Raw genomic sequence first — 997,251 nt, 5'->3', positions numbered from 1 at the left:
AGATACTATACACTAACACCCAACCACTTGTACTAGAATTAAGGCATATTCAATAAAATAAAAATGAAACTAAAACTATTCAGCTATAAATCAGTTCTTTTTCTTGCCCACCTCCTTGACAATCCAGTGCGAATTTGTTCATGTAGAAATTATTGGTCTCATTGTCAGAATCGATTTGTGTGATCCTTTCTTGACCAATTGGACCACCAGGAACTCGGAAAACGCAGCGAAAAGAGCGTGGGACCAACAGGAGAGAAATTACAAAGAAAAAAGCACCTGCTGAAAAATGTCGAAAATACAGGTTTTCGTTTTTTGGCTGTAACTTTTGATGCATTGATCGCAGCGTATTGGGACTGCGCCCAATCGATTTCTCTCGCAAAATTACGTCGGAACAGTGCCAGGAAGAATTGATTCCAGCACTTTTCAAAATCGCGAAAATTTTCGCCAAAAATACAAAGGGGTTAACCTTCCTTTTTTTTTGACCAAAAAATCTTTCGTCTCAGAAGTGATTTGTATGACCCTTTCCCGACCAATTGGACCCCCCGGAACTCGGAAAATGCAGCGAAAAGAGCGTGGGACCAACAGGAGAGAAATTACGAAGAAAAAAGCACCTGCTGAAAAATGTCGAAAATACAGGTTTTCGTTTTTTGGCTGTAACTTTTGATGCATTGATCGCAGCGTATTGGGACTGCGCCCAATCGATTTCTCTCGCAAAATTACGTCGGAACAGTGCCAGGAAGAATTGATTCCAGCACTTTTCAAAATCGCGAAAATTTTCGCCAAAAATACAAAGGGGTTAACCTTCCTTTTTTTTTGACCAAAAAATCTTTCGTCTCAGAAGTGATTTGTATGACCCTTTCCCGACCAATTGGACCCCCCGGAACTCGGAAAATGCAGCGAAAAGAGCGTGGGACCAACAGGAGAGAAATTACGAAGAAAAAAGCACCTGCTGAAAAATGTCGAAAATACAGGTTTTCGTTTTTTGGCTGTAACTTTTGATGCATTGATCGCAGCGTATTGGGACTGCGCCCAATCGATTTCTCTCGCAAAATTACGTCGGAACAGTGCCAGGAAGAATTGATTCCAGCACTTTTCAAAATCGCGAAAATTTTCGCCAAAAATACAAAGGGGTTAACCTTCCTTTTTTTTTGACCAAAAAATTTTTCGTCTCAGAAGTGATTTGTATGACCCTTTCCCGACCAATTGGACCCCCCGGAACTCGGAAAATGCAGCGAAAAGAGCGTGGGACCAACAGGAGAGAAATTACGAAGAAAAAAGCACCTGCTGAAAAATGTCGAAAATACAGGTTTTCGTTTTTTGGCTGTAACTTTTGATGCATTGATCGCAGCGTATTGGGACTGCGCCCAATCGATTTCTCTCGCAAAATTACGTCGGAACAGTGCCAGGAAGAATTGATTCCAGCACTTTTCAAAATCGCGAAAATTTTCGCCAAAAATACAAAGGGGTTAACCTTCCTTTTTTTTTGACCAAAAAATCTTTCGTCTCAGAAGTGATTTGTATGACCCTTTCCCGACCAATTGGACCCCCCGGAACTCGGAAAATGCAGCGAAAAGAGCGTGGGACCAACAGGAGAGAAATTACGAAGAAAAAAGCACCTGCTGAAAAATGTCGAAAATACAGGTTTTCGTTTTTTGGCTGTAACTTTTGATGCATTGATCGCAGCGTATTGGGACTGCACCCAATCGATTTCTCTCGCAAAATTACGTCGGAACAGTGCCAGGAAGAATTGATTCCAGCACTTTTCAAAATCGCGAAAATTTTCGCCAAAAATACAAAGGGGTTAACCTTCCTTTTTTTTTGACCAAAAAATCTTTCGTCTCAGAAGTGATTTGTATGACCCTTTCCCGACCAATTGGACCCCCCGGAACTCGGAAAATGCAGCGAAAAGAGCGTGGGACCAACAGGAGAGAAATTACGAAGAAAAAAGCACCTGCTGAAAAATGTCGAAAATACAGGTTTTCGTTTTTTGGCTGTAACTTTTGATGCATTGATCGCAGCGTATTGGGACTGCGCCCAATCGATTTCTCTCGCAAAATTACGTCGGAACAGTGCCAGGAAGAATTGATTCCAGCACTTTTCAAAATCGCGAAAATTTTCGCCAAAAATACAAAGGGGTTAACCTTCCTTTTTTTTTGACCAAAAAATCTTTCGTCTCAGAAGTGATTTGTATGACCCTTTCCCGACCAATTGGACCCCCCGGAACTCGGAAAATGCAGCAAAAAGAGCGTGGGACCAACAGGATAGAAATTACGAAGAAAAAAGCACCTGCTGAAAAATGTCGAAAATACAGGTTTTCGTTTTTTGGCTGTAACTTTTGATGCGTTGATCGCAGCGTATTGGGACTGCGCCCAATCGATTTCTCTCGCAAAATTACGTCGGAACAGTGCCAGGAAGAATTGATTCCAGCACTTTTCAAAATCGCGAAAATTTTCGCCAAAAATACAAAGGGGTTAACCTTCCTTTTTTTTTGACCAAAAAATCTTTCGTCTCAGAAGTGATTTGTATGACCCTTTCCCGACCAATTGGACCCCCCGGAACTCGGAAAATGCAGCGAAAAGAGCGTGGGACCAACAGGAGAGAAATTACCTCGAAAGAAGCACCTCCTGAAAAATGTCGAAAACACAGGTTTTCGTTTTTTGGCTGTAACTTTTGATGCGTTGATCGCAGCGTATTGGGACTGCGCCCAATCGATTTCTCTCGCAAAATTACGTCGGAACAGTGCCAGGAAGAATTGATTCCAGCACTTTTCAAAATCGCGAAAATTTTCGCCAAAAATACAAAGGGGTTAACCTTCCTTTTTTTTTGACCTAAAAATCTTTCGTCTCAGAAGTGATTTGTATGACCCTTTCCCGACCAATTGCACCCCCCGGAACTCGGAAAATGCAGCGAAAAGAGCGTGGGACCAACAGGAGAGAAATTACGAAGAAAAAAGCACCTGCTGAAAAATGTCGAAAATACAGGTTTTCGTTTTTTGGCTGTAACTTTTGATGCATTGATCGCAGCGTATTGGGACTGCGCCCAATCGATTTCTCTCGCAAAATTACGTCGGAACAGTGCCAGGAAGAATTGATTCCAGCACTTTTCAAAATCGCGAAAATTTTCGCCAAAAATACAAAGGGGTTAACCTTCCTTTTTTTTTGACCAAAAAATCTTTCGTCTCAGAAGTGATTTGTATGACCCTTTCCCGACCAATTGGACCCCCCGGAACTCGGAAAATGCAGCGAAAAGAGCGTGGGACCAACAGGAGAGAAATTACGAAGAAAAAAGCACCTGCTGAAAAATGTCGAAAATACAGGTTTTCGTTTTTTGGCTGTAACTTTTGATGCATTGATCGCAGCGTATTGGGACTGCGCCCAATCGATTTCTCTCGCAAAATTACGTCGGAACAGTGCCAGGAAGAATTGATTCCAGCACTTTTCAAAATCGCGAAAATTTTCGCCAAAAATACAAAGGGGTTAACCTTCCTTTTTTTTTGACCAAAAAATCTTTCGTCTCAGAAGTGATTTGTATGACCCTTTCCCGACCAATTGGACCCCCCGGAACTCGGAAAATGCAGCGAAAAGAGCGTGGGACCAACAGGAGAGAAATTACCTCGAAAGAAGCACCTCCTGAAAAATGTCGAAAACACAGGTTTTCGTTTTTTGGCTGTAACTTTTGATGCGTTGATCGCAGCGTATTGGGACTGCGCCCAATCGATTTCTCTCGCAAAATTACGTCGGAACAGTGCCAGGAAGAATTGATTCCAGCACTTTTCAAAATCGCGAAAATTTTCGCCAAAAATACAAAGGGGTTAACCTTCCTTTTTTTTTGACCAAAAAATCTTTCGTCTCAGAAGTGATTTGTATGACCCTTTCCCGACCAATTGGACCCCCCGGAACTCGGAAAATGCAGCGAAAAGAGCGTGGGACCAACAGGAGAGAAATTACCTCGAAAGAAGCACCTCCTGAAAAATGTCGAAAACACAGGTTTTCGTTTTTTGGCTGTAACTTTTGATGCGTTGATCGCAGCGTATTGGGACTGCGCCCAATCGATTTCTCTCGCAAAATTACGTCGGAACAGTGCCAGGAAGAATTGATTCTAGCACTTTTCAAAATCGCGAAAATTTTCGCCAAAAATACAAAGGGGTTAACCTTCCTTTTTTTTTGACCTAAAAATCTTTCGTCTCAGAAGTGATTTGTATGACCCTTTCCCGACCAATTGCACCCCCCGGAACTCGGAAAATGCAGCGAAAAGAGCGTGGGACCAACAGGAGAGAAATTACGAAGAAAAAAGCACCTGCTGAAAAATGTCGAAAATACAGGTTTTCGTTTTTTGGCTGTAACTTTTGATGCATTGATCGCAGCGTATTGGGACTGCGCCCAATCGATTTCTCTCGCAAAATTACGTCGGAACAGTGCCAGGAAGAATTGATTCTAGCACTTTTCAAAATCGCGAAAATTTTCGCCAAAAATACAAAGGGGTTAACCTTCCTTTTTTTTTGACCTAAAAATCTTTCGTCTCAGAAGTGATTTGTATGACCCTTTCCCGACCAATTGCACCCCCCGGAACTCGGAAAATGCAGCGAAAAGAGCGTGGGACCAACAGGAGAGAAATTACGAAGAAAAAAGCACCTGCTGAAAAATGTCGAAAATACAGGTTTTCGTTTTTTGGCTGTAACTTTTGATGCGTTGATCGCAGCGTATTGGGACTGCGCCCAATCGATTTCTCTCGCAAAATTACGTCGGAACAGTGCCAGGAAGAATTGATTCCAGCACTTTTCAAAATCGCGAAAATTTTCGCCAAAAATACAAAGGGGTTAACCTTCCTTTTTTTTTGACCAAAAAATCTTTCGTCTCAGAAGTGATTTGTATGACCCTTTCCCGACCAATTGGACCCCCCGGAACTCGGAAAATGCAGCGAAAAGAGCGTGGGACCAACAGGAGAGAAATTACCTCGAAAGAAGCACCTCCTGAAAAATGTCGAAAACACAGGTTTTCGTTTTTTGGCTGTAACTTTTGATGCGTTGATCGCAGCGTATTGGGACTGCGCCCAATCGATTTCTCTCGCAAAATTACGTCGGAACAGTGCCAGGAAGAATTGATTCTAGCACTTTTCAAAATCGCGAAAATTTTCGCCAAAAATACAAAGGGGTTAACCTTCCTTTTTTTTTGACCTAAAAATCTTTCGTCTCAGAAGTGATTTGTATGACCCTTTCCCGACCAATTGCACCCCCCGGAACTCGGAAAATGCAGCGAAAAGAGCGTGGGACCAACAGGAGAGAAATTACGAAGAAAAAAGCACCTGCTGAAAAATGTCGAAAATACAGGTTTTCGTTTTTTGGCTGTAACTTTTGATGCATTGATCGCAGCGTATTGGGACTGCGCCCAATCGATTTCTCTCGCAAAATTACGTCGGAACAGTGCCAGGAAGAATTGATTCTAGCACTTTTCAAAATCGCGAAAATTTTCGCCAAAAATACAAAGGGGTTAACCTTCCTTTTTTTTTGACCTAAAAATCTTTCGTCTCAGAAGTGATTTGTATGACCCTTTCCCGACCAATTGCACCCCCCGGAACTCGGAAAATGCAGCGAAAAGAGCGTGGGACCAACAGGAGAGAAATTACGAAGAAAAAAGCACCTGCTGAAAAATGTCGAAAATACAGGTTTTCGTTTTTTGGCTGTAACTTTTGATGCGTTGATCGCAGCGTATTGGGACTGCGTCCAATCGATTTCTCTCGCAAAATTACGTCGGAACAGTGCCAGGAAGAATTGATTCCAGCACTTTTCAAAATCGCGAAAATTTTCGCCAAAAATACAAAGGGGTTAACCTTCCTTTTTTTTTGACCAAAAAATCTTTCGTCTCAGAAGTGATTTGTATGACCCTTTCCCGACCAATTGGACCCCCCGGAACTCGGAAAATGCAGCGAAAAGAGCGTGGGACCAACAGGAGAGAAATTACGAAGAAAAAAGCACCTGCTGAAAAATGTCGAAAATACAGGTTTTCGTTTTTTGGCTGTAACTTTTGATGCATTGATCGCAGCGTATTGGGACTGCGCCCAATCGATTTCTCTCGCAAAATTACGTCGGAACAGTGCCAGGAAGAATTGATTCCAGCACTTTTCAAAATCGCGAAAATTTTCGCCAAAAATACAAAGGGGTTAACCTTCCTTTTTTTTTGACCAAAAAATCTTTCGTCTCAGAAGTGATTTGTATGACCCTTTCCCGACCAATTGGACCCCCCGGAACTCGGAAAATGCAGCGAAAAGAGCGTGGGACCAACAGGAGAGAAATTACCTCGAAAGAAGCACCTCCTGAAAAATGTCGAAAACACAGGTTTTCGTTTTTTGGCTGTAACTTTTGATGCGTTGATCGCAGCGTATTGGGACTGCGCCCAATCGATTTCTCTCGCAAAATTACGTCGGAACAGTGCCAGGAAGAATTGATTCCAGCACTTTTCAAAATCGCGAAAATTTTCGCCAAAAATACAAAGGGGTTAACCTTCCTTTTTTTTTGACCTAAAAATCTTTCGTCTCAGAAGTGATTTGTATGACCCTTTCCCGACCAATTGCACCCCCCGGAACTCGGAAAATGCAGCGAAAAGAGCGTGGGACCAACAGGAGAGAAATTACGAAGAAAAAAGCACCTGCTGAAAAATGTCGAAAATACAGGTTTTCGTTTTTTGGCTGTAACTTTTGATGCATTGATCGCAGCGTATTGGGACTGCGCCCAATCGATTTCTCTCGCAAAATTACGTCGGAACAGTGCCAGGAAGAATTGATTCCAGCACTTTTCAAAATCGCGAAAATTTTCGCCAAAAATACAAAGGGGTTAACCTTCCTTTTTTTTTGACCAAAAAATCTTTCGTCTCAGAAGTGATTTGTATGACCCTTTCCCGACCAATTGGACCCCCCGGAACTCGGAAAATGCAGCGAAAAGAGCGTGGGACCAACAGGAGAGAAATTACGAAGAAAAAAGCACCTGCTGAAAAATGTCGAAAATACAGGTTTTCGTTTTTTGGCTGTAACTTTTGATGCATTGATCGCAGCGTATTGGGACTGCGCCCAATCGATTTCTCTCGCAAAATTACGTCGGAACAGTGCCAGGAAGAATTGATTCCAGCACTTTTCAAAATCGCGAAAATTTTCGCCAAAAATACAAAGGGGTTAACCTTCCTTTTTTTTTGACCAAAAAATCTTTCGTCTCAGAAGTGATTTGTATGACCCTTTCCCGACCAATTGGACCCCCCGGAACTCGGAAAATGCAGCGAAAAGAGCGTGGGACCAACAGGAGAGAAATTACCTCGAAAGAAGCACCTCCTGAAAAATGTCGAAAACACAGGTTTTCGTTTTTTGGCTGTAACTTTTGATGCGTTGATCGCAGCGTATTGGGACTGCGCCCAATCGATTTCTCTCGCAAAATTACGTCGGAACAGTGCCAGGAAGAATTGATTCCAGCACTTTTCAAAATCGCGAAAATTTTCGCCAAAAATACAAAGGGGTTAACCTTCCTTTTTTTTTGACCAAAAAATCTTTCGTCTCAGAAGTGATTTGTATGACCCTTTCCCGACCAATTGGACCCCCCGGAACTCGGAAAATGCAGCGAAAAGAGCGTGGGACCAACAGGAGAGAAATTACCTCGAAAGAAGCACCTCCTGAAAAATGTCGAAAACACAGGTTTTCGTTTTTTGGCTGTAACTTTTGATGCGTTGATCGCAGCGTATTGGGACTGCGCCCAATCGATTTCTCTCGCAAAATTACGTCGGAACAGTGCCAGGAAGAATTGATTCTAGCACTTTTCAAAATCGCGAAAATTTTCGCCAAAAATACAAAGGGGTTAACCTTCCTTTTTTTTTGACCTAAAAATCTTTCGTCTCAGAAGTGATTTGTATGACCCTTTCCCGACCAATTGCACCCCCCGGAACTCGGAAAATGCAGCGAAAAGAGCGTGGGACCAACAGGAGAGAAATTACGAAGAAAAAAGCACCTGCTGAAAAATGTCGAAAATACAGGTTTTCGTTTTTTGGCTGTAACTTTTGATGCATTGATCGCAGCGTATTGGGACTGCGCCCAATCGATTTCTCTCGCAAAATTACGTCGGAACAGTGCCAGGAAGAATTGATTCTAGCACTTTTCAAAATCGCGAAAATTTTCGCCAAAAATACAAAGGGGTTAACCTTCCTTTTTTTTTGACCTAAAAATCTTTCGTCTCAGAAGTGATTTGTATGACCCTTTCCCGACCAATTGCACCCCCCGGAACTCGGAAAATGCAGCGAAAAGAGCGTGGGACCAACAGGAGAGAAATTACGAAGAAAAAAGCACCTGCTGAAAAATGTCGAAAATACAGGTTTTCGTTTTTTGGCTGTAACTTTTGATGCGTTGATCGCAGCGTATTGGGACTGCGCCCAATCGATTTCTCTCGCAAAATTACGTCGGAACAGTGCCAGGAAGAATTGATTCCAGCACTTTTCAAAATCGCGAAAATTTTCGCCAAAAATACAAAGGGGTTAACCTTCCTTTTTTTTTGACCAAAAAATCTTTCGTCTCAGAAGTGATTTGTATGACCCTTTCCCGACCAATTGGACCCCCCGGAACTCGGAAAATGCAGCGAAAAGAGCGTGGGACCAACAGGAGAGAAATTACCTCGAAAGAAGCACCTCCTGAAAAATGTCGAAAACACAGGTTTTCGTTTTTTGGCTGTAACTTTTGATGCGTTGATCGCAGCGTATTGGGACTGCGCCCAATCGATTTCTCTCGCAAAATTACGTCGGAACAGTGCCAGGAAGAATTGATTCTAGCACTTTTCAAAATCGCGAAAATTTTCGCCAAAAATACAAAGGGGTTAACCTTCCTTTTTTTTTGACCTAAAAATCTTTCGTCTCAGAAGTGATTTGTATGACCCTTTCCCGACCAATTGCACCCCCCGGAACTCGGAAAATGCAGCGAAAAGAGCGTGGGACCAACAGGAGAGAAATTACGAAGAAAAAAGCACCTGCTGAAAAATGTCGAAAATACAGGTTTTCGTTTTTTGGCTGTAACTTTTGATGCATTGATCGCAGCGTATTGGGACTGCGCCCAATCGATTTCTCTCGCAAAATTACGTCGGAACAGTGCCAGGAAGAATTGATTCTAGCACTTTTCAAAATCGCGAAAATTTTCGCCAAAAATACAAAGGGGTTAACCTTCCTTTTTTTTTGACCTAAAAATCTTTCGTCTCAGAAGTGATTTGTATGACCCTTTCCCGACCAATTGCACCCCCCGGAACTCGGAAAATGCAGCGAAAAGAGCGTGGGACCAACAGGAGAGAAATTACGAAGAAAAAAGCACCTGCTGAAAAATGTCGAAAATACAGGTTTTCGTTTTTTGGCTGTAACTTTTGATGCGTTGATCGCAGCGTATTGGGACTGCGTCCAATCGATTTCTCTCGCAAAATTACGTCGGAACAGTGCCAGGAAGAATTGATTCCAGCACTTTTCAAAATCGCGAAAATTTTCGCCAAAAATACAAAGGGGTTAACCTTCCTTTTTTTTTGACCAAAAAATCTTTCGTCTCAGAAGTGATTTGTATGACCCTTTCCCGACCAATTGGACCCCCCGGAACTCGGAAAATGCAGCGAAAAGAGCGTGGGACCAACAGGAGAGAAATTACGAAGAAAAAAGCACCTGCTGAAAAATGTCGAAAATACAGGTTTTCGTTTTTTGGCTGTAACTTTTGATGCATTGATCGCAGCGTATTGGGACTGCGCCCAATCGATTTCTCTCGCAAAATTACGTCGGAACAGTGCCAGGAAGAATTGATTCCAGCACTTTTCAAAATCCCGAAAATTTTCGCCAAAAATACAAAGGGGTTAACCTTCCTTTTTTTTTGACCAAAAAATCTTTCGTCTCAGAAGTGATTTGTATGACCCTTTCCCGACCAATTGGACCCCCCGGAACTCGGAAAATGCAGCGAAAAGAGCGTGGGACCAACAGGAGAGAAATTACGAAGAAAAAAGCACCTGCTGAAAAATGTCGAAAATACAGGTTTTCGTTTTTTGGCTGTAACTTTTGATGCATTGATCGCAGCGTATTGGGACTGCGCCCAATCGATTTCTCTCGCAAAATTACGTCGGAACAGTGCCAGGAAGAATTGATTCCAGCACTTTTCAAAATCGCGAAAATTTTCGCCAAAAATACAAAGGGGTTAACCTTCCTTTTTTTTTTGACCAAAAAATCTTTCGTCTCAGAAGTGATTTGTATGACCCTTTCCCGACCAATTGGACCCCCCGGAACTCGGAAAATGCAGCGAAAAGAGCGTGGGACCAACAGGAGAGAAATTACGAAGAAAAAAGCACCTGCTGAAAAATGTCGAAAATACAGGTTTTCGTTTTTTGGCTGTAACTTTTGATGCGTTGATCGCAGCGTATTGGGACTGCGCCCAATCGATTTCTCTCGCAAAATTACGTTGGAACAGTGCCAGGAAGAATTGATTCCAGCACTTTCCAAAATCGCGAAAATTTTCGCCAAAATTACAAAGGGGTTAACCTTACTAGATCACCATTATTCAAAGATACAACCAACGTGGTAATTTCATACGCAGTCACGTCACCAACTCGTGACGGTACGCATACTTACGCCAATAAGCTTGACCTGTTTACTACTTTCATCTCTACTCACACCACGGTATTTATGGATTTTTCGTGTATGGCATAAACGCCGCGGGAACGCGCGTAATTGTAACTTTTTAAAACCCATCTCCAAAACGAGGTTCGAGAGTTCCTGTCTGAAGAATGGCGGAAGGTTTGGACAGTTCGGAAATTGAGAAATCTATTCAGAAAAGGCCACAGTTTGGTAATCGAACTCTCACTGAAAATGCCCAAGTTTTCCAACACAACGCATGGTAGGGACATTACGTAATAATTCACGTGGCAATGTATTTGTTACAATCAATCACGATCTAACCTAACCTAACCTAGACTAATCCAACAAACATGGTACATATTTTTTAAAAACGAAGCGTTTGTACTTTCACTCCACCCATGAATTTGCGCCTAACCCGCTCGTTAATGAAAGCTTAAATGTACCGCATGACTCATGTTTTAAAGGGATAACGTGACATGGGATGAAGAACAGGAACAAAAGGCTCGTGAGAAGGTCGCCGAAAATTCTACAGTTCTCACAAGTCCTGAACAGATTGCGAAATTGGAAAAAGATGCAGATATTTACTGGGATAAGTTTTATAAGATTCATCAGAACAGGTATACACATCATTTATGTAGAGTAAAATTCCTACATCATCACCATTGCATAAATTTCACATATTCTGTGACTAATAATAAACTCATGATGCCAATTCTTCTAGGCCTGTTACATTCTCTTGATTTAATCACTTTTCTGCAGATTTTTCAAGGATAGACACTGGCTGTTCACCGAATTTCCCGAACTCGCGCCCAGCACTGTGACAAAGGACTCCCTTCGACCTGTGCGAGTGTTTCCGCAATCTGCAGGACCTGAAAAAAAAGATGAATGTTCTCAAACGTCACAATTGTCAGATTTGTCAAGTTCACGGATATTAGAAATTGGTTGCGGTGTTGGAAACACAGTGTTTCCTATTCTCCTTTACAACACAGATCCAAGTTTGTTTGTTTACTGTTGCGATTTTTCTTCAACAGCAATAAACATCTTAAAAGAAAATTCTGCATATGACCAGTCAAGGTAAATAAAATTTTGGGCATATTTAATTCAGCATCAATGATTTTAATGCTTATTACCCCCCTTTTACAGATGCCAGGCATTTGTTCTTGATGCAACACAGGAAAATTGGGCTCCCCCATTTGATGAACAAAGCCTAGACATCATTGTCTTGATATTCGTGTTATCTGCCATTCATCCGGATAAGTATGTATCTGTTTAAGATATTTGAAAATGGCAAATTTAGTCTCAAATTATATATTTTAAGTGAAACTGATTATCCTCAAACATTTTTAAATCAAGCTGAAATTTATATAATGTTAACACAACATTGAATTTATAGGAAACATCGTTATTTGCCAACATGAGTACTGTCCGAAATTCAGTAAACCATAATAAAGCGATTCGCACTTCTATTTTACAAACTGATCATTCTAAAGTTGTGAAATATTGATTCTTGAAAGATGTTTCCTCATGCCAACAACTTCAACTTCTTTTTTTTTTTCAGAATGGGTAATGTGCTTAAACAGATTCACCGATACTTGAAACCCGGTGGCTTAGTCCTATTCAGAGATTATGGAAGGTATGATTTGGCTCAGCTGAGGTTCAAAAAAGGGAGATGTTTGTCTGATAATTTTTATGCTCGAGGGGACGGTACAAGAGTTTATTTCTTCACCCAAGGTTATTGATTATATTCAAGGCATGTTGAGTTATTCTTTGTTTGCAATTATCTTTTGAACTTCTTTATTTTCAATTTCAGATGAAATTAGGAATATGTTTGTCAGCCATGGGTTTGTACAGGAGCAGAATATAATAGATAGGAGATTACAAGTGAATCGTGGTAAATTACTCACTATGTATAGGGTATGGATACAAGCTAAGTATCGAAAGCCATTTTGACGATAGGAACCGTTGTAAGAGAAAAGTCAAAAAAGAATTAGGACGCTTTCGATACTTTATAATTTTGGAACAGTTTTAATACCGAAGTACTTTGTGAGGTAAGAAGTGCGTAATATGATCACATTACGTTTAAAACTTTTGTAAAATGATTTTATTTAAATAATTGACAAGTACAAATCAATCACAAGACTAGACAGCTACCAATGTCTTACCAATGAAGATTCACCTTAATACATTACTGGACATTATTCTCAATACAGCTTAAGCACAGTTAATTAATTATAACTCCTGGTAATACTTGTTAACTGACAATGATTTATATAAATGTGTGTTTCACGATTTTTGTACTAAAATTTTCAATTTATATATATATATATGTATGTATGCATGTATGTACGTATGTATGTATATTATACATACATACATACGCATACACATATACACGTATATGTATTGTACTTATCAATACTGGTTCGTATTATTTATTATGCACACTCACGTTATTGTTCAATTAAGATTTTGACAATGAAATTAAAATGATTTGCCAATGATTTGCCTAGATTTTTTGCACTACTTAATATAATGAATATAGAATGTATATCACTTAGAAAGATGGACGATATGACCATTATATAGATACCAGACATCTGGTAATTAATATTTTGTTAATACAATTTCTAATTAAAACAAATTCAATTTTGTCTTCTTTCCATGTTATTTCTATTTACATATTAAAGTTACGGCATAAATTAATCGTACGTGTGTAATGCTTTGAAATTATTTATAATGATACAAAAACTTACAATCGCAAATTTAACATATTGCGGAAAGCTCGGATATAATATTTTAAGGAACTAAAAAAAAAGTTGCCCAATTTTTTTGTTTATGTGAATATAAATGTGTGATTCACGTTTCTTACTGTGTTAAATAGCCCATTGCAAGGCACTGTTCTTAAGCCTCTAAATTTAATTTTTGTTACTTTAATTTGTATTGAAAGAAAGAAAAAGAACATTCCACAAATCATTTTCCCACATCAGACTACTTCTTTGCTGACCCTGATAGTACATCAGACCCGTACACATTCTAAAAAAATATTGGTCCAAGAATTTTCGTATTCTGTTGTTTTACGATAGAATAATAGAACTAACCGAGTAATTTCTCGGATAACGTTTGTGATGGTAGTATTCTTGTCAAGATAATTTTTCTAAGATACCAATCATCCAGACATTTATGCACATGTGTAAGTACGAGCATGATATTAGCCTTGTATCAAGTACTAGTTGGAACACGTGTTATTGTACAGACCAAAATAATTGTTGATATACCCATTATTAATACGCCGCAAATAAATGCTTCGTGAGCCTGTACTAATTTGTAAAACATATCCATTTAGACAAATAAAAGATCAACAATCTTTATATAAAATAATCATATCGATTTTAATACAATGAAAAAAAAAGATTTACCGGGAGAATTAAATGTTTTCGCGTTATAAGATAAATATAAATAGAAATCCTAGACGTTGTTCCAGAGTACAATATAAAATAATATCGTGGTATAATTTATGATATCCACCTGGTGAGAACAGCTTAGTGACATACTGTTAAATACTTACTACAAAAGTAGGTAAGTATAAATCCCTGAATTCGGATTGAAGATTTGTTGAATTGATATTCATTTTACTAGACGATTAAAAATATTATTGTCGGGGTATAAAACTATACGAATTCAACCTATACTATCCGAATATCAAACAACGGAGAGTAAGGCGACTATGGCATTGTAATTTTTCTTTTACGTTTCTTAAACAACCGTTTACTTTCATCTGCTGAATTCTGGTAGTGGTTTGGCAATTCCTTCCGTGTATGCCTTATGAACAGCTTCGCAAACGAACCTGTATTGACTCTGAAATAAAACAATTTAGATTTAGATTTTCAACCTAAACGCGTAATGAGAATTCATAATAGAAAAAGAGAACCAATAAAGTTATTGGTATTTTACTTACAGCATTCTGTATCATCATGGCTCTTTGGTCCCTCATAGAGCGAACAATGTCAAGAGGATAAACAGGCTGATTAGCTTCCATTAAGCAGAGAGCAGTTTCCATCAAAACCAAAACACCTGTTCGACCGATTCCTGCCGAACAGTGAACAACAGCGGGCTCTACCATTCCTGTACGTGCAGCCCTTACACGTTCCGTAAAAGTTGTAAACTGTCTCCAGTCACTGGGTACCCCGTGATCCGGCCAAGCACAATATTGCATATGTGTTATATCTCGCTCCTCGCCAGTCTGAAAATTAAATAATTTACGTGGGAGATGGAATTTTAAGAGAACCCGAATTGAATTCACATCGCCGAAAATTAAATGCGTTTTTCAAGTATAAATGCTCACCTTGAAATGAGCTGATTTAAAACTATGTACAATTCTTGGTTTAAAACGTTACGACACAAATTAAAGAAAAATTTCCCTTACATTAATATCACGGAGAATAAATTCTCGGAAGACAAATGTATCTTCGATGTTTTCGGCAGTCGAAGTTAACGTCAAGTTTCTCAAAGTAAGCGTCTCGTTGAACGCAGGCCAATACTGGTGACATTTTGCTCGCCCACGTTCCACCAATGTTGTGAGCATCACTACTAGCGTACTACCTGCTTCCAAGACCATTTGCCAAAAATCAGCAACCGTCGAGGATAAAGGTCCCTGAGTTGCAATATATCGATTGATAATTCCTGACCCAGGAATCTCCATATTTACATAATTTGCATTTATGTAGTCGCCGTTAATACTCCCCATTAATATAACTCTTGTAACGTCATCTGTAAATAATGTTGTTAAATATTGTCATTATAATGCAATATTTAGAAAATAATAAATGTAATAAAAATGGAAAAGCAGATATGGTTTGAAACTTACATGGAGAGATATCCCGATATCGATTTTTGTTTTGATTTTCGGGCTTTTTCGACTCAAGCGCTACAAGCTCAGGATTTTTTCTGTATAACTGTTCGTACTGCGCAATTAGAGCTCCACTTGCTAGCCCATCGGCAAGCAACAGCATTGATTGAGCAAGAGCATCCAAGCCGACAGTGGCATGCGGTACATCTGGGACGTACCTACAGAAAAATTATTTGCAAGTGTTAAAAAACGATAGCGAATTTAGATCAATTATGAAAAGTCGAATAATTGAATCTCTAAAGTAGGTATTTTTGTTTGAGTCAATTATACCTGTATGGCGGTTCCTCTTCTGAAGCTTCATCATTTCCAGCAAGTGCGTTATACAAAGCATTGGGCCTCACTGTCAGTGTGAGCTCACCGGTTCCCGAGTCACGAGATTGTCGTATTAAATTAACGACGTGTTCATGCAGCATGCCATTTACGTCAATTCCGTTGATGCAAACTACCTAAATGTAGATAAGCATTAAATAAGTGGTTTAATTTTCAAGTAAGCTTAATACGAATTAACTTTGTTTAGCACCATTTATATAAGTGCGTTATTTGGTATAATTGCACTGACGGATATAACAGACTAGTTTTATTGTCATTTAGGATTGATTACTAACAAAATTTTGTCATCGCAAGTTTCACATATTTGTTTTATCAAGCTCAATAATCACAAATCCCCAGTAAGGACTCACACCAATTCTTTAAATTGTTGTTAAAATATGGTATGTTTACCTGGTCTCCTTCATTCAACTTGGGATAGCAGCGGTCAGCTGGTGTATTAGGTGCTACACGTGATACCAATATTGGCATCTCAAGATCGAGTCCCCCTTTTACATTAAAACCAAAGCGTCCTTGTTCATCCGGTGTAAGTCTTATATTGACTAAGCCATCTTCTAGTATCTGTGATAAGATGATGAAAGTTTTAATATTTATTTCTACCTACCAAAGCAGATTCAGCGGATATATTGAATTATCACACAGGTAGCTGACTACAACGATGTCAAGAGATTACAATAATGTACTTAAAACAGATCATTGATTAACCTGGGGTGCAGGAGAACTAGTGGGTTCACTGTAGTCTGGAAGATCGTAGATATTTCTTTCAATAGCTGTATCGTCGTCCGCATAACTCAAAACTCTTGAGCCAAGTAGGGGGGAAAATGCTCCGCTTTGCATATGAGTTCCAGTTATTTCCTCTCTGAGGGACAAAAAACCACCCTCACTGTGTAGTGTTGAATGAACCAATCCAAGATCACCAGATCATGCAACATGTACAAGCAACATTGACTTCAGTGGATGATATAAGACGCATTAGAGTAGATGACACATGCGTAACTTTACTATCAAATCAAATATACAATTAAAATACTTTTTACTTAAATAAAATCTCTAAACCATCATTATTATTATTCACAGTACATAGAGTTTAACAACAAACACAGAAATCTGTTAAAACTTTCATCATTTGGACAAGGCTGAAGGCGCAATATTACAAGCTAATGGGGTTAAACTGGGTAGAGAATTACATGATTTACTGACTCATCGCTAGGATTTCCTTCACCCCATGCTTGCCGCGGTTCTCTGGAACCCAGAGATTGAACTTTGTTGTCGTACGGTCGCACAGGTCTGCCAGGTTGTAGTGATAATTTCCCTTTATCTTCAACAATTGGTACCGACGTGACACCATGCACTAATCGTTTGCTAGGTGACCTAAAAGGTAATTTTCACTTGTTAGATGAGCTACCTGATACGAGACAGTTTGTGGAATACGTCAAAGTTTTGTAACACAGTTATTCAACACAATCATTTTTACACACCTTGGAACAACGATATTTATATAAGAATTTAATAGCTGGCTGATTTTTTTTGCCAAATACTTTTCCACGCGTTTCATTACAGCTTACCTCGGCACTGATTCAAATGCGTATGAATAAAATTTAGAAGCAAGCTATCAATAGCTTGTTATTGATATATAGATAACCTTATCTGGGGCGATAAAGAATTTATCCCAGAACTATAGCTACATGTAAAGACCATCAGCTTATCCATTTAAACATTTGTAAAGAATATTGTAGTTTTTATTTGGAATGAAACTGGGACCAATTAAATCAAACCATAAGGAAGATTAATTTTCGTCGCACATACATAGGATGATTCATCATCTTACCTAATGAAGGTTCTTTCTACTCGTGCACGATGTTTCCCATCTTCTACAGTTTGGAATTCAGTTCGGCCGGAATATGTGAACCGACTACTCAACGTGAGAGGGAAACGTCTGGAACGCATTTTCGGACTGTGAAGCCTGAAGAAGGTGTGATGTTCAACGCACGCTTTCCACAGGTTTTTTGAACTGCGATATGTTTGCATATTGAATCCAAGCAGAGTATCGTAGTTTTCAGACTGCATACATGTAAGAATTTTTTATAAATATGGAGAATATTATCCGCACAGTTCAAGTACTCAGAACTGGGTAATTAGAGGATATTAGTCTATTGATAACATTACCTGTTCTCTTCTGAGCTGGATGAAAAATTGTTTTCGTTTAAATGAAATCTTAACAATCTTCGACCATGAAAATACATTTATTCTTATATTATTTTGAAAGACTACTAAGCCTATGGAAGTAACTCCCAACTGAATTTCTTTATTCGTTGAATCCTGTGAACAGAAAAGAAAGAAACTAAAATTATTAAAGTCATTATTTGAAAAGCTCATTATTCAAATACCTTTGAAATTTGTATCTACAGTTTGGCTAATTATTGGGGATCTACGGTGAGTGAAAATATTTGTCTTATTCAATCTTTTAAAATTTTCGTTGATGAAAACTTTTTTGCCTCGAGATAGTTTGGGAATCTTTCACAATTCAATTTTTATGACGAACGCGATAGTAAAAATTTTACAAAGAGCCATTACATTTAGAGTGTTACATCTCTACTCAATATTTAAGGCTACAGCCGTGCATGAACCATGAAAATAATATTCACAACACGATAATTAGCATCATGTAAACAAGTATGTGGCATTGACAAAGTAATTGAAATTGTTACTATTTGAAAATGTAAAACTACACGTGAATGACGTCACGATTTTACCCTGACGCCAAAAAGGCTGAAGCTAAAATTTCTTTATTAAACTATTCTCATGCCATTGTTTTCAGAAATTCTCTTAAAACTTTGCTATACTCACAAAAACCAAGGACTAGGAATACAAATAGAACTTTTTTTATATCCAACAATTCAACTCATGCATAACTGAGGTGCATTCACAAAAAGTATATACGTATATATACAATACTGTAGGAAATCTGTAAAGGCCAGAACAAATACAACGGCAATCGTGCATACCCTTGCCTTATGTAACTCGACTCCATACATATCCAGTCGCTTAGCATGATCCAGGAAATTGTACTCTGCATCGGCGGGTAGCTGTCCTCTGTGTAAATAAACCAATTGAATTATAGCGTTCACACAACACTAGTTAATGAGGAAATGGCATTCATTTTTTACAACCAAAAATAGAAAGACAAACAACACCTGTGTATTTTGCACCCATCAACAACGATGGGAATATTTTTTGCTACATTAACTAAAGAGAAACCTCTCATTATGCAGAGCAACAACTCATTTTTGTTAAAAATATGACCCTAAACGTACTTGTGAAGTTTGTGCAGTTCAGCAATCTTTTTCTCCATGTCTTCTGTTTGCCCTGGAATTAATTGAAGCCGAGATAAATATCCAGGGCCATGTTCCTCCGGATGATAGTCTCCCAGCTCAGCTGCAAGGGGCAAACTTTCTTCAATACAAAACTTAGCAATATAGTAAAAATATTTAAATTTCATGATTTCAGATAAGCATGAAACGTGTTTTAGGTCATTACATTGAACGGTATAGCTTGCGATAAGACAAGCTGTACTTGGAGGTAGTTGAAGTCTTCCCTGTAAAATATCCCTTCGAATTTGTAGATAGAACTGATATCTCGTATACTCTTCCTGCAGCTTGCTCGGATCAGAGACATAAAATTTAACTCGAAAAAAGAATTGTCCACCTGTAAATATATAATACGATTAGTTGCAATCTAAAATATTGACATTATCGTTCTATTATTAATCAAACCACTGATTATGTCTCCATTAAGGATTTTGAAATGAATTTGTGTGCTAGCTATAAAAATGGAACATTATTCGCTATTTTGAAAACTGTTGGGTTTATCCTTACTTCTGATCTGTTTCTTCACTGGTTTCGCGGGATCTAGCCATCGCTGAAACAGAGTATACGTATGTGTATCACAATGTGGGATACGAGTGGTAAAATGAATTAGTAAAATAGAACAACACTGTTAATATACAGGCAACTCGGCAAATTCAAAAAAATACATAATGAGCAAATATAAGAAATCGTAACAGTAAGATTGACAAAACTTCTGACAAAGCTATATCTACTCAAATCGCTCTGTGAACTCACCATTATATCTGGATTGGGACAAGCTGAAGGTGTGGCACCGTTGTCTGTATACTGTAGACCGAAATAATCCTTTTCAATCAACTCTAAATGTTGATAGACCATATCCAAAAGCACCTGTCCCTTGGCTCTTTTCTGAAACAGATTTTTTTATAGCTACATGAGTATATAAAACGATAAGAGGCAAAAAAAAAAAAATTGATAACCAAACTTACGTCTAACTGAAAGGTGTGTTGAGTATCGTCGAGGAATACTACAGTTGCCGAGAGGGATTTTAGTCTACGATCGCGCGCCAGTTCTGCACCGCGAACGTGGTAGCTCCCACTGGAGCCACTCAACGCTCTCCGAGACACACTCTCAATCATTTCGCTAAAGCGAAAACGAGTCAACCACCGTCGCGGTACCACCTCTCTGCCGCTCCAGCGACCTGAATATTGAAAGATCATGGACTAAAGTAACATCTCAAAGAAAATACAATGCAAACTTGAATCGTTAAGTATTCAATGATTCCACACCAGGCTACAAAAAAAATAAATAAAATAAAAAAAATGGGGGAAGTAACGAAGCCAAGGGTTTGAATCTATTGCGAATATTGAACAGCTGTTAGTGTAATTCCTTGTTCCAGATGACTTGACAATTTTACGAATTTCGCAAAGTACGATTAAATTAAGTAGTTTTCAGCTGTGCCCACCGTCGTAAGTCATGTGATAATAAATTATTGTTTGACAAAAGTGATAAAAATTGGTTGTACGGAAAAAAAAAAAAACACAGTATTGCAGAGTATTTGAGTAGAAGTTTACTGATAAATTAGCAGGACCAGAAAAACTTCACAGTAAAAAGATGACTAAATCAGATCGTGTTCAGATGGTTGGATAAAGATCTTGACTCAATATAATTCTTTTGCTGATGCGTAGTATTTTTAGGAATGTGCACAGCGGTCGTTTAGGAAAAGTATTTAATTTGATAACCGTTGGAAAAACAAACTCTGAAATGTATACAACGTTTACAAAAGTAGAAATAAAAAAAACATAAAAGAGCAGACCTCGACGTATACTAATTCTCTGCGACATCGATAACAAGGAACTAGACACTACGAGGGAGGAAAACGAAGCATCGAAACAAAGAAACATTTTTTTTAGTCAACTCATCAACAAAAATAACACCATGTAACGATGAAAAAAATATTAGCTGTTAAAAAAAAAAACAAAAAAAATATCATAGCCGCAAGTTTGATAAATAGAAAATAAATGTGTAATTACATTCTTCGGATGTCATTGGGACTAAATTAACTAAGTTTTTAGGTCAGTGATCCAGTTGGTATTACGTAACGAGACCCCATCGCCTATCCCATCGCTATACATATATAAACCAGTTGGATTTAGAGCAGATCAGCATACACATACTCTCAAAATAGTTGAGAGATGTAACGGTAAGGAAAGGAGATTGAAATAAAGACGTTAGAGAGAAGAGAAAAAAAGAGAAAAAAAAAAAAAATGTATAAAACGTGAACACTCGAACTTACATTCATGATATATTATAACCGCGAAGTGGTTGTGATTTTTTTCTATCTTATTTATTTCGATTTTCGTTTAGCTCCCCAATATATTTCTTTCCCCTTGAAGTTTTCCAATTTTTTATTTTTCAGTCCACTTTTTCTCGCTCAACAGCATCGGAATGTTTCTCTTGATTGCGATACGAGACGGATACAGGATATCAGAAGTTACCAATCAAATTTTTCGCAATAATCGTCGACAATGTTAACTCCTGGCTAGTGTGTTTTCAGAGACGGGAAACGTTGGGTTATTAATAATTCAACGCCGGTCCAGTCCCGACCTCGTCGTCGTCCGGTGCTCCGTCACCTCGGTATTCAGATCCGACGATTTTTGAATGACACTTCGACTCTATCATCGTTCAAACTTTGAACGCATGCAACCTGTTAAGGTGCGCCTGCCGAACGAAGCGCTTTCGTGTTTACGAATATCGTTGATGACACCATGGCACCGAGAGGTAACGTGCATACGTATCCGTACGTCCCCCCCCTCTCTCTCTCTCTCTTTCTCTCTCTCTCGCCAACTTTTGGAGTCGGTCAATCAGTCTGACCACTTTATGTATTTCGGTCCTCCAGGATCAATTAATGCGTGCCGAGTCATGCATACGCTTAATTCAAAAGAACGTTAGTTTTTATTAACGATTTGGTTTCAATCCGAAAGACGCGGCGATGCCCGCGCGAACGGTTAACAACTGCACAGTATTGCACGGGCACGGCGGTTCTCTCTTCTTATCCGTGTAAATTCGATGCCTAACCGCACGTACGGGTCACCATTTGACACTGGTTAACCGCTAGTTGGTTCGTTTAAACTCACTCATTCATCAAACGCACGTATGTTCGTAAACGTGCGTAAAGCGGGTTGCTTTTTATGCACTTTCACTCAACCAATGGCTGGATGCATGGCTTCGAGTCCGCGGGCTAAAGATAGCCTGGTTTCATAAAACACTGACCACTCGGACGATCGTACATAGCCTACACAGCACCGCACCGTTGTGTATGCTAATTGACGACTGACAGTGTGGCACGTGTGCAAGGCTAGTATGCGTGTATTACAGGGGTACACGACGTTTCGTAATTTACACAGGGCGATCAATTCAGAAATGCCACTTTCATATTATTGTATACATATGACTAAAGACACTGCACGTGCGTGGGGAATTTATTATTATGAACAATGACTTAAGAAAGCGGAAGGAAACCAATCGCGACTTCGTTGTTGTCGAATTATTATTTACAAACAGATTATATTTTCAAACTTTCTTTTATTTATTCACTCATCTCCTCTTCGTACTTTTCGCGACAAATTTCCGTCAATGCAACGCAACCGACTGAAGTGAAGGTGGCTGTTAGTCGTTACACTGCCTGCAACCTGACTGCATTATCGATGTGCGCGCGCACGCAATCCTCCAAGTTCAACATAACCACTCACGTCGTCAACCTCGCGAAAACTGTGGCCGTAGTGTTGAGAGAGCGACATATAGGTATACCTATACCCGGATTACCCCGGATACTCCGTCTCTCTCACTCTGCATTTGATTGGCCGAAAAGAAACTTATCGGCGAACTAGGTTGTGGAGCGAGAGAGACAGGTTGCACATACATAGCATAAGTGCTTTATCTCACTCATCTCACTGCTTCGCCACACTTTCTGTACTCAAGATGCTACCTCCAGTACTACATGCTCCAAGTATATACTAACTAAACATACAGACTTGGAAATTCAACGATGATGTCAGCAGCGTAAACATTTTTCGTGAGCTCGAGTACCTACAAGCAATGTTGCGAATTTAACTAAGATGATTTTTCAATTCAAGATCCGATGAATTTGCAGCCCAGCATCTTTAACTCATTATCAGTTTTGTCTTGTTACAGCATCGCTATAAATGCAAATTTTTTTACTGAAATTTTCAGATTCTAGTCTTATTTCTTTCATCCTGCGTTACAATTTCGTCCTATATCATGTTTACAGAAATCCCTTCACGAGATATAAGTACACCACTGTTTCGGAACCAGTAGACTATGAACGTTTTACCGCAGGTTACACAGAAAATCGATTACAAGAATAAATGAAAAGTTTAACAAAAAATAGTAGAATCGATGTTACCGAGCATGGTTATAAGCTCGACTACTCGTTGTTTCTTACACTATTTGATAGCTTGGCTCTAGGAACCTCCTTTGTACAGCTGCTATAAGTACAGCCAAATGTAAATAAAAGAGAAATGGTATTTACAAAACAAATTTTGTACTCGTTCCATTAGTGTCTCAAACTTGAAAGTACTAGAGACAATACAAAAAACAATTTTACAGCCTACACGATTCGTCTGAAAGGAATGATTTGTTAGCTGCTAGAGTATCGGGCCAAGTACGTTTTTAGTAAATCCCAAGCTTTTTGGATCTGCTTCTGCGTCACGCTGTGCGACCACATTGTAGAAACTACAACATTGGCACTATTTATTTGCTCTGTATTACTAGGCTGGGCTTCAACTCGTGACTTTGCTTCACTTTCGGTCAATCCATTCCTCTCCATCACCCTCTTGATTGCCTGTATTTATAATTACAAATGTTAGGAGATCTGAAGTACGGAATGTTACAACTTATAGTATTTACTTGTTTACCTCTTCCTTGGGAATAATGCACGTCCATATTTCATGACAAACAGACAGCCATCCAGCTTGTATGAGAACAGCGGCTTCCATTACAATTATCTCATATCCCTCCTTGTAAAGTTCATCAATCTCAGTCTTCGCTTGGTCCAAAATAGCAGGCCAGACCAAGCTGTTCAGTTTTTCAAGTTGTGCCTTCAGTAAATATTGGATAATTAATCACATGTAGAATACAAATTGTCACAAACATCTAGTGGAAAAATTATAAACAGAAGGATTGACTTACTTTATCGTTGAAAACTATTTTCCCGAGAGCTTTTCTATCTATGAATCCATCTTGGTTCAATACATTGTTGCCAAAATTCTCTACAATTATGTTAAAACATAGCTTTCCAGGTGCATAAAGGTCATGGGCTATTTTATCACAATTCACTAATGCAGCTCCTAAATTTTTCAATTTTTCTCCAACTGACGATTTTCCGCTTGCTATACCTCCTGTTAGACCAATTATATACGGCTTTAATGGCTTGTCTTTTATCACCTGAAACATGTTCAAATATCTAATAATTTTTTTAAGCTCCAAGTACATTCAATTAATGAGCTTTACAACTGTATTGAAAATCCCTCACTGGATCTTTAAGCCTCGTTCCAAGCAGCCGCATTCTGTAATTGCTAGAACTTAATTTTTCTTCCTCGTGTTCCTGGTAGTGTGGATCAGCTTCCAAGCGTATAACATCCATGGCTAATTTGTTTAGTCCCTTTTTAACGCGAACCTCGTTTATCTTATCACCTCCTCTCACCGTTTCCTCACTAACAACGATCATCTCAAACGATGGATCGTCCTTTGTAGGACCGTACATATCATTGATCGATACAATATCGTATGCTAAAGACGGATCGATGTCTTCCAAGAACTCTTTCACACGTTCTATCCTCTTCTCAGTCGGCTCTATCAATTCCCAAAGTATTTTTGCTGCAAAAAAAGAATTGACCAATTAAATGAAATGGAAAAATAAGCTTATATTATTTCATGCTAAGGTGACAAATCATAAATTGCTTACAAAGCAGCATGTTGGTGTCTGTTACTCCTACAGTGAGCTTTTGGGTGCATTTGAGAACTGCTCTACTAAGTAAAATCTTATGCCCGTTATGGAGTCGATCAAATGTGCCACCGAGAACAACGTTTTTATAGAGAAGATCGTCTACCGGCGTGATATCATCTTCGTTTTTCCCCACAGCCTTTTCATCGCAAGTTATAAAACTGCACCCCATGCAGGTGTTGGCGAGATAATCTTGTATAAATGAAACTGCATCGTTGTTAGTATAGGTCTGATCAAATATAACCATTTCCACCGGCTTCTTTGTGTTTATGATAGGGGTACTTGGATTCTTTATCCCCGAAAGTAGAACTCGAACATCCAAGCTCGGTGAGTGGGATGAGGCGATTGAGTAAATGCGAGATATGGTCTGGGCATATTTTGGCCCTTGCCATCGAGGCTTGTAATTACCTGACAACAAGAGATTTCTCTCGGGAAAATATTGAATGTACAATGTCTTCAATACATGTTTTTTTATCACCGGTAATATCTTTGACACTTTCGTTGCATTAGTTAGGATCAGCAGACCAGTGTTTACCATGTTAACTTTTTATAACCTCAAAGTAACGAGGATGTTAATTTTTCTTTCCCTTTCGACCGAGATGTTGACGCGCTGATCACGTTGCCACTTTCGATGAAATACCAATACGATCTTCCATTTAACTACGGCAGTTATCGGCACAATACATAAACTTGAAGAACACGCTTTTCTTTTTTGAATCCGACAACTGCCGAGTCACGTCACGAACACGTAACACGTGTCGAACGACGTTCTCGCATTTATGGGTTTACGGCCAAAATGAGGGATGCGGTCCGTGAAAATACCGGCAGTAAACACATCGTCTGCTCGCGGACTGCAACTTCAATTTAAATGTGAGATTCATTGTCGTACACGCGTTAAAATGAACAATTTGCGGAGAAAAATTCGTAGCTACCATGTAACGTCGTACGAAGTTTTATTCAGTACGCTTGAAGAGTTGCTAACAAATAATGACGTTACTTACATATCGCTTTGGCTCGTGTTATTTATCGTTGTACTTATGTCAAGTCTAATCATACTCTTGAAAAGTATGTACAACGCTGTCAACCTCTATATTGCCGATCACTATAAGTTATTTTCTAATCTGAAAATCTTATATTCTTAATTATACGTACGTTGAAATCTAGGGAAACACGACACGGTGTTCTCGCAACCCGAGGTAGCTCCTCCGGAGCTGGTTAATCGATATGTCGATATTATTCACTCCGAAGACGATAGTTCCAAGTTTATAAACTATAAAAAGCTATTAGTACAGTTACATCATACAGCCAGTGTAAGAATTGCATCCTCATATTTTTCACTTCCAAATTTCTACCATCTTTTTATCATTCTTGCATGTACAACAAGAATAGGTGCAAAATATTCTCTATTCAATTTTTCAGAGATGTTACGATACTTGCTATGCCTCAAAATGCATTAGGCTAGTAAGGGATTGTCCGTATTTGATAAACGTGAGCCTTGAACCAAGCGGACTTACCCCTTTTCAATTAGTGTGTTATAACGGTCATACATGTTTAGTGGAGTACATGTTGGCTAAAGGTAAATGTTCAATCTTGATATCAGAAGATAAATTTGTATTTTTCAACCATTCGGTGTTCGTCCAATGTTATCAAACACCTTTACAGGCGCTAATCCATGGCTGGCAACGCAGTCTGGTGAAAATGCACTCTGCTTAGCAGTTTATCACTACCTAAAACACCCAGAAAGTAAAGATTTATTGTGCCTGGATGTATTGTTTAATTCAGGTATGCATGCAGCCTAAATAAAAATTTTTAGTCTATAACCAGGCAAACGTAAATGGGACGACGCATGTTGGTCGTCAATAGATTCCACAGTAGTTTCGCAGCATATAAATCGCAAGTTGTTTTGGACAATCGCACCCTGTATTAACGTTCATTTCGCTTGTCCATTTTTTACCAGGATGCACTTTGGACCCAAATAGTCGCTGTTTTAAGGTAATCTTAAAAATGGCAACACAAGGTTGTCACAAACGTCTGACCGAGTGGATATTGGTGCACACTAAGGCTGCCACATATGATTACAGATCTATGTCAGTTCCTGTAGTTCTTGAAAATATTCAGGTCTATTCTAAATATAAACCTTCGTTTAGACATTGATTCTATTGTAGTGTACAGCCATAATTAATATTAAGGAGGTTTAACACCTACTGGTTTTACTTAATAAAAAGTTTTGGATGGTCATGTCACCAGTTTTAGCCATTAATTATTCGCCATTTACACACTGCTTGAATAATTCTCGTTCATCATAAAATATTTCCACTTTGGCGGAAGCATCTTCTGTGATTCCATGAAAGCCTTAACTTTAAAACTAACCAAATGATACAGGCAAAAGTATGTTGTGGGGTTGAAGCTCCTTAACAATATGAAACTATTGTTGTATCCGTTTTATTGACCAAGTTTTATATCCATTATAGTACGCCAGCTTTGTATAAGGTTTCTTGGAAACAAGAATTCATGTATGTACACACAAAGTCTTAAGTGATAATTAATAAACGATTATTTTGCAGTATATGAGAATATCTGATGTCATTTCTTTTGAGCAAAAAATGCTTCATTTTGATAATGCTAATTTTAACATTATATGTTTAACGTTTACTTTTCGTGCCCTATGGCTGTAGATTGAAATATGAAATTTTCAGGATGATACTCAGTTACTTGATTCTAAGCAAGATGGAAATCCAATACATCCTGAAAAATTCAGATCTGTTTTGAAGATAATCAAGCCCAATCATACGGGCAGTCCAACCTACTAACAGACCTCAGAAAGTGAAATTTGAAATTTTCAGAGCATACTCTGTTATCCAAGATGTGAATTCCCTTATTTGGATTGATTCTACTTCTGTAACTCGTAGCAAGTGATTGATGAAAAGTCCCGAGGAAACGTGTTTACCGCGTAGTATTTAACATAAAAAAAAAAACTGCCGCTGTGAATTGTGTTTAATAATTTTTAATCAATTCTCGTTTTTATCTGTTTTTTTTTTTTTTTTTAATACGGGTGGCAAGAATTTTGCTTAAATAAAATTCCCTGACTTTTCTTGTCGAATAATTCAGAATTCTCTATCTTTTTTTCACAAAACTAACAATCAGGTACATCGAAAATATTAAAAACTATGTGTGCGTGCGTGTGTGTGTGCGTGTAGAAATTGCACAATACCATTTCCAAAAGCAAACTTGGCAAAATTTTAAAGTCCACTTGAAATTTGAAAGCTATTTATAAAAAATGTACGTTTTTTTCCTGTAGACTATTATAATTCCTTGACTTTTCCTGATAGACGAAATTCGCTGACTATTCTCGGTTTTTCCGGTCGGTCACCACCCTGTTAATAATATACAATAATACACAATAGATACATGATAAATTATACATAGGTACATGGACGTTAATGAAACAATAAGTTACACGTTGAACGTTAATGGTAATAAATGATTAAATGTCCAATGAAAAATCAGAAAAGATTGGTCGAAGTCCGCGTGTAATGTGATAGTAATAATGAGGCACAAAATTTATGATTTGCTGCAGAAGAATATTAGGTTGGATTACGCAAAAATCATTAGAATAGAAGAAAGTAATAAGAAGATGTGCTTTGCATTGCTTTAGTCGCGGATTGTACAGCATCTAATGAAGATTTTAAATAAAATACAATTGACGAGGTTGAAAGTGATTACTAAAATACTAAACATTGTTACACTTTTAGGGAGTAACTAATTATATATAAGCTAGAAAATTACATAATATACTGGGCACTAAACTTGAGACCGTTGTGACAAGAAGTTGTGGCTATTCAACTAGTAAACAATATTTTTACGCGCTTGGTTTAAATACTGGTATTGTTTGGTTTGACCAATGTTATATCGAAGTTGGTCCTAGCACTTTTAGGATTGTAGAGTGCGTAGTTTGTAATAAAGCCCCTTTTTAGCAACAAGCTCTGCATGCGTTCCACTTTCCGCTACAACGCCTCTATCCAAAACGCATATTTTGTCAGCATCTTGGATGGTAGAGAGTCTGTGTGCGATAGTTATGCATGTTCTGCCTTCTTTTGCCTCGTCCAGTGCTGCTTGTACAATCTGCATAAGAGTGTAAAGAACAAGTAAATACCACGAATAACCGTATTTTCAGTGAATGTGGCTGCAAAATTTTACCTTTTCACTTTCCATGTCAAGAGCAGATGTAGCTTCGTCAAGCAAAAGAACTTTGGGATTTCTAACTAAAGCTCTGGCGATAGCTATTCTTTGTTTTTGACCTCCGGAAATTTGGGTACCTTTATCACCAAGTTTAGTATCATATCCAAGTGGAAGTGACGTGATAAACGTGTGTATATTCGCTTTTTTAGCAGCAGCCTCTATGTCCGACATTAATACGTTTCTTGAGTTATCGCCATAGGCAATATTTTCGGCTATTGTGCGAGCAAACAATGATGGTTCTTGCGACACTATACCCAGATGGGATCTCAGAGAATCAAGAGTTACAGATGAGATATCTTTATTGTCCAGTTCCTAGGGAAGTAAATGTCCATTTTTAGTTATTGAAGGACTGCTTTGACAAATTGAGATTGAAGGTTACAACGTTATTGTCACAGTGCTTGTTTAGGAGAAATCGTTATAGCGCAACTTTAAGATCCTATAAAATTCAACAAATAGAAATATAGCAAAGCGTGCTCATGTTTTAAAAAATAGCCTACTTTAAAGTCTTCCTAAAATTACCAATTTGTGAGTTTCTTCCTAATGTTTTGTTATGTTAATGTTAATAATTTGAATTGGATTCAACAAAGGTGTGTACGAACTTCACAACTACCCACTGAACATGGTGTGACTTACAACACTGCCGATATTCGGATCATAAAATCTTTCAAGTAGCTGAATGGTTGTGCTCTTTCCACATCCGCTAGATCCGATCAATGCAATTGTTTTTCCCGATGGTATTTCAAGATTCAACGCTTTTAAGATTACGATTCCAGGCCTGGTAGGATACTCGAATGTGACGGAATTGTAATTGACCTCACCGGTGATGTTCTGAAAGGATTTTGAATGGTATCAATGATATTAACGTCCAGTAATAAGGCGTATTGGATTTAGCATGACGAGTACCACAATTACGTGACAAAGAATAAAATATATCTTAAACGAGTTAGAAATTTTAGCATGAATAGGTAGTACACGAAAAAAAAAAATGCTACAATAATTACCCATTTTTCTTCGTTTGGATTTGTCGGATCTACTATCGCTGGTTTTCTGTTGATGAGTGCAAATATTTTTCCAGCTGCAATTAAACCTTTCTGATAGTTTGGCGCAAACGCTAAGGCATTAGCGACCATCACTGTGCCCATGATCAGAGCCTGAGCAACCCTTTAGAGAACATAAATAACCAATTAAATATAACAGTATTGTTTTAGTAACAGATTCGGTCCAAACAATTCGCTTACTTGAATACCACAGCATAGTTTAATCCTTCGTTGGTGATCAAAGTTCCGCCATACCACATAACAACAGCATATGCAAAGTAAAGAATGGATCTGGCAAGAGCAAATACTATGGCACGTACATGGGTATTCTTTTTACCAAGTTCAAAAGAAGGTCTCATTGCCTCTGCGTATGCTATTTGGAAAGTTTCTTCTCTTCCAAGTCCAGCAACTGTACGAATGTTAGACACTGCTTCAACTGCTATCTAGAATGTTGAATTTTAAATTAATTTATTTGTTAAATGTAACCAACAACGAGCTTTTCATACTCGAATAATAATAATTAATAGCCAGAGAGAGTCAAACCCTGAATTGACCAAGTGATAAGATATGTAGTAAGAAATTCAAACTGAAGACTATTCCTGGTTTCGATACCTTGGTAGATTGTTCTAAGCTCTTGTGATAATCGAAAGATTCCTTATGCATTATTAAGCCTTGGAGATAAATAGTGACTAGAATGAACGGTATAAATGCTGTTCCGACAAGTCCTAATCTCCATTCATAGTACATAGCAAGTGCCAAGCCCAGTACAATTGTAGTGGCAGATTGTATAAGGGTACCAATTCGCTGTCCAGTTGCACCCTGTATAGCAGCAGCTTCTCCAGACAGTTTAGCACATAGAGAACCAGTCCCGTTACTGGGAACGTCAAACCAAGCCATCTCTTGTTTCAACATCGTGCCAAATGCTAATTCTCGCATCCTCATTGTAAGTCGTTCACCAGCAATACCAAAAACGAATATCTGCGATATTAAAAGTTATGTTTGATTAATCGACGCTAATACAATAATGCGCCAGCTAAATTTCATTGACCTTATGATTAAAAGTTTAGTTTTTACAAATAAAGTCTATAAATTATTTACCTGGATAAAAGTAGCTGACCCAACTAGGATCCCAATCAGCACAAAATAGAGGCAATACATGTTGGTTTCACTTCTAACTTGGTCAACGTCAGGATATGATAGAATCTGGAATGTTATTTCAATAGCATAAGTCAAGTTTTTCAAGAAAAATTCAAATAGTCATATCCTGAAGAATCGTCTGATTCTTACCCCGATCAGGTCCCCGAATAGAATGGCAAATAACGGTGTAGAACATCCAACGATGGCAGAGGTCAAACAGGCAAGAATAATATAATATTTTTCAGGTTCATTATACTTTAGAACATTGAGCATAGAGACCGCCGAAGTTTCTGTAACTTCTTCGTACAAAGTATTCTAAAAAATATTGTCACAGATAAAAGGTATTTATGATATTTGACAAGCAGTGTACCAGATAGTAATATCAAACATTATGATTCATGTATCGTCCATGCACGTGAATCACTTCAATCGTAACACAGCCTACAAAGCGTACCTGTCTATTCATGATTACTTTTTCATTATCTTCATCTTCTTCTATTTCATCACTACGTGTTTGATCTTTTCTGCCTGATTCTTCTAGTTCAGATATCTAAAATATTTTAACATTGATAAGTGTTCAAGTTATTGTGCAGCAAATCTATTGCAATAAATGAACTTCGATCACGTAACAATCAAATGTTAAAAAAAAAAAAAAAATTACCTGCGAAGTAACTAGACCATAATAGTGTTGTTTCAATTTCATTAAATCGTCGTGACTTCCTTGCTCTACCGCTATACCTTTCGCGAGTACAATGATTTTATTTGCATCTCTTATTGTCGATAGTCTGTGAGCTACAATAATGGTAGTTCTTCCTTCACTTGCCTGGAAGATATTAAAATATGATATCAGCTATTGTTGACTGAAATTGTACCAGGTATTTTGTTCAGTTTGTGATATCGGCAGTAGAGCCCCAACTGAAATGTATAAAAGAAATTGAATCACCCTATCTAGTGCCGCTTGTACTTTCGCTTCACTACGAGTATCCAGAGCTGAAGTTGCTTCATCGAGGAGCAAGATCCTTGGGTTTCGTACTAATGCTCGGGCTATAGCGATTCTTTGCTTTTGCCCACCTGAAATTTGAGCTCCCCTTTCACCAACCAATGTGTCATACCCCTGAAATTCATTCAAGTTTCAGTTTAGTGTGTTATATTAAAATTTGTCTCACTGACTTCAAAAGATATTATAATGCTTACCTTATGCAGCTTTGTAATAAAATCGTGTGCATTTGCCTTCTTAGCTGCAGCGACAATTTCTTCTTCGGTTGCATTAATTTTTCCATAACGAATGTTCTCAGCGATGGTTGTGTCAAACAACACGGGCTCCTGACCAACAATTCCGATGTTGCTTCTCAGCCATTCAACATTCAAGTCTTTCAAGTCCTGCCCGTCTAAAAGAATCTAATAGTACAGAGTAAGTTCAGAACCTTTCTTCCAAACGACGTGGTATGTAGTTAGTAATAATGCGACATTTAAACATAGACTTACTTGTCCCCCAGGTGGATCATAGAACCTTTGTAAAAGCTGAATACACGTTGATTTCCCACACCCAGATCCACCTACTAACGCCACTGTTTCTCCTGGATTGATTGTCAGGTTTAAACCTCCCAAAACCTAACGAAAAAATATTTCATTTCAATTTTAGCATGAAAAATGGTTGGGAATTTTCCATTTCCTTGACGATTGAAACACTTAAAAATAAGATCTGTCTGTAACATACCTCAATGTCTGGCCGTGAAGGGTAATTGAAAACAACATTTTTGAATTCAATAGCTCCATTGGTGTTTTTCGGCTTAACACCATCATTTGACAGACTGTCGATGGAAGACTTTCTTTCAATAACAGCGAAAACTTTAGCCCCTGCTGCTTTGGCAATTCCAAAAGCTTCTATGAACGGAGAAGCTGTTCCAAAGTTCATAGATCCCATCATCACAGCTAAGAATACCTGCGAACATTCTCGAAAATTGAAAATCCAGACTGAAATAACTGAGGGTTTAGAAGAAGAGTTAATTCGAATATGAAATCGAAATTAAATACATTTTTTGAACGACCATCTTACTGTGATCATTGTAGCAGCATCATATGTCTGTTCACTTGTATCGAGGTTCCGTTCTTCAATAATAAGGCCGACGCCGTACCAGAACGATAGCGCATAGCTGGAGTATATGAAAAACCATAGCATTCCAAACCCAAATCCTGAGAACATACCTCTCTTCGTATTATTCTTATAGGCATATATTAAATTCTCTGTATATCTTGTTAGTTCTAGTTTCTGGCCCCCAAATGCAACAACAGTACGCATTGCCGACAGTACTTCTTCTGCAATTGATCCTGCTTTAGCGTATGCTTCAATTTCCTTGCGTGCCAATCGAGAAGTAATCTGCAATAAATTTGTGAATATTCAATTTTCAAAAGATTAGCATAGTCAATGCATTTTCGCAATGAAAATTTGATTTAGCAGACGTGTCTCTATTCAAGTTTGCAGAGTCATTCCGATATGACCTAAATGATAAGCTGTCATAAATAATAAGATATTTTAGATCTCTAGATTATTCTTTAGTATTATCTGACGTGAAGTAGTAATGTTGGATCTAAATACAACAGCGAGTACCGGATCTAATCAGTATTGAAATGTCACGTTGAACTATGCGTGCTATTTTGCCTCCAGTTATTTACAGATAAAATTAAGAGTACACCGGATGTGATGATGACTCACAAGATTAATAGAACTCTGAAAAACACTCCGAAATTAAAATTTATCTATGATAAAATAATGTTTAAAGATCATGGAAGTATAATTACCGATACAACTGCTCCAATGACTAGCACTGTGACAGGGAGTGAAACCATGCAGACAAGTGCGAGTTTCCATCCCTTGGTGAATGCTACGATAACACACCCCACGAAGGCACTCATGTTATGGATGAACATAACAGTCTTTTCAGAAATTCCTTCTTCTAGCTTAGTTATATCCCTGTAGAAATTTTACAAATTAACCAATTTCATGTTCAGGGTGCTTAAAACATTCATGACCATTATCTGGTTAAACTTACTCTGCCAATCTACTCGCGACATCACCACTTGGAGTTAAATCGTACCATGAAATGTCCTGATGTAGCGCAGATTCTAAATACATATTTCGAATTCTGTATATCTGACGCTGTCCAGCAATGTTGTATAACATTATGCTTATGTAACTGAATGAGAGCATAATAATTCCAATGACTGAATTCAAAATTGCAAATAACACAACTGAATCCATAAGCTGCGTATAGTCCTCGAGAAGTGCTGCTTGTACCATTGATCCTATCAGATCACCATAAATATATATATTAGCTGGCTGACAAAAACCGGTAACAACCGCGGAAATAGCGCCAATGACGAGAAAAAACTTTTCACATCCATCAGAGTATTTAAACTGAAAAAATAAATTGGATATGGTTATAATAATCTAAGAAATAGATCCACGTGTTGATCGAATGAATAAATAATAATCAGACTGGACAGTGGGTCGGTGCTTGTCGAAGATTAAGCATTACATAATTAATTAGACATTTAATTGTCACACCTAAAATAATGTTTCCGAGAAATCAATAGTATAGATCAGTGTTTTTCAACCTATGCGTCGTGACCCCCAGGGGGATCGCCAAGTCTTGCTCGGGGGGTCGCAGTGGCAAGCCAGATAAAAGTAAAAAACACAAAGGATGTTTTGCGAGGAATCCTTTCATTTTAAAAATTCTCTGAAATCACTAGCATAGTTTTATTATAGACCTGGGCGGGTCAGTAAATTTTTTTTACTTGCAAAGGGGTCGCGAATTCAAGAACGTTGAAAAACACTGGTTGAAATGAATATAAAATAGTATGAGTAAAACATTTACCAATTTCCAAAAAGATATTGCTGGATATTCGGGGGGTTTTGGCTTCTCTGCAGACTTGCTGAAAGATTATTGAAGAAAAAAACTTCAGCATAAGTGTATGAAATAAATATGTAACTTGTAAAATAATAATTAGAAGTTACTTACTGATTTTCAGTTTCTTTAGACTCTTCATCAGTCGGTCGGAACCCTAATATTTCAATGGGATTAGCTTTAGATGAAATGGTGCTTGGGTCCTGGGCTACCATAGCTAGCTCTAATTTCTTGACGTTCTTCATGGTAACTGACAAGTTAGCATACTGCAGCACTGCTGTAGAATGAACTGAATTGAATGTGCCTACATAATTTAAACCGATCGACAGATATCTAATCAATGTTTTATCAAGATTATACAATGACAACCTTGATTAGGCTCAAACGCAATACTTACAGACTTTGCAATACCGGTTGTTAACTCTGTTATATTTTCTCTTCTGATTACCTGGGTTTTTCGCCCAAAGTTGCCAATGATGTAATAAGCTCAAGCCTTGCGAATATTTGAATACATACTTTTCAGCAACTTTGGAGAGTGCATAAACATTGGACACATTAATAAAATTTTTCGTCCGTTTGTCAGAATTCTGTGCAACAGACTTTAAATCCAATACAATGAAATTCTTTAATACAGAAGTCAAGCTTACTCAATTTTCCCATTCGATATCATAAGAATGAATTCAATATCTTTGAAATCAATATGCTTATCTTTGGCTGGGAACAAAATGAGAGTCATTGGTATGAGTCACTGTAAATTCTCTGTATAATAAAACACTGTGTATATAATTATATATGTATAATAAATTTACGGAAAATATGACAACTCTTTTTTTTTTTGTATAATCAAAATCGTCACTGTCAGTATAAATCTACCATACCAATTATGAAATTTGTACTCTTGCACGCACATCGATAAGTGAAATATTTTTTTTAATTTATTACACAATATGTTGGTGCAAAGTGTATAAGTAGTGGCTGAAAAAATTGACGAAAGTGAGGAATTTTTATTTCGAGAAACAATTATTCAATTTGATCGGGGTTTGTTTCATTCAAAAGTATGTAGATCCAGCTTTATCCATACATTTCGTTTATTACAATAAATTAAGATGGAGTATTGTTATTCACTATTAACATAAATCATTTTATTTGCTGACATGTTTGACAGTGCTAACCACATCTAAAAAACGGCTTAACCAATCTACATCAAATTGGGCGACAGTATTCTCGGATAGTTTCTCTTCTTTGCCACGATCTCACTTTTTATTTACACTTCATATATTTTTTGTCACTTAATGAATAATTAATAAGGGTCCTGAATTTTAGAGAAACAATAGATTCTCAACTTTGATAAGTTACAATTTCTTTAATAAAAACGAATGAAAAATAAATCGGGTTATGACAAAGAAGATAGAGTATTCAATAATATTGTCGTCCAATTTGAGGTAAATTGGTTGAGCCATTTTTGGCATCATGAGCACTAAAAAATGTGTCACTGACAGCGAAATGGTCGACATTATTGTCAATAACAATGCTTCCTATCGACTGATCATAATAATGAAAAAATGTAAATCAAATTTAATCTACAGACTTTCGAATAAAATAAACGCCAATTGATTTGAAGAATTGGTCGTCAAGATGTAAATTCCCAAAATTTACCCAATTTTTTAGCAGCCTACTCACATATATATATATATGTAAATTTTCTTAGTTATATTTACTCGTGATTAATCACGAATCGTGAAATTTCATATTTAATCATTTAATAGGTATGTTCTATCAGGTAATTTTGTTTATCACAACAGATCTTACCGTAGAGATTAAACAGAATTAGAATTATGTAAGTTGAAAAAATAAAGTGCACTTTATTATCTGGTCCACCTGAGGTCTACATCATCAGTATGAATAAAAATGTGAAAGAATAATTTTTAACGCCATGATTTTATTTTTATTGTTAGTTTCTTTGGTACATTCAATATCGGGTCTTTCTCTGATCAACTTAGACTTTGGAAATGTCCGATGCCAGAGTTTCGTTGGCATTCATTGGATTAAAACGAAAATTTTTTTTTAACCAAAGCCTTATTTGCACTTCTGTTATTAGCTGTGTTAAAATGACGTATTATTAAAATTGGTCGCGTTTGTGTGTAGTCTACTCTCTTGGCAGAATTATATACTATGAAGAAATTTATATGAGCACAGTGATTGTGCAGGGATGCTATAAAATCGCTGCTAATCAACCGAAAGTGATGTGAATGTTAGCATAAGCAATCCAGGTAAAAAAAAAGATCAGTTTGATCGCCACATGCTATGTCCTTCAAATTTTGCTATAGGGCCAAAGAGATAAATTCACTATAATTCTATCTTCTAAACGATCTAATCATACTAAATCATAAGATTACGGATATATGAAATCGACATTGAAGTTAAGATGGGACATTTTCACACTCTAGATATCCACAGCCTAGCATGGAAATGTTAGTGCTATCAGAGGTTCAAGTATTAATACTAATGATTATAAATGCAACCCTTTATTTCTCATCCCTGTAACATACGTAATTTGTAGTACAGTCCTTTTTTAGCAACGAGCTCTGTATGCGTTCCACTTTCCACTACAACACCTTGGTCCAATACACATATCTTGTCTGCATCTTGGATAGTAGAAAGTCTGTGTGCGATAGTTATACAAGTTCTACCTTCTTTCGCTTCATCCAGTGCTGCTTGAACAATCTGCACAAGGGTGTAAAGAATAAATAAATGCCATGAATAACCGTATTTTCAGTGAGTATGGCTACAAAATCTTACCTTCTCACTTTCCATATCGAGAGCAGAGGTTGCTTCATCAAGCAAAAGAACTTTGGGATTCCTTATTAAAGCTCTGGCGATAGCTATTCTTTGTTTTTGACCTCCGGAAATCTGTGTACCTTTAGTACCGAGCTTGGTGTCATATCCGAGCGGAAGAGACAGGATGAACTCGTGTATATTGGCTTTTTTAGCGGCGCTGATAATATCTACCATCGGAACTTGTCGTGAATTATCGCCGTAGGCAATGTTTTCGGCAATTGTGCGGGCAAACAACGATGGTTCTTGTGATACTATCCCTAAATTAGATCTCAAGGAAACAAGGGTCACAGATGAAATATCTGTGTTATCCAGTTCCTAAAGAAAAACGCATTACTCATTACCTAAACTTTAACATCAGTTCAACATATCTAATGTTCATATCATTGATTTCTGAAACGTAAGATAACTTACAACAGTGCCTGAATTTGGATCATAAAATCGTTCAAGCAATTGAATAATTGTGCTTTTGCCACATCCACTTGATCCAATTAAGGCAATTGTTTTTCCGGAAGGAACATCAAGATCTAAAGCTTTTAAAATTGTGACTCCTGGTCTAGTCGGATACTCGAATGTAACTGAGTTGTATTCGACTTTACCCATGTCAGTCTGAAAGAGTTTGGGCATGTGAAAAGTCTTGTGAAGTAAAATTTAAGTTGATAAATCAAGTTGCGGATGGTGTGCCCAAAAAAGAATCAAAAACTGATGTTGAACGCTTCTAAAATATGCTCACCTGCTTCGTTTCTTGGGGGTTAGCTGGATCCACGATCTTTGGTTTTCTGTTAAATAGCGCAAAAACTTTGGCAGCTGCAATTAAACCCTTTTGGTAATCTGGTGCGAAGGCTGATGCATTAGCGACCATCACAGTGCCCATGATGAGAGCTTGGGCAACCCTTTTTGAAAATAAATAATTGATCGGATACGTTACGAATATATCAAATCAAATAAATACGTGTACCATTCAAGTTTCTCAGTGACTTGTTGACTCACTTGAAAACTATGGGATAGTCTAGTCCTTCGTTATTAATTAGCGTCCCGCCATACCACATAACAACAGCAAACGCATATAAAACAATAGACCTGGCACAGGCAAATACCAAAGCACGATAGTGGGTATTTCTTTTAGCAAGTTGGAAAGATGGATTCATTGCCTCTGCATATGCCAGCTGGAAAGTTTCCTCCCTGCCAAGTCCAGCGACTGTACGAATGTTGGTCACTGCTTCAACCGCAATCTAGAAGAACGAATACAACTTCAAAGTGAAAAAAAGGATAAATCATTAGTTGAAATTATAAACCATAGAATATTTTACAGAGAATCAAACCCAGCAAAATTTTGCAGCTAGGCTAGGAAATGAGTATTATACTATTGTCTAATATACCTTTGTAGAATCTTCCAAGGATTTCTGATACTTCAGAGCTTCGTGTGCCATCATGATACCTTGCATATAAATAGTAGCGAGAATAAATGGCATAAATGCAAGACCAACCAGTCCCAATCGCCACTCATAATACATGGAAATGGTCAGACCGAGCGTGATTGTACTGACTGACTGTATTAGGACACCGATTCGCTGTCCAGTTGCACCTTGTATAGCAGCAGCTTCGCCAGATAGTTTTGCACACAGAGATCCAGTTCCATTATTAGTATCGTCAAACCAAGCCATTTCTTGCTTTAACATTGCACCGAAAGCTAACTCACGCATACGCATCGTTAGTCGTTCACCAGCGAAGTCAAAAAGAAATATCTACAATGTTTAGTTTCATCATCATAGATGTAAATTGAAGTTTTCTTATAAATTAAGTAGATCAAACTAAAATCAATGTTATTCAGTGACATTAGTCGGAATCAGATTATATTGAAATCGAGAATAATTTACCTGTATGAAAGTTACAATCCCAATTGCGAAACCAATACCTACGAAGTATAGACAATAAACGTTGGATTCGCTTCTAATTTGCTCAGTATCAGAATATGATAAAACCTGTAATAATCAATTCATGAATACCAATGAGTTTGCTTTTAAGGTAAGACATAATCGCATACATGATTCTTACTCCGATTATATCACCAAACAGGATAGCAAATACTGGTGGAGCACAGCCGACAATAATAGATGCCAAACATGCGATAATAATATAATGAATTTCAGGCATGTTATATTTTATAACGTTCCTGATAGAGATGTTCCCTGTGTCTATAGCTTCTGTTTCAAAATCCTATAAAATATGACCAACAACAACGAGAATTATCAATGCTTATGTACAGAAACTTATCATTTAAGGAGACTGAATTATACTAGGTAATAACCGATACTGAATAAGGTTCGTTATTGTACAACTTGAAGAAAGAAAACCCACCTTTACATTCGTAACAATTTTTTGATCATCTTCGTCATCACTGTCGTTATCCTTTGCATAACTGAGTAAGATATTTGCCCCGTCAGCTTCTTCGCTTTCATATATCTAAAGTAGTAAAGCACTGATAAATCTTGTAAAATAATTGACAGGAAGATGACAAAAGTATCATTAATCTCATAAAGTATATAATAGTGTAAGGTATTTATCAGCATTTCGCTAGTTTCAATTATCTGGGCTATAACACGAGACTCACCTGCGTAGTTACAAGTTCATAGTAATGTTTTTTGAATGCCATTAATTCATTGTGATTCCCTTGCTCTACCACTAAGCCTTTAGAAAGTACAATAATTTTATCTGCACTTCTTATTGTAGATAGTCTGTGCGCTACAATAATTGTAGTTCTTCCTTCACTTGCCTGAAATGGTATAACGTTGAAACATTACACTTATTTTTAAATGAATCATGCTTTCATCTTATAATATATAGATCAAGTAATGGTATTTTCTCTACTTTGAATCAGATTTTGTTGTACAGTGTAATGTCGCAACCATTTACACGTAGAAAATAAATTGAATTACCTTATCAAGTGCAGCTTGTACTTTTGCTTCACTGCGTGTATCTAGAGCCGATGTAGCTTCGTCAAGGAGCAAGATCTTTGGGTTTCGTACAATCGCTCTGGCTATTGCGATTCTTTGTTTTTGTCCACCTGAAATTTGAGCTCCCCTTTCACCAACCAATGTATCATATCCCTGAAACCAACAGAAGCTTAAATTTCAATTTCAAGTCAAAATTCAATTGAATTGAGACTTAGTATGTATGAGACATCTTACAACATTTACCTTGTGCAATTTTATGATGAAATCATGAGCGTTTGCCTTCTTAGCTGCAGCAGTAATCTCTTCGTCAGTCGCATCAATTTTTCCATAACGAATATTCTCAGCAATAGTTGTACCAAATAGCACAGGCTCCTGACCAACAACTCCTATGTTACTTCTCAACCATGACACATTCAGATCTTTCAAGTCATGCCCATCCAAGAGAATCTGAAAGACAAACGTCTTTAAATTTTTAAGAACTGCACAGACAAAGTTCCTGATATGAGGATATTGGAGTGCAAACTTACTTGCCCCTCGGACGGATCGTAGAATCTTTGTAAAAGCTGAATACAAGTTGATTTACCGCATCCTGATCCACCTACTAATGCCACAGTCTCTCCAGGATTGATCCTGAGGTTTAAACTCTTCAATACCTATTATTAAGACTTTCAGTATATACACTTGTACCATAGCGTAAATGTTGTCATTGAATGAAGAATTTTGTGCGAGCCAATGATAACAAACCTCAACATTTGGTCTTGAAGGATATTTGAAAAGAACATTTTTAAACACGATTTGTCCATTTATCTCCATTGGTTTATTACCATCATTCGACAAGCTGTTAATAGAAGAGTTTCTCTCAATAACAGCAAAAATTTTAGAACCTGCTGCCTTAGCGGTTCCAAAAGCGTCAATAAATGGCGAAGCTGTTCCGAAGTTTTGGCAACCCATCAGGATGGCAAAGAATATCTGTGAAGTTTTTCATGAACCTTCAGACTGTTAAACAAATGTGGCTTATTAAAACAACTTACTGTGATCATATTAGCAGCATTATAAGTTTGTTCACTCTCATCAAGATCTCTTTCTTCGATAACAAGTCCAACGCCAAACCAAAATGATAATGCATAGTTAGAATATATGAAGATCCACGATAATCCAAACCCCAGGCCAGAAAAAAAACCTTTCTTTACGTTGTTATAATACGCATACGACAAATTTTCGGCATATCTTTTGAGTTCTAGCTTTTGCCCTTCAAATGCAACCACAGTGCGCATTGCTGATAGTACTTCTTCAGCAATTGTTCCTGCTTTGGCGTACGCTTCAATTTCGTGGCGGGACAACCGAGAAGTTATCTAAACAATGTTCACATATATGTAATTTTATTTTGAAGGTAGAATAAAGTATTATAAAAGTTATCATTTATATATATATAACTACGGAATAAAGAGCAGTATTAAAATACTATAAGACAATTGTATTTTTCGCAGAATACCAAAGAAAACTTTGTAATATTATTCTGATATCTTATAACACATATCCTGCGATAAGTGAAATATAGTCCTGTTTTAGATTATGTGAATTTTGTGTATTATGCCAATGGAAAAATGTTAGATTTAATCTGTTATTCATATGATAACTCCAATCAATACTTAAATTCAGATAAGCTGCAAAACGTGCTTGAGTTATGCCATGTGACGTAATATGTGATACAGTGCAAGACGAAAAGACAAAATTGGGTCAGTGGAGAAAGTTTGTCAGTGTCAAATTGCCTGTGAAAACTAAATTGGAATATTTACCCTCATAATTGTCTCCATTATTAGGACTGCGATAGGGAATGTGACGAGACAGACTAGAGCGAGTGCCCATCCCCTTACAAATCCTAGTACAAAGCAGCTCACAACAGAACTCATATTGTGGATGAACATAACGGCCTTTTCCGAGATTCCATCTTCTAGTTTAGTTATATCCCTTTTAAAACATTATATATAAGTTGTGACATCAATAATAGCAAAGATTGACTCTATCAACTAATAGTTTGTAACGGTACTCACTCCGCCAATCTGCTTGCTATATCGCTACTTGGGTTCAAGTCATACCATGAAACCTCTTGATGCAAAGCAGATTGAAAGTACATGTTCCGGATTCGGTATATCTGACGTTGCCCAACGTAATTGTAGATAACAATGCTCACATAAGAAAATATTAGCAAGAAAGTAGCGACACTGACGTTCCCTATCGAAAATAATATAACTGCATCCATGAGCCCTGTGGAATCAGCAGTTAGCGTTGCATCTACCACTGCTCCGACGAGCTGGCCAAATAGCAGTGTATTAATTGGTGCACAACATCCAGTGGCGATGGCACAAATGCCACCAATAATGAGAAGAAACTTGTCCAAAGCATTAGTGTATCTGTACTGTAAAAGAAAATCTGACATGTATAGAGATACCTAGTCATTCGATAGTCTGACTGAATTATTAGTGGGAGGGTAATTCGTAATGAGAATCAATATAAAATTATGTCAATTAATAAAATCTGCCAATGAACTCCGATTATTCGCTATCTTCTTGATAAAATTTACCCGCAATAAGGCACCTCATCCTAATTACATTGGCACTTTAGCAGTTTATTTAGAGGGTAAATTTTACCAGGGAGGTGGAACAACCAAGTCATAGTAAATAAAATACTTACCAACTTGTAATATGCAATTGGTCGGTATTTTGTGGGTTTCGTTAACTCTATTGTTTGGCTGAAAATTAATGTGTAAAAACGTAAGTACAATGTATAAAGTAATACAAGCTTTTCATTATTATTCAAAATAACTGACCTTTTCTCAGTTCCATCAATTGTGTGTTCGTTAATTCGAAACCCTGTTATTTTAATGGGATCTGTGTTAGGAAATTCAGTTGCACGTTTTTCATCTGGCAGAGTTAGTTTCAATTTTTTAGAACTCTTCATGATTGTTTTGTCAATGTCGACTGACACTATACTAAGTTATATTATACGAGATATTCCAAGCAACACGTGTCATATCAGTACACTATCAAGATATAGAAAAATTACTTTGTCAATTTATAGTCAGAAACATAAGCTTATCAGAATGTAGTAAGTGACTTGCTGAATTAAGATTATCAGATATGATCAGTTTTGTAGCAAAATATCTGTCTGACAAAAATGTTGAATTCACTTCTTTCATTTTCCTTTAACTTCAATTTTTTATTTATAAAACATTTTAAAATAATTTTTCTCAAGTTTTCTTATTTAGTAATATGCCCATAAATTTAAAAAAAACGACCTTGATACGAAATATTGCCAGTTCCAGAACTTGCTTTCTCATAAATGTATTAGGGGTGTTAGAGTTATTATCATTGATCGTGAGCCTACGAAAATTTCCAGGCTAATCAGACCTCAGCATAACTGCCAACATTCTTCATAGCTGCCGATTTTCAGTTCACGTATCTCGAGTTAAAATACGACCAAATTTACAGCAAAATTCGAAGTTTATTTTAATAAGTATGCGAGTAAATATATGTACCGTATTGTTCAGAGTACAAGCCAACCCCCAATTCTAAGACAGTATTTGAGGGAGTTTTTCTTAGTTAACTACACATAAGACGAGGACGATTTTGGCGGATGCTAACAAAAAAAAAAAAAAAAAAAACCTTGGGGTATATTCGGAACAATACGGTATTTATAAATGGTACAATATATTCGAGCACATAGAGCAAAGATCGTGGAATATTGGTGATCAATTAAAAATATTCATTAGAGTAGCAATATTAATGGGACACTTATATAAATTAACTTAATATATTGATAACATTAAACCGAATCAGCATTGCATAAATTGTACAAACCGCTGTTACAAGCTCGGTATAGTGAAAATAACAATAATAATAATAATAATACCTTACAATAACGTTTCAACATTTAAGTAATCGAAACTTGGGCAAAAAATTTATGCCTTGCCCATGTTGGAAAGTTCTTTAATTTGCGCGATCAGATGATTGTTGTAGCTTTTAATATCCAGCGGCGTCACATTCACTACGGTGGACTTCAATCTGTTCTCATCCTGTAAAAACAAATGGCATCTAAGCTTAGGTGCTGAAAAACAGTTGTTCCAATTTAGAACTGGATAAAAATTATATTTGGTATCCTGAAAAAGTAACCTACAAATTTGAATGGAAGCTGAATGACTTACGCTATAGTTTTCCATTTTTACTCTCAATTTGAGAAGGAAAGTTTTGAAAGCAGATTCACCGAACTTTTCAAGAAACGCTTCATCATCATTATCCTTCAATTCACCAATTTCTTGTGCCGTCATTCCCAAAATCTTTCCAGCCTCGTCATTGAACGCGGTTACCCATTGGTTGTCTGTCCAGTCTGCGAGATTGATCTGAGACAAGAATATTCATGATTGAGTCACAAGACTGCACTCTTAGAAATTGACACACTAATATTGTATTTGATACTCACACTGGCCAGCAGTCGATATTTGAAGTTTGGATAGTTCCTGTTACACTTTTCACAACGATACATTTCATTGGACTGATCGATAAGCTGTTGTATGGAAAAAAAAAATTATTGTTGGGCTACATTTGGGTATATTATTCTTTCACTGAGGCATTTGTTTCAAAGTGTGACATTTTTAAGGGCAATTTTTCCAGATGTGCGCGCTTCATCAGTATCACGAGTTACTTACTTTTTTTTTACAGTCATCGGTCGGGCACGCTTTGTAAAGAGAGTTTTCGGTCCTTATCATATTGATAGTTGCCTTGACGATGAAGTAGTCGGGAGTTTCTCTGCAGCCCAGCTGCATGTCTTTAGCCTCCTTGAACGTCAACCACGGACCATTCATTCCCCCACTGCCACCGCCCAACCCCTTAGAAATGGTATGCACATTCTCTGTGCATCCAGTTGTGTTGTACCAACCACGGAGCCTAATAAGTAACAATGATATTCATTCAAAATGTCTCATTGTGTGCAAATCTCTTGCTATGAGAATCGGAAGATTGATAGTTTGTACCTATGAGCTTCGGGAATGTCTGGGTCAATCTGGAGCACTGACGAGTTAAGGGTAGACAGAGATTTTCCACCATTAAATTCGGCAAGACGTGCACCTTTCACGGCAACAACGGGATTAGAAGATCCATCAAACTCGTCCGCCTGGGTTCCCCATAATGTGAGAGTAACCTGAATTGAATAAGATGTGACAATTAGTCAGTTTTACTAGGTATGTTGAACTTGTGGTGATATGCTAGAAATTCTTCTGGTACCATTGTATTGCTTTCGTCAACAAGATTGACATCCCTCTTCTTAAGCTCTTTTCTTGTAGTCCTCGCAACTACAGTTGTGATATCACTACAAGATTTGCAAACGCCAAGCACATCTAGAAAAAAGAATATACCAGTACGAGTAAAAAAATATTTGATATCTCATTTCTTAACACAGGTCCGTAAATGGGAATAACAAAAACATACCAATTATTGCATTCGGCTCCTTCCCATCAATTTCACTGATTGGTGCAAAATCGTACTTCACTGTTGGGATCTCGTCAGAATCGTCGTGACAAGGAACAACCTCTGTTTCGGATGTCATTGTCATCTCGTATTCATTTTTCAAATTACTGAATTGCTTGTTCGCTGGCTTCAGTTGACAACGTGAAATGTAGTAAATTTTGCCAAACTAGTAAGAAAGAAAAGCTTGATAAAAAAAATTTGAATAATTTTAACACTATATTACATTACTATAACAACTGATATTAGTCACAAGTTAATGTGTAGTCACAAGTAGTCACAAATGATTGCATGAAAATGAGTTAATCTGAACATACCTCGATCATGTTGTAAAATTTGTCACATTGATCTCTGAATGCAGTGCAGCGAATCTCGCCAGTCTCATCGACTAAATCCATAGAAAAGAGAGAACCTTCGCCACGTGCATTGCTCCACGTTTTTATAGCTGACTTATTGGCTACTCTAGCTCTGATTACCCACCTGTTAAGTAAATACACAACTTTCAATTTGTAGTTGCATATTTTTTACACCACAAAAACTAAAACTGCTAAATGACATGATTACCTGTTTTGATAAGGACTCAGGGCTTCTATCGGTGTAGTTGCGATACCAGCACCAGAGGATACTGAATCATTAAGATAAGATTGCTGCTGTCTTCCAGGACGAACTATTAAAAGTGAGATTTATATATAATTTTGCCAAATGACCACAAATTCAGTTTAAAAAAAAAAAAAAAAAAATAGTGTTTCGCCATAGCATAACATAAGAATAAAAAGGTTAATTATAAGAAATAAGTAAATATGAATCTTTTAGTGTTTAACAGTATCAAAATAGTATTTAAGGGATTAGGTGGGTTTCAAAAGCTCAAAATAAGTACATTTTTATGAACTTTTTTTTTATTTAATCAACAGAATATTTCATTCCATCAATTTAACACATAAAAGATACATATTTTATAAGTAGTTTGTGAAATTTTCATTGAAAAATATTGAAAATTAAGGCGTGGACACGTCGTCTGCTATGACCCCTCAAAAAAAAGTTCTCTCGGTGTAGTCAGGATAACTCATGACAGATTCATCTGAAATGCAAAAACCAAAAATTTTCTGTCAGTAGATGTTTAAAACTCGTGCTTGGACGAAGGGAAAAAAAAAAACAAAAATTACATTTTTGGCGGCGTTGAAAACAAAAAACCCTTATTTTGAGTAAAATTTGCACCCTTCATGGCCTTGAAAAATTACTTGGAATAGAAAAAAAAAAAATTCCTTCGTTCAAGCACGAGATAATGTTATTTTGAAGAAGTGTGCAAAATTTGAAAGAGATCGGTTCATAAGTTTTCGAGAAATCGTGACTACCGATTTCAAAAATGTAGTTTCGAGAAAAACGCGATTGAAGATTTACATTCAAATAACATGTAAATAATCGTACTTACACCGTATAATGATGCAAACCCACGTTTTTCCACGTGCCATCACCTGACACGGTAACATCTGTCGTATCTTCAACATTATTTTCATCACACGTCAATTTTTTTTCTTGATTTGCAGCAGACAACAAAATTGATTCGGTAACAGTTATGACGCACTCATGTATTTTATCAACATAAAAATTGTACGTTGATGCATTCAAGAATGAGGAACTTATATCCATCAAACCACAGAATTTTTTACATCCGGCAAGTCCTAAGCCTAGTATTCGCATCACAAAAATAAACGAACAATAGCTAAGCAGCTGCCTCGATATACCAGCCTCCATATACCTGCGTCACGCTCGGTTATAGCCTGATGGGTGAAACATCCAAAGGCTATATCTCTTAGAATATGACTCGGATCGTTTTAAAATTTTAAAGGAATATTCTCAACATATTCAATTATAAGATAGGCAAAAAAAAAAGAATTCGACTTTTTGAAATTTTGAAACCCACCTAATCCCTTGATTAAGATTGGATAATACCGACGATTCTGATTCATGCAATAACACAAGTGTTTTTCACGGTTTACCAGAATTTGAGGAATTATTAGTTTTTGGTACAGGCGCTGCTAATCGGGCAGCAGGAGTAGAATCTCCGTTCTGTACATTGCCGTCTTGCTGGGTAGGATTTCCTATTTTGCAGCCCACTTCAGTGCCCGGAATCTTAACGTCAATGTTGAGTATGACCATCACTCTCCTGATTGATTAAATAGTAAACCGAAATTCAGAAAAAACATCAGCAATCCATGAAAAAATATGTCCGACGATTCTAATAAAAAAAACTAGTGATATAGAACATGTAACACTTGTTTTCCTGTGAACTTACTTCTGTGTTCCTGAATTGTTGATCATACTAATTGCGTATCGATTAACTTGGCATACGGAAAACTCAGTCAGTTGGTCGTTGGTAATCAGCGAGTTTAGCTGTGTAGCCAACATCGCGTATGAGTTAATTCTTTTGCCATCTGAAACTAGGAGGCGATAGCGCTCCTGAGTGCTCGCCGATTGCAGCTTTTTGTGTCCCTGAAAGAAAAGTATTATGACGAAACAAGAATTTCCAGAAATAGTAGATAGAACAGGGGAAGTTTGAAAACAAAATATTAAACATCTGAGCCAACGAAGGTGCTTTACTTCAAGGATGTATCATAATAGTTAAAAGAATAATTCAATCTCAATTGTATTAGAATGAAATGAAGTATGTGGATTAAGCGACTGTTCGATCGTTATTATTTTGGAGTATTGGTGGATTGATGCTTCAGCGTGACTGTTGGCAGATGGTTAACAATGAAATTCTGTTTTATGGGTATCCAGTGTATGAATCATGTATAATATTGAATGGATCTGCTCACCAATATCTGTAAAATCGGTTTTTCGACCTCTACACCGTTCATGATTTGCTGTGGGAAAAAATTCATTGACATGAACGATTATTACACGAATATGTTAATAAGATACGTCAGGAAACTTACGTCCAAGGCTCCTTCACTAAGTTCGTACATTATTCCGGGATAACGAGAAGCGGTCACCTGTTCAATTCTCAAAAAATATCTGAAAGTTTGAAGAACCGTGAGTAGGAGATTCACTTGCTCAGTGTCGTTAAAACGTAAAGGAAGTGAGGTTGGTGAAGCGTGCCTCGAAGACACCGGACAAGTTGTTTCGCGCCAAACAATGAAATAACAAGGATTCCTTGTTCCTCATTTCATATATCATAGACCTTCCTCGACAGAATAAGGAGTCTTATTGGCCTCCTTCTTTCAAGGCAGATCTCGAGCTTCCTTGAGGAAACCTTCGGCACTGCGATTGGCTGTTTCGTTTCATGTAGCCAACGCTTGCGCTTGCGCTTGGCGTCTGTGCACTTATGACCCGTATGACGCGGATCACAGCCAGTTTACAGGTTAACTTCTTTGAGGTTATACACTCTCATCTGCAGTTTTACCACTATAAGCAATCACATATCCCTAAATATGTCTTCCTTCTGGAAGGGAGAGCCAAGTTGTGACTATGAAACGAGGACGCCTCGAGATTCAAGGAAGCCTTCATCAAGGCGTTCTTTATCCTTGAGATAAGGAGGGACTATGAATACGGGTGTTAGCTACCAGTGCTGTCAGCAATCTCTTATTTCTTTTGCACTGCTGAATTCGGGAGTAGCTGTATCTCTATCATAGGAAGTTTTTAGCCTTGGCCAGCTAATTTCGGGAATGAATAGCCAACGGTTTCGCATTCGCTATTACATATAACTATGTGTTGCAGTAAAACGCCGCTTGACTGTTGATTTCCGGTTCCACATCGGTTTCCCCTTGATTAACGCAAATCATTGACATCAATTGTGGCCGGCTAGATATTTGTTGGTTATATTCATCATATTTACAAAAAGAATGAAACTACGGACTGTCTAGTGCGTAAAGAATCCTCCTGATATTAATTTCCCACGTATATTAAATTAGATCTACTGTTTGACACGATGGGCGAGCTAGTACAGTACTTAAATAAAATAAAAATACCCCAGCGGGGAGACAAAATATATAAAGATGAATGTGTTTTCTCGTTTGACACACCAGTGAGTTTCATATTTTATTCTGTCGCACTGTACCTCTCATTTTTCCGAATCAAGTCTAATCGTATAAATTCTATACAAGGAATCGCCGAATGGACTCTACCTCAATCTTACAACATATTTGGGACTAGGTCAGGATCATGTCGATGCTTACTATCAAAGGACCAATAACCCTGTATTTCTTCGCTTGAAGAGATCAAAAAAAGAAGTAAGTATGCTTCCTTTACTTGTTTTCAATTATAGCTTACCATATGCAGTTACATTCTGCAAAATTTATTCCAAAATGTTACGGCTAAGTTCTCAAGGCATAACGTATAAGTTTCTTTCTAAATATATTTACGAGAGTCGTTGAATGCAGTGGAAACAGATGGTGAAACAACAATTAAAAATACACTTCTGGATACTGACATTTATGGCACTTATTTTTCCAACTATTTATCTATAACGTATTACAGATACCTGCCGAGCAGCAAGGGGATGGTCCTGAGAAAAAAATAACCCGTTTAGCGATCGGGGTTGTGGGAGGATTCACACCGGATACTAAAAAATACGAGTATGATGAATCCTATGAGATTGTTATATTGCCCAATTATGTAACAATACCGTATCCTAAGGATGATTTGCCTGAACAAGTATGTGCTATATTAAGTAGTGCGGAAATAAGCAGTATCCAGTGAAGAATTTAAATCAATCGTTAAATTATTCGCCAGGTTAAAACTGCCATAAAATCTCTATTGGAAGCAGAGTCTGCCTCAAAGTTAGCAGAAACAGAAGCCTTAGCTGGAACTTGGGACGGAGAAGCGAGAATAGTTTCAAAGTAATAGACAAAACTGACGAAATTGATAATATTGGCTTTACATGTACTGAATTATTATTACCAAGGCTAAACCAGGTTATTTTTTCATTATCCAGGCATGCGGCAAATTTAAAACAGTTGGGCAATGGAAAGAAGATTCCACCAAGCGGCTGGAAATGTGAGAACTGTGATTTGACCACGAACCTATGGCTCAATTTAACCGATGGGTCAATACTCTGCGGGCGGAAGTTTTATGACGGAACTGGTGGGAATGATCATGCCATTGAACACTATCGCACCACGGGCCACCCTTTGGCTGTTAAGCTCGGAACAATCACCAAAGAAGGAAAAGGGGATGTTTTTTCTTACGATGAAGATGACATGGTTGAAGATCCGCATCTTATCACGCATCTAGCACACTGGGGCATCAATATTACCCATATGGAGAAGACTGATAAATCTATGGTCGAATTAGAGTTGGACCTTAATCAGAAATTTGACGAATGGGTAGCACTTCAGGAGGCTGCGAGCAAATTAACTGCTATTTACGGCCCTGGATACACGGGACTCGTTAATTTGGGTAATTCCTGTTATCTGAATAGCGTCATGCAGATGGTGTTCACTATACCTGACTTTATAAAAAGGTAAATTCTTCACCATAAACTCCTAGTCTGTCGAATTCGTTCTCTTTGACAAATTTGTTTACTGTGTGCTCTGTTGTACGATTGCAGATATGTTGAGGGAGCTCCGCAACTTTTTCAACAGTCTGGCAATGATCCTGCAAACGATTTTAATACACAAATGTAAGTTTTGCAAAGTATGCTTCGTTGATCATGCCCAATAGTTATCACTAAACAATACAAGATATCTTTGGAAGTATGCATACATAACGAAGCAATGTTATCAGGGCAAAATTAGGAGTGGGTCTAGTCTCTGGGAAGTACTCTGTTCAGCCGCCGTCTGGCTCAGAAGACGAACGACGCCAAGGCATACCTCCGAGAATGTTCAAGACTCTTGTCGGTCGTAGTCATCCGGACTTTTCAACCAACCATCAGCAAGATGCACAAGAATTTTTCCTCCGGCTGATAGATCTTTTAGATGTAATTATTAGATCATTACAGAATCTGTAACCAGAGCACACTTTTTTTAATAATCGAATCATTAAGTAACTTTCTGTTGAGTAGCGCAATAGCCGTCATCAAGCCAATCCTGCAGATTGCTTTAAATTTAAAGTGGAGGAAAGATATCAATGTGGAGGATCTGGCAAAGTTAAGTACACTCATCGTCCTGAATATTTGCTGCCACTTCCCATACCGCTCAAAGCAGCTGTAAATCAGGTACGATTTTATGACAATTTTTTGTCTATCACGCTATTGTTGCGATCCATGAACCGCTAGTTTCGTGTGCACAGGAAGAAGTCGCTGCTTTTGAGGCAAAGAAAAAGGAAGTAGAAGCAAAGGGTCAAAAGATGGATTCCAACAGCATCGTCAGACCTCGAATAAAACTTTCATCGTGTCTGGAGATGTTCACCCAGCCTGAAATTGTAGAACAATTTTATAGTACAGCTCTAAACCAGAAAACAAATGCATGCAAGTACGGTCTATTTTTTAGAAAACATTTATCTAGCTTATTTTATACTTTGTTCGCACAAACGTACATAACTTTTTTTAAACAATGGCACTGATAAGATGAACTACTTTCACAGGGTCACGAGTCTCGCAAGTTTTCCGGATTACTTGGTTATTCATCTAAAAAAATTCACCCTGAGAGAAGATTGGATCCCCATTAAATTGGACGTTGCTATCGAGATGCCAGATCAGTTGGATTTAAGTATGCTTCGTGGGCTGGGATTACAAAGTGGAGAAGAATTGCTACCGGAACTTGCCGGCTCTGAACCGCCACCTCCTGTTTTCGATGAAGCCATTCTCGAACAGTTGAAGGATATGGGTTTTCCACCAGAAGCTTGCAAGAGATCGTTATTCTTCACGGAAAATCGAGGCTTGGAAGCCGCAACTAACTGGCTCATGGAGCATATCCTAGATTCCGATTTTGCAGATCCATTTGTGCCTCCAGGTATCGACATGAAGGCAGGCAAGTAATTCTGTGAAATTTCAAAATGATTAATTACGTTATGAAACATTGGCATGGTGAATTATTCAGTAGTTGTAAAAAGAAATGAGCGTGTCGAAAAGCCAAGAGATTTGAATTAATGAAATCTCTAATTTTAGGAAAAACGGACTTCAAACCGAACGAAGAAGCCCTCCAAATGGTGATGAGCATGGGTTTCACCAAAGAACAAGCAACTAAGGCTTTGAAAGCAACCGATAACAATCTCGAACGCGCAGCAGACTGGATTTTCAGTCACCAAGCAGAACTGGATGCTCCTGACACAGAAGAAGGTCCGGTGCAGGATGCTGCGTTTAGAGATGGAAATGAACGTGAGTTATGCATTAATCATGACTTAAAGTATCGAGTCAAATATTAAATTTTCATTTTGATTCAGGATACAAATTAGTTGGTTTCATTTCTCATATGGGTACCTCAACTATGGTTGGCCACTACGTTTGTCATTTGCTGAAAGATAATCGCTGGGTAATATTCAACGATGAAAAGGTGAGCGTTATGTCTTCTGAGACATTTCTTTTGTATGCTACCAAAATCATAATGTGCAGCGCATTTCATTGAGTTGTATCTACATTCCAGGTTGCACTATCTGAAAATCCACCAAAGGAACTGGGCTACTTATACCTGTATCAACGTATCGAATAGAAATTTGAATGGGCATGTTTTGTAAAAACTTTTTATCGTACACCAAAATTTAACAATAAAATAAAAATCTAAATCATGTCAACGCATTCTTTCATTATTCATTATCTAATTCGTTTAATTTGTACGTTTTATTGAACTTGATGATCTATCCTGCACAGAAATTATATGCGAATCATCGTTTATACACTTACTAACAATTTTTCGTCCTCTTAATTTAAAGACTAAAGTATAGCAGAAAACTTTTTTACTTAATTATTTATTAAGGCACGTATAACAGTACATAGAAATCTGTATTAGAAAAAAATATCTTCAAATATTGACATCAGTTGTATTATCGATACTCGTGGTTGAAACTTCACATAAAATCGAGCGAATAAAATTCATGATTGTGTAATAGTAATTGGGGAAAACGTTTCGAAAATTGTAAATGCTTAAAATTTCAAATCTGAAGTTAGGTATATCCTTTCGTCAGATTGGCCGTAGTAAAAACAGTTTTAAGTTTCAACATCACTGACAGTGCATGTATAGTGGTGCAGTTTCTGTTAAAAAGTAGGAATTGAATTACTGCGTCTTCGTGGTAAGTCAGAATTTCTTTTCCCCACTTTGGAACACGTTAGAAAATATTTAAAGTCTGTATGTATCATGTCAATTCAACGATAAGAGGAAAAGAATTTATATGGCACTTGTGCACGTAATTCACGTGTTTCTCTGATATTGTATCACTTCGCATTATGCTGTTCGCATTTAAACGTTTCTGTTTTGAACATGGTCAAACGCTCGTATTAATTAACAAATCTCTTACATTCTATGTAAATATAATTTAAAATTGATTTATATAGTAATTACAAGCAAGTAAAAACATTCGCCATAAGTAGATGCAATCGACTCATTTTACAGAAACTCTCATCAAATATCAAGCTTATGAATGAGAATAATTTTTTTTTCTTTTTTTTCATGCAATGGCACAATGCTTAATAGTTTTATACCGGTGTACTGACGTTTTACTAAATTGTATATAATCTGTGTATATCTATATAGTTCAATGCTTATACATTCTGTTTCTGTGTCTGATTTTTTTTACATTTCATTAGTTGTGAGGATAAAAACTATGTTAGTAACGATTCTAATAAATAAGCAGTATTACGCTGAAATATAATGAATTGATTGGGAATATTACTTGTCATCAATCACAGTTTTAAGTACGTCGATTTTAAAGCGTCAATAATTTCTTTGGGATATGACGCAAGTTTTCTGCACCCTTTCTTTCAACTTCCTCAAAATATGTAAAACGTAATCATCTATCGAAACAAGCTTTGTTCACAGTTTGTTTCAACACATCAAATAAATGTTTGACAATTATGGAACTAGAAATATACATATTATTTGATTTGTGAACATCGTACTAAAAGAAATCTCTTCATACGAAGCTGTCGTTTTAAATGAACCGTATCATCAAAAATATTATATGTCTTTGCTATTATTCACTAATCAAGAAGTACTACTATTAGGCTAACCAACATTCCTCAAGCACCATTGTTTTCACTCTTATAATGCATATAAATTACAGACAAATGTCAAAAGTAATTTGTTTTCCTTTGGTACTTATAGTATCATACTTTATACATATGTAATTAACAACATCATTTCAAATCAATAAAAGTTAAAGGCACGTACTTCCGTTGGGGGGTAAAAGAGAATTAAAAAACAAAAAGTTTTTCTCAGATGTTAGGTAATGCTTGAAAAATGGAAACTTATAATTGTATTAAGTACAGCCAACTATCGCTGCATTAAATACTTATTAATATATACAAGAAAATATACTGGAAGTTATGAAATATTGATGTATATTTCGCGTTTTTTGTTTTTCTCACCTAACTTGGAATATTTTACGCAAGGATCTTGATTGTAAGTATAAATGTCCAGTTAGAAATTAGCTAGCATGCTTGATGTCTAATCTGGTATCATTTCCATTATTGATAGCGGGTGACGGAGGTATACCATAAATAATATTACTCCCATCTTTTTTAAATGTCGGTTCTAACAACTCGGGCTGTACATTAACTTTCACTACTTTACTCTTATTGCCAAGCTTGCAATTGAATGACGATGCAACTGTCACCGGGAGATCAGCTCGTTGTAGCCTGTAAGGAGAATTCAAATTGATTAATGTTGACAATTTTACATAGAAAATATGAATGCGATAGTAGATTCGACTTACTGATAAAATCTGTTGCAAAGAATGCCAACAAGTTCACCAACTCTGTCTTCTTTGCTCAGAATTGAAAATATGAAATCGTTTCCCAGGTTGGTATGGATTCCTATGAGCTGGTCTTTACCTGGAGAAACACTCAAGCCAGTGATATTGGCGAAGGGGGTTCCCTTTTTCATGGACTTAAACTTGGAATTATCAAGTTTATACACAGCATGATCGGTTACGACAAAAACTCGCTCAGCAACCTTTTGAAATCTGTAGACAAGTTAAAGAAAAGCATTAAATATGATCTCTAAGAATGACAGAAGTAAAAAAAAAGCGGAAAGCTTATTAGACAGTGAAGTCAGAAATTTGATGGTGCTATAAAAGTGTCTAAGCGAAAAAAATTGCATTACTTATTTGTTTTTAAGATGAATCCACTGAAGAGTATTGACGTAAAGTGATCTGTATTTTTAAGATTATTTATCGAAGTATTGAAAGTACTGCTGTGGGGATTTTCGTCCTGTTTTGACAAGTAATTACCCTCCCAGCGGCGTTCTTGACCCCAATTATGTCGTTTAGAACGCAACGCGGACGCAGCTGCCATCTAAAAAAATAAGAATTCTTATAAATAAGAAAATCTGGTCGCTCGAGTTTGAATCAATGAGAAAGTGCACAATTAAAAGAACCTTGATTCGCAATTGTGGCCAATCTTCTCTGGGAATAACTTTGAGTACCATCCAAGCCCGCCATCTGGCATACATTTTTTTCAAGGAAGGTATAACAGGTCTGATAGCAAAATTTTCCGCTGGCCATGGCAAGCTCCTGCCGTAATCTCGTAGGGAGCTTGCATTTCTGAAAGTTCGTTCCAGCTGCTGTATATAAGAACGCTGTTTGTACTTGCGGTAATATGCCATTATAACAAGAGCGGCCTTCATCTTCTTGTAACGTTGCCGACACAAATAGCCTCTCCACTGTTTTTGCAATAATATAACAATACCCGGTATCAAGTCGCTTCTTGCCTGAAATGAAATTGTTATATCATATTATGACTCTCTTTGCACTTGGTAGTTAAATCGACTGCTTGCAAAATTTCTCGGGTCAAGAAAAAATTACCTTTTCAAGAGCAAACAACGTACGAGGGGACCGTACAAATATCTTAGTATGACCGTACATCACGTCATCGGCGAAACCTTTTTCTTCCATCAGAGTTCTAACTCCCTCTTTATCGGTACCACCTCTGAAGTTTGGCCAGGTATACTGTGAAATCATTTTGTACCTGCGCAGCGAAGTACGCATTTGTTAATAATAATGGTCGCGTCTAAATATACTTGGTGAGAAGTATGATTCCCCGATTTGAATATTTCGATAAACGTAATTACCTTTTCAAGAATCTATCGTAACGTTGCCTGTATACAAACCCGGCTCTTCTGACAAGTATATTTTCAACTAATCCCAGGTACCTTACTTGATGACTAACTCTTTCATTGTCAAATACAACCGGTGATTTGACTTCGTTGGGTTTGATACAACGGACGTAGAACGGCTCTTTGCTCGTTAGATTTTTGACTAGAGCAACCATTGAGTTGCGGAACAAAGTGCCGGCGGTTAACGGCCGTTTCGTAGTCTATAGAATGCGATGAAATATTGTTAATACAAAAATGCGAAAGTAATGACTATGCTAAGAGGAAACTGAGCTCGTATCGAAATAAAGATAGTTTAACTCTCTCTCGATAACTAATATCTGATACTCACTTTTGTGATGTCTTGAGCACCTTCTGGCCACATGTTACTGATTATAGAATTGCTACTTCCAAATAATAGACGTTTGAAATCTTGGAAAAGAGTGTCTTTATTCTTCTCTATGAACCCATTGATATCGTACACAACGTCACCTGCGTAATGTTTGATTCTGAAATGAGTTTTATGCTCGAGCTCTTTATCCATTGGTCTCAATTGTCTTGAAGTATAGTGTTTGTGATCAGCAAGCTTTTTATCTAGAGCTTCAAGGAGCATCTGTAAGCGGAAGTAATTTAAATTAAATGAAGTCTGTTGATTTTCAATTCACTGGTTTGGTCGGAAGTTTTAAGAAAGTACAAAAATTACGCACCGCATCGTTTACTTTTCCAACGTTAAGACAAGCTTCATCCATAATTGCCAAAATACCCTTGTGCTGTTGTTCCACAAGATCACATATCACTTGATTGTTGAAGTATTCAATATTCTTCCATGCTATGCCTTCTCTGTTGTATTCTTCTTGCTCTTGCTTCAACACCAACTCTAAGAATTGAAATTTACAAGTTAAAATAATGCACCTCGTCGTCGCACCTTGATTTGTAAAAAAAAAAAGGGTAACATTATCTCTTTACTAACCGATAAAAAGCTGCTGCAATTTTTCGTTGCAATAATTTATGCAAAACTGCTCAAAACTGTTGACATCGAAAATTTCAAAACCGTAAATATCAAGCACACCGATCAGTGTACTTTTATAGGTCTTAGTGATGTTGGTTTGGTCGACATTTATAGTATCGTTAATTCGGTTTATAATCCATGTAAATAATCTATCATAGATCGCCTGTAAGGTAATTGTATATAAAATAAATGATAAAAACACGGCCTACACTGTGTTATACAATAAAAATCCGTCATTCGTTCACCTTGGCTAAAGCATCTCTGCCGTATTCAGCTTCTACAAGAGTATGCGTCTTTTGCATAACTTCTCCACCTGCAGCTATAACTCTTTGTGAAAGAGCAATGCTAAGGTCCTGATGACTTAGGGAAAGACGTTCAGCCGCATCATTCAGGGAACTACCATCAATCGATAATTTTTCCTCGATCAATGAAAACTTGATGTTTCCCTGAAGCAATCAACATTATTTAATTCAAAGATCTTTCTCTACTCTAAATTGTGCCACAAGACTTCAGATAGTATTTTGTTGAATAAAAAAAGAAACAAATTGCCATCAAGTGACTTTAATCATGGGTAAAACAACTGATTACTTGTGACGCGATCAATTTTGCGATAATAAAATAATAGAAAATTTATGTTTAGAAAAAACTATTAAAACTAACAATGTGTAAAATGGCTGCAATTATGTTCCAGGTTGTCTGGATTTCGTTTTGTGAAAATCCGAGAGTTGTCAAAGCAGATGAAACAGTTTTGAAGTCAGCTCTGTCTGAATTGCCGGTACGACTGGTGTCCCCCTGCCTAGCGTAATGATATTCGTTAGGATCTCTGAGTAATCCTAATTTGGTTAATTCAACCTCTGGACATCCATTGAGTAGCTGAAAATATTTAATTTCTTTGTAGTATCATTTTTGAGTGCACGTTGATATAAAAGCCAATGTTTAGTCGGCATAAATTAATCATTTCTAAATTCAGCCAGTTTTATCTATTCCGGCAGGTGATTATGTACTGATAACATACTTTCAATGTAATCATAACACAGACGTACTGAATTTTTTCTTTCTTACTTGACGTAATTCAATTCCATCAATCATACCTGATAAAAGCAGTGGAAATTACGTTCTCCCTTTTGCTGGTGTACGACGCGGGATTTTTCAAGCAGATAGTTGCTAATGTGACCTCCGATAGGGTCGCCTTTGAAGTCAAAGTTTATATCCATATATTTTCCAAATCGCGACGAATTGTCGTTACGATTTGTTTTTGCATTACCAAATGCTTCCAAAATCGCGTTTGATTGTATGAGTACATTCTTTACTCTGAAAGTAATTATAATCAGTCGACGTTGAGGAAAAAATGGTATCCGTAAGAAGATCGGGCTACTTGAATACGTACTCATACCTTTCTTTTGAAAAAATATGGAAATAATCAGGTTCTATTTTTCATTATCAAAACCAAGGATGATTTTTATCCGTTGCATATAATTCATGATCAATGGTAGAAAATCAAAGATTTGTCTCATCGCAATAAAACGAGTTTGACATCAACCAAAGTTTACTTCAAGCGAAATTCGTACCTTTCGATCTCTTGCTGGCCTCCCTGATTTGTCACAGCTGCTATATATTTCATAATAATTTTACTAGCTTCTGTTTTTCCTGATCCCGATTCCCCGCTGATAACTATACAGGTATCGCGGCCTTGCTGTTTCATTTCTCTATGCGCCGCATCCGCAATAGCAAAAATGTGCGGCACATTTTCGAACAATTCTCTTCCTGAAAATTTCAAAGCAAATTCCTTTCTTCTCATTGAACAAACAAACGTGCAGCATACGATAAGAGACTATCAACATGGAAGTTGATTGATAGTAAATCGATCAATTGTGTGTGACATTCGACTAAACTGCATATAATGGTAAGACATTCAAGCAGAACCTTTTTTCATCGCGATACAATGGTCACAGTGAATACCGTTGCACGGCTCAACGATTCAATTTACACACCTGTTTTTACCCTGTCATCTGCATTGTTTACAGTTCAATGGCTCGTTGATGCACGATAAACATTTAATAATGTATGACTAATTTAGCTAGAATTATAGGCACGTAAAATTCCATTTATCACGAAAGTTACACATGTATTTTTGCTACCTAATCTGATCCGGTTTATAAAAAAACGATAAAAATTTGAACAGATAAGTAAGTTAGCTCTACACCAATGCTTGGTGCACAAGTTGATTTTTCAGACGATTATTAATAGTTTTCTAATTACAGTCAAATCGTTCCTTTCAAGCAGAGTGACTTTACTTTTTACAGCTGACTTATAATGTGAACCTGGAGTCGACTTTCCCTTGTTGTTACTCATTACTGTAACTAGAACTGGAAAGTCAACATTCATTATCTAACTCGCTCTCTGTTTTCAATGATGTTGCTTAATAGTAACTTCGGAATTCAACCGTTGTTCTAGAATCGAAACGATATTATTAGAAAATGATCAACGTTCAAAATAAAAAACAAGACACATTAACAAAGTTTGAATTCACGGAAATGTTTTCTTATTCATTAACCTTCCAGAGTGTGTCAGTGGACACATGTCAGCGTTACATAAAATCAATTGCACTTTATCAAATTGTTTCCAAATTATATATCCTTATCAAAATTACCGAGTATCTGACTCATAGTTTCTATCTGTGTCATTTTCTGCCGTTGATATTTCATAGATAAGACAAATGTGTCACTGTCACCTTGAGGACATTCATTTTATATTCGGCAGACGTAATCCTCGATTTTGGGAAATATTGATGTTAAATGTTCGACGGACAGCAACGAACGGTAAATGAAGATTGAACTGGTATACGCGACAAGTGCATTTCTAGCTTGTGCGATAACTCGGCTCAGTGTAGACACTCTAGCTAAGCGCAATTTGAAAAAAACGTCTTTCTGATAGCATATTTGCACACAGATAGTGCAAGATAGCCAAAGCTAACATTGGCCGCAGTGGTTACCTTTGTATTTAGTAATCTGGTCGTGACCATAGATATTTGTAGTTCTGTACGGGTTGACGCTGACGCAAACCTCGCCGATGTAGGTGTAGATTTTTCCGCCATTGAATCTAGCGATAAGAACAAAAATAAATAAAAATCATATATCGAACTTGCTTTTCCCAGTGAACACCAGGGAATTTTTTATTTTTTTTTAATTTAAACATATACCCCTGTTCTTAAATAAGGCTGATATTTTCGTCTAAGTTTCCTTTGATTCTACAAGTTCCAGCAATGAATCGACCATCCTTGACCGTATTTAAATCAATAAATTGCAAGCTTCAAGACACTGCAGTTCTTGATCGATTCAGTAATCATTATTAGCCATTAATTGTTTAGAAATATAATTTTGTCCTTGACTAATGGTCGACGAGATTGGCTTTATCAGTGGAAGTTAATGGTTTTTTTTTTTCTCCCCATTTTCCCATTCTTTCACAAGATAACGTAATCTCACTTCAGATAATAACAGTTATGCGTGACTTATATACGGTAACAGTACAGCGAGATGATATAATAAGGAAATAATAATAATAATGGCAACATTGTACGTCTCTATTGTATCGGTACTGTAAAACGCACGCGTAATTGAAAATACAGACAAAAGACAGGAAAGTCTCTGGTAAAGTATATTTTACAGTGATAATTCAGAGCAAAGTTTGTTTAAAGAAATAAAATTGGGAAAGTACAAAAATCTCTTATCAAACTCTGACGCATTTCATTTGTGGAAAATACATGGATTTGTAGGTAAAGTTAGAATGACTCGTTCTGAATGACGGAAGCGATCTGACCCAATTACATTACAACTTGCTTCTGGAACACTCAAAGATTGGAAAACTCTTTTTCTTGAAAGGTTTTACTATTTGCTGGGTAAGTTAATTTTCAACAGTTTACATATTTTTGAATAAATTCAGAATTTTCATTTGGCCAGGTTTGGGTGAGAAGTGATTTGTTGGGTGAAAGTCTATTGAAACTTTAACTCCAGTTCGGAAGTAAAGTGGAAAACCCTTTTCCATCGTCCTCGTATTATACCGATTTACATATGCCGATACGAACAGTATTCGCATACGGATTACAAGGGCGGTTAATTTTCATTGTATACAAGTAAACGTGTAGGATTATGCATAAATTGTTACGTGCAACATTGAGAGAATATATCATCGGCGTAGGTTGAGTAAGGAGCTGGAGAATGACTCATGTTCCAGATGATACATACGTATAGTAGGACATTCATGCGGTGTGTTATGTAGTATACGTTCATTGTACATACATCGTACATAAACGTGTGCTCGTATCGTTAGGAACGAAAACGTCCTTGCAGTTTATTTTTACGTCACCAGACCAAAAACGCTATGAGGTCATAACGCGCGATAGTATCCTTAACACTTACGACAAAGGAATGTTTTCTCTTAGCGTGCCGCCGACAAACCGAGTCGAGTACGCGACGAGGGATTTTATTAAAATAGAGAAGGCTGAAATAGAGAGGGCTGACATAAAGTGACAGTTTTTTCTCCGAGTGTTCGTTCACGGGTGTATTACTAAACTTCTTTTTCTTCTTCCGAATAAAATCTAAAATTTTTATCGAGGCCGCACGTTGCCACATGTGTAAATCGCGTCGAGTAAATATCATTAATATGCGCGCCGTACGACGCGTTCAAGTTCGAAATGTAAGTTGCAACCACCTGCAATTGTTTAGCCACGCCCTCTTTACGGTCGACGTTAAAAATAAGAAGAGCCATATCTTTCGATCGGGGCGCAAGGGGGTTTCTAGTTTCTGCTAACGTTTGCGAGCCGATTTCTCGACACGAGGATATCATTTTCAACCGGTAGCGAACCTCGACGTCTTTTATACCAAATAAAGAAAAAATTGCTGATCGAGAACTACCTTATAGGCCGCTCGTCGTCTGCGCGTATTAATGTGAGATATTATATTTACCTGACACACAGGTTATCCACCACTTTTTCCAACGTGATTTCGTCCAGCAGGACGAAATCACCAATACCGACGTCCTCCTGGTCTGCCATCGATACCTATCGCACTGTTGTAATGTTTAACCAACGCTTCTATCGCACGAGGCGCGCGAACGCAAACTGATGTCAAATCTTTCAAACACCGCAACCTGACAGCGCGTACTGCTCGCCGGCAAACGAATCACGAATGCTAAATGCCAACTTCGCTCCCACCACCGCAGCGCCACCGGCAACCACCAACCGACAGTGCTGTATGATTCTGGAGCCTAATTCTGCCTTATTTTTCGCGATAATTGAATATCCCAATTTTATCTTCCTCTCATTGAAATGGCGGAGAATTTCATTTCCTACGAGTTCGTCCATCTTCGATGATGCGCTAGAGTTAAAAATAAACGAGATAATGCGGTAATTTAATTTCACCCTCTTTTTTCAGGTTTAAGTCAGAAAGTATCAATTGCAGGTAAAAAATTTTCACGGCCAAAGTTGTAGAGAGTTAAGTTTCCTAGAAGTTTGGTTATTACCATTTTTATTGAAAAGACGAAAATTGGCGAGTTATTTAGCAAAAACAAATTTCCTCTAAATTCAATATGTCGGCCAAAGCAACTGTAGAAGTTGGTCAAAATTCTGGATTTAGATTATCAACGATCCTCAGCCCCCCGACAACGATGAGATTGAGAAAATTGTGGTATTCAATTACTGCAATTTCTAATGTCCGTTTCGACTGGACTGTTGTAAAATGTCCTCATGACGTCAGAGCCTGGTTGTCGGCGTCGTTTTATCACCACATAACCTAAGTTTTTGATTTTAATGAAGGCAGATCGTAATTATTGGAGTTTGAAATTACTCAAGTCACGCAAATTAATTAAACATAATCAATAATATACCTGATCTACGCTCCAAACACGAAAAAACACGGTCAGCTGTCAGCCTGGCTGCATTGGTTTGATTTTTTTTCCACCGGATGACACACTGCAAATTGAAATTGATCCCAATATTACGGAAATCAAAATCAGAACAACTCCGGTTGATGTTTGATGGGTCCGTTCTAACTTGATACAGCACTGAAAGTTCAGAGCCCGAGTTCTTTTTTTTTCTCTGACGCATGCGCACTCGACGCGAGCGGGTGTCTGGCCTCGCATTTCGTTCATGATTATTTTTGGCTGTTACTACACTGTTGCGTGAGTAATCGTGAAGTCAGTCGAAACTCGAAGAATCGGGTAGTGGGTCCTAAGCCTCTCGTTGGGTCGGGAGTGTCTCGCCGACAAGGAGAATCCGCGCCAGGTATTACAGTGTGTGAGTCGCAGCCTGCAGGCTCTTTAAATAGCCGAAAAGATATTAAAAGATGAACATGTCGTTCTCCAAAACGAACGGCTGGAAGCCGAGTAACAACGGCCATGCAGAAACCGAGACTAACAAAAATTACCACGGATTTCGGGAAAAGTTACAGATAAACGAATGGACCTTCAGCTTGTTCCTATTCTGCTTCTCGCTGTCGATTGTTATCGGGAAATTACTCCTGAATTACGGTAAGTCACTCACGTAACGAGCGTCGGGTCGTTCTCTACAATAGATTATTTGAGTATGATAAATGTGAAACGCGTAGCGTACAATCAGGTGATTGTTTACTCCTGGACAGGTGTGTCGTATCTACATACGCATATATATGCATTATGTCGTACACCCTTACAGGTATCGCCGTAGGGATAGAATAGTCCGTGTCAAAAGTTTGTTTTATTTTTTTTTATTTTTTAAAGAGGTGTGCCTTTTTACGGTGACGCCACATGAATTCCGAACCGACGGTGAGCGTGCAGGAGACTTGAGATATTTCTCGGATAAATTAAAGTCGATGTCAATGATTCGTTCTCGTACACGATGAGTCGTTAGAAATTATAACGTAAATCGCAATGGAAAAGATGAATCGTCAAAATCTGATAGAAAAATTAAATTATCCGTCATCATTTCCAATGCGAATTCAAAATTCGAACGTAAACCCGAACCGCGAATATGTAATATATCGTAGTTGAACGAATTTCGTGTAATCAGACTTTCTATTTTTATCCGATGACCAGCACCTATCCAGCCCAGGGTCGTGTCCATGGTTAATAAAATATTCGTAACAATAGTGGTGCCGAATCCCTGGAATATGCCCTATGCTATCCAATATACATATACCTCTGTACCGATATGTGCATGCTTGAAGATTTGTTTGCGATGTGTTTTGTCAATTAACAAATGTGCCTCCTCTCCCCAGGCGTCGATTTGCAGTGGCAAATCCAAGGCGATTACAAACTGCCGTCAATGCCCGCTTTTCCTAGCATCTCCAACCTCTCCGTCATGAGCATATCAAGCCTAAAACCGCGATTCGAGTTTAGCAGCGATCGATTGGTGACTGCTGGTGAAAAGTTAGTTAACGTTAGCCAGCGATACGAAGAGGCGGTGTCCAGCGCCGTTATCAGATTTTCAAGAAACAATTGGCTCTGGATACGAGCAACTCTGAGCGGATTGGCAATGATGGGTTTCACTTGGTACATTGTTTACAAGGACAGTAGTGTACCCGGAGTTAATCCGCCATCCCCTTTGAGCCTCTTGAAAAAAAGGTAGGTTACCTAGTAAATGATGGTAGCTTCGTTTTTACCTTCAGCCAAACTTATTCTTAAAGTATATGCTAAAATATTCTTTGCAGTGGCCAGTCGTCAAGGTACAGCATGCAGGTAAACTACTTTGTTGGTGTGCTCAATGGGATTTTGATCTTCATATATTTGACTTTGTGATTTGCGCTATCGCGTTATCTCAGGTAAAGTGGAAGACGAGATGTTGTGTTCGGAGCAGCTAACACTTTAAAAGTGTATTGTTTTGTTTGTAACGCAAATCTTTGATGAAAGTAATTGATCAAATATCTGTGTAGTGCTATATTGTACAGTATAAACACACACAGGTAGACACACATTACACACACACACACATATATATTCAAAATATATAACATAGTTGTTTATTTTATTTATTATGATTTTTTATAACATGTAAATTCATGTCGTTATTTATGGAAAACTTATATAAATATTATGGATATGTCAAGTATTAATCTGATGAATAATTAGAGTAATATTTTAGCTTATTTTTATCTTTTTTCTGGTCTTTTGTCACTATGTACCTAGGAAAAGCTCATGTATTTATGTTGCATGGATTAGCGTGCATTACTATTGCACTTCTAACTTGCAGTTCACAAAATGTTTTTTTTTTTACTTTTCCTTCAATTTACAATTCCTATACTATGCTATGGTTTCCTACAAATACACGGGTATACTTAAGTACAGAGCTCTTTTCGTAAATCAAACTTGCTATACAGCGCAATATTTACACATTTTTTTAAGAACGAAAAAAAGATGAAAGAAGAACAAACTGTTTTGGTACAAAGAGTTTTATATACATATATACAAAATGTGTAATTTAGGATATGAAAAAATACTAACTAACTAATCTAACTAATATTACTGTAAGACTGACTTAATAGCTGTTATATTTAACACTCATTATGATTGTGCTTTAAATTGTGTCAATTGTCACAAGGATGTGGTCAGAGACATACTTGCTTTCTGCGGGGAAAATGTGATTTTGTATTACGTATTATACTGGTTGTATCTATGAATTAATTGTATCACAGAGTTTTTTACACATATACTTAAACATATGTATACACATTGCATCCTTAGTGGCTAATGAGGAGAGTCACGATAATATTTTTTCTTTCTACTTTTTTATTTTGCTTGTAAGCATTATACCAATCCATGTTTTCTTTCGTTGACTGTACAGCTTTATTTCATTTGCTCCTAAATGTTTTTTAGAGAGTCAAATTCTGTAACTTCATTGAATTCGTATGTCTAGCATTGTATTGATGATTATTATTATTACTTCCTTCATGCACAATTGATAAGTACGTTAATTTAATAGCTACACGTATGTACATGAAATAATGTACAGAGTGTGGTCTTGTTCTCGGTGATTGCTACAATAACAGTTCTCAATAAATTTTATACCCATACAAATAGCTTTATTAAAATTAGTAGTATAGGAATAATTGATAAGAACAAACTGGAATTTGTTCAAATCGCTTTGATGCTTAATTGCTTTCATCACTATACAGGCAAAAACTGTATTATATGTACTTCTCAAATTGTTTTTGGCTATTTCTTTAATCATTCTGTGAAACTCCATAAGATTTATGAATTGTAGTAGATTAAAGAACTACTCGTAATCATTATAATTCTCCAGTTTATTTCCCCTGTCACTTCCTTCCTTTCCCATCTTTTAACCAGACACGACGGGCAATCCTTTTTTTTTTTTCTGTTACCCACTAATCCGGTGATTCCGAAATTTTTATATTTTACAAGTTATTCACGGCCTTTGATTAATTGAAAGCAACGCGAGAGAAAAGATATATATAACAGTGACAATTTTATCGTACGAAAAGAAAAAAACCATCTCTGCAAGCTTACGTTTTTTAAATCGCGCGGGAGTCGCAGCTGTAGTGAAAATATGTAGTAAGTTCTGAATTGAAAATATCAGGCACATAGATGGCAGCTGATTGGTTGAAGCTCATCAATCGCGATTGGATGTTGTCGGAAAGGGGCCTAATTAGCACAAATTTTATTTTAAAAAAAATCAAGAAAACGAAAACCGAGAAACGGATGCAGCAGGTGATAAATTTTCTTTGTTTTTTTTTCCTTCACTGAAAGCCTCGCAAGGTGGAATTTTACTTTCTTCACGTAGGGACGGAGGGACGTCATAGCAGTTTCGAGACAGATGTTTTTGACACGGATCGAATATCTTGGCGATGATGTAATCGAGGTATCTTTTCGTACTTTCGCAGTATTGTGCAAATCTTCCGCGTTGCATTGTCCGTGAAATTTTTTCGCGGACGTATTGAATTTGCTTGTAAGCCTCGTATTCTAATCAAGTTAATTATCACTATTTCAGTGTAATTTTATCCCAGGATCCGTGAGAGCCGCTAATAAAAAGTAGTAAAGGTTTAGAGCTTAGAGAAAAAGAAACAAAGGAAAAATGGATCATCAGGTGTTCAGAATACACAATCGCGACGACTTCGTTAATATAACCAAAGGAATAAAGGTTGCGCAATGTATGCAGTTGAAATCAGCCTCTGGTGAGTTTCAAAATTCACGGTGCATAGTTTTGATAATTTTATCATCTAGATCATGTGACAACATCGCGTTATCTACAAACTGACAGGTGTCACATGTTTAAAAAAAAAATATTTACCCCCAGCCTTAGGCGTGGAAAAAGTACTCTGCCAGTTGGAGGAACTTGTTGTTTCGGACTCGCTGAGCTGCTCCTTTTGCAATACAGTTTTTGAGGACAAAGCCCAGCAGAGGCTTCATTACAAGCTAGACTGGCATCGTTACAATCTCAAACAGCGGCTGGGTGGTTTAAAGTCCATCAGTGAAGGAAACTTCAGCTTAATGGCTGACAAGGGTGAATAACGTTTAACATTAGCGGGAAATTCTCCCTTGATCACAATTAATACGAAAATTGAATACTTTCAGACGATGTGTCAAGCATTTCGGGGAGTGAATCTGAGTCTGAAAATGACGACGAGACTGGGACCTCTGAGACTGGAAGTTCACGCACCGACTCCAAAGCGGGAAATAGTAAAACAACAAGTAGCAGCATACTCATACCCGTGGACGACAAGAACCGGAAAGAGGAAGGAAAGAGAAAAATAGCTGAATCCGTTTCCGATAGTTCGGACACTGAGTTGGATGAGGATGCTTTGCAGAAGAAGCGAGCACAGGAGCTTCTCCTCGTCGCGAGTCGTCACTCTAAAGTATTTTTTGAAAATGACGACGGAAATATATTCAGCATATATCGATGCCTGCTTCATAGTAAGAAGGTAAGAAGGAATACAATTGCTCGTTTAATCTGCGAATCACTCTGAACCCAGTTATGAGACAAGAGGTACACACTGGAAGTAGTAAAATGCTTCTGCACTGCTACCTCCGCATGAAAATACACTTAATCCAAATGATTCAGCCTATTTTTTGTTGAAGAGATGGTCAGGCGAGATGGAATTACATTTTAGGAAATTCCGGAGCTAGACATAGAGATGGTTGCACAGGCGCTTGAGAGTGGGAAAAATACTACATGGACTGTCATTATGCTGGGAGGTGGCCACTTTGCGGCTGCAGTATTTCAGAGTAATTTAGCACTTGAATACATTTTATTCACTTATTCCAGGTGAATTTTTTACATATCCATCTGATCTGATCTTAAATACGCTAAGTATTCAATACACTGACCTTACTTCGAGCCAGACATTGTTTTATCCAATTTCAACGCATCAAATTTATGTCCAGATGGCATACCTGTAGTTCACAAAACATATCATTGCTACACCGTGCGTGCCAAGCAAGGCGGCTCTCAAAGCTCAAGAGACAACAGAAGTGCAGGAACGCATCCAAAGAGTGCAGGAGCTAGTTTGCGGCGATATAATGAGGCTGCACTTATTCAAGTACGGTATTCACATTCATTGTCTAAACTATGGTTGCACCGTAGCGTTGTAACTGAAGTTGAAATCATTACTACAATAGCTATCGTATCAATAACATGTCTCATGAATTTTTTTAGCACATTCAAGAGATATTGGAATCGTGGACAACACACCTTGTTAGTTCCTCGTTGATTTTGTACAGAGCAGTCGGACCTCAAAATCGCACCGTTTTATTCGGCGGTAAAAATCCTCCGCTTGATAAAAACGATCCAAGACTAAGGCCGCTGCCTTTTCCTACTAGGCGTGCGACATTCAACGAAGTTAAAAGAGTGTATGATATTCTGAGCAGTCTGGAGGTGTACGGTGGGTAATTTATTGAAAGAAAATGTCCACGTTTTGTGTGAAAAAGTTTTTTTATCTTCGTTTTGTTCTCGTACAGGCTCGGCTACGGAGTTTACAGATTCGTTTCCCATTTCACCAAAACAACCGATTCGGAAAAAGGTATCAAAGGTCGACATTCTTGACGGAATACCGGAAAGTACGCCCACCTCAGAAATCATCCCTCCTTCTACCAATGGTGCTGTCGATAACGAAAAATCGAAGAGAATGTCGCAAACGTCATTGGAACGACAATATCGCAGTCTTAAGTCTCACATAGATAGAGCAAAACCTCGGAAAAGCCCTCGGCGTCCGTTGCCTGGTAATAACTATGCCAAAATTTGAACCGATAGGGAGTTCTTAATTTTCAAATATTCAAAAATGTTTTCATTGTACATTCCAGACATCGTAGCGCGATTAGCTCAGTCCTCTTCCGAGTCAGAATCTGACGATGATAGTGGTCCGGCAAATGAAGTTCCGTTGATTGAACAAAGCCTTGAGATGGATTTCAACGAGCATCTCCAAGCCTTCCAAGACACAGTGCCGCGATACATTAAGGCTAAAAAAGGACGCCGGCAAAAGAGGAAGTCCAAAAAAGAGAAAAATGACGGTGATTTGGCGATTTGATTAGTTAATTATCAAATAACCAACAACGTGTGGTTGCTATTCTTTTTCGTTCTGCAGAACCGTCACCGAATGCAAGCCTGTATAATTTGAAACAGAAATTATGGACCGCTTGTAAATTGGGAGACATAGAGCTGCTCTCGTCTGCTCTGGAATCAGCATTGAGTGAGATTCAAAGGTGTCAGGGTTTAGAAGAACAGTTAGCAAATGGTCAGGAGATAAACGAGGATCCTACTAATTTCATGAAAATGGACAACGTTGTGAAGCTCGTTAACGAATCTAACGAAGAAGGCAATACCCCCTTACATCTCGCAGCTAATGGTGGATATCTTAAAGTCGTATGGTAAGATTTGAGAAATATTAGTCTTGAATTCCGTAAAAATTTGTATGGCAGTCTTTGAAAATGTGGCACAGTTTGAGAATTTTCAAAGCGACAGCTTGTGTCAAGTTTTTTTTCTTCTGCCTTTCAGGAGTTTACTGGAAATTGGTTCAGACCCGTGTAATAAGAATAAAAAGTTTCAAACTCCCTACACAGCAACAGTTGATAAAGAGACAAGAAATACGTTCAGAAGATTTATGGCCGCTAATCCCAATAAATTTGATTATACCAAGGTAATCGAACGCTGATTTTAGTCACTTTTCTGAGCTATCTGATTTAACAAGCGTGTTATTGTGTATACTTATCAATTTCTCAAGTCCCAAATACCTGGCCCGCTGACCGATGAAATGGAACTAGAATTAGCTGAAAAGAAGAAGTTACTGAAGAAAGCTAAACGAGAAAAGGAGAAAATAAAGAAAAAGGAATTGGACAATCAGAGGCAAGAAGAAGCGCTCAAAAAGCGTTTTCTCAATCTCAGTGACAGAGAAAAGGTAAGCTGATTGTTATTCTAAATGGTATTTTTCCACAATACAACATCTCATTGGTACAATTTTATCTTCCAGAGAGCGTTGGCTGCCGAACGTCGTATCATGCAACAGGGAGGGATGATATTTTCTCGATGCTTTGAGTGCGGTACTGACATGACCAATCAAATACCTTTTGAGTATAATGCCAACCGCTTCTGCTCCATGGTTTGCCTGAAAAGTCATCGTGGCGTGAAGCAGAACTAGCAAAATTTTAATGCATAATATCTACAGATTAATTAGTTTCTCAAAAAGGATTTAGGTACGTGTTTTATTTTTACTTACTTTTTATTTGGACTCATTGTTTTAAAACAAGTTCATATCTCGATAATTACGTGAACAGACACAGGTGACAGAACTTGATACATCCTAAATATTAAATGTACCCTAAAAATCTGTCAGGTTTATAATGTGCCTGTGCCTTGTATTCGCATTACGCATACAATTTTATCAAATAAAATTTTAGAAAGCATAGATTGATAGTTACGGCGACCGTGCTACGAGTGTGATATTGAGTACAGTGTTAATGCAAAATGTTCTGTGGCATGATTATATATTGTCATCTATTGAGTGGTAAATATAGTTATTACGGAAAACTTGGTAATTCAGTGTGCTGGGATGATTGCTGATTAAACCGTATGTGAAAACGTGTGTACGTCATTTTCTTAGAAATGATTCTATCAAATTTTACCAAAAAGTCAGTAAAGTCTTCCTTCAAGTTGGTCTTTCATCATCAATCAGTGAAGTAGCGCACTGCCTTGTGACACAAAGAACGCAATAAAGTCTTAGTCAACTTTTATCTCATTCGAATATTATTCGGTGGTAATAAAATAACTTGAGATACATTGAAAAACGTATATTTCTCCCTTATAATATAGCATGTTTACGCGTTTGTTTACTGAACTTACAGTTATTTCATATTTCCAAATTATATTTTCTTGTACGTACATCCTTCCTACATTATTGATCCCAACCAGTAAAATACTTTTCCAATATTTACGTCTGAATATTAAATCTTAATTCAATATATTCAGTAATGCACCATCTATAATTAAGACTAACCAATTTACTTAATCGATACGATACATTAATTGACACACATCTTCGTTCATTTTTGTACCACTATAATGATACGTTCTAATTGGACAACGATAACACTGAGAACGTATAGCGACAGGACAGATAATTCAATATCTACTGATATGTAAATTGCACATATTTATCATTTCAACGCGTTAGCTGCATCCGTTTTTTTCTTTTAAAAATTGATATCCAACAGATACACGCCTTCTATATTTCACTTTTATATAATCGATATTCAAAGCTACATTTCTGTAAAATTAAATAGTGGTCGATTTGTTTGACGTAACCAGAGATTCACTGAATCGAAATTTCAAATACACGTTCATCTGTATACTGTAAGCCTCTGAACTCTGCTCCGTTCTGTACAGCGACGGTTCATTCTCTTGGCTCTACAACATTGAGAATGGAGTATCGTCCATTTCGTTTATAATCTGCAAAAATTCTGGCTCTATGAACGAACACAGCGTAAAAATGCTTTCCACTTGGTCGACAGGCGGAGGTAGCTCCTCTTCTTTTCCCGTAAGCCAGTAGGTGTTCATCATTCCTTTACCCTAAAATAAATGTTGAAGTAATTAGTGTGTGGTAAAGATCGATTATCACGCAGCTGTTCCAACTTCCGCACACTTACTTTAACTTCCATACTTCCTCTCAACTCTGTAATGTAGCCTCCTAAATCGTCGAGTGCATCTTTTGTGTTTTGCGATACTTGGATCTTCATCGCTGTTGAGAGTCACACGAATCGAGTAAGTCGAATTGTTTATCGTAGAGTGAAAATGAAAATTTCAAGAACAAGTTGAACGTTGAAGAATTTGAGTTTGGTAGCGAACCTTCTCCTGTCGATTCCATCCTACTCGCAGTGTTAATCGTATCCCCGAAGAGACAGTATCGTGGCATCGTTGTGCCGACAACCCCAGCGACGCAGGGACCTGTGTTCACCCCTATTCGAATTTCGAGCCTCTCTCCTTGGCGATGCGGTATAGTGTAGCATCGTATTCCAGACAAAAGATCGAGCGACATTGTCGCTATCTCACCAACGTGCTTAGACCCTGCATTGAAAATTACATACATCATTAATTTGTAAGTGGCAACGATAATTATGTGCGAACTTTCCTGCCAATAAATCGTCAGGTCCCCCCTTTTTCATCATTCACAAAAATTTTGTCTCTTCCATGTTTTCACATATAGATAATTATCAAAAGTTTCGTGGTTGTATGGTATATATTTTCAGAACTCTGATAAATATCAAAAAAAGCGTGTTAATCGAGTTTTACAATTGAGACGCGAGTGCCGTGCTTATGTGCGTGCAATTTATTTATTAACTTCTTGAGAAATTCAAACTCAGCCCTTCGCGCCAAGCGCCAACCTCACGCCGGTGGCGCCTCTTACGGCTCTAAATACATACAATTAGTAGCTCTCAACTGTTCGTTCGGTCGTGTCGCAGGCGAGTCGTGCGGGGCTAACTTCTCAGTTATTCAGTTTTCGTCGCGTTATACGGAAGCTCCGAGTAAATCTGAGGCTTCGGATAGCTTCAGTCTTCCAAATCGCCTTCTTTAAAGTGATGAAAAGTGTATATGAAAAAAGTTTCGCGTTGTACGCCGTTTGTGCCGTGTCTCGATTTCGAAATGAGCGTCACTTGTCATCGCCGACTACGCGATTGGCTCGACCAGTGTCGTGAAGTTAGCCGTCGTTACGCAGTTATCTTTCGAACCGAAGTGAAATCCTGCCGGTCCGCGTTTTCATTCCGTGTCAACCCCGCGATCGGCGTATCGAGTTTTTCTACGCAGTGTAAGAATCGGTACCGTTTCTCTGCGGCAATCCGCTGACGACCATGTACGCGTCGCCGATCGTCTCGACCTTGTAGACGTCGTATTTTTGGATCCGGGAATCGAAGAGCCTGTAGAGAGTGTTGAGCATGTTGACGATCTCCATCGGCGTGCTGTTGGAGCTGAGGTCGGTGAAGCCGACGATGTCGCTGAAGTATATCGTCACGGATTCAAAGTCCTCCGCCGGCACCTGGGGAAAAAAAAAGAAAACGGGAGACGGAAGGTGAGTTTGACGATTGTTTTTTCTTCCACATTTTTCGGCTTACCTGCTTCTGTTGTTTGAGCTGTTTGACGACGGTCGGCGGCAGCATTTGAAAGAGCAAACGATCGCTCTTTCCCTTTTCCCTTCTGCGAGTAAATCATCCATTGTACGAGTATGTATGTACATGCATACGTACGAGGATGACCTTTAAAAAGGTCGTTATTCAATTTTGACCGACTCGCCCCCCAAACCGGCTCCAGATAATTAAAAAATTATTCCCTAATTTTTTCAGTTTTTTTTATCTCGACTCTAACCCGTACTCCAAAGAGGGTGGATTCCATTCGACCCTTTCAAGGGCACAGAAAATTTATCAAACAGATTTAGATGAAATTTGGTATAGGAAGGTTTTCCTTGGATCGCTGATTACGAATCTGAACTCAAAATTTGTAAATTCAAAATGGCGGATCCAATATGGTGAGGCAAAATTCAAAAAGTGATTATATTTCAATAAAACTCGTTAATCGGAGGCTTTCGATGTCGGTGATTACAAATCGACTGTGGGGTTTTGGTTCATCATATTGGATCCAACACTCTTAGTTTTCAAATTTTGAGTTCAGTTTCGTAATCAGCATTCCAAAAAACACCCGCACCAAGTTTTATCTCAATCCGTTAGGTGGATTTGATGTGCCCCTGAAAGGGTTGAATAGAAAGAATTACGAAATTATTTTTTAATTATGTGGAGCCGGTCGAAATTTTAAAATTACCTTTTTAAAGACCACCCTAGTACATACGTACTAGGTATGTACGTGCAGCGTATTTAATTGTCGTTTGAAAATCGAACGGTTTAACCGTTACCTCAGTTCCTGAGTCCTCGAGACGAGGGATCCCGCAAAGTATTGAATCGTTAGAGCCGCGTTTCCGATGAGCAGGATTATCACTGGTGAGATAATCAGGACCAGCGCTAGGATCGCGATGACTACACCCTGCTGGTTAGACGCAGACCTCATTTCTTTGAAAAGGTGCTGCCTACGAGCAAAAATAGACCCAGTGCTGAAAACAGTACAATAGATTTTTCCATTCTTATTTCAACTCTCCCCCTCTCTCTCTCTCTCTCTTTCTGTCTCAAAATTCTCACACCTTGGCTACAGCCCATCTTTTATACATCTATGCCTATCATTCTCATTACGGTGTAACGATAATTTCTTCTCGAAATTCGCCTCCGTCATCTTCTATTTGGTTTTCTTTACTCGTTCGTTTGTCTGTTCTACTCAGTTATTCATAATTGTATCGGGTTTTCTAGTGAGATTTCAGACGTTTACGTACCGAATCAGGTGTTGCAATTCGGTTCCGTAACTCCGGAGAACTTCCACGTATTCGTTCATTTCGATGTAGTAGGAGTTCAGTAACATCATGTTACTCGCGCTTTTCACATTTGACGAAATTTCCTCGCGTCTGAAAGTTTGAAGATGCGGATATTTGATTTTCAAAGGAAAAATTAAAAAATTAACTCTGATATCCTTTTTTCGATTATCCTTTGAAGGAATTCGACATCCGGTATGCGGTACGAGTTGAAAATTCGAACGCCTGGCGGCAGGCAACCCATCGTACGTTTGCGATTTTGACGACGAGTTGCCTGCGACAAGGCGCCAAGTGATCTATACAAATTTTACGAATCGTAAATGTTTAAAATACAATTATCGACGTTGTAATTTCTTCTTTTGAACAGACATTTTCAAAATAGAATATCAGGATTCTTCAAGTAAATTTCCCTGTGTATTTCCCATTTCCAGGAATACTGTGTAAATTATATTTTTATAAAAGTAAACAATGCACTGATTAATTCGTCAATAATATAAGGTGCGTTATTGAAATTATGGCAAATAAAAAAAAAAAAAAAAAAAACAATCACCACTCTTTTTACCGTTAATTGAAAAGCAATATTTCGTAAAAGTAGAGAAAAAAAAAAAAAAAAAAAGAGAATGAAACGATGCCGGATTTATTGAAACCAGAAAAATCGTGCGAAGTAAACAACTCACCGACGATCAACCTCCCGTTTAATACCGCCAGCTTCGTCGTCTGCGAGAGGCAAAAGCCCCGGGGCAAAATGGTGAATCGCCTCGAAATACTCGCGAGCCAGAGTATCGTGTTCGACGTACGAAGTTAATCCTTGATTGCTGAGCTGTCCCTCGGTGTACTTTTGCAATCCGAATATCACGGATATCGTCACGTGTTCCACGCTTCTCATTACGTACTTGTACGCTATCAGCAATCTGCGAAAATGCAAAAGAAAATTCTCATGGATATTGGCTGAATTTTCATCACGTTATAGTACATATCCTCCCGATCAATAGTTCTCACGGACACAAATACCAAAAATCAGCAGTTTTCGAGATACAGGCTTCGGAAGAAAGGTGAGAACACATTTTTTGATATCTATGGATTTCGTGATTTTCATGGATTGTAAAGCTTCGAGGGGACTTTAAATCAAACGATTCGATCGAACGAATTTCCGTAAGGATTCTGCTGGCTCCTTTGAAATTTTTTTCAAACACCGGAATTAGCAAAACGACAAATCTCTATCTTCCAATTCCTGTCTCTATTTCTCTGCCGGTTTGATAAATTGGAATTAAAGATAGTCTTCCTTCATCCGCGTCACCGTACCTCCACACATTTCCCGTCGCCGTGCTTCCTATGCGTTCTGAGATTCGCTCCAGCATTTGGTGATTCGCTCTTACGTACCATCTCGTCATGCCTTCAACGGCCGCCCCGTTGTCACATTCCTGCGTCAGGTTTCCGCACCTGGAGAAAAGCGATTAAAAAAAAAAAAAAAAAATGCGGACGTTACTCGTAAATCGCTTGATTTTCAATGTTTTTCATTTTCATTCTCAAGGAATAAAGGATGTATGATATAGTAAAGGATGGAACGGAAAAAGGAAATTATTTCGTAATTAATTTTGCACCGATTAGCGATTATGCGAATAAATATTGATCTGTGCGAAAGTCGCGCGCACGGATTATTTGCTGTGTTTCGTACGACGATATCGGAATTCAATGACGGTATCATGGCCGCGGCAAAAGAAAATATTACCATGCAAATTTGGTCCTGTTTACACGATTGCAAATTTCTCGATATCCAATTGCGTTAGGTATGTTACGCTATGCGGTGCATCCGTATCAAATTATTGACGTGAACTTTTTTTTATATCCTTAAAAGAACATGATATCACTCGCTGGCTGTTACACGCTGCGACGTTATATGGAAACTAGAAAGTCTGTTTCAGGATCAGACTTCCATCTTTCGTAGCAACTTGACGAACACTCGTGATTACTAAGCGATACGTTCGTAAAGAGGAAACGAAAAAACAAGCGGTTTTACGACTAGGTTCCACGTTCATAGAGAGAGAGAGAGAGAGAGAGTGTGTTTCATGAAAATATGACGATTTTTTGTTATTTTTAACCATTCTAACGGATCCAGCGTTACAAATTTTGGAAGTCTGATCTTGGATTCGTTATCGATGATTCAAAAAATCTCCGCCTGCCAATTTCTACCGAAATCGGAATATTTTTAGATTTTTTTCCGCCGCATTGAATCGTCATTTTGGATTTCGCAATCCGACTTCAGATTCGCGATCATCCGCCCAACAAACCGACGAGTATCAATTTTCATCAAAATCCAAATGTCTTTAGTTTTTTTTCTTCAGTTTATCGAATACGCTAAATTTAAATTTCGCAAGTCTGACCTCAGTTTCGCGATTAGCGATTCAAAAAGCCTCACAAAACCAATTTTCGTAAAAGTTTTCAATCGATTCTCAAAAATTGGTGAAATTTTTTACGCAGTCACACGTGGAACTTGCAAAGTATCTCAAGTTTCTTTCTACAATTATCCGCCTTCACAGTTATTGCAAAATGCGTTAGGTCTCGATTATTCGTTATTATTATTTCATCATTAATCCCCTGTTGTCCAGATTTACAATTACAACGAAAACAATTCTTATACCAATCGGACTTACACTGTTCTTGTAATTAAAACGTCACGTCGCACTTTGCTGAAACAGATAAATCTGTACTTCGTTAAATTGTTGTTGAAAATAGCAAACAGAGTGGGCAGAAAAAAAAGAACAATAAAAAAAATAAATAAATAATAATGACAAGTCTAAATAACCGTTTAAAACTTTCGTATAAAATTCAATAAAAACGAAACAAAACGTTGTACGTATATTTGAGGTTAAAGTTATAGAGCCACCTGAAATTCGTCAAGTGAAAACGGATGCCGGACGACGAATCTTCGTTCCAAGAAGTCCAATTTGCATCCCTCAGCAGCTCGTCCGTATTTGCGTAAGCGTTGTTCAGTGCCGTTCTGCGAATGTTAAAATTTGTGAATAATATGCAATATTTTCTTAAAACTTCATATATATATGAAGTTTTAAAAAAATATTATTGATATTTATTGTACGAGTTAAAAAAATATCCAACATTATACAACGTTTCGTATTATTTTGTTCTCAAAATTGATTGGTAAAATTTATGATTATTTTTGTTAAATAAATTAATACACGTACGCGTATATCCGGTTTATACGATATATGTAATAAAAAAGAAAAAAAAAAGAAAAGAAAACTCACCTGTTCTCACCGGTGAATATATAAATAGCACTTTGCGTTCGTTCCTGTTGAAACGCGGTTAACAAACGTCCGATTTCAACTGTAATACCGATCTGCAAGAGAAACGGGAAGAAAATGATCTGTTCAACGATCGTTACGTGATTGTTAAAAATGTTATTGGTTTTTTTTTTTCTTCACTTTGTCCAAGATTACGGATTATACATTTCCCCGCGAGGCAATCGCATTAATTGCATTATTCGAATGACGTAACAAACGGAAGCTGCAGCGTTTTTTTTTTTTTTTTTATCTTCTTTTCGTTTTTTTTTTTTTCATCACTACCCTGCATAATTAATCGTAATGACGGAAATTGATAAAAGCGAATATAACGAGTTAATGACAGCGTCGTCGATGTCGGAGGTGAGGAGGAGCAGGTGGAAGAGGAGGGGGGACAACAGAAAGATTTGGATTAATTAGCGGAATGATTATGGGATCGGAAATTCATTCTTTCTGTGAATTTTGACGTGGAGTAACGACTGATTGGTTGGGTGTTTTTTTTGTTTTTTTTTTTTCGTTTTTCTTTCTGCGCCCAGTTACGCAAAATCATTCGTTCGAGGCTCGTGCGGAAAATTTAATTTAAACAATCGTATTGTTATGCCTATATACGTATGTAAGAGTTATACTTAATCTTTTGTAAAATCGCTTCACCTGTTGTTCGACGTTTTCCGCTCTGTGAAGAACTTTTACTGCCGTCGCCATGCTGTGACAACTTTGGGCTATAAGCGCGGCTATCGGTATAAATGGCAGTAAAATCATCTGGATCAAGTATACTCGTTGACCGTCTTTTGATCCAGGGTTTATACGGAAACATCCGGTCTTTGGTTTTACCTTAAAATTAACAAGGTTCAAGTTGGTAAAACGTTTGTCGGTAACGGATTGTTGGTGAAAAAAAAAAAAAAAAAAAAAAATCATCGTTTGTAAAGAAATTTACAATCAGTTTTTAAGGAACTGAGATTTTGATGTATTAAACGAGTTTTGATTTTATTACGGTTTAATAAACGAAAGTTTCGGACAGTTGAAGAATCGCGAAATAACGGCGTTTTTTTTTTTTTTTTCGTAATTCCATCCAATATTCAAACAGTTTTTTTTAACGATACCTGTTTTACTCAATTTTTCTAGTTACTGTAACAAATGAAATTTTTTATTCAAATATCTGAAATCTGGATGACAATTTATGTGGCGGTGAGATAACTGCGTGGCAGCAGTATCAGGGCTAACAATATTGTAGAACAAAAGTATAACGACAACGAAAATAAAAGAATGGAAATAAAATAGATCGAGATGAAGAAATGAGAGAGAGAGAGAGAGAGAGAGAGAGAGAGAGAAGATCTGACTGCGAATATTGAATACATGAATTTTCAAACGCCATCTGTTGTTTTACTTGTAACGTAATTAACCGAGTGTATAATTAAAATTATTCACTTACCTGACTGCTTTTTAGCTCAGTGTTTTCGTTTCCTGTTCCGCTGGAAGGCCTCCGCGATTTCGGTGATTCTTCGACGGTCATTTTGTTTCTTCTCCCTTGTCACTGGATATTGATAACAATCATTTTTTTCATACTAGATTTATTAGACCTGTCTTTAATGACGGTGAAATCGAGTTTCGATGCTCGTACTCTTCAAATTGGTTCGAAATGATTTTAAAAACAAAACATTTTGCACATCTTTTTTTCAACCCCCTCCATTCTTGTCGCACTAAAAATTGGTTGGCGGCGTCAAAAATAGAGATAGACAAATTTTCCAAGTGGCGTTTTAAACGGTACAAATTCATATTCGTTCATTTTTTTTTCCTAATCTTACCATTTCGCACTTTTGATTAAAAACTTGGAAAAATCAATGAATTTTGCTATGAGAAAAAGTAAGACTTTCTAGGGGTGGATAATTATGCAACATTTTTTAAAAATTATCTTCAACCAATTTCAGGGTTGTGACGATCGAAATTTAATTTCACTCTTCTTAAGGACAGGTATAATATTTATATACATACATACATACATATATATATATATATGTATATATATCGATACGCGAAAATGAAAGACACGTAGTTCTCAGTTAAAATTAATAATCGTATAACGCAAATTGCACCAAGTTTACTTGATTACCTTTCCTCTTGTTATTATTTCTTTTACACCTGATATTTTTACACATACGGTCCGATAAACGAGATGTATTTTTTTTTATCATGTTTTTTACTACGATTTCTTTTAATTTTTGCTCTATTATACCTGTACCTGTGTTTTATCGAACGAAAAAACTTGTGCCAAGAAATTCCGAATTTCTATGTGGTTTTTACGTTTTGCATACCTACAGTTTATATATATATATATATATATATAAACGCCGTAAACGATAATATTGGGAAATATTGTACTTGCATAAAAACGTAAATAAATAAATAACAATACGCAAAATAAGCGCATGAAAATTATATCTTACAGATTCGTAAGTAAATAAAGACAGGTCTAAACAGCGGCGATTCGTAATTTTTTATTTTATCGGGAAATATGCAATTTTGACGGTCAATTTTCGCGCATCAATTGATCTCGAAGTAATTTCATTCGTACAGTTTATAATTTGTATACAACAACAACAACAACAATAACAAAAACACCACCAACAACAACAACAACAAAAAAAAAAAACGATCGATCCGCGCATATTCGATATTCACCTACAAACACGCGAGAATAATATCGCAATTTAATTACCGTACCGAAAAAAAAACTTTTCACGTTAACAAACACGTATCAGTAATTATTAACAGTATTATCGTTTTTCACGTCGATCGTTCTTCCTCTTGTTCATATTTATCTTCGTACACGCGCGAATACGCACATATGCACATGTGTATACGTATGCGTGCTTAAACATTTAATTATTATATTATATTTTAATGTGATTATAGGATGCCGCCGACGCTGCCATGCCGCTTCGAACATTCGATACGTAATATTATCCTACCTTCTCCGATTTTGAAATGATGTCGCGTAAGCTTGCTAATTGGGTCTAAGGCTATAATTGAATCTCGCTTTTATAACTTATCGCCAAATAAGCGAACGCCTGATTAATTCCAACCTATGCATACCTTTACAATCCCCGATACGCGTGTATCGTGTTACGTACAGTTAGTTGTAACGCCGGAGTCGGTCACAGCTTTAGAGACCCCTGTTAGCAAGTTTGCACGACACATTTTCAATATCCGAGAAGGTGTACGGATAACGTTAAAATACCGAACGCAAGCGGCGGCAGCTCATCCTTACTTCCGATAATCGTCGGATTCCCTTTCGATATTCACATAAACTATATCACCATATACGCATGCGTATATACATGTATATATATATATATATTTTTTTTTTTCACCGTATCGATATTATTGTTGTTGTTGCTGTTGTTGTTATCATTATCATACAACGCAAATCACGCAGCTCGGCGCTTGACGAGAGAAAACGGATTTCTTTTTTTTTTTTTTTTTTTTTTTTTTTTATTTTACGTTTTCCAATTTTACGAAGATTGAGGATGGAAAATTGTTTTTTTTTTTCTAAATCGTTTCATTTTATTACTATCAACTTATAAAACCACAAAAAAAAAATAACAAAAACGATCGCGTCAATCACTGAGAGAAATTTCATTTGTTACGGTGACTGGAAAAATTCGGTAAAACGGGATAATCGTTGAAGAAAACTGTTTGAATATCGGATGGAAGGACCGAAGCGGTGACCGGAAGTAAAAATTTCTCGCGGTGATTTGTCGTTGTTGTTTGTTTGTTCGTTTGTTTGTTTTTTTTTTTGTCAGTTTCGTTTTTCGTCGTATTTTTTTTTTTTTTTTTTCTCTCTCATTCGAACGAAGAGTCGTCGCTGTATTATTTCTCTTTCCTTCCTTCTAATTACCTTTCGAAAACACGCTCCGTATCGATATTTTTTTGTTTTTGTTTTTTTCTACTCTTATTCGTTTTACTTTTTTCGCAATCACGTTTTTTGCGAACAACGCGCGCGTTATCGTTTCGCACTCGTGAAGTTTATCGCGGTAAGGTTTGAAAGACGGCGTGAAAAAGAAGAGGTTGAAATTTTACAACACGTCGATGTCGGACGAGTGGGAGAAAAATTTTTTGCAAAAGCTTGGATAGTTTTTCAAATACCGTCGAATACGCGTCCGTCGTTTACGGAGTCAGAGATTGTGACAAAGTCCTTACGAACAATGGTATAATTGCCGGGGGAGGGGGGGGGGGGGGGGGGGGGGGGAGAGGAAATTGTTGCATCAGGGCGCTCGCGCAAAACCTTATCCTATCATCCCTCGGGAATCCCCGCCTCACGTAACCCTCTCCTCACAAGGTTACGGAGGTATGCCTCTCTCCCCCCCCCCCCCCTCTCTCTCTCTCTCTCTCTCTCTCTCTCTCTCTTCATCTACCTATCGCGATTAAATTATGTCACGTTCATACGTACACCTATAACGTAATCTTTTATGTGCATCGCCTTCTTTTCAATACATACTTGTCGGGGAAAAAAAAAAAAAAAAAAAAAAACAAAAAAAATAAAAAACCAAAAAAAGGAACAAAACTGCTCGATCAATTTATGTTCCCTAACGGGTTGATGTTGTTATTATATATATATATATATATATATTTTTTTTTTCTCCTTCATTCGAAGGTCAAATTTTTTCTCTACACGTTATTACAGTACAAATACAATTAGGAAATAAAAATTGAAAATTAATCGTTATCTTAATTTTCAATCTAACAAAAAAAAAAAAAAAAAAACCCCGAAGAGAAATATTGTTTGTAAATATAGTTCGTAAATATAGTTTAATATATATATATATATACATATAATTTACAGTTTAACGAAGGGAAATTACCTCTCTGTATCAATGTAAACTTTTATACGCGCAGCGGTAATTTGAATGTCCTGAAATTGGTATCGTGTCGAATTTAATAGGACAAGCGTCCTCGAGGTTTTCCTCCTTCGTATATTCTTACACACGACCGTGATGCGTTATTTTCTACTTTTTTTTTTTTTTTTTTTTTTTCCATTCGTACATTTACCGCGGTGATTTCATGTTTGACGTTTTTTTTTTTTTTTTTGTTTTGTTTCTGGTTTCTTTTTGCATAATTAACCGATACCTGATTTTCCGTATCGATCCGCGATCCTCTCGACAGACGGATAATTGTATGAGATTGTCGCTTTTAAATAAATTCCGACCTCGGATAATGAGAGAAATTTTTAGTTCCTTAACTGTTATCATTTTTTTTTTTTTTTTTAACAAAATCGAGAAATATAGTTCTAGGTATAAAATGAAAATTAATTTTCTAGCCGTTAGTATTCTTTCTCGTTACGTTTTTTTTTTTTTCAACGACACCCGTTTTAATCAATTTTTCTAGTCACTGTAAGAAATGAAATTATTCTCAGTGTAGTAAAGCTTGTTTTTCCAAAAGTTGGACCTTACTCGGGTAGTAAATTGAGGGGCGAAGTTGTGGCGTCGCGACGTCTGCAGTCGTCCCGTTCTAAATCCACCTTTTAAAATTGTTTACGTCCAAAGGACCAGTTCGCTGCTGTCTACAATACTTTTTATACATAGGTATAGTTACAAAAAAAACACACACCCACATATATATGTATATATATATACTAACAGGATTCGTAAGTACTTTTGTTTTTCAAACTAAACGAAGAATCGATTCTTATACGCGTAGTTTAGGAATACATACGTATAAAGATTTCTCCCGTCTTGGGTTGTTTCTTATTTTGGTCGTGTCGTCGTTTCTCCGCGTTTATCCACCCCTCAAAAGTGGTATGTAGACAAAGTAGACAAACAACAAAAACATATGTAGAGAGAAAAAAAAAAAAAAAAAAAAACATCTGGCTAAATCCCCAAAGACGCCCCCGCAAAGCAGTCGAATTTTCGTATGGAAAGATGTATGCGTTCGAAATTTTTTTTCTCAAGAAAGATTGTTTGTCACGTTGTAAACTTTGTATCGTAAAAAAAAAAAAAAACTGGAAACAATCTTTGCCCGGCAAAAAATATGCTTCGTATAACGTTACGTAAATCTAACCATTCAATTTCCATCTCTTTCCTCGTTTTTCGCTAATAACATGATGAGTGTTGGATTTTTTTTTTTTTTTTTGTCATACAAATTGTTGAAAAAGAAATTTTTTACTGCGGCACAAAAGAGGAAATATTTTTTATGGTACACGGTTTTGAAATAATTTCAGTATTAGATTTCTTTAAAAAAAAAAAAAAAAAAAAAATGTCAAACGCACGCATTTTTCCGTAACGTAAAATAAGTAAACATCGAGTTGGGACGTTAATATCGGGTTAAAAGGTTTTTTTTTGTTTTTTTTTTTTTGTTTCTTATCTTCAAATTCAGAAACAAATGAGGGGGGTTGCACGATTGAAATTCGAACATTGGGCAAATGATAACCACCCCGATATGGGTACATACATACATACACATATATATATATTCATATGTATATATACACATATATATGCATACGCATAGGCGTAGGGACAAATGTTTTTTTTTTTTTTTTTATCATCCGTTCAACGCTCACCTATAAAATAACCGACGTGCGTAAGAATACGTGTTGTATAACTTGGATTACAAAAAAAGGATGCGAGGGATGAAAGGCAACGTAACACGATAACCCTCCCCCCCCCCCCCCCCCCCCCAACCACCCCTCCGCGAAGAAGCTTTACTTAACGAGGAGGAGAAAAGGCAGCGGGGCAGCGGGGAAGGTATATACGAGTACATGTACACGTATGTATACATATGTTTATACATCGTGTGTATTTTATACACAAGGTGTACATCCTGTAAGGATATATAAATTGGGATACGCAAGAGCGCCTAGCCGGGGGATGAAAATGAGATCGAACTTGACCGACTTCGCTGTGATCGTCCTCGATTCTCCCGTTATTGTTGTTGTTATTGTTATTTTTATTTTTTTATTATTGTTGTTACAGGAACTTGACGACACGTATAACGAGTATTGCGAAACTATATCGTTACAACAACAACAACAATAATAATAATAATAACAATAATAATAATAATAATAATTATTATTGTTTAGTACGACGGCAGCAGCGTGAGGACGATTTAGTTTGATTATCGTAAAAATCCATGTAACCGCGGTTGTTTGTTCAACCAGTTATTTTTTATTTCTGTTTTTTTTGCACGCGTTGTTTTACTTTTTTCATCTTTTACGTTCCGATGTGTTTTCTCGTGCGGATGCATTCACCGGATTTAGATTAATTTTGAATATTCATCGGTGCGATGGATTGGACGGAGAAATATTTCATTTGTTAACAGTGACTGGAAAAATTGAGCGAAACGGGTATCGTTAAAAAAAACACGTGTTTGAATATTGTTGGAATTAGGAAAAACGAGATGAGCTTAACAATTTTGCGTTATCGTCGATCCTTTTTTTGGTCGTTGCAACGGAAAATCAGTTCGTGAGGTTTATTCCACTTTTTAAAGTTGAACAAGGCTTTAACGTCAATTTATTCTTGCACGAGCGTGTTAAATTTTCGCAACGGTTGCAAGAAAAATGGCAACGGCGATAGTAACGAGAAAGAATAGCAACGGATAATAGAGCTTCCGGTAACAGTTGGAAAACTGATTTTCATTCTCTGTCTGGAAGTATATTTTGTCGATTGTGGTAAAAAATGAAAACAGTTAAGGAACGAGAGATAACCCGAACTAAAAATTTCTCTCGCAAGTGTATTGTACGGACGTATTATATTACGCAGCTTTAAATACTGCGTTTCAATTCCAGTGACGGAGAGGGGGGAGGATTGCAATTGTGTAAAAACACGAGATTATCGGAGCATTATTACGTTTGAATTTTTTAATTGAAATTTTATCCGCGTATATTCGTTAGATTAATAATAACGATTGCGTAAACAATATGTTATACCTCAAGTTTACGTTTCTTGTATTTTTAACGGATACAAGTCTCGTGAATCGTAAAGATTTTCACGAGTTGTTTCAAGGCGATTATTTTACGGTAAACCTGATCCTCTCTCTTGTTGAAATAATTAGAAATCATCGTTACATTAATGTATCATAACGGTTCGACGATTTGTGTAGAATAATGTTCTTCATTATTTCCGTTTATATTCATTCTTGATTTTCGTACCTGTTGAAAATTCGTTAAAAAATTATGAAAGGGAAAAGCAAAAAATCGCGAGTGTATCTTGGAACCAGGGAAGCGATGAAAAAAGAAAGAAAAAATAAATAAATAATCAGCAATCAAATCGGAGATGCGGTATGACGTGTTGTGATAGATTTTTGACAAGTGTGAAAATAGAAAAACGATCGAAAAAAAAAAAAAAAATTAGAAAAAAGTCCCACCTTGAGTCTCGCGTGAAAACGTTTAATTTCGAGAAACAAATAATTTTGTTCATTTTTTTTTTTTTCTCGTTCTCTCGTTGCGTAAAAGTCAATTTGGACGGTTTCGAGAGGGGTTTAAAAAATCACGAGTGATTGATGATGAATTTGAAAAAAATGTCAAAAGCTTTTCAGGGGTCTTGTTAATGCAAAAAAAAAAAAAAAAAAAACAAAAAAATCGTCGGCGAACGGAAATGAAAAATTTCATTCGGGTAAACCGTTTACCGAGTCGGCGTGAAAAGCCACGTACTTGATGTACGCCTAACTTATTTGTCACGACTCGTTGTTGACCGAATAAATTTCATCCTATCGTTAGAAAAATAATACAAATTCCGTGCATGATATGACTAATCCAGCTGTACTCGCGAGTCAAAGAGTCGGAGAAATAAGCAGCCGCCGCTGATTCTTCCCGAGTATAAACAGTTATAGTGTTTAATGTACGGTAATTGCCAATTGAGAAATACGCTTACCATTTGTTTCAATTCCTCCGTCTTCGTTCAGTTGATCATTGCTTGGATACGCGTTCCTTTCTCATCTTATTTTTACACGTTGCCTTTGTTTTTTTTTTTTTTTGTTTTTTAATTGAGAAACCAAAAAAAAAAAGAGAAAAAGAATAATATACGTATATTATAATTATTTATTTACGCAAAGTTTGTATTTGTTACCGATGAGGGTTTTTTTTTTCTGTTCTTTTTACGAATTTACGGTTATTTCACTACGCGACACAAATTATTATTACATATTTCATTCGATTTTGCATTAAACTGTATGCGTGACTAATAATTCTATTAATACCGGGATTTTTTATTTCACACATGTAACTGCATGTATTGTTATCTATTCCGTATTTGACGTATAATACGTACGTGTATTTGATTGTAAATCAACGTCTGTATACTTCATGTATATATGGCACATGTATGTATGTAATAATATTAGAAAATTGTTACATTATGTTATAGTACGCGATGCGTGTTGACCGCGCGGTAAAGTAAAGATTGTAGATATAGTAATTATATGCTATATACCGTGTGGTGAGACGTTGTTGTTGAGTGACTTGAACGATACAAAATGGCTGAAAGTCGACGCGTCTAATAAGAAATTCAGTGCCGACAATATCAGTATAAATACCGCTGGTTTCGCTAATTGCGTGACGTTTGTTTTCTTTTTTTTAAAGCTTTTTTCAAGATTTATTTTTCTAAGCGTAAACTTAACAGATGCGGTATAATAATATCGGTAATAATATAAATAATGATATAAATAATAGTAATAATAATAATAACAACAACAATAGTTTCGCAATAGTAGTAACAACGTTAATAATAATAATAATAATAATAATAATAATAATTACTATCAAAGTGCGACGATGAGATAAAACAATTGAAATACGTATATCCGTGTATATATTTAATTTTTTTTATCACTCGGTGGTTAGGTAAGTTAAAAATAATCTTTCAATCAGCGAGATTGGTGAAATTTAAAAAAATTGTATATGTTGTATGTTACACGTATGTAATTGCGACGATGATAATAATAACAACAATCTAAAATACATCCTTATCGCATAATACGTATGTATATATATATATATATATATATATATATATATATATTCAATTTACGAATGACTAGTATTTTACGCGCACAAATTGATCTTGTACCAATAATATTGTACATTTAATATTAAATATTTATAATATATGTATAACAGTGATTTGAAGTTTTTTTTTTTTTTATTTTGTCGCAGTATACGCACTACTACCTTAGAAACTTATTTGTTTATTTTTAATTATACGATGGTGGGGATATTTTCGAAACGATTTCAACGACGCAAGAAAAAAAAAACAAGAACGGTAAAAAAACATTGCGATACATTATCGATAAAAATTTGCAATAATTCGTTTATACAGCTGTTGAGATATTTAGAATGTCTTAAAGTGATCTAACAAGTTTATATTTATAATATCATGTAAATGACTCAGAGACGACAGATATTACAGAATAGAAAGAGTTGCGGCATGGGAAAAATTCTTTACGATCCAATGTGACGGGTTTTAATGAAGAAAATTTAATTTATTATTCCACAATATTTTCTTCGTAGAGAATTGTATTAATTGTATACCATGAATGTCTCACCCTGCCATACGCTGATAATAATTATAAAATTTAAATGAAATTATAAATAATTTTTTGTTGTCGTCGGTGGTATTTCAAACTATGTAGATAACGTAATTAATCCACTCTTTGACTAATTATTCCTCATTATTGGACTCTTCGATTAATTTCCTTCGAGCTTTCGATCACGCCGGCAATTGGTTAGTGAAGTTGGCACCTTGGAGTCGATTAAAATTAAAAATTATTGTTGCAACCTTTTTTAACTTGTAAAAGATACGTTGGAAGGGGGGGGGGGGGTGGGGGTACAGTTTGGACGGTTTAAAATCATACCTATTTTTAGGAGTTTTTATTTTTCAGAAGATGACAACACTCGGAACAATTTCAGTTCGAGGGCTTTACTGTTTATAGTTCTAAGAATATTTTAGAATTTGTTTCATTGAAATTAACAACAAAATGGCGGAATGGCGCATATAATTATCGAAAGATCACGTTTTCAATCCGGTGGCGCAAATTCCTCGGTCAATTTTCGTCCGATCGACTTGAAATATTTACACAATCTTTAAAACTTGTTTATCGATTAAAACTTAAATTGCTTCAAGTGTTTTCATTTTCTTAAAAAGAAACAAAGAACTCCCACAAACAGGCATGATTTTAGACCGTTCAAGCTGTATCACCTCCCACCCTTAAGCGAATACCCAAAAAAAATTAAAGTCAAAATATTAAATTGCTTCGTTACTGCATGCAATTTTCAATTGGGATCTTCAACGACCCCGAGGTGCCACCTGAAGGTTAACGCGACGGAGGCGTTGATCTTATATCGAGGTCGATTCCTCCTCGGTATCTGTGCCGTCGCTGCAGTCGAGTCCGTACAATCTGCAAATTTCTGTTTCTATCCAGCCGGATTTGAATGCCGACGCGTCGATCCGCACCTTACGAGTATCGTTCCGTCCCTTGTCCGCTTTCCGTTTGACTACCGTATCCTCAAATGTTGGTTGAAAGTTGACGCACTCCGCCGTTAACTTCTCCGAGTCGACCGAGTCCACCGAGTCTTGATTCGAGGTTTGCCAGGCCTTAATTTTGCTCGTTCGACTCTGTCTTCTTGGCATCTCTGGTGTCGACTCATTGTCAGTTTCCGGTTCTCGGAGGTACTTTCTCATCCACTTTGGAGTCTCGCATCCGTAAATCGTTGGTTTGCTCATGCTCTTCGGGCTTGTCAGTATCATCGGTACCTCGCTCTCTATCACGGTTGTTATCACCTGTTCATTCCTGTCGAAGTTACTCTCGAGAAACTTCTTCCTCGGTACAATCGACATGATTGCCTTCTCTTTTACTTTCCCACTGCAAGCCGAGTCTTCGGTCGTTGTCTCGTAGGTGTAGGAATAGTGCCGCTGAACGTTGTTATTCGATGGTGGTGGTGGTGGTGGTTCGTGGTCCTTGGATATCTGGTCATTCGCCTCGACCGAATCCCTGTACGTTTCCGTCTTTAGCTTGTTACTGTCCACGGTGCATATCATTCGCTGTAGACCGTTTCTGACCCTTTTCGTTGACTTTTTTATCGACGGAATCAGACAATGTCGGGGGTTTTCAGTCAGGCTGTGCCTCTGCTTGGCAGGAGGATCCAACAAGCGGCGTAAACTCGACGTGCTTATGTCCGGGACCGACATTCGCTGGTTAGAATTGTTCGCCGTCGGTGCAGGTAACGACGAGATTATCGGCAGTTGGGGGTCGAAGACTCCCTCGACCCTGGGCAGCAACGGTGTCGTGCTGGTTATAAGAACGGACTCGAGACCATCGGCCGCGTTCTTTCCCTCGGCGATTTGGTGCTGATCCATCTTGGCCGTAAGGTTCTCGGATATCGGCGAACTCGCTATCGGCAAAAGCCTCGAACGCCGTCTCGGCTCGTTAAGAGAACTGTCCAGGCTGTATCTCTGCTTCGGGGTACCGGCCATCAGCTTCAAGTCGTTCGACGTTTCCAGTTCCGGTATCGAGAATCTGTCCCTGTTGAACTTGGACAGGTCGATAGAGGGCTGCGATTCCCTGAGTAGCCGCGATCTTGGCGTTCCGAAGTCCATTTGGTACAGCCTGTCTCTCTGACTGGCGACCTTCGGCGGTGGGAAGAACCGCTTGTGCTTTATCGGCGAGTTCAGTATCGTCTGAAGGTCTCGTCCCGAGCTCAGACACGGCTGCGACAGTCTCTGATGGCCTCGACCCGGGTAGTAATCCCCGGGGACCAGCGTTGGCTGTGAAAGTCGTTCCCTTTTGTGAGGAGGATCGCGGCGTAGGACGTGAGTCGCGTCGTGGGATCCTCGACGCAGTTCAAATTCCCGGTCCTGAAGACCGGCCGAGTTAACGTTCGGCGCTGACAGTCTCTCCTCGTCTATTCTAAGGTTCATGTAATTCTCACCCGACGCTCTAAGGCTCGGATACGAGAGACGACCCCGGCTTATCGTACCGACGAAATTTATCCCCGACAAACTCGAGTTCAGTGTAGGCTGTGACATCCTTGTTCTTCTGTCCGGTGACGCCGAGGATGCCCTTTGAACCTCGTTGTAGCAGACCGATAACGTCGGCAAATTTGGTTGCGAATATCGGCTACGTTGGCCTGGTGGTGTGAATACCGAACTCGGCGCTGTTGAACGCGTCGCGTCGCTCGGCATCGAGTCCTGCGATTCTATGCTCGATTGGGATTGAGGGTAACGGACGGGACCTATGTGCAGATTCGGCTGCGACAGTCGCGTCCTTTTCGTTCCCGGACATTTCAAGTGGTCTATCAGGTTTGGCTGGGAGAGACGTATGCATGGGTTGGGACGCAAAGGACCCGGCTTGTTCAGGTACCACAGGTCTCGGCGGGAGTATGGCTCGCATCAGAGTGTGTCTTCCTCTCGTAGACGTCGCATGAAAACTGGTCTCACATCCTCGAAGAATGACGGCAGGTCCAGCTCGGCCGCTCTCGCTATTCCGCCGTCCTTGCACTCTAGCCAGTAAGTGTCCATTAGACCCTTTCCCTGCAACATTGGGACCAAACAGTTTTTTATGGAACGTGTTACACGTACTACGGAAAGCAGAGTGTCGTTGTGTCCTATATCAAAGATTGTCATGTACATGACCTATACGCGTATGCTTCATGCTCAATTTTGGATACAGTTTTATGCTCTTCGCAGTATCTTCTTAATCTTCAAGCCTTAGACCCAAGGCACAATTGAGCAATCGTTAACTGTGTACAGTACAATTGCGAGGTCGGACATCATTTGCACGAATACCTAGCTAGTGTGCGGAATTTTGTATTTTTCTAACCTTAACGTCGACCAGACCTCGATGCTCGATTCTGAAACCGCCAACGGCGTCCAGTGCCTTTTTCATTTCGAGACTGATATGGATGCGTAGAGCTGAAAGTAAACGGCGAGGTATCGATTAACGCGGTGTTTAAGTTAATCTTGGCAAATCAATTGGTATTAATTTACTGGCTCTCTCGTCTTGTCAATCTTTGTGTTACCTTCACCGGTAGATTCCATGCGGCTTGCGGTGTTCACGGTGTCTCCGAAGAGGCAATAACGCGGCATCTTAGTTCCAACTATTCCGGCTACGACTGGTCCGGTGTGGACTCCGCTTCGTATTTGGAGACGTTCGCCGGGTCTTCGGGGCACTTGGAAGACCGTCGATGCGGCTAACAGGTCCAAAGCCATCGTCGCGATTTCGGAGACGTGCTTGTCACCTGCGAGACAGGAGTAGTAATACAAGGAGGGTTGTGCGTGCAGATCCCAACACCTTCATCTCACTGACATTTTTAGCCGCTTCACAGCTCAGACGCAAACCCTTTTTTCCGGTCGCGGGTAATCCTCGCTCTGGTCGACTTTATCGATCGTCGGTAAAAAAAGGGTTTGTGTCTGAGCTGTGAAGCGGCTAAAAATGTCGGTAAAATGTCGGTATTGGAATCTGCACGCATAACCCTTCTTGTATTACTACTGACAGGTGTGAAAAATACAAATTTGAGGGCGTGACCTGGAACAGCTGTACGACGAAAAAACGTGCAGGACGTTGAGCTTGGAGCAGTTTCATCGACAAGTTGATGCAAGATGATTAGAAAATTTGAAAAATTGTACCGCGGAGACGTTATTGCAGGTTTAAAAATTGATATTTCTTTTTTATTATCCATCTCCGTTCACGATATGTCTCAGATTTGATGCGACCAGATCTTTGGTGCTCGTTGATTCGATTTTTCAATGTTAATAATCCTGGTGTTTATGGCTGATGGGGTGGATAGTCGGAATGCAGGGGAGTTTTCGTACATTTACCATTTTTCACTGGAAGTCCGGAGGCCACCATGTACGAGTCACCGATCGTTTCGACCTTGTAGACGTCGTAGCATTCGATCCTCGCGTCGAAGAGCTTGTAGATTGAATTCAAAAATGTAACTACCTGCGAGAATTAACGTTCTTTTAAACTCCCGAACTCTTATTGAAGAATGAAACATCGTCTATCGCTTCACAGGCCAATCTTTTCTGTCCCTTTTTTTGTTCCCACAATCAAATTTTTGCCATTCTTTTTCACAGTGTATTATTTACGTATAAAATTTTTTCAACCCTTATACCTCGAGCGGCGTGGTTTCAGCTGCTATTTCTGTGAATCCAACGATGTCACTGAAGTAAACTGTCACAGCCTCGTAATATTCGGCGGGAACCTGTGAAGGGTGAAAAAAAATTGAGGCCGATTTACTGTAGAGATTATCGTCGGGGGAAAGAAATTGGTATTGAAAGGGATGAAAAATAAATAAATAAATGAATAAAAAACAATGCGAGGGCTTAGCACCCTCCGAATTGTAATGGCTTTGTAACCTGTTGCGTCTGCTTCAACTGCTGAGCAACACTCGGGGGTAGCATTTGAAATAGGAGTGTGTCGCTCTTTCTCTTTTCCCTCTTCAATTCTCGTGCCTTCTGGGCTAAATTGGCCGCGTACATCTGTAACACGGCAATAAAAATTAGATACGAGTTTCAACTCGTTTAAGGAGTAACGCCGCTTTAACTAACGGCCGAAAAAAAAGGCCCGACTTTGACGATTTATTTTGGGAGTACAGAAAAAGGATTAGGATTTATTTTCAGAGGGTTCGTTTAACACGTATTGAACTGTAGAAAAGAAAAAAAAAAAAAGAAAATTTTATCATTGTTTTGAATGCAAAATGGCGGTGAGAGATCCAACCTATGACATCGCCTTTTTTTAAAACTCCTTCACGGGAGGATGGATTTCTCGTTAAATATAAGACCTGGATCGAAAATCTAGAAAAATTTTGTAGAAATGGTGCACTTTGGAAAAAATGAAGCGATTTTTGGCCAAGAACAAAAAAAAATTTCACGTTAAAAAAAAAAAAAAAAACAGCTACGTAATACGACAGAGAATGTAATTGTGAAGCTACTGTCAAAATTTCAAATCGATTCATGCAACGGCGTTCAAGTAATCTGTTTAAATATTGTTTAAACAAAAAAAAAAAAAAACGAATTTCCCAAAATCCCAGAGAAGAGTTACCCCTTAAATTGAAGTGTTCGAGTTTTCATTATGTCTTCATTAATTTCACACTGGATTAAGGAGGTAATGTTTTTTTTTTTTTTTTGTTTTCTTCTTTTTGCCAGATTATTTCAATGTTATGAATTTTAAGGGATACGAAATCGAAGGTTGGATTTCAATTCGTGTCACATGCATACGCCGTTTACCCTGTATTGGATTCGTTTATAACATATAGAATGAAAATAATTGTTTACCCCTATATACCACATATGGAACAACAGAAGAATAATATCGATTATTATGTTTGTTGTATATATGTATGGTATATGGATATGTATGTACAATGTACATACGACCTCACAGCTGGTGGATGGTTCGAGATTAAAACACACCGGGTGTTCGTGTTGTAAATAATCATGGCGGTTATCGATAAATTTTCAAATTTCTAATTTTACATTATTATCGTTGCGGTGTTTTTTTTTTTTTTCGATTTCTGCCAAGTTCCAATAACGACGATCATCGATCACTCTAATGTAACAATTATACGATTTGCAAACAATAATTCATTCAACCGACCGGTATTATAAATCGATGGATGGATGTATGAGAGGATTGCGTTCTTTACAGTGTTACATATATACATCATACATGTATATATATATGAGTTGACTCGCTCCACCCGGTACTTTTAAAAGGCCTCCTCGATTTTATGAGGTTCAATTGCCTTCTTGAGTTCTATAATATACAGGTATATTAATGCCAGGGACGAAAATTGACTTATAGACGTTATGCGAGGTCGACACTTCTCAGTCTAGGGGATGAATGGGGGTTGAACCTGCGTTTCTACGCCGTAGTTAAAACTTGGTGGAAATTTCCGTTCACGTCGCGTTGTCTATTAATATTGATTATACATTTCAAACGATGGTAAATTGACGAGCTGAAGGAAATAAAAATTTGGTATTACGGTGATTCATTGATATCAGGGGATCCAATATAAGATAATTTCAGTCATCCTCTTAGGAATGAGTAACGTTGTTTTGAAAATTTGAATGTAAACGATGTAGATGGGATAGGTGTTCGGAATTACCGTTTCATCGATCTTTATTGAAACGCAGTATTGAATTCAACTCACCTGAATTGTAGCGACGGCGTTTCGAACGAGTATTATTATAATTGGTGAAATGACGAGAACCAGAACTACGATCGCGATACCGGCGACTTCCTTGTTACTCGCGTCCTGAAGATTTGAGTTCACGTAATCCCTGCAGGAAGAGAGAGAGGGAGAGAGAAAAACGTATTTATAATAATCTGCAAGCGAAGGCAGCGAGAGAAAAAAAGAGTAAGAGAAAGAGAGAGAGAAGGAGAGAGGAATAAGGAAATAAAAATAAGTTGCAAGATAATCACAATCACTGTGCTTAATAGTAGCACGAGAGTTGATTCGATAACCGTTCATGTATAAAACACGTTATAAGGCTATAAATATACGCTTTTAAATAAATACTCTCTGTCCTATACGTTACAACAGCGTTGAGTTTTCCAATCATTGCAAAACGCACGGGTATAATTATTTACATAAAATTTGCGTAATTTTTTTCACGCCCGTGTGTATAATATAGCTAGAATAAATTCACAAAAGTAATGAAAATTCTCTGGTTATTGCGCAATATCGCGAGCAATGACAATAATTCATTTTGCTTTTATAACGGAATTCATCGTCGATTACGTAAGACCGTTTAGAGCTAAGGGTGAAAATTGCATGCAAATATTCAGTATAATGCAGTATCCGTTCAACTCGACGCCGTATAAAAGTTGAATTGAATCTCACTCGGCGCATTTATCGTTGTTCAAATTTTGCCGCACCTTAGATAGATAGGTGGAGAGATGGACAGATGAATAGATAGACGGATGGATAGATAGATAGACGGACGGATGGATTGTTTGTGTAGCCTGTAGAAATATCGGACGAGTCGCAGGAATATGGTATAAAGTGGTGACAAGAAATAAAATACAGTAAAATGTAAATGTAAATGTGTACGAAGGTGAAAAGAAAATTTAGAATGAAACAGAAACGAGTAATGCCATGTGGACAAATGGTGAGATAATAATGATAGATGCAAGTAAAATTTCTTCGAACATTTGTGTGTAAATATACGGTATGGACGTCGGTGAGTAACGAAGTAAAAATGACAAGAGAATAACGCTCGTTGTCGTAAAGTCGAACGATCTGGATAGAGAGTTAATGCAATAAGTAAAAATAGAGAAAATGGTGAGTATTACTGACAAAAATACTCTTAGCATGGACGAGTATCAAAACAGACAGAGGCGGAGAGAGAAAGAGAGAAGAGAATAACGTAACAATATAATATATCACCCACCTAATCATGCGACGCAGTTCGCGTTGTAATTTTCTAAGTTCATCGACGTAAGTGGCCATGGAGTCGAAATAGGCTATGGCGTCATCGACGCTCGGCTGACGTTTTCGATTTTCCAAAATGTCATCCCTCCTGAGGAGAGGAGAGGAGAATTAAGGATACGAAAGAAAAAAAAAAAAAAGAAAATTAAAATTTCAAAAACGAGACGAGAGAAATTAATTTCGTCAAAAAAAAAAAAAAAAAGAGAAAAACAAACTGATGCACGGAATCAAAATTCATTCGTCGGATTATTATAACCCGATGAGAAGAAATTGCAATTATTTATTTTATCCTCGACCCGTGTAATCAAAGAAACAATTACCTGGACTTAATTTTTCCGTAATCAGGCATCGTGAGCGTCAGGTGATCGTAAAATTTCTTCAACGACGGTACGTAGGTTAGCGATCCGTTCAAAAGATCTCTTCCCAACGCCTCGTGGCGTACGTAACTTACGTAGCTGTCGCCGGTCAGTATTCCTCGTCCAAAGTAATTTATCCCGTATACCGAAGCGATTCCCAGACTCTCGATGCTTCGAAGAAGATTCTTGAAAGATATCAGATACCTAAGGATGGAGAAGAGAAAGAAAAACAAAAACAAAAGAAAAAACAACGAGTCATATTAAAATACAAGTTACGTTGCAAGCCTGGAAGAATCAGAGATTTGAATCGTTGCGTTAAAAGTCTGTATGAAATTGGATGACAAAAAAAAAAAAAAAAAAACAAAAAAAAAAAAAACTGACATTCTTTTCCCATTCATTTTTAAATCCTATTATTGTTATTATGTACGATTCATACCTCCACACTCCGCTGTTGTCGGTCTCTTTTATCTGGTTAGTCAGGTGATCTAGCATAGCCGCGTTTACACTCGTGTACCAGGCCATAACTTCGGATATGCTGCTCTCTTCGGAGCTGATTTTTTCCCTAAAAGTGAAATTTCAGTTTTTTTTTTTTAACCCCCTGAAGCGTACATTTTCCCTTGGAGTCAACTGGGTTGGTTCAAACCAAATTGAAACTGGGTATACATGGTTTATAAGTTCTCGAGGTCACTGATTTCAAAAATTGGGTCGGTTCGGAGAAGTTTTCAAAATTTAAAACGGTGGGTCTAATGCCATCGAATAGGTCCAATTTTTACATTTTTAGTCCACCATATTGGATCCGCCATCTTGAATTTTGAAATTCTGGCGCCCGGTTCGTTTTCAGTTACTCCGAAAACCCCTGATTAACAAATTTCAACCGAATCGGATCAATTTTTATATATTCAGCTAGCCGTGTTGAATCCGCCGTCTTGAATTTTGAAATTTTGACGTTGGATTCGTCTTCAGTGACTCCGAAAATCGCCGAGCAGCAAATTTCAAGCGATTCGCATTAATTTTTATATTTACAGTCCGTCGTATCGGATCCGCTATTTTCGAATTTTCAAATCTCAACATCGGATTCGTTTTCAGCTACCCGCAAAATCCAAGATTACCGAGTTCCACTTCCCAAAACCAGTAATTTTCAACACCTTATTTATTTACAGCGTTCACTATATCCGCGGAATAATCATAATCCCTCTGAAAACATCGACATTGACATCATAGAAGTCGAATTACGCGCAAAATTGTGTATAAATCTTGAATAACCGATTGCAAAATGGTCTCTTCTCATACACACGAGACGCTGTGCCGCAAAGGGTCGAAGGTGGCAGTCAGTCAGACTGGAAACCGTCTCAATCGAAACGTCCGGAACACCCTTCGCGGTGTTGCGTGTTTAATCGAAGTATCGAGCATCGGGGGGTGGTTGACGGTACCTACTTAGGTCTAAAAATACAAAATGCGGTTGCGTTCCAGATGGTCACCAGTGCGGTAACGTGTCACTCGCAACCTCGGTATAACCAGCCCCTCCATCTCTCTCCCAGCATCATGCCAAGCTCTCTTTGAGGGTATTTATTAGGTCAATGGTTGCGCGATCCTAACCAACTACCCAACCTACCCACCTACGTCGAACACTGTTTATAACCTTGCACGTGTTCCACACGGTGTAATGGAAACGTACGCGTCAACCAACCACCACTGTATCGGGATAGTCGATGGATTGTCGTCTTGTTGGATCCATCGATGAGAACGAGCATCGGCCTCTCTTATAATTCACCAGAAATTACCAACTCGTTCCACCTACAAGGTTGACGAGTTCAACAAGTAGAAGGACGGAGCCCCTCCCCTAATCCCTTTCGTACGCTCCATTTATCCCCCCTCACCACGGGGTTCTACGCGACTATGACCCCGTTATTTCAATTTTTTTTGTTTCTTTTTGTTTTTTCTCTCTGTTTTCCCCTTTTTTTTCCGTCACTTTTTCCACCCTCTTTTACGTTCATCCTCTTGTACCCATTACGCGATAAATTTTGGGGTAATACGGTTCGGTGTTTTCTTCATACTCGCTTTCACTTTCGTATTATAGGTGAATAATTGAGGGGCTGGTAAGTCGCAAGTGTCGTACGTTAGTTAGGTTTGACATAATTTTTTCAAGACTAATCGAATAGCGTTTGAGGTTTACTTGTGAGATGTCTTGACAATTATTGTTGAAAAATTAATAATTTTGGTTAAAAAAAAAAAAAAAAATTGAGCGAAACAAAAATCAAAAATTTCTTTTTTCTTATTACGTGTCGTTTTAATGGAATGTGGAAAAAATAAAGTAGCCACCTCTAAATATCAGTGTTAAGAGTTCATAACTGGTTTAGATACGACGTTCGAGATGATTAGACGAAATTTGATTGCGCGTTTGGAAAAAAAAATTATTGAGAATTTTTTTTTTTTTTTTCTTCCTTTTTCTCTGGCATACCCTGTACTGTACCATACTGTATATATGTATAATGTGTACGTATACGTGTACCTTTATGCATGTATGTACAACATGTGTATCGTATATGTATATGTTACATGCGCGTATAATATCGGCAAACAACAACGTCTTTGTAGGTTATGGATACGTTTGTTTCGGTGTTCAGCAAGAGCTCTGGTGGCTACATTTATGTTCAGTCCGGAATGTAAGTGTATTAGCTAATGCACCGCCAGGGCGTGACTACCTTATACTTCTATAAGTCATGGGGGTTATTTCTCGCCGGCAGTTGTTACGCATAACGTATCTATTATGAACACGCGACAGGGTGTATCGGATGTGAAATGAAGAGAGAGAAAGAGAAAGAGAGAGAGAAAAACAAATTCACAATACCCGATTTTCCAACGTGGCGTTCTCTAAAAAATTTGTTTGAGTTAAAACAAAGAAAAAAAAAAAAAAAAAAAAATTCTATGTTACGTGGAAGATTTTTCTCTTTTGATTGATCGGTTTTTTTTTTTTTTTCTTTTACTTGGATTTTTTTCAATTTGCGGTAGAATGACAGTGAACGATAAATTTTTTTTTTGGTTTTTCAAGCATTTAAGAACCGAAATGTCAATTTACGTCGTAAAGAAAAAGATCCAGACTTGTAATATCGAGTCGCCGGTTGATATTTGAGAAGTTCATTTACATCACGAATTTTTCATTATTAATTTTCATACACTAATAAAAAATAATGACAATTCAATACGAACCTTTAATTTATGAAATTAAAATTGAGGTTCCGATTGTACGGTTTTCTTTTCAACAGTCTGCACCATCAGAATGAATTCTTTAGAACGATGCATCAGAAATCGAAGAAAAAAAAAAATGTGAATAGTAAAATATGGAAAAACGAAATGAGAACGATATTTCTTTTAAGATGGAAATACATTTTTTAGCAGGGTCACCATGTTGGAAAAATCCCGATATTTTTATACATTTTTTATCTTCTCGATCTCAAACACCCTAATGTTTAATAATAATAGGTCACGGGCTCGACGATTCCTTTGTCAACAGTTCGGTTTGTTTTATTACGTATGAGTAAGGGGAAAAAATTGATCTTATCTAGAATTTAAAACTTGCGTAAGTACGGACGGTTTATTGACTCTTCAAGTGTCGTGTTATGTATACTCTTTAATTTATCGCAGACAATTTGTGACGGTGGACTGAACATATTTTTATTGATCTCATGTCGCGATCATTAATTGTGAAAGGAACGAAAAACGTGAAGAAAAAACTGAAAAGGGGAATAATATTATATCATTATTTATGTTATATATTATATATATATGTGTGTATTTATGTACCGATGCAGTGTATAAACTTATTCTTTTCAAACTTGAAATACTTTTCTCTTCTTTCGATTTACTTGTCGTTTGTTTGTTTGTTGGTTTATTCGTTTTTCTCAAATCACCAGTTTCTTCTTTTATATATTTGTACACAAATGTGTTTCTTCGAACACTCGGAATTTTCCTACCAAACATAACGTATCGTCGTTATCTCTTATACTTTTTATCTCTTTTTCCGTCTCCTTCGATATCGGGGATGATGCGAACGATATCCGTCGTAGGATAAAAATTATAAATAGTTTCAAACGAAGGATGATTATTATTATATCACAGAAAGAATATCAAACTATCGAACAACCTCACGCCTAAACATTAACTCTTACATGCATACCGAAATATTGTTTGTCTCAATAATTTGCCTTGCGCTCCTTATTCGTTCTCCTGCGTTTTCTTTGTTTTTTATTTATTTATTTTTTTTTCCGTTAGAACTGCAGAGAAAACGTGAGATAAGAAATGACGATATTTCACCTGAAATCGTTGAGCCGTTCCTGAAATGCTTCCTTGTTAACTACATCGTATTTTTGGGTCTTGGTCTCGTCTCGAGGCACCGAAACTAGAGGCCATGTTGTCATGTTGTGGAGGGCTCGATCCGTTACCGCAAATCTTTGGGTCAAATTCGACCTAACGAAGAAGATAATGTATAATATATTTCAAGAAAATACCGACGATAAATTTCTCTTAACCTGGAGGTATTTCGTCACGTTCCTTTTCGAACAAAAAACAAGAAACAAGAAAAAGAGAGCAAATGAAAAAGAAAAAAAAGCAACAAAGTCTTACCTCAGCGTATTTCCGTTAGTGTAAATGAAGAAAGCTACTTCTGATCTTTCAAGCTGCATCCTTGTCACAACTTTTCCCAGGTCGGTGGCTATCGTAACCTGAAATTACGCGAGGCGTGAGTAAAAAATATATTTTTTTCAACATTTCAGTTCTTATTAAAAATATCTCATTCTTGTTCAGTCGATATCTTACAAGGAAGGTATCCGATTTGATTTCTTTTGTAATATGTAATAGTAGACTAAAAAGTGAGCGAAACGTATTTTTTTTTTCTCTTCATCTGTCATTAAGCACTTTAAGGATGTGAAACCAACGTTCGAAGTAAGGCATTTCAAAGGGTGATTTGGCAGTTTTTTCATCTCTCGTTAAGAGAAAACTTTTCCATTTGGATTGGTTAAAAAAAATGTGACGTTCTTGCGGATGAAAATGCCGAGTCGACCTTTGACATGCTTTGCTTTCGAGGGTGGTTTCACACCCTTAAAGTGTTCAATGGCAGATGAAAACAAAACCAGTCGCTTAGTTTTTGGTCCACTTTAACATAGTACAAAAGAAATCGATTCGGAGATACGGACCTGGGATATCTTTCTTGTTAGTTTTTCCTTTCCATTATTCCTTCGTACTGTAAAGGGAGATTCTTATTTTCAATATTTACACGAAAAAATATCATTACGTCCTGAGCTGCAGTATCGAGAAGCGGCCATTATTCACTCGACCGCTCTCCTTCCCCCGCACGTTCAAACTGCGATACTCTTTACATACGTAGATGCATGTGTCGGTATTGTTAACTAATGGCTCGTTGCTTCTTGGCGGAGCATCCTAGCGATCGTATAAAATAAATAAGAGCGATCGTGTCACTCGGGCGTCAGCTGAAGAACCACCCCGAGTAACGCGTTATGACGTAAGGTACATTTTTCCACATTTCTTAGACGCAGTTTATTGAGCAATAGCTAGAGGAGTGACCGTAAGTAGTTGCTGCAGTAACCCAGTTTCATTTCTCACTCTCACTCTCACTCTCTTTTTTCGCTTGCTGGGTGTCGGGAGAAAGTTTATCAAATATTACATTGAATCCAATGAAACACCGTCAATTCAGACCTAAGTCACCGAGAACCTAGATTCGCATAGGTATGTTTAGAGAAGATCGAAAGAACAAGATTAATTCCGCAGTGAATCGTTGAATAAAAATCGTACACTGATGTTTCATCACGTGGTGGTATGAGACGATTATACATGTTGAATGGAAAAGTTCATGGGTTGGAATTAGAGGCTGAGACGATGTGCAAAGACCTTTCTGATTTGAAGACGAACGACCTACGCCATACGTTTCAATTAGAGTGTGACCGGCATTGCAGGGGAAAGAAAGAACACTTCATTGGATCTTCTCACCGTAAGGCAAATAAACACAACTCTTGGGAACGACTGGTGGTGTATGCACCAGTAGTGAGAAAAAAGGAGCGAAAACAAATGAAACGACGGAAAACCGTAAGAGTCTATCTCTTTCAAATGAGTTCGGTGTTGAAGGTTGCACAACAAATCAAGTGTATAGCCCCAACGATCTACGTTTTACTTTCCAGCGAAAGGTCAAAGCGAATGAGATTCTAAAACTAGGTACATGTAATCAAATAAGAGTATAATCCATTGGTTATCGGTAACTAACTGTTCCATAACGAACCTTCTTCAAGGTTTGCACTTCTCCTCGATATGTCTATAACATGGTGTCCAGTAAAAGGTCCGTAACAAACTCAAGGATAGTTTCTAGGACTTTTCAAAGACGAGCAAAATTCACGGACATTTTACAGGAGCCCTGAACACCATGAATGATTCACGTGTGTATGCGAAAATGGATCGAACGAAATCGGTCGGTGGATTTGAAAATTTTTATCAGTTGTGCAGGACGTTTTATGCGAATGCGATGTACAACAACCTGTTCACTACAACTTACATCCCCAACCACTCCAGAGAATGGAGATAAGTAGTGCGTAATTTGATGAAGTAGTAACCAGTGTATGTTGCAGAGCAAATAGTCTACCCTTTAATCTATATCTGTCCGTACGAGTGGTGCACCAGTAGCAGCATGGCATTAGTCAGGTTTTGTGGTAATCTGGGGGAGTGCCTTGTTTGCATTTGGTCTTACATCATTCGGGGAAAGCGAGGATTGGTTCGTCGCTTATTGTTAGCTGGTTACGTACGTTACGTATACATATAGAGTATAATATAGCCCGGTGATAAGGGTGGCACAACTCAAAAATTGGTGTTTTTTAGTTGAGACCATGTATGGGTTTATAAATTTCGAAGCTGGAAGCTTGGAAAGTGATATTCTTGTAGTTAAATGAACTTCCATAAACATTCAAGGCTTTCACTTATAGTTATTTGCTTGAAAATATTATTAGAAACTCCAAATTTTTTAGCTTCGCGACCCTTGTTGACGGGGTGCGATGTTTGAAACTCTGAACCAATTTCCTCACGACTCTCTACGAGTGTTTTTCACCGATACAGGTAGATCAGGTGGTGAAAGAATTTATCACTCGAATGTATAAAACTAAGCATGATCTACGTGATCCAAAATTGTCGAATTGTGATAAAACACTCTGTTTTATCGACTGGATCAGCTTCGGTTTTACTTTTCGACTATTTTGAAGTTAGTAACGTCGATGTAACGGAAAATCATGGAACAAATCGTTGCACAATTTTAGAACGACTCAAAAGGAGTTGGCTTTTTCAAAGTATCGACATGTTTTCTTTGTTACGATCGACTGGCGATGTCTCCTGAACACACATCGTTAAAGTGACTTTACCAACTTCAACCTCATACTTTTCGAACCATTTTCATAGATGATGAAAGACCAATTACCACGTTTGAAAACATTTCTCGATCGGCACATCACAAAAAAAAAAGTGAAAAAATGAACCACCCTAGTTAGCGTATCTATTGTCGAAAGTCGATGGTACTGACCTGCGTCTCGATATCCGAGACTTCTTGCCTGTATATCAGAATGTCGTGGAGGGTGATCGCCGTCTGCACGATCAGCGCTAGGATCGGGATGAAGGGCAGAACCAGCATCTGCAGCAGCTGGATTCGCCGACCTCGCCGATGGGTCGGATCCGTTGTTCGCGCCCAGCACGACTTACGACGACTTCCTTTCGCCCCGGAAACGTCCTCCGAGGAGAGACTTCTCACCGAGCTTATCTCCGCCATGCAGGATCCGTTTCGCGGCGACATGCTGTTGTAATTGAATAGAAAAAAAAAAAAATTAGCTTTTTTTAAACAAGAATATTCACGTCACGGTCGAAACGGATTCCATGAGACAAAATTTGGCTAGCTTAGAAATTTGGAATTTTTAGTAATTGATCTTCGTATCTGAGTATAGGAGCGCAGGATAATAAATATGAAAATTTTCAGGCAAATTTTATATATTTTGGGCAACCTGATCGTTTATCTTATACGTATAGATGAATGTTTTATTAGGTATATTTTTGAAAGTTTGCTGGCTTGAAGAGGTAGATTTTGGATAGTTATTAACTTTATTGCCAAATTAAGAATTAAGTCTTTCTTTCTTTCTTTCTTTCTTTTCTTCTTTCTTCTCAATCAAAAGAGAGTCTCGTTGACAATATAGAATGATACTTTATGATGAGATAAAAATCGAACAAAATCAACCAGAATAAAAACGATAAGATGATTAAATTTAAATAATAACAATTCCCGAACGTTATGAATAAATTGTTTAAACAAAACATTGTTTAACAAATTTTCTGGGAACATTGTTGTTTTTTTTTTTTATCATGCGAAACGAATTCGTTGATTCTTCTGAATGTACACGAATTTATTAAAGAATTTTTCCCTTATTCTGAAATTTCCGTTTTCGAAAATTCACGACTTATCCAACATTTTTCAAAATTAAAAATTATCAAAAACGGAAATTTCAAAATAGTGAGAAAATTCTTTAAAATTTCATGTGTACTCAGAAAAATCAACTTATTCATTTCACATGACAAAAATAAAATATACATTCCCTGAAAATTTGCTAAACAATGTTTTTAAACAATTGATTGATAAATTTTGAGAATTATCATTATTATTCAATTTTAATTATCTCATCGTCTTTATTGCGGTTGATCTTTTTCCGATTTATATCTCATCGCAACTGATCAGTTGAATATTTATATTTGGTGTAAAAAAAAAAAAAAAAAAAAAAAAAAACAGTTTGAAATACGAAAAAGCTTGAAACAGATTACAAACATGCCACATGTTTCCGTAAGCTTTGTTCAGAACGTCGACTTGTATAACGTGAAAATCGCATCGTGTTCGAGTGAATTCGCAGAAAGTTGGATATTGTAAAATTTATATTCACAATATGTGATAAAATTTAACATCGTTTCTAGTCGATCCCACATATTTTCGTCCCCTTTGCCTCAGAACGCGTCAGAGAAGTTTGATATTTCGCGCGATTTAGCATCGAGGCGTTTCGACACGATTCGTTAGACGCAATTCCGGAAACGTGTGTACGTATACATGCATACATTGACGCATACATAAATGTCTATGCACAGCTATGCAAGCAGACAGAGGACTTTACTCGACCGATTGTCAATGCGTCTGGGATGCAGGATCACTTATCTCGGGTAAGGCGAAGAAGTGTTATAGGAACTAGTTATGCGGGTGTGCGTATGTGTGCGAATGTATGCACTTGTAAAAGGCACGTGATCGAATGTCTCTTCCCCGTTGCCATGGTAGGATCAATTCCGATTCCTCGCCGGCTACATGCTACTTTCTTCCGCAAATATTGCCAACATTGTACAATATAAGCTGCTGTACTGTTTGTTCTGCGGTCGAGACGCGATGGTACGATCGGAAATGTAATCGTTGTCGTAAATGTGTGAGAATATATATATATATGTATGTGTGTATATATTAGGGTGATCCTTACTTAGGGTGTTGATGATTTTTTGCCAGACCACCCCCCAAATCAACTATAAATAATTGAAAAACAATTCTTTCAGATTTTTATATCGAAAATACACTTGTTTCAGATACATTCTCAGCATATATTTTATTGTAAGATTAACGATGTTCGAATCAATCTGTAATTGCGAAGATTTAGTGAGTAATTAGTACTACTGTCTGAGAAAAAATTCACATCATCATCGTATCAACCAATCTCGACGAATTGCAAACCCTAGAAATTTGACCGTTTCTTTTTATTTATAAGAAATGCAATTGTCTGTATAACCTGGTACGATGATGTGAATTTTCTTCTCAGATAGTAGCACTCATGCTTACTAGAACCTCACATTCGTGGATTTTTTGGATCATTATTACTCTTACAGTAAAATATATACTAAGAAAGTGTCCGAAACACGTGTATTTTAAATTGGAAAATCCTTCCTCTTATAGGCACGGGTTACAGTTGCTTTAAAAATCTGAAAAAAATTGTCAATTGTTTTTCAATTATTTATAGTTGATTTGGTGGGGTGATCCGGAATAAATTCGTCAACGTTCTAAATGAGAACCACCCTAATATATATATATGTGGGGATAAAATTTTCTCACATTTTCTAAATATGTATACATACACCGGGAGAATGTTTTGATACTTGAAAATGAACCGCGCGTGCGCCGAATGATCAAATCTGATTGGTCGGCGAAACGTTCCCGCGGCGATATTCTCGTCCGCGACGCAGGCGGGCCAACCTACGCAAAATGTCTGCGTTTGAATTTTCAAAGAGCGCGAGCGTCGAGTTCCGACCGTTCTTCGAAGAATCGACTTTCCGCCCCGACGACAAATGCTTCCGAAACCTTTCCGAGTCGCCGTCTCGATTCTTCGAGATCCTAACCTCGAAAATTCGTAGGAACCGCGTCGCCGGCGGAAAGAGTTTGACGGCTGAAAACTCGGGTTGGCCAGCCTGCGCGAACAGCCGATAAAACTCGCGCGTGCGCGGTTCGTTTTCAACTTTCAACAGATTCTCCCGGTACAAGGAATTTTTCGACAACTCTTAAATCTTCGTCGTTTCCGTTTCTATCTTTCGGTGATTCGTCTGTTTTATTTTTAATCTTGTAATTTAAAAGGGTGGTCACATACTTGGAAAACCTGAAATTGTTAGGGGATTTATAATTTGGTAATGGAAAAAAGTGAAAATATTAATTTTTTTTTATCTTGGTGATTAAAAGTGTTTTTTTTTTCTTTTCGAGGTAATAAGTTTACGTTTTATAATCGAGAAATCAAATTGGGTTTAAACTGACGTTTTTTCTTCTTCGTTATATTTTTCTTAAATTCGAATTGAATATCAGTCAGATACAGAGTTGATAAAGTGAACGATTTAGATTTTAGCAACTTACTGGAACTGGGAAAATGTCAGGATAAATTAGGTATTAATTAATGGAAAATCTTCTTTTTTTTTCAAAAAATTTCTGCGGCTACCCTGTGCAAAGTAGACGACACTACGATCTCGCAAGTAAGTGAACCCTGTAAAGGGAAGAAGAAAGGGGGGCTAAATACAAAAATTATATGCGTGGGTGTGGGAACATCAAAGAAGGTGCTACAGACCTTCCAAGAAATTCACTTAAAGACTACAAACTCGTTACTCGTTCTTCTTTGTTGTTATACGTTCATACGTAGAGGTAATATACATGTATATTTTTAGCTGTACGATGGAATATAACCGAAAACATCGATGCTATTTATACACACACTGCTCGACGTGGGTAATTTCTTTTACGATTATAATTCACACCGTTTGTTATTAAATTAATCAATCTGTATAGATGGTGTAATGTAATTGCAGGCTATGGTGTGGAGAATTTCGTTGGTCAAAGTGTGTAATTCTTGTTACTTTCATCTTTTTCACGTACATCGATTTCAAAAATTATACGGGATAGAAAATTACCGATCATATAAAATGATGCATTGAAGTAATTTTCGCATCTCTCTCCTTGTCTCTAATTTGTTTTTCAACTTAAACAATAACATAACTTTCCAATTCCAATTCTAATTCTAATTCTAATCATGTCTCCGTTTGTTGTAGATGATGACCTGATTCTATTAAACGCATTTCCACGCAACCGTTGGTGACAATTTCAGGTGAGTGAGGAAAAGTTTATAGCGATATTATAAAACAGCTGTGCGGTACGTCGTTCTATGTCGTTATTTCCACATCGGTTTTATTATTCAGGTTATTTTAATTCTCGAATACGTATATATATATATATATATATATACGTATGTACGTAGTTACCTACCTACGTATAGTTTGACATATTGCACTATAATACCGGGGAGGATGACGACGAGAGAAGTTGAGATATTTTTCAGAGTGCAATTTTCTAATCATCCTGAAAGGTTTCGTTTCGCCGTATCTCGGAGTGTATGAAAATTTTCATCGTTTATACAAGCTCAATTATAGCACAGCAATATTCAAGTCGACTCATAGGTGTTGGGTGTTTATGTATTTACGCATTTGTATATACACACATGACGTTTGCATATAGCAAACACGTTTTAGAGACGGTGTGATACATACGTGTATGTACAGTGTGTGTGTGTGTGTGTATATAATATGTACCATAGTTGGTATTATCTTGATCAGCCGTGCAGCAGCTTATGGAAAGTGCATCGTAATTAAATTCGGTCGTGGATCGCGAAACGCCGCGGTTAAATTATTGTCGATCCGAAATCATCTTGAACGTTGTTGTTATTGTTATCATTATTATCATTATTATTATTATTATTATTATTATTCAACTGCGATATTATTACAGTTGTGTTGGTTTTACGCGTTGAAATCATCGATGTAATGTAGAGAGGAGAGAAATGGAGGATAAATAAAAATTGACACACATTTTTGATGATGTATATATCCTTGTTTCGAAGAAACGCGACTCGTCTTTGCGAAATCAAATTCGACGCGTGTCGATTTTTCTTTTTTTTTTATCTTTGTACTTTCTTGGTCAAGATTTGTCGTTGACGTTCGAAATTTCGAATTCACCCGAACTTGCGTGACTTTACGTACGACGCGTTTGAAGAAAAATCACGATTTTTATCTATACATGTAATAATATCGAAGCAACGATAAGAGTGGCGGGAAAAAAAAAAAAAAAAAAAAAGAAAAAAAAAATGAAAATCCGTATGAGGTATGAATAAGGAAGGATGGAGATGACCAGAAGTGTTTGGTCACGGTCAGAGAAATTATTAGAATAGTAGAATTAGATGTACGTATAATTACGGATTACGATGAGACTTGCAAAGAATTTACGAGTTTAAAAAAAAAAAAAAAAAGAATAAAAAAATCCGTCAAAGTAAAAGCGACGACAAACAAAAAGACATGTAATGTCTTCTGCTTTTTATCGTCCCTTTTCACACCGTTCACACCGTACTCATCTACGTATGCGAATAATTTTTTATTTATTTTTTTTTCTCATCTTATTTTCACGTGTCTTAACCCTGATAAATGCTTGGATAACTTTGGAAGGAGTCAATTTGTCAAAAAAATGACGAGAGACAATTTCTGTACAGTGTTAAATTTCATGTGAAAATACATGTTTTTATCATTTGGATCTGTACATCGGTTTGTGAGCTACAAAATTATGGAAAAGAAAAGGAAGAAGGAAAAAAAAAAAAAAACAACATTTCCCACGCTATTCAAACGGAAAATGTAAATCCGCGATCAGCGACCTCTAAATATTGACGTTGAGAGCTCCGCTTTTGACAGGCATCTTTTTTTTTCCACCCTTCCGAAAGTATTTAAAAGAAAAAAAACAAAAAAAAAAGAAGTCGATTTTCTTTAAACCAGTCCAATATACAATACGGATCATCGCACACTTCACTACTATGTACTAACAAGTGTTTCTTCAAGCTGTGCTTTTTCCACCTCGTGCAACACTCGCGGTTCACAAGTTCAGATCTAGCTGTGTTGTTGGTAACCTCTAAGATACGTGTTTCAAACCTCGCACGAATATGTTGTGCGACATTTGCATTTGTCTTGTGGTTATATAGTTACGAGTAATACAACTAAACGTCTTACGTCCATAGAAAGGGATCCACTTTCAACACCCACTCGCTGCTCCTCCATTCAGACTTTTCATAACCGTGTGTCCACGCGATACATGCATATGTGCCTGTCATGTGTGAATCTATATATATATATATATATATATAGGTTTGAGTAATCGTATCTAGGTGTGTATATATGTATATATATACATACGTGCATGCGTGCTATTTGAAGGGAGGAGGAACCGCCAGTTGGACAAAGTCATATCAATGCCAACGATTACGAATACCACACACACACACACACACACGAACGCGCGCACGTAAATATTTGATGAAATATGTATACGTGTATTTGGTTCGGTGATCATTGGAAACTATATTTTTGTAATTTTGTATTTTTTTTGCGTTAAGAAGTGACAGAGAAAGAGAGAGAGAGAGAGAAAGTTAGAGAATAATGTTGCCTATCGTAATTTATACTTATGTATATATCCATATATTATATATATATATATATATATATATATATATACCCACCTTTTGTATTTTTGTGTAAATTAATCGTTAAACGGGAATGAGATATAAATTGTTTTCGAGAATAATCCGTTTGGCGAATTTAATTCGTTGACGGTTATTTGTTCACGCGATTCGAATAACGATGAGACGTAGGTACGTACGACGCCCGATGTCTGTATAAATTAGACGATCGGCAACTTTGCCTGAAATTTGTTCATTTCCTTTTCCTTTTCCCTTTTTCCCGTTTTTTTTTTTTTCTTTTTCCTTCCCTTCTTATCTTCAATCGACTTGTTGCTTTTTATATCGTTTTTGGAATCATATGTCTCAGGATGACTTATTATCATATTCTCCCATTACTTTTCTTTCTGCTTACAATTCTTTTTCTCGATTCTCGAAGCAGGAAAAAAAGAAAACTTTTTTTTAAATTAAAAAAGAAACCGTTGCGAAATCGACGCTGAAAAAACGAACGTCGATTTTTGAGGCGCCGGGAAACTTGCGGGTTTACACAATATGTTAACTTTGTTATTATACAACCGTGATATTAGAGATATTTCGGCGAATAAACGATTAAACAAAACAACAATTATTACACTTTTATTATAATTTCAGTTGGTAAATAAATTTTATGATATACGCGACTCGGGGGTTTGATTTTTACACGTTTTTGAAATTAATTTCAACGCGACGAGTCAAATTTTTGCCAACCCTTTGCGGTGTAGTAACGTATAATTATTAATTCTGAAGTTTCTTTCTTTTTCTGGTGTCTTTTTTTTTCTTTTTATCTTCTCTTTTATCCACCACCGCCGAAAACATCCACCGCAGATGTGTTGGTAAAGGAAACAACAACGTTGTACAAACCGATGGAAAATGTAGACTAAAAAACGAGACTATAAAAGCAGAGGAATGAAAAATTAGCCGTAAGAAATTCGGTAATTTGTCTTATTTCGTTCTACATCATCATCGAATTTTTTTTTTTTTTTCGTTTCTTCGTTTCTTCTTCTTCTTCTTCTTCTTCTTCTCTGTTGTAACGTATTCGTTAATTACAGAAATATTATGAAACCGTTTGCCGATCGGATTTGTTTATTTTCCGGTAAATTATCTCGCGAAGTTTGAAGTGGAAGGAAAACGAATGTTAAAAATTTCTTCGAACTTATGCGTAGGTATGCATAAACGTGTTTATCTGTTTATTTATTTATTCATTTATTTATTTATTTATTTATTTACGGGTAACAGGTGGTGCGCTTCGTGGCGTTTTGTGACGCGTATACTCTATCGAAAGCTCGGAGTGCCGACCAAGACTGGAGCGAAATACAGTATGATGGGTAAATCGACGCGGGCGTCGAGTCGAGTCGCCTCGCGTCGCGTCGCCTAGCTCTTAACAACGCTAAGCTTCGTGAAATCAGCTGAGGGCATGCGTCTCTCCGACTTATCGAAGACCCCCCTCAACCATAGATATATTAATTAGAAGTACGCTTATTCGTTCATCTATTCGTTCATCCATTCATCCGTCACTCGTTCCTCCGTCATTCATTCATCCGTCGTCCATCATCGATTCGTTCGATCCGTCATCACTTATTCACCGATCATTGATTTGTGAAGGATTGATTGATCGATTGATTGATTGATTGATTGATTGATTCATTCATTCATTCATTCATTCATTCATATACCTATCATTCATCCATCATACATGGTTCATTCATCATTTACTGATTGATTGATTGATTGATTGATTGATTGATTGATTCATTCATTCATTCATTCATTCATTCATTCATATACCTATCATTCATCCATCATACATGGTTCATTCATCATTTACTGATTGATTGATTGATTGATTGATTGATTGATTGATTGATTGATTGATTAATTCATTCATTCATTCATTCATTCATTCATTCATTCATTCATTCATTCATTCATTCATTCAATCATTCATTCATTCAATCATTTATTCATTCAATCATTCATCACTTATTCACTCATCATTCATTTATTCATCCACCATTTGCCCATAATTCATCCGCTTATTCATTCATTCATTCATTTATTCATTTATTTTTTGATTTTCTTATCTTAAATTTTCTCTCTCTCTCTTCTATCATTTTCCTAAACGACTTACGGCGATCGTTTCTTATTTCGAAACCAAAACCGGAAACAAAAGAGCAAAAAAAGCAAAATAATAAAATCTACAAATTATATCATGCAGAGAAAACAGTGAAATACTATCGACGTCGTTCTTTTTTCTCTACTTTCCAACACTCATCTTTTCTTATTTTTATCCAAGTATTTTTGTTGCAAACCTTTTTCTTTTCTTCATCCTGCGTCTTGGCAATTATTTTTTAATCCTCTCACACGCCTTGCGATAAATTACATATCGTCGTATTATTGTTACTGTAAAATAAATACGTCGGTTGTTTAATTTCATGGAAAATTTTTCTCTTCTGCTTCTTTCTTTTTGTTCGTTGAGTTGACGTGCTCTGTTTTGCTCCTCGTTCTTACCATTTTATTAACGGCATATTCCGTCATAAAAAGTTCCAGCACAGTTTAATGGAAGTGCGGGACACATACCTTTCAACTACCGGAAATTTGTGACCTTTTTCCAGTTTTTCTCCAAATTCTATTCGGGAAAAACTTTCTCATCGATTGTGCGTGAACCGTTATCGTTGTCTTTCGCCATGGTTGATTGCGTATTATCATCCGCGTGTGTTTCGTATGTGTGTCACTGTGTACTGACAGTTACATAATACATCCATCAGCTGACCGTGTATACGCAATTTTGAAATTGCTTTCGTTTAAATCACCGACTGTGAAAGTTCCATATACCTGGTAGAGGTTATCAATTTGCGACAAACCTGTGGTGATACTTTCCTACGGGAATATTAACGATCACTCCGATAGCGTGACGTTTGAATTGGTCAGAGCACCTTGAACTCCGTGTACTGTGTATGTGCGCGTCCAAAACAGCTGACCTGTGTCTACGATCCTAGCTCTATTTCTTGTCGAGATCCTCGTGGTGTGTGCTCTGATTTAAATATACGTGCTGATGCGAGTGCGAGGATTAGACTTTGACATTTGGATTCTCAGTGGTTCATGTTGTTACTTGTACGAGGACTGTGTGCGTTGCTTTAGTAAGCAAGTGTTACATTGTATACAGTCGGAGCTGTCATCCAAGGTAACATCAGCTGTTTACACGAAAAAATCGCGTCCAAGTTGACAGGTTGCAATGTCTGAGGAAGGCGCTTCGCAAAATCAGCCCCAGTTGGCCCAATTGCTTAAAATCTGCAAAGGATGCAAGAAGGAGGTGAAGAACGATGTCTGTTGCCGTTTCTGCCGTAACCACTGTCATCCGGCGTGTACCAAAATGACCAGGATCATGCATGAGAGCAAGTCTGTTGCCGGGTGTAGACCTTGTTCATCCGCAGCGAGCGCATCTCAACTTTCGGAGTTTAACATGCGGCGTGTACAGTCTACTCCCATCAAATCGCACCACTGTATCCTCTCCGGCACATCAACCCACCTTGGAGACTGTTCTTGCGGCGATTGAAGCGAATGCATAAATGCTGCTTAGAGTCCAAAATTGATGGACTCCTGGCCTCTTTGGTGCAACAAAGTCACCAAGTGGATGTCCGGCAGGTCGTAGAGTCTGATGCAGGACTTCGCGAGCTCCTGAAGAATCTAGAAATCAAAAATCTGATGTGTGATCTGTTAGTATCTGGAGTCCCGGAGCTGGAGTCCGAAGATCTCCAAGACGTTTTTAGGTCCATGCTTAGGCTACTTGAAATCGTACCTACTCGCAATGACCTCATTGAAGCCACTCGTGTTAGAAGCACTAAAGTCACGAATAAGCCCAGAACGATCCTCTTCCGTCTGCGGACCGTGCGATGCCGGAAGGAGATTCTTTCAGCCAAGCGGACGAAAGGTGCCATCCATGCTGATGTCTATTTCCGTTTTACTATGTCATACTTTTATTCTCATTGTTACTCTTAATTTTATTACTTTTTATAATTTATTACATATATTTTCTTGTACTACCTATTCTTATCCCGTATCTATCTAATTGTGCACTGTTATTTTATTCCTACCGTCGGTTCTTCAAACTATAAACCATTCGTCATTTTCAACGATTATGAACTCTGGTCTGTATACCTATTATTAGTTAGCTATCTATTTACTTTGTCTTTCTGGTCCGGTGGTCAGTAATACATCCTTTTTATTGTGTTATACTTTTGTTATGCTATACTACTATCACTGGATCTATTGTACAATCCGGTTCTTGTATTCTATGTCTCTACCTATGTATCAAAATTACCTGCATCGATCTTTGAAGTTCCTCCACTGATCGCCTTTTTGTTTGCCTTAAAGCCCAAGCGGGTTCTCCTTATCTCTGTGTAAAAACATCCTTCTCGGGGGATAATTAGCGAACTTCTATTAGTTTTTTTTTTCCTCCCCCATTGTTGGTATATTGTAGATATTACGCGGTATTGGTTTATTGATGTGTAGATATCGATTATTGTACAAGCATACAATTACCGCAACAGTGATCCCGAGGGATGGATTATAAGGTATTAAAGTTATTTATTTTATCCCGACTTGTGTATAAATTTCACGGTATGTACACGTGTATACATGTACGAGGGTTGAAGAAAATTTGTTAAATTTGAAACTTGAATTCGCTCGTTGGACAGTTTGTCGACATTTTTTCAATGCCCTTTCAATTTTCCAAACGGGTCATGTATCCGAAACGTTTCGAAAAATATACGAATAATAGACATAATAGAGAGACAAAGAGAGAAGAAAAAGGTACGCACACTTTTGTCTCTTTTCATTGTACAACTGTAGGTATTATCCACGCGTGTTATCTTGTACAATGAAATGATTAAAACGGTCCGGGTTTTACATCGGGTAATCGTTTGAATTAAACCACTTAGAATTAATAATAATAATAACACACTTGCGCGTGTGTGAGATGTTCAGGTACGTCTCTGCGTTATACGTACACACGCATGGATAGTCATTGATGCCGTTTAGGCATTTGTGTATACGCCGTCTATGTTGCAATGCAATTGTTGCGTTATATCTGTAACAGATGTAACGCGTGAAATTGCCTCACGGAAACGAAACTGAAATGGATTTGTTTTTATCGGCGTAATCGTACAAAATTTATTTAACTCATATCAAGTTTTGAGGTGATGAAAGTTCGAATTTGAAAATTTTCAAAGCCCCGAATTCAGAATTTTCCCTTGGGGAAAATTGTGGTGAAGAAATTAAGGTTATGACGAAACGTGAAAGTTTCGAGTGGTCCGAAACTCGATTTTCAAAGTTACGAAAGTGCAAAGTTCCGAAAGGGTGAAAATGAGTATATTTTAAATTATCGGAACTTTGATTCATCGTAACGTGAATTTTCGAAATCTCGAATTACGGAACTTTGACTCGACGGCTTTCCGACCATTCGAAGCTTCGTTGTTGCAGCAAAGTTTCGTTCCCTTACCTCAAGTTTCGCAAGCGAATAATTCGGCACTTGTCGCATTCGGAGCTTTAACCCCGCTACGAAACAATCTACTAGGTTGGAAAAATTTGCGATTAAAAATATTTTTAACTATCAATATATAGAATATAAAGAGTATATCGTATGTGAATAATTACACGGTATAAATCGGTGTGAAATAAAAACAAATTAAAAGGCGAAATATATAACGTGTAATGCAATTTCAGGAAAGTTAATTCCTGCGATACAGTTCGCTAAGTAATATTTTACGTACACATACATGTATATGATAGGCACATGCATCGCGTATAATTATTATATTCTTACGATATTAGATTAAGGTACAAATTTATATACAGCGTGTATTATATACATGTATACATATATTGTACTTATATGCATGTGTAATGTATGTGTATGCCTAAGTTATGTCAACGTAAATTGCACTCGATGCCTCGCTTATTATGCGTCGTACAGGCAATAAATTCTACACTGTGAAATATTTCATTTTATACAGTAACTAGAAAAATTCAGTAAAACGGATATCGTTAAAAAAAAAACTGTTTGTATATTGTCGGAATTAGGAAAAGCGAATATTTTGATACGTCCGTTATAAATGTATAATTATTATTGTAATTATTATTATTATTATTATTATTATTATTATTATTATTATTATTATTATTATTCACTTTTGCAACGCGCACCGTTTTTTTTTTTTTTTTTTTTTTTTCTTCACATTCTCGTTCAACGAATATCGGTTTTATCAAGAGCCATGCATGTAATGTTGAAACTTGTTCTCAACTGCATTATACGGCATGTGCAGTCAGTCGGGGTTGATTTTCGTCGTCTATCGGGCTTCGTGAACGCACACGCCAAGCTCGAACTTCCGGATCCTGCTTCGCCGTTGCTTTCTCATGTATTAATTATAACTAACAGATCGAATTTACTTTGCCCGTGTACCCGTGTGCGATGTTTACGCGGTAATTGCTTTCTCAATTAATTCACACCGCGCCGATGAGAATTATAAAAAAACGTTTAATTAATTACGAAATAGAAACTATCGTACGACAGTACGGGTGTAACAAGTTCGTTGATTTGAAGATATCGAAAAAAAAAAAAAAAACAACGGGAGAAACGAAAATCGATGATATTGTTTAATTAATTAAATTTATTAGCGATAATTCGTTGATATATTTGCGCTATTGTAATTTAATACTAACGTATACAAGAGTATCCGAAATTTATACGTACTTATGTACGCGTATTGTGACGTGTCCGATACGAGTAGAAAAGGCAAACGTGCGGTCAGGCATCGACGATCTGAATATAAGAGATGTTTATGTGTATATTATGCAACCATATCTTACGTAGTAAAAAGTTGGAGTCTGTGAAGCAATGTTTATAATTTGTTGTTCAAGCCTTATTTTTCGAAAATTTATTCATACATTATACGTACATTGTTATAGTGTACGTTTGCATCACCTGCCGTGATGTAACAAAATTGAGTCAAAATTGACGTCGATATTCAAGCTAGTGATGAGAGGAGACGAAAAACACGATGCGGAATTATGAATTTCAATTGAAACGTTCTACGTAGCTTAGTGAATGGTAAAATCCATTCCAGGCTTACCGACTGCCGATAATTACTTTATTCTACAGCATATCTGTAATGTGGGGGGAACTTCTTAACCGATATTTGAACCCGGTAAGGGAGGAACTACATTAGACTCAGATGTCGATAAAAGCCGTTTCGTGCTTGCCGACTGTCGATAACTAGTTATTTCCAGAGCATCCGTAAAATGGTAAAGAAGGCAAAGAAGGAATTATATCGGACTCGGATGTCGATAAAAGCGACATGATTTTTTAACAATTTGTTAATCTTAAATTTCATTGTATCATCTTTAAAATTCTTCAATCTGTCGATGAAAAATCGAAATCCCTTCTTTCCCTCTCTCTTGCTTTGCCTGTTTTTTTTTTCACACGCTATTCTACGTCTTTAATGCACGAACTATTTTTCTCATCGTTCCAAGGTACGATCTTTGACAAATCATTATTCAATTTTCCCTCTGCGGAATATTAAAATTTTTCGTAACTAACAAAATCGTGGATAAATTCATCTCTAATAATAATATCGACTACAGTATAACAGTAATAATGACGGTAATTTTTGTAAAAAATACCTACCTTACCGGTAAATTTGAGTTCTCGTTGCGGTGCAGGTTTCTTTCATCTATTTCGTATGGGAAAATTTTATGATGGTAAATAAATATCACATAATATGCGGTATAATATATTCGGTTATATGTACGGTGTATCATGTAAAATGTATAAATAATATTGTATATGATAACATTTCGTACATGTAATGTGATTATTTAACTGCATGTACGTAATATCCACTTGTAAAATAATACCGAGCAATAATTATGATTCTGTCTGTGTATTTGCATGCAGGATTTCAATATTCAACGCGATGATCCAGGAAACTTCTCGTTATTATTATTTACACAATTGATATAATCGAATCATTTACGAGAATAACAAACAAATAAATTTAATTCGGTATATTTTCACACGAAATAACAACAATTATAATGAAATTATCGTTAAATTTATAATTACACGTATACATGTTATGTATAAAAAATTCCAGTAATACAAATTCTTTTTTCCCCCATTATTATCATTATTGTTATTATTATTATTATCATTATTATTTTTATCATCATTAATTTCTTTGCTTTTTCAAAAAAAAGTTTATCATTCTCAGACAATCGCTTGGTTTCATAATTTTTCTTTAAATTTTTTCGTTCCTCTCTCTCTCTCTCTCTCTCTCGGCTTACCTTTTCATTCAACATTGTTATTTAATATTATTACTATTAATATTGATTAACGACAACTGGGTATTGTTGTATAATAACTGTTATTGCTTTGGTTTCTTGTAAATCATAACGACGATAATGGTGTGGAAACGTTTGATATTGCATTATATCGTGTATAACGGGGAGAAAAATGTTTGTAACAGGGTGAATAGTTTGAAAACGTGCGAAGAAAACGTCAGGCGGCAGAGCGGGGGAGAAAGAAAAATTGAAGCCGCGTGAAGGAAGCGGTAGCGTTGAGTGAGGTGTGAAACAAAAAAAAAAAAAAAAAAAAAAGAGCAAAAAGTAAACGAGTAAAATGAACGAAGTAAGAATGAAAAAAAAAAAAAAAAAAAAAAATAAATAAAACGGAAGAAGAAAAGTTTTCTATTTATTTTTTATACATGCAGTTAAACAATTATTACACACATCGACGTATCTATGTACATGTATAACATAACGAAGTAATTACACCTTACTTTTCTTCTCACCTGTTTCTTGCCAGTATTATAACAATATTAACAATTATTTGGATACGAAGTAGGATGTGGTATACATTTACGTATATATATATATATATACGTGTGTATGTATGTATGTGTATATGCGGATAAAAAGCGATTGGTTTTTTTTTTTTGTTTCTCTCTCTCTTTTTCTTAGTATCGTCGGGTTAATTTTTTACGAGGAGAAATTTGTGTAAAAGGTTTTATATATTTAAACTTTTCTTTTCTTTTTTATTTTTTTTTTTATCTTTTCATTCCGACATCCTCGCGTCGTTTATACACACGAATTGATTCGTCGTTATTCGCACGTCGTATAATAGAAATATCTTAACAATTATCCATTCGTTTGTCACAAAAATTACCACATCATTGCTTTATTCACTTTTATCAGCGTTTTCTTTCCTGGTTGGTTTTTTTTTTTCTCTTTCGCATCGACGTACGCTCGCATTCCGTAAATGAGTACACAACAGCTCTGACAACGATATGTTTAAACATACATGTAATTATTATCGTATAATCGAGTTATTTATTACATGCGAAAATTCGTTTTCTCGCGCGCGTGTGTTTTTTTTATTCCATCTTTTTTTCATTTTCTTTATTTTCGAATAACAATTTTACAGAACAACGAATCGATGATATGTATATTATGTAATGTTGTATAATACGACATATTTATTTATTCACACTGAAAAATTGCGAAATCAACGTATACACGGAGTATTCAATAAACTTATACACTATAAATAAACGCAAGTTTTATTCGTAGTATACCGTAATTATATGTATATATATATATATATAGTAATTATTTATTTTACGTCACATATAGTTTAAAATACTGTCCGGATTCTTAATATTGATATGTATGTATTTTTAACTTACAATTTATAATTCATACGTTATTTATAAATATTATGTTACGTTCAATTTTAACATACCGTGTAGCAGTGCGAAGAGACCAGAGTAACTGAATTCTGTATAAATAATATCTAGCTTGTTTTTAAAATCTTTCATTGAATAAATCAAATTCAATATTAATCGCAAAATGAAATGACGAACAAGAGTTTTCACAGTTTGTCGTATCATATTATAAATCAATAATCTTTTCTCTTCTTTTTCCTCTCTCATCTATCCATACATATATATATATATAGGTATATTTTACATTAATAAAAAATATTTTCGCTACCGGCCTCTTCGTGATATGTATAGTAATATACCTAATATCTATCTTAAAATTTATAATGGCTTTTAGAATTAATAACGATATGTGTATTCATTTTTAATTTTATATTATTATTATTATTATCATTATCATGTACGTACATTACAAATAGTTTGATATGGCCCTATGTGTATAATAACGTTAATAAACAACTCAACACACGCGCTATATCAACTATAATTCAACGACTATAGTATAAACGACGAAGATAACGATGAGAGGAAATTGATGATTGAAAATATCGTATCAACTGCAAATACGCGAATATGAGAAAGTTAGAATATTTCTTTTCCATTTATTTTCTCCCTTCTCTTCATCGTCTGCTGGATGATTCGTGTTTAAATTATAAAAAATTATACAGCTACAAGGTGTTACGAATGATATTTTAATATCAACGAAAATATTTTCAAGAGTTCGTTACACACCGGATATATTCAATGCCTTAGTTAATAATTTATTTATTATAATCTATCCTCATTTTATTATTTCATTCGTTAAATTTCACCTTGTTTCGTTTCGTTTCAACTTTCTTTTGCCATTTTTTACAATTTATATGTAATGTATAATATATATGTATATATACGGTGTGGAACGACGCGATACTTGACGATATTATTTTATAAACGTATTATTGACGACGTTTTCCAAGCTGAAAGCGAGCCGTTGTATAGCTGGCGATAAAGCGATTCGAAATGGTTGTAAAGTAAAAAAGAAATTAAAATAAAAAAAAAAAAAAACAACAGAAAGAAGAAACGAAGAAGCGGAAAACTTGAGTGCGCTCGGGAACTCGGAAAAAGAAAATTCATCCATCGTATCTTATCTTCGACGAATGGGGAAAAAAGTCCCGCAGCTAGGACGATCGATTTTATTTTTATTGCGCAAGCCGTTATTACGATCGGATATTCGAAACGACGGCCGCCCCATCAATGTGCGATAATAAATGAGAGCGAACGTGAAAGAAAAGAAACGAGATACGAAAAAAACAAAAAAACAATAGTGTTCTGGTGTAAAAAAAAATTGATGAGAAAGAAAAAAAAAAAAAAAAAAAACCGATGGACAAATGTTTGTGGAATGTTTTTTTTTTTTTTTTCTTGTCGTTACAATTGAAACGCAATTAAATTACGTGAAAAGAACTCTGTCGGTTTTTTACTATTGAAATATTATACGTCACACGTATTAAATAACAAATCTGCGCAAACGCGCAATTATTGAAATTTATTACTTTGCTAATTGAAGATTACTGATCCATTTTTTGTTTCCTTATTTTTTTTTTTTTTTTTTCACTTGTTTTCCTTTCAGGTTGGAAAACTAATAATACCTTTTATTACACTAAATTTCAATACACATATATATATATGTATACCTATAATATGATACACATTTGTTTCAAAATGGAAAGCAAAAATATATATATGTATGTATATGAATTTGTTTATTTCTCTCTCTTATCCGCATATTAAGTTTATTTATTCTTTCATTTATTGATTTTCTCTTTAGTTTTTCCATTTCTCTCCCTTTTTTTGTTTTTTTTTTTTTCTTTTTTTATTCGCTTACACACGTGGTCGTACCTGTATACCACTCGTGCACGCATATGTATAGAGGTTATTTGTTTTTTTAAAACATTCAGAGTTTGATTGCGAGAAGATTGTATAATATGTGTAATGTATATTTCATTACATAATGTATAATGCACCCTATGCATACTGTATATAGTAATTACCGTATAAATTATTGCATCAATATACGGATATCAATTTTATTCAACACGATACAATCAACGATTCGATTACTTTTCTCCTCTTTCCTCTTCTTCTTCAAATACAACCAAATTCTTGAAACTGTCATACAATTCAAAATATTATCATTCGCATAAAAGAAATAGAAAAATGCACAATATTTTTATACTATATGTATATATGCATATATATTATGTATTATTGTTGTTGTTGTTGTTGTTGTTGTTACTATTATTATTATTATTATTATTATTATTATACATTACATACCTATATTTATATCTGTACATTGTAATTTATGGTAATACTTATACCTATATAATTCACATTATCTTTTACTTGTTTGTAGTGATTTTTTTTTTTTTTTTCTTCTCTTTTCTTCTCTTTTCTTTCTCCATCTTTCGTTCTGCGTTTAGTTACTCGGTCGTAACGTGCAACTCTTCTGACGTTTTTTTTTCTATTATACGCAACATCGTTAACAAAATTTTTTCTACACAGTGGCGTCGGATGTAAATATATACGTAGTATCATCGCACACACTGCGCGTACACATCGTGTCAGACATAACGACGACAAGTTCATTACGGATCATTTTCACATTGTATATTTGTCTAGTCATTTATTTATTCTATTCACTTATTCACCGTATAATGAGACGTTTAAAGAGAGGCAATTCATTGATATGTGTCGATAATTTCAGCGTGGCCGTTATTATTATTATTATTATTATTATTATATGTGTGTGTGTATATATATATATATTGCTTTTTAGAGCTATGTTTTCTCCCCCCCCCCCTTTTTTCCCCCCCTCATTACCTATCAGCGATTCTTATTTGATTTATACTTATTTATCTACTGTTTTTTTTTTCTTTTTTTTTTCTATTTTTCTTCAATTTCTTCACCATTTTCTTTTTACGTTCTTCATCACGCGGTACGTACGTGTTGTTATTACTGTATTCGTATGTATACACGTAATGTACGATTTATACAATACCGAACACCTTGCTGTATCTTATATTCGAACTTCATGACACTTTGTTCGATGACAAACGTGAGGTACGAGAGGAAAATTAGAAGTGGTAATAATTTACCGTACAACGAATCAAATAACCGAACACATCTCTTTGCGTTTCGATTTGTTTGTTAATTTCTTTTTTTTTTTTTTTTTATTTATTTCTTGTCTTTTTATTTCCGTACCTTTCTTTTCAAATTTATTATTTTCAAGACAGAGAGAGAGAGAGAGAGAGAGAGAGTGAAAATTAAAAAAAATTAATAATCAAATAAAAAAATGATGAGATGAAAATATTCGACCTCGCGGTATTTTACATTACATTATACGTGTACAGCAACGTGTCGGGTATTTGTACAGAGATATATACACGTATATAATACACAAATATTATTTTAATATCTCTGATATTTATTTCATCACATACCCTCGCGGTATAATGCATTAAACCCAATCTCTCCGTTATTTCTATACAAATATTGCGTCACGACGCGTTTGTCAAAAGATTTTCTTGCCGATCGCGAGTAAAGTAAAAAAAATGTGACAAAATTTTCGCTACCTAAAACTAGAAGAGAATAACGTATTTAAAAAAAAAATAAAAAAATAAAACTAAAACGTGACGTGTAATTTTACACGGAGAGATTGTTTTACAGGTACTCTGCAGAGGTTCAGACTTGGGATGTTCTGTATAGGTATAATTATCATTACATATACATCTGTAAATTTATACATATATATGTATATTGTATATATATATATATATATATATATATTTGTGTATATTAAGACGTGATATGTTGAATTCATGAGTCAATTAATTTAATTTAATTATGTATATAATCTATAATACGTATATATGTCATATTATAATAGGACCCCCGCTGCGTACGCGAGAAAAACTGACAACTTTTTAACAGCTTTTTTGCAGCCAATCCTTTATACTGCGTTAAACACACCACGCATTATACTTTGATTTTGAAAAATTTTCATCCTCCTCCCCCCTCCATCCAAATGTTTTCTCAACACTCACACATATTCTTATATTCTTATATTCTTACATACCGAAACTATTCAGGAATCGTTTTATAAATTGTATAATTTGCCACCGACGGTCACTTTATTACACGTAACGTATTGTAACGTGTATTCTCTATATATTGTATAGAGCATATATGTTGTATTTAGATACGTATTATTACGTAACAGTGTCAGTGATGAAACGTCGGGATTCTATTGATTTATGCATTATTCTGTGTAACAATATTACTACCGCCTGTCCTATTAATCGAATACAAATAGACTTGAGATTTCGTTATGTATTACATATGTCTAACTACATTACGACGCTTGTGTCTAACTAATCAAAAATCGGATCTATCGTACGCGATACGTGTATATACATGTATAATATACTCTTATTACATTATACGTATGTGTGTGATTTTTTTTTTTGCTTTTTCTTTTTTATACGAATTCTTCTTCTTTCCTAACACGCAAAGTTCATTGCGTATTATTTGATATGTTTCGTTACGATTTCAATCTAAAATATCACCTGTACACTTAATCACGCGATACGTGTTATATGTATATAATTATTCCAACGTATGATAATTATCTTAGGGGTGTTTGTTTATTGATATGTTTTTTTTTCGCTCTTCTTTCTTTAACGATTCATCGAAATCATTGATATATATATATATATAGGTATGATATTTCTACCCTTTATCATAAAAAATCTCTTTCGAACCAACGACTAATCCACGTCCGGAAGAAGTTTCTTCTTTTATTTTATTTATTTTTTTTTTTTTTCTCTTTCCTTCTCTATTTTCCCGGCAAGGAAAAAAAAATTGATCACAATAATCTACAATATCACGTTCTACGTAAAACATGTATGCAATACTTGTACATGCATGGGTGTATCTACCGCAGAGATTTGAAGAAAAAGAAAGAGGATGAACGAGAGAGAAAGCAAAAAAAAAAAAAAAAAATACAACTTTCGCTCACGGAGTGCTTTTACTGCATGGGGCTGTTCCAGAGAACGCGGTATATATATATGTATATATATATAAATGTATAACATGAATACACAATTTTTGTTACCTGTACATATTTATTTATATATATATATATACACACATGTGTGTGTATTTCTCTTTTGCGCGAAATCTCGAGTAGAATTTATTACGGTAGGTATATATAATGCATTTACAAATACAAATATATATATATATATATATATATATGCGTTACTCTCACGATGTAAACGTTGCTTTGAATGTGTAAAGTATACATGTACGAGGTACGTGTGTGTGTATGTGAAGAGAGGAATAGCCGCAGAGATGCAGAGAATGTATTAAACACCCAGCGGGAATCCTCGAGAGGAAATGCGGGAAATGCGCGCCGGTCTTCGTCGTCGTCAACCGCGTTGCAAAGTAGTTTGAAAAGCGTGATTTTTCAAATAAATTTATATACATGTATATTATGTATACACACGAGGTATACATACCAAGTAATAGCACGTGGATTAATCTTTTGCTGAAGCAAAATCTTGTTTTTCTTTCTTTTTTTTTTCACTCTGTTCTATTTTTTAATCTTGACTTGCGGAAAAGAGAGAAACAGAATTTTTATCACTCGATGAATGAGAAGGATAATCGAGGGATATAGATAGAGAAAAGCTTCGGCAGGTTTTGTTATAAGGATACAATTTGCGCGAGAAGAATTACCTAAGATTACACGTCGCACGGTGGTCGAGTCTTTATCGCTATTACGGAGGATAGATTTTCTAAGAATCGTACGTTATAATTATATAAAGCCAAGAAACCGGAAAGTGGAGTCGGTGTATCCTTGCGGAAAATTTTTTTTACAACGCGAGCATGTCTCACGCGTGTTTTCCGTTCGCAAAGTTTTCCGCCCGTTTCTATGACGGTAGAGTGATTCCGCTAATGCGCACGCGCGGAGTAACGAAAATACAACTTTTAAGTCCTAGGAGTTGGAAAGTGGTATTTTCCGCACTCCGCGCATGCGCCGTCGCGATCAAATCTGACGTCACGTGACCCTAACCTCAATTTCGTGCTTGGTGAAAAAACGCGCCGTGAGGAGGCGACGGTCTGTTCGACTCGCGTAATTTCGATATTCGTCTCCGGCTCGCCTACGACTCGTATCGCAAACTCACGCTCGGCCCGAAAAGACCGAGTTTCCTTCCTTGTTGCACAATGTAATATTGCGATAACAACAATTCTCTTTATCTCTGCAGCAGCAGGTTGGACTTGCAGGCTTTGCGAATGAATCATCCTCAAAATTAGCTTTTGTTCGTGTCTGATGTGCTTTCAGGGATCTATATTCTTCATCTTTTTTTACCCCGTCTTTTCTTTCACGCCTTTTCATGCCTTGTAACTTGTAATTTACCGCGGAATCTGCCGCAACTAACGTAAATACACCTTACATATATATGCACGTACGTACGTTTGTACATACAAAACGAATTGCCAAGGCCCGAATGGCTTAACGCGCATGCGCGTAAATTCGAGAGCAAAAGCGGTTGTTTCGTCGGTGCAACCAACGTGCAACGACGTTTGTGTATAACCTCGAAAATTTTGACAACTTTCGGCGATATGAATTTACGAAAGTTGGCAGCCCTGAGAAAACAATCTCGCTTGCTCTCGAATTTTAGCGCATGCGCATCGGACCATTCATTTTTTGGCAATTCACGTTCTATATTAAATTGTACATGTATATTAAGGGTGTTTGAGTTAGAAAATTAATATGCGATTTTCGACCACGGCAGTTTCGAACAAGTTTGTTTATCAATGAGAGATTTACGTTATGGAAAAGATCCCGCTGGGTTGATTTTTCACTTTTTGAAAAATTGTTTTAAATTTATACGATTGATATTTGAGAAGCGTATTTGACGAATGTTTTTGTCATTTACTCAATCTGCTGAAATAGTCACTATTTAATACGAAATTTTAATTTGGGAGATAAGGATTCCCGGTTGCGATGTATCGTTGCGTTACGTATCGTGATCAGGAAAGAAACAACAATCGAAGCGCTACAAAATATTTCTTGACAAATTCGAAAAAGAAGTGAAAACAAACTGTTCAGGTGTTGTCGCGGTGTGAAATTGTGAATTATTTTTTGCAAAAACACCTTAATTAACACCACTGATGTCCATATAACGCAAGCCGGTTTGCCTATAGATTAATTTCTCGCTTCCTATTGTTATACCTACGTAGGTATACAGGGTTATACATACATATTGGTGTATTTATAGACTGCTACACGCTAATTATACACCTGAGGTTGATGATGGATGCGCGTCTGCGAGGCGTGCTGCACGTCGTTATTGCCATTCCGTATTATCATCATTATCATCGTACCTTCTGCCGTATAACCTATCATTATATCCGACGCGTTTGAAATCTATTTTTCTTTTCTTTCTTTTTTTTTCTGCCATACAATGTACCTTTTTTCAAATTCTCATTTTATCGAAACCAATTCCACGTAAACCATTTCAAACGTGTCTTTCTCTTTCATTTTCCCGTCAACACCGATCTATAGCGTAATTAAGCAGCAGAATTCAATTTTTCTTTCTTTTTTTTTTTCAAACTCTATCATCGGTGAAGGAATAACCTTTTAAACTGTCATAATAACAGCTGGTTTTTAAAATTTCCTAGCACGTATCGAATATAAAACAAATTTTTTATCGCACGATATTTGTTAGCGCGCGATACTTCGACTTAAATCGAACAGTATTTTTCAGCGTTCTTATTATTATTATTATTATTATTATTAATATTATTACTATCGTCGTCGTCGTAATTTTTTATTTGTTGCAAACTTTTCTACCTACCGTATCTACGATAAATTTCTAAACGTGTTTAACGATAAAATATCTCTTACGATTGGGTTGTTTTTTTTTTCGCCGCGAAAATAGAAGAAAAATCGTTTGTCACAATTTGTCGGAACGTTGCTTAACCGGGTGGGAAAAATTTCGACGCGGTGACAAATCGACGTTGAAAGTATACATTTACATATGTATATATATGTATATATAGTCGATGTATACGTATATAATATACTTATATTCACGGGGATTGCAACAGTTGGGCACATTGCCCAGATTCGGTAAACACTCTTGTAAAATACGTTACATTTACACGCGCGTATAAAACGCACGTACCTTATTTTCCTATATCGCGTCCTAGTCACGTGGAATAGTGTTATGTAGTCTACGGACGTTGTATAAACGGTATGATAGAAAAGTCAAACGTGAATTCGGGAAACCCGGTAAGTCGTACGTAATTCGAGACGCCCTTTGAGGAATCATGGTTAAAGAGAGACAGAGACAGAGAGAGAGAGAGAGAGAGAGAGAGAAAGAAAATTCACATCGGCAACTTCGAGAATAGTTGAAGAAATAAATTAACGCGAATTTTCCCGTCAAAATTAATTACTCGAACAATATGTTACGATATTATATAATACATATATAGATATAGATATATACTTTCGACGATATCACAAAATTTCGGATATAACATTGTACTTGGAAAATATTGGACAAATTGGTGGAAGTTGATCAAGCGTTGGATTAATTACTTCGTGTGTAAATAATGCGGGGATTTTCTAAATATTTCTGCCGTGGTATTGTTAATTTTAATACCGCACGGCCGATTATTTATCCATGTATATTCTGTATCTAGACCTTCGCACGGTGTTCCGTTAATTTTTCTATCTAGTGAAATATTGAGACAATAACACACCGCGTGCTTCGTAGTTTATACTCGTAATAGTAACGAGGATTATGGAAATAAAAAAAAATAATTGCTAAACAGAATCATCGATACGTCTCGTACTTTTGCGGATGTATAACCGCGTGGAATAAAACGCATTCCGGGACGTTTGAAACGCGCAAATATCGGTAATGTATGATATAATTTACTAGCTACGCGTAATATACGCGCGTACAAACTTACAGATCAAAGATTTACGCAACTCGCGTCTAGGTATTTGCAATACACGCACGCGTTGTATATCGGACGATATGCGTGGAATTTGAAATTGATACGTGAGGATTGCACTTGGTATTAAAAATAGGTATCGTGCGATGCAGCGTAACGATAGCTTGGCTATTTATTACAACGACGCCTGAATAGCTTCTCGCTCTCTTTTCGTTCGTTCCGCGATTTCCGCTTCAATTTTTTGCCACCGCATGAAACATCCGTTCCTGTTAAATACAACAACGATTACAGAAATATATTTTTCACCTCGTTGAAATGAAAAATGGAAACTGAAACAAACGTCGCGAAATCAATTTTCCCGTAGTCGATACCCACGGCAAACAATTTCCAACATCTTTCCTCTCTCTCGAAGAGGGCTAAATTTTTCAAACGGAAGAATTCGCGTGATAAAAAAAGCTTGAGAATATTTTTCGAGTCAACTTTTCACCGGTACAAATATCTCGATTCGATCTTTACTCCTCGAGTACATGTGTTCGATATTCTTTCGTCACAAAAACTTTTATCGGTTGATTTATACATATATATATGGGGCATTCCACGCCAAATCAGTAAACTGTTTGCCATAACATTCTGTTTTAAATTTAGCAAGGAATTTTCCCTACGTTAGTACGCACCCTGAAAAGATTCCAAAAAAATTGTCACATTTTTTTAATCACACGTCTTTGCCCTGTGATTTTTAAAAAATCTTTGTGTAAAGACGAGTGATTGGAAAAGATGTGAATAAATTCTTGGTGAACGTAAAAAATGTCACGATAAACCGTTTACTGATTTCACGTGGACTGCCCCATGTATAATAAATACGATGAAAGTTTTAGCTTTAAATTGAATCGAATAGCGGAAGAAAAGAAAATTATTTCACGTTGCGGCCGTCGACTTTCACCAATTTCACACACCTTGATTCGCATATATTCACCCACACACATGTATGTATATATACCTGTAATATATGTACAGTAAGTGTGACATATATTATACCTAGAACAATATATAATAATAATAATAATAATAATTATATAATTAAAAATACGCGACGCACTTAACAATTAATATAACAACTTCCAATGTGGATTTTTATAAAAATATTAAATCTTTTCATAATAATTAATAATAATTTAACCGTAGGTATGTGTATATATATTATACGTGTATAATGTAGTAACTATTATTTACGATATGTTTTAATATTCTGTTATCCCCCCCCCCCCCCCCCCCAATTTCCTTCTATATCTTCACTCCCCCCCCCCCCCCCCCCCCCCCATTCGTCTATTAATAAATTAATTTATTATTTATACTATTACTGTTATTACTATCATCATTATCATTATTAATAATATTATTATTACTATAATTATACTATCGATATTATTCGGACCAATTTGATCCACCCGACGCGAATCTGCAGGGATAATAATGTGTGTGCGTAACAAGTATTACAATATTATTAATCCTTGATCCGTCGTAGCCTCGTGTTTTTCTCGCCCGTGTGCGTTATTACAAAATACCATAATTACTTATCATATGACTAGGCACCTTGTATAATGTGTGTGACGTCCGGACGAAGGATCCTCTCGTTGTCGGAAAATGCTTTTCTTATTTTACTTTATTTTATTTATTTATTTATTTATTTATTTATTTATTCTTTTCTCCGGCTTCAACTCATTTTTGAGGGATCGCCTTACCTGCAGACTCGCGTCCGTTTTGGCCGGCGTTACTGTTTTTTTTTTTTTTTTTTTTTTTGTTTTTTTCTCGTTTGTTCATGTTTTTTTTTTTCACCCCTCGCCCATCTTTTACACATTTTTTCTCTTCTGTTTTATTTACGCGACAGGAGAATATATCAGGTATAACAGGCGTAACGGGAGTCTTACGATACTTACTATAGAACAAATCGTTAGAATAAATAACAGAAAGTGTTGACAAAAAAAAAAAAAAAAAAGTCACAGATATGTTTGTTTAATCGACGAAAAAAAGTTAAACTTTGCCGTGTGCGATAAATCTTTTGTTTATAGCTGCAGGATATATAATCAATATAAATTAACAAAATTTTTCTTCTCAAATGGGAGAATTAGACAAAGTGTTTGATTTTTTGAAACTAGGCGACGGTAAAAATTCTTTGTCACGTTGTCGAATAAATTTTGGAGAGAAAAAACGAAAAATAAGGAGAGAAAATGAAAGAACGATAATAATTAATATATTATACTACTAACTATCCGGCTGTAAGACTCCCGATTACACTGAAGTTTATAAACATACTTGACTCGAATTTTATACCGAGGTATTGCGGGTTTAATACGGAGGGAGAATCGACGTGCGTTCGTGCAAGGATTGATACAGACGAATATAATGCTGGGAGAACGGAGACGTTGAGGTTACGCATTACTCCCACCCTTACCGACCGAGCAAACTCACCCTTTTTCTTCGTATATTAAATAAACGAACGAATTGAAAGGGTTGAAATTTCCACGATGAATTTTGATACAAAAGAGCGATGCAACGTCTAAATTTGAACCCTTTCCGTTCGTTTGTTTATTTAATATAGGAAGAATGAGGGTGATTATGCTCGGTCGGTAAACGTAGGAGTGCTATGTGCCCTTAAGCCAAAGAGCTGCAAAAGACGGAAATACCGTATAACGAAGGTTTGAAATTGCGAGTGAAGTTCATCGAGTTGAATTTAGTTCAAGCAATATTAACTTTGAGGAAAAATAAAGTTTCAAAATCCATAAATTTCAGCTACGATACCGTAGTCGTCGATGATTTTGAAGAGATCCCAGAATTTGATCACTTCCGCAAGGAAAAGATCGTATCGTCCGAAGGATCTTAAAGAACTAGAGCTCATCTCGATTGCCAGATCTTTTTAAAGTTACAAATAATTATGCTATTTTTAGCTGAAATTCACGATTTTAAAGTACCATCGGACGGATACTCCCAACCAAAAGTGATTCTCGGTGAGAATGTTTGAACACTTCGCGATGAGTTGACAGTCTGAAAAAAATGAATATCGTAACCAAGTCGATAAGATGATTCTCACCGAGACTCAATTTTGGCTGGTAATATCGGTCAAATAACGTCTTAACAATGAGAAGAAAAGTTTCCGTATCACAGCCGATCAACTCGATCCGCATCGTCGTACTTCGATAGATCATCACGACCACGGTCTTACATACAGGTCTGGTAACTCCGGCACTTTTGAGTGGTAGGGGGTGTCACCGTTAGTGAGGCACACGGTCTTGTTTCCTATCTATCCGCTAGGGGCGCCATTGGCCCGGGGTATGATAGATATAGATATATACCGATAAGATAACCTGCTCATCGAAGTTTTTGACAGTTCGTAACTCAGTGTGAAGTGTGTAAACGGTGGATCATCTACACAAGATATCAAACTGTCTCAAAAGTTGTGAGCCCTCGCTTGACGTTTATGGATTTTGTTGACTTAAACATTTGAGGATTCCGTTAAAATAAAACAATTGTCACGCCCGCCATGGAATGCTGGTAAGCATCTCAATCATTTTTTATTCGCATCTTTCTTCATTTTTGAGTGTTGATTCCGAAAAATCAGCTGTTCGGATCTGATTTATGATTGGCTCACCCCGAGGGGGCAGCGCTGCGGACGGCGAAGACGAGAACCACGGTTCTGCCTCATTATCCGAGTCATTCCCCACCCTAATAGTTTCCGGACCTGTATGTAAGACCGTGATCACGACCAACATCCGTCGTCCGATCTACGATCGTCTCTACTCCTCGGGCCATCCTAGATCCTCGCCAACGAGTTCGTAGAATCGCTGATTGTGCTCGTTGAAGAACCGTCTTAGCTTCGTGACGACAACAGGACTGACTCTCGGATGTCTTCGACCTTTGCTCTCGCGTAGACATTTGTCGGCCGTCTCGTTTCTCAGACAGTAAAAGCCCTTCGTGTGATTGAAGTAGAAGTTCTGCCTGCCGATGCGCGGCTCTATCCCGAGGAATTCCTCGATCCTTCTCAGCTGGGGAACCGGGTCCTCGATCAGTTGGTCTCCGTTAACCACGAGGATCTGACTCCGCGAAAAGACCTCCAACCATCGGTGCATGTGCGTGTGGTAAAGCGATATCGCCACTGGTCTGTACGACTCGTTTATCGAACCGTCGGGCAGCAGGACGAGGTCCTCGAAACTACGACCGAACGAGGGTTGCTGAGGCGGCGTCTTCGACGAGGACGTCGCCGAAGACGTTGCCGAGGACGCCGTTGAACCGTGGCTTCGAAGCTGGGTGTAATCCGATATCGTTCTCGTCACCGGCTCGCGGACTATCAGCAATAGTTTCACGCTAGCGTTCATAGCCCTGATTCTCTCCGGTACCTTTTGGAAATCAAGCGGTATATAATCTTCTTTATATTCTTGCGTACGATAAGCCGAAAAAATTGGAGGAAATTTTTTGGTAAATGGACTCTGGAAGTCGGGGTGTTGTTTTGTACGGTAAATCCGATTTTTATCTTCGTCATGTACTTGACGGTACTTTTTACGGTAATTGACTAACCGGTTGACTGGTAATCGATCGGATGTGTACAGGAAAAAAGTGTCCGAATTGGACACTTGGAACATGGACGTTTTTTAATTAGTCTGACGATTCTTGATGGATTTGGACGAATATTGGTACACTACAGTTTTGGGAGTCGCTGAATCCAAATTTGAAAGCAGAATTGATAAATTCGGTATCGGATTCGGGTTCGAAATGGCGGCTTGAGAGAGGCCTCAGCACCCTTGCAGGTACCTACCAAAAAATCGAGAAGTGGAATAAGTCCTTCGAAACTTGTTACTCGGGGGTTTTTTAGGTCGCTGATGATGGGTCCGTTATCAGAATTGAAGAATTGCAATATGAAGGATCCAAAACGGTGACAGCAATAGTTGAAACCCATACAGGTACACCGCGTTTCGAATTTGAACACAACGGAACAATTTACGCCAACTTACCCCTGTATTAAAAAAACCCCGGGTACCAATTTTCGGTGTAATTTGGTCGGTTATATGTGGCCACCAGTTTCTGCACGAAAACTGTACCAGTCAACCGGTTAATTCCAACTTCCCAAACATCGAGGCGCCTGTAAGGTTTATAAAAAAGCAAGAAAGTCAATTCGAGCATCGTTACCTCGGGTGTGACAAAGTAGCTGGGACTTTTCTCGATGGTGATTTGCCCCTTGAACGAGTACGGCATCTTCCTCCTGTACCACTCGAGGCCCTTTCCGTAATTGTCGTCGCGGTCGAAGAAGTGAACCTCACCGGCCGCCTTCTGTATCTGGGGATGTAGGAACAGCATCTCGAGGAGGGCGCGGGTGCCGCATTTTCTAACGCCGATTATTATCGCCTGTGGTAGATGCCGGCTCGTCCTTGGGAAGTGTACCTTGTTCGAGAATAGTAGCGGCGGCGTGACTCGGACCTTCGAGACCATCTCCTGCACCGTCCTGCCCTCGACACCCGAAGCGGCGTGCAGACTGTAGACGGCGCTGTCGTAGAGGACGTGGAACGTCAGGAATAGGGATATCAGGGCCACGGAGAGGAACGCCGCCGCCATCTTCGGACGCGATATGCCGACGACCAGGATGCAGTCCGCCGCGTCCGCCTCTGCCGGCCTCATGGCGGATCGCGGCATCCATCTGTCGGTCAGACACGTCATTCTATTTCGATGCCAGCACGGCCTCGATTCGTACGCTCATTTTCCAACTCGGAACATATTTTATTTGAAAACTTGGAAAAATTAATTTGATTGTACGTTATCTAGATAAAAAAAAATTATCTCGAGATAATCATCTTTCATCTTGTACAGATAACGCGGGTGAAATTTATCTTTCATTCTCGCCTGGACGAATTTCCCGTTAACCTTCGTGCTTGTTTTTCAGTTACTATATAACGATATTTGAGATAATCATCTTGAATGAATTTAGTCATCTTTCATCTTATACAGACAACACGGATGAAACTTATCTTTCACTATTGCCCAGCAAATCTCTCGTTCATCTTCGTCTTTTTTTCACTTCTTTATAATGATATCTGAGATAATCATCTTAAATGAATTTAGTCATCTTTTATCTTGTACAGATAACGCGGGTCAAATTTATCTCTCGTTTTCGCCTAGATCAACCCGATGAATGAAATATTATTACTCGTACAATCGTTCGTGTGTATCTTGCGTATTATTATATGTATAACCCTCGATGTGTGAACTCTGACTTATACGAGTGTATGTATGAAGCGGCGGAAAGCAAGCGACTGGACGACTGTTCGATCAATTTGCTCATCTCGTATAGACGTACAAGGAATACATAACCGTCGTATATGTATATGCTGCACCCGGGAGATTCTAATCGTATTTCACCAAACAAATATTGAAATATCCTTCATCCGTTTCTCACCATCGAAACTCCATCGCTTTCATCGATCGCGTACAAAGATTGCATCGCTGTTTGCCGGAGTTTGTTTGTTTTTTTTTTTTTCTTTTTTTTCTTTTACCCCTTATGGAAATCGAATAAAACTTCACTTTCCTTCTTCCTTTTTTTTTTCTTTTTTTTTTTTTTCTCTACAACAACATTCGAAAGTTTTCACCATTCTATAGAGCGATTTGAAACGCTTAATTCGTGCTTGCTAAACTCGTCGTTCATAATTTTAGTACATTCTTTTTTTTTTTTTTTTTTTTTTTTGCTGTCGGCTCTCTCGCGTTTGTTGGGAAAATTATTCTAGCCTGCGACTGTATATAATTGATTATACGTATACAGGTGCAATAACGCGTTGCGATAATTATTCGTTGTAATTATTGTCAAAGGGGAAAATCTAATTATAAAATTGACACGAGTATTTTCAATTGTATAATATAAATATCTGAATATTAGCTGCTCGAAAACTTGACGATAGTTGGGTTATGAAATTGAGAAAAAAAGAAAAATGTGTATAAAATGGTGAAAATTAATTATTATTTTTTAAATAAATCATCGTAGTTCAACTTACAAAACATCTATGGGGGATTGGTAGGACCAGTCTTGACGAGGCGAATACTTTTTGCTGAGCATCTGCGCTGTGAATTTTCTTCACCGCATTATTTTCAGACCTGTTAACATATTGCGAGAAGAAGAAAAAAAAAACTGGTATTACAAGATTATTAATAACTCGTTTAAATTAATTGTGCGAGGAATTATTAATTGGTGGCAAATGATTTATTATTATTTTATTTATTTTTTTTTTTCTTCCTCCTTCAAACTTACGAACCATTAATCATCGAAAATGAGTTGTAGAATTTTTCGACGAAACGTTGATGTTTATTTATACCCGTACTAGTTAATAATAGTTGTGTAAAATTTCAATCGTCGTTGAGATCTTTGATTGATTGAAGAGAATCATTCAACAAGATTAAGATTGTATAAAAATTGAATTTGTATTTTACGTCATACACTTAATACTCAACTATTGTTATTCTGCATACAAAATGGAATAATATTAATCGTTCGTTTCCCTTCGCCAAACTCTTGATTATTTTATCGTTATCGCATCGGGTGAAACTTTGTTGCAATAAATTTACTTCCTTATCGCGATTTAAAATAGCTGCTTGACGAATAGAAGCAAACAATTATTTTTATTTCTTTTTCTTCTTTTATTTTTATCAAATAACGGACCACGGACGATTATCCTGCGATAATATCTCGCCGCTACTTCCTATTAAACATTATACATCGTACACGATCGGACCTAGAGAAAAATGGAAGGTACGATTTTTCATCCCCTCAATTATCGAGCCGCTAATTTTAACCATTGTTTAGATAATCTGATGCCGTATAAGAAACAAACGGACCGAAACAACGTACAGACAGCCCTTCCATTATATTCCATTCCATTCCATTACATTCCATTACATTCCATTCTATTCTGTTCTATTATACTCGATTCTATTCTATCCCAACCACGAATTGTTAAAAGGAAAGGATAATACAAAAGAGTTTAGTATATAGCGAATAATATAGACGTATACGTGTAGAAACTCGGAATCAGGTGACGTGACGAGTTTCCGTTTTCCTTACTTCGTCTTGAGTGGGAGGAGAAAGAAAAAGGTAGAGAGAAGTGAAAGTAAAAAAAATCTCAACCGTGATTGAATCTACTTAGGTATCGTATTTATTTAATACTTTGGAATAATTTGATACGGAAAAATTTTGTTTGCTAAGGTGTGCAAAAATTGTTGACCATGTTTTGCGTTACATCAGTTAAATCCTTGGTTCCAAAATGATAAAGTAACAAATATCTTTTCATTTTCTTTTTTTTTTTCTCTCTCTTTTTCCCACTCTTTTTCTCCGACGCGCAGGAATAAGTTCACCATCCTATTGTTACAACACTCTCGTCGGCCTAAAATTTCAAACGAGTCGAGAAAGGGAACGGAAGAAATAAGAGACGAGATGAGAAGAGTCGTTGAAGATTAATTAAAATAATTTCGACCGTGAATTTGTCATTCAATTGTCAATTACAAATGTTTGTAAGCGGTACAATTTACGATGACAGTACAATTATTTATAGTCAGATTACTTGAACACATTTATTTATAGATCGTGGATATTATCATGATTTTGAAAAAAAATAAGTCGCTTACCTGTAATAAATTTCTGTTTATTTATTTATTTATTTATTCATTTGTTTTTTCAATCTCTTTTTACAAATAATCGGTAAACTCCGTTGTAGGAGAAGTTGTTGGAAGTAGAAGGGAACGAGGAGAGAAGAAAGGCAAAAAAATGTGATAGTCGATACTCGTTTTAATATTCGTACATACATACATATACGTATATATGCATATACATATATATATATGTATGTATATCGAGTATCTACTTTATCCACTACGTGCAGCTGCAGGCTATTAAACGTAAATATTACTGAAGGAGACGTCGCAGTGCCGCAGGGTCTGGTCTCACAAGCTGATAGAGTCATAGATAGTATCGAGGAAAAATCCGAGGCTATTGCATCGGTGGTCTTATAATATTACTCGAGGAACCGCGCGAGTATAATTTTACATACTCGGTATCCACCACCCCCCTCTTATATGCGCTGTTACAAAATTTCGCATGCAAATATCCTACAGGTACACGTTTTATTCGGATACGGAACGGAATTCGAATTACGTTTTTTTCTTTTTTTTCTTTTTTTTTGTCAAATTTTTACAAACCGAGCGTGTCCTTCTTCTTTTCCTCTTACATTTTCTTTCAAACATTTTAGCCAACGAACGAAACTCGGAGAAATATTCTTTTCTTTTCACGATCCCCTTGGATTTTTTACCCTTGGAAGATGTCGCGGGAAGACAAAAAATAATAATATTAATAATTATATGTTGAATAAAAAAAAAAAAAAGAAAAAAAAAAAATTGTTCGCGATCCGAGTAATCGAGATAAAATGTTTCTATACGCTGTAATACCCACGTGCATATTTGTTATTATATATATGATACATGTATAAACTATACGTGTACGTGGGATAAGGAAGAAGAGTTCATCCATCTTCGAAATCCCTTGTGGATACGGTGGAAACGGGAACGGGCGGGAGAGATGAAAAAAAAAAAAAGAGATAAAAAAATAAAATTGAGACGAGAGAAAAAATAAAGAAAGGTTTTTAAAAAGAGAGAAGAGAAAAAAAAAAGTTAAGAATACGTAAAAAATTTGCACTATCGTCGATCCTTTTCTGGTTGTTGCAACGCAAAATCAGTTTTTGAGGTTTACTCTACTTTTTTAGACAAATAAAGCGTTAACGTCAATTTATTCTTGCACGAGCATTAAATTTTCGCAACAGCAGGAAGAATATATAGCAACAGCGATCGTGATGAGAAAGAATAGCAACGGATACTAGACTTTCCGGGTCATAGGTAGAAGATTAATTTTCATTCTCTACCTAGAACTACATTTCTCGATTTTGGTGAAAAATGAAAATAGCTCAGTACCGAGCTGGTAACTGTGACTAAAAATTTCTCTCGGTGTGTAATACAATTTTCGAGGTCGTGTAAAATTTCTCGCTCAAGGATACGGAAAATTTCGTTTAAAATCGCGCATACGTACACATTCGGCGAAAAGAGGTAAAAAAAAAAAAAAAAAAATGTCAAAGAAAAAGGAAAAAAAAAGAAAAAAAAAAAAATCAAACAAAGAACGAATCCTTTGAAGATGGAACGAGTGTTCGGTGCAGGAGTCAAGCTGGATTACAAAGAAGACTAAAAAAATGCGTGTACGTGTGTGTGCGCTTGTAAATTCGTCGAGTCAAAGGCATAACTCAATAAAAGGGGGGGGGGGGGAGGATGGCGGCTTAGGGAAGGAGGACGGAAAAGCAAGCAGCGAGTTTCTCGTTAATCAGTGCGTAGGCGAGATTCTCGCGTGGCACGTGAAAGGAATAGTATACTACACACAACCTCCACGCCTCTCTGCTACACACGGCTCTTTCACGCGTACAACATCCTCGGCGAGGTCGGGACGCATGCGCCCGCCGTCCCGGTACCAACCCCTAAAAAGACCACCCAGCTCCGACGTCCTCGGCCGATGATATGAGTCAAGGTCTGCCGATCGACCTGACCTGCCCGCTTCTGAGCCGCGCTGCCTCCTTCCAATTGCCGGTGGTAGTGGCGGTAGGGGATGAAAAAATAACAGGGGGGGGGGGTTGAAAGACGGAACGAACCCGATCGGTTGCTTAGTTTTAAATTTTTGACGAGCGATCGTTGTTACAATTTTATCGCTCGGTTAGTCGAATAAACATATATATATATATATATGTATATAAAATCCATTAACGAGAATATTTTACTCGTCGAAATGTTTCGATATATCGTACGTAACGCGGCAATTTCGAAATTAACCCTGGAACGGGGTAACGTGGGGGGGGGGGGGGGGGGGGGAGGACACGCAACGCGAATTCAAATTTCCCGCCGCAGGAGAGAACGAGTGTTTACCGTTTTCGACTCCGAGAGACGCGTCGATCTTTTTTCGCCACATTTCTTTTTTTTTTTTGAACTTGTGCGAAAAGAGTCGTTTTTTTTTTTTTTTTATCAAGAAAACTAAGAATATTAAACCCTGCAGAGGAAACTTGACGGTACGACGTGCCCGAGATAATGGAATTCATAAGATTTGGAGTGTTTTTTTTTCGGGTAGAAAAAAAAAAAATAAACAATGTCACCGTTCTAGGCTTGAATGGAAAAAGAGAAGAGAAGCGAACAAAAAAAAAAAAAAAAATAAATCTCGTTAGTTTTATCCTGCAAACAGAGAGCGTCTACCTTTCCTAAGCGAACATTTTTTTCGATTACATACGCACGCGATGGTTGATATACAGTGAAGGGTGAAAAAAAGGAAAAAAAAAAAAAAAGAAAAACACTCACAGAGAATTCGAAATTTGTAAATGTAGAGAGAGTAAGAGAGAGATGTCGGGGAATTTTTGTGTTATGGTATATAATGGGTGATGAAAGCTTATAATAATAATAATAATAATAATAATAATAATAATAATAATAATTTTTGTTACATCGTGCAGAGGATTTTTTAAAATTTGTCCTATTTCTGTGGTGAAATATTTTTTGGTCACCGTATAATTAGCACGATAAATAATTAGATTCAAAAATATGTACCTTGATATTTTCGAAAATCAAGAAAAAAAAAAAAAAAATTCACACGTAAGGTAAGTGTACCGGTTATTGATCCTGTTTCAATTATTGACCTGTTTTTTTTCTATTTTATTGTATCCGTTTAGTCCTCACTTTTCAAGTCATCAAAAAATAAATTTGTATCGTCTCTAACCATCTAGCAATTGATTTTGTTCATCGATAAATTGATGATTTCTGTCTAAAATTAATAACATTGAAAAATGAAGGTGTCCAAGCGTGTGTCGATAACCGTTACACTCGCCATAATCGAAGAAGAGCAGGAATTTTGAAAAATATGAATATACCACGATAAAGTAGAAAAGCAAATAAAATGAAATGAAAATGAAAGATAAAACCCGACTTTGCGACACTAATTTAAACTCATTAAACTCCTCGCCTATCGAACACTCGTCGTCTATTTTTGCAGCTTATCGTTGCCTATTCACACACATATACACACACCTATGTATACCATACAAGTGTGCGTACAACCGTAGTAGTCACGTGCCATTTTAATCGCTGCTCAGTTACTCGTCGCATTTATAGCACCCACGTAGGTACGTACGTACGTACATAGATACACGAGTACCTATAGATAGACTGTGGATAGAATAGCAGTGCATTGTGTGTACTTGCCGGGCGAACACACTGGGTGTGCATGTATTATGCAGGAGGGATGGGGTTGACCGACGAGGCTGCAACCCTGACGTATAACACACCTTATAACCATTCATCGACCCGAATCCCCGCACATAGAGTAAATTTCCTTCCGCCTCTTGTTCGTATAACCTACATTTTCCAAGATGTATAAGGTATATAGGTACATGTACGTATGTATGTATGTATGTGTCTATATATATACATATATGTATAACCTTTCTCAGCTGCATCGCACCGCGAGATTAAAACCTTGGAATCAATAATATGCAAACATTGAGACTCTGTCTCCCTTTCTCTCTCTCTCTCTCTCTCTTTATTCCCAGGCTTTTTTCGAATTTCTTTGACGGGTTCGATTTTGCGAAAAAAACAACAACATTTTAGGTTAATTGAAGAAATTTTTTAAAAGAAAAGGAGGTGGACAATATGGTGAATAAATGAATAAATCGTAATTTCTAAGTGGAAGAAAATTTTTATTGAATACATATCGGGAGAATCTGTTGAAAGTTGAAAACGAACCGCGCACGCGCGAGTTTTATCGGCTGTTCGCGCAGGCTGGCCAACCCGAGTTTTCAGCCGTCAAACTCTTTCCGCCGGCGACGCGGTTCCTACGAATTTTCGAGGTTAGGATCTCGAAGAATCGAGACGGCGACTCGGAAAGGTTTCGGAAGCATTTGTCGTCGGGGCGGAAAGTCGATTCTTCGAAGAACGGTCGGAACTCGACGCTTGCGCTCTTTGAAAATTCAAACGCAGACATTTTGCGTAGGTTGGCCCGCCTGCGTCGCGGACGAGAATATCGCCGCGGGAACGTTTCGCCGACCAATGAGATTTAATCATTCGGCGCACGCGCGGTTCGTTTTCAAGTTTCAAGAGATTCTCCCGGTATACGTATGTATACGTAGTGAAAGTTGGCGATATTCCAACCATGGTTAGATTATTCATAAATCGATCGAATCTGATCCTCTTGTTTTCTGCTCTTCTCATTGTTTTCATTTTCTTTTCCCACACAGCCCCGTTGGTCATTTTAACGTTCTACGGTGTATCTATAATTTTTCGTATGTATGGTGGATCGATACTCAGCCAAGCGGGATTAGTATTATACGTATAGTATACGAATGATACAACTATGTTCAGCCTTGCTAACGCGCATCTCTCTAAATACATTATTATACCTGTCGGAAATAATTATCGTAAATTATGCAATATTACACGTTGAATGTGAATTCAGAGTTATCGATTCCGCTCGATATAATCGATACGTCAATAATGTTTTGCGAAATGTTGTAAGCTAAGTAAATTTATAAATTATTTTTATTTTCGTTATTCACTTGTTTTAACGTTTCAGAAAATAACGTTCCAAGTTTTAATCACACTTCTTGTTGTGCGGTAATAGCGTAAAAATCGCGTCATTACAGTTGTGTCGGAGAGTAATTAAACATTCACTCTGAACAAATTATGTCATCTCTGTACAGGTTTGGAAAATAATTCATAATTTTATTTTATTTATTTTATTTTCAGTTCCCATCGCGGTGACGTATCGTAAAAATTCAGGGACTTTTTGTATAAGTGATAGAGAAAAACGGCGGATCGGTTCTTCTCGCAGTAGTAAAGGTCCGAATCGAGTCAGCCGAAAAAATTACCGATTTTTAAGAGTTTCTTTTTCTTTCGCAAGGATAACTAATTAATAAAGGGATCGGATTGTTGGTATTTTATTAAATGTATATTAAACTAGTTTCGTATAAATTGTTTATTAAAAAAATATTTAATATTAAAAAAAATATGGGCCTGACTTTGTACGAAACAAGTTTAATATACGCTTAATAAAAATACCAAAAATCCGATTCTTTCATCAGTTTGTTGTTACTGTGAAAAAAACTTCAACTCTTAAAAATCGGTCATTTTTTTTCGACCTTCAATGTGGCATTCCCCTCTTAAGAAGACCAAGAGAGAGAGAGAGAGAGAGAGAGGTGGGTGAAAAAAAATTAGCAATGATCAAGGGACGACACTCGCTGATTTAGGCTTGAATTTCGGTCGGGGTTGTTTGTCATTTTAGTATCTCCTTTCGCTCTCTCACATTCTCCGATAACTTTTTCCAACCGTTTTTTTCCCCCTTTCATCTTTTTCATTGTCACACAAACGGGCAATTCAACTTTTTCGAAATAAAATGCTAATTGGCACGTGCATGTATTGCTGGTTTCATTTGCACGCGTACTGAAATTTTTTTCAAACGATTTCACGTCTGCGGTGTGAAAATGTTGAAGTGTTACTATCGTCGAGTTTTTACCGAATGCAAAATATTTTCCACTTCGATACTGTGAAGTTTTAAAGCAGGCAGATACGTTATAAAAAAAAAAAAAAATATCGCAACGACAAAATATACATAAAGATTGTACACATTTAACTTTGAAAGTTCCATAATTTTAGAAAACGTTACGATTTCTCTCCTATTTTCGATTCTTGTTCACAATTCTGGGATTCGAATTACTTCCACATATTTAAAAAAAAAAAACAAAAATCGCTGTCGCGCTGAATTTGGAAAGGCGTGAAACTTCCCTTCTTCCCGTTTCCTCTCTTTATTTTTCCTTCCCTCGCATATCGCCGGCAGACGAGCTGCGACCATCGACTTTTCTCTGTTTTGTATTCAGCCTCTTCGTTCCCTCGACCCAATTGCCGGTGGGGGAAGGGGGGGGGGGGGCACGGCCGCAAATCGGGGGTGGGAAAAAAAAACTAGAAAAAAACTAGACGAAGGAAAGGAGAAATATAAAATCGGGAAAAAATGTAAGCCAATAGATCGGTCGGGATTTTTTTTTCGCATTTTCATTTTTTACCAACATTTTATCGTTTTGCAGAATTTTTCGGTTTTACGTTCGTTTTGCTCTTGTACAATTTTTATCGATTTCTTTATTCCGTTTTTCAATCTCTTGGCAGAAATTCCAACCAGCGATGACCGTTTGGTTACAAATAATCGATGCATCGATTAATCGATTGTATCGTATTTTTTTGAAACTGTGAATTTGAAACGAAAATTTTGTAAATTTCATCGTGCAGTCTCGAATGGCGGAAAAGTTTTTTCATAATTTATCGTTTCGTTGAAAATATTTTACGATAACGGGTGCAAAATATTCATTCATCTTTCACTTATTGTATGAAACAGGTAAATTAGTAAGCAAGACAATGATACTAATTGTTACTAAAAATCCTATAAATTGATATTGTATTGCGTTGTTCGCGGGAGTGAAAAACAAAAACCGATTGTGAGGAAAAATAATCGATTATACACGATTAATCGGTTTAATCTAAAATCAATTATTTTTCGTCATTCTTAATTTTCACCATCTTTTATATTCTACTTATGTTTTTCTCTTATAACTCTCTCTCTCTCTCTTTCTGTCTTTCAGCCAAACGAGTGGCGGGCTTTCATTTCTGGAACTGGAAGGACTAATCAAAAGATCAAAGGAAAACGGTACGGATGTAAAACAGAGTTAATCTTCAGGTTTTTATTGCCATTATTACTGTTATTATTGTTGTTGTTGTTACACAACACAAAAAGCGCGCCTTGCCCGAAATTTCACCACTTTCCGTATACATATATACATATATATATATTTGCATGTGCGTGTATGTGTGGATATTATTTTTAACTGCCACTGCCCTCGAGAATCGAGCGTGAAATCGACGTGTAAAACAAGGGGTGGAAAATCTCCACGTGTATACACATATGTAATGTATATTTACACACATCGTACAGACGTGTGTAATAAAGGGGTTTGTAGCAGAGCCGCAGAGATTGCTGATCACCGCACTGAATATTTTTTACCTTGGCTGTTTTTTATTTATTTTTTTTTTTGTTTTTTTTTCCTCCTCACTCTCTCCGTCCATTTATTTGTTATTCCCCCTTAGGCGCGATTCGATTTCGTATTTTTTGTCGACGATTTCTCTCCACCATTGTTCTTTTTCAGTTTTCCTTGTTCTTTATTCTTCCACACACGCGCAACGTAGCTACAGGTACGCGGAATCGAACAAGGGCTACGTTTACAATTTCTTTTTTTTTTTTATTGATTTCTATTTTACGTATATTTTTAATTTTTTTTGTTTCTTTTTTTTTTTTTTTTACCACATTAGCGTCCGCGGCATAGAATTATTTTCGCATCAGGTTTTCTTACGAGTAGTTTTTTTTTTCTCTACCCTTTGTTTTTCTTTAGTTTTTTTTTTTTTTTTTTTCTCCTCTTTTTCGGTTTCGTTTTCTTCTCCCTTTCTTCCTTTACCGAATAATAGTAATTTCAAGCGATCGTTACGCGCGGTATATTTGTTGTGAGAATTATTTTTCATCAGAAAAATTGTCGTTACGTCAACACGTATTGTACATTACACGTATCATAAATTAGGTTTAGGTACTTGTGTTATAGAAGGGCTAAGAAAAATACAAAAACAAGAGGAAAAAAAGAAATAAGACAAAGAAAAAACAACTCACGAAACGGATGATGATTCGTGCGGTTAAGCACATTTGTTTACGATATATATATATATATATGTATATATAACGCGAGAATGAAGATACAACTTTTTCGGTATAATGCAATAAAACCATAGGTTATTGTTAATGATAGCGAGTCAACGTTTCTGAGGGCCACTGATCGTAAGATTCTTTCTCTGTTTGGATCACGCGATTTGTGCACGATGTGTAACGTATGACGTACGTATGTATATGTGTGTATATATATATATGTATATAAATTTTTTTTTTATTTCTTTTCTTCCTTTATATTCCGCCCCCTAACTTTGCGCGAAACACGCGCAACTCTGTTCGCGAAATCTGCATCGTTGTCTCAGAATCGATTTGCATACATCGTTCACGGAACGAAAATCGCCACGTCATGTAATATCAATAAATATACGACGTAGGTGATACGTGTATGTATGTATGTAGGTATAGGTGTTGTACTAATTTATGTACTCTAAATATTTGTCTATATAAATACAATATTTATCGTAGGGAAGAAAAAGAGAACAAAGAGCGTAGACGTAAAATTCGATGTATGATTTACGCACACACGCGTATATATACCGGGAGAATCTCTTGAAAGTCGAAAACGAACCGCGCACGCGCGAGTTTTATCGGCTGTTCGCGCAGGCTGGCCAACCCGAGTTTTCAGCCGTCAAACTCTTTCCGCCGGCGACGCGGTTCCTACGAATTTTCGAGGTTAGGATCTCGAAGAATCGAGACGGCGACTCGGAAAGGTTTCGGAAGCATTTGTCGTCGGGGCGGAAAGTCGATTCTTCGAAGAACGGTCGGAACTCGACGCTTGCGCTCTTTGAAAATTCAAACGCAGACATTTTGCGTAGGTTGGCCCGCCTGCGTCGCGGACGAGAATATCGCCGCGGGAACGTTTCGCCGACCAATGAGATTTGATTATTCGGCGCACGCGCGATTCGTTTTCAAGTTTCAAGAGATTCTTCCGGTATATACTCATTACTTAAGTATAAACGTTGAAAGCGTTGTATACAACAGCTTGTTTACACTTGACTTTTATTCACAGCGAGGATACATGCGTATGTATGTATGTATGTATATATGTACATACATAAATATACGTACTACATAATACGTATGTAAAATCCGTATATGTATACGTACATAGACACGTGTAACGTTTATACGACGTCGGTTTGTTTTCCCACGTTAAGCAAACATTCAACCAACCGCATTAGCCACTAATCCGTTCGTCAATTACATAGTTAACGAGGCTCCCAAATTATTTCACGCCATTGAAACGCGTTCAAGTATCCGCATATTGCGTATAACAGCGTTCTTTTTTTTTTTTTTATATACTCGTGGGATAATTTTTGCCAAAAATTTGTTTCAGCTCGTGCTCGATTTTTTTTTTTTTTTTGTTGTTTACTTCCCGAAATACTAAAAAAAAAAAGACCGAAAAATAAAACACCCGACAGTATTGTTAATAATAATATTATTCACATACACAGTCAAAAGTGATTCGGATATCCATTTTTTTTTTTGTTTTGTTTTGTTTTTTTTATCACATCTGTTCATCAATTCTTTTTTTATCAATTTCATCCATCTTTACATTATATATAAAATTTTGTACCGCGTGTTGGCTTTGTTACAAAGACAGGGTATAATTTTGCAGGTTTAGTTGTATATTATATAAATTATTACGCGTATATACACATCGAAACTGTAATAACGTTGATGTCGGACACGCCTTACAGCGTTGTACAGACTATAAGTATACGTACATAATTACATATTATACCATATTTATAGGTATGTATAAAAAAAATGCCAACCGCTTGCAGGATAATCTCGTGAAACGATCTGACCGTTTTCGCTTTCCCTATGCCGAGTGTCGTCTCTTCCTCTTTTAAAATCCTTCCAACTTTCTTCTTCTTCTTCTTATTCTTCTTCTTCTTCTTCTTTTGCTTTTATTCTCATCCGTATTCACGTGGTATGTATGCGTGTAACGAAGGACCGATTGCACGATTTTCAAGCATATATTTATTCCACGTGGCACGAAGAATAACAATTTTCCTTCCGTAACTACACAATGTCTCTTCGTTTAGCGAAGAGAGCGGAGGGTAAAAAGTAAATATATTTAGAAAAAAAAGTAAACGAAGAAGAAGGGTGGAATAAAAAAAAAAAAAAACACGACTTCCGGTCTTTTCATTTATTAATTTATGCCAATTGTAATTGGGGAAAACAATAATATATATAATGACGGTAAAAAATTACGACGATTACGATTTACGAAAAAAAAAAAAAAAACAATCGATCGTACTCGATAAATCGGAAAAGAATAATCGATTCTTTTTCGACATTCTCAGACTAGGAATTGTAATTTCATAAGTTTCGCCGTAAAGCAATCGCAGCGCTAATTTCTCTCCTCGGTGTGATTGGTACAGACGTGTGTATATATGTATATATATATATATATATATATATGTATAGGCAATCACAATGCCTAGTCGTGGTTAAGTCTCCGGAACGAATCGGACCGATTCTCTCGGGACATTTTTAGGATTGCGGCCTGATTATTTCGCATTACGGTTGAATAGCGCTGACCTTTCGATGTTTGATGATGGTAAAAGAGAAGAAAAAAAAAAAAAAAAGAAAAGACGTTGTTTCAACGTACATGTATAAAAATAACCAATGTAAGATGTGGAAAATGTTGAAATTTTATCTCGTCGAGGTAGAGTTGAATATTTCGTTGTTGTCATTTTATTTATTTATTTATTTATTTTTTTTTTTTCAATATAAATATCACACGATAAGATTTAGTTTTTCTTTGATTATTTATTTTCTCTTTTATTCAATTTTTTTTTTACATATTGTAATATATATTATAGTATCGTACATGAAACGCAGAGGCGACGAGTTGATCCCGAACTTTTTTTTTCGTACACCCAGCGGGAACGAGAATTTATGACAGTTGAGACGGAATTTTTTTCATCCCACGCGTCGCAAATATTCATTTTTCAAATTATTCAATTTAAAACTTGTAGAAGTACACGATTTTTCTCACTATACGTAGTATACGAAACTCATTTCTAGTTTCAAAATTATACGTATACGTGTATACATGATTTGTTTACGAATACGTGAATTCTCGAGTACAAGTATTAATCGTAATTATTACGCCTGTAATAATACAACGATTGTTCCCAAGTAATCGTTTATCGATGCGCGGTGAATAACGGGAAGGAAAGTGAGGGAGGGAAAAGGGAAGGAAGAACAAAAAAAAAAAAAAGAAAAAGAAAACAAACAAAGTTTGAGGAACTTTTTTTTACGCGCACCAGCGTTTAATATTAATATATATATATATGCCTTTTCAATTAGCAGGGAGAATTATTCGAAAGGAATTAATATCGGAACTTCCTGGCCGTACGTTTAGCAATTAATAAACCGCAAATGAAAATATTTTCTCAACGACCCTCGATTTTTATTTTAATTCTCCTCAACCTGTTGTTATGATGAAATTAGAAAGAAAATTTTTTTTTTAATTGTCATGTAACCCAATGCGAGGTAGGAGAAGAATTCACTATATACTGTAATATATACGACTTGGTTTTCAAGACACAAACTTACGGAATTTGAGAAAGAGAAACAATATACTGAAAATTGGCTTGCAATTTACGGTTTGTTTTAAGAAAATTTTTCATCATCGTTGCATAACATCGACAATCGTTATATTCATTTTCTGTCCATGAAATTCCCGTTTTTCTTTATATTTCTCACAGCTTCAATTTTGTCTTGACGAAAATTCTCGATCATGTATAATTAAATTTATTTTGTTTTAAATACGAATTTACGAATATTATACAAAATTTTCGTCAAAGTCAATTTTTCATATTATTACCGTTTAGATGCATTTTACACAGTTCAATTATGCCAAAAAAAAAAAATAATTATTTTTTTCTAGTAAGGCGTTACACATTAACGAATGAAATTCACGTTTTGTTTGTAACTAAACTTAACGTCGATTTTAAATTTTCTTTAGCTAAAATTTCGACCAAATTTATTACATATGATTAATAAATATCCGTTCAAGGAACAATCAATCATTTCTCAATTATCGCACGAAGTTCTGCCGATCTTATTCTTTTTTTTTTTTTCTTCCGTCATCAGTCGTCGAGAATTTCCTCGTATAATTCTCGAGTTTCTAAAACTTCCGCCACGACACCCTAATTAATACATCGTTTTACCTCGCGGCTTCGGTGAGACGTTACAGCTCTGTTGTTATATGCTACATATGTGTTTGTTTATAATGTATACGTATAAATATATGTACACATATACTTTGGTATATTATAATAATACAGCTTTATATTACGCGGCAGAACGACACGCGAACTGATTAACGTTCTCCTAACGATACAAGTGAAACGTTTTTGACGTAACTTGGAAACGTGTTCAACTTTTGTAATATATTAATGGCGTAGAGAATTTATTTTTCAATTTATACTTCTACATGTACAGCATTAAGTTTTCGAATTTTCACAGACATCGGATATCGGGTAAATTACCACGAAATTTTGAGTCGATAGAATTCTAAATGTACATCGTTCGAATAATAAATCTGATGTTCAACCATTTAACTCTTGACTCGAGAGAAGATGAATTAAAAGAAGCTAAATTTTGATTAATAGAACAATTTGACATTTCTAAAAAGAAAACGATCGAGGTACGTTCAACGAAATTTTTAATCGTGTCGATCACGCGTTTATTTGATTAAAAATTCACATTATTGGAACGAACTCGCGACGTGTTATCCTGAATAAATTTACCTATATTATAAATAGAATAAATAAATTACTATAGAATAAAAACCTATTTAACAATGAGTATTAAAATAAAAAAAAAACAAATGTTGGAACAACTCGATGGAAACTTTTCATTTCTGATTTAGTTTCTTTTTTCTTTTGTTTTGCTACTTTTATCTTCTCCTTACTTCTCTTCCTTTTATACTTCTTCATCGACCATATCGTATTTTATTACCCTAGAAATTTTCGAAAAAGGACCCAAGGGCGAAATATCCCCCCGCGGATACCAATGAAATGATTTTCTTGCGGCAGGAGGAGGGAAAATAACCGGGTTCCTTTTATTCCATCCCTTTCTCTCTTCCCGTATCCTATTTCCTCTGGATATCTCCTTCCATTTCTTGTTTCTCCTCCTCCTCCTCCTCCTCCTCTTCTTTTTTACATCTTATATCGGAAAAAGTGCGGACTCTCGAAGAAGAAACTCTTTGTAATGGGGACGATTGTATATCTGTATGCGGTATAAGATGCAACTCCTTTGAACGATGAAAATAAATATCGAACTTTGAAATTCGACCTTTTCTCTCCACGACTTTCATATATATATACATACATTTGTATGCTTGAGGTACGAATCGAGGAAAATACACTGAGAAGAAACTTTGTTAACCTTGATATTATTCAAAGCTAAAGAAATCAACCATCCGTAAAGACATTTAAAATATAAATATGAAAAATAAAAGAAAGAAATTGAAAATAGACAGGTCTATATAATCATAAAAAATTATCCATTGTAAAGAAAACTCTGAAAAAATTCAGGACCGCTTTTTTGCGATCGGAGAATCGTATAAAAAATCCTTAAGCATATCAAACATGGTGATGGGGGGGGGGGGGAAATCATTGGTCAAGTTGACGTATGGGATCCTCCCCACGTACAGATGCTATACGTACATACCGGGAGAATCTGTTGAAAGTCGAAAACGAACCGCGCACGCGCGAGTTTTATCGGCTGTTCGCGCAGGCTGGCCAACCCGAGTTTTCAGCCGTCAAACTCTTTCCGCCGGCGACGCGGTTCCTACGAATTTTCGAGGTTAGGATCTCGAAGAATCGAGACGGCGACTCGGAAAGGTTTCGGAAGCATTTGTCGTCGGGGCGGAAAGTCGATTCTTCGAAGAACGGTCGGAACTCGACGCTTGCGCTCTTTGAAAATTCAAACGCAGACATTTTGCGTAGGTTGGCCCGCCTGCGTCGCGGACGAGAATGTCGCCGCGGGAACGTTTCGTCGACCAATGAGATTTGATTGTTCGGCGCACGCGCGGTTCATTTTCAAGTTTCGAGAGATTCTCCCGGTATATGTATACAAGAATACACACGCATATAAAGGACACTTTAGCTTTTGGTGGTCGAAAAGATAAGGGGAAGGGGAAGACAAGTAGAAACGCTGCCCGCAGGAAAGGTCAACGACACTTTCTCCCTTTATTTCTCTCTCTCTCTCTCTCTCTCTCTCTCTCTCTCTCGTCCCTTCAATTTTTCCTCCCTTTTTCTCTCAGTCACGCGTCACGTACGATCTCGCGGCGAGACCCGTACCCCGAAAGATTTATCACCATGGAACCCGGACGCATCGTTTATATTTAAACATCACACTTCTTCCGCGGCCATAGCGCGTTTTTCCTCCCTACACGTGTGTGCACGTATCTTTTCCCTGCCGCAACATCGTCATCACCATTATCATCATCGTACTCGACGTGTAGCGTATCAAGATTATTATTCACTTTCGGGGGTTTCTCGCCGAGGGAATGACGCGGTTTCAACCTCAATTTTCGGAAGGTTCACCCTTATTTTTTTTTTCTCGCCTCTCCTCTTCCATTTTCATATCCTCGGAAGATTTTGCAATAATAATAATAATAATAATGGTGAAGAAAAAAATTGGCGAAGAAAAGATCGTTTCACCCGCGGTTCGAGAAATATTTTGAGAATGGACGAATGGATTTCAACGAAAATTGGTACCGGATTTACGGATCTATAATCACTAGTCTCAAGCAAGGTCAGATTTGCGAAATTTAAATTTGGCGTATTCGATAAAGTGAAGAAACAAAACTAAAAACATTTGGATTTTGATGAATATTGGTACTCGTCGGTTTGTTGGGCGGATGATCGCGAATCTGAAGTCGGATTGCGAAATCCAAAATGACGATTCGATGCGGCGGAAAAAAATCTAAAAATATTCCGATTTCGGTAGAAATTGGTAGGCGAAGGTTTTTTGGGTCACCGATAACGAATCCAAGGTCAGACTTGCAAAATTTTGTAACGATGGATCTATTACAGTGGTCAAAAATAACGAAAAAACTTTATATCTTCATGTAACACGATATCCGAGGGCTTTGATATCGTTAATCCGGAATCTGAAGTTGTAGTCGGAAATTCGAATCGGATATTATTCTTTTTCTCTCTCTATAAACTTGGAACCTGCGGTGTGAGAACGGAGGGTTCGAAGGCTGGCTCATTGCCAGTGCAAAACTGATTCTTTTTGGTTTTTGCAGTGGGGAATTTTCAATTGCTTCTCGTTTTCTCTTATCATTCTCTCACGTACCATTTTTACAGTCGTATGTTCGTACGAAGTTTCGACGATTGATTGCTCGATGTCAGTTATAATTAATTAGCGTCGTTATACTCCGCACACGTCGCACATACCTGGGTCCGCATCGCGGACCGATGATAATTATCGACAGGAAATTAAGGGCACCGGATGTCAGACCATTCGCTTCGTTATCAAGCGCCGAGCCGACGCTGGCTAATTCATATTTCACCCAACTTTTATTCCTATAACTAATTGAAGTTTGCTTCACACTAGATTACGTACCAAGGGAGTAATCGACTTTTATTCCTCTGTCAAGCTTAGGACTTTATTCCCGACTCAACTCTGGCCCTATTATTGAATAAAAAGTCTTTTACTTTTACGTGTAAACGTGCGCTGTCGGTATGAAAATTGTGTTTTTATTGAAGGTTTGTAATAATACACGTATATGTTGGTCAAAATAGAAGCTGAAGAGAGAATACCTGGAAAGGTGAAAAATTAATTTGCGGGAAATATGACCTCATATTTGCCACGACGTGTTTATTTATCGTTAATTTATACGAATCGCGGCGAGGAATTTATTTGCCAACGTAAAATAATTATATATATATATATATATGTGTATATATATCTGATATAGTATATAATACTATGCATATTATATACATATGTATACACGTATTTTATACTTCCCGGCATCAATTAATTATTTTCATCAATTTGTTCAATTACCTCTTGCGGTTTTGATAATTGATTAAACTCCTTGGTATATATATATATATATATAATACATAATTAATATGCATGATATATTAATATCGTATAATTACTGTGCTGTGAGTGTAAATTTTGTGATTGACGCGTGTGTTTAGTTTGCATTTTGTTTTTTTCTTACCACGAATCGTTTAAAATTTTGACACAAAAGCACAACGATGTACGCGTGTTATATAATTTATTGAGAAGTCCTTAAATAACTTTTGAAAAAGTAGATTTATCGCAAAATGATAGAGAGATCTTTTTCGTAGAGAGAGAGAGAGAGAGAGAGAGAGTTCGATTCCCTTAAAAAAATACGTTCTGGTCTGAGATTTTTTTTTTTTTTTTTTTGTTTTTAGAAAACAAATCAACACTTTCCCGCGTCATTGATATGGGAAATATAAAATCGCTATGACGCATCTCTAAGTATTGGTATTAAGAGCTGAAACTTGGACAGTATCCTTTTTTCGTAATTTGGAACAATATTTTTGTCCTGAATTTCGAAAAAAAAAAAAAAAAAAAACAGCTTACCAAGAATGACGCGAAGACAGGATGGAAACTCGAACGTCAACGAAATTCGACTTTTTTTGACACTTGAATCCTTTCTTTTTTTCGTTTTTTTTTTTTCGAACACTTCCGTTCCTCCATCTAGTTTTACGAAACTCGGTGAATTATCACTCTTTTCTTCTTCCTCTTCCGACCGTTACGGTGGGTAAAAAAAACCGTGGATTTATTTCGTAAAAATTGTATCATCCAAGCAACTTTTTAACTGTGTGTAAATTTTTAAATTTTATTACGCAACTCGAGACAGACACGCTACTTGTTTCATACCGATACCCTGTACACATTATGTATATCCGCACACACACACACACACACACACCCATAAGTATCGAGGTTGCCCGCGTTTCAATTTAGTTACATCGTCGAAACCGTGTAACGCGATCTCGCGCCGAGTGATAACACGATACGTATGATATACATATATATGTATATAATATATACAATATACATACAACACATATATATATATACGTATGTATAATACGTACATACATTTACACATACTACAGCCATATTGATTTTCTTATTCCCTTATCTTCTTTGCGGTATTTATCTTTTCTCTCTCTCTCTCGCTCTCTCTCTATCTCTCTTTTATCGGCAAGGGGGATGGCATCGGTGTATAATACCTCTCTTATGTCCGATCATACCCGATCAAATTGGATTTTCTCGTACGATAGAATTTTCGACGCACCCTCTCGGGGTTATATTTTTCTACAATCTTATCGTATCGCGTATGCGTATACTGTTTATACATGTATATACCTATACATACTTGTATTTCTTGTCACATTAAATTTAAAAAAAAAAAAAAAAAACAAACAAACAAACAAAGCTAACGATAACCGTCATTCTTACAATTCGCAAATTGAAAGAGAAAAATAATCGACGAAACGAGAGAAAGAAGAGGGGGGGGGGGGGGGGGGTGGTGGAAGATCCTGGACGCGAGGAGAAATTGCGGCGAAAATTTGTATTTCGGTTACAAATAATTATATCCGTGAGAACGGTCAATTTCTTTCTTGTACATAATTATCGATTTTCCCAGGCTGTGTTGCGTACAGTCGTGAATGCCTATGGAATTAATGCAATCTAATCGCGAGGTTCACGTCGTTATTGCACGCGCGGTGGGACGAGTGAGCGGTGGAATTTTTTCTTTTTTTTTTTTTGTTTTTTTTTTTTTTTTTTCGCGGATGGTGTAACATCGATTATCCGATCAACCGAACAGAGGGATGCGATACGTGCTTGGGATGATGTTATTCTTTATACGCCTTGCGTGTGTGCTTTCTGGTTGTCTTTTTTTTTTTTTTTTATTTTTTTTTTTTTTTCACTCCCACCATCCTATCTTTTCTCGACGAGAAAGACGCGCAATTCGATTTTTATTAAACTCCGACGATACAAATAATACAAATGTGGAAATTGTTTGTACAAAAGTTGAAAAACAATTTTAAATACAATAGCTTAAATAGTTTGAGGATAGACGCGTGGGTATATCATGCATGTACCGCATACCGTACAGTTTTTATGTAACAAAGTCACCATAGGTCACGGTTAACGTGAGCTTTACCAATGTAAAGGAAATCCTCTCCTACAAATACATATACTATATATATATAGGTATAACACGTGCTTTGTTACTCAAACTTTTCCGTTATGTACAAACTTATCATACATAAATATATATATATATATATGTTGCGGGGTTTGGTACGTTGAAGAAGAATTTTTGAAAATAAAAAAAAACTAAAACGTACGCAAAATTGCGCCGCATTGTGCATTGTTTTTTTAATTTCATCTTTTTTTTTTTTTTATTATCATTCTTCAACGCAAACTTGAAACGCGCAAATTGCAAGTTGCAAGGAGTCACTCAACGGTCGGAAGTTTGGCTAGCGGGGAGGAAGGATGTACCCACGTACTTGACAAGCAAATTAGGTATGAGAGAAAACTTGGCAATCGTGGTGCCGCCTTCGGTGAAATTGAATGAAATTTACGCGATAATCTTCTACTGTTACAGCGGAGTAAAGTTTTCCCGATAAAACATGTCGTGTGTAACGTAAATAATAAATTAGTTTTTTTTTTTTTTTTTCTTGCGTTATTATTATTCGTTAGACTTTTGCGATGTAAAGTCATTCCTTTTTGAAACTACGTAGACTATATATATATGTATACATATACCCTCGGAAAAAGTAAGTGTATAAAAATTGAAAAAAAATTATAGCAAAAAGTTTAATTTCAACGTTATAACCTTACGCGTGCATGGAAATGAAAATTTTAACACCGTCTGGAAGAGATTTTTATGGGACGTTTTTTTTTTTTTTTTTTTTCATCATCTCTACGGTACACTTCGTGTACAGACAATGCATCGTATGTAGTAAAGATTAATTTTTGAAGTAACTTTTGCGCCAATGTGGAAAAAAAAATGTTGCAGATTTTACACGTCCTGTGGTTAATATAGCACAGCTTGGACCGTTTTTTTTTTTTTTTCTTATTATAGAAAACGAAAACGCTCGGAGAAATTTGAGTTTCAGGGCTTCGTTATTTATAGTTTCAGCAACGTTTTGGAAATTTTTCATTGAATTTAATAACAAAATGGCGGCGCGTGAACTTTCATCCGATCGACTCGAAAAACTTTTACGCAATATTCAAAGCTTGTTTATCGATCAGAGATCGTCTCTAGATTTTGCCAACTTCGTGCCCAAAAATTTTGTAATTATTTTCGCTTTCTTTTTTTTCTCTTTACCGTTATTTGAAAAAAACTTCTATCCTACCGAATCTACGTAACATTTTACCGGCTTGTTCAACGACTCACCTGAATTTAATTTCTCTATTTATTCACACGAAATCCTTGTGAATTCCTCGTCCTTTTCAATCATCCGCCTCGAATAGACGGCAGGTACCAACAGCTTCCCAGCTGCATCCGGTACCTCAAAGTCATCCCGGTTTGTTTGCGAACAATCGCATGATTAGCGATCTGCTTTTTTATTCATCTTCTAATTTTCTTTATTACTTTTCTTTTCCCCCCCTCTCTCTCTCTCTCTCTCTCCCTCTTTCTCTCTCTATCGACGATTGGATTATACCACGCGTGTGTATAATTTGTACTCTGCAACGAGGTTATTTTACTCCGCTCGGTTGTGGTTCTCAAGATATTTAGCCTGGAACAGAAAAATCAAAATACTAAAAAACAGTTAAAACGTATTGCGTGCAACGTTCTCATTTCGCTGTTATGTATATATATACATATGTGTAATATACATGTATACATGATTTTATAACTCCGGGCATTAAATGAGAAGACGAAAAAAGGTAATCAACCCTTGTGATTCGTCGTGCAGTTATTTTGCATTTAACCGTGAAAACGATTCTTTCAAAACGAGTTTCTGTCAATTATTAATCGCATTATTATTATTATTATTATTATTACACACTACAGATTTCCGTGTAAAAACAATTATTCACCGTATAAATGTAGAACGAAAGGTACAAAAAAAGGAACATTGAAATTGTCATCAACGAGAATTAACATATAATTGTAATAATATGTATAAAATTTCTATTTCAATAACGATATTTTAGTACCAGGTTAAACCTTTTTATTGTAAATTTTATTCCTCTCGTTCGTTTGTGTGAAATTTTTTTTTTCTTTTTTTTTTTTTTTTAACCAGAGCCTGTAATACGCGTAAATTATTATCGTGGGAATTGTATTCGTCGTTGTAAGATATTCACGGTTTCGTAACACGTAAATACGATACGTAAATTGGGCAGCGTGAGCTTCTCCTCGACTTTTGCGCGTGGTAAATTTTAAGGCAATTCAACAATATCCCGCGACTGATTCTCCTCGTCCCTCCTCTTCGTTCGTTACATACATCCTTACATATTATACACACACACACACATATATATATATATATATATATATATACATGAGTGTATAATAAATACGGTGTATAAGCTTCAACCCGGCTAACCCTCTGTAGTATATAATAATACTCGTAGATGGGTATATAGTTATGTATACCCCGTATGTACTCGTCGTTGTTGAAATCTCGCGAGGCGAGCTGTAGCTCTGCAAATTCCCTGGACAAATATTGTACCTGCTCCTTCAAGAAGGAGAGAGTATGACGGGAAAAAAGGGAAAAGAGAAAGAACAAAAAAAAAACTTTTAGGGATAGGAGGAGGAGGAGGAGGAGGAGGAGAGGAAAAAAAATTGTTCGATGTAAGAGAAACGTAGAATGATCTGAATTTTGTATCTTATACGGAGAGACAGAGAGAGAGAGAGAGAAAGAGAGAACGAATTAATGATGATTTATAAGCAAATATTGTTTAAGCAACGTTCGATGTAAATTTTAAATAATTTCAGAGTCGTAATTATGTGATCGTATATTTTACATAATTGATTGCAATGTTCGATAGAAGAGATTGTAAGAAAAGTTGTTGCTGTGCGGGTGAGAAAAATGATCACGGTAACGAAGTGACTGATTATTAGGTGGCAAAAAAACAGACGTACATGTATAAATGTAAAGAGAAAGAGAGAGAGAGAGAGTAAAAATACGTGGTGGATATTTTGTTATTTTTTTTTTTTTTTTTCCATCAAAATCCGAACACGAAGTGAAAATTTTGAATTCCTTATTTCGGCTCTTCTTTTTTCTTTGTATAATTAAGGAGAAATACACACCGTGTAAGAAAAGAAGGAGAGACAGAGACAAATTTGTACAATAATATGTAAAAAATCTACGCGGTGAAAAAAAATTTAACCAAGCACAATGTATTTTTGCAATTGGTCCGGAGATGGGAGAAGAAAAGAGGCACGATTCGAATCTCAGGTGAGCGCATTGATGTGTGTCGTATGATAACAGTGGCCGAAGAGACTTTCTTAGATAAGAAATATAAGGAAAGAGGCGATACGAGGGCCGAGGGGAGAATTGTAGTAAAATGAAACGGAGAACTTTGAACGTACGTAAAACGTAAACGTGAAGCGGAGAGCGTAAAAACCGTCGAAATCACGTTTCTACGATCTCTATGCGTTATAATAACCGCTCGGATTATTCCGCGGTGTGCAGGTCATCTTTCTTGGCTGCGTGGGCGAGGAGAAAATTAGATCTGTGTGTGTGTGTATATGGGGCGTTCCACGCCAACTCGGTGAACGGTTGACATTGACTTTTTTTTTTTTATTTTACCGAGGATTTTTCCTACCTTAGTACGAACCCTGAACTTTGTACGAAAACCGAGAAAAGTTTTTGTGACGAGAGAATATCGAACACATGTACTCGAGGAGTAAAGATCGAATCGAGATATTTGTACCGGTGAAAAGTTGACTCGAAAAATATTCTCAAGCTTTTTTTATCACGCGAATTCTTCCGTTTGAAAAATTTAGCCCTCTTCGAGAGAGAGGAAAGATGTTGGAAATTGTTTGCCGTGGGTATCGACTACGGGAAAATTGATTTCGCGACGTTTGTTTCAGTTTCCATTTTTCATTTCAACGAGGTGAAAAATATATTTCTGTAATCGTTGTTGTATTTAACAGGAACGGATGTTTCATGCGGTGGCAAAAAATTGAAGCGGAAATCGCGGAACGAACGAAAAGAGAGCGAGAAGCTATTCAGGCGTCGTTGTAATAAATAGCCAAGCTATCGTTACGCTGCATCGCACGATACCTATTTTTAATACCAAGTGCAATCCTCGCGTATCAATTTCAAATTCTACGCATATCGTCCGATATACAACGCGTGCGTGTATTGCAAATACCTAGACGCGAGTTGCGTAAATCTTTGATCTGTAAGTTTGTACGCGCGTATATTACGCGTAGCTAGTAAATTATATCATACATTACCGATATTTGCGCGTTTCAAACGCCCCGGAATGCGTTTTATTCCACGCGGTTATACATCCGCAAAAGTACGAGACGTATCGATGAGTCTGTTTAGCAATTATTTTTTTTTTATTTCCATAATCCTCGTTACTATTACGAGTATAAACTACGAAGCACGCGGTGTGTTATTGTCTCAATATTTCACTAGATAGAAAAATTACTGGAACACCGTGCGAAGGTCTAGATATAGAATATACATGGATAAATAATCAGCCGTGCGGTATTAAAATCAGTAATACCACTGCAGAAATATTTAGAAAATCCTATTATTAATTTCATATACATACGTGATGCTGCAATCCTTACATACCAATTTCAAATTCCATACACATCGCCCGATATACAACTAGGGTAAAGACGAGTGATTAAAAAAAAAAAAATTCTTGGTAAAATAAAAAAAAAAAAACTATCACGGTTAATCGTTTACCGAGTTGGCGTGGAATGCCCCTTACATGTTTGTATTAAACATCCTACATCTCGTAGATCAAGGAAAGTGGTGCTCTTGAAGAAATGATGCGAAGAAAAAAAAGTTGTGGGCGGGGGGCGGGGGGGGGGGGGGGGGGGGGGAGAGAAAAATGGACTTCGACTCTGACCTCAGCCAATTTCGGTATCACGCAAGTACGAAGGAAGAAACCGGAGCTTTTCCGAAAAGAGCCGCGATCGTTGGCCGCGAAAAAACACGGCGAAAAATTCCGCGCACCTTAGAAATTGTTCGGACGTCTAGCCGGCGACGTCGTGACTGCAATAACGAGAGTCTTCGGCGTCTGTGAGGCAATTCGCCTGTAAACCAGCTCAGCTGTGCACACTGCGAAAGTGGCGGTAATAACCGTATTCCTAATGGCCGAGTCATGAACGGGGGATGAAAAAGTTGCCGACTTTTCCAACCTTCTTCTTAACTCGAGTCGAGGCTATAAAAGAACAGAGGTCGAACCGCCCGGTGAAATAGCCACGCCGGTTTTTATACGATACAACATTAATTTATACGTAAAATCGACACGGTCTTACAATTTCACATATGTTTAAATACGCGTGTTGATTTTCCGAGGAAAAAATCTTTCTCTTCTCCGTGTCGCTTGTAATTTTCTTTTCTTTTCTTTTTTTTTTTTTTTTTTGACTTTGGTTGGTATATTTGAAACTCTTTGTATCCTTGTAAACGGCTTGTTGTCGTTATTGATCGAAAATTCATCCCCCCCCACCCCTATCTCAGAATTGATGAGAATATAATAGAGCGAAGTATAAAATTGCATTCAAATTTTCGCGATTCTTCGAGGAAGTCTATTACTGAGGTACCAAGAGACTGAAAAACCACAGCAAACCCTAAAATACAGTTTAAACGAGAGATTTTTTTTCCAAAGTTGGTTCACCTCGGTGAAAAAGTTTCGAGTGCTCTTTAAACGGTGAATTTATACCGGCGTGTATGCTGCGAGTGAGGAAAAAAAAAAAAAGTAAATAAATTTATCAAATCGATTAAAATAATATTACGGTTGGGGTAAGTATCAGGGCGGTTCATTTTGTAACTTTTTTTTTTTTGTTTTTTGTTTCCTTAAGGTTTCGACTGTCGAAAAATTTGCAACGAACGGTAAATATTTTTTTTTTTTTCCAGTATCCGTCAGAAATTTTTCCAGTGACACTTTGAAAAAAAAGAAAAAAAATAGGTCAAAAATGAAAATCCCTAGCAAGTTTATGCCCGAGACCGCGGAGTCTCGTACAGTCCATCATCGAACGATCGATTTGCAAAGTTTGGGAGAAAAGCTTCGCGCTGCTGGTCGTAACTCGAACTCTATCTTTGTTATACGTACGTTATACGTACATGTATAAACGTACCACACACCTATACATAAATATTACCGAAGCTCTCAATTCAAAGCGAAACAGAACACGCCGGGGAGAGAGAATCGAGGGTAGCTTTCGTTCCTCCGGACGAAGTTAAGGGCCGAATTAATGACCTGGCTTAGGTCGACGGTGGCGCGGTGAACGTGAAGAGGAGGTTGTCGCTCCTGACGGTGGTTTTCCCCTATGTGGCAATCCGCAAAGTGTCTCCATTGTTCCTACACGTATGTAACCACCCCCGGTGCAGGGTACAAACGGCACAAAGAGAACCTCGGTACCTCGGTTATATTATACCTATACGTGTCGGAGTTCTTGGGTATACGGGTACGTCCATGTGTTCGTTCGTTTCACCCTCTGCAGCTTTCTCAACTGTTAATTTCATCCTGCAATTGCGTCACAAGGATCTCTCGAGGACCGGAAACGAACTTCCGAGGTCCTCGGAACTCCCGAACCCTTGAATGTAGACAACCTCGGATGGATAGGATGCCCCGAAATGGTCATTCGTGACGGTGGATTCTGACCGTTGGTATGTCATGTTTTCGCTGAGCTACTTCACGTCGCTCGTACAACCTAGGAACGTCATACGTATGTGCTGTGTGTAACTTGGGACAGAGCCTTGAAAAGGTTATTCTTCAAATTGGAGCTGATTTCCTAGTTTATTCAGATTTTTGGTTGGATTCCAATCAACCTTTTCAGGGGCACGTCAAATCTGTCGAAAGGATTTAGATGAAATTTGGTATGCGGGGGTTTCTCAGGTCGCTGATTAAGAATCTGAACTCGAAATTACAAAATTGAAAATAGTGGATCCAATATGGCAATATCTGGTAACTTTTGGGGTTTTGGTCCATCATAATGGATTCACCGCTTTGAATTTTCAAATTTTAAGTTCAGATCCGTAATCGGCCGTCCAAAAACTCCCCCGTATACCAAATTTCATCCAAATCCGTCCGGTACGTTTGAAGTACCCCTGAAAGGGTTGAATGGGGCTATCCACCCTCTTCGGGGCACGAGTTATAGTTGAGATAAAAATCTGAAAAAATTAGGAAATTATTTTTGAATTATGCGGAGGTGATTTGAGGGGCGAGCCGGTCGATATTCAAAAATGACCTTTTTAAGGACCACCCTAACGGACCCATACGATTCTTTAATGCCGTAGGGATATTCGGCAGTCACGCGAAGAGGTTTCCTCCGTTGTAAAAATGGCGAACCTTTCCAAACCTCTTCTTTTCTTCGGGCTTATTTTTCCATCCGCATCCGAAGTTCCAGCCGTTGATGTTGAGAAAAAAACGTCATCCCTTAGCAGATCCTCCCTATTTCTTCCTCTTCCGGCAGCTGTTATACCACGTCGCACTTGTACCGATGGCTTTTCTCCCTCGTATCCTCGATTCTCCCGCAGAACCATACCGCGTACCCGAGGCTCTGGTAGTAAACGACTTAGAGGGCGGATGGTGAAAGGAAAAACTCGACGAATTTTCCATCCCCGTTCAACAAGATGTCAAGTATGCTTGTATCAGGTTTATCGCGGCGCTGATCGTCGAGTGCCAAACACCTTTCTTAAACAACTTGCCGTATTTATACGCGACTCCGGTGCGATCTCTTTTAACCAACGCTGTTCAACCCCCAAAAATTTAGCTCGCGTAGAATTCTCGCTAGACTAGCTAGCAGCCAGTCCGGGTAAATGGAAACCTTGGAGTTTCAATTTATACTTGTCCTACTTTCTCACGAGCCGAGTCTGCGTAACTATATTTCTCATCGTGCATGTCCTACTCGTTGTGGGTGCACAACGTAAGCAGATTTCTCAAGATTAAACGTTTTACGGATCGAACAAATAATTTACATCAATTATCCAAACCCAACAAGTTTCGACGCCGGATTTCAAGTGGTTACAATTCGTCTCCAGCCGAAACGGATCGAGTGTTTTTTTCATTTCACGCTTCGGCATTTATGCGATTTCAACCGACTGTATCTGAAATATTCCAGCGTAACGGTTTGAAAAATAGTTGATTTTCGCCATATTTTTTTTTTTTTTTTTTTTTTTCAACCGTCAAATCAAGAGCACTCGCGAAGAAAGGAAAATAATAATTTTTAACCGTTTGTTTTTGTTTTATTTCTTTTACATTTTTTCTCCTTCGCGGTTTTCTCGAAACGTGGTTTTTCATAACGTTGGACACTCTGAAAAGAAGAGTTTTCAAGCTATCGGTCTCAAATTCGAACACAACATTCTTCACACCACGATCTTTATTTTGCTACGGCAACTTTTTTTCGTTGTTGAAATCTTCATATTTTTTTTAAATAAGAACTGTCAAAAAAAAAACGGACCAAATGCAATAAATTTTTATCAAACCGCCACCATTCTGTCAATATTTGTGTGTATATAAAAAAAAAAATAAATAAATAAAAAAAAAAAACACCTTCGCAGCAAGATAGTGGCTTTCATACCGATTAACAATATTTTCACATACTTTGTTTTACACAATATTTATCGTTACACTTTGCCCGCCGTGGGTAACCACTTTTTTTTTTTCAAAGCCATTTTCAACCTTACGAAATAAATTTAAACAGAACAACAAATAAACGTGTAAAAACTTAATTATCTGTTCTTCGCGGGTGCTTTGATTTGACATTAAAAAAAAATCAGACTCATCAGCCTATTTTAACCGTTAACGAAAACAAAAAAAAAAAAAAATCGAGGAAATCAGCAATTTTTCGAACCGTTAGACTAGATCGATCCCTGAATAAAAAGACGAGATAACCGATTATTTGTAATTGAAAATCACACGACGAAAAAGTAATTGATTGAAATATCGGCTTTTCGACAGTTTTCGCACAGGTTTCTCTTCACGTTTTCACGTGATCGTCGTATGATCCCGTTCCAATTACGTATCAACTAAATTAGCAATTCCTCGTCTTCTCGTCGACACTTCCGGCCGGTCGACATCAGATTCTGCGACATCCGGTAGGTGACAAGTGTAGCTGTCAAAGTATCATCGGCCACGTGTCAGTGTATAATCGAACTCGGAGTCAGTCGGACGACGTGCTTTTCTCTCCTCCTTCCATCTGTTCCTCCACGAGCTTTATACGTTTCTACACGCACACACACACACACACACACGCGTGTATAATACGGAGTTACGGACGGTACGTGGTCCCGCAAGCTCTTCTCCGAGCAAAGGAGCCGAGGCTGCTTCCGGTTCTTCGTCTTGTATACGTCTTCCGCACACACACCAGTGGTAAAGAGAAAGAGAGGCCGAGAGGGTCGGCTTCTCCCCTTTTTGCGCAACTACTGCTGCTAATTACGCGCCTTACCTCCGCCATCCTCGACTTCTAATTGCCCCATGTCGCTACCCAAATTGAATTCTTGTTCAGACCTCGAGGGGTGCATCCCTACACCGGGTTGCGAAGGTCGCCCAATTGCCAAGACGGAAACAAACCGTGAATTTGCCGAAAACGAGGAAACGCGTTGTTACAGCCACTACTTCGTTTCTTGTTATATTATTATATTATTATATTAACCCCCGTGCGCTTGTAACCCGCGGTTCTTGACGAAGGGTATAATTGCAGTGCTTGCGGCTTTCTTTACTTTATTAATTTTCACTCTCCCTCTCCCTCTCCCTCGTTTCGCAAACGCAGTCAATATTTCTCGGTATACTTGTTGTTTGAATATCGGAATAAAGAGAGAGAGAAGTTAGAGAGAGACGGAGGTTAACGAAACAGGAAAGTTAGAGACGGATTAGGCAGTCGGTCTAGATCTTCTGGCCAGGAACGACGAGTATAACACCAGGTGAGACACTTGCAGTTAATATCGAATCCGGTGACTGAAATCATTTGAGTTAAACTTGAGCCACGAAAGCAGCATCTTTGCATTATCTTTTTGCGATTCGCTCTTCCAAAAATTTATGTGTTACATTTGTTACTAGGGGTCAAGAAGCCTGTCTCAAATAATAAAACAGTGAACAACATGCAAGGTGATAAAACAAATGTTAATTTATCGATAACCTCCAACGCTTTGGTTACATTTTCTTTTTTCTTTATCCTGACTCGTCATTTGAAATTCTTTTATTTTTTGTCGTATGACATATCGGTGGGGAAAAAAAAAAAAAACAAACTCAATATTTTGTGATAAGTATAGTATTATCGCTGTTAGTCACATAAAAAAGTAAATTTCTCATATTATTTCAACGTTAACTTTGAATAAATTTTAACAGAGTTTAATTATCAAAAAATTATATCGTACGGTTTTTTTTTTTTTTTGTAGCAGAGCATTGAATTTCCTAAAAAAAAAACTATCCAACGTTTATCTACATCGTCTCGTTGCTGAGCTAAAAAAGTACCGAAATTTATGAAATTACTATGGCGTGTTAATTAAATGGAAAATGTAAAATTGCGGTCAGGAACCATTAAACATTAAAATTAAGGATTGAAGTTATAACAGGCGTCTTGTTTCCTATTCCTACAACTATTAAACGTGAGTATTTGAGAAAAAAGTTATGTACACATACGTATAATCTCGAGCCTGTGCTCCAGGCCGAGCGGAAATGGCGCTTCGGGGCTCGCTTGGCCGGAAGCCAACTTTTGTTGTTGAATTTAGCATAAAAAGCAATTATACCGAGAGGTAATACGTATGTTGAGAACAGATAACCGCGGATCCAACCCCAGCGATCAGTTCCAATAATACCGCTCGATTCGTTCCGCGACTTTTCCATTTAACTCCCTGACTTTTTTCTCGTACAGCTTTCGACAGGCTGGCTGTAGCTACGTGTAATGTCTGCATGGAAGTGAGTTTCGAGGGAAAAGTTGAAAAAAAAAAAAAGAAATAGAATAAAATTGAAGATAAAAAGATCTAGGACCGAGTTAGAACATGGATTTTAAATAAATGAAATTTTACCGACTCTCTTTTTTCCGCCACTTCTTCGATCGGAACGATACATTCGATCTGCTTTTACTTCCGCGCGGATGTGATTGACTTGACGTTAATTCGAATTTGATTTATCCTGAGGTTCTCTCGTAAGTTCCGAGTTTCACGACACGCGTGTTTCTACAATTTCCTTCTTTCCGGAATCGTTCTGTAATCGATAAACCCCAATTCCGACTAGGATAGAAGGTATTGTTCGGTTATTCCAATCCTCTATAAATATCCATATAATAGAATCTGGCTTCCGCCGGTTTCGCGCATTTATATGTAGATGATACAGCGGAGTTTATCTGTTCACCGTCATCTTCTCTCATGTATCATCTATTCATTCGTAATCTCTACACAATATCGCGCGTGTCTCTTCGATCGTACCCACCCGCCTATCTGTGTAGAAACTGGTGTACAAAGATATCTGTATTCGTAAGATAGACGATGATGTAAACCCTTTACATTGCTGGGTATACAAAACAAGCTACCCGACAGATAAGGCGTCGAGTCTCGGGGGCTGGAAGGTACGAAGACAGTCACAGTCGACGCGTATATCGGCAAAGAATGATTTATTTTCACAGTGGTGCGAGGAGGCACGTCTGGAGGAGGTGAAGTCGGAGGGAATGCGAAGAACTTGGTGGGTAATCCAAACTCTGTTTCTTTCTCTATTTTTCAGGTGCGGGCGAGAAAGCAAAAACGAAGAAGAAGAAGAAGTAGAACGCAACCTACGAGCTTACGCGGATGGTTCGTAGGTATGTACCTCATTTCGCGAAGGGGGAACGAACGCGAACCAGTCTGTCACTGTCCGCCAAAGATATCGACGTCGTGGTTAGCTCGCCGGCTCTGCTACTCTATCCTCCAGACTGACGGTGAATTTTGCCCGGGGAAATCGTATCGCTGGATTAAATGAAATATTGACAAAACAACTCGGCTCTCGTACCACGATATCACCCTTCGATCTGCTACCCATTATTTTCGTCATTCGATTCCTCGATAACAAAAGAAATCAACGAAGATGAAGAGAACGACATTGTATTCCTTCAAATAATTACACATACTATATATATATATATATAAGTATAGGTATAATGTACCATCATTACGCTCTTTATTCTTCTGTGATACCTCCTCATACCACGATGCGATTTGTCATCTTCCGGCTTATAATTGTTGTAGATTGAAAGACGTAGCGTAGATGTTGGCATCAATGACGTCAGAAGTGCACTGGCCAATTGTACGATTTCGAAAATTTGGCGGGACATTTGAATCGGAGAATCAACCGAACCGCAGGAATGATGAAATTGCGCCGTTACGGATCGGAGGATTTTACTTCGGCCAAAGCATCGTCGAGTCGGTGGTTGGATAGACGGAAGGAATGTGAGTTGGGGCGCGAAACAAGGATACGTAACAATCAGACGATGGCTGCATATAATCACGTCGTCTTCCTCTTGAACGTCAATTCCCTTCGCTGCTCTTAAGAGCTGTTTATACCCACCTATACGCGTGCGATAGACACAGGTACGAATCCCTGAATATCTCTACACGTATATTCATGGTACTAACGGGTGGGAATGCGGTGCTGTAACAGTAGCTAGCATAACGCGTTAGGCGTATGCAGCGATACGCGATCCGAAGCCCCGTTCCTGTATAATTCCAACGTTTCCCGACAAGCAGAATTTCACCTCGCTCGGTATCCATAGTAACCGACGTCGACGACGACCACTACGACGCACGGGGTGTACCTACGTTACGTACAATACACGGTACACCTTTATTCGTGCACCTTTAGACATACGCGTGCGTGTTGTGTGTGTTTATGTACGATGTGGGAAAAGCTCCAGCCGTGGTTTTGTAATAGAAAATGGGGTAAGAAAAGCGGAAAAAAAAATGAATGAATAAATTTACACGCAACGGAAACGAGAAAAAGAATGAAAGAAATGCACTCGCACCTCTCCAGTTCAACCCCAACGACGGTTGAAACCGCCTGCCGTGACGTCATGCGACGACATCGAGCCTTCTGACGTCACCATTCGCACCACAGCCAAGTTGTACACCGAACGAATCGCGGCAACGTCATCGTTTATTTATCGAAACGATTTTCTCGATCAATGAGAATTATTTCAACGAGTGTAATTATGGGGATGCAATTTCAACTGCTGTATAATACGTGGCGCCGATTTTCAAATTTCAAATCAATACTTCATTTTATAGTTTCGCGCCAAATCTAAATCTTATTCGTAATTAATCTAGAGTCATAAGACCAGTTACATGTCGACGAAGGGTTATGGGTTTCAGCAAAAACTTGAAGTGATAAAGAAATGAGAAGAGATTTACCAAATTTCACGAGGCAACGTTTTCTGCCCGCCGTTTAAAAGTTGGAATTAGTTGGAGACTTGTAAGATATCGTGACATATTTTTACCGAACACGTCAATCGATGATGCAATTGTCGTACTGTATACGTGACGAATGCTTCCACGTCGGAGTTGGATAAAATTTTCTACTTGTTCGGAAGAAAAAAAAAAAAAAAATTAAACGAATCCAGAATAGACGGAATAAAGAGGAGATAAACAAGCTGTTTGATTCTCGTCGTGCAATAAATTGACGCAACGGAGGAGGAGGAGGAGTACGAGTACCAGCACCAGATCATCGGTCTCGTCGGTCTCGTAGGTGTCCACGGGGACCTTTAGCTAGCGTCAACTCGTTAATCATTAATGACGTCACACGGCGCGCGTAAACCTCGTGGAAGCCTTGCGTAAACGACTCGGACATTGAGCAGAGGAGAAGCGGCGGCGCGTCGCGTCGCGTCGCAGCAGCGAGTAGCACTGTGATGTGCGGGAAGCATCGGCGAGGGGCAAAGGGGCAGACTAACGGTACGAAGAGGAGAGGTAAACGGACGCCGGGAATGCCCAGGGCGAATGAATTCGGGTTATAAATTCACCCCTCGATTCATACCGTGCACGTCGTAACACGCAGAGCCCCTCGGACGTACGCGCCCGCGTTAATTTCTTTACACGCGCGCGTAGGCGGAACACGTCACTCGCTTTTGCCTCAGTCCGGGAAATTTGAAGGAGAATATAATGCAGGGGCGATCGGCAGGATAAAAAATATGCGGTTTAAAATGTGGAGTTATAGGATACACGGAGCATTCGAATTGCAGTCTAGTAGTAAAATAGGTACTCGCCTAGTCAGGCCGACCCAAGTTCAGGTTAGTAGACCGCAGGTAGCCACTGTAGTTTCCGTCGTTTTTTAAGACCGTCCCGTCATGGTGTAATATTCTTCCGGTGCGCGGGCGATGATCTCGAATCATTCCTCATCGGACGTAACGTGACGACGACGACGACGACGTTGTTGTGCTCGGATTATGCATCGCGGCATGCATGCACACCACATCGTACCGCACAATGTTGATACACGTACGCACACTGAGAGAATAACATAGAGAAAGAAAGAGAGAGAATGATAGAGAGAGAGAGAGAGAGAAAAAGAATGAGTGAACGGTCAGACAAGCACCCGCGAAATTTTCTTGTACACGCACGACACTGATAGCCGAGGACAATGCCGCTGCGCTCGTTTATCAATTTCGATTTACGCGGGGGTTCAATTATACCGTGGAGAAATTTAAATCTAGTGATATGGTTTTTTGAACGTTGATTTATTGTTTATTCGTGGGTAAACGACGCCGATGATCTTTCTTTCGTGGCGTCCACCCGGGGTCGGCCAAGTCAATTGGAACCTCGGCAGAGAACTGGCGATTACCAGACTCGGCGATGCTCACGGCGCCCGCGCCTCCGATCTCGGCGCCGACGCCGACGCCGCGCTTTCCCCACCATCGACGGCTCTCTGAGGGCTCGTACCTACCGCCGCCGCCACCGCCGCCGCCGCCGTCAAGACCGTATACCCAGAGGTGGTTGCTTCCCGCTATTTCCTTTTGACGGAGCTCCGGGGATCGAGATACCCTCTGGACGCCGGGGAACTCATGATAGCGATTGCAACGGTAGCTTGGAATTCGCTACGGAAATTACATTTAACGCGATGGTAATTGACTGCTGTTCGAGGAACGGGATTCCCCGAATGAATCGTAACCAAAGTAATGAAATAATGTATGGGTCTATGATAATTGTTATAGCGGTCGAAATAACGTGCATTCGGCTATAACGATATACCGATCTTCAAATCCCAAATGTATTCGAGTCCTAATACCATTCCCATAACAAAAATTAATATTTTTTTTCAAACTGCCCTGTCATGAATTTCACGAATACGTTATGTCGCCTCAATTAATAAGTTGCAAAGTCGACTTCGTCTGAGTGTGCGCGATCATGGAATAAATCGCTAGCTGTACTGAGAAAAAAAAAAAAAATATTAATCGTGTGGTTAAAAAATTTGATGCATGTATATTGTACTTGAACTTTATTAGTTATTTATTTCTTTCTTCACGTCAGATGATCGTCTATATTCGTACATATTACATAGATATAACGTTGATGAGACTTGGCGCTCGGTCCGGCCGTCCTATCGACGTAACCATCATCAGACACGAGAAGGATATCCGGGTGTCTTTGAATGAGCTTCGCGAGCCCCGAGTACACATCCATCTCCGTAAGTAATTATATATATCTATAGTTATACAAAAAAAGACATAAAAAGAAATAGAGAGAAGGGAACCTCCCCCCCCCCCTTCCTCCCTTGGAATCTGATTTCTCCCAGTGTAATACGTTGTGAACGACAAAGTTGCAGTTATACCCTGCGTACGCGCATCTAGTGCACGTGATTTACTTCGGTGCGTGTGCCTGCAGGCAAATAAGACACGGAATCTTTCCAATCCACCTTCATTCCTCCCTCCAGCCATCACGTACCGTTCTTCCTTCATCCCGCCCTTCGATAAATCTCTCAAACTCTCCCAGCCAACGCTGCTACATGTATATGTAGGTATACCTAGGTATAACGTACTCGTATAACCAGAGCCTGTCAGGATATCCGCAAATTATTACGCCACGCTTTTCGCTTCATCAATAAACCAATATTTCCCCTCTAACATTGCCAGCAACCACCCGACAGGTGAATCGCATCAGTATATCCCAGAGACGATTAGTGAGATGTAATGTGATGGTGACGAGCGCCCCCTGCAGGGAGGAAAAAAAAATAACACTCATATACGTATATCCGCTACGTCTCTACAAACTACGAGGCTTATAGCTCGACGCCCACCGACTCTTCTCATCCCCGTCCCCATCCCCAACGACGACGACGACGACGACGCCGCCTGCGGGGCGGCAAATCGATAAGCAGCCGCTACCGTCACGACACGCATTCCCCTTCCTTCTCGCCCCTGAGATTCCGCAACCCGCGGCTCGCCGCGGGCCACGGTATCGAAGCGTGGCGTACCTGCAGGCGCCGGCGTCATCCGCCACGCGCATACCTCGAGCCTCGAACCATGGATGCTGCCTCCCTCCCCTCCACACCTCGCCGCTCTACCTTGTTGCAATTCGTTCCTCCCCACCGCGGCGCGCTTTCGCACCTGAAAACGTCATCGTTGCACACGTTGAACCCCTGAGTCTATGCTTTCGGCCATTCGTCACGGCGCGCCGAAGCAACGGGGGCGCATGTGCGCGGCTGTTGCATCTGCGGATCCTTGTACCATAGGTACGACAAATCGACCGACCCTCTATGCCTGTAACTGTATGTTACACTATACATGTATATGTATATGTGTGTGTGTGTATATATATGTACGTGGAACGCTTTATCCTGGAAATTACGTTACCAGAACCAAGGACGCAGCCGGCGGCATGCTTGGTCTTGGTTCTGACCTGCCTAACGTGCCCTTAGAACCTAAACGAGGAGAAAAGCAACGAGACAAACTTCTTTAGTTTATTCTACATGTATCTAGAATAAGAATTGTTTATATGATTTGAAGAATTGAAAAAAACATGTTTTTTTTTATCCTAGTTTGTTGTGAGGTCGTTACTGGAAATTATTTGTTTAAATTAATTAGCTTTTCACGTCTTTCTCATACGAACGCGCTGGTGTTACAAATTTCACATCGAATCGATAATTGAATTAAAACCTGAATAAGCAGATTAAAGTCTTTTTACTTTGAAACGTGGAATTAAACTCATGCAAGGGCGTATCGTGTATATGAGTACATCCACATACAAGTAAGAATTACAAAAATATACACGTAACGTGTAGCACGCGATTTTACTGAAACAAATCATCATCCTAAACTAATTAAAACGGAATTTTCACCCTTTGATACAGAATAATACGTAGGAATCAATGGAATTAGATTGGATCTCGCTTCATTGGATTAACGCGTATCACATTGTTCCGCATTATTCGATGACTGACCCGTTCAGACAGCGAGCGAAAAAAAATTTTATTTGTTCATCTCCTACGGTATTGACATTTTACTCAGGCGATTTATTATCAATCGAATTTCCACACTTTTGCCAATCAATTATCCATTCAAATCTAAGATCATTTAGAAAAGAAAGAGTAGTTAATCGATGAAAACAAATTTTATCAGAATGACTATAATTATTGAACGGAACACGTCACGTAATAATTGGACGAAGAAATCAACATAATTCTTAATTTCATTATTCCGGGCTCGCGAGCGTTCCCAAAACGTGTACGCGTGGACAATTCACCACCGTAAAATAAGCCGCAGAACGAAATATTGGCGGGAAAGGTTGTCCCTCCGGACACGGAATACGTACGCATAGTGCGATTATACTGGCGCACTGCCAGATAGCGCCACAGTCGAGCGCTAGTTGTAGTGAAAACAGAAAACCGGTCATGGGGGCTAGTTAACGATTCTCTCTACCCGCGCGACGAATGATTACCTTACCTTTATTAAAAGTTAATAGTAATATTGAGTAACCCCCGGATAAACGTGTTCGTAGGCTTAGATATTCGCGAAATGGGGGCCTACTTGTCAGAGCCAATAACCGATAAAGTATCGAGCGACGAAGTGGGCGACTCTCTAGCATTCGGCGCCAGTTCCATGCAAGGCTGGCGAATCAGTCAAGAGGTGAGTGCACCGTTACGTTCGAACGAATGCCGGCTCGTTTCGTTACAACCTAACTACAATTATCGTTTGAATTATTATTCAGCCACCCGAGATTCTATCGGCTGGCTACGTCGAACGAGACGAGTCCCTTCCTGCCTCGAATATCCTCCTGAAATTAACTACCCGCGAGAAATCTCCCCTCGTTTTACGAACGGTTGCCCGCCTAATAATAACGCGGTTAAGAAAAATGTATATATATGCATAGATATTTTTTTTCTCATTTTCTTTTTCGTATTCCAACTAGCTCTTTGCCGCGTAACTAACGCTATCGTCGATTAATTCGTATGCAAATTAAAATGCTCTAACCCTTTTTGATTCTTTTTCTTCCCATTATCATTGTTACTATAGAACGACTTTCATTAACGAGAATATTTATTTATTTCCACAGTCACCTCGCAACGGTATGAAATCTTTGAGGTGAAAATATGTATTCACGTTTTTTTCAGGACGCGCATAATTGCTGTTTAAACTTTGACAAAGATGTGTCGCTGTTCGCTGTTTACGACGGTCATGGTGGACACGAAGTGGCGACATACTGCGCCCAGAAATTGCCTCAGTTCATTAAAGACACGGATGCTTATAAGAATGGGGACATTGAGCAGGCCTTGAAAGAAGCGTTCCTAGGGTTCGATGCGACGCTCGCCAAGCCAGAAATTGTAACGGTATTGAAGGAGATAGCTGGGGCGAGTTGCGGAGCTAAAGAAAAAACAGAGGCTGAAGATTCTGGTGCGTTACTCTTGTTACTAGAGATAGTTATAACGTTTGGATTTACTGTAATGCATGCAATTAAAATTGGCATGGCAAAATATCTAATGAGTATGTCTACGCTGTTAATTGAACTAATGTATTGGATGAGATATTTAAACATATTAAATTGGTTCGTTACGTCACGTTCAGATGAAGAGGAAAATGTATGCAACCTTAGAATGGAGGCTGCCATGCCGCTTGAGCAAGTGATGGCAAAGTATCAGTCGGAAGTTGCCAATCCAGCGTTAAAAGCACTGAAAAAGGAAAAAGATGGCAAACCGGCAAGCCCTTACTTGCGAGCACGAAGAGGCGCAAGGGATAAGGCTGGTTCTTCGTCTCTCTTGACTGCCGGCTGCTCTTCCTCCTCCTCTTGGCACGACAACGAGGCTGACGTCAGTAGCTCCAGCAGCCAGCTGTGCGGATCAACCTCAATCGCTGCCTCTGCTGCCAAGGTGACACCGGAATGCATCGGTAGTAGCGAGGCAGAGCAGGTTTTGGATTCAACGACTAGTAACGGAGAATCGGGAGTTGTTACATCACCCAAAGTTACAGAGACGGTCAAGTCCAGTGATATGCCCGACAGCTCTGAGGATATCAAGGAACATGTGTCTCCCAGCAAAGCTCAGGTACAGCCTACCACCAACGATACAGAAGTTAACGGGACTGGGGGCAAAGCCGAACATCAAGGTGCCGACAGCAGTAAAGGAGGAGGCGACAATGTAACAAGCAGCTCTTGTTCAACGGTGGAAAACGGCGAAGCCGAGCAGCAGGAAAGAATCAGCAGCAGCGGTCGAAGGAGGCCCGTCAATTATGAATTACTGTGCGTTAATGACGGCAGTGAGGAGGACGACGACGACGAGGAAGACGAGACCTTCGACGGTCTTCCTGAAAGGTAGCTGATTTTATTTCTTCGTTACCATATTCCAGATACAAGTGCTCGGCTCAGAGATTACGTTATACAGACATGTTTGAGCATTTTGCCATTTTTCACTTCTTAGCAGCTACTTCACGTGTATTGCATATTTTCTCTACCCTTAGTGATGACGAAGATGATGATACAGAGGATGTTGACAATGTTGATGACGACGATGACAATGATGATGATGATGACAGCGATGAAGATGACATGGACCCTGATGATGACGACGATGAATGTACCATGGATATGACAGAAGAAGTAATAACCTGAATGTTTTCTTACAAATAAGTCTTGATATTTTCACAACTCGTCTTAGAAGTATTCTTACGTTTGTTTTGTTACCTACGTTGCCTTTGAATTTGTTCAATATGCACAATTTGAGAATGTAAATTTGTTCTCGTGTATTCAGACCGACTCATTGACGCTGATTTCTTTCACCTTATAGCCTGGCTCAGATAGCGGATGTACCGCAGTAGTGGCTGTACTAGCAGGACGGGAGTTGTATGTTGCGAATGCGGGAGATTCCCGATGCGTTCTTTGTCGTAACGGACAAGCTGTTGAGCTGAGTCTTGATCACAAGCCTGAGGATCAGCCGGAAATGCAGAGAATCGTTAAAGCAGGTGGAAAGGTTACTGCAGATGGCCGTGTTAACGGTGGTTTGAACCTCTCTAGAGCGTTAGGAGACCACTCCTATAAGCAGAACGCAGCACTTCCTCCTCAAGAGCAAATGATCTCTGCTGAACCAGACATTAAAACAGCTACAATTGATCCTGAACAAGACGAATTCATGGTACTTGCCTGTGATGGAATTTGGAATTTCATGTCTAGCCAAGATGTCGTGCAGTTCGTTAGTACCAGATTTAAACAGGGGTATGAGACTATTTCTCAAATTTGCGAAGAGGTAAGTAGATTGCGTTAACTTTAAATTCGGTACCTGTATATTTTGTAACAATGACGTCAATTTTTTTTAACCCTTAGTGGCCATGTGGGGTAACTCATTACCCCACGCTGAAAATCCTAGTTGTACAAGACATATGGGTGTTTTAAGACTTCTAACTGATTGTTTCATATTTGTTGAAGAGTTCTTCAACATTTCTAATGATTTTTATCACACTTGTCTACTACCGGCAGATGTCATTACTTGTATCAATTCCAAAGGTTTTAGACCTCTAATTTCACATCTTCTAAGCCTGGGGTAACTAGTTACCCTATGTGGCCGCATTGGGTTAAACTGAGAACTCTCAGTCTTATATTTCATGCTCACCCTGTCACAAAGCAATAGCTAAATAACACATGATAATTTGTAATCAGATAAATGTCAGTATTGCTATTTCGTTCTTCTTGATATTTTACATGCTGGAATTTATTCACGGTGTATGGTATAATGTGATCCTTGGAACATTGTAGCTCTTTGACCATTGTCTTGCACCGAATACTCTTGGTGACGGAACCGGCTGTGACAATATGACTGCTGTAATAGTACGTTTTAAGAAGCCAAGTGCTCCGATACCAACTACGACCGAGGCATCTGATATGACATCAATCGCAACGGAGAATAAGAAAAGACCGGCATCACCAATTCCTTTGGCAAACGAAGGTAACATATCCACAGGTGAAGAAACGACGCCAGAATCTAAGCGTCAAAAGACCGAGACTGTCTAGGAAGTTATGCTAAGCTTCACTAACGTATCTCTGCAACCTCTTGAGAGTGACACAATGATAATAATACGGCCGTTGTAAAGTTTTGGAAATCCTGCTGTGCGAAACTTGAATTGCAAAAACGGTAAAAAAAATAAAGGTAAAAACCGACAAAAACTGTGGACTTAATAAATTGAGAAATTGGCGAACTTCTCAGTATAATAGTTATTTTATGATTGAACATACACAGAACGAACGGATGAATGATGAATAATAATAGTAATAGTGTAAAACCGTCACGTCTGGAGGATTGCAATAATCGTTAGTGTTGAACAATGGTGGCAGACTGATTGATTGGAGCAGATTGGGGGCTGACGCTTATAGAGTTTGTTTTAAATTTTTTTTTAATGAGACATCGTTAAATAAATCTGTTGCCTTTCGAGTTTAATGGGTATTTGAGGATCAGAAAACAACATAATATGTTATAGCTTCAGTGTCGCGGCATATTAATGTATATGATGCGTGCATGGAACATTTGATTATCGCAAACCGTTGTGTGAAAAAGATGTGGCAAACTTAACGAGAGGAAATGGAATTAGATTCTCCTATCTGCTCCAATCTACTCTTATGATGTGTACTCAACTGAGAGTTCTTCTAGGTTACAGGTGTAATAGGTATGTAACTGTACATATTTATAAATCTAGGATGTAGGATTAATAATAATATTTGTAATTCAATACGACACCATTTCTTATTTTTACTAAATAAAGTTTATTTTTGAATTCCTGGTTACTATATGGTTGTATGGATGGTTGCGTGACTATAATGTTATCTAGTTTAATCTATTTCTCATTATTATTATTCTTATTATAATTATCATTCTTATCATTAATATAATTGCCCTTGACTACGTGTCTACATGAATTAAGTTCAGTGCTGGTAGTAATGAATGAATACTGTTTGCAGTAAATCTTCATGATTATTTTTCTCTTTTAAAGTAACTTTATTGTTATAAGAGAATGAAAAAATATACGTTATGTACATTTTTTTTATCTACAAACGTTGATGATGATGATGATAATGATCCAATCTTAATAGGTCTAAGTTGTTGACGTAAAATACAATTTTTTTTCTGTTCTTCGCTTTGAAGCGAAATATGAACGATGTTTAACAATCCACTCGATCATCGAATAAATTGCGGTTCATGGCATCTACTGTAAACTACAAACAAATGAAAAAAAAAATAGATAAAAGAGAATCGCCTGTTGTTAATCTTAAATGTCAAAAATTAAATACGGATTGAAGTATTAAATTTGACCGTGTATGTAATAATGAAGAAATGCTCAATAACGAGTAATATTGAACAGTTAAGAGAGGGAAGGCGATCCTTGAACGTGTGCCTTTTCAAATTATATGTGGTGCAGTATACAGATAGGTTAAATAGAGCCAGTAACCCAAAGCCCGTTTATTTCCGTGTTTAATTATTATGTTATAATTTTATGTAGTCCGTACGTATGTATATATACAGCAATGTATATGTATACACACGCACGGCATACACATCTCGCTATGAGTTTTTCCTTTAAAAATAATTACATCACACATGATTTATGTAATTTTGGGAGAAAAAAAAAACTCGTCAATTATTCTATCTATTATTATTCATTGTTTTGGATCTTAATTCCGTTTCTCTTCGTTGTGTAATTACTGTAATTTATCTATATGCTCAGCCCAAATACCACCCTCTTGTATTTTTCATTAATTACACCATCATAATATTGTATACACCAGCTGATAACAGTGTTTATAATTGTATGCTACAATCCTCATTGAAAAAGTCACACGGAATAAAGAATATGCATAAAGGAAATAGAAGATAAATATGAATAATGCCGATAAAAAATTTTAACATCAATTCGCGGTCAATTGCTCTATAGTTTCTAATTGTTCCAGTTCGATTTTTTTCAATGAATCGTACTGCACCCGTAGCCGCTCCAGTTCCGTTGACTTTTCAATTATAAGAGCCTAGAAATAGAACAAAACACACGCACCGCGTGTTTAGTACATTGTTGTCGTTCGTTGCATACGATAAAATTAATGGTAATGATTGAAAACTTTAATTGTAATTCATGATGTACACCTGAATTTGCTGTCTCTGTGCATCTCTCTGTTTAGCGACTGAGCGCAACAAGTTACGCGCCCCTATAGTCCGCATCTTTTCTTTTTCGACTTCATTCGCCAAATTGTCGACGATCTGAATGAAGTCGTCGGAACTCTTTTGGAACTCTGTTATTTCTAAAAATTTTACCCAGGATTAGAACAATAATTGCACTCGTATTTTATGCTGTACTCCATTCGCTTTCTCGCTCGTTGCTATACGGGGCTATCGAAACGGTTCCTACGATAAATCAATCCATTTTCTTCGGAAAAAAGGAAAACCGTTAAATCCGTCGTTATTCATAATGTACAATTTCTATAATGCATTCTACTTGATTCAGTTTATTTTTACACCAGCTCTAATCGAACTTCGAAGTGTGTATAAGGCTATACATATACGCATACATCAACTTTTTAGTCTGCGTAAAATAATAAAGATGGCAGTCTGCGCGATTTACAAAGTTATAACAAGCAAGGATATTCGTTGATAACGAGCGCGTTGATGGGAATTGTATTTTAATAAACGTCTCGAGGGTTGTGAAATAAATTTTAATAGAGGTAAGTGAATCGAATAAGATTTTAATAACAAGTATATTTTTCTGTATTGATGTTTTTATTATGGACGATTTTAATTGTGTGCATGTGCCATTGGAACCGCTGTCAATCGCTGTCACGCTGATTGATCCCTTTTGTGCTTTTATATCTGCTTGTCACTTACTGGAAACAAAATTCTGACACTCCTCTTTCAATTTATTTGTTTGATTCGATATTTCTGGCTCCAGTACCCGTATCTTGCTCAAATCATCGATGAATAACCCATATTTTCCCAGCGAGTCGGCCATTTTCGTCAAACAGATGTGATTCATGACGTATGCATGTGTATATTGCAATTGCTTTACGCGCAGGTGCCGGGCGAGTTAAGGCGGTACTATGCATTTTCTTAGCCGACCGATAATCTTCCTTCATTACAATTATCTACGACAATTAAGCTATTGCGCGTGTAAAGGAATGGTGAAGTAGACAACATGTATAGCGAAAAGCAGTGAAAGTTTATAACACCTGCTCAAAACTTCGTTTTCCGGCATTCATAACGGGCTATAATTTTCGGGTGCTGGTCGGTTAAGAAAAACGTCAGCCGGCGTTTTATCGATAACGTTAAATTTTCCCTCCCTTTTGAATGCGCCAGCTAGAAAAAGACAACACGCTTTGTCGGTATGTCAGTTGACGATGCCGGCATTGTAAAATGCATATTAGCCGGTGTAGCTCACTGTTAAATTTTGTTGAAACACGTATCATCATAAGGCTGACTCTCTTCGTTAGGATATCGTTACCCAAGCCTGTTAACACAAGCGAGTTACACTCATGCATAATGCTCGCATACATTCTCATACGCGTATCATATTCACGTCTCCAACATGGGGCAAAACATATAAATAGTGTTTTTTTTTTTTTTGGTTTATTAAAAGGAATTTTTGTTTAGTGACCATGAGAATATCGAATGAATTGTGCCGCGGATAAGAATTTAATACAATTCGTATAATTAGATAAGACATAGGAAACCATCACGAGGTCGAAATGACTCGATTTGGTTTACAGTGATTATAACCTAAAATCACATCGTATTAAATTCGCTGTTATTGTTGATCAGCGAATCCAACTTGTATTTGTAAATAACCTTAGTTACGCAGGTTTTAATAAAATTTCCGGTCTATTAACAAGCAACGATTCTGTTGCTCATGTCTTAAATGTTGAGTCTGACGCTCGATACAATTAACATATCACCATCATCGTCATCATCCGCGGCCGCGTTAATACCTGGCGGCGAAATCGTTATGTCGGGGGATCACAAAACTGTCATGAAAGGAAACCCGTCGCAGTACGTCAAATTAAACATTGGCGGTTCCCTTCATTACACCACCATTGGCACGCTCACCAAACATGACACTATGTTGCGAGCTATGTTTAGCGGTCGGATGGAGGTTCTTACAGATTGCGAAGGTGAGGAGCCGCTCACGCCTCTTTCCAAAAGGCAATTCCAAATGAAATGGTGTACAAATTTTAAAATCAACCAAGTTCCCTACTTTCTTTTTATTTACTATTATTTGTTTTCACAGGCTGGATCCTAATCGATCGGTGTGGCAAGCACTTTGGCACGATCTTAAACTTTTTGCGGGACGGTTCAGTTCCGCTACCTGAGAGTGTGAAGGAGATGGCAGAGCTGCTGGCCGAGGCAAAGTATTATTGCATCGGCGAGCTGGCTGAGTCGTGCGAACAAGCGCTCCAGCGGAAGGAGCGGGAGGCTGAACCCATCTGCAGGGTTCCACTTATCACCTCCCAACGTGAGCAGCAACTCCTTATCAGCAACACAACAAAACCTGTTGTTAAATTACTGATTAATCGTCACAACAACAAGTACTCTTACACGAGGTAGGAGACAGATTTAAACAGCTTGGCTTTTTTCGCTTTTTAAAATTTTTTTTTGGAAAGCAATCATATGACCCATTCGTTTCTATTTACAGTACATCAGATGACAATCTGTTGAAAAATATAGAACTGTTTGACAAGATGTCGCTCAGATTTAGCGGCAGGGTTTTGTTCATTAAGGACGTAATTGGGTCGAGTGAAATTTGTTGCTGGACTTTTTATGGACATGGTCGTAAGGTTGCCGAAGTTTGTTGTCATTCTATCGTCTACGCGACAGATAAAAAACATACAAAGGTAAAGATAACTTTAGGCAGAATTTAAATTTCTAACTTGAACGAACATTTCTTTCTATTGCCGTTGCCAGAAGCTAAAGTACAAATAGAGATTAATTGTTTGTGGAATCACAACACCAGTAAATACAGTCGAACCTCCGAATAAGAAACCAGAAGCCCCCAAGGGGAACAGTTTTTCTTATATATCGCATACCCCCACCCGGCGCGCGCTCCGTGCTCGCTACCTCTGTCTGTCTCTCACTCTTTCCCTTCAAGGATGGTTTCTTAACCAGAGGTTTCGCGCACGAAAGTCTCGAGCTCGGAGTTCGAGTCAGAGTGGGGGAAGCGCTCGAGTGAGGAACTGGGGAAAGTTTCTTATTGCTGGGTTTCTTATTTGGAGGTCGGACTGTACCAATTTTTATGGAATTTCACGTCTTCTACAAACTTTGTCTTAGCCAATGTTGTCCCATTTTGACTTAGGTTGAGTTCCCGGAAGCGCGTATCTACGAAGAGACGTTAAATATCTTACTTTACGAGCATCGAAATGTACCTGATCAGGAATTAATGCAGGCAACATCTTCACGTGGTGCTGTGGGAGGAGGGCCTCCTTGCACTTCAGACGAGGAAGAAGGAGAACGATCGGGACTTGCCCGACTGCGATCAAATAAGCAAAACACTAACTGACCCCATCCGAATCACCTGATGTCACCCCAACCAGCTATTCTCAATGTAGTTCGTTCATTCAAAACACGAGCCAACAAATAACCTACGAAAACGAAAAAAAAAAAAAAAACAACTGTTCATGAAAGAACAGTATTGTTGTTTGTACAAGCGTTAATAGTAACTTGCGATTATCTACACCATACTTCCGAATCGCGTTAATTTTTATCGTAATTTTATACTCTGTAACATCTGTTGACCACATTAGGGTTCCAGTCTAAAGTGCATGGACCAGTTTGTATTAAACTAAATATCTGTTAACGAGGATTGAACAAGGCTGCCACATATGTGTCGCAATAGTTGTCTAGATTTCGTGAAGTTTTCTCCTTTTTTCAATTTGTACTTGCATATATTGTTAGACTGTTTGACGCATGATTCGGAGGATTTACTGCCAATGAAATATGTTTGTATATTGAAAAGGAGTGCGAGAGTGAGAGTGAAACAGAGATAGAGAGAGGGAGTAAGAATGTGTGTGTGTAGAAAATTAATGGCGCTAGCCAGCCCAGGCTTTGAAAATATAGAACGTAATTCGTTGACGTTTAACGTATTTTAATTACTATTTTGAATAGCGAAATCAGATTTAAAATTCATTATTTATTTTTTTAATGTACTTTATTACATTGATTTACAACATTCCAATGATTGTACAAATCTTTTAAGCACTGCGCCCTCCTTACACAATCATTAGTATCTGTTGAGCATGCCGTGAAACATGGAGCAATGGGTACTTATTTATTAACTGATCATTTCATTTCAAAACCATTTTTCTGAGCTTGTGCTGGCTGTTAAAAAGGGACCATAAGCGTTAAACTTCCTTTGGGCCAATGTCGCAAACAGCTGATATTTTTTCTTTTTTTTTTTTCCTTTCTACTGTATTCGAAAGGTTTAAATCCGTTACAAAGTATGGGGGATGATATATTGTTATTTAGTTAGCAGATACATCTCAAGTCTCGATTGACAGGAAACCTAGCTCTTTTCATAAGTACGTACCAAGTTTAATCTGAAACTAATTAAACGGTCCTGATTGTACCGAAGGGAATGGAGCATGAAATTGAAACAAAAGAGGAAACAGATGAACTCATTCTGAAGATTAAATTTTTTTCCCCGAACTATTTGGTAGTAATTTGAAAATATTCTTTACTATCGGTCGCAAGCCATAGATAGTTCAAATTGTATAATTAAAAAATGAGAGTCTAAACTCATGGGTAATAACATTATTTATCACTTAATTAATAATATTTTAAATTGGCCATCGACGTTATATCTACTACCATTTATTCCTAAGGACAATCATAATCGTTGCTCCTAAGTCATAGTAAGACAATTTATGTGATATTTGAATAATACCATAATTTACGCTGGTACTTTGCAATTTTTAAGGTTACATACAAAACCGTCAATAGTTGAGATTTTGTTCTTGTTAGTTATTTATATCAACTACACAGTAGCGCACAAAGTTTAACTAGATTTGCAGTTCAGACTGGTTCATTTGAATCTAACAGAGACAGTTTAATTGTTCCCAATTTCTTAATCACAAGTGTAAATGTACAATAACGTTCTTCAATTTGGTTTGACCTTTGTCCACGTTCTTTTGGTTCAATCACTACATGAAATGATCAAATTTTCGCAATTATATTTGATTGACATTGAACATCTCTTTCATTTTTGTATTTTCTTTCACACTTGACACGCTTTAATACATTTCACCTTTATTATTACTATTTTTGTTTTCTAGTGTTACAATGACGTTGATTTTCAGAACTTGAATTTGATGTTTAGGTATAAGCTAGTAATTTTTATTGCGGCTGAGACCTCGAAAAACATATCAACGATTTAATTTTTGAACACATTTAAATCAACAGCCGTCAGTATTCAGTAACAAAACAGTAGCGCAGTACTCTACATATTTTTATTTCATAAATCGGTTTATGCATAATATATTTACTACAATTTAAAAAACCATTAGTATGCAAATCTGTCTGAATAAATTTTGAGAAATTAATGATCTTTTTGAAGCAAATGAATAATGTACTAAATTCATTATGTTGACACTGTTTGCATACCATGTAAAGAAAAACGTGCGTGAAAATTAAGCCTAAATAATTCTTGATAATGCTATAGCGTATTTAAAGATAACTATGTATTTATTTATTACTGTAAAAGAGGAAAAAGGAAGCGAGAAGACGAAATGCGTTGTGTCTTGGGAAATTAGCGACGTCGTAGCCGTAAACGTGGCATAATATCCCAGTGTGACACACATTCATACAAAAATTCTTCCATACTTTAAATACATTCACACCATTCGAATATCATTTGATTTCTGTAAATGGTGTTTTTATTTCGATTGAAAAACCTTATGCTCAACACTGAGTGTGAATGGTAAAAATTAGAGAATGTATTAGACATTGACCATATGTACTGCAGTAGTTTTATCAAACATGCAGAATGCAGGGGAATGCATTATCTATAGTGCCAAATTCATTTCATAAGTGTATAATCGTCATTCAAAGCGTGAGCAGTTTTTTTGAATGTGTGAGAGCAATTGTATAAAACTGGCGTCAAATATATGATTCAAAGATAATCAATGTGTGTATTATTTTTCTTGCAAGAAAGTGATCACTGAGGAAGTTGCGTACATGATGAAGAATTGATAGAAATTTCATGAAGATTTTCAATGCCGTTTTTTGATTACTACTCTAAAAGCCTGGCTCCCCACGACTATGGGCCTTACTCAATCTTCATTTCAGTCTAGATGACCTCGATATGTGGTGTGAGTGGATTGTATGTCGTATTTTCCGAAATCTGACAAAAACAAGCTAACAGAAGCCGTCCTTCTCCGATTCTGGGGCCGAGAACGCATTATCGATTTGTATGTCCCTTTCCCGACCAATTGGACCCCCAGGAACTCAGAAAACGCAGCGAAAAGAGCGTGGGACCAACAGGAGAGAAATGACGACGAAAAGATGACCAGCTGAAAAATGTGAAAAACACGAGTTCTGGTTTTTTGCCTGTAACTCTTGATCCGTTGCTCGCAGCGTATTGGGACTGCGCCCAATCGATTTCTCTCGCAAAATTACGTCGAATTAGTGTCAGAAAGAATTTATTCCAGCACTTTTCAAAATCGCCAAAATTTTCGCCAAAAATACAAAGGGGTTAACCTTCCTTTTTTTTTGACCGAAAAATTTTCCATCTCAGAATTGATTTGTAGGACCCTTTCCCGACCAATTGAACCCCCAGGAACTCAGAAAACGCAGCGAAAAGAGCGTGGGACCAACAGGAGAGAAATGACGACGAAAAGATGACCAGCTGAAAAATGTGAAAAACACGAGTTCTGGTTTTTTGCCTGTAACTCTTGATCCGTTGCTCGCAGCGTATTGGGACTGCGCCCAATCGATTTCTCTCGCAAAATTACGTCGAATGAGTGTCAGAAAGAATTTATTCCAGCACTTTTCAAAATCGCCAAAATTTTCGCCAAAAATACAAAGGGATTAACCTTCCTTTTTTTTTGACCGAAAAATTTTCCATCTCAGAATTGATTTGTAGGACCCTTTCCCGACCAATTGAACCCCCAGGAACTCAGAAAACGCAGCGAAAAGAGCGTGGGACCAACAGGAGAGAAATGACGACGAAAAGATGACCAGCTGAAAAATGTGAAAAACACGAGTTCTGGTTTTTTGCCTGTAACTCTTGATCCGTTGCTCGCAGCGTATTGGGACTGCGCCCAATCGATTTCTCTCGCAAAATTACGTCGAATTAGTGTCAGAAAGAATTTATTCCAGCACTTTTCAAAATCGCCAAAATTTTCGCCAAAAATACAAAGGGGTTAACCTTCCTTTTTTTTTGACCGAAAAATTTTCCATCTCAGAATTGATTTGTAGGACCCTTTCCCGACCAATTGGACCCCCAGGAACTCAGAAAACGCAGCGAAAAGAGCGTGGGACCAACAGGAGAGAAATGACGACGAAAAGATGACCAGCTGAAAAATGTGAAAAACACGAGTTCTGGTTTTTTGCCTGTAACTCTTGATCCGTTGCTCGCAGCGTATTGGGACTGCGCCCAATCGATTTCTCTCGCAAAATTACGTCGAATTAGTGTCAGAAAGAATTTATTCCAGCACTTTTCAAAATCGCCAAAATTTTCGCCAAAAATACAAAGGGGTTAACCTTCCTTTTTTTTTGACCGAAAAATTTTCCATCTCAGAATTGAATTGTATGACCCTTTCCCGACCAATTGGACCCCCAGGAACTCAGAAAACGCAGCGAAAAGAGCGTGGGACCAACAGGAGAGAAATTACGACGAAAAGATGACCAGCTGAAAAATGTGAAAAACACGAGTTCTGGTTTTTTGCCTGTAACTCTTGATCCGTTGCTCGCAGCGTATTGGGACTGCGCCCAATCGATTTCTCTCGCAAAATTACGTCGAATTAGTGTCAGAAAGAATTTATTCCAGCACTTTTCAAAATCGCCAAAATTTTCGCCAAAAATACAAAGGGGTTAACCTTCCTTTTTTTTTGACCGAAAAATTTTCCATCTCAGAATTGATTTGTATGACCCTTTCCCGACCAATTGGACCCCCAGGAACTCAGAAAACGCAGCGAAAAGAGCGTGGGACCAACAGGAGAGAAATGACGACGAAAAGATGACCAGCTGAAAAATGTGAAAAACACGAGTTCTGGTTTTTTGCCTGTAACTCTTGATCCGTTGCTCGCAGCGTATTAGGACTGCGCCCAATCGATTTCTCTCGCAAAATTACGTCGGATTAGTGTCAGAAAGAATTTATTCCAGCACTTTTCAAAATCGCGAAAATTTTCGCCAAAAATACAAAGGGGTTAACCTTCCTTTTTTTTTGACCGAAAAATTTTCCATCTCAGAATTGATTTGTATGACCCTTTCCCGACCAATTGGACCCCCAGGAACTCAGAAAACGCAGCGAAAAGAGCGTGGGACCAACAGGAGAGAAATGACGACGAAAAGATGACCAGCTGAAAAATGTGAAAAACACGAGTTCTGGTTTTTTGCCTGTAACTCTTGATCCGTTGCTCGCAGCGTATTGGGACTGCGCCCAATCGATTTCTCTCGCAAAATTACGTCGAATTAGTGTCAGAAAGAATTTATTCCAGCACTTTTCAAAATCGCGAATATTTTCGCCAAAAATACAAAGGGGTTAACCTTCCTTTTTTTTTGACCGAAAAATTTTCCATCTTAGAATTGATTTGTAGGACCCTTTCCCGACCAATTGGACCCCCAGGAACTCAGAAAACGCAGCGAAAAGAGCGTGGGACCAACAGGAGAGAAATTACGACGAAAAGATGACCAGCTGAAAAATGTGAAAAACACGAGTTCTGGTTTTTTGCCTGTAACTCTTGATCCGTTGCTCGCAGCGTATTGGGACTGCGCCCAATCGATTTCTCTCGCAAAATTACGTCGAATTAGTGTCAGAAAGAATTTAGTCCAGCACTTTTGAAAATCGCCAAAATTTTCGCCAAAAATACAAAGGGGTTAACCTTCCTTTTTTTTTGACCGAAAAATTTTCCATCTCAGAATTGATTTGTATGACCCTTTCCCGACCAATTGGACCCCCAGGAACTCAGAAAACGCAGCGAAAAGAGCGTGGGACCAACAGGAGAGAAATGACGACGAAAAGATGACCAGCTGAAAAATGTGAAAAACACGAGTTCTGGTTTTTTGCCTGTAACTCTTGATCCGTTGCTCGCAGCGTATTGGGACTGCGCCCAATCGATTTCTCTCGCAAAATTACGTCGAATTAGTGTCAGAAAGAATTTATTCCAGCACTTTTCAAAATCGCGAATATTTTCGCCAAAAATACAAAGGGGTTAACCTTCCTTTTTTTTTGACCGAAAAATTTTCCATCTCAGAATTGATTTGTATGACCCTTTCCCGACCAATTGGACCCCCAGGAACTCAGAAAACGCAGCGAAAAGAGCGTGGGACCAACAGGAGAGAAATGACGACGAAAAGATGACCAGCTGAAAAATGTGAAAAACACGAGTTCTGGTTTTTTGCCTGTAACTCTTGATCCGTTGCTCGCAGCGTATTGGGACTGCGCCCAATCGATTTCTCTCGCAAAATTACGTCGAATTAGTGTCAGAAAGAATTTATTCCAGCACTTTTCAAAATCGCGAATATTTTCGCCAAAAATACAAAGGGGTTAACCTTCCTTCTTTTTTGACCGAAAAATTTTCCATCTCAGAATTGATTTGTATGACCCTTTCCCGACCAATTGGACCCCCAGGAACTCAGAAAACGCAGCGAAAAGAGCGTAGGACCAACAGGAGAGAAATTACGACGAAAAGATGACCAGCTGAAAAATGTGAAAAACACGAGTTCTGGTTTTTTGCCTGTAACTCTTGATCCGTTGCTCGCAGCGTATTGGGACTGCGCCCAATCGATTTCTCTCGCAAAATTACGTCGAATTAGTGTCAGAAAGAATTTATTCCAGCACTTTTCAAAATCGCCAAAATTTTTGCCAAAAATACAAAGGGGTTAACCTTCCTTTTTTTTTGACCGAAAAATTTTCCATCTCAGAATTGATTTGTAGGACCCTTTCCCGACCAATTGGACCCCCAGGAACTCAGAAAACGCAGCGAAAAGAGCGTGGGACCAACAGGAGAGAAATGACGACGAAAAGATGACCAGCTGAAAAATGTGAAAAACACGAGTTCTGGTTTTTTGCCTGTAACTCTTGATCCGTTGCTCGCAGCGTATTGGGACTGCGCCCAATCGATTTCTCTCGCAAAATTACGTCGAATTAGTGTCAGAAAGAATTTATTCCAGCACTTTTCAAAATCGCCAAAATTTTCGCCAAAAATACAAAGGGGTTAACCTTCCTTTTTTTTTGACCGAAAAATTTTCCATCTCAGAATTGATTTGTATGACCCTTTCCCGACCAATTGGACCCCCAGGAACTCAGAAAACGCAGCGAAAAGAGCGTGGAACCAACAGGAGAGAAATTACGACGAAAAGATGACCAGCTGAAAAATGTGAAAAACACGAGTTCTGGTTTTTTGCCTGTAACTCTTGATCCGTTGCTCGCAGCGTATTGGGACTGCGCCCAATCGATTTCTCTCGCAAAATTACGTCGAATTAGTGTCAGAAAGAATTTATTCCAGCACTTTTCAAAATCGCCAAAATTTTCGCCAAAAATACAAAGGGGTTAACCTTCCTTTTTTTTTGACCGAAAAATTTTCCATCTCAGAATTGATTTGTATGACCCTTTCCCGACCAATTGGACCCCCAGGAACTCAGAAAACGCAGCGAAAAGAGCGTGGGACCAACAGGAGAGAAATTACGACGAAAAGATGACCAGCTGAAAAATGTGAAAAACACGAGTTCTGGTTTTTTGCCTGTAACTCTTGATCCGTTGCTCGCAGCGTATTGGGACTGCACCCAATCGATTTCTCTCGCAAAATTACGTCGAATTAGTGTCAGAAAGAATTTATTCCAGCACTTTTCAAAATCGCCAAAATTTTCGCCAAAAATACAAAGGGGTTAACCTTCCTTTTTTTTTGACCGAAAAATTTTCCATCTCAGAATTGATTTGTATGACCCTTTCCCGACCAATTGGACCCCCAGGAACTTAGAAAACGCAGCGAAAAGAGCGTGGGACCAACAGGAGAGAAATTACGACGAAAAGATGACCTGCTGAAAAGTGTCAAAAATACAGGTTCTCGTTTTTTGGCTGTAACTTCTGATGCGTTGATCACAGCGTCCTGGGACTGCGCCAAATCGATTTCGTTCCTTGAGTGTAAAGACGTACCACAAATATATACTTCATCTATAGTATATCCCACTAAAAGATAGCATCACTTTGTTGGGTACAATTCCATCACTGTGATTACTGAGGAATGTCGTACAGTTGACTACGACTGAATTATAGCCTGGTTAATCATTTATTGTTAATCTCGTTACAACAAATCTTATAATATTCAAGCTCTAGTCACGACTAAATGCTATTATAAATTTTTTTCTCAATGTTTTGCAAATCAAAAATGAGCTGCTCAAGTACTATAAATACCTATATAAATAATACTCTTCCTTTTTTTTTTTTTTTAGGCCTTTGTACCAATAATTAAACTATACAATAATTAATATGGCTGTATACGCAAAAGTTTTTGACATTACAGAGTTAGATTACATATCAATATGTGTAATTAACGTAAATCAACCAAAAGCTTTTCACTCCCTAGGGAAACAATATTTACACCCTTAAGGAAAATTTCATTCTAAATTTATTGTAACGTAAATTCAAATAATCTAAGACTTCGGTTTCATATATTTATTATACATTTTATCACTAATAAACGCGATTAATGCCAGAAATGACTATTGGTGGAGCGACGAGTCGATGCAGCTGTCAGAGATCAAAAGTAAAACCTGCGCGATACCATTGAAAATTCAGGGATAACGAAAGCGGTTGGGTTAAAAAAATCTTATTTTGCCATGAGTTTCATAGGTCAAACATTTCGAAAAGTATTGGAAATGAACGAAAGGAAATATTTTACTGCATTCATAAATTTGTAGGTTTTCAGTTCATATCATTTCAGTTAGATATCGACTTACCCCTCACGTTCGATCCAATCTTTTCTAACTTTTTATCATCAATTGCATTGCTTGCATACTGAAATGGGATGTTACGAATTTATTTCTCGTTTTTCTTAGTTTCATTTTATTTCTCAGGAATTATTCGACCATAAAAACATTTCCAATCGCAAAAGCAAACGTAATCGTTTATTATGACTCTGAATAGAGAATAATGTAAAACGATATTCACATACCGAGAATTGTCTGAGAAATAAAACGAAACTAACTAGCGTCGAGGTGTTCCAAGCCATGTTGTACATACACTAGGTAATAAAGAACCCACTGTCAACTTGAAAAAAAATGACAAAAGATAAATTCTCATAATCACTTAAGTCACCAGTTCAACATTTATGGCATTGAATCAAACCATCGGAAATGATGAAAAATTGGAAAAAAAAAAAAAAACTTAAAAAATAAAAAGAAACAAAAGGATATCGGTAATCTGCTCTACGCGCCCTCTCCTCCGTTATACTTATACTAATATGGATTTAATGAAAAGACTTAACTAAATTTTCGCTTCGTACAATATATTATTATTATTATTGTTATTATTACTATTATTATTATTGTTATTATTACTACTACTATTACTATTGTTATTATTGATGTTGTTGTTGATGTTGTTATTACTATCATTACTTTTATCATTATTTCTATCATTAGGATTAATATTATTATCAATTTGATGCATTGCTTGTTGTGTATAAATATTTTACGATTCCGATAGCTATATGTAAGTATAACACAGAATTCAATCAAGTTGCAGCAAAATTCTATCAAAAGTTGAGTGAACGGGGGCGCAGAGCAAATGATCCATTGTTATTCAGAAAACGACGAGCTGCTTTGGTCATTTCTATTTGATCTTGCGTCTGACCGCATGCCACAGTTGTCCATTGAATTTCCAGCTGTAAATTGATAAGATTTAAATAACATGTACGCAAATACTGATTAAAGGAGAATTTGAAAGAATTTTAAAATATGAGGAAAAAAAAACAAAAAAAAAAAAAAAACGAAAAATTGAATAAATTCTAGAGGTGACTTACCTTGGCACGTTTAAACGGTCGCACTAGTAGGGGGCTGCTAAAACTGCACGAGCTGTCAATAGCTTCGAAGAGGATAGCGCGTTTCGCATTGGTTCTCCGATGTACGGATGTAAAGTCGTGGGATGTCTGGAAAGGATAGACACACTAGCTACAGCCGGTAGTTAAGAAATACACACAGTAATAGTAAAACAAAGAAAAAAAAGAAAAGAACAATGCGTAGGTAGCTACGAAGAGACTGCAGGGGTTTTATTTTATACTCGTTACTGTTTCTGAGTTTGACTTCAGTCAATCACTTGCTTCCTTATTTATTATTATTAGTATTATCATTATTATTATCATTATTATTATTATTATCATCAATTCGATTGATTCATCTCTTTTTAAGAATATCTTTTCTTTTGCTTCATCGAATACCTTTGACTCAAAGCTTGACTAGGTCTCTGTATTACTTCTTACATGAAATCGAGGGCGAGGACATGGCGGCGGGCAATTCCCAGGAAATTTGTGTTCGCTCTTTTATCCAAATAATCTTTGGGTTGCTTATCGAGGTCTTAGAGGACAGCAGGGGGGAAAGGATGAGGTACTTTGGTACGCTAGGCCAGGCCTGTGAGGGAGGAGGGAGGAATAATAATTGTACTGTGGTTAGTGCGGACATGCGGCAACCCAATCAATCAATATGCAACGCGATTGAAGTTTGCGAAAAATAATAAATAAAAAATGCATTAAAATTTTTAAGAACAATCGTATACGTATATATATGTATATCCAACCCTGTCTTAAAGTCTTGGTCTTCGAAGACGGGGTTTGGAAAACTAAGAACACGGTAATAACTCGAAGGTGAAAACAAATTAAATAAAAAGTTAACTAAAAAAAAAGATGCAAAAAAAAAAAATCTAACATGAGTGTCGGTCTGTATTAATTTGAACAGACCGTAAAAAAACAACTTCAAGTTTGTAATAATATCTAATCTTTGATTACTATGTATGGACTTTTAATCTATCCAAAACTATACATTATGTATATTGAATACTTAATTAAACAATAATAAAACAACAAGAATATACGTTAACTTCGTGGATAAATCGTAATGATCGAAATAGAAGAAAATTTTTTAAAAACTTAAAAAAAAAATGTCAGATGAGTTAGTTACTTTTTTTTAAATTATACGGTATAGTGTATATATTATTAGTAATTTTAATTGATAATTTAAGTACAAGTTCGCGTCTTGGACCCGAGTATACATAAGTTATTAATGAATACACATGAGGAAAGAAATTCGAGGAAAAATATAGAATACAAAAAGAAAAAAAAAAAAGCAAGGGAATGTTTTTTATGAAACTAATAAATTAATTTGTTATAAGGCATTGGATGAATAAATAATCATTCATAAAATTATGAGAATATATTCGTTTACTATCAGAATAAATTAGGGTATATACGTATATAAATATATATATATATATATAGAAAATGTATATATATATATATAGATATAGTTGACGCGGTCAAAGCATTGTTAAATAAACATAATCGAAAAAATAATTTAACTTTCGCGGTGTTAATAAATTAATATAATTTTTTTTTGTTTTTGTGCTATTTTTTTTTGGTAGAAGAACTTTTAGCACATTTTGTTCGTTGTTTAGTTTTCGTGTTAATTATCATTATTACAATAGACATAATTCTCATTATACTTTTTCAAACGCATTGACGCGTTTCAAGAGGGAGAATAATCATTGAAAGAAAAGGGAAAACAATGAAACCTGTACTGAGGAATTACATTATTTCAATTAGAACCGAGAGAAAAAACGAAGAGAAAAGTTAAATAGTAAGATATAGTAAGATATAGCAGGAAATATCATACAGGAAAGAAAGAAAAAATAAAATAATAATTAGAGGCCGGCTAGCGTGTCTAAAGGGGAAGGGAACGCGTATAAAACCAGGACAGAGCTGGCTGTTGGCTTTGGGTTGGATTCTGGTTTTGGTTTTGGTTTTGGTTTTGGTTTTGGTTTTGGAGTTGATGAACGGACGTGCAGTGCTGCTCTACCTTTGATGGGCTTGGTCCAGTAGCAAGAAAACTGTCATCCAGGGCCATCGACGCGGGTGAAAACAGAACGGAGGTGTCCAGGCTTTTGCTCTGCAAAATAGATAGACGTAAAAATGAAGTAATAAACAAAATTCTAGTAAATCAGGTATTTAAAACCAATCTAATTTGTTACGCACAGGAGTCTCAACGGCAAAACTCATGTCGCCGTTGTCGTGAGAGTTCGCCCAAGCTTGGCAGAGAGCTTTCCGCGCCCTTTTTCCACCCGGGGCGCTATTTTCCTTCCCTCGTCTTCGTCCGGTGCAGTAACCGGAATCCTGAAGAATACTCGTGCTGGCCAAACTCTCTCGGTCTGTCTCCTGCTTTATTATTTCCGTAAGTGCATCCAGGCGACTTGGCGTTGCTGGTAATTGCGTCGTTGGACCATCACGACGCACCAGCTCTGCCCATGCATCCTTAAACGGCGTTGGCGTCCTCGGCATGCTACCGCCTAAGCAAATGAACATTTAGACACAATTGTGTAACGTGATATTAACAGGCAACGGTATATTCGTAACGTATACATGAACGAGTTTGTATTCAGTAGAACTCTACAGAAAAAGAAAAAACAAACTTTGACAGTCTACCAACGACTACTCAGTACTTTTGTATCTGGAAGAAGCAACTAACCGAGACAGAAAGTTTTTCCATAACTCACCTGTCTGACTTCTCCTAAGCCCGCTTGGCTGAGGAGTGGTCAAGGGTCCGGGGCTTCCCTTGGGCGTGCTGGCTCTTGGCCAAGAAGCCTCAGGGCTGGGAATATTGAGAAATTGCGAGGGGCTGAAGGGGAGTTGCTTGATCGGCGTAGTCGGCACGGTTCCAACATGATGTTGATGCCCGAGAAGATAGTCGTGCTGATTGGCGTTATCGGGTGTATCGATTTTTTGAGCGACGTTCATCGTCGGTGCCGTGTTCGCCAAAGTGCTTGTCGCCGGTGCAGCCGTACTGCCGCTATTGCTACCGCTGCAATTTGCAGCTAGAGCTGCCGCCGTAGCAGCGACTCGTCTTCTTCTCAATATCGGTGGTGGACTAGACTTTTCTTTGTCAGGAGCTGCCATTTCCTCAAGGTCAGGCATCGGCATCAAACGGATATCAGACGTCCTCGAACTTGCCACATCCGAAAGGATCTCCAGGTCGAAATACCTGCGAGGTGAGAGAAACGAAAAAAAGGACGTAACAATAAGTAAAGTAAGAACATAATACACATATATACACATAGGTATGTATAGGATATACGATGTAAGTTCTCCCTCTTGCAGATCGCCAGAAAAAGTGAACAAAAATAACAACCGAATCATCCTCAGATCCACGGCGCTCATTCGCGGATTCGCATGAGTGGTGCGGGAGACTTGGGGGAAAAAAATAAAACAATATAACAGAAGGAAAAAGTTCCAGGAACAAATATTTGCAGTCGTCGGTTTGCCAGTTATTGCTACAGTGCGTAATTGTAATTAACTATGGATAGACTGCGAAAGTGTAGTCGTCGTGTCTGAATTGAACGGATTAAAAATCAACGCTTGACAAAACTGATCTCAGTTTCTATCTAATATCCAATACATGCCTTTTCCCGTTCAAATTTACGGATAATTTAATTTCCTTGGCGAAACTCACTTCGACAGTGGTGAAACGTCGGGTTTTCCTCCGGAAGCGGAGTTTCTAGGTGGAGAGTTTAGCTGGCTCTCGGAGCCGATGCGTTCGTTGTTTTGTTGCTGATGATGATGGAGCCGTTGGAATTGTTGCTGTTGTTGTTCCCAAGCTCGCGCCCAATCCAGCGGATCGATATCCAAGCTTTGGGAAGTGTTGACGGCGGTTAAAGTCGAACTGCTATCTCCGCTCGTAGAAGCCGAGTTCGCCAATAGACCCTGGGCCGAATTTTCATCCTGAACATTGACCGTTTCCTTCTTCGTGCTCCCCAGATTATCTGAGTTTTTTCTTCTTCCTCTACCTGTAGTGGGTATAAATGAAAAAAATCAAACAACGGTCGACCAAAAGTGTAGTCGTATAAAAATATTGAATTTAAAAAAAATCTTCTCTCAAGTAAAGAGTTGGGGAAAAAACAAATATAAATTTCCCCGCGGCAATAAACGCTTTGAACGTTTGTCGCATTGGCTTCTCTCTCTTCGCAAGCGTCTGGGTGGTTGATTAAGGGCGTCAATTGGTTTAAGCGCTCCAAAACAAGCCCATGAGGTCACTCGTTCGCCGACAGAGGATTGTCTCTTAGAATAAGCGGTGTCTTGTTGTACTTACACGATAGATAAGCGAACGGGTTGGTACTTATTATAACTACCGACCGCGATTCACGCAACATAACACCGCTGATCAACCGGAGACACGCTATCTCGGTGAGCCACAGAATAAGTCGAGGAATAGTATGAAAAGAATGAAACAAGTATAGCGAGCTTCAATGAAATTGTGTAGAAAAAAAAAAACAAAAAAAAAACCGAGTGCGCGTCATCCAACAAGACCGATAGATGTCGATAAAACTTGACTGATTCTGAAGAATTTGATGAATGTCTTCGAGGGTTTAAAAGAGGAATGAAACTTGCCTCTTGACGACGAGACCTTTCCGTCCTCGGCCTCGTATTTCCGTCTCATGGTACTGTTCCAGTGATTTTTAATCGCGTTATCCGTCCGTCCAGGGAGGAGCTTCGCGATTTTCGCCCACTGGTTACCGTACCTGCGGTGAGCGTCGACAATTACACGGTCCTCGGCCTCGGTCCATGCGGTTTTCTTTATACCAGGATTCAGGTGATTGTGCCATCTTTCGCGACACTGTTTGCCGATGCGACCTTTCAGGTGCCTCGCTATCAGCGTCCACTTTTTCGGTCCGTACCTCTCGACCAGCTCGACGACTTTTTCATCCTCCTGTAAATACCGAGTAGAGTAATTTAGACGAGGGAAATTGGTGAAAATGTTAAGTAGACGGAAACACCTTTCGTATAGTAGATTAAACAATCTAAAAACTGGCTAACGCTATTTTAACATTTACCCTAAATTATATTATAATTAGGTACTCGAATCAGTAGGTGATATCATAATCGACCTCGGCCGTGATCGCGGATCGCGAAAAAGGGAGAAAGAAAAAAAAAAAAGGAATGAAAAAATAAAAAACAAGCCTAGTTGGCCCCGTTTCTAAGAAGAACGGATTGTTGTTGAATAATTCGTTCTTTTCGAGGCCACCAACTGGTGGGACCCGAGGCTCGGCTTATACGCGGCTATACGCGTATAAAAAATGAAGAGTTTAATGCCTGGCGCGGCAGAGACCGATAGAGAGAGAGAGAGAGAGAGAGAGAGAGAGAGAGAAAGAGAGCTGAGGCATTAGCGGGAGATCCCCCCGCGTTTAAAAATCATTCCTTCGGACCGGAAATCGTTCCATGCGGTACGTGCCCCTTATGAACATACATCCGTACATGAGCGTACATACTCACAGAGAGATATGAATAAGTATTTCCATGTGTGTATGTACGTAAGTTTTCTGATTGCAAGCGTGTGCGCGATACCGTGATAAGCTGCGGTTAGCCGACCCTTTTTTCCTGGAACCTTTCCACCCACAAATAGCGCGCAGCATCAAACTCAGTATATATGTACATATATGCGGGATCATTACATAAGATGCAAAAGTCGCATGATCGTACCGGCGGTACTGTGTGCAAAGGACTTTTTTATTTTTAAATATGTACGAGAGTTCGATAAAATTTCGCGCTTGGTATACGCGTATGGGTCTCCTTATCGCGTGAGAAAGTCAGGGGGAACGTCTACAGTTCCCGCACAATATCGCCAATCGCGATGATATAAATCAGACAATCGAAAATTAAGAAATAAACATGAATAAATAGAATAATTTTTGCTCCCGATACCTACTGTGAGTGTTAAAATTTATTAATAACTACGGCGTTGAAGTTTGCGGGTCGACCGGAGATAAAGAATTGGGCCTTTCCTGTTCGGCGAGCCGGGAGCAAAGAAAGAGAGAGAAGGAGACATGCATACATTATATATATATTCGCGGTTGGACAAGTGGCGGTTTATTATTGCCACGTTGATGGTCTGCGGGACGGCCGTCGGGTCCCTTCTTCTATCTCGCGGTTGGCCCAGTGAATGCGGCATGCGACCCTGAGGCCCCAGCAACACCGCGCGATGTGCACCGAGAGTCTCTCATAGCTGCCCTTGGATGCAGCGCCGACGACGTGCAGAGTGCATTGGCACTTGAAAGTGCATAACATCTCGTCGGTCGGCGCGTCCTCCTGCAGCCGCACCCGCGGGACGCTCGCTGCTAGCTCCTCTTCGTCGTCGTCGTCGTCGTCTCAGAGATTCTACTCCTTCTGCTTGCCCGCGAACGAACATCCGCGGGGCGGTAACAAAGAACCTGAATCTCCTTACGGGGACCTGAGTTAAGGACTCCTTTTTTCTAAGCCTCTCTTTATCTCACTTCGTATCTCTCTCTGAGTACGAATTTTTACCCAGCTTTCGAAAAAACGCGGGAATACCTAGGGAATTTTTCGACTCCGCTGTTGGTAACCAAAGTCTAGCCGTAGCTAGGGCAATATGGCGGCGCGAATCGCTGACAGCTGATTAGTTTAGGTTAATTATCCTAGTACCAAGACACGAAGAACCTCGTGGCGAGTTTTCGAGCTTATAGTTTATTACTTTGACACGGTGCATCCGGTGAAATTCACCATGAAAAACCAGTTTCGTAATTAAATATGTACACGTAAAGAGGGTTATATTTTCTCCCGCTAGCTGGCGTCTTGTGATGCGAGATTTCAAATTTTTAACTACCTTTATCATTAATATGTGTTTTTTTTTTCCTTTTTCATTTTATACTCCGCTTAATTGAAAATCTTTACAGCACAAATCTCCGGTTTACATAATATGTTTCACGAATTTGAATATACATTAGTACTAAAACAGCGTATTGTATCCAGTGTGGGGATAATTGATGGATGCGCTGCAGGGTTTCCGACTTGCGTGAAGGTCGATTAACGAGGATCAAGCGCCTGCGCTGGGCTGCGCGGCATCGGCGCCACTGGCTATCGGAATGCCGCGTGGGAACCATAGCCACAACACACTGGGCATAATACCTATCGGCCAAGGTCGTAAGGCCCAAACAACACCGGGTTTCGTTTTCCGTTATAGATCGGCGAGTGCCTGCGCGATATTCTCGTCCTCTGATCCACTGTTCTAATTTTTTTTTCCGCCTAATATTCGACCAGGTTAAGGTGTTGAACGCATACCATCATTTTTCCAAAACACCAAAAGGGATCTGCAAACGAAGTAATTAAAATGAGTTTCACGAAAAGAACGGGAACCAGATAAGATCGTCCCGAGATCTGGAACCGTAGTCGTCATGTGCGTTTGTGTATACGTTTCAGATCATCGCCGGTTGATTAGGGCCGAAATATCCCGCGCGCGGGAAAAGATTTCAAAGGGACCGAGCGAAACCTGTTCTTCTTTGGGATTTAGCCCTGCTCAAAGAGCCTTACGGCAGTCGGGCCCCGGGGCCAGCCTTGAAGGAATGCATTACAGCGCGTTCTTGGGTTGGGCCCGAACCCTGCGTGGGCCCGCAGGCCAGGTTAAGGCCCTGGTAATGTTATACGACGACGCAGACGTTTCCTCGTACAGTTTTCGGGCCCTTTTAAACCCACGGCGGGGTTTAACTCGACCCAGACAGCGCGAAACTCAGGTCTGTTCCGGTTCTCGGAAACAGTACACGAAATTGTTATTCTACGGAGAAAAAAAATCTATACCTCTTTCGTCCAGGGCCCTTTCACCAGCTCCGGGTTCACAACCTTGACCCATCTCTGCTGGCACTGGACGTCACTTCGGTCCGGAAAATGAGCGGCAACCGCGTCCCAACGTAATCCTGATCCGAGTTTTTCCGTAGTGCCGACAAGTTGCTTCAGAAGCGCGTCCTGCGAAAACGAAAGCCAAATTTCAATATTTCAACCGAGATGAAAGATTGTACATTGCAAGAATTCCTCGCGAAAAATCGAGGCGAAAGTTCCTTTGCGCGAACTTTGAGCGATCGACGATTCTCGAGTTATGAGAAAATCACCGAAGCGGCCAATCGCCGCGCCGAGACGCATCTGACGTCACTAAGGGCCTTACCTCTACGCGAGCTCTGATTGGCCGACCTTATTAGTCCCGTAACTCGAGAACCGTAAGTTACTCAACAATTTCGCAGAGGAACTTTATCCTCAGTTTTCACCGAGGAATCTGTACATTTGATGGAAAAATGATTGAAATCAAATGAGGGTGTAATTTGACACCGAAAGGAAAATGCGGACATGAAAAATATGAACGATTCAGATGAAAATCAGTCTTCCATTGAATATGAATTTTACGTATAAAATTTTTCAAGGGTCAATGAGCCTGACACAGAAGAATTGATTACGCGCTTTTCTTTGCCGAATAAAGAAATGGAAAAAAAAAGATCGATTCACGACACCCATTTGACCGTAAATATACACAATATGAGGCATGCACGCATATGAGCACGTGTGATCAACCTTTGTAACCTTTCCCATGGGAAAATATCCCATAAACGAATATACAGGTATAGAGATAGCCGTAGGTACGGGCACTGCACCCCACGTGCACAAACTCTCACCTATACCCAGACGCATCTGTTATAGGTTACATCTGCCCGTACGTAACCATCACGCGCTATTATATAACTCAGGGTGAATCAGCCCTTTTTCCTCCTCTTTGTCGGGGCCCTAATTTGCCCCCTTGTTTCTTTCATCCGGCCCATTTTTTTTTCTTCTTCTTCTCATTTTGATTTTTCATTCCCTTCTCATTTTTCAGTTTTCCCAAAGAAAAGTAAATTCGTTTCTTACACGGTATATGAATAAACGGTAAAAACAAACGAGAAGAACATCTTCCATCAACCACCGATTCTTCTCACCTCTTCTTTGGTCCAACGTCCTTTGTTTATGTGTTTTCCTGGGCCCTGTTGTGCGGTGTTTGTCCCCGAATTCGAATTCAACGAGTTTGCCGGATTCAGGGACGAGGATCCGTACTCGCCTTCCGATTCGTCACCGCTGCTCGAACCGTAACCAGAACGGGATCTGAAAGGTAATTAAAAATTGAAAGAGCTTTAGCAACTGGTCGTAAATTCATGGTGGAAAAATTTGATTTCGAACAAGATCGCGATGTAAACCAAGAAATGATAGAAATAATCAACAGGCAAAGAGATCTGCGCTGCTAATATCATCGTATCACGGGTACAGATGTGATCGAAACCACGCATGGTTCCAGATAGATCCTGTTCTTCATGTCGCGATCATCGCCACCGTCTTCTCTCCTCCTCATCGCTCGTCCCATTAAATCTTGTTCTAGGTATACATACATGCACGTTTGGGAATGCACTAAGAGTGTGTCTCGTCGTGAATAATTCATGGTGTCCATACTGCCAGTGCGCGAGTATGCAGCCACCACAACACGATGGTTCATCCATCCGCGGAGAGGAACAGCCGTTGAATGAGTCGTTGCCTTTTAATTCTCGTCTCTCTCCGTTCCTTCCTTTTTTCTTCGTTCAATTTAAAGATCGAGATCCTCTCATCTTTGGTCTCTCGCGTTTGGCGACAAGCGAAACGCGGTACATTATTAAACGTACGTTCTTCACCCAACGAAAGGACGTAAGAGAGAAAAGAAAAGAATCAGCGATAGAGAAAATGACGTTGGTACAAAGACACTTGAATATATCGGATGGTTTTCTTTCTCATAATTAGGTAGTTTAACTCGCGCGTGTTTCTTCAACTTCTAGGGGGCGTCTGCGGCAGCATATCGAACGGCTTGAGTAATCGTCCCGTCGAGTATAAAAGCGAGATATTACACTTTACGGGACATTTGAGTAGCTGGCGGTGGTGGCGCCAATGGGTTGACATCCGGTATGGGGGAGTAGCGTTAGATATAATAAAGCCTGGTGGTAAAATGCCTTCTGAGCAAAGAGCACGCGTGGTATCAAGGAACGAGCTGCTTGGTGACAACGACGACGACACTCCTCCAGACTCCCTTCTTCTCTCGCAGGACAGACGAGGAGGAGGAGGAGGAGAAATAATCTTGAGCACACACAACACGCTCGCGTGTTATAAAAACACTCTGGTAATATACAAAAATTTCATTCCGCCGGTAAGAAGTCAAGGCAAGAATTGAAGATGAGATAAGAAAAAAAAAAATTTAAACAAGATGAGGATGGATGGATAAAAAGATCCAAGCCAATGGAATTCTTTCTTTCCATTCCGTTGGTCTCAAAGTACTTATGATTCTGATAAAAGCTCCTTCGAGGGGTTGTAAAATTGGAGAAATTTTCTTATTAGTTACCAGAAGATCGAGACGAAAAATACGTCTTGTCGGTTCATTAGTAAGGAACGAAGTAGAGAGAAAATCTCCGAGATATATCGCATCGAATCCCGTCGCGTCGCAAAGGCATAAAAATAGTGGCAAAGAAAGTGAGCTGCATATAATTATTATACACAATTCATGACCGGACGGCGTAAAGTGAATGGCTCGGGACAAACTGGCTGGCGATGAATGGAGACGCACACACACACACACGAAGTACGAACACACGTAGATATTCGTTGACACTTCACGTTTACTGCAACAGCAACGCTTCAAGGATCGAGATTATCGCCCTCTCGGTTTATCCCTGAGAGGAGAGAGGCGATCCTCACCTTTAGGTCGTAAAGATCGGTCCGAAGGTTCGGACGGCGAGAGACTTTGAGCGTTTAGACAAGTTCCTTGTTCGTCTCGGATCATAAACTGAGAAAAATTTCCATAGAACCATATTTTTCAATTGTGTTAAAAAATGAAAATAGTCAAGGACCGAGCGGTAACCGGAAATAAAAATTTCTCTTAGTGTATAATAATTAATTAGAACGAGGTAAGAAAACGAAATGTTGCAAAAAGGAGCTGAGAGAAGAATGTGAGAGATGAATAATTTTGTAACTTTACATGCAGTGCGGGGTGAAAAAAATTAGAAACAAACCTTCTACGATACAATATATATAACAACGAGACTGACTTCCGGTTTATATTTCGATTACATATATACATACATACATACATTTAGGAGCGCGTTGAAAACGTGATAAGATTGCACAAACAATTTTTTTTCCGTCTCGTTTGTTGCTTTTTTTTTTCTTTTCTTTAAATAATGTATTTATTTTTCCTCATTCCTTTTTCGAACAGTAAAACACGGACGGCACGCGTGAGTCAAGTTTGGGAACGGAAATCACGTACAAGTTTGAAGTAACGTAAAACTGCTTCTATACTTCCGGAAATCAACTTCACGAAAAAAGAAGAAGGAAAAAAAAAAAAATTATTAGATATTGAAAATTTTTACGATCAGGTTTCAATTATACGCAATGCCACCATACGTGTGGTATAAATTTTTATATCCAAGAGTTAAAAATGTTTTCATCCCCGGTTTTAGATCGAGAATATTAAGATTCGTTGTAAAATCATGCGGCGCAAATTAGAGAGGAGAGAATCGCTCCAATCTTACGGCATCGTCACGACGGATATTTGGTTACAGTTTTTACACTGATTAACAACGCCGCGGGGTCAAGTTCCGTCTATCTCCGGGTTGCATAGGCTACGCCGGAATTCCGCAGCAGGGAACTATCGGACTTCTTCATTCCCAGGACGTTGATGCGCGTAGCGATAATATGGATAGACGAGATTCGGGGAAATCCTACTTCGCTGTCGCGTATAATTATGTGAAAATAAAAGTAGGGAAAGGAATGCTCGAATCGACAAAATGGATTTTGTTTCAGTCCGTTTACCCATTTCAATCCAACTAAGATGACTTTGATTCGACAATTTCGATTCGGTTGGTTTGCCAAAATGATTTACTCAATTTTTAGTCACGTCGATCACGCATTTATTTGATGAAAAATTCACATTATTGGAACGAACTCGCGACGTGTTATCCTGAATAAATTGAAAGTCGGCGTGATCGTTAAAAAGGTTCGATTCAATCCTGTATTAATTTGTGAAAAGTATTTTGTTGAATTAAGTACTATTAAGGACTAATACAGCATTTAGTTGAATATCGGACGAATGTATCAACCGACTCAAACCTTCGACGATTCGAAAAGAGGAAGAGGAAGCGGCTGGGAAGGAAATTTTCAGTAGGTAAAAAACGTCGACCCGCATACGCGAGAAGTTTCGTCGAATCGATGAACTCGAGTTTCGGATTTCCATAGGCTCGGGGTAATTCGGTCATCCATTCATCGCCGTTGGATGATATCGAGTGTAAAGCCATCGGGTATACGGGCAAAATTCGGAAATCGAACGCCGAATTTCCGGTGCCAGAGACGAGACGAGACGAGACGCAACGAAACGTGAAATTTCGAGGGTGAGAAATATGACGATAACGTTAAAAATCAAGGCTGCCTGCGTGATCGTTGATTATTTTTTCTTTATTTTTCCGGTTTTAAACATCGGGATTTTAATAACTTCCGTTCCTTTCTCGTCGCGAGTAGGAAACGAGAAATTGTGTAACGCGGTTTCGAAACGAAACAAATTTCTCCTTCCTCTTCCTTTTCATTCAAGGTGGTCTCGCGGGTTGACCGGACGATGGCCGGAAGTAAGTTGACGAGATCAGATTGCTTTCGAGCGAGTTGGAAAGAAGGAAACGGTTTGTCGTAAGGTGAACGAAGAGTCGAAAGAGAAGAAAAAAAAGAAAGAAAAGAAAAGGTAGTGGTAGGTTTTTTTTTTTGTCGCGCTTCGAGTAACTACAAAGTGATCGAAATCTTGAAAAGGTATCCTTCGGTAGGATAATTCGTCGTCGAGGAAACGAAAATTGCGGTTAGTTGACAGGAAATTAATTAGTGCCTGCACTCCTACGTTCATCGTGTAACGGGGTAAAAATTGTAACTCCAGGATGTGGTCTCTCAGGTTCAGCACACGCCGGTGAATATCGAAGGAATTATACGACCGGAATACAAGACGGAAGAATAAGAAGAAGGAGGGGGAGGAGGAAGAAAAAGGGAGCAAGGAAAGTCACCGAGTCCAGGTCTCGGTGGTTGTAAGGATGAGCCTGGACGGAAAGCAGGAAGGATATCTAGCCAACCGTGACGCGTATCCTGTCCCTTAAAGTCACAGCGGGAGAAATTGAGATGATTTTCAAGATTACGACAAGCTGCCCGGAAACGAAAGTTGCGAGCGGAGTTTCCATTTTTTTTTTTTTTTTTTTTGTTTTTATTTATACGTATATGTATTAGGGTGGTCCTTGTTTAGGGTGTTGACGAATTTTTACCGCTCCATCACTGAAATCAATTTCAAATCATTTGAAAAGAGTCGCCAAATTTTTTCAGATTCTTACAGCAAGTCTGAGATAGCCCGCGTTGTGATCGAAGCTTCTTATGGAAGTGACGTGAGAAAAACTTTTTTTCGCACCATATATTTTATCGCGAAAGTAATAATGTTCAAAAAAATCTGTAACCGCGAGGTTTTAGTCGGCACAAGCGATGCTGTATGGAAAAAAAAATACACATCGTCGTACGAGGCAATCTGGACGAATTGCACTTCCTCTAAATAGAAGAAAAGTCAGGTTTCGAGGTTGGGCAATTCGTCTAGATTGCCTCGTACGACGATGTGTATTTTTTCCCAGACAGTGGCACTAATTCTCACCAGAACTTCGCGGTTACAGATTATTTGGAACATTATTACTCTTGCAATAAAATATATACTGAGAAAAAAAAGTTTTACCCGTGTCAATTTCCATAAGAAACTTCGATCACAATGCGGACTATCTTAGATTCGATGTAAAAATCTGAAAAAACTAGGCGATTGTTTTCGAATTATTTGAAGTTGATTTGGGGGATGGCCTGGCAAAAATTCGTCAACACCCTGAATAAGGACCACCCTAATATATATATATATATATGCCATCGTCTTCCAATATTTTTGAACACGATTTCGAGTTAATTTCAATGTATAATTTTCAAAACAATCTCTACGGAAACGTAACCGCGCTATTTTCTTACGTTGTGTAATAATTATTATGTTCGGTGTGAACGGTGAACGTTGAAAATGAAGATTGCATATCGGCTAGAAATTGCGGTTCAACACGTAGCCTAGAACGGATCTTTATAAAAAATAGAGCGGGTGACCTAGTGCTGCTTTATGCGGTTAGACAAAGTGATAGTAATTAACACGGCATTAATTAATTATAATATGCGGTTGGTACGTTATGAAAATAATATTTTCGTAATCAAAACCGTGACCGATCCGTGTTAACGTGATTTATTACTTGTGTAAACATTAATTCGTGTAAGAACTTGGGTCTTATTTTATCATTTATTTATTTATTTATTTATAACTTTTTTCATAAAACGGTACAAAGAATATTTTTGAACGTATGTAGAAAACACATACAATACAACATATACACGTGTATTATAAGTATAATGTAAGCTGCAAGTATTTCTTATATAAATGGGTGATAAAAAAGATAAAAATAAAAAGTAAAAATTCCGACCAATTTGAGTACGTGATTAATCATAGAAAGGAATTGCGACGGTGTGTTATATTATCTGGCAGCGAAGCTCGTGTCAACATATATAACGGCCATTCTCGCTCTGCAATACAGACGCATGTGTGTACATGCATATACATATAGTAGACATTGGTCGAGTTTTATGGTCCCGGAAAGAACACGTGGTTGTACACATATATAGGTATATAGGTATATAGTATACTTACGTATATATACATACATATTATATATATATATATATATATGTATGCGGCGTATAGTTGAGAGGCAAGAGTCAATTTGACCAGGATTTATTTAAACCACGTCGCTGTGTAATATATACCCATATAAAATGTATAATATAACGAAACGACCAGCTGTTGCCGAGTATATACATAATATTAAACATATAACGTGGTATCGTACATACATGTATATATACATATATATACTCAATATTGTACGTTATAAATTTTTAAACTGGTAACCGTCGAAACGTTCCATTGAAAAAAACGAAAGTAAGAATATATGTATATATATATATTCAGCATATGCTAATTTGCGTAGAGAGGAAATTCCAATCTCGGCAGGTTTATATTCTCTGCGGAGCGTAATAAAAGTATGTGGGAGAAATAAATGTTAAAAAATAAAAGCGCAATGTTAATGATAATAATGATAATAAACCGACAAAAAAGACGAAAAGACCGACGCAGTCATCAAACTTATGTACATATGTATGTATGTGTATATGTATGTATGTATATATGTATCCCCAGAATCTCGGACGCACGTGGCGTTTTGGCCGGATCGAAACGACGAACAGCCTCGGGCGTTTACCCCTTTCAATCAATTTTTGGTAGCCGGGAAATATGTCGATGCGATGACTGGATTATACATATATATTTTTTTGTTTTTGTTTTAGTAAAGAACGATCTTCATAAAATCGGTCGAATGCGGTTCCTTTCTTCTTTAAAGAGAATAATTAACAAACTATGGAACACCCTTTTCACCACGGTCAAGAATCAATTCTAATAATATGGTCCGATGACAATTAATTAATCAGGCACTGTATGAAGAACGAATACAAACGAAGACGAAAACTATCGTTCGATGAAATTGTTGTTTTTTTTTTCCTCGAAATTTTATTCTACCTATCGAGCAGGAACTTGTCCATTTTTTTTTTTTTATCTTTTCGTCACTAAAATCTACAACGAAATTTATTTCAGAGTCGCGTGAATTGGTAAAATCGTTGGAAGCAAAAAAAAAAAAAAAAATGCATTCACACCAAATCGTAGATTCGCAAATGTAATATGAAAAAAAAAATATATATATATATATATACGAAGTAAAACGGGTATGATCTTTGAAATCTTATCAACAAATGTTTAAAAAAAAAAAAAAATACGATCGCGTACGAAATTTGACTATTTTCGGAAAGGCGTAATATTAATCCCGCGACGATACGACCGCGTAACGAATGACAAAGGGCCAATTATTTGTCAGAGGTCCGATAAGAGAGAGAGAGAGAGAGAGAGACCCTGTCGACCATCTGTGCTTTGTATTGCCCCCCGGTACTCGGCATATGCGCCCCCCTCCCCCCCCCACTCCACCCCATCGCGGCATGTGAGACCACCTTCACCTACGACTCTCGTCGGAGGCCTCCCCGAAAACGGCACACGCACTCACGCCACGCAGGGGTGCGAGCAGAGAGCGAGACAACTTTGCCGGCGCGGCAGCTGCCTCTGGTCACCACCTATCGATCTAACAGACCGAAGTTTGCTCAAACCCGGTTCGACAACTCTGTTTGAAGAGGAACCGTAAGGGCTGTTGGTGCCGATTTGCCATTTTTTTTTTTTTTTTTTAATAAAAGATTACTTCTTTACTGTACAGCGATCGAAGAGGAGAACAATCGAGAAACGTGATTTCGATATCAACGATTACTGGAGCGATGAGTTCCGGCTTCTTCGCATATATTACATACCGGGAGAATCTGTTGAAAGTTGAAAACGAACCGCGCACGCGCGAGTTTTATCGGCTGTTCGCGCAGGCTGGCCAACCCGAGTTTTCAGCCGTCAAACTCTTTCCGCCGGCGACGCGGTTCCTACGAATTTTCGAGGTTAGGATCTCGAAGAATCGAGACGGCGACTCGGAAAGGTTTCGGAAGCATTTGTCGTCGGGGCGGAAAGTCGATTCTTCGAAGAACGGTCGGAACTCGACGCTTGCGCTCTTTGAAAATTCAAACGCAGACATTTTGCGTAGGTTGGCCCGCCTGCGTCGCGGACGAGAATATCGCCGCGGGAACGTTTCGCCGACCAATGAGATTCGATCATTCGGCGCACGCGCGGTTCGTTTTCAAGTTTCGAGAGATTCTCCCGGTATGTGTATATACATGCGTACAAGTCGCAGAATTATAAGTAAGATCACCGTCAGTGTATTATATTTACTGCTTTGGAACAAGAAAAAAAAAAAAATGGAGCGGAGGGGGAAGGAGGGGGAGGGGATCAAATTTCATTAAATTTCGCCGAGTAAATAATTACGTTCCGATGAAGAATCTTAGAAAAGACCGTGCCCGATATGCTTAGCCATTACGCAGCTGATAAAAATAAGATACATGCGAATATAATATCCGGACAAGATTCGGATTTGACAAGTGAAGAAAAAAATAAACGAATAAATGATTGAGGCAAAAAAATTTGAGAAAACCTGTCTGAAACAAGAGTAGATATGACGGAAGATAAAGAGAAAAGAAAATTATAAAAATCTTACCGTCCGGAATTTCGATTCGAAATAATGCAACGCAACAGCTAAATTTTTGAATATACACAGGCGTTCGTTATACAAGATAAATATACCAACACAGATACGTATGTAAAACTTGCAGGTTAGTTATGTAAGAATATACGGTGGTTTTTTAAATATCCAACGGTCACCCGCGCGTCGCTTCATCCTTGAGTTTCAAATCCCGAGTCGCTTGCGGCACGTGGCGTGAAAAATTTTTATATTTTATACCGCTCCCACGATGTTGGCGAAAAGAGCAGAATAAAAAAAAAAAAAAAAAAAAAATTTGCGAACCCCGACAAAAAAGGTAAAAAAAAAAAAAAAACAAACAAATATGAGGAAAACAAAAATAAAGAAAGAAAAATTACATAATGGAAGGCCGCAAAGTGGTCACTGGCGCGTGTATACATATATATATATATATATATACACACACACATTATCAATGATAAAATAATATAATAAAATGACCAACGGTTGATCCGAGAACGTGAAATTCGAGAAAAAAAATAGACGAATTTAGAAACAAAAACCAAAAAAAAAAAAAAAAAAAAGACAATTATGTCAACAGATATAAAATATGTTTTCGCGATCCTTGATCTTCGTACATACATATATATGTATGTATATATATATATTCATATATATATATATACACATAAACACGTGCGCCTTAATGTGGATATAATAAATCGGTGAGAGTGCCGTCGTGGTTGCCCATTCATGCGACGTCTCGAATTAAAAATTCGATCTCTGAAACCGGCGAGCGGCAACAGAGTCAGGTTATATTCACGAGGACCTGTTTCCTCGACGAGGATACTTTTTTTTTTTTTTTTTTTTTCCTTTTCCTCCTTACGTACAATTTATACAACATACCGACGTCTGGTTTTTTTTTTATTCTCTTTTCTTTTTTCTCAGCTTCGAAACGCGCGCGAACACAAAGGAAGAAAAGAAAGAATAAAAACAAGAAACAACGGAATATTGATATTGAAATTGAAATTGAATTTTTATTTATTTATTTTTTTTATTTCATTCATCCGTACAGCTATATATATATATACATGCGAGTAATCGCGAGACTTGTTTTCGCTTCCCGTAATGGAATTTGGCGACCGTTAGCGTTTCAAAGCTGATTCGCAAGTGTGTAATACACACGTGTACCTGTAATACACAAAGGAATTCCCTCGAGTCATTTTGGCATTCTTGTAAGAGGCTATAAAATACGTATGAAGTGCAACTCCGCGTGACTGACTTTTTTTTTCTTTTTCTTTATTTTCACACAGAGCCAGGCGATAAATTATACAACATTTTTACATTTCTACGGGTATTGTAATATATTTATACAACGCGAGCATCTTTTACTCGTTTTTCCACGCTTGTTTTCCGTTCACAAAACAACCGTTTCCACGACGGTATGACGAATCTGCGAATGCGCACGCGCGGAGTACCGAAAATACAACTTTCAAGTCTTAGGAGTCGAAAAGTGTTCTTTTCCGCACTCCGCGCATGCGCCGTCGCGAAAAAAATCTGACGTCACGCGACTCGTAACCTCGATTTCTTGCTTGGTGAAAAAAATGCGCAACATACTCTTGTTCACGCAAAAGAATCGTATAATAGAGTATATATATATATATCGTGAAAGGAAATATGCAGGACGCGTAAGGGAAACGGAGATGTGTAGGTATGTACGTAGTTTGATTCAGCAGGTGTCGGCGGGGTGAACGAATAGGCGGCAGCTGCGGTTCTCAAGGGATGGCAGAACCAGCAATAGGAACAGCCGCCTCCCAGGGTTACACGAATTACTTTTCTACTGACGTTGCGTTGCATAATTTCGGTAGAAAAAAAAAAAAAAAAAAAAAACTGTATGCGGGAAAAAATTATCGATACAAATAAATTCAAATTCGAATTAGGTACTTTCTTTCATATTTGTTATAATAGAAAAAAAAAACTGATTTATGCGCGGTGTATGATAAAGAAACTAAAGAAATTATATGTACAGTAATGTTCATTGATAGGTTTTTTTTTTTTTTTTTTTAATCAAAACTGAAACGAATTTTCTCTACACAAAAATTTTACGTGTCTATGATCAATTTAATCGTCGGTTCGTTTCTTCTCTCACTCGCGTAACTCTGGTCAATGGCACATAAAATTTTGTTTAACAGGAAGCTCGTTCCCGTGTTTTTCTTTTCTTTCCTTTCATTCCTTCTTTATTTTTTTTTGAAAGTTTCGGGGAACAATTACGCACAACTGACATTTAATTAATACATACTATCCGAGAGTTAAGCTCTTAATAAATTTCGCCCCTCAATTTTATATTCGTATCTTTGTTCTGAAGTTATAGAAAAAATCAATCCCGAGGCAATTTTCGGTCTTCAACGATTTGTATTTAATAATGCGTAAGAGGCGCGACATGTCGGAGCTGTTTCGCAGGTGAAGCTGGAGGGCAGGTACGATGAGTGAATGGCTCTTTAAATTTTCTGCACAAAAGTGTGTGTGCGTGTGTGTGTGTATATATATATATATATATATATGCATGTATACGGTTCAAGTTGCAGAACGGACCAAAGTCAGCTGATTTTCACTAGCAACGTTACTTCAAATTTGGGGCAACTATACATACGTGTCATTGTAACACGGATCGGTATTTATTAATTATTACCATAACGATTGAATTAAAAAATTGCCAACGAAAGAGTTACGCAACAATTATTATAAGAGAATAAAAATCGGTTCAGATTGCTGGCCCGTTTGTGGTATAATATTAGCAAAAATATCCCGATTGGGGATATTGACGATTAAATGTCGTTTTGTTAGTTTTATTTCATATTTTCGGTAAAAAAAAGAAAGAAAGAAAAAAAAAAAAAAGAAAAAAACACATTCCCGTTTTGCAATTATTTTACTTACGTGAGATCGAGATCGATATCCTCACACGGGTAGGTGGTATGTACCCGATGGTTATACATACATAAAATATGATAACGAGAAATCGAGAAGAGACTTGAATTCAAACGATACGATCGAATGTGTTTGAACATCGTTATAGGTACAAGTTTACCTACGATAATAACGTATGTAGGTTTTTTATCACCTTACACGCGAGAGAGAGAGAGAGAGAGAGAGAGGGGATGGAATAAGTCAACCGTTTCACGACTTTCGACGTATTTTTTATTTGCATCGAAGGCGGCTCCAAAGTAAATTGCAAAATAGATCTGGCTATGGAAATCGGGTTGAATACGAACGTAGGTATAAACTAGAGAAAGGGTGTGAAGGGGGGGTGATTGAACGGCGCGTATCGTCGTTAACGATCTTCTCGTCCGACATATTCTTTACATAAAATTCAAATTTCTCACATCAAGGTTACTACCGTACGTGTGCCGTATGTACGTACATATAATGTATAATAAGTTTACGCTCTACGTACAATAATTTCGGCACGTGCGGAGACGAGAAGAAAATAAGAAGCGGGCGTATCATCAGCTTCCGATTACATTATTTATCGCTTCTACGACCTCGAGGTAAACTTTATAATGCACGCTTCGTAGAGATACATTATACGCCTATTTCTGCGCGTTTTTTTAAACCTCCTGGTCAACGAACTATTCATCGATCCTGCTTACACACGCGCTATATATACACACACACATACACGGATCCGGATACAAATTTTATGGTCCTTCTTTAACATCAGAAAAATAGAGGAAGTGTGAGATCGGTGATTATTGTATGTCCTTTTTTCTTTTCTCCCATTCCCAAAATTGCGAAATTTATTGAATATTATTTTACAAATATTGCAGCGATGCGAGTATTTCTTTTGATTAAGCATCAAGATGACAACGACGATGACGACGATTATGACGATAATGCCGGACTGGGAAAAATTTCATTTGTTACAGTAACTAGAAAAATTGAGTAAAGCGGGTATCGTTACAAAAAAAAGTGTTTGAACATTGTTGGAATTACGAAATACGAGGTACGCCTAACAATTTTACCCTATCTTCGATCCTTTCTTGATTGTTGCAACGCAAAATCAGCTTTGACGTCAATTTATTCTTGCACGAGCGTTAAACTTTCGCAACGTTAGCAAGAAAATATACCAATCTCTAATTGTTAGTGCGCGAAAGTGCGACGTCCGTTAACATACCTTTTTTTCTCTCTATCCTACCCAACGCGATAAGGAATAGAGAGTAACCGCGGTACGAGTTACAGAGAAGGAGATATTTTTCCCGCCATCGGCGATGCGACGTCGCGCGTCTGGCTGCACGTTGTGCGTCGAAGAAAGAACGCAAGAGGGACGGGGGGATGAAGAGGATAAAGAGGGTGAAGAGGGTGAAGGAGAAGGAAACGACTCCAGGTGGTGGTGATACGACCGTAAGAAGGGACTTACGGAGGGTGTTGGTTGCGTTTCTCTGTGTGCGTGCGTATATATATATATATAAAAATATATACATATATATACATACGTAAACACGCGTACGTGTAAATACGTACGATATACCTTACAGCTTGGCTAGACGACGAGGGCACGCGCCTCTTTACAACTCGCGATCGGCAACAGCTGCCGGAATCGAGGATGCATATACGTAGTTTATAAGTATATGAAGAGGGTGAAGAGGACGACGAGGAAGACGAAAAGGAATTATAATGGGAGGGGAGAATTAAGAAAAAAAATAAATAAATAATAATAATTTACGAGACGCCGCGGAAGGAAGGTAACTCCTTGTAATTCCTTGTATAATTTCCAAAATTCACGAGAGCGACGATCGGACCTTGGAGATATCGTAGAGTTTAATTTTAAATATGTTATATACACGGACGTTTATGTAAATCCGCGAATAGCCGGGTAAGCGGGGACAGAAGGAAGAAAGGAAGAAACGGAAGAATGATAATGAGGGCAAGGAACTCGCGAGAATTTTTCTTTCTTTCTTTTTTTTTTCTTTTTTTTTCACGTTGTTCCTTCTCGTCCTCTCAAATCGCGTACATGAAAAATTGAAAAAAGAAAAGTGAGAGAGAATAAAAATGAATAAACAAAGAACGCGGATATTTGTACCGAATTCGTTATCAGTCTTTGATTTCTTTTACTATTATTGTTATTATCATTATTATTATTGTTTGAGTTTGTAACTTTTTCCCTCAACATAAAATTTCACCGATAGTTGCTCGATCGTGAACGTCGTTGATTAAAAAGCCGCATTCACGCGGTGAACAACTAACCGCGGTTATTCGAGTTTCCGAAAAAAAACTAACCAGGACAGCCCAAAACTCCTGTCGCAATCAGTCGGATGGATAAAGAAGAGGAATAAAAGAAGAAGAATAGAACTAGGCGGCATCTTTCTTCCGATCACTTTCCCTCTTAATATGTATCTTTTTTTTTTTTTTTTCATTCATTCTTTCTTTCTTTTCTTTTTTTTTTTTTTTTCTCATTTCCCGGCTACGCGAGAGGATAGGAGATAGGACAGAATAGGAGCACACAAACCTTTTCGTATCGTATTACACGGCATAACGCGACTCGTCACGTGCCGTTGTATACAACCTCCGATGCATTTGCTCTTTACAAGAAAAAAAAAAAAACAAAAAAACAAATTTATCCCCGTTAATCTTTCTTCATCAATGAGGAAAAAGATACCGCTGCTTGTATATATATACACACACACACACACTTGATGCTTTTAACTTAAAACGCGTCACTTCTTCTTCTTCTTCTTCTTCGACGGATCGTTTACCCGTATATTACATACGTGGACACAGGTGAATTAATGAACTGAGAATGAGAGAGTTGAGAGCAAAAATAAAAATAAAATAGATAAAATCAAAAATAAAATGACGAAAGAAAGAAAGAAGAAAAAAAAAAAAAGTCACACTCCGTTCATTCATTTATCCGTTAAGGTTGCAACACGCAGCGTGATTCATAGTTACTATTCTTGTACATATATATATATATATGCAATTCGCTTATACGATATGCTATTAAAATACCTTGTACGCCTACGTTGTACGCTCGCAGCGAAACGTAACGTAACGTAACGTAACGTAACCGAATCTCCTGCATCATCGCGCGTCGTTGCTTGCTGTTTATGTATTATTATACTATAAAAATACCCACGTTCATTCGCGTCGTTACTTCGCGTCACGCCGCACAGGTGGAATTTTTATATGCGTGCGATACTCGTTTATTACATACACATTCCTCGTGTAACATGCGAATTTAGAAAAAAAATTTCAATAATTTTTGCACAATTGTATTCACAAGAATAATCGCGATATTAAGGGGGGTGGGGGGTGGGAAGAAATTACGTTGTTTTGACATTTCGAAGGAAATAATTTCATAAACGTGTCGTGTATTATATAACAACAACAACAACAACAATAATAATAATAATAATAAAGTGCATCACTCGTATCTCGTTGTCAGTAGCTTTGTAATACACTATGTTAAATGATGAAAGATTAAAAAAAAAAAAATGAGAAAGAATAAAAAATGTATATCACATGTGACTCGAGAGAGAATCGCAGGGCCAGCTTTTCCGAGCTTTGATTAAAGAGAAACGCCCACCGCAGGGCTCATTACAGCCTTGTAATATTCCAGCGAGCAACGATGAAAGATTAGGAAAGTTTGAAAAATTAAAGTAAGTTAAAAAAAGTCAATAATTTCGATATTCTGAAGAAAAAAAAAAAAAAAAAAAAATTCCTTGGAATGTTTTCTGCAAAACTGTAAGTGTAAGTGATACACGAATATACGTATGTATCAGAGGATCGCAGACCGTGGGAAGGAATTCACCGCCAGTCATGATTTGAAGAAAAAATAAAAGAAAGAAAAAAACAAAAAAAAAAAAATGTCCAATCGCGTCACAACGCGCCGCAATTCTAACGAACTACGTAACAATTATTTAACCTCACGAGTTACGAACCCGCGCTATCGTTTAACAAGGACCGTGAACTTCGTCAACTGCGTACAAACATTTGCCCGTCTTAACCATACTAGGTATATGCTTACATTAGAGAACAACGTTCGCCTTTCAAGTTTCAAAGATTCGCAAAAAAAATTTAGCCGACTCGTGCCTCGACTTATCAAATAAACGACTGACTGAATTTTCGTGAAATTTCTAAATAATAATCTGTCTCTGCCTCGCGAAGCGAAATTTTACCAAATTTATAGATAAAATAAAAAATGCAAGGTATCGATTTGCTCAAAAGTTTTGGAATAAAAGTAAAAAATGAAAAAAAATTAGAAAAAAAAGAATGAAGCGAATGGGAGTCGAGTTGGCACGGAATGCCCCATATGTGGGCATATATATTACCTCGGTCGCGCATCACACGTACGTACGTAGATGAGAGACATCTGGTCACCACCTGCCCTTACAGTAAGCGGGTTTACACGATCGAAGGTAAAAGGTACGGAGAAGGAAGAAGGAGAAGGACGGGGCTATTTTTACCCTGGCAATCGTGATGCAAGGATGTGTCGATGCAGGTAAATACCCGTGAAAAAATGTACAACAAACTCGGGGAAATTCGAAACACTGTTCAAACTTTGTATTATACATTTATTTATGCGGCTAAAAATATTACAATCGATGAAATATATTAATTATATCGTCGTTCAAAGTTTTTCTCTCGCTATTGCAACCGGTGCTAAATTTTTCCGATTATAACCGTAGGTGAAAATTTGCCTCAAAGATTTATCGTCGGTACCGTGTAATGATAAAAAAAAATATATTAAATATACGTACAAAATCGCAATTAGAAACGCAAAAAAAGTTCACTAAAATTTTTCGATTGATTCAACCGTTTCTCAATGTATTGCCGAGTAAGAGTAAAAAGTTAAAAATTAAAAGTCGCGTATCGATGTGACAAATTGAACGTGAAAATTGAAAAAGAAAATTAGAAAAAAAAAAAAACGACTCGCTCGGATATTACGTTTGGTTGTTAAAATTTTTTCCCACAGTTTACGATTAAAAACAACGTGTTTTTAGTAGTTCGAAAATATCTCTCGATCCGCTGTTGCAATTTCACGCATCTTGTCCGGGAAATTGGCTAAAAACTTGATGACAATTTTACAATATTAAACGATATCAATGACGATTCGCGAGTCGCACCTGAACCTCGGTGTATAACGAAGGTTCGTCGGGGATGGTGGGAGAGGGATTACGGGGGCGAGGGGGTTCGGACCAATGTATTCTCATACTGGAGTATTAAACCGAGCAGAACAGAAACAAGCAAGGCGACCGACCCTTGATGGAAAAGGCGAGGAAAGGGAATCCCCTCGTCCCTTGAAGCCGGAGCACAGCGCGTGTTGTTGTTACGTAGCGTATGGTGTATTCCCAGGTATGTTACGTCTGTGTCTCTCTCTCTCTCTCTCTCTCTCTCTCTCTCTCTCTTTCTCTGTGCACGGAATAAGGGTGCTCGCGTTCCCATGACAAGTGTGTCGCAGCAGCCTGCGTGAATCTTTAATTTCTCCCCTCCCCCCCTCCCCCGTGGGAATTCGGATCGAGGATCGAGGATCGAGGCGATGTGGACGGGGTGGCGTATTATAGAGGGAAATTAAAAGGTACAGGGCGGAGAGGGGGGAGGGGGGCGAAATTAGGATCCAATTTGCAGCCCTCCCCCCCTCCCCCCCTCCGACCCTCCCCCTCCATCCATCCATCCATCCGTCCAATCCTCCCCTACCAAAAGTCTGTCGTCCACCCGCAAAACCCCCAGAAGTCCCACAAGGCCCCTTTTCACACGGTGTTGAATTTCCATTCGCTTCTTCCACTTCTTCTTTTTCGAGACGGAGAGGGAGAGAGAGAGAGAGAGAGAGGATCTAATCGCGCTTCTGTACGAATTCGCTCGCGAATAACATCGACGAAAAAATTCATCGTCTACTTCGATATTTGTCGTTTGTTGTTTTTTTTTTTTGAAGAAGAAGAAGAAGAAGAAGAAGTTCTGTAAAAACTTAACTTTTGTCTCTCTCGTTTCATTGATTGGCGCGAGAAAAAATTAACTCGAATCGTTGGAAATATTGACGAAAAAGCAATCTTTCATTTGTTTCTTCTACACTTTTGTAACGATACCACAGCGACTGTACAGAACTGTTAAAATAATAAATATTTGTGTAGACGAATTGATTCAAAGTTTTGCATTACACACGCGCGCGCGTCTGAGTAGAAAAAAATGAATCTTGTTTCTTTTGTTTTTTTTTTTTTGTTGTTCGTTTGTTTCCTGTTTCGTTCTCTTCTTTCAACTCCGTTTGTAACAGCGATAAAAATTTCCAAGATAATTTTATCTTCAATTCCTCATGCGTACAACAATGTTTAGTTGTAATAAATACGTAGGCTTTACACGTACATTCACGCCGAGGCAGAGATGTCGAGTCTTGACCCTGAGAGATGTAATATATAACAGAGCGTATGAATTTCTACATATTCGACATTTGCCGTGTTGCGGTGGTGGGTGGGAGTCGCGATATGATCGTCGGGTATGTAACAAGTACGTACGATGGATAAATAAATGAATAAATAAATAAACGAATCAATGAATATTACATATCGCAGATGTACAGAGTCGTGTACAATCTACGCGCGTTTGGAACCACGTGCGTGTATAAAATATACCATTAAACAAAGGTAAAATGACGATCATTGACCGATGATTTTCGTTATTCCGATCGGTTTAATCTCCGAATAAAATCGACCACGTCGCAAATCGAACGCGGTTTTATACGATATTATGTGTATAGTTTCGACATTACGGTTCAATGAAATTCAAGACTTCCGGACGAAGCATTGCATTGTCTGTGTATGTACAACATATTACTACTAAATCTCCGTCGCGAAATTCCCCGACTTTTTACAGGCTTTTCAGACAAGAGTCTCATAATTTTCCCTTACCAATTCGGACAAATTGGTTGTAGGAAATTGATAAAAATATACGTATATTTCGTATAATTTTTTTTGCTTTTTGTTTTACGAAAGTGCGAACCGTCGCTCGGGTCGGATTGTCCCGTCTAGTCGATGCGCAAAATCGTTTGTAAGGTAATATTTAGGAGTGTTCAAAGTTTGAAGAGAACCTTCCGCCGGTGGTAAAGAAAAATTGTGTCCCATCTGATTTATCTGAAGCTTAAAAAAAATTGCGGGACGTGTTCGTACGAAGAGAAAACGTATGGCAAACGGTTCTCTGACTTTTCGCAAAAACCGCCGACGTTTCCCCGACCATTACAGAATTTCATGATAATTCCACGACAGTTCCAGGTTTTTCAGAATTCCCTGATCAGTGGCCACCCTGAAGTAAGTGGAAGATTTTGAAAATCACAGAAAGTCGAATAATATCGAAGGCTCAAAACATAAAACGTCAAAATCTAAAATCTGTGTACGATTCTAAATTTTGTCGTTCCACATTCCAACCCCTCTATCTTCCTCGAATATCTGCGTTTCTTAAAAACCACCAGCCAAGTTTTCGTTTCTTAAAAAATTCGACATCGGATCTTCTCAACCCCCACCCTCTACGTAAACTCAAAGATAGCCGCGAAACGCGCGACTCGTATTAATAAAAGCTCGCTTTCCCCCGCGTGCTTTTCGGGAGTGTTTCCCTACCTCGGGTGTAAAAGAGAAATAAAGGAGCAGATGCGGGCAATGAGAGGCGAGTCGAGACTCGCAGAGCTCGGTGCCGACAAACCGGCGAACCAACCAACCAACCCCTGTTCAGACATGCGTGGAGAACACGAGGAGAGGAGAGGAGAGGAGAGGAGAGGAGAAGGGAAGAAAAAGACCCGGGGTCCCAGGACCGTCTTCGAGGTGCAACCCCTTGCTGAAATTACAATTCATAAAATTTTCAGGGGAGCGGCTTTGGCCATTGTGTCTTTCCCTCTTACTCCGAGTTTTTATTTTATTCTTTTTTTTTTTTTAACTTCTTTATCTTTCTTTTTTCTTTTTCCTTCTCCCAAGCAGCTGGACGCAATCAGAGGACGAACTGCACAGATTGCAGTTATCGTAACTGCGGTAATTGTTTCAACTCGGACGTTGTTTGGCGTTATCTGTTAATCATTTAATTGTTTTACTCGGAGTGACATTCTTGTTGCGATGTAATATTTGAAAGTGATAATATATATATATATATAAGGGGACCCTCGTTACTTCTGATGTTCAAAATTTTGATTTCCAATTTTCCCAAATCTGAAAACAATACCCTGAATTTTTTTCACATTTTTTATTCAACTGCTCGGGTTACTTGTAAATATTTAAAGTGATTTTGACAAGGACCTTTTTCCAAATTCTCAAAAAATTATCAGAAACTGTATTTTCTATTCAAAACATTTCAAGACCAGACTCACGATGCACCGATTTTATTTCAATTGTCTTTCCCAACACTTTTATTTTGTTTTTGGACAACTAAAACGTTGTTTGAGCGGTATCAAAAATTTTAAAAAATTCTCAAAACTTCTATTTTTCATTTAGAATATTTGTAAACCGATTTCATTATAGAGCGATTTTTGTATATTTTTTTGTCACCTTAAATTTAAAATTTTTTTTTTTCTAATCAATTTTATTATAATGAAACTGGTGTAGAAATCTTTCAAGTGAAAAATAGCAATTTTTAGAATATTAAAAAAATTGCAGACCGTTTAAATAATGCTTTAGTTGATCAAAAACATTAAAAGTGCTAACAATAAAGTAAAAAAAATCTGCCCATCTCGAAATGTTTGAAAAATAAAACACAGTTCTTGAGAATTTGAAAAAAGTTTCCTTTCAAAATAGCTCTAAATATTTATAGACAATCAACCAGTCGAATAAAAATTTTGAAAAAAATTCTGGGTACGGTTTAAGAGTTGGAAAAATTGCAGAAAAAATTTTGACCAAAATAAAAAATGGTAAGGGTCAGACGTTGGTTTGTTTCGCATCTCGTTGTAATTACATCTCATCTTTTGGACCTTTTCATTACCGCAGCCTGAAAATCGGTTCCATTCATAACCCTTTCAAAAAACATACCACTGATTAATGACAATTTTTTTTCACATTCCTTTATTCAAAACTTACTATCGGACTATCAATTTAAAAACAACGGCCGCGATTTTCCGTAAAAAAAAAAAAAAAAAATTTACAATAAGTTTCTATTAGAATTTTCTTTTCTTCTCGAAATCTGCAGTACCTATTTTTCTATAAAAACGAGTTTATTTCTCCTGAGAACCGAGTCAAAATCCCAATCTCACTTCACACGTGTAGTCTGTAATAATACCGAATCCGGTGAAATTCAACGCGCGCTATTCTCGATCCTCCCAGTTTTCCTCCTCGCGGTTACGTTCGCCTAACTTTTTCACAGATTTAACGACAATTCTAACGAAACCGATTAGCATACGGGTATGAGAGGACTTGCGTGGTGGTGGTCGAGTTGCGTCCAAAGAGAGCTGGTGTTTAGAGGCCGCGAGAGCGGGAGAAAGAGTCTCCTCTCGCATCCTGTAACGTACTTTTTCAAATCTCTGTTTGACCGCAGTCAAGAGCACACGCATGTAAAACGACCGGCCTCCTCCCTCCTCTCTCGCCAAACTCCAACTCGATCTCTGACTCTCGACTCTCCTCCTCTCCTCGCCAAGCTTTTAAAAGCTCTTCTAATAAAAGGGAAATTTTTTTTTATTCATTTTGTGTTTTCTATTTTTTACGCACATTTTTCACTCCCCCAGATTAATTTCTACATCCTAATAAACTTGTTCACTTGTCGGAAAGAACAAAAGAAACATTCGATTTTCAAAATTTGCCGCGCAAATTAGAATAGGTCGTTATCTGATTTGAAAATGAAACAAATGCAATCAGAAGCGCCAGAATCTTCTTTTTACCTCTTAGGATTCGTCACGTGATTGGAATTTTGAAAAAACTTTGCGCACGGTTTAATTATCTCTATTTCTTTCTAAACTTGAGCCGTTTTTTTTTTTTTTTTTTTTTTTCTTTACACCGTGATCGATCGATTAATCTCACGGCGTTTCTTCCCTCGCGCAAGGTCGGCTTTTTTATCGGTCTGCTACGGTAGGTATATAATAAACTTGTCTGCCGTTCTCCGGCAATTCTTCACGCTAATTCTTTCTCTATCATCATAATTACGTTATACCTGTTTTCGCGAAACGATTGCTTAATTTAAACGAAAAGTCAATCGACTGTTTGCCGTATAATTAGGATAGAAATAAATAAATAGATAAATAAATGAGAAATAAAAACGAAAATTTTTAAAATAATTTGTTAGTCAATTAATCTTGAATGCATATACCTGTACACTTAATTCAATTCTAATATACATAAACTCTCATCTGAATTATTACACGTATTGTAAATATACGAAAAAGTATCTCTATAACTATTCTCTTATCGCTTTTACTCTTATTTTATATCTTATAGTCAACTTTTTATTTATTTTTTTTTTTCGATATTGAATAACGATCAAACGTTACGTTATAAATAACCAATCAAATAAGAAACCGCGTGTACAAAACTATAATCTTTAAAAACCGTATGCATTCTGATTTGCTAATTTAATTATAAACATCTCGCGCAACAGTTGTGATACATCAAAAATAACATACGGTAAAAACAATTAGTGATAGATCAATCGATTCATCAATTTGTGTATTCATTACCGTCAGTTCACGCATGCGCATAAGGTATATTATGTATACGTAGATACAATTTATAGTCCAGTATCACGATACCATTAAACTGTGCCTGTAACTATTAATACCCGTTGGCCAGAAACGAAATGATATACAAACACGTATTACATTTTATTACGATAAGATGAAAATTCTCTCTCTCAAGTACTGTGGGAATATGTAAATCTCGGAATGTTATATTATACATACATTGTCTACATATGTATGTATATATAATACGTACAGATACTACGTAAGTACTCAGTTTTTCGGTTTGTCTATCGGACGATGATGTCAAGAAACGATGCTCTCGACGATTCCGATTTACAAAGTCATAAGAACTAACAGAAAAAAAAATATCCTTCAACACTCTAATTATACATGAAACGAATAACGAATTTTATAAAACAACAGTGATTCTTCCGTAATCTGGCCATAATTTTTTTCATTCTTTGTCATTACATATCGTATTGACAGATCGATAAGAAGAAAAAAAATTTATCAATTTATCACACACTCTCAATTCCTTACTGCCGGTGTCGACTACTCGTCATATTTCTGAAACTCTGAAAAAATTACCGAACTGCGTCGTCGTGAGTTTTATTATCATTATTATCATTACTGCTTGTATATATATATCTATACTTTTTTAAATAAGAAAAATATAAACAAATAAACCAATATTCGATCCAGTTTAGCCTGTGCGCACCTGCAGTAAATACACTATCAACACTTAGAAGCTATTGAAGTATACAGTACGCGGTATTTAATTGTTTTCGAGGCTTCCAGAGGAGGCGGAAGAAAAATATGCGAGTGTGAATGCATAGTTAGGTACAAGTAAAACTGAAGGATCCGTACTTCGCGGAAGGATCTTTCTCGTCCGTAATTCTCTTCGCACCGTCTTGAGTACACCATAATCCAACCTAAAATTCCTCGGCGTAATATTTAAAACTGTGTGGATTTTTCCTGGCAAAGGACAAGGCCGGTGAAGATCCTTCTTCCTTCCGCCTTTCATTTCCTTTGGGGTTTAAAACCCCCGGCGAAGTATAAATTGTATTACGGTATACAGGGAGAGAGACAGAGAGCGAGAGAGAGAGAGATAGAGGGAGAGATATATAGATAGATACAAAGCATCACGGGTCGCGGCGATGCCTGCAAGTCCGTAAGGCTGTAAATAAACGGCCTTTCGTGCAAAGAGCGCGGAGTTACTGCCGTCTGGTACCAAGCCGAGGGACCAACGCGAGGGTAAAACGCCTCTCGACCGCTGTCTCGTCGGGCTCGAAAAGGAAAGGAAGGGTCCCTCCCTACAATACACCTCGGATAACCTCCTCGCCCAGCGTCCCTACCTTTATATACGTATCAGTGGGTATAAGTTTGTGTACATCTAACGGTGCGTCTACCGGGTGGCGCTTTTCGAATCAACTACTTTTACCCTTATAATTCTGTACAAGATTTTCGTCTTTTTACTCATATTTATTATTTGATTATAGAATAGCGCTAATTATAATAAGTTAAGAGAATTGATGAATTAGAGGTGTCCTGATGATTGATACGTATATATATATATATATATATATATATATAGATCTTTTCTATCTTTCTTTCTTCCTCGGAGATACTTTGAAGAATTTCAAAGTGATGCTTAATTTTTCTATAACTACATATTCCTTCGATTTTCTTTTTCTTTTCTTTTTTTTTTTTAATCTTCTTAGTTATTTCATGCTCAACGCATATTCCAACGTAGCTGTCACTTATTTATTCACTTGAAAATTTCTACAACTACAACTTGTTCGTGCATATGTGTTACAAGGAATTCCCAAGTGAATGTTAAATTGGATAATCATAGAACTGGCGACAAAGAAGAAGAAGATTAGCATTAAAACAGAGAGAGAGAGAGAGAGAGAGAGAGAGAATATGTATAATGCGGTTGACTTACGCCTCGGTTGGGGGTGGCGAGTAAAACGTCGAGTGATAGGAAGCCAGATCCACGCTCTTAGCCGGCACCATCATTCCACTCGGTAGTAAATCCATTTTCCGTTCTTTAATCAGTTAATTTTAAACAATTTCATCAGTTTATTATCATTTAGCGAAAATCTTCGGCTCTATTCTACTTTCTCTCTTCCTTTAAACATGTATATTTATTTATATTTATATATATTAAATACGTTCTATCCCGAAATTTGTACAACCCGTTCGTATGGTCAAAATCGCTTAAGCACACGGTCGGTGTAATTAATCGATTAATATGAAAATATTCGCATAGATTATTGATTTATCAATTAACTCATGCTCTTCACTTTCGCGTCACGCTTTATACGCGCAATCATCGAATTCTTACAATAATCCATACTACGTATTTCGATTATAATATTCTTACCGTTATCGTCAAATATCACAACACGAACGGCGCAATATTATAGTGGATAAATTTGAAGGGGGAAAAAAAGCACGACACAACCGAAAACCTTATCGCCACACCGCAATTATAATTTTGCGTTGCGGATAATTTTTTCGTTCCCCTAATATAACTGGCCATTATTATTATTTATCTCGTTGCTTTTACAAATCGAACCGCAACGACAATCGTAGCTGCTACAGCCGATGCTGCTGCAGCTGATGGTTTTATTCATATTTCAATTATTATCGTGAATCTTTAAAATTTATACCGATAAATTTCCTCGTCCTTAATTTATTATATTTATTGTTATTATTATTATTTATTACACACGGTGTAAGAAACAGGTCTCAACGTCACACAAAGATCTAGTTTCCATTTGGTATTATTCGTAGGTTTACATGCAACACACGTGTATTATTAACTTTGTTAATAATTATCGTGCAAATATATATATATATATATACACATATATACATATACGATTCATTCGTACGATTCTCGCGATTTAATCAATCCATCCATGTCCTTGGTGTTTGTTTCTTTTTTTTTTATTTTTGTGTTTTTTTTTTTCGCTAGTCCATCGATTTCTTTAAAAGCATCGATAAGAGCGCAGAGTACATCGTAAAGTCGCGGTCGGCCTTAACAACAACAATAAAAACAACAATAACAACAAAAACAACAACAACGGAACAACGAAATACTCGTTGACTTCATCTCGAGTCCGATCCAGTCGACGGCCAACTTCTGACTAATCGTAAGGGATCCGACACGGTCGGTCAGGACCAACGCTTCTGACTCCCGTGGAACAAGCAGGGATGAGATGGACGTCGGTAGGGGGAGGGGGGAGCTTTCGAGGGGGAAAAACACGAGAGAGAGAGAGAGAGAGAGAGAGAGAGCGAAGAGGAGGGGGGAACGACAATTAGTGTGTGCGTTGTGCGTGTGTATGGGGGGGGGGGGGGCCCCTTGGCATGGGGCACCATGGGTCGGCGCTACGAACATCACCGAAGTAGAAAGACGGAAATACACGAAGTTATGGAGGGATGATGCCGATCATCGCTTCTCGTGTATTATATGAATCAAGATTGTTGATTTTAGGATATGTATGGATGTATGGATGTATGGATGTACCATTATTGCTGGGTACACTCGTGAGAGAAATTTTTAGTTCCGGTTACCGCTCGGTCATTAACTATTTTCATTTTTTACCAGAATCGAAAAATATAGTCCTAGGTAGAAAATGGAAATTAGTTTTCTAGCTGTTACCGGAAATCCTAGCATCCGTTGCTATTCTTTATCATCACGATCGCTGTTACTAGATTTTCTAGCAACTGTTGCGAAAATTTAACGCCTGCGCAACGATAAGTTGACGTTAAAGCCTTGTTTAACTAAAAAAGTAAAGTAATCCTCAGAAACTGATTTTGCGTTGCAACAACCAAAAAAGGATCAAAGATAGATACTAACTTCAGCCTATTTTAAAATTACAGAGAATTTTCAATCGGAATACAAACTGGAAAATCCTGATCAAAAAATACATACACTTTTCTAGAGAGAGAGAGAGAAAAAAGTGAAATCAAAATATCCAAGTTTACAGAATATAAATATAATACACGATACATATTACCGTGTATGTTGTGCTCCGTTCAAAAGTTGGCGAAAAACTTGAAATAATGATAAAATTTAGAACTCGGTAAAAAAAAAATAAATAAATAAATAAACAAATAAATCGTCACATTCAAATTACCCTCGAATTTGAATAAAACATCCTTCTTATTACCATCGCGTTTAATGGTACAGGATGAGTAGAGTCAATTTTACGAGAATATCTTGGAGCTCTATATGGTACATATTTTTGTACATAACACGATTTTTTAACGACAAACAACGGGGGGATATCCGGTGTCCAAGGAACAACCGGGTTAGCGAGAAGGATCGCGTTTCGCACTTTCGTGCACGCATGCGATGTTCCCTCACGTATTATTATACTCAAAGCACAAATGCATACACGTATAATACACACCGATGTAACCGTACGATTGTAATCGTAACCGAATCTGCGAGGGCAAAATCTCGCGTGGCCACAAATTTTTGGAAAAAAAATTCGATGTCAAGAATATCATCTGGGCGAAATTGTCAGGTTTATATTAACTTGTTTATACTAAAAGTTTGAAGCAATAAACCGATACTATTTTTTTTGGGAAAAAAAAATATCATGCCATTTCCACATTTTCCATTACCTAAAATCTAGTTTTCCCTGAAATTTTCTCCAAGTTCTAGTAAGTTGCTAAAAAGAAAAATGTAACTTGCAAAAATAGTCAGCGTTGAGCAAGTTTGTTTTCTCGAGGAAAAAAAGTAAACTCGTTACCCCAAAAAAATCATTTCTAGTTCCCATGATAGGAAAACTTATATTCACAGTTTTTTCCATTGCCGAATTAAAAATCCCATGAAAATTCCAGCTTTTCCCCATAACGTGGGTATAACAAATATTTGAGATGTGGCCGTTTAATTTCATCCGTTTTCTTCTTCCTTCTTTGCTTTGCGCTTCCTCCTCTTTCCACTTCTCTGTATAATAATCGATCATAAATCAGAATCTCTATCTTCTCACGGATTTCAGTAATCGATTAAATTAATGTATCTAACAGAGACGAGCCGGAAGACGTGGAATTTGAATAATATCCGAACACATTAGTTATACATCGGTGTTTGCTATTAACGTCCATAATCACCGGATACGATCAAAGATTACGTGATCAACGGCTAATTGACGCAGATATCGCGTCGTAACGATTTGTGCGAAGATAAATTCTGCGAAGAAAATAAAAAGAACAACAGCAATAACAATAACAATCCCAAACAATTTTCTATTTCATTTCTTAATTTTCATCGAAATTCAACGTCTCTTTCGACATATAAAAAAAGAAAATAAGGCAAATCACTGGTACGATTTATTATTTAACAATATGAACGTGAGAGAGTTGCGGGAATTTTTCGTCGTTCGTTCAAGACTTTATTACGTATTCTTTGTAAGATCGACGCGGATGATGAAACTGGTGTGTAAAGCAAGGAAGAAAGAAAGAAACGAGGGAGAGAAAAATGTACCTTTATTTTTAATGGTGCCTTTAATTATATATATAATTTTTTAATTTTTAATTTTTAATTTTTGTTATATATATCTGTCCCCTCTTCTACTCTCTCTCTCCAATATCCCTCAGCATTAACGTTGATACAACACGCAGTCCGAAGACTGCACCACCCGCTAAGAAATCTCTTTAAATATATACACACGACGTAAAGTGCAATAACAATAAGAGTATACGATAAAAAAAATAGAAAAAATAAAAAAAAAAAGAAAAAGAAAAGGAAGAGGAAAAAATGCACGTGTCGTAATTTGACTACGCCTTTAGACAGCAGCAGCAGCAACAGAAGCTGAGCCTCTGTCTAAGTTATTTCAGGCTTTGGGCCCTTTATAGAAATAAATATCACGTGTCGCATGGCATCGCTTTATCCCAACCCTTATAGCGGGAACAGGATTCGTAGAAATAATTTCTTAAATATTTTTTTTCCAAAATTTTACAGTTACTTGTGTGGTACTTTTACTCTCCCTTTTCCCTTTCCACACCGTAGCTTCAATTTTTTTTTTTTTTTTTTTTTACAACACGTATAAACTGCTATTTTACGATCGAAATTTAATAATTTTTGTTTCAACGTTTATACGGTATTTTACTGGCCCAAAAAGTGAAAAAAAAAAAAAAAAAAACGAAGCACCGTGCCGTATTACACGTACCCTTGCTGTAAAACGTTTCAACGTGAAGCGGGGTGACCACGTGTTGAGATACTAATCTGCCTCAGTCAGCTTATTAAACAGCATTACACAAACCTGTGAGATATGTCGCCACAGCCGCGGTGAGGATGATGATGAGAAAATTCTTGGTTAACTCGAAGACGGGGATAAAAAAACGCGGTGGATGAATAGAGGGAGAGAAAGAGAGAAAGAGAGATTAACAGACGTCTCGTGAGTGTAAACATTGCGTTATCGTTCCTTGTTGAAGAAAAATAAAGAACCTTTTTCAAAAAAAGACCGCAATAAGAGGGAGGGGGAAAAAAACGAGAAAGAAAATTAAAGGAAAGAGAAATCACTTTGCGGTTCGAAAGGCTCGACGTCTCGTACTGCAAACATTCATGAGGCTGAAGTTGGTAACGTTTGGGTAACGAAACGTTGGGGGAAGAAAAAAGTTACTATCTCGCAATATCGTAGTGATTTTGAAGTGGTTAAATTTTCGAAATATGCATTTCTTTTACCTCATTATAATTTACTGTATTTCAGATGTTCCTAATTCGTATTTTGTGTTTCTTTTCATGCATGGCGTATAAGCGATTCATTGATTCGTACAAACAAAAATCTGCCACCAAATTTTTATAACTCTTTAGTATTCGAGCGTTTTTTTTTTTCCTTCTCTTTCTGACAGTGCACGAGCATTATGCATTTATCGGAGCTCACCTACAAAAGCATCGAACGTACTGAGCAACATGTGGCGAACGGTGGCGCCATGAAACCGAACAACCACCAACCCCCTGGGTTCACGTTATGGGGCCGAAAAGGGGGAAAAAGGTTCTAGTAACATATGCAAGCGGTGTAAAATTCTCCTTCTCTCTCTCTCTCTCTCTCTCTCTCTTTCTCCCTCTTCAAAAAATGAGTCACCAACAGAGGGGTTTGGGTTTCGCGCAGGCTTCTCCTATCACGCGTGTCGTAAAGTATACGTGTATAGAACGCGCGATTCGTTCACCCTTCGATAAACACGCTTCGCAAAAGTTGAGCCAAGGAGGGAATAAAAAAAAAAATAAAAAATTATACACATTCAAAATGGGGGAGACGAAGCTCGGGGTTCAAGAGACGAAGACTTGACCGAGTTGCGAGTTGTATTCAAGTGTTCTATATACATATACACGTATATGATAATGTACGAAAAAAAAATTGGCGAAGCGGAATAAGTGAAAGAAAAAAAAAGGAAAAGAAAGAAAAAAAAACGATATAATATATTATAATTTTTAACGCTTGAAATTAGGACAAAAAATTTGTCTTTGCTTCGTGTTTCAACGAAGATTTCTCGATATTGAAAAAAAATCGCACGCATCTCAGGTTTTACGAAAAATTTTTGTTTCGTCGCGGAAAAAAGACTAAAAAAAAAAGAAACAAAGAAACATAGTCACCAAAGGATTTAAGGATATTTCAATTTTGAAATTCCTAAACATGGCCTGTTTTTTTGCTTCGATATTTCAATGTCGTTGAAACGGTGGTAAAAATTTTTCAATTTTTCACAAGCGTCTCGGAGAAAAGCGAAATCTAGTTAAAAAAAAAAAAAAAAAAAAAGACCTTTTCCGAACCGTCCTAATACATATATGTATATTACATTCGTATACCGACAATGAGTGCGAATCGGGAATTGACCTCCCGAAGTGTTTAGTTCCTAATTTAAAAATCAAGAACGTAGGCGAGCAGGCGAGGCGAGTGCGCGCTGGTAAAAGAAGAAGAAAATAATGGGTTACATCGGTTTCTTCTTATGTAAGCCAACGTCGTCTGCATAGCGCGGTGCGCAAGAATAAAAGAGATCGGGAATAAGGATCGCGGGTGTTCTCATCGCGGATGATCGTCGAGAGCGGATTGTACCCTGCCCTGAGAAAAGAGAGACGAGTTTCCAGGGATTCCTGGACGCCGTAGAGGGAAAACCTGGAGAATCTATATCTCAGCTTTAATCGGCCGTAGAAGGTTGAGAACCAGGAATGCGGGGCCCTCCTCCTTACACTCGGCGAGGGAACCTGTCCGGACCTCCGAGAGCGACCTGAGCAGCATCCCTGGACCTCGTCTTATCTCTCGCTCTCTCTCTCTTCGCACGTACTTTCGGTACACGGAACGTACGCAGAGGTTCCATGTAAAATGTACACGCATACAGAGACGCGGGTATTTACATTATACGCTGTGAGCCGAGGCGTTCGTTCCGTATTTTCGAGTACTTTCACAGTCGTTTTGTTGGATTTCTTTTTTTATTCAAATTTATGATATTACCACATCATGTGGGGCGAAAAGAAAGCAGAGAAAAATTCATTATACTTGATATATACCGCGTATACGTTTGATGTGTTGCGTTTTCATGAAAAGTGGGGAAAAAAAAAAAACAAAAACGGGATACAATAAGAGACTCGTGTGTTTAAACGGCGATGCAGCAAAGTTTCTTTTTTAAAGGGACTGCGAAATAGATTTTGCCGCACAGTTTGGAGAAAATTCGTTTACAGATAACGCGGACGGTTGTGAAAAAAAAAACACCCTTCGAAGAAAATAGGATAAGATTCCTTTTAATTTCACGCAATGATATTGAAACTTATTAAGGGTAGGAGGAGGTACAGCTAATTGGAAAGTCTGAAATCGTCAGTTTCAGAAACAAATTTGTCATAAACAAATTTTGGCATAGAAATTGAAAAATCTAGCCACGAGGTCGATTCGATAAACAATTTTTAATGAATTTGTCAATGTTTCAAGCCGATCGGATAAAAATTGACCGGACGAATCTGCGCCATCGAATTGAAAACGTGGTCGTTGGCTACTTATATGCGCAGTGTCGTCATTTTGCTATTAATTTCGTTCAAAAAATTGTACAATGTTCTCGAAACTATGAACAATAAAGCCCTCATTTTCTTAGAAAAAAAAAACAAAAAAAAAAAAAGGTCCAAGCCGTACCCGTCCCTTAATAATTTCAAAATTCCTGATACAACATTACTTCAGCCAATCGTAATACGTAATTCCGACTATAATTTTTATTTTTATTTATTTTTCTTCATTTTTTTTTGCAGACAGGAACCTGAAGCAACAGCGATTCGATTCGAAACCTCGTCGAGTTCGCCTCTCGACATTGTTTATAATTCGTACAAACGAAGACACGAGCCGTGCATGAGAAAAACGTTAAACTACCACGGACTCGACTTCCAATTTTTTTATATTATCTACATCTGACTCTCCGCTCTTCGTATGGGGCGCAAGGAGAGTAAAGGATGGGGAATGGGAATGGGAATGGAGGGAAAAGAGGAGACGGGGGGGAGGAGGAGGAAAGGGGGGCCGGCGACCAGACGACGACGTAACATTTGAACCCTCCTCGGTTTCGTTCGAGGTTTCATTCGTTCCTCGTTCCCGACGATCGTCCTTCCTTACTCACTTACCACCGACTGACTGACTGTCTGTCTGTCTGACTGACTGACTGACTGACTAATTGTCCTCAACGTTAGTTGCTATGCGGGACGACGCGATTGCGTCACACCGAAACCCCCTCTCTCCCTAATCGCTCTCTCTCTCTCTCTCTCTCTCTCTCTCTCTCTTTCTCTCTCTCTTTCTTCTCGCTCGCTATTATCAACGACGGAGAATTTATTTTTATTCTTGATAAATAAAATCACGTTAAAGATGTATCATCGTGAGAGGGAAGCAGCTCGCTGCCGTCTCAAGCCACTTTTCTAATGATCTAGTCGTCATTGTGGATAAAAGACGTGTGAGAGCTTTCTTGTGTTATGAAATGAACAAGGTTGCTGGGTCAAGTAACATTATTGTAAAAACAGTCTTGTTACCGAGTTTAAACTGTAAGCACGCGTTTTGCTATTAAAGCATCTGTTTCAAAACACTCTCAATTTCGCTACCTGATAATTCTTTTAATAAACTCGCGAACCCAATTATCTGAACCTATGCATACCCTAGATAAAGTAAAATACAGTTGAAATAAAAGAAAAGAAAAAAGACGTTGCTCGATTCAACGATTGATGAAACTTGGAAATTAATTCATTCTATTCTGTCTATATTTTGAGTGCAATGATAATAATCCCGATGACAATGTAATGTTCTTCGTATTGTTACATATCGTATTCTTCCCAAAGGTTTCAATTCGTTGATTTGACTCCGTCGTTGGTGCAGTTTTTATTTTTTCATTCGATTCTTTTCAATGGAAAGCTGACACCGAACGAACCCTTTACTCGCTTCCTGCAAGATATACTCGATTTCCTGTGTATGTATATATATATTTATATGCATGTACCTCCCACGGCTGCTGCTGGCCCATTTCATCTCGCGTTTACGCGTGTGGTGATGTTGCCATGCTGCGCCGAGAGCAAATAATCACATGTATGGTGGACGTGTGCACACGCGTATGGAAAAACAAGCGCTCTTTGTTTAAACATCGGTATAGGTACGCATATGCGATACGTTTAATAATGTATACGTATGTAGGTACACATATCCCACAGAGTTGAAACGTTCTTATTACGAATACAGAGTCGTTCTTTCATTGCGATTCGAACATCCTGAGAACAAGGATAATTAGGATAACCTGGTCTGCTCTGTCGGAGATGGAAAAATACCATAATCCCTTCCTTCTACCGACTTTCCCAAAAGTTTTCACCTTTTTTAAAAATCTAGTGAAAACCCTGAGAAATTTCATATGCTATTACACGAATATCTAGATCCTTTTTCTTTCGATCGACACACCTCGGAATGCGCGGGAAAATTTAAACGCGCTCTCGTGATTCGTAGCTTTTTACAGTTTCGCCTGACGACGAAGGCATCGAGATATAGAGTAGCTGTGCGTGGGGTATTATGGCATTGATAAAACAAGGGGGGGAAAGATAAACGGCGATAAAACAAGTAACGTGAAAAAATGAAACAGGAAGGCCCGGTGCGACTGCCGCGGGCCACGTGTTCCGGCAGACACCTGTCGTCGTTCTTTCTAGGTGAGCGATAAACGGCGAAGTATGCAGTCGAAAAAAACAAAAGACGGAAGAGAAGGAGGAGGAACGAAGGAACATTGAACCACATGTCTTACAAAGACGGAGGGGTGAATTTTTCACCGAGTTTTGGGAAGCAGGGGGTATTGATCGAACGAAGACGTTGTTTTGGATAAAATAAAACGAAAACATGAAAGAAGGCTGAGAATTTTTTTTTAAAAAACATGCTAAATCAAACGCGACATTCGAATGTTGTATTACGAACATTGTAACCGTTTTTTCAAATGTGCCTAAAACAACGATCGGATCGTTACTAAAATGCATAATGTTGCAAGGTACATTGTAAGCGCAGCAGCTTAGATTTTGTTTACGCAAATATATATGTATATGTGCAAAGCTGCGGTGTAAGGATCCGTAGGGGAGTTGAATAAGTAACAAATCGCAAAGGATTTAAATTATGGAATGACGAATTACGCGGTCTTTGAGCACAGCTGATTACACTGGCAAGGCAGACAACGCGTGTTGTTTACATGCGAAAGTAAAGTGACTAGCGTCACGAGATGTGATAGAATTGTCAACAACTGAGAATCGCCGCAGAGAGATTTTCGCGTTCGAAATAGATGAAGAAAAAAAAAAAAAAAAAAGATGAAGAAGAAAAAATGTAAGACGAAGAAGCGTGTTAGCACCTTGCGAATGTTTAGTAAACACCGAGAGACGATCATTGAATTGGGTAGCGAATAAATTTATGTATGTATGTACGATAAGTTGGAATAATGTATTTCTAGTCTTCTGACTCACCTAGCTCGATAAAACTGCATTTCAATCCGAGCAGGACATGTTCTTCGATCTTTTGCAATTCTCTCGGTGAGGGATTACTTGAGAGAATATGAAGTGTAAGCGATCTCTCTCTCTCTCTCTCTCTCTCTCTCTCACTCTTTGGTTAGTTATTATAGCATTATCGATTAGCTTTGAGCGTGCAGAGATGATAACAATATCTGCAAAATGGCCGACGCATCTATTTCTCACCCTCTCTGCACGCTGTCCGGGTTAATTTGTCAAATTAGTCGAAATACAGTTTTAAGCGTTGCACACACTGACTGATCACTCTCACGGATTCCGCGAATCGAACACCCCGAGAATTATTTAAAGCACACACCGCACGATCATAGATTTATTTTGTTTCCGGCGCGAGGCGGGTGTCTGTTTGTTTACACAAAGGACGACCGGCGGCAGCCTCGGTCCCCGAAGAATTCGTTAGGCGATCACCACCGCTGCGCAGGGTAAGTTTTCGTTTGCAGAAAATTATGCTGGCAGCGCGGGAACCGACTGTTTCGGTGACGCTGGTGACATCTAGAAACTTCTGTGCGAAGTACCGGCGTGGCGGAACGCCGGAACGGAACCAAACGAACGGCGCCAACGGACGTGCGATGTTGACTTGTTTGACAGGCCGCTGATTTGTGCTGCGAGAGCCTCGCAGTAAACGTTCGGTTCACTGGGAATTCGTTCTGTTTATTACTCGTCGGGATGAAATTCAGATGCAGAATGATCGACTCCGCAGCGATGCGCGACTTCACTAGTAAGAGGAAAGATCGATGTTTCACTGGCCTAACCATAACCTGTTTATAATTTATGTGTACGAAAAATGTAATAACTCTGTATATTTCAATCGATAGATGTGGCAAACACGGTATCCCGCCTGGCAAAGGCTTGCGTGATACGGCTTACAAAGGACGAGGTGTGCTTTCACGTCGGCGACGACTATTCGCCGATAGCGTGGGCTGTTTTGTACCAAAACAAATTCTTCAGCGAATACACCATGGTAGGTGTGTGCGAGGAACAGGATGAGATATACCTCGAATTCTCACCTGCCATGCTCGCAAAGAGCCTAAGCTCCCTCAAAATGACCGCCAAGAGCGTCAAGATCAAACTTACTAACAGAGAACAGCCATGTCTCACTATCGATATTGAATTACCTTCGATAAGCAACGAGCTTAGACAGTGCGTTCATGATGTACCTGTTAAAGTAATTCCTCGAAAAGAATGGGGGGAATATCAGGCTCCGATTATACCGTCGTTCGATGTATGTTGAAGAGACCTAATACTAAATCATATCGTCTGGCAACTTAGCTCGCGATCAAGTTTACCCCTGCAAATGCATCTCTATTTTTTGTTATAGGTTTCCATAGAGATGCCAGACATGAAACACTTGCGAAATGTTGTCGATCAGATGGGAAAAATGAGTCCACAACTTGTCGTAACTGCTAAGAAAACAGGGAAATTAATACTGAAGGTGGAAACCAGTTTTGCTACCGTAGCGACGCACTTTCAAGACTTGAAGGTTGGAGGAGACGATCGAGACTCAGGAGTAACGGATGAAGAAGAGGAAGAAGTTTCGGCCACCATAGATATTAGGAAATTTGGAATGTTTCTAACATGGGATATAATAAAAGCCGAAAGCGTAATTTGCAACGTAGTGGCTGACAGAATGATTAACATGCATATGAACATTGATGGACATTTAGAAATACACTATTTCATACCAGCCATTTCAATTCTGTAGAAATCAATTAGAATAATAAATTATAACTTTTTTTATAAAATTTTATAAAATTACGTATTTGTGCAACACCGGAAATTAATCGATTCAGATTGCTGATCGCCATATACTTCAAACAATTATCTCATTATGTATATGTAGACCAAGACAGTCCTCCAACGATGGACTTGCAGTAATAATGAATATCAATCTTTCTGAGATTGGTTGGAGTGCATATTTTACTCTTTGAAAACAAAACAAAATTCATACAATATTTGGAAGTACAGCAGATATTCGGTCATGTCAATATTCCACTCAAATTGTATTCTTAATACAGATTAAAAAATTGAATTGTGTAGTTGGAATTAGAGTACCCACCGAATAAGATGTTCAACTGGCATATCTGAATTCGCTGAAAGATGAAATCGTTGACGGTCAAGTTTGCAATTCATCCAAGGTCCTATGAAAGTAGTCACTTGTTCAATGGCGACAGAGGTGTTAATTGTAAGCCAAATTGAAGCTTCGCTCATGTTCCTGTCTAAAGTTTTGATGCATTTGATCAATCTGCTGTATCTTTGTTTGCAAAACTGACGTACGTTGATCGAGCCATTGCAAACTGTTCATATGTGCATTCAGTATTTTACCAATCTGGACAATCGGGTCACTTGAATCTTGAGATCTATTCGCTTCGTTAAGGTGCTCAATTATTTCTTTTAAATCTTCGGACATCTGCTTCAATTGGGTATCCAAATTTTCTGCAAGACGATAAGTGTATTCTCTCTCCGGATCTGAGGCGGATACTGTTGCCAATTCTTTTTCCAGTGGAACGAGACAGTCCTGTAATTCTCTTTGTTGACCAACCTGGAAGAAAAGAGACGTTAAAGTACACATTAACATAATTAGAAATTCGCGTTGAACAAGGGTTACTTTCACTTACCACATAATCCAGCTCGTGCTCTAATTGTTCCTGTTCTAGTTTAACCCTTTCAACTTCTTGATTTAGGGTAACAATTTTTTCTCCATTAGCAATGAGAAGTCTGTCCCAGGCATTGACTTGCGTTGCCTGATTTACAAACGCTTTTTCCTGCTCCTCTAGTTCCAGTGTCCATTTATTTATCGATTCTTCCAATTGACAGAAATTTAATCCACCTGGTTGACTTGTTGCAGCCGTCGAGGCTGTAACACTATTGTAAAAAGCAATTGTTAATCACATCCATGCCAAGAATTAAAATTTTATGAGCACTACGGATGAAAACACATACTTGGTCGTGGTCTCCAAAGATGTTTGTGGTGCGCTGGTAGGTGCCGCAGTCGAAGCGGCAGGATCTGTACTCTTTGCTAGAGTGAATCCTGGAGTGCTCGCAACCGTTGTTGTACCACCCGAATTGAAACTGGCTGCAGCCGTAACAGAGGGCATACTACCGAGCGTGAAGATACCCGAGGATGCTGGAGTTCCTGTGGAAAATCCAGTTGCAGCCGTAGCAGGTGCAATAGTTGCCATACTACCGAGGCCAAGGCTAGTTCCAGTTGTTTTAGCTGCTTGCGTCTGCGAGCCAGGTAGATTAAATCCACTGGCAGCGCTTGCCGTTGGCGTAGCGGTAGCAGTGGGAGCCACTGCGGTACTTGGGGCAATTTGCGGAGTGTTAAAGAGACTGAAGCCTGTAGCGCTTGTCGCAGCTGGAGTAGTGCCAACTCCGGTTGTGAATCCTGATGCTGGTGTAGATGCAGCAGGTACTGTGAAGCTCTGACCTGCCGGGCGAGCAATGGTGGTAGTAGCAACTGTTTTTGGAACACCAAAGCTTATGTTGCTGGCTGGTGGTTGGCCAGATGTGGCAGCAGTCGATGCCAAGTTGAAAGTAAGAGCAGAGGTCGTCATAGGTTTTGCACCAAAGCTTAAGCCAGGCGTAGACGAAGGCATCGCTAGGGTGCCAAGACCTGAGCTTGTATTCGGAAGAGTCGTAGTACGGAAACCTACTGATGCATTAGTCGTTGTTGCTGCACTGATCGGTGTTCCATAGGTCAGAGCCCCAGCTGGAGCCGCTGTGTTTGCTGCAGGGAGACTGCTGGCCGTTATTGCTTGCTGCTGCGGAGTTGCAAGGCCCATTAATCCTGACCCTGATCTTGCAAACCCAGTTGTTCCAGAGGACGGTGTACCGAATGCTGGAGCTGTCGCAGGAGAGGCTCCAAATGTTGCTGTTCCAAAACTGGTACTAAATGCCTGGCCAATAGATTTCGACAAGGGGTGTCCTCCTGGCTGAGCCAGACCCAGTGTCCCCTGCTTGTTGGCATCGCCGGCGCCTACTGCTGATGTTCCAAAGGTGACTGGTTGTGCTCCTGGGTCAGAGAAATTTAAGAAATTGAGAAATGAACTAAACATAACGAATGTCAGTTAGGGAGTCGACCAAAAGTTTATTACTGGGAAGCATAAAATACAGCAATTGTGGCGCAATTAGATTAAATAGTAAAGCATGGATAAGCCAGGTGACAGAGAATCTTTCGTAGGTAGCAACGAAACGTAGGTAGGTTTACCTCCTGTGACAGGCGGGGCAGTAGTTCCTGGGGTGAACCCAGCCTGGGTATTCGGATTCTGAGCGCCAAATGTATAATTCATTTTTATTTACAATAACGACTTCAATGCACTGGAAGGTGGCCGAATAACCTAACCTAAATTCGCCGAGTCGTTAATCTTTTCACCTAACTTAAAATAAAGTTTTTTTTTCCCCGATTTCGACACTCTGAAGTTTGCATCTGTAGGCACAGTGGTTGAATATTTCGTTAAAACGTATTACTCTCTACACGATGACTCTTCAAAAATTATATCGCACAGATTTACGTTAATACAAGCGCTTTTGTGTTTGACACGACTTTTCGCCCGCGCTGATGCGCAAATCGAATATTTAGACGCACGGAACGATGGAATTGGTGCGGTAGTTCGATTTACGTTACATTCAAAATTGTAATACATGTAAGTTCAGGTATTAAAAAACGATCCACAAGATTTGGGTACACGGACTTTTCGGCACAATGAATTCAGAAATTCAGTTGGTTGACGATAAGTTAAATCGCGCGCGAAGCGGCAGCGCACATGGCATCTCGTGATGCGAAAAATGGTAGGGATTCATTCCACGCCCACACGTGAGATGCTGGACGAACGTACAAGGAAATAGAGAGAAAGAGGAGAGAGAAGGAATACCGGCACAGCGAACGGCCGGTGACGGTTCTGCGTCAAGCGTATTGATACTCGAGGGTTTTTGCGTCGAACCTGAGGTTAAATTACCAAAATCCAAAATATCAGAACCATCTGGAACAAGGATAAGTGGTTGTCGATGTATTTCAAGCAGTATAATAGCCCAGGGATGAAGAACCGTGGACAAACGAAACAGTTCGATTGTCTCAAATGCGTTCATGAATACGCGTACACGTGGAAGATGTGACACATCGCAGAGTAACAGCAAAACATCCTCTGTCTCAGGGCGCGTATTATCATATCGCGAGTACGCGTTGCTGTAACGCCGGACGAGTTGGTTACGGTATGAGCCAAGTTGAGTAGGATAATTAATAACTAATCAACGATGAAGCTGACTAGTTTATACGGTGCGTGGTTCTCATTAGCTTTTGTAAATCTGATAAGTGCGTCGAGTTTGGTTACGCCGCCAAAGTCTGCGGTGGTTTTGGCTTTCGAATACGAGCACGAATTGTCCTTACTCGCAAACACTCTGTCCGACGAGAATATAAACACAGTGTTGATAATACCCTCGACCTCGCGGGATCTGCTGTACGATAATTTGATCGACGTCGAAGTTGTCGAGGTGAAAGTCGACGCGGCTTTGGCAAGTACGAAGGAATCGCGGGCACTGAAAGCCTGCGAAAGTCTCCTGAGCGATGAAACGATTCAAAATTTGATTCAGGAATTTTCACCGACTTACGTTATTTCGCCTGGTTTGAGGTACAGACTCTGCGAATGAAATAGGCTCACGAACTCGACCGATTTTAAATGAAAACCATAACTTTTCAGACACGACGCCTGCGTCCTACCGTGGGTAAGAAAATTCGCTTCAATTCCAGTGATTTGGACCCAAGGCTCGGAGGCTGAATCGTACGTGTTTCACCAGTCGGGAATCGCCTTGCCGATATTAACCGGTGGATTTTGGAACCGTTTATCGTCTCTTCTGGGTATCAGATCGATCGTGAAAAATGCAAATAGTAATTACGTCACTCCCGCGTTGGAATTGGTCGAAAAGTATTTACCAGCCGAAACCGACACCATAGAGAATCTTTACCGCGATGTCGATCTAATTTTTTGGGGCGCCGATACGATTCTCAGATCCGACGTGTCTTTCGTTTCTCAGATGCTGGTCGAGGTAAAGAATTTTGACTCTACCCTTGTGAGAATGACATCTACAATTTTCGATCAATTTTTAGGGAAATGGCAAATACGCATAGTTTCTCATAAAAATTTGTAACATTTCATAAAAAAAATCTAAAAGCTACTACAATTTTTAACAAAAATTATTAATTCTTTACGAAAAAACTATCCATATTTACAACTTTTTACGAAATAATACGAAATGTTACAACTTACGTAAAAATTCGTAGTAGTAGAAATTTTCACCGTAGTATTCTTCGATTTTCTTTCCCCGTTTTATTACGCACGCGTAAAAGATTTGCTCATTTTTTTTCTCTCCCCCAGATCGGGTGTCATCATTGTCGCGGAGCACATCCGGTTCCACCGGAACTACAGAAAGAACTGATAGAACGCCGGTCAGGAACGATCGCGACGCTGCTGGACAAAGATTACAAAAATCTGATAGAAGAAATCGCCAGAGGTTTACCGCAGGGTCGTCAGGGACAAGCGGTAGTCTGGAAAATTAAAGATGTCGATTATTTGAAGGAAGAAAAGCCGGATAATTTGTTTGTGAATAAAGAAGTTATCCGTCAAGATATCATTGGTAAGTATGTTGAGGTGCTGTACGTTTGTATTATCGAAAATTGTCTGCTTCTTCACAAAAGTTTAAAATATACACTCCGCCTCGTGCGGCAAGAAGTGAATTGAAAAGTAGCAAAGGCAGAAAATCGGGGCGATTTAAAAAAGAGAATTGCTGTGCAATTCGCGTCTGTTCATTCCAGAATAACTGGAAATAAATCGATGCACTTAAGTGCAGAAGCGAAGGAACTCGTAAAGCTCATTGAGCGTAAAATCAACGACTGCTCTCGCGTTTGCCTTGATAATACGAAGTGATCAGTCCGTTAATTACCGACGATATATAACAGGAAAAAGTAAGAAAAGTTGCGGTTTTCCCCGTCGATTCACTTTCAGCGATCTTGCTAATTCGTTCATTTGTTTTTCATTCCTTAATTTTCCACCAGGATATCCGCGCACCCGAGTCTTGCTGAGTCACTGCGAAGACACTGAGTTATTGGAGGCTGGTTTCCACGGTACTCCGGTAATATGCCTGCCAAGAGACGCCGACGAGACGCGAAACGCCAGGAGAGCAATAGAGCTCGGTTTTTCCATTGAAACCGGCGGCGTTCACACCTCTTCGAACATTTTATCGCTGATTAAAACCGTTCACGAGACAGCCGGTTTTAGGGAAAATGCGAGAAAAGTATCTGTGGCGATAAGAGAACGGCCGAATCCAGCGGTGGACAGAATAACGTACTGGCTGGGATACGTCGCGAGGAATAAAGAAGAGAAGAAGCATTTGTCCGTTCGCGAAAATCGCGGCCTCAGCTACAAAAGCATATACAGCACCGACATATCGTTGGCCGTTGGCTTCATCGTCGGTTTAATATCCGGTGCAGTTTTACCCGCCGCCTATATTTTGGCCGGTCGCATTTTAGCCGCTGGTGGTCATAGTTATGGTAAACAGCCTACTAAGCCCAAGCGAAAATATAAAACGTAGAAACCGCGTCAACTTGCGTTGCTCTCATTTTTCATGCATACCTGTATCATTTTCGACATGGATCTGTTTTCTTTCGACATTTTTTACAGGTTTCCTCTTTTTTCTACCTACCATCTAAATTTCGTCGTACATACGTTCAATATATCAATATTATATTGTTTATAAATACACGTACCATATAGAATACAAGGTCATACATATACATATACAAATATGAATATATAATAATAATACATTATCATATATTATGTCTATGTTCTAAATACGAATGAAAGAGATTTTTTTTTATACGATTAAAATTAAATTATACAACGTAACTTTAGAAAATCGTGAAAATATAGCTGGTATAACTATTCCGATAATTAATTAGGATGAAAATAAATTACGTTTCGATCAATACTGCGTGTTGTTTTTTTTTTCTATTTTTTTTTTTTACGTTTTCTACGTACTTTTTTCACTATTATATAATATAATACTATATATGCCCTACAATTTATGGTGTATACCTACATAGTGCCTATTCTCTTTAATCGAATTTATAAACTCGTTATAGCATCAATTGCCTGCAGCAACGTTTTTTAGTCACGGTATGACTTATGTGTGACAGTTGTTTAGTAATTGAAATATGTATTATGTTTTTACAGATTCCAAATACCATAATGTACTCTCCCATAGTATTTCTTTAAAAGAATGTTAACCGGATTAGTTTTTTTTTTCTTCATCAAAATTCGATAACCAACAATATGTAACTCATTGTCGCCTGTGAAAAACGAGTTGACGAGCATCGAACGTTACTATAAACAATAACGAGTTAAACACCGAGATGTTAGCATTTAAGCGAGCTTTATAGAAGACTTCCATTATATGGATAGAGGTAACTATTACGTTAATTCGTATATTATGTATAGAACACTAATACTCATTCATCGTTAAAAAGAAATCTTACAATTAACCGCTTAAATGAATTTCATTGGAAATGGTCTATTGAATAATAATAATAATAATAATAATAATAATAATAATAATAGCAATAATACGAATACAAAGAAAACCGTAACTTGGAAGTTGTATATATATATACATATTAGTACTACGTACAATGAATAATCTACACAGCGAAGAGGATAGCAAGTAAGTAGATATAATATATTTACATTCATTGGCAAAAATGATCAACGTCGGAATAAAACAGAGAGCTAACAATTACTACACTGTTATTACATAGAATATGTGTTTGTGTTATGTATGCAATTGGGATATATACTTCTTATCGATGTGTATGAACTATTTATTTAAACATTATACAGAATGAAGTTAAGAAAAAAACTAAAAATAAAATTAAGTGAAAATGTTCTCTCTCCATTAAATACGTATCACAGAAAGGATGTTAAGAATATTGTTAAAATTACGTATGTATATTATATGTATAATATATGCATATATGTATACTTTAAGATGCTAAGCTATTTGAACTTTTTTTTTTTTTTTTTACTTCATTTATCCGTCTGATTTTTAAATAAATTATCGTTACAAGATTATAATAAGGGTATTGTAATTCTATTATGATTAATTTTAATGTCATTAAATAATTAATCAACGTCGTGGCAATTATTATCATTTATAACCGAACATTAGCTCTCTGTGTTATTCTGTTTCATCTATTTTTTTTTCTTACTCGTCCTTACTTATCTTTGTTATTCTTCTGCTTTTTTTTGTTTTCATCTTCTTCTCAACTTATTTCGTATATAATTTATATCAATAATATAAGTACCGTCAGGCGTACTTAGGTCAAAAATCCTAGGCGCTAGAGAGCATTGGCATCTTAATTATTATCGTGGATTAGGTAGTTATATGAAATTTATATTCGCAATCGAGATTCCGAGAGTCAGCGGCATAGAAATAAAGAAAAAAAAAAAGAACTACCACTCATTCTTCATACATTCAAACACGTAAAAATACACGGTTTTCAGGGTTCATACGGTTTATAAATGTTATGTTTGTCTGGTAAGTACCTCGTAGCCTCTTTTAGCCTTAAAAAAATGTATATAATCCGGTATTAACGTCTTGAATTTATCAAACTCTCAATCAGTCGAGCAAACTCTCGGATATTATAGGTGATTAATAATTATATTATTATTAATTACAATATTTTACTTATTATTATATATAATATTATTCACGTATAGAATAAAGTTTTACTTTGGAAAGATAATTGTTCTTTTTCGGAAGCAGAAATTTCTTTATTTTCTATTCATTTATTTATTTTTTTTATTTTTATTTGTTCTGGAAATCAAATAATCAACGAATGCTGATTGAGAAACGAAACTTGATTTACTGAAATAATCGAATTCTTTTCATAAAGTAAGTCCCGAAAAAAACTGATCAAGAGACGATTAGCAAATATTAATTAGTGCCAGTTACTTTACTCGTTATCCTTTAATATAATTTCTGTTCAATCGACACCAAAAGACTCGATGACTTTCAACAATAAATTACGGGTTTTCCACTTCGACGCATAAAAAAATATAACAATATTAATAATAATATTAATAATACAGAGTTTTGTGGATAAAATTAAATATTACCGTTATATATTTAAATATATAGTTAATATTTGGGTGAAAGTGAATGATTAACCTCAGTTACAAACGTGCTCCTCGCGCGTGTGTCGACAGTCGTCGCACTGCACCCGACAACACCATACAAATCTGCAATTGCATTTCTCGGTAACGTCCCGTACTCGCGTCTGATAACCACGACCGCAACAAAGCAGCCGACATCCGTCGAGACCCGGAGATGTCCTGTTGCAAAGCCTTCCCCGAGTCCCAGGTATTCCGAGTCTGTGGAGGAATGAACGTTATAAATAAAAATAGGAAATAAAAATAAAAAAATAAACAATCAGGAAGTCGAAATTTGCTAAAAAAAATTGATTTTTAATTTAGCAAATATCCTGCAGTAGGAAGTACCGGCTGCAGTAGAAAAACTGTGCAGATTCAGCTTTATTGACATTGACCCCCATGATTTTACACGGCTTCTATTGATTCGCCGAAATTCAAACGCAGTGTAGGTATGCGTATCTTCATACACCTATGCATAGGTAGAGGAGTCATTGATTATACATATACCAGGCTGAACGTTCATATTGCTTTTGATCCCGAATGCAACATGAAAAAAAGAAGAGAAATACGATGATCATTCAAGTGGGAGCATGAATTTTTAAATACGCGCAATGCAACGACGCTGTCGTATACGGAATCCGTTTCGTCGTTTCTCGGCTTTGTTTAACTTACGTGATGTTTCTCTCGCAGTAATCGGGACTATCTTCCAGATAAACCAGGTCCGTTTTGTTAGGCCGTTTCAGATCTGGTCTGGCTGGTCTAAGTCTGGCGGGTCTTCGACCGCCCCTCTGAGCGAGTCTAACCAGAGCTGCACCCTCGTGACGGGCGGCCAACGCCGCTCCTGCAACTCTGAACTGCGGCAACTTTCGCCAGCATACTCTTACGCTGCACGAGCCAGACATACCTAGAAAGAAGAACGCAGAGGGGCTGCAGGTTTAAAGCGTATAACAAGGAAAAGCCGAAGAGAAAATAACGAGATTAAAACGTCGCGGGAGAAAAATCAAAATGGCCGCCGATTATCCGTCCACATCGAGTTTTATTTTGGCTTCAGGATTGTCTCAAGTACCCAAAAGTTCACCAGTGAAAAACCAAGCTGTTCGGAAATGTGGCAAGAATATTTTAGCGATAGTTTCACCTTCGATGAAAATTACTGAAAAGAGATAATTCAGCTTACTAAAATTCTTACCGTGACATTTGCAGATCCGTTGCATTCTGGACCGAACGGCTCTTCTCCCGGCCTCGCTATCGTGTTTCCTCATCAATTGTCCAGCGAGTCCTGTCGGCCCGGACAAATTACCTTCTTTCACAGGTTCCTCGCCGCCGTCGGACCATTCGCGAGAAAATTTCTCACCGAAATGAATATCCTGAAATATCCGTTTTAAAAATATAATTACGTAATGTTCACACTATAATATCTAATACGAAAACTATTACGCGAAGAAAATATTTATTCAACTCCTTTCTCCGCTCCCGAAAATTTTTCCGCTTCGTTGCGCGTATAACATCAAATATACCAACATATATTGTTCGTACAAGGTACAGGTGTATGTTTATATATATATATGCGTATGTAGCGTATACAGCGCGCAATGCACTTAAGAACAAGTAGAAAGATCGCTGACGACGTTGTTGGGCATTATAAATATCAAGTATACAGAGAGTATGGAACGTGTATGTAACTAAATAAACATTGTTATCCCGCAGGCGTGTGCAGAGAGCGAGAAGCGAGGGGGGTAGGTGGAGGTTTCCCCGAGTCTCGAGCAAGTCTCGGGTCTCGAGTCTTCTCTCTCGTCATCCCGCGGGACCCTTGTTAAGGAAATCTTTCAACGCGTTTCGACAAATAGTCGACGTATTATATCGTTAGTTTGCATACGTGCCCCCCTCGCCTCTCCTTCACCCCCCGACGTACCTACTCTACATACGTCGCGTTTAAGGGCGGTGTCGACGTCGGTACGACGTAGAGTCGTTCCTCCATCCCCCTCCTCGTCGTCGTCGTCGTGACTTAACAAGCTTAGCCTGGTAATCCCCTTGTAAGCTCACAATGTCTACAAGGGGTCACCTGTTCACGTGAAATGCATCCATTTACCTGTACGCGACTTAAATATATTTTTTTTTTGTCGTTGCTGTATAGGTATAATGGGTGAATTTTTGTCCAATGGCGAAAATTTTGTTCCAAGGAAGAATTTTACGACGGGAAAATTATGCAGTGAGAAACGGAACGTCTTGACGGTTGTTTAAATTTCGACGTGGTAGGTACGACCGTTTTTCTTCGAGGATCAAAATTCTTCGTTAATCGATCGGAGAATTTGCGAAAGTACAGCAATTGAACTGAAATTCAAATAATAGAAACACGCAACTTTATCGGAAAATCAGAAAAGAGAGTAACCCATTTTCATGCGTTTTCGATTGACGAGCGAACACTCATTCTCTCTAGTTTGCATATCGAAAAATTGATGAAAATTCTGTTTTAATCTTCGACCACAAAGTTCCTACATACCTGAAAAATTTGGCGATAGAAATTTTGGAAAAGAAACAATATCTATAAACTTTGATCGAAAATTGAACGATCCTCACGTATCGTAATTTAACTCGATTAAAGCTGTAATTACCTCGCTACATCCGCCCCATTTCCAATGTCTGGGTTGCCGCGTCCTGACCCGATTGTCGCAGGAACAATCGTTCAATTCACCCCTGGCGCAAGCTCGCGTAACGCTGTAAGCAACCCCGGCGGCAGATATCGCGTAAACGAAGGCGGCTTCGCGGCTATCTGGAAAGAGAAAATTCATTCAATTCCGAAGAAAAAATATTAAGAAAACGAGAGGCGAGAGGATGACAAGAATAGTACATTATGGAACGAGGGAATAAAGTCGGGGATTATTCCCGCTGGCGGGTTTATTGCCCGAGCGAAGCGAGAAAAGTCTACTTTATTCCCGCATTTTCTTGGAGCAATCAGATTTGCGGGAGAAAAGTGTCATTTGGCCGTTTCAATCAAGTGTCGGCAAATTTGTCATTTTCGATCCACGTTTCAGGTAAGAAAAAGTTAAACATTATGGTTCAGTCGGGAATAAACGATGTTATAGAGTAAAGGGTAAAACATCGCTGTAAAAACCTAAAAAATGCGCCAGTTTTTTTTTTTTTTTTGATCATTGAAAAGGTTATAAGATAACAATATTTGAGGAAGTTATTAGGCATATATTTAAGTATAATACTGAAGATTATTATCAACAAATATTAAAAAATGGCGAACCTGTAGAGCCATTTTTTTAGAAAATAGAATTTAGAAAAAAAAAGAAAAAAAATCACATAATTTACATATTAAGTGTTGAGATAATGTGAGTTAATTTAAATATTATTTATTTACAAACGATAATTTTTTATATTATACTTAAAAATATGCTAAATGACTTACTCAAATATTATTATCTTGTTGGGTTATCTTCCATCAAAAAAAAAAAGATAGTGGTCAAAAAAGCGATTTTCGTTTGTTTTTGTTGTTGTCACCCCTTAATTTGTATGTAATTTCGTATTAGTATTATGTATAAAAATGCAGCAGCAGCAGGAAATGAAATGGAAGCATCGAGAGAAAAGCAGCATTGACTCACTGACTGACATAACGCCGCCGAAAATATTATTCGGTGTGTCGATATTCACCGAGCAGTTCCATCTGGCCGATCGGAACTGATGTTGGCATTCCTCGATCGCCAGTCTCGCCCCGGCGCTAATAGCCTGAAACAGTATAATTACAGGTAAAACGACTGCGGCGAAAAGGGAACGGGAGGAGGACGGGTTTAAAAAGAAGCAAGGAAAAAAGAAAACGCCTGATTCCAGGAGGTCTGACAAAAAAAGAGGAAAAGGAGAGAGAGAGAGAGAGAGGAAGTGAGAAGGGAGGCTGGAAGAGTGATGAACTTAACGATGAATCTGATGTAGGTACAGTCTAGTCAAAATAAAGTGTGAGGCATAAGTGAAAGAGGAAGAACAAAAATTACAAAACACAGGTTTCAGAGCCGGCCAGCTGCAGAAGATGATCGAATTGAATCCGGGAAGATAAATAATGTCTAATTGATGTATAAGTGAATAGGGTTCTCAATCTTCAATCTTTTAATTTCGAATGTTGAACTCTCGATCAAAGAGCCACCGGTCGAAGCAAATTTTCAGTCTGGGTTTAGGACGTCAAATTTTTTTGATTTCTTTCACGTAACTGATAAAAGAAAAAAAATAGTTTTATTAGATAAAGTTTGTTTTTGTAGAAACTAGACGATATTTCGGGTTTTAAGAAAAATGATCTATTCTTTCATACATTTATTGTGTAAATAACGATTAAACGAACTTCAGTTTCGCATTTGAATCATTCTTATTCAAAATCTTAAATTTTTGTTACTTATCAAACTATCAAAGATAAAAGCAAACTTCATAAGTAATAAACGACGATTTTGGTTATTGTTCGATGTATAGAATTAAAAAAGAAGCTCGTAGAAAAGAAAAAGTAATATTTCTTTTTTTACGTTAAACACTGTTATTTTAATTTTGTTAAAACAGTTTGGTTTGATCGTCACAGCAATAAAAAAAAAAAAAATTATTTACTTATAATACAGAATCAATCAGAAATAATAAATATGAAATCCCGTACCTGATAGAGAATGGTAAGAATAAAAAAAAAAATAAATAAAACAATGCTTGTGAGAATAGTTTTTTGGGCGCGCGAGGTTCTCCAGTATGAATATTCATGCGGGCTGGTATTTGTGGTGAGTCGGTTCATCGGAAACGACAAAGTCAGTCGTCTTCCTCCGCGGTTGGGCGGCGGCACGGGTCAAAGAAAAAATCCAGGTTTTGCCTCGAAGTTTGTCTAGGTCCGTCTGTGGATCCCCGGCCGTGGATCTCACAAGATTTACGCATTAGGAAAGGTAAATGCCGTTTTGCCCCCATCGGGGGTTTGGGGGGAAAGTCTCGCTCAATCGTCGACTCGCCTCCCACGCTCCATTTTTCTTGGTCACGGTTCATTTTCATTGACATTGAATTGTTTGGGCGTCAAGATTTTTGTCCGAACGCGAACGGTACAAACCGACAGAGAAATCTGTGGCTTTTGCGCGGTTGTGAGGATTTGCAAACTCGGTTAAATATCGCACGTTAAACTTTTCGGATTTCTATCACATCTTCACCTTAAGATCACGTGGTGCTCCCTTACCGACCGAGCAAACTCACCCTTTCTCTTTCTCTACGTTAAATAAACGATCGAACTGAAAGGATTGAAATTTCGGTGGTGAATCGCCGGTTTGTGGCAGGATTCAGGAATGTTACTCGTATCCCGAAAATCTCGGGATTTAGAAAGATAAAAGTGCGAGTTTGCTCGGTCGGTAAGGGTAGGAGTACAGCACGAGCTTAAAGTCAAGTTTTGAAGATAGTGTTTATTCTAAATGGCTAAATTTTTATTCCCGTTCACAGAAGACGGTCAATTGAAATTTAGTAAAACGATAAAATATTTTTAAAAAAATGTCAATTCACATTACCTGCAAAACCGGAGGCGATCGGGTGCAGATTTCTTGTTGTTTCGGTGTGAGATGCAACGTCTTGCAATTCCTCTCAGCGCTGGCTGGACCAACGACACCGGCGCCGATGGATTGGCCAGGATTTTCGGTACCATTTTTTGAGGCAACGACGAGCAGTCTCGGCTCGACGCCCAAGTACCTGCAAAACGAAAAAAATGTTCTCTTCGTCATCAACCCTCGACGATTCGTTACGCGATTGAAGAAGGCGCGAGGATCGTCGGACGAAGAATAATGGACGTGAAAGAATTTCAAAATATCGACAGTGATTTAACTTTGGTTCATTCTCATGCTTCTCATTCTAATTCTTCGGGTTTCGTTAAATCGGCACTAACGGCAAAGTTAGGCGAGTATTTATCGTCTTTATGGATCATGGCACGGTGTCAGAGAAGTCGACAAGGCGAAGAGCATTCGGAAATCACGTTCTCCCTTTCCGTCCGACACATTCGACACGACCCTATAATTAGTGGCGTATATACTGCAGGTGCATTAATTCCGGTGGAAAATTACATGGGGCTCTTCTCTCTTTGACCTTAGTCGATGATGCTCCACACCCATCGCGCCCGTGGGCGTTAACCCCTCGTTTCGGTTTTCGAAGCCCCGTCGAACCCTGTATTCGAAACTAAATAATTAACCCCCGCATGCGGAGCGTAGGTATGTTTAATACGAAATCAAGATGGTTCGAACGTCGATGAAGGATGCGTCGAAACGTAGACAAGGAAAAATCGGAGGGAGAAAAATCGTCCGAGTGAATCTTTCTTAGTGAAAGGGATTTTAAGCGAGAAAAGAGATAGAGAGAGAGAGAGAGAGAGAGAGATTTTAATGGATTTGAAAAATTTACAAGAGACTTCATCGGATTTCAAAGTATTTTTTCAAAAGAAAATAACAGAGATTTCAAAATATTACAAAAGATTTCAACGAATTTCAACAAATTTCAAAAGATTTCAAAAGATCTCAACAAATTTCGAAAGACTTCAAGGATTTCAAAAGATTTAAAAGATTGCAAGAAATTTAACGAGATTTTCGGAAAAGCGTGCACAAGATTTCACGAGTGATTAACCCCTCTAAAAAGATCAAACTATCGGTGTCGCTATGACAGTGACTTTCGGATACAGATGAAGTTTGTTTTCTCACCGATTTAGGTATCGGAAGTAAGGAAGCAGAAAGAAGCCAATGGAAAAACGCTGCGGCGTGAAGTTGCATCTAGATACATGACGTTGAGAGGAGTACCACGGTAGGTGAGCGGAAAATAAGAACAGAGAGAGAGAGAGAGAGAGCTGCGGAAGATGAAGAAACATTAAAGGAATATACACAAGATAACATTTAACGCACGCAGGACGGTATTCGTCAAAGCGGCAGTTAAACGCCACTCTCAAAATGCCGTTAAAATGCGTAAAAGGAAAACAAACAGATGGAAATACTGAAAATAATGAAAATCCCCCGTAGTGAAAATAGTGACGGGGGTTGTTGCGCGAAGCGCGATCCGGTCATAAAACTAGGATCACTTATACTGCGCGTATTCAAGGTAAATAAATATTATACCTTTCTGGTATAATTTGTGATCTTACAATATGTATATATATATATATATATATACACACACACATATACTTTAGGCATATACCGATTCGTTACTGAAAATCTTCCACGTTTCCGGTCCGATGACTGCGGGTTGGTTAGATATTACATCCAACACTGGGTACGTAACGTAACTCCGTCTCCTTGTATCGGTCTGTATTGACTAAAGTGCTAAGCTTTTCGACAAACGTACGATTTTGATGTCCTCCTCCTCCTCCTCCACCACCACCTCATCCACCATCTCCTCCTCCTCGTCATCGTCTGAGTCTCATATCCCACCCGGACTGAAAACCGAACGCTCTTCTGCACGCAATATTGAAATCAATACGAATACAGCTGCTGCTGCTGCTGCTGCTGCTGCCTTCGCTGCTGTTGCACCGTTCCTTCGGACCAGCGATAAGCGTTAAGGATACTAGGTATACGGAGGATCCGAAGGTCCTGGTTCGATCGGCAAATCCTTCGAATATCATCAATTTTCTGCGGAAGCAAGAGCGAACAAACCGCATTTGTGTCCTACTAGGTAAGGGTTTTGGCCATGCTTTTCAAACTTTGATCAATGCAACTGCCAACGTAATCTTCTTCACCGACATTCCGACGAGTTAACGGAGTTGCACAGATTACAGGTTCGTTCATATATTATTACACTGGTTGACGTAACTGAAATCCAAGACTAACGAAGGATAAGAATAAAGCAAAGAATTGAAATCGATCATTGGGTTATCTGCAACAGGTTCCCGGAGTCTTGACGGAACGGAAATTTGATGTGGGCACAAAATTTTCCCCTATAATCGTTCCAACAATGGAGTCCATGGGAAGAGATGAGGGAACGGTGAATGATCGTAAATAGAAAATCCATATTCATTTTTCGGGTATTACAGGATGCAGAGAGAGAGAGAGAGATAGAGAGAGATAGAGAGAGAAAGAGAGCAGGAGTGAGAGGGAGGAAGTGAGTGAGTTTAATTGTAAGAGAGCGCTGTCAGAACGAGCTATTCATAAAAATTGAGGTACCCGTCCATGTTTATTATTATTATTAAGGGTCTCATGTTGCCGTCATAACCATGTCAGTCGAATCATTGTTCCCATGACAGCGATATGCCCATTTATACCTTAGCCATAGTTATGTTCAAAAACCATTCGCATAATGGGATAAAACTCTATACCTTACAATGGAGTTGCTGAGTTCACAGAGAGTGAGAGGGAGAAAATGAACAAAAAAATAATAATAAAAATTTGAAAAATATATATATATATATATATATATTTGTTATGTCACGTAATACGTACGTTTAGATCATGTTTAATTATTTATCACGAGTGATTAGAAAACGAAAACGATTCTTCCTTTTTTTCCATCTTCTTCGCTGCACCGTTCGAGTGAGAAGAGAAAAGTGATTCCGCAAGTCGAACGCGCCAAAAAGGCGAGAGGTGGTGAAGAATAGAATTTCTTTTTTTTATGGGGGGGATATCTTTCCTCGCAGGATTAATCGAAACGTTTGTATTGCCGAGTAAATTAGTTTGCGTGTACTGGGTGTCACGTTTAGAACTGATGAATCGATTCAACGAAACTCCGTAAGGATGAAACAAAATTATTGTTATACTGATTTTCATAATTTACGTATCGTAAATGAGAAGGTCTTGGATTAAGAAGTGAATATTTATTATTACATGCGTGGGAGAGAATAAAAGAGAACTCTGATGAATCGAGGTTCGAGGTTATTTGAACAAATTTTACAGGTATGATTAATCTGCGGTTCTAGAACAACGGAAAAAACAACCTTAACGAATAATCGTCGAAATGTTTCTTACAAGAAATAGGTAGTGAATATTCCTTTTCGTCGAGGGTTTATAATTTAGCATTTCAATCTGTTCATTTTTCAATAGAAACGGACCGACACACCGTGTATAATGTAATACACTCATCGATTTATGTCGAGTAAAATTGAATTTCCCGTCGTGGCTGATTAAGAATTGAAAAATGAGGCACAAAGAGCAAAGAGGACGAGTGGCAGGGTGGAGATATCTCACCATTTAGCCTATGGACGCACGGTAAAAAGAAAGATATTTTTCGGCACTTCGAGGTCTCGCAGATATATACATGTGTGTATACATATATATTACATATAAAAGAATTTAGGCGCACACATACGACGCATAAGCACACACCTACGTACTAGTATTGACGATGAGATTGGTATAATAAGAGGTAGCGAGAGGCGCGGATCAGTGGTCTGACAATCCGTATGTGGATACTTGAAAGAAAAAGCAAACAAACCAAGGCGGCTATAAAACGGCTCAATCTACACCTTCGAGACTTATATAGGGTTAAGATCTATGAGATGAAAAAGTCGGAGAGAAAGAGAGAGAAAGTGCTGCAGGCTACGAAGGCTGCTGCAGGCATGGGTCATAGGAGAACCAAGAGAGTGCATCATCGAGTTTTGTTTACGAATACGCGGAGCGAGTCTATCGTCAGCACCTCGGCTGCTCTCTTCACAACTCGGAAAGAAGAAGAAGAAGAAGAAGAAGAAGAAAAAGCTGTGGAAACATCTCGAGGCTCGCTCAACGCTGAACTTGGACTCGACGTGTCGCACTTACCGAGAGGATTTAGGGTTATTGGATGCTCGAAATTATTGCTTCAAAATCCCTTCGACGATTCGTCTCTGATCGTGGGTTGCAAGGGATTTCGGTCTCCTCGTCATCGTCGTGTTACAGTACTTTGACCCATAAGTCCATTCACTGGACGCTTTCCGTTAGGTCTCGATTCATTCAGACTTGAGCATCACTCCTTCTCCCTCCCCGATCCTAAGGGACCATTCACTTGGACGTGAAACGAACGAGTCCGATTGATTGACATTGATTTCTATCGGTTTCTTGTGTCGTTGGTTTCAAGTATATGCGCAGTCGAATCCTTTCCATTCACTTCCAACGTTATCCCTGACGTGTTCAATGACTTCTGTGCGTGAGTGTTAGAGTCGATTTTCAGCGACTTTAGGATATAATGGAAACACAATTTTGCACCTAATCGCAACAGCGTGACAGAAAACGGTATGGAAGACTTGGAAGCCAATGAAGATTACACTCGGCGGATATTGGAATCGAAGGAAAAGCACATCGTTATTCGCGTAAGATTGATCGGTGTGGAGTAGACGAGAGGTGAAAGGTGAGTATAATACATCCGCGTGAACGAGTCCATGTACAACCGAAGGCGCGACATTCAAAGATAGGCGGAGCAGGATACGCAAGAAGAGTATGTAAACCGGGTTCATCGGTACACAAGGTACTCTACTTGATATCCCGTGAGAGTTTCGACTGCACTTTTAGATTTCCGTTTTACACTGGCCAAGTCTGCGCGCGCGCGCGTGTTTGAATGAGAAAAAGAAAGGAATAATTAAAAGAAGAAAAAAATCCCCGCAACGAGAAAAGTAAAGGAGAAAGAGAGAGAGAGAGAGGCACGTGATCCGTACAAGTGCATCATCGGCTCTGTGTTTCCGCTGCGTGGTAAACTGGAACAATAGCTGATGGTGGTTGGGAGGAGGATGAGGAGGATGAGGAGGATGAGGAGGATTGGTGGATAAATCCCGCGGGATATATGTTCCGCAGCATCCCCTAATTAAGATTGGCCTTGTTTTAACATCCCGCACATCGCTGTGGTTAGTATATTTATACCTAATTCTACATGTGTGAGTAAAAGTATACACAATGATTTGCCGCGGTCGAAGAAGGGCAAGACCCTCAAGAGATTATTACAATGCTTACACCGCAGGGTGAGCAGTTCTTGTTTACACGCATAACTGTATATATATGATGTAGGTGCGCACGTGTGTGTGTGTGTGTGTGTATAAACGCGTACACACGTCGTGCTTGTCCATCGTCGGGTGATTCATAAGGGGTCCCGAAAAATCGCGATCATAGAGTAATAATGGAAATGAAATGGACTCGATTGACTTCCATCCATTGGACCGTCCTAAGGAAAAGGGATGAAAAAGCATTTCGATCGAAAAGGTTGAAGTTAAGGTGTTCCGAATGTTGAAAAAGAAAGACATTATCATAGTTCTCAACTTACAGTGGAATGAATTTCAGGGCGACGAGTATCGAAAATATGACAAGTTACAGACGTCAAATGTTTTCTACTTCGGTACGGTCTATGAATGGATTTCAAACGGTCATAACGTTACTTCTTCCAACCAGGAGAAACGATAACAGGTACTTGGGTTATTGGTAAGTAAGTCACGCGTATCTAATTGGATCGAGTATGATTCGTCTGACAAGTGACGCAAGAAAAGTGGCAGGTCATTTGATTTTCCACGACTCGTGTAGATTTCCATGAGTTAGACTTTGTATGCCTTGCAGATCGACGAGGTCAATTTAGTCAAAATACGATAATCGTCATCATTTCGTACGGTTACGCTGAAACATGCAACGTCTTATCTTGACCCTGAATAAAGGATTGAGGACAATTTTCGTAACACTATATTTATCTCTTGGTTATAAACAAGTATAAAGGGTTTACCTGTAATTATTATATCGTTACGACGTGGAATTAATCGAACCTGAAACTCTACACGCATCGAATTTCACTCTCCGATTGAATCCCTTCCTCTCTCTTCCTCCTTTCCCCCCCCCTCCGCGTGTAATAATACGAATGATTCCCTTTTCGAGTTCTCATCTCTCTCGACCGTCGAGGGACTTCTCTACGCATGCAGTTTGCAGTTTAGCATGTAAATTACACGCTATGGTGGTTTTGCAGGCTAGTTCAACGAAGGGGGTCACGCAGTGTGCCAATATGCTAAGGGCTGCCAACCGCCGCGCCCAACCCTTGTTGGTTTAGCTTCTCGGCACGGCGGGTAGCCACCGTTCAGGGGCAAAACAAAGCCTCGCTCCCCCCCATCTTCTACAATTCTACATTCCTTTTCATTCTTTCACTTACACGCATCACGCACCGCGCCTTTAATTAATTTCGCGTCTTCTTCTCAATTCGAGTCTCATAAAAACTATGCTACATACACTTAATGTGTACTAAATTTCGCCAACTCTAAACTGCAAGTATTTTGAATCGCACTAAATTTTTTTGAACATGTTATTCAAGATTTATTGACAATCTTTGAGATATCGTTGTCGTTTTTTTGCGCGTAATTCGACTTAGATGTCAATGTTGATGTTTCGAGAAAAGAGTTACGATGATTCCGCGAAAAGTCCAACTCGGTAATCTTAAGTTTCCCGGGTAGCTGAAAACGAATCCGTAGTCAGAATTTCAAAATTCAAGATGGAGGATCCGATACGGTGGACTAAAAATACAAAAATTGATCCTATTTGCTCATACAAGATCCGTCATTTTGAATTTTGGAAAATTTCTCAGATCTGACCGCGTTTTTCAAATCAGCGACCTCATGAACCCTAAGCATACCCTGAGTTTCAAGGAATTTGGCTCCCGTACGGGTGTAAAAAAAAAAAAACAAAAAAAAATGATAATTATCAACGCAGATTTTTTATATATTTATACACATATTTAGTGTTGTACCTACATGAAAATTTGTACACATTTATATGTACAAGCAATTCCGCCAACATATTCACATATTCATGCAAATGTAACATGTATATGTATACATGTATATATAGTATAGACTTGTTTCACGTTTCGCATCCAAAGAGATCTTTGTACTCCGGGGATCAACGCACACACACACACACACACATACGAGAAAGTGAACGCCTCTCATTCTGCGAAAGATGAAAATTACGAGCGGTCCACCTGTGTTTCACTTAATTATCCGACAAGCTAGCACGCGCATTGCGTTACAGGCGTATAAGTATATTATCTATACGTGTGTGTGTGTGTGTGTATTATCATACACGCATGAGAAACGGGACCGTTCGCAGTCGGTGAAAATATTATAAGCTTCGCGCCGCAGCATCGAGTTTATATATTACATACGTATAGGTATACAATCTATATGCATGCGCATCAACTTGCAGCGTCAGACGTGGTTCAACGTCCATAATAATTTCCTCAAGTTCTTTGATCGCGTTCTAAATATGCTAACAAATTTGTCAACGTGCACTGTCCCTTTTTATACCCCTCGACTTATAAGAATAAACATGTGTGTAATATACATATAACGCTTGAAAATTTTTCTTGCAAATTGATTCGACCCGTGATGGAGCAAAAGAAAATTAAAAATTTCATTTTCACTTCGCTTCCGTTGTCCTTTACGATTATTACTATTATTATCGTGGTTATTTTTTTTTTCAATTATCACTCATGTACATACATACCCTACATAATATGTGTTATACCTGTACGTATGTATAATAATTTTGAAATTCCCCAAGTTAAATAATTATATATTACTATGCGTGTTTAACGTTATACCTATACATATATATATAGAGAGAGAGAGAGATGAAAAATAGTTTTCAACTTTTAATAAAAAGATCCCAGTCAAGAAGCCAATTTGAGATAACGACCCGTTTTCTCCTCGACGATGCCGCCGTAGTCGCTTCTGCGATGCGATGCCGCTGCAGGTTCCAATCTCCTTGCACGATTATTAACGTTGTTGTTATTATTATCATTATTATTATTATCGTTATTATTAGTGTTTAATCAGGGCACGGTATTCCCTGGCGAATAAAACGCTCTAATGTGTGTAATTCGTGCGGTAAAAAAAAAAAAAAAACGCACCGCGGATCACAATGTACATTAAATATATTGCAATAATATGATCACGATTTGATTTTCGAATAAGTTTATGTTTGTTGAGAAACCGTAGATTAATTTTTGTCTGCATATAATAACGATGATAATTGTAACGACAACGACGAATGCAGTGTTTTTTTGTCTCTGTTTTCTTCAATGTTATGAAAATACAGTATGAATCCTTGAAATCGTTTTATTTTTTTCTTCGAACAACGGCCCGCAGCAGCTATGCTTGGCGCACCACGCCTTTATTTATAATTAATTCGTCAATTAATTTGACATGGCATGTTACATATACAGTGTATATGCGTATATATATATATATATATATATATATATATATATATTTATGTAGGTTACATTGCATACACGTGAAACTATGTAACAACTCTCCTCCGTCAATGGTTTACACATAATACATAATTATAATGGTACATGGAGAAAAAGAAGAAGCGAGAGCAGTTCACGGAGTATATTATAAGCAGCAGAAGCAGCAGAAGCAGCAGCAGCAGCAGCAGCAGCGGCGAGAATGAAGAAAAGGAGTTAAAAGAGAAGAGTTAGAGGACCAGTTCAAAGTTAAGAAGAGCCACGCAGAGGCATGCGACTGTATAACGGGTGTCGTTTACAAATTGACGTCAATTGTATTTGCAATAAATAACCGAAATACCGCCACGCCGGCGTGAAATTCAATATATGATGTTCATTTTTTTTGCTTAAATAATCAGCATCTCGTTTACCTAACTACGGCAATAAATATACCGAATGTAAGATGGTTCGATCGTTCACAGATTTTGAGAGAGATCGTTTTTATACACTGCGCTTATAATGTCAGGATAATGAGAGGAGGAGGAGGAGAAAAAAAAAAATATAAATAAATGAAAAAAAAAAAAAAAATTGGAAGAATCAAGAGGGAGGAGGAAAAGGAAGGACAAGATTCCGGGGTAGGAAAAGAACAAGAATAAAGAATAAACAAAAAAAAAAAAATAAAAATTACACACGGACCACCGCGTGTGCGGTAAAACAACGTACGACGGAACGGATTAACCAGCTCGATCACTTTGGGACTTGGTATAAAGGTATGTAAAAGCAGGCGCGTACATATTTCCAAGACCCTTTACACTCCGGCGTATGTGGGCCAGGTAGGTAGGTAGGAACATGCATACATACGTGATAGGTATGTATACTGAAGCGTACGCGTAGCCCTGTATTTTAATTGGTGAAAGATTATGTCGGGTCACTTTACGTGGGCGACAGAAAATTTAGTGATTCAAATCACCGTGCAGAGGGCGTTCGATGCTTTTCATTCCCCGCTCAACGATAATGTTGACTTTTTTATTTTAATTCAAAAGCGGGACGAAAGTGACAGATTTTTTTTTACCCCGAAACGCATTGAGTAGATGATCACATATTTCCCGGAAATCCAAAACAGCAATATTTATTTGAATATTGGGACTTTGGTCGGAAATAAGGTCTTGTATGTAACGCGGGAATAAAAGTCGACTTTATTCCCTTGGTACATAATGTAATATTCTTTGATTCTTGTTTATCGTACCTGCCTGTGAAGGCTGACGCGAGGACGCGTTTTTACGAAAATTCCAACTGGAATCAAGTATGAATATTTTGAGAACTAAACGCCTCGTCGTCAATTAAACTTTTCGATAATACTTTACAGCAATCTTTGTTCCGATATTTCGCGTCACGTATTATTGCAAAATGGTAACCCGGTGGAGCCTGCGCGTTTCCATGGTTTGTTTGACCGGAAATCACTCCGGTGTACTTGCTCACGTTTTAACAATGCGCATTGGGCCATGTCGTTACGATATTCTTCGTCTTCTGACTTTGGTTGCGCAACGTTTTAATGTATATTTAACATGTGTAATGCGCACAAACGCGGTGCTGCACGTTTCTTATTCTTCTTCTTCTTCTCTTTTTCTCTTTCTCTGCAGCACTCTTAGAAGAAAGAGAAACAGAGAGACGGTGAAACAGACTCCAAATCCGAGATGAACATTTGCATTATGCATCAACGGTCGATTCGTCGATAATAGTTATAAAAACTGGTAAAAAATATGTACCCCAAGTTGAACTGGAACAAAGGATAAACTCCCCCCCTCCCCCCCAGTTTAATTAAATTATATTATACAAAAGCTCTCACCCACAGAGTTCGAACAAATCGTGATGTGAAAAAACCGGATCATACTTTGTGACGAAGGAAAAAAGAATTATAGACAATTTCTTCTTTTCTCCGTTTTTTTTTTTTTTGACTTTTTTGTTTTGTCATTGGCTCGGATCAGACCGCGGATCTAACAAATCGTAGGATAGACAGAGAGAGAGAGAGAGAGAGAGAGAGAATAAAATATAGGAAATACTCGATCGATTCTCGTTATAGATTTAAAATCACCCTGTTGGAAGAACGAACTGAAACGAAACGAAAATAAGAGCTGCGGGTTATCTCGAATCTGGAGATCCTTTCTTGGGAGGCTACGAGGACGACGAGGATCGGGACAACGAATTACATGGCCAGTAAGCAGGAGCTGACCGGGTGCGTTGGAGGATCGGAAATCGGGGACGATCAAACGAGGATCAAACATCGAGGCGGATCAGGAACGCTCGGATTAGGTTATATGTCTATATCTTTTTTTTTTTCTTTTCATTCCGTCAATTTTTTTTTTTTATTTTTTTTTTTTTTTTTCATACCACTGTTTTTTCCACTTCGATTCCCAAGCCGGTGTTTGCTGACAAAAATTTTTAGGAGATCGGCGAGCCGGAATGAACATACTTGGGTTGATTCAACGACGAGATAGTCACGCGCGTCGAGTATATGCGTATATACAAAGTATTTTTATGAAAAATTTTACAAAGAATAATTCAATACTGAAAAATATTTAACAACTTCGAGGGCTTGGATTTTTTTTTTTTTTTTTTTTTGCAGAAACATTACTTTTTTTCTTTGTAAATCGTGAATTCAATGTTACGGGAATTCAGTGTCGGTGCAATTTTGAAAAATCATACACTTCGGGATAACAAGGTGATATATGTATGTATAAAAAAAAAAAAAGTATAAATTAACTAGCCTTCAGAAATCATCTGCATAAGATTGAAGAAAATATTGTTTTTAATAATATGAATATCGGTTCAAAAATCACTAGCCGCATTGTAAAGAAAAATTATGAAGAAAGAAAAAAAACACACAGCGACTTTACAAATCGATAAAAATCTAATCGAATCAGTAAACTTCAATTGAAATTTCAAACCAATCTTTGTGTCTGTCGTTTTTTTCCCGAAAGTATTGAAAAGTAGTTTGAAAAAAAAAAAAAATAAGAAAAGAAAAAAGATTAAGAACGATACATGATGTAATAAAAATGACAAGAATTAAAGTATCGAACAAATTTTTAGCATAAAATTAGTAGGAACCAAAAAAAAGGCAAGAATGAAACGCAGAAATGGAAACAGAAAAAAATCGACGAGTTTTGCACACAGAGAGTCGAGAAGTAAGGGAGGAAGGAAAAGGAGGCGAAATGAAAATATATGGGAAATGAACATAAATGAGGAGCTAGTTCGACAAGCGCCATTTAGCAGACGATGCAGCAGAGCATAATATAATGTTGGAGAAAAGTCTGATTAGATTTTTCTTATTGGAAAAGTTATTCTATCCGAGTCGATTGGCGTCGTATTCTGCAGGAATAACGTACGTGTATCTACGTATCTACGTATCTACGTATCTACGTATGTACCGTATTCCCCTCTCTTTGCACGCGTATGGGAATGTTTAATTTAGAGGAAAATTTCTCTTTCCTAAGTGACCAACAAACCCGGCCTTCTGTTTTCCCTCCTTTTTTTATTTTTTTTTTCTTTTTTTCCTCCTCACTGATTACGCCAAGCTACCCCAATTACCGTGTTTACCATGCAAACTCCGGGTTATGTTACTGCCAATCTCTTGCTCGATTTCGTACCATCGCCGCTTAATTTATCCCTAGCTTTTGCTACTCCGCAGGTTTGTATAGTTTCGAAAATCGTGTCTTCTTCTTTTTACACACTTTGTTTTACATTTGTTTCCGAAATTTTATTGTTCGTCGTCGGAATAAGTCGGAGTAACAAATAAGAGAAGAAAAACTTTCGATTTCGGTCCATGTTTTTTTTTTATTTATTTATTTTTCCCAAGTTATACGGGGCGTTCCGTGCCAACTCGACCAAGTTTTGAACTTGACGCTTTCAATTTTATTGGAAATTATTCGCGCGTCGATAATGAGATTCCTAATGTCGCCAAAGTTTTTTTTGTTCGCCAATTTTACATACAACAGTTTTCGAGCAACGCGAACACTGTGCCAAGTTTCTTATGAATTTTTTTTTTTCTTCAAACTCTCGCTTCTCCTCCTGTCCTAAAATTATTTTACCAACGATGTTTGATCATCAGCATTTCCAAAATTTATCGATTTATACTCGCAACTAAAAAAACAAATTAGAAATTGGAAATTTCAGGGTTGTGAATACTTGTAAACAGTATGAAAAATTATCGCGTCCTCGTTGAAAACGGTGAGTTTGAAACGTGGTCGAATTATCGCGGAATGTCGCATATATTCAAGTAAGTATGAATATAATTTCGTTGAATGTTTGCGACGTATATCAAAGAGATCCGGGAGTCTCTTTGATGTCGAGCCGTTCGTCAATCGTTGAAAACATGGGTTTAAACCCTCTTCCTTCCTTCCTTCTTTCCTTCCTGCGTGCACCTTGCACTTCTTTTTCTAAATTTTCTTCTTCTTCGTCACTGCGAGTCTTTCGTTTACAAGCCGCGTCCGCTGTTCTTAGAAATATAATATATCATTCTAAACGCTTAGCATGCCGGCTATGCGTGCGGTATTTACGATTTACTTGTAGGTGCTAGAAACCGAAGCTCCGCTACGTGGTCTTTCAAATTTCCCGCCAAAACGTAAGCGTTTCGAACGCTCCTACGAATACCGGGAAGCGAATCGTCGTCTTGTAAAATCGGCACACCTCATGGTATGATAATATCAGAAAAGGAAGTTTGGAAACTATTTAGCTTTTCGATTTGAAGCCTGAATATATAAAACAAAAAAAAAAAAAAGAAAAAAAAACTTTCTACGATACGACGAGGTATTTTTTTTTCTTTTTGTTAGTTTTGTCAAATTCCGTTCCTCTTCACCGCATCGTCGTTTTTCCATTTCCCAGGTATAATCAAGAGTTTTTCCTCGTTTCTTCCGGGTTTTCAACCTCGTAGAATCCGAGTCGCAGCCGGGCATCGGCGGCATGGAGAAACGTAAAGCCTCGAGTTTCAGTTCGCGTTTTATTGGTGGTTCCCCCCTCTGTATAGGCATACGACGGTGAAACAAACGCGGTGCGTAGCGTTTCTCAAAGGCGCGTCGCTTAAAAACAGTAAAGTCTAGTTCAAACTCGCCTCGTAGTTATTACGTACGTACGTATATGTCTACCGCCAACTACGAACTTGGGTATAAATATCCAACGCCAAGTGAACGTCACGTATAACAGAAAATTTAATACAACTCTAAACGCTTCTGTCAATACCCATTGTAATTTACAACCTTATGTAAATTTAATTAAATTCTTTATAGGCACGTACGTATATTTATTCCTCTGCGTACGCACTCACATCTATACATCGTGTATTACATATACACGAAATGATGCGTGCCGAATGTAACGTGTAACTTTGGACACATGTCATTTTATACCGGGTGTCTCGATGCGAGCGAGTGAATTAATCAAATATAGGCGCGAATCGGTGCAACGTCAACTAATACATGATAATTCTCGCGAAGTATAATTTACATTCATTTCGTAGATTTAATTGTCAACTATTGACAAATTTCTATCGAGCATTATTTGTCTCAAGAGAAAATTTGGTACTACTAACGAAACACTTATTTTTCGCCATATCCAAATATTGTAATTTGTTATAACAGTAAATAAACTCTTTTCTCATTGGAGAATTTTTTTTAATCTAAAAATGTGACATTGTGTTTGTTTGTTTGTTTGTTTTTTTTTTTTTTTTTACGACACACTCTCGCTTGCGACAGATGTACATAATACATATCGTATAATCAGATTCTCGCATACTAAATACAAAATATACTGGAGGTTGATTAGAAACTATCGTATAGAAAGGTGTCAAAAATGACCATGGAATTTATATCCGCGCGACAAGAGATATAGAAAAAAAAAAATAACATGATCAGGGTGGCAACAAATTTTTGGAAAATAAATTCCATGACATTTCAACTTTTTCCAGGACTTAAAACCTACAATTTTCCCCGAATTTTTCCAATTCTCGTTAGTTACCAAAAACCTAAATCGTTCAGCTTATCAACTCTATATTCGGTTAAAATTCATTACGCATCGAAGGAAAATATAACGTACAAAAAAAAAAAAGTCAGTTTAGGCCGACTTGTTTTCTCGAGGAAAAAAAGTAAACTTGTTACATCAAAAAATCATTTCCAATTCCCATGTTAGAAAACAGGCGATACTTTCGGTTTTTTCCATGACCAAATTATAAACATCCCTTAACAGTTCCGAAAGTTTTCCAACGATCCCTTTTAAATACCCTGATATTATCGGGTTTTCCAGATTTTCCAGGTGTATGTGAAAATTTCGCCATGGTGTTATAATTTTCTCCGAAAAAAAAAAACAACATTTTGCAAGTATAAGAAAATGATGATACATGTACACTTGGGGACAATGAATCTGAGACGGCTAATTTTTTCCACTAGACAGTCACGTTGGCAACACTGAGAAACCCGCAGCGCCACGGTCGGCCGAACGCGAAACAAATTCAATCTCAATAAATGTCGGATCGACGCGTCAATTCTAAGGTTAGGTTCGACGGTCATGGGTTATGTTACGTTTACTGAGATCGAGTTTGTTTCGCGCTCGGCCGAGCGTGGCGCTGCGGGTTTCTCAGTGTTGCCAACGTAACTTTCTGGTGGAAAAAATTCGAGGTCTCAGATTCGTTGTCCCCAAGTGTACGTGCCTAGATATAAGTATAAGATAGACGCATCATACTGACGGTGAGAGACGGTGAGGAGTGAAGTAACGCCAAGAGCTGTGCCTCGCAGGAAGTGCCTGGCTTATAAATAAGTCTATTTGCCAGTGCGGTTTCAAGTCCCGAGGAGGCGTAGGGCGCGTATAATAACGTTTTAGGTTGACGTCGTCGTATCAACGTATATTCCCCACACGTAAACGCGTCGCGGATTAAAACTGATTTGATGTTTAGGAAACGTCGAGACGTCTCTTCGACTCTAATTTGGAAAGAATCCTTGGAGCGCGGCTGCCGCAGAAATCCGAAGTCACGGAGACGTCGTCGTTCAACGTTTCGACGACCATAGACTCCGCATCGTCACTTTCAGGCCAATTTTCTTTCGCTTCGTGTAGAGAGGAATGCTATATGCCATCTACCTATATATAAACCAGCTTTACGGATATATCAAGGTCTTGACACCGGCTTAACACCGTCTTCGCACGCTTATGATGTGTGACTTGATGTAGACACCCGAAAACTCGCCGTCAGTTGTGTTACCGATGCGCACTCTGGAGGTGCGATATTTACCAAAGTGTGAAAAGGGAGGAAAGGGGGTAACAGGATATGACGAAAAAAAAAAAAAAAAAAAAAACGGAAATAGCTCGCTCGATCCTCGATTACATCTTTCTTTCTTTCATATTTTTACTTTCACCTTGCTCAATTTTCATCCCATCGTTTCTCTTTCTTCTTCTTAATTCAATCTTATCGCACATTAATTGTCCAATATTATTTCATTCATACCCATCACATTTATTATGCTTCGAATACAGAGAGGAAATAAAGTCCAGAAACTCGTCCACTCGAATCAGCTATACGATTTAAAAAATTATTTATTACACGATGGGGAAATTTTTTTTCGAGTGATATTTATCCAGTTCCAATCAATAAGTACACCATTTACGAATTCGAGACAAAATCTTTTGTTCGTTTATTACCATTGATAATTTGTTGAATTTTCGTGAATTGCAAGTTGAAATGGATAAAAAGAGAGTGAAATAGAGGGAGATATATGAAAAAACATGAATACAAGGTAGAAAAATGTAAAAAATTGTTGCACGGTAATTTAAATGTCATGAAAATTTTTTGCTACCTTCGATAAAAATTTCTTATGGAGGAATGAGATTATGGGGACAAAGACGGGCTGCGACGAGAGAAGCGAAGAAGCGAGTGAATGACGTCACGTCGCATACCATAGTTTACGTGATTTAACTCAAAATACAAGTGACAAGCTGAAAATGAAACGAATTCGAAAAGCTGCATTTGGGATTTGTAGAGAGCGTATAAAACAGATCGTGTTTAAGATTGAAAACTTTTTTTTCCCCACTTCACCTAGACAATAAAATATGCGTATATTTTTTTTTATTCCCGCCTATTTCGATCCTGTCATAACATATCGAAATTCGCATAGAAAAATGATCATAAAACACGTAGCAACGACTTGGATAAACATTTGTACATCGTACCGTGAAAAGTGATTCGAAGTTTGAGAATTTCAATGACAACAACGACGACGTCTTGCGCGCAGGGTGAATAATGAGGAACCTATGAAGAAGTATCAGACGGTGGGAAGAAAGCAACTTCCAAGAGATAACGTCATCTGTAAAGTTGGACAAATGTCGTTGCAGTGTATACAACGCTTCAAAGGGTTAGACTAGTGTGAAAGTAAATTACCTACGGTGGGTGCAGCACAATGCTCGGTAAAATGGAAGCAATTTTCACGAGAGTGAAGGAAGGAGGATGAAACACGAGAAGGATCAACTGATTTTAACCAATGCAGAAAGGGTCGCCGCATTTTTTAGATTAGACAAATTTTTAGTCACGGGGAAGACGACGGACCTCGTCGTCGCCTTCCTAGCCTTCTATTTCTCTATCTCCCCCCTCCCCCCTCCGCCCCTCACTCTCTCTCGCTCTCTCTCTCTCTCTTTCTCTCTCTGAGCGCGTGTACATACGTCAGTCAAGACGACTCTATAACAGGAAATAAGAAGAAGAAGAAGAAGAAGAAGAGGACGAAGAAGAAGGAGCTCGAGGGCATCGCGGCATATCTTTTTGAAATATTAGTTTTCGACACCGGAATCGTCAGGTTGTGAGCTCTGACAATGAGTCACGTGGATTTGTAATGAGATAATAAGATCGTAAAACGGAGAGAACTCTTTCTCCTTCTTTCACCCCCGTTATTTTTTATTCCGTCAACCGCGTCACTCTCTCTCTCTCTCTCTCTTTCTCTCTTTCTGGTTCTGCTTCTTCTTCTTCTTGCGGTTAAATTTGGCTTTTCCCTTCTGGCCTGCACTCGGCGGGCTGCCCGCTGCACGCCCATAACACGACCCAACTGATAAACCGTTTTACGATTTTTCGTAGAAGGTGTGTGTGTATATAATACACCTATTACTCGACTCTCGAAAATGTCCGACTGCTAAGCGAGCCTTTCGCCGACTGAGAGAGGAGAGGAGAGGAGAGGAGAGGAGAGGCAGGCTTAGGTATACCTCACACGCTATCCTTTATACTCGGGCCAAATCGTTGCAGCTAGAGCTACGTGCCAAATTGCTCCTTGATTTTCTCCCGACGCCGCCACCGCCGCTAAACGTATCGCCGTTTAAGGCTCCGCCGTCTTCATAATTATATACTCACGACAGGAATTGAAAAACGTTCAAAAATAACAGCTACGCAAATTGGATCTATAAAATATTTGACAATTTTTTATCCCGCAGATTTTTTGTAAAATTTAATTAGCTCCGACAACCCCCCCTCCCCAATATTATTGGGTGGGGGTCGAAACTTGGAATTAATTTTTCGTTATTTTATTTTTGTTAAAATTTGAAAGAACCAAGTGTGTGTTTTGTTTTCTAACGGTTTAGTGAATTTCAAACTGTTCGAAAATCGCAAAGTAACGGTTTTTCCTCGGCACGAGTCGTTACGGTAACGTTACCAACTTCAGGACGGTGAATGTTTTATCACGTTCTAGTGCAACAAGAGCAATAAAGGAAAAAGGACGATACGGCAAGACGATATATTTTTCACTAATTTATTCTCCCTGCAGTGACAATTAAGCGTGGTTCTTATCTGCTCGAGGTATATTACAAGCAGTATTCGCGAAATACTCTCGAGGAGACTAAAGTGATCCGATCAGGTTGGTTGGTTCCTGTAAAGAGCCGAGAGCATTAAACCGATATCAGCAGCGAAGCTCGCTAATTACCCTGCACCGAACACCGTATCGCGATTAATACTTAAAAGCGATAAACCGCGAGGCTTTCGAAGAGCCTGGATTTAAGGATGGTAGTCGTGTAGCGACAGCAACGCCATCCGACGGATAATCGTGAGCACTGTATTCCTCAAATAATCAGAGTTTTATTACTTGTAATTTATAAACTAAGTCTTTTAGTAATCCCGTATATAGACAGCAGAAAACAAATAATTTGAATACCCCGCGTAATGTGCGCACTTGCGACGTTGCCAAATGTCCAACCTAACCAAAATTACAATCGGATTTCTTTTTTACCTTTTTACATCACGTTTTTAGATATTAAATGACGGACAATGTTCACAAAAATTTTTATACATCATTCCTAAATATCAGTTTTAACTTGTTCAAGATTTTTTCCCCCACCCTAAACATTTTATTCTAAAACAACCTAACCTAACCTAACCTAACCTAAAACCACCAATTCGAAACTATCACTTTTTATCCCAGTAACTATCTACACGATGTAAAATAGCTCAGCTTTGAAATCGAAAAAAACTCAGTGACTAAACGGTAATAAAGGTACGACATCAAGTTCTCTTCGAACGAGTAAAAAGCATGACGTCGATCGTCTTCATCCGCGTTCTTGAAGTAAAATGAAAAAAGTAAAAAACAAATTCTCTCGAGGGTTTTAAAAGTCCCGAGAAGTCTCGGGGTGGAAGTTTGAGCTGATAAATAGCTAGCTTCAAGACACTCGGATGAAACATTCCGCAGCAGTTGCAACGCAACAACTTCACCTCGGTTGTTTTCACCCGTCACTCAAAAGATCCCGATGATTTACGGGAAGAAGCATAAAAGCCGAAATCCCTCCGGCCGTTTTCGAGCAGGGAATTACGTGAAAGTGCGGAAAAGAGCCGCCCTGCTTTCCGCGCGCCATAACCTATCAGCTTTCCCGATTCGTCGAACCGAGAAGGATTCCCGCTCTTCTTCGGGATTTTGTGAGGAGATGGGAGGTGAAGCGGAAGATGAGGAGTTCGAAGGGTGGAGGAGAAGAGAAACATCTCACGTGCGATGTGGGTTTTCAACTAAAAAAGTGTTCGCCAAAATGGCGCTCATAAGCAATCAGTGTTCGATGTGATTGGCGCTTTGCCGAACTTTTGCTACAGAAATGCCATCTTCAGGGATAATTTTAGTGTAATGGGTCGAAAAATAGCTGATTTTCTGCAATTTCTTTTTTTTTTCGATGGTTAAAATACGCCAATTGGTCTGATTTTTTTTTTTTTCAATGTCAAATCAAAGCAAGAGCGAAGAACAGAAAATAAATTTTTACACGATTACGTTTTTTTTACATGTTCCTTTAACGGTTTTCTCGAAACGTGATTTTTCAAACCGGTGGACACACTCAAAGAAAAAGTTTCCAAAGAAAATGGAAACTTTTTTTCCCCCGAAATCTTCATATGTTTTTTTTTTAACGAAAAACTGTGGAAAAAATACGCCAACTTGGATACTATTTTTTCAAACGACCGCCATTTTTTCGATTTTGACGAAAAAAAAAACCTCCATAGCAAGATAGCGGCTTTTATACTGATTAACAATCTTTTTACTTTTGTTTCAGTTCATATTTACTGTCACCAGGCGCCTCGTCCACAGTGGGGACGACTTTTTTCCGAAATCATTATAAAATAAGTGTAAAAAAAGAAAGAACATTAAACATAAACGTTTAAAAATTTATCTTCTGTTCTCCACGATTGCTTTCATCTGACGTAAAAGAAATCAGATCGATTAGCGTATTTTAACCAGAGATAATCAGCTATCTTTCGACCCGTTGCACTGTAAGGAGGGTTGATCCTTTAATTTGCCTCTACTCTACCGACACACTTTCCATACACAGAGATAGTCCTCCTCCTTATACCTCTTTCTTTCCACCATAAAGAGGAGGAAGGAGACGGAAGGACGGGGAGATTGGGAGATTGGGAGATTCTACCGATCCCGGTTTCGCGCATTGTCAGAGATTGCACCGCCTGCTGCTGCTGCTGCAGCCTTGAGTGGATTTTCCGACAGAATTGCATTGCCCCTGATATTAGGTACGGGTATACGTATAAGGTAGACCCGAGACCACCTGGCGCCGCTTGGTTCGTACATGCATCCTCGCCTTCTCATTCACATTGAAGAAGACAAGACACTCCGTTTGAACCCAATACCTCTGAACCCAACCTCTTCTTTTCTTCATACCCGACTTCGCAGTCTCCACGTACGGTGAAAAGACACGACCTTATCTTTTCCCGGAGGCGAATCAGAACGTTCAACGTTTCTATTATCCATTATTGCCTCGGACACCTCGGATCTGCAGAACTGATTCCTATCAGCTCACGATTTTTATCATCGTTAATGAGAAGTTCTTCGCGCGTGGAAGATGCACGAGTTCAAAATATCCCGATCACAATAATGTTTTGAATTCGTTATAAAATATGTGACATTTTCCCATCCTGTTATTTCTAATTCGCGTTAACCAATATAAGCTTTTCAAGAATTGCAGGGTCACCACTAAATATCCATCACGAAATTTCCTGGCTTTTTCAGGTCATTCGGAATAAAGTCTTATAACTTTCCCTGACCAATTCGGACCAATTAGTTGTAGAAAACTGATAAAAATATATGTATTTTCCATATAATTTTTATGTTTTTTGTTTTATGAAACTACGAACCGTCACTTGGGTCGGATTGTCCCATCTAGCCGATGCGCGCAAACGTTTGTGAGGTAATATTTAGGAATATTCAAAGTTTGAAGAGAACCTTCCGCCGATGATAAAGAAAATATGTATCTCATCTAATTTATCTAAAGCTTGAAAAAAATTGCGGGACGTGTTTGTACGAAGAGAAAACATATGGCAAACGATTCTCTGACTTTTCGCAAAAACCCCAGACGTTTCCCTAACTATTCCAAAATTTCATAATAATTCCATGACATTCCCTGACCAGTGGCCACCCTGTAACCGTCAGTGCGTCAGTGGCCACGTTTTCACCTGCACAGACATCGGGGTCGAATGGTAGTGCAAAATCCGGACAAACACGATATCTAAAATTTAGTATGTAACACGCAGAACTTTCGGTATAAACAGAAGCGGCAGGGGTTGGAAATAGGCTGGGTTTTATCCCAGTTTGGAAAACTGACATGAGTCTGGCAAACAGTGGAGCAGGTATAATACACGTAGGTATGATAGGCGTGTACATACACGCCGAATATGGCTGGAGGCGTATGGCAAGAGAGAGAGAGAGAGAGAGAGAGAATTGGTGCCCCGTTTCATGTTTCATCCCGAATATGGTGGAAGCAAAATAACACAATAGAGCTGGGAGGCAACCCCTGTGTTCTCCATACACGTTTAATGCGGCATTATATATGTATACATAGGCGCGGAGAAGTACAAGGTACATGAGTCTGCGCGTGCATGTCGGGAATGTAATGCGGGACGGGAGGCAGAGAGGAGGCAGTAATTAGCGCAGAGGGTTAGTTAGCTACGGGCGGGGCCTGGGGTGGCCAATGGCGTACCGCGATCTCCTCATCCTGTGAAATACACACACACACTCTCTCTCTCTCTCTCTCTGGACGATGCATGTGCCGTGTGGGTACCGGGATGTACGTTGGGTTGTACCTTGTAATGTTTTCCTACGTTGCGCGACACGCAAGGACACGAGGCGTTCACCTGTTATAGCATAGTTGGCACTGCACGATCACGACGAATCATCGAGAGATAAACAGAATCCGCAATTACAGCCAGCTTAAGATCCAATGGGTTGTTCTTGGTCCCGGTTTTCCACGACAATGGAGAGGAGGTCGTCTTATGGTCCCGTTTTGACGATCGTTCGGAACCGCGAAGGAAGGATCCTGAAAACTATCCTTGAATTTTTCTTGTCTTTTAATGTCCTTGACTAACGTGCAAATGTCCTGGAAACGTCCTTGACTTTATTACGAATTTTTTACTCAGCACCACATGCATTAGATTTTTCTACCTTGAAAATTTCGAAATACAAGCCACATTTTTCATAGGACTTGTAAATTTAACGCAAAGTTAGAAGAATTTTCGCTCCATAACATGATCAGAAGCAATCTTGTAGATTCATTTACCTCAGCATCGTTAATTGATCGATTCATTCGTTATCTACAAGCTTTCGTCCTCGTCTCAAGCACCTTGAGAGAGTCCTTTGCATAGACTCGAACAGCGTAATTAGGAGACGAGATTGAAATAATATTAGATAGCTAGGATACCTTCCATAGCTGGTCTCCGCAAGATTTTGCAGGATTCGTTGAAGAGTTGCGGAGTTACCGAGAACGAGAACGCGGCACGGAGTTTTTAATCTAGCAGTTTCAATGGTAGGGGATTTTGCGCAGTTAAAAAATTCATGAAACAATTCGGCGGGCGAGCGCATTGACGGAATGAAGTGTGCGGGGCATTGCATGGCCATTGAGCATATTGAAGTGTAGTTTTTATGTTTGTTGTATACACGCTGCGGGGATGCCGTGCACGTACAATATTTGCTATTTGCTCGAGTTTTATAACTGTTGCGTTTGTACCGCAATCCTCCCCACGTCGCGTTGTCGCGAATGAAAATTGCTACATTTTCAAATTCATCGCCAAGTCATTATACCCTGCAAACGACCCTTTTCTCGTCTTGATATTCTTCCCTGAAACTGCAGGCTTCTTCCTTGGGTACCTTGGTTTCGTTCACCCTCCGTACACAAGCAGTCTGCAGTGAAGCTTGGAGATCATTCATTTCTACACACAGCAGAGTTTGGAAAGTAGGAATTTTCCGCATTCCGTCGTTCATTCCGTGAGTAAATAAACTGAATTCCCAGTTTCCGGCACAAGTGTCTCTGAGAATGATTCTGGAAAAGGTGTGGAAGCTTCACCGCCATTCGAACGCGACGCTGTAACGCGTGCGTGGAAAAGAACGAAGAGAGAAGAAAAGCAGTAATAGTCGAATAACCGAGCTTGGTTCACATCGTGCAGGAAAATATTTTTAATTCCTGATGGTGAAAATAAACTGAAAGCCATTCAACTGTACATAACACTCTTTTCACGTCAAATAAAAGAGACCGTTGAGCATCGATGTCGAATGTCATTCGTTTTGAAGAATATTTTACAAAAAATTTTCCAGAAGACGATAACGTACAGACTTCTTGCTAAATTTCGTGCGTTCACAACATTTAAAATGATTTCTGCGGTTGTTTTTATTTTGAGAAAGTAATTCCGAAGCAGATGACGAGTGTACTTGTAAGGTACGTCGAGCAAGCCCCAAGGATTCGCATGTATTAAAAATACACTAATTACATCACTAGAGATCGCGATGAGAGGATGAGGAAGAATGAGGTAGCGGAAGAAGGCGGAGGAGGAGGAGGATAAGAGCGAGGTTAAAAATAGGGGGTGAAAAAGAAGAAGGGGGGAAAAAAAAGAGGCGTTGGTTGATTCCCGAAGCGATTCCTTGCGATACTCGTTGGTGCAAGAGCATGAATAAATAGTAGGGTATGAATGTAGGCTGCGGGTACGTACGTCGACGGAATCGTTGGCCGGCTGTTCGTTCATTGGCCCGTCAGAGCATAAAGGACGGGGGTTGGCTGTTCGAGAGTAGAACTCTGGATGCACGGACGAAAGGCTGAAGGGGTTCGCCGTGTATGAAGCGGGAGCTGGTGTACGGTTCCGTTCCTGGATAGCCCTGCCGGATGACGATGATGATGCTCGAGAAGCATGTGAAGCGCGTAAGTCATGCATGCGCGCTCGCTGCTCCGAGTGTCCACTTGAAAAATCGGAATAACCCTTGCTCGCTCGAATATATCTCGCTTGTTAGCGGGGAGTCCTGAGTTTCGCCATTTTCGCGAGCCTTGAGTCCGAAAAACAAAGAGGGTGAACGGAAGGAAGAAAGGGGCGAAAGGAGAGCTTGTAACGAAATGGCGGGCTATTCAAACGAGAAATTAACAAGCGGAAAACATCGAATGGCCCGATGAACGAGTTTCAACTCGGTAACGTTGCCTTAACGACGTGTGCGTTTAGGAAACATCGTTACTTCCGAACCTTACGATCGTCCGAAATTCAGCTAGTCGATCGTAACGAAGTAAAGATGTTCATATTTCGGAACGACGACTCTTTAGAAGTTCTTTTAAAATTGTACAACGGGCTATTCCATCACGTTTCCTGTGACTTCAACATGATGGCCTGGAAGGAGAACGAGAATTATTGCTAAAAGGATTTTGCTCGGAGTGTGCAGGAGCTCAGTTCTGAATCAAATTGAGTCAAACCAGTGGACCAGGTTTCTTCCAAATCGGTCAATCCGTTCAAGTTGGTAACTTTAACGACGCACATTTAGGAAACGTCGTTGCTTCGGAACCTCAGGATCGTCCGAAACTCATCTAGTCAATCGTGACAAAGTAAACATGTTCATGTTTTGGACAGACGACTCTTTGGAAGTTTTTCTAAAATTGTACAACAAGTTATTCCATCATGTTTCGTTGGATTCGCGTTGCCAACTTCAACACGGTGTCATTTCCAGGAGGAAAAAAAATATCTAATCAGCTCTACGTCGGGAAGAACGGAGACCAAAGGTCCATTGATTTCTTCGATTCTTCGCAGACTTGAAGTGAAAATTCAACTCATACGATTGGTGGTAGTTACAAGATAGTACAAGGAGTACCAGTCGAAGTTTTCCTCTTTTCTTCCAACTTGTATACAATTCCTTGGTATTACTAGACCGCATGACTTGGACCGCAAATCTCTTTGACCAGGTATTACGTACATCATATCCATCCAGGCTGAAGTAACGATCGCGATATGCGATAGATAGAGAAAAAGTTTACCAAGTCATCGGACGTTGCGAGGTTTTGCAATAGATCCAAGCGCAACAAATGAATTTTAATATACTAGCTCGAGCGGCAAAAGAACGTCAGCGAGCAACAAACAACGTAACAGAGAATATCGGCGAGCGTCCCACTGTGAAGAAAATTGCTTTCCCCATTGAATGGACTTCCCGTTGAGTTTCCGAATAGGTTGAGAGAATCTCTCTCTCTCTCTATCTCTTAACTTTCGATCCCCTTCCCCCTCCGCCTCGCTTCAGGTATTACGGATAGGTATACGAACGTATATACAGCCAAGAGGTAAGAGATCATTTGCGATTCGATGGTCCCGCTCGCTATAATAAAGCGTCAAGCGTCTTCCCTGTCTGCATGAGAGTCGTTTTAGGCAGATAACAGATTGTCAATAGCGACGTTAATGCCGCCGCTGCTGCTGCCGCTGCGGTATGTGGATAATAAACACTTCAACGAATAATAAATTTCATAAATTTATGTAAAAGTATTGTATTATTATAGGTTTATACCAATAATAAATAATAATAAAACACTTCAATGAATAATAAATTTCATAAATTTATGTGAAGTTATTGTACTATTATATTATTATGATACCGTGCGCTTATAGCGAACGGCCTTTCGATTTTTAATTCAAGAATTTTCCCTCTCTCTCTCTCTCTCTCTCTCTCTCTCTCTCTCCATCTCTCGAATTTTTATGTACAATATATTTCTTAAAACGGGATAAAAATTCTTTTTCGTTAGAGGTTATATTTTTCACGGTGTAATTATATTTAATCTTACAGTGTTTGACAGATATTTTGAATACCAAATCGATTATACATTTACACATGCACAGCGTTGTACGAATATATAAATTTTTTAATCAATAGAAAAAAGAAAATTAGTTTCCGAAGATCGTATTGATTGAAAAGTGAATTCATGGTCTGTGATGACGATTTTACAATAATCCTGATCGAATTTCACGTAAAGAATGTGATAATTTATCCAAATCCGCAGAATTCGTGATTGTCTAAAATCGAGAGAAATTACAAGGATTAAGTTAGTAATTTTACCGTAACGATGCATGTTTAACAAAAAATCGCTAATTCGCACCATCGCGATTTTCCGAAATGAAGTTTAACCGTCGTAAACAAAATATAAACCGATTCTGAAAAGTCAACTCATTTTAAATTTGATAGTAATGATTTATTCTTCCTGCCGATGTATCGTTAAGTTAACGTTACTAACTTCAGGCTCTCGGGAAGTTTCATGGTAAATTGTGAATCCGCAAATGTACTCGACGAATGTATTCATTACGATGATTATTATCAACACGATACGATACTTTCACAGAGTTGTTGCCGAGCTGTTCGTAGGCAGCAAACTAGCCAATGACGTAACCGCACAGCGATGCAAACTACGCATGATTTGGTCTCTAACCACCTAAAGCGCGACATAACCGCAAGGACGCGGAGAGAATCAGGAATGCACGGGGAGTCTGGAGGTCCCTGCAGGAGCAGGACAAACTCCCGTGGGTGTTTAATATTAAGAGACGAGTTAGCAGTCGCCCCTCGTCACATACGTACGTCATTTGGGTTACGATACGGGGATGCGGAGGGAGAGAGAGAGAGAGAGAGAGAGAGAGGGAGAGAGGGAGAGAGGGAGAGAGATATTGCAGGATGAAGAGCATTTGCCACTGTTTTGTATAATCCTGCAGGACGGAGCAGTAAATGCGAAAAAGATGCGGGGTGCAGTAGGGTGGAAAAATATTTAGAGGTCGCTACCAGTTATTGTAATATTTGTTATTTATTTTTATGCGTACGCCTTACGAACTTATATATATATTAGGGTGATCCTTATTCAGGGTGTTGACGAATTTTTGCCAGACCATCCCCCAAATAAACTTCAAATAATTCGAAAACAATCGCCTAATTTTTTCAGATTTTTACATCGAATCTAAGATAGTCCGCATTGTGATCGAAGTTTCTTATGGAAATTGACACGGGTGAAACGTTTTTTTCTCGGTATATATTTTATTGCAAGAGTAATAATGTTCCAAATAATCTGTAACCGCGAAGTTTTGGTAAGAATTAGTGCCACTGTCTGGGAAAAAATACACATCGTCGTACGAGGCAATCTAGACGAATTGCACAACCTCGAAACCTGACTTTTCTTTTATTTAGAGGAAGTGCAATTTGTCTAGATTGCCTCGTACGACGATGTGTATTTTTTTTTTCCATACAGCATCGCTTGTGCCGACTAAAACCTCGCGGTTACAGATTTTTTTGAACATTATTACTTTCGCGATAAAATATATGGTGCGAAAAAAAGTTTTTCTCACGTCACTTCCATACGAAGCTTCGATCACAACGCGGGCTATCTCAGGCTTGCTGTAAGAATCTGAAAAAATTTGGCGACTCTTTTCAAATGTTTTGAAATTGATTTCAGTGATGGAGCGGTAAAAATTCGTCAACACCCTAAACAAGGACCACCCTGACACATACGATAGTTTATTTGTTTCGTATCACGGTCCAATCAATCGTTCACCAATCAACGTCAAACCGCGCCTAACAATTCCGTATTTGGCTCTTTTCGTCTTTTATCGGAAAGATTAATCCTCTCGGAGAAATTTGGACAACAGTTTTTGTTACCGAAATTGGAGTATCGCGTCACGTTATAATGTCCATGTTTCGTTTTCGGTACTGATTTTTACCAACAACGATTAATCGGACCACGATACGAAAAAAATAAACTAACATATATGTATACATATATACTAGTCCGAAAGGTGTAGACATAAAAAAAAATAAATAAAAAACATAACAATAATCGGTAGCCAACTCTAAATATTTTTCTACCTCCTCCGGGTTTTACGAACAATGTTCTTTTTCAGTATTTGTCACAAATTTTTCGAGTGGCACCTTAAAAAAAAAAAAAAAATGTTGAAAAATGAATCACCCTAAGGTGTGACGGTGAGGGGTGTTCGTAGGGGATGCGTTTCTCTTTCATTGCACATTATTTTTCCTCCTCGGCCTCCTCCTTTTTTTACGATGCATGCAGGTGATTTCGGGGATGCCCCCGTGAGTCACGATCGACGCTATTCCGTATAGACATACATAGGCGAAGAAGGCAAAGAAGAAGAAGAAGAAGGAGGAGGAGGAGGAGGAGGAGGAGGTAGGAAATAAACATGGTATAACGTGTGGCGGAGGGAGGAACGGCTGAACAAGGGTAAGTTAACTACCTTGTTGAACGCGAGGAGAGATATACGCGTCCGTAAGGGTATAAGGTATGTTATATGTATGGAGCTACCTTCAGGTTATATTCTCGAGAGGGGGATGCGGCCGATCGACTTCTGCCTACTAGGGAAGAACAAATCCCGACGACGAACCTCCGCGAAGGCTAAACACGCGAAAAAACGTGCGCGAGACGATGTTGCACGTATATTATATACATATACTATACCAACGCCCGTGTGTAAAATAATTGTTGGAAGAATCTTGTCTGCGTCAATTTTTATCGGCGTGAGTGTAGATAAAACTGATGGAAAAAAAAATAAAAGTCAATATTGCGAATGGCCGATATATCGGAAATTTCAAACGTGCGAAAATGAAATAACGAAAGATTTCGGAACCGTTCGTCTTTCGTTATTTTATTTCCGTAACAAAATAACGAGACTAAAATGATTGCTTTGAAAATTTAACGGACGAGGTTAAATCAGTTTAATTTCAAAATAGTTTACTCAATTTCGGACGATTCTACAGTTAAGAAATAACCATTTTTCTTTAAAAAGAAAAAAAAAAAAAAACTAACAATTCGTTAAATTGTAACGTTACGAATTTGACTCTCTTTACCAAGAAAAAATCAAATAAAAAATTCTACACTTGTCGCAACTCTTTTTCTAATCTTTTTTCAATCGTCTAACCCGCCCGCCGTGTAATTTTCTCCACGTATACACGTATACGTGCTGTAGCATACTTGTAAAACAAATTCAGGCCTAATATTCATGGGCATGTAATAACTATTAGTAACAATTACACTTGTGTTATTACAGCGGGCACGCGCGATTCCGAATGCGATGCGTACCATCATCCCGACTATTTTATTGGCTGGTCGCGTGCACAGCTGCGATCAAATTAAGTTTCGAATCGATCGCTCTCACATATGTACAACAATATATTATACATATATATATGTATGTACACAAACTAGGTATATATGTAACAATACATTTACGTATCCGACTGTCGCTTCATCACATGCTCGCAGGATGATGCATACCCATTTACTTTAACGTAGTTCATCATCATCATCATCATCATCAGCTGTTGCAATGTCAAAGCTTCGCGACGACGGCGATAATCGTAATTTACACCGTATTGCTATCTGTTACAAGCGTCTTGTTTGTGGATTCTTATTTGATATTCCACAGTCTTTAGAGAGACTAATTAATCAATCAGGTGTCGAACACGATTCCGACGAGCAATGTTTATCGACTTATTATGATCACTGATTGAACATGTGTATGTATGTATGTATATATATATATATATATGTACGTATATACGACGATTTGTCATTACTGTAATCCTAATTCCTTCCATGCCCCTCTTAGCTAGTTTCTTCGTTACTGGCCAAGGTATATCATATATACATACACGCAGAGAGAGGTAGAGTAAGTCGTCGTCGTCGTCGTCGCTTTCGAAGGTAAAGAGAAGAAGAAGTCTCTCCTAGGAAAGAGCTGCAGCAGTTTACCCAGTATATGTATATACAATTTTTTTCTTCGCCGTCGTCTTCTTCTTAAAAATGTCTACATACATACATACATACATATATATGTATATTTTTTTTTTTTTCGTAATCGTTTTTTACCACGTCCTCCTCCTCTCCCTCTCTTCTCGACTTTGCCCAGGGTCCGTTTGAGTCGTCTGGATGATACACATGGACAGACACGGGGCACAGACAGCAGGTTCAATAGACTAGAACGCGTCTTGCGGGCGCATGTGTATAATAGATATTTGTACATTCTCGTCCGCGTCGGTGTGCAAGCATCCGTGCATATACAAGCGGCAGGGATGGAGAGGAAGAGAGAAAGAGAGGGAGAGAGAGAGAGAGAGTGAAAAGAGAAGGGCGGCGATCCACAAACCCGTCGGTTTCGAGTCGAAATCATTTCGAAATAATTCAGGGGACAGAGAATATTCCCTTTTCTCGATGCAGGCTCGACCGACGGATACAGATTTGTGTTTGAGTTGTTCATCCCTGCCGCATATATACATGGTGGAATATGCGCGACACCGCAGACCTGCACTGCTTCGTAGGAGTTATTTATGATGGATTAGGACAGGTTTAGCCCGTGCGTAATTTATGTTTTGATCCTTGTACTGTACACACAAATATACACACGCAAACACACACAAACACACACAGGCAAACAGATATATACGCGTTGCACATACGCGTCAACCCCTTCGGAATGTTTTTTACTTCATTATATACGCGCGTGTGACGCGTTTGCTGTTGGAAAAGAAAAAAAAAAAATGGGAGAGATGAGATGAAGAGGGAAATTGGAGACGACGAGACACAGGTGATATTCGTGGTGGTCGCTAAATCTTCGTCGCGAAATCACCCGACTTTTTACAGGCTTTTCAGACAAGAGTCTCATAATTTTCCCTTACCAATTCGGACAAATTGGTTGTAGGAAATTGATAAAAATATACGTATATTTCGTATAATTTTTTTTGCTTTTTGTTTTACGAAAGTACGAACCGTCGCTCGGGTCGGATTGTCCCGTCTAGTCGATGCGCAAAATCGTTTGTAAGGTAATATTTAGGAGTGTTCAAAGTTTGAAGAGAACCTTCCGCCGGTGGTAAAGAAAAATTGTGTCCCATCTGATTTATCTGAAGCTTAAAAAAAATAGCGGGACGTGTTCGTACGAAGAGAAAGCGTATGGCAAACGATTCTCTGATTTTTCGCAAAAACCGCCGACGTTTCCCCGACTATTACAGAATTTCATTAAATTCTACGACAGTTCCAGGTTTTTCAGAATACCCTGATCAGTGACCACCCTGTGAAACAATGTCGCAATGAAATTCATTTGCATCCCAAATATCGGTGCTTCTATGATCTCTGGAATGGCTCCGATACAAGAAAAAAACGTGCGTCATTGACTTTTCTGCGCGACGTTCTGCAGCTTTTGGATTACACTTTGGTGTCGATTCATCACCTTCTCTATTTATGATCCTCGAGTTTGTAGGACAGTTTTAAACCGAGTCTAGCCACCGAATTACATGAGCGTGAGTTTTGACCCCGGGGTAAAACTCGAACCGAACGACAACGATACAGGTGATCGAAAAAAATGGGAACCATCACGCCGTAAAAAGAAGAAGAAGAAGAAGAGGAAGAAGAAGAAGAAGCGGCGTATAACTACATAGCCGGACGGCAAGGAAAAAGGTCTGAAAGGTCCTCTCCTCGACTTTTCACCACCCCAACAATCCCCCGGCACTTAATATGAACCAGAAAACACGTTCACCCAAAATATGCATACAGTTATAGGCGATAAGAAGAATCTCGAGTCAGATTGGCTTGGGTTGGGTGTCAATATTATCTGATTGCGGATGAATAGGCGTGATATTATTATTTCGGGGACTCGAATGAATAATAAAAAGACGACTGGAGGCGATTTGTCCCACTCTTGTTCCGGAGGATAATTTTCGCGAAAATAATGTCGGTAACGTTACCGTAACGATGCATGCGTAAGAAAAATTGCAACTCAATTCGTATCTTTATCCGAGATTTGGCAAATCATTATTTGACAAAATGAACTTCGATATTAAAAACCAATTCCTTGAGGGTTATTTTAAAATCCCAAACAACGATTATTTTTTAGTCTCAGGTTTCGATACTTTTTACATTATTACAAGATAATTCGGTTTTAATAATAACAGTAACAATGTCAAAAAGTTGTTCGTAAATTGTTTAAACAAAAATTTGTCAAATTACAAATGAAATTTTTCCCAGTGCATTTGTACAAACGTCTGTAAACGAGAAAAGAGGACGTCGGTTCGCGTGAAACGTTTTTCGCTAACTTGAAATTGAGAGGTAAAGCCACTTGTCGTTGGCGAAGCCGCGTTATTACAGGCCTAACACACACACAGAGTCCTTTTGTGCGAAAAAAGGTTTTGGCTCGAGGATGATCGCGATCGCAGCACGTATCCAACGTCCGAAATTCCCCAGGTTTTACCCCGCCAGCTATCTCGGAGAGGCACACTTGTTGAATGCGTGGCTTATCTTCAGCTATAGATCACCTAGCTCGCAAGCACCGTCTCTCCTCCTCTCTCTCTCTCTCTCTCTCTCTCTCTGTGTGTCTCCTTCCACAACACCACGTATACCTCCTTCGCGCAAAATTCCATCACGCTCGTGCAACATTAACTCCGTTTCGCACATTCTCAACTGCAATTCGCCACTCTAATCGTGATAAAGTAGAAAAAGATAAAACGGCGTTGGTACGTCAATTTTTTTTTTCTTTTTTTTTAATGAAAAAATAAATGATTTAATAGAAACTCGCGATTCTTACATTTTCTGCGAACGATTAGACATTCCATCGTATTCTCATGATATGCACGGTTGGATAAGAATAAAAAAAAAATAAAATAGAAAAAATGTCCCATCGAGTACACTAAGATTTTTCGATTGATTTAACAAATTGCTTAGTGTATGATTATGTGGGGAAAAAAGTAGAAATTACAAATTAAACGTTGATGTGACAATTTAAACGTTAAAATTACAAAACAATTCTGTCATATTGATTAACAGAAATGTGAACGAATAACGAGAATATAAAGTAAACCTGCCGAGACATTATGTTTAAGTTTAATTATTCTAACAGTGTATGATTACAGTCTTTTGTCGAATCGGTTATACTCGACTCTCGGAGAGAAGCAAAAGTGGCGAGAAACTACAGAGATCGAGTAAAAATTCCGATCAGAGAGACGAGATTGGATTAGATTACAAATCATTTATCAACGCCGTAGCCAAATTCGGCCAAAGGGCAAATGAAAGAGTACGGGTAGTGATACGTGAGACTATACTAAGCGGAAAACAACATGACAGAAGCATATAGTAGTCAGACATCAGCAACGAACATGCATAAATCTCAACGTTACAATAACAATAAGTAAAGAAATAAATACAAAGAGTAACCAATACCGTAAACACGGAGCAAAACAACAGACAGTCGATACAGCGAGCAATAATAATACGAATAAATAAATTGTGTAAGTAAAAGAGAAAGAAAGAAGGAAGGAAAGAGAGAGAGAGAGAGAGAAAGGGAATAGGAATAGGAGGGAGGCATTCTTTTGGGGAGCCGCGCAACCTGAGCCCCGGCAGCATAAATCTAGGAAGAAAAAAGAACTAGGGGTGGTGGGATGTGGTTTGAGAAGGGAAATAAAATCAACCCTTGGCGATAAATAAGCGACAGAGCAAGGGCCTCGTCGATCCCATGAGTCAAATTGCGGTGCAGTACCGTATACGTGGGATACACATGGTTTTGGGGTGGTGGTGGAGGGAATCTAAGGTATTAGAGACACGCGGAGTGTGCCTGCTGCTGCATCTAACATGTAATATGTATAATGTATACCCGCCAATAAAGTTGTGCCAGTGCGTAAAACGCGCGGTCCTATAGTACGGTATGGTATGGTATGGTATGGTATGGTATGGTATGGTATGCTATGGTATGGTATAGTATAGCAGCACGGATGCAGCATCGAATGACTGACCCCCCCCCCCCCTTCCCCCCCTAACTCACAGAATGCAATTTTATCCCGCGGGGAAAGTTGGAGGAAGGGTCTCTCCTCCTCTTATCTCTAGCTCTCTTTCTCGCAATGTTTCTCGACGGCGTAATGGACTCTTGAATAAAACAGGCGAAGAGAGCCTCCATCCTCCTCATCCTACTACAGCCTAGGAAGGCGGATGTCTTGCGCAATATAGGTGTAAGTATGTACGCACATGCATGTACCAAGAACGGTGTTAAATTCTGCATCCCCCTCCTACTCGTCGCGTTTCTCTGATCTCCGATTCTCGGAGAAGGAAATGAACTTTTCCCCTAACCTCTATCTGAGGAGCATGGACACCTTGACAAGTTGCAGGGTGTGCAACATCGCGATACGAGTTCGCTGCATAACTTCGACGGTAGATTTATATCCAACCGACTGATTGACGACGATGACGACGATGACGACGATGACGACGATGATCATCGTCACTGCTGTGCAAAACGCTTTTATGTATTGCGTAAATGATTACGGTCAAACGATGAAGAATATTCATCGAATTTTAATGATGAAGTTAGGTTAGGTTAGGCTTGGTTTGATTAGGTTAAGTTAGGTCAAGTATAATCGTAACGATATAACGTGCAAAGGAAAAATTGTCACCTCCCACCTTTTGGGCTGCCTAAGATTTCGTAAACCATGATAATTAACAATGGTACTAGGATTTTGGTAGCGCACAGGTAGAATGGTAAGGAAGAATTTGACGATGGATTGGAATGTTTAAACCGTTCATTAACTTGGACAAATATCGTCGAATTACCCGACTTTTTATACCGATGTGGAAACAATTTCTTTGCATTCTTTCCAAGGATTTAAAACTCTGCGCATCTCCGAAGATTTCACAACATTTAATATCCGTACATATAAAAGCTGGTTTAGCGGAATTTTTCATATGGTATTTTGTAATAAGTCGGTAACGCAAAAGATCCAAAGATCTTCTGGTCAAGTACAACGTGGATTGATTACGAGCTGCGTGACGCAAGGCCCGCACCACAAAGATCAAGATTCAAGAACTGGAGCAGCGAATCCATGAAACGAAGTATCGCGTAATGCAAGCACCGCAGTTCCACTTCAACTTCTTCAATTAAACGCCCTCCGGGATTAGGGCTATGATTCGAGAAGATCGTTAGGTGGAGGAAATCGCCGCCAAGGACCAGAAGAAGAAGAAGAAGAAGAAGAAGAAGAAGAAGGGCAAAAAGAAGAAGAGTGAACCGGCGCTGCAGCGCAACCAAGGGCTTCGGAAATGACGAAACAAAAACAAGTTTTGAAGAAGGCCCGAGGGGCTGGCATAGGTTGGGTCAGTTTTTCATATTGTCTACCTGTCGGCTACTTCAGAGGAGAGTTTCGTGGCTGTTAGCACCTCCCTTTGTAACGAACCCACCAGCGTCACGAAGAGACCGAGGGGGAGAGAGAGAGAGGGAGAGAGAGAAAGGAGAGCGGAATGGAACTGAGGAGAGAAGCGAGAAGCGAGAAGAGACTAGGCAGGCTTCTCTTCTTCTCCTTCTTCATTCCATTCTGTTCACCTCTCTTCGCGGTCCGTGGATGATGGTGTCCCAGCAGTGCTGCAGCACCACCAGAAGAACCAAGAGAGAAAAATGCCTCGAGACTCTCGACAAAGTAGGTATACATGTCCATGAGTATGTGTATGTTTACGTGTCCGTACACGTATGCATATCCATAAGAGTTGGAAAAGCCGTGGGTTTCCAAGGCGGAGGGGAAGAGCACCCATTGTTATGACATTAGCTGGTCCCTCTCGACTCTCCGATGCTGCAACGCCGAACGAAGCGGATCCGAAGAGGACCTGCAGCACTTTCGGCTCGCCGATTTTCTTTGTCGGTACGATAAAGTCGCCGAAGAAGAAATAGACCATCGAGATGGAGACGGGACCGAGGATCGGTGGAAAAAGAGCGACGGATCGAGCTGCTGCTGCAGTCACTGTGTTGTTGTGTCGAAGATGGAAGATGAAGAGGATGAAGAGGATGAAGATGAGAAGAAGGAGGAGGAGGAGGACTGCAGGGTAATAAGCAACGCAACTGTGCAGAGATACCCATTAACTTTTTTATCTTTCGGAGGCAGCAGCTTAACGCCAAAAAACACTGCAGTGCTACCGAGTTCGACCCCTCGACTTTCTAACTAAACGATTTCGACTCAAGTGTCGTTTTCAATCGTCAGTTCATGAGATGATTATTTCGAAAAAGAGAAATTCGTACCGTAGGTATCGCATTTCGGAAGATGAGTAGGTAGGTATATCACTGTTCAAAATTTCTTCATGTAACTTCCTACGCTGTGTTGGAAGTTTTTTTTATATCGTTCCTATAAATTTTTAGTAAAATCAAAATCAGCTTCATTGCGAATTGAAGACAAATGTATGCATATAGTAATTTACGTAGCTGCGTCGAATTTGTAAATTTGCAACCTGATTTCGAAAAATTGAAAAAAATTAAAAATTTCTCTCAGTGCTACCGTTGTACGAAGACGGCCCCATATGTAACACGTACCTTTATACCATAGTCATATTTACACTGGTATTGCCAAATAACATATCACACCTATAAAAGATGCCGATTTTAAATCCCGGCATCAACCCAGCATCGCGCATACCCTGCAGCGCAATAAGCCATCGATGGAAAGCCATAAGTTTTTATATGGTTACGTGGGGTAAGGTGGGCACGCGATATGATGGTGGTGCAGCAGTAGCAGCAGCAGCAGCGGCAATGGGGGTTCAAACTGATTGTGAGAGAGGGCAGAGACCCCTCTTTTCTCTTTGTGCTTCACGTACGTACTACACATGTACATATATGCATGGATATGCGTGCGGTGTTTTTTACTTCCCCCTTCCCCCAGCTTTACTTCTTTTTTTTACGATACTACAAGATGGCGTGACCGTATAATATTGTACCACTATAATATTGAACGTAAAATAACTCGGGGTATTTTATACATCGGTTCTCTCATGACATATTATTATTATTAAACATACTTCAGCTGTTGAAACGTTGTTATCAAAAAATAGAGTACCAAATTTCAATGTTACTGCCAAAGATTCTCGTTTTTTTTTTTTTTTTTTTTTTTTTTTTTACTTCTATCGATAATACATCGTAGTTACACACGTTCGGATGATCTTTGTTCGATAAAAATCTTTACAGTTGTATACGAGCGTCCGGTTCCGGTTGCATTATTTGGATCCTAACGGTGAGGAAGGCGGTGTGTACAATAAAAGCAAAAGAGAAAAGATCAGAAGTCGAGTAATAAAAGTAAAGGAAAAAATTAGAAGGCGAATGAAAGGCATCGGATTTATGGTACGTCATTAAGTTTTGCCATTTGGCTTCAGCGTGTGCTTGCATACACACAATGTGTCCACCTTAAACGTACGTGCATTGTAGATGTACAACGTGTACGTGATGTATATCCAAGGATTACCATTTTACTGCCGTTTTTGAATCATCTGTGAGGGGGGATTAGAGGAAAATAAAAATTACGATGATGGATAAAATTCGCACTGGCAGATAATGGAATGAATGGAGATGGGGAAGAGAAAATCGACGGTAGGTATAAAAGTTTGTCGAGCGATAAAAGGATTCTTTTAAAATGTCTTTGTTGAGCAACTTGTATACGATGTTGTAACAACAAATTCTGTTCAATTTGTCCAAGGATCGCTGTGTGGATAATAACGCTATACGTGTAACACACGCCGAAATATTTACACAAACGACGCGACTTTGATTCACGTTCTTACGTACGTAACAACCGGCTTTGGATTATAGTGGAAAAAAAAAGAATAACATCCGATTCGAATTTCGAACCACGAGTTCAGATTCGTGATTAACGATTTTAAAACCTTCGGATACCGTGTTACATGAAAATATGCATATGATCTTGGATTCGTTATCGGTGACCTAAAAAACCTCGGCCTACCAATTTCTGCCGAAATCGGAATATTTTTAGACTTTTTTCCACCGTATTGAATCGCCATTTTGAATTTTACAATCCGACTTGAGATTCGTGATCAGCCGCCCAACAAACCGACGAGTACAAATTTTCATCAAAATCCAAATGTATTTAGTTTTTTTTTTTTTTCAGCTTATCGAATACGCCAAATTTGAATTTTGCAAATCTGACCTTACATTCGTGATTAGCGATCCGAAAAGCCTCACGGTACCAATTTTCGTTGAAAACCAATCGTCCATTCTCAAGCTATATCATCGTTTTTATTCGATTTTTTGGAATTTTGCTATTCAAATAATCGAAAAAGTACCAAACCGATCAAAGTGAAAATCTAAGGGGTGTTTTAAGTTTGGAAAAGTCGCGTCCATTGAGCCATCGGACAAAAGAAAAGTTTCAAAACGTTTCGAGATCTATTGAAATCTAAATTTTTAATTTTCGGAGGTTAATTCCTGCGATAACATCCTTTTTTCGCCGAAAATGATGAGAAACAACAAGTCGATAAAAGCATCAACGCCAGAATCGTGTATAATTCATTCTTAATAACAGTAAAAGGTTGGACGGATGGATCGGGGTTATTTCGAGGTGAAGAAGATCGCACGAAGAGCAAACGACAGCGGAACAAGATTTGAATCTAGAGTGCACAAAGAGGCAACTGCGTCATAAAATCTTGTCTTTTCAAATAGAATAGATGCGAGAGTAGAAGCCACGTGTAGGATACGGATGTACACTTGGGTACAACGAATCTGAGACGGCTAATTTTTTCCACTAGACAGTCACGTTGGCAACACTGAGAAACCCGCAGCGCCACGGTCGGCCGAACGCGAAACAAACTCAATCTCAATAAATGTCGGATCGACGCGTCAATTCTAAGGTTAGGTTCGACGGTCATGGGTTATGTTACGTTTACTGAGATCGAGTTTGTTTCGCGCTCGGCCGACCGTGGCGCTGCGGGTTTCTCAGTGTTGCCAACGTGACTGTCTGGTGGAAAAAATTCGAGGTCTCGGACTCGTTGTCCCCAAGTGTACCTACATAAATGTAGGTACAACGTCTGTGATACACACGTGACTTTTACTGGGCGTGAAGTTTGGAGTGAAAGAAATAAATACCGGGGAGAAAAGTCGTATAAGGTGTGAACTAAAAGCGCATGCACGGCATTTAATATCCGTCATATTACAAAATGCGCTTTTAAGAGACGTAGAGGATGAAGATGGGGAGGGGGGGGGGGGGAGAAAGCGGCAGCGGTATCGGGAATAAAAGAAGGCGATAATGCGATTCTTAATTGCTATCGTAAACTCAACGTGTCCCTGGATTCCTGTCTTCTTCTTGATATTGCTTAATAAAATCGCTTTATTAAAGCCCCTAAACTTCGGTGATATTCCATACGCACAGTTTTATGTTGCGCAGGCTATAATCAGATATTACAGGTACCCATACATATATATATATATATACACATATAATACACACACCTTGTAAAAGTGACCGATAAAATTTGAAAGAATATTTCAGAACAAAGAAACTTTCGGTGTATTAATTGTGAAAATATGTTACAAATACAAGTTAAACATATTAAGCAACAATATTTTTATTGAACGAATTTTTAACATTGATTTAACCAAGTTTTCAGAAACGATGATCATTTTGTCGTCCCGTGTTTATTATACGAAAGAAAAAGAATATTTGCGTATTTTACCCCTTCGAATTGACTGTATTCTTCTTTTTTATGCTCTTTTCTTTTTCATCCCAGCGAAAATTTCGAACAGTACAACAATATTCGATCATAAAATTATAGACCTCTCTGTAACGCGAATTTTTTTTTCCACAATCTATAACAAATGTGAAAATATCGCAGTATATATTTGAGTAAAACGAGAAACGGTAAATTACGGGCACGAACATGGGAAAAAATTGTTCTCTGAAATCGAGATTATTATAATATTATAAAAAAAAATAATAATTTCAAAAATACGTTCCAGGATCGAGTGTAGCGATGATAAGAGAATAACGAGCGTTACGTTAACGACTAGATATCGCGTACACGTTGATACGTGTAGGACGAAGAAGAAGGAGGAGAAAGAAGTAGGGTAAAGGGTAGCGCACGGTACACATCTAAACACGAGCATAGTTGTTGCGCATCAAGTTTGAACTAAACTTTCAAGTCACGTACGACCAACGCGCATCTGATGCAGCCAGAAACGTTGTCCCGTGTAACGTAAGTACTAGTCAGACGTGTTTCTGCGCTGATTCGTGATACGTAGTAAAAAAAAAAAAAATAAATAAAACGTAAGCAATGCAAGGTGCCTGTACTGTGTAATATATGTAATATATGTAATACATAGTACGAACGGTATGAATGGTAGGAATAAAATTTGAAGAACAAAAAACAAAGAAAAAAAAAATAAATAAACAAAAAGGAAAATAACGGAATGAAACTCTGGAGAGAAAAGAATTCGAAGAATAACAAGAAAAATTGTCACTGTCTGAAGTGAAATAAAATTCTTAAAGAATGATAGAAAAGGAACAAAATAAGCGACTGCGATGAAAATTCAAAAAAAAATCTCTTCATCCTCGCATCGTTCACAAATGTAACCTGCGGAAAAACACTTTGTACCGTAATGATATACATATAATGTTTTGCAAATCGGCTTTGTTAATTAGCCCGGTCCGTTCGCTGCAAAAAAGCTCGAAGCTCAAAGCGCAACTGCAACTGCAACTCCGCAAATTCGGGGTTAAAGTTTCAAAGTAAATAATAATAATAATTTTTATTATTATTATTATACGCAAAGTTACGTTTCGCGTGTTTGTATGTAACTCGTTACGATAACGAGACAGATTTTTTTATTACTTTTCGCATTTATTGCCGGGTCATTTTATTTCATCGTTTTTTTCCCATCGCGTCGGTACGATCTTTAAACTCCTCGCTCTGCATTTCTTCGACAATTTCTTGTTTCTTTTACTTTTTTCTTTAAGAGCAAGCAACTTTTCCACAGCCTTGCGATTTCTCTTTTCCGCCTTATAATTTTTTTACATCTCTCGGTGGACCATTTTTTTTTTTTTTTGGCGATCTTTTTTTTTTTTTTCCACATCTTTCCGTATTACAAGATATTATTTACTCGCATGTCTGCCGCACGAAATTCGGATCAAGAAGAAGAAGAAGGAAAAAACATCAAAATTTATATACATATACCTAAAAAAAAAAAAAAATGCGTCAAAAGCTTCGGTCTCAGGGGAAAAAAAACAACAACAACTACAACAAAAAATACAATCTCGCCACTTTCTAAATACGTTGGTACGCGCAATGCCTGTGCAGCGTATAATAAAGGCTTGCTGCGACATGCTGCATCACAATAAGGAAAACGTGTTAAAAGCATATTAGTGACGCACTTTTACAACCGTCAAGATCGTTACAGACTATATTACAGGTATACCTAACAATGTATACATGTACGAACGAAGAGCCGATATTACAAGCTTACGGCAAGTAAATTTCTGTATTATCAAATACAGTATTGAATTGAGGAAACGACGGGATAAAAAAAAAAAGAAGAAAAAAAAAAAGAGAACACGAGTCAAGGAATATCGAAGTGATTGAAAAATTGAAAAATAAAATGAAAAGTAAGTAAACAATCGAAGAATAGTCGCGAGAAGAAAAGAAACTCTCGTATAATTCGATCGCTCTTCCTCTCGATATTTTAATTATTATTAACCAATTCGACGCGTCTTCCTCATACGTAACAACAAATTCAACGATATGCGAACGAAACGACGAGCGTTTGATATTACGATGCTAGTTTGTAATCGATAACTTACCACCAATTAGCCTGAACCCCGTTGTGCTGAGTGACGAGGGCGAGTATTATTGCGACGATCATGATCGTGGTCGTCGACGTCGACGAAGATGACGACGACGATGACGATGAAGATGACGGTGCACCGATACCACCGGTTATACAATTTGAAACGCGACTAGTAACAGTGGTGGTTGTATTACGAGGCACTGCGATCTCGGCCATTCGAGATTCCGATATTATCGTATTACGCATATACATATATAATAATATATAAACTAAACCCAGGCTGCACACTGATGCGGGAGGAGAAAATAATTGGCGATTATGTCACACTGCACTCGAAGCGTGGAAAGGTGAAGAAAAGGGAAAGAAGATAAAAAAAAAAAAAAAAAAAAAACCCCGACACTGTTATACGTAATAAAATATCTCCTCCACCTCCTCCTCCCCCCTCCCCCCACTCCTCCCACCACCGTCGACGTCCTCTACGAGCGTCCCCTTAAATACCGACAATTAATTAGTCCTGTTTATCTCTTAGCCTAGCATCTCGCTTAACCGACGCTTGTTATTTATATTTTTATTATTTTTTAATTTTTATATATATATAATTTTTATACTCTGCAGTTAGTATTATTGTTGTTGTTGTTATTATTATTATTGTAACCGGTGTTACGCTTTTTATTTCTTGTTCTTTCCGTTTTTTCTCTTATTCTCGTTCTTGCCACGTTTTTACATTAACAAATTACTACACGTGTGTATACGTATATAATAATATATTGAATATAAAATTTTGTGATTTAGCGTAAGATTCGTTTTTTAAATATCACACACAACGGTTGTTTTTACGGTTAGTAATAATCGCGTGAATTATTGTTGCTGTTGTTTTTTTTATTTATAAACACGCATCCGTCAAACGGTATGTATAATACAATACCTACGAGGATCACAATTTTTAGGCATTCAATGTTGGCAAGAACGACGTATACGTTGTATCGTGAGAAAGCGTGGATATACGTCTACATGAGCACATACATAGATATAGAAATGCACAAATCGACGAGTTTGCAACGTGAACGGGTTTCGACTTGTCGTTTAGTTTTTCCGGAAGAGGAATTCTCGCACGTCAAAAGATTATCGTTTTATTCCTCAAGATATTCGCCTCGTATCGTCCCCCGATACGGTCGAAGAGGCAATGAATAACTAGAATACAATCATCACCATCGCGATGATTGTTCGTAACGAAACTTCACGCAAGTGAAAATCATTCGTTTCGACAAATACAATTGTCTGCAAGACCTCGGGCGTGATTTGTAATTTTTCTTTCTTTTTTTTTTATTTGTTTATTTATTTTTTTTTTATTACTTTCGGGGGAGGGGGTCGCTCGCCTGGATCACAGACAAGCTGCGACGTTCAATTATGCGCGATTTGTTTATTACCCGGCGTAGCGGCGGCGGTAGAACCGTTTCGTTCGGCGGTCACCAACTGACTGTGACTCGTGAAACGCCACGAGGAACGTACGAAACGAGGGGGGATTGGGGGCGTTGACTAAAACCCGTCCTTGCCGTGCGATTGGACACCCGAGGGGAGGGACTTGAGGGCTAATTGGAGATTTGGACACCCCCTACCTTGCGATAGACGATAGGCACACACGTTCGTCGCTTTAACAGCCGATGAGCCGATCCGTTCGGTCCTGGTTACGCGTTTGTTCTTCACCGATGCCCGATGACGGTCCCGCATGCGGCTCCAATTCGTCTCCCGGTTTTTTTTTTTTTTTCTTTTTTTTGGAATCACTTTTGCGATTTACGGGTACGTTTGTTTTCGGAATTGGAACGATGGTGTGTTTGAAGGGAGAGGGTGATGTGATTGAAAAATAAAACCTTCTAGGTCATCGGTCGAGCCGAGTAAAATTGTATCGACGTAAGTATATACGTATGCGGGATCCGAACGAGTTGAAGAAACAATTGAAAGAGAGCGGGAATCGAGGTACGCGGATAATTAAAATGGCCGAACTTGACTCGCTTCGAATTAATTTTAAATAGTAAGATATTTGTCGAGAATATTTGATGAGAGATTTCGATCGAACGATCGGCAGCGGGACGGCAAGGATATTTTAAACCTATTCGTCATCTTCGAACAATGTCGGAAAATCGGGAATTAAGCTTGCGAAATTCATACCTAAATTCATAACCTCGATTCACACAATCGTGTATAAAATATCACCGGTATAATATGTAATTTATAAAATCGTTGAAAGAGTCGACGATTAGATGTAAGAAACATTGATTCCGTCACGTTTTTTATTCGAGTTTTTTTTTTATTTTTGTCTTTTGGCTGACCCGACGAGTGAGATTCGAGAAAAAAACCCCACCGAATGATCGAGTCTCAGTGCACAGCTGTTGCAAGACATTGATTAACCTTTTCAATCACACGTTTTTCGAATTAATATTTTGGCCTGAATTTAATTGTTGGCTGATCACGAATCTGAAGTCGGAATTTGATGACTTCTAAATCCAATATGGCGGATGTGAAATCGAAAAAAAAGTATCAAAACCCGACGATTCTCACCGAAACTTGTTACCCGGGAGTTTTTGGGGTTATAAGAAGTGACAAAGATCATTGGAAGTCGTAAATAAACTGTTACAAGGATGACTGTAAGATGTAAAAAATTTTTACACGGCACTCTGAGCGTTCCACTCTGCCCGAAAGGGTTGAACATACACAGCACAGTATTTGTGTATTTACTCAGGCACAATGGGCGCGTTATACATTGCATAGATGACGGGTATAACAACGAGGCGAATTAACTTTACGTACACCCTGTATACCAGGTGCTGGTTTCAGCCGACAAGGGCTCTCTTTTACGGCATTGCTATTGTTGCATGGGCAGCTACCTCATTGTGCATGGCTAATCAGGCATGCCCACCCTTCTTGTTATGCTCAAACACTATTATATGTATACACCACCGCTATTACCACCACCAACACTCCGCCTTAAACTTATACTGCACCAAATTTCATTCCGCTCCTGCAGGCTCGTTACAAGCCTTCATAGTTCGGCCGCTGTTATCCTAGCGAAAATTTCGGAGCTCGGTTTTTTTTTTTTTTTTTTTTTTTACACCACAATCGAAAAATATTGTTCCAAGTGCAAAATGAAAATTAGTTTTCCAGCTGTTACCGGAAAGTCTGTTATCGATTTATACATAACGATTAATGCTGAGGAAAAAATGGTTAACTCGCGATTTTCGAACTGTTTGAAATTCAGTAAACCCGAAGAAAACGAAACATATTCAAATTTTTCAATCTTAGTTCCTTAAAAATCATTATGAAAATAAGAAAATATTCAGATTTTGTTCGAACGTTATTAATTTCGACCTTGTCATGTCTCAGTATAAAATTTTTAATAATCTTTGAATTTTTTACTACACACTATAATTACGGTGACAATTATATACATATATACATATGTAAACGCATGTATCCAACTTGTGTAATACAATTGTACGCGAGAATCGTTCAACGCGTGATTACACGGGTTTCGCACGGGAATTGTGAACGAATACCTACGCGAGTTAAACAAACGGCTGCAGGAAATTGATCGAAATCCTCGAACCGCAACTTGTATAGGTATAACATAATACTTGAATAGCTCAGCTTTGCTTCTGGGTCAAGTGGCGCGGTACGGATGATTTAAATTCGGCGCGGCTCGTCGCATTGCAAAAATAGGCGGAAATCGGATGGATTTGAAAAAATTTTTTTGGAAGCTTTGCTTCAGGGGTCGTGCTTGCGTAGAAATAATACTTGGTGAAATTAAAAAATATCACGGTCGATCGTTTACTACGAGTTCGCGTGGAATGTCCCATACACATATACACATATAAACGTATAATTAAGTAATAAAATATTTGTACGCCGGCATGAAACGACGATAAAAGCTTTGATCTCGGCAAAATAAGGCGAGGCAATAACGATACGCGTATGCATGTACGTAATGTGGATACATAGACGTGCGCGTGTTTGTCTATAATACAATAAATAACTCGTATCTCTGAGAAATATGACGAACACCGTTTCGATATTTTAGGGTTTATTTACCTTGCGCAAATAACAGCGCGCGCGCGAAGAAAGGGAGAATGTTAAAAAGCACACGACGAATGTTATACCTGAAAAGTGAAAATAGAAAGAAATTGGGATTAAAAGTAAAAAAAAAAAAAAAAAAAGGAAGAAGGAAATATGAGTACGAAGAAAAAAAAAATTAAAGATTTCTCGGGAATATTCTTAAAAGGTGTGTAAGAATAAAAAGGAAAAAAAAAGAAAAAATAAATACTCGTGAAAAGAGATGAAACTATAAAATGTAAATAAAACGGCCGCAGTTCAAACTGAGACCTAGTATAACGCTGCGGTATAATATAATCCTTATCTGTTCCTTGAAAAAACGAGACTCCAAAGCCAGGATATTACCTATACATACATATGCATATATGTTTATATATATATATATATATGTATATACGACAAATTACTTGGGAATCTCTGTAAATATTACACTGTTAAAACCGCCGAAAGCGTTGATTGCACCTCATACCGGTATTTATACCACATGCACGTATATATTATGTATATATATGTGTGTATGTGTATGTAACATATATGCATTTATGTATAACTTGTGTGTACCCATATACGAGAGTAATTAATTTTTAATTGCTGTATCTACAAGTTGACGTGACTCTTAACTCCGAGATACTTGAGGGGAGACAAATCACGACGCAAATACAAGAAAATGAGCGTTAAATGTGTGACAAATTTTTATACCTATAATATTTACCTCGAGATTTGCACCTTTGAGTTCTGTGTGTATTGTAATTTTTTTTCTGCTTCTTACTTCTTTTTTCTCGTAATCTTCTAAAATTGTTTTTTCTTTTGTTTTGACACAAATTTGAATAAATTCGTGAAAAAAATAACGACGGTGTATAACTCGTGGGAAATGAAGAGGAAGAAGAAAGAAACAGAGAATAATATGTAACGGCGAAGAATTGTGAAAATTTTATTTCGATAGTGGTGAAAATACGCGTAACCGCGAGTCGACTTCAACTTACTTGTAACCGAAAGGCGATTTGGCAATTGTTTCCGTTTTGTTTCGGCGGGCGGCTGCAGCTTTCAAGACGAGAGTATCGCCGAGGTTCAGCATAAATCAAAATTTCAATTATCGCAGCTATACCGGTAGAACGGAGAGACGCCGGGCACGTAATATAAGAGTTATAACGCAAGTAAAAGCACGGATACACGAGAAGAGAAAGCTCAGGCTCAGAGAACACCGCGGTGTTATCATCATCATTATTACAGGCACCGAACGCTAATTTATCATTTTACAACGGGCGCCCGGCAAATCCGTGACAAATTCTTGACAGTTTGAAAAACCGCAAACTTCGGCAGCGGCGCACTGAATTCGCGGAAGCGCCGCGCCATTTTTATCTTCGACTGTCTTTCGTTTTTTTCCTGACCCCCCCCCCCCCCCTCCCGCCCCTCAAATTGGCGTCTAAACGATTAGCTGAAGTTAGTAACGATTCATGTTGAGGACGAACCCTTACTTCTTGATCTTGAAATTGTTTGAAATTCGGTGAACCGTAATAAAAAAAAAAAAAAAAAAAAACATACCGATCGATTCTCCTTGTGAAAATAAGAAAATAGACGAGGTTGAAGTTAGCAACGTTATCGTAACGAAACGTTGAGAAAAAAATCAGTATTTTCTTATTTTAACAAACGATTTCGAAGGAACTATGATTGCAAATATCGGTACATGTCACGTTTTATTACGGTTTACTGTATTTCAAACAGTTCCAAAATTACGAGGTATGAATCGATACTAACTTCAGTTTTTGTCGGGAAATAAGGAGCCGCTGCACGCAAAATTTGAAAATTGTCTTACCTTATTTACGCGAAGCTGTATCCGAAGATCGGCGAACCTCGGCTGGAATTCGGTAAAAATGTTGATTCCGGACGATAAATACGTCCGAGGCGTGCGCTGCACTCATGAAATGCAAATAAATTAATCTACCGAAGTGTTTTTCGCCGCCGACACTCCTCGACCTCGTGCATAAACGGTGTGTAACATTTCTTCCCTTATACATACCCCGCGCCTTTCGGATTTAACCGCCGAGCACGAATTTATTGGCACTCAGCGCTGGCGCCATCTGTTAACGAATTGTCGTACCAACTTCGATGCCGGGAGACTAGGGCAGATTTGAATCCGAATCACTTGACTTGTCGGAACGTCGCTTATTCGCTAATTTACCGCCTCTGTTTATTTTAATATTTTTACTGTGCAAAGAAAATAAACGCCAAACTACCGATCGCATACCTCTATTTTGTTTTTACAAACTCTTCCACCCAACGATAATTACTATTATTATTATCATCCTCATCTTTTTAAGCATTAAATTGTCAACAATTTCTTACAATATAATGAAAGCGGTACAGCCGTACGAAATGTATAATTCGTTGTGAAAGCAACCCACGAATATATTATTTACACGATACTACATGAGCCTGGGAGTGTCTGTTCACCATGTGGGTATAATAAGCTAGTTTTCATCGCAGTCAGTCGATATCGTCAGGAGTTTTTAACAAACTGACGGGAGACCGTCGGCAATTTATGACCAGTCGTAGGGTCAGATTGCCATCGACTCGGGAGGTCTTTGCGAGGGATTGTGGTACAGCCCAGCCATCGCTTCCTGAAGCGCTCTCAAACACGCAATGTTCGACTTAAAGCCTCCGGCTTTTTCTGCCGGCTTCTCGCTTCTGACGTGCGCGATATATCCGCCAGATTCCATTTCCTGCCAGCCAGGAGGATGCGGACCTTCGACTTCCTGCTCGATACGCTTGTAGCAGTAGGTAGGACCTTCCTCGACTTTCGGTACAGGCATGAATGTCTGCTGACCCTGTCTGCCGAATTTTATTCCGGTACTGAATTGGGTTACTTTTGCGACCGGCACGACCTTAGCTTCCTCTCTGGTCGCCTGGATCGTAGACGCGAACGTCTCGACAATGTTCGCGGCGTCCGCTTCTGAGAACATTAGCTCGTCGATGAGAGCCTCTTTCTCACGTATTTTTTTCTTCTTCATTTCAGCCTCCTGCTTTATCAACTCCAATTTCCGCTCCTCCTCCTGCTGCTTTTCCAGCTCTAACAATTCCTCAAGCTCGTATTCCTCCCTGCCCAGCTTGGACTTGCTTTTCAAAATTTGTTCCTTGTTCGCCTTCTTGTACTGCTCTATCCTCTTGTTCGTCTCTATTACGTCGATATTGTTGGCCAGGTTGTATATTATCGTTTCAATTTCCTCGAGGTAATCGTTGTACTCTCGCAGCGTTGTAAAGTCCTCCTCTTTTTTGTTGAAGTCGCGGAGTATTCTCTTGCGGATGTCTACCTCTTTTTCTACCATCGAGTCCTCGAACAATTGGACCCTGAAATTTGTTCTTCGCAACGGTATTTGACATTCGGGACAAGCGCCAGAGCCTACAAGAGAAAATAATAACAACATGTATTTGAATGTTTGTAAATAAGCGTTAGAATGGAAAACGATGTAATGGAACTGTGAGCATCGATAATTACCCTTCAAAAACAAGAGATCGACGCAACTTTCGCATAACGCGTGTCCACACACGTTTACCATCAACTTCAACGACGGATTTCTGTACTTGGTCGTTTTACAACGGGGACAAATTTGGTCGTCCATTGTGACAAGTGATTATTGTTCAACCAGCAAGGAATAAATGAGGGTAAGCATAAATAACAACGTGAACTTAACCCCAGCAGCTATTTCTATTAACCGCACATTTCATAAGATACGATTATATTTTATGTCAGACTTTATTTTTCCTGAAAACTTCTCCCTGTATGCAAATCTAATGACTCGTTGAGGAACGGTATTATTACGTAGGTAGATATAAGTACATTATTTGTCAACAATACTCCAAAGCGCCCAAAAGCGCCGGATCTTTTGACGCAAAACCAAAAACCGGAAAACGCACGCGACGTGCAAGGAGAAGCCTTTGCGTTTTTTGTGCCAAACACAATTTCGTGGCGCCATCTGACACGAAATTGGTTTTTGAAACTAATCGGAAACATTCGGAAGCATTCGGAAACATGATAAACACGAGCCGGGCTCTCGAAAGTCGAGGCACCCGAAAATTTCGACCCTACAATCAGCACAATCTGGCACAATCACTCCAAACCCTCCGAACGTGATAAGTCGAGCACGCAGAATCGATGGGCTGAATTCTTGAATATATTTTAACGCACGCTACAGACGCGACGAACTCAGTTGCTTCATTCGCTCCTCGTGAAAATCTCTGTCCGTTCAGCTTGTCTTCGACGTTTGACAGTTCAGATTCTACGATCAGAACCACGGTGCTTTTTATGTATTTACGACACATCGTACGAGCGTTTTTAATTCAATCAGAGAGTACATAAAATTGTTCCAGGAGACAATCTAGCTCCGTATTAACAATTAACGCAGGTAAGTCTTTGCGCCGTGTTGATAAAAAAATATGCCTACGTGCAATCATTCGGCTGTTCGCAAAGAAAAGTGAACAACATAACCTCAAATTCAGGCCCTTCAACGTTATATGAAAGAACACTGTTGTCTCAGTTGTTACAATTATCATGATGTAAAATATTTAAGGTTAAATTCTGTCTCGAAAACTTTAACCTTAAAATTGTTTAATATGTTGATTCTCTTCAGTCATTTTAAGACATAAAGAGGCTGTTTTCGTTTTGTTTGCGGCACTTGTCAATAAATTAAATCTGTCAAGTTTTCGAGTATATGAATATTACCGTCTATATTCAATTAGTGGCTTGCATTTGGCATAACCTAACGCTAAATTTGTTGTAGCCAAATATCGAATATCTACCAAGGATAGCCTTTGACTTACATTGTAAAAAACGTAATTTCACTCTAAAGGATTCGATTCAATACCTTATCAGCAAATGCAAAATGCAAGCCAAAGGCTTTGGAAGTACCGTGTTGGAGTCGGTTGGGTCTGCTTTCAGAAATAGTCCGAGTAGCACAGATCTCCTTATGAACAGTATTGGCGAGACGTGCAATGAGTTCAAGAAGCAATACGACTCGTGTTTCCATTTCTGGTTCGCTGAGAAATTCCTGAAAGGGGAAACAAACGACTCCATGTGTGCTCCTTTGTTCAAAGTCTACCAGCAGTGTGTAAAGGTAATTTTATTACTATTTAGTTATTATTATTTCAAAATAGGTTTTTGTCACCGTGACCAGATTGAGCGGAACGTCAGCATGGAAGCATGCAGTGAATTAAAACAGAAATACGACGCTTGTTTCAATTATTGGTTCTCTGAAAAATTTCTCAAGGGCGATAGAAACGACTCGATGTGCTCTAGCTTGCTCAAAGTCTATAAAGAGTGCGTGGCGGTGAGTTGGACTCAAAGAAACGAAAACTTGAAATCTCTTCGATAAACTATGTCAACCTCAAGATTAATCAATCCTCAGTTTCAAATTCAGCTCTGTACTTTTTTCTCGCAACCAATGGTTCTCTATCTTTCAAATTTCAGAAAGCTATGAAGGATCAGCACATAGAGATTAAAGATGTGGAAGCTAACTACCTAGGTACAGATCAGGAGAAAACAGCCCCGCCTCGCAGCTGACAATTAGTCGATAGACCGTGGATGCCAATATCGTCTTGGATGTCAGCTATGCTTTGCTCGCCGTGCATGCCGCTGGCACAAGTTACGATCCCATCGGTACCTCATAAAGTTACCAACAGTGAGGCGGCGGTACAGAAGCATGCATCGCCGGATCCTTAATTCAGTAGAATAAAAGCTATTAACAAAGATTGAAGTAATTTATATGAATTTACTTTCAGGTAAAATTGTTTTATATCTCTAGGTATGGATGATTTCATTATGCAATATGTTTATAAGGCTGAAGCTAGCAGCCGGAATTAGCAGCCAAATTTTCTAATGTTCGTTCGGATAAGGTAGTGAAATACGAAGATCTAAATTTATTTAAATACCTCGAACTCCCGATACTTTAATAGAATTATGTTGATAAAACTGAACGATATTTTTCTATTTCTAAAAAGTTAAACACGTTCGGCTGCTAGCTTCGGCTTCATGTATGTTCAACAATAACTACTTATTTTAATCTCTTTGTGTGGCGGTAAAGGTAGTAAGCGTAAACCTCGATTATTAATGCCTGAAAAGATTATTCTTAATTATTGTCACCACTCAGCAATTTTAAAGAGACATTCGATGCTTCTCATTGATTATACTCAGGTTTATCAATTGCATATTTCCAAGGCATTCTGCTTTAGGAATGCCAAATGTAAAAAAACGTTTCAAAGCTTCTACTCGAGACTAGCTTAAATGTATAACAATTGGCTCGTAGCACAATGATTTCAACTGTTTTACAGAGCCAATGATGGTTTAGCGAATCGAATTCCATATTTCCTTATCAAGTATCAAGAATGTGTGTATACATATGTGTAATATAAATGTATAGAAAACTATCAAACACTTGTCCAATGTCATATAAATTATTAATTTTTTTATTTTAATTCCTTATTTTCCATGCGTATTTTGTATTCAGAGATGAGAGGAAAGTTATGGGAAACACAATTGGCGTATGTAAGAAGAGTTTATTAACGAGACCTAAGACTATACAGTACAGTTCTTCTGATTAATGGTAAACATGTCGGACATTCGACAGACATTCAAATAACGGAATTATTTTCCAGATGTGAATTTTGAGAGACCTTCGAGTAAACTGATGTATGCCGTATGTTCATAGGTCGTACTCAGCTCAATCAGTTTCTCAGCAAATTCGTTTGACACTCCTTTCTCCTCAAGATAGTTCATCAGTAAATCATAAAGATACTGTCGAATGAAATGATTATTTTCATTATAATGTCGTTGCAAGGGAAAAATTTTTTTTCAGTATTATGCCATATCTGTTATTATATACTTACGCCATCAATAACATCACCAGCGACAGCATAAATTTTATCATTGTGTTCTCCTTCGTACAATGTTATTTCGTCTATGCCAAAGATATCGTCTGCACAGGGCACAAGTCAAAATTGTTTCATGTAGTGAACGTACTACTCTATTTAATTTTAATTTTTCTATTTACGTAAGTTGCAATGTTGCACTTTTATAAGGGTTTGTCGATCCACCGTGACTGAGATAATTTCGTTGTTTATGATATTACCCAATGCCAACGGTAGCACTTTACTTTTCCAAAGGTAAATTATCAAAAAGACAAAAAGTTTGTCAATTTGTACTCAACGCTTTGGATACCATTCACGTCCGATCAACCACAATTTTAAAACAGAATGCAGCGTAAATTTAGTCAAATTGAAAAAAAAGAAAAAAATGTAACTCCAATATTTCGTATTGGCGAGGTTTTTTTAAAATTTAATTTGGTCCATGGGAGGGAAAAAAAAACTTACTGTAGCCATCATCGGCACCAGAAGCTTGCGGTTCATTATTGAATGAACATGTGAACCCTAGAGTTTGATTTCCTCTTTCAATATCAACTTCGAAGCTTGGCTTGCTTTTCATTTCTCCAAATTCAGCCTTGTCCTCTGGGGTGTCAATGTCAGGTTCAGAATCAGAATCGACAGTATGATTGACATTGAAATTTATCGTTATGCTAAAAAATTACGAATTCAGTCAAGTTTTTGTCACAAAATTGTAATAACTATAGCAAGAAGATCGCTAAACAATTTTTGGCTTACGTTTCATCTCCATGTTTTTTGGTGAGCGTAACCTCCGCTCCATCTAACGATATCTTAAAGCCGTCTAACTCTGTGGGAATGGTCTTCATTTTTTGTGCCTTCTTTTCCGCAACAATTTCCTCAGCTAAAAAGAGTCCCAATTCTTTCTCCGCTATAGCATCAACCATGTAAATGACAAAAAATTGCAATTGAATAAATAGAGAGAAAATTATCACTTAAAAAAAAACCAAATAATAGTAATAATAATAATAGTAAGTTATATTTCGGGCGGAGAAGTTACGAGGTGACATTGAAAAATGACCCTAACCTTTGGTGTGTGCCTTTCGGGAGCAGCCGCAGCTGCAAAAATCGCTGGGATTTTGAATTTTGTAACTCGTTAGTGGTGCAAGTTCGTTTTGCCGGCTGCACATGTTCCACATCGTTCTTGCGAAATCCCTTCGTGCCGTGCCGCCGACAACAACGGTAGATTGTGTTAATCCCTTGAGAGTTGAGGCCCTCAGAGCGGTTCTGACTATTCCGTTCATCTTTCTGTCTTCTGGCTTATACCGCCGTTGATAATTGTTGTAATTAATTTACACTGTTTTCTAAAATTCGGCTGATGCACGGCTTGGCACGGCTCGCGATCAAGCTACTCCTTGCGCGGAAAAGGTTGCGTCAGGGCTACGTTCACTCTTGTATTCTCGTCTTCCTCTACCATACTTGCCTCTACCCTGTTCGCCGACCGGATGTTCGTTAAGGTGAGCTCAAAACCACAAACTAGTCAGGTATACTTAGACGCAGATATGGGGTGAAAATTATTATCGTATAATGTGACTTTCAGTGGACTTTCCACGCCGAAGTGCAGGCATTTTTCTCGACGGTTGATGCGTGTAATCTTAGTGACCGGAAGTTGACTCCGTGTTACAAAGAGTTTAGTAAACGCAGCCGTCATTTTGCAGCGGCGCTACTGATTTCGAGTATTCGAGTAATTTCGTCTTCGTTCGGCATGTCGGCTTGTAAACGTAGGAGATACGTTTCGCAAAGATACGTATAGACGGACGAAAATCAGGTGCCAAATAACACCAGTTGATTAATTGGAAGAGCAAATTGGGCGCGATGTTGCTGAACAACTAGCGATACCCTATTTGCAACAGAAACCAAGGTAAATACAACACTCACGACATTCTCGTGATCAAAATGGCTGACGATTTGTGTCCTTACCGCATTCTCGCCAATGAAAATCAACGGTCGGCGTCGATTTTGACTGATCACTAAACGGAAATTTTTGCTTATTTAACCTCAAAAATATCATAATTATTTCACTAATCGAATAAAAGTAATAAAAGCTTTTAAGATCCCAATTTGACAATGGAAGTCAACCATAACCAAAGGATGTGTATTTACAGGCCTCAACGCCGCATTTTTATTACTCAATAACTCTGTAAATGATTGACAGATTACGTGACATTTTCTTGCCACATTGTATTTCCGTATTGATTTACTTTCACGTATTTAATTCGGATTGCATGATATCTAGGTCAATTGGCACGATTTCTTATATGCTCATTTACGTCTAGTTATACTAGTTTTTCAACTCATAATTTTTATAATAATTAGCTGATTGATCAAAGATTTAAAAAATTTCTTTTCAGCTAAATAAGTCAGCGTCAAAATGTCTATACCGCCTTACTTGCTGGGCCCAAACCCATGGGCCACCATGATGGCCCAGCAGCAGGCCCACGCTCAGCTTGCAGCTGCGCAAGCTCACGCGCAAGCAGCGGCTCATGCTCAGGCAGCCCATCATGCTCACATGCAAGCAATGGCTGGGCCGCCGCTACCGCAGCTGCCTAAGCAGCCCGAAGTTATTTCCGAAGATAAATTGCAGGAAAAAGGTAAGAATGGATTATTATTGTTAATGTTGGAAAGACAGAAAAGGTCCTTTACGCATATGTATTATTTTCTAGTGATTAAAGGAAACATCTGAAAAATTAATATATTTCCAAATGGCATTCATTGATGAAAACTTTTCACATATGATTAGATAACTTGATTTTGTTATCCCACTTTCTGCAAATTTTAGCTCAAAAGTGGCAGCAATTACAGTCCAAACGTTTTGCGGAGAAACGTAAATTTGGGTTCGTCGATGCTCAGAAGGAGGATATGCCACCTGAGCACATAAGAAAGATTATTAGAGATCATGGAGATATGAGCAGCCGAAAATACAGACATGACAAACGTGTTTATTTGGGGTAATTATCGTGTATCAGTGTTCGATGAAGCTCTATTTTTGTTTGTAATTTTGTCTTCACCTTTTGTTATACGGTCATTATATTAATTACAGTGCTCTGAAATACATGCCTCATGCTGTGATGAAATTGTTGGAAAACATGCCAATGCCATGGGAACAAATTCGGGACGTCAAAGTGCTGTATCATATCACCGGAGCCATCACATTTGTCAATGAAATTCCATGGGTCATTGAACCAGTCTATATCGCTCAGTGGGGGTGAGTTTTTAAAGAATTTCTAACTCTTTGTTAAGAGAGAAAAAAAGGTCAAATAATTACTTCGGCTCAATGTTTGATCGTGATTAAAATTTAGTGAATTTAATTTTAAGAACAATGTGGATCATGATGAGGCGTGAGAAACGAGACAGAAGACATTTCAAAAGAATGAGATTTCCTCCGTTCGATGATGAAGAACCGCCTCTAGATTATGCAGACAATGTGTTGGATGTCGAGCCTTTGGAAGCCATACAAATCGAGCTTGACTCGGAGGAAGACGAATCGGTTGCTACATGGTTTTACGAGCACAAACCTTTGGTTGGGACGAAGTAAGTAAATACTTGATTATGATGCTGAGCTCAGCTGAAATTTTTCTTGAAAGTGAACTAAATTATTTCATTAGCAATATCAGGACCTTTCGCAGCTTTGGCGTCAATATATGACCTGCTGCCCAACTCCTGACAATATACGTCATTTATACACCAATTTCATGATGAATCGCGTAGGGGTCCTGAAATCAGTCATTCATGTGGTCTGACGGTTGCAGCGTTGTTGTTTGCTTGTCTGAGATAAGACAAATGCAACGTTGTGATTGGATCAAACGCTAATCTGAAATAGACTTACGTATATACTCAAAATTTAGCAGTCTGAAGAAACATGACCAAAATTATTTCACGCAACGAAATTTTTCTAATAATTTCCAGGCATGTTAATGGATCAACTTATCGTAAGTGGAACTTGTCCCTTCCACAAATGGCAACATTATATCGTTTGGCCAATCAGCTGCTGACTGATTTGGTTGATCAAAATTTCTTCTACCTCTTTGATCCAAAGTCGTTCTTTACTGCAAAAGCTTTGAACATGGCCATTCCTGGCGGTCCTAAGTTTGAGCCCCTTGTGAAGGATTCAAATGCTGCTGACGAGGATTGGAACGAGTTCAACGATATAAATAAAATAATCATCCGACAACCAATTCGTACGGAATATCGTATCGCTTTTCCTTATCTGTACAACAACATGCCACACTTCGTTCATCTTTCGTGGTAGGTAGTTTTACTTGCAGATTATTTTTTAAATTTCTGCAGATTCTGTTATTATATTGATATCCACACCAGTTTTAAGACAATATTAAAATTATATGTGGTCTTACTAGCCGTGTGGTAAAATATTTAGTGATCGTTATTCGTCACCCTCGTAGAGGAGAGAGGGCGACTGCTGAAATCACAGACAAATTTTTAAATTTAACATTACTATCCTTATATTTGTTTAATTATATCCTGGTCGCAGGTACCACGCACCTAACGTTGTCTACATCAAGACCGAGGATCCAGATTTACCTGCCTTTTATTTTGACCCATTGATCAACCCGATTTCACACCGAAATTCATTGAAGGTACATCCATTGCTCTTTAATAAATGCTGCGTAGAGATTATCATATTTGATTTCGAGCTGTTCCATGTCGACATCCCTGTTCAATGAGTTGTTCAACTAAAATAGCTCGTAGATGAAGGGTCATTTTTGCCCTGCGTTAGCGCAGCATGACTAACGGAGTTTCCAAAATGACGACACTGTATTTTATTCATCGAGTTTCATTCAAAATCTCCACAATTCACAATTTAATTTTAGAAAATCCTCTCTTTCCGTAGACAATGGAGCCTCTTCTTGAAGAAGATGAAGATTTTGTACTGCCTGAAGAGGTTCAGCCATTTTTGCAGGAGACTCCGCTTTATACAGACAACACGGCTAATGGAATTGCTCTGCTTTGGGCACCACGTCCGTTTAATACACGATCTGGCAGAACTAGACGAGCGATTGATATTCCCCTGGTAAAATCTTGGTACCGCGAACATTGTCCACCGGGACAGCCAGTCAAAGTTCGTGTCAGTTACCAGAAATTGCTAAAGTACTTTGTCCTGAATGCATTGAAACACAGGCCTCCAAAGCCACAGAAAAAACGATACCTCTTCAGGTCTTTCAAATCGACCAAGTTCTTCCAGACTACAACTATCGACTGGGTAGAAGCTGGTCTTCAAGTATGCAGGCAGGGATACAATATGTTGAACTTGCTCATTCACAGAAAGAATTTGAACTATCTTCATCTTGATTATAACTTTAACTTGAAACCGGTCAAGACTTTGACCACCAAAGAGAGAAAGAAGTCGCGTTTTGGAAATGGTGAGTGGTAAAAATGTCAAAGATCATAAGTTTGGACTGTAATGTGCTAGTCGTAATGCTTGTTTTTACTTTCAGCATTCCATCTCTGTCGTGAAATCCTCCGACTGACCAAACTGATTATCGATTCTCATGTTCAGTACCGTTTGAACAACGTTGATGCCTTTCAACTCGCTGACGGGCTTCAATACATCTTTGCTCATGTCGGACAACTTACTGGCATGTATCGCTACAAGTACAAACTGATGAGGCAGATTAGAATGTGCAAAGACTTGAAGCACCTTATCTATTACAGATTTAACACTGTGAGTATTTTTTTGCTTTTTTTTTCACGTACCGTTTCCATATTCTTGAATTTATTCACTCTGTAAAGCTCGTGTTTCACAAAAAAATCTTTTTTTCGTGTGTTGATGATAGGGTCCAGTAGGCAAAGGTCCCGGATGTGGATTCTGGGCACCTGGATGGAGAGTGTGGCTATTCTTCATGCGTGGTATCACACCGCTGCTCGAACGCTGGCTTGGTAATCTTTTGTCTAGGCAGTTCGAGGGACGGCATTCCAAAGGGGTTGCAAAGACTGTGACCAAACAGCGAGTCGAGTCGCACTTCGATCTCGAATTGCGAGCCTCTGTGATGCACGACATCGTTGACATGATGCCTGAAGGTATTAAACAGAACAAAGCCAGAACAATTCTTCAACATCTTAGCGAGGCTTGGAGATGCTGGAAAGCTAACATTCCATGGAAGGTTTGTGACTTGATTCCGTTTCGTCTCTTGATTCGTTTTTTCGTCACTCTTGAGTGACAATTTGTTTTTTGTATAGGTTCCAGGGCTGCCTATTCCGATCGAAAATATGATTCTTCGATACGTTAAGATGAAGGCTGACTGGTGGACTAACACCGCACATTACAATCGCGAACGTATTAGGCGAGGTGCTACAGTCGATAAGACAGTCTGTAAAAAGAACTTGGGACGTCTGACAAGACTCTACTTGAAGGCAGAGCAGGAAAGGCAACACAATTACTTGAAAGTGAGTGTTAAAAGGTTGATTCTTCGATTAAATACCTGACGCACGAAGTAATGCTAATTTTCTGTGGTCGAATTAATTTTAGGATGGACCGTACATCTCTCCAGAAGAAGCTGTTGCCATTTATACAACGACAGTTCACTGGCTTGAGTCTCGTCGATTTGCGCCAATACCATTCCCACCATTATCTTACAAACACGACACGAAACTTTTGATTCTTGCTTTGGAAAGATTGAAGGAAGCCTACAGCGTGAAGTCAAGGTTAAATCAGAGCCAGCGAGAGGAACTCGGATTGATTGAACAAGCCTACGACAATCCTCATGAGGCGTTGTCAAGGATTAAACGTCATCTATTGACGCAGAGGGCGTTCAAAGAGGTAAGCATCGTAAAACTTTTATTGTGTGTTTTTGTTTTTGCTAATGTACAAAACCATTACTCTGTTCTGGTCTGAATATTCATGATGACAGATTTGTGTAGGGGTCTGAAATCAGCCATTTGTGAGGCTGACTTCTGGTTCAGTGAGCAGATGTTTGTCTGAGATGAACATCTGCCCTGTTTTAGTTGGAAAAATAGCACAACCTGAATTGTTTGATATGGAAAATAACTTTTTCTCCCCAAAAATGTCCTCTCCCTCAACTTCGCGATCTATTTCTAGGTCGGAATCGAGTTTATGGATCTCTACAGTCACCTGATTCCCGTCTACGACGTTGAGCCGTTGGAAAAAATCACGGATGCGTACCTGGATCAATATCTCTGGTACGAGGCCGACAAACGCAGACTTTTCCCACCCTGGGTAAAGCCATCTGATACAGAACCGCCTCCACTTTTGGTGTACAAGTGGTGTCAGGGTATAAACAACTTGCAGGATGTGTGGGATGTTAGTGAAGGCGAATGCAACGTCCTGCTTGAGTCGAAGTTTGAGAAACTGTACGAAAAAATTGATTTAACATTACTCAACAGACTCCTCAGGCTCATCGTTGATCACAATATCGCTGATTACATGACAGCAAAGAACAACGTTGTCATAAATTACAAGGTAATTATTATTTCCATATTCTTTACATTATAAAATTTCGAGGATGTAGAAATTGCTAAATAATTCAATTATCTGTCAGCCTTCTACTAGTGCCTCGTAAAGTAACGATCACTTTTGCCCTGTACTGGTTTCTCATACCTGATACAGTTTCCAAGATGATGACAAGTTGAATCGATTTCAAGACTGTCGTATTTTCTTCAGGAGTTTACGATTGACAAAGTTTTTTACCTTATTTCCAGGACATGAATCACACGAACAGTTACGGTATTATAAGAGGTCTGCAATTCGCTTCGTTCATAGCACAATACTATGGCTTGGTATTGGACTTACTCGTGCTCGGTTTGCAAAGAGCAAGCGAAATGGCTGGGCCACCGCAAATGCCCAACGATTTTCTGACTTTCCAAGATGTAGCTTCTGAAACGGCTCATCCAATTCGTTTATTCTGCAGATACGTGGATAGAATCCACTTGTTTCTCAGGTAAAATTGTGATCCAGTTTTTTAGTGAACGTAATATAAAGTTTCTTGCGGAAATTTCATTAAGTATATTTACAGGTTCACAGCAGAAGAAGCCAGAGATCTGATACAACGGTACTTGACCGAACATCCAGATCCGAACAACGAAAATATCGTAGGTTACAACAATAAGAAGTGCTGGCCTAGAGATGCGAGAATGCGCTTGATGAAACACGACGTAAACCTGTGAGTGTTTGGCCGTTTTATACATTAATTTCTAATTTTTTCACGCAAACGATTAATTATCTACTGTTGAAGTTCTTTTTTGTTTAATTCGCAGCGGTCGAGCCGTATTCTGGGACATAAAGAACAGATTGCCTCGGTCGACGACCACCATTCAGTGGGAGAATAGTTTTGTGAGTGTCTACAGTAAAGACAATCCCAATTTGTTATTCAACATGAGTGGTTTCGAGTGTCGCATATTACCAAAATGCAGAACGACGCATGAAGAATTCACGCACAGAGACGGAGTTTGGAATCTGCAGAATGAAATCACTAAGGAAAGGACGGCACAGTGTTTCCTCAGAGTTGACGACGAAAGTCTTCAGAGATTCCACAACAGAGTCAGACAGATCCTCATGGCGTCTGGGTCGACTACTTTCACCAAAATCGTAAACAAATGGAACACTGCGCTCATCGGTCTCATGACTTACTTCCGCGAAGCTGTTGTCAATACTCAAGAACTTCTGGATCTACTTGTCAAGTGCGAGAACAAAATTCAAACTAGAATCAAGATCGGTTTGAACTCTAAAATGCCTTCGAGATTTCCACCTGTCGTTTTCTATACTCCCAAAGAACTTGGAGGACTCGGTATGCTGTCTATGGGACACGTTCTCATTCCACAGGTAATTCGAACATATTTCAATAATGTATCAGTCAGGTGTGCGTCGTTTCAAATCTTTCATTCTTTTCATTGATAATTTCAGTCTGACCTGAGATGGTCAAAGCAAACTGACGTTGGAATTACTCATTTCCGATCCGGAATGAGTCACGACGAGGATCAGTTGATTCCCAACTTGTACAGATACATTCAGCCATGGGAATCAGAGTTCATTGATTCTCAACGAGTGTGGGCCGAGTACGCGTTGAAGCGTCAAGAGGCGAATGCGCAAAATCGTCGTCTCACTCTGGAAGATCTTGAAGACAGTTGGGATCGTGGTATACCAAGGATAAACACACTCTTCCAAAAGGATAGGCACACTCTTGCCTATGACAAAGGATGGAGAATCCGAACAGAATTCAAACAGTACCAGGTCATTACATTGTTTCAAACTTTCCTGAAACCCAAATTAAATTGGGCCAAGTAATTTATCGTATCTTTTATTTGGTAACTCGTGTTACAGGTACTCAAACAAAATCCGTTCTGGTGGACCCATCAACGTCACGACGGTAAATTGTGGAACTTGAACAACTACCGAACTGATATGATCCAAGCGCTTGGAGGAGTCGAAGGTATCCTTGAGCATACTCTGTTCAAAGGAACGTATTTCCCTACCTGGGAAGGTCTGTTTTGGTCAGTATTTTGCCATTGTTTAATAGTGTTGGCAATAAAATCTAAACGATTGAAATTTTTATAGCATTTCTTTTATTTTCGTAATGTAGGGAGAAGGCATCAGGATTTGAAGAGTCGATGAAGTACAAAAAATTGACAAATGCACAGAGATCTGGTTTAAATCAAATTCCGAACCGTCGTTTTACTTTGTGGTGGTCGCCGACCATCAACAGAGCCAACGTTTACGTTGGATTCCAGGTGCGTCCAAAACTAACTCCATAATTTTCAGCCACCAGATGAGCAGGGATATAACATTCCTTTTATTCGCCATAGGTGCAACTGGATCTGACTGGAATTTTCATGCACGGAAAAATTCCCACGCTAAAAATATCCCTGATTCAAATCTTCCGTGCCCATTTGTGGCAAAAGGTTCACGAGTCTATCGTCATGGATCTGTGTCAAGTGTTTGATCAAGAATTAGATGCTCTCGAGATTGAAACTGTACAAAAGGAAACTATCCACCCGAGAAAGTCTTACAAGATGAACTCGTCTTGCGCCGATATCTTGCTCTTCTCTGCGTACAAGTGGAATGTGTCCAGGCCATCTTTGCTAGCAGATTCAAAGTGAGTCATCGCTACTTTTAACGATCTTCACTCGGACTGCAATTCAATTAATATAAGTAGTCCATCGATTTAACTTACATGACGTAATCAGCAACTGTGTTGTCGCATTTTAGAGACATGATGGACAATACCACAACCCAAAAATATTGGATTGATGTCCAATTGAGGTGGGGTGACTACGATTCTCATGACATTGAACGATACGCAAGGGCGAAGTTTTTGGACTATACAACAGACAACATGTCGATTTATCCTTCTCCAACAGGGCTGCTTATCGCCATTGATTTGGCTTACAACCTGCACAGGTAATTTGTAAGAGACGGTACATCATTTGTTTTGCAAAATTACCAAGGCTAATTTTATCATTCATCAAACAGCGCATATGGTAACTGGTTCCCGGGCTGTAAGCCTCTTATCCAGCAAGCGATGGCAAAGATAATGAAAGCCAACCCTGCGCTTTATGTACTAAGAGAGCGCATCAGGAAGGCTCTTCAACTCTACTCTTCAGAACCAACAGAGCCTTACCTATCGTCACAAAATTACGGAGAGCTGTTCTCAAATCAGATTATTTGGTAGGTGGATTATTTTTCCCCACGTCTTGTCGGCAAGCACAAGTTACTTCATGACAACTGTTTTTAATTGAAAAATTATTGGTTTTTTCAGGTTTGTCGATGATACAAACGTCTACCGAGTAACGATTCACAAGACTTTTGAAGGTAATTTGACTACGAAACCTATCAACGGTGCCATCTTTATCTTCAACCCTCGCACTGGACAGCTTTTCCTCAAAATTATTCACACCTCGGTTTGGGCTGGTCAAAAGCGTCTCGGACAGGTAATTGAAATTCGCTAATTTATCATTAACGAACGCCCGATAATATGGAAACATTCTAGCTGGCGAAATGGAAAACTGCCGAGGAAGTTGCGGCATTGATTCGGTCTCTTCCCGTTGAAGAACAACCTAAACAAATTATTGTAACCAGAAAAGGAATGTTGGATCCTCTCGAGGTACGGATAAAATTTCAACCATGTTAATGGAACATGAACCAAATTTTTGAAGCAATAAAAACAACCTTCAATATTTCACTTAACTTTTACAGGTTCATTTACTCGACTTCCCTAACATCGTTATCAAAGGTTCGGAGTTGCAACTTCCGTTCCAAGCCTGTCTTAAGGTAGAAAAGTTTGGTGACCTTATTCTGAAGGCTACGGAACCTCAAATGGTTCTCTTCAATCTCTATGACGATTGGCTGAAAACAATTTCTTCGTACACGGTAAGTTGCTTTTGTTTTTTTCATAGTGAAATTAACCATATCGTACGAATAATAAAAATCAACGGAGCTGATTGAACTCTCATTTATGAAATTCATTACACAGGCATTTTCACGTCTGATCCTGATTCTGCGAGCATTACATGTCAACACAGAAAGAACAAAAGTTGTTCTCAAGCCTGACAAAACGACTATCACAGAGCCGCATCATATTTGGCCATCACTTACCGATGACGAGTGGATCAAGGTGGAAGTGCAGTTGAAGGATTTGATTTTGGCTGACTATGGAAAGAAAAACAAGTAAGTGGTCTATATTTCGTCTTATTTGATTGCGAGGAGGTTGACTTTTTAACGTGCTAACTAACTTTTCTTCAACAGCGTCAATGTTGCATCGCTAACACAGTCTGAAATTCGTGACATTATTCTTGGAATGGAGATCAGCGCTCCGTCGGCTCAGAGACAACAGATTGCCGAGATTGAAAAACAGACTAAAGAGCAATCGCAGCTCACTGCAACAACGACTAGAACAGTCAACAAACATGGTGACGAAATTATCACCGCCACTACTTCAAACTATGAAACTCAGACATTCAGTTCAAAAACGGAATGGCGAGTGAGAGCTATTTCGGCCACCAATCTTCACCTCAGAACTAACCACATATACGTTTCGTCTGACGATATCAAGGAAACCGGGTACACTTATATACTGCCAAAGAATGTTCTCAAGAAATTTGTCACCATCTCTGACTTACGCGCACAGGTATGTGGATGCGCGCTACTCGACTATGTGATAGTTTTACTGCTTTGTCGATTCATTCGTAATAATAAGTCACTCTTGTTTAGATCGCAGGGTATCTGTACGGCATTAGTCCTCCGGACAATCCTCAGGTCAAGGAGATACGGTGTATAGTAATGGCCCCACAATGGGGTACACATCAAACTGTGCATCTTCCAAGTTCTTTGCCAAACCATCAATATCTCAAAGAGATGGAACCGCTTGGATGGATACACACTCAGCCGAATGAACTGCCTCAATTATCTCCACAAGTATGTAACTTTCGTTATATGCTTAGTACTCGAAATTGTTCTTTCGTATAAGCAGTGTAGGAACGTTAAACTAACTGACAACTCGCCTATCAAGAACTACGATTATTTTTAGGACATATCAACGCACGCCAGAGTTATGGCCGAAAATCCTGGATGGGACGGAGAGAAAACAATTGTCATTACATGCAGTTTCACCCCTGGTTCATGTTCCCTCACGGCATACAAACTCACTCCTAGGTATGTGATTTTCAAATTCAATTGTTCAAACACCCTGGATCACGCCGAGAATTAAAACTTGGGTGCATTTAAATATTCGGTGTAAAAGTCATTCGTTACATTATCGGCAGCTTCACATTAGGTAGACTCTTTGGATGTCTGAAGGTTTTGAAAATTCTGCTTGTCATAGAAGTATCCTCAAATGGATGAAGTATATCAGCAATCAAATGGTGAATAATGTGTGAAAAATCACTTTTATTATAGTGGATTTGAATGGGGGAAACAAAACACGGACAAGGGAAACAATCCCAAAGGATATCTTCCAAGTCACTACGAAAAAGTACAAATGCTGCTTTCTGATCGTTTCCTGGGCTTCTTTATGGTTCCTAGTCAGGGTTCTTGGAACTACAACTTCATGGGTGAGTATTGCGTGCTTTTCGTGTGCTGTGAATACTTGATTACGTTTAAACGTGGTATAATTGATGTTGTGACTTTTCAAACAATTCACAGGCGTGAGACACGACCCGAATATGAAGTACGAACTGCAATTAGCAAATCCGAAAGAATTTTACCACGAGGTTCACCGACCCGCCCATTTCTTGAATTTCTCAAGCTTGGAAGATGGCGACGGCGTTGGAGCGGATAGGGAAGACATGTACGCGTAAACCGAAGTCGTTAAAAACGGCGTTTACCTTGATACGAACTTGCTCCAGTGGCACTGAGAGCAAAACCAGTGCCGTGAAGTGTTCGGAGAAGAATTTCGCTAACGTTTAAAATATCCACGCGGTAAATCGATTTAAACGCTCGTAAAATTCACGACCCTGAGGGTGATGGTCTTCTTTCCGATTATTATTTCACGCGCTGAACAACATTTGTCGGTATACATTCATCATTTGTTTAAAGAATTTCGCAAACAGTCGTATCAATTATTCGACAGTGTGCAAATGTTACGCGAGTCGCGTTGAGAGAAGAAAATGGAAAAAAAAAAATAAAACGAACGAATGACGAAACCAAGTGTCTAAAGATGTAAATAGTGGGATAATTATTTAACAGTGAAGTAACTTCAACTCTTTTCGCAAACACGATTTATGCACGAATGTTTAGTGTACCGTATTCTTCTTTTTCTTTATCGAAAATGAAAATAATAGTATACTTGCGACGGTGCGGTGAGACATCACACGTATGTGCGGAGCGACGGAGTTATGAAGGTTGCGACAAGAGTGAGTTTACGGAGATTTGCGCAACATAAAAATGGTTCCACGAGTCCCAAGAATCCTATTCCCTTAATTTCCAATCGGTGAGTAAAATATCTCTGTCCCATTGATAATGAATCCGAATTTTTTACGTTAAAATATTGATTGATCATTCGCTCTGAAACCGATGTCTTTCTGTACCACGCTATTTCCAATCCCGTAAACAGTATAAATACCAGATTTACGGTATAGATTTTAAAGAACGGACTATTACTGCAATTAATAATTATTACGACGCAAGTTAAATAGATTATTGTACTTTTATGAATAAAATGAATTCGGACATGAAAACGAAGGTATGAAAAATTTTATAAGATCGCCAATTAATCAGCGACCTGAACCGCGATTTCATTTTCGTGAAATCTTATTTTGTGTTACATAAATATGAAGATTTCATTTTATCGTAATTTGATTGTCTCAGGTAAGTTGATCGGCCGTTTGAAATACCTTCCTGTATTACAATGTTACAACGTGTAAAGGTGTTGGAAAATTATTTCGGTTGTGAACTTTGAGAAATTTGTTTATTCATAAGCATATCACAATACAAAAAGCAATATTCAAGATTTGAACAATCGTGCTTCATTATACATATAGAGTAAGTATTATTCGTAATAAGATACACGAATATACATATAAGGTAGGTGCGGTTTAATATAATTAACAACAATTGTGTCACAATATTTTAAGTATGTACCAAACAGATACTGAAAACCGGTGTCAATAAGTACCGAAAAAAAAAACAAAAAAAAAAAAAAAAAAAAATGATTGTTAAACGAATTAGACATCCCGTGAAAAGTTTTTATTAGCAAGTGATAACAACGCGATTGAAAATTTAAATCTATAACCGCTGTCAAATTTGGAGAGTTTACTTAAATCTCAGGTCAAAATCCGACGTATGAAAATGTCATTTTTGTTTTAATTCCTTTTTTTTTCCTTATTCATTGAATGTAAATAACAAATATATCGTTAAGGTATTCGTGTTGATCAAAAAAAATATTTACTCGTGTTCTTATCGCACAAAATACAGATACACATCCACACCCACGCAAAATTTATCGCCTAGCCTCGCGTCGATACTGTCAAAATGTTGAAATCTCAATGACTGATATAAATATAATGAATAGCTAAATATCCATTAGTAACAGTCTCCGGCTAGATAGTTATCTTCCTTTTCACCCACAAAACGTTCTCTCACGTTAAAAAAAAAAAAAAAAAAATTTCAAATTTTCCTAACATTTTTAAAGTAATGTTATTAATTATAATAGCAAAATATACACGCCGCCGGGGGCAAACATTGTGTATTACAACTTTGGTTGGAAGTAACTATACATGTTATATCGAATTAAAATAGCTATTTACAGATCGTAGATTGTCGAAAGAAAAACACCAAGGTTTATAATCATTAATGCAGCGTTTGATTGTTGCTGCAATTAGAAGATTATAAGTGATGAAAGTATAAATCTATAAGTTATAAGTAACAAATATGTTATGATTATAGCCAATTTTCGTAAAGTAGAATCACTCACTCGAAATTGTACAACAGGCGAATATATTTGGTTGCGTTAAAGATTTTGGAGAGGTAATCGATCATTTTCAAAATCAATTGTTATTGCTTCGCGTCCTGGAAGATCGATAATTTTTTTTTTTTTTTACCTTTTTTTTTATCTTTTTCCCCCAACCAACGAAGCCTCTCGAATATCTTTCAAGTTACGTAAATTTTGTATATTCTAATTACACACGTTTAATATGAGAGTTTAAAATAATAATTACATTACAATTATAATATATTTATAATTTGTCAAATCTCAAACTTTTAACTATCAGACATTAATAATATTACATCTCAGTCACTCGATGTTAAAAAAAAAAAAAAAAACAAAGAAAGAAGAACCATTCACTGGATTCAACTCACAGTGTAAAGTAAGATGGGATTATATTCGGATAAAATTACAATAATAATGATTATTATTGTTATTAAAACTATTTTCTATAGATAATTTTATGATCTCAACTACACGAAGAGACGAATAGATTCAAATTGTAAGTCAAAATATAATCGTAGCAAACTATTTGTAGATTTAAAATTGCGATATATAGTGAAAACTTGCAGCGATATCGATGTTTCAACCAAAAATATTTAAAAAACAAAAAGAGAGCTTTCTCTTTATTTCAATTGGTCGTACTCGTTTATCATTTTTATTTCTTTCATGCACGTAATCAACTTTTTCTGATCTTATCGCTCTCTAAGAATGAAAAAAAAAAATGAAAAAATCTTTCCAATCGTTGCTACGAATTATACGCGTAATAATTGTGATTCACAACTCTTTCCGGTGGTAATAAACGTCGTTAATGATCCGAACTTTTTTAGGCACCGTCGCTGTCGTCAAAGTTTGTCGATTTGTATTTAGCGGCGGGTTCTGGACACGAGTTTGTTTTCTCATTCAGAGGAACGGATGTTGTGCAAGTCCGGGACGTCGAGCTGTGATAAGCGCTCCTCGTTGAGTCTCGTGATAAAAAATTTTCCCCTTTACATCCGAAGCGTTTCATTAATAAACGTTTAATCTTCTCCTTCCATACGAATATTATAAATATTATCACACCCTGGAGGGTGTTTGCCAAATCCGTTATGTACCAAAGGTACTCCGGACTCTTGTACGCCCAGGAGATTATCTCCATTGACCAGTTGATGCCCATAACGATGAACAATTTCAGGTACAAGTTGAACCTGCGAAATTGAAACATCGAAATAATAATTAAAACGAATGCGACGTCATTTTTTTTTTTTTTCTTCATCACAAATGGGACGATAGTCAATTTTGTTAGTCTGAATACCCTTGTGTATTATACAGGGTGTATTAATACGGGGGATTTTTTAATTTGGTATTGGAAAAACACGGAAAATAGAACAATTTTTTATCTAGGGGATCGGAAATCATTTTTTGACGTAACAAGTTTACTTTTTTTCCTCGAGAAAACAAATTTGCTCAACGCTGACGGTGTTTGCAAGTTACATTTTTCTTTTTAGCAACTTACTAGAACTTGGAGAAAATTTCAGGGAAAACTAGATTTTAGGTAATGGAAAATGTGGAAATGGCGTGGAATTTTTTTTTTTTCCCAAAAAAAATTTGTGGCCACCCTGTAAATTGTTACAGAGAAAATATTTAAGGAGGTGACAATTATTGAAAGTGGTGTTTAAATCGACTATGGAAAAGACATCAAAAAAAAAAGATAGAGACGAAACTATTTTTCGCCAAAAGTATTCGCGGTGAGAAAATGTTAAAACTGTGTAATCGACGGGTTTCTCTTTCCACTTGGACGAGGCAATCAAAATTAGCCCGTCGGTGTTTGAGCGTGAATAGTATCGGTTTATTGCTTCAAACTTTTAGTATAAACAAGTTAATATAAACCTGACAATTTCGGCCAGATGATTTTCTTGACAAGAAGAGAAGGAGAACTAAAATTGAAGCTCTATAATATTTGTAATATAGGGAAAATTTACAGCCTTACGATTGATTCATCGTGTGAATTAAATCACGTTAGTCGTGTTAAAAAATTTGTATTACAAACTGAATTCGGATTAACGTCGTCGAAAAACATTATTGCCAAACTGTCAGCGGAAGGTTGTATCGTGGCGAAGTGTTTTTTAAAAGTTTTTTTTAATCTAAATTTTATTTACTACCACGGGTGATAAAATTAATGGATTTCTTTTTTATATACATTTATAAATATTGACATATTATCAAACGCGGAGATTTCATTGTGTACTAAAATTGTACGAACTAAAATTTTTCACTCACCACTGCTTATTATCATCGTGACGCCTGCTTTCTGTTCCTTTCAATTGATGCGCCGTGTTCTTTTTATGTTGTATAATCTTTGCCGCCGTTAAGATGAACAAAATTATGTTACAGAGAACCGTCAATCCCATCGGTATGTAAAAATAGTAAGCTTTCGCCATTTCCGCTGTAAAAAAAATTTAAATTTATAATATTTGTATAATACGGATCTATTAATTGTACATGCGTGAGTCTGTGCAATGCATTATTGAAACGAAAAAAACAAACTTGCAACGTTGCTTTAATTTCTTAATCAAATGTTTGATCATTTCTCATTCTTTATTCAAGATTAGCGATTAATTTGAGATTATTTACACTGTGGAATCAACTATGCATACAATTGTACACGTGGAATGTAACGAGAATTGTTAAACAATATTATTAGCAACAATATTTTACTCACGATTGTGGTTCATCTTTTTTTATTAATAATGATATGTTATTTTTTAGATTGTAGAACGGATCTCGAGTGAGTTATACGTCTAGAAATAACAGCTTGTAATAATATTGATGAAGTTGTCGATTTGCGGTTGATTTAATCAAGAGTTGAAAGTACTCTCTGTGATTCATTTGAACCACCTGCGTTTTTATACCGATGAATATTTTCTTTCCCAGTTTCACAATGAGGATTCGAAACAAACAGAGTTTCTCAACGAAAACGGTTCCTACAATTTCTATTCTTGATACGGATTGAAAATTTTTGCAATAACGCGGTAGCTGAACAATCGAACGAAACAAATGTTTCGGTAAAAAAGTCACGCCGAATTGCCGCATCGTGCCAAATCGAAACTGTTTGTTTGAAATTCCGATCAAAATCGTCGATTAGTAAACGATTCCGAGGAAATTATTATCGAGGTATAATTTGTGATACGAATTTATTCTTAATCATGATATTAAATTTTGCAATTTTCAAACAACATCGAATGCTGCGTGCCCTGATCTCACGTCCGGTGGATATTAATAAGTCCATAAATTTAGTCCAGTCAAAATAGGTCTGAATTGAAGATATTCGGTATACGGCTGCATTTTTGTGCACAGGGATTTCCGTCCCTCAGGAACTCAAATCTAAAATCATTTTTGAGTTGCATAGCCGGAGTTTTGAGAAAACGGCAAAATTTGACGTTTTTTGCAATTTCTTCCAAAACTGCTATCGATGGATGAAAAATGAATCAATCATCGTGCAGAGCGGAAAATTCTACATCGAATTATGTCCTCGTATGTCGGAAACGGAGTCGGATTAACAAATTGAGCAAAAAGAAATCCTACTTATCGATGGCATCTGGGGAATTTTGGTTAAATGATTTCTTGAATGAGAAAAAAGGAATTCTACTTATCGACGGCATCTGGGGAATTTTGATGAAATAATTTTTTTTCTCTTAATTTGTTAATCCGACTCCCTTTCCGACATACGAGGACATAATTCGATGTAGAATTTTCCGCTCTACACGATGGTCAAGTGATTTTCCATCCATCGATGGGACTTTTTGAGGAAAAACCCAATAAACGTCGAATTTTGCTATTTTCTCGAAACTCTGGCTATGCAGCTCAAAATTGACTTTAGATTCAAGTGCGGCCGTATCGCGGATATTTTTAATTCCGACCTATTTTGACTGGACTAAATTGTGCCCATTTTTTTATTCTCTTTCATATTTAATATTGCGATATTTGCTGTACTTTACAGCAGCTACACTTACTCTTGAACCAACACTTGTCCACTCCGAATTCGGGGCGAACTATATTGCTGGGAATTCCCGGTGCGTATTCCATAATTATGCAAATTCCCGTCAACAGACATGCGCATCCCCAAGCGTATATAGAGTACAATATGAACTTTTTGCGTTCACGTTGTCTTACGCTGCCCTGAATTGACCGGTAACCCCTGCAACACAACAAAATTTATTCAAATCGAGTCCTAAAAGTAGGAAAAAAACAAAGCAAATAATTTAACAAACTTTTGCTGTCACCGGTCTATAAACTATACGTTTTACGGCGATGGCGACGAAAATATAAAGATACGGTATTGCGATCTCGCATGGAACGAAATTACGTGCGTGATAAATACATTCGTATGTATAAATACACACACGCATACCTGTACGTACATTTAATTAATAATTCATAAAACGTTGCCAAATTATACGACGGTTAATGGGTAATTAAAACAATTTATCGTGTCAATTGAATGGCAGTAAAGGATGAGGATAAAGTTACTAACGTTATTGTAACGACGCGTGCTTAGGAAAAATAATTTAGTTAACCATTGTAAACAAAATATACAAGTTATCTTGAATTTTCTAATAATGATTCATTTTTCTCCTGATGTTGTATCGTCACGTTAACGTTGCTAACTTCAGCCTTGTAATAAAAGTAGGTGCAACACGCAGTTGATTCGGGTGTTTAACGTGCGAGTAGCGAGAAAATTTTATACGTACAAATTAGGATTGCGAATTGTTACCATTTTCTTGCAGCCGTGCAAACGATCATTATTATTTTTCTAATTAATTTATCATACGTTGTTACAGGCAATCAATAGCGTGCAAGTTTGTTATCGATGTGATAAGTGCACAACAATTAACCACTTGTTTATTTATTTTTTTTTCTACGCTACGAGTCTGTTACTTGATGGGAAACTTCCAAGGAACAAAAAATGATGGAAGAGAAATTAGTTTACCAGGCACGCGGTTAAAAAGAAATAGAAAACAAGGACGATAATAGCGTATTTGCGTGAAAGACTTAACGTTATACGTATTGTGAATATTTACATTGGATTTTTACCCACCCTACTGGATGATTCTGGGCAACTAACTTCGTAGGCTGCAAGCTTGTAATTATACAAACAGAGATGTTTTATTTACAGCGAATTGAATGAAAAAATAGTGACGGAAAGGACACAAATTTCCTACACATAATGCGATGACGATCAATTTTGTTTGGTTGTTTGTTTTTTTCTAATTTTTCATCATTTTTCGAAAGTAAAACAGCCTCTGATATTTCGAGTTTTCTTTTTTCTTTTCTGCTTTAACCCTTTGAGTCACAGTCGTAAGTATTCTTACCATTTACATTTTTTGTATATTTAGAGAATTTTGAAAACATGTTTCTTTGCGTTTTTTTTTTGCTATTTCTGATGATATATCTAATAGATTTTCAATACTCGAGAGTAATTGTTGCGATATAATGTAAATTGTTATTGTTAGAAACAAATTGATTGCAAAAATATCGTGCAAATCGAAGGAACAATTCAATACCGAAAAAGTTATTCCTCTACACGTAAGAATGTTGTGCATAAATTGTAAGTTTTTCGAATCTAAAATCAGATTTTGAAAATTCAAAATAACGGATCCAATTTGACGGACAAAAATGTCAAATTCGATCGAATCCGGAGGAAAACCTCTGTCAAGAGGTTTTTGGGGTCGCTGATTACGAATCTGAAATCAGATTTTGCAAATTCAGTACGGCGAATCCGATCTGCGACACCAAAAACTCCCGTATAAAGTTTTTTCTGACCATATTCATTAAAATTTGAAATATTCGTCCACCATATCGGATCCATCATCTTGAATTTTGATAATCTGACATCAGATTTGCGATCACCTGCAATAAAATTTGATACAACACAACGATGTGCGACTCAAAGAGTTAAATTTATTTCACAAACTTGTCACGCACGACCAGCGATAAGCGATAATAAATAATTCATCCTACTGTGATTAAATCGCTTTGGACTCGGCAAACTCTTTTATACATTATAGATGTGTTTTATAAACCTGAGCAGAAATTCAAATGAAAACAAAACCCCGAAGCTGTACAATATACGCGTAACACCCACGTCTGTAATCCTTATTTCCCCTTCTCTCTCTCTCTCTCTCTCGCTCTTTCTCTCTTTCGTGTTCTTGCATAAAACGTACGCTACAAAAGCATTAATTCGGGGACGGAAAGCACTGGAATTAGTTGTTTTTTTTTTTCTTATCTCGACACGCAATCCACGTGCCCGTTAATTCACCAGCCGTCAAATCATTTCACGTCGAGGCTAATTACAATAATGAACGTACGTTATTCGCGATGAACCGTGCGAGGAGAGAGCCGAGAGAAAACAAACAAAGAAAATATGTTTTTTTTTTTCAGAGCGAATGAAAATTCGTACTACCGTAGACCAGTTCACTTTAATTTTAATTTTCTACATCCCACCGCTGTCACCAACGTTTGGAACACCGGCAAATTCGTTTTCTCGATTTCCTCGAGCTCGCCTGAAATTCAGCGAATTCATTCTTCTCTCTCTTTTTTTTTTTTTGGTCTTCCTTTGAAACGTACCGCAGACACACCCATGTGTCGCAATTATTCGGCATGAAATTTGTACACGACAACGTTGATCCTAGTCACTTTTCCAACTGTGTAAATTTCTACATTACTCGGTACGTTATTACTCTACGCAATATTTCGTTACGCGCAGTTACGACTTGAAAAAAAGATTCTGAGATGAAATTTAACAATTCAGAAACAGACGCCGAACTTAGTTTTATCAAGTTTTTTTCGATCTTTCTTCATTTTACTTGCAAAAACAACCCTGATTCAAGCACGCTGACTTTGAAATTGTATGTTAAAGTCGGTTCTGTAACCTTGCCGCATATTCTTTGTCTCGCGAAAATCTAACGCGTTATAATAAAGCAAAGAATTTTTTTTGGCCGCAAAACATGTGATTATAAAATCAAAATTAGCTCAACTTGTATAGGAATTTTTTTATATTTGACTTTTATTTTCATTCAAATTTCGCACAACTTTGTTGTTGCAGCGAAGAAAAAAAATTAACTACTGCAACAATAATATTTTATTTTCCTTCGTTATGATAAATCCAATTATTTTTCTTTTCATTGTTAGAGATGTTTTTCTCTCTGTCTCTCTCTCTCTCTCTTTTTCAACATACAACGGATAATTACGAATCGAGACACATGTCCTGAACAAAAAATTATCTAATCTTTGTTAATCCGCAAGTCGTACGTACAATTTTTGCGTACACAAGCAGTAAACAATTTGTTAAATCTAATAAATATACCGAGGAGAAATATTCTGTTAGTTCGTCACATAAAAAAAATGTGGATTCATTTGTCAACAATTGATTTAATTTAGATCTTCATTCCGACCACTTCTTCTCGTCTTTTTTTCTATTCGAATGACGTTTTCGTCAAATTGAAATTTTGAAATGTATACGAATACATTTTTTTTTTTTTTTTTTTTTCATTCTCTTATTTTTAGTTTTTCATTATAATTTATCGTTGTTGTGGAATTTAAGAAAAATTCCACCTTTAAAAGTATACATGTAGGATGAAAGAAAATCGAGAAAACCGGATGTATAGAATCGGATCGGATGAAAAAGAAATTGAAGTAAATAGGTAGAAAGATACAATGTTATCGGTAAATATCGTATACGTATTATATGCGTATTATAATACGAGCAAAAAGAGTACAAGTCGTAAAAATTCGTTGAAAAATTCAAATTCTAAATATTATCCCTCTTCGAGTTTACCCATAAATCATTGGATTTTTTCCGCATCCATGTACACGTGTTTATATTCTAAATAAACGTGCGAAAAAATATCCTTTGGTACGCACACGTACACGTGTATACATAATATATACGCGAATATGTAAAGAAAAAAAAAAAAAAAAACAAAGAAGAAAGAATGCGATAAAATTTCAACAACAAAGAACAACGATGACGCACGAATTTCGTTAGAAATCGACCATGAATGACGTATTGGAAAAAATTTGTGTAAACGGAAACGAAAAATTCTCTGCTTCTTATTTATTTAAATAGGTCGACGAGTTTTATTTCTCTTTCCGTTGAAAGCAAGGAGAGAAAAAAAAAATTAACAATAACAATAATAATAATAATAAAGCTACTCCCAGCGAATCGCAACACGAAACGATCGACGATGTTTAGTTTGCAAAACGACAAGGAATATATTCCCGGTATTAGTCGCAGGAAATTACACGCCTAGATGTTTGTACACCTTATAACCCACCTTCAGTTTCCGGGGCCTCGTTGTTTTACTTGCCACGGTGGATTTTCAGGATCGGATCGAATTATATTACGGGCAGAGGAAATTGTCCGTCGATGGCAAACAGTGTCGTCGTTCGCATTATGTATAGGAGGTGTTATTGCCGTTTGGGGCGGGGTTGAAATTACGAATTTGAAAATTTGCGAAAGCGACGAATTCCGATTTTTTTTTTTTTTTTGTAAGCTAAGATATGGAAGTTTGACGAAACGGCGAACGTTTCGAAGAGGCGAAAATGAGATAATTTCAATATTTGGAACACCGAAATTCCGAATAATCGACGATCTTTAGTTCCGTGAATTTCTGGCTTGGTGAAAATTCATTTTTCCACTTTCATCTTTTTTCGTTTCGCATTTTCGATATTTTTATGTTCGCACTGAGAGAAATTTTTAGTTCCGGTTACCGCTCGGTCCTTAACTATTTCCATTTTTTAAATGAAAATTAGTTTTCTAGCCGTTACCGGAAAGTCTAGTATTCGCTATTATTCTTTCTCATTACGATCGTTGTTGCTATATTTTTTTTTAACGATATCTGTTTTACTCAATTCTTCCAGCTACCGTAACAAATGAAATTTTTCTCAGTGTGCCAATTTTTGAAATCACATTCGATTCATGTTGTAAATCAATCAACAAATGATTGAAGAAAAGTCTCCGCGTGGCACTTATTGGTCCAAACACACACCGCATTGTTTATCGCACAGACAACACGCGTGGGTGTTGTTTCAGTTATACACGTTTCGTTGATTATTTACCCACGCTAATTGGGTTACACATTGTATGTATATACATTCGTGTAGTATTATTGCGACGTTGATATATATATATATATATATATATATATACACACGCTAAACGTCATTTCATCCTCTCGAATAGAACATGAGAAATTATTGCCGATATTCTGAGAGTCAGAGAAGCGAGACGTTTTTTTTTTTTTTTTATCTTTTCCACATTACAAGTATTTATCACGAATTTATACTTTAAAAAGTTGAAACGCATTTGTGAGAGTTATTATTCAATTTATCCTTTCACTTTTACAACTTGTAACAATCTTTCAGACTTTTATATGTATAATTAATCACGTTATTTTTTATAACCCTTATCAAATGAAAACCATGGAAGAATTTTTTACCGATAAAATGTCTCTATTAAAAATCCATGAATCTCGTGTGGTTTTTACTTATTATAATTTTTTTTTTCTGCTTTTCTCAGGGGGCACCCGATACGCGTGGAAATGATCTAATTTATTGCACGACAAACGTGTAATACGTGTATAAATGCGTAACGCGTTTAAGTAATTAGTTGTAAATTCCCTTGTACGTTGGGCTCGGCTTCGTAAAGAAGGACAAAAATTGAAACAAAACAAAAAAAAATTTAATCATACCAATATCACACACACCTTGTACTTTTGGTACAATTTTAATATTTAAACGCTCTGGTGGATGATTGTAATTTTTTTAAATTTGTTTGTGATTTTTCTTTCCCGTTTTTTACGTCAGGAAAAAAGTAATCATTTTTCAAAACAACAATCGCCCAGACGCAATGCGAAAATTGAATACCTTTTGACAGAAAACAAAAAAAAAAAAAATATTTCCTTCTTAATTGCGTAATAAAAAAATTCGTCGTCATCGAATTTATCGCGATCCAACTCAGAATGCTAAATCGTACATGTATTAATATCGTATAGATGTTCGTGTGAAAGTTTGTTAACTTTCTACTTTTTATTATTTTTCATTTCATTTCTCTGCAGATTTTCATTCTTTGTTCCTTTGTCTTTTCTTCCTTTTTATTTCCTCATCCACTTTGACCGAGTTTCCTGCCGAGAGAATCTGTGGCCTTGTTTTACGTTGAAAACAATCGTCGGTTCGAGAATGACGAAAACACGAAACGTCACAAATGTTTATATACAAAAACGATATGTATATTCATATGTTTTTACCAATTCTCTTACGCCGCTGGGTATGAAACTCGTTTTTGTTTTGCCCGAACGCGATGTGCAAATGTAACGCGAATCCATAAATATCTATATACATACATACATATATATATATATATATATATAGACAGATGATAGACAGATTCATACGAAAGATTATAGATATTAACGAACGTATAAAACTCCCGACAGTTGGTCAAACTTTGGCCATATGTGAATATCGAAGAGCTTTATCCGTGATTTACAAAATTCGTTTCACCTTCGAGCGATTTAAACTTTTTCATGTTCACCTTATTATCAAGGATTGATATTCACATTCATAATAAATAAGCGATCAAAACTTTCTTCCATAAATGTTGGACAGAAAAAAAAAGTTTACTCCCCGCGTTTGTAAAATTAAAAATAATCATTAGTCCGCTGCATTCTCCGAGTTTTCACTTTGCCTGATTCTTGTTGTTGTTGTTATTATTATTATTATTATTATTATTATTATTATTATTACTATAAACGGTTAGACGAATAATAAAAGAAATAATTCGTGTGAAATTTTTGTTTTACAATCCTCACGATTATTTTTTCTTCGGGAAAAAAACTACCCAAAAAGAAGAAAACAAAAAACCATTCATGGACGAATTAACGGACGCTCAACGCGTTTTGTGTATCATCCTTAATACGCACTCGAACTGGGATCAAAGTTTTCGTTGGGATTTTTTGTTTTTTTTTTCCTAAACCGTAATGTAGATAAGATAAAACGGTCAGGTGGGTTCACGATAGTAATTGACCGTTGTCACTTGTCACGGCATCGTTTCGAGAGAGAAAGAGGGTGGAAAAAAAAGAAAAAAAAAGGAACGAGTTACAGTGTCAACCCGTTATGGTCCGATGACGCAGTTAAATTTACGCATGCTACCTTATAACGTGTATATATACGTATATATATATAACCTGTTAGAGATAACCGAATGTTATTAATTAATTAATAACGGCTAATGGAATGCACGTTAATTACTAGCCGCGACTCAACAACGCTTATTTCAGTTTTCTAAAAATGCTACACTGGATGCGTAATTTATACAGTATTTTTCATAGAAATGTTTTTGTATACGTAAATACGTAAATATCCGAAATTGCAAACTTGAGTCTGTGTGTTTTAGTACAATTCGTGACCTAGAATATTCGAAATAATATTAAAAATTTACACCAAACTTGTATGCATGTGTGTGCTATATATACACATACACACAATGCAAAGAAGTTCCTAAAAGTTGACATTTATTTTTTTATTTCTGGTTTTTTATTTTGCGTGCAATCGCAAATTTATCGACGATGAAATAAATTTCTGCCGAAAGAGAAAAAAGAGAAAGAGAGAGAAAAAAAAACACACACACTCAAATGATCCATTTTGACGAAAGAGAATCGTGTATACGTATTTATGGAAATATTAGCACAAAAAAAAAAAAAGAGACGATGTTACAATTATGTAAGTGTCTGCGAAATATATACTCGATGAAAGAGGTTGCGTTGAATTGATGATTGTTCAAATTGAAACGATGAAGCTGTCAGTCCGGGACTACTGGACGATATACGCGAACAAAGAATAGAGGAAAAAGATTTGGAAAAAAGAGAAACCGAGTTGTTTGAGTTACCGGCAGCTTTTGCGCCGTATCCGCTTTCATCGTATAATTATAGATTTACTTTAAATTAAATATAGACACACATCCCATGACTGGCTAGACAAGTGTTAATAATGATGCGCGGGGGGATAAATTTCGTTTATTCTCGAACCGAATATTAATAAATTATCCATCTTTTACGCTGCGGTGATATTCGACGGTGTAAAAGCCGGACGCGTTTCGCGTTTGATGGTGAAATTTATCGTACCGTTTCAAACGGTTGGTTAGATGATCGATTACTGTGTCAAAGAATCGAAATTTTGTAAATAAATTAAAATGCAGCGTAGCTTTTGGAGGAGATCTGGATTTTCTTGCCCGCAGGAAAAATCCCTGGAACCATGTGTTATGGAAATTTATGAAAATCCGGGACATTGAGAAAGATTTCATTTGTTACAGTGACTGGAAAAATTCAGTAAAACGGGTATCGTTAAAAAAAGTGTTTGAATATTGTTGGAATTAGGAAAAACGAGATGAGCGTAACGATTTTGCGCTATCGTCGATCCTTTTTTGGTTATCGCAACGCGAAATCAGTTTCCGAGGTTTACTCTACTTTTTTAGTCAAACAAGGCTTGAACGTTAATTTATCGTTACACGAGCATTAAATTTTCACAACAGTTACAAGAAAATCTAGCAACAACGATCGTAATGAGAAAGAATGGTAACGGCTAGAAAACTAATTTTTATTTTCTACCTAGAACTATATTTTTCGATTAAAAATCTCTCTCGGTGTACCTTTCACGGTTCGTCGATCTAAACTTGGCCTTGCTTGAAACTCTCGGAAATATCGGGGGGACGAAAAAAGGCCGCTAGAAGTTGGTCGAATACGTTTCAAGTCGATACGAAGTCGGTCAAAGCGATTTCGAGTCAGCGAAGTGATTCATAAACGAATGTGACTCAAAACTGCGGCTCTTAAGTCGCAAACTTTGAACTTTCGCGAGTGAAAATTGTCCTGGAAAATCTGAACGACAATTACACGTGACGTAAAGTTATTGTCGTTTGGAATCAGGGAGTATCGATAAATCGTTAAAGGCCTTTCGTCGGGTCAATTAATTGACTCGAATTGCACGCGATGCGTCGTTTAATCATCGACACGCCACGGGGCGTTTTACTTATCTAATAGCCATACCCCGCGGACATACGGGCAATAAATAAAACTGAACTAACCGTCTAGCTTTATTGACCCTCAATTAACACGAGCAAACTCCCGTATCAATATTCCCGATTAACCCTTTGAATTATAGTGGTATAAAGTATTCTTGCCACCTGTTTTATATCCGTTTTTTGTATATTTAGAGAACTTTGAAAAGATATTTCTCTCCGGTTTTTTACTCTTTCTGATAGTGTACTGATAGGTTTTCAATACTCGAGAGTAATTGTTGCGATATAATGTAAATTGTTGTTGTTGGAAACAAATTGATTGCTAAAATATCGTGCAAATCGAAGGAACAATTCATTTCCGAGAAAGTTGTTCCTCTACACGTGAGAATTTTTTACACAAATTGTAAGCGTTTCGATTCGCTAATTACGAATCTGAAATCAGATTTTGCACGAAATAATACGAAATGTTTCAATTTCTGTAAAAATTCGTCGTAGTGGAAATTTTCACGGTGGGGAAATTCTCGAATTAGTGAATGGGAGTCACTGTCACATAATTCTTACAGAATCGAGACCAGCATTTTTATCACGGACGGAAAACAAAGTAGCCGGAAAGTTAAGAAGGCATTGACGAATATTACTTTACATATAACGAAATGTGGCAGGAAGTCGAATGAAAAGAATTTCGAAATAACTAATTAAGAATCATACGGACAATGCTTAGTTAGAAAATATTAACCACGGTGAAACCACAAGGCAAGATATTAATCAGTGTATGATTTTCACGTTTTTATTTTCCTCTTTCCGCAGAAATTTTCCTGTATGACAACAAGGCGTGAAACTCTGTCGACATCGGTTATGATTAATAGGCATTTTGATTTTACATTATTATTTATATTACGAGGAAAAAGGATAAAAATTAAATATCATAGCCGCAGATTGCGCAATTTCTGTCTGATTACGCTTTTTTACAGACGATATTATTATTGATGATCTTGTATTTTTTAATTGGTTCTTTTTTTATTTCATTTCTACGCGAAACACTTTATGGTTTATTAGCTGAACATATGGCAAAATAATCCAAGCCGGTATCTAATCGTGACTCCCCCTCCATTTTCATCCTCAACATTCCTGCTGCGCCTTGCCAAATAGACAAAGAGAGAGAGAGAGAGAGAGAGAGAGAGAGACATGGAAAGGCGTATGGAGAAGTTAATGTCAAGTTCTTGGAAGCGTATGGCTCTTTGCCAAAACTAAATAAAAAATCTAACGACAATTTAACACGATTTCGGTTTGCAAAACTTGTATTGTGATTTTCCAAACAATTTTTCGTCTCGATTGGTCAAAGCCGTTTCTTTTTAAAGCTAGCTTATAAAAACATGGAAGAATCGTACGCGAATATTGATGTAGAAAAATATGCCGTGATAGTTTATACATACATAAAGGAAATATTGAAAACTTACGCAAACGTCCACCAGATATCGACGCACATAACGTTCAGCCAGAAGAAACTTGCGAGGAACGAGAAGTGGATGACAAACGCTGTAACATAATGAAATACATGTTTATTAATCATCGATTCGTGTATGAGTTTGAAAAAATAAACAAATGAATAAACTCTTGTCGAAGAAACGAGATGAGAAGAAAACTCTCTGCAACAGCGACGCGTCACCGTCGTTAGTAATCTTTGCTCTTGTGCGGTTCAATAACAAGCCCACACCGGAAGTCAAAACCTCAAGTTATCCGGCTTAAAACCGGTTTCCAAGATGGATATATATTAGTATTATTATTATTATTACCGGTATTGCTGTAGAATTATTGAGAATTTATACGAGTGTGTCGAAGAATTTGAATCGCCAACTTGATTTGTAAATAATATTATACACTAAACATCGCACGTTTGTAATATGAGACGTGGAAATGTTTTTCACTTCAATCAAGGAACACGCACAATGACGAAAGGCACGGTTACCTCGATCGGGAAATATCGAAACGGAGGCAAAAGTCGTGTATTTTATACCATCCGTTATAAAAAATAGATTAGCTTAACATGATTGACACCGATTTGGCGATGAATATTTGTTGATACAACAACGTGGTGTACGTCGAAAAATCCGTCACAAATTCAAGTATAGTTTCCAGGACTTTTAAAGGACAAGTAAAATTCAAGGATATTTCCAGGATCACTGGACACCGTGAATAAACGATTTTTGAACACGAAACTGTTGGGTTACATCCAGCAAGGCAGTAAAATTGTGGAAAGGCTGCCACGATATTCGTCAGAACCAGGAATCCGAAGGCGAAGAAGACACTCGACGTACATCATCAGTGTCAGTCCATGGAAGGTCCGGAGTTCCGGTAATATTTGATGTACCAAAGATGTAACGAAGAGGAACGGCAAGGATATCGCCGACCCGATGATTGAGACATTCGGACTTGTCTAGTCCCTGGAATCTTGATGGTCGAATCAAATTCTCGGCAGGTGTTTCGACGAGTTTGCATCAAGATTGAAAAAGTATTGGTTTACATCCCAAATGTAAGTTCCACTTTGGATGGAGCCGTTTTCGAGAAGGTAAAAGGTCTCGTCGGATCCGAAAACGAAGTGCTTGCAATTTTTTGCCACGAACATGCAAAAGTTCTCTTCGTCATTTCAATTAAACTTGAATTGTATTGATTGACCTGTCGGCTGAATAGACGGGCGGAAATTCGGCTGGAATCGGGTCGTTGGTCTCTATGCACGTTTCCACTCGGAACAACATTCCCAGAGGACAAAACAGGGGCACGTACGATTTTCCGGCGCCTTCAGTCCATCTTAATTCTTCGGAGAAATTGTGCCCGGACATTGAAATTATTCCTGATGAATTTGGAACCTGACCACTAAGATTGAACCGCGCGTTTATTGGGCATCGGCTTCTAAGGTCATTCGCGTCAAGTCCTTGCGGAAGCAGGCCGCACAAGATGCTCGTTACGACCAAGAAAGCTTCGAGTTTAACCATCTTCAACAACGGGTGAAACTATACTGGCTGGATATTCTTTAGAATCATAAGTATTTCACAATTAAAGGATATTGGAATATGGTTTCTATTATATCGACAGTGGTGGTTGGTTAACCTCTGATGACGTCAGAGTTGTCTTGTAGTGGCTAACTCAAAAAGGGCAGTGGCACTTGTGCCAGAGTACAATGAAATCGTCAAAGTAACGTTGCACGTTTAACAACAAGCGTTGGGTTTTGCGTATAACTTGCCAATATAGCTGATGAAGTTTGGTTCGTCTTAGTCTTAATTTGAAGTTGAGATGAAATACGCAAATTCGAGCAAAGCTGTGAGACATTATTATATATTATTGTTCAAACTTCAGCATTAGGCATGAGAGAATAATGATTTTTCATACAAATTAAGAAATAACGTATAAAAGAATTTACGTTCTTTGATGACCGTGACCTTCGTTAATCAGCAAAAGGTATTGGTAATCAGAAAAATGTTATGTAGGGAAAAAAAAAGGAAAATTTATATTCCTTATTTGCGTTTCCTAATAATGGTAATTCACGTCGATCAAGAAGGAGTACGAAACTACCACAAGGATATACACTACCGATTAAAACATCGAAAGAAATGAGTAACGTATTTTTTACCGACTTCGTTTTGTCCTCATACGCGATACGTTAATCTCCTGTAGAGGAAACCACTTTTGAAACGTTTTTACCCGAGCTATACACGACGATCTCAATTTCTACAACAATTGTCTCTTCCTTCCTTTTGATAAACTGATCAGCTTATTGAATAGGCCCCTGATTAATTGTTCTCGCTTCATCTTACATTTCGCTGAACGATGAATTCGTTCACTTGTGAGTTATTACCTAACGCCCTTATTACAGATATTCGATCAAATTAAGCGAGGCGAAAAAATGAATTCCATGTGGAGAAAAAGGTCAAATGCGCATAGGATTATCGATAATGACGTTGGAAGCAAAAGGAACGATAAGTGTAGTACGATAAGTAGAGAAAACAGTTGTAAATATTAATAATAATATCAACTGAAAGATGATACATTACATGAGAATTGGCACAATGAATCAGACGTCGGGCCGATGATGTTGTTCAGCGATACTGTAACGTACGCGACAGTTAGACAGGCCACATACGTAGCAATCGAAAGTCCGTGGATGGTCATCGTTTCCGGTAGTATGGTGTAAGCGAGGAAGGTTGCGATGAAGAATGGAACAGAGATGATCATTATTCCACTGTTGAAGAGTGGGCGCATTATCAGCACCTCAGGCATGGGCTCGTAGCACATTTTTGGCATGAAAGTGGAAGAGTCGTAATCGAAGTTGAGACAGTAATCGTCGAACGTAATTATCCTGCTGACGTTATTGAACGGAAGATGAATCGAGCCGTTCCTCATAAGGTGAAAAATATCTTCGTCGCTTTCTTCGGGTTCCAGAATGTAGGCATCGCCACCATTGCAAGGATCCGAAACGATCATATGAAAGTTCTCCTCGGTCAGCTCAACAGGACTTAGCTGATCATCGGGAATGTAGCCCAGAGTGAAATTTGTCGTCATCGAAGCGTTGCTCTTCACGCAGCTCCCTTTGACGGTGCTCATTCCCAGTGGACAACAGATTGGCAAGCACGGCTTGATATGGCAGATGCAACCGAAGATGTTACCGTCTTGATGCCATATTGATGCGGGTGGGAAAACGTGATTGGATTTTCTCACTAACCCTAGTACATCCGGTTCAATGCTGGTTAGATTGATGCGCGCATTGATTGGACATTGGCGATGCACGTCGTCGGCAAAAAGCGGTTCAGGAACGATAAGAGACAGGGCACTAAGCACGAGCAAAACTACTTCGAAGTCAGCCATCTTCGACGACGTATGATGGCAAACTAATTCTGATTCCAGTGAGGTGACTGCAAATCATGTCCCCCTGTAGTCATACACTCACCGCAAATCTAGACCTTGTATGTATATATAGGGTATAATATAAACGAGAAGTTCGACGAGTATGATTGTGTGATGAACGTGAAGTATTTCCAACGGTCAACCGCCACAAAGAGGTTTCATTTCGCATGAGAGAGCTGTAATTTCTCGGAATCTCATCCCACTAATGACGACGTGACCACCGATAAGTGAAGGAAGGCTTCACCAACATCCAATGTGACACTGAAGGAAGGAAAGTTGGCTCTGAAAAAAATGTTCCGGGTCTTTTACTACCCCAAAAGTGTGGATATTGAGGCCCAAGAACGATGAATGCACGGCATAAAGTCACCCAGGGTATGTGGACTCCATTATAATCTCTCGTAACCCGCGAATATGCTGCGGATTTTTATTCTCTTACAAACTTCAATTCTGACGAAAAAATCCAATTCCACTTGTCGAGATTACGAAGAAGTTCGTCGGCAGTCGTTTAGAGGATCCTGTTAGGTCCAAATTAATGAAATATCGGCTTCAACACCGAGGCCATGACATGTTTATAAATTAATTATTCTTATGTCGTCTGCAGGTTTGAACGGATGCGGTGCGATGGCGGTTTGTCCGGGGAAATTGGCGGTTGGGTTAGAACAGAACGGGAGAGAAACCACGCGAAGTACTTCTGCGCTGATTACCTCAATCGTGAACGTTTTTATCAATTGATTACGGCCAGCACAGTTTCAACCCGCGTGATATTGTTAATTATTTACCCACTGAAATCCCAGAACTACGTAAGAAGATACATCTTTATATAAGCGACTCATTCGCTCTTGTATTACGGAAACCACAAACTAATGGAGTCTATTGCGGAGAGTCCAACGATAAGTTTTATCACAGACTTTCATCTCGACTGGAACACTCTGTAGCCATTTTTTTTTCTCGAATACTGTAACGCATGCCTCCACTTCACGCTCCTGTGGAAGCTGCAGGATGTTTGCCAAGAAATTCTTGTCTCTTCAAATCGCCAGGCCGGATTTCAAACATTGGTTAACGACCTGTTCAAATCGGAAATGCGTTGAAAGCTGACAAGGTCTCCGACATGACACTGCGATGCGAATACCATTACTAGGAGAGTAATAGTACTCATCTGATTCACTGGAATGTTTTTATTTTACGCTTCCGTTGCAAGTCATACTGTCATTACTGGATAAGTACAAAGATCACATTAGCTGAGTGTCATGCTTCGTAGCCAGAAGCGATTTACCGAAGGTGGAAAGACCGGCAGCTTTCTGAAAATACTGTCAGATTTTATGGGCTTTCAATTAACGACGCGGTAGATCGTGGCTCGTGAGAATCGCATATACTTTTCTGACCTGATGTTTATCCGATCGTACGTTAAAATGTTACTCGTATATTCTTCCAATAAAATTCCCATCGCGATCGATCACTCCGAATACGAGAGTTATATTATCGTCAATAACGCCCATCGTGCGTTATATTTTTTCGACTGAGGGATTGCCGATGGTAGAGTGTCACGTGGGAGAGCAAAATTGCCCATGTGGAGCATAAATCTTGGTGAAAAAAACGCGGGGGGTATATCGAAACCGCTAATGGATCTACAAAATGTTAAGGACTTTTAGATCAACGGCTCGCACCGGGCTAGTCGGATAAAAAGTGTAATAAATAAAAGCGGAACATGTGCAGAGGCAATTTCTGGCCCTGTCAATTCGTCGATGACCGATGCATAATTGGTGATAAAAGTGTTGAGTGTGTTTTTCCAACTGTTGGCATCGCGGTATGTGCTCTTAAGAACCACGAGGGAATATTATCGATCTAGGAGTTGGCGCCTAATCAATTAGCCTAACGAAAATTCCATTTCTGGTTGTAATTTACGCGCTGGCCTTTCTGCGTCCTTTACACAGACCTAATGCATGATGATACCCGAATGACAACTGCGTTTCAGAACCGCCAACGTTTACCCTGATTAAATTCTTTGCACGAGTTTGTTACATATACGTGTAAAAATTCTTAGTGCCGAAATGAATTCAGCCCGAGAATTTAACCGAGAAAAATACTGATCGTGTATACAAAATGGCTGGCAATTGTAATAGACGAGCGGCTACGAATAAAATTCAAGTTCAATGGGGGGAACGTATAGATATTAGTTTAATTTACGGTCAGACGGTATGGTGGACTCAGGCCAAGCGTGTGTGTTATGCTTTTCGCATTCCATTATACGTTTGACATGATGTTGAACAAGGTCATTAGCATCAGATATATAACGACGACTCGAATCGAGAATTTTCTAGCCTTGATCACCTTATATTTTCCAGAAACTACGTATTGTGAGGTAGCAGTGTGCCATTTACCGACTCGTCTTCCAGTCCAGCTGGAGTTGCTCTGACCACGATAAGCCATCAGTTTCCGTTGGCTCGGGCGATAGTAATGAACCGGCGTGAATCTAGCTCTCTGAATTATCGCTACTATTGCAACCAGAGACGACCAAGTTAACGGAAGAAAACTAATCGTAAAAACATTGTTTGAGGATTACCCAATGTTTGGCAGAGCCAGAGCTCCATGTCATCCGTGGGACCGAGCTGCACCACTGTCAGAAAAGCGTAGGCAATAGTCAGACACGCCACGTAGCACATCAGGGTCTTTCCATAGATGTTCCTGAGCTCGGGGAGAATTGCGTAAACGGCTCCAGTGACGACTAAGAAGGGTATGGAGACAATCATCCCGATCGGCCAGCCGACTTTAGGTGGCTCTATCGGTGCGCTATTGTGACAAACGGCGACGAGGATATTCTGATCCTCCATCGTCAATCCGATGCAGTATTTATCCGGTGAAAGAACCTGCGAGTCCGCGGTGGTCATGACGCCATCGGCATGCAGGGTGTACATGTCCTGATCAGGGAACTCGTCGGGGTCCAAGGCGTACTTGTCTTCACTGGGGCATATGATGTTGGGTATAGTGTAGAAAACGTCGCTCAGCTCGTTCATCGACTTTAGTTCCGGCACCAAGTACTTGTCCAGTGGTCGGACGGGGTTCACCGTCTCATTCGTCGGCCGAATGCACGTCGATCCGTTCATCCATTCACCGGGGCTGCAGCAGGTCCTTATGCAGGGTGGGAACGCCTCGCACGGACATCCGAAAGTCACCTCACCGTCACTCCAGACCGTTTCCTGCGGAAAGACCCGCCCGTCGAATATCACGGATCCGTTCTCCATCCTCGAAGCGTTCGTCAATGGAACGGACAAGGCTCTGGAACAGGCCTGACACTCTACCCTGGTCCAGGATACAGCAAGGACGACGATGACCAGGCCGAGGAAACGCATGGCCGCGGATGTTCCTCGTTCGTCTGGTTCTTCGAGCACTTTAAGAGAATCCGCGCAAGTATGTCACTGCACTTGAGAGAGGTGATCGCCCGCCAACTGCTTCAGAGTCGCTTGTCTGGTTAACTGGCGAGTGGGTTTACAACCTCCGCTTTAGCGTATTAGTACGCGTTACATGGAAATCCCGAGAGGGAATGGGGCGTGTTGGGAGCTTCGATGTTACGATGTGTTCCGCGGCGCGAGCCTCGTCTTGGCATCCCTACCGCAGAGAGCAGACCTGTATTTCCCAATGAACAATGTGTCAAGGCTGCGTAGGGCATGCTTCATTCATTCGCGAGTCGTCATGCTGATACTGAAATCAACCGCAACGAGTTGTTATTCGCACTGAAGACATTATCACTTGTGATATACGTGACAGTGGTTAGCTCTTTGGAAAGGTGATAGGTATACTATTCGAGCTCATCATTTTTTTGTTTCGTCTTCTTCTTCTTTTATGGATTACAATGACTCCCACTGGAGACCCGAACAAGTCACAATTCTATTTTAAGTTTCCGAAGTGATGTTGGTGACTAAATCTGATTAAATTGGACGGTCATTACTGTCTCATGAAATCACAACGGCATGGCAGTCTCTAGGCATCTGCACTGAGTTGACAAGAGCGTAAGTAAAACAGGTTTCCTAAAGTACCTGGAGCTAGCTGCGCGATCACTGACACATATTTTGCAATAAATTTGTAATAGCATAAAAAGAAAACAAAAATATAATTCCACAAGTTAGGTACATCTCTGTATACAAAAAGAGAGAGAAAAATCTTAAACGGTATAAAAAAGATAAAGATAGCAAAAAGAAAAATCCACTAACGAGTTATCCTATCGTCTATCATGAAAAAACATGCGTTTTTTAACACGCGAATAAAGTAGGCCTTTTTTCTCGCATGTAAATTGGATAAAAAATTGCTCGTTCCAAGCTTGGAATTAATTATCTCCTTAGGAAGGTAATATACATTATTTTCCAACGGATGTAATGGGAGGTAACGAGCAATGAAATAAAACTAATTGATTTGCCTTGTCGATCATTGTTCTTATGATCAATTCACATACGTGAAGTCAAATATAAAAAACGTAATAATGGATTTCCATGAAAATTTTTGCAATCCCTCCGCAAACGAATCAGAATGAAAGTTCACCACTTGAGAAAACCTGATTTTTATTTTTTTATTTATTCGAATAACTCCATTACTCGTTTAATCGCATTAAAAGCGTGCGTGAGGTATTCCCAGTACCGTATCATCGTTAATTCTTTTTCAAAATGAGTATAGGCCCTATACTACAGGCCTGTAGTGTAGAGCACATTGAATTCCCATTCGGGTTTACGACCTTGAAAGCGTTTCAGGGGGATCGGGTTGAGCTCGATAGCTGATCTGCTATCAAGCCAGTCTTATTCCGAGAGCCACACGGCTTCCTTGTATCAAAAGTGCCACAAGGTACAAGTAATATCAATTCAATCATGATTCAATATTCAACATTAGAGAATTTCATCAAAATAATTGTTTGCAACTGCCAAAAAAGAACGTGGCCCAGGTTTTGGTTGTAGAAAAAATGGGCTGCACTGCATTGAAATTTATGGTGTGTGCGATGGAAGCAATTGCATGAATTCAGCATTGATTATTCGGACGGAAGATTTGAATGCCAAAGACGAAATTGACGATGACATTTATGACTGAAATTTTAATAATAAACCGGTAATCCCGTACATATATATTACTTTCTATTTTTAATTTTCATCAGTAATATTACTCTGAGTATTCTTCGAAAGCGCAATTTTTTTGGTTATAAAATTTTTTTGTACTTGGAGGAAAAATTATCCAGGATAAAAAAAAAAAATGAAGTGTGAACGTACTGCGGTAAAAATAAACATTTTTTATTTCCTCGGTCAATTTGCGTGTTGCAATTTCCGAGATACTTGACGAGTGCGGTTACTGGCATGTTTCTTTTGTTCTCAACGAAATGTTTTCGACTGAAAATAAAATGAGATTGTGCCGCAAATAATTTCAATCTATACCTACAACTTTTCATCAATACGTGCGTAATATGCAGTTTCATTTGCAGAGCAGCGGCCGTTGTTAACTGCATCTTTCGCGATACGGAGATCGAGAGAGAACGCAGAAGGAAGTCCGCTGGGTGGATCACAGCTGCATATTTGCGGTATAATTACGTCCCTGCATAATTCCTGTCTTCCACGGTATGTTTTTGCGTCGACAGTGTGTTTGCGTACGTTTTTGATTAACATCCTGTGTATAATATCTGTTATGTATCATATCTTGAGAAACATTGTTTTGCCTTGCGGTGAAACACTGTCACGAACATGTCTGATACGCAGATTGTAGAAACGCAGTCATCCGATGTACCTTGATTAATCATTCATAATGTTTCACTCGGTTGTCGGTGTTTTAACTCTGCGGGCAGCGGATAAAAAAATAAAAATTATTGGAGAAATCTCGCTCGTAGGTTCGATGGTAAGGAATGAAGTCGAAAAATATTCGCGACCAAAAGTGAGTCTCGGTGAGAATATCGAACACTTCGCGATGACACGAAAATCCGACAAGATGATTCTTTTTGAATAATAATAATGCCAAAAAGTTGTTAATAAATTGTTTAAACAAATATTTGTGTAGTAAATATCTAGTGGAATTTTTTTTTATCTTATACAGAATGAATTCATTGATTTTTCTAAATAAGTATGAATTTTTTTTTGGAAATTTTTCGTGAATTGAAAACCCGTTTCCGAGAAGTTTGAAAATTTTAAAAAATGGATTCAAAGTACCGAATTTTTGGACAGGTTTTCGTCAATGGTTATACAATTACACTGGAGAAGTTTTAGAGGCATGGAAAATTTTGGAAAACTGTATTATTCAAAATCGCCGAATATTCCAAAAAAATTCATAGGTATTCAGAAAAATCAATGAATTCGTTTTATACGAAATAAAAACAATTTCACTAGAGATTTGTTACCCAAATTTTTGTTTAAACAGTGTATTGACAACTGTTTGGCATTATTATTATTCAAAATGAATTATCTTATCGACTCGGTTATGAATGATTTTTATTTATTCTCACCGAGATTCACTTTTGTCTTGGGAATCTACGTCCCGTTACATCTTAAAGTGGGATCGAAATCGAGGTTTTCCCGAAGCGAAAAGAGAAACAAACGTAACCGATATTAACGGGAATTTCTGTTAACTTTCCGGAAATACCAATTATACCGATGTTAAATTATGCTTGCGGAATTTAAAGTCTCTCCTTCCATGTATGCAAATCGATCTCCAGGTATTCCCGGAACGCGGTTCGAACACTTAATTCCGTTCGACTTATCTTCGTCTGCTTCTTTATTTCTCATACAAATTACATAAAAAATCGATCACTACCAAAAGTCTTGCTTTCATAACGACGAAGAACAAAATTTCACTCTCTATTCCGTTCGGAAAACGTTGATAGCCGATGACGCGTATGATGTTTGAAATCGTTTTATAATTCCACGGGACAAATAATGCGGAACATTCCTTTTATTTTTCGTTTCTATTTTTTAAACAAACGTCGAGGTCGTTGAACAGGCGGAACTCTTGCGCAAGTTCGTTTAACCGACGTATTATCCGCGACGAGGAAACGCGGACACCTTTTATTATAGCATATATATGCAGGTACAAACCGAAGTACGGGTGTAATAAAGCGTGTAATTGAAAGGCGTTTGACGACATCTCGTTTGACGCTTTCACATCGTAGGCATGTGTACCGGGAGGTATCTAGAAAATATCGTTAAATGCCAAGCTGATCGATGAGCGAACGAACAAGGAAACATTTCCGTCAGAAGAATTCAATGGTCCGTTTTTGTCGTGCCTTTCACTTCGGAATGATTTTTGAAATTTGCATAATATTTATCGAATGTTAACAAACTTTGCCAATATTTTTCTGTACTATAATGTAACAACGTTTACGTACGAAATTCAAGGTCTAAGGTGACTCGCGTATCGTGTAAATTATTATATCTCGGATTTAACAAGTTTTTTTTTTTTTTTTTCGTTTCTTTTGAGACAGCTTATAGGTTTGGATTATTATATACGCCGTTTCCTCACCCGCTAACGATTGTGTATGTACTAATTTCGATTTGATATTATATAAACCCGACGATGGACAGCAGCGGTTAGATACGCGTTACAATCTAATCATCGACGTCCGATACACGTGCGTAAATATAGAAATTGACGTATGTATCGTAATCTAACGAGAGATCTACGATCTGTGATATTGAACCAGTAATTTTCATCGAATGCATGAAATCATTTCGGTGCAGAAAATGTCCGAACTCGATGGTAATTATCGTAATATAACAGAAACGTCGCCACCACTGATACTATAATATTCATTCGTTCGGTTTGCCATTGATCAACGAGATGAGAAAATAGATCGCCAAGAGCTTCGGACTAGATACCTTGGAAGCTTCGTCCGTGAGAATCCAACTGCTGGTAATAAATTCGTGTGAATGGATTCTATCGCGCGGTCTTGGTGTATATAAAAAAAAAAACATCTTTTTTGCATTTTACGAAGAAACGTCGTTTCAACATCGTCACGGTGTTTAAATTAACTCCGAATCGATTGTCCTGGATTGCAGTTAGACGTGACCAGAAGTTCATGGACAGTGGAACTATGCGACCGAGAAATCAGCTTCACAGAATCTCCGAGCTTCCGTATAGAAGTTTACGAAGGGAGGATCCGAATAAATAAATGCGATATATCGAGCATTCCAAAACTATTTTTAGACGGATTACACAAAATCGTGCGATCCCCGCGAGTTCTTTCTCTCGATCATTATACAGAGGAATTTTCGTAACCAATGAAGATCGTCCGCTGTGAGAGGGAAAAAAATTTGGCAGAGTCCGGATGTGTTGGGTTTTGGAATTTGTAACGTCCGACGCGATTGCATACTCGCTTTATATGAACCAGCTTCAGAGGCGGTTTGAATGAAAGAACGACGAAAATGTGCTAAAAATTTGTAAACGTTTCGAAGAAATTGTGGTGGATTCGGTGACAATGCGGAGATGAGAGCTCTTGAGGCGGAAGGAAATATGATAAAAGGGTCGTAATATCTAGTTTTGGAATACGCGAAAATCCATTTCACGTTGAATATCGAATCGAAGATCCTGCTTCTTACCGGCTTTCGATACTTTGACGTTTCTATACACTTATCGACTTTTTTCCACGCCGCTTTTCTACATTTCGAAACCCAGTAACAAACCGATATTAAGGTACGTGTCACCAGTTGTTCACTCGTTCAGACCCAATTATCGACCCTTTTATCTTTCGAAACTATAAACTGACCACACAAGTTGGGAATTTCTCTGTGACTAATGCCAATTGCTAGAGATCGTTAGGGCTTGCAACTTTGATTTCCCAAGCAAAAAATGTCAATAATTGGAGCAAGGTTGACAACTAAAACGAGTAGGCACACATCATAAATCACACAAGAAATCGGTTACCGAGAGTCGTGCAAAGGACGGTGATCTTCACTACAGTCTGATCGCCGAGCTGGACAACAACGAGTCCCAAATATGCCAGGAAGAGGGCTGCGATGTAGGCCCTAAGGGTGAGTCCATGGATGTTATCGAACTCCGGCAGAACAGTGTAGACGAAGAAAGTGGCGATGAGAAATGGCGTGGAGAGAAGCATGGCTATGGCAAATATCGCCGGCACATTGCGCTTCTCTTGGGTGGTCTCGAAGCAGGCGGCAACAACGGTTCGTGACTGGTTATCCTGGAGCAACGAAGCGAAGCAGAACTGGCCGAAGTTGAGGACCTTCAATCCCTCTGGGTATCGGGGCCTGCTAACGGACCCATTGGCCATGAGGTAGAACTCGTCGAGGGCCTCCTCCTCCGGACTAAGGGCATAACTGCCGGTCGACGAGCAGGGCATTTTGTACATGACCGAAAACTCTACGCCGCTCGCGTTCTCGAGCGGTTTCAAATCCGGCCCAAATACCGGGGGCAGCTCGAGATACGGGGCCGGATTTTCCGGCTCCTCGATGCATCTCGATCCATGCTTGTAGAGGCCCGGAGGGCAGCAGAACAACACGCAGTTTCCCGAGGCCGCGCAATCACTCTCGTCTTTCGCGGTCGTCCACGCGCTTCGGGCCCCGATTCGGGCCCAGGAGAGCATGAAACACGCGAAGAGCAACCGCCGCATGATGCTCGCTCGACACTCACGCGGATCGGACTGAGGATTTACACACTGGATAAACGAGCCCCCGTTCGTTGTCCCTGGGCCAGCTCCCTTCCCTGCTTACCAACCTCACCTGACCGGGGAATTTTCCTACGTAGCGAAATGTGCGTTTGTGTGTAATGTATATATATATATATATGTATTATATGTATATGCAATATATTCGGAGCGCGTTTGATCACCACTACAAACTTGCATTCTCACACTATTTTTCGTTGAGTAATGCGGACGCGTTCGGCGCAGACCCGCCCACGCGTTTTTCTACTGCGACGATGACGATCAGCTGGTGGATCCGCGTTTTTATTCATTTTGTTTATTGACCGTCTAAACCGCAAGCCGCAAACCTCTTGCCTCCTGCCACTTTGACGCGAAGAGACTGATGCGATCGCACTCGGATCGGTTACTTTATCGCATCGTTGTAACTGATACCGAAATCCTTAGTCATTCTTATCGACGCTCCACGACTTGGTTTTTTCACGGGAATTTACACGGACCCGGTAACTATTTGTCTCGTAAAATTTTGTACAACTAGGTACAAGTATTTTTGTATCGTTGATGTTGCGTTACAGTGATTGCAATTTTATACTTATCCATCGTGAGGCTAGAGAATTTGATACCGTCACACGAGCGTAAGAGATGAATGATATTCCCGACGATCCTGTGATATTTTTATAGATCGATAAATCGGTCAAAAAATTGCCAGATTTTATTCATCACATTAGTTTATAAATAAATATATATGTGTATGTATATATCATATACTAGGGTGGTCCTTATTTATGGTGTTGACGAATCTTTACCATCTGACGCCCCCAAATTAACTTTAAATAATTCAAAAACAGTTGCCTAATTTGTTCAGATTTTTACTTCTGAGCAAAAAAAAAAAAAATCAGTACTTTGAGGAAGTGCAATTCGTCTAGATCGCCTGGTACGATGATGGGTTTTTTTTTTTTTTTTGAGATAGTAGCACTAATGGCCACTAAAACCTCGCGTTTACAGATTTTTTTGGAACATTATTACTCTTACAATAAAATATATACTGAAAAAAAAAGTTTTTCCCATGTAATCACTTCGATGACAAAGCGAACCATCTTAGAGTTGAGGTAAAAATATGAAAAAATTGGGCAACTGTTTTTGCATCGTTTGAAATTGATTTGTAAGGCGGGTTGTAAAAAATTCTTCAACACCCTAAATAAGGACCACCCTAATATATGTATATATATATATGAAAGGCTAATAGGTTTCTTGTAAAATGTATCTAATAACGTTGGTGGAGGAAAAGTGCATATATATGAAATCTATGACTGCACTTTTCTTCCACCAACGTTATTAGATACATTTTACAAGAAACCTATTAGACTTTCATACATCTAATTAGGTGCATAAAAATTTTTTCAAGATAAGATTCAGACCCTTGTTTCAGTCTCATTAGCATTACGTGTACATATGACGAGAGATTTGTTGGACTTGTAAGAATGTAAATCTAATGGATTTTTCAAGTCTCAAAGATTTCTCGTAAATTTTTTCTACAATGACGTTGGTACGGGAAAAATGCACAGTGACACATTTTTAAATAGCGACAACAATCTGACGATACACATATATCGCAAAAGTTGTCCAACATTTATGTACGCATATACGCGGGCATCTTAATTGCGGCGATTTCATTCGGCAAATTTGTTGATCCAGAACGTAACTGTGTTATATTGTATACATGTTTTGTATATATACATTCTACGTACGCTATGTTGGTATTCATATATACAAACCGCATCATAATTATATCCAACGGAAACCAGATTTTTATAATTTTTTTTATCCCCCCTGATACATAGGTGTGATTATTTTTCTTCACACGGATTACGTCTTCCGTTCAACGTAACTACCGGGAAATATTTCAACTTTATACGTATAAAGTCCGGGTAATAAGAGTTGTAGAATTTTCATCTCAGTTAGGAAACATTTTAGAAAAAAACGTGGCCGAGTTTAGCGTTGCTTCTAATAAACATCAGACAAAACGTATCAAATCATACGGATATTTTAGTACGAATTGGGGTTTCTATTTTTAAATTCCTCATCGTCGGTAGTACAAGTACGTATACTATGTATAAAAACATCGTGTGGCATAGCTTTTTCATTTTCGTACATGGTTATTATATCTTATATACACATGAACGAGTTTTGTTTAACTCGTCTATGGACGTCAGAATAGAGCTTCTCAGAACTGACATAATCATCCAGCTTCCGGTTCTCTAAGTACAATGTATGTAAACCATCACACATGTACCGCAGTTTCATCGAAAACAATTTCATTTTAATTATATGGAAATTCTAGTTACTTTTTGTATGCATGTAATAAATGAGATTTTGCTTAAGGCTCTTTCCTGCAGAATTCAACTCTTCTCTTCGTAATACTTTCAAATAGAATCAGTTACCAGAGGAAACGACTCCGGCAGATTTACACTTGAAGTATTTGCTCAGAGTGTGGTGTGTAAACGAGTACTCATTCGCTCAAGGATGTCGCAATGATAGCGTTGAAGAAACAGCGTGGCACGCGTTGGAAATCATGGACATCGTTGCAAACCTTATGGTAAGCGCCTAATGGTTTCAAATCATTGGCGTATGTCTGATTCATTTCCATTTATCGCGTGCTTACGTTGATTTACGGTTAGTCGCGTGATATCTACTGTTTTAAAATCATTTTGGGTAATTTCTAGGACACGGAGAAAAGAAAAAGAGCACACCTTACTCGAAACCTTGGGAAAAGAGGGACACATATTTTTTTAAATTATAAATGTAGGAGATTTTAGTCCGCGCACAGTGATTTTCACTGTTTCTAGAATAAATTTTGCACTTTGCAAAGTATATTTTGCCAAAAAACCTGACCCGTCCTTTTTTACTGCAGTTTTGAGTAAAGTCTGTCTTTTTATTATCTCCGTGTATGATTCACTGTGATTTCCTGCGCCTCTATCCAATCCATAGATCACTGAAAATCGCCTGTAAGGTTCGTAATTTGTTGAAAAGCACATTGTAAATAATCTAAAATGCCAGGACGAGGTGAAGAAATCGGTATAAAAATCAAGGCCTTGGTTGATTGGAACGGTTCATTCGATTTCCGAGCGAATGGTGTCCTCCTGCTTAATTCGGCAAAGTGATTGATTTCAAGGAACGAAGTCTTTGCTCACCGAGTACAATGCACGTCAAGTCGTCGAACGTGATGAGCTGAACAACGGCCAGCATCGTGTAGGCGACGAGGAGACTAGCGACGTAGCACATCAGGGTCATTCCGTAGACGTTCCGTAGTTCGGGGATAATGGCGTAGACGAGGAAGGTGGCGAGCAGAAAGGGCAAGGAAACGATCATCCCCACGGGGTACAACTTGATCTCGATCTTGACGGGCTCCTCCTGGGCCTCCTCGACGTAGCAAACGATCACGCGGATGGTCTCGAGGTCGTCGAGCCAGTCGAGACAGTACCTTTCAGGCTCGAGAACGGCAGCCTGCGTGACAAGAGCGCCCTTGGAATCAAGGACGAAGTCATCCTCTGGGTATTTCGTGGGTTCGAGCATGTACTTTGATCCCTGGCACAGGAAGCCGGACTCCACGAGGTAGAAGACCTGGTCTAATCTCGTGAAGTTCCTGATTTCCTCATCGAGATTTTTCTCGGGGAGTTCCAACGCTGGGACCGGAAATTGGGGTGCTCGGTCAGGGGCCTGAAGGGAGCAGTTGGAGGTCGATGAGTTCAGCACCTGAGAACCGGGACAACATTTCCGCACGCACTTGAACCCCGGCAATTCGCAGACGCAGCCCAGGGTGAGATTGCGCGAATCGTCCCAACGGTGATAACCCGCCGGGTAAACGCGGCCTTCGTAGGAAATCGAACCGTTTTTGAAATCCACGATTTCGTCGACGTTCAGTATCGGAAGGGCCAGACTTGCCGGACACGTTGAGTTCGAAAGGGGGGTCTGATCACCGTCGATGATCCCGGCGACCAGAAGGACGAGGGTAGCTAAACTCCTTGCAGCGACTTTCCGCATATCGTTCGTGTAGTTTTTCACCTGTAATGCGCGGCTTGATGCCCGAAATTGCGGTTACGGTTTTTTTCCCTTTCCTTCTCTTTTATCTCATTCACGACGCTGCTGAAGATATCGTTTATCAATGCTCGGACAACTCAGGCTGCCGGTGATACCGATGATGCTGTAACTCGTTTCTGATGCGTCTCAACGGCACTCCGAAGACATCCCTAATCCAGCACTCCAGGGGCTTCTCGTTTTCGACCCGAAGCGGTTAGGCGGATGACCATATCGCTCATCTAACACTTCACGATGCTCGCACCCGACTAAACGCAGACGGTTATCCACGTATTGAATGAGCTTTTGTTCCTTCCCGCCACGGTAGATCCCGACGATCCCTTGCGCATTTTATCGCTTTTCTACTCTCTCAGACGTCGCGCACCTCACTCAGTCTGCACCGTTTTATCGTACACCTCCTCGGTATCGCGTCGGCCATCTGTTCGGCCGGACAGCGAGGTGGATCGTTATCTACTGAGTTCGATCGAAAGCCCCCTGCTGAGCTTTATTTCCCCCCTTTTCATTCACAACCTTGCAGAAAATAATATCGATTCGAATAACCGACGGTTCCCGCGAATTTCGGCGAGGTTTCGTGTTGCCGGGCTCTGTCGGTAACTCCGGATTCCCTACCAAAAGCTTGATACGGAGTCTTTATTAACGGCCAAAACTTATTGTTGGCAATGCAGAAATCTCTCATTAAGGTCTGTCTCAATTTCCTAATTAAACAACAAAAATCTGTCTCGATAAGGTGAAGATTCTTCTTTCTTGTGAAATGACCCTGCATTTTTTTTTTTTTTTTTTCACAGACACATTTAGAAGTACTTTGGAATTCGAAAATGCACAAAATTGATTTTTTTTTTTATCTTGCACTCAATAACTTTTCAAGTAAATCATTACGATAGGTAAATTCTTTTTTCAATACAACATATAATAAATTAAATACGAAAACGAAAATCAGATGGTTTTTCCAATGCTTAAAAATTAGCAGAATGACACGAAAACCGTAGCTGATAACGGAAGTACGACAATAATTAAAGACGTGCTTATCTCGCAGAATCAGTGTGCAAAATGATTAGAATAAAGACAAGGTTCAGCAATGTGGTACTATTTTTTCATTCAAATGAATCCAAAATCACTTCACTGTCACCAAATATGTCATTCATACGAAGGTCAGTGTAAATTATCGTCATTTTTTCAAATTTTTTTTTGCTGATTCTGTTTTCATTCGCAGCAAAACTTCTTTACTGTCGGAGTTGATAACTTGTATAATAAGGATTGACCGAGTCGCCTACATCTCGGGATTCTTTTTTTTTTTTCTTCTCTCAACGAATTTCAAGGACGTTCCGTCCGTTCATTTGTCGCGTCATTCATTTACCAAAAGCACGGCTTAGTAAAATCGTATGATCGAAGTCGGAAACGCCGTTTGAAGTAGTAACGAAGCTGTGGTATACATTTTTTTTTTTATACGGTCAACTCCCACCTATCACAACGGCTAGTAGGTACAAAAATTCATTATCTTATAGCCCAATAATAAATTTAGGATGATGATAGGCATGAATGCATCGATATTTCCGTATGCAGCTCGTCGACACGAATGTTTTTACTCTCGGAAATTAGGCAGCGGACCAATAGACACGCCGATTGATAATTTGATAATTATTAAGTAGGCAAGGAGCCGGTGAGCCGCGGTTCAACTAAAAACTATTCGCCTATCGTCTGCGCAGCATTTGAGCGCTGATTTGTTGACGTTATTTGTTGATCCAAAGTAATAAGGTGATACCGATTAGATTGAAACTTTTCAATGTCTCATATGGCGAACTTGACAAAAATAGAGAAATAAATAAATGTAATCACTTTGATCAAAAGTTTTACTAAAGTTAGTTCAATTAACTACCTTTCCCCTTTACTTTAATCATCGTTTTTTGTTCCAATAAGATAAGGTACCTGGTTATTATGGTAATCGATCGAGCTTTGACCGACGAGTTCAGAGATTACATCACTGTCCGGGAGACTTGACGCGTTTACTAGCTAGCATATTTATACAACCGTTACGATTTTAGCGTCCAAAGTTTGATTGTGAAAGTCTTTCTGCTCTCTTTACAGAATGGCTAATTTGGACGAGATAAAAGCGATCCTGAGGACTGCTGACGCTGTAGCCTTCGATGTAGACTCCACGGTTATACAAGACGAAGGAATAGACGAGCTTGCCAAGTTTTGCGGAAAGGGAGACGACGTTACTCAGCTGTACGAGTTGTTCTTTATTAAAACTTGTTGTTACCTGCTCTATTTCAATTTTCTGTCTACTTTCTAAATTCATTTTTTGTTTTCTTATCTTTACAGAACGAAACGAGCAATGCAAGGAAACATGGACTTCCGAACATCACTCGGCGTTCGACTCTCCATTCTTCAACCCAGTGCCGATCAAGTCAAAGAATTTTTACGCACTCATCCTATCCGACTTTCACCTGGCATCAAGTGAGTTTTGTACTTTCTGCAGTTTGAATCGGAATTTCGTATTTTATACAGAGTTGAATACAGCCTGAGATTTCTGAACTTTCTGAGAATTTAAAACTGTGATGCATTACGTCTACTCCTTATTTTATATTCTCAATCAGTGCAGGCTGCGCTCTGAAATTTAAGAAATAAGCATCTTTCCTCATTCCTTAAAGTTTTCCAACAACAATTGAGCGACTCGAATTACAGGACTCTGGTAGAAACGTTACAGTCTCAAAAGAAACAAGTATTTCTTATATCGGGCGGTTTTCGATCATTGATCTTGCCTGTTGCTGCGCAACTGAATATTCCACCAGAAAATGTCTTTGCTAACAGGCTGAAATTTTATTTGACAGGTTTGTTTTGATTCACGAATTTTACATTCAAATTGAAAGATTAATTGTTTATGCGGTATTTGGGGTTTCAAATTGCTGTTAAAATTTATCCTCAATTTTCCTACTTATCATCTCAGGTGAATATGCTGGGTTTGATGAAACTCAGCCTACCTCTAGATCTGGTGGAAAACGCGATGTGATCAAAGAACTAAAGGAACATAAAGGATTGAAAACAATTGTTCACATCGGAGACGGAGCTACGGATTTGGAAGCCTGTCCTCCAGCAGATACAATGATTGGTGAGTGAAATTTGCTTACCTTTGTTAAATTAACACATGAGATAACTAAGAAATGACCAGTTTTTAGCATTTTAATTACACTAAAAATCAGTGGAATATCAGTACTTTTCTACAGCAGTCAATTATTACTTCCATAACAGGGTATGGGGGCAATGTAATTAGGGAAGATGTGAAGCTTCGGGCTCCCTGGTTCATCACGGATTTCAACGAATTGGTAGAGGTTTTACAATAATTAATTACCTAAGTGTTTGAAATTTTTATTACTTTTTTTTTTTATCAGGATATTTATTGTATTTTGCTCTCTCATGCAGGCAGAGATATCGAGATAATGTATGATCTATTTAAAACAAAACAAATCACCGAAACCCATGTTCGAGACATGTGGTAATTATGCATAAATAGATCTTTATATTGTTGATTATGATATTTAATTAGCCCGCTGCATCATCGATATGTGAGGAATGGCGATTAGCGTCTTGTATTCATTCTCTATTCATTTATTCATGTGTTTATAAGTAACTTTTTACCATCGACGCGAGAAACGGTAACTGGTTGCGGAAATTTTGGGCATTTACGGAGAGAGGTATATGCTAAATAATCAATACGTTAATTATAATACATCAACAGTTTATTCCATAACATTTTATTGACATTTAGCCTTGATTAGAGGCAGTGATAAATTTTCCAATATCCAGAAAGAAATTGAACCTATCGTGCTTTAAAGTTTTGTGAAATGCTATTTTTATACACATGATTATTTCGGGGAAAAAAAGTAGAATGCTATAATTCCATAATTATTAATACAAAAATTATATTACAATAAACTATTTTTTTTCCATTCATAAACTTCGATTGACTGCTGAACTAAAAATCATAAATTTTTTTCCGAAATTTGAAGAAGTCTTTGAACATTATAATCAGTGAAAAGTCATTTTGTTCAAATATTCTATTCAATTTAAACTCATGACAGCAGAAATTAAATATGTCAACTATTTACAATAGCGACAACCACGTTATGATGTATCCATAATTTTTTTTACTAAGTTGAACTTCATATTTCTACTGGGTTCGAAGTAATTATTAAATTGTGCACGCTATATTTCCGAAATTCAAACAAATCGTATTGTTAGGAATCAACATTTGATTACAATGCAGCAGATTCGAGCAATTTTTCATAACACACAAAGGAACTTGCTCTTTTTAGTATGGAATGTTTCAAAATTTTGATAATCGTCCCATCTACAGATGGGACAAAGCTATTATCCGCGATAAAATGAAACAAAATTAGCATAGTGTTGATAAAAGTTCTTGATAATATTGTAATTATTGGTAATTGTCAATACGCAGTCTGCAATGATTCAATCCCGATAGTGAAGTTATTTAGCAAATTGATAAAAGCAAAGTTGCTAATCAATTGTATCACATATACACGGTATAAAAATCTACTTGCATAAGATTGCATCGGTGGTTGATTGATTTCACTCGTAAAAGATACTGCAAGCTGATTATTGAACACAAATTATAAAGTAGTATCAAGTTGGAGAATTCTAAATATGGATTACACTGTTATTTGGGTTCGGGTAATAAAATCTTGCTCATTATTGATGCGACGTGGCAAAATTGCAGACTCTCAGATTTGTGATAAAATTTTTCTATTCATACGTTTCGTCGAATTGTTACACATCATCAAAAGCAGTAAACTCTTTCTGGATACCTATAATCCAGTAAATTCATACTTGTACATTTTTTTTATTGGTTTAACCAAGCAGCACCACGAAATAGTGATATTATTTTTCACTACTACTTCCCAGAATATTTTCTTTCCTTTTCTGAGCAATCCATTCCTCTATTTTGTCTTTCAATTCCGTATCCGATTTCACCATATCCATCGTCAACATCGATCGATTGAAGGGATCCGTCTGGTCACTTAACAAGTGTCTAAAAATTTGCGAAGTATTCATGAATCTTTCACATTGCTATTAAATTTCGTAATAACAAAGTTAGGCCATCGATGCAACATGGTTGATTTCAGCTGCAACGAACCTTGCAATAGTTTGGCGATCCACTACAATCTTTGAAGACGGTAAAATGACTGGATCTGTCATTAGCGTGGACATAATCGGGTCTAAAAACTCGTCAGGGGCACCAGAAAGTATTTCTTCCTCTTGTTTTTTCTGATTAGCAGCTTCCTCGACCCGTTTTGCAAACTGGTCAAGATCCCCAAGTATCCCGCCACCTCCGATGCGTACTATTTGATTAGGAGCATTTAGACAATTTTCAGGATAATATTATGTCTTTTATTATCTTCAACACCTACCTAGAACATTTTCCGCGAGTTTGAATAATTCCGGACTGTAGGAACGTCCGTCTTGAGAAACGGCCAGTGTAAAAGCTTCGTTGTGACTCAGGTTTATGTATATCTTGCAGATATTTAAGACCAGATTTGCCGGTTTGAAGTCGTATTCTTTCTGATCCTTGACCTAGTAATAGATCCACTACGTTATACTGGGAAATTGCGTCAATTACGCGTCTCATCTCACCTTAAGATTTTTCTGATTAGGTCCGACTAATTGCAGCAGTAGATAATTGAGCATCGAAGCGATGCGATCGACCATAGTGGGATGACAGAATATGGATATAATCTCAGAAGTGAGCATTTCCAAAGTGTGTATGGTTTCTCTGCCGAGAATATTGTCAAATCTGGCTATCATACCGATATGCGTCAGATATCCCATCTGTTGCTCTCTTTCGTGCGGCGGAAGTTTATCCCACTCGCCATTTTCTCTGATATTGAATAAATCGCTTGGTCATGTTATAATGAACATCTCCAGATTACTTACTGCAAAACTTTACGCTCACCTTGCCTGGAATAGTTGCTTGAGTTGTGCCATATTCGAGAGTGCTTCATCGAGGAGAAATACCGCGTCGTTCATAAGTAAATTCATGAATCTGAGAAACAGTGGTGGCTGCACTGCTTCCATGTTTTGTTCAGCCTCTTTAGCCAGTTGCCTGTGCACACATCCCGCATGAATTGACTACATTTTATTCAGTATTATTTTTAAGAGCTCCTCTTTACATTCACACTTACTTGAAATTATTCCTGTGTTCCTGTATTTTCCATAAATAATCCATAACTATGTACATTGGTCGTCGATAGTTAAATTTCTGTTCAAATTGAACGCTCTGACCTGTCATCTCGATTCCCACAAATACTTGGAGCAAATTTGTAACTATCTAAATGAGAAATTACGAGGAGATATTAATCGTCTGTATGGTCATCCAGTTTTACAAGACTTTTCAAAGAAGTGTGCGAAGTGATTTCAAAGTAATAACCAACTTTCCATCCTTCCCATTCAAGAATATAATTACGTTGCACTAACCTGATGTCTGTGGGGATGAGTAACAAATAATTGCTCTCTGTGAAAAACTCCCAGCGTAGCTACCGCTTGATTTGAGGGTTCCTCGTTTAAAGGTAAGAGCGCTTCGAGTCCTTCGGCGAGTCTCGCTCGAAGGTGAGGGTTATATAAACGCCGTTGAGACTCCATCAGCGCGACGACCTATTCGATTGAATTAAATCACTTTATAAGGTTTTCCAACGCAATATAAAAGCAAAGTTCTTACCTCTGTTAGGATTGGGTTCAAAAAGCTCGGTCCTTGTTCTTCGAACGTGTTTGGATTCAAACGTCGCAAAAAGCAGAGAAATCCGACGGTATTTTCGACCACAAATTCGGGAATGCATCTTAGAGTTTCTGGCACAGTCTCAGGTAGCGGGAACGCGACGGTTTTAAATTCTCTTGGTGCATAAGTACTATGCTTAATAAAATCAGACTCAATATCCAGATTGACCTGTATTAGCCAGACTGCCGTCGCAGCGTGGAATTTTGCCAGTAGACTCAGCATCTCAGGCGCCAAAAGACTAGCTCTAAGCGATAAGTATCTGGAAAATTTAAAATTTTTTATTGACCTGGTCTGAGGGATTAATCTTCCAAGCCCCTGCTTACTTACTCACTTACTTTGTCATTTCCATTTCCATTCGCGTGGTTATGGCCTCTAGTACTTCAGAGTTTCCACCACCCTGAGCATCACTGTATATCCGCCGCATACGAGCCAAGTCCTGATTTGCTCTGCAAAATAGTAGAGTACTTTGAGCAGGTTGTATTTTGGACAATGATTTTAGCATATAAAGTTTGTTGCACATGTTTAGCACACCTCAAGAGTTTCTCCAAAACAACACGGTATCCGAGATCCAATGCTCTATGAGTCAGGTAAAAACATTCAGTAACAAAACCGAATGTTTCAGCTGCTGGTCGCGTTTCACCTTCGGGTATTGGAATGAGACATGTTTCTCCACTTAAACCTTTGGCGTGAAGACCACGTGTCTTACTTTCCTCTTCATTTTGAGCCTAGGAAAAAGAATGTCCGAATATTAGCTGTGAATTAGATGCGATTCTTAAATATTAACAGAAATTCTTTGAACGAGACTAGCCTACCTCGACTGAACAGTAAGTTGGATCGATTTTCAGCAGTTTGCTATCGTTCAACTTTGTACAAAAGGGCTGGCAAAGCCTGAGCAATATTGAGCTGAGATTTAACATGAAACCATCGGATACAGTCAGCGTCATAGTCAGTCCAGCATCGCTATGCGAATTCCAGAGCTTTCCTCTCCCAGCGTTGGCATGGAGGCAATCGCCTATCCATTTTAAAGTTTTGTGGCGCACATCTGTGGAACACTTTAGTAAAGTGTGAAAAACTTTATGTAGCGATTCGCTGAGCGCATCCAACGCTGTCCAGATATTTCCTTCCATAGAAGTAACTGACTTTAAAGAAGAAAAAGTAATGTTATTGAATCGACCATTCGAATTAAAATCGAGTTGCAGCGATAATTGTTTCTTTTTGCTCACCTGTTGCAAAGGTTTGTCAAAGAAGTCAAACGGAGCTTCGAGAGTTTTGGGCAAACAGCTTAGACACAGCAGTGCCCCCAACAGCGTATCTGAATACGCTTTTCCTTGCATAGCACGAGGAGTGCTGTGCGATATGAGAAACAAGGCGAGACCTTCAACAGAAGCAAACGTCTGTAGAAGTCCGAACCAGTATTGTCGAAAAACTAAGAGATTGGACTGTGCCACCTCCTGATGAATGCTGTTCAGGATTGGCGTGAAAGCTGTGCTGATCACACTGAGGCTTTCATCCCTATCCTCGGAGTTTAACTCGTTGACAATGTCTGTTACAAAGGAGGTCAACTCCTGTCCAACTACTCCACCGTCCATAAACAATGCTATAAATTGCTTGTGCACCTGTGAATATAATTTTAAAATGATATACGAAATTAGAATTTCAAGGTGTATAGATTTCAGGTAATAAACAAATCACGAACCTCTTGACTCTGGAATAAGTCAGGTTCCTGCATAGCAGTGCCAACATTCCTGACGACGATTCGTGTGATGTTTTCTATCGTATCGTGCAATCTATGGCTTGGTTTATAGCGCAGTAATCTGCGATAACTTTCGTACAAATAGGGTATAATTTCAGTCTCTGAAACATGATCGTCGATAGAGTTTGTTTGTTTTTCATTTTTATTGTCAACTATTTTTCCTCCGGGATTGCTGAGCATAAGTCGTTCAAAAATAGCGTGCTCAACCGACTCAGCATCCATCCAATCTTGAGGGGCCAAAGCAGCGGCTAAGTCCTCAAGAAAGACCAGCTGTCGTCCAGATTTTATTTTAGCTCCATCCGAATGCAGCGTCAAGCCGAAAACTTCCTCAACTATGTCGTTAATGAAAGCATCAGCTTCGGCTGCTGTGTTGATTGGTTTAGAATCGTTGACGCTGTTACTCTCTGCTGCCGAATGTTCGTCAGTATTTTTTGATACGTCTGCATGGACTGTCGAAGGTTGGTTTTGGGTAGAAAATGAAGCTGCTTCGTTTACGGATGTAAAAAGACCCGCAAACGGATTGTGATTCACATTTTCACACATTGTCGGTGGAGCGATTTTACTATATAGATTACGTTCTAGCTATCATGCTAGGAGTTAAGCTGCAACAGACAGAGATAACGTAATTGTTATCAGAGTATCGTGTGTACAGGATAGATTTTAGGTTATGATGGTTATTTACGTAACATAATGGTGTAATGACTTGAAAATTTTTGTAAACTATTGAGGTGTCTCAGTTACGTTACCTCTATAGACCTCGCGTTGGTGGTGTCAATATTTTTTAAGGTCTTTAATCGTCATTGTCCGATGTTTACCATTTTGACAAATCATTTTTTTGACGTCATAATCCTTAACCCCTGCTACACAAATTATATAGAGATCAGTACTGTCCGTAAACAATTCCTTACCGTTATTAAAAATTCACACAGAGTGCAGCACGTGTAGAGACTTTTATCAGAGATGAGTAGCGAGATATGCCATTTCGTATAATTTTATTGTTTGCATCCTTCGGATAAAGCTCACAAAATCGTATCAAAACACTGTTTTATATATATTTGGATACCATGTATGCATGTTTGTATTATATATTATTAATGTATATGCACGTGGTAATAATGACATTGAGATGTGATGTGAACTTAGAACATGATGTGAATTTGAATGTACGTTCGATACCGCTCGAAAAACAAATTTCATCGGTGTGACATTGGCTGCGAGTCGGTTAGTTCGTTTATTCGAATCAGTGACGCCGTCGGTTCGGATGTCGGAATTTCGGCGTGGTCCGATTCTTATAAACTAATTAATAACGCGTAAATCACTTCAATGTATCGTTGTAAGTAATTTTAAATTCAAAAATAAAGTCGCGAGCACAGAAGGTGGTTGTGTGACGTCACCACTGGCCTGAACTTTCTAGATCGTTCAGTTCTAGATACGATTTCAACGAGCTCGGATGTCTCCCGATGTCGGACGCCGGAATATGTATGAAAATCACGGGATAATCATATTATCGCGGTGAGTTATTGAATATGAACCGATAAAATTCATCTATAGAGTAATTTTCCGTCGCTGGTAAAGTTATTTGTAAACATCCAACAATATTCCACGTGAAAACCGGTCGAAGAAAAAGTTGCAACAACTTGTTGCCCAGTGCTGTGACAGTGCATGACGAATAAAAATTCTTGTTCTTATATTTCGTTCGAAAAATTGGTCCATCGATACCGAATCGACATAAATATCTTAGTATCTGCGTAAATTTGAAGGAATTCGTCAAGTTATTTTGATCAAAGAGTTTTTTTTTTTACGCGGAAGGTTGTGCCATCGCTGTAGAGGTATAAACGGTGAATAAACAATCAACAAATGACCATCAAGTTGTCAACTTATTATCGGTAACTAAATACTGTGGCAGTGGTTTCATAAAAGGAAAGATATGTGCAACATAAACGACGTGATGTGTCGCAGTTTACGTTCAATCGTCGGGTGACATTCAGAGTTGTTTACTACAGGTTCGGTAATTCGGAATATTGCTCTCGCGTTGAGAGCATTAATTGAGTGCGCATTTGAAGATGGTTTATTTTTATTCGTGTGGTAAGAAGTGAGTGTGCATCTTCGACGTGTTCGTCGGTACTTCGTTTCAGTGAATCGGTGAAATTATTTGTGGCAGCGGGACGAGAGGATTCACGAGGATGTCATCAATACTGCAGTTTGTACATGAAGGTAAAAATATTTTGATGAATATATATTGTGGAATATTCGCAGTATTACGGGAGGGAGAAAAATCAGAAGATTGAAGTTAGTAACGTTATTGCATTGAAAAATTGGGAAAATAATCACTCTTTTCTTATTAAATTTCAAAATAAGAGTATGTTTTGTTTTATTACGGTTCACCGAAAAAAAAAGTTTGTGAAAAATTGTTACGATAACGTTACTAACTTCAGCATCGTAAGAAATAATGAAAAATTTCAATAAACCAAAACACGGAGGTGAGTACGCCTGTATATAGGCAATATCCTATCACGTATGGGACAATTGAAAATCGCGCTGCTGCCTGTCCAATAATAGCTCACTTCACGTCGCTACTTATGGAGGGAAGTTTAAAGTATAAATTATATGTCGTTGCGATTTCAACTTGTTTAGTTGATTTTCTATTATGTGTAAATTTGGTAGGTTTTTGGAAATATAATGGGCGAATACAACATTGTAGGGCTAACAATTGCGTTTAATAAAAAAACAAATGACAAGGCACTGTACGGAATTATTTCAGCAGTATGAAATTTTGTACAAAAACATATGACTTAGACTTTTTAATGTAAAGGCACCGTTATGGTTTTTCATCTCCAAGGTTTTCGAACGGTTCCTGCACTCGTACTTCGCTTTATTCCGTGATCTGTGAAAGAATTAAAAAGTGGAATATGAAAATGACTGATATTTATGATATTGTAGTTAATTGATTATGAAAAATTTTGTAGATTCTTACAAATATTTTGAGACCGTTTTTCTCTGGAGTTTGATGTCCATGTTTGACATCTGCTCCTGGCTGAACAAGGCCGACTACTTATAGGAGGAGAGGAAAAATTTCCCATCCTAAAAGTAATCAAGAAGGAAAAATGATTTAGCAAAGAAATTTTTGAAAAACATTTCACTCCATTAAAGCATTAGATGCATTTCACTTAATAAATCATAATTTCATTTACTTTCGTGAAGCGTTTTGTCAGTTTCTGACAGAAAAATATTATTAGTACACAAAATCGGATCTTGATTATGATTTTGCAATTCTTTGATCGTTTATTATCGAATAATCGAAGACAAATCTGTGAGAACAAATAGTGAACCATATGAAAAAATAGAGCAAAATATCAGGTAGAATCATACTCCTTCATTTTTTTTCTCGCAAGCGTCCGTTGAGTTGCGAAAGAGTAGGAATGTGCAGAGCTTGGGCGTTCGGAGCGAGATCGTTTGATATCCCGGTCTTGCGATATGACTTGCATCCGCTGTTCGGGGCTTTGTGCGAACAATTCGGCTATGTTCATTGAGGCTGCATCACACTTGAAATAAAGTAAAATCAAAATGTTTCACATTTCAGTGGTGTTTAAAAGAGTTCACAAAATTCAGTGCATTTGTTTACCTGCAGCTGAAGACGTTGGTGAAAATTTAACTCGGGCAAATTTAGCGGTGCGTCTACGTGAAGTTTCAGCATACAGTGGAGTGCCTCCTTGTAGGTATTTTTCAGATCCACAACACGTTCAGTGTTCATCAGTCGGCGTACTAAGTATCCTCTCGCATAAGCGTTTATTATCGTCGCTGCTTTTATCTGTAAATTTGTGAAAAGATAGAGTCGCCTATATTTCATAATAATTTATTCAAATATATCAATACTCACGTGTTTTGCGGTGTAATGAACGTTGACTGGAATTGGAACATGTACGGTGTTACTATCCAGTGGAAACAGTTGCCGGCTAACATTTAAGCATTTATCTGCAGTGTTTTTAGATCTGTGGATACTCGACGGTGCGTCGATATTCTTGGAGAGTAATTCATTGCTTTCTAAAACTTTGTTCTCCGAAGTATCGACTTTAGGATGTGTGCTTGTATTATTACTAGATGATATTATTGTCTCACAGTGTCCATTCAGAGGATAAATATAATCCAGTGGACATTTGGGAAGTGGCGGATTATTCTTGTCCAACGAATATGTATCGTCATCTTCTTTTGTCGGATTCAAAACTGGTTTCAAAACGTCAGGAGCCTCCTCCTCGGCAGTTGGAGGTATCAAAATACCAGGAAATGTTTTTTTTATCTGGCCAAGTAGCAGTGCTTGTTGCTTCTCGAATTCTCTCTGCATATTTTTTTGCTCCCTTTGCTGTTTGGCAATAAGCTCAGCCATTTGCTCCTCGTGTTTTCTCTGTATTTCTTTGAATATAATGACGAGTTTGTCGGTAACTGCGACAGATTTTACAGGGCTCGGAGTGCTCTGCACTTCGTTAATTATCGTTGGTTTAGATCGATCGTTCCTCGCGTTCATTGCCTGGCAAGACTGTCCTCCAAAATTCACGAGACTTCCAACCGACCCTCCTAGTCTGTTGGCTAAATTAATAAATGATACGTTTCTATTCGACCTGAATTTTTGAGAGTTGCCGCTTTTCGTCGAGCCGCCGCTACCTCTAACACTCTGCATTTGGCTGTAACCATTGGATTTAGCGCCGCCTGGAGATTTGCACACCAATTCCCTATCCAACATTGTCTGTATGCAATCAACGGATTTGGCAGACTGGTGCATTCCTAGGGAGGAACCGTTCTTAGCGTGCGACAACGATTTGAACACCTTCTGATTGTTTAAGGTTGACATGCTGTTCCTTCTATACCTCGTATGGCCATTGCTGCCCCTTGAATTATCCGGTATAATAATTTCCTTATTCTTAATCTGGTTCTCCCACTCGCTCTTCGCCTGAGATATATTCCACTCCTTGCGTTTAATAGCTGTACTTGTTGTCGATGGAACGTAACCCGGGTCCGCAAGTTCCGTTTGCATGTGAGCTAGCAGCATTGGGCTCGGTGCTTCCAAGATGTACGAACCTTGTCGCACGAGTTTGGGGGGTGTATTTTGTCCGGACGGTTTCTCGTCGAACGAATCGTCTCTCTTCTCTCGTTCCGGAACTTGTACCGTTATCGGAATGATATCCAATGTCTTAGGCACCTTCGGCTTGACAATCTCTGGTGTAACGGTTTCGACCGTGCTTTGAGTCGGCGGGGAAACGTCCAAGTACTGATTTAAATCCGTGCTGGCAGTGATCGTGTCAGAACATGTGCTGGTGGTGAAAAGCTCGTCGTTTCTCTCTTTGCTGCTGTTTTCATTTCCGTCGTTATCAAAGGATGCGTCGGATTGATTCATTGTTTCTGCTGTAGATTCGTGAAAACTGGTATCTAAGCTTGTATAATTTTTATCTGGCTGTTCTTCTCTGGTCGGTATATCTATCACTGTGTCAATATTCGGTCCTGATTCTATTGTGCTAGTCTCCGTTTCAGTCATGCAAGAATCTTCCGTTGTCGAATCGTACGAATTACTTTTTTCAACCTTTTCGTCGGTCTTGAAACTTTGGTTTTCTAGCGCTATGCATTTTGCACATTCAGTCCTGATACTCTCCTTGGCTATTTTCAACATCTTCAATTTCTCTTCCACCGCTATTGCTAGTTGTTTGTAATAGCTCATTTCCGCTCTCAAATCATCCGTCATCTGTAGCGGTTAAAATTGAATAGACTTTGATTAGCGCGGAAAGGCTATCGACTAACAACACAGGTCTTGCAAAAAAATATCTTTTTTCAGCTGCATGGGATGTTTTTGGTAAATATTATGTTTTTGAGTTTGCTGAATCCAATAATGATCTCCATTTCCCTCCATCACGTACAGTATTCTTGCATAATACAAGGTGTTAACATAAAAAAAGCATGACAATAATGAAAAAACCACTATCTCATTACAACGAACTAAACAATATTCCTTATAAAGTTAAACAAACAATTTCTTTACAAAATGTATTCAACATTCCATGTGCATTCTTTTTGCCTGTGAAACCTTTTCTCCTTTTCTTTGATACTTTTCCGAACATGCTTCACCTTTCCATTTTCTATTTCCCTGTTTGTATTTATTTTAGAGTCTCACTCTAATACATATTAAACGGAAGTAAGAAATCACTTTTCCATAGGATTATTAGAATCAAGAATAGGGTACTTATTTTCGAATTAAACAGGAGTTAAACACTAAATGAAATTACAAACACGAATTGAAAAAAAAGCCGAGGTGATGGAACTTTGCCGAGTATTTTTTCCCGGTTTCGGTGAGTGAAAATCTATAAGAAACTGTATAAAACATCCCGCGCAGTTTTCTTGGTTGCAGACCTGTGCAATTATCAAAATTTATTACTCACCAAAGGAGGCAGGATTGGGACTCCGTTAATTTTTATACACGAAACGTACTGTGACTTTTCTTCCATAACTGTGTTTTTTCCATTCATCGTCACTTTGGGTAGCTGTTACGTATTATTTCTGACAGACTTTCAGCGCGCTGTAGAAATTTCGGCGTAGAGCAGCATCCTGGAATGTATAAAAGCGGAATGAATCTGATCGCAAATGGTGCGCAATGGGTCAATTTAAATTTGGGACAATGAAATCACTTGTCACATGTACGTACGTACGTAAGTTTGTATCATCCGCGCTAATTTTATGATGAGATCATGAAAAATACCGGGAGAGGATGAAACCTACAGGCGTGTACATGCAAAGTGGATATATTTTCACGTTAAGCAGAGAATCGTCGTTATTGGATGATTGGTGGCACTTTATTGCGTCGACTGAATTCAGCCCACGCTCATCTCTTAAACTGGCGACGGGTTGGGAGGGATGGGCTGTTAACATCGTTTTTCAAACGTATTGATAATTCATTAGTAAGACAGATAACTGGGTAGCATAGAGATGGTATCAGGAAATTGGTTACCAGGCAAACAATTAGCTAATGAAAACTGGAGAAGAGGCGGTTTGAAGCTCGTTTAAAGGGTATTTTCAACTTTCAAATTCGGGTGAGAACGATCGGTGTTTACGTAGTGAAAATCGTTTTGCATTTTAGTTTTGCATACGTTTGTAAAGTGAGATTCAAATTGCTGCAGGTAGTTTGACTAATTTCACTTACGTCCGTTAGATCCGATGCCGAACGAGTCATGTGGGATTTTTCTTTTTGTTACTGTATTATTTTTATTTATTTATTTATTTATTTTTTTTAATTTTAATATAAAATCACTGCCATCCTGTCTGTCCGATTTTCAAATATCTAAAAGCTAGCAACAACAAATCGACTGACATATCTCAAAACTTGGATCGTACGACGACTTAGACTCGCATACTCGACTCGCGATATTTGACCGAGCGTTGTTAGTTCACAGAAAATTCACCCCGTCAAATACGATCAATGGCGCTGCCTGTCTTGACCGCCATGTTCAATTTGGACGATGAAGTAACGATTTCTTCATTACCGATTAAATTTATCACTTGAATTTTCAAATTTTATTCAATTTTTTTTTTTATCCATACAATTTCTCGTTGATTATTAGATTTAACGAAACGAAGATACAGGAATCAGATAACTACGCGAAATTCGCATCTCATATTTCGAAGTAAAAAATTTTTTTTAAATGTTTTAGACTTGCTCGTTTACGGTCTGACAAATGGAATCCCATCTTCATAACTATATTGAAAAAAGACACGGCTTGCGATTTTTTCACTTATTCTTCATTTATTTTAACGCATATTCTATTCGGCTGAAAGTTGTCAGAGTAGCGATGGCCACTAAGCTAAAAATAATCTATGCATCGACTAATCGGGTCCAAAAAACTAATCGAACACGACTCGATTGAATCGGTAAAAATTAATTCATTAATCAATCCATTGTTTTGCATTTTTTTTTTTTTGAAACGGTGCATACGAAACCAAAATTTTGTAAATTATATTATGCATCCGGATTTTTCGTATTCGTATATAAAATTCGTATGTAAATTTGTATATATTTTCTGCTCTTGAATTAACGGTGATCGCGATCACAAAGCGTGGCGATGTTATTGAAATTTATTTCCGAGTTTCTTGTTGTGTTTTTCGCTTTGTCTGAAAATTGAGTTTCATCCTGAGTTTCGGTCGATACCCTTTCATGAAACAAGATCATCGAAGAACGGGGCTGGATGGAAATATTAAGATTTAATAAAAGAATGAGACATCGATTAGATGCGACCATAGATTTCTACGAAATGAATTTATTGAAAATCTTCTTTCTACCTTTGTGACAATTTTTGTAATAGTTTGGAAAATTTCTTTGGCATTTAGGTAGAATATATTAGGATTTAAATTGGAAATACAACCTAGGTGATAGTTTTTGTCGATAAATACCCTTTATTCAAACAGAGTAACATTTATGCTTACTTAAACGATAACATATATAACTTATACTGTGAAATTTAATTTTTAATTGTAATTTTTTCCACGTTTTCGATAGTTAATAATACATTTTTTTTTATAACAAAATAATACTAATAGTAATCAGTAGTAAACCGTAACTATAACTATATTTCAAGTAGCGTGGTACTTTTTTTTTTTTTTTTTACCATACATAGGGCATTCTACGCCGTTTCGACCAGCGTTTTGATCTTCTGCACCCGATCGCGATCTGATCCTTGATATTATACGTTGCAGTATCATTTGAAATAAAAAGCTGTGACTTTTTTTCAATTTTACCGATTTTGATTCCTGACTTGAGGATAACTTGAAAAATTTTAATGAAAATCTGAGATTCTTATTTCAAGCGATACTACAGCGTAAAAAAAAATAGAGGTTAAAATCACGAGGGGTGCAGATGGTCAAACGTTGGTCGCAAACGCCGTAAAACATCCCATATATTTATATATTATATTATATAGACGACGGTTAAACCATAATAATCCGTTTCAACATTTGCCGCATTTTTTATTTTTTATTTATTTATTTATTTTTTTACTCAATAAATAATCAAATATCCTACTGTTATATACATTATCACGTTCTAACGAATATCATCCATGGTCAAAAAATTATACAATATCGTGACAGAGCAAATTGCAGTACATAAATAGTTTAACTTCAGGTGCTCCAGATTATTGGCATTGATTATTATACGATTTGGTTGTTTTTTTTTTTTTTTTTATTTTTTTATTTTCAAACAATCGATAAATCACACCCAAATTAATAGCGTATAATGTCAGTTCTTCCTAACGGAAAGACTTGTTCAAATTCTTTTCATAATCCAATCTTAATGTATAGGAAAATTATAATCACATATTCGATATCGTCATTAATTGTTATTGCACATTTGGTTTTGAATTGAATCGTTGTTGTTTAAAAGATATTTTTTTTTCTTTCTTCTACCTTTCTTACTGTAAGTAATTCATTTTTTTTCTCGAATCGTGAATTTTTTTTTTTTTCTTTTTTTGTTGCCTTTTACCTGTTTCTGTATTTACTTCTATGCTATGAATATTTAATATTAATCCATGTGTTTCCGTTTACTGACTAGTAGTTACAATAATAATATTGTATACCTTATTATTATCGCATATTTTCATAAATGGCTGTTTAGAGATAATTTATGTGTTTATTTTCTATGTACAGAGTAAAACGGTGTAACGCATTAGCGGAATGCAAGCAAAAAGAAAAAAAAAAAAAAAAAAACCGGGGCTAGTTGAATTTTCGGGAGTTCCAGTTTGCCTTGCAAGTTTCAGTTATACAAACTCTTTTATATACAACGTCAATGATTTATACACACCCGGTAATATTCAAAAGAATTAATTCATGACATTACGTCTCATTTCAAAATTAATTTGCAATAATTACGGATATCTTTGAAACAAGTATCGATAAAAATTATCCTGCAACAAGACAATTTGCTTATTTGAGGTTGTTTTTTTTTTCTTTTTCTCTTCCTTATTGAAATCGCACAGATTTTTCGCCAATGAATTTTTCGTATCCCAACAAGTGAATATTCATTTCGGGTAGTTGGTGAAAGAATATCGTCGTAATGAACATTTGCACTACTTAAATAATAAATAATAAACAAGTTAACGCGACGATAACAACTTATTATATCAACTAGGCAATATCACCATAATAATAATAATAATAATAATAATATCATCAATAATTGAAATAATTATTGCACATTAACCGATAAATTGTTTTTTCATACTCATGTAATAATTATTCAACGTGGATCGGCGGAGTATCGATGATTAGAAAAATGATGAATAATTCTGATGCAATCGATGCGCCATCAGGCAATTTTGCAATTGAATAACATTGGATTTAATAAATTTATACGACGGTCAATCGTTGAGTCGTCCCTATTGGCGAGGAGTACTTTATTCGCGAATTCGTCTATAGAAACTCATATCCTTAGTATATTTCAAAAATTATTATTTACAAGTTATGGACAAATTTTCATCGGTCTTATATATCATACCTAGCATATTTGCTGTTCAGTATAATTAATTGCGAATACCGGTGTACGAATAATATGTAAATATATATATATATATATATAGTAGGTCCAATATACATCTACGCTAGTTAGTATCCTTTTCATTTTCATTTCTTATTTTTTTTCTTATGTCCTTTTCAGTTTTATACACAACTCAACAGCGTCGTTATTTTTTCGTTCTTTTCAGCGTCTTTTTTCCTCCCTTTTTTTTTTTTTTTTTTTTTTTTTTCTCCCCCCCTCTCAGAAATTGATATTTACAACCGTTGATAGTGAGATTATTGATAATAATTACATATTACACTTATCGGGTGTATGTACAAAACATTTTCATTCGATCAAATTATAGCAGTTTCACGTTATTCCCTTTCAGATTAAAACACATCCACTTTGTCATTAATATCAGAGGATTGGAATTACGATAGCGTTATTATTACTATTATTTTTAATATTATTACTGGTATTATTATTATTATTATTGTTATTATTGTTATTATTGTTATTATTATATATCATTATTATACCGTTTGCGAACACCTTTGTTTTACACGTTTTTAAAACTTCGTTCATGCCTGTACATAATGTAATTATCCGTTTTGTTTTATGCATTGCGATGATCGTTTTCAAAACAAATACCTAATATAATATTGCACGGAGTCCCTACGTCGTAGATAACAATGTCGCGTGATTTTTTTATCACACCTGACGTCAATTCATTAAACTGGATAAAATAAAACACTCGATTCTATTTTCACTACTTTTCGACAGTCAATATCAACAGTTATCCGTGTCATTGAATAAACTGGAGGGTGAATAAAATAAATAAAAAAAAAAAAGACGCGAGAAAACAATAGTAATCGAAATTGAAAATTAAAAAAAAAAAAAAAAAGAAGAAACCGTTCGCGCGTTTTAATTTTTGTCGTACATAACGCATTCATCATTAATCTCCGACTTCGTTGTCCGATATTAGAAATTAGCTGCTTAGGATCTCAACGTTGTAACAATTATTTACGTACGTATTTATAAAGACGACAATATCATCTCGGCGGTCCTAGCGTTGCTGGTAAGTTTCGAACGTTGTGTGATTGCGGTGCGAATTATGCCCGAGGGTGAAATTATTATCCGGATGGTCTCAGATGGGCGTCGGCAACACGGTAAAGTCCTGCAGGGCGGTTTTCACCGTCTCGTATATCGGCCTGTTGTTCTCGTCGGCGCAGTAACCGTCCGCTGTGCACAATGTTTGCAGCTTTGTTAAGTAGCTGTCGAAATTCTCGTGACCCATCTTTTCTTGGGGACCACCACCTCCCGGCCCGTTTGGGATCCTCACGTGCTCCAGTAGGGTTATCACGTTGTTTCTCAACGACTCGTAATACTCGTTCAAGTTGTTGTTCCGCTGAGATATCACAGTGGATTCCTGAAATTTTACACAAATTTACTATTCGCCCTTTTTTCTCTTTCTCATTTGTCATTTTTCTTTCTTTCTTTCACCTCAATTTCAAACTTTTCATTTTGAAAAAAAAGAAAAAAAAAACAACAACAACGACAACGGTACAGCAAGAATTGAAGGGTGAAAGTTTCCTTCTCGGGTTAGAAACTGTATAATTTTAGTCGCGTGGTAATTCTCTGCAATTGTTTTCACAAAATAAATGCAAAAAAAAAAAAAAAAACAACAATACAGTAAGAACCGAAGGGTGAAAGGTTCCTTTTCGGACTACAAACGGTATAATTTTACTCTTTTTGGTAATTGTCCGCAATTGTTTTCCCAAAATAACAACATATTTATTACTTTTTTTTTGTAATTTTTTTTCTTCAATTTGCATACTTTACGATACGATAAAAAAAAAAAAAAAAAACAACAATATACAGTAAGAATTGAAGGGTAAAAGGGTTTTCTTCTCGTACCAGAAACGGTATAATTTTACTCTTTTGGTAATATCCTTGCAATTGTTTTATACCTTCCGTTCGCTTACGTGTGAATATTTCGAAATTGAGAAATTTTTAATAACGTAACAAGAACGTGAGGGTGTATATCCGCGGGGTGAAAACAAGTTAAAGGGGGTGGTTTTGGGGTTTCGAAAAATGAAAAAGAAAAAAAAACAGAGATTTCCGGGCCCCGAAGAGATGAAACAAACGGGGAAAAACATCGCGAACCCGATTACAGATTACAGATAACTGCACAACTGGCGAAGGGTAGAAAAGGGAACGGGGGTGGATGACCAGCCGCGAGGTTGTAGATCGATTTATTATTATCCGAGCAGACGCACCTTGTCTCCCTGTTTCAGCTGGCTCTCCATAGCGGTGATGTCAGAGCGCAGGCGCAGCATTTGGGATTCGACGCGTGCGTTCTCCCTCTGAAGTTCCGTGATCTCGGCCTCCAGTGTGTAAAGGTCCTCGCCCTGACCACCGACACCGCTTACCGTGTTCCCCTGATTCGCCCCTATAGAGCCACCCTGAACAGGACCGCCGGTGTCCATTCCTGAAGGACAACCCCCGTTTAAAAATTTTGACAATTTTCTCTTCGTAGTGTTTTTTTTTGTTTTTTTTTTTGTTTTTTTTTTTATGCTTGTCGCATTTTGTTTCTCACTCGTCTGTAAACCTTGACGGAAATTTCATTCGTATGTATAAATATGTATATATATATATATATATATATATATATATGCATATCGTATATCATGGTTGATAATTGACTAGAGGTTCCCATAAAATATCGCAGGATCACCGACACATCACGGTGATCAGCCGCAGGCTCTATATGTTTAATTTTTCTTTTCTTTTTTTCCTTTTTTTCTTTCTTTTACGTTCAATCTACGTTCGTGATAAAATCAAGTTTTCCTCGTCTCGACGCAATAGCGCGCGTGTGTGTATATACATGTATATATATAAATATATATGTAATTTATACGTATATATGTATGTATATACGTATGTTTACAATTATACGGTAGGATAGATCATTTGATTTGTGTTATGTGTATACCTATGTACGTACACACACACACACACACCCACACGCGCGCACACGCACACACGCACGCACGCGCGCACGCATGTTTTACAATGTGCGTAAGAAACGTATACGAGGTATAAGTGAATATAAATGTAACAATGATTGTTTAAAAAGATTTTCAGTTTCCTAATTTTGTAAATCGATATTACTTGTTATTTGTTTCTTTTTTTTTTTTCCTTCTCATTAATCTCCTCTCGGTAAGCATATTAAATATTGTTCATTAATGTTAACGTCTATCTGCACAATCATTAACCGTTTGCAGGCATTAGAAAAGGAATGTTTTGCTAATCAATTTAATTACTGGAAGGAAGAGTAAAACGAGGGAGGGGGAAAAAAATAAACGAAAAATAATATATATATATATATATATATATATATATATATATGTATAGGCAACGAATAAGAAACGAAAAATTATAGAAATTGTGAGAATAATGTGCGATTTAAATTCAATTGTTTAGACGGTGTGGAGAATTAACGATTGACAAATAAAAGAGAAATGAAAGAAATAATGAAAATCTATTTAGCGAGCCAGCGACAAGCGAAGACGTTTTTCTCTGAACAAAGTGTCGTTTCTTTTTTTTTCTTTTTCTTACTATTTCCAATATCGACTTCACACGGCAAAAATTACATTTTTATTTGCAGCCTTGAGATTTGCTGAGTGCAAAATGTAGGTAATTCGTTGAGAGAATCAAACGTCGCCACTGTGTGTATATGTAAATATGGTAAACGGGAGTATAGACGACACGTTTCAAAGTTTGCAAAAACAAAAAGTGAGAAAAGAAAAAAGAAAATTCGTCAATCGATTTTAACTGCGGGTGAAAAGCAGCAGGAAAACGTTGAAACGTACGGTATATTAGATAATTATAGGCATTTGTGATAGGGCGACAGACGGGGTTTACGGAATATGTATTTGGGTAGCGTGAGGTGCTATCATACCAGATATAGAACAAAGAGTGATATGCTGGGTGCTGGCCTACGCGATTTTTTCATTCATTTTCATCGTCGTTGCATTGCTAAGCAATAACTTTCATTCAGCGATGTTCTTTATGTACAGGAAGATTTTTCAAATTTCAACTATTTATTATGATCGACAAGCCGTACGTAATTGAAAATAATGCGGACGTACACGTGCCAGCACTCATGACAAGACACTCCGTGGATTTGTATTTAACATCGAATACACATAGAACAAGTGGCAAGTACGTCAGTCCCTTACCTTCAAAAGTAAATGTTCTCCTCAAAGCTCAATGACAGGAAAGGAGCTGATCATGATCCCAGAATAAATCAAAATAGATTATTGTTCATCATAATGGTAGTTGTTCTTTTTTTTTTTGTTTTTTTTTTTACTTTTTTCTTTTATCTTACGGTTCTTTGGTCAGGTTTGTTTCTTTCTTTTCAACTTTCGTTCGATTTAGGAAAAAAGAAACTATCTTCTTTTTCTCGTTTGTACATAGGGAGGATTCGATAATTTATCTATCCAGGTGTTTCACTAAGGACGTACAAGTGTATGAATATATATATATATATATATGTATGTGTGCGTGTGTATGTACATACACACAATTATTATTATATATATATATATAATATATATAATTATATATACAATCGACAACGTATAGTATCATTGTATCGAGAATTGGTTCGAAATTCATATGTAAAACGTTGTATATGCTCTCTAGCTCAACGAATAAGAAAGTGCCGAAAATTTGAATGTCAGTATTAATAGTATTGTATACCTTAAATTTATTAACAATTTCTTTACTCTCCTTGACTTAAATTTATTTCATACGTATGGTTGTTAGGTTTCTCCGTCGGTATGGTAATACCCTACATGTAACAACACAATTCGATGATTTGTTTGTTTTTTTTTTTTTTTTTGTTTCGTTTTCAATCCTTTCGTTTCATCGTCGACATCTAAATCATATATGCAAACAGAGTAAGTCAAAACAGAATATCGTTTTTATATTGATATATATATATATATAATATAATGTATATAATATATATATATGTATAAGATCGATAACTCGATCGTATAGCTTAGTGAAACACCTGGATTCTGTGAAAAAGAAAACAGAGAAATATAGAAGGATAGAGATAGAGCAAAACAAAGATAGAGATAGAGAGAGAGAGAGAGATTGAGTGAGAGAAAGAAATAAATAGAGAGAGAAAGAGAGAGAGAGAGAGAGAAATAAATAGTGACAAAGAATCGGAGAGATTTAGAAAGAGAGATATGGTTAATATAATAGACAGACGAAGAATAAAATAAGAGAGAAAGAGACTAATTCTTATTCCTTTGGTATGACAGCACATCATGGCGTGGAGAGCAGAGCAGAGCATAGCATAGCACAAGTCAATATATACAGGTCAAATACAAAATACCAGGTTTACAATCTCAGTTTCTATTCAACTAGACCTAAGCCTAATATTCTATTGTTTAATAACTAATGTCGGTCTGTATAATATGCGTTAGCATTGCGGTATATAGCATGCGATCTTCATGCTGCATTCTGAACTTTCAGAATATATACATGTTTATATATACACGTATATATGCACATATATATATATATATATATATACATGTATATGTATATATATTCAAGTATATATTGTTGTGTATGTAATTTGGAAATTGAATCGAACTGCAAATGATTTTTTTCCTGATAGTGATGCTGTTTTCTTTTATATTCGTTGTCAGTTATACGCGTTTTAACGTCAAACTTGCAAACCGGAAGGAAAGCGATTCGTCCACCCCACTTCCGGTTGTTTGCAAAATTCCCGCTATCGAAATATCGACGATATGATTACAGCAAGGATGAAAAATAATAAATGATTATAATGATAACAACAACAATAATAATAAAAATAATAATAACAAGACACAAAAAAAAAAAAATAAAATAAAACAAAGAATGTTTCAATTGGTAATCGTGACTGCAGCTGTAAGCGGACAAACAGTTACTAATAAACGAGAGAGATTTTTTTTTTTTTGTTTTTCATCTTCCTTGATTCAGTGATATGAACACGGTGAAGTTTGCTGGAATGCGAATTACGTCCGATCAATTCCGTATATCTGTACATCCACATATCGATGCAGTAATTTTTCAGCAAAATATTGCAATACGAGATATTCGTTTCTGAATTACAGTGACTACTCCTCGTGTCTCGAATTTACGTGACGGAAATTGAGAATCTCTTTATGTCCTGCGGCCTCACCGGTGATTCCTTTGCTGTACATGTTCGACATGTCTTCGAATTTCGGTTTCTTCACCGTGTGCCCAGCCACTGGACACCCAGACAGCGACCTGTGCGTGAGAAACGAACCGTTTATGTGTCCAGTACCGTCGCATCCCGGCGTCGGACAATTCACACCCTCGAATTTCATCGCCGTCGCTGCTGCCACTGCCGCTTTGTGCTGTTCGACCGTTCCTCCGGACTCCAGGACTCGCATCTTGTTCCGATTCGCTATCGGACAACCGGATGCGCTGCAACGTGAACGAGAACTTTCAATCATGTCTTTGAATCCATCGTAACAATCGTATAATGACTTTTGTAGAAGAGGGACAAGCGATTTTAACCCTTTCACTCACGATGGGATGCTCAGCGTCCCATCTCAAGAATGATTTTCATGTTGTAGCCTTATCGCAGTTTACTTACAACTTTCGAACGATCTTTCGTTACTTTGTATAACCCAAAAAACCCCCGAGTAACAAGTTTCGGGCGGAATCATTGAACTTTAATTATTTTTTTCGATTTTACATCCGCCATGTTGGATCCTCCATCTTGGATTTAGAAACTATTAAATTCAGCGGCCTCAAAAACCCCCGAGTAACAAAATTCAGGCCAATATACTGAGTTGCAAAATGTGAGGGTGAAAGGGTTAAAGAACAGTCAGTAAATCAGGTTTGCTTCATGCTCATACACATAATGACGAGTAATCAAGCTACGCTTAGATTCCGGTGTTGAAAATAGACAGATTTTTTACCGTCTGTACTTTATTTCATCGTTGTTTTATCTAGGATCCGTATAGTCGAAGGGATGATGTACGAAGTTAAATAGCGGAGGACAGGATATGGGCTGGATGGAATGATCCAGTAAGGTAAGGTAAGTTTACCAGTTACAGACCCTGTCTCAATTATTGACCTTTTTTGGTTGTATACATATTTGATCATTAGTTCTAAAGGAAAAAATTAATTTACAGTGTCTAATTCTCTGGCAGTTGGTTTTAGTATTGAAAAATTCAAAATTTGTACCGTAAATTTATAATTTTGAAAAATAAAAGCATCAATAATTGGGTCCAAACGTGTCAATAACCGGTACGCTTACCTTATAAGTGAGCCTTACCTGCGGTGGGACAAGAATTTGCCAGTGGCATGGCCAGACCCGTCGCAACCGGGTATGGGACATCTGTAGTCCAAAACAGAGTACCACATCCATATCCGTCGACAGATAGAGCGAGCGTGAAATTAGCGGAAACCGCGAGATATTAGTCAGCGTCTTGCTTTTCGGGGGGGGGGGGTTAGTGTAGGGCGCTGTTGTATCCATTGCCAGCTATTTTACCCTTATACGTTTTAGGAAGGGGAGGGAGATGCGCGACTTGAGCGCGCAATACAACTCTGCGCAAATCCAACCCACAATAGATATGCGGACGACGAGACGGCTTAAGGTCACGTTTAGCGAGGTACTTAGCCCTAAGGGTTTAAGGATCCTGTGCTATTCGCTGGTCCTCGAATAACAGTTGCTTTAAGAGATTAGCGAATTGCGAAGAGATTCGTTCCACGCTTTTCATCCGTTTATTTAACGTAAAAATAGTGAAATCCCCCTTTCATTTATTCATTCAATACTGACCTCAGTGGTTCGGAATCTTGACCGTCGCGCGGTTTACTCTTTGGTTTGTTGGCTCTTGGACAACCGGACAGACTTCTGTGAGAAGAATAATTTCCGGTCACGTGACCCGATCCGTCGCAGCCAGGTGTAGGACACTTCAGTTCTTGGGAATGCGCCTGAATTTGCGAACGATCGGCACGCGGACATCCGGAGAGACTGGAATAACGGAAATTTATTAAGATCATTGTCGAATGACGTTGGAGGCACCTCACAAGTGACTGAAAATTTTTTCATTTTCTTTTTTAAATACATCTCACGTGTACACGTTTTTCGCGACGTTGCCAAATTACTCATGCTTATCACAATTACGTGAAGCGAGTTTCTCTTTGTTTGTTTGACGTTGTTACTAAAGTTGTTGATGTATATGTATCATGGCAAAATTATCACAAAACTATTTCTATCACGTGGTGTAGGAGTTTAGGTCAGTATCATTATCTTATCCAGTTGTAGATATATTTCTCTTGTTCATCTTTTTTCGAGACGGCAACATCGTGTTTAGTATTGATCACTCGTGAGGTGAAATGCTGACGTGGTTTAAGTTGACGATACTTTCAAATTATTTATTCGTTTTGATGATATTATTCTACGTGTCTCGGCTAGAAATCGTATGCAATATTAATAATCTAAACAACACTGAAGGGAGCGGGGGGAAAACAATCGCACCAGACCCCAATGAAAGTCGCCAATAGCCAATTGTTCAGTTTAGGAGAGATAGACAGAGAAAGCGGGGGATTTTCCTCTTTGTGCAGCGGCTGATTTATACTCAAAATTGTTATTGCACATCTCTGAGTTATTCGTGCTGTTCCGACATGGTCACTCGAATGTTCGCTACAACGCTGCCCACCCAGGTTGACAAGTGCAGGGATAGGAAGTTAGATGATAAGTATAACAATAATTCATAATCGTTATCATTACCATCACCATCGTCATCATCAAGTGGAATTTGGTTTTTAGATTTATTCAGTTTTTGTCATCCCTTTCCGTAGGGGTCGGGTCTACAATGGGAGAAGGTAGAAGCTTAGCTCCATCCAACATGAGTCTATATATCTACACACCGGAGGTATAAATGCTCAGGAGACATACAGAGTTGTGTAATATGAATAATTATTATTATTCTTAGTGTGCTGCTCGGTATGAATTTCAGTCGGTCGTTTGACTAGCCAGGATATGTCAAGGGTCCTTTGAAAATTAAAATCTGTTGAAAAAACATTTAACAAGCTACAAAAACTGGCGTTACATTATATTTTAACTTCGAGGAGTTGCAATTAACGGTAAACAGGGAGATTCTCGATGTAAATGATCGGCAAGGAAGCAATTGAAAAAGTCGAATCCCGTATTGTCATATTACAGGTTGCATCGATCACTTGTTGTTGGATCACTTGTGTCCACGGTGTCGTTTCGTCTCGGGTATGAATAGTTGTGGTAATGTGTTTGAAGAGTTGAGGCATAAGATGGACGACTAGGAATATAGGAGATTGAAACGCCGGAATGTCCTGGATGCAAAATGGCCAAATGCAATATGCCAAATCCCTTGCCTTCTGTGGGTAGCGTAGTTCCCCGAGACGTGACCCATGCCATCACAGGACGACGTTGGACACTGTATGAGCTCCTTGCCGTCGCGGCCGCGAGGAAGTAGCGGCCGAACAGAATTCACCGATTGCCTTCTCGTATTGATCATACTGCATCGAACATTAACAAGTAAACAATCTCAGAACGCATTCAATCGTTAGATTGACGAGGCGGAGCCTTATACTATTCGCGATCAATACCTTCAATCATGATGAGATATTTAAGCGACTATGTACTATTTGCATGTATCTGATACAGCGCGTTTGAGTCTTCTGTCCAATGTTTATTTGTTCATTCAATTGATACGGAAAGCTACGGAAAAGGGCGGCTCTTCTCACTCTGGGATCTGGAGCGTCTCGAGGACAAGTCAATGGACCGCCTGCATCGCATGGCAATCGGAATGTCTTTTTGTTCGTATAACTCTACGAGGATGGGGTGGTTGGGGGTTGATGGCGCGATGGGGAGTTGGGTGGAGATTTCCAGGTAGACAGAGGCCACGCTCTGCTTTGCTCGAGGAGTGCTACTAGCAGTCTGCCTTCTCGTAGGCGTACCAGGAGAACCCTTGAAGGGTCCTCGAGTGGCCGGGATATTGCCGGGAACCGCTGCAGACTTGAGTGCAATCACGATGCCCGCGGCCCCTGTGCGTCTATCGTCCGTTGTATAACTCGTCTACAGTCCGCCCTCTTAACCCGGCGGCGGGTGGCCAGCTCCTTGCCTAACTCTCGTACCTACCCTCCGGGTCACGAGGAGAATTTTTATCCTCGATCCTGGGCATCATCTCCGGTGTAGAAAATTAAGGAAACGCGAAAACATAAGAGCCGCGGTGTGCAATAATTCATGGAAAGTGCATATACCAGCTGTACGACCTAGGAAATGTGTCTAACTTTTTCGAGTGCTGTTTGCACGACCTGGTATACATATAGAGAGGAGAGGAGAGCGAGATTAATTTGAAGACTCAAAAATCCGATGGTCACTTCACGGTGCGGCAGCTAAAGTGGAGACGGTTGTTACCGCTACCAGTTTTCGCAACCCCTCTCAGGGTTGGATCTGCAACTGTGTCAGGGCATACAGGTACCCCCGGATCGTGATAAGTTGGAGAGTCATCTCGAGGGGGATAACTATGATATAACGTAGATGGAGGTTTCACTAGCGAACGAGAACGATAAATTATGAAAATAGTCGAGAGAGAACCTCGGTGCAGCATTCGCTGGCCCGTTGTCTTGGTTGCGGTGGTGAATCCCGCCCCTCGGACCACCGCCGCTATGCTCCTGCAGGACCCCGTTGCTCGGACAATAAATTGATTGTCTAGAATCCGTAGCATACGGCGGGCTGCTCTCTCCGCTCGGAGCGAGTCGATAGCGATACTTCAGGATTATTAATGGCCCCGGCCAATATAACCACCATAACCATATCCAGAGCTAATATACCAGGATTCGCGTCGAGTCGCTGCTCTCTGGCCTAGCATAGCCTTGTGGCCCAATCTAATCTGATCCGTTTTGACCTGACCCAACGGTGTCCAACTCAATCGCGTTACACCTGAAGAGGACGTTTATTGTGAGCCCAGGTATTTACCGACGGAAAGTTAGGGGAACACCGATTACGCAGATCCTCCTCTCGTATCCCGATGAGCGGACGAGTCCTCTCATTGTCAGCGTTGTTATCCTAATTTTCACATCTACCTACTTCAAATTGTCGCGATTGACGAAAATTTGTCCTGTACTATAGCTTTCACAATTTTTCGACGGAGGGTAAAAATTGGCGAGGTTATAAGGGCAACGGTGGAGGGCGAGGAGTTACTCCCAGAGGATCCGGGTGTTCCGGGTTCTAACCCCGACGGATCTCGGGTCTTGGGTCTCGCGCTCCATAATCCAGTGCGGTGAGAACTGATTATGCCCCTTTCCCTCTCCGCCCTCCCTCAGAGTCCCGCGACCTTATATACCTTATACCAGCACCTACACCCTACCAGTGGAGCTTTACGTCAATTAGAATAAGGTTGGCATTTTCGCTACGAAGAGTAATTACTTTAATTAACAAAATGGAGGTGTAGGTGCCGTTGCTGCGTTACATTCCGAGCTTTCCTTGCTCAACGCCTAACTATCCTAGGTGCAGTTGGCACTCCTAATCTTATACGATTTGACGCCAATTCACGGTCGGAAGTCAAACAGCGGACAAGCGGAGTGCAATTGGAATAGTTTTGCTTTTAGTGGCTCAGTTAGGTTGGATCTCAAATCGCGATTTATATTGAAAGGCAAAATGTAATCAGGGTAAAAAGTTGATGATAGATTTACCTGTCGTCTTTTCCCGATGGTTTGTCCAGGGAACCAATCGTGTGCTGAGGTGGTGGCATGCTGTAGCAGGGCGCCGGGGTGTATCCCGCAGGAATTTGGTACCCGGACGTGACTGGGCCGCCGGGATAAGCTCCTCCGCAGTTGTAGCCCGCCGTCGGGTACGGGGTGTAGGTATTTCCTGGGTATTCGGCTTGGACGCCAGCCATCCCGTATCCAGGATGCGGGCTCATTGGACCGTACCCTGGAATAGTCGCGAGATCCGGTAACATCGCTGTTACCAAAATTAGGAAGGGCACGCTGTACATGTGAACGGGAAAAGGTCACGTGGTTTTCGACTGTATGTACGTGTATATCCAGCGTCGAATGGACGCGATGCATGTGGCGGAGTACCGGGAATCCGAAAACTCGGTTGATTAGCCCGTGTAAAATGTGTTGCAGTTCTCTTATTATCGGTGCCGAGTTATTCGCGATTCGTGGTATTCTCGCATGGGGTAGGTAGGTAGGTACCTACTATGTATACCTCCGTTGAATGTTTCAATTTCAATAACTACTCCCCTGTGCCCGGACGGCGAACAATACCCGCTGTCCACCATCGAACGGACTTTTACACTACGTTCGACATACGCACCCACTACGGACGTATGCCTGTGTACAGAATATACGCATATCTGCATACTTTACTTCATACGCGGACGTGAAATATTGATAATTAACAATGGCCGTGTGCTTCGCAGCGCGACACGGACCTTCGCGTGTCGTTATTCCGTTGAGGGGAAGACCGAGGGATATGTGGGAGGACGTGGAATCGGTATAGAGATAACACATTCGAACCCGAAACCAGTAACGTTTTTGCTCCAGATAAGGCGGACGTGAGTCGTGAATTTCTTTTTTCTCTCCGTTTTGAGACAAAACCTCAGAACGGATGAAATATACCCTCAGAATTTTCAGGTGACATTAAGCGCATCTTCAGATCGTGTGGATCCAGATTCGGATGAAGCAAATGTCAATTCCTACAAACGTGAATTGTTCCGGTAGCCTCTCCGAACTTTTTCGCATCATAATTTTCAATAGGATTTTTGTTTCACTTATCTAGTACGTAAACTTGCTTCTAACCGACAGTATTGTACTTTATATATCAGCTATTCTAGGTTTATTGGAATCGAATCAAGCTTCGTAATAAATATACACACAGGAGACTTTTCTCTGCAGTTTGGAAGTGAATATTCACCAGGCAAAAGGTAATCACTACAGAAAGCGGTAGATTCTTACCTGTAGGATCACGGTAGGCGTCCATGTAATGGGATCCCCCGCTGTCCGGAGTGCTTTCGCGGCTGTATGCCGCAGCGTGAACACCAGGCGGTGGGAATCCGGGAACAGGCCTAATACCGGGTCCTCCACTGAAGTTGACGGGTTCGTTGGCGGTTGAAAAGTCGACGGGTTCCGTTTGCTCCTCGATTGGTCTCGGCGGGGGAAATCCTGATCCTACGGGAACCGGGACGGCCTCACCGTGGGCAGTCGAGTATTGCGGACTGGGTGCGCCGCTGGTGCGAAAGGAATATGAAAGAAGATTTGATCAAGACTCGTTCCAATCCAATGTTTTTAGCTGTGTTCTTACAAGTGCTCTTCGCTAACCTGTGAAGTCTGTTGACGCTGAGATCCAGGGTCTGACCCTGGGGACTCGGGACCTGAGGACTCGCGGTTAGGTGAGGGCTGGCTGCCGCCTGTGGACTTCCGCCGACGGTTTGTCCGCCGCCGTACTGAGGACTGAGGCTGTTGGAACCGTAAGGTGGAGCCTGTAACGTAACGATCGTTGTTTAACGCACCACGAAACGAAATGCGACAGCGAACTATATATAGCCGTAGGGGTGTTCATCAAGGATATCGGTAACACGACCAAGGGGAGTCGATGTTACAGATATTACGTGTGTTTTACCGTTGGGAGTGGACTTTGCGACTGGACAGATAATATTGGAACGATCGCTCCTCGAACACCCGCATATGTACTACATAGTTTCGCGAGTCGTACGGACCTGGGGGCTCGTGGAAGTAACACTAGACGTAGACAGGTCCATTACCGATCCTCCCGGCGACGTTGGGGGTCCCCCTGACTTCTGCATCTGTTGCGCCTGAGCAGCGGTGATGCACTTGACTGAAAAGGAAAGAGCGAATACTGATCAAAGATTGGACGTTGAACTGGTCACTCCCAATTGAAATGGAAAGGAAAAAAATCGCAACTAGTCGAACCGTGGTGGTTTTAATGGTATTCGAATAGCAATTTACCGTCTTCAGATTTCATCATTCCAGCCGCCGACGCGGCAGCCATTGCCATCTGGTGCTGCTGCGCTGCCGCCGCGGCCTCCTGGTGGTACGCTCTTTCCTGTTCCTCGGGCGTCATCCCCGTCTGACCCAAGTAGTACATGTTCGCCCTGGAGTGGAGCTGCTGCTGCTGTTGCTGCTGAGGCTGAGGCTGGAGCGGGGCGCAGGGTTGACCCTCGTACCTCTCGTAGGCGGAGCCGGTGCCCGGGTCGTATGGTCGGTGGTTCGCTGCACTGACAACGGCGCTGTCGTACGCTCGAGCGGCGGCAATCTCGTTGGAATAGGTGACCACGGGCCTGGCAATGTTTCCGGCCACGGGGTGCATGTAGGCTCTGGCGTGTTCCGCGGACCTGTGGTGGTAGAGGTCTTCGGAGGAGGTGGTCATCATCGCGGCCGACTCGTAGGGCGAGCGTTGGGCCATTTGGTGAGACATCCTGGTGTCCTCGACCATCGGCATGGGGTAGGTGACGGTCGGCTGCATCGGGAGGACGTGGTGTTGCTGTCCGGATATTTGGCTCGGATGGTGGATCGTTGGGCCCATCGACCTGGAGGCCATGGCGTCCATCGACGACATCGAGGATGAGTTCGAGTCCTGGTTCAGATAAGAGTCGTACGTTTGTCTTACTGGCGGTGGCGGAAGCGGGGGTGAACTTCCACGGCAGGACGACGTTTCCTCGGATTTTGGTACCAGCAATTCAGGCTGCTGACTTCTTCCCGACGATCCACCCGCGCTGCAACAGTTGCTGCTACCGCCACCCGACTCCGACTTTGGTATAACCTTCACTTGTCGCGGTCCACTCTCCTCCGGTGTTTTAGGGGGTTTTATGTTTATTCCGGCAGCTTTCGTAGCTGCGTAGTAATCGTAAGACGGTGATGCCACTGGCTTATTATTACCCTCTTGGGACGACGTACCGTACTGCGAATACGGCTTGGTATCCATCGACCTCGGCAGTAGATTTGTACTTATGTATTCTGGCGGCATTCCCGTTACTGTAATCATCGTCGAACAATTATTTACTCTATTAACCGCTCTATTATGCGTTTACTCAGTACTGATTCTACGACTATCGCATGCTCGATATAATGACCGAATCACCGGATCAAACATTACTGTATAGATGATGATCGGCACGGTCAGATCGGAAATTCGATCAAATATGACGATTTAAGTAAATTTCGTCGTTAAAACGGAATTGTGCGAATTTCCGACTACCTATAATGTACCGCAGTTTAAGCTCATGCACATCTACGGTTGAGGATGGAAATAAATCCCGTGCAAAATGTCAGGGCGATTGTCTGGGTATGCAGGCGATACGAAGGGATCGGGTACGTGGTGTCGAATGTCCTTGCGGAGGCTGTTCGAAGAATTAGAAACTTACCTTGAGCCTTGTGACGAGCCTCGCGTGCGGCCTGCTTATTCGCCGCGGCGATGGGGCAACCTGAGAGACTTCGATGTGTGTTCCGATTCGAGCTGACATGGCCACGACCGTTGCAACCGGGAGTTGGACATTTCAAAATAGTCTCATGCATCGCCAGAACTGCGAGAACCCAGGCGGGCAAAATTTTCAGACACTTTGTCACAGCAGAATCATCATTAATGATATTTAGGCATTGAGTATAACTAAACCTCTTTCTTTTTCTTTTATTTTGAATTCCCCCTCTTGTTTGTTCATTTCAAGTGTGGTCGAAAATTTGGTTGATGTCTTTATTCAAGAGATATATGCCTGATTTAACACGCATTACAACTGGTTATATGCCTATTTTAGATTCAGAGGTTTTGGACACGACACACGGAAAACGTACAAAACGCCACGGGTTAAACATAAAGAGTAATACCGAGCGGGTAGAGAGATAGATAGAAAGAGAGAGAGAGAGAGAGAGAGAGAGAGAGAGAGAGACGGAGAGATAGAAAAAGAGTGAGAGAGAGAGAGGGAGAGAGAAAGAGAGTTGTAGAAAGAGAGAGAGAGAGAGAGACAGAGAGATAGATGAACGTAAAGTTACAATCAAGTTATAGGAAATCATATAAAACAATAACTTGCAAAATTTTTTGTGTATTATATCGCTAAATATATAACTGGGATCCACGTATATTATCCATCATCTCGATGTAGCTGAGCTCTCTCGTTAATTTTTGACAAAAGTTCGGGTGGGCTAGGATAATAAAATTTATATGAAAAATATTCATACAATAATAATGAAAATTATCTAGTCTCTGATCGGTATCGGAAAAGAAAAAATTTTAGCGAAGCGATACGGTGGTAAAGATAAAAATTTGTTTACGCAGAGGACCTACAGAAAAACTGCTGCTCTTTTTTTGGGATGAAGAAAAAAGATGATGTAAAGTATTTTTTAATTACGTTGATATACGGCGTTTGTGCAAGTATTCTATGTATATATTGGAAATACGGACCGCATTACAAGATACTTGATGGTCAGTGTCTCGTTATACTCAATGTCACAGTGGTTGTAATGATTTCTTTTTTAGTATTATCAAATCGATTGTTTTTATTAATGATTCTGGCGTGTGCGCATGCCAAGTATTTTCGCCGCCTGTCGGGTATCTCGAGCTCTCTCGAACGAACGGGCAACAGAACCAATAAGTCAAGAGTGTGGTGATAATTCTACTATAATAATGAACTACAAACATAATTTGGTTTGAAAAAATTTATAACATAACTCAATATAACGCAATATAATAAATAAAGCTCTCTACCCCGCAAACGAAAAGCACAAAATGATAAACACATACAATATTTCATGTCAATTCTCGTATGTAATATGCGTGATATGCAGACTTAATTAACATGTATTTTACAACTACGCAAATCAGATAATTCTTTTCATTTATTTAATTTTTTATCATATATATACATGTACGTACGTATATCAGAATCGTCGGAGCAATGAAATTTTGGCGAGAAAGTGTAACTAGGTATAGAATATAGTGAGACAAAAGTCGGAGAGAAAAGGAAAAGGAAGAATTTGAATGTACAGATGAAAGGAAAAGAAAAAAAAAATGTATACGGAAGAGTGAAGAAAGTGTTTTCTTTTTTCGCACGTTTAGTTATTTCTTTGCTCCGCGTTTGGTTTTTTTTTTTTTTTTTTTTTTTCTGGTGTAATATTGTATATGCAAAAAATTCGTTGCAACTGCGTGATTTGCATGAACAGAATAGACGGTTGCACTACGCATTTAAGAATGAAAAATAACAATCTTTATAAACGTGTATATACTCACTCTCTGGCGTCAGTTTGTCCTTACGAGGACATCCCGAAAGGCTGTAACGAAACGAATGTTCGGATATAAAATATGCAGGTGATTTTATTTTATGAAAATATGAATGAAAATCGTACGTTTGACGGATCTAATCCTCAAAATATGAAAATCAATGATTTACTTTGGGTAAACGATTTCAAATTAAGCATTGTCATTGCGTAAATTGAATTATAGAAAAAAAAAGAAAAAAAAAAAAGATCACGCGTTTTACGCGTCACGCAGCGAGGAACTTCATGAATGCCCGCTTGACGAGCAAATTAGCAACGCGGTCATAGTTACACGTGAGCTGGACCGAACACTTGATAACTAACTAATTATCATTGAGTGAGGGGTTGATGACCGATAATTGCTTACCTGCGGTGGTGTGAGTATAGACCGGTCACGTGACCCTGGCCCGTGCAGCCCGGCGTCGGGCACTTGTTGCCTTCTGTAACCCAGAAATCGACAAATCAAACCCTGCAGTGTTATCGTTGTTACTGCGGCTGTGCCGAATTCCGCATGGGATGGCATGTGTATACCTAGTCGCGATAGAACGATAATTGTAATTTCTCCCTCACTTTGTAACTTTGCTCAAACGATGTTTCCCCTCGTAGAGTCAAAGATCATGGCGAATTATACGCGGGTAAGGTAAGATTGGTTTAAACACAATTATTGAGTCGTTTATTGTTCAAATAAGGAAAGGTTCAAAGAGAAGAAGGAAAGGTTTCGTAGGTGAAAAAAAATGAGGACGGAATGTTGAATACATTTCGTAAAGATATTGTTTGTTTAATTTTATAAGAAATATTGTTTAGTTCACTGTAATAAAATGGTAGTTTTCTCATTATTGTTATGCTTTTTTTTTGTGCAAAAATCTTGTATCTTGCAAGAATACGGTACGTGATGGAGGGAGATGGAAGTAATTTTTGGATTCAGCAAACTGAAAAACATAACATATGTCAAAAACATCCCATGCAGCTGAAAAAAATATTTTTTTTTCTTAAAGACCTGCGTATAATTGGGTCTAAACGTGTCAACAACTGGTACACTTATCTTAGGCGTGCGAAATCGGTACGAACCACGCGTTATGAACGCGCGTATTGTAGGTGTGAAATACGAAGATGTGGTGAGGTGATCAGGGTTCGCGGTGCGGAAAGCTGGGAGGCGACGAAGCTTCGTAGAACGGCATTCATTTTAGATGAAGGTCCGGGCTACGCGTTGGTAGACCCCCCCCACCGGTGGCGCATGTATTTGAATGGAAATTAACTATTGAATAGTTGACAAGCGACGTGTCCGGCGTCCCGACGGCGCAACCGACGCCTCCGAAAGCTTCGGTCGGGGCTGTTGGGACGCTTCGCACACCTCGACCGTTAGCAAGAACGATTTCTCCTCGCTACCATTAAAGGTCTTGTTAACCCCACGGCGTTGCCGCCTTTTCACGTCCCCCCCCCACCCCTATTCCTACGTTGATAAAACGTAATCAGAAAATTTGGAAACGACGGGAAATATTACAAAGTCTGATGAGCGTGAGTCGGGGTGCAATTCGATCAGCGACACTGGTCTGACATTTACCGTTTTGAGAAAAGTTGTGAATACTTCTTTGTCAAGATTGTGAAATGCAGATTTTCCAAATTTTTTTAATTGAAAAAAACAAAAATCATCGGACCAGGGCAACGAAATATTACGTGAGAAAATATCGCGTATCCTAGGAGGAAAAAAAATCATTCTACAAAATGTGCTTGCAATTTGATTGTTTTACCGTTCGAGATGTTGGCCTCCGATTATTTGTCCGATTCGGTTTTCTATTATTTACTTAAAAAAATAATTCTTATTAACCGCGGTGCGAAAAGTCTTAGACAGAGGCTTTTACTGCCAGAGCTATTGGTTCAACGTCTCGCCATAAAGTATAAGCATAAACCCGAGGAAAGGCAAGAAAATAAGGCGCGATAAAAAATGTATACATCCACGAGAAACATTACGATCCATTGATCGGATCGGGTATTTTCATGCCATTAATTAGTCGATCAACCGTGCGAAAATCCCGCGGATCTCCCGGTAGGTAGGTAGCGATGGCGAGTGAATAGGCAATTTGTGCAATTTGCCCTCCATTCACGGACTCGACGTGTAATTGCATTTTTCCCGAAGGGACCCCGCGGCTCGTCGGCTTTGGTAGGTGTACGTATACCATAAGCCATCGTCGAGGTCCTCCGAAAGGGGGTAGGAGGATGGTGGTTGCGGGATCGTTCGCTACTGCCGTGCACACGAGATCTCTCGATCCGCTTGCGTGCCGTCCTCGATCCTCCTCCTCGCGCCTACGGCGTGTTGCGTATTTGTGAATAGCCTCCGGGATTTCGCGGTCCCCGCATCTAAGCCCCGAGATTACCGTCTCCGGAGTCGCCACCGCGGCGAAACAAAGGAAGTCGGTTTCCACCTCGCCCAACCGTCGCGCCGTCGACCGGAGTGGTAAGTAGCGTATGCATGATGGGCACAATCGAGTCCACCGATCGGTCTTTCCACGGTTTTCACTCGCTTCCGTTGACGGTAAAGGTCCAGGATCAACCGGTTTCGGATACTCCACCACACCTCGCCGAACAACCGCATAAGTAGGTTCGTCACGTATGGGTCGGGAGGGAGGTAGGGAGGGAAGGGGCGGTTTCCGATGGACCCGACGGACTTTTATAAACTTTGAGATCTACTAATCCCTCGGATACCCGCCGACCTGATCCCCTCGACGTCTTCGCCCGGCGGTAGGCGAGGCTAAGGCGAGGCTAAGGCAGCGCCCGGTTCACAGGAGCGAAACTTCATCAGGGCGTCATTTCGCGTCGCGGAGAGAGAGAGAGAGAGAGAGAGTGAGGGTGGGAGGGAGGGAGGGGGAGAGAGAACCGCTCGTCGATCCCTGCTTAGGTACATATCCAGCTCGTCCATATTCCCCCTCCGCCTCGCCTCGTCTCGCCTCGTCTCTCCGTCTAGCTTCGCAAATTGGATTACGATACGTGACGTCATTAGCGGCATGGTTTATTTAGAGTGGGAGTTTGATGGGGGCCGTACCGAACGAAATGGATGGACCTGCGATACGTGAGTCTTATTATAAGATTTTTCTCGAGAAATTAGATGGAAAAAGAATAGTAAACTAAAAAAAAAAAAAGACAAACAAACAACAACAACGGCAAAAAACAGAGAGAAAAATGCTCGGCTCATATCGAAACCGACGAAATGTCTACACGCCGGGTGAAGTCAGTTTTTTTCTTGTAGAAAAATCTGTTTCGCCGACTCCCACGCGATCGGGGATCGTCTGATCAAGAGGCGTCGGATCTTCAACATTCGAGTTTGGAAAAGTCGAGCAGCAAGGAAGGGGGGGAAGGGTAATGGTTCCGGTCAGCTAAATGAATTCCGGCACGCGGTTAGCCTGCACGCTGTTCTTTCAGGCGCCGGTCTCTGAATAGACTTGTAACGAGCTGCGGACGGGAATCCGTTTTTTCCGGACTACGAGAGCGACCGAGAGTAGGTACCAGCTACCGGGGCTATCGGGGGTGGAAAGAGAACCTCAAGAGAGAGGGAGAGAGAGACGGAGAGGGAGAGGGAGAGAGTGAGCCACATTACGCGCCGCGGAAAACCAAAGGGGGAAATGTAGGGAGCGGTGTGTAATTGTGTTATTTCGTTCCCGTTTCATGCGAGGGTCACCGTCACGAGGTGTACATAAACACTCCGCTTGTTTTATTTATACGGCCTGCTGAGCCGCGGGGCGCGTGCCGCACTTCTCCGACTTTTTCTCTTTATCTTTCTCTTTTTACCCTTATTTCTTTCTATCCTTTTCTATATCCATTCTTCTTCACTTTCGATAGGAAATCATTTTATTTCATCCAAATTTTTATTTAAACTTTTAGTCACGTTGTACCTTCGGGATACTGAGGTGAAAATTTGCTTGCATCAGTTGAGTCATTTGCGTTGGGTATATTTAAAATTTTTACAAATCATTGAAAAGTGTTTTGGAATTTACTTACATCATTTTGAAGGATTCTTTTAGGTTCGGGGAAGAATCGGATGGGTGTGGAGATTTTTTTTTTTTTTCTAGCAAAGTTATTCGACAGTTTTCAAGATAGATTAAAAATGTTGTTTTTGTTAATACGGATAATCACGGAAATCGATTTCACCCAGATTTTTTTCCTCCAATAAATATCCCATCTCTGAATAAAATTAAAGCAAAAAAAAAAAAAGGATCTCTCATTCAATAATTTCATAGTTTATAAACTAGACGATTACGTTAACTTTGTACCGATGGAAGGTAATTAAGTACGTAGGCAATACGTTATGAGGGTTTAAAGGGATCCGAAAAGTAAGTCCGTTGATTAGCATGACCGGGTCACCGGCATAAAAATGGCCTAGGTGGATTTATAAAACGTGTTACGTGTATCAAGGAAGCTAGAAGGTATAGGTCGGTATAATGGCGCTACGGGGGTGGGACGGGGTGTAGGTACTTTGAGCTGTGCGTGGCGTTGATCGTCGGCCGCTCTACGGTTACTTTCACGGTTACAGTGCGCACACGTTATTTGATTTTCTGTGAAAATCGCGTGTGCACGCGCTTCGTCGAAGAGCGTGTTGACACGCTATAAAACCGCTATCAATAAATCCGGCGACGTGACCCGCCGCAAAAGACCCCCTGGCACCGCGAACGAGCGAACGAGCGAACGAACGAACGAACGAACGAATGAGTGAGCGATTCAACCGAGCTCTTTGTAATATTAGTATACATAGGTATGCAATGTACGTACGTATCTGCAATAAAAAAATAAACTTGTACCGCTACGGGTAATTCAAACGTCATTTTTTTAGGTTAATTATTATGCATTCGGGTAACTTTTGCGAAGCAACAACGGTAACGTTGCAGAGGGTTGGGGGAGGTCGTATAAGGTTTAAGTACCCGCGCAGTAAATTAGTGACGTTAGATCGTTGGCAGTAAATGTGCGTAAACGTCGGAGGATTTTTCGTTTGGTCAGAATTTCACTACGACCATTGGTAACGAATTGCGAATTTATTACACCGGCTGGCACGATAGCGTGACTGTATTAGAAGAGAGAGAGAGAGAGAGAAAGAGAGAGAGAGAGAGAGAGAGTGTGAAAGAAAGAGAATGAAGGTAGAAAATATGAGGGGTTGTTAGATATCAAGTTGTAATATTTGTAACCGAGCGTGATTTTAGAGACGTAAAATTCATCGTGTAATACCGAGTAATAACAGAGACAGGTTGGTGGTAATAAGGCAGCTTTCGGCCCACCACAGACTACAGGGGTGACGGTAGAGATTCTAGTCACGTTCTGAACCGTTGACAGCTGTGGTTTATACGTGTGACGCGCGCATCAACCCAAAATTTCTCCCGACAACCAGCTCATCCGTTCCGTCATCCCGTTAAGACCGCGAAATTTACTCGAATTCTACTTGTCATACCGAACCCCTCAATATCGTATATAAAAAACTAGGGAGAAAGCGTCGGCGATTTCTTCGATTATGAAATTTCACTATTGTAATCTTGAGATATGGAAAAATTTTATCAGCTCTCGCCACAGGATGGGTACTGTTGAAAAGAATATAATCCAGCCGCGCGATGAGTGTAACAAGTTTCGGAAAGACATTCGACACTAGGATGTGGGATGAGCGGGAAAAATGACGAGCGAACGGTGCAGCGGCTCATGGTGGATAAAATAATTCTGGTTCGAGACCTTGATTTCACCATTTGAGTCATCGCCCCTCGGTTCGTAATTATTGATTTTCCCGCGCTGCCCTAACTCCCCTAACTTTATAGAGAGACTGAGACAGACAGACCATAGAGAGAAAGAGGGAGAGCCGAAAATGCCTTTTGTACTTTCACAAGCCGTAACGCACGATTTGCAACCCCACCGTTTTCAACTCGCGGTCGCTGGTGAACTTTCTACTAACTAACTCAGAGTTCTCGAAATAACAGTTTGTTCGATCGTCACACTTCGCTCTCACCACTCTCGGATCATGTAACCTTGAAAAACATGCGTAAAACTCACCTCTGTTCAGGCTCGAGGGTGACATCGACATACCAGGCCTGATGCCGTCGAAGGTCGCGGGTCGTTCGGCCAACTTCATCACAGAGTTGTCCGGCTGTCCACTTCCGGTGGTGGTCGAGACGTCGCCAACGGCAGGACTTGCGCTGCTACTGCTGCTGCTGACAGCGGCGACACTGACGACACCTTCTCTCGCGATGTCCTGAATCGCACTCGCAGCCCTCGAGCCAACGCCTGCCGGCTGAAGAATGGTGTATTGTTTTGAATTCGGGTCTGGGCTGGGTGCCGCAGTTATTCCGGGAGGTTTGGCGGTCGTGGGAGGCATCTGGGGTTCTCGGGGTGGCTGGACGTCGTCCTTGGGTGACTTTAACTGCAGAAGAGATACCGTCGAGCCGTGCTTCTCCTCGCCGGGTGTCGACATCCCGGCCAGCGGCTGCGGGACCGGCATCACTGGTACCGGTCCGGCCGGTGGATAGCCGACGAAGGTCGCGGCCGCTGGGTACGGACCGATGGGTGGAATGGAGGTCACGGGGGCCACGGTGCTCGACGACCCGCCGCGGCTGACGGCCGCCACCTTCGAGTGCTCCGTGTTCGGGGGCCGGAAGGCGGAGGCGGTGGAGAACGGGGACGTCGTCGACGCGGCACCGCCGCTCGAGGAGATCTTAGCCTCGTTGTAAGAACGCTGGTGGAAGCCACTCGAGTAGAGCTGTTGCCTGGCCGTGTTTTGCTGCGGCGATGCGTTGCTCTTCGGGGGTCGTTCCTTGTCCTTACCGTCGGTCTTATCCCGCTCACCGTCCTCCTTGTCCGCGGCCGGATCCGACATGTCGATCTCCAACTCGTTCGAGGAGTCGTCCACGAGCTCGTTGAAATCCGGAGGATCGTAACGCGAGTACTTTTCCGCCGGTTGATGACCACTGCTGTTTCTGTCCTTGCCAATTGGACGTCCACCACCACCGGAACCACTCCCACCCCCGGATGACCTCTTCACCTCGTTGTGAACCTGACCAACGCCGGGACCAACCTGAGACTGAACAGTGCCATATTCGTTTTCGATTTTCAACATCGTCTCAAGATCTTTTCTATTTTTATTCTGGTGCAGTACCTGCTGCTGTTGTTGTTGTTGTTGTTGATGGTGCTGATGCTGATGCTTGCTTCCTGTCTGCAGTGAGCGTCTCTCCTGCTGACCTCGCAACGTGATCACATCCTTCAAGGAGCAGCCGGCCTCGTTGCTTGCGTTTGAACACGTCGATAGTGACGACGGTGACATTTTTGGGTTCTCTTTCTTCTCTTCGAACAGATTTTCAAAGCTCGATTCGTACTTGTCTTCGTCGGAGTTGCCGCGCTGGTAAAACGAACCGCGTGGACCAGGCCAGCTTCCCGACAAACTCTTCAGGGCCGCTTCTGTTTCCCGAATCAGCGTCTCGTCGTCCTCGGGTTCTTCCGAATTTTTTATCGTCTTTCTCGCCGGGCTTCCCGAGTTGCTCGTCGTGAAAACCCGCTTCTTTTGCGGAAGCGGAATCACCTTCGAGGCATCCATCTCTATCTGCTTCCGAACCTCTTCGTCTCGTAGGCTTTTTCTACGACGTTTAGCCGCCGTGTCGGCGGCCTCCATCAGGTCCTGGGAGACGCTCTGCTGAGCGATCACCTTCTTGTTGTTTAGAGGCTGCTGCTTTGGCTTTGGAGTTGCGGTCTCGGCTTCCAGCTTCCGTTTCTTAAGGTGCGCCATTGCATTCTGTCCACCCGGCACACTGGTCAGTTCCACCCTGGAACACAAACATTCCAGAGTAAACTATGCATGTCGCGTACTAACATCGGCGTTTCCGGTTTTCCCTGTTTGTTTTCATTCAATCGTTTATTTATTCGAACAAATTTTTAACCACCGCGGACATGACGTAGATTATACGCTGGCGGTTGACCAACAACTCGTCAAGGTAGAAATTGAATTTCTTTCTTCTTTTTATTTTTTTTTATGTATATTACAGTCACGTCAAAACAGGAGGATAAAAAAAGCACACAAATGATGATTTTCCAAATTGTCAGTTATTTTCGTTGAAAAAACAAGCGTTCCACGACACACTGGCACAAGCTACGGTCTGATCGCATCGAGTGGCGAATGAATAAACAAGAAGAGATAATAGATAAATAAATAAAAATTGGACAAAATGTTTTGTTTTTCAAACATTGAACAGCAGTAATAATTTTGACTTACTGTAAGCGAGTGTATATTCTCTCGTAAATTGAAATCGTTGTTTGAATTCGTTATTACAATAATATCATCGCATTGTGAAAAGAGAGACGGAGCGATAAAGAGCGGTGCTGGATAAGTTACAGTCAGTTTTCGGAAAAGTTTTCGGACTACAGGGTTATTAGCGAGTTAACTTTTCACGGTACCCGCACAACTTGATGTGAAACTTTGTTGCTTGTTCTTGGACTTGTTTCTTTCTTTTTCTTCTTCTTCTTCTTCTTCTTCTTCTTCTTCTTCTTCTTCTCTTCTTGTTCAAGTTTATATCGTGCTATGAAAAGTTTTGCGATGCGGTCGTCGATGCCAGCGCACGAGTATCAACGAGAATGAGTTTAGGTTTTGCGTATAACTCTACGATCGTACGCGTACGTGTCGCGACCTCGCCGAGGGGTTGTTGAGGATCCCTTCTCGACGGGGAGCTCGCGAGCTACTGTGCTATGTCGAGGGAAAATGAGTCGGGGTGGTTTTGGGGTGGTCGTCGGGGGTGCTCGACGGCTCTCGGGGTACATCGGCGTCTCCGGCTGGTGGGGATCGGCGAAAACGCGCGCACCGAGACTCTGCTTCGCCTTCTGGAAAGTGGGGGCGGGTCTGCGCACTGTCCACCCCCCAGCGGCGTTACGCGGAGCGCAACTCGCGCTCCAACCCAACCCCTTGGCCGAGCTAAAGAAGCGACGAAGGAGAAGACTGGTCTGGGGGGAAGGAATCGTGGGTGGGAGATGACGGGATGCACACTGGCCACCCTTGATAGTGTGCAGGAAAGTTAGCGGGACGCATGCAGTAGCTTCTTCGCCTGCCAATTTGCCGCTCATTTGCGTGATCAGCACTGTTCTTCGTGCGGTATTGTGCGATCAGCTGCACACACGCACGTTTCTGGGGAACGTAACGCGAAAATTTTACCAAATTTTTATCGTCGCCTTCCATCCGGGGGATGAATGACGTTCTATGTTGTTTCACCCGGGGTGTGAGGGGTTCTAACGCTGCAGGAATTGTTTGTGGTTAAATGAAGTAATCACGGGGGCAGCCGCCACGCAATCTGACGATTGGGTTGAATCGGCGTGTAATTTATGGAGGAATTCTTCTATCGACGCCCGAATCACGCGGTGCCGTTGAAGGCGATCGCTCTTGTGTCAAATTAATGACCCGCTACCCTACAATAACTTCCAGCGTCGTCCCCTGCCGACCCCCCGCTGACGTCGTTGTAGCCATCGTACGCAGAATATGGTTCTCGAGAGGTTTTTTTTCCCTTTCTTTTTACTTTCTCCTTATTTTTTTTTTTTATTCTACCTACCCTTAACCACCCGTCATAGGACCACCGCGTCATTAATTAAAACCTCGTTCGAGCCGCGTTGACGTTCTTCTTAACGTTACCGCGCGGTAAGCTTAAGTATCGGGGAAGGAATTTGCCAAGGTGAAAAAAAGAAACCCGTGATCACAGTTTGAAATTTTATTAAAAAATTTCTTCGCCAATTCACGTTATGCTGATGTATCGTTGCTAGGCGTGACTTGATTGATCGACGGAATTATCCTCCAGAGAATGTATATAAGACGAATGCTTGAATGACCGTGAGGATACCGTGTGAATCGATTGATTCGATGCAGCCTTGATGGAGATTTTAAAACCGCTGATCGTTCGTCCGTGGAACTGAGGAACTTTGGCTGTTGGTTCACTTCTGGCACTCGCTCGAAAGTTTGAGTAGGCGAGGGTGTTCGGGGTCGGGGTCGGGGTCGGGGATGCGGGGTGCAAGCATCGGCCCGCAAAGAAAAGTGATAATGTCTTAAGCCCGCGCCGTGATTTAACTCGTGATTTTGCCGCCCCACGCTTGGCCCTTTGGTTCAAGACTCGAAACTCCAGGGTCCGTGGTCTGAGAAGGTTTAAGGTTTAAGGTTTAAGGTTTAAGGTCTGAGGAGCGTCTTCCCCCGATCCCTCCAAGCAACACTAAGCCCTCTTATTCGTCGAGTCGAACCTTGGTTTATCTAATTGAACTTGTCAGCTCCTATCTCCGCCGGCAGTACTCCCTGCCTGCCTCGTAGGACACGTGCAGGCAGCATCATGTGTATGGGTACCCATACACGTTCGAAAGGCAACTTTTCCGTTCTTCACATTTTTTTTTCTTTATTTCTTCTATTACTTGTTCGTGTCTAGTTTTTACCGAGCCTGTAGTGGGATTGGAATTTAATCTGTAATCTGACCAATCGAAGGGCGAAATTACAACTCAAGCCGTATATAGACGTTGCTTTGTTTGGATACCGATTACCGCCTCTGATATTGCAGAGTGCATTTAAATTTCAGACCATCAATTAATTAGCAAGTGTTAGTTTCGGTTCGGTGGCTCGGGGTTGGACTCTAGCTGTTATAGTCGCGGGAGTAGATAACGCCTCTGGCACCGGGATTAGGGTATTAGGCGATGTCACGTCACCGAAGGTCCTCTCCTCTTCGAGACTGTGTTCCATAAGATAGCTACGAAGGACTCGGGCCTCAATCCCGACAAGTTCAATTAGATAAACCACCACGAGATCACAGCTCTCAGGCGGTTAGTCGCGCCGTTGAAGCCTCGCCAAAGAGTTTCGGTCTTACAGAATTGACCATCGATATATTTATTGATTCCCGAAAGGATGTAATTTACAAAATTCAAGAGCAAGACTTTGTTTTCGTGCAAGTTAACAACAATTCGGAAGCCGTAATGTCGAGTTGCATATTTGGAACGTTTGATTTCACATCGCATTCGTCAGCTCAGCCCACTTTCAAACAATCAGCGAAGCTGGCGGGTTCACGGACCGGAAGTACCGCTGATATTGACAAAAATTGATATTACCTTTCGCCCGCAGCACTCAGGTGCACTCAACACTTAATAATAGGTACACAACTATAATATCCTGCAGGATATTCTATATGAACAAATGTTGAAACGTTTCAAGCCCTTGAGTGGCATTTGTATTAATGGAATTGTGAGCGGTGTTGAAGAGAGGGGGGGCCATAAATGGTAATTGACGGACAATATATTCGTTAATAATTTAGCCGATATTGGCTAGCGAGTGCTTTGAAAGAGAATTCGGGCTCATTAACCATCACTGGTCATTTACTCTTTTTTCCGGTTGATACCGGCCACACTTTAACTCCAATTTTCATTAATTTTAATCAGCACTCAGAGCAGATCAAGCTACAAGCTGACAAATGCGTTTTGGCTGGATATAACGTGAACGATACGTTGAGGTTTTTGATCGGACTGCCGAAGCAGGAGGAAACTTATCGAGAATCAGCGTCGTTGAAGAATTCACGTACGGAATACGGTGCCTTTTTGCGATGTTTCTGGAGGCAGGGGACGGAAGAAAGAGGGAAAGACAGGGGTTGAAAAGCGGTCGTATGTCTTTTTCTCGCCAGCACCGGGCGCCAACGTTACCAGCAGGAGAGGGATAATTTACGAGACTCTCACACGTGGATAATGGGGACTTAGCTAATGCACCGGAGGTCGACACCACGCGTTCCGGTACACGCGAGAGAGACAATATGCGCCCACATGCTACGTCTGAAATACATGTATATTTTTTTTTCTTGCCTATAGTGTAGTGATATAGCTGCGATTAAAGTCAGTGCATACTGTCTGCACTCCGGTGCGTCGAGTTTCGTCTAATAAATTAGGAAAATCGGCGATTCAGTGGGCGTTTCTAGAGCGTCTAGAAAGGTGCTTAAATAATACGTGATCTCGAGAGGAGAGAACCTTATTTCGGCGAACATGGTCCGGCAATAAGCAGGCCACTTAAGGTCGCCCCCTGAGCGTTAAATATTTAATAGGAATTCGATTGGTCTAAGACGTGGACCAATAAGCGAGGGTCCGGTAACTCGAGCGTCGAGAGGCCGGGGAACGTGCGGAATTCCCTGGAGCCGTTGGACAGAGTGATGGCCAGCCGGGCATGGCCTTTTCGCGGAAGTGGAAGAAGAAGAAGAAGAAGAAGAAGAAGATGAAGAAGAAGAGCCGGCAGCTGTCTCGCCAGCGACACTCTTCTAACCCTCGGCACGGGGCGATTCCGCTTTAAAAACCCCTCGGTCCCTTCGGAAATAATGCCAATCCAAGGGTCGTTAGCTCGTATGACGTTGAGTGATATCCAAGAAGTTTGAGCACCGAAAGCCTCGCGGACCGTGGGTCAAGTGGGTCCTTTCGGATCACCTGCAGATCGCGTCAAGGGAGGTCAAAAATAAGAGGAAATAAGAGCCTGCAGGTCTTTGCTTGGTAAAAAGGTTTTTAATCCCTCATATGTACAGAGATTTTATCCACTAAACCTTCCACCACTTCGAAGTGTCGTAAAGGTCACCAACATCTCAGTCGTCCCGACTCATCTCGCCGCTACTGCCTCCAGAGGGGCGAGACGGTGACGCGATCCATCACGATCGTCCCATGTCGTTAATAACTGGCCCATTAATTATACGGAAGGACCCCGTCCCGTCTCAGCCTCGTTTCTCATCGATTTCTACGCAACCATCCGAGTTAATGACGACCCGAAACACGTTCCGCACTCTGCAGACGTAGCTCAAACTACTCGTTCTCCAAACGCTGGACTCGTTCCATTCTACTCTTTGATCGCTTCTTTCAAGATATTATGAAAAATAATACTACATGCAGTGCTCGATGATTATTCAAAATACCACTCCAATCGTACAAGTTTCTTTTTCTTTCATCACGTATATCAATTCGATCAACCTGTGATGTACGTATACTACCAGTAAACAAATGGCGTTGCTAGTTTCTCCGGAATGATCAGGTTTTTCTTGTGGAAATAGTTAAAACCATTTCCTAATATTCTTCGAGCCTCCAGTGTTTTACCTGGATGGTAAAACCTTGGTGATGGGTTTGACATGCTTTATACTCATCACTTCACTGATCATTGACTATGGTCAACTGACCCATATTTAGTTCGCGAAGAACCGAGTGAATTCGAAATTGCAACGTGACACGCCCTTGACGTGAATTTGTAGCATTCTCGATGATCGCACGAAGACGGGGGTTAGTTAGGGAATCGTCGAGATTTCGAGAAGGGTGGAAACGTTGACAATTATTAGCAGTGCTGAACGGCCGCGTACAACGCTATAGCTCTCTTGAGCTGACATGGAATACCTATAACATGTGCGGGCACTTGTCACTATATTATTGATCGGCCGGTCGGGCAAGCAGTCTGAGCAGTCAGGGACTTGCCCCCTACTCCTCATCCTCCTCCTCCTCCTCCTCCTCCTCCTCCTCCTCCTCCTCCTCCTCATCCTCCTCCTTCGTCTCCCCATAGCCTCTGCCCCTTTCTCCCCGTATGGTGCCCCGGCCACCCCACCTTGGTCTACGTGCGTCTTCATCGTCCCACTCGCCCCATCCCCGGTTTTCCTCCACCTCCGCTTCTACCCCCTCCTCCTCCTCCTCCACCTCGGCTAGCAGAAAACCCCTCAGGGTGCACGATGCAGACCACGGCACACAGCCGCCCCCCTTCAGCCCGTCACCCTGGGCCACCCTTTCGCTCCGTCCTGCACGATTCTACGTATGTACTATGAGTATAGGGTGGAACGGGTTTCGCCCAGTCTTTCCAGAGCGCCAGCTTTCTCTCTGTTATACTCGAATCCAGGCTGTACTTACGGCGAGAGGCAGTCCTTTTGATAACATGACTTCCTTTCCAGGGGCACAGAAAGGGGGGAGGAGATAGGACGGTGACCTTGGACAGTGGAACGGTTTTCAAAGTGCGTTGGTCGGATTTCGAAGAGGATTGTTTTATTTTCGGAATTAGAAACGCGAGAGAGAGAGAGAGAGAAGACACAGCGTTTCGTGCTGATCTGAACTTGCTCTCGTTCGAAGTATGGGTATGTGCTTTCATTCCACACGTTACCGAGCTGCTTTTCGTATACCTAAACTATAAATCAGTTTAAATTTGTTAGCACACGGTACACAGATGGTTTTGTTATATGAAAATATATACGCTTCTTCTCCCCCCCTCCCCCCTCCTGCTTTCGGGATGGGGGCGTAAGTATCCCCCCCGGTAAAACACATCCCGCGCGCTCGCCTTAACGCCGAGTGAAGAGAGACAAAGAGAGGGGAAGAGGGAGAGACGATTCTGGCACTCACCCCTCACCCCTGCAGCCCAAAGCCTTCGGGCGTCATGCTGTTCTGCGCTCTCTTTAATTACGCGCGACCAAGGACGCATGACGTATCGCCGCAAAAGGACGAGGATACTTAATGCTTTCGGTGAATTTCGAAGCGATAGCTTCTTGATGTTGTAACGCGATATCGTTTCAAAGAAACAGCGAGTCATTATTATACGTATCGCAACGATAGTCGCGGATACTTCGGCTGATCTCGATCTCAAAGCCTTGTCTTCCTTCAACCGACGAGACTTTATCTATCATCCTGGCTGGCTCTCGGGCTCGCGTGGAAAACAATCCACAGACTGATTTAGTTACTCCCTCGTCAGGACCTCGAGGGGCGCGTAGAACGCGAAGGATTCGCGAATGGATACGAGGAGGTGAAGGAGGGGTGTTGAGGGGGGGGGGGGGGGGGTGGGCGGCGAGAAGACCAAGGCGACAAAGTTCTTACCCCGGAACGACATACTAAATTCTGAAATGAACCCCGGATAAAGTGTTCTTTGCTTTTGCCCAGCAATAATATCACCCTGGGTTGGGTAATATAAGGTACAGGCAGCTAGTTAGTTTACTCAAAATTACTTTTTAGGCAACAACGAAACATCATTTCTCATGCCTGGCTTTTGGATTATAGAACGTAATTTCGCGTAAAGCGTGCAGGGATTTTTGGTTTAAAAATCTCTGGCCTTTGCTACAATAGAACCGATTTCCCGATGTCGGTATACCTTTGACTGATCTCTTGATATTTTTTTTTTCTCTCTTACCTTTCATTCATTGTACCAGTCTTTGTTTTCACTGTGTTGACAGTGATTTGGGGTTATAAAACTGCTTCGACGAGCAACGAGCCTGCCTCGAAGAAGAGAAAAAAAGGGGGCGCGTAAAACAGAGAAAAGGAATGTCGTTTCTCTTCACGCGCTCTCCAGTATAGCCACATCTCATACCCCGTGTCGTGGCGACCCTTCGTCGTCTGGAGGAGGAAAAAAAAACCGAGGAAATAAAATAATAAAAAAAAAAAAAAAAGGGAAAGGTGCGTTATGATATATTTGTAATCATGTTACTGAGAACGTGCCACTCCGTTACAACTGTTTCGGTATAACAAACTGCCGCTGGTGAGAAGGGCCCTTTCTCCTGCTAAAGAGAGGGGGAGAGAGAGGGAGAGAGAGAGAGAGAGCGAGGGAGGGAGGGGAGCGAGTCTTTCGATCGTTGAAGTACGCGTGAAACATTCGATGTTTGAAAATCGAAAGTTTACGCTATTTGAATTCTTGCATTTGACAGGTTAACAAGTGAGTACCTATTGAGATAGATAAATTTCGATTCTATGTATCAAATCATAATTAAAACCTTTATTTATTACTTGTAGAGTTTGTTTTTATATTTTTTACATTGATAAATAAGTTTGAAGTTTTTGGTCGATTGCTACTATGGGGGCATATTCGGAAGAAAAAGGAAAACGTTTTCACCAAGACGTGATAGATTTTATCGTTATTAAAGTTATCAGGGGCAATTTAACGAGAGTACGGTGAGAGATTACGTTTGGGGTTTGATACAAGAAAGTCCTGACGAAAATAAAAGAAGTAGGAAAAATATTCATTTTTAAACTTTGTTTATCAATTCTTTTACAGTTATAGTTTATTATTAATTATTATTTTTGAATAACATTGATTTAAATGAAAAACTGAAGTCTGTTTAGTTGTTACTTACATTAAATGTTTGAGAAAGTAGGTAATCTTACTTAAAATCCGAAACATCGTTCTGGTTTCTACAAACACAAACTTTAAACGATGAAGCTATTTTTCAATTTGATACATACGCAGTAAGTAATAAAAATGTCACGTCTAGAATCCATACTCAAAATTCGTGTTGACCAGTGTTTTCACTCGGAGCATTAATTTTGTATCGGTATTTAACATAGCCTACGATATATTCCCGACCGGAGTGAAAGATTCACGGTGGATTCTGGCGAACTAGAAGATTGCGGGTTGGGGGGTTGGGGGGTGCGAAGGGCCCGCGGTGATACCCCGCCGGAGAGAGAAGCCACCGCAACATCGGTTCATCTCCGCATCGCGGATTCCGGAGTATCCCGCACGTCGCCCCGCCTTGTCCCCCGTCGAAAATTCACATTCCCGCATTACTGTCACGCGAGTAATTACGCATATCTTGGGTGGCAGTTCGCTGGTGTCGTCGTCGAGGAGTAAGAGAGGAGGAACGAGAGCGAAAGCTGAGGTTGGTTGGTTCGGCTGGTTTCCTCAGGCCCTTGGCGTGTACGTATAAGCGACGTTCGTTCGTTCGTATGGCAAATCGCTTCCACGAGAAGGACCGGGGCTAATAAAAGCCCACAATTACCTTGCGACTTGCCTTACGTTACGTTACGGCTGCTGCGCTCCCTGGCAGCTCAGAGGGAGGGGGGAGGAGACCATTTATCTTGATGGCGTCTCATGCCCGATATAATTCACCTCGGCAACAACACATTGTTGCGTAATGAGGTGTAAAACATTCCGAGATATCTGACTATCGCGGTAGGTAGGTAGGTACCTACCGAACCTTCAGACCCTGCCTGACTATCCGGCCCTTCCTCCTACTCACAGAATCTCCTTCAACGAATTCCAGACCAAGAATTATAAGAGTCGAGAAAGGATGATCGTCCGTTCACCCATTGGTACCTTGAAATATCCCGAAATCCACCCGAAGTTTGTCGAAACTCGGATTATCTAACTGATTAACGATCTCTCCTCGAGGAATTCGTCTAGGCTACATGGAAGGAGACCGGAAACGGTTTTGTCGAAAATTGGGAAACAATGTCATCCAGTTTTTCGGTCGATCCAGATTAACCCTAATTGGTCACACTTCGATAGAATCGCATAACGGTTACACAGAGTGAAATTCACCTCAGCTCTAGAAAAGTGATATCTTGTTTAAAAAATGAGTTCTGAGAATCTAGAAAAAAAAATTATCTAGGTATCGTTTAAGGATCGCAGAAAAAGCTCTCTCTGAGTTTTCCTGAACAATCTCTTCAACGAATCATTTTCTCACATATTGTGAAGAATTTTTAATTCCGATCAATCGACTAATAGAGGATCGCACTGTGCTTGCGTAATCGTTAACACGGATGGTTGTATTCCTCTCTCAATCTCTGTCTCTCCTTCCATGGACGAATTGGCTATTCAGGGGAGAAGAATTTCGGCGACAAAATCTTGGTTATATTAAACCATTAATCGACCTTCCCGCATATATTAACCCCTTTTATCCCCGTACGTATGGAAGATAATATTTTGGGTATGTCTGCGAGGGTATAGGAAGAGATGGGGAGACAGCTGGGGAACACCGAGTCTGGAACGGGATCTCACGCCGCAACAATGCGGCATAAAGTAATTAACCTTGCAAGTATTTGAAATATGCCAAGAAACACGCTGACCATATTAATCTTGTCGGACGGGACAGGCATGCCGTTGTAGGTCCAGCTATGCTGCTGAGCCGACCCCCGTTATTCCAGATTTTCAAAGAGACCTTCCGAATTCGCACGGGCAACGTTTTATCGTCTCTTCGACGATTTGTTTCGCGAAATTAGCTGGAACGGGAAATCGGACGATGAGACGGGGCCTGAAATTCCGCTTTTTCGCACCTCTTCCCATTTCGCTCGGTGATTTGTTTACCCGTGTATACAAGAATTTTTCGCATATCGGGCACACAACGCGGCAACCCCGCGTATAGAATTGAAAAGCAATCGAACAAATAAAACGTCAATATACAACGGGAAGAAAATGCAGCCGATGTCGAGCTACTTTTATATTCACCCCTAATCAAGTCGATCGGGTGTATTGATATGGAGTGGAGGAAAAAATAGGGGATGACTTCTACCCTCATAACTATCCATCGTTTGTTCAATACTTTCATTTCCTGCGTGCGTGCGTGCCTGCGTGCATGAGTGCACGGGAAATAGCTGCACGAGGTGAGTGTTTCCACACTTAGGTTAGAACTCACGATTTGGAAAATTGTCGATATTGTAATTTTGTCCATTTCCGTGTAAACGATTCGTCAACGTTTGCATTGGGGACATTTACAGGAATTTAAGTTAATTTTTTTCTCACGCGGTAAAAGTTGAACGAATTTTTAGCGCTTTTAGGTATGCATTTTCCACATTTTTTTTGGAGTATATTTGCCTCGTTGGATCGTGATTTAAATGTATCCGAGTGATGCACAGAGTGCAATTTTAACAGAGTTTAAAAAGGTGAAAATTTATTGCGCGTAAGTTTTCTCACTTAATATTTGTAGCACAGTATACAGATCTTTCTGGCTGAATCTATTTGCAAATTCCCACAAACTGTCATGAGATTTTTTTCAATAGCTTCAGTTTGAAAGAAAATACATCATTTTTTAAACGTAAACTTTACGGTGTCTCAAAAAATTGAAAGTCGATTTTTTTGCCATAAATGCTCCCTTAAACTCCCTTCGTTGTAGGTACAGTATATGACAGATTCAGTTTTACGGTTTGAGGATTTATTGTTTTTCGATTTATCAATCGCCGCAACCGATGCAGATGCATTTAGGACCCCGGTAGTAAAGATTTCTAAAAAATCTCGAGGAGTATTTTTTCCATAGAGCTTGTGTTGGTAATAATTTATCAGGAAAGTAATATTTTTCGGAGGGACTTTTGGTACCTACATCGTAGGGTTCTATAACAGCTCGGGGCATATGTGAATGGGTATATCCCACCACCGGCTGTAACGGGGTTCATGTATTTATTCATCGCCTGGGTATCCCTTTCCAGACATTTTCCACTTCCACTCCCGAATATCGTGGTCGGAAAAACTTGAATCATAATACTCTCGATGAAAGACTACTAACACGTCTCGAAGTCGTTGTGAGCTATTCTATAAAAGTTAAAATAAACTGCAATTATTTCTCATGATTGAAAATAACAGAATGGATTATTGAGTGCTGGTGAAAGCAGCGGGCTTTTCCGATTTCGAATTGAAGCGCTCAGCTCTCGTCCCTCCATTCCCTTCTCTCATCCCTTTTTCTCCCTCTCTCTCTCTCTCTCTCTCTCTCTCGCTCTCTCTCTTTCTCTTTACCTCTCTATCCTTCTCCTCCATCCCTAGTTCTCTATTATTCCGCAGCCATATTTACTCATCGGATTCAATTTCGATTCACTTACGCGATGATTTACGGGACGAAGAAGGCGTTGTTGTACCTGGTTTTCCCAGTGATTGAAATTTATTGGAGACGGTCGCTTCGGTCCTAAAAGGAAACCTGCAGCTCGCCCTCTCGCACGAGATATGACGCCGTACCATCTCACTCTCTCGATATCGTGTCTTACCTTCGAAAATTCTTGTACCTATGCATATGCGTTACATTATTCAAAATGTATCGTTAGCCTGTATTAAGATGAGTGTAGGTATGTGAAATTTGGATTTATCCTCTTCGCGTATATAACTTGAATATAAGACGAACCTGTTTTATTTATTTATTTATTTTTTTTTGCATTTTCCTCAGACTCATCGGAGCCGAATTAAAGCTGTTACGGTATCTCACAGAGCTCGCGTAAATCATAATACGGACTACAATGCATGGTACATTAGCTGACCCCCATAAGGAAAAAAGCATCAATTTTCAACGAACGACGAACGGAACATATTATGACCCTCGGCTTTATTGGCTGGTATTGAATTTTTATCCTTTTTCTGTGCAAATACGAATCGCGTAGAGAGGCGAGTTTGAAAATGTGCAAGCCCCGTGAATACGGGGAAAAGGATACGGACGAAGAGCTCGAGTATTTCTTACGGCAGTTGAAACGCAGTTTGGAAAATAACGAAAAATCGAGGAATGATAGCCCGGGGGGATCGGGGGGTGGGGGTGAAGAAAAGTAGACGAAATTAAACCGTTATACAGGGTGAAAAGTAGGTAAGTCTGATTCGTGAGTCTCGCGTTGGAAAATTTAAAGCAGCTTAGCCCACCTGTTATTTATCGTTATATCTTTGTCGGTTTATTCCGTCGTATATTTCCTCGGGAAAAGCCTCCGAAACGCGTGTTTCTCTATTCAGGGTGAGGCTATATAGCCGTCACAATTCAGAGACGGGGAGCTCGCGCTAACGTTGCGACGACACGTTGCAACATCACCATAACATAAAGGCAGCGCTCGCACTTTTACCAGTAACCCCCTGACTTTCAGCCACCTTATCCTTTACCTTCCAACGATGCGATATTCTCATGGAAAAATCAAGAGGTTCGGCGCTACTCGTATCTTAGTCAGGCGGAAGCCCAAGGTTATCGCAGTGTATATATGTTGTTTGTTTTTATTCTCAGGCTTTTTTTTTGTGCAGGAATTATACACGCAATAACCATTCCGCGGATTCTAAAAGCCAGGAATTAATCTGCCGTGGTAGAAAGTTTCCGAGGTAATCGAATATATAACGGCGCGGGCGATTTGGTTTGCAATTTATTATAACACCCGGGAGGCTTTTGGAAAATGAGGTACCTATACACGGGGTGAAAAACAGCAACGTGACGGCGACGACGGTGGCGGACCCACTCGGGAGTATAAGCGTCGAGACGCGCCTCGACGCCCGTCGTCATGAAATTCCAATTTCGTGAAAATGGTAATTAATGCATTCATATTTTCGGTAGCTGAATCGAGGCCCCTGCATGCCGAGAAGCTGCGTTACGCTCACTTCGAACCCTCGAAAAAGACCCGGGCGAGTACCTACCGTTAATTATTCGAAATTTTCACGAATAAGGACGATGAGCGGCTGTTTCGAAAGTTAAGAAACTGCTGCGCTTTACCGACTCGAAGACGTACGTACATCGAGGGGTGGGGGGAGATTTTGGATAACTTTTCGACCAGCGATCTTCCGGCCTTTGAATTTTTATTCAACTCCGTCCGAACCGAAACTCCACCTCCCCATTATTCAACGGACATAAAGCAGCTCTCGCGAACCGCAACGAGATAACTCACGTCAATGATACTCATTTGGCAAAACAAAGCCCATGAAATATTCATACGTTGAACAAGGTACGTCAGTGTCTGTGTGTCCTCCTGTTTCGCCCTCTTTTACCCGTCGCGGTGGTGGTTATTGGACTCACGGGCCACGGAGATGGTCCTCGTGGTCCTCGTGGTCCTCGCGGTGCTGGTAGTCGGGGGATGGAATGGAATGGGATGGGATGGAATGGGTTGGGGGATGTTTTCAAGCGCCGAGGGACGCATGTGTGAATTCGCCCGCAATCTTACGCTAAGTGGAAAACCTGTCCAGCCTTTCACAGCGGCAGCTCTCACCGTCGTCGGTTCGGAATTCAAACGGCATAATTTTTATATCCTTTAGGTAACACCGCCACATGTGACCACTCTGATTTCTATAATGACGGATTGAAAAAGAACTGCGACCTGTTTAAAAGACGTTTGTGATATCGCCTCGTCATTTTGTTACAAGCACAACTTGACTCACTCTCTTGCGGTGTAAGAATATCGCGGCAACCGATAGAGTCACACATTACAGCCGACTGCTGACTCTCCATAAAGCACAGGGATTTCTATACGCCCTGACTTCTATCGTCGTAAATCAAACGTGAGCATATATCAGCCTCCGGGCGATATATCAGCGGCGTACCGCTCGTCTCCTTAACCCTCTAACCCCCATGCACCCTCTATCCTCTACCTATAGATGACACGCTCAGCCGATAGCCGATTCTGCTTCGCAGATTCTCCTCCTCCTCATCCTCCTCTTCGACAGTTCAAATTGCTTCCCACGATCCACACCAAACTATGTGTTTGAATTTGTTCGGGATTTGGAAGTAGAAGTGTAGCTTGGTATAAGGTAAGTGTACCAGTTGTCGACATGTTTAGATTCAATCTTCGACCCCTAGAGGGTTAGAAACTAGAAATTTATTTTTTGGTCATTTTAGAACCAAGGATCAAACGGATACAACCAAGAAAGGTCAATAATTGGGACAGGGTCGATAACTGGTACTCTTACCTTTGGTGGAAATTGCAAAAAGAATTCGCCAACTCTCGTACTCGTGATTGTTCAATGTCGTCAAAAAGTACATGCATTATCGATTACTTTCAAAGTTTGGCGATCCGTGAAATGTCACGAAACCCTACGAGGTCCAGTGACATCTTTCCAGTCCAAGATGATCAAGCATTAGATGTGCGAAAGTGGATTCACGGCATATCCAAACATCGATATCGATCTGTGGTAACGTGAAACACGCCAGCCGATCAGTTGTTGGGTGTTTATTTCATATTTCTCGACAGGATTTAGGAGCGAGTCGCCGTTGACGTAGATGCTTTATTAGTAAGCCCGACGTGCGGTCGCGTATGTATGCGGGGGATGCAATTGGGAAAGGACTTGGGGGACCCACGTCAACGGAACAACGCGTCCTGAACCATTCACTGGGGAAGAGATTGTGTAACCACTAGTTGTTAGACGTAGCGGTGGCTTTTCGTAGCAGATATGCCGCGGTCCGTAGCAACGGGGAACTGAAGTTTTAATTTCCACAACTGGTCACAGTCCAAGCTTCGAAGTCCTCGATTCGCCTCCGGTTCTTTCCGCCATGTAGACGGATAAGAACACTTGCGAAACGAACCGCCATGATCTTGGCGGGGAATCGATACTCCGGCACTTTGCATTTGCCTGGTAAATCCTAGTCCATTGATCCATCCATCCATTCATCCGTAGCATGGAACTTTTCTATTCGAACTTGTACATCGCGCGATAAAGCGACTGTTTTCAAGAGAGACGTAAGCGCGAAGAGTATATCATTCGCCGGTGGAACATTTTTTAACGGAATCATTTTGCGGCAAAGTGGTGGCGAGCGAGTGAGTGAGTGATTTGCGATCCGGATTTAGCCTCCACAGGCGGAAAGCCGGTTATCAAAAATCCGGATCTCTCCTTTCCAATCCACCCTTCCGATCGGCCGATCTCAATTACACCGGAATAAAAGTGTCCACCCCGAGTTGAGTTATGCCTTCCAAGCCACATATCCGTGAACCCTGAATCCATCCTCGACTTTTTCGGGGCACACGTGGGAACGACACCAGGATTCACTATCAACCCGTCGGTTCACCACCGCGTCGCGTATTTCATTCTCTCCTAACCTGTCCGCCAATTTTCAACAACTCTGCAATCATCGAGTCATACCAATATCCGAGATTGTGTGAAATCCTCGCCCGAATCGCGCCTGGATCGTTGCTGCTGGGAATCGTAGAACGGTGATTCCAAAAAGCCACTCAGACAAATTAGTCAAGGCATGGTATGTAAGCTCGGTGGTTGTTTCGCAGTTCTTACCCGTGTTACGGGGGCGCGGGTGCCCCCGTCCTCGTCCTCGTCGTCGTCGGCAATATTTATGCCCGGTTTTTTTTCATCCTCCTTTACCGCCGGAGCAGAATGGAAACAATATGTCACGGCTAGGGGAAAGTTCTTGTAGGCGGTCGGGCTGCGCTTGGCTGGCCTGGGCTGGTTATACCTCACCTTGCGCGTTAATATCATCTGCGATACGACCGACCTACGAGAGAACGAGAGAGAGAGGGAGAGAGAGAGGGAGAGTCGAATTTGCAGCTATGGGGGCCACGGAATGGAGTCATGATTTCAAATGAGAACCATGTTTTGTCCTCTCCTCCGTTTAACGAATCTCTAACACAAATCCTCCGCTGTTGCAATCACTCAAAAATGATATGCAAAAAAAAAAAAAAGAAGATGGTGCATCGAATGATGTTAGGCAGAATAATTATATTATATTATTATTCGCACTTACAGCGTCGGTGGTTCCTCGGGACTCGGCGGTAAGATGGATGACGTTGCGGATGTCGGTCGTCTCGTCGTCGCCGGGGATCTGCCCCGGTCGTCCACCTGCGGAACAAAAATACAAAAAGACATGTTAAATTACAGGCCTTAGGAAATGACGGCGGGATATGAATTTTAGTATTATTTTTTTCCTTTTTCTCCAATTCATATCAAATGGAACGTAAATTACGTGTACATACGTATGTATTCGTTAATTTATTTTTCACAAATTATTTATATTACCCGAGGTGAATTACGTGAAAAAACCACGAGAGATAAAGAGAGAGAGAGAGAGAGAGAAAGAACGGGAAGGGGCAGGATTCGGCGAAGTAGCTCCCCTCCAGTAGAATCCGAACGAAAGGATTAAATACTTATTTTAAAAATGATTTATAATAATCAGAGGTGAATTATTGCCGAAAGTTTTCACTGCCGAGAATTTTACGAATACAGGGGCGGGTTTATGGCGAGACCTTCAAGCCTATACCGAGTACTTATATATAAGTGAAATAATGGAAATAACAGGAAATTTTAAGCAACAATATACGAATATGAATGTAATATCGTACAGGGCGAAAACCACGATAGTCGGAATTACATGTCCACTCGATTTCAAAATTTCTACTCGTGTGCGTCGTTCAAGCCTTCGTCATGGGGGAAAATGAGGAAGTCGGTTGAGCACCGCGTTAACATCAATCCCATAACGCTATTCTGCATACTATATGGTTACAGATCTCCCAGCCCAAAGTTTGAAATTACTTGCCGCACTAAAAGTTGGATAACGGACTAAAAAATTAAGTTAATCAAATTTCTCAAACGGAATTTTAAAAAGGACAAATATACCTTCGTTTTGCATATTTGAAAAGTTTTGTAAGATTTTTTCTATCCCCAGTATTGCATTTTTAGTGAAAAAGAAAAAAAAATAATGTTTTACAAAAAAGGCGTAATTAAATAGCTATTGGGTTTCAGAGGAAATGTCAAGAGCGTAAAAAGATGCATAGGTTCACACTGGGGTAGCTGTAAATGTTTCAGAATTTTTTTAAACATCATTTTAACAATTTTCCGGCGAGAGAAGACAAAATACCAAGAAAACATGTAATACTGAGGCAAAAAAAAAAAAAAATCGTACCGAACTTTCTAAAAAACTGTAGGCTTAGATATCCTCTTGAAGTTTACTTTCGGTTAAGAAATAGTCGAAAAACAACCATGTTCATATTTGTCCTTTTTAAAACCCTGCTTGGGAAATTTGATTATCTTTATTTTTCATTCCGTTGTCCAACTTTTATCGCGGCAAATAATTTCGATCGGTGTACCCAAACTTTTAGCCGACAGTGTACCTACGTGTAAAGCAAAGCGGGCCTAGTACGTCATATAAATTTTATTACCGTTTCATAAATCCGCATAACTCTAACAAAAAACAATTTGTTCCTTGGTCACAGGGGGATGATAAATCGAAGACACACTTGAAGCGTTTTAAACTCACCGAATATCGTTGATTTTCTTTTTCTCCCGTCGCGTCGGCTCAGTGTTCGGTAATCGGAAGCTCAAATTGACCTTTGGCCCGAATCTCACCCCCTCACATTGTTCCAACCCCTACGTCTCGCCCCCGACGGAACGTAAACGTCACCGACTCCATCCAGCGAAGGAGCGCGTGATTTACATTCCTCCGTCTCGACGGTGGAAAAATTCCGTCGCGATAACTCCCTTTGTTCCTTACTCCCTCTGCGGTCGGGCGAGCGCAGGGTGACGGTGTTCCGCAACCGATTCCAGCCGGGGCACGTTTCCTCCCCCTTCGTTTTTCAACCCCCCGCCCCCGAGCACCGCGTCTCCGACTAGTTTTCAGTTTATATTAAATTTTTTTTCTTGATTAAAGGCAACCGACGCCATGCACGATCGCGTTCTCCGCGAATTCTCCACGTGGAGGGTGGAGGTACCTCTACCTTTGTACAATAACCCCTCCACCTACCCCCATACATGTAATAACGGATAAACCTGACCGTATAATACTCGCCGCAGGAAAGAGAATGCAAATTCTTTTGCAAGTTTAGATACCGGTAGAGATTATAACTCAACAGGTTTGCAGAGGCAATTCGATTCCGAATAATTGACGTGATCAAGGAGCGAAAGATTCGGTTTTTTTGGAAAGCTCTGTAGATCGAAATCGGAACTTTAATGATTGTCGATTTTTTAGTTTCGTGGGAGTATCGCTATCGATCGCTGCCGATTACGATTCCGCTGATAGATTCTACGAGTAAATCTTTACTTTGATCGATAAAAAAGAAAATCTTCGAACAAATCCGTGTCGTTACACTTCTCGAAGATAAACCGAACGCAGCCCCGTTGACGGATGAAAAAAAGAGGGAGGAGAAAGAAAATTTAACATCCTCAAGGAATTCCTATACATATAGACAGTTTGCGTATCAGCAAAGTTGCTTGATTGCGAGTAGCGTATTCGCTTTGTGAAATGTAATTAAAAGCGTAAATAATCTGAGCTGAATAAACTGGGCAGGGGTTGGTACGGTATGGGTCGGATCAAAGAACGACTCGACGTTGGATGTGCGGAGAAAACGGCGGATCGGTACGTAGGCACGTAAAACTACCCGCACAGGACGAAACACCCCCTCCTACCTTTCTGTATCCTCCGGCAGGACGCGTCTCGACGTTGGCGAACCCTCGATAAATATTTCTGCTAAGTGACCGGGGTCCCGGTCCTGGAGTCCAGGCTCAAAGAGTCGAAAGGTGGAATAAAGTGCCCTTCCTCTCTTTCATTTCGAGGGGCAAAAGGAAGACCGAAAAGGAGATCCTCTCGGTTTGTATTTGATGCAGGGTTTGCTGCTGCTTGCTGCGAGGACGGGTAAACAGACGCGATTTACCCGCGAGTCATGATCGTCGCGAGGTTTGAGGAGGAAAACTGTTGCAGGTTCCCACCATCCCCATCCCCATCCCCATCCCTCTTGGGAAAATTTGAAAATTTCTTAATCTCGTTTCCATTGCGGGGTGATTTTCCCGCTGCAATTGCGGACGATATTTCTCAACCGATAGCTCGCGGTGCCAATTAAGAGGGACGACGCTTGTGGGTATCCGAGTAGAACTAAAGGGCGGCGGGTGCCGATGATGTATGTGGTGGAAAATACTGGGGGCAATCTGTCACGCCATCGACGCCTTCCAGTCGTCCTAACCCTCCACCCTTATGCCCTCGAGATCACAGCTAAGAAATCTCGACGGCGAGAAACCCGAATTAGTGAAACGTACACTGTAAAAAGAGAAGAAAAAAAAAAAAAAAAACACAATTTCGGTGTAAACTACATCTATGTAGAATATTTGACATCAATCTAACACTATCCGGATAAGTTCAAGTTCTGAATTGACCGCGAAAATTGTTGTATAATAGTTCACACAGTTTTATATCACGAATCACGTGCGGAAGGATTTAGATCGAGAAAATAAAATCTGATCGCTGATCCGAATAGTTTTTTTTTTTTTTTTTTTTTTTTTTTTTTGAACAACGGTTTTTTTTTTCCTTTCTAACGTATTTTTGTGGGCAGACTGTGGAAATTGAAACTTATTCAATAATACCTCGGGGTTGTGATTCGCCTTGTCGAGGTATAACGCAAGGGCGCGAGAGAGAGAGAGAGAGAGAGAACGGCTGGGGTGTTATTTCGGTATCGGCGAAAAAACATAATAAAATTTAACGGTCCGTCAGAGCTGCTCGCGTTCAACCACCGACTTTTGCAGGCAAACCCCGCTTTCGCAGCTTCCAGCCAATAAATATCGAGAACAGACGGCAACAAATCTCAAGATAAACACGCGTTTGGGTTGGGATTTTTTTTTTACGCTTGCCTTTCTTTTTCTCTCTCTTTTTTTTATTTTCTTTTTTATTTATTTATTTTTTTTTTTTTTTGGCAGCTTCCACTCATCCTCTCAGCCCTTCGACCCTTAACTCCGCGGAAAAAGGGTTCTACCCGTTACGCGCACATTCCACGCATGAATTATGTCTCGTATATAGGTATACGTATACACATATGCATGTACACACGCGAAGGGATCCAGCACCCCCCTCCCCCCCCCCCCCCCCTTCAGCCTTCTCAACTTGTGGGCGGTATTTAATTTTATTAAAACTCGACCCCCCACAGAAGCGGCAAAAGCAAAAAGATAGAAAATAAAGTGGAAAAAAAAAGAAGTAAAACGAATACCAAATACAAAAATTAAATACGAAACACAGAATCCGTCCGGCTTTTTCTACGCAACGCGCCAGTCCCTTTACTTTGTCCCATTTACGGACAAAGGTTGAAGCAATTTGTGGAAATATTTTTACCGGCGACACGAGAATGTTTTTTTTTTCTTTTAATTTATTTCATTCCGCTTCACTCCCACCCCTTGGATTAGAAAATCGTCGGCAGAAATCGCGGAATGGTTTGCGGTTTGCTGATCGTGAATACCGAACTGGGGAACTTGAATGTGAGAGTGAGAGGTGGTGTGTATCCCAATAACCGTTAGGCGTCTTCATCTTACTCGCACAAACGTCATCTCCGGGATTAAACTCGAGTGGCTGCAATGCCGGCGATAGTAAGAGTATATATAAAGGGCCGTAAGCCGCCTCAGCCTTCAGCCTTCCGACCGACATCCCCATTATCTTAACAAATCTAATCTCGCGGTGGGTGTTTATAAATGTCTTGTTTTCCGCGGGAATAGCGAGAGAGTATTTCTCTATTCTCTCGGGCGAGAAATCTTCCACCCCTTCTCACTATCTCTCTTTCTCTCTCTCTCTTTCTCTCTTTCTCTCTCTTTCTCTGCTTCTCTCTCTTTATTTCACTGCCTCCTCGTGGTCTTCCCACTCTTTCTCTCTCCTCACTATTCTCACCCGCGAATGATCCGCCAGGGGAGAAACACGAACAGCAGGCGAACCGCTGTTCAGGTACCAAAACGAGTGTCAAGGTGCTCTTTATTCTGCTCGGATTAGGTGTCGACCCGAGTCCTCGAATTTACAAACTCTACTCCGATTCTCTTGATTTTTAACCTCCGGAAATTGACATCCAAAAACTTATCGGTACATCGATGAGACTGGTGATTGATTTTGTGTGTGAACAAAACTCTGGCTCTGCGATGATCGTTCGATTGATTTTAAGTAATGAAGCTCGTCTGCTTAGAATTTACTCATTTTTATAGTAAAATCGTTTAATCCTTGTCGGTACAACGTTTCATATATGACACATCTTTTCTTTTGAATCGGTTATTCGAGATTTATGTACAATTTTTGTTTTCACAATTTTTGTTTGTACAATCTTGTTTCCTTTCGATATTCGTGAAAACTCGTTTCAACGTTCCGAATTTAATTTCACTGATCCATGCGGAACCTGAGCAAATGACTTTTCGCCAACGTTTCAGCTTTTTTCTGCAGTAAAAGTAGTTTCGTTGCACGGGGAGGGGGTAGCGATCAGTTAAAGTTGATATTAATTTTCTATCACGTTGCGGCTACGCGGCCGGGGGGGATTTCAGTTTGGATTTTGGGAATTCGCGAGCCGTAGCAATAAAGCGCTAAAGAGCAAGCCGCAGCCACAACCGGGTCCGACATACCAAGTAGCTCTAGGAGATCGAGGCAGGCTCAACAAGCCTCTGTTATTACAACGAGGGTTGGCGGCGGTGGATGCAGACTGGCAGTCAGTCGCCCAACCCCCGCCGCTAACTAGAGTGGGGTACGAGCCGGGGGTTGACGGGGTTGCGCGGGGGATGGGGGGGGGGGGGGGGTGAGGTGCAATACGAAATCCCTTAAGAGCAATAATAAGAATCCTTTCTCTGTTGCTCCCGGATTCAGAGCGGAGGAGGCCCCTGGCCTCATATACATAAGAGAAGCGGGAACTTAATTTGAGGGCTTGTTGAGGGGGTGAACCTCCGAGGTCTACGAGACGGTTACCGTCGTCTCTCGCTGAGGGCTTGCGGTATAATCTCGAGCTGCGATGTTTCCTTATTTTATATCATTTTTTTTTTTTACTTTCTTTATATTTTTCTTATTATTATTCTTCTTCACCTTATTCTCATTGCGTATATTTTTATACCTGTAGTACGTATACGTATATATGTAAGTACATGTAGGTCTGTATATATGATACAATATACGTGCCACAATGTACGTATACCACAGTGACTTCTTGTCTAATCGAATCTCACGATAACGCGGTATCGTAGTAAATAGTTGACTAAGTAACAACTTTGCCAATTTGTTTATAATACACGAAATTTCCCTGCATGCGTGTTGTTTTGCAAAGCGTTTTTTATTTCAACCACCAAGAATAAAATCAGCAGTTTTTACATAAATTTTCAACCCTCGTCTTCTTTGTTTTACAGATTTTAAACAAATGTTACACATATTTTTTAACCAACACTCTGAAACAGGTCTTGTTAGACCGAATAAAGTAGTATAAAGAGCTACGGACTCGGTTTCTCTGCGTATTTTCTTTTGCTTCGTCTTTTTTCAAAACCTCTTCGATTATGAACAGGGATAATTAATTGGGTTGCCGTGACACCTTCGCCGTTTATAACATCCCAGTGCAAGCCGAATGAGACACGCACCTGTACCATCTTCTTTTGTCTCGTTTCAGGCGTAATTTGCACACAAAGTACCATGGTTCAGGGGGAAATATACGAGGGTGCTGCCTATGTGCTCGCACAGACATTACGTTAACGGCTTGCCAGAGATCCCACGTGTGCATCGAATGGCACGACACGACGAAACCTGAGCCATGAACCACATCGAGGCCCTGTTGTTACATCTACCTACTATTATTGTATACCTGTGGATTATTATAAGAGGACCGGATTAACCCGAGGGCCGAAAGTTAAGGTAAATATGAAAAATTTTAAGCAAGGAAGGAAGGGATGGATGGCTGTTGGATACCGGGCTGAGGGGGAAAAAATTCCAGCGGAGAGTGACACGGGAGACGAGGGTGTCGGCCCAGGATCCCATTAAATGGTAGTTTATTCGTGGGTCGGCTGGGACAGGTGTTCGCGTCACTCTTACGGCGTATTTAAAACGCATTCAAGGGGCGGGGGGATGGAGAAGGAGACTTGCTGAACGAAACACGAAAAGAGTGTAAGAAAAAAAAAAATAGATAAATTTTCCACACGGTGTCTTGTTGACTTTAACTCCGCAGCAGGTTTATTGAAAGTAGGTTGAATACTTTAATATTGTTATATGTGTATGTGGTAGGGTCGTCCTTAAAAGGTCGTTTTTGAATTTCGACTTACTCGTCTTCTAAATCAGCTCCAAATAATTCCCTAATTTTTTCAGATTTTTAGCTCAACTCTAATCCGTGCCCCAAAGAGGGTGGATTCCATTCAACTCTTTCAGGGGCACGTCAAATCTACCGAACGGATTCAGATGAAATTTGATTGGGAGGGGTTTCTCGGGTCGCTGATTAGGAATCTAAACTCAATGTTACAAAATTCAAAATGGTGGATCGAATATGGCAATATCGAGTGACTTTTGGGATTTTAGTCCAGCAAATTGGATCCGTCACTTGGAATATTCAAGTTTTGAGTTCAGATTCGTATAGTCAGTGATCCAAAAAAACCCCCTATACCAAATTCCATCTAAATTTCTAAATTTTTTTTTAATCACTTGAAGCCGATTTCCGGGGTGAGCCGGTCAAAATTCAAAAATGATCTTTTTAAGGAGCACCCTAATATTGTTATAAATATATAACGTGCGTAAAAATATCACGTGCAGGTCGTGGAGAAGGAGTTGTCCGATTTAAATAACGGAAAATGCTTTTGCAATTGTCTTCACGGTGAGTGAAATATTCAGGAAGATCGTTTCCCATGTGACCGGTAGCATCCTGCCCTTGTACATTACAGTACCTACCCTCTGTTCCCCTCGTGTATTATAGCGATTCGGGGAAAGCAAAAATGCGAAACTTTTAATTCACCTCATTAATACGTATCCCTCCAGTTCTGTCTCTCTTTTTCTCTCATCTCCTCCCTTGGCTCTCCCTAATTTTTTTATGATCATGGACAGGCTCTCTCGGCATTCATGACAGTTTGTCGTTTCTCCTGTTATTTTCTTGTTTTCAAAATCTATTCCAAGGAACTTCTCTTGTAGCTTGGAGAAATTTTCATCGCTTTTTCTAAGGGCAATCCGTTCGGTTTCAATATGGATACGTTGATAATTGAGGGGCTGCAGGTAGCCGCAGGTGGCTAAGTATTTCCCCTTGGTTTCTCATTTATTTCTCCAACAGCGCTTGGAGCTGAGACGGCAACTTGTTAAATAGCCATGAATCAGTTTATTTGAGGCGTATAGATGTACGTATAGTATATACATATATACCTATATGTTGAATCCATCAACGCTCTGGCTTGTCTCAATCAATTTCATAGATTTTTTTTTTCACTTCTTTTTCTTTTTCTTCTTTTACTCGCGGTCTTTCGGGAAAACGGGCCGCAAGCGGTAAGGGAGAATGAGAACAAGTCGGAGGGGAGGAGGCGGAGCGAATCTTTACCGTAAAGATTGATGTAGGGTAACGTTAACTATTCCCAACGGAACGATTTATCACGTCACTAATTCTGACGTCAAGTCGTATTATGCAAATATACGAATCGTTCAAAAAAATATTTATACTCGTCTTAAGAGGATTAGAAGAAATGAGGGTAAAAAATAATACTAGAATATCATTTTTTTTTAAAGGAGTCGAGTCGTGATACTCGCAAAATCCTGACGCCTAGTTTCCACTGCCGAATAAACTGGAGAAAAATATTGAAAAAAAAAATAATAATAATAAATAAATACAGACACGCAACGACGAAGAGGGAAATATTTTCGCTCGGATTCGCATTCATTAGTTAATTACGATTAGCAGCGCTACCGACGAAAGAACAAAGTACCTATGGACAGAAGGTATACAAGCGAAAGGTAATGGCGGTGGGGGAATTTGAATAGAAATTAAAAATTCAGGCGCGTTGCATACATGCATAGATAATGGGATACCCTGACGAAGGAATAAGAACGTCTCGCGGTAATAAAAAACTGTCACGTAGCCGGGCTGCGGCTCGAGCATGGCAAGGTAACAGAGAGGGGGTGGAGGGGGCCGAAGAAGGGAAAGAATACTGATTAATTATTCAATCTGGGTCGAGTGATTAGCATGCGGCAACGGCGGCGTCGGCCCTCTAAATAATGTAACGCACAGCGCCGCGACGCCCCGACGACCTGTAAGACGCAACCGCGACGCGGTTTCGTCGACGTCAACGAGCAGACAATAATCCGCTCGCTCCTCGGGTTCGCCAGGAATGACGAAACAAACAGGGATGTAAGATAGAAAATAATACGGGATGAGCGAATTTTTGGCGATCGGAATTCGAGGCAGTTATGTATAATCGCGGAATACTCGCAAAGCTCGCTTCTCGCTTTTCGCGGTTTTTTGCGAGGCCGCGTCACGTCGGACTGAAAGAAATCTTAATTAACGAGGCCATTGTTCTTACTCGAAGTAACGGAACGTCGGCTGCTTCTGGCTTTGCAGACGCTCTGTCCGCTCTTGCGTCTTTGCTTGCGGAATAATATCGCCACTTCTTTGTCTTACGGGGTAGAGAAAAAATTGGTGCAAATTGTCATATCTTCTCTTTGGATTTTATTTCTTTGTATACGTATAGAGGAGGGTGGTTCTTAAAAAGCTCATTTTTGAATTTTGACTGCGTCGCCCCCCAATTCGGCTACACAGAATTCAAAACAAATTTCCTCATTTTTTTTAGAGTTTTACTCAATTCTAACCCGTGCCCCAAAGAGGGTGGATTTTCGGATTCAACCCCTTCAGGGGTGCATCAAATCTGCCGAACGCATTCAAATGAAATTTGGTATTGGGTGTTTTTTGGTCCAAAATTTGAAAATTCAAAGCGGCGGATTCAATATGATGGACCAGAATCCCAAAGGTCCCTTGATATTGCTATATTGGATCCGCCATTTTCAATTTTGTAATTTCGAGTTGAAATTCGTAATCAGCGACTTCGAAAACCTGCGGGTACCGAGTTTTATCGAAATCAAATGACTTTTTGGATTTCGCTTCGTCATATTGTATCCGCCATTTTGAATTTTGAATTTTTAAGTTTCAATTCGTAATCAGTGATCCAAGAAATCTCCCTATACCCAATTTCATCCAAATCCGTTTCGTATATTTCATGTGCCCCTGAAGGGCTTGAATGGAATCCACCGTCTTTGAGGCACGGGTTAAAGTTGAGATAAAAATGAGAAAAAATTAGGGAATTATTTTTAAATTATTTGAAGCTGATTTGGGGAGCTCGTCGGTCGAAATTCAAAAATTAACTTTTCAAGGACCACCCTAGCACATAGATATTGTATTCAGCAATTACACGCTTACATTTTCGTCTAATCATCGTATGTATCACGAAAATTTATATCCGGTGAGAGATTGATCGGTATAATTTTGACACAGTTGGCTCTGATCATAATCGAGAAAGCGTGGCCAGCTTATACCGAGTCGGGGAAGTCAGGATTGATTTAATTAACACCGAAGTAAAATTTTCCCCGTTAATTAGAGAGAAAGTTGTAATTTTTCAAACTGCCTATACTTGAATCGAGAACCGCCCTCTTTCCTACTCTCCCTCCTTTCCTTACATACTATACTATACTATGTATATATATATATATATATATATATATATTGAGCGGCATGAAACGGAGAATGGTGAAATGGAATCGCGGAGGAGTGAACTGACTGAAAACAGTTTCCTGTGCTGCATTCTGCGGGAATCGCAGCTCTCGGCTAGCAGCTACGCTGTATAAAGCCAGGATCCGGACTTAAGGCGTCCTCCGTGAAAGCTCTCTCTGGAGGCTGAAGGCGACGCCGCCACCTATCCCGGTTCGCTGAGCGCCGGGGTAGTTTAAGAGTAAGAGAAAATGGCTGGATGGGGCTCAGTGCCGGGGTGAGAGGGGGGGGGGGGGAGGGGGTGGTAGGGGAGGAGGAGGAGTTGAGCGTGTTGGAGTGTAAGTGCTAAGATCTGCGAGTGCATTAACATGCCCCGGAGGCAGGCTGAATACAACCCTTCTTACAGCCGGAGAGCTCAAGCTTAGACCGCCGTGGGCAGAAGGGACCCGGGATTTCTACTTAATTATATTAAAAATGTTTTATCCCCGAGCCTTTATTCTCGAACACCGCGCCGCCACCGCAAAAAGACCACGCTTCCAACCTGGATGGATAAAATCTCCCAAACCACAGCGTTGGATGGTCTTGTATTACAGGAGGCAGCGGCTGGTTGCCTTGTTTCGACCCTAATTTTCATCCAACGTCGGATTTTCCGTATCTGGCTTTCCAATTTTCACTTTTAATGCTCGATTCATCTTGAATCTTGATACGAGTACGCAAATACAAACGTCATTGTGCTCGCAGTTCGATTTTGAGCTCTTATGCGCTATTTAATTTACGGTGCACTTTAATATTACGTTATGTAACAAGGGAATAAAGTCGAAGATTATTCCCGCCGGTGGGTTTACTGCCCGAGAGAAACATGCTAGTTTGGATTTGCGGGAAATATCATCTCATATTTCCTGTAAATGTGTTAAGTGGAAATGATACGCTAATTTCGTCCCGATTTTCAGTTAACTAAAGTTAACGTTATTAGTTCAGTCGGGAATAAAGGCTTCACTTTCGAGTCTCAAAGTTTTTTTTCACTCACGAAAGTTCAAGCGTCGAAAATCATTCCTGACAATTGACCCTCTGAGAATACACAGAAGATCTGTCAGACCTTGTCCTCAAGTTTTGATTTGCTCACTATTTAACCATAATTTACTTCAAACTTTTACCCAAATGATTGAAAAATTTCTGAAGAGGCGTTCGAACTACGTGGATTAATCCTACAATATTTGAGGAATGTCAAAGAATTTTTTCAAGTCGAGTAGTTCTGAAATGGTAGACCTTGAAAAAAGCACACGATCTCACAGACCCGGAATGTCTACTCGGTGATCGAACAATTACGTGCGTCACTCCGAAGGTTAAAGTCTCTCGGTCCTCTGACTCGACGAGTGTTTCGATACTTTGATCGATCCTGTCTGTACACATAGGTGTAATAAAAGGTAGTAATCGGGTGGCTTTACAGAGCGATAAAAAGGCCGTTTGGACGACGGGGAAACGGGGGTGGCCGTGTTATCCTGACACACACACACACACACACACACGTGTATATATATTTAGAGAGAGAGAGAGAGAGAGTGTTGGTTGGGCCGACTGCCCTCTCGTTGCCCTCTGGCTGCCCTCTGACCGTGGCTGCTATCTCCACTCCCTCATTCCCACCTCGTGTAACGCTCTCGCGGCACAAAGCTCTTGATGGATGGATGACCACCGGCCGGCCCGCCGCGATGAACCCACCGAGTGACCACCTGTTGAGGGCCGCACGCATGCACGCGCACCTGCACCACCTACCCGCCCCTCGCAGGGCGTAGGTGTAGGTGTGGGTGTAGGGCCACTTTTACAGAGAGTCAAAACTAGCCGGCGTCTGCCACCGTCCCCCGATTTTATTGGCTTTCGATAAAGTTTTACCGTGCGGATTTATGATAGCGGGTGCCTCGGTTTTTTTCATGATTAAAAATTGCACCACGCGTCATCCCTTGGAGTTCCTCCCTCGCATACGTTCATCGATTTCCAATCTGATCGGTGCTCGGGTAATCAGATGACCGTTGAACCAACTCCTAGGTATACGTGAAATCCGATTCCTCGCTACATGCATCCGCGTATATCAATTTTTTGATTTCTCCGGTACCCCAGCGACGATTCGTTAAAAACACCGATTTGCTACGAATCCTCCACAGCAGTCATGTATTTTTCATTCGCGTTTTGACGAATCGAGCTTATTCATCTCCGAGCGTTAATCAGCAGGTATGTATGTGTCTATCGGTTCAAACGGTTTGTTTACGTCGAGATAGCGACGGGGTGAAGTCGAGCTTCGATAAATCGAGTCTACGTCACGTCGTGCACTGTCTAACTGTGGGCAGTTAGACGTATACGTATCTACGTACATGTATACACTATACGGTACAGCTCGATAACCGGCGTCAACTGCGTTTCATCATCCCGTCGGTCTACACGCCGCGAGCTACTCAACCGGAGATAAAGCGATCGTGAAATATAAAAACCAGGGGGGCAAATAATCGCCCCTGTCGCTCTACGATGTACCGGAGTGAAGCTCGTTGCTCTCGTTGCAGTGCCAGAACGGGGAATCATCAGAGACAGGAGAGCATCGAGCGGTGAACGACAAAGAAGAAGAGAGAGAGAAAAACAAAAAGAAAAAATAATCCTCCCTTGTTCGACGCAATTGATGAGGATCGAGGACTGCAACGCAGCGTGGTAGCGGGGAGGAAAAAAGTTAAAACGGTTTTCACGTTCGTTTCGATTTCGTTCATTTAAGCTCGGCACTATAACAGTCTATCAAACGTGTTACGATTTATAATTAATAGCGAGAAAGATGTAGTGGATGTGAGGGATGAAGGTGACGAATAAAAATTCAAACTGTATATTAGGTTGGTTCTTGTTTAAGGTGTTTACGAAATTTTTACACTCCATCCTTCAAATCAACGTGAAATAATTCAATAACAAGTGTCTAATTTTTTCAAATTTTTACCTCAGATCTAAGATAGTTCACGTAATCATTGCCGTAAGAAACTTCGGCGACAAAGCGGACTATCTTAGAGTTGAGATAAAAATGTGAAAAAAATTAGACAATTGTTTTCTGAATTATTTGAAGTCCATTTGGGGGGCTAGGGTGGAAAAAACTCGTCAACACCCTAAATAAGGATCGCCTTAACGTATATGCATATTGGAGAGATGCAACACGATATTTATGCACAGCTAGGCGAGCTAGGGTATAGCTTATAGGTCGTATACTCGAGAGGTTCGGTACATAACCTTCGCCCTCGAATCAGCTGTCATCGCAGCAATGCTCAATCTTACATGTCGACGACGGCTCCGAGTATGAGGCGAGGGTGGCGGTGGTGAGCCTCGGGGAACCCAGAAGGTTCGCCGGGTCGCGGGGTGGGTTTATCCTGAAATCGGAATGTATAATGGACGGGACGATCTCGGGTTACTAATAAGCATCGACTAAGCGAGCTGCTAGTCTCTCGTCTTCTCAGCCCTTTGTGACGTCTTCGTGTCGTACGGTGTTTCGTACGGTAGCTCGAGAGCAATTTCCGTCCGGAGGCTGCGTACGAGTTGTACGAGGTATACCTTCGACGAGAAAATGGTCTCCCGATTCCACCACCATCACCACTCCCCACCACCGCACGTGTCTAAACTTGATGGATTGTACCTTGATGAGATAGTAACCCACCCCTAACCTCCCCCCATTTCTATTGACGGTAGAGTTGCGGTGGGTAAAAACTGATCGCTCAACAATTTACACTCAACTACCGAATGGATTTAGTTCAACTCTACTCTGTGCAACGTGAGAAGAAATCGTGACGCGGTTACTCTCGCGATCAGTTATTTGAGTTGAGCGAATGGGATAAGTATTAGGGATGAGTCGTGCGGTATTGACTAGAGTTTAAAAACTTTGGCATCGAATGCTTCGTTGTGTGTTTTTTTTTTTTTTTTTTTATGCTTCTTAGATTTAGCTAATGACAGAGTCGACTCGCGAGTCAAGCATTCACCACCTCGGCAGCTTCGCGTACATCTTGCCACAGGTCCGCAGTTTCGTTTCTAGAGCACTTGAACTGCCTGCAGATGATGGGAACTTGAATCCGTTAATTGGTGTACGTTGTGTACCTTTTTTCGTCGTGATATATTTTTCTCTTTCACTCAGTGCCGAGGGGGGAGTTTGTTTTTTAATTTTTTTACATTTTTATTTTTAATATGTATTAAATTAGCGGACAGCCGCTGTTGAGTTTAACGTTGGGAAAGGAGGAGAACGACGACGACGACGACGAAGCGAGAGAGCGAGAGAGAGAGAGAGAGGAAGATGAGAAACTGGTTCGTCCGAAGAAGTTTCTCCCTGCTGTCGGGGTTGGTTGGTATATGCCAGAGCATTCCGGTCAATTTCTCGAGCTTGTTTTTTCCCAGTTTTCATCTTCCCTGGGGCTCTCTCTTTCTCTCTCTCCCTCTCTCTCTGTCTGACTTTACTCACCGATCCCCATCGCCGTTGGCTCGCGCAGTTTTCATCCAACCTACCTTTGAGCTTTCATATTAATCTTGAATGGCCGGATTTATGACGCGTTAAAACATCCGCGGTTACTTTGATTTTATCTTGAATTCATGCCGGAGAGAGCACGTGGAGCGAGTGACTTCGGACTGGGTATTTCTTTTATTTATTTATTTTTTTCCCTCCGCGGGAGCTTTTGCCGCCGTGAGCAAGCAGCCTCGACACGATATTTAAACGAATTAAACGAGTAACGAGTGGCCCTCGAGGGGAGTAATTGGTGCCCGTCTACGTGCACGAGGCCACTCGAAGGCGAGGTTGGAGGGAAAAAAAAATCCGAAACGGGGATCGGAGAGGCACGATAAGAGAAAGAGAAAACCATCGGAGCTGGCAGCGAACGGTTACAGTATGACCAATATTTGAAATACTTATTGGTATTCATCGGGACCGGAGGCGAACCTCGCGGAGCGTTTAATATTTTCCTGTTGAATATTCCCCGAATAGCCCTCGATATTGAATTGGCTCCTGCCTAATTGTAACCTTGCTCACTCGAGCCCCATTCAGACGTAAACGGTATTTGCATAATTCTTACATTGAATTTTGTGTAATTGATTTTCCCAGCGATTTTTTTCGATGATCCGACGAATTGTTCGGTCTAGCCCGCCGATGATATCATCCTCTGGATACATCTCTTGAAGAGACCTTCGGAGCTTAAAGCATTGATGAAATTACCGACGGGTAATGAGTTTAGCGGGAGGGATAGACGAGATGAGAGGTCTCTCTTCCTCTCTTCCTCTATTCCTCCCGTTCTCTGAGCTTGGATCACCCCCTACCTCGTCCCCCTTCTACCCACCGCTCTCCTCTCTTCTCATCTACGTCTCTCTTCTATCAGAAGCTTCGGGGTTACCGGTGATGTAGGCTTCGGCATCCGACATTTATTCAATCATTCAAATTATCCCAATACCAAGAATTCCCCGTCCTCAGATCTAACGACGGACGGGTGGTTCGTTCCTGACGGTTATACGAGTAACTCGTACCTACCTACCTACCTACCTACAATTTCACACTACCTAACTTTTCGGGTTAAACGTTTCCAAAATTTCATCCAGCATCGCCTCCGGGCATAACGTGCTGCCGTAAAGGATCCAGCTGTACTCAGATAGACCGGACTTTCAGGCTCACACCTTTGTTGTATGTTATACTCTCTAAACAGATGAAGAAAAAAACTCGTCTCGCCCGAGCAGTCAAGCTTTTCCAAAAGTTTTCTTAAGCCGTAATACACGATGCGTGGTTTCGCGTATTTTTATCATTCACAAAACAGATTTTCATCCCATCAGCTGCCATCGTTTTTTTTTTTTTTTTTTGCCCAACGGAGCACATTTCTCGCAGTTGATATATACGCTTGTTTGTTTGAAACATTAATTAATTACGCTGTTCGTAAATTATGTGAGTAGTTATTTTTTTTTTTTACACGAGAAATACCTACGACATTTTTTTGAAATATGAACGAGACTTGGAGGAAATTGGAGGACATTTTGTCATCAATTTCTTTTCTTTTTCTTGACAGATCATCGAGTCGAGCCAAGCAGCTCGGAAGCTAATTTATATATCGCTTTACAAATGACATTTGGCAGAGTTAACGGAAGAAATTTTGTACTAATTCGAGTTAAGTTCCTTACGAATTTTCATGAATGTCCCCAGAGTGGCGACGCCACTGCCGTTCTTCCTTATCTCTGGCTGTCTACCTCCCTTCATCAACATATGTTCTCGTCAGCTGTGCTTTGTTTCTGGAATAAGAGCTTATTACGGATGCAAAACTGGCCATTCATATTCAAAATTTTATATCTCGCCCGTTTGAGGGGACTAATTTATTCGGGTTCGATCCAAGCAGCGACAAATTCACCGGATTTCATCAGAAGAACGCTGGCGCGGCCCGCCAGTTGGATAATTTTTTCCATTTCATCTCCCTCTCCCTCCTTCCTCTCCCTCCTACCGTACCATTCATTTCATATTTCCCCATCTCTTCGTGTTACGGCAAAATGCAACGGGGGTTCAAAAACATGACCGTATTTTTCCACGCCGATCAAACCTCGCTTTCGGTATCGCCGTACATGCACGGTATATTTAGGGTATTCTACAATCGGCTACCGTGGCGGGTATCCACCTGCGGGTTCGCCTCGCCTCGCCTCGCCTCGTCGAAGAGATAATCATATTAGCCGCGCTATAACTTGTCTATGCATAAGCATAATACCTAGCGCAGCCGGGATCCTAGCCAGGATACCACCGCCCACACCTTATACACCGTCCTCCTAGCCGTCCCGTATATTTTACGCTCTGGTTCTGGATGTGCTGCAGCCGCCTCGGGAGCCGTTCGAGGCGATGCGGGTTTCGGCTGAGAGCGAGCGAGCTGGCGAACAACCGGCTCGAGGGTGCAACGTACCACGTTAATCAGGGTAATTGAATTAAGCACACGCGACTGTTGTAATTATGACTATTTATAATGATTCTACATGCCTCCTTCCCCTCCCACATCTACGTGTCCCCTTGTATTAGCCATCGGGCCGATGTGCGACGACGCAGCGCTTGCTCTTCTCCCCAATAATCAATTTACGCATCCTCGTTCGATAGTTGACACCAAGAAAAGAAATTCTCATAACGTGGGCAAAGTCTAGTTCACATTTTTCTATGATCGAAGGGTCGTTTTTTTACTATCTGCAACGAGGTCTGAGCCTGCGAAGAGGGGTGTTTATGAAGAAGATGAGAGAGAAAAAATAAAAAGGAGATTTATATGGGGGAAAAAGAGCCTCAGTCAAGTGGTTGGGCTCGACTCGATTCCAAACAGCCGCTCGGCACCAACGGAGAAATCCGTTCTGCGAAAGGCGATCCGCGGTGAGGGTGAGAGTCGGGTTAAACCTTTAACGGAAGACGTCAAGTGTGTTGTGGCGGTTTCCGTTGGAGCAGACAGGAGAGAGCTGGGGTTCGGAGTGGCAAGGTCTTGAGGGAAGAAGAATAAGCCACGACACGCCGGGGCGGCTCCTCCGAGACTCTGATAAGCGTGTTATGCTATGGTTTGTATATCTCCACACGAGAAGGTGATATGAATGTGAGGTAAACTTTTGGAAATGTTGCTTCTTGAATGGCGAAAAAGGAGCGGAAGATACACGAGTCACTGGTACTGCTCGCACAGGTCTGCAAACGACAATATTTTTTTTCAACTGCATGGGACGTATTTTGGTAAGTGTTGTGTTTTCGAGTGCGCTGAATCCAATAATGACTTCCATTCAACTCCATCGCGTACAAAATACAAAGTACAAAAAGTTGGCTTGCAAAATACAATGTGCTTGGATAAATAAAAGCAAAACAATCATGAAAAAACTAGACATTTTATTACAATAAACTAAACAATGTTTCTTATAAAATTAAACAAGCAATTTCTTTACGAAATGTATTCAACATTCCGTCTTCATTCTTTTCGCATATGAAACCTTTTCTTCTTCTCTTTGATGCACCTCCGAACACGCTTCAGCTTTCCATTTTCTCTTTCCCTCTTCGTATTTATTCTCGAGTCTCACTATAATACATATCAAATGGAAGTGAGAAATCACTTTTGCATAGAATTTTTAGAATCAAGAATATGATACGAGATTTCGAGTTAAACGGGAGTTTCATTCTAAATGAAACTACAAATACGAGTTCAAGGAAGAACCTGACGTGATGGAACTTTAATGAGAGAAAACCTAAAAGAAACGGTGTAAAAAAGCCTGTGCAGATTTTTGGTTGCAGACCTGTGTCGTCGGAGATCGAAAGGTAACGAAGCTAGGTATTCAACTAATTGTAAGTGCGAGAATGAAAGGAGGGAGTGTGCAGAGAACGAGCCGAAGGGTCGGATGATCCGGAGTTGTTGGCGGCATCGCCGGGCCCTCTCGCGTCTTTACACCTTCCTTTACATCCCTCCGCATCAGAAGTCGTACTTCATTAAGTTGGTAACACTTCTTCCTCCTCGACGATCCCAGGCCTCTCTTATTCCTCCTTCCGTCTTGTCCCGCACGTCGCCCACCGCACTGTGCCGAGCCTCTCGCCAGAGAGTAAGATTAATTGCATTCCGGGGAGAGAGGAGGCGTATTTTAAACCAAACCACCAGCCGCGCCAGCCATGCCTAAGAGTGAGAGACGAGAGACGAGAGCGGGATTCCTGCCACTGATGGAAGAGAGAGACTTCAGGCTGCCTGGGACTCTCGAAGATGGGGAAGACAGCGCCTCAGGCCTTGTTGTATTTATCATATAATTACCATAATAGAGCCCATTCTACCCTCCCACCCACCCCCACTCGCGTTATCTCCTCACCCTCCCCCCACCTCCACCCTCAAGCCAACCGCAAATTGGAAACTTTTGAATATATTTTCGCCGATGGTTTCACCTGCAGTTTCGTATCCGAGAACGAGGCGAGTTACTCGACCGTCAAAATATCTCACCAGTGGACCCGGTACGATGCCAGGACCCTTTCCACCCCTCAGTGCGTCGCTGCTCTTTGGGGCTGGATTGCGTGCGTGAGAGACGCGCTCTCCTTCTCTCTCTCTCTCTATCTCTCCCTTTTCTATCGCGTCAAAGGAGCTATTTCTGTGATGAAAGTTTCAACCAGTTCTATCCTACCGATCCTTCCTAGGCACGAATGTCGGGGTGACGTCGGATAGAGCGTCAAACAGCACGGGGCGGGTGGAGAATGGGCGCAATTTATATCCGATAGAACGTTTGCGAATCTATTTCCCTACGCCTATTTCAAGGTGGGATCACTATACTTTCGAGTCTGTTTATACCGCGTACATACCTATATACGTACCTTGCGCCACGCAAGTTCGAACTCCTATACACGTTCTATTTGTTGAAGGAAAATTGTTCCGCATCTAGGCGGAACTCTCGAGTCGTTACGAAACTTGCCTTTCCTGGATTTCACATTCACTTTGGTGATGTGTTCGAACAGTTTCCAAAATTTTTTGATTCTTTTTCTTACATCGGATTTATATCTACGACGAATAAGAAGGACACGATGTCAGAGTGCAAAAATAATTGTCCAAATTATCTGGAGAAATTAAAGCCCGAAAGTTAATCCGCCAATTTACCAACCCAAGGGCAGGTTCATCAGACACGGGGAGTGATGAGGATGATACATTACAGCTGCAACGTCTTTGAAATATCGTTGGCGTCAGGTATGAGATACGCGTCTGGTGAGGTTTTGAAAATGGGGAGAAGGTTATTAAGGCCGTTGGAAGGGGGGTGGGGGCGACGCGGAGGGGTTGGAAACGAGGAAGATATCGCCGTGCCGCTTCTGACCTCCTCTCGATGTGCAGCATCGTGGAAAGATATTGCAGCTAAACACTTTGGTTCTTTGATGCCGCCTCCCCCCTCCTTCCCAGTTAGCCAGATAATTAGCGTAAAGGTTCATTCTGGGGGAGAAGATCTAGCCGACGTTACCTACACCAGCCGGCTACGCTCTTCGACCAGCAAACACGTTTCGCGATATCGCTGCGGGCAAAGCAGATACGGGCACTCAGCATTTTCCGGCCCGAATTCACCGCGTGCCATTACGTTTTGGGGGTTTGAGTCTACGAAACCGCCGAAGAATCTACCACGTCGAGGAGATCGCGTTTACCGGATAAACACTCGAGGTGGGTGTCGAGTACTCGGAACGAGGACGTGGACGAGGGTGTTAAGTGTCGCGGGCGCGATGCGTGTAAAAACGTATAAATTGCGCGTAAATAATTATATTTGCATATTCATTAAAAAGTAAATATTTAACGTGGGCACCAAGGGTGGAAGGGCAGCGAGAGAGAGAGACCAAGTGTGAAGTGAAACGTACCCCTTCTGCGGCCCGATACCCGCCCGGACACATCACCCTACGCCACGCAGCGTTGCCTGGAGAGAGAAAGGGTGAATATATCGTCCGGTGGTGGTCAGAAATTTTAGCTTAATTTTACTTAACTACGGTACCAGAGCTTGCAGCCCGGCTGCCAGGAGGGGCTGGGAGAGTGTTATTTTTGTAATTCCAACTGCCTACTACACTCCCCGAAACCTCCTACGCCGTACCCCAACGTCTATCCACTTCCGCAAACCCCTGACGCTTGCCACTGAATTCGCAGTTTGCTCGCGGTTGGCTACTCGGCTCTGTATGTACAACAAAAGACCGTTTACAGCTGCGTAAATGACTCCGGAATAATTCCACCGGCTGGCAGCTTTCTCCTGTTTGCGACACAATTCTGTGTTTGAACGTTGTGTTTTTTCTCCTGCAACCCGGCTTAAGGACGGCGGGGGCTTAAGGGTGGGTTACAGTTTCGACGGTATAAAAAAAAGACCTATTTTTAGGAGTTCTTTTTTTAAAGCAAACAAAGCCCTTGAACTCAAATTGTTCCAAATTTTTACGTTTTATAAAAAAAAAAAGAAACATTATTATGATTTTAAACCGTTCAAGCTGCCCCCCACCCTTAATGCAAAGTGACAAGACGACTGGTTTGACTAAAAAATCAAACATATTTTCTCAAAGTGTATTCTGCTCTCCGCTTCGATCTGAGACCAAAGTGTATTGGGACGTGGACGCGTTACATCGATCAGGCTCTGACGATGATGCCAAGCTATTTACCCCGAGGAACACCTGAGTCTAGTCCCTTAGACGGTGGCGAGAGACGGAGAGAGAGAGCGAGTCGTTTTCGGGCACGCATCAACCACCCCCGATCCAGGGATATAAGGTGGGTGTCTATGTGGGGTAGGGGTTGGTGTATTACCGAGCTGAATTATACCGCGTTAACCACAAAAATACTTTCCCACAAGGCTGCAGTACCGTCTCCGGGTTTTTTCTCGATTATTTTGTATGCAGGCACGCGAGCCGCGAAACCACCGGGGACCCGGTAGGCGTTTTAAATTTATAACACCGAGGCGCATGTTGTTTCTCGGGCTTTAAAATTACGCTTCGTTATTATATACCGTGGATGGTTTAAGGTTGAGCTATAAATTCCTATAACCAACTTCGGTACGCTGCGCTTTTTCATCGGGTTTTTTTTTTGTTTTTTGTTTTTTTTTTATAAAATTTTTCCCACTTCACGTGGGAATGGCAAGAATCAACCGTCAGGTGTTCGATAAAAGATGGATGGCCTCATACCCGAGGCGGTGTCGATCTGTCTCCGTACGGCTGACGGTGGCGAAGATGAAACGGACCCTCGGCGATGATGATCCTTCCCGAAGACGCGGAAGTGCTACGTCTGGTACACGTAGGTAGTCGCTGATGGTCAGTATGATAGGAGAACTGTTCTCGGTTTTACGATACCAACGGCAAAGGGCTGCGGCACGAGGGTTGCGGATCCCTCGGCATTTCGCGCGTCATTTTACCTACCTCTTTGGCTCGGGGGGTATATCCTTAATAAAAATCCCAATCTAAACAAGCTTAATTTACGTCCGCCACATAATTACCTGCAGCCCCGGAGGCTCTACCGCTTCTCTTCAGCGCGGAAGCCACTCGGCTGCGGAGGTTTTGACGGAACCCGAGAACGAGAGAGAGAGAGAGAGAGAGAGAGAGAGGGATAGAGGGATCCCCGTCCCTCTGAAAAATCTAAGAGGCGCAAGGCATTAAAAGGGTTATATAACATTCATTACCTGCGCTGAGGTCAGCCTTTGTTAAATTTCCCTTGGAAGTGTACACTGTATACCAACGTGGTGGTGGTTGACGCTCAACCCACACAGGCTCGCTTCTTAGTCGGGGGCGCAGCCCGTGTCATGTGCGCCCCTTGTCTCTGGGGTGGCGGCGGGCGGGTCACGTGACCGGGCGGTGGGTCAGGTGGGCGGTGGGTCGAAGAGTACAGGGACACGGGGTTCGCGTCCTGATGAAGATGTCGCACACGCCGGGGACTCCGGCCAGATTACCCGGGCCAGGGACCCGGACCCTGGTCAGAGCACATGCTAATTGCTTTATTTGACGTCAAGAAATAATCTACGACTACGGAACACACCGCCCCGGCCATGAGTTCACTCGGAGAGTTGGAATAAATCTAGTCTACCCAAGCTGGGTACTACTCGCTCCTCGTTCTCGCCCACTTACCTACCGCCCCTGGAGCGCTGCTCGACATCTAGAGGTTGTTATCACGCGTCAGAGGGTGAACGGGACTCAAACTACCCGGCAATTATTCTTACGGACTGTGCCGTGGACCGTCAAGAGAACGAACCGATTCCTTTTCATTTTCTAATACCGATCCGGGTGACCAACGCCACCCAAAGTATCCTCCACCTTCAATGGATTTTCTCAGACTCTGACCGCGCCTTGGGTCCCTGAGAAACCATAACTAATGGTCCCACAGTAAATGGTAGGAAAGACCGTTTCAAGGGGAGTGTTTGGATATACGCTGACCCCACCGATAGTATCTACAAATTAACCCAAATGATGTTTATGATTACAATTGAACGGTGAAACTACGTAACGGTGGTGGGTACTTATTGCTGGATATTCCTTTTCGCAGGGAAATAGCGGCACATCCTGCGGATGCACTAGAGTCAAATATCTAAACAATCGATTCGTGTATGGACTGATATTACCAGCTGTGAATAACTCGTGTAACTTTGACTCACATCAGCTGAACTTTGTGTACTTGGTCAGTTGAGCGCGAACGACGAATGACTTTGTGCAAATGGTCGAGGTAGTATTTCGTATGCCTGTGCAAAAATTTCGAATATCTGGATTGGTTTGAGGTGGAAAGGAGGCTGGAAGGAAAAAGGAGGGGTGGGTCAACGAGGTAATTTTGGGAGAAGTTGGTCCGTGTTCGCGGCGTTGAGGAGAAAAGTCAGAGAGCAGTGCAGCCAATAACCAAATGTATTGATATTCGATAGACGATGCTTGGTAATTTTACGTAGCGCGCGGGGTGCGCACCTTTCGATTTAGGCTTCGGCATCATTAAAAGTTTATAAAGAAGCAGCCGCGTCGACGAGAGAACGGGAGACGGAGAGTACCGACCGCGTGTAGAGTAGCGAAGACGAGAGAGAGAGAGAGAGAGAGAGAGAAAAGAGAGCCGAGAGCGCAGAGCAGGTACAGACTCCAAGTTTTCTCATGTGCAATGCATAATGAGAAGGAGAAGCAGACGGCGCAAAGGGCCTACAAATGAGCTTCACTTCACTTATATATCAACAAAGTATGTTGAGTAGTCGAGGTGAGGTAAGCAAAATTACGCCCCCGCTGCGCAGGCGAATTCAAATAAAAACACCGTGTGCGAGTGCAATTTCCATCTTCGTGGAACCGAATCATCAGAAGTCGTTATTCTGAATTACCGTAGCTGGCTTCTGCCCGCTGATAAAACACTCGATACCTCGGAATTATTATAGATTTATCAACCCTTCGAGGAGTCGGTGAAAAAGCTGCAGAACCAATCAACTGCTGTAGTTTCTGGCTAATAGCTACGGAGGCGTAGGCCACACGCGATACCGGACGTCCAGCGTGTTGGGTCGATTGCCCTGGTAACTGTAACCCCGACTAACTAACCTGAGGATAAACGGTCTGCCCTTAGCCTAGCTCGGGTTCTCCTTGGCTCGCGCTTTGTTGTTCGATCTGAGTTTGCTCGCCGAATGACCGCGAGACTGGAAAGGCGTTTCACCAAAATCCAAACCATGGTGGTATCCGGTAAAAAATCCGTAACGAATTCCGAGGACATTTTCAGGCCATTCAAGGACGTTGAGGAAAAATAAAAATACACGAATGCAGAGGGGATTTGTCATTTGTCATCGAGGGACGTTTCCAGGACTTCAAGGTCCTTCAGGACCACCGAACACCGTGTAATGCTCAATTCAACCATGCGAAGCCCTTCTATACATCATCGAAGCTTACCTTGTTCATGATCTGGCGGGGAAAGTCCCGCCGCGCGACGGACAACTCTGAAACAGAAAAGATATTTCTTTGTTAAAATATCCAACGGTGAAAGAGGGATCATATATGTGGCTGTGTCTGTGTGTGGGTGTGTGTATGGGCTGATTAAAATTGTAATTACAGTAAATATTTCGCTCGGCTTTGCACAGACGGGCTGTGTTTCGAGGGGAGATGGACGGGATACGTGGGCTGGTACAAGCGCCCTGCGGTTGGACGCCATCGACTTCGGATTTCCCCAACTCTTCGTCCTCGTTGGAATCTATAATGAAGAACTCGAGCCGCGATATTCTACTCCTCGCATCTAACGGTGGACCCGTGTTTTCACTGGATGATCAGTCATCAAAGGATCCCGAAAATTCATCCTCAAACGGTTTTTCTTAATATGTAGAAAAAATTTCGTATTTAGAGCTAAAAAACCGTAAAAGATGAGGGGGGACAGGCAACCTCGGTATCCTTGTACATTGCAGATGGGTTCTTTCAGGCTGCATACCACCGAGACGCTGTGGTAACGTGGTACAGGGTAGGGTAATTAATTATTTTGACGTTATCGATACGGGAGAAGCTGCTCGAGCCATAGCGGCTAATTCACGTTACCAAGTCGAGCTGTTTCCATGGAGGCTTGGGAGTGAAGGTTCTGCAGTTCCAGAGGAGAGACACGCGCATCAGATTGGCTAAGAATAATTTCCGCCAAAGATTGACAACGCTGTTTTCAAAATTGCGTGATCAACGGCTGCACAACCTGGATTAGGATTCATTGATCAACATTTAAGATAAAAAGAATGAAACGACATCTTCCGAGTACTTCTTAACGTCTTCCAGCGAAAGGCATCCCTTGACAAAAAGGGTGGTTTTAAGACACGGATTCATTCGTAGCAGCAGCGACAGTGAAGACGGCATCGGACGCAAGTAAGCCTGGATGTGGAAGTAAGGGTTGGGGTGTACCTCTTCCACCTATCAGTACCTAAGCCAAAGTTTGGAATAATGTTTCGGACAGTGTGTTCGTCTGGGTCGGTTCGCTCGGCCCTCGTCCCCTTACGCGTGTCCGCCGCAGATTCAGACTCCTAATTAAGACAAGGGTGCAAGAGGGGGTTAAAGGGGGCGGGGCGCGGTAGGGAGAGAGACGGATGAATGGTACGAGTCGGGAGAGAGAGAGAGGGAGATAAAGAGAACGATCACTAGGCGGGGGCGGGTACCGCGCAAGAGGGGTAAGCCAAGGCGAAGGGGGCAAAGGAATATTGATCACAAGGACCACCGCAGCCACATTCGTGTCCAGGAGCAGGTCCGCGACGCGGAGGACTTCGGTCGAGTCAGAAATGGAAAACGTCAGACGTCTGAAGCCGGGTTGTGCCGGGCGACACATTCTCGACGTATGTCACCGTACATGCTCTGGAATTTTACTCGATTCGTTGGATTTCGGTTTGGAGATTCTCACGATAAGTCGCGTTTCGTCCAATGTCATTACGGTACAATTACGTCAGTTGAGTCGACGCGTGTTGGGGAAAAAATTACTTACGTGTCGTATGATTGTTATTAACGTGAGGATTCGTTCCTCTTTGATATAATCGAGGGCAGGACTGGCGAGTAGGTACGTATCGTAACATCACAACGGGGAGATTTCTACATCCGTACAAGTTGATAGTCTAAGTCATTAGTTGGGCGTGTTGCAGGATGAACGTGATACGTATATGCGATTCCAAGAATGATGTCAGGATTTCCTTATTAATTTTCACCCCGGTGAGGCATTAGCGATTCGCTGGGGGTAACGCTGATATCGCAACGTAACGTAACGCAGCGTAATGTAACTCGAGGCAACGTAACGTAACGTAACGTAACGCAATGTAATTATCTCTGGCAATTTGATATCGACCCGACGACGGACCGAAGGATGTGGCATCGGCTGCCGCTTATAAATGTGCCACAGCCCGCGAGATGCGAGAGGATTCAAGGGCGAGGGCTAATCCGAGCAGCCCTTACGCCCGTGGATATAAATTATCTATACTCAAACCAAACTAGCAATTATTTCACCCAATAATATCGGCAAGTTTCACGTCGTTGATTCGTCTCAAATTTAGCACTCGATTTCGAATCAGATATTAGGATGTTTTTTTTTTCCACACTTTCGAGTTTGGCAAAAAGTGAAAATATTTTTTTATTCACTATCAACCGAATTGCCGTGGGAAAGCTTTTTTCCTTTTTAACCTAGACACTTCTTTCTTTTATTATTTATTCTCAAGTCTCAGCACTGGGACTCTGGAAAATGGTGTTCTTAGCGTGAGCAGATTATAGGATACGTATCCGATGGCTTTCGGTGGCGTCCCGAAGAAGGGTTGAAGGAGTAAAATTCTGGGGAAGGATTTTCGGGCTGAGGGGTGACTGGTGGAAAGCTCTTCTCGACTTTTAATTAACCGATACGCCAGACCGTTCGTCCGTTCGTTGGTTGCTGGATTCGTCCACCAAGAGGAGCTGACTGTGAGGTGAATGTGAATTTCTTCTATAAACAGAACGGCCGAATCGGCGAATAGAATCGTACAATTAAGAAAGGTTCGTCAAGGATTTCGCAGGAAGAAATTTCCTCAGCATTTTACTCGACATCACGTTTTACCGATAAGAGTCTCTCGCCGATCGTCGTCCCTTTGATTTTCCACACGTACAACGATCACGTTATGAAATCCGACCGAACGATGATTCCTCCACGGCTTGTTTTACCAACTGACAAGCTCGCTGCACGCACAGAGCGGCGATGAAAGAGGAGAAAAGAGTGTCGAGGGCTCAAACACTCGACGCGGTCCTCCAGTCTTCCCGACACTTGACACCCTTCTCACACCGGCGGGACCCGACGGAGCAAAGGAAGAAAAAAAGAACGGACAAAGATAAAGAAATAAAAAACAAAAAAAAAATCGGAGAGGAGAAGAGAACTAAGAATCGAGTGCTGTGTGAGCGACGCGATCATTCCGCACGCGGCATTCAACCCGCGCCATTTCGATAAAAAGAAATCGCACTCACGGCCTCGTTGTTATTCAAGTTTTTATTGCTCCCTGGCCTTAAATTAAACGTGTGATTTCCGGGGAGAATGAAGAGGCATCCCACCCCCACCCCCACACCACGCAGTTCGCTTTCGAATCGTTTGCTCCTTCAGCTTTGCACCGTTTTTAATCACATGCCTCCGCTTAATTTCGCCGTTTTCACCGCCTGTGAACCGGGCTTTAAACGATCCCCCCTGGCGGAGGTGTCAGAAATTCTTCGTAACGCGTTCTAAAATCCACGGTACGTACTTTCTGTGTCTCGCAGTCGCGATGCACTCACGTTAATTACTCGCCGTGGGGTTATGAGCCAATTGCCTCGAGGCGCTTCTTCGTCTCGCGAATAGAGTTTGGAAAAAAAAGAAAAATGAAGGAATTATCTCAAGTTTAGAAAATCGAAAATTCGAAAGTCAAAACCCCCCCAATTGAAACACGCGTCAATTCATTATATTGATTTATCTCGTTACTTTCGTTGATCAGTTTCGTTCAAAAATCACTTCCGCCGTGCTCGGTATCTAAGAAAAGTTGAAAACTCGGGTTTACACCCTGTCGCAACTACTTTTTGCACGTCACTTTAATTAAATCCCGTCGTCATGGTGGTTGGGCTCAATAGTCGACGGTGACGTCGACGAGAAGCGAGAGGGGGTGACGCGTTGCAGGCCACTTTTCCTTGGGTTTTCCCACTGCATCCTCCTCCGCGACTGTCCGCATTTTTTTTTTTTTTTTGTTTTTTTGTTTTTTCGCAAGGGCGTTAATTTCATTAGGCGTTCGCTCGCGCTCGCTGTCGATGTTTTCCTATCTGAATTTCATCCGGGAAACTCTGTTCCCTGCGCTGCTTTCCCTCGCCGTTTCCTTTCTCTCCTTTCTCTTTCTCTATCCTCCGCGTTTCCGTCTCTCAACGCGGAAATTGACCAACTTCGACGCGGCCTATTGTGTTGGTCGCGGTCCGGTCCCAACCGTCTAAACCTGAAATTACACGTCAATGCTTTCGGCCACTTTACATTTTCTGGACTCAACACCCTGTCAATAATTTCGGCTATCAAAGCCAGGCTTGCTACTGGTCGTGATAAAAGTTTTTCAAACCTGTAAAACCGCTCGCAGCAACAGCCACGGAAATTGTGCAGGAACGAAAATCCGCCGTACATTGCATCTTGGAGTTTGAGTCGGTGCGATGATTATTTGCGGAGGTGGAACGAGCCTGTTTGAACCTTATATTCGATCGGTTGTACAGAGCCTTCTGGATGCCGGTTATATATATTTCTATATTCCGGATGGCTGTTTGTCCGCTAATTAGAAGCAAATAGCTGGTAAACTGAAGTTGAAAACTTGGCAGTTTCTTTGGAAAGAAACTCTGTGCCTCGGGCTCGGAGCACCGTATCCAAAGTTCCCATAGTCTCGACTGGCCTAGCGTTAATTGCTAATTAATTGTTTCCAGTGTTTGACTTTTTAATGAATAAGTTAAACAGCGTGAAAGAACCGGCTACCACCGTAATACGCGAGCCATTCTCCACCCCTCCTCCTTTTCAGCTCACTCGCTCTTCGACTCTCTCCACGCATGATGGCTCTACAAATACACAAATAGAAGGAATTTCTGCCGACGTTAAAACGCCGCTCATCGAGTGGACAGAGCGACCACAGTCCTTAACGATCCGTCACACTGTCGTGTCAGGGATGAAATCGGTAGCAAGAACGATTTCCGTGCGGAGAAACAATCCGGGCGAAATAGTACAGAGACGAGAGACGGAGGGGTTGTCACCCTAATTTTTCGGCTTTATTAGATTCCTTTTTTTCTTCTCTCTTTCTTCTTATTTTTTGTTTCTCTGCCGAAGGAAATTTTCCAGCCTTACTTCAATCACCGCGGTTTTATGTTCCAGAAGCCATATAATAAGTAGCATAGCTAGTAGGAGAGCTGTTCTGCGGAGGTACGCGGGGCGAGGAATGGGGGGGGGGCAGGTCTAACAACGGGTAATCTTTAGAATTGTTTTACGGCATCCAGCACGATAATTAACGTAGTAAAACTTTTTCCTACTCAGTGCCAATAGCCATCCTCTGCAGCCCAGCCCCCCCCTTCCCCCCCCCTTCCTCTTCCACCCTTTCATCAGCCCTACGCGCCCTACGCGAGGTCCTGTTTACCACAACTCGATACACAACCCAGTGTTGTTCTCCTCGTTCAAAGGGCGAATCCCTGTAACGTCCCGGAAAAACAACATTTCATTACAGACCGACCTACTCTGTGCATTATTTTGCGGGCAAAACAAAAAACAAAAGACAGAAAGAAGAAAAAAAAAAAAAAAAAAATTGCTAATTAGAGAGAAGTTAAAAAAAAATATGTTCCTTTGATTCTCTCCAATTTTCGTTCTCGATTTCGAGCTGTTCAAAAGGCAGGGTGGGGATGATCAACGATTTGTAAAACTTATTTTCTACCGTTGGACCGGAGAGGCACGCATTCGGCGAAACTGGGGTGTCGGTGGGGGTAGCAGGGTTGGCAACCCTTTACAAGCTATCAGGGAGCAATAAAATGGTTGAAGCGCCGGTGATAAGTACTCCGTGACTCCGTTTACCCAGGAGAGCTCCCCGAAGTGCGTCGCGTCGCAGCAAATCGCTTTACTTCAATCTTACTGCCACCCCCGCCCCCCTCCGCCATCCACCATTCCGGCGGCTGCTCCTTGGGCTCCGGGGCTTACCGCTCGGCAAGCATCGGCCTCGGTGTCGCCCTTTGTAATCGGAGCTCAAATAAAAAGACGTAATACCAGATAAAACATCCCATTTGTCTAACGACGATTTTTCCACCAAGGGCACATCTGCCAGAGGGTAAGGTAGACGGTGTAACCCCGAGGTACACCCCCGCGGATCGTCTTGGGTAATCATCTTAAACGTTCTCGTGCTGCGACATCGAATACCTCAGCGCACCAATCTTCCCTCTTATCTTCTATTGCTGCGCGGTATGATTTTTTTACCCCTAATTGAGACGGATTGACGTTGAACGGAATTCAGGTTCCGTTTATAGAATGCGAGCTCGCTCGAGCGAGTGCACGAATTGCGAGGAACTCGAGAGATCTCGATTAGCGATTTCACATGACGCGGAGGATCAGAGAATCAACCCATTGAATGAAAGAAAATTCGTCTCACGTTTTCGAGGGAGGTTTAAAATTATAAAAAGGGTGAGGTGAAGGTGCAGCGGGGTCTGGGGAACCGTAACACGATGGTTCGCGGCAGCGGTGAGTCGACTTGATTCGACTATCTACACCGGGGGTGGGTACCCGGTGAAGAAAGAAAGGGGAAAATGATATACGCGGTATAATAACAGGCTCGAAGGTGGTGAGACTGGGGCTTGTATTTCGGTAATGTCTATAATGCCTCCTGCACACCGTAACGGAGGTATGGGGTATACGTGTAGACCACCTTCGAGGATACGCGGCGCGGGCTTTTATTGCCCGAAAAGTGGTCGCTTCCACGTTCATCCAGACACGAGACTCTCCAAACCTTTAGAGGCAAATGGCGCGTACATGAACACCGGCGTACATATGCCTACGATCCGTGGGCATTAAACGTCCTATCGCGTGTCGCACGTAGCCCAACCCGAAGAGAAAGAACGACGGGTAATAGAGACGGAAAGAGACGGGGAAAAATGGGCTAAACCGTGCCGTGCAGGAACGAGGCGAGGGATCGAAATTCTCCAATCTAGTCACAGGGTGATGCAAATCCTTGATTTCCGATGCTCTTCAAGGTCGTAGGTTTTTAATGACCTTGAAAAAGATTTTTTTGTTGCGACAAAAACTGTTATATTGACCAGAGAGTGAAAAAGAAGGGTGGAAAAATGTGCGCACGGACGAATGAATCGGAGCGCGAGGTTGCGGAGCTCTCTTTGCCGGTTGAGGACAATATTTAGCGAGGCTGAAACGAGCTCGTATTCGGAGGCGAGAATCCGCTCTGTTAATTGCCGGCTGTCACGGGCACGCCGCGTGTCCAGGGATTAGGTACCCACCAACAGCAGCAGCGTTACTACACCGGAGCCACGCACCGCGACGAGAACGCACGCTACCCCCTGAACCTTCTCGCTGAGAAACAATCAGAATTGCGTGGAAGTCGGACTGTGTATTCAATCTACGCGGTAGCTGCTACAACCCCCAACCGGAATGACAGTTGTTATTGCCGTGTAATTATGAATAATTAATTATCCGGTGTACATGTGCATGTACGCGAGTGCGGAGAGTGAAATGTTGCTATCATTGCCCTGCGCGTGGATAGTTCCAAACCACGTTTTGACAAATTATAATTTCCGACATACAGTAGATGATTTTTTTTTAAAGAGAAAAATGCCCCCCTTCATTTCCATCTCGAGTTGCCTCTGGAATGATAAAAGCACTCCGAAATATCCTCATGGAAATTGACTCCAGGTTGAACTGGCTGGATTTTCAGTATGTAATGGTACACATCCTCCCGATAAAAAGTTTTCATGGACACAAGTTCCAATGATCAGTAGTTTCCGAGATACTGGCTTCGGAGGAAAGGTGAACAGGTTTTTTGATATCTATCAATTTCGTGATTTTCATGGATTATACAGCTTGAAGGGAACTTGAAAACAACCGAATCACTCAAAAACTGCAGGTTCGATTCACAAAGATAGGCAGAAGGCTGCGATTGATTCCATCGATGCATCGATTTCATCCACGAACTCGCTGGTTTACCGGAAGAAGATGCAACGTCGGATTTCGCGCGAAGAACGAGACCCTCCGACTCTTGCAATAATCGACTTGTCCTGTTTTTCACGCCTGTGCGAAGTCTCTGCGAATGGGCTGTGCAGTTTTTGAATGATACATTTGATTTCAAGTCCCCCTTGAAGCTTTGTAATTCGTAAAAATCGCGCAATCCATGGTTATAAAAAAATCCATCCACCCCCCTTCCGAAGCCATGTATCTCGGAAAGCACTGTACTATAACATACTGAAAATCCAACCAATTCGACCGGAAGCCAATTTCCATGAAGATTCTGCGGGGTCCTTTACATGCTGTACTTCCGTCTTCTTAATCGTCATTCTTTCAACTATTAAGAATCTTCCTATCAAGATATTGACGAGGAAAATGACAACTTTTGGTCACACCTTTCACAGCCTGGAATTGAACGCATGGTCAAGAAAAGAGTTGAAGACATCGTTGCCCCATTTTATTAACGCTGATTTGAAAAGCGTTCACAATTTTTAGAATTACCTATTACATGAGTTATTTAAAGTACGAGGTGCATAATTCTCGTTAGAGAGTTTGGTTGCATCGCAGCCAAAGTTGGGACTTTATTACTTTGATCTTTTTCTTATTTATGGGTTCGTTGGGATCCCGTTGAGGCGAGCACCGCGCCCAGGGTGGAATGGTAAGAGCATTAAAGGGACGTTTTACTCTCCCTCACTATCTCTCTCTCTCTTTCTCGCTCCGTCCATGGACCCCTTACTGCAACTTACTCTTCGTAGATTCACGGCCTATCAGCTTAGCACTTCGCGGGTGGTCGCCTCTCTCGGTATTCTCTCACCGTTCCTTCGCGCCTTCTTCTTCCTCGGCTTCTTATTCCGCTTCTTCTCTCCGTTATCCCTCTCGGAAACTACAACGAACACCCCTGTTTACAACGGTGAATGAGTAGATTTTGTCTACCGCTAAATTTCGAGCTCAGCTCCTCGCTCTCGCTTACGAACAAAATTATGTAGAAGCGTAAATTTAATTGTTCGGCAGGTTTTTTTTTTTTGTTTTAAATAAAACGATTCTCTCACAAGCTTCGTACAAGTGTTTATTCTCAGGGCAAACGCTGGTTTATTTTTCGATATTGCAAAATCTGCAGAAGGTGATCGAGCTTCCGATTTACCTTGTGAATATTGCATTAGGTATGTAAATACACATATTATACAGACATATATCCTTTAAGGGTAAATGTACGACAAATTTTCCCTATAACGCGAAGTCCTCGCCCGGCTGCAGCCGCAATTTCTGCCTCTTCCATCTCTCTCGTCGCCGTTCTCCCGCTCTCCGTCTCTCTCTTTGGCCTGCACACCCTCGCTCCACTGTCTGAGCTGCCTCAGATTAGAAATTCATTTGAATATTTCCAGCGCCCGCAGATAGCGAGGGGACACCGCTGTGGGAGATGCGAGACTGACGACAAGAGGTGGAGACTATGGTACAGCTAGGATGGCGGTGTGTGTACCTATTCAAACCTGAGGGTTGAAAAAATATTGCCGCATAAACGATTAATAGGTACAACTACGAGCTCTGCTCCTCTTGGTGAAATTTCTAAACATGAATTTTTATCGCGACAGTTGAACTATCATGGTGGTTCTATTATTTTTTACCCATTGAGGGCGTAGGAATGCAATTTTTCGTTCGTGATATGTACCTCAACTCGAAATGTTTTGAAATTCAGTTTCTTCGTATCACGTATTGCACGTGTAATAATGAGGAAAGGGGAAAAGCGGGATGGGAGTAGATACCAAGCGAAGAGAAGGTGGAGACGAAGGGGAGAAACGGTTCTCTTCTCTCTCTCTCTCTCTAACTTATTCCTCTTTCTCTCTTCCCGCAACAGCGCCTTGGGGTGTGTAGTCATGGTGGAAAGTGGGCGGGGTGCTTCGGGTGGCAAATTATCAGCTAAGAGGAAATTATGGAAATAGATATAAATCAAAGAAATTCATTCGCAGCGGTGCAGGCAGGCAGAGCCTTTGCTCTCGGGAAATACAGATCGCGGTAGTGGTGAAGTTTCCGTCGATGAGGGCGCAGGGTGCGGGGGAGGAGGGGCTGACGGGGTGATATCGTAAAGCATCGAGAAATCCGAATTCTAAATATTCGAAGAAGAAGAAGAAGATGAAGAAGAAAAGCGAGAGAAAGGAAAAAGAAAAAGTTTGACGATAAATTAGAAAATCTTCAACTGCGGATAGTCTCGTTTCTCACCGCGGGAACGATTACATGACGAGCGTGTTGATCGAGGTGCACGACTCGGATTTACTCGTATAACGGAGAGAGTGAGAGAGCGATGGAGAGAATGTGTGCGTGTGCGCGTGTGATATGTGACGTGGGAGAAGTCAGCGAAGCGTCAAAAGAGCTACGCGAGGCGCTGCAGAGACCAGCGAGAGTATGGCGACGTAGAAATTGATATAGCCTTGCTCGTTAGCAGTGTCGAGGGGTGGGGGTGGGGGTGGGGGTGGAAGGTGTTTGATATATAACTCGATATCGGATAATAATGCGAGATATGACGCGTGAGTTGTTAATTCGCTCGGAGCGTCCGCTGCACGTGACGTTCCCGGATCGACTGTCTTCCACCCGAGTGATCGCGAATGCCGAGCGAGCTAGACGATCGTGTGGAGTCTCGGAGATACTTCGCGAGTGCCGCGAGAAGAACGGAGAAAAAAAAAAGAGAAAAAAAGAAAAAATACAGAAGAAGAAATGAAAAAATTAGTGCAAGGAAAAAAGACGTGGGAAAACTCGAAAATTTGACGGAACGAAGAATTTACTTCGGATACCGTGCTGATGGAAAATTTGAAAACCTTAACGCTGCTGGTATTTCTTTCAGGACAAGTTGTTTCTTTTCGTCATTTTCGGTAAGACAATTCACCCCCTGCTTGGTTTTGGACAAGGAGCAGTCGTCGAGGGGTAGGCGTACGAATGTGTTAAAGAGGAGGAAAGGAGGAGGATGATGAAAGAATGAAATGAACGAACAGGAGGAAGGAGGAAAAGAAAAAGACAATATTAACAAGAGATTTGATTTTTTTTTTTGATTCTTTTTTTGTTTTCTTGTTGTTGTTTTTTTTGCGGCGGAGAGCAGAGGTTAAAAAAGCACAGAAGGGGGAAAGAAAATTTGAAGAAATAACCAACTTTTCAACGTCTCTGTTCTCACGCAAAAAGTTTGTTCGGCTTGATTCTAAACCCTGGACGTAAAATTAGGCGAGCCTCCAGCCGACGATGAGTCGAAACTGAAACTCAACACCTGCATTTATTGGCGAAAGATGTGCAGGGGATGGATCGGAAGCAGGGATTGCAGTTTTGGAACCGTCTAGCCCGAGTTTATATCACGTCACGAGTTCATTGAGACGCGTCAGAGTCAGGCTCTCGAAAGCGGTGGTACTTCAGAGTGGGCGCGATGCCGAGGTCGGCATGTGGAGGAGGTAGAAAGGTAGGAGGAGGCACTCGTGAAACGGAGCGTCGGATGTGTCAGTCAAAATGTGGAAGGACGTGCAGTAAATTAACTTTTCCCGTGTATAAACGGGAGAAAACTTGAACCGTTCAAATTCATCCAAAACTCCAAACCGTGCTGATGGTAGTCGAGATTTCCTCAAATTCATCATCCCTCCGCGTACGTACGTATACTTATACCGAGGTGGATGAATTTGAACCCGGCATCACTCGACGTTAGTCGCTTGCTTTTGACTCACGTACAACTCATAGATTGCACAGGTCAACAAGACGGAATTTTTGTTGTTTTTAGTTTCTATTGAGATGAATAAAGTTCGATTCCATATACATCGAATAATAACGAAAAATAATAAAAATTTGACATCTAGAACCCAGACACAAAATTTGTGTTGACCGGTGTTGTGTTTTTTCACTTTGTAATTTCATACACAAGCACAGCCGTTTACTTAAACCGAGTCAATCTTCACTTTGACCATAACTATCTCTTCGGTTCACTTCTTTAATATACATATATGTATGTATATCAAAAATTCATACAGGTTAGATAAAAATATTTGAACGATCAGTTTACACTAGCACAAACCACGCGCAACAAGTTCGACAAACGGATTTGGTAGCATTGGCGTCTTTTGCGGAAAACTACTCGATAGTCGTCGCACATCATGGTCCTATTATAATTCCAAATTCAGTTTAATACAATATGATACATCGATTGAAACGGGATCGAATAGTTTTGCTGAAACACACGATGTTTGAGGATTGCAATCTTTGAAGGCAGGAGATTAAAACGCCCCCCGCCCCGTGACGGTAAATGGGGATAGTTTTGGCGAGGGTCAAGACACGGAAAGGTGGCGTAGGTGGGCAGTCAGTCAGCCAGCGGTGTCGGGTGATACTCGTCGAGTCTAATCGCGAGGGATAACTAATGAGAGATACCGCAGGAGGAGAATATTAGCATGAGGTCGTTCCCGGGAGGCGGTAGGCGACCCTGGGCAGCCCTCGCGGTGAGGCGAAGGCCCAGGATCGCTTTCACCTCCCCCCCCCATCCCCCGCAAAACGAGTGTAGCCTTGCAACACCGCTGATGAACTCGCGCCATCGATCATCCAATTAGCCAAGCGATCAATCATCCGCTGCCATTTGCCCCGAACAGAACCGAACGAACGAACGACCGAACGAACGAACGAACGAACGCGTAATGTCGACGCCATGCCGCATCCAGTCGGTGGCTAGGAACCCGCCGGCAATGCCAACCGACGTCCGGCGTCGAACTCCGACGCTAGATGAACCCCGATCCCCAGAACCCCGAGTCAACCCTTTTCACCCTCTATACATATAACAGTTTTACCTACGTCAGGGGATTCGCTTCTTACTCAACGAGACCCTGACTTCATCCCCTGACCACCCTCTCATTCTCATTATTGTACGTCTCTCTATTTGATACGACCTTCATGACTCGAACAAGTTTTTCACGCGATTATCCGCTGAACGCTAAAACGGCATCTTTAAAATCGTTTCGACTTTCGTTCGCGCGCAAAGGCTGTTACTGCTAGGAGTGGGTTGGAAAGTTTGCTGGATCATTTTATCCAGACGCGATGTGGAAGACGTGAAATCAAGTTTTTCGAGACTGATTGCACTGCAGGTATGCAACGAAAAAACTGCAAAGGTTTTTTTTGAAAAGAATGATCACGGAATGTCGTATTCATTTCCTAAAGAAATTGTTTGCCTAATTTTATAAAAAATCTTGTTTAGTTCATTATTGTTATGCTTTTTTTTTTACGCAAACACTTTGTATTTTGCAAGAATGCCGTACGCGACGGAGGAAAATGGAATTCATTTTTGGGGTGAGCACAATCGAGACCATAATATTTACCAAAAAACATCCCATGCAGTTGGAAAAAGAAGTATAAATTTTTTGCAGACCCGTGTTGTTAGTCAACAGTACGAACGTCTCGTAAATGCGGTCGATCGTTGTGGAAAAGGGTGTTCGGTCGAGGAGAATATAATTGCGCCCTCTTGCATGCATTATTCCGTGAGTAGAGCGCCTGGGGCTACGGCCGAAAGAAGAGAGGCGAAGAGAAACGAAGAGAGGCTAGGATAGGATAGGTTAAGATAGGATAGGAGAGGATAGGATAGGATAGGACGGGGTGGAATAGTCGAGGGAGTTTCGAAGCCGCTGTGTTTTCCCTTAGTTCAGGACTGGTGTCAGGGTGAGGCGAGGCGAGGCGCGGTAAGGGTTAACTAACAATGTATGTTTAATATACGGTCCGCACGTGAATATAATTCGGCTGTAAATCATGCGAACAATGTCTTAATGTCCCGGTCATGCGACGCCCGGTGCGGGTTACCGAGGATGTTGGAAAGACAACGGAGCCTGGTCGTCTAAGGAAAGGGTGCCTGTCTTCCGGGGTGAAAGGAGAATGGATTAGGGTGCATTTAGTACCGACGTCGGAGGCCTCGGTGACCGCCCGACTAGCGACTGTCGGCAGTAAAAGACACGCTGGATCCGCAGCCTCGGCAAACTAGCTGAGATTTTGCGGTAAAGACGGGAAAATAGAATTGCGGGTATCGTCGTAAAGCTGCATCTATTCCCTGCGCCTTTACTAGACTCGAGTCGAAAATACCAACCCATGAACTGATCGCAACCACTTCCAGCATCATCGCGACGTTCGCCCTAAGGGTTACGAGGGTAAGGAAAATGGGTGGGTTTTTCTTCTTCGAGTGTAAGAAATCGTTCGCTATTTTTTGAAAAAATAAAGAACACGTGTTACGTTGGCGTTTTGTTTCTTAGTTTATTTGTTACACGATTTTTCTTTTATCGACGAAGATAATCAAACTATTTAGAATTATTAGATTCGAGAATTCACGGTTAATGGTTATCAACAAAGTTGTTCGGATTTGGTGTCAAAATTATTGACCGTTTATTAATAATAAAATATTCACGGGGCTGAAGAAGGCTGTTCTTGTGAAATCGATTCTAACAATGAATAAGTGATTTTCTCAACAATGTTTAGTTCGTTCGCCGTTCTCCACTAAGATAAAAGTATTCGATGCATCGATTAATCGAGTCAAAAAAAAAAAAAATAATCGAACCCGACTCGATTGAATCGTTAAAAATTAACCGATTGATCGATCATATTGTATTTTTTTTAAACGGTGCATCTGGAACTAAAATTTCATAAATTTCAGTATGTAGTCTTAATAGCAGAAGTTTTTGTTTTTTTTTTTAATAATTTACAGTTTGATTCAAAATATTTTTCAATTTCAGGTAAAAATATTCACATATCATAGGTATACGAATAGGTATCTTAGTAAGTAAGAAAATAATAATAATTGATATTCGAATCCGATGAATTGATATCGTATTTGCGTCGTTCATGGAAGTAAAATACATAAACCGACTGTGAGGAAAAGTAATCGATTAAACCCGATTAATTTTTTAAATAATAATCGAAATTCGATTATTTTTGGCCGTTCTTAGTTCGCAACCGATTACCGAGTGATCTGGGAGGGTGAGGTTTTTTTTATTTCGTCGAAGGACCCTCGGAGCGAAGAGTGTATCGGTTTTACTCTTTGTTCAGCTCTTCCGAGGCGACACACGCACGGTAAGTAGAGATACGCCGGGCCCCAACGGAGGTATTTGCAAGTTAAATGGTATAAACGAGGAGAGAAAACAAATTTGAGAGGTTCTTTCCGGCGAGGTTGGCCTCCGGAGAACGTAGGCGTCGAGATACCGAAGCTTTCCGACTTTTTATCCACTTCTAGGATCCTTCGCCGCATCCATCCGCATTTCCCTCGCTTATACATTCACCTGATCTCAGACGTCATTTATTCATACAGCGAACGGGTTTATTATATACCGAAAATTTATTCCCGCCTAATACATACATATAATATATTTATACAGACGGTGACGCAGACGCGAGTTTGATGCGGAGATCAGGAGTCGAACCGGCCGCTGATGACACCGCGGCGTTGAAAAAAGCAACAAAAACAAAAAAAAATATATATACATATAGAATAAAATACTCAGCATTACTCGCGAGCGTTTGAATTTCCGACAATAAATCCGGCTCCTCTGTTTCTCCTCCGCTACGTAATCGTATTCCCGTTTTAAATGTATTCACTCTTCACCCTCCTGCCCTCCATCCCCAGGCGTTGTACGTACGTACGTACGTACGTGTAAGAACGATAGGCGGGGTTGCGGAAACACGTGTATATGCGCATACCGGCGCATAGTCTCGATACGCCATGCAAAAAGCAAGCTACTCCGGGTGAAGAAAACGGGACGCCGAGGGGTGATGCCGGAGAGAGAGATGTTAGTCCTACAGGAACGAGAAACCGGGGGAAGGGGTGGGGACCTAATCTGGTTGTAATCTCGGCTTACGACACGTCTGTCCCTAACAGATAACGCTGGACACTCAGACGGATCACAGACGGTGAAAAAGAAACAAGTGCGGGGGGTGCAGGATGCCACTTTTGCACGAGCGGAAAGGGGTGAGAACGTTTCTTCCACGGGAAGTTATTTTGTTAAATGGTTTCTCGACCTTATCTCGAGTAATGTGTGGAGAATTCTCGGTGTCGAAGGTCGAAACGAATGGAAGTCAAGATTCGACGTTTTGGCACTCCTCAGAAAACTGTAAATATTGTTATTATTAAATAGGGTAGGACACGACTAAAGTTGCACGAGATATTTATTTACAAAGAATATTAAAGTAACGCTTATATTTAATTATATGTAACCTCATATCAGAGATGAAACTATCAGTGTGAAAGAAAATCAATAAAAGGTCGCAACGGCGGTGAAAATTAAGTTAAAAATCCGTAGCACAGGTAATATCCGTTAAATATGCATAAATCCGAGTACTAGCCGAGTCATCATCTAAACAATGATAAAGGTTGTTATATCGTCGACTCTCACATTATAATCGAAAGCGATCCACGGTTGAATAAATTTTAAATTCTTGTACCAAGTCTGTTGACTGCACAGAGTCGAAACTTCAAATCTTGACTTTCATTCGTTTCGATCTTCGACACCGGGAATTCTGCCCATTGATTTATTTCGTTGTTGTACAGGAACGGAATTTCGAAATTTTTTATCAAGACCATTTTTTTCTTTTCCACAAGTCGCGAATTCCGCGTCGAAACTTGTTTACACCTCGCCCTTTATACCTCTGGTATTCCGCTTTTAGTTTCCACTTTGTTTTTTCGGCTGGTTCGTGGTAAAATGAAGGTCTAAGGGTCCCAAAGGGCGGGCAGCACCGGTCAGTCGGTTAACTGCGTCGGGGACTCCCAGGACTATATCTCGGGCACAAAACCAATCGGACGACACCTAGACAGAGTCGCTGAACGAACGGCGAGCTCGTGCCAATATCGGCGGGGCTTTTGGCCCCTGGACAACGGTGGGCGGGACAGGGAAGGGAAGAGGAGGAAGAGAGTGGCGAAGGGATTCGAGGCACGGGACCGCAGGGCACGTTACCGGGCCATCATTCCTTTATTGGCCATAAAACCAATAATATGATGCCATCCGATCCGCGTGCCGCTGCATGCGGGGAACTGAGAAACGATGAAACGATACAAATACCTTCGGAAGAATCCCAAACGTATACTACGGACGTGGATTTTTTCCTAATGCTCATCCTGTAGGCAAACTTTTTGATTCAATACCATATATACGTATATACTAGGATATAACGTCACATGTAGACGCAGGGCGTCACTTTCGCGTTTATGGTATTTATTGACCGTTCGACCAGATTATAAGAACGAAACGCGTGATTTCTTTCACCGCTATGTGTTTTATCCTGTCCAATCTGGATTCGGAAAATATACGGTTGGGGGTTTTGTTAATTTATTTCACCTATTTTATTTTTATACCAAGATCTGTTACGCTCTATCTTTTATCTAATTCTTTTTATTCTACTTTATCCTTACTTCTCTGATAACTCGGGGAAGCGGTGTAGTGTTGGGTAGGTAGGGAAGAACGAGGGTAACGATAATTGGCGCCCCTTTCCCGTCCCTCTGTACTTCACACCGCGCCCTGTACAAGCATCTCGCTTAAACCTCATCTCGGCTCACTTAAAAATCTCATGAAAGCGAAACAAAGGAAGTGGATCGCCCTGCTAAAAGACCTCTAAGGAGTGTACGTTGGTTTAACGTTAACTCTCGACGAGGTGCGGAGAGATGGGAAGCTACGGTGAGAAAAAGAAAGAAGGAAGAGAAGAAAAAAAAAAAAAAAACACAAGGGGGGAGAGAACTAGGGGTGGTGGACGAGGGCAGCAGCCAAGAGGCGCGGCTTGATGACGTCTCAATTCCCTCACTCAGCTTGGAGAAAATAAAAAAAAAAGAAAAAAAGAAAAACGATACAGCACGACGAGAAGAGAAATAAAAAACGACCAAGTGAATGGGGAGGAGGGAGATCCTTATCAGCCGCATCGACCCGACCGGCCTAATTTACTTATTCTCTTCCCTTCTTATAGAGATACCTATTTACGAGAATAAAATTGCCCGCCTGCTGCTGCACCTTGCAGAGGTGGCTAAAAGATGGTAGAGCTCTCTTGCAGGATACACGAGGCGACCGAACGAGATCGTTCGAATCTCGAAGCGTGCGAAATAGAAATGTGAAAGAAGCGGAAAAGAAATTCGCGAAAACAAAAAAGATGAGGACGTGGTGAAAAAAAAAATGAAAAAAAAAATGGAAAAAATGGAAAATCAACTTCGTCGCATGAAGGCGTCCGCCCTACGGGTAAAAATAATGTGTTTCCTTAATGGGACGAGCATCCGCCAGCCTTCCTAAATTCGACGCTTTATATACTTATACCATAACCGTCCGATGAAATATGCATTTAGATGGCGTTTTAAATTGGCCGACAAATTGCTGCTGCAAATTACTATAAACCAACTCGCTAAATATTATCTCTGCTATTTCACTGATCTCCACTTACCTAATCCGATATCTCGTTCCATCGTCTTCTTGTAGGTATGATATACGCAACAATTACTATTCCATTGCGAAAAGGATGCATGGATAATCCTCGCTTAAAAGTGACAATGGACGCGGTGTATTCCAATTCCGGCAAACATCCTCAGATATTGATGAATGTCCCTATCGTTGATCGCGATTAGAAAAGAGAGAGAGCGAGAGAGAAAAACAATCCAACCCCAAGGAGATGTGCAGTGTCGCGAAGTGATTTTGCAATCTGAGTCGGGTCGGGCTTGGAGATGCTGCTCGTTAAATACCTCGGCAAAGTCTGGAGGAGAGACGATCATCTAGCAAGCTCTTCGATATCCCAGACAGCTTCCGCGTCTCGTCTCTTTGTGCCGTGGTACCGGAGGAGCCCGGGACACGTCGCGGCTCATTCACGGCTCGCGTCGTCAATCCTGACGAAAGACGGAGAGGGAGAGAGAAAATGCGGAACGCGATGCGGCAGCGTCGTCTCGATATATATCCTTGCGAAAATCCCGTCTGATTTTCGCGGGCTCCTCTTCCTTCGGCGGCGAACAGAAGGTGTGGAAGGAGGAGGAGGATGAGGACGAAGAGGGGGGCGATGACACTTGGTTACGACATTAGCGAGCCACCCTTCCAAGCTACGTCAATGTCAAAGCCACGAGTGACGAAAAGCCTGACTTTAACAGTATCGTACAGGGCTTCTTCCTGCTGCTGCGGCAACCGCGGAACCGTTTTTCAAAGAAAAACGTTTGTCTTTTCAAGCGTCATTTCTCAGCGCCAGCAGAACCCACCGGCAGCCCCTTTCTTTCCCACTTTCCTTTTCTCATTTCTCTGCAATTCGTTCATCCGGAATTATAAAAGGAGTGCAATGTGTACATAATACACCGGGACAATCTCTTGAAACTTGAAAATCAACCGCGCATGCGCCAAATAATTAAATCTCATTGGTCGGTGGAATATTCCCGCAGCGATATTCTTGTCTGCGACGCAGGCCGGCCAACCTACGCAAAATGTCTACGTTTGAATTTTCAAAGAGCGTAAGCATTAAATTCCGACCGTTCTTCGAAGTATCGACTTGCCGACCCGGCAACAAATGCTTCCGAAACCTTTCCGAGTCGCCGTCTCGATTATTCGAGATCCTAACCTCAAAAATTCGTACGAACCATATCGCTAGCAGAAACAGTTTGACAGCTGAAACTCGGGATGGCCAGCCTGCGCGAACAGCCGATAAAACTTGGGCATGCGCGGTTGACTTCCAAGTTTCAAGTCTTACGGTTAGTTACGGTCTTACTTTCAACATTTTCTGTGAATTATATTCTCGATTCGCCGCAGTTGAGATTCCGTCGCCGGCTATCGCGTATGTCGCGGGCGCACAGATTCAGCAAATTAGATTTTATCCTCGTCGCATTGACGAGGCCGATTTCTAAAGGCTCCGATCATCCCCGGGAACTCCCCGGCGCGGGAGAGGGCTGTACTTAATCGATGACATTCAATACAGTTGAGTACCTTTGTGAGATGTTTGCCGGCGTGCAAAGGGAACGAAAAATGACTACTCCCGACTCCCGGCTTCCCGGATCGGCAAGGCTATCGTAATTTCCGACGAGAGAGGCACGGCGACGTTGCCCGTTTCATTCCTCCGAGTAAACCTCGCCTCTGTGCGCCTCTCCGCCTCCACCTCCAACCCCATCTCCGCTTCCTGAACCTTCCACGGGGATCTCGACTTCACAGAGACGTCAAACGATGCGCTTCTACACGCTAGAGACGAGTTCCCAAACTCCGGTCTCGATCCTTGTCCGCTACGGGATGAAATTTGGAGTGAGCTTTTTTTCCCACCGTTTTGGTGGGTGGGATTTGTCTCTGTGAATCCATTGTTCGAAGAAATGACTTGTCGGAACTATGCAACGGAATTCAAAGCCACAAAAAAGTATCAGCGAGATCTTTCCGGACGCAAGTCTTTAGGAACTCTTGTATCGACACAGTTCGATACTTGTTGACGACATGCGTTTAAAGTAGCGAAGGTGGGTTTCTTCCACTTTAAGGAATACAAAGTCAACCAAGACTGTAACAGTTTAGGGTTTGGGAATTCGAATTCAGGTGGCACGAACCGGGGTCGCGTCGAAATGGTGTGAGGAAGAAAAAGAAGGATGGGGAAAACAGAGAGAAAGGAAGATAGCGTGGTCCGCGATCGGATCCTCCGGACTTCGGGTTCTCCTTGCACCCCAGATAATGGGATCGCGTTGAACCCTCTTAAAGCTGCATCCGTTCTTTTCTTTGAACTTTCATTTTCCCATTAAAATCATTGTCTTGGTGAAATTTCGGCGGGAAATTCTTCGGCCGAAGGACATGGCGTTGTTTTCTGGGTTCAGAGTCGCCTTTCTTTTCCCTGTAAATGTGTATATTCCGCGTTTCGGGCGTAGGTTTGATTTACACGCGAGGCCAGGCGATAAGTCAACTTACGGTTGTTCGCGACGCGGCCGCGCAACTCCGATTCCAATAACCATGAATCTATCAAACGTCAGGAGGCAATCTCCACCTGCAGAAACCGGCTAGTTGTAGCCGTACTTGAAACCGACGCGGCGCTCCGAGTTTGCGATATCAGAAGAGCGCTCGCCTAGACTCACCCCGATAGCGGGGTTCGAATGGGAATTGGGAAACTAGTAGAGAGATCTGCGGAGAAGCTCAGGAAACCACAAATCTTCGGTATTCATCCCCCCCAAAAACCCCCCTCGACACACGCGTAAGGGCGCCTACGAATGCACCGAAATGCCCGAGAGACTTCGGCTTCTTTGGAGACTTGGGAGGAAGAGTTGGGAACTTGGAAATGGTCCGTCTTTCATCCGCGGAGCCCTTGAAGAAAATCGGAAAGAGAAAGGGATGGAGGCAAAAACAAAGAGCAGGGAAATAAAAAAAAAAAAAGAAAACAAAAACGGACGAATGAAAGAGGAACCTCGATGACGCTGTTGGCTGGTTTTATTTAACCGATGAACGAGGCAATAAGGGATGAGCGATGTTGGCAGGGACATGTCTAACGGCATACAAATGAACGCGTGTTACGGATTTGACGCGACATAATTTATCATATTAAGCCATTCGTCTACTCGTCTCTGCAGATTCTCGATCGGTGCTCGTAACTCGGGCTACGCGAGTTATTTGGCCAAATATAAATAAGGCAATCACTTCTTTTCGCGCCCGCGAATCCGAAGACGGGACCCAATCCGACAGCACGGCTTAACGGATCCTTCTAATCCCCGGGGAATACATGCGGATGTGTGTGATCGGATAAGGGAGTCGGGGTTGGTACACGGTGATAATTCCCCCTGAAAAATACTCTCAGATCGATCTTCGGCTTCCGCATTCCGAATTCCTCCGTTCACGAGCGATTTTTTGGGTCGTGGGGTAAAAATGGAACGGGAAACTAGAAAATAGCACGGTTACAATGTCGAATTTTTAAAAATACATTAATTTATCGTAGAGAATTTTCAAAATTTAGAAATTCGAAATATAGCAAAGTTCTGACGAATCTGTATTCTAGTTTCTTGTACTTTACCTTTCTGCATTTTCCTTTTTCTATGTGTCAACTTTTGAAATTCAAAAAATTCTGCTAGATAACAGATATATTCCCTTCTTTTTAAAATTCGATATTATCGTCCTTCGTAACTCTCGAAAAATTAACTCCAAGTATTAACTTTCTGTTTGTCTCGAGGTGGAATTAAAAATTGAATATAAAATCCTTAAATCAAGAACCGAGAGAAGGAAAATAGAGCTGAATGTTCATACAGTGCTGTGCTAGACATCGTACAGGTACATACGTACGTATATCTATATAATATAACGCAGGTTGAGTGTGTAATAATTTTCAACCGTAGGCAAGCTGTGCTCGCTCTGCGCGGACAAACGCTAAATGGCTCACTCCCCGGGGGTGGCGGGTGTTTTTGGTGGCGGGGGTGCGGAGTGACGTCACGGTAGAGAAATATCTCGTACTCGGCGCGGAGAAAAGTTTTTCAAACTTTGTATAATCATTTTTCCTGGAATGTTCTGTGCTCGGATTTCTTTGCCTCTTTCCCTCCCTTTTCTCCCTTCGTTATATACATTCATATATATATATATATATATATATATATGTATATACCTATATATAGTATATGTACATGAATATCTCGCCTTATTCTTATCTCGACGAATTCTTTAGCGGTCGCAGAAAAATACTTTCTCGGAGAGTGAACCGTTTCATTTTTGGTAGGAAAAGAATTTCTTAATTTTTCTTCGTAGAGTAAAGAATATTTTCGACTTCAAAAGGCAAGGACGGGGCGTACGAATTAAAATTAAAAAAGTATGCTCGCAATACGGCGTTTGCTGTTGATTTTTGGTTTCTGTTTTTTTTTTTTTTTTTTTTTTTTTTCTCTCCCTTCCTTCTTTCACCTTCTGTTTATTAAGGGAACGCGATATTGCCGCTCGGCAAACTGCCTATACCAAGGTACGCCAAGACGTCGCGGCGTCTTTCCTCTCTCATGAGACTCGCGGGTGCCGTTCCGACCCGTCTAATCACCCTCGTTTTCGACGCACCTCGGTAAGTCCTGAGCCCGACGTACCTTCCTTCCTTGCTTCCTCCTTGCGCGACACCTGCATATTTGATATGCAATGTAAACAGCGAACCAGGGCTCCAGAATAAATACCCCTGCATACTCCTGGATTATTAACCAACAAACCGCGTGAGAGATCAAGAATTTTCCCACCTCTCTCGCGTGGGTCCAAAAGTGCGAATTAGCCATTCAAGTATCCAAGATCGGACAAAAATTCAGGCCCTTCGACTCCGTAACTCGATTAAACCACTCACGCATGTACTTTCTCTACGCCCTGCGAGATCGAGCGTTGAAAAATATTGAAAAGTTTTTTTTTAAGGGTTACGGGTAGATGGTGGGGGGGGAGGAAGAGAGGTTGAGGGGAGGGTGCGGGTTGGGCAAATCTTTCTTTCGTCAAGACGGTGCCGCCGTTTTCGCTTCGTTGTGCGACAAATATAGAATTTGCATATAAATAGGGTATTTCCATCTGTGCAACTCGGGCCCACCGCGGATCGGCGGGGTAAAGGGGGGGGTTTCACGTATATCCAGTGATACAGAAATGAAGCGGACCGATCGCTTCGTCGTGCCCTTCCCTACCCTTCCCGCCCCTACGCTCGCTTTGCGGCACCGGAAATGCTAACCTCCTGGAGATATTATTAATAACTCAAAATGAGATCGAACCGCGAAGGAGAGACAGAGAAAGAGAGATGGAGAGAGAGAGAGAGAGAGAGAGTGAAATCAATCTACCATCTGTTTGTCGGTACGAGCCTGAGTGAGGCGAGTTCAGGCACCGGTTTCGATGCATGGGGTGGGCGAAAGAGTGGCACATTTAAATTCAATTCCCCGACGCTGGCTTTTGAGCGAGCTGCGGGCCGATGGTACAGAGTTTATCGCGTTTGGGACCAATTTGACGGATTCGATGTGCGGGGGTGCGACACCGGCTTCTTTCCCCCTCTGTTTTCCTTACATATTTTCACCCCCTGGCTACTTCTACCCTTCTCCTATCCGATAAGAGATCGGTAAACCTGTCACCTTCACCCCCTCCTCCACCCCCACTCCCATTGCAAACCCGATTTTTCCCTCGTGTAAGGTTTCATACCTGCTTATGCTTGAAATTTTTTTTTACCTTTATTTTTCTCCTTTTTTTTTTTTACATTCCGTCGTTCAGCATCGGCGGAGCGAAAATTGACGCGGGAATTGGGACCCCGTATTATTTTTGTATTTGCGAAACAGTAGCACCGAGGAGAAAATCCATTAGCGTAATTAGTTCGGGCGTCAGAGCTCGCGATGACTACTCGCGGAGACCCGGGGTGGCGTTTAACCCCGATTTAAGCCTCTTACATGCCCCTATCTTTTATATACATATATATATATATATATGTAGGTATACGTGTGTATATATACTTGTGAAACTCTTAAGCAGGGCAAAAAGAAGCTTTCTTCGTCCCTGCACTCCCGGGGCGCCGGCCCGCTGATAATTGAATCAAACGATTTATTTACCCGATTAAAAAAAAAAAAAGAAAAAAAAAGAAAATAATGCCAGAACCGGATGGGCGAACGAGGCGATGGGTATCCGGTAACAAAGACTGTCTGCTTCTTTTGTCGGAGGGAGAGAAGATCCGGGGTGAAACGCGAGTTGAAGATTGAGGGAGGAAAGCGAAATCGAGGCTCAAAGGAAACTGTGAAGGAGTTTATTGTATGGTTTTTTGGAAATAAATAAAAATAAATAAAACGAGGAACGATTCAAGCTCGGAAATTTCCCGATGAGACAAAGTTCGAGGTGGATAGACGATAACACGGGTAAAATATTTAAGGAAACACACGGCGCTGCCTCCGGGCCTTAAAACTCCTCATCCACACCCCATCCCACCCCTATGGCGGCTACTTTGCGATACTCGTCTTTGTTGAATCCCCAGGCGCAGATTAAGTCCGCTCCCCTTAAATATTCATCCCCTCGGAAAACCTGATAAAAATGAAGAAAATACTCTCTTGCCTGCTTACTATTCCTCTCTCTTTCGCTCCCATTTTCACCGTATTCCATCCTCGAACACCCGAGAACTAAGACAACGCCGATTGCAGGCCGTGCGGTGAGAAAACGCTACCGCGAAAATTGTTTCTATTTTTTATCTCCTCGTCAGTAGCGATCTCCTGATCGATTCAAATTTCATCGCTACATCTTATTCAATCAATCCGCTACTCTTGCCCTGATATGTTTCCATACGTTTTCACCTACTGTGATCCTCGCAAATCGAACGATAAATAGCAAGGCAGGTGAGTTCCGATTACGAGAACTTCACTGGAAAAAAAGAAAAGAAGAAATCTTCAAGCAGTTTCTAATTTGAAATTATTGTCATTTTTTCTTCCCGAGCTATAAATCTGTGTCAATTACACTTGGTAAATGTATCCGTATCTACGTGGGTAGGTACAGTATATTATAACGCAGTGCCTATTCGACGAGATTTTCTTTCCCCGTTACGGCTGAGGGTGACTCCATTGAAGTCGAGCAGCCCGTCAACCCCCTTCAGCGAGCCACTCCGCGGGTTGAATGCGCATTTTTACTAAATTAAAAAGTATCGTGTGACTGCGCCACAGGCCGGGGAGTGTGCCCGCTCTAAAGCGGTCTTAACCTCCATCCCGCCACCCACCCCCGGCCTACTCCCAGCCCTTAACCCGCTCCAGCAGGGTCGGCCTCTCGACTCCTTGAGCCCCCTCCGCGAAATTGCTACCCTTGTTTGCGCTCAATGCTCAGCTATTTTTTCTCCCCGCGCTCATCCGACCCTCTTCATCTTCCACGCGCTCGCGAATCTCGGATAATAATTCATTCCGATAGGTTGTACTCTTCGATAGTTGGGCCCGGCGTTGCCTAGATTGGGGTTTTTTTTTTTGTATTTTTAATAACGGGGAGAAAATCGCAACACGAATCGCCGCGGGTGACCCAATTTTAGCGCGGACGTGCGAAGGAATCCGTCGAGCAACTCTCTTCTCTTCTCTTCTCTCTCTGTCTCTCTCTCTTTTTACTCTCCGTGCTTTACTAATGCAATCTAAATTTTTCATCCCCTCAGCGGTGACTGAGGCGGAAGAAGTGCCTCCCCGACTCCTGCCTCCCTCCCTCCCTCCCGCCCTCCTTCCTTCCTTCCGACAGGGGGGTCGTCCTGCGGGAGAGGACGAGGACCGCCAGCCGCAACCCTCATTTCAAGCTTTTGTTTGAAATCACAAAGTAAAGCCCGATAATGGCTGTGTAATCAGATTTATCAGCTCGGTATACAGCCCGGAATGATTGTAAGATGTGTGCGCGGTCATAATTACCTCGAGAGCACCTCTTCCGCCTAAGATTTCTTTGTCTGAACGGAGGGGTGGGAAGAGGTGGAGAGGGTTTGACGACAAAATTCCATTCGCGCGATTTCCGAATGAAAAAATAAAAAGAGGGAAGGGAGATACCATCTACGAGATTTCGGCAAACGGCACGGCTAATTCGAACGATCCTCAGAAGAGCTGGATCGGTGTAGCGGCATAGTTCTCGATGGAAGATAATTCCAAGTAACCGCGACAAATTCCAATATCTAGGGAAATATGTACTGCCTACGCGTCACAACCATCAACCACAGCGTTCCTCGTGGCCAAAGGCTCCCTTTCCCTCCCCCTCTTCATTGCCAGTTTCTACCCCTACACTTCTGTACGTATAGCTTTCGCTCACGACGTTGTATGCCCATTAGTGATTGCAAATTACCGCGAAATTGAATATCGAATCTAACCGCATTCACATTTTTTCTGTGTTTTTTTTTTAGGAACCAGTGGGACCGCAGTACACTGCAAACGCGAGACGGAAGCGTATTAGAGCTATACTGGTGCATGATCAGGGTTTCTAGGCACGCCGGCGAGTGCTAACAGCATCATGGCCGCCCGGAATCCCCGGCCGGCAATCACCCCAGGGGCTAATGCCACCAGGAACAAACAAAATATAAAGTACTAAGTAGCCCCGACCAACTAACCGGGACCTTAGACGGTCCGTCTTCGGCATACCAAGAGGACCGTCTTCCACCCCACGGGCGTTTTTAATTCGCTACTCGGACCAGCCAATCTAACCGTGGTGTCCAAGAACAGAAATTCTCAGCTACCTGGATGAAAGACTGTAGGTATCTTCACAAGAGTTTGCAGAATGGTGTCTGAACGAATACATTCGAAATTTTACCCCAAGAAAAAATGACTGACAATTTTCCCTTTTCATCATTGTAGTTGAGGAGTCAACAGAGATCGTCAACGATCGAATGAAGTAAACGAAGAAACCGGCGAACCGTTTGGACAGGAAGTGTGGATCATTGGGAATGTAGACCAAGCGGTGAGTAGCCCAAATACCTATCCAAATTTTACTCTGAGATAAAATGTCTGACAATTTTTCCTTTGCATCATTGTAGTTGAAGAGTAAACAGAGAGCGTCAACGATAGAACGAAGTAAACGAAGAAGCCGGTGAACCGTTTGGACAGGAAGTGTGGATCATTGGGATTGTAGACCAAGCGGTGAGTAGTTCCTTCGTCGTCAGTATCCGGGTTTTGATTTTTTTCCTTCACTTAAAGCGAAAGAGTCGCCGCACCCTTCGCAACCCATTTGCCATTCCAATCCCAATTCATTCGGTCTACGTCATAGTTAGCATTGTGCCTGGGCCCCGGCGCCGCAGTGTGCCCAGCGTAAAGCGATTCCCCGGCGAAATTTAATTAAAACAATCAAATTATGGAAGGAGAGGAGAATCCGCCCGCTGCTGGTGCTACTGCTGCTGCTGCTGCTGCTGCTGCTGCTGATGCTGATGCTGAGCCGCCAAGAACGAGAGAAAGACTCTGGCAGCACCGCCGGCACCGTTCTTATACCAACCTCCCGTACTCCCCCGACTTCTTGGATAAGATTTTCTTCGCTTGTGTTTATTCTTCGTTCGCTCGGTCGCCGACACGGTTGCCCGGGAGCAACTTGGTAATTCCAGTTTCTTCCTGCCTCCTGCCGTATGCATCAGCGAAACCGCACGAAATCGGTTCACACTCTGAGGTTTGTTGGAAGTAAAAAGAAATTACGAAGTTGGTTGGTTGATTTCTCGGACTTCTGACCAGTCGACGTGCGATGAAATAATTTTACGTTATTGAAAATCGTGTGTCTGCTGGTTTTTTTTTTATATGCGTAACGTTCGTGAAATCGTATCACAGTATACTTGTGTTAAATGAAATGATCGCGGCTGGATCTAGACGCTGAGTTGTTTCCTCTAAAAAAAAAAGAAAATTTCAAAATGATTTAAAAACAAGCGAGAGTGGCGCGAAGAGATTATTTTGAAAAGTTTTCCAAGTTGCGTGTAAAGCGTATACGCGTAAAGCTCGTAAATCGAAGGGACTGCCTCCAGCAGGGCGAGGGTGGGATTGGGGGGTTTGGGGCAAGATCGGGCACTAGTACATCGGCCGTCGGGGGTGGATGGGGGCTGGAGGCGAAGGGGGGCGAACAAACGAATGAAATACCGGCTGCTTCACCGTCGGTTAAAGAGGAGGAAAAAAAAGCGAGTAAAAAACAGATGAGCTTTAAATATTAAATATGCCTGCCATAAGCCCGGCGCTCCGGCGGCTCACCCGGTGGCCCGATGCTGGCCCATATTTAGTAGGTACGAGTACAGCAGTGAGCCCGGAGGAGGATGAGGAGGAGAGGGAAAAGAAAGGAAGAAAGGGAATGGAAAAAAAAGGAGGGAAGGACGGATGGAAGCACGGGGCGAAGGCAAAGAGGCCTGGCAGCGTTATTGGAAAACGATGATTTACGATAATGGGTTTTTTCCCTTGGAGAGGCACCCGCTCACTTCGCGAGAGCAGCGAGCTAGCGGGCGAACGCTACCGTAGTTCGAAGGTGGGGTGTTAATAACGTTAATTAATATTTCGCGAGAGGTTTCGCGGGCCTCCGGACCTCGAAGGGGTAGCTATCGCGCCGAACCCAACCAACGAACCAACGAACGCAACGGTGAGGGTAAAAGTGCGGTGCGGCAACCTGCCAGCTGGCAGGAGATTCAGACGCCGATGAGGAGAGCGCCCGATATGCAGTTTGCACCACCGTACCTCCTCCGCCTATCCAACATTTCGCACCGGGCCATCCAGCAGCTATAACGCTAACTGCTTAACAGCCCGCCGCGGAATGGCCGTATGCATATTGCCCGACTGTATTCCCCGAAGTGTAAATGGCAGGACTATAATCTGCGGATGTGACGGAATAGGTATGATAACCCCGCAAAGACGAAGAATCTCGAACCAAAAGAAGTCTTCCGGTTTCTCAGATCGTGAGGAATTGGGTATACACGATCATTTGATTCCTCGAGTCCTCGTGTCACCGACGTTGAATATTTACCGCAGGACACAGGTCTGCCAGCTCGGATTATAGCCAGATGATGTACGGAGTGAATTCTTAAGGACTGCATGGGTCGCCCTGGCAAACAGCTGCGCATTAAATTCAAGAGGACGACGAAGCATGCGGTCTTTAGGAATTCACTCCAACGTTGTAAATCAGACAAAACTGGGGTATCGCGATGGTGATCCAAAGAAATTAGGAACGAATACAAGTGTTCCGGTTTGATCAAATCGTGTTGCGGAAAAGAAGCACCGTCATCCGGTTTCTCGCCGTTCCTCCACCTGCGACGTCGAATATTTTCCGCGCGATAAAAAGTATAGAATCGACGTTAATCCGGAGTCGAGGGTTGGGGCGAAGCCGCGAACGGTGATCCTCGGAGCATGACCTAGGCTGAGGTCCGCGTCGCGTCGAGTCTTGGAGATAAAAATCTCCCCCTACGTATATCGGGGCGGTGGTGGTGGTGGTATAAGGAGGTGCGGAGAGGCGAGGCGACGTAGACGGAGCTGGCGAGGCGTCCCGGGGATTACATTGTCGTAAAATCTGTAGGAATTTACATGAGGAGTGCTCGCAATAAAATATTGATGCGAGGGATTTGAATGCGAAGAAGCAGGAGGAGAAGCCCCCGGACCGCTAGGACGACTCGACGCCGGACTTTCCTTCCCTTAGACGTCTGGCTGACCTCCGCGAGCTCCACACAATGGCTCAGCGCACATCCGATCGGTCCAAGACATCGCCTCGAGGCGCCGATTTATGCGAAATCGCGGATTTTACTTTCCACATACATATCTCTGTAGCAAGGTTGTTATAAATACGAGCCGGACAGAGATCACTGGGAGTCCAAACCTGGAACGAATTATTCGTAGGGTGAACAGATTTCCCGCAATTTTCTTCTCGAATTCTTTGCGCTTTTTCGAGATCACCCCTTGCGGGGTGGATTCGGGGGCGAATGATAATCCGCTGGTATTGAGCCGGGTTAACCAACGCCCCGGTCCTCCTCGGCTTCGGCGACAATGGGGAGTACAGTCGGTTGACAAAGAGACGCGGATCGGGAAATTCATCCGCTGACGTTGTCGACGTAGAGCGGGTGCCTATCGGAGCAACGACGTCGGCGAAGCGCGTGGCGCGTTGCTTACACTCGTGTTTTTGATATCATTTCATTCCGGGGCGTTCACTCGCTCATTCGCCTTTCGAGACTCTCTCGCCGAGGGGGTGTTTCGGTTTGTTGTCTGCCGTCTAAGGACGTGCCGCCGGTGGAGGCTCGACGCAATTGCCAGGCACCCGGAGTGGCGGCTGGGTAACTAAGAGATGGTGAGAGGGTGCGTCGAGAGGAGGCATAAAACGGGTGCCACCACCCACCGCTACGTACGAATAACGGAAATTAAGTGTCAACCGAAAGAGAGGAGAGGAAAGGATCCGCGAGTTGAGTCGAGTCGGGAGGACTCGGCAGATGCGTACCTATATATGTATATATATACTTAAGCATTCGTCGTTCGACTGGATTAACGCATAAATATATGCACGGAAGGCTGATTTCTAACCCCTATCAATTTGCCTCTCGATCGTGAATCAGTTGTGTTTAGAAATCAACGAATCAGGAGGTAATCTGCACACCCATTTATTTTTGCGATGCGTGTTCCAATTTTTTGACTATTTTTTCCAGGTTCGGTGAATCAAAATCTATAAGAAACGGTGTGAGAAAAAAAAAAAAAAAACTTGCAGTTTTTTGATTACAGATCTGTGTTATCAAGGGTTAAATTATTCGAAACGAAAAGTTATTCATCGACTGTCTTATTATTTGAGAGTAAAATTGATTCGTTCAATTGAAATGTTTCCCACAAAATACCGTATAGTTTTATACCTTCGACTGAATTCACAAACGGATAAACTAGTTTCAAGTGGACCAGAAGGAAACCACGAATTGACAAATAAAACCGCGAATCGTCAATGAGAATGCGCGTATATGTGTGTGTGTGTGTGTGGTTTTTTTTCGAATCTAGCAACCCCATCACGCGATTAGATTGCATCAGGAAGGAAAATCGCTGAGTTGGATGAAACCGAATGGTTATTATACCTTCGGAGCATCGCGATGTCAATCCAGTCACAGCGCCGCTGCCTTGCTACACGGACGATTGCGCTGAGATTATGCCAGGCTCCTCATTTCGTCCTACCGACTATCCTGCAGCTATACAGGATGTCCGCATGGTTGGTACGGTCGAAAGAGCGTGCGTACTCTTGTCTGTATCCTTCGAATCAGGGCGAGTAATTTGCCGTCAACCGATCTCGACGAAACGCCGTAAAGCGATCGCTCGTCACAGGATTCGTGTTTAACGAGATGTCCCTTTTCTCAGGACTCGTTTGTCAATTGGCCGATACGATGTCCCGCGTATAGAGATAAAACGGGATTCTAAGTTTTTCGGATCTCTGGCTAATCGCGACGAAACTTAGGGGACACCCTGTATAGGTGGATCGGAAAAGGGGCGGGAGGATCGAGGAGCGAGTTCTATCTATATAAAGTCCGTATCGTAAAGTATTCTATTTGGCCACGTAATCCGCGGTTCACGTGAGACACGCCAAGCGAAATGCGATCCCGCAAATCGGGAAGAGCCGGTCGAACCCATAAATATGATTGGGATGCCGTTGTCCTCTGCCTTCCGCCCCGCTCTCCTTCGAAATCCTTCCTCCAGGATCAGGGTCGAGTCGACGTTCGAGCAACTGGCGCAGGGAATCATTCGGGCCTGGCATAATTGTTTTTTTAAAAGTGCTCGAAGCCCCCGGTTGCAACTTCTCGGGGTTTTCCTTTGAAAAATAGCCGCGAAGCGTCGCGACGACGACGAAGGTCCTTTTGGCGTTGCAGGGGCGTCGCGTCGGGACGCGCGGTTATACGCGCAGTTATGCAAGATTAGCAATTCATGACTACGCGCTTGTTATTGTCGTGGAGGGGCTCTACATTTAGCGCAGTGGCAACACAATGGCAATCGTGATAATTAAGAAAGATCGTAACTGTAGCGGCATATTTGGCCCTCCACTTTCCCGGCTCTCTTCTCTCGCTTCGTACCTACGTCCGGATATCAACTGCTCTCTCGCCTAATCTTGAGCCCCGGGCTTGTTTAAAAACGACCGTGAATATAAAGAGTTGCATTATTAAAGAAGTTCGCGCGACTCTAACCAAAAGTTTATTCTTCTCCTCCCCGGCGATTTTCTTTTATTTTTACTTTTTCACACCACGGGAATACGGAAGGCGAAAAAATAACGCGTAGGGGATGAAAAAACACAGAGAAATCAGTTCCGGAAACGGATCGTCAACAGATTTCTCTGATCACGTGTAACTCGACTTTGATTCAACTTCCCAGTTTTCTTTTCAAATTTTCGTTCGTAAGACGAAACTATAGTCAATGAAGATGGCTTTACACCCCTTCGTGACAGTCGGTAAAATTTCACATTTCTATTCCTCTCAGGATCCGCATCTCTTTGCAACGTCACCAGGGTGTCAGTTCACGGTTCAACGTCTCTCAGGGGTTCATGAATCAGTGTAAGTCAAGGGCTGCGGCATTGTTCGGTTTGTCTAACCAATTTGCTTGAAAATGCGCGGCAAATCATCGCGATCTCTCAGTAGCAGGACCATCTGTTGTAAGAAGGAACGACGGCGCAGGCGAAGCAATAGGAATACAAAAAAGGAGAACAAGAAGTAACGGCGAATAATTAGCATAACGACACTAATTAAAATACAAATGAAGAGTCCTAAAGACGCTCTGTGACTCGGTGACGCATTATCACCGACATCTCTTCTCCTCCTCTTTCACTTTCATCGTTTTTTTTTTTCGTTCTCACCCTCCACGGATCTTAATATCCGAGACTTTATTCGGCTGCAACGCTCGCGTTTCACTGACACTCGAAAAAACAAAAAAACAAAACTGGTTGTGCATTTAACTGCCTCAGTTGCACCGCCTACAACGAATATTTTCCAGCGAACGTTACGCAGCCTGAGTTTATCCGGCTTGGATTTAATATAAGACGTTCAATCTATAAGCGGAGAATTTTGTGAAATGGCGAAAGATACGGAAGTTTGACAGGTTTTTATAATTTGTAAAAATGCAAATTTATTTCTAGACATAGTCTATGAGAGATATTTTGTACAATTTGGTATACAATGTGCGAGTTGATATTTATACCTCTACTATGATGTATTGTATGCTCGAGTTTGGTACAGAGATTTGTACCAGCAAAAGCACTTAACGCGGTGTGAGAGAGTCTTAAAAACTTGGCGGCTTCGGGCTCGAATGCGATTATGGATTATTCTTTTTTTTTATGTTCTTTTTTTTCTATTCCCTTCTCTCTCGTCTCTCTCTCTCTCTCTTCTCTTTTAATAAGGCGCTACGTTAAACAGCTTTGATCAATTCAGCCCCGCTAATTCCCACCCGCAGAGCTCAGAAGTCCCGCTCTTATTCGCCCTTCTCAGTATCCTCTCTCGATCTCCTCGTCCTCTCGGCAGGTCGCACGTAGCGTGATTTTCCGAAGTCTGCAGGGGAGGGACCGAAAAACCTTCTCTAATTAAGCCTCTGTCGCAAAACGCCGTTTGTCCTTTTTTTTCTTTTTTTGTTTTCTACACCACCGTCACCCGAGAGACCGCAATTTTTACCGTCTCACCCAGTCGGTCCGAAACGAACGCGGTCGAAAAGTTAAAAAGAGAAACAAATCCGCTGAAAGACAAGCGAAGAAAGAGGAAAGAGAAACAAGTAGTAAATTGTTAAGTTGTTACGGAACCAGGCTGAAAAAATCTAGGATAGTCGAAGAAGAGATTTTAATTAAACGCCGCAGGTACTTCGGAATCGAACATTCTACACGTCTGCGTGAACTCGGCACATATACCTTTTGTTCGCAGAAGCAATCCTTTCGGGTGACGCGGGCTGGCTGCGTTACGGGTCCGCGTTTGATCCTGGGAATGGAATTAAGTGGTGCGCTTAGTGATAAGATTCCCGCTCCTTGCAGGCAGGGAGATAGAAGGGAGCCATTTTAGCGGTCGTCAAAAGCCGCGGTTCCATTCGTACAATCAAAGGAATATGTTCCCCGTTAGATTAAACTCCTTGAAATCGTTGGGCGTTAAGCGGGTCGAGCTGATTTATAATCGCGCGACGGATCGGCTGACTCTGTCACCGTATAACAACCGGTCCACCCCTCGGGGCAGGCGTGATTTGCAAAATTAAAAAAAAAAAAAAAAATAAAAGGAATAAAAAAATAAAAAATTTTCGCAAACTAGCGGCGAAAGAGGCAAAGCGAGTGGATCTTTTGTTGCGATTTTAACCCGTCTCGTCCCCCGATCGAGCGGACGGGAATATATTCATGAGATTTATGTCAATGGTGACTTTTCATGCAAAACCCTTCCTCGGGCACGGAATACCGCGTAAGGATAGCGTCTAACCAGGAAGGAGACAAGGCCGATCCATAGTAGCCGAGTTAGTGAAATGTCTTTGCGGTGATTGAGCAAATATTTGATGAAGCGAACGAGCCCCGTTCCCGTCTCGGGGTGGGGATCCCTTCCCGATTTACCACCGCCCCGAAATCCCATTCCGCAGTCTTATATACGCACGGAAGTCCCGCGTGCGTCTGGAGGGAGAGGGGGGGGGGAAGTTTGAGACGTGGAAAAAGCTAAAGAGAGCGCTGAAACCGATGACGAGGAAAGCAGAATAAAAAAAGAAAAGAAAAACAACCATAGTGAAAAGGAGGGGAAGGGTGAATTAAAGAAAAAGGAAGGCGACCCCCCAACGCGCAACTATAATTGACCTCCCGCGAAGAAACGGCCCTGTTTACGACGTGCTTAAAACGTAACCGCGGCGTCACTTTGCGGAGCAACCCTTTTTACGAAAGAGTCAAGAAGAAAGGACTGCCAGCCTCTCCTGCAGGATGAATGCCTCTCGGTGGGTGGGATGCTGGGGAGTCGAGCTGCTGAGGGGGTTGTTTCAAAGCAATTATACAATTAGTTAAAATATCTGACGGCGTAACGGGCTATAAAACAAACGTGATTATGGGCCCAGCGTCGCCGCGTCCTGCGGCAAAAGGGGTGAAAAAAAAAGCAAAGTTGAATCTCGCCAACGAGTCGCGATTCGCGTTTTTTTATCCATATTTTACCGACGGTCAAAGTAACTACTTACTTCCTCTGCTGCTCGCCGATTAGCGGAGCTAACTGGAAACACGGTGTTTTCGTAGTAAAATGGCTCGAATTACGAGTGAAGAAGAAGATTCGAGTTCATCGTCAGCCCGATATGGGTGTTTGTACGAAGAAAAGTAGAGACTGGTATCGCGGTGATAAAATTCAACCCAGTTTCCGTCTGTTCGAAAGGAAATAAGCAAGACGACGAAGAGGTTAGAAGATTTTTATTCCACTCTCGGCACTTTATTACGCAGGTTTGAAAAAGTCGCGTGTGCTGGGTACGGCGGCGAGAGCGTTACCGTATAATATTCGTCGTTCAAATCGTTGCATTATGCATAACGAGAGACGCATCATTGTATTTCCATTTCTCAGCTAAAGAGGCTCAAGGTGGTGCTTTGTGTATCGGGGGTGGGATGTGTACGGATGCGTAGTCCTCGCCCCTTGGCCTGCAGGGGGTCGCTGTCGCCGAGGACGACATGTGTGCCAAAGTGAAAATGTATGGCCTCGCACGGGACGTGAGTCGACTGTGTCGAGGGTGCAGGTGAGAGGGGGAAGATTTTCATAACTCGATAGGAGGCCGCGGAAAGGAGCGAGGCGGTGGGCGGATCTCCTAATCTCTTCTCGATGCTCGCGCTTTGTCGAAATATAATAAAAGAGGCTTTCACGGGCACAAAGCTGGGAGTTTACGACTACGGTGTGACGACGATGTCTGTACACGTTTATACTTGCCCGCGATGTCGACGATTATTTTCGAGGTGATTTACGAGACGGTTATAGTCGCGATCTTTGCCCGTGTGCCTCCGTTAGAAACCGCGCCTGCAGCCTAGCCTGGCCGTGATGCGTAGCCTCGGAGGTAAAATAATATAAATTAATACAAGTCGGATATAATTCCCAGAAGGTGCGCTATCCCATATATCAAATTCTCTAAGGAACCTAAGGGCGGCGCATATACCGCGTACGGGCCTTAGGAAACCAGAGGTGTATTTGCTCGCGCCGGTTGCCGGGGCCGCCTGCATAAATAAAGCTGGGAAATTTGCAATTATGAATCACGAAGCTAGAAATACACGCGGCTGCTTTTCTCTTCCTACGCCGCCGCCAGTTTTCCCTCGGTTCCTACCTACCCGCCACCTCCCTTTAAGCGTATGCGAGACTCAGGCTAGCTGCTCTCTGGGTGTGTAGTCGGGAGTGCAGGGGAACTCGGAGTTTCGGGGGTGTCACGGAAAAGTTGAAGGAAGCACAGCTGACGAGTATGCAAATGTGGATTCTCTTCTCTTTCCGCGCTCCGTTTCACCGAGCGAACTGATACACTCCTGCAGGCCACCATCTCCCTTACCCCTATGCGTGCATCCACGGAGTGTGTGAAACTTACTCGAGGACGTCGTACGTCGGAAAAATCCTTCGGAAATCTCGTTTAAAAAAACTTCTCCATCTCCTTTGCGAATACCGGTCTGAAAGTATGACTTCAATTGTTACCCGAGATAGGATTAACGTTTGGAGAACGAAGTGCTTCGCTGAAGAACTTCCGCTTTACGGTAATGAATGAATAGGATAAACCGATTATCGTTCCAAAACCAGGCCTAAGTCTTTCGTAAACCTTTATTGTTTCGTACCGTGTCTGTAGCGCTGTTTCACTGAATTCTGTCTTGTACCTTCTGTTCTGCAGAAAACAAACGACGAGAAAAAAACTCTACCAAGACGTTCCAACACATAAGGGTAGCCATCCTACCGCTTCGACCAAATTTTCGTCAAGGTAAAAACAGTACTTGTCGTATTTTGTATATTTCCTTGAAGCTTGATGATAAGCAATTTCAGCAAAATAAAAAACAAAATAGTTTGAGTTACCAGATCAGTCTGTTGTTTTTGTATTAAGCTTTGAAAAATGCTGAATTCTCTGTAAGTTCTGTAAAAACGTGAAGGTGGACGCTGGAATCGCACACACGTAGGGTGAATCTGATTTTAAATTCGAGAAAAGACTCGGTAAGAAGGAGTTCGTAGTCGCTAGCGAATCGTTCTCGAGCCTCTTCGCCCCGATATTGAAGACAGGGTGACTCGACGTGTTCATTTCCATGCGGGATCACACCATTTAGCGGAAACATTTCTTTCCATTCGCTAAAAGCCGAAACGTCAGAGTCTCACCGGCACTAACTTACAATTTGAATAAAAGCAAACACACATAGGTGTGCTTCTGACGTCTAACGGGGAGGCCAACTTTCAATATATTCCAAGCTGAGTGCAGAATCCTCGAACCCTTCGTCGACTCCGCTCACTCGTCCCTCATCCCCCATCGTCCTTTGGCGTAAATGTGGATGAGCGAAAAGCGAGGAATACCGTCGAAGATTAGAGAGCGGTGAATATTAGTTTCTTCGCTTGACCTCTCCACTAACCCGAGGGAAACGAGCCAGTCTCGGGTTGGCAGGGCTGACGAGATAGGGAGGATCATCCACACGTGCAAAGTGCTCCGGAGGAATGGCAGACTTATATTACGCTCGGTCTATATGCGAACCGTGTTTGCCTAATTCCCGTCTATGGATGCTTAGATAATTTTGATATCGGGCGGCTGCATTTAGCGGTTTCCTGCGCTCGAGTCTACCTTCTCTTCGTTATGGAAATTCAGAAGCATCGCCGCGGAACGTGCACCGTGAAAATCCGATGCTTCGTTTACCGGAATATCAAAAGAGCGGAATTTTATTCCTTCCGATCGCGCTTCGTCGAACTGCTTAGCTTGTGAGGCAATCGCACTCTACTACATCTCTAAAATAGCAAGAAAGAGCAAAAGGTGAGTGAGCGATTACTCACTTGTTGATCGATAGTGTGCGCACATGCAGTGGTCACTGGACGACACTCACCTGGAACAGAAGATCGTACAAAAATGATCAACGGGCAAAGAGGTATCCACTTAGGTATGCGGGGAATAAGGAATGATTTCAGCTTGTACCAGACGGCGAGCCTGCAGCAACGTTCATCAAGGCAAATTAACCCGCTTCCACGCACTTACTCCGTTCGTACGGAGTCTCGCGTGTGGAAACCGTTATAGCACCGAGCATAATTTAACGCGATACGTTGGGGTTATGCTAACTTGCTTAACGCAACCTCAAATAGACTGGTTACATTACCACGAAATTAGAATGCCACGCGACACTTAATCGCGACTGGCATCCTCGCTTCCGACACTTGTTACTGGATTGAAAAATCATCAGCTGCTTGTTAAAATCCATTATGAAAAAAATAAAAAAAAAAAACAAGAAATAACTCCAGACCTGATCCTCCCAAGCATCCAGTTCACCCATTCAAAGTTTGATAATGCGATTGGGTAATTGTCACTACGTGTCCTGCGTGACCACGGATTAACTGCGACTATTACGACAGGCGTTAACGTTATTACGCGCGATTGTCTGCCGGTGATTGTGCTGCAGTGTGAACGTACAGTGCGACCGTATACATAATATTGACCCATATTCTCGCTATTTGGGTTAGCGTATTACGCTCTCATGACCAGCGGTAAACGGATAATGGTCGAGTTGTCGCGCCGACCTGAGACGAGGGTTGAGCTCCAGTTGCCGGATAGTTTTTTAAACTGTTTTTAAGGCGGAAGCGAGAAGGTGTTCCGGCTCCTTGTTCTTCTCAGTTCCGGAAATGACGAGCCCATCGTCGTAGAATGGGAACCAAGCAAACGCGGAACGTCTCCCGTCCGTCTTTCCTTGTAATCTACTATCTTCTCCCGGTATCCTAACCTCCAGCTCCTAGGACTTTCGGAATGGAGGTGCGGAACACCACGGGGTACTCCGGGGTGCGCTGGGGCCTATAATCATGCGTCTTGATTAGTGCCCCGTGCTCAGCGCTCAGTGATCATCCTCTAATGCTTCTCTAGCTAGCTCTAGTCCTCACCACCTTCGCGACCAAAACTTACTAATATTATCCCGGACAGGGTGTACCCGGTGACCTGATTGAAAATCCTCGTACTCCGTCACCCGACACCTCCGTCTTCTGAAATTCGAGTCTTTACGTTCTTTTACTAGTGTAAATGGAAAACGAAACTGTAACTTGAGAATACCTATAACGAGCAATTGTGGCTAGCTCGTGTGACGATGATGAACGATGCTGTTTCGTCCATAGAACTTGGACTGGACTGTGTTCTGAAATTTGGCAATTGCTAATCTTGGAAAGGATACACGACTACGTAGCGATGTACGCACCCGGTAGACGAGACAGGTTCGTATCGTGCCGGGCGGAGACTCGAGCCTAAGGAAACCATAGCGGATTTGGGAGTGTTCTCCTCGAGTCTCGAGATAACGGCTGCAGGTACTAAGACGGTAGAAAATGAGCCATCGCGCGTTGAGCGTGACCGGGAAACGTGTTCGGTGGTTATTATCGACGTATTTCCTGGCGTCCGGTGATCACGCGTGGTGTCGACACCTTCGGAGAGAACGGCCTAGATGGAGAGGCCGAGATACGGGTAATCTTTCCATCAAATTCACACCGTCGAATCGGCGCCAGGCAGGCCCGACTGGCTGTGGGCGTCTCACGCGGTTCAGGAGCATCCGGGGTGGCGGTTAGATAACCGCCGCGGAATGGGATGAATAATGAAGTAAGTCGCGCTCGTCCGGAAGGGCGACCGGGGCCGAACCCGGGACCCCGCAGGCCGCACTAGATCCGCCGAATCCCGGACCCCCAGGACCTCTGGACCCCGCAGACCCCGAGATTAGCCCTGAGTTATGGCGCTAAGATCACATCTAATTGTATCACTACCCCCTTAGTATCTAGACGCCGCGTAACCTGCTTACATTCCCAGCCCAGGCCGCCAGGGAGCTTCCGAACCATTGACCGGGGAGAAACAGCGATTTGCTTAATCTTATACCTGCGTCCACCCGCGCTTCCGTCTTACGGGGTTGGAAGGCACCAGCGGATGCACCTGCGGCCGCCACTGAATTGCTTGTGATCTTTACCCGCGGTTGGGTCATTCGAAAGAAGTAAATTTTAAGAAGGCGGAGGACGAGGGCATGAAGAGGGAAAGTTAAACCTCTGACTGCGCCGTTATATTGACTCGGTTCATTTATGTACTCGCGTTTTATGACGCCACTAAAGCCCCGGGGGCTCTCAGACCTTGCTGAAGCTTAAAAATAAAGCCCCTTATTCTCATTCGCGGAAGTTCTCTTCTTCAGACGCGGCGATTCCGCGGCCGCGATCAACCCCGCAGGGCGACAAAACACCCCCCCTCTCTCCCGCCGGTATACCTAACGGAATTTACGTTGCTTCTGCCATACGTTCGGCTTCCGCAGCTAGTGGTAGTCGTAAAATCACTCGCGCGGTTCCCGCCGGCACGTTGCGGACTAGCTACTCGATTGTGCTGGGGGTAGGGTTACCGTTTCCGTGGATCTGTGCACCGCTATCTGCGCCTCAACGAGGATAGAATCGCGGACTCGCATGGGTGGCGGATAGAGCGAGAGGAGGAGACGCCGGCAGGGTGACTGAAGATATTTAGGTAAATGGGTTAGAAGCTATCGCTGTGTATTTCCGCGCCATGTAACTCGCGGGGATATACGTAGTTTGGGCTGGTTTAAGCCGAATGCACAACGAGTAGCAGCGCCAAATTGGTACCCGAAGGAATATCTTTCGCAGAGCGGGGGGGTTGAAAGTTTTCATTTTATGGGATTGCCTTCGGTTTACGCTATGGGGATAAGATGCCTTTTGGCTTATCCTGTTTTTCAGGTTTATAATTTTTCTCCATTATTTTCACCATCGAGAATTTACTCGGGCTTGATATCTCTACTGATACACATGGATAAATGTACAAATTTTCCGGGGCGCAAGTTAGTTGAAATCGGCCGATCCTTACGATTGATTCGAGAAGAACAATAGCGAGGAGGATAGCTGCGACACTTTTTTGTGGAAATAAATTAAAGGAGCGAAGATTGATAATTGATTGAACATTGCTTCTATTACCGGAACGATTTGAGGATAGAAGAAGGTACCGTAACGGAAGGAAAAATCAAACCACGTTCGAAACAGCAGACATAAAAAACTGATTGGAAGCAATCTTAGAAACGAAAATGAGGATTCTATCCACGAGTATAAGAATACTTATATTAGGCGGGTGAACTATATCTTAAGAAATACAACTACGTCACGCTGGATAGACAAATTAAGAACATAACGTAAAACTAGGCAGATGCGCTATAAATTGAGGGCCCATAGATTTCCGAATATCATAGCTGGGTGCGTGTGCTGATCGTGAGTCTATTACTGAAATCAATTCGCATAATAGAGCTGAAAAATTTCCTCGATACTACGAAAGTTCTTGGTGAATGAAACAGAAATGATGAAATAGTATGTATGCAATTGGTAAAACATGACGTTTTGCTCCTCATTCCAGAAATTTTGTGTTGAAATTAGCCAAAGAATAAAAATAAATAACCGCTTGATTAATTCTGTTACAGGACGCTGTTGAGGCACAAAACTAGATACAACAAGAGACACGGGCAAACTTCTTTCGACCTGTGCAGAAACCGGCATAGTTTAAGGTAATGCGAAATTTGATTGTTTAATGCATTAGATGAATCATTGAAATTTTGCAATAAAAAATAAATTGTCATAGCTGCTTACTTAGATTCCAAGTGGTCTATTGAAACTTCGGACCTATTCGACAGTGATACTGGCAATAAAGTTTTTTTGCATCAAAGATCACGAAAAAGTTAGGCTACCCCTTTGGATTTTGTCGTCCAAATTTTAACGACTTTAAAAAAGTATTTGAATAATTCTTTGATGCACTATATCGGCGTGATTTTGCAGGAGGAATCGATTACGCGCAGTCCAAATAAGCTGCGAGCACCGGATCAAGAGTAGCAGCCGTAACTCGACGGAAGCCCTTCATATTTCCTCAGGAGTTGATTCTTCGATGTTTTAGACGTCTTATTTTGAGTTCCACAAGGACCAATTGGTCTAATCGGGGTCCAATAAAACAATTTGTATATAAAAACTCATCTAATTTAGGAAACTCGAAAAGAAGGCACATTAACCCCTTTAGATTTTGTCGATCGGAAATTGGTCGATTTCAAATACTGCAGGGATCCATTTGTTGCGGAACTAAATCGACATAATTGTGCGAGAGGAATCGATTGCGCGCAGTCTCAACTCATTACGAACAACGTATGGAAAGTTTGAGCTGAAACGAATATAATTTGCACACGGTTTCCGAAGAGGTATAAGAAAAATATGAAGTTGTGAGGTACAAAGTTTCGGTCTCACAATCAGTTGAAGATCAGTTTATTCAATATGCCTTAGTTTTCGAACATGTATTCAAGTATCAGTGTGTACTAATTTAATACGTTGCCAATGATATTAAAGTGGGAGACAGAAGGTAGTGTAGAAATATGATTAACATAATATATCTTATAATAATACTAGATGAAAGGTGTGAAACGTATATTTTCTTAAGCAATACTGGCTACAGTTGAATTTGAACGTAGCTTAAGTTTTGGCTTGTACACAGACCATGTGCGACTGAATGCTGCAGAATATGTATGATATTGTATTGTAACTATTTCATATGACCTGGATTAAATACATAGAAAAACTATTTTCTCCGTGTTTTCTTTGAATTTCCTGAGCTGTTGATGATTTTCTGCAACAGATGTCTTCTTCGAATTACTGTGGGTCCGATAAGGCAGGAACAGGAAATATAAATTGATTCTCAGACAAAAGGTTTCACGCTAGAAGAAAAAGTGAGGATCACCACTTTGGATCTTGTATTCAAAATTTTTGCGATTTCAAAGAGTGCAAAAGGGAATTCTTTGATGCACTGTATCGGTGTATTTTTTCGGAAGCAATCAAATGAGGCGCAGTACCAATACGCTGCGAGCAACCGGTCAAAAGTGACAGGCAGAAAACCGGAACCTGAGTTTTTCATATTTTTCAGCTGGTGATCTTTTCGTCGTCATTTCTCTCCTGTTGGTCCCACGCTCTTTTCGCTGCGTTTTCTGAGTTCCTGGGGGTCCAATTGGTCGGGAAAGGGTCATACAAATCGATTCTAAGACGGAAAATTTTTCGGTCAAAAAAAAAGGAAGGTTAACCCCTTTGTATTTTTGGCGAAAATTTTCGCGATTTTGAAAAGTGCTGGAATAAATTCTTTCTGACACTAATCAGACGTAATTTTGCGAGAGAAATCGATTGGGCGCAGTCCCAGGACGCTGCGATCAACGCATCAAAAGTTACAGCCAAAAAACGAGAACCTGTATTTTTGACACTTTTCAGCAGGTGCTTTTTCCTCCGTAGTTTCTCTCCTGTTGGTCCCACGCACTTTTCGCTGCGTTTTCTGAGTTCCTAGGGGTCCAATTGGTCGGGAAAGGGTCATACAAATCGATTCTAAGACGGAAAATTTTTCGGTCAAAAAAAAAGGAAGGTTAACCCCTTTGTATTTTTGGCGACAATTTTCGCGATTTTTAGAAGTGCTGGAATAAATTCTTTCTGACACTAATCAGACGTAATTTTGCGAGAGAAATCGATTGGGCGCAGTCCCAGGACGCTGCGATCAACGCATCAGAAGTTACAGCCAAAAAACGAGAACCTGTATTTTTGACACTTTTCAGCAGGTGCTTTTTCCTCCGTAGTTTCTCTCCTGTTGGTCCCACGCACTTTTCGCTGCGTTTTCTGAGTTCCTGGGGGTCCAATTGGTCGGGAAAGGGTCATTCAAATCGATTCTAAGACGGAAAATTTTTTGGTCAAAAAAAAAGGAAGGTTAACCCCTTTGTATTTTTGGCGAAAATTTTCGCGATTTTGAAAAGTGCTGGAATAAATTCTTTCTGACACTAATCCGACGTAATTTTGCGAGAGAAATCGATTGGGCGCAGTCCCAGGACGCTGCGATCAACGCATCAGAAGTTACAGCCAAAAAACGAGAACCTGTATTTTTGACACTTTTCAGCAGGTGCTTTTTCCTCCGTAGTTTCTCTCCTGTTGGTCCCACGCACTTTTCGCTGCGTTTTCTGAGTTCCTGGGGGTCCAATTAGTCGGGAAAGGGTCATTCAAATCGATTCTAAGACGGAAAATTTTTTGGTCAAAAAAAAAGGAAGGTTAACCCCTTTGTATTTTTGGCGAAAATTTTCGCGATTTTGAAAAGTGCTGGAATAAATTCTTTCTGACACTCATCCGACGTAATTTTGCGAGAGAAATCGATTGGGCGCAGTCCCAGGACGCTGCGATCAACGCATCAGAAGTTACAGCCAAAAAACGAGAACCTGTATTTTTGACACTTTTCAGCAGGTGCTTTTTCCTCCGTAGTTTCTCTCCTGTTGGTCCCACGCACTTTTCGCTGCGTTTTCTGAGTTCCTGGGGGTCCAATTGGTCGGGAAAGGGTCATTCAAATCGATTCTAAGACGGAAAATTTTTCGGTCAAAAAAAAAGGAAGGTTAACCCCTTTGTATTTTTGGCGAAAATTTTCGCGATTTTGAAAAGTGCTGGAATAAATTCTTTCTGACACTTATCCGACGTGATTTTGCGAGAGAAATCGATTGGGCGCAGTCCCAGGACGCTGCGATCAACGCATCAGAAGTTACAGCCAAAAAACGAGAACTTGTATTTTTGACACTTTTCAGCAGGTGCTTTTTCCTCCGTAGTTTCTCTCCTGTTGGTCCCACGCACTTTTCGCTGCGTTTTCTGAGTTCCTGGGGGTCCAATTGGTCGGGAAAGGGTCATTCAAATCGATTCTAAGACGGAAAATTTTTTGGTCAAAAAAAAAGGAAGGTTAACCCCTTTGTATTTTTGGCGAAAATTTTCGCGATTTTGAAAAGTGCTGGAATAAATTCTTTCTGACACTCATCCGACGTAATTTTGCGAGAGAAATCGATTGGGCGCAGTCCCAGGACGCTGCGATCAACGCATCAGAAGTTACAGCCAAAAAACGAGAACCTGTATTTTTGACACTTTTCAGCAGGTGCTTTTTCCTCCGTAGTTTCTCTCCTGTTGGTCCCACGCACTTTTCGCTGCGTTTTCTGAGTTCCTGGGGGTCCAATTGGTCGGGAAAGGGTCATTCAAATCGATTCTAAGACGGAAAATTTTTTCGTCAAAAAAAAAGGAAGGTTAACCCCTTTGTATTTTTGGCGAAAATTTTTGCGATTTTGAAAAGTGCTGGAATAAATTCTTTCTGACACTCATCCGACGTAATTTTGCGAGAGAAATCGATTGGGCGCAGTCCCAGGACGCTGCGATCAACGCATCAGAAGTTACAGCCAAAAAACGAGAACCTGTATTTTTGACACTTTTCAGCAGGTGCTTTTTCCTCCGTAGTTTCTCTCCTGTTGGTCCCACGCACTTTTCGCTGCGTTTTCTGAGTTCCTGGGGGTCCAATTGGTCGGGGAAGGGTCATTCAAATCGATTCTAAGACGGAAAATTTTTTGGTCAAAAAAAAAGGAAGGTTAACCCCTTTGTATTTTTGGCGAAAATTTTCGCGATTTTGAAAACTGCTGGAATAAATTCTTTCTGACACTAATCAGACGTAATTTTGCGAGAGAAATCGATTGGGCGCAGTCCCAGGACGCTGCGATCAACGCATCAGAAGTTACAGCCAAAAAACGAGAACCTGTATTTTTGACACTTTTCAGCAGGTGCTTTTTCCTCCGTAGTTTCTCTCCTGTTGGTCCCACGCACTTTTCGCTGCATTTTCTGAGTTCCTGGGGGTCCAATTGGTCGGGAAAGGGTCATTCAAATCGATTCTAAGACGGAAAATTTTTTGGTCAAAAAAAAAGGAAGGTTAACCCCTTTGTATTTTTGGCGAAAATTTTCGCGATTTTGAAAAGTGCTGGAATAAATTCTTTCTGACACTAATCCGACGTAATTTTGCGAGAGAAATCGATTGGGCGCAGTCCCAGGACGCTGCGATCAACGCATCAAAAGTTACAGCCAAAAAACGAGAACCTGTATTTTTGACACTTTTCAGCAGGTGCTTTTTCCTCCGTAGTTTCTCTCCTGTTGGTCCCACGCACTTTTCGCTGCGTTTTCTGAGTTCCTGGGGGTCCAATTGGTCGGGAAAGGGTCATTCAAATCGATTCTAAGACGGAAAATTTTTTGGTCAAAAAAAAAGGAAGGTTAACCCCTTTGTATTTTTGGCGAAAATTTTCGCGATTTTGAAAAGTGCTGGAATAAATTCTTTCTGACACTAATCCGACGTAATTTTGCGAGAGAAATCGATTGGGCGCAGTCCCAGGACGCTGCGATCAACGCATCAGAAGTTACAGCCAAAAAACGAGAACTTGTATTTTTGACACTTTTCAGCAGGTGCTTTTTCCTCCGTAGTTTCTCTCCTGTTGGTCCCACGCACTTTTCGCTGCGTTTTCTGAGTTCCTGGGGGTCCAATTGGTCGGGAAAGGGTCATTCAAATCGATTCTAAGACGGAAAATTTTTTGGTCAAAAAAAAAGGAAGGTTAACCCCTTTGTATTTTTGGCGAAAATTTTCGCGATTTTGAAAAGTGCTGGAATAAATTCTTTCTGACACTCATCCGACGTAATTTTGCGAGAGAAATCGATTGGGCGCAGTCCCAGGACGCTGCGATCAACGCATCAGAAGTTACAGCCAAAAAACGAGAACCTGTATTTTTGACACTTTTCAGCAGGTGCTTTTTCCTCCGTAGTTTCTCTCCTGTTGGTCCCACGCACTTTTCGCTGCGTTTTCTGAGTTCCTGGGGGTCCAATTGGTCGGGAAAGGGTCATTCAAATCGATTCTAAGACGGAAAATTTTTTCGTCAAAAAAAAAGGAAGGTTAACCCCTTTGTATTTTTGGCGAAAATTTTTGCGATTTTGAAAAGTGCTGGAATAAATTCTTTCTGACACTCATCCGACGTAATTTTGCGAGAGAAATCGATTGGGCGCAGTCCCAGGACGCTGCGATCAACGCATCAGAAGTTACAGCCAAAAAACGAGAACCTGTATTTTTGACACTTTTCAGCAGGTGCTTTTTCCTCCGTAGTTTCTCTCCTGTTGGTCCCACGCACTTTTCGCTGCGTATTCTGAGTTCCTGGGGGTCCAATTGGTCGGGAAAGGGTCATACAAATCGATTCTAAGACGGGAAATTTTTCGGTCAAAAAAAAAGGAAGGTTAACCCCTTTGTATTTTTGGCGAAAATTTTCGCGATTTTTAAAAGTGCTGGAATAAATTCTTTCTGACACTAGTCCGACGTAATTTTGCGAGAGAAATCGATTGGGCGCAGTCCCAGGACGCTGCGATCAACGCATCAGAAGTTACAGCCAAAAAACGAGAACCTGTATTTTTGACACTTTTCAGCAGGTGCTTTTTCCTCCGTAGTTTCTCTCCTGTTGGTCCCACGCACTTTTCGCTGCGTTTTCTGAGTTCCTGGGGGTCCAATTGGTCGGGAAAGGGTCATTCAAATCGATTCTAAGACGGAAAATTTTTTGGTCAAAAAAAAGGAAGGTTAACCCCTTTGTATTTTTGGCGAAAATTTTCGCGATTTTGAAAACTGCTGGAATAAATTCTTTCTGACACTAATCAGACGTAATTTTGCGAGAGAAATCGATTGGGCGCAGTCCCAGGACGCTGCGATCAACGCATCAAAAGTTACAGCCAAAAAACGAGAACCTGTATTTTTGACACTTTTCAGCAGGTGCTTTTTCCTCCGTAGTTTCTCTCCTGTTGGTCCCACGCACTTTTCGCTGCGTTTTCTGAGTTCCTAGGGGTCCAATTGGTCGGGAAAGGGTCATACAAATCGATTCTAAGACGGAAAATTTTTCGGTCAAAAAAAAAGGAAGGTTAACCCCTTTGTATTTTTGACGACAATTTTCGCGATTTTTAAAAGTGCTGGAATAAATTCTTTCTGACACTAATCAGACGTAATTTAGCGAGAGAAATCGATTGGGCGCAGTCCCAGGACGCTGCGATCAACGCATCAGAAGTTACAGCCAAAAAACGAGAACCTGTATTTTTGACACTTTTCAGCAGGTGCTTTTTCCTCCGTAGTTTCTCTCCTGTTGGTCCCACGCACTTTTCGCTGCGTTTTCTGAGTTCCTGGGGGTCCAATTGGTCGGGAAAGGGTCATTCAAATCGATTCTAAGACGGAAAATTTTTCGGTCAAAAAAAAAGGAAGGTTAACCCCTTTGTATTTTTGGCGAAAATTTTCGCGATTTTGAAAAGTGCTGGAATAAATTCTTTCTGACACTTATCCGACGTGATTTTGCGAGAGAAATCGATTGGGCGCAGTCCCAGGACGCTGCGATCAACGCATCAGAAGTTACAGCCAAAAAACGAGAACTTGTATTTTTGACACTTTTCAGCAGGTGCTTTTTCCTCCGTAGTTTCTCTCCTGTTGGTCCCACGCACTTTTCGCTGCGTTTTCTGAGTTCCTGGGGGTCCAATTGGTCGGGAAAGGGTCATTCAAATCGATTCTAAGACGGAAAATTTTTTGGTCAAAAAAAAAGGAAGGTTAACCCCTTTGTATTTTTGGCGAAAATTTTCGCGATTTTGAAAAGTGCTGGAATAAATTCTTTCTGACACTCATCCGACGTAATTTTGCGAGAGAAATCGATTGGGCGCAGTCCCAGGACGCTGCGATCAACGCATCAGAAGTTACAGCCAAAAAACGAGAACCTGTATTTTTGACACTTTTCAGCAGGTGCTTTTTCCTCCGTAGTTTCTCTCCTGTTGGTCCCACGCACTTTTCGCTGCGTTTTCTGAGTTCCTGGGGGTCCAATTGGTCGGGAAAGGGTCATTCAAATCGATTCTAAGACGGAAAATTTTTTGGTCAAAAAAAAAGGAAGGTTAACCCCTTTGTATTTTTGGCGAAAATTTTCGCGATTTTGAAAAGTGCTGGAATAAATTCTTTCTGACACTCATCCGACGTAATTTTGCGAGAGAAATCGATTGGGCGCAGTCCCAGGACGCTGCGATCAACGCATCAGAAGTTACAGCCAAAAAACGAGAACCTGTATTTTTGACACTTTTCAGCAGGTGCTTTTTCCTCCGTAGTTTCTCTCCTGTTGGTCCCACGCACTTTTCGCTGCGTTTTCTGAGTTCCTGGGGGTCCAATTGGTCGGGAAAGGGTCATTCAAATCGATTCTAAGACGGAAAATTTTTTGGTCAAAAAAAAAGGAAGGTTAACCCCTTTGTATTTTTGGCGAAAATTTTCGCGATTTTGAAAAGTGCTGGAATAAATTCTTTCTGACACTAATCCGACGTAATTTTGCGAGAGAAATCGATTGGGCGCAGTCCCAGGACGCTGCGATCAACGCATCAGAAGTTACAGCCAAAAAACGAGAACCTGTATTTTTGACACTTTTCAGCAGGTGCTTTTTCCTCCGTAGTTTCTCTCCTGTTGGTCCCACGCACTTTTCGCTGCGTTTTCTGAGTTCCTGGGGGTCCAATTGGTCGGGAAAGGGTCATTCAAATCGATTCTAAGACGGAAAATTTTTCGGTCAAAAAAAAAGGAAGGTTAACCCCTTTGTATTTTTGGCGAAAATTTTCGCGATTTTGAAAAGTGCTGGAATAAATTCTTTCTGACACTTATCCGACGTGATTTTGCGAGAGAAATCGATTGGGCGCAGTCCCAGGACGCTGCGATCAACGCATCAGAAGTTACAGCCAAAAAACGAGAACCTGTATTTTTGACACTTTTCAGCAGGTGCTTTTTCCTCCGTAGTTTCTCTCCTGTTGGTCCCACGCACTTTTCGCTGCGTTTTCTGAGTTCCTGGGGGTCCAATTGGTCGGGAAAGGGTCATTCAAATCGATTCTAAGACGGAAAATTTTTTGGTCAAAAAAAAAGGAAGGTTAACCCCTTTGTATTTTTGGCGAAAATTTTCGCGATTTTGAAAAGTGCTGGAATAAATTCTTTCTGACACTCATCCGACGTAATTTAGCGAGAGAAATCGATTGGGCGCAGTCCCAGGACGCTGCGATCAACGCATCAGAAGTTACAGCCAAAAAACGAGAACCTGTATTTTTGACACTTTTCAGCAGGTGCTTTTTCCTCCGTAGTTTCTCTCCTGTTGGTCCCACGCACTTTTCGCTGCGTTTTCTGAGTTCCTGGGGGTCCAATTGGTCGGGAAAGGGTCATTCAAATCGATTCTAAGACGGAAAATTTTTTGGTCAAAAAAAAAGGAAGGTTAACCCCTTTGTATTTTTGGCGAAAATTTTCGCGATTTTGAAAAGTGCTGGAATAAATTCTTTCTGACACTAATCCGACGTAATTTTGCGAGAGAAATCGATTGGGCGCAGTCCCAGGACGCTGCGATCAACGCATCAGAAGTTACAGCCAAAAAACGAGAACCTGTATTTTTGACACTTTTCAGCAGGTGCTTTTTCCTCCGTAGTTTCTCTCCTGTTGGTCCCACGCACTTTTCGCTGCGTTTTCTGAGTTCCTGGGGGTCCAATTGGTCGGGAAAGGGTCATTCAAATCGATTCTAAGACGGAAAATTTTTCGGTCAAAAAAAAAGGAAGGTTAACCCCTTTGTATTTTTGGCGAAAATTTTCGCGATTTTGAAAAGTGCTGGAATAAATTCTTTCTGACACTTATCCGACGTGATTTTGCGAGAGAAATCGATTGGGCGCAGTCCCAGGACGCTGCGATCAACGCATCAGAAGTTACAGCCAAAAAACGAGAACCTGTATTTTTGACACTTTTCAGCAGGTGCTTTTTCCTCCGTAGTTTCTCTCCTGTTGGTCCCACGCACTTTTCGCTGCGTTTTCTGAGTTCCTGGGGGTCCAATTGGTCGGGAAAGGGTCATTCAAATCGATTCTAAGACGGAAAATTTTTTGGTCAAAAAAAAAGGAAGGTTAACCCCTTTGTATTTTTGGCGAAAATTTTCGCGATTTTGAAAAGTGCTGGAATAAATTCTTTCTGACACTCATCCGACGTAATTTAGCGAGAGAAATCGATTGGGCGCAGTCCCAGGACGCTGCGATCAACGCATCAGAAGTTACAGCCAAAAAACGAGAACCTGTATTTTTGACACTTTTCAGCAGGTGCTTTTTCCTCCGTAGTTTCTCTCCTGTTGGTCCCACGCACTTTTCGCTGCGTTTTCTGAGTTCCTGGGGGTCCAATTGGTCGGGAAAGGGTCATTCAAATCGATTCTAAGACGGAAAATTTTTTGGTCAAAAAAAAAGGAAGGTTAACCCCTTTGTATTTTTGGCGAAAATTTTCGCGATTTTGAAAAGTGCTGGAATAAATTCTTTCTGACACTCATCCGACGTAATTTAGCGAGAGAAATCGATTGGGCGCAGTCCCAGGACGCTGCGATCAACGCATCAGAAGTTACAGCCAAAAAACGAGAACCTGTATTTTTGACACTTTTCAGCAGGTGCTTTTTCCTCCGTAGTTTCTCTCCTGTTGGTCCCACGCACTTTTCGCTGCGTTTTCTGAGTTCCTGGGGGTCCAATTGGTCGGGAAAGGGTCATTCAAATCGATTCTAAGACGGAAAATTTTTTGGTCAAAAAAAAAGGAAGGTTAACCCCTTTGTATTTTTGGCGAAAATTTTCGCGATTTTGAAAAGTGCTGGAATAAATTCTTTCTGACACTCATCCGACGTAATTTAGCGAGAGAAATCGATTGGGCGCAGTCCCAGGACGCTGCGATCAACGCATCAGAAGTTACAGCCAAAAAACGAGAACCTGTATTTTTGACACTTTTCAGCAGGTGCTTTTTCCTCCGTAGTTTCTCTCCTGTTGGTCCCACGCACTTTTCGCTGCGTTTTCTGAGTTCCTGGGGGTCCAATTGGTCGGGAAAGGGTCATTCAAATCGATTCTAAGACGGAAAATTTTTTGGTCAAAAAAAAAGGAAGGTTAACCCCTTTGTATTTTTGGCGAAAATTTTCGCGATTTTGAAAAGTGCTGGAATAAATTCTTTCTGACACTAATCCGACGTAATTTTGCGAGAGAAATCGATTGGGCGCAGTCCCAGGACGCTGCGATCAACGCATCAGAAGTTACAGCCAAAAAACGAGAACCTGTATTTTTGACACTTTTCAGCAGGTGCTTTTTCCTCCGTAGTTTCTCTCCTGTTGGTCCCACGCACTTTTCGCTGCGTTTTCTGAGTTCCTGGGGGTCCAATTGGTCGGGAAAGGGTCATTCAAATCGATTCTAAGACGGAAAATTTTTCGGTCAAAAAAAAAGGAAGGTTAACCCCTTTGTATTTTTGGCGAAAATTTTCGCGATTTTGAAAAGTGCTGGAATAAATTCTTTCTGACACTTATCCGACGTGATTTTGCGAGAGAAATCGATTGGGCGCAGTCCCAGGACGCTGCGATCAACGCATCAGAAGTTACAGCCAAAAAACGAGAACCTGTATTTTTGACACTTTTCAGCAGGTGCTTTTTCCTCCGTAGTTTCTCTCCTGTTGGTCCCACGCACTTTTCGCTGCGTTTTCTGAGTTCCTGGGGGTCCAATTGGTCGGGAAAGGGTCATTCAAATCGATTCTAAGACGGAAAATTTTTTGGTCAAAAAAAAAGGAAGGTTAACCCCTTTGTATTTTTGGCGAAAATTTTCGCGATTTTGAAAAGTGCTGGAATAAATTCTTTCTGACACTCATCCGACGTAATTTTGCGAGAGAAATCGATTGGGCGCAGTCCCAGGACGCTGCGATCAACGCATCAGAAGTTACAGCCAAAAAACGAGAACCTGTATTTTTGACACTTTTCAGCAGGTGCTTTTTCCTCCGTAGTTTCTCTCCTGTTGGTCCCACGCACTTTTCGCTGCGTTTTCTGAGTTCCTGGGGGTCCAATTGGTCGGGAAAGGGTCATACAAATCGATTCTAAGACGGAAAATTTTTTGGTCAAAAAAAAAGGAAGGTTAACCCCTTTGTATTTTTGGCGAAAATTTTCGCGATTTTGAAAAGTGCTGGAATAAATTCTTTCTGACACTCATCCGACGTAATTTTGCGAGAGAAATCGATTGGGCGCAGTCCCAGGACGCTGCGATCAACGCATCAGAAGTTACAGCCAAAAAACGAGAACCTGTATTTTTGACACTTTTCAGCAGGTGCTTTTTCCTCCGTAGTTTCTCTCCTGTTGGTCCCACGCACTTTTCGCTGCGTTTTCTGAGTTCCTGGGGGTCCAATTGGTCGGGAAAGGGTCATTCAAATCGATTCTAAGACGGAAAATTTTTTGGTCAAAAAAAAAGGAAGGTTAACCCCTTTGTATTTTTGGCGAAAATTTTCGCGATTTTGAAAAGTGCTGGAATAAATTCTTTCTGACACTAATCCGACGTAATTTTGCGAGAGAAATCGATTGGGCGCAGTCCCAGGACGCTGCGATCAACGCATCAGAAGTTACAGCCAAAAAACGAGAACCTGTATTTTTGACACTTTTCAGCAGGTGCTTTTTCCTCCGTAGTTTCTCTCCTGTTGGTCCCACGCACTTTTCGCTGCGTTTTCTGAGTTCCTGGGGGTCCAATTGGTCGGGAAAGGGTCATTCAAATCGATTCTAAGACGGAAAATTTTTTGGTCAAAAAAAAAGGAAGGTTAACCCCTTTGTATTTTTGGCGAAAATTTTCGCGATTTTGAAAAGTGCTGGAATAAATTCTTTCTGACACTTATCCGACGTGATTTTGCGAGAGAAATCGATTGGGCGCAGTCCCAGGACGCTGCGATCAACGCATCAGAAGTTACAGCCAAAAAACGAGAACCTGTATTTTTGACACTTTTCAGCAGGTGCTTTTTCCTCCGTAGTTTCTCTCCTGTTGGTCCCACGCACTTTTCGCTGCGTTTTCTGAGTTCCTGGGGGTCCAATTGGTCGGGAAAGGGTCATTCAAATCGATTCTAAGACGGAAAATTTTTTGGTCAAAAAAAAAGGAAGGTTAACCCCTTTGTATTTTTGGCGAAAATTTTCGCGATTTTGAAAAGTGCTGGAATAAATTCTTTCTGACACTCATCCGACGTAATTTAGCGAGAGAAATCGATTGGGCGCAGTCCCAGGACGCTGCGATCAACGCATCAGAAGTTACAGCCAAAAAACGAGAACCTGTATTTTTGACACTTTTCAGCAGGTGCTTTTTCCTCCGTAGTTTCTCTCCTGTTGGTCCCACGCACTTTTCGCTGCGTTTTCTGAGTTCCTGGGGGTCCAATTGGTCGGGAAAGGGTCATTCAAATCGATTCTAAGACGGAAAATTTTTTGGTCAAAAAAAAAGGAAGGTTAACCCCTTTGTATTTTTGGCGAAAATTTTCGCGATTTTGAAAAGTGCTGGAATAAATTCTTTCTGACACTAATCCGACGTAATTTTGCGAGAGAAATCGATTGGGCGCAGTCCCAGGACGCTGCGATCAACGCATCAGAAGTTACAGCCAAAAAACGAGAACCTGTATTTTTGACACTTTTCAGCAGGTGCTTTTTCCTCCGTAGTTTCTCTCCTGTTGGTCCCACGCACTTTTCGCTGCGTTTTCTGAGTTCCTGGGGGTCCAATTGGTCGGGAAAGGGTCATTCAAATCGATTCTAAGACGGAAAATTTTTCGGTCAAAAAAAAAGGAAGGTTAACCCCTTTGTATTTTTGGCGAAAATTTTCGCGATTTTGAAAAGTGCTGGAATAAATTCTTTCTGACACTTATCCGACGTGATTTTGCGAGAGAAATCGATTGGGCGCAGTCCCAGGACGCTGCGATCAACGCATCAGAAGTTACAGCCAAAAAACGAGAACCTGTATTTTTGACACTTTTCAGCAGGTGCTTTTTCCTCCGTAGTTTCTCTCCTGTTGGTCCCACGCACTTTTCGCTGCGTTTTCTGAGTTCCTGGGGGTCCAATTGGTCGGGAAAGGGTCATTCAAATCGATTCTAAGACGGAAAATTTTTTGGTCAAAAAAAAAGGAAGGTTAACCCCTTTGTATTTTTGGCGAAAATTTTCGCGATTTTGAAAAGTGCTGGAATAAATTCTTTCTGACACTCATCCGACGTAATTTAGCGAGAGAAATCGATTGGGCGCAGTCCCAGGACGCTGCGATCAACGCATCAGAAGTTACAGCCAAAAAACGAGAACCTGTATTTTTGACACTTTTCAGCAGGTGCTTTTTCCTCCGTAGTTTCTCTCCTGTTGGTCCCACGCACTTTTCGCTGCGTTTTCTGAGTTCCTGGGGGTCCAATTGGTCGGGAAAGGGTCATTCAAATCGATTCTAAGACGGAAAATTTTTTGGTCAAAAAAAAAGGAAGGTTAACCCCTTTGTATTTTTGGCGAAAATTTTCGCGATTTTGAAAAGTGCTGGAATAAATTCTTTCTGACACTCATCCGACGTAATTTAGCGAGAGAAATCGATTGGGCGCAGTCCCAGGACGCTGCGATCAACGCATCAGAAGTTACAGCCAAAAAACGAGAACCTGTATTTTTGACACTTTTCAGCAGGTGCTTTTTCCTCCGTAGTTTCTCTCCTGTTGGTCCCACGCACTTTTCGCTGCGTTTTCTGAGTTCCTGGGGGTCCAATTGGTCGGGAAAGGGTCATTCAAATCGATTCTAAGACGGAAAATTTTTTGGTCAAAAAAAAAGGAAGGTTAACCCCTTTGTATTTTTGGCGAAAATTTTCGCGATTTTGAAAAGTGCTGGAATAAATTCTTTCTGACACTAATCCGACGTAATTTTGCGAGAGAAATCGATTGGGCGCAGTCCCAGGACGCTGCGATCAACGCATCAGAAGTTACAGCCAAAAAACGAGAACCTGTATTTTTGACACTTTTCAGCAGGTGCTTTTTCCTCCGTAGTTTCTCTCCTGTTGGTCCCACGCACTTTTCGCTGCGTTTTCTGAGTTCCTGGGGGTCCAATTGGTCGGGAAAGGGTCATTCAAATCGATTCTAAGACGGAAAATTTTTCGGTCAAAAAAAAAGGAAGGTTAACCCCTTTGTATTTTTGGCGAAAATTTTCGCGATTTTGAAAAGTGCTGGAATAAATTCTTTCTGACACTTATCCGACGTGATTTTGCGAGAGAAATCGATTGGGCGCAGTCCCAGGACGCTGCGATCAACGCATCAGAAGTTACAGCCAAAAAACGAGAACCTGTATTTTTGACACTTTTCAGCAGGTGCTTTTTCCTCCGTAGTTTCTCTCCTGTTGGTCCCACGCACTTTTCGCTGCGTTTTCTGAGTTCCTGGGGGTCCAATTGGTCGGGAAAGGGTCATTCAAATCGATTCTAAGACGGAAAATTTTTTGGTCAAAAAAAAAGGAAGGTTAACCCCTTTGTATTTTTGGCGAAAATTTTCGCGATTTTGAAAAGTGCTGGAATAAATTCTTTCTGACACTCATCCGACGTAATTTAGCGAGAGAAATCGATTGGGCGCAGTCCCAGGACGCTGCGATCAACGCATCAGAAGTTACAGCCAAAAAACGAGAACCTGTATTTTTGACACTTTTCAGCAGGTGCTTTTTCCTCCGTAGTTTCTCTCCTGTTGGTCCCACGCACTTTTCGCTGCGTTTTCTGAGTTCCTGGGGGTCCAATTGGTCGGGAAAGGGTCATTCAAATCGATTCTAAGACGGAAAATTTTTTGGCCAAAAAAAAAGGAAGGTTAACCCCTTTGTATTTTTGGCGAAAATTTTTGCGATTTTGAAAAGTGCTGGAATAAATTCTTTCTGACACTAATCCGACGTAATTTTGCGAGAGAAATCGATTGGGCGCAGTCCCAGGACGCTGCGATCAACGCATCAGAAGTTACAGCCAAAAAACGAGAACCTGTATTTTTGACACTTTTCAGCAGGTGCTTTTTCCTCCGTAGTTTCTCTCCTGTTGGTCCCACGCACTTTTCGCTGCGTTTTCTGAGTTCCTGGGGGTCCAATTGGTCGGGAAAGGGTCATTCAAATCGATTCTAAGACGGAAAATTTTTTGGTCAAAAAAAAAGGAAGGTTAACCCCTTTGTATTTTTGGCGAAAATTTTCGCGATTTTGAAAAGTGCTGGAATAAATTCTTTCTGACACTAATCCGACGTGATTTTGCGAGAGAAATCGATTGGGCGCAGTCCCAGGACGCTGCGATCAACGCATCAGAAGTTACAGCCAAAAAACGAGAACCTGTATTTTTGACACTTTTCAGCAGGTGCTTATTCCTCCGTAGTTTCTCTCCTGTTGGTCCCACGCACTTTTCGCTGCGTTTTCTGAGTTCCTGGGGGTCCAATTGGTCGGGAAAGGGTCATACAAATCGATTCTAAGACGGAAAATTTTTCGGTCAAAAAAAAAGGAAGGTTAACCCCTTTGTATTTTTGGCGAAAATTTTCGCGATTTCGAAAAGTGCTGGAATAAATTCTTTCTGACACTAATCCGACGTAATTTTGCGAGAGAAATCGATTGGGCGCAGTCCCAGGACGCTGCGATCAACGCATCAGAAGTTACAGCCAAAAAACGAGAACCTGTATTTTCGACACTTTTCAGCAGGTGCTTTTTCCTCCGTAGTTTCTCTCCTGTTGGTCCCACGCACTTTTCGCTGCGTTTTCTGAGTTCCTGGGGGTCCAATTGGTCGGGAAAGGGTCATACAAATCGATTCTAAGACGGAAAATTTTTCGGTCAAAAAAAAAGGAAGGTTAACCCCTTTGTATTTTTGGCGAAAATTTTCGCGATTTTGAAAAGTGCTGGAATAAATTCTTTCTGACACTAATCCGACGTAATTTTGCGAGAGAAATCGATTGGGCGCAGTCCCAGGACGCTGCGATCAACGCATCAGAAGTTACAGCCAAAAAACGAGAACCTGTATTTTTGACACTTTTCAGCAGGTGCTTTTTCCTCCGTAGTTTCTCTCTTGTTGGTCCCACGCACTTTTCGCTGCGTTTTCTGAGTTCCTGGGGGTCCAATTGGTCGGGAAAGGGTCATACAAATCGATTCTAAGACGGAAAATTTTTCGGTCAAAAAAAAAGGAAGGTTAACCCCTTTGTATTTTTGGCGAAAATTTTCGCGATTTTGAAAAGTGCTGGAATAAATTCTTTCTGACACTAATCCGACGTAATTTTGCGAGAGAAATCGATTGGGCGCAGTCCCAGGACGCTGCGATCAACGCATCAGAAGTTACAGCCAAAAAACGAGAACCTGTATTTTCGACACTTTTCAGCAGGTGCTTTTTCCTCCGTAGTTTCTCTCCTGTTGGTCCCACGCACTTTTCGCTGCGTTTTCTGAGTTCCTGGGGGTCCAATTGGTCGGGAAAGGGTCATACAAATCGATTCTAAGACGGAAAATTTTTCGGTCAAAAAAAAAGGAAGGTTAACCCCTTTGTACTTTTGGCGAAAATTTTCGCGATTTTGAAAAGTGCTGGAATAAATTCTTTCTGACACTAATCCGACGTAATTTTGCGAGAGAAATCGATTGGGCGCAGTCCCAGGACGCTGCGATCAACGCATCAGAAGTTACAGCCAAAAAACGAGAACCTGTATTTTCGACACTTTTCAGCAGGTGCTTTTTCCTCCGTAGTTTCTCTCCTGTTGGTCCCACGCACTTTTCGCTGCGTTTTCTGAGTTCCTGGGGGTCCAATTGGTCGGGAAAGGGTCATACAAATCGATTCTAAGACGGAAAATTTTTCGGTCAAAAAAAAGGAAGGTTAACCCCTTTGTATTTTTGGCGAAAATTTTCGCGATTTTGAAAAGTGCTGGAATAAATTCTTTCTGACACTAATCCGACGTAATTTTGCGAGAGAAATCGATTGGGCGCAGTCCCAGGACGCTGCGATCAACGCATCAGAAGTTACAGCCAAAAAACGAGAACCTGTATTTTTGACACTTTTCAGCAGGTGCTTTTTCCTCCGTAGTTTCTCTCCTGTTGGTCCCACGCACTTTTCGCTGCGTTTTCTGAGTTCCTGGGGGTCCAATTGGTCGGGAAAGGGTCATTCAAATCGACTCCAAGACGGAAAAATTTTCGGTCAATAAAAAAGGAAGGTTAACCCCTTCGTATTTTTGGTGAAAGTTTTCGCTATTTTGAAAAGTGCTGAAATAAATTTTTGCTGACACTAATCCGACGTAATTCTGCGAGAGAAATTGATTTGGCACAGTCCCAATACGCCGTCATCATCGAATAAACAGTTACAGTCAAAAAACGAAGAATTTCAGTCGTGATTTTTGTGCTGTTGCTCCGACGCTTTTTTGCTGCGTTTTTCAAGTTTCTCGGGATGTAATTAGTCAGAAAAGGGTTATACAAATAGAATCTGAGACCAAAAATGTTCATCACAAAAATAAGTGCTTGTTTATTTTTCTTATGTTCACATTATTACATGATACATCGTCAAAAGTACGTATAGAAATGAGTATCTATAGGTTCCCAGTGGCCAACTTCACTTCTTGTACTTGAAAGTGGAACGAGTTACCATTCCGAATAAATCACGTGTGCCATTGACCGGCGACACAAGTGACAGTAGATACAAACAATACGTTTATTATAGATAAATAAAAGATTCTATATTAATCTATATGCAGGAAACCCTTTTCGTTCGGGTATCAAGAAAATACTGAGTCACTCGGAACCTATCCATGAATACGATGTAGATGCACTATATTATTTAATTGTAAGATATCCGTATATATCATTGTAATCATTATGTGCAATGAACTATGTACACATCGAACATAACACAGATCCAACATTTATTGTTATTAGTATCTAGTCAACAAATGCATTTCGTTTCAATACAAACTGGATTTTCTTACGAATCTCTAATGATCATCAAATTTTACAAAAATCAGGTAGAATAAGTTCGTAGCTGCGTCATGACGACTCTTTCATCACGGAATGTCCATCAGGCGAGCTTCCGAAAATTCTGCTCAACTTCGCACCCCCAGTCGTACAGCATCGTTTGAAATACACCAACGAAGATCCAAAGCATGAAAATCTGAAAACAAGTGGTTAATAATTCACAGTGCCCACATTGACAGTAAATAGTTAAAGTCATTCGGACGCAAGAGAACACTTATAAACGTACACATTATAGGAAGTCAAGTTGTTGCTCACCGTTAACTTCTTCTAGTTTTGATGTTTGCAATGAAAGGATTCAATTCAAAGAATAGTTCGTTGAGTTCATCACAGGAAATACTCGGAGTGCATTGAGGATTTTTTCAGTCGCTCTGCGTACAAGGGTTTTCAAAATCTTGTCTCGAGGTTCCAGGATAATTGAGAGGAATTATCGTTCATCGCATTTAGCATTAAACCTCGCCTCCATCCACTGAGGCTTGCCTCTCCAGCCGGTCGAAAATTTCACAATTCTTCATCACCGTACCTATTCTCTTTCCTGGATCTTCGTCTCGGTCTCTGCGTTCCTAACTGCAGACCAAGAGTATATTCAACGACGTATTTACCGAGATAAACCGAATTACTATCTAGGCTTACTTTTAATTCCATTAAGTGCCGCCGCCCGTGGGCCACTCGGGCATCTCGTCCTCGTCGCTTCTTCCCGTTCTTCTTTCCCGGGTGATCCCTATCCCTCTCTCTCGTTTCCCTTCACTACCCGCCCGAACGCCCGACCCTCTTAGCGTAACTCTTAGCCTGGGCTTGCCGTGGGGCGACGTCCAACGACTAACCCTTTGAGATCACGGTTATCCCGAGATCTCCGCGTCGCGGCTTCGCCTGGCATTCAACCAAAAACTTAATGAGCGCCAGTGCCGCCCGACCGCGACCACCGAGTCGGCCGAAGAGATAAATGCGAGATATACCCAAGTCCCAGTGGAAGACAAAGCGACGAGGAAGGTCGAAAAACGCGGTCAGATTAATCGGGAAAACTGTTTTTTTCCTCTTTGCCACTCCGTGCTGTAGCAGATCGTACACTCGTATTGGGTTGAAAATTTGCAGAATCTACGGGGTGAAATTGCACGAGCGAAGAGAGAGAGAGATAGAGAGAAGCGGACTATCCTCGCGGAGTCTGCGACGAAACGGGTTGCGTTTCACTTCTGAATGGCAATATAATCATCTTGATGGTACAAAGCAGCAGAAGTAGCGCGGCGCCACTCACCCCCGTAGTGCTTTTGAACGCCCTCAAATGCTGATGAAACAGAAGATATGGCACATACGCGGTGCTAATTCGGCCCATTGTCTTTGTGGCGTCGGAAGACGAAGCTACAGGTACATTTCCACGTGTAGTATCACAACCCTCTCTCACCTTTCCTGCACCACCCTCTAAACCCCGTCGACTGCCTAGTCAGAGCTCGCAATAACGAAGATAAGAACCTACCGCGATAATGCACATCCACCCCCATGAAGAAATCTGTGAAACGAAAAAATACTCCTTCCTTCACTTTTCAGCACAGTTATCGTAGGGTATGTAATTTTACCAATATGTGAAAAGACATGCGATGATATTTTTGTGAATTAGCTGAAGATGGTTTACCTTAATTCCACTCAAGTACCGTTCGTCATTCTTTCCTGTTAATTTCCTGTTGGAACAATCATGCCAGACCCAAGAAATGATTCGATTAGTTGGTGGACCACCCTTATGCCTGCTCTTTCATCCCAGCAACAAAATAATAACGTAAAACCTGCGGAGGTGCCAGCAAATAATCTACGAGTTGTCTTTCATGTTGCTTCTTGGCTCGAGGTAAGGTCAAATGGGAGTGCCTGTGTAATAGAAAAGGTGGTAAGAATCGGGGGGTGGAACGGGAGAGCATTGTATTGTTATTATTATTAATTTTTTTTATAACATTATTTATGATATTAATTTCAGTCGGGTTCCGGAGGCCCGTCGGGAGTTGTAAAGCGGTGGGGCACAGCTCTTCCTGCGATATCATTGTCTCGGCGTTACGCCGTTGCCGAGGAGAAAGAAAGGGGTCTGGGGAAGGCTGGCGCTGAATGTGCGGCAACGGCCAACGAAGCGCAAGGAGGAAACCAGCCCGGAGACACCAAGGCTCCTCCTCTACTGTCGAGGGCTGCAGCTAGGTGTCGACAGGAAACTCAGGTCGACGCTATCCGGGAAAGCTATCGCGGAAGGAGCCAGAAAGCCGGTGAGTATGTTTCCTTGGTGGTGGTTAGAAGTTGGCCTTTTGCAGTTTTATCATTTTTTTTCCAATTGCAATACCTGGCTACTAATTTTTTTTTTCTCGTTGTAAGCCCTGATGAGCACGATGGTTGAATCTCGGCGAGCAAGTGATGTTTTAAACCGTTTCTATCCTCCTCGTCCTTCTCTCTTTTCAGAATTACTTTCCAACGAACCCTGGAGCAGCGGAGAAACCAAGCTGAGCGCCGGATGATACCGCCAGAGATAAAAGCCGGGAGAGCTTCAGTTCCCAAAAGCTCAAGGCCACATTAATCTCAGTAATTACGTCACCTCTGTTGGCCCCCGTGGCGGAAGAGATACCGGGCGATTTTCTAACCCCTCCTACCGCTTTCCCGTTCTCCCTTCACAACCTGCCTTACCTCTTACTTCAAAAGTTATTTATCATACGGCCTGCTGATGCTTTTGAACATCTGATGACGTATTTTTTGAAATAAATTGGTTTACTTATCTTCAATATTGGTCTGTATGCCTACCCTTATTATCTAGCCTCAATTCCTTCAGCCTTGTACTTTTAATGCGTTTTATTATTCGTCATCCGATTCGGTTCCAACGGCAGGAACCCTTCATGTTCACTTTTCACTCGAGATGGTGTTCTTTCTGAATTGGTAATTGTTGTGGCCACCCAAAAGTAGCCGAATAAGGGGTGTCGGCGTAGCCAGACTCGGGACGTCGACATCATAAGCATATCTCGGGCAGCGCATATCGTTTGTTGGTTTTGCGGTCCACCACCTCCAGCGTTGGAGGGAGTCAGAGAATGAAAAAGGGTCTGTCGGCGCTTCTGGACAAGGCGAAAGTAATTCCTGATTCTCGACTGGCAGTGGTCAGCTGGATACCGGTGAATATTTGCTTACCGCGAATCAAAACTGAAGAATTTGCAGGCACACATTACACTTGGTGATGACAACAATGGTTTTTGCCCGAAGTCACTGATCACCTGAAATAATATCGTTTACAGTACATGGCGATGTCTGTGTTGGTTTGCTTTCGTAAATCAGTCCCTAATTCGGCAATGCTACCCACTGCTCGCTGTTTGCTAACAAAGCCTTGGCTAATGCCGCCCTTACCTTACTCCATCTCTAGCCCCGTCGTCTTTTGCCTTGGAGGTACATTCTGAGTATACATCAGCTTTGAAGCTGTCTCCAGATCTTCGTTGGGAAATTGGTTCCGACGGTGGTGGATTTTTCGGTACCAGGAGGATCTCATGGCGGCTCCTTTTTGGCTAGAGCTGCTAGCATCGATCTCAGTAGAAGCCTCAGAAAGCGGTCAGTCTCTGCGGTCAACTACACAGCTTGTCCGCGTCGTCTGGTAGGTCTCTGAGTTGGCCTTTGGTGATTAACGAGGGGTCAAACCTCCGGCACCCAGAGCGCGAGCAAATACTGTCGAGAAATTGGGTTCAATGCAACCCCAATTGAACTTTGCTAATGACTCGTCACTGGCGCCGTCGCGTCGGTTTCATCATTGACATCTTCGAGCCACGAGAAAAGAGAGAGAGTGAGAAGGAGATTATTCACCATCGTAACAAGAGACGGTTCTTCACCATGATAAGTGAAATAATACGGTTCATGGACTATTCGAAAAAATGAAGTTCAGACGGGTCGCAGCGTTAGAATAATAGAGCCGCATATGCGTCGCGAACGTGACTGACTCGATGACGATTGAAAATTAATCAGTCTTCTGGTAATTGTTATTTGCCATTACGACGTGTGCAGAGATACACGATGATACAAATGAGAATTATTCAGTGTGTGAATTAGTGACTTGTGCTAGTTAACTATGCCGACTTTCAAATGAATCGCACTTCGTGCGTATTATACATACCTATAATATATATGCGTAATGCTGATAACAAGCCAAGTATTCCGATTTCGTTATGGACAAACCGTGAACGGTATGAGTTAACTCTATCAAATGGAGGCGAATAGCAACGTTTCGTCATGGTTTGATATTTTTTAGAAATGTTTTTCATACTGCGAAGGATGTAGTCAGCTGCATTACTTGGATCAAGCTTTTTAAAACTCATTTCCTACGCTTCTTCATCATCAGCTAATGACAACGATGAACCAAGTTTCCAGGTTCTTCGTTGGTCCGAATTCGATCATCAGAGTCTCTTGACTTTTATAAAAGACGGTCTCAAATTCGGCTGCTGAGTTACTTTTTCTGAAGAGTTATAAAGACTTGAACGATTAAAATGGAATGAACGCTAACACGAAACTCTACTCGCCGAGTTATTCCAGCGAAAGAGGTAATTCGTTCATTTCACGACAACGCGCATCGGTCTGCTGAACACCTTGGGTACCAGAAAGGGTATCAAGGCGGAAAAATCCTCTTCGCACACTGCGTGCAGCGGAATGGGTGAAGAGGCACGAGAGAGAGTTTAATCCCGGAAGCGTTGTTCCCGAAGGTTGGAGCATTAGGCGGAGGCCCACGGTGACCAATATCTTAATTAATATTGGCGTGAACAAATAACCTTGCCCGGGGCGAATGCCGGGTAAATTGGAAAGAACAGGGATTTGGACTTGACTAATCTCATAGAGTGCAGAGCCTGCACGAAGCTCTCTTGCTCTTCTATTCTCTTGTTATTATTATATACATTTTTTCCACAGCATTCATGGCACTCTATCCGCTGATGGGATGTGACGTTAACCGTTCTATATTGACTAATAAACTCTATTCCATCTCTCGGTTTATCCCGCAACCAACTCCTACTGCAGCTTCCCCGCGTTCCTATCGCTCGCAATGAAATAAACCACTGCAATTACTCCAGCTTGATATAAAACATGGGAATAGACCGGATCACTCAAGCATGTACACTATTGTACACCTACACAGGGTGACCGTACAGTACGATCAGAAATCTGGAAGCTTTACCATCCCCTGCAGCGAACTTTTGGTCAAGGTTTCTTTGCACGGTACACTTGTAATTATTTGCTTTGTTTGATTACATTTCACCGTTGTTTTTCAATGTTATTTTTTTATACCGAGATCGCGGAGCACCGACTTGGAGAGAAATATGTGGCGTTATTTAAAAAGCGAGAGAAATCTTCAGCGTTTTGGGAAGAGGTGGGGGTTGGAGAATGCGGCGAATTTCCACGCGTGGTAATTAACTTGGACGTTCGTTACTCTGTGGATGTTAGCCGGCGGTAACCACGCGTATGATTATTTTAGCGACTTTGCTCAACTTTTTTTTTCGCCGAGCTTTGTTTATTCAGGGATGCGTATCGGTGGCAGTCGCGAGGGAGGCTAGCAAGCCGTACGCGGGGATTCTGAGTATGGCCGGTCGTGTAGGCGGTGAAATAGGGAGCGAGAAGGGAAGCCCGGGAAAACGTCGGCGTAGGGAGTCGCCGTGTGAATAGCGTTTCCGGTGGGACGGTCGGGTCCGGTCGGCATCGCAGACTCCTGCTTCCGGCCCGCATCCCCGTCCGGATTTTCGCCTCGCCAACACCCGGCCTTGATACAGACTCGACCGCGCGGAATAGCCCCTTCTAATTAGGATATCGATTCTTATTGTCCGCTGCATCGGCGAGACCGGCCAGATATCGAGGGGCGAAAAATCTGGAGTATAGTGCAAAAAATCAAAGTCCGAAAAATACCGAATGAGTATTCGAAAATCAGGCTTTTTCTTAAGACGAAAAACGAGCAGTTCTGAGAGCCTAAGAGATTCAGAATTTTTTTACCTCTTATGTCAGACGTACTTTGAGCGAGATTCGGGGGTAGTTTTTGGCACCGTTGAGCAGAGTCACGAGGGTGGTTTCTTCTTTTCCCTTAACCGTCGACTTCTTTTTGCCGAAAGGATAAAACGTGGTGAGCATATTTCCAGGCCTACTTGTGGATCGTTCCTCGAACGGGACTCCTTCCCCTCGACGGCACCTTCGTGGCATTGAAAAGGAGATAAATCGGGGTTGAAAAAAGGATAAAGTAAAAAAATAAAAAAATAAAATAGAGAGAGCGAGCGGGGCGAGGAGGGCACGAAGGAGAAAGCGAAGCGGCACGCGACCGGCTCCGAGGGTAGGATATAAAGGAGGCGTGGCTATAAAAGAGCGGGAGGGATTTCACGGGTTGGTATTTCTAAAACGGTGGCCGCGGATCGTAAAGGATGACCGGGGACTCTACCTGATAAATATCTTTACGGTCACGCGAGCCCCGTCCTCGCTGCGAAGCCTCGAATCGTTTTACGGCCAGTGTGCAGCTACGCGGCTATGTAAAGAAACTCTCCTCGCTCCGGAGGGAAAACGAGCCTGCAAGCCAGTCCGGGGCTGGTGCGTAAAAACGAAATAAAGGGCCCTCGCCTACCGCTTCGGGATGGAATCAGGTAATTATGGGGATTAATCTTAAGTCCGTAAAGTCCACCACTTGTGGAGTCTGTCCTATTGCTCGTCGACCTTATTAAGGATCTCACCGCGCGCTGTGAGCGATGTCGAGTGTTAACTAAGGATTTTCGCTCGGCTTCGAGTTACGGCACAATTCATATAATTGACAACGAAGTCCGCGGAAATGTCAGAGAAATTGAAATGTTTTAGTTAATTGGGGACTCACGATGTCTCCTCCTTTGGTTCGCAGGACTTGGCAGTCAAATCTGAGGACAGTAAGTTTGGAAGACCGGAATACTTCCACTTACGAATAAAACGTTTACCGTCTAAATTCATCAGCCGTTAGATGCGAGCAAAGTGAACCTGAAATTTAGTACACTTAAACCGACAATTGTCTCAGTCTTCGGTTAACCCTTCGTTGACACCCCAGGTCATTTTGACCCGGACGAATTTTTTACTGAATGCTCACTTTTCCCATACTTAACAATTTTAAATAATTTTTTTGAACAATCTAATTTCATATTTGACACATTTCCCTGGGTATCTCTGAATTTTTGAACTAAAATCCGACCAAAGGGTTGTTAATAACAGGGACGAAGGAAGTGAGTGTGTCAAAGAAGGGTTAGAATTGTTATCCTCGGTTGAAAATAATTCCGAACGATTTCCGAAACGAGTAACGTCATCTTCTTCATATATTTTTCGTCCATGTCGAATTTAATTTTAGCAACATGTGGGTTCATATGCCTATAATCTTTATTTTTATATTTATCTCACCCCCGGAAGCGCGTTCGATCGTACAAACAAAGGTATACCTACACGTAGAACGTATGTGCATGTGGTACGACACGCACGGAAGCCACAGGTGTCAGGGAGGTGATTTTGAACGAGCAGCGGAGAGGGCAGAGGAGACATTTTTCCGTCGGTAGAACGTGTCGCTCGACAGGGTGCAACGGGGCAGCTACCATCCGAGTGCCGCTCAGTCGACGGCCTGCAAAACGTTGTAGGGCGAGTCCTCCGGACGGTGAATTCGCTAAGCGTTATCACTCGTGCGTGAAATGCTTCAATAACGCGGCCTCTTCGCCCTCCCAGCCTCATCTCTGCACCTTTTACGCTTTTTCACCCTTCCGTTCGCTTCGCTGTTGGCTTGTGAACGGTGTTCACCTCGGGGCGGTATTTTTCGGAAATCCGATTTAACCTCTTCGACTGTGCGGAGCTCCAGAAACAAGGGAACTCCTAGCGTTTGACTATTTGAGAAGGTCACCCCCCGAAGGCAGGGGGCGGTCCTCGAACGTGAAAGAGAAATATTGTGCTTTTGGGAACGGGTTTCCAGCGTGTCGTCCCCCACATGTCCATATTACAGCGAGGCCGAGAGCGCTCGGGCGGCATTCGAGAACGCGGGCATAGAATTAGAAACAAAGGCGGAGGTTTCAATTAGGCTCCCATATTAGTTAGTGATAATAGGCCACCCCTGCACGTACGGAGACGGGGTTTCTAGTGCTTACCAGAGGTTATGTTAGGTCTGCTGGGGTTGTTTGCGCGGGTCCGGCAGCTCTTATGATATTAAGGGCTGACTAGGCACTCGCCCTCACCCCTTCACCACCCACGGACCACTCGCCCCGGTGTTACCAGGACCGCGGTCCATCGTCCGGTGTATTTAGGCTAGTCCTCGGATTTCACCTTCCACGCTACGGGCGTCGTTTCCTCGGCCTCTTCCTGACCTCTCTATCGCCATCGACGGTCATACGCATACACTCTGTAATACCTGTTTCCCTGCATCACCTCGGCATTAAACTACACCCGGTGGTGAAACGGGATCGCCCCAATTCCCACCGGGAATTTTTCTCTCACTTCCAAGTATACAAACCAGGAACCAAGGGTAGGCAGGCAGTCATCGTGTACGAGGGACATTAATATGCGCGCAAGGAGCACAGGCAGCCGGTGGCGGCGGAAGAGGAGAGCAACATCTTGTATTGTCAGATCCCAAAGCGACAAATTCATAATTGCGTTAATGTAGGGAACGGGCAAGGGGCGCCCACCGCAGCCACCGCACACCGTCGGGACGCCGCCACACACTCTCTTCCTCTCTTCCTCTCCTCCTCTCAGCCCCCAACCCCTCGCCGCTAACCTCTTATACGTCTTGGAAGCAGCGGGCGAGCTGAGGCAGCTAGAGGAGTCCACCTCGTTAATCTTCTCAGGATTATCATGGCGCACACGGTTACACGTTACACCCACCATCGCACCCGCACACGTGCTTCGCACCGAAATACGCTGCCCGTGGAGTAATAATTATCGATTCGTTGCATTTATGCGCTGCCGCGTTTTACTAGACGTTAATTTTGCAGCCGGGGGTTTAAGTTCTCGATTGACGCGCGGAGCTGAGATGCAGCAGTTTCAGGGGATGAAAAATCGATGTTACCAACATCGGAGGTAAGAAGATATTTCACTCGACGTTTTCGTCGAGTATAAACATGATCTGGAAAAGTTTGGAAATAATTGAGACGTAGCGCACCGACGAAGTCGTAATGATTCAATCGACCGGAAGTCGATTTGGGAATCAAGACAGGGGACAGAATTTATTTTGGACAATTCTACACCCGAGTCAGGGCCGTTACGCACAGGCGTCAAGTAATTCATGTTTTACGAGCTGCCAGCACCGATTGAATCACCGCCTCCTTTCACCCCTATTCATGAGGGCTAATTTGGCCCGATTTGTAGTATAAGTGGGTGTATCAAGTATCCGGATCGGTAATCGATCGCGGGGTACTGAATCATTGACGAACACGTTACGTGTGGGAGGTTAGACGGGATACTCGACTCCTCGGGAGACGGTATAAAAAGCCGATGAATAAATCTGCCGGGTCAAAATAATTCATAGACCTCTGGGCTCTCCTCTTTCTCTTTCTCTTTCTCTCTCACGGTTTGTCTCTGGTTTATTTCGTCGACGAGCGAAGCAGCGGCCCGATGCGGAAAATATAATAAAATTGGAAAAGAGTCAGCCAAAAATATTGTGTGTACGGATTTTCAAAAAATCAATTGCGATGATAGAACAGCGAACAATGTCAGGAAAGAGAAAGAGAGAGAGAGAAGAAGGGTTGGAAAGCAGGGCGCGGAAAATTCTCGCTCTGTCTACATCGCGCATATATACACATAAGCGTGTATGGAAAAAGTTTCGGTGAAATAATAATACTAATACAAGTGTTGTTGCCCAGCCTTATGGGGGGGCAATCTCGATGTCTGTAACGTGGTATTTCGTTATTCGACCGGGGGGGCAGTAAACGCGAGGAGGAATAGGATATTATTCGTCGTGGATGCAATCATATTAGTTTCCGAAGTTATTAGAATATTTATGCCCCGGTTCTGATGTGGGGTTATGCATGACGGAGACAGAACTCGCACGCTCGCGTATATACGTGCAGGGCTTCTAGAAGCCGCCGACCCGAGGATGCTTGGATCATACGCCGGTGAATGAATAAACTAGGAAAAGCAGTGTCGTCACACTCGGCGAGTTAACTCGCTTTCCTCGTGTTTGCTTTTCCGGAAAAAACCCGTAACACCGTTCATCACCCTTGATTTCCGATCAAAAAACCCATCCCGGAGAGCCGTTTCATTGCCGTAAAACCCTCTTGATGTTTTAGTCGCCAAGCTAACTTATATAAGACTTTTCGTCGTTACGATATTAAACAAGAGAGTTCGCATTTTTTCTTTTTACTATGTTTTCTTTTTTTTTTCCATACGCGGGGGGTTGAAAAACTTTTCCCGCTTCAAGGCGAAACGCAGGGAAGTTCGCTGAAGGGGGTCGCAGGGGTCGCTACAGCGTGTTACAAGCGCTAATAGGAGTTTAAAAGCCCGCGTCCTTCCGCTGTGCGCGTCATCGGTTATTCGTCAAAAATGGTCTTCTCCTACCTTCTTGGTGTGCGTTAAGGTGAACGGGATGCGTGAGACTGGCCGCCACGCCGCGGCTCACCGGCTGTTGGATATCTTCGCGGAGGGCAGCTTGTCGGGTTTTGCTCAGGTACAGCTGAAAGCAAAAAAAAAAAACCGTCAGGGGTTGATCACCCGTCATTCTGGAAAGACTGGAAAAACATTCGATAAGTTTACTTGTTACGAACTTTCGTTCTGCGTACAACTATGTGCCCTACTAAGTTCTTCCGCTCCTTCTTCTTCTTCTTCTTCGTCGTCTTATCCACCCCTTCCCTTTTCATACTTCCGTTTCTTTCAAGAGCACGCGAGCTATCGAGCCACGTGCTCCCGATACTTTTGATGAAATTCACGAAAGAACTGCTGTAAGGAAAGCCAGCCGATCTTCGCTCGCCCTTTAATCCAAACCCCTCAGCAGGGCGGCCAAAACCATCGGCCCTTTATTCTACCCCAGAGCTAGAGCCGGGGCCCGTCCTTCCCGGTATTAAAGGGGATGCTCGAGTAAGACCCGGGGACCCGTGGAGCACCCCGAAGCGTGACCGGGATGCCAAGGGTGCGGATGGAACGAGACGGGACTTTGTTATGGCTGGGATTTAACCGAGAATCAAAGGAGCCCCTCTTCTTTTCGACGTCTTCTTTTCGCGCGGTTTCCAAGACCGGACAGGCGTTTACTTTTCTCATGGTAAATCTAATCAGTTAGAAATTCCGTTTGATTCTGGCCGCGGCTCCCGGCATCGAGGGAGAGCGAGACTCGCCTTTCCGCTCATTCCCGACTGCCAGCGACTTATTTGGGAATCGGGCTCCGTCGCCACGCGATGTCCTGCAGGATCTGACTTGCTGATTTTTGCTCAGTCGCTACCCGGCTGTCCCGTCCGCTGCCGTCAGGCCACACCAAAGAAGGAAAAGACATGCTCGCGTCAACCGGAGTGAAAAGTTTAGCATACGCATTTTGTAAATTGAAATGCGGACAGGGAAGGTTTGAGCTTAGATTGAAAATCCCCGTCTTTGATACGAGGCGACTACGCGCTTCCCCCGATACTTGCAGCTCTTTTTTCCGTTTTTTTTTTTTTGTTTTTTTTTCTAACCACAAAAATTATTCAGCTAAATTGAAAATGAAATTTCCAATCTGACACGCGTCTGCTGCCTCGTTCTCTATCCTCTCCACCTCACTCTCTCTTTCTACGTCCTCCAGGATATCTAGCGTGTCTAACAACGTAACTACTTCCGTATCCACAGCGTATAAACAAGCCATAACAGTTTTATGGGCCCCCCTTAGCGAGGGACCGATCCACGGGGGTCTTGAAGCCACCCGGTGATGCGGCGCATCGGGCACCTCCGAGATTGTGGTTTACACGACAGATAATTCTTCAAGGCGTTTTTATTGTTTCCAAGGAACGCGGGATCTCGACCTTTCATTTCTGGGGGTGTAAGCCAGCGGTTTTCCCCGTTATAACTGCACGGGTCTCGTGACTAGAAAAGAAATTAACATCGCTGGTATAAAATTGCCATGCGGAGTGATTCGTTATTGCACTTGACGAAATTGATTTCTCGCTAAAACGTCGAGTACCTTCTTTCACGTATATTCGACGACTGTCGAATATTCGGAATATGTAAATAAATGAAAAAAAAGAAGGGGCCGATCTCACCGAGTGGGCGAGGAACTTTCACGGAGTTGGATTACGTGTGGCTTCTGGCGAGGCGGAGGCCGCGGGGCTGGGAAGCGTGATTGATTTTGCATACGACACGGATTGGACAGGTTTGAGAAATTGGACTGCCTTTCCGGCGCTTCGGGGTTCGCCGGAGTCTCAGCTCGAAAGATTCGATACACCATCGAGGTGGAGAATTCATATCTTGTTCCATATCTCGATCGGTTTATCCGCGACTGAGAGTAAGGAAATACCCTCGCCGACTTCCGCCCTTGCTCGCGAAGGTATTTACGACCGCTGTCCACTCCGCTTACAAGTTTACCATTTTATTTCACCAACAGGTACTCGATCCGGACATCGAAGGGCTCGTTCGCCGGTTTCGGACATTTTTATGCTCTCAGGATCGAGGCGAATGGGTGAATATTCCACCGAGCTGAGTTCGATCATTTTTCGAAAAGCCAGCCAGACTGCCTCTGGTCGGAACGGAGACCAAGGGGAGGGAAGAGGGAATGTGAGAGAGTGAAAGAGAGTGAGAGAGAGAGAGAGAGAAAGAGAGAAAGGGCTCGGCGTATTCCGAAACGTAGGAGAGAATCGGAAGGCGCAGGGAACGCGCAGAGCAGCCCTCGGCTCCGAGGGGCTGGGGCGAGGAAGATAAGGTGGTCCTGCCTCCTAGATTATGGAATGGCACTTTAATTACACTAATGGGAGAACCAAATGTTAATTACAATTCGAAGTCTAAAAGAGAGGCGATTTGGAACGCCGAGGGTATAAGGTGTGCAGGGTCCGGATTTGGCGGAGGGTGCGAGACGCGTTATTTAATTTCCACAATTCTTCGGAGAAACGGAGAATATTTCAAAGACGAAGAAACAGCGACGAGTCGACAATTGCGAATCAGGATTTGCGAGATTCGTGGAAGAAAAGCCACGGGCGAGGGAAAAGAATGAAGCTGAATGAGAGAAAATAAAATAAAATAAAATAACCCGTCGACACCCCCGGAGATAAGGAACTGCTGTTGATATTTTCCGGTGGTTGAGTTAATAATACGCGAGGTACACAGAGGGGAAGAAAAACCGTCAGATCTCCAAAGTGGTGCCATAAAAAGGCGCGGATGTGTTTATTCAGGAATTTGCCTTTTCCTTTTTCCTCTCCGGGCTGCAATCCCGCAGCCTCTCTCGCTCCCTTGACTCACCCTGGCATGGCCCCCGTTTAGCCTTATTCTTTCTTCTCGCAACAAAATCGCAGCACGGATTTATCTCGGCGATTCTTCTTTTCTCGCCGTGAAACATACTTACGAGATTTCAGGTCTCGGCTTCGTCGTCTGTCGACCGAGAAACAAGAAGCACGAGTGGATCGGTTTCCAGTCGTAACTTTTCTCTGTTCAATTGTGTTTCGTTCCCCAATCTCGGCGATTAAATGGCGGTGGATTATCGCGGTGAATTAATAAAGCAGCCACCTACCGTAGCCGCCTTTGCGTCTTTGAAATTTCGCGTTCACTGAGCGTTATAGACCCGCGGGATGACCGGGGAGCTTTGAGAGTGGTGATTCGAAAATGGCGCAAAGCTCGCGAAGCACGGCGGGTAATCATGCGACAGACAATTACACAGAGTTCCTCTGAGGGCTGTTTCCCCCCGTTAGCATGCCACTCCAGACTTGAAATCCCGCGGCCACAAAAGGATTAAGAGACCAGTCAGCATCGCCGATCCCTTTGTGTCCGAGTGAGCAAGTTTTTCTTTAAAATTCCCGACCAAGGGCCAAGAACGACAAGGCCCGAACTCCACTCGGTATTTCCCCACTCCTCATTCTCCGCTAATCCGTATACCACCGTGATAAAAAACACTTTTCAAGCCAGGAAGGGTCAGGGGTCAGCCTGCCGTCGAGTTTGATTCGATTCCTCAACACCGGGGAAATCCAATCCGGGCTTCGCCTTGTGTCTCGATGGCACGCATCGACGAGTGTCTTTGTGCCGCGATCCGGAAGGGGCGAGGAGAGTTGAGCCCGTGTAATTCCGGGTCGAAAATTAGAATGCCTGTAAGCTGGACGCTGCCGGGCATCAAAGGCCGCACTTGGAAAGACGCGAAATTTCATCGGAAGCCATGCGATGGACCGAGCCGGACAGAGTCGAGGGGATTGACGGTCGGAACCTGGCTCGGCTCGAGTATATCAAAGCACCTCTACCTATACGCGTCTGGGTTCTCTCGTCCGAGTCATTCGCGAGAAATCATAAGCCGCGCTAAGCTTTTACATATTTCCACTCCGGACCTCCATTCGCATGTCTTTCGGGTCTTCCGCTTGGACAAAAAGCCTCCTCTGTCCATTCTGTGCTTCGTGCAAACTTGAGGAATTCTTTCGACTCCGATTACACGCATATCTGCCAGGTGTGGCAGGTGTGATCATTGCCAAGTATGCGCTCAATAGCGTAACATGTTAATGGTGTTTCATATATACCCATCGCTGACGAAGAGCCGAACGAATCCTGCATCCATTGAACCCCATAATTATCGCACGAATATAAGATCTTCGTAGATTCGAGAAGCGATAGAATCTGTTGAGTTTTGAGGATCCCGTGGGAATCGGAGAGGCGATTTTTTGACCCGTTTCGTCAGCCAATTTCAGCGGGTAACCCGGGCACGACTTTCGATATAATCCTTAGGGTTTGCTCGCGACGATATCGCGTGACATCTCGGGTTTATTGTTTCCGACGTCGACGAGAGATCTAGGTGTGCGGCACCGATCGGATCGCCGTCCCCGAGAGATGGAGGAGTGGAAAAGGAGAGGCTCCTGTCAGCGCTGTCAGGCGTCCAATGGACCGGACTACTACTCCCATTACCGAACGCGAAGAAATAATAAAAATGCCATTAGTGTCTCGGGGACTCCCTTCGCCGTGTTTCACCCGAGAAACAACCCCAGTTTTTCGGACACTATCCGAGGACCTCGTCCTCCTTGCCAACCTCTTTGTCACGAACTCACACTTGACGAGGCCAATTCCTTGGCGCTGCTCATTTGCCGGAAACAGTATACATACACACAAACACACACACACACACACATATATATATGTACATATGTACACGTATAAATTTTTGGGCCAAGTTTTCACAGTTGGTGTCCATTTTTTTCCTTCTTTTTCGTTCGTCGGATACCTATATAGGTAAACGACAAATTGAACGGCTTCTTCGTGAGGATTTTGAAGGGGAGGGGAGGAAAATTCAACCTTCATTCCCGAGGACATCGACTGGAGATTTAGGGGGACGCGGGCGGCATATCGAAGAGTAAAACAATTTCGAAGAGGACGGACCGCGGGCGTGTTGCTCCGTATGGCGACAAACTTGGGGTTCGTCGCGACGACCACGGCATACTAATGGGGGTCCGAAGGGCGTAACGACGAGGAAGACGGCGGGGCCCGAGGTGGGTAAAAGTCGGTTCAATTCATCGAAAACTTCCGAGATTCTTGACGCGAGCTGCGTGGTCCGCGAAAGTTGATCGGCGATTAATTATAGAAGTTCGCGGAGTTCAAGGTCTGGTCTGCAGGATCACTGGGGCACGAATGGAGCATAAGGTCGAAACTGTGCTTCGACGATGGAGAAAAAAATACCCCATCAGCGTCACGATCGGGGTGAACAATCCGGCCTCGTTACGGACACCGGATATTAAATTGGCTAACCCGGTCACCGGAATCGTTGACGAGAAAATCTGTTTACCAGGTATAACAGAGGCAAATGAACGATCTTATCCCGAATGAACCAGCCAATAATTGCGCGCTACCATCGGCGACCCTTCACGGTATTCCTGCAGGAGTTGATCCCGTTTCTGCAGGGGGTGAATCCCACGGGAGAGGAGCACCGCGGCGGTTGCTCATCGGGGAACGTCTGCCGCGAAGGATCTTACTTGTAGGAGAGCTGTTGGCCCAAGGAGACCATTTATCCTCGGAAGGATCTGCGTCCCGGTCAGGCGATACGTTGACCCGGCTTTGGACAGCGTTTTACCGCTTTTCGCCCTGTGCCAGAAGCTCGCAGCTACGTGAAATCGTCGCAGGTTCCTTGGGGGGTCGAAGAAACGCACGATCATTGGTTGTGACGGCGCTGCGGGTCCGTTAGAAATAATATTAGTTGGAAAAGTGGCAGCGAGTCTGCGTCGAGGAGCCGAGGACGTAGCTGTTAGTGGAGGCGGGGTCGCGCGAACTTCACTAACGAGGTTTACCGCTAATCACCGCCAAGAAACCATTCGCGTATAATTTGTTTATATCCTGGGATACGCCCACGCAGCCGCAACGCCGACGCGTCTTCGCCGTCGAGCAAAGTACATCAGTTCTGCAACGGGGTGATTAACCCTAATGCAATTCCTTCAAATAATGAGTGTCAATTTGAGTCAATCATAATCCGGTTACTTCTCGCCTTGTCTTCTTGCTTCCCGGCTCCTTGCTCCTCCGGTACCTATAACGACGGCACCCTTTATCCCTCGCACGTAAAACCGGCGTGTCACATTCCGTCGATTTCCACGCGGTGAATTTTTCTCCTCGACTGCCCCGAGAGCGGTAAAAGTGCGAGGAAACCGCCTCCCTCCTTCCGCAAGCTTCACTCAATACGCTTATCTACATATCAAAAAGGCAATTTGTGGAACTCGCTTATGCAAACGTTGCCGAGCTGCTGGCAGCGCGGTCCACAATGCAAAGAATTTAAATCCAAGCGCTAATAAACCAGTCCCTCTTTGCGTCGCGACGCTGACGAGCTATTTGAGAGGTTAAGCTTTTTAAGCTCCGCGCCGCTTGAGCCGCCATAATTGCTCTTTCAAGTACGAACGTTCAACGTGAACTGGAAATTTGCATGATGCACCTCATAGTTTCGACTCACGACCTCAGTTCTCCGCACAATTTTTGGTACTTGGAAAATGCGGAGTCGCTGCACTCGCATCGAGACATGATAGAAACGGTGGTAATAACCACCAACCACCCTCCCTAAATTCCTATTTCCAGGTAGTAATCCTCATGGTCTTCATTCAAGGCCACACCTTTCCTCCGAGGAGTTCCATCACGGGTAGTTTCAGTCCGTACAGGGCAAGAATTTAATTAACTTTTAGCATCGTCTTGTTCATTTGAAGCAGAGCTTCAGCGTTTCAACGCCAGCCCGCTTCTCTCTCTCTCTCTCTCTCTCTCTCCGCCTGTTTTGCTTCGCAGGTCTGCCGTCCCAGTCCCTCTCCGGCCGTGCCATTAATTCGCGCACTCGTCAGGACGCATACATGCCATTATGCGAAATGTTCTCATTAGCATTTAATACGTGAAACTTTGATTCTGCGGGTGGAAACTCGGGAAAACACGTCAGGATGAGACCCGGCTGAGCGAGCAGGACGCCGAAAGAGGGAAGGAAGGCGCGAGAGAGGAGCCAGAAGGTCTCGTTCCTGGCCCGGCACTCGCGCTGATTGCGACCCGTGCGGCGATAATTGGACCGGGGTTTTCCACCACCCGGTATCCGCATCCTCTTTGCTTCCATCCACATAAGCGTATGGCCACCTTGCCGCGAGTGCTTTGCAGGACCAAAAAATACGGAACCGTGTTCTAATTGGAGCGAAAGCAAATGAATCGGATCAACCGAATCGAAGGTTTGAGTGGCGACCAGCGATTCCCACGATTTCACCAGCAAAGCTACCGAATTACCAGCTTGCGAAGAGAAGAGATACCCTCGTTGTGGACCAGCATCGACCAGCAGCCGAGTCCGCAGCGAGCCGAGTGAACTCAAATTAGGTTAACCTGAGCGCAGTCAAGTTGACTACAGTTAGAGGAATAGACTGGCTAATGTCTTTTCTGTGTTCAGGGTCCCCTGTGTCCCTGCATGTCCCTTTCTCGTCCCTCGCTGTACGGCGGAAGAGACTCCGAGCGAAAGGCTGGCGGTCGAAATGGAGCTAGACAGGCTATTGAGTTGCTGGACAGAGCTCCGTGTGTCCGGACAAAAGATGAATATACGTTTTGTCTGTTCTTTCGTCTCGCAGGTTAGGTCGGTGGGTGGTAGGTAGGCGGTTGTCGACCTAGTGTAGACCGCCTCGGGTTAGACGTTGCTCTCGTGTACCTACACCGTATAACGCGCTTTATAGCGTAACTCCAAAAAGGATCTCAAAGCGCCGTTGCATTTGGCGGAACGGTCGGCCAAAGCCAGGGCTTAACAAGTTGGTTCTACGAGGCGGTGCCTCGTCCCTTATGACCGTGCGGTACAAGGCCACTCGGATATACGTGTAATAACGCAGGATGGTAATAGAGTTAATTGCCGGGCCACGAGGCTTACAACTTGAGACACGCGACGCACCTGATACCAACAAATTGCCTCACGGCTCGTCTTCGTGCCGGCTGGAAACGAGTTCAGGCCAAGTTCCAGAAGCCCAAAGAAGACGCGCACGGGCTGTCTTCTGATTCCGAATCATCGACGGATTCCACTCACACGTTCCAACAGACGCAAAATGATGGATCGGCGCAATTTGCTGGCTGGGATCCTCCCGACCAGAACCCGGCCTCGTTCCCGGATGACCTGGGCGAGGCGATTTCGCGACGTTAACGTATGGCTGCTCCCAGACCTCGCATAACTCCGCGGTTCAATTCATATATTCATACTGTGAGGCGGGCGAGCGGCAGCTTCGGAGTCTGAGCGAACTACGGAGGACTTATACCGCGATTGCCACCCGTGGTGACCTGCGGCATAAGTCTTGCCAGAGGTGATGGAACGCTCCTCCCCGGCCGGGTCACCGCCGGCAGCGAGACGAGGACGCGTCCCAGGATGAGAGTGTCGTCCTGTGACTGATTGTTACCGCGTTACAAACAGCCCACGGGAGGCGTTCGGATCCGCCCCAGAACTTGGAGAAATTTTTGAAACGTTCATTCGAGAAAATGACGTTCACAATCCCACGCTTACACTACTTCCGTAGAGTCCACGATGAACGCGAGGCGTCTCGACGCTGGCGGAGTGTTAAAACGTAGTAAAGTTGCACCGGTGCAGCAACTAGAGCTTAGCGCGGCGGGTTCAGTTTAGTTGTTAACTAATAGCAGAGGGATTAGGTTGTTCGTTAGTGAAAATTATCACGCCGTACACGAGCTTCGGAGCATGGAGTGAGTCGGTGTCGAAGGAGCAGCTTAGGGTGGAGGTATCGGGGATTTTCGATGAAAATTTACTCTGGTTGCTGGACCAGTTTTGTTCGTCGCTGCTTCTTCTTCTTCTTCCGGATACACCAACGCCGCTGTGACGTTTACACCACGACAAACGGACGACGTTGTGACGCTACTATTGTAAAATGGTAACGCGCGTTTCCGACAGACCCCGGAAGCACGTCAGAAAATGATGATAAAATCCATCCTGACCAGACCAGCGACTGCCTCGTGGCTTCGATACAAATCCGCGCAGCTCCAAGTAAGGATCCCTTCCAAAATCTCAACCTGCAGAACGGGGATTTTGAGGAAAGATTCGGGAGTGAGCGTCGTCGCGATGACCAGGGGCGAACGAGCACGACCGGGGGTGACCAGACGAGAGGGCGGCCTAAGCACGTTCTCACCCTTGGTGCTGCGGTTGCGAGGACCCTCGGAGGGCCTAACGAGCGGCTTTGTCATTCTCTCTCTTCCTCCCTCGCTCTCTTAATGATGGTTCCTACCACGCGCGTAAATAGAGCCACCTTTACATACGCGAGCCGTACGCCGTTTCGCTGGTGACGACAAGTCGACGACGACGACGACGACGACGAATAGGACGTGAAATGGGCGAGAGAAATTCCTAGACACGGGGAGCCAAGATTTTGTGGAACAGAGAATCGCGTCTAATTTCAAACTTAGAGAGGATCAGCCAATATTGTTGAACCTTTAAGCCACCGGTTGGAAAGCCCGGAATCCACTGCAGAAACTGCTGACAGTCTTCCGGTCAGTTTATTGTTCGCTAGGTCCCGGAAACTTTTTTAGAACGCTACTTCGACAAAGTCCAAAGGGCTAAGATTTTGCTACGGATTAATGCCCTCTCATTTAAATACAAATCTGATGCTGATACAGAGGGTAGGCGGCGGCGTATGGCGAAGGGTCCACAGCCGGAGTGTGTTTGCCGTCCGAGTAATGACTGGTAGGGTCTTGTCCCAATAGGGTCAAGGAACGGAAACTGGACACGCGCGGAAATGCCATGCAAACAAGCCGACCTTCAACCCCCTGCAACGAGCCTCGAAAATCGGTGGAAAATTCGCCTCACCCCGCAGTCCTCGAATATCTCGTTGGGGAACGGTTTGCTTCTACCAGTAGGATCGGAAATAAATATAAGACATGATTTTTCGCCCCATTTGTTACAGGCGACGTTTCCGTTCCGTCTGAAACGGCGAGTGAAAATATCCGCGTATCGTGGTCAGTCGGCCGGCGATACTTTGCATGCAAACGTCGCGTTACATCTTCCGGTTGTAAAGAAATTTAAGCCAGCGTTACACGATAAATTCCAGGAAGCCTTCCACCGATATGTATGCTAGAGGCGACCGACGGGCGCGGATTCTGTAATTTAAATCGGCAAAGTTTTATACACGTAAAACGAAAAAATCAAAATTTACCGAAAATCTCAGAGCGACGATTATCCTCGCGGGTTTTATCCGAACTGCACAAAACTCGAGGGACAAAGTGAAAGAGAGAGAGAGAGAGAGAGAGAGAGTGGCCGCGATTCGATGAGTAGAGACAATGCGGATATTGTGCAAGGGGGAAATATAGGGACGGGAAAGTAGACAAGCTGTCGATATCTGAGAACTGGCAGGAACTCGATCCCGCCGCGGTGCTGCCGAGTAGCGCTGCAAGCAGATGCACAAAGTTTGAGCAGCCAGGCGGTGCGCCGCGTGGTTAAAGAGAAGACGGTTCTTTGGGTAAACATATCCCAGGACGTGGAGGATGAATCTGCAGGAGAAGGAGCTATAGAGTCAGTCGGTGGAAACTAGTTGAAAGTTACATCTCGAGCGAGCTTGCACAAGATCCGGGAGAGCGGAAGTCTGCTGCGCCCTGTCTTCTCTCCTTCTTCTTCCTCTTCTTCTTCTTCATCTTCTTCTTATCCCCTTTTTTGCGAATGATTGTCGAACGTTTTGCGAGGGAGTTTGCTCGGCAGTGCAAAAGCGATGCCTCGATGCAATAGAACGCGGCAAAGGCCACGGGGTCTGTTTAATCGAGCACGAACCCGTTCTGGAAATTTGATCGCCGAGAGCAGCAGCAGCAGCAATTGCTCGACCCCTCCGCCTGTTCTCAGATCCGAGCTTTCCAACTTTGATTCGATTTCACCGCTTTTCTGCGAACGGATTTTTACCTCCGTGCCACACAGGCACCAACAAATCCCCAATTGATGGAGCCAGCGCTGATTTAAGGAATTGCTCAGATTCGATTCAACGCCCATTCAGTGCAGCACGCTGACGGGGTCAAAGTCGGTGAAATTTAGTGGACGACTCATTGCGACAAGGCTCCGTTTACAGAGTACTTTATTGAGTACTCCTCCTCTCTTTACGGCCGACGTGAAAATTGGGGGATTTGCAACGTTCTCACTCGCTGAGCCTACTCTCAAAAAAAAAAAAAAAAAAAAATAACACTTCTTCTCTGCAATCACCTTTCCTCGCGGCGACCTTTCGGCCTCTTGAATCACGTCAATCCTTTCTCCTGAGTTGGCGATCAGCATCGGAGTGTAGTGTGTGTATGTCTGGTGACAATTATTCAGCGAGAAAGCGTAAAAACAGAACAGCGGTTAGAAGCAGCGCGCAGGGAGGCTAACCGCTCTTGCAGGGACAATCTCATCTCATCCGAATCCCATCGTAGATCGCGAAAGTCGAGCCCCTAGATCTCCGCCACCCTTCCTCTTACATCGGCTGTAGTACACCGGGTCCCGTGACCCTCGACGTGGCAAATTGAGCACACATTTACCCCCTTTCCCTCCCGCCCTTCTCGCAGAATATATACGACCCATTCGCGAGACAAACGGTATTGTTTCTTTTTCGACTGTGCACCAGCGGTGCTCCGGATGGAGCAAATGCGTTGATAATAATTACCCGGGCACCGGGGAATCGGTCGGCATTATTTATTCGACTTCTTTTAGCAGGACCGTCTCTCTTTTCTACGGGACCTACTTTTGCGAGCACGGAGGAAGCGTTCAGAGACGAACTTGCAAGGACGAAGAGTGAGAACTCTTATTTTCTCCGCACTGCGACAATTAAGTCATTGTTTCAATTTGCACTGACATCGTACCCCTCCGGGATTGATAACGCACGGTAGTTTCTCACCCCAATCTTTGGGGAATTTTGTCGACGTCAACAAATTCCTTGTGCCTATAAAATTTACGCGTCACTCAGCCTTTCTGGTAGCTAAACATCGAACGAGCTTTTCCCCCGGTTGCCCGCCTTCGTCTCTCCCACGGCGTCCGAGGTAAGCAGTTCTTCTTTGAGCCAGTTTCGCGATCGGGATGAAGAAGTTTATCGCGATACCGTGCCGTGGGTGAAAGCTACGAGGCGAAAATTTTCGAGCTTTTCATAAATACTGGATGGCACCGACTAGGCTTCGCTCTCGTTCCCGGAACCGCCTCCGAAGATGACGAAGAGTAAAATGTAGAAGAGGGTTCGGAGACGCGCTCGTCGTTCTATCGACGGTTTTGCTCGTCAGTCCAATAAAGGGTTAATTAATAAGCTTTAAAACCCCGCGAGAGACGGGAGAAGAAGAGAGCAGGGAGCCGCAGATGAGGCGTCGGCACAAAGGTTGCCGAAAGCTGCGCGTCGTTGCGTGATACCCGAAATTCCGCTCCTCGCGGATGAACCGAATTATTATTAACCCGACTGGGTAAAAGCGTTCGTCGGTGTATCCCGAGCTTCTTATTGTCGGCTTTCAATCGTACCTTCTGTGTACCCTCTCGGTCCTCGTCCGGCCGCTTATTTTATTTCGGTGAAAGAGACAGAGGTGCGAGAGAAGTCGGAGACAAGAAGCCAGCCAGCGTTCCGGGGCGCCAAAGCGGTGATGCCAACGGCGACTTGTGAACCACTTGTCGCTGTTACGACCCCATAAATTTACCGAATCTCCCCTACGCGAGTAGGACCTGCCGACGAGGCACCTCGGGTTCCCCGCTTCCTCGGCGAGCCCTTCACCCCCGTCCAACTATCCGCCTAATCGAAATTGAGATTTCTCTCGATGCTTTCCTCGACCCGGCTTGTTTACCACCATCATTTTCTCCCGGTCGGGCAGAAATCCCCGAAAATTGGCCCTCGGGTCGGGATCGCAGCCGGCTCCGTCCTCTCCCTCCGTCTCATCCTCAAGCGTAATATGCGTAGATCGCGAATCCGTGACTGACAATGCTGATTACGGTGCTAGGCGGCGGAGCGCTGTTTTCGACTTGAGCAGCCCCGGGTCTTTGCCCGCTCGCTCGGCTGCCCGGAGATTGTGCAAATATAATTGTTTGCACAAGGTAAGATCAGGGTCAGCTCCACTCGAGTGCACTCCGCCGGGAAAGCCTAGGTTATCGGGTTTGACCAGGGGCTAAGTAACGGGTAATCCTCGCTCCGTCCCGCGGCGAGTGGGTACCTGGCGCAAAATCACTTGTGGTCTCTTACGCCGAAGGTGAAACTTTTAAACGCCGCAGCTGAGCGGTGGAAACTCGGTCTCGTTCGTTCCAGCCGAGCCATCCAAGCGTGGAACCTCGGCAGCAGCCGCGTGTACCAAGGAGTCTCGGATATTATGGAGCTGCAGGGAGAGACGCGGGTCGCCCCTTTGTTGGGTTGGTGAACGCCGCGGAAACAGTCGCCAGGAAGTCAGCCAGCGCGACGAGGATACCCGCCACCGTGACGTCCTACACGAATGACTTCTCATCTAGTTACAGTACGTGGCCCCGGTCGGTTTCGGTGGTTACAAGGTGCAGGCGTACCAAGCGTCGAAAATATCCGCGGGGACTGTTTACTCCGTTTGATGAATTCGTACTGCCATATGACGTACGGCTTCATCTTCCGGCGGAGTCCTACAGGAATGGATTTCCCGCCTTTCCCCGACCCTTGGCTCCAGCCACTCCGGGGGGACGGAGACATTTCTTCGAAGTCTAGTTCGCTTAAATCGTGTGCCACCGTGCAAGCGTGTGGGTCCCTTCTTGGATCCTTTCGTCCCTCGACCCCCGCATCGCGGAGACACGGCCTTTACAATACGTCCTCGGCAGCCAGTCACCCTTTCTCTTAACGTCCAAAGTTTTCAAAGTACGACATTGAATGGGGGCCATCATATATAGGCAGCTTCCTTCCCTCTGACACTGCCTCGCTTCGCGACCCCCCCCCCCCCCCCCCCTCTTCTGACTCCCCTCGCCCTCTTTCGCCGACACGGTTCTGATGTTTTGTGAAACGCGTCAAGATAGGAGACGAACCGTCGAGGCCGCGTTCTGAATTGCTGTTTGTCCCAGTGGACTTTGTCTATCTTCAGTCCTGCGCGTCGCGATACTCGCCAGGAGTAACCACCGCTCTCCTCTCGATTGTTCGTCATCATTGTTCCGCGAACGTATATCTCTCGAAAACTTCACCGTATCGTGACAGCCTGCAGGTGCGGCACTTTCAACTGACGAAGAAGACGAAGAATAAAAAGAAGCAAAGGTGTGCAGAGAGCTGTGAATTCTTCGATAATCCTCGAAACGAGTTGATACCACGTTTCGCCAAGACTCCTGGTGCAGGAGATTTTCCGGAGTTCGGTCACGTCGCCAACGGGAGCTATAAGCCGTCTGTATTCACTGAATAAAATAGAGGACGGAGTCGACGGATCGCAACAACACGTCAAACATTACCTCGCAGCGTTGCCGCGCGAAAAGCACCGCTCTCGGTGCCGAGGGCACGGTTTTGTCTAAGCCTGGCCAGACCTATCTACGAAGTAATGAGGCCAACCCGCGAGTAACTAGTAAACCCTGTTTATCGAGCTGGAATCAGCCGACTGACCAGCAAGAGCACTTTGTTTACGTAGCGAACGCCGAGGGGCTGAGATTCGGCCCAACTCGCCGAAGAGAAGTGGGTGCTCGAAACGGGCGTAGCGTTGACGGTGTCCTCGGGTCTGAAGCGTTCACCGTCTTCCCCATTTACCGGGTAGTCCGATCTCTTTGAATTTTGCAATACCGTGCAGTCGGCGATATGATCCTTTAATGGCCGCTTTGTGGCTCGATCCGGTGCAGGGATCTCAGGAAGGCTGCCGGCAAGTACTACACCAGAAGGAGAAGCCGAGTCGGGGATGGGAAAAGCTCGGAGAGCAGGGTGGTAAAAGGGAGATGAATAAAGGGGGCGGGAGCGTGATCCTTGTCTTCGTCGTCATCGCTTCTCTTCCGCCCGCCTCTTCTTTGCCTCGCCCTACCTTGCCTCACCTTACCTACTGCAAAATACCGACCGACCGACAGACCAACCGACCAACGGACCGACGGCTGCTTTGGTGCTTAATTTCCCCCCTCGTAATTACGCGGGTAACGCGAGCGAGACGGACTACGCCACAAAGCAGGGCGTATATACATCCGCAGAGACCAACTCCCAGGTGTCGGTGCAGTGTGGCGCATGTCAAAGACGTACTCGAGACTTTCGTATCCTGCGTACAGCCGTTATCACGATACGTCACAGTTACCGAACCATCGTTACCGTGATAGTTTTTATTATTTCCACTAAAGCGTCAACAATATTCTCCACGTTTCGTTTTTTTCGTCATTTCATCACCGGGATCCTATATACAAGATGTCTCTGAAAAATTAGCAGCAAACCTCGGAAAATGCTTTTCGTGGCTAGATTACCTTCAATACATCCGCCCAGTTCCACGTCCTCCTTTCATCCCCCTCTCCTCTCCGTTAGGGAAGAAAATGTTCCTTTCAGAACTTTACTGCTGGATGCGGTGGTCAGTCGCACGTTGAGCGCAATTCCGTTCCATTCACGAGATAAATCAGGATCAAAAAATCGTTTAGATCTTCGATTCGTCTGGTGAAGAGAAGACACGTACACATGCACTGGACACCAATTAAACACCGAAATCGGACTCTGAAGATCTGGACCTTAGATTCGCTAAACGCGCTAATCACGTTGGTGATTCGGTAACACACGTGTGTTATCGGGTTAATTGATGTCAATGAAGCTGAAAGTCTGTAAGACTTCAACCAGTAGCGATTAAAAGGCTATCAGTAGTTCCAAACAGTTTCCTCTGATGGGGACCTCTTGGCTTTTGCAAACCTCGGTTTCTCGTTGGATATTCTCATGCACAGAGGCAAACAGGCTCCGGAGACGCCCATTTTCCGAGAGAACGGCAATGAAAAATTCGCCTCTGGCCTGTCTTATCCGTTCCCGTACGTCCGGGGTGAAAATTATTCAACGACATGCCACGGCACGATGGCATCAGCTGCGGCTTGCGCGGTCCGCAGCCTTTTCCGTCACTCCAGGACCAGAAGCACCCTCTCTAATGCGAGTTAATAATACCCCCCCTCCTATTTTTAAGCATTGCTATTTTATTTATAAAGGCTACCACGCACTCTTCCGACGGGTTGGTAGGTAGGTACAAGCGCGCTTTGAGGGAAGGTGGAAAATACCTCCGCCGCATGTGTTATGCCACTCCGAATTTTTAACCTCGTCATATTCCCGGGTCCTGGTCAATAATGAACGAAAATTTCACGGCGAAATAAGACCCGAGGCAAACACTGAAGCGGTTATTCCGGCAGGTGGTTAGCATTTGGCTTTGGTGGTCTTCTCGTCCTCCCATACAAGCGGTCGCAGGGTAGTTGGCTGGAGCTGGTTGAGGCCACGGTATAAATGGCCGCGCAGGAAACCTTCCCGAGGTTCGTACAGTATATGCCCGACACAAAAGCGACTGCCGGCAATTATTGTTGACGGTCAAGCTGCCGGCTGGCTGGCTCGCTGACTGACTGCCGGTGCCTTCAGCAACGGGCTTCCCGAGTTCCCGACTACAACCTCCAGACGAGGAACGGGGTTTCCAAAGTTTCTCCCAGTCGTCCGGCTTCCCGGTTCAAGAACTTTCTCTGCCGAGGAATGGAACGGTTCTTTGTGTCCTGGTGAACCACCCCGTAGTTTCTCTTCCGAATTCGAACCAGCTTCACCCTAGCAAGAACAGGTCTCGGTATGGGCTGTGTGAACACGTGATATAGACACGTGACGAATTGATTCTCTCCTAGGAAAACATGCACCTAGGTTTCAGTGGCTCTGGATCGCCGTCGCAGCTCTTCATAGTCAATTTTTCGTTCTCAACAATATTCGAAGTCGAACCACTCTCGCGGATGAAGGCTCATGAGCTTGCGGAGGATCTTGCCCCCGGTAATCCTCCGGAATCTCAGAATTCATCCAGATTCATCTCGAATCTCGTATCTCGTGTCTCGCGCGTCATGCTACACAACCAATTACAATATTTTCCGGAAGAGCGAAGCGCGGATTCGCGAGCTTTCGGGGGCTGAGTGTATGTAGATTAGAATCGGCAACGAGACGCCCCTGAGTAGGTGAGGTGGCGGTGAACGTGGCCAGGTCGAACGGCTGCGTTTGCGTAGATCTGAATTCATCCACCCAAGGTGGAAGCGAACCGAACGCCGCTGCTAAGGTGGGATATTTCGTTGTGTATTTCTCGGCTGCTGCAGCGGTACACCTCACCCCGAGAAATCGCTTTCCGACTAATCCCTCGGGATATAACCACGCCTCACTCTTTCTCTCTCACTTTCTGTTATCCCCCTGTATATACCGGGGCGATCCTCTCCACTTCCCTTCGTCTTCCCGCAGGACCCGTCAGCTGCGGGATATTTTAATACACGTAAAATTAAAATTAGGGGTTGATTTGCATCCTGTAATGGGGAAAGAAGGCCGCCTCGCCCAGGGCTTTCCGCGGCTGTAAGACGCCGCGTGAGGATCACCGTTCTTCAGACACGGATCCGCAGGTACGATATGAAAATATAACCGAGAAATATAGTTTCGCTACAAGTGCGCGCAATTTTCTGGCCAATTTTCAACCATCCCTGCCTGTTTTCTCGCTCTCTCGCTCTTTCATCCTCGCACTTCTTTCCCTCTTTTCCTCTCTCCTGGGCCGCCTATGTCGTAAGGGAAACAGAGGGGCGGGCCTCGGGGTCACTCGGGAAAAAAGAGGCCATTTCACAGCTCATTCCCGTCGTCTCGAACCCCAGCTTTGCGGTATCACCGCCACGCCAATGCCAACGCCTCCGTAATCTGTCACCAGCTACGTTTGAGTAAAGCAGGAATTGACAAGCCGGAGAAGATAAATAATAAAATAAGAAACAGGCTGCTTTTTCCGATCACCTGAAATATCGTCGTGCCATGCCCTTGTCGAAACTGATTGGAACGGACGACGTAGATATTTCAAGCATCAGCGAATATATTCGGTAGAACGTTTTGCGGCCGGCCAAAGTTGGTTCAACCTCTGAAATCGTCGTCTTGGCATCGAATTAATTCGTCTTAACGAGAACTATATGCAGAGGAACAAAAGCGCGGGCATTAGTTTAGATTACGACGTTAGTTCTGACCGGATGTGGCTTCTCGCCGAGCAGAGAGGGAACTCCGGTATATATTGAATGGTTCCTTTGCGGTCCGCCTCTCCAAGTTCTTAGGCGTCTGTTAGAACTTGCAAGCTCCACCCTGAGGTTCGGCCAGAATTGCAGCGAGTCGAAATTGGGATGCAGTCGAGTGTCGAGACGAAAAAATTGGCGACAAACGTCAGCACGGCTGATCGTTAAACTTCTCCAGACAAAAATAATAACAAACTAATAAATGTTGATGCAGTTTGATAATTTATTGCAGAGATATGAAAACCTCTGCTTTTAAAATAGGAAAAAAAGCTTTTCAAAAGCGCGTTGAGCAGAGTCACAACAGCAGCTTAACAAGAAGCCCTAGTAATGGGATGGGTACAAATAAACGGAGGAGTGAATCAAGGATGGTTCGACGGGGTCTTATCGGTGTTACTGCTAAAGCCGTTTGCGTCTTGTAAACTTGGCGACTCGGACCAGGCTACTAGTTGATACAAGATAAGTTGGGTCTAGGCTAGCGAAACTTGATACTCAATATGTGAATTGCGGCTTCTCAGTGTCCCTCCACCCCTGCGTGTATTCAGAGATGGTTAACGGTTGGTTAGCCTCGCCATTGGTCTGGCCGTGCTATCCTCTTACATCCCACTTAGACCCGAGGAACTGGCTGACGCCGAGTCCGTAACTAAAGCTTCGTGACTGTAGAGCCAAAGCGGAAGGGTGCACAGGACCCATAAGACGGACTTCTTCCACGCTTCGGGTGACTGAGACAAACCGGAATCTGCATAAACAGCGTCGTCGGCACACTTCGTCGGACCCGATACATTCTCAGCGCGGATTCCAGGCACGGCTAAGTAATAATCTGAAGGTGGTGTGTAAGGAAACACGTACGAAAGTGGATAAGCAACTGGGAACTTCATTTGGAACTCGTATAAGAGAGAGCAGAGCCGCACCTAGAATAGGTTATACACTGTATGTATACACACGTAGTCGGCGCGAGGGGGCGGGAGGGAGGGAGGGAGGGAGGGAGGGGGCCGGGTATTCTACCGTTCCTTTCCCCCTCGGCTGCTCCTCTCAGCAACCCTTGCTCACCGCGTACGGGAATGCAATAACGACCTGGGTCACCCCTCACGTGGCGTCTTGCCCGTAGTTAGCCGGCATTAGTAATCTCCCCAAGGTGTTCTTGGATTCTCTTCTCTTCGCCAACCTCGTCGCGTCATCTTAACCCCGGCCTGACTCCTGACCCCAAGATGCCTTTGCTAGGTGGAAAGAAGAGGCCAAGTCCAGAATATATCTTTCTCGCACAACGACAGGGTGAACTGTTTTGATACACGACGCTGATGTGCTACGATTGATGGCACTTGAAGATTCAACTCCGCGTATTATTACATCAATCACATTGTTTTGATGATTATCGAGTGATTCCCGCGTTCATTGCGGCACCGTTGATTCAGTTAATCGTTAATGGAGCCAATCGCGATAATCGGCAATCTAAACACTGTGACTGGTCTCCGAATCAACTTGCAATTAGTCCGGCATATGATATCGAATATGGTACCTTAACCGGATTCGAAGTAACGGCCGATTCGTGTGTTGAATTAATTGAAGGTGTGATTCTGAGAGCAATGAGTGAGACGCAAACCGCGACGACGCATGGTGGTGAGATCCGAAGCGGCTTTGAGGTACTGACCGACGTGTTGAAAGCGAAGCCGAGGACGTCGCGCGTCCCTTTAGGTCGAGACAGGCGCCGGGCTTCTGCCCTTATCACCTTCCGACTCGGCTGTATTAACCATGAATGATCAATTAACCTGTGGACCCAGGCCAACGCCGGGGTTAAGGGAAGACGTCGCCGCCCTCTCGCCTCCCCGACCATCAAACGAGATTATCGATTTCCACGTAGACGGCCATTCCAAAGGCGATCAGGATTACGCCGGGCAACCATTGATCAGGAGACTCGAGCCGTCTGGTCCATCGGTTTTTTCCCGTCGATGGTCTTCGTGCTGGATAATTGCACCTGGACGATGGTCAGCGAGGACGAGGCGGCAGTTTCGTCTCGATTCTGACCATCGTCTCGATCGGCTTGCGGTTATATAACCGTAGATTTTCCCAGACGACACGACGACCTCAGTGAAGATTACAGAGTCAGACCACCAGGACGGTGTAATTAGCCGGACGGCGATTGGCCCAGCGCAGCGACCGACACGTCATCAACTCGATTAATATCCTCTCTCTAGACTCCAGGCAGTTGAAATCAATTGTCCTGTGGTCCAGACGACACAAGGTTTGCAAAGTCGCACATCGTTTCTAACTCTCGGCTTACTGCCCACCTGGTATCAACGAGGCTAGTCCCAGTAAACCATGAAGAGTGAAAAATCCCGGACAAGAGATCAGAGGTATCATTTTGCCACGTCGAGATGATCGATGTCTGGCCAACTGGGCGACGCTGTGTCACTCGTGTGCATATAAATAATACAACTTCGAATAAACAGTTGCGTGCAAAAGTTGCACGCACGTGGTTGGAAAGTGGATATATGTACCTATTCGAACTCCAAATTGCGTTAATAAGAAGAAGAATGAACGAGGAAACCTGTACGAGGTGAAATCGACATAGCAACCGTTGGTTCAAACTGTTCGTCGTTGAGACAGATAAGAATCACGAGCGTGAAAAGGAGAGTAGACGAGTAGAGAGAAAGACGATGGTTTCACCGCGAACGAGGAAATGCGCGATATGGGATAGCGAGCCTCTTGCGTGGATAAACTGCAGGAAGACAAGTTTAGACTTCGGGAAGCCTCGAGGATCCTGCGGAAGTCTGGCTCTAATTAAGCGCCCCTCGCCGTTCTCCGTCCTCCGTCCTCCCCACGCCCCCATCTCTTCACTCGTCATCTTTCAACCCAGTCTCCTGCACTCTCTCGAGAGCCCCTACGATAACTGGAGACTCGAGACTCGAGCTGGCTCTAGAGTATAAAGCCAGTCAACCGACACGCGAAATTTCCCGAGATAGCTGCATAACCGCCATTTAATGCTGACTATCGTCGATTTTTCTTCCCATCTGATTATCCAAGGCGAGCGATGAAAATGGAAAAAAATCGGATAGAAAATGAACGGGTGAATTCTGTAGCCAAGCTTTTTCTCTGTTCTTTTCACTCTCTGCTCTCTGCTTTTTTTTTTGTTTTCCTTCGCGCTATTCGCCGTAATTCGAATCTTCGAACCGTCGACTGAACACACGATGACTTCTCAGAGGATATCGGAGCCAGGAAGTACCGCGGGGTAGGTAATTAATTGAAGCCGGGACCTCTTTTCGTGCGGTGTTCTTTTCTCTCCTCCAAGCCCCCTCTCCTTCCATTTTTTTTTTTTTTCCGAATGTTACCTCAACCGAGATTTGATTGCGCGGAGGAAACAAAATGGGAATGAGAAAGCCGGCCTGCACTCAGGTTCGCTCGTGCGTTCGAATTCCTTACGTTCTTAATTTTATACCTCCCGATGTTCTAATTGGCTCATTGTAATTAGGACCACTTGAAAATAAATAACGCGGTCACGTTTACAGTGGCCACTCGAAAAATGGAGAAAATAATGTAATTTTAGAAAACAGAAAATCGAGTAAACACTGTGGAATCGAAGTAAACGACTTCAGGCTTCCGCTTCGATTCGACTGTGGCTACACGCGGAAGGCCTGCAGGTCTGGTGTAAGATAAAGGCGAGAAAAGGAGGGACTCCAAGCCTTAAAATAGGAAGGACTGGTACACCGACGAACGGGGGCAAGGCAGTGCCAAGTGGGGCCCACCGCCCCCCGTCGGGAAGGGGGCTGGGGGAGGAGGACAGGCGCCCTTCTTCATAGCGGGTGATTCCCTTAGCCAGCGGCGTACCACGCGATGGTACATTTTTAATTACTTACACCCACGCAGCTGCATCGCGCGCGATGACTATAAATCAGCCGAAACCGCCGCCCAGCAAAGTAATTACGGCTTGAATTTTAGATAATGTTGCCGCAAGCACGGCTCCTCGCTCGCCAATTCTCGTTCGCTTCCACCTTTCCGCCGCCCCTCCCTCGTCCCGCTCTCCTTCAGCCCCCGCGGTATCCCGGTTCACCCGATTCGCAGTAAACAAGTCGCTGCTCCTTGTGCTTTTGCACCGCGAAGTTTCGCGCTAATCAGAACTGCGCGAGCAAAGCTACTCCGCGTTTCTTACCCGGGATTTCGTTCTCCTGTCCTCTTTTTATCGTTACTTTTATACCCGCAACACTCGCGAGTCTGATATACCCGAGATTTCCTCCCGCCGAAGGACGAACAAGTCTTGATTGAATAGCCTCGATTTCAGGCACCCTTCTTCGACACAACTTTTACCTACGTGGGAATATTCCAGTGAATTTGTGGTGTTCTATGGATTAATTTATTTACGGTATGGATTCGCCTGCATAGTCTGGATAGTCTGTATCATCGGAAACGCGACGTGATAATTCGCTGCGAGTATACACGAAAATTCGAATGAACATTACTCCGCAATATGACTAGATAAAATAAGCCGTTAAGTTCGCGTAAGACTCGCGCGAAGCGACGCGACTCGACGTCTTGGTTCAACGGGAGATTTTCGAGGACGGCGGGGGAAAGATTAACCATCCGACCGAGAAGAGATTCCACTAAGCTTTCAGATTTCGCCCTCTTAGCCGACCAAGGATTATAAAACGCAAATATATTATCTCTTGATTAGCCGCGTTGGGACGGGGAAACGTAGAGTAAACATCAAATTTTAGGCTTTTCCTAAATCAACCTAATTATCAGCTTCCAGTTGTCTATCTATTCCCCCCCTCCCTCCAACGCGACCCTTCTTTCTCCCACCTTCTCGAATTTTACAGACTCGGCGGTAAGACGTTTACCTCAAAACGAAATTGACCTATTAGGGACAACCTCCGGGTTTTTACTTAATTCATGTATTTGATCGTTTTTGTTTTGTTTGATTGCTTTTTATTCTCCTCGTTGTAAGTTTTCCGGGATAAACGGTGATTCGCAACGCGTGGAGTTTCACTTCGCGTATACAACGATCTATGTATTCGATACTCCTGCAGTACGGACGTGTCTCGTACTTACTTCCAGGCTTCGTCTTTGCCTTGGAATAACACGTGCGTGACGATAGCCAAACGCGATCCGCGTAGCGAATATACATTATGAATTGCACGATCATATCATGATCATCCCCCAGCAGAGAACGATCGTCTTCGTAGTCATATCAACGTATTATTTTTTGGCATTGCGGCGCGAATGTTGAATCTTTAGCTTTTCTTATTCGGAAGAAGAGAAGAACATGGAGAGAGGAAAATAAAGACAAAGATTTGCCAACGTGACAAGAGATACTAAAACGATTTTGAAACAGTCACATTACCGAATTTCGATTAAAAACTATACACAACTCAGAGAATATAGAATAGAATAGAATAGAATTTCATTACCATGGGACGGTGTCCCCTAGGTGGCGTCACAAAGATACATAATTCACAAAATTCACAAAGTACACGTACGAAAAAATGTAGCAAATAGTAAATTCCAAATAATTTTAGAATAAATAGTATAAAGAGAATGTATCGAAAGAAACAAGAAAGAGGTTAAGAATTTCGTATCGAAAAATTCCGAGCAACGAATTGTATGAAATTTCTCTCATCATTCGCCACCCAGTTTCTTATCCATACGTGAAATGTTGCGCATGCATTTCACTGTACAGAGAACAGTATGGAGAACCCGTAATCAAAGGGGGTGAGAAAAATGAAGTCTGCCATCGCGTCTGGAGTCGAGGTGTCGTCGAAGCGAAGGATTCGTTGGCTGCAGGGTGTCTACAAACCGACGACGCGTCCGCGTTAAGCTAAGCCGTAGTGAGAGAAGGTATGGAGATTGAATAATACATTCCCGCGGAGTGTATCAGCGGTCGGATGGAAACCTAGAGGGACGGATACCTCTGGCCTGTCTTATTGATAATTCACTCCGCTTGACCGCCGCGTCTCCCAACCTCTGACCCACCGCCGCATTTATATGATTAATGGCTTTATAATGACCTGGAAAGGATCGTTTAACGTCGGCGGACAATTCCAGTCTCTGGAAACTCTGCAGATTATTCCCCTATTTTTCCCCCATCCCCAGGAATAGAAGGAAACGCGAAATTCGGAGAAAAGAATCATTCGCACTGTGCACTGCAGAGTTAGGTGAAATAAATTGTTTATTGAGAAAAAAAGAAGGGAAAAAAAAAAATGTGTAACTTTTTCGAGCGACGTCCGTGGAAGTTGAGGTAAAACTTTGGCAACGGTTATTTTCATGATCGACTCGCGCGGCTGTCCCTCGGCTGTTTTTCCCCGTTCCTTGTTTTCTCTTTTTACACTCCTCCAACCTTTTTTCAAAATTTCCCTCGCGGATGTTGCTGGTCTCCGGTATACACCGCGCATCGCGACTTCCGCTTCCGGGCAGCGACGCGCGTCTCCAAGAGCCACGTGTAGGCGCCTCGGGGGTTGGCTGCAAACGTGGGAAATCGCGCGTGCGAAATAAAGGCACACGACGCCGTGCCAGCTGGGCGCCCGCTTTCATAATGCATACGTGACGCGGAGGGCGTGCAGCGGACGACGAGTTCCGTGCACCGCACACGCGAAATGCTCGAGCGTGCACGTTACTTGCGAATCGCGAAATAACACATATTTGCGGCTAATTTTGTGGGAGCTCTTCTCGGCCTTCGAAGACGGTGGAGCGAGCTTGGCGCCGGAGGGGCGAACGGCAAACTCGGGCCTATACTTACCCTCGAATCTTCCCCGTTCAATGTTGGTCATATAAGCGGTCATCCCCCGTCGTCCCGTAATTTTAAACGACGCGCGCGAATCAAGGGGGTGAAATATGTGAAATATAAGAAATCTGCGCATCGGGATTTTACGAGAGGGTGATAACGGAAAAAAACAATTTAATCTACATTTCACATCTGTCGTGGTGAATGTATGGACAGCACTTATTTTTAAGTCAAATCTGCATCAATTAATTGTGGTTGGTCTAACTAGGCATATCGAATTTCTAAATCCTGCCACTTAATTGCTGTAAAATATACACTTAATTTTCTTACCCTGAGTATTAAATTCAACGTCAATCCATTTCCAAACTATTTTTCTTCTAATGAACGAAATTTGTCGACCGTTATATTCTCACAAAAAAATTATTTACTCCAAATTGATCAGTTTCATTTCAAGATAATCAGATAGGTTCAAAATTTTACTATTTCCGATCACGATAGATTTCGTACCCAAAAGTTGTCCGTACCCGCATTACGGTCGCAATCATAGTCACAGAACATAATTTCTAAGTGTTTTCTTTCTTTTTTGTTTTCACCTGGATTGAAAACCGTTGCCCCTTTGCATGACATTCACCGATTGGATAATCCGATTATATTTCACATCACGAGTAATTTATACAAGATTGTTCCTTTAAGCTCACAGGGTTAACTTACTTTCACGGAACGATGTGACATAATATTTTTCCCCCGAATTTATCGGCTGAGAAATCTTGGTAACAAGAAAGCAGAAGAAAAAAAAATTTCGGCGATAATTTTCAACCGAACAACTACCACCTGGCAAATCTTGTCAGAAAATTACAGCCCGGTATATTATCAAATTCTTTGTCGTACAATGAAAAATCAAGCGTGTCTGAGATTACGTTCGGGATTTAAGATCGAGCGTTCGCAATGCAGCACGGGTGCAGAGGGAGTGATGAAAAATTACGCTTGAAATTACAAGGCCAAACAGTTTCACGGCGGTGAATTTAAGTACAGTGATTTTCGTTCGGAAAGCTCACCCCCGGAGGGGGTGAAAGGAGCGCCAAGGCGAGTTCTCTCGCTCTCGGAACGGCGCTCGTTCTGTTTAGCCGCTACCTGGCAATTACCTGTAGGGCATAATTGTCATCCCTCGCCGTTTGCCTCCACCTCCTTCCGCCGCCTTCGCCCCTCTTCTCCGGGGATCGGGTCACGCGAGGCCGTACCTGTCGCAGCAGACCCTTGGCCCCGACCCCTCGCCCCCGACTTTCGACCCCCAACAACCCCCGGCCCCATTGCGGCCCCCGATTCGAGCACGGAACGACGCGGGTTAGACCACGCGAACCCGAAACAATCCAACACACGCTTACGTCAGAGTTCTAATTACTAATTTAGCCCCAGTGCCAGTTGCAGCGGAGCCGAGTTGCACCCTGCAATACGGGCCGCACACGCCATTTTCATTTTTTGTTTCTCCTTTTCCTTTTCATTCGTTTTCTCCGATCCCTCCCCAGTTTTTAACCCTGGTCGCAAAATATCATGCATTTCTCGTCGCGGGATAAAAACTGCTTCTCCAATTCGTTAATAATGCTCGATCTTATCACGTGGACTGAAATTTTACAAACCATCCCCTTTCACCACTTTCCTCGGAATATTTTCGACACTTTTTTATCGACGTATTTGACAAACCTAAATAAGAGATTCTTTCCATAATTTCTTCGAAAGCTTCGCTAGCCTGTAACATCCACCCCCGACTTCTCCCTCCCAAAACCGTTTCAAATCGTATTTACCATGCAAGTTTTCTCATCGTTCGATACACTTGTAATTGTCTATGGCAATAATACTCACTCGGTGTCGCATCGACTCGCTAGCATGATTAGAGCTTTCGTCGATCGTGAGTCGGCTACGCTTTAAGCACTGATAAATACCGTGAGTAGCGGAGCGAAAGAGGTTCTAGGTTGAAAACATACCTGAAACAAAAAGCAGAAATCGCATGATTAGCGCATGGGGTGTATTTGTAATTGTTGTGCCGGTGTGCAGGGAACGCTAGAAGTGATAGTGCGCGACTCAGCCGCGGTTATCTGTCTGCGACTGCCCCGGATAATTGGGCGGGAATTAATTACAGTCATGCACGAATGTCATACATTTCTCTGTAATTACCCGTTGGAGATAATTCCGCGGAGCTCTGGTAGTTGTTATATGTATAGCGATATTCTATCGCTCCTGCAAAAGGGTTGACGGTTAACGTCTTGCAGTTCGTTTAACTGCTACACGAAAATTGTTTCACTCAGGCTTGACAACAGGCTTATTGTAATAACAATTTTTTCTTTCCCTCCTAAATCTCTCCCCCACGTCTTACGGTGCATTCGGTGATCCGCATGGCGTGCGACCGAGTAATCTAGTAATTAACCGACTTGCCTGCCCACATGCACGCCCATCAGCTAACCTACCAAGAAACAAACCCCTTGACCTCTGCTCCGATTCCTTGATTGGCATGATACGAGTCGCGGCTAAATAATTAGATTCTGCAATTACATTTGACACGATAAAGAAATCTCGCTTAATTGCGACAAAAATAACGTGCGGATTACTTATCTTTCAACCGGATACATAAATACATATTTTTTTATCGTGAAAATCGAGATAGAAAGAAGAAGAATAATACTTTTTGCACTGTACCATAAGTAGGTAATAGATTATCTTGCTACACCATAGTTCAAACCTGGATTTGTAAAATTTTTTTTTGACAAGTATGAAATATGTTGCCTTCGAAAAATTAAGTGTAGGTATACATTAAAAATGTTTTTAATTATAAATTACACTGATATTCGCTGTTAAATGGCTACCAGGAGAATTTTCAAGCGTTTATATCAGATCCGTTGATCACCCGACGTGTACAGGCAGCAATTACGCTCAGGTGATTGGTCATCGTACATCGCAATAGTTCAGCTTGCGCAAGCGTGAGCCGTACTTGAGTTTACAGATAGAAACGGTCTAAATCGAATCACGACAAGTGAGAAAAGAGTTTTAAAAACTTGTTTATCCCGTAGCGGATTTCGAGTAGCGATAGTTGATAGGATAAAATTGATCCAGTGGGATGACGGGATACCCAAGCGTATCAATAGAGAGGAGCACTTTGCAGCAATCAGGAAAGCAATTCGAATCAGTAAATATCATGTGAGGCGAGGGGGTAGGGGTGAAAATAGAGGTGGGTTCGAGCGATATGTCCTCGGAGCATGCGAAGGCAATCACGTCAAGATTATGGATAACACATAGGCACTCACGCGTCTAATCGCGGCGTGAAATACAGAGCCGTGTGTGTGAGGGTGGGGGCCGGGGGGAGATCTGATATGTTAAGTGGTTAAGCGTAGGCAATATACGCAAAGTAAATAATCTAATATGCCGCGTTTGCTCAAAGCACCGCGCTGCGCGAGGCGAACGGGTTATGACGACGGGCTCCTCCTCCAGCTCCGTATTTACCTACCTGATGCATTTTCGCCTGGTTTGCGTTTGTTGATACGAAATTCGGCTGCAAGCTTGCACCCTGATAATCATCTACGGCAAAATTGAAGAATCTCGCAATGCCGGGAATCCGAGCGGGATTATTTTACTGTACCGACCGAAGAACCGAGATTCGGAAAAGCTCCCGCAAACTCCTGTCCCTACGAATATTTTGCAACGAAGCCGTTTCCATTTATTTGCTGAAGCTGCAACCGAATAACTTCAAGTAATAACTGCACTGCAATTATTCGTCGTTGCGTGGCGTTTACTGGCTTGTAAAATTAGCCTCTCGTAACGATGCTGCAACGTGCCTACGGTGCGGAACGTCGTGATCGGTGTAAGACTGACATGGCGGGATGATTAAACGTTACCGAGAATCCAAAGATGAGAATAGACATATTTTTCCCCGGAAATTTACTCCCGCGTACGCGATGGTTGCATCCGTGTGCTTATAACCAGGCCTACCGAAGGAACTTGCGGGCGGCTCTGATGTGGTCTGTGGCGCGGGCTTAATAACCCTGTCTTCAAACCCTGCACATCCCTCGCTGAACAAACACCTTTGCAGGTCCCTCGCCTTGAGGTCAGAGTTTTGAGGGTGATGTAAATACGCCGAATTTCACGGGGGTTTAGGGGCGAGGCGGAGAACGGCTAAAAACCTCTCTCGAGCGATTATTTTTCGGGCATGAATCCGGCAGGGTGCAGGAAAATGCCGGCTAAACTCTATCGGGGAATTGGATCAAACTGCAGAGAGGATTTTCATTCCAGTAGATAGAGATGAGCGGGGAACGAAACCACCCCGCCCCCTAGAAGTTGTCGGTGCAACACCTCGGGAAAACAATTTCGTCCAATTCCTTCTATTCGATTAATTAATCGACAGATCGAGGAAGTAACAACAATTTCCAGGGGCTGAATTGAATTAGGAAAATTATAGTGCGCTGCAGCCACTGTATAGTGCAAACTGAAGACGACGATGTCCGTCGTCGTTGAGTTTTTTAGCCACGGCTCGGCGAGGCACGAGACGATTTAATTGATCTTTAATCAGCTGGGGTCGGAGTAACGAACCTACGTGTAATTCTTGTTACTTGTAGACGTGGGTATATTCGGCGAGGGGTGAGCGTGCGAGGCCGTGCCAGCCGCCGAGACAGCCGAGACAACCGGGTGTGGAGGTGGCTTTGAGTCTTGCATTGCCCCCCACGCTTTCCAATGCGGTACGATACTATCTGATACCTTAATTATTTCGTCTCTGACAAGGGCCGGTAAAGCTGCCAAAAATCGTCGCGGGTTTTTGGAGGGTTAAACGTGGTCGGTCGCACCTCGGTAGAGTCGCGTAACTGTCACACTGGGCGAAATTGACCCCAAAAGTGATTTTTTGCTTAAAAAGAGAGTTTTACGAATCTATAAAAAAATGTTTAAGTATTGCAAACTTGTCTCTCAGTTTTCCTAATCAAAATTCATTGTTCAGGTACTGTAAAACATCGGTAAAGTTAAAGAAAGTGCCGAAGATATCGGAAAATAAGCTCTCCATTAAACCCATTTCTATGATTAAGAGTGACCGATTAGGGTTAAGGAAGTTCTCCGATCTTCTCCCGTCACTTCAACTTCTTCCCCACAACACTTCAAGGAAAACAATCACACGCGAGTGAATTACACTGTGCAGATTGCACGGTTTCGCTGTTACGGGTATTTTTTCATTTTTTTTTTGTTCAACACAATTGCAGTAATTTAAGACGTATTTAAAGTTCGGCGTCTGTTCCGAGTCGGGAACGTCGATCACAATTAGAAAATCCCGAAGGATTATCGCCCCCGGTGCTTAGAGCGAGAGAGAGAGAGAGAGAGAAAATGCGAAGCCGAGAGACGCGAAAGCGGAAATCCGACGCGCGGCTACGACGGCGGCGTCGCGACGTCGGATATGCGACATGACAGTCTTTATATTAACTATCAGATAAGTTTCAGTCCTCGCTTCTCTGCAAAAGCAGTTTCCTCTGCAGGATGGAACTGCGCCACGGCTCTGGGCTCTTCTTCGCCGCTTCGCATAGTGTAGACTGGAAGCGAATTAGCGCTGTCACGACAACTGTTAATCTCGTGAAGAGATTCTAAATACGGCATCCCCCCCTTTCGGTAACTAACTTACCGGCTACAACTCGCTATTTACTCGCTGCTTTCAGACCCGCTGCGCTATTTGCCGTTCCCCGACCGGCTATCAAATCCACAAAAATCCCCAAAGCCGATCACGACCGTCGGCGTAAAAACCAGTTCAATGCGCGCCGATGGTTTTCCCCGTAATCCCGACCCGATTTTTACCGCCGAAAACGCGTTTTTCATTTCACTGCTCGAACCTCGTCATAAGATCTCGATGTTTCGTGGTAACTGTTTACTTCGGAAACTAATTTTTCGCCTAAAATTCGTACCAACAACTTATTTCGTAGCTATGTCAAGTATCCTGTGATTGAATTGAATAAGTTTCGAATTCTCGGGCAACATCAGGACTGAATGAATATTTATTCGTTCGAAATTAGCCGGAAACATAAATAAGATTTCGAGAAGTACCTTTTCCACAATGTTTGAACGATGTGTACGGTTTATTAAACGGCAAAGAGCGACACTGTTACAATTGTTGCTCAAAGTTCATCTGTGTATCAAACTCCCGGCTTGGTTTGACGGAGTTGCCGAAGCAGCTGACCATACGCAGAGCTCCGCTACTGCCCGACTATCGCATGGTGAAATTCGGGAAACCGATTGGTAGATGAAACGGTGCGGGTGGTGAACTGGCTACACTCGCCGCCTCCATAACCGAGACTCGTAATCGATTGCCGGGAGTTTTAAACTTTCCACATCCGTCCTCTCTCTTCCTCTAGCTCGCTTCCATCATTCGCAAACAAAGCGAAGGAGAGCGAGAGCCAAGCAAGTCGAGGTGTAGGGCGGAGAGCGGAAAGCGCGAAGGGAAGTCTGTAAATTTTCTTACATTTTATGAGCCATCAGAATTTCATAACCTCGAGCCAGTCCTCGTGGTACTTTGCAGAGGAAAAGTTTTCACCCTGGCGAGAGAAGAGGAGCGAGCCTTGCCTGCTCGGGACGGAATAAGACCGTGTCAGAGATGAAAATAAGGTAAAGATGCACGACTAAGTATGGATCAGAGGAGAATATGCACGGCGAACCGATACCACGCATCATGATATCGCTCAGACAGATTGCCGGTAAAGATTTCCCCTTTCGATACCATTTCGCTGCACCTCGATGCTCTTTGAGGGGTTCAAGGCACTCGGAGACTACTTAGAATCACCTCTTTACAAGAGTGGTTAAGGTGGCTTGAATAGACTTCAAACGACCAAATGGTTTGAAAAGACTTTGAGAAAATTATAAGAATTAATTAGTTCAAAACACTTCCAATCACTTCAAATAACCCGGAAAATCGGAAACCTGACAACGACTTGGGCGCTTGATGTGACATTCGACATCAGATATGTCGACTACTTGTCGTCTGAAGGTGCGCAAAGATCTGAGCGCTATTTGCCGGGATAAAAGAAAGTCACAGGAGTAGGTATACAAGACTCGAGATTATTCAATATCCAGTTTATGAAAAGTATACACAACAAGGAGGGAGGACCGTATTGCTATCTACCGGGTGCCAATATCCCGCGTTTTATGGCAGGGACAAACGCGAGCTGGAGTCATCTGCGACTTTATTATTCCGAGTTTAAGTCCACGAAGAAATTTTTCATACGCAAAACCGTGCCCAAGGCAGGTTTATAAGCGTCGTTCCATAGTATCTGTCGTGTCGTACCGACACACGTTTCGGTTAAACGAGCACGCGTATCACCACTGACGCACAGGTTGATTCGGGGCTGTTTTCACCCCAATTATTGAATCTTTTATCAGGCTAGAAAAACAACGACTACCGTCGTGATCGGTAAGAATTTAAGTACACGTTTCGAACCCGATATTATAAAGACTGTAAGGGCGTCTCTTGAAAAATTATGAGCACGAAAAGGCGGTCTAACAAACTGACAGTATAAAATTGAGGAAGAAAAAAAGGTACATGAGTATCATTCAGACGTAACGAAGCGAAACAAGGCCAGAAAAGGGGACGCGACGTTTTTACCCTAACAAAAAAGTTACACAAGTGGTATAGATTAATTCCGTTACCACCGACATTACTTATTACCCGACTAGGTATACCGTACTTTAGGTACAAAATTTCCACAAGTGCCAATCATTGCCGAATGCGTAATCCGCATTAATCGTTTATTATGAACGAAAGGTAAACGAATAATAATAACAATAATAAAAATAACAGTGATCATAATGACGCTGATGCGCGGACTGACGACGAACTAATAACACAATTCCCGACCAAGTCGAAGAAGTAGAATTAGAAAAATGAGGAAGTTCTTGCTTCGCCAAGAATAATTATTACTCATGCCCAGTCGGCCGGGCTGATCGTTACGCCTAATAGCTCGGAGAAAATAACTCGTTCGAACTTGTGCCTATCGGAAATTTATCTCAACCAATCGGGTCCAGATCGGACTTGACTGGCCCCACGGCTGACCGTGACGTCATAATTGCAGTAATTCTCGTCCATTCAGTACGTCAGCAAAGAACCCTCGAGTTTCGCAATCGCTTCCCCGCCCATCGCTCACAGGTCGGTGATTAGACGTTACCTATACCGCGTCTTATCTCAGCTCGTCGCGTGATCGTCGTGGAAAACTCTAGAATCGCTGACGTCAAAATGTAGTTATCGAAGTGCCTGATCCCGAGACTTGTTTCAGCCAGAATTTAACCAACGGTCGTCACTTCGACGCTAAGGTGTCCACTCTGACCTCGTCGATCCCTTACCACTGACTGCCAAGGCGTCGGCCACGATGCCAAAGACCTGTGTCGTGATATTTGACGGTAAATCGCGCGCAATGGTCCGGAAGGGATCGAATCATTCGCGTCTTGATCGCGCCATCCGAGCGTCTCAATTCCTCGGCAGTGTGTTCAGCGTCGCACAATCGTTGAACGTTGGCAAAAGAAGAAGAACAGCAAAGAAACGAGCGAAACGAAGACGTTACCAATTCACAGTCAGGGTGAGATATTTTTAATCGTTTATTATCGCGAGATGGTGAAATGAAATGGTAACACGACGCACATTTACACACTAACACCTTCTGTAGGACGGTTGTTCCGAATGTTAGGTACTTATGAACGAAAACTGGAAACTGCGTGCACATTGAGTTGGTTCTTTTTATTATCGTTGTACGATCGTCAAAGGGTTGTTTATTCCATTTACTGTCCGTACAAAAGAAACTTGCACTACTAGGTTGTCGCCCTTTCTCATCCGCACTTTTGTCCTCAAGTATTGGCAGTCAAAAACAGCGTTAGAATATTGACAGCATGCAATTCTGACGATGAGTAATATACATGAATCGGTACATACCCTGGTGGTGTCTCGCTAGCCAGCAGATAGGGACACGGACCTGCCTGGAGACAGCAGATGGTTTGACAAAAGCGCGCGGTAGAGAGCCGACGCGACAGCGTAAACGTCGCCTGACCATTCACCGAATCCCAGGAATGAATCGCGCGTGAATCCCGTAAGTCGGTCGACCTTTCGAGGGGGAGGGGGGGGGGCAACGACGGGGACCCCGAAAAGGTACTAAAACATGGGTGGTATGCGTCAGGGGCACCCTTGAACGTGAAAAAGCGAACTGAGAGAATGTGTTTTGCGGGGAACGTACAGGGTACCGTGAACACCACCGAGAGGCTAGAATCCCGTGGCTCGTGCTGAGAATATCTCGCGGGCACTCGACTTTGCCAGCAGCCAGGCAGCCAGCCAGCAGCGCGGGGCCTCCAGGATCGGTACGTTGCCGCGGAGGTGGCGGAGGTCGCCCCGGGGGAGGAGGCGGCGGCAGCGGCGGCGGCGGTGGTGGTTGCTTGGGGAGGTGGGCCGCCGCCCCCGGACCCCTGGCCCCCTGCCACCCTCTCTCCGCGGTTCGAGCCGCTGATTGGACCGCCCCCACCTCCGGCACCTCAGCAGCCACCGCCACCGCCAGTACCACCACCAGCACCTCCGGCCTCGTCCTCATCTGCCCCTCGACCACCCCCGCGGACACGGGGTGAGGCTCGAGTCGACTCTTTACCCGGAGCGGGTGCCACCGCGCACGTATAAGAATACACCCGCCCTCTTTTGTCAAGAGACAAGAAACCCCGGACGGAGACGACGCGGCGTGCCGGTGCACACCCGCTCATAGCCTCCTAGGTGTAATACGTGTAGGATGCCGACCACCCAGTGGGCGAGATGGAAACGGCTCTGCCTCGAGGCATCATGGCTGGCCTTCGACGCACGTGGAATCCTCCTACGCCTCTCGACCTTTTATTCTCGAACCTTTGCCACGCGACGGCGATGCGATGATCGAAAAAATGGTTGTACGGTGGCTGCGTAGCTACTGGAAAAACGCAAATCTCGCATTGTGCTCTTTCTTTCAGGCTTTAACGTTTCGCCGTGGCGCTTTGGAGTACCCAGATTTTAGTCGGAATACCGAGAAGGAGTCCTGTGTGAGATTTGGGGACCGAGCTACCAAGGGCATCGTCGTTGACGCTGGGAAACGAGGAAGATCCTCGTCGACGTTAACCCTTGCCGCCGGCGGTATTTCAATAATTGGAAACCAATGAGCGGGAAGGGGTCTTCCGGGTAAAAATCAACCCCTTAGCTACCCGTCCGTCGGCGGCGCTACCACTACTACCACTACCACCATTACAACCGGCACCATCACCATCACTGACGGAGAATCCGGCTCTCTTGCCCCGAGCAACCTAACGTAAACCCTAATGAAGCGAGTCTTCGGCACTGCCTGCCAACATGCATGCCTTCACATCCTATTAATTGCCCCCCCTCGCCGTGAGCGGCCCCGCAATAGCGCATTCTTCGACAAATTGGATCACGCTATCGCGCCACCAGACGCAAAGTGCCTACACACCTACACCTGCTTATACCGATAGATCCAAGCTGAGAACGGGTGAGATACGCCTCTTCAAATCCGTGTTTAGAAAACCCTTGGGGAACCCTTTACAATCGACATACGATCCGACTCGAGTCACGCAACGAACAATTGTTACCGGATACAACGAATGCTACAAACCCAAGCATAACGCAACGGATAAGAAATGGAAACACTGGTTCTGCTGGCATAGATGAGGTTTCACTTGAGATTCTTGACATCCAAACATCCCACCGCCGAATCGAGTGGTACTGCAACAGCGGTAGGATGCCGTGGAGGATATAATTGGCCGGCGTAAATTAACCCTCAGAAACTTTAATGTTGGGCGAGGTTAGGGCTCTGAGGCGCGTAATTCTGGTAGGCAGGTCTTGAATCAATATAATCAGTGGACGACAGGGTGGTCTGAGAGTCAGAAGGGACTTAGCGAGGCTCCCGTCGCCCACCGCGACGCGATCGGTTCGGTGAAATTCTTTCTCAGAAGGGAGCGACGCCGAGTCATCTCCCTCCGACGATTCGGAACCCTTTTTGGCGAGGGTGAACACAGTCGAGCGATTTCAGGACGCTTGTCTATCTCCCGGATTTCCGTTATGAAACGATAAATACGATAGCGAGTGTTTGGTACACGCATGCAGGAAAAGCAACGCTGTTACTTGTCACCCCGACTCTCAAAATTGATGCATCGCAAGGTGATTACCTGGCCAAAGTCCTTCTTCGCGCACAATTCGGTCCACACTCCAGAGCTTCGAGGCTTCGGAAGAACAAAGTCTTCGAGGCAACTGCACACCACGTACTAGGCGAACGATCGCGAAATTTCCAAGTTCACGAGTCCGCACTGGTTGTAACAACGAAACGTGGAGAGAGAATGGATCGGAGTTTCGAATCGACGCCGACGGCCAGCGTCGCTTGCGGGTATGAACACTGCCTATACCACGATCTAGCTGACGAGGCTACGGCGATTCGTGCGACAAAATAAGTCGTACGGAGATTTTGGAGAGACAATGACGCGAGGCAGCGCACGCCAAGAGCTAGACACTACTGAACCAGCCCCCCATGGTAAACCCTGTTAACGGAGAGAGAGAGAGAGAGAGAGAGAGAGTCGTCCTCGTCGTCGACAAGCAAGTTTAAACTTTGGGCAACAATTCCCCTACTCACTCTTACTCTCTCACTCTCTCTAACGCTCTCTCTGCAGGTCTCACTCACCGAGCGATGCGCGGCGTCGAGGAACCGCGGGGGTACAGTTAAATTTTCGCAAAAGTATGAACACAGTCGTGAGTTGGGAAGTAACATTTATCCTCAACCACTGCCAACTGCTTCCTCCTTCTCCCCCCCCCCCCCCCCCTTCCATGGACTCCCCCCACCCAATTCCCCCTTACCCTCCGTTGAAAAAACTTCGCGTCGACTGTCATAAACCGAACTTGTACCCCGGGACATCACGACGCTACTGAAACCGAGTTCATTGGCTAACCTCGATGGTCACGTTTCTACCCGATTAAGAAACCGTTGTCGCAGTAACCGACACTTTTGTCAATGACTGACGGTCGCTTGGACTTCGAAGGATAGTGTGGTGTGGAGTCAGTGTTGCTCAGTTAGGTAGGTACTCACCCGGGGTGAAGCTGACGAGCTGCTTGGCGTAGTGCGATGAGGAAGCCGGACGCGTAACCGCGTGGAAAATATATGGCCAAACAGAAAGAAGAACAAAGTTATGGGAAACGAAACGGAGAACCGGAGAACCGAAGAAGGAGAACTGCAGCGATAGGGGGGGTCGAGCGCAGATGTAAAGAAGGCGGATGTGCACCGGGTGCAGAAGCCGAGGACGCGATAGGACGAATCCGCGATCACGTCGTACCCGTCGTCGTCCTTGTAGTCGACGTCGGAGACCTATAATCGTCCGAACCGCGCGGCGAGACTTTGGGGCGAGGAGCGCCGATTTTCCACGAACCTCGCCGAGGGCCGTCTGCGCCACCGGAGGATTTCGCTTTCTTCGTGTTGGTGAGGACCCAGGGAGGGTGGTTGTGTTGGGCGAGGAGTTAGATTAGACCCGAGTTGAGAGCAGAGAGAGCTTCGCCCCCGCCAGCGGAGCTGTGCTCGTGAGCGTCAAACTTTTCAGGCTTGTGTTGGTGCACGCATCGTCTCGAATCGACTCGATTCGCCTCTCTCGGAACGTCCTGCGATTTTACCATGGTTCCTGTTTTCTTGCCTCTTTCTACCATTTTCAACTCCTGCGCCTGATCGCGGTGCAGACGCGATATTTCGGCCCGATCGACGGGGGAACAAATTTTTACATCACTCGGACTTGACCATGGTCAGTGAATTCTTCAACGACGCGTAGGACCGTGAATGATTACAGTCCATGACTGAGTGGAAGTCGGATAACATTTGTACGGTGTCAGCTAAAAGTAACCCCCGGAGCGGGGATATTACCAGGAATTACGTCTCAATCTCCCATGGCCGTCGACTAAACTAATATTAAAACTTTTAACGTAGTTACCAGAGGCCGTGGTCGCTTTACCGCGTTCACGGAGCTTCGCTCTCTGCGCAAGCGGCTGCATTGACCGTTACTGGACTTTGATGTGTTTCCCTGGAAGGGAACATTTGCTGTGAAGTCGTAAATTAGCTTGTACAGTGGCAGCCTCGCTTCTCGAACTCCGTACGAGTCCGCGGGTTGCTGAGGAAATACTTCCGAAGGACCGTCAAGTGTCGTTGACCATCACGAGCGACTCTTCCTCGTCCTCTGATCCACTACACCCCGTGACATTTAAACCTCGACACTCGATATCCTTTCGTCCTGTGGAATATATTCCAACGAATTTACCGTGGTTAAGCGGGTTCACTGTGAGCCAGCGTCCTGCACGAGGGCCAAGGGAAGGATGGAGGACCTCCACCGCGTCTATGGTCCCGGGCGAAGTGCATTGCGGGCTTCATCGGGAGTTAATCCGCTTAATAGATTCCAACGCAAGTCACCCGGCCCCCCCGACCCTGGAACAACTCTGACCGAACCCCAACTCCTAACTCACCTGCAACGACTGCGAGACGACACTTTACTATCCCAGACTCCGTGTGAGCTGCAGCTGGTAGAGTAACGATTTTCAAATTCACGTGGGCCGACACAACATCATCTAATCGATTTCATCCCAATTTGGAACGAGAAAAGTGTCAATAGAATATTTCAAAAAATGTAGATAAATTAAATTTTTTACACAACATCAATTATCTTCAATGCTTTAATTTCCCATCACAATTCAGTGTAATAGTGTAATGGGATTCGTTCTAAAATCTAAGCTCATCGGGTTTGTACTACAGAATAATGTGCAACCATGTATTCACATCTTCTCCCACGACTTTAATGGATTATTCATAAGAATTATCGATTGCTGGTAATTGTCACGAAAATGACAAAAAAAAAAAACTGTTCCAGAAATTGCTCTGGAAGAAACCGATATAACACTGAGATTTTTTTCTCCGTCTATCGCTACACTATAGAATCTTGAATTGAAATAAATGAGAATCGATCACTCAATTCAATCGTAAGCATAATAATACCGGCCATTCCATCTCATCGTTCAGTTCTGAAAGACACACTCGCGGGAGTATGAAAAATAGCTGCCTGGAAGTTGAAAACTATGCAATCGACGGGTAAAATAGTAGGCATTTTATCAATCCGATTGAAGGTGATCACCCAGGCCTGTTCATATGTCCGATGTAGGTATACATTGATATCATACACGCATCCCAGTCGATACGCGCAGGTGAATTTTCAAATGAGAATGCGAGCGAAGTTGTCGCGGGTTCCTCCTGGTCCGGGTCCTCAGCGAGTAAGGAATGACAAGGAGGTTCACTCCCAGCCCACCTTTTCCCACTCCCGGAGCTTTCCTCGGGATCCCTAGGCGCAGGCGTGCCCTCCCCCTCTCCCGCCCCCTCGCCGTTCCCTCAGCCCACCGCCCTCCGAAGCTCCCGTCCTCATCCCGCGAGCCCCTCTCCGCGAAAAGCTTTCGTGGTCCGCATTCCACGCCTCCCTTGATAGGCTTACTTTGGTAAACTTTTTGCCCTCATACGCGGAGAAAAAGCTGGGAGTCAGGCGCGGTGAGGAGGGGCGAACGGGGGAGGGGGGAGAAGAGGGAGGAGGGAGGAGGGAAAGTGGGGGAGGGTTGCAGGAGGCGGAGGCGGAGGCGGTATGGGAAGGGGAAAACTTTTTTTATATTTCTGCGTTTCGCCGAGTAGTCCGGCTTTCGCGTCCTCTCTCTCCCTCTTTTTTTCTCTTTCTCTCTCGCTCTTTTTCTTATTTCTTCTCCTCTCCACCTCAGATCCGGGACAATAAATGTTTGTCTAAATTACTGCAAGAAATTCGAGATATGTCGTATTAATGCGAGGCCGTTCAAGGCGTTATTGGGTATCACGTCGCGAAATCCCGGCGGTGAGTTCCGCCATTTTGTGCTCGCGGCATTCGAGGATCTTCGCACATTTTTCGCTCTTTGAATACACGGTAGGTTCGACGATGTCGTTTGGAATATTATTTCCGCGACCTTGATTAAGCTCGTTAATTTCGAACGGACATGATCGGGGGTTAAAAGTCGGTCTGAAGAGAGTCGAACACCGTCTCAAATCGTGTTTGAACAACTTTAATTGTAATTATGCTAATACGACCTTCCTCAACGTCGCGGAATAAGGAGCGAGAGAGAAAGTCGGGGAAAAATGAAAAAAGAAAGGGGTAAAAAAGTGGAAAAACAAAAAGTAGGTACCTCAAGACCAAGTATGTTAATGGGTGTCGAGCATGGCGATGGAATAAAACTGCATAACTCGTCGGGGGGGTGCTGGTGGGGCCCCGAGGGGTCGGGACGGGGTTAAAGTTCAAAGTCCGCACGGCGAGGAAAGTTTGGTTCGGTACCCAGTCCCATCCACCCCCCAAACCCGGAACCAGTAGCGTCTACGCGAAATACTTCATCCTGATTATTATGCAATTTGAAACAGCTGTTGGAAAAATTATCAACCTCTTCCCACAGCTCGAGGTTTTCTCCTTTAATCAAACTCCGTTGGGTGGCGTCTCTTGTTTCCGCGTAATAAAGTTATTAAATGAATAAGTTTTTAAGTGTTCGACTTACTTCGGGACAAACTTTACCTAAGAACTACCAACGTGTAGTAACCAGTCCACCCTCCACGTCGCGGCGACAATTTTCAACCATACACGAATATTAATTACTCTCTACTTATCGCTTCGACTGTACGACAAGTGTTGTTTTATACGTATAGAAGCCATTAAAGAAAAAAAAAAAAAAAAATGCTCAAATCTAATCAACGCAAGTCTCACTGCTGTTAAATTTTACGTTGTATTCATGCGGAACAATTCGCCTGCGTATTCAATCGCACTTCTCGCAGCTTTTTTTTTCTTCCTATTTTATCAGCTCTGCGTCGAGGCATCATCCTCCGAGGTATCGTCCTCCATTTTCGGCTGCTGACAAAGCGATGTAATATATTTTAAACTCGCGGGCACACATGCGAAGAGGAGGACCCCAAGGAGCGCCTGTTGAGTCGGACAAATTACAAAGATTTGCCTGACTAAAACCCTACCCCACGAGGTGAAGCTGGGAGAAACGGAGACGTCGTGTCGTTGTCAATTTATTTATTTAAATTTCTATTTCAACCGCGAGCCTGCACGAGGAAAAAAGTTTAAATTAGAAACCGGTTCCCGTGACGTACGTACGTACATTCCATATATTATACATAACATGGGCGGATCGCGTGTGCAGAAGGTACAACAACAAAAAGGATAAAGAATCGCGGCTCGATCTGCACGTTATTTAATGAAATTTTCCCTATTACGATGAATATCAGTGGTGAGTCTCTAATCGTTGAAACGTCTAATTCAACGTTGAAACACAAAACTAATTATTCCTGAAATTCTTTTTTCCGACTAAATCCCGGATTTTCAGGGAGCATCTTGGGCGAGATATTAGAAGGTAAACAGGAATGACACGCGTGCGAGCACGCGTATATTTGTCGGTAAATACGGGAATGCGTGTTGTGTGCGAAAGTAAACATGGGGAAGACAGTCCAACGTAGGCGTAAATATATGTGTATACCATACACATAAACCTATATATATATATATATATATATATATATATATGTAAGATATATATGTTGGTATATATGATATATGTCTATGGGGCATATCTTCCTTAGGGGGAAGATTCGAGACATCTATGAGCATGAATCTATTGGCCGGGTTGACTTTCTGCCCTAAAGGCATCGCCCAAAGTGTCTTACAAACATGACGAGTGACGGCGACGACGCTGAACGAAACCCTCATCGAATTCTCGAAATCCACATCGACCGAGTGCCGGAACTTGTCTCTTCGTATGGGAATAGAGAAATTTCCCAAGGCTTGACTGATACATAGAAAATATAATGAGGCTTATTTTACAGCAGCTGAATGTTAACAGAAATAATTATTATAACTTTCGCATACGAGAACGATATGTGGCGAAAATTTTTCCCAAGCACGATTAAAAATTTCGTCGAATATTCAGCTAATTGGTTCACAGATTACTTACTTATAAACACGAATATGTAAATTTAAAGCCTTGAGATCGATTGAAGAATGTGTGAAACTTTTTTTCCACGCTAAATTCGCACCTGATTGATGCTGTATCAAGATTGGCAGCGCAGAGAAAAGAGGGATCAAAAGTATAAACTCGGCTTGACGTTAGCCGGCATATCGCAACGAATATTCGAATTGGAATTGGCCGTGTTTCCCGGCGTGGATATTATCAGTGAGTCGATATCGGTTCCTCTTCTCGGCGTCGTCGTCGCGCGATATTAATTGATGCAAAGAAATTAGGTCCGCGTCCCCGCAGAATGATTGATCGCGTAATGAGAAATCCCTAATAATGACTCGGTCTCGACGTCGTCTCAGTTGTCGTTGTCGTTTTTGGGGGGCAAGAGGGGAAGGGGGATGAATAAGGGGGTAAGGGCGGTAGGCAGGGAGTCTCGAGATAGGGAATCGAGGGAGAGGTATTAAGAAACGACATTAGATTATAATTTATATTAAAATCTGTGCAAGGAGATAAAGAGGAGAAGACGGGGGTGCACCAAGCCGCCAAGCGTCGCCGGGGCTTAACTTGCGGGGTTCAACCCTTCGGGTTCCGCTCATAGGCGTATCTCTCCTCCCTTTGCGCTGCTGCTAATCGTTGGGTTCTAGCAACGCGGCGACTGGAACCGAAATTCGATGTATCGTCTTTCCACGGGTATGTGTGCATGAGATTTATATTAAAAATCGAAACTACGGTTTCAACGATAATTGCCTGTACAAGCGTATATAAGTAAAAATCAAATCAACCCCTGTGATTGAATTCGAATAAAAGATATCCGAATTGAGATACGATTTCTTCATCTTGCACTTGATAAATCGCAGCGATACGAATTTCCGTCTTCGTGTACGTGTAACAGGTTTCAACGTCGCAGATACCGGTAGGCGAATTGTGTTGAGTAATTAGAACAGCTACGCCAGTGTAAAATCAAGAAAGAGGGGCGCGGGGGAGGGGGGGGGGGGGGTGAGGAGGAGCAAACGGACCAAGGGACGCTTTATGGCGAAGGCAAAGATGCGCAGGGACGTCATAGCGCTGCCACTATGAGGCGTATAAGGTACGTACCGCGTGTATACTATAAGATAGTGCAGGGGCGTAACGAGGAGATCCAAGACAGGGGACAGACACGGTGGTTAGACGTAATGGGGTAGAAGGTGGGATTTATTTCGGCCGAGATATTAAACGTCGGGGATCGATATCCGCGGTGTGCGGGTATACCTGAATAGACGAAGCCGGGTAGTAGAAACGGAAGGAAAAGTACAAGTGCGACGAATTTGGAGAAACGTGAAACGCGGATATCGACGCGATCAGCGCCTGCTTCAGACGCTCGCCGGCTAGTGGTGACCCTTGTTTTCTCCCGCTAATTCCAGGCCTTAATTACCACCATGCGAAAACCCTCCACCTTGGACGTCGACGACGACGACGACGACGACGACTCTCAGACGCATCGGCGCGTGGCGTTATCTAGCGGAATCCCAGGGAAGCGTCGCGACGAGGCCCGTAGAACTACCCTGTCAACCCTGACGGCTCGGCGAATTAAAGATTCTCCCCCTCCCCCCTCCGACCACCTCCCACACCGGCTCTCTATCGAGCCAGTGTATACCCGGCGTTAAATTTTCTTATCTGCCTCCCCCCCCCGCATCGTCGGTTCATCCTTAATTAGATATCGCTCTAATTAAACGTTGGAATGATGCTAATTATGCCGAGATATTAATACCGCGTTTCGCCCGATGCAACATTCCCTTTTCACACCCCTCGATTTCATGGTGAAAAAAGAGAACCTTCTTTTTTCTGGTTTATACAACGGAAGCCGTCGGACGTTGCCCAGTTAAACAAGTACAAGATCGCGTGCTTTTAAAGCGAAGCCAAACATTTACCACTACCACCAGCCCCCCTGAGTTCCGTTACGGGGGGAAGTTCTTTGCCTATGAGGAACTCTGTTAACCCTTTGCTATTTCATTAATTTAGGGTATATACGCGGGGCAACGGGACCTTCGAGCCGAAACCTCACCGGGACGCGGTGAAAACTTTCGCTTTTACCGTCATTTTATAATTCATGACGTCCTCGACGACGTCGTCGTCCTCGCGGGGGCGAAAAAGGGACGGAAATAACGCGGGCTAGTACCTACCAACCGTGCCGGAAAAGTAAAGAGCCAGAGTTCAGTCAGAAGTAGGCAAAAGCTCCAAGGCGGCATAGCCCGAGCCCAAAGGAGAACTAAATCATGCATTTTATCGGTGACTCGCTCGGCGCGTTTTCTTTACAAGCTTTACAGCCAAATATCTCCCCAAGTCAAAGACTTTGGAAAAGAGAGAGAGAAAAAAAAAGAAAAAATTGCAAAAGAGATGATCAACGCTTTGTAAAAACAGTTCAATGTTAATTTAACTCGAGAGGAAATAATATATTTACTGGAATTCTACGCATAATCGCTCTGCGACATTATAATTATAATTTATTGCTAGTTTTGATGTAACTGGAAATTTTTCTCATTGATGTTATAAAGTATAACTTGCAGAATGATCAAAAATATTTCTCACCCGAATGCAATTTTTCCAGTATGTTTTTATCGTCCGTTCGACTGTTGTATTGAAAATCGTATCAAAAAATAATGGAGTGAAATTTTGGGTAAATGAACCGTGAACAATTGAAGCAAAAGGTCCGTTTCGTATAACGCGGACGTAGATCGAGTTCGTTCGCGAGTAAATTTGCTAGCCGGCGTAGAAAGCGTCGTGGGAATAAGGTTATAACGCATAGACGTACGTCCCTGCAGAACGGGGGATGCGACATGGCGCAGAATGGCAGAAGGTCCCTCTGGCGTTAGACAAAGGCTTCGGTTCGGACGAAGGAGAGGAAAAGGGAGAGGGTCGTGTTTCGGGACGTACGGTGAAATTGGCGCGGGTCGAGACTGACCATTTGAATACACGGAGCTGTAATCACGACGCGGCCGACGCGCAACGCGTCGCGTCGCGTCCTCCAGGAGGAAACCACCCCCATACGTAGGCGGGGGCCACCCGGGAATACCTTTAGATTGCCTGCACGCGGTATGGACACCGCCGAATTGCCCCCTTTCTGCCCCCGAGCCAGAACTCGGAATAGAGATTCGGCCGAAACTTTCCAAATCCGTTTCTTCTCGCTCGCTTCTGTTGAAATCGAACCGAATTTTTTTCTCCACGAGAGTATGGCGCGTCAAAAATATGTTCACATTATCCTCAACCTCGAATTTACCTCAGCGAAAATTTTATCGTCGCTGAAAAAAGAAACATAGGTGACGAATTGATCAATCCTTCTCTTTTTGTGATGTCGGTCAAAAATTGTAAAAACTATTCAACGATGAATGAGCTAAACAGATCCCGATACCGATACTTTATCGACATTTTCAGCTACTTCACAGCTCAGACAGAAACCCTTTTTTCGGGTGAGGCGAATCCCCATTCTGGTCGATTTTATCGATCAACGAAAAAATGGGTTTGTATCTGAGCTGTGAAGCGGTTAAAACTGTAGGTAAGATGTCGATATCGGGATCTGTACGCAGAACCGATTCTATGTACCTACTGAGCCTTATGCTTCTGTATCAATGACGATGCAAAGATGATTCAGGCTGCATTGATTTTTTTGTTTTTCCGTGACATCTGTTATCCGTTACAAAGTAGCCGTAAAAAAAGTGCAATTGAGGAAAATTGATACGGAAATTCTGAAAACTAATATACTTCATGAGTACGAATTGTTCGGAAGAAGAGGTGACATGCACTTAACCACACAGCTTATGCTCCCCGGTAATATATTATAAACGTAATGCAAATTTGGCGATTGGTGAAATTTTCAAGATAACCTCTTTCCACGGAGGTCGAACGTGGGTCTGGCTGCTCCGGGTTTCTCCGTGAATTGTTAATGCTAATCAGAAGGGTCAGGCTTCCTCGGCGGTTGACGTGACGTCAGCCTTCCTTCATCCCGATGACGTCGCATGATGAATTAACCTCCGCGAGTTCTCACTCAGATATATTGATAACCGTTAGAGGGTCATCCGTCCGCCTAATGTCCTCGTCGCAAGAACTTTGGAAACTTGAACTCGTGTTTCGAATAAAAATTAGCCCTTGACTGGAGCTCGGACTCTTTTCGTCTTGCATTGAAAGCTTCGATCAGGTGCCAAAGCTTTTTGACAAAAGAAAGTTGAAGGAGAAAAAAGAGAAGACACGTACGTTGATATTCGTGCGACGATCGATGCAATTCTCAACGAAACATCGAAGATGAGCTTTTTCTCGACAGTTCGAGTTCCTGTTTTCGTTGCCTGGAATTTGATCGGAAGAAGATCAATGTCACGAATAAATCGACTCGCGGTCTTATCGAGCGTTTCGTTCCGAGTGTCGTTCAAAAGTGTTACTTTACGAAGAGAAGAATCGGAAAATTTATATCCTTGTTTATGGAGCCATTCGTCGTTGGCATGGACTTGCGGTTGGTCGAGTAAACATCGTACGTACAGTAAACACACACGTGCTCCCCGAATCTTACAAACTTATCCATCTTTACCCACATTTATTATCCGCGCGACAAATCTGCTCTCATTTCGGGGGATCCAAAAGGCAGAGGCTGATCGCCAAAGATTGTTAATCACTTGAACGAGGCGCAAAGTTGACGGGAATTGGGTTCGATGCCTCGTGCTTTATCTGGTCGCGGATCATCCGTGCGTTGCAAATATAACATATGTGTATAAAGGGCCGAGGTGTGTTTGGCATCGGAGGCCTTTCCGCACATTCATTACGGGGTCATGTTTGCTTCCGCGTTGACCCAAGATTATATTCCTATACGTATCTAATTGGTATTCATTAATACGAACCATGTTTGCACCGCTCAAATAAACTCACACTGAGTTAATATGCGGTTTAATGATCCGAACGCACCAAGTTTCTTCTTCTTTCAGGACTGCACCATTTTTTTCGCACTTCTTCTGCACGTATTATATCCGTCCCCGGTGAAATCAACTCACGATCCCAGAATTAATTGACCCGAGGATGTAGTAGATAAACATATTTGAAAAACGTTGTTCCAATTTATCACCTGCGCACTTTTGGGAGACCAATAAAACACCCGGTTGCCCGAAATCTGGCAACGGTGAATAATTTAATTCAGAACTCTGGTGAAAAAAATTTTCTACACTAAAAAAATTGTTAAAAACTTTTTCGCAAAATTTGAAAAAATCCTTTGTTCAAAAAACTAGTTTCCGTATGTAACAGATGCAGTGACGATTCTTTCTTCGTTTTTCAATTTTAACGCCATTAGTACAATTCCGTATCTACGACAGCAGTATTATATCAGTGGTTCAGGAAATTGGAAATTTTCATGCAGATGTTGCAGATTCGTTCGTTGTTCCACCTCGAATTCGAACTGTCTCATTGTTTCGGGTATAGAACATCGAGATTCACCTCCGCCGGGACTTCGGAACAGACAGATATTAACCAAATGAAATAACAACAAAAAAAAAAAAATTACGTAACTTTGGAAAAACAAGTCATTTTCACACAGAGATACAGCCGCGGTCCGTCGTCTCGGAATTCGCATTGCGCTTTCCTCGAGGAGTGTCGGATTCGTTGGCGACAATGGATCGTCGTGTAGCGCTACGGTTTAAGCGAGAACGTGGCGCAGTTATTGGATGAACAAACTGAATGGAGGCGTTCGGGTTCGAATTCATGTGGGATCCGTCGCGACGGCGAATCCCTGAAGCAGGCAAGCACACGTTGTAAACGCCGAGTAGACATTTAGCCGGGAATGCGTGTTCCCTCTCATCCTCCTGCGAGAGTCAGAACGAAAGGGCGAAGGAGTTCCCGGCCGAAGGACCCGGGGGCTGGGGGCTGCAGCCCTCGACTTGACGCGGATAATTTCCAGGGTGACGTCAGCAGTTGAGCTCGAGTCACTTCGCTGCCAGCCGCTTCTGTTAATAACGGAGCTCTCGCGTATTCTGTGCAAAAGTTAAGCTTGCCACAAATTTGCAAAAACAAAAAAAAAGAAAAAGAAAACGAACATTTCCACCTCCAAGGGTAGGAAAATCGTCTCTAGTGACGTTTCTTTTCACATATCTTATCCATGTAACGTACAGACATTGCGTTATGACGAATCCATGACGGATATCGGGATGAAATCACCCCGAAAACGTGTTTTCCTCCCATTCGCGTCCGTTCGTGATAAATTTTCGTCAACACAATCGAAAGAAGGGGACAGAAATTTCTGCACCTATGGAAGAAGATGTGCCCGGAGAAATGGTCCTGCACGATGAGTCGATAATCCCCTAATGATCGTTGGATAAGCGGAGACACAGAGGAGGCATTAATTGAGATCTCGGATAAAGGAGAGGAAAGTTTTTCTCTCAGCTTGTCGCAGAATCGAGATGAGAATCGCGTTCGAACGGCGGAATCTGTCCCATCTATGTATGGGTACAGAGTTATCGTCGTTGCAGAGAAAGTGGAGAAGAACAACGTCCTATGTTGCAATAATATGATAAAATTAAACCTGTGCATACGCAGTTGAAAATTATCCACGGAATCAACATTCTCTAAGTACCTTCCTCGACGCTTCGATGACAATGAATTTCAAATTTCTCCGCCACGCCGTCGATCAGCCCTTGGCTTTTCATCCCCCGGCATCTCGAGCATTGTGCTGCCCTCCGACGAGATCAGCCGGAATTTCCTCTCCTTAAATCTGCTTTATTTTAGAACCCGACCCGCAAGCTCGGGTGAATCGATTCTCCAAACGCGTGTTTCAAAAGCCGTTTACTACTCTCCGTTACAAATTTGAAGAAATTACCCGCAGAAAGTTGGTGAAAAAATATGCTTTTGTATATCATCAGTGACGGCTGAAAAGTCGCGACATCCAGGGTAAAAAAAGAAAAACTGACCAAATATTTTTCACAAAAAGTCTCATAATTATTATATCGTATATCGTAGTATACGTATAAGGGTACGAGGGCTGGCTCAGACTTGCTTCCTTTCTTCCCCTAACGTCGCGTGTGTATATGTGTGCCGAATATACGTATTAGATCAACTACATACGCGATGCGAACTTTCGACGAAAATATTTTCTTGTTTTCCTAATCGCGAAGCGAACAACAATCCCATTCGATTGAAAATCAGGCTATATTTTTTTCCTTCAGACTGCCTCGACTTACAGCTATACGAGGATACATATAGTAGGTATTATATACCATACGTATATGTATATGTGTATATATGCTGCTTGGCAGAAGGAGAATGAGAGGGGGGAAAAAAATCACTTTATTAAATCTCAAGTTTTCCAGTAAACATTGCAGCGTGGTTCCCGAGAAATATTATTATATCACGATTTCGCAAAGAAGTAAAACTTTTCTGTTTTTTTTTTTTTTTTTTATACTACTATTGCACGATTCTTTTGCGGTGAAATAATAATAGTAATAATAATGACAACGAAACAATGCTACTGTTTCATAATTCAAATCGAAAGTGAATAATTCTGTAAACTGCATGATTTTATAACTGTTGAGGAAAAGAAAGTAAATGTATTTGAAAAAAATTATTTACCGTCGAAGAAAAATTTCGTTTTACGATCTGCTACAAAAGTAATAACAATATAATAATATAATCTGAAGCAACAGGTCGATACAATTTAGCGTTAGTTATTACCGTTGAAGATCAAAGGCTAGCTGTGTGTGGATTTTAATTGGAAATTTCAGCCAATAGCTATGATATAACGATTATATACACGCGATAAATTTAATTGTTTTCACCGCATCGTGTGTTAAGAAAATGAGGTAAAAATTATTATACCCGCAATATGAAAGAATGTTTGAAATGATTTCAAGTATCTGCAACAGATTGTAAAAAAATCGGAAAACTTTCGTGTGAAAGTTCACAGGTTTACGATTGAGCTCTAGCACGTTACAATGTGTGATAATTTTTTCAAGGTTAAATCGTAAAAATTTTCTCGTCCCTTCTCTCAGATCATGATCATCGTACGTCTGAACAAAAAACTGTCAGGGAGAGGGAGAAAGAAAAAAAAGGAAAAAAAAGAACGAAGGAGGAACGAAATGGAACGGATCGAGTGAGCTTGTGCATGGGAAGTGAGAGAGAGACAGAGAGAAAGAATAAGATATATGTATATATATATATAGAGACAGAGAGAGAGAGAGAGAGAGAGAGAGAGAGAGAGAGGGAGAGAGAAAGCTCAGAGACTCGGGAGCGACGAGCTATAAAATAAATTCTGTTAACGCGACGCGCTCTGATAAATCCTTGGCGGGAAGACAAAGGGCGTCAGAAATTCAGGTAACGGAAAGCTATTACAAGGCAATATCTATTGAAGTAGCGCGGGAGGGCCGCCTGGAGAGAAATAAAGAACGATTGGTTCGGTAAATCAGAGCCCCAACTGCCAAACACCTACTTCCTTACTTCTTTACTTTCTTCGGGGGAGGGCGCGCTGCACATACGGATAGCAACATTATATCGTCAGGTTGGACTTGATGCCCGGAAAGACGAGTCCTTGAGTTTTTGAAACCCATTTTCCTAACGGTAGAATCGCAGGGAATCTCTGGAAGGAGACGCTGTCGAAAAATGCAAAACGGACAAGTCTGACGGTCAAGTTCGAGCAACGATGCGAAACAACAACGGCGCGAGAATTCGGATGCAGACGGGGATGAGAGATTTTATCGGAACACAACACCGCTTCCAACTTTGTTCCAACCTTGATATAAGTCGGTTGAGCCTTTTCGCGTGAGAAAAAACTTTAGTTTAGCTCAGTTTCTTTGCCCTTGTTAAACAAAGTTCCAACCCTGAAGTGTATACGCTATAAGACGCTGACTTTCTCTCTCTCTCTCTCTCTCTCTCTCTCTCGTCAACGCTCTCCGAGTTTCTTCGGATGATCCCCGATATCCTGCAGCGTGACCCGAGTGGTCAGAGACGATCGAGAAAAAATTTATCCCTCCCCTTATCTTCATCCCTTGGAATTATAATTCCTTGATCGATCCAACGCGTTGCAAGAAGACTTGAATATTATTTTTCCTTTCACAAAATTGTTTAAATTTTTCCAGTGCCTACATGCGAGACATTTTTTTTTTTTTTTTGGTCGACTATTTTTCTTCCCCCTGGTGTATATATACAATTCTGAAAAAGTTACCACAGCACATCGAGCTGCAGTGGCCAATTCGTTCGATTGCGCATGCATACGTAGCTGTTGTTTACCATGGCTTGATGTTTTCCAAGTGATTCATCAATCCCTGACGTATATTCGCGTACTTTCGGCAGTAAAGTTCGAGAATATACTATACGCATATATCTATATACATGTATACACTCGACGCGTTGTTCCGTGAAAATATACACGTATCCGTGAGTAATATTTTTGCATCGAAAAGAGCGAAGTTAAGTGGATCAAATTTTTGTTCTCAACCATCCACGTCGCGGCTGAAATTCCGCTGCAGGGGCAAAAAGTGCATCGGATAATTATCGCCTCGAGAAAGATCATCAAGCCGACCCGCAAAAGCTCGGGGTTGAAACTCGGTGACTGGAATGCTTATAGCAAAAGAAACAATGTTGCGACAAAAAAAAAAAAAAAAAAATAAAAGACCGCACAGACAACTATAAAGTACAGATGTTTGCCCGCGAAGCGAGTTAATTTTCTTTTTTTGTCTCGAGCAACGATGGGATGAACTTAATTCGAGCTTCTGAAACGGAAGCAAAGATTTTTCGAAAGCTCTGTATACGTACACGTATATGCTACACGTACGGACAATTTTCGGGTATTAAGCGGCGTTTGATGCGCCGCCTTTCCCACCCGGGATTTAAATCGAGCGTGAGTTTGAGGTCGGCGTAATATGCACTAATTCGAAAATTATAAACTCATCAGGCATTACGAAGCGATTAAGCTCGAGGTTTACACTTGAGCTAAGCCGTAGGCGGGTGTGGCACACACGTTTCTCGAGTCAAAACTCCGGGCTATTTATCCGCAGGGACGCGACGTCGACGCAACGTTCACGGCTTATTCATGCGAGGAAATCCGAGAGATATCCTCGGGAGAATTTCGCGGCATGTCCGTCGGTCGAGTTTCTCACGGCTTTTCGCTTAACGATCCGCGTTTCCTGCGGTCGCCCAGCGTCGAGTTCCGGTCCGAGGCGTCAAACACCCTCGGCGCGTAAACGGCTGTATTCCCTCCCCCTCGCCCCCAAAGAATTCCACCCCCCGTTCGCATCTTTATTTAGGAGAACGCCGGGACCCGGCGGGGGCGAATCGTTAGGCCAAGGGGCGCGTGCTGAGGTCGAACAACCGCGTCCTCGATTAATCATTGCGCCCTGAGCAGGTATAATCCATACACACACGCGGCGAGTGCGAAGCGAAGTTTATGACGTGTGTCCGCATAAGGTTTACCACCCCCCGAAGCTCGCGACGGAATGATGTATGAAACGTTGCAGCAGCAGCGTGAGTTTCAGGTCAGTTGAGAGGTTTTTAAAGCCTAGATCAGCATTTTAACGGTTTGTTGAACACCGCGGCTACTACTACTTAATGAAAATAATAAAAGAGGGTGGCATTGGAATAAGCCCGACTAACTTAAAACACAATTTGACTAATTTAGTAAAGCTAAACCTAACGGTGTAAAAGCCTTTATTGTTCTTAGAATATGTCTTGGAATGTTTTAATTGTGCAGTGACCGTATGAAAATTAAAATTTTAATCGATATTTGATCTATGATAGAATTTGAACGTTCGTTTTAATTTAGCAATAATATATTTTACAATACACGGAAAAACAAAACTACTACTTATACAGAAATATCTATTTTGGTGAAATAACGAAAAGCGAGATATCGACAATTGAAACGACGAAACGAGACGAAAGCAAAGCGAATTTTCTCCACCGGATTTTATTGATAAGTTCCTATATATTTTTATTTACACCTGAAAAATGACTACTTTATTATCCCTGGTCACGATTTAATCGAATTCCCTTGTTCGTCTTCCTTTTATTGTGAGAAAAAAAAAAAAAAAATTATAAATCATTCTTCACGCATTGTTAATGTTGTAATAAAAAAAAGCAGGCATTTTGTTGCAACGAGACCGAAAATTCGGCGAGCAAACGTGACGCGGGGCTGTTCGGTTCGGCAGGTGAGTTATACGTACTGTAATCGAGTCACCGCACCCCCGAGTTGAAGAGTTTTATTTTTCCTAGGAAATGAAAAAATCGGCCAGCCGACCATCGAGATACGACCGAGATAAGTGGGCGAAACAGTTGTTCCGGTCACGACCCTACAAATTGTTTCACCGATAAATTACGTATATAAAACGGCCCTCCCCCTCCCCCGCACTTGCCCTGATAACTTATCTGCGGTTGTTATCGATGGCGATTCGCCGATTTATGGACCCGCGACGCTATCGCGCCTCGACTTTTCGCTGCTGGCCATTGCCGCCGCTGTTCATGCTTACACGGTAGAAAAACCGAACGCCCCCGACGACTTTGAGCTGCGTCCTAAAAGCACGCGTGAGGTAAATAATTTCAGCGAAACGATTTTTCTTTACTCATTTTTTTTTTTTTTTTCTCTTCCTCTTTGACCAGCGACTTCTCGGCGAATTTCCTGAAATGAAATAAGTAAAAACGAATTCACCCGTGTACAGTTACAAGGGGTGGATCGTAACGTCTTATATGTCTTATAAGCACGTATCACGCGTTTATGCCGGAAATAAATATTTTATTTCACGATATATTCATCGGTTTATTGAGTTGCGAACAACGCTCGGTGGCTTTGGTTTCGTGGAAGTATCGGGTGAGCCTCGTGCAGACTTAGGCTTATAAAATCGTCGTTGCTGACCATTTAGGGTCGTATAAAATCCCCGTTTAACCACTGATCTACATATATCGGAAAAACTGCCGCGCGTTATTAAATCTCCAATTCATCATATTCAAACAGGCCATAAAATGCAATCGGAGAAATTCGCGTCCAGGTTGCACCGTGTCGACGCGTAAAACGCTCATAATCAAATTTTTCTTTTTTCCTCTTTCTGTCTCCGTCTTTATCGCTTCGTTTTATTGATTTATTGTAATTTTTTAGAAAGAAAATAACCCTCGTATTACGCACGGAAAATCATATCGTACGTAAATTGAGCTGATCGATGTAACGAAAAACTTTACCAATTCAATTAGACTGTTTTTCGTAACATCTAAGACATATAATTATTATCGACGCTATCGTACGACGGAAGTTTGTCCGGGCAATTTGACGCCGCCGTTTGGAAACATATGCTTTTTGCCTGCTGTCATCGAGCGAGCGAAGAAGAGAGGAGAGTGGCGGACGCCAAGTGTGCAGGGGTGGAAAACATTGATTAGGAAAACTCTACGGGACAAGCGGCACCGCGGTATTAGTATCAGCAAGGCATTCGGGTGTATTAGTGCCGGTTTCAATCGTGCGGATAGAGGAAGAGGAGCGAACCCGAGACGGAGGTGCAGGCGAAGACTAATCATAAAGGAGCCAGAAATGAAGTGAATTAATCAATGGATTAAACGCTACGCGGAGGCGAGGGGACAGCACGCCCAGTGACAGATCCTCGTTTGTCACACAAATGGCCGGACATTTAGCTACAGCATTGTGATATTTCTACCCGATGGACAAACTCTATGAGATGACGGATTCCGGCTCTTCACGCACAGCCTCCGCCTTTTCTCCTGTTATACCGATGGAGTTTCAATGAGCCGAACCACTTCGGCGATCAAATTTTCCACCCATCTGGCAGACGATTTTCCGCGACGGCTTTTTGCGCGCCGATCTCGAGAATTCCTGCAACGGATCTGGAAAGGAGAATGGAGCAGGGTGCAAAAATTCGCGGTGAGAATGGCCAGTTCGCATCGATAAGAACGGAACATTAGCGTAATTTGTCTGGGTGAAGGGGGACGATGATGGATGCTTGTGATATGGTCGAGAGCGGGGGACGAGTGATAGAATTTTAGACGAGTAAGCGAATACTTGCCTGCAACCAGTTTTGGAACCCTGAGTCTTCGTGCAGAGGATCCAAGAAGAAGAGTCATACAAAGGAGAAAAGACGTGGTCGAGAAAAAACACGGACAGTGATCGAATAACCGAAAACGGCACGCCTCACGTTTGCCCCGAGCTAATAGCTCTTGGAAGTCTACCGTATTGTCGTTACGACGATTAATGTCCGATCATTAGCGGGGGGGATCTGCTGTGCCAAGTGGACGATTAGAAAACTATTAATTACTTTTTCTCCATCGTCAGCGTTACACTTATTCCCCGACAATTGGGGAGGTCACGTGACTGTAACAGGTTAAGATTCAAAGATAAACTGGTTACCTGTGTAATTCATTTTCACTGACGTCTCTGGAAGACCATCATCCTCTGGTCGAGAACTTGGCCTGTCAAGTGGTTTCGAAGGGTTCAAACTCTCGACTTGAAGTGAATTCTTTGATATTTTTTCACGTCATCTTCCGTTAATCCAAATAAGTATTCACCACCTGGTATAGGGTACGGTTCTCCCGGATGTCGAGTTGATCGTCATATTGGCCTCACGAACGCAGAGCCGCGATCATATCTCGGAGGTTCTTGTTTTTATTCAATTAATACGACTTTCTCCCCCTCATCGTTCCCCGTTTCGCCCTCCTATTTCCGAGTACAAAGTTCGATCCATTTCCGCGGAAGATGTTTGCGAGGTCGCGGATGGAGAACTTTACCATCAAAGAGAGTCAGGCTCGCTCGCTCCTCGAGCTCCTTCTTCGAAAGATCCGTGCGCACCGCAGCGACCGTCGGATGTTTGACATGTTGCGGTGACGCAATAGTCATCTCATATATTGGATCCTGAACTTGGACCGAGCCCGTCTTATCCGACGTGAACGGTACCGCGAATCTGCTTTACACAGCCGAGAAATAGTTCTGACGGATTCTGCGGTTTGCGGCAGTCGCAAACGCACGCATAATACGCAATCACAGGCCTGATTGACTCGAAGACGATGGAGTATCAAAGAGGCTCGCAGTGTCTGTACAGTTATCGAAACGGTTTCGAAGAATCTACCGAATGATCGACGGTACGATAAAGAGAGAATCAGACGGAGGTCGGATGGCAACGCCGTTGGAGTTAACGGCTAGTCTGGTCGAAGTTGGGCGAGCAGACAGGGACTAATGGTGGTAATGGGTAATAATCTTCGAATCCATCGGAGCTAATGATCGAGAGGTTTGGGCAGCGAAAGCCACGAGGTTCGGTGCAGGCTGAACTCACCAGCCAGCCAACCGCTACAAGTAAAGCCCAGGCCGCAACTTGGCACTCGAGTGAAGTTCCATCGCGAGGTGTCCATGCGACCCTCGAGCGCCGTCTGGAAGACACACGTCACATTAGCCATCCAACCGCCAACTTGGACTGGTTAGACTGGCTGCCGGCGTTCGAAAATTCACCAGTCGATAATGAGACCATCCGGTTCACGTCACGAAACTTTGACGCCAACTTTTAATACTCCTCGAGGCTGGGGAGGCAAAGTGGTCGTCGATGTAGTTTCGCGTTAAATACACTTGGGATGAACCATCCGTTTCCTTTTTCATCCTGGTCATTTTCGGGTGAATCGAGTCGCTCCTTTTTCCTCGTCCTTCGAAATCGGGATCAGCTTTGGTCGATCCTTGGATCGTCTTGACGAGCTGTCAAAGCAGCAGCGAACAAATTGAAGGGTTACTGGGCTGTCTCTGATCAGTTGGACAGATTCTGAGAATTCTTTTCCTCCAATGTTCCATCTCACTCTCTACAATTTTACCTCTTCGGAAATGGAAGTATGCAACAAGGGGACGGAAAAGCCCGATGTTTAACTATACAAAGCTTAACAGAAAAGTTTAAACATATTGCAAATATTATCCTTACACGCAGCGCGCAAAATGTGCGTCAGCGTAATTACAGCGGCAAATAAGTAGGACCTCGGGGGGAAAATTTTTTGGGCAAAGTGTGTATAAGTGTGAAAGGACAGTGGTGGTCTTCCGGTTTGGCAATTTCCCCGTCGTTCCCGTATTTTTCTTATATTTCTTGAGGATCTTTCGGGCAGCCGGTGCGTCTCGCAATGCTCGCTCATTTGTCTCGAGGCAGCTAATGAAATTATAGGCCACCGTCGGGTCATCATATCCTCGCAGCATCAGCGACGGCGTCCTTGATACTCCTCGCAGCCACCGAGTCTTCGGGAACCCGAGACGGAGGGGGAGAAATAGAACGGACAGCCAAGCCGAGAGGCCAAGTCAAGCCCTTGGGATTGCGGGAGGAAAATTGGGGACGAGATGGGCCGCACTTGTATCGCGGATGACTCTTTGAACACTCTTCCAGATGCTCAACGAACTCGGGATAATATCTCCGGCTGGACGAGGTACAACCCTCCCGAAATTGAACGCTTATACAACCTTTCGACTGTCCGTATATTCGTTCGCGCATTTCCCCTTTATTTTCTATCTCTGAAACGATGATTTTGCCCGTTGGTAGAAGAAAAATACTTCTTTGTGAAGAAAATTTTCATCACTCAAGTCTCTGATGCGTAACATGTTATAAGTATACAGAGTGAAGAAGAAAAAGTATAGGCTGGGGGTTGGATTCTTCGTCTGTACAGGGGTTGGAAGGAAACCCCCTGGTAAAAGAAAAATGACCGAAAATTGCATTGTTAATTGAGCGTAACACCTTCCAGCTCATTTGTTCGCGTAATAAAAATTAAAGTGGTTCGCAGGTGGGCTCTCACTTTTTCTTTTCTCTCTCTCTCTCTCCCTCCATCTCTCTATCTCTCTCTCGTCTTCAAAGGGTTGTTTGTTGCGACTGGTTAGAGGAGGCGTAACCAACACGGCGCCAACGTTTCCGTGTTACCGTAGAGAAAGAAAAATTATAAATATAATTACAAGGGAAGTCAATTGAAGCGGAAAACTTATAACGTAATGAGCAGTCGCGAGGAGGAAAAATTGCGCGGAAGGTTAGCTGTTGAGAGGGGAGGAAAAGTGCTGGGAAAGCTTCGTCTGTCCCTCTCTATCTCTATCTCTCTGTCTTTCTCTTTCTCTTCGCGAAGAGTAGCAAATGAAAACAAATGACGTGCTATAAAGAGTCAACTGTTGAAATAATATTTCCGCAACAAAAAAACAAACCGGACGAGGTGAAGCTCGAGAGGAGAGATGTTAATTCTTTTCACCCCATGTTGTTGCGTCGAGGGTGGAGGCATGGAGAGCTCGGAGTAGTGGGAACCCCGAAGTCTGGGGGCTGGAAGTGTAAGGGATGAAAACACAGCAATTACACTGGAGGATGAAACAAAAGAGTGTTGGCGGAAGAAAGAGAGAACTACAAAAAAAAAAAAAGAAATAAAAATCCGAAACAGCTGGAGATGTGCAGGATAACAATAAATATATCACATACCTGTATATTATAAAATTACTGTATGCACGAATAAAGCCTTGGATGGAATAATTTCGACTTTTGGTGCACGTGCTGCGCCTTTTTTTTACTTTTGTTTCAGTTGAATTAAGAGGGATGTCGATCTTCAGCCGGAATAACGAGGATGCGAATTAACGGATCGTTCGGAGGCCGGGTGACTGAGTTCTGCACAGGTCCCAGTTATCGGGTAATGAAAAAAACTGAGCCCCGAGGGCTCAATCTAGCCCCCCGCCCGGCCAGATTACGTGCCCTCTTCGCATCTCCTCGGGCGCGGCGAGCTTATCTCAAGGAGGATTTTTTAAGATTAGCCTCTTGTGTCGTATTAAGCAGGGACCGTTTAAGCCCGAGTTTTTAAATTGGAGGCAGGGGAGGGGGGCTGGAACGCACGTAAATAGCTACTTGTCGGATAATTTTCGATATAAGTATGCAAAACCGTCTGCTCACGTGCGCTTCGCTGAGATAATAACATTATGCGGGGTTTTTTTTTTTTGGCACGCCGGGCGCTGAGAGATTAGATCCAGAAAGTCGAATCGGTGACCTTCGGCGAATTTTTCCGCCCCTCGAGATTCGGTGCAAAGGGTTGAAGCGTCACAATGGGTTCGGTAACAACGGTATTTTTTAACACAGGTATATATAAAGGCAGCTGATAGCTGCGTCGTGGTTCATTTGGCCAGAATAATTTCATACGAGTATGTACGAAATAATGACGTAGCTTACTAGGTACCGGAGAACGGAAGCTGTGCAGAGCCGCGGGGATGTGGAAAACAATAAAGTAATCAGAGGAGCTTTTCAACGGCGAGCAACCGCTCGCCGTTCAGAGAACAAAAGCAAAAAACTTCAAGCTTAAATGTGGCCAGCCACACGGGAGTTGAGAGTTCCTGCATCCAGCCGCTCCCCCCAACAACCTCCTCGACCCACCTCCTTCATCCTCGCATCGGAAGAATTTTAATATTTGCCAATTTAGCCTCTCCAAGGGTGGAACGTACATCCGCGATAACCACATCAAGGCGGTTGCCGATACATCGTACAAGCCGTGCATGCAGCTTTAGCTTACATTGTACTCTACCAGATAGACGTCTGCATATTTTATTCGCAATTTCTTTCTCGCCTTCCGGAATCATCACCAGGAAGGTAAAAAATTCAGCCGGATATTCGGGTGACAAAATTCACCGTGAATCTGTTTCAAGAAATTACTGTTAATCGGTACGGTCAAATGTTGAAATCTTTATGCAAGAAATCAGAAACGCAGAACGAAACAGTTTTCATTATCACGGACTCAACCTAAGGGCTGGACTCCGACTCGCGGAGAAACTTTGATATTTCGCAATTCCACTGCTCGCAATTAGAGACGGTAATTGCCATAACCATTAGCGGACATCGCGTACACACCGAGTACCCAAAGTCCGGTTTGGCGCGTAGAAACTAAGGGTGAAGTGGTACACGTGAATCGGGGGGTTTGGGACCGTGAGAATCCACGGTACTGCATAAATACGGGTACCCGGGAAGACCGGACACACAATCAGAAACTTTCCTGAGGAATGTGACCTCGGCGAATTTCTTAGGTGGTTGAATTAAACTCGTTCCGGTGGACGGACTCCGGCTTCCAAGGAGCAGAACACCATGGCGCCCTTAAGGGGGTCGGTCTTATCCCCCGCAGCCGGTCAGCCGGTCGAGAACGAACGTGGCGTAACGCCGACTTGCGACCCCGGACATGTAATAGATTTGCTGGACCCCTTCTCTTCCCTTCCCTTTCCTTCCCTTCCCCTTGGATTTGCACTCCGGATCGCTGGCTGGCCGAAGCATTTAAATGTACCTTGGGACCAGGTTGCCCGAAGTTAAATGCCACTGCCCGCGAATTAATGGAGAACGAGCTCGCCTTTGTCCGTGAGGTCCTTTTTACGAGGGGCGTTAGTCGTTCGTCGATTCTTACCGCTATGCATCGCCGTCCGCAGGAGTCTTTTTCTCAGGACGATCCGGGTTCGGTCGCTTTTCCGATAGTCCGATGAAACCTACAATTTTCCGAACGATCAACGGGCAACTGCGAATGACTAATCGCTAGTCGAATTCGGAACAACAGAAATTGCCTGTTCGGCTCCGTCATACTCGATGCATGTACAGAATGCGTCCAACAACTTCGTTACAACATTCCCCGACCCTTGTTTCCAGCATCAATTAATCTGTCTACCAAAACTCGAGCCATCCCAGACCGCACGCTCCGTCTACTCGACCGATAGAAAACGGAGCTTTGCACCAATTTAGCGACGGATGCGGTATTACGATTCGATTTTCGTTATTTAGGATCCTGGACAGAGTGAAGCAGGTTATGCAGTGGTTTGCATTTTTCATGGCCTACAGTCAAAGCTCAAGTGATGCCTCTAGTAATCCATTTCACGATGATTGTACGATCTTCTGGTTTCTTTGACATTCTACTACCTTATACAGACACTGTCACGATACGGTACACGAAGAATTACCACACCGTACAAAACGCTTTGAGGTGATCCAAGCGAACTTCTGCTGACGCGATCAGAAGCTTTGAACGAGATTATATTGAACGTTTCCAAACTGGTCCGGAGGATATCCGGCACGTGGATAACGTACACCCCGAGTCGAAGAGGCGCGGTACCCGATCCGAATAGTGACATGTGTTTGCTTGAGTGTATCTATAATAAACCGTAGCGAGTTTACATATCTGGAATAGCAAATCGATCCAGCATAACCAATAGCCAGCGGAGTCGTGTACGGTTCCCGAGTTTAAGTCAAAGTTTTAATCACTATCGACTCGAGGACATCTCTCCACTAGGCTGCAGCGGAGAGAAACGCCACTGGCAAAGCTGTCTCGCGCACTTGGTAGAACCTCCACTCCGTCGGTGTGTATACACGTGGAAATGCTCAAGACGTTGAGGGTTGTGGACGCGTCGAACCTCCAGTCGCATCTGTTTATTATTAAGATATGAACTTCCTCAGATATTCAAATGCAACGGAGTTGCAGCAATTTCTCTCCCACCCCTCTCTTCGGCATCACTCTCTATCGAACCCCGGTGCAATCGCCGTACGGAGACGGAGTAATGCGAACCCTTTGAAAGTCACCGGTATAAACGTACCTTACCACAAGGTATCTCCGTCGCTCATGACGGCTCGTTCTTTTCCGCCTACCTAATCAGGGACGGAAGAGGTAATATTCCCACTTTCGGGACGTTTATTGTGGGGTAAACGTCGTTGGCAAGGAGTCCGAGCGGAAGAGAGTCCGGGAATTCGCGTTCCACGGCGGAGCCAAGAGGCTCGACGTTGTCCTCGGACGCTAAGTGGCATCTCCAGATGTTTCGACGTTGGTCCCCGATCACTTTGCGGTCAGCGAGGTCGGCCGACTTGGCCATTAGACGCGGTGTGGAAGCGACGCCTTTGCAACTGACCGTAGGACCACGGACCGGGTCTGGCAGGCAGTAGCTAGGCCAGCAGCCGCCGTAGGAACAGTCGACAAACTTCCGCGGGACCGACGCTACAAATATCGTTAATGTACGCGCGCCCACCGCGTAATTTTCCAACAGTTTGCCGCGCGCTCTGGAGCTGTTAGAAGCGACCCCCTGCAGGACCGTTTGCCCCGCAACCTTCGCCTCTGTGGCCTGCGTCCTCACCCACCTTCACGGCGTTGGCATCAGCTATTACTGAGTGCAGCCAATATTCCTCGACCCTCAAAGAGGATAGGCACCATTAAGCCCAACGTGGCTGCCGCACCTCGTGTCTCCTTGCATGATTTCTTGCTCCGTTACAATGGCCAAATTTCCCCGACACATAAGAGGAACTAGCAGTAGATGGAATCAGGTGACCATTTCCTCGAAGTGCAAAGTTGTCGCAAGGAACTACAAGCAGCACCTTCGGGTTTTCTGACTTCCCTCCACTTTTTTCACTACTCCGGGACATTGAGACAGACACCATAGAGCATTAACGTCGGACACCCTCCGTTGACGTCGGAGTATCACAATGACACGATATCGTCGCAACTGTCCGACGTCAGGAGAAACCATTCCTGGACATCGGATTATCCGGTCATTGATACGACCGAAATGAGAAGTGCACAAGGAAAAGTTTTCAGCTGGATAAATTTCACGGACAAACGACAACGGCGCTCGTAATTCAGCCATACCGACGGGTGAAAATAGGAGATGTTTCAAACTACGTTTACGAGTTCATTTTGATTTCTGAGGGAATTTAGAATCCCGTTGAAAATCATATTTTCACGGTTCGGTTGAAGCTCGAAGCATACCTAGAGATACGATTCTGAATGCAGAGTATTGATGGCTATTGTTGCGGCAACTTTTGCGGCGTCAACACGTTTTATGGTCCAGGCCGTGGATCGTGTGACATCTCCCGCAGAGCGAGAAGAAGAGTAGAGTAGATTTCAATCGCGCGAACGCATGCAAATGCAGCGTACTTGGAATAGGTACCGCAGACTCCGGGGCGTCGTGCAAAGTGCACCGCATATTCGCGGCAATTTTCGCAAACACATTTTTTCATTCCTACGAAAATTTCTCGCGCATCTAGTTCTTCGCCTGCTGGGAAGAAGTGGGCGCCAAATGATTATATCGCTGACAAACAAGTCTCGGGATTTCTGCACGGTAGCCTCAACGACGGGCGTTTATACCCCTGGCATATAATTAAACAGGCGCCGTGCCAAAGTTCGTAATTTGAACAATTAACGGAGCTAGTCTCAATTAGCTCTCGGAGACTGGTTAGACGCTGCTGCACACGGACTTTTAACCTGCAATGCTACGACACATTTTTTCGTGTCGTATAAATCAGTACAACCGAATAAAATTCGTGACTGCGAATTATTTTCAAAAACTAAAGGATTCGCATCACATTCTTCTCAATTGCGAAACTTTTTGTAGAGATTATTTTATCTCTGTCCATTTATCGTAAAAGAACGTTATACAAGATTGTTAAATTATTGTAGCACATGCGAATTAGAGAGTGAGATATCGTTTTACTTAGACCAACAAACTGTATTAAGACTTACTTTCTTTTTATTATTCATAAAACAAGTGTGCAAAAATATAATAAATGTAAAAGACAATTTTCAAATTCTCTTTGAATCTTTTTAACCGATCACACCTCTGATCCAGATGAATAATTTTACGATACATCGGCGGTGAAAGTTGTATTCAGAATAAATTTTGGACTGTTACTTTCGAGATAACTTTCATAACGAACGAAGAGAAATCATTTTTTTTTTTCTGTCTTACCGTTTAGCAGACGCATTTTCAAAGACTGGCAGTTTCAAATTTGGAACTTCAATTCCGCCCCCGAACGATCTTTCCTTGAAATAATATCTGCAGGACCCGCTACGCAGTTCGGACAATCTGTCTTTCCGGAGTAGTTTTCAATCTAGGAAGTTGCATCCGGCGGATGCAGTTTTAACAACCACCCGCCATGCACCTGCCATTCCAGACACTCGTTCCGTCCGGTTCTGTGGCTATGGGGCAAGAACACGAGACCTGCCCGAGCATCTGGAACGGACAGATTCCATTCCGAATCGGGGGTGCGCCGTGGTGGCCGCGCCTCGTTTGACCGCCCCCGAGCTTTCTCGCAAAAGTTTACCGCTTATTAGTGCCGTCAGGAGCTGTGCACAGTCGCCTTGACGAATGTTGTAGTCATTCCTTTACCTTTTTAAATTTTTTTTAGCAAAACCCGCGCGCAATGTAACGATTTTTTATTCCTGTATCATTAAACGTTTTTTTTTCTTCTTCTTCTTCTTCTTTCCTCGAGAATGAAAATTTGATCCTTTGAACGAACTAACAGGGCGAATCGTATATGTGGAAGGTAATTCGACCGGTTTTACGGGTCCTCCGGAAGGTAGAAATCCTCACTCTCACTTGGCGGGGATATTTTTCAACGGCGGTTTTCACCTCCTCCTCAATGGGTACGATACGGCGACCGCGTAAGGGAAAACCGTGTATCGTATGTTACGAGGGAAATACGTTTGTCGGGGGGTGAAAATTTGTTAGGATAAATTCCAGCTGTCTAGAAGAGGGATATAGAGAGAAAGAGAGAGAGAGAGAGAAAGAGTTCTCTTCTACCCGTTGTATCCTGCAAGCCTCGAACCGCACGCGTTGTACGCGTAACATAACGAATTACTGAGATATTTAATACGCGATTTAATATTCGTTAGCCGAATAGTTCACCGTAAAACACGAGAGCCGTTCAACGAGTGTCCGACTGCCATGCCAGGGCGAATATCTGGATGTAATTCGAGCAGCATTTGCCAATTAACAAAAAAGTTTTGCACGTAGGTATAATAACGGTGCAGGTCGTTAATAATTGTCAAGCCTCGAGTGCGGAAAATGAACGAACGAACGAAAAAGAAGATTGGCAACGTAATAATAATTATTTCACTTAGCTAACTATCGTATCCCCTAAAAGACGCGTATTCAAAAAACAAGAAAAAAAAACTAAGAAAAAAATTATGGATTCATTGTCTCTTTCCACCTCGTCAAAACTTCAAAGAATCTGCGCTCCGCCGCAAGAGAGTCGAAAGTATCCTCGAGAGGTTGACGAGCGGGCGTTAAGAAAGCCGGACAAACGGGGAAATATTAAAAAGTCAAGCACCGTTTCGAGATATCGTTCACGATACGAAAGAGACCCACTCGAATGGGAAAAGAAGGGGCTCCCGAAGGAGCAGCAGCTCCAGGATTCATTGCCGTTCGAATTAATATCGTATCGTGTAAGCTGCGGTTGCGATGCAATAGCTACTGACGGGGAATCTGCAAAATGCACCCGTGTTATATGTTACATGTATAACATTAGGCAGGAGTGACTCGCCTACAATTCCTTCATCTCCTTATTTCAATTTTTATCTTTTTTCTCCTTACTTTCCGCGGCGGTATTCCGCCTGCGGAATATTTAGAGGTGAATTTGAATACATCCGTATGATCAATAAGGCCTTGCTTTTATTGTGTGCCCCGGGTCGGTACATGCAGTATCTTATTCGGACCTTTCTCGCAGAGCGCACTCGTATTGCCACCCTGGTCACGTCGGCTCCCGATATTAGCCTTTCATACAGACCTACTCGTTCTACATATCGAACCAGCTAGTCCTCTTTGTGCAAAGCGAGGCTACCCAAACAGAATTTAAGGTTATTTTACAGGAATAAGAATTCCCCCGAAGAGGGCGAGACGCGGATCCGATTCCTCCGAGCCCGGGATCCTGGCCTCGATTATAATCCGTGTCGTCCACGTGTCGTTCGAAAACCCGAATCACGTCACAAATTAATCCCCCCTAGAAAGTTGTGGTAAATAAAATAGTGCATTACGTAACTAGGGAATAAAGTTGGAGATTATTCCTGTGGATTTGTTTACCGCCCCGGCGGAGCGAGAGTTTGGCCTCATATTCCCCGCAAATGCGTTAATAGGGAATAATATGATACCTTTGGTCCGATCTTCAGATAAAAAAAGTTAACATTATGGCTGAGTAGGGAATAAAATTCATTCCTAAAGCGTAATGATTGTGTTTGCTTGTTTTATTCCACCTTCCAGCTGTATGAGTGTAAATAAATTTTATCCTAACAGACTCAGAACCGCGTTTAGAAAAAATGTTATGTTGAAATACGAAGCGGGATATAAAATTTGTTTTCATTTTTCGATCAGCAGAGGTTGAAATTATTTACCATTTTATGTCTATCCGACGAAGTTTTATCGATTTCGATTCGAAAGAAATTTTCCACGAGCTTCGCGTAACCGGATGAATCATTTCCTTGACTGTGCACTGCGCAAAATAAAAAGAAGAAAATAAATTATCTGATGCACGTACGAAATCTACTGTCACTTATCTAATATGATTTGATTGAAGTAACTTTTTACCCCCGAAGAAGACACGTGTATCAGGGGTGAGACGGGAAAAAGAGAGGGGAATATCACACGGGCCGGTGGTTTTAGTGCGTTATAAATCGGGGAGGAGGCCTGAACGGCGCCCACCGGGTTCCTCGTCGTCGTTGTTCGTCGAGAAGCGGCATTGTAGGGAGCCGGCTGAATCGATGCGGATTTCGGAGGAGCGCTTAGTTGGCGCTTAGAGGTACCCGCATTCCGGAGGAATCCGAGTCTCTCTTTCTCTCTCCTCGTTCTCCCCATGCAGGAACATTTGGCTAATAATGTAAACACCGCGGATAAGGAAGAGCGAAAAGCGAACGTCGCGGTAAGAAAAGAGTAAGAAATTCCTGGCACCGTTTTCGATCAATCGAAAGACGCGCAAGGTATGAATAAATATATATATATATATTTTTTTTGTTTCATGTCTACTTTGAAAGGTTGCGAAAGGGTGCGAGGAATAAGAGTAAAGAACGAGCGGGATTGAAAAATGACGGGAAAAGCTGCGCGGAGTGTAAGGATAACAAAAGCGGCGATCGTCTGCACTCAGCTGAAAATGGTAGAATTTTAATTAAGAAACTCCGAATCGATATAAAAATAAGAAAAAAAAAAAAAAAACAAAAAAAAAAGGAAAGAAAAGAAGAAGAAGACGGGCAAAGGAAAAGAAAAAAATCGTCGTCCTCGGAGCGTCAAATCGCCGCCGGCAAGCCGGCAACTGTTCATGTCCTGCGCGATGTCTCAATCTTCCGATCCTTGGAGCAGTGGGAGCGAAATAAGTAAGGAAAAAATGGGGGATGAAGGTGGAAGTGTAGATGGAGAGAGGCTGACAATTAGAATCACTAAGGAAAGCATGAAGGGCAAAAACTTTAATTATAAACAGGCGGCGGGTCGCGCGGAGCTTTCGTCCTTTTTTCGTCGTTTTCCCGTAACGGCGGGGAAATGAGACGGCAGCCAAATGGTCACGGCTTAACGGTGGAAAACTCTTTCAGCCAAACGAAGGGAATCCGTCGAGATTATCCCGGCTTCAAAAAGTTGTTAATTACTTGGATTTTTCCGCGAACCGCGCGCTTCCTTCACCCGGACTTCCGCTGCACCCCGTGGCTACCCCCTTATCCTTATCCCGCAGTTCTAGCCAACTCGTTCCCCGCTTGTATCCACAACCGAACTTAAATCCCGCGTCGCTTTTATATCGGAACATTTTTTTAATCCTCCTCCTTCTCCCCCGGGTACCCATAAAAATCGCAATTAGCCTACGGGAATTTAGCGAAACGCTCGAGGAGATTGTTAGCGAAGTGTGACGAGAGCCTTTCGCCTCCAGTTTTACTCCGGTCATTTGGATTAGCGACAATTTTTTATTACGGCAAACCTTGATACAACTCGGAAAAAGGCATCCGACGAGCCTGATTAGCGCCTTTTATACCTCGAGCTTAAACCCTAGCAATGTCTCGTGACACAGTTTTTCAACTCCGCACGTTCGTCTCACCCTCGGCCCAACACCAAACTTTCTTTTCTCACCTTCGATTTACCAATCGAAGTAAAAACTTTTATTTTTATGATTTTTTAAGACTAGTACTCTCATTTCTAATACAGATTAGTTCACTAATCGGTCTTCCTCCGGTTCTCCATATTTACCAAACATGACTCAATAACACGATCGCCGTGAACTTTCAAACGTTTCCAAATCGTTGCGAACAGTTTCAACAATTTCACAAAACATCGGTTTCAAAGACAAAGAATTCGGTGCCGAGCTACTAAGAAATTAGTTTCATAAAGTACCGGAGAACACCTACCACCAGACTAGCGTTTTCGAAAAGGTGAAGGGGGAGCTTGAGCGATTTGCGAATGTGGTCTATAGATACGTTGGTACAAAGATGACGAGGTACGTCTAATCCAAACAAGTGACACTCTGGATGTAAAGTGAGTCACGTCTTGGCGGCGAGCGCGGTTTGGCAAGGAAACGGGGGGCGAGGTGGGATGGAGGGCGGCAAGGTGCCCACGGTGTTGATCCCGCCAGTGTTTTCGGTCGGAAACTTTTAATACCCAGAATAGGGCCGGGGTGGCGTTCGCGGGGTTGGTGTTTACCGGGAGCGCCGGTGAGCGGCGGGTTTAGAGTGGCGCTTCGGCCCAACTAGTTAGAACTTTGAATACGTGATAGCGCATGTAGGCGATTAGACGCTCGGCTGACGCCCGTTCCGCCAACCCTGCATGCAGGAAAGTCGCACCGCGTCTTCCTTGCCGGACGGCGTCGCGACGCCGCCGCCAAGGAAAAGGGACCGATGGTTGGAACCGGAATGGCACGACCGGAACTTCGGACCTTCCGCACCCGGATAGGTTGGTATACGACGTCCATCCGAGCTATGCAGCGGCACCGCCGGTGATCCCACAATCTGCGGAATGTTTCAATGTTTTGGACCCCAGCATCCGAAACTCTATCTTTCTCCCTCCCTCGTTCGGACACAGAGCTTTATTTGACGCCCCGGACGCAAACCGGCCGTGAATTTAATCCGCACCTACTGATATTCAGGAATTTCAACAGATTTCAATGGGAGTGGTTCTCGAATTTCCCGAGAGCGAAGTGCTTCGATTTCATTCGTTTGATTCGATACAATTTTTTTTTTTTTATCTAGATCGTTTCACCGAAATCGGTAAGACGCTCTGTGATTGTTTCTTTTTTACCTATAATATTGTAAATTCCATGTCTCAAACATAAATCATATCCTCCGGGGTCCTACAGGGTCTCAGTATTTTCTTCTTTTAATAAAGAATCACGTTGGCCAAAAAACTTGTTGGTTGGAAAAAAGTGGTCAAAGAAATTAGTAAGCGAATATATAATAATATATATATATATATTTTCACCCCCTCGTTACCGGTATAGGTATGAGAGTAGACGATTGAAAAAATTTCAATTCAATGGAAAAACTAAATCGTTTCATCGGCTCGAAGAAAAATCACGCTCAGCGAATGATTCGTTTCCCTCAACAACGAAGGTGTCGAGAGATCAATTTTGCGGGAAATTTTCGAATTTCATGAGAATTCCGTAACCCCCTAATCTTCGTGAAATTAGCAGGCGACACTTGATTATACGCAACCGGACAAAGGGCTTTCAGCGGTTTCTATATAATTGCAAAGAAGTGTGGTTAAAAGTGACGGAAGTGCGATTGAGAAACAGAGGAAAGGAGAAGTAAGGGAGGGGGGGGAGGAGGAGGAGGAGGAGGATATATAAGGAGTTTCAGAGCGAGTAGATCCCTTTAATTGTCAGAGTTAAATAATTCACTGTCAATCTTTTCACCCTTCGTTCCCGAGATCCGAGTTGACGAGCTAGCGAAGTGGGAGTTCGTTCCCTGTTTCCCGACGTCTTTTAATTATTCCACCTACCCCGTCTCGAGCTGCAAATAATATAATTCATTTCATTGTTTGGACCTCTTCTCCCCGCCCCGACTCCTTCCTCTTCCAAGCAGACGGAAGAACCGGGGTGCGGATTTCGATTCCGAACCTACAGCGATTCAATTTCTCCCATAAACACGACGGATCCATTACCAGTGCGCGTCTTTGACGTGATCCTCGATTTTCCCTCTTTTTCTCAACTCTCTTTCCTATCAACAGCCGCCGGACCGTTTAAAGATGGTCAAAACCTAACGTCTAGAATTCTGAATTCTCAGTTACTGCACTTGGATGTGTTTCCACTGATACAGATCTTGGAAATTACTCAAATGTATAAAGGGTAGATGTAAGGAGGACTATCCCCGTCTACAGAAAGTATCCGTAAACTAAGAGTAGGTAAATTTAAGATGGCGTTGCTCTAGCAAAAGTTTCATATGGAGAATGACAGATACCCACTGTTTTCAGGTTATATTGATAATATTTTCACTTGTCTACCTTAGCAATTGACCATTAATTTACAACACTTTTGTCAACTAACGCAATCATTATAACTACTTCCCATTGACATACTTCACTTTATCCATCACCGCCAAGTGCAGATTTAACCCCGATTGCTTACGTTCTCGGTGCCTTGTTGAACGACAATAGATTTTTTCTGTACAACAAATCAGCTAATGTTATTCTATGACAAAACTTGTCGGAGCCGCAATTCGCATCGCCACTTTTCCGAATAGACCGTACACCTGACGCCTACACATCCCTTTGAAAAAGTGATCCACAGTGTCGCTCAGGCGAGAACGGAGCATGGAAATTTGGATGAATGGCAGAAGGATGTTCCAAAGGCTTGATCTGGCTGTCGAGTCGGTCTTCGCCGCAATTATTTCCGCTGATACGTATCGCCGAATGCTGTGTACCTGTATACGCGTAATCCGTAATGAATGCACGCGTTGAACCGAAAGACGTCGAGGCGTCGAGGCGGTTGGGGACGAACATGCCACCAACAATGAACGAACCGGGAACAAAGATACGACGGGGCCAATTAACGTCTCGCGGTGGACCCGACAACCGTCGTATCACTACTCAACCTTTCACCATAAATCCGCGCAATGCTCGAATCGCGTTATTCTCCTCAGCAGCTTGCGGTCCACGGCCAAACCGCCTAATCATTGTTCCTTCCTCGGCAGCTGCGTCGCGATTATCGCACGATGATACGGGGAAACGTGATTCGAACTGTAAAATTAAGTGAAACTGGAATTCAACGAGGTCGGAAATAGAGAATAATTTTTAATAATGAACAAACGAGCAACGAAAGTTGTAAACTTTTGTGGATATTTTGAAATAGAATTTATTCACGATTACACCGGCCAGCACGAATTTTTAATCTGCGTTCTAGATGTTAAATTTTGATTTTTTCTGTGTAATTAATAAACGAAAGAATGGTTTTATCAGATAAAGTTTGTTTTTGTAGAAACCGGAAGGATATTTTGGATCTTGAGAAAATTTACTTATTTTCTCGCACATTTATTGTAAATAACTGTTAAACAAACTTCAGTTTTGCATTTCAATCACTGTAATTCAAGGATAATAATTAACGATAAACTACGAATGTAAAAAAACATTGACCTGAGTTACGAATTAGTCTGGATAGATTTTAGCCTCGAGAGTATCATAATTATTTATGCTCCAGACGTTTTCCTATTCACCCTGTATTATACAACCTACGCCCAAAGGATGCTTAAAATATCGTAACGAGGATTTCTAACAACATGTCACCAATATCGAGACGAGGATTTCGTCATGCAGGAAGATCTCCACGCATGCAGCTGCGCGTAGGTTAAATTCGTCGTAAAAGCAAAGGAAACATCGACGCGCACGCGGCAAGGCTGCACACATGATTGGATTAAAAATACATTTGGAGGTTGACACCTCGAGTTTTCGTCGTAGAACGAGAGCGCCGTTCCATCTTCCGTAATTACCTGGCATGCCGCGGGATCGCGGTATGGAAAGTTTAAAAAGTGATCGATCAATTACAAGTGGTTTTGATGTACGTACCTACGTACGTATCTATATATCTATGTAGGCACGGTATATATTAGGCGAAATGCTGACATTGCTCGTCACCCTTAATTAGAAAATAATCCCATTAAGAGAAAGAGAAGAGCGAGCGAGAGAGAGAGAGAGAGAGAGAGAGAGAAATTCTGATACGACAACGCAGCGGTGACGGGTAGGCGAAAAGGCAGCCGAGGACGGATTGAAGAAAACATGTGGAACCTGGCGTGATGAACGCTCGTACAACCTAATGAAAATTAACGAGACAATCCGCCGCCGAGAGGGATGACTGTAATTATCCAAATTCAGCCCCGGCGTTTATAACGCTGCAGTGCGATACTTTCATTTTGACCCTTGCCTCCTCCTCCCCCTCGCTGAGTTTACAACGCAAATTCGACATAAAACGACGCAAAAGGAGAGTGGAGTGAAAAAATTTGAAAATGTCAGAGACGAATTTGGTTTACGAAAATATTGTTGATACTTTTGGGGTGGGGTTGACGTTCCGAATTTGAAAAGTTCCGAAAGCGGCTGATTTCGAACTCTCTATTCGGTGGCGAAAATTGAAGTAAAGAAATCAAACTTTGAGGAAACATCAGAGTTTCGAATGGTCGGAAAGCCGAAGGCTCAATCTTTCGGAATTCAAGATTTCGAAAATTTAAGTTACGATAGAGCAAAGTTACGAGAAGTAAAGTTTCGATGGAGCAAAATTCCGAAAAATAAAACATAATCACACAGTGTAGTTGACTCAACGAGTGGGTGTAAAAAATCAGAAGAACCGAAAACCGAAATTACCAGGATTCTGATCGTAAAAATGTCGAAAATCGAAAACAAGGAAAGCACAAGGGGTGAAATTTCACCAAGCCAGAAATTCAGAGAACCGAAAACCTTCGATCATTCGGAATTTCGATGTTTCGTTAAAATTCGACTTCTTTACTTTAAGTTTCGCTATCAAAAAATTCGGAATTTGTCGCCTTCGGGACGTTTGAAAATGGGAATTTCAACCCCGCCCCATTTTTCACGAATTCTGAATTTTTCACAGACTTTACACCTGCGATCGGTAATCGCGAGAAATAGCTAAACCGTCACGCGAAAGTCATGTGAACTTCGTTAATTCGCGAGGGCGAATTTCGCCTTTCCCCAACCCTCGTCCCGCCCGCAAAGGGTACGAGCGCGATGTCGGTCCTCTGTCATTAGGGTTATGGTGCCATTTAAGGGAAGTATGATTTTCGTAATTTTTCAAACCCGAGAGGGGCATGGTTAATTAGACGATATTATTTAAGTGAAATCGCTTCCGGCGGCAGCGGCGGGGGCGGTGGCTAATTTTAATCCTTTCGCAGGGCGAGTTCTGAAAGCCTTTTCTTGATAATTCACAATCGCTGCGGCGGGTCGGAGGACCGAAAAAATTATCCGTAACAGAATCACTGTTCATTTTCCGCGATCATTATTTCCTTCTTTTTCTTTTCCTGTTTTTTTTTCTCTCTCTCTCTTTTTTCGAGAATACAATAATAAGAATTATGTACCACCATTATTTTCTCGCTCTCCGTTCTCGAAGTCCCATGACTACATATAAATACGTGCACACGTCGGTACGACCTGCATTTTAAGGTAGTTTCATCAACTTTTGAAACGAGCAGTTAAAACCGCTGTTATATACCCTCCACTCTCGACTCGCCACGATTCGAAGCCTGCACAAGGGCAGGGAGGGGGGAGAAAATCGTAAAAACAATGAATAAAAGTTTTCACGGGCCTGCAGCGCAGTTTACCGGCCTCGAACAATGATCGTCCGAGCAATTAGCTGATCGAGTCTCGAATTTCAAGCTGGAGGTCGAGAAATCCTCGAGTTTAAAAATATTAGCCCGTTTCCAAACTGCGGGCTTAATTGTTATGTATAATAGAACGTAAATACCTTGTTCACTCATAGTTGAAAATCTGTGTTTGTGTTTGACAAATATGACGTAAAATATAGTAACAGTCAATTATTAACGATTCAAAAAGTATAACATAATAACATATCGCAGTTTCGAGTCGCAAAGGTAAAACAAGAAAAAAAAATGCAACAAGAATATTGAAACGAAAAATTAATTGGTTCGTTACCTTGGTTATTTTTTTTTTTTTTGCATCGCTTACGAGGTGAAAACTTTTCGACGCGTATGTATAATATATATATATATATATATATATATATACTATATACATTCATCGAACTGTACAAGATGTATAACGGTACGGTGAAAATTTTATTTTAATTTTATTTTAATTGAAATTAGCTCTCCGTCTGTTTTACCTGCGTATAATGTAAGAGAGCGAATGGCCGATATCAATTTTATCCGTAACGCGGTTACCACGCGCCAGTGGTCCGAGCAGCTCGGCAATTAAGTGTATATATATACTTATATATATATATATATATATATATATATATCTAGGTATGTATATATCTGAGAAAAGCCTGCAGAGAAAGAGAGAAAAGTCTGATCAGGGAATAATTTTTAAATACAAAAACACTCCGAGTCTGAATGAACGTATAGCAGGTACTTTTTTCTGCAAGTCGATGCAGAGTTTCGCTAAAGTAAATTGAACGAGAAACATTCCTCGCGGTTTCTCATTATACCTATAAAGTATAATATACTTCCACCCTCGTTTTTGCATGCAGTTCAATGACTCCTCGAGTCTTTGCATACACGTATACATATGTATAGTATAATATTTTCACCAAGCAGCGAAATATCGTGTTAAATAAATTGTCCCGATCTTTCAGACGCTAAAAAAAAGTATTCAAACTCACGCGGTAAAGAAGACTCGAGACAGTTGATGATGCTAACTCGGTTTACCTGAAACAGAAGAAAACGTAACAGTTGGTAAGTAAAATTTCAAATTTTCTAGTATATAAATTAGTTTTTTCCTTTTTCTTTTTTTTTGTTATCATTGCTGAGAAGCTGCAACATAGAGAAGAATAAAAAGTGTTCCGATTTATAGCAGCAGAAGCGAGAAAAATCAGTGACCCTTAACTGTCTACCCGTCATACTTTTATCCGGTTAAACTGAAATTGGTAAGTTGGCTGTTTGCTAATGAAATTGGGGATGATATCGTCATGCGGCCGGTTATACGTGTGTAAAGTATACGGACAGCCGTGTCTGGTTAGGAAAAAAAGTTGTTCGTTAGTTATGCGCCAATCTGCATAATGCGGGGCTGGTAATAACAGTATCACGCAACCCCGGGAACTCCTGTATCTGTAAGGTATACGTATACACGGAGAGCAGCTCGCGCGGTTATCGCGTACATTACGAGCGGAAATAAGTAGGTGATTTTATCCTAGGGAAACGGCCCCGCGGAGAAATGAGATGTACTTTTGCCTACTTTAACGTAGCTACTTCGACCCGTTATGCACCGTTTCGAGCTTTCCATACACCCCAACGAATCCTCTAAATGATCGGCGATATTGCAGTTCAGCTCCCTCGACAAAATTATTGCACGTTGTTTTTGTGTTTCGTTATTTTTTTTTTTTTTTTTTTTAAGAGAAAGGAATCCTCGTCCGTGAGCGAGCGACAGAAACGATCGTATAGAACAAAATATCGATCGGGTAATGAGAAAGGGAGGGAATTTTTGGGGCAAAAAATATAGATTCGAGTGTATAAAATGCGCATGGACGGAGGAAGATCGGGAGGAGAGATTTGACGGACGTCGAATGGATCCTTTAGCCTTTCGTCGACGTCCTGGAAGCCTTTTGTTTTCGCGCCGGGATTCATCCGGAGACAAATCAATTACGGGTGGAACTTTTCAAATTTGCCAGTAATATCGAAATTTCTTTTATTACACCCGAAGCTCATAATTGAAGTCTATCGGGAAAGAGGACCTTCTGCAGGAGCTCGTGAAGCTGGGAGAAAGATGAGAGAGCTCCGGAGATGGAGGAGGGGAGTTTCAACTTTTTGTTTTTCGCTCAACTATTGTTTTCTATTGCCCGACCGATCAGACACTTTCTTTACCGAAGAATGGCGGACGGGCGACGATTGAAGGGGAGGGGGATGAAACGATTCTCATCATAGTCAGCTTCCGTTCAATTTCGCACACTTATACAGTACGCGATTCTCCTCCTCCTCACCCTTATCCTCGGTGTTATTGCTCTCTTATTCACAGTCTTCGGTATAATAAGAGATTCATAAAATCTTACTGTCAATCCAATTCCCCGCTGCTGCAGGGTAGGTATAAAATCAAATCAAATCAAATCACGTATTAGGTTATATGCGTATAGATACGTATATGCGATGATCGTTGATAAGTTACGTACCTATGCTGCAATCTCACGCGAATATAGGTATAATCCTTCTCCTCAATAACGTGGTTCCGACAGAGATGCTCCATTAGACTCACTCTTGATCTTTTATAATCATGGTATCGTCGGATATGCTTTATCGTAACTTGCAAAGCTGTGATCGATGGAAATGTATAGGTAATTTTCATCGATCACTTGAAGAAAAAGATAAAAGAACAAAAAAAAAAAAAACCTCGTAGGCGTGATTAACACAATCTCATCCCCGTTTCGCGAAAGAAGAATCTTCGCTAGGGTCATAAAACGCGATAATGATCATCGATACCCTGTAATTACGTCAATAAATCGTATTCTACGAGCGGCAATACTCTACGCGATCAGCTAGTAGATATAATACAAAGACTTGCAATTTTATCGAGATCAAATTTTCGTCATACAATAAGAATTTATATCGTGTGGAGGATGTAATTTTTTTTCATCGTCGAAATTAAGAACTGATCCAACTTATGATCCCCCAGAGTTTACAAACGTGGTTTGCAGCCAACTCACGGTAAGTGTTGCTCGACGGTGTTGAATATCCAATACCTAACTAAGAAATTTGTGCTCCAGTGTCACTGTACTTGAAAAATCCGTTTCACGAAATTTCCGCAAGCTTTCGTATCGTAAAATTGAAGACCGAAATTTGTCCATACACACGTATATCTCCGCTGCGCAGGTATCAAGTGGCTAATTTTTTTTCTCCCCTAATTTTCTCACCCCTTGAATCCGTCACGTTCGTCGATCGGGTGGCGTATCCGTCACGTATGCATATCTCGAGAGCAGCGAGCGAGAAAGAAAGAGAGAGAGGGAGGGAGAGATAGAGAGAGAGATCGAAAGAGGGTGGAAAAGGGGAGGCTGGTCCCTGCGTCGCGATTCCCGCGGGAGAAGAGCCGGACGTACGTGGTCAACGCGGGGCAAACTGTCGTGGCAAAGTTAGGTAAAATAGTTAGCGACACCCATGCGCGTACAAGATCGTGGATATGTGTCGGTGAGTGAGCGTGGAACGCGTGTAGAGAAGTAAAATTCCCACCCCGGTTCCCGAATCCGCGCCCTGTCCGTCGGCCGTCACTGATATATGACCGGCTCGGGGACCCGACGCCCTCCTCGTGAGATATACAACCCCTACGTGACCGATATGCAGGAGATACCTCACGTACGGATACTCGCTCCACCCCCAAAAGTGTAGGTACTCCGTACGTTCTTACGGTACTTCTACGCAATATCTCTTATATTGTTGGCAAAGCGATACGCGTGTTACGACTCTTTACCGCAGGTGGTGCAAGGGAAATCGAACCTCGAGGATCGACTCTCCAAAGTTGACGCGAGTGCAACGGGGCGGGGGAAAACAATCGGCAAGACGTCGTGCAGCCGTCAGCCGCGGAAACGGAAACGGAAACGGAACTAGTCGCGTAGAATTCTCTTGCAAGATCGGGGAATTCTCTTCTCGCTGACTGAAGACGAACCGATTCGCCGACTTTTATGAAGAAGACGAAGAAGAGCTCTCGAGGTTTTCTCCCATGCGATACTGTGATATGTGCCACGTCCACTACTGGGTAAAATTTGTAATTGTTTCATTTAAAATAGGCATTTAAATAATGTTTTTGAAAGCATTTTTCATTTTCCATTATAAATGGATCTATCGAAGCATTATACCCAGCAGTGTCAAGTACAATACGACTTTGCCGTCATCAGCATCGGTGGAACGATTATTTTGCAACGGTTCTACGATCATGCGACCCAGAAGAAGAATCATGAATAATGACACGTTCAAGAAGCAGTTGCTCATCAAAGCTAATACTGCGTACTTAAAGTGAAAAAAAAAAGTGAAACAAGAAGATAATCGACATGTGTTGTATCACGGATTGAGAAATAAAAATTATTTCATTACGTAAATCATTTTGCATTTTTTAAAACTATTTTAAACAGCTACTTTCCATTTTTCATTTTCAATGGATCTATTGATGAATTCTACTCAGGAGTGACTACGTCGTATTTCGCCGCTACCGCAATGCATTTATGATCCGTTTATGGTCGGTTTAAGGGAGGCTTAATTGTCCCAGCTTTTGACGTTCTCGCGGCTTCGTTTATACGATAATTAAATCCGCGTTTAATGACCGCGCTGCATCACTCGTCGACACCCACCGATATACGATGTCCGTGTTGTGTAAACGCATGTACATATTGTCTGGATACAAGGAATCTCCGGCAAAGTGTTTCGAAACGTCGAAAATTTCCTCAGAACCGGGGCCGTTATGTGTGATCGTTACATCTTCAGTACCTACGCGTTATACGGATTTGCTCCGCCACCAAAATCACCCCCAGACTCGTGTCTCGACGATTAGTCATTCTCGCTACGAACAAATCTACCGCGTTTCACTGGCATGGGGCGAATTATGCCAATTTTCACCATGCGAAGTTTGCAAGCTTGCAGTTCAGTAACTGACTCGACGATATAGAATCGCAATGAAATAGTTAACTTTCAGGCAATTCGTAAGGAATTTTTAAAGAAATAGTGCGGTAATGAAATTGAGGTGATCGGAAACACATGAGTTCCCATCTTTTTCCTAACTATGTCAAATAGAGTTTGGTCTGATTGGAATTAACTTGATCGGGTATCGAGTGATCGTGTAACAATTTTCCTAACAATATGGTGAAAAATTGGCAGATCATTTTGAAAGCAGGAAGATCACCTGGACCACATCAATTGCTACCCCATCCGTGAACACCGTGTATAAGCATTTGAGACAGGACCGGGGGGCAAGGGAATTCCGGGATAGGTATCTCTCAGCTGGTCTCTGAGGATTGTGTTTCCAGGACATTGCTCATCGCGCCGCGTAGCCCGAGGAGTAGTAAATAGTGCAGGGCGTAGAGAACGCCAGTGGCAAACAGTACGTACGGAGAGCATCTACCGTGGCTCTTGTTACCTTCCAACTTGGTTTGAAACGGAAACCGGAGAAGCGAAGCGGCCGCACCGCTATCGCCCAGGCCGCAGAACAATTTTATTCCATCGACTCTCTGTTGCGGGGGAAACTTGCGTGCGCGTTTTCCCCCAAGGCAAAGTGTCGCAAGTTTCCCAGCCGTGTGCCGTTTACACGCCGGTCTTCCGGGTATCGACGGCTCGCTTCCTGCTCCAGGTCATGTCCTGGACCTCCCTTTCTGTTACTTTGAAAGGAAGCAGCGAGTCTAGCCTTGGGCCGCTGGTACGGCGGTGGAAATTCTCGATGATTCCAAGTGATTCTAATTCGCATCCAAGAGCAAAGGTGCAGAAGAGAGGTCAAGTTCGCCAGGTGAAATGAAGCTGGTAGATTCCGTTTACGTATATGCACTATATAATGGTTTGAAGCGAGAAACTTTTCTTCGCCAAGTGACCCATTAAAGTATTTTTTACGATACTTCTTTGGATTTCCTTAAGATTCTTTCAGAGGCTGCATCCCCAACCCAGCCCTCGACAACTCTTCGGGCCAAGTTTCCGCCATTTAGATGTGGTTAAAACTTTCTCACACAAACACTTTCCTTTTCCTTCTCGGTGGAAGGAAGTTCATGAAATAAGCGACTTATATTTCAAATATTTTCTCACCGACCACTCGGTCAGACAGTTTAAGATGAACGGTCTCCGTTCCACTTTTTCCACTGTCCGATTTTAGAAAGTCAATTCCTCTCTCCTGCAAAGTCTTGAAGTGCGCAATAAAGAAAGAATATCGAAAAAAATGTATTTCTCCGAACTCGAGCGTCACATGTAAATGACGACATGAGGTCAAGAATACACGAGTCGTCCGTGATAAAATATTGAGTATTGTTTTACGCTGGAAACTTCTGTGGGAAACGATGCTTCCGAGTGAAACAATTTCAACCGTCTTCTCCGCTACTCGATTCCGAGTCCGCATAGAGAATGTATTGTACGTATGTACGATGTCCAGCTAAGCCTTCGGCCGCTGGACATTAGGGGGCTAATTGTCGGGGTGGTGACGGAAGTCTGGAGGACACGGTTAGAGGGATGAAGAGATCGGAATCCCACCACACCCTCAGTGGCAACACGGCAAGGCACTCAGCCCGGGTGTCTTTCAGCGTTCATCGCGAGGCGGTATTAGACCCGGGGAACCCTCGCGGTTTAGTCCATGATTCGTTTAAATTGCAGGCACCCAAAGTCGAATCCTTGCGCGCTGCGATCGCGGCTTTGATCTTTTTTTTTGCGAAATCGAAGCCTCTGCACAGTACGCAATAAGCCGCAGCCGTAGTCGCAGTAGCGAGGTGGCAACGACGCAATGGAGCTTTTAAGAGTAAAATTTCCCCCCCTGTTGACCGGCTTGGTAGCTTTCAGGACTAGGATTTTCCCTCTGATGAACATTCAAGAAAAAGGTTTGTGTCTCAGCTAAGTGTCGTTAAATTTCGGTATGGAAATCTGTATCTTGAATTGGCCTGGTATACCTACTTCGGTGTAATACTTGAACATGGTCGAAAAGTTTCCGGCCTCATCTCTTTCTCTCTCACTCACGCATCTTTCTCTCATTGCTGGGAAGAAGGCAAACATTGGCATCGACGTCGTCAGGTACTTTGCGTCGTTGCAGGTTCTCGGTAAAAGCCCCTGATTATTTGGCGGAACTAAGTAACGCGGAGGGAAAATCCTGCAGGACCTCCCCTGCACTGCAGAGGCTCCGGTTGTAGACGTAACATTAAATTAGCGTCTCGACGCAGTACGCCTTCCTCGTCGCGTCGTCTCGCGTCCAACTTCAACGAATACTAGCTCCTCAAGCAGTAGGTAAGTAATTACCTTTATCCTATACATTTGTTTGACTACATAATTAATGCTATTCGTTAGCTTCTCGTCATGATCCGGATTGAAGAACTCCGCCTCCTGCGCAGCGTTTCTTATATCGCGATCATACGGATGTAATAACGCGAGCTGTGACCTAAAGAAGAATCCCACCGTTTTCACTTTCGCAATCTATTTTCACCGCTGGGGGTCGGAATTGAATTCTCTCGATCTGCTGCTGACTTCGCGCTACGGAACGTACACCGATCGCTGGGTAATATCTATCTCTTATCTCGGAGTGGAACAAACAAACTTCCGACCGTCCAAACAGCGCGTACTTTACAATACGGTCAAGGAGGCCCCGGCTGTCCACCCTCGGCCCCTCGGAGCCGAGAGAAACTTCACATAATCCTTGATAGCAGCGGGCGAAGATCGCCCGGTATGGAAGACAGCCCTAGTCGACGTACGAAAAACTTTTACTTTATCACCGCGAGCGAAAAGCGATGATAAAATTTATCTTTCCGACAGTAAATATCTCTATTATAACGCCATGTAGCCATGGTATATTATCCACATTCATCGCTATCCATTTTGCAATGACTTTGCTGTGACTATATAATTGAGAAACGACGTACCAAGAGATCGAGTGGAAAAAATCAGGCAATCCTTCGGAGCTTCGGGAAACAGTAGGTATCGAAGGCAAGGAGATCGCGTCTCATGGGTAATAATTGAGGGCAGGTATAACCTCGTAGTTGGTGTTCGCAAAGCGTGTAGTTGACAAACGCATTAGGGTCATATTTTAGTCATGGTGCCTGAGCATGGTAGTAGCGGATACACAGAAAGCGAACGGCGGATTTCGTCGGCGGCACACTATTTGACATCTCTCAACGCATTAGTCGGATGTTTCTTTTACATAATTAGGGTTGGGACGAGGGTCTGGAAGGGTTACCCGCTTAAGGGTGGCGAGAAGAGAAGAGTGGAAGTGGCGGAGATGTCGAACTACCCCGGATTTCGGGGGTGGAATTAAGGCGGGATAGTCGTCGAGGGTGACGAAAATGCCACCTTTTTCGGGACACATAAACGCCACGCATAACGGGACTCGGCAAACGAGAACTCCGGACTACGCGGTAGCTGGTAAGTAAGAAGTTGAAATACGCCCGTTAATTTTCCTCCGCGAAACGGATGGGATAAGGAAAAAAGAAAAAATCTCCGTGCACGCCTCGCTAATTAACAGAGACACCAGTCGCGGCCGAAAGTTAAAACCACCGGCGAAACCGACGCGGAAAGCGGCGGCCTTTGGCGACTCGGTTTGGATTCATCAAATATTCGACCCGGGAAATAAACTAAAATCCGAAATTCACCCTTCCGCATCCCTTACGTGCGGCCGGGGAGGGACCTTCGTCGTAGGATCCGCATCTTGACGCATAAGCCGTTCGTCGCCGTCGCGCTACCAGCGGCCAGGGTATCAAATGTAGAAAATTCAATTTTGTGCTTTAGGGATCAAACATTTTCCCAACGTGGCTGGCTCCCTTCGTCCCCGTAATGAGCAGTCAATTAATCGTCCATCCAACGGTGGCAACTTTCTCGTAATTGCGTTCGCGTCCCTCGAGATGTTTCCAGCTTTGCTGCAGCCCCGTAAAACTCAGTCAGCTAGCCTATGACCCGAGCCTGGGTGTAACGAAATTCGCCTACGCGAAATGACCGGGTGTATCATCCTTTCAACCCTTCGTCGAAACGTTTACCAATTCCGCACCGACGCAAACAGCGATGGAAACCGACACGGCATACCGATACTCCGCTCATAATGTTACACCAAGCAAGCGTATCAAACCTAATTAGTTTGCCGACAGGGTGGTTCCGGTATTGGGTAACACGTATAACACAGATCTCTGATCTCAAGACAACTAACTTCCGATGTAATTTAATCACACGCTGCAGCTCGGGAATTCACGAAGCGAATTGAATGCATCAAATAGTGACGACGAAATGACGTGAAACGCGTTCGATACGAGTATATTTCGTCAATGGTAATAAGCGAATATCGCGATAACGAGAATAATTTCTCGTAGACTAATATTTCATTTTATTTTTTGTTAAGATTTATGTCTCCTGGCGTTAATTTAAAGCCAATTTAATACGTTCGACAAACCCTACAAGCAGTCGGTTTATTACCTTATTTGTTCGCACCCGTCTAATTGATAGCCTGCCTGGTTTGTCTGCATAAATTTTTCTTCTCATATTTTTGCAGCAGGAAATTCACTCGACCGGAAAGATTGCATGGCAGGTGGAAATGGATCCAGCAGCTAATCCGGTTTATCGTAAGAATTGGTTCTGCGCGATGTGGATCGTTCGCATCAGAAGCAACCGGAGTGATTGACAAACAAGTTTGGCCTTCTTTATGGTGATGTTTATATGCACGGGGAGTTTGGCGCTCTATGGTTTATTTGACGAAAAGTTCTCTCATAACCGTCTGTAACGCTCTCTTGCTCTCTTCCGACCCTTCACTGCTCTGTCAACAGACCAAGAGAGGATATTTCTCCCTAGTAAAGATTTCTGGGTAAAATGTGAACGAATCTAGATTCCCAATATCCGAGGATATCCCGCATATCTTCGCGTTCGCGTAGAAAACAAGATCATTTTATTTGCCATTGGGGAACCGTAAATAATTAGTGTTTCTTCTCTGAAAGAATGTAAATTCTTCGGGTATAAGAGGTGCGGAACGATTTAATCCATTTGCACGTATGACTAAAGTTACGTTTCTCCGCTCTCGCAAGTAGGGGTATGCATAAAGTACTCGGGGATAAAATTCTACAAACCGCAAAAGAGAAAGTTCTTCTTTACACTGTATAAGCTGCATGCGTACATAGTTTAAAACTGTTAGAAACTGGTTCTTTTCTCGAGAATCTGCGCTGTGTTATTTAGCGGGGTGAAACAGTAACGGGAACAAGAGACAACTTTGCTCGGTTAGTTAGTTACCTAATTCAGAATCAAGTTCACCTGACCTTCGTCATGTATAGGTTACGTATATATACATACAGCTACAGATATCAACTTCGTTGCGGAAGTAAGTTGACTTCAGCTGTTGAACCTGTTTCAAAGTTGTTTCCAACTAACTTTTACTATAAGAACATCTTCCCTGGCGATAATAAAATTTCAATTCACACGACGATGCGCAGGTACCTATTATCCATTTTCGAGTGTCGTCTAGTCGGGACGAAGGACTTCAGAAATATCGTCCTGCAGCTCATTATTTCCGGTTTACTGCCGTTTCATGGGTGCAATAACCGATCTCGTTTCATTCACGTCTTCGATAGCTTACAGAATTAGAATTTCAAATCTGAGCAATATCTCGACAATGGTCGTTAGGCATAATTTTCGTTACCTCTCTTCTGAGAGGTAAAAACATCGCCGCGTACATGCGAATTTCTTTTCATGGTGACAGGTGAGGCGTGCTGGAATTCTGAGAAACGAACCGCAGCCGATGGTTCCCGGCAGGCAACCTGAGAGACCGAGAGAGAGAGAGAGAGAGAGAGCGCGAACTGAAAAGAAACACACGAGCGGTAAAAAAAAACGCTGGTAACGCTGCGGCGGAGGCGTACCTGACGCCCACGCGGCTCGAAGCTTTTAGCTGGGCGGTCCTCGAGCCTCGAGGCCAATCGGGAGTTCGTGGTTCGAGTCCTGGCCGGCGCACTAACGACGCCGACGCCCACCGTCGTCGCCGCGACGTCGAGGATCGAGCGCACGTCGCAACGCGCAGAGGAAAAGAAAACCGAACCGAACCGGTCCTGCGGCCTCGCCGCAGCGGAAAACTGAAGAATCCGAGTAACGGGGTCCTCGTTTTCGTACGAATTTTCCAAAATCGCGTATGAAGCTTCGGAGAATTGACTTGGTGACGGTGAAAGCCGGTGAAAACATTCACCGCAATGTCCTTTCAGGGTCTCGGAGAATATGCGGACCGCCTTTTGGGGTCGCTTCAGCCGCCCCTGCACCCTAGGTATAGGTACGTGTAATTGCTCGGTAGTCCGGAGAGGTCTAATATCAATTTGGCACATGGTCAGAAGCCAGCGTCAAGTTGGAAGTTGGTGGCGACAGTCTGCGGCCAGCCCCCACGTCCATGTCCAAGTCGAGAACAGCTGGAGCGAGGTGCACCATTTCCTTCCTTTGGCCAATACCGAGCCGGCTATTTTGGTCGGGTAACCGCACGCGGTATAGGTACAAATCTCATCGCCGTTGGCAAAAAACGAATCGCGAAAATATTTGTGACGAGTACCAGATGCACCCAAACTGGATCCAAAGTTCAGCCAGTACTTACTGAGGTAAACAACGTGTGCTAAATACCATCTCGAAGAGTCTGGTTCGTTTTGACTGTAAGAACGCCAAATGTAGTTACCACGCGAGTCTTTGCTTCGCGGTTTCAAGATGCGTTCATTTTTGATATTCCGTAACCGTGATGCGATTTCGAATCGCAAATCGCTGGCATTCACTTGGCCGATATGTTTCACGATAGGGAGTTGCGCTCTTAAGCTGTTGCGCAAATCCTATAGCCAATAATTTTCGAGGGGTTGAATTTATCGCGTCATAAACTGACAATGGAGATCGCATGTTTCTGGTCCAGTTACGACATCGCTATACATGATACGTATACATGGGAACGATTATGATGGAAAAAAGAATCTGACGTAACCAAGGGTACCTAATGGTGTTATGAATTTGCGCGTAACATGAGAGAGAGAGAAAGAGAGAGAGAGAGGGAGAGAGGGACAGAGAAAGCGAGAGAGAGGAGAGAGAAATATGTGGGAACATGGCGGTACGTGACAAACGTTTAACTCGCAGACCTCGGTTTGGGAGCAATTTATTTTCAATTCCAATTCAAGGTGCAGAGGCAAAGGCGCGGATAGGCATTCAGAAGCATAAGGTATGTTTAGGGGATTATCGCCCCGTAGTTGGTCTAGGAACGATGATGTATTGGAAGGGACGACAATGCACTAACTCCCAAACAATGCGAACAACTTCTGTTGTCAGACAACTCACCTCCGCCAGCTATTCCTCCGGCCTTCCTTACTTCCTTCCTTCCTTACAAGTCACGGCACTATGGAACCAGCACCTTGAGCCAGCGATGCCGAAGCAGTTCGAAAATAATATCGATTTTCGAGAATAATTCGCTTCAGAATTCTTTTCAACACACCCCAGGAGCGCGATCACGCACTGCTATTCTCGCGTGGGCGAGTAATAAACAGGAAACGCATAACGGCCCGAAGAGAGACGGTCGTATCCTAGGTTCAAGTCACGAGCGAAAACCTCGAGCGGCACAACGACCATCAGTCATTATTTTCCGCAACATTTAGCAAGCACTTCAAACTGCTTCGCACTCTGTTATACGCGCCCGCCATCCCATCACCGACGTTCCGAAACTTTCTCAAGTATGTGAGCATAGGAGCAGGAGGTCGAAAGCTGGCCTGGTGCAGATGAGGGGCTGCTTCGCGAAAACCCTTTTTTCGGCACCCGCGGATAACTGGAGATGAGTTATGAGCGGAGCGAGGTTATTATAGACGAAATGATCGACCGGTGATTAGCGGATCCCGTCCGGCGATGAACCACTAGCAACGGCGTACTTTTGCTTGGCCGATTATAATCCGATTATAATCAGCGGTCCACTGGCGAGGTTTTTTCGCCAAAGGCTGATAGGTGCGAGCAGAACCGATTATCACGAGTGGTCATGAGCGTTTGGTCGGAGCTTAATGTGAGATTTTGAAGAAGTCGGAAGCCGGAGGATCGGAGACCGAGTTTCGGCGTCTTTATAAAGCCTTTACGTGAAACATTTGCGGAAGGGGGAAAACGGATGAGAAGAGAAAGGGTGCTCACCGAGAGAGTTCGAGTACCAGCATACCCGAGCAAACAACTACCAACTTTTGGGTCTCCGGCGGGTTTTCGAGGTCTGAAGAGGGCTCTCTGTCCCCGAATTCAACTATTCTTAAACCGTTGGTCTCTCCAAGCCGAAATCTCTTTGCCGAATCGTCTGAAAGCGATGCGTTTGCGGATAAAGAGGTATCCATCTACTGGCATGCGATGCTAGGAATGCACCCTAGCTCCAAATAAGAGGTAAAACCCGGAAGGAAAATTCTCGTAGGTGACTCGTAAATGACGACGAAGGCAATTTCCAGGCTACGTGTAGACTTCCAACTTTTTCCAACGGGCAACAAGAGCGCCGGGGCTTTGTTGTCATGGAATATGTCGGAGTCGTGGGCCGGACGGAGATCGCCAGTGGGAGGATTTATGTGAAACCGCAAGTCAGGATAAAAAGTATGGGGTAACGGTATAAGAGCTGACCGTATCGTGAGTCTCGAAACGAGGTCCTCAACTTTTAATCGAATTTATCGTTACACTATTCATGAGAATGCCCGTATATCTTCTTTGCTTACATGTGCGGATGTCTATCTGCGGGTAGGTATGTACATACCTATACGTCACGTCGTGGGCATTCATACGTATACGTAAAGGCGAATCCAGACCACACGTAGGCTGGCAGGTATACGTGGGTGTTGAGAACACAGAAGAACCTCTCGAGCAACTGGCGTCCTGACGTTGAAACGTGCACCCAAAAGTGCCGCCCGGGCGTATAAGTTTACCAAAGTAAGTTCCAGGTCCCGTTCTCTCGCCGAGCCAGAGGAGCCAAGGCTGCTGGGTAATCGGAATTACAAATATCCTTTCGACTGCGAGACGAAGAAGAAGCAGAAGAAGAAGAATAAGAAGAAAAAGATGCTTGATTCAAATTTCAAAAATTATACAACACTTTGAAAGTCCTTTTGAATAGCTCGGCTATAAACCACACGAAAATAATAAACGACCAGCCAATAAATTTCCCGTTCTGTTTGACCACTGCCGATGATTTCAACTACAAATGCTAATTTCAGCTGCTCAACCCTGCACACAGCGAGGCGACTTCAAATAGCGCTTTATGGACGTACGTCGGTAGAGAATTAGCTACAATCACCGAGCTAGCCACCGCGTTTATGGACCGGACATATATGTATAACTACCACAGTAGCAGCAGCGGTACCAGCAGTAGCAAAGGTTGCACGAGCTGGAGAGAGTATAACTAAATTAGTTTTGCAGTCTGCAAGTGAACTCGGGAGATTTATTTGATTACCCCGCGCATGATTAGCGATATTGACAAATTAACACCGCGACCGCCGCTCCACTCGGCTTCGCCCAGCATCCCTGGTCCAGCTTGCGGAGGAGGGGATCACATACTGACAAACTGACTACCTGCAGCTCACCGCCGCCGCGACCGCAACCGCCTCTCCATTCAATTAACAATCTTCCCTCTCTCATGAGAGGGAATCGGCAAGTCTGACCCCGCCACCTTCGGACTGACCTCCGGTCGGGTTTGTCAAGCCAGCTGCATATACTAGCCTCTGAAGGTTTACGTCCCAACATAATATTCTTCCGGTCGGTGATCCTTGCATCTCGATCACATACTCCAAGAACGGGATAGGGGTCGGGTCGTCTCCAGCGATGAGTCGGTGGACAATTTTGAGATTAAAGCAAAGGATCAGCTTTGGCTGTGTGCGTTCACACGTATGGATCATACACACGGTAACGGGAGCATGATTTAAGCGTCGACGAGCGAAACCATATGCATATCTAACTTTTCCCCCTTACCGATCTCCGAGGTATAAAGTAGACCCAAAACTTTTCTCCATGCGTAATTCAATACGGGGTTGCAGAGAAGGAGGAGGAGGAGCACGCCGAGCTTGCAGAGGTCCCGACTCCTATTTAAGAAGGTATCCATATTTCTCCGCTTCGAGGATAGCACGCACATGAAACGCTGGACCCAATATGCGATCGTCAGCGCGATAAACCGTTTTCAACGACAGTTAAAGTCCCACAAAACAGCACCTCAAAATTGTGTGTGGGTGCAGTATAATATAACATTGAATGCCGAGTAGAAACTGGCGATCAACTACACTCTAAACAAGTTTATACAGGCTACTAGCAGAAATTTCTCAATTCATCGCGAAATCACCTTCCAAACGAGCCTGCTTATTGCCACCGTCAACGACGAGAGTCCGACTGATCTTCTATTCGACTAGAAAGCAAATTAAACAGCCTCCACGGATGAATCAACGCAGCTTCCGATACTTGCCTAGGACATGACCGGACACTGTATCATCGTGTCTTACGTATTGGCAACACGCAATCGGCCAAATCACGAAGCAGTTTGTCAGCCAATGAGAGGGGCAGAGGGATGCCAGACATCTGCAGGGGCACTCCGAACGCCCTTAAGTGCTATAAGGAGACTGCATCTATTCCTCGACCCTACTAATCTAGCCCGCCACCCTGCAGGGTACAGATCGGTCCCAAGTTCGAGGAAGGTAGAGCCCATGTGTCAGACTGGTACTAGGCGAGGTCGAGATTAGAATCCCAATCATAGTGACCAGGGTCCAGATTGAAGCGGGATGAAAAGCACCTTAGCACCGAGGTACCAACGCCGTGCATGGTCTACCTACACCTACGTGTATAAAAGTAGCTGCTGAGAGCAGTAAAAGCGGTCTCTGCTTCCCTTCGGCGAAAGTTGCAGGATCACTCTTGAGGTGAGACGAGTATGACGCAGGTTCGGCGACCAGGACGCACCGGCCTCGGGGCGAAATGAAGCATTCCTTTACGAGGGCCCTTACTGCCCGTAAAGTCGACTTTATGATGATAATTACAGGCGAGGGCAGTAAATCTGGCCGAAGGGGTGAGTCGCCGCCGCTGCAATGCGCGTTTTGCTACCGGGCTGGACGAGAGGTGCGTTTCGGCCGCGTTACCCTAGGTTCGCGCACTCCATCCATCCTCCTTCGCGTTAACCGGAATTTCCACGCCCGAATTACCAACCAGGGATTCCGATTTCGCCGAGAGAGAAAGATGGAGACGAACCGAATGGCAGGTGAGGCGCGTGGAATACCGCCGGTTGACGGCCTTCTCGGGACGACGGTAAACCCGGCATTCACCGACACGTTTTTTCACGAAGGGTTGTTCGTGCTTCTGCATCGGAGTCGAATATCGAAACAGCGGAAACTTTTGAAGCTGCTGGAGCATCGGGGAAATTTCTCGGGCTTACTCGTTCAACACTCAGGTACTCGGTAATTATATACTACGCGTTTTAGTGGCGCTGGATGCGCGAGACTCTAAGGTTTGTTGGGTATTTAAATTGTAGTTAAATCGGGACCCCTTCCACAACTTCTGCGGTGGTGTTCATTGTTTCTTAACTACTTTCGCACTTGCGAGACTTTCCTTGTATCTATCGGTAGAGTATCCATTGTTACCAAATTTAGTAAATTAAGAAGACGATATTTGACCTCTAGAACAGAACATGAGGTACTTGAACACTAAAAAAGTTGTTCTGGCACAGGTTAATTAAATCTTGAGAATTATGCAGAGCTTGTTTTTTTCCCCCTCCCTTCCAAGAATATTTGGTTCGACGAGTAATGTTCGAGAGATGGTATAAAAAGAATGAGGCTAACGATCCTTTTCTTATCCCCTTCAGAGAATATGTACATGTATATATTATATATCGGGTCGGAGTAAGTAATTAAAATAACAAATCTGCAAGACGGAGTCCTGCCCTTTCATCAAAGACTGCGAAGAGAGAGAGTGAGTGCGCATTAGCGATACGAAATAAATTTTGTTTATTTTTATTGACGGTGAATGAGAAAGAAAAATCCGGAGAAAAAAGTTCTCGAGCGAGCGGTTCATTAGCTATTGTAATCCACGTTTTCACTGTCTTCTCAGCCTCGGTGTACACTAACGAGGATAATGACATTAGGACGACTCAAAGCTAATAATTAATTAAATGACTGTAATGCCGGAGGGAAAGAAATTTAATTTTTTTTCTCTCAAGTTGGCCAACCTATTTTCATTCCATTATTGACTCCTTGTTTCATTCGAGATTATTCCAAACAAGCAAAAAGTCCGGGCGCACGTTGAAGCCGAGAATGATCAGATCGGATTTTCCGTAAAATCGAAACCATTTCGTCTGGCTGCATAGTCTGTACAATCTCTCCTGGCTCTACTCCCAGCATATTGTACCTTTGAGTGAGTAAGAATAAGGTAAAAAAAAAAAAAAAAAAAGAAAAAAACAGACATGCCGATTTTCGACAAAGACAAGAGGCACGAATATCAAGCCTTTGAGGATAATAGTAAAAGGCGAGTGGTTTCGTGAACAGTCACTTTGCGATCGTCTTCAAAAAGTACAAAAATAGAGAAAGGATGAGACGTATATACAGAACGATGTGGTCCGCCGGAAAGAGAATATAGTGAAACAAAGCCAGCTGGATTCAGTTTCCTCCGCCTCTGACGACAACGTTGCCGCCACAGCGAAGAAGAGACCGGCGGAGACTCTTTTGTGGCAGCAACATTTTAAGTGGTAAGTTTCCCAGCAGCAGCTTTTTGCCTTTATTCTCATTTTTTTTTTTTTTTTTTATTTCTCCTCTTTCCTCGTTTTTTTCCATTCTGTGCTTTTCGGCTTTCTCCCCCGTATCGTCTGGTCTCTGACTACAGAAAGAAGGACCGTGTCGGAGCTTCCAACCCTTTCTCCGGAGATTCTACATTCACGGGAGAAAAACGCGCCGACGTAGGTAACGGCCGTCGAAGACGCGAGTCTGCCAACTTCTCGGGGACGGCGTTCCGGGGATTCGACGGACTCTGCCAGGCGGCGGAAAATTCCTCGTCTAGTCTCGACCTTAGAGGAGCCGTAAAGCCCCTGTCACGTCCCATAACGCATTCTAACGTATCGACGTCACCGGTATTCTCTTGACATATCAATATGCTAAAAGTTACCCGTGTTTCGACGGGTCACTGGGGAGTGACCGTCCTCTGTCAAATACTGACCACCGTCGGGGGCTGGACAGGCGGATATTTCATCCCACGTGCATTTCAATATACGCGAGAAGAAAACAGGCGACGCGATAGGTTTTCGAATCTTAGAAACTCCTTCTATGATAAATAAAATTTTTCATTTCATCCCTATATCGATGTAGCAATTTTATTCCTTGTTCTGTCGGACGCGAGATGAAATTCTACGGTTCAAGACTCTGAGAAAAATCGCCAACGGCTAGTCCGCGTATACATGTAACGCGTTTAGTTATGCTCGCAACACTGGTGGGGAGGGGGTTGGAATCGGGAATAATCCCGGGGGAAAATGTTCGCGGAAGGGAAACGTGCAGCAGGATGATTTGTGAATATGCAAAGACAAGGGGATGGCTCCGGTGGGACAGCGTCGGTCAAGATAGCGACCCCTTCCTTTCCGATCCTGCAGCAGCAGAGCAGCACGGACGGTGGCTAAAACACGGAAAATATTCAAGTGGACAGGGGAAAGAATTTATCGCCCTCGAGGCTCCTAAATTTTCCATCACGCCGGAATCCCAAATGTGGCGAAAAAAATCGCCGTCTGTATGGGTTCCGTACCTAGATGTGGGCTAGTGTGTCAAAATCAATGCGATATCACGTTCATTCGTTCATATTATAATCAACGACCTTGTTTTCCGAGGAAAAAAGAATCCCCAGGTTTTTATATGCAAGCTGTGTCGCGAGTCGTGCAGACGGAATAAAAAATAGCAGACAACGGTACGAGAGAACAAGTCGAGGAAAAACTTTTCTCCTCGTCTGCAGACGATCACGAAGAGGCAGATCACCGAGATATCGGGCGGGTTTTACGAGGCGCCAACACTCATCGAAAATTATACATAATTCTGTTAAATAGATTTCGCCGAGGGCTCTCTCCACCTGCGTCTGCGTCGGTAGGTGTTAAGTTCAATATCACTTAGCTTTATTGCGGTAATTATCATTTTACGATCGGCCTGTATTCTTAGAGCTTTATTACACCCCGTTACGTTGCGTTGCGTTGCGTTGCGTTGCGTTACGCCGCTTTCGAAAACCGTAACGCGCCATCAAAGAAGCTTCACACGTGACGACGATGCGGAACGCTTAACGTAGCTTGCAGCGTTGCACTTTCGCCCGGTATAGTCTAGCTTCTGAAACGATGCACTTTTAGATTTTACGCTCTGAACTCGAAGCGTTGTACTAGCAGTTCCGACAACTATCAGCCAAGCGGAGCTTCGAGGTTCGAAATATTTTGTATTTCGCAATACGGTTCAGTCTCGTAAATAATGAAATTAATAGCTGTAATAAGTTTTTTCCACCCCGTGTTTATTCATGTGATTCCTGCGTAAGGTAAATGCCCCCCCCCCATTGCATCCTTGTCGCTGGGTTTGAAAAATGATTGCATGTTTTAAATGATATTATCCAGATCCACGTTTCGGTATAAATGCATCGGGCACAACAATGCGTCTATATTTAAATTGCCACGTTTCCAAGCGAAGAAAGCGTTTCAACCCGTAGAAGCGTCACGCACTTGTCTTTAAATACGCACATAACAAACACCGGGCGATAAAACTTTCAGGATCAGATTGATTTTCACGCAGATACGTGAAAAAAGAGGGCGTACAAAACCGATGTAAATTACCCCGTAAGCTTTCTTTTTTGATCTCCGCGGGCAGCACGAAGTACAATCGAATGATGATGCCTGCAGAGCGTGTACACGTCCAGGGGGAGTATCTGGGGTATTAAATGAATGTGGAAAACGGTGTGTGCGCCGAGACTCGTCGTGAAAAAGAGTGCGAGTGCATCGAGCAAAAGGGTTGAGCGTAAAATAAGGGTGCAACTATGAGCATCGCGGGCTGGACAGCGAAAGGGGTGAATTTTATAGTCTGGAAAGAAAGAAAGTAAGTATCGTCGCAGCACGCGAATCAACGTGATACGAGGGTAGGTGAACCTACGGGGTGAAAGGTATATTCTTATGGGCGTTAAAGGCGTTGCTGCAACTACAGGGACGATATATACATATACATATACATAGTGCCTGCGGGCAGTGATTCGTTTAAGAATTTTGAAAGGGCTGCATCCCTCTCCTCCCCCCTCCCCCCCAAATCCTCCCCCCTTGCCCCTTACATATTTAAACGACCGGTAGAACTCGAATGATAGCTGAGAAGAGGGGCCCTTTTAAAAGTGGCACCATGGAGACGTGAAATTACCTCATACCTACACTCATCTCTCTCTCTCTCTCTCTCTCTCTCTCTCTCTCTCATCCCGTTCTCTACCCACTAATCCACTTTACGCTTCGGGCTTAAACCCTTTCTGAACTCACCGGCTAATTCTGTAATGCGTCAGAAGCTCACCCTCAAGCTCGTAAAAGGTGCAGCACGGTTTCAAGTAAGTCTCGATAGAATAAGGAAACTTCGGCTACCGCCTGCAAGCTCCACGCGCCATGCACTTGCAAGTAGTGCTTGTATCCACTCGCTGCTCGACTTGGAGTTTCAGTTTTCGAATTACACGCATGCCGCTATTTCTCGAATCTTAATGGAGGACGCCCGGAACTCTCTTGGCCGATGTGCCGAAGAAATCGGAAACGCTTCGGGGGTGAGTCCAAATTGTAGACTCAATCAAAATGTAGACGTGTCGGAGCTGAGAATTTAAATTTAAGTTAAATAACTGTTTCAACGGCAGGTTTGTTCCTTGTGAACGAAATGGAAATTGAATGTTACATTCTCAAGTCTTTTCTCTGCGTAGAAAGAAAAAGTACAATTAAAATCTTTTGAATCAATTTCCTTCATTTGTACTCGACAAATAACGATAAGCTTCTCTGAAATTCGTGTCCCTGATTGTTTAGAAATTTCTTCAGTCGCTAAATAATCGAACCGTTTAATTTCACCGTCAATGGAAGCCGAGGCGAAACTATATTATGTACAAGAGTTGGCGGGGGATGCAGGACGGGCTAAGGTAATGGGACGAGATGATAGGTGTTTTTGTGTTTTCGACGATGGGGGTGGAGGAGGAGGGGAATATAAGAAACAAATCGCTCTTCGTCCGCGTCGAAAGTTTTCGTCCATCAGTCTCCCCGTCATGCAGCATATGTGTCGGGTCTGCGGCGAGGAGAGAATATTGGGAAGCACGGCGGCGGGAGGAACAAGAGGCCGAGGGGTGACATCGGTAGGGCTTCGCAAATTGTTTAACTTTTGCGGGGAGAGAGCGACACAGAGAGAGTGAGAGAGAGACGTGGAGGAGTCGCGAACGCGAATGACACCACGCGCTATGCCGATACAAGAATGGGCGTCTCTGATGTGATTTTAACTTTCCGCGGAACCAAAGGGGGTGAGAGTTTGAGTAAGGGTGCGGTTAGGCCACCCCGGCCTGGTGGAGATAATTTAAACCCCGTCTTCGTCCGCGTCGAACTCTCGAAATCGACCGCGTGCGGAACAGACCAGGAGAGATCGTATTCGCGCGTAGAGGGGTTGATTTCGCGAGAAACAAACAGTCGGACATCGTTGAGCACTTAGGGGTGTTCACGTGCTGCAGACAACGCAACACCTCGCTGAGGCTACCGAGCGGTAATCTCGGTCAGGTTGGCTTAGTTGTGAACAACTTTACGGCGTATCCGGGAATCCGACGCCGCGGCGTTGTAACGTTGTTATAATTGTTAGGGGGGTGCAAGGGAACGGCGCGCGATAAGGTGGAGGGGGGTGGCCGTAGGGTGTGTGAGAAATTTCAATCCGCCCCAAAACTCACCGACTGTTTATCCAATCGTTAGGAATTCTGTGTCTGCAGCGTATGCAGGGGACGAATAAATTCGCGAGTTTTCGTCACGGCAGCTACCGAATGAAACGAAACGAAACGAAACGAGTGAAGGACGAACACACGCGAGAGATGAGGAAGCACATCTCGAAACGGGGCGGCCACCCCTCAACGGCTGACTTAATTATTCTCGCTTCCTCCTCTCTCGTCGCGCGGGTGGCGCAAGATAAGTCGGGGATGAGTAAATGTAAGATAAACCCCGTTGCTTATTAGCTTCGTTCCAGCTTCCACCACACCTTGCCCGCCCGACAACTCGGGGAAAATATTAAGCTAATACGAAGAAACACTTGTACGTCATCCACCTCGCCCCGATGCACGTCTCAACCACCCAACCATCACGCACAACATGTACTCCCCGAGTAACGCCGGAAGGTAATTAGCTATCGAGTTACCTGCCTGCCTGACTCCCGTCTGATTCGCAAGGAGTATCCCCTTTCCGAGATGTAATTATACCCACCCGATGAAAGTGGAAAAGGTACCGAAAGCTGCAGCGTTGTCGAGTACGAGGTACAACCTCCAAGGTATTCAACCGGACCGAATGGATCGGGCTTGGAATTTCCGTGTTTGCTTGAATTTGGTGCAAGAGTGATCGGGACTTTGAGAGAAAAAAAGTACAACGTTCTTTACGCCGAGCGATATTCGGCATATATTTTTCAGTTATTTTAATTAATTAATCGAGGGGTTAAACCGGGATCGTCGGCTCCCCAGTTCCTCGACCACCCCTTGTAGTTCGCCATGGTTCGTTCATTCGTTCGTTCGCTTGCTCGCGGGTAAAATTTCATAAAATTATTACACAGAACCGACATTGCACTCGCCGAGATTCTTGAGAGAGTGAATCAGAGAGAGAGAGAGAGAGAGGGAGAGGGGGAGGGAGTTTTAGGATATCGCTGGTAAACTTTTGCTCGCCGGTTGTGAAAATATTTCAACCTTGAAATCATAAGGATAAGTATCCACCTCTGCCTCCGAGCTTTTCTTGCCCACCTCGTGCTTAGTACCTTGTATAATATACTTTTTTTTAACGGCCCTTCGTTACGCGTCTATAAGGAATAAAAGTGAGAAGATTCGGTGTCCGTACGATACTTGCCGAAACTACAACTTTTTACTTCAGTCGAATAAAATAGGAAGCTGAGATATTCGCAAAATTTTACCAAATCTAATCAGGCTACGGTATCGCATATCTCTGATTAAAATCCCGTCTCACCCATCAGCGTCCATTGATGCGTATAAACAATATTGTCTTCCGGCCTGAAAGCTACACCTCAATCTACCATAAACTGTATATTTCACCCTGAGTAAGGGGGGGGAGGGCAAGCTCCCCGGTCCAGGCTTAATATTTAATTAATATTTTTGGTAAGTTACGGTACGTGTGCAATGAGCTTGTTTATATTAACCCCAAGGATTAAAAGATGCCAGGGTATCCTTTATCAGGCAAGATTATACCTGGTATCTTCATTAACTCTACCGGTTAATTATTATACAATGTATTTATATATGTGAAAGTATATTGGACAAAAAACATCTCTCACGTCTCGTACATTCTTTTCTGATGTAACCAACGTATCGCACGATAAAATAAATAAAACAAAAATAATGATAGGAAAGCCGACTGAAGACAGCCGAGAAAAAGATATTATATACGTAATATTGTATAAATTAAGCCAGCGAGAGGGGCCAGTTTTAAGTAATCCTCTTTAAAGTATCGCTCGGTGGCGATTGATTAAAATAAAAAAACAAGACAAAAATGAAGCGAAACAAAAAAAAAAGAATATTGAAACGTCGACCCGGTCGCTGCAGCTTTGAGCCTCGACGAAACGATCTAATGACTGGGAATCCTCTTTACGGTTTACAAGGAGTTTGACCCTTGACCCTCGGCCCCTCGGCCCCTAGTTCCTCGTTCTGTTCGACAACGTTGGTTGTTCGGTGCCCTTTCCATCGCGGAGAGCCTCAACCGAGCCGTCGTACCGTAAGAAGAAGCCCTGCCGGGGGAGATATACACCCCCCTGGTTCTCTTTTTTAAGCCATAAATTGTTCGAGAGTCGCGAAACCGGCACGCCGAGGTGCCTCGAGACAAAAGAAAAACGCCCCTGGACCACGGTAATGTATTTAACTTAAGTAGTCTACGGAGATTACGCTGGAAATATTGTCCCTCTCTCGCCGAGAGAACGAGAGAGAATCAACGAGAGGGAGAGAGAGAGAGAGAGAGAGTAACCACCCTGCACGCGGTTGATCGAGAGGAAGGTATTACTTTCACCCCGCGTCTCCGTCACCTCGAGATACTCTCCAAAAAAAAAAAAAACGATGAGGAAGAAATAATAACCATAGGGTGTATCTCCGTCCGATTTTCACATCCGTCATTCAAAGTTCTCGGGAAATAATCGTCGTACGAAACTCCTAAAAACATAACCACCCCGCGATTTCATCCCTTGTACTCGACCCGAGTGTTGAATGTGATTCTTTTCATTTGACTTCGTTTACATTTACCGTTTCAACACTACAGTGTACTTTAGGGTGATCCTTGAAAAGGTAATTTTTGAATTTCGAACGGCGCGCCCCCCAAATCGTCTACACACAATTCAAAAATAAACCCCCAATTTTTTCATATTTCTATCTCAACTAACCAGTCCTCATTCACCAAATTCAGGGGTAAATCAAATCTACCGAAAGGATTGAGACGAAATTTGGTATATTGGGATTTTTTTTGGGTCGTTGATTACGAATCTGAACATGATATTTGGAAATTCAAAGTGATGGATCCAATATGGTGGACTGGAACCCCAAAAGTCAATTGATATTGCCTTATTGGATTCACCCTTTTTGGGGCGCGGGTTAGAGTTGAGATAAAGATCTGAAGAAATTATGGAATTATTTTTGAAACGTCTGGAGCAGATTTGGGGGGTGCGCCGGTCTAATTCAAAAATAACCTTTTCAAGGACCACCCTAGCGTACAATACAACTGTTTAACCATCTTGACTGTGAATTTCGAAAGCATGATCTCTCGTTGTGGAACATCGGCAATAAATCGATAGATAACTGAACGCCGAATGGGGATGAATGAAGGAAAAAACCAGCCCCAATCCCTAGTTTTCCTTTCTAGTATTCCCGCTCCCAATTTTCAGTCACGGTTGTGCAGCGTGTGAGGCTGCAGTTGGATACGTACGTCGAATAGTCTAAGATTGGACTTGGTAGAAAATTCTTAGACACCGATATCGGATCGGGACCCTTATCAAGCCTCGCCGTAGGAAAACCAGACGCTTACGATTCGCTCCCCGAAGGCCATGCCTCTTCGGCGTATAAATCATGACCCTTGTACAGTCTGCACGCGTATCCAGATCGAGATCCGGCGAGCCGACGGAGGCTGGAAGCCCGGCGAGCGGAGGTGGAAGTGGAAGCCCGTAGTCCACCCCCGGCAGCTAGTCGAAGAAGGAAAGATCAGTACATTACAGATAAAGTGGGAGACCCTCTCGGACTTTTTTAAGCCATAAATTTTCCACGGAAGTGTTTGCCGAACTTGTTCCTTCCTTCCTAACTCAATTGCTCGCGGCGTGATCTATGGAGTCTACCAAAATCACGGTGGCTCGCGTTTCACCCTGTGCCCTGATTTCCTCCACGTTCTCTCTCTCTCTCTTTCTCTCTCTTTTTCTACAGTCTTACAGAGCCGCGTGAAACAGAGTTATAAAAAAAGTAGAAACGCACTCCGGTCTGATATTTTGTTCATCTCGGAAACGGCGGAAAGGATTCGCGGACGAGTTGCGTCATCGCCTGTCTGCAAGGACGCGACGCGTTGGTTCTAATATCGATTTAGGCCAGGGTGCAACCCCCAATTAGGACCCCCATCCGTCTTCTTACCCAGACCCTCACTTCGATACGTGCCCACATCGCCGAGGACCCACATGCTAAAGGTGCATTCACATGTGAATATTTGCCTAAGTGATTGGTCGCCCTGAGGAGAGACGCTTGCTTCCTAGGCGGTCGCTGCTCCATACCACGCCAACCGTGTAACTTGCCTCAAGAGCAAAGCAGCCGAGGTGCCGTCCAGAATATTCAAGCAACGAAAATAACTTGGCCAAAACTTCGAAACGCTCCAAGGATGATAAGTCCTCCCGCGGAGCACTTCGTAAATGTTGAAAATAAACCCCGAGTCCGTTCGGCTGAGGCTTCGCGGAAATTTCAATTCAACGTAAGGAGTAAGAAAAAAGAAGAGAGGAAAAAAACAATCAAAATGCGTTTTTTCTTTTTACTCTTTCCATTTTTCGCACTTTTCTGCATTCCATGAAAGGTCACCGCAGTCGCAACTTCAACGAACAAATATACTTACCTTATTATACTAGAGGTTTTCTTGTCGCGAGGTTCGATACGCTTGACGTTGTACCGTCAATGACAAAATGATCACCTGTCCGTTGATAATGTACGCGTCCAAAGTGTGGAACTGTTACGTAATACCGGTTATTTGTCTGATTACCTCGGGAGACAGTTTTATCACAAGCAGTACGTAAACCATGACAGCCTTGTAACAGCCGGACGTAAGTTCTCACGACATTAGTGGAGATATAAAAGCTGCTATCGGAGTTTGGCAATCGCCGACATTAGGTACAATCTCAATTGGGTAAACCTACCCCAGTGATTTTTCCTCTCTTATTGAGTCATTCGGCGGTGACTACACACGTACAAAGCGTGACGAGTATATAAGTGAAAAATGTATTTCACCGTGGATAACAAAAAAGTGTTTCCGCTGAAGGAAGAAGTGCTTGAACGGTTGAATGAAAAAAATCTAATTCAATCAGTTTGTCTGACAGACTCGTTTACGTTCTTCAAACCGTAAACTGCTGCGTCGCTATGGGCAAATTTAACGCTAATTGATAACGGACAAGGTGATAGACCGCGCGAGCAGGAGAAATTTAGCGGAGATTCAATCGGCTCGGTGCTTCGCGTCGGCACCTCCAGCCCTGTCTGATCGACTGTCAAGCCCAGATCCCGCAGGCTCGTCTCATCTTGGCGTCATCAGAGACCTCCCTCGGCGTATTCCGTTTCGGATTTCCCGATTCGTTTTCCAGCAAACAACAAATTCAAACGTTTATCGACGAATTTCTAATTGTTCCAACACAGAGAAAAAGAAAACAAAGAGTCATTTCGCAACGTACTTTTATCATAAAACAATACGAACATGCGTATGGGTTATTACGGTGGTCCTTATTGTTTTTGAATTATTTGAACATGATTTGAGGGGTGGGTTATATTCAAATATACGTGCGTAATCGTAACGACGAGATACAGCGGCAAGGAGTTGCATCATTTCCTCATGTGATAAAGTACATGTAAAGGTACACGTGAAGCTATAGGGTGAAAAGTTTGGTTATATTGCAAAAAGTTGGCCCTTTAAACGCTCCTTCGTTCGAAGGATTTATCTCGTTCCACCGGATACGCGTTTTTTCTTTAACCTCGACCCGCGTTTCTTTTACCCCGTGGATCTTCGCCTCCAATGCAGCTTCCCCACATACGCACAATCTAAGACGCCGGAAGCCGGCGAAAATATGAATTCATACGATCTGATCTGTGGGTTTATGATTACCTTATTATACTCTCGTCATGTCGTGGGGAAATTTCTCCAAATATATGTACATCCGACCACTTTCCGATACTCCTTAGTAATACACATCCAACAATTCCCGTCGTATTATGTTTACGAGGTAATTTCGCGCGTGTAATACAGAGTTCCATTGTGATATGCAGTCGAGAGTGTAACTTATACAGGCCGATAATGTATGCATATATTATATACCTGCGTAGAGGTCCTCTCACTTCTCTTCCACACTGTAAAAGCATCGCGAAACTACCCCCAAAGTACTTCAATCCGGTAAAACGACTAGCTGGCACGTTTCGTTCGCCGCGCAATGATACGTTTACGATTATAACAAGTTGGAACGACCGATCGTGGCATGTGTAAAGGTATACGTACACACGTATAAAGAACGAGCTTCAGTTATACGGACACGCGGCCGATCGTTAAACTGTAAAAATTCCTGCACCTTCGGTATGAATCGTAAAAACGATCACGAGTGCGGTGAGTTGTGATTATAATGCAAAATTTCGCTAAGAACATATTACAATATCATTTGCCAAGTATGCATGACCTTGAGGTCCATTCAAGCTTTCGAGAAAAGCGATGAACAACGAATTCCTTTCCCGCTTGCAAAACCTCGTGAACGAGACAAAAGATAACGATAACGCGGTTACGAATGACGAAGTGCAGGACGACGTAACGCGGAAGTTCTTAGTCGGAGGTAAAGTTGAGGGCAAGTTTTGAATCGGAAGGAACGTCAAAGGGGTCGCTCGGTGGGAGGCTTCAGGAGTGCAAGGATCTCGTGCACGTACCTGACGCCATGTCGATCCAAAGGCGAGGCGGATGGGAAGGAAGGATTCTTAGCGAGAAGTCGCGGAGTCTAAAGTCTTAAGTAAGACCACCGTAAGATTAGGTTTACGGTCAGGTCGGGTTGGGTTCGACATTAAGAAGACCGGACCGCAGCCCAAGTACCTCGCCCCTCAAAGCCTGACAAATCGGGACCTCGACTACTTTGAAGTGTCCTCCGGTAATGTCCCCCGTTAGGGTTAATCAGAGTTGCTTACTATACCTACTCTGAATTCGAATAAAGGCAAGGGCTTCGCTGTGTACCGAGGCCGGACTGGATATCGATGCTGCCACGTGATTGGAGAACGTTTTGATTCGTCATTGCCGAGTTTAAAACCCATTGTCGTAATTTAACGCGTTTGGTTTCCAGGTCAGGGCAGGTGGATTAATTTCAGAGTCCGGTTTATAAGGATTCTCTGACAAAAGCTGGGCGGAGGCTGCTAGTTCGATACAAAGATTTGGAATTATATGAAGATTGAGTACAAAGAGTGGATACGGCGTTTTAATTTATTTAGAATCGAATCGTCGAAGTCGCGTATTCGCGTCGGGTGAATTAAGAGAGATATAAAAGAAAATAGATCGATGTAAATTAGAGGGGACTCCCTCAACCTTGCGTTTGCCGATAAATGCTCGAGATATTGCTTTAATTATCGGTGAGGGTTGGAAAAAGCTGAAGCAGGGTTGAAACCCGCTCTTCCATCCGAATGAATTACAATAATCGAAAGTGAAACCTGCAGCGCAGGTTATATTCGTGCAATCATGATTTTGTTCATTCAATGGTATAAGAACGCTGTCTCACGGTACAGTTATAAAAAATAATGACAGATGGATTACACTAACGAAACAAATCTCCTTCACGTACAGACTCATTAGACTGGTTAACCAAAGGTAAAGAAGTTTTTTTTTCAGTGAGGGTTCCTCACAAAAAAAAAAAAAAATCCCCTACAAATTTCAGTTACCTACAAAAAACATATGTTTTATTTTCGTCCCATATCTTCATGCGAAATCGACAGTGCGTCAAGGTAACCATTCTTTTTACGTGTTACTTTAATGTAAAAACGAAAACGCGAAAGTGAGACCTCTAAATCTTATTCGATCGAGCTCAAATTTGCAAGTAGTTTCTTTTCACTATAAACAACAATTTTATGAAGAATCTGACACTCACATATACAACTTTTCGCCAATGGGACATAACCGAAGGTTTACAAGGTACTATACCCACAATAATATCGATTGCGTAATTCATTCCGGAGACAAATCGACGGTCTCAATCTTAGCTTACACTCGACAGTCCCGGCCAAGAACTTTCGATTTATGGGCCGTTTTACCGTGCGGGGGGATGAAGGGAGGGAAGAAAGGGGTCAAAGGGGGCAGCAAGGAGCCGAGAGGGTTTGAGGATGCGGTCAGAGTGACAGGGCGGGTGATTAGACGCACAATATTCAGCGTCCGAAACAACATCTGCGTCGTCCATTGATCACGCGTAGGGTTGAAAACGGGGAGCGCGTCGAGTCCCTCGAAAGGTTCCACATGTATTCCCTGATATATTTAGCTCGACTTGTCGCCTCCAAAAATGAATTGTAGCCACGTTTTCGTACGCGCGGAAAAGCGATTTGCATAGAAGCGGTAAAATTTGACTCGAATGGAGGGGGTGGTGGGGGTGGAGGGCCACGACCTTAGCACCCTACTTCTTGGCCTTATGGGGGGCTGAGCCAGGTGACGGCGACGCGGCGAAGCAGCGCTGCCAGCAGAATCCTCTCTTGTCAAGTTTAAACCCGGTACGTGACTAACTTGCAAGCGGCCTGCTAAGATGCCCGCTAATTTATATGTTCGTGTTAACTTGGTGTGCCCCTCGGAACCATCCCTGCTGCCCCCCCCCCCCCCCCCCCAGCTCCCCACTCAAAGCCCACGGACACCCTTAAGGAGGAAAGCTTCTGTACGGGAAGCCGCGGGACGCATAAGTAATCGCTATCGCCATGCCCAGATGTGCGGCAGCACAACCGAGACGAGATGACGACGCGCTTCGCTCGCAATCAAATGATCCTCCTGGCTCTTCTATCTCTCTCTCTCTCTCTCTCTCTCCTCCATTCACGCTCATACTCGACTGTATACACTATACGTTATATACACTCCGTGCCAGATGGAAGTTATCGTCATCACGCCTCCTCGCCCTGCATTTCCTTATACCGACCCAAAGCCTCAAAGTTTTCTCCAAGCCAATCGGAGATATTATTACGTTCGAGTATACGTACATAAGTTTCCCCAATTTCAACACGATTCACTGACTGTTGAGAATTTTAAGCCGTAGGTGTATTACGGGTTTTCACCATCATCTTAAGGGGGAGGGGGTCAGTCATATCTATTTTTAAGAGTTTTTTAAAAAAAAACCTCCGCCTCCAAGTAGTTGAAATTTTCAAGTTTTCCTAATTTTGACCATTTTTCAACACGCAAGTACACTTTATACCGTCTACTTGAAAATTGTCCTATATGACTATATGTTATTTCAACACCAGCACCTGTTTTTGTAAAGTTGTATAAACTAAAAATCAACGAATAATGGAACCTAATTCTTTCAGGAGAATTAAACCCATCCTAAATGGTATAAAAAAAGTCAAAGTGTCCTTGCCTGAAGAGAAAATCATGGATTAATCGACGTTCACCGTAGTAAAGTTTAGTCGTTAGGACGAATTCGTTGACTTGTTTATCGAAAAACCGCCAATTATCGTTATAAATTTTTTTCCCCATCAACTGCAGTGTCGTATAAGAAATTTGCTAATGGTTTCGAGACGCGTTTTGGAAGCCTTACTCGATGGCATGGCATGGCACGGCAGAGGTTTGGCGAGCGGTAAGAGCTTGCGCGTCCCTTTGACAACCCTTTGACAAGCGTTGGCGCGGGCATCTTGAAAACATCTTGGCGTCTTGTCCTAATAACAAGCAACATTAATCACCGTTGCGCCGGCGTGCAATTACTGAGCTGTGGTGCCAAAACCCTCCGAGTCAAAGGGTGGGCTTAATTTCATGCATGACGAGAGCATCTGTCTTCCATCTCTCTCTATTTCTCTCTCTCTCTCTCTCTCTCTCTCTCTCTCTCTCTCTCTTCCTCGCTCTCGCTCTCTGGTTTTGTTTCCCATTTTGCTAAACATTGGTGACCGCGACGAATTTCCAAAGCGATAATAAATTAACAACGCAAGTTTGTCACGTCGATAGGTGAAATTGAGCCCAGTATGAAAATTTCTCAGTCAATATAACCCTCGGCTTAATTTCTTGGCGAGAAATCGCTGACGGTCTTTTCTTGCCCCCTTAATTTTATCCTTCAACCTGCACCCCTTGTCCTTCGCAACTTGCCGAATTACGGATATCCGGCTAATCGAATACCTTTCTCAACCGATCGGAAATACCGCGAATCATTCTCCCGCGCAGATGGAAATTCGAATTAACAAACATTCTTTTGAAAACACCGTCTCATCTCGCCAATTACAGTATCTGTGCCTTGCTGCTGCGTGATTTGAAAAAAAGAAAACAAAAAAAGAAAATTAAACGTTTGAGAAAAAAAATGCACCCTGGATTTCCTCCGGATATTCGTAACTCGATGAGTAGGTGCAGGAGGAACAAAATAAGGAAAAAAAAAGGAAAAACAAAAATTAAGAGGGGAGGACGAAGTCTGGAAATCCGACATCAACGATCCATGATGAATATTAACTAGGGGGTAAATTTTTCACGCAAGAGCTAATTCAACCCTGCTGTGTATATAATATGCGTATAATATAATGGAGGATAAAATAAAAGGAAAAGCGAAAGGAAACATTTGAAAACAATAAAATTAAAATTACAAAAACCGGTTCAATTATCTTGAATGTTTAATACAACCTGGGAAAAGTTTTTAACCATATAATTACTATATACCGTTGTTGATAAATTTAATTTACATTGTCGGATCGTTGTTTTGTAAGCATTGGTCCAAACTCGACAACAAACCCGCGAAATTCGTTCGATCAAACTTAATTAGCGTTGAATTCCAGAAATAATTAAATCCAACCACGCCGCCGCCGAGGAGAAAGAGAGAGTTTCGAGGGGCACTGCGCGTAGCGCGAGCGGATGAATTTGTAAAAAGTAATGATAACAATATCTATATATACAAACGGTCCACGTGCACATAATACACCCACCCTAATTATGCCCTTTAACCACCCGTAGAGGAAATAATAATACCGGAATTCGGAGGAACAAAGAGCGGTGCTTTACATGGTTACTCGTGTTTTTTACTAATGTACCGCAGCAAATTCTGCATGACTGTGACGATTCGTCGATGAAACGGAAGAATTAAGGGGAGGGGAGATTCAACCTCAACGGTCTAAAATCATACGTATTTTTAAAAGTTTTTTTTTTTTTAAGAAAATGAAAACACTTGGAGGAATTTGAGTCTGAGGGCTTTTTGTCATTTTGTTATTAATTTCGCTGAAAAAATTCTAGAATGTTGTTGAGACTATGAATAATAAAGACCTCAAACTAAAATTGCTCCGAGTGTTTTCATTTTCTAAAAAAAAAGAACTCTTAAAAATATGTATGATTTTAGACCGTTCAGGCGGTACCTCCCCTTAAGGTCCGCTATCAATCTTCCGAACCTGCCGTGCAAAGATCCGCAGACAGAAATACACGTTGGGCACTTTCCCTAAGGAGATAACTCTCCGCGAATTGGAGCTGCACCGCGTCGGCATGTGCATGAAAAGTTTTAAGCAGCCATCGGTTGCCCGGGTCAGGTATTTTCGCCATGATCCCCACGAGGACGACCTCTACCAGGAACGAAGTCCCTTCCAGGAATTTCGACGCCTGATCATTCCAAACAGTTTTGCAACGGTTCCAGTTTTAACCACTGATATCCTCGCAAGGATATCGAAGCTGGGGATAAAGGAACGACGAAAAGGAATCGCGAGATATCCGAATATACACATACAAGGTAAAATCTGCTGCACTTTCACAGTGAAAATAATTTTTCCCCACCGAACTTGAGGACGATCTGAATTATGCGTCGTGGTGAGCTCCCCCCTTCCCTGATCTAACTGCAGAAACGTCGGGGAGAAAGCTCCGTGTACTTGGTTATGCGTAACAATTTTTTGACCCGTCGTTGCGGAAAGGCAAACAGAGTTTGGAGCCACGGCCACGCTGCCGCGAGTCCCTTGTGATTGGATGAATATTAAATTCTGGTCACCGGCAAACAACCCCCACCGAAAGCTTGACGATTGAAATATGTATCCGGCGCGAACTCAAACACCAAACTAAGTGCACGACCTGTTCTCCTACGTGGCCTGAATCCGAACGTGATTCTAAATTTGCATATCACCGAAGCCTCCGACACTCTATCTGCTCATAATACCCACGTGTGCGTACTTATTTTCTCTGTCATTTCTTGCACAAGCTTTCTTCGTCGAACGCGAATTGAGGATCGAAAGAAGGCCAAGAACCACGTGTACTCCTTTAAGAACCATCTTCGTTTTTCATCGAGCCATGAATATGATATCTTTCGAAACACGTCTTTCGAACGGTGGGGCAGAATTCGGTTCAATTATTAGACGAAATTTGGTGGAGCCCTTTGGCCTGGGGCGATCCGGCTGAAATCAACCCTCTTCTAAGATTAATTATCGAAACGTTAGCATGACTAATTGAAACAACGGGTGGCCCGTGGCTCGAGCCAAAACGCAAACCCTTCCTGCATCCCGCCGAGCGGTCAGCGGAGAACCCTTCCAGATGCCGCCGCCACACTTCCAACTTATCAGCCCGTGCAGAAACGCTTTTTATACCTTTTTCCGGTAGGTCGAGAAGATTTTTCACCCCTTGCAGAGTCGCTTTAAATTCCGTGCCAATTCCATGATTGTATACGGTAAAACGATTCCCGATGAACGATGAAAATGTGCCCGGGTACAGGTTCCGAGAAGCAAGGTTAGCGGCGCTGAAGCCTCTGCCGAATCTACGTGGAAACCAATAAGGCATTCATTAGCGAACGCCGCTTTACGCATCGTGTCGAAATTCTGATCACAATTATGCGCGTCGTATAGACGAACGACGTACAACGACGAAAGCTGGGTTTTGAGTTTAAGAGACGTGCGGTCTTGCGAATTTGCACTCACCGCACGCCGGGTAAAGTTGCGCGAGGGGTTTGTCACGGCGTTATATCATGTAGGTACCTGTAGTGAACCAATGGATTTCACCCTGATTAAATCAAGGTGGAGAAGCCGATCCTTTTCCGAAAGAGCGAAACAACAAAGCCGCCAATCTCTGCCACGGTAACGGTAATGATAAAGAACGCGAGGAGCTGGCTGTGCTGCCACGACGGTGCTCGAAGCTTCCGCTCAAAAGCTCCGAACTTATAATTTAGTTACAATTAATAATTAAAGAACGTTGTTGTTCATTATATCGAAGTTTGGTAAAAGTAACTCCGAGAGGTTGCGGTTGCCTACGTAATCCTCTATGTATACAACGTGAGCTCGCCTCTCCGCGAACGCGATACTCTCGGCTATAAACACTTCTCTGCGAACACTCTGCACGTCTCATGCTTTTCTCAGCAGGACGGCTGATGCATCCAGTGCGTCGCGAGTCAGAGTTCCTCGAGAAAACTCACGGCACGGTTACGAGGAGTCACATATCACTCCAGGAAGTCATAAATTATGAGTGGGTAACATCGGAAGCCAATGGAAGTCAAGTGATAGTTAGGTACAGTAATTGATAGACGCCACCTCGGAGTCAATGTTAATGGAATGAAATCGTTCGTTTGATTTCAGTCGACAAAAGCTCGGTTGTTCGTGAATCCATCGGATCGCGTCGTACCACGAATCACCCATCATGTTGAAACTAGTAACGTTAACGCAACGAAACATGACGGAATAAATCATTGTACAATTTTTGAAACTACTTCCAAGGAGTTGGCTTTTCAAAATGTGAACATATTTGCTTCGCTACTTTCCTAAAGTATCGTTGCATCATTAAAGTAACGTTACCAACTTCAAGCTCATCATCGACGCGGGTCTTACCTTCTTCGATGATCGAGTTCACCTGCGCTCTTGTAACCCCATAAAACGATCAAGCCTCGACGAGAAGCATACGCGTCGAACAATACGGTCAAACCGTGAAGCAGTACACGGTATACGGTCAGTATGCAATATGGTACGTGGTTGAAACTCTGGGCATCCCCCGAACGCCGGCTGTTCCCTTTGGCGGGTTTCGCCTAGCGAATCTAGCCGGGAAGTCGGCTCCTCGGAATCCTTGGGCTTGGGAATTTAATTACAGTGTAGTGCCTACATTGTAGACCCAGCCGGGCCGGAAATAAAGTCCCCATTGTCGCTTGTATGTACAAAGCTTATTATTCGACAGTCGAGTGTGGGACGAATCTCGTCTCGTTTCGACCTCCGAGACCGAGAAGCTTTTCTTCATTTTTTTCAAGCTTCCCGACGCTGTGCGCACACGTCGAAATTCACGTTAACCCCTGAATCCAACCCCGTTTCGCGATATACGGCACAGCTCTCGCTTATATCCAGACAAAGTTCGGTCGAGGTCTTCCGGAGCTTTATCGACGGGGATCAAAGTTTCGGCTGATCGGAAGCTCACCGTCGTATTTTGCTAACCGAGAGGCCGCTGCCGCCTGGTTTCCACCCCCGGATCCTACCGCCTCGCCGTCGCATCATCCCGCCAAACCTCCGAGTACATAATACTTTAGTTAGCAGTTCCAATATAGATTAGGTACGGAAACCGACGAAGGAACGAGAATCTCGCGTCACCCTTCTTCTTGCCCCCCCCCCCCCCCCCCCCCCTCCATCACGTCCTCGCACTCCTCTTTCACCCGACGACGAAACACACTAAGCCCCAAGGATTTCCTCGACTTTATATTTTGAGCCCCTCTTATCTCCCTCCTGCCCAAATTGCTAGGCGAAACCCCCGGATTACCTGTTTACCTTTCTGCCCGTGATAAATTTGGAATTAATTGCCTATCTCGTGTTATCGCGATATGAAATGCGGGCTTTTTAGTAAAATGTCCAAGCTACGTGAATAGTTTTTTTGTTCTTCGTTTGTTTTTTTTTTTTGTTTTTTTTTCTTATTCTAAAATTTGCACAGTTCCGGTAACTGTTTAAAAAAAGGAAGACTGGAACGTGAGACATCGAATTCGGGATACCTAACCGCAGTCGTGACATATCACCCACTGGAGAACGGCTCGCAGAGAGTGATGTCACGGTGTCTATGACGCTGTTGCTCGAGTGACACGGATCGCGTTTTATCCAGGACAATTTCAGAATTTTGTTGCAGAAGAGAGGCGGTTGGAGCCGGGGTAAAATGAAAGTTGGAGGCATGGCTTGCCGCAGCAAATCCGGCTTGATTAAAACACTGTACGAGGAATCCCTACCCCTTCGGGTCTCTCCTCTCTCTCTCGGTTTATTATAGGTATACAGAGACGTGTGTATATAAGTGCGGGAGGCAGACCCGCCGCCCTCTCTTATTTCGACCTGCGCCCACCCCTGCAGCGCCACTCGATTCACCCTTCAGCCGCAGAGCCCGCACGCCGCCTGTAGTAGGTATAATCTTAATGCAGTCTTACGGCGAGGTGGGCCTATATTTCATTATAACCCGGCAGCCCTTCCGGCCTCACGATACCGGGAAAACCCTTTCCATTTCTACTCTAAGCCTCGGCAACTTTTAGGGGGGGCTGGCCGGGGGAGGCCGAGATATGAAGAGGGAAATATAGGGCGCGGAACGCGAACGAGAGCTAAAACTAAACGCGCGTATTCAACTGGCACACATCGTCCGCAGGTCGACTGACGAGGGTACCTGTAGCCGATTTCCTTCGTTCTGCGGTACGTTTTAGAGAATAAAAAAAACATGGGACGCAGATTTTTTTTTCACGTGCCAATTCAGGCGTTCAAAGAGCGTAAGAACAACCCCTAAAGGTTTACGGCTAAAAATTCATTCTCTGTAGGATTTATCGATAGTACACTGTAAATTTTTTTCCTTGTACAACCGATTATGGACATTATTCACTATGTGCATCAACCGATAACGATAATATGCGCAGCGTATTTACCATCAGGGGTTTGCATCCCTTATTTTTTGAGGGTGATTTTTTCATCTCCTAAACTGCCGATTCAAGGGTTGAAAAAACGATGTGGGTGTTGTTTTTTTTTCTTTTTTTTTTTTTTGATCGTCATGTACTGCAACATTTCACAGAGTGAATAAAACTTGCGCGGTTCACCTCGGATATTTTCCTTCTCGCTACAACTTCCGTAGGACATATACGTATACGGGGCAATCCACGTCAAACAAACGGGTCAAACAAAAACCTGACCTCCTAAAATCCTGATGATCAATGGATTTTTTGGTTTTTATCGGTTAAAAATAACACCTCTGGTTTTTCGATATTTTTCCGCAATTTTATAAAACTGTTGCCGATTTCACGACGTGAGGAAATATCCTTGACATATGTGAGTGGACATTTTTAAAAACGATGAAACTTTTTTGTAAAACCAAGGCCATAAAAACACATTTTTACATGATGGTTCCGAAATGGAATGAGAATGCTAAATATGTATAATTTAATACTTGTTTTACAAAAAAGAAAAAAAATTCATGTCATTTATTTTCAACGATGGTTTCTTACAGTAAAAAATAAAATAAAAACAAACCTCCGTTCTGGTAAAATTCGATCTTCTTTTTGTTTCAAGAGTAAAACGAAGGAAAACTATAACTAATACTTAATTCAAAAAAAGAAAGAGAAAATAAAACAATAGTTATCAGCGTATAATAACGAGGGAAAAAATCCTTCCTTACTTCCGCACTTTTCAAGGATAAGTCTAACGCTTTTCTAGCCCCCGCCTTCAATTTCGCGTATACATATACATACAAGGCAACAGCCACTGGCTGCTGCATTGCACTATTTCCAGAAACCGGGGACGGAGTAAGGGGCGATATACGGAAACCGGGATCTACTGGGGCCAGGGATTAGCCCGCGGGGTATTGTAACGTCGTAAATACACCCCGCGACTCCCCCTCCCCTCCCCCCTCTTACCACCACCCCCGAGCACTACGCCGTGGCCATTTTCGAACACCCCCTGCAGCATCCTTTACTCTCGGCAAGTAGCTCCTACGCTTGTAGATATATGCTAAATCGAAATTGGAATTTTCGAAAATTCAGTGTGTTTTTTTTTTTTTTTTTTTTTTTTATTCAAACTCAAATTTTATGACAATTATTTGATATGCAATGAAAAAACTTTAGAAATAATGATTGATTTAAATTGATTACATCATTTCGTGAAATCTTGCACTTTCGACTAAGCCTTCTTTGACCCCTTGAAATATTTTTACCTTACTAGAAAACAACAAATTATTTACAGTCGAATTTTTAGAGAATTTTCCTTTGATTCATGGATATGGATTATTTACAGGCTGCCAATGTATTTTACAGCGAATAATGCTGGATTTAGGGGAGCGGAAAGAAATTTATTAATAATGATCTACATTTGTTGAAGCCAAGTTAATATTCTGTAAGTATAAAAAGTAAAATCGAGTGGATATTTCAACGGTAGTTTCATAATGAAATTATTTGATAAGATCAAATGGAATCTTCTCGATCCAACTTACAAGTAAGCTATCCTTTCATCGAAATGAAGTTTAGTTGAAGGCGGATCATTGCGTTATAAATCAATCGATAACTTAAAATTAAAGACTTTCTATCCCGGTACACGGATTATATTTATTCGATGTTTAAAATGCACATAAGAAGTGTCAGAAAATTATACGTCTGGAAGAGAGAAACGAGAGTAAGAAAAAGTCGAAGTATATTCGAAATTTGAAAAATGCGAAAAATTATTCTATACCATGTATTCGAAAACTTACAGCTTTCAAATTCGTAGAAAATTTTCGAATTACAGATAATAATTTTATTCGACGTTTCGCCACGTCAAACTTGGTGAATTTTTCTGCCGGTTTCGCAAATCGTCCCGCATCGGGAATCGGGCGACGTAGCGATTTCGCACGCTTGTCGCGTGGCTCACATTTTATCCTTCGCATCCTTCGCGCCCTAATTGACAGAATTTTTATAAACCCCCGGGAGCGTTGAGGGTTAAGCCCTTCTTTTGTGCGTTTACCCCCGCGTCGCGAGGAGTGCGAGGAGTGAGTCTTTTGACAGGGTGGATTCCGGGGCGTCGCGACGCCCCCGCCGCCTAGTTCATTCATAAAAATTGACTCCCTCCCTCCATCCTTTGGCGGTGAGCGTCTTTTAAACGACGAATCGCGGGGGCGCGTTTAAAAATCGACAGCGTGGCGATCGTTGGCGAAAAGAAGTGACCGCGGATTGAAAACTCGAGCACCCTGAACGGTGTAAAAAGCGCAGAAGAGCAAGCCCGAAAATCTGGTCCGGGACCGCTTAATCCCGCGTTAGGACTCGGAAACGTGGTGTTAAAATACCGGAAAGCCAGTCCCTAATCCGCTTAAGGAGATTTATTTAATACGACGGCCTGACCCCGGGCTTTCAGAGAAAAAGTCGGGCTTTTTAAACGCTACCGCCACCCGAGTAAGCCTAATTCCCGCCACATATGCTCGCCGTTTCCCACGCTAGTGAAAAATTAAACTCTCAAGAATTTTCACCGATCTCGGAGGAATTTTTTGGCATTCAATTCGCCGCGCAGCGAAAGCGATGTAACAACAGGGTGCCGTGAGATGAAATAAACCAGAATGAAGGAAGGAAGGAAGGAAGGAAGGAAGGCGGGTAGGTGAAAAGGCCATCAGTGCAGAGAGGCAACCACCCCGACGTAACGCAATTCCAGATTATTTTTTACTCTCTCTCATTTATATCCCGGAGCGCAGAGCTGCAGAGAAATTGCGGCGAGCAACGCAGCAGGAAGATGATACTGGCCGTAATACCGGGAAACCTGCAACCCTCGTTGAAATTGAAGAGAAAAATAAGTGCAACTCGGGGTTCGCGAAGAGAGGGGGATGGAAAATTCGACCCGTAGTTTCTGGCTAATATCTCGAATAAGCACAAAAATCTTTATCTTATTTTCATCCCTTAAAGTACTGGAGAGTAGTGACAAATTTTTTTTTTGAAAAAGAATTCCATAATTTCTACAGGTTTTTCCAGAAACTAAAACCTAGTTTTCCCAGTTTTAGTAAATTATTAAAACCTAGATCGTTCATCTTAGTAACTTTGTATTCGGTTAAAATTCAATTCGAATTTAAGAAATAAATTAACGTGCATAAAAAAGTCAGTTTAAGCAAATTTGTTTTCTCGACGATGAAAAGTAAACTTCTTACCTCAAAAAATGATTTCTTAACTCCCATAATAGAAAACTGATATTTTCAGTTTTTTCCATCAGCAAATTAAAAATCCCCCTGACAATTACCGGTTTACCAGATTTTCCAGGTATGTGGCCACCCTGATTAGGTGCCATACTTTCATGTAAGATTAGTTGTTCCGTTTTTGATAACTGTTGTCCAGCATATGTGTTTTCATATTTTTAAAGCGAGGTCGGTAAGACAGGTATAAAAGGGAGTTTCTTAAGGGTATCCAAAGGCACATTCGTCGCCATCTCTCGTTGCTCGGCGCGAACTGGTTAGGGGGTAGGTGGGTCCGTTATTGATTCGGAAACTTTGTTGCAAACTTTGTTTCATACCTATAGACCGTAGGAAATAAAAGCTTAAAGCTGCAGGCGTCTGCTCCGATACGGAATTCTCCTCGTACATCGTTCAAATAATCGCGAGGACTGCTAAAACTGGCATTGCGGCTCGTTGCAAAGAACAATCCTCTGATAAACAGTTAATTCGACCATGTACGGCAACACAAAAACAAAAAAAAAAAGAACTACCCCCGAAACCACTCGTTCGTAAAAAGAATCGGATCGAACTTTTTTTCACCAACGTGAATGGAAAACGCTTTCAAAATCGTCGATGAAAATTCTGCGCGATCAAAGTTGGATGTACAAGTTGACAGGGTGACGTATGTAGCTCGACTGCATTTTCGGGCGATCATCGGCCGTTGAACGAAGGGTGCATGTATATTCGAGCCGCTTATTAGCGGGGCAACAATTATCCTGATTATTAATATCATCGTTATTAATCTCGGAATATTCAGGGTGCATGTGAATGGACCTTTAACGGACGCATAATATGCTATTGAATTTCCATGAATAGGTTGAGCGCCTTAAGCATACAGAAGGTGGCAGAATGGAAGGGGGCAAATTTATGATAATTGCATAAATCATGGCGTACCTCCACAATAATCATAATCTATTGGGATAGTTGCGCGAAGTTAGCTATTTAGCCGGGGGCGAGGCGAGGCGAGCGAATCCAAGTCTCGGTGAATAAGACGACCCGGAATATAACCGCCCAGCCACCCTTATAATATCTTGTGTTGAGGAGAATTCATTTATCTCGAGAATACTTTTTTCTTTTTTCTTTTTTCATTCCCTCAATTTATACAAATCGCAGAAGTCGGCCGAACAACCGCGAAAAGAAAACACTTTGCGGGATAAAATTGGTCAAAATTCGCCCCCGATTGTCTGCTAAATTTTGTATATCGTGTAAATATCAACGGATATTTCATAATCGAGCTTTTCTTCGAGAGAGAGGAATCCGAGGATGAAACGTGATTCGATTCGATGAAACGAGTAAATAAGTTTTAATGACGAGCTGATTCGTTGACGTAATTGATTCGAGTGATTCGTTGAGAATACCGAATTGACCTACCGTGATACGTCGAAAAGATGAAACTATCCGAAGTTGGTATAACATATAATCTCGTTTTCGGGTAAGTCGAATATTCTCCACGACGGGAAAGGAAAATTCCTGCCGAGGATAACGGAATTTTCCCGACCACGTGTCGTTTTCGAGAAAAGCTTCCTTACCAGCTTGAAATCTGTAGATACTATTGGTAGGTAAGGAACCGAGGGTAGGTTTGCTCTTAACAGGGGATGATGCCGGGGGTTCTGCCTTACCGACGCAGTCGCTGAGCGAGTTTCACCCTTGGTTTCAGGGGTGGCTACGCAAGCGCCATCAAGGAGTGGAAGCACAGCGGGATGGAGGGAGAGAATAAGGGGGGTGGAAATCAGCGCCACCCCCTAGTTGAAAACTTTTCCAACTTTCCCTGGAACACGGACTCGGATCGTGGGGAACGGCGAAAAGTTTACGGGACGAGAAACTTTAAAAATCGTTACGAAGCAAGCGAGTATAAAGTTAAGCGGGATTCGAACGAGTTGCGAAAACAAAACGAGGTTGTTTTCAACCGATGATATAAAATGTTTTTAAAAATCCAAACCGACGATTGAAAATTTCTATGATCTGGGAACGGAGAAAGAAGAGGCAATATTTTCACGCTAGTCCGATAAACTCGTCGTCAATAAAACCTGAAGGCGTACAATGATAAAGTTTAAATCGCGCCGTAGGCAAGCGGCGCTTTTTTCTTGTCGTAGGTACTGCAGCTGAAGGAAGAAAACCTTCTCGCAGTTATCCTCGTATAATAACAGCGTCGTAACAACGGTAGTAAAATAGGCGTTAAAAGCAGCATTAGATTCGGCTCGCGGGGCGAAAAGATACGCGATTAATGGTCTAGAGCGGTTATAATCGGGATAAAGTTTAAAATCATAACCGAGCGCGCCGGCTCTTCTACAACCAGCTATTATTTTCATTTTTTATTTATTTTCTTTTTTTTCTCCTTGCGAATGAAATTTGATAATTTTATTTTTCAACCCCTGCACGTGTGTCTGTGTCTCTGCGACATTACAGATTCGGGGATTCTATTATCTGGAAACGTTTGTAACAGACCTAATTCGCGAGATAATCGATAACGAATACGCGACGACAAACTGGAGCAGCCCCGAGTTTATTTTTACAGCCAATTTATAAATCGTTCAAATTCATTGTGTATACATTAATGTTCGGTCGGTTATTTGCAGTGCAGTTGTGTAAGAGATAGTTCCAAGCATCCGCGAATTCACTAATGGAGCGTCAGTTTTAGAAATAAGGCGGTAAGTTGACTTCGAAAAAGTTAGTTCGACGAGAAAAGAGATAAAAAAAACTTCTCTCTCTCTCTCTCTCGTCATATACTCGGAGAAAAAACATCTCCATCAGCAACGCTCATCAATCGTTTAATCTTTGAATTGATTGACTCCATCGGCGACAGCACTGATCATCCTGTTTGTCGTACGCCCGTGTGCGTCGGCGTATAGAGACTATACTGCAAATACTATGACCGGAACCAACCAATCCTGACATCCTGATATCCTGAAATTCCCAACTTCCCAGCGCGGCGCGCGCCAACAGACCGATATTGCCTTTGAAAATAAACACCGGATAATCGATGGCGGAACTAACGGTGTTGCAGGAAAATCCGACCAAGTACCCTACAGATAACGTTAAACCACCTATGATAATAATAATTTACTATCCCTCGCGAATGTAAATAAAAATGTAAATAAGAGCGAAAAATTTGATTTCAATTTATTAGCACGAGGTAAATATAAAGTACATTATGTAACAAGGGAATAATCGACTTTATTCCCGACTCAGTTCTAGCCACGTTATTAACTTGAAAGTGTTTTCCTTACATGCGTAAGTGTGATCTGTCGGTCGAGAAACTATAATATTATTGAAAGTTTATTATGATACAGAGTGACGTAGTTTAAAATCGAAAAGAAAGCTAGAAAACCAGAAAAACTGAAAAATTAGTAGCGGTAAATAAGTGCTACTTTTTTCCCCGCACACGAGGGACAAAAAGTAAAGAGGGAATAATATGCCACTTTCGTCCTGCTTCTCAGTTAAAAAAAGTAAACATTATGGTTGAGTGGGAAATGAAAGAATGACTCTGAATCATCCCCAAAAACATTAATTCCATCCACCCTATCGAGCAGCATTAATTTTCTCCTTTTTCGAGATTAACACAACGACTGTATCACGTTTTCGATTTGAGGCGCGAGATATTGGCGGTATAAAATCGCAAGCTTGACTCGAAATAAATTGTAACTGTTCCAAGCGGTTTGCCGCGGATTCGATGCTGGGATTTATCGCCGGTTCTCAGGGAGAGAAAGAGAGATGATGGCTAAACGGGTTGCGCGAATGAACCGACTTCCGGTATAGACCGAACGGCGTGCGCGACTCCGTACCTTCGCTTTTGCACTTTGTAAAAAGCTCGCAGCTATCGGTATAGATATAGATATAACGTATGTACGTATATGTACGTAACAGTTGTACGTAATACTCGCGAAGCGAAATCGACGCGAACTTTCCACTGTTTACTGCGGAGTTACAAATGTTTTCCTGGCCACGGTCCAACGCTGGGGAAACCAAACTCCACCCTTTAAACCGTCCACCCCGTACTTCCCTACATCTGACTCCTTCTACCAGGAAATAATAAACTCACCGCCTTATATTTGCTGATGCGAAGGTAAAACAAGTTCGGATATACTTGCGGTAAATATCTGATTTGTCGGGTTATCGACGAATCGAACTGTTCTTATACATATACATATATGTACATATGGACTTACATAATACCTATACGTGTATCAAACTTCTCGCCATGACCTCGTACAATTTGCCAGATTCGGTAAAAATTTACGCGTCTCTCTAATTTTAGCGCTTTCGTCAATAATTGTTTTCATCCCGCTGATCTCGACGGGAAAAAGAAAAAACGCTACCGACTCTTTCTTTATTATTATACTTCGGAGAAGGAATTAAAGAAAACAGTTTTAATTAAGAACGCTTGTAACGTTTCTTTCTATAATATTCTCTACTTCTCCTTGGCCAATCATATCAGCCTGACTCTAGTTATTAATAACTTTAGGGACACTGATTGTGACATTAAAACTCTGGAGTATTATTCGTAATTAAATTATGTTTCTCAAAATCTAAGATTCCCTTTCGTTGAATAGACCAATTATTATCTAATATCATTTGGAACGTTAACTTTGGAATAACAAGAAATGTAACAGGATGTGTGCCTCGGGTTTCGGCTATTTGACGCTTCTCGTGTTACGAAGCTGGTTTACCAAACTAATGAAACTGATGTGATTTTCCACGAAGTATAATGAGAGCTGGGCAGAGAAATACTCGGTGCGGTAATAATAAGGTAAAATGGACTGTGTCTGACGATAACATTTGACGAGTGTTCGAAGATCAGATCTATACATCACTGATCGGTTTAGTAATTGAAAAGACAGTCAAAACTCGGAAAGTAAAAACTTCTGTCGATTAAATTTAACGGCGAGCGAAGTGACTAAAATTTTTGTTTCTTTACCAAATTTCAAGAAGCTCAATATCTCTGATGGCAAAAAAAATTCACCACGATTTCAATGTAATGTTACGCGATTTTATGTTCAAAGAAATTTTACACCACTCTCTAATTTTTTGATACGTTTATAAAAATTTACAAATAAAAATTTCTCGAGCTTTTCAACCGTCTAAATATTCTTATCTACTTTTTTCTAAATTCTCCGTAATTCGAAAATACTTAAAAAGTACACGTTCGCTATGTTGTACATCGAAAGAAAATATATACATAGATATGTATAAATTCACTCTTCGACGATATTAGCAACGTCATTTTCGTTTTCCTTGAAACCCGCCGAATTAAATAGAAAAAAAAATATTGTATTTCACGTGGGTTAAGCCGCTTCCGAGTGTGTATGGTTAAAAAAAAAAAAAAGGAAAAATAAAAGAAAAGAGATCATTTTCGTAGCGAGTTTTCTCTCGCATATATTTCCATGCTCGCATCCCGTATCGATTCCAAAGCCGTACATTATACGTATATGTACACACGTACAAGTTCCGCGAAGAAAATCCGTCAGAGCCTAAACTCGAATCGGGTTGTTTCTTTGTGCATCGAGGGGCCTGAGGGTCGTATATACTTGGAAGTTCGCTCCGTAAGGTCGCGCTTTGTTAAACTTCCCACAGCTGACGGCACCCACTCCGTCTCGAGAACGGTTTAGCACTAAATCAATCCCCGACATATTGCCATTTATCGCGTTTTTTCTTCGGATGCGATGCTTATTAACAAACGACTGAATAAACAAACAGATTTTGTACGCAAGGTTAGAAAAACAAATGTCCCAACAGATCCACTGATATTTTTGGATAGATTTAAGAATTTTTTAACGTTTCACTCACTGAAAGATAAAAGTATAAATCGCAAATTAAATGTTAAAGTTAAGAAAATTGAAATGCAATAAATGCAAAGTGGAGCAGCTGGGACGATATTATTGGTTAAAGATTTCTAACGGTGCGCAGTTTTTGGTACAGCGAAGTGTGAAGGCTCTTTAAAATTTGCAAAATCTTAATCACTTACCTTTTTTGGTGTCGGGTGCAAAACGGTGACGGGCACTTGTCGAGGTGTTGAAGGCGTCGGGTGTTGCTGAGATTCTTTGTCCGGTTCGGGGGGCGTTTTTCTTGCAGGTCTCGCCGAGCTCGGGAGCTCGAGAAGATGCTGTATGGAGTGATTCTGCCTCGTCTTTCTCGCCGCCATTCCGCTGCAGGATCGCGGGTAAGAAACAGCAAAGAAAGAGTCGAGATTAGTTTGAACTTTGTTGGCAGTGTAAGAATGGCAAGAAAAAGAAGAAGAAGAAGAAGAAGAAGCGGAAGAAAAGCAGGGAGAAAAGTAAGCGGCGTGCTTAAATTATTAAGAAACAAGAATAATAATGGTTATACATATAATACAACAAGACTAAAAGAAAACGGAAAGGAACGTCGCACGATCAATGAGAGGGTAAAAGGAGGGGAAGAAAATTTCTCTTAAAAACTTTTTAAACTCATCTATCTTCTTTCATTTGATCCGTTAAAACGATACAAGAGAGAACGGCGAATGAGGAGCTGAGAAGGACCAAGTTTAAACTATGTATGTATATATACGACAAATACAGCAGGTTTCAAACTCTTTTACCGCACAACAGACATCGTGCGGTGGGTATATAATATACACATTATACATAGGTATTTATGTTATGTATGTATGTATGTGTGTATGTATGTACGCATACACGTGTACGAACGCGGCCAATCAATATCTTTCGTTTTGCTTACCGAGGGCCACCGACGAGCGGTAAATCAACCGCCCGAAACTCCCGCGACAACTTTTACAACCCTGAACAAAAGCTCGGCTTCTTCTCGCACCGCGCGATTCGCGCGAGATGCTTCGGAGCATCATCCCATCTATAGACATATGTGTGCATATTATATGGAATGTTGAGGAAAGAGATCCGCCAGACTGTGTTTATTTTTTTCATTCCCGAATCAAACTTGATGTTAATTTTTTTTTTTTTTAACTGAAACGGGGCACGAAAGTAGCATATTATTCCCTCTTAACATTATTCCCTAATTTGCGAGATAAGAGTAGCACTTTTTTCCCGCGTTTGAGGGAAATGTGAGACCTTATTTCCCGCAAATTAATTATTCAGTGTCTTTCTTTTTCTTCTTGCACTGAACGCCGAGTGTAGCGTTGAAAATTGAAAAATTTGCAAAACCGGCCATATGTATCGTTACAGACTTCCAACAATATTGTAACTTTCAAACTAATAAAATGATCACACTTACGCGTGAATAAAAGCATTACAACGATGATTTATCAAAAATTTTGAAAGTATACAACAAACTCCTAACATTTCGATGAATAAAGGTCAGATTTATTAGATTCCTTAAAATTTAATCAAAGAAGAATTTACCCATGACAATAGATATTGATATTACACGATTGTACAATATTCAATGACACTTTCTCTCTATTTAATAACTTATCAGATATGCGTATACATTTTTTTTCCTAGGTGGAGGGGAGTTCCGCCACCCGCGGGAATAATCCCCGACTTTATGCCCTTGGTACATAATGTACTATTTCTCTTTCGATTAATGCGAAAGCTCGGACCTTCTGTACGAGCTGAAAATTTGATTGGCGAGTTATCCGAGCTAGGCGGGTATGTGATATACGAGGTATGCGTGTAATAATAACTACGGAAAAGAGCTTGAAACTACTTGACAAATATTATATCACGTTAGCGTATATTTTTTGAAGGAGAAACTTTTATCTTTGCATCCCTTTCGTCGGTGAATGTGTACAAGGTGTGTAGGTACGTATCTACGTGTAGAGGTACCTGCAGTAGTACCCTATATCGCACGGTGGGGGGAGAAAACTTTCACATTTAACTTTTTCATCCCGTTCGCGTAAGGGAGGAAAGAGGGAAACGGCCAACAAAGCTCATCATGGAAAAGTTTTACAAAACAAGGACGCGGAGTAGTCGAGGGGAGTTAGTTCGATGAAGAATCGGGGCTGACATTCGTAATACATATTTTATATACATAGATCTACGCACGGCGAAAGCTCGCCGATTGAATTGCAAAGTCGAGATCTTGGCTGATTCCGCAAACTAACTAATTGTAAAACACTTGTCTACGAGCCGTGGGATTGAATAGACGACGCGGATCGCCTCGATCTTCGAGGGTCCTTAAAACGGGACTTTATGGAGGCAATGAAATTTCGTTCACCGTTATCGAGCTAACCGCCGGAGAATCGCATTTTTTTGCTTATCATTGTCAGAACGAGACAAAGGGAAGAAGAGAAGCGGAAGAATATTCCAATCAAGGGTTGAATTCAAGCCCCGAAATGAATAACGATTTCTTAATCGGTTATTTCATCGTCCTGTTTTATGGTAATCACGATTTCAACTCCTGGGGCGACGTAATATCTCATAGATTATAACACAATAATCGATCGCAACTATAAGATGCTCAGATATTTGATTTAAGGTGGATCAAAAATCACGTCACATTGACAAAAAGCTATGATTGCAGCTCAGGTGCTTTAACGGCGGGGCGATATAATTGAATTATTTCAAGGGAAAAGGCAGTCGGTATACTTTCTTCCCGCGAACCACTCGTGAAATACTTAAAAAGTTGCCCCGGGACGGAAAGTTTCGTTATATATATGTATATATGTGCGTATACATATACATACAACGTGTTTGGGCGTATATATGTACAAGGTGGAAAGCTGAGGCGCGGAACAGTCGAGTTGTGCGACTATACATACATACATAGACGCATACACACATAAATACACACACACACACATATATATATGTGTGTATATATATGTATATGTACATTACAGGTATGTATAAGAGCGAAAACTTGGCGGGGAAACTGAAAAGTTAATTTGGCCGCGTTAAATTACAAGAGCGGCGAAGCATTAAGCTTCGAAAAGTTGTTCGGATGACGAACACGGTGTTATTATCACCCGGGCCGAGTTGCGTCTTTGGTATGACTGATAGAAGAAAGTCGTTGAATCAACATCTGTAGATCTAAGAAAATGTTTGGTTGAATTTTTTTTTAAATCCAGTAAACATTCCTTTGGCCCAATTTGGCGTATAAATATTCATTTCATTACACATTTAGTTGATTCATCGAATTTCTTTTGTCGCAATCTGCAGTAATATGCAATTTGGAACACGGTACGGTTTTCTCAGGGTTATAACAATAATCGATGATTGTGAAGGAAATAAGTTGTAGAATAAAAGGGAAAAAGTTTGTCACGGCGAAATAATCGCCATAACGAAGTCAGTCGACTATTTATCGAGATCCGAGCTTTCGGTGATCGGTGGTAATTTCGTTTAACGGGTCGATCGGTGATCGCGGGGTGAGATAAATGCTTCCTGAATGAATTCCGGCTCGAGCCTTGATTCAGACCGTCGTCGTCGTCGTCGTCGAGGAGCAGCTTCGGAAGCATCGCCGCTTCTCTCGTCGCGAGCCGGCGTCGTATCAGCGAGTCTGCGCTCTGGTCGATCGAGCTTTTGTTACCCGTGGAGCTTTGCCAATATCCACCGACCATTGTGCTCCCCGGATTGCCTCTTCGCCTCACACGCGTCTCTCTCTCTCTCTCTCTCTCCGCAATACATGCGCCAATATCGAGAAGTCGAACTTGAGAAAAGCTCATCGATTATCCCCTGATCACCGCGACGAAAGCTCTCGGCGAGGCGACGTTGCGTTATGTTTCAGGCATTTCGACCCGCTGCCGCGATTCCGTCTTCGTCGTATTTACATCACCGCGCGTTCGACGCTCGATATTCTCCTCAATGTGCAGCCTCCGCAACGACGGGATCACCCGGTAAAATTTGCGGCTTAAGCAACCGGGCGGCGGAAACTTGGACGATTAGGGCCAAAGTGGCTCGAGTGCCCGAAGAGTTTTGCGGCTAACCGTAGATAGAAAGGTATACGTACCTACGACGATAAAGTATGAACGCGACCTCGAACCGAAGAGACACTGGAACGAACTAATTTCAGAACGAAACTTTAACTCCGAATTCACCCTCGCCCCGTCGCGTGTCACTGCAGTGTGTTTTATATTCGGGAAAATTAGAAAAGTTCCCCGAGATACCTCGGACAGTCTTTTATCTCGAGATAAAACTTTCTTCTCTTACTTTTCTATCCGCACAAAATTATACCTACACACACATGCACTCGGATGCTTTCGAATCGCAATTATACGGACCAGTTTCTTTTTGCGTTTATCGGTTTGATGTTATATTCTACTTGCATCGTCGACAATCGGAAAGAATTTTTTCAAACCAATTTCGGCAATTACCGATATTGATTACCAGTGACCAAGTTTAAACGTTAAAAATTGAAATCAAACGTTGGAAAATTTTTGTGCGCCAATGTTTAAGGACCGGTGTAACTTGATGGAATTTTTTACGACAATTAAGGTTTGTTTCGTGCGGTAATCGGGGAGTTGATAAAATATAAGAGACCTCGGAGAGAAGGGATGAAAATCCGACGTCTACTCGACAGTCATTTTTACCCCGCGCGAGCGGAGAATCCATTTGTCAATATGCTCGAGCGAACTTTCTTACGATATCACGTCAGAAGCAACGTCGTCCCAGCTTTTACCGGTGTATAATTCAACAATTATATTCCGACGATTATGCGCATATTATCACCGGATTCTTTCACGTTCCGTGAGAAGTCTTTCGCGTGAAATTTCCGTTCCATATTCAAAGATGATACGTCGCAAAAAGTATAATATTCAGCAACAAGTCAATGTAGATTTAATTAGAACAGAATTAATTTTTCAACGTATTCTGGATGTCGGCGGAAAGATGACAAATGACGCGATTATGGAACGAAAATACGACGCTTCGAGTACTTTAATACCAGGGATAATTCGGAATCGAGTAATTGATAAATTTAACAGCTGGAAATCGATTTGTAAATAAAAGGAAGTTGAGCGACTGAAACGTGTTACATTCTTTAGAATCAAAGGAATCAATCTACGTACAAATAATTGATGCAATAGAAAATCACAAAAATCCTTGCAATAAATTGTTGATTGTTGATGTCCAGGCCACCGTGAGTGATTTTCAACAATTTCCAACGCCTTGCCATCGTTTTATAAATAATTGTCATTGATGTATAACGATTTCCGTGTGATGCTGTGCAATTCGTGAATCGTTAAAAATCGATCCGAACACTTGGAAATCACAGAAAATCAACGTGTAAGTTTAAAAGCGAGTAACAATCATACGCTGCAAGTTATACACAGAAGTAAATAAAAATCGCAGAAAACTAAATGTTAACGAATGAGAATCGATAATTTCAATTCCATTCCAACAGTCCTCCGTTAATGTTTCAATTTTGCTAGAAACGTTCCAATTCGTCAAAGTGTAAAAAAAAAGTGAAGGAATTAATGAAATACGTATTCAAGATATCGCGATTTGTCGAAAAAAGAAAATTTTTCGAAAAACGATCACCTTCGGTTGGAATAAATGCAAAAGGGTTTATCCGGTGGGTTAATTGCAGTTATGCGAATAATCTGACACGCGGGGCAATTAATTGAATGCGGGGTAGATTGAGGGGCGGGGGAGGAGAGAGATGAGGGCGAAGAGGGGAGGAGGAGGGAGGATCGACGAATCCCGGCATCCGGCCGAAGTACTTCGGCTGTTTCCGTTGTTCTCGGGAAGCGCATTCTCCCCGGATTCTCTCACCCCGGTCGTCGTTCGGAACGGGAGGAAAAACTTCGGGTAAAACTTTGGCCGGGAGTTAGTGAAACTCGGGGCGCGGGTGCCGAGGCGAACTCATAAAGTAACTAAATAAAATGATGTGATTTTAACTTTCGGTCCCGCTCGCCGCGCAACTCCGACCCTTATTTTCTGCTCCTCAAGCTCTCATAAAAGTTCCTATATAGTTTATTCTTTGTCTATATTCCTTGGTAACCTCGGGTAATTCCCTGATCGTACTTATTCTTTTGTACATACATATATACGTATAGATACGTCTCTCGGGTCATTTTCTACCCCCGAAATTGTGAGGAATTTATTATTTTATCCCTCGCGGATATTACGACGCGCTATCATTTTATATTAAATTACGAGGTACATTTTTTACTCGATTGAACCTTGCCAATAATTTCGGATCGTAAAATTGTACGACTCTTTTATCAGGTTTTACCAAGCCAAAATACGAAATTTATAATTTTGTAAAACAAAAAAAAAAAAAAAAAAAACTTTCAACCATTTTCAGAAATCACGCATTTTCGTAATTCTCAAATCTTTTTACTTCAACAATTAAATGAAGTTTCACGCGATTTACGCTTGGTCCGTTGGTAAAAACAAAGTAGAAAGAAGAAGAATTTTATTACCAGGGTCAAACGAGTTTCGGCGCACGCCGAAGGTGACAAAAGTTACCGAAGTTTGTTTTTTGACGATCGCGTCTTTTTCCCGTGCACGGAATCACGGATAGGAAGAGCGAGGAGAAAGAGAATTAAAAAATTCGGGCGAAAGAAAGCGGCAGGAAGCGAAGGAAATCGAGAGAAAACTTAGGAAACAAGAAGTGGAGGGTCGAATAAGAATATTGTTTCCAACCCTCCTACCCTAATCTTCGAGTCTTCACCTTATGCAATATTATGCTCTTGAGCCGTTCGAACTTCTCGAGTAATTCTTCGAATCTCTTTCCCAAAAGAAAGCTCTCCCCGACATACGATACGACGCAATTTAGAGGATACAATCTACGAAGCGATCCTCAAAAAAAAAAAAAAAAAAAAAAAAAAAAAAGCTCGACTTACGATATAATTTACCTGTACAATTTCGCAGTGCTGCACGATTCACACAAGGAGCCAACATCGTCAGTTTCACTCTCAAATTAACACCACGCACAGTTTCACTGATGAAAAAAAAACAAGCGGCTAATCCACCCAGGCACTCGCAAAAACGTGATAATCCGCGAATACAAGTCAAAATTGTTAATCGATTCAGTTTAAGAATTTACAATTCAGCACAAAACACTCGAGGAAATACGGTTTGAAGTTTATCAAAAAAAAAAAAAAAAAGAAAATAACTACACAGTTTAGCAAGAGAAAAAAAAAAAATTACGATCCGTGCAATAATAAAATAATATAAAAACTCGAAGTAATCTGATATAATCATGATTTTATTCGTGAATTCTACGTTCTCGGACACCAAACTACACGGAAAAAAAAGATCAACAAAAAGAACGACAGCTGTGTTACAGGTGGAAACCCGGTTTGATTAGTTCAGAGCACTGATTAAGCATCGCGGTGTAATTAGAACGACGACACTGCGCTGAACCGATTCAGCAGCGAATCAATCACGGATTTTATCACCGACGAGGAAAGACGCAGCGATTTCGAACACGCACGAACTCGCCGAGTCGAAAATGGCGACTGAAAGTTGATCAGCCGGGACGCGAAATGAAAACAAGGCTGGAACGATTACAAGCTGACGGATAAACACGGCGAGGTTGTAGTAACGTTGTCGCAACGATTCGTGCCTAGGGAAAACCGTTGCTTCGCGATTTTCGAGTTATTCGAAACTCGGTGAGCCGTGATGATCGAAAATCTTTGTTCGTACAAAAGTAATTGTAAAAATAAGAAAATAGCGACGTTTTTCCCAACGTTTTTTTTTTTTTTTTTTCTTTTTAACTTAAATCTCGTGGTTGGGTTTCATCGTCAACGGAAAGCCGGCGATCGACCGACCGAATAACAACTATCTCACAATCGGTTCGGCATATTGATACGGATGCCGGGAGTCGGGCAGATATTATCGCTTTCATTGACTATATTGAAATTGGTTTGAAATGCTTCCTGCCGCCGATGGATGATGAGCATTATTATACCTACAGGCAGCCAGCTTTCACGTTCGGAATGCTGCTCTCGTTAACACTCGTTGAGGGATCGATTTCGACGTTGTTCTACACAATCTACAAATGATTACAAGCAGAGTTCACGAAGGATTTAGCTGAAAATATTCGATGCCACTGTTTTTACATCTGCCAAATTTCAGTTGGAAAATTGCGAAGGAAGGTCTTGGAGATTTTTTTTTTTTGTGCATCGTGTGTAATAACAATTCAATTCGACTTTGGGAAATTCAAGCTCTTCTGGAATTCATCATCGAAATAGTAATTTCAAACAATTTCTATGAAAATTTATTACCGCGCATTTTTTGCTTCACTGGTTTTGACATCAAGGATTCGGTCGGTATCGATTTCAGAATGCCGAAAGAAAGTCCACGTACGTCAAAAGTAGAAAAGGATTTAACAGCCCCATTCCGTACATAATCCTCAACAAAAACACTTCGATACATTTTTATTTAACGCAGAAATAAAGGAGTGGAAATTGCTATTGCGATTTTGTAGAATTACGAGTTTATAAACATCGTACATTATTGAGCACGCAATTAAAACAAGTAAGTCATGTTTGAAAATACGAAAATATCAAGGGACTAGAATTGTGAAAAAAAGCTAATTAATTTCAAATCACTTCAATAAAGTTGAAAAATTCTAGGATTTTATTTGGAAAATTATTTTCTAGAAAGTCACCGGCCAATAAAACAGGTTTTTTTCTTTATTTTTTTGTTGATTGTAATCAATACAATAAATAAAATATTCAACGATACCAACGCGATCAAAAACACAATAAATGCATGAATTTGTAGAAAATAAAATCTGATTAAAATCCGCAATCTAATTGGTGTAAAATCGTACAAATCTATTTGCAGATTATCAAACATTTTTCAGTGACTTAAAATGAAGCGCGTATATCTGAGCTTTCGTATATAATATTCGAATATTTTCCATCTTCCTATTTTTACAATGTTCTTCGTAGCCTACGAATAAAATAATATGTCAAATTACAATAAAAGCACGACTATACCTCGTAACAAAATTGATAAAAAGTATCGATTTTTGTTTCACAGAATTTCGTCAAAGCGTAGCATTAAAAAAAAAAGAAACAAGCAAAAACCAATCCGTAGACTAATGAAAATAAACCCTGCATTTACACCCATACATATGTATATACAACTCGAAGTTTATTCACACGCATACCGTCCTTCTTAATACGATGAACTTGGGTACACATGGTAAAATATATCGTCTCAATATATAAATGATGAATTTCAAAGTATTTACAAGATAAGCTGGCCGGAGTAAAAAAGCCATTAAAACTTGGCCCATTAATATTAATTTCGATTGGCTGTACGTGCGGGTACTTTGAATATAATATATGTATTACACAGAGGCTGCGCGGCTTGACTTGTGTGTACCTACGTGTAGAGTAAGCAGCAGACAGACGCGACACGTGGATATGCAGTGTGTGCTCCGCACCTGCTCGGGGTCGTAAAAAGTGCAAAAGGACAAGCGTTTGATGAAAAGCCAGCCGAGAGAGGAGAAATATGGAACGGACGGACGGGAATCCACCACCAACACCGACACCCTCCCACCCTTGCAATTAGGGAGTAACTTTTTCCACCGCGCCTGCGTCCTGCGCTTATTATATAACATAGACAGGTTACACACAGAGATCCGAAAGCCGCACGCTTCGCAGCCTCCGAGAGCACTCGGCGATACATTCAAAAACACAATGCACCAGACAACGGGGATGTGTGTCAGTTGCCAGAAATAAGCCCGCTAATTAGATAGCCGAGCTTTCGGTCGGAACTCGTCGGCGCATTCGCGCGAGCTTTCGAACTCGATCGTGCGATTTTCTTATCTCTTTTTCTCCATCACCGTGCTCGGAACGCGTCCTCCTCGAGCTTTTTTTTTCTCCGACCCGAGTCGAAAGCCGCGCTTCGATGTTAATTCGCGAGTCCGTCGTGACGAGAGTTTCGGGTGTTCATGGCAGAAGTTAACGTCGGGACAGCACTGATGTTAACCCGGTTATATTCCCCGGAGTCAAAACTCGAGGAAAACTTCCCTCCGAGACAAGGTGGCGTAATGAACAATGGTCCGTGGAAACACGCCGTCTGTACGTTGCGATAGTCGCTTACATACAAGTTTAATTACAATACAAAGTTTTATTATTTTTCTCCTCGTGATCTTGAACTTTTTTTTTTCTCATTCAATTCTCCGAGGTCAAGAATTTTGGAAATTAAATCATGCGACACACGTTTTAAGCTAATCAATCATCGCGTGCTGCGATTTATTTACGTGAACGATCTAATGGAAAATAAAGAAAAATAAATAAAATAAACAAACATAAATAAAATGGATCGTTTTACCGAGTATCGAATTCGCGCCCCGTTCTCAGAATAAAGGAAACATTTCTTATTTCTTCCAACTTTTATTGTCGTCGCTCAACTTCTCCGATCCGCCTCCGTAATATCCTGGAGGACTAATTACAAAAGCTTATCACCGTCAACACCGTCGAGTTGATATAAAGTTTGACAGGTATGTACTTATCGGAGCTGATGTATTTACAAAAAATCCTTTCCCTCTATAATTCGAGATAAGTATGGCAGGTAATCCGATTCGATGATATCCAACAATCATGCGGCAGGTGAAACATCATGTCAGTCCTTGTAACGATCCTGACGCGTATCGAATATCGTAATCGTCACGATCGACTTGCAAAAAAGCGCGTGAATTCAGCCGCAGGTTGCAATTGCTGACTTCACGTTTGTGTGTGTCACACGTGTAACGGACATCGCTTTGACGAGTCACCGAGTACTTAAAAATGCACGATCAAAGAGATCAGCCGCACTTGAATGAAACAAAACTTATGATATCACTCTCGCGTTCGTTGCGATAATTTGTGAAATCGTTAGCGGTCGCACTTACAATAACGACATTACCGCACTAGGGTGAAATACCGCGCGAATCAATCCTGCATCGTGAAATCGGAGGCTGCATGCGCTGTGGTAACGTTGACGTTAAGCCCGGGGGCGGAAGTAGGGGTGGGGGGTGAGGGTGAAGGAAAACAAGTACGTAACAACAACTCCCGCGAGCTGCGGCACGTCCGTCGCTTTCGCAACTTGGCGAAAGTTTATTCGAAAGGCGGGTTGATACGCGCTCGCGCGGACTCGGAGCGAAGGGGTGGCAGCCTGTCCACCACCCCCGGCGGGTATTTCGCCGAAGCGAGGTGGGGGTGCCCAACTTTCTAAATAAAAAACAAACTTTCAAGTCACTCGGTGGACCGCGACAGCCGCCCGGGGTGCGAGCGCATGATCCAATATGGCGACTCTCCGACAACTTTCCCGGAACACCTGAGGATTTCCAAAAACTGTTTAATCATCCTCGTTGAAATAAACTTTTACAGGGTCAACGAGAACATCCTCTACCGCGATTCAATTGTGTAGTCTTTTATTTCTGCTATGTACACGTATGCGAAATCTTTTCTAATTGGCACGTGAGCGTAGACGGTTACTGTCAAAAACCTGACGTATCTATAATCGAAATTTTTATTTTTTTCTATTTTTTCTTTTGTACCGGAAAGTCTTTTTCAACTATTTTAATCGGTACACTGTCCAAAAAAAAATAAATAAAAAATGCGGTTTCAACTTCTATAGAGAATATTATTGCTGTGTTAATCCAACACTATTTGATGTCGATCCAATACCACTCATATCGGCAATCTAAATTATTCCACATTTGGGTTGATTTTAACACCGTAAATTTTTCACACCGTACCCAATATTCAAGTTTGAATTCCATACACGTGTAATCCACTCTGTAATTGATTTTTGTTTTCTTTCAAACTACGATGAAAAGTGTGTGAAAAAATTAAAAAAAAAAATAATAATAATAATATAAAACAACATTTGCGAAGCAAAAACCTTTTCCAACGCCGAACTTTCCACCCTCTGTAATAAATTCCGTTGGTAAAATTTTCAGCCCGCGGTACGGCTCGTCGATATGAAATTCGTGAAGAAAGGGGTGAATCACGAGGGTGTCTTTCGCTGTAGCAAGTATCGAAGGGTGCACGGTTGGTGCAGAGAGGCCACGTGGCCGAGTCGGATGAAAGGTGGCGGAAGAGGGTCAAGGGGTGAGGGGAAAAGTGGCGGTGGGGGATGAAGAGTGGCTAGGGAAGCACCACGTGTCCGTAGGCCGAATAGACTCGTATCACCGCGTGGGGTTGGAGGATGCACCCCCGATATTTCTGCAGGGTTCGGAAGCTCGCTTTCCGCGGCGCGGGCCGCGTGCCGTATAAAAGCATAAAGGAAAGCCCTGCGCGCAAGTTCCGACTCTCTGCCGGCGTCGAGTTCCGCGTAGGAGCAGCCCTCGTGGGAGTGAGAGAGGAAATCAATATCTCACGGCTAGCGCGCGCGAACTGTTTAATGCCGCGTAGTTATAACGTACCCAAAACACCTCGCCAATAGCCGATGGATGGATTCGCGAAGTAAGAGCTTGCAGGCAGTTCAATTAATGTAACACGTAACCTCTCCTCGGAACACTTCACTTTACCTGAGCTTTCGCCGAAGAACTAAGGGTGAAAAACTTTTTCCCACACTTGTACTTTTCCAGCGTCTTTCCGCGTGTTTGTTTCTTTATTAAAATTTTTTTTCTTTTTTTTTCTTTTTTTTTTTTCAAATTTTTGTTTCGTTTCCCTTTTCCTTTCTAAACAAATTTCGCGCTCCTTCTTCTGTTAATTTATTTACTGTTCTTATGTTTTAGGAAAAACTCTCCCGCAACTGCGGCGGTTCTTCCGCGTTTCTAACGTCCGTAAACCTCCAGCCGGCGCGGCCGCAGAGCGGGAACTGGCTTGGCATCCTCCTCGACCTCGTGCGCGACTCGGAGACGCTTCTCAAAGTTACCCGGCGGGCGCAGAGCGTCGCGACGCGACGCGTCGCGCACCCCCGATTCAACCCGCCCCGTCACTCGGCTGGGGGAGAAAAGTTTTAACCAAGTTTTTCCCCGGCGCGATTCCACCCTCCGTCTCTTTCCTACCTTCAACCACCCCCTCCACCAAAGACTACGAAGCTGCGTTATTACGAGCGGCACTCCGTTTTCTGAGCTGCGCAAAATCGGCCCGGAACACGAACGATATACATTCGTCGACTCTCCGGTACATTTACAATCCGGGGATGGATGTAATTTCGGATATTCAATCGAGATCGAACGATTATCCGGGGAAAATAATTGAACCCTGTTTACCCGCGTAACTTCGTGCTGGAATTGTACATTATGTAACAAGGGAATTAAGTCGAAGATTATATAAGGAAATATGGCCTCATATTTCCCGCAAATGCGTTCAGAGGGAATAATATGCCAACTGTTCTCGTCCCGGTTTTCAGGGAAAAAAAATTTATCGTTCCGGTTGAGTCGGGAATAAAAGCATTTTTATTTCTTCTTATCCCAGTACCCTATATTTTTATTGCTTTGCGTAAGATTAGCGATTGTTTAACCACGTCCGAATGGGATAAGATGTGAATATCTTCTTTTTTTTTCCTTCTCGTTAAAAATAATAACTGAAATTTTGATGAAAAATTTATGATTGATCGATGTGATAGAAGCCTCAAGACGTTGGCAAGAGTTGAAGGAAAGAAATTATTTCGAAATATTTCAGCTAATAAGAGCAAAGAAATCCAAATCGCATACAATATTTATGCACTATTCATGCTGCACATTTTTACGACATTAAATGTACACGATATGAGCTAAACGCAGCTACACAAAACACCGGGATTCATTCAACAAAAACTTGTCGCGAGCAAATTAGTTTACAAATTTCATTCGCTCCCCGAAGTCGAGGACAACGTCTTTACCGTTGATTTATTATATTCTTTCAGGATTGTACAGCATTGGTCATGCAGTCCCGTAATCGAAATCTTTACACCAGGAAAGCTCGTTCTGTTTCGAAATTCACAGACAGCGGCACTCGGAGTAGGAGTCGGCCGCGAGTATCGAGTAGGTATAAAAGTAAAAACTATACGTCGCGGTCATTCCCCGATTGAATGAATAGTAATAACGTTGAAACTCATGCCAACCGGCGGTGACTAGTTTCTGAACTTTGAATTGAGCCGCGCGACATGCGGGGAATTGATTAGTTTCCCTGCCGTTATCCACTTAAATGCCACGATAATTATAGAGAGCTTCTTTGAAAGTTTGCAACGACACTTGGAACGAAGTTTGCTCGTAATGATTGGAAATCAAGTTTCACGGTTAATATACATCCGACCAAACACTGTTTTCACAAAACCGAAAAAGTTTAGTCGATTTCATATTGTAATGTCCAAAAAAAGGTTTGGCATCGCAATCCCGTAGATTCTGATGCGATACGGATCTAGATCTAGATCTAGATAGGAATAGATTTACGATGTAACATATTATTCGATAGCGGTAATCAATTAGTAACTCTCGTCATTTCGCGAAGACTGATCTTTAACTACAGAATAGATTTATTGAACTGTACGAAGCGATTTGGTTGAATCTACCAGAAGGTGTTCAATACTTTGATAATATCATTAAAAAGATATTATTTCTTTAAATTGACGAGATAAAATTACCGAATTCGTATTTACAAGTAAACTTCATGGGATAGAATTTTTTCGCGATTTTAAAACAATTATTTCATTAATTTTGATGTTTGCAACAAAATATTGTGTTCCGGCGATGAAATTCACTGCAAAATGTGATTTTTTTTTTTCCCCCGAATAGAGTTTATAATAATCGACGAATCTCGTCGGACGATTTTGAAATTCTTTTATCACGAGTGTAAGGTGATGCGTATTATTACTATACATGGAAAAAGAGGAACTTAAGCGTGACTGTAATTCTTGGACTGTGCAGTTCACCAGGGGATGAGAAAACAAGCAATGAAGTATAATGTAAGGTAAGGGGGGGAGGGGGAGGGGGGGGGCGGAGAACCCATCCCCAAAGCAACATCCCTGGACGAAGTTCAACTTGCCAAAGAGCAATATGACTACGTTTCTCTTAGACTTGATTTTAACGAGAAGTTGCCAGCGGTGAAAAAGTTTCCTCGTCGATGTTAAAATCGGAAAAATTTTTCCCTCCGCGTTGACACAGCGCGAGTCTGTACACATACATACACACACATATATATATATAACGTCGCACAGGTATACAAAAGTTTTGTCAAAAACTTTGCGGATAGAAACATTACGAGGGGGGAAAAACTTTGATCTGAAATTCCGGTCCGAGTTATCTGTGTACCAAAGTGCATGTATGTATAAATATACGTAGCTCTGAAATCATGAAAAATAAGTATGCGACCAACTGACCGAGTGTATCGATATATTTTTTAGCGATTGATAGACAGTTTCCAATCCAAAGTCGCTTCGTCGATAAAACGGACAACTTAGGTTAAAATCTATCGTCTGTAATCGATGCATTACGACAATGTTACATCACACGGTGCACAGAACTTTTCGTTCTATCGTTTCCACCGGGGGTGAAAAGTCCTGCTGACTGTGTAAGGGGAGAGAAAGTAGCAAAAACATAAAAAGGATAAAATAGAAAAAAAAAAAAAAAAAAAAAAATTTCAAAGGACATCGAGGACCGGGCTAATTAATTGTAATGAAAATTGGTAAAACTTTTAGGCATTCGCGTGGCGAGGCTTATTGTTCTGCACGTTGCGTTATAATATATGATGCGGGAAAAGAGCGACGAGAAGTTGAATTAAAGAGGGGCGCGTAAAATACGGTTGTGAAAAATAATAAATTCCACTTGTTACGTCGACGACGCCGGCGTCGCCCGGTTGCCAGGGCAATGAATCGCGGATTGATGCAGAACTTCACGCCGGGATTACCGAGCACCCCCAACAACCCGGGAATTATACGTGGAATATCTCTTTCACGTCCCATGTCCGCAAATCGAGGAATAAATCCCCTTTAGCTACGAAAGGATAGATTATTATACAACTATTCCAAAGAGGTATTAACGCAATTTTATTTTGTTTTTCCGTTGACGCAAATGTTCGCGCATGTATAACGAAGATTGAGGGTGGATTTTGGTGGAGAAAAATTGGCGAGTAATCGGTAATTACCGCATGCCCGTTATAAATTATTCGTTTACTTTAGATCGGATTTTTATACTATTTTCGCATCGGAACCGATGTTATGTATTTATTTACAATCGGTGGATTATTCCATTTATATTTTAATTTCGCTAATGGTCGCGAACTGTACGTGAATACGGGAATAATAAAGGCTTCGCTTAATTCCTGCTGTCTGCAAGTCATCGCTCCTCGCCACCGCTAGACACCAACATTTTCATTAACCAACCGTCCCAATTCCCCTCGAACGAGCGAATATTTTCCTCTCAGCCTACTTTGTCAGGCCGTTGAAAACGGCGAAAAGAAGTGAACAATTCGGAGCAACGGAGAAGAGAAAAAAAAGAGGAAAATTTTGATTTTCACATCTGTTAATTTCTAGATCGAACGCATTGGGAAATAATTATCGAAGCCTGAGCGATGAAGATAATAATCACCGAATATTGCAAAGAAAATGAGAACTGAAAAACGGGATGACGTGTATAATTCGTTCTAAATCTTGACTCGCGTGTGCCCCGATAAAATCTTTCAATCATACTCCCATTAGGATAATAATTAGCGAGAGGATAAAGGATTTACAATTTTTAATTGAATTCAGCGTTTGTGGGTTATAGAATTAATTCGGAGCCCCGTATAATTCCGTTAATTATTAGTGACACTCGAGTTACATAATTTGACAAAAAGCACGCTTTCGCCAAAAGCCAATTAACCGGCAAGGCTCGAATTCCGTTTCTCTTTTTGCTCGCTCGACGCGATCAGAGACTCGGCGAGTGTAATGGAGGGAGAGACGGACGGACGGGCCGCAAGTTTTCCGAAGAAAAATCCGTCGCGTGACGTCGCGCGGATGAGATCCTGAACAAGGTGGAACTGCCGGGAATTTGCCGGGGTTGAAAGGGGGGGGGGGGGGGGGGGGCGAAGCTTCTCCGGAGCTTTCGACGGAGATGAAAGCAGCGGGGAAACCCGGGCGCGAAAAAGAGGGAGTAATCGATTCGATGCTGTGCGACGAGGACGGAGATCCGACGTGTTTCGATTCGGTTTTCGGGGGGAGGGGGGGGGGGGGGGGGGGGGGGCGGATCAAACTAACGCAAGCTCGAACTTTTCGAAGAACAATTTGTGCCGCATACGGACGCGGGGTTTGGATATTTTGATACACGTATATACGCGGGGTCGTGAAAAAGTTCGCGTGCAGCCTCGCAAATTATTTGAAATTGAATTGAAAAATGTAGTTAGGTGCGGGCAGGTTTACTAATTACACGGGTCAACTGAAGTCAATTTTTTTTATTTTGTTTTTTTTTTTTAAGCCGTTATTTAAATGAATAAATTTTGATTCTAAGAGATCGGTTTTCAATTTACTCAAAAAAAGAAAAAAAAGAAACTACGAGCTTTCAGAGAAACATCTCGGATCTGTAATAAACGTTGGGGAACATCGGAAAGAATATTTCTTATTCACAATTTTTTAGGAATCAGTCGAAAATAGATTCTGTGGTACAAAAAAAAATCAAACTATTCAATTCGACTTGCCGAGATGTAAGGTACAAAAGTGATTTTCGTCTGGACTGAATCTGAACGCGTGTTTCTCGAACTGTGACGAGAATTAAATGCACGTGCTTTTTAGCTAAAGGGCATTATACGGTTTTGTGGTCCTACAAAAGCGTATTTCTCTCTACAGTTACGAAGGCTAAATTTCTTAGGAAAGATTGCTTTGAGTTACATTCCCTCAACCGCTTTCAAAAGATGGAAAATTGTTTCTCTGAAGAGTAAATTCGCACAACTGCTCGACGGACGGAGAATGAAAAAAACGACAAAACTTATCGCGATTACCGATCGGTTTTTCCTTAATTAAATCTGTGACTCGATAATTCTCTACGAGAATCGCAACTTGGCTACGATCGTAGAAATCGAGACATTATCCGGCTGTTCGAGTTACACAGCTTAGTATCGAAATCGATGACCCGGTATGTATAGATTTGATTTCTAATCACGCTTCCAAAGCTCTTTGTCGAGCCTGTCGACGATGCGGGAGCTGAAAGGCAACACGCGGAGTCTGCGGTAGCGTTTTCACGGAAAAAGTGCCGCTCGTCGCTGGGCTGAAGATCGGAATCCGGCGGAAGGAATTCGCCCTTCAAGAGATCTGTTTAATCAGATATTGGTTTCGGGCCGTTCGCTTTGAACCCCGAGGGACACGAACGCTTGTAATCCGAAAATCCGTCCGAATTATTCATCGTCCTATCAAATCAGACGGCATGAAATAATCACGTGGGCCCGATAAAAAAAAAATAAGTAGAATATATAGAATGTACCTAGTAATAGTTTTACGCCTACGAAATTTTTCGTTCGTAATCGTATGTATTTGAGTTAAAATTGTTTTTTTTTTTTTTTTCAACATTTGGGCTACAAGCTCGAGTCCGAAAAGGTGTTTTTAACTAAAAAAATAAAATGTTCCATCTGTTACAAGTTAGACAGTGATGGCAGGAAATGGTGCCACCGCAAAAGCAGTCGAGTTTCAGAGTCGCGCGCTATGCCGCCATTTTGTTATTAATTCTAATGAAAAAATTCTAAAATGTTGTTGAAACTATAAATAATGAAGACCTCAAACTGAAATTGCTCCAAGTGTTTTAATTTTCTTTAAAAAAAAAGAAGAAAAAATCCTAAACACAGGTATTATTACAGGCGATAAATTTTCCTTGACTGGTAGGTAAATGTATTTATTTTTGCTTACCCGGAGGAAGCCTGCTTGTAGAAATTTCGCAAAATAAGATAAGGTTGGAGGGTGGCGGGGGTGAAGGATCTCCGGGAGAGGCGGTTTAAGGTGGGTAAATAAGACTGGCGAAGTAACCGAGGGCTCGCCATTCAACGTCGAAGGTCGGCGTAGAGAGATGAAAAGAAATCTGGCAAAGGTATGAATTGATGAAAACAAATAAAAAACGATTGATAAAAAACGGACGAAAAAAGGAAGAGAAATAAAAGAATATTAAAACAATAATTGCGGAGCCGTTTCGCGGTGAGATGAAGCAACGAATATACGTCAGAAATAATTGCGGGGACCGTTTGAACGATTTGAAACCATCGCTCTCGTCTCCGCGGATCAACCGCAAACTTTGACAAAGTTTTGCGGTAGCTCATTTCCAGCGAGCGAGTATTGTGCTTACCTCAGTTTACACGAGAAAAGTTTTGCATGCGGTAAAGTTTTCCTCGCAATTACCAAACCGCCTCGACTCAAGCCGAACTTCGCGTTTAAGCTCGTCGCGCTTGCAGTAATAAGATTATTCGTGTATACGGGTCGCGTCTTGACTTTTCATACACTCGATACGGCTCTGTTTTAAATACGAATTGACACGCCTGTTTCCTCCGTACAAAGCGTTTTTTGGAACCGCTTTATCAATTTACGCGAATCGTCGGAAACGTAACGAAATTTACGATTTCGCATTCGCTCTTCAAACTTAGCCGGGATTTTGTTGTAATCGATTTTTTATTTCATCTCATTTTCGTAATGTAGGATATATTCAAGTATATGCGCGGAAGATTTCATGTCGATCCGGCAAATATTCTCCAAGTTACGCGAATATTTGCAAAGACGCCTCGGAGCGTTTGAAAGTGCTTTTGAAACTTTGAACGCGTTTTTCTCAAAACTACGTTTCCAAAGTCGGTGAGCAAGATTTATCGGAAACCGTTGAATCGCCTTATGAATATGTTTTTCAATCCTTGATCGAAGGTTTTTTCTCATCGACAAATATTTTCCATTTTATAAACGAATCAAGGCGAAAATTTTTATGGAAAATTGATTATTTTCTTTTTTTTTTTGAAGCCACCGTTTTGTTTAAAATTAATATTTTACTTATTTCATCGATCAAAGACCAGATAATACCTCATATCAACTAAATCTTTTTCGTTTGTTTATTTCAGATGATCCAGTCCAGATAAATCTTGCTCGTCGCAAGGGGCTTTTTTTTTAAAGGTGTTCTCGGAAATCTGCTATAGTAGCTTTAAAAATCATTATTTTCATAAATAAAGAATACCAGAATGAAATTCAATGTTACCCCAATATGCATATATATATATATTTATATTAATAAATTGAAATGTCTCTTCGTGAAAAATCTTTGAAACATTGCTTTTTTCGGCCTCTTGACTATAATAGGTATAACTCCTGAATTCCCCGATTCTCGATAAGCTGCAGTTGCGCAAAAGACCGAAGTCGCCGAGTAGTCGATACGAGTATCAGAAAACAGCGCGGAATTTGTGCGGGAAAAATATCTGAACAATCGGGTCCACCGTTGTCTCGGTAAAATAGCGCAACGGTATAGAAGAAGGGGGCAAAACAGCAGAGGCATAAAGATCCGGTGGAGCAGCAAAGTCAGCGCGAAAGCGGAAGAAGAAGCCAAAAGTATACCGGCAGCATCTTTGCTGCAACTTACCGCACTCCTTCCGCTATAACGCTATCTATTACCGATTTACGACTCATATGGAGAAACCAGTAAAATTCTTCCGCCGTTTTCTCGAAAATCAACGACTACGCCGCTAGAAATCGAGGAACGACCGCGCGTTGGTATAGCTAACGATATGACCTACTGCAGCGGGAAATTAGTTGAGCCACATCGCCCGTCTGTATCAAAGTCCGCAAACAGAGCTTCGAGGCATCGCGCTTCCAGCCCGAAACAACCGTATTAATATTAACAGCCGCCTAAGCGCGCCTACGGTATTAAATTAATGAACAGCTATACGAGCCGTCGATATAATTAAACCTCGACTGCGGAGATAATTGCGAAGCTTTCATTCGTCCTGGACAAGGAATAAAGAGATCATCTATCAAGAACGAAGTACAGTAAAATTGCCCTCTGTAATCGACCACTGTACAAACTGTTCCGTGCGAATTAGTTCTCAATGATACCGTTTAAAATATTGCAGGATCGACGCGTAAGGCTAAACCATGAAATTATCTTCGTCGGGAAGGCTCTCGTTCTACTTCCGGAATTAACCAGCCATTACACGTGGCATCGTTCGTTTCGCTGACGACATTATGCATAAATGATGTACAGAGAAAGGTGCAGTGTAACCGGGGAAGGAATCTTGCGAGGGTAAAATGCGTGCGCACCGCTTTGAAGAAGAAGAAGTTCTCTGGCTGGTTTCACAAGCGTTCCGAATCTTGCAATTTTTCGCAGTTAAATTTCGCGAGTCCGCTCTTTATCTCGTCTTCAACCCCCGAAATTCTCATCGTCGGTACTCGCGTTTTGCTTCGTTGAGGATTGTTGGATTGTTGAGGACTCCTTTAGCTCGACCGTCGGCAGGTCGATGTGACAGTTTTCTGCACGACGTTGAACCTCCTGACAAGCCCAGGGGTTAACCATTCATGAGGTATACGTGTTGCTGATGCCAGTGGAGAACGCGACTCCTCGCGGAAAGTCGACACGTCGTCGTCTCCCGGTAATTTCCCCCTTGGCCTCTTCTACACGGCAATTACGACACCTGTAGCCTGCATCGCTTGATGAGAAGCATATGTTAACGTCGCGTTCGCACAGCCCCGCTTTTTCATCCCCACGATTCATTCATTTTTCAGTCACACTTGCAGGCTGCTACACTTGTCAAGCTTTGCTAAACTTTGCTTCTTTTTATACGCAATTATGTAATTATATATCATTTTATACGCTAGCTTTTGGTATTCGCGTGCATTAAGGGTGGTCTTTAGTAAGAAGAAAAAAAACAATATGGGTAATCAAACACTGTGCGTAACGTATTTTGCCACTAAACGGACGCTAAGAAATGATAGACGCAATAACTGAAATCTAGCAATTCTAGCGCCGCAGATTCAAAAGGGTTGTATTTTCCAGGGCAAAATGAACTTATCGTTAATTCCGAATTGATTCGGAATAGTTATCGGAAAATTGAACAATATGTGAAATGAAAACGACAGATAGTTCGACAATCACCATCGATAGTTAGAAACAATCGATAAACTAAGAGCAATAACATTCCGAAAAGTTTGTTACGGCCGCCATTTTGTATCGAGACTTCGATAAAGATTGCGGCGAAATCTGCGATGAGAAAATCCGCTTTTTAATCGTCCGTGTAACACAAAAATCGAAATGATTCTTATTTCTTACCTTTCCAGGTTTCGTCCGACGATGTTTCACGCATCCGTTTTCTCCGAATTCTCGTCGAATGGATTCTGATAAATGACCATCGCGATACTGCGCCTGAAAATTCACGAATTTCAAATCAAATTCGAGACACAATTTGTGTGTTTCTTCGACGTCAACTCTCTTCCACTAATCTCCACATTCCAGAAATGGAACACTCGAGATTGGTAGAAGAAAAATTTGGCAATTAATACATTGTCCGAACCTGACTTTGATCGAGTTCATGGATTAAACAAGATGGCGTGGATCAAACGCTCGTACTTCGACGCACATCCTTCATTCGAACTCCGAGTACCTGCGGAAACGTACAAACATGGTTTAATGAGAGTTTTACCGTCGTACTCGAGCATGACGAGGTTTAATCATCAGTCAGTAAACTACGTATCGGCATTTATAATTTATTCGAACAGCAACCGCCGTTCTTTCTTACCTGCGAACGATGTTAACTGGAAATAACAGTTAGCAACAAACGACAATCGAGGCCGCTACTTTTATACTCGAACGGTGTCGCCGCGCTGCGGATGGATTGCGAAGTAGGCCGAAAGTCCAGAGGGAATTTTGAATCGTCCATTGCCTTCATGGTATCTCGCGATGTGATCGGCGTCTTCTTACTTCCTGGATGTAACGAAAGTCGATTCTTTCTGGAAAAGCGGAAAACCGGAATATAGAAGAGTCCGAAAGTTATAAAAATAAATAAATACCGGTATGCAAAGTATACCTGCATTTAAAAATGCGATTGTCTTCCGTAATACGATTCCCGATGTCGTAGTATGCATGGAATTTCTCTGTCGAAGCACATACCAACAGAAATTTGTAAATATTAATATCGTGAAATTTTAGTAAGTAATTATGGTAAGCCAGGGTAAACATCGGAATGAAAAATTAAACAAATAATTACGGTAATAATTATGATAGTAATTGTATCAGTTTACAAAAGTTTTAATATTTTAAGAATAGTTAACAGTACTTTGTTACAGTATTTCATTTCATTAATAATATATAATAATAAATTGCAGTAATCATAATAGTATATAAACTAATAACAAAGAGAATTATTTTTAAATCGAAAATAACACAGCGTTTTTTTCTCTTCAAAATCATATACTCAATAGATTTTGAAATTTTTTTATCTTGTTCTTTCAATGAGTAAGGTTTTATTTCATTATGTTTGTTTTTTTCGTTTTTCGTTTTTTTGGATTATTAATTAGAGTTTACAGTAATAATTATATACATTATTATTCTTAAGTCTACAGTGTTTTTTTTTTTTTTTTCTATATGATACAATTCTTTTTTTTGTTTTCATCGTCTTCTTCTTTTACGTCTTCTTGTTCAACAGCGTGTACAAAATATTGACAATCGGTTGCTGATCAAATAACAATTTGTAGTTTTAAATACATAATATGTTTTAAGCGAATTTTATTATGCTTACAGGACAATGCGCTAACAAAATAAACATTACACCACGATTCGCCCTGCGTTTGGAACAACAGCAAGAGCTGAATTCGAAATTGGAGATCGACTTTCGCGTTAAAATGTACAATTATTATTCACTCGTTGACGTCGCAAGTGTCAATCGATCATAAATCGATAAACAGTAATATTGATTTAGTCGTACCAGTATAGCAGTATCTACCTACTTTTGGCATATTTTTACCGAGTTTTCTTACTTAAAAAATAAGATGTTTATTTTTGCTTCGCCGAATTCGCATGATTTGATGAATGATATTTTTTTAATTATTTACGAACGTATGGCGAATAAATTCATGCGTAGAGCATACTAGAAAAAGAGAAAATACGAGACAGAAAAAAACAACTAATGAATCCAGGTATGCATAACACGTGTAAACACATGTTCGCATACTGTGAAACGAATTGTTATTTAACAATAACTCAATTGGTCAACTATTTATTCGTTGTAACAAGATTATCCTTATTACGTCAAAATTTTCTATATCAACAGAATAATTTTACGAAACAAGTATTACGCACCTTTCTCGTAATGTTTATCTTGCACTCGTATAGTTTTTACTTTTTCTTCATTTTTGTATTATTTCTCTCAACTCCTACAAAAGAGTGAAATTTACTTCTTATTTACTGCTCCCCGCGTTGCGGAGTCATTTGGTAAAAATCTCTGAGCCTAACACGGCTTTATTTATTAAGCTACATCATATTTCAATATTTGCATTACATTCATTTACTTAAAAGTATCGTTTACTGTACTGTGAATGATCGAGTTTCTTTCTTTATTAATTTTCCACTTCGTTTCCTCATCACCATTTTTTTTTTTTTTTCTTTTTACCTTTTTTTCTTCAATTTGCCATTAGTTTTTATATTAGTATCGTTATTATTTCATACGAGTTAAATTTGTTCTTTACACGGACATAATACTATGATCTTTTAATTTCCTCTCCTTTCTTCCCGTTTAATTTATAACGCATAATATTACTCTTCTACGAATTCTCACCGTTTCTCTAGGCGGTACAAAACAATACTCTGCTATTATCTAGTTCTTTTCAAGTAAATCGCGGACTAAGGAAGCAGCGCATTGCTCAGCGTCCGTACAGATGCTGTTTTCGACGATAAAGAGAAATTGCTTTATATCGTCTAGTATAGTTGAACCTGCTGTGTAAATGCTTCCCTGAAATGCTTGCACGATAAATGCAGCATCAGTAGCATCATCTTTTCCATGAAAAAAAAAGATACACTTCCCTACTCAACCAATTATTACAGCCACAAATGTTCAACAACTTTTGTACACAAAATACCAAGTTTCTGTGCTGGAAAATGCACATACTTTTTTTTAACGCAATATTAAGATTATATTTATAATTTCCATTACTATAATAATAATAATGATGATGATGATAACAAGAACGAAAATTATTATTTTCATTACTGTTGTTGTTATTATGATTATTATTATTATTATTCTTTCTTTTAATTATATAGCGCAGTTACTACGTAATTATTTATATAATTATATAACGGAGCTTATCTCCTAGACGATATATACAGAAAATTTATTACGCGTCTGTTTTTAATTTTTTTTCCTCCTCTTCTCTTCTTAATTTCACTTTGTTTTACACGAACTTCCTTTGTTTTAAATATTTTATTGCGTCTACGATGGATACAAATTTAAATATTGTATTGTACAACTATTCAATTATTATTAATATTACTATTACGTTTATTATTATTGTTGTTGTTTTTGTTATTATTATAATTATTATTGTTATAACTACTACTACTACCACTACTACTATTACTACCACTACTACTACTGCTACTAGTACTATTACTAGTACTACTACTACTACTACTACTACTACTACTACTACTACTACTATTATTCTGATGCGAGAAAGGGTTAGAAAATCGGACATAGTGGTTAAAAATTTTCACGACTTCGACATCGATAGCGACGAAAAAAAAAATTAGACGCATCGACTTATACTTAATAAAAATATACTTCTCAAAGTTCACCCTTCTTGATAAAAGTATGCTCATCGTTGAAGAAATAATAATGATAAAAAGAAAAAACAAACACACTTAATCAAGTTGAAAATATTAAAACGAAGACAGATTTGAGCTTTTGAAAATTATAACAATATTATACACCTTCTTTCGGTTGAAATTATGACGTTATTTACACGACACGGACAAAGGTTTGACAAAAAATTGACTATTGTTAAATGTTAGAGAGTACAATTGAGTTTCCAATCTTTTCGCTTAGTCAGAACCTGGACAATGATCAGATTAGATGACGTGTTATTAAATGATTTATTTGTTCATTTATTTATGTTTATCGAAAATTACGTCCAAGAATTTGTGCAAAAGATGTTAATACGAAAATGAAGCCGTAGGACACGTATTGTTGCCGGTAATTTTTTTCTCCCCTTCTTTTTCAACAATTCTAACAATATGTATTTTATTCAGCCAACAACTAACGAGTAACATTTTATTTCGTTTTCAGCGATTCAATAAATTCACGGACTTTTATCAATTTCGTTTTATTGATAATTTACCAAAATCAATTATCAAGTTAATATTTATGGTTTTATTTTTTATTTATATTTCTTGTTGAATTTTTAATCTGTTTTTTTTTCCTATTCTGATAAGTGATTGAAGTCAATACAATATCAACTACTATTATGTATACATATTAAAACGCTCTATAACGTGCAAACTATAATATTGCACAGAACGTCTGTATTTGTATGTATTTACGTATATACGTACATACGTACATACATACATACATACATACATACATACATACATACATACATATATATATATAGTACTTATATTTGTAATAATAATAAATCGTAAGCGTTCGCAATCCAAGATAGCTCTGCCAAATAACATCATCTGGCAATAACAATTAATCATCGTCACCGTATAATTAATTTATCGAAAGACAAACTTATAACCGCACAAGAAACTAGTTCAAATCGCAAAGAAGAACGTGTTGATTTTAAAGAAAAAGAAAAGAAACGAACTTTTCACGCGTGCCAGATATTAGCGCAGAGCCAGCTTGCTAGCAAATGGTGTTTACGTGCATAAGGAATCAGTTCGCACTCGAGACGGATTACAATCCAGCGGTAAAGTTGGCGAAGTATATCGGTAACAAACGAGGAAAACCGAGCTATAAATTCGTTTGACAAATCTGCAACAGCATCGATACTCCTCGTACTTTTCCCGATGGTAAGAAATGTTGTTTGAACGCCGGTAAAGTTTCGCGAATATCGAGACAAACAATATGTAGAATTTTCGAAACTCGCGTGCGAACTAGAGCCTTAAGATCAGCGAGTGACCCGTCGCTAAATATCGGACAGATCACCCTATCACAATAATCGCCGACGCCGGTGATAGAAATAACCTTGCGTACGGTGAAAATGGCGATTTGATAACCGCCAGTAAAGGCGTCGTCGCGCACTCTGTATAATTCATAGATGTGACATTATTGCACGGATTTAACCGAAGCTCAGAGCGAATCCGACGCACTTGAACCGCACCTGAACCCGCATCACACTCTAGCACCTTAACACATTGCAATTGTCATGGCCTATGGAACCTGGAAACAGATAAAAAGAAAATCCCATAAATATCGGAGACAACGGGGAAACCTTTTTCGCCATATAAATCGAGAACCGCGTCGAAGGTGGTCGGCTCACCTAGTCAGGTGTCTACTGTCCTCGTGTACCGCCATTTCGGAGCTTTTGAATTCGTTCAGCTCCTTACGAATGGCTGCTTTATCCTTTGGCGTTAATCTCGTCCAAGGCTTGTCGGCCCTTCTGTCGTAGTCGTGCGCCTGCGTCACCTCGATGTAATCGTTAAACCTGATGATCTGCAAAAAAGCGTTGACGCAAGAGGAGATTAGATGCGAGTGCACGGATGTATGTGAAAATCAAGGTTTTAATTTCAGTCGTTGTTATTGCGCGCACCTTTTTTTCTTTCAATTCTTCTACGGTCGGCCTGAAGCTGAGTTTCCGTAAAAGGTAACGCTTCTTTTCTTCCTTCTGCTTTTTCTCCTCGGCTGGACTTTGTTCTATAATAAAAATTCCATCATTCCCCGTTAAAGATTTCGTTCCCACACCAAATCGTAGAAAAAAGCAAAAACGTGTCCACTTTTCACAAGACATACCGGAAGACTGTCAAGTCTCCGAGTGTTGATTACGGATTGTTTACGTTTTTCAAGTGGTCTTCTATATCTTTCGCTCAATGTAATTAGAATACCGCAAGATATCGATACACCGTAACAAAGTCGAAAAGTGTAACAATTATCAGATGTCATTCAATCTTCGATTTCCAATTTCTCAACCATCGCGAAATTAAAAACAGAGATGATCGTTCGATGAGAACTTAAAATTTGTCATACAATATTGATCTAATATGAATTACAATGCTTACTTTTCAAAATATTTCGTTCCTCCAGCTCTTCTTGCGTTGGCCGCATGCTCAGCCGCCTGTAAAAGAAACGAACGTGATACGGTCAGCAAATCAGGTGAACAATTGTTGACTCAACCGACGTTGAACACAATGCGGCCATTTTTTCGGGGTTGAATCGCACGTATACGAGTGATATCGTACACTAACAATAATTCCCCGTCTAACGCATAAGGATGAAAGTAATTTTTAGGAGTTCCAGAACAGTGTCAAAGTTATGAAAAATTTATATTCACCGAACTTTGCTGTGGTGTGAAAAAATTTCTACTCGTTCAACGACCGATTCATGTATAACGGATGATAAATCAAGAAACTTTTTACTCGTATCTACCTTATCAGCCTGGCTCCGATTGCCTCCTTAGATTCTTGCCGCTCATTGTCCGATTGTATCTGAAGGATATTTCTATTGATGAGCTCCTGCCTGTCTGGCCTAAGTGCCAATTTCAGAGACAACGATTCCTTCCTTGCAATTTTTGCCGCAAGACGATCTGAAAAAACAAATAATACCACGATTTTATTCATGGATAACAAAAAGAAACTCGTTGATCAGGTTGCTTAAAAAGGATAAGGAAATACGATGTTCAATAATACAAACAAATTTTCATGCAAATTAAAAATGGTCAAACAAATCGTCAATCGATATACGACTAACGGATCCAACTACACTGATTCATCCGTACCAACTATTGGAACCGAGCAACTTCTGCTCCTCCGGAAAGAGACAATTTCTTCATTTCTATTCGGCGCCTGAGTGATCGAGATTGTAGACGCGGTCAAAATTGACAACATATCCCCCTCCCCTTTTAGTTTCGCTGTTTAGAAATTAAGCTTCATCGACTGCTATTGCTTAATAGACAATTGTACCCAGTGAAATCTGCCGATGTCATTTCACTTGTTGCAAAGCGCGATGATACGGAGAGAAGGAGAGAGCAAAACACAAAGGTAAAGAGAGAGAGAGAGAGAGAGAGAAAGAGAGACAAAGAGAGAGAGAGAGAGAGAGAGAGTGGAACGCATTCATCGAGTCTACGTACGGAAAAATCACTTTTTCATTTATCTATTCATCGATATACGTACCCGTGTATTTCTCTCTCTCTGTGTGAGTTTGTGTGTGTGTGCGTGTGTGATTTATTTTCTTCAACGTACGTTGAACAAACTCGCGACGAAACTAAATTGAAAATCGCTGACCGAGGCATGCCAAGAGTCAGGAAGACACTGCACAAGGATAAATAATAGACAGGCGATGAGCCACATCCGCAACACGTGCAAGCAGAGCTTTTATTGTACATTAGAATATGACACATACACGCACACGCCCACACACATATATGTATGTATATGTATATGCATATGTATATATACAAATTGGCGGTGGCGGATAAAATTAGTTATCGATGAAGGTTGATCCGTAGCATTATACGTATTGTGTAACGTGACGCGTTGCTGCGAATATTCTTTTACCCGCAGTTACAGAAACGGAAACTGAGAGAGGAAATGGGAGGGGGAGAAGACGTGTAATTATAGATTTCCGGTACGGCGATATTTTCGAACAAACAAACATAAGTAAACATAAATATAAACATATACAGGTGATGAACGAGCGTGTTGAGAGATAATCGTCGATGGTAAGAAACCCAAGGGAAAATGACTTTTATCGATGATCATTAAATTTCCATTACACTCACTCTCCTCGTCCTCCTCGTCTCGGTAGAGAACCTGTCCGTCCCCGGTGTCGCCTTCGGTATCTTCCCGGATCACGTACGGCCTCGCGTTCTCCTTGTTCTCCAAAGTGCAAGGCAGAGCCAGACCGAATCGAACGGGTCGACTGCTAAAGCGAATCAAAGACAAAGTTTCGTTCATTAGTCGGCGACGTTTTCGGGGGTCGCTGATTTTCATCGACGTTTCTATAACTCGAAACAACGTTCCTTCGAGTCTCGAGTGACAAAAATCGTCATCGATTCACACCAATTTTCCAAAAAAAAAGAAAAAAAAACAAGCATTTACTCATCAACTGGTCGAAATCGAAATCAGAAACGGAAAATTGTACAATTTCTCTACATTTTTCTTTTCTTTTTTTTTTCACTTCGTAATTGAATTCAACATCGTTTTTTGCTTTAATATTTTCGTACTTGTATACATATATATCCACTTCTCGTACGACGCGACAAATAGGATGGAAAGGGAAACAAACACGTACATTTTTTATATACCTATATATATATACTTGTATAAAATTCATTTAAGGAATCCACATTCTTTTCGGCGAGCACTGATACGTTGAAATTAAATTCATTCGTTTGCAACGTTCACCCAGATACACACGTATGAGTGCTCCCATCGATAATCCAAGGATCAAAAGATTTGTTTTTTTATTTCGTGGTCGAAATTACGTGTCAAGTATGACGAGACAGGGGGGGAAAAAAATAATGACGATGCAAAAATCGAGAGGCTTGTACGATAATTGTGGGTAGATGTGAAAAATTGTGACAGAGGATCGTTGTAGAAATAATAAAATGTAACAATGAATTTCCCTGCGATTTTCTCATGCTTAAATACGCGGGACAATCTGAAAATGTAACTATAGCTCATTCCATGCGTTTTCTATACAATAATGTACACGTGGTCAAGAAAAATAATGGGATATTATTTATCGAGTCTTTATGGATTAGAAAATTTTTCCTCACTTTCATCGTCATCAAGCTTCTTTTTTTTTCTTTTTTTTTTTTTTTTTTATCATCATTTAGAATACGATTGTTAGTTGAGTTTTATTTTCTTGCGTGACATGCGTATTATTAAAGTTATTCCAATTCCCAATTACCATATTCTTATCCTAGGCCTCAACGGTAGCCTTCTGTTAAGCATAAGAAAAACATTCTTCTTTTACTGATTATAGTGAAATTCTGACCGTAAGTATAATATACACACACATATATATATATATATATATATATATATATATATGTTTATTTATACGTGTGCGCCACGATTCGTGCATAAGGCGATAATCCTAAGATAACTATAGTTGGCGAGTGTAATATCAGGGCGATTCTCATTTCCAAACCCAACAACAATTGGCGTATGTATAAATGTACGGTTAATTGGATAAAAAATAATTAAGGTAATAAATGCAATGTCGAGTAATGATGTAAAGCCAAGAGTCTCTCTACGCGACTCGAGCGTTTTGCAATTTTTAAAAACAACGAAAATACCCAACAGAAGAAAACGTCTCTCTAAACGAAGCCGCGCGAGCAAAATTAACAGAACTGCAATAACAAAGAAGAGGTAAGACAAGCGTACCAGTTATTCATCTTTTTTGGTTTTATCCGTTCGATCCTTACTTTTAAAATTACAGGAAATAAAAAAATTAGAAAAAAACAAAACACACATCACAACCCTCTAGCAATCGGTTTAAGTAATCGAGGAGTCAATTTAAAAATTTTCTTCAACTTGTACACTCGCCTATATATTCTGGAAACGAGTCAGCTGACTTTCGTTCGGCAATTTCACCACCGGAAAATAAGTTTAGAATCCGTCTCTTTCTATCCGTCACCCTCAGCTTCATACTCGGCATGGAACTTACTTGAAAGAGACCTCCTGACGTAGAGTGAGGGGCCTGTTTTCCTGGGTCGGCGTATTCTGCGGAGTTCCGGGTCCGCTTCCCGGTCCCTTTTTCTTAAGGGCGCTCTTCAGCGGCATGGCGTGAAACTTTGGTTCCTTGGCCGGTATTTGCTCGACCTTCGACGTATCGATGGCCGGATCTGGCTGCGAGAACCTGAGTATGTACCTCGGATCGTACTCGTCGTCCTCCTCGACGTCGATTTCTTCCTGATCTGTAAAACGAAGAAAAGACGAAACGACGGTCGTCCGTCGAGTGAAACCTGTTGTTTGTTCACACGCTGCTAACGCCGCGCGACGGAAATCCATATAATAGTTTTAAAAAAAAGATCATCGATATGCGTTAAGGGTCGACCCTCTAGTTTCCTATCCGTAATTCGTTCTATCTCTACATCTTTCTCTCTCTCTCTTTCTCTCTCCGTCTCGCGAGATGAGAAATTTTCACAATTGATTGCGCAACGAGCTCGTTTTTGTTTCTTTCTTTTTTTGGTTTTTTTTTTTTTTACATACTTCGCCTGAGACAAAAAGCGCACGACTTCGAACTTGGATCCCTGATCTAAGGATCACCGATTTTTCCGTATCACTCAATGGTTGTTCACCGGAAAAGGCCCCCCCCCCACCGACCAAATTTACATCTTCAACGATGACGAAGTACAAACAGTTTTTTTTTTTTGTTTTCATCGTCTCGACGCAGACTGATCCGTTTTATCGATCAGAGTTCAACAAAATGCACACCCACACGCACGCAAATAAATCACGAAGGACGAACAACCTTCTCCCTACCTTCATAGTCGTAGTCTGACAGATCTAAGGGAACCGCGTTGTGCACGCCGCTTCCGGTGCTTTGCTGATGTTGATGTTGATGCTGATGCTGTTGTTGTTGCTGCTGTTGCTGCTGTTGTTGCTGCTGTTGTTGCTGCTGTTGTTGCTGCTGCTGCTGCTGTCTCGAAAGCAATGTCGGACTCGGGGAGCTGAACATAGGGGGTGGTGGTATGGGACCGATTTCGCTCAGGGGAATCGGGGGTTCCGGAAGTTCGGAGAGCATGAGAGTGTTCTGCGGCGGAAGTGGCAGATATTGCTGTTGATGTTGTTGATGTTGCTGTTGCTGCTGCTGTTGCTGTTGCTGTTGCTGTTGGGGCGGCGGCGTCGTACCTTGATGACCGACATCTGGCACTGAAACAGAACAAGTCATCCGTCAGATAATCGTCACAAACTGGTATTCGCTTGTATAGCTCGAGCATATGCGTGTAAACTTGAGGGGGGGGGGGGGGGGGGGGGTACAGCTCGGACGGTCCAAAATCATACCTATTTTTAGGAGTTTTTTTTTCATTTTTTTTTTTTTAAGAAAAATGAGCAATTTCAATTTCGGGGATTTATTATTTGTAGTTTCAAAAACGTTTCGGTATTTTATTGACATTGAGAGATTGTTGAAAAAATATTGACGATGAAAATTTTCGTATTGAAGTTGAAAAAATCTAGCCACAAGCTCGAATCAACGATCAGGTTTTACAAAGTTTTTTCGAAATTTTTCAACTCCATCGGATTAAAATTGACCGAGGATTCTGCGCCACCGGATTGAAAACTTTGTCGTTCGCTACTTGAATGCGCCATGCCGCCGTTTTGTTATTAATTTCAATGAAAAAATTTTCAAACATTCTCGAAATAACAAATAATATAGCCATCCGACTGAAACTGCTCCAAGTGTTTTAATTTTTATATATATAAAAAAAAAGAAAAAAAGAAAATGCGGTATAATTTTAAACCGTCCAAACTGCGCCCCTCCCTCCCTCAAAGACACATGAATATAATCAACACATATCGTACTTCAATCAGCTACCGCACACTCATAACGTCATACGTAGCTAGTGCAGTGCATGCAGACTAGAAGCTTATTGCATATATAAAGAGTGTTTAGAAACGAGCTCGACGACGAAGAAATAAAAAATGACCAATAACAATGTTCGTGGGAATTTTCTCTTTCGGTGATTGCCGGAAAAGGAAAAAGTAATCGCACGGTATTGTGTTAAATAAGCTGCAGCAGGTATGAAAATTGAGCTACTCTCCGATCTCGATCGAGCCAAAGAGAGCGCAAGAAATTAGTTGGCGAGTATTACCTACCGGCTGCTCTACTGGGACAAGGCGACGCATAAAGATCCGCGAAAATTCCCGGAGTGTCGTCAAAGGTGACGAACAAATCACACGGGAAGCGGGCTATTATTACAAATTCGGCAAGCGCTCAACGCCTCGGCTTGTACGGATGTACCATTGTATACATTGATAATGTATGATAAAAAAAAAAAAAATATCGATAATTTTTCTAATCAAAATTTAAGTGAAAAATATTGTCCGATACAAGGAAATAAAAAGATGCTCTCCAAATTTGAGCGCTTCATGTTAATATTTGGAGGTGCGTGTTTCGTTTAAATAACATGGCAAATTTTGTATTTTCTTTTTTTTTTTTATTCACAAGTCGTCAACGCGTTGGTACACCGATAAGACCAGAACGTCCTTTTGCAGGGAAATGAACGCTCTGCAAAAAAGGCCTCTTATCATTTTATGATAAATCCACTGTTCCAAAAGTTACTTGAGGTCAAAGGTCAACAGAGGACCGTAAATAACTTTTGAAAGAGTAGATTTATCATAAAATGACAAAAGAACTTTTTTGTAGAGCGTTCAATTCCCTGCAAAAATACGTTCTGGGTCTTATCGGTAAACTGATGCGTTGACGAGTTAAAAGATTCCAAATTTAAAAAATTGTTATTTAAATGAGAAATAGAAAATCGCTATGACGCACCCTGTTAATATCGACATTGAGATCTCAAAATTGGACAGCGTTCTTTTTTCATCATTTGCAACGATATTTCGGATTTGTATTTTGAATAAACACTAGGGATAAAAAAAAAAAAATCAACTCGATCTTTTTTTGATACAGACTAAATTACACGCGCATATATATTATAATCCAGCCTAACATCTACCTCGAGATATTATATATTCCGACCGAATGAATTTTGCACAAACTTTGTACAGTCACGTTTACTACCTACTCACGGCTTGGTTGGCCGTACGGTATTAATAATTTCGTGGAAGGAAGAATCCCGTATTCACGGTTCAAAATGTAAGCAAATTGCTGATTCGGGTCCGATTTCGTTGTGAAAACATCTCGTTATCCGCGAAATATCCGACGTCGGAGTTTCGGCCGGACGATGAGGTTGATTACAGAGTGAAAATTAGTCAAAGGCGGTCTTCCGGTGGCCGGTGCCGGTATTTGGGGGTAATTTCGGACCCAGCGGTGAGCGGCTTCGAGTTCTCTACTTTTGCATACTTGGCGAATAGTTCGTACCTCGACGTTTTTTAATTAAACATCTAACCTTTTCTTCTTTCACATTCCGCGTAAGCATTCGAGGTCGGAAAGGGTCGGAGCTTCGGAGGGATGAAAAGTGACCGAAACCGGGAAATTTGGTCGAGTTAAAACGTATAAGCTTGTTTACGAATACGTTATAAATGGTTTATTCCCTACGGGGAAGTAATTTGCCGAGAATATTACACCGCCGGAGGGATAAAAATCTTACGCGACGAAAACTAAAGCCGGTAAGAAAGTGAACGGATATGGTATACGAGGTACGTAGAACAAGCTACGAGAGAAAGAACGACGACACTTCGGTGACTGACTAACTATTTCATGTTAGAGGTACAGTAAAAAGCTAGGATTTTCACTCTCGAAGGAACGCGACGCGATAAAAACGCGATTAAATTTATCGCTCGGTCGTAGAATCTCAATCTTTTTATACGTACGGGATGAGTTTTATTTTATCGTGCGTGGCGAAAAACTGAGATACGTGTATGTACGTATCTACGAAAGTACGTTGAATGGAATAGAAGCTTACATAAAACGTGCGATTAAAAAATTACCGAACCTCGCGATAACGGTCGAGTAAAATATTTACCCTGCATTTTGGACTGAGATTTGAACGACAAAATATCATTATCTCCGTTCTATCGGGCAAGCGAATAATTCCAACATTGATAGTAAAAAAAAAAAATAAAATAAAAAATTGCTGCTAAAACCGCAGCATTTTTGAATCGAGATTATACTCTTTGAAAGACGATCGTGACGCCTGACTTTGTACCTAATTATCACAAATCGAAGAATGCAGTAAACATGTATTACAAGCTTGCAATATACACCGAAAGTATAAATAAAAAAGAGGAATAGAGAAGAAAGACAAAAACGAATAACATCCTTAACGATAACGTAGTTTTGCAAAAAAACAAAAGAATATTTCACAGCCCTGAAACGTGCATCGGCAAACGAAGAAAACGTGTGGTAAAGTGAAAAACGATAAAAAAAAAAAAGGCACAAGTTTCGTGTAAAAATTGGCAGGCGGTAACTGAGACAGAGGTAAGAGATAGAGATAGAGATAGAGAGAGAGAGAGAGACGATCTCTCCTCTCCTCTCCTCTCCTCTCCTCTCCTCTCCTCTTCGACTCACTGCCTGAGCCGGCGTGCCGGTTTTGTCTCGGAGGGGACTGTCGGGACATACAGTGCTCGCTGTGGTAGCAGAAAAGCCTCCTCGTGAGCTTTCCGGGTGCTCCAAGGGTGCTGGGTCGGTTCGGCTTCTGCTGATCGTTGGCGCTGCATGGTGCCGTCGAAACGGGAACGACGCTACCCGAATTCGGGTGTTCCCCGCTCGGCGATAGCGCGCCATTTCCACTCTGTTCAGTCTTTTCTTTCTTCGGCTCTGTAACAGAAACCGGAAGTCGCGCGGTTACCCAGCTGGCGACTAATTTTCGCTTTCGATATTCACGTCGGAGCAAAGGAAACAGACTCGGCCTCGAGCTCGGAGACGGGGTTGAAATTTCGAACGGGACGAAAAATTTGGAATCTTTTACAGCGGCGAAACTGACGGTAAAGAAATCGAACTTTGACGAAACGTCGACGTTTACAATGGGACGAAAGTCGACGAGTCAAAGTTCCGAAAGTTCGGAAATTGGGATATTTTAAACCTGTTACAAACGTCGTGATTCCCGGGGCAATCGATTTTCTCCCCTTCTTCCCTTCTCAACGCCCAAGAAATTAATTCTCACCGATCTTTCCCTGTCTCGCGTCTAAACCGTTTTTGTTTCTTCCTATTTTTCATTCTCTCGTTAAATTCTCGTCAAGTCCGGACAAATCTGCATCGCGGATAAACGGATAAATCCTGTCATTTCTGCCTACGTGTAGTAATTTGGGGTAGTACGAAAGAGTGAAAGAGAGAGAGAGAGAAAACGCATCAATTGTCTCAATAGAAAAAGTCTACGAACAAGACATAGCTGGCCTGATCAAATAAAAAAAACGAAATTCACTCATCTTTTTCGTTTATCGTAATTGCCTCAAGACCATGAAATCTTTTTAAAAATCTTACTGTTTGATCGCACGGTGATAAAAATCGGAACAAATGGTGAGAAAGAATAAGAAAATATTTGAACAAAGTCCAAGGGAACAATGCTGGTAAATAAATAAATAAATAAATAAATGAATAAGTCTATCTTGCTCCCGGTCCCTAAGAAGCTTCTCAAATGAAACGTGCAGCAGAAGCTGCTACATCACGTCGCGAGGAGGGCTTAAAGCCCTTAATAAATTGGACAGCAGTCGAGTTGGTGTCAGTTGGTAAAAGCGCAATATGTAAGAAGTACATATATATAATATATATATACGACGAGATAGTTACGTTCCGGTTACAGGGTACGTGTATTTATTATATACGGCTTTCTGCAAAGCGCTCAATATGTGGCGCCTGGAACCGACTTTGGCCGCGTAAAAGTCTTGAGAAAAAAAAAAAAAAAAAAAACACAATAGTCGTCTTTGATATTTTATTCTGTCGCTGAAGAAGATATATAAATGAATTATTACGGATACGCGAAGAAGAGATCACGGGATTTGAATTCTTGAAGGAAGACATATTGGAAAAAAAAAAAAAAAAAATGGAAGGAACACTGTAATCTTCTCTTGCTCGCTGTTTCCATTTCACAAATTGCAAGATTCCACGGCGCGTGCCTTGAATTCCGTTTTTTTTTTATTTTCACTTTTTTTTTTGGCTATCAGCCAACGTGAATTATCCACTTTGAATTGAAGGTTGCGGTTTCAAGGTAAGGGAAATTCCTCACTGCACGTTCGAGAGAAATAAAAATGACAATAACAATAATAGTAACAAAGATAATATATATATTGAAAGAAAGGTGATTAGGGTTAAAAATAGGATTTAAAACATGACGAAGTGTTGATTTTTTTTTAAACAAAGTGCGAACAAGTCTCGACACAGTCGAGGACATGTTTTTTTTTTTTTTTCCCCCGTCTCCACGAAAACGGAATAGAACGTGAGAAAGAAAAAAAAAAATTACACACAAAGTTCTAATTAGCTGCGCGTTATTCTTTTCATCTTCCGTAAAACAAATTACGCACTATTATATAAATCGAACCGGGAATCAATTAAATTCGACAAAAGCACACGGCTTTAGTAATTTTCTCGCAATACCGCAGCAACGACGGCTCAACTAAGCGTGGCACTTTTACGCTTGCAAAAAACAGTTCAATTCTTCAGGGTTACGGTTTCCTTTGCTCGTGAATAATTTTCTTTTTTTTTTTTTTCTCCAGCGATACACGGGCAGAGGTATTCGATTTACGACGAATGTATTTCCGAAATAAAGCGTACACAGTTTCACAACGAAAAACTTGCCTCTCCACTTCAGGTACACTATAAGACCCATTTCGATGCTGCGGGTTAATTAGTGAGTAGGTTCTGCACTAACCGATCGAACGGTTAAACAAAAGATAAGAATTAATAAATATGTGCACTTATACAAGTGTCGTTTGGGTAAAATAATAATAATAATTATTATAATAATGATAACAACAATCGTATGTTAATAATAAAAATTCGCTTCGGAGTTATTTCGTCGTTCGTTGTTTCGCGTCGAGTTGCCGATCGCTGACTGCGATCATCGCGCGCGAAATTCCCCAAGTTTGCGCTGAAAGTTAAAATAGAATCACGCTGTAAGCGTCCCGAGGAAACTGGCGCTGGCAATAATAACGCAACGATTCGTGGTGGGATTGATAATTGCGAGAAATCGCCGAACGCAGAAAAAGAAAGAAAAAAAAAAAGAAAATAAAATAAAATAAAAATGCAGCTCTTCAACTTCCAGTTTCACCTCGGAATTGAAAAGTTGAGTTTTTACTAGATCTCGACGTTTCGAGGTTTTTGGGTCGACTGATCACCAATCTAATGTCAGATTTGCAAATTTTTAATTTAGCGTATTCGATGAGCTGAAAAAAAAAAAAAAAATATACTAAAAACATTTGGAATTTGATGAAAATTGTTACTCGTCGGTTTGTTGGGCGGCTGATCGCGAATCTGAAGTCGGATTGCGAAATTCAAAATAGCGATCCAACGCGATGGATAAAAATCTAAAATATTCCGAGTTCGGTAGAAATCGGTAGGCGGAGGTTTTTCGAGTCACCGACAACGAATCCAAGGTCAGTCTTCAAAAATTTGAACTGTTGAATTCGTTACGGTGGTTAAAAATATGAAAAAATCGTTATATTTTCATGTAAAACGTTTATCCGAGGGCTTTAAAATCGTTAATCACGAATCTGAATTTGTAGTTCGAAATTCAAAATTTGATATAGTTCTTTTTTTTTTTTCCATTAACTCGGAACCCGAGGTGTGAGAACGGGAATTTCGAAGATTGGCTCACGGCCTGTCCGAAGTCGCTCGTTTCTTTTCCTTTCTTTTCCATTTTTCTTTTTCTTACTTGCCGATATATCGGAAAATTGGGGAAACCCCAATCGGGAGGATCGAAGAAAAAGAAGAGAATCCGGGAACGCCGATCTGATAGTTGAAATAATTTCGTTCGCAGGACGATGACGGCCAGAAATTCCTGCATCACCCGACGTATCGAAAAGCTGCACCTGCAATCCGGGGTGACGAACCGAGCTTACAAGGAGAATCTCAATTGGCAAGAGTAGTAGCTTTAGCTTTTTGAGTCACGCGTCTCTTTGGTCACCGAAAAACTGTGACTATACATATAGTCGAGGCACAGAGATCAGCGGGAGTAAAACAGCTGTAGGCGTAAAAGCTGTCGTCGTCTATGAATAGCAAGCGTGCCCTTGCAAGTGGGTACGGAGTTCTTCTTCTTCTTCTTCTTCTTCTTCTTCTTTTTCTCATCATAATTATTATTATTGTTATTGTTATTATTACTATTATTATAATAGTTATTCTTATCCCCGCGCGACTGTCAAATTCGGCGTGATTTTATTTCGCCGCGGCGGCCGTTGCGGTTTGCGTGGGTGTGAAAAATTTACTCGTGACGCAACAACACACCGCATACCCGTTACGCAGACGTAGGGTACTCACCGGTGAATAATAAATAGCGAAAAAGTAGGGGAAAATAGAAAACACAGCTCGGACGAAAACATTTCTTCGTAGCTTCTTTCCCTCGAGTCTGATTCCTTGCGGAAAATTTTTATCGCGTCTTTTTTTTTTTTTTTTCCTCCTCGACTCTCGTATAATTTTATCGCTTCGCTTCAAACTCAAAAACACCCTCACAGATTTTCTCCTCATATTCGTTTTCGCGCGGGATAACGATTTTTAAACAATCGTAAACGTAGAATCGATTCTTTTTTCACAAACGATGAAATATATACATTTTTTTTTCCTTTCTGATCAACGAATCGGGTAATCGGTCTTACTGAAAAATAGATTCTAATAATAATGATGACGATTCGATCAATCCGAATTAATTATTCCGTTATTTTATTTCTTACAAAAATTGAAAATCAATTTCATTTCTTCCTTAAAATGACGTCGGAGGGAAGAGAAAGGGATACGAAAAGAGGACGCGCGAAATCGTTTCGAAAATATTACAGCCAAGGGTTAGAATGTGATATAATAAATTAACTCGACATATTTTTTTCTCCCGCAGTTTCGTCTCCGCAAGGTTGGAATTTTTAATTCGAACGGTTGCTCTTTGTGCTTTCGGCTTTATACATCGTGCAACAATTTCAAGGGTAGGAGAAATTCCTGGCAAAGTGTTGTTCGCTGGCTAAGATGTATAGGAACAATTTCCTCCCACGTACGGTTGCAGATTGTTCTTACTATACTTTTTTCCCTGCCCGGTCTTATAAAGTCCGCCTCAGGGGGATGGCACTGAGTCATGATCTAATTCCGTAAAAATCGCTTGCAACGCCGTGTGTTTGTTTGTTTGTTTCTTTGTTTACTACCCTCCCTTCCTAGCCCCTTCCATCTCTTTCAACCCCATCGTACACTTCGTTCGTGAAATTTTTAGTTCCGGTTACCGCTCAGTCCTTAATTATTTTCGTTTTTTACCAAGATCGAAAAATATAGTTCCAGTTTCAACGATATCTTTTTTACTGAATTTCTCTAGTTACTGTAACGAACGAAATTGTTCTCAGTGCGAGAATGATAAGCCGGGGAATTATGCTGGCGGTTAAATTGACGTTACAATTTATACTTTTTTCAAATTTTTCAGTTTCCAGCGATGCAACATCGTTGACGATAATTCGTAGGTTATAAAAATAACGAATCACCCGCCAACTCGGCCCGAATAATATTCCACAAAGTTTGACTTGGCGTTGAAGCTCGAAATTTCGTCATTATATACTTTGTACATATTGTTGAGAGTGATGTCACTGCGATATAAATACGGTCCGAAAATTGAAAGCGACTTCCGGTGCCAAGGAATTACACGGAGTGTAATTATATTTTCACTTGAAAATTTCGCACCATCGCACCGCCAACGACCATTCAAAAAAATGTTTGTACTCCAAGTTGACAAATCACAAGTTGAGGATTGGCGATAATTTTTTTTTTTTTCTTCGATTTTTAAAAAAAATTTCGCAGCCTAATTTATAGGTTACATTTGTTTGGACGCCATGTTGAATATCCCATAATTAAAAATTGAAAACGATTGAATAAAAAGTATTTTCAAACCCAGATTTAATATTTTATTATATTGTACGTGATAAAAAATTTTATTTTACACGAATCTCTGTTTTCAAGGTCAACACACTTCTAAGATCTTCAAACATATACATGGATTAAGCAGCTGGACGATAAAATTGAATGTTAAAAATTGAAGCGTTCGCATCACTTCGCGCGGTTGTTGAAAATTCTTGATATTATTCCCTCATATACGTATTTATACGAAAACGAGCGATGCGGAGAGGGCATATGCAATAAGCGTGAGGAGAACAGTGCCGAGAGTTTAAAGTGTTGTGTAGGTAGTTTGAAGGATGCTGAGATCAGTTTGGCGAATTTCCGCAAGCATTTTCCGAGCAATAAAGCCGCTGCGGCAACAGGGGAATTAATAATTTTCCTCGGGGAATCGTCGGTCGTTGTATTGCGAATTTAATCGTTGAAGCTCGCGGTGAAAGAGGAAAAAGGAGGAAAAACATTCGAAGCGACAAACGGTGGGAGAAGCTGAAGAGATGATCGCTGATCGAGGTGTTTCGAAATGTCGGGGGTCAATTTTCACCGCGTCTCAATAATGAAAGACGGACGCGGCGAATGTAGTTGCCTTCTCATCTTTTATTCCAGAAGGGCCTTTTCGGCACGATGATCGTGCGAAAAAAGGAAATATTCCGCTGCGTAGGTGTACATATAGGGAATTCCGTGTCAAATTTACTCCTTTTTTCTCTAACCACTTTTGATTCGTTCCGCGATTTTTTATACGAATCTAAAAAAGGCACTCCTGAACTTTATCAAATTTTTTTCGCTAACCTTTGTTTTTTGAATATTATTCAAACCCATTTCGAAAACGGTCTTTTTTAAAAATCTGAAAAAATTCTGAAAAATCTAGTTTCTCATTCCGATCATACCGACACCTGGCCGATGATGGGCCGATTATTTCTTCTATTTGTTTTTTTTAGCACTTTAAACATTTTCAACAATCGAAACGCCATCTCGGAACGTTGCAAAAAAATCTTCAAAAAGTCTCAAGAACCGAGTCTTTCGTTTGAAAAAAAATTTGAAAAAATTCAGGAGTGCCTTTTTTGTATGGTAGAAGCGTATAAAAAATCGCGGAACGAATCAAAAAAATGGGGAGGGAAAAAGGGGTAAATTTGACGTGGAATGCCCCATACTCACACACACACACACATATAGCAGAGTATATAAAGATTTATCTTAAATTCGCAAAGGGCTTGCGAGTCGACGATTCGATTTGCCCAATTTTATCCAAGGATGAACATCGTCCGACGTCTCGTCGTCTCGTCGTCTGGAAAACGCTATCGAGGATTGAAATAAACCGAGGATAACGCTCGGTTATTGCGAAGCTATGGATTAGAGAAGAATAGAGATAAAGTTGCGGCTCGGAGACGTCGGGGACCAGCATCGAGATTCGATATACGTTCAATTATAACGCGCAGTCATTTTGGATTATGTCACGTACATGATGTATCACGTGTACAGGTGTGTATGTAACAAGTGAGCGACGGAGAAGAATTACTATGTGGAAAAAAGTTGATACGGAGGAGCTGGAGAAGAGAAAATTGAAGAATATTCCTCGGGCAGATATAAATACTTGCCGTTTCTTCGATATATTGGTGTAGGTACGTGCAAGTTGAAGTTCCGAATTTGAAAAGATCCGCAAGCGCCTGATTCCGAATTATTTGCTGGCGAAACTTGAGGCGAAAAAAGTCAAACATTGAAGAAACAACGAAGTTTCGAACTTTCGGAAACTTGACGACTCGATGTTCAGAAATGAAAGATTCCGAGTATTCAGGTTGGGACAGAGAAAAGTTCCAAAAAGTAAAGTTTCGACGGAGCGAAATTCCGAAAAATAAAGTTTCGATCGCGTGAAATTCCCAAAATTAAAATATACTCGCACGGCGTAGTTTGCTCGACGAACGAGTCAAAGAAAATGAGAAAAACCGATCGTGAAAATTACCGGAATCCCGAACGTAAGAATGTCGAAATTCCAAAGCAAAGAAAGATCAAAGTGGTGGATCAAATTTCACGAAGCCAGAAATTCACAGAACTGAAAATCTTCGATCACTCGGAATTTCGATCTTTAAAATTTTTAAATCTCCTCGGTTTCGCGCTTTCGGAACTTTACTTCAAGTTTACAACAAGTTCTACGAAATAATTTCAGATTCGGAGCTTTCAGAACTTTTCAAATTCAGAATTTCATACCTCACTCCTGTAATACCAATTAAGGGTCCGATTTCCCGTCGGAATATGCATAATAAATCCACCCACGCCTCTGTTTACAAATTGAAAATATGACACGTGTATTCCCAAGTATAAAGGATCGTTCGGCAGCCAAAACACGCGTGTGAAAAATAGCTTTCACATCGCACCCGAGATAGTGAAATTCAACCCTTTCATTGGGCACACTTTTATTACAGTATTTCGACACTACGGTCGATTCGGTTGTAAGGGAATATATTTAAAAATAACATGTTGTACGATCGAACGTGTTTTGTCTTCAATCGCGAATTCCGAATTTTCCGTAAACACGATACACCGACAAATTGCGTTTGAAATCCGATCGGCAGCACGTGTTCTTTGAAAATCATTTTTACATACTTTCCTTTTTTACATACCCCTTTACAAGTCGTCCGCAAAGCTTCGCATCGACAAACGCGCTTCGGGAATACGGACAATCAAACATTTCCCGATATACGAGTATAGAGAAGCGCAAAAAGACGAACGGCGAGAGAAGAAGGGAAAATAAACAGGAAAAACGATCCGCTCAAGGCGTAATAAAAACGACCCTGACCCAATTCCGGAAGCTCAGGTTTTTCACCAGCTCGCGGGCAAAGAATATTTGGCATACCTTCTTTACACATACATCCACGTACATGTACATATATATGTGTGTGTGTGTGTATATAGGCGGATATAAAGAATCGGAGGGAAAAGTACGTGAAAGGGCTGAAATGGAAAGGAGAAAAGAAGAAACGATTGTCGGAAGCGGAACGGAGCAGGGATTTTCGCTTTGTGACCTAACCGAGGGTCGCGAAAAGAGACCTTTAATAACGATCTCAAAGTTTCGAAATGTAACAATGGATTAGCGACACGATTTCACGAGTAAATGATTTCCGTAACTTTTTATACGTAGGCGGATATAATTGATTCAAGCGCTTTTCGACGTTTTTCGACGTGTGCCAGGACTCGAAAGTTATAATTGATCTGTATATTTTATGTAACTATCTTTGTTCATGCAGCAACGATTTATATTCGCGTTAAAGGGTGAAGAATATATAATTATTTACTATTATTATTTGGAATAAAAATTGGGCGTCAAAATAATCCTCGTACTATTAAAATTTCACTCCGATGCATGCTGATTCGATTTAACGATCGTTTACACATGTTGTACATACGTACAACAACACATCCGTTGTCACGGTATAAAATTACATGTAAAATATGTTTTCACCTCGTGTACGAAGTTCGGCGAGAGAGCTGCGATCACAAAGGTTCGTTAGGTGAAAGCGGGATGCAAAAAAGGAAGGGGGGAAATTTAATAAAAAGATTTAAAAAAGGAAAGTAAGAAAAAAAGACTAAAAAAAAAAAAAAAAAAACGACCGTCAAGCATACCGAGTATATTTCTCACAACCGAGAAACGCCTAATTTACTTAACGATCATATTTTTTCGTCAAGAAATAATATAACGAAGGAAACAAATGACGAAGTGTGGTACGGTATGATAAAAAAAATAAAAAAAAAAAAAAAAATTCAAGGAAATGAAAAAGTTGCGCGTAAATTACAAACGACGAGACGAAACGAATGTCGATGTATAAATTACATCGAGACTGCTCCGCGAAAAATAAGTGGAATCGTCGTGTAATTTTACAGTATCGAAATTGTACCAAGAAGCTGAAAAATAAAAAAATTTCTCTCTACGTATTTTCTTTTCACACACACGCTGCTTACAATAAAAATAATCTAAAGAGGGCACATTTACAACATATACGTATGTATAAAAGTTCGTGGCTGGCGCCACAAGATCGTCGTGATTCATCAATGAAAATTTCTTCCACCGAGGTTTTCGTGTTTTGTATAAATTTTCACCGGCCGCATGCATGCACGCTGTTTGTGTGTGTAACGCATACATACTTTTTACACAAAATATACAACGCGAAAGTTGTTAATCTTTCGACTCGCGCGAATACCAGAATTATTTTTTTTTCACCCCCCCCCCCCGAATTCCTACACGCCCGATGACTTTGGTATCAAGGATTATAAATCGGCGGGTGAACATCCGGTAGTTTTCGCGACATCCTCATCCTTATTTTCTGGCGCCTCTCGCACGACGAAACACAACGCAAAATTGACTTGTTGGATACTTCGCGCACACATCTCGATCAGCACACTTTTATTATCCCCTAAATCTCTGTGCCGGTTCGTCGCAACCACGCAGATATATATATATATAAATATATTGCGTATTATATTGCGATACGGATCATCAAATCTTGGAAAAGTTGGGAATCTTTTTTTTTTTTCTATCTTTTTATACGTACATTAAACTTGTACTTTATACTTTCGAATTATACATACATATATACACACACGCACACAATATGTATAACTCGAGTTGTCCACGCGGATAAATTTATGCGTCTGCAACGGTCCGTCGCCGGGGAATTGGGGTAAAGCAAAAAGACAAAAAAAAAAGGAAAAAAAAAACGTAGGATTTACTACCGTCGAGGAAAATAAAGACACGGAAAGAAGAAAGTAAGAAAATGAAAGGTGAAGTGATTTTTCTTTCTTTCTTTCTTTCTTTCTTTCTTTCTTTCTTTTCAGTTTTTTTCTAACAATACAAGGGAGGAAGAAAAAATAAACGAAAATTTACTATAGTTAACTTCCTTACATCTCGAGTTATGTCTGGGGAAGCAAAAGCGTTCGAGTATCGAAGGAATTTGAGGCAATAATGACGGTTGCTTCGTATCGCGGAGACGTTCGGTCGAATTCGCGATTTCACCGAATAACCGTGCAAAAACTTGTCGCCAAGGCTAAACGGGGATTGAATACAGCTGAATCAACGCAACACCCGAGTTATTATATCTATTTTCTCTCTACGATCGTATCCGTATACGATGCAAGCCTGACGAACCATTTTCCCGATGATTAAGGATGGTCGATATATCGTCAATAGATGGCCGTTTTTCACACGATGATCGCGCGAAAATGCGTATACCTGTACAGAGAGATGAAAAATAACGAATCAAGTTTTTTACAATCTTAACCCCCCATCCCCCAATATCACAGATATTACAGAGTGAGCAAAATTTTGAAGCAATCTTTTTATTTAGGTGTAAATAAGCGAGACGAATGCATTACCTAGAATTTTTGGCAATGTGAAAATACCGCAACGTTACGTAATAATATATATATACAGTACAGTTAGCGTTCTGCAGCCAAGTTGCAGTTGGAAATGTTTCGGATATTTAGAAACGCGTTATTATTAATTCACGTAATGAGGTCCTAGGTTGGAATGCCGGTAAATTATTCTGGCAATTTTTTTTTTTTTTTTGCAAGGGATTAATAAAACTGTAGCCAATTTACGGTAGTCGCGTGTATATCGCCCCTTATTTTTCAAGGTTTTCAAAAAAATTCGAGAATATATTCTTCAACGATTATTGGCGAGGCGTGTAAAACCTATTTCGAGATGACAGAAATCGAATCGCGGAGAAGAAAAACGACGCCGAGGATATCGGGCGTAAAGTAGTAACCGTGAAAAATTCATTACAGACGTTTGAATAATGTAGACACGTTACACGATGGATTTTGAGTAAAGGAAGGTAAAAAAAAAAAAAAAAAAGAAGAAAGAAAAAATAATATATACATACACATACAACCACGTGGCGATTTGCCACAATTAGATTAGACAAAGATATTAAAGTTACGTAAAATATCAACCTGCTATGACAAATTTCCTCTTCGTCGATTAACGATCGTGTAGCGGTGTGAAATTAAAAGAACAAAAAAAAAAAAAAAACCGCGTAAAAATATCTGCGGTCAAATAAATATTGCGGGAGTTTATCGACGCGGACTTGAGAGCGAAAATCATTCTATTCCCGTCCGTAGGTGAAGCTTGCGGCTTGCAAGCTCGATTGCGTGTAGCAGGTATAACGTATAACGACGCGAACTTGAACTTGGTTGCGGGCGGCGACGGCGCGACATCACCGAGGTCAACAGCACCGGGTGAACTCCGTGTTTCGAAGGTGGGAAAACCTCCACCGAGGAACAACCGGGGTTGATTAATAATACCCGTTATACGCCGGCGGTCGCCTCAATTATAATCGGTTAAACCCTGCGGTTGGATGGATGGGTGGTTCGGTTGATAATTGAGGGTGAAAAAGCTCCTCCGGCAAACATACGATGAGAATTGTGCACCGCGTTGAAGTCAGTAAGGTTAACGGTAACGAATGATCGTGAAACAAATCGTCGTTGCAACATTGGAACGACTTTCAAAGATCTTGTTTTTCAAACTATGAGCTGAATTTCAGATTTAAATACCAACGTTGCGAAAGTAACGTTTACCAACTTCAATCTCGTTAATGTGCGCTAAGGCCAGCCAGCAGTGAGATGACGATGACGATGACGATGACGATGATGGCGATGATTGTGTAAGTAGGTACTGGCAACAGGCAGCAGGCATCGAACTCGATGATGAGGAAGACGATGAATTAGACTGCAACGAAGCGGCATGCTTGCTGTTCATTCGGCCTGAGAGAATCGAAAGGATGAACCGACATACAAGGGGGCGAGAATTTCCCTGCCTCTCTTCTCGTTCTCTCTCACCTGGGAAGCCCTTCTTGTATCCGGGCGGAAGAAAAGCGGCCGGTGGTGTTATCGGCGGTGCCGCGTCCCAGCAGGGAACGACATCCGGTTGCATTCCGCACTGCAAACCGTAACCCGGAAGCTCCAATCGCTGATTCTGCTGCTTTTCGCATCGTCTTCGCCGGCAGCCACCAGGCGCGAATGTTTTCACAGCGGCCAAAAATCCCACGCCGCTCATATTTCGACTTGTTTCTATTTTGTCCTCTCTACTTTTCCAACCGAACGAATCTCTCTAACCCGATCGAAGAACCACCGATTGCTTTGGACAGAGGCGTTGGTGAAAGTTGTCGTTCTGCAATGAAATTTATCACAGCGGATCGAGGGTGCAAGAACAGACGCTACGCTACACTTGCAACGGTAGTATTTATTTCTTCTCTTTCATTCTCTTATCATCCAACCAATTTCGTCCAAGCTTCTATCGTACAACGTTAATTCTTCCCTCAACGACACTCAGTTCCGCAGCATCGGTTCCTATCGATAAGTACGTCATGTTTCATCGACACAGCTCGTTTGCGTAGGTATAATACGACACAACGAAGTAACCGGTACTGGGAACCGTAGGTCAACGAAGTACGTCGTTTCTCACATACCGAACTGACGTAGGTACTCGATTGACCTAGTGTTCCAGTATACCCATATTACTCCACACTACGTGACCACGTCACCGAGGTCAAGAAGATATCAAAGCGTCCAAGTATGTACCAAGTGCCAAAGAAAACACGTCAAACCACGACTACACCGAGAGATCTATACGCGTAAGAATTTTGATGAATTCTCCGGACGGATAACGAAAAACGCTTAACCTCGATCACCAGTTGCACCGTCCTCGGGGATGAGGATTAGGTACAGCAGTACGATCCGTTCTCCGAGGACAAGGACGTTACTGCGATCGTACGATCATGTAAAATTAGCGAAAGGATCGAGAATATATATATCCCGACAAGGAAACAAACACGTTATTATTCGATCCCCGCAAACGAGATCGAGGCAACAGCCGCAGCACCTCGATCGCGTCGCGGTTTAAGACTGACGACGACTGCTGGTCCAGAGTCCGGGGAGGATGGTTGAACGAATCCCGAAGGCTGGAAATCACCTTGGACCAAGGGATGCGCAGGCGCCTCGTCCTTCGCGGTGTTCCCGAGGGCGCGCGAGCGGGAACCCGAAACTGGATCGGGATACGCGGGCGAAGACGCGTGGGCGTTCGGCTGGCATGGGCGGGGGTTTGTTTCGACGGCACCCCGGGCGAGGCACCGGAGAATGGGGGGTAAAACCCGGTGGGCGATCGTTACCGGGGAAATATTCCCTCCTCCCTCCTCCTGCCTCTCCTCATCCTCTTCTCGCCACATCGGCGCGGCGCCAACGTTCACGGTCAGAGGACCAGGATACCCAACGCGAAGGGCGCCGAGCGTCGGAGGATCAAGTGCCAGGGTCACGCTCGAGATATCCGAGAGTTTGCCGAGGAAATCGCGCCACCCTCCCGACGACGATCGCTCCGCCGATTTTCATCCCCCCCTCAGGATCTTGTGACCACTTTGACGCCTTGACAAACCACTTTTCTCCGACACCGGAAACCCCTCTATGCAGCTTGCCGACATTCGACCGTGAATTTTTGACAACACCGCGTACCTGTAACCTTGTTCCAACAATTTTCAGACCGCTGTGAAAATTAAACGAGCTTCATGATGTTTAAGGAGTCTGAAAATTCTCTGGACCTTTTGCAGGTATTCCAGTCTGAAAGTAGGATTTTTTATTTTTTCCAGTAAATTTGTTGGAAATATGAGGCTGCCTATTGGTGATTTGTTGTTTATACATTAATCAGGGTGCACTGAGAAGAATTTAATTTGTTGAAGTAACTTGGACAAATTCAGTAAAACAGGTATCGTTGAAAAAACTGTTTGAATATCGTTGGAATTACGAAAAACGAGCTACGCCTAAACATTTTGCGCTATCGTCGATCCTTTTTTGCTAATTGCAACGCAAAATCAATTTTTGAGGTTTACTCTACTTTTTTAGACAAACAAGGCTTTTGACATTTCCAGATTTTCCAGGGCCTAAGACCTACATCCATTAGTTTATCAGCTCCATATTCGATTCAAATTCAATTCGAATTGAAAAGAAATATAACGTGCAAAAGTCAGTTCAAAAAATAATTTCTAATTCCCGTGATAGAAAACTTATAATTTCAGTTTTTTCCATCACCCCTTTTAAATTTCCTGATAATTCCAGGTGTGTGGCCACCCTGATAACGTTTAAGCCTTGGGATATCGCCATTTTTCACATCAATTTTCTCAAAATTTCAAGCTCAGGATGAAACTTCGTTTATATCACGTCGGATGTCGGATAAACTCGTCATTCGGAAACTTGACAGGACATTTCGAATAGAATAACAAACCGTGCAACAGATCATCGACGTATAATCATACTCTGCGAAGTCAAATCTTTCAAAAACACATTAAATAATTGCAAAATAACGACTGTTTATTTATTCATTTTACATTGTTTTCGCATCGGTTGTAAATTACCGACGTCAATCTCGCCGGGGATTTCTCGACTGTGAAGTTGAATCGGTCAGTTTCTATCGAACGTATCCACCTACACGATGTAACGATGCGTCATTTTCCAAAATAAAAAAAAAAAATCGTTATCATCTCCCCAACTTTAAAATTTCCTGTAACAATTCGATAAGCCGCGATTCATCGTTAACGTACTTACGCGAACTAAACTAAACTGCCTGAAAGTTAAGTATTTTCTATAGAGTTTCAAAGTAGCGATTATCCTTTCAATATTTCGTTACGTTAACGTTGCCATTGCAACTTCAACCTCTTCAATTTAAACACCCTGTTATAAACTTGTTAAAACAATATAACAGAATAACCCGTAACATTATACAATATAAATCTCGGTGTTTCCTCTAGCGTGACAAATTTTTTTTATCCGTTTGTACCTACCACTTTTCTTCACAGTATTTTCGACCGCGTCTTCATCTCTTTTTCTTATCATACGATATACGTATAAGTATTGTGATTGTTAGAAAGAAGGAGCTAGGTTTGCGATACAGGAATACTGGATATCGTCAAGTTTGTCATTCGAGTAGGTATACATACGTACATGCATACGCGTACCTATGTGAGTAAAAAAAGAATTGAGGCAAGAGAAAATAAGCGTCGCGTGGATACGTTGCAATTTTACAGTAAAGTGTTGAAAAGCGTGCCTCCTCACGCGTTTATACGTATACATGTATGTATAAAGCGTATGTTTCTCGTATGAAATTTGACATGGAGTGTGTATAACAACGGCAGCTTTTCGTTGAAAGGCCTAGCTACAACGTATATTCCCCCGAGTTGTTTGAAAACCTCCCAGGAGTAATACACCTGTACAGGCTCCGAAGAAAGTGAAAGTGTCAAATTTTTTCAAAGAGGTATCATATACAGGCCGGTAAGTGTAAGGCACGTTATTACGGTGAATGGAGGCGAAGTATTGTAAGTACGTGTGTTTATGCGTGTGTGTGTGTGTGTGTGTGTGCGTGTGAGCGAGCAGCAGACGAGAAAATTACCAAAAGGCGTGACAATAATACTTGCTAAAAGATGAGGGGAAATTTCCTGAACGATGTACGATATTTTCTTCCCTGTGTTCTTATTCGCGCGTTGTTCGCGACAACTTTCACTCAAGTTGACAGTTTGGCAGGACTATTTCCCGCGAGCTGTCAGTCACGATGTGTGTGTGTATATATGTATATATATGTATATATATTTATTTATTCGTTTTTTTCTTTTCAAGGCAAAACGCGCGTAGCTATGATTTCGTTATCTTTCGTTTTCACGGAAGAGCGGATATTGACGTGCCAAAGAAAATTGGAAGAAAAGCTTATCGCTGCACGCGAAAGAACGAGTGAGATAACTGTCAGGTATCATTCGACAACAAAGAGGAGGGAGGTGGTACCTTGCGAAAAGGAAAAAGATCCTCGGGAGACAAGCGCTTCCGGTTTTTATATATATGTATATATATTACACGATTGTCAGTTTACAAGTATAAACTCAGCCGCCGCTCAACGAAGTCGAGGTAAAAAAGTCACGGCGAGTACAGAGGACAAGGATCGGGAGCGAAAAGAAGATCGTCGCTACTTGTTGAGGAGTTTCAACTTCCGTCTCCTGTATTCGAGATTCCTTACACTGTGATATTAAGTAAAAATACGACACACGCTTTAGGTCGCGTGAAGAGAAGAAGAAAAGTGGAGTGAGTGAGTGAGAGAGAGGCCACGGTACAATCGATTGGCCGATCATCGTCCAAAATAGGCCGGAACGTGGAGACGTCTTTGCTATTCCGCCAGAGCTTGCGGCGCACCGAGGGGTCGAAAATAGCCGTCACGTCACGATCCACGCATTCACGTCCGCGTTGTTTCTCCTGTTCGTTCGTACGTCCGCATGGACGCACAGATTACCCTGGTCGTGAATGAACGAGAGATAGAGAGAAAGGGGGGAGGGAGAGAGAGAGAGAAAGAGAGAAAGCAAAGCGCGGCGAGGTATTACAGATGAATGAAGCGAGGCTAGGTGGAAAATCCGAGCGTCATTTGTGACATAGTCGCTATACCACCATATTCACCGTAGAGACTCTCTCTCTCTCTCTGTTACATGTTTCTGTTTTTTACGTTCCATCGAGACTTCAACATTGTAATGTATTGTTGTCCCCAGGACATTCTGAATAAACGCGTTTCTCTCTCTCTCTCTCTCTCTCTCTCTCTCTCTCTCTCTCTCTTTCTCTCTCTCGAATTCACCATCAACCGGATTTGATTAAACATGGTTTGATCCATTTTCCGATCATTTCAAATCGTTGAATTGATTCTATTCCATCATCTAGACAAGACTTACTTGCACGTATAAAGATGATTGTCAGATTTCGAAAAGATTTCAGCTGCTACGGAAGAAACGAGCGCCTAAAATTCTGTGATGCGATATCAACTGACTTGCAATAAACGGTATGCAGAATTTTTTTCTCAACGAATATCAATTCAAAACGAACAAAAAAATTTTAATTATTCAACAGACCGTAAGAAGATAAAATGCTACAAAGTTTTTAAATCAGCGCCTACGGTAAATTTCTGTTTTTCCGTCGTGAATTCAAAACGAATTCTAACCAGCGTCGTTATAAATTGTCGAATCGAGTATACCGAGACATCGATAATTGAGTTTATCCCAAACCTCCGGCTAATTAACAAGAAATACGAAAACGCGCCTCGTTCCACGTATAAATGAAATTTGGTAAGAGGAAAACAAAAAAAAAAAAAAACAAAGCAGAAGCAAAGCAAGGAAAGAGGGAGACGGAGTTGAAAAAGAAAGAAAAGTTTGTATACGTGGGTACCTTGAACGCGAGTTTTGGGTTCCCGAGGGGCTACGAGCTGTGGGGCGAGAAGAGATGAGGAGAGCTTGCGGGCATGGGGGTTGGAAGGAGCGAGGTGGGAGCGAATCCGAAATCGATGCGAAGCGGCGTCGAAAAGCTGGATGGATGCAAGGGGCGGGGGGTGGTAAGGCGAGCCAGAGGAAAGGGGTCAAGGTCTCCCCCTTCGCGGAACGATTTCCGGTGTAAGCCGTCGCGCCGTTTCGGCTCCGGGCCAAATGTTTACACTCGGTCAGGGGGAGGATAGTGTGCAGAGCTTGCGCCCCTCGGGCCGAGTGTCCTCGAGTATATCGACGCGCGGACAATGCGGATGGGAGGGTGGCGAGAACACCTTCGGAACCACCCCGTGTGTCGCGTCTCGAGGATCCGAGGTGAGCTTTCTTCCTTGTCCGGATGAGGAGATGGCTTGAAACGATGGTAAGGAAGGCTTCCTTCCTTGCCTTCTCTCCTGATTGCAATTAGTCAGGGACTTCAAAAGGAAGGCGACCCTTGCGACGGTGGAGATGTTTTACCGATTCGAACATCCGCAGCAGCGCGGTGCGGAAGGAACGCGGAATTCATTCGCTAATATTCATTTCAAAGCCAGCTGCACACCCGCGCAAAAGGATGTAACGACTTTGTCGACTCTGGTTGCACGTGCAACCTTGAGAGAAAGAGAGAGGAAGAGAGGATATTGCTTTTGGTACTTTGATGCACTTTCGTAAAGCCGTCCATTTGCGATACGCTATCGAATAAGATGCGTCGTTCGACGATACGTATGGATTGTATCTTACTGGCACGATCATTTTGGTAAATCCATAAAAAAATCGATTTTCCAACTGACCCATTTGAACGTGTATGTCGCAAGCGAGGGAGTATTTACTCGGTGAAATCGCAAGCCACCTTAGATTAAAATCGCTTTATTGTTAGCGGCACTTTGAAATCGTTAAAAACTTTTTGAAATCCGCTTCAAATGGTTCGGAATCATTTTGAAACCGCTTAAAACCAATAAAAAATCATTTGAAACACCTTGTAGCAAGTTTAAAACCGTTTAGAATCATTCATCGTCAGCTAGCGAATGTCGGTTAGAAATTGTTTGAAATTAATTTGAAACCGCTTTTAATCGCTTGAAATCAGTGACAAATCCTTTCGAAACACCTTAATACCGGTTTCAAACCGTTTAAAATTATTTAAAACCCGGTGGACGTCATCGAGAAAACGTTTGCAACTTCTTGGAATTACTTTGAAATCGTTTGGAACTGTTTTGGGTTCCGTTTGAAGTCAATTTAAAACCGCTCGAAATCTCTTTGTGACCTGATCTGTGAACGAACAGCCCCTCAAGCGTACAACTATAATCAATATATAAAACAGAAAGAAATGAACGGAAATTGTTCATTTTTCTAGCAAAGAATTTTGCAAGTACGACACACGGACTTTCCATTATTTGATTGGAGCAAAAATTTCACGCGTCAGAAACTTGACTTGACTTCGTCCTCGCATTACATAAAGGGAGTGAATTACAAAAAAAATTGGTATAAATGAATGAACAGAAACGGTTCGTTTTCCGTAAAAAAAAAAAAAATTTTTTACAATTACGACGCACGAACTTTCCATTATTTGATTACTACGAAAATTTGACACGTCAGAAACTCGACGTATCTCGGTCAAAAGCGGGCATTGATGAATCTACAGGAGAGCGAACCCCGGTTTGAAAACGGGTTGCGGAGGTCGCTTTTGCCAAAAGAGACATGTATAATTTGGTTTTAGCTGGCAGTGCAGAAGCTAACAAAGCGACCAGGCCCGACAAGGGTGTTAAGTATTCACGTAATTACACGACCTACCACCAGCAGCCTTTGCCTGCACAGAGGGAACGAAAAGGGGGATAAAGGAGGGAGAGAAACGCGGAAGGGCACGCATGCCTTCCACCCGCTGCCAACACAACCGTTTTGCAATAATTCCCAGGGCACCGGGAGACCCGAGGAAATATGCAAAGTCGCCCACGCTCAAAATTAGTTAGTAACTGACCCGACTCGTTCGCGTGTCTCTCTGCCAAGGTAGCCGTTACACCTTGTTCAAATTAAACTCACGTTACCACGCGCGAGCTTTCCGTAATTGCTTTTCTTTCCATTTGTTTATTCATTTGTTATAATTTTTTATCACCGCGGAAAAGAAGAAAAAAAAAACAATAGAAAAAATATAACCGATTCGGTCAAAGCTCGAGGAACTTTACACGCATACTTTCACCTTATACCGTGCCGAATGCTCGTGTGTACGATGGATTAGAGTTGGCGAAGTTGAGCATACACGGGATACGTAAAGTATGTATACGTGTACGCCTAATGGTAGTTAAAACTCGGCGAGGAAAAAGAGAATTGAACGACTGGGTACTCTCAGCCCCTCGTGACGTCGGAGCGCTCAAGTACAGGAAAGACGAATTAAGCGAGCGAGTACTGGCACACGTGGTGAAAAAGGAGGAAAGACATTTTTGAATCGATAGTCCGTTTCGAGTGTGAAAATAAATCAGAGGAGATCATACTTCCAGCATCTTATGTCACCCCCGGTAAATAGGTGAAAGCTCTATTTTAATGGTCAGTACACATTTCTGCGAGCCGTTATCAACGTTGTTGTACAAACAAGACCGCAATACGCGCTACCGGTATGTAAGATAAACAAAAAAAAAAAATTACAATTAAAGTCGGCACTGTGAGAAGGACATGTAATAAATTAATCTCACCGTGACGCTGTTGAGACAAACGCAAAGAGACTAGTTCAACTTACAGCTGGCTTGGATTTATTTCAGTGTCTCACCTGAAACAAAAAAAAAAAAAAAGTGAAAATAAGGTTATTGACAAATTGATCACATTGTATACAAGTTGATAATTAGTGCGATTAAGTTAGACAGAATTTCCTAGAGCTGATCGTGCTGCTCCGACAATTTGTAACGTTAATGAGACGAACCCCTTTGAAATTATTGGAGTCAGACTTAATCACTCCTGTACCTTGTAGAGAGCGACCCGACAACGTGTTCGAATCGTTGCGAAAATTGGAGTAGGAAAGTACGAGCGGGGGTGGAAAACGATGGTAAGTGATAAGGGTAGCAATTCCCCGTATACAAGAATCCAGAAGCCGTTTACAACTTGGGGGGGAAGGGGGGGGGGGGCGGCTGGAAAGAGGTTAGAGAATTGATCAAGGCCGTTTCCACTGTCGAAATTGGGTCTCCCTGTCGTTGAAAAATATCGTCTCAATATCGAATCGAGACGGGCAGTTCAAAGTTCGATTAAACTCTTTTGGGGAAAGAAAAGATCCCTTGGGCACGTCCTCGGCGATGCTTCCGAAACAGGTATATACGAGACCAGACGTTAAATTGAGGATATTGGAGAAGAAAAACAAGACCAGAGGTAAGAACAAGGAGCGCGTGTAAGTCAAGGTTCTTCCTTTTATTATCTCAGGGTTCATCAGTATTGCTACGTCTCTGGTAAAACTACTTCCCAGGTTTTCCCACGGGACATTTCCACCGTTACGTCGTCGTCTGGCGAAAGTACCTTCCTTCCTTCCTTCCTACCTTCTTTCCACCGAACCAACACCCACGCTGGATAAAGAATATCCGACAGAGTGTTGGTTTACGAATGTCTCTTTCTCTCTGCGGAGTGCAGACCCGGTCGTCGAAGGGTCACGTGCCGTGGGTCACGTAGAAATTCACCTCGTCTCAAGATTTGAGTGCGTTATTGGCCATTGGTCTAGTCGCGTGGTCCCAGATTCTCTGCTCGTCTTGTATTCATACTTCGTCTTAGATGAAATTACTTCCGAGTCTCAGGACGGTTGTTACAACTGCCTTTGGGAGATAACAAGGGTGGAAGGTCCGGAATCGCAGCAGAACCTGCCAAGGTGGAGTGAAATTCTCGGTAAGAGACGAAATAATTAAGAGGAGCCGAAGCCACTCGATGTCAGACGTCGAGAAGCGCCAGGCACTTGAGCTCAAAATCATTGCACAAACCCTGCCAGCCGCAGAAGCTCGGTAGGGATTAGTTAGGCCGGTATTGTACAGAGTAGGTATGTACTAAAAAGCTCTCGATTAAAAGTCTAGCCTCTTACGCGGGCGCAACGGAAACAGAAGAAGTTCGAAGCACCGCCAAATTACGGTTGCAGACGCGTGTAACCATAATTTACGAAAACAAGATGTGCTCTGAACCAAGATGCGCGGTAGCAAGGTCACGCGATAGTGATTGTAGCATGACGTCGCTACAATCATAGTTAAATATTAAAGACGTTATGCGAGGGTACATTCTCAATTACCGAAGCGGCAATGGATGCCCAAGAACACGCCGTGTTTCCTCACGTCACGCGTGTAGCACCAACCCAACCAATAACTCGAATCGTCCAACGTTCGACACGGCGATTGCGGGACAATAAAAACAATATCAAATGCAGACGACACTCGGCGCTGGATTGCTCACCGTCGGTCAATCGTGAAGTAGCGACGTGGCTGAGGGTTCGTCGTGCCTTGATTACTTGGAGCCAGACGACCAAGTCCTTGGAACGGAAATACGGCCAACGTTCATCGTCAGCCGTTGTTGAGCCAGGGAATCGTGGTTTCCTCTTCCCGACAACAGTTGGTTCGCAATCCCGGAACGAGGTTGTTTCGGAGCTTGCAGGTAGCGTTTGAATATCGGGATGAAACTTCACGAACAGAGGTTGGCCCTTCCCCTCCCTCCCGCTAATTCAACGAACCAAGCGAGCCGGTAACCTGTACGGTTACGAAGACGGAAAGCTACCCCGCGGGATAGCAACCTCTGACATTAATCTCGGTTAACCTCGTAGCGAACGGATAGGGAAATTCTCAACAATTTATACCCACTGTCAGACGTCAGATGGGGAAAAAACCCCTACGAAGCAAGTAGCGGCGAAAATTTGAGCTTTTTCTAGACAGCGAATTCAGCAGCAAAGCTTTTCCATTTGAGAAAAATCGAGACGACGGGACAGGCGTGCGTCCTTTGTTCCGATGAAGCTCGGACGTCTTCAAGCATCTCGGTCATTCCTCAAATTTCAATATGGATGAAGAGTTTTATGAGATGGCGCTCGAGCCACGAAATTTCGTACACTTTGTATATTTACTGTACATACAACAAGTATGCATACGTATACATGTCGCGTACCAAAAAATTCCACGCTGTTTGAGAATTTTCACGACGAGCATGAATACGACCGCTCACGTTGTACACAACGAGGAATTCTTTTCAGCAGGTATGATATTCCGCTTCTACAAGATTGACGTGCAATCTATCGTTCAGGCTTGAGGGTCAACCGCGAGCAATGAGAAAAATGTGGTCACATCGATCACACGAGTGGAGCTAATTGTGATATAAATTCTGTTCGGATCCAATCGCGCCTTGGAGGGCCGATGGGCTTGAAGTTTCGACGTCTGGGTGGCAAAAGCAGCGAGTGACTTGAGAAAGAGAACTCTGCAGTCCTCGCCAAGCTAGCTAGAAAATATCAGGAACGAAAATTGAAGACTCTTTATATACAGAAGACGTGTGTCTCTCGCTCAGAAAAAGGCGAACCAATAGGAGTAAGAATTACCCTATTTCTTGGCTCTTTGTGTCGAGTCGGTTAGAACCAAACTGGTATCGGGTCAACATCAATCATCTACGTGTACATTTTCCATGAAATTTCCCATCGAATTCAGACACTCGTTAAACATCGAGACATCAAGAGCCCATTGCGCTTATGTAGATATTAAAATGTGTGTCAATTATAAACACTAATCGGTACAATGTGGTCTCGAATTTATTCAAAACCCGATCGCGCATCTCACGTATACTTATTATATTTAAGCTCGAGGAATTCGATGTATAAGATACCAGACGTCGGAATGGAAATTTTAAATTTATATTCAGCAGATCTGGAATGACCGCAGAGCTTTTCTTCGCCTCTCCCCCACCCCCGAATTATTCTTCTTCTTCTCTCATTTTGTATATCTGGTACACATCGCCTCCGCATCGAGAAAATTGTTTACGTAAAAAGTAACCTCACCCTCCGGGCCGCAAGTTTAATGACATTTTCTAATTTTCTTATCTTCCCTCCCGCACACCGTCACGAAATTTCTTTCATCTCCTTTGGAACAGTAATTTCTTATTACCAATGCCCCGGAGCGGCAGCAACAGCAGAGCGTCAAGAAACCTGGCCGAGGAAAGATTGTTCCCTTTCCAAAAGGGTTTCAAATCACATTCAATGAAATTGAGAATATTACGGATTTCCGACGAATGAGAAAAACAAAATCACGTTCAGGAAAGTCTAGAGAGAAGACTGCAGATCGAGTACCCGGAAGTGACGCTCAAGACTGATGAAATATCATTTCACGTGCAAGATTTACACCTAATCAAGTCGCAGCAGCAGCGCGTGGAAGGTTCACTGGTACCATAGTTTGAATTTCGAGTAAGAAAAATGGTCGTTCAATTTCGCGGACGACCTTGACCCTGACCTTCCATCAAAGCCAGATTTACCAGCCGCAGATTCAGGTTCATTCATCACGAATGGAATCGATACTCCGTATGTTTTAAATTTTTAATCGAAAAGGGTGTCGTCAAAATTAAACCCCAGGGCATATAATCAAAAGTTATAGGACCCGATTATTCGCCGTAGTTCTTTCTCTGTCGGACGATCGTACGAAATAAATTGAAGAGAGCAGAAGGGGAGAGAAAAGAAATAAGAATAAAAAAAAAAAAAAAAAAAAATACAGAAATATATATTAAGAAAAAGACAAGCCAACGATAAGATTTACGCCCCTTGGGCTTTACATCGGGCGCCGTTGCAGCAACGGCGGCACTATTTCAAAAAGCATAAAGACGACGCCGTTGCTGCTTCTGCTGCTGCTTCGATGCTCGCTCGATTCGAGCTTTTCCCAAATCCACCGAGTTGTCAAGTTCCTCGTAATCGCGAAGGTCGGGCCGGGTTATAAGGTACGTACTTATGTGCATAGGTGGGCGGCCTATGCATATCACATATGTACACATATGGTTTTATGTATACACCTACGTGGCTGGGCATAAGTATTAGCGCTCTTCAAAAAATATCGTCGCACGGCGTTTATACCGATAATAAATCATATACGGCTGCTGGTGTTTCTTTTTTTTCTTTTCCTTTTCCATCACCATCGTCGATCTCTTTTCCTTCTTCTATTTTCCCCACTTTCCAAAGCCAGTTTCATATTTATATTCCTGAGCGTAAAACCGACGGTTTCCAACCCTAATTTCAGAAGCCACACGGGGAATTTCTCTAGGGAATTTTTTTTTTTTTTCCTTCTCCGCTCATATACTACGTCAGTTTTATTCTTTCTCTCTTTTCGCCAATGCTTTTTTACACCTGATTCAAAATCTCGGTTGATTTTTGCTAAACAAGGACGAGATGAAAAGGTGGACATCCCTTATTTCTACGTATATATATATATATATATAAAAAAAAAGAAAAAAAAATGTGTATGATTCGCAAATTTTACATTTTCTACAGCAAAGCTCGATTTTCGAAAATTTGCACCAGTAATATTGAAAGTAATGCAACGAATAAACAACAAAATATCACTAAATTTTTACCACCCTGCAGATTGAATGATATAACAAAATAAGTGGCTGTGTTAGCTAAAGTATCAAGTCAACTAATCGACCAATTAACAACAAAAGACCAATAAATAACTATACTTGTTTGTTGTGTTCCTTGGGTTCTGTCAATTTAGCAGACGTCGTTTTTAATTCCTCGTTTGTTTGTTTATTGTCAAATATTTTTAACGCATTCCCGCACATTACATACTACTGTACATATCGATATTTATTTACACGCGCGCTCGATACCGCGTTGTTTTATTCAAACGGATTTACCAAAGTTTTCTCCGCACTGTTTTCCAGTTAAAAAAATATAAATGAACCGGTTGCTCGAAAAATCAGAAACTAAAAACACGGCTAACAAGCTCCATTTTTCCGTGCAGAGTTTACGTTTGCGAAATACTAGAGGAAATGATTTTTATCCGATTATCACAACTACATTCCGCACATACGTCGACGCAACGGAAATTCAAAATCAATCCCCTTTATACACGTACGCGAATGCATACATATATCGCGCAAGCGTAATATTCTCGAATCGAGGAACATCGCTGCGAGCGATTTTGATGGAACGTCGGAGGGCGTATCAGCAGCGTCGACCCTCAAATCCCATTCCCAGTTCATTCTCCTGTTCACGGAGATGGATATCAGCGGATTAACGCTAACCGTATTACACAGGGGGTTAATTATGACATAGAGATCGGGATCAATTTAGGGGCCGCTCTCCCACCAGCCGATATACCAATCTCGATGACTTCGCATCACGTCCGTCATTCCGCTGCAGGTGCCGCGATGCCGGAGAGTTTCGCAGACAAGCCGATGAGTTATTGCCAATGAAAGCGTCAGTCTCGGGACGTATCGTTTTAACCCTCAAGTTTTTCTCGCCAAAGTTGCGCAAATTTTCTGAAGGTTAAATTTGACAACAGCTCGCTCTGAATCGCTAACGGCCAACGACTCGCGTCTACTTTGCTCCGGCATGTTTCTACCTACCGAGGTATTTGATAAAAAATTAAGAAAAAATTAAACGTTGCACGCACACCTCGCCGAATCAACGCGGGCGTGCGAAAAACACGCTATAATTCACAGCGTGTATTTTTGCGTTTCCAACAGTCTCGACAAACGCGAAATGTCCAACTGCACATGGAGTCTCGCTCGTTGCTCGTTGTTTATTGATCCATCATGTTCTGGACTGCGGTGCGTGCGGAGAGATTTGATTACACAAAGAGAGAATGACGGGAGATTACGTTTGAGAAAATAGAAGAAGTAGGAAAAATATTCATTTTTAAACTTTGTTTATCAATTCTTTGACATTTGTAGTTTCATCTATTAGTTACGCAAAATAAATCAAAATTTAACATCTAGAACCCAGATTCAAAATTCGTTTCGACCGGTGTTATTCGCAAAAACGTGGTTAACCCACCTCGACGAACTCAAGACAACTATGACTTGTCTGTATATTTACAGTGACGAGAGAGGAAGAGGAAAAAGAAGTTGAAAAAACGCAAGGTCACGGGGCGTTTACCGCCGAATATAAAACGTCAGTTTCCGCAGCGTAAGTTTCGCCGTTTCGTTGCTGATGGCTGCAGCATTTACGCTCTCCTCGCATTATTCTTGCAGAGTTTAATTATAGACGGACAAAGAATCAGAGTCACAGTTTTCTGGGCGCCGCTATTCTCGGATTTCCTCCGGGCATGTAACTCGATCTTGGTAAACATAAACTGACGAGAAAGAGAGAGAGAGAAAGAAAGTCCAAGCAACAACGTCTGAGGGATGAAACTTGAATGTGTAGTTCTTGTCCAAGACCCCCAGGGCATGTTGACTGATCGCGGTTAGACCTTCACGGAGATTGTTTACCAAGCCGCAAAACAACAAAAAACAAGGCAGATCATATTGCGAGAAAAGTGTGCTCGAGTTATGCAGCTGTCGAATTCCAGGAGCTTTTACACCAGCCGGAAAAGCTTCCAAGACATCCGCGTCAAGCGGCATCGACGGTTTCACGGGGCGAGAATATCGGCCGGTTAATCATAGCGATCATGACCAATAATCGCATTACGGGAAAGTGAAATTGCCCATCAGTCGAGGGATTTGGCGAAGATGATTGAGTTCGCGTGAATCCACGTCGCATAAACGTTGGATCGGCTACAAAGCTCCCATCAAATCTCTCCACCATCTGTTATTATTGTTGTCGTTGTTGTTATTGGATACGGTATATTACCCGGACGTAAATCCGTGTTCGTTTAATACCATCTTGTAGAGTTTCGGTTTAAATAATGTTCACATCGAACCCAAGTGACAAGAACAAACGACCGACTAGGTACCGAAATGAAGATGCAAACATCCGTCGTTGAGAGCGATCCAAAGTTCACAGGAACCACCGTCAAACCGACGTACATATCTATATATTTCCCAACCAGCAAAAGAAGAATATCTCGTCTCTGAAATTTCGTTTCTCCTTTATATACTGAATTTGAGTAACGTCTCACGCGGATCGGATATTATAATCCAGGTATAGGAGGCCAAAAATTCCTACGGGGTTATGGATTGGTAAATAATTCTCGCTCCTTCGGAGCGTCGAGGGATTATCGTCAATTGCCATCAATCATTCGGGACCGCTCCACCTAATATCGCATACAACACTTTGTTCATCTCTTTCAGGCGAAAGCCTCGCCGCGGTTGCGTTTCGTCAAGTTTCCCGAGTTGTGCACACTCGATGTGTCCCGCTTTCCCTAAAGCGGATGGGGGAAAATTGGGAAAATGGGAAAACTCTGTCGACGACGAGAAGAGGGTTTGACGTCGAGCGAAAATTGTACAAGGTCCTGAAAAGTAGGAGAAGAAAAGAAAGGGAACTACATCTTTGCAGTTTAACTCGTAGCAGCAGCAGCAGAAGCTACTTTGGCATTATTTGGATTTAATTTACAAACGCGACAAACGATAAAAATTGTTATGCAAGAATTTGAGTACCGTCGTCATAACGCAGGTCGAGAAACGTTAAAGAAAATGCCACACGCGGTATGATCGTGTAATATACCAACTAACTTTAGGTATCTGGTTATATGTTACAGGTACCATTACACAGTTTACACCGGGGGCCGTAAGGACTCCCTTGAATCGAGAATCCCGCGAATATTTCCGCTGTGGTAACGACGTCGTAACTCGTCGGAGTGCCTTTTCGAACAGCCGTCAAACGACGCTTATCATCGTCACTCGCGTTAACGACGCCATTTTGAACATTTCGTAAGTTAAACAGAACCTGTCTTCCAGCGATGACAGACCCAAGAATTTTTCCCAATTACGAGATGTGAGAAAGAAAAAAAAAACGCGCCTTACTGTTTTGCGCATCGCAAAAATCATCGCGAGGTAAACGATATCCGTGGAGGTCGATTCGTTCCCTCGATGATTACGTCTCTAGGATGGAAGGGACAACGCGACGTAATGAACGTGCATGGTAAATGGAATGCGTTTGCGCAATACTCCGCAATGCCCTGGATAAATTATTGACGGACATATCGGATTCTGTGGAGCCAGCATATGCAGCCGAATCCATCGGCCGAACTTGAAACAGAGAGAGAAATACAATACAAAATCCCCTAAGGACGCCGAAAAAAAACTGTGAACAGATTACAAAAAAGCAAAGAAAACAGATATCAATACAGGAAAGATAACGGTAAATATAGTACAAAAAAAACTAGACTGAAGAAAATAACTAGAGAAAATCATAAAAAATTACATTAACAATTTCAATAAACAGCAAAGAAAATATTAGAGCGAGAGAGACAGAGAAAGAGAGAGTATATCATTGTCCCACACTGCTTTCTTCTCTCACGGGGCTCGTTTGTCAATTTCCGAGGTAAACTGCGTTTGAAATTCACCTCGATACTCACTCATTTCGTGCAGCCACTGGGTCAGTGAGCATGATTTAATACGCGAAATGTCACTGCGTATTTATGAATATCGCAGTCCGATAAAAATGAGATACCTAATCATTTTCATAACATAGATATTTGTTATTAATTCGTTGCAGGTATTTTCATCTATCGATAAGTATTACGCCAATTCGTGATTACACGTCGAATTATCATTTATCTCGGTTCTCTCCCCCTCCCCCTCCCCCCCCCCCCCCCCCCCCCCTTCACGGCATTTTATTTTTATACCTATTACAACGGCGCAGCTGCTTTCGCGGAGTTTGTAAACCTCTTAGATCTGCATTCAAGTACGTAGTTATAATTAATACGACTTGTTTCACCGAGTAGTCCAAGTACGATGCCCACATACACGTATACCTTTGTGATTTTATCGGCTTCAGCGACATCTTGATCAAAGAGCCAAGCCTTGGACCTCCTCTCGGTATAATTCGCGCTCTCTCACGTTTCGCGGTGTGTAGTTTCCATTGTTCCCTTTAATTCCCAGGTCTTTGTGATACGTACGATAATTCGTCTTGGTAATTAGTTTATTTTGACGGGGAAAAAAAAGAATTTTTTTTTCTAAATTCCCGAGACGAGACTAAACTTCGCTCGTACACCTCGTACGTGGTCAACCGCTGCAGATCGTAACAAAACGGCCCGAGAAAGATCAAACTCGATGAGATGTGATTTATTTATGCCATAGCCTGAGATTAGGTCATAGTGAAATAGAAGAGAGAATAATACAATGTACAGATTGTTAACGAAATATAGACAAATGAAAGAAAGATACAAAAAAAAAGAGAGACGAAAGAAAAAATCAGGCAGCAACGAATAGAAGTTAAAAAAAGTTGTTCCCAAATTTGCAACATCAAAAGCGTCTACACCTCGTTATCACTCTTTACCTCCTGACTGACTTATAAACTGCGAATATTCGCACTTCGATGTGATGTAGAAAATTAGCACGGTGAAATCGGGGCCAATAATCGTTATTGACAGGGGATAAAGAAAAAAAAAAAGGTGTCCAACCCCTTGTCATGCGGTTTGAAAAGTAATTATAAACGCGTACATCGCATGCAGTTTGCGCGAATCAACTACCCTTCGGCATACTTTTTGGTATGAAATTCCGCATCGCGGAATATTTACAACGTTTCCGATATTTTAGAATATTAGAAAATCCGCCTCTGGCATCGGAAATGAAAAAAAAATAAAATAAAATAAAATAAAATAAAATAAAAGATAAAGAAAAAGAGGAGCAGGCAAAAAAATAATCCCTCGCATGTTGGTAGTGCAAAATAAAAAAAAATAAAAAAAAAACCGTCAATAAACCCGGTCAACCTTTCCTGCAGCTCTTGACAGATACCCACCCCCCACCCCCCATTCCCTTCCTCTCTCCCTCTTCCCCATTTTTCAAATAGTGTTCAAAAATAGCGCAATTACGGTAGGTATAAATAATAGGTGGCATGGGGAAATTCGATGGATTTAGAAAAGAATCGATGAAGTAAATCAAGGGTGAAACTTATTTCAATGAGAAAACCAGGCGGTTATTCGCTTCTTGGAATCAGGACTCCACTTAACGTGAAGTGATTTGAGAAAAATCTGTCAACAATCACTTTGCAAAAGCTGAAAATTGTAAAAAAAAAAAAAAAATCTTTAAAAAGCCGAGGAAAAGGAATGACTTGAAATTCGATCGGAAATTCATTGAAATCGCTTGAAAATCAGGATGAGGGCTGCTCGAAATCACTCAATATAATCGTGCAAATTGATACAGATTTAAAATCGATCAAAACCGAAGAATATCATGTAAGATCGCAATCTTGGAAAACCACTCGTCACTCAACACGTGAGAAAATAGCCCCTGGGATAAAGATCGAGACGAGCATAAGGCGGTGATCCTGCAGAGCTTCCTGGTCCTTTCAAAGAGCCAAGGTGCATCCGAATCCCCGGGTTTCGTCGAGCGGTGGCTGGATGGGATGGGACGGAAAGGAAGGAAGAGAAGACGCGTGGGCGGACCTTGATTGCAGTCGACACAGACTTGCCGGAGCACTTGCCTCGTGTCGCCGAGTTGACCTCGACCTCGAGATGAGATCGGTGTTCGGAGGTTCTACGGTCTCTGGAAAGGGACGAAGCGAGCCTGTCGAGCCCGGATCGCGCATTTCCGGTTACCAAAAACCAGGATTCAGAACGAGGTTGAAGTCGGTAACGTTGACAGGGTTTTTACGTGTATTGAAATCTGACATTGTCTGATTTTTCCGGTAACCTTTCAAGAAACACGACGCTAATGAATGCCAATTTTTTTTTTACACGGTACCCAATAATAATACCTTTAATATTACCCCTGGTAACTGTCGTTGTGCCGTCTCATTATCAATTTAAAAACCATGGCCTCAGATTTTCTGTAAGAAAAGGACGATAGAAGGTTTAATATCAAGTAATATATACATAGAATATGGTTTTGCACGATCGAACGACGAGGCGAGGCGGGGAGCAATCAGCGAGCGACTGTCCTCGCTAATTACTACTCAAATTTATAGCTAGGTATATCAGAGTTATCCTGGTTGTGGATCAAGGACGACGGCGCCAACCAAGGCTTGCAAGTCACGTTGCGTTGGGCGGTGGTTGAAGGTGACGTCGGTGGTGCCGGAGGAGCAGCAGCTCGACAGCTGAACGCTTCTGCATTTTTCGAATCGTTATTTTGCTCCTTCCGAACTTTCATCGTCGACGGTTAATTTTTTCGACTTTGCAAGTGTTCGAAGCATCGGCCGCTCTGAACTTTTAGTTTACGGAACTTTCATCTTTCTCTACCTCCACATCCTGTGCTTTGGTCATTCGGAATGCCGACGACTATTCTGAAAATACTTTTTCCAACAATAGATCGATTGATTAGGTAAACTTTAGGAAAAACAGTCATTATCCTGAGTGATTTATGAAAAATCTTAACTTCGGTACGCTGATCATTCGTTGTTTTGAGATTCGCATCTCAAAAATTCCAGCTTTTCGACCGGTCGATTTTTTGGTCTTTCTTTGATTTTGAGTCCCCCCCCCCTCCCCCACCTTAGATACCGGCCACGAATTTCAAGCAACCGAAGTTGAAGAAGAAAACGGCGAGACGTGGGAAAAAGTGAAGGCTGTAATCAGTGTAATTGTTTTTCTTTTTTTTTTTTCTTTTTTTTTTTCGAAAGCTCGTTTCATTCAGCTGTAAGAGCTGATACGTACATCGATGATGGCGCTACAACACCTGCGTATAAATACACACGTGTACGGTTACAGTATGACACAAACACACACACACACACACACACACGTATTAGAGCAAGAACACGGCGGGCTCGTTGCCTTGCTGCGAGAATGGTTTGAGAGCTTAATTGAATCGGTTGTCTCGCAGCAAGAACACTGTAGCAACAGTGCCGACCGAAGGAAGCGTTAATTGATTGAACTTTTTGGATCGGAGAGTTTCGGGGCACGTTTCTATTCCTTTTCTCTTTTTTTCTTTCTTTCTTTCTTCGTCCAATTGTTGGATACGAGATTTTCCCTTCGAACGAGAAAAATTCCCAGCGAAGGATGTTTCTTGCTTCTTTTTTGTATAACTGGTTTTACGCCTCGTGACGTTTCGACTTTATTATAGATCGGATAAGTTTGTAAAAAGATTCTAAACCCAATTACAATATACATGTAATCCAGAAAAATAGAGAGATGGACGTGAACAGAACCGAACGGATTGTCGGGGATTCGTTTAAGATTATTTTTCTCGTTTTCTAAAGTTGAGAAAACTTTTAATTGCACGTAGTTGTTTTATACACGCTGCACCACCTGTACCGGATTATTTATCGCGGATGCAAAGAGAAGGTGAAAAAGAAAAAAAAAAAAACAAGATTACAACAGCCGTTTGATCAACTCGCATAGATAAGGATCGGCTGGTTCAATCCAAGTTCCAAGCTCAAAGAAGCCCGAGAGACAAGAGAAGAATTTTCTCATTCGCATTTTCTTTTTTTCCTACTTCTTTTTCCATTCCTCTAGATTCACCGCGGGTATGTAAAACTTGCAGATTAACATTCCTAACGGTATTTCCTCCGAGTAAACGACGCCGGGATTTCCAAGCTCACTCTAGGAAACTCCTCGGGACGAGCGTATATCTCACAACGGATCACTCGTAGAGCTGTAGAAGTGGAAAAAGTGGTTGCTGGTGGTGGTCGTACCTCTATAAGCATAGACGAGATGGCAAATGGTGGTTTGAAAGTGTGCGATCCGAGGGGAAGGAGGAGGAAGAAGAGGAGTAAGAGGAGGAGGAGGACGATTGAAACTGGAAAACGAACGAACAAACGAACGAATTTCAGAAGCGCGGTCGGTTCGTTCTACGTTTACTGGTTCGTTCGATTATTCCGCACGTGTGGAAATAGTCGAGGGATGATAAAATTGTTCCGGCAGTTTGATTGCGTCGGATCGACGACGACGAAAACGACGATGACGGGATAAAAACGGGAGGGTTTCTTCGATCAGGGGCCATTTCATGTCTGAGATCGATCATTCCTGTCCGCAAATTGTCATCATCATCGTCGGTCATCGTTGTTCCGATTTGTTTGTTTTTTTTTTCTTCTTCTTCTTCTTCGTCTTTCTTTACTTTTCAATTTACCCCCAAGAAAAACCCGTCGAGGGATGAAACTTGGAAGGTGAGTCGATATAATAATGCGGGAATAGTAGCGAGTGGATGCATCGAGGTCACAAAATAGACGAGCGTCCCTCCGCGCTTTGAATTCACCTCGGCGACTGCAACCGCGTTTTTCTCTTCACCGCCTTCGGCGAATTTACAGCTTATTCAACGCCACGTCTGAATCTACACCTCCGCTAGATAGGGCAACGTAGCCTGCAGCTGTGAAGTGCGAGAAGAAAATATGAAAGTAAAGAGAGAGGAGAGAGGAGAGAGGAGAGAGAATTTCGCGAAAATGAAGAAGAAGAGAAAACACGATGTGAAAAATTCAGTATACGTATTAAGATGGGTGAATTTTCAGAAGCAAAATATAATTCTTGCATTTGCGGTTAAAATAAAAGAATCCCTGGGTGAACAATTTTTTTTTTTTTCTATCTCTCAAGTTTAAGGTGCAGATTTGTATTTTCCGATTAGCGAATATATGATTATCTGCGGAAGCTGTTGCTCAAAAATTGTATCGTTCGTCACGAATTGTGGATAATATTTATACGCAATCGTGTTTGTTTAAACAGCGTTGAAACACAGCCTTGAAGTGTACAAATTGTAACGCTAGACAATAATAGCCCGATTTGTGAGCTGAGAATAATGATGGATAAAATCGGTCGACGCGAATTTTGATTTCTTCTACGTAGCTAATAAATGGAAACATAGTTTTATAGGATAAAGTTTGTTTCGGTAGAAACCAGAACGATATTTCACATTTTAAGAAATATTGATCTATTCCCTCAAACATTTATTGTAAATAACAATCAAACAAACTTCAGTTTCGCATTTAAATCACTTTTATTAAAAAATAGTAAATAATAAACTACAACTGTAAAAGAATTGATAAACAAAATTGAAAAATGAATATATTTCCTACTTCTTCTATTTTCGTACGGACTTTCTCGTATCAAACCCAAAACGTAAAAGTTTTTCTTTGAAACAGGCACCCGTATCAGCTATCAACCAAAAAACTTCAAGACTTATTTATAAACGTAAAAAAGAGAAAAACAAATTTTACAAGCAACAAACAAAGGTTTTCGTTATTGTTCCATGTACAGAATTGACATTTACTTATCTCTGTAGAAACTGAAAAAAAAAATTTAATATTTTCTTCTCGACCTGCGTAATTTAACAATAGCTTGTTAATTCTGTTACTTGGCAATTAAATCATACGCATACATTTCATTTGTATTATCCAACTGACCGAGCGAATATTAATCGTACACGTGGGCATGAATTTGAATATCATAAATGGGCATCATTTGAGGTGGTAGACTTACGCTGCTCGAGGCGATCCAATTTACTTTGGCAAAAACGGGGCGGCGGGTTTTCGCTCTCATTCCTCCGCGTCGTTACAATACAGTAACTTTACCCCTTAGCTCTGGGTTTTCTTGAGGGATATTGACTGTCTTTTCGCGCCATTACCGTCGACTTGGAAGTTAACCACGCGTTTCTTAACGCGGGATTAACCAGCGATTATCAACGAATCGCATGTAGTAAAAACGTCGTTCGGATTATCGCAATTGATGATCACTTCACATTGGGCTCAAAGTTGTTTGATTGTAACGATCACGTACGTGGCGTGAATATTAAAATTGAAACAATTCTTCGTGGATCGGATAGAAAATTATTCTAGCTTAAGAATCAATTTTCATTTTTCGTCGGTAAAACAAAATAAAAGGGAAACGATAAAATATCTTTATCGTTTTACAATAAACACAATTGGAAAAAAATTTGTTCGCAATGACCAAAATTTGGTCGGGAAAACCAAACATTAAAAAGATTTTTTTCGTGTTACGGAGATAATTTTACGCTTCGATAAAAAAAATATGTAGATTCACGATGTAAAATATTATTTATTTATTATTATTTTTCCAGGTTTTTCCAGTACTTCAAACCTAGTTTTTCCTGGCATTTTCCCAGTTCTATTAGCTTACTAAAATCTATATCGTTCTGAAGCTTATTAACTCTGCATTCGGTTAAAATTCAATTCGAATTGAAGAAAACTATAATGTATAAAAAAAGACAATCCAAGCCAATTTGTACGACCAAGTAAAAAATCCTCTGACAATTCCAGGTTTTCCATTACCCTTTTTTTTAAATACCCCGAAATTACCAGGTTTTCCAGGTTTTCCAGGTTTTCCTCGTGTGTGGCCACCCTGATTATGATTCCGATCCCCGGCGTGGAATTAGCAGTGGCAAGAAGCTTTACGTCATTCTGGTACGGGTAACGAGAGACGCGGGCTAATCAAAGGACTCATCTTTGGCGAGATTGACACCGTCAATTACCCCGACGACGTAATGAACGCGTCGTGTCTCATCTTCTTGCGACGATGATACACGCGCGGAGTATGAAAATTATTGTAAAACACGGGAACGAGGGTGTCGCTTTACACGACGATCGTTATAACCGCCTCTTTTTCTCCCATAACAAAATAACCAAGTCAATTTGCAGCGACCCTTTTTTCTTTCTGCCGTTGTCTCCTTGCGTACGTTGAAAAAAGCTCCCTTCTTTCGTAACCAATTCCTTTGTATCGAGCCTGCGATTGGCATTTTCCGAACTTCCGTGTGATCTACGTCCGGATCTACGTGCTTTACAGATTTTATTCGGCATTATTCGTACCGCTGTTCTGTGATTCGCGTCAAAATGTGTTTACCATGCGTTATAATAAACGAGCATCTACCCAACGCAGCTTACCGGTATGTCAAGCGTTCAATTTCCTACGATATTGTATAATAATATCCGATGAAAAAGTTACGCTCATTTTATTTCTGCGGATAGCAGGGACATTGTTACAGGGGAAAAAAAAAACCGACGCTCAGTCGTACACTGTAGATTCTTCTACGTTCATTTTTCATTCCAAGAACCCTTTCATTGAAAGCACAGATTACGGGTCGCCAAAGGGTCGTGGAAAATCGTAACGGTCGGATAAATTCGGCCAGACGGTATATCGGACAAGTTGCAAAGAGAATCAGAAATACATAAGAATGTAGAACGCAGGGAGAAAGAGAAAGAATTGATCGTTAGTGATGGATTTGCAGCGACCAAGTGACTTTTAACCGAGACTAAATTATTCCGCGGTTAGGGTTAATTTCTACCCAATTTATTTCCAGCTACCGCAGGAATTCAAGTTCGAAAAATAAAACGCCAGACGCTGACGAATTGGCCTAAATCAATCCGCTACCCTTTGACACGTGTTGTGAGTTGTTTAATTACGGTTGAGTTGCTTTATTCCAGACATAAAATACAGAAGGTTATTTTCGGTTGAACGACATCGACTTTTTACATCGTACCAATAATTCTAAGGGAGTATAATTTTATTAATTTCTCGTTCGTTTCTAATCTGGTTTTCAGATTATACTTTACACAGGTATTTGGGTAAAAAGTTAACGTTGACGAAGCAAAAATTATCGCCGAATAATTTTTCGTGCGCATTGAAACGTAAGGAAATTTTCCCTACTCCCGCATATAATAATTATTATAGACTACCCATAGCGGACTTTTAATACAAATTGAAAATGAATGAGGTATACAGAATTTGGGAGAAAGAAGGGAGGAGAGGAGAAGATCAATCGCGTTTCGTCGTCAAAGAACGTAAATAATTTTCAATTAGAGATGGGAGTTTTTTTTTTTTTTTCTTTTTTTTTTCCTCTGCTTTTCTCACCTTCTCCCTCTTTGAAACCCGAGGTGAAATGGTCAAATAAAAACGATCATCGTACGCTTCTATAAAACAATTCACATGCAACAATATATTTCCATCATCTTTTGTTTTCGCTCTGTATTATCTACCCTTAGAATTTCGGTTAATTTTTTTTTCTCTCCCCCGTTGATAAACGATGATGGATGGACGTTCGTTCGTATTTGCGGAAGAAAAGTCGAACTTGCGAACATCTACGAGTGCTTGCGAGATCTCGACGTAGCCCCGGAATAATAGAAGGCGTGTTTTTGGCAAAGGAGGCCCTCGCTTTTGTCAAGCTCAAGCTGCCGACGATGCTTTGAGAAACAACACGCCTCTCTCTCTGCTTTCCGAAATAAGTTAAAGCTCCGGGGTCCGTGACGTCGTGTCGCGCAGAAAGTTAGCGCGTCGCTGCCGTCTTCGCCTCTTAACGATCCGTCCGTCGTAGCTGGATTAAACTAATTTACTGATTTCTTGGCTCCCCGAGGTGCCACGTCCAACCCTCACCCTTATCCCGACGACACTTTAAAGCTCACCTGGCAATACTCGACACGCTCTCTCCCCTCTCCCGCATGTTCCAAAGGTCATTATAAACCCCCCCCCCTCTCAAACGCCCGAGAGTCGTCGAGAATTTCAAACAGGCCACAATTCCAATTACGCGGTCCTATAGATTTCTTCTTCTTCTTCTTCTTATTCTTTTTCTTTCAAAGAAAATTATTAACTTCGTATATATAAATTACATATAAATCAAGCCCGTACAGCGGAAAGCTTTTTTTGGAGTGTACGCGGAGCGGAGCTTAAATATTTTTTATCGCTATACAACCGAGAAATGAATAATATTGAGAAACGAGCTTTCGCGTATATAACCGTCAGCCGAATAAGTAAAGCATTTTCGTAGGTCCGTACGTGATAGGGTGGAAATTATCGAATATCGATCCGAAGGGCGAAAAATCGGAGAGTTCTGTCAAGGGTAATATCCGTGCGAAAGTGCGGGCAGAAAAGCTCCGAGCTTTCGCTTGCTTGTCGAATTCGACGACGTGAGGCTTGCGGCAGCACCGTGCAAGCCAGTCTTGAGTATCGATCGGTACGCATCGGAGCTTTTTGAAAAACGTCGTGGAGATGGCGCCACGTGTCGTGGGTGCAAGCTGAAAAGCTTTCGAATCGATAGAACGCGCCGCCAGCCAGCAGGCTTTGGTTTGAGGAGTGAAGTTTCCGTTGGGAATTCTCTCACGCTTACAATCATTTTCATCAGCCCCTTTACACCGATGTCTTAAACTTTTTGCCTCGACAATAATTGTATCTAGGTGAAAATTTCATGATATCCAGCCGCGTTAACTTGTTTAAACCCGATTCCCAACGTCGAATACCAGCAAAGCTAAGACCACAACGCCGCACGAAGATTTATTCTTGCATTTGGATTAAGCGACAATTCTCCGAAACGTTTAGATCCTTGTTTGGACTCAAAATCAGGGAAGCGAATCAACCGTATGATCAGCCGTATAATAACAAGATATATTTATACCGTCAATTTCGACCTGCGATAAAATTTCAAATGATTTGTAACGCTCGGTTTTAGTTTCGTTTCTTTTTCGTTCGACATCAAGTATCCTTGAAACAAGTTCCGCACTTTTTCAATATACGGTACGTGAGTGTACAACGACGTGGAATGGTCGTTAAGTTTTCCTACTCTGCGAACGGACCTTGCAAATGAAAAAAGAAGGGTCAGTTCAACACTCAAATATATTAGCTATAGGTACGTGAAAATTCCGAATCTCTTACAATTTAATGATCTATAAATAATAATAAAAAAAAACCGAGTATTCATCGGGTATCCGAAACGGCAAAAATAAAAATGCAGTTCTGGGTTCATCGGTATCGGATTTAACATCCAAGCAACCACCTATTGAAGACCACTGAAAGCAATTGGAGTTACAAGTACTTTGCCAGAATCGTCATCGATACCTAGTCAAGTCACGTTAAGTTGTTCGGGGAACGCGAATCGACCGGAAGTCAACCGCATCCGAGCGTTTTCACCCAGAGTGTAAGGATGCGTTTCTGCCTTGTCCGAAAAGCGGTCACACGGTAGGTTGATAAAACGAGTCTCCCAGTTATCGACCCTCTCCCAATTACTGACCATTACTTGTTTGCATCTGCTTGAACCTTAGTTTTCAAATTCCAAAACAAAAAACATTTGTGTCGTAAAAATGTATAATTTTGTAAAAAACGAGGTTCAAAAATTAGGTACAAAGGTGTCGATAACTGGTAAACTCACCTTGCACCTAGTTTCACGATTAACGTCGATACTGGGCGTTGAGTTGCGCGCTCGAGGTGAAACCGTCACTCCTCACTAAACCGCGTTTCGAACAAGTCCGCAACGGTGTGCTCGGGGTTTACTCGACGTTGGTATACGATACCACGTTCGTTCGAACAACACTCCCCCTCTCTCGTCGCGAAAGCTCGAGAGGATGCGCCAGTGGTCAGTTTCGATTCCGACACCGCGAGCCACGCACTCGTCGAAACGCAACGCAACGCAACGCAACCCAACGCGATGTACCCTCAAGTCACCAGCCAAGCTCAGATTCTGACGTCACTCGTCGCGCTGCTCCTCGGCGCCATTACGTGTGTCGCCTCAAGGTGCGTGCGATAACATGTTCTAATCGCTTACTCTCTTAACCACCTCAGAAAGAATTCCCCCTGTTTTGATCCCGGTAATACGGAATCGAAATGCGGTTCGCCTGCTTTTAACTCTCTTGTTTTTATGACGCAGAAGCATCCGGCCGGACAATTTCATCATCGGTAACACCGAGCGACCACCATCAAAGCCCGTCACGTACGAGCTTGACGAAGGTAAAACAACAATATGACGCGACGTTCTCGCGCAAAAACAAAACTAGATAAGAATTTTCATCCTCAACGCACGGAGCGGAGTATCAAGTCGTGCGTCGGTTTTAATTGACGAAAATACTTCTCTCCAGTTGACCGCAATCACTGGAGGTTAATCGAGTAATTAAGAACGCGTTCCTTGCCGAGTGCCAACGTCTTTCGATGAGATCGGTCAGCCTCCTCTCCCCCCACCCCTCCCTCCCTCCCTTGCCCCGGAATTTTTGCATCTCGTTTCTTGGTACACGACATTATTATGTAGATATATATACATACATACATACATACATATATATATATATATACTCTCGTTTCGTCGTTACGATAATTCAATAATTATTGGTCGTAAACACTGCTTGACGTTCGGTTCTCTTTACCGAGGCAACGATCGTTAATAACACTCAATTGGAAACAAAACACAGGGAGGGATAATGTTGATAGTAAATGTTGTTTTTAGATACGGAAGATAAATTACTCGTAAACAATGATCAAGGCTCGAGCCAGGGAGGAGATTATTACTCGAGATCTGGTCTAATGTTCAACATGCCGATAGCGGTGGCCATCTTGTTTTGTAAGCTATACATTTTATACATAATACACGTATATTTCGTAGCGCAAGGAAAGAAAGAAAGAAAGAAGACGTGTCGTGTCGCGTGAATACGTAAGTCGAAAATTAACGTTTTTAATACGCATCTATTTTACAGCCGTGATTCTACTGATTTGTTGCTTTTGCTGCCTCCGATGCGCCGTCGACTACGAGGGTTATAAAAAAAGTAATTAGTAACAAATCCAAATTAAAAAAAAAAAAACCAACAACCGTTACGAGTCAACTACATTGATAACACACAGTTTGTTCCCTTTTTTATTCGAAAAACTAATCGATTCATTTCACTTTCAGCACTTTACTGTAGACCGAAAAAGCTGAACCCTGTCGACGTGGTGCGAATTTTGAAACTGGACGAACCGATAAAAAATTGATTGTTTCTCTACTTTTTCAACCTGAATTTTTGAACGCCAATCATTCCATGCATACGACAAAATTTCAGGAGACAAATCTCTACGCATGATGATAATTACGTAACGCACGTTAACTATACGCACCTTAATCAGCTATACTCACTAATATATATCCACAGCATATCGTATTCAATGCAGTTTTTTTTTTTTATCACGGAAACAAACGTGTTTGCAAAAATTCAGCGCGTTGCAGATTCCATTGTATAGTATAAAAGTCTCATTACATGGAAAGATTGAGTCAAGTGAAAACTGGGTATATATATAATATATAATATATAATATATATATATATATGTAACAAGGCAAGAAATTTTTGTATCTGATTATAAGATAAAAAAAATTATATTCTGCTAACTATATTATATAAAATAATTCTTATAATTCTTAATACGCGAACAAGAAACTACATATTTATAGACACCCAACGTGTGCCTGTCTATCATATCGATTCATCGAATAGTAAGTAGCTAAATTTAATCACGTATGTAATTAAACGCATTGCTTTTATATACATACACTACGAAACGATCTTCCATTATTTCTTTTTTATTCTTATAATATTATTGACTGATTTTGCAAAAAACTTGTATCATATTATCTATATGAAATAAAGTTGACCAGATGTTGTGTCTTTTTTATTGTACGATCAACCGTTGATTGAAATTTGTGTTTTTCTTTCTTCCCATCGCCGACTCCACCCTGTGAACACGCCTCTGGATTTTGTATAAACGCGTCCACTTTGTCCGCGGATTAATAATCAACCTTCCATACCGTCATCCATCATCCGGCGGAGCGCCTTAACCGTAAAACGAATGGACGTATGAAAGGGTGGTAAAAGCGAGAGCCGCGAGAGCCGCGAGAGCGGGTCAATTTGTGAAAATCCACACGTGCCCCTCTCTCTCTCTCTCTCGCTCTCTCCCTCAATTAGGTCAATTAGACTAACGAGTCAACTCGAGGATAAATATTGCATGAAAAGCTTTGCAAAGGAGGCTGGGTCGCAGCGTTCTCTTGTAAAAAATCCGTCGAGACGTTCGTTCGAACGTTGAAAAACAATTATAAATCGCACTGTAATATCGGCTATACTCAATTACTCACCCATCACCCTGTAGTTAAAGCGTCGAGATTATCACACGAATTTACCGCTGTTATTTTTATCTCGATACTGACTTGAAAAAAGAGGATTACCTGAAACAAACGGAAAAAAAAACGTACGATTAAAGCAGAGCGAAACTTCATTGATCATCGACGATATTTCAATTTATCAACGTTTTTCGTTCCGCGGTATATTTCAATGGGATTGACCCTTACCGTCACGCGATTCGGTTTTTTTTTTTTATTTGGCATGGGAGGTGCAGTCAAACGTTTATTATATATTTAATAAAACTAAGAACAAACCCTAAAATTGGACGAATTATCAAGATTGGTTTAGACAGTATTCTTGAATGAGATTTATATAAACATTTATTTCAAGACAACGCGATTTTAGGCCGAGAATAGGTACAATTTCCAATACTATATATACACGCACCTCTTCAGAAGGGTGAAAATTACCCCGACGCATTGAATTTTGTAAAATCTAACGACCATTCTGAGATCTCTGTCAACCAATGAATTCCAAGCATTTTTAATACACTTTAGTTATCAAATTTTTCTGCCAACGAATTACGTTCACGAAAATACTTCTTTTTTCTACATGTTTATTTATAACAATTATAAACAATTATGGATTCACAAACAATCTTCATCGTTTCAAAGTTCAATTATTCTTTTTATCTGAAAATGTAAAAAAAAAAAAAATTCAGGATTCTGCATGAAATATAAAAGAAATGACAAGAGAAAAAAAGAAGAAGGGTGCAACCACTTCAGTGGCTCTGTGACCGAAAGGGTTGAGCGATTAGAAATACGAACGTGACGCATCGCTCAATTGGAGTTTGCAAACTGTGAATTGTATTGCGGGTATTAGTTGTATAATATTGGCGCCAGGAAAATTGATTCGTTTCGCTTGGACGGTGAAACGTTTTTCATTAAAAAAATATATATCCATCCATACCGGCGCTTTTGTATTCCAAGCATCAATTTGGCCAAGGTTTGCAAGACAAATCGCTTCGTTTTCTCCGAACAAAGCAAGCAAAGCTAAATATTCGTTTGCAGGATGCGGAACAGTTCGTAAGGTTCTGGCAAAACGCCCGCGAGATTCAGAGTAATACTTAATTTTACACCATCCTGCCGTTTATCACTGAAAGATGAACGAACTGCCGCTGAACTTTCGCCGAGTATAGTTCGCATGGAATAATAACGCAGGGTGAAAGAATCCGGATAAATTTCGCAAAGTATTGAGCAGAGAAGCTCAGGTCTTTGTCAAGGTACGTTTATGATCATGGGTTTGGAAAAAATTGATCATTTTAATAAGCTTGAAGTTAGTAGCGTTATCGCAACGTTGCATTTCTGTGAAGATAATCCTCGTTTCACAACTTGGGATTGTCTGAAATTCGGTAAATAGCAATAAAGCACAACCGGATACTCGTATTATTTTTTTTTATCAACTCAATTGTTATACGTAAAAACTGTTCTGAAATTCTAAAGTTGAAAAAAAAAAATATGGATTCTTTTTCCGAGGTCTCGTCACGTTATTACGTTACTAATTATTAACCTCGTCGACTTTATCGCTACATTTTTCAAGCCTGCAGTGAAAGTGAAGTAAATTTTCTATTCAACGAGCGTCTACAATATTATTTCATGGAAACAAGTTCTACCCGCGGGGTTGATTAATACCTTAATACAAACCGTAAAAAGTAAAGTTTAATCCCCCTCTCACCAATACAGCCGTAGTCTTCGTCGTAATATAATTCTCACACACAGCCGAGCAGCACTCAAGTAAAATGAAAGTTAAGGATAAGCTGTAGGACAAAAGCTTGCGGTAAACTTTTGAATAACAGTACCTAATTATTCCGCTTGGATAATAATCATTACAAATCCATTAGCAGATTGAATTAAAATATCTAGACCAATAAGACTTGAGAATTATCTTACGAGAAAAACCAAAAAAGGCCGACGATCAAGCCTGGAAATTGACAGGATAGTAGAATTCGATAACGAATCTACCCAGCCGTGTAATTCTGACGGTTTTGAACGCATCGGAGCGAATTCGAACATGTTCTAGGTACCGCAGATCCGGTGACACGGATGCGTTCGATCCGCCGATTGGATGGGAAGTTATTGTGCCGAAAGCTTTATGCGTAAAATCAGGATTTCGTTGGTTGGTGTCCGGAAATTCGGGACGAAAGCTGCAGCCTGCATCGACAATTGGCGATAAACCCGAACCATCTGAATCCTGCTGTTTAGCCTTACTGACGACGATTTCCAAAAGGAATCGATTCCCGTGATTTCCGAATCAATGAGATTACCTGCGACTTGGTACGATTTCTGCTTATTTTTGAACTTGTCGTCGGGACTTGCGAGTGATTTCTAAATTTCAGAAGTCATTGATATCCAGACTGTCGAGAAACGAACATTGATTGATTATTACGGATTAACAATAATTAATTTGCGGTTAATTTCTTTCTTCTCTCGCAATCGTTTTTGCGAACACTTGAAACTTTTTTCACTTTTATCGATAAATTTTTGTTTGCTTGAAAAGGAAATTCCCGAGATCACGCGATTTTCTACACATTACGAGTAATCTTGTGGAAATCAGGAATCATGGGATTCGAGCGATTTCCAGGGACTTTTAGCGATTGCCTGTCCGATTTCGTATGAAATGGTTCAACGATTTCTCAAGTGAACGACTCCTCGACCGACACAACATAAAGAATAATTACGCAAGTAAAAAAACTGACAACACTGTAACTTAACGCGGTATCTTACAGCCACTGTGATAACGAATAACGGGCAACCGGAGTCCGTAATTAAATTTCCGAATAGTCAATCTTATCACAAATCGGCTGATCCGTGAATTCGATACAACCGGATGAAAATTATTAAAAGCAAAAGTCCGGCGTTTTCGATTGATCCAAAAGGCAAACGATCCGCGGTAACAAACCTTGAAAGAGATGCGAAAGGCCAGAGCCTTTGAAGCAGGAACACCCCATGATGTATCCCATCATCGGATCCAACCTTACACCGATCGACGCAAGCCGCGGGATTTCGAAACCGGAAGTTATCGGCACAAGTCGCGTTCGGCACTGCGGTCTTCGATCTTTAATTAGAGGCGGTGGTCGTCCAGTGACCACCAGGTACGGTCATCGGTTAACGGTTATTAATTATATGCGACTGAACGGCGGACGCACGTTTTTGATCGATCAAACTCCCACTCGGTACGATATATATATATATACATGTACAAATAACGGAGAATCGTGCCGAGTGCGCGGGATATATTCTATTTTGCGTAAAAGCCCGAACGAACGATAATCAACGAAGGAGTATAATTCATGTTGCAAAATATTCTACCCGATCTCATTTTGTCGATAACGATAACTCTCCGCGCTTCTTCGTGATACAAGCATCGAAACTACTGAGGTTGCCCGTAAACGAACGATCGGTTTTATTGTCCGCTGGGTCGTAGGTACGTAGAATCTATATATCTTACCTCGGCGATTAGATATTCCAATCACGAATCCCGAGCTGTCTGATCGACGAAATTGGTATACGTCAAACGACGTACGATGACCGTTGTCCGTGTATTTCGCGTAGGTATGATTACTACCGCAAGAAGCGACGACGATAACGCGCATGCGCTCAAGATCATTGCGACGTGGTGTAGATACAGGTATAACGCGTGTAAGCTTTATGAATTCAAATATTTGCCGATTTCATTCAAATTTTATCACAGAGGTTGGTGAAACGAAAATCAAAACTTGATCGAGCATTTGTCAAATAAATTCTATTTAATAAATTTTGAATAATTTCAGAGCGATTTAAGTTAAAAAATTGATATATGGGGGCGATCTCCGCCAACTCGGCCACTTTTTATTTATTTATTTATTTTTTTTATCCTCTAGGATCTGTTCCATATAGTACAACTCAAAGTTACTCTCTATGAATTTTTTCTTTAGATTTTTCAATTCACTCGTTTCGGAAATATTTTTATTTTTTTTTTTCTAACCCGTATATTATGTAAGATTGAAGTCGGACAAAAAAAAAACTTTAATACAACAAAGTTTTGTCGTTACACGAACTATCCGATGCAATACATGTTATATTTTCAGAGGGGAAAAAAAAAATGGAAATAATTTTTTTCCTTTCAATGCGAAACCTTTGATTCCGCTGTAAATTTTACAGGGTATTTGGCAGTGTATTGGAAACGTATGAAAAAAAAAAAAAAAAAAATTGGCATCTTGGAACTCGAAATTCTTGTCCGGTAGAAAAAAATAATTCATTGAAAAAGGTGAATTAATTTACATCTGAGTTTCTTGTTTCCATTAAATTATTTTTTTTTTTGGATTATGTTTTTAGTTATTAAATAACAGAGAAAATTCACAAAAATTTTGATACATTATTCCTAAATATTCGTTTTACCTCATTCAATGTTTCTCTTCCCCGTCCTAAGCATTTTACTCTAAAACAACCAACTCGAAAGCGGCAAGTTTTTTGACGAGGACTGAACGAGAGATCCGTTCGTAATTAAATTTAGCGTCGTTTCAACTCGACAAGGATCGTTTGCAGCTTAATTCCTCGCGTCGTTTGTTCGCTTTCGCAAATACAGTCTTCCTCTTTTTTTTTCCCCCTCCTCTTATCCCGCGAGACGAAAACGGGGATTCATCTTCTTGTCGTCAGGGGCGAGTGACACGCTTCTTATTACGAATTCGGCTCACCTTATACGTGGTTCCGATCTTCCGAACTCCACGCCAACGAAACGACTCAGGTATAAAGTTACGCGCGACGTTCCCAGAGAGAATGAGATTGATACCGCGCCGATTCCTCGTCGTTTCTCCCCAGCAGCTTCGAAGATGGATTATTCTGGCTCCGTCAAACAAACGAACGGATCCGAGTATTTGGCTGACCGATTCGAGAAGAAACGTTGGAACAGGATCAGCGATATGGGTTTGATCCGCAGAGGCTGCTGCGGGAGGCGAAAAGCTTCGACGAGAAGATATCGGGACTGATCGTTAATCAAGATGAGCGCCACCAGCGAACATACGAATTCATCTTTGCCTCCCTTTCTCCCGCTTTACGGAATTCTAACAGCGGTTCATTTTTTATCTTTCTTTTTCTTAAGATGCCCTCAAAATTTTTTTGACGTATACCGAAAAAAAATTGTTGTAAAACCCGAAGGAGGTAGAAGAATATTTGGAAGTCAATACCGATATTTTAATATTTTCAACTTATTTTTACGTGTACACCTTACGGACTTGTATATATATATATGTTACGTAACCTTCTTCTGTCACACGTATATCGGAAATCGATTTGAGGGGAAAAAAAAAAAAAAAAGAAAGAAAGAAAAGTTGCAATAAATTTTCACCGACGTTCGCGTCGTCGAAGCTGTCAGTCAATGTGAGAAATTCGATGCAGACGGATAGTTTAATTCGACGTTGCGGTTGGATGGAAAAGGATATACATATAGAAAAAAAACCACAAAAAGATGAATGAAAGATAGATATATATAAATAGAGAGAGAGAGAGAGAACAAAGGAAATCGATATTTTCAATCTCCCTCGACTACGTGTATCAGCGGCAGTAGTTTTGATGCCTTTTCGATGTACGTCGCGCGATACATTCGCGAAAAGCGAAGATATGTATTGTGACGTGGTATTTCGTACCCCGTCACTTTATTTAATTATCGCATTCCCCTAGGTACAAATATCGCTAAAAATAACGAAAGCACGTCTGAGGCCAATACTCCAAAAATGAACGACTAATTATCTTTAAGTTGATTTCTCTTTACTAAGCTAATTGTATGCTATTCTCTAATTCTGTAATGCTCTTCGAGAACCATCCGCGAGACCTTCACGTCAAGATACCAGGACACTACCTGACAGGGGTCACGTACCAGCTCAACATCAACACCACCGACTACAGACGAACGAATACCGCTGAAACCACTCCCGATGGATGCCTATCTAGTTGTCGAAAAGGGTCGTGCGTGATGCACAACAGCACCTCCAACTATTTGAGACTTATCGGCCAGGAGCCGAACCACGAACGAATGTTTCTACCGCTCGGATGCATCGTCAGGCGGCGTACAGGGCTGTGCGTCAAAAACACAATGAAGCCTCCCGTCGACGATACTTATCAGCCTGGAGCTGAACCGACCCTAATATCTACTAAGTCGTTGACTATACAATAGAAGACGGTTTTCTCTTAACGAACCGTCTTATCGAAGGACTGCGGCGTGGAATAGGCTAATGATATGCTGACCACGTGGATCTGGTGGATCTAGTATGGGGATCCGGGTTGAGGGCCATCACCACCAGATCGTTCCGGCATGAGGGCTTCCATGAGCGAGGGCCGGGATGCAGCGCCGACGAAATAGCTACAACGGGGAGTACCAGTAAAACAAGGAGTGAGTTACAGTCTGTCGCAAGTCCAGGAGACCGGTGACGTAACATTGCCGCACACCTCGATATCGCAATACCTGAGCAGTACGACCCCACCCCCTTCTCACCAACGATACCGCATAGCTGCAGGAAAACAACTTTAACCACCTTCCGACGTCCTGATACCTCGATACCCGTCGTCGAGGGAAAAGAACATCAAACGGCGAGGGATTATCGCCGCCTATCCGTGGACCAGGCCACGAGACCAGCTGGTCCAATTAAGATACCGCAAATTTTGGGAAGAATCACGTGACACCAGCTCGATGAAAATCAGGATCATCGCTCATCTCATTACTCTACGTTCAGTTACTGATACTAACAGACGTGTTCTCATTATCGCTATCAAAGTTCGTCGTACCGTTATTATATCGCATCCATATCGTATTCTATACCAGTTCTATCTTCTTTCACGTAAGTGAGGTTCCTTTTCTATTTTGTGAAGCCACGAGATTACTTGCAATATATCGTACCTTTACCTTTACCTCTTTCTCTCTTTACCTTGCAGTTGGTCTGCTTGAGCCAATTGGGCTCGTATCTCTTTTCTCTTTACCTTGCAGTTGGTCTGCTTGAGCCACCTGGGCTCGTACCTTATTATCTCTTATCTTGTCCCTTTCTCTGTCTTATTGCAAGTAACTTCGCGACTGGTTGATTATTACTTACGCATTGTAGTGACTATCGCTTTATCTTATTATCTTTCTCTTTTAGAATATTTGAATGTCTAATATCGCTGTTTAGCAGCGCGTTCCGTTAAAGGATCAATTGTTATCTTAGCTACTGAGCATTACTATTTTGTTATATTTTCTCTGATTAGTTTCTATCTGTCTCTTTATCTATTATCGTTGATTATCGCATCTTAGTGAGAGTACCGCGGAAGCGATCTTATATCGCTGCGCGGTCCCGTTCGTCGTTCATTTGACATTGGAGTATTGTGCCATATCGCCTAACATCTTTTTAACTGTTTTCTTCGCTAATATCGCTGATCGTTGTTGTCCGTAGTCTATTGGGTTTGCCGTACGTGGCATATTAATTACCTTGAATATTGTTTGCCTTATCTTGAATTACCTTTTATCGTACCGACTATTATCTTTCCTTCTCTCGCACTTACCGCAAACCAGAGACTACGTATTATCTTTTATTATCTATATTTTATAATAATTTTCTATTTGACCTATCGCTTGAATTTACCTTGTAGTGCATAATTCCTGTCTGCCTATTTCTGATCATTCTGGTAATGTGATAACTATTTCAATTGTTGTATTTCGCACGTGTTATAATCGCTTCTCACATTTTATGATTTATTTGCTTACCGCTTAATTTAAGTACAGTGTATCTCTTCTGTTCTGCCTACCTGTCATAAAACCGTGTTAATCATTACCTTTAATATCGCGAGCTTGCTCATATTTCCCGCTTATTCGGAAAACGTTCCGTTAATTGTTAACTCTCTCGCTTAACCTTTCTCTGGCTGTAACTATTGTTAACTATCGCATATATCGTATTTGTATCGCAAACTCTTCAGCTACTGGCTTGTCAGTAAACTTATCGCTTCTTGTGTAATATATTTGATATTATTCCTGCTTCACCTGTTTCTTATTTTATCTATTGGATTCGACTCCGCCCCTCTACCATTATCTTGTCTCTCTGAGCGAACTGTGCAAAACCGTCGTAGAACCTGACCTTATCTTTATCTATTGCCTTTACCTTTATCTTTGTCTTTTTCTCTAATTATCTATTTTTGACGCATGTGCGTCTGGCGCCCAACAATTGTATCTTTCTCCCTTAGTATCTCTCTCCATATAATTATTTAGGTTAGCGACTGCGCCGTAGGGTAACCAATTATCGTTATATCGTTCTTACCCTCAAAGATATAAAAATATCCGGTTACAAAAATGGCGCCCAACGTGGGGCCACGCCAATAAAGAGGGATTATCTTATTCAGTGGTGAGAGCAAAGTTTATCGTATACTGTCAAAGCACCAGAGAAAAGTAAGAGACCGAACACGAACCCCAGAAACCCCAAAAATTAATAAAATTGCGAGGAATTCAGACAATTGAGCAACCTATTTAAATTAATTGATTACTGCGACCAAAATTGGATATAAACCAGGGTTTGAATATTAGAATTCCATATTGCGACCGAATACAGCATAGATATCGCAAAATTAAAATATCGAAAATTGAAAACTATTTAAATATCGCACGGTTTAACCGCCAACAATAACGCAAATTTAAAGATTATCTAAATATCGCACGGCCTAACCGCCATTAATAACGCAAATTCAAAAATTATCTAAATACCGCACGGCTTAACCGCCCCTAATAACGCAAATTTGAAAATTATCTAAATATCGCACGGCTTAACCGCCATCCATAACGCAAGGTCGAAAAATATTTAAATATCGCACAACATAACTGCCATAACTATCGCAAACATAAAAACACTTGGATACCGCAGGGATTAACCGACGTACCTCTCGAATAATATCAATAGAAAAACTCAGGGATTAACCAACGTACCTCTCGAACAATATCAATAGAAAAACTCAGGGATAATACGGGACGACCTAAACATCCTGACCTTATAATCTGCTCAGTCTAGAGTGTGGCAGGGGTGATCCCTTGTTGTAATCAAACTTGTTATCGATTCGCTAGATCGCGGTGTTTTGGTTTCTTCAGCGAGGTCACCATATTAATCTTCTTGCACAACAAAATCTATTGTGAAACCTTTGGCTTGGGTAGGATAATATAATCTTCCGTTGTTTATATCGCAGTTTCCGGCTTTACAGGGTCACGCTAGTTAACCGACTAAATAATCCATCAATATCGCAATTTCTTTCTCTTCGGGTCACCTATCGCTAGTCAACACTTCTTATGTCAATACACACGTCCGTTAAGGCGTGGGTAGACTCCTTGACCGACGCCGAATTAAACAACGAATTAGAAGGACGCTCGTTGTCAACAGCAGGCATATTACCGGTCCGTCGTCAGCGGTTGACGAATTTTTGTAAGCAACACGGTCTAAGCATGGATGACCCTCCTGCTCTCGACGACGCTTATAGGACTACACCGACAGACGACAGCGATAGCATTACGTTACCCACACCGACGCAACCAATCAACCCCGCGCCTCATACCGACGATGAGATTCGTGACGCGACGCGACCGTCGAACCGTAACCCCGAGACGTCAGCAACCGGCGCGATTCGGAAGCAGCCACCGGAACCGCAACCTAGCCGAATTAGCCCGCGTAATATACCGCCAGAATTCCTTCCCGGCAATGATGCACCGGCTAAGCCGGCGCCCGTTCAGCAACCACCGTTGAGATCACGGGAGTATCATCCGGCGAATCCGCCACCATTCGACTACCGCACAGGGAATTCTCCCCCTTACGAATATCGCGACGCACCGCCGCTGCGGAGGCCTGCCTTCCGCAACCAGGGTTTCGAGGACGGCCAATATAACTTCCCGCGACCGAGCATGAACAGCAACTTCGCATCACCGTCCAGGCCGACCGCGTTAGCCGCGTATGAGGTTATGAGGAAATGGAATCTCAAGTTTTCGGGAACGCGTAACGAGGACGCCGAAGCATTTCTCGCACGGATAGACGAGGGCCGATCGCTCATTAATATTCGCGACGAGGATATTTTGAATAGTATCCCCTTCTTCTTATCAGGTGTCGCAATTTATTGGTTCCGCAACAAACGCGAAACGTGGCGTTCTTTTGCAGAATTTAAGGCCGCGTGGCGCCGTAGATTCGTCAATCCGGAATTGCAGTTCGCATTGAGGGAGGAAATTCGTAGACGAACCCAGGGCGAGTTCGAGACAGTCGCCGATTATCTAACATATATGAGAGCGTATTTCGACAGACTGAGGCCCGCGTGGTCGGACGATGAACAGCTAGATTACGCATACCGCAACTTACTACCGCGATTACAGGTTACAATTCGACGAGACGAATTACAAGACCTTGATCAATTAGAAGACATTGCGAGTCGGATAGAAATCAGCTTCCGCGTAGCAAATAATTATCAAGCGCCGCCAACCCCGGAACGATCGGTATTACCCGAATTAGCTTACCGCGGGCAAAGGAACCCAGGGCCTTCTCGCAATAATTGCTCAGCACTTGACTTCTTCGAGGAAGGTCCGGAACCCGAGACGGGACTAGCCAACGCGACCCAATTCGCTCAATCAACACCTAATCGTGGCACACAGGGTAACCGACCCAACGGTCGAAGTGCACAACCGCATGCTAAGGCACCTCGATTCAATAGTCGAAACGATACCAGTGCGCCAACCACTCCTACTGCTACCACGGCTCAGACGGATACCGCGAGCATCGCGAATAACTCTCCTGAGTTCGCCGGTGACCCCTTTCGGCCAAGCCCAAAAGGTACGCTGATCTGTTACAGGTGTAGAAAATCCGGTCACCGATATGCGAATTGTCCTGAATCCGCGACCGGTCTATACTGTTTCCGATGTGGCAAAGTCGGATATACTAAGGTGACGTGCCCGAATCGGTGTGCGGGAAACCAGTGATGGAACCACCGGGGGAGCCGGACACCTATTGGACCCGGCGCGACGGCGGCCCCGTCTACCGCGATTTCCGCTTATTTTAGGGCCATTTTTTTTCTTTTTATCTTTCACAAATTTTTTTTCTAAGTTATTACCGCAAATTTTTATTTTTTTTACCGCAATTTTTGTTATCGCATATATATATTTTTTTTCTTTTCGCAAAATTTTTTTTTATCGCAATTTTTTTTTACGCAATTTTTGTTATCGCATATATATTTTTTTTTCTTTCGCAAAATTGTTCTCGTTCTTTTTTTTTTGCCATTAGGCTATTATAAATAACTGTCTTATTACCGCTACACAATTATTTTCTCGTTGCTATAGTAACAGTGAACCGTCTTATCACCTATACCCAATCACTCACGGTGCGCCCACGATCCACTCTGGAATTCTGTCATATTCATCGTTACGGGATCAATTAACCCCTCTCGTAAATTGGTTACAAAATGACGTCCAACAATTAAAACCCCACTCGACCTTGATATCATCAACAACATCGTCTAGTCACCTAACGCAGTAACAACTTGAGGTCAAAACTCCTTTTATCGCAATTATCTTAAAAATAACGCTTAACAATTTTTTTTCGCTTCACCCAGAATAACACCTTACATAAGGCCAATATTTCAATATCGCTCTATACCGCATAAATTGTCTGGACTCCTCTGCAACAGCACTCTTCAACCAAGCAATCGAATCAATTAACTTTCTACCTTCTCGCAAAAATTTAGATCATCCTTTCGCTTCCTTCACTCACAACCGATCAGGTCAACAGTAGAACTTGGAAAACTATGTTTCGCCAAGAATCAGCAGGCCGTACTCCAAAGTCTCTCAACTAAGTCAAGTATCGCATGGATTTTCCATTTCAATCCTATCTATCGCAACTATCTCTAACATCTCTAACGATCGTCTAGTCACATGCAAAAGTAAGTAGTCAACATAATGGTTTCCTAATGGCAAAGGACCTCCTCGGTCCTCCGTAAGGAGGGGGGAGTTGTGACGTGGTATTTCGTACCCCGTCACTTTATTTAATTATCGCATTCCCCTAGGTACAAATATCGCTAAAAATAACGAAAGCACGTCTGAGGCCAATACTCCAAAAATGAACGACTAATTATCTTTAAGTTGATTTCTCTTTACTAAGCTAATTGTATGCTATTCTCTAATTCTGTAATGCTCTTCGAGAACCATCCGCGAGACCTTCACGTCAAGATACCAGGACACTACCTGACAGGGGTCACGTACCAGCTCAACATCAACACCACCGACTACAGACGAACGAATACCGCTGAAACCACTCCCGATGGATGCCTATCTAGTTGTCGAAAAGGGTCGTGCGTGATGCACAACAGCACCTCCAACTATTTGAGACTTATCGGCCAGGAGCCGAACCACGAACGAATGTTTCTACCGCTCGGATGCATCGTCAGGCGGCGTACAGGGCTGTGCGTCAAAAACACAATGAAGCCTCCCGTCGACGATACTTATCAGCCTGGAGCTGAACCGACCCTAATATCTACTAAGTCGTTGACTATACAATAGAAGACGGTTTTCTCTTAACGAACCGTCTTATCGAAGGACTGCGGCGTGGAATAGGCTAATGATATGCTGACCACGTGGATCTGGTGGATCTAGTATGGGGATCCGGGTTGAGGGCCATCACCACCAGATCGTTCCGGCATGAGGGCTTCCATGAGCGAGGGCCGGGATGCAGCGCCGACGAAATAGCTACAACGGGGAGTACCAGTAAAACAAGGAGTGAGTTACAGTCTGTCGCAAGTCCAGGAGACCGGTGACGTAACATTGCCGCACACCTCGATATCGCAATACCTGAGCAGTACGACCCCACCCCCTTCTCACCAACGATACCGCATAGCTGCAGGAAAACAACTTTAACCACCTTCCGACGTCCTGATACCTCGATACCCGTCGTCGAGGGAAAAGAACATCAAACGGCGAGGGATTATCGCCGCCTATCCGTGGACCAGGCCACGAGACCAGCTGGTCCAATTAAGATACCGCAAATTTTGGGAAGAATCACGTGACACCAGCTCGATGAAAATCAGGATCATCGCTCATCTCATTACTCTACGTTCAGTTACTGATACTAACAGACGTGTTCTCATTATCGCTATCAAAGTTCGTCGTACCGTTATTATATCGCATCCATATCGTATTCTATACCAGTTCTATCTTCTTTCACGTAAGTGAGGTTCCTTTTCTATTTTGTGAAGCCACGAGATTACTTGCAATATATCGTACCTTTACCTTTACCTCTTTCTCTCTTTACCTTGCAGTTGGTCTGCTTGAGCCAATTGGGCTCGTATCTCTTTTCTCTTTACCTTGCAGTTGGTCTGCTTGAGCCACCTGGGCTCGTACCTTATTATCTCTTATCTTGTCCCTTTCTCTGTCTTATTGCAAGTAACTTCGCGACTGGTTGATTATTACTTACGCATTGTAGTGACTATCGCTTTATCTTATTATCTTTCTCTTTTAGAATATTTGAATGTCTAATATCGCTGTTTAGCAGCGCGTTCCGTTAAAGGATCAATTGTTATCTTAGCTACTGAGCATTACTATTTTGTTATATTTTCTCTGATTAGTTTCTATCTGTCTCTTTATCTATTATCGTTGATTATCGCATCTTAGTGAGAGTACCGCGGAAGCGATCTTATATCGCTGCGCGGTCCCGTTCGTCGTTCATTTGACATTGGAGTATTGTGCCATATCGCCTAACATCTTTTTAACTGTTTTCTTCGCTAATATCGCTGATCGTTGTTGTCCGTAGTCTATTGGGTTTGCCGTACGTGGCATATTAATTACCTTGAATATTGTTTGCCTTATCTTGAATTACCTTTTATCGTACCGACTATTATCTTTCCTTCTCTCGCACTTACCGCAAACCAGAGACTACGTATTATCTTTTATTATCTATATTTTATAATAATTTTCTATTTGACCTATCGCTTGAATTTACCTTGTAGTGCATAATTCCTGTCTGCCTATTTCTGATCATTCTGGTAATGTGATAACTATTTCAATTGTTGTATTTCGCACGTGTTATAATCGCTTCTCACATTTTATGATTTATTTGCTTACCGCTTAATTTAAGTACAGTGTATCTCTTCTGTTCTGCCTACCTGTCATAAAACCGTGTTAATCATTACCTTTAATATCGCGAGCTTGCTCATATTTCCCGCTTATTCGGAAAACGTTCCGTTAATTGTTAACTCTCTCGCTTAACCTTTCTCTGGCTGTAACTATTGTTAACTATCGCATATATCGTATTTGTATCGCAAACTCTTCAGCTACTGGCTTGTCAGTAAACTTATCGCTTCTTGTGTAATATATTTGATATTATTCCTGCTTCACCTGTTTCTTATTTTATCTATTGGATTCGACTCCGCCCCTCTACCATTATCTTGTCTCTCTGAGCGAACTGTGCAAAACCGTCGTAGAACCTGACCTTATCTTTATCTATTGCCTTTACCTTTATCTTTGTCTTTTTCTCTAATTATCTATTTTTGACGCATGTGCGTCTGGCGCCCAACAATTGTATCTTTCTCCCTTAGTATCTCTCTCCATATAATTATTTAGGTTAGCGACTGCGCCGTAGGGTAACCAATTATCGTTATATCGTTCTTACCCTCAAAGATATAAAAATATCCGGTTACAGTATATAAATACGAGGACGCGTTAAACGAAACAACGACGACGTTATAAATCGCGCGAGGTTTTCGCATTCGTTTAACGGAGATCTTCTTGAAAAGAAGGTACGAACGAAGAATTTCCGAGTTCCAGAAATACGCGCGCAGAGATTTATGAATGGAGAAGAAAATTTCTGTGAGAAGTTGTATATTTTCACACAAACAGGTATTGCGGTCCCTTTTGCTTTTTCTTTTTTCTTTTTTTTTTTTTATTGTTTTTTTCCTTTTTCATACACTTCTACCACTTCTTCTATTTCTCTCTCCTCACTGCTCCTCGAGTGTTATCCACGCACGGTATTATCCTTCTCCATGACTTTTTACACACTTCACTGACGAATCGCCAGAGAGGTTTCCCCGCAATAATATACGCGGATAAAAATGGAAAATCATACGACTATAAGACGGAACATCGTGGGTGGTTGTGGGTACGTATTTTCATACCTGAAACGCGAAGGTCGTCTGATAACTCGGCGTGTGATGTAACACGGGTTGTAAAAACGGCGCGAAGCGGAGACACGCGAGGTAATTGATCGTCGTTAATAACGTTAATATAATATGCTTATACCCGACTGTAACGTCAAGTTTCGCGTAAATTTTTGCAATATTTTACACCGTCATGAATTAAATAACGACGAAACGGGAGAAACGTGAAAGAGAAAGAAAAATATCGATCTAGTTTACGACGGACGGACAGTTTTTTTAAATATCATCAAGATTATGCGAATCGTCGAAAACAAAAAAAAAAAAAAAAAAAAAGTTTTGTAAAGTCAAGTTGCGCATAATTCATCAAGTTTTATCTTTGTTCTTTATTTTTATAATTTTTATAATTTTTTTCTTTCTTTCTTTTTTGACGAACTTTCGCCGTACAATGTAACCGGGGGTGTTTTTTTTTCCCCGCAGCCGTTGTACGAGACACTGACTTATTCATGGATAGATTTTACGACTACGGGTGGGCAGGAGAAAAAGAGTCGGTCGGGTTCAGAGGTCGACCCAGTAAAGTAACGCGTTCACGCGGCGAAACGTATCTTCTTCAGCACCGTTGGTTCGTTGCTTTTTCGTCGAGGGTTTCGAGGCGAATCCTCGCCCATTTTCACGTCCACGGCGATGAAGACAAAGGGGCGAAAACGAGCCGCTTTGACGTGTTTAGAAAATCCCCGCTTCTCAACGTTACGGAGAGATTGTTTATTTGGCGAGCTTGAAAGTTTGCGCGATGATAAGTAAATCGTCAAAAGTTTCGTTGTATCGACGATAATCCGATGGACAACTATCAACGTAATTTCACGGATGCAAAACACTTTGCAAATTTATATACTCAAACACTTGAAAAGATGACCGAGTCAGTTACATATTTTATAAAAGTGATTTTGCAATCAAAATTCTACCCAAGCGGTTAATTGCTCGTGCAAGAATTGTTTCGCATTGTAACGCTACAGCTGAAAATTAGATCGTAATGATTTGTCATTAAACCTCCGGGGCTCGGAAATTCCACAAATGTCTACGTGGCTGGGTTAGAATTCGTAAATGCGACTCGAACAATTTGGAATAATGTTTTGGGTCCAGAATTCAAGGGTTAATTGTTACAAGAATGGCTTGACATTTGCAAAACAAAGCAAACAAACGACACCCGCGACGTTCATTATTAATTCTACGACATAATACCTGATTTTACAAAGTCAAGTGATGTAAGACATTTAATGTTCGACCTACTCGCGTCTTCGCAATAATCCGACTCGAGCTCCGAAATACACGAAACATGCTCGCAGAATCGAGAACGAAAAGAATTTCCGGAGATAATTTAAGGACACGAATCCTCAGGCAGACTAAAGTGTGGAACCGATGAAATTACACTCAGCGCTCATGAATATCGCAACTCGTTAAAAGCCTGCCTGCCCGAGGGCGCTTAGCGTACAGATCTTCGATGTAGTGAAAATTTATACGCATCAAGAAAGCGTTGCAAATTTTCGAGGTGTAACAGCACTGGTTAACAAAGATTCACTTTTTGTGTCCAACGAGAAAACTTTGAACTGATTATGTTTGTAACAAGGTTTAGCGTAACAAAATTGATGTCAGAATATGTTGGATACGAATAGTTTTATTGTATTATGATTGTTTTGGTTTTTCCAAGCGTGAATCCACTTTTAAAAAACAATTACTCAGCGACCGAAAATAATTATATCATTCGCAGGAAACCTTAAAAACAAGAAACAATTCAGGGATATTTCCAGTTTTTTTTTTAAGGACAACGAAAATTCTGGAATATTTCCAGGATCACTGGACAAACCGCGCATCGTTAATCACGAATTTAGGAGACGAGGTCAAGAGCTCCCCTTCAATTTCGTCCTTCCTACCAAATTCAAACAACCATCCACCGAACTAATTAGTTTTCCGCCGCACAATCGACCGGTATTTAAATAAACAAGAATTTAATCTAGTATCGTTCTAACGGAAGCAGAAAAAGGACGAGGCTCGAAACCATCGTGCCGAAATTCTGACTATCCCAGATATTCCACCATCCTGACTTCGTGCAGACGCGTAATTTCCTTAAACTCCGTTTTATTCGCATCGATATTTACGGAGATAGAAACCGAGGTGTAATGAATTTCAGGGCAAATTCACACACAAACAAGGCACAAGAAAAAGGGAGAGTGAAAGTGAAAAATACAGAAAAAGACCTTGATCTGTTCCACGTTCCCTGCTTCTACGTATCCGTTGATTAATGACGCCCCGAGTAGTTGGCAAATTAATCTGTTTGCAGGTATAACACGGAGGAGAAGAGGAAACGAGTTCTCAATTACTCAAACTCGGCTGCATTCATCCATACATTGATGATTGCTCAACGGTGCGGAGAATATGCCGTAGGTATGTAACAAAACGGAGTAATGAATATTGCGCACCTTCAAAACTTGTGAATTCTAAAGCCCTTCCTTGTCGTTGAGACGAAAAAAAAAAAATATATACATGTATATGGTATAAAAATAAAAAAAGAATTTTTTATCTCGTCTTTTCTAAAATTATACCGTAATGTTCGTCTCTGTGACGTATATATCACGATGTTATCAAGATGATTAATGATACCGGAGAAGTTCTTTCAAGTAACCGCAGCAGCAGCAGACCGTCGCAATATTTCGGATAATTAATATCGATGCGGAAGAAGAGCTTCAACGATTATATTGTTGTAATATACGTTATTAGCAGCCCGTCGCGATTTCGCCTACATCCAAATTAAATGTAATAAAATGAAAATTCTATTCGGATAAAAAAAATAAATAAAAAAATAAAAATCGCTTAAGTCGTTCTTGAGTTATAAGCGGACTTACGTCACAAAAGACTTGAGTTTTATACATATTATATTTATAGCTGATGCCCACATATAGCAATGCCACTCAAAGAAAGCGTTTCGAAAACTCACGAACTGTCGTTAAACTATACAAAACACACTCATTTGTTGAAACGACTCGCGTGCCACGTATTGTAAAGTGATTCTACTAATTCAGAAACCTTCGCTGGCGTGCGCAAAATAATCGATCAAAGTTTCATCGCAGTCGGATGAATCAATGAATGGTATAGGACAAACAAACAAACGTAACATAATAATACGTATACGTAGATAAAAACCTCTATACACCAATGACGATTGATTTAATTTCGACGTCATGAGAAATCAATCTTGAACTCATCAGAAACCAGCCACGAGAAAGAATTGAGGAGAATAATTAAGCAGCAGCTTTCATGAATGTGCAAATAAAGCGGTTTTCGTATAGTAAATTTACAGGCATTGGTGTAATCGGGCGGCTAAGAGATTCAATTAAACCTAAACCAACGGGTAAAATCTAGTTCAGACTTAGTCCGTAGTTAACGAACCGCGTATATGTATACGTCACTGAGAGGGTAGTAAAATTTGGGTCAGCTAGATCGAGATCAGCTCTCGGGCTAAACGATCACGCAAGAGATGTAATATTTTTACCCATGGTGAGATTCCTTCTCCCTTTTTCTTTTTTCATCCACGGCATATCTCATTTTAAAACGTAAAATTATTCAGAGGTTTTAAGAGGGGTCGTCGTCGGTTCCTGAAAACTTCGCGTAAAGCACAAAATGCCTTTGAAGACGATTCTGAAACGAACAACGCGACGGAATCGGGTAGAAAATATTGTCCGTTCTAATTTTGTCATTTGTTCAAATTAACTGTGAAAAATTACACCGAATTTTCAATAACAAATCAAACGCCAACGGTCAATGCGCGCGTAATTTGAAAAGTTCGCTTGATCGACGACGATCGGTATAAACAATAGCCCCTTGTGATTTATCGAGTATATTATACGTTAAGGTGTTCAAAGGTGTTCAACCCGAAATAACAAGTAACGGGAGGAAAAAAACCAAATTCAAAATTGATGTCGAGAGGTAAATTTGAGTATGTCATGCGTAAATAATTGTCTCATAGACTGTAAACTCAGGTTAGATGGACCGTTCAGCAAGAAGAATTTGATCTAAGGTAAATTCCGCAGAATAAAAAATCCGAGGTTAGAATATAGGGGATAAATTGTAGAGGAAAATTGAAACCGAAAAAAAAAGAATTATCCTAATTACGGCAGCATTACGATGTGTAGCGATACTGTTAACGCAATAAAAACCGTAAAATTCAGAGGCATGGAATGAAAAATTCATCGTAAATTTACCGTCGCAAACAGCGACGATAAAGGGGGTAAGAAAAAAAGAGGAGTCACGCCGCTCGTAGTTTACTACAAGACTCTTCATATTCATAGATTACACTCGCAGTGGTCGTGTAACTTATACATTACAGGTTTGTCATCTCTTATAAATCACATCTCAATTTTAAACCATCCACCGTAGATCCTTTATCGTTGTACAAAAGCTCTCTCACGCAATGTCCAAAATATCTCTTTCAGGTTATCCGTTTAATTTACAGTCAACATCGTCGTTGCTTTACGCGTATCCTGAAAACGTTTCGAACGACCGTAAAAATAATCCTTTTTACACCGAAAAGAAAATTCTTCACTTCTTTTTCTTTGACTGCACAAGACGATTTTAAACGATTCTTCAATAATCGCAATTGCTTGGCAGTGCGAAATGATCAATTTCACAGCTGGCTGATCTGTACGGAATCTATTCCAGGTCATGCCGATTAAACGGATGAAATGAAAATGGTGAATAAGAGAGAAAGTAATTTAGCGTAATGGTTGCAACATCGTGACTTAAAATGTCGCAGTTTGCGACGTTTTCTGGTTTTCACAACCCTACCGTAAACCTGTCCTCCAATTGTACCTGTTACACGCCCATGAAAGAGAGAGAGAGGGAGAGAGAGTGCGAGCATCTCCACGAAGTGCCAAATTTATGTCACACTTGTAGATTACCGTACACATCCATCGGCAGAGGAGGATTTTCAGTATGCAAATGCGGATTGTGTGCTGCGCAGAGTTGCGGGTATGCATAATAATCGCGGTGGCAACGACGAGCACTCGGAACGTACGAAAGTAAAACACAAGGTGAATATACCGAACCGATAATTGTCGAGAAGTGAATCGATCGGCGGCGGCATTGCCGGGTAAATATGCACAAAGCGAGCAAACGAGGGTACAGGAAAGCCAGTAATTCCACGTAGGCACGAGGTGCAATTCAAATTCACTATCGCAACACATCGGAGTGAAATGTAGTATCAGTGCCATAGTCACGCGAGTGGGCAATAACGCGAACCCGGATCCGCTACCGGGTTTGCAAATGTTCGCCTAATTGTAGGTAGCAACGCATCGTACGTACAAAGTAACGGATTGTTTCGGAGGAAAGTCAAAGATGAGGGTAAAATCCCTGGTGAACCAGTAAACACCGAGGCCGCTTGTTTAACAAGTCCAACATGCATGGAAAAAAATCAGCACAACGCCGAACCTTTTCTGCGCCGCATAAAGCACCACTGCAGCATCAAACATCACAGTTTTTCCGTATAGTGGGGAGGTCAACGACTGGGTGCAGCAACCATGGGAGATACGACAAGAACGTGTATCACAGACTGCGCAGCGTAGCTGGAACGCCGGCTGTACGATGTTGGCTGTTGTCCAGTGTTCCGGGCGGTGTCATGACGTCCACTTGGTTAATCAACAAACATCGTCAACCACCACTCGACCGGTTTTTCGGATCACAGGTTGAACGCGTCGCACACGTGTTCACCGGTTCATAACTACAGTACACATCGACTGATTGCCGAGCATTGGATGATCACGTACAATCATTCACCACCAACAAGGTACGTGCACTTGTTCGCAACAAAAACGCTCTTAGGTCTATAACTGATCGTACAAAATCACCACCGACTGCTGAACATTCACCTGCACGGAAATTAGATTACTTCGGTCTAACGTCGATTGGATATGAACTGATTTGTTTGACATCCGATCACCCCGCCACGCCACACGACTCACGTCTGACTAAATAACGAATAAGGAATCAGTGAAAATACGTTACGACTCTGGGCAGCATCAGCAATCGAGGGTGGTTGGAGGGTAGCTTAACATTGCACAAGTAGCTAATGGAACCGTGAAGATTAAAGGCAGTCTCGAAACCGAGGAAGACCATTAAAACGCGATTGGACGGTGCAGAGTGTCGCTAACGAATCGAACTTCGTTAAAGGTATCGGGTTGTACACGTTTCTCGGTCATTGATCGACGAGACTGAACAAAATGAATGGAATCCGAAAAGTTAAACGCGTTGCTGATATTGCCAAGAACCTTTTTCCGACCCGTAAAACAGATGGTCGAAAGAAGCGTGTGGCTCGTTTCCAGAACGATAATTGAAGAGCCGGTGAGTGAATGAGTTTCGAAAAAAGGGCTGCGATTGGTTGGCTGATTCAAGATGGCCGATTGCCGGTCGGCGCACAAGCTACGCAGCTTGTAAGAGTCCACGGTTGTCACGTGCGACGTTGACGAAAGGACAACGACACATGGCGGTTCAATCGGCAGGAGGCAAGGTGTCGCTGCTGCGCGGGGGCGCGGCTGGTGCAGCGATCAGGGTTGACCAAGGGGTGGGTGGTGGAGGATAGAGACGAGCTGGGCTCGAGAGAGAGAGAGAGAAAGGGAGAAAGAAGGGCGACAACCAACGGCGAGGAAAGACAACGACGGCAATGACGATGATGCGGATCGCGGATGGCGCAGAAGGCGAACTTCTCCTGTTTCGTATCCGCACCGTGACTCAGGGTGAGGGTACGCGGCGCGTGGAGGTCGGCTAACGACTGGCGTCGGGGCGCCGTCGCCGTCGCGGTGCCTTCCAGCCCGGCTCGCTGGATTCTGCCTCCGATAGGCTCACCGACACGCCACGATCACCCGGCTGTCGGGGGTGTGCGTTACGGGGAAGTACGTCGAACCTCGAATAACTCGATGCCGCGTGCAGCCTGCCCGCCTTCCTTCCTTCCTTTCTTCCTTACCCTCGAGTGTTGACTTCAACCCTCTCGCCTATCACAATATCGCCACAGTCTGCAGGGTGGTACCTCGACTCTGTCGATATCAGCGCTCATATGGACTCGCGTTTCACGGAGACTACGCAAGGAGACCAAATAACATGTAAACAAATAGCTGCCTGAAATAAGATGGCACCGGTGTTCCGTATGCATCGAAGAGAGTGGGGGGAGTATAAGGCGGCAGTGAAAAAACTTTCTACAAATCACATTGCAAGATCATTGATTAGTCGATCTTAAGCGTTCCTGCAACCAATGACACTTCGGTGCAAAAGTAAACTTAATGCGTACGATTACTGTGACAAGTTTTGTCAATCCACTCGTTTTTGTTTCTGTTCCTCATGTACTCTTCATATCGCGATTCTTCATGCGGGAAATAGGGTAGATGTACCCTACGACTTTGGTCAACACTCACTTTTAAACAGTAGACAAGGTGTGCACCAAATATCGAATATCCATCAGCGAAATTTGCACGAAGCCAGATTTTAATCACGAATCGAGTAATTGAGAGGGAATTGATTAAAAATCAAATTGTTCAATGCAGTGTTTTAGAAAGCTGACAATTGGTATGGTGACCGCAATCATTCGATACGGCGATACTTTTCATGACCGAGAGAGATGCAGTGCCTTTAGGTACTAAGGCCACCTTATATTTCAGTATCTACTGTAGAATATCGTCATACTCAAGTAAAAAGTTCAGGGAGCTTAAAAGAGTGGGTATAAATGAAAAGAAGGCGAATGTTCACGTTGATCTTTAAGGCTTCCTATTCCTCCTCTTCTTCTTCTTCTTCTTTTTCGGATATAGTGGATTGGCAGTTTTATTGATATTTACAGTCAGAGTTTCTTTTTATAAGGGGTGAAGAGTTATTTCTCATGAAAAGCTGCGAAGCCCAAAGTTGAGTGAGAGCGGTCACACAGCGAAGGACATCAAAGTGGAGAAGGGGAGAACGTTGCTAAAACGTTCCAAAGCACATAAAAAAAAAACCAGGCGCAAAGTCTATGCGGAGAAAATTATGTCAAGTGTAGCACATACACGGGGTTAACGAATATCCTCTACGTAAAGCGTACGGAACTTGAGTGAAACTTCTCAAGTCCACCCGTTACCGACCCGCAATTGCGAGAAACAAATATCGAGCACGAGATCTGGGTCACGTTTTACACTGCAGGTTTCGGTAAAATCCAAGGAAGTGGGGAAAGAGAGAAAAAAACAAAAATGATAACTAAAAGTGAAGCTTGGAATTAAAGCTCACCTCGCCAAAGTCAAAGCTTGCACCCGATAATTGCCTCAAAAATCTCGTACTCATGTGCGGTTTCAATGAGAACCTATAGTGCGCATGCGGTTGGCGGTTGTGTCCATCCCGTATGCAGCGTCCAGAATGGAGCAATTTGTATGAAAGCTTTTTGACCAGCTCTGAGCAGCGCCGGATGGGATCCCCTCCCAGATCTACCTACCTACATTTTCGTACGGAATATTTTCGTGGGATCTCGTATATTATGCATCTACCTATCTGCCTCGCGCAGCTGTCTGTCAATGCTGCACGTAAGCTAGACTGGTTTTTCCGTTCATGGTTATGACACGGCACGTAGCTGTGCACAAGTAAACCAATTCGGGATCAATGGTCCGGAAAGCACGTTTTGCATATTGGCCAAAAGTAAAGAATAAGAAAATAATATAATGGGATGCATACATGATGAAGATACACATGTGCGAATGGAGAGAAAATTTCGCGGGTCATTTGCATGGACGCGGGTTGAGAATTATCGAGAAAGAGGAAAAATGGGGTGGCTGCGAATGGATTTTAGAGTCGCGAATGTCGTCTCTAGCCAAGCTCTCGTACCCTCCAGAGTTTCGAACAAGCGGCATAAATTCAAAACTTGTTTCGCGTCTGGCAGTCGGAGGGTGGAGCTCGCGGTTCACCTTTTCTGCCGGAAGAAATGAAGGACGAAGGTGGAGGCCGAGTTTTATTTTCCCGGAAGTACATCTGGCTCGTCGGAGGTGAGAGAGGTGATTTTTGCAAGGAAATATGGCCGAGGGGCGCGCAGCAGGAAACGACGCGAGATTCCCGTTCCCCCCACACTTCTCGTTATGTTTGTGTTTCGAGATTACTGTTTGCCCGTCGTTAGGACGAGGGAAACGTCTCGACTCGGTCGAATCATCGAGCAAAGGGCGAAACATCTCTCGGGGAATTGGAGCCACAAGGAAATAAACAACAACCGGATCAAGGGAAGAAAAGTCGGGGATAAAATAACGGCACTACATTCAATGCCAGGGTTCTTTAAATTTTCTGGCCACCTGCACGCGACACTCTTGGGAACACCGAGGTCGATGAAGTGGTGAACTATCAAGAAGCTCTCGGAAGAATTAGTCGTGAAGTGTGAATTCCCCGCGCGACGCTGATTTCCGCTTCTGAAATTGACCGGCGAATTATCGACCGCAAGTTGTACCCAATACACGCAACTTTCTTCTTACGACAGGAAGTGATCTCTTTATACCCAAGAAACGATGTCTCGAAGAATTCCTTACGAATGAAGTAACTAAAGAAGTAGCGGATCATCATTTTCCCATACTCTTGGCCTGCTCGAGACGTTGAGACCTTTGCACCTGAGGCAGGGCTGTAACTAGGAACTTTACTTTTTAATGTGTATCGACCTCGCTCCTCGCGTTTCACTTCCATTTTTCTGCGCGGCCACTTGAAGCGGCTCTTCCTTCTCATGCTCGTGGGAAAGAAGAGCGACGCGCGTGTCTGGATGGAGTAAAGATGAGAGAAAAAGTAGGGGGAGAAAGGCGTGTGACGTAAAGAAACGAAAAAAAAAAATTAAAAAAATGTTGGACGACGGAGGAGGCTTACACAATTCTGTTTTCCCCAAGGTGGCTATTGCACGTTGTTCTTTTCGGCAGAGTCGTATAACCGTTGTTATTTTCATCCAGGGAGAGGCTCGCACGGGTTGAACAAGGATTACGAAAGTCCCGATTTAGAAAATACGTCGCCCCAGACGGTCATTCAAACCGATCCCTCATTTTTCCCCGAGGTATTTATGTTCAGTCACGAGTCGCGGAAAAATATGTAAGGATAAAACGAAAAAAAGAGAAGAAAAAGAAGAAGAAAAAGCATCGTTAAAGGCGACCCCATATTCGACATCTCGAACGTCTGAGTAACAATTTGCGCGGGAATTTCTCTCCTCGATTGTCTCCAGCATCGATTCCCCATCCAGCCATCCACCAGGTTCGAGACCCTTCTGGACCCCGAATAAGGTTCAAAGCGCCTCCGCAAGCTTGAGTACATTCGTCAAGGGTACCGGTGTGGTAGGGAGTCACGAAGCCTTGATCACCTGATCAACTACTCTCAAAGAAGCCCTTGTCCTTCCAGTAACAAGGGGTTCGAGTCAATTCACCGCGTTGATGACCTCGGCCGAAAGTCATGCGAGCAAATCTTCTCTTCCGGAGTGATTCGAAAAACTCTCAAGCAGCATGGGTTCTCTGACGTTTAAATAAAAATATGACACCTTACCGCCTGCATGCTATGAAGAAGAAAATGACAGCTCAAGTTGCACCTCGACAATATTTTAGAGGTCGAAGCTGAAGGCGTTCGATTTGTTACGTCAGATGCCAAGGCTGCAACTCTGCAGCTAGTGGAAAAGTGCAGAGTTTAATGGTAATCCTGTCAGAGATATCGATCGAAGCTTTATAGGGGGTTGATTAAATTGAAGCCAACTAAACCATCAACAGGCAACGACTTTCGCTCAGGTCCGCAAAGCCCTCTTTCATACATCCGCCAATCTTACAAGTATTCGCCACAACGTTTGTTCGGGTGGAAAAAAATCATTGTGACTTATAATGGAACGAATTCCGCAAGTCAAAGGGCGAACTTCAACTGTCGGATGACTGACGGAAACTGACGATGATGGAACCGAACTCGAGCCGCCTAGGAATGCGAACGTTACGTGCCATGAAACTGGGTGCAATGGGTGATCGATATCGAGGCCAGAAGAGAAACCCTAGGCTCGAGAGCTCCCAGGCAGCAATAGCTACGCAACACGCTTTGCAGCAGTCCAGGTTTCCGAGACGCAACCAACCGTCATAGCTGTCGACTCGAAACGGTACTTCGATCAAAACGATAAAATCAAACAAGGTGTGAACCTGCAGAAGTCACGGTATCCAGTAAAAAGTCTGTAAAAAAAAATGCAAGGAAATCTCCAGGACATTTTCAGGTCATTCAAGGACATTAAAAACAGAATACTTTTAGGACACAAGCAAAATTCAAGGACATTTCCAGGACCACTGGAGACCATCAGAAGGGACTGACTGCCGTTTGCTAATTGTCCGTAGTCTTTGGAGCTCGCAGCTGTTCTTTTAGCTCCTCGAGGGGTTCGTTTGCGGTTGGTAGAGTGGAGGAGGTGGACTAGCTGGCGGAGTTGGCGTTTGCGGCGTTAAAGATAGTCAGGGTTTGCCTGGCAGACCATTCGTTCCTTCGTGTCTCGGAAAAAAGGGGGTCGATATCCAGGAGCACCGTTCAGCATCGCTTTTATCCCATGGTCCGGGCGTACCGCAAAACGCACTCATATTTTTCATGTTTAAAGCTGAAAACCGTTTCCGGACAAAAAATACTCCCCAGGAAACATAAAGGCGAACGTCGACTCCGGGAAAACAGGCATCTCGCAAAGTCCCCGTCAATGTTCGTTAGGCTGAGACGTCTGCACAACAGCTGCTGTTTCGCGTTAGGTGCGAAAGCAGCTCGCAAGGAGAATTAATTAACTCGGGATTAATTTAGACGCGTTATATAATAAACGAATGAGTTTCACACGTCGTCGTTCACAGCACATGTCCTGGACCGTTACACGTATCCCGTATTTCTCCCTCCTCTCGGATAAAACAAACGTCTTTTAACCAACGTGGTGGCAAATGTCAGTAGTCATACAACCCGCTACATTTTCTAAACGTTTACGTGAAACACGATCTTCCTATTCCCACCTGGGCGTTGCTCCGATCCATAAATCGAAGGCATTCTCGAGTTCTTCCATTAGAGAAGTATTTCAGCTCGAAGGAAATCCTTTTTCGTTACGAGTGACGACGCTTTGTGACGAATAGTACGACCTGATTCCTCAAGCTGTATCTTATCATCGTGTACATATTTGTAATATTGTACAATATTTGCGGTAAGTTCGTTCAAGTTTTCTTTCCTGAAACCAGAACTCTTGCCACGAAAATGTTTATCATTTTTATTTACCTTTGCAATGTTTCAGTGGCAAAACAATCCAACGTTTTTTTAACATACTAAAATCCTACTTTCCGTATCACGGCGAATATAAAATGGCATCTGCCCACCTAAAATCAAAGAGTAGGTATATCATGTCTCCAAGAGAAGGTCAGCTCACTCTGATTACATAGTCGGGTTCTCGTAACGTGCGGCATTAAGAATGATACGGATAAAATAGGGAGACTTTTTGAGGCTTCGGTTTAACCAACGCTAGGGAAACCCGATAACCTTATAACAGCAGCGTGATAGAAGGTGATACGAGGTGTCCGGTGATCAAAACAAATGTCTACTCATACTATATTTCTCAAGTGTTTAAAGCTTATTTGAGAGAACGAGAAAAGCTCTTGCAACGTTTACAGCAACGGTATTGCTCAAGCTAGATAGAACGTATAAAATTTGATCAGTGTCGTTCTGTATACATAGATCGTACATTTTCTTTGCTACGATCAGTGCTTTGCCGGTGAACTTCACTACCGGAAACCAACCAACCAAAGAACGCAAAGAAGAAAAGTTGTCGGCAATTCACTTCGTAGTTTCCAGAGTTTAAACTTATTGGATTCGATTGAATGCTCTACAAAAGAGAAACAAGGACTTTTTCTTCGATTTCTATTCAACTCCAATATATTTGATGGTTTATTTTTCTTTTGTTCTTCGATCCCCAGTTGAGCTCTCTAAAAAAATTTTCACGTACAAACTTCAAGACTCTGGGGTACCGATGGTGATTAATTGACGTTCATTTCAGACTGCGAGAATTTAAAATGGATATCAGACGTAGATTAATCCACATACATGCGTAACCTAATTAGCATTCATCAGTCGAGTTGATAATAAGACTCGTTGAACGTTAAGGTCGAGCATAACTTTAAGAAAAAATGGAAGCTCTGCATCAGGATTCATTCGTCTAGCCGTAATGAGATTCTAACTAGCCTCTGTTTGCAAGCCACCAGCAGAAGAAGATAAGAAAAAAAAAAAGAAGAATAAGTCAGACGGTGCGAGGAATGAGAAAATGAGAAAATGAAGAAAAACGAGAAGTCGACTAAAATCGTACGGCGCAAGTCGGACTCTCCCTCATTCTTCAGTAGCTAGTAGCGGTGCACCAGGTACTCAGACGAGCATTTCCACCACTCGTAAGACAATTCTCTGCAGTACGCAAAGAAGACAAACCACCGCGAACTCGAGTTTTGCGTGTGAAACACTCTCCAAAGACAGAGTCGTTGGCAAACCCGAGAAAATAAAAAAAAAAATAAATAAAAAAATAGAAAAGGAAAAAAAACTGCCCAAGAGAGGTTGACTCTGCTCGTCGAATGTCGGAAACCAATTTTCCCTGTGTGATCTCGCGGCGGTAAGTCGAGACGATCATCCGCACGTATAAGGCAGGTACGCAGTCTGAACGTGAATGGGAAGTCGGACGTTGATGTAATAACTCGTCTTCCAGCCGCGGCTGTACGCCATGCGAGATCTAATATCCCCCGGATTTACCCCCCTTAGCACAAATTGGCTCGAGATGATGGATGTACATATATATATATACGTATATATACACTTTGGTACAATTGGGTCGAATTGGACGATGCTTAGAGCAAAATTAATCAGTATCGTCCACCAAAGAACTCCTCGAGTTCAACACGCAACGAAAATAGTGTAGTCTGACTGGACCAAGGAACGAAATGAAATACCACGAGGTTCGTACAAAGATAGGCTAAATCCAACCTCGCGTTGGATAAGTTTACTCACTAGCTCTACTTACTGGAATATAAGCTGCTTTGAGAGAAGGGGCTTACAATAGTAGTTCTTAAAAAACCGAGAGTCTCTATAAGTCTGAGAGAGAGAAAAAAAAAGGTATGATACACAGACAACCCAACATGGTTATGGTTGTTTACCTCTTCAACCTTAACTTTATTCGAGGTTTGACTTGTAGCCAAAAATTGCTAACCTTTGTTACCATTTTCATGATCACTGCGACCTCGATTCAACGTCGAAGACAATTTTAATCACACTTTTCTCTCGCGATCAGTTATACAAGGACGTTTATAGCGATCCTCGTCTGGCGCTGTCTTTCCGAAAAAAAAAAACAAAATCGACAAGAGACCAACGCTTGGAGAAGGGCATGGTTCGATTCTTCGATCGGCACTCACCTTGCGTGTTGCCGTTGAGCTGCCCCGATGATTGGAGGCACGGGGTGAGCGGCGATGGCCGCGGGGACGGCTGGGACGAGGGTTGACCATCGATGGAGGACGGCGGGTTCGCTGTTGTTGGAGTCGGTGTACCGGACTGCGAACTCTGGTTCTGCTGGTTCTGTTGGTGATGGACGGAAGACCCACCTGAGTTCGGCGTTGACGCCGGCGTTCCGTGGGAATTTTGTTGTTGTTGTTGTTGTTGTTGCTGCTGCTGCTGCTGCTGCTGCTGCTGCTGCTGCTGCTGCTGCTGCTGTTGTTGTTGCTGCAGCTGCTGCTGCTGCTGCTGATGGTGCTGTTGCAGTTGTTGCTGCAACTGTTGCTGCTGCTGCGACAGCGTGGAAGGAGGTAGCTGTATGATGCCTGGATCACCGGCTGGACCTGATCATTTATAAAACAAAAATCAAACGTTTGTACGACTTTCGATAACGAGTTTCGATGAACCGTGGTAACCTGCGGCTGACTCGTCTTTTTAACGAGACTGAAATATCGTTCCGGTTTACGTAAATAATATGCGTACAACGGTAATTGCAACGTGACGAAATTAAAACAAGGGTTTATAAAGCTTTCAGTCGCAGCGGAGTTTCTAAGCTCGGCGATATACGGTTATACATATACTTCGGGCTTATAATTAATAAATCCTTTCTCCTACCCAGTCACTGAATAAGTTGCGAAATTTACGATTATAATCTTGACCCTTTGTACCGTATAAAATAATAACGATAACACCAACGCTTTATAATTCAATAATATTGTCAAACTGTTTCTGTATTAAAAAATAAAACTTCGTGGATATTTCAGTAGACAAAAAAATTCAGAGGTATCTTCTATTTTTCATTTTTGTTTTTTTTCTTCTTTGTTTTATATTTCGGGATAAGAATACACGCGACTGACACCAAGGTTCCCGAGACTTGGACGCCGATGACACATTTTGTAGATACCTACGTAATTGTCAAACAAAAGCGGCGGCGGTGCCGTCAGTTTGTCTGTCGTATGAATATTTATGATTATTATTCGTAACGCGTTTCTAGAATTGGGTATAATTCGTCTACTCTAAGTCGTAAGTTTCGAACTTGAACCAGGATTATTTGACGACTCTAGTCACCTTGCCGCATGATATGTAACTATAATAAATAATAAGCGGATAAAGAGGGAAAGAAAGAGACAGTGAGACAGAGAGAGAGAGAGAGAGAGAGAGAGAGAGAGAAAGAATGAGAGAGAGACACGTTTGAATTCAACCGGGAATTTACTCGATGTTTAGCGACAAACGGAAGTAAAGATCGTAGACAGGAAGTACGAGTACGTTGACCCCCCGGTGTTGGTAGTATACGAAACGGAGATAGGTCGGCTTTCTCTCTCTCTCTCTCTCACTCTCTTTTATTGTTATATACCACAAAACACGCTCTCACAAAAAGGATAATACCTACATTTTTTACTACGTACCGTGGAAGCTCGTGTTTGGAATTCTTTCAATGTCGTTCAATTTTTGTCGATTACCTACATCCGAATTTTATATTTCTATCGAACGATTGAACAACGATAAATTATCATCTAATAAATCGGAAATTTGGAAGAAAAAAAAAGTTGCTACGCCATGTAGCACGGCAAGGATTGTACGCTGGGGAATATTGATTCTGGGGTCCGTCCTATGTGCGTCTACTTCTTCTTTTTCTTTTTTTATTTTTCCTTTAGTCGTTGTTGTTATTACTATTATTATCGAACCAGCCAACCCCGTACGGTTTCAACGAGTTGCAGATTTCTACATTCTCAATGTTGATAATATTTCGTATATCTACACGTGAATGCCATCTAGAAGGAGGCCTCTCAGTCTCGTTCAAAGCCGGTGAAGAAGGCAGCCGCTTTTTCAACCACCAATTGATTTTTCAGTTCGTTATTCTATACATTTTATAGACGCGTGTACTAGCGCTCTGTTGTACCACGTATCTTATATTTACGATTTTTTACGATATTTACATTGGAATGGTTTTTTTTTTTAACTTTTATCTTTTTTTTTTTTTTTTTTGTAACGTACCCTTAGAAAAGTCAATTTTCAGCCTCAAACGAAGCCTCGTGAAATCGGAACTCGGTAATAAAATTCTAAAATGTGTCTCCGTCAGGTTTGAATTTTTCAAACACTCCAACCGAATTAACTCTGTAAAACTGTACAAGTTGAAAAGGTGTTCTATGTTTCGTTTTGTAGATAACGAAATGTTCATAAAAAAATGTCCCGACTACTACGTGAAATTATTTGTACCTGCTTAGAAGACGGGTGAGAAAAAATCTTACAAGGTAGCAAGCATCTTCGTTCATTTATTAAATCCACTCAAATTTAAACGATCGTATCAAATACAAGACGAACATTTAGGTGTATAGCAGTCTCTATCTTTTTTTTTTTCTATAGAAAATTTGACTATCCACAAAATGAAACCAAAAACAGCTTCCAAACTTTTTTAGTTTTCGAGATATTTCGGTTGGAGTATTTGTAATAAATAAAAAAAAAACATGTAAAAGCGATCGAATGTTTATCAAATGAATTTGGTTGCTACGTCAACCTGATTGTTGTAAAAAAAAAATGAATAAAAATATCGTCTTGCTTCCGACTTCCAACTAGAGAGACACGCGTTGCGAATGAAAGCATTTTTCTTCCCTTTTAATATTTCGCCCGTTTGGTCACTTATTTTCATATCAACTCACCGTGCTCGGGGATCGGCGACGACGGACTTTCGGGCAAGAGAATTCCTTTCTGTACCAACTCCTCGCGGTTCGCTCGTACCGAGATTTTTCTCTCGAGCGCTGAGGATTTAATAAAACAAAAAAAAAAAAAAAAAGAAAAAGTAAGAAAAAATCATCACTTGAAATCGGTGAAACATACCTTCCTCGGTTATTCTCAAGCATGAAAGATTTTGTCAAAGAAAATTGTTCGTCGAAGCGAAGTAGGGAGGAGAAAAGGGAAGAAAAAAATTCTTGTCGGATGAATTTCAGACCGAACAAACGGATGCAAATGTAAAACAGTATCGGATGTTTGATTGATACGAGGAAAGATGAAAGCATTGGAAATCAAAGTAAAAATCGAATGTCGTTTGATAAGAAAGACACCGAATAGCAACGGAGGGGAACAAAAAACTTTTGACATTGTCACTTTAAAAGTCATTTCTTTCCCGTATATCTTACTCATCGCAATTCGAGAGTTGAACAGACGGAAGAAAAGAACGTGGAGGTACTTGAGAGAAAATAAGCGAGAGTCGGAGAAGCAAATTAGAGTGCAAATAAAACGAGGCTTATGAAATTACCACTTAAGGGTGTTTCAATTTCGGCTATATAAGTTGACTTACATCTGGAGGCAGCTTCGAACTTGTCGGATTTCTTTTTCCGTTTCCATTTCCATGGTTTGAATAATCTCCCGAATGCCGAGAACTTGCTTTTTCTTTCCAACGGTGGCGTCCGAGCGCCCGAACCCAGACTGTTCGTCCGTAAGGCAGTGCCATTTTGTTTTTTAGCTGTAAACAAAAAAAGAAAAAAATGGATAGAGAAAAAATTAGCCAAGGCACAAGCATTTTCTAATTATACCATTTCTTATAATTTATATTATTATTTCCAGTCCTTCCACCTTGGCTGTGTCGGAAATGGAGAGAAAAAAGAAAAGAAAACCAAAATACTGAGGGTGCAAACGAACAATGCGAATTTTACTAGTCAATGTCTAATCTTCATAAATTTGTTGCGTGCAGGGTTGGTAAATTGATATTGAAAATTGGACAACAAATCGATGACAGAACGTTTGATTTGCGCGGATGGTTGAGTGGATACAAATTTCCGCCACCTGGAAGCGGATTCGAGGGTCGAAAGGGTTGCGTTATCATGGCTGGATTCGCAGAATCGCTAAACCAGCGACCTTTTCGACGTTGTTCTCAGACGTGTCGGAAATGACGGAACTCTGTCGGTTATTCTTGGGTTACGGTGGGTAAATCGCGATCTTCGTTGTACCGACGTAACCACGATGTGCTGAGCTTGAGCTTTCGTCTCATCGATTTTCACCGCAACCCCTAAAACTTTGCTACCCCCTTTCGGCAAGGCCTAGAAACTACGAAGCGCGAAGTAACGTCGGATAAAAATCTGCCGAAATCGATACTCGTAAGCGTCGAAGTTTGAAGGAAGATTGAATTGATCCATGAATCGAAGAAGCTACATTTCTAGATCACATCGACGTTTGTTCACGTTTGCGGAATAATTTCTTCATTTTTTCGGTGCCTCTTTTCTCGTCCTCGAATTTCAGAGCTCGTCCGAATCACAATTTGCACATCCGTTTGAACCGAGCGATGAAATTTGATTCGCACGTCAGTGTTAACGAAGTTTTATGTATCTCGTACAAGCATCGGACAAAATTTACACTCGGGAGTGAGTACGAAATTTCTACGATCAATACACGATCCGCTAAAAGAATCCTCTATTACACGTAGCGACAACATACTGCTAGAAAAACTCTGCGTAAAGAAACTAAAGATTAAAAACTCGGGTATCGGTATTAATTTTAAATTGAATTTCAAAGAGTTAACTTTTCAAATCAATCGTACACTTTGTATAAATACTGGTTTACCAAATCTTGGACACGTCCGAAGATGCGAATTAGCAATTTTTTCGAAACACGCGTAGTTACAGTAAAGTTCCTCAACTTCATCCTCGCGGATCTAGAATAGATGACAGATCACGCTTGTCGTCAGAGATCTAAGACCCCGCGTAGAATGTATCTACAAGTCAGCTGATAAAACTGTGCGACTAAAAAAAGTAAACCGTTCCTGTTCTGATTTGGGAAAATTGATAGAGAGTCTCTCGGCTAAATTGTCGATGATTAAACTAGACGAGACTATCCTAATCACCGGCCAAAGTGCCGATCTCTGATCAAGCATCGATCGTTATGTTCCGCAGCACGCGAAGGTTGTTGAGAAGACGGCTGGCCGATAAATTGAATTCGTAAATCTACGATAAGCACGATACTCCGATGACTGACGATGAATTGCAATTCGAGGACGATAAGACGATTAATTGCGATTCAACGGTCAGCTTGTGAAAGAATTCACTGTTAAAAAGAATCTTGCTTTAAATGTAACACCGAAAATATTCTACAGAAGTTCACGTCATTTTGGTGTTAATTTTAAGACGACTTCGCGTCAAGAATCGAACGATTTACAACGACGATCTTTAATCTTACACTAATCGGTGTGGACTTTTATCGACACCGTGAATTTCCCGACAGCGAATTGTCGTTCAGAACGAAATTTCGTGCCTTAGCGACAAATCGCAGCGCGTGCTGCAAAGCAGTTCGTTATTCTCGAGGCAAAAGGTGCACACCGACAAAGGGACCCTGATCTCTTATCTTTCGATCGCTTTTCACATCGCGAAAAAAGCCGAACGCAGGTAATGACTTTATAAAATTGCTTGTAACAATGATCCATATTCGTCGACGGCTGCTGGTTAGGGCTTTTGAAAGCTGAGAGAGAAACTGAATGTAATAGGCATTTCACGTCAAATTAGCAACCCACGTATCGTCATTTTTTTTCAGATTTTTTCAGCCACCGGTGAAATATGAAAAAAAAATAAATAAATAATAATGATAAACCGATTCCGAAAAATTTACACAGGTTCTACGATTTGAAATGTGATTTTTAAATACCACGCGATAATCGGAACCCAATATCTACTAATTTTTTCGCAAGTTTCTACTTTTTTCGTATCGGAATCGCTTATCTCTTTTTTTTCTGTCTTTCCCGTTCCAAATATAATAAAAAAGCAAAAACAATTCCCAAATGAAGTAAGTAAAAACTTGCGAACAAAAAAATAGTAATTACAGAGTTCCCGTTGTCGTGTGGTGTTCAAAAATCACATTTCGAATCATAGAATCGATGAAAATTTGGCTTTTTTCGTAATTGGTTTTGCGATATTGTATAAATTCCACCAGTGGCTGAAGAAAATCTGAAACAGTTTCCAAAATACTAAGAAACGATCAGGATTTAAGGGGAACGAGGTACACGGACTGCTAATTTGACGTGAAAAAAGGTTCAGAAACACTGAAAAGATGGATTCGCGATGTCAAATTCACGGGATTCGGTCACGTTCTAATAATGTCTTCCCCCGACAGGCACTCGTCACGTTCGAAGATTCATCGTCGAATTCCTGGATACCATTTCGGTCGACCGATTAAGTACCGAACTAATTTTCACGGAACAATTGCCCCGTGATTAATTAATTATCCGAACGAGTAAGACGAATACCGCCAAGTTTCATATCTTCGGTTACACGAAATAACGCCAAACTCTTTCTTCCGGGTAAATAATTACACCAGGATCGAACCGGTATTTTCCCAATCTATATATCACTTCAGAGAGAATTCGTCGTCTTGTGTACGAGGACCGCATATTGCCGATTGAGGAAAGTCGAAACGGTCATTACTACCCAGACAAGCGCTCGGCCCAAAGTTTCTCTCCTAATCCATCACGATCCAGGAAGATCCAGATAGATCAAGGTAGATCCAGGTAGATCAAGCTGACTAACAAACCAAACCCAACAAACGATCGGAACAAAGGTTTCGTCGGTCCCGTTTTACCCTCGTTGTCTGCAAACTTCGGGTGTTGAGTTCGAAAGGCAATGAGGAGTTGGTCCTTATTTTGGGTGTTGACGAATTCATTTCATAATAAGGCAAAGTAAGAAAAGTGATCTACGTAAAAATCTGTTTACGAATCCGGATTGCAGGTGCGCTGATTCGATTAGACAGGTCTTGAAGTATTTTTTTTTTTTAATTTTTTTTTCAGAGATAAAGTTGTCCAAAGCGAGATCACATTTAACACAACACCCTCCCCTCTCTCTCTCTCTCTCTCTCTCTCTCAAGCCTCTTGTTACGCATACAATAACGCATACGGTGTAAAAATGATCCGAGCAACGCGTTTCACGTGCCGGAAGTCGTCGGGTGAGGAAGAGAAGGGAAAAATAGGATGTGGGGAGAACGGAATTGGCGAAAGATTCGATTCCAGTGGGTTCTAAGCAGCACTTAGGATCGCGTTGTCGTTTCCTGGGGTTGAAAGACACCCCGTTAGCCTCGCCCCCTTGTGCGACAGACGACGACGACGGTCGACCAAAATTGCTCCGGGACACGTTCGAGGCCCCGACCCCATTCCGACCCCCTCATCCCCCGTTATTAGCCCCGGGTGTCGGAAAATTGTCGTTTCAAGACGCGGAACATACTTCATCCCCTCGGAATGAAATATCGTCGAGTTCTCCCTCCTCGCAACCTACGTTATACACCAAACTATACCGAGAACTTTTCGAAGCTATTTTCAGAGGTTCCTCTCTAAGCATCGTCTCTCTTAAAACTCTTCGAGTACGCAAAAAAAAAAAAAATTGCAACAAAGCTATCGGCATTTTGGCACTTGTTTTCTCTCTTTTTTATCATTTTCAAGTAGACTTTGTTGTTCGAATTCCTCTCTTAAATTCAACCGCACCGTAAAAGGATTATATAATAAAATCACCGCACTGAGAACGAAGACTAAATTTCTTCATCCATTTTCAACTTGCTTAGATACTCTTTTTTGTTATTATTAAAACTCGTTTTCAGGTACGATTGAAATTTGATAGTCGGTAGACTCGAGTAAAACTTTTCATTACGTAGAATCCAAAGTTTAGATCTATCAAGCTTAATGGAAAACTTAAACTGCTAGAAATGAGTCACGATCAAACATTCTTGACGGATATGAAAATGAATCTTGGTAAAACGACTTGAAGCTAAATATTTTACCCACCAATATAAGCGTTCTTTTTTGACTTGCGTGATTAAATCAACTTGAGCTTTATCGATCGATATTTCAGGTAAATTCCGAACATCGAATTGGCTTCACGACTTCCTTGAAAATAGTTCCTGCATACTAATTACATGACACGGTGTATATTTTGTGGTGAGGTGACGGATGGACGAGGTAACACATCGTGTGGGTTTCCCATCCGACTTTACCATATATATATATATATATTACGCGGTGTTTACGACGTGATAATTAGCCTTGGACCGTGTATTCGAGATATGCAAACACGCATAGATAACCTCTGGGGGGGGGGGATGACGAGCTGGATGAGAATGATGAATTAGACCAACAGGACTCTCGGATAATGATATTATAGAACCCTTGTCGAATTAATTGTCCTACAATTATCAAACATCGCGCCAAAGATCAAAACACTGCAGGATACTGACGAGAAGACAAATCGCGTTCTTAAACGAACCAAAAGTTTGTATATTTTCTAAATCTTAAGACTGCGGTTTTTTGAAAATAATAATATCCCGATTCTTGTGTCAAGCTGTAAGTTCGGTTGAAAAAAAAAAATGTGAATATTTCTCGATAATTTTCCAATTCCGGGTTCTTTGAGTACTTTTTTGTTTTTCCGATTTATCGAAGATGCAAAGTTTATTGGAAAAACCAAAAAATCCGGAAGACTTGGAGAGAAGAGGTGGATATTTTCCCGTGTGGAAAATTTCAATTGGAAGTTAAATCAACAATCTGACGATTCAAAAATTTTAATCTCCCGTTTACCGAGACTAAAACGTTGTTATTTCATTCGCCGATAATATCGTTGCCCGTTCGTCACTGATTCGTCGAAAATTTTGTTGTCACGTGATTTCGAGCGATTGCTTCGAAAACAAAAATGAGGTCGGATTGAAAAACAAAAAAAAAAAAAAAAAAACAAATCGATCCGAGCACATCTGAAATTGTACGAGACGGGAAAAAAACAACCATTTTCTTTCTTTCCATTACCTGTACCGGTATTTTTTTTCAAACGAAACCGATTAGGCTCAAGGAAGGTGACGATGACGTTCGCGCGATAACGAGGATATATACGTACAACCACTTTTTCAAGCCGGAAGAACGGACGGCGGCAATACGCGCGACTGCTGATAGCGATATAACGGACAGCAAAAGCAAAGGGTGCGCTTTAGGGTGCGCGAGTACGAGGCTATGGTGGTGGTACTGCAAGGGCGTAGGGTTCATGGGGGGTTGCCATGGCTACGCCACCGCACTTTGTTTTCTCTCTCCAATTATCTGGCCACGGGTTGTCAACCTGATCTGACCCAACATTGATGGCCAGCAACAGCCAAGAAGTTGACGAATTGGGGTAAAAAAAAAAAAAAAAAATTATAAATTGGGACAATGATGATAACAAAATCGGATTTAACGATATTAGATATTAATTCGCTCGATAATCACACCATCTAATTGGAGTAAGTTAATTAATTGGCGTCAACTTGAACGTGTCGCAAGAGTTCTCTCAGCGTACAAGAGACTGAAGTTAGTAACGTTAAACTAACGAAAGATCAGGTATCCATTCGTTGTTAGCCAATCTTAGAGTATGACATGAGAGTAATTTTTTCGTTTCTGTTAATGTTTACTAAATTTTACACAATCTTAAAGTTACGGAGTAACGACTTTTCCTAAACGTTACAGTAACGTTGCCAACTTTAACCTCAAAATCATGTTTCATTTTTCATCATCACTTTTTTATGTGTTAAAATATACTTGAAATTTCGAATTTCGTATTGATTCTGAAAATCTAAAAAGTGAAATTTGGATTTAGCTAAAACCGAACGAGCGCGTGAAGTTTTTATTTCACAACGAATGAACTCGCATGATCAATCGAATGTCCGTTGATTCCACGCGCTTTGATCCTGCAACTCGTTGGGGAAGGTGAAGGACCACGTCCAGCTGATATCCGATAAACTCGAAGGGTGAAAATAAAACTTTTGCACTTAATCATATCCCTTTACAAGCCCCACGTATACGTAAAAAGCAATAGAAAGAATTGAGATTTGAATATTTCGACCCTCACCAACAACAGCTTCCCCCTTTGATAATTCATCACTTTACACGCTCGCGCTGTGATGATAAATTATTCAATATACAATAACAATAATAAACGCGACAAGCCGAAGCACATATAAACATTAAAATGAAATAGAAGACGGAGTATATGCGAGAATCGGTTACCGAAGAGAGATAAAACGCCTTCCTCTCGACGCTGACGTCCAATCTTAATCACTCACGAGGGCCACAAAAGCTTCATCATCGAGACTCGTTCGCATATATCTTTTACAGCCGCGAAAAACGATTTGGGACGATAAATGGGGAGGAGGAGGAGGGGGGGGGGGGGGGGGGGAGACAGATCCAAGAACAGCTCTCGAAGCTTAAGACGCTGGTCTCAAGATGCTGCATATTAGGTACGAACAAGGCCTCGGAAATTGATGACGATAGGAAAGAAAATAGAAAAAAGAAAAAAATTTTTACCCCTTCGTCATTTTTCCTTCTTTTTTTTTTTTTTTTTTGCGGCGAGAAAACCTGTTGCAAAAATTCAAACCGAAACATGTATTCATACTTCACTGTTTTAAAAAAATTTCTTCAACATTGAGCGAAATTTTCAACGTTTCGTTTTTGTTCACGCGTCGTTATTTTTTTCTTTCAAACAATTTGAAGAAGCAAAAAAAAATTTACACAAATCATGGAGCGAAAAGATTTTCACACGCGTGACAAACTACCGGCTACTTGCGCGTACAATTTAGCAGTACAAATTGTGTGCAATTAGAAAAAGAACGCGAACATGATAAAGCGTTGCTGACGATCGCGAGGCAGAGATTATAACGTGACTTTGAAAACGTGCCAATTGACACGATCCTGTTCCGCTCTGTTTTTTACACTTCTTTTTAATTTTGTTTTCCCTTTCTCGTTATTATTTTTATTTTCTTTCTTTTTCCCTTCCATTACTCTTTAGTCTTTTTCCGCACGAGCGCAAACCGTAAATTATTTCGAACAAATGTAGGTAACGTTACGAACGTTCCAAGAGATCTGTTAGAAACAGACGCGAGTGATACGCGAGTTTCCAGTCTTTGTCGGGTTACGTGATTGCGAGTAATTAACGGACATATGTACATACATATATATTATACATGTATACATGTATGTATACACACGCACACACACACACGTTCGTGTTTCCGTGTTAAAATGGCAAAGATCAGAGCGAGCGGCTGATGCAATAAACGACGAAGAATAATACCCTGGTCCTTATCCGCAATTCTGCGTCGTTACGTTGCACGAACACACATCTATTATTATATTTGATGCTCGAGCAACGGGAGCGAATGATAATTTCAATTTATTTCATTCCGCTGCTTGCGATGCGGCAACTCTCAAATTTCACAATTAACGAGACGAGTGTAATATCATTATTAATATTATTATTATTATTATCACGGATACACGTATATACATTATCCTTCCATTTTAATATATTCCATTTCTCTAAAACATTACATTACTATTTGAAGAAATTAAACGAATCAATCGATCGATCGATAAACAATTCGCAAAGATTGAGATTTGAAGTCACGTTTTTTTTATAAACTATATAGGGCTGTGCGAATGAAAGCGTTTGTAAATTTTTATAAGACTGTGCCAAGTTTTAAGTACCGCGGTTAATTTTGAAACCGAGAGATATTGACAGATCTAGGTCAGGAATGCTGAGTTTGATTCCTGTTACAATTATTTCTGATCAATCGATGGATATATATATATATATATACATGTTACATATCATATTATTGTCTGTTACAGCGAGAGGAGTCGAGCAATTGCCGTAGGAATGTTAAAATTTGAATCTTCTCACGAGACGCGTTGTTCGAAAATATTTCAATACAAGGAATAAACGCTTTCTACTCAGTATTATGTACGATATAAGAATAATACAATAATGTAATTTATAATAATATATCCCACGGCGTGTTCGACGAGAGAGCCGCGTTGATATTAATAATCATACAAACAGCTAACTGTGAGAAAAAACGAGCGTGCAACTGTGCTACGGGAAAAATTTTAAGAATCGAAAAGTGTGCAGTGCAACAATTTGTTAACACAAACAATAAGAAATGTAAGATCGTGCGTTATTATTGAAAAATGTCCTCATAAAGTCAGAGCTTGTTTATCGGCTACATTTCATCACCACAAAACCCAAGTTTCTTTTAATTTTAATACGAGCAAATCATAATTCTTGGGCTTTCAAATTCCTCGGTATCGCACAAATCAACGAAACATAACGAACAATATGCCTATTCTTACACTATCTAAACTCGAAAAAAACAGGGTCAACGATCATTTCTCAGCCGACATGCATTCGTTTTATTTTTCCCCACCACTTTGACGGATTGCAAACTGACAATCCCGATACGTAATAGTAAGAAAAGTAAATAAATAAATAAATAAATAAAAAATAAAAACGAATTACGATTACGACAAATTGAATCGCCAACGCAAATACTCGCACCCGCGCAAAACATGCGTAACTTGCATCCATAAACGAAGGCGCGGGGGAAAAAGCGAGCGAAGTATGCTTCTCGTTGTTGCGCGAGTTACGTTAAACGTAAACGGTGTTTACTCCCAGCTGATTCCCGACCACACGTCCTATATAGCAATACGCCACGTTGTGTGCGTTTAACGGTGTTTGTCGTATACGATCGTCGTCGCCGAGGTAAAAGTCAGCAGGCATGTCGTACTGTAGGCGCTGATACGGGAGGAGTGGTGGGAGATGCGCGGAACGCCGACGCGCATCCGAAACGGAGAGAAAACGGCCGGTGGAGGGGATGAGGAGGAACGACGACGACGACGGTAATCAAGTGGCGAGCGGGAGGGGGAAAGGTGAGGGAAGAATGGGGGGGATGCCGAGTTACACGGGGATAGGATGAACTTCGGGACTGCCACCTGCTGTGCTAGCGATCCTCGCGGTAGGATCCACGTGGCCGGGAAGAAGAACGAGAATCTTACCGACGAGATAGCGGAACGACGCAGACTCGAGCAGAGTTTGAGTTACCGCTCCTTCATTTTTTTTTCAAATTCATATAAATTTACGCGAAAAAAAAGAAAGCATTTACTATTTTCTGCTAACCTACCGTGAAAATCCGGAATGGCAAATTTTTGCACAAAAACTTGATACACACGGGAAAGTTTTATACAATTTCTACAAAAATTTTCTACTTGTTGTTTCTGTTTTGTACGCCATGTTGGATCCGTTATTTTGAATGATCGAATTTCGAGTTTTAGATTCGTAATACGGTACGCGTATTAACTCGTCGTCGTTTAATCGACGGTTATTAAATTCTGCATACGTGCCGTTTGCTTACGCGATTGCACAGATTTGCCCGTACAACGAAACGTCCAGACGGCGTAAGTACGTGTGTGAAAAGAAAGTAAGCCTGTCTTGCCTCTGGCTAATTTTCGCAGAGTCCGTCACTCGGCGCAACTTCTACCAAAGAGTTGACGATAATCGTTGCATGTATGCATACATATGTATGTACATGTAATACGCTGCGGTAATCGTTGAGTAATCGATTTCCAATCGACGAAACTATGGCATTTCAAAATCTGCTTATTGGGTAATTTCGTTGCACGCTGTTTAATTGTGCACCGTAAAATAACGATAATGATGATGATGATGATGATATTGTTACTCGCAACTATTACAATCATGTTGATCTATAAGCTGCGAAGGTTCGATATATTTTAATACAAGAGGAAAGAATATCGAGTGGAATCAGCAAAAATAAAAAAAAAAGAACGGACATTTTTTTTTCGCGGGATATGATTAAAAAGTAACTGTTTTAGGAATTGTTTCTTTGCTTGTACCGTGAGACCTTGCTTCTGTCCAAATTTCATGATTCCACGTAAACGTTGAGTACCCTAAAATAGGTTTTGACGAGTAAGTTTGCGGGTATAAAAATATGTGACACAAATGGCCGTGTCTTTTGTTTGCGTTGACTTAGTGGCATGAATTTTGCACACCTCCAAGGTACCGTAGACGTTGAGTATTTGATATTAATTTCAACTCGATACCTCTACCAATTCCTGAGAAAAAGGATCTTGACAAAGTGACAATCCGTTTTTCTTCTATTCTAAGTATAATAAATTTTAATCAAAATAAATAAAAGTAAATAAAATTTACGTTTAAATTGCCGTTGCGCGTATACGCACGTAACGTAAATTGCAACGTGATTTTATCCGCGTGCTGGTACCTGGTATATAATTGCCGGAAGTTTAAAGTAGCTCAATGGTGCAACGTCCTGCCGCAGTCCTATTCTCGTAACAACTAAAGGTGCCTAGATATAGGTATAGGCACAATGGGCAGACACGTTTCTAATCAAGTATAAACGACGCGATAGGCGAGCAATAAACGTGCTACAGCACAATACGGAACTGTATAAAGGGTATTGAAATTATTGTCCTGTAGAATGAATTGAAACGAGAATACTTCCGAACGATCGAGAAGAAGAAAACAGTCCAAGTATAGGATTAAAAAGCGATCAAGGAGCTGACTAACAAAAAAGCAACAAAGCGATCAACGTTCGGTCAAATTTCTTTCTCGTTATCTCTCTCCTTGTCTATTTCTTCGAAATATAAGCGACAGCGAGCAAAAACGTATCGTTGTTCCGTAAATCGTATACGTTTGAAAATTTGGAACAATATCCTGCACCGAATGGACTGACAACAAAGATAGCGTTAAATAATTTGATAAAAATAATTTGAAGCTCAAATTTTAACAGTCGTATTTTCACACTTAAACAGAACTTTTGAACATGTTTCCGTAAAAAAAATTCACGAAAACGTGTTTAAGAGTTAAACTTTTTTTTTTTTTTCTTTTGACACAACCTAACGTGCACAATATACACAAGTACGTACGTACACGTGGCTTCGTAGCGAGTGGCGCGAGTTTTAACGACAAATTGCACCTGCCATGCGGCAAGGAAGCAAACGGCTTTACGCAACGGCTGTCGTGGGAAAAGGAGAGGAGAGCCAACGAACGCGTGGGTTCGGACTTATAATATAATCTACCCGATTGTGACAACGACGAACACTGTTGTGCCGGAGTGTGCAGCAGTTTGCCATATGGGATCGATCGCCTCTATGGAGTCTTGGGTCATTATACGTGAGACGGTGGTTCACACCTGCGTTCCATACATGCATATGTGTGTAATATTATTGTACGTACGGTACGTATCATTATCAGAAATTACCGTTCTCACAGGCGATTGTAATGAATTGTAATAATATGGAAAAACGAAGCGAGAATGCAGTAATAATAAAATTAATATATAATAAGCATTCTTTTCACGAATCTCCCTCCTCCCCGTACCTGAGTATCGTATAATGACGGTAATTGTCTGAGGAAATGACAGAAGGGTTAAGAAACGAGCAGTCGGTCAGCATATGCTGCTGTTACCGAAACGTTTTTACACGCGATAAATGTCTATATTCACTTCGTACCGCAACTATTCTATCCGCACAACCGAGTGAGAAGAAAAATTTTCATTCTCGGGCACGCTCTCCGCGCAAAGTCGCGTTTCCAAGAAAAATCACTCGCCCCATTTTTCACTACACGGATACGCGTGAGGATGAGTATAAGACAAAAATTGGATATGACAAAGTATGGAGTCATGGATGTACTTGCGTGTTGCGTAACTCGCGTATCATTTGTTTGTTTATTATTATTATTATTTTTATTTTCTAATTCGTCCGATACCAGAAACTCGACTCTGTAGCCTGATATAACAACGATGGTAATAATAATAACGAGAATTAAAAAAAGAAACGACGAATTACAATTACAGGCGAAAGAAAAGGAAGAAAAAAAAATGGTGATAACGTTTCGATGAAAAATTCGCTAATATACTATACCTACTGCTATCGTATATACCAATGATTGGAATATGTACGAGGCTGAAATTAGCAACCCCGTCGAAAGTTGAAGCAAAAATTACTATTTTACACCATTGGCATAAGTATAATTTAAGAAACTGAATTTACAAAATCTGAATTTGTTCATGTCCTATAACTAGTTTACTAAATTTCGTTCAACCCTCTAAAGTTGCATAAAAAACGATTCTTTATTTTTTTACTTATTTGTTTTTTTTTTTATTTATTTTGTCTTAAATACGCATCGTTGCGATAACGTCACGAATTTTAAGAACCCGACGAATATCTCCCCCCGTGCAAACATCGCGTTGCAGGCGGTCGGTCGTCTCAAGAAAGCTCGCGATGCTGGTTCATAACTTACGCGTACACGCGTCACACATGTGCGTGCAAACGCACACAGAGCGTGATCATCGAAGTTGGTTCACCTCGGGCGTCGCGACGCCGCGCGCCGGACGGCCCACGCCTTCTTCTTCTTCTTCTTCTTCTTCTTCTTCTTCGTCGCCTGCATAGCGTCACGTGCTTCTCCGCCCTCAAACGAAACGAGCCTGCCGAGTTCTAAACTGGGACCTTGCTCCGGCAACTAAAAACCAGACCAGAGTTTCTCTATCTCTCTCTAGGCACCGTATACGAACGTATAATATATAGTCGTGTATGATGGAGAAATATGCGAACAATCGTCACATTGCCGCAGCTAGTGTTTGAAAAACATAGACATCAGAGTGGTTCATTTTTTTCAATTTGCATTTTTTGTTTTAAGGTACCAATCGGAAATAAAAACTGTCATCCAAATTTCTCCGAGAGGATTAATCTTTCGGATAAAAGACTAGAAGAGCCAACAGCGGGATTGTTAGGCGCGGTTTGAGGTTGATTGGTGAACGATTGATTGGACCACCATACGAAAACAATCAACTAATTGAATTATATAATTCCGTAAGGTGCGGAAATAAAAATAATAGTAATCGACACTAATAAATAAGTATTTGACACTAATTTTTCAAGTGGCTCGTTAAAAAAAAAAAAGAAAGAAAAACGAGTTAAAAAATGAACCATCCTAACAACCATTGATAACTATAATTCTCAGTAGATCGGAGAACCGGATAGAAGAAAAAAAAAAAAGGAACGTCCAATTCACGAGGCACTAACAAAATTTCGACAATTAGTAAATTCCCCATTATCGTCGACGCATCGTCGGTAATTAATTCGAGCTAAAAGTCGTGACTAATTGCAACGATATTATCTCTCTACAAACTCGTAACCGTCGGCTCGCGATCTCCGAGGTGTGATAAAGATTAAAGTATTATGCACTTGTACCTTGCAGGATGTAGTTACAGAATGCAATTCCGCGGAGAGACTCGTGAAAACATTGAACACACACACACACACGCACACATATATTATAAGAGAAGGGTGGGGCGGAATCATCTCGAGTTACCCTGGGATAGCAAATTGTCTCTCTCGTTAACGGAATTATACCGCAGCAGCAGCTGCCTGACTCTCGGTTGCTTGTTTGCAAGCAGGAATGGAATAATACACGCTGACCGGGGACAAAGTGGGGAGAAAGAGAGAAAGAGAGAGAGAGAGAGAGGTGAAGGTTGCGGTAGTTCTCACGAAAGTTGAAAATTAGCCTAAATATTAAAGTGGTTGACGGAAAAAAAAATTTTTTCCCACTGCGAATTCCTCATAAAACTGTTATTTATGATGAAAAGAAAAATCCTCTTTTGCAGGCAACAATATTCGGTACAAAAAGGGTCTCCAGATATTTTATTCAATTTTGCGTATCGTGAAAATTATTGCGAATTAAAAAAAAAACAAAAATAATCGTATTAAATTCAGAGAAAATAAAAGTGTATCGTTTTTTCTTTTTTTTTACAAAATATTGCTGTCTAAAAAAAAAGTTTCTCCATATTTTCATTCTCGTCTATATTTTCGACGACGAGTTACGGTAGAACCAAAATTGCGTTTGTCAAGACGAAAGCAAAAGTGGTCACGAATTTCGTTTGACAATTAATGACGCATAGTTTCGTGTAGTAAACATTACGCAATGTGACATAATTATTTCTATTAACCGTAATCGCATAATATTTGTATGTATATACAGGTGATACTTGAATATATCAGAGTTTAACGACTTTACTCGAGGTTACGACGCGAGGTGAGTGCGACGCGCATGTATAATTACGATACACTGATTAAACGTGTTATTCCCACCGGAAGTCGTGCCCGCACAACGTATGCATTTATCCTACGAGGTTGAAGTTTTTAAGGTTACTTCGACGATGCACGTTTAGGGAAAATCGTTAATTCGCAGCCTTAGGATTGTCTGATATTCGGCAAGTAAATCACAAAAAAAAAAAAAAGAAAACAGCGCCTTTAAAGTCGTTCGAAAAATTGTACAACGATCTTTCGTAACGTTAATGTTACTAACGTCAACGTGAGAAAAATATTTCATTACATTTCCAGATGTGTTTCCCTAGTTTTCTGGTAAGTTACCAAAACCTAAATTGTTCAGTTTATCGACTCTATATTCGGTTAGAATTCAATTTGAATTAAAGAAATATATAACGTGTATAAAAAAAAAGGTCAGTCGAACCCAATTTGTTTTCTCGACGATGAAAAGTAAACTTGTTACCTCGAGAAAAAAAAAAAAAAAAGAATCATTTCTAATTCCCACGATAAAAAACTGATATTTTCAGTTTTTCTCTACAATCGAATTGAAAATCCCTCAAGAATTCCAGGTTTTCCATGACCCGTTTAAAACTTCCTTAAATTTCCAGGGTTTTTCAGTTACGTTATCACCCTGAATTACAGAGTACGTCGTAAAAAGCTTCGTGGATTCCGAGTGATGATAAAAAAAAAAAAAAAATTAATAAATAAAAGATCGCAATGAGAAATGACGAGACTCATGGACCCGTGACGAGTGATGATTATTATACGGGGGAACCAGGTACTCAGTGTCAACCCTGCAGGGTCGAGTTGGGTCACTGGGTCAAGGTGCAGCTCTCCTTGTCCTCGAGAAAAACGTCGTTATTACATCAGGAAGTTATCTATTCCGGTGCGAAGGTCTGATCCAGGGCTTTGCTTCGTTCTATCACACAGATTCTGTAGACAAATTCCGGTTCGTTGATCGTAGTCGTTTAAGAATCTCGTCGTCGTTCTCGAGAAGAGAGAGAGAGAAGGTGATTGATAGTTGCCAACTATGATAGCAATTTTCAGACATTACAACGATATAATATAAATATTTCTTTCCATCTTTTATAAATTAATCTGTTAAACAGGTTCCCATCAACTACGCGGAGAATTTTTAATACGAGATAATTGTCGAAAGGTATGAAAATAAAACAGACTGTGTAACCTACGATTATTATATAGTTTCTGAAAACAGGATAAAATTCCTAATACCAGATAATAAACAAGCTAGCCGAGTAAGTAAGTAGCAAGAACCGGGGTCAACAACACGGGTCTTAATTGCGATACAGCCGAAGAAGCAGTGCGAAATACTTACACACGCCTGCATTATTAATAATATTACCAACGAAATTTCAAGAATTTTCTCCGGCAAGCAACAACGAATACTGACCAAAGAAAAAAGAGAGGCAAGAAATTGGACGAAGAAGGTGAACGATGAATGAAAACGATGATTGATAAATAGGAGAAAAGAGTATGAGAAAATCTAGGCCAACACCGTTCGAGTAATTCGTCGAGCGGGGGAAAACATTCTTGGCCAAATAACGTTTCGAGCTATAAATACTAGGTTATACATACAGAATAATATATATATATATACATATATACACAGTGGAAACTGCCATCCGTCGGTTCAAAGATTTCATTTGAAAGATATTCGCATCTCTGATGAAGTGTTTAAAAATATTTTACACACTCAGTCAGTCTCGAGTTTAGTGGTTTTTGCTTCCGGAAATTTGAATTCCACTTGCACGATATTGATTTTCCGAACTCATTTATCCTCAACAACGTGTACGGAGTGCAAAGTATAAGAAAAAAACAACAAATAAATAAATAAAAAATAAAAAAAAAAATGATGTGCAACTTTATAATCCAGTCTCTCTTATTCAGGTCCTTCCGGAAACCGGTTCTATCTTGTAAATAAACAAGAGTTATTTATATCATACAACTGTTTGAGCAAACAATATAACAGGTACAAATTATCCAAAGTTGAAGATGATCGCAGAGAGTTGCATGAAAATTCAGCTAACAAAAGAGTAAATAATTTCTCTTTGGCTATTTCGAGGATATCTCGCTTTACCGTTTCTATTTTCAATCGTCCAACCAATGGCGTTGTAGGGTAAGAAAAAAGACTTCGACAAAATGAATCGAGCTCGAAATCAATAACGAGTCATCGCGTTCGTTCTGGAATGTAAAAACCATCAACCAACGCACGAGGTCAGGTTTCATTTCGTTCTCCGAGGTTGACGGCGGATGAACGGATGCTGCAGAGACAGACGTCTGGGTTTATCTGCCGAATAGCTTCTCAATAAAACGCGAGTCGTCTCTACCGTACGATACACCGGGTGAATATGTTCGGAATTTCTACATTTAGAGAATTTTTTAGTTCAGCAGTTTAGTGTAGTTTATTTTTAGTTTTTGTACAAGACGAAGTGTGGATGAAAGATGAACAACGACGAGGTGTGAAACACTGGTTCACCTTCGCAATGCCGAACGACGGTGAATAATTCTATACCTAAATACAGAGAGAGAAAGTGTCTGGATGACGAACCGTCGACAAAGACCACTTCTGACACTTTGACGCTGAGGAGGTGCCCGTGCCCTGTTTTAGAAAAGTTGTAAAAAAAAAGAAAAAAAAAGAGAGAGAATTTTTTCGCGCATGTGTGTTGGGTGTGTGTGTGTGTGGAAATACCGCAAGACGCGTGGGCAAACTTGCGACACCCACGCGTACGGCCCGAAGAGAAGAAAGAGTGTCGATGAACGCACATGGCGCCTTGCGAACGTCTGAGCGGGGTGAAAAATGAGATCGAATCGTGAGATATGTACACCAGACAATGGGGCGGGTTTCAAGTTCCGAATTAGAAAAGTTCCAAAGACGGCTAATTTCGAATTAATTGATGGGGAAACTTGAAGCGAAGGAACGAAACCTCGAAGAAAGAACAGAGTTTCGAATGGTCGGTAACTCGACGGCTCAAAGTTCCGAAATGAAAGATTCCGATAATTCAAGTTACGATAGAGCAATGTTTCGAAAAGTAAAGAACCGATGGAGCAAAATTGCGAAAAACAAAGTTTCGACGGAGTTAAAAATTCCGAAATTTAAAATGTACTCGCACAGCGTAGTTTGACCGACGAGTGGGTGGAAAAAATGAGAAAAAACGATAGTCAGAATGACCGGAATTCCGAACGTAAGGATACGAAAAATCCACGGCAAAGAAAGATCGAAGCGGTGAAATTTCACCAAGCCAGAAATTCACAGAACTGAAAATTTTCGATGCTTCAGTTTTTTAAATCTCCACATTTTCGGACTTTCGGAACTTTGTCTTGACGAAGTTACGCCCGTTCGAAACTTTCATGTTTCGTCGACGTTCAATTTTTTCGCGTCAAGTTTCGCCGGTAAAAAAAAATCGGAATTATGCGCTTTCGGAACTTCTGAACCCCACCAAAAATTCTTAATATTGTTCGTCGAGAAAATAATGCGATCATAATTTTTTTATTTTTTTTTTTCTGTAAAATTTAATTTCTATTTTTCACTAAACTCTCGCATTCGCTAGCTATCCAACAGCTTACAAGCGTGAGTAAGAATTGGCCCGAATCTCTGTTACGTATAACTTGTATCGGGCGTACAGAAGCCGGCTTAATGCTCCCGACATTTCCGGTTACAAAGCTCGTACATGTGGATACCGCATTCTTAAACGCCCACCAGCGAAATCTCTCGTCCGAATCACGATGCTTGATACTTGTTCGCAGGGTTTCTTTGATCTTTCTTTTTTTTTTTTTTTTTTTCTTTCGACAGAGAAAATGTCCATTCCGCTTGTATAGACAGGTATAGTAAGTATGCCGTACGCTCGTATCGACATGGCTTTGGAATTCGTGGTACAAAATTCGTATGACAAAGTATAGGAGAAACGACGACATTTATCAGGCTTCAAATATCCTCTCATAAAGTCGAGGATCTAAAGCCAGGAATGATCGTCGAGTTTCGTGATTTTATTTAAAAGACGCCGAATCGAAGCGGCTACTCGTAAGAGTAAAACAAAGCCGGATGTGTGAAAGGTTGCGCGAGCTTTTTGCAAACAATTGTTATTCCTCGCGGGAAAAAGCTGCGACAGCCTACGGAATTGGCAAACAAAATTGATCAACAATACAGTCTGGGGTGAATCGAAGACGAGACTGTGTGTAAAACCTGACCGTTGTACCGTTAGCGGGAACATCGACTACTGATACTGGACTTCTGAACGCTTCTTTTTTTATTTTTTCTTCTTCCTCTTTTTCTTCCTTTTTTTTTTTTATCGCAACGACGATAGCGGCACGTACTTAACTGTAACGAGGCGCGATAATTACGACCGCACGATGTTGAGAGTAAAATATAGCGTGCGAGATTCGATCGCTGGATGATTCAACCTGCGTTATTTATTTACATACGAAAATGAATTACACATTATACGCGTACTTTGTGTTGTAGGAAACATGGAAACCCACGCACATGTATACCTCTCTATGGTGTAGACTGGACGAGTCCGGCGGAAACGCGGCTGCTCCTCCGCAATTAACAACAACAACAACTTGTACAACAATCCGCATTGAGCACCGTTACGGAGCTAGAAAGAATAATCGAATTCGTCCGCGATCAGCCGTGACTTTTAAAAGAAACTTGACCGTGTACGCGACGTATTGTACCGTAAACCTTGGCCGAATTGTTTTTCTGTACTCTTCCAGAATACATTCATATTTTGCGGAATTGAACGCGTATACTTCGTGAACCGACGCTCAAGATTTTTCTACAACGTAATTGCACGTATACGTATGCATACGCGGTGTCCCGATTTGAAACACGCGTTACACCGAGAAGAATTTCATATGTTGTAGTAACTGGTAATTTATCGTTGCACAAGCGTTAAATTTTCGCAACGGTTGCAAGAAAATCTAGTAACAGGGATCGCGATGAGAAAGGAACTAAAAATTTCTCTCAGTGTACGTTTTTGGAAAATTTGGGGACAAGTAAGGAATTTTTTTCACGCGGTCCAGCATCAAAACCGGTGATGCTGTGGAGAATGGACCATTTTTTTTTTTTTTTTTTTTCACGGAATCATACATTTTTCCTCCAACTCAAATATCCTTTGTTCGAAAATGTACAACTTTGATATTTATTTATTTTTTTTTTTTTATCCAGACAATAGTTCGTTCGATTTATTATTCGATGTACGTAGATTTCAAATTTATTCGTTTGAATATAAACTGGAAATCCAAAAAAAATTAAAAATCAAAAAAAAAAAAGAATGGAATTGTTTTGCCGACCTGTGTCATTCAATCACATCCACGATCGTGCGAATTCTCATTCGGTACGAGATGCGAGTCCGGGTAAAAAAAGCAAACGGTCGGTAGTTTAAATTCTCTGCGTTCGTCAAGCAACGGACGATGACGGACTCGGTCCGAGCAATTGATACAGGAAATTGCCTTTGATGCGATCAGGGATGGCGGTCAGCCAGCGTCGAACCTTTGCATATGCATCACACACGCCCCATAAACGGAGCATCGCGGCATCGTGCAAACAGCTTGAGCAACTCCGCGTCTCTGGTCTGTTCCCCGCAACACGAGACCGAATTCAATCTTGAGGTTTCGAGCGAAACGGCGTCAACGCTTCAAGGTTGAGGCGAAGGTCGAGAGAATCAAATCAAGGTGGCGACAATTTTTCACAAATAAAATACCCTCGCTTTACCCGTAAAGAGGAAAAAAATTTAAAAAAAAAAAATTGAAAAAAAAAAGAAACAAACATCGAAATTCCCCAACTTTTTCCCACGAAACTTAAGTAACGTCGGGCAGATTTTAAGATCAAAAGCTCCGGAAGCTCTACACCTTGAACGTATACAGATGTGGATTTATTTAAAACACAGTATCGCTTCGATTCGCAGAAAGTAATTGCGCAATTATTATTAATAACGTTAAAACTGTTGTCGGAAGAAATTCGAAGTCTGGGTCGCGTCTCGGTTCCGAGGGTTGTCTGAAAATCCGAAACTTACGTACGTTTGCCGGCTATAGCCGTGTTACGCGTACGTGTAACATATAAGACAGAGTTGAGCGGTAGGTCGGGAAAGCCGCTGTTTATTTAGACGGTGAAGACGTTCCGCAGGGAGTCTTCTTGATCGTGAATCGAATACGAGAGGGCTATTTTCGTCCGTTCCGGTTTGGCCGCACACAACGTAAGTGTCCCGATGCAGCAGCACCGAGGTCAAGGTTTCCGGGTCAATCGCAGTCGCCTCGACTGAACAAACCTTTCTAATTGTCGTTACGACCCGGGTGATAATTAAGAGAGTATTCCGCTTTCTTTTTTGCTCCTCATTCGCCTCTGCCTTAATTTGGAATGACACAATTTCTCCTCTCTTGCATATTTCAGAGAAAAAGAATCGCGAATTAACCTATGAAGGAGAAAGAGGTAAAACTTGGACGGTCTAAAGTCACATATTTTTCATTTTTTTTTCTATAGCAAATTACAACACTTGGAGCAATTTCGGTAAATTTTGAAACTATAAATAATAAAGCCCCCAAATTCAAATTGCTCTAAGAGTGTTCATTTAATTAATAAAAAAAAAAAAAAAAAAATAAGCATCTAAAAATAGGTACGATTTTAAACCGTCCCCGCCTTAATTGATAAAATACCTTGCGACAATATTTTTTCAGCAGACAACGGTTGTTCTTCGCAATAACGGGTGTTGCAAACAAATTCAGTACACAAGGTAGATTCTACGTAACAGCATTGGCTGATTACGATATTTGGCGAGAGATTGAAAAAACGACGCGGAGGAAGAAAAATCCAACCGACATTAAAGTCAACATCTGCTTTTCCCAGCGCGGTGTTTCACTGTCGTCTCTTACAGAGAAATCACGGAATGTCTTGCATGGTCTTCACCGATACTTCTGGCGCCGTTAGGATACATAAACTTCAAACCGAAGAAGAAGTTATGACCTGTAACGAGATTATGGTCTCGAAAAGGTTTCCGTCCTTCGTCGCCGCAAGATTTCTCAACGCTGGGGGGGGGGGGGGGGGGGGGGGGGAAGGCGTTCGAGTATATTTAATACAGCCGCAAGAGCGGCGGAGAAAAAAGATGTCGATGCGAATAACGGCGCAAAAGTTAGAAAAAAAATAAATAAATAAATAAATCATAAATTGTCAGATTGATTCCGAAATATTATCGTTCGTGACAAGAAGCGCCTTTCGATTACTCGGTTCGATTCGAGGGACGAATAATCTTCGATTAATCTGGCGATGGAGAAGCTTTTTGCTCTCCGGTCGTGTAAAGAGAGAGACTTTGAGGCCAAGGACAGCTAACTTGAGTCAAGGGTAGAAAAATAAGTTGGACGATTCGTTGGGAGATAAGCTCGGATCGGTTTATACTCCCGTTGGTAGGAAGAAGTGGAAATTCATAAGGTCGAGTAACGACTCGCCGTTTTGACGTCCTTCTAATTGGTCCGTGATTAATCCTGAGTCCGATTCTGTGAGATCGTCCTTTTCCATCCCGATATTAAACGTTATCACTCCTACCTTCGATCCCAACATCGCACGCGTGTGTTCTGTGCTGCAAGTATTAACGAGAGTACGTGCGACGAAAAGATAACCGCGGTTTTTCACTGAGCCAGCAATTAATGCATCCAATCCGCGAGTTCGAATAAGAATTAAAATCCCCGTGTGAATTTTAAAAGGAAGGTAATGTGGAAGGATCATAAAAAGAGAGAGAGAGAGAGAGAGAGAGAGAGAGAGAGAGAGAGAAATCTACTGTATTAAAATGTCTGCAGAAATAGTAATAACGAAATCCATTTTAACCAATTGTCGACGTTTCGAAGTGCGGAGGTAAAAATTTTGCCAAATTCGTCACCGCGACAAATATCCAATGAAAATATTTCAGACAGAAATTTATGGATAAGCAAAAAGCTCAACTAGATTACCTGACAATTGATCCGGGGAAATGCAAAAGAGTTATCGGGAGGAAAGTAAAAGAGACACGACGTAACGTTACATAAATTCTCAAAGTTCGCAAATTTCTTTGAAATAAAACAGTCCCTAAAAACAAAAATTTAAAAAAAGCTTTCTTTCATCTTCTCCGAATCGATAATCTTTTTCAAATTCAACAACGTACCGATACATTTTCAAAAAGCAATTCAAACCGATAAAACGTGCAGAGCACAAACGGCACGATTCATCTCGACGAGTGCGATGTTTGCATATTAGAAAATAACTCCCCGGTTCTCTCTTGCCGTTTCTAGGGCAATAGTTTCGTTACATACGTGCAGTTTTGTTCGTTGTTTATAAATTCACACCGTGAAACGCGCAAGTAGAAACAATCGTACCGTACGTACCAAAAAATATCCGTGCAGTCTTGATCGCAAGTGTGTTCAAGTTCAGGTGTAAGAAATAAAAGGAGGCAGCGTAACGCACTGCTGGTTATATGTAACGGTAATAAGTCCAGCTATATGTCAATTACACTAATAACTACCGGCGGATAATTATAACCGGTAGTTGTTGTTGTTGTGGTTTCATCCTCGAAGCAACTGTACAACAAAAATTAACACAAATCCGATGTACCTACATCATCAGCCCTTGATGTTGTCTAACGTATCGAAAAAGTGGAGTGCTCGAATGTTGTCGTTTCATTCGGTTTCCCAAGGAGAAGAAAAAAAAAAAAAATGCATGAAAAATGGAACGAAGAAACTTTCCCGGGCGGTAAAAAAAAAGGAATAAAATACGTAGTGGAGAAAATTGAAACAAGCTGGGGAAAATTTGACGAGGAGTTGGTTTTCACTTTTTTCTTACAATTAGTCGATAACTTGTGACGTTTCGGATTTTATCACCACGACGGCAACTAAAATAAATGTTGAAAAGGAAATTGACTTGTAAGTAAGAGTGGTAGCATTGATTATAATAGCAACAAGCAATGGAAATTTGTTCACTTTTATCCGTCGAGAATAAGCTGCTAAACAAACGTATTATACTGTATATATGTATATGCTTGGATATGAATAAATAAACGTTTCGTTATCACAATCAGAGTTTAGTTAAGCCAAATAACGATAGTTATACGGAAATTTTTTAGCGGTTCAACTAAGATTTCATTATAATAACGAAAGATTTATTTCGCCATATCCAAATATATAAGTATATGTGATGATACGTTTGTTATAACAGTAAATAAACTCTTTTCTCAGTATTAAAAGTAGGAGGATCGATAGGAGAGAAGGACTACTGAAGCGTATAGAGCATACTGAATATTAGAGAAAGTATACTGTAATGCGAAAATCCCACGGTCTGATTACTGTCGCATAATTGCAACGTGTTACATATATATATATAATTATATATATATATATATATATATATTGAGTTAACTCGATCAATTAATTCAGAGGTATAATTTGTTGATGGAAAATGTGCAGATGATGAAATGTTATAAAAGCCAGTCACAAATTTTTGAGGAAAAGATTTCATGATATTTCCAGGTTTTTTGCAGGAGCTAATTAATAAGAATGTAAGACCCAACTTTCCCTGACATTTTCCCAGTTCTAACAAGTTACTAAAACCTAGATCGTTCGGCTTGTTAACTCGGTATTTAGTTCAAATTCCAGTCGACTTGAAAAAAAAAATGTGACGAACAAAAAAATCAGTTTAAGCGAGTTTAAAAAAAATCATTTTCAATTCCCATGATAGAAAACTGATATTTTCAGTTTTTCCGTGACCGAAATGTAAACGTTCCCGGTTTTCCATGACACCTTTTATAAATTCCCCGATATTTCCAGGTTTTTCAGGTTTGTGACGAAGGAGAATAGATGAATTCTGACATCATTACGAAACGTGATATCGAGAACGATCTCTCACTAAATCTGTGTCGCAGACCTGAGCTCAGTTTCGACGGATGGAACGTGAGAAAAGAGCAAGATTGAAAATTGGAACGAGAAGATTGACAAGACGGGGCAAAACGGTACCAACTTACGACTAAACGATAAAAAGAAGGGGGGAAAATTATGAATCGACTATACATTATATATACCTTATGCCGACCTGTTTAATTATAATACGAATAAAACGTATACCAATCAAAGGTGGAAGTCTGCAGTGCAATTTTTGAATTCCTCAGCGATCTTCTAGATACTTTGAAAACTTACCTGAAACAGAAAGAAAGAGGAATTTGTTAGAGACTTGAAAGTTACATAAGTACCATTACACATCCATACGACGTTACAATTGTTTATAACAATTCGACGAGTTTACGTGTATCTTATCGAATCCAGGCGCCCCGTCAATCATTAGTTTTCAGCAAACTTTTTTAGCATATTTTTACCCCGTTTTATATTTTTATAAATCGTTATCTTTCTTATCATCGAACAACTGACGTCGGCGGTATTTAGTCTTATCTGAAATCGCAGCGACGCAGTTTGATAAGGAATTTTATCTTATCGCAGCGAAGTTGAAAAAAAGAATTTAGAAAAAAAAAAAAAAACTGATAAAATAAAGCGTTGAGTAATTTGCGCAGTTTACCTGAAAAAAATTTATTCATTCACGCACAGCGAGCTAAGAAAAATGGAAAGAAATCATATGATTTTGTAGATCAATGTTCTACTAACAGATTATTGTCAAATTTCACATTTTTTAATCGTTCAAATGCTTAAATATGTATGGAAATATATATGCGATTATAACGTGTGTGTATATATATATATATATATATTGTGTACAACCATGTATCGCAATTGTTACAGTCATGGCCTCGATTTGGTTGAGTGATTCATTGATCAGTTGGCTCGTAAATCCAACAAATTATTACCGTTGAAGCGGTGACGTAAGTCGACATGGGCCATTCTGCCGCGAGGGAATTAAAAAAGCCATTGTCCTATACACATATAGTCGATCCTGTAAAACGGCGACACGTAACGATGAATTTTTCAGACAAATAGTTATTCGACAAAAAAAAAAAAAAAAAAAAACTTGTAAATGTCTGAAACTCGCAATCAGTTAATTGTCTACAAATGTAAGTAAGGCAAAATTTACTCAAAATTGGTAAACTCAAGTGCGCTTCGAAATCACTTTAATAAAGTTGATAAAGTTTTAAAATAAGAATCAATTTTTCACGCGTAACGTGGTAATTTGTTCATACCCATAAATACACACCGCGAAGTAAGAAGTGGTCGAAACTTCGGCGGAATTTTCTAAAACCGAAAGGATGTAGGTGTGGTTTCTGATATCTTAAATGTAAAAGACAAATAATGGATTTCGATACTTTGCCAAGGCTTGGAATGCTTCTAACAAACACTCGACTTAACGATCGCGATATAAGGAAAAGAATCCAGAGCGCAAAAGTAAGAAAAAATAAACCTTGCACAAACTGTGTAATTAGTAAAATTGACCGATCGTTAATCCCAGGTTTAATCCCTGGCTAATGGATATCGTGACTGGGGAGCTTTGTGAATTGACGATAATGACTTTATCCACAAACCAGACGTAAAACTATCAAGCAATATATTAAATTTCCCAGAGAACGTTTCCCGGGCGATAGATTCGATTCGATCTTCCAAAACACACTTACGAGTTGCTCGAAAGTTTAGTACTTCCGATATATGACGCTGAGCAGCAAGGCCTCGCCTTGCCATAAATGATGTAATAAAAGCCTTCAGCTGGAGTATAAGACGAGGAGGAGGAGGAGGAGGAGGAGGAGGAGGAAGAGGAAGAGGAGGAGAAGTGGAAGCGAAGGAAGCTCACCGAGCTGCCATGGCTCGACGACTTGACTGCAGTAGGCAGGCGGACGGAAAACGAAGACGTGTCTCGGGTACAAAGACTGACTGTGTTTCAAGGCGTAGCTGCCATTAACGAACACCAGCAGCATGCTACGCTGCTCCTCCTTGCCGAGAAGTAGAAGAACTCGAGCTGGAAGAAGCCGTTGAGGAGGAGAGGCAAAGTGCCGGTGAAGGAAAAGTCGACAATGGATTTTCAATTACTCAATCCTAGGTACTGGACAGACATTGCACCTTACCATGGATCAACTCTCTCTCTCTCTCTCTTTCTCTCTCGATCTCTCTCTTTTCTCCACTTACTATCATCGGTTAGTTAAGACGGAAGGTTGGTCAAATTCCACCGCAGGGCGTGATGATGAAAATGATGCGTAATTGACGTGCAACTGTGCATGATTGCAAGGAGAAGCTTGTTACTTCGCACCTTTAGGATATCGTCTTAAATTTGACAAAGCATGATGAAGAAAACGACTGTAATACGTTTGAAAGCCAACTTCTTGAAAGTTATTCGGATATTTCACGGTAATGGTTTGTACTCTGACGATCGTTACGTTAAAATTACCATCTTCGACCTCCTGGGTACCGAGTGAATAGAAGAAAGGCACTTTCTCACATAGAATAACCAACGTGATGTTGATCGATACTGTAAAATTGAATGTTTAAGCTAGTTACACAGTTAAACAGTTGCACTTATTACATCCTCTAACCCAACGAGACTGAAGCTTTCAGCAAGAATTAGCAGCCAAACGTCCTATAACGTTCACTCGAGTTGAGTAGTGAGATCCGAAAATCCAAATTTCGTGAAATATCTTGAACCCCCGATACGTTTATAGAATTACGAGGATAAAACTGAACTTCGCTTTTCTAAAAATGATATCCAAAACGCTCGACACGTTTAGCTGCTAACTATGGCTGCCTAGAAAAGCTTCAACTTTATTCCAACCCAACTCGAAATGAGCGACTCAAGTTCAACAGCGCCACCCTTATTTTCACCCAAAATCGGTTCAACTTTTTTACACTCACTCCATAAGTGAAAAAATGATCGTTATTATCGTCAGCTTTCGAGACGAGGACAAGACCGTCGCCAGGTGCGAGCCACGTACCGACAATGAGTTCCCTTCTTTCATTTTTCCGAGTTAAAAATACACGCACACACGCACACACACCGTGTCTCTGGGCTGCAGCGATCATCGGTCGGCTTGCGGTCGAGGAAAGAGATAATGCAACGAAGGCATCGTGCGTGCGCAACGTCATCGCCCAACTTTAGTTGGAACGATTCCCTCCGGGATACTGCAAAACGTCAGCACCGCTGCAACTGCATGTTCCTAGAGTACTTATCCAGATCCTAGACGATTGACAAATTGCCGCGTGAACGCTTTTTCGGAGCAACGAGTTCGCCGTGTAAAGAAAAGACGCTGCTGGTCCGGACTCGTGGTGGTAGAGTCAAAAATTGGTGACGAATTCACGGACGTTTCCAGGACATTTTCAGGTCATTCAAGAACATTAGAAATAGATTATTTCCAGGAAACAAGGAAAATTCAAGGAGGTTTCCAGGACTACTGGATACGATGCGAATCGTTGTTGACTAACGATGAGAAATATCCATTATGCTTCTTCGATCGTTTCGTCAAAATTTCGATTTGGGAATTTCGTATGAAGGTAGGTACTGAAAATTATAGGATTTCTTTATTATTGGACTGTAAGACTGACAACGACTGATATTAATAAATCTTTTTGTCGTGGTCGGAATCGTGGGCCGATGCATCGAAGTTCCATGGGTCTGTTTCGTCAGACCAGCTGATAGGGTTACCGCATAATTAGAACCGCAGCAGGCAGGAAGAACTTGTGATAAAAAAAAATTGTAACGAGTTCATGGCGGAGGGTTAGCTTTGGTATACAGGGTATTCCAGACGATAATTATTTTTTCACTCCATAGCGTAGCCTTGGCATTCCCGTGTGGCCGCGATATGACGTGTCAAAAAATTACCACGAGACTTCAGCATCGATACTCTACAAGCGTGCAATGTAAGCGGCAGGTAGATATTTAAGCAGGCAGGTTAAATAATTCCCGCACGCTTCCTCGCTGATTGTTGGCACGCCGAAGAGGAAGATCGAGGAATTTAGAATGCACGTTGAAAAAGGAGATAATAAACAAAGACTGAACACGACACTCGAGTTGTTTCTGCTGACCGTTAATTACGCCGCGAAGTCGTGATTGCATGTGATTAGGCGTTATTACGCACGCGGATAATTGCGCTTGAATTTGTGGAATTAAAGATTGAGAAACCGAGGAGGATGGATAAAAGAGAGAGAAGAAAAACGTGCAAGAAACATGCGGACGAGGAGGAAAAAGGAGGCGTCGCCGGTCTCGTGGAGAAAAACACTTTACGCCACAAAAAAGCTTCTTATTTAATTCTGCTACCGCAGTACTATTTATTATCTCGCAAATATACAATTGAAAAAGTGAAAAACGATTATTTTCACCCAAAAACTTTTCATCTACAGGTGCGGTTTAAGTATTTTCATCTCATTTATGAGACACATTTTTTTGGATCGGTTGTTCAAGATTAATACTCAATTTTTGACATATCGATGTCATTTTTTGTTAGCGTAATTGGTCTTCTAAGATGTCAATGTTGATGTTTCAAGTGTGATTATGACGATTCCGCGTGTACAGTGAACGCTGTGAATAAACAAAGTGTTGAAAATGCCTGTTTTTACAGAATAAACGTAATTATGGGAAGATTACGGGGACTGGAAAAGTGGGACTCGATACTCTCGGGTTTCCGGGGTCGCTAAAAATGAACCTCGCGTCAGAATGTCAAAATTCAAGATTGGGGATCGAATGTGGCAGACTGAAAACATAAAAATTGATCCTATTCGCTCGAATCAGACCCGCCGTTTCGAATTTTTCAAATCAGCGATTTCGAGAACCGTGACAGAAAAATGTATCTTTCAAAGGGTTAAAGCTACCCTCAAGTATTCTCAATCATCTCAATTTTCCTCCCTCCTTTCTTCGGCGTCCATCGTCCTGACCTTCTTATTCCTAGGAGCAAAGTTCATCAATCATCAAGCATCTGCAATCTCCGACCCGACGATACGACAACCACCGGAATCAGACGGACCCTCGTGATAAAAAGTCGAAGAGAAAAGAAACGCGGTATATACGTATGTGGTAGACAGCTTTCAGAAGAAGCTCGCAGGCCGCCGCAGACGACGCAAATGAGCTGATGAATTTTCTATGCCAACTATTATCTCCGTTCTTCTCTCCCCTCCTCCCAACTTCTTCTCCTTCTCCTTCTTCTTCTTCCTCTACTTATACATACTATCAACTTCAAACCCCGAGCCCGTCTTTCATCCGTCCGTCTGCCGCAAGCGGCTCCTTTTTCTTTTTGCCTGAGGAGTCGAAGACGTCGAGGGGAAAAATACTTTGGGGGGAAAAATGTCTGCGTGAAAGGTGGCGAGGCATAAAAGCTGCGCATTGCACGCACATTAGGGTGTTGGAAAATTTTTAAAGTTATAAAAAAAATAAATAAAAATGTCTCCCCTTCCAAACAGGTTCAAAAGTTCCGTTCAAGTATAAAAATACGCCTGTTAAAATTTGAACTATTAAATTATTGACGTTATACATCCTAAAAAAAAAAAAAAATACTGTTCCAAATCTCTCGGAAATTTTATGACTGAATGAATTCGTTATTCGTACATAATTGCGTTTGATTTTCAAAGAAAAAAAAAAGGAAATTGGAAGAGCATTATTACTCGCAATAACGACTCGTAAGAAAGATTTATCCGATGTGAGTTAAAGTAATAACTAACCCGACGTAATATAATTATATGCCGGTTTAAAAAAAAACACGGAAACCGCACACGCCGTGATACTCGGGTACAAATTCGTCGCAATAAATTTACAACTGAATTTTTCTTCTTTTTTTTTTTTCAACTTAGAATTATCAATTTCGTATTTCACGTAATGCGAATAATTTTACGGTGAGCTTTTTTCTCACTTTAACAAACACGAATTTACTGAAATGAGTTTCTTTTGTTTTTTTTATCCTTATACACACAAGTCGTATATAATAAAAATCCCACCGCATTGACGTCATTAAATCCGGTGTTAGCACGCCCAAGTATATTTGCGAGTCTATTTTATGTTAAACAACAGCGAAATTGGGCTTATAAATACACACATACATATATATATATATATATATATATAAGTATGCGTGGAACGGGTAATGGATTTCTGCGAGAAAAGCTCTCTTCTCTTCCGTTATCATTATCATTGTTGTTATTATTTTTGTCAATTACGTTTCTTTTTTTTTATTTCTCCTCCTACTACCGGTTCCTCTTCTTCCCTTTCACCTCCAACTCATTCCCTACATCCAACAGCAACGGCATTAACTGCTTTCTTCGCAAAATTTGAAATTGCAATATTGCTGCCAAAATTATTTTATTCAATCTATTTCTCTCTCTTTGACGTCTGATATCTGACATTTCCTTTTCGTTCATTTAGGTATGCAAATAACGACTGCTGTACATTTCGCGAAGAGATCTTACACATTTGCGAGACAATAGGTTTATTTAGTTATTTATTTAAAAAAATAATATCCATTCGACCGCGTCTGAATAATAAATCATCGTCCGTTGACCAGCCAGCGTTAAACGACCGTTATATTCTAATAAATATTAGCTATATGTCACCCAGAATTGACTCGAATGAATTCCTACATTCATTAATCATCAAACGAATGAATACGATTATTCAGTCACAGTACTCGAGTTCCAAGTTAATGGGGATCTCTTTTCTTCTCTTGTTGATTGCTAGCGTCTTTAAATCCTTTTTTGCCTCCCCCCCCCCCCCCCCCGCAGATATTTTATATCTTCAATCGTTTGTAGTCACATGTTATGAATTGATTCGTTGACATTTCAGCCGTCTTAGGAAAAAACAAAGAAAAAAAAAAAAACCATAATCAATTTCTATCTTTGAAGTGAAAATAAAAGCAACAACAAATTCGAATCGTACGAAAATTTTTAGTCTGACAAATTATATATATATATATTATTATTTGGGGGCGCGAAAAGATTTCGACATAACCGAACAAATAAAAATTCCCGGCGTTATTCATCCCGCAGGCACTCTGATCGCGAGACGATGACGACGCACGAGTCCGCGGTGCTGAACTTTCAACAAACCGCACCTATAAACTGCACCAAAGTGCCCTTCTAACTCTTCAACGGTAAGCGACAAACACAGAGAAGCGTTCGTACCTACGACGGTGTTGCAGGCAAAATATAAAACAAAGAACGTGCGCGGCATTCGACCAACTCCCACAATACCAGCGACCAGCGTCACTCACAATCAGTCAGTCAGTCAGTCACTTACGATCAGACCTGGACTCGAGTGACTGACGTTTGAACGGCGCGGCGTTACTCAGAGGCGCTTCTTCTTCTCTTATTTTTCTCCAATCAATAAACATAATCGTTAATTATTGAGACGTGGCAATGAGGTGTCTTCCATTCTCATTCCTCTCATCGCCCATGGTGAATTAACAGCCTCTCTCTGTCTCTCTCTCTCTCTCTCTCGCCCCGTCTCTCTTCATCGTCGTGTTATCCAATTCTTTGCCACCGCGGCAGCAACAGCAGACGACGTTATTCGCAGTTATGCTGCAGCAGCTCAATGAATGATTTCCGCGCGATGTTGCCATTTCTCTTTTTACTCTACTCTTCGTGTACTATACATTTTACTACTACACGGCTCATCTGTCTATGCATCGATACTCGTTGCCTGCCGATCAATCCGTACTTCTAGTCGCATTGATCGAGTGGTCGGATTCAGCTTTCTTACAACGTACGGAGATGATGATTTATATCTTCGCATAGACGCAGACGCGCAAGAACAGACAGAATGCATCCGACGAATTATGTGTTTATTGTTCGTTACGATTTTTTATCTACAGTTATTTTTAATAGCGTTGAATTTTTTTTGCTCTAGCTTAAAATCATTTTTATTTTTTTTTAGTTGAAAATAATATCATAATTAATACAATTCGATACACATGTTACGACTTTTGCGGGCCAGAAAATTATTGCTTTTGATCGTTTGCGGAAATCTTTGTCTACGTGCGATCGGCGATTAGAGACACAAACCGGTGGAAACACGTTGTTTCAATCCTTTAGTGGGTAAACTTGTACGCAGGGACACCGATAATCAAGATTCGAAGCTTAGTACGTACAACGAAGTTTAATCACGACTATAAACAATCGGAAATCGATACGTCGGGATCAGTTTCGTTGGACACGGTAAGTTTCCGTATATAAGTACAGAAGAAACTACACGCGAGAAGAACACGCGTGGTCGCAAGTGTTTTGTAATAATAATTTAACCGAGTCAATTATTACATATAAGTCACAGAGTTGACAAACTCGAAAATTGAATTCTCTCTCGGCAACATCAGATCGGAATAAGGTGTACGATGTTTAAATTTTAATATTACAATTCGTACTACGAAGACAGTTGCGAGAGATTGATAGAAAGATAAAAATAAATGAATAAATAAATAAATTCATACTTTGATCGCACGAATCGATATCGCATCGTCGATCAATCGAGTCTGAAAAATAATCTATTACATTCAATTAATCTGGATAAAATGAAGGATTATTTTTGTTCGTTCTTAAGGCGAGGAGGCTAATTCGGCGCCACGGACCCGCTTCCGATAACAATAACAAAAAGCTGCAGTGATTCATTCAGCAGCGGCGTTAGGCCTTATCGTCAATGTTTATATTCATAACGTTGACCCGAGGAGCTGAGCGGGTTTTACCGCAACGGGGCGACGAATGTGCGCCGGAAATAGAAGTTAGATGTGTCCGTGTGTATAACAACGACAATAACAATAGCAGCGATGTTTATATAAAAGTAAAAATTTCACGACATTATTGTGGGTGAGAAGATCTCGTCTCGATTCGATCGTTTCGGACGAGGCTAAAATCATTGTTGGACAATTTTAGGAATTTCATTCGGAAAGAGTGTACATATTTCGTTGTTTCACACCAGCTGACTAAATTTTCGAAAGTTACGAAGGTTCGATTAGCCGCCTGCTTCTTCTTCTTCTTCTTCTTCTTCTTCTTTTATTCGCCTTCGTGGGGCGGATTCGTTACGAGCCGTTTTTCCTAATCACGAATCGTTACGGTAACTATGCCCCTTTTTTTTTTTTTTTTTTTTTTAGAAAAACGTTGCGTTCGATTCACAGTATTGTTCGAAATCACGTTAGTAAAGCGTAACGAATGAAAGAAAATGTTGATATTTCGAGAAACCGACAACTTCAAAGTCGTACCAAAAATTGTACAACTAAAAAAAATTGGTTTTGTTTTTCGATCTTGCCGGACGATCGCTCATTGATTTTTGCATCGTTGTTACTGTTACGTAATAACATAGTAAACAGTTACTCATCATCTGATACTCCGGTTCGTTTTATCTCATCATTTTTTTTTTTTTTCTCATTTTTCTTCTTTTTCTTCTCCTATTCCACTCCGACGACTACACAACACAACACGCCGCGACTGTCACGCGTTGTATAATAGCAGGTACATTATATGAGCAGGAAAACCGGTTCTTGCGCCGTGATGCAGGCAAGGAAGCCGCCTGCTTCTTCTTCTTCATCTTCTTCTTCTTCTTTTATTCGCCTTCGTGGGGCGGATTCGTTACGAGTACGCAACACGCGATAACGCATTTCGCTCTGTGAGTATTAACCGGTTCGATTTAAAACGAAAATGTATTTGCTTAAAATAAACCTTTTATTTGAGTAAAGAAAACCCCGTTTACTTTCACGATTTTGCGATGTTTCGAACGTGTTTCAGAGTTTCGTTCGTTTTTCTCGCAACGTGAGAAAATTTATGAAAAATAAATAGCGGCGATCGATTTGTCGGAAAATTTCAACCCCTGTATCATGCGATTGACGATAATTATTTAAACATGCAGTATAAACCTCGAGAAAATCGTTAAGAAATAATGCAAAATTCGAGAATGTAGATTTTGGTGTAGGAAAAAAAGCGGATGCGTTGCAGGATTAAAGTTGCAACGATAGAAGGAAAAAAAAAACATTTATATTGTTTAACGATCCAAGAAGCGTGTTATAATCCATTATTCGATCTCTATACACACACGCACACATATATATATATATATATACACTACAAACTATCATTACAAACGCTTGCAGTGAGTTTCCTCTCATCTCGAGAGAGAGAGAGAGAGAACATTACGGACTGTAATAACTGCGGTTCAAGGGTCGATTATTATTCCCTCGTGCTAGCTTACAGCGTGGGTGTCGCCTCTGAATGTGAATGTTAATGTGAAAAAACCGTCACGCGGTCGACGTGCACGATTATCTCTTCTTCGTAAAGTTCGGGAGGAGGAAGAGGAGGAATAAGGAATTTAAAAAAAAAAGAGAGAGGAAAAATCACGGCGAACCTCGAGCTTGTTTACGTCCGTTATAGAAATAGAGAGAGGGAGAGAGAGAGAGAGAGAGAGAGAGAGAAAGAGAGAGAAGCCAGGCAGACGCCAGTTAAATACCTGCGCTAGCTGGAATATTGTACGCAAGTAAAGATGCCACGAAATTGGTGGCCACAACATAGAAGCATGTCTCTCTAATCTCTTCACTGTGAAAAATACGCATTCTGTCACAAATGTGATGTATTTTCTGCAACAGCAGGTGTTTCCGAATTTTTGGACAAGCGTTCTTGGTCAAAAGTGCGACAAGGTTAATTAAAGTTTAAACGAAATGTCGCTGCGGCCGATCAAATGGTTGAATTCAATAATTATTGAAATATACCCAATCGCGATATATATAGAAAAAAATATTAAATCAATGAATTTTCTACATCAACAACGTCTCAGAAATTCCGTTCTTACGTTGGACAATTTTTCACCGGTAAATTCGTAATATTGCTGGCTGGTGAGAAATGTTTGTTTTTCAGAAAATACGTTGAAAAATTCTTCAGCAATTTTTCGAGATTGATTATAAGTGGATGACGATAAGGTGTTTCATAGTACACATCATAGAAGTTAATTATCGCCGGATGAACGATGTTTTCTAAAGAACTTGATCTGCAGATTATATTTTTAAATCTCTTTGAATCAGAAGATTAAACTTTATCAGATTCGGTTTAGACTTTTAAAAACTTTGTTTAGTCACGGTTCTTTCAAGAAAAATCGAAGCAGCAGGAAAGTAATAAATTGAATTGTTTGAAATTCGGTGAAGCATAATAAAACAACACACACTCCTAGTTCGAAATCTCTGTTCCTTCAAAGTCGTTGTAAACATACGAATATAGTGATTTTTTTTCCCCAAAGTCTCGTCACGATAACCTTACTAACTTTAAAATCTCGTACATATATTCTGACCTTTCTATTTTCAACTACTTCTCCATGCTTGGACTTTGCAAGTTTTCAAATTCTACGCTATATATACGTTATTTACCTCAGTTTCCTCGTTTCTTAACTCGGTTTGTCTTACCGTACGCTTATATTTTCCTGCCTTAGCCACATACATAATTTCCTTGACTCACTGCCCTGCTGAATTTTTCTTTATTCCCAATGCCCAAGTCAGTAAACGTTGTTGTAACGATTAACGTTTCAAAAAATCGTTATTTTACGATTGCACAAAAATGTCCGAACTTTAGTTAAATCAAAAAAAAAAGAAATAAAGAGTAAGAACAAAAACTCGATTACTCCACAGTCGCTACAAACTTACAAAACAGTGATTATTCCCCCACTCGAGAACAAAAAAAAAAAAAAAAAATTTCCTCGTTACCAACTTAAGCCTAATCTTTATTTTCAAAACTTCTCGCTTTCGTCATTTTCATTTCGCTTCATCCGTGCAATATCGTATCCCTCGTCATTTCTCGCCGAGGTGACGGTCGAAATCGGATCGCTAAAATCAAATAAAACGAAATCAAATCTCCATCTCTCACCTATCACAGTGCTGGCGGCAACTTCTTTAGCCGCAGCGGCAGCGGCTGCCGGTCCATGGGCGAGAAAATCGCTAAGCGACAAAGACGAGGCGATTATCTGTCGTTTCTCTTCGAAGTTCAGGTAATCCAAACTGTTGCTTCTCTGGGGCCCAGCCACAATCGTTACACTTTTATGATTGTTGCTCTCGTTGTTAACGTCGACCCCGTTGTTCCCTGACTTCTCGTTGTCGGTCCCCGCACCTGCCGCGGGCACCAGGTACACCCCCCGCACCCGAATCGACATCACCCCCCACCCCCCCACCCCCCGGCCCCCTTCGAAGCGAGGCGACCACGTGCTGCCGCAGGCAGACAAGCCTCGCGATTATTAGACGCACGCCGAACCCGACACCTTCATTCCGCGAGTGAATTTTCACTTGTTGGATCGTCGTTTGGAAAACTGGATAATTCACAAATGCGGAAGAAAAACTAACCTTGCACGTCACGAAATGCACACTTCTTGTATTAACATTAACATTGACATTGATATCGTTGTTGTCGTTATTATCTGGGTGAAATCGATGTCGCCATTTCGACCGATTTTCCCTTCTCGTTACTCGTTAATTGATTAATTTGTTTACTTTTATTCTTCCACACCCACTACATGGCACGTGATTATCGATTCATATATACACGTATATGTATATGTAATTCTAGATACTCTTCATCACTGTAATTCACCGCCGACGTTGTCATTGCAGCTCTTTTATCCGACGGACGACGACGAGGTGGAGGCAGCCCGATGTATGCACCAATAACATTAACGATGACGAAAACAACGACGATCGCATCGTTTTGCACGCACTTTCACACGACGCACAGAGTGAGAGATTGAGAATGGGAGAAAAAAAAAACACACGCGCACACACACGGTCGGGTAATAAAAGATCGATCAATGATCGGGAGAACGTAGAGAGTAACGAAAATAACGATAACGATAACGATAACGATAATAATAATAATAATAAGGGGGGATGGAAACAAAAAACACAACACGATCACACAGGGGGATCTGGAAGAGAAAAACCGTTTCGACGCTTTCCGTGAGATTAAACTCGATTCCAGTACGTATTTCTCGGAGCAGGTGCAGCACTCCTCGTCGCTCGCTCGCCTCTCTACGATTCGGGACGGAAAACGCAGCGCAGGTATGAAAGGCGAAGGAAGAAGACGCCGGCTGCAGAGCCGTGAATATTATTCTTCACCTCTCGAGCCTCGCCTCGCCTTGTTTCGTCCGTTCGTCTCGACTCGATTCGACCCGACCCGACTCGACTCGACTCGTAATAAAGCGATGCTCTGTTGTTTTCGGCGTTTACGACTCGCGATAAAGATTCACCGTCGATTCGAGTCAGTATCTCGCGTCGCTTCTCGTCTCGTCTCGCGAATGTATGAAACGCGAGAAGGCGAAAGAGGGAGAGAAAAGAAGCGATTCGTATATCCGCACTTGTGCATGTACGCTAATATTTTAACCAGACGCGGCACGACGCGACGGCTTCTCGCCGATATTAAGTCACGACGACGACGAATCGCCGGGGCTTTGATGGAACGCGAATCCGCCCCAAGAAGCTTCGTAGTAGACTCGTACCGATTTGTTTTCGTATTTTTTTTTTTTCTTTCTTACGTGAAACAACGACGCGCCGTACGCGCGACGATACTTGCTTCTAGCCAGGCTTCGCACCAACTGAAAGGCGGCCATTCGACGAGAGCGACGCCTGGCGGACGCGACGCGAACTCGTGCCGGGATTATGGAGAAACAGACGACGGCTGTTGCCCGCCACTTTCAAAGGGCGTTCAGCGACGGTTCTTGTCGGATTTTTATTCAGGCGACGGTATCGGTTGCGGCGATTTGGTTGCCCGCGTGTTGACACGTGTTTTTAAACATTGCTCCAAACGCCGATTCGTTCTTGTGAGTAAAATGTTATTTGAGTTAAAAATTAATCGATCTTTTCAAGAGGGTTTCGTTATTTGTTACAACTTTTACGAGTATCGGTTGCAGATTAAAAAACCGATGGATCGTTGAGTATTGATAGGATTTTTCGCACCGATAATTTCAGGTTCTCTGGCGTATCGATTAGATATCTAATTAGCTCGCATTTTCTCCGTTTTACAGACGAAAATAGAGACATTTTTCAAAAGGTATCTCAACCTAACTTTAGAGGAAATTAGATATCGAATGTCTCAGTCGTTAATTAAGATGATCCGACTTTTATTTCTATTTAACGTTACTCAAGCTCAATTACCAAACGTATCAATGAACGCTCTGATTTTAAGAAACTAACGGAAGATTCGGATAAGCCTTTATTTCGAAAAACGTAAAAGTAGAAACATCAATCTGAGAGTATCAAATGTATTTACTACTTGTTTATATCTTTCATATAAATTTTACGTGGTGCTCGTTATCGATTCATCAATTCGTAAAATTCCCAACAAAAATCTAATTTCTTGTCCCTTGTACCCTTTTCGCAATAAACCCCTCAATTGCCTCAAGGGTAAAGTAATTTTCTACATTTCAAAGAATCGTTCCCTGCGACATTATTTCCCCGTTTTTCCATACGCGTAGAAAATCTCGCGACCGCAATTGCCGGTGTCCCAAATTTTCCTGACAGTTAAACACCCTGAATTTACAAGAGAACGCATCAACGTTGTTCGAAATTTATTGAAGAAGAATATCGGCAAGTATTTGAGGCCAGATCGACTCAAATTAGCGGAACAAAACATGCTTATAACATTGAATAAAGCGAGCAAGCATCGAAGATGTCGGTAATTAAACTAAACTGGTAATCGAAGAAATAAGAAAAAACCGAGCCGGACGATTTCAACTTGACCCTGAAAACGGAGAAACCCCTTTTACTTCCACTATTCGTGACTCGTGACGTGTACGATAATCGGTCAGTTTCGGTAGTCACGGCGATGCGGTTGATTGGAATTAGCAGCGAGACGGATATAATCGGTCATCATCGAAGGTATGCACTCGGGGTAACTCCAGATTATTACGGTTAGGTCACGATTTGCGAATTCCAGACGTGCACGAGCAGCCCACGTACGTGGAAGGTGTAACTTGCATAATAATCTATCCATAGCTATACACACCATAAGTCCTTGGGTGGGTATAATGTACGATAAGTATATGGGCGTATTTCGAAAGTGAATGTCTAAGGATTTCATTAATTATCATCGAAGGCGTGCGCATTTTTCTTATTACAATATTGGGCGTAGTCGGAACAGTCGTATGGACACAACTGACAAATAGATTGCGAAATTTAGGTTGTCCCTCAGTCGAGCAGCTCCGGTAGATAACTGAATTATTTACTCGAATTGAAACAATTACACATTTTCGTACAAAATGAGGATTGACGGAATTTAAACACCGCGAAATCATTTCTGTTTTCCTTCGTCACAAGAAAACGGACTATTCGTTCGATTTTAATGATTTCCCTCTAACGTTGGAGAGTGTAAACCTAAAAATATACCTAATTGTTACAGGATTTTAAGAGATTTTATTTTCGAACGCGTTTAAATTTTGACAATAATTCAAAATCCATTCAAGATTGTTAAAACTTGCGACCATCTACCGAATAGTAATTATAGCCTTTGAATTTCTTCATCCGTAGGAATTGAGAATAAGTAGAATTCGACAAATTTTTGTTCAGACTTTACGTTCGACGAGTCGGCCATGAGTACTTAACAACCGATTGATACTGATTATTCTGAGAAACCTTATCATGTTTACCGCGCGTTATTTACTTGAATCCAGATATGTAAGTCGGACATTGATCAAGCTGATACCAATTGAAACTGAAAATCAAAAACTGGCTAAATTTAAACACGAAACAAACTTTGAAAACAAAAAATTAACTTGTATGACGGATTTAGTGCCGAAGAACCATTAACTGAGGCGCATCGGGGTGGATCGGCCAACTTTTTATTCCTCCGATTAGAGCTGATTCCTCCTGAGCAATGGAGGAGTAGCGTACAATCAGAGGGGGATGGAAGAGAAGAAACCAAAGGCAGGCGAGCCGAGAAACCAAGAGTGAGAGAGAGATGAAGAGAGAGGAGGGACTTGAGACGGCGACACGTTCACCCATCCGGGGACCGAGACTCGCTACCGTTGCTTAACTTGGACAGAGCCCCGGTCAGCCGAACGAACCACGAGACCGACTCATTGGCTGCTTAAAAGTTTCGGATTTTTCTATTTAAATAGGGGAGTAAAGCTTGGATGATGTAAAATCATATCGATTTTTACGAGCTTTATTTTAAAGAAAATGAAAACACTTGGAGCAATTTCCGTTCAAGGGATTTATTATTTTTAGTTTCAAAAACGTCTTAGGATTTTTTCATTGAAATTAATAACAAAATACGGCTGCGCATCTCCTGACGTTATTGTCCAACTTGTCACGGATAGAAAAATTTCTTCGAGTTGAAAAAAAAATCTTGGCATTGAAATTCAAAGATCAAGTGGATCGGATAAAAATTGACCGAGTAATCTGCGCCATCGTATTGAAAACGCGGTTGTTCGCTACTTATACGCGCCATGCCGCCATTTTGTTGTTAATTTCGATGAAAAAATTCTGAAATATTCTCGATACTATAAACAATAAAGTCCTCGAACTGAAATTGCTCTAAATGTTTTAAAAAACACTCTTCAAAATAGGTATGATTTTGGACCGTCCAAGCTGTATCCTCCCCTCCTTAAGGTCGATTATTTGATGCAAAGGAAATACGACAGAGAAAAGGAAAAATGTTCGGTAAAACACGAGGGTCACATATTTTCCTGCTTTTCTCAAGCGACCGATAATTCCGTGTAATTAAGTTTATCCAGCGGTCGGCGGCGAGCGTTCAAGATACCATCGAATGACGGTGCGTATATATATATAGGAAATTAAATTGTGAAAACGGAAGCCCGAGGATAACGTAACGACGAGATCGCCGTCCTCTTATTAAGGCATTAATTTATCACTTCCGGCTTGTCGCTGATGTCGGTACACTGATAATACTGCTGCTGGTGCTGGGTTGGGATCCAAATACGATCCGGATAACCATCAAGGCGAAAAAACTCTTTTCACACTTTTCTTATCGCTGCTTACTCCCGGCTTCTATACCTATACGTTTAATTAATTTCCCCTCTTTTCGTTCAGCTCTTCATTCCTTTCCGTTCACCATCAACATCATCGTCATCATTATTATTATTATTATTATTATTATTATTATTATACCCAAATCGCACCGAACGATCGTCGGCTTTGGCTTTCATCAGCAAATTTAATGTGCAGGTACCTACGGTTATTAGATTATCGTCGAACGAACGAATGAATGAATTAACGAATGAATGAATGAACGTACGAATAGGAGGATCGATCAATCAATCAGTCGCCCCCTCGATGGTTGTTACGAATCTTCTTTCGTGCAGTAACGTCCATTAGCCAGAAACTACATCATCATCATCATCACCCTCTGGCTTCATTTATATAATCCTAATCGCGGGAAGGGTGGAAGTCGGTTATACAGTTTTTCCGATAAATTATTTCCTCGTCAGCAGAGATATCAGCAAAAAGAGAGAGAGAAAAAAGTGGGCCGGGAAGTTTGAAGCGAAAGTTACGTCGTGGGGGAAAAAGGGAATGAGAAGGAGACTCTGAAACGATGCATTAGCCGAGCTCATAAAGTAGGCATCACTCTGTATAATTAAAAGATATTTACGGAATTCGGACAGACGAATTACACTACTCAGCAAAATTTCGTGACAGGGAAGATGCTTGTGAATTTTTAAAATACCTGTAATCTCCGCTCGTTATAAAAACATATTTATTTTGATTCTATCAGCTCTGGTTTTTAGGTGGCAGCTACTACCGTTAATATTAAATGATTATCGTTTTGACTTACCTTTTCCTGATTCATGGTGTTTTGTTATTCACTGTAAATACCAGTTGATTAGTTTTAATAAATAACAAAACACTGCGAATCGAAAAAGGTAAGTCAAAACGATAAACATTGAATTTTACCGGTAGTAGATGCAACGCAAAAACTAGACATGATCGAATGAAATGAAATATGGTTTTATACCGAGGCTAGATGGGTATTTTAAAATTAGTAAGCACCTTCCTTGTTACAAAATTTTTTCGACCGGTGTGCCGTAAGAATATACATAATCTCATTTTCGTTCCTAAGAACTGTATTTTTCGGAAAAACTAAAAAAATCATATTACAATAAAACTACTCGTATCTAAAATATTCTAACATCAATTCTATCATACTAAACCTTCTTCCTAACATAATCAGTTCAAACTTTTCACGTTGCAGACAAAAAGTGAATTTTTACTAACCAGTGTTATGGAAGGAGTTTCACTTGTTCCGACGTCCGAAGAGACCTGCCCTTGGATAATGGTGGACCACACGTATCCCGTTTGAAAAAAAAAAATAAAATATGGCAGGCAATCTGGCCAGTTTTTGGCAATCGGCCACCACGTACCTCCACAGAGTTACGAGATATAAAATAATTCGCTGTTACGATATAACGGCGGAGTCATAAAGAGAAAAATCTCGTAAAAATGTCGATGCGTTGATCCGGCGCCGGTTATCACGGATTATTAAAAGTCTCTCCGTTACGGGTGAAATTTTTATTCGATGCTTGTAAGTTCGACGTGAGATATTAGGGCTTTAGGCGCGGAGGCTTCAATCACTCGGTTTAATGGCTTACGCATGTGAAACACCCGGCTGAACGCCGATTAATCTCTGCGCGTTACAGTAACGCCGATTAGTTTTAAGAGAAGAAAACAATCTCGCGCGATGTTTTTTCCCATCCCTCCCCAGACGCCATCAGATCTTTACCGCGATTAAGAATCTCTCGCTGCTGCGATGCGTAACGCGTCTTAAAGAAATAAAAAAAAAGAAAAAAAAAAGAAATGAGGGCGAAGGTCGACCCTCGTTTACGGTACCGGGGCCTGAAATAATAGCCTGGATCCCATAAACGCCCGGACAATGTTTCCGAGTCTCGTATAGAGCGCGTTTCATCTCCGGCGAGAAAAATAAAATTAGAAACAAAGCGGGACACAGTCTTGAAAAGAAAATAGGGATATCGAGCGATGTGCGATTCGAGGATATTTAACTATGTACTTGTTTAAACAATAATCGTAGAATCTTAAATTACCTGCTTCGCTTTCGTTTATTTATACGTGTAATATCTCAGGTTTACATGAAACCGAAAGTTTGGACTGTTTTATAATTGCTCTTTTTTACTGCGGCAAGAATAACGGCCGTGATATCGGACCCGCGAAATTAGTTGCCTCCAAGTTTATAGACTACGAAAAAATATGCTTACGTCCCGATCTTTATTGTCGAGTCTGGAAAGTCGGTGGAAATTGGTACCAAAAATTTGTCATATCGCGAGGAATTCGAGGACCCGCAAAATCACTTTTCACCATTCTCAAATTCCTTTCCACCTTCGTGAAACCAACCGACGTGTATAGTCGGTTGAAGGGCCGATTTAAAAGCGGTATTAGAAAAACTTGGAAAACCGTCTGCAGAAGACAATCTCGGAGATATGAGACGGGCGAAAGATAATCACTTGGTTTGTCTTTCCGGGAAGAGAAAATATCCTACTGATTTCACTCGGGATACAATCGGCTAATTAGCTGTCTCCAAACTGTTCTATCCTATCTTTCCGTACCGACGGACTTGCCTGCAGGCATTTTTTCGCTGATCTATATCTCGCTTCAACATGCTGCAGTAGGGTGGTCCTTACTTAGGGTGTCCTTTTTTCCACTTTTTTTCCACTCCGCCTCTCCAAATCAGCTTCAAATAATTAAACAACAATTGCCTAATTTTTTCAGATTTTTTCTTGCGTCAATAACAAGGTAAAAATAATAATATTCCAAAAAATCAGCAACTACGAGGTTTTAACTATCTGAAAAAAAATATACATCATATCAGAAAATATAGACGAATTGCAGACCCTAGAAATCAGCCTTTTTTTTGTATTTAAAGGAAGTGCAATTCGTGTAGATTGCCTGGTTTAATAATGTGAATTTTCTTCCAGATAATAGCACTAATTCTCACTGAAACCTCGCAGTTACAGATTTTTTGGAACGTTATTACTCTTACAATGCAATATATACTGAGACAAGAAGTTCTTCACATGTTATTTCCACAAGAAACTTCGGTGACAAAATCTGACAAAATTGTTTTTGAATTATTTGAAGTTAATTTGGGGGGGATTCGTCAGCACCCTAAATAAGGACCATTCTAATGCTGCAGCGATAGGTGATTAAGTCTGGTGAAATCTTCGCTGACAGTGAGAATTTGAGAGAGAAACAATTAGAGCGCCTCCCTTTCAGATAAACCGTAATTTACGGTTTCGTTCATACATTTCACAGTATTAGTATATCTATTGACTTCCAGCGAGTTATAGTATTTATTGCACACCGTGCATCAGGGTACGATAATGTGTAACGTGCAGATGAAAAAAGAAAGTGCCGTAGCGTCGAATTTTTTACCCTCGGCATGAGCGCGCCGCCCACGATGATAACTTATCTCCGGGGAATGAAAAATCATTCTGTTTTTATTCATATACATACATACATATAATAAACCGCTCGCGCTGTAAAAAAGAGCCATGCATACCTACGACCTTATTATTCCGGATAACCGTTATACTTTATATACATGATAAATCCCTGTATTCGGCGGTGAGTTTTCGCGCCGAATTTTGGAACGGCGGCAGAGCGACCGGGGGAAAAGTTGACGTTACGAAAAACTACGAAACTGTCGCGCGATATGCAAATCGCGTTTTCCTGAATGGGCCGAAAGGGCGATAAAGACTTTCGAAGCTCGCTGGCTGCATGCGGTAGGTGTGTATCAGCTGCGGTGCAACGTCGAGCTGCCGGGAAACTGCAGGCGGAGAAATCGGAGGAAATACACTCGCGGATGAGATAGAGGCTCGCCTATTGTGCCAGCTGTTGTACAAAAGCTTGCGGGACGTGAAAAGCCGATACCCTAAATCCAATAAATGTAGGGGACGAGTTTTCCACCAGGGTGGTAAAATGACGTTTGAGCTGCTGCAGATGTCGAAGAAAATGGCGAAAAAGTTTATCCCTTCAATTCTCAAACTACAGGCCAACTCCGGAAGTTGGACTACACCGAGGGTCCTTGGTTCTCTCACCCGTTCGGACGTTTCGGCGTATCATGTCACCATCAAAATTTGATAAAAACTTTGGTTCATTTATCTTCTCGCCCTGAGTTTTACTCTTCCTTTCTCGTATTTTTCTTCATTTCAGCGATGAAATGTTTCTTGCAATTTTTATACACTCACGCGATGATTATTCTGAATGCGAGAGAGAAAGTAACAGACATCATCACTTCAAATCATTCCGAGACTATCGAGTGTATAATTTTATTGCTTAAAGCACAGACCGAAACATTAATTGCACGTGTCGAAATCTTCAAGGTGTAGACGAAAGTTTAAACCTTCTGAAATAAATTCGAAAAACGTCCTCATCAAACCAACCGAATTAGGATAGACATAGTGAAAAATGCTCCAACAAAATACAGCCAAGGTTTCAAGGACCGGAGGATATATATAAATATATATAACGTTCAACTAGAGTTATGCGCAATGCAAAGATTCACTCGAACCAAACTTCCTGTAGTTTACCTTACCTTTCTTTGTTCCTAGTTAAAACACGGCGCAAAGAGATGAGTTTATCATTCAGACTCCGCGAGCTCTTTCACCGAGTTTTTCCGAGTACACGAAGCGCTCGACTGTAATGTAGGTACATAGAGTGAATAGTCCTTACCTGGAACATAGAAGAAGAGAAAAAAGTTGAATCGAATATCTGTGTGAAATTCTGCGAGGATCGCATGCCGGCAATTTTTCATTCACCTTTCATTAAATAGGCAACAGAGATAAACCAAGGCAAGACTGTTATTATCAACGGGATATTTATTGTGGAAGAGAGATCTATTTCCGGGAGGGTAAAACCGACGTTTCCGACTCACCAAGCGCACGCACATCTCTATTATTTAACGAATCACTAACGAAGGAAAGATTCCGGGATCCTGCGGCCGGCGAGGATCGATACAGCATGGTGAATTAACCACGAGGTACTCGGGGCCATCAATTTTCAAACCTGATCTTCGTCAAGGCTGGATTTCTGCTCCCTGATACAGCGGGCGCAACCCAAACTTCACCCGCGATTCGAACAAAGTTCATGGCAAAAACTGCTGCGGTGAAAACTGTGCCGAAAAAGTATGATTCGAGGGGTTTATCACTCATCGATTTTTATGTACACCTGATTTCAGGATTACAAAGGTTTCGGAAGACTTCAGGGATTTCGAAAGATATCGAAAGGTTTCGAGGATTTCATGGAATTTCAAAGGACTGTTTCGAAGGAAAATTTAAGATGATTCCAAAAGATTTCAAAAGATCTCACAAGATATTCGGAAAAGTATACACCAGCAGATTTCACGAGTGATTACCCTCTCGGTATGATTTGTATTTTTTTAGAGAACTAGATCGATCTTTATGTCGACTGCGACTCAAACGGACATGCATGTTGACAGAACAAGCCATAAAATCCGGCGCGGTATCTTACGGCAGAGCTTTCAATGAAACAGTTTGACGAGTGTGAAGAGTGTGGAGCTTTCGCCTGGTCCCAAGCTCTCGACTCTAAGCTTTACAGCGTATAACCATAGAATATAATCAGAACGTTACTGAATTCAAGCGTAAAAGTGAAGCCAAGTAAGCCGCTCACAGCACTTGGCGTAATTATAACCAGACTTGCTTTACCTTATCACGAGAGCATAATGGAATCATTGTAACAAGAAGTACGCGGTGGGTTAGAGAAGGCGGGCGAGATCCTGAAAGACTATGTTATTCTCGAAGAAGCCGAGAGAGACCGGACAACCGGCGCACTGTGCAAAGATGCCGAAGCATGGCTGACTCCAGATGCACGTGGGATCCGACTCGTCGCATCGAACCAGAGTCCGACTTCGCGCCGCTTTCCGACCGCGTTGAACCAAGATGTGGCAAGAATCGAACCGGTTACGGTGGTTCTTCGATCGGAACGTGATGTTCAACCACAGCTTCATGGAAGGTCACGCTCCCCCCGGAGATGAAGATGAATGCTTCGACCGCATCAGCATATTATACAACGCGATGTCGCGGTTGGGTTTGGCAGGTTCTCCGCCGCTGGCGCTCGGTGACAAACGACCAGCTTGGGACCTTGCGTGTCGGTCGGTAGCTTTCCGCGTGTGGAAAGCTCGACCACCCGATCCACGATCCTCATTTCACTATCATCATATGTCTCCTTCAGCCTTTTTCCCCGTTCAGACCTTCACCCAGCTTGAAACCTCGAAATTTTTTGCCCGCCACAAGAGGAAGACGGACACAAAAGTTGGTGCATGCACCAGCGAATGATTCGCCATGTTAAAACCAAACTGTCAAGGCAAACTTTCCTGTAGTTTGTTTCATTGCTGGTTGCTGTTTATTCATTCTGGTCTCGACACCCTGAGTAAGTGAAACTGATAAGTGAAAATTGATGGAATGGAATGATCGAACTGTTCCAAAACTGCATAAAAAGTTGACGCTAAGTGCCCACACCCTCAATCGAGCAGACCAATACAGCAAAGCCCGTTATTTTCGAAGACCCCGGGGATTCCTCGAGACAATGTCCTCTCCAAGTAAATACAATGAAGAGAGCGAGGCACTTCGGTAGAGACGCTGACGAGGCGGCGGAGGGAGGGACGATCCTCGCCTTGTTATGTAACCTGTGTACTCGCTCGACTGCGGAAAATGGCTTTTCGGTTGCTACCCGCTCGACTCTCGGGCGCCCTGCGGCCTCTTGGTGCACGTAACTTGGCTCCGTGATTCTCCCCTTAAGCCACCCTCTTCATACCGCCTTTTTCTCGACGGTAAAATCAATCGATTCCAAGCTCCGGGGGTGTTTACGCTCTTCCGCGATCAACGAGCCACCCAAAAGAGGATGGAGTCATTTTCATTTCGCACCGCTGACTTCGGTCGGGCATAGTTGAAAGTTCAAAAGCTCCGAACTTTGCAGTCTGACGGATGAATATTGGTTGGTTCTGGATTAGATTTTACCGTTTTCAATCCGCATCCGTGTTTCGTGCCACCCAATTTGTATTAATTTAGTACAAATTGAAGTGTCAGTTTTCGGTCTTTTGTTTTTTCCAATTCCTTCAGACACACTCTCCGTGGTTCGGCCAATTGCTTGGATCAAGGTGGTAGATGCAATTATAATTCACGTTGAACGAAGCGCGGCCTCCTATCCCTTCGAGAAATCTGAGACAGACACAACCCATCCCAGCGCATTCGAAATACTCAACAAGATCAAAAAAGATACAGACAACGCATTCTCCCTTCTTAATCGTTTCGCAACTTGTAAGCTCTACAGTCTTCGCGTAAAACGGTTCATCACCTGGAAATTTTTTTTACGACCAGCAAAAACTGAAACGATATATACGTAGTTTAATCGGATTAAATGATCCTTAAATATTTAGCAGAAAGATCAGTTTTCCGGTCTTCCGGATATCTTGACCCTGTGGTATAAATCCTTCATAGATAACCCAAGCTTAAGAAGATCATCCGGTCAAAATCACTTTCGCGCAGATATTCAGTCTCTTATAGAATTCCGTGAGACATTTATCACGTAACTAAAGACGATACTTCATGCAGTAGAAGAGAAAAGTTGAAATGGAGAAATTTTTCACAAGAAAATTCACTCTACCGAAATATTCTGGAAGTGGGGAAGAAGTTGCAGCAACGACAGGAGCGACATAGAAGCGACTTTGCGACGCATGAAAAACACGATCGAGGAAGATCTCGGGCATCGATTTCACTCCGCAGAACTCAACTCTTCGCGTATCGTCCTGTGCCCGAGATGAAAAGATTTCTTGCAGGATTAATGATGTGCGACATTGGTTGAACGGATTTTCAAGTCAGTTTACGGAGGCACTTATTCGCAAATGTGCCAATCTGCGAAACATCTTTGTAGTTATGTTGTAATCCGTCGAAATACCTGCTTTGATACCGTCAGGAGTAATTTCTCGACACCAGATGCAGGGAAGATAAACGTCAAAGTACGATATTCAGGCGAAATTGTGATTCCTAAGTGGCAAAATTCTCAATTCAAACAGTGAAAATTCACCGGGAGATAGAATTCCTTCTTGCTCTGCGATACGTTTTACGAGTTTCATCCTGCTCACGAGATTGAATAACTTTCCAAGGATTGCCAATTCGTTCTTCGACAAAGACAAATTTAATTTTTGAAAGCACTGTTTAAATCTGCTCATTACATCACTTCAACGTTGTTTCATAATGGTTTGCGAAATGTTTACGACGTGAGTTTCAGAAGTTTCAATGTCGGGCTTGAAATTCTGCCGTGATGAGAAACCTAGCTCCATCACCGCAGCGTCAAAGAGACTCAATTCTTAAGTACGTCTCCAATCCTTTCTTTCTAGTTTCGAGATAATCTATCGACCCGCCTCTAGGTGTCTGGAAACCGCGAAGCACCACCGCTGCAGCTTAACGAGCTAATAAGTACACGCGCGGTCCTGTTTGTTATGGATGAGTTGGTTGCAATTACTGTTTACCATCATTATGCATCGGTGCTACGTGGTTTCATCGTTTATTTGCCTTTTCACGATTGAACAACTGCCAGCGGTCGACGATCGTCGAAGCATAGTAAGTCGGCAACTTGCCCGGCACTGCACTGTGAAGTAAAGCATACCTTGATCGTTGAAGGTTCCAATCCTCCAGAAGCTCCCCGTCCTCGCAGTCATGGCGGTAATCCAAATATCCAAAAGTCGCTGAACCAAGCCAGCGATGATCGCGCGCGCGAGAATCACTCGTTGAGAACTGATACCAGTATCCCGAATGAATTCGGAGAACCACTATGACCCCAGGCGACTCGAGGCACTTTCGTTTGGCTTCATTAAAATATTACGCGCCGATCATCGACGAGAGGAACCGCTCGATGCCGATAGTTACGTGTGCGAAATTTCGCGATGAAAATCGCGGTGAGCGTGCATTACGCAACTGAAGAAACGCGGAGTGGATTAGTCGCGTAGTGCCACTGCCGAAAAATCACTTGAAACAGTAGACTCGATAGACCTTCGGGGACACGGTTAGGCTGGCCTCGTGTTATCTTGCAACCAGAAAGATTGCGTATCGGTGTGTGCGTTATTAATCTGCAAACAGATACCAGCTCGACGTGACTTAATCTTCCGATCACCGGGCGTATTCACTGCTCCGCACTTCGGTTTCCTGGTACACTCACAACCAACAACACCCCGACCCCCAGCACCCAATCCTCTTAAGAACATGATGCTCAATTTCGCCGATGATGTGACTCACGTTTGACCTCACGTGGCTCGGAAGGTGAACGGGAATTATCTATGGTCTGGTCTCGGCACACATCGCGCTAAAATTATCACGTTAATCGATGTATAATTGCCGGTAATAACATTAACGGAAGTCTCTGGAAGCCGATCAGCGCCTCAACGAGAACGGAATAATAGACGTCTGATCCCTCGAGTTCTTCAAGTCCTCACTCCTCGTTACGGCCACTCTCAGGATTGGCCGAAGCGACCGAATCCGATTCCGCTGACGTTCCAGCCTCTCAGAAATGACTTCACACCACGAACCGATTCGCGATTCACCTTATTTATCATCCTCTCCGGCAGCGGAAGGCGATCGCCGCGCGTGTCGACTGCGACTCTGTCGTTGTCGGTGACACACCTTGCCGGGCTTCGCTTCCCCTTCACCCTCCGCACCCGCTACTGCCCCAAGGCGCATTTTCCCGGTATACGTGCAACAGCGAACGACGGTAGGTAGGTTCCCCTTCTGTTTGGCATGATGGGTGTGGGCGCCATACCGTCGAGCCGCCAACAGGCGGTTACCCACCCTTACGGATCCCCGCGGAGCTCCGAGCTCTCCTTTGTCGTCTGATCACCCGGCATGATTGTGCCTACACCCTTGCGTTCACACCGTTGGACACTGTCACGCACCGTTAACCACCTTCCAAACCAAGACCTGACCTCCTGACGATTATCCGATGGTTCACACCTCCGTGTTTTCAATCTATCTAATTTTGCGTCAATGGCACTGGTGTGCTGATTTTTCTTTGGAGTGGGTGCTTTTTGGTGTAACGACGTCAGATCGTCACTTGACATTAAAGAATCGCGAGTTTCTTGATTACATTTGGTAACGGTAGAGGTGACTTGTGGCAAATTAAGCTCGTTTGTACGTACGAGTATAATTCACGAATCAAAATTCAGGCGACACGAGTTCAGAAGTTTCCATTCAACGCACAGAAATATGTTGAAACTTTTGTAGCCCCGGGTACGAGCGTTCATAAAGTTCTTGAGATACTTTCCAGTTACTTTGCAACGCCTAGGTACTTACGAATTCTTACAGTATAATTTTGAAGGGATTTGTAATGTTTGCCCCAGTTAAGAGAAAGCGAACGTAGTTTTCACATATTAATCCATGAACTGAAACGCTCGAGCAAAGGCAATGTGCTTTGGATCCAAGCCTATCCGAGTCAACCACGGTGTCTAATTGAAATGTCTCAAGTCACCAAGTGCAGAGTGCACAGATCGAGATACCCACTGAAACGTCTTTCAATTCCTTCCGGCAGTGAGTAAAGGAGTCATGTTCACGGTTGTTCCGTGTTGAAGTTCCCGAGCCACGCCCACCTTCACAATGTACTTTGCACTGCATCGGCTTCGGCTTTGACAACCTGTCAAAGGCTGTCCATGTGCGCGTTCCGTTAACCGTAATTACCGACCTTGCATGCCTTTCGCATCCAGTAATTGTTTCCGGGGACGGCGATTCCTTGTCACGATACCTCCGATGTCTACCGCACCAAGGAAAAACTGCAGATCTGGCATATTTTCGTTAACAGTAAAGGGAATTTGATGAGTGGGATATTCCTGCAGGAACGAGAATACACGAATGCGGGAAAGAATCCACCCGGGGCGTAGATACATAACGTACGCGTATGGCAAAACTTTGAACCATGGCATCCGGTGGTACTGGGTTAGGAGAGTAGGCAGTCGCTGGTCACGTGGTAGAACAATCGGCGCGAAGTGGCGCGTGGGAATTGAAATGTGACAGCGAGAGAAACGGGCTGATGATTTCCCAGGCGCTCCGATGTAGTAACTCTCTTCACTTTTTGGCCGCGGGCTTCGTGGTCGTCGTAATAATCCAGGAGGGCGACGCGTTATCGGTTTCACCCCGTTCCGACTTCCATCCGCCTATCAGCATCCGTTTTCCTCCGTTTCGCCGGAAATTTCCCCGTGGATGGATGAGTACTTCCTTGTCAAGGAACGCCCGAGTGCCGTTGTGTAAAAAATTCGCAACCCATCGTACACGCAGGTCTGAACACACATAAATAGTCAATGACTTATACGCGCGTACTTGGGTATTGTATATACGTGCGCGTATTCCCCTGTGGGTATATAGCGACGCACTCGTGCGTGACGTAAATGAGATTGAAAATCCCTCCGACATTAGCTGCTGCTGGTGCTACAGACGCGGAAAGGAATTCCTCGGGATCTTGGCATTCTACCAACGGCTCTCTTCGCCTGCCGTTAAGATTTGATCGATTTTCATCTACCCACACCATGTACATAACGCATGCGTTTGTTCCGCCCGTACATAATATACGACATGAATAACCAATGCTCAGATTCTGTGGGAAAAAAATAACGACTCTATATGTATGCTCACTTATTTCTATAGACATACAACGTTCATCGAAAGGAAGAAGTTTACCCTTAACCAACGTAGATACACACAGGGCTATTACGAATTGATATGAAATCACCGTTTTACGACCCTGTAAGGCGAATAATTCAATAATGAATACGAATGCCGTAAGCCTGCCTGCATGGTCACTCTCGGAACATAGAGTATCGACGATCTCTTGGTAACAAGGATCTCGCTGTAGCCAGCCGATGTGACAGATGTTTCGAAAACGGGCCGCGTGATGCCATCTCCTCTGTTTCGACCATCGACACTGATGCGGTAGAATCGACCGAGCGATGAATGGATCGTTTGGGATTCACTCCAATGCTTTAGTAGATCTCGTGGTGTTCCATGTAATTTTTTGGGTAAAAGTTTTCGTTTATTTTCTATAGTCCCTACGGACAGATTCCGATGAATCGCACACATATTGGAATGATTTTGGGGTACCGCACCGCCCGCGAAAGGATTTCGCGAACCGGCGAATCCGCTGGATTCCAAGAGCTACTGCAGGACTCACCTTTCGACAGAGCGTAGTAGATCCCCCCTTAAATCTTCTCCGGCTGTCTCGAATGTTCAGGTATGTACAAGTTACCTTCGTGCAAGTAGACTCGATCAATATGCACACTATGCTCGAGCAATTCAAACAGCAGTCAACCTCGTTCCACTCCGAGACTCGGTGGACAAACAACTCGACATATGTTTAGGCTTTAGTGTTTTGTCAGATCCAGTTATTCTTCGTGAGAATTAGATTACACAAATTTTAAATATCGGACTGTTTTCAAAGTCCCATGAGTACGATGACAGCTTTAGTTGCTCGAAGACAAGGAGATCATTTTCAGGTTGAAGAATGCACGACGCAAACTGGCAATACTAATTTCGGTCTTAACGGTACCGTTGAGATGAACAAAACGCAGATGATGAAAGGAGGCCAAGTTCGATATTCGCTCGCACCTGTCTCTGCGGATTTATCTCTGGTTAAATATTATATTGCTATAAGTATGAAGCAACTGCGACACGAAGATTCAACGCGCGGTTCAGGTGTGATTTTTTATGGTTTGAATAGCCAGGCTCACACGCTAAACTTTGGCTTAATGTGTTTCCTTGTCGGCGGGGCTCCGCCAGTTATTGACCATCCCAATTAGGCGCTTTTCGCATTCTGAACATACGTTACAACGCTTCCGAGTCGGGTATTTCCGAGTTTCATAATCACCATCAAGAATACTTATAACATTCGCTTTGACTCAAACACGTGTCTCTTCGACCATATTGATGCGAAAATCAAAGTTATCTCGTTCGTACCTTCGAGAGATCTTGATAACGGAAGTGAAATGCCAGTGAAACACGTGCAACGGCTATCAAGTGTAAGTACTTCAGGCCTTATAATTTAGTGTAACGATAATGGCCGGCTGTACACGCCGTGTTCTAACGTACAGAATGGTTAGATTCCAAGTTCTGACATTTCATAAAGAATCATTTTATTGCCAGCGAATGGCGTTGATTTACAAGGTACGTTTGCCTCGTCGCGGAGCAGCTGGTGAAGACATTTCCAGATACTTCCAAAGTCTGCGCTTACTTTTCTGGCAACGTTGCTCCTTGTCGTGAAGAGATTCTTTGATTCTTGTACACCACGACCGGCGCTTGAATGATTGTTCGGACTATACGGTGGTATAAATAACGATGATATTTAACATCAAATTCTGTGAAATCTGGCCGTTAATAACAAGGCGCTAATTCCTCAGCCAAGCGAGCATGAGAAGCAAGCAAATACGCTTGGCACCGGAATGCGCGACAATTGGTCGAAGCCATCAGATGTTTAGATGCGTCCCGGTAGCCGGCATTGTTCGTCAAGCGTTTGTGTCAACTGTTCCGCATTCTCCTTAAACTATTAGCATCTCCGATATAACCGCAGGTCAAACAAATTAGCGGACATAAATTTACTATGTAATATACGCGACTGCGGTGGAAAATCTCCGCTAACAAGTTTCAGTGAACTTATGAATCGAACCACCGGTAGTATATAAATGTCCCAGCCGTTACCGGTAACTCAGTATATTTCAAAACCATCCCGTGCCCGGTCGAATTCACGAAGCAACTGCAATTATTTCGCACTTGTATCGTTTCAACGCGTCGCATTAAAGTCATGGCTAACCTCACCGTCTTTGTGCTACTAGCTGTAATCGTTTTTGCCGCAGCTAAACCAGCTCCAGACTACGAGAATGGCGGTAAGAATTAACCTGTTAAAATGGTACCTCAACTGTAGGGAATTAGACACCCACTTTTCAATCGAAGTTTCAATAAAAAAAAGAAAAAAAACAACAATACGAATTTTCAATACGCACGACTTACGTTTCAAACTGTTATTCTTGTCAATGGACATTTTTTCTAGACGGTCAGGAGATTTTGAAAGGCAGAGACTCACGTTATTACGGTTTTCCGTCTTATTGGTACCGACGTCCGTTGACAGGTGACGACGGCGATGATTATGGCGCAGACGACGACGGCTACGCGAAATCGTCATCGTCTGACCATGGCAACGGGGATTCCGTTCCTCTTTACGAAACGGCTGGGTGAGTATCTGTAAACCATTACCGAGTACTTCTGCTGATTTATAAATCCAACGACGTACTAATTTTCACTACCAAATAACGATTGCAGAGCTGGTTGGGGTCGCTGAAAAACGACGCGCTTAATTCATATCACCGAAGACCGGGAAGAACATAACGAATGAATACCAACTGCCCTGCAATGTATACCGTCTAAGTTATTGCGCTGCATGACATTTATTCTGTACTCTGTGTACCTATATTATACATATATATATATATCTATATAATGACAATTTTTAATCGATTACTACTTAATATTTGTAGCTTGTTTTTTTTTTTATATTCAATTTTTATAACCAGTATTGACAAATATTTCCAAGTCATCAACGATAATGCTTCGTATCTACTGATGAGTTTTTCCACGTAAATATTCGTTAATTGTGTGTATTCGCTATTTAATACACTGTTAATTTAATTTTATATTTACTTATAGATATTCTTGTTGAGTTGTGTTTGGCATAAATCCTCTTCCTATTCCCACACATCACGATTTGACCAGAGAATAACTGATTAGGGTGCTAATTTGCGAGCTCGAAAGAGAAGCTGTAAAAACGGTTAGACGTTCGCAAAAACGAAATCTTCCTAATCGTGTTATCACAATTTAGCGTGCCGCCGTTCGCACGCGCTGAGTCAATGTCAATATTTGGAATATTCGAGAGGGTACGAAGGTATATAACATTCGGCTGATTCTCGAATGGGACCAGTTTCCTCATGAACATGAGAAAAGCAGTTGACAGACCAAGAACAATGACGCACCCGTCATTCGTAGTGTCGGATCACTTCGTTCTGATTGCCTTGTTCTTCTTGACGATCGTCCGCATCTCCGAGGCTTCGCCCGTTCGTGACGGAGCTCTGGGTAAGCAACAAATCGTCCTCGATGTACTGTAAAATCGGAAGAGGTTTGCCAGTTCTCGGCTCGCTTCGATCGCTAATCGCATTTCAAATTCTTGTCAATCACGCTGTAAATTATGCTCAACTGGAAATGCGACAGGCCCGGAAGCCGACGCCTGGCACGGCGCTGTTCTTCACAAGTTCTACGGACCTTGGTCGGAAGTAAAAAAGGCCAACGGGGAGAACGCCGACTACAATGACTACGGTGCCCACATTCAGGACTTCGAGCTTGGACCCGAAAACACGCCGTCTTACGAACCGGAAGAAATCGACGGGCCCACCGGCGATTTTCAATCGAATTACGCCGAGATCGGCGTTGTCCAAGATCCGGGCTTCGCCTTCAAGACGCATCTTCCGGACGAAAAACAGTGATCTCAAGCCTTGAATCATAGAGAGAATCACCGCGTGATTCAGATCTTGGAATGATGTGTTTGAAACAAGTACTGGTAACGAAGACCGATCGTTTATGGTCATTTGATTCACAACTTTGCAATTACTTATCCTCGCCCACGTGTAGTTGACTTTTCTGATATGACCATGTATTGTTTAGTCGTTATTTGTATCCCCATTTGTTATAACTAGATATAGATACAACGTAAGAGTGTGTAAAATGCACTGAATGTCCAACCTTATTTTTGTACAAATATAACAAGAAATAGACGGAGAAATAATTTTTTTTTAAATATTTAAAAAGTAAAGAATATAATCAGCTTGATGCGTTGTTGTAAATAATCTCGACAAGTTTAATTACGCGGCCGTTCTTCCCTCTCATGATTTTCCTCAGCAAGATCGCCGGGGCGATGAGCTGATGAACTTTAGGCAGACGAATTAAAATATCCTACCCTGCAGTTGTCTCCCCTCGAGAGGTGAAATACTTCTCACTGAAATGAATGACATTTTCGCCGTTTCACGAAAGAGATTACCAGGCCAATTTTGGGGTGCTTGTGTCAAGGCATTGTGCTCCCCAAGTTCAGCGCAGAGTCTTTATATCTACACATCCTGGTAAAGTAAAGAGTACTGAAATTAAGAGTTTGACTTTTCGCTCAGTGGCTCTGCTTGAACAGCAGTCAAAATGAACTTCTCCATGATTTCCGGATTACCGTAACTCCCTCCTCAAAAGAATATTCAACCTTGATTTTTCGGAGTCTTGATCAAGGTTCGAGGGAATATTTCGAGGCAGTAAAATTTACGGAGGGTCGTTAATAAGGTGCTCAGAACTGATATGGCCGGGGTTTCGACGTCGGTTATAAGAATGGCCAATCAATCACACCGTGACACAGAATCGCCGGATTGAAGAGGAGCTTCGGAGCGAACAACGAAGGTCAATAAATGCACGTACAAGCTGGGGATGACGAACCGATTGATTAGTTAACCTGACGCGCCGTTCGGACGTGTGCTTGATACGAAGACATCCAAAATGACGAGCACGTCGCAGGCTCGGATTCCCTATTTGCGCAAATCCAACACAATACGAGTCATCACCGTCAATTTGTTCGAAGGTGGAATGGACGTGAAAAAAGACTCTTGTCATGCGCGTCGCGATTTCGTATCTGATTGATTTGCGTGAATATATGATATGGCGCATATTGCTTCCATTGTTCATCACCGCCATCTGCAATCCCACACAGTTAATTACAAAGCAACTTTCTTTCCCAGTACTAAATAGACATTATCCTCGAGTTTATCGGTCTCCGCATGCCATCGACGAGTAAATCATCCTCGCGTCTTTCAACGACGATAAGGCTTTCCAATCAAGCGTAGGTACCTATCCACCTACTGAACGAACTAACGACCAAATTACTGCACGGGGAATTCGCTAGTTGCAATACCCCGATCGAAGGCAGATATGACTTGGGAATTTACGCATGTATGTACATCAGGTATAACACGTTCTTATCGGCAACCTAATTTCGATTATTAAATCATCAGTCGGTTACGACATAGCAATATTATACTGCCGTGGACACCAACAAACGCCAAGCTAGACAAACTCTGAGAGCTTATCAAGTTAAAATTCATCATAACCAGATCGATACGTGTGATCGCAGACTCCACAGTACATCACAACCTGCTTTTGCAAGAAAAACGACGTGTCATCAACGGTGTCATTACGCACTCATCATCGTCTCGATATTACAAACGTGAGCTCCTATTTATAACTTTCGATGTCATCCGACAATGTCCCGGTGAAAATATGTGATCGGACGTTACGAAAGTCCAGCTATAAGTGTTGGAGAGGGGAGTAGAGGCTTTATCTGCTCGATGGGTTGATAAGAACTCGGAAAGCGACAGGAGTTAGAAAAATTTAATCTTTGGTCAGATTAGAGGCGAGCCAGTTGCAGCGTGCCGTGAATCGTGCGGCATGAATAGTGTACTTCTGACCGTTACTTGCGGGTTGAATTTCGTCACAGTTTAATAGTCCAGAACTCGGAATAATCGCATAATGGTGAAGTACCACCCGCTGTTTCAAAAGCCGCAGGTTACCGCCTGGGCCTGCATCTCCCGGCGTTTGAAATTCATCTTTTTCTATGGGCTGTTTGTCGGACTGATTGGACTGGTGATTCACGTAGCCAAGGTAGGTGACGTCGATTTTCACAAGTAAATACACGGTTGTGTAAATAAAGATGCAGTTACACGTCGATTTACCAAGTAGTTATAACCGTCTGCACACTGCTAACATGTGCGAACGGAAGTAATTGTAGTGCTAGTAGATGACGATGCGTGTTGCACAGAGAAACAGCAGCCTGTCGAGCATCTACAACCTGCAATCATCCTTGGGCGACATGCTGGATTTGGAAATGAGATACCTGCCGAAAACAAACGGGTCGACCGGATGGAAGCAAACGTCGGTTAAAGAGGGACACATATATTCCGCCTACCTCGACACAAGACCAGAGCAAATTTTGCAAGAGTCACACGAGGGAATCGGAAACGAGACGACATGGGCGATGGTACGTGGTGGTAGTCGTGGTGATGGTGGTGGTGGTGGTGGTGATTTGTTTTTCTTACTTCCAGTGACGGTGTCAAGTTAGGAGAGGGAATGCGCGACAGGTATTTATCTCTCGTTTTCAGGTCAGAATCATCGCGATACTACCGAGGTACAATCCACCGGTGACTTGCGTCTACAAGTACCGAGGTAAACAGACCGAGGATGGCGAGACGTTTGTGATAAAGAAAAAAAAGGCGACTCGGACGAAGCCAGTAGCCATATCCGAGGGTTTCAACATGTACTACAGCGCCTTCTTCGTACTCTGCGATCTGACAATGTCGGCGAAAATGGACTACGAGGAGTATTACTCCAAGCAGCATCTGCCCTACGAGATAACTATCGCTCCCGGCAATATTACGGACTCCTACGAGCCGAAAAATGATTCGTTCGTACCGATTTTCTATCCAGAAAACGGCATATCGATGGCGGAGTTCTCCACCAACTTCATGGCTGTGTGCGTTCCCGTATTGCACCACAACTTCGACAGGGTTACGAACCTGGTGGAGTTCGTTGAATTTTATCGAATGATGGGCGTCGGTCACTTCACCTTCTACAATCGGTCGATCTCATCGAGGGTAGGAAAAGTGCTCGAACACTACAGAGACAACGGCGTGGCGACGATTCTACCCTGGGATCTACCACCCTACTTCATATTCGAGAAAAATCTCAGAGTCGACGGTATATTCGCGGCCCTCAACGACTGCCTCTACAGAAGCTCGTTCCACAAAAGTTACATGTACGTGGCCAGCGTCGACATCGACGAGTTCATCGTGCCCAGAAAACACAAGGACTATCTGGACATGATGCAGTACCTCGATCCAATCGGTCCCCATTTGCCCCTCAACGACCAGGCCTCCTTCTTATTCAGAAACATGTTTTTCTACCTGATGTTCGACGACGATCCCGTGACGCTGGCGCCAGGTATGACAACGCGCTGTATTCCGGCGATTCAGATAATTACAGTTTCGACGAAAAGTCAGCTTAGCTACCAAAGTACCGGTGAAATATTTTTACAGAAATACCGAAGCTGTACACCCAGTCGAAGACGACGAGGACGATGTTTGCAAACCCCGGAAGAGAACGGAGCAAGTACATCGTCCGGAGTAGACAGACAGTCGAGCTGGGAAACCATCACACTTGGGAACTGAGGAAAACAGCCTCGGCATTCAACAAACGTGAGTTTAATCGAGAGACTGATGGAGCGGAGCTCTGACCGACAGATCGTTAATGTCATGTTTTTCAGGGTACAAGGAAGTCACCGTCGACGTGCAGGTCGCAGCCTCACAACACTACCGAAGCTGCGAGACGAACATCGAAACGTGCTGGTTGAGGCAAACCGTGAAAGACACTTCAGCCCACAAATTCACAGCGGCACTTGGGGAACGAGTTTCCAAAGCGTGTAAGGGGATTTTCGAGAATGGCTGTCCGGAGGACGTCGCAAACCAGCGACCGGACCGAGACGCCGCGAAGGTTCAAGTGGCCGATAAGGAGAAAGAAGCGGATAAGAAGGAGTCGAGTGCTCATGGTGAAGTGACAAATTCCAGTGATTTAAACCGTGAGGAAAAGGGCAGGTGAAAATGGACCAAACAGAGTGTCTTTTGCACTCAGAATTCACGATATAGTGTTGATGAAAATTGTACATTCGAAATCGGATAAGCTGCTGTTACCTCTGTCATCTTCTGATTGCGATCGGTTTATTGGACGTTTTAGTAATATATTTCTAACCGCGTTTCGAATCAACAACGAACACGATATGTTTCGCCGTATAATCTCGCCTCAATGACGTTTATTTTACGAGGACAATATTTTTTTGGCACCTATATATATATGTGTGTGTGTGTGTGTGTGTGTGTGTAACATATAGTTATTATTCGAAGATGTAATTAGGTACGAACTCCGCGAACGAACTGAAGGAGTTGGAACCATCGTTTGAACGAACTTGTAAATATACAATGAAAATCGAGTTGTCCAAGTGGTTGGAAACAAAATCGTGATGGATCATGTACCGTTACACACCGAGTGATAAAGCGCACGTTGTCCTCTAACCAACCAGTGCACGTAAACCCAGCATGGTCTAACAATGAGTCACTCGGCATCAATCTTGATCGATGATCCAGTTCGTCGTGTGGATTTTTCCCAGCGATTCCATGTCCAGATTTCCGATGTCTCGCGATGCTCACGATGTCACCGCACGCATACTGTCGCAGCTTCGCCAGCAGATAAGATTATTTTACGTATGTAATCATTCCAAAAAACGCCGCGAGAGGGGCACTTTTTTCATCCTACAATCTGCACGCGCATCATTACAAAGTCTAATAAATTCTAATCGCTGGGCTGGCATCGAGCAATCATTTACAACTCCGATTACTCGACTGACAATGAGTCACAGCACTTTAATGATGTTTACGAGCCGGAAGTTGGGTCGATAGTTAAAATACCTGATCGATCCCCGCGACAAGTGCCGACGATATATTAATATCAAGGCTTATTTGAGTTAGATTTTTCTTCGTCACAGCTAACGAGTGATTATAATTATTGAGGATTAATCGTTGGACGCGGGGTAAAATCAGCTCAAAAAAAAAAAAAAACGAGTCTGCTTTGAATCATTTCACCTTTTCGTCACAGCGAACTTCCCCAATTTTAGAACGGCCGTCAAGACGTCGGATAAAAACTTTTCCAGTGAAGCGGGTCGAAGTCTGTTGATTTACTACAGACTGGTTTCAAAATTCAATGGAAACTTGTTGTCGAACTCCAATATTCGGGAGCTTCTACAATCAACCCTGGTTTCTCGGAGTTGTAGGAGATTGTTTTCGGACTTAGCAAACGAAATGGTATGAGACAAAATCACGAGCTTTTGGCAGCGGCTTGAAATCGATGGGCTGATTACGTGCTCTAGAAAATTCTTGAGTCAGCTGCACTGCGGTAAAGAGACACAGAGCTTGACCAGGTAGACAAATCGGAATGTCACTAAAAATTTCGATCACGTGCATAGGTGAGTGGATTTATGACTACGAAAGAGAGTTTACCGATCATCGGCAGGCTTGTTCACAATTCCGGACATCCGTATTCGCGCGTGTGAGCTTTCCACAAGTTGTGTACGAAAATTGTCTGGCGAATTCGTGCGCCCAGGTTCTCAAAGCTTCGAGGGCTGGAGGAGCGCATTAATGTGATTAGGTCCTGGGTGGCGTTAATCAACTCGAGACGGAATGCCGCCTCTGTGTAGCAGCATGATTCCCTGCGCCGTTTATCAAGCCTCCTCGCGCGGCGAAAGCCTCGTCAAAGATGGAGGGAACCCTGTTGACGGAAATTAACGGCCTTTTGGGACATCCGTAATTCATCGATTCACCAGTCCAAGCTCCTCTTGGAGATTCTTTACTTTTCCTCGCTCGGCGTTAATGAACGAAGAAGAACACGAGACAGTGGATTCGGAGGTACAACATCATAAATCAACGTAATAAAGTTGTCGCGGTTAAATTTGATCGAAAAACTTTCAACAATGCGCGTAATGGTCTCGAAATTTTTTATCGAACCCAACGACTTCCCGACGCCTCTGTTTGGTGGTGAAAAACTCAGCGAATCGGACCTTACCTTGGGAGTATATGGGAAATTCTCCATCGCTATGACTGTGCGTAAGCATCCTCGCCGAGTAACACTGCCACACCGCTTTTCGCTGTGCCTCGTCCGTTCTAGTCCTGGACCGAGCGGCCTCCTCGAGATCGTCGAACCGTAGGACCCTTGCCACTTCCGGATTGTAAATCTCACTTTCGGTAAAATTTGGATACTCGGCGAGACAGAGGCGGCGACTCACAATGCCATTACGGTGAAACAAGGTCCTTAATCCCCTCAACTATCAGCGTACTCGACGTTATTTTTACACTTTGTTGAATAAAATTATATAATATCACTGCCTCGGTTGTTATCGTTGTTATTATTTTCCACTATATTCAATATTTCCACGTTAATCTGTCACTTCTTTCCAACCAAATCACGTTCAGTTTTGCCTGACGGTGGGGAAAAAGGGAATTACGCTGGTTATAGAAAGGACGAAAAGACGGCTTACTCCGGAGTCGACGGCGAGCTTAAACTCTGTACCTAACTGCAGACCGAGCCGGGATACTGACGAGATATTGAACGTCTAAGCGCCAGCTCTCTGACGAGCCTTGAAAACTTTTCTTAAGCGTAACGGAAGGTGGGTACCTACCCCACGAGTATTTTTGGAGTGTTGCTACTTCCGGGAGTTAAAATACCGAGGACACCGCGCCTTTTAATCTTGACGCGTGCGCGGCTTGATGTATTTTTGAGAGAGTAAGACCGTGTTTATTTTTTGTTTTTATTTTTTTGTTTTTTTTTGCTTTCGATTCGATCAACCATTTTCGAGAATCCCCTTTCTACACGCGTCGAATCATTTTGGACAAATTGCGTCACTGTTATCTAATAAGGGTCGTGGCGCCCCGATGGTAATAAAACCTGAGCTATGAATCACAACCCGTGCAATCCATGACCTGCCAAAATGACGGCCACCGAATTGTGCGCAATTTGCAAGTGACTGTTGAACGAGTTGGCTTCTCTTTAATAAATTTCAGATGATCCTAAATAATTTTCACAGTAACGTTACCGACTAACTTCATCCTTATCGCACATTTGAGCGTAAATTTCGCGCCCGGGAATCAATTTTCATTGTTATTACTATCGCGTCTGTGGCACAAGCGACACGTAAATCCGGGAGGTTATTTGAAACGCGGTAATTACCTGTCCCTCGCCCAATTCAACGATCCGAAATCACCGAAATAATATTCCCTCCACAATGTAGGGGATAGTCCGTCTCTCTCATTCCAACGACGAGAAAAATGGATGAGAATACAGATTTGCGCCCTCACGTTATACAATGCAGAGACGTTCGGGAATTCCTTTCGTATTTCAATAAAATTTTTTTCCACACCGGGAACAGTGGCGATACATCATATTTTTCTCTTCTCTTACTCTTCTACACTGTACATGTATACGGCTATTTTCGTCTCCTCGTCGTTCACGGAGATTTATCGTCAATAAAGAGCTCTCGACTGGTCTCCCGTTTCTCGGTACGGCCGAACTTAGGAAACGGATAGCCAAACAGGTATAATATGCGCCTCGTGCGGCGCTTTCGGAATTACGTCAAACGGTATCAGAACCGAGATAGGAGGGGACCGTCAGAATTTCAAGGCTCAAAAAAGAGCTGGCCGTAAAAACGACGACGCATATGTCCATTAGGACGGTCAGAGAAGGGAGGAGATTCGGACCGGAGTAAAGATAAAGCGGAGATTTCTTTGAAAAGTGTGTAAGCGTAAAGAAAAAAGATACACAAACAAAATAAAAATAATTTAAGAACGTCTTTATACAGGAGTAATTAACTCGCAATGACGATAAACCTCGAGTATTGCACGGACGTTAAAAAACAACTTGCACAATATGAAGTTCGAAAATAATCATCACACATACACACGTATTGCAGATTCATGCGGCTAATTATACATATATATATATCGACGATAAAAAAGAACTCGCGTCCATGTAACAGATTATTCGTATCAGAGATATAATTACTGATTAATTATTACGCTTGAGCGCGTTATTCCCGGTAATGATAACGGAAAATATCACGTAACTGTTGACAAAAATACTGCCGCACCGCACTTGTTAAATCAAGAAAGTAGCACGTAAGTCTGGAGGCGATGAAACTCGGATTTTTCGTACAGTAGCAGCATCCGAATATTCAGACAAACAGAGCATGAAAAATAAGGGTTAGTGGCAGATCGTTCAGTATTACAGATCTCGCTGATTATAACGACGGGGGATAATCGGAACAGGGGCTGAAACTCGCTCATTTACCCTGCGTTTAACTTTTACCGCCACTAGGCGACGAGCCGCGAATCCCAGGACATTCGTCCGGGACGGGTTCGGTAAGCGAACTGAAACTGGGTCCAGCTGCGCTGAGGAGAGAGGGAGAGAACAGAGAATCGGGTGTCTGGTGAGAGAGAGAGAGAGAGAGAGAGGGAGGGAGGGAGATAGGGGCCAAACGGCGCAAGCTTCGAGCTTGGAGGTCGCGGGCGAGAAATGGGACGCGGGTTATAATGTCGGTGCAGGATCTCTTCCTGGGTCCTTGAGCGTCCTGCATGAGGGAGCAATCGTTATCGACTGGGGAAAAACAAGTCAAGGAAAAGGAGGAAGCGACGGATCCTGCAGGGTAAAACCGACTGCATATAGAGATCCGCGAAAAACCGAATCGCAAACATCGAATGTAAAGGGAGAAAACGGAGGGTCAAATATTTGCGACCCTCGGCGGTGGAAAAGTTTTTTTTTTTTTTTTTTCACCCTCCTTTCAAACCTGGTAGAGAAACTCGGATTTATGGAATTGAGTTCGTCTCGACGAATGAATCGAATTTTCGCTAGCGCTAGCTTAGCGAAACGGTGAATTCGCATTCAGGAATTTTTAGCCCAAGATTATGGGGTGATGGAAAATCAAGGATGAAGAAGCAAAGAGAGGGGGGGAAGATTCGAGTTTTCTAGGAGAACGATAAAGTTTAAGGGGGTATTTTGTTTTTTAGTTTCATTTTTGTAATGTAAATATGTTCGAGTACGTGCACAGAAAATTTCACGTCGTTCCGACAAATATTCTCCAAGTTACGCCAACATTTGCAAAGACGCCTCGGAGCGTTTAAAAGTGCTCTCGAAACTTTGAACGCGTTTTTTTCAAAACTGCGTTTACGAAGTCGGTGAGCAAAATTTCTCGGAAACGGCTGGACCGACCGATCTCAAAATTTTTACACAAGCTTTACGAATAACTCTTTCAGGTCTTGATCGAAGGTTTTTCCTCGCCGATAAATATTTTCCATTTTATAAAGAACTTTATAAAACCAGATAATCCTACCTTGTATTAACTAAATCTTTTTTGTTTTTTCATTTCGGATGATCCAGTCCAGAGATATATTCCTCACCGCAAGACGCTTTTTTCTAAAGGTGCTCCCGGAAATCGGTTATAGCAGTTTTAAAAATCATTATTTATACAAACAAAAAATATCAGACTAAAGTTCAATAATTATATTTGAATATGAATAAATTGAAATGTCTCTTCGTAAAGAATCCTTGAAAAATCACTCGTTTTCGGCCTCCTGAAGCATCGGAAGCATCCGAAAAAGGGATAGTGATTCCGATTCTTCTGGTCGATCGGGAACGTTTATGTACCGGAAAGGACGGCGATCACAGGTCGCGGTGTTAGGGAATAAGACGTTTATCTGATACGATTCAAAGATGATCCGAGGAGGCGGTAGACTCGCCCCCTTCAGGATTCGCGTTACATCAGCCGTCCGCAGCGGGGAAATGGGGAATAAAACGAGTCGTCCGAGGTTCGAGGCGACGCGTATAAAAATAATAACAGTAATAACAGTAATGGTGGAAACCGAGGCTGAGACGTCGAGTTAACTGCTTCGCGGGTTCTCAGGATGCGGGAATTTACGGCTGAGCAATTGAAGACAGCAGGAAGAGACACGCGGGCTTTCGGATAACGCTTATACTTTTAAACCGTCGCTTCGACCTCCTGGCAATCAGGCGTGCTCAAACGATCCTGTGCAAGAATAATCATCCCCCTCTCCAGAAATCTGTCCAACATCAACTTTTACCACTCGACATTTGACGAGGCGCTGACACAAAATCACTTTATTCCGATCCGGACACGCACTGCGCGGGGATTCCTCCCCCATTAAAAGTCGCGTGGTATGTAAATCCTTCAGAGAATATCCCGCTGCTGTACGAACAGCGAAAAACGGAAGAAGGCAAGACAGGCTGCGAGCATCCTTCTCGGGATTTTTTGCCAAAGAAATAAGAAGTCGGAAGAAAGCTCAAGAGGAGAGAAACTTAACAAACGTACGTAGTATACAGAATCAATGACGAACCGACTAAGACGAAAAGCAAAAAACTATACTTCAAGTATTCCCGAATTCACACTAAACTGCAGAATCACTGTTAACGTTATCGCAACGATTCATTCTGAGGAAAAACGAAACATAATCATACTTTGAAATTTTCGTCCCTTCAAAGTCGTTGTAAAAATAAGAAAATAGTGTTTTTTCCCAATGCTTCGTTAGGATAACGTTACCAACTTCAATCTCGTGAGTTCATAACCAGTCTAGCTTTCCTTCAATATCTCTGAGGAGAAAACCAAAAAACAAACCGGTTTATATTTGCGAATAAATAGAGAAGGACCGGTAGCAGCGTTTCCTTCTTTTTTCCGCCTCGACGATGCCGCGCGTATGTAAAAGGTACCATAATTTTCATTCCGGAGCCGTAACCGTAAGTCGGACGGAAGTCGAATGGAAGTATGTAATTTTTTATACATAGGTATTTGCGTGCATGGTTTATGTGCTATACTTATTTTCCCCTTCGTCCATCCCATTCTCCGATTTTCCGACTTATCCCCCCATTCCTTTTCTCCGTCTCTCTCTCTCTCTCTCTGTCTCTCCCGTATCCCGTCTCACAGACGACACGGCCGAGGATGACTCTCGAATTCGTGGCGAGATTGAGCCACCGCGACGTAATCTCGACCGCCTTCTACTCTCCTGACCATTTTCGGGTTGCTGACAAAGCACCATACACCTACCCTGCACTCACGGTGTATGGGAGGGATCCTGTTCACCGATATATACGGACAAGCTGACTTCATTGCCGCGATTTGTGGGCCACTGATATCCTCCCTGTACAACAAGCCTTCCTCTTCTTTTCCTCTCCTTCTACCTTTGGCGAGCGGAACGACCTTTGACGACCTTCGAAGTCCCGAAGATGGAATAAAATAGAACGAAGCGTTTTCGCATCCATACGAAGCGCGCGTCTCTATCGCCGATCGCCTATCTCATCATTTTTACTTTTGTCTTCCTTTTTTCTTCCTCTTCTCCTCTCCTCAACTCATCCCTCGGGTCGGTGTGTAACGTATTGTACATGTCCTTCCCTTTTCTCTCTATCTTCGTGTACATGAGCACAGCTTTAACGCCCGCGCCGCGTCGTTCAGGAGCTGCAAGAGCAAACTCGAGTCGGCATTGTCTCCGTCAAGGGTGTGCCGCAGCATCTCGTCTCTCGCGAACCCTTGCTAAGATCTGGATATTCCTCGCGCTCGACGTGTACGTCGGCGTCATTAAAGTTTCCCACCTTTGGACCGACGCTTTTTGCATTACAACGACTCTCGTTTTATACGCCACGTCGTCAGAGCCGAAAATTTCACACTCCATATATTTCACGCCCCTTATACTTTTAACGATATATATTTCCTTGTTTATCTCTCTTTTTTATTTATCCATATATACTTTTTTTCCATCAGATTTATCCGATCGATGAACGTTGTCATTTGCCAATGAATAAGATTACGCACGTGCGAAATAATAAACAACAATGAAAGTATTCCTTGATGATATCATATTCATATATGCGAAGCAGAGGAAGAAGAAGCAAATTAGATAGTGTCATTTTTCTTTTTCCCGGTATGTTTTATCAAGTCCTACAGTGTAAAATTGACGAAGGTGAAATATTTGTGTAATTTTTAGGTTAAAGAAATTTCTCCGCCTTTCGTACGAAAGTAATAAAAAAAAAAATGTAAACGTGTCAAATTTATCACGCAACTGAATACAAAAAGATGACAATGTTGCGCGTATAGATAAGAGAATATAGGTACCTGCGAGTAGTATGTACAAAAAATAACGGAGGAGTGTATGCCAGTCACGTGAAATACGTAAGCTCCAGAAATTGTGTGAGTTAGACCCAACGAGAATTGGGAACTTGCTGCGGTACGAAAGATTTCAAGGGTACCACCAAGGGCAGCAGTCTTTACAGTCTTTTATCCCCCTCCCAAGTAACAATTCGTATTAATTACTGCGTTGTAAGCACCGAATATAACAGTCGTGCCAAAGTTGTTGCGTACAACGCAGCCTTGAAGAAGGGATAAAATTTGATACAACCTAATTGAGTTACGAGTCTGAAACTCACGAGATAAGAAATAATGAACGATAGATGAACGCGATGAGCCAAGGAATATAAGGCCGAAGTTAGTAACGTTATTACAATGATTTACGTTTCGAAAAAAGTCTTCATTTCACAATTGCAAAAATGTCTGAAATGCAATAAATCGTAATAAAACAAAACGTATTCATAATTTGAAAACTCGACTGCTTCAAAGTTGTTACAAAGTTGCAAAATAGTAAACCCCCCCACCCCGACGTGTTTCTTTGCGTTAACGTTACCAACTTCAGTCTCATCGAGAAATTTAATAAAAGATGCAAGATTTGTCAAAGCTAATCCGTATCGTGTGCGATTCGGAGGGAAGGAGTTTAAATTCAAGAAAATGATGTTGACAAAAAAAATCAGGATCACTTTCCATGATTCCCAGAACTATGGTACGGTCCTGCTAATCAGCGAGCTTTTACCAGCGACAGGACGAATCGCTCGTGGAAAAACTCTTTACTCCAAATATACGACGACTGACTTACCGGTATCGCCGTTTGCCTTGGCCTGTCGTTGCTCTGTCGAATTCTGCGAACTCTCACGAACAGCAGCACCAACCGCTACCTCATGAAGTGCGTCTTCCCCTGCTGCAAGTCGAAATACAAATTTAAAAAAAAAAACTCAGCAATTTTCAGCCGCTCCCATTTCTCCGCTCAAGCTGCTGGTTTAAGGATATCGGTATAAAAGGCAGCATGGAAAACAGAACAACGAAAATTTATTTCCAATGATCGTTTATTCGGATAAATAGCGTAGTTAATATCTATGCACCGGCCAGCATCGCGGGATGCTGCGTCCTCTTGGAAAGTCTGCTGAAACCTCGAGATCTGGCCACCACTCGTCCATGAAGCTCGGCGTCGACGCGACTGTTGTTTCATGGAAGTCCTGGTGAGGGTTGCGATCGATAAAAAGTGGAGATATTAACATCTGGTAGAAATTGTAGATATATCACAAAAATAATCGGATAATAAGTATCGATATTTACTTATGCATGAGGTTTGCTCGGATATATCGAGCTTACGGTCTGACTTGGCATTATAAACATTTGTCGAAGCATCGTAGGTAGAAAAGAGGTTGTTAAATATGAAAGAAGTTAAAATCCGAAATAATTTCTGCAAAAACGGTCCTTTCCCATTCATTTCAGGCGATTCGAAGACAATTTCAGTACTTATATCACAGTATGTTCTGTTCGAAGTCAGAAAGAACAGAAGGGTCGATCAAATTTGCTTCTTTCTCTGTTAGGTATTAAAGCTGTTAGAGCATGTAATACGCAAGACACGCGAGTACGATGAAAGCAAATAAGATGGAGGATACGATGCCTATGAAGCACGACGACAACTCCTTGCGTATTCCGCGAGTGTTACGTTTCGCGAGAGCTTCGGGCAGTTTCAATTTGACTATGGAGTGTCTGCTTACGCGATAAGTTTCGTAGTAATTTCGCTCGGGGCAGGAATTTTGAGGAAAGTCGCGTAGCAGCAGTCTTTTCCAAATTATGGGTTGCATGACGAGTTCATGGAATTCACGGGAGGTTTGGGCGAGCCTGGTCAAGGAGTAAGCGTCCATCATCCGTATGATCCGGAGCTTAATCTCTGCCGGAAGTCCGGGGAGACTGGCGTTCGGGATTCCAGCGACTGACAGCATTTCACAGCGTGCCGGAGTGGCCATGTTGTTTTTGAAGACGACCGAGAACTCTTTCAGGTTCAGGTAACGCCCGGCCAAATCCGAAGAGTAGATGTTCACGTATTTCACCGTCTGCAGCGCCCTGCTGAACACCTTTCTGGACGGATATGGCAATACGAGGTTCACGACCAGCGTATCCCCGCACGGGATCGCCAGCAGCTTGCATTCCCGATCTGGCAATGGTTGCAATTGAAATTTCAAACTGTAATTTCCAGTGTCCGGCATTTTCCAGTCCGAAGGTATTACCAACGCTCTCTTCTTTCCGTATCTGCAGTCATTCAATGTAAAAGCTGTAGCATAGTTCATATGAATTTTCCAATTCTTAAGCAAAAACATTCAGCAATTTTTATACAGGATGCCAAAGAGAGCGAGCTTTTCAAGGATTTCTCGACATTCAAGAAAGCAGACAGATCTTTTTACGCGTGAGTGACTCTAACTCAAGGATTCCATTCCTCTTTCTGAATTTGAAATTTACGCCTAATGCCACGAAGAAACCGCTCGAAGTTGGAGCGTCATTTACGCATGGCGAGCGCACGGGTATCAATGCGATTTTCAGTACCGCGTGGTAACAAGTCCATCAACATGTATGTTTATTATACGACTGAAAGGGCGACTAGCAATATTCGCGTGTGTCGTGTTTCCAGTGGATCTTCGTGTGACCAGACGTTTTGCCACAATCATTCATAGTTTATACAAATTATATTTGAAGAATCATTTGTATTTATGCAACGTGAATTATTCTCAATCAATCGCAACCGAGTTATTTGCCGATATTTCGTTGCGAACAACTCGCGCTCAGAAAGTACGCGCATCGCGCCTGCACGTAGCTTACCCTCCACGCTGTGGCCGCGACTGTTCTTACCGACCGACAATTTCCCCGTTGAAAGATTTGCCCCCGAGCACGTCGCCGAATCGCATCGTTAGACTGCGCTAGTCGTGAGATAAAGTTTTTATCGAAAGCTGTCTCTCCTTGTCATCACGTGGTTGATTTGTAAGTTCGCAATCACGGACCTGGTCCAGTCGTCTGATGTTTCTTGTTTCTTGAATACGATCGAATGTGCAAGAAACATCGCGATAGAACGAAAAAGAGAATAGAAGTGAACGAGAAAGGCGTAAGTTTGTAGTTTTGAAACTGAACCCTGTTATCCATGCAATTTCGCAAGTACAAGAATTATTTGCATGACATGTTATTTACCCTGCATCGGCGTCCGCTGAACCTGATCGCGCGATGAAAAATCCAGCCTCAGCCATGACAACTATCAACAGCACTACGATGTAGTCGTGGTGTTTCGCATCCTCTCCGAGTGTCTTCGCCAATTCTTCCAACTTCACGGCAAGTCGGATCGGCGTGCTCTCCTCGACGAGCACGGGTTCCGCCATACTTTCGCTACACAGCGATAGTCTCGCCTTTCACAACTTACGTAGAGTCGCAAAAAATATTTTCCGATTCGTAATTCAGATTAGTTTGACACTTCGCATGTCACCATGCTTCGTTCGCATTGGTGGTTAGTTGTCTGCCTGGCGAGCGTCGTTCGAAGCTCCACTGAAAAGACTACGATCATTTGAATCGTGAACAAGGGCACTGTCGGTATTACTCCCGACTGCGATAAAGGCCCGCTTCTCGTACTGTTGGAGGATAACCCTGTTTCGACTGGTTTTCACAACCTGAGCCGGAAGGAATCGATCCGCTTCGCGAATAATTTGTTCTTCCTTCGTTGTTACGTTGCGGTAGGTACTGGAACGGTTTTTCCGGCCACACAGCACCCACTGACATTGCATGTATGTACTTCTCTCAAAAATTTCACACACTCCGCGGCGTCATGAGCAGCGGTAATCACATGTTTACCGTAACATTCTATACGCGTTATAGATACACATATTTCACTCTTATCTGCGATATACGATCAGCAGTATTTAAGCCATGTTTAAACTCGGCTTATCACCGTTGAATTATCTAAAAACTGGCAAATTCTTCTCTCATAATCGACGCGCTAAGCGTTCTCGAAAGAACCACACGGCAATCAGAACGAACCATTTCATCTCAAAATCGAAAAAAGACGGTACACTGTCTATCTACGAAAGAACCGCGGTCAAAGACAGTCGCGACTTACCATCCGAGCGGATCGGAATTGCCGCTGCAGATTTCGGCACGATCGAGTATTCGAGTACTCGGCGTGTCAATCGAGACTCTTTCGCACAGTTTGAGACTGTCTTCTGACCTCGGTAGGTTTGCCGATCGAAAAAGGGGCATGGTGAAGAAAATCCGACGGCGCTCGGCTGCAACTTGTTATAAGGACCAGTCAAAAACCGTCGTGCGAGGAAGAGAGCGAGAGAGCGAGAGAGATAGAGAGAGAAGCTGGATATATGTGACTAAGGGACCAAGGAATGCACGATATTTTTACGCAATAATAATATATTCCAACGGTCCCGGATTCGAGTTGTACGGTACTAAGAATGTGATTCACTGACTCGTTGGTAATCGTGACATCATTCGGCTACCTAACCGACCTGCAACAACTTGTTGCACACGACGTGATTGTTTCCACGCGCGATACATACCGATTCTTTTCCCTTCCTTTCTTTTCCTTTTCCGTCCTTCCATCCTTCTTATCTGTCCTTCTCTCTTTCTCTCTTACCGAGTGCATTTTTCCTTTTCGTTATTCGTGTGTAAACTCGAGCTGGTAAACACTACGGGCTCGATAACTAGGCCACAATATGCTCAGAGAAAAACTCACCCAGTAATCCCGGCAGCGAATCCTCATCGTTTGACACTTGCACTTTATCCTCACCACGCGACGAATTTGACACACACGATACCGTCGAGCCTTCCGATTCGGCCATTTTCAGGTTAACTCGCGCTAACCTGAAACTACTCGCCGCTCACCACATTCGAATCAAAACTTTTCGAAACTTCAATCCGCGAGGCAAACGGTTCCGTGGTTAGCTCACAGATGGCGCCTCGATAATAAAACACGCTGCCGACCTCTGTCGACGGTACGGTTCAACATCACATTTCGATTATCGTCCTTCAAATGTTTCGAATATCCGTTAGGCGTTGCAAGGAAACTGTTTTTCTTCTCACAGTCACCGAAGAAACTCGAATTACTTTCACTGGTAATATATATCATCGTATCGAGTGATATGCCTACAAGTTTCTTCCGCAAGAGAGAGAATAACAGCGGGCTTCAACAGCGTATGGTAAACGTTTATTAAAACAACAAATGAATCCTAACAATGTTGTACAATCTGAAGAGCATCTCCGATACGTAAACAGCTCGTCGACTCTTCGCCCGCTGACCCGCCCATCAAAACATGGGGCAATTTCACCTAAAATCATCGTCGCGATCTGTTCCTTGCGAATGATGTGCATCGATTTGAACTCCAAATCTCTAGATCTACGAACCGCAAGCCGCCCAATAGAACTTCAGGCGAAATTGTCCCGTGAGTATAGTGAAAATAAATTCATCATCGTGGGCACGGGCGACGAGGGGGAGGGGGGCTAAGGCTCGAGGAGAAGGTTCACGGGGGGAAGGGAGACGCTTCCATGGCCCGATATTGCGTAGGGCAGGGACGCCACTCCCTTTATCCAATTGGCACGCTCGCAGCAGTAACATTCCACGCTCTTTAACGTCCCCATGTAGACCGTCGTGACGCCGCCGATTATCAGGAGCTGCCCTCCTGCGGGAGTGAGAGAGATAGCGCTAGAGAGAGGAATTGGTGTTTCAATTTATCGACTCGGATAACACAGACCTGCGATGGTTTTTCCTCTGACAAAACTGAGTTGCAATTTCGGTAGGTATTAGGTACGAATCTATGAAATTTTTTTTTAGCAAAGTTCTATCACGTCAATTTTCTGAGAATTTCTATTTATGTTACTACTAGAGTTAGCCTACAATTTCTGTGTTAATTATATGTATCAATGGTAGTGCTGATATTCAAATATTCATCTAGCCTCACTAGTGCTGTGCGTGGTGATTTTAAGCATATTTAGAGCTACGTAAGTACAGGAGAAAAAGATTGAACAGGAGTTTTGAAGTCTTTTTCATTTATCTCGTCACTTTAGTCATGCTTATAACTAATGCTGTTCAATTTATAACTAAACATTCAGTTTTGTATTCATTATATTTTATGTTTTCATAAAAATTGTTCAAGAATCTGAAAATATGCATATCTTGCATAAAAATAAATAAGTAAAGCAAAAAAGAAAAAAAAGTAGGGCTATATTCGAAGTCAACATAACGAAATAACTAAAAAAAAGCATCGTTATTTTAAGGGGGAATTAAAAGTTATATTTTGCAGGCCTGTGTAATTTTGATACCCGTGTTTTAACGCAGGTTCATCATCGTTCCGCACCTATGTAACTCGTCGAGTGACCGTGGCGAGCTATCGCCATGGAAGCCTGCAGGCACCACGTGCAGCCGTCCTGATCCCAGACGTCGATGCTGTCGATGCTTTCCGTCCCGTTTTCCACCTTCGGACTTTTCCCGGCACCCCCGATAACGTAGAGACAACCCGAAACGACGTACATGGAGGCGAAACACCGCGGTGAACGGAGTGCCGCTGCCTTTAACCATCTTGATGTGGGTATGTTTGAAAAAGAATTTTCCGACTGATTACCTTTGTTGCATGAAAAACACGATCCGAACTCAATCCACTTTTCGGATCTAGCGTAGTTCATTCTTGGAAGTAATAGTAATCGCAGTACTGATGCAATGTACTGAACAGAAAAGTTACGACTACACGGAGAAAATAACAGAGTCGGTTTTACTCAAAGCTGCAGGAAAGGAGGAACACACCGAGTTATTTCGGGAAATATACTTTGTAAAATGCAGAATTTATTATAGAAACAGTGAAAATCACTACGAGGTTTAATTTAGTAACGTTAACGTAACAAAATATCAGGGGAAAAAACATAACTGTGCAATTTCTGAATGGCTTTCAAGGAGTTGGGCTTTTAAATATATAAGTATGTTTTGTTTATCATGTTTTATCAAATTTCAGATGATCCTAAAGTTACGAAGTAACGAGTTCTTCCGCATGCATTGTTAAAGTAACGTTACTGCCACGGGTATTTTTGACTAAAAACCTTGATGTGTCCCACTTTTTCTGTAGTTTTAAGTAAAATCTGCACTTTTTTCTTCTCTTCGTGTATACTCATGTATCAATTTGATCTCGGCACTGTCTCAGAATTACGAGTGATGCGATATTAACAACAAAACTGCGCAAATTGTTAATTTTTTTTTTTTTTGCTCATGGTTGAACTCACAAATTTTCTAATGGGTCATAGCATTCAACTTCTCTGGATAGGGGCTCCTTTTTCGATTTGGTCATTCCTCCAGCGACCCAGATACGATTTTGATACTTCGCACTGGCCGGTCCAATCCGCGCGGTGAACATCGGTCGTACTTTTCGCCAAACGCACTCGATCGGGTCGAACGATTCAACGGTCCTAAGCGCCCTGCGAAAGCGCGATAACCATTTTGAATGCCTGCAAGAAGTAACCAATAACCGTAAGACGACGAGGCACTAGCCGTACTGACATCCCGTTCCTGTCCTGTCCACCAATGGCGAACATTTTCCCGTGACTAACGACCAGGCTGAAATTCTGCCTGGGCGTCAACATCCCGGGCTCGTTGAACCAAATTCTACCGGCAGGATCGTAGCTCCAGACCGTTCCGACGACTGGACTTTTCTTCTGGATATCATCCTCTCTGGGATCGGCTCCACCTGGATAACACAAGCAGCGAATTAATGAATCGCTTGACTGTTCGTAAGAGTCGCGAAGCGCCGAGGACTCAGTTTCGTAGAATATATCTCACCCACTAGGTAGACACGTCCTTTCAAATACACCACGGAATGGTGATGCCTCGGTTCAGGAATCTCGCCGACGAATTCCCAGCTGTTCTCTTCGGGCTTGAATCTGTACATGTCCTTTCCGGTATTTCCGGTGCAACCGTACTCCTCGTGTGTATCTATCCCACCCAATACCAAAACTGACTCGCGATCCGGATAGAACAACGAATTTTGCTGGTAATAGTGCTTCGAATGGGAGCCAAGAAGGCTGAGGCTCATTCGCTGTGATCTTGTAAAAGAGATGAAAATCACGTCGAGATCACATCTTCTCTGAATTCTCAAATATATTTCACGTTATACTAACAACTGGCTGTTGAAACCAGAGACACTCTGCATATAGACCCCTCTAGCCTTCGGTTTTGGTAAATTTTCATTGTTCCCCGTTCGCGTAATTTCATCGTTGAACTCGACGCTTTGGCGAAGAGATTCCCGTGTGGTTTGCAGATCGATGGTAGAGCGTTCCACCATTCTCGGTGAAAACGGATCATCTGTGTCGGTGTTTACCGAGGGTGTAACTGAGCTCAGCCTCTCGTCCCAGCCGTGAAAGAATGTCGGTGATTTTATGGTTTCGATGGGGTTTATGGGCTCGATGAAATTCGTGGAGCTTTTTTCCACTTGCAAATCGGCTTGTCGAGATTTTTTAATACCACGAGGAGTTGGCCGGGGTGAAATCACGTCGAACTGAAAAAGAAACCGAATTTCTTGTATCCGGTGACGTAATTAGACCAAAACCGTCGACCCCGTGGCTCACACTTATCCCTTCAAAGTCCTTCTCCCAGTTCACCCGCTCGTTTTCCTCCGCTTGAAGCTGCCCTGCATTGTCGTTCAGTAATTCATCCTTCGTTTTTCGCGGACTCGGGCAAGACTGCTGCTTGAGGTCGTTTGAGTTTTGCCTTTGAGAATTAAACCCGGCCGACACTTTAACCGGTTCAAGTGGCTTGTGCAAATTCTTTACAATCGGCATAGCCAGCAGCTCCGCAACTCGTTTGGTCTTTTGACGTTCCTCGGAAGAGGTTTTCCTGATCTGAGATGTAGAAGAAAATGATCAATCGTAGCCGGTTGATCATTTAAGGTAGAACTCTAAACAGCACCTACTTCGTCGAACCGTCTTCTGGCCTTGTACCCTCTGTAAACTGCTTGAATAGTAGTTGCAGCCTCCTCTTCGGATCTGGAAGACTCTACGAGCTCGACCTCGTATTTTTTATGACGTCGCAGAAGCTGCTGCTGCATCTGCTGATCAAAGTGATGACACTTCCTCTCTGCTGTGTAGACGAGGTGAGGTTGCTGGTAACAGTACAAATGATGCTCCTCCATACCGATTCCATCGTTATTGAGCAGTCTTCCCTCGTCCTAAGAACGGAGGTATTGATCGAAAAATCTTTCTCTAAGGAATCATCTCATGGGGATACCGTTACACATCCTTCGGGATGGATGCGCTGGAACATCGCTGGCCTATCCATAACATTCTGCAAGTTGTATACTGCCGCGTTTGGCTCTCCCGCTTCGATAAAATTGCACTTGTGATCTCTGGTCTCCGGGCCAATTTCCGGATTTTCGTAATTTTTACACTCCTGAAACATACGAGAAGCTGTATTGTATCAGTAGAGGAGATCGTCATTGGTGTTACTTATTTTTTCACTGAATTAAGTGATTCATGATCGATTCAGCTATACTGAGATTGCCATCTCAAGGTAAGAGTTATGCGCTGTAAGTGCAAACCGGACAAATTTTCTCCGATATCAGTGACATAGATGATAGCCATCGCTACGAAATTTCATACAGCAATTGACGATAGCCGGTAAAAAATATACCAATTTGTTCAATTAATTTGAGAATGTAGCGGCAGTTATAAGGCGGAATTATAGCAGCATGAACTCTGACCTTAGACTATGCCACTGTTCGGGACAACCACTTACAGGCATCCCTGCTTACCTCGAGATTGGATAGGTTTTCTAGCCCAGTGAAGCAAGGCAAGCCAGAGCAAGGTCCTGGAAAAATAATGCAGTGAACGAGCGGCTCGGAATGCCAACATCATCGTCCCAAGCTGTTGGACTCACCGAATTCAGGGAATCCCAAACGGTTCCCAAGGGATCACATCGCGGTGAATCGTGACCAGGAAAGCGTTATTCTCCTCATTCCAGTTAACCTCAATTAAGAGCTACGATAGTCTATTCTTGGGTTAACTTAAACTGCGGAGTAAAGCGTAACAGAGGGGCGGAAGTTGGGAGAGAGGAGAAACGCGGGTTGAGCGAGGACGGGCTTAGCGGTCCGTTGGGATTTTCAATTAGATTACTGTTTGCACTTTCGAGCACAACTGCAACTCTGTTGCTTTCAAACCGTGAACAAATCCAATCAGTTTAACAAGGATTGTTTCGGTAAGTGAAAATGAAAACGGGCGAGGTGGAGATCGAAACTTTTTCTAAAGACAGCTGGAATCGCCAATATCACCATTGGAAAATCCATTAGAATTAGCTGGTCCCATAATCTCAAAGACATTTCGCATACTGAACGTAAAACTGTCTACATAAAAAAGAGTAGAGTGCCGAGGATTGAGTCGTATACATTCTTATACTGAACGCAGCACATACTCTTTGTACAATCTTTTTTTTGTTATCTATGTATTTATAACATTGTACAAGAACGTTGAAATTTTGCGAAACTGGTCGTTTCACGATATCGCGATGCAGTGAACGAATACTGTGGTATGAATAGCAAAGGAGGCGATCACAGCTGCGTTGACATTTCATCTATATCGACAAATTCCTAGTTTTTCTGCCGCTGATTCGCCCTGGGATTCGTTTCTGGCCTACTCACCCCCTTGGCGCTTCTGTCCATACTGCTGAGGTACTCGTTCAAAATTTCTGGCGGTACCATCATGCTGGCCGGTGTTCCGGGTGGGAGATACGCTGGCACTGGCATTTTTGGCGGATTCGTACCTGGCGGGTGCTTCGAAAGACTGTTGCGACTTCCAGGGTTGTTATTAACATTATTCGGGGTAGCTCCTTGATCAGACACATGTAAAATAATCGAAAATGGACAAAAAAAAATAAACAAAAATCCCTCAAGTTCAGTTTTTGACGTGGCATTGAATATTCAGAACATTTACCGGATGAGCCTCCCTCCATAGGTGCGTGATTTTGGCCTGTAAAACCCGCACGTGTCCTGGAAGGTGGCGTGGACGGACAATCCTTTGGCGGTGAGCTGGGCGGGGTCGGTTTCATCCTTGGCTTTCGCGGTGCCTTCAATTCTGGCATCCGCGTTTGCTGATACTCCTCCAAGTATAGTAAAAACTCTCGATACGTGACGTAGTTCTGTAAAAACAAGTTGAAGTACACTCAGGATCATGCAACATGGTTTCTAAGAGTCGAAAGTAGGTACCTGAGGTGGATTTAATTCGATTTACCTTGTCTTCGCCAGCCCAGTTTCTGTTCGTTGGTTCCGTCAGACCCAGCAGATCTATCCAGTGGTAGTAATCCTCGGTTTGATTCCCGTACCAGTATTTTATTATCACGAATCTACGGAAGTGAAATTCACGTTATCGTTCGAGTCGCGAACATCCCGTGACACATGCACTCACGCGAGCCCGTCATCGACCATTTTTTGAATCTCTGGATACGACATTAGTTCCATAAATTCTGGGTTCTCGGGGTTTCGTTTGACGTCAACCAGTTGCCAAGGGGCGATGAGACCGAATCGCACGCATTTTAGAACCTCGAGCAAGTGTTGTCTTCTTCCTTCCCAGTCGTGCATAAGCCAGCGTACGGCCGACATTAGGACTTCCATTTCACTGGAAGAATAATAGAGCCACTTTACAATTGGATGAATTCAAATTGTATTCTCGCTGACGACGGGGTTACCTGTTAACGCAGATATAATTCGAACGCAGAAGCGAGCACAGCTCTTCGACCGACAATTCAAGGAAATCCTTGGTGCTCACAAGCATTAGGAAGAACTTCATGATCCTGGGGACCATCAATTCCATTACCGCGGTGTTTCCGATCTTCCGCGATTCTAAGTAGAGCAGGAAGGCTGTATCCTCGCAGAACAATTCATCGTTGTCAATAAAAGCCCAGCACTGTTCCTCCAGCTCTGTGAACCGTAAGCACGAGTTATCGAGCGAACCATTAATCTCATTTTTCTACTTCCCGAACCTCGTATTCCGCAGCGAGCTAGTGTAAGAGGTGCATATTTTTACACTACATGAATGCGTCGTCGTCCAACGCTGACATTAAAAGACGAAACAAATATCACGTGAAGCATTTACCATTCTTATGAGCAGCGTTACTTCCAGCCGCGCTTCAGTCTTCCGTATACTTTATACAGCCGGTATGCAAAATCTTCTGTGGAGCAGAATGGGTTTGGAAAACCGCAAAGTGCCCACACAGAAAAGTTTCAAACTCTCGAGAACATTCGGAAACAGGTCTGCTCAGCTAGACGTAAAATGCCTGTAGCCATCTAGAGAACTTACACCAGCGAGATGCATCTCTTGAAAACAATGCACCTTGCTAGCATTTTCGTGGGCGTTTGGCTGTGGCCTATGACTTATCTTTGCCTGACTGGTGAAATTTCATACGCGCTTTGTGTGCCATACTGACCTTTGACTCCGAGGTACTGAGCAGCTGTGAAAATCTCCAATATATTGTCCCTTCTGAGTAGATGGCAGCTCTCGCAGGTTGGGCTGATCATCCAGTCGTATATTATAGAGAACGCCTTCGACGTCACGCTGCTCTGCATTTTACTTATGTATTACTGTATCTGATTATTTTTTTTACATCACTAAATAAGAAATTGTCAGTTGAATATGAATATTAGATCCCTCAAAGCGCCGCCGTTATATCCGCCACGTTAATTGCTTCTTCCCTGGATGATTTTCAAGGGATTGTGAAAGTGAAGATAAGAGAATAGTGAACCTCTTTATGAACAGTATTCAAGACGCTCTATTCGTCGTTCGGTAAATGGAGTTAAATATAGCCAGCTAGGGGATAAAACGGGTCCAAGGTCAGTTGGCGCTGAGCCACCGATAGGAGGGCGAGAAAGAAAGATGGAGAAGGCAGGATGGGGAAAGCCGCTGGGGGATGCTGACACAGGGGATCGGGGATGCTTGTATCTCTGCCCCAGAAGTGTAGGGGCCGCTCCTCCCCCCTCCTCGTCTTCGCCCTCGTCCCCTCGTTCATCCGCTGACTGTGCTCAAGTATTAGATATATCGATTTCCTGTCCCCTTTCAGCCAGCCGAAGTCCTCAAGACACATTATGCTTCGACCGCGATAAGCGATACATTCCCTTGCTTCGGTATGCTCTTTGGGCTTCCACCTCGCGCACAATACGTGCGGGCTATTGTAATGAAATCGAAATACCTACAAGCAAAACAACGCGAGCGAGTGGAGGGAGGTAGGGTGATCGCTGAGGAAATGGTTGGTTTTTGCGATAGGGTTGCTTGTAGGTCGTGCGGATCGTTTCTTCGAGTCATCGAAGGCGGTGGTAAAGAGCAAAAACTGACACAGTGAACTCCGTTGGTCGACTGGGGAGATGTCTCGCAGTATGGGGCGTGGAAGAGAAAAGATTTTAGGTCGATGGGGCGAGGCGAGGTGGGTATAAAGTAAAAAAATTGCAAGTCTTCGGGACCCGGAATAAAGTACCGGGTGGATTAACGTGCCGCAAGGGTTTTTATACCTGATTCTGGAAAGCTCTGCCTCCTCCTCGTCCTCGGACGGGTACCTACCCTAATATAATATATTTAGCTGGATATAAACCATTACTTTCTCACCGTCGACGCCACCTTAGTCAACCTGACTGAACCACCCGTCCTCCCCATTCGAGCTATCTTACTGCCTCCACCAGCACCTAACCCCGCTTGCCCTCGGTTGTATCGTTTCTCGCAACCACATCCCTCAGCAATAAATAGCAAAGCTCTCTCTACCATCGCAGTTTCGCGTGTGTGGCACTCTGATAATATTAAGGCCAGCAATGAAGTGGTAAAGTGGCCTAAGGCCGCGCTCGCGACTCTCGGACTATGGGAGGATCTGTTTGAGAACGGTTAATGGATAAAAAAAAATTGCTCCCTAGATCTCACGATAGCTGAACCTGGAGTAAATAAAATTTGGGAAAGGATTCTGCCTATGTACACGAGGTGATGGTAAGAATTGATTCTTGCAACATATTGGAAACGAGTAAGTTGACAGTGTTCTAAATACTGTTTTTGCAGTCGTGACATCCGATCGGCACCGTTTAATCTTATACTCCGGGAGGTAGAGTCTAACGTAATTAAACCAGGGATCAAATTACGGGAGACTGGAAGTAGGGAACTTTCATCGTCTCGTAATTTGCGTTAAGTAGACTTAAGGATACGCTCATATACTGCATTGGCGCTCGGAGCAATGAGTTATGATCAAACTCACCCCGGTTAAATCGACTTCTTTGTAATTCTTTTCGTCGAAAAATGTACTGTAGCTTTGTAGAACCAAGAGATGACAGTGGAACTCGTCGTGGCCGAGTCGTATTATGCAATCTGCATTCCTGCACACGATATGTATAACGCAAGGGTGGTAAAGAGAAGAAAAGAGGCGCCACCGAATTCGAAACCAGACCCACTTGTAATTCGTAATACGCCTCGCCAGTTCCTGGTACAGATCCGTTTTCTCCGGTAGGATTATGTTCTCCCAGTCGATCGGCTGCTCCCCGTTGAAGCCCAACCTAGATCAAACCACACTGTCACTCCCACCGTAACCGGACTACTCAATAACATAACAGTCTGCAACTAACGCTGCCAGGGGTGTGTCGTTGGTCGGCATCGCGTGCGAGGCTGCCCCTTGATTGGAGGGATGCTGGTCCATCTCACCGTGATGATGCGTGGATCTGTGCGGCTGGGTTCTCGGCCTGTATTCCCCCTCGATGTGGGACAAGTTTTGATGGACCTACAGTAGCCGATATATTCGAGGGTTCATTCGCTTCTCACAAATTGTACAGCATCGAAGATACATCGCGGATCTCACCTGGAGCTGGTTAGCTGTCGAGTGACTGATTCCCGGAGGTGGCACCTGTCCACTCGCGTCCACACCCGACCTTCCAACGTCAACACCCTGTCGACTCAGCTCGGCCTTGACATTCACTTTCGTATGCCTGGGATCCGCGACAAGTACACTGACCTTCTTCGACTCGAACACGACCTAAAACAACTGTACGTCTGTTTCGAGCCTGTCTTTCCGACGTCGGAAACAGGCGACACGAATTCGAACCTGGTTTGGAATGATCTTCAAGTTTCCGCTGGGCGTTGCCTGAAATGGAAATACCCGCCTTGCCTCGTCGCCCTTAACGTCGATCAATCCACGACTGTCACCGTTTTCTTTTGGAGGATGATTTTGCATGTGTTGCATCAGATAACTCAGATTGTGACTTCCGTTCATGAACGGGTGCGGCTCTGCACTGTTTTGTCTTCCCAAACTGCAAGAAAAATCGACGAAATAAAAAATGCGAGCACTAAGGATACGACCAGCAATTGACTCGTCAATTTACTTGGCACGATGAGCCATTTGCCTTGGAGTACAACCGGGTTTATCAAACGGGCGACATCGCCCTCTCGCTCGGTGATTTAGACTTCCTGCGTTTTCCTGTGCGATTCTGGACGACTCGCGATCCTTGACACTCTTGTCCAAAGCAACCGTCGACAGGCGGGAAGAAGTCTCTTTATCTTCGCAACGTCGTTCCTGAACTCTCACACTCTTTAGTTCCACTGGGTTCCGCTGAATGGACAAATTACGACGAATCTCCTCTGTCCTTCTGCGCTGTCTTCGCAGTGCAGTCCTCTTGTGACGAGTCGGTGTTTTTGGCGGTAGCGTCTCTGCGGTTTCGGCATGGGACTGAAGTCGAGACTGAAGCTTGCCCCTGTGGAAAGGTCGATCCAACTAATCAGTAACAAATCATCGTCTCATCTATCGTTGAGCTCGACCATTTTACCGGGAAAATTCCGCATCCTCCGTCTTACCTAGGTGAGCAAAATGTAGGAGAGAGGGTTTGGGCCACCGAGTCCTCTGAATGGGAAACCCTGAGTTTGGGTTTTGAAGAGGGATCTGGCGTAGGCGCAGGTAGCTTGTTGTGGTAGAGAACAACGACGCTACTCTTGCTGTTATCTCCCTTCGGGCGGGGCGAGGGCTCCGGTTTGTCTTCGGGGATAGCTACACGAGTTTTGCGTCAATGCGGTGTGAGAGCAAGGGAGGGAGGGAGGCAGGCCAGGCGAGTGAGGAGATTTAAATTCATGAGAAAATACAATGGGGGAAGAATCGAGCGTTAAATTATATGTAAAGACTGTCTTGTTCAGAAGCTCACCCTTCTTGCTGTGCTGTCGAATCGCCTTGATGATGCGAGGCGTTCCCTTCCTCCTGCACGAGTAACAAGGAGACCGTTATTGAAAAATTTCCAACAACCTCTTGCTCTTACAACTCGAACCTTTCAGGTTTATCATAATTCTCGCATTAGACTTGGTCACGGAAGTTTGAGGTTAAATCTTTCATAATTACCAAAATCTCAGGTCAGATTTATGCGTGACTCTTTCGTCGCTCGAATATCCCGTTTCCGCAAAAGTCACCTGGTGCTGCAAAGATAACAGACTCTGATCTCAGACAAAAACTGCTCGCACTTTGTACCGATTGCGAGACAAGATCTCCATCCATCACCCACCTCATACTTGCTCGTGTGCAATGCCTTTCCGGAAACACATTGAAGACTCGCTGCTCGCTGCAGAGAAATGTCTGACGACAGGTCGTCCTTGTGGACTGAAAAAAATCTCCGGATTATAACATCAGTCGCGGTTTCACTCGAAGAAAAATGGTCTCGCATTTACTCCACTCGATTTCTTTTTAGAAGCGTGTTTTATTTTTTTTAAGCTTCGGGAAAGGGAAAAAAAAGTAATTGCCAGAAGAGTCCCAACGGAGAAGACATCAGTTTTGGAAGAACAAAAACATGTATATATACATGTATATATATACACATTTGTTCATCATGACAAAAACTCGCGTGTGAAATTGAGACACGTACGCATGGCGCATCCGCAGAGTAGATAGATTCGTTCTCATATACCGACAGTAACTTACTTCACTTACGTGATTTAGGCTTGGTGGTATTCTCGAGTGAATTTCTAGCTTTCAGAAGGCGAAATTCGTCGAGAAGATTTGGCGGATGAGACTCCTCATCTGATCGTTTTACAACTCGTCGTCGCGCGGCGGCAGTTCGAGTTTTATCGTGATAAATCGGCACCCTGCAATGATGAATCCCTCCTTAAGATCCGGTCGTTTCTTTCCTTCGACCTGGCGCTTACCTTAGATTTAGTAGATCGAGATCTGGGGTGAGTAACGATTCCTCTTCGGATGACGTTGACGTGTCTAAATTATCCTGCGGAGAAAATGAGCGGTGTATCATCATCGGGTTGGTAATTTGCACTTCGATTTCACAGTTTCAAGTGCCATTCGAAGAGTCGGCGAAAGGGTGAACGCAGTAGGAGGAAAAAGGCACGGAGAGAAACTTCCCCGTCTGATCTTGTTCAGTCAAAATTTACGAACGAAGTCGAGACGGGTTTCTTCGAGGTATGTTCGGGGTGAAAAATAACTCACGTCATAGCTGCGTGGGAGGCCTTTTCGCATGATACGTATCACATCGACTTTATCTTACGTTCGAACCGCACCGTTAACATACCATAAGACACCGACACCTCCTCATTAATCAATCTATCATTCAACCTCTCCTCTTGAAAGTCTACTCGTTCCCGCGCTATGTATAATACAATAATATCGCCAAATCGTTTCTTGGATATGAAAGAATAGAAGAGATGAATAGAATGGAAAAAAAAACACCAGAAAAAAATCCCTCGGGGGTAAGAAATATGTTGTATAAATGAATGCTATGACATTTAAAATGGCCAGAACATTAGTAAAAACTGTGATGTTGTGTCGCGTCTGTGTTGGTGTGTATAAGTGCCTGCGGAGATACCCTTAGAAACCAAACACGCGACAGTTGAACGTACAGGTGTGAACATAAAACGCCGATCCCACCGGCAATTGAGAATCGCTCGTCAAGTTGAGGTGCCGATTTTGCATCGAGGTATTGTACCTATTGGGTCAAGTTGGAACTGCAGAAACGGAAAATTAAGGAAGTTAACCAGCTAGTCAAAGTTCGGATGCGTTGCGTGTCTGACTAGCGTATTAGATTTTTCAGAATTTGGCAAAGCCGCCTCACGTTACTGTCAAAACTTTGTACATTCACTATATATAATTCCAAGATCCGTTACGCATAAAAACACTTGTTTTTCATTTACTACCGAAAAGTAACTCTAATCCAACGATTTCACGTTTTACGCTGTTTCTACGTTACAACGAGTTATGGCCTGCGCAGCTGGGTACAACCTCATACATGTATAGAGTTTTTTGTAAATAATTTGTTCCAATATCATGGAAGTGGTGAATAATTCTGAAATATCTTTATCGATTATCATTATACTAGCTTCAACTGCGAAAAAATGTCATCAAAATTCCAGCGTCACCTCGTTACAAATTTAATCAATAACATAAATTCTCGTCCATTCCTTCACAAGAATACCTACGTGTAAAACGTGCGGAAACATAATTGCTTGTATCTCGCAAAGAATTCCGTGAAACGATATAAAAAAAAATAAAAATTTAATCCACCGATTGAATTAGATAAATCTATCGAATCGTCAAGTTTTATCGAAAACTGAATGTGAATTCCAGTACGGTTAGAAGACTCCCTTTAAAAAGTGAATAAACGCAGCCACACACGTATGTCCCTGAACCAACGAGAGATGCAGTCGTCGCTGCGCATTGATTAATCCCACAAACGATGTGAAATCTCGCTGGATATGGTAATCCTGGAAAGTGTGCATTATATTCCTGCAGCCTGTATTCGCGAGAGCCGAGAACACGGCTAGGGGCGCAAACGCCGGCGTCGAGATGAACGGGGGATCGAGGGAAAGGCAGGCGGGACAGATACCATCGCCACACCGGCACTCGCGCGCCCTTTCGGCATGAGGCCGGAATCGGGGGGTGGATGTTGGGGGGTGGCATGGGTGGATAAGGGGTGGATGGGGGCAGGGGGAGGGGCGAGAGCTTCGGGGGTTTTGGCGGCGGCTCGTGGCTGCATCGATCGGCTCGAACCGTCCCGGTGACCTCGACCCAGTACCGCCACCGCCTCGAACACGCTCCGCACTCCACGGCCCGCCGACCCGGGTCAGTTAGCACCCCCGTCAAAACACGCCGCAGCCCCGCGCTGCAGGCAGAAGGAAGCTCTTCGAACCGGCGCTTTCGCCCCCGCAGCACCGACGATTCGGCCCTTCTACCCTCCCTGTTGTTTACCTCATTTTTACCCTCCGACTTCTACCTCGCGCAGCGAGGCTACGGTTTTGATGATACAAAAACGCTTGTGAGACAAAGAAGAAATTATTTTCAGCTCTGCGAGGGGTGGAGGTGGAAAAGTGGAGGGGGAATTGACAGCATATCCGGGGATTGGCTAGGGCCGAAAACGGACTTTCGAATTTCTGAGTCGATCAACCGACCAGCACAAGTCAGCTTTGAACAACTTTTTATTGAAACATTAGTTCTTATCTTGAAGGGATACTTTTAAAGTTCATTCGAATTAACTGCAGATGAAGATGAAAACCAAACGCATGGTGAAATGAAGTCGGATAATACTAATTTATTCGCAAACTGACAATATGTAAATAATGTCGATAGGAATGCTTACATGTACATTTCGATAAGTAAACGTGAACGTATATTGCATTTTCGGGAACACAAACGTCTTTCAAAATTTAGTCACAGATCGAAGCTCGAGTTTTTAAAATAGATTTGTATCAGCAGCAAATCGATTTTAGATTATAAAATTGAAACCGATTTGACCATCCCTTGACGTGATAATAATCAGGGGTAGCCAAACCGGAATAAATCTGACTTTCAACTTTGGCCTTCGAAAGAAAGTAACAAATGAAAAATGCGAATTTCGTACCATCCTGTCCCGTTTTTAATATCGTATTATCATCGGCTTTTCAGGGCAACGCGGTGAACACGACAAAGAGACGCGCGATGCTCGTCGTTACGGGAATGGAAAATTAATTGTGAACAAGTCGAGAAGATCGCAATTATTATTGTTGCTCGTTACACGTCGAGCTGCAACGCCGAGCTGTCACGTTATTTTACTTCATCTTAGTGACTCTTTCCAGGAGCTCGTTAAATATACGACGACCAGATCTCGTCGGCGAACGGGGTATAAATTTTTTTCAAACTTCCTTCCGTCTCTATTTTCCATTATTTTTGTACAAAACAAGCTCGAGCAGAGGTTTCTTTAACGCCAAGCCGTTCGCCTCGGTAGCAAAAAGACCATCTCACACAGGGTTGTTGTAGGTACGTGGAGCATGCTCCGCTCTATTTATAAGCAACGTGTAACCGCGCATAACCCTTTGTAACCGACTTCGCCCGTCGGTTTAAATATAATATGTATATGTATTCGTTGTGTACGACATCCAGGCGCCCGGATGAATACGGAATGAACCCACGCTTATATGTGCTGCAGCATATCATGAGAGGAAGTAAAATATTCACTCTGTAGCCAGTGCATACACAAGTTTACTCTGTTTCTTCTTTTACGCATGCAACGGAATTCCCCGATGACGCGGATATCCGAGGTGAAGAGGGAAGCGAATACGAGGTTACGCTGCGAGCCTGCTCGAAATCGAAATGAAAATCTCTGAAAAACGTACAACGCGAGTGAAAAAAAAAACGCGACTCCCTTTTCCTCGATTTTTTCGTTTCCAAAGAGGAACCGGAAGGGCGCGGAAATTTGAATGAACCGCCTGCGCTCCAGTTCTGGACCATTCGTAGACCCGAGTTGCCAAGGTTACGGCTCGCGTCACGACCCTTTTCCTCTTTTCCCCTCCCCCCACTTCCCACTTCCATCGTCCTCTTTCATCCTCCTCCACTATCCCTCCTCGTCCACCGATTCACCCCCACACTCTCGACGCCCACGCGCCATCTCCTCCCACAGGATAATGGTGTAGGTATATTCCCTCGTAGATATAGACACCAAACCCGTTTCAATTTCCCTCAACATGCGGAGCACTAGCGTTTTTACCTACCCTATATAGGTATATATACATAATATAACGTGGAAGCTCGCAAGCTTCCGTTACTCATTTTCTACCAATTTTTCTAACCACTCCGATTTTACAATTCGGATGATAGAATCGAGCGGATTTGTCGAGAGTCAACAATTCACCACTCGGTTCGTATAACAGTGAGATAATTTTTCGAAAACTGCAAAATACCAGACCAAGAATGAAGTTGAAACTTCGCGGAAGAATCGTAACTCGTTTATCGCATTAACGTGTAATTATCACTGCTGGCGATGTTCTAGCGAACGAAAGAGCGAATTAATGTCAACCAATTAATGTCACCGTGCGATATTCTCTTTATATCAAGCGTCGTGTAATTTATTGCAAACTACGTATCGCAGAAGTAATTACCACGTTTAATTTGACTAACGATAAGTAAGGGTGTTTCGTACAGCCAGACCTTGCAATAATCTTTGTCAGTTTGATACGGACGCGCTGGGCGTTGATTGAATAAATTCAGACGGGAGATGCGGCGGGTAGAAAGTTTGAATTTAATTATAGGGGGCAGCATCCTGTTCATGCGGCCTACGCCATGAACCGGAGGGTATAACTTTTTCAATCGAGCAATGATGTGGCGCATGTACTCGGGTCTGGGGGCGTTATTATATCGCGTGTAGAGAGGCGGGATCCTCGAATAAGAAAAAGATTATTAAAAGACAAAAAGGGAAAAAGGAAACGACACGAACAGAGAAAATTACTTATCCGAGAACGTGGCACACGGGACGTGGAAATTTAATCTGCGAATGGCGAAGAGGGCAGAGCTGCAGGACGCGGACTTTCAGACGGAAATGAAAGTGGGTTGACACCGTCAGAGAGTTGCGTTGGGTGTAAGACGGAAAAGCGGGGCAACTCGGCGGAATGAAAGCAGGAACGGGATGAAACTGGACAGAGATCTGAACGTACGAGGACGGGATTCTCCTTCGTAAAGCCGGGCTTTATTTTCGTTAAGCGAAGTGCCGCAGTCCGGCTGGAATATTCAATCGCTGCATCGGCTCGATTTATTTTTCACGTCGTCAAGCGTTATCGCCGGCTTCGATCTTCGACCTGGAATCGAAAACCGGACTAAATAATCGCTGCCTCGAAATGTCGCAATGCAGTTTGTTGTCAACGATCGTGAGATATCGGAGCGAGAATTGAGGGGGTGGTGGTACAGCTTGGACGGTCTAAAATCATACAGCTATTTTTTTATTTTTCGTAGAAAATGAAAACACTTGGAGCAATTTCAGTTTGAGAGCTTTATTAATCGTAGTTTCAACAACATTTTACAATTTCTTCATTGAAATTAATAACAAAGCGGTTCGCTTTCGCACCTCTGCACTTTCTCGCTTTCGAAAGACTGTAATTTCTCAACTAATGAGAACAGCGCAGAGAGAAAGAGAGAGAGAGGAATGGAAACACGCCAAATCAAACGTGGAATAAAACTTCATCCCCGGTGGCTTAATATTGACTTGAACGCGCTTGCGCGACCTTTACATATAATCTTAGAAGTGTTCCAAGAGCTGCTTCAATCCGCAAGAAGCCCAAGCAAGTACGTCGCTCGCGATTATATCATACACTGAGCTCTAATATCCCCGCTTGCCAATTACGACGATATCGCAAGGGTGGATTTTAATTCCATTGAATCGCGTGGTATCGTTGTAACAAGAGTTGATTATGTCTCAACACAGCTTATGTGGTGAGACTGCTAAAATTGCCGTCGCGAATTGAGACTCTGTTATACTTAATATTCACGAATTTTATAGCCGCAGAATTTATGGCAAACCTCTGAAAATTGATATAATTTGTACGCGTTGCGAAGATTATTATGGTACAGGATTCATTTCATGGCACACCTTAACCTTTAGAATGTATTAAACCATGGAATAAAAAATACTTCGAGGGTCAACTCAGTCTATGTCTTAAATCTATCTTTATAGTTAGCCTCTCTCTTATTGTCTCATCATATTCCCAAAGGTACGTGAATCGCACACTAAGAAGCTTTTTACCGTATTGCAAAAAGGATCCGGAACTCTAGGAACCATCGAAAACTAATGCAAGGGTAGGAAAGAGGGCAAGCGAAGCTTAAATTTGGGGCAGAATACGAAGAACTTGGTTGCGATTAAGTTGAAAAAAACTGGGTGATTTTCTCTCCCTTTGCTTTCTTCTTTTCTTTTCGTTTTTCTTTTTTGTCAGCTTTTGACAGATGGGCACCGCACACATTCAGGCGGGAGAACATTTATCACTAATGCTACGCGAGGGTTGCGCCTCTTCTGCAGGGCAAAGATGGCGACCGCAGTCCGTGAGAAAGCGTAGCCGGTTCACGATTAGGAGTATAACGAGTCTCCCCGGAATTTTCTTGAAATTCAAATGCGATCTTTCCCTGCGCCCCGCGCCGCCTCCTTATACTTTTCCCTGTTTGCGCTCAAGGGATCTGTTTCTTTTTTCCCCTCGCTTTATACTACATACCTACGTATACCTACGGCAGTAACGATCAAACTTTGCGGCAGTGTCCAACCGTGTTGGTACTTGGTACTTGGTATAAGTGAAGAAAAAAATCGCATCAGCGCTTCTTTGGTGATTTCCTTCTCCGAATCGTCATTTGTTTTTCGAAGTAATTCCTCCAACGTTTCGTTTTCTCCCTCGACGTTTTCCTCTTCCCTCTCATTCTTTCATCTCCATTTTTTCCAACCCTTTTCCCCAGGCAATCCGCCTCTCCAACGGCATTGTTCGCTACGTTTCCAAAAACACAACGCGGGACGAGATGTTTTATACCGACTTTTATCGAGCTGCGCGTCGGGAAATTCGCGTCGTCGAGGCACCGGCGTTTCGCCGGGTCCTGGTCTTGTCCTTGGCCCATATTTTGTCGCGCATTTCGAGCCACGTGCGGATTCATCATGCGCCTGAATTTCCGACATTTTCACATACGCGGTGATGAAATTTGGATTACGCTCCTCTGCATTGAACCCACCATTTTGAATTTTCAAATTTTGAGTTTCGATTCGTAATCGGTGACCCAAGAAACCCCCCAATACCAAATTTCATCTAAATCCGTTCGATAAATTTGAAGCACCCTTGCAAGGGGTGAATGGAGAATTCCACCCTTTTTGGGGCAGGGCTTAGAGTTGAGATAGAAATTTGACAAAATTTTGGAATCATTTTTAAATTGCGTCAAACCGATTTGGGGGGTGAGCCGGTCGAAATTAAAAACTTACTTTTTCAAGAACCACCCCCTTGTACAATTTAATATACGTATATGGCAGAAAAGTTGCAGGTATCCGTCGCGCGAAACGCGGGACAAGAAAGGAAACCGTAATCGCTTTTCAGGTTAATCAATCATATAATATCTGAGCCAGGGTCGCCGGGATTCTGCGGCATTGCAGGCTTCGATAAAATAAATCGGGAAAAACGGGGGCGGGATAACGGGAGACGTTGAATCGATCCTGCAGGAGGCGAAATGAAAGGGAGGATCACGCCGATCGGGACGATCCTCCCAATATCCCCGCTCTTTTGTTCGCGGATTTATCCCCGCCTGTGTGTGTAAAAAGTTATTAATTTTGTATTTTCATTATTATCTGGTTTTTTCTGGACCTCGGAAGAAACGGGACAGAAAGAAAGAAGCAAAGGGACCTGCATCGACGTACTTGACAACGAAGAACAGAGAGAAAATTTTTTCTTTAATTTTTGGCCTGAAACGTCGGTTTAAATATATTTACGATATGTTTAAAGCGGTCGGAAAGCTTTCCAAAAATTTAGCTTCATTTCATGGCGCACAACGCGTTATTCAGCTGCGAAATTCATGCAGCGAAAATTTGGCCATTGGTGCTTCGCCGCAGTTATTTGAGTGATTTATAGGTAGAAGAATCGCATAAAAATGCAGCTGCAGCAGATGAACGATTTTAATTTATTAAATTTCTAAATCGTTCATCCGTACGGAGTTTATTTTATTTTGTTTTATTCTTTTTTTTTTTTTTTGCAGAGTGTCGATAAATTTTCAACGTATAATATAATAGCTGACCGATTCGTTATCGGTGTATGTCAACGTATATATAAATGCGAGAGAAATATCGAATGAAAAAGTGAAATAACACCGAGCCAAAAATATGGGGTGATATAAAAAAAAAAAGAAGTAACTATAGATGACAAAAAGCATCCGATCGTAGAGCGTTGCGAATATAATCCGCGGCACGTTCGAGCTCCAATGTTTTTCCGATTGAAAAACGCGTTTGGTGAGCGATGACGTGCGAGTTTGAAATATTTACCACAATTTTATTCGCAAGGTGGAAAAGGCTGTAAAGTGAGCCGCTAGCCGCAAGCAGAACCGAGTGAAATGGATTTAGCGTAACTCAAATCGTAGCATTGTTGTTTCGGCTTTGCTTTCACGGCACGTCGGAAACCCGATGAAATATTAATGGTCGTAGTTCAGAGCTCACGCCAGCTGACATTTGTTAGCCTCCTCGAATCTTTAATTCTTGAACAGCCACGAACATTACGAGCTGACGATATCAAGCACGGTAGGAAGCAACCCCTTTATTCGAACCCCCCTGATCCCGTCGAAAAAACGGGGGTGAGTTGAAGGATTCATCAAACGTACAGTCCAGTCAAAGAGCTGTAAAGACGGAGATGTGATGATACGAAGGTTCGAAAGCGCAACTGGAGGTAGTAGAGTTGAATTTACGTGAAACTATGTTCGTTTGACATAGAAAAAATGTTTCGAAAACCGTGAATTTCGGCGACAATGTCACGGTTATCGATGAACTTGAAGAGATCCCGTTATCGAGTCATTTCTATGAAGAAAACATCGCATCGTTTTACCGGTTTTAACGAATTACGGTTCATTTTTTACGTAAATGAATTCTCTCACAAATTTACAAAATCAGATTTTAAAGAATGGTGGAGTATTTTTTATCGAGACGTTGGTAAAGTATTCATCTCTTGTGACAATTTCGCTAATCATGTTGTTGTGAACAATTGAAAAGTCTAACTAATTTATCAATTCTTTTACAGTTGTGGCTTATTATTAATTATTATTTTCGAATGAAAGTGATTTAAATGCAAAACTGAAATTTGTTTAGTTGTTATTTACAATAAACATTTGAGAAAATAGGTAATTTTTCTTAAAATCCGATATATCGTTCTGGTTTCTACAAAAACAAACTCTATCTAATAAAACTATGTTTCCTATTTATTTGCTGCGTAGAATAAATCGAAATTTGACATCTAGAATCCAGACTGAAAATCTGGAAATCTGAAAATTCGTCGCATCACGTTTCCGTCTTTAGCGCTCTTTCACCGAACTATACATCCGGCCCAGTCTTATTATGGGCGAAAAGCTTTTTCGCGCCCTTCGACCCCGAATTCACTCTCGACGCGGCTGCAGGCTTCGGTTTAAATTGAAAACAGGCACATTATACCCTGTACGAGTATCGTATACTTGAAATTGTAATATCGTGCGGCGAGGCGAGCTGCAAGCTTCGCTTCGACGGCGGCGGCTTATAAAGATCGCCGACGAGACGCCGTCGCGTTTCAAATATACATATAATACCAAATTTATCGACTCAGATTAGAGACCGACCAAGTAATCGCGGGATGCCGTGTATTTTTATGCTAATTCGGTGCATATTTATTACGCGATACGGTATAAACCGTCTGCCTTATACCCACCTGTACCTGGCTTAAAGTCACGCTCGGAACCTTGAACCTTCTATTTAAGCAGGACATTTCACCCCGAGGTAGGAACAAGGATTTCCTCGAGCTTTTTTGTATCGATACGCAAGGAGAAAGGATTTCTCCTCCAAGCTGATCGAGAGAAGGAAGAATTGTTTGTTAATTTTTTTTGACAACTAATACTAGATTTACGTAAAAACAACGAAAAATATTTTCTTACCCACCATAGTCTGCTTAATTAAACCCGTGTTATTTTTTATTTTTTATTTTTTTCTTCTTCTACGGTTTGTGACAAACCAGGTAAATTCTCGAGGTGTAACTCTTGCGGAATTCTTCGCGTTTCTCAGATAAATTCTCCCATTTTTCCTTCTCTTCTTCATGCCGTAGAAATTTTTTACCAGCTAAACTTGCTCGCCCGAGTTTCACTGCAGCCAACCGCGTAGTTTCCTCCGATTTATATGCGGCAAAGTGGCCTCCGAGCGACCTGCAGGAGCATTTGGAATTTGCATACGGTGACGGTTCTGGTACAATAATAAACCTGCATTGTTATATATTTCCGGGAATGCAGCGAAGCTCGTACCTGCTGCCTGACACCGGGAACTTGGAGACTTTGGCGAAATTGCGGGCTTGCGAAATTGCTTTTCAAAGTCGCGACGCAGCGACGCGTGCTTCGATGATAATAAAAATTGAAATCCGAAACTTGGGTGCGACTTTGATTGGCAATCTGCAACGCGTTTTATCCACATTTTATTCACGCGATTCGAAAGCACGGCTGGATGATCGGTTTATTTACCTAATTGCGTGTAATTTGAGGAGAAAGAACCGGTTGAATTTTCTCCCCCTTCCGAACGGTTAATTAATTGATCCGAATCCGGTAAGACAATAGTCATCGACGTTGCAAACTGCACTCCGTAGCATACAGCATGTATATTAGGGCGATTCATTTTTTAACTTTCTATTTTTAAAGTGCCAGTTAGGTGTGCACGTGAAAATAAATGAAAGATATTAAAATGATCGATAGCGTCCTCTAAATATTTTCCTACCTCCTCCAGGTTTTACAACAATTTTTTTTTTTTCTGTACAAATTTCTCGAATGGCACCTTAAAAAAAAAGTTGAAAAATAAACCATCCTAATGTATATGCATTGAGTGGTACGGGAAACCGTTCCGCTGCAATGCGAAACATTCGTTCGATCCAATTTCAAACTGGGCGGATACGCTACGGAGAGAGACGAAGAGAGAGAGAGAGAGAGAGAGAAGGAAACGTCCAGAGGGAAAGAGGGAGAATTATAGCGACGTCCCCTGTTCGACTGTAATTAAATTTGCTTAAATTTGCCACTGCCGTGTTTCAACCCTTTGTTCTACAACACCGTGGGTACTTTTCCGGTTCATCATGGTCGAGTTTTATCGGCAGCTCTGAGTATCGCTTGTACGCGGTTTCAAACAATGTATGCGCGATCATTTCGGGAGAAAATAAAACCGTTTTTATTTCTGCCGCAGGATTTTTTTTTTTTTTTTATTCGCAAGATCGTTATGATAATATTATCGCTCTTACTCTCGTCAGTCGAATCATATACATTTCTCCGATTTTATTTCTATCACAATACGTTATGGTAGACTAAAAACTAAGCGACGCGTATTTTTTTTTCATCTGCCATCAAACACTTTAAGGGGATGTAAACCACCCTCCAACGTAAGGAACATCAAGGGCTGATCTGGCAGTTTCATCCACAACAACATAATATTTTTCTTAACCAATCCAACTGGAAACGTTTTCTCACAACGTGAAATGAGAAATGCAATTTTCTGAATTAAAAAAACAAAAAAAAAAACAAAAAAAAAAAAGAAAACAGCTCACGTCTTACTTCGGAGGATGGTTTCACCCCCTTGAAGTCTTTAATGGCGGATGAAAAGAAGAAACCGCGTGGCTTAGTTTTTAGTCTACTGTACCATATCACAAAGATCGAGCCGGGATACCTTCGTTGTTAGCCGGTAAGAACCGACTACAGAATCCTCTTAACAGGTGTGCAACAGCCCGGTGTTCCTGCGGGGTCCGGCAATAATGGCGAATGGCGAAGTTACGGCGAAACGAGGAGAGGTCCTCTTCATCCTCGGCACCGGGCACCGCTGTATCGACCCATTCCGTTCCGTCCCGTTTCGTCCCGAGCAGCCGAACGACCGACAAAACGACCCTTGACATTTTCCCGTTGGTGCACCAGGATCCAGCTTCCGTCTACACAGGCTCACCGGGAGACTCGAGTCGACTCGACTCGATTCGACTCGTTTAAACGCGGGCTGATTGCCGTTTCGCCAACACCTCCGCGGGCTGCATTCCCTCCCTTTCCTCCCTTTCCTCCCTTTCCTTCCTTTCCTCCTTGCTGCCGCTGTATGCAGCTGATGCGAAAACCCCCGAGCGCCTCGCAACTAGGGGGTGAGAATTGCACGAGCTGTGGGAGCGAAGAAGAGAAGAAGGGGGAAAAAAGAGAACTCGAACCAGAACCGTTTGCTGCGTCGTTAAACATGAGACTTTTTCTTTTCTACGTTCCTGCCGAATTTCCTACCGCTCGGTGATTTAGGGATGAATGTTTCGCTTGGATCTCCACTCTCCGTTCTCCTCTCTCTCTCTCTCTCTCTCTCTCTCTCTCTCTCTCTCTTTCTCTTTCTTCTTTACGTATTCATACTTTCGATGTCATTTAGTTTCACCTCTTTTTATTTCCTGTTACTACTTTACTCGTGTTTCTGCTTTTTGTCCAACATTGCCATGGGTATAATAAAAATCTCTCTTTCTCTTCGAATCGAGAATTAGGAAACAAGATTGAACAGTTTACAACATCTACGTAATGTTATTTACGACGTTGCTACGGTGAACTAGAGAAACGGAAACGAATCTAGATAAATTTGAATACTGTGAGACAAGGTATAATCGGTAACTCGAGAAAAGGTTCATCGATCATTGGAAATTGATGTCAGATCGATGCTCGCGTGTATTGTTGACGTTTTTTCGTTCGATGACGAACCAAATGATACTTCAAAAGTCTGCTTATCGGTGAGCCGCTATTTTAATCGCTTGATGTACGCATAGATTTTATAACCAGTTTTTCTCGATCGCTAGATTTTAAATCACACCGTGGATATCATTCATCTTTCAGTCATTCTTCGTCCAACGCCTTTTACGATCAGAGCATAATACAGATTTTTCAAGTTTCTTCATTAATTCACGTTTGCGGATTTCACACGTACACCGAAAAGACGTGAAATATTTAGAGATCAGTTACGAAATGCTTGCAAATACGTGCAGAAGGATCATTTCATTCGCATTCAACGATGCAACGCCGCGGGAATCCTCAGGCATTAAAGTTGCGTCATGCGCGTCGCGACGTTCCAATTTCCATATGCAAAATCACTGCATGCTGAAGTTAGCCACCGGTTTAAGCCACGATTCGTGGCCAAGTCCAGGGGCGAAACGACCCTCGAGACTCCTGGAGTTAATTTTTAATACCGCGTGTCTACCAGAACGCTGGCTATTTTCACGCAATTTGAATCTGCGACTAAAGTCTCACCGCAAGTGAGTCTGGTCGAGAATATTGAATACTTTGTAAGATAAGAATCGGTGAAGAATCAACTACAATAAAGGCGATGAGAGAATTGAATTTGAATAATAATAATAATAATGTCACCTTGAATTCAGGCTTTACGCCATTCGATACTTTGTACTGGAGAATTTAAAAACCCAAGAAATGTATCGCGTGTTTATTCTCTCTCGTCGAAAAACGTATCCATCTCTCGTGATTTCGAAATAGCTGTCCGTTCTCGAGATGGAGGAAGGAAAAAATAAATTTTCACAACTTTCTCAGCTGCCTTCGTAGCCGCGGCGGATTCGGGCTTCAATTTTTTATCAGAAATTTATGAAGATAGCTTTCTACGAGCTCGAGCAACCCTCGTCGCAACGAGCGACGTAGAAATCGATCGAAGGTGCGTGCCGACGCTGGATTCGATGCTGGATTTCGGGATTTCTCTCGCGAATTTTGTTTATATGTTACATACCTACGCGGTTGTTACATATTATATACAGGCGGGCCTACGATAAATCTTAGAACGAGTCAGCGACAAACCTCGCGGCAAAATTCGTTCCGTATAAAGCTTCGACGCGCTAATCGCTTGTTTTCCAGCAAACAATATATTGTTATAAACGTCAGAAACGTGTGCTGAAACGTGTTATCGCCACCAGACCAGACTCTCGTATAGTAACGGGCATAACGTTTCCGTTGAGAAGACCCTTGGGATTCTCAAAATTCAATTTCATTCCATCCTTTCATCGGGTTGGAATCTCGCAACAAACGTCTTTCGCATCCGTTTCGACGATTTTCAACGACAATACCAGGAAAACCGGAAATGGTTTCAGGAGAAACCTTTTTATAACAGTCCCCAGCGTTTCTTCACTTTCTACTAAATTCTCCCTACGTAACGTAACGTCCGATTGTTTTCTACTACCCCAAACGTATATTTATATTGGTCTTTGAGATGCTTGTGTGTATAAACTTGACTTATGATGATTCATTAATCGTTTGCAGACGTGCCGAGAGACGAACCCTTCCAGCCGAAACGAGCAGCGGCGAGATTTATGCATAACACAAGCTCGGTAAGTCCCAAGTTTCTCTTTGAGGCGGTTTATAGCTCTAGCGGCTCGGCGCTGATTTGAATTGTTTTCCCCCAAGTTGTTTGGAAAAATTTTGCAACACGAAAATATGGAATATTTTCTCCTATATACTTTGTATTTTAAATATTATAACAATTATTCTAGAACCACGGTGCGTTGTAATTAATGCAAACGAAGAATTGTATGGTGTGAAAAAAACGAATTTTTATTTCTCGCGCGATAGATAAGCAGCAATGAGAACTTACATTATTTCATGCAGAAATTTTTGGGGCAAGAGAATTCGGCTCATTTTGTTTTAAATTTGAAGGATACCGACATAAGTTCTTCTTGTTTTTTCCCCCTTATATTATCACCGTCCTTTTTCATCTTCATTTTCTTCTCCTATACTTTCCGCGCATTAATCTTAACTTTCGGTGCTGTGAAAGATATAAATATCGCTGGCTTGATGTAATATTAAACGTTTGATACCGTGGGGTTGTTTCTTTCTTGTCGTTTATTTTTCCCACATTTTTGTCTTGTTCCCTTCCCAATGTCTTAACGTAAGCAGCGCTGATTTGAATGAAGTGAAAATTGGGAAACGAGACGTTTGAAAATATCCCCGCACCGTTACGCGTTACGAGTAACGTTACAATCGCCTGTCTCGTAATCGAAGTCGATTATTAAGGTTATACGAGACGCTGGAAGATGATTAGAGATATTTTAATCACGGAAACAGGAGGATCCGAGCCGCGGCTTAACGTAACAACTCTACCCGGTATACATATAATAATTATCCAATCAGCTTACATATTTCGCCCGATGATTATTATTGGACCAATTGATCAGCCGAGACTCGTGAAGAAACAGGTGCCTCTGCACGTGCATAATTCGATTTTGAAAAAATCTACGGATAACGAGTTGATTTGAGACGTAACGCCGTAATTCGGGTTATCGTATAATTGCGAAGGGATGATACATTTCGAGGATATAAACGGGGAATCGCTGAGGGATTTTTTACGGCCGAAGCACTGCGACGACGAGCTTGATCCTCATCTCGCCTTTCGATTTTATTGCCTGTCTGTACATAAAACGATCAATTCCCGTATAACCGATATCCAACGCTGTGGCGTATCGAATCTCACGTACGCGTCCCACCTAGGCACGCATCTATCTTTGCACGTGTCTGTGATTGTGTGTCCGTGTCCGGACACACGGACAGTTTACTGCAGCCTAGATTTTACGGGTGAGATGTTACGGCCGGCGGGGTATCGCCAGTTCGTTGCTGCCAAGGGCGAAGGCTAGGTCAGGGAAAAACAGGGTGAAACACGCCCTCCGAGCCGGCATACTGATACAGCAATTTCCGGCGATTCCTGCATCCCAGTTTCGTATCGCCTGGTTGTCATCGTAAAGCTCTCTTCTATGTCCGTAGAGCTGCAGAAGGAAAACGGCAGGCAAATGAGCAAAATCGACCCGCGAAAAAACGTCAGCAATTCGGGGGGGAAAAAAATTGTTACGATAAATTCGCTTGGAATTCTTGGGAATTTCGTGAATATTGGCAATTAACAAAGTTGGATCACTGCGAACTCCAGCAGCGTTTCGTTAAACCTCTAGAAGAGCGAGACTCGGCTTCGATTTATACTCATCTCCCACAATTTCCATTCTCTCGTTTTGCTAACTGAGCCTTAACGGTGAAATTGGGATCCTTAAACCGGCACCTTGGAAGTTGTTTTCGGAAGCTGGAAGAGCTACTCTCGATGCCGCCGAGTGTGTCGCTGCAGGTGCGCAAAACGGCGGCACAGAGACCCACCGACCCGGTCCGTAGCTTCGCCTCGTAATATTGATCCCGGAATATACACGTGCGAAATTTGCTGGAATCCTGTACACCATCCTCGCTCTCATCTCGTCCGCGACGAATTTCAGTAGAGTAGCAGGGCACGTTCAGGGCACAGATTCCGTTACCGCCATCTTATCGACACTCAAGCCAAGACACGAACCATCTTCCAGAGAGTTCGGCGGTGGACGACGGATAAGGAAAAGTTCATCGTAAAGTTTTACACGCCATGGAGGTAATTACGTCTTAATCGCGTACACTGTGACATTCCGCTGTAAACGGAGATGCGAATAAACAGAGATCTCGGCCCTTGAGCCGCGGATACCCGTCCGGCTCTCCATTCGCTCAGGCATTCACTCGGCAGCTGAATAATTTCAGGCAAAGGGAAAGCGCCCTTTTCTTGCGAGGCTCTCTCGCCTTTATCTCGGCATCGCTTCCACGAAATTACCCCGACACTCGAGGACCAATTATCTCCGCGCCGTTGTCAATGGTGCGGCTGCGGAGCCTCTGCCTATCGGCGAATGCTTTTCCCCAAATTACTCGTATCTGATCAACCGATCCAATCCGAATCGCGCTCTTCTTTACCGATTGAGTTCTCATCGCGGTACGAGTTGGGTATAACCTTGAAAAACGACGCTTTCCATTTTCTCAAATTACTTCACCCCTACCCAGAGCCTTCAGCTCCGTCTTTCTTTGTTTTCTTCGCTTTAGCCACAAAAATACGCCCAATCAATAGTTCAGAACGCGAGCTGCAGGCTCCGCTCGGTGAAAGGTTCGATCCCCGTCTTCCAAAACCCCCTCACAAAAATATCTCGGTGTTATGATAGAATGGCGCGGAAATTTGGAGGGGGAAAAATAACACACTTACAGCTTCATCCATCCTCCCGGTCGGATCAAGGATATTGTCGAATTGCTTGTAAACGACGTGCTTGCAAAGGCCTCGGCGCCGCGCTTTTTTCCGTACATGGAACCCCATCCAATTTTTGACGGTACTTTTTGACTCGCGCTTTAATCCTGTTATAGGCAAATACACAATATCATCTGGATTTGTGTGCCACAATAAAAGATCGTTATTTCATTCGGGGATGGCAGCAGCTGTTTTATCGCTCTGCACCCTCCGCATGAAAATTGCTGGATCGCCTCGATTTTTCACCATGAATACAGAAGAAGAAATCCGAAAAATGACATAAGGACGAGGATTCTGTGTGGCAATACGTCGCTATGGCAACACCCTGCAAGGTTGTTTCATTGTTGCCGAATTTACCTCATTGTGTCTCGATTTGCGAGGGAAATTGTTCTGTTTCAAGAAAAATCTCCAATGATAATTCCTTTCCTTTCGTTCCTTGTACTGGAATTTCAGTGACGCTTGTACAAGCGATTTACGTGTCATGAAAATCACTCGTACGATTTCCCCTCATTACGTATCGCTCAGACAATTCGATTTGGCTGAAATTTTTTTTTTCCCACCCTTGTTTCGCGGGAAAGTCTACAAAGTAGAGAAAGCAACTGTTATCATCGATTGTCACGTACAAACACTGCGATCGAAACAATTTGCAGGAAGTGACCACGTTTGAAAAGGGTTATTATCGGTAACGAATAACTTGTGTACGAAAATGTAAGTTGGCAACCCTCCAATTAGTATTTTTCCCGGATTTTCTTACATTCAAACGTACGCTTAACCCTCAAAAATTACACGTCCGTTGTCCGGCCCTTTTTTCTGTATTTCGATCTTACCTTGCAAAGTTACACCGAGCCAAGAATCTTGTAGTTGTAGCTAAGGCACATTTCAGGAAAGTATGTGTATTGGATTATTTAGACCCTTATTACAGTCAGAGAGAGCCACCGAAGCGTATACCTAACCTTACATTATTATATCGATCAAAATTTTTCTGCCCCCTCTGCAGTATATATGATACTTGTACACTGTCCTAAATCTGATTTTCTTTTTTAATTAGCGTTTATGTCAACATCATTCGTTACTTTTCCCAAACTTCAGCCCCAGGAGTTAAGGAAAAAGTCATTAACACAGTTTCGCAACGGAGCTGAAAAAAAGTAAATCAAAAAGCTTAATTAACAGCTCGCCTTAGATTCGGAAATTTATGGGCGAACCTGCAAGAGAAAAGAAATTCCTCTTTCTTCTTCACCGTTTGATAACAATATTGTATTATTTTGATGAATTTGCATTATTTTCTGTGTTTCTCGTAATTTTTTTTTCCACCTTGCCTTTTTCATCGCGATTGAACTCGCCTGATAATCGCCGACGGCGGGCGGAAGTCCGACAGCTGTTTTATTTGCGGCATTTCCATTCGGCGAATAACGATCTGCCTACGTTGACCGTCAGTCGCTCGAAACGAGAGGGGTTGCCCGCCCACAACCGGAAGTCATTAATTTTTTTTTTCTGTCGCCCTATCTTTACCTAATAAAATAACATGCACGCCCGTCTACGCGTAAAGGTCTCAACTGCCAAGCCACGAAAAAGGCTTCGACTGCATGCAGGTGTGAGTGAATACATAAATTGATAATGCGGCTAACAATAAGTCTTCGGGGTGAAAACAGCTGTGCGGTAATAAACCGACGTCGATACTTACCTCTTAATTTTTTTCAGCCATTCCACACGTTGTTCAATTCCGATTTTACCCACCTTTAATTCAGCCCCGTCACATAATCATTTTATAATAAATCATACATTTCACCTAAATTTTCTCTGCTTTTGGACACGCAGATTGTTAATTTCAGTTTGAACGAGCCATGGTCCAGAGACGGTTTATAATAAATTGCAATAATAAAGTAGGTTTATAACATAAATTATTTTATACGTAGCATTTCGTTTAACCTAATCAATAATTGTCTACATCCATAAAATCGTTTATATTGATTGACATTATTAATCATTGCTTATTATCAAAATTTCATTCTTTCTTTTCCCTGCCTAGATTTTTGCAACGTTGTATATTTTCCCGTCGTACTCTTTCTTTTCTTTTTCTTTTCCATATGATTTCTCACATTCTGGTCATTGCACTTCGTCCCTTTAACTTTTGTCCTCTCGTGTCCTCGCAATTTTTTAATACATGCCGTAGCGTTTCCTCTTCGTTTTCGCATACTCAACAGATTCTGTTTCTTCCTGAGAGACAATTCATACGAATAACTTGGTATTCGTATAACTCGATGACGTTATTACTCCTTCACAATTTCTTTTTCTTCTTCACCTTCGTTGAAGTAGCAAATTTTCAGGACGAGAGTAATTATTCATTTGGAAATATAATCGAGACAGATTTCCGAGTTACGTTATCGTTACGAGGGATTACTGCAAAGGCTGAACGCCAGCGTCACGCGGTTATAATACGAGAAATGTCTTGCAATTTGGAAACGTAGGCAAAATATTAACGTCGGCAGGTACGTGTTTCTCATTTCGGTACGGCGAAGTCGCCCGTCTCTTTCAGAAGGTGGAAGTACGCGCCGTTAACAAGATTGTCATTCCGGTTCCCCTCGTCCTCGTACCTCGCGCTCCATTTCACTCGTTCGCCCTTCGCCCTTCGCCCTTCTCTCGAATCGTCGCCCACCGTTAACCCCGTCATACTTCATAACCGTAACCCTGCAGGCTGCGATACCGTGCCCCAGTTTGTCAACAGGTCTAACGGAAAATAACTAGCTGTAATTATACTATCCGGAGGAAATTTCCCCCGGCATTGTATAATTACAGGTACCTACACCTAGCTACCGTTCAACTCCGTTGTGAATGTCTCGCGTTGTCTTCCTACAGACTTGGTATCAATTAATTCCCACGTCACCAGATCCGAGCACAAATGGAACTTCGCGAAATTTCATTAGGGTACTTGACTAATTTTGTCCTACGAACTCGATAACACGTTTACAGGGTATAACACCCGCGATTCAACCACTAAACTCAATTCTCTCTACCTCAAAGAAAGTCTCACACTATCCGCAAAAGAATTCTGTGTGCATTTCTTACGGATGGGCAAATTTCCCAATACCTGTATAAAATTCATAGCTAAGTTTTTCAGGCAGATTGCTTTGCTTCCACCAATAAGAATCCCCTTGCTCTTTAATAAGCCTCGATCAGTTTACCGGGAAATTCGTACGGCACGGTATCGGGTGGTCATTTGCATATTCCACCTAGCCGCTAACTTTGCTTTTTAAACGTTAAAAATACCTCCGCTACGTGATTCCCCGGGTAATTTTGCATATTCAAATTTCTTCGGAATTATTTTCGCTGAGCCGACAGTGTACCCCGTGAATACGTATAGCGTCACTCGGTGCTGCCTCGGTAAATTTTTACCATTGTGTATATATGCGAGAGGTGGAAAAAGAAAAGAAAAGAAAATAAACAAAACCTGGAGCTTGGTGAAACACTTTTTATATTCATTCGGTTTTTTCCATCTACCCAAACACTTTTTCGTTCCGACTCATCAACAGGATTGCTGAAATTCGTGGGGGAAAAGAGAAAGTTTTGCTGCTCGGTATACTATGCTGTTACGATTTTATAATTCAATTGCACGCGAAAAACAAAACTCATCGAAGCGTAAACTTGATCCGGAGCTTTTGCACAACGTTAATTAGCTCCTCGAATCCGTCGAAAGGTAATTGGAATTTTTCGGAGGGTCATTCGAGCGGCGATCACCTCCAAAATAAAGACCGCGGTGGAAAGAGCGAGTCCCAGCAATAGCAGGATGAAAACACCCTCGTAGTGTTTGAGTATCAAAACCGCGCTCCGCGCTTCCTCTTCGCCCATCTTCGTCTCCGTCAAGACATCCTGGAGCCATTTTCTGTAGAGTCCAGCTTCCACCAGGCTCTGTATGTGCAGGTTGAATTTATCGAGGTACGGAAACCCCTCCTTGGCGACGTATACGTCCCAATGTAGGCTCAGACACTCCTTGGCCTTGTGGATGGCCAGTGCCCCGTGTCTGTTCCTCCGCACCTTGCTCAGCAATACGCCAACGTACTCGTCGACGCCGCAGGAGACGTTGGAGTACTCGATAAGGTGCTCGATGCAGTCGTTCATCTTCAAAAACTCTATCGTCCGCTTGGCCAGGCTTCTGAAGACGGGAACCTCGGAGTTGTTTAGGACCTGGACGATACCCCCGCCCACCAAAAGCGGCAACCCGCTCTCGTCGAGGTCCTCGAGGGTCTCGATGCTGCGGTAGTACCTCGGGACAATCAGCTCTTTCATGAAGTTGACCTGGTACATACAGGCCATCACGTAAGCCCAGACGACGCAGGAGATGCAGAATACTCTGGTCGACAACCGTCGTGGGATCTTTGCGAACGCGTAGTGCAGCAACAGCCTCAGTACCTTGATGAGCTTGTTCTTCTCGCCGGCTAAGGTCAGGCACACCAGCAGCATCACGACCACACCGGCTTCCGCGGTCCAGACCGCCTTAGAAAAGGGCCGGACCATGCGGACTATCATCGGCATCATCTTCGCCTTAGGAACGAGGACGCAGGAGCCGGTTTGGAGGGTGGGATAGGTGGTCTCGAGGTGTCTTCCCCTCGTCGATTCCACGTTCTGGGCGTTGAACACGATGTCAGACCTGTTCACCAGCACGTCACCCATCATGCCGACATGCTCGCCGTCCGGGAGTCGGACCACGTGGCTGATACCGTAAATGTTAGTCGTCTTCAGGTCCGCGGTAAAGTTCAGCTTCCGTGAAAGTGCCCGCAGGACCTCGATGTCAGCGCCGTTTTTTAGACGGGTGAAGTTCCACAGCACTGCCTTTGGAAAGTGGAAGAATACCGAGACCGGTATCGAGTGGTTGTGCAGATCGGTCAGCTTGTCTGGGAACAAAGGATCGCCGACTCTCAATTTCGCCACGGCACCTCGGCTTCCGGGTGAACTTCCCGGGAGGAAAGGATTGTAGGTGTAGCTTTCCCCGATCCCCAAGACCGAGAGAACCACGTTCAACAAGTCGCGAGACCAGAAATATCCCAGGATTTGAAGCAGCGTTTTATCCCCGAGCACTTCGACGAAGATCATCACTTGAGCTCGGGAATTCCATCGTCTTTCGAATACCCTTTTCACAATTTCGAGGTCAATTCTGCTCGCCGAATCGTAAATCAAGATCAAATTCTGCAGCTTTGTACTCGGCTCGACTGCAGTCTCGCGTTCTTTGACCTTTGACCAGCCGCTCACTGTCAGTACATTCTCGACCGAACAGTCCTTGACGATGAGATCCACCAGCCTGTAGTCTGCGGTCTGAAACACGTTTTCGATCGATAATTGTATTGATCTGATATATACGAGCGGATGGGAGTACCTACCTTGGAGCCAAGGAAGACGTCGATTTGAATATTCCCGTAATTTCGTCGCTTGAAATTACTCGCCAAATTCTTTGGCTGGTGAAAAAATTCTTCTACTCCTAACTGGGGGTAAGTATTTTGCTGAAATTCGACGCTGCCTGTCGTCACCTGCACCGCCATCGAGACAAACACGACAAGGCGGACTAGAGATGAAATTGAATTCCGTCGTGACACCTTCCTGCGAAACATTTCGAGGCAGAATGCGAGAAACTGGGTTCAGCGAACACGCTCAGACGTTCCGTACAAAGTAATTCGCCAAGTAGGACCATTCGGCAAGCCCCAAATTTTCCCGCCACTCCATCATGACCGTCATCATTCTCGACGTAAATACCGACCGGTATCTTCGCAAGACGAAATGCCGCCGTAAATCGTGTGCTGATTTTCATCGCTACTCATCCGTTTACGGTATCGACTTGATTCTTTTTCACGGCGGAATGAACCGAAACAATTCTCTGTACCTCAAACCCAATAGATGCTTGGTGCTTATGAGCGGAACGTGTCATCCCGACAAAAGCCCGATCTTCGTACAACGCAAAATCTCCCCTCTGACGGGCGGTATTATCCCTCGGGGACGCCTTGCTGCAAACTCTCAAATGTTACAACATGCGCCGTTGTACTGATCCGATAAGCCTTCTTCCATTCCGCATATCGAGCGCAGCTTCGCTTGTTCTCCGTGTTGGCTGATCAACGGTTATGCACCACCTTTATCGACTCTCATATCCATCGTCAATTTGTCATCTCGGACGTTAACTGCTTCGCGATTCGCCCGTATCTCCAATCGTCCGTAAAGCTCCCACATACTCTACACAAATACCTATGGAAAAGCTTGGATTTTGATGGAGTTGGAATTCATGCGGCAGTTTCAGCATCGGTTGCCACAATCTATGGGGCTATGTTTTTTCACGCTTCCGCGATTGTACTGATGTAATATATGTTTATCACCACGGTTCATATGCCTCCCTCCCGATTCAACCCCTCTTCCGAAGCATGGATGGTGATACTGGACTGGACTCGATTGAAAGAGTCGGTTCTGGGGTGAACCTGAAAAGCTTCGCAAGTGCTCGCAGACTTGTTCCAATTAATCGGATGTCACAGTACAAGATTTACTTCGGGTGATCGGTGACCTAACTGGCAGAGAAGAGTCCATTCAATCGTCCTCTCTGCACTTGCGAGTCTTTCGGTTCTCCATTACCATCTACGCAGTGAAGTTGGGAGCCAAATCGCAACATTTCAATGCCGCTTGTATATTCGTACTGCGAGCAGTTTTACGACTTTGAGAACGACGCAACCAAATGAGGACAATCGTAGAAAACAAGTAAAGTTTGCGCTTTTGTTACTAATTAATTGCGCAATCGCCGATTTTGATGCTGAATATATTTTTTTGAAAATAGTGGTTTGCACAAACACCACTCAGCTTGACTTGAGCTGCTCGAGTTAACGTACCCACTAAAATTTGTTTTTATTCGATTGAGAGTGGGAATATTTAGTGATTTTTTGTTACCAATTTGTTGCCCTGCTTTTAATTTCGTTTTGTCGGCCATTTTTTTAAAGATCGATATCTTGCCGACTCAACGGTAAATTTGGCACGGCTGTTTTTTTTCCCCCTTTTACGCTTACTTTTGCGCTTGGGTTTGAATGCGCTTTTGCGTTCGCGTTTGCGTTCGCACGGAATAAAATGATCGCTGGACCAGCAAAATTCTCGAGTTAATGCATTGTAATCAAAGTTTCAGCAAATTCTAGTGTTGAGGCAAGCGTAGTTACACTTGCTTTAATTAACGTTTTGCGTTTGCGTTTGCATCTGCGCACGATAATCTGTTGAATCGATGTAGTTAAAAAAAATTAATAAGAGTAGTAGTTTAAAGTGAAAAAGTATGAAGATACCCAAAAAAAAGAAGATTTCATAGCACGATAAAGAATGTCGCGAAGAATGTTGTGTGCAAATTTGAGACAGATAACTTGAAAACGTTTCTTTCGAGAATGTCCATCGTTTTCAAGAACCACGTATAGAAAAAACTGTTGAAAGAAAAGTCTAAAAATGTGTTTTCTGTTCTTTACGAGAGAGTGCTTTGATTAGACATAAAAAAATCAGACCGATTGGCGTAGTTTGACGATCGAAAAAAAGAAAAATCGCGAAAATCAGCTATCTTCCGACCCGTTACACTAGGATGATCCCTTAAGCTGTAAAAAAAGCACTAAATTACCGTCCATGCTTTTTGCGATTGTGTTCATTTGATCGTGTCGAGAAAAAGCAGGGAGTCAGAAGTGGCGTAATCCCGCAGCAGTTTGGAACGGAAGTGACAGGTGACCCGGAGCCGCGGCGCGCTGGGTGACAATCGGTGTGCCAACTTCCCCGACATTCTCGCTGCACTTGCAGGGTAGGATGGGGTAGGACAGGGCTTCCGTGACCTAGATTCCAACGTTTGGCCGAGTCCCTCCGAGCAGAGGGCACTTCCATTCGCTATCGCGGACCACTACATCGGAATAATGGAGCCTTGATGATTCTTTGACCCAAATGCATGCATGCTTTCCCGAGTAGCGGGGCTGCAAGTGGTCCGCTCTGCTGGAGTGGCTGGGTGTCCGCCCCCAACAACCCTCACCAACTAGCGGAACTTCCCACGTTTTATTATCTAGGCGTTGGAAGCCAAGGGGACGACGAGCGTTCGCAGACTTGGCTATGGACGCGACCAACCGTCGTTCTTCTTCCTTGCGGAAGGCTCTGCTTCTCATTAATTTACTTTTCATCAGCCAGCGAGACGGGCCCAGCAATGAGGAACGACCGGGAAGCTCGGTTCGGATGACGAGTTGGATAACTGGCTTGATCCCGCGAGGCGTAATGGTGTTTTCTACTTCCCATCCGGCTCAAGTTTGCCAAAGTCTTATCGAGGGCTTTGCCAGGATCTTGGAAACTCCCTGCCTCCGGGAGGTCAGCGTTGTAAGAGCATTATCCGAGCGAGCCGAGTGAAATCTAGGCGTGTATTATACGTATACAACGAATGACTCGGATGGCGAGAGAATTTCCTCCTAAGGTTTAAGCTCTCCTTCAACCCCTTCGAACATCCACCAGCTCCGTCGCGATTATCAGATAATCGATTTCAAGGTCGTTTCAACACCGCCGGATTTTCGGCTAGTAAATTAATTCCAACCCCTGGGCTAATCCGAGGGGTGCACAACTCGCTTGATCGTTTATCTGCGAAGAAGGCTTAACGCGTGTTTCGTCCTACGCCTCTCAAATCTTCAAGACTTTTCAGAGGCTCTCTGAAAGTTGAATAACTTTTCCCATATCTCGGGGGTGGAGTTTTAAGGGATGAAAACAAAGTCGAAGTGACGGGTGAAAGGAGAACAGAAAAATTTAACCGCTTCAGGACCCGTGAATCCAAACCAAAAACATTCGGTTGTCCACCCTTTCGTGTATTCTTCCTATATCTTGATGTTCTGCTCTTTCGTCTCTCTCTCTCTCTCTCTCTCTCTCCCTCTCTCGCTCTCTCTTTCTCCCTCTCAATCCGTCCGCAAAAAACAAATAAACTTCCGCATCGGAGATAGAAAGAGAGGGAGAGAGGGGGACGAGAGTAAGTTTCATTAAATTAGGTTGTCCGCCGGAGAGCTTGATTCGATTAGTTCTCTCGTCCATTTCAAAGAGGCTAACGTCGTTCCTCGCCGTTTCGTCGGCTGCGGTGCCTTATACCTAACTTGGCTTTTCTTTACAAAGCGTCGACGCGAAGAAACTTTCATCCTCGCAGTGGGAGTCGCGAAATCAAGCTTAATGGTGAAATTTGCAATCCGATTAAAGGAGAATCCATTTGAACGCTGTCTGCAAGAACGAAGAGGTACCGACTAGATATCGATTCGTATCGCTGACGGCTGAAGCGGTACAACTCTGTAGACCTTTCAACCCTTACATTTCCACCTAACATGACTGCCGATAGTCTCAGTCTGTATTAGACATTGATGAGTTCCTCCGCGGCTTGACCACAACAGAAATTTGTCCAATTGTAACTGTGGGAAGTCAAACGTTGAAGGAGATAATTCAAAGACTGAGACATTGGCCTCGCTAATTGGAAGGATCGAAGACAGCTCGAAACGTGGGACGACGGATTTTTCGCTTTTCATTTGTTCGCGCATTAAAAATGGCGCCTATTCAATGACGGATAGCAGGCATATCGACTCGACAATAACAACCAAGAGGAAAAGTTGGCAATCGTTCGAGCGCGTTTCTTTATTAAGCAACCGCTTCTTGTCGTTACGTTGCAGGGTTGAAATACCTGTCGCCGCACGCCGTTAGAACGTAGAACAGCACCAAGCAGAAGTGGAGTTATTTTGGCAAACAGCAGACAACCGGCCGTGACTCTACTCGGTGATTGATGATCTTCTCTCGGACGGATTTTCGCCCGTTGTTTAAACAAACAGTAATCAACCCCTTAGTCGGTCTGGATTACACGGATTACCGAGCCGTGACGACGAGCTTAACTTTGAACAACAATCGCCAACCAAAGATGAGATTTATCGACTCATGCACATTTTAAGGTGGTCCTTATTTAGGGTGTTGACAAATTTTTTTCGCCCCATCCTCCCCAAATCTAAGATAGTCCGCTTTGTCACTGAAGTTTCTTCTCGTTAAAGTTGAGGTAAAAATCTGAAAAAATTAGGCAATTGTTATTGAAGTATTTAAAGTTAATTCGTCAACACCCTAAACGAGGACCACCCTAATGTACATGCACTCTCATCGTCTGTGGAATATTTCAATGCAGGGTGAAGTTCGTCGGGTCGAATTGCTTGCAGCGACTAATTTTACGCTCTATCACTTTTTATACACTAGACGGACGTTGCACAGAAGTATTGACTCTTATTTTCGCGAAGGATTATAAATAGTAGTTGAGCTCGTCGAGTTGGGTGGGTACACATCTACCGTTTGAGATTATTGCCGGTAGAGCGGGTTTTGTTTGAAATCTTCTTCTTGAAAATATTTCAAGTCAGACGCGCTAGCAGGTACGCTTAAAAAGCTCGCTCATGTAGTATCAGTTGAAATTATAACGGGGAATAAGAAGAAGAGGTATAACACCGCGCTGAATACCTCCGTAAAAAGACGCCTGTGAATATACAAGGCATTCCTCGTCAAATCGACTGCTTCCGATTCACATTCTTATCACGCGCTTCAGCTTTCTTCGAAAAATCGAGCTCCGGGTGAATTTACGATGCTTAAGCATTGACAGCCATCGAAGTTTTCCAATTTTATATTTTTCATACTTCAATTTCGGAATTATGTCTTTGACACAAATTTGTTAATTTCCGTTTGCTCGAAAATTTAGCAATAAATCGGGAATCGAGAAAATTTGGTTGATGAAATGTGAGTGAGTTTTAGGAGATTTAGGTATTCAACTAGCAAGGTGGCACGGAATGCACCATGTACAAACGGTTCGCTGAGAAGAATTGCTCTGAAAGAAAAACCTCGCCACTTGCCGAGTAAATCTCCGGTGAAATTTTCGAGTGAAATTTCACCTCGGCAAAATTTTTCAAGATAAAAACAAAGGTAATTGAAAACTTTGAAGTCCCCTTCCAAAGCCTGAAACGTTCTTTTTCCTTTTTCCTTTACCTCTCGATTCTAACGCGAGATCCGCGCGCAGTTCACTCCAGTTTTGAACTTCAATTAATTTCGTTGTAATTACAAACCCGGTTGAATCGGCGCTTTTGTCGTGTTTTCACAAGTTGAACGTTATTTTCTTTTATATATAAGTATACGTATCCTTTCTCTCTCTCTCTCTCTCTCTTCTTTAAAGTCAAGACGCGGGCGATTCTGTTGGATGGGTTTAAATTACACCCGTTACCTACACCTTTGACCTGTACCTCAAATTTGTTTGTCAACACGACTATATCCACACGCTGCCATTTCTAGCCACATCGAGATTAACGTCGGACTCGACGAGTGAATCGAGGGACGGAAAATGCGCGCCTATAATACAAGCCATAAAACATTTAACCGCCATTCCATTTCTTTCTCCCGCAATCGCGAGCGATAAAATTTTAACGGCTATATCGGAGTTCGATTTACTCTGTGCGGTATTGTTAATATTCTTCGATTCAATACGCGGACGCGATCTACAAACGCATGCCATGGTATAGTCGTGTTCTTTTCGCCGCGGGATCGACGAACAGGAAAAAAAAACAGATGAGAGAGGAAGAAGAGAAAAAGAAAATAAATAAACGCGAGAGGCTGGATGAACAGGAACAAAAAGATAAGAATCTCGTTTAAGCACGCCTTTGAGCCGGGATTAAAAATGGCTTCTTTGGAGCTTGCGGCGAAACGCCGTGATGCTAATATCCTCGGCAAAATTTCAGGAATCAAGAGGGGCTAGAGTTTACCGAAACGACTGCAAAAAAAAAAAAAAAAAAGATGGAAAAACAAGCATCGCGGGTAGGAGAAGAAAAGCTAACGGACAGTGACCCTAAAAACGAATAACGGGTCCGAAAACGAAAATGCAGAAAGCACACATCTGTCGATTTTTCTTCTTTTTTTTATTTTCCATACACTCTTTCCGAGACTTTGAATTCCTGTCTTTGAAACGTTCTTTGATAGAAAATTGGTTTCCAACATAAGCGAGGGTATTTTGGTGAACGTTTTTTTTATTCGAAACCGTCTAGATAAGAACCTCATTCATAATTCACGATCGCTGTTCTCATTTGTCGACGTTCACCTCACTTGTCAAATTGTACAGATAGCTGAGCACGCGTATATCTCTAGTATATCAGTCAATGCCTGCAGATGCGAGACGTGAAGGGCCATAAGTTTTCTGTCACGCAGTAAATATACAAGGTGGGCGTATACGTACGTACGTATTATTAATATGTATGAAAAAAGAAATGGACGAAAACGAGGCTGAAGAATAGCAGCGATATGAAAAAAAAATTGTTACACTCTCGTTTTTAACCGAATTTACTTTGTTCTGTTATTTTTTTTTCCTGCCCCCTTGTTCCACAATGCTGATATTTATTCTTCGCGTTAAAACAACGTACATACATACACACATATTGTAGGTATATTGCATATACTCACACGTCGACCGATGACAAGGTGAAAAACATGTTCAACTTAACAATTGAACGTTCCTCCGCATCGTCACGCGTTACACAACCTCAACATCGTAGCAGAAACGTTACGTGAATATGTCACGATTGCTACAAGCAGCGGTAAATTTATTTTCTGCCATATTTTTCAGTGACGAGGAGCTTAATGAGCGGGGAGGTGCAGTTTCAACGGTCTAAAATCATACCGATATTTGGAGTTTTTTTTATTTATTTATTTATATTTTTTATTTTCAACGAAAATGAAAACACTCGGAGCAATTTGAGTTCAAGGACTTTATTATTTATAGTTTCAAGAAGATTTTAGAGTTCTTTAACTGAAATTAATAACAAAATGGCGGCATGACGCGTATATGATCTTAGACCGCCGAAGCTGTACCACCTTAAAGCTTTTAAGTTCTCGTCGTTTTGACAACGTGCAAATTAACGCTTCGGCAACTGATTTTGTTAGGCCTTGAAACGTAATCGCGTTTAGAGGCTGTGTTGGACACGCATATCGGGACTCTAATGTGCAGGGTGCAGATAAATGTCGAGGTATTGAAAATCGCACGTTTGACAATTAATCGATAAGGCGGAGCCGGTCAATTGCGGCCTCCGGCGTTATCGGCTGGTGCTGAAGTGAACAAAGGCTCGACTGAGGAAAAGGAAATTAAAAAAGCGCCGCATCGCGCTCGTCGAATAACGAAACGATTCGTCGTTTGACGACCCATGTATTTATACACCGAGAGAAATTTCAAGCTGCGACAAATACGCGGTCCTTCGTTATTTTCGTTACTTATCGTAACCAAAAATTAAAGTTCTAGGTAAAAAGAAAAACGACGATCACTTTTTTATCTGTAACCAGAAAATCTAGTATCTGTTACCAATCTTTTTTATTATCGTCACTTTTGTTGTAATATATTCTTGTAACTGTTAATTGCGATAAGTTCACATCGGTGGAACAATAAATTAGCGTTGAGACGTCGTTTAGCTAACAAAAATACAGCGAGTAAAATAAACTAATTTTCCGTTTCAATTAGGGAGAATACATTATTAGCAAGTTTAATTTCACTAAGAATACTTACTTTCATCTCATTTCCTTGCAATTCCAACCTTATATCTAAACAGTTGTTGCAGCGATGCGCATTTTTAATATAAAATTGCCCATTAAATATGCCATTAAGAATATCACAAAATGTTTAAATTCAACTACCGTCAGATAAGACGCGTTGTGTAGGTACATGTTGTACAGTATCTCGGTGATCTTTAATACTCCGAGTAGAATCCGAAGCAACGACTTTAACGACAAGCGTCAACTTCACGGGCTGATATTGTTATAGTCACGGTTGTAGATTTAATCCACGTGTACGTGGTTTCCGATAACCGATCGAACGGCCGATGTTACAGTATGCCGCTTGCGCAATATCTCATCGATGTAACTTGGGATTGGATAAAGTGTGGGTAAATACGCCTCATCGTTCATGCAGACACGTAACCACGTACGGATTTTTCAGTGCAACGGCTAAATCGCTCTTCAAGATTTATTCTACGTGCTTGACTTCTTGACGGTTGAAAAAGAGAAGGAAAAAATGCTGCAAGTACCGTTTATCCAAACAAAAAACAACGAACTTGGCACATACGCGCGTACTTTCTAAAGAAACATTTTATCGTGAAGAAAATGACTCCAACAGCCTTTTTAATTGTCGTCCACTTCGGTTAATCGTCTCTAACGTATATCGCTCGGGTCTGTTTGATCTTATCTTGTGTAGAAAAATCGTTCGATTGTGTGTTTCGTTGACTGTAGTGAATTATCACAACCGCCTTCACATGCTTACTCGCGTTATATGCACATACTTGGCAAGCGGCCGTTTCGTTCGGCGGTGATAATTCATCGTTCGATCCCTCGGCACCTGTGAGCTGAATTTGAAACCGCTCTCGACGACTGACGGCCGAAGTGACCACGTAGTGCGATATTCTGTTGTGACGAGGGTAAGAGAATGAAAAAAAAAAGAAGAAGATGAAGAAAAAAAAGGAGAATACAAAAATGTAAGATGAATCAGCAGAAGGTCGGTCATCTCGAATGAGTGGTTGTTATAATTATAGCGGCTAATTGCCGCCGGTTTAAAAACTGGTATGTACAATACGAAGGTGTCGACAGGACGAAGGTAAATTGCTCCTCGTCCCTTCTCTCTCTTTTTTTTTTTTTTTTTTTTATTACGACCAACTTGACGAATTTTTCGCCCACCTACGCCTCGCTAATTTGTCCTTTCCTAATTTTTTACCCGGTTTCATGTGCTTTTTAACGACCCATAACTGTTACGTTTTAACGAATTGTAATTTAGCCCTAAAGCAGGATCAGCGGTCACCGTTATTACACTAGCAAAAATTCTTCTCTTTACGGCGATTTGGAAATTATGTTCGCATTCTTCTTCCTACACGTTGTATATTAGGGTGGGCCCAAAATAAGAATTTTTTTTTTTTTATTTACAAACGCACATCAAAATTTCGGTAGAACATCTCAAATAGAATATATCAGCCGAATATGAGCTCTTAATATTGGTACTTAAAGATGCCTATTTAATTTTATCTCCGTTATCAATTTAAATAACACGTACAATTTTTCCATTTTTTTTTCACGTATCATTTGAATAGAAAATGAAAAAAATAAAATAGGCATCTCTAAATATTAATATTAAGAGCTCATATTTGCCGGAGATGTACTATTTGAGATGCTGTAACGCAATTTTTATTTGTGTTTGAAAAAGAGAAATTTTTTTTTTTAACACACCCTAAAGTATATTTTACCGATAAAATGATCTACGGTTGTATATGGTCGAGTTTTTGTTGAAATGGGTATATAATGGGTATATGTAAGTATAATACGAATTATGGGTATTGGCAAAGTTCTGATCATCGTTCGCATTTCATCGCGGATTATCACCGCGAATTCCGCAAATTCTTCCGCAGCATATTACGCTACGTATACCTGCAGAAACTATTTCAACTACTCAATTCGTGTGGTTTCAGCAATACAGCTACGCTTTAATGCACTTCGCATTTCTTAAGAATACGATGTACAAAATTCACAGTTTTCTGCAATAACTTCTGAAATAATCAAAACTTGGTTAGTATCGTTAGTGGCTGATTTTGATCATACGCTTTTGAATTTTTTCTCACACTTAGGTAATTTCTTAATTGCTCGGAAAGCTCTCGCGATGTTTGATGAAATCCATCAAATTTCTATCTTTTTTGTAACGTAAAAATGTGTTCGGGTGATTTTCTTTTAAACGGCATCACAACAGCAATATATTGGTTTATAACGAAATATTAAAAAAAAATACATAGAAATCTACATTTTGTTTATTTTACGAACAAATTCTTCGCCTCATTTACATTCGGGGCAAAATGTGATAGCTCTTTATTTTTTTCTTGCATGATGTACTTTATTACTGAAAGAAAAAAAGCCGATTCGATTTTGTGGAATTAATCAGGGCAAACGAGACAGTATTTCAAGTTAAACTTAGAATTTCGTTGGCTGTATAACAATACAGAAATTTCTTTGAACCGATGGACAGCCCCAAATATAGAACTGTTGACGTGTAGTTTCATTTTATAGTCTTGTTTTCACTCTGGATAAAATTGATAGTACCAACCTCGTGGCGCGATTCTTCATGCGAAATAAGTGCCTTTTTGTTAGAAATTTTTCGCACTTTCTTCAACTTTGCCGATGTTCGCCAATGTTTAAACAATAATTTTTTGTTAGGAAAACTGACAGAGCTATTTCTGCGACCCTTAAACAATATGTAAACATTTTATATATACATTTTTTTTACAATTTTATAACTAATTTTCGAAAAAAAAATATCGCTTTTGGAGTGAATTTCACCCCGTGTGGCCGTTGCGCGATTCTATCCAGGTGTGACCCACTAGACTCAAGACTAAAATCATAATCCAGTCAGAACCTTTCCTTCTCAACGAGGTAAATATCGCATGTTTCGCTTTCGAGTAATAAGGGTGTTTCCTCGCCGCACTCCTCGCTGCATATTTAGGGGTTGGTCAGGGGCGTCGAGTGTCGAGTATTCGCGGGGCACCGTCAGGGGGTGCAGATTCAGCTCCCGCGTCCCGGGAGGGTGGATGCAGGGTGGCGTCGGTAGTATCGCGCCGGGATTTGCGCCGTCGTTTCCCGGGCAACGCGCAGTGACGTAACGCGTCCGACGGCGCTGCGTTCGGTACTGTTTGGTGACGTCACGAGAAATCTACGCCCGCGTTATATAGCCAAGAGGTTTCGCGCGGCGCGCGCTGTTCGCGTCGAGACGTCGAACAGGTTGTATCACCGTCTACGCCGCATAATCCTCGGTCAGCTAGTGCAGCGTGAGCACCACCCTTACACTCTCCGTAAAAACCGTCACGAAATCAGCTCCAGATACCAGTGTGAACCAGACGCCGTCTGAAAGACGTCCCATCGCGTCTAACCGTCATTTTCGTTGCTGGTCTCGTTATTGTTGTTGTTGTTGTTGTTCACGTGGTACAGCGAACCGAACGCTGCGCGTTGTCCGACAACGGCAAAACAGCTTTATTCGCTTGGCCGGTTTGTAGAGAAGGAAACAAGATCCTTTGTTGTCTCTCTCGTTGAACATCGGAGCAATAACAATCGTTCGATGACCGGTAATTCGTAATCGTAATTTCGTCGTTGAATTACTATCGACGTGCGTATGTGACGATCGGTTTCACTGTAAAATCGTTGTACCGAGGCTCGTTGTTGCATTCGTGATTTGATCCTGCACAGGCTATCCTCCCCCAAGAGAGAAGGACTCCACCGCTGAGCGCCAAGCGATCGGTGAGTAGTCTTTTCTCTCTCTCTGTTTTTGTCGTATGATTTTATGTTCCCGTTTTAATATACGATGATTCTCAACGTATTGTTTATTTATTTATTTAAAGTATAGACGGACCGATTACGTGTCCTTTGAAATATAAACTTGAAATGAACATCTGGCGCTAGGCCGTGTGCAAGGAAAAAATAATTGCCAATGTAGAAGACAAATGCTTAAATAAGTTCAATAAATAATACAATAAAAATATTCAAAGAGTGGATCAAATACTAATCATGTATTAAATTATTGAACTCTCTTTTACAGTAAATAGATTGATGTCATGTAATTGTCGATTAAAAGGCTTGGTATTATTCACTTTTCTGTACACCGTTCTTGGCCTGTTAAATTACACATATACCGTTAAGTAACTAGATTAAGAAAATCACCGTTCAAACGGTTCACCCTGAACATGATATTCGCGATTGAATTATAATTGCTCACAGCACAGAGCCGGCGTAATTAATTATCCCAGATTATTGTATGCACCCGGATGCACGATTGTTTAAAGATTTATAGGACACGCGATATCGGTTGCGATGAAACGAAATGGGTTCGAAATGATTGCGAGACAGGTCAACTTTCGCATTACAGTCGGAAGTAACGTGTGCTTAAAATTTCCCCATGAAACGCGCTTTTCCCCATTTCCATTGCAACGCTTCCGAGGAAATGAAATCAGGTATCCGAATAGCTAGGTTCAAAGGACCCCGAAAAAAGCTCATGCATCATCCGAAAGGGATCGGTAAGAAGCCGGGCTTACGCTTTGAAGGCCGGATTTTGCAGGGGAGAAAGGAGTCGTCTTGTTGCTTGAGCCAAAAAGCTTATTTCACTTTCAAATAATGCCGAACGACAAGCCCGTTTTAAATCGGAATTACGGGCTGGCCTTGTATGGGAAATCGGGAAAACGGTTGGGAAGTCGTGTCAGAAATCAGATATCGCGGTGAAAAACAGTTCGAGAAATTCACGGAAAAAATCTCACATCATTTGTCTAGCGTCAAATTTTCAGATAATGATTGTTAATCGTAGAATTAATTTTACATTCAAGTTGAATTATTTACTCAGTGTCATTATATTACGATTTTTTTAACTAACCCAGAAGATTTACAATTAGAATCCTATTGCAATTTCAAACGCATGTACGTATGGTCAGCGAATCAATTATTATCGAGTACCGACTATCCAGTATAATGTGAAATTATTTAAACAACGGAACATATGATAAAATCAAAAAGTTTATCGGTTATTTTACCGTACGAATCTTCCGTACACGGAGGACAATGGATTCGTTTTTGAGTATTGAAAAAAGGCGCGACAGGGCCAATTTCATCGGGGTAAATGAATTTCAATCTCGGCTTCGGAACGAGGCGCTGAATCGCGGGTTCCATTTTATAACGAGAACGCTTCGGTCGTTTAGACTTGGAGCCACTGCTGCACGTAGGTGAAACTGTACCGAACTGAGTATATATATGTATATATTGGATAGCTATATGTGTTCAGAGTGGAACTGCATAGCCAGGAAGTGTCTAGATTCGAGCCTGAGTTCTCTTCTCTGGTGCAGAGCAGCGGGTGTTTCGTTGTTCGTTCGTTGACGGGATATTCGAGAACAAAAGCTGTCGCAAGCAGTTTCACTGATTACTTCCGCGAGAGAGAGAGAGAGAAAGAGAGAGAGAATGAGAGCTCCGAAATAATGATACGTTTTAATTCAAATCTTGATGAAATCGCCGGCTGTCCGGGTTCCTTCCATCCCTCGTCTCCTTTTCCTGCACCCTCGGTGAACTGGAACTCCGGATAAATTTTCACCTTCCCGTATTTTCGGTTTCGTGGAACGCAGCTTTGGCGGTCAGGTGAGGAGATCCGTCGTTTGCCTCGTGCGAATCCAAAATGTCGCAAGGTAAAACGTGGATTCGAAGATACGTTTCCAACGGTTAATAGGGGCGGTACCGCAACGCGATGTCTTGTGCTTTTCAAGTCAATACGACGGGGTTGATATATGCGCGCAATTCGCACAGCAAAGTGGGATAGACGGAAAGTTAGCCGGACGGAGAAAAAGCATCGGAACGAAATTCTTGCGAGGAGCGTGTGCAGCGGCTAGAACTTTTCCCATTCCGATAACAAGTGCGAAACAACCATATTTTTGAAACCACGATGTGTACGGTCTACGCCGTTACCCTAATTCCGCAATATTGCCTTGAACTTTCCGTCATTTCCGGCCAACGGAAGCCACCAAACTGAGTTTAATACCGAACTTAGACTGGGAACGCGGTTCGCTATTCATCACAGTCCCAGCCACACCGTGTTGTCGTTTAAATTTCTGGATCCAGCAGGCTTCGGTCTAAGAGAGAGGATGCATTCATCTCAAAACTTTGTGCGGTTGGCAACGAACGACGGGTAATTATTATACAACAAAACCCGGTCAACGTATCGAGTTTATTCGGTGTAAACGTCATTTCAAACTCTTTTCATCCAGAGTCTTTCGGCACTTCATTTGTCGAAGGTACTTTTGTTTGACGAGAGAACCGTGATAAAATGGAACCGAGAAAGTACGCCACGCGTTTGTACCCGCATACATTCAACGATTGGTCGCAGGATTGAACTACTCGAGCTCAAAGATGTGAGGAATGCTTAATGATTAATCCGAGAGTAAAAAAGAGATGAAATACCGAAGAGGGTGAAAATTTACGCGTTCACATGGCAGCGCCAGCAGCAGCTGAGTTCAGGACTTTAAGGGTCGGTCAATGGGAGCAAAAAACGTTTTGTTAACACACGGTTAAAACGACTTCAAGCACACTGTTTGCGGGCACTACACAACTACTCCAGCCGAGGTTGTTGCTGTAGGTTGAAAATATTCTCCGGGAATCTCATCAGACCCATGCATACTACCACTACACACGTCCGTATAATACAGTCTGCAAGCAAGGTTCTTCGAGGTTCATTAAAACTTTAACGCAAGCATCTTATTTACGAAGCAGCATGCGAGAACTTGTCTCCAGCTCTTGGGACAACCCCATTCCTTCCAAGCGACACTTTCGCGCGAGTTTCCCACGTCGCAAGTCAAGTTATCACAGAAAGTGCCACATAACTCACTGTTTCGGTGGCTTGGAATTAATATCGTGTACTAAGTTTAACCAAATATTAGGGGAAATGCACCATGTCTCATCGTCAACTGTTTTCCATGCATCTTCTAATCACTGATCGATGTATTTCGGACTTTCCGTGGTAAAGGTTGATCGAAGTACGAGAACATAGTTACGCCATGGTAGCGAACCGAGTGAGGTTTACCATTGTAGCATTGTTAAAGACGAGGAGGTAACTTCTCAACGTGTTAGTTCCCCGATCGTCACGTATTTCACAATCATTTCATACCATTTTATACCTTTCCAGACTAGGTATTTCCCGCAAATTTCATACTGTTTTATCAGTGGTTACCCATCAGTTAGAATATTTTCTCGCCACCGTCGATAGTCTCTCTTCTATAAAAACAGGTTAATCCAAACGAAGCGGTGAAATCTTCTCCCTGCTTCACTCCGAACGTCAACCCAGATTAGCCAGAGAGTCTGACCTGGAAGAGATGGTGATTTATTACAGCTAGTGACCTTCGATGTTGGCGGATAATCCCAGCGAGTCGTTGCTAAAGTTTCGAGGTTAAATCGATTCGACGTTGATATCGGGACGCAGTAAGCTCATGGTGTCTGGTTTCGAGTTATGGATTGCGGTGTCACCGAAACGGTAGTCAAAGGTGAGTCGTGCAGCTGTCCGGGTTTTGTAAGGGAATACGGAGATGAGAAGCTCTCGGCCTCTCAGGCCATCCCTGGACTCCGAACATCTTTGAGAGCTTCGTTGATGCCAAATAGGGAAAACAGGGGATGAAGCTGCCGGGAGTAACGGCCAAAATGGCGGTCTCAAGCCTCGGCCTGCGGGTAATGTCGATATTTATTGCGCATGCGACTCCACTATACCTACATGTCATGTTCCGTGTGTACGCGCCTGCTGTTCTCACCTTACAGTTTTCGATTATCAATTTTCGATCGACCTCGATTGTAGAAGCGTATAATCGTGACTCGAAGCGGAGTTGGAAGCATTCTCACCGGGTGAACACTGCGCCTCAACTATTCCTGTAAAAACTTTATCCGGAATTTGTAGGTTTTTACTTTCGTCAGTTATGTTATACTACACCACACCCATAAAATCGTCGATGTTTATTTGCCCCGTTGACGAATAATATTGCGTCTGTTAATGGTTCTAGTTTTATTCTACAGTTTTTGACTCGCGAATTTCTTTCACTCTGTCTCTTAAGTCTTACTCCTAAGTTCGTAACTCACGTACACTGTCCGTAATCATGGAACAACTGTTTGTAATGGTCCGCGTTTCGTCTGATATTGCGATAGATGTAAAATTAACTATCCAACTGTCTAGCTGCACAACTGTCTAACTATATAACTATCCAAGTATACGACTATCCAACTACAGCAAAGTATCTATCTATATATCTATCTATCTATCTATCTCATTGTCTAACTATGTAACTATTTCTCTCTATTTTTCTTCGTCGCATAACTGACCGTTCATTCTCTCATGCCTTGTTCCTTCGGCCAACTTCTCTCCGTGCGAAATAACCGGTCTGCTGAACCGTTTAAAGAGAATTACCGCAGGATATTTCTTGGGCTTACGTTGAAAGCACGTTGAAAATTTCTCAAAAGCGGGATGCAATACGGTTTGCTTAATGCGGCTGCAGCTCGGCATTCCTCCCGCATCAAAGGAACTCCTATCCTCTTCTGCACGCTGGATAATCTTCATCCCGAGGCGCATTCTCAAAGCGCAACCATAGCTGCTCACCCGGATGCAGCTTCGCATCTCGTGCAGATACTTGCAGTTTCTGCATACGTAGATTATAGCTGTATGAGGATGAATAAGGCTAGTTCGGATTCGGTGGAGCTTACGAGGGATGAAAGCTCGAGGCATCTAATTCCCCCCGTGATCTTTCTGATGCGCGAATCATGTTCACCCGTCATTTTACGGATGATCAATTCTCATCCCAATCTGTATTACACCTTATACCAGGCACTCTGAATTTTTCACAGTCGCGATGCTTTTAAACCGGGGCGAGTGTTGTGTTTTTCTTTTCTTTATTCACCCGGGACGGAAACCAACCCCCCAAATAATTATCTCGCTTGATTTTCCTCCCTTGTGTAAGTTTTCCATGTAATCAATGGTCGGTACACCTCGTCGTCCGCAAGCTTTAACTACACAAGGTCACAGTGCCGACTCCCAAAACCTAGTTTATCGCCGCCCACGGCTGCTGTTGTTATTTTACCTCCTCGGTGATTCTAGATCTAAGATTTACGATCGATTTTTATGGATCTTGAAGGTCGCAAACGCAGCTGGCGCGACGGAAGCGGGATTAAAAGCTTTAACGAGCCTTGATTTATCCGAGGAAACGCGAGTTTTTTCATACTCACGTACTTCATTATTGGCTACAACATGTTTTGAAGATGATCGTGGATAATTTCAGGAAATCCGATTCGTCCCCACGAATGTAGTAACAATACTTCAACTATCAAAGGGTGATTCTCTAACTCTATGAGCAGTTCTACAATTTGACACGCAGGCATGAAGCGTACTTTTCCTCTCTTAAGGCAGCGCGAGTCGGTTCTAATCCCTGTAACTCGAGGGGTTCAAATTCCGACACGTCGAGTACACCCTCCTCCACGTTCACCCTTCCAGAAGTCGGGAATCTCGAGTGTTCGGTCTGCAAGGTTGGGGTTCGTATCACAACGCAGAAGGCGCCCCTGGCCGTGGTGTGGCAGCAAATAGCTTAACCTTGACCTTTACTGCCCCTAGCGAGGTTGTATTTAAAGCCGGGGGAAGGTGGCGGCGGTTGCCGCTCCTCTCTCTCTCTCTCTCTCTCCTCTCTCTCCCTCCCGCTTTCTTGCCCCTATTCCATCGATCCCATCCGGGTCGATTCTCGACTTACAGACTTGTTTATAATACGTCAGAATTTTAACACATGTATAACTTCGTGCAATATTATATGTAGAATGTTATATAAACAGCAGGTGCTTTGTCAAAATTGCGTTTCGAATGCATTGTTTTTTATTTTTCTCTTGCCAATGTCTCTTGAAATGCAGTGTTATTTCAGTTCGATGAAAACAAAAAATTGAAAATAACCCCGCGTTTATATTGTAATATGTATACACGGGCGAAAGTGAGAGGAACGTAATACAATAAAGGACGGCCTTGTCGCTGGTAATTTCGGTTGAAACACATCAGGCAGCTTGTTTCCCTTTGTGGCCGCTTGGCTGCGGTATACGCTCGTTGAAACACCTTTGAAAATTCGTGTATCATCACAGAATATTAACTTTCGAATACCGTGCCTTACTCGACGCGAAACGTTGCGACGGGGGGAGAAAATAAAGAGTCGTCCGTAAAAACTGTGCCACGAAATTTCTTCATCCGATTACAATTACGATGATTTTTCAATCATAAATAATGCTTCGGTACGGTAATTTGCTCGTTTTCGTATCGACGAAGCAAAAAAATTACAGATGATTTGTTTCGCCGATACTTTTTTCTGATATAAAGCGCCCCTCTCGTGTAGAATAATACAGGTACCTATAATTTCTCTGACTATGTTAGTAGCCGGATGTGCGCTGTTGACATTCAGTGCTTAAACATTTTTTTCTACATCGCAAGAGACGTTTTTCGCGTTCGTGAGGTTTGGTTAAATTTTTTTAAACTTTGATGTTCAGTCATGTTTTCGTTTCTACACACTTGCGAAGCGACGGTACACATCTTGAAACGAATTTCAGTCACGAGACGAACTCTGCACCCCGTTATATCGTAAACCTTGAACTTGCCACCCTTAACCTTTCGTGTTTTACCTCTAACCTTTCGTATCACTCCAGAGCATGTAAATATGCACACTGCCAGCTGCAGCTGTGGGTGTTTCACGGTTAAAAGTATATCGTCATTTCTATTTCTGGTTTTATAGAAGGGAAATGTTACACTAAAAAAAAAAACCAGTACTTGAATCCAATAAAATAATTTACTCCCATAGTCCTCGAAAGACATTTCAGTATTTGAAATTATTAAATTATTCACTTCTAGCAAGAAAACTTTATTTGAAATAGAATTATTTATATTGGAACAATCGATTAGTTTTTTTTGAATTGATAAATTATCTGCTAAAGATTGTTGAAATAGATATCGTCTTGGATCCAATTATTGTACTTTTTAGGTATGAATTTTTAAAGCTCGGCTTAACTCGGTAGAGTCACGAGAAATCGAGCGTTTTAACCGTTTGAGTCGCACATTATTGTGCGGATGACAACTTTTCTAACGAGATGGTATTCTCCGGTTTTTGGCGTCGCTGACTAAATATCTGAAATCAGATTTTGAAAATTAAAGATGGTGGGTCCAATATGGTCGACAAAACTTTATAACTTGATCGACTATGGTCAAAAAACTCCATGCAGGGATTTTCAGGGTCGCTGATTGGATTCGCCATACTGATTCTTCAAAATCTGATTTCAGATTCGTAATCAGCGACCCCAAAAACTTTTCAACAGAGTTTTTTTTTCCGGATTCGATTGAATTTGAAATTTTTATCCGCCATACTGGATCCGCGATCTTGAATTTCTAAAATCCGATTTCAGCTTCCTAATCATAGATCCCAAAAACTTATAATTTATGTAAAACACGTATACGTATAGAGGAGGTAATTTTCACGGAAATGAATGATTTCTTCAATTTTCACAATGTTTTTCAATCAATTTATTTCCAACAATAATATATTACATTGTTTTGTATTGAAATCCTATTAGTATACTATCAGAAACAGCAAAAAATGGGTTGAAAAGTTCTCTAAACATACAATATAATGGATATAAAATCGGTGGTCAGAATATTTGCCACCATAACTCAAGGGGTTAAACGCAGCGTAACGACCGCGCCGCAGGTGCGATAAGATTTCCCCTAGCCAAAGTAAACAGCAGAATGGCAGCGTGCTTCGTTATTGACTTTTCGGTTCGACGCGGGGCTCTGTTGAATCGAATTTACCACTTTCCCTAAAATTGCCGAATCGCCTTTGGACCGTAAACTTGCTCGATTAATCCGAGTCTCTGCCAGGCCGCCCGCCTTGTCCGGATGCTATACCTACTGTTTAAACTATCGCAAACTCCTGCTCCCCGCGATTCCTTGGACCTGGGTTTGAATCCCCCCTCCCCGCACCTCTAAATACGTGTATATCCAAGCGCGGACATCTGTTAATTAATCAGACAATGCCGATTTGGTTATACGCTCCAAAGAGCCCGTCTTCCCAATCCTGTAGAATGAACCCTTCGCTTTATCGCTTGTAATTTAACCCTACAATCTGTTCGCTAATAAGACGTAAACTCGTTTTAACAGCCACTGGGAGTTGGGTTCTGTTTAGCCAGTAATAATACAGGTCTGCAAAAAAATATTTTTTCTCAGCTGCATGGGACGTTTTTGGTAAATTTTATGTTTCCATTTTTTGAGAGTACTTTCCCCGGTTTCGGTAAGTAAAAATCTAAAAAATAAAACCGCTTAAAAAACATGTGCAGGTTTTTGGTAGCAGACCTGCGTAATTCGTTTCATCCCCGAAATCAACCGGGTCGAAAAATCACAGCAATGAATTTTCATCCCCCCTCCCCTTTCGTGTTGAAAAATGTTTGCCAAAACAGCGGTTGGTTTTCACGAAAACACGACTGCGAGCTTCTCAATTTACCCTATTTTCTCTCCTCCTTATCTGAAGATACGCGCGGTGAAGAGAATAAGGAAGAATTTTTATGGCTGTATGTACGTGGATGCGTACATACATACGCCTATACATACCTATGGAATATAATACACGCAACGTCGTAACCGGAATCAAAACGCGAACGATAAAAGAGGCCAAGCATCAGCCCGAGGACGTGCTTCGTAAAACTACCCCTCTAGTTTCGAGCCTCAGCAGCGAGCTATAGATATACATGGTAAATGGGCAGCGTCAGAGGGGCGCAGGAAGAGAAAACACACCCGAAGAAAAAACACAACCTAGGGATCCGGGGCAGTTTTGTTTCGGGGCAAATTTCTACAGAAATTTGAGAAATCATCCGCTGTTGGAGTTTTTTGTCACGCCTTTCGCTGTACAAGATGGCGGTTTTCGGATTATATTTGCCGGGATGTGAATGCGGGTGATTTCGAGAGCCGCGCTTATGTAATGTACCTTTTCCACGGATCCGTTGAGCCCGGGGAATAAGAGACAGGCCCGAATTATGGGGGATTAAAGGTCCTTCTCGCCATCTTGACTGAGTCAATTAGATTGCTCGATAAACGTTATTCCTCCGGCCTTCTCCTTTTCCGCAAAACGCGCGGTCGATCTTTTCTTCGGTCTCGAAGCAACTTCGCTGCCGCTCTTGGATGTATACGTGTGTAAAGTGTGTGTCTGCAAGTACATAGACACCCCGTCGTATATTATGTGGAAGAGAGTTTCGGGATGAACGCTCATCCGTGGTTCCCGTTTGAGAAGATTGCTTTTCTCACGGCTGATTAAACCACCTGCTGGTGTAATTAATTTAACCTCTGCTGTATCACTAATTATCAAACATCTCTCTTCCGATTAGCGCTCCGTTGATTTTTCCTCCAATCCACACGCGGTACACCACATTTCCGTATACCGATTTTCGATTTCCATTTCCGTATACCGAAAGAAAAGTTTACAGACTCTTTGATATCTATCGATTTCGTGATTTTCATGGATTATATAGCTTGAAGGGGACTTGAAAACAAACGAATCTCTCAAAAACTGCAGGGTCGATTTTCAAAGATAGGTAGAAGGCTGCGATTGATTCCATCGATGCATCGATTTCATCCACGAACTCGCTGGTTTACCGGAAGAAGATGCAACGTCGGATTTCGCGCGAAGAACGAGACCCTCCGACTCTTGCAATAATCGACTTGTTCTGTTTTTCACGCCTGTGAGAAGTCTCTGCGAATCGGCTGTGCAGTTTTTGATCGAAACATTTGTTTTCAAGTCCCCCTTGAAGCTTCTTAATTCGTAGAAACCACGTAATCCCTTGATATAAAAAAATCCATTCACCCCTTTCCGAAGCCTATATCTCGAAACTGTTGATTTTTGGGACTCGTGTCCATGAGAACTTTGATATAACATACTGAAAATCCAGCCAATAGCTGCTCCTTTCCTAGGGGGGATATCAACACGAAATCTAAAGAATCAGGATCACGCAGCGTTCTTCACCAATCGAACAGGAAGTGGCGACTCGAACTGCACGTGTATCGTAAGGCAGGACGTGAAACGAGAGCACGATAATGGAAGACACGTTAAACGCGCTTTATGAGCGAAGCAAGGGGCTTTGCACAGGCGGTGAACTGCTGGAGCGAGCTGCATCATGTCGCGATGAAATCGTTGCAACAAATTACCCTAAATTGACCGCTGCTGCACTCGCTCTTGGGCCAGATATTCCACCCACACATATACAGCCGTTGTACATCCCAGTACCGACGCAGCTAATGGAACTCCGCTCTGCGTTGATGCGCAATCTGCGTCGTTGGACCATCGACCCCGTAAGAAATTTCCTAATCATTGCAGGAAACGAATGAAGCCGTCCGTGAGCTGTCACTGCACAGATTTTTTTAAACCCTTCGTTGACACCCCGGGTCATTTTGAGCTAGACGAACTTTTCATTGCATGCTCACCATTCCATAATTGAAAAATTTCCATCATTTTTTTAAACGATTTAATATTATATTTTTCAAATTTCAATTTTACAGACACATTAAGGGATACCTGAAGTATTTTATTGAATGTTTAAACTAAAATGAGCCCAAAGGGTTGTTAATGACAGGTGGATGAAGCACCATGGAGGTCAAATCGACCCGGTGTGTCAAAATAGTGGCCAGAAATAAGTGTGTCAAAGAAGGATTGAGTAGGATTTTATCAGTTTATTTTTCATGTGGATTACTGACGTTAATTGTCGGGCTCCGCTCTTGCCACGTGTTTCGCCAACCTCGTTGCAGCTTCCGTAACCTAATTGATAATCGAATCCGGCCATCTGCAGGGTACGTAAAACGCTCTGCTCGTTCCCCGGCGATTTTGAGCCAAACATCGTTAAACCCCGGAGGCGACTAGCGACTCTCACTGTGCACGTTCGCAAAGTGCAGTGCCAACCCGGATAAAGTGCATCCCTGCAAAGGCGCAATCCCTTTCCCGTAACTAGGTTATTCGGAAACCTCCAGCGGGTGTTGAACCTGCATGATCGAGTGCTCGAGATCAGGAACGCGAATTGAAGAGGAGAGGAGAGAAGAGAAGAGGTTCTGCTCTACCCTGATATACTTTTTTTCATCAGCACTGAAAACAAATATTGTGGAACAAACCATTAAAGACATCATCGAGACTACGAAAATGGTGAAAATTGTTTTTTCAACTTTTATTCAAGACCAAGAGAAACCATTAGGGGCATCATTGATACCATGAAAATGGTGAAAATCGTTCTCAGCTGTTATTCGAGAACAGGACAAACCATTAAAGACATCATTGAGATCATGATAATGGTGAAACGGTGATGGTTGAACCATGAATCCATCGTCACAATGATGAGGAAAAGTGTTCTAGGTACATGATTAAAGAAGCGGGCCTCGGAACCATCGGATCGCGTCGAACGGACTGGGCATAATTTCCTGGCAAGTCCCCTTCAGAGTTGGACGATTTCTTCCAGTGTACTGTATAGATTAGACCGCAGACAGCGGCGATGTTGATCCGGTCAGTGATAGCCTTGATTCCCAGTCCAGACTGTGTTCCAGGAGAGCCAGCGAAACTCGGTAATGAAATTCAGGTGATTTCAATATCGCGATTCGTGGAAGATACGACGTGGGTGCAGAGGATGAAGGAACCGGGAGTACGCAAATACGCCCGAGGGTGGCGAGAAGCAATGGATGTGGAGGCACGAGACTCGGTGCGGATGTAGTGGATGGTGGATGGTGGATGGTGGATGGTGGATGGTGGATGGAAGAGCACACAACCGGATGTATTCGTGCCGGGTATACATAGGCGGCACGCGAAGCAATATCGCGTGGGGTATTTGTTATTCCACGATTCATAACTCAGCCGTTACTCATCCCACGGCTTCGACCGCGCGCATGGCAGCTTTTCTCATCCGGTGTTATTTATGCCGTTCCATGCAGACGCGTTGCACAGAACGCCCGTCTCCGATCATCCATACCTGCCATTTCCATTTCTAACCGTCTATCCTCAGTCGTTCAAAACTCCCGGATATCATGTTCTTCATCGACGTTTTCGAGATCTGATTATCCTTTGAGGTATTATACGCAGTCGGAAGGACGAAAAAAAGCGAGTTTTCAAGGATTTTCCGCGAAGAGACGTTTCGATTTATTAATATAAAAATTTATACACGTATTGGGGTAACGTTGAACTTTGGAAATAAGAAAACAAAAAAGATTCAGTTAATATAAAGTAATATCTGGTCTTTGATCGAAGGATCGAACATTTGTCGGATCGTCATGAAATTTTTTGTGTACGTACTTGAACATAGCTACATTACGAAAGCGAATTTAAAAAAAAAAAAAAACTATCTTTGAAACCCCTTAACACAAGTACGAAATTCTCGATGGATTTGGCAAATCGAATCCACAGCGGCTCCTCTCAAATTCTCGTCCCTGTTTCATCGACCCTGAATTTTTTCCCCCTTCGCGTCAGATCAAAGACCTTCTTCATCTCTGCGGACAGTGTTCAAAAGCCAATGATCGCCTTGATCAGGGTTCACCGCTCACCATCGGGCGAAAAATTGTGGCTAGGGTGCCACGAAGATTTCTGTCTTTTTTCCGCAGGTGGATTACAGACTGCACAAGGTGCTCGAAGCCGTCACTCACTTTGGCACCGACTTCAAAGCTCCGACACTTCTCTCTTCCGCATGTCTCGGTAAATTTTGCCTTGTCAGTGCTCGAGTATTATGCAACACATACACACACACACACACATCGGGCACGCTTCTATTACCTCTACACGTGATTCGACATTACACGGGGGATCAGCCCGCTTCAAAGGACGGCCATCGATTGACGTTCGTCGTTCGATGTTCGTCGAAAAATTTGGAAAACAAGGACGATTGCAGGATGGTTTGTTACACGAACGCCGCTCTCGTCCATTCGTCGCCCCCTTTTACGTTTTAAATTTCAATTCAACACGTCGCTGGGGATTTTGGAACATCGAAATTTTGCATGGATACCTGAAAATATGCAGGAAGTTACGGGGCGACACGCTCTTTCACCAGGATTTTGGTAATATCGTTCGTCAATGTTACGCTTCGGTGGTAGCTGCTTGTAATTCTTCGAAAATTATTCACCCGCGGTTTTACAGTCACCTTCGCGAATGCCTTTCGCCTTCCGGATATCACACAACTCGTCGTTGTACGAAAATCGATAGCGGCCATTATCTGCTTATCCCCTTGAAATAAGTATATAAACGTTATTCCGGAAAAGGTGCCAATAAAAATAAATCCCCCATCCCTGCGGGGTGAAAAGGGCTTCCGGCGATCAATTCAAGGGGTGCAGCGAAACGTTTTGGAGGCGGTAATTTCCTTTTTCTACTCTTTTTTCGACGTTTCCCATACAGCCGCATGGCGGTAGAAATTTTACGCGAATTGGGGCAAATTCAAAGCATCGAAACCGAATGAATACTGGAAGGAATTGGGTTTGCACAAAAAAGAGATGAAAAAGAAAAAGTTTCTTTCAACGCTGATCTGCAGAGCCAAAGAGAATATATCACGGGAATTTAAATACGATAATTTATTTCCTGCAATTTTATTGCCAACTAGGAAGTTTATACCCCTATTCGCGAGGCCAGATAATGTCGCTAACGATTTGTACCTACTCGGTGGTTTGTTCTGAAGCTTGGGTTTGGAAAAGTTGGCGAAGAATCCTGCTGGATTTGTACGATACACAAGCTCGAGCTTGTAAAGAATAAAAACACTCGCTTTTTATCGTCGTCATTTCTTTTTCGTCGACGAGCGTTTTATCCGATGCTCAAGTTACGACTTCACCTCTAATTTCCAAATTTGGCAAATTTTCGACTTTTATCGTGCGGACACAGCGCGTTGAAATTTCTCAGTCACCGATACAATCAATCTCGAATAATAAAGCGAAGCTGACCATAAATCGGATTCGAAACAAGGGATGAATTTCGAAGAGGCAACGAAATCATCGCGAGTCTCCGCCGCTGACGAAACGACCCGATGTGTAATATCTTGAAGACATTAATATGCCAAAGACGATGATTAATGCCCAGAAGTTTGCGAAGACTCTTAAACCTCCTCGACGATTCTCCGCGGCGAATTCCAACCGCGAATTTGATAAAAATCTGCCGTTACAACTCGCGGAAATGGCGAATCTGAGGTACTGTTTCAGAGCGATTTTCCCCGCTCGCTGAGATAACAATTAAACGAATGTGAGCTCGGTTAGCGTCGATTTGAGAACGTCGTTTGATATCCTCGTGAGGTTCGGATCACGTCAGCTGTGTGAATATAAAAGCACTGCAAAAATGGGGTGAAAATGTAGAGGCGATATTTGCAAAATGGCGAAACGGTAATTCAGTACCAACCGTAAATATTGAAACGCGATTTTACTTTGTGAAATTGTTCGACAAGCGGACACAGCTGCTCCAAGATTTTGGACGATCCGTTTGAAAATGGGGGTGCGATCAGCCCTTGATCGTATCAACTTAATTGACATTACGTGTTCGGATTAATTACCGGCAACAGAGGGATGATTAATCGCCGGCAATTACAGCCAACGAGTGAAACGCGAGTTCTGTTTGGCGGATTTCCATCTGCTCGCTCGAATTGCCACTCGAAAATGTATGTACGTGGACGATAATATCGCGGGAATATCGGAAGGGTGAAAATAGTTGTCGAGATGCTGTGCAAGGGACGTTGGGATATTTCGCAGGGTAGTTTGAGAATTTGAAATGTGGCGAAAGCGCCTGATCGCGAATTATTTGCTGGCGAAACATGAAGTGAAGAAATTAAGCTTCGAACAAACAACAAAGTTTCGAATGGTCGGAAAGCCGGCGGATCAAAGTTCCGAAATTCAAGTTACGATAAAGCAAAATTGCGAATAATAAAGTTTCGATGGAGTAAAATTCCGAAAATTAAAATACACTTGCACAGCGTAGTTTGCTCAACGAGTGGGTGGAAAAAATGAGAAAAACCAAAAATCAAAATGAACGTTGAAATATCGAAACTCCGAAACAAAGATCTCATTTTCGCCCTTTCGGCGCTTTGATGTTTGGTCAAAGTTTGATTTCTCTACCCTAAGTTTCGCCACCAAGCAATTCGGAATTTGGCGCCCTCGGAACGTTTCAAATTCGGAATTTCAACGACGAGACGATGACGAGCCGGGGTCCCGTCAACCTGACTAGGGATTAACCCAGCCTCCCCGTAATCGTGGTAATTATTTAATTGGGGGAGAAACCATTAAAGTTTATTAACCGCCTCCCTCCCTCCCTCGCCGCGCATCTCCAACTTAATTCTTCTCGAGGCGCGGCGCGAGGCGTGCCATAATTTTATATTTCGCGCCCCGGGATTATTATTCTGCGTTTTATTAATAAACTCAATCTCGAATTCATTATCCGCAATGTCATCTCAGCTCAGCCTCGAGTCACGGAGACGAAGCCCGTCCATCGAGCCGCGTGCTGATTCTAATTGACGTTGATTTTAATTCGATTCAGGGGTTGGTTTCGTCACGCAGCCGAATTCTATAGGCGTAACGTTGATTCGGCGCTGCGAAAATTTGCAAAAATTTTAACTGAGGTTACACGCGTGTAATAAAGTTTTTCAGTAGAAAAGAATTACTCAAACAAGGATCGAACAATTCGAAATCTAAAATTCTCTAAGGGAGGGGTGAAAAAACCATCCAAGTATAAGGAATCGAAGTACGAATTTTCTCATACTGTTCTTCCTCTTTTTTTCATCTCTCACTATCGTCGTTTTTATTATTTTTTTTTTTTTTTCTCTATCTGTCCCGGATCGAAAAAAAGGGAGCGAAAATGTAGGGAGGTGGATGATAAATTATTCGACAGAATATACGGACGGGCTGCAGGAATGCGGCGAGTGTTCAACGGCCTCGAATTTTATAGGGAGAAAATTGCAAAATTTTCATCTCTCTCGCGTCGATTCGGCTCTTTTCCGATCTTTAACGCCGAATTTTTGAACGAGATAAATTCGCCGCGTAACAGATTCTCGGTATGCCGCATTGCAGTTCATCTGCTGTTGCATAAGGGATGCAGAAAATATAGACCGCGGTAAACGAGAATCGAATAAATTCTATCACACGTTGTAATATGAATTTCAAATTCTACCGGCGAATATCCGAAATTGCATAATTTCCTTCCTTCTGTTCTCAGCTCTGCGGCCGTTCTCCATCGAAGCGTCGTTACAACAGGCAACCGGCAATTCCGAAAAGTCTGCTCCTGAGTCGGTGAGTGAAAAGAGAGAAAAAAAATTCTAATAACAATAATCTCCTAGGGCAAAGACGATTCTCAAATTGCGAGAGTGAAAAAATTTGATTTCAAACAGGATTGTTTATTATTGGAGCTCCGATTAATATATATGTAAATACATATTTTTGTGCTTAAATAATTTTCATTCCTTATTTGGTTTACTACGTGAAGTACGATGTTTGAAATCAGAAAATGCAGTTTTTAGTTTCCATATTTCAGTTTTTTAAGTCTATTTTATACGTACATATTTTCTAACTTTGAATACATATTTATCCGGGTCCTATTTATTACAGACATATCATCAATTGTGTAAGAACATTATTACTGTTCAAAATTTAAACCGTTTACCAGAATTTGTTTGTTGAAAATGCGACCGTGGATTGTTTTTTCTTTTTTTTTTTCACACTTCCGAGTCCCATCATGATGAAGATTTCTCAAAATCCATACACAAGTATATTTGGCTCGGCTTCGATTCAATTTCCGTTCCTTAACGATCAGGTCGCTTGTAACTCCGGGCAACCGAGACAATGGCGTCTTGGTTAAACTTTCAAAATTACAGCAGACAATTATCGGAGTTCCCCGACAAACTGGAGGATGGACAGATGTACTCCAGCTGCAACTCCGCGAGATTTATATCACGGGCTGATTGCAATTCCCTGCTGAAATCGATTTCCCGTACCGCGGAGAATTCGCGCCGATGTGTAGCTTCAATTTTTTAATTTTCCGTCTATCGTTTTATTCCTTTTACAAGTAGGTATGCAAAAGATTAAAAGTAGGAAATATCATTGGATTAAATCACAGGAATTTTTACTTCCGGGCCGCGTTTAACCCTTTGAGTCGCACGTTATTCTCCTGAGACAATTTTTATAAAAAAAATGCTATTCACTGGTTCTTGGAGTCGATGACTAAGAATCTGGAATGAGATTTTTAAAATTGAAGATGCTGGATCCAATATGGTGGACGAAACATTATAATTTGATTGAATACGGTCAAAAAACTCCATGCAGAGGTTTTCAAGGTCACTGATTGGATTCGCCGTACTGATTTTTCAAAATCTGATTCCAGGTTCGTAATCAGCGACCCCAAAAACTCCTGAACAGAGAGTTTTTTCTCCGGATTCGATCGAATTTAAAATCTTCGTCCGCCGTACTGGAACCAGAATCTTGAATTTTCTTAATCCGATTGCAGATTCGTAATCACCGATCACAAAAACTTGAAACTTGGGCAAACCGTGTAAACGTGTAGAGGGGCGACTTTCTCGGAAATGAATAATTCCTTCAATTTGCACGATTTTTCTCAAACAATTTGTTTCTAGCAATAAAAATTTACGTTACATCGCAACAATTACTCGCGAGTATTGAAAACCCATTAGTATACTGTCTGAAATATCAAAAAACCTCAAAGAAATCGGTTAAAAAGTCCTCTGAATATACGAAAACATTGATACAAAACAAGTGGTAAGAATACTTGCCACTATGACTCAAAGGGTTAATTGTGGAGCTTTAGTACCGTCATTGATTTGCTCTAACAAATATCAGCCTGCGCCCCGCGATCTGAGGGGATGAATATTCAATGAAACTCTGTTCACGGACAATTTCACGCCCCTTTAAACAGCCTTTCAACGCCTCTCAGGTCGCCGAGATTGTATAATTCCCGACTGCAGAGGCTGCGCAAAACTTTGACGATAAATTCAAAATAACCGCCTGGCGAAGATCGCGCACCTTCTCCAAATTTATGTAGTACATGGCCAAAGCTCTGCAGCTAAATTGACCCTCTCAGATTTTAAAACAGAGTTATTAGTTTTCCTTTATGAAAGGAGAGCAAAAAAAAAAAATAAACAAAAAAAAAAAAAACTTGCATTTTCTAACCTGTATTTATTTTCGTAACTTAGGTTCTTTCTCTCGCACCCTCAATTTCCAAGAAATTATGAGTTACAACAATTTCACGAAAGACCTGAAATTCTTACTCCATGTTCGATTTTTTCTTTTTCCATTTGGAAATTGTTGCGAAAAAAAAGAGACGATACTTTAAGAAACGGGGATGAAGGTCGATTGGATATTTCGCTCTTATTATAGCTTACGTTAGCTGCTAAAAAGGCAATTTTAATGTTGTTTACAAAAAAAGTGACGACAATTTATTGATCGAGCATACATTGCACAGGAAAAGAACCGATGTTACGACACGTATAATATCACGCACGCGTTTTCTTGTGTACCGTGATAATTATTACCTGAATATATAATTAGAACGCCTGAGCGTCTTCCTCGTTTTATTTATTTGTTTTATTTTTTCCATCCTGCAAAGTTTCGATTAATTATAGTGTAGAATATACGAGGTGAGAATCGTTACTTCACGCGGTATAAAAATAACCAAATATACGCGCGGTAAGTGGCGCTAAACGATTCGCAAAATTCTATCTATACATAAAATTTGCAAATATCGCTTCTGCGTCTCGAAATATACCTTCATACGTCATTTTTTTTTTCCCCGCTTTTTCGCACCTCTGATTTGAGTGGCATATATGCGTAATGCTATACGTATATCCCTATGGAAGGCCGCTTTAATAATATCGTCGGTACGTGTGGTTATATTTGCTTCGTTAAATATAGTATCCAGTATTTGAAAAAATAAAAAAACAATTTTTCTTCCACAGCTTTTCGTACGTGATGTTTTTATTGTCCATCTGAGAGTACAATGAGAATGAATTGATGTTATTGGTAATCTTGGACTACGTATTGTAAAAAAAAATAGATGTAACGAACGAAATCTGCGCGCGTAAATCGAAATTTAGGGACGAAAAACAAAAATTAGACAGGATGATGAACGACAGTTCGTATCTAGCGACAAGTTTCCTTTGAAAATAAAACGAGGAATTTTTATAAGTAGATCATTTGTATCGGCAGTCAAGTTTTATGTTCAAATTTTTTTTCTTCAACTCCAATTTTATTTACAATCTGTGGATAGATGGACGGATTGCAATCATGGATCTATGAATTACGTTGGATTAGAATAAAATTCATTGACTTTCCCGTACCTATGTATAAAAATAATATGTATCAGTTGAATATTATAACGTACACCGATATAGAATTTTTGAACTCGTAGAAAAAATGTCTCGGTAACAAAAAACGGAGAAAAACTTGCAGCACACATATTCTCCAAGGAGCTTGAATTAAATAAAAGGTATTCCATGCTTAGTTGAATTTTAATTGTCCAGTCGCGAGTTCAGTTTTTTCACGCCGTAATTAATTGTCCCTGAAAGTACATAGCTGGTTGTAATTCTGAGGATAGTAGCGAAGAAGCTTTTTCCCTCGTCTGAATTATTCGCAAGGTGAGAGAGAGAGAGAGAGATCCACGATCCATTTGGTTTTTCGCGTTGTTGGCAAAGAGCGGAACGTCAGCGGTTGTCGAGCCTTGAATTCTCGACAAAAGTGGCTCTCGTTTGTGCGAATGGATTTCGCGAATACCGTATTCGCAGCGGCCCGTTTAACTCCAGAAACGAAATGCTTACCTCCCAGCGATTTGTCCTCCGAACGTTTACCGAGTGTAAGATTTTATTTAACCGCCCACATGATAAACTCGCCGTTTCAAAGCCATTCAACGGATGGAGAAAAATTTTCATTTCCTTACGCACCGAGCTTAACCCTTTCCGGCACGGCGTCTTTTGAACCGGTTATTCAAGATTTATATGTTCAATTTTTGATATGTCGATGTCATTTCTTGAATTTTGAAAATTTCTCAGATCTGACCGTATTTTTGAAATTTTACTCCAAGCAAAAATGTATGTTTCAAAGTGTTGAAAGGTGGGTCAAAATTTGTCTTGCCACTTTTTCTTCAATTCTTTAATATTTCCTTGTCTTTTCTTTTATCGCTTACGATCTTCGCACGTTTTTTAAAACGTTTTTTACACACTCGTCACTCGGCCAGGTGCCGTGCGAAAAATCTAACCTATAGCAGAGAAATTCGTTATCAAGAACTTTTATCACCTGCGCAAGTTTGTCTTGCTTAATTGCTGGAAAATTAGACGATAATTACTCGGCTTCTTGACGTTTTACTATTTCCAATACTCTTCGATCGAAGAAGTAGATGGAGATCGGGGGGAAGAAAAAAAATTGCTTTTACAGCTGAATTGGCGTTCGGCCAACCGTAAGCCCGTGTATTTACGTCATTCCATTTGGCAATTTGTGGTGAACTTTCCACTCAATTTCCCCTCCTGTCACAATCAACACGCGACAACCTCTCCCTCCCTCTTTACGCCATTTTCCCACGCAGACGCCGAGGAAACGCGAGCGAATTGACGTCTTCGTTTGGCAATCACCGCGTTTACACCTCGTTTCTGCAGAAAAGCAATACCTCATGTCTGTAAAATTATGCATAACCGATGACAAACAATCGCCGTTCGTGCAGAAAATTTCATCATAATCGAGATTAGAGACTTTTCATTAATATTTATCACTGTTATCACAGCAATCATTATTAAATAGCTATAGCATCGTTATTGTTTTACTCAACATCGAAGTTTTTCCACGATAACGATAACTGGAAACGTGATATTTATTTATTTATTTATTCTAATCAGCGAAGACGCGTAGTTTTTTAATGACCGAAAACTTTCTGCGATATGATAATAAAACGCGTGTCGACCAGCGAAATCACCTGCCCCCAGAAATCGCAAAGCTTTTATCAATTTTACACGTATAGTACGATATTATACGGGAGAGAGGTAGACACCGAGTCGCAATAAATATGAGCTGTATATCACTTGACTCTGTACAAGCTGTCGAAATCCTGATCAATTTACAGATCGATCGATGTCCGATATAAGCTTCTACCCGTTATCCCGTTAGATAATCGACGGTTCGATTAGCGATAAGGTTTATTGCGTCGAAGTTTCGTCAAGGTTAAAGATTTTATCCTCTATATCCCCGAACATTCCGCAGTTATACATCCGGTCGATAATTATCGGCCAAAAGGATAAACAAACGACTGAATAGACAAATAAGCAAACTGGGTAAAAGTTGGTGAAAATAAAGTTGACGCTGATATCAGAGATCGATAAAAAAAAAAAAAAGAAAAAGATATTGTAACGCGACGAAAAATTTGCTTTCCGCAATTCCTTCCTACGGAATTCAATGCGTTTAATTGAAAATAAGAGTAACGTTGTGTTTGCGTTTCGTACGACTTTGTTCGGGGCGGTCTGCCCTTCGCGAATTTGTTTGTTCGGGGTGGCTTATATTCCCAATCCTCCTGCAGCGCTGTGTACGTTCGGCCTTGGCCTTTCGCCCCCTCACCCCCCTCGCCGCCGTGCCACCCTTCTTCATCCCCCGCAGAGTGTGTGTTTGCCTGACAAAGGGAAGCCCGGATAGGCGTAACCAGGGCGCGAAGGCGGAGCCGGGAATTGTACTTCGGAATTCAGCCCTGGAAGCCCTGCAGGGTTGCCTGCCTGCCTGGCTGCTCGGCTGCGGTCTCTCGTTTTCGGTCTCCCACCTGCCCGGACTCCACGCCTTCGAGTCTCGAGCACCCCGAGGCCTCTGGCTGACGGAACGACGGGAACTGTGCTTCAATCTCGAAGGGTTCGCGTCGAACCCGAGAAGCCCTGGGGAATTGGGAAGGACGGGGGGGGGGAGGAGGCCGCTGAATTAGCGGGAGCTGATCCGTTTCACGTTGGGAGAAAATCGAGTGGATATTTTTAATATCGCGGTGCCAGTGCCGAAAGGGCTTGCATTTATTTTACGCCCTTTTCGATTTAGAGCGCTATCTGAAACCAAAAGGGCGTGTGAGATTTTTTTTTCTTTCCTCTTGTACTTCATTGACAATCGTTCCGTAGACTTATTTTCAAGCTAAATATCGAGAAAAAAAGTTAGTTCAAATCCAAAATGGCGTATGTATTTTTTTTTTTAAACAAGTTCACGAAACGATTGGCAGTGAAAAAAAAATTATACGTTATTTTGACTTTAAGCTTGGAAATACGCTGTTTTGGTTTGAAAATTATTATTATTTTATAACATGGGATTTGAAATATTTTTATGATCGTTGATTTTTTCGCGGATCTACAGTCTGCGAATGAGCAAAAAATGAGCCCGTTGCTCTCTCACTACTTTTTTTGTTGACAGTTTCAAAAACATTTTCATGCATATGAGAACTCGTCGATCGGTGTCTGTACTTGGTTCAAAAATCGGATGTAAGGTCGCATTTTCGTTGTTTTCAAAAGTCTTTGGCAGTTGATTAGCTATCCAACCGATCTGAATTTGTATTTTTCTGGTTAAAAAAGGAGGATTATCAGTTCGTTCGGATTTTGGAAATCTGTTCCCAAGTTGATAATCAGCAATTCCGCAAACCCCTGCGTACAAAATTCTGAGACCGAATTTATCATTTTAAAATTTTTTGGAAACCGTATTTCCTCCGCCATTTAGAATTCTCAAAATTTGACCTCAGATTCGAGTTTAATAGATTTTTGATCGTGAAACTCGGTTTTCCCCCACTGTGCCGTGGCCGAAGGATTTTGTCCACAGAATTTCAGGGAAAAATCGGTTTTGTTCTAACGACACCGAAAACCGGTTAGGTAGCTGTAGAAACTTAATTCCTGATTGAGAATTGAGGATGTGTCGCGTTTAAAGTCCAGACGACGTGTCGAAACGAGAAACGAAGGATTAAAATCAGTTTTGATAATCTTTGATCGATAATCTGAGAGAGCTGATCACATCATCGATCACCTTTTGGTAATTAGGAACCACATTTTTACACTAAATTGCGTCTTATTTCAATAACCTGAAAATGCCAATTTTACGATCAATTGGAGAGAAGTTAAGAAAAATTTAAAATTTCGATCAAAGATTTATAGATACAATTCAATTACAGACAAAATGAGCTGTGCAGATTTTGTCAAGTTTCTTTTGTCCAAAAAAGGCGGAACAATATGATCTGTGAAAAGTTTGTACGCTTTCCGCGTAACGAATGTTAGAAAGCATTGCTTGGACCTTGCAGGTGGATTTGTTAAGTCTACATTTCGGATCTTCTTCGTTCACAGACAATTTCGCGATGACTTTAGACGTACCGTAGATCCTTAATCAACAGGTGTCGAAACCGGCGTAACAGATCAAAACTTGGTTTTATACGTCTGGCGGAGTGTTTTCACCGTTTCAATTCAATTTCTACCTCGTGAGGGGAATTCGAAATTCAACCCCAGTAGGTTGCCCGTAACGAGGAAACGAATACGGGGCCTTTATTTCACCCCGAAGGTCCACGAGGGCCGGGACCCTACGATGTCGGGAAGTTACGCAGGGTGCCTTAGTGTTATCGGCCACGATCTCGTAGCGGAAAAAAGAATCTGCAAGTTCGAATCAACTGCCGAGCTTCCGCCGGTAGATCCTCTTCACCTGATTCCGGTTTCGCGGGATCGAGGCCTCTGAACCTATTTCCCCGTTATTTATAACGCGTCGTTCACGTTTCTCACGTGAAAGCCCAAAACCGCCCTCTGCTTTCGCTCTACTGTCGGGAGTTTAGACCACGATGATAATGGTAGAATAGGATTATAATTCAGGAGCAATCACGCGATCCGAAAATGCCTGCATCGATCACCGTTTAGGCATAAACGCATGGAACTCCTGCCCACCGATATCAAAACTAATCGATAACTTCCGGTTAGGGTATGGAAATATAGAATAGAATGGAACGGAATGGAAGGCATCGCTCGCGTGATACACCGACACAATTGTACGTCGGTGGCTAAGATATTACGAGATAAAATTCAATGGCCAATTGTCCGGACAGATTTAGAGCGCCAAGAATATGCGAACCTTTAAGAGGGGGGGGGGGATTAGTTTGTTTTTTAAAGAAAATGAAAATACTTGGAGTGATTCGAATTTGAGGGCTTTATTATTCATGGCTTCAAGGATATTTTTGAATATGTTCATTTAAATTAATAACAAAATGGTGGCATGGCGCGTATAAGTAGCGAAAGACTCCGAACTCGAGGTTTTTTGCAGTGGCGCATCTCCCGGCATCACTTGTCCAACTTGTAACAGGTTGAAAAAATTTTGAAATGTTGAAGAAAAGTTTCTTTCAAATATAAATAGTTTCCGAACAGCAAATTCCATTTTTCGATCATAGTATTGTTGAAAAAATTTTTATAAAAAAATGTTGCGATTGGAATTCAAAAATCTAACCACGAGCTCGAATCGATAAGCAGGTTTTAAAGATTCTGTCGCAACTTCAAGTCGATCGGATAAAAATTGACCGAGGAATCTTCGCCACCGGATTGAAAAATTTTCCAATACAATAATAGAATTATTTCATTGAAACTTCAAGCATGCAAATGAACGATATTTGAAGAACATTTTGCAAAATTTTCATTCGAAAATTTGGGAAATTCAGCCGTTGAGATCAGAAAATATTTGGTTTTTTAATTTCAGATGAACCTATTTTTGTTTCTTGAAAAACCAGTTCTCGACGGCTGAATTAGCAAAATTTTTGAATGAATTTTTCATAAAATATTGTCCCATTATCGTTCTTTTATATGCTTAAAGTTTGAATAAAATAATTATTTTCTTACATCCAAATAGAAAAAAAAAAAAACATTTAACGAAGTATGTCTTTTTACGCTCTTCAAAATCCATGTAAGCACCTAAAAATGGACTCAAGAAAGCAGATGACCGATGACTAAACTTAAGAACTTTCTTCGTTGTTCAATAAATAAATTCAACATACATGTATAAAAAAGCAGCAAAAGTTTTCTCTCACGTATTACCGCGAGTCCCTAGGCTTCTTTTTCTTACGGTAGAAATCTGCAAGGACGAGCTTCTCGCGTTGATTAAGAAGCCGGGGGCGAGGAATTAGGAAAATAGAACCAATGAAGAGTTTTCGAGCTTTAATGCGGAGTTGATTATTCATCCGATACGCGAGGATGGGAAAATCTTGTCTAGGTTTCAATAATGCAGGATGGAATAAGGACGAAGGCGAAAGGTCACGCTCGGCAAATACGCACTCGTATAAACGAGAAGTCAAATTCCCGGGGGAAATTTTAACCTGGTATATTTTTCCCCGCCCCGCGGTACCCGGTCGTGGAAGTTCGAATCCTCGTCCTTTTCACGGGAGGGGGAAAATACTTGGGGAAGAAAGGATAACTCCGCACGGTTATATTAATAATGAGAAATTGGATTAAATCGAATCGCTTAAAAGTCTGTCGCGAAGCTTCGCGCGACTCGCGTTGAAATTAAATTCTCGTTAATTAACCCACATTCCAAACTCGAGGCGAAATTCCATGAAGTTGGCTTTTCATTCGGGGCTTGGAGAAATTTTATCGACAAAGAGGCGCCGCCACCGCCGCCGCCGCCGCCGCTTTTCGGAAAACGAAATTTCTCCTCCCGCCTCATAATGCGAACCTTATACGCTCCGAAAAACACTCGCGAAATTCTACCGCTCCCATCAAATTGTATAATATAACTCGTACAATACGTTCTCTGAAGTGGAAGGACACCAAAGACGGTCGAAAGAAACGAATGTGGAAATAAGAGTACGAAGAAGTAAGAAAAAAGTGATAAAAAACATTCTATTCAATAACGGAATTTCACGTCGTTTATACGATACGTGTGTTGCACGATCTTTGCGGTAACCGATTTACTTGCAACCATCCCACGAATCGAATTCAATTTCACATCAATCGCTTCACCTTCTGGCAAAAATGATCGCCTTACTTACGCTTGACTCTGCTCTGACAGATAAATTGAATTTGTAATTCTCTGCCCTAGAATTTCCTACCGACAAACGATTATTGGCCTGCAGACTTAAGGGGTTGGGCGCAAATTTGGAAAGACGCCCCGCAGCGAAATGTTTTTTTGAGAAGCCAACGTTTTGTTAAAAATTAATACTTTCCTTATTCCTTCGATCAAAGACCAGAGATCATACCTTGTATTAACTAATTATTCTTTGTTTTTCATTTCTGATGGTCTATGGCAGCTTGAAAAATCACTAATTTTAAAAATAAAAAACACTAGCACCAAATTCAACGATTAAATGTTGATATTAATAAATTGAAACGTCTCTTGGTGAAAAATCCTTGAAAAATCGCTTTCATCGGCCTCCTGACTGGGTATGTAACCCCTTAATTGAAACACGTTCGAGTTACTATACCTATATCGGATCGTGGATTTCAGATTAATTCACGCAACTCTGCAGAATTCATAAAACTTTCTAGTACTGTCACAGCTGCACAGTTACACGGTATAACGTATATACAGGTATACATAATTATTTTCAGTCTGAGGCGAAACGTGAACCGTAGGTATTACAGGTATACATATATCCATGCATTATACATTAGATTAAAATTCAGAGACCCGGAATTCGTTGGATTTTTGCCAAAGAGAACGCGAGCGTCGCTTCAGGAATATAAGACGAATAATGGAATCTAATCGATACTGCTATAATAGATCCTTGACTATCGTGGAAATTGAATGCCTCGGTACAATGCCGAGCCGACGAACGAGCCGCGAACGATTTTTACTTTTATCTTATTTATTTATTTATGTTTTTTCCTATTTGCGCAAAAAATTGCGTCGCGAAACATAATTGCATGAAGAAAATTTTTACCGCGTATTTTCAATCCCTTGGGGTAAACATGCGCGAATTCGATTCGCGGTCAAGGACCGCTCGAATATATACGCGAAATGTTGCCAATTCCCGATCTTCTCGAAATCCCGGAGGGCAGGAGTGCGCTCGAGAAAATGAAGACCTTCACTTCGTACCGACTTCATCGTGTTTACTCAAGAATCCGAAACTCGGTTTTCTCCTACCGTAAAGTCGCGCAGTCAGAGTCGAGAATTTATAACCTCGTAGCGAGTTTCAGCCGTACTATTATAAAATATTGCCCAGGACACCGTGAGAAGATAACGAGCGTAATTATCCTTGACCTCCACTGAGAAAGATTGAATTTGTTATGGTAACTGGAAAAATTCAGTAAAACAGGTATCGTTGAAAAAACTGTTTGATTATCGTTGGAATAACGGAAAACGAGGTACGCCTAACCATTTTGCGCTATCGTCGATACTTTTTTGGTGATCGCAACGCAAAATCAGTTTGCGAGGTTTACTCTACGTTTTTAGTTAAACAAGGCTTTAACGTCAATTTATTGCTGCGCGAGCATCAAATTTTCGCAACAGTCGCAAGAAAATATAGTAACAGTGACCGTAGTGAGAAAGAATAGTAACGGATACCAGACTTTCCGGTAACGGCTGAAAAACTAATTTTCATTTTCTACCTAGAACTATATTTTTCGGTTGTGGTAAAAAATGAAAATAGTTAAGGACTGAGCGGTAAGCGGAACTAAAAATTTCTCTCGGTGTCGTTATAGGTCCCATTTTCTTCTCTTCTGGTCCCCTTTTTTCTTATTAATTCACACCTCATGCTTTGCAGGGTCAAAAACAAGCCATCGCTGCACCGTCTTTTAAATCTTTCATGGTTCTGGTCGATCGCGATTCGCGCTGATCCATCGGCCGGCAATAAATCGTGGATAATACGTATCGCAGATATGGCAGCGAATATTCGATGCTCTTTTACGAATTCACGTGGAACGCAAGGCGATATATACAACCATTGTCAATTTCCATTGCAGTTGCAGGCCGGGAATCTATGTTGAATATCGAAGAAGGGATCCGACGAATCTTCGTCGAGGAAAAATACGCGACACTCGATTCTTCGTCGTGTGGAAACGTTTTAAATTATGTGCGGGAATTCGCGCCGGTTTGCACAGGTCTTGTCTCAGGTTATTTATTTGATAGAACCGACACGTGTGTTCGAAATTTCAAAAGTCGGATTGAAATTAATTCAATCAATAAGAACCATCTTCGATGAACGATATTGTGTCCGGGTATAAAATTTGAATTTACGATTTATTCTTATTTAAGCATGTCAACTTCTGCGGTGGCTTTTGAATATTGCATTATGGGTTTACATGGAAGAATTATCGCCAGCTAACGCGCGACGATACTCGTCGAATTTTCAAACCCATAACTCGGAGAATTTTTTTAATCCCGTTTTTTTGTCTTACTTCTTTCTATTTCGTTACATGTTTCAAAAACGCAATAATCTGTCGTACAGAATATTTAAAATATGAAAATGTCGAAATGTAGAAGAATCAAAATTTTGGCAGGTGAAGTATTATAGAAAATAAAAATGTAGAATTGTCAAAATTGTGCGATATTCTAATTCACCCCGACGTTTCGTAGATTTTCCGTAGCGTTAACATTTCCATAACACGATCCATAAGGTGTTCTGAGAAAAAAAAATCCTTTCTTAAACGCGCGTCAAAATTTTGTCGGAGCATCTCAAATAGAATATCTCAGCAAAATATAATATTTAGAAGTGCCTATTTTATTTTTTCATTTTCCATTTAAATGACACGTAAAAAAATCGATGCGCGTTGGAGAAGAAAAAGCCAATTTTCGCAATATTCTACATTTTCAGTCCCACCCGTTCGAGTCAGTCCATCGACTCGCGAGGCAAAAACTGGTGGGCGTAATTGCAGCGTGACTCTGAGGTCTGCAAATCGTTTCCAGTTCAATTTTGTCTCGCCGTAAGAATTCACCGTGGAATTGATAAGCAGCAGACACGGAAGTCGGCGGCGAGCCCAGAAAGAGAGACTCGAGTAATCCAATCTCGGTGCGAATTTATCCTTCTCAGCTCGTCGTCATCACCGTCATCACCGTCATCATCGTCACCGAGACTGCAATCACGACTTTCAATTATTTTCTTCACCGCCAAAAGCTCTCATCATCCTTCGGTCGCAATCTCGCGCTGCGGTTCCACTACGAAGCTTTCGACTCCTTCCGCCTTGTGCAATTTTTATACACTCAAAATTGAACCCACGATAAATTTTTATACATCGTTTTGCGAACATCCCGGCATTTCTATCGCGAATCGCCGGTTTATCGGGACGAGAAGTCTTTAGACCGCCTATTATTCTAGCATGAAATTTAATCTTTTGCAGCCGTGAGGGGTGAAGCGTAGCGAGGAGGTAAGAAAAAGCACAGTCAGGCTTTACTTTCGGAAAGTGGAAGCCACTTTACGAGCATCTCCATTAGTCTTTTGGGCCGGAAGATTCCCTGGCTAGCAGTGAAGAGTTTCTTTATTTATTATACCTATGTTTTATTTTCTATCCGTCGTTTTCTCGCATGTATATACATATATGTATATGTATAATATACATATATATCCCTGCTTTTTTACACTCTGGCTTTTTTTTCGTCAACTTTGATTTCGTTCTCATCTTACGTACCTCGCAGACGTTTATGACGTATTTTCACTATTTCCAACGCAAAGGTCCGGGGTGCAAAAAGTTTTCATTTTATGCAAGGTTCGCCGTATTTTGCATAATATATACGCACGTTAAGGGAGTCGAGGAGGTAATGACGCGTTGAGAGCTACGTCACGTCGCAACTTTAGCCAATTTCATTTTTGCCTCTCATTATACGCGTCGCGCGAACGAGAAGGGGTCCAATAACGGCGCTACCGCGACATCACAAAAGGGTCCGTAATCAACCCACTCGAACCTCGGCAAGGTTCAACTCTAATTACACCCTCGCGGCTGCCAATATTTACGAGAGGAAGTTTGGTAAACGGGTGCGATGCCAACGTCTCGCAGCTTTTAAAAAAACCCGATGTAGCATCAAGTTATTACGCGGTAAAAAATTTACAATCGCATGTGTCTGGTTTCGAAATCGATTCGCAACGTTCCCTCTAACTACATCGGTAAATTATACGCATCGAATTTTCGCACAATGTATAGAAAGTAGATCAGCAAGGTCGGTTTTCAACACAGATTCTTGTTCTGAAGGTTGTTTCTGTCTTTGCAAATTTTCTTACCGGTATTTTACTGACAGTTTTTGGAACGGAAAGAGACTATGAATATTATGGGGAAATTAATAAAAAGAACGCACAATTCTATGAAGTCAACCAGAGTGGAGGACCCCCCCAATGTCGAATAGTCTATAAAAAGGTTGTCTCGGCTAAATGTCGGTAAGATGTCGGTAAGGGAATCTGTATCCAGAACTGGCCTTGCTTATACGGTGTTTCTCATTACAAGTAGTATTTCCGCGATTTTGCTGCAGATACCGGGTTAAATTGGCGTCTTTGCCATTCTCTGGTCGCGGAGTTTCGAGTCGCGTGTAGATCGAGAGAATTACAAGGCAATAATTACGCATTCAAATCCTGAGGACAAAATTATTGTCGCGCCATCGAACTCTACATCGGTATATTCACCCAGTTCCCCGGAAGTTTCAACCCCTCTGACATTCATTTCCAAAAAACACGAACCCTGGCTGCTCGCCGAGCCTCCGTTGACCCCCAAAACACAGGCCAATCCGCACACGCAGTAGCAGTTGTAGAAAAAAACTGAAGCAAAGCACGCCAATTATATTCGCATGTCACAGTGTCTCCGGTTTCCGCCACCGCTACGCAGGCAATTTCGGTAAACGGAAGCCGCCGTTCATCGAAGGGTCGGTCCGTACTTTCCCAGGGCGTATTTCACTCGATAAGACGGTCCGATCGCCCGGGCCAATCAGAGCTCCTGTTACAGTCCTGACAAAGGGCGGACCGCCCGCTTGCAGCAGCCACCCTCGGATTTCAACTCCCAATGGTTAAGCACAGAGCGCCGTATGATCAGTCCCTCGTTATTCCCGCTTTGACGTAGCTGGATTCCACGATCGGCCTGGTTTAAAGTATCCCGTCATCCGATATCCGTTTGTTGTTTCGGTCATCGGTCAATTAAAATCCTCCCCCGCCCCTTTTTCCGAGGGTGTTGCGCAACGGTAACGAGATATCGTTACCCCCGCTTTTACTTCAACCTCCGATGGTCCGTTTGATCTTCTTGCTAATGCTACTCAAGCTAAATAACTATCGGGACGTCGTTCGTGTGACTTCGTAGTAACGAAGCACGAAGGAATAAAAGGAACGGAACTTGTTTCGGATGAGCTTTTTTTTCACTCAACTTGCCGCAGCTGTGCTCATCGTCAGTCATCGTGGAATCCGCGTTGAGTCGTCGATGAAAGCCGGTGTTTGTTAACTTGAGAAGCTCTGAGCTGGCGAGCGATTCTGGAAGCTTTTAGAATTGTTTCCCCTTTTTCATTTTTCCTTCCGCTCTTCTGCCTGTTGGTAAATTTAATTTCGGTACCATCCCAGGCGATTACGCATTCTCTTCACGCCCGGCGAGACCTTCAAATATTTAATTACTTCATCGCGAGTGAGCGTGCTTTGCAGCTTTTTCTTTACATCTGACAGGGTTTTACTCGCCACTCTCCTTTCAAATCCAACGTATTCAGATTACTTCTTTTTACACCCGAGCTTCTTGAATAGAACGGAAGTTTGCATAAATTCATCGATGCCAACGTCGAGTGGATTCAGCTTTTCCCCAAGAATTATTCACTGAACTAAATCATCAAGGAGGCACCGAAATGGCGTTTATTTTCTCCCCTCAAATTTGTAACTCTCGAAAAAGAGACTATATTGCTAACTAAATAACATCAACCGCTTGGTTTTCAAGCTGTAATAAAGGAACACGCAGCATCGATTCAGACATCAGTTTGCCACTTTTTCTCCAATGCGAGTTCTCCGCTGAAGACTGAAAAAAGTTGAAAGTGAAAACGAGCGTGCTTGAATGATGAAGCAATTTTGGCGCCAGACGTAACACGACCAATTCCGCGCAACAGTGGGAAATTTAATCGAATACCAATTTCGGCGTTACGATTTTAATCCAGCGAGAATTAGCCGCGATCCGACTAATTATAGAGTTGGGTGTGCGAATTATCGTGATCTTCGGTTTCCGGAAATAACCGTAATCGGAAAGAGCGAGATATGGTAATAAGGCGGGCAATTCATTGCCACGTTTACGAACTCCCAAAAAGAGGGAGGGACTGGTTATCGCTATACTTAGATCGGATAATTATACGCGTATTGAAAACGACACGGCATGGACCCTCGTGATTTATAAATATAACTTCGCATATCCAGGCCTTACGAAACTAACTGCTTGTAAAGTTGTACGCAAATAGAACCAACCAACTAACCGACTGACTGACTGAACATCCGCGGAAACGATCGACTGCAGCGACTCCTTTCATCCCCAAAATCTGCTCGCTCGTAGGACTTTCTTTTTTTCTCTTGCTCGAGAAACTAATTGAGGAACATTGCAAACGAAATAAAAAACCTCGAGGAAGGTTACCTCTTACGACTAGATCTAATTGTAAACGGTAGCTCCGTGTATTCAAAATTTTCCCACCTTAATTACATTTGGAGAAGATATCTTTTATTCCTTCACATTTTTAACACTCGTTCGCATTTAATGATACGGACGTGACCCTGATAGTATTTTTTACACATATATGTATACGTATACAGAATTAAACTCTTTATAAAAGAGTCTTTTAAAGTTTTCTTCTGAAGTCAATAACTTAGCAACTAAAGACATTGGTGGATGAATTTTTACTTTAAAAAATTTACTTTCGATCCTACAGGCTTACAACATTTGAACTCTTTGAGATGCGGATTTCATTTAACGGGTTCTACATTTGTAGAGAATTTAACTCTCCGCGAAACGCTCTAAGGATCAATTCCGTGTCGTTGAACGATTCTGAGCGTTACCAATTTGAAAAACCTAGAGATCCTAGAGCGAGCTTTTAAAATTTGGTGTAAGAAATATTCTTTCTCGTGGATTCTTTTTCTCTATACGGCAAATTCCTTAGATTTTGAAGGAAAATGAGAACGTTTCTTCGGAACGAAATACGCTAATGCACATCCCGGATCCTCTCCTCGTAGCGAGGGACGGAGGATCGGGGCAACCCTTTATTCGTGAAAGCCAACCGACGCTCCGGAAGCGCATGTATCGTGATCCGAGGTGATAAGGTCGGGGGTCGAATCCCGGGACAAAAGTCACGTTTCCCTCACTCTCCGGGAGTTGTAAATACCTACCGGGTTCCGCAATTTTTTTTTTTGTTTTTTTTTTGCTCTCCGGAAAGAAAAGCTCCCCAGAGGAAGTCGCCGTTGCCGGTGCACTGCAAATAATTGGATCTTATCTTATCGTCCAAAGAAAAGAAGACAAAGAAAAGTTTCACTGGCACGTAACACGAAGAAACACAAATTAATAATTTGGTTGTATTCGTTCTTTTAATTTATACGAAAATGATAATTGCGAATATTATAATCAGCGATTAAATTTCAATGATCTTGCAACGCGTAGATTGTACTTAACAATTTGCATGCGGGATGCGATACGACGTAACGTGTTGCGTTGGTTTCAAACCTTTTGTATCTTCAATCGTGAATTCTGTTTTTTTAATCGAAAAACATAATAAGTACAAAGATGAAAAAAAAAATAAAAAAAATAAAAATTTCCTCCGGAGAGCCGATTATACCCGAAAAACGAGCGACCTCGCGTAACGTTTATATCACCGTCGTTGATTTCCGACGTCATCGTCGACCCGACCGCTCGGAATTACGTCGCTACTGATTTTGGCCTCGAAAACAGCGTCGACGACGCCACCGACTGATTCACCGACTCTCTACTCGACGTCGTGTCGATATTCATTCCGCCTGGCTCGTCTCGGTGCCAAGGAATGCGAAGTGAGTACGTTTTATACAGTGGAAAACTACGCGCGGTGTATAATATAATATCTTACACATCTTCATCCACGACCACATGCCTCACGCTAAATTATACTCACAGCCTCCGACATTCTATGCAGACTAGAAAACAGAACAATTTTTCTTGAGGACGATTCAGTTGTTCACCTTTCTTCGTATACAATATAGCCGCAATTTTATTTCTCACTTTCTTTAGTTAAATTTTCACAATTCATGGGAAAACTTTCGTCTCCAAATTGACGATTTATTAGCTTCTCTGTTCTTTTTACAGTCGGGTGAACAAATGTTGAGAAATGAAAATATACAGACGAAACAAGTACTTGCCAAATCCAACTGAAACTAATTCGAAAAAAGTATCTGCGATCGGAGAGTTAATTCTTCAACACCGTGTTTCAACTGTGAACAATTTTTTTATTTGCAATATTAGCGAATTCACATTATTTCAGTAACTTTTCACCAAAAAATCTACGTAGTAGGAAGATGTTACTTTTAAAAAAAGGAGCTTATTTTATTCATAAATAAATTCTATGCCAGTAATGGTCGATTACTGCTATCTATTTGTTTACGAATAAAACGAATTGAATATGAATAAAAATTTGTAGAAGAATGTGATTTCCCCGATGTCGTTAATCACGATCGTGTTTTTAGAGTTAAATTACGGTTTAGTTTCACCTCTCCGATCGAGTTTCGTTTAATTTTTAAAAAAATGTTGTCGTTATTGTCTCACTCGAATGTAAGATATTACAAAAAATACCAGTATAACACGTATAATTTTTATTCGATAATCGATCGAAGGTTGAAATTGTTTTTAAACCTAAAATTTTTGTGTCGATTAGCATTCGTTAGTGAGAAGGGGGAAAAAAAGAAGGGGCAACTCGCTGTCTGACATAACATCTTGACGTAGTTTTTCTCGCCTCATCATCCTCGGCGAGAGGTCTAATGATTTGTTTGCACCGAGCTAGACTGACTCGGTCGATGGAACGCTGGCACGAAACGAATACTGCCAACAATTTTGCACCGTTGCTCTTTCCTGATCCAACAATATCTCGAGGCTCTCTCGATACCACGGCCAGCATCCTGCTCGGCGTGTGTGTAATATTTTTAAATGCCAACAGCAAATGAACTATTAAGCGGCTTGATTTTTCCCCGCGACGATTTTGCAAGGCGTTGGATAATCCGCTTACAAATTTAACGTCGTTTCTCACTCTTCCCAGCACACGTCCCGAGACTAACTTGCATCAGGGCGTTACGTAAGCCTGACCGATTTCAACTTCCCTTTTCTGTACCAACGAACGTTATTTTATAACCGAGACTCCCGGCCAAGTTTTGGAACAGATTTGCCCGCGAGATCCGGGCAGGAAACTCGGTTTAAGGTAAAAATCCCGGAGTCCTTGATCTCGGATGAATTTTTTACACCCACGTCTTCGTCAGACCGTCGCCGTGAGATGGAATAATTGAATACGTCTACATATGGGCGGAAATCAGCCGGCATAAATTTACGAACTCAAGCCTGCCGCATAAATCCGAGACCAAGGAAAAAGTTCGATCCTTGCTCAAGTCAAAACAGCGATGCCCACTAATCGAAAGGTAATAATAATCGGTGCGTCGATTAATCGAATTTGAAAAATAATCGATTCTTTTCGGTCATTCTTAAGTCAAAATATCAGCCCACCATTTCCCTTGCGTGACAAGCAGCTGATATTTGCATGTCTCTGATATATGTTCATATTTCCCCAAGCTCTGCGAGTAGGTCGAACGATAATTGTATGTTAATCAAAATAAAAGGATCCTTCAAGGCGTTGAACAACTCTGAGGATAATCGGATAATCGTGATCCAATTTCACCCGTCCTTGCGGAACAGCCAGCTACATAAGCTGCACAGGTTCGCAGAGAACGTGACTGGGTCTCGGTCCTCTCGGAAGCTGGAGTCACGCCCACCAGTCATCATCCTGTAATCAATTTGACGCGGTGTCTATAATTAATTATATTCAACGCCGGTAGATAATTCCCAGGCACATATTGCGCGAGAGTTTGTATAGATACTGGATAATATTTCTGACGGTGGATGATTTTTATTTAACACGTAACTGCGAGTCGCCAAACGGAAAGAAAAAAAAAAGAAAAATTACATACGACATTGTCGAGAATCGTTTGCCTTTCTTACATAATTATATACATGTTATATACAAGGCTATCTTATCTGGACGACTATTATAATTAGACGTATTGTGCAACTTTTCGTAACCGAGACGCGTTGGGCTTGACATCTTGAAATCGTCTTGACGTAATTTCTCACACCGTTATAACTCGAGGAGAATCAGGTCTCGATGCGAATAAATTACCAATGAAATTATCAAACGGAGATACGGAATATGTCAAAAACTGATCCAAGAAGTTTGACTCGTTCGGATGGCTGTTTGCGAAAATGATGCTTGAAAATTTGCGATTGACGAGGTCCGTTTAATTGCGGTAAGAAAAATGCTGCGGATGTAGCGCGGGTTGCGAAAAAAGGGAAACATCCGGTCCAAAGGATTGCGATTTGATTCTACTCCGTGGAGAAGTGAAAAACTGTAGATATGAGCTGACGAAACGGTGCTTAAACCACCTTCGCGGCTTGGATGCAAATGTCTGAATATTGGTTGCTTTCCGAACCATCGACATACAATATTTATATACCTGTACAGGGTGGGCCAAGAAAAAGAGAAAAAGAAACGGGACCGATTTGAAACGTGAATAAAATCCAAACGTGTTGACCGATTTTCGAAAAAAAAAATTTCTCGAATGTGAAAAAACGAAGCTTTCGGTTTGCGTTTGAAAATATGGAAAAACTTTATTTTTCGTTGAAATTGTGATTCGAAAATTGATTCTGATATTTTAAACTTGTATTTCAAAATCTTACTTCCTTCAAAATCATTGTAAAATTATGAAAACAGCGATTTTTTCACCAATGTTTTGCTACGACAACGCTGCTAACTTCAGTCTAATTTACGGCAGTAGTAGTCGTGAATGGTGAACACATTGAACCATACACTCAAATTTTGCTCCCCATTTGCTTTTTCGGGTGGATTATATTACTATTAAAAGACTTTGAAATATTAAAAATCAAAGAAATAATTCGTTCAAGCACGGTATCGTAATTATTATTTTTTTTTTTCCGTTTGTAATTAAATGAAACAATAAATTGGTCCTTGAATCATAATTTGAGATCGAAATCAAGTTGAACATTCTTTAATATTAATTTTGTTCAGTCTCCTATCGACTTATTCAAAACCCGATTTTCAAGAGCGTGCATATTAGCAGCGATTAAAGATTTTTCAGATTTACAAACGCGACGTGAAAGTTTCATTCTTCTAGTTTCAAGCAAAATAAAATCGTTTCAAGTCGGTCAATTTTTTTTTTTCTTCTGTTTTGGCGCACCTAGTACATTAAAATATGTGCAGGGAGAGAGCGTTGAACCGTGAAAAACAAGCGTCGGTACGGTAGATAAAATCGTGCAGGAATATATACATGTATACATCGATTTAGAAATCCGTAGGTATAAGGTGTATATAAGGTATACCAGGTAGAAATAAATCATCGGAACTTAGCATGACATTGATATCGGTCGGTATACGAAACTCGACTTGTGCCTGTATTCCTGTAACGTTACGTATACATATACCTGGTTGTTTCGCAAGCGCGCGCGGTTTCTGAAAAGCGAATAATAGCCGTATTATATAAACTTAATGGCGTTGCAGGCGCGTGGCGAGCCACAAGGAATCGCCTCGAGGCTATAATTTGTGTTAATAAAATGACCTAATCCGCTGGGCTGCAGTAGGTATTATATCACATGCAAACACTAGACTCGTTTACATCTACGACGCATCGATTGCTTGCCTGTACCTGTAGCAAACACACACAGAGTGATTATTGCGCGGCTACGCCAAAAACGTCAAAATATGTACCGAAGAACGCGGTTTTGTTGGAGGTGTAAAAAATTCATCCGTGTTTGGAATCAAGTGCGAATCAGTGATTATTACTATTATACCGACCATCAAACACGCTTAACAAGTCCTCGGTAAATTAGTAATTGCGTCGTGAAATCGGTTACCTACGACTCTTCAAACCTTCCTTGCAGCGTTGATCGACCAGAGTTATCAAAACAGGTACGTAAATGGATGAAACTACATAACTAAATGTGTTTCACCATGACACGCATTCGTTGTTATAATAGTACAGCTGCTTTTATATACATGTAAATATATATGTATATATATATATATATGTATTATAATATGTATATGTCATGCGCTAACGCAGGCGACAGTCATTGAATACGAATGTATTCGCCTCGCCGTCTCTGGAGGGCGTGTAAAAAAATAAATAAATAAATGAACAAATGAAGGAAAAGGAGGAGAAGATGCAGGAGAGGAAGAAATTTTATAGACAGTGTTTTCAGGCCTGTAGTTTTGCACTTAATCGATGCTGAAATTTATCATCCATAACGCAATTTGCGAAAGCTCCGATTCTAATGCTTTTTTACTACGTTTCCATCTTCCTTCCTGCAAGCTTATTTTACCTTCTGTTACGCCTCGCGCCACGCGACCAGTGACGTAGCTTCCGTAATTGGATTGAATGCGCATTAAGGCGACGTGGAAGTATCTACGGCGGATAGGAAGGGAGGCGCCTATATTTAAACCCGAGATCGGCTGACCTTAGCCGCCTGTTTTATAACGTAAATATTTAACTTTTGACGCATTCCGAAGAAATGAAAGCGGATGAAATAGAAGTAACGGGAACCCGAGAGCCGCGCGCGCGTTGTTTATACACGAGAATGTACAACAAACCTTGAAAAAACGAAACAACACTGCAACGAACGGTAAAATTACGTTGTACAAAGTATACCGGCAGTCGTAACCGAATGTCAGCAAGAGAAGCCAATCGTGACTCGAGGGAGATTAATTACTTCCGGTTTTCGTGAAAATTACGATAACTCGCCGTAGCCTTTAGCGAATTGTTTCACGAAGATCTCGTCGGGTTGTTCCGAACGTCGCGGACAGAAAGGAACAAGGAGAAAAACCCGAGGAAAGTACCGTGCGGTGCAGTGTGGCGGAAGAAATTGTCACCTCGCCAGAGGCAGGATGACAACTTGTTACCACCGTATCCCACGATCAAACTACTCGCAATTAAAATTCTCGTTCTAAATCGAAATGGAAACATGTATACTTACGCCACGGTCTACATGTGTGCACGGTACCTCCCTGACTACCCATCTACCTACTCTTAAGGTTACCTCGTCGAGGAAGAAATTCGAGCCAGAGGCAAAACGACGCTGTGTCGCAACCGTCTACGGTCCAATAATCCGAGATAGTTTTTATTCCAGCGCCATTTTTACCCAACACCTGATAAAACTGCTGTGTAAAATTTGTAGCCGTGCGGCATATTCGGTACATTCGACTAGCTTTAGAAGCTGCCGTGGCTGCCGTTTGAAATTTGAGGAGAAAACTGACCCGTTCGGTTCGAGGTTCTCGATACCCAGCATTTATTAGATAAAGTTTGGTTTTTCCAGAGACCAGAACAACATTTCCAGTTTTAAGAAAAATGACCTGTTCCCTCGAACAATTGTTCTAAATTACAATTAAATAAACTTCCGTATCGCATTTGAATCACTTTTTTTCAACAATAATAATTCATATTAAACTACAAGTGTAAAAGAATCGATAAACAAAGTTTAAAAATGAAAACTTTTCATACTTCCATTTTCGTACGAACCTTCTCGTATCAAACCCGAAACGTAATCTCTCATCACGCTCTCGTTAAACTGCCCCTGATAACGCTAATAACGATAAAGTCCACCACATCCCGGTGAAGACGTTTTCCTTTTTCTTCTAAACATGCCCCCATATCAGCTATCAACCGAAAACTTCAAGACTTACTTGTCAACGTAAAAAAGACAAAAACAAACCTTACAAGTAATAAATACAGGGTTTTCGTTATTATTCGATGTACAGAATCGAAATTCATTCACCCCAATAAAAATTGACGAAAAAACGAAACATGACCCGTGCGATCTCCATCGAGTAACAATTCGCCCGAGGTACCTGGCTCCTGGTTCGTTGTCGTCGGACGGTGTATCGCGATACGAAGAGGGACGCGAAGCGATACACCTTTCAACCGAGGGTCACCGAGCTGTCGGCCATGGCGCGAGATTACGTCACTTGATACCTACACACGTCGGCAATCCACTTACCTGCCTCACTTGCAGCGTCGAGGCATGTGACGTGATCTTTCCACGCACCGTATTACGGACTACTCGGCAATCCTTTTCCGTTCGGCCCGGTTGGCACCGTATCGCATTCGCACTCTCCTCGCGTAGCGTTTCACGTTTGGTTCCATCGGGATTTGGACCTGCTCAGCCTCGGCTAAGATCCCTATTGTCGCTCCTGAGTCAGCCGAGGCTTCGTCATGCTAGATCAGAGCCATTGTCTGATAGCCGAAGACTGGAAACGGCCGTATCTTACCGAGCTGCCGCAGCCTGGCTCGTCTTCTGCTCTTCCCAAAGCCGTTTGCGACGAGGCCTGGGGGTACTCAGATTTCGTCGCGTAATTTTTACCCCCTCGGTATCAGCGGAGACAATTTGTCCAACGATGACTGAAGTAATGGGGGACCATTAGCGGGCGGCTGACTGTCGGATGACTGGTCAGAAAGTCAAGTGCCTAACAACGTCCTGCGATTATTGTTCAAGGGAGTCGGCTCTTTATCCTCAAGGTCGCGACGATCTTCTTCTTATCGACACCTCGACCTTTCCTGTTTTTGCAAAAACTGGTATCCAGCTGGTCTGGCTTATTCATCAGGTCTGGCTTACGTTTTATGTAGCCGGTACAAAGAGAGCGACGAAATTGTCGACCATCAGCGACAGAAGCGTGGACAGTACGTTGCAGGCTGTGTGAGTAGTCGGCTGGGTCGATATCTCCAGCGCGTAGAACGTGCAGGGGGTGTATGGCTGTTTGGGAAAGATGTGATCTCGGGGACCTTGGAAAGGGCAAATCTCTCGACGCAGAATCTGCCCCCGCGCTTTGACGTCACGGAAATTTCCCAACGACGTTGGGGTGGCTGGATGGAAAGGGTGGCGGAGCGCGGAGCGAGGAGGATAGGTAATAGTGATGAAACGGAAAATTATACGACCAGTCCCCAAGACCCGCTGAGCGAGGATAATTCGGCAATAATCTTAACGATCATCCAAAGATATGACGCGTGGATCACGGGCCGAAACATCACTGCAACACAGTCTCTTCTTCATCTTCTGCTTCATCTTACTCTTCTGGTTCTGGCAAAGATACGTCGAGTACCTTCGACCTGATGGAATAAGTGCGCGTTGAATTTCAAGGATCGAGGACTCACAAGGAAGGTACCTGGCAGGTTTTTTTTAATTGAGAAAATTACATTTTCCATTCCCCGTTATCGGAAAACTTTTCCAATTGCATTGGTTGAAAAATATGATGTCCTTGTGGGTGAAACTGCCAAATTACATTTGACGTACCTTGACGTGGCTTACCTTTGAGGGTGGCTTACATCCCATTAAAGTGTCTAATGGCAGATAAAAAAAAAAAATACGTGTGGCTCAGTTTTTGGTCTACTACGACATACTACAAAAGAAATCAAATCGGAGAGATCGATCCAGGATACCTTCGTTGTCGGTCACAATACCGCGTGTCTATATCCGACGACAATTTCTTGAGCAACAATGTCTCCACCGAAATAATACATAACCCAGTTTTCCTGCAGCGCACTGTTTGCGTTGTGCAATTCGGTTAGCACCGTTTCGCTCTGCGGGTGCGGTGATGTATACCGGGTGATTATCACGTATCGATCATCGACGAATGCGGAGTGAGTGTACGGGATGCACATATTGTCCTCTTCGTTAGCGATTCGCACATCCAAAGGTGACCGTCTTTCGAAAAGAATCCCAACTTTTCGAGTGATCGCAGTGATTATCTCGTGCTCTAATGCTCTCGGCACACAATTAACCGAGAAGTAGCTTTACGTGAACAAACAAAGTCTTGCACGCGCTCGATTTACTTACGGAGATAATATCGGTCACGTTTAACAACTGTTCTTCAACGGTGCAGCACGAGGTGTTATAACACAACGCGGCCGTTTTTTCTCCCGTCGTTTATATCCAACTCGTGAATGCCAGTCGCGTCACCCGCAACTTGTTACACGCTATACGTTCGTTGCGTCAATTCAATTGCTCTCTGTAATTAGATGAAGTTTAATTACCGTGTATATTTACTCTCGTAATATTACCGCGTGACGTCAATACTCTTCAAGCCAAGCTGCAGTCACTGATTCGAATGAAACTGAAGCTAGCAGCCAGAGTTGATAGCCAAACGCGTTGAACTTTTGGGAAAGCGAAAATGTAGATCAGATTTACCCTCGCAATTCTGTAAGAGTGTCCGGGGATCAAGGTATTTCACAAAATTTTGTTTTTCCGACTTCACCACGTTCACTGCCGGGTAATGTTTCAAACGCTTTCATTTAAAATAAGGTTTTAAACGTAAATGGCATTTTGCATTCAAAATTTTAAATGTTCTCAAAGTAACCGTTTACATTTACCCATTTAAATTATGGACGTCAAGGGATTTTCCATTTTTCAATTTAAATGGATATATCGAAGCATTTGACCCAGGAGCGACCACCTTATTCGAACGAAGATCAGAACGTTTGGCTGCTAATTCTGGCCGCCAGCTTCGTACCTCGTCTGATTCAATGCCGGTTCATCGATTTTGTGCGGTCCGCTTCTGAGGCCACGTAATGCCACACTCGAAATAATCGTGGCAGATACCGATGCGTGAATTGAATTCCGCATGCCTTCCATTACCACATCGATTAAGAGGTTCTGGGTAAACCTTCCCAACTTGGTTGTCCTCCGTTTCAGACACTCTCTAGTGATTGGTAAATTGGTTTAATTACACCACAACTGTTGGGGAGGACGAGGCGGCGGCGTTTGTGGCAGATGGCGGTCGCACGTCACCGGATAGCTGCGAACGATGATCAAACGCGCTGCGGAGGAAAACCGCCAGGCGAAGTCGTGGGATGGGCAATTGGTTCGGAGCCGTTCTCGTACCAACGCATCGCGAATGCCTTCAGCACTAATCCGGAATTAAAGAGCACACGCGCACGTATACGTATACCGACTGTACCGCCACCACCTGGGAAAGTCCAACAATTTCCGGGCTCGTTTTTTGGTCAATGCAGCGTTACTGTTCCCGGGGAAAATAGACCATCGAACGGAGTCCGGATCTTAGGACGAAGTATGCGGTTCATCCGGGCAAGGCTAATCAAGAACCCGTCAACGATTATGATGTACGGGATCGGTGTAATAATAGAACAGAAGTCTTGAGTGCCGAGTCTTCACGGGTGGATATTCCATCATCGACTCATTCTATGCCACGTGATCTCTATTCAGAGAAATTTTTTTATGATTTGTGTGCAAACCCGTCGAAACATTGTATCGACTCGACCGGAAAAATTACTCAAAATCAAGGTTTGACTGTTGATAGTTTGGTTTCAGCAAATTTCTTTTCGCGAGGTTGGTCTTTGAGCCGGACTGTCCACTTCAGGTACATCTTCACCCTTTACACTGTGACGTTGAACGAGTGTTCAGCTTCGAAATGGTCGAAAGTCGTCGTGTAGTTAACGAGGCAAAGTCTAACGCCTCGGCAACAGACGTTTAACAGATGAGCAGAATAATATTTGGATAACCTCGAGTCGTTATCATTGCGATAATCATTACAACGATCCTTCAGCGCTCCTCGTTCCCCGCGCCATTTCGCCTTCGGAGGTTTACATCGAGCGGATGAAAACAGCCCTTAATTATTCATCCGTTTTCCAACAATCACCCCAATCCTTTGCCGGTTCGAGGGACTCGAACTTCGTTCCTGCACTTCGACCGGTTGTTTGCTCAACGGTGCCGCTAAGCGAGTCACCCTCAACGTAGGGCTGCCGGGCAATGGAGAAAATAAATAATTAGATTGAAATAAAGCGAAAGATCGAGAGAGGCAAGTGTCTCTCGTCAATTATCCACCGACTTTGTCGTCGCGCCGCAGACTCGCGGGGAAAACAGAGAACCCGCACGCCTCGGGGGAAAAAGTGTGTCACGGCACTGAGGGGACCCGTATCAAAACCCGTGGCTACATCATTGACCCGGTGCGACGAAGAGCGACTGCTTTCCAGATGCTCGGCACTTCGCCCGATCGACTGCGTAGAATATAATTCCGCCGCCTGGCAAGTTTACTCTCTACACCTTTTGCACGAGGCTAACGTTATATCGAGCCGTCGCTAATCGAACGTTTCAACAAACCGATCAACGCGTAACAGCCGAATTAGTTGGCACGTTTCGGTGTTATTCGGGAGAGAAAATATCCGTGTAACGAAACCGCTGTGGTGTGATTCGTGCAGAAGACATCGAATCACGAGTACACCTCATTTTGGGTTAGAAATGAATTGTTTTTCATGCCAACGAGTGAAACGTTTCGATGGTATCTAAAACGACAGTGAAATTTTTCCAATTTTTATCTATATCAGCACTCTGAATAGACAGCTGAGTAAGGACCCCGCAGAATCATTACGAAAATTGGCTCCTGGTCGAATTGGCTGGATTTTCAGTACGTTATAGTTCATGTACTCCCGATCGAAAGCTCTCATGGACACAACCAAAAATCAGTAGTTTCCAAGATACAGGCTTCGGAGGAAAGGAGTCCACATTTTTTGATATCTATGGATTTCGTGATTTGCATGGATTATAAAGCTTCGAGGGGACTTGAAGTCAAACAAATCGCTCAAAAAAAAACTGCACGGTCGATTCTCGGATGTAGGCAGGAAGCTGTGATTGATTCCATCGATGCATCGATTCCATCCATGAACTCGCTGGTTTACCGAAAGAAGGTGCAACGTCAGATTACGCGTGAAGAACGAGACTCTCCGAATCGGCTATGCAGTTTTTGAGTGATAAATTTTATTTCAGGTCCCCCTTGAAGCTTTTTAATTCGTAAAAATGGCGTAACCCACAGACATAAAAAAATTCATTCACCCCCCCTTCCGATCGGAAGGATATGTACTATAACATATTAAAAATCCAGCAAATCTCCATCAGGATTCTGCAGGGTCCCTTGCAATGATTTTCGTTACCGAAGATCATGATGAAGACATCGACACATTACAGCTGGTACTGCTGCACATACTTGCCAGGGGAAAATAAATCGACATTCCGAATTGCCCGCTACTTATCCTCGAAATTGCCCATCGATTTACGGCGTGGTGCCGAGAATCTCGAGACACGTGCACCTTGAGAGAACTTGGTAATTGTTAGCCTAGGATTTCGAATCTCGGCTGAGAATCGTTCGATCATTTTATCTAGCTCATTAATATAGATTATTATTGGCGTAATCGATACACGTAAATTATCACCGAGAGAACTGCCTCGCTGCTGAGATTGACTGGCTGACGGGAATGTTCAAGGTTTCATTTCCGATTTAAGACTCGGCCCTCTCTCCTCTCTCCCTCTCTTTCTCCTCTCTCACTCACACTTTGCCTCCGTTCAACCCGCGACGATTATCTTGAGTGATGGAGTGCCTCTCAGCCGACGCCAACACCTCGATTAAATCCCGAATGCGGTTTTCTCCCATTTCCAATTTGCGCCTGCACTGTGTAGCTATATGCGCCGTTACTTCTCGCCGATTAGAAAAGAGACAAATGATACGTATGTGTACACTATGGACATTACTACGATCATGGAATCTTTTATTTATTGTTCATTCGTCGACGGGACTTTCCCACAATGTATAATTCAAAACAATCTTGGCGTTCAACTGCGAACCAAAAAGTAATTTCAGGAATCCGCAGCCTTTGCAGACGGATGGACGTCGATTCTCGCTAATGTTTTTCACTGGACACGAAGCGTAATCGACGTTACACGCCTGACTTCGGACGAATCAATATCTTCGAGGAAATTTGACGTTTTTACAGTGACCGTCAAGACCGCGTATAACTAATCGCTATTTTGTTGTCGTAGTCGACGAAGTGCGCACTTTGGTATGTTAATTCAATTCGGAGAAAACCTGGAGGACGAGATTTTGGTACGCCGTACGCGTTGCCACCGTACTTGAGTGATTATTCTTCAACACGAGCGCGGATTTATCATCGCTGTGCGAAAACGTCATCGGTTCGAACAACAACCCAGGCTTTGTATTCTTCGTACCAAACTCGCTCCGCAGACGTCTGAAATTCGGATGAAAAATCACCCGCGCATTCGACGCGAACGACGATCATCGGTTCCACTGCTTTTCAACAATCGTCCAACGTTCCATCGAATCAACAGAGAACGGATTGTTCGCCAATATTCCGACCCCGGAGTAGAAGTACAAGAGACGACGTTTAACGTCGAGAGACAAAATGTCTCCCCCAATGAACAGTTTGAACGATATTTTACGCTTTTGTTCATTGTTTTTTTACTTCTTTACTTATGTGTTTCGGAGAACGAGTTTCACGGTACGCGTGGCAGGCGGATTACGCAACGCTCGAATACCTGATTCCTCTCAACCTTCCTGCACCTCCTCGGTCCTCCCGAGTCTCGTCACACTTGTCAGACCACATTGTCTGTGCCTACACCGATGTCGCCTTAAAAAATATCCAACTGATTACGCCTCGTTACACTCGAGAATTATGCGACTCAGTTCTTATCGTCGACGTTCTTGTACGTCACTTTATACACCTACTCACGTTGCGAACACCTGACGCGTTAGGCGTCCGCATCGTTGAAAACCTCGCATGTATGTGCGGTTCTTAAGTTTCTCGCTGGTATTAAATCCGCGATCGATTCTCCTCGACGAACGTCTTCCGGACAAACACCTGGCTCCACGTCTCTCAATGTAATTCGATGTATTGATTTCTGGCAGGTTATTGAACGAACGCTGTTCGGTACTACGAGAAATCGTGTAGAAATGGAAGCTAACCTGGTCCAAATTCTTAATCGTTTGACGGTGAATGGGTTTTGAACCGTATCAAAATCAGAGATGATACTTGAATCGAGGATGAAAAATGCAGAGAAAATTGAAGTATTCCGCGAAATGACTTGTTGGATTACAGCTTAGATAGTAGATAAGTACAGCGACAATTACCATGCAACGATAACTTTGCTCGTTTGTTCGACTCGGCTTGGAGAATTGCACGCGTTATCTCCTACAGCTGAAACATTTCCCCAGCTTTTGTAATGCGGCGTATTTACCCGGCGCAATTGATTGCGAGACTGAAATTATAACCCTTCTTTCCACCAGACGCTTACTTGCACACATGGCCTCGTTACCTCGATCACTCAGCTCCTGATAACGATCGGTGCTCCACTTGAATCTGGCAACGATATGATTTACTGAACGGAGCGCGACGGTAATTTGGCGGGTGGAGGGGCAGGCGGGCGTATTGTAGAAACGACAAAGAAATACGAGAATGTTGAACTTGGCTGCTGTTTCGCCATGCAGCACATAATATTACGGTACAACCTATTCATTCGTCAAGGTAGCTCAGACGTACGAATCTTTGAGCTCACCTTGTGCCTGGGACGTTGAAAAAAACGTTGAAACCAAGACATTTCTTCAACGGGCACTTTTCCGTGCCTGTTATTAATTAACCAGAAGAAGCCGCGAGAGGCTGACCTGTTTGAATCGGTGCCAGAAACCCTGTAGGTACCTAACTATCCCACAGGCTCAGGCACGCGGGAACATTTCGTTGATACATTATATGTCGTAGAAGCCCGTTACGTACCCATGCAAAGCCTGTAAGTACATTTATGTGGCTAAACCTTGCGTCTATTTTCATCCACCGACAATCCACGCCGATGACGTAATTACAGGCAATCGAAGGTAGGTACTCGTAAAGAACACGAGACCATTTTTATTACGTAAAACGCTTTCCGATTCAATTTTGCTCAGTTTTTTTTTTCCTCCCTCTCGCAATTCTTTTCGCTACTTTAATCACGGCTTCTGTTCGACGCAGGACCAGCCATCTTTGATTGCCTGGCGATAGTCCGTGCTTGGCGCTAAAAACTTTTGCCTCGTTTGTAACACTGACCCGCTGGAATTCTTTTCACAGTACAATGCGCACTGCTGCTGCTGCTGCTCCTGCAATTTCGACAAAATGTTATAATCCCATGCCCTCATGCGTACATGGACAGGTTGTATAAATTACTTCGTGCCGTTACATTAATGTGTGCAAATAATGCCCAGGATTGTTTCACGCGCTGTATGTAAATCAGTTTTATTCGTGGTCTGTCCAGCTACAAGCTCCATGAAAAAATATTCGTTATCGAGAAGGAATAAAATAAAAACCTTGACCTCAGGGGGAGATCCTTTTGTAATACACCATGTATAGAGAAATAAGGTTTTATTAGAAAGAGAGAGAGAGAGAGAGAGCTGATCGATTGGAAAGAGGAAAAATAAGAGGGTGAACTCGGTCCTAAGTTGGAGACAGCGACGCAGAGAGACAAGATTTGCTGGACGAGTTTCTGGGGGCGGCGGTTAGCACGTAAGACGAAAACGACGAAGTGCGAGTCAATATTTGTGACCGAAGAAGAAGAGGAAGAGAAGAGAGGAGGAGGTTGGTTGGCTGGTTGGTTGGAACGTCGGTGTAACCAGGACAGAAAGTTTACCCGAGCCGTGAGATACGAGCAGCACCAAGTCTGGGCGACTAATTCTTCGTTATGTTAACTGGGAAATGTCGCCGGCTCTCACGCGTATACTTATACATATAAACAGAAGTAAATATATACACGAGCACGCTTTGGACAGGAATAATAAATAACCGAGTGAGTTAATTAATGAATAATTAATGCCCAGCCAAGCGCTGGTTGTGCCTCGGTTCTCGCACACCGTCTGATAAGCATCAAAGTTTCGCCCTTTGCACGTGAGTCCGTGACGATGCTGGTACTCAAATTCCGCTTTAATTTCGCGGACCTTCCGTCCCTTAATTTTTTTTTTTTTCATAATTTTTTCTTTGAAAAATGGAACGAGCCGCCGAGAAGAACGAAGCTTTCTTCCTGTCGCGGCCAATCCGCATCCGGATTTGTCGTTACGGGTAGAACGTGAGGCATTTTGTACCATTAATCACAGCTGGCCAACTTTGACGCGCGTCAAATTACTCCAAACACCTTACGCGAGGATTATTCACGGGTTTATAAGAAGGCGCAAACATTCGTCAACTGTGCCAAATTGTTCAACCGGCGCAATTTCAGCCTGACTGATCGTCGTTTCGAGGGTAAATAGACCGTATTTTTTAAACGCACAAGTCAAATTGTTCGTTGTGTGTTTTTATACAGAGACGATATCGCACGAGTTTTCAGCTTGAAAACTCGCGCGTCTTTAAAACCTGTGGATTATTTTCTTCGTTTATAAAAAGCGGCTGGTTGTTCGTACACTTTTCTACCTTCGAGCGTATCTTTCGTATGAGCTGCGGGACCGTTTCATTCCAGGAAAGTGGAAGTCACCGTCGTCTGGTTGAAGGACGAGTAATATTTCCTCTTGACTTCCACCTTTCCGCTCTGTAAGTATATGTATATACGACGCTGTATTTTCTAGCTACAGCTCCGCGTTCTCCGTTTTCTATATCCCTTATAAATTGCAAGGCGACTCTCTTCGAGTACGCCAACCTGGCTCTCAGCCTTTCCCACATGTACGCTCCTCTCTCGGGTACAAGAAACGCACCAACTACCGCGTTTCTATCGCAAATTGAATTCCGCCGTATATTTTTATCCAACGTAGATACGGGGCTACGTGGCTTATAGAAACGGCAGTACATGCTTTCCACCCGAATTCATGCTCATTCGCTCAGTCCGCCTTTGGCGTACACCGAAGCACCCGCTTAAAGAGGGGGGGGGGTTACAGCTCGAACGGTCTAAAATCATACCTATTTGGTTACAATTAGAATGATTCCAATACACTCGAGGCTGTCCGGTGTAATTTGCTGCAACTCGTTTAACACGAGAAGCAGACGTCATCGATAGCCTTGACTGTGTCAGAATCAATCTAAGGGACTCGTCGTCTACATCGGCATTCGATGATTATGACGAAGACTATGGTACAAATCGAATCAACGTACGACTATCTTGCCATTTGCGAATTTCCACCGAACCGTTACCGAACCTTTGACGATTGTTCGCAAAACGGATAGCCGATTGATTATCGCGTTTCCTTTTCATCTAATTCTCGTCATTCTCTCCCGAAGCGGTCCGACAATCGAGCAGCCAACTATATCTTACAGCGTACGCTGCATCCAGGCCACGGGGACAAATCAAGCCTTGACCCACTCGAGCCGATCAAAGGCAATACGTACGTACTGTCGTCGTTTATGTGCTCCACGCCCCAGCCTCCAATTCTGCTTTACGCGCAGAAGTGAGACTCCGCGAAGGCTGGAGGCTATGCGGACTGTATTACACCCAGGACTGAGCCCGATATCCATATCCAAGCGCGTTTTGTTCGTCTGCGCAAATACCAAAATTGAGGTTACACGGACACGACGAATAATTCTTCTTATTCCACACGCTGCGTTGTGTGGAGACAGTAGTCGCGTTACACCTTGACTGCAATTAACTGCCGACCGCATTGTAAACCGAACTTTTCTATTATTTTGTACTACGGCCGTATCACCAGAACAGACTAGAAACGGTGAACTGGCACGTTCGATCATTCCAATTCTACATACTTGGACTGCGATAAGAGACTCGTCATCTTCCGGAACCATGGCTACGTGAGCTTCCAATATTACATCGAGTTCCAAACTCCGAAGTGTTTGGAAACACGTGTACTACTAGCATGGACTCGATTATTCTTTCGTGAAAATGGATCAACCATTGACCAAGTCTATGGAACACTTTTGCACGGTCGTCGTGCCTCGGCGTATAAACAAACACCTTCATTTATTCATTCGATTAGAATATAAACGGTAATTGACAGCTTGGTCTCGTTCTTCGGCTGCAGCTCGTAACCGTCATTGGTGGGTATTCGTATTCGTTTGCCTTTCTTAGCTTAATTGATATCTATATACTAGTATAAAAACCGATGGTTCGATAATCGGGCGAAACGTAATCGTTGAAGAATGTCACTCCGACATGGTTATAGACGGTCTAAGATTGATCTCTCTAAGAGTTCCCTGTGTCAGTGTATAGAGTACGGATAGAAAGTTGTCCTTTGAAACGGCTGCGAAGTGTAATATTGTACACTCTGTGTCTAGCCAATCAGACTCACGGCAGACTGTCGATGAAGTCACGGTCGTCGGAACTTTTTTCCCTCCTTTCTTCTGATTCTCTGTTTCTCCTCTTTTATTACTTTTTCTTTGTAAGAAAAATCGAACTTCGGTTTCGCTCGTGTCGCGTGAAAGTTGATACTACAACGCCTATGCGACTCTCGGTGTAAGTTACCGCCGTTGTTACGTAACAAATCGCCACCTTCGCTTCCAGACCCGTGACATTCTTTGTGCGCGTTCTCATTCGCTATGCGAAATCAGCCAAGCATTGATTTCGATTATTTTCACCCGTGATTGAAATGACCCTCTAACCTTCCGAATGTCCAATAGATAATTGCCCCGGGATGCGGAATGGCTATGCTTCTCCTCTCGACGCGATGCCGCCGATAATTGTGCAATTAGCACCTAGTTTCGACCATCCCCACCACTCTTGCCTAGGCTAGGTTCGCACTCTGCGTGTCCATCAAATCCACTCTCGCATTGATCCAAACGCCGAATGCCCGCTCACGCATTTCTTTCTCTTCATCCTTCTCTTCGGGCTGGTTTTCCTTTTACGATCCTTACACTAGGTACTCAATTCTCTTTCACATCCACAGTTTTTAAGATCATCCAGTGGCCAAAATGCTTGGGCCTATAGCGGGGCCAAATCGCAATATGTTTCGGTATGTTTCGATAGCGAAAAATGAGTGAGAAGACTAGTCTGACCGATCACGCAGCTCTGGTCATCGGATTGATCTCTCTGTTGGACACAATACCAACTTTCCGATCTACGGTCGACGGATTACGTTAATTACATTCGATTATTGCAGTGCACGAAATTAAAATGTTGCACTCTATTGGGTATACGCTTTCGTTTCGATCGTTGGCTTGCCTTAAATTGATGCACGTTTACCGCCGCGGTGTTATAAATGTATAATACGGTTGTATTCGTCGCAACGTCGATTTCACTGGTGGTGAAAATGTTTCACAAGTATCGAACAAGCGCCTGAAGCTCTGTCGATTGAATCATAACGCAAATTTATGACCCAATTCATTCCGCGATGTTCAATATAATGATTAGGCCATTAAACGAACTCGAATCGTTAGAGGACATGCGGAAAGCGATTGATTAGATTCTCCTTCCCGGTTCGCGATTCACGGTTTAACGATACTTTGCACACATTGTCTAGACTCTAGACGAATCGACGTTGTTCGCGTTGATCGACGGCCTCTCACAATCAGTCCATGATTGAGGTGTCGAAACGGTAATCAACTTTCACGGTCCGTCGATTTATTGTATATGATCTCAAAACCTGGTTTAAAAAAAATTCACTGGGCTAATACCCGATATCCCGAATTTTTAAACATACTCCATCATACTTCTGTGACAGTCTCAAGAGCATATCAGGCCTTCCGTCAAAGTGAAAAACTTATGTGATAGAGATCTAGATATCGCTGAGCAATCAAAGCGATACGAATCTCCTCTAATTTCAGAGACTTTCCTTAATCCTCCTAGACGCGAATTTCAATCGCGGCGCCAGCCGTGAGGGAAAAATCCGGTAACACGATACTGTGTAAAGGTTTTATTACAGCGAAACTGGCTCGATTACGTCGTAGACTGCAGTGTATGGGTGAACCACGCGAGAATGAACTTGAGGTAAAACTCGCCGGAGACAAGAGTTGGGGCGTTTAAAATATGAAAAGCGTATAAAACACGCGAAGAGAATAGTCGAGCACGTGCGCAGAGCACGCGTAGCCTTCTGCCTGGTTGTGCCAGAGCCGTTGCGCAATTAACGAGAGTGTAAACATTGCGTCGGCACGCCCGATGGACGCGCTTTTCAATGCGGTGTAATTCCCCCTTGCATGGAGAATTCCCGATTTTGCAAATTCGATACGCGCGGTGTTAACTTTGCAATATCACACGGAGGAAGGATGAGAGCGGCGGAATTTTAACGGGGTTGCGCAAGCCGTTGCGGATTCCGGAAGCCAACGGCGGAAGCGAATTCCGCCTATTATGCGGAAGCCGCGAATCGCTGCGTGCGGAGTCCGCAAAACCAAAGTTCGCTTCGTTTAGGCGGCTGGATTTGCAGCGCGTATGTATGACATGGTTTAACCTGTTTATACCTTATTGTGCAACGTCCTCGTTACCGTTCCCGGAAAGGAAGGTTGCACCGCTTGCGCAATTTCCCCGCTAACGCATCGCGACGCTGAATGACATTGGGCAGAAAAGAAGACTTCGCGACGTCGTCGAATATCGCATAGCATCGAAAACGGCACGACGGTTGCACAACTTCTCGAACGACGTTCACCGCATACTGATGTAAAATGCACGAACCTAGAGAATCACTCGCGGTGGGTAATGACGTTCTTCATCTCAAATGAGAGGAAAAAAACTGCGTGAAAAACGATACAGGCGAATGGTGGTAGGAGGTGTTTACCGGAATCATGAAAATCGGGTAACATCAATCTTGAGGAAAAGCGTGATCCGTTTCTTATACCAAACTATACTTCCAATGCCTTTGAAACAATTCTGCCAATTGCCATTGGATTCAGATTTCCGAGTATTCGAAACCATGATGATCGATTACTTTGACATCTATTGGCACAGCTCTTGGTTTCGTCGTTAAGTGTGGTTGGAGTTGGTCAACTTGTTTAACAATCGACGCGACAACGACAAACTGTAGAAGTGAAAAGAGACCGTGGGCGAGTAGCTTTTATCCCGGGTAAGGCATTGCCCCGTGTTGGTTGTTCACGAATGTCATAATTATGAGGAGGTTGAGCGTGGAGTGTGAAGAAACGGTACCTACCTCGAACCCGTACAATTCTCCGTTGCTCTTTGAAGCGGGTCTTGGTTTCGAGCGAACTTTCCTTTATTGTACGCTAAACTTGTCGGAGGAGAAATTTTCACTCAGGAGAATAATCAATTTAACGGATTGGCAATCGGGATAAATGACGCCTGATGTAAAACAACGATGATCAGTGCGATTCAAGCAACCCGACAGTTAAATGACCTGCCGGAACAGTCGGTACCGATCATCGGAAACCGGCTGCACTTTAATTCTACATCCGTTATTTCGGAGCCGAGTGCCGACCGTTCAGACCGGTGAAGTAAACGGGGAGCAAGTGGATACCGGTCTCGCTTTATTATTCTGGTCTATATAAAACATTAAAGCTCACGGTACTTCTCAACGACTTGGAACGAGAAACTCGAGGGTCCGGCTTTGCATAATGCACGCATTTACGATTATCGTTACGAACTCGATCGACGGTTCGAGTTCCAGACCATAAGCTGGCTCGCTTCAAATTGGCCGAGGAAAATCGAGGAAAATCAAATTGCACCTGCAAATTGCGAGCATGTTCCGACGCACGAAGACGTTCCGAGCAATTGCTGAAACGACGATGGAACTCGGCGAGTCACGCATCTGCCCGACGGACCAAATCTGATACTCGCGGTCTAGCCTAGCCTTGTAGCGACTAGTGTTCGGACCGCTGAACAAATCGTCTCCGCATTTACCTCTAAGTGGGTTTAACGAAACTAAATTGTGTCCGTGGAACGGAGAAGAGAGACATTGAAACTTTTGCCAGTGTCACTGACCCCCGACCTTCTTCCAATCACGGTACACTCCGTACGTCAGGCGTCACGAGTATGCTGCGGTCGCAAGCTAACGTCTCGTCCGACGCTATTCATAGACGAACGTCGTATTTCGGGGGCTGCCGTTTCTTTCCGAAAACTGTCCTCTTCCCGCAACGGTATGTAATGGTAGACGTGTCGAGAGCGTCAATTTCTCAAGGTCACAGCAATACGCCACGGAGAGACGATCTGCTCGGGATTGTGACCGAGTACAAGCGTTCCAAACTATGAGAGGATGATCGAGCTTGTTAGCTAACACCGAGTGTCCGCTACTCCGATGAACCGTTTCGCGAAAGTAGCCAACAAACCGAGCCCGCGAATTCGGCCGGTATAATAATGGCAACAACATTTGACGTAGCCAAGAATTCTCGAGCGCCTGCCATGCAGCAGGCTAAGGTAATAATAATATCCCGTTTGGCAGAGCAGCATCATCACCATCAGCTGTGGCAGCGGCAGTCGAGTGTTGTTTCCGTTACATAACTCAAATCCATACGCCTACTACATGCCAGAACAGCGGTACCTTCCACCACTCGAGTGGGTATTCAATTAACCACGGAGTACGAGAATTACGGTCACCCGACCATGATGCGGACCACTGTATAGAAGCCACCAGAAGGTAAACAAGAAAGCAACCCTCGTCGAAATGCTGCCTGTTGTTCCTTGACCGCCTCGCAGAATGAAGCGATCTCACGATGGCAGGAAGACGGCGTAACAAAAGCGGTTGTAAATCGATACGCAGTTTGTGTTACATCAGGGTGGTCCCTACCGGAGGTGTTGACGAATTTTTACCGCCAGGTAAGAATCTGAAAAAATCAGGCAATTGTCTTTTGATTATTGGAAATTGATTCGGGGAGTGGAACGTCAAAAATTCGTCAACGCCCTTGACAAGGACCACCTTAGTGTTACATGCACTACACAATCGACGTTCGTTGTGGCAGTGCAGTGGCGGCCCTGAAGGAGGGAAAGACCGTATGGAAATTCTGAAAGTGTCAGTGATTGAGTGCGGGAGTCGGGAGTGGAAGAGAAAAAGGGGAAATTCTGGGGGGTGGTGGCCACCCTCGCAGACGTCAGGGGCGGCGGTGGCGGGCGCTGATCGATAGCGTAACCCATTAACCCAGTGGCTTGGTGCGCAGACGCGTCTCTGAGGCGTCACAGGTTCCGTGGCGTCATTGGCGACTATCTCGGAATTTGGTGGGGAACGGGGACCCCCCTTCGCCCCCGGGATTCGGGGGAGGAAATAAGACCGAATGGACCGCGGGGGTTGACTGTTTCAACTCACATCCTGCACCAGACGCGCTCACCATTCCGCTCCGGTATATGGGCCAAAATTCACGACATGTACGTTAGCTTGGCATTCATAAAACGGATAAGCGCCTGGTCGGCCGCATTGACGGTGTTGTTTTTATCGCCGCTTCTCGCACCGCGTTGTTTTAACCTTGTAGCCTTATCTTGTGCACTTGAAAAAATCTCCCATTTTGATTCGACAGTTTAGGCTCTGCAGAAACACAATTCTCTCGTCGATTCGAAAGTATCAGGATAGTTTTGGATCGACATCAGACGGTTTTACGTCGACGTCGAGTAGTTTTAGACCGATCATATTAATGAGTAGTTGTGAGATTGACACTAAATTATACGTAGAAGCAGTAGAGGTCTAAACTCAAAATTTTGTTTCACAATTTGGCGTGTTCGTTACATGCAATTTATTGTTTCTTTTCTTCTCTACGGCTTATTCTCATTTTACCTCGGCCGAAGATTGAGGGTTTTTTGGTCGAGTCTCGCTGCGCGATATGTCATCGGTACGTGAGCCCGTTCATTTTACTCGGCCTGATAATTAGCGCCTTATCTTTAACAATAAGTCGGAGAGGTAAAGCGAGAGAGAGTGAGAGAAAAAAAGTTAATAAATGGGTGGGTCTAAATTGCTCCTACGTCCTTCTACGTCGTTTTGTCTCATAGACACGCGGCGACCTTGACGAATGTCTCTGCGTGTGTATAAAGATTGTGCGGATAGTATTTAGGCACATTATAAATACAAACGCGAGAATTTTTTTCCATCGATCGCTCCACGTCCACGCACCCTTAAATTTTATTTTCAAAACTTGTTTATCCACCGTTTATTACGTCCCTCTGTCACCCTTCAAGCCGAGTGATTAATCACCCTCGTAACAGTCGAGCTTCGTACTTGCAAACCTGTGAATTTTTCACTCCCGGTAGCCTGAAGACAGCCGTTGGTGGATGTAATCGCGAACGGTGCTTATAACGGGTGATGCAGGCACGAGGAGGAGAAGAAAACCAGAGGTGCGGAAATTGCGAGTGAATTACTGAACCGAATTAGTGCAGTGAATGCTGGGACCGCACCGCGTGCAAATTAGCTAATTATCATCCTGCACCGCGGTGGAGACTCGGAGGCGGACGCCACTTCTCTAACTTCGTATTTTCGTTCCACCCGCACTTACTTTGACAGCTTTCCCTTGAGAGTTGAACAAACAAGCCTTGAAGTGCCTAAACTCGACGGCGTGTTACAGCGGCTGGATGACTGCGTGTACGGGCTTATTATTCACAGGCGGATATACCACAGAGACGCTTGATATCAAGATGCTAATGCAAACTTGTGGAAGCCAAGAATTCAACAATCAAATTAGGTAATTGTCCCGTCCAACCGGAAGCCACTCGCGGTAATTAGATCCTTGAAAATCCTTACCGATCACCGTAACCAGCTTATAGTTGGGAGATTGCCTTCGGATTGTCCCGACGCGGAGGCGTGATTTTTAATTGAAGACAAACAGCCGGCTATCCGATAATTGAAATAAGCAAGGAACCTGGTTATCCCTTCCTCGCTCTCTTCGCCTCCTTTCTTCTCGCAAATCACGTTGCACACTGCCGGAAATTCACTCCCCGAAGAAATTCAACGCGACGATCTTACACCACGGGTTTTTAGATTCCTCCGTCAATGATTTCGAACGTATAAGTTGGGGGGTACAGCTTGGACGGTCTAAAATCATATCAATCTTTGGGAGTTTTTTTTTTTTTAATGAAAATGAAAACAGTTTGAGTAATCTGAGTTTGAGGGATTTATTGTTTACATTTTCAACAAAGGTTTTTAATATATTGACCCGATAGTTATCGACGTGAATCCTGTAACGTCGTTTCGTAATATCGGCCCCCGACTTCCCGTCCAGTTAGCGTTTCGGGAAACGGCAGAGAAAATCGTCTCTAATTCCGCGGAATCTGGAGGATGCCTCTCTGTACGATTTCCGTTCTATTGTTCCAGGGAATTAGACTGAAATAATGCCCTTGATTGAATTTATAATTAAATCGAGAGCAGACTCGCCCTGCTTTGATCCACCGCCTCTATTTAAATAAGAAGAACTCGCCTCGTTTTCACTTCCAATGCGGCATTCGGCGAGGAAAAATGTATTTCAGAACGCGTTCGTTCCTCGAGTTACTCACGTCGATTACTGTGCTTTGGTACTCGTCAATATTCTCCACCGCCACCGAATTAGCAAACACTTTAATTCCACTCAGTTGCTTCTATATTACGTCGTACTTTTCATCCGCCGCGTAAAAGAGCCAATTTTCACGGGCGAATTCTGAGACCCAGAGAGCTTGCGTGAGGGAGATTAAAGGCGACGTGGCATCGCCGCGATGAATTCGTCTTGCGGGATCGCTCGAGATCAGCGAGCTTGTTTGTCGAAAAGAGATAGCAAAAAACAGGGTACAAGGAACACCGTAGTTAGGAATGTTATTTCCCGGAGTGACAGCTAATGCCTGTGTAGTATATTTTTCAAGAAAAAATATGCTCTTAGTGCAAACTCGGTATTCGTAATCTCTATACATATGATAACAACAATGCGCGAGTATACTGGATGATAATCGGGGAAGAAGGGAAAAAATTTCCAGACACGATCAATTCTCTCTACCCTCGAACGGCGGCAAGCGTAATGGATGTTTGTGCCTGATTGCAGAGAAGCGCGTGAAGGATGGAAGGTAATTCATTCATTCATCGACACCGTGTTTGCGCAGACTGCAGGGTGATCGAATCGCTAACCTATTGACCCATTTCGACGTCCGATCGACTCTGGGTTTTTAGGCGCTGATCGAAAAAAACCAAAATGTTACCCCGATGCTTTGAAATCTCAGGCGTGACTTTGAGGAACGTCGACGAGACTTGAAGCGGCGGTAATCGATACAAGGTATTTTCAAATTGAGGTCGAAACTGATTTCCGCGCGGTTCCGAAATCATCGATGCTAATTATTCTCGAAAATAACGGAGTGAAACGGAAAACTGGCTGAAGAAAGTAGTTTAAGAAAAGAGGAAAGATATATTGTACGCGATATTTTTTCCAAGAGAAATCTTCTCCTCCAACCTTGTACAGTTTTATTGCGTTTCGATTCGTTTCCCCGGACTTTAAGCCCACGTAAAATCTCTACCGTTGCCCATTGCGAGTAGCAGCCTGGAGAACGGGAAAAGGGAACTGTGCCATGGAGGGCGAGATGTAGCAGCGGCGTAAATCCCAGAACCTTTGACCTTTCCCTTGGCAGGGGGGAGGCGGAGATCGGGGAGAAACTGCGCTGAAACAAACTGGCTGATTTCACCCTAGATTCTCGACTCGTTGGTCGCGCGTCTTGGAAACTGGTTCGAACTGTACGTGTGTCTACGTACGACGCAAGCCCGCTGAGCATCAAATAAGCAGAGCATATTATGAGTTCGGTTTTTCCTCTCTCCAGGGAGTTAAGAGAAGAACAGAAATAACGATCCTCGTAAATATAGCGTAAACGAATAAATTTTTACCAAATTTTCTAACGATCGTTCGAGCGAAATTCATTTTTTATTTTTTTTTTTTTTTAGGATTTAATATTTATGGACAAAGTTCGTCCTTCAAAAAGAGGACTAGAGTCGCGAAGAATAAGATTTGAAGACCAACTTCGGCCTCTTGCGCGAGTGGGAAATTTTTTTATCGGGAGAATATCGAAGTGAAGCAGATCGAGGGGTCTTAAAATGTGAGAGCCATTTCTGATCACTTTTTGTTAGTTGCACTGCGGCGAGGAAAGGAGGTATACGATCCAGAAAATAAGAACATGCGAGTGAAAATCCTTTACTCTTCGACTATTCGTGTGACCCCGAACGCTCCTCTCTCCGTGCAAAATCGCCTGGTTAGGTAATTACCGCAAATTTATGCCAATACACGAATAGGCGTCAGACCGCACAAACATGCTGCCACGGTTAAAACACCTACTTATCTCGCTGCACGAGAAATATTTGCACTCTACTCGCGATCAATTTTGTGACCATTTACATACCTGCAATGTAAAGATAACGCATACCCATTGTGACAGAAGGACGTCGAGACAGGAACTGATTACGATGGAACGTCAAAGCTTTAAAGCTTGCAAAATGGACTGGAGTATGACTGGATCTTTACTTCAATGTCCGAACACTCGTTCATCGTCAAAGACTCGAAGCAACTATCTCGACATGTCGAAAGAGTCATCGAGGATCATCAAGGACTGTGATAATCGTCCTTGTCGTTAGTCTTTAGTCCCTGATATTCGGACGACCAGGCTCGAAGGGTTGGTCGTAATTAGTTCGTGCAAATGGAAAGGTAGATGAGTGTCCTCAAGTGCCGAGACCAACGGAAGATCAACAGAGAGTGCAACAAGGGGATGATGGTGCTCTAGTCCCAAAGGAGACAAAGCACTGGGTTCTACCGTAGCGGAAACCCAGGAAGCAGCTTAACTTTCGTGCTTCTTCCGTCTCTCCTCGTCTCCCCACGGAGCGTAAACCTCCTTTACATCCGAAGAAGATACTGACCCGAGTTCCGTTCCACTGCTTATAATGCACTCACGAGTCAGCTGAATTATTCACTCTCTTTCTGTGCAGTTAGGTTTGCAGCTTTTATTTTTTCTCTGCAGCATCGATTCCACTATCTATTCATCTTCCTCTACCCGCGGAACTTCTGGATTACATGTCAAATACTCATATTCTAAATTTCCAAAGTTCTTCGGTTATCGGATGATCGTTGAGTCGACTTCGCGGCCATGACGCAATTGTTTCCAAATGAGAAATCGTGCCGTTCCAGTATAAAGTGTATGATATTTTTCTGATGAGGTGAAGCGTTCCGATGTGTCAAAGCCTCACGCTCCGGTATTTGGGTTAATATATACATATACGCGTGGTATTTGCCTTCGGCGACAAAAATATGATGATACATATGTCATCACCCACATGCGATACATTCAGTCTGGTACTATTGTAATTTCAGTAATCGTTACAGTACTCAACAGCCGAGAATCTTCTGCTGCTTTGTATCCGCGGCGCGGTCTTGGCGCGAAGAAACATAATGACACTTGTCGAAACCCGTTTTTTCCTCATCCTCTGTGTTGTTATTTTCTTTTTTCTTTTTTTTTTGTTCAAATTTGTTTATTTTTTCTTTTTGTTGTTGTTGCCTCTTTTCTCCCTCCATTTTTCTCCTCCGTAACGGAGTGCATGTTTGCCACGAGGACTATTCATATGGAGAACCGAGTCCGTCTTGTCCTTTGTGACCTAGGCAGAGGTCGCGGCATTAGCTTACACACTTGGTACTCATTATGCGCCGGTCTTCATTATTCCATACCCAGTCTGACAGAATAATTACCCATTTAACAGATAATCACTCGCTTCACAATACCGGATACTAATTTCACCGTTGGTTATGACACGCCTGTATACGTATACAACCATGGGGATTCTACACGCAGACGACAGTGTTTTAAAATTATTTACGTCTCGTGCCGAATTGTTATTATTATTATTTATTCGGTAGCGGAAAAAAATAAATCTTCAAGAAATTTGAATTCTACGTCTCTTTCTTGGGACCACATTTCGAACGCTTTTATGAAATTGATATTCCTGCATCCTCCCTGTAGGCTCATATACGACGAACGAGAACCAATTCGTAGGGATTTATTTTCGGATTTAGATTCAAATCAGCGGATACTCCGATCCGTATTTGAAAAAATTTCGAGTCTAAATCATCAGCTTTGAAAAGAAGAAAAAAAACTCATCAATTCCAATTTCTGTCGGTGCAGATCGTGTTGTCGCAGCTGTGTCGATCAGGTGTCTCAATGTGTATACATAACAATGTATCGCATGACGAATGGCACCATGGATCGAAGAATCAGTCCACCGGATAGGACTTTGTTAATCATTGAATCGTCCGTCTGTTCGCCTGTCTGTTCGACGACGCTGATCCCCAGACGGTCAGGTGATCTCTTAATAGTCGAAAAATACGTCAATTACAGAAAACCACCTGCTATTGGCTCCGGATCCTGATGTCACCTCGATTACCCTCTTCATCTTTCTCCCAGACCCGAAACGGCGTGAGGAATTGCAAAATGTGGGCGCTGATCCGATTTCCAGACGGTCAACCCGGCGATACTGACCCAACGGAAAGCTTCAGCCACTCGGAGTTTTGCGCCGAGTTTGATCAGCGATTCGGGAAAGGAACTCGATGACATATCGAATCGCTCGTTCAGCGATGCGACCCGCGATTAGAGCCAGTTCAAAGTCCCCGTAACGCGTTAAAACACACAAGCAGAGCGCTTTTATCAGTCAGTTTTAACCCTGACCCCTGTCCGTATCGCGCTGACCTCGTGACCATGCAACCTCCTCGTACAAACGGCGTGCCATTCATGCCCGTCACTTCGCGTGAGCGTTCCGACACTCCACGGAGATTAGAAAATTCGAGAGATGACTTATCAGTGCGTACAACGATGCCGATGAATCGCTATACCCTGATCTCTCCACAGCGCGATATCTGTCGTAAAAGTCTCCATTCCATATACCGTTCACATGAGCACATCGTGCATCCTGATTTTTAAGTCTCTCGTTCACGAGACAATTTGGACCAATTCGACGATTGATTTATCCGTACTTTTGCGGCACGTCTGACGGCCACGCCAAGTAGACCCATTACGGATGCTTCTCATTGTTTTGAAATTTCCGTTTTCGAAAGAATGCGAATATTCATAAAAATCAACGAATGCGTTTCTCATGACAAAAAGAAAAAAAAAACAAAAAAAAAACAAAAACATTCTTTGACAATTTGTTGAAGAATTTGTCCATAACTTTTGAACATTATTATTATTCAGATTTAATTTTCTTGTCGTTTTTATCGTGCTTGATTTTTTTCAGATACTTATCTTATCACAAAAACTATTCAACATCGTCGACGCGACTCACTTTTGGTCGACGACGTATAGCCAATACCTACACCCATTAATTTTACCGTCCAATTACATCGCGCGATAAATATATTGCTCACAGTTTGCTTTCAAGTTGTAAACACGACACGCGACTGTCATTGCTCCCGGAATCAGCGGGCTGCTTGTATTTCCTTCATCTGTGACCAGCCACTCGTCGGATGGCTGTGCACACAACCCGGTCTCAACCTTCGGTGTTATTCCCTTCTCTTATCTTGTCGTCAGGTATCAGTCACGATGCCAAGCGGCCGCGTTGGAAACGGCGAGGAAATTTCTCCGGCTCGTTTGTTATCGGGGTAAATCGAGCGACGATGAGCTTTTTCCAGTCTTGGAACGATTATACGATATTATCGATCAATCCTCAACGGCCATGCCGAGGCGAGCTTTGCTTAATACCCGCGTCGGAGGAGGAGAGCTTGCAAAGCTGACAGATGGTGCGGGCGTGCCGTCTGCGGGAACAGAGGACCAATACCGACGCGACGGGAGCCAGCTCACCGGACACGAGACACGGGACACTGTTTTCTACTTTAGCGGAAAAGTACAAAAGCTGACGCCGGTTCCGCGCGATACATCGCAAGCTTGCCAAAGGGTCGCAGCTTCTTTGCCGCGCGGTTAAAATTCGCACAGATCGTACGACGCTTCGGAATTATGGGCTAAACGAGCTTCTTGGGACGGTTGACCTTTGCACCTCGGCTCGTTGAGGGTTGATCGGAAATTCAACGAGGCCGAGCTTCGCCGGGATTCAAAAGCCGTAATCTTGAAATCCGCTGAATGGAGCTTCGTAACGATCCCAACTTACACAGGATATTAACGACACACGTACTGCACCCTAACCAAATTGGCTCCCTACCAGAAATTATTACGGGTCACCGAGTCTTCCCCCTCCCCCCCCCTCCCTCCCTCACCGCCTCGACGATGGGGTCTAATGACCGAGGCAAGTTTGCGAGAGACATTGAAAATATTGTTTAAAAATTTCACCGGCAAATAAGTGTGAAACTCGGTTAACTTCATGTCCCACTACTGTGATTTACTTCAATGCGAACTTCATGTGTGCCAGAAACAAGCTTGCCCGTCATCTCAACGACTTCATTCGGGTTTAAGAAAAATCTGAGAAAAACCCATTTAAAGTTTCAAAGGCACTTTCAAACGCTTTGCAAATGTGCGCATAACTTGGAGAATATCTGTCGGATCGACGCGAAACTTACTATTTATTTATACTTGAATGTACGTAAAATATAAAAATGGATTTTTGAAAAATCCCGACTAACTGTCACCCCTTGGATCGTTGAGGAAACGTTCTTCGAACCTCGTGCCGAGCTTGCAGCCTGCGCGAAAATGCATTTGCGAAACGGTCACATTTTCTCACCGCAAGCCACATCTGCGGAAATTGTTAAAGCGTTACCTGCCTCTTCGGGTTTTAAAAAGTTAACAGGCGCGCTGCGCAGCCACACCCATTTCGTTAATGGACCTCTTAACGATCATAATAATTGCAAATGCAAACAGCTATGCTGCTGCAGAGAGTCCGCTGAATTATGGCTGCAACATGAGCGGAGTGGCTACGCTTCCGGTGCTCGTTCCGCAGGTGTTAACGGTCGAACAATTGCGAGAAAATAATTTATAGAAAGTTGTCGAAAGTTTTCTTAACGCCGTCCAGCATCATCGTCGTACTTGTGCCACAGCGGCATTGTCGCGCGGCGTTAAAGCTCGATAAAAATAGGCACCGGTCAGGTGACGGTAAATTAAAAATCGCTCGACGTTACCCTCGCGTCATTGGTTATAGGTATTATTGCCTTTGCGCGTACGAAAAGCCTGGCGTTCGTCAGTCGGTCTTGCGATATGTTATCACCGGGCGCAAATGGTTCGTTGCGGTTTTTATTGGTCGGCGATAAGGAACCAATAAACCGTTTCACGTGTCGCCGTATTTTGCCTCGATGCTCGTACCTCTGTGACAATAGGAGAAAATTACGTAAAGGATGACGTGAGATTTTCCTTTCCGTTTTTCCTCGTTATCTCTCTCTCTCTCCCTCTCTCTTTCTTACGCATCCCGCAGATCGATTAGTCGCATCACCAATCGTCACTGAACATTCCAAACAAGAAAAATGCTGAAACTTTGTTTCGTTATCGTTAAAAAAAATTCAGGTTGTTATTGCTATCGATATTTACGGTTTCCGCAAGCATCGTGCGGCTAGGTGCAAACCGGATGTTGGTAAAAAAAGGATTCTAATCGTCTCGCGGTTTCCATTGCGGAAATGCACGCGTCTGCACGTAACACACTCGCGTTGAAAATACGTCGGTACATGTAGAAAGATTCAACGCACGGCGTCTGTTGCCAAGCGATAATCTCCGAGTTATCCGGCTTTATTCTACAATCGTTCGTTGCGGGTTCAGCGCGTACAAAGTACACCGTGCTTACAGCTAGACGCGCGACACGTAAACATATAAATACAAATGTAAACGTATACGTGATACGCGAAGAAACGTAGATGTGCAAAACATACATCGCGTGCAACTTCCGAGTCCGTCATTAATATATTACAGCCGTAACCACAATCTGTGTGTGAACGATGCAGAACTAATTGAAATCATTAACTTGTACGTAATCGCCACGTACGTCTCTGTAACGTCACTGTACAGTCGTTACTCACATTCATTGTCCGCATATCTGTACGTGCATGGAAATCTATCCGCCGCGACGACACACAAACCTTGACCTGATCTACGTCTCGCTCGAAAACAGAAAGAAATATTATAAAATTTCGTAAAAAGAAGTTGTTCAAATCAGTTACGACGACTTGGGAAGTCGTCGTTTCTCACCTATATATACGAAATAAGACCGATTGCCCTCATTTTACTTTTTTGTTGTTGTTTTTTTTTTTTTTCTTTCTCGTTTGCTTTCGTATGTATTGTAAAATGCGATTCAACGATTTTTTACACATCATATTAACAATAACAATTACGCTACACTTGAATTCGTATGATCTGGACGCAGCGGACTGTGATATCGCGGAATAAAAACTCCTCCGTCGAAGTTACATACGAAGGCCAAAGTGTCGAAGAGTTGAAAAGTTGAAAATAACAAAGAGTATTAATTTTGTATCGTTTTCAAATGAAGTAAAAAAACGTGATCGACCAATGTCTTCGAGCACCAAAAATCAGTACAACCATACCGCACAGGTAACAGTTAACCGGATGCACGCGTGGCGAATTTCAAAAAGAAGAAACTAGGCGATAACGACTACGTACGTACATCTGTAAATGTGTTGAATAAAAAACGCAGCGTGTAAAATTTTTTCCCTCAAAACAACCCGGCAAGCGTACGCGCAAGAAACGACGGCTTCGTAAGGGGGGTGGGGAAAAAATCGTAAGGGTAGTGGTAACGGGGGTAAGTAATCCCGAGAATAAGGGCCGTGCGGGGACGAGTTTCGTGGGCGTGGGCGAGGGCGAGGGCGAGGAGGAGGGCAGGAAGTCCGGGGGTTGATTCGCGCGCCCTCTACGCGAGCGCTCATCGACGGGGGTGGTTTGCCAGAGGCGCCGAGGGGAAGCGCTGCGGGGGAGGGTTGGGTGGGGTGAATGGGAGGCTCTGGGTTGGGGTGGGGGCGCCGTGTCCCAGTGGCACTAATGACGTCCCTCCCCCATCATCCCCCATCATCCCCCATCCACCCCCCAAGCCCCGCGGGCCACTTCGCGTGGCCCGGTTCCCCCTGTGACGTCACCAGCGTCGTTCCCCCTTACCTCGCAAACCCGTCCTCCCACCTTCGTTCCACCCCCAACCCCCAACCCTCAACCCCCTCCCCCCGCCGCACAGGCAAGGCGCCACCTGCGCGAGAACCTTACGGGAACATTGTGCGGTGTGTACGTCGTATACTATCGGCCGGCGGAGAATGGAGGAGGGGCGGGTGGAGAGGAGAGAGAGAGAGAGACAGAGAGAGAGAGGAGAGGAGAAGAGGGCAGTGAAGTAGGGGGAGGAGGAGGAGAGAGGGAGGCAGCCGCGAAACTCTCGCGGTCCCAGCCAGCCGATACTCGCCAGTCTACCGTGGTGCCCCGTGCCGAGTACAGCTACACTCCATTTTATACCTAGTTACAATATTAATACATAACAAATATAACATACATATATATATATACACGTATAAAATAATATATATATATATGTATATACATATATTACACACATACGCGTGAGACGTATTATCGAAACATATATACGTACGTACGTACACATTTATATAACACGTATATGCATATACATACATACATAAATAAATATCCACCCATCTGAAATATAAATCTTTTTATATATATATATGTATATGTATACATAGTCGTTGTGTGCATATAGATACGGAACCGTGTGTGAATGTGTGTGTGTGTGTGAGTTTGTGTGCGTATGTGTCGATGGGTGGGTGCATCGCGCGTATGTTGTTAATTAACTTTTCGTTGTACTTTATAAATCTGACTTCGCGAAAAGACGACGACGCTTTGCTATTATTATTTTTATTCGTTTTACTGACACCGCAGGATATCGCAAGACGAACGACAGTTTTTTATGACTGATAACGTAATATATTGTATCGTGGATGTCGTATGTTGTATACACGTGGGAATACGATTTTGAACATTTGAAGAAGAAAACGAGAACGTAAAAGGTGAAAGAAACGAATGCGAGACTCGTGGATTCGAACATTTTTGGACGTGCGTCTGATAATAGTCGTCAGGCGGGCATAAGATTGCATTTTTTTTTTTTTGTTTATAATCTTTTTCTTCACCTTCGAAGCTAATCGTACTCGATACTCGATCTGTAAACAAAACAAAAATGAATAAAAAACGATACGTGAGAAAAGCAAGAATAAACAATATTGAAAAATCATAAACGAACAAAAACCGACTAAATTCAAGTAAGAAAAAACTCGAGACATCTCCTGAGAATCATTTGATATTCTATGCACATACATACATACATTTCGTATATAAACGAAAAGGATTTAACCGATCGATTTAAAATAATAAGAAAAATATATTTTCTCTCAACGACGATATAAATTTTCAAATTCATCCCGACTGCATCGTGTGTCTCTGCGTGCGTGTGTATGATTTTTTTTTTTTCTCTTCATATTTCCTATCGTCACCATTCATTCGACAAGTTTTATACCATATTTGTACGCACACCGATAATAGTATTTCTCACAGGATTGATATTCGAAAAGTCAACGCGGTGTGTTCTGTGAAAAGTTCCAACATTATACGCGAGTGCTTGAAAACGGACAAGCCGAGTGTTTTACTTACGTTACTTCGATCCTCACCGTATGGTGGATATGCAGCTATAAAATCAAGTGAGTAGATTGTGAAAAGCCAAAGGATTACTATCCATAGTTTCGTTTTTAAAAAAAAAAATTCTTTTTTCTACCTTTTTCTTTCCCTCTTTCTGTCTATTCCTTCTTTTTTTTTTTGTTTGTTTTTCTTTTTTTCACGAGAACCTGTACATCAAGTGACGACTCTAATTGCAATATTCTTCATAGAATTATACACAGCGGCCTGTGAGCCTGATGTTGAATATGAAATTATTCACAATGATAATTGAAGATTGAAGAAGAAGAAGAAGAGAACAATAAATGGGAAATGAAAACGATAACGAAACAAAACGAAAAGTAGTGAAATTTTGAACGGCATCGCGTCAATTAGGCAACCTGTTGCGGGCCTCGTTGGCACCGATTTCTTGCCGAGATTGCATTGTATTTAAGAACGCATCATCTGTCATGGTCGAGTTATTTTTGAAACGACTCGTTCCGTCGAGCTCGCCTCTGACTGTACGTGCGTGTGTGCGTTTATATGGGCGTGTTGTAACTGCCCCAGATTCCATCTAATTTACCAATAGTTGGTCCAGTTAAATTTGTATATCGTTCCGAGGGCGCGGATTTAGGACCTGCGATATAATTATCGTCGTCGAAACGTATCGTTGCAACGAGGAGCCCGATTTTTCCTTATCCCCTCGTTTCTCTTACGCCCCCCGTTCAAAAATCCGTTCGAATCCAGCAAAAATTTCTCATCAACGGGTGTTAATTAAAAATATGAGATATGGCGTTAAAAAAAAAAATTAAAAAATTACAGACTAGACAAGTATAGAAAAATAATTAAAATTTTACCCGTTTTCGCAAGGCTCGTGTGTACATACGTGCCAAATTTTATCCCTGCCACGATAATGATCGGTATAACGAAACTGGCTGTTGTGTAAAAAAAAAAAAATCTGGGAAATAAAAAATCGTGAACAACGCAAGTACGAAGAAAAAACGTTCGATCGCACGTTTTTTCTTTACGATTATCGCAAGTACGATAGAAACCTGTTACATTGAGATCCGGAAAACCGCCTGCCCATAATTAGTTGATCAAACAAACAACAGACTCTACAAATATAACCGCACAACGATTATCGATGATGTCAAAATACCGCTGCGGAAGAAAAGCTGCGAAGCGTTGCACGTGTCGCGTCTGAAACTGGCCGGATCGGATCGATCGATACCACCAATTTCAATCAATGCCCCCCGATATCGCTGGTTGTGTAATTCCGTGATTGGTTCCGCTCCGCTTCGCCTGACACTGCAGACGTTCCGCTTCCTTCCGTTATTTTTATTTTATTTTATTTCTTTCGTCCGATTGATGTTCGCTTTTGTTAATTTATTTTCTTTTTTTATGACTAATTTACGAGGTACGTTTGACACGCATTTAAAAAACATAGTTTTTTGCACGCAGATACTGGCACAAAGTGAGAATAATCATTTACAAGATAGTGAAATTCGTGAGGTTAATGTATCGATTCATTTCTGGGAACAATGATTATTTCGTGACTGTGGGATCGTGTCTGAATTTGAGAAATCCATTTTTTAAAATCAAAGTTTATTCAAACTCTTTTGAATTCAATTCGTTCCAAATTTTCAAAACGATCATTTTAGTTTCAATATTTCGTTACATTGTAACGAGACTGACTTCAATATGATTCATTTTTCCTATCTTCGGTTACATTTCTTCTATCTAACGTGTTCCAATTTAATTGCTGATTAGTTTTCACGGCATAGTTGCCGCGTCACGTGTTCGGTCGATCTCTTTTAATCAATTTCAACGTACAGGATTCTAATACCGCTAATTATATTCGATCAAAGAAATTCGCCGGAGGGAATTCCCCGCGTTTTAGAAATTTATACGCGCGTCAGACGTCGATACGTCCGAACACAAATTCGGACGATCAAGTTTTTCGCCGTGGAGAAACCGCGTTAGATTCTTAACACATCGTATCGTCGATCCGATGACGAATCGAACAATCTATACATGTAGCCGCGCATTTACCGACACTTAGGTATTTATACACGCGGATGACGTAAACAGGACGACGATTCCAATTGCAATGAAACGAATTCAATTCCGATTGTCAACCGCACAAAACGTTCAGCTGGCGTACGATACGAGCGAAATGCGCAGCTCGAATGCGCACGGCTTGAGAATAAACTTATCGACTAGATATATATGCATATATATATAATTTATCACTTGACGTAATATTTATAGAAAATAATCCATATTACCGCCCTGCCTCGCGTTGTGGCTTGTAACACAACTGATCCGAAAGCGTATACCTCTACATACATGTGTATTATTGAAACGCGGAATCGCTTATATATGCACACGTATAGATATAATAATAACTTGTAAGAAGTCACGCGAAGTTCGCGAGTCGTGACGCAGTCTAGTTATATATTTTTGCGTACAGCAATATAGTCTCGATCTGTGCTGCACGCATGATGTGCAAAAATAAATTCGCGTGTCACGTGTTTAGGTATAATGATGGCGACGATGACGACGATGATACAAATTACGCCTCTGCGGTTATGACGTTTCATCCGCTACGCGTAAGGAGGGAAGATTTTTCTCTCTTCGCGTCGATTCAAAAATACTCGGACGGCAAATGCCTGACTGATAGGTGCCTGAGACTTTTTAAATCGCTAAAAATATTGCTTCGAAAATACGTGACAGCCTTCGTTTGAATTTAGGTCTCGCCCTGATTTCGGACCGTCTTCTAAGCTCCGTTTTTTTTTTTTTTTGTTGTGTCTCTAAGCTTTGTATGTTCTAATTATTTCGATCTATTTTTTTCCAACCACCGTGAAAAGTCTAACCGATGTTTTTGAAAAATATATTCAATTCTCAGCGTGCAAGGTCAATCATTGTAACGAATAGTTGGACGTGTTTAAAAAAAAAAATTTTCCTCGAATTTGTTGCCGTGCACTGAATTGTTGTTGAGACGTCAGGAAGAAAATCGATGAATCGCCTCAACAACTCAAGCAAAATCAATTAAAAAAAAAAAAAAATACTATACACGGACACACTTGACACTGCAAACTATAGTTTCAGAGAGAATAATCCAATTTTGAAATTCACGGTATATAATTTCTTGAGTTCGCCAAGTTCTTTATCAGATTAGGTTAGGTCAAGGTAAACTCTACGCCGTATTAGAGATAACAAGTCTATATAGGTATGTATTTATTCAGAAGCTACGAATAATTTTTGCTGCACATCGAATCCGATACGATGGTATAACGAGTAAAAATAAAAAAAGGAAACATTACGGAATCGATTATCGGAATTTAATCGATGTAGAAGGAAAAGGTGAAAAAATTGACAAAAATTGAATCGCCCCTGACATTTTTTGCACCAAATTAAGGGTGAAACAGTCCAGTCGTCGGACTGCAACGCTGGAAAGGAAAATGCACGGGTGTAGAAAAGCGAATCCCTTGGAAAGCCTCGCGTCGTTCTGGGCGCGTCTAGCAGTGGGTCGAACCTCGGTGTTTGCCTCACATATAACGACCCAATTCGCGCTTGATCAATAACCGACCCCCGCCCCGCTTCGTCGGCCTTTCCTCTCCGTTTCCCCGTTTCAGCGTTTCGCCATTCTTGGCTATCTCGGCTCTTCTCGCTACCTACGTACGTACGCCAAGTATGACTAACAATGACCAAATGTAAGCGATTATTTTTACTCGTAATCGTTTTTTTTTCACTCCCTTTCGTTAAAGTATAAATTATTGTCAGTTGTCTTGCTTGCTAAGTAACTATTTCATATAACAAGTGAAAGATGAATGAATATTTTCACCTGATGTTGAAAAATATTTTAATGAAACTGTAAATTGTCAAGAAAACTTTTCAGCTATTAAGACTAGGTACTGAAATTTACATGAAATTTTGGTTTCAAAAAAATACCAAATAACCGATAAATCGATTAATTTTTACCGAAAAAATACTCTTTCATTCGGGGTTCCATTTAGTTTTTCTGTTTTTTTTTTTTTTTTTTTTGCTCCAGAAGATTAAAACTACAGCTAAGAAAAATTTCAGCGTCTTTGCGATAACGCTTTGAACATATTGTTCAAATTACAAGAAAATTTAGTTCAAGTATCCGTTTGCACAACTGTTTACTGCGCTTTTTTCCAGTCAAAAAAAAGAAGCCTTGACATGAATATATTATATTCATCGCTGAACGAACGTCAACTTATCGCAATAGTTGAAATAAAAAATAAAGTTAGACCATCCATAATTAGAAAGATAATAGTAACACGGTTAACTTCAAAATTTTCTGTTCACTGTTACAAAAATTCCTTTACTTTTTCCATAAAAAAGCATATTTTTTGGTCTATAGTAAACATTGAAAATATACAAGTTACTCGTTCTCTTCTCCTTGCAATTTTTCCACCCCTTACATGGTTTTGAATATTTTACTGCGGTTTCGCAATTACGTTGCCTGTGCGTACAATTCGGAGGCGATGTTAAATCTGAGGCTGAATCATTCAACACTGAATTTTCTTAGCCCGTGTGCGTACGTAGGTTTATACGTATACATTCATATATCACAACACGTATGGTTACATATATTTATTTTTCGAGGATCATATTTTTGGCGCGTCAAAACAGCACCGGCCAAGAATTCGGCGTCTCGACTTTCTCGGCCCGTGCAAGAATCACGCACATTACACACTCTGTGCAACTTGGGATTGTATCAGGGTATGGCTAGTCATCGGTCCTTTAAATATAGATACCGATACCTCTCATCTCCTCGCCAAGCTCCGTACCACGTGACCGGGGACAGGCCGCAGAGGCTTTTAAACACAGTTTGTCCCAGGGATGTACAGAAATAGGAGACAAATTCACAAACCGCTTGAACTGTCTATGGACGCGGTATGATCGACTCTGCAGATATCACTGTTGGAAAAATTTAACTAACAATAAACATAATTTCGCAACAGGTCCGTTTTGTGTTTAATTGTGTCATTCGTTACGTTTCTGATGAAATGAACATGATGCAAATATTTGTCATTTTAACGTTTAATTTGTAAATTTTACTTTAAAAAATTGTTAAATCAATCCAGAAACCTTACAGGACTTGATGGGACATTTTTTCCTTCTAACCGTGTAGGTAAGATTTTTTTCTTTCAACGGGCGAAGCTTGATAAGGAAATTTGAAAAGCTTGATTTTTTTTTTTTTAATAGTAGAACATCTACCGAAGGTTCGTTTTTTCTTTGAGTAATTTCTTTTTTTTGTTCCAACACCGTGTATAACGTTTTATCAAAGTTTCGCAAAAATTTTGTTAACGCAAAATTTTAAAAGTCGTTATTATAGTTCCCTATATTTGCATCTCGGGAACGAATCTACAGACTGTTCTTTTTTTTTCTCTACCTTCTTTATTCTGTTTTCATTTCGCCGTTCTGTCTGGCTTGTTTCATAGAAACATACGGATCCTGTTTCTACGAATCGGAGCGAAAAATCGCATCGTATCAACGGGTCGCCGCCTCTCGCAGCGCGTGAGTAGTAAAGATCCGTGGAGGTCAGGCAACGCAAGTGGAAATCCGTACGTGTCGAACTTTCATACTCTAGCCAACTGCGATCCTCTGCAATTTCATTCATGCACATTGCAGGAAAAACGCAATTGAGAAGAAAAAAAAAAAAAAAAGAAACGAAACTAAATTTCTGAAACGTGTTTCTTTACTCAAATTCAAAGGTATTTTCAGTCAATATATACGAAAATTCCGTTCAACAAATAGTTAAATTTTAGTTTCGTTGGATCATTATTATATTGGATCTCGTTGATTTCGTCTCTGGATTAAATTCAATTATTCAAACTCGGTAACGGATTTCTTTGAACACTTTTGCGACGTCCTAAAGTCTGCACACCTATCCAACTGTAAATAATTCATGATAAATCCGTCGAGGTGTATCAAAGTCCGAAAAATGAAAAAGGCGACAAAAAAAGTCTCCGCGTAATTTCTGCAACCGATTCCAAAATTTGGCCGCAAAAATCTCTCCGTCTTTGAAATCCCAGTGCTGCACGCGGCGCAAATTCAGACGCAATTTGCTGCTGTATTTGCATGACTTTTTTTTAACAACGCGTGTGTGTGCGTACGTGTGTGTGTGTAACCTACGCACGATGTGCAGATATTTAGAGAACGCTCGAGCTGCGGCTGACTAACTTTAAACGCTATTTTAGAAAGAGCCGTTGCTGTTGGCCACCAAAATTATCCACCTCTGCAGTTTACAACCTTTAACATTATAATATGTCCCACCGGGTTTATGCGCGGAATAATACGCGGATCTGCGGTGCTGACTCAAACTAAAGTCGTATTAAATTAACACGCGCAATATTGCCACAGCTGCAAGCTGCAGCAGCTGCGTGTTATTCGAAAATGTGATATAACGGCGTTGAGGCGCGAGAGCTTTTAAATATCTAAAACGTGTCCGTCTTTTCGCCTTTCCATAAAAAGCTAAGGCTGCCAGCTTTATCCGGTTTTCGAATCGGGGAGAAAAAAGGAAAGCTCGGGAGGTAAGGAAGCGATGGCGTCGCGGGTAAAACCGGCGGCTCGATCTCGTGCTTGCAGCTTGCGTGCGCGTTACGCGCGGTCACGTGACAAACGATCCACCCTGTATATATATATATGTGTATATACGTACGTACATAAATATGCGCATACGTACAAGCATACATACGCCGGACGCTCGCGCAGACGACCCATATATTTATAAATGGCGAAATTTAATACCCGACTGCGAGTAGACGCATTTTTCCAAGATCTTACGATACGCACCGACGGCTTCTTCGTCGCAAAAGAAAAATAGAAACAAGAAACGATTCTCTCACGGCTAATTCGAGAAGAAAAATGAATCTGTCAAACAACATCGAGACGTTTTAAAGAAATAACGATTTAATAGCTTGTGCAAAAATTTTCAATAATTTATGGTGATTGATTACCGGTTTTTTCGGGTCCCCCCCCCCCCCCCCCTGGTTTCTCCTCCATATTTAATGTATCAGGACACTATTGTTCGCCAATTTTTTGCTCCCCGAACAAGTTACTCGATCTCACGATCGTGATATCACGCAATGCGTGAGCGTAAAACGCTCTTTAATCTTTAATCTTTCATCTTTCATCTTTGAATGAACGACGAGGCGGGGATAAAACGTCGATCGGTCCAACAATGAAACGGCGATGATCGCATGTTTCGAAACCCGCGCAAAATCCTCTATTCTCTTGCCTTGTTGTAACACACACGTTTTACCTTAACGGGAAACAGAGCCCCAAATCCGAATGTGTATGCAGACTTATTGTCTTCTTAAGACTTCGTCATGTCTCTCTATGACTCATGAATTCCAGCTGGTCTCTGGAGGAGAAAATTTGCGTACTTTCAGTTGGTCGAAAGAGACGAAAAAAAAAAAAAAAACACAAACCTCCAAAAGTGCATATATTTATTTCGTCGCTTACTTATTGTTCAATTATTATCGGCAAATTCTCCAATTGTAACTTGGACTCAAAAAGGTATTTCATTTTGTTATTTATCAGGTATGCAATGGGTAATTATGTTAGGTATAGTGAAACGTGGTGCATAATTGTCGATGGTAAATTTTAAGTCTATCACATTCTTTCAGCTACAAATAAGGCCTTGACATCAATTTTCTTATCACACCTTTACAAAAGTCAAATTTCAGCAACATTCTCGTATGAAAATACAAATCGAGTGACTAAATATTTTGGCTAACCTGCAGCTAAAAATTTCGTTATCATATAGTTTTTGGCCATCGTAAAAAATACGAAAATAGCTGTTCAAGACTGTGCACAGTATAAACTACAAATAGAACATTCTCCTCTTTGTTTGAGTACCTAAGCCAAATTTACAGGTCGGGTGTGAATCGTTGATGAAAGAAAAGTTAAAAAAAAAACATAAAAAAAAAAACAAGCAAATAGGTATAATATTATTGTTTTAAATTCTTGTCTTTACACTCGTCTATAATTGCGTCTATGAGTTTGCACCGAGATTCGCTTTACACGGGAATATATCTAGATAAAAGTGCGTGAAAATAGTAAATATACGAATAATATATACTCGGATGTATCGATCGAGTGATCTGGATCTTTAGTTTCACCGATTGATCGAAAAATGTTCGGCTCCACAAGTCATTTGCGCAACGAACTGTGAAACAGTTGCGGTGAATTCCTTGCGATGTGATTTTCGCTCACGCAAAGTTTAATGCGGGATCGTGAAAAATAAATGGCGAGGATTCCTGGTCCATAATTAAATCCCGATTCATCGCGTATAAGAAAGATTTTTGGCTCGCGTTTAGGCTATCCCTCGATCTGACTAAACATACGGCTAAAAATATACTCGACCGGTGTCTCGGGGAATAAGAATAAGAATAAGACGAAAAGATCAGGCGTGCATGGATTTGTCAGACCGGCCAACCTGCAGCTGCACGAATCCGTTGAGCAACTCGTCTCAATCCCTGGCCAATTTTAATTTAAGACTGATTGACTACCCTCAAATGTCACTCTCCGCATTCCGGCTTCACTTTGATTATACCTGCAGATACTTCGTTCATCTGCAGATCGAAAATTCGGAGCTGAGTTCAAGTTCCGGATTTGAAAAGTACCGAAGGCAACAAATTCCGACAAGTCAAAGTTCCGAAAATGAGAAAATTTTAAAATCGTCAACATCGAAAAACCGAATGAGCGAATTTTTATCTTTGTAAAATTTCACGACTTTGATCTTTCTTTGTTTCGGTTTTTATCATTTTTTACACCCACTCGTCGAGCAAACTATGCCGTGTGAGTATATTTTATTTTTCGAAACTTTGCCCTATCGTGACTTTGCTGTTTCTTCAAAGTTTCATTTCTTCGCATCAAGTTTCGCCACCAAATAATTCGGAAACTAGACGCATTGGAAACCTTTCAAATTCGCAACTTCAACGCTGTCCCGAATATTCGCCCCCAACTTACCTGTTAATTAACGCACCTGCGCACCTACGTAGGTGTGCTTTCGTCGCTTTTCCGTGCGCACGTAAGCCGTCGGCTTCTAACCGCGAACACCGGTTATAAATTAAATGCCCGTTACGCGCGGTTACGTCGCGGCGATTATGCTGTTGCGTTTAATAACCATTTCGATTAACTGCACGGGCTTAACCACCGGCCACGTGTTCTTCCTCGTCGACAAGGTCAACCTTACACTTCGCGTTGCTCGCTAAATCACGTAATTCTAAAACAACTCCACAGCGATGCACGTGCACTTATGCAACGAGAACGAACCGCAGTGCGGGACGCAGGGTTTCAATTTCCACGATGTATTTCTACAGCTTGTCAACCCCGCTCACTTACGCCTGTGGATACTTCCACGTTACTACTTTACACGGGGTTAATCAGACCCAAGAAAACTTCGGAGCTTTATTACTATACGCAACGTTACGTGAAACGCAGTTACGATTCGAACGAAATTCTGAAATGAAACTCAACTCCGATCTTAGTTGTAGCAAAAAACGAGAACAAGAAAAAAAAAAAAAAAAAAACTACTTCGTCTTCGAAGAAACAAAAAGTGGCACTTGCATCCTTTCTGAATTCCTCTCTTTTCGATCGCGGTAAATTTCCTTTTCGTACGTAAAAACTTTTCATTCGATCCTCGTCAAATTGCCGCGTATCTCGATCGGTCGTCGAGTAACCGGATTCGCCTGCGGAAATACCGCGGCAACGGCGCGACTCTTTAGGTCTGCGTTTGCGCGTAGGATAGACGCGCGTGGTCTTCATGAATGGGCCAAGTTGCAGAGCTGCGTAGAAACGCGAACGCGTCTTGGACCGTCCGCAAGTGGACGGTTGTTATTCGGTCACGTCCGTTGCGTCGAAACGTCGCCGGTGTTGTTACGTGTTACGTGGGGTTTGCGTAACCCGGTAATAACAACACCGGACAACGACGGCATCCACCCACCACCACCGCCTCGCTCAGCATCGATCGTTGAACCATACGTGAGGAAAGTACGCGCATCTCGACGAAATTAATCCAATTGATTGTTAATTTTGTTTTTTCCTATTTTTAACCCTTTTTTTTTTTTGTTTTTTTGTTTTTTTTTCTCAGGTGTCCATGTATATTTCTAAATTAGTCGGACGTGTGAGTAAAAAAAAATCGGCTCGCACCGGAATTCGCGAGTCTCTTTGACGGACAGCGAAATTATGCGCCTTATCAAAGACAAACGGGCAGCTGGTAGAATCGAGATCGAGTAAAGTCGGTTGATTCCGGATCCTCTTACCGCCGCAAACTTGCTAAATCAAGATCGAAACTACGTGATTTTTGCAGGTCAAAGTTTTCGACGTCGTTGCAACGATGCGTTTTCAGAAAAGATCCACAAACAACGAACCGAAATTCAATTGACGAACACAAGTTTTGTAAATTCAACCAATTCGATTGTTCCAACACTCTCAAAACGTTGACTTCCGTTTCTACGTTTCCTTGCCAATTGTTAAAACCTCAGCCTCGTGAGAAAAGCGACCGTGGAAGAAATCGGATCGAGTAATGATCGAAGATGAATTTTGAAAAAATTATCACCCTCAGCCCTTTTTTTAACCCAAGAACGGTAACACGGTGCGTGAAGAAAATTTAAATTTCCCGCTACAAGAGAACAGCTTACGTTTTCGACTCGAAACACCGACCATAATTCAATTTCATTACTCGAAAATAAAAAAAAAAAAAAAAAAAAAAAAAAAACGAAGAAAACGAGATCGGATTCGCAATATTGGGGCGTTTTTTCACCCCCCAGTTACCGAAATAGGTAACCAAAATGGAATAAGAAATACCGTTAACGTTCCAGGGTGCATTCCGTATAAAATCGGCAGCCGACGGGATTGGGCGACATGTTATAAAATGAAACGTAGGTGGATAGGTAAGTTATATCACGCGGCGCATCGCGATTAGGTTTCTGCCAGCTGATTCACGCCCCGGTCACTCGACGAGCACGTGGTAAAATATAAGCCTAGGTTATACTCGTATAAACGCATAATTCGAGAGCTTAGGTGTGTGTTGGTACGGCATCGCGCGCATGTTCACTCGGTTTCATTCATTCGTTGGATAATCGTCCGGTTCCTGTTTGCCGTTCACGGTCACTCCGAGCAAAGCAAAAGCTGCCGCCGCAGTTCCAAATCGACGCTCTACGCCGAATGTGCAGCGACGATGACAATTACGCCTCCGGCCTCAAGGTTCCGCGTAGCGGCGTTGGTTCTTTTTTTTTTTTTTTTGTTTTTTTTCAATTACTATTATTTATTTATACAGTTACGGTGCCGATGATGACGACGCGCTTTTGCCTCATCCTCCTTTTATCCTCCTTTTCTCACAATTTCTTACACCTGCTGCGTCATCTTCTGACCGTTCCTTTCTTCAGGGTGTTTATACAACTGGAAAACCTGGAAATGTCATGGAATTTTTGTTCCAAATATTTTAGGCCACCTTGTTTCTTCCTCCGAAGCTTACGTAGTGACGGTAAATGATTCTTGTGGCAAATCTATAAGACGCAGCCACGTTTTTTTTTTGTTTTTTGTTTCTAGAGCTCGTCGAGGATTTGGAAACTTTTGAACGTAGCTTTCCTTTATCTGCAAGAGTTTAGTCTGCGTTCGCTTAAGTTCGTGATCCCCGGCCGACTCGGCTTACAAATGTCCTTATATTTTAAATAACTATTGATCCGGAAGAGGCTGAAGTTGGTAACGTTAACGTAACGGAACATCGGGATGAAAAATCATCGTTACAGAATTTTGGAAAGACTTTCTAAGAGTTCGATTTTAAAAACACGAGTATGTTTTGTTTATCATGGATCGAGTAAATTTCAACTTATTTTCAAGCTACCAACTTTGACGTCGTTGATCCGATTGTAACGAGATAACACAGCCAGAAATCTTGTCAGACGTTGTAGCTACCCATTGAAAAAAAAAAGAACCACAATCGATTTGGCAGTTTTCGAGATATAAACGAACATGTATACATAGACAAGTTTGAGTTTAGGTATCGAATGCGTAGAAGAAGAGAAGAGAAGATGTACATATGCGACAGTGCAAGGTCTTGCGTATAGTACGATAGGTACTTGCGTGATGTTTGAACAGCGTATGTGATTAGTGATTCGGGTATATAACGTGATGTATCAGGCGTGTGTGTGTGTGTACGTATAGATTTAACGCGCACCGTTAATAATAATTACTCTTTCAGCAAAGTCGCATGAGCTCCAAAGTTGGGAAGACCGTTTATATTGCGCCGTTGGTTGGTTATTATACCCAATTCCGCGGAGAGAGGGAATAATCGATAATTAAAGTCGTGTTGTAATCCTACTTTTATCGACCGAGCAAAACTCACCCCATCTCATAATGTGTAGCAATGGCTATGTGTCTCTGAGAAGCACACATTTTTTACGATTTTCGAGACACGAGTAACTTGTCTGGAAGTTTGAACCCTTTACGTTCGTTTGTTTATTTAATATAGGTAGAAAAAGGGTGAATTTACTCGGTCGGTAAAGGTAGGAGTACTACGTGAGCTTGATGATGTTTGCGATGAATAAAAATAAAATGTACGACTAAACGAAGACAATCGACTATTATCGAATCGGCCATGGTCACGATCGCTTCTTCGGTGACTATATACGCGTGTACAAACGACTTGCGTGTCGTTTTATTGCATCGGATCAAAGTCGCGTTTCTATTATACCGTACGGCGTTGCAGTATTGCGGTGTCCGTAAGATTATTCTGGAACAATTACGCGCAGCGTGAAAACTGGAATCAGGCAATAAAAGGCACGAGAGGAAAAGGCCAGAAGAATTCTACTCACAGCTTGCAGGAAAAATATAATCAGCGGCTCGGAATTTTCCTGTTGTTGAATTTTCCGTTCTCAGCTGGGATTGCAGAGAAATGTTTGTTATAATTCTACGTTTTTTCGACAGAAATGTTAGTCCAAAAACAACGTCGTTTCACCGAAGCCTCTCAAAGGCTGTAAACCGCTGATTCGTTATGATCAATATCTAGCCGTTCCGGCCGAGCGGCGATAAAACGATATCTCTGGATTTGTTACACGTATACTACACATATTACTCTATCCGATAGCTCTAGAGATAATTGCATTTGTGTACATGATATTTCAACGAAATTTCAGTGCGTCAAACGCACAGATTATACACACATACGTACGTATGACGAGGACACAAGGGTGACCGTGTTTAATTTTTCCCGGTACCAACGTGCACCGTAATTCAGTCGATTTAGCAAACGTGTCATTCCCCATCATATCTGCAATAATTCAACAATTTGAATCGTCATTTGTCTGGGATTTGATCGTGCAGGACAAGGGTCATGTTTTCGTATCAACTTGTGAACAAAGTTTATACAGTTGACGAGTATCGACTTATCGAATTGTGCAATTAGGTGATAAACACGTATCGGTGTCGGTTTTTTAATTATCGTACACCGTGTGCTTAAAATCGCTGTTCACGCAGCCCGGCCTGCAATTAATGATAAAAAACGTGGACTAATCTCCTAGAAATTTTCCCCATGGTTTTAACCGTCAAGATTTATCATCACACCGAATAAGAAATATTACCCTTCCGGTTTATTCGGCCCCGCAACGCTGCTGCTCGGGATTATAATGGAAAACGCTTGTGTAACGCCGGATATTAAGTTTACCCTGAACCAGGACCGGGGCATTGAAGCTCTGCATGCTTGAAGCGGGAGCTTTGCGGTAGCTTTGCGGGCAAGGGCGGAAATGCGGAGGAAAAAAGTCTCGCTGTAAAAGATAAGATTTTTATGTATAAATATTCACTCGCGAAACGTACCTCCATAAATTGCACCTCTAATACTACGCGTGTACTATATTATGCATTTTCTCTTATCCTCTTTATTACGTACTTGAATTTGCAAGTTTATTTTCCCTCGTCATTGTTCGCAGATGTTCGTAACACGTCGATGAAAGAATTTTTCCGAAAAACGTTAAAAAATAATCCCGCAATCTTGCATCATTTTTCTCGTTGTATTTTATTCTTTTGCATTTTATCGCGAATCGCTGTCGAAGAAAATAAACACAATAAAACGTTACCCAACTTTCCTTTTCGCAAATACCCCTGCGATCATTCCGACGGATCGATAAAACTCTTCCCTTCCTTTCTGTTCCAGATAAACTCATCGCCCAGGAGTCGAATCGAACCGTAGCTGCGACGATTGAACGAGTTGTTAACAAGTATCATCGTTCATGGCTGGTGAGCGCACACATATACATATATATACATACATACACACATATATATTCCCGCAACATCGTACATAATTTGACAATATTATTACAATACTCTACGCGACATCTCACCGTACGTCTCGACGTTATTAGGAACACGAAAAGTAGAAGAAGTAGGAGAAAAGAAACGGCAGCAATTGCAATTAAAATTTACAAAGGCATTTCGAAAAAAAATTGGCCAAAAAAGAGACGAAGAGAGAAATTGCGTGGGCGGCGCGAGCTTTATTCTTCTCGAAAGCTCCGCCGGCGGCGTTATGCGGTAAGTAGCGGCTTCCCGATCTGGTCGGCCTCGCGACCTTGCAGAAGCCCGCTTGCGTGACTGTGTAGATGTCCCCACTCGTGTTCCTACCCCCTCCCCCCTCCCCACCCCCCCCCCCCTTTCTACCACCCCCACCCACGTAGATCATACGCCCATGCATGCACGCCACGGACGCAACACACTCGAGGATATACGCACACCTCGACTATGTAAGTCGGCACATGCTGGCCTCGCGTATCAGTTTCGCCGCGATACTCGGTGGGTGTGCATCTCCGGACGAAATACGAGAAAAAAAAAAAAAAAAAACACAGACACACGCATACGACTAATAATAATTTATAATAATAATAATAATAATAATAATGATAATAATTTGAAACAGTGGTTAGATTTGGTGTTTTTCTTATCTAGCCACATTTTAAAAAGTATTTCTCTTCCGAACGAGGAATAAAAAATTCAACGAGAGACTGTACGAAAATATTGAACGCAATTTTTACACGAAACGAAAGATCTTTTGAAGATTAATAATAGCATTAATTACATTGATAATAATATTAATAATAATCTTTTAATCAAAGACACCGAGTATTATTATATCTACATTGTATAATTACAGAATTCTTTCCGGATTCTTTGTTTTATTTTTTTTTCTTTTTTTCATACTTTTATACGATATCATATAATTCGCATTATAGTTATAATCGTACGATCGTCGATTGATTTTTTTTACAATTTTATATCCGTACACATAACGCAAGTAACGTATAACTGTGATAACAGTATAAAAAAAAAATTGTAAAATTTTATTATAACAATACGAAGTGACAAGTGCGGCGTGTTTTTCTTTCCTTTTTTTTTTTTTTTTGTTCTTGGCAAGTTATAAAATATAACCTGCGGTACGATTTACAATTTGTCCTGGAAGATTTCTCTTGTCGTACGTCGCAATAAAATTCATCAGTGTATTGCCGGCTGTACGAAAACTCGAGGAACACAAGCAACGAGGAAAAAAAATAGACGACGGTATAAATTAGTTGTGAAACGGCAAATTATACATTCGCGGAAGTGTTTGTTAACGTATTATTTTAACCAGCCAGAGCGAGAAAAGCTCTATCTCTCTCCTTCTCTCGTTCTCTCAATCGTCGGGAAATTATTGCGATAATATACGAGTGCGATATATTATTATTGCGTGTAATTGGCTTTTGCTGCTATAATTGTTGCAAGTTATCACCGATCCGTTGAATTCAAATAACAAGTGAGTGGCGCTAATCATACATACGTATATACCTATATATACATATATATATATTTATACCGAATTGATTTATACTCGTAAAATAATAACTGCCCATTTTCTATCTTGATGAGGTTTTTCTCTTCCTTTTTTTTTTTTTTTTTATTTACGCATTCCGTCAGCTTTTCGAATTTTCTTCTATACTAATTTCACCTAGGGCAGAAAATTAAAATTATAAATAGAATATGTAACGCGCTTTTATGAGGAAATAAGTCGTTGATTGCGTATCGCTTTAATTGTATTGAACTTAATATCGTATTGCGTGAGTTAAACCGCACCTAATCAACAGGAAAAAAATGCAGCCTGGAAAAAACAAACATTTGAGAAATATGTACCTGCAACACTGTACGTGTATACCTGTAATATGTACATAGGTGTAAAAATATAATAATGCAAAAATATTCATCATTTGTTATAACTTGGGATAAAATTCGCATTAATATTCATACCGTAACCGCGTGACTTTTTTCATTTACTCAAATTCTCGTCGTTTCTTTCCGTTCTCATTTTTATCACTATTTTCGCACCGCTTCTCGTCATATGATCGGTAATTTTATTAACATAATTTCAGGTCAATTGATTATCACTTGGAAACTGAAACCCCATATTTAATAATGCACAACGGACAGGATTTTTTGCCAATTATAATTTGGTTTGATTATGAACGTTTTCTCTATTTTCTTCATTTATTTTTACAATAGATGCATGTGTATATCTATATATATGTATATATATTTATTTTTTATCAATCACACTTCGCGGCCATACGTTACGTTACTAATTGACTTTAAGAGATACAATTACTTTTTGTTTCCTATTCTTGTACGATCATTTTCTGCCACTCGCATGCATACATCTTATCGCAAATTCGTACGTTTCTTATTGAAATACACACACAGACACATTATATTCGCCTTTTCTCGCGATGCAGCTGTTTGCGAATTCGCGCACTTGTCAAAATAATATGCACCAGCCACCACCAGGCCGATGCTGTATACGAAACGAGTCGCGAAAAAAAACACATTCCACGGAACAATCCGTGTATCTGTCACAATGATACATAAGAGAGAAAAAAAAAAAAAAAAAAAAAAAAGAAAAACTAGAAAATAAATTATAACAACACAATAATAATATGATTAATAATAATGCTAATGATACCTGCAATGTAATATTGACGATCGGAGAGTATTGCGAGGAAAAATTAATTATCTGTAAACAACTCGCAGGGTGGCACCGTTATTATCTGTATGTATAGATATATATATATACATATATATGTATACACATATCGGACACATATGTGTAAAAATCTGCATGTCATATGTAAAGCTCCTTATCGGCATCTATTCGTATGTATACACGTATACATATTGTCTGCAGTGACGAGCGATATTTCAGTGGGAAACGCATGGAGTCGTATTATTATTATTATCATTATTATATACACACACGTCGTGTTAGAGTTAGTCAGTAACGTCATTGGAACGATTAACGATATGAAAAAAACGCGACGGTTTCTAATTTTTCAACCTTTCCCAGTGCATTTCTTCATGTACCTACGTATTGAATTTTTTTCTTTTTTTTTGCAAGGAGAATATATTACGTTTAGTGTTTTTTTTTGTTTTTTTTTTAATCGATCAGTATAGTTTCAATGAATCGAGTCTGGGCGTATTTACGTGTAATTTACACACATCGCTGGACAAACAACCGTCCGAATAAATATGTTATAATGACCGCGGTAATTATCTTATCTATTTTAAAAGCTTGAAATGAACAATAAATGACAGATTGAAAAAACAAATGAAAGAAAGAAAGAATACACAATTTTTTTTTCTCAACCGCGCAAAAACGCCTTATCATAATATTACACCTCTGTACCCGAACCTTTGTGTCTCCTGAGGAGAAAAATTAATTTAACGTCTCTTTTTTTATCTTTGTTGAATTTGTAATTTTTTTTCTGTACCATTCTCGATAATTCATTCACGGCACGCAGCTCCGATACAGTGGCTATGACGTAAAGAGAATAGTGATAATGATAATAACGGCAATCATCATACTCATGGTAAATGAATAAACGATCCTTTTACGCACGCAAGTATACAAATCTATACAACAACTCACAAGTATGTAGCTATCTGCCAAGTATATCCATAAAAGTATACATAATGAACGATTTTTAAATCATTTACGATATTGTTATGCAAACATGAAAACTCCGTTATGACGTCCGTGACACTTTGTAACGGAAAAAAAAATTACGGATTGTCCATCTTTTTTCCTAATAAATAATTACCTGAAGACCGGAATATCTGAAAACGTAACAAAAATAAAAAAAAAAAAAAAGAAGTGCGTTACTACATGTGCAGAAAATATAGATTGGATGCGATAAACGCATATAAACATTGTATAACGTACATAAATAATGACCGTTATGTAACGCAATTTTATAAACAGCGTCTATCCGTTCAATGGTAATTCGTTCAACACGTGCTCGAGATAAATTTTTCACGATCACGATTTTATTTTTACTGTGTAATTATCTGCGTTCTTTGGTTTTTCTGCACTGATCCCCCCCCTTTTATTAATCTTTATTAGTTTTATTCCGTACTCTATGTTTCTATTACATGTAGCTTGCTGCTAATTCTTGATCAAATTTTCGAATAATCAACAATCTAATTAATTAATCAATCAATCAATCAGTCTCTATGTTTCCTTTTCTCATTTTCCCTTTCTCTCTACCTCTATTTTAATATTTCTCTTCTTGCTCTTGCATAATTCTGCAATGAGCTGCGCAAAAGGATCGGAAAGAAATGTACCGTAAAACTTTGAAGAAACTTGTGTAAATATATTTCTACGCTTTATAATATAAGACGATAAAACGTTACTGGCACGTTAAATTGTATAGCTTGCGTTATTTGCGATTATTTGCACACTTACATTAGCAAACAAATTTATCCTTGCGGTGACAGACGGTTGGCTAAATTGTTACATATGAATATCCGCACGTGTATATTATATAACACATTATTATTATTATTATTCGTGCGTACGTATACGTAATATAACTCACTCCTAATGTAAGATATACAATGCAAATATCCAATGCCGATTGTCGCAACTTTTTTTTTTAATTCTCCCCGGACAAATGAACTGTATTTAATATAATATAATATATATGCGAACATGTACGCAATAAGAAACATTTACTTTTACTTTCAGACGAGGTTGTGTCAAATATTTGTCTGAAAAAAATTACCATTATACTTCGTACGAGGGTCTCCGTTTTTTTTTTACCCTTTCTTTTTTACTCGATTATTATTTCAATTTTCTCTCCTTTCTTTGTTCTCAAATTCGTCCGAAAAAAATCATTACCGCTTCACTCTCGTTGAAGAAAAAATTTCAGGCACGTCATTAAATATTATACATACATAAATATATATGTATATGGAATTTTGTCTACGTATTCGTATAAAAGCTACTGATGCGCATAAGATATTATCTATCGGTACATATTTACCCGTCGTGAATAATAAAAAATTCAACGTGTGTACTCAACGCGGTTCTGAAATACAGTAGTTAGGTTTTTTCATTCTCTTTTTCTTTTTTTACGGGGAAAAAAATAAGATACAGCCAGAACGGCGAATTTGCGCGTTCGTGGCGGGTTATTTCCAAAAATACACCGTGCACGCGGAGAATGATTTTATTTCGCCTGAAGTAAAATACGCAACAGCCGGTGTCTGGCATTCTTCGCCTTCGCTTCGTTTTCGTCGGAATTTTTGTAGAAAATTGGTGTGTAGATGAGAGGTAAAAAACAAAAAAAAAAAAATTTACAGAAAGAGAAAAACTATAGAAACGAAAAATAAAAAACAATTAGGAAAGACAACTGTTTGTACAAAGTCTAGTTTGTATTATGCCAAACTGAAATAGTTTTCGTGATGGAGGAACAAATTTTAAAACACTGAATTTCAATTCTGAACACTTGATGATTTTATCAACAATATCAGTGAAGTTACGTTTAGTGTATATTCTAAAATTTTGTCATTGTTTAACATGACAATGATCTACTTTTCACTGGATCGTCAACTTATCATTTCTAAATTATAACTGTTTCGTGCGTAGGATTCAAAGATGGAATAAAAGCGTATTTGTTTGCTAAGAAATTGATCTCTAATAAATTAGTCGAAGAATTAATGACGTGTTAATTTTTTTTACGTTATTACAATAAAAAAGTGTGAATAGTTGAAATTGCGTGTTTGTAAAAAAATTTTTCATCTCAAGGACTTATTCGAAATCAAATTTCGCTCGATCAGCGTCAGTTGTGCACTTTTCAAAACCCGTTCTTGCACTTACAAATCCCGCACGAGTATCTCGGAATCTCAGCTTATTCATAGAAAACAGGAAATTAAATAGATGCAGGAACTTGTTTCCTCGTTCTCTGCTCAGCGTCTAGACTCCAGAAACTAGCTTCATCGCTATTCGGTATCTTCTGGCAGCAGGTGTAACGGCACCGTATACACAACGCAAATCCGCTCGGCGTTATAAAAATGTCAACATATATATAACTGCGTGTTTAAACAGTTTCCATATGGGCCATTCCACCAAATCCTGTACGCAAATCCGGCCTCCAAATTTTTTATGTCTTCTTTTTACGAGTTCTTAAGTGTCAACAAAGAGATTTCTCGAGTACGAAGGATCTCTGACTTCAGTTAATACGGGCTTTCGTAATTATTAGATTCTGCTTAGAAATTTTCCAATCTAATTAATCGGTTTAAAAAATGCGTGGGACAAAAAAATAAATTAACGAGTTTTTTTTTCTAACTCGTCGTTATTAGCGATAAATTAAATAAAAAAATTAAACCTAAAATTTCAATTCCATCATCTGCTCCATCGCTTTTTGCAAATCGGATTTTCTTTTGGCCCTCCTTCACCTCCGATTCGCAGTGTCGGCTTGAATAAAATTTGAAGGCTGTGAAAAACTCGAAAAACAAAAAAAAACATCAAAAATTTGGAATGGCCCATATATACCGGGAGAATCTGATGAAAGTTGAAAACGAACCGCGCACGCGCGAGTTTTATCGGCTGTTCGCGCAGGCTGGCCAACCCGAGTTTTCAGCCGTCAAACTCTTTCCGCCGGCGACGCGGTTCCTACGAATTTTCGAGGTTAGGATCTCGAAGAATCGAGACGGCGACTCGGAAAGGTTTCGGAAGCATTTGTCGTCGGGGCGGAAAGTCGATTCTTCGAAGAACGGTCGGAACTCGACGCTCGCGCTCTTTGAAAATTCAAACGCAGACATTTTGCGTAGGTTGGCCCGCCTGCGTCGCGGACGAGAATATCGCCGCGGGAACCTTTCGCCGACCAATGAGATTTGATCATTCGGCGCGCGCGCAGTTCATTTTCAAGTTTCGAGAGATTCTCCCGGTATAAATGTTGTAAACGATACGCGACCTGGGCTACGGCCACGCCACTCTGGCGAGTGTGCGTGATGCATGGAGTATGGAAGTATGTTTCGAAGTACTGTAACACGACACGTGATTCCGTCTCTGGCACCGTTCGGCAAGGTCAGAGAACCGATACCTATACCCAGTACTACACCTCGACACGGCCTCTTGTGGGCGGATGGGTATTACATCTGTGGACAATCGGATTACCCGCAACCAAAATGTCCGGGTCTTATCGCGCGATCGCATCGCTGCTCCCAAGTCGGGCGTTTTCGATGTTTTACTGCCTCAATTATACAGCTCTAATGTATTACGTTTAGCGATACTACAGCAGCTGACGAATTGAGATAAACGGGTGGTCTACGTATCGTGCTCACTGTATTTTTCTATAGTTTTTTTCTTTTTTTTTCCCTCTCTTCGCGTCACGAGGAAAGCTCGAAAAGAATCCGGTGAAAATCTGTGTTATTACAAATCGATAGCAAATGAGTACGAAGAAGCAGCCTTACGTGCTTTGATTAATTGATAAGAAGTACGGCGGCGGAAAGAAGGCAGCAAATTCGCATATCGGGTTTCGCCAAGTCGCACACCTGCACAGGTGGTGCTTCTCCTCGTAGGTTCTGAGCAGGTACGCGATTCTAATTGGCCTCCTCCGCCTTTACACGGTTCGACACAAATATGTGTAACGTGCGAGGGGCCGGTATCGGTAACACCGTAGATATGCGATAATACACATACGCGAGGAGTGCGAGGCACGTTATAATTATGTGCATGTCTCGCGTCTCGTGCTTGAAAATTTTCCACAATCATGATCACGGAATGTGTACGTGTACGATAATCTGAGTGAATATAATTCGCAAACACGCCTAACGCCTGCCGTTTTTTTTTTTTGCGTATACGCGGATTGGATTTTTCAATAATCGTTTTTTATTTTTTTTTTTTTTTAATTATTTTGTTACTCCAGTTTCGTAATGTTTGTAAAGCGTTTGTAAGTGCTGTTGAACCTTCGTTGTACGTACGCGTTTTTCTCAAAACTATGTTTTCAAATACGGTGAGCAAGATTTTTCGAAAACGGCTGAACCGAGCAGTCACAAATTTTTCACACAAGCTTTATGAATATATTTTTCAGTTCTTGATCCAAGGTTTTTTCTCACCGACAAGTATTTTCTATTTTATAAACAAATTGAGGCGAAAATTTTTATGGATAATCGAAGGTTCTTTTAGAATCCGCCGTTTTGTTAAAAAATAATATTTTGCTTACTCCTTCGATCAAATACCCGATAATACCTTGTATTGACTGAATCTTTTTTGTTTTTCATTTCGGATGATCCCGTTCAGATATATCTTGCTCACCGCAAGACGCCTTTTGTTACAGTTCCTCCCGGAGATCGGCTATAGCAGTGTTAAAAATCATTATTTTTACAAGTAAAAAATATCAGAACGAAGTTCAACGTTACCCCAATATGTGTATAAATTTTTATATTAATAAATTGAAACGTTTCTTGGTGAAAATTCCTTGAGAAATCGCATTTTTCAGCCTCGCTAACTGCGTATAACCCCTTAATGATGCAATGCCTATGATTCGGGAGTTGGAACGTTTTGGATACGAAATCAGCCGCATCTCACCTTATCTCGTTATCTAGGCTCAGCATCGTTGCCTCACACTCACTCTGACTCGGTGTTATTCGTATACATGGGTGGAGGTATAACGTTATACGTATTTCTGTAATTCCCATCGCCAGAGTGATTAGGCAAAATAAACACCCAATTTGTCATTGTCACTTTGAGAGTTTGAAAAGGAGAAAAAGTCGCTTTGATTAAAAATCAGAGTTTCCAATTACCGGAATTAAAGTTTAATTTATAACCACCGCGCGAAAATACCAGAGTTCAACCACCGCAAAAAGTTCGAATTCTGAAGAATCTCGTTGATTAATTCGAATTGCATCCTGCATAGGCAACGAATTATATAATGTTTACATTCTTACGATTCAGTTGCGATGCGAATTTGCGTTGTTTACACGTCGTTCAAAACCGCAAGAATATATTACGTGGAATATTCGCGATTCGGCAGATGTGAGTGGGGGAGCTTCGCAGATGCTATTTTAGATCGGTCGGCGGTGCTTGGCGATGAGTATAGCCTCTGAAAATATACCTGAGCTTTCCAGAAATTTTGAACAACGGTTCTTCTTATGAAACTTTTGTACATAAGGCGATACCTGCTCGAAATTAAACGTTGGATCAAAGATCCGATGCGAGATTCGAATGCTGCTACGATCCGGATGGGTTATACAATGAATTTATTTATCATACAGATATACTCATTTTTGCGTATTTAGGAGTTGAAAAAAAAAAAAAAACGGCGCGGAAAACGCGCGTAAAACTTCCACGCATGTCTGAAACCGAGGATATTTATTCACCGTGAGCTATTAATACAATTGTAACTAACGGGATAGACAGAAGGCTTGTTGTTCATATCCCGGGTATAACTTGTTTGCATCGCAGACTCTGCGTGACACAAAGTTATACGCGTTGAACGATTCGCCGTAGGTAAAGATAAACGTCACGCTTGCGACGATAAATCGGCAACGCGTTTTTTTTTTTTTTTTTATAATCTGTGTAATTTTTCGTACCGGCGATAGGTTAAAGTCCGTAGAGAAATATCTGTATTAAATTAAAGTAAAACTCCTTACGGAGTTCTTCTTTTTGTTCTTACTTTTTCCCATTTTATCTCTGAGCTTGCAAATATATAAATAATATAAATAGTTATATGTGTAGATATAATCGCAGCATATGGGGGCGTTGATAACGCAAAGTGTAAAGTGTACAGCATACAGCGTGGATACACCATAGTATATATAACATGGTAAATTTGATCGAGAGTCATCAATAATCGTAAAATCGTTATCAATTTTTCCAGAATTCGAGTGGGCGTGATACTGAAACCAGAATTTACGGTAGCTTAAAAGCTTTTCAACCGGGCAATTATTGATCAGAAACTTGTAAAGACGTACGCATCAGTTTTCTTGAAATTCCAGCCTTCAGGCAGAAAGAAATTTGAGTAAAATATGATCGAGCTATTATACCGTTTTGAATGTGTCCGACGTGAACAAAAAAAAAAACAAATGTACAACGCGTGAACTACTTTTCTTAGCAAGTTCTCACTCTTTATGTGATAAGGATAATAATGCGTACAAATACGAGTTAAAAATTCGCCATGTTAATAAAACAAAAAAAAAAAAAAACTATGTGAACATATGATTCGTGGAGGTATTATCATTATTATGAAAATGAGAGAGAGTAGAAAACGGAGAGAGAAAGAGGAAGGAGGAGGGGGAATGGAGGAGGAGGGGGAGGGGGGGGGGGGGGTTGAATATACACAGCGCGAGATGTGGAAAAAGTCGTCGGTTTCGCAAGTACACGTATATGTGTAATCTCCTCGTTGTATTGGTTTTGCACAGGCGTCTATGTAATACATTCGCACATATCATACAACCGCAACGGGGCACGTAACGCGAATGCAAAGTAGCTGGCGTAAGTAGGACGGCTCCGCCCGTATATACATGTATATATATATATATATATGATATGTAACATATATATATATGCGAATGGATGTTACATATATATACACACACACACACACACACCCTCGTTGCGGAGATACATAGGTTTGAGATAAATATAGGAGGTGCACGTATGCACACGATGATGCGGTGCACATGGTTGGCGAACGGTAGGACAAGAGAGTCAATCTTGTAATTGGTATCACCCGGTGATCTATTATTACGCCATCCACCACGTTGACCGGACCGCAAGCCGCCGTCGTCGTTCGGTTTTGATCCGCGATCCCCTCAGCCTCGCCTCGCGGCCAACGTGCCATTCTAATTTCGAACCCGGTGACCTTATTGCGAATCGCTACGTTCCGCAGACTCGTTCGTTCTTTGGAACGAGGCAAGGAGGCGGCCAGGAATCCCGACTCAAAGTTCATCGGGTCGCAGGTTACTCGGATTGGCTTCCGGAGTCGAACAGTCGACGCCTAGACGCTTGCTCGGATTTATAGGGCACCGAGCCTCGGCGACCTCTTAGGAACACCCGCAAGTGATGAGGAAACGGAAAAATCTTCTTACTGCCAATTTGCGCCTCGTGCGCCTAATTCGGATAAAGTAATTAGCTTGAAACTATCCCGTTTCATCCGAGGAATTCAATTTTATTTTTATCAGGTTATTCGTCCGGCAGCGAAGATGAGAAGTGGACAATGAAAGATACAGAGAGAGAGAGAAAGAGAAAAAAAAGAAATAGCCAGGAAGAGGAAGTAGAAGAGATATTTACGACTATGCCTAACCCAATGCTAGTAGCCTAGCAACGAAAATGAGATGAGAAGGTTGCGTGTGATGCACGCTGTGTGGATCGTAAGGTACATACCTACCCCCCTTCCACCTACTTAGCCAGTCATCCGTCGACTGGCTCCCGTGTCGAGTAGCGTAGAGTGGCTTATAGTGGTTTATTTACGGTGCCTCGAAAGACCTGGATGCTACTGCATCTTTGGACCTGGTGCAGACCCAGTTTTATATTCGACGGTAGGAGAAAAAATTCTGCGTCACTGCCAAGTGGCCCGCGCTAGGTAGTCTCAAACTACGATCGTCGTCGTACCGTTGGCGACGACAATCATCTCATGGTACCGAATCTTTTCGGCTTTTTGGTTTGGACGATTAAACGCTGAGGGCGAAGCGAGAGCGGAATTTTAACTCTCCGATTTCTGGGGCGAAAACTTGGGGAACATTAAGTGAGCTCAGTCATCAGCCGAGTATGTAACAACACTACTTATCCACACAAGTTGAAATGTTGTGCCGGTATCCAGGTATACCCGGCTTCTCGGTATTTGCTCGAGTGCTTTAACGCCTGCGTCACATCTGACAACATACGACAAGTAACTGTGTTTGCTGCTTGCAGACGGGCGGACCACATGCCTGGGTGTAGATACGCGTACTTGCACATGGTAGGTTGTAAACCGACATCACCTCCCGTGCTCTCTTTGCCTTTCCTTCTTCTTCCTTTTCTCCTTACTCTCATTCGTTGGATTCTTACGACTCTTCCGCTTCTTACTCTTGTCTTTTTGTTCTTTCGCATAGCGTCATCGTTAAACTATGAGACCATCCGAATCGCGATTTCTTCCGTACATTCAAAGTACCTACACTGGTCTATGTTGGAACCAATGGAACTTGAGTTACGCGTACATTTGGAAGGACAAAGGTGCAATGGGACAAGGCTTCTGAACAACGATACGAGTCATTACTTACAAGCAGATACTGCCTTTTTGAAATTCCTATTTTCGCAGTGAGCACAGTTTTAGTGCGTCGTAACGCGGTACTGCAATATAGCGGCGATGATTCAATGCCACAGGTGATTGAGGAAATTGTTTTACGGCGGTGACGGAATAAAAAAAAAATACCGCTGACGCTCTTCCGTTGTGCAGACCGCAGTAGAGAGAAGTAGGGCCGAAGGAACCAAACTCGAAAGCGGAACGTAGATCCCGGGACCAAGGTGCATAGAAATGAAGAAGTAGGAAGGAGGCGAGGAGACGCAATCGATGGGCAGCAAGACTAACGCGCAGACAGAAATATGGAACAGAGTAACACGTCCGCGCCTCGCTATCTGGAGCAGGACTGGGTACAGTACGGCCGCGTATTGATCTGTCCGTCGCCTGGCACCGGGTTAGAGAAGAGGAAACGAGACGGTGCGAAGAGCGACGGCGATGACACCAATGGGTGGCGGCGGCACCCTGCGGCAGTCGGCAAATGGTGGTATTTTACATCCGAAGTTGCGGAAAAGTTCCTGGCCGATCCTTACAGGTGCGACGGTCGATCATCCTCACGTCACGCGCCTGGTAGATTAATTAAGGATCTCTGAAAGGGCGACGCGGTTACCCAACATGAAAACATAGGAAAAAGTATTTACGGTTCTGCTTGGATTTTGTATTCGCGATTGTATAGGTGCTTGAATTTATTCATACACGGTCAAAGTCACTTTGAAGTCATCGCAGAGCGGAAACGGAAGAAACGGAAGTCAGAAATAAAGACAGAGAGGTGATCCTCAGTCTGTGGCGAGGGAGTGAATTTGGCTTTGTTAACTCGATGTGGCATTCAGCCATGATTTTGTCCGGTACCGGAGGCGGTTGCCAATTGGAAAAGCCGACGAGTTTCAGAAGGAGGGGTTTTTTTCCCCCTTCATTGATGGTAGAAAGCCAAGCCCGTGAGTGAAACGGCGCCTGCGTTGTAACGACGCCGCGTTTTTTGGGTCTTGCCAAGTAACCCGTCAATCGTCAAGAGCTTAAGGCTTTCCGCCGGTTTCCCGGAACAATTACTATCGAGCTGGCGTCGCTTCGATTAGTCGATAGCGTCGACGTTACCGATGCTAAACCGAAAACGAAATCCAACCTGCACGTCGAAGAAACGTCGGTGATCCGAACTTGGAGGCTAGACGGAGATGACCCTCTTACACTTCACTGCATAGAGAAGGTACGCCGCAGTGCCTTCTGCATAGTGTAATTGATAGTTGACACGACAGCGTTCAGACCGAGGCCGGTTTATTGCGGAATTGAAAATTGCGCAACCCGACTGTAACTGACCCGGTTGGTACCAAGGCGACAAGCCAGCTCGATGCCCCGCAGCGACCCACCGACCCACCAATGCACCGGGAAATTATTACCGCGCAGAGAATACACAACTTGGCTCGTTAATACCGTTCTCCAAAATTGACGATCCCCGCGTTACTGACCGTCGTTAAAGGAGTAATTACACGGGATTTCAAATGACGGCGGAAAATCATCTCGGACATGCGATATACTGGATGAATTTTATGCGATAGCACTCTGCGGTGGGAGAGAAAGATCGAGGCTCTACCTTGTTGACCTTTGATCGAAATGGTCTGCGTGCAGCCGAGGACGGGGTCAAATTTCGAATCCAACCTCAGATATGAACGACTCGTGCACACAACGGCCACATGCGTATTCTTTCCAGTTTGAACCATGACGTATACTCGTATCGTCGGGTCGACCCTGACTGTAAGGGAGGCTGTATATTTTTAACTTCGGAACTTCTGAGAGGCGTACGCGAGGATCAATACCTTGGCGAACCACATAGGCAGAGAGGTAACCCGGCAGCCAGACTTTAACCCATATATCAAGTTCTACCCGGTGGTGGCGGTGAAAAAACACGCTCGCTCTCTTCTTCAACGATACCATCCGCGCCACACAGATGCACGGTCAAGATACCATCGCGAGACGATAACGGTGACCTGGAACAGTTGGTTCGGAGTACAACTCGATGATGCTTCGTCTCCGTCGTTGAAAGCTCTAACAGCCTCTCTTACAATGGAGGAAGCCAAGGCACGATTAAACGCTGCCAAGCCGAAGTCCGACGAATCGATCTCACACGATGCCGTCGCCCAGCTTCGGAGACTCCATGAAACTCAGGGAGAGTAACTGGGAAGATGCGGAGATGGAGATGGAGATGGAGATTTCTTTTTCCACTAGTCCGTGATGTTCTCGCGCCAGGAAACGCCCTTCACGAATCTCCGGTCAAATTATCACGTAGCGTAAGGTGAACAAATTGCATGACGGTAAAGTTCAACGAGTTTCCAACCTCTTCGAATACACTCCGAAACAGTCTGAGCTCTTGAGATGCTAGTCCGTTTTTCTACCCTCTCTTACTTTCACAAGCGCGGCATGTGAAAGCAAAAATTGCATGCCGAAACAGCGTGTGGCAATTCGTCGGTCCTGGCATTAAGGATGACGAAAATGCCAACTTTTTCGTTTACGTGTTAATACTGTGTCCGCAGCTCTGTCTTCGTCGCAGGTATGAAAAAACAGCGCTTTATTTACTGAATAATCAAATCGTACCACCGCTGGATTCGTCGTTCTCGAGTACAGTAGCGTCATTAATGGTCCCTTCATCGTGAAAACGCAGCTGATTTCTGATCGGCCTCGCGATTGAAGCAAATTGCGCAATCAGCAAGGGACCATTGGAGAGCCTCAACTTCTGAATCCGTTCAATCAATACCGTCGGGTGGCTAATTGGGGAGTCTTTGCCATCCGCGCCTCTGTCCTGTCGGGTTGTCTTTTTCCTCCTTCCGCTTTTTTTACAGGTCGTCGTTCTTCTCGCCTTAGCGACCCGCCCACATCGAACGCCGCGTACAAACCTAACTCTCGTTAGCCCCGTTACCGCAGGCAACGCCGATAACCGTGTAATTTCGGAGCACCGAGTTGCGGTGGCACCCGACTACCAAACGCTAATTCATCGTCGCACCTACCTGGCCACATATATCGCAAACGGAACCAGTTGAAATTCAAACTCCGACTCGTGCAGGCCGCTCGTAGATTGGCTATCGCGGCTTCACGCCACACAATTTACTCGCACTTCCGTCGTTAAACCGTCCCGGACCTGAAACCCGATTTGACTAATCCGCAGAATTTTAAATAGACTCGCACCGCGAGCGGCTCGGGTCACTGATTTCGCAAAGGGTCGTTGCACCGTGGAGAAAATGTGATGCAATTTATGGTTTGGCCTATCGAAACTATGCTACGCGTAGTTTTTATTACATTCGTGGACTCGCATGACATTTTTAATGGCTTGTTACTTTGACTTGATAATTAACGATGTCTACACTTTTCACCACTTTTTTCTTTTAGTCTACACAGAGTACGTAGTCGTCGTGGATAGTTACCGTCATCCTGAAAATGTGTAATTTTTCTGTTCCAGATTCGCTGGCCTTTGCAGTCAAGGAGATTTCGGTGAGCAAAGAATCGTCCCGAGGCCCAACGCGGCTGAACCACTTGCAGCAACAGCAGCAACAGCAACAACAGCAGCAGCAGCAGCAGCAGCAGCAGCAGCAGCAGCAACAACAACAACAGATACTGTCGGTCGGGCCGTTGAAACGGCACAGCGGTGATTACTCGCAACCGAGATACGTCCACAGCGGTAAAATTCTCCTATCAAAGCCGAAGATGCACATAGAGGTGCAGGTGGCGTTAAACTTCGTGATATCGTACCTGTATAACAAGCTGCCACGTCGGAGAGTCAACATATTCGGCGAGGAGCTCGAGAAAGCGTTGAAGGACAAGTTCAAGGGGCACTGGTACCCCGAAAAGCCGTTCAAGGGCTCCGCGTTCCGTTGCCTCAAGACCGGCGACCCGGTCGACCCGGTCCTCGAACGTGCGGCCAAGGAGAGCGGCGTCCCTATCCAGGACATCCTCGAAAACCTTCCGGCCGAGCTCGCCGTCTGGGTAGATCCCGGCGAGGTGAGCTACCGCATCGGCGAGAAGGGCGCCGTCAAGATCCTCTACTCCGAGGCAGCCGATCCCCACGACGAGAGCTCTGCTGACCGCGAGGTCACCAAGACGTTCAACCCCGAGGCCCAATGCTTCAGACCCATCGAGGCCGTCGGCACGTCCCTTGGCGGACTCAGCCTCAGCCCCAAGTCCACCTCACCCTTCCCGTCCTCCGTTGGCAGTAGCACCAGCTCCGGATCCTCCACCAACCAGCAGAACGGCCATGGATCTGGATCCTCGTCCGCACCCTCGCCGACTCCCATCGCCAATTCCTTCAAGGGATCGCCGAGCCCCGTTCCTGCGTTCATCCCGAGGTCCGCGGCTCCCCTGACCTTCACCACGGCCACGTTCGCCCAGACAAAATTCGGCAGCACCAAACTCAAAACCAGCAGCAAGAGGGCTAACAGGTATTTTGCGCACGGCCCATGGTCGAGACTCCTGATGGTCGCCGGTCGGAGCCAAGACCATTTTCAAAGGTCTTAGACCCTTTTGTCACACTCTGGATGTCGAATGTTCCGTCGTTTGATTATTTTACACCATGTCTGGTAGGAATTAGTAAATATCCTCTTGCGAGTCGCGGGAAGCTGATCAAAACGTGGTTCGAACAACTTTGCCAAGATATGTCACTTTGGTAACTTTGTCAATCAGTTTGATTGTAGAAAATTTGAATGTGTCGAAGGAAATTGTTCGCTTTTATTAGAAAATTGTTTCCAACTCTCAAGCGCACCGTTGCGAGTTGTTATTTCGATCGAGGGAATTTTACATGACACAGTTGATTGATCCGGTTTATACGATTGTATCTGACATGTATTAGAAACTTATTGTGAGACAACCGGAGGCATTGGCCTCAAGGATACTCCGGTGTTGCGTTTCACGGTTTAAAAATAAGTAGAATGGCCGAAGGACAATCGGTTTGAATTTCGTTCACTCAGGTACAACTGCCTCTAAAAACAGATCATCCGAGTCGCATTGCTCTCGTTATAAGGACACCCAAAAAGTATTGTTGCTTACGTTCTTTAAAAATACAAATGTTCAAAGTATTGGCTTTGGAAACGCAAGTTTCTTCATTTAAAAGCGCTTCAAAATCGGCTAATTTTATTCAGAAAACTGTGTTTTACAAATATTTATACTGAACCACTTTCCGTTGTCATCTTGGCATCGTTGAATATTTAATTTTTCAACATTGCACCGTTATCGATTATAATCTACAAATATAACATCGAATTGACTATACTGAAAAAAGTGCAATCTTTTTCAGTGGCCCCTTAGGAAATAGCATTTTGCAAAATAAATCGAGAAGATAGATTTTTAACAATTTCGGATGAATTTAAAAAAAAGCTTTGCCATCTGAGCTTTATTCTATAGTTCGAGTAGGTATTTTCTCTCCCTCTACTTCAAAACACTTCTTTTTGACTTATGAATATATACCTAATAATAAAATGACCGATAAGTGTCGATTGTCATCGAACTGCCCTCTTTGATCCGAACGCATTTTTCGTCTACCGATCTCTCAGCAAATCCATGCGAAAAATCGACTCAAATGTATCGATTTTTGTCAAAGCGCCCTCTCCGTTGCGAACGCGTTCTTTTTACCGATCTCTCGGCAAATCCGTGGGAAAAATCTCGATCCTTGTCGATGTTTTGGCTCCGATCGGCGTTTCCGGACGATCGTATAACAAGGGGCGGTTTAATGTCATTGAAATAGATCTGACGGTTTCAGAATGTCGCCGACCGAGTTCTCAAACTACATAAAGCAGCGAGCGATGCAGCAGCAGATCCACCACCACCACCACCATCACCAGCCAGCGGGACTTCCGGTCTCCCAGAATTCACCGACGAGCCGATCCCTCTCGCCTGGTGTGATCGGCAGCCAGCAGCCGGCCGGGGATTCGAACGGCTACTTCTTCCAGCACGGTCCCTACCACCCCCAGTTTCCCCACCGCAACATATTCGAGACGGCAGCAGCGGCCTCGAGCCACGCCGGCTACCTTCCGGAGCTTTACGGGGCGGCAAAGTTCCCCTCGGCTTACCTGGACCCGACGGCGATCGGACACCAGTTTTACGGCGGCGTCGCCGGCTCCCAGACATCGGCGAACCTCGGCCCCGTCGGCTCGACGACAAACGGGGCGAATTCGCACCAGGAGAAGAGTCTCGTCGAGGGGTTGAACAACTTCGGCCTTGGCTCCGTCGCGCCTTACTCAACGAGCCAGTATCAGCAGCATCTTCTCGTCGCCAACTAATATCCCGCTTATCTGGATCCGCGAACTCGACCACCTCGACCCTCCTCAGCGGTATGAGATTTATACCACCGATTATATTTGTATGATATAATAACGTATATATGTCCTATCGAGAACAGCAAAAACGCGCCAATCCCCCTCACCCACTATCACCGATCTTCGGGTATATATGTATACGTATGTACCTGGAGGGGGCGGAAAGAAAGAAGAAGAAAATTAAGGAGAAGAAGAAGAAGAAGATAAAAAAAACAACACTACCCCAATTTACGATCCTCGCTTTATTGTTGTATACTGCTGTAACGCGTATTATTATTATGCTCCGGTGTTACCGATCATTCGAATAGACATCCATATTTAAAATTTTTTTTTTTTTTTTCCTTACATTCATTTGTTATTTTCTACTTTCCTTTTTATCTCTCTCTCTCTCTCTCTCTCTCTCTCGTTGCTGCTTTGTTTTTTATATGAAAATATTGCTCCCGCATAGTGTGTTATATTAATTTACATAGATATATATATCATTTTTTTATATTTCACATTACCTTACAATTATAATTACGACTTTTTCTCTGTCCCTAATTTTTGTTTTGGTTCCTCCGCACCCGCGTTTAGTCTGTAATTATACATATATATCTAATAGTAAGATGTATTATATATATATAGCTACACATGCATCTATTACATTATTACATGGTTAACTAGTCCGCCTACATAGTATACACGTGAATATCATATATATATATTCACATATATATATTCATACGTGCTCACAAAAAAAAAACACACACACACACACAAACACGCTGGCATACACGCCTGTGTCTATATTATACAATATACAGATATTCGTAAATAATATACCTATATAGTAAATCTGCAGGGAATTCGAGCAAAGGGGAGTATAATAAATAATATAGAAAACGGGCCTGTATATCTATACTATACGTTATAGAAATAGCGCATGAAAATCGATCTGCGTGATTCTTGAGCAAAAATGCATTTATACAACGCGAGCATGTGTTACGCGTTTTTCTGTACACAAAGTATCCGTTTCTATGACGGCAGAGTGAGTCTGCCAATTCGCATGCGCGGAGTACGGAAGAGATGAGTTTTAAGTCGTAGGAATTAATATTGGTATTTTCCGTACTGCGCGCATGCGCTACAGCAAAGAAATCTAACATTACGCGGCACCTAACCTCAATTTCGTGCTCCGTGAAAATACGCGTGACATAATCTCGTTGTATAAAGAATCGTGCGCAGCAAGGAGGCAACGGTATTTTCGCCTCGCGTATCTTCAATATTCGTCTTCGACTTCACCTACGACTCATATTGCAAACTTACGTTCAACCCGAAAATACCCTGTTTGCCTCCTCGTTACACAATATACTATTTGGATCATGAATGCGGAAGTACCGGGCTCACTGTTATACGCCGCAAGATTCATTGACACAAAATGATACGGCGGAAGAATCAGAACGTAGAACAGAAAACAACACCCGGTACGTTGTATAAACACTCGAAACTAACAAAACGAACCCCCTGATTGAAGAATGCGGAAGATATGCATGGCAAAGAAACCACGATACCACTATTCACACCTTTAAAATAAAACATAGCGTGTTACCGTAAATCATAAAATAATAATAATAATAACAATAATAATAATAATAATAATAATAATAATAATAATAACAACAAAAATAATAATAAAAATAATAATAATAATACCATTAATAATAACGATAACGATAATAATAATTTATTTTTTCACTGGAATAGTCGGAGTTTAATAATATACAATATGGAATATCCGTAGACTCTATACAACAATAATAATAACAACAATAATAATAATAATAATAATAATAGTAATAATAATAATTCATGTATAAATTGCGTCTATATTGCAAATATATATGCATACCTATAATACATAAACGCGGGGTTTATTATAATAATTATATATATGTACACATGGTAAATATGATAACGGCATATAGGTACAATGATGATTGTAAAAGACGAACTAGCGAAACCGTATAGTGGTATAAATAGAAGAAGAAGATATAAAGAAAAGGGACGGACGGTGAACGTCGTTAGGCGAGGAAGTTAAAAAGCTGCAGGGCATATATAGGAGGAGAATATAATTTGAGCGAGAAACGCTTGATATTCACGGGATATAATAATAAAATACATATACATACGCGCTGAAGAGAGATAAAACGAGTAGTGCTGAGGAAAAGAAAATTTCATTGATAAATAAACGAACGAATGAATAAATCGGGGCAAGTGAACGAGAATCCAGAAGCAATAATTAAAACAACAAGAACAACAAACATGTTCTAACAACAATTACGAAAACGAAGACGAAGACTTGGAATTTGTGAAACGTTAACGACGATTATGGAGAATTGGGTCGAGTTGTAAAATAGTTGATGGATGAACGATAAGTCAGGTGCTACGAATCTGCACGCATCTTATACGTATGCATACAAATGTGTATGTAATCACATACATATACACGTATAATATTAGCCGATGTAAATGGCAAAGGGCGACGATGTCTTATGCTCGCAGAGTTTCGCGTGGTAATTTACGGCCGTTTTTTCAAAAATCGTCCTCGGTACGAGTCTTACATTTTATTTTTATATTACGAATTAAAAAGGTAAATAAATAAATAAACAAATAAAATAAAATCCAGTTAGGCTTGTTATTGTATAGAGTAATATAATTGCTGTACGTAAAGTGGCTGACCCTTCACATTATGTGACTTGACTTTTTATTAATTCATTATTGAGAAATGTACGTTTCATTACAATTCAATGAAACTAATTGCCGCATCGTATAAACAGCGCGATGTACGAGTTTTTTCTTGCTGTATTATAATATCAAATTCGAATTTGTTACACCGAGACTTGTTTCGTTTCTGTAAGATGATATTTCACATTACCAAAAAGGAAGAAAAATTGAAAAACAAAAAAAAACAAAACGTAACAAAAGCCTGTAACAGAAATCGTTCAACGATCGAGCGTTGGCGATAAATTGATGGATTTGGAAAAAAATTTCTCTCGCCACTCTACGTCAGAAAGTTAATTAGATGACTATACATACATATATATTCATAGTGTATGCAAGACCGTGTTTATATATTATTACCATTGTTAATATTTTTATTATTAATATTATTTCCAATCAATTTTGTTGTTATTGTTGTTGTTGTTATTGTTATTATTATTAGAATTGTATTTTGGTTTCGTTATTGCTGTTGTTATTATTATTAACATCGTCGTTATTATTATTATTATTATTACAATATCATTGTCGATACAATTATTAGGTCATTACAGACATGTTAAAGTGCAGGCACCGGCTGCTTATCACTATATCTGTATCTGTATCGAATCATAGTGCATTGAATTCATAATTTAATAACAATGATAATAATAATAATGATGATGATGATAATGATAATAATAATGATAATTATAATAATATTAATAACAATAGTAACAATAACAATATGAATCACGGTACGGAACACGGAGGTTTCGCTTAAGACGCAGCCGACCGCATTAAATTAAATTCGACCGTTGTCAGGTGCTAAGAGTATATTAAATTGATAAATTTAACAAACAAATATTAACCGTATGTATGTATATAGATTCGATCCTTTAACTTTTCGTTTATTCTTCTTTTTACACGCACTGCTATTGTATTTGTTTATTGTCTGTAATTTAAAAAAATTTTTATCCAATGTTTTTATTACACGTGTAATATTTTAATCGAAGTGGTCGTTATTTCGCATTCATTTTTCCTTTTCAATTTCATTTCTCATACTGAGTATTTCAATTTATACCCTCGCAGAATTTTACGCATTATAGACATATATCGTATTATTAATAAATTGTTGAAATTGTAGAAACTTTATGCAAACAGACGCGACAGACTTTGTTTTTTTTTTTTTTTTTTTTTTTTTGTTTTACTTTACCATTTTCTGAAATTTCTCTGCAATGCAACGCGCCGCGCATCGGTGGCATATATTACCTAATTATTATTATAGTGAATAAATAAGTCATTCGACGTTCAACTCGTACATACATATTATAATATAATTATATACCTATGATATCTATGTGTATAACGATATTACTTGTAAATTGAAACTATAGTATTTCTTATCAACACGAGCACACGAAAAAAGGAGATGGCGAATAAACCGAAGATCGGTTGATAATTTCTATGATAAGAAACAAAGCGAATGAAAAAAAAAAGGAAAAAAAGAATGTGCAAAATAAACCTACGTAATAATAATAATTATTATTATTATTATTATACTATTAAAGATACGTACGACTGTGGTAGCTATGCTAGTACCTGCTATTGTTAAACAAAGATGATTATACGATGGAAGAGAATAACCAAAAACCGATCATACACGATTCCAGAGAAAAATTTAACAATAAGTAAGAAAGACAGAAGAGATACATTTAATTTTTTTTTTTTTTTAAATTTTTTTTCGGTCGTCCCTTCATTCGTTTTTAACTCGGACTATAAAAGACAAACGTAATTAGCATCACGATCTATCGCCAATAATATATTACCATTATACTGCTTGGAAAACATGATATCGGTGCGGAAATTTGGAATATTCAAAAGTCCAGCCACACCGAGTCGAATTGCTAAAATTCAGTCGCGAAAGTCGGGAGTAAAAAAGTAAAGTAAAGAAGAGAAAAACGCTGCATAAAATGCGGTACGGGATTCGTTAGTAAATAAATACAAATACATATATATATATATATATATATATATATATATATATATATATATATATATATATATATATATATATATATATATATATATATATATATATATATATATATATATATATATATATATATATATATATACACACACACACACCTACACCTACCGACGGATGAAGAATAGCATGTAATTTATATATTATACAAGGCGATTAGCAAGTATTACTACACATACATATTATGCGTAAGAAGACAAAGCTATATATATATATACCTACATTTTATCTGTAAGCCATTAAATACGATGTGAATTAAGTCGCTAATCAAAGGGATCTCGGCTTGAGAGTATAACTCCTCCGTATACATAACTACGTGAATATATATATATACATATACATGCGTGATATATATATTATAAAGGGAAGAAAAAAAATTGAAGAGATCGCAGCTCAGCACAGAATCAAACACGATGTATACTCTTAAAGAAACGATAATTTATGAAGAAAAAGACAAAAAAAATAAAAAACAAAAAGAAAAAACAAAAAAAAAACAAAAAAAAACAAACAAACAAGTAGCAGAGAAAGAAAACAACTATAACAACATAATAAGGTAGAAATAAAACGACGCAAAGTTTTTTTTTTTTTTTTCTTTCTTGATAAATATACCAAATAATCAAATAGATTATAGTGCTACGTCGTACGAATATATATAAATAATGTACGTACATCTGAGGTACGTGTCATTATCAACGCGTAACGACGACTTAGGACACCTATTCTTCACACAGAACACGATATGAAAAACCAAGAAAACAATAAAGATACCGACGCGTGTTATACGATATAATTGGGCTAAAAAATCACAAGAACAATAACAAAACTATACCTATGTATGTATGAATGTAGGTATATAAAGATAAAGATAATAGCTTGGAGAAAAACGCGTGAACACACGTATACCTGTACATTCGCAGAATTTCCAACACTAAACGGGTGTAGTATTCGTTGATGATGGGGAAAACGAAGAAAAAATTAAAATCCAAAAAAAAAAAAAGAAAAAAAAAAACGGTAAATCTGTCTTTAATATGTATCAAGTGTCTATAATAGCGATCCATATTGTCTATATAATACATAAAAGTGAATATACATCGTATATGATGTTATAATAATAATAATAATAATATAGATTCTTGTGTGGATTAACAATAAGAATAGCTAAAACAATAATGATAACGATAACTATAGAAGTAATAACAATAACAATATTAATAACAATAATAATAATAATAATACGATGTTGGAATTAAACTATGAACATGGATAAACAAACTAATAACAATAGTAATAATAGTAATAATAATAATAATAATAATATTAGCAACAATAATATTAATGATTACGATTATGATGATGATGATGATGACGACGATGATGCATAACGAGGAACATAGTAATAATTAACGACATGCATAACCGCATACGCTATAATATATATATTCTTATACTATAAATTAGAGACAAAAGTGAAGGCAGGAAACGAAACGAGTATTATATCATAGGTTATACGTTTGACGAGATACCTATAAATACCTACATATACATATACATATATATATATATGTATACACGCACGCAGACACACAGACACCTGTAACATACATGTACACGCGTATACCTATATTTTGTGACTCTTGTCAAGGTTCAAATTCTTCTTTTTTTTTTTTTTTCTTTTTCTCTCTTTTTTCTTCAATTTCCAAAAAATTTTACGTCCCGCGTACCTAACCACGCGACAAAGAGACAGGAGAGAAAGACGAAGATACCGTGTGCGGGAGAAAAAGATATGTGACGTTATTATTTACTGCGGTTCGGTGTCAGAGTTTCAAAAAAAAAAAAAAAATCACGAATATAATTGCACACCTCAAATGTCGAGGGTAAAACGCGAACGAAAATTATTATTATTATTCATCTATCACACTACAAAGTATAGACGTCTATTTACTCGTATAATACACGATAGCCTGTATAATAATATCCACCCCCTTCGAGAGTATGATAAATTATTATTATTATCTTTATTATTATTATTATTATTGCTGTCGTTGTAGTTGTTGATGTTGTTGTCATTGCTATATGACGATGATTTGGAGTCAGGCTTCTCTCATGTGAATGGTTTAATACTTTACAGCCATGTTTATACATACATTAACAACCACACCGACACACAGACACGCGTATGCATAAATATAAATAAATATTTACCCGGTAATTATTAACAAGATAACGATATAACGATTATGATGATAATTAGATTTGTACAATTAATTATATATATTTTTCAATACCTTCACTACCGCTATATAATACCCACACATGCATGCATGCATATATGTAAGCTGTGTGCGAACAATATATGTGTATATATATATACACACAATAATAACATGGACATGAATACAAGCGTCCTAATTTGATTATTATATCCTTAGGCACACACACACACACACACACACGTTGGTAGACGTAAGAAAAACAGAAGGACATATTATTATTATCATTATTATTATTATTGTAGTTGTTGTTGTTGTTGTTGTTGTCGTCGTCGTCGTCTTCGTTGTTAGTTGACAAGGCACGCATAAGCAGCAGCAAGTGAAGGCTGTCGTTTATAAGAAGTTCGAAACGTCGATACGTCTGACGCTAATTATTATTTTTCTTCCGTTCGACGTTTTTTTTTTTTTTTTTTTTTCTCCTCCCAGTTACTCTCTTTTCTCCCCACGTCGCGTCCCCCTGAATTTCCCCACTGTTACCTGTCGATAATCTTACACCTTTCACCCTCATCCGCTGCAGAATACCACCTGATCACGTGTGGTACACACGCACACACACACAAACACGGAATTATCATTATTAATAATAATTAATATTATAATTACTATTCCTATCACTATTATTATTATTATTATTATTATTACTATTATTATTACTATTATTATTACTATTATTATTATTACATGCATACGTTTGTTACCTACACACATATAATTATGGACTTCATTGCCGATCCATGCACCATTTACTACTGCGTTACGGTTATTTCGTATATATATATATATATATACATAAGTTAGAGTACACAACAGAAATAGAGTTAGAAAGAGAGAGAGAGAGAGAGAGAGAGAGAGAGAGAGATAACAGAGATAAGGAAAGAGTAAAAAGAAAAAAAAAATTAAGAAGGAAAAAAAACCACACACAATCGAAACTATTATCCTAACATTTTTAATTATTATTTATAATCAATATATATATATATTATTTTTACTCATATATATATACATACATATTATACATACATACACACGTTATATGTATTTTGTTGGCTTTAGATTTTGTTCCTTTATTTTTGTATGATGATGAAGATATAGTATATATTTAATATACAAAAAACAGACACAATATATACGATACACACATATATATATATATATATATATAAAATATGTTACACGATTTTATTAATAATCTTAAGGATTTTTCATATAGTTTGTTATTGTTGTTTTGTATTGATACCTTACTCAATTATTTGTATATATATACATATAATACACACTTTACACACAATGGCGCAAGTCATGTACATTGCACATATGTGTATACACACACACACAAAAACACACGCAACATATTTTATTATATTTTTGTTATTAATATGAAGTAAAAAAAAAAAAAAAAAAAAAATTTTTTGAAAAAAAAATAATGATTTCTTAACTAAACAATAGTTGCAGTTGATTTTTATTTATCTTGTCTTTTATTTCTTAATCCGCGTACAATACTTAGAATAAATATCATATCTATAATAGGCGTTAATTTTATTACCTTATTGCTAGCAATTGTATACTAACATTTTTTTAAATTTATTACAGCGATTAGGTTCATCCGATTGCAATACATACATACATATATATACATATACTACAACATACGTATATATTAGCAAACACCTGCTCTTACATCGCATATCGATTTACGATCTATTGCTTCTATATTTGCATAAACACAGTTTGATCATTTTTTATACTCATTTTTAAACTATCGTTAATTATATTACATCATTGTTAAAATAATAGCGATTCGCACGCAGCGTGTGTGACGATTGAAAAGCTTCTTGAAACTTGCGACATATTCGTACCTTATATCTGATATATGTATATGTATATATATTATATATTTACTACGCACCTATGTACCAATGGGTATACAAAAAATCGCTGCTTCGATTTACATACGTATGCATATAATATCGCGTATGATGTATAATTTTTGTAAATTATTTTTTGTATTTTTATATTAAAGAAACGTCGCTGTGTAAATGTTGCTTGTAAAATTGAGGCTATTGACAAATGATAAAGAAATAATGAGGAAAAAGTTGAAAAAAATAATGCTGAAATCGAAAACTTACCCACAATTCGTACCTATATATATATATATGCATACATGCATCTATGTATATATATATTTATGTATAGGTGTATATTCTCTATAGTACTATAATATATAATATAAATACGCATTTACGTATATACATATATATGTATACAATATTGTGATCGTGACTACGCGACAATTGTATTGTATCGAAAAAAGAAGCTCCTAGCGGAAGAGAAAGTTTGATTTAAGAGGTAGGCTCCAAAAGCTGAGGAAAACAAGAAAAGAAAGAAAAACGAAACCAAAATAAAGACAATTTATTTGTAATATATCGCACGAAAATACTTGAATAATACTTACAATTAATCTCTCTCGCTGTAATTTTTCTCACACATGTATAATACATATGTATGTATGTACTTACGTACGTATGCAATTCGTATAACTCAGTGTATGACGATCGAACTTGTAGATAACTGTTTGATAATTGTTTAATAATTTATTCTTATATACCTATAGATTTGTTATATAGTATATCGATGTGTAACTATTCGTATATTGTGTTACGCCTGCCGTTTCGAGTCGGGTAAATTAATGAAAAGTTTCAAGAAGCATTGACGAGTACACGATAATCGCGTTTCACACACAGGCATAGAAGCCAGAAAATTTTCCCCATACCTATTCCTATGTAATTCATATTCCCGATATGATTTATCCGATCGGTGAAATAATTAAAGACACGCAGTGGACGAGGAAAGGGTAAAGTTGATTTGGGGGGGGGAGAGGATTTTCGAAAAATCCACGCTCCGACACCGATATATGATATGTAAAATTGAGTGGCTGAAGAAGGAAAGGTGGTGCAAAGAAATAGATAGATAGATTAAAAAAAAAAAAAAAAACAAAAAAGGTTAAAAATATATATTGATGTCGAGTTACGGAGGTAACGCGAAAAGTGCAGGGCGCCTGAATTAGTACACAATTAGTTTTGCACGTACGTATTATAATGCATCGCAGCAACCCGAATACGATGACGATGACGATGACGATGATTGTCGAGTTATTCTATAAATAATTGCACAGGTATAGACGGCGCCCAATTAAATAGTTGTTGGAATTTTTCGTATAACAATTAGGTATTTAACTAGCCAACGCTTCAGCGCGTTTTATTGGTATTTAATTATTATTGATATTATGCATGATCGTTGAGAATCGTTGTTATATTTTTACTACGTAGTGAGACGAATAAGTGATCGGGATTAGTAATAGTGGGTATTAATAAATTACAGTAGAGTGATTTTTGTTGGTAGGTATGTAAAAACCGATTATGTTGGATATAAAAATTGGGAGAGGGAAAAATAGTGATGTAGGTAAAAGGGTGCGGTTAAAATTTCAGGAAAACGTAGGCGCCTCGTCAGCTGGTGATCTGAAAATTTATTCTCATCTGATATAATTTGTTCCAAAATCACACGCGTAATATTTCTCGCCAAGTTTTTCATGATCCAATTTATTTGCCATTTGTTTATTTATTTATTTATTTATTGTTTCTTTTTTGTCGCTACGTAAATCTTTCTCTCATTCGTTAGGTGCGCTTAAAGGGAAACGTAACGTATTACGACAATATCGTAAAGTTCATACCTTTTATCAAACTTCTTTACGCGATTAAAAATGATGTCCGGTAAAAATAATATACCTATACGTGTAATGTGAATGATAAAATATCGCTATTTAGTAAAACGTAAAAACCGTTCTCGGATTGGTGGAAAAAACGAAAAACAAAAAAAAGTATTTCAAATAGAAATCTTACGCGTCGCGTATACACGCAAAGACGATATTCCATGATAATATATTAAAGTACGTATACATACATATACACTTAATTACATTTATAATTTAACGTAGAATAGTATTGAAGCGTGAATTTAAGCCTCCACCCACCCCAAAGTACCAAATAATAAATTAGACGTAGTCGTAATCCCGTGAAAAAGAATATAGTGAGTATAAAATATACATATATATATATATATATATTAATACTTATATTATACCGTTATAGATGATATATATATATACATGAGATACGTGGCCAACTAACTTAATACGATTATAACGTAACTTAACTTCAAGGAGTAATACAATTGATGCGTTGATAAACTAAAAACAAAAAAAAAAAAAAAAAAAATCCAAAAAAAAACCGTGTTTTACGAGCGTTTAAAATTTTTATCAACTCTTTCAATGTCTTTAACCTCATGCAATGCAAGTTCGTAACACTTGGTCATTTTTTTTTTTTTTTTCACTTTTTTATTGTTTTTACTTTGACTAGATGAAGATCAGATCGAAGCACCATGGTTTTAAAATTACTGCGCGGAAGTAAAGTCGATGATACTTTTGTGAGAAATTCAAATTAAATTCTCCAATAGTGTCGGAACGAAGTTTAATTTTTAATTTTCAATGCTACGCAAAAAAAAAAAAAAAAAATACCATTCTCATCGGACGTAATCGAGCTTTTAATAAAATTGCAAAGCTTTGTAAAAAACATGGGTACAAATCGTGAGGGAGTAACAAACTCGATAAAGCATATTAACAAAAGTGCGTACAGAAAATATTTCGAGAATACGTAAAAAATTGTGTGAAACATTGAGACGTAAAAATGGTCTGTTTTAATGAATTTTTCTAGTTACCGTAATAAAATTAAAATTTTTCTCCATGTACACAATTCTCCACGGCGCCGTCCTTGATCGTTAGATACGGTGCAAGGACTCCGATCGTGAGAAGTTCGAGGATTTGATTAGATCGCTTTGCGCAACGGCGCGTTCCAATCTGCTGGACATCGTTTGAAATAAGACCTGAAAAACCAACGTCCGGGTATTTCGCGTCACCGATGACGGCAATTTTTTTCCCTCTTTACTCCTGACCATCAGTTGCATCTGCCGGTACTTTGAACCGTGTAACACGTACCTAATATCGCTCTAAAATCCTCTAATCATTTTCGCCCGCTGTATAGATCTAATCACCGTGTTACACCCTGTAAATCCTGATCACGAATCAATGTGCATTGTCACGGGCTGGCAGTAAGTATAATTTATCGTCTCGTTGTACCAACTATAGTCAGTCCGGTTTAAAGATCAATGCTCGATCAACGCTCGGTCGATCTGCGGATGACGTGAAAAAGGAAAATTTAATCCGCTTACCGCTAATCGCGGTTATTTTTTCTTTATTTTCTTTATTTTATCATCTCCCGCCACCCATCCAAATGTGAATTGTAAGTGGAATGATAAGACCGGAAACGGTCACGCAATGTTCCTCGCTATCTCTCTTTCTCTTGTTAACGAGACAGAAATAATTGAACGATATCACATTTCTGTCTCTTTATATCTCAGTCATCACGATACGCCAATTTACCTGTGTGCGAATTTAATATGTATAAAGCAAATTCTAACAGGTAATTTATTTTAGCGAAAAGAAAAATTTGTCGCACACGGTATATACGAGTACGGAAGAAATATTATTATCCGTGTATAATTTTTGCAACAATTGAACGATCAATGATCTGTGAATCTAGTTCCGACACCTAAAATCAAATGGCTGAAAATTAAAACAAAGAAAGCTTGGAAACTTGACCATGTCTATTTTTCATTATTCGTAATACGGAAACGTGTAAGAATTTTCAGCGCTTGGGTGAAAAAACAAAAACACATGCACGTTTAACCGTATAATTAATATTACTTGTATTAATAATATGTATATTATAATCGTATAACGTATGTTTTGACGAGTTGTAAAAGCAACAGAATTTACAAAATTACGTATATATATATATATCTATTATTTTGGGAAATGAAAGTAGTTACGTTGGCAAATTCACGTGAATATGTATAAAATAAAAGCGAACAGCGATTAGTTGCATTATATAATATTACGTGGTATACGTGTATTAATACACGCAACGCGACGATTCTCACAGACGTACGTTACGTACGGTAAACTACTTATACGTTGATCGGTGAAATATCGCCAATCTTTTGTAACCGAGTGAGTTATATTTTTTACCCAACAAGAAGAAGAAGACAAATTTCAAAAGACGATGATGAAAAATAAACGAATAAATAAAAGAAAATTGTATAGAATATGATTATTATGAAAACTTGCGATGAAAATACGTTACGTATATTTTCGCGAATAAGGCGACATTTGCATATCGCGTCGTTAACGATAAGTACCGCACGTTGATACGTGTATATATATATATATATATATATATATATATATATTCGATTTTATATTCTAAAATAGATTTAAAGAAGTATCTATACAATCTAGTTTCTCATATTATTATCAATAACAATGACGATGATGTTTAAACGAGTAACGCGGGCGTGAATTCCAACTTCTGAAATTCGATTCAATCGAAGATGAAAAACAAAAAGAGCGTCCCCGATTCCGTTAAATAAATTTTCCATTATGATGATATTGTAATTATATAGTATGTAATAATAATGGTATTACACGTACCTCACTCGATAGTTATGTCTTGCAATTATACCCGTAGTTAACTATACGTTGCAATTAATGATTCAAAACAGAAATATATATGAAGAGTTAGCTAGAATGAGAGAATTATATTGTAGGCACGTAATAAACCCTGTATATTCAACGAATAAGGAGCTTAATCGTGACTCGTATTGCTCGTCAATTTTTTCCCAAATTCAAATCTCATCTGCAAAAACTACAGCGAGGCTTCGCATTACAATATACACGGGTACATGCATATATACTCGCGTATATGTATATACGGGAGGGAAAAACTTTTACACTTATGCTCCTTGTTCGTCGCGGGGTGAGAAAAATGAATTGATCGGTTTGGAGGAAGAAACAAAAAAAAAAAAGAACAAATCGACATGTCGAAAAAAACAGTAGAGAGCATGCGAATAGCTTTTTATCATATGAAAAATAATCGAGAATAATACGTTCCTGTTGGGAGAACGTCTCGATTAGAAGAAGCGCAGAACGAAACAAAACAAGAAAAACAAAAAAAAAATTATTAAATATTAGTGGACGCATCCACAAGTCTAGATACTTTTTCACGAATTTTAATACTGAAAGATTATTCATTCTAAATATATATATATTATATTATCTATCATATTATTATGTGTAATCATTGTCGATTAACGTATATATATATACATATATATTGTAGGTAGATAGATGTAATTTTTTACAACACAAGGAAACAAAATAATAGTAATAATAATAATAATAATAATAATAATACACACACACACACACACACACACACACACACGTAAGTGCAGCCGGCATTAGCGACCCCCTGTTAAATTTTTCACTATATTATTAGCTAAATGGGCTGATTATTATAATCGTATACCTATACAATTAAATATAACGTGAAAACAGCATCCCTCCAAAAAATGTAATCACACGTGTCGAGTAACCCTTTAGATCCTGCAATATGAAATAATCAATATAATTACAATATCAAACCATATATTATAAAACTACTACTGTATTATTATTACTATCGTTATATTGATGTGAATTTCTACCGATTCATATTCAGAATGATGAGAAATTTCGAGCGATAGATGGCTGATTATTATTCCCGTATGTAAATTCGGAGCAAACATTGGATTAATGATGAATAACTGGGGACATGCGTACATGCTGTTGCGGGAAATGAATCAGTAAGCGAATATGACACGCATTACCGAAAAATGAAGACGAACACGCGTGATCGCGTTATCGAGAGATGGCTGAAAATTGAAATACGCGGGATGACGAATAATAATAACAATCATAACGGTAACAACAACAACAACAACAACAATAATATTAACGACAAAAATTGCATAAAACAAAAACAAAAAAAAACAAAACAAAAAACAAAAAAAAACACATTTCACGACGCGATAATAATATTTTAAAAGAAAAGTAATAATAGTAAAACGAATAGTAATAATTGCTTTTTGAATTGTTGCTCGTTTATTTGATGTTGATGTATCTATAACATAACTTCTATATGATCTATCTATGATGAATATAATATCCCTACAATAATGTTACACAGTATTTCTATAAAACATACCCGTAAAATAATTTATTGTGTGACGTTGAATACAGACAGTATGATTAATAATAATAATTACAATAATAATAAAAACAACAATATTTATAATAATAATAATAATGATAATAATAATTTTACATACTACCTTACACTGCAGTTTAGGTAGAGATGTTTCAGCGTATCCGTAATACGAATTGTATAGATTTAAATATCGTTCAATAAGGGACTGCATATGTATTATATGACGAACGTATTATAACGCTGCAGGCAAAACAATTTTCAGTCACTTAAATATCACAGAAATTTCGATACTAAAAAATATCGTATGTGAATAATAATAATAATAATAATATTAATAATAATAGTAATAATAATAATAATAACAGCAACAACAACAACATCAGTAACAATAATAAATAATAATTATATCGGTATTACAAACGAAAAAAATTATGACGACGACGATGATGATGATGATGATAATAATGCATTGTTTAAACTATGTTTTCATGAGATCTGCATACGTATTCATGCAATAGAATATTCTAACTGTATAACAGTTCTGAGAGTCCGTACGAGCGAAGTTTGTTGTTTTTTTTTCTTCATCTTGCGTGTTACAGAAATACGCATATAAACCTAACTCCAAGAATCCATACAATAATACAACAAGTCACGTTACCTTGTACATCGTGATACGTATATTAGTTTAAATGGCCGATGTTTAGTGTAGTGCTTCAATTGATTTGTTGATTAATTGATTAATGGCTGTGCCCAATGTACGTATGCAATTGTCGACTCTGCTCCGTTGGTAGGCTGAAAAAGAACCGATTGATATGACGGGCGTGAAATTGACAACTTCTGGAAGGAATTGGCGAGAATATTAACGATTTGTACTAAATCGAGGTATTTGTCATTTGCAGAAAAGTGTTAATATCGATACGTTGACACCCTGGAATGACACTATAAGGGGGCAGAGGAACCAGTAACCATGTCACATGTCTCAAAAACAGCGCAGCTACACCTTGTACATGATCTTAAATGATAGATTTATGATAGTTGTATTTAAATTAATAATTATTGTAATTAATTTTCGCAATATATTCCATTTCACGGAATGGAGTTGTAAGTAAGGTGGTTAAAAAGAAAATCCGGCATCATTAATTGCGGTGTTTGTATCGATCAAATGTATTGTTTTCAATGTTGTATAATAACAATTGGATCGGAGGTATCATCATGCGCAGGACGCAGTAAGCCAATTTAATATATTATCACAATGATACGTATTTAATATAATATATAGACATTATTGTATCGATACCTATTCTAATTCTGATTGAAACATCAGACATACGATATACATAACATATATTTTCACCGCAAAGTGTCCTGCATTCTGCGCAGGGGAATAAAAAGAACTTCGAATAACATTTGCACCGAGAATATTGACGGTGGACTCGTGTTTCGTTGTCTACCGGTAAAATCTTATTTCTAACACTTGAAACATTGCGAATGAAGTATCGTTAATTTAAAATTAATATGTAATAAAAATTTAGATGAACGGTAAATTTATTTCAACATTCCGATGAACTTATTTTTCATCATTGTACGCCATAAATGCGAAACGCGCATCGATCATAATCTGTGAGTGCAGATGTTATTCGCGAGTACAGGAAAGATTTATTTTACTACGTATAGTAAGGAATTGATGAAGAATCGTTGTGAAATTTCTTATTAAACAGTCGATCGATGATCTATGCGCTTAGAAAAACAAAAACGGAGAAAAATGAATCGATAAAAACCATTTAATTAAAAATCCTGTAATTTTGTTTAATCGTCTTGACGTTAATAAGATTGGAATGTTTTAAAATGAAAATTTTCATGCTATACTTGCATCAAAGTACGTATACGTAAAATCGGGAGAAAAATATTATCACGCAATTAAATATACGGCTGTCATTGACTATGAATTACTACATACACCGATATGGAAGTATGTAACCTATGAAATTTCTCTCTCTCTCTATCTATCTCTCTCTTTCTTTCTGTACGGTACAACATTCTAAATTAACATCAAGACGAGGAGGAACAGACAAGTCTCTGGTCTTGAATGAAAATCTTGAAAATCGACAGAATGTAGGCTCACGCGTTATTATTCGCCCGCATACAGGATGATTAAAGCAAAATAAGAAGGAAAAAAAACCCAAAAAAAAACCAAAAAACCAAAAAAAAACCAAAAAAAAAAAATAATGGACTCAATGCTAAGAATTTTCCTAATATTGTAAACAAATTTCGTGAACGTAGTTTATAGTCCCGAAATAAAAGCACTCAACGCACGCGATGAAAACTGTTCTGCGACTATCATTTGCCGGAATTAAAACGTTGGGTGGAAAAGTATTTTTTTCCAACTATCCGCAATTCACTGAAAAAAAAGGCATGAGAAATGAAAATCGTTTCTCAAGTTCTGGACGGTACTTGTATTATTCTACTCTTGTATTTCTGTGTGTGAATGGAGTCGCAGAGATTACAGTACCGTATGAAAAAGAGATCAGAGCAAGATCTGGCCTAAATTATGTGTCATCAATGTGTTATAATTATATACTTACCTTACATCGCTAAAATACATATGCATACATATACGTATCGGTATAGATACGCGATACGTGAAACTGAAAACAATACCAGACGTACGTGTGTAAGTATATTATACATTATACCTATACCTCTATGTATATGCATATTGTATACAAATGTATATAAATATATATAAATACATATATATTTATATGCATACATATTTTATGAACTAACAAACACGTACATAATGATATAATAATATATTACTAAATATCAATAATTACCTTTTTGATTGTAAGACGTAGCAAGGAGCCGTGCGACGGTCAAGTTTATATTTCTATACTTAGTGAGAAACGGAACTTTCCATTCCGTTATAATATTGAAACATTCAAAATGAAAATGACAAAAAAAAGTAAAAACACAAAAAAAAAAGTTGAAAAAAGGGATATATATATATCATATATGTGTATAATAGTCTATAATTTTTCATATTGTTGTACGAATTTTTAAGTTTATATTAAAATGTTTTGTGCATTCATAATTAACCATTTCATGTGTATTTTGAGTGATTCATTTGCATATTACCTATACTCAAAGCCCAGCTGCCTAATCCTCCACCCTACGGTAGATAATATATACTTAAAGGTATGGTGTTGACCGTGTCCGTGATTCATTAGCCATTTAAGAAGAAATAGGAATCCAGTTGGTCACCAAAAAAGGCTGGTTATGGTTTCTGTGGCTGAAGTTACAATGCGTGAAAGCGATTGACGATTTTGGATAGTTTGGATGGTTTGGATGATACAGTGATTGAATAAATTCTTTCAAGCACTATTCCAACGTGATTTTGCGAGCGAAATCGATTGGGCGCAGTCCCAATACGCTGCGATCAGCGCATCAACAGTTACAGCCAAAAAACGAAAACCCTTGTTTTCGACATTTTTCAGCAGGTGCTTTTTCCTCCGTAGTTTCTCTCCTGTTGGTCCCACGCTCTTTTCGCTGCGTTTTCTGAGTTCCTGGGAGTCCAATTGGTCGGAAGAGGGTCATACAAATCGATTCTAAGACCGAAAATTTTTCGGTCAAAAAAAAAGGAAGGTTAACCCCTTTGTATTTTAGGCGAAAATTTTCGCGATTTTTAAAAGTGCTGGAATAAATTCTTTCTGACGCTAATCCGACGTAGTTTTGCGAGAGAAATCGATTGAGCGCAGTCCCAGGACGCTGCGATCAACGCATCAAAAGTTACAGCCGAAAAACGAAAACCCTTGTTTTCGACATTTTTCAGCAGGTGCTTTTTCCTCCGTAGTTTCTCTCCTGTTAGTCCCACGCTCTTTTCGCTGCGTTTTCTGAGTTCCTAGGGGTCCAATTGGTCGGAAAAGGGTCATACAAATCGATTCTAAGACCGAAAATTTTCGGTCAAAAAAAAAGGAAGGTTAACCCCTTTGTATTTTTGGCGAAAATTTTCGCGATTTTTAAAAGTGCTGGAATATATTCTTTCTGACACTAATCCGACGTAATTTTGCGAGAGAAATCGATTGGGCGCAGTCCCAGGACGCTGCGATCAACGCATCAAAAGTTACAGCCGAAAAACGAAAACCCTTGTTTTCGACATTTTTCAGCAGGTGCTTTTTCCTCCGTAGTTTCTCTCCTGTTGGTCCCACGCTCTTTTCGCTGCGTTTTCTGAGTTCCTAGGGGTCCAATTGGTCGGAAAAGGGTCATACAAATCGATTCTAAGACCGAAAATTTTCGGTCAAAAAAAAAGGAAGGTTAACCCCTTTGTATTTTTGGCGAAAACTTGCGCGATTTTTAAAAGTGCTGGAATAAATTCTTTCTGACACTAATCCGACGTAATTTTGCGAGAGAAATCGATTGGGCGCAGTCCCAGGACGCTGCGATCAACGCATCAAAAGTTACAGCCAAAAAAACGAAAACCCTTGTTTTCGACATTTTTCAGCAGGTGCTTTTTCCTCCGTAGTTTCTCTCCTGTTGGTCCCACGCTCTTTTCGCTGCGTTTTCTGAGTTCCTGGGCGTCCAATTGGTCGGAAAAGGGTCATACAAATCGATTCTAAGACCGAAAATTTTCGGTCAAAAAAAAAAGGAAGGTTAACCCCTTTGTATTTTTGGCGAAAATTTTCGCGATTTCTAAAAGTGCTGGAATAAATTCTTTCTGACGCTAATCCGACGTAGTTTTGCGAAAGAAATCGATTGGGCGCAGTCCCAGGACGCTGCGATCAACGCATCAAAAGTTACAGCCGAAAAACGAAAACCCTTGTTTTCGACATTTTTCAGCAGGTGCTTTTTCCTTCGTAGTTTCTCTCCTGTTGGTCCCACGCTCTTTTCGCTGCGTTTTCTGAGTTCCTGGGGGTCCACTTGGTCGGAAAAGGGTCATACAAATCGATTCTAAGACCGAAAATTTTTCGGTCAAAAAAAAAGGAAGGTTAACCCCTTTGTATTTTTGGCGAAAATTTTCGCGATTTTTAAAAGTGCTGGAATATATTCTTTCTGACACTAATCCGACGTAATTTTGCGAGGGAAATCGATTGGGCGCAGTCCCAGGACGCTGCGATCAACGCATCAAAAGTTACAGCCAAAAAACGAGAACCTGTATTTTTGACACTTTTCAGCAGGTGCTTTTTCCTCCGTAGTTTCTCTCCTGTTGGTCCCACGCTCTTTTCGCTGCGTTTTCTGAGTTCCTGGGGGTCCAATTGGTCGGAAAAGGGTCATACAAATCGATTCTAAGACCGAAAATTTTCGGTCAAAAAAAAAGGAAGGTTAACCCCTTTGTATTTTTGGCGAAAATTTTCGCGATTTTTAAAAATGCTGGAATAAATTCTTTCTGACACTAATCCGACGTAATTTTGCGAGAGAAATCGATTGGGCGCAGTCCCAGGACGCTGCGATCAACGCATCAAAAGTTACAGCCAAAAAACGAAAACCCTTGTTTTCGACATTTTTCAGCAGGTGCTTTTTCCTCCGTAGTTTCTCTCCTGTTGGTCCCACGCTCTTTTCGCTGCGTTTTCTGAGTTCCTGGGCGTCCAATTGGTCGGAAAAGGGTCATACAAATCGATTCTAAGACCGAAAATTTTTCGGTCAAAAAAAAAGGAAGGTTAACCCCTTTGTATTTTTGGCGAAAATTTTCGCGATTTTTAAAAGTGCTGGAATATATTCTTTCTGACACTAATCCGACGTAATTTTGCGAGAGAAATCGATTGGGCGCAGTCCCAGGACGCTGCGATCAACGCATCAAAAGTTACAGCCAAAAAACGAGAACCTGTATTTTTGACACTTTTCAGCAGGTACTTTTTCCTCCGTAGTTTCTCTCCTGTTGGTCCCACGCTCTTTTCGCTGCGTTTTCTGAGTTCCTGGGGGTCCAATTGGTCGGAAAAGGGTCATACAAATCGATTCTAAGACCGAAAATTTTTCGGTCAAAAAAAAAGGAAGGTTAACCCCTTTGTATTTTTGGCGAAAATTTTCGCGATTTTTAAAAGTGCTGGAATATATTCTTTCTGACACTAATCCGACGTAATTTTGCGAGAGAAATCGATTGGGCGCAGTCCCAGGACGCTGCGATCAACGCATCAAAAGTTACAGCCAAAAAACGAGAACCTGTATTTTTGACACTTTTCAGCAGGTACTTTTTCCTCCGTAGTTTCTCTCCTGTTGGTCCCACGCTCTTTTCGCTGCGTTTTCTGAGTTCCTGGGGGTCCAATTGGTCGGAAAAGGGTCATACAAATCGATTCTAAGACCGAAAATTTTTCGGTCAAAAAAAAAGGAAGGTTAACCGCTTTGTATTTTTGGCGAAAATTTTCGCGATTTTTAAAAGTGCTGGAATATATTCTTTCTGACACTAATCCGACGTAATTTTGCGAGAGAAATCGATTGGGCGCAGTCCCAGGACGCTGCGATCAACGCATCAAAAGTTACAGCCGAAAATCGAAAACCCTTGTTTTCGACATTTTTCAGCAGGTGCTTTTTCCTCCGTAGTTTCTCTCCTGTTGGTCCCACGCTCTTTTCGCTGCGTTTTCTGAGTTCCTAGGGGTCCAATTGGTCGGAAAAGGGTCATACAAATCGATTCTAAGACCGAAAATTTTCGGTCAAAAAAAAAGGAAGGTTAACCCCTTTGTATTTTTGGCGAAAACTTGCGCGATTTTTAAAAGTGCTGGAATAAATTCTTTCTGACACTAATCCGACGTAATTTTGCGAGAGAAATCGATTGGGCGCAGTCCCAGGACGCTGCGATCAACGCATCAAAAGTTACAGCCAAAAAAACGAAAACCCTTGTTTTCGACATTTTTCAGCAGGTGCTTTTTCCTCCGTAGTTTCTCTCCTGTTGGTCCCACGCTCTTTTCGCTGCGTTTTCTGAGTTCCTGGGCGTCCAATTGGTCGGAAAAGGGTCATACAAATCGATTCTAAGACCGAAAATTTTTCGGTCGAAAAAAAAGGAAGGTTAACCCCTTTGTATTTTTGGCGAAAATTTTCGCGATTTTTAAAAGTGCTGGAATATATTCTTTCTGACACTAATCCGACGTAATTTTGCGAGAGAAATCGATTGGGCGCAGTCCCAGGACGCTGCGATCAACGCATCAAAAGTTACAGCCAAAAAACGAGAACCTGTATTTTTGACACTTTTCAGCAGGTACTTTTTCCTCCGTAGTTTCTCTCCTGTTGGTCCCACGCTCTTTTCGCTGCGTTTTCTGAGTTCCTGGGGGTCCAATTGGTCGGAAAAGGGTCATACAAATCGATTCTAAGACCGAAAATTTTTCGGTCAAAAAAAAAGGAAGGTTAACCGCTTTGTATTTTTGGCGAAAATTTTCGCGATTTTTAAAAGTGCTGGAATATATTCTTTCTGACACTAATCCGACGTAATTTTGCGAGAGAAATCGATTGGGCGCAGTCCCAGGACGCTGCGATCAACGCATCAAAAGTTACAGCCGAAAATCGAAAACCCTTGTTTTCGACATTTTTCAGCAGGTGCTTTTTCCTCCGTAGTTTCTCTCCTGTTGGTCCCACGCTCTTTTCGCTGCGTTTTCTGAGTTCCTAGGGGTCCAATTGGTCGGAAAAGGGTCATACAAATCGATTCTAAGACCGAAAATTTTCGGTCAAAAAAAAAGGAAGGTTAACCCCTTTGTATTTTTGGCGAAAACTTGCGCGATTTTTAAAAGTGCTGGAATAAATTCTTTCTGACACTAATCCGACGTAATTTTGCGAGAGAAATCGATTGGGCGCAGTCCCAGGACGCTGCGATCAACGCATCAAAAGTTACAGCCAAAAAAACGAAAACCCTTGTTTTCGACATTTTTCAGCAGGTGCTTTTTCCTCCGTAGTTTCTCTCCTGTTGGTCCCACGCTCTTTTCGCTGCGTTTTCTGAGTTCCTGGGGGTCCAATTGGTCGGAAAAGGGTCATACAAATCGATTCTAAGACCGAAAATTTTTCGGTCAAAAAAAAAGGAAGGTTAACCCCTTTGTATTTTTGGCGAAAATTTTCGCGATTTTTAAAAATGCTGGAATAAATTCTTTCTGACACTAATCCGACGTAATTTTGCGAGAGAAATCGATTGGGCGCAGTCCCAGGACGCTGCGATCAACGCATCAAAAGTTACAGCCAAAAAACGAGAACCTGTATTTTTGACACTTTTCAGCAGGTGCTTTTTCCTCCGTAGTTTCTCTCCTGTTGGTCCCACGCTCTTTTCGCTGCGTTTTCTGAGTTCCTGGGGGTCCAATTGGTCGGAAAAGGGTCATACAAATCGATTCTAAGACCGAAAATTTTCGGTCAAAAAAAAAGGAAGGTTAACCCCTTTGTATTTTTGGCGAAAATTTTCGCGATTTTTAAAAATGCTGGAATAAATTCTTTCTGACACTAATCCGACGTAATTTTGCGAGAGAAATCGATTGGGCGCAGTCCCAGGACGCTGCGATCAACGCATCAAAAGTTACAGCCAAAAAACGAAAACCCTTGTTTTCGACATTTTTCAGCAGGTGCTTTTTCCTCCGTAGTTTCTCTCCTGTTGGTCCCACGCTCTTTTCGCTGCGTTTTCTGAGTTCCTGGGCGTCCAATTGGTCGGAAAAGGGTCATACAAATCGATTCTAAGACCGAAAATTTTTCGGTCAAAAAAAAAGGAAGGTTAACCCCTTTGTATTTTTGGCGAAAATTTTCGCGATTTTTAAAAGTGCTGGAATATATTCTTTCTGACACTAATCCGACGTAATTTTGCGAGAGAAATCGATTGGGCGCAGTCCCAGGACGCTGCGATCAACGCATCAAAAGTTACAGCCAAAAAACGAGAACCTGTATTTTTGACACTTTTCAGCAGGTACTTTTTCCTCCGTAGTTTCTCTCCTGTTGGTCCCACGCTCTTTTCGCTGCGTTTTCTGAGTTCCTGGGGGTCCAATTGGTCGGAAAAGGGTCATACAAATCGATTCTAAGACCGAAAATTTTTAGGTCAAAAAAAAAGGAAGGTTAACCCCTTTGTATTTTTGGCGAAAATTTTCGCGATTTTTAAAAGTGCTGGAATATATTCTTTCTGACACTAATCCGACGTAATTTTGCGAGAGAAATCGATTGGGCGCAGTCCCAGGACGCTGCGATCAACGCATCAAAAGTTACAGCCAAAAAACGAGAACCTGTATTTTTGACACTTTTCAGCAGGTACTTTTTCCTCCGTAGTTTCTCTCCTGTTGGTCCCACGCTCTTTTCGCTGCGTTTTCTGAGTTCCTGGGGGTCCAATTGGTCGGAAAAGGGTCATACAAATCGATTCTAAGACCGAAAATTTTTCGGTCAAAAAAAAAGGAAGGTTGACCGCTTTGTATTTTTGGCGAAAATTTTCGCGATTTTTAAAAGTGCTGGAATATATTCTTTCTGACACTAATCCGACGTAATTTTGCGAGAGAAATCGATTGGGCGCAGTCCCAGGACGCTGCGATCAACGCATCAAAAGTTACAGCCGAAAATCGAAAACCCTTGTTTTCGACATTTTTCAGCAGGTGCTTTTTCCTCCGTAGTTTCTCTCCTGTTGGTCCCACGCTCTTTTCGCTGCGTTTTCTGAGTTCCTAGGGGTCCAATTGGTCGGAAAAGGGTCATACAAATCGATTCTAAGACCGAAAATTTTCGGTCAAAAAAAAAGGAAGGTTAACCCCTTTGTATTTTTGGCGAAAACTTGCGCGATTTTTAAAAGTGCTGGAATAAATTCTTTCTGACACTAATCCGACGTAATTTTGCGAGAGAAATCGATTGGGCGCAGTCCCAGGACGCTGCGATCAACGCATCAAAAGTTACAGCCAAAAAAACGAAAACCCTTGTTTTCGACATTTTTCAGCAGGTGCTTTTTCCTCCGTAGTTTCTCTCCTGTTGGTCCCACGCTCTTTTCGCTGCGTTTTCTGAGTTCCTGGGCGTCCAATTGGTCGGAAAAGGGTCATACAAATCGATTCTAAGACCGAAAATTTTTCGGTCGAAAAAAAAGGAAGGTTAACCCCTTTGTATTTTCGGCGAAAATTTTCGCGATTTTTGAAAGTGCTGGAATATATTCTTTCTGACACTAATCCGACGTAATTTTGCGAGAGAAATCGATTGGGCGCAGTCCCAGGACGCTGCGATCAACGCATCAAAAGTTACAGCCAAAAAACGAGAACCTGTATTTTTGACACTTTTCAGCAGGTGCTTTTTCCTCCGTAGTTTCTCTCCTGTTGGTCCCACGCTCTTTTCGCTGCGTTTTCTGAGTTCCTGGGGGTCCAATTGGTCGGAAAAGGGTCATACAAATCGATTCTAAGACCGAAAATTTTCGGTCAAAAAAAAAAGGAAGGTTAACCCCTTTGTATTTTTAACGAAAATTTTCGCGATTTCTAAAAGTGCTGGAATAAATTCTTTCTGACGCTAATCCGACGTAGTTTTGCGAAAGAAATCGATTGGGCGCAGTCCCAGGACGCTGCGATCAACGCATCAAAAGTTACAGCCGAAAAACGAAAACCCTTGTTTTCGACATTTTTCAGCAGGTGCTTTTTCCTTCGTAGTTTCTCTCCTGTTGGTCCCACGCTCTTTTCGCTGCGTTTTCTGAGTTCCTGGGGGTCCAATTGGTCGGAAAAGGGTCATACAAATCGATTCTAAGACCGAAAATTTTTCGGTCAAAAAAAAAGGAAGGTTAACCCCTTTGTATTTTTGGCGAAAATTTTCGCGATTTTTAAAAATGCTGGAATAAATTCTTTCTGACACTAATCCGACGTAATTTTGCGAGAGAAATCGATTGGGCGCAGTCCCAGGACGCTGCGATCAACGCATCAAAAGTTACAGCCAAAAAACGAGAACCTGTATTTTTGACACTTTTCAGCAGGTGCTTTTTCCTCCGTAGTTTCTCTCCTGTTGGTCCCACGCTCTTTTCGCTGCGTTTTCTGAGTTCCTGGGGGTCCAATTGGTCGGAAAAGGGTCATACAAATCGATTCTAAGACCGAGAATTTTCGGTCAAAAAAAAAGGAAGGTTAACCCCTTTGTATTTTTGGCGAAAATTTTCGCGATTTTTAAAAATGCTGGAATAAATTCTTTCTGACACTAATCCGACGTAATTTTGCGAGAGAAATCGATTGGGCGCAGTCCCAGGACGCTGCGATCAACGCATCAAAAGTTACAGCCAAAAAACGAAAACCCTTGTTTTCGACATTTTTCAGCAGGTGCTTTTTCCTCCGTAGTTTCTCTCCTGTTGGTCCCACGCTCTTTTCGCTGCGTTTTCTGAGTTCCTGGGCGTCCAATTGGTCGGAAAAGGGTCATACAAATCGATTCTAAGACCGAAAATTTTTCGGTCAAAAAAAAAGGAAGGTTAACCCCTTTGTATTTTTGGCGAAAATTTTCGCGATTTTTAAAAGTGCTGGAATATATTCTTTCTGACACTAATCCGACGTAATTTTGCGAGAGAAATCGATTGGGCGCAGTCCCAGGACGCTGCGATCAACGCATCAAAAGTTACAGCCAAAAAACGAGAACCTGTATTTTTGACACTTTTCAGCAGGTACTTTTTCCTCCGTAGTTTCTCTCCTGTTGGTCCCACGCTCTTTTCGCTGCGTTTTCTGAGTTCCTGGGGGTCCAATTGGTCGGAAAAGGGTCATACAAATCGATTCTAAGACCGAAAATTTTTCGGTCAAAAAAAAAGGAAGGTTAACCCCTTTGTATTTTTGGCGAAAATTTTCGCGATTTTTAAAAGTGCTGGAATATATTCTTTCTGACACTAATCCGACGTAATTTTGCGAGAGAAATCGATTGGGCGCAGTCCCAGGACGCTGCGATCAACGCATCAAAAGTTACAGCCAAAAAACGAGAACCTGTATTTTTGACACTTTTCAGCAGGTACTTTTTCCTCCGTAGTTTCTCTCCTGTTGGTCCCACGCTCTTTTCGCTGCGTTTTCTGAGTTCCTGGGGGTCCAATTGGTCGGAAAAGGGTCATACAAATCGATTCTAAGACCGAAAATTTTTCGGTCAAAAAAAAAGGAAGGTTAACCGCTTTGTATTTTTGGCGAAAATTTTCGCGATTTTTAAAAGTGCTGGAATATATTCTTTCTGACACTAATCCGACGTAATTTTGCGAGAGAAATCGATTGGGCGCAGTCCCAGGACGCTGCGATCAACGCATCAAAAGTTACAGCCAAAAAACGAGAACCTGTATTTTTGACACTTTTCAGCAGGTGCTTTTTCCTCCGTAGTTTCTCTCCTGTTGGTCCCACGCTCTTTTCGCTGCGTTTTCTGAGTTCCTAGGGGTCCAATTGGTCGGAAAAGGGTCATACAAATCGATTCTAAGACCGAAAATTTTTCGGTCAAAAACAAAGGAAGGTTAACCCCTTTGTATTTTTGGCGAAAACTTTCGCGATTTTTAAAAGTGCTGGAATAAATTCTTTCTGACACTAATCCGACGTAATTTTGCGAGAGAAATCGATTGGGCGCAGTCCCAGGACGCTGCGATCAACGCATCAAAAGTTACAGCCAAAAAACGAGAACCTGTATTTTTGACACTTTTCAGCAGGTGCTTTTTCCTCCGTAATTTCTCTCCTGTTGGTCCCACGCTCTTTTCGCTGCGTTTTCTGAGTTCCTGGGGGTCCAATTGGTCGGAAAAGGGTCATACAAATCGATTCTAAGACCGAAAATTTTCGGTCAAAAAAAAAGGAAGGTTAACCCCTTTGTATTTTTGGCGAAAATTTTCGCGATTTTTAAAAGTGCTGGAATAAATTCTTTCTGACGCTAATCCGACGTAGTTTTGCGAGAGAAATCGATTGGGCGCAGTCCCAGGACGCTGCGATCAACGCATCAAAAGTTACAGCCAAAAAACGAGAACCTGTATTTTTGACACTTTTCAGCAGGTGCTTTTTCCTCCGTAGTTTCTCTCCTGTTGGTCCCACGCTCTTTTCGCTGCGTTTTCTGAGTTCCTAGGGGTCCAATTGGTCGGAAAAGGGTCATACAAATCGATTCTAAGACCGAAAATTTTTCGGTCAAAAAAAAAGGAAGGTTAACCCCTTTGTATTTTTGGCGAAAATTTTCGCGATTTTTAAAAGTGCTGGAATATATTCTTTCTGACACTAATCCGACGTAATTTTGCGAGGGAAATCGATTGGGCGCAGTCCCAGGACGCTGCGATCAACGCATCAAAAGTTACAGCCAAAAAACGAGAACCTGTATTTTTGACACTTTTCAGCAGGTGCTTTTTCCTCCGTAGTTTCTCTCCTGTTGGTCCCACGCTCTTTTCGCTGCGTTTTCTGAGTTCCTGGGGGTCCAATTGGTCGGAAAAGGGTCATACAAATCGATTCTAAGACCGAAAGTTTTTCGGTCAAAAAAAAAGGAAGGTTAACCCCTTTGTATTTTTGGCGAAAATTTTCGCGATTTTTGAAAATGCTGGAATAAATTCTTTCTGACACTAATCCGACGTAGTTTTGCGAGAGAAATCGATTGGGCGCAGTCCCAGGACGCTGCGATCAACGCATCAAAAGTTACAGCCGAAAAACGAAAACCCTTGTTTTCGACGTTTTTCAGCAGGTGCTTTTTCCTCCGTAGTTTCTCTCCTGTTGGTCCCACGCTCTTTTCGCTGCGTTTTCTGAGTTCCCGGGCGTCCAATTGGTCGGAAAAGGGTCGTACAAATCGATTCTAAGACCGAAAATTTTTCGGTCAAAAAAAAAGGAAGGTTAACCCCTTTGTATTTTTGGCGAAAATTTTCGCGATTTTTAAAAGTGCTGGAATATATTCTTTCTGACACTAATCCGACGTAATTTTGCGAGGGAAATCGATTGGGCGCAGTCCCAGGACGCTGCGATCAACGCATCAAAAGTTACAGCCAAAAAACGAGAACCTGTATTTTTGACACTTTTCAGCAGGTGCTTTTTCCTCCGTAGTTTCTCTCCTGTTGGTCCCACGCTCTTTTCGCTGCGTTTTCTGAGTTCCTGGGGGTCCAATTGGTCGGAAAAGGGTCATACAAATCGATTCTAAGACCGAAAGTTTTTCGGTCAAAAAAAAAGGAAGGTTAACCCCTTTGTATTTTTGGCGAAAATTTTCGCGATTTTTGAAAATGCTGGAATACATTCTTTCTGACGCTAATCCGACGTAGTTTTGCGAGAGAAATCGATTGGGCGCAGTCCCAGGACGCTGCGATCAACGCATCAAAAGTTACAGCCGAAAAACGAAAACCCTTGTTTTCGACATTTTTCAGCAGGTGCTTTTTCCTCCGTAGTTTCTCTCCTGTTGGTCCCACGCTCTTTTCGCTGCGTTTTCTGAGTTCCCGGGCGTCCAATTGGTCGGAAAAGGGTCATACAAATCGATTCTAAGACCGAAAATTTTTCGGTCAAAAAAAAAGGAAGGTTTGTATTTTGGCGAAAATTTTCGCGATTTTTAAAAGTGCTGGAATATATTCTTTCTGACACTAATCCGACGTAATTTTGCGAGGGAAATCGATTGGGCGCAGTCCCAGGACGCTGCGATCAACGCATCAAAAGTTACAGCCAAAAAACGAGAACCTGTATTTTTGACACTTTTCAGCAGGTGCTTTTTCCTCCCTTGTTTCTCTCCTGTTGGTCCCACGCTCTTTTCGCTGCGTTTTCTGAGTTCCTGGGGGTCCAATTGGTCGGAAAAGGGTCATACAAATCGATTCTAAGACCGAAAGTTTTTCGGTCAAAAAAAAAGGAAGGTTAACCCCTTTGTATTTTTGGCGAAAATTTTCGCGAATTTTGAAAATGCTGGAATAAATTCTTTCTGACACTAATCCGACGTAATTTTGGGAGAGAAATCGATTGGGCGCAGTCCCAGGACGCTGCGATCAACGCATCAAAAGTTACAGCCGAAAAACGAAAACCCTTGTTTTCGACATTTTTCAGCAGGTGCTTTTTCCTCCGTAGTTTCTCTCCTGTTGGTCCCACGCTCTTTTCGCTGCGTTTTCTGAGTTCCTGGGGGTCCAATTGGTCGGAAAAGGGTCATACAAATCGATTCTAAGACCGAAAATTTTTCGGTCAAAAAAAAAGGAAGGTTAACCCCTTTGTATTTTTGGCGAAAATTTTCGCGATTTTTAAAAATACTGGAATAAATTCTTTCTGACACTAATCCGACGTAATTTTGCGAGATAAATCGATTGGGCGCAGTCCCAGGACGCTGCGATCAACGCATCAAAAGTTACAGCCAAAAAACGAAAACCCTTGTTTTCGACATTTTTCAGCAGGTGCTTTTTCCTCCGTAGTTTCTCTCCTGTTGGTCCCACGCTCTTTTCGCTGCGTTTTCTGAGTTCCTGGGGGTCCAATTGGTCGGAAAAGGGTCATACAAATCGATTCTAAGACCGAAAATTTTTCGGTCAAAAAAAAGGAAGGTTAACCCCTTTGTATTTTTGGCGAAAACTTTCGCGATTTTTAAAAGTGCTGGAATATATTCTTTCTGACACTAATCCGACGTAATTTTGCGAGAGAAATCGATTGGGCGCAGTCCCAGGACGCTGCGATCAACGCATCAAAAGTTACAGCCAAAAAACGAAAACCCTCGTTTTCGACATTTTTCAGCAGGTGCTTTTTCCTCCGTAGTTTCTCTCCTGTTGGTCCCACGCTCTTTTCGCTGCGTTTTCTGAGTTCCTGGGGGTCCAATTGGTCGGAAAAGGGTCATACAAATCGATTCTAAGACCGAAAATTTTTCGGTCAAAAAAAAAGGAAGGTTAACCCCTTTGTATTTTTGGCGAAAACTTTCGCGATTTTTAAAAGTGCTGGAATATATTCTTTCTGACACTAATCCGACGTAATTTTGCGAGGGAAATCGATTGGGCGCAGTCCCAGGACGCTGCGATCAACGCATCAAAAGTTACAGCCAAAAAACGAGAACCTGTATTTTTGACACTTTTCAGCAGGTGCTTTTTCCTCCGTAGTTTCTCTCCTGTTGGTCCCACGCTCTTTTCGCTGCGTTTTCTGAGTTCCTGGGGGTCCAATTGGTCGGAAAAGGGTCATACAAATCGATTCTAAGACCGAAAGTTTTTCGGTCAAAAAAAAAGGAAGGTTTGTATTTTGGCGAAAATTTTCGCGATTTTTAAAAGTGCTGGAATATATTCTTTCTGACACTAATCCGACGTAATTTTGCGAGGGAAATCGATTGGGCGCAGTCCCAGGACGCTGCGATCAACGCATCAAAAGTTACAGCCAAAAAACGAGAACCTGTATTTTTGACACTTTTCAGCAGGTGCTTTTTCCTCCGTAGTTTCTCTCCTGTTGGTCCCACGCTCTTTTCGCTGCGTTTTCTGAGTTCCTGGGGGTCCAATTGGTCGGAAAAGGGTCATACAAATCGATTCTAAGACCGAAAGTTTTTCGGTCAAAAAAAAAGGAAGGTTAACCCCTTTGTATTTTTGGCGAAAATTTTCGCGATTTTTGAAAATGCTGGAATAAATTCTTTCTGACACTAATCCGACGTAATTTTGGGAGAGAAATCGATTGGGCGCAGTCCCAGGACGCTGCGATCAACGCATCAAAAGTTACAGCCAAAAAACGAAAACCCTTGTTTTCGACATTTTTCAGCAGGTGCTTTTTCCTCCGTAGTTTCTCTCCTGTTGGTCCCACGCTCTTTTCGCTGCGTTTTCTGAGTTCCTGGGCGTCCAATTGGTCGGAAAAGGGTCATACAAATCGATTCTAAGACCGAAAATTTTTCGGTCAAAAAAAAAGGAAGGTTAACCCCTTTGTATTTTTGGCGAAAATTTTCGCGATTTTTAAAAGTGCTGGAATATATTCTTTCTGACACTAATCCGACGTAATTTTGCGAGAGAAATCGATTGGGCGCAGTCCCAGGACGCTGCGATCAACGCATCAAAAGTTACAGCCAAAAAACGAGAACCTGTATTTTTGACACTTTTCAGCAGGTACTTTTTCCTCCGTAGTTTCTCTCCTGTTGGTCCCACGCTCTTTTCGCTGCGTTTTCTGAGTTCCTGGGGGTCCAATTGGTCGGAAAAGGGTCATACAAATCGATTCTAAGACCGAAAATTTTTCGGTCAAAAAAAAAGGAAGGTTAACCCCTTTGTATTTTTGGCGAAAATTTTCGCGATTTTTAAAAGTGCTGGAATATATTCTTTCTGACACTAATCCGACGTAATTTTGCGAGAGAAATCGATTGGGCGCAGTCCCAGGACGCTGCGATCAACGCATCAAAAGTTACAGCCAAAAAACGAGAACCTGTATTTTTGACACTTTTCAGCAGGTACTTTTTCCTCCGTAGTTTCTCTCCTGTTGGTCCCACGCTCTTTTCGCTGCGTTTTCTGAGTTCCTGGGGGTCCAATTGGTCGGAAAAGGGTCATACAAATCGATTCTAAGACCGAAAATTTTTCGGTCAAAAAAAAAGGAAGGTTAACCGCTTTGTATTTTTGGCGAAAATTTTCGCGATTTTTAAAAGTGCTGGAATATATTCTTTCTGACACTAATCCGACGTAATTTTGCGAGAGAAATCGATTGGGCGCAGTCCCAGGACGCTGCGATCAACGCATCAAAAGTTACAGCCGAAAATCGAAAACCCTTGTTTTCGACATTTTTCAGCAGGTGCTTTTTCCTCCGTAGTTTCTCTCCTGTTGGTCCCACGCTCTTTTCGCTGCGTTTTCTGAGTTCCTAGGGGTCCAATTGGTCGGAAAAGGGTCATACAAATCGATTCTAAGACCGAAAATTTTCGGTCAAAAAAAAAGGAAGGTTAACCCCTTTGTATTTTTGGCGAAAACTTGCGCGATTTTTAAAAGTGCTGGAATAAATTCTTTCTGACACTAATCCGACGTAATTTTGCGAGAGAAATCGATTGGGCGCAGTCCCAGGACGCTGCGATCAACGCATCAAAAGTTACAGCCAAAAAAACGAAAACCCTTGTTTTCGACATTTTTCAGCAGGTGCTTTTTCCTCCGTAGTTTCTCTCCTGTTGGTCCCACGCTCTTTTCGCTGCGTTTTCTGAGTTCCTGGGCGTCCAATTGGTCGGAAAAGGGTCATACAAATCGATTCTAAGACCGAAAATTTTTCGGTCGAAAAAAAAGGAAGGTTAACCCCTTTGTATTTTTGGCGAAAATTTTCGCGATTTTTAAAAGTGCTGGAATATATTCTTTCTGACACTAATCCGACGTAATTTTGCGAGAGAAATCGATTGGGCGCAGTCCCAGGACGC

The 997,251-nt window shown here is 41.3% G+C and overlaps 39 protein-coding genes and 3 long non-coding RNA genes across 85 annotated transcripts; 17 read left to right on the top strand and 25 right to left on the bottom strand.

Moving 5' to 3' along the window:
• Window positions 1–10,601: 10,601 nt before the first annotated feature.
• Window positions 10,602–13,563, top strand: LOC124181917 (tRNA N(3)-methylcytidine methyltransferase METTL2). The gene is made up of 6 exons (XM_046568626.1): window positions 10,602–10,872; window positions 11,078–11,230; window positions 11,373–11,687; window positions 11,757–11,870; window positions 12,172–12,344; window positions 12,424–13,563. Exons 1-6 carry the CDS (start codon window positions 10,763–10,765, stop codon window positions 12,561–12,563), a joined length of 1,005 nt encoding a protein of 334 aa, XP_046424582.1. The 5' UTR covers window positions 10,602–10,762; the 3' UTR covers window positions 12,564–13,563.
• LOC124181915 (tyrosine-protein phosphatase non-receptor type 4) lies at window positions 12,692–22,618 on the bottom strand. Of its 6 annotated transcripts, XM_046568621.1 has the most exons (18): window positions 21,487–22,618; window positions 21,224–21,317; window positions 20,180–20,391; window positions 19,968–20,099; window positions 19,722–19,764; window positions 19,384–19,551; window positions 19,161–19,281; window positions 18,852–18,939; window positions 18,013–18,165; window positions 17,675–17,907; window positions 17,047–17,217; window positions 16,552–16,729; window positions 16,240–16,407; window positions 15,790–15,965; window positions 15,478–15,677; window positions 15,037–15,380; window positions 14,569–14,853; window positions 12,692–14,468 (listed from the first exon to the last, which is right to left on the bottom strand). In XM_046568621.1, exons 2-18 carry the CDS (start codon window positions 21,237–21,239, stop codon window positions 14,385–14,387), a joined length of 2,772 nt encoding a protein of 923 aa, XP_046424577.1. In that variant the 5' UTR covers window positions 21,240–21,317; window positions 21,487–22,618; the 3' UTR covers window positions 12,692–14,384. The 6 variants fall into 6 exon arrangements, with proteins under 6 accessions (XP_046424577.1, XP_046424580.1, XP_046424578.1 ...); XM_046568624.1 differs by lacking the exon at window positions 21,224–21,317; XM_046568622.1 differs by lacking the exon at window positions 21,224–21,317 and having other exon boundaries at window positions 22,328–22,618.
• A 491-nt stretch (window positions 22,619–23,109) lies between these two features.
• LOC124181916 (bifunctional coenzyme A synthase) lies at window positions 23,110–25,768 on the bottom strand. Its single transcript, XM_046568625.1, has 5 exons — window positions 25,177–25,768; window positions 24,745–25,088; window positions 24,402–24,656; window positions 24,128–24,310; window positions 23,110–24,054 (listed from the first exon to the last, which is right to left on the bottom strand). The coding sequence occupies exons 1-5, from the start codon at window positions 25,751–25,753 to the stop codon at window positions 23,851–23,853; spliced, it is 1,563 nt and encodes a 520-aa protein (XP_046424581.1). The 5' UTR covers window positions 25,754–25,768; the 3' UTR covers window positions 23,110–23,850.
• A 172-nt stretch (window positions 25,769–25,940) lies between these two features.
• LOC124181918 lies at window positions 25,941–27,527 on the top strand. 2 transcript variants are annotated; one of them, XM_046568628.1, is made up of 5 exons: window positions 25,941–26,085; window positions 26,380–26,525; window positions 26,635–26,791; window positions 26,878–26,997; window positions 27,173–27,527. In XM_046568628.1, the coding sequence occupies exons 1-5, from the start codon at window positions 26,019–26,021 to the stop codon at window positions 27,367–27,369; spliced, it is 687 nt and encodes a 228-aa protein (XP_046424584.1). In that variant the 5' UTR covers window positions 25,941–26,018; the 3' UTR covers window positions 27,370–27,527. The 2 variants fall into 2 exon arrangements, with proteins under 2 accessions (XP_046424584.1, XP_046424583.1); XM_046568627.1 differs by lacking the exon at window positions 25,941–26,085 and adding an exon at window positions 26,092–26,280.
• A 1,325-nt stretch (window positions 27,528–28,852) lies between these two features.
• On the bottom strand, window positions 28,853–35,797 carry LOC124181914 (ATP-dependent translocase ABCB1-like). Its single transcript, XM_046568618.1, has 19 exons — window positions 35,648–35,797; window positions 35,504–35,561; window positions 34,679–35,043; window positions 34,428–34,599; window positions 33,685–34,005; window positions 33,346–33,570; window positions 33,114–33,239; window positions 32,823–33,026; window positions 32,572–32,742; window positions 32,290–32,451; window positions 32,083–32,178; window positions 31,779–31,943; window positions 31,590–31,694; window positions 31,104–31,469; window positions 30,693–30,934; window positions 30,456–30,615; window positions 30,088–30,282; window positions 29,413–29,766; window positions 28,853–29,337 (listed from the first exon to the last, which is right to left on the bottom strand). Exons 1-19 carry the CDS (start codon window positions 35,776–35,778, stop codon window positions 29,146–29,148), a joined length of 3,810 nt encoding a protein of 1,269 aa, XP_046424574.1. The 5' UTR covers window positions 35,779–35,797; the 3' UTR covers window positions 28,853–29,145.
• A 2,245-nt stretch (window positions 35,798–38,042) lies between these two features.
• On the bottom strand, window positions 38,043–44,303 carry LOC124181913 (ATP-dependent translocase ABCB1-like). Its single transcript, XM_046568617.1, has 19 exons — window positions 44,150–44,303; window positions 44,014–44,071; window positions 43,374–43,738; window positions 43,119–43,290; window positions 42,354–42,674; window positions 42,067–42,291; window positions 41,850–41,975; window positions 41,566–41,769; window positions 41,305–41,475; window positions 40,980–41,141; window positions 40,727–40,831; window positions 40,424–40,585; window positions 40,246–40,350; window positions 39,748–40,113; window positions 39,359–39,600; window positions 39,102–39,261; window positions 38,783–38,977; window positions 38,333–38,686; window positions 38,043–38,257 (listed from the first exon to the last, which is right to left on the bottom strand). The coding sequence occupies exons 1-19, from the start codon at window positions 44,278–44,280 to the stop codon at window positions 38,066–38,068; spliced, it is 3,816 nt and encodes a 1,271-aa protein (XP_046424573.1). The 5' UTR covers window positions 44,281–44,303; the 3' UTR covers window positions 38,043–38,065.
• A 214-nt stretch (window positions 44,304–44,517) lies between these two features.
• On the bottom strand, window positions 44,518–50,105 carry LOC124183060 (replication protein A 70 kDa DNA-binding subunit). Its single transcript, XM_046571057.1, has 13 exons — window positions 49,775–50,105; window positions 49,655–49,702; window positions 49,132–49,328; window positions 48,836–49,002; window positions 47,403–47,505; window positions 47,156–47,318; window positions 46,803–47,007; window positions 46,599–46,711; window positions 46,349–46,515; window positions 46,025–46,262; window positions 45,799–45,882; window positions 45,524–45,718; window positions 44,518–45,394 (listed from the first exon to the last, which is right to left on the bottom strand). The coding sequence occupies exons 1-13, from the start codon at window positions 49,802–49,804 to the stop codon at window positions 45,281–45,283; spliced, it is 1,824 nt and encodes a 607-aa protein (XP_046427013.1). The 5' UTR covers window positions 49,805–50,105; the 3' UTR covers window positions 44,518–45,280.
• A 460-nt stretch (window positions 50,106–50,565) lies between these two features.
• LOC124183054 (ubiquitin carboxyl-terminal hydrolase 5) lies at window positions 50,566–54,500 on the top strand. 2 transcript variants are annotated; one of them, XM_046571048.1, is made up of 13 exons: window positions 50,566–50,862; window positions 50,942–51,067; window positions 51,330–51,491; window positions 51,570–51,676; window positions 51,772–52,299; window positions 52,387–52,458; window positions 52,563–52,755; window positions 52,840–52,992; window positions 53,067–53,248; window positions 53,361–53,746; window positions 53,884–54,093; window positions 54,159–54,268; window positions 54,359–54,500. In XM_046571048.1, the coding sequence occupies exons 1-13, from the start codon at window positions 50,767–50,769 to the stop codon at window positions 54,422–54,424; spliced, it is 2,391 nt and encodes a 796-aa protein (XP_046427004.1). In that variant the 5' UTR covers window positions 50,566–50,766; the 3' UTR covers window positions 54,425–54,500. The 2 variants fall into 2 exon arrangements, with proteins under 2 accessions (XP_046427004.1, XP_046427003.1); XM_046571047.1 differs by having other exon boundaries at window positions 50,567–50,862; window positions 51,315–51,491.
• A 13-nt stretch (window positions 54,501–54,513) lies between these two features.
• Window positions 54,514–64,189, bottom strand: LOC124183053 (unconventional myosin ID). Of its 2 annotated transcripts, XM_046571044.1 has the most exons (15): window positions 63,989–64,189; window positions 62,020–62,126; window positions 60,596–60,791; window positions 60,119–60,338; window positions 59,688–59,900; window positions 59,273–59,473; window positions 58,989–59,190; window positions 58,726–58,895; window positions 58,371–58,631; window positions 57,998–58,242; window positions 57,732–57,894; window positions 57,305–57,637; window positions 57,032–57,222; window positions 56,643–56,891; window positions 54,514–56,565 (listed from the first exon to the last, which is right to left on the bottom strand). In XM_046571044.1, the coding sequence occupies exons 1-15, from the start codon at window positions 64,075–64,077 to the stop codon at window positions 56,355–56,357; spliced, it is 3,051 nt and encodes a 1,016-aa protein (XP_046427000.1). In that variant the 5' UTR covers window positions 64,078–64,189; the 3' UTR covers window positions 54,514–56,354. The 2 variants fall into 2 exon arrangements, with proteins under 2 accessions (XP_046427000.1, XP_046427001.1); XM_046571045.1 differs by lacking the exons at window positions 60,119–60,338; window positions 60,596–60,791 and having other exon boundaries at window positions 63,989–64,127.
• A 983-nt stretch (window positions 64,190–65,172) lies between these two features.
• Window positions 65,173–68,281, top strand: LOC124183063. The gene is made up of 3 exons (XM_046571061.1): window positions 65,173–65,549; window positions 66,275–66,620; window positions 66,707–68,281. Exons 1-3 carry the CDS (start codon window positions 65,366–65,368, stop codon window positions 66,792–66,794), a joined length of 618 nt encoding a protein of 205 aa, XP_046427017.1. The 5' UTR covers window positions 65,173–65,365; the 3' UTR covers window positions 66,795–68,281.
• Window positions 68,282–68,611: 330 nt separating this feature from the next.
• Window positions 68,612–72,904, top strand: LOC124183055 (ankyrin repeat and zinc finger domain-containing protein 1-like). 2 transcript variants are annotated; one of them, XR_006870919.1, is made up of 13 exons: window positions 68,612–68,720; window positions 68,794–68,871; window positions 69,001–69,184; window positions 69,307–69,513; window positions 69,585–69,931; window positions 70,121–70,235; window positions 70,395–70,549; window positions 70,666–70,891; window positions 70,968–71,228; window positions 71,310–71,516; window positions 71,591–71,873; window positions 72,066–72,142; window positions 72,227–72,287. XR_006870919.1 is itself a non-coding variant. In XM_046571049.1 (13 exons), exons 2-13 carry the CDS (start codon window positions 69,085–69,087, stop codon window positions 72,638–72,640), a joined length of 2,385 nt encoding a protein of 794 aa, XP_046427005.1. In that variant the 5' UTR covers window positions 68,788–68,871; window positions 69,001–69,084; the 3' UTR covers window positions 72,641–72,904. The 2 variants fall into 2 exon arrangements, 1 of the variants encoding a protein (XP_046427005.1); XM_046571049.1 differs by lacking the exon at window positions 68,612–68,720 and adding an exon at window positions 72,473–72,904 and having other exon boundaries at window positions 68,788–68,871; window positions 72,001–72,142; window positions 72,227–72,400.
• Window positions 72,905–73,283: 379 nt separating this feature from the next.
• On the bottom strand, window positions 73,284–89,112 carry LOC124183057. Its single transcript, XM_046571052.1, has 15 exons — window positions 89,064–89,112; window positions 81,626–81,727; window positions 80,848–81,027; window positions 80,164–80,255; window positions 79,785–79,898; window positions 79,552–79,587; window positions 78,203–78,340; window positions 77,578–77,811; window positions 76,865–76,993; window positions 76,397–76,591; window positions 75,606–75,687; window positions 75,316–75,529; window positions 74,344–74,562; window positions 74,145–74,236; window positions 73,284–74,067 (listed from the first exon to the last, which is right to left on the bottom strand). Exons 2-15 carry the CDS (start codon window positions 81,704–81,706, stop codon window positions 73,906–73,908), a joined length of 1,968 nt encoding a protein of 655 aa, XP_046427008.1. The 5' UTR covers window positions 81,707–81,727; window positions 89,064–89,112; the 3' UTR covers window positions 73,284–73,905.
• Window positions 89,113–93,574: 4,462 nt separating this feature from the next.
• On the bottom strand, window positions 93,575–114,437 carry LOC124183058 (receptor-type guanylate cyclase daf-11). Of its 4 annotated transcripts, none has more exons than XM_046571053.1 (14): window positions 113,112–114,437; window positions 106,544–106,811; window positions 103,597–103,694; window positions 103,288–103,440; window positions 99,413–99,538; window positions 98,941–99,180; window positions 98,583–98,711; window positions 97,340–97,469; window positions 95,544–95,666; window positions 95,300–95,389; window positions 94,998–95,127; window positions 94,205–94,423; window positions 94,006–94,097; window positions 93,575–93,716 (listed from the first exon to the last, which is right to left on the bottom strand). In XM_046571053.1, exons 2-14 carry the CDS (start codon window positions 106,808–106,810, stop codon window positions 93,576–93,578), a joined length of 1,938 nt encoding a protein of 645 aa, XP_046427009.1. In that variant the 5' UTR covers window position 106,811; window positions 113,112–114,437; the 3' UTR covers window position 93,575. The 4 variants fall into 4 exon arrangements, with proteins under 4 accessions (XP_046427009.1, XP_046427010.1, XP_046427012.1 ...); XM_046571054.1 differs by having other exon boundaries at window positions 113,464–114,437; XM_046571056.1 differs by having other exon boundaries at window positions 95,004–95,127; window positions 113,112–114,435.
• A 21,038-nt stretch (window positions 114,438–135,475) lies between these two features.
• Window positions 135,476–163,922, bottom strand: LOC124183061 (heparan sulfate glucosamine 3-O-sulfotransferase 1). Its single transcript, XM_046571059.1, has 5 exons — window positions 163,806–163,922; window positions 160,156–160,498; window positions 138,898–138,997; window positions 137,048–137,552; window positions 135,476–136,260 (listed from the first exon to the last, which is right to left on the bottom strand). The coding sequence occupies exons 3-5, from the start codon at window positions 138,957–138,959 to the stop codon at window positions 135,661–135,663; spliced, it is 1,167 nt and encodes a 388-aa protein (XP_046427015.1). The 5' UTR covers window positions 138,960–138,997; window positions 160,156–160,498; window positions 163,806–163,922; the 3' UTR covers window positions 135,476–135,660.
• A 10,569-nt stretch (window positions 163,923–174,491) lies between these two features.
• LOC124183056 (probable protein phosphatase CG10417) lies at window positions 174,492–182,145 on the top strand. Of its 2 annotated transcripts, none has more exons than XM_046571051.1 (6): window positions 174,492–174,542; window positions 177,465–177,744; window positions 177,916–178,657; window positions 178,804–178,942; window positions 179,130–179,585; window positions 180,092–182,145. In XM_046571051.1, the coding sequence occupies exons 1-6, from the start codon at window positions 174,507–174,509 to the stop codon at window positions 180,344–180,346; spliced, it is 1,908 nt and encodes a 635-aa protein (XP_046427007.1). In that variant the 5' UTR covers window positions 174,492–174,506; the 3' UTR covers window positions 180,347–182,145. The 2 variants fall into 2 exon arrangements, with proteins under 2 accessions (XP_046427007.1, XP_046427006.1); XM_046571050.1 differs by lacking the exon at window positions 174,492–174,542 and adding an exon at window positions 176,722–176,979.
• On the bottom strand, window positions 180,736–183,330 carry LOC124183064 (intraflagellar transport protein 20 homolog). Its single transcript, XM_046571062.1, has 3 exons — window positions 183,198–183,330; window positions 182,463–182,617; window positions 180,736–182,347 (listed from the first exon to the last, which is right to left on the bottom strand). The coding sequence occupies exons 1-3, from the start codon at window positions 183,319–183,321 to the stop codon at window positions 182,234–182,236; spliced, it is 393 nt and encodes a 130-aa protein (XP_046427018.1). The 5' UTR covers window positions 183,322–183,330; the 3' UTR covers window positions 180,736–182,233.
• Window positions 183,331–183,791: 461 nt separating this feature from the next.
• Window positions 183,792–185,976, top strand: LOC124183062 (BTB/POZ domain-containing adapter for CUL3-mediated RhoA degradation protein 3). The gene is made up of 4 exons (XM_046571060.1): window positions 183,792–184,477; window positions 184,594–184,906; window positions 184,999–185,197; window positions 185,656–185,976. The coding sequence occupies exons 1-4, from the start codon at window positions 184,225–184,227 to the stop codon at window positions 185,857–185,859; spliced, it is 969 nt and encodes a 322-aa protein (XP_046427016.1). The 5' UTR covers window positions 183,792–184,224; the 3' UTR covers window positions 185,860–185,976.
• Window positions 185,977–193,896: 7,920 nt separating this feature from the next.
• LOC124182193 (myb protein) lies at window positions 193,897–238,877 on the bottom strand. Of its 3 annotated transcripts, none has more exons than XM_046569128.1 (11): window positions 238,431–238,877; window positions 228,423–228,525; window positions 204,523–204,685; window positions 203,363–203,527; window positions 200,165–200,483; window positions 199,230–199,563; window positions 198,277–198,761; window positions 197,759–198,069; window positions 197,583–197,672; window positions 195,539–195,664; window positions 193,897–195,400 (listed from the first exon to the last, which is right to left on the bottom strand). In XM_046569128.1, the coding sequence occupies exons 2-11, from the start codon at window positions 228,515–228,517 to the stop codon at window positions 195,272–195,274; spliced, it is 2,217 nt and encodes a 738-aa protein (XP_046425084.1). In that variant the 5' UTR covers window positions 228,518–228,525; window positions 238,431–238,877; the 3' UTR covers window positions 193,897–195,271. The 3 variants fall into 3 exon arrangements, with proteins under 3 accessions (XP_046425084.1, XP_046425085.1, XP_046425087.1); XM_046569129.1 differs by lacking the exon at window positions 238,431–238,877 and adding an exon at window positions 228,864–229,571; XM_046569131.1 differs by lacking the exon at window positions 228,423–228,525.
• A 52-nt stretch (window positions 238,878–238,929) lies between these two features.
• Window positions 238,930–240,671, top strand: LOC124182198 (checkpoint protein HUS1). The gene is made up of 3 exons (XM_046569135.1): window positions 238,930–239,208; window positions 239,306–239,712; window positions 239,809–240,671. The coding sequence occupies exons 1-3, from the start codon at window positions 239,157–239,159 to the stop codon at window positions 240,190–240,192; spliced, it is 843 nt and encodes a 280-aa protein (XP_046425091.1). The 5' UTR covers window positions 238,930–239,156; the 3' UTR covers window positions 240,193–240,671.
• Window positions 240,232–243,120, bottom strand: LOC124182194 (nuclear pore glycoprotein p62). Its single transcript, XM_046569132.1, has 4 exons — window positions 242,698–243,120; window positions 241,431–242,502; window positions 241,106–241,352; window positions 240,232–241,029 (listed from the first exon to the last, which is right to left on the bottom strand). The coding sequence occupies exons 1-4, from the start codon at window positions 242,777–242,779 to the stop codon at window positions 240,667–240,669; spliced, it is 1,764 nt and encodes a 587-aa protein (XP_046425088.1). The 5' UTR covers window positions 242,780–243,120; the 3' UTR covers window positions 240,232–240,666.
• A 263-nt stretch (window positions 243,121–243,383) lies between these two features.
• On the top strand, window positions 243,384–247,669 carry LOC124182195 (UDP-glucuronosyltransferase 1A9). The gene is made up of 4 exons (XM_046569133.1): window positions 243,384–244,114; window positions 244,184–244,529; window positions 244,859–245,117; window positions 245,536–247,669. Exons 1-4 carry the CDS (start codon window positions 243,741–243,743, stop codon window positions 246,069–246,071), a joined length of 1,515 nt encoding a protein of 504 aa, XP_046425089.1. The 5' UTR covers window positions 243,384–243,740; the 3' UTR covers window positions 246,072–247,669.
• Window positions 247,670–247,794: 125 nt separating this feature from the next.
• On the bottom strand, window positions 247,795–296,492 carry LOC124182196 (protein Wnt-4-like). The gene is made up of 7 exons (XM_046569134.1): window positions 296,137–296,492; window positions 254,194–254,371; window positions 252,292–252,415; window positions 251,299–251,456; window positions 249,876–250,053; window positions 249,362–249,593; window positions 247,795–248,911 (listed from the first exon to the last, which is right to left on the bottom strand). Exons 1-7 carry the CDS (start codon window positions 296,373–296,375, stop codon window positions 248,710–248,712), a joined length of 1,311 nt encoding a protein of 436 aa, XP_046425090.1. The 5' UTR covers window positions 296,376–296,492; the 3' UTR covers window positions 247,795–248,709.
• A 5,966-nt stretch (window positions 296,493–302,458) lies between these two features.
• LOC124183087 (CDK-activating kinase assembly factor MAT1) lies at window positions 302,459–304,255 on the bottom strand. The gene is made up of 2 exons (XM_046571107.1): window positions 303,721–304,255; window positions 302,459–303,624 (listed from the first exon to the last, which is right to left on the bottom strand). Exons 1-2 carry the CDS (start codon window positions 303,842–303,844, stop codon window positions 302,783–302,785), a joined length of 966 nt encoding a protein of 321 aa, XP_046427063.1. The 5' UTR covers window positions 303,845–304,255; the 3' UTR covers window positions 302,459–302,782.
• A 33-nt stretch (window positions 304,256–304,288) lies between these two features.
• On the top strand, window positions 304,289–306,644 carry LOC124183090 (TP53-regulated inhibitor of apoptosis 1-like). Of its 2 annotated transcripts, none has more exons than XM_046571113.1 (3): window positions 304,289–304,627; window positions 305,072–305,335; window positions 305,689–306,644. In XM_046571113.1, exons 2-3 carry the CDS (start codon window positions 305,105–305,107, stop codon window positions 305,779–305,781), a joined length of 324 nt encoding a protein of 107 aa, XP_046427069.1. In that variant the 5' UTR covers window positions 304,289–304,627; window positions 305,072–305,104; the 3' UTR covers window positions 305,782–306,644. The 2 variants fall into 2 exon arrangements, with proteins under 2 accessions (XP_046427069.1, XP_046427070.1); XM_046571114.1 differs by having other exon boundaries at window positions 304,295–304,627; window positions 305,161–305,335.
• A 109-nt stretch (window positions 306,645–306,753) lies between these two features.
• On the bottom strand, window positions 306,754–308,591 carry LOC124183088 (complement component 1 Q subcomponent-binding protein, mitochondrial). Its single transcript, XM_046571108.1, has 5 exons — window positions 308,182–308,591; window positions 307,875–308,025; window positions 307,587–307,789; window positions 307,104–307,192; window positions 306,754–307,011 (listed from the first exon to the last, which is right to left on the bottom strand). The coding sequence occupies exons 1-5, from the start codon at window positions 308,396–308,398 to the stop codon at window positions 306,862–306,864; spliced, it is 810 nt and encodes a 269-aa protein (XP_046427064.1). The 5' UTR covers window positions 308,399–308,591; the 3' UTR covers window positions 306,754–306,861.
• A 224-nt stretch (window positions 308,592–308,815) lies between these two features.
• LOC124183081 (pre-mRNA-processing-splicing factor 8) lies at window positions 308,816–321,296 on the top strand. The gene is made up of 31 exons (XM_046571096.1): window positions 308,816–309,015; window positions 309,506–309,745; window positions 309,934–310,102; window positions 310,195–310,359; window positions 310,470–310,685; window positions 311,061–311,399; window positions 311,644–311,749; window positions 312,004–312,532; window positions 312,608–312,834; window positions 312,947–313,273; window positions 313,350–313,556; window positions 313,639–313,929; window positions 314,209–314,589; window positions 314,829–315,067; window positions 315,143–315,289; window positions 315,384–315,948; window positions 316,030–316,356; window positions 316,447–316,616; window positions 316,706–316,853; window positions 316,929–317,218; window positions 317,332–317,523; window positions 317,596–317,790; window positions 317,882–318,053; window positions 318,113–318,226; window positions 318,319–318,492; window positions 318,596–318,789; window positions 318,868–319,249; window positions 319,333–319,536; window positions 319,649–319,773; window positions 320,017–320,171; window positions 320,263–321,296. The coding sequence occupies exons 2-31, from the start codon at window positions 309,526–309,528 to the stop codon at window positions 320,415–320,417; spliced, it is 7,125 nt and encodes a 2,374-aa protein (XP_046427052.1). The 5' UTR covers window positions 308,816–309,015; window positions 309,506–309,525; the 3' UTR covers window positions 320,418–321,296.
• A 1,381-nt stretch (window positions 321,297–322,677) lies between these two features.
• Window positions 322,678–354,830, bottom strand: LOC124183086 (G-protein coupled receptor Mth2-like). Of its 4 annotated transcripts, XM_046571104.1 has the most exons (6): window positions 349,365–349,426; window positions 343,051–344,186; window positions 337,052–337,130; window positions 326,536–326,720; window positions 324,803–324,968; window positions 322,678–323,730 (listed from the first exon to the last, which is right to left on the bottom strand). In XM_046571104.1, the coding sequence occupies exons 2-6, from the start codon at window positions 343,835–343,837 to the stop codon at window positions 323,370–323,372; spliced, it is 1,578 nt and encodes a 525-aa protein (XP_046427060.1). In that variant the 5' UTR covers window positions 343,838–344,186; window positions 349,365–349,426; the 3' UTR covers window positions 322,678–323,369. The 4 variants fall into 4 exon arrangements, with proteins under 4 accessions (XP_046427060.1, XP_046427058.1, XP_046427061.1 ...); XM_046571102.1 differs by lacking the exons at window positions 343,051–344,186; window positions 349,365–349,426 and adding an exon at window positions 353,289–354,830; XM_046571105.1 differs by lacking the exon at window positions 343,051–344,186 and having other exon boundaries at window positions 349,365–350,135.
• LOC124183089 (phosphoserine phosphatase) lies at window positions 346,055–357,714 on the top strand. 4 transcript variants are annotated; one of them, XM_046571112.1, is made up of 6 exons: window positions 346,055–346,075; window positions 356,275–356,415; window positions 356,512–356,646; window positions 356,875–357,020; window positions 357,137–357,298; window positions 357,439–357,714. In XM_046571112.1, the coding sequence occupies exons 2-6, from the start codon at window positions 356,276–356,278 to the stop codon at window positions 357,528–357,530; spliced, it is 675 nt and encodes a 224-aa protein (XP_046427068.1). In that variant the 5' UTR covers window positions 346,055–346,075; window position 356,275; the 3' UTR covers window positions 357,531–357,714. The 4 variants fall into 4 exon arrangements, with proteins under 4 accessions (XP_046427068.1, XP_046427065.1, XP_046427067.1 ...); XM_046571109.1 differs by lacking the exon at window positions 346,055–346,075 and adding an exon at window positions 355,309–355,340; XM_046571111.1 differs by lacking the exon at window positions 346,055–346,075 and adding an exon at window positions 355,508–355,666.
• Window positions 357,563–363,631, bottom strand: LOC124183083 (ubiquitin conjugation factor E4 A). Its single transcript, XM_046571098.1, has 14 exons — window positions 363,476–363,631; window positions 362,673–363,331; window positions 362,200–362,592; window positions 361,789–362,115; window positions 361,508–361,701; window positions 361,312–361,422; window positions 360,920–361,235; window positions 360,679–360,855; window positions 360,387–360,532; window positions 360,158–360,307; window positions 359,839–360,082; window positions 359,616–359,778; window positions 359,342–359,546; window positions 357,563–359,236 (listed from the first exon to the last, which is right to left on the bottom strand). Exons 2-14 carry the CDS (start codon window positions 363,270–363,272, stop codon window positions 359,086–359,088), a joined length of 3,177 nt encoding a protein of 1,058 aa, XP_046427054.1. The 5' UTR covers window positions 363,273–363,331; window positions 363,476–363,631; the 3' UTR covers window positions 357,563–359,085.
• Window positions 363,632–363,947: 316 nt separating this feature from the next.
• LOC124183092 lies at window positions 363,948–482,461 on the top strand. Its single transcript, XR_006870923.1, has 7 exons — window positions 363,948–364,943; window positions 421,330–421,571; window positions 466,209–466,552; window positions 466,657–466,759; window positions 466,836–466,938; window positions 481,361–481,444; window positions 481,713–482,461. It is a non-coding gene; the product is annotated as an uncharacterized LOC124183092 (long non-coding RNA).
• Window positions 365,418–370,096, bottom strand: LOC124183084. Of its 3 annotated transcripts, XM_046571101.1 has the most exons (8): window positions 369,907–370,096; window positions 369,486–369,625; window positions 369,149–369,314; window positions 366,607–368,457; window positions 366,352–366,537; window positions 366,099–366,271; window positions 365,704–365,810; window positions 365,418–365,613 (listed from the first exon to the last, which is right to left on the bottom strand). In XM_046571101.1, exons 3-8 carry the CDS (start codon window positions 369,233–369,235, stop codon window positions 365,558–365,560), a joined length of 2,460 nt encoding a protein of 819 aa, XP_046427057.1. In that variant the 5' UTR covers window positions 369,236–369,314; window positions 369,486–369,625; window positions 369,907–370,096; the 3' UTR covers window positions 365,418–365,557. The 3 variants fall into 3 exon arrangements, with proteins under 3 accessions (XP_046427057.1, XP_046427055.1, XP_046427056.1); XM_046571099.1 differs by lacking the exon at window positions 369,486–369,625; XM_046571100.1 differs by lacking the exons at window positions 369,486–369,625; window positions 369,907–370,096 and adding an exon at window positions 369,412–369,430.
• On the bottom strand, window positions 373,507–642,487 carry LOC124183082 (AT-rich interactive domain-containing protein 1A-like). The gene is made up of 20 exons (XM_046571097.1): window positions 642,363–642,487; window positions 630,079–630,259; window positions 536,770–536,838; window positions 510,038–510,152; window positions 439,703–439,749; window positions 414,708–414,802; window positions 396,619–398,378; window positions 390,971–391,043; window positions 390,578–390,618; window positions 388,722–388,880; window positions 387,307–388,332; window positions 387,057–387,175; window positions 386,659–386,819; window positions 386,296–386,567; window positions 385,027–385,297; window positions 381,131–381,325; window positions 380,627–380,689; window positions 379,499–379,767; window positions 375,528–375,739; window positions 373,507–374,677 (listed from the first exon to the last, which is right to left on the bottom strand). Exons 2-20 carry the CDS (start codon window positions 630,253–630,255, stop codon window positions 374,396–374,398), a joined length of 5,406 nt encoding a protein of 1,801 aa, XP_046427053.1. The 5' UTR covers window positions 630,256–630,259; window positions 642,363–642,487; the 3' UTR covers window positions 373,507–374,395.
• On the bottom strand, window positions 499,009–508,681 carry LOC124183091. The gene is made up of 11 exons (XR_006870922.1): window positions 507,637–508,681; window positions 506,361–506,497; window positions 505,502–505,694; window positions 503,646–505,379; window positions 502,892–503,292; window positions 501,849–502,761; window positions 501,475–501,748; window positions 501,165–501,391; window positions 500,171–501,041; window positions 499,796–500,104; window positions 499,009–499,676 (listed from the first exon to the last, which is right to left on the bottom strand). It is a non-coding gene; the product is annotated as an uncharacterized LOC124183091 (long non-coding RNA).
• Window positions 642,488–654,382: 11,895 nt separating the features above from the next.
• LOC124183938 (phosphatase and actin regulator 1-like) lies at window positions 654,383–815,924 on the bottom strand. Of its 9 annotated transcripts, none has more exons than XM_046573148.1 (15): window positions 815,775–815,923; window positions 811,848–811,949; window positions 741,711–741,875; window positions 741,073–741,171; window positions 738,340–738,759; window positions 666,202–666,450; window positions 662,493–662,882; window positions 661,675–661,924; window positions 660,913–660,945; window positions 659,774–659,922; window positions 658,429–658,585; window positions 658,062–658,117; window positions 657,596–657,699; window positions 657,326–657,498; window positions 654,383–657,225 (listed from the first exon to the last, which is right to left on the bottom strand). In XM_046573148.1, the coding sequence occupies exons 1-15, from the start codon at window positions 815,878–815,880 to the stop codon at window positions 657,210–657,212; spliced, it is 2,469 nt and encodes an 822-aa protein (XP_046429104.1). In that variant the 5' UTR covers window positions 815,881–815,923; the 3' UTR covers window positions 654,383–657,209. The 9 variants fall into 9 exon arrangements, with proteins under 9 accessions (XP_046429104.1, XP_046429108.1, XP_046429105.1 ...); XM_046573152.1 differs by having other exon boundaries at window positions 666,253–666,450; XM_046573149.1 differs by having other exon boundaries at window positions 659,780–659,922; window positions 815,775–815,922.
• On the bottom strand, window positions 686,716–712,337 carry LOC124183944. The gene is made up of 3 exons (XR_006871089.1): window positions 712,275–712,337; window positions 708,782–708,871; window positions 686,716–686,739 (listed from the first exon to the last, which is right to left on the bottom strand). It is a non-coding gene; the product is annotated as an uncharacterized LOC124183944 (long non-coding RNA).
• Window positions 706,156–708,349, top strand: LOC124183941. Of its 2 annotated transcripts, XM_046573161.1 has the most exons (5): window positions 706,156–706,423; window positions 706,557–706,636; window positions 707,127–707,240; window positions 707,374–707,442; window positions 707,568–708,349. In XM_046573161.1, exons 1-5 carry the CDS (start codon window positions 706,338–706,340, stop codon window positions 707,645–707,647), a joined length of 429 nt encoding a protein of 142 aa, XP_046429117.1. In that variant the 5' UTR covers window positions 706,156–706,337; the 3' UTR covers window positions 707,648–708,349. The 2 variants fall into 2 exon arrangements, with proteins under 2 accessions (XP_046429117.1, XP_046429118.1); XM_046573162.1 differs by lacking the exon at window positions 707,374–707,442.
• LOC124183942 lies at window positions 798,181–799,029 on the top strand. Its single transcript, XM_046573163.1, has 2 exons — window positions 798,181–798,321; window positions 798,457–799,029. Exons 1-2 carry the CDS (start codon window positions 798,183–798,185, stop codon window positions 798,726–798,728), a joined length of 411 nt encoding a protein of 136 aa, XP_046429119.1. The 5' UTR covers window positions 798,181–798,182; the 3' UTR covers window positions 798,729–799,029.
• Window positions 800,541–803,308, top strand: LOC124183939. The gene is made up of 5 exons (XM_046573158.1): window positions 800,541–800,931; window positions 801,089–801,307; window positions 801,429–802,266; window positions 802,362–802,520; window positions 802,589–803,308. Exons 1-5 carry the CDS (start codon window positions 800,800–800,802, stop codon window positions 802,918–802,920), a joined length of 1,680 nt encoding a protein of 559 aa, XP_046429114.1. The 5' UTR covers window positions 800,541–800,799; the 3' UTR covers window positions 802,921–803,308.
• Window positions 812,077–814,566, bottom strand: LOC124183940 (F-box only protein 7-like). 2 transcript variants are annotated; one of them, XM_046573159.1, is made up of 3 exons: window positions 814,235–814,566; window positions 812,776–813,307; window positions 812,077–812,286 (listed from the first exon to the last, which is right to left on the bottom strand). In XM_046573159.1, exons 1-3 carry the CDS (start codon window positions 814,417–814,419, stop codon window positions 812,116–812,118), a joined length of 888 nt encoding a protein of 295 aa, XP_046429115.1. In that variant the 5' UTR covers window positions 814,420–814,566; the 3' UTR covers window positions 812,077–812,115. The 2 variants fall into 2 exon arrangements, with proteins under 2 accessions (XP_046429115.1, XP_046429116.1); XM_046573160.1 differs by having other exon boundaries at window positions 812,077–812,244; window positions 814,235–814,558.
• A 373-nt stretch (window positions 815,925–816,297) lies between the features above and the next one.
• LOC124183181 lies at window positions 816,298–827,284 on the bottom strand (the record flags this gene model as incomplete). Its single annotated transcript, XM_046571336.1, has 23 exons — window positions 816,298–816,717; window positions 817,393–817,613; window positions 818,306–818,497; window positions 818,580–818,766; window positions 818,859–819,121; window positions 819,197–819,573; window positions 819,644–819,916; window positions 819,988–820,242; window positions 820,302–820,463; window positions 821,707–821,894; window positions 821,999–822,203; window positions 822,296–822,407; window positions 822,470–822,679; window positions 822,750–822,981; window positions 823,488–823,620; window positions 825,288–825,405; window positions 825,481–825,582; window positions 825,652–825,803; window positions 825,882–826,055; window positions 826,125–826,329; window positions 826,402–826,770; window positions 826,871–827,060; window positions 827,212–827,284. Coding segments are annotated over 23 exons (4,572 nt in total), but the record flags the coding sequence as incomplete, so codon positions are not given.
• On the bottom strand, window positions 827,239–828,537 carry LOC124182869. Its single transcript, XM_046570637.1, has 6 exons — window positions 828,492–828,537; window positions 828,200–828,273; window positions 827,985–828,139; window positions 827,563–827,657; window positions 827,403–827,476; window positions 827,239–827,331 (listed from the first exon to the last, which is right to left on the bottom strand). The coding sequence occupies exons 1-6, from the start codon at window positions 828,519–828,521 to the stop codon at window positions 827,319–827,321; spliced, it is 441 nt and encodes a 146-aa protein (XP_046426593.1). The 5' UTR covers window positions 828,522–828,537; the 3' UTR covers window positions 827,239–827,318.
• A 33,310-nt stretch (window positions 828,538–861,847) lies between these two features.
• LOC124183741 (protein Tob1-like) lies at window positions 861,848–982,213 on the top strand. Of its 10 annotated transcripts, none has more exons than XM_046572659.1 (5): window positions 861,848–862,371; window positions 878,835–878,908; window positions 945,146–945,228; window positions 961,006–961,981; window positions 963,280–964,035. In XM_046572659.1, the coding sequence occupies exons 3-5, from the start codon at window positions 945,222–945,224 to the stop codon at window positions 963,812–963,814; spliced, it is 1,518 nt and encodes a 505-aa protein (XP_046428615.1). In that variant the 5' UTR covers window positions 861,848–862,371; window positions 878,835–878,908; window positions 945,146–945,221; the 3' UTR covers window positions 963,815–964,035. The 10 variants fall into 10 exon arrangements, 9 of the variants coding, with proteins under 9 accessions (XP_046428615.1, XP_046428616.1, XP_046428613.1 ...); XM_046572657.1 differs by lacking the exons at window positions 861,848–862,371; window positions 878,835–878,908 and adding exons at window positions 929,715–929,880; window positions 930,862–931,004; XM_046572656.1 differs by lacking the exons at window positions 861,848–862,371; window positions 878,835–878,908 and adding exons at window positions 929,715–929,884; window positions 930,862–931,004.
• Window positions 982,214–997,251: the final 15,038 nt, after the last annotated feature.

The sequence above is a fragment of the Neodiprion fabricii genome, chromosome 5, assembly GCF_021155785.1.
Source record: "Neodiprion fabricii isolate iyNeoFabr1 chromosome 5, iyNeoFabr1.1, whole genome shotgun sequence".
In the NCBI taxonomy this organism is placed as follows: Eukaryota; Metazoa; Arthropoda; class Insecta; order Hymenoptera; family Diprionidae; genus Neodiprion; species Neodiprion fabricii.
This window is presented reverse-complemented; position numbering and strand designations above follow the sequence as displayed.

Bases quoted from the DNA above. Each gene is read 5' to 3' on its own strand.
- LOC124181917 (XM_046568626.1), top strand. From the start codon at position 10,763: ATGGCGGAAGGTTTGGACAGTTCGGAAATTGAGAAATCTATTCAGAAA. The intron at 11,871-12,171 runs GTATGTATCTGT...TTTTTTTTTCAG, and splicing joins TCTGCCATTCATCCGGATAA to AATGGGTAATGTGCTTAAAC. The intron at 12,345-12,423 runs GTTATTGATTAT...TTTCAATTTCAG, and splicing joins AGTTTATTTCTTCACCCAAG to ATGAAATTAGGAATATGTTT.
- LOC124181915 (XM_046568619.1), bottom strand. From the start codon at position 21,034: ATGTCGCAGAGAATTAGTATACGTCGAG. The intron at 17,218-17,674 runs GTAAGATGATGA...ATTACCTTTTAG, and splicing joins GTAGAAAGAACCTTCATTAG to GTCACCTAGCAAACGATTAG. The intron at 14,469-14,568 runs GTAAGTAAAATA...GTTTTATTTCAG, and splicing joins CCATGATGATACAGAATGCT to AGTCAATACAGGTTCGTTTG.
- LOC124181916 (XM_046568625.1), bottom strand. From the start codon at position 25,753: ATGGTAAACACTGGTCTGCTGATCCTAACTAATGCAACGAAAGTGTCA. The intron at 24,311-24,401 runs GTAAGTCAATCC...TATTTACTGAAG, and splicing joins AAATAGTTTTCAACGATAAA to GCACAACTTGAAAAACTGAA. The intron at 24,055-24,127 runs GTAAACAAGTAA...TTATAAATACAG, and splicing joins GCATTATTCCCAAGGAAGAG to GCAATCAAGAGGGTGATGGA.
- LOC124181918 (XM_046568627.1), top strand. From the start codon at position 26,115: ATGAACAATTTGCGGAGAAAAATTCGTAGCTACCATGTAACGTCGTAC. The intron at 26,281-26,379 runs GTATGTACAACG...GTTGAAATCTAG, and splicing joins TCTAATCATACTCTTGAAAA to GGAAACACGACACGGTGTTC. The intron at 26,526-26,634 runs GTAAGAATTGCA...TCAATTTTTCAG, and splicing joins AGTTACATCATACAGCCAGT to AGATGTTACGATACTTGCTA.
- LOC124181914 (XM_046568618.1), bottom strand. From the start codon at position 35,778: ATGAAGAACGTCAAGAAATTAGAGCTAGCTATGGTAGCCCAGGACCCA. The intron at 34,006-34,427 runs GTAATTATACTT...AATTTATTGCAG, and splicing joins TCATTGGAGCAGTTGTATCG to ATTACTTCTCGATTGGCACG. The intron at 31,944-32,082 runs GTACGCTTTGTA...AATATTTTTTAG, and splicing joins AAGTAATCATGAATAGACAG to AATACTTTGTACGAAGAAGT.
- LOC124181913 (XM_046568617.1), bottom strand. From the start codon at position 44,280: ATGAAGAGTTCTAAAAAATTGAAACTAACTCTGCCAGATGAAAAACGT. The intron at 43,739-44,013 runs GTAAGTATTTTA...TTTCTTTTACAG, and splicing joins CAATTGCATATTACAAGTTG to TACAGATACACTAATGCTTT. The intron at 41,976-42,066 runs GTTTGTTATCAT...TCTTAATAATAG, and splicing joins CTTCAAGACCAAATGTTGAG to GTATTGAAGAGTTTAAACCT.
- LOC124183060 (XM_046571057.1), bottom strand. From the start codon at position 49,804: ATGTACGAACTTAGTGAAGGAGCCTTGGAC. The intron at 46,516-46,598 runs GTACCAGAAGAA...TATTCAATTCAG, and splicing joins TTGACGAAAGCAATACAATG to GTTACTCTCACATTATGGGG. The intron at 45,719-45,798 runs GTGAGTATCAAA...TTCTTGTCTCAG, and splicing joins AATATCGACTGCTGGCCAGT to ATCAATCTCGCAGACTGGAC.
- LOC124183054 (XM_046571047.1), top strand. From the start codon at position 50,767: ATGGGCGAGCTAGTACAGTACTTAAATAAAATAAAAATACCCCAGCGG. The intron at 53,249-53,360 runs GTACGGTCTATT...CTACTTTCACAG, and splicing joins CAGAAAACAAATGCATGCAA to GGTCACGAGTCTCGCAAGTT. The intron at 53,747-53,883 runs GCAAGTAATTCT...CTCTAATTTTAG, and splicing joins AGGTATCGACATGAAGGCAG to GAAAAACGGACTTCAAACCG.
- LOC124183053 (XM_046571044.1), bottom strand. From the start codon at position 64,077: ATGGCAGACCAGGAGGACGTCGGTATTGGTGATTTCGTCCTGCTGGAC. The intron at 60,339-60,595 runs GTACGAATTTCG...AATTACTTTCAG, and splicing joins GGCCAGCAAGAGATCGAAAG to AGTAAAGAATGTACTCATAC. The intron at 59,901-60,118 runs GTATGATTGATG...AAATATTTTCAG, and splicing joins ATTTCCACTGCTTTTATCAG to CTACTCAATGGATGTCCAGA.
- LOC124183063 (XM_046571061.1), top strand. From the start codon at position 65,366: ATGAACATGTCGTTCTCCAAAACGAACGGCTGGAAGCCGAGTAACAAC. The intron at 65,550-66,274 runs GTAAGTCACTCA...TCCTCTCCCCAG, and splicing joins GAAATTACTCCTGAATTACG to GCGTCGATTTGCAGTGGCAA. The intron at 66,621-66,706 runs GTAGGTTACCTA...TATTCTTTGCAG, and splicing joins TTGAGCCTCTTGAAAAAAAG to TGGCCAGTCGTCAAGGTACA.
- LOC124183055 (XM_046571049.1), top strand. From the start codon at position 69,085: ATGGATCATCAGGTGTTCAGAATACACAATCGCGACGACTTCGTTAAT. The intron at 69,185-69,306 runs GTGAGTTTCAAA...ATTTACCCCCAG, and splicing joins GCAGTTGAAATCAGCCTCTG to CCTTAGGCGTGGAAAAAGTA. The intron at 70,892-70,967 runs GTGGGTAATTTA...GTTCTCGTACAG, and splicing joins GAGCAGTCTGGAGGTGTACG to GCTCGGCTACGGAGTTTACA.
- LOC124183057 (XM_046571052.1), bottom strand. From the start codon at position 81,706: ATGACCGTCGAAGAATCACCGAAATCGCGGAGGCCTTCCAGCGGAACA. The intron at 75,530-75,605 runs GTAAGCCGAAAA...TTTTTTCCCCAG, and splicing joins AGCTCAAACAACAGAAGCAG to GTGCCGGCGGAGGACTTTGA. The intron at 74,237-74,343 runs GTTCGCTACCAA...GACTCTCAACAG, and splicing joins GATGGAATCGACAGGAGAAG to CGATGAAGATCCAAGTATCG.
- LOC124183058 (XM_046571053.1), bottom strand. From the start codon at position 106,810: ATGTCGCCGCGAAACGGATCCTGCATGGCGGAGATAAGCTCGGTGAGA. The intron at 99,539-103,287 runs GTGAAATATCGT...TTTCACTTTTAG, and splicing joins GAACGGCTCAACGATTTCAG to GGAAAAAATCAGCTCCGAAG. The intron at 95,390-95,543 runs GTTACAAAGCCA...CACCCTTCACAG, and splicing joins AGTTGAAGCAGACGCAACAG to GTTCCCGCCGAATATTACGA.
- LOC124183061 (XM_046571059.1), bottom strand. From the start codon at position 138,959: ATGCTCAGCAAAAAGTATTCGCCTCGTCAAGACTGGTCCTACCAATCC. The intron at 137,553-138,897 runs GTAAGTTGAACT...TCTGACCGACAG, and splicing joins CAATCCCCCATAGATGTTTT to ATGGATGCCGCGATCCGCCA. The intron at 136,261-137,047 runs GTAACGATGCTC...GATTTCCAAAAG, and splicing joins GCTACTTTGTCACACCCGAG to GTACCGGAGAGAATCAGGGC.
- LOC124183056 (XM_046571050.1), top strand. From the start codon at position 176,869: ATGGGGGCCTACTTGTCAGAGCCAATAACCGATAAAGTATCGAGCGAC. The intron at 176,980-177,464 runs GTGAGTGCACCG...CGTTTTTTTCAG, and splicing joins GCTGGCGAATCAGTCAAGAG to GACGCGCATAATTGCTGTTT. The intron at 177,745-177,915 runs GTGCGTTACTCT...CGTCACGTTCAG, and splicing joins AACAGAGGCTGAAGATTCTG to ATGAAGAGGAAAATGTATGC.
- LOC124183064 (XM_046571062.1), bottom strand. From the start codon at position 183,321: ATGGCCGACTCGCTGGGAAAATATGGGTTATTCATCGATGATTTGAGC. The intron at 182,618-183,197 runs GTAAGTGACAAG...TAAAATTTTTAG, and splicing joins GTGTCAGAATTTTGTTTCCA to AAATAACAGAGTTCCAAAAG. The intron at 182,348-182,462 runs GTGTACATCATG...TTCTATTTCTAG, and splicing joins CACAGAGACAGCAAATTCAG to GCTCTTATAATTGAAAAGTC.
- LOC124183062 (XM_046571060.1), top strand. From the start codon at position 184,225: ATGTTGAGTCTGACGCTCGATACAATTAACATATCACCATCATCGTCA. The intron at 184,907-184,998 runs GTAGGAGACAGA...TTCTATTTACAG, and splicing joins AACAAGTACTCTTACACGAG to TACATCAGATGACAATCTGT. The intron at 185,198-185,655 runs GTAAAGATAACT...ATTTTGACTTAG, and splicing joins CAGATAAAAAACATACAAAG to GTTGAGTTCCCGGAAGCGCG.
- LOC124182193 (XM_046569128.1), bottom strand. From the start codon at position 228,517: ATGGATTTACTACCGAGTGGAATGATGGTGCCGGCTAAGAGCGTGGAT. The intron at 198,070-198,276 runs GTGAGTTATGGA...TCATTTGCTTAG, and splicing joins GCTTAGGAGAAGTCAGACAG to GCGGTAGCATGCCGAGGACG. The intron at 195,665-197,582 runs GTAGAGCAGCAC...TATCCTTTCCAG, and splicing joins CTGGACCAAGCCCATCAAAG to ACATCCCACGACTTTACATC.
- LOC124182198 (XM_046569135.1), top strand. From the start codon at position 239,157: ATGAAATTCAGATGCAGAATGATCGACTCCGCAGCGATGCGCGACTTC. The intron at 239,209-239,305 runs GTAAGAGGAAAG...TTCAATCGATAG, and splicing joins AGCGATGCGCGACTTCACTA to ATGTGGCAAACACGGTATCC. The intron at 239,713-239,808 runs GTATGTTGAAGA...TTTTTGTTATAG, and splicing joins CGATTATACCGTCGTTCGAT to GTTTCCATAGAGATGCCAGA.
- LOC124182194 (XM_046569132.1), bottom strand. From the start codon at position 242,779: ATGAATTATACATTTGGCGCTCAGAATCCGAATACCCAGGCTGGGTTC. The intron at 241,353-241,430 runs GTATGTGTTTTC...TTTTTACAATAG, and splicing joins TCTTTGGAGACCACGACCAA to TGTTACAGCCTCGACGGCTG. The intron at 241,030-241,105 runs GTAAGTGAAAGT...CTTTTCTTCCAG, and splicing joins AGCACGAGCTGGATTATGTG to GTTGGTCAACAAAGAGAATT.
- LOC124182195 (XM_046569133.1), top strand. From the start codon at position 243,741: ATGAAGCTGACTAGTTTATACGGTGCGTGGTTCTCATTAGCTTTTGTA. The intron at 244,115-244,183 runs GTACAGACTCTG...ATAACTTTTCAG, and splicing joins GTTATTTCGCCTGGTTTGAG to ACACGACGCCTGCGTCCTAC. The intron at 245,118-245,535 runs GTAAGTATGTTG...ATTTTCCACCAG, and splicing joins TATCCGTCAAGATATCATTG to GATATCCGCGCACCCGAGTC.
- LOC124182196 (XM_046569134.1), bottom strand. From the start codon at position 296,375: ATGTATATGCGTAATACGATAATATCGGAATCTCGAATGGCCGAGATC. The intron at 254,372-296,136 runs GTAAGTTATCGA...TTCGTTTTGCAG, and splicing joins GGGGTTCAGGCTAATTGGTG to GTACTTGGGCGTCGAGCCGA. The intron at 252,416-254,193 runs GTAATGTGAATT...ATACTGTTTCAG, and splicing joins GATCGCCTCCGGTTTTGCAG to GCTATTAGCGCCGGGGCGAG.
- LOC124183087 (XM_046571107.1), bottom strand. From the start codon at position 303,844: ATGGACGACCAAATTTGTCCCCGTTGTAAAACGACCAAGTACAGAAAT. The intron at 303,625-303,720 runs GTAATTATCGAT...TTTCTCTTGTAG, and splicing joins CGATCTCTTGTTTTTGAAGG to GCTCTGGCGCTTGTCCCGAA.
- LOC124183090 (XM_046571113.1), top strand. From the start codon at position 305,105: ATGCAAGCCAAAGGCTTTGGAAGTACCGTGTTGGAGTCGGTTGGGTCT. The intron at 305,336-305,688 runs GTAATTTTATTA...TTCAAATTTCAG, and splicing joins TCTACCAGCAGTGTGTAAAG to AAAGCTATGAAGGATCAGCA.
- LOC124183088 (XM_046571108.1), bottom strand. From the start codon at position 308,398: ATGAACGGAATAGTCAGAACCGCTCTGAGGGCCTCAACTCTCAAGGGA. The intron at 307,193-307,586 runs GTAAGTTTTTTT...TGCCCTGTGCAG, and splicing joins TGGTGCCGATGATGGCTACA to ACGATATCTTTGGCATAGAC. The intron at 307,012-307,103 runs GTAAGTATATAA...TTCATTCGACAG, and splicing joins CTGGTGATGTTATTGATGGC to TATCTTTATGATTTACTGAT.
- LOC124183081 (XM_046571096.1), top strand. From the start codon at position 309,526: ATGTCTATACCGCCTTACTTGCTGGGCCCAAACCCATGGGCCACCATG. The intron at 313,557-313,638 runs GTGAGTGTTAAA...AATTAATTTTAG, and splicing joins GGCAACACAATTACTTGAAA to GATGGACCGTACATCTCTCC. The intron at 320,172-320,262 runs GTGAGTATTGCG...AACAATTCACAG, and splicing joins TTGGAACTACAACTTCATGG to GCGTGAGACACGACCCGAAT.
- LOC124183086 (XM_046571102.1), bottom strand. From the start codon at position 354,138: ATGCGGAAAGTCGCTGCAAGGAGTTTAGCTACCCTCGTCCTTCTGGTC. The intron at 324,969-326,535 runs GTAAGTGTAGCT...TTTTTTTTACAG, and splicing joins GGACAAGTGTTGGTTCAAGA to CGGAAATGGCGAAAGCTTAC. The intron at 323,731-324,802 runs GTGAGTGAAAAA...TCAATTTCGCAG, and splicing joins CACGATGATAATAAGCAGTG to GTTCAACTTGTACCTGAAAT.
- LOC124183089 (XM_046571109.1), top strand. The intron at 356,647-356,874 runs GTGAGTTTTGTA...CTCGAATTACAG, and splicing joins CGACTTTCACCTGGCATCAA to GACTCTGGTAGAAACGTTAC. The intron at 357,299-357,438 runs GTGAGTGAAATT...CTTCCATAACAG, and splicing joins TCCAGCAGATACAATGATTG to GGTATGGGGGCAATGTAATT.
- LOC124183083 (XM_046571098.1), bottom strand. From the start codon at position 363,272: ATGTGTGAAAATGTGAATCACAATCCGTTTGCGGGTCTTTTTACATCC. The intron at 361,702-361,788 runs GTAGGCTAGTCT...TCTTTTTCCTAG, and splicing joins CAACTTACTGTTCAGTCGAG to GCTCAAAATGAAGAGGAAAG. The intron at 361,423-361,507 runs GTGTGCTAAACA...ACTATTTTGCAG, and splicing joins GTTTTGGAGAAACTCTTGAG to AGCAAATCAGGACTTGGCTC.
- LOC124183084 (XM_046571101.1), bottom strand. From the start codon at position 369,235: ATGAATGGAAAAAACACAGTTATGGAAGAAAAGTCACAGTACGTTTCG. The intron at 366,272-366,351 runs GTAAACAAATGC...CTTTATTTCAAG, and splicing joins ACCAACGTCTTCAGCTGCAG to TGTGATGCAGCCTCAATGAA. The intron at 365,811-366,098 runs GTATGATTCTAC...GATTACTTTTAG, and splicing joins GCGAGAAAAAAAATGAAGGA to GATGGGAAATTTTTCCTCTC.
- LOC124183082 (XM_046571097.1), bottom strand. From the start codon at position 630,255: ATGGCGGCGAGAAAGACGAGGCAGAATCACTCCATACAGCATCTTCTC. The intron at 414,803-439,702 runs GTAAGCTTCGAT...TTTGTTCCGCAG, and splicing joins CCCGCCAGATCATGAACAAG to GTGGACGACCGGGGCAGATC. The intron at 386,568-386,658 runs GTTAGCGAAGAG...CTTTCGCACCAG, and splicing joins AGCGTCAACAGACTTCACAG to CGGCGCACCCAGTCCGCAAT.
- LOC124183941 (XM_046573161.1), top strand. From the start codon at position 706,338: ATGTACCCTCAAGTCACCAGCCAAGCTCAGATTCTGACGTCACTCGTC. The intron at 706,637-707,126 runs GTAAAACAACAA...TGTTGTTTTTAG, and splicing joins CACGTACGAGCTTGACGAAG to ATACGGAAGATAAATTACTC. The intron at 707,443-707,567 runs GTAATTAGTAAC...TTTCACTTTCAG, and splicing joins CTACGAGGGTTATAAAAAAA to CACTTTACTGTAGACCGAAA.
- LOC124183942 (XM_046573163.1), top strand. From the start codon at position 798,183: ATGAGAAAAGCAGTTGACAGACCAAGAACAATGACGCACCCGTCATTC. The intron at 798,322-798,456 runs GTAAGCAACAAA...GAAATGCGACAG, and splicing joins CGTTCGTGACGGAGCTCTGG to GCCCGGAAGCCGACGCCTGG.
- LOC124183939 (XM_046573158.1), top strand. From the start codon at position 800,800: ATGGTGAAGTACCACCCGCTGTTTCAAAAGCCGCAGGTTACCGCCTGG. The intron at 800,932-801,088 runs GTAGGTGACGTC...CGTGTTGCACAG, and splicing joins TGGTGATTCACGTAGCCAAG to AGAAACAGCAGCCTGTCGAG. The intron at 801,308-801,428 runs GTACGTGGTGGT...TCTCGTTTTCAG, and splicing joins ACGAGACGACATGGGCGATG to GTCAGAATCATCGCGATACT.
- LOC124183940 (XM_046573159.1), bottom strand. From the start codon at position 814,419: ATGGCGGAACCCGTGCTCGTCGAGGAGAGCACGCCGATCCGACTTGCC. The intron at 813,308-814,234 runs GTAAATAACATG...GAATGACTGCAG, and splicing joins TCAGCGGACGCCGATGCAGG to ATACGGAAAGAAGAGAGCGT. The intron at 812,287-812,775 runs GTAAGCAGACAC...AATTTCTACCAG, and splicing joins ATTACTACGAAACTTATCGC to ATGTTAATATCTCCACTTTT.
- LOC124183938 (XM_046573148.1), bottom strand. From the start codon at position 815,880: ATGGCCGAATCGGAAGGCTCGACGGTATCGTGTGTGTCAAATTCGTCG. The intron at 741,172-741,710 runs GTAAGTCAACTT...TTAAATCCTCAG, and splicing joins GTTCGAAGCTGCCTCCAGAT to CGCTCGAGAGAAAAATCTCG. The intron at 662,883-666,201 runs GTGAGTCGAAGA...GTTCTGTTTCAG, and splicing joins CCGGCACGCCGGCTCAGGCA to TGCCAGATGTCGGTCATCAA.
- LOC124182869 (XM_046570637.1), bottom strand. From the start codon at position 828,521: ATGCGAAAAGGCCTCCCACGCAGCTATGAC. The intron at 828,274-828,491 runs GTGAGTTATTTT...TTTTCTCCGCAG, and splicing joins GCCTCCCACGCAGCTATGAC to GATAATTTAGACACGTCAAC. The intron at 828,140-828,199 runs GTAAGCGCCAGG...TCATCATTGCAG, and splicing joins CTCGATCTACTAAATCTAAG to GGTGCCGATTTATCACGATA.
- LOC124183741 (XM_046572653.1), top strand. The intron at 961,982-963,279 runs GTATTTTGCGCA...TCATTGAAATAG, and splicing joins AGCAGCAAGAGGGCTAACAG to ATCTGACGGTTTCAGAATGT.